This window comes from Hesperophylax consimilis, chromosome 10, assembly GCF_061612785.1.
Source record: "Hesperophylax consimilis isolate HC1 chromosome 10, BYU_Hcon_1.0, whole genome shotgun sequence".
Lineage (NCBI taxonomy): Eukaryota > Metazoa > Arthropoda > Insecta > Trichoptera > Limnephilidae > Hesperophylax > Hesperophylax consimilis.
The window spans coordinates 16,899,140-18,031,915 of NC_142845.1; the positions used below are offsets into that span (position 1 = coordinate 16,899,140).

The 1,132,776-nt window shown below is 34.7% G+C and overlaps 26 protein-coding genes and 2 long non-coding RNA genes across 54 annotated transcripts; 12 read left to right on the forward strand and 16 right to left on the reverse strand.

Moving 5' to 3' along the window:
- Positions 1–60,078: 60,078 nt before the first annotated feature.
- LOC149420375 (actin, muscle-type A2) lies at positions 60,079–62,304 on the reverse strand. Its single transcript, XM_089636653.1, has 3 exons — positions 62,142–62,304; positions 60,732–61,688; positions 60,079–60,424 (listed from the first exon to the last, which is right to left on the reverse strand). Exons 2-3 carry the CDS (start codon positions 61,654–61,656, stop codon positions 60,219–60,221), a joined length of 1,131 nt encoding a protein of 376 aa, XP_089492779.1. The 5' UTR covers positions 61,657–61,688; positions 62,142–62,304; the 3' UTR covers positions 60,079–60,218.
- A 37,097-nt stretch (positions 62,305–99,401) lies between these two features.
- Positions 99,402–111,669, forward strand: LOC149420376 (cytochrome c oxidase assembly protein COX18, mitochondrial-like). Of its 2 annotated transcripts, XM_089636115.1 has the most exons (7): positions 99,402–99,511; positions 104,286–104,683; positions 105,218–105,421; positions 106,083–106,219; positions 106,445–106,657; positions 108,828–109,037; positions 111,199–111,669. In XM_089636115.1, exons 1-7 carry the CDS (start codon positions 99,441–99,443, stop codon positions 111,307–111,309), a joined length of 1,344 nt encoding a protein of 447 aa, XP_089492241.1. In that variant the 5' UTR covers positions 99,402–99,440; the 3' UTR covers positions 111,310–111,669. The 2 variants fall into 2 exon arrangements, with proteins under 2 accessions (XP_089492241.1, XP_089492243.1); XM_089636117.1 differs by lacking the exons at positions 99,402–99,511; positions 104,286–104,683; positions 105,218–105,421; ... (1 more) ...; positions 106,445–106,657; positions 111,199–111,669 and adding an exon at positions 107,071–108,282 and having other exon boundaries at positions 108,828–108,949.
- A 1,219-nt stretch (positions 111,670–112,888) lies between these two features.
- On the reverse strand, positions 112,889–131,464 carry Rnb (BTB/POZ domain-containing protein Rnb). The gene is made up of 13 exons (XM_089636118.1): positions 131,164–131,464; positions 130,259–130,485; positions 129,442–129,682; positions 126,612–126,780; positions 124,698–124,880; positions 123,466–123,597; positions 122,637–122,893; positions 120,996–121,374; positions 120,083–120,286; positions 117,268–117,460; positions 117,078–117,180; positions 116,593–116,738; positions 112,889–114,762 (listed from the first exon to the last, which is right to left on the reverse strand). The coding sequence occupies exons 1-13, from the start codon at positions 131,407–131,409 to the stop codon at positions 114,006–114,008; spliced, it is 3,237 nt and encodes a 1,078-aa protein (XP_089492244.1). The 5' UTR covers positions 131,410–131,464; the 3' UTR covers positions 112,889–114,005.
- Positions 131,465–131,742: 278 nt separating this feature from the next.
- On the forward strand, positions 131,743–212,362 carry RhoGAP1A (Rho GTPase activating protein at 1A). The gene is made up of 20 exons (XM_089636654.1): positions 131,743–132,135; positions 132,437–132,680; positions 146,745–146,934; positions 150,011–150,191; positions 159,092–159,338; positions 162,973–163,114; positions 163,801–163,999; positions 185,821–185,934; positions 187,492–187,677; positions 192,925–193,122; positions 196,867–196,965; positions 197,287–197,400; positions 197,589–197,774; positions 200,980–201,174; positions 201,689–201,890; positions 202,307–202,506; positions 203,053–203,219; positions 203,973–204,112; positions 205,436–205,712; positions 210,801–212,362. Exons 1-20 carry the CDS (start codon positions 131,872–131,874, stop codon positions 211,024–211,026), a joined length of 3,771 nt encoding a protein of 1,256 aa, XP_089492780.1. The 5' UTR covers positions 131,743–131,871; the 3' UTR covers positions 211,027–212,362.
- LOC149420379 (uncharacterized) lies at positions 166,536–174,397 on the reverse strand. 2 transcript variants are annotated; one of them, XR_016302725.1, is made up of 2 exons: positions 174,264–174,391; positions 166,536–166,984 (listed from the first exon to the last, which is right to left on the reverse strand). It is a non-coding gene; the product is annotated as an uncharacterized LOC149420379 (long non-coding RNA). The 2 variants fall into 2 exon arrangements; XR_016302724.1 differs by lacking the exon at positions 166,536–166,984 and adding an exon at positions 171,759–172,189 and having other exon boundaries at positions 174,264–174,397.
- Positions 172,225–173,494, reverse strand: LOC149420380 (uncharacterized; the record flags this gene model as incomplete). Its single annotated transcript, XM_089636293.1, has 1 exon — positions 172,225–173,494. A coding segment is annotated over one exon (612 nt), but the record flags the coding sequence as incomplete, so codon positions are not given.
- Positions 212,363–220,098: 7,736 nt separating the features above from the next.
- Positions 220,099–236,507, forward strand: LOC149420381 (putative cytochrome P450 6a13). Of its 2 annotated transcripts, none has more exons than XM_089636656.1 (10): positions 220,099–220,134; positions 220,515–220,872; positions 221,691–221,842; positions 224,826–224,955; positions 227,145–227,266; positions 228,091–228,269; positions 228,491–228,561; positions 232,738–232,959; positions 233,805–234,056; positions 234,726–235,298. In XM_089636656.1, the coding sequence occupies exons 2-10, from the start codon at positions 220,620–220,622 to the stop codon at positions 234,899–234,901; spliced, it is 1,557 nt and encodes a 518-aa protein (XP_089492782.1). In that variant the 5' UTR covers positions 220,099–220,134; positions 220,515–220,619; the 3' UTR covers positions 234,902–235,298. The 2 variants fall into 2 exon arrangements, with proteins under 2 accessions (XP_089492782.1, XP_089492783.1); XM_089636657.1 differs by lacking the exon at positions 220,099–220,134 and adding an exon at positions 236,385–236,507 and having other exon boundaries at positions 220,161–220,872; positions 234,726–234,915.
- Positions 235,724–244,325, reverse strand: LOC149420382 (sodium/bile acid cotransporter 7-B-like). The gene is made up of 6 exons (XM_089636658.1): positions 244,067–244,325; positions 243,757–243,976; positions 240,172–240,322; positions 238,407–238,671; positions 237,031–237,147; positions 235,724–236,504 (listed from the first exon to the last, which is right to left on the reverse strand). The coding sequence occupies exons 1-6, from the start codon at positions 244,179–244,181 to the stop codon at positions 236,350–236,352; spliced, it is 1,023 nt and encodes a 340-aa protein (XP_089492784.1). The 5' UTR covers positions 244,182–244,325; the 3' UTR covers positions 235,724–236,349.
- A 725-nt stretch (positions 244,326–245,050) lies between these two features.
- LOC149420383 (uncharacterized) lies at positions 245,051–248,017 on the forward strand. 3 transcript variants are annotated; one of them, XR_016302727.1, is made up of 5 exons: positions 245,051–245,086; positions 245,649–245,787; positions 246,961–247,018; positions 247,426–247,569; positions 247,732–248,017. It is a non-coding gene; the product is annotated as an uncharacterized LOC149420383 (long non-coding RNA). The 3 variants fall into 3 exon arrangements; XR_016302726.1 differs by lacking the exon at positions 247,732–248,017 and having other exon boundaries at positions 247,426–247,697; XR_016302728.1 differs by lacking the exons at positions 245,051–245,086; positions 247,732–248,017 and adding an exon at positions 245,100–245,396 and having other exon boundaries at positions 247,426–247,697.
- Positions 248,018–251,388: 3,371 nt separating this feature from the next.
- Positions 251,389–285,849, reverse strand: LOC149420384 (putative cytochrome P450 6a13). Of its 10 annotated transcripts, none has more exons than XM_089636662.1 (9): positions 285,697–285,849; positions 272,303–272,580; positions 271,253–271,404; positions 263,403–263,529; positions 263,181–263,302; positions 255,840–256,021; positions 254,705–254,775; positions 252,993–253,466; positions 251,389–252,692 (listed from the first exon to the last, which is right to left on the reverse strand). In XM_089636662.1, exons 2-9 carry the CDS (start codon positions 272,553–272,555, stop codon positions 252,517–252,519), a joined length of 1,557 nt encoding a protein of 518 aa, XP_089492788.1. In that variant the 5' UTR covers positions 272,556–272,580; positions 285,697–285,849; the 3' UTR covers positions 251,389–252,516. The 10 variants fall into 10 exon arrangements, with proteins under 10 accessions (XP_089492788.1, XP_089492787.1, XP_089492793.1 ...); XM_089636661.1 differs by lacking the exon at positions 285,697–285,849 and adding an exon at positions 273,812–273,911; XM_089636667.1 differs by lacking the exon at positions 285,697–285,849 and adding an exon at positions 273,853–273,890.
- Positions 285,850–287,251: 1,402 nt separating this feature from the next.
- On the forward strand, positions 287,252–537,046 carry LOC149420385 (tripartite motif-containing protein 2-like). Of its 8 annotated transcripts, none has more exons than XM_089636673.1 (14): positions 300,226–300,272; positions 300,733–300,930; positions 301,013–301,072; positions 471,690–471,802; positions 515,634–515,748; positions 516,297–516,441; positions 517,407–517,568; positions 523,011–523,226; positions 524,994–525,234; positions 525,761–525,932; positions 526,479–526,756; positions 528,244–528,488; positions 528,786–528,927; positions 532,393–537,046. In XM_089636673.1, exons 2-14 carry the CDS (start codon positions 300,905–300,907, stop codon positions 532,626–532,628), a joined length of 2,151 nt encoding a protein of 716 aa, XP_089492799.1. In that variant the 5' UTR covers positions 300,226–300,272; positions 300,733–300,904; the 3' UTR covers positions 532,629–537,046. The 8 variants fall into 8 exon arrangements, with proteins under 8 accessions (XP_089492803.1, XP_089492804.1, XP_089492799.1 ...); XM_089636674.1 differs by having other exon boundaries at positions 300,233–300,272; positions 300,789–300,930; XM_089636671.1 differs by having other exon boundaries at positions 300,239–300,632.
- Positions 537,047–543,100: 6,054 nt separating this feature from the next.
- On the reverse strand, positions 543,101–543,931 carry LOC149420386 (uncharacterized). Its single transcript, XM_089636347.1, has one exon. It carries the CDS (start codon positions 543,929–543,931, stop codon positions 543,101–543,103), a length of 831 nt encoding a protein of 276 aa, XP_089492473.1.
- Positions 543,932–550,931: 7,000 nt separating this feature from the next.
- Positions 550,932–655,107, reverse strand: LOC149420387 (transmembrane protein 47). 3 transcript variants are annotated; one of them, XM_089636679.1, is made up of 6 exons: positions 654,946–655,107; positions 651,475–651,554; positions 561,516–561,702; positions 560,254–560,403; positions 559,130–559,192; positions 550,932–555,956 (listed from the first exon to the last, which is right to left on the reverse strand). In XM_089636679.1, the coding sequence occupies exons 2-6, from the start codon at positions 651,523–651,525 to the stop codon at positions 555,793–555,795; spliced, it is 615 nt and encodes a 204-aa protein (XP_089492805.1). In that variant the 5' UTR covers positions 651,526–651,554; positions 654,946–655,107; the 3' UTR covers positions 550,932–555,792. The 3 variants fall into 3 exon arrangements, with proteins under 3 accessions (XP_089492805.1, XP_089492806.1, XP_089492807.1); XM_089636680.1 differs by lacking the exons at positions 651,475–651,554; positions 654,946–655,107 and adding exons at positions 634,762–634,946; positions 635,607–635,647; XM_089636681.1 differs by lacking the exons at positions 651,475–651,554; positions 654,946–655,107 and adding exons at positions 634,762–634,902; positions 635,607–635,621.
- Positions 655,108–655,760: 653 nt separating this feature from the next.
- On the forward strand, positions 655,761–682,629 carry LOC149420388 (uncharacterized). The gene is made up of 17 exons (XM_089636682.1): positions 655,761–655,838; positions 656,315–656,395; positions 657,815–657,904; positions 659,845–660,056; positions 662,372–662,462; positions 663,639–663,858; positions 664,988–665,067; positions 666,153–666,404; positions 668,030–668,162; positions 670,540–670,675; positions 671,683–671,856; positions 672,200–672,415; positions 677,689–677,834; positions 677,955–678,092; positions 678,187–678,297; positions 678,382–678,497; positions 678,592–682,629. Exons 2-17 carry the CDS (start codon positions 656,351–656,353, stop codon positions 679,402–679,404), a joined length of 2,973 nt encoding a protein of 990 aa, XP_089492808.1. The 5' UTR covers positions 655,761–655,838; positions 656,315–656,350; the 3' UTR covers positions 679,405–682,629.
- Positions 682,630–684,371: 1,742 nt separating this feature from the next.
- Positions 684,372–685,955, reverse strand: Bet1 (blocked early in transport 1). 2 transcript variants are annotated; one of them, XM_089636120.1, is made up of 2 exons: positions 685,860–685,955; positions 684,372–684,844 (listed from the first exon to the last, which is right to left on the reverse strand). In XM_089636120.1, exon 2 carries the CDS (start codon positions 684,803–684,805, stop codon positions 684,470–684,472), a length of 336 nt encoding a protein of 111 aa, XP_089492246.1. In that variant the 5' UTR covers positions 684,806–684,844; positions 685,860–685,955; the 3' UTR covers positions 684,372–684,469. The 2 variants fall into 2 exon arrangements, with proteins under 2 accessions (XP_089492246.1, XP_089492245.1); XM_089636119.1 differs by having other exon boundaries at positions 685,784–685,954.
- Positions 685,956–689,130: 3,175 nt separating this feature from the next.
- On the forward strand, positions 689,131–729,449 carry LOC149420390 (uncharacterized). Its single transcript, XM_089636683.1, has 7 exons — positions 689,131–689,266; positions 720,120–720,311; positions 722,925–723,019; positions 724,978–725,071; positions 726,659–726,820; positions 727,012–727,205; positions 727,992–729,449. The coding sequence occupies exons 1-7, from the start codon at positions 689,248–689,250 to the stop codon at positions 728,094–728,096; spliced, it is 861 nt and encodes a 286-aa protein (XP_089492809.1). The 5' UTR covers positions 689,131–689,247; the 3' UTR covers positions 728,097–729,449.
- Positions 729,450–732,288: 2,839 nt separating this feature from the next.
- tefu (Serine/threonine-protein kinase tefu) lies at positions 732,289–789,356 on the reverse strand. Its single transcript, XM_089636349.1, has 34 exons — positions 789,084–789,356; positions 785,921–786,023; positions 781,279–781,443; positions 779,759–779,988; positions 777,646–777,764; positions 773,466–773,494; positions 772,362–772,625; positions 771,338–771,756; positions 769,887–770,429; positions 768,667–768,984; positions 767,584–768,176; positions 765,864–766,038; positions 764,831–765,071; positions 763,881–764,143; positions 762,511–762,806; positions 757,817–758,027; positions 755,449–755,662; positions 752,420–752,572; positions 750,957–751,252; positions 750,222–750,426; positions 749,422–749,683; positions 747,608–747,886; positions 746,405–746,512; positions 744,528–744,763; positions 743,335–743,454; positions 740,907–741,011; positions 740,627–740,788; positions 740,090–740,196; positions 737,596–737,712; positions 735,854–736,155; positions 735,491–735,597; positions 734,873–734,987; positions 734,297–734,460; positions 732,289–732,770 (listed from the first exon to the last, which is right to left on the reverse strand). The coding sequence occupies exons 1-34, from the start codon at positions 789,282–789,284 to the stop codon at positions 732,592–732,594; spliced, it is 7,401 nt and encodes a 2,466-aa protein (XP_089492475.1). The 5' UTR covers positions 789,285–789,356; the 3' UTR covers positions 732,289–732,591.
- Positions 789,357–790,285: 929 nt separating this feature from the next.
- On the forward strand, positions 790,286–792,418 carry B9d2 (B9 domain-containing protein 2). Its single transcript, XM_089636121.1, has 4 exons — positions 790,286–790,463; positions 790,541–790,666; positions 791,656–791,881; positions 792,283–792,418. Exons 1-4 carry the CDS (start codon positions 790,376–790,378, stop codon positions 792,374–792,376), a joined length of 534 nt encoding a protein of 177 aa, XP_089492247.1. The 5' UTR covers positions 790,286–790,375; the 3' UTR covers positions 792,377–792,418.
- Positions 792,419–792,880: 462 nt separating this feature from the next.
- On the forward strand, positions 792,881–798,965 carry tctn (tectonic). The gene is made up of 5 exons (XM_089636350.1): positions 792,881–793,012; positions 793,904–794,075; positions 794,564–794,754; positions 794,882–795,472; positions 798,957–798,965. The coding sequence occupies exons 1-5, from the start codon at positions 792,881–792,883 to the stop codon at positions 798,963–798,965; spliced, it is 1,095 nt and encodes a 364-aa protein (XP_089492476.1).
- On the reverse strand, positions 797,121–943,316 carry Atg1 (serine/threonine-protein kinase unc-51-like protein Atg1). 2 transcript variants are annotated; one of them, XM_089636685.1, is made up of 14 exons: positions 942,968–943,316; positions 887,173–887,349; positions 815,487–815,700; positions 814,732–814,805; positions 814,102–814,262; positions 812,888–813,024; positions 811,041–811,163; positions 807,189–807,439; positions 804,944–805,072; positions 803,552–803,666; positions 802,686–802,849; positions 801,562–801,969; positions 800,957–801,092; positions 797,121–799,998 (listed from the first exon to the last, which is right to left on the reverse strand). In XM_089636685.1, exons 1-14 carry the CDS (start codon positions 943,055–943,057, stop codon positions 799,925–799,927), a joined length of 2,253 nt encoding a protein of 750 aa, XP_089492811.1. In that variant the 5' UTR covers positions 943,058–943,316; the 3' UTR covers positions 797,121–799,924. The 2 variants fall into 2 exon arrangements, with proteins under 2 accessions (XP_089492811.1, XP_089492810.1); XM_089636684.1 differs by having other exon boundaries at positions 802,686–802,858.
- LOC149420395 (uncharacterized) lies at positions 826,592–833,219 on the forward strand. Its single transcript, XM_089636122.1, has 5 exons — positions 826,592–826,776; positions 828,007–828,484; positions 829,353–829,634; positions 830,326–830,581; positions 832,676–833,219. The coding sequence occupies exons 1-5, from the start codon at positions 826,727–826,729 to the stop codon at positions 833,041–833,043; spliced, it is 1,434 nt and encodes a 477-aa protein (XP_089492248.1). The 5' UTR covers positions 826,592–826,726; the 3' UTR covers positions 833,044–833,219.
- A 3,547-nt stretch (positions 943,317–946,863) lies between the features above and the next one.
- Positions 946,864–952,080, reverse strand: DENR (density-regulated protein). Of its 2 annotated transcripts, none has more exons than XM_089636123.1 (5): positions 951,957–952,080; positions 951,684–951,869; positions 948,872–949,039; positions 948,319–948,458; positions 946,864–947,042 (listed from the first exon to the last, which is right to left on the reverse strand). In XM_089636123.1, the coding sequence occupies exons 2-5, from the start codon at positions 951,859–951,861 to the stop codon at positions 946,998–947,000; spliced, it is 531 nt and encodes a 176-aa protein (XP_089492249.1). In that variant the 5' UTR covers positions 951,862–951,869; positions 951,957–952,080; the 3' UTR covers positions 946,864–946,997. The 2 variants fall into 2 exon arrangements, with proteins under 2 accessions (XP_089492249.1, XP_089492250.1); XM_089636124.1 differs by having other exon boundaries at positions 951,947–952,052.
- A 22,064-nt stretch (positions 952,081–974,144) lies between these two features.
- LOC149420397 (putative inorganic phosphate cotransporter) lies at positions 974,145–997,711 on the forward strand. Its single transcript, XM_089636351.1, has 12 exons — positions 974,145–974,246; positions 980,682–980,815; positions 981,957–982,136; positions 985,079–985,217; positions 986,266–986,486; positions 987,157–987,306; positions 993,811–993,943; positions 994,386–994,514; positions 994,605–994,681; positions 994,922–995,041; positions 996,213–996,363; positions 997,553–997,711. Exons 1-12 carry the CDS (start codon positions 974,210–974,212, stop codon positions 997,621–997,623), a joined length of 1,542 nt encoding a protein of 513 aa, XP_089492477.1. The 5' UTR covers positions 974,145–974,209; the 3' UTR covers positions 997,624–997,711.
- On the reverse strand, positions 991,650–993,607 carry LOC149420398 (uncharacterized). The gene is made up of 2 exons (XM_089636294.1): positions 992,945–993,607; positions 991,650–992,357 (listed from the first exon to the last, which is right to left on the reverse strand). The coding sequence occupies exons 1-2, from the start codon at positions 993,458–993,460 to the stop codon at positions 991,650–991,652; spliced, it is 1,224 nt and encodes a 407-aa protein (XP_089492420.1). The 5' UTR covers positions 993,461–993,607.
- Positions 997,712–1,004,686: 6,975 nt separating the features above from the next.
- Positions 1,004,687–1,020,196, forward strand: LOC149420399 (putative inorganic phosphate cotransporter). The gene is made up of 11 exons (XM_089636125.1): positions 1,004,687–1,004,932; positions 1,006,765–1,006,901; positions 1,008,283–1,008,462; positions 1,008,539–1,008,677; positions 1,009,486–1,009,712; positions 1,010,270–1,010,419; positions 1,013,116–1,013,248; positions 1,015,153–1,015,277; positions 1,017,444–1,017,563; positions 1,019,472–1,019,601; positions 1,019,763–1,020,196. Exons 1-11 carry the CDS (start codon positions 1,004,860–1,004,862, stop codon positions 1,019,822–1,019,824), a joined length of 1,476 nt encoding a protein of 491 aa, XP_089492251.1. The 5' UTR covers positions 1,004,687–1,004,859; the 3' UTR covers positions 1,019,825–1,020,196.
- Positions 1,020,197–1,020,542: 346 nt separating this feature from the next.
- On the reverse strand, positions 1,020,543–1,023,439 carry LOC149420400 (putative inorganic phosphate cotransporter). Its single transcript, XM_089636126.1, has 4 exons — positions 1,023,200–1,023,439; positions 1,022,252–1,022,371; positions 1,021,458–1,021,587; positions 1,020,543–1,020,709 (listed from the first exon to the last, which is right to left on the reverse strand). Exons 1-4 carry the CDS (start codon positions 1,023,209–1,023,211, stop codon positions 1,020,627–1,020,629), a joined length of 345 nt encoding a protein of 114 aa, XP_089492252.1. The 5' UTR covers positions 1,023,212–1,023,439; the 3' UTR covers positions 1,020,543–1,020,626.
- Positions 1,023,304–1,032,707, reverse strand: LOC149420401 (putative inorganic phosphate cotransporter). The gene is made up of 8 exons (XM_089636352.1): positions 1,032,650–1,032,707; positions 1,031,264–1,031,406; positions 1,030,447–1,030,626; positions 1,029,495–1,029,633; positions 1,027,535–1,027,755; positions 1,025,703–1,025,852; positions 1,024,953–1,024,994; positions 1,023,304–1,023,324 (listed from the first exon to the last, which is right to left on the reverse strand). The coding sequence occupies exons 1-8, from the start codon at positions 1,032,705–1,032,707 to the stop codon at positions 1,023,304–1,023,306; spliced, it is 954 nt and encodes a 317-aa protein (XP_089492478.1).
- A 5,918-nt stretch (positions 1,032,708–1,038,625) lies between these two features.
- On the reverse strand, positions 1,038,626–1,090,250 carry LOC149420402 (uncharacterized). Its single transcript, XM_089636353.1, has 21 exons — positions 1,090,149–1,090,250; positions 1,088,672–1,088,808; positions 1,087,819–1,087,998; positions 1,084,129–1,084,267; positions 1,077,442–1,077,662; positions 1,072,567–1,072,740; positions 1,071,840–1,071,972; positions 1,071,219–1,071,343; positions 1,070,662–1,070,781; positions 1,070,131–1,070,264; positions 1,057,764–1,057,768; positions 1,057,481–1,057,617; positions 1,054,811–1,054,990; positions 1,054,456–1,054,594; positions 1,053,740–1,053,966; positions 1,051,661–1,051,810; positions 1,050,587–1,050,719; positions 1,049,329–1,049,453; positions 1,043,823–1,043,942; positions 1,042,646–1,042,778; positions 1,038,626–1,038,761 (listed from the first exon to the last, which is right to left on the reverse strand). Exons 1-21 carry the CDS (start codon positions 1,090,216–1,090,218, stop codon positions 1,038,703–1,038,705), a joined length of 2,841 nt encoding a protein of 946 aa, XP_089492479.1. The 5' UTR covers positions 1,090,219–1,090,250; the 3' UTR covers positions 1,038,626–1,038,702.
- Positions 1,090,251–1,132,776: the final 42,526 nt, after the last annotated feature.

The following is a 1,132,776-nucleotide window of genomic DNA, read 5'->3' on the forward strand; positions in this document are numbered from 1 at the left end:
GGGTATAGGTTGCATGCAACATAAAAAATTGTGTTAATGTTTCAAATTTGTAATTCGGTATTGGAAAAGAAAATCCTATTTTTTAACGAGTTTTGGCAAGGACATCGCTGTCGATAGTATAGATATATGCCCCAAAGGATCGAGTTTAAATTGTAATACTTAAGAAGAACTAATTAGGTAGATTATCTAATCGCCTCTCCTAAATAACTAATAATTTGCAATTATCATAGTACATTTGGGTGCAGTTGAATTAGCGAAAGCATTTTGGCAAACTTTTAAATTACGTGGCCATAAAAAAAAATATTTCATGCATTCGTATCGTAGTAAATGGCACTTGATATCATCTCGTAAATTCAATTTTTAACTGCTGTTGTGTTATTTAATGGGTCATCAGTGACTGATATGTATTGCTATGTTGGCAGTCCTGATGCGTCACGTGGGAGATTATAACGAGTGTGCGGAGTGTCAATAAACGTCGTAGGTCTGAGTCAACAGTCTTTTATTTTTAATAATCCCCGATATAATAATTGGCGACGAGGATGATAGAAAAAATTGAATTAAAAACGAGTAATATTCATTTAATAGTCCAGTGTAAAACAGTGATTTCGTCTTTGTTTTTTCAATCATTTTAACATGTCTAGAGTACTTTGCCAGTGCCGCAATACGAGTCGAGTTGTGAAACCTTCGGAATGTTTTTAGAACGTGTTCAAATTTATTTAAAAGTAATTAATATTACGGACAAAGAGAAAATTGGATATCTTTGTTTAATTATTGGTGCGGAGAAATATAAAATTTTAAAAGAAACAGTTTATCCGAAAAATATTGAAGAGTTAACTTATAACGAGATTGTAACAACACTTTAAAATAAATTTGAAGAAAAAAATGTACGATCGCCCAAAGATATAAATTTTATAATCGTCAGCAACAGTCGAACGAGGGAATTGATGATTACATTTCAGAAATAAAAAGTCTGTCAATATCATGTAATTTTGGAGCATTTCTGGATGAAGCCTTGAGGGATAAATTGGTGTGCGGTGTGAAAAATGAAGCCATGACTACAAGATTACTGTCTGAAGATGAATCGCTGAGTTTCGAAAAAGTAAAAAAATTGTCAAGAATATGGAGACAGTAAGTTGTTCTGCAGAAATATTACACAAAGAAGATCTTTCATCGCGAGTTTTCGAAGTAAAGCCGAAAACGTCACGTCAAAGGAGTACTAGTCCGCAACAAGGTCAAAGGAGTTCAATGTCATCAAGTCGTCTTTCATCTCCATCACGTGGAAATCCCAGAAAAAGATGCGAGAGGTGTATTATCAGTCATCAACCGGAGTCATGTCCGTCAAGGAATTGGAAATGTTACAAGTTTAATACATACGGTCATACGTCAAAATTTTGTTCTAGTGCAAAATCAATTGTTATTAATCATGTAAAATGTGTGAGTAATATAAATGTTTTAAATATGTCCGTGTCTGAAACAGCTAATATTGATTTGTTTGTAAACGGTAGAAAAATGTCCTTCATGATTGACACAGGGAGTTCATCGACCTTGATAAGTCACAAAATGTACATACAATTTTTCAAAACTTGTAAATTAAGTCAGTTCTATGGTAATTTGTTTACAGCAAATAGTCAAAATTTATTTTGGATTTTTTATTGCAAAAGTAAGTGTAAAAGATGATTCTAATTTGGTCGTGGATTTACCAGTACTAGTTATTAAAAATCTATCGTCTGAAGCTATTCTTGGTAGGAATTGGATAAATGTTTTGAATCCGTCTTGGGAAAATACATTTATAAATTCTTTTATGTCAAATATTGGTAATGATAATACTGTAAATTCAGTGTCTGTCAGTGGAAAAAATAAATCAAACATTGTCGAAAAATTGTCACAAAAATATTTAAATTCTTTTTCTAAAACGAATAACGACTTACCAATTAAAGAGTTTTCGGTAAATTTAAGTTTAAAAAATAATTCAACTCCTGTTTTCCACAAAGCATGTGAGGTCCCTTATGCACTGCGTGCAGAAGTATGCCAAGAGCTAGATCGTCTTGAAAGCGAAGGCATAATTTCTAAAGTTAAATATGGTAGTTGGTCTTCTCCAATAGTTTGTGTACCAAAACAAAATGGAAAAATACGTTTATGTGCAGATTTAAAATCTACAGTCAATCCACAATTGAGAATTGATCAATATCCTATTCCACGTCCAGAGGATATTTTTAATAAATTTTCAGGTTGTCAAGTATTTTGTAAATTAGACTTAACAAATGCATATTTACAGTTGTCTGTGTCAGATTCTAGTAAAGAATTACTTACAATCAATACATGTAATGGTTTATATGTTTACAATCGTTTACCTTTTGGGTTGTCATCGGCTCCTGCCACATTTCAAATGGTCATTGATACAGTCTTGGGAGGCATAAAAAACTGTGCTGCATACATTGATGATATTTGTGTAGGTGGTAAAGATAAAGTTCAGTTCGCCCGGCCGAACCGGGCAGTTGATATACCTAATACCTACCTTCGTGCACCGGTTTGTTTACTTTTGAAACGAAACGGTGTTAATCTTAATTATAATCACATTTAATCGTATTTCTGGCGGTTATTTACTGTATTTCTATTCTTCAGCAATAAAATAGTACATAATAAGTGTTAACAATAGTTTTTATAGGTCGAATTACCGAAAATTGTAGTGACGTTTAAATGTGTTTTGAGTTAATCTGAATTGTATAAACACGGCAGAAACTATTGTCAGTACTGTGTTAATCTTCAATTACATAATTAAATTCGGATTTTGTGAAATTCTGGTGAGTTTGCAGATTTTGTAAATAACATCTGTATTTGCATTCTACCCACAGCGGTAAGTTCCAGCATTTTGTCTGGTTTTTTTATTTTTGTTAATTTTTAGGTTGGTTTCTTTTTAATTTATTTTTATTATATGTAATATGTCCTCCGTGGACTCCTCCGACGAGGAGGAAGTTGCCCTCCATGAGCTTTCAAAGGAGGAAGTTATTAAAATAGCGCAGGCAAGAGGGAAGGAGATATCCTCACAAAGGAGACGACCTTCTCCCAGATCCTATGTGCTCATGGAGAGTATTTAAGCCCACAAGGAGCCTGGTAGTCCTAGACGGCCCACTTCACCGTTTACCAGTATCCATGGCAGTTTACTCCGTGAAGAGGGAGCAGCATCAATTTTGGCCGCCCCGAAGGATGTAGCGAACGCTCCTTCTGGAAATATTTCCACTGGTACTGGTGACGTGGCCAAAAACCCGTCGCCTAACCCAGCAAAAAAGAAGCGTGGCAGAATTGAGGAACAGTTAATTTCAGGTGACAACTACGATATGCCAGTCGAGGAGGATTATCTCGCCCCATTTTGGAGCCCTCTTTCGACGATCTCTGCAAAGGTGAATGAGATGAAAAATAAAATGAAAAAGGAAGACCGCTCAGTTATAGAGGTAAGTATAGATCTAATTCGTAATGAGCTCGCGAACCTGGCAAATACCTGTGCCGCCGCCAACGCGAGAGCTGGCGCCTTTGCCGAGGTTATTAAATCACAGAAGGGATTATCGGAAAAAATAGATTTACTCATTAAACGTCCGTCCCATACGGCACCAGTTATTGAAAAAGTGGTAGGTAAAAAAACATATGCGGGTGCAGCTTCCGGAGCGCCTCCCAGTGGTTCCATCTTATTCGAGGGACAGGAGCGTGAACTGCCTTCTGTGAGGCCCACTATTCTATTCTACCCCACTGCCCCTGAAGGCAAAACATCTGAGGAGACCCAGAATGTACTTACATCGGTTCTGGATCCCAAAACCGACGGTTTTAAAGTGGTTAGGACACGTAAGATCAAGGGTGGAGGCGTTCTTCTGCAAACTGATAGCCGGGGGGTGTCAAAAACATTCAGAAGGCGGCGGAAAAATTAACCCTCAAAGGTTTGAAAATGGTTAACCCACAGGGACGACTACCCAAGATAGTCATTTATGACGTCCCCAGAGGAGACGCAGCTGCTGACACGGCTCTTTTCAAGGAAATTTTTGATAATAATGTCGCAGAAAAATCAACTCTCTCCAGGGAAGACCATTTAAGGACAATGCGGAGGGTATCCCTTTTTGGGAAACATGAAGGCGGGACTATGAATATGATTGTCACATGTCATCCCGATTGCCGGAAGGTACTAATAGATAGCGGTCTTTGCTACCTTGGATGGAATGCCTGTCGGGTTCGTGACTACCTGGGAGCTACCCGTTGCTTCAAATGCCACATGTACGGCCATGTAAGCAAATCTTGTACTCAGGAGTTCATTTCTTGCCGGCACTGCGCCGCAGCCGGTCATGATTTCGAGGAGTGCCCCAAGAAGGCACAGGCCGCTATCTGTACCAAGTTTCAGAAACCAGCCGATCATTGTACTGGTGACCGAGCCTGCCCCGCAAACAGAGCTGCGATCGAGGCTCAAGTTCGCATGACCGATTATGGCCGCCACTAATCCCCTCTCCATAGGCCAGATCAACCTGCAGCGGTCTCGGATAGCCACCCTTGAGGCCCAGCGGGTCATGACCGACCTTGGGATCGACATTCTGCTCATTCAGGAACAATACGTTTGGCAAGGGAAAACACCTGGTATCATTAGTCCAGGGGTGGTACTTGAAGTAGGCAGCTCTCCCGGGGCGGGTGTTCTGGTCAATACTTCGTTGATTAGTCCCTTCCTTCTCGAGGGACTGTCGAAAGAATACCAAACCTGTGTTTCCTTTAAATTTGGCGATACTGAGATCATCGTGATATCAGTATATTTTAAATATGGTAATTTAGTTGAACCGCATATTTTGAGCCTCACGCGTGCCTTGCATAAATTAAAAGGCCGAAACATAATTATTGGAGGTGACTTCAATGCGCGCTCGCCTCTCTGGTTCGACTTTAACGGAAATCGAACGGAAAGATCCTATGCCGTCGAAGATCTTATCTCAGCGCAAGGTCTGTTCATCTTCAATGAACCAGGTACGTTTTCAACATTTTCAGGAACCGGTGGCAAAAGCAACATTGATCTCACTCTCTGCTCTGGATCTGTTGCGTCAAAAATATCAAAGTGGACGGTTCATGAGTGTGCGATAGTTTCTGATCATAGATTGATAACTTTTTCAGTGGGAATTACAAAGACAGAAGCTCCACAATCATCTTGGAACTTCAGAACCACTAGGGCGAATTGGGATAGCTTTGGGGATGCGCTGCGTCAATCTTTAAGGGGTTTTCATAACGTAGCCGCTAGGGAACCGGACAACTTGGGGAATATCTTCAACGCGGCGGTGGTATCAGCCGCTGAAACTTCTTTGGGCAGATCAAACCCAAAGAAGTTAATTAGGACACCGTGGTGGACACAAGAGCTGACTTTGCTGAAAGGGGCCTACAAAAGAGCCTATAGGGGCCTGGTAGTGGTTAGGCGGAGTATATGCTCGCCTGAAGAAGCGGATGCACTTCAGGCCCGTTTTAGGGCTTCCCGTGGCGCCTATCGTTCGGCAGTCCTCTCAGCAAAACGAGCTGCATGGCATAGTTGGGTAGATGAAGTAGGTAACGCCAACCCGTGGGAAATCCACAGCGCTCTTGAAAACTCGGGAAAAGGATCAGAACGATACTTATCGAGCGTTGTGCTCGGTAATAGCGAAGGGAACGCAGAGAGTTTTGACATAGTCTCCACTCTTGAGACACTTCTGGGCAAGTTAGTTCCTCTAGACTCAGTTAATGGGGAAAGTGTTCACCATCAACAGGTAAGAAACCTGTCACGGCTTCCACCTAGAGACCTCGCCCAGGGGGACGGCTTACCACCATTAAGTCGAGCAGAGGTTGAAATCATAATTAAGGGTTTGGGTCCGAAGAAGGCACCGGGATTTGACAGATTGAACGGCATAATAGCGAAGAATGTTTGGATCCACGCTAAAGAGGAGCTTTATCAAGTGTTGGAAACGTGCTTGCGTAGAGGAGTATTCCCTACAGAATGGAAGAAAGGCGTGCTCCGGATTATACCAAAGGGGAACAACAAGCCGAGAACAGATATCGGAGCCTACAGACCCATCACTTTACTTCCAATCTTAGGTAAAATACTGGAAAAAATCATCAAACATAGGCTCCGTCTCACCCTGTCTCCACCCTGCGACCGCCAATTTGGGTTCGTCCCCGGTAAGTCCACTGAGCACGCCATTAAGTATGCGCTTAAATGGGTGAGGGTTTGTACCAAGAAGTATGTAATTGGAATATTTTTGGACATCTCGGGTGCCTTCGATCATGCGTGGTGGCCGATGATTTTAACTAAGTTGAAAAGTCGTAATTGCCTACCTTTACTGTTCAATATTATTAGTGATTATTTACGTAACAGAAAGGTTATTGTGATGTATGGTGATTTTTTCATCATACGTGACGTTAACATGGGCTGTCCACAAGGGTCAGTCCTCGGGCCTGACCTGTGGAACATCCTTTTTGACGACTCCTCTAGGTTACCCTTGCCTGAAGGATGCATATCGGTCGACTACGCAGATGATAAGTTTCTTTTGGTCTCAGGGGACAGCAGAAAGGAAGTGGAGAGTAAAGCAGAAGAGGGTCTGCGTGAAATTCTTGAATGGGGTAAGAGAAACAGGCTGAACTTCGCTCCCCATAAGACCGTGGGACTCTAGATGAAGGGTATGCTCAGTCGTGCCAGAAACCCTACCATCAGCATGGGAGGCTCCACTATTCGTTTCGTTGAAAGCACCAGGTATTTAGGCGTCACTTTAGATAGATCTTCTTCGTTCCTAGCGCACGTCAAGAGCGTTTCTAGCAGGGCCCAGGCCCTATTCTTGAAATTGAGAAGGCTCTCAACGGCTGAGTGGGGATTGCGGACTCCGGCACTTCGTCTCATATATAGGGGTGTTTACGTGACGCATGTCTCATATGCAGCTTCTGTGTGGGAGCACCGGCTGGATAATGCATTGATCCACTTGGCCCTCAAGCGAGGCCAACGGACTCCCCTGTTGGCTCTTTCGGGCGCATATAGGACTGTGGCTAATGATGCATTACCGGTTTTGGCTGGTACACTGCCGATTGACTTGGAAATTAGGGAAGTTTTGACAAAAAAGGCATTGACAAGAGGTAAGGCCGCTGTCCACCTGGGAGTCGAACTGACACGCGGTGGAGCGGTGTCCCTTCCTGGCTTATTGAAAGCCATGCGAGATAGAAAGCTGAGTGTATGGCAAGAGCGATGGGATAGGTCGACGAAGGGTAGATTGACTTTCTCTTTCTTCCCTTCAGTTAAAAGCAGAATGGAAGGGGCGCACATAAAACTGGATCGCTATATGACGCAATTGGTGTCCGGTCATGGGGAGCTCAGGGAGCGGCTACATAGTCTCGCCTTGTCTCCTCATCCGAACTGTTCATGTGGTGACACTAACCAGACAGCCGAGCACAGTCTGTGGCACTGCGAGTTGATGAAGGATGCCCGAGAGGAAATGTTGGATGGCTTGAGAGGGATTACAAGACCGGCATGGAATGCCGATCTCGTGTTGAACAGAGAGAATTTTGAATGCTTCAAAAAGTTTGTAAAGTCCTGGGTAGAGAGATGGCCTGTGCTTAGAGTTGCTGATTTAGATTAAAATCATCTTTGTTTCAGGTGCCAAGCGTATTGTTCCTGTCACTCCACGGTTACTCCTCTATAACAACTTTAATATTGTTTATGCGCGATTGCTTTGTGTTTTATTTTTATTTTTATATACTCATTGGTTTTACTTTCTCTGTCTTATGGCATAATCGCAATGCATTTATTATTTTATTTGTTTGTTTTATTATTTCTTATTCATTTATTGTGTTTATTGGCTTTTTACACCGTTTTTGCCAGTTCTTTACACTGTTTTTTTTTATGCACATTCTTCCTTTTACTTTTGAATTTGGGCCTTATTTATTTATTAGGAACGCGTTGATAATGATAATACTGTTTCTTTTTGGGTTTTAGCTCTTTGATACTATGTTAATCTTTTTTTCCCTTCTTTTTTTTCTATTATGAACGGTCAATTTGTTGTTGATCACAACTTATTTTCTACGTTTGTTATTTGCCTTTTTATTTGTTACTAACAAATTGGTTTATGAATAGGTTGTCGAACTGAACTCTATCGTACTGTATTGTTCATTTCCCCACCACGGGGGTGGATAGACCCTGTTCCTGCATCCAGTAAGGTGACATTAATCCGGAGCGGCTGTCCCACAAACCACGAGTGCCTCCCCCGGCATCATGAGCGGGCCTGGGGAATGTTTGCGCGAGCCCGGTCCCCTTCCGTCCTGCCTCCGGTGACCTGAGGCTTACTTCATTCCCTAGGGTCTTTGGGAGTATCTCCCCCCCCCTCCCCCCATTTACATTTCTTCGAGGGTACTCTCGGAAAACTGGCTAAGGGACGCGAGTGCTTGGGATCGTTGTGGCCAGGCCACTTGCCACGCTCATTCTTGCCGGGACCGCCCCGTGATAGTGGGGTAAACTGTCCTCGATACGCGGCTTGTATATTTTTATGTTTCAATCATACTTCCACTTATAAAATTTGTGCTCCTTATTTATTATTTAATTTTAGATGCCAAACCACCAGGCGAACACATTTCATATGTGTTCTTATTTTGTGTTACTATTAATGAAAGTATGCATAAATTATTTCGTACTAACAGTCATGCATGCAGGGACATTGGAGGGTCTAGAATCGTTTTAAAATAAATGTAGCTTCTTTTTACAAAAAAAAATTAGAGTCCTGACGTGTGCGGCTGAGGAGGTTAAACAATCAGTTTCCTCACACAGCCGTCGGGAAAGGGTGGGTCCCCTCCAATGGTAAAGATGAAACGGAGTGTTGTAATACTTAAGTTTTGTCAAAGTTAAATGAGTTTAATATAAAAATTAATGTGTCAAAAAGTGAATTTTTTGTATCTTCTTTTGAATTTTTAGGTTTTACTTTGTCAGGTCAAGGCAAAAGTCCGTCTCTGTCGAAAGTTGAGAAAATTAAGTCTACTGGGTGTCCAGAAAATATTACTCAACTAAAATCGTATTTGTCAATGTTGAATTTTTATAGGAATTTTATTCCTATGTGTCCTATTGTACTAGAACCACTCCATAATTTATTAAGAAAGAATGTAGAATGGTGTTGGTCTGATGAATGCGAAAAAGCATTTATAAATACTAAGTCTCTCTTGTCAAAACCATTGTGTCTTACAGTCGACTCCAGTGCATACGGTTTCGGATATGTCTTAAGTCATGTCGTAAAGAATCAAGAATTTCCTATAGCTTTTGAGTCTGCAACGATAAATTCAGCTCAAAGAAATTATGGCCAATTGCACAAGGAAGCCCTTGTTGTTATTTTTGGAATCAAGAAATTTCATAAATATTTAATTGGTCGTCATTTTACTATAAATACTGATCATGCTCCATTGTTGTCTTTATTTGCCAAAAATAAAAAAAGTCCCCATTTTAGCTGCATCACGTCTCATAAGATGGTCTATAATATTGTCCGCGTACAATTATAAATTAGTTTTTAAAAACGGACTGAAAATTCCTCAAGCTGATGTAATGTCACGTTTACCAAGTGAACAACAATTTAATGTAGAGGAATGTAATTTTGTATACATGTCAACACCCTTAATTCCATTTTCAGAAGTTGAAAGTCATTCTGAAAAAGATGAAATTTTATCTAAAGTCATTAAGTATGTTTCAATCGGTTGGATTGAAAACTTGTCAAGTCCAGAAATTAAAAAATATTTCAAGTTCAGAAATTTATTGTCGGTCAAGGGAAAATGTCTTTTATTTGATGACAGAATTGTAATACCAGAATCTCTTAAGTCTAAAGTTTTAAATTTAATACATTATGGTCATCCTGGTATAGTCCGATCAAAAATTCTTGCTCGTTCTTATGTTTGGTGGTTAGGTATGAATCAAGATATTGAAGATATTATTTCTAGATGTGAAATGTGTCAGTCGGTACAAAAAGCTAACTTAAATGTGCGTCATAATTGGCCTATTGCTGAAAGTCCATGGGAAAGAGTCCATTTGGATTTTTTTGTCTTAAAAGGTTCCAAATACTTATTAGTTTGTGATTCATATTCAAAGTGGATAGAATGTTTTTATATGAAAAATACTAAATATTCGGATTTGTTATCAAAATTAAGTGAAGTTTTTTCCAGATTTGCATTTCCGAAAACTATTGTTTGTGATAACGGTCCTCCATTTTCATGTAAAGAATTTTCTATCTTTTGTAAAGAAAAATCTATAAATTACTATTTTCTCCACCATATAATCCCGAGACAAATGGATTAGCAGAACGATCTGTTCAAACATTCAAAAAGATTTTAATTAAATTTATGTTTTCAAAAAATTCTAAATTTTTGTCACCAGCTCAACGTCTAATAGATTGTTTGTATACTTATCGTTCCACCCCTACTTCTGTCACGGGTTTGTTTCCTATGGCTAAAATATTTTCGTATGAGCCACGTACACCTCTTCATATTTTGTCAGAAGAAAATAATGTAAATAAAAGTAAGCAATCAAGTAAAAATGCATTGAAAGAGTATGAGGAAAATGATAATGTATTGGTATACTTAAGACATTTGAAAGGTTCTATGAAATGGGTTCAGGGAACTATTAAGTTAAAATTAAGTTCATGGGTGTATTTAATTCTTTTAATCGGAGGAGAGGTAAAAAAGGTTCATGTTAACCAAACAAAAAAAGGTTGTATAAAGTTAAAATCAAATTATGAAAATCCCGATAAATGACTTGGGAAGTCAAGAAAATAAAAATGTTAGTGATCCTTTACCCAGCACTAGTGGGAAAACTGATGTAGTAACTAGGGCTGGCAGATTGGTGAAACCCCCTGTCAGATTTAGTCATAGTGATTATGTTTAAGTTTTATTTGGTTATTGTAAATTGTTTGAAAATAAAAAAAAATTAAAGGAGGAAAGGATGATATGTATTGCTATGTTGGCAGTCCTGATGCGTCACGTGGGAGATTATAACGAGTGTGCGGAGTGTCAATAAACGTCATAAGTCTGAGTCAACAGTCTTTTATTTTTAATAATCCCGGATATTTTTTTTATTTTTTTTTTATTTATTCACATTTAAACCCGCTAAACTACTTATGTAGTTTGTCAGCAGGGACATAGAGACAACATTTATACACTCATAAGATACAATTTGAACGGTACATAATTACATAAATTGGTTACATTGCAGAAAAGTTTAAATAGCAGCATAAAAGCCTTATATAATAAGCAAGTAAAAATAAATGTATGAACAAATTAGTATTATCAACAAGTACATCAATAGTTTCATAAATAGAGGTAGGTAGTCAGGTATTACAAAATAATTGTTTTTCCATTTTCTAAGAATATGAATTCCATTTCAGGTACATCAGTATAGATCATTATTATCCAATAACCATTTCCTTAGATTATATTTAACATTAGCAGTATACATGTTATTATTTTTAATTGTCATTGGTAATAGGTTAAAAATTTTGGGTACTATATAGTTTAAAGTTCTTTCACCATATTTATTAGTACATTTCGGAACTACCAGTCCTTCATTTTGAGTGAATCTTGTGTTATGTTTATGGCAAACTCTTTCCCTATACAATGAATCAGACAATATAACATGTTGACTTACAATATTATAAAACAATAATCCTCTGACAGGTAAAATATTCAGAGACTTGTATATTGATTTAATGTTACTTCTGTGTTGATTGTCATATTTATGGATTAACAATTTTATAATGGAGTTTTGTAATGTTTGTATATAGCTTATATTAGTTTTACAAGAATGTCCCCAAGAAGTAATTCCATAACGTATAGTGGATTCAGCCAGAGATAAGTAGATTAACTTTAAAGTACGGCACATAGCACTCTCTTTAGGGTGAATTGCCTAATACAAAAAAAAACTTTAAAGTACTTATAGGCACGAAATATTTTATTTTATAAATCCTACCCACAATAGCTCGTAGACGTTTACAAACATTAGCAATGTGTACATCCCATTTCATGTAGCAGTCAATAGTAACACCCAAATATACATAACTTTTGACAAAATCAATGGTTTCACATGAACAGGGCTGTGCAACATTTTTATGTATGCAGTCAAATGTGTGTGTATATAATGAAGGAATTACATTACATCTGGCGTGTGGAGATCTGATGTGCATAATTTTAGTTTTTTTGGCGTTTATAAAGAGGCCTGCATCATGCGACCATTTCAATAGGGCAATAAAATCATGTTGCATAAGGTTCATTGCAGTAACCAGATCTTTGTGCGATATTACGAGCGCCGTATCGTCTGCATATACAAAATGTTTAACGAATGAAAACAATTTTCTCATAATTGAGACATAAATAATATAAAGGGTTGGCCCTAGAATTGACCCCTGTGCAATACAACACCTGTTGAGATATATTTTCTTTTGCTAAATTTTTTAAGAATTTTTACTCTTATTTGTCGATCAGTTAGTAAATTTTTTAATAAAACTAGCAGCTTTCCTCTAATTCCTATTGCCTCCAGTGTTTCTAATAGTTTATTTGTATCAATGGTATCAAATGCCTTAGAGTTATCTATGAATAAAACCAACACTTGTTTTTTTAGATTTAATATAATTTATGTGATTTGAAAATTCCTGAAGCAGCATTTCCGTACTTTTTTTCTTTTGAAATCCATATTGGTTGGGATCCAACAAAAAGAAAGATTCTAGATATTTATTAAGTTTTATGGAAATGTATTTTTCAAGTATTTTTTCTAGGGCTGGCAATATGCTTATTGGCCTATAATTTTGAATATCTGTATGTTTGCCCCCTTTGTAAATTGGCCTAGTGATGCTACTTTTTAGTTCATCTGGTATTACTGCTTGCGATAAAATTAAATTGATAAAGTGTGTTATAACAGGCCCTAAAATATTAATATGTGTCTTAATGTCAAACATTCGAATGTTGTCAATCCTTGGTGACTTTGAATTGTTTAATTTGCTAACAATAATATTGATTTCTTGGCAGGTAGCTCTGGGCAGGTACATACTATGTTGCACTTCATTCGGCCTGACGGTCGATGCTAAATAATCACATTTATGTATCATAGAGCTAACACTATTTGTAAAATATTCAACAAACTTATCTGCTACAGTTTCTTCATTATTCGTATTTAACATATATTTTGAGATTATTTCGTCACAACTACTTTTGGACTTGCGTCCTAATAATTTATTTATTTCATCCCAAGTTTTTTTTGTGTTTCCAAAATAATTTTTGAATTTATTGTTAAAAAGGGTAGACTTACATTTAATAATTTCTTTTGTCACCTTATTTCTGAAAGTTTTATATTCCAATTCAAAGAATTGATTGCTAGGAAAATTCTTCCACCTATAATAGTGACATTTATGATATAACAGACAATTGATCACTGAATTCTAATTCAACCATTTAGCTATTTCTGTATTTAAAACATCGTAAATAGCTGAGAATTCTGATTTGAGCTATGTCCGGCGCTAAAAACATAGTAATGAAAACACTGCACAGGTCGCTCAAAGAAATGAATGTAGTGTATGTTTGACATCTATTGACAAAATTGAAAACTAAATTCTGCTAAATTTGGGAATAAGAGGAATGACGTAAGTTGCTATGGCGAACCGCAAGGCAATCCTGCAAAGCGGACGGACATTTTTGTAACTTATCATAATATAATAATACTACATGTATTATGGAGCCGGCCTTGTGCAAGGGCGATTTTGCAGCAGTCGACTTGCCATGAAGCCTAGGCGTTCATAATACCTTACTAGCGCCAGGTGTCTTTTTGCTAAGGGTCGAGCCGTCCTTATTGACAACCTCCGTGGTAGAGCGGGTAAGTTAAGTTAGGTTAGGTTAGGTTGGGACTGACTTGGGTTGACTTTTAAACGCGCGCTCGACATATGTACACCGTTGACATTCGTCACATGAGAACGGGTCGCTTCCACAACTCGTTTTTGAGTTCAACAACTCGGCTGTGGCATGATTTTCCAACTTCTGTGTTTCCTCTCTCCTATAACAAGTGCCTTTTCTAGCCCCATGTTGTATGTCTCTTCAAGACCCATGTTTACTTGTGTGTGTACAGTTAATGCAAAAAATAACAGTAGTAAAAGTTAGAAAAAGAAAATATTTAAATTTCATCTTTTTAGTACGACAATCATAGTCAGAAAAAGAAACTTCAAATCTTCCACACAATTTTAACGGTATTCATAGTTCGTGAAAATACCCCAACAGTGTCCGATAGAATAAGGAAGATTTTTTTCACGATTTAATAATTCTAATATCTCCGTTCGTACCTTCCCATTCAAATACTACCTTATCGAGATGTAATAATAGATTCAGATATGGGCATAAGCTAGTTTCGTTGAATCACGTATTTAATCACATACTTGTTAATGTCGAAATATACGAGCTTCGATAAACGAATAACTATGGTGGTATTGAGTATTTGTTTCGAACTCTGCTTGTGGATTCAATATTATGTTTCTAGCTTTTCTTCGGTGAGAAACATTTCACATTCTATTTCCATTCAAAGCGAACACTCCGCGGTACGATATTGTAAATTGAATAAAGTTACTTTGAGGATATACAACTTTTTGTTTGGTATTATGCTTTGTCGGCACATAAACAGGTTGGTTTTGAAACAAAGTTACCGTGTTAGATGTATTTTATTAATATTTGTGGATGGGTCGGTAGACGAAGACTGGAATCAATGCACTGTACCTATACCAATGACATTTAATTCATCCAAGGTCAATATCAATATAGAAAATTGCGAATCCGAACTATACCATTATAAAACCTTTTTTGACTGCAGATTGGATATTAACAAGGCCATCACCATTGACATTTAATTAATAATCCCCTATAGCCTGCCAGGATATGTAACTATTTCATCTGAATGTAAACATACTGATGAAGATGGAATCACTGTATTTATAAAAAAATTGTCTTACAAAAACTGCTTTCGAAATTCTAGAATTTAAAACAGCTAATGCAATTAAATTAACATTTACCCACAGTAATTGTACTTATCTACTATTAGCTATCTATAGATCACCTTCCTTAAATGAATCTCTATTCAATAATGAACTTAATTCACTTATAAAAATTAGAAACAGAAATAACTTTAACTTTGCAATATTAAATCGTGATATTAATATAAACGTAAATGAAAACAACAAAATTTATAAATGAATACTTAGATTGTTTGTCACATGCAGAATATCAATCATACTATAATACTCACCAACAAGAGAAAATCTGAATAATTCCACGACTTTATATCACATATTTATCAAAACACACAAACTCGTTATAACTAAATCTTCAACTCTAAAAATAAACATTACTGACCACTTCCCAACATTCTACGGACACAAAATCTTAACCACAAATTCAAAAGTATACTCAAAAAAAAGAAATTAATTACATCACATTAAACAATCTATAATTTTCAGAAAAATGGGACAACATACTATCCAATAGCTAACCCAAATTCAGCATTCGAATTATTTTATAAAACTCTACAAGATTATATTTCAAAGAGCACAAATAAAATTGCTATCGCTAAGAGAAATTATAAAAAAATAAGTCTTGGATCACTGTAGGACTAATAGTCTCTATTAAACAAAGAGATAAACCATACAAATATGTGTTAAATTATCAAAAACCCTGTCAAAAAAATAACACAAGAATTATGCCTTTTATGAAAACAAAATATTTAATGTAGGTACAGAAATTTACTAAATAGGTTATTAAGAAATTGTAAAAAGAAGTATTATTGGGAAAAAATTGATAATGCAAAAAATGACTAATGAAATCACGAACAACAAAAAAAGTATGAACTGAGGTCAAATAAAAATATAAATAAATAAAAATATTGTAACTGACAAATCGGCCCTTGCCGAAAACTTTAACAATTTTTTTACAAATGTAGTAGATCAAGTACTTGAATCTTCTAGTAAAATTGATAATACAACACACGTAGACTCATCTTTACACTTAGTTTCAACTAACGATTCAATAAACTTATTAGAATATTTTCACCCATCACAACAAATGAAATTGATAAACACATTGACGGTCTAAAATCAACAAATTCTACAGGTATTGATGGTTTATCAGGTAACACACTAAAAAAATATTATTTTTAATATTAATTATTAATATTATTAACTCCATTGCTACATATTTTTATAATATCCTTAAAAGAGGGACATTTTTCCGAACAATTAAAAATCTCCATCATAATATCAATTCACAAATCGGGAAAAACGCACATATTAGACAACTACAGACCTATCTCCTTGGTATCAAACCTCTCAAACATATTTGAAAAATGTATCAAAAATAGAATAATGAATTACCTAGAACAAAACAAAATTCTGTCCCAAAACCAATGTGGATTCAGAACAAAACTAAGCACTGAAGATGCTATATTCGATGTGAATAGAAAAATTATACACGTCTGTTGATCACAATAAAAAAGTTTAGCTATATTTCTAGACTTAAGAAAAGTTTTTGATACGGTAAATCACAATCTACTTATAAAAAATGAATCAAATTTGTTTCATAAATGATACACTAAAAATTCTTACTAGCTATCTCAAAGGCAGAAAACAAATACAAAAATAGTGAATTTTTATAGTACTGAAACAGGAATAAAAAATGAAGTACCACAGGAAACTGTGTATTGCCCTGGTAAAATTGTATCTTACGCTGATGATACAGCAATAATAGTGAATGGAAAATCCTGGCCTGAAACTTTTTTGAAGGCAACAAAATGTATTACATATGTCTCATCATGGCTAAAAAGTAATAGACTCTTCTTAAACTATGATAAAACATTTTACCTAACCTTTTATAAAAATAGTAAAAATAAACCCCCCAATAACCTTTAGAATACATAATGCTAACTGCAATCAAGAAATATGCTCATCTTGAGATGCTCAAAAGGTAAATATTTAGGTATTTTTATTGATACAAAATTAAATTGGCAGTCACAAATTAATAATACCGACTGTAAATTAAGATATCTTACATACACATTTTACAGACTAAAAGAAGTGCTCAATGTTGAAAAACTGAAAATCATTTATTTTTCTTTGGTTCAATCTTCACTAATATACGGAATAATAGGATGAGGCAGTGCGCTTCATGCACATACCTTTACAAATAACTCAAAATTTTATCGTCAAAGAACATTTTCAACAGATGAGTTATACAAAGAATCTAAACTATTCTGTCTCCGTAAACTATTTATTTTGCAAACTATTAAATACATCTTTAAAAACAAAAATAAATTCGAAATAAATTAAAACAGAATCAACATTAGAAATAATAATGTATTTTATACTCCCCAAACAAACACAAAACAAGTGCAAATCCACTGCAGTTTCATTAGACCTCGTTCTTTCAATCTTTGACCGAAAAATAAGTGATTACTAAACTTAAAGAGTTAAAATTATGGCTTTTGTATCCATTTATGTTTCTCATATTCACCATATATTACACTAAATACTTGTAATTTCACTATACACTATTGTAAACACTTTTTATACAAACAGCTTAAACAAAATGTAATCTTGTTTATGTTTTATATGGCCCTAGTTTGTTTATTTCTATGTACAATAATAAAATAACTTATGTATTTAACCCACGCACATGCTGCGCCTGAGTAAGTTCCCATTATTCGTATTGATTTATATAATATTGTATGTAATAAGTATAAAAATTGGGAAAAAATAAAGGAAAAAAATATATAAAAAATTAAACGAAGGTCAATAATATGAAATTGAGAATTTAAACTGTACCATTATAACCACTCTAGTGATTTTGGGCATATTATGCCGAGTTTGCAAAATATCTTGAGTGATCGCATGCCATAATTTGCCATTTTTGTCTCGCAGAATTTGCGTATTTATTGTTTTTTAATAATATTTTTTAAAATATTAAAAATTAAAGACGGTAAAATGTAGAGGAATTCATTGAGTGTTGGATACGTACTAAAAACATTGGACTGACCATGAATCAATGATAAAATCTCCTAAAACAAGCATTTTTGGAAATATCGTCATTTTTACGGGCACAAATTTAAAACCTGGGTTCGAAATTTTTAAGCCGTTTTCTCAGTATCTACGAAGTCGAATGGAGTAAAATTTTAGGGACATACTAAAAATAAATAATTCAATCTTTTGATAACAATTTCTCAGGATTTACATAAACAAAAAGAGTGAAATGTTAAAAACATACTAAAAATAATGGTGTCACCATGAATCAATGATAAAATCTCCAAATACAAGCATTTTTGGAAATATCATCATTCTTACGGGGGAAAATAAAATTCTTACTGGGTTGGAAATTTTGAAGCAATTTTCTCAGGAGCTACAAAACAGAATGAAGTGAAATTTTGGAAAAACGTAAAAATAATGATCTGATCATGAATCAATGATAAAATCTCCAAAAAAAATCATTTTTGTAAATATCATAATTCTTAAGGGGACAAATGCCTGATTTTGAAGCCTTTTTATCAGGATCTACGAAGCCCAATGGACTGATTTGTGGAAAAATCATCAATTTCGAAGGTTCGAACTTTAACCGCCGTTTTCTCAGTATTTACAGAGCCGAATGGGGTGAAATTTAAGGGACATACAAAAAATAGTGATCTGACCATGAATCAATAATAAAATCTCCAAAATAAGCAGTTTATAAATATAATCATTCTTACGGGGCCAAATTTAAGAATTGGGTTCAAACTTTTGGAGACGTTTTCTCAGGATCTACACAAACGAATGGAGTGAAATGTAAGAAACGTACTAAAAAACGATGGTCTGACCATGAATCAATGATAAAATCTCCAAAAACAAGCAGTTTTGAAAATATCATCATTTTTACGGGCACAGTTGCAAGACTTAAAAATCAAAAATCAAATATAAAAAAATTAGCAAAAACATGCTTATTTGATTGTTTGCATGCTTTTTTGAAAATATCGTCATTCTTACGGGGACGTGTGTAAGACTTGGGTTCGAACTATTGGTGCCGTTTTCTCAGGATCTACAAAACCGAATGGAGTGAAATTTGATATTCAATCTAAAAATAATGGTCTAAACATGAATCAATGAGAAAATCTCCATTAACAAGCATTTTTGAAAATATCATCATTTTAACGGGCACAATTGAGAGAATTGGGTTCGAAATTTTGATGCTGTTTTCGCAGGGTCTACCGAACCGAATGGAGTGAAATGTTAGAAACATACTCAAAACGATGGTCTGATCACGATTCAATGATAAAATCTCTAAAAACAATCATTTTTGAAAATATCTTCATTCTTACGAGGACGAATGTAAGACTTGGGTTCGAACTACTGATGCTGATTTCTCAGGATCTGAGTAACCGAATAAAGTGAAAATTTAAATAAAACCTAAAAATAATGGTTTGAACATGAATCAATGATAAAATCTGAAAAAAAAAGCATTTTTGAAAATATCGTGTTTCTTACGGGGACGTGTGTGTGTGAGACTTGGGTTCAAACTATTGGTGACGTTTTCTCAGGATCTACAAAACCAAACGGAGTGAAAGTTGGAATTCAACCTAAAAATAATGGTCTGAACATGAATGAATGATAAAATCTCCATTAACAAGGATTTTTGAAAATATGATCATTTTTACGGGGACAATTTTATTGCAAGATTTGGGTCCGAACTATTGGTGCCGTTTTCTCGGGATCTACAAATCCGAATGGAGTGAAATTTGAAACATAATCTAAAAATAATTGTCTGAAAATGAATCGATGATAAAATCGCTAAAAACAAGCATTTTTGAAAATATCGTCTTTCTTACGGGGACATGTGAAAGGCTTGGGTTCGAACTACTAGTGCTGTTTTCTAAAGATCTACACAACAGAATAAAGTGAAATTTTAAATATAACCTAAAAATAATGGTCTGAACACGAAGCAATGAAAAAATCTGCAAAAACAAGCATTTTTGAAAATATCGTCATTCTAACGGGTTCGTCCCCGTTAGAATGACGATATTTTCAAATATAAAAAAATTAGCAAAAACATACTTATTTGATTGTTTGCATGCTTTTTTGAAAATATCGTCATTCTTACGGGGACGTGTGTAAGACTTGGGTTCGAACTATTTGTGCCGTTTTCTCAGGATCTACAAATCCGAATGGAATGAAATTTGAAACATAATCTAAAAATAATGGTCTGAAAATGAATCAATGATAAAATCTCTAAAAACAAGCATTTTTGAAAATATCGTCATTCTTACGGGGACGTGTGAAAGGCTTGGGTTCGAACTACTGGTGCTGTTTTCTCAGGATCTACACAACAGAAAAAAGTGAAATTTTAAATATAAAATAAAAATAATGGTCTGAACATGAATCAATGATAAAATCTGCAAAAACAAGCATTTTTAAAAATATCGTCATTCTTACGGGGACGTGTGAAAGGCTTGGGTTCAAAATACTGGTGCTGTTTTCTTAAGATCTACAGAACAGAATAAAGTAAAATTTTAAATATTAACTAAAAATAATGGTCTGAACATGAATCAATGAAAAAATCTGCAAAAACAAGCATTTTTGAAAATATCGTCAGTTATACGGACACAATTGAAAGTCTTGGGTTCGAATTTTTGATGCCGTTTTCTCAGGATCTACACAACCGAATAAAGTGAAATTTAAATATAACCTTAAAATAATGGTCTGAACATGAATCAATGATAAAATCTCCGAAAACAAGCATTTTTTAAAATATCGTCATTCTTACGAGGACGAACGTAAGACTTGGGTTCGAACTATTGGTGCCGTTTTCTTGGGATCTACAAATCCGAATGGAGTGAAATTTGAAACATAATCTAAAAATAATGGTCTGAAAATGAATCAATGATAAAATCTCTAAAAACAAGCATTTTTGAAAATATCGTCATTCTTACGGGGACGTGTGAAAGGCTTGGGTTCGAACTACTGGTGCTGTTTTCTCAGGATATACACAACAGAATAAAGTGAAATTTTAAATATAAACTAAAAATAATGGTCTGAACATGAATCAATGAAAAAAATCTGCAAAAACAAGCATTTTTGAAAATATCGTCATTCTGACGGGGAAGAACGTAAGACTTGGGTTCGAACTATTGGAGCCGTTTTCTCAGGATCTTCACAACGGAATAAAGTTTATTTTTAAATATAACCTTTAAATAATGGTCATAACATGCATTAATGAAAAAATCTCCATAAACAAGCATTTTTGAAAATATCGTCATTCTAACGGGGACGAACGTAAGACTTGGGTTCGAACTATTGGTGCCGTTTTCTCAGGATCTACAAAACCGAATGGAGTGAAATTTGAAACATTATCTTAAAATAATGGTCTGAACATGAGCAATGAAAAAATCTCCATAAACAAGCATTTCTGAAAACATCATCAATTTTACGGTCACAAATGAGAGACTTGGGTTCGAACTTTTGATGCCGATTTCGCAGGATCTAAGGAACTAAATGGAGTGAAATGTTAGAAACATGATAAAAACGATGGTCTGATCACGATTCAATGATAAAATCTCCTAAAAACAAGCATTTTTGAAAATTTTATCATTCTTACGGGGACGTATGTAAGACTTGGGTTCAAACTATTAGTGCCATTTTCTCAAGATCTTCAATACCGAATGGATTGAATTTTGAAATATAATCTAAAAATAATGGTCTGAACATGAATCAATGATAAGATCTGCAAAAACAAGCATTTTTGAAAATATCGCTATTCTTACGGGGACGAACGTAAGACTTGGGTTCGAACTATTTGTTCCGTTTTCTCAGGATCTACAAATCCGAATGGAGTGAAATGTTAAATTTAATCTAAAAATAATTATCTGAACATGAATCAACGAAAAAATCTCCATAAACAAGCAGTTTTTAAAATATCATCAATTTTACGGTCACAATTGAGAGACTTGGGTTTGAACTTTTGATGCCGTTTTCGCAGGATATACGCAACCAAATGGATTGAAATGTTAGAAACATACTAAAAACTATGTTCTGATCACAATTGAATGATAAAATCTCTAAAATTGAGCGTTTTTGAAAATATCGTCATTCTTACTGGGACGTGTGAAAGGCTTGGGTTCGAACTACTGGTGCTGTTTTCTCAGGATCTACACAACCGAATAAAGTGAAATTTTAAATATAACATAAAAATACTGGTCTGAACATGAATCAATGATAAAATCTGCAAAAACAAGCATTTTTTAAAATATCGTCATTCTTACGAGGACGTTTGCAAGACTTGGGTTTAAAATATTGGTGCCGTTTTCTCAGGATCAACAAATCCGAATGGAGTGAAATTTGAAATACAATCTCAAAATAATTTTCTGAACATGAATCAATGAAAAAATCTCGATAAACAAGCATTTTTGAAAATATCATCAATTTTACGGTCACAAATGAGAGACTTGGGTTCGAACTTTAGATGCCGTTTTCCGCTGGGTCTCCTCAACCGAATTGAGTCAAATGTTTGAAACATACTTCAAACGATGATCTGACCACGAATAATTGATTAAATCTTACAACATTTTTGAAAATATCATCATTCTTACGGGACAAATTTAAGGCTTGGATTCCAACTTTTTAAGCCGTTTTCTCAGGATCTACCAAGCCGAATTAAGTGAAATTTTGGATAATTTTCAGTCAGTATAATCGTTAACACGTATACACGATATATATTTGTGTGTGTGCTACCTACATCATCAGATACCCACGTGTATATCAATTAAATCATTGTTGTACTTCTCCGTGCTTTAACGGCACCACAGGCCGATAATTAATCCCAAACCGCACACTAATAAACACATCATGACACGTGAACAGAATAAATAAACACTCCGGTGTAGGTAACTAGTAACTGTGTTGATTGGTCGTGATAACAAATTGTCTAAACGGCTCATTAAGCGGTCTCTTTTCAATCCATATCCCATCTGCCGAATGATTTATAACAGCTTTTATTAATTCAAGCCGGATTTTATGCTGTTGATGATTTTTGTTTGCGTTTCACACATTTTTTTGTGATATTACTATTCTTACTGTGAATTAAATCTTCAAATATTTATGATTGTTAATATTATTTTTTTCAGACATTTTAGTATTCGGGAAGATACTAAAATGATAAATATATAGTGTTTCAATTTAATATAAATAAACTGTCACATTTTACGGCGGGAATATGGTTACCAACATGAACCTAGAACTTCACATGTGTCTCTGGCAAGTTGTGGTACAGAAAATTCTTTGGTTTATGTGTAGTTAATACACTTTTTAACTCGTAAAGTTAACTGAATTATTTCCTTCGCATTTTTCATTCAACCTACATATTTCATTATTTTGAGAGCTACATCAGAAAATACAATAGAGATTTGAATCAGAATAGAGGCTGAATTGTATGATTAAGATTTGATCTGATTAAGTACAGTAAAAACCATCTGTCGTCCTGAAACAAAATCACGTTAACATTAACCCCTTACTCATTTATTTATATGTTAAAAACCCCCTTATGCGCTTACCTTATTCAGTGACAAGAGAAGTTTTTGAATGTTTAAATAACAACATAAAAACTTAAAAAATTACTACCATACATGGTATATATAATTTTCCATTAAAATGGACCTACATAATATAAGAAAAGAGAAATAAGCAGATTTTTTTTCTCAAAACATATTTACCGTGGAACATTCAATGGTAATACGTCAAATGGGTATAATTTGTTTATCATTTGTGTTATGTTTAAAACACATTTATTAGTATCGCCAATAATTATCATCGTGTTGTTGTAATTGTTAATTAGTGATTTTCATCTCCAACACGGAGAAATATGAGTATTGCCAATTTATTAAGAATCTATTTAAATTAATGGAAATCCGGTTGAAAACGGGATTGAAGTTCCTTAACGAATGAATTAATTTTTACCTGATAAACTTTTAGTAAAATTCGAATTTACTATCAAGATGTCGGAACATATATTCCTAAAAATTCTATTATTTTCGCATTTCGTCATATTTTATCAAGACAAATGCAGGTCCGTAAACACGGTTTCCGATATATTCGGAATTAATTTTAATTGGAAAGTTTATTGGAAAACAGCCTGCAATAACGTCCACAAAAGCCGTGGAAAGTGGAAAAAAAAAACAAAAAACTCTCGGTTCGTTGTTAACCGGTATGTAGGAGTTTGGTCTATAATAATAATAATATTTGGCTCAATAGTCAAAATAATAATAGTCAAGACGTGATACTATGTATGAGTTCACAAGTAATTTAGTTGCCTCTGTTGAAAGGTTCCTACGAACTGACTTAAGTTGTCTAAGGTAGAAGAACCCCGTGCTAACGGTCTTATTTACCTGACATTTTAAAGAAAAGTCTGAATCCAGATAAACTCCCAGAAGTTTGACGGTTGTTTTAGCAGTTACGTCGTTGCCGGAAATAGCGATTTGTGAGTTTTCTATTAAATGTTGGCGTCTATGTGTGGCTGCCCAGAGAAACTACGTTTTTGAAGGATTTAGCTTAAGTTTATTTTAGGACATTCAGAGATTGATTGCTTCTAGACACAGCTAGACACAGCTGTGCGAATTTTTAGGCCGTCGATCTCATTTGGTGAGCAGTAAAAGTATATTTGCTGATCGTTAGCATAACAGTGAGATAAAAGACCAAATGACTCGATAATTTTTGCGACGTCATTTGTAAAAAGAATGAAGAGAAGTGGACCCAAAACGGATCCCTGGGGTAACCCTGAAGAGAGTTTTGTGAAGTTGGACTGTTTATTTCCAACCTTTACTGCTTGCGAGCGATTGGATATATAAGATTCTAGCCAATATTTGATGTTAGAATGTAAACCAAACGTTACTTCTAGTCTCTTAATGAGAAAGTCGTGGTCAATGGTATCAAATGCAGCGCTCATATCCAAAAGTGAAATAAGTGCTAACTTACCTGACTCTATGGCAAGGGTTATATCTGACAGGACACGAAGTAATCCGGTTTCTGTTGAGTGGAACCTCCTGAATGCAGATTGATGATTGGTGATTAATTTATTCAGATTTAAGTGGGAGATTATTTGATAAGCCACAATTGTTTTATTAATCGAGATGTGGTAGATTGTCTAAGATTTGTTGTGAACGACTATCCTCATATACGCGATCCCAATTCAATTCGTATAATCTACTATCATTCACACAAAGAAAGCCGGACCCTTAAGGTAAAAACACCCTGGGCCAACGTACGCAACGTATGCATGACTATGTTCCCAGGCCTACGCACGCAACGCAAGTTTGAATCATAGTATTACATTATTCAATCATTACAAATCACTTCATAATGTCTTACTAACATTTTTCTTCCATTCTAACAACAAATATCAGTGAACAGCAAACACATTTTTTTTTAAACATTAACATTAAGCATAAACACTATTCGAAATCAACTCATTGGAAGTTGAATGGCCTTCCATTAACGCAATTTTTTCTTTCACACATCCCACGCAGATTTGGACAGCGCTGTACCTCGATTCTTGGCGAAGTCATTCCACTCGAGCAACGAGTGGTTTGACCAACTTGTTGTTCGTGTGGAACGACTTGTCTTGACGTTTGGCCTATATATATTAATGTACCTTCGACGAGACTCAAGAAAAAGAATGTCGAGCAATGTATGTACTTTCGAGCTTAATTGCGAGCGGCCTGGATCGGAGAATCGATAACGATAAGTGGTTCGACCAACTCTTTGTTCGTGTGGAACGACTTCTTTTGACGTTTGGCGTATATATATTATATATTTATGTACCTTCGACGAGACTCAAGAAAAAGAATGTCGAGCAATGTATGTACTTTCGAGCTTAATTGCGAGCGGCCTGGATTGGAGAATCGATAACGATAAGTGGTTCGACCAACTCGTTGTTCGTGTAGAACGACTTCTTTTGACGTTTGGCGTATATATATTTATGTACCTTCGACGAGACTCAAGAAAAAGAATGTCGAGCAATGTATGTACTTTCGAGCTTAATTGCGAGTGGCCTGGATTTGAGAATCGATAACCTGATCGGTGTTGCGAACCATAGGATTGCGTTGCGTGTGCCAAGTGTGTTTCTGAAGCATCTTTTTATATGAATACCACTCAAGAGTCCCAACTAGAGGGATTTGAACCCGTGACCTTTGGCTTGCTAGTCGAGAGTTTTAGTCCTCGACCACGGAGGCCTTCGAATCTGGTCTCGTAGAAAATGTACGAATTGTTAGTTTTTAAAGAAAGTTGTTAAAGAAAGACAAACATTCCCAGGTTACGAATAACCCAACAATGTTTGAAAATCTCCTACTACCACCACAGAAAGCCGAAAATGTTGCTTGTGTTAGTTAGTTGTCCTGGTATATATAAATGTGTTGCGTATATTGCTTATGTGGCTCAGTGCGCCCTTGCCTTCACTCACCCACTGTTTGCGGTGCGATACACACCCGAATTTATCAAGTTTATCCCGGGATCAACCGTATTTACTGCGAATTGTGGATTCTTGCCTACTTTTGACTCTCGGCTCAGAAAATGGAGAAGGTCTAGAGATCTAAAGCTACAACTAAGATTGAGAATCCGGGAAATGCCTCCGAGTTAACTCAATGTATAATTTTGAACCCCACTATATTATTAAATGATTATAAATGTTTGTGGGTATCCAATATACAGGGTGTCCGGAAACTCGTAGTACAAGCGGGAAACTGGTGAATCTACATCACATTTGGAGTCGATTTTGTAGTATATTTTTTTTTATTTGAGCTTTCGTTATCGAGTAAATCGAGTTTGAAGTTGATTTTTTTTTTTTTTTTAATCAAATTCTTATAAATTATTACTGAAGATCAAAGTACCCAACTAATTAAAACTATTTGAAAGTAAAACAAATGAAGAAACTCGGATTTGAAGCATTATTTTGAAATCACCCTTCATTTAACCCGGTGTAATCATAAAATATTTCTGCTCTGCAGGGTTAAAACATCTGTTATTCAACCCTAAACACCAGAAAAAACTTATAAACTATAACCCTAAAATAGCCGAAAAATATATTTTTTTGGTTTTTTTTTTTTTTTTTTGAAAATGTTCAAATCAAAAAACTTTATGTTTTTTTGGGTTCCCCATGTGGTGTAGATTCTCCAGTTTCCCGCTTGTACTACGAGTTTCCGGACACCGTGTATAGGTTTATATTATGAAGATGAACTTGGCTCCTGAAAATCTGTCCTAAAATTATATCTCGATAACTAGGAGCGTACGTAATTATTGATATCTCAAAAATATTGCATTATATATATAATTTTATCTAAGATCTGGAAAATAATTTAATATTTGGACAATATAGCAGGTAGTAACTAAAATATTGTAAGATCGCATTCTTTATATATACTTACTATAAAATATCCGCAAGATCTCGAATAATAACATAGATAACGATAAGATTGCATATAATAACATAGATCTCGATAAATAATAAAATAATTATTTATTTAATCTCGCCATGAAGGCTTTTACATTGTTAAAGTAAGTTGTTCAGGAGTACAATAATAATAAGTGTATATTACATAACATAATAAACCAAGTATGAACAATATACATAAGCAGCTACTATACAAGTTATCACAGAGGGTTCTATTTGACGAAGAAGTTGTAACATAGATCTCGATAAGATCGCATTAATAACTTGAATCTCGATAAGAACGCGTATACTCATACATGTATTATGTATGAGTATACGCGTATAAGGTAATTGAGATTTATTTATTAAAACATAGAGAGTACAATAAGATACATGATATTTTTCGTTATTACATAGTTTTGGTACCTATTACGTATGTCCATAAAATATCATTGTGTAATTTCGCCTGAGATTGTTCTGAAAACTAATGTTAAAATCAATGAATTTAAGTTTAAATTTATGTATGAGTAGGTAATAGTTTTAAAAGGAAGAAAGTGTATGGAGAGAAAAAAATAAATTGAAACAAGAATTATAACATGCTCACGAATTGTAATTAACTGTTAATACACAGAAGTTTTGAAAAATGAAGTGAAAGTGTTTTTGAAATATGTCACGCTAAGAAATTTAATACGTTAATTTTGTATGTTATAAAGGAATCATGAAAGATGTGTAAGTCTATTAATTTTTCGTAGTGGGTGTAAGTTGTGATTGCGCGAGTAATTACTGAGTTGTTTGCTGCATGGTATTGTTGGCTTCAATATGAAAAAGTGTAGTGTTCCCGGTACGCCTCGTTGGAATTAGATAGATATAATTTATTTTTTATTCTTATCTTTTAAATGAAAGCAGATGGAAATATCATAGTAAAATCACAAATATTATATTAGTATTACAAATCTTGTATTGGTATCACAAATATTATATTAGTATCACAAATCTTATAATAGTATCACAAATATTATGTTGGTTAATTTATTGATCACTTGGTTTTATAAAGCCCACACTCTTCAGTGTTTAAGACTTTGCCAGTTTATTGTCTTGGAAAAGGACATATTTATCGGAAGCAGATGATACGCTAACATCGGGTTTTGACTTCGATATCTGCTACTTCCGAAAGATTAATTTGGGTTAATGGCAACCATGGGTCAATAAGTATATTCGTTTTCAACGTTAAAAAGAGATTAACCTTTGTCGTCGTCTGTAGAATTCATTTTTCCCGGAGAGGAAGTAATGAAAGAGGTGTTATGCATCTCCCTTTAACTTATGTTCCTGAATTCCTCCACCTAATTACCTGTTCCTGTCTGACAGTGTGTATTACGTACCTACGTCAGTGACGATACTGACATTGCAACAATTTTCGGTACAAACCAGTCTGTTTCAAAAAACCTGTGCCGTGAACATGTTAAGTATATCGATGTACGATGTACATAATATATACGTACACCAAAAATCAGGGGTAACTTAAAATCTCTTTCTAATTCTAACTGTTAACCACAGCTACCCCAATAGTTGTGTCATATAATGATTACAATTCACTTTTTGAATAAAGTCACAAACAGGAGTGTAAATATAAAATGACACGACAGGTAGGAATAGTGCAAGTGGCAATGGCGCGGTGCGGCGTAAGTAGATAATGCCTAAGGCCAGTTTATCACACCTACTATACCTATACCCACGCTGAACCAGCGCGAATCTCTAAATAGTATAACTGCAATCTCTGCATCTCTCTATGCGCTTAGTTCTTCTAAATTACACAACGGAGTTTGATAGGGTTTTCATTACCATTTAGAAAATTTCTTCCGGAAGGTTTATATATATAATACACGCATATTATATTTATTTCAAAGAGAAAAAAGTCGAGAAACACAGGGTACACGTTAGCTTGTATAGATACGATTAGAATAAGTAAGGTGGTTCTTGTTGAAAAATTAACACGTTGCCTTTTTCTTCGTGTTGTCCTGTTCCTTTCTTTAGTATTATAAACCATGAAAGTTAAACTCAATGTTTTTTATTTTGTTTCAGTTTCTGTATCATTGTATAAAGGATAGATAAACTGTAAAATTTGTATAATTTTTTTAATTATCTCTGTTACTGAAAATAACGACACCATCGTTTCCACATTTAATACCATCACACTTTTAATTCTACCCTCTAATTAATTATTTTCGAGGCTCAGCCTAGATTTGGTGGTTTATTGTCTTTTAATGCTGGCGATAGCATCTCAACGCCCAGATGTTGTTACGTATAATGTTGTTTATTGCATTCGACACCCGAAACCTTTTGCTGTAATGAAGGAGTGGATTATATTAAAACGTCAGCACTATTCAATTACTTAAGATATTGAATCTGGCCACCCGATGGAGAATAAAATAGCAATTCTAGATTAATTAATCACTATAAAAACCTAATTCATTAACCATGAATTTAAAAAAAAAATCATCATTTGGTTTGGTAGGAAATGACTGTACGCTGCAGCCGACCCCAGAAACAAATAAAAGAGGAGGGTTATTACCATGGAAATTCATATTTACAAATAATATTAACGAAAAAGTTTTTGGATCTTCATTAAACAAGCAAACTATCGAATCAAAAGATTTTTCATTACAACCCTACTTTACGGCGTACTTTTTGATTCCAAACTTCATTTCGACGCGCACATTAAAAACATAGTGAATAAAGCTTACTGCATGCTAGGCTTTGTTATCAGAAACAGCCGCGTATTACGAAAATCTGAAACCTACCTTCTGCTTTACTATACGCTGGTCCGTTTTCAACTTGAATACTGCACCTCCATATGGACTCCATTTTACGATATCTATAAAGAAAATATTGAAAGTGTCCAGAAGAAATTTCTGCGTTACCTCAACCACAGAATAAGCGCACCTAAACGGGGATACACAAATATGCTCTCGAAATATCACGTCTCTACTCTTACTAACCGGCGAACTTACCTTGACCTAGTGATCTTGTACAAAATCTGTAACAACTTTATCGACTTAACGACTTATTTCATTTCGGCCGGACGCGCACAAATGCTGGTGTCAGGGATCCAATCAGAAGAATGTGCGAATTGTATAATAAAAACCAAAACCTGAAGGATTCCGACATATTTTTTGATACATATAGTACTTTTGGTAGGAAATACAAGTCTGTTTTCCCATAAAAAAAAAGAAAATGTGTACTTACTTCATTCACTATACTATTTAAATATTTTTTATGATTTATCTCTAAACTTGTATAAAAAATATTTGTGCACTTTTATTTGACACTGAGCATTAACTATATACAAAATAATTTTCTTTTATACTTTTTTCTTATTTACATGTAAAAAAATATTTAAAATTGTTATCTACCAGTCAATCTGTGAGAAATAGTTAGGATGCAGGCGAATTCTCAAGTTATGGTTTTACAAAATTATTTTTAATTACTGTCTGTATCTGTGTTTTCTCTTTAAATAAATAAACCCAACAAGCTAACTAACATTATATCATGGTAGGATTCGATAGGTTCCAAAGACTGTCATGGGCTGAACACGAAAAAGAATCACTGATTATGACAAGATATTGAAAATCTTACCTGCTGGGTTCCATATGTCCTTTACAGAGATGTGCTTTATTTCAAATAAATCATTTTCCATTTTAAATGCTTTTTGCAACATTCTTCCTACTATCTCCACTCATCTTTTTTTCATTAGCCCCAAATATCAGTCGGTCCCCAACCTCGCTATGAGAGATAATTTACATTTGTCAAGTTGCTCCCAGGTAGGAGCCCTGGCAATTGAGTGATACCATTACAAAAAATACTGATTCAAATAGGTACTGAACATGGGGCCATGACGCTTTAATATTAATTGTTAGATAGCAGTTTCTATGTTTTTACGTTGGCAACATTAGTCCCGTGCAAATTTTTTGTGATTTCATAATCTGTAGTAGTAGTGTTTTTGGATTTACCATCATGTAATATGTTTGTTCTACATTGATGTCCATTATTAAATGACAAAATTGTTTGAAAATTCTATAATTATTTTGATTGTTTGACCTGAGAAACCATTTTGCATTCAATGCATTTTGAAAATAGGTATTTTGCATTTTGCATTTGAAATGCTTTTCTAAAACCCATTTTGCATTTTCAAATGGAAAAGTTTTGACCCATTTCCATTTTGCATTTCAAATGGTTTTGGGTACCCATTTTGCACATCTCTGGTCCTTTATATAATTATAAGAAAATATGTTTATAATTGTGTATCGTCGATCGGCCTGCAAAACTGCCGCTCTACATTTTTGGGTAAAACGAAATTATAATATTTTTTCTTCTTCCCCATTGAATATTCTGCAAAGTCAGCATTTGTAACTAGTTTAAAGCGATTATTTAAAATACTGATATATATATATATATATATACAATATATATATATATATATTGTAGGAATATAGGGATCAGTATGACCACTTGGGTCGTCTGTAGATTGACGATTTTGCATAATATACAGATATTATTCCTAAACCTACCCATAACCATCACCTCCCTTTGCTTCCCTGAGTGCACTTAAGATTACTAAATATTAATCATTATTATTAATGGTGCAGGCTCTGTAAAACGCCCCCAGCCTGCTGAATACAATGATCCAATTCACACGCTGTTGCAGTTCCATCTTAATTAGAATTTCAAATGATGTGGTATGCAGTTTGAATATACTATTGTCTCTCTGCATACAAACACGCTCGATAGTGGATATTTTAGGATGCAGGCGCTTTAAGCAACAATTTAAACACAATGCTAACAGAGACGGTCTCCGTGGTCAAGAGGTATGGCTAACGATTAGCAACCCGAAGGTCGCAGGTTCAAATCCCGGCGTTCACATTTTATTTGATTAATTTCTATTATTTCACAATTTATTAATTTTAAATCATTTTTCGTATATTTTCAGCACGTTCCAGATCGGAAGATACTCTCAGTATCGCTCTGGTGTAAGACCACCGTTCAAAATTGAAACGTTGCTTAAAATTTCTTTAACCGTGTTTGGTGACCAGATCTGAATAACCAGGTACTCCCCCACCTTCCTCCTCCCCATCTTCGTCCCCACTACCATCAGCCTCACATCATACACCAATTGGGGATGCTATAGTCTCACTGGCTCCAAATGGTTGGAAGCAGTTTCCCAGCTGCTGCGTTATTCATATTTAACATATATAAAATAATAAAAAAATTAAGAGTATTATGAAACATAGCGGAGACCCACGAAAAATCATGGAATATTATAATTGTAGGATTTGTGAAACTGAATGTTTATGTATGGAATACATCAGAACAAGGACAATATTGCTTCAGAATTATCTTAATTACAGCAGCAACTCTGATAAGTGACCTTATACTGTGTTTTTTCTGTATGTTTCACCACTATACCTACATTTTTCTTGTATAATTTTATGTTTTTCTTCTATTATTTCGCTGTATAATTTACCTCTTGTATATTTTGAACGTTTACAAAAATTAACGTACTAAAAAAAACTTTATAAAATTTACAATTTATAATTCACACAAATGACCATGTACCTTAGAATGGGGTAAGTAAGGTCACATTGTTTCAACAAATGTACAAATATTAAAAACTAATTACATATTCGTGAATATTTTTCTTGATCAGTTATCATTTTATTTCATTTTATTAGGAAAACCAACAGTTGTACTATTTTATAACATATGATAAAATTTGTACAGTTATTCAACCAATGTATATTAATTAATTAATTTAGTGAATATAAAAGATAAAAGAGTTGCATTAACCTGATGGAATGGTGAGAGAGGCTGAGTCTAGCCTGTGCATAGTTATATGTATTGTGTCAACGTTATTTATTGAATTAAGGTTTAAAAATGTGAGGTGCTGTGTTAAATAAATCTAATGCACTGAATGAAATCTTAAAAAAATATGTTGGTGAAATGAATGTGTTTTATTTTGCGTTAGCGTAAGTTCAAAAAATGACGCCTAAGATAGTGAATAAGAAAATGATGTCATCATTCGAATCAAACTGTTAAGTTTGTTTACAATCATTTGCTTATTATTTGCATACGATAATTTTGCTTAGGATCATTTTGCTGACGATCATTTGAGAGTTACGATCATTTGACAGTTACGATCATTTGATTACGATCATTTTGTTTACGATCATTTTACCTATAACCGCACAAACAATTTCCCACATTTGCTGTGGGACTACCGCATAATGTAGGTTGGTCATTACGTGCACTTCACAATGACCATTTCCTGAAACTAAACCTAACTTCAGGTGAGTCTTACGTGGTTTAATGGTGGTTTACATTCTACATTACCATACTTCTAATAACGTAGCAGAAGGTTTAACGGTTTATTTATGGTTTTACGACAGTTATCATACATCCACATCACCGGATGCTGTTTAGATTATATAACCTACTTTATTTATTTACTTACGTCAGCAATACAATATTGCAACAATGTATTACAATATCATTGAAACTCACGAATGCACTCACGGTCTACACCGACGAGAACCGTTTATTTATTTTTTTATTATTGTAGAAAAAAGCAAGTACCTATCAAATCATATTTTATCGGGTTTTTTCATTATTATTTTTTGGTAAACTAATGTTTTAAGACAAGTTTTTTTTACGCATAGCACAAAGGGTAACAATTATTTTATAAGCAATAATTATTAGCCTGAAACACTTATCCACATTTAAAAATCTCCTGATAAAAGATACATGACTTTCGATCGAAAGGACACGGGTTCAAGTCCCGTTGGCGTCATGTATCTTTTATCAGGAGATTTTTCAATGTGGATGAGTGTTTCAGGCTAATAATTATTGCTTGTAAAATAATTGTTACCCTTTGTGCTATGCATAAAAAATCTTGTCTTAAACATAAGTTTACCAAAAAAATAATAATTAATATTTGACAAGTTCTAGTATCTTCACCAAAAATGTAGACAATTTGTCTCGACGCCATCTAGTGAGAGAGTTAGCACTTACAATGCCTTTCTCATAAAAATAAAGTTGGTTGTTTCAGGTGAAAAAATGTAACAAGCAGTAATTGTTGAATGAAACACTAGTATTTATTGAATTATTTCGCGGATAAGAGATAAGCCGCCATAGCTCAGTGGTCAGAGCTGTCGACCGGAAATCGAAAGGACCCGGGTTCAAGTCCCGTTGGCGTCATGTATCTTTTATCAGGAGATTTTTCAATGTGGATGAGTGTTTCAGGCTAATAATTATTGCTTATAAAATAATTGGGTTTTTACATATTAAGATATTTGAATACTACTCATAGAAGCGTAATCTTGTGTCTGAAAGTGGAGTGCACTGTACATTATTCGACAGTTAGTAGTTGTAGTTATTTATAAGTTAATTATAATATAATAGGTATTACGTGTTGTAGTAAGTATATTATAGTGAGAAAGTAAAAAATAGTCACATTAGTGTAAATAGTTAAAGGAGATAAGTAATATACTTTAAACAGAAAATGGGTGATATGGGATATTTTTAAAAGTAATTCACGTGGAAAGGTTTTTTGTGTTCAATGTTTGGATGTTTTATATAATTTGTTATAAAATGTATCAGTAAACCTTAGAAACGTTAGTGGGTTATTATAACGTGCATGCAAACGTTTTATAACTCTTTTGTGCTACTTGGGACAATATGTAGTTTTAATGATTTGTCCTATTTATAGCATTTTTCCAGTTTCTCTTTTATTTTATGATACTGTTACGTTTTACTATTATTTTTGAATTGTTTATTTGTTTCATTATATTTAAATTATACCTTTAATCACAGTTCAATTATTGTGTATTCATAAATCTATTTCGTATGTAAATGGTTTATATCTACATACTGTTATTATTTCCTATGGGATACAGATATTCTTCTATGTACACTGCATCATGTATCAATTCATATAAAAACCTTTTTAGGCGTATAAATATATAAAAAGAAGTTTCATAAATTAATAGCGTCTTTGCGAAGATTTTTCGCGTAAAGGACGCTATACAAATATTATAACAGATAAATTAATATTTTTGGCGAAATCGGCTTAATTTTTTAGTAACAATAGTGAAAATTTACTACCAAATTGGAATTACGTTAACTTTTTGGTATTTTCAGTAAGTGGATACGCGGTGTTTATTTAGTTTTCATTTCATATTATGACTATAAAAGCCATGGACAAAGAATTATGTGTAATATCACTTTCTTATTTTAAAATGTTTAAAGTATTTACCCGAGAGAAAATCACTAATTTTGCGTTGTTCTAAATTTGGGTCTTTCGAAATTTTTCGATACCCAAAACGCGAGTTTTTCGGGGACAGTTTTTCTATTAACAAATTCAAATAATTTATCACTTCAAAATGGCCTAGCGAAGTTGTGCAATCATTTCTAACGAACGGTATGATATTTATTTTATTATTATTTAGTACTTCACATGTTCGCAATGCATCATCATACTGCGTTCGTTAAAAACTAACACAATGATAATAAATTGTAATTATTATTTCTCTCTCTTTTCTGGGGAATCTATACAATTCTTATTCCGGTTTTATAACCATACAAACAATTCAATCCTTCTAACATCTGGCGTAAAAGAAAACAGCGCAGCGGTTGCAAAATACAACTCACAGCCGTAATATAAAAAACGGCCGGTACCATAGATTCCGCTTATACCCTCTAAACTCTAAACGATTCAATTACAACCATGTGCTTCTATATGGTTTGCGACTTGGCTAAACTATTCAACCAGGCAAATAGTTGCACCACCCATGAATAGATTCCTGATTGTATTTATTTATCTCTGTTGCTACCCACTCTCCAATAGTCAACTAGTACCGAGGAATCAGACTGGCATCGGAAGCAGTGGCGGTATACTCTAAGGCGTTTTATACAAACTTGTTTTATTATTTTCACACATTTTAAGCAGTGCAATTTCGTGCTAATAAATCTGCCCTGCCCTCACACTGCCCGAGAGCGAGGCCGATTCGAATCCCATATGTGCTTTAATAATTCATCGACTATGTGACGTTCTAATCTAAGAAATTAATGTCATCTTGTCACTGGTCGCTAATCTCTGTTGCATTAATGTAATAACATTCCTTTAGATATTGGGAAAATTATACATTTAATTCCTTTTTTAATCTCCTCCTTATGAGAGTAGCCACGAACCGCAACTGATAGGAAGTAAGGTAAACTGGACGAGTTAAGGGAAGTCTAGCAATGGACTTCAGCCAAAATTGGATAGTCGTGCCACTACAAAACTGTTCAATGTAGTCTCGAGATGGGATAGTGTTTGCTAGACAGTGACTAAATTGGATTATTCAACCCGTGTGGAGTTCAAAATGAGCATACATTGAAAGTGGACCAAGTTAATTCCTTATTCAGACAGTAAATTAAAATTATACGTAGAGACACACACTCATAGCATTAACGATATTTTCGCGAATTAAAGCGATAAATGGCTTATAAATGGTTTGCACCAACATTCAAATCTGTTGATGACAGTAATTTCCTGGAAGGTAACAGCTATTTTCAAAGACAGCTTGTACAGCAAGTGAGGGATGGAGTCACTGTATACATAATTCAGCTACTCTTAGCTGTAAAAATTGTTCACAGAGAATTTGCTGAGGCAGCTCTGATGACTATGTGGGCCCCTGTGAATAGAGTTGACGCAGAAAGATTTTTTAGTCTCTATAATCTTGTATTGACAGATCGTAGAACGAACATGACATACTCTACTCTAGAAACATGTGCCATGTTGAGTTTCAATCAATAATACAATAAACATGTTTCTAGTGATTTTTCTTATTTCATTGTTTTACCCTCTTGCCGACTCCCATTCCTTGACGTTGTCCTATTTAGCTATAAACGCTATTAAAACGCAAAATTAAAGCTATAAAAGCTTTTTTTTTCAATAATTAATGATACATTTCTTAAAAATTAAAGCCATGAATGGGTGTCTCTAGTTTTACGTAATCTAAGCGTTCATAGATGGCGTTAATTTACTTATTTTATTAAAATACACTTTTCGCAAGTTATGCTTCAAAATATTACGATGAATTATTTGTTTGCGCCCGTACATACGCAATATGATTATGAATAAATATCTTTCTCTGTTTAAAATTGAATTATTTCAAGAAAGGAATAGAAATATAATATTTTATCGAAGATTCAATCCAATAGTATATATATAGCCTTTCTTAAAAGAATTGAGTTTTTATACTGTCATAACTATGTATTCATATTCATATTACGTATACACAAGGGCGCAAACACATTATTCGTCTTAATATTTTAAAACATAACTTGCGAAAAGTATATTTTGGTAAAATAATTAAATTAACGCCGTTAGTTTATAACGAACGTTAAGTTTATCTTTAAGCCCCGCATACCCAATTTCTACTGATTTATAACAAATTTCTCGTTAACTCTTTAAGTTTTTAAGTTACAAAAAAAAAATTAACATAGAATATTTACACATTTGTTATGCCAAAATGTTAATTATATGAATTTCCCTCGATAGAAAAAAATAGAAAAATAAGCTCCGAAAATTATTAAAAACACGTTTTGTTTTGTTATTTAATATTTTATAAGCATTAAAAAATTCCCAGTGGATCTTTAAATTCAACTAAAGAATTTTTTCGAGAGTTTTTTGCTGTATTTCAAACGAGTAGTGTTTTTTTTAAATATTTTCACCATTTTCGCTTAATTGATTAATTATTATCGTTTTTTTTTAATATTAACGCGTTCCCTCTAACATTCCTATTTACATAACTCCCTTTCATACCATCTTTGAACGATTACTACGGGGCCTTTAGTCATTTTATACTTCCGAAGAGTGAGTACCACGAAATTTTCACCACGGAGACGAGCTGGAGATTTCGATAGAAATCGGTCATTAAGAAAAATAATATTTGTAAGATATTCTGAATTCAGTACAGTCAACTGTCTGGAGCTAGTAGGTAAGTCTTACTTTGTGTTTTACATCGCTACAATCAGTACAAAACCGCTGCATTGAATTTTGTAAAATAGGTACCTTATATTTTCAAATGAGTTTATATTTTCGTTTGAAATAAAATAATAAAGTTCCATAGACATTCAAATTAATAGACTTGTCCTAACATGAAATATGGGTATCATTTCGACGAGCTGAAGCCAAACCACGTAACCATATTGTTGGCAACAGGAGGGTTTGATAATAATATTTGGCTAATGTCTGTCGCGCCGTTTTCGTGAAAAATCACCTCAAGGGCGCTGTACAAATATATTTATTAGATAATAAATACTGCTGGCTTACGCTTTGATTAAACTATGGCATCATTCGTACAAATAACGTAAAATAAATAATAATAATAATAACATGGCATTTATATAGCTCAGTTTAGTGTCATTTCACTTCAAGTGCGCTTAACTACTCGTATAATAACTCGTAATATAACTTAAAAAAAATGGTAATTCAGTATTAGTGGTTCTTAAAATTATTCCTACTGTGTGCCTTACCCAATACAGATCTAATATTATAACACTAAATACACTGTTTATACAAAGTGATGACAAAACTTAGAATAACAATAACAGCAGGACAGGACAAAACACGAATATTAAAACTAAAACATAATATAAAACAGGAGGCAGTTTGTGCTCAGAAATGAGAATTTTCTGAGCAGACACTTTAAAAAGGTACAATAAGGAGACAACCGAAACCAAACAATTACCGGAAGTTTTGGAATATGGCTTATTATAAAATATTGAAAAGAAGTAAATATTTATAAATGGTAAGATTTTTTAAATAATTTTGTTTTTAAGGCCCGTTTAAATTCAGCCAAATTCTGGAGATTATTAAGAGCTGAGAGAAGTATATTCCAGATGAGAGGGTCTGTTACACTAAAAGAACGATCCTAGTGAACAGCTCGATTTGACCTAGAAAGTTCGATTAGACGATTAATAACATCTAGATCTGCTGACCTTAGAGTAAGCTGTCTATTGCTTAAGTTTTTTCGGATACATAGTTCCGATATATAGGCTGGCGCCATTCCTTGCAATGCTTTGAAGGTCATTAAGCAGATCTTAAACTCTATTCTTTCAGGGCATCGAAATAAAGTTCAATAAAGTGACTTTTCTACGTAGGATCTGAATGTTCGTTCATAAACGAATTGCCGAAATACAAATTTAGTGAGGTAGGTAATTTTTTTTAAATAAATGTAATTTGTAAAAGTCTAACTAAATAGTGTAACAAAATATTAATTTTTGGAGACAAGCCTGAACTTTTGTTTACCCGAATTGAGGTATGTGCTTTTACGCAGCCATCAAAGGACTAGTCGTTCATAAGCGGTTTTAGTTTCGAGGACCGAATGGTGATATTATAATGCAAGTTGCCTGTTTACTGTCAGATTAGTTTATGAATAATCACCGAAAGTGGGACGGTCACGGCGGCGCCTCCCGCGCTCCTCGAATGTTGGTTTGTTCCCCTATCCCTCCTGATTGGCTCGTCTATTAATTTTGATATCTATGTAATGTAGGTACCTATATTTTGTTACAAATAAAAATTTTAATATTACACGAAATTTTTAAGCTTTCCTCGTAAAGTAACAGGTACATTTATTCTTTTAAAGTGAAACCTATTTGAAAGAAAACTGGTGCCGCCAATTTACAAGGACCTTTTGTCTCCTTTGCCATAGACAGATCAATAAAATTAATTACCTGTCCTAGAAAATGTTTAATCAACGTCACTAGAAAACTATTTCTGGGCTACCGTCTCAACAAACAGTTGACGTCGAAATGCGTGCGCTTACGTCTCATATCGTATTTTATTGTCAAAAATTGTAAAACACGAATTTGGATATGAAAAATGGACCTGCCTAAGACACCCTAAAGTGACTGTATAAGATAAGCCCTAATGAAAGAGATATACAAAAGACCAAAAAGCTTGATCCCACAAAGACAAATATTAAAAAATACGACTTTAATTAAAAGATATAAACTCTCCCTAACCAAAGAACTTGGAAACAATGCTGGCGTTTGAGATCAAACGTATAACAATAAAATATGGAGAATAGAAGGCTATTCTAAGAGTCATTCTTCCTATTTTCCTGTTTGTAAATTTTATTATATAAACACACAAACAATGGGGGACTCAAAATGATTTATGACATGTTCAGTAAAGCCGTTAAATCGCTGAAAACGTTTATTCTAAAATTAAATTTGGTTTTATGTTTAAACTCGGGTTTCTGACGTGTTTTGTTTGAGTCTATGACAAAAGATAATACACATTGTATGTTGTATGGGTATGTACAAGATGGGGCAAAAGTAATGTGATAATTTGAATTGGCTACCATTTTGATAAAAAAAAAAAATGGGCTCCTCACGGAAGGTTTATTTGAAGGTGTAAAAGGATGACATTAATTTTTAAAAATGATATCGGTCGAATGACAACCTCCTGAGTTGGTACCACTTAGTCTATGGTTGGTACTCATTGGTGCTCGTTTTACGGCATTTTGAATTATTGCTCGAAAAACATCAATTTTTTCCATCAACCCCACACAGGAGGCCCTTGAGGGCCTGAGCCCTGAGGCCCAGATGCATCCTTAACCCGGGCATCCCTGATAATTCACCAAGCGTAGCGAACCACTTGGGATGGCCTATGGCAAAGGTGTTGGTTATCCAATGAATGGTTCCCGGGGCAGCGATAGTCCAACCCGCCTCCCAAATTGTGATTTATTTTTCAATGTTGACTTTGAAGGCATCCAAGGTTCGTGGTTTACTGTGGTAAACGCAAGATTTCAAAAATCCTAAAAATAAGAAGTCTGTCGCCGTTAGATCTGTCTATCTGATCAAATCGGGACAACAGGAGAACACATGGCCCCGAAACCAAAATCTGTGACCAAAATCACAATCTTTCAAAATCTCTATCGTTGCCCGAGCTGTGTGAGCTTGAGGTGAGTAAAATATCGTGAAACAGTTTGTTCGTAGGCGTGTAAGTTCAGAAACGGTTGCAACAGTTTTGTCGATAACCGTTTTAAAAAAACGTGTAACTAGGCCTGCAAAATCACGCGCGAAATGATTCCAATAGAGCACAATACGCTGTACGCAATACCCTGCCCGTAAATCTAAATTGTAGGGTTCCCAAGATTTTTGAGTTTGGGAATTACATTATACCTTAATTTTCACGGGGATCGAGTTATAACATGAATCTTATAAGAATGTTTACTATTGATTTATTCAGTTCTTCAGAATTTGAACGTTAAACCGATTCATCCAGATAAGCACGAAGCTAGCAAAACCGATTTGTCCTACAATCAGGATTTTATGTGCATCACCCTTATAAGTATATTTATTATTAAATTATTATTATTTTCATAATTTTACATTCGTAATTTATTGAGATTGAGATTGACCTTGATTGAGCACCTAATCTGGAAGTGTTAATTAAATTCCTCGAAAACGAAAAAATGTTGAACTAACCGCCAAATAAAACAGTGAGTTGAAATTATATTTTTTTATTTTTAGTATCTGGTTCGTTCAATATTATGAAATATCAACTAATTTGACTGATGCTCTGCAAGGAGTTTCATCCAAGCGTAATAAAATCCGTCTGAATAAACTAAATTAGTGTAAAGTATACAAATGGTAGACCCTCTAGTGATTAGAAACAGATACTAATAATAACAGTTCCTTTTGACATGATCTATTTTCCTTTAAAAGGTTTTGTTCGAGTGCAATCCATCTCTGAAATACAACATAATATACCTAATTTTTGGAACTTAAAAAAAGGATGAACCATTTACCGTTGTGAAATAAAAAGTTCTTATTTTTAAAACAGAATGTTTACATAAAGCTGATAGATTTGTAAAAAGCATTAACTTTGCGGCTCGTCATAATTTATAATAAAAAACACATAAATTTGTTTTCGACCACTTTAATTTTAATTCTACCGGTTTCGGAAGAATCTTTCCTACATCAGAAGAATATTACAAAGTAATCTACCATACTAAATATTAATATGATCCTGCCGCTGAGATCTCTTTGTGACTAATATGTGACCATTCATGAGTATTATGTTTCCTCTGAGATTACAATGGAGCTATTAGAGGTAAGTACGTCAATATCTACTTGTAAATTAACAAAACTACTTACTCCGGCTGCCAAATGTTGCTCCATTACCAATACATTGTCTTACATTTCATAAACAATGTGGCGTCTTGTCTTACATTTAATAAGCAAAATGGCGTCTTGTCTTATATGTACCTATTTAATAAGCAATATGACATACAAAAATTTGGCGTCTTATATATGTACAGGGTGTAACAGCACGTACCCGAAAGATTTTAACCAGCGATTCCTGAAGATAATTGGAGTAAAAACCGTAGATGTCATTTTACTGCCCGATGATATTTTTTTCAATCTTATTTAAAAAAATACATATTTTATCACTTGCTACACGCGCGACGGGATCACGTGATACGCGCTCTCTGTTACAGTTCGGCTGGAACGAGACGGAGTGCGCATCACGTGACCCGCTAGGCTGTACCCAACTTATCAGTTGCTACGTGTGATGGAAAAAAATTGTTTTGGAAAATGAAATTTTTTTACTTCAAATATGCTCAAGAATCGCTAGTTAAAATCATTATGGTACGTGCTGTTACACCCTATATAATAAGCTAAAAGACATTTCGAAACTCCATAACACATCGTGAACATTCCCTTACAAGCCGGAAATAATCCGTTAATAAAAATATTTCTGTCAGAAAAATCTGTACCTACATACTTCCTAAAGCCAGGGCATTAGAAAATGTGTTGATTCATTGAAAATTTGATAGGAATGTTTTCAATCATTCTATAATAAATTATTGTTAGTTCTAAAAATATTTCATAGTGCCATCTCCATCCCGTCAGTTTGATAATCTGAAGTTCGCTGAAGCTGTATCGCAGTACCGTAGTACAATAATCGCATTCCGTAAAGTTCATAATGGCGTGAACTATCGCCCTGATATTGTAAACCCCTAATACAATCTAATCGTTATGCGAAGTCACGGGATTGCAATCGATTATGACCTGTAAGCACTCTACCCACTCACCTTCTTTGAACGACTTAAACGAAACACAAAAGCTTTACCGCCTAATTTTGATCTGAAGATGGCCTCTTTGAATATGGAGTAACATTAGCATAAATTATCGTGAGTAGCTTCGTAAAGACGGAACTTCACAACTAGCAAGTGAGTTAATAAGGGAAGGTTCGAGAATACACTATCATAGACAATGACGTATTTTTAAGAGCATAGGGGCGATCCAAAGGGGTAGAGTGAAAAGGAAAAGTAAAAATAGGTTTTTTTAATCGAAAGGTCCACTAGCTCCCCGTGAAGTATTCATCGATTGGAAACATGCTTATGATAGAGTTACTACTAGGATGTTTCAAAAATGTTTGAAATAAAGATCTTTCCACGGGGCACCTTTTCATATGTTTCCATATGCCTAAAAACTTTTTTTTTTTTCAAATTTTTCAAATCTGTTTTAGTGGCCAATTTCACCAGCTGTGAAATTTGAGGGTGTAACCAAAAAATATAAAAAGGTAGTATTTAAATTAAGTATTTATTAAAGCAAAATTTTTTAATATGAAGCTTAATACAAAAATAAAATCAATTAAAACATTTAAAATGGAACATTCAAGATCAACGTAATTATTCACGTGGAGTCAGGAAATTTTCGTCGATAATCTTTAGCCACCAAGAGTAAATAAAAAAATCTGTTCTTCGTCCGTGGTGATGAAAGAGTACAAGCGATTGTACTCTTTCATGAACGCTACTCCTCTCTCTGATATGTCATTAACAACTTCCATAGAATGTATAAAAGTCTTGATGAAGTTATAATAATCCTTCCAGGTCTTAACACTTTTTGGTCAGCATAGACATGGGTTTCTCGCTTCGGAGAATCTTCCAAATCTTGTCTTTCGAGGGCAGGTCCTCTGTACAGTATCCCTTATAACTGTATGAAAAGCAACAAGCTTTGCCGACAGATACCAAAAATGTCCCATATGTTTTTCGTAGCGGCTTTTGCAGGTGATTGATATATCTTTTCGTACGTCATTTATTGGCGCAGACCATACGCAAGGAGCTTGAAACCAGTGCTTTGTGTAAATACAAACAGTAAAAATACTAAAAATTTTAGTGCATTTTAGTTCCATCCTTGTCAATTTTAGCTATTCTTTAACTAAATGCATCTGTAGGGCAAATAAATATTTTCATGCGTTCCAGCTAAAGCGCTTAGCCTTTCTTATTATTGAAGCCGATTTGACGAAATTATTGAACTATGAAGATGTGGATTTGGTACGTCGTAAACAGGTATGTTAAATGATGTTGAGAAAAGTATTTAAATTTTTATTTACATTTTTCGTGACCCTTTCTCAAAAGTTTATGCAATTTTGGAAAACTAATAATATTTCGTAACGGGTTTGAATTTATGGAGCACTGATAACTCAAAATAAAAAAAATATGTAACACCTTATAAGAGCGCCCTGTCTGTACAGTGTAAAGGCAGGCAAGCTATGTCGCGACCCGTTTGGTCAGCGTTATGAGGCGGGTTAAGGTAGGGGCTGTAGGAAGGGTTTTATTAATGAGGGTCTTCAAGAGGCCCGGATTATTTGAAGGAGGAAAAACAGATGCCGGTAATTAGTTCCACTTACTAGCCGTCGCGTCGTACAGAAAACTAGAGGAAGAAGCGGCCCATTCTCAGCGGTGTTCCGCTCGTGTACGTCACGGTTCACGCGCGTGCACTGGTGCACCAGGGATCGATGCTACTAGCTCCTTAGAGCAGGCCAAATTAAAATACCTGTATGACAGACTCAGCATGCCCACATTGCGTCTCTGCGTTAAAGATGGCAATCGGTCTTTTCACAATAGATTGTCAGACGGACTGCCCTCCTTTGCAAAGAATCAATTAATGTTATCAAGGCTCCCAAATTCAATTGCTGGGCGTACTTGAGATTTGTACTGGGTTGGCGGATGGTTGTTATTGAAGAATTTGAAGCCAGATTTATTCGGGCTTCAATAGAGCTCCGATACTTGAGCCAGTCTGACATACTTACTCCAACCATTTCTATGGAGTCTTTATTGGGGAGGGTGCTTTCATTAAATTGCACTAGACAGTAATTTATTTATTTATTTATGTCTATTCTTGAAAACACATTTTACAAATGATTAAAGTGGTTGATCATTGATCTGCATCTTTGCCAAAATCAGACACGCTTGGGTTTTTGAGACGTTGAAACTACGGAAATTATAAGTGGAATGGGGCTTGTCAAAAAGATAACCGAAAACAAGGTGCAAGACCCTATCAAAGGCTTTAGAGATATCAAACTCTACAGTTTGAGTTTGCATCAAATATCCGAGAAGATCGCCACACGATCGATTTCGAAGAAATCCATATTGCTGATCGTTTAGGATGTTGTTATTCTCGAGGTGTGTGAGGAACTTGTTACAAACTATCCATTCGAATATTTTTGAAAGTGTGGGAGTGATGGCTACGGGGCGGTAATTGGAAGGATCTGAGCGGTCCGCCTGCTTACGGATTAAGTAGCCGATCACCTTTCCACTTTTGAGTGATAGTTTAAACAATATTGAGAGCACCGGGGCTAATTCTGCAGAACAACTCTTAAGGACCTGGGAGGGCATTCCGTCTGGCCCGCTGGGTTTGTCAATTTTCAACTCGTTCAAGACCCGGAGAACCCTTTGTTCCGGATTTTTAGTTCCTTCAATTGGAAACCGCTGTGTGGAATGAAATGGTGAGTCTCTCCTTTATCTTAAAGAATCGATTTTTCCGCTAAAATTTTGGCTTTCAAGATTTCTGGTGGGCAGAGTTAGCTAGCCAACCATTGCTCAAAGGTGGAAAAGTGATTCTGCAGAAATTTCTCTCAATTGAGCCAGCGAGCGACCAAAAAAATTAGGCAATACTTTGGTCGTGGTAGCTCTTAGCTCTATTAAGAGCTCTCTTCTAATACTTTGCCCGTTTTCGATAATCCGAAAGTTTATTCAAGGAGCCAATTTTTGGGAGTGCATTATAAGCCGTGTTTTTAGTCTGACCGCTTCAGCACAGCGATTGTAAAACCACAGCTTTATGCACTCTACAGAATTGCATTTGACCGAGAAGGAAATGTAGAAATCCATCGCAGATGTGATTAGATGTGATCTCACACCTCGCGTGCAGAGATTGATTTGGTCCTCTGAGCTAAAGTAGACTGCACTCTAAGGAAAGACGCTGAAGAATGACCGCATGCTGTCCCATTTTACTGCCCTGTGGTACCATACTTTCCTCTTTACATGTTTTTAGTCTGACCGCTTCAGCACAGCGATGGTAAAACCACAGCTTTATGCACTCTCCAGAATTGCATTTGACCGAGAAGGAAATGTAGAAATCCATCGCAGATGTGATTAGATGTGATCTCACACCTCGCGTGCAGAGATTGATTTGGTCCTCTGAGCTAAAGTATACCGCACTCTAAGTAGTGCCATACTTTGAGGTTGACTGTTTGTGTAAGATGGGACAGAGGTGTTAATCAGGCAGTGGTCGGAGGATTCTAAAGGTGGTGTAACCTCCACTCTGTACCCGAGTGACCCACTGCATTGGAGAGAAAAAGAACGAGAAAGTTATGCGGACATCAGTAATTGTGGTCGGAGATTCTACGTGTTTAATCCATGGATAATAGCAAAGGATTCCGCCAATCTACCGGCCGATCTTGTTGGGCCCGAGAACTTCAGCCATTGTTCATTATGAACATTGAAGTCACCAAGAATTATAAACTCGGCCAATGGGTAGCTGGGCAAGAGAATGTCTACAGTGTTGCTCGGATATTGAAATAACTCAACGGTATCTGATTCGGCCAGGCTTGATATGAGTTTGTCACAGATAATAACAGAAAAATAAATCACGATAACTGCTTTTGGTCGTGAAAATCTCAAATCATATATCGTGATAGATAGTTTGTAAATAGCTTCTAAAAACTTAAACATTCATTTTTGCTCATAATTCTAAGAGTAATAAAAAACTATAGAAGCAAATTACAAGTATGTTTATTTGTCAGCTCATACATGTTTTTTACTTTTGCAATCGGGTATTGGGGAGGCCGATCATATTCACCAACGGCGCAAAATTTTGAAACACGTCCCTGATAGTCTGTACTATCTTTCCGACTGGGCAGCGTTGTGAGGCGGGTTAAGATACGGGCTGTAGGAAGGGATTTATTAATGCGGGTATTGAACACTTGCCCAGATTAAATATTGAAGGAGGAAAAACAGATGCCGGTAGCTCGTTCCACATCCACATTTTATTTCTGATGATTTACGCAATAACGAGTTGAAGAAATAATCAATTCTCATTATCAATGTTGCTAGCTCATTCAAGCAGGATTCAATGAAATACCTGTAGAACGGACTCACCTTGCCTGCATTGCATCTTTGCATTAAAGATGGCTATCGGTCAGTCAATCAAACGGACCGCCCTCCTTTGAACAGAATAAAGTAATTTTAAGCTCAGTATTTTGGAGCTCCAACCAGAGGTGCCTCCCAAATAAATACAATTGTTGAACGTACTTGAGATTTTTGGGGCTAGCAACTGATCACTATTGAAGAATGTACTAACTCTCTACAAGTGGTCCAGTTTCTAGGAAGCCAGATTTACTCCGGTTTCTAGGGATCTACGATACTTAAGCCGGTCTGGGATACTCACTACAAGCATTTCAATGGAGTCTTCATTTGAGAGGGTGCTCCCATCAAATTGCACCAAACAGTCACTGATCTGACTCTTTGCCAAAATCAGACACGCTCGAGTCTATAAAAGATAGCAACTAGTATTAATAAATGAACAAATTAAATTAAATGCTTTCAAGTGAGTAGGCACCAACTTAATTCAACAAACTAACACGGATTCTGAACGTCCCACCGGGGGGGCAATTTGAATATTTTGGGGGGGCAATGCGCAAATTCATTAAACTTATTTTATTTACTAGTGTGGAGGGCTGTTTGGTTCGTTTATGTCTTTAAAATTTAATGGCAGAGGACCATTTAAAATAAACAGACATGTTAATAATAATGTTATCTAAAGAATTTATAATAATGTGAACATTCCCATATTGAATAAATAAATATAATTTTTGTCTTTTAACTCTAATAATAACCAAAATATCTTGCCAATTCAATAAAACACACGTCGCATTTAACAATAATACCAAACCCTCGAAAAAAGTCATGATGAGATTATAATTTAATTTTAGCGTTTATAATACCTACCTATGCAAAACTATTCACCATTGTTCATAAATATATCTCTCGGGATTTTGTTTTAATTCATTAAACCATATAATAGCCAACGTCCCAGTTTACGCAACTCCATTAGGTGAGGATAAGCTAGGCAATTCTGTAATCCACGCACATTAAAACTGTTTTATTGTTTGCTATTCCTATTAATGCTTTCATTTAGCATTTCGCATTACTGCTTGGGTGATATACGACGATATCTATGCGGCATATCGTTTTATTTCTGTGTGGCATAAAAACGACGTCTATAGGCCATTCATTTTATTTCTGTGTGGTGTACAACGACATCTATAAACCATTTAGTGTTATTTCTGTGCTATATGATAGACAACTTCATCTATGGAGCATTTCGTGCTGTTTTTGTGTGGTATACAACAGCATATATGAATCATTTTGTGTTATTTGTGTGTTGCATACTTGAAAACATATAAAATGCAACTTACTAAACTGATAATTTGTTTTTTTTTTTTTGTGAAATAATCCTATCATCTTAGTTTATTTTATTGTTTTTATTATAATCATGCTAAAACTGTATTACTACTAACTGTCTTTAATTGTTTTAGAACATTTTGTAATTCCTTATAATTTTTATTTTGTCATTTTTAAATATATTGTATAGATGCAAATATTGAATCAACGACTAGAAATAATGGAACATTGTTGGTCTAATATTGTAAATAATTGCTGTTTATGCTAAATATATAAATGACCGTTTGTTTCCTAAATAAAAAATAAAAATAGATAGAACGATACATACAAAAGATTTCATGTTATTTCTGTGTGGTGTGCAACGACATCTCTGGAGCATTTAGTGTTATTTCTGTTTGGCATGCAATGATATCTGCGAAGTATAACGTTTTATTTCTTTGTGATACAATACTATGTCTATGGCGCATTTAGTGTTATGTTTGTGCGACTTACGAGGACCGTGGAGCATTATGTGTTATTTCTGTGTGACATACAACGATTCCATGAGCATGTCTTCTTAATTCTATGTGTTGCACAACACGTCTACGGAGATTTCATGTAGTTTCTGTGTATTATTTCGGTGTGGTAATTAACGACATCTGTGGAACGTTTTGTATTTTTCTACGTGACGTTCAATGCAACGATCTGCGTTTCGTAATTTTACTACCTATATTATAACGACATTTTGCGTAAATATTTTATGCAAATATGATTGTTTATCTTATTAAATGAAGCATTGCATATCTCGTATACAATGAGAGGTAGTTTTCTGGGTTGCAAACCGATACGATAAAATTATAATCTTTAAAAAAGTCTTGTAGTGTCAAATGTACGTGGATTCTATTTAAATAAATTCTTGCTTGATATCTAAGCTACGGAGAGGGGTTTAATCCGTGATCTTTTTACGTTTTAGATCTTTTGGGAAAAAAATCTGTAATAAGCTTATCCGCAAAGCCAAATTTACCCAAAGGAAATATTCGCACAACTGTAATGTGGTCGCGATAAAGGTTCTGCCACATTGGCACCACAAAAATATGTGTTTCTGTTAGCAAAAATGTTTTCTCTTTTCTTTATTGGTTACCATAATAAAGCAGCGGCGAAACGGTGATACAGAAGAACCACATAATTCGATAAAAAGTATATATATGAAATTTGAAGGCAGTGCCTTTTTTAGGCACCAAATTTTTTATTACGTTTGTTGTATTTTTCTTGAATTTCCGTTTATTCAGTTTTCAAAATTGTATCTTTATTGATGTTTCTGTTTCAGAGAAGACGTCATAATTTAAGCAAGTAGAACAAAATTTTGAAAGAACGACTCTATTTGTTGATATTCGTACGGAGTTTCATTTGAAATGCGAATTGTTTATTTTTCCAGTTTTAAGCGTGTTTGGATACTGCCAATGTTTGCGTATGAAATTGGAAACAATATTAAGTTTTGTTGCCATTCTGGGGATTCCGGGAAGCGTTTCTAAACCAAGAAAATATTATTCAACTTTGAGAAAATATTTAAAGTTGGTGATGCTGTAATTTAATAGTCGAGGATGACCTAAATTATTCACATACGTAGAAAACTACTGATATGAAATATTATTAATTTATTAAAAATCTGGTCCATGTATTCGTTTTCCTGTTCTAGAGGCCTATAACAAATGATTTGACAAAATTCAGAACAAAATAATAGTAAATCCCGAAAATTTTATGAGAAAGACGGAACACGTGTTCTTCAAAATAATAATAAGTTCGCACCTCGTCCACATATTTATTCGGGCAAGGCCAACTGTATAATTAGGAATTTATCATGTAGTTACATTTTTAACAGTATAGTGATAAAAAGCCGTACTCATTTTTCTTCGTGCACATTGATCGTTACATATTTTATCACTTAACAAGCAAAGGATAAGAATCGATAAAAGTATTTACAGGGTTTTCCATATCTTTTTACAAGACTGGTTCAAGATAAAATGCCACGTTCCAGGGTGGGTCGTACTAAAAACAAACACAATACACATATCTAAATTCTTAGTTATTCAGTTTTCAAAATATAGCATTACTCAACATCTGTCACTTGTCAAAAGAACACAATTTAAAGATATCTATTTTAAATTCTGCCTTTAATGCTATTTTACAAATATAATAAAGTTCATTGCAACCCAATTTAAAACGAGTTTTTATTTTTGACATACGTCGGCACAAAACACTATCATAAAAGCATATATATCTGAATTATGTAGCCTAAGTTACTTTTATAGAAAAATCTAAAGAAGTAACTTAGGCTTCCTTTTACAAAATTTGGAAGTATTTTTTCTCTTTTCTTCTCTATTTTTCTCTCCCCTTCCTCATGGCACAAACCGCCACTGGTTTGTACTGCCATTTATATAATATACATAAGTACTTTATACACACTTTATCTTCAATAAATTGATATTTGGCAAAAGCCAAGTATCAATTTATTGAAGTGAAACTTCTTTACGCACGTTATGCATTTTCGAGGACCGGAGTAAAACCGACTCATGACCGTCACGAAAAACCGTGATCATTTCGCTATAGGAGCCTAGCTAATATTATATACCTAGTTTAGGTCACTCTCCAAGCTCAGCTTCGCGGTCTAGAGGCAGAGCGCCCGACTGTCGTTGTGAAGAACCGAGGTTCGATCCCCGCTTCGACTAATTTTTTTTTTCTTTTTGTGATTTTTTTAATACGAGGAAAAGTGATAAAATGCTCTCGTGCTGCGACTTTGTCAGGCATACATATAAGAAGATATCTACATGATTTGTAATAATGTAGTAAAAAATTACATAAATTTGTTAATTTTAACCGAGAGTCTCCCGAAATGTCTAAATCCATTTAGTGAGACTCTAGACCGGCAGGTGTTCACTCGAGTAATTGGCTAGAAGTAACGGTCGGTACCGGTCGGTATATGATATTTTGGTCGAAATATAGCTTACAAATCGAGCCGGTAGTGTCGCTCGGTATTTTGATCAATTATTTTTATTTTGAATCATTAAAATTACTAATCAAGGCCGATAACGCGACTAATTACCCTCGCAGACGTGCGTGACAAGTTTTTTTAGTAAAAAACACAGCCTTAAGTGAGTTTTTCAAAATTTAGAAATGTTTTTTAAATTCAGACTCCATACGGTTATGAAACTGTTACAACACAATAGATCTTTTCCAAAACGGACAAATATACGGAAATATTTTGAAAAACGACAGATATGACTTTACACTGCCGATATATCTTCGATTCGACCCTATATAAAGCGTTAACGAGACGTTGTGTGATATTATTCATTTGCCAATATATAATCAACAACATATATAAATTTGCGCGGGACAAGTCAATTGAGGAGTACACGTTGTATACGCGGTTCTCGTCGCGCGAGATACCTCTCCTCGCGGTCTAGGTTCGACACTCGTTATGCAGGACCCGGGTTCGAATCCCATATAAATCCCACATAAAAAAAAATTAAAAGTTATAAAAATATAACTTTTAATTTTTTTTATCACATGCTACTTATAAATATGTCAATATTAGGAATCTAGTTAAACGTTCATTTGTTAACAACACGCCTATAAATAAATTTATGCCTTTTAAAACTATAATGTACAGCATTCTGAATAATAATAATATGATATGAAAAGAGAGAGAGAAGAATACTAAAAGTTTCACTTCCGTCGTGCGTAGGCTTGCCACACACTGTATTTTTTTTTGTTTATTTATTTATTAACGCCCCTGTTAGATGCTTTTACACAGGAACCGTAAAAAATTATACAGTAACATAACTGAATTGCTTTAGAGACAATCTTTTAATTGTTTAGAGATGAATTGAAGGTGATCACTCACTCTGCGTAATTATTCCCATCCATCTTTGAAAGTGCCAAAAATATTCGTATTTTGGCACTTTAAAAGATATACCACCATTGTATTATACCTCTCGTAAATACGGCGCGTGCTTAATAATAACTTGTTTACAGGCGGAATTAAAAAATACAATCATTTGTTTTATACTAACTGAACAAAAATAATATTTGGTACAACAATTTTAAATAATTTTTTTTTGGAATTGGAAAAAACGTATTGTAGCAAACAAAACTGAAATCACTGTCAGTTGAAGGATTACTCAAATATCTTTCGATTCTATCCTCTTTACTACCTTGAATATGAATCTTAGAGGATCTACGTAAAAATTTACAAAGAGTAACAAGCCGTGTTTTTTGTACAAATTCTCATAATATACTGTGCCTTTTGTACAAATTTTCGTAATATACTGTGCCTTTTGCACAAATTCTTGAATTTTTTGGGCAGTTCCAAAAGCAATCAAACTATTTCCCTCTCACCAAGGCGAATCTAGGTACTAATAAAAGGAAGATTATTGGGGTTTAGATACTAGAAAATAGAATAAAGGTATTCGCACTAACTAGGTGGGGTATAGAAAGAAGATTTCATGATCTGAACTGAACTATATACAACTGAACTGAAATATATACAAGTAGGGAAATATATACAAGTAGGGAAATATAAACAAGTACGCTGTGGTGGCGATTGCAAAATCTATGTAACTACTCGTTGGATTCTGAACCTCTGAAAAGGTCAATACCAAGGATAAGTAGATTTTTTTCTATGTTAAAAATGTCGCTTATGTAAGTTTTTTTTCCATGAAAATATACAATCGCCGGTGCTTATTTATTTACTCTCGCAATATTAAATTTTATTTAATAATAAACATTTCATACATGCAATAAACACGAACAAGTTTTTTCGTCAATTATTTTAATACGCAGTTATTGGATAAAAAAGATGGAAGAAAAGTGGGTTTTATCATAAAAAACTAATTTAGAAAAATATAAACTAAAAGCTACCTACTCGTAAAACTCGTGTAATACAATAAAATTAACAATTTATTTTTAAAGAAGTAAAAAGAAAGGGTCAAGATATAACAAGTGTATTTTAAACTATGTACACTTGTACCTAAATATAATATTCTCAAAACGGAGCCAAACCGTTTTATAGATAAACTAGCTCCACCAGTCGAATAAATTCGATAATACAAATATATAGCTTTGGTTATTCGTGAGTAACTACTACAATTTGAAAAAATAACATAAGACAGTGATAAGTACGTATGTTAGGATGCGCACACACTGGGATGTGTCCTTACTTACAATCAGATATATTTGAGAATAAAAATAAATAAATAAAATAAAGTAAACATGTCCGGTTATACTGTAATTTTTTAAACTTATAAATACGAATCCAAAAACAGTTATAATAACATTAACTCATTTGATCAATACAACATAACTGTAAGATTCGTAACTTTGTAAGTTTTTGAAAGTTTGTAAGTATAAGTTTTTGTGTAAAATCTAAAATTAATGTTGCTGTCTAGGAAATTTTATACTAATTTTCAACTTTTTTGCAATACAATCATGTTTCATAAATGTATTTTTGTGTCTCTAAAAAATAAATAAAATACCCTATATTTTTTTAAAGTATAAATTTTGGACACATATTACGTCTCAGATTAACTAGGCAACAAATTAAATTTCCAACAAACCGAGCTAATCTTACAGATTTGCTTTGTATTACTAAATCATTTGACAACAAAGGCATGATTAATTTCTTACAAGTCTCACATTAGACTTCCTTTACAGGAGGAAAGGTAACTCCCACCCCCGTTTCCGGGGTCAGGAGGAATTTTTTAATTAAGCGGTTTTCGAATACCTGAAATGGTTTCCAGGAACCCTCGTTCATCCACTCAATATTTGGAGATGCATTGTATTATTCTGAAAAGATAAAGCGGTGTAAACACTAATGTAATTATTGTTAAATGATATTTTGTTATTTTATCGCAGCCAATAAAACACTCATCTTTATCAAAGTTGATTACGCTGAATCTTAATTGCATATACATTTTTAGATAGTTTGTAAGTTTTTCACGCACACATTACAACCCCACACTCAACCCAAATTTTCCATATATAATCTGTTAATATTTTATACAGAGCAAATATTTAAATAATTCAATATTTCATGTACTATATTCAATATTTCATGGGTATCCCAAGACAGATAGGTTTGACGATCCATCATATTTGCCTAGAAATGACGTGGTTATTGCCGTTCGGCATGGCCCTCTTGAGCCACGAAATGGCCTAAGAGCCCTGATTTCGAGGGCCATTTTATCAAACCTACATAAACGTGCACAAAGGGGAGTGGCAACAGAATTTGAATATTTTTTTAGAACTGGGCGGTGGTGGCTAAAGAATTTAAATATTTTTGAATCCTGTGGTGAGATTGACTAGAGAATTTTAATATTTCAAAGAAAAAAATCCCCAAAATATCGCCTTGACTCCTTGGCAAGTCGCGGCCGGTCCTGCACGGAGTTTGGGGGCCATTTTTAAATGCATCTAATTTAATTTTACTTTTGTTTTCGGGAAAGAATGAATGAATGCAAATCTCAGAAGCAAAAATTAACTCACTTGGCATCCTAAGCAGGTGAAACCCGACAGATAAACTCATTCTCGGTGAAAATGCATTCTATTAACTTATGGTGTCAATCACGTACACACAAGCAGTTTTATAAGACATTTAAAATAGGTGTATCATAGCCAAAATGTCTGTTGTGTAATTCATAAATAGTAAATTCTCAAACACACTATAAACAGTAAATAGCAATAATCTACATTCTAGTTTTTAATTAGCAATAGACCAAAATGTACATCCACCAATGCCCTTTGAATAGAGAGCATTGCAATTAGATTAATTTTGTGTATTCAGGCTTGCAAATATTTGTTGCGTTTTCTACCTTGTTGGTTTTATTCCTCCGATGACTGCCACTAGTTTTTTTAGTAGTAAATGCGCTTTTAATTATCACTCGGAGTATTGGACTAATAGCAGACATTAGCCGGCAAGTGTATGTAGCAATGGAGAATGGATGTTGAATTGCAGGCTTACCTATGAAATAAAAATGTTTTTGAGGTTTTTATAATGTAGATGATAAAAGTTTCCATATTTACCAATGCCAGTGGAACTACTTTGTCTTCATCATTATGGGATATTCTCAGCGAAAGGAATTGGCGTAAAATGAAGTAGAAAGATAAAAAACAATGAGAGCAACCTGGTTGTCAATTATTTGCCAAAAAAAATAATGACCATTTGACACATTTAAAACTAGCTTATGGCCCAGAGTCTTTTTTATAGTTTTATGGGTGTTTCAAAACTGCGGAGCTCATGCTGTAAGAGACAATGCAAGCTGAAAATATATATGTTTTAACTAATTATATTGACCTAAAAATCTGCACGAATTTTTTTATTCTAATGTTCAAGAGATTAATCTACTTAAGACAAAACAGAATTTTGCTTGTTTGGAGACGTGGGAAATCAAATTCAGCAAAATAGTTCCTATAGTAGTAGGGCTGTGAATAAGCCCAGAATTTCTGTTCCAAGGTGGACCGTATGCAGTTGTATTGGTGTTGTATCATGATTTCCTCATCTTCGTGTTTGTTCATTTCGTCGTCTTCATGTTTGTTTATTTTCTCATTTTTATGTTTGAAGACCTTATTTTCATGTTTATTGGATTCATTATCTTCACGTGTAAGGAGAATATATGATGCGAATGTGATTTTGTTGACTGTAGGCTGTAGGTTGTGTTGGTGTTACTTCACAATTTAACATTTTTCTCATCTTCATGTTTAACCATATTTTGGTGATGTTTATAAACTTGTATGTTGTCAGGAACCTTCTTTATAAAAAAAAGTACATAAACAGTTTCTTCGGTAGGTACCCAGCTTTTTCAAAATGTAATACAAAAGTATTTATTTATTTTTTTTCCAAATGCGCTAGTATATTATATTGCAAGCAAAACAGAATTCTACGTTTAAGATGAATAGAGTAACAAAGAATTTAAAAAAAAATATTTTTATTTTCAGTAATGAAAATTTTAAGACCAAGCAAATATTTTTTCCCATATCTATCTCTCTAGTTCTCGGCTGATTAATTCAACCCGCCACGTTCCCAAACGGCCACTTTATTAAAATACAATATTCTGCAAAAAAAACCTTCTGCAACTGAACCAGCCGCATATTTCCCAAGGGTTCTGGACTATCCGATGGAAATGGTATTCAGCTAATGTTTTGTTTGCAATTCAATTTAGTTTACCTCCCTATTGCGGCCAAGTCCGGCCCGACATTCTACCGGAAGTAATTAACAATTGCACTGCGTCTCTGTTTGTGGATTGCCGTTGTGAGCCTTACACTGTAAGGGGTAAATGAATAAATCCGCTGAAAGATAAGTCATTTTAAATCTTAATTTTATAACTCTGCCATAGGTCACGCCAAGTGTTCGCTTTTGGTGACTTAGCAAGGGTGACTGGGTTTGCCGGGTGAGTTTTGTCTAGGTCTTGACAGCGGATTCATCTGAGACTTGTTGAGGGATGCCTTTCGACCTCTTCATTCGGACTTTCTTGACCCATCGCCTTCCAGCGCATTTGGAGGGATGGTTTCCGTCTCTCCTGGACATACTGACCCTTAGATTCCTACCCACTCCTGACGCATTTTTCCTTCCCAGAACTCCTTAAAAAGTCCCTCTACAAATCATGACATCCCTTAAGATGACACGCAGAACAATTGAAGCAAATCGACAATTCTACGATATCTCTAGAATACCTAGGGAATCCCATTTCCTTGCTAATGCAATTAGCATTGCATCTTCCTGTCTCCAACGTCTTGGAAAGACTTATGATTAATGTTATTCCATTTTATCGGTGCGGTTTTTCAGCAGATGTTATATTCTGATGAAATTTCGTTTGCTTACCAAATCCGGGCAGTCAACTTTTGAGTTAATAATTTTATAAAGGAGCATCTGATCAGCGACAAGCCTCCTGTTGAGTAGTTTCGTGATTCAAAAACGTTTGTCGATTTTGTCGTAAGAGTTGTTTATTTTGAATGATTTAAAATTAAGAATTTGGAAATAGCTCCTGAACTCTTTCTAACCATGTAGCGCGGATGCCAAACCTGTGAACAGAATTCTAGGTGTGGACGAACATGTGAATTATAGAGTACCAGATAATTCTTAGTTGTGTGTTTTTGATAAATTTTGCATGTTCTAAGTACAAAACCTACACTTTTGATTACTTTGGTGACAATATGATCAACGTGTGTGTCTTAAGTGTTTCTTGGTGAAAACATACATCCGAAATTATAACTGACTGTTCGAGTTGTTTGATTTTCTTTTTCTTTTCTAACCTTTGTCCATTTACTCGTTCTGTCACTTAAAAGATAATAGGTACACCCAAGAAATGCCTTCATTAGAAACCAATGTGGCCACTTACTTTTTGTTTTTAATAACTTCAATAGTATAATTCAACTTCAACCTGAAATTGTAATATTTTAATTACGAAAATTTAAAATAGAAAAATCAGAAAAAGATTTGGTCGCATCTAGAAATTGAAAGAAGGACCTTGGCCTTCCCGGAACTTTGCTGCTACTTCTACCCTGTCCCCTTCGGTCGTATCGTACTTCGACAAAGAATTACCAACACTGTCTTCATTTTCTTAACGCATATTTATTTATTTGCCGCTATCGTTAATGATTGCAAGATCTTTCCTGAACTAAATGCAATCTAAAGAGTGCCTTGGATAAATTTACGATAAATAGAAAAAAGATGAAAAGTTTTAAATAATCCATCTTTGAGTTAAAAGTTATACAAAAGAACGTTGAAACCTCGAATATCAAGCCGAGTAGTAAAGTAGGTAATGTCTTAATATTCGCGTTAGATCCAAAAAATTAAGTTCATGCAATGTTTCATTTTATGTTTACTCTCTATGATTCACTGTGAAGTTTTAATACTGTAGTCTATTAATTATTATTAGTTCGAGAGATTGTACGAACTAATTAAGAATATGACATCTTTGGGTAATTATGCCATATTGGCTTATTTAAATACCTCGGAAGTAAAAGATTGGTTGGTCGAATTAACGATTTATTTAACAAAAATGATAGAAAAAATAATGGACATAAAGTGTTTATTTATTTTTCACTTTAAAATAACAAAATACACAAATAAAATAATAATAAAAAGAAACAAAAAAGCAGCGTCGTCCCCAGCGCGGTTTTGTCATCAAAAGAAAAATGGCAAAAGGTAAAAAAGGTTGTATTTACACATTAGTATAAAAAGATTACATTCGAAACATTATATTAATATGAAGGTGAGCGTTTTATAACGTGAAGTTCTAAGATGCAGAAACGAATCAAATTCAAAATGTCTTCAAACAGACGATAAAGGTATAAAAATTACAACTAATTGAGCGGCTTTATACAACAACATAGGCTAAATGCCATAAAAGCTGTAAATATGATAGAATCTTCAGATTCTAATAGAAATTAATATTCTTAAAAGCTGTATTGATGATTTCTTAGGCTTACACATTCTCATCCCTTCAACATTCAAGTAAAGCTTAACTTAGATTATTAATATTGACACAATATACAGAACATTTCACAAATTCATAATCATCATTTTATAAACAAAATAAATTGAAAAAATGATAATAAAACATCATTGCGATCTTAAAATCTTCAAAGTTACGTTATTAAAACCCTCCAAAGGATTGGCGAAACAAGTTAATTATTTTAATAAATAAAAATCTTAGAGCTCATCTTATGACGAGTTTGATTCATAAATTATTTTAAAAAAACGTACTTTTTAAAATCGTAAATCTCTCAGCACATATTTGGTTTTGAAATTATTTTACATTTGTTTACTCCAATAAAGCTGAGGAATAGTTTCAAAGATTGCAAACAACTATCTCAAGTAATCCAAATAAATGAGGAGTTCGATCATGCAAAACTTGCAAAGATTCTGTTCTGAATCTTAGAAAATCTTTAAAGCAAAATATCTCAGAGAGGAGAGTGTGTAAGATGGTGAAGATTGATGCGGTGGACTTAGAAGCACTTGCGGTGGACAATGCCTGGGCCAGACTCGTCGTACTCCTGCTTGGAGATCCACATCTGCTGGAAGGTGGACAGGGAGGCGAGGATAGAGCCGCCGATCCAGACGGAGTACTTCCTCTCGGGAGGAGCGATGATCTTGATTTTAATGGTTGATGGAGCGAGGGCGGTGATCTCCTTCTGCATCCTGTCGGCAATACCTAGAAAAGGGAAAATATTCGTTAATAACGTTGGAGAGCGACCAAATAATTGGTGTGGGAAATTGAATATTAATAAAACTTTGAGTTAAATGAATTTTGCTGCTCTAATTGCGCCGGCTCTATGCAGGCGCAATTAGAGCAGTCCGCTTTGAGGGCCGACTTGCAAAGGCACAAGGGAGCCAAGGCGCTGATAATTCCTAACAACTAATACAGCGCCCTTGAAGTTTTTCTAGGCAGGCGCCGTTAGGCTCAGGGTCAGCCCTGCACAAAATAGTACTATTTTAATAAAATAATATAATTTGCTTACCAGGGTACATAGTGGTTCCGCCGGAGAGTACAGTGTTAGCGTACAGATCCTTACGGATGTCCACATCGCACTTCATGATGGAGTTGTAGACGGTCTCGTGGATGCCGCAGGATTCCATTCCCAAGAATGAGGGCTGGAACAGCGCCTCGGGGCAACGGAATCTCTCATTACCGATAGTGATGACTTGTCCATCGGGCAACTCGTAGGACTTCTCCAGTGATGTAGAAGCAGCCGCTGTGGCCATTTCCTGCTCGAAGTCCAGGGCAACATAGCAAAGCTTCTCCTTGATATCCCTGACGATTTCTCGCTCAGCGGTGGTGGTGAAAGAGTATCCTCTCTCGGTAAGGATCTTCATGAGGTAGTCTGTCAAGTCGCGACCGGCAAGATCCAGACGGAGGATGGCATGGGGAAGAGCATAACCTTCATAGATAGGCACTGTGTGGGAAACACCGTCTCCTGAGTCGAGCACAATACCAGTGGTACGACCGGAAGCGTACAGAGACAGCACGGCCTGGATGGCTACGTACATAGCCGGGCAGTTGAAGGTCTCGAACATAATTTGGGTCATCTTCTCTCTGTTTGCCTTGGGGTTCAGCGGAGCTTCAGTCAGGAGGATGGGATGTTCTTCCGGAGCCACTCGGAGTTCATTGTAGAAGGTGTGATGCCAAATCTTCTCCATGTCATCCCAGTTGGTGATGATGCCGTGCTCGATGGGGTACTTGAGGGTGAGGATACCCCTCTTGGACTGGGCCTCGTCTCCTACGTAGGAGTCCTTCTGCCCCATGCCCACCATGACTCCCTGGTGCCGGGGCCTGCCCACGATGGATGGGAACACGGCCCTGGGAGCATCATCTCCAGCGAAGCCAGCCTTGCACATTCCGGATCCATTGTCCACTACGAGCGCTCCCGCCTCATCATCACACATGCTGGCTGCTTGCTCTTACTGACTTCCGCTCACTGAAACAAAAATTTACACAACATTATAAATGATTTTTTTAAACTTATGCCATGTGAATTCGTATTGCGTTTTGATTTCATTTGCTTTTTTATTTGCGTGGGTTGATTTAACAGTCCCCAAAAAAGATGTCATACGTATAGGAAAAATCTAAAAAACAAGTCGTGTATGAAAACCAAAACGATACTCAATACTAGAACCATGACGTCATGTACAACCTCTCTCTTGGTCTGCTGTATTACGAAATGAGATAAATTTTCATTTCACCAAATAAAAGCAGATATCAAAAGAATACATATATTTTAATTTTATTTGATATACCAATCTCTTGGAAAAACCATTTTATTCATAAAATATAAGTAATCGAATAACAATCTCTCCCATTCAGCATAATATAAAATTTCTGAGAATAACAATATTATTCGATTCAACTCACAAAAGAAAGTTAAGCTCACCGAAAATTCTATGCTCCTCCTACGCTATAACCTTTTCTAGTTCAACCAATACGATTTAAATTTACTTGGGATTTTAGAATTGATAATAATGTATGTTCACTGGTCGCGTTAAAGGGACTCTTGTGAGTGTCTTGTCTCCAGACAGCGAACAGACCGACAATGGGGGTAAAGTTACTGTGAGCTGATGGATTGCGTTGCGTTGGCCAACACGTCTTTTACTTTGGCATCCGGTCAGGGTTGTCTCGAAACGCTAGGAAAAAGATTTTTGTAAAAACTATCCGTACACGTACGGCTTAGAATTAAAATATAGTATCTCCAATTCGGTCAAAAATGAGTAAGGTAATGAAATTTACCAAAGATAGCTTATATTTTTATGGGTTCAAATATTGCATCTACTAAACATACCGTAAAATATGTTTATCATCCAACAGGTAATGAGCACAGATATTGTTTCTGCTTACAATAATATTTTTCTTTATGCTAGACGAAAGTCTATGCCAAAATATTAATAAAATATAACTTATTTTGAAAGTTATACTCATAAATGTATTATAAAGGGTGTCCGGGGGTAAAATGTACTAACTTCGTTGGGTAAAAAACATTTTCCAAAATTATACGTATATATCTATGTCAAAAATATGGAAAAAATTAGTTGCAAGATGATATTTTTAATACTGAATTTCAAATATAAGATATACAAATATGACGCTTAATAAATAGGTCCCAATGGTCGAGTGGTTTGAGACACCTGTCCCGGTTATCTTTTTTTATTTTTCTGTGTTTTGTTCTGTTTCATGTTTCGTTTAGATTTATAAGCATTACCTTGTTCTTCAACAATATATCAACTCGAAGCAATCGTTATGAGGAACACAAAATCATTTAAAAACCCCATCCAAAATTTCTTGTATTTATTTGACGATCTGACGTGGTTGAGTTGCTACGATCCTCGATTTCTGATCTGTATTTGATTAGTTTGTGTTATTTAACAATTTATTCAATAAAAATAAAATGTATTATATTTGCGGTATATTTCAGAGTGGTAGATACTTTCAGTATCGCCCTGGTGAAAGATTACAATTCAGAACCAAACGGTGCTTTAAATGGCTTAGTTATGGCTTAATTTTAGTTATGTTTTGTGACTAGCTTTGAATAGCCAGTTGCTTCCTTTCGGTCTTCATCTCCTACTCCTTCCCGTCCCCATTACGTTAAGCCTCATAACATACCCCAATTGAGGAATGTCATACACTCACTGGCTCCAGGCGGTTGGGAGCAGTTGTGTGGTGATGAATCATTATATTGGAAAATACTGCCTTACGTAAGCAACAAACATTATTTTTGTTTCGCACATGTAGGTAGGTACTGTATATGTATTTGCCGTAAAATAAAAATAAATTCCTAATATATAATCACATATATATTTTTCAAACTGAATTTTCCCAAACGCTTTTAAATTATTTCAAATCCAAAATTCGATTTGAGAAAAATGCTTCCAACCAACTTATACAAAATATTTTCAAATTTATTGAACAATTATAATAGCTAAATGTTAAAATTACTTTTTACAAATTTTAACATTTTTCTATCCTACATTTTTTTCCGATAATTCAAAACATTCTTTAGTAATTATCTTATGAAAATCCGCAGTTGTCGTAATTCTACTTCGCAGCGTTGTGACAACCCTGGGACACATGGAAGACATGCATTATGTCGTGCATCCAAGTGTGATTTTTTTGCATTCCATTCTGCAACGAGTGCCTTTGCATCCGATGCAAAAATACGCACATTGATATAATCTACATTATCTTATTATTCAGCTTTTAAAAGTGCAAGTTTAAAACGATTTTAATATTTATAATATATGATAATATTTTGCTCAATCATTCATTTATATTTTCATTGCTTGAAATTCTTTGGTGTCTGTATTTTTCATATGCAATTAATTCTAAAATTCACCAAATTTGCAATTAATGAAACAATCTAATTTTGTTTTAATGATTTTGAGGAATGCGTTATTTTTTTTATTTTTTACCGTGCCTTAATCAAAATGATCAAATTACAATTACTGGCTTATTGAAAAATAACTTATATTTTCGTAACTGATATAAAAACACAAACGTTTGGACAAATTCACATTTTTAAACCGAACCAATCATCAAAAACGTTCTACTACTGGGAACGGTAAGTTTTTGTAAGTATTTTCCAATAAATCAATTCCCATGTTAGAAAAGTTTAATGTAAATCGTAATGACGTATTATTTACTTCCAAAGCTTCCAAATCAACTTCATTATAATATTACTTAAAATTATCTATTATTGCGCAAGTAGAATCTGTTATTTGTATTCTAATTAAAGCGAAGTTCACAATGAGTTTTTCTTCTTTATGTCTGCCAAAACAATTAATAATTAATCGTTTATTTTTTCGAGTTACAATAACAAATTGTTTTGTTAAGTATTGGAAACAAACTCACGAAATCTGGAATAGAAAGCGAAAGTTTAACGTAAATAATAAATATTCCAGGAAGGCAACTTTTAATTTCGTCGTTTCCGGGTGGATTAATTGGGCCGCCAATCAATAAACGAGAAAATATCATTTCGAACGTTTCCGGAAAACCTTTCACAAAAAAGCTAAATGTCAAAGGGTTATACGATCAAGCAAATTTGGGTTACCAATTTTCGAAATAGTTAACTACCTGAGTAGGCCCGGGCTATATCTCAATTAAATATATTATCGAAGCTGGTAGAATTTCAGCTGTATATTTTTACATAATTGAAACTGATTTCCAATCAATTAATTCTTTTGAAACATTAAATTATGAAACAAACATGAAGAATTCATGAATCTTTTTTAGGACAAGTCTGTGCATTACATAGATCGATTACATTTATCATTTTAATTTACAGTTACGTATGCCTTTAATTCAATGAAATGAACGTGAGCTGTAACAGTTGTTCACAGTATTTTTAAAAACATCATCACTTCCTAATTTCGGATCATTTTAAAATTGATTGGAAAAATATATTTTGAATTCTGGTTTTTAGAAAAAAATATTGCCTAAACGATATTTTTAGAGTGTAACTATCCACGTTTGATCCAAAGCACGCTGCAGCAAAGACGTCAATATGTGTAACAAAACTCACAATTTCACTAAGGCTCTCGACACAGAAAAAAATATTAAAACACTTGTGATGGTTATACCAAAAACCACTGAAGATATAAAATTCAGAACTAGGTGATTATAAATTTTAACACTGAATCAAAATTCGAAAAGAGAACACAGATTCCAAAATTCAAAAGATGGCGGCAGTAATGATAGTAGATCGATGATCGAAAATCGATATAAGAACTGACCTGATGAAACAAACGACGCTGTTGGTCGCTAGTGGTGATCTAGTGGCGAGTGCCAAGAGCCCCCATATATATAGCAACCTGAGGCGCCCCGACGGCGACCCTTACAAGGCTTGCCAGGGGAGCCCGCCCTTATATGGAGAAGCCACGAAAGACTAACCCCAGTCGCCTGTACCTATCCACTGTGCGTCGCTATCGATGTAATCTCTGTAATGGTGTCTGGGTGTCTTCCAATAGTCTGTATTGGTGTCCATTTTCTCTTATAGGTATCAATCTATATCGGTCCTTGCTTGTATTTGTCATTTTGTCTTCGTATGTGTATTTCCATGCATGTATCATGTATCGATACGTCTTAATCATCATTAGCAGGGTTGACAATTATTATTATTTTCGGATCCGCCTCTATTAGAAGTTGTAGCTGAAAATGAGCCAGTGCTAATTATTTCAGTTTGTCTGTTTTTTTAAATTAGCTAATAACTCTAACCACCAAAAACCACTTTTTTAATCTTCATCGGGTTGAAAAATAATAACATTTTCTTTAAACTATAAAGTAATCATTTTATTTCAAAACGCAAGATATTTTCCATGCGGTTTTATTATAAGATATCATCCCTCCAAGTGCTGAAAGAAATAGTTTATGATGCGAGACAGATACAAATGTAAGAAAACTCTCTCAAGGTAAAGTATTTTTTGTTAAACCCTGATTGAAAGTCTTTTGTCTCGTGCAGTTCATTAATGTATGAGTGGTCTTTGTTAGCGTATGCAATCTGAAAGAGTCGGAAAATACACCTTTAGTACATACTTTCATGCATCAATCTATATTCCTTTCATTGCGGGTAAGCACCTATCCCCACAGGTAAGAGTTATTTGTATATCTTCAGTGAAGCCTGCATGTGTGTGTTACTAACTGAGTATCACACAATGAGCCCCTGGTTGTATATGTATAATGCATATGAAAGACATATATGTGTTTGTGTTATCAAACAATCGGGCAGCAAGAGCGGCCATCGATCTATCAATAGAATCCACTCTAAGGGCTGCCAGATACAATCAACCTCGCCACATAAACAAACTAAAACAATTATTACTTGTGTAAAGCAACTTTTCCTAATAACCGGACTTCAACAAAACCATTTATCAACTAACTCTAGTAGTTACATACTGACCACGATAAATTTAACTGGTTGGCATAGAGTTTTGCGTGATGTCATTCCACTTATTACAATGCCTCATGTAATGCTTTTGGAGTGTGATTTATAGGTGCATCCTTAAAATAGTCTGAACGGATGGTTTAGTTAATCTAGAAGTCATTAATCAAAAGATAATCCAGGGAGATTGATGTAACAAGTTATTAATGGCAGAGGTATTAAAATTGTTCCGGGATGCAGTCTGCAGGGCAAAGATTTTCCACTTTATAATCATTCTCGAATAGGTTCGTACAGAGTTATATTATATTTAAGTTATATGTATCAATTTACATTTATGCTCAAAACTCTGGACAATGAACAACACCTATATTAATTTCATCTCAATATATATATACAAATATCGACGTGTACTCATGCATAATCATTTGTTTGTACATTTAGATAATGACGAAATGCGAAAATGTTAGGTTCTTTAATGAACACGCGTTCCGTCATCGTGATATTATATATCATCATCATTATATATATTATATATCATCATCATCATTCATCATCATCATACATCGGTATTTTACTAAAAGCTTATCAGGAATCCTATGAATTCATTCGTTAAGGGCCTGCAATCCCGTTATTAACCAGACTACGAATAATTTAGAGAGATTCTTGATATATGTATATTATACTTCTACCATGCAACATTACAAATTTATAAAAACTATATTCAAAATTAAATTGCACCCTTTAAAAATAACAGAAATCTTAGACAAACGTCAATACTTCCTACTCCTAAATGTAAACAAACAATAGGACAGTTCAACCATGAATATCTCGGAGTTAAATTTTTTAACTCATTACCAGAAAAAATTAGAAACATGATTTTTTTTTTTTTTAAAGTAAATACCTCACAAGAGTCCCAACTGCTCCCGTCTGGAACCAGTGAGACTATGGCATCCCCAATTGGGGGATGTTGTGAGGCTGAAGGTAAGTGGGGAAGGGAAAGAGGAAGGTGGGGAAGTACCTGGCTATTCAGATCTAGTCACTAAACACGGCTAAAGCCATTTGAAGCAACGTTTCAATTCTGAATGGTGGTCTTACACCAGGGCGATACTGGTAGTATCTTCCACTCTGGAACGTGCCGCAAATATACTATATATTATTTTAATTAATTAATTGTGAAATAACACAAATTAATCAAATAAAATTTATTTGCGCACGCCGGGTTCGAACCCGCGACCTTCGGAATGGCAGTCCAATGCGTTACCACTGGACTATACCGGCCGTCAAAAATGAATGATAATATCAACGAATTCAAAAGCCACCTTAAAAAGTATTCCGAACAGTTGAACTGAATCGTACCAAATATAAACCAATATAACAACACCCCCATTACACAAGCCCTGCTTATTTATGGGAGTACATCAAATACTAATATTATGTAATTAATAACTGTACTTTATTGTGTAATTATATTATGTAATTCGTGTATCTTTCTAACTAAATAAAAAAAATGTATCCAAATAAAAAATAACTACTGACGCTTTTGGATCGCTTTGCCAATAACCGAGCATGGTGATAAACAAATACAAGATGAAAAAATAAACTTTTTCTACGGAATTCTGTGAAAAATCCTTGAAAGGTTTCCGAATATCCATACTAGATTAATTAATCGATAGATGAAATCCCCGTCAAGGACTTCCGTGAAATGCGGATCTCATATTGTTTGTCGTGGAATTTTAGGGATGAAAGTACCCTACTGTAACTACCCCACTTCGTGTCCACATTTTGAGCATAAGGGTTAACATAACAGAGATACCAATCAGCGGGTAATCCTTGTTTCCTCACATCATCACGTAATGTGGTAACACACCTCCTATGTTAGGTTCAAAAGCATCATTATAATTTCCATAATTATCATTTCTACCTGGAAATTATGTTCTAGACAAAGGTATACTAATATGATATTAAATCACGGAATGAAAAACCGATAGAACTGTTTTCATGTGTCCAAAGAAAGATAAATAATTGGACGTTACTTTTGTTGAAATTTTTCAAAAAAAATCAAATAAGTATGTGTCATTCAATTCTCTATTGGTGTGTATAAGGCCTAGGGATCGAAAGGCCTGTTGTAAATTCTTCATTGGCCTGTAGCAGATTTATTTTTGTTTTTTTACTGTTGGTAATACTGTAGGGTTTAGTTGTTCAGTGGCATAAATTAATTATCCACTTTTATATTCCAACTTTTTATTGTTACTAGATGAAGTCTCCGGCTTTACACATGTACTCCGATGTAGACAGTAACTTTCTCGTATTTAAAAGCCAAATATGCAAAACGCGAATAAAGGGATGAGGTGGTTTTTCTAAATTTCATATTGTTTCCTCTTGTTTTGAAGGTAAAATGTGCAAAATTTCATAAATCTCGGAATAAAACTGAAGATTTGTATAAAAATCAAATCCACCCAGCACGGTGCTGCGAAAGGGTGTTTTTGCGGACATAGTCTGTTTATGAGAAAAATGTTTATATTTTTCATGAAAATTTTTACGGTTCTTCTAGATAATGTAGGCATAAAAAAAACTCAATTGAGTCTCTGTAATTAGGGTTAAGGTACTGAAAAAATTCTGAATCAAATAAATTTTCATATTTTAATGATTTATATGTGTATTTTTAATTTTATGTTACAGACTTATCGTTTTTATGAACGTTTTAGATTATTTGTGTACTTCAGAAAAAAAGTTTTTGAAATTAAGGTTTAAATTCTTAAATTATTATTTTTGTGTTTTTTATAATTTTTTACAACTTTTGTAGTTGATGTTGAAGTTCTGGGTGGAGTAGGATAGGTAAAATAGGTGCATAAAAATAATGTGTAGGTACTAAACTGAAATGGAAACATCTCTCTCGTAAACAGAACTCTTTGAAAGATGTTTTATATATAAAATCAATAATACCTATTACCGATACGAGCCTTGGAAATCAACCAAAAACTATCCACATTTAAATTACTTCAAATAGCGTTAAGTTTGACCAACGACTATGTCCACTGTCCACGCAGGTTGCGTAAAAAAATACATTCAAATCACATCAAGATAATCCTCAAAAAGTATTTTCTATATGATGAAGACACCATACTCCTCCCGCACAGTATGGTACACAGACACTTTTATTAGATATTGTTTTTTTTAAATGTATAATAAGTATTTTATCTGTCGAAATCGATGTTTTGATGTGTCCTTGGTTTTTTTAAATGTATAATAAGTATGTTATCTGTCGAAATCGATGTTTTGATGTGTCCTTGGTTTTTTTAAATGTATAATAAGTATGTTATCTGTCGAAATCGATGTTTTGATGTGTCCTTGGTTTTTTTAAATGTATAATAAGTATGTTATCTGTCGAAATCGATGTTTTGATGTGTCCTTGGTTTTTTTAAATGTATAATAAGTATGTTATCTGTCGAAATCATGTTTTGATGTGTCCTTGGTTTTTTTAAATGTATAATAAGTATGTTATCTGTCGAAATCGATGTTTTGATGTGTCCTTGGTTGAATCAAAATGTTATTATTGATTTCTTTCGCCTAAATATAAATATATGTAATTTTAATTATTATAGATTTTTGCTAACCTCTCTCTTAATTAATGCTACGTTGTGAATTATTTTTAATTCTATCCAATTATTCTATGTGGTGTTTTTTTCAAGAATTTAAACCTAAAAGCTTAATGGGCGCCATGGAGGTTTATAGAGGTATTATTTAAAATTAACAATTTTGCTGTAAATTACTTCGTTTTAATTATCATCCCCCTTAGCCCACGCGACGGGGAAAGGCAAGAATGTAGAATATAGTGGATTTGAGATATTCTTAAAACTATAAAATAAAATTATTGCATTACATCCTAATGAAGTTAATTTCTTTATCGTTTTAGGTATTTTATCGCTGAACCGGGAACCATTTATTGCAAAACCAGCACCTCTGCCATAGGTCTCCCCAAGTTCTTCGCAACGTTTGGTGATTTAGCAGGGCTGCCCGGGTTCATCGGGTTAGGTTTTTTCAATATACGCCTACCCACCAGTTTCGTGGCTGGTTTGGGGAAACCCTTTGACCTCGCCAACTGATCTCTCTCGACCCATCGCCTTGGCCGCAACGAGAGGGATAGATCATACTTCCGTCACTCGTGATCTCAATGATCCCTAGATTCCTACCCATCCCTCATACTTTTTTCTTTCCCAGAACTTCTTTTTCTTAAAAAGTCCCTCCCCACACCATTAGTATTTCCCTCGGGACTCCCGTGTGGTGTCAATGTAAAGAAAAATAATCACAATAATTTTCCTTCAACTTGTTGGCTTTTCTATTAAATAATATATTTAAGACGAAAAGAAATATTATAAAGTAGTTCTGAAAATCTCCGGTAAATTTCCCCCGAGGAAAGTATTGCAGTCTAATAAATTTCCAATAATTTTCAAGATACGAGTACCAGTCTCGAAACATAAAATAATTAAAAGTTTTAATAAACTTGAACGACATTATGTCAAAATGAGTAAAAAAATAATAACTTCATAAACTTTCTTTGACATGTCATGAAATAATGTACAATCAACCAAATACTTGAGCAGGTACAACTCAATTATTATGTATGCTTTGGAATTATTCGCTGATGATCCATTCATTCAGTTGCTTTAAAAGGGGTGCAAGATATAACATTACAATGACTTCCAATTTATTTGAGGATTATAATATGTGTGCATTACCGAAATGGATAATGTAAGAATATTATAATATGTGTGCATTACCGAAATGGATAATGTAAGAATATTATAATATATGTGCATTACCGAAATGGATAATAAACCAATATGATATACTTATCAATCTACAATGTGAATAATGTTTTTAATACGTGACTTGCTTGGGCCTTAGTTTGGGATTGGAAAAAACTAACTCTCAAATGTACAGTAATGTAATGCATATATATTCATCTGGGTTCCATGACAATTCAATATACCTTTAAAATGTGATTAATTTAATTTAATTTAAATCGATGAAACTAACCTATTTAACCTAGTTTTTGTTTATCACTTTGTATCACTTTATATCACTATTTAAAGATATCTTGAATTGTCACTGTGTTGAGTTATCCGATTACCATTTATCTGTAGTACCTTCCGACCAGTCTGGTTTGTGTTCAAAGATCTATTACTAGTCCGGTCTAAAATAAATAAGTGAAAATTTTTTATTATAATTGGAAATATATTAAGAAAATCTACGATGATTTATCACAGGTTCAAAAATATAAATTTGAAAGAGATACTTATATATATTGTCTTCTATTCGTAGTCGAGTGATGTTTTAAACCATTGGCACCCAGACCTTGAGCGTTCAATTTAAGGCCCCCGTCATTGCACAATCAACAATTTAAGGCCCCCGTCATTGCACAATCAACAATTTAAGGCCCCCGTCATTGCACAACAACAATTTAACTCCCCCGTCATTGCACCATCAACAATTTAAGGCCCCCGTTATTGCACAATCAACAATTTAATGACCTCGTCATTAAACAAACAACAATTTAAGGCCCCCGTCATTAAACAAACAACAATTTAAGGCCCCCGTCATTAAACAAACAACAATTTAAGGCCCCCGTCATTGCACAATCAACAATTTAACTCCCCCGTCATTGCACCATCAACAATTTAAGGCCCCCGTTATTGCACAATCAACAATTTAATGACCTCGTCATTAAACAAACAACAATTTAAGCCCCCCGTCATTAAACAAACAACAATTTAAGGCCCCCGTCATTGCACAATCAACAATTTAAGGCCCCCGTCATTAAACAAACAACAATTTAAGGCCCCCGTCATTAAACAAACAATAATTTAAAGCCACCGTCATTGCACAATCAATAATTTTAGTGCTGAAATATTATCTTTCGTGGCTCGGGGAGTTTGACTATCTTTATTGAAAAAATGACTAACTTTATTATATTTGTGCAGTTCAATTAACGAACGAACCATTAGTGGTAACCACAATATCAACAGAAATATTTATTCAATACCCGTACAAATGTTGACATCAGTAACCTACTAAAAATCTCCCATGAGAACCATTTTAACACATTTAAAAATCCCTTCAGCGTTATTTTCAAAGAATCAAGAACAAGTTTTAACGTATCTACTCATAAAAGTTTCACGAAATCCTCCAGATTTTTTTTCTGACTGGCCAAGTCAAAATCAAGCTTAGTTTATTTTCCTCTGCCGATAAAATGAAAAGATGAAACTCAAATCCAAACAAATTTTTGAAATTTTATTCCATGTTGGTACTTTGTGAAATTCTCTAAAAGTTTTGGGAAAACATATTATTATACAGCTGGACGCACCCTTTCTTGGCATTTTATAAAAATAAAATTTGTGGGGCCTTTATTCCTGAAAGTGGGGAGAATTCAAAATTATATATTTTTATAAAACCTTACGGTACATTTTACTATATGTTGGTTTATTTGGGAAATTAAATTATATATTTTACTTTTAGATTGAGTGAACTAATATTTCAGTTGCGTTCTGTTACACTTTTTTGCAATTATATCAATACTGATAATGTCTCATAATATCTCAAAACATGGTTATATAACTTAATTATGTGAATACCACACAAGAGTCCCAACTGCACCCGACCGTCTGGGGCCAGTGGGACCAGGACATCCCTGATTGGAGTATATTGTGAGGCTGAAAGTAATGGGGAGGAACAAGGGATGGGAAAGGTGAACAATGAGAAAAATCTGGCTATTCAGATCTGATCACCAAAGACTGGATGGTGGTTTTTCATCAGAGCTATACTGAAGGTATTTACCACTCTAACTAATAGTATATCGTTGTAGTCGCTACTCGTTAGGTCAGAAGAATCCTCAACGAAGACCCAATGTTATCATAAAAAAAGTTTCTTTTAAAATATGTGTATATTTTTATATTGCTCCTTTTTGATGGTATTTTTATAAAGGACAGAATGAAAACAGAGTCGGTTATGAACTCCAGACGAGATAAAATTTGGTTAAAATCAGAAAAATAAATAAATTTTATCGCAACAAATAAGAGCCTATTATCATTTACGTTTTATTTATTACTAGCTGTACCTCGCCACGAGCTGCTGTAACTCAGTCTGTCTGTGCAGATAGAGAAACAATAAGTGTCGATTTTACGTCCAACAGATGGCGATGTTAAAAAAAACATGTTTTACCAACAGATGGCGGGGCTTAAAATGTTTTTACCTGTCACAGGTGACATCTGTATAGTAAAAGTATTTAAAAACACACGCGTAATCGAATGCAACGTTTTGTTAAAATTTCAAAGCAATAAATAGGTGAAGAATTTTGTAGATTTAAGATTTTGAACATTTACATTTTCATTTATACAGATGTTTTATAGACAATCCACGACATCTGTTAATTTAAGTGGAAAGTTAACATCTGATTTAAATGAAACGTGTGCAACGATAGGTTGAAAACTCGGCTATTCGTACCTTGGAATTTTCCAGATTAATAAATAAAACCTGGTAATATTGAAACATAATTTTTTTCACTTACTTTTAAACGTTTCCGTAGATAAATAAAAAGAGGCACTTTTTTCAGGTTACAGGTAGCTTAAAACTGAAAACTATTCAGTCAATGTTTTACTTATTGTAAACCGTACAACAAATAAATTTGAAATAAACTTTGTACGCTGAAGAAGATATTCTCTTGATTTATGAAAGAAAATAAATGTGGACCAGAATACAGTTAATTATTACGTTATTAACGGCTATGCTTTTATAAAAACTAAAGTTCTTATCATTAAATTCTTGCTTGAAAATTAATAAAAAGTGTTTTTTTTATCAAAATGGCCATTATATGTGTGTATTACACGGGAAAATGTTGAATCTACCATATCACATAGAGAACCTTGAAAAAAGTTTTTTTTTTCAATCTTAGCATTTCATTTTTTTTTATTGTTTAACTTTTAGGGCCAGGTCAACGTTATGACGCATTTTAGAAGGCATTAAACAGCTGATATTGACTGTTTTCTTTTCAAAATTGACCTAATTAAATAAAAATTCCAAGCGGACTCGATTTACTCGAAAACGAAAGCTCAAATCGAAAAAAGTTATTGTCTATTGTTATTACAAATAATTGACTTCAAATGTGATGTATGAGATAGATTCACCAGTTTTATACAGGGTGTTAAAGAACTTGTCTTCGGTGACTATTTTGACCTTTTTTTCAACTTAAAACATAGAAAATCGGTAGGTATTGGGCAGCTAGGGTCGATGTGAAGTGCAGGGCGGTTACTCGCCTGAGTGACCAATGACGATATGTTATATTTTTTAATTGTTTTTGAAAAAAAAACAATTTATAAAAAAGTCACCGGAGACCAAAATTTGTCTTAATTTGTGAGATTCTCTGAGAGCCTTCGCACTGTCCATGGCGACAACTGGCCACTGGCTCCATCTTGCGGACTTTCCCGCAAGCTCTATGCACTGCCATCTGTGCGTGCATCTACAAAGCTTCCTAACACACTCACATTTTTTTTCTCCAAATCACTGGTCAGGAATCACCGGCTAAAGTAAATGAAGTGCGTCTCTTAACACCATGTATAACAATATGACATAGTCAATAGTCACAATGTCGTTTACACTATGACTACTGACTATGTTAATGTTTACTTCCTGATAAACAAAATAGTAAAAACTGCTCCCATTCTGAACAAGCCATTCAATGCAAATCATGAAATTGATATTTTCCATATTGGATTAACAAACAATCGTACGCTGTTGAACCCTGCACAAAATCACCCTTCTATTGTTCCACGAATAATTAATTTGTCAACGAAACAGGTGTGTGTTGTACCGTTCGCTGTGTTGGTTTCTGTAAGTGTGTTGAGTACAAGATGTACATATTCACACATATCCCGAAACACACTTACGCATTGGGTACAGAAACGTTGGAACAATTGCACGAGAAAGAAAACAAAAAGCGATTGTCTGGTCTAATCGAATTGAACTCGGGGTTCTAAAACAGTACGGAAAATAATATCTATTTTAATTACGGGACGCTAATCGAAAATTATGCGCAGATGGCAATGACTGACCACACATATATACTAAAAAAACATAGACTGACTGATACAGACCAAATATTCAACAGCTGTGACGTATTACATATACGCCAATTATACGTTAAAACACTACTAAACTACATTTTTGACAAAAAAAAATAAATTTCAACATACACAAAATAACACTAACAGACCAGTTAGACAAGCGTACAAAGAAAACATAAAAACTCCGACAGTAAATTCAAGCTTTGGACAAAGACACTACCAATACCATGCAATAAAAGCTTTCAACAGTTTAAAACTTGAAATTAAAATTGAGGAAAGTAAAAATAAATTCACACACAAAATTACAAAATGGATTAAAGAACAAAAAAGACAATATTACCAAAATTTCATAGCATAAAATACAAATAAAACCTTCACGTAACACACAAAACCAATATAAACACACATCACTCACAAACACACAAGATTATTTTCAATGTACTATTTTTTTTTAATTTTAAATATATTATTATGTATTTTTAATTTTAAATATATTATTATGTATTTTTAATTTTAAATGTATAATTTTTCTCATTAAATGTATTATGTAGTTTATATTTCATATTATAAAATGAAGGCCTCAGCACGGGCAAGTCACCCAGTGAGGCCTACATTACTGGAAAACCTGAATTGTAAAAAATATTGTACCTAATAAATAAATAAATAAATAAAGCGTATGTGGGGATAGGCAAAATGAGGAATGATATAAGAAGAGGAACTTTTGGGTTAGGTTAGGTTAGGTCAGGCGAAAAAGGGGCAACATGTCGATAAATCCGCGCAAATACTTTTTTTATTAATTGTAACTAAATAACCTCAGTAACAATAGTTTGTTAAATTGAAGAAGTCCACCGACTCGGTATAATTATTTCCTTCCATAAGTATTCTGGGCAAATAAGAATGCATATGGTAGTTAGTCCCAGAATTTTTGCACTGAAATAAATCCCGACTTATAGTTTATTGTTTATTGTGTTATTTTAAGTAGGTACATAGTTATCTATGTCCTAATACAATCCTTATATACCTACATATACATATAATTGTATATGTAGGTATATAACACATTTAAAATGAATCAATCACATATTTTCTTAGTTTAATTTTAAATGTTTTTATGTTTTCTTCTGATTTTATTTCTTCTGGTAGCTCTCCAAATATCTTCAACGCTCCGTACATCAATGACTTTTGACTCTGTGTTTTTTTCCTGAAGGGGAGTCTCAATTCATTTCTTTTTCTCGTCTCATGTGTGTGTTTGTTCTGTAGTTTATCAATTTTTCTTAGGAATTCACTAGACGTATGGCCATTGATTATCTTGTAGATTAAAAATATGGTATTAAAGTAAATAATTTGTTTAAATGACAAGATATTTAACTCCTTCAACATGTTCTTAATTTTTGTGTATCTATTTTTCTTCAATATGGTTCTCATTGCTCTATTTTGTAGAATTGTCATTTGTTTCATTAAACCCTCGTTGGACAAGAATAGAATGCTGCTACAGTAATTTATGTGTGGTACAATAATTGCGTTGTACAACGTTGTTAATTTCGTTAGTATGACGTCGTAATAGAAAACTATTCTATGCAAGCAATTCTGGACTCTCAAATGTATCATTTGGAATTTCATATAGAAATACCTAGTCAGTGAAAAAGCTTTTGTCCGACAATTTAAGAAAATTCATTTGGTTTAAAAAAGTGTTTGGTGAAATTTGGTGAAAAATATTATTTTCGATTTTATTTTGCGTATGTACGCGTTTGCCTATATAAACAACACTACCTAAAGTGCAACCAAATCAAAGAGTTCTAACTAATGTATTCTTTTATTTTGCGTATGTACGCGTTTGCCTATATAAACAACTTTACCTAAAGTGCAACCAAATCAAAGAGTTCATATTAATATATTCTTTTCTTTTGGCTACCCACGTTCTGAAAACCCGTGAAAAATCTTGTCGAAACTAGAAATAAGAATTTTTAATTCCTTGTAGATTGTTGGATTGGAGACCGAAAAGTATGAAATATCTTGCAACAGGATCAGGACAACTCCCCAACTGAGCTTAAGAGCAGGCGCTTTTGTAATTTTTGCAATCCGATGGCTAATTTCCATAAACTGCACAAATGGTTTTAGTGACCTTCTTATCCATCTTCTAGTTAAAACAGAAACAAAAAATGAATATCGATATTTTGGTTTTTGTACATGACACTCCATTTTCTATGACCAACAAATTTTAAATTATATACTAAAATTGACAATTAAATAACACGATTGATATTGCAATATAATGAGGTGAAAATACAAAAAGTTGTTAATATTGAAAAGAGTATTTTCGCATATGTTATAGAACATTTGTTGCATGACTTATAATAATATGACGCTCGTCGCTCGGCCTGTTACGTCATGCTCGTGAATACAAGGCTTAACAAATACCTAATCACATATTTCAGAAGACTATAATTGTAAGTTTCTCACACTCACAACCAGTATCTACTTATTTTTAAAATGATTAGTCATGCAAAACCGTATCATTTTGCAATCACTGGAATTGTCACATAAAATAAACCAACTCGATCAAATATTTAAAATTTCTTTTAATCCCTGATTTGGACGTCATCATAAGTAACTCACATCATCACACGAAATTGCAGCCATATCGCTTATGAGTTTAGTGCACAAAATGCCTTGCATATTTCTCGGCACTTGGCCAAGTTCGATATGCCGCCGAAATGAATTTGCGACGGGCTATTTAAAAGTCGAAACAATGCAAAAAGCAAAAGTTGTTAGGTAGAGAGGGATGGATGCATTTGGTATTAAGAAGTGGAAGTAAGTAAGTACTTATGTTTGGGAAAATCCGTTGGTGAGGTTTGTATCAAAGAACACCGTACGTTACATTTTTTTTTTTAAATTGATAATCGTATATACATTTTTTTAAAGCACACGAGTAAACTTTCTGAAGCCAGTGGAAATACGGCATCCCCAATTAGAGAAAGTTGATGGGTTGAAGAAAGTGGGTATGGGAAAGAAAGAAGTACCTGGCTGTTCAGATCTAGTCCAGTCTAACATACTATGGCACAATTATTCACACTAAGGAATGAAAAATTTTCAACTACCTGGCTAAATCATTAGAAAAATAAAAGATTTTAAGAGTCAGTTGTATCACAAAATGTTGACAATTCTTCAACTTTCAAAGTTAATTTTCTAGTTCTGTGAAAGTTCTATTATTATTTCGGATTTTTTAAATAACTACCATAATTAATAATGATTTATAATCAATTTTAGCAATCAATTTCACTAAAATATATATATTTTTTATTTTACTAAATATATATATATATTTTTTTTAAATATATCAATTTATAAATGTGGTTTCTCACCAAGGCAAAACTAGGGGTATCTTATCGCTATGATAAAACGTGAATATATTGCTATACCTGCTCTCTAATGGTGACTAACATATGTACTACAAACTGACAAAAAAATGGTTTTTCTTTGACATGTTTCAAAATATCAACAATAAAACGACAGTAAGAACATTAAACAACAACAACAGAATTAATAATAACGACCACAACAACAACAACAATAACAATAATCATAAAATTCCAGCTATTTATTTAAAATATATATATTAATTTGTAAAAGGCCTTACCTCACATTTCTTAAAATTTCTCTGTAGACCATAATTAGCGAGACAAGACAGAGTTCATTTCTCCATCAACTTCTCCATTCTCTCCGAGATTCCAAAAAGTCCCTATTTTTGCATTTAGCATAATTTAACGCCTTTGCGCTGCGGTTAATCTGGTAAGGCCTGTCGCTTTCTCATCCAAATGGATATCCAGAAATCTTGGAGTCACCACGCTCTAAATAACGACTTTATGGGTTTTTTTGACTGTTATCTGATATTCTTACGAAAATCGTCATAAATATATAACACAACACTCAATTTTGATTCCATTGATTTGCATTTTTAGAGTCGAGTCCATCATATTCCAGTCTTTATTCTATGGTGTTCTGTGCGATTGTTAGCATTTACTTTCAAAATGAGCATTAATAACCCAAAAACATTACATGAGAGATGTACCGCCAGCATGCAGCACGTTTCAAGCTTTGAATTCGCATTTAGATATGAAAAATTCCGTGAAATTGGAAAAATTTTACTTACAATGGATTGAAAAATGTTGTCCCGTTTATTAACATTTAGAACGGGTTGTCTCACAGAATTTTAACAATTCATCAAAATTCAAAGATAATATTCAAGTTCCGTGAAAGGCCTTTTCAAGAATTCAAGTTCCGTTACTATCACAGTACTGTGAAATAATCGTCCCATGATGAAATATTAACAGAATTTTCACAGAGCATGAATTTTTACTTTGGAATTTGATGAATTGTTCAAATTCTGTGAAACAACCGGTACTAAATGTTAATAAAAAACCAATTTTTCGAATATTCAAATTTGTTCAACTGATACACTTGCTGACGTTTTTCCGTACCTAGTCGTAAGCAAGATAAAACGTTTCTTTAGGACTGCATATTCCCCAATACGCACAGCCCTATTTATGTAAAAAAGACATTTTACTAAGAAAACTGTGTGTTTGGTACATTCTACTATCCTATCCTACCTCAGCCATTTTAATATGTCAATAGAAAAAACATCATATCCCGATAATATCACTTCATTTTTTATCAATACAGGGTCACAGCAAAAAAACGTTGCATACGACGTTTTTCAAATAATCCTACATCTTCCATTTCACCTGCCATCGGTCGTCTCTCGCGCACGATGAAAATGATCTGCCCATATTAGTACACCGGCGAGCTGCTGCCCCTCCCAAGAGTGGTGATGTCTTTACTGGCCACTGAATAAACAATACACACTAGAACTGTATTCCATGTAGATTTGAATAGAAACCGATGTTGCTACTGACTTGGTACCTTTTACGAGTAGTTCTAGCCCATTTAGCACTGCTTATATCGTTATTACAATTAATTACTTTGTAAATGATATTTCACGATGACCTTAATTTTTTTGAATTATTATAAATATTTATCACCTCAAGAAAATATCAACAAATTTAATTTGGTGCAACGAAAACAGAAATAACTTAAATATCTCAAAATGTTAATAGTCAGATTATCTCAAATAAGAAATCCAGTGATCTTTAATTCCAGCATTGAAAACAATGCTTTTGAGATATTAACACCAATTTAAGATCTATGCATCACTTTGCAGTCAAATATTTATGTGCGATGGCGTTATAAATGCATCACCGTAATTTGGGGCAGAGAAAGGCGTTATCCTTTCTCTGTTCCAGGAGACTTGTAATTCTAAATGAAGATTGCACTACCTCAACGATCACACAAAGTAATCGCCAGATTTCTGTACTTACCAGGTTGGTGATTCTTTAGATTTGTCCAGCGGGGCCCGCACTTGGGAAGAACGTTCGATTAATTACAAGTCACCCTTTTTCACATGAACTAATGCAATCAATCGGCGATCATGTGCTACGAATAATGAGATTAAACGGCAGTTTTTCTCTCCGATCTTTAGTCGATGGCGGAATTCTTACTTCCGCACTTTTTCCTCGGTGGGTGCCTGTTCCATGTACAATCAACCCATATTAGAATTTCATGTGCAAGCTATTGAAAAATATAAAATACATTCTTACATTTTCTTAGTTTTAAAATGGGTATTCCAGCAATTTTGTTGAACTGCGACGAAAATTGAATGGTCAGATTTTTGGATCACAAAACACGCCCACGTCGCATTTCTTGTGTTCTTCTCTAATTATATTACTGAGCTATATTTAGTCGCTGACACATAAACACACAGCCACGTGCTCACAGCTGCCTGCTCGTGCTCACGTGTGCAATCATTCACTCATCAGCGATAAGACCATGTAAGGGTCGGGGTGGATTTATTAGAGTTATTTCGAGGCGGTGCAGTTCCTTTTGGCATTCTCCGATGCTTTTTATACATTAATGTGCTGAGAAAAAACTGATAGAAGTGCGCTGTGGGCTTGACTGCATGCGCAAAGTGATACCATTATATCTTGAACCAATGGCGTAAATATAAGGCTGAAGGAAGTGGAGAAAGGGAAGGCTATGGGAGAAAGAAAGAGGAAGGTGGGGAAGTATCTGGATATGCAGAACTGGTCACAAACGTGGCAAATGCAGAACTCAGGAATCACGCCATCAGGTGGACTGATATTTTCGATGTGTGCTAATAACCATGGTCTGATGACAATTAGACGAAAAATACCTGTGAAAGTAAAAAAAGCATAATCTTTTCAAATATTTGGGGAAGAAATGCGAGGCTTTCGGTCAACAGATAAAAGGCATTTTTAAAGGGGCAATATAACCAAACCGTTTACTGTTGGATTTGTGAAAAGAATTTCGTTTCAATGAAACAATTTTACTGTATTAAAATTTGTTGAAAAATCGTCCAATTTATGGATGAAATGCGAGGCTTGGGTTCGGAAAAAAAAGACATTATCATTAAATGGATGTGGGAAATCCACCAAACGTACTGATATTTTCGATTTGTGTTTAGAATCACTGTCTAATGACGATTCAATTAAAAAATCTTGCCGTGGTAAAATTGGTGTAAAATCGACAAACTGAAGGAACATGACAAAATTTGGATAATTTGTATGAAACCGGTTTTGTGGAAAATCACCTGTGATCATCTTCATATTGTGATCGCACAATATGAACATAAAAATCCCACGTAATGCCCTTAAAACGTCAGCATTGGCAACGTTGGCATAGTACCACATATTACTAATGTGTTGTAGTGTTGTGTGGTTGCCCATGCATGTGTTCTAAAATACCCACAATAGAAGTTCCTTATATAGAATTCCCCACAAGTTTTACCTTAATTTTGTTTCCAAAATAAAACAAAATTGTATGAAATTAGCATTTTTGGATGTTCTCTTTCGTTCAGGCTTAAAAAATAGAAATTTGTTTGAAAATTTGCTGCTAAAGAAAACCAAATTATAGTACATTCTCGCAATTATTGTTAGTATTATTTTTAATATGGTTGGACAATCGAGAAATGTCCAGACCGCAGCATTTTCTCCATAAAAACGTTCTCCCCAGGCAACCCTGATTGTGTTTTGTCCGGTAGGTAACATTTATAAATATTTATAAATATTTTCGGAACGTTTATAAATTAATAAATGTAATCATAAAAAACTTTTCATGAAATATTGAGATAACCGAAACACAAATAACATCTATGAAATTAATTCTTATTATTTATTTTGTTATTATTATAATTTAATAACTATATTACTTTTATAATTTATTTAGTAAACACAAATTTACTATTCCTTAAAATTAAAATTCTCATAAGAAATCAATATGATATAATCATCTAGTCAAGTTCAGATTTGGTCGAAGCCGAACAGTTAACAGTAATAAAAGGCTTACATACCTAACTTCAAAACAAAAAGGCTAAATAGAACATTCTGTATCCATCTAAAATTATCATAACAGCACTGATTTAGCAGTAATTTTCTTTTTTGCTCTAAATATTGTTCGCCAAACATTAATATTTATATTTTCTACGAAGTTTGGGGTTAAGCCTAGTAACCCTTTCCGGACGAATTCCGCTTACTGCGCGGGAAGCATGTTTAGTCAGAATGGTCGCAAACACTCGCACTCCGCGGGATAGGGTCCGGTCTGTATATATGTATACTTATCGCAGAAAAAACCATTATATTTTAATATATAGGTGTCCGGGGGTAAAGAACATTAATTTCGGGGGGTGATTCTACATGATGGTAGAAGTAAAAGAGATAAATGTAAAAATAAATAAACTGCTGGGTTTCTAATCAAAATAAACACCAAAATTACCCAACTGATCACCTACTGAATAGTACAACATGTAAGTTTAGAAATTACATGTTAAAAATTTCTGAACAAAAAATCGATTACGATACAGAATAATTCATACTATCCAAAATCTAACCACTCACCTCAATCAATTTTAAATGGATGTTTTCATATCTAACCAAATAGAAATTGTTATAAAATCCATGTATACGAATGTGCAAGAACTGAAACATGTACTGATCTTTTCCCCAGAAATTTTAACGGTCTATTTACATTTCACCAAATTATTCGATGTACGTCCCAAAATTTATTTTGTTTAAAAATTTATTTATCAAAATTTAAAAAATTCAGCCTTACTGCATAGTGTTAACCGAAACATTAACAAATCATGAGTCACTCGCTTATGATGATCAACAACACATAAATCGAATTCAGGCAACAATATTCCAACATTCGCCAGCGAGTGCTATTCGTATACCGAATTATAATTGTACATCTTATGCGATAAATAGAAATAACGATGTTGTTGTAACTGTGAAATATTATTATTCAAATATCACAGCGAAAGATGTACTTTTACAGCGAGCTAATTGCTTATACGTAAATAAAATAATTCTTATTATGGCGGTTAACCGTATACACAGATCTAACGATACTTTTAAGGGTGATTTTAGAGACATTACTTTAGAAAAACCTTAATTCATTCAAATGAATGAATTCATAGATAACGAAATTGAAAATAATTTTAAAATTCAAGAATATGAATGTGTGTCCACTGATTCATGCAACGAACTTATATCCAAAAATCTAAATGATATATTCATTTTTCATATCAATATACGGAGTGTGGAAAAAAAATTGGGATGAATTAATTTTAAAATTAAGCAATTTAAATAAAAAACCAGACCTCATAGTTTTATCCGAAACATTTACTAACACCGAATCACCCTCTATTTACTTACCAGATTACAATTATGTTACAACCAAAACAGACATCAATAAAAACAGTGGTCTCGTAATATTTATACACAATAAATTTAGTATTGTCAAAATAACTGAACATCTTATACATTTAGTAAACTGTATTGAAATACAATTCAAACTCGACAAAGCAAAGTAGGTACTATATGATTGCTGTTTACAGAACACACAGGTCGAACATTATTTCGTTTATTAATAATCTTAAACACATACTTCCAAAATTTAAAAATAAGCTATGCTTTATTGCAGGAGATTTTAATCTTAATATTAATGAAAACATCTTAAATAATAACAAGAATGAATATATAAATTGTATGACTGAACATAACTTCATATCATGTATAAACAAAAATACAAGAGAAATAAAAGGTCCAACGCCATCTTGTTTAGACCATATCTGGACCAATATAAATAGCAAAGATCTACACAAAGTGAAGTCAATTATTTGGAAAACCGATATAACTGATCACCATGCATGCATTCTTTTTTTATAATAACAAAACTAAACCAAAAAAACATGACCTAATAACCAAAAAATCCACCATAAATATGACTATTTTAGCCGAAAAACTAAAAAATGAGCAATGGAACAATGTGTTAGATAATGAGGATACTGAAACCTGCTCAAACAACTTTGAAAATATATTGTCACAGCACATAAAAAATTCGACTATTGAAACTACAGTTCAAATAAAATCAAAACTCAGATTTTTAAAACCTTGGATAATCCAAGGGCTTATAATATCTATCAGAAAAAAAGAAAAACTGTATAAAGCATTAAAAATTATTATTAATCATTAAAAAATCCCCTAGATGAAAAAACATGCATTTTAAACAAAAAATTTAAAAATAAACTAACAACCTGTATTTAAAAAAGTAAAGAGGACCATTTCAAAAAGAAAATACTATCTCCAGACAATAACAATAAACAAATATGTAAAACAGTTAATTTAGCCATGGAAAATACTATAAAAACCCAAAACATAAAGTACATTGAACAAAATCATAGATGCTAACATTCATCCTAAACAATGTGCAAACATATTTAATTATTTTTTTGCCAATGTTGGAAAAAATCTAGCGAAAAATATTAATGAACCTACTAACCCAAAAAAGCAAATAATTGTAAATTTACAGATTCAAAAAAAATTGTCAAAGTTTGAAACAACGTCTGAGTGTGAAATCTTAAAAATAATTGAAGGCATGAAAGTAGGTTCATCTCCCAGATTCGATAATATTACGGTATATATTCTAAAATCCATGAAAATTCATTTGATAAAACCCATTACTCATTTGATAAACTTAAGTTTAATAAAAGGAATTTTTCCAACAAACTACAAGAACACAATAATTTCACCTATTTATAAAGCTGGAGATCCACAACAAATAACTAATTATCGCCCTATCTATCTAATCTCAAACATAGGAAAGATTTTTGTAAAAATCGTGAAAAAACGGTTGGTCAATTTTCTTGAAAACAATAAAATCATACACAAAAATCAATATGGTTTTATAAAATCATTCAGCACACAAGATGCTGTTGCTAATGTAACTTCACACATTTACGAATCATTAGATAAGGGCGAAAAATGTGCAGGAATTTTTATTGATCTCAGAAAAGCTTTTGATAGCATATCCCACAAAATTCTACTGATAAATTGTAAAATATAGGTATAAAAGAAAATGCGATTAAATGGATTAACAACTATTTAAAAAATCGCCCACAAGTCGTAAAAATTAATCAGGTTAATAGTGATAAAGAAATATCAGACTTTGGAATCCCGCAAGGTACGGTGCTTGGACCAATTCTTTTTACAATATACGTTAACGATATTTTCTTTCAACCATTACATGGACATATTACTTCATATGCCGACGATACTGTACTAATAATAAAGGAAAAGACTTGGGAAAAAGTAACTCTAAAAGCCACAGGAGACATAAACACTCTTAAGAATTTCTTCGACATTAATTTACTGTCACTAAATAGCGATAAAACATTTGTCATTCCATTTGCAATACAATCAAAAGACACCCCTAAACACTTTGACATTATCATACATGACAATTCCAAAACACACAATAACAATTATTGTATCACAAACTGCTCAATATTAAAAACAACAAACACAATCAAATATCTAGGAATAATTATAGATAAAAATCTGAAATGGAAAGACCAAATATGTCAAGTTGTTAGAAGTAAGTAAGTAAGTTAGTTGTTGTAAAAAGATTAGAAAAGTAACATATATATTCTTAAGAATCAGAAGTTTTTTGTCGATAAAAAACATATATTTAATATACTATGCTTTGGTTCAATCAACTTTACGATATGCCATCATTAGTTGGGGATCCGCATATAAAACTAACCTCCTTCCAATAGAAGTAGTGCAGAGAATAATTATTAAAATCATATTAAAAAAAACCTTCGGACTACCCAACAGACCGCTTATCCGAAGAATTTCAAGTACCTCCTTTTAAAGATCTGTACATTAAAAATTCATTAATTCAAATCATAAAAGAAAAAGAAAAGTTCCAATTTCCAACTGAAAACCGCACTCGACTTAAATACATTTTTCCATGTCCAAAATTAAACACTTCCTTTGCACAAAATTACAATACATACCAAGGAAGAACCTTTTTTAATCAACTCCCTAAGGAAATCAGAATCATAAACGACAAAAGCCAAGCTTTGTACATTTTGAAAAAATATTTTAAAGATAAATTATCAAAAAAACTAATAGTAAATATTCTACTTAAGATGCAACTTCTTCTCCAAATATTGTATAAATATTAATAAAAAATAAAAAATAATTGTCTTTATCCCAGAAACTAATAACATCATGTTTTTATTTATATATTATAGCTACTAGTAGTACATTTTACTTAAAATATATTTTTTCCTACTTCTCTTGATTCTATATGTATATCTACAATAACATAACGTACACTCCTCTTCCAACCACAAGCGAATGCTTCTCTGGAAGAGTAGTATTAAATATTGTCATTGTAAATTGTAAACCTTATTACTTACATGTACTTTTTCCTTTAATAAATAATAAAATAAATAAAATGTATTCAATTTCAAATGTAATATCATGTAGAATCACCTCCCGAAGTTGGTGCACTTTACCCCCGGACACCTTGTATGTATGTAGACACTGCGCCCGTTATACATATTTGCGCCGTCCATTTACTTTCAAAAGTTAATAATGTGGTCACCCCAAAAGCTTAGCGACCTACACGGTGGACAAAAAGATATTACAGCAATCGCGTAAGTAAACGACGGTTTAGGTTGTGGAAAAATATTAATAATACACATGGTTTTTTTTTATATCCATTCACTCTCAAACGTAGACAAACTTCCGTATAAATACAAAGTACATAAATATATGAGAATTAAGAGAAATAGCAAAAATTAACCAATCACACAATTACACGATCTATATCGTATCAGAATTCGAAAAATACTTGAATCTCATAGATCTAGCTCTAACACTGCGGGAGGTGAAGTGAAGTTAGGATAATAGGATACACGAAGCAATGAATTATTTTAATTTCAACTTTAATAGAATCATTGTCTGGTATCAACAATATGCGAATAAACGACAACGAATAATAAGTTAGATATATCACTCATATACGCGGCGCAATCTGAGTTATCCAATTGGTTAATCTATGTAATATTGAATCCGTATCTGTATTTCCGGAATACGTACCTATATAATAATAACATATTTATATTAAAGCATAATATTATATATACATACACATTACAGTAAATGTACATAGCGTATTATTTCTCATCCGCTTCCTTGAAAGAGGTGGAATAAAATATTGTTATATATTGTACATAATAATAATGTGTATAATGTCTTGTATTCAGTAATATAATAACTAATCCCTTGAAGGATGAAAGACAGAAACATTTGAGAAAGAAAAAAAACTAAATTTACTTATACTGTAAGGAATATTACCTTCTTTTAATTCATATTTTTTACGAAATAGCAGTGTTTTTTTATGTGACAGTTTCAATGTGGGGTTAGAATGCTTAGCATTTATTTTCATGCTTGAATATATCTTGAATCACATTTTTTATGTGACAATTTCAATGTGGGGTTAGAATGCTTAGCATTTATTTTCATGCTTGAATATATCTTGAATCACATTTTTTATGTGACAATTTCAATGTGGGGTTAGAATGCTTAGCATTTATTTTCATGCTTGAATATATCTTGAATCACCTTTTTTATGTGACAATTTCAATGTGGGGTTAGAATGCTTAACATTTATTTTCATGCTTGAATATATCTTGAATCACCTTTTTGTTTAGTTCATTCAATTAGCTTCGGTGACACTGTGGACATTTTTTTATTAAATTAATTTGAAAAATTATAATATTATATTACCTCAAGTACCTACCTAGGTACATATCTCATGGTCCGATTGTTTCATGATTTAGATTTTATATTTTTCTGCAATTTTAAGGTGAAGGAGATGAGAGAGAGGAATATAAAAAAATTACCTGACTCTTCAGATCACAGATTGTTTAAAGTTGAAGAAGTTTTACATTTGATATTTTACCCTACATATTTATTGATATTACTTTTATTAGAAGATTAGTTGCAAAAGTTGAGTTGATATTTATTTTAAAAGACTGCAGAATTTTTATGAAATGACCTTAAAAAGCTTACAAATTCGAAGTTTTATTTTTTTTACACATTCGATAACTTACGTTGTCGCGGACTGTGAAGGTGGAGGTTTCTGACTGTATGGATATAAGACTATCTGAAAATAATAATTTACGTTGTCTCGGATTGTGAAGGTGGAGGTTTCTGACTGTATGGATATAAGCTATCTGTTTGGTCATGTAGAGCGAATGAGCGAAGAAAGGAGTGTAAGGAGAATATACGATGCAAATGTGAATGGTAGCAGAAGTCGGGGACGCCCGAGGAAGACATGGCATGACCAAGTGAATCAGATACTTGAGTCGGGCCATGTCAAGAGTCAGAACAATAGAAGAGTATGTATGAGACGATGTATGAATGTGAATGAGGCAAGGAGTGTGTGCCAAGACCGAGTTGTTTGGCGGTCCGTCCTCTCTGCCTACCCCTGCGGGGAAACGGCGTGATGGTTAGTTAGTTAGTTAGAAAATAATAATTTACGTTGTCGCGGATTGTGAAGATGGAGGTTTCTGACTGTATGGATATAAGCTATCTGAAAATAATAATTTACGTTGTCTCGGATTGTGAAGGTGGAGGTTTCTGACTGTATGGATGGATATAAGACTATCTGAAAATATTAATATACATTGTCGCGGACTGTGAAGGTGGAGGTTTATGACTGTGTGAATATAAAACTATCTGAAAATAATTATTTAAATTGTTGCGGACTGTAACGGTGATGGAATTCAAAAATAAAAATAAACCACATAATAATTAAATAGAGGTGTACTATGAAATCAAAGATTCCGACTGCAATTTGAGAAAAATTGATGAAACTTATATTATATTTTTTAAACTTCCGATTTTATGTCCGGGTTAAATCTTCCCCATAAGAAAAACTAAACCCTTCCACACACTTTTCCACAAATGATCATCTAGTCAATCAACATTATGCAAGTGCATTATATAAGCAATATAAGTACAAACAAATACAAGAACAACACGTCAACTCACCAGCGATCGAATGGGAAAATAATTCACCGACTCTAGATATTTTCACATCAGAGGGTTCGGCTCGGTAGAACTCCTAACAGGGCCTATAAATCCTACTGATCCCTCAACATAAATATTTAAAAAATCTTTCGTTATTTATTTATTTAATTTCTTATTTTTTTATTTATTGAAACTTATTATATTATTATGATTTGTTTATTAATTATTATTATATGAAAAGACAAAAAAGTGAGGTAGCAATAATATTCACAATACATTTGTCTAATAAAATGTGTTTTTTTCGTAATGAGTCATTTCAGACCGGTCAGTGGCTGAGTTGGCATTGCGTATGGGTCCCACCCAGGCGTAGTGTGTTCAATTTCTGGCTAAATCCTCCAACATGATACAAGCAACATTTTCCGTTTACTTTGATGGTAGTAGGATACTTTCAAATATTGTCAGGTTATTCTCAACAAAGTTAAAGTGCCGTAAATATGCTTTATAGATACCAACGTATTATTTTTAACTAATAAATTGTAGAAATACACCATTTTATTAAATAAAATTTCCTTGTGTACGCCGTAATTTGAACCCGTGACCTCCGCGATCCAAAGATCGTAATCTCAATCTCAAACAAGAAACTAATAAGGCGATGCACTACGTCGTGTAATATTTTGAATCGAGCCGCTATCAATAACACCCCTTACGTAGATGGCGATAAGGTTTAAATTCCTGCTTAACACCATCCGCCTGTTTTGATTTTTACAAGAAAAAAACATGGCCAAAAAGTGCCTTTTATTTTATTTTGTGGATGTTCAGGCATAAATACTATTTTTTTCCCAATAATTTTATAAATAACTTAATTTTCCACATTATACAAAAAAGTCATAACCGAAAATGGGTTCGTAAGTAGGAGATTTTGAACTTTAAAGCAGTTTTCATAGGAAATAAAATAAGAACAATATCCTATTTTTTGGCAACAATTGTAATATACCAATGGAAATGTACTAATTTTTTTACTTATAACCTAGCAGAGCGCGGGTGTAAACTGTGCATCTCTAGTTAAGTTTAGACTTATGGAGTATCCTCCGTATAATGATTGTGGTGATTTGCCGTGCCGATCATCCAGATTTCTTCTTAAGGCGATTCACTACGTCGTGTAATGTTTTAAATTGAGCCGCTATCAATAACAAGCCTTACGTAGATGGCGATAAGGTTTAAATTCCCGCTTAACACCATCCGCCTGTTTTGATTTATGCAAGAAAAAAACATGGCCAAAAAGTGCCTTTTATTTTATTTTGTGGATGTTCAGGCATAAATATTTAATTTTTTTTTCAATCATTTCATAAATAACTTAATTTTCCACATTATACAATAATATTAAAACCGAAAATGGTTTCGTAAGTAGGAGATTTTGAACTTTAAAGCAGTTTTCATAGGCCTTATACATTATTTTTTTCTGGGCTTATAAAAAGATTTATCTAAAAAGCACTCGATTATTTTAAAGGCGAAGACGTATTCTACTTGCAGTATTTAATTAAAGCATCTGAAACATTTCTAGGCGACCAAATTTTCAAACCAAAAACACACGATTTTGCATTACTACGTAGTGCATCGCCTTAACAACTATTAAATTCCTATATCGCGAACTGTTTGGCGTATTATTCACGCAACATAAGTGGGAAGTAGGTATCTATCATTTTCATATTTATCTACATCAAACGTTTAAATAACAAATAAAAAAATAATAATAAAAACTCTAATACGGGAACATCAGCACTCAAACTCAAGAAGCTCACATTATCAATTTTTACTTTATAGCAAAAAGAGTAATGTAAGTATGAAAATTAATGGATTAATTGATTCTAAACATACCTGTGATATTTCAAAAATATAAATATTTAGTAATGTACCTACCTATGTCGTTATTTAATACACCATAATAGTATTATGTTCAAGTATATGCATGTTAATTTATTAAAATATTATCTAATGAGAAAAAATCGTACAATTAAACAAAAAGATATTTACGGATGCCGGGTTTGAAACTGCGAATTTCTCCGACACAAGCAAACGGAAAAGAATAAAAACATATAGTAAGCAGGTAGGTACCGAGCATGGTCATTATTCCAATCGTAAATTCAAAAATCTAAGAACGGTACGATAACATCTATAAATATTTTGTAATCTATGACTTAAAGCATGCAATCTGTATAATTTTGAAATTGGCTTCATTCCGTGCGTAGTGTATATAAAGGAAATAATAATATTGGACAATTTTTATAGCGCCGCTTTTGTGAGTTATCACCTCGGGGGCGCTTTACAGTTGATGGAACTATTACAAAAAATATAAATATTACCAAAATAAAGTGAAGTTAAGTAAAGTAAAATGAAGAACAGGAACAGGTGATGAAGATAGAAGATGGAGACTCTGCAGTAAGAATCCTAGGTGATAAAGAAACTGGACCAGCTGCTGCAGGGATAGGGTCCACCGCGTCCACCAACAGTGCCAGCACGAGGTTCGTCATCCATCCAGGTATGTGTTTTTTGCTAATAAAGCGCTGACACCATATCCTCACATAGATATCAGACCTTGGCAGCACCGCTGTGACGTTCAACAAATATGGAAGATGGAGACTCTACAGCAAGAATCCTAGGTGGTGTAGAAACTGGACCAGCTGCTGCAGCGAGAGAGACTACTGCACCCACCAACAATAACATTGCTTACAACTGCTGTCAAACTTTGCTCTTCCAATATTTTTTTTAATAAAATAATATATTGCGATCATTTTAAATAAGTTATAATTTAAAAAAAATTTATTACATTATATAATAATGACAACGCGATCAAACTCTAAGCCTGCCAGCAATCCGGAACTTTTGCAATTACTGGACAACAAGTTTGAAGACTTCAAAATTCATTTCCTAGAGAAAACCTTTAAGGAATTTAAAAACACTATAGTCGAAGTCATAAAAAATGAATTCAAGGAGGAAATTAACGAGCTTAAAAAGAAAGTGTTCCATTTGGAAAAACAAATTGAAAGCAACGACCAATTTAATCGTTCAAATAACGTCATTATAAGTGGGATCCCCGAAACCAAAAACGAAAATGTGTACGACATTCTCTCCAAAATTAGTGCTACCGCTGGTTGCAATATCACCCGACAAGAAGTGGATTTCGCCAGCAGAATTGCTCCCAGAAAAAATCATGATGCAAATAATGGTAAACCAAGGAACATTATCGTCAAATTAACACGCAGGTACCTCAAGGATGAACTTATAGCTGCAATAAGGAAGAGGAAAGGGATGCTCGCTTCTGAATTACAGCTCCCTGGTGCCGGTAAAATATACATCAACGACCATCTAACCCCAAAAAACCAACATCTGCTGAAACAATGTCGCGACATAAAAATAGCCGGTAAAATTCGCTATTGTTGGGTAAGAAACTGCAAAATATTTACTCGTATAAGCGATTCAACCCCCATAATCCTAATTGCTGACCAAGAGGATGTCAACAGGCTATCAACATTGAAGTCAACACAAGATGCACATTCTACCAGATCAACCGGCCCTTTAGGAAATATATAAATCTAACATTATTTAATTGCTGTACAAAGTCACTAAAAAACACGATTCACACGATCTGTCACTACTCTCATGAATTATTACAACCTGCTAAGTACAAAAAACTATTACACATCATTGCAAGTAATTGTGCTATTACGACACAAATGTTATGTTTACAATCAATTAACCTAATCATAAATGAACTTCTTAACCTAGTTCTGTCAATATCTGATACCATAGACAAAATCACTTACCACAAACAAACAAAATATTCTCATGTTCAAAATTGCCCCTTTTCAAAGCATAATTACTTAATAACACATAAATTATTTTCACATCAATTTTACAAAAATACATATTTAGTAATGCTTAATTATATACTTTCAAAATGCATTCTAGCAAAACGGCAATAACATTTTACTATCAAAATGTACGTGGTTTAAAAAGCAAATTAAATGATTTGCACTGCGAAGTGCTCAGTTGCAATTATGATTTAATTTGTCTTACAGAAACATGGTTAGACTCCTCAATCTATGACCATGAAATAGTAGATGATCGATATAATATTTACAGACGAGATAGGGACACATCGAGTTCTTTTAAAAAATCAGGTGGTGGAGTTCTAATAGCCATAAAAAAAGAAATGACATCTATCACAGTCCCAACACACAACTCAAAATTTACAGAAGATTTATGGATTAAATTTAAATTGTATGAAACATCTAGGCAAACCATCAACTTATGTTTGGCGTATTTGCCTCCAGATATTCCAATCGAAAATCTCAGAGATTTTTTCGAAAAGTGTCAAACAACATATAATAATTTATCATCAGAGGATGTAACAATAATAATGGGTGATTTTAATGTACCATCTATTCAATGCCCACTAAATGTCAATGAAATTCACACCAGACCAGTCATATATAATAGCCAAAAATCAATATCCCTACTAGAATTTCAAAATTTGACTGGACTTAATCAGTTCAATCACGTCTCTAATAATATAGATCGAATTTTAGATTTAGTGTTTTCCAACAATCACCTTGAAATTCAAATTGCTTCACATGTGCTATCTAAAGTTGACTCCTATCATCCTCCCATTGAATTCGAGTTTCTAATGTCTAAATACAGACTCCTACCCACCAACCCAGATCACATCAAATATAACTTCAATAAAACGGACTACACTAAATGCAATGAAATGCTATCACTAAATAACTGGAACGATCTTAATACTCTGAATTGTAATGACTCCCTACTACATTTTTATAACCTATTATGGCTATCAATTGAAAAACATACTCCGCGCTTAAGAAACAGCAACAAAAGGTTTCCAATTTGGTTCAGCAGTGCTTTGATCCACCAACTCAGAGAAAAAGAAAAGTTTAGAAAAAAGTGGAAAAAATACAAAAATCAATGTGACTATGACAGTTTTTCCATCTTGAGGGCTAGAGTAAAATTATCCATACGTTCCTGCCTTAAAGCCTATGTAGATTCCATAGAAAATTCTCTCCCTAACAGTATCAAAAATCTGTCAACCCTCATTAAATCGAAAAGAGTTTCTAATTCTCTCCCAAAAATCATGCATCTCCACGACAAATCAGCAACAAATGGCAAAGAAACATGCGAACTCTTTTCTACTTACTTCTCTTCTGTATTTAGCTCACCATCTAATTCTAAAAGTGACTCTAAACATTCTTTCCCACTCTATAATTATCCACTATCTCATATCAAAATAACCCTAGACGAGGTCAAGGTGAAGTTGAACACTCTCGATATCAATAAAGGTTCCGGTCCAGATGGTATTCCTCCACTATTCATTCGAAATTGTGCAGATCAACTTGCAGCACCTTTACACAAATTATTTGTCAAAAGTCTGAACGAAGGGGTATTTCCAGATCTGTGGAAAGTTGCCCACGTCATTCCGATCCATAAGTCTGGCAGTAAAAACGATGTAAAGAACTACCGTCCTATCAGCCTTTTATCTTGTTTTGGCAAAATATTTGAGTCCATTGTATATAAAGAAATATTTAATCATGTAACACACATACTTAGCCCTTTTCAACATGGCTTTGTAGCTAAACGATCCACAAACACTAATTTAATCGAGTATATGGAATTTCTGTGTAAATCAATGAATAAAAAAACACAAGTAGATGCCGTATACACCGATTTCAGTAAGGCTTTCGACAAAGTTAGTCACCCTATCTTAATGAATAAACTGGATAAAATCGGCATACACGGAAATCTGCTTCGTTGGTTAGAATCATATTTATCAAATAGAAGTCAATTGGTTACTGTTAACGGTTTTAACTCTTCCCCAATTTTAGTCACGTCGGGCGTTCCACAAGGATCACACCTTGGACCCTTGCTTTTCTTAATCTTCATCAACGACCTTACATGTAAACTCCACTGTAATTTTTCTCTATACGCTGACGACCTCAAGATATATAAAGCAATTAAATCTATGGAAGATTGTGAACTCTTACAACAAGACCTTAACACATTATCTGCCTGGTGTATTGACAATGAAATGGAATTGAATATAGCTAAGTGCAAAGTTATAAATTTCACCAAGAACACCAACAAAACTCTATACTCATATAGCATATGTGGTCACAATCTGGAAACAGTTGAATCGATCAAAGATTTAGGAATTATATTCGACAACAAACTAACGTTCAACCAACACATAGAATACATTGTAAATAAATCAAATAAAGTACTAGGTTTTATTGTAAGATCAACTAAACTGTTCAAGAACTCTAATAGCCTAATAATTCTATTCAATTCGTTAATCCGCAGTGTTCTTGAGTACGGGTCAACAGTCTGGAATCCACATTACATTACACAAGTATCCAGACTTGAATCTGTCCAAAGAAAATTTACACGGATTTTGTCTTATCGATCAGGTGTCTACCATCTTCTAAATGGGTATGAACAAAGACTTACATATTTCAAATTAGAGAGTTTAGTTAAAAGACGAAATATAAATGACCTCTTAATGCTTTACAAAATTGTGAATAATCGTGTTAATAGTAACTTAGTCAATCAAATCAATTTTTACGCCAGGCCCAAATGTACTAGAAATATGAACATATTTTGGACCGAAATTTTTGCCAATAACACTGGATATTTTAATCCTATGTCTAGAATGTCTCGATCATACAATGATCTTGCTAAAATACACACTGTCATAGATATTTTTGCAAATAATATAACGTGTTTCAAGAAATATCTCCACGATTTCTGTACTTAAAAAAAAAGAAAAATAAATAAATAAAAAAAATGTTTAGTGGTTTAGAATTTTTTTTAATATGTACTCTTTAGATTTTTCTACTTATTATGTGCTTAAATCTTTGTAATTAAGTTTTAAGTTTTGTATTTAAATACTGTCATTATTTTACATGTTTGCTTATGTGAATGTGCAAATGTGATTGCTGCAGACACATTAGTCTAGGGATATTTATAATTGTACTTTTTTATTTTGTAATCCATTATTAATGTTTTTATAAATATCCTGTTTGTGTCTCGAATAAATAAATAAAATAAAAAAAAAAAATAAAAAACAGTGCCAGCACGAGGTTCGTCATCTGTTCAGGTATGTGTCTGCTGCTAATAAAGCGCTGACACAATATCCTCACATAGATAACAGACCTTGGGAGCACCGCTGTGACGTTCGACGTAGATAGAAAACGGAGACTCTGCAGCAAGAATCTAGGTGATAAATAAACTGGACCAGCTGCTGCAAGGAGAGAGTCCACCGCGTCCACCAACAGTGCCAGCACGAGGTTCGTCATCCGTCCAGGTATGTGTCTGCTGCTAATAAAGCGCTGACACAATATCCTCAAATAGATAACAGACCTTGGCAGCACCGCTGTGACGTTCGACGAAGATAGAAGATGGAGACTCTACAGCAAGAATCCTAGGTGGTGTAGAAACTGGACCAGCTGCTGCAGCGAGAGAGACTACTGCACCCACCAACAGTGCCAGCACGAGGTTCGTCATACGTCCAGGTATGTGTCTGCTGCTAATAAAGCGCTGACGTAATATCCTCACTTAGATAACAGACCTTGGCAGCACCGCTGTGACGTTCGGCGAGTCCATCATATCTAGTCTATATTAATAATAATATTTGGACGATTTATACAGCGCCGCTCTTGTGCAAAAACACCTCATCTCTCCTAGTCTATTTTAGTATATTCTAGTCACTTCTTAGCTATTCATGCCACTCAGTGCATCTTCTCGACCCTTTTAGACTCTTTCCTGGTTCTAATACCTAAATAAAATCCAAAAAAAAAATACAATTTCTTCTATTGTGTCGTGATCCAACGATTTCATACCTCTGTCTCAGACCTATAGGGCTCGCTTATCTCAGGCTATCATAAACAAAATCTTGAACCAAAGTCAAAGTGAAGTGTATGTGTGTCATCCGAAACAAAAAAACATAAACAAAAACATAAACTTTAAATAAAATTTGGCTTATCTGTTTTCTATGTAGATATCCTGGGTTGAAGAGGTCCCATAAATCCCGAACTAACGAAACCACTTGACACTTTAGGGGCCGAGCTCTAGTCGCATTGAGAGGCTTTGTTCTGGCTTCACTTTCCAAATTTAATCGGTTTAAAATGCTATAATAATTGCAAATTCCGGCTAAACGGTAAAAATTACGCGCATTTCGTGAAATAAGAAGGTAAGCACTGTATAAAACACGGATGCTGAGCATGTTTCAGCAATCTTCCTTCTGAAAGGATTAAACCGGTACGGTTAAAACACGTCCGCTCTTATATGTTACTTTGTGTTACAGATACTTTGAGCCTGTATTCCCCAAACTATACAAATGTTCCTTAAGTAAAACTGTCCTCATCCATGCTTCCTACACATATATATAGAAGGTTAGGGGACGTACTTCAATTATATTACCACTGATTTCTGACATTATTTGGAGTAAAAAATGTCAAGGAAATTGTGGTCTTCGATCATTTTGTTTTCTTCAAAACCAAACACAACAAAATCTTCCATAAGTCACTCCATGGTTACTCAACCTAGTAACCGCCTATCCCGAACCCCGACCGTAACTGTCCAATACCTACTGATTTTTTTCGTTTTAAGTTGAAAAAAAGAGGGTTTTTTTTAAATTCAATCGTACGTAACATGACACACCAACTTGTGTATAGTACTTAAAATATTTAAATTTATTCAGTCCTTAAAATCAACCAAATCATTATTCTCGTGTCAGTCGAACCCGTCATTTATCTTTATAAGGAGAATTGTAAAAAATAAACCATGGCAATTGAAATTCAAAAATGCAACATCTTATATTCTGTATTCTGAAAACAACATTATTATTTCTAACCTAGATCATTTGAAAGCAAGATTCAATCGAGATTGGTGGTCATGTCGGTTAAAGTAAACATTTTATTGTGTTTATAGGTAATTCGTTTCAGTGAAATATTATTTTATCAGTTCACAAAGATACTCACACGTGTTCTTATCGTTTTTATATGGGCTTTTCAATGTTTTCTGTGATGAAATTGTCAGTGAATAATAATTATTGTCGAAGAGGTGTTCTATGGAATAAGTTTCAAACTGTCAAAATAAGATTTGCTTCAACGGATCCCTCCAATGGACGTTCTGGTAATGTTCTGGATTTCCAGGACATGCCAAGACCGATTGGATTACCAATTATAGGGACAGCTCTGTCGCTGATGGCCGCTGGTTCAGGCTCAAGGTAAATAACAACTTTATTTTATCATATCGTATTTATTTGGATGTAGAGTATGTAAAATACTTACCTAATCTGATTAAATAAATAACCACATAACTACATTTTACTGTCAAGCATCATTAAGAGTTGTATTTATGGAGATTACCCTAACCAAAGTGTCGCAACAAAAAGGATTCCCAACAACCCAACGTTGGCAACTCCAATTGGGGTATTTTAAAAAGCTGAAGTTCATGATAGTGGAAGGAGACGGGAAAGTGGTTGATGGTGAAGTACCTAGCTATTCAGATCTGGTCACCAAACATGGCTTAAGCCATTTCAAGCAACGTTTAGATTCTGAAAGGCGGTCTTTTACTAGGGCGATACTTACGTTAAAATGTCCCATGTGTCATAGTAGGTAGGTATATTTTTAATTTATTTTTAGTTAAGGAGTCCAATTCAATAAATAAGATGAATTGTCACGTATTTAAAGCGAAGTACTATGTACTAATGCAAAATCGTGTGTTTTTGGTTTCAAAATTTGATCGCTTAAAAATATTTTAGATGCTACTTGGAGTAACACATCTTCGCCTTTGAAATAATAAATATTGAGAGGAAATTTAAACCTTATCGCCATCTAAGTAAGGAGTGTTATTGTTAGCTTCCCGATTCTAAATATTACACGACGTGGTGACAGCTTCCGCGGAAAATACCTCATTACCTGATGTTGTGCCATTCGTAATTTTCTGCATTTGGTGCTATTTTCTAACTATTAATTAGTTAATGAAATTGGTTTTAATTCAGGTATAAATTAATATTTTCAAATAAGGCATACGTCCGTTTATTCACTGGTATCCCCAATATCAGACTGAAATTAGTGTTAGGTTCTTACCATCGACAGTAAGCATCAACGAACCCAGAATTGAAGCCGCAAAGTAGGTATTATAAATATGTCTCAAGCGCGGCTATTATTAGCAAAGATACCTATTGTATAATGATACATAATTTATGCATAAGTCACATTTATAAATGTTGTTTATCATCCTTGCCACACGATTCATCTTGTCAAATTGATTTATTTTGAGGTACCTACTGACACCAGTGATGTCTCCCAACTGAATTCCAATGGTTTCCGGAAAGTATTAAAAAAAACAGAAAAAAGGATGTACTTAAAATAACTCATAATATGCTCTTTCATAGATGGCGCTAATTTAATTATTTTAGAAAAAAACACTTATTATTTGTTTGTGCCTCTTTCAAGAAAGGCTTCCAATTACATTAATTTTTCGGTTATTCAATCCAATATTGTATTTGTATGCCTTTCTTGAAAGAATTGAGTGTTTGTGCGGACATAACCAACTATTCATATTTATATACCGTGACTACGTGCGCAAACAAATAATTCATCTTAATATTTTAAAGAATAACTGGCAAAAGGTGTTTTTTATTCTAAAATAATGATATTAGCTCCCTCTATGAAAGAGCGGATTGCGAATTATTTGAAGTATACCCTCAATTTAGTAATTTCAAAAAAAAATCGTTTGCCGGAATCGTGATCTTGATATTTTGGTGTAGGAATATTTTTTATGTGAATACCGCATTAAGGCCCCAATTTCCAAAATCCAGTGGGACGATGACTGCGTCAATAATTAGGGTACCTGCTAAATATCTACGTTGCGAAGCTAAAGGGAGTACGGACGGAAATATGGAGTAGATTGGGAGGTACCTAGCTATTCAGGTGACAAATCCAGTGGGACAATGACTTCTTCAATAATTGAATTATCTGCTACCTACCTATGTTGCGAAGCTAAAGGGAGTACGGAGGGGAATAAGATGTGGTAGATTGAGAGGTACCTAGCTATTCAGGTCACAAATCAAGTGGGACGATGACTTCCTAAATAATTTAATTATCTGCGACCTACCTATGTTGCGAAGCTAAAGGGAGTATGGAGGGGAATAAGATGTGGTAGATTGAGAGGTACCTAATTATTCAGGTCACAAATCAAGTGGGACGATGACTTCCTAAATAATTTAATTATCTGCTACATACCCATGTTGCGAGGGGTGACCGGATAAATCATCACATCTTTAAAAAGTTATATAAAGTCATGGAAAGTTATGAAACAAAAACTTTATTAACTTGGTTAAGTGGGTTAGGTTAGGTTAAAAACAAAATTTTCATCGTTTCTAATGACTTTATATCACTTTTCAAAAGTGTGTTGAATTGTCACTGAGTTGAGTTATCATGGAACCGTTACGAAGCTAAAGGGAGTATGGAGGGGAATAAGATGTGGTAGATTGAGAGGTACCTAGTTATTCAGGTCACACATCCCGTAGGACGAAGACTTGCTCAATAATTGGGGTGTCTGCTAACTATGGGCTGTTTACACGAGTACAGAGTGATTTAGTGGCTACTACTGGTACTAAACGGTAACTTACTACTACGTACTGTCTACTAGTGTCGATTACCTGATACAAGATGCGCTACAAATGCCCCTTTCAAAAATATTAAATGTCCCGCCACCTCACAAAATATATTTGTCCAACTATTTTCTTTGTATTACTACCTACAAAAGGTTTTGTATTAAGGTGATGCACTACGTCGTGTAATATTTTGAATCGAGCCGCCATCAATAACACTCCTTACGTAGATGGCGATTAGGCTTAAATTCCCGCTTTACACCATCCAGCTGTTTTGATTTAGGCAAGAAAAAAACATGGCCAAAAAGTGCCTTTTATTTTATTTTGTGGATGTTCAGGCATAAATATTTAAATGTTTTCCGATCATTTTATAAAAAACTTTATTTGCCACGTTGTACAATAAAACCATAACCGAAAATGGGTTCGTAAGTAGGAAATTTTGAACTTTAAAGCAGTTTTCATAGGCGTTATAAATTATTTTTTTCTGGGATTATTAAAAGACTTATGTAAAAAATACTCGATTATTTCAAAGGTCAAGATGTTTTATACTCGCGGTATTTATTTAAAGCATCTGAAACATTTCTAGGCGACAAAATTTTCAAACCAATAACACATTATTTTGCATTACTACGTAGTGCATCGCCTTAATATAAATATTTTGTATAACTTACTACAAATGTTTTAAGATGGTGAGGTGTTTGTGTGGTGGCACCACATTTAGTGTATCGGCAAATGGGCATTTTCTCCAATGTTTGTACATTACTGGTTTGTCATGTCTCACGATTTTGATTTACTTTTTCATACTTTCGTACTGTAGAATATTAGAATTAATATATTTTTAACACGATAATTTATTAACTTAATTTATTTGGACAGTTAAATACAACCTGTCGAACCTGTATATATTTACTAATTCTATAGATCAAAAGGTGGGATGTTTTTACCATGTCCAATTACTACATTCCTATAGTCTGATTTCGTAATTAATTTTATGTGTGTATGATTAATTTTGTGGTTTCTTAAATAACTAACATATTTTTATAAAATATACAGTTTATGTACAATTCGACCAGCACTGTAAAAAAACACTTCTGATATGGACATGGAATTGAACTAACGGATTCATATCCAAAAAAACACTTCTGGATATGAATCCGTTAGTAAAATTCGACCAGCACTGAAAAAAAAACACTTCTGGATATGAATCCGTTAGTTCAATTCCATGGCCATATTTGTCTATTTTTAAAAAGGGCGTTAAAAATAGACAAATATGGCCATGGAATTGAATGAACGGATTCATATCCAGAAGTGTTTTTTTTTCAGTGCTGGTCGAATTTTACTAACGGATTCATATCCACAAGTGTTTTTTTTCAGTGCTGGTCGAATTTTACTAACGGATTCATATCCAGAAGTGTTTTTTTGGATATGAATCCGTTAGTTCAATTCCATGTCCATATTTGTCAATTTTTAACGCCCTTTTTATGGACTTTTACATAGGAATAGTTTCTAAAATTATTTACAATGTCCGCAAATTAACTAAACTCTACTTAACCCTGGGCTCGTGTAAATAGATAATTCCGCTTGCATGAAGATTGTTTTATTATGACAAAATGTTTATAATATTACGATGGAATTACCATTATATTTGCGTTGGAACTGTTTGTCTTTGGTTGAACTGTAGATCTCTCTCTGTACACATGATTTTAATTATGTAAATAATGTAATGATTTTTGTTTACATACCTATATTGTTAAACACAATCATTTCGTTTGTTGGTGCATGGTTAATGTGAAATATTCCTGCGCAATGCGTAACATTATTTAAAATCAATGCACTTTTAATTTTTACGCTTGGAACTGATAATAAGTATATAAATCACATCAGACAAGCGATAAATAAGTACTCACCTAATAATTTTATTAATTAGTAATAACATTTTACTACAAATGTGTATTTGTTTTATTTAAATGTTTGACAGATGCTTATATGAAATTTTGCTAATATACTAACTTTCGCAAGTTAAATTTCTTCTTTGGAAGGCAAATATTTTTTATAATTACCTATATCTGCTTCACAAATCTTACAATTATAATAAATCTAAAGTCTGTGCAATTTTAATTATAAATCAGTATCCTAGACCAACGTGTATCTTTATTCTGGAGTGTGCGTGAATTTATTAGAATTCCATGGTAATTTAAGAAGTGCTTTTCCTAAAGCGCAGTACGTGCTTAACTGGTTTTAGGGAAGCATTTTTATCACATTGCAAAATGAATAATAAGAAAATGGTTAATTTTCTTAAACACCAACGTATTCTTGGGGATATGTTTTAAAAAATCACCCTTAGATAATTTATGATAATGAGATTCGTATTTTTTTTCAGAATCCACAAATACATTGACCGCCGTCACAGAGAGCTAGGAAGCATCTTCCGAGATTCCGTAGGACCCGTTCATGCAGTCTTCACATCGGACCCCGCCACGATGCGGTCCATCTTCAGTCACGAGGGCAAGTATCCCTCCCACCTCCTCCCGGAGTCCTGGCTGCTCTACAACAAGCAGCATGACTGCAAGAGAGGGCTGTTATTTATGGAGGGAGATGAATGGCTGGAAACAAGACGGGTGATGAACAAACTGGTCCTCCGGCCCAGCGCTGAGGATTGTGGTGAAGATCCCACGTCCCTCGTTGTCGATCACCTGGTGGCTGACTGGAAGAATAAGTCTTCAAAGAGAGGTTTCGAGCCCGATATTGAAAAGGATTTATACCGGCTTTCTTTGGATGGTAATTACCATACTTTTAATGTATTATATATCTACTTCAATCCGTAGTACTTACAGCTAAAACAGTGACCAAAAACAGCAATTAATAAATTTTTTGATCATGAGTAATAAACACCTGTTCGAACATGAAATTAAGGTTTAACGTGTTTTAATTTATTATGTTCTAATAATTCAATATGTACTAGTACTTCAATCAACAATTACTGCTTATTATATTTTTTCACCTGTAAACAACCAACCTTGTTTTGTTTTGTTTACATATTGAATTATTTGGCGTGTTGGAAATAAGCCGACGTAGCTCAGTGGTCTCAAATCACCTGACCGGACATTAGAAGGCACGGGTTCAATCCCCGTCGGCGGCATTTATTTTTACTTGGGAGATGTTTTCAATTTGTATGGATATTTCAAGCGACTAATTATTGCTTATAATAATTTGGATTTCCTTTCCATATGAGCTTCTAGTGAATCCAGTTATATTCTCCATGATGCTGTGATGGCTTATATACATGCAATACGTTGGTGTTTGTTATTGCAGTATTAATGTCCTTGATGCTGGGAAGCTCTTACAAGATTTCCTCCGGTAAGTTTGTGGAGCTGGTCTCCCAGTTTTCGAAGGCAGTCCACGGCATCATGTTGTGCACGAACAGAATGACGATGCTTCCAGCCACATTTTACCAGAAACTCAACTTATCAGCGTGGAAGGAATTCTCTGAATGTGTTGGGAAAAGCTTGAAATATGGTTAGTTATTCAAAAACCCATAATATATGTTAGGTATTTGTTATTTATATATGCTGTCCGTTTTTGAGAGCAGCTTTAGCAATTCAAATGTCTTGGGAAGCTAACTGCATGCCAAGCAAACAACTGTGAGCTCTTAACGGCATTCATGTGAATATTTTTGATAGCATCCTTTTTTGTCAACAATTTTCTAAACCATCGCAACTATTTTCAGCTCGCAATCTGTCAGTCACGAGTTTTGGAATATTTTATCGACAAATATTGTGAAATTAAGGTGGACAAGACAAGATGACTTGAAGACATAATATGGCATCTCGAAACAGCATATATGTTCCATATTTTACAATATGAAAAGTCGGGTAGTAAATAAGTTTAAATGGCTGTTTAATTCGTCAGAGGATTTAACTTTTATTAATTTTTAGTACTTAGTACCTACCTATTCCAACTAGGTAGGTACTAAGTACAACTATTACCAACAATGATACAATATATATTATATATACATTTTGTAATGTTTATTGTGTAAGTTTACAATCTGTTCAGCAGATAAAAATAAAAATTGGTAACATCGTCCTGAAACGATTTATAAGTGAAAAAAGTTGTTTAACAAATAATGAAACTCTCTTTAAATTTTTAATTTTCAAACGTGGTAATCAAATTCAAGGTGAAAAAATGGTGGACAAAATATACGAGCTGGAAGACATAGGCGACGGTTTGGCGTCTAGGATGATCGCTGAAGGAATGGACAAAGAAATAATCACCAGGGTACTTATTGACTTCATCATTGCAGCGGGAGACACGGTTAGAAGATAACCATTTTGCATTTCTTAAATAAAATAAGGTTGGATGATGTCTCAACCCCCGTCATATTTGATTGACGATCAAATCGACGATTAGCACCATTCATTTGGCTCGTTTGATTCAGTTTTGATCAACAGTCGAGCATAATGATCATAGTGATAATGCTTGTCAGCTGATCGAAATGTAATTTTTTTAACAGGCTTGATGAAAAATGTTTCTTTTTAGACGGCATTCTCCACTCAATGGTCACTTTATCTGCTCGGCCAACACCCTGAAATAATCGACGAGTTCCGGTTACTTGAAGGATCTCCCGTTGAAGAACAAACATATTTGAGGGGAATAATCAAGGAAACATTGCGATTATATCCAGTAGCTCCATTTTTGGTGAGATTCCTACCTGCTGACTCCGTGATTGCTAATTATTTGCTCCCAGCCGGGGTAAGCTAATTTTAAATTATTTTAATGAAATGTTGTGTACATTATAGATAATTTGGAATTTTATTTTAATTTATATTATAGACAACACTAACGGGGAATTTTTTCCTTCACTAGTAAATATTTGTGAATTGTCGTCGCCACTTGAGAAGAATAGAAATTTTTGGCCGAAATATGTTTCAGCCATTTTCCGGGAGGGTAACAAAAATTTATAGAAATTAATTCGATTATTAAAATGATTGTAATGATTCATATAAGAAATACAATGCTTATAATTTATTCAAATTGCTCATGTCAATCGATATATTTTGTGACTCATGATCGAATGTTTATTTTCACTCTCTAATCAAGTGATCTATGTCTATGACATTACATATTACATAATCTATGGACAATTGTAATGACAGTTATGACAGCTTTGTTTGGACGTGAATGGTTTTGATGTTGGTTCGTTTAGAGGTTATCTATGTGTTACGATGTTGCTGTCAAGTATTTCTAAATTTGTAACTAAAAACTTTGAATGTAAGTGTCGAGGTTTAGCGAGAATTTCTACGGGCTCTACGACCATCACCCATAAATATAATGATAACTCTATAAAGCCATCTTACCCGAGGCACACAAGGAAATTACTATGCGGTATCTCAACTGTAAATCTGCAACACAAGCCTCTTCAGAACATTTTATCCCGCCACCAGAGCAGAAACTTTTCTACTCAACCTTTTGTGGAATTTACACAAAGGCTTTATATTGGAATATCAGAAAGCAAGCTTGTTGCAATATTTCAAGACCTTCTATTGACCGTTCATAGTACCACAGGCCTCCCATGGTGGGCGACCATCGTAGTAACATCGGTGTTAGTACGATCAGCGATCACTCTCCCGCTGTCGATATACCAAAACTATATAATCGCTAAAGTAGAGAATTTATCACTAGAAATGCCAAATATTGCAAAAGAAGTACACGCCGAAACAGCGAGGGCGAAACAATACTTTGATTGGACAGAAGAAAAAGCATCGCTAACATTCAAAAGAGCCATGAGGAAGCAGTGGAATCTGCTTCTTGTTAGAGACAATTGCCATCCATTTAAGGCTTCAATTCTGATTTGGTTTCAAATTCCGCTGTGGATATCATTGTCCTTCGCTTTGAGGAACTTGGTGCACATGCGGCCGCGGGGGGATATGGCTGCCTCCATTACTGCTACTGAACTATCAGTTGAGGGTTTCGGATGGATAACAAACCTCATGGCAGTGGATCATACATGGATTTTACCTGTCACCTTAGGCATTCTCAATCTTGCCATCATTGAATTGCAAGTCATGTCCAAAATAAGAAAGCCTACGCGATTTCACAATGTTTTAACAAATGTATTTAGGGGATTTTCCATAGTGTTAATTCCGGTATCGGCATCCGTCCCCTCCTGCATGTGTTTGTACTGGGCTAGCTCAAGTGCCTATGGACTTATTCAGAACATTCTGTTGATGTCGCCGAAAATGAGAAGAAAGTTTGGAGTTCCCTTGACTGCTAGTGAAATGGCGCACCCCTACCAACATGTGTACTCAGCTTTCCAACAAAGGGTCTCCAATTTACCAGGACTAAGAAAAAAATAATTGTATTCATTATTTAGTTATGTATGTAAATAAAATATTTATTGAATACGCGATTTTTATTATCTTCCCGTTAAAAATAACTAGACATAGTACAGTAAAAAAACATTTTTTTCATAAATTTCAAGCTTATCTGTTGACATTTTCAGTGCACACATAATATTTTTTATTATGAGGCAAATAAATTTTGGTTTTAAAAACTAATTTGCCGTTTTGTATCTAAGCACGGGTAAGCCACCCAGTGAGGCCAACATTACTGGATAAATGTAAAAAATATTGTACCAAAATAAAAGAATGGAAAACTTTTTCTTTTAATATGCAGCTATGAAGAAGCAGCACACAAATTGTAACAATCTTGAATGAATGATTCAACCATGAAAACAGAAATTTATAAATTGCCTAATCGAACCCATATAAGGTTTTTCCCACCCAAGAAATTGTTTTTTTTTTTCAGTGTCCCTTGAGGAACCTTGTAAGAGAGTTTCATTGTATTCCTATCCTGGTTTTACTGTATGAAGTTCCTGTAAAATGCAGCAATAAAAAAAACCTAATTTCAGATTTGTTTGCAGACTCTGTGCGTAATGTCACTGTACACTTCTGGGCGGGATGCCCAGTACTTTACTCAGCCTTTAAAATTTGAACCTAAACGCTGGATCAAGCAGAATTCAGACGTCAAAGGCGTTCTTTCCCCTTATGCAACTATTCCCTTTGCCATGGGAGCCCGATCTTGTATAGGACGTAAAATTGCCATGACACAAATGAAAGAAGTTATTTCAAAGGTAATAAACATTGTTATTTAGTATAATATCAAGTGTATCGCGCTCATAATGCAAAGCAGTGGCTAATACAGGATAATCTCATAAAGCTTTCCAAACTCCAATCACTTGAAAAATCTTGCGCGAGTCTAAATTTAGTTTTTAATTACTAAAGTTAGATTTGTCAATGAGGCTGTCTCCAACAACAAAATTTCATGTAATTTACAAATGTATCATGTTAATTAGAGCATGCTGAGGACAGAACTTTTAGAATTTTTGGAAAATACCGAATATTACCAAAGATATAAGCCGTCAAAATTATGATATTTGCGGCTGATCGAAAAGCTTGTGACATCACAGTGCATGTGCGACACTTGCGGCAGTACTTCAACACTACCATTCGAATTATGAATTATACTGCGGGTGATTTCACGAGACACAATTAATGTTCATCTTGAAAACTCATAACTTTGTAATTTTTAGAGATATGGAAAAACTAATTTTACTGTCATTATTAAAACTCTTCCATCAAAATAAAAAAAATAATAAATGAGACAAACTCATTGTATTACGTGTTTGCAAAACTTTTATAATGTATGTTTATGTGATATTATTTATTATATTATATTATTTATATCTCTGGCATATTGACCGTTATTTTTCTTAGATACTCTCAGAAAGTCGAAGAATTTTGAGTGTATTTCCCCTACTCAATAATATCGAAATAAATGGGATATTTCTGAGCGTACCCCAAAAATAAAAACTGTTTTTGAAAGGTGATGAAATACATTTTCAAATTTTATTATTAGAAATCTATGTAAATAAAGATGTTCGTTTGTTCAAAATCTTAAATCTTCGAAAGTTCTTCACCAAGAACCTTGAAATTTTGACACAGCGTTGCATTCGAATACACGTGTGTTTTTTTATAGAGGTGTGACCTTTGACAGGTAAAAACAGTTTCATATATTGGATAAACATCTTTTTTGAAAAACTGCACCATCTGTTGGACGTAAAAGCAACACGCGCTACTATTTCTCTATCTCCATAGCAACATGTGGCGGGGTACAGCTAGTAAACTTATAATTTTTTATATCAAACATAAAAAAGTTTTATAAATCGCTCACAGTATGTTTTTTCGTCTAAAACACTAAACTAAAATTACTGATAACGAAAAAAAAAACAGGGTTTTCCAATAAGAGGTGTTATTTTGAAGCTGTCATTTTTTGACATTTGACAAGTAGAAACTGTGCCATTAATAAAAATGGAACGATACACGCTTCAACAACGCATTGAAATTATTAAAATTCACTTGAGTGAATCAAATGCAAATCATCTTGAGTCATGAGTCCCATTTCCACCTCGGTGGCTTCATCAACAAGCAAAATTGCCGCATCTGGGGCTCGGAAAACCCAAGAATTATTGTAGAAAAGTCTCTCTATCCTCAACGTGTGACTGTTTGGTGCGGTTTATGGTCCAGCGGAGTCATTGGACCTTACTTTTTCGAAAATGAGGCTGGAGCAACAGTTACGGTGAATGGATTGCGCTATCGAGAGATGATTAATGATTTTTTATTGCCGGAATTGGATGGTATTGATCTGGATAACGTTTACTTTCAACAAGACGGCGCTACGTGCCACACAAGCAACGAAACCATTGATCTTTTACGATTGAATATCAAAATAACACCTCTTATTGGAAAACCCTGTGTTTTATCAGACCAATGTATTATACATATTATGGCCACCTCACTTTTTTGTCGTTTCATATAAAAATAATTAATAAAAAATTCACAAAGCTTCATCAATTTTTCAATCGAAGTCTTTGGTTTCATGGAGGTGTATATTTTAATTATTATGTGGTTAACTTCTAGATTTGAATACATCTGGATTTAATTAATAGCCGTTAGTTCACAAAACCGAACAAATTAGCCTGAGGCTTTAAAAATATATATCATTTTTACGTTTTATATACCTATTAACAGATAATCAATCACCCCTAAAGTTTTGCGACATGAGCGGGAAACATGAATTATTATCAAATGCAACCTATAACTATTTTCTCTTTTATGTCTACTCCGTATCCTACTTTTTAACTTCATCAAACCAGTTTTTTCCTGAATATTCCAATAAGAAAGTGATAAATGTATTCATTGCCATGTTTCATTTAAAAATTATTTTATTTTCAGATAATGAAGAATTTTAACCTAAAATTGCTGAATACAAACAATGTAGGCAGTGAAATGCAAATGACCTTGAAACCAAAAGATAAGATCAGGATTTTCGTAACCAGCAAATAATCTATACCAAGTAATCTATACCAATAAATAGTATTTATTTATCTATTTCGTACATATTTGTTGCAGAATCTACATTATAATTTTATTATTGTATTTGATACTAGCAAGTCCCAATCGTCGCCCGTGCTTTACAAAGAGTTTTTATCTATTAAAGTTGTTGCATATTATTGTATGTGATACTAGCTGAAGTCCCCAGCGTCGCCCGGGCTTTACACAGTTTTTATCTATTAAAGTTGCTGCATATTATTGTACGTGGTACTAGCTGAAGTCCCCAGCGTCGCCCGGGCTTTACACAGTTTTTATCTATTAAAGTTGCTGCATATTATTGTACGTGGTACTAGCTGAAGTCCCCAGCGTCGCCCGGGCTTTACACAGTTAAGCCACTACTTTTTAACTTCATCAAACCAGTTTTTTCCTGAATATTCCAATAAGAAAGTGATAAATGTATTCATTGCCATGTTTCATTTAAAAATTATTTTATTTTCAGATAATGAAGAATTTTAACCTAAAATTGCTGAATACAAACAATGTAGGCAGTGAAATGCAAATGACCTTGAAACCAAAAGATAAGATCAGGATTTTCGTAACCAGCAAATAATCTATACCAAGTAATCTATACCAATAAATAGTATTTATTTATCTATTTCGTACATATTTGTTGCAGAATCTACATTATAATTTTATTATTGTATTTGATACTAGCAAGTCCCAATCGTCGCCCGTGCTTTACAAAGAGTTTTTATCTATTAAAGTTGTTGCATATTATTGTATGTGATACTAGCTGAAGTCCCCAGCGTCGCCCGGGCTTTACACAGTTTTTATCTATTAAAGTTGCTGCATATTATTGTACGTGGTACTAGCTGAAGTCCCCAGCGTCGCCCGGGCTTTACACAGTTTTTATCTATTAAAGTTGTGGCACATTATTGTATTTGATACTAGCTGTAACACAACATCTTTATATAAATAGATAAGTAATTTATCTGGGTTTCTTACTTTTATAAGTATGTGGTCCCTACATTACTTCCGTTTGGATATAAATCATTTATATTTATATACGTTATTTTGGAATCAGAAAGTGATTGTATTTGAAATTTATAATATTGTAATGTAATAAAAATAATAAATTATTTTGTATAAATTACTATAATGTTTTAAACTACCTACCGTGCAGCACGATTGAGTGGAGCTACTTAATACCAATTACCCAAGAATAAATAATATTCCCAACTCCCAGTAGAATATTGGCAGTATTTACTTGTATTGGCTGGATACCTCTGGCCACTAGAGGCATATGTAACATGGCATAAAATCCATCAAGATAAAATGAAAACCAAGCTGTAGTCGAGCAAACTAACCATCAAGACAATAATTCAAAAAGAAAAATCAATACACAACAATCTTGACTGACAATACGAAAATCTTGACGGAAATACCTTGCCAGCAAGAAATTGTTGTAAAAAGTTACTCTTTTATTACTCTAATATTCTCATATGGGTAAACGCTGGCTTTCACAGTGCGTAAATAAAAAATATTTAAATAATTCTGAGCCATTGGCTCAGAGTACATAATTTCTCTTTTTATTATGCAAAATATTTTTATAATAATTGTGTTTCTTTAAATACAAACACACCCGGAAGCCTCTTTACTATCACACAGGGTTTTATTAAATATATTTATTTACATTTGCATAAGCAATTACTTAAATAGTAGACTTAGAGATTAATAAAATGCATTATACAGTGGTGCCTCACACAACGAACGCCTCGCACAGCGAATGCTGCACACAACGAACTTCCTTTTCGTTCATTTCACGATTCATACAACGAACTTCGCTTCACACAACGAACTTCGCTTCACACAACGAAGTCGCCCGATCTTCTACGATCACTGCCGATTAATTGCATCCTCCCGCGCAGGCAGTCGTTAGACTCGTTAGTCACTGCGTAGTACGCTTAACTTACGCACGTATCGCAGCAATCATTCTTCATTACGAATTAAATCGCACACGTATCACGGCAGTCGTCCTTTTAAGATAAACTCAACATTTTTTTTATATGATATATGATATGAGCAACAATCAAACAATCAACCAATTCCAACTGCTGACATCAAGAACATCCTGGTCAAATGGAAAGCAGTTCAGGAGTTTACCAATGCCCACTATCCGGATTCCGCTGAAGCAAACAGGATCAACGACCTGTACTCCGATACTCTTGTCCGTTATTTCCGGCAGATGTTGAAGAAAAGAGAGAAACAAACGACTTTGGACAGGTTTTTCACTGCACCATCGGCGGAAAATGGATGAAGATGTGCAAGATTCGATTATTTCTTAAAATTAAAAAATGTGTTTTTTTTTTCATTATGTTTTTAGATGTATCTAAATAAAAATAATAACAAAAAATTTATCTTTTTTTTATGTCATCTTACCATATTTTATGCTACAGAACGAATTATTTTTTTTAACATGTATTGTTATGGGAAAACGCGTTTCACATAACGAACTTTTCGCATAACGAACTTGCTCCTGGAACGAATTAAGTTCGTTGTGTGAGGCACCACTGTATATGTCATCTATTATTTTTAGAGTAATCTACCCAGTTGAATGCCACAATTTGACTAATCGTGGCTGAGAAATTTCATAACTTTCGAGTCCTGTATTTGGTGACCTTTTTATAAATACACAAGTAATTTCCTATCTATTTAAAATGCCGTATCAATATATTTCTAACATCGTCGATCAATTGCTGTTTATAATTTGTTGTCATAATGGACGAAAATAATTTTAATCTCTGCTTGTCGTTCATCTGTCCAGCCAGCATGTAAGCCACTGATTCCACACACAATAATCCCATCCCTTCTTCCAAAGACCAAACATATATTTCATCAGCTGAAGTAGGTTCCAATTTAAACTGGACAATGGAGCTGAATAGGAGGCCTTTAAGTTTTTCCATGAGGAACCTATCGGCTAGAAGAAGGGTTTCCAGTGCGGTGGCCAGGCGGGTTGGAAGTGGGAATGTTTCTACCGAAGCACTTTCATTATTAATACCGCAATGCAGTAAAGTCAATAAATATTCTAATCCATCTTTGGTAACTTTTTTTAGTCTCACACTTTTTTCACTGGACTCTTTGAACGAACCGGTAAACATGGCGTTAAATACTTCCGATTGCTGACACAAGAATTGTTTGTTGGCTTGCACACTTGAAGAATCGTCCAGTAATAGGTTGACTATGTCTTCTGGTTCTACTCCTTCGAATGCAGGGTCGTAGCCCAGTATGATGTGGTCCTTGAACTTATTGTCTAATGTTTTGGGATCTTTCAAACATAGGCTGGACGCCAACTGCGATAAACTAGGAACGCAGTATTCCAGAGGCTCTGTGTGTTCCATCAGAAAAGAGAATAATAATTCCAAAGCTTGGAGGGTTATCAGGAACTTTTTTAAAGGTCTCTGAGATCTGAAACAATTTAAAACACAATGCGTGAGTACCAAATACACAAATTAAATGATAAAATGGTTAAAAGGTATAGTGGTAATTTTTTTATATAACAAGGGGAAGGGGGTGGTTAAGATTTTATTGTGACTTGTATTTAATTAATTATAGCCTTGTAATCTATTGCTTTTTTTATAAATACTATTCCACATGGATATGCAAGTATCCGATAGTCATGTTGTGTACTCAAGTCGTAAACAACTTATTGCACACAGTCCGTATACGTTTCCACTGAAATCGCGAGACCAAAGTAGCGACCAATCATCTTTGAATTTACGAAACGTCAAAACTGGAATGCTTTTATGATCTCAATCATAACCAAACGGTCGATGTAGCTATCATTTTTATACATCCTGATATTCTTTGTTGACTGCTTTGTTCCTAGCATTGATCTAAAGTACAAGCATTGTTACAAAATGCCTGACACGGGTGACGACTATGTAGGAACAACCCCGTCCGGCTGGGCAGGAGACTGGAGTTGCCGACAACTTTACAAAATGTTGGCAGCATATACCTGTATGAATGTACGAATCGCCAAAATACTTTAATCGTCGAGTATTCAATACTTGCGTTTCCCTGTCGAGGAAGGCCTTAAATATTATATAGTGATGAGTGGAATAAAAAGATAACAAATAATTATAAACAATAATTATTATCCTGAAACAGAAACATAAATTAAAAAATCTTCCGAGAAAAAATAAGTGCCGCCGACGGGAATTGAACCCGCACCCTTCTGATTGCCGGTCAGGTGCACTAAGCCACTGTGCTACGTCAACTTATTTTTTACCGCCATATAATTCAATAAATACAAGTATCTTATTCAACAATTATTGCTTATTGATTTTTTCACCTGAAAACAATCAGAAGAGTGCAGCTTCAATTCCTGTCAGCGTCATTTATTTTTTTTTGGAAGATTTTTTTCAATTTATATTTGTGTTTCGTGCTAATAATTATTGCTTATTTGTTATTCTTTGTGCTTTGCATAAAAAAAACCTTGTCTTATAAACAAACATAAGTTTATCTATATAAAAAAATACTAATTGCATACAATAAGTGGGGACGACCTTTTCACCCTTAGCGGTTGGGGAGACTATGAAGAAGAACTAATATCGAAGTAGAAGTAGGAACTGAGGTGGGTAAATACACTTTTTAGGTTGTTCTGAACAGTAGAGCCAGAAGATACACTTTTTAGGTTGTTCTGAACAGTAGAGCCAGAAGATGAATAAGCCAGAAGATACACTTTTTAGGTTGTTCTGAACAGTAGAGCCAGAAGCAAATACACTTTTTAGGTTGTTCTGAACAGTAGAGCCAGAAGATGAATAAGCCAGAAGATACACTTTTTAGGTTGTTATGAACAGTAGAGCCAGAAGATGAATAAGCCAGAAGATACACTTTTTAGGTTGTTCTGAACAGTAGAGCCAGAAGATGAATAAGCCAGAAGATACACTTTTTAGGTTGTTCTGAACAGTAGAGCCAGAAGATGAATAAGCCAGAAGATACACTTTTTAGGTTGTTCTGAACAGTAGAGCCAGAAGATGAATAAGCCAGAAGATACACTTTTTAGGTTGTTCTGAACAGTAGAGCCAGAAGCAAATACACTTTTTAGGTTGTTCTGAACAGTAGAGCCAGAAGATGAATAAGCCAGAAGATACACTTTTTAGGTTGTTCTGAACAGTAGAGCCAGAAGCAAATACACTTTTTAGGTTATTCTGAACAGTAGAGCCAGAAGCAAATACACTTTTTAGGTTGTTCTGAACAGTAGAGCCAGAAGATGAATAAATTATAGTTACTTACCTTATTATGTAAGGAAGTGTCAATGCTAATGTTTGCTTGATGGGGGCTTGTCCTTTCAATAATCTATAACTTATTTCTCCAATTCCATAGTCAGATTCAGCCAACATTGTTAATTGTGTAAGTAGTCTCGTGGCCAATGTATTCAACTGTAAAAAGTTGAAGATTGAATCAAAATTAAGCAACAAGAAAACATCAGATAGTAACTTTGCTTTTATATTTAATGTCAAATGCTCAACATACTACAGGTTGGGAAAAGGAGATGGAGTGGTTTTTAAACAGCGACTTTCCTCTTGTTTTGAAGGTCAAGTGTGCCAAATTTCATCAATCTCGGAATAAAACTGTAGATTTGTATATAAATCAAATCCACACCTCCACACACAAACAGATAATCCCTTTTATACATTAGATTAGGAAAAAAATCTAAGATCATCTACAAATACATTGGGGCCCGTCGATACAAAAATGAATACAGACACAAATCTTACCTGTTTACACTGTTGACATTCCGTATGTTTGGGTTCATGTAACATTTTATATAAATGCAAGATTAGGCGATGCTTTAGAAGTCTTACGAGGTATTTGGCATTACTGAAAATAAAAATAAAATATAATTTCATAAAAATAAATTATAACTTCTCAATGTGACAATGCAATAGTATTTCAAATCAGTGTTACCTTATAATTTTAGCGAGTATCCTAGCAGCTCTGTTTAATGGACACCTAGATTTTTGTACATAGCTAATGAGAGACAGCAGTAAATCCTTTGAACCTAATCTCTCCATCCCAGTGTCGCTGTGGAAGACTCGGGACAGCAGAACCAAGAGACACCGGGCCTTGTGCGATCTGCTTTGTTGCTCCGTGGTGTCTTCTGGAATATAAACCATTATTTTATCAACCTGTCTGCCGCCGTCATCGGGCGATTGCGTTTCTTTCGCGTCCAAATACTGCACGCCATACCGCGGCGGCTTGTAATCCGCCCAATCTTGGAGAGTTCAAAATAACATTATAATATTAACGACATCTGTGTATCAGCAGAACAAGTGATTGAGATTCAATCTTGCACACTAAGAATCCTTCTCAAATACACACAGATGGCACTCAACATTTAAGGCGATAATAATAATACTTGGATGACTTGTATAGCGCCGTTGCACTACGTCGTGTAATATTTTAAATTGAGCCGCTATCAATAACAACCCTTACGTAGATGGCGATAAGGTTTAAATTCCCTCTTAACACCATCCGCCCGTTTTGATTTATGCAAGAAAAAAACATGGCCAAAAAGTGCCTTTTATTTTATTTTGTGGATGTTCAGGCATAATTTTTTTTTTTTCAATCATTTTATAAATAACTTAATTTGCCACATTATACAATAAAATCATAACCGAAAAAGGGTTCGTAAGTACGAGATTTTGAACTTTAAAGCAGTTTTCATAGGCCTTATACATTATTTTTTCTGGGCTTATAAAAAGACTTATCTAAAAAATACTCGATTATTTCAAAGGCCAAGATGTATTCTACTGAGAGGTGAATTATTGTTTGCACTGATTATCTCCTGGAATACAGATGTCACTAAATAATAAATTAATTTTCGAAAGCATTATCGACATTGTTGGGAAAACAGCATTGTGTCTGAAATAAAGAATTGAGAACTTTCCATACAGATTTATTTTGTCGGTAAAACAGTAGATACTTTTAGTTAGTTCATTTGGAATATTTTATTGTGACAAACTTCACTAATTGAAATAAACAGTATTTTTTATTTTATGCCCATTTACACTTCAAACTTATATATTTTTACTATCTAGAAGTGAGATCAGAGTGTAATGGAAGGTGGTGCGCTGTGCACTGGTTGATTCATCAAAATTTTAATGCGAAAAACTTAATTTAAAAAAAAAAAATTAGTGCATGTTCGTGTTTTTTTAATATTTTTGTTAAATTTGACTTCTTTTTATCAATGTGAAGTGATCCAGAGGATATGAAATTTTTGATTCGGACAGTGATTCTGAATAGGGTGATGTAAAAAATTCCCAGCGATAGTGGAGATTTCGATAGTGATGGTGGTGACTCTAGTGATGACAATTTTTTTAATTTTGACTTTTTTTTTAGTTCCCAAGTGAGTTTACAAACAAATTATTATTATAAAAACTTTGTGTGACATTATTTTGTAAGCATTAAGCATTTTTAATGGTGGTTTCCCCCTACTTCTTGTGTTTCCATTTTATTCCACGTCTAAAAATTTTAGCAAAATCGTATTATATTTTATTTATCAAGTGCAAGTAGGAAACATTTGTGGTGGCAATAACAATTTTTAAAAAAATGTTATATGCGCGCCGCCGTTTGAGAAACACGTCTCTGAAAGGGAGGAGCCATCTGTCAATCAAATAGCATGAAATTAATTAGTATTTTCTGGAACGCATTTTTAGGTAAATCATTTATTTTATTTATTGTTTCTTTACATTGTATCTTTTTATACGTTAGAATTTTTAACCTCACTAGGACAAGCCTGTGTTCAGTATGTCAATGGGTTAACCGCTTAAGGACTATGCCTAAGTATACTCGGGGTGGCTATTATGTGTGGAAATGACCACACACGAGATAACTCGGGCAAACCTTACGTGCAGAAAACTTTAAATGCTCGAATGAAAATAAATACGATTTATTTTATGTGGAAATGAGAAATGTTCATAAAAAAAATTGTTTTTTTTTCTCATTTCTAATGATTACTGAAGGAGAACTACCGGGACGCTCTCGCCAAATAAAAACCCCCCCTCATATGCCAGTGCTTAGATGCACGAAAAATATTTGTCCAGAAAAAATATTATTAAGCCAGCCTTTAACCCATGGAAACAGATTTGTGAAATTATGTCAGTTACCGGTCAGTGGTTAAGTTGACATTGTGTTTGGTCCCACCCAGGCATTGTGAGTTCAATGTCTCGGCTGGCTAAGTCCTCCATCACAACACTAGCAACATTTTTCGCTTACCGTGGTGGTAGTAGGAGATTTTCAAATATTGTCAGGTTATTCGTAACCCAATGTGTTCGTCTTTTCTTTTAGAAATTAAATAAATGTTGTAAGTTGATCTCATGACAATATCTCAAAAGTAAATCGTTTGATTTATTAATATAGGTATTTAATGCTAAGCTGAAATACCTCACTGTCAAGGGTGAATTTATGTTAGATCAGTATTTTGCTTCCTGTAAGGCATTATTGAGTGTAGTAGAGTAAAAAAAAAAACATTTTGCGGAATAATGTTGTGTATGAAATTTTCATGTACTTACAATATTTTTCCACTGATTCAGCATAAATTCTTTTAATATATTCAAATTTATTTGCCTTTCTTCACCACATTTTTTTTATTTAAAACTTTTAAGAAATTTATGTTTATTGTATTAAAATAAAATGTCATGAAACATTGTGGTTTCTTTTTTGCTATTTTTCGCAAAACTTGAATTATGGCAATTGCTCAATAATTATTAAAAGTACAGACCTAATTGAAGATCTTGAACGGAATAGGTCTCATCATCCATCATCAGGTCATCCAAGTCATTAGCCATCTGGCTCTCGCTGAATTCAGACATGTTCTCATCCGGGAATTGAAATGCATTGCCGCCAAACTGCGCCATGGGACACTCCTCGACATCACTGCAGACGGGGGAATAGCGACCCGACTTCTCGGAATCCGATGATGAATCTGAAAAGTAATTCATAATCATTTATTAAAAAAATAAAACGCTAAGATTTATAGTTCAAAAGTCAGTACCCGCTGTGAGTATCAAACTAGTTCAAGCCTACTGTTAGTTAAGCATATTCGATACCGCACAAGAGTACCAACTGCCCGGGATCCAGTAAAAGTATGTCATCGTCAATTTGAGGAGTGTTGTGATGTTGAAGGAAGAGAGGAAAATAAGGAGATGAGGACCAGGAAGGTTTGGAAGTACCTAACTATTCATCCATGATCTGGTGAAAAAATGGTGATACCTCACCAGGGTGATAAATATATTCATAGAAATTTATAAATGATATGTAAATAAAATGTTTTTACATGTTTATAAATCATAATTGCGGAGCTGGATACGATAATAACTCACAATGAAAAATGTAGTTTTGAGTAAAACGGGTTCAAAGTTTTTTGAAAAGAGTAGAATTCACGTATAACTTGTTTAAATTGTGTGAAGGTTCTTTGGTGTAAAACATACAGAAGTAATATTTACACAGTAGATAAAGAAGGGATTGGATATAACAAAAAAGTTGATGGAAGCAAAAACAGCTTACGTGTGTTTAAGTTGTTATTGCAATCAGCTCCTCAATTGAGATTGGTAGAGAATCACTGTCTTTGCTTCTCATACCCATAATATAGGATTACGATAATTTAAATAAATATTATTGAAATAAATACATACCTTCATCACAATTCGTTATACTTTGCGGCGAATAACACTGCGAGCTACCCGGACTCCACTGACTATAATAAGTGGAAGACGAGCACCCTCCATCGCCTCCTGTACTCCCGGTAGATTCCGGGCTCCAGTCGTTTCCGGAATCCATGCCTCGGCGGCCGGAATTCATCCCGTGATACTTGAAGCTGTTACTGCGCCCCCTCACTTCAAGTCGTGACTCGTATTTGGGACTCTTAGAGTAGTTGCTAGTCGGGGAATAACCAGAGTTGGGGCTTAGGTTGGGGCTCTGGTTGGAGAAGCTCCAGTCCGGGGGCCCTTTGCGTTCGCACGATATCCCATTTGAGCTCCAGTCGTATCTGGCCATCTTTTGCAGACTTAAATTCTGAAACATCCAAATTAAATTAAATTACATCATATAAGTGGCTTTATTTACAAAATGAGCGTATTTGTCTAGTTAATTCTGAAAAAGTTGAATTTCTTTATTTATATTGTGGAGGTATTTTACAATAAATATATCTTTTTAATTTCAACCACTCGGAACATTAGAACGTCAAAAGACGTAAATATGATAATAGCGGTCAAGACATTAGTACGTCTTTTCACGTAAACGCGCGAGATTTTACAAAAATCGATTTATTTCCATCACTAGTATACGGATTGCCATGATTTAAAAAACAGAGTATCGATAATGAATAACGCTACGCGTCTGCATTCAAGAATATCTATGGAATGTAGAGGTGCATTATCTGAGTCGATTGAATCTGTCATCTTGTTCGTTCATAATTTATTGCGTTTTTAAATAATTTATTAAAAATATTTTAGTTTGGACGGTTAATATTTTGAGGTGACTAATAGTTTTTAATTATATTTCTTCAATATATAAAGTGTTATTTCTTTATGATACTCAGAAAAAAGTACATTTTTCACAGCTTTGAAATAATGGTCAGCAATTTTTACATATTTTTGACGTTTTCAGAAAATGTATATTTAGACACGCAAATATTTACGTATAACAAAACAATACGATAGTGAATTTCATAATCTTTCCAAAACATTTTTTAGAATGAGGCTACGTTTCCCAAAACGTGAGTTATGAAGCTTTTAACAAAACTCGTGAATAACACAAAAATTTTCGCGTTTTGACAGTTCGCAAAGGAACACAAAGTAAATAAAAGTCCTTTTCTGAGAGGTTAATAAAAAAAAAGTTTATGGAGAAACCGTCGATCTCATCTTTGGGTATGCAGTATGGACAGTCTTTTACAGGAAAGGAAGGAAAGAACCAGGATCGTGAAGAGACCCATGTTATAGGAGGAAGGAAACACAGAAGCCGGCAAATTTCAAGCATGTAACTTTCTTCCGTAGACTTTTGTAGGTGACAAATTGTCATTATGTATGAACGTATTACTTAAAAATATGTATGTATCAAGTAATTAATCAACTCCCCGGAACTATTGAGACTATGGCATTCCTGATTTGGGAATGTTATTAAGCTGAATGAAAATGGAAGGAGAGGAAAATGGAAAGATAAAGGTTGGGAAATGCCTGGCTCTAAATATGTATGGCTAAAGCAACTAAGCATCGTTTCGAATCCGAGTGACGGTCTGTCACTGTAAAAGTATCTACCACTCAAATAAGAGAACCAACCTTCGGTAAATCCGTCACGGGAAACTTCTTACTTCTCTTCCTGGCGCTCCCGGGTGATTTGATTTTGTATTCCTCTTCTGACCCCTCACAGTCACTTGCGTCATAAGAGTCATTGAAGCCTATTATCATGTTATCTCTCTCAATCGATATCTTGCATTTATCTTCGCCGTTACTGATTTTGTTTGGAGTGCAATTTGAAGTAGGTTCAGTCGATTTTGATGAGGTAGATTTCTTACAGCCTTTTGTGTCATTCACATCTAAAAATATAACACAGATTTATTTTATTAAGAATAGATTTTTTTATGCAAGAATCGGTGGAGTACAAATACAGAAAGATTCAACTCGACCCAATCAAAGTGAGTTAATCAAACTCAACTCATAGGATAATAGAACCCTGGATAAAAGGAGTCTTAGGTTGGGGTGGTTTACAAAAATTCAAATGTTACACTGTCACAAATGGCCAGTTTATTTTTTACATTTGAAAGGTTCTCGTTAAACACCGATTCTAAGTCCGTTTCAGCTTTGGAACCATTTTTGATCGACAGAAAAGGACAACTGTCATGTTTGTCAGCTGATCTCAATTTGACAGAAATCTGAAACATATCTAGTATCGTCATTTAATGAGACCTTGACAAATAAGATTTGGTGACAATGTAACATTTGAATTTCTTTGAAAAACCTCAAACTAAGACTCCGATTATTCAGTGTTCAATTACCCATGAGTAGAGTTGGATTAACTGTGGTTCTTTGAAGTACAATACATATTATTTGAAAATTACAAAGAATTATTGCGTGGACCCCATTAAATATAGTAAAAGGCTAATCTCACCGTGTGATATGTCAGTTTTGCTGAGGTCTTCGGTTAACTTGTGTTGATGTTCACATTTCATTGTTGCAACATACTCCTTCAACTGTATTTCAATCATTTCAATTAATCCTTCATTTATGAGCATTTGAAAGCCTGGAATTAAAACAACTTTATGATTGAGAATTCAATGAAAACAAAAAGCTTAATTGTGAATGATAATGAGCTATTTTACGAAATCTATCACAAAATCATATAAATGTTGTAATTTTTGAAGTCTACTAACATTCGTAAAATTATTCTTTTGAAAGACAATGATCCTAAGGCAAATATTTTTTTATAAATGTATACTTTCAGCTTCAGAAATCGAACAATAATAATATCTCGTGATTTTTCACGAGTTTGCACTAGTATTTTTTTATTTTTTTTATTAATTTCTATACATACATTACAGTGTCTACCAATTATTTACATTTGTATATAATACATAAATTGAGAACTGTTAAAATGGTGTTTTTTTTATGCTGGGGGTGAGGTAGGTTTGAGTAGGTGACACTGTGGTGGGTAATGTTATATGTTTCGTGAACACCTCACTGGGAGAACCTGTGCTGAGGTGTTTACGTGGTTATGATCAAATGGTACATGTATTTATGTGTATTGGTTAAATTTTCTTATATAAATATAATATAATAGTATATAATATAACATTTGTTTCTAATCTCAGTTTATAACTTTTATTAAATATGCAACCAGATTTTTGCAATTTATTAACTCTGTCTGGGAGTCACATAGTCCACCCACGCATTAAATCAGTGGTTCCCAATTAGTGGTACGTGTATCCCCAGGGGTATGTGAGGTTGCCTGCAGTTTACGCTCACACAAACGTTAAAATCACAAAAATATATTTTATTGAGTCAATCAATCTGCGTAAGCACCTACACAGACGGCAGTATTGAACAACATCAAAGAGGTTGCGCTACTTTAGGGAAGAATATTGTCTTTATTATCTTATTATATTGCCAATACAAATATTTCAGGGGTAATTGGTAAGCTTGTCAGCTGATAGCAATTTGATTAAAAACTGAAACGGGCCAAGAATCGAAGACCGTTGATTCAATAGATTTGTTTGCCATGTCTTCCTCAGGCGTCTCCGATCTTCTAACATTAGCTTCAGCTTCATATATTACCCTCCTTTCTTCGTTAGAAGATGACGATGAACATTGTAGTTGATTAGTAAAAGAGTAATTATTTCTTACCCGTGCAGTCGAACACGAACTGCAGCAGGGCGTTGAGTGCATGGGAGTGTCTTGCCACGTCGCCCGTGTCCCTTACCACGGCCAGCAACAGCGTGAGGCCGCCGCACTCGCGTAGCTTGGCGCGGTTCACAGCCTCGCGTGACAGCAGGCAGAGAGTGCGTACCCATGATTCCGGCCAGTCATCTGGTGACACAAAAATACTTTAACATTACCAATATCCGGTAGACCAGTCAGTAGCTGAGTTGGCATCGAGTTTGGTTTCCACCCAGACATAGTGTGTTTAATTCCTCGGCTGGCTAAGTCCTCCATCACAACACGAGCAATATTTTTCGCTTAATGTGGTGGTAGAAGGAGATTTTCAAATATTGTCAGGTTATTCGTAACCCGGAAATGTTTGTCTTTCTTTAAAAAATAAAAAAAATAAACTAATTACTTCATATTTATGTACATAACTAGATGTACCCCGCCACGCGTTGCTGTGGCTCAGTTTGTTTGTGCAATAGCGCGTGTTGCTTTTACGTCCAACAGATGGCGCAAAAAAGCATGTTTGTCCAACAGATGGCACATAAAAGTTTGCACAACAGATTGCGCTTTTTTTTTTTTTTAAATCTTTTAAAAAAAAAAGTCTTCTATTATCCCAACTCGAGTATCTGGTTCACTTGATCGTGCCATGTCTTCTTCGGGCGTCTCCCACTTCTTCTACCTAACCTAACCTGAACAAAAAGTAACCTAACTTGTTAGTTCATCATTTTCTGTTACGTCACTGTTCTATTTTATCCCATTACACAGAAAATAAATCAAAATACACATTAAAACAGTGGAGCATTATCTGTTGAATACATTTAGCTCGCTACAGGCTTTTTAAAAATAAAAATTATACTTTTCTTATTTAAAATATCTGTGAGAAAAACTAGTCCCGTGTTCCCCAATTATACAATACCATACATTTATACACAATACATTATTTTTGAATGGATGTATTTGCTTAAAATTACTCCAAAAGTGGTGCCTATTATCTAGATCATTATATTAGATTTATGTAAATGTTATTACCTTACACTATGAAAGTACAAAATATAAGAACCAAATAAAAATCCTTCCAAAATGTTATTCCTGCTTATTTAAAATCCTTCCAAAATGATATTCCTGCTAATACCCACGACATAAATCGATTTAGGGATTTTCACGCAGTTATCGACTTTACCCGTAGAAGAAGAATTCAAAATTTAGTACTTTGACAAATCTAACTCGTTTTTAACAAAAATGTTAGTTAGTGACTCTTGTGCTTTGCATTTGGTTTGGGGTAAAGCAATCCTATTGGGATCACAAGTTTCACTAGGCAGAAAGAGGATATCATCCATTTTCTGACCTCGTACGTGACGCGACCTAACGTGTACCTAACCGTACATGAAGCATGGTGTGTATGTGTTAGAAAAGAGTTCTATAAATACAAAATAAAAACAAAATTTTCGTCAATCATTCATTCTATGGAAATTTTAGCTAATCACCAATAAACACTCAAGACTCAAGCGATATCTACCCAAACTTTGAGTGAATTTTATATGTTGAATTGAATTATTAATTTAATCATTTTATTTTTTATAAAACCTAAAAATATAGGATAATCTGTGAAATACTGGTGGATTCATTGGCTTTAAACTGCTATAAGTAGCTCAGATGTTTCTATATTAATATTTGGAGATAAGATTTTTGTAACAAGCGCGGCCAAATCGAAAACCGAACACCCAAGCAATCTCTATCGCTCGAGTGGATAAAAGCACTAACCTGTTTTTACAAGTAATCTACAAACAATATTGTGAGTGATCATAACATTACACTAAAGCATGTTTAATGTTTACAAAGGTCTTATAGTATAACTATCATTCATTTTGTTATCAAATAAGACAAGCTCACCTGTGCGGGAGTTCAGTAGGTCCACCATGCATTCCACAGCTCCGGCAATGCCAAGGTTGGGACGTGATGTTGACACGTAGCAAAGGTTTAAGATGCATTTCACTGCCGAATTAGTGAAGTTCTTACTCAAGACCACTAGGCATCGGTAACCTCTGCCGTCGCCCAAGATCTAGAAATAAAGACAATATTTTATGTATCTATGGCTGGTAAACTTTTCATTTGGGTACTTATGTAGTTTTAATTTATGTTACAATGTCTGGAATTTGGATTGGTTTAGATCAAGGCTGCCCAACCTTTTTAGCAGTTGGGCGAAATTGACGATTTTGAATCACTGGCGGGCCACTGAATACCTGACGGTTCCTATTACCATGGGGGGGGGGCGGGTTGTTAGAGAATTTCTATAAAACAAAATTCCCCACAAAAAAGAAATTCTAAATGAGTGCTCCCCACAAAATATTTGAAATCCATGGGGGGGGGGGGTTGTTAGAGAATTTCTATAAAACATAATTCCCCACAAAAAAAGAAAATCTAAATGAGTGCTCCCCACAAAATATTTGAAATCCATGGGGGGGGGTTGTTTTACGGAACTTCGCTGAGAAAAAATTCCGCACACCCGAACATCATGTGTGATACCCCACAGCAATTTTTCGAATTCCATGGGGGGGGGTGGCTACAGGATTCCATTTCGACGCAAAAAATATTATGGCGAAAACCGGTGTATTTTTGTTTCAAAAGTAAGCCTAAATAGCGATAAATCGCCGTCGGCAACACTGGTGACCACGCGCAGGCCCGCGACACTTTTTCAAATTGTCGGATTGGCGGGATTTTTGAAAATGTTTACGCGGGCCACTTGTAATTCGTTCGCGGGCCACATTGTGGCCCGCGGGCCTGGGGTTGGGCAGCCTTGGTTTAGATCATATATTTGTCCGATTTAACAACGGTTGCCAACAAACCGATGTTTTTTCCTCATGTGTGTGTAAAAATATCACTATAACGGACCATCTTATAACCGCAGTTAGTTTTAAATATAGTGCAAGGAAAAAAGCCACAGAAAAAGGGGAAAATATGTCGATTTTATCTCAAAACAAAATCGACAAAAATATTCATATTTTTAATTGGCATAGCTTGTTGGAGGAACAAGATTGCAATATATTATACGGTAAAATTAAAAAGAATTTTAAGGAATTGTATGAACTAAGTAAAATAGTTTTGTATTTTGAACCTAAAAAAAAACCTCTCGCTATAAAATCATGGATAACTCCAGATATCTTAGAAAACATTAATAAAAAAAATTCACTATACAAAAGGAGGAAGAATTCATCAAACAATCAATTGTTTGAATTAGATTATAAAACTTTTAGAAATCAGGTTACTCAAAAAATTATCAAATGTAAGTCTACCTTTTTTAAAAATAAATTCAAAAATTGTTTCAGAGATACTTTATATGATACTTTATATACTGATATAATTTATATACTTTATATGATATTTTATATACTGATATACTTTATATGATACTTTATATACTGATATACTTTATATACTTTATATGATACTTTATATACTGATATACTTTATTTGATACTTTATATACTGATATACTTTATATACTTTATATGATACTTTATATACTTTATATGATACTTTATATACTTTATATACTGATATACTTTATATGATACTTTATATACTTTATATGATACTTTATATACTGATATACTTTATATACTTTATATGATACTTTATATACTGATATACTTTATATACTTTATATGATACTTTATATACTGATATACTTTATATAGAGATATTGTCATCGACAATGAGTCTATCTGCCGAGTTTCTGCTCGATCGTATGTAGGGAAGTGGGTTATTTTCCACTTCCAACATTAGCATTAGTTTATTACCGAAAACAAAAGGGAAAATTAAAATTCATGTATTTTAAAAAAATAAAAGAACATTGTCGAAATGAATTGCGAGTCCAAACTTAAATGGAATATTTAATAAACGTCGCTATGCACCCAATATCTTCAGGTACTTGCGGGGTAATAGGAGACTGCAGGCGGAGTTTTCAAACTTGTTGAAAAAAAAAAAAACTTTCGATACTATCGGTGTGCACAAATACATTCAAACATGTCATGCTTAACCTTTCCCTTACTGTGCTAAAAAAATCCACGCGTTCCGGTGCTGTGTAGTCAATACACATCTCTAAATAAGCGATTTAATATCGGAAAAATATGAATATTCATAGCTAATCGCTTATGTTTATTATATTTTATATCAAAAGTGATAATAATTGTAATTTAATTACTGAATGAAAATCCATCGGCAAATGCTAAAAAAACGTACGAGGGGTCCACATCTAACGACGGTCCGCGACAGGCGCTGTACTGCACACACACAGCTATGCGGTTGTAGATATCGATGGTCTTAATCAAAATACAAGTGCGGACGTGTGGATTTCTCATGTTCCCGCATAGCGAACTAAAGCGGGACATCAATAGCGTGTCATTTCCTCGTACACTCTTCGCGAAGCAGTGTCACACGGTTGATTGTATTGGTGTATTTGTTCCCGATTTTTAATTGAATTTGAAAACTATGTAAAATATTATTTTTTAATTCAGTGCATAAATGTGTAATGGAGGAATACATAAAATCTGAACCCAGAATTTATTATATTTATAGAGTTATTAAAGTTATTAGAAGCAATGTGTAGTAAATACACACCACAGATGAGGAAAGGTTAAAATAATTTGCCTGTAATGATGGTTCAGACAAAGGTAATTATTATTATAATATGTAGTGATATTCGATTATTATTATAGTTCACCTGTTCAGCGCATTGAAAGGTGGAGAGCATAGTAAAGAATCCTAGACACTTCAACAATCCGGCAAACAGTTCATCTCTGCTCTTCCTGACAGCGACTTCTTTTGTTTGCGTTTTGGCCTCACCCGAAAGGGGTTTAATCAATTCAGCATTTTCACACTCGGTTGAGAGGAGAACAGACACCGCTCTCACAACACCATTGGAGATCATGTCTTCCCTTCGATCTGTCACCATCCAAAGCAACCTGAAATCATACATTAAAAATATTAAAACTAATCCATAAGCATCTCCCATCTATGAAAATCACATTAAGAATCCATTATTACTTTGGTAGTACCAACAGATAAGTTGTAAGAAAGTATGGTAATTATTAGGGTTCGCTAGCAACGCTTATTATGTACAATTTTTTTGTAAATAAAATCTTTTGATTCACGTTAATTACTATAAAAGGCAACTATCTGCAATTGGGAAATTTTTAATTTTAACATTCTAATTTTAAATTAAGCAGAATGAACATTCGCTTTCGTTGTATGGGATGACAGCCCTTTACAGTATGTAATGCATTTTGTTAAATAAAGCCAGCACGTAGACAATACCTTAATTTTTTTTTTTTTTACATTAGCCCCACAAAGGGGGCCTGTGGTGCAAGGCGACGGGTTGAGAGAGTCCGGCTGGAGAAAGGGTCTCCATCAACCAGTCTCTCCTGATCCGACCCACCACGAGGACAAAACTCACCCCAGGAATCCAGGCACCCCTACTAATTCATATACTCCTGACACTCATCTCAAGCTATACATTGAATTATAATTAATGTATTTACCTTATAGCCCTGACGGCCATTTGTAGGGTCTGGAACGTGCTTGTTTTCTCATTATTAGCAATTACAGTTACTAAAGCTGCAACAGCGCCTTCAGAATGCAGCTGCTCAGCATTGGGGGCCTGCTGGGCCAAATTTCCTATCACACGGCATGTCCTTCCAACTATGCTATCTCGACTTATACATTTTAATATAAATATTAAATGCGATGATATTTTAAGTTTCCCAACCTGCAATAAACAAAAGAAAGTCAGAATGAGCAAATACCCTAGAATATTAATAATGCACTTATTGGTAGATTCAAAATGGATTTTAGGAGCCACATTGCAAGAGAAAATGTAATAGTATGTTAAAATAAATTAGTCATTTGCTAACATAGATCTACAAATAACCAAAATAAATTGTCAATAGCAATTTTAAAAGGGATTATAAAGCTAAATAAGTCATTTTATAACATGAGATATTTTTACTAATGGAATCTATCTAGAAATTCTATTTCAATTGTGCATTCGCTCTCATAATAATTTATAAAATCTATTATAAGAAGCATTATATTTATGTTTTTAATTAGTGCTGTAGAAATAGTAAAGTGAAACTAGGATTTATTTAATAAAAGCTAAATATTGGTAAAATACAATCATTTTCTTTCATAAATACTCAATATCAGCAATCTGCGGGATGACAGATCTGTCTGTGATAAACATTTTATTTGAGTCAATTCTTCTTTTGAAACATGTGTATTTTAGATGGAATTAGGTTTAAATTTTATTTTTAAATATTTAACTATAATATGATATAATAACTAATCTAAAAAATAACTAAAAGGAGGACTTTGTGCCAGTTGAATGCATCCTTATGTGACAGTTCAAATTAGTATGAATTTTGTTGAAAAATAAAACATGACTTACCCTCAAACTACATGCCTCGTCCATACAGCAATTCCCCAATATACTTAAAACAATATCTAAGACATTTTCATTCGTTTTCCTAAGTAAAGGTATTAAATTTTCCAATCCTCCACATTCACGAAAAGTCTTCAGACCTTGGTCAGTTTTTATAACGCGAGTCCTAATTTGATGCAGAGTATCTATTATTTTGGCTGTAGATGACGAATTAAGATTACTTAACAACGATTTAACATGAGTTTTGTCCATTTTTATATTAATAATATTGAATCAAAATACTACTTGACAGCTAAGGGCTTCTGATGTGCAATGTCGGTTGAAAAGAAGACACAACTGTTCAACGAAAGATACTATCAAATGTATAGAGCTGGATTAGAAGTGATGGTAATGATAAAGTTCTTTTACTTTGACGTATAAGTTACTAGTAAATGAAGTTTGCCGCTAACTTCTAGTGGCTGTCTGTGGGGTATCGGTGTGAAGTGAGTGAAATGAGGATAGTAAGTTGGTAAGTTGGTAGCAATGCGAGTGTATATTGTACGAACGTTTACCAATGGCAAGACCGAACTAGATGAAAGTGTTTTTCTATCATGGCAGGAGGCCTCTATGTGTCAATTATGTATTGAAATGTAAACTTATGCTGTTTTAGTGAAAATTGTGAAGGAGGTGTTAGTTTTTCGCATGTTTTATTGACATGATATTATTCTCCATAAGATGAGTGTTTTCGGCGACTTTCAGCGGGTATGGATGCAGCGGTTTCCCGAAAGTGCCCTTCCTGCAGCTTGGGAAGAGGACGTGCGGGCAAATCTGTCTAAACACAAACAAAAAGTTGCTATTCTGAGGGAGGAGCTGGAGAAGGAAGAGTTCTACGTAGAATATTTGGAGCGGTTATTGTTGGATGTGGAAAAACACAAGACAAACCCGCTTCCCATCCGCACCGCCCCCCCGCCCCCAGAAGTCGATGACAATAGTGATAAGGTAGGTGATAGCACTCCTTGCATTTATTGTCTCCCCCGACTGCTTGGTTTTCCTGTCAACATTAATATATCTGATATCTTCCCTGCCCCACATTTCTACTGTGTGATCAACATTAACGCAGTTTGATTCAGTCTTTTACAGCATTTGGGTTGGGCTAGAGTCTGACACACCTGTCAGTAATGGCAAAATCGGGATCTTGAGATTGTTATCTTTTGTAAACAAACGCATTAGTCATGTTTTACAGCATGTTATTATCCGTATCTTATTCAATAATTGTAAACGATAGTGCTTATTATTCCAGGAAAAGATTAACAACTTGGATGCTAGCGAAAACACAACTGAGAAGTCTCTACCGGGTGAGGAAGAAACTGCAGATCCAAGTGTTATAAGTGTGGATGAAGAGGAAGTTATATTAAGACAAAAGACAAGTAGTGCTATTGGGCATAGGAACTCAATAAATCAGTGCATTACTGAGTTATCTTCCAGTGAACAGTTTAGAAGGTGCACTAGTGAGTTACCCAAGAAGACAGAAGTTAAAGAACCAGGTAAAATTATCAATCCTTATTATTTCCGTGTTATTATTATACTGTGAAATTTAAAAAAATAACAATTGATTTTAATTTATTTACTACAAGAAACTACTATATGCTTTGGGGGAGATGGGAAATAGGTTCTTAGTTTGGATTATTTTAATAATTTGTGCATATTTCCTTACCTTCAAATTTTACTTATCACTAACTTCAGATGATACAAATAAGAAAAAACATGGTGGTTGCATGTGAAACATTAACTTTGATTTAAAAAAAATATATACAACTTTTGCATCTTTTACTCCCCCGACATAAATGTTATTTTTGAGACGGAATTCGTCAACTTTACCTTTTGTTTTTTAGTGTATCTCTATAATAGTTTTAATATTGTGCTTTAAAATTTAGTAAACATGCGATAGATGACTGTGTTAGTATATTTCAGAGGTACCCAAATAGTCGATCGAGAGAGGTTCACTGTCTTTATATCATATCTCTCATTATTTACTCTGAACAACGTTGAAACATTAATTCACATTATTAGAAAAACGCTGTTGAAGTGTGGAAGCCATTTATAATTTTTTTATTTTTTTATGAAAAACGGTTATTCTAAAACTGGTGTTTTAACAGTTAATTTAGGATCAACGGGTGTTGCCATTTACCAAAATTATTGTAATCACAACTGACTAAGTATTTTGGTAAATGATTTTGTATTAAAATAATATTTAGCTACATAGATTTTCTTCAATTATTTTTATTTATCCTTTACAGTTTCATCATTAATTTATTGTATTTCTTATTACTCCACTTGTAATTATTATGTTCAAAGATAAATGTCTCATAGTTAAAATATTGGATCTCCATAAATCATAATATTGAGTTGAATATTGAAACTGAAATAGAAAGCTTGCAAACCTCGATGCTTTGATTTTTTAGTTCCATATTATAGTATCTGTATCTGATGTAAAATACAATATTTTGACATGGATTTTTGTTTAGCTTATAGATAAATTATACAGGTGTCAAGGGATGTACTTGACTTACTTTAACCAGTGATTCCTAACATTATGTGGAGTAAAAAACAAATTTAATTTTGATCTCAGTGTGGCCAGTGACAACAAGTGAAAAATTTGAAAAATTACAAAAAAAACATCAAAAAAGTCACCATATACCAAAATTTTATTTTAATTTTTTACTCCAAATAATTCCAGGAATCACTGATTAAGGTAAGTCAAGTATGTTCCTTAACACCTGTATATATTAAGGAGATACAATATCTGTGTCCATAAAAACAGTGCCTGGAGGATTTAAGATATATTTTTGTATGTTTATATCTTATGGGCAGTAGGTTAGATTATTACAAATATTTGAACCCAAAAAAATAGGCTATCTTTAGTACATTTCTGAACTTTTTTCGACCAAAATTTGATGTATTTAAGATATATTTTCGTATGTTTATATCTTATGGGCAGTAGGTTAGATTATTTGAAATATTTTAACCCAAAAAAATAGGCTATCCTTAGTACATTTCAGATCTTTTTTGACCAAACTGGAGATACAATATTTTAATCCTAAGCCCCCTTTTAATGACATATAAAACAGTTGTAGGTATGATCTTCAGTACGTTTCATAACTTTTTCGACCTAAATTTGATGTATATAAGATATATTTTCGTATTTTTATATTTTATGGGCAGTAGGTTATATTATTTGAAATATTTGAACCCAAAAAAATAGGCTATCTTTAGTACATTACAGAACTTTTTTCGAGCAAAATTGGAGATACAATATTTTAATCCTAAGCCCTTCTTTAAATGACACATAAAACAGTTGTAGGTATCGAGACTGTTGAGTCAAATACAAAACTTGCTTGCATACTATTTCTTTCAAGCTTGTTATTTGAAATCACAATAGAACATTCCAGTGAAAAAGAAAATAGTTATTTTTTTATATTAAAAAATATGCATTGTAAAACTTTTCATGTATAAAATTTTAAACAATGTAAATTTTATACATGAAAAAATTTACATATAAAAAATGTTGAACTTTCAAGTATAAAATTTATACATGAAAAGTTTTATGTATTAATATTTTATCATGTATAAATTTTATACATGAAAACTTTTCATGCATAAAATTTTGAACAATGTAAGTATACACTCGTCCCTTTTTCGTTTAAAACAATAAGTAGACGTAAGCAAGACAAGGCTTTTTCTCAGTGACATTTCGCAAAGACATCACTATAGGAAGTGTATTCATATGAACCAATAAACACAACACATTATCTGGTAAGACAGTATAATTTACAAAAACATAATTTTGCGATAAACAGTAGTTATTACGAAAATAGTGTAAGCCAGCGTACAACGGGTAATTGTCATTTTACTCGGTCAAAGTGTGTTTTCCGATGCAAATCGAGTGCAATGTGACTGTCCACAATTCCTTTGATCGCCTTCGTGAATAGCGTTCAACATGTGCCGCGTGCGCACTCTACACATCGCACCGCTTTGATGCATGTGGCCGGACTGTGGTCGAGAATACTCAGCAAATAATACAAATGCTTTTATTCGGTCATTCCTGCGGTATTTATGTGGATAAATGACATCAAAGCGGTGGCTTTCATTAGGTTTTTTACGTGTTTAGGGTCGCGGTGAATTGTTGTTCTAATATCCTAATGTATTGTGATTATTTTGTAAGAACTTCACTGAACGTAGATAAATCAGGGTTAATTAAGTTAAAAATATGTGTAAGTATTGCGCTTTGTTAGGGAAAAATAAATTCATTCAGGCATTTGTAAGGTTAATTTTGGGTTCCTACATGTTATTAAATACATCTGTTTGAATTTCTTTTTTGTGTTCGGTCATGAATGAATGCAAATCTTGGAAGTAGAAAAAACCACTTCCCGACATCCGATCGAGCTGAAACTCAGCATATAGACTCTTTGGATCATTGATCATTGCGGCCAACTGAAGAAATGGACATACAAGATCCTTACTAAATTAATGGAATAATATATTTTGATCAGAAATTTTTCGTCCTTTTTTTTATTTTGTTTTTTTTTTTAATATATATACACGGTGTCCGGAAACTCGTAGTACAAGCGGGAAACTGGAGAATCTACACCACATGGGGAACCCAAAAAAACATAAAGTTTTTTGATTTGAGCATTTTCAAAAAAAAAAAAAAAAAACCAAAAAAAAATATTTTTCGGCTATTTTAGGGTTAAAGTTTTTTCTGGTGTTTAGGGTTGAATAACAGATGTTTTAACCCTGCAGAGCAGAAATATTTTATGATTACACCGGGTTAAATGAAGGGTGATTTCAAAATAATGCTTCAAATCCGAGTTTCTTCATTTGTTTTACTTTCAAATAGTTTTAATTAGTTGGGTACTTTGATCTTCAGTAATAATTTATAAGAATTTGATTAAAAAAAAAAAAAAAAAAATCAACGTCAAAGTCGATTTACTCGATAACAAAAGCTCAAATAAAAAAAAAATATACTACAAAATCGACTCCAAATGTGATGTAGATTCACCAGTTTCCCGCTTGTACTATGAGTTTCCGGACACCCTGTATATATATTTTTTTTTTCCTTTGTTTTTTCCCAATTTATACATTTGACATTACAGTTTTATAATAATAAGAAAGGGAACCCACTAAGGCGCAGCCTGTGTGTGGGTAATATAAGTGTATACATTATATTTTTGTACCTAAAAATAACAGTAAGCATATAAAGAAAAACGGTAGGATTATAATTAAAGTTAGTCTAAAAGATTGTGCAAGAGGTGCATTTTAAAAATAAATCAAAGTAAAAATAAAGATTGTAAGATAATATATATGAAGTAAAAGAACACAAAATAAATTAATAATAAATATACAGAAACAAATAGAAAAAGAGAAAAAAGTAAAAATTAAATGAATAATGCTTCAACATTAGCATTGTACAGCCACAACTTTAATTCTTTTTTTTATTGCCCTAGTTTAGTTGTTACTTTATTTATTTTTTGGTAATAGATTAAAAGTGCGAGGTCCAATAAAGCTACTGTGAGTTTTGTATTGGTTTGTGGGGTATAAAATACATGATTTCTTCTAAAGTTGATTTTGGGTTCATATTTTTGAAATTTGTTTTGGTTTTTCAAGACATATTTCAGGCTTTGAAGTAAAAATAGTTTACGGAGATTGAATAGTTGAGATTCCTTGTACAATTGATTAGTCGAAAATGTACTCTTTTTATTATATGATAACCTTGATAATATGATTTTTTACTATTTGTAGTGGTTTTAAAATGTATCTAGTGCGCCACCCCATCCTAATATACCATACATAATTGAGGATTGCACTTAGAGAAAAATAAATCATTTTCAATTTGTCAACATGGAGTACTTCCTTAAGTCTATAAAATATGTACGTCAGATATCTTAATTTAGAAACGGTGTTATTAATTTGTGGTTGCTAGTTTAAATTTGTGTCAATATATATACCCAAATATTTGATCTTTTCAATTTTACCAAGTTCAAAGCAAGAGGTGCATTTTACTTTATTACAGTTAGCATTATGCAATCTAATTTTAAAGTTATTGGGAGGTTTGTTTTTCTGTTTTTATGAAAAGTTAGGTAAAATGTTTTATTATAGTTTAAGAGTGATTGTATACCTGACAAAATCAACTATTTTCGACACACACGAACTCTGTTGTTCATTTCCAAAACAATATTTTTTCTAACTAGAATTTATTTTAAAAACGTTTGCCTGAAAACAGTAAGATGGCGGTAGTGTAAATCTTCGTTATAAAAGTTATGAATTTCAGTTACCAGATGGCACTATTTTTTGTATTATTTATTTAATTAGAATATAAACGAATATATACAAGGTAACATTTAATTTAATTGAATGTATTTTAATATTTTTACAGAAAGCCTGACATTTCTTTTTTTTATGCTTCCGATTTTGTTGTCCGGGTTAAATCTTCCCCATAGGAAAAACTAAACCCTTCCCCTCACTTTTCCACAAATGATCATCTAGTCAATCAACATTATGTAAGTGCATTATATAAGCAAAATAAATACAAAACAATACAAGAACAACACGTCAACTCACAAAAGATCAAATGGGAAAATAATTCACCGACTCCAGATATTTTCATATCAGAGGGTTCGGCTCGGTAGAACTTCTAACAGTGCCTATAAATCCTACTGATCCCTCAACATAAATATTTAAAAAATCTTTTGTTATCCTACATGTATTCAAAATGACCGACTTTTGCATCTTTATATATAATTTTTTTGAAAGATCTAATACGCCTAAATTTTTAATTAGAGAGCTAGGTATAATGCCAGTAGCCGAAATAACGAATGGTAATATTTTTATAGTCTGAGAATGCCAAATTCTTTTTATTTCATTTCAATTCTTTGTATGATGATGTATGTGCCAATTTCTTAATTATGTATATCTCTATTAAAAACATTTTGGCATTTGGTTTTACATAGTTTTATGCACAATAATTAACACATTAAATTCAATAGATAACAATGAATTAAATGAAATAATATAAATAAATAATTTTTTAAGTACTTAAAATTTTAAATAAGAAAATACTTTTAACAAAATAAAATTTTATTGATTCTGTGGTCCAGAATAAATATCTAGGTTCAGATATAAATGCTAATACTTCTTTATTTGCGTACACCGGGTTCGAACCCGCGACCTTCGGAATGGGAGTCCAAAGCTTCACCACCGGACAGGCCGGCCGTCAGATGCACGCATTGTAAAAAATATACCTACATCTGGTCAAAAAACAGAGTACCTCTGTTCGTTCTACCTCGGTCACAATAACCGTTATAAATAACATTATTGTTTTCTAAGGCCCACAGAAACGCCATCGGGCCCAAAATTCGCTTGTGTTGAACAGTCCTTGGTGAAGCAAAACCTCAGATTTGGCAACATCTAGTTCATTTACAACGATGCCACTTGAACTAAAAAGCGCCTTGCGCGGGTGGACATTTTTGTAAGTTGTTTTACAGTGGACGGTAAATTGATATCCCGACCTAAAAATGTCAGGTTATTTGTGTTTTGTCTTTTCATTCATGTTTTTTAGAATAATTTACAAAAACAATAATAAATATCGAGATATGGCCCGACTCAACAGGATGACGACCTCCGTGACGTCGCGGGTTACAATCTTGGCGTGCACGAATACCAACCTACATTTTATTTTAATAATTTGTGTTATTTCACAATGTACATAAGTATTATATTTGCGGCATTTTCCAGAGCGTTAGATACTGTCAGTATCGCCCCGATGAAAGACCACAAATCATTATTTAAATTTAGACCGCAGAACGGGTATTATTTATTGAATAAGTGAATCTACCTGGCTATTCAGATTTGGTCACCAAACACGGCTAAAGCCATTTCAAGTAACGTTTCAATTCTGAATGGTGGTCTTACACCAGGCGATACTGAGAGTATCTTTCACTATGAAACGTAACGCGCATATACCATACGTATATTAATTCATTAATTGTGAATAACACAAATTAACCAAATAAAATTTACTTGCCCATTCCGATATTAGATCCCGCAAACTTCGAGGCGAGAATTTTACAGTATAGTGTACAGAATAGCATAACCTAAGCCAGTGGCCGTTTGGCTTGTATAACTGAAACCGATTTATACGTTGAATATTGGCTTATGACATGGGAAGAGTCAATAGCGAACCATGATAGCGCCATCTGTTGGGATATTTAAAAGAAGCTTTTAGTTCGATGTTCTACCGTATTTAAAATTTCAAATAGGCGCCAGCAGACGGCCTGTTTTAAAAGTAATTTAAAAATCTAAAAGTTCTTTCTTAAATTGTAGTATAAAAAATATTAAATTAACTTTAAAAAATGGAAAAATATAATACCAGTAATTTATCGTTTAGTTTTGTTAAATAAACGTATCCAAAGTTTTATAATCTGCATTTTAAAAACAAGTACAATTAGAGTTTATGAAAAAATTAAACTACGAACCTATTTTATTTATTTTTTAGTTTTTTTTTCGTACGTTTAAAGAAAACCCCTTCAGGTATTTTTTGACGATATTCAGCCTTTAATAGTATTTTTTAAAACGCACGTATTACGGTCTGAAAAAGGTCATATTTTCGATTAGATTTTGATAATTACTAAGCCTATGTTAATTTAAAAAATGTATAAAAAAAATTTTACTTGTTGAAAACACTATCATAATCGATTTGCTTAATAATATAATCATTATTTTAAATTAATAAAAAACTACACTCGGCCTTAAGAAAAGTCTATTACAAGTTAGCCATGAAAAGACATGAAATACATTTTGTTGCATTTAAAAAAGTTTCATATTAGGCACAGCTTTTCAGCCTTTATGGAGTTTATGCCACTGTTAATTAGGTACCTACCTAGGCAAGTTTTCAATATCCCAATCGCTGATTTACTATTTACTTTGACAGCTGAATAAAAATATAAAAAATAAATATACATATCTTAACCTTATCTGCTATCTAGATAGTGAATACAAAGATAAAAATTACGCACTTATTATTATTTCTGTGAAAGTGTCAAATAATAGAACCTGCTAAGAAGTGAATATTTATTAATACCAGCCATAAAACGTATAATTTTTACAATTAATAAATTTATTATGTAAACTTAAAAAATAAATCAGTCATATGAACAGTAAGTACGTAAAGGAGTTTGAGTATTTCCATAATGAGTGTACTGTTTATTATAGATAAGAGAAATGTAAAATGTTGTACATAATGGCTCTTGTATTTTCTCCTAGATAAGAAATTTGCCAATGAACAGAGGGCAGAATGTCAATAAATTATAGAAATGTAACAAAAAATTTCAATTTATGGCAACACCAATTTCAATTGTTTTCCATTTGGGAGGCGGGTTTGGGCACCGCCTCCCCGGGAACCATTTATTGGATAATCAACACCTCTGCCATAGGTCACCCCAAGTGGTTCCCTATGTTTGGTGATTTAGCAGGGTTTTTCGGGTGAGGTGTGTTCAAGCTGCGCCTGCCCACCAGCTAGACCGAGAGAGGCGGGTTTGGGGAGACCCTTTGACCTCTCCAACTGGTCTCTCGACCCATCATCTTGTGCCGCAGTTGGAGGGATATATTCACGTATCCATCACTCCTAGACACATTGATCCCTTGATTCCTAGCCAACCCTTATACCTTTTACCTTCCCAAAACTTCCTTTCTTTATAAATGACCCTCCACAAAGCATCCCAAAAGTTGAAACGGGCCTGTGGAATATTATTTTCCTGTGTGGGGTTAATGTAAAAAAAAATATTTAAAAAAAACACCAATTTTAAAACAAATCGCAGTACGTTAATATGTGAGGTTATGATTGATTCCCGATTTTGACAATACAATAATTGACAGGAAAAATGACACAACTCGATAAATTCTTCTTGATGTTATTTTTTTTACTCCTAAAAGTGCGCATTTTGTGTGAAAAAAAAAATCATTTCCTTCCATTTACCTCGCTGACTTTAAGTTTAAGTATTAAATTACTTTATAATATGATATAGAATCATCTCCTTTCAGGAATTACCACTAATTTCTATACACCGTCTGATGTTAAGGCTTCGTAATAAGCGTTCAAATAGAAGAAGATGGTTTGAAAAGGAGTTATGTAAATTCGAATGTTGGAGGGAGCGCGCTAATATTAAATACCAATTACAATTAACATGCTTTACGTTTATAATTAATATGAGTAAAATAGAACAAAAATCTTTCTACAAATGTCTTAATGTCAAAGTAGCATTTAAAGAAACCCTGTGAATTTTTCATACCTCTAACATGTTAAGTAACAGAAATAGATGTATTTTTTATAATTTTTGAAGAATGCTTTGCAATTTTTTTTCTATCAAAAAAATTGCATATACATATGTACAAGATGTCCTGGGGTAAACTGCACTAACTTCGGGAGGTGATTCTGCACAATAGAATATTTAAATATAGATAATATTTTAATATTTAAACTATGTAACACAACTTTATTACTTGTTAACTACTTTTGTAAAAGCCCATTAAGGCGTAAATAAATAAATATTAAAAGTAAAAACTTTTTGCGACATTCCAAAGTTTAAAGTAGTTTTCAGATAGTAAAGTTAAATTGTTTGCATGGAAAAATATTTTTGTACAGAAAAAAAACAACAGAATTTCGAATAAAGTTATTTATCTTTTTTACTCCTACAATTGTGTGGAATTAACTCCTGAAGTTTTTGTACTTTACCTGCAGACATCCTGTATTATTACTTTTCAACTAATATATACAAATAAAATGTATAGAAATTATCTTTAAAAATAACATATATATTTTTTGAAAGCTTTACACTTGAAATGTTCAAGGGAAGTATGTTTGACTTGAGAAAGAACGTGCATACAAGCCACCAATTACGGGAAAGGGAACCAAGCAACCGTTTCGCTCCATTTGCGGTTGCTTCGTTTCCTTTCCTCGTACAGCTCGGCAGTTTGGCTCACGTGCATATACGCACCCTTATATTTCGATCAAAATTCGGAATGCACGGTCTCGATGTGAAGAATATTCACTTGGACCATGGTGAAAATAAAATTATATTTTCAACAACACTTGACTTGAACACTTTTACCAAATGATTATTTTCTAATGTTAATATGAAAGCAATTCTTAGTCTCCTGGCAGCTACGTTTCGTTTCAACTGTGGGAATCAATTCTACAGACAATGGCTCATTGTTTATCGTGTATATTGTTTTATCTGATATTATTTGCCTTCATTTGCATTTACAACGGTACTCTTCATAATCTTCCGCTCGGAATACATAATATTATTTAATTATTATTAACTTTATTCGCTCGCTGTATTTTCGCCCATGAATAAGATGAAACTTCACCACTTATTTATAGAATTTTTTTTTCAATCACAAAGTTAAGTTAGGTTACTGAAATAATAACTGGTCGACGTAACAAACAAACTACAGATCAACATACAGTTTGCAGTTGCTGGTGTCGCTAGTGTAGATTTTGTGGATACAATAAATTAATCTGAGTTTAAAAATAAGTTAATTTGTTTGTTATTTCATTGTTGTACAGGTGATATGATTAACTTTGTAGGTGTGGTCAAAAAAGGCACCAACAAACAATAATTTTACATACTTAGCTTTGGGGTAAGTGGCGTAGCTAGTGTAGATTTTGCTAGCAGATTCTTCAATTGTGACCAGCTGCTAACCGTGTACAAATTTCAAGTACGTCCCACAGAATTTGGAAGCCATCTCAGGGCTGGAGCCCCAAAATACTTGATAAAACTGCTTTGAAAATTCGTTGTCAACAGACCGATTGCCATCTCTAATGTACAATACGCAATGTAGGCATGCTGAGTATGTTGTACAGGTATTTCAAAGGAGCCTGCTCTAAAGAGCTAGCAGCATTGAGCATCGGCACATGTGTTTGAAACTCGACGGTCACGAGTGGAACACCCGTTCAGCATGGCTTCATGAGAATGTGTCATTTCTTTAACTCGTTTTTGTTTATCGGCTCATATTTGGAGCAAACTGTCAACATCTGTTTTTCCTTCTTCATAAATCCATTCCTACATCCCCTATCTTAACCCGCATCACAACGATGCCCAACCGGGTGACGATATAATATCAGGGGCACTCTTATGGTGTGAAAATAAATTGTTTTTTTTTTTAAATGGTTGTTCGTTTGCAAGTTCCTCCGTTGACCACCTGCCAACATAAGTGTGTCAAGCTGTAGGTATATTTATAGAGTTTTTTTGTATACGATATATCTAAAACGGCAACTCCCCCAACTGCACAGATAAGATTCTAGATTTGTAAAAGTAATTTTTTTTAGATTTTATTTTTTACAAATCCAAGTGTGGAACCAACAATTGTTTTAGATATGTTTAATTGTGAACCTTGTTAACTGAAAAAAGGTTTTGTGCTGCAACTTTTTAACCATGACAGTGACTAAAAATATTCCCATTGTTATCAGCACCCATTTGCGGTATCAAAGCGGGAACTTTATTTGATTTTATGTTTTATTTATCCATTCATTAAACATGTTTCTAATAATTTGTTGCTAGTGTTATTACTTTTTATTTTATAGTATCGTTAAATTTCTTTTCCATGAAGGGTTTTCCGTATTTTCTTCTTAAATATTGTTATGTACATCAATTTGAGATATAAATTCACATAATTCCTCTAGCAAAAATATCATCTTTTATTTTTAATTAATCCTGTAATTTCAAATTTGTCACTCCGCAAGGATATTTAAAATCTTATTCAAATTTAAAAATGGAACTTATAGAGTAAATAATATTTTTTTTAATACTTGGGACCAGTGGCGGCTCGTGACTTTTGGGTGTATTAGAATGCTAATATTACAAAAAATTGTTGTAGCCGAAAAAGTTTTTTTTTTTTCGAAAATTTGTTTTTGTATGAAGATTTTCAGGAAATTCGTGCCAAACTGAATTTCCAGAAAATCTTCATACAAAAATTCGTTTCTCGAAAAAAAAAATCATTTTCGATTAAATAACATCAATAATGTCAAATTTATCAAAGTTTAGACCCTATCACACTCAAAAGTCACGAGCCGCAAGTCAAGTAGTTCATATGTGATTTCGTATTAATATTAAGGTAGATTCATTGGCTTTAAACCGCAGTAAGTAGTTCATATGTGATTTCGTGTTAATATTTAGGTAGATTCATTGGCTTTAAACCACAGTAAGTAGTTCAAACGTGATTTCATATTAATATTTGAAGGTATGATTTTTTTAAATCGAATGGTCGAATCGAATTCCGAACAACCATAGCTCGAATGGATATTTTTCATTTTATAACTTAGGAAAGTAACTCAGTAGGCATATTTTTTACATAATTATATTGGAATTGAAGTGACTTCAGTAATTTGTACAAGCTAGTGAAAGGTTAAGGAAAAAAGAAGCACTTAATGTTCTCGCTCCAAATGCAAAAGGGCACTAGTATGATTTTGATTCAAGACAGTTTGAAATAATTATTAATGCAGTTTTGTAAGTGATTCTACAACATACACACAGGGGTTTTTTGGTTAAAAAATACACAAAATCACTATTTATTACGTAGCTACCTATAAAATATTGTGTCTCAGCTGTGTAATTTTCAATTGTTTTTGATTTATGTGAAACCTCACAAGATCTCAACCGTCTGGAGATAGTGAGACTATGGCATCCCCAATTGGGGTGTATTGTGAGGATAAAGGTATTAAGGAGAGGAAGGATATGGGGAAGGACCTGGCTATTTAGATCTGGTCAACTAACATGGCCAAAGCCATTTGGTTTCAATTCTGAATGTTTGTCTTACACCAGGGCGATACTGAGAGTATCTTCCACCTTGTAACGTACTGCAAATATACTTTATGTTACTTAAACTTAATCATTTGCGAAATAACAAAAATTAATCAAATCAAATTTACTTGCGCACGCCGGAATTTGAATCCACGACCTCCAACTTGCTAATCGAGTGCCTTACCCCTCTAACATGGAGGCCGTCAAAATTTTTGTACATGTTCACTTTTGCTTTATGAATCAATATAATGGTGACTTCATCAGACTGCCACAAAGCTATCGCTGATGTATTAATTCATAATCATGTGGTCAATCAATCAGAATGTATAATTTATTTTAATGTATTTGTGTTGAAAATATGTTCTAATAATATTAATACACAAAATAAACCAGCTAGCCAATGGCTTCACAATACATGTAGACATATTTTCTCACAAAATTAAGATAAAATTTAGCAATAGCTTCCTTTCAATGACGGCAAATTGAATTTATTTAGTATTTGGTGGAGGTGTTTCGAATTTTAATCAATTTGGATTTAAAAAAATGGGTTCTGTGGTTCAGTTTTCGAACAAACAGCAAAAACACTACCAAGTTGTTTTTCACGGCGCCAAAAAATGTTGACAGTTTATAGTTTATGAAATGATTTTGTTAAATCCTAGCAAATAAAATGTTCTCAATTATGTAAAACTTGAATTTAACCATTTAAAATCTATATAAATTAAAATTTGTTAAAAATCTTAAATATCCGAAAGTTACTGATTCCTTTGAAATTTTTTTGTCACATGTGACTGGTATAAACATGTTTTTTTTTTAAAACAGCGCCATCTGATAGAGGTAAAAGTAAAACGCGTTATTGTTTCTCTATCTGCACAGACAGACTTAGCCACTGCAATGTGAGGCGGGATATAACTAGTATAATTAGAAAAAAAATTAAGGTAAATTCAGCAAAGCTGTGTTAGTTCCATGTAGCATTGTGTATTCAATTTGATGTTTTAATCATCGTCAATGTTCGAAACAAATTTTTGTATTTTTTTATGCGAACCTCAAAAGAACGCACCGATCTGTACAGTGTAAAGGCAGGGGAGCTATGTGGCCACCCGGTTAGGCAGCCTTGTGAGGCGGGTTAAGGTAGGGGCTGTAGGAAAGAATTTATGAAGAGGCTCGAATTATATGAAGGAGGAAAAACAGAATTTTGTATGTGTTTTGAATTATCGAATATATTAAATATATTGATATGTAATAATTATAAATAAAAAAAAATTGTGCATTTATATTATTAAATATATAGATATCTTTTTTGTAAAATTTGTCACACTTATATAAATATTTTATTACCTTTCTAAACCATCAAAGACAGAGTTAATAGACGATTTAATATTTTTTTAATGTGTTAGCTGTATTTTTAAAAATTTCAACCTAAAATAACGAATACAATTTCACATCAAATCCATTAAAATGTATGAGAGATCATCAAGGCAACACAACTTGCAACGTTGCAGTAATGAATGCATGTAATAATGTATGGGAAACGTCCGTAGTTGGAGGTATTATTAATATTATAGAGTATTTGGCATTAATAAGATAAATAAAAGAGCAAATATCATAAAATTTAAATTTAGGTACTATTATTTTATTTTCAGAGCTAGTAAATAGATTGAGTGAAATAATAGAAAAAAATTCTTCTGATATATTCAAATTAATTCTATATTATTTAAATATTTTACTAAGCAGGTACTGTTACTTTATTTGCAGAGCTAGCAACATCGCCCAAGCCTAAAGTAAGGCCGGCTTCACAAGGGGGCGGCGATTTTGTAACGGTCATCGAAGTGAATGGTCTCAAGAAAGTCGACGGGAAACCCAAGAAGAATGATGAGCAGCAACAGCCGAGGCCACCATCGCCGAGTGGAGAAGTGGTGGCTGCCAAGCGAAGAATACCCCCAAGGTAAATTTAAAGTAAAATATTACCGTGAAAGGATCCTAAATAAATAAGATTGTTAAGGTAAAAGAAATAGTATAAAATCAAGCAATGGCGGCTCGTGACTTTTGGGTATATAGAGTGGTAATATTACAAAAAAATGGAATTATTAATGTTGTTGTAGTCGAAGATGTCAAATTTTTTTTCCCGAATAGTTGATTTTTTGTATAAATATTTTCAGGAAATCTGTGCGGCGCACGGCTAAATTGAAATTTCCTGAAAATCTTCATACACATATCGAATCTTGAAAAAAAAAAATTGTTTTTTACTAAACTACATCAATGATTTTTTTCGAGGCGCCACTGAACTCAAGCACATATTATTGTAGCCCTTTGCAGTAAAATGCACCTCTTACAACCACACTCGCGCCTCGTTTGCAGTGAGGAAATTTTAAAAATGTAATATTTTTTTAGATATTATTTAATATCTTTAAAAGTAATATCGGGAATTTTTTTTTTAATTTTTTGATTTAAAAAAAAAATTATATTTCCAAATAGTTTTTCTAAGATTACCTAAATTATAGAGTAGTTTATAAAACAACTTAGACATCTCTCAAAACTCGCGTTTGAGAGAAGTGACTTGCCCCTTTCTGGAACAGGAGGTTAAGCCTACCTATTGTAATTAGTGAAAAGAGGAAAACGTGTATACATTCACTATAATTTTCATTTCTGAAGTCGAATAACAATATTTGAAACATGCTGAATGCAAGCAATGCATCCGTGTGAGTTCTGAGTTCGCATCAACATTCGCTGTGTTACATGTACATGGCAGATTGGTAAGAGCCCTGTCTCTGGACATGAAGTCACAATCTCCAAACTGCAAACGTGCAAATAATTTTAACTTCATTTCAGATTAGAAGGGCCCTTGAGGTGATTTTGCACAAAAACGGCGCTATACAAATCATCCAAATATTATTATTACTCTCAGTATCACAATGACAAGAGACCAACATTTAAGATCAAAAAATTGCTGTTATGGCTTAAGCTTGATCTGAATAGTAAGTCTAAGTAATTCGTAACTATTCCTCTTTCTCGTTCCACAAAAAGTACTCATTTTAATTAAGTCACTAGCATAGTGTAATATTGTAAATGGCCTAAATTTAGTACAGCCATCAAAAATGGCAATGTAAGAGATATGCCTGTTGAATGATTCATAGCAATTAACTACATAATATAAGTATGTATCATTAAATTGATATAGAACCCCGTATGTCATTGAAAATTACTTCGTAGAAGCAATCTTGTACTTAAAGCAAAATGGGCGCATAAATAAATGGGAAATCATTGAATAGGTACCATAATTTAGAATGTATCCTGTGTGTCATATTCCCAGTAATATGTACGTCTATAATAAGTATGTATGTAGTAAAATCTGAACTGCCGGTAAAGTTCACTTTGGTAGGCGGGTATGGGTACCTCTGCCGCAGGAACCATTTATTGGATAACCAACACCTCTCAATGGTTCGCTACGGTTGGTCACATAGCAGGAGTGCCCGTGTTCGTGGGGTGAGGTTTGTCCTGCTCTCGGCGGGGTATGCGTCTGCTACACAGCTGCGTGGCGGGCCAGATCAGGAGAGACCGCTTGAGGGAGATTCTTTGACCTCTCCAGTTGGACTCTCGATCCCTTGCACCGCAGGTGGGGAGGGGGGGGGGATTCATTCGTCCCTCACTCCTGGACATACTGATCCTCGGATTCCTTCCTACCCCTCATAACTTTTTTACTTCCCAGAACTTCCCCTCCTTCATTTCCTTAAAAGGATCCTCCACACAGCATGTGAAATCGATAAATTTATGATAGCGATGCACAACTTTTTCAGCAGAGGGGCCGCTTTGCCTATTTTTCAATAAGGCCGCCACCTACAAGCAGATTTTTTTTGTTGATAGCGAAATTCAATAGTTAAGAGGAAGCTACAAGCCAAAAATGTGTGTATTCTTGGTTCAATGTTCGATTTCAAGCACAAAACTGGTTTTTATTTATTTTATAAGAAAGCAAAAAAGTACACAAGTGAACCTGTCACAGATAATCTTAGCTATATTATTGTATTTTTTAAAGTTGTTTCCTTTATGCGTTCATACATTTCTATTGAAAAAAAATTTTTTTAGTAGTTTACATTTATATTTTCTATTGAGTAATTTATTTTATTATTTGTATTCTACTCATGCGAAACGATAGGAAAACCTTCCATTTATCTAAAACATACTTTTTTGGTATTCATAATGAACACCAACTCGTTATAAAGATTAATCAAAATAGTGATTTGGCATTAAGCTTCGCCTAAGGGTAATTGTTGATTTTTAAAGTTTCGTGTTATGCAAACCGGTTCTTCAAATTTGATTCCATTTAGATTTTTCTCTATTGCCAAGTGGGCCGTATAAAACTGACCGCGGGTTGTGCATCACTGGTTTGTGACACGTAAAATTTTACAGTCGAAAACCAATACAATCCCGCAAGCTAGTTATTTATGACAAGTGCGATTTTATAAGTGGTAGGTACAGAGATAATAAGATAAGACAGTTTAGTGATATTTTTCTTGGAAGCCAACCAGTTGATTATTGTTTTGAAGAGGAAATTGAGAAGCATGAAAGTGAAATCTTTAAAACAATCATCGATAATAAATTTGAATAATAAAAGTGTATTCTTCTAATTTATTTTTTGAATAAGGTATCGTATTTTGAAAATATACTGTACTTTTGGGAATATGTATATTGATAGTAGAGGTAGGTAGGTAAGTAAATACGACTTTCAAAAAACCTATTTTACATATGACGATTAACGGCTATAAGAAGCAAATTTAGTCGGTCCCTTCGTGCTCGTTATATCCAAGTTTGACTATATAAAAACACCCATCTTCAAATGCAACTTGTCTCAAAATGTCAAACCAATCAGTGAAGGACTTTCGGAGATTTAAGATTTTGAGCAAACAAACATTAGATATATAGACATCACACTTGTCTAGCTCGCGTGCCACATGTCTGAACAAAACTGTTGACTTTTATTGTATTTTTCTGTGCCCATTACTAATAATTCATTTTGATTGTTCCAGGCCCCCGCCCAAAGCGTTCCAGAAGCGAGGCGGGTCCTTGCCCGACCCCCCCTCGGACGACAGCCCCCCCGCCTCCCTCGGCGTCCCCACTGCTGCGCATGGCAAGCTGCAGGGGGCCGAGTCCCGAGAGTCCCTGGTCAGCCACTCTTCATCGCACGGCACGCCTTCCATCACCGAGAGGGTAACTAACTCAACTGATTTGTTTTTTCTTTGAATACTTCTATATTCCTCCATATTTATTTTGTTTTTTAAAATGAAATACAGGTTACGAATAACCTGACGATATTTTAAAATCTCCTACTACCATCAAGCCTACAATGTCACGCGGTGAAAAGGGACAGAGCATGCTTGTCTAGATATGAATTTCATTGGCTGTTTGTCGCCTTGGAACCGAAAGATCTTATGTGAACTGACAACATCAGGTTCCTTCAAATAGGTATACACGTTTAGGGCCCTACTTATAAACGTATTTTAAATTTTACACAACTAATTAATGCACCTTTATTAGTAAGGGGGCTACTGATTATCTGTTCAGTGGTATTAATTGTTATTGTTTTTTTTTTTTTACATATTCTTACAAAAGTGAGTAATATTCAGTTTGATTGTAAGAAATCTGTATTTCATTATTGTCTCTTGAATTTGTGGTGAACCATCACAAAAAGATCTCTCTAGATTAATAATTTTTAACATTTTTGTGTCTTATATTTAAAGGAAAAGTTGAAAAATTACTGGGGCAAAACAGTTTTACGCCTCTGTGAAGACACTCCTGTTAAATTCTGACTTTTCACAAAACTCTTACCAGATGTTTAAATACTTTACAAAAATTTTACAAAATTATTTATATGTTATAAATTAGGGTAATTTAATAAATCGGTGGTTATATCTGCATGTATAAACATGAAATAATACTTGTAAAGTCATTTAAAAATAAACATGACTCCAGACAGTGCCCCCTGCTGTGTCATGAGGTGATCTAAATATAGGCCTTACCTTATTGAACAGTAATGTTTGGTTAGTGAACAATGTCGTGGTCAGATAAAGTGCTTGTGTGGTGTGTGAGTGCCTAACATTTAAATATATACATACACTTTTCATTGACTTATTATTATTACACAAATGATAGAATTAGGTACATCTTGCATGTTTCCGTGAACTTTTCTGATTCATTAATTCATTGTGTGGTTAGTGTGCTTATCCTGGAGCTAAATATACCTAAAAGGTTTGTTTGTACATTTGCAATAGGCCTGTACAAAATAATCATTGTTTGTTGGGATGTCCATTTTCATATGTACAAGTTATAGTATTCATGCTGATGTTTTATTGTTTGTGCCACATAATAGTGTTTTTTATTTAAAGTTTTAAAAAATCACATTCTATTTTTGACATTACATTACTTAATATTAAGGTTATAGGGAAGATATGTTATAATCTACAGGTTCGTCGTAGATGGCGCTAATTTAATTATTTAGGAAAAAACACTTGTTTGCACATTAGGACGGAACGATTTTTTTTTTCTAATTTTTATTTGGAATAGTTGTATTAAGTTGCCAATTGCCATCAATTACCTCCATTAAATATATAAATAATATCAGACAATGGTAAAAGCCCCCGCCAAGACAATGAACACTTACAAAAACGACAGTTTCGGGGCTATTTACGCGGCCTATAAAATAATACAAAATTTATTAAAATAGGTTTATTTTGTTTAATAACATATTCAAATATAGTTAACTAGCTGTTGCAATCAACTATTTCTTTATTTTAATATACTTTGGCGCTGTAACAGAGGAGCAAAGTGCGGGACGAAGCGGGTAGCGGCACCTGACAATCTACGAAATGCAGTGTTTTGTTTAAACTAGTGTCGATAATTGTCTCAAGGTGAAAGGTCGCGCGTTAATTATATTCACAAGTATTTATTTATAAACGTTTTTTAAGTGAATTAACATGACTTCTAGAAGACAAAATTTAAAATGTCCAATATTTGGTCTAAGTGCAGAGTTGAAGGAGAATATCCTACCTACGTATGAAAAAGTGATGAAATTCTACGAATGGGTTCGACAAGACTTAAAAGTAAGGAATAACACAACAAAAGAACCTACGTATTTGGAAATTGCCGAAATAGTTTGAACGAAAATTGAAGAATTGTGGATAAAATCTTCTATTCCAATTGTCACACACAAAAGAATCTTACAGTTACTAAAAAGTTATCACTCGAAGTGTTATAATTTGAAAAATTCTTTGAAGAAACTTAAGGAAGAAAAGTTAGAAGAGTTCAGAGTACAAAGTAGAAAGATTTTTGACATAGCTGCAAGTAAATGTAAAGAATTTGTAAGCTGTATGTACTTGTTTGAGAGAAAAAAAGTGCCAAAAGAAGAACAAATGTGTTTAGAAGACCAACGCACTAACTGACTAATGGCTTTAGGAAGAACGGATATTATCGAAAGTAAAAAATTGCTGAATAGAATATTACGTACTCTAAAACAAGAAATGAGGCATAATAGATAGGATGAAACTAAGAAGAATAAGACAGAAAGTACGCGAGCAAATTTTAACTGAAGAAAGAGTAACAGAAATTCCTTCATTATATTTCGATGGAAGGAAAGACAGGACGGCTAAAACTGTTTTAAAAAGATCGAAGAGGCTTAGAGTAATTGTACTAGAGAATTTCGATTATAAAAGAACCAGGTACTGTTTATGTTGGGTATAGGGTTCCAACATCGGGCAGTGCAAGAAATATTGAAAGAGCTATCCACAGCTTTTTAAAAACTGAAAAGATATCACTATATGGTTTAATGGCTGTTGGCTGTGATGGAACAAACACAAATACAGGACAAGTGGGAGGCGTGATTCGTCTTTTGGAAAACAGACTATCTCGACCATTGCAATGGATAATTTTTCTCTTACACACCAATGAGTTACCTTTGAGGCATTTTTTTACCTATTTGGATGGCCCTGCTGCAGGACCTAAATCATTTGTAGGCCAAATTGATGAAGCATTAGAGATATGCGAGACGCTGCCGTTGGCCAACTTTGAGAAGGTAGAAGGTGAACTACCTCCACAAATATCCGCAGATCTCAGTACAGACCAGAAATATTTACAAGAAATTACTACTGCTGTCATAAATGGATCCTGGTCTCCTGATTTATTACAGAGAAGCCCAGGTAAACTACCCCATGCCCGCTGGTTGACAAGAGCTAATCGCATACTGCATTTGTATATTTCTACAGAAAATCCACAATAAAATCTTGTGACTTTAGCAACGTTTGTCGTATAATCATACGCTCCTGTCTGGTTTGCTATAAAAACACATTCATCCTGCAAAGATAATTCAAATTATTTATGGAAGCTCATTAACAGCACTAGATATTTGTCCAACGAGTTGTTAGCGATAGTGGACCCTGTTATAATTCGAAACAGTTACTTCGCTCATCCAGAAAACTTGTTGTTGAGTATGATAACAGATTCACGTAAGCACATTAGAGAAATCGCTGCAAGACGCATTTTAAAGGCTCGTCAAGTTAATAAAAATTCTGTTTTGCGCATGTTTGAGGTGCCAAAAGTGGACTTAAATGCATGTTCTTACATAGACATGATTGACTGGCAACAAAATATATACGAACCCCCAATACTGATGAATATTTCCGATGAGCAGTTACAAGATCTTATTGAAAATGGAGAAGATACAGTGTTGAAGTTTATGAGACTGCCTTGCCACACCCAGGCTGTGGAAAGATCTGTAAAAGCTGTGACAGAAGCAGCTCTAAGTGTATTCGACAAGACAAGACGAGATGCATTCATAAAATCTAAATTAGAATCTCGAAAACTCATGCCAAAATTTGAGCCGAAAAAGGATTTTTGCCAGACATATGAATATTAATAGACTAGAACCTAAAAGTGAGGGGTAAAACCATCAATTGCAGGACGCAGAGGGGAAAGCTGACTGTGATTCGTCAATAAATCAATCTGATAGTATATAGGCATCTCGCATTATAATATCACCATTTAGTTCTTAAAAGTAAAATCTGCTTTTGAATGAATAGACATTTTTACATGGGAGCGCAAATTACTCGCCACGCTATGAACAAATTTGCGAAGTCCAAATTCGCCAAAGTAAATTTCTTCTATTTTCAGAGTCGAATATTTTGTTGACGTATTTAGTTAAGACACTTTTATAAATGTTTCATAATTTACTTCCCAGTAAAAACGATTAGCACACTTGAGAATCGCTACATTCGACCAATGTTGGAGGGTTGTCACAACCGCTCTGTTCCTATTAATCATAAAATAATGAAATCTTTAAGAAAATATATAACATTTCACTTTTAAGAAGATAATAGAAATGTAAAACAACTAAAAAAACAAATGAAATTATATACACACAGCTTTTACCAGCGATTCCTAAGAGTATTTGGAGTAAAAATTTGGACATCATTTTTCCGTCCGATGACACTTTTTCAATTAAAAACAAAAAACATGATTTTCTATCACACATCGCCACTCGGTATAACCTAGCGCATTACATGATATGCTCTCCTTCTCGTTCTAGCAGTACCGTACATACGAAACAAGCGTGTACCTAACACGTGGTCCGTTGCGACGTGTGATAGTATGATCCACAGATAATATATGATCGGTGGCGACGTGCGATAGAAAAATATAATATTTTTAATTTTAATAGATAAAAAATATCATCGGACAGCAAAATGACACACACATTTTTCATTCCAAACATGCTCACTGTATCTACATTTTACTTCCATACATACCAATTTTTCACAATTGATAACCAACCATTTATCCTATATTAAGTGTTGTTTATGAGTTGTGTAAAATTCAAAACTCGTTTAGTAATAACGCCATTAAAGTGGAATAAATTTAAAAATGATTGGTTTATTATCCTTTATTAATACGACGGAGTTCCAAATGATACTATTATGTATTTTATCAAAGCGCAAAAGGCGAAGGCACATCCCTGATTCTTGTGCACGGCTTTGTGTTTCGCGTCCATCGCGTGATAGTATATGTTTCTAAAACTGATCCATATTATACGATGTGAATAAGCTTAAAACAAAGTAAAATAATGCTTACATATGGAATGTAATACGACAATTGGGTTTATTCTCTTTTTCACTTCTATTTTTACAAGTTTTCATAGCACAAGCCACCATTTTGTCGTGTTATTTCGTAAAATGAACTCGACCATAGCTTCACGCTAGTTCGCACAAGAATGATGACGTCACATTCTCAAGATTCACGGGAGGCCATACGCGAGCCCAGCCGGCTCCAATGGAACCGGTATGGGGAGTGGGGAATAATACGCTTTTAATCACTTAGGGCAGGTCTACTAATATTCATATGTCTATGATTTTTGCTATAAAAAATGATTTTATTTATACCAACATTACTTTCTGAACCTGTGTTTTCTTTTGAATTTTTTTTTTATTTATATTCCATATGTACATGTGCTAACAAACATTACATCTTAATATTTTAAAGTTTAACTTATGAAAAAAAAATCCTGAATAATTAAATTAGCGCCAACTATGAACGCTTGGATTATAACGTGTGGTCCGTTTATCCTTAATAACAATCCGAATAGAAATCAAACAACTGTTTTACTGTAGATTTGATTTTATTTCTGCAACTTTATTTTATCCTCTAGTTTGCCTGCATGACATTGCATTATCTAAAGGTGTTTTATTTCAGTTGACGACTATCTCTTCTTCACATGTTGTATCAATTATTGTCATTTGTCATCACATTGTCTTTTCCAGAAATAAAAATAAAACATTATTTAATTATTCTTTAAATAACATCAACATTGCAACAGTCTCAAATATTCGTGATCTTGGAATAACTCTTGATAATAAACTTCAATATAACCTTCATATACAACAAATCACAAATAAGGCTGCTAAAATGTTAGGTTTCATCATTAGAAACACAAAACTTTTTAATAACATCAATATCATTAAGCAACTCTACTTTGCCTACGTACGAAGTCATCTGGAGTTTGCATCAATTGTTTGGTCTCCATTCTATAAAATCCTCGTAAACAAAATCGAAGCAATTCAAAACAAATTCCTAAAATATCTCTGTTACAGGTCATTTGTAAGATTTAATAATTATGCAGAGGCAGCTTCGTACTTTAAAATTGTTTCATTAAGTGTACGAAGGCATCATGCAGATGCTCTATTCCTATATAAATTAATTAATAATAATATTCAATGCCCAGAGTTGCTAAATAATATTAAATTTAATGTGCCTGCACGTTTAACACGGTCTTCTATCCTGTTTAAAACGATCAAAGCAAAACGAACTGTAGACAAAATTCTTGCCTGAACAGAATATGTAATAATTACAATAACATATTATTCAATATCGACATCTTCAATTGCGAATTTACTAAATATAAAATGACCTTAAAAGAGTATTTCACTGATGTTTCTTGAATTGATGTTTCTGATGTTTATATTTCTAGTATTTATATATTTATAATCCTGTTATGGTATGATTTATATGCACAACATTGTCTTCTTATGGTTATGGTTATGATATGATTTATATGCACAATATTGTTTGTATTCTTATGGTTACCAATGTATCGATAATCTTTATTTTATATAAATTTTAGTTTTTTTTTTTCCCCCTTTATTTTTGTTATTTTTGTTGTTTTTTTTTTTTTTTTTTTTTTATAGTGAATACCTCACAAGAGTCCCAACTGCTCCCGTCTGGAGCCAGTGAGACTATGGCATCCCCAATTGGGGGATGTTGTGAGGCTGAAGGTAAGTGGGGAAGGGAAAGAGGAAGGTGGGGAAGTACCTGGCTATTCAGATCTAGTCACTAAACACGGCTAAAGCCATTTGGAGCAACGTTTCAATTCTGAATGGTGGTCTTACACCAGGGCGATACTGGTAGTATCTTCCACTCTATTTATTATTATTTTGTTCTATTATTTTATACAATTCTTTTATTTTATATAATTATAACTTCACATTTCTCATAAATTTAATTATTTCTTCTAATGCTGTCTTACGTAAAGTCACAAGGAGGAAATCCGTAATTGGTTTTATTTTGGCTATTTTACTTATGTACAATCTGTAAAAATGTAAACTGTTGATTTCCCAAAAAATGAATAAATAAATAAATAAAAATTATTATTTACAGCACTCATTATCTTGTTCTTTTGTTCTAGTTTTATGGGAGTTTGGGTTTATCTTAAGAGTAATATCTTCTATATGTCTTTTTACTACTTTAATAACCTTAGAACGGGGTACCCCAGTAAGGACACATTATCTTATATAAAAAAATTTGAAAAAAAAAAAATACGAAACTCCAGTGAAAAATATTAAACACCATCACATTAAAACACAATGTTTGGTTGGAATGACTGAATTTGCTGATTCTGACATTTTTTTAAAATTTGTTTTTTTTTTTTATAAAATTCAATATAATTATATAAATGTAACGGACGTAGTTGACCACATTATTTAATTTCATAAAATCTGTTTTACATTTATAAAATGTGCCTACCCCACGCCACTGGCAAAATCACCACTCCCCGCCACTGGTCATTTTGTTCCAATTTTCGGCCCAGGCGGCTTGAAAATTTGGTCTACGAACGGCGTCGATACCGCATCGCGCGCTTACCTGCTGAGCGGATCGATGTTCCACATTTTTTCTATGTAAAATTTACTAGGAAAAATCAATTTTTAAATGTTGCAAATGTCTGTATTTTATTTGTACATCTTCTCGGCGGTAGTTAAATAAACACTATTTGCTATGTATTACCGCTGAGGAGATACTAAAAAAGCTGTTTTTCACACATATGTATAACCATTTTTTGAACAATATTTTTTACCTTTTTTGCGTGTACAAAAATCCAGGAACCTCGTAGCATAGTGAATCTTATCTCTTTCTGAGCGCTATGTTACGGGGGACCTGGGAAAAATACTAACTTAACAATATTTTACAAATTTGATCGCTTTAAGATCATTTTTACACATTTATTTACAAACATTTCTTATTTTGTATCGTATCTTGACAAACAAAAAAATCTAGTTGTCAAGATACACATTCTTATAACTACTATGCATTTAAACTATGTAATTGTTATTCTTGTAAGCCTTCAAAATCTTTTCTAACTCGCTAATTCAAGCGACTACCTTCGACTATGCTGCCGGCAAAATGAATATGCAACATTTTGCCGGGGCATATAAACACTTTATTGGCGCGGGTACAATCCCCCACCACTTTTGGACTCAAAGCCCAATGTCGGGTGCGAGTCATGCTTATTGCATATAAGCAGCCACATAATAAAATAAAATTAGTTCATCTTTACCACCGAAACCAAGCGTTTTATTATCTACAAGTGACTCCTGCCCATCATCTGCCTCACCTCGCCAAGTCTTCTGCTCCAAACCTTCTGGTGTTACCTCTTCAAGACCAGCCGGCCCTCCTCTGGAAAACCGCCAACGCCAGAAGCGAGCAGAGACGACAGCACACCCAGTGCCCAACATTCACCAAGCCTGGGTACGGGAGGCAGATTTCATCATAAATATTACTACTATCATCATCATCGGCCGTAAAGGAGCATTCTCATCGGTTGAAGACACGGTTTGGACCCGGCGCCTAAATCTACAGTCTTGTGCGGACTCCCGTCCAGTACAATAAATTTACAAATTAAGAACATATTTCAAATAATAACTAACATGTTTACCTTTACGAGAGTCTAACACTCTTGGTAAAGGGAAACAGAGCCCGTTGAAAAAAAATGTAGCCTTTTTGAGACTGATGACGTCACTGGCATGTCCATAGATTTGGTGCAATTTTGGAACTCCCGAAAAATTCAAACTTTGAAAATTATTTTAATTATAAACTATAACCATAAAAGAATTATGGTATTTAGTTCTAGAAACCATGTACATGCCTACATTTCTTATTATTTGTGAGCATTCTTATCCCAGTAGTTACTGAGCATTATTCCCATTGACTTCAATGTTACACCTTCGGGCAATAAAAATTTATTATGTAGTAGCAATTTGTTGTCACCTTAATTAATCAAATTCTTTTTGTTCCAGGTGAAGTCGTACGAATCCATCAACTCTCTTTCGTCGGAGCGCAAGCGCGGGGGCGCCGGCACACCCCTGTCGGCCACTGCCCCCTCGGACTCGCTGGAGGGGGCCGAGGGCAGTGCTAGGTCGGCGCCCCTGTCGCTAGAGAGCATCCCCAATGCCGTGGCGCTGGAGGCCGTGCCCAAGGAGGAACCTTTCTACGACAGCGTGCCACTTGACGCTAATGATGGAGAATACGTGTACATTCAGGCTGGTGAGTAACAATATTAATTTTTTTTCCAAACTCAATCTGATCAATGAAAACAAAAAAATCTGTGTATAGTCCGGACAATGCCGGGGACTTCAGCTAGTGCATTAATGATAACAAGCAAAGCCCTTTTTTAACTCAACCATCTTGCATTTTGTCTGTCTGAAAATTTGTATGTCTGTTCCGTTTTAAGATAGTGGCCATTCTATAGTGATAGTTGCCATATATAGCGAAATAGCGATAGTGACCATCTAAACTACAAACTTACCTTTTTAAGCTGTCATACGAACGTCCAGTTATATTCAATTTTCCAATTATGTTCTAAATCCTGTATCTAAATTTCGCTAATAAACAATTAGTTAATGTTTATCAAGTGTTAAGTGACCTACCAGGTAAGTATTGTACTGTGTATTACCTCCATATATAGTTAATAATATCATAGATCATTGTAGAAATGTATTATATATTTGTACAGCGCCCTTGAGGTGATTTTGCACAAAAACGGCACTATACAAATCATCCAAATATTTTTATTATTCAGTTCAGTAAAGATTCTTCATTCAAATATGAAATCCTCTTGTTTATTAGGAGCCGTCTGTTTCAACGCTAGCTATAGTAAAAGTAAGAATAAAAGTAAATGCTAAAGTTAAATTTCACCAAAATTCGTTTTTCAATCAATTTAACTCCTAGTTTTACGTCACTTTTAACTTTTGTTTTAACTTCCCGAAATCCGAGAGTTACTCGCGAGTTATTTGCGATTCTCGAGTTACTCCGCTATTTTGACATATTTGACAGTTCTATACGTAAGGTTCTTCTGTTGAGTGTTGTTACGAAACGATTATTAATCATGATTAATATTATCGAAGATGTCAGTAGTGAAGATGAATTCGTCATGCAATATGTTTTACAGCGAAAGCCAAAAACATTTCGACCCCGTGTTAATAATATGGTCATTTCCATTTGGGATGATTCCGAATTTTTGGCACGGTATCGCATGTCGAAAGAGCTTGCAAAATTTGTGACGGATCAAATTGAGGGAGATATTACGACTACTGGAAGGTAAATTATATTTTTTCCGTGTAATATCGTATATATTATAACAGGTCGTCATTTATTTTTAAATACCCACAGAAATATTTTTCTAGGAACAAAACAATGTAATAAAAGTATATCTTTTTTCATAAACTTTGGTATAAAACTTATTATTATATTAAACCCTGTATATAATGTTTCAATATACATATTATAATCAGTGGCGGTTCGTGGTCTTTTTAACAGGGGGTTCAGAAATTCAAGAGAAGATAAACATATCTAATTCAAATTTACTTACTGTTGTCCTTCATCAAATAGTCGAATACGGCAGCAGTCACACAACTTAAAGAAAGTTAGTGGGAGGGGTACCTACATATTATTGTTTTTAAATCACTTTACACTAGACACAATTATTAGATAATGCGAAAAGTTTTATAGGAATTAAATTATATTTATAATTATTAATAAAGGAAAGATCGTTTACTCCAATTTTACACCACGATGGGTCGCCTCCAAAAACTAAACAGGGGAAGCAAAATAACCGATTGGTTTCCTCGCAACCACATAACCAAGTACAGCTCGCGTACCAATCACGTTTAAAAACTCAAGTGAATTTCTCGCTTTTCGCGGCACAAACTCTGCTTTAATGAGAGGTCAGGACGCGGAAGCCCTTTATTTTTAATTTCCAACCTTTTTTCATAAGTATTGGCATTATTTTTTATATAGACAACACTGTATTCCGCCATTGTATAAAAAAATTATGACAAAATATTCGCGACAATCAATAAACGCAAACGCATAAAAAAACATATACGCAAACGCATAAATAAACATATACGCAAACGCTTTCAATTTGAAATCCGAAAGAATACTGGAGAAGACAAAACACCAAATTGCATAACTAGCGACGACAATGGGGCGTTTGCCGAAACTTTCGCAAATATAATTAAGGAATATAACGACTTATCTAAAAAAAAAATACGAAAACAGAAATCAAAATCGGTCTACTTCAATAGGTAGTAGATTTACAAATGCCATAAGCAAACGGTTGGAGAAATGCAGAAACAAGAAAACAAAAATATGTACAAAAATGACTACAAAGTTAAATACTATAATATAACATAAAAAAATAACACTTGCTTCCCTATGGTTCAAAGGTCAAACGTCGACCAGTCAGTCCGCGAAGTGCTCGGGTTTCTTCGGTTACATTCGTCAATGTTCGGAGGTCACGTGATATCACAACGCGTGTTCGGCGCACACAATTGTCTTAGTTTTGCAAAGAAAGACCAAATTTTGTATATGTCACCGTCATAGGGTCTGTACCGGCTAAAATTCTTTTGTATGAAGAGTTTGGCGCGGATTACAACTCGCACATACTTGGAATATGTATCGTATTTTTCGGTGGCGCGGGTTTTGAAGGCGAAATTTTAATAGCGTGCTATCTATAATGTGCTTATATTATTATAAAACAAGTTTGTTTTATTTTCTCATCTTTTTAATGGGGGTTCGCCGCACAAACGCACTTTAGAGAAAACCGCCACTGATTATAATTGAAAAGAAACTATGTAATAAATATATAACTATTTTTTACAAAGTTTGGTTGGAATTATTAATCAAAGGAAACTAGCCCCTCCAATGCTCTCAAGAAATTATTCCTAAAACTATAAATCGATCTTCATCATGTAAGTAAAAATTAAATTCTGAAATAAAAAATTCGAACACAACAACAAACAAGAAGTCAGAAGAGGTTATAATGACGCACAACAAACTTCTATATTTTGACAGCAGAGATCATATTTAATCTTCGGTGTGGCCGTACCAAAAAATAATGCCGTGCGTTTTTCCACGTAATTTCGAGGAATATTCTGCTTTTTAGACTGGCCACACTAGTAACTGTTACTTTTGCATAAAGGCACTTGAAACAGCGCGCGGTCCGATTTAACATCCTTGTTACTTTAACTGACAGTTAAATTTTTAACTTAGCTCACGATTTAGCATTCTGTTGAAACAGACGGCCTTTCTTATTCGCAGTTTTTCAATATTATGGCCTGAAGAAAGTTTGAATAAAGAATTGTCATTGAAATATGGCTCATTCTCACCTGATCTAGTCTATAAGTCTGTATGGTCAGTTTATAGAATTAAATTTGAAGTCCATTCAACTTTGGGTTTCTATTCCATGAAAAAGCCTGTTCTCACGATCATTTCATAGATCAGGTGAGATCCTGGCTATAGTGCATGTATAATTCCTTATTTGAAATTCTAAAAACATTGCATAGAATATATGTATATGGTTTGTAATTAAGTAGGCAGATATTTAAGTACCTACTTACAAAGCTTATGATTTCAGAGGAAATTTTTGTTTTGATTTATTAAATTAGAGAAAATTAGACTTTTTTGGACATGATGGTATGTATAGTTTTTACAGGACTACTAGTGAACAAAACCACAACTTTTCAATAAATACTTCATTGCCGCAAACAGCTAACTTATTCAACTCCACCCTTGAGGACTGTATGTATGTATATATTTAGCGTTCTGTCCCCTCTGTTGCTACTAATCTTCTCTTTCCTATCATGTTTATGGTGACTAACAAAGCTGTATGTTTCAGGGGGCACAAGTTCCAGTACTGACGATGTATCCAGCAACTCCAGTACCTTACCTATGGCTGCGAGGGCCCCCCTTGCCCACGCTGACCCCCCCGAGTCGCCCGGGAATAACTCCAACTATGTCAACATTGATTACTTTATACAGTGAGCTACTTTTCTAATTCATTACTTTAGATACATTTCTATGCCCTTTTTATCCTAGAAAATCGTGACCAATTGCTTCGTTGAAGTATCCTTATTGTTGCTAGCCATCTCCAGGCCTTGGAGAGACCAGTGTTGTAGGATGGATGAAACATAGATGCCGGCATATCATTCTACAGCAAAGTTGTTGTGCAAATGATGAATGAGTCGCAAAAACGACCCATTCTCATTTGGCAAATGTTAATTACGTTAACCCAGTGCTATGCAGCAGTGCCGAGGGGATCAGTGTTGCTAGTTCTTGGTAATACTTTCCATTTAAATACCGATAGGACAAGCACAGTATGTTGCAAACACTACAATCTATCTGTAAAGGAGGGAAAGTTCTCCATAGAAGAATAGGGTATTTTCAATGTTGTTTTTTTTTCTCGAAAAAAATTACGATAATGAAGGTATTTTTATGTTATGCAATAGATTTAAAATGTGTCATTTTCTATTTGACGCCAAAATGACAAGTTCATTTTTATTCATGAATATATGTAGCTGTCTTACCGACTAGTTGGAACCGTTTCGGAATGTGCGCTTTATATCTTAATAATAAAGTTTAAACCTTCCACACATTTTTGTAAAAATACTCCACTGTGTAAAATTTTCACCAAAATATTAATCACCGAATATTATGTTGTTCCCAGACGTGGTGTTGGTCGCACCGACACCCAGCGCAGCGCAGGCTCGGCGGACAGCGAGGGTGACGGAGAACCTGATCCCGCAGAGGTCAGTGGCGGAGTGGCCACCTCGGGGCTGGTGCCCCCCCTTCTCTTAAGAAGCATCAGCACAGACCCCGAGGGTTCTTCCCATGTACCATTCACCCCGAGGAAGTTTCAGCACCAAGTGAGTATTACCAATTATTTTATTGTTCTAATATTGTCATTTTATTAAACAATGTTTATTCGTTTATTAATCCCCATTTAACAAACCTCAACCCAGGTATCCGAAAATGTATTTTCTACTGTCATCCAAGGTATTTGAGAATAATTTTATATGAATAACATCATCACATTATGTGACGACTATTATGACAACAACTGTATTATAACATCACGAATGCAACGTGAATAATCACGGAAAATTGTCATTTTAAACCTGATTTTTGTACAAATGATTGTACAAAATAACCAAATGAAAATACCCAATCATTTTTCTGTGCTCCTGGTATTTTGTTCCTATCACCAGGTTCATTCATGCGTGATGTTTCTAATTATTTTGTATAATTGTGACATTAGCACCACTGTGGAAATTAATTCAATTTACCCTATGAACTTACTGTGCTCCCGGTATTTGGTTCTTGTCGCCGAGTTCACCTTTTGATATTTATTATTTACTAGCTGTACCCCGCCATGCGTTGCTGTGCCTCATTTTTTCTGTGCATAAAGAGAAACAATAGGGCACAGTTGGCATTCTTTTTCGATAGAGCATGTTTGTCCAACAGATGGCTCTGTTTTTTTTTAAACATATTTTTACCTTTTTTGTTGTTTGTTTTTGGGGTGTTATGCCGTGTTGCGCTAACTCCTTCTTTAGCGCAACACGGCATAACACCCCAAAAACAAACAACAAAAATGCTTTTGCCCGTGAAAATCTAAAAACTTACCATATTTTTACCTGTCACAGGTAACAAAAAGTATTAATTTTTCGGAATAACTTAATTGAGTAAAACCTCAAATTGTAATATTTAAATATTGAAGACAATATTAGTGATTTTTAAACGAAAAACTGAAACAGAAAAATCAGAAAAGGAAACGGTCACATCTGGGACTCGAACCCAGGACCCTTGTCTTTCCGGGACAATGCTCAGAGCATTGTCCCGGAAAGACAAGGGTCCTGGGTTCGAGTCCCAGATGTGACCGTTTCCTTTTCTGATTTTTCTGTTTCAGTTTTTCGTTTAAAAATCACTAATATTGTCTTCAATATTTAAACAAAAAGTATGTTTTTATCAGTTACAAGTGACATCTATAATATAGGTATATAAAAACATCCGTATGCGAATGCAACGTTATGTCAAAATTTCAAACCAATCAGTGAAGAACTTTCCGAGATTTAAGATTTTGAACAAATGATCATTTACATTTTTATTTATACAGGGTGTCCGGAAACTCATAGTACAAGCGGGAAACTGGTGAATCTACATCACATTTGGAGTCGATTTTGTAGTATATTTTTTTTTGATTTGAGCTTTCGTTATCGAGTAAATCGAGTTAGAAGTTGATTTTTTTTTTTTTTTTTTTAATCAAATTCTTATAAATTATTACTGAAGATCAAAGTACCCAACTAATTAAAACTATTTGAAAGTAAAACAAATGAAGAAACTCGGATTTGAAGCATTATTTTGAAATCACCCTTCATTTAATCCGGTGTAATCATAAAATATTTCTGCTCTGCAGGGTTAAAACATCTGTTGTTCAACCCTAAACACCAGAAAAAACTTTAACCCTAAAATAGCCGAAAAATATTTTTTTTTGTTTTTTTTTTTTTTGTGAAAATGCTCAAATCAAAAAACTTTATGATGTTTATTTGGGTTCCCCATGTGGTGTAGATTCTCCAGTTTCCCGCTTGTACTACGAGTTTCCGGACACCGTGTATAGATACCTAGCGCAGACCTGTGAAAAATCACGGATAGTCTGATCTTCTTAACATATTCGTTCCAATTTTGAAAATGACACTTTCCAAAGCTACAATTATTTAAAACCACAAGCTTAACTTAATTAAGGGGGTACATCATATATAATATATTATATTCTTGTTTCATTGTAAAATATTTTATTGTAAATGATTTAAAATTACTTTTTTGAATACCGGAGTTACAGAAAGACAGAGTCACATCCAAAATTAGAATTTTTAGTATGCATAGTTTCGTAATCCTAAATAGGATCGTGTGACTCTCAAGAACTTAGTCTTTGGAGGCTGCTGATTGTGAACGAGCTGTAGAATATCGTCTAGTATGTAAATTTATTTGCCATCAGTAAATACAACTGCATATGTATAAATAAAATTGCACGATCAAATTTTTAATTTATCTTTACATCTTGTTGGTACATTTTGTTTACCTGGTTTTGTCATTTTGAGTGAATAAAATAATATTTCCAATGTAACGGGAAAGTTTTCATGTCCTTCGTAATTCGTGTTATTCGTAATTTATCACATTAAAAAATCAAACCTTAAAAAACTAAGTTTTTTTACTCTAATAAATCTATTTTCATTAATAGATGTGTTGAAAAAATATATATTTTAAATTGGCTCGATCGGATGTCGGGAATCGGGTTAATTTCAACTTTCAAGATTCCATTTCATTCATTCTAATAAAACAAAATCGTAATTCTACTATTGAATTTCGATTTTGTCTATTTAGCATGAAATGGCATTAAAACATTCATTTTATGTTTATAAAGTTTTATTCAAAGTATTGTGTGATTTAATAAATTATATCTATAAAGATAGAAAGCAATATGTTCAAATTATATAATCAAACTACTGAGGATAAATAAAAAATGCACTAACTAAACTACGCAAAAGTTGTCTAAAAATGATTAATTCGTTGAATGGAATACATCAAAAACCAGTGGAGAAATGTCAGGTCAGAATCAGAAGATTGTTGGATTTAGTTCCATTTTTATCCTCGCTTGCTTCCCTTCTTGAAGGGGACGCAATTCTTAGAGTTGACGTCGCACTTGAACTCGACGCACTTGCCGTTGTTGCACTCCTTGCGGATGCAGACATCGTCATCACAGCTGGTGCTGCTCGAAGAGCCGCCTCCGGAGACCATGCCGTCCACATCCACGTTGCGGTATTTGGGTCCGTCCACTTTGCTCACTGACCATTTGGCTGTGATGAAATAAGAATTACGTGATACAATGCATTTTATGACATTTTCGTATTACATCGATTTTACCTGACATGGTTGATCTGACTTAAAGTCAGTGTAATTTCACACAACTATGTTCCCAATTACCCTCGCGCATGAAAACACCCGTATTTGAAACATTAGTGAATCTAATAAACAGTTTACACATTAACAGCCTTACTAAAGAAAAACCACTTCCCAATCGTTAAACGGTGTTTTTATTACACACTGTGTAAAGATTATTACCAATAACAACATTACAATTTTCAGACTTACGCGAATGAACGTCAGTTTCCCCGCGAATTACAGTGTTTCTGTTAAATGTTGTTAAAGTCATGTTTTGGGTAATAATTTCTATTCTAATGAACAATTCACTACTGTGTTAGTATAATTCAATATATTTATTATTATTTGTGTTATTTTTGTCAGGTTTTAATCCATTAATAATGTCATATTGTGAATAATATAGTTTCATCTTATCTGAAAAGGCAAGATTGGAACAATAAATAAAAATAATAATATTTGGATGATTTGAATATTGTGCTGTTTTTGTGCAAAATCACCTCAAGGGCGCTGTTATTTCCTACTTATTAGTTCTTAATTGACTTTTACCGCGTGAATTAAATAAAATTTCTATGAAAGTGATGTTGTTTAATATAAATGTTTAGGTAAATACAAAGTTTAAAAAATCAATGTTTATATTGATGACAAAATGGATCCAAAATGTTTGATTTTTTTACTATTCTCTGGGAATTGTCATTATAATATATATTTAATCATTTTTAATTATATGAACAAGATAAAAAGTCAAGTGACAGTTTTCTTGCAATTTTTTTTTAATACAGATTTGTGTTTTTTGTTTCTTTATTTCTCTGAAATTTTTCGATGTTTTGATTCTAAATATTTGTGTTAAGGTTTTTTTTTCATCTTTTTTCATGTTTGAAATTAAAATATTGGTATTTTTAAATATTAGACTATTTTAGAGCTACATAAATCTAAAAGCTAAGTTTATCTAGTTTCCAAAAAGGTATTTGTTTTTATGATATCTTCAAAATGAAGAAAAATATAGAGCATTTAAAATACCTTCAAAAATGTTGTGATTTTTGGTCCACAGTTTTGTTATTTTACGGTTTTTCATTACAATAATAATAACACGACTTATTGTGATGATATTTTACATGACGGGATTTTAATTGAAGTTATTTCATTATTTGGATTACTGGACCAGTATTAATACCATTTTATGTGACTTTGTTTGAAATGACAGGATTTGTCATAATGAGTTTACATAACTTCGTTTGAAATTAAGTTATACACGGTGTCCAGAAACTAGAGTTACAATTTTAAAATTTAAAAAAATTTTAAATGCTCAGATCGAAATAAAGTTTTTTTGGGTTCTCTATGTGATGTAGATTCACCAGTTTCCCGTTTGCACCACTAGCTTCCGGACACTGTGTATACGTAAAATACATAATGATGTTTCTCAAGATTGAAGTTATTTACATCAGTTTACAAGCGCAATGCCGTTAGTTGAAGTAGTTTGATTGTTCACACTTTCAATGCAGTGAATATGTGACCAAAGTCTGTTTAGAATATTAAAGACTTAATTTTTCATATTAACTTACTTGTCACGATGTACGCTTATGAACAATGTAGACGGTTCCATGATAGCTCAACACAGTGACAATTCAACACACTTTTAAAAAGTGATATAGTCATTAAAAACGATGAAAAAAATTTTTAAACCTAACCTAACCTAACCTACTTAACCCAGTTAATAAAGTTTTTGTTTCATCACTTTCCATGACTTTATATACCTAACTTTTTAAAGACGTGATGAATTATCATTGTGATGATTTATCCGGTCACCATGTGGACATATTTTGGATTGTCAATTTCCTTCACTCTTTGTTTTTCTGGTCTGTCAGCTTGTAGGAAATAAAAATAAACTTAACGTCACTTTTGTTCTTCTTCTTCAGTCTTTGTCAGTCAAGGATTGGATATGTTTTAAGATTTTCATTGTCAATAATCTTATGTTGGTTCATTTATGGGTGTCATGCTTAGTGATGGGTAAATTCCCGGGAATTTATTTTGAAACGGGGAATATTGCGCGAATTTTCATCTATATCGTAAAATCCCCAGACAAACCATCGAGGTTGTCTCCTATGATAAAATTACGTGTTATTTAGAAATGTATCATATTAATTAGGGCATGCTGATCACCGAACTTTTAGAATTTTATGAAAATACCAAATAATACCACCGATAAAAGCCGTCAAAATGTTGAAATTTGCGGCCGGCCGATAAGCGTGTAGCGTGTCATGGTACATACAATAACTTACGTGGCAGTACTGCAGCACACCCATTCGGATTATGGATTGTACTGAATTGTTTCTCGTGTCACGTCACGAGATACAATTTTGTCATTTTTGGAAAAATTGAAAACCTATTTTTTTTATTGTTAAATCTTTCTATATAATACATTACTATCAAAAATAGGTATGGAATGACTTTCTTACTGACAAAGAAATTCCTGACTTGGTTGAATTTATATTAGATTGGGAAACATATCCCGACTTTGTTGAATTTATATTAGATTGGGAAATAAATTCCCAACTTTGTTGAATTTATAATAGATTAGGAAATGAATTCCTGACTTTGTTGAATTTATATTAGATTGGGAAATAAATTCCTGACTTTGTTGAATTTATGTTAAATTGGGAAATATTCATCACTAGTCGTGCTGCATTATCTCCTTATTCACGGGATAAGAAATTGGATCATTGTCTTTATCCTTGAGTAAGGAGAATGGAAAAAGTGCAACTTAACGCCTAAAAATAAGCTTTAACCTCTCTCGTTTTATTTTTTGTTTGTTGTTAATCTGTGCTAATCTTCTGATTTAAATGTCTGAACACTTTGTCATTAAAAAATATACATATATTTTATCAATGTCAAAAATTTCAATAGGTTTTCATAGCATTTAGACCAGTGTTTCCCAGCCTTCTTTATGCCATGCCCCACCATAGTCTTTTCAAAAGTCAGATGCCCCACCGGCATTTTCTTTTAATTAAACAGCAGGTTAATTTTCAAATAATATTGTAATATGTTTGTAAACATATGAACCCCTAATGAAATTAAATAAAACCTATTCTAATACATATATTATAACTGAAATTTTTACAAAACACAAATTGAAAATGTAATTAAGTAGAATAAAATAAAAATTAAAACAATAATAAAACACAAGTTATAATTGAAATTTAGTACAAACACACACATATCTTGACGCCTAATTCATTATTAAATTCAGTTACGCTTGCTACAAAGAAATTATATGTCCGGATCTAACTTATTTAATTTCAGTCTTAGGTCCCCTCTATTAGTTATATCCAATCGATTTCGTTTTTTAATGAATAAATCGGTTATGGTGCTAAAAATTTTTTGTATGACCGATGAGTATTCCCCTTTATTTGTGGAATGCCTACGTGTCTCATCTCTGAAGTGTGGTGACCCACCTCTGAGGCGTTATGCCCGTCCGGTGGGGCGTACGCCCCACAGTGGGAAAATTTTTGATTACACATTAGGTGTAATCACAAATTTGTGCTGTATTCATTGAATGCTATTGTTGTATCTATGTACCGAGGGAACATACACATAAGTCACAAAATTTGTGTGTTTTTTCAAGTCAATATTTTAGTACACATTGAACTTAACTTCGGGTCTCAACAAAATAATATCATATCATCAAATATTCCCGCTTGACATTCAATTTCAAATAGATTTGCTGTTTTTTAACGTATTTCAAAATAATTTAAAGAGTCTTTCAGATTTTTAGTATTACAAATCGATATGTGCAGTTAAAAATATTAAAAATTTTGAATGCAAATATAGATAATATTTTTTAATGTCGCTTACCGGTGGTTTTTTTACTGTAGTTTCCACTTTACACAAAACTAAAAAAACATATTTAATTAGACAAAGGTATTATAAAAATTATTCTCACTTCACTTTTGTTTCGTTTTATGTAAAAATATTTATTACACAATTTGCAAACCTTGACCAATATTTTTCAAATTCTAAATATTTTTTCATACAATTATTTAAATTTTTTCGAGAGCTTCAATGGTAAAAATTTAAAATCAAATACAAAACATTGTGTTCTCTCTTTCTAACACTGTTTAAATCATATATTAAATCTTAGGGCTGGGAGAAATATCTCCCATAAATAATCTGTAATGTTATCAGGGCCTATATAATAGGACTTAATATGTGTATGTTCCCCATGTATAGATTTAAGATTTTGCTTCTATATTGTCATTGGAACACTTAAAAAATGAGCATTATTTAGTAAATAATTATTGTATATAATCATTAATTTTTTTTTTCTGCATATGTTTTATGGGATGTGTGGGATTGCACAAAACTCCCCACTTTCCGGAATAAACTCATTATTATTATTATAATGCGTTTTTATCATTGGAAAGGTTAATTTTTATGTTCTAATTAATCTAGGGGTTAAATAATATCATTAGTTAACACAAAAGTGAAGAATAAATAATTAAGCCAGAACAAATAATACCAAAATGACTGACCTTTGTTAGACCACATTGGATGATGATTGTTATTCAATGTGAAATAATGCTTCCAGTTTTCAGAATTGTTTTTATACACTAAGGGGATTAAATGGTAATTATGTATTAATTGTATGTGAGGGGTTTTTTTGGTTCATTAGGGCGTAAGAATTTAAAGAAAACATAATTTTTGAACATTTATTTTAATCTAATTTAATACAGTATACATTCAAATTGTTTAAATAATGTACATTTGAACAACTGTTATGTAATAATAATTTATAATTATGTATAATAAATACATCAAAGCTAGTATCCAAGGAGTACAATTGTAATAGGCCAAAGAAGAATCAAATAATACTTGAAGTTAGTTGAAAGAACCTTCTTAGTGTAGTTATTGCTCTTCGTTGAATGGAACACAGTTCTGCATGTTGAGGTCGCACTTCTGCTTGACGCACTTGTTGGCGACACACTCTTTGCGGATGCACTGTTTGTCGTCGCAGCTGGAGCTACTGGTCATGCCGTTGCCTTTCACCATACCTGCCACGTCCACCGACGGCAGGATATTGGGCACCAGCTTGAAGGGTTCTAAGGGAAGTTCCACTTGCCTCTTTGCTGCGATTGGAACAGTTTCAATTTAAAAAGGTGACATCGATATGAGAATCTCTCTGAAGAGAATGCAAAGCAAGCAGTTTGTGGTGTTCAAGCTATGTCAAAATAGTGTTTCACTCCAATAGAAAAAAAAGCGAAAGCAAAATACAAGCAGGTTAGACTTTCATTTATTAAAAGGGATGCCTTTTTTGGCATAAAAGCAATTTGTGGTATTAAACTCTAATAAAAAAAAACAGTTAAAGTTAAGCATCTCCTGTTTGTGTTGTCTCCAAATGTGAAAAGCAGTTAAATATTAATAAGCGGGTTAGGTGTAGTTCCTCCTTTTTTCAGTGTGTTGTATTGGTGTATGTCTGTCACACTTTTATTATATGTGTGAGTGTGAAAGTCTTCTTTGGTGTCAAAAGCGGTAGCTATGCATTGAGTCTTACACTGTCCTCGGCGGCATCTAGTGAAAAAGCAATAGTAATTAAACATTGTGATATACTTACTTGGAGATGAAAGTCATCATTTATAAAATGTGAATGAAATAGTCCAAAGATATTTCAATAATTATTTGTGTAACCCGTTGAAAACAACTAACGAATTCACTGATAAAAGCATGCGTTACCAAGTTATCGCTTAAGGAAAACCTGACGAAGTTTTGTGAAATTTTCAAACAGCCATATCATTCTGTTATAAAACATGCAGTTTACAATTTTATTTGTCAGTTATTAATAAAAATGCTACCTCTTTCGATGGTGCGATTGTCGTATCGGATTTATCCGTACGGATTGTTGTAGACATTTGGAGATGTGCAAACTGCTGGCACTCTCCCTTCATATTGGTGTCGTAAATATTACAGCTAGTTACTTTGCACTCACTCCCATCAACTGGGCATTCAGTTGTAGAGCAAGTCTGCTCGTTGCAAATAACAGTCACTTTAGGCTCCTTTACACCTTCAAGTCGAGCTGACTTAGGCTTAACTTCAACCTCATTTGGTAGATTTTGTGATTCATTGGCCGCAGTATCTACTGCAGGACCAGGTTGGGGACCCTGTGGTACTCCTGCCGGTGTCTGTACATCTCCGGGTTGTGTCTTATTGTTGTTTTGTTGAATGATCGGCGTTATTATTGTGAGTGTTTGTGGTACTTCGAGTACTTCCTGAGCCTGTCCGCCCCATCCTGTGAACGGATACGTAATCCAATCCCAGAAAGACGATGCAAAACCTTTGCCTTCTGTATTCTCCTCTACCGCTGAGATGAAAGATGAGTAATGAATGTTATTTTGTGATGAAAAATTTAAACATGTACAGCAAATGTCTGGTGATAATTATTGATTTTTGAGGAAATCTAACTTTAGTCCTTTTTAAGCATCAGTAAAACCAATACTGGGGTAAAATTAAAAATGATTCTGTCAATTATTATTTAAAATTTAGGTATTTGTCACACAGCCCACAACCAAAAACCCAAACACACAAAAAACAATTATGTTCACATAAAATGACACGCTTAAATTGAGAAAACTTTGATAAAATCCTATTATTTAAATAGAAGTTTAAAAATTTAAAACTTTTTATACTAATTTTAAAACAATAATAATAGCCAAGAAAGAATTAAACATTCATCTGAATTTGTGCTTTTATTGATCATACTTGGGTATGATGATTTTATTTCTAAATTCTAGGAGAATACGATTTTTTTCAACATAAAAAAGGTAATCTAGGTTAGTAGGCTAACCTAGGTACACTAACGCCGTTTAGTAGCTACTAGCGAAAATGTGCGATATAAATCGTATTTTTCGCTGTGATTAAATAAAATTCCGTACTAAAATTTAACGGGGTGTTGCGTTCCTTTCTCATTTTTAACCCATATATCGGAAAGCCTTGAAGTGTCCATCTAACTTGATAATGAACACTGCGAGGCTATCTGAAACATTGGCAAAATCCGAAATAAGAAGCAGTAAACATTCGATAACCAAAATGATAAAACGAAATTATTTTCAGAAAAAAACATGAATCGAAACTCGAACAAAGCATTAAAGCATTTTTAGGCGGGTTTAATTAGCAATTCAATATATTTATATTAGTTGAGGAACTTACTTCTTGTGGATGGGAGGGCAACTGATGCTGCGATCACGGCGAGGAAGACGAAAACGAAAAGACCCTTCATTTTGGCTGATTTGGTTTACTTTTCACTGGAATAGACGTCTGTACTAGAACAAGCTTCTGTGGCGAATGATTTCCTTGGCAGGTTTACCTGGTTTTATATTGGAGAGAGACTCGTGTAGCTGTTGACACTGTTGAGGTGACCATGATTTCTGTCGAAAAAAATAATAAAAAAAGTTTTAGAATTTATAATCATAAAATTTTTTAAATGGCGAATATTTTGGCTCTTACCTTCTAATTTTGAAGATCAAATCTTTGCGACAGCTTCATAGCAACCATATTTGTAAATTTTGTCCAATTTAACCTGTCGATTTTTTTTCTTTTATATATTTAATAATATTATTACTAAACAATCTTTTTATTTTTTAAAATTGAATGTATAAAATAAAAACCAAAAATGAAATCGTCGGAAGCCTGTTATAGTAGTAAATTAAATGTAAGATTTAATTACCTTAATACCAAATTCTTTGCTTAGATTAAACAAGACTTTATAAAATTGGTACTTATTTACAGATGACGTAATTTGAAAAGGTTCAGATTTTTGAGATAAACAAAACACGAAAAAATCCTAACATCCGAATTTGCACAAGAGTAATAAAAGGAAATATTTATTTATGCTTGTGACTTTTTAAAGAGATAAGTTATATTGACTATTTTATCTGATTTAGTTTTCATTTCGTTGTTTTTTTTTCAATACCCCGAATATCATACCCCTTGATCCAAACTTAATTACACAATACATTTTAGCTATTTCTCGTCGTAATCCGGAGTTTTATTTTAAAGATTTACGCGAGTTAATTGTTGCTTCGTGGCTCCCTGGAGAATAGTGGTCTGACCAGTCAGTTAGCATCGCGTTTGGGTCCCACCCAGGCATCGTGAGTTTATTTCCTCGACTGGCTAAGCCCTCCATCGTTACACAAGCAACATTTGCCGCTTACTGTGGTGGTAGGTCAGTTTCAAATTATTGTTAGGTTAGGTTAGGTTATTCGTAACCCGGGAATGTTTGTCTTTCTTATTATAGATCAGATGGAATGGGGAACCTTCAAACTATGTTTATTATAAGAATACACCTCTAAGGAGTTTGTGGGAACTTATTTTTGCTGTTGACTACGCGCGGTTTGAGACAATGCCGTATGAACGGTCTCTGGTCGTCCTTTTAAGCCTGCTTATTCGAATAGTTTTGCTGTTGACTACGCGCAGTTATAGATAATGCCGTATGAACTGTCTCTGGTCGTCCTTTTAAGTCTGCTTATTCGAATAGTTTTGCTGTTGACTACGCGCAGTTATAGATAATGCCGTATGAACTGTCTCTGGTCGTCCTTTTAGGCCTGCTTATTCGAATAGCTTTACTATTGACTACGCGCGGTTAGAGATAATGGCGTATGAACGGCCTCTGGTCGTTCTTTTATGCCTGCTTATTCGAATAGCTTTGCTGTTGACTACGCGCAGTTATAGATAATGCCGTATGAACTGTCTCTGGTCGTCCTTTTAAGTCTGCTTATTCGAATAGTTTTGCTGTTGACTACGCGCAGTTATAGATAATGCCGTATGAACTGTCTCTGGTCGTCCTTTTAGGCCTGCTTATTCGAATAGCTTTACTATTGACTACGCGCGGTTAGAGATAATGGCGTATGAACGGCCTCTGGTCGTTCTTTTATGCCTGCTTATTCGAATAGCTTTGCTGTTGACTACGCGCAGTTATAGATAATGCCGTATGAACTGTCTCTGGTCGTCCTTTTAAGTCTGCTTATTCGAATAGTTTTGCTGTTGACTACGCGCAGTTATAGATAATGCCGTATGAACTGTCTCTGGTCGTCCTTTTAGGCCTGCTTATTCGAATAGCTTTACTATTGACTACGCGCGGTTAGAGATAATGGCGTATGAACGGCCTCTGGTCGTTCTTTTATGCCTGCTTATTCGAATAGCTTTGCTGTTGACTACGCGCAGTTAAAGATAATGCCGTATGAACGGTCTCTGGTCGTCCTTTTAAGCCTGCTTATTCGAATAGTTTTGCTGTTGACTACGCGCGGTTTTTGATAATACCGTATGAACGGTCTCTGGTCGTCCTTTTAAGCCTTCTTATTCGAATAGTTTTTGCTGTTGACTACGCGCGGTTAGAGATAATGCCGTATGAACGGTCTCTGGTCGTCCTTTTAAGACTGCTTATTAGAATTTCGTAAAAAGAAAAGGACGATCCGGCCCATGTTGCTCAGTGGATAAGAATAGAAATGCTTAAAGATCATTTTTTATTGATAAACTAGTCAACACATAAAAAGTATTCAATTTCGAATTCGAAATATAATTAGTCTAAACTTAAACTTAATGGTATGATTAATAGGTGAGGTATTTAATTTGTCACTAACGTAGACAACTAAACGTCTGAATTTCTAATTACCGCGATTACTCACGTGAAACTGAATTAATAAGAAATAACAGGCGTTTAATTTTCCTCTATCTTTTCAAAAACATCTGTTAGGAGCAAATAAATGGATTCGCCGATACCTATTCAAACATCTTGGTACACATTGTAACAATGAGTATTCCACAAACACTAATAATGTATTATCTGTAAAACTGAATCAAACCTTACTTGGAATATTTTATAATAATTAATAATGTCGTGCGTACGAGACCGAGGTGCACGTGAATTTGTTAGCATTTCGTCATAGCATCTTGTTATATTATTTCATCAGTTTATTGGCATTTATTTTGCATATTTTTTGTTGAGCTGTCTCTTCCTTTGAAAGCATGATTTACTGTATTTATTTACCGCATCTAAAACAGATGATAACGACGGTATTGTTCTTTTTTTAATATATACATATTTACAATCGATATAAATGTTATAATTTCTGCAAGCTGGAAAAGCGTCTTGTCTCTTTGAATCTTTTTGCCCTTTCTTCGTCAGTTTGAAAATTACCCCCCCCCCCCTCACTAACGGTTAAATTCTTGTAAAATTACTACGAAATCTGAGATTCAACCGAAGATCTAAGCTATAGATCGCAAAATATCTAAAACTCAGCGACGATATTTTAAAGCCTGTGACCAAAGATATTAGAAGAACGAGATGTGCTATGAGCAGTTCGTACTGTGTGGAATTGTTTTGCCGAGTGTCGCCGGTTTTGTTCACCAATACTACTGCACACCTTCGCTTACGCTAAGGTAGCCGCACTAATACATAGAACAGATTTCTGTGCGTACACGTCCCGATACCGTTCAAAGTACCCTAATTAGGTAGTACTCAGCCTACGGTCCGACGGACAACATAACATATCTCGTTCTTCTTATATCTTTGCCTGTGACAGACCACGCTATAAGCGCGCTATATTATCGTGGCTTGGCCTATATCAGCATTTCGCTCGCCATTTCCTATTGAAATTGTATGGCGAGCAATGTTGAAATACGCCAAGCCATGATGCATATAGCGTAATCTATCAGCCCCATAAAGCCTGTGACAGACCACGCTTAAGCGCGCTATATATCGTGGCTTGTTCTATTTCAACATATCGCTCACCATACGCTCCTATTAGTACTGTATGGCGAGCGATATGCTGAAATAGGCCTTGGCCTATGGCTTGCCATGATGCGTAAAGCGTAATGTGTCTCTAGTCTAAAATTAACACACAGAGCAATAGCTATTCGGCTTGTCGGCAAAGCCCCGCGCCAAACCTGAACTCATCGTGTGTGGGAAAAACAGGTGGCTTAGGTGGAAGTACCTGGCTATTCAGATCTGGTCACCAAACACGGTTAAAGTCATTTCAAGCAATGTTTCAATTCTGAATGGTGGTCTTATACCAGGGCGATACTGAGAGTATCTTCTACTCTGGAACGTGCCGCAAATATGTTGTATATTATTTTAAATGAGTAAATTTGTGAAATAACACAACATAATCAAATAAAATTAACTTGCGCATGAAGCCGCGACCTCCAGCTTGCTAGTCGAGAGCCTTACCCTCGACCACGGAGTCCGTCTTGGTTGGATAGTGGTAACCGGATAAATCATCACAATGATAATTCATCACATCTTTAAAAAGTTATATGAAGTCATGGAAAGTGATGAAACAAAAACATTATTAACTGGGTTAAGTAGGTTAGGTTAGGTTAAAAAAAATTATTCATCGTTTCTAATTACTTTATATCACTTTTTAAAAGTGGGTTGAATTGTCACTGTGTTGAGTTATCATGGAACCTTGGATAGTACCGACATTTATTTTGTACTGCTTTAATTTTTTTATTATAATGGTATCCAATTTCAGAAAAATGCTTGTGTGCATGAGTTCCACCAGTTGATAAAATGCATTGTCATTTTTAACGAGTCTATCTGCGGATCAGCTCGACCAGACGTCGGGAAGTGGGTTAATTTTCATTCCAAAGATTCTATTTCATTCATTCAATCAATCAAGAAAATAAATCGAAATTCAATATATGTACATATTTAAAAGTATATTGTTGTGATAATGTAGCAAAACTTAATATATATATTTTTTTTTTGCGCTTTAAGCCTGTGACAGACCACGCTATAAGCGCGCTATATTTGCGTGGCTTGACCTATTTAGGCAAATCGCTTGCTATACAATTCCCATTGGTAGTGTATGGCAAACGAAATAGTCCAAGCCATGCTACGTTTATATTATTTAAAATACAAGTTAGCAACTTCTTATATCAACCAAGAAAACTTTTCATATTATTTATAAAGTGCAATAACTAAGTAAAAGTCAATACACTAGACCAAGGCTGCCCAACCTTTTTAACAGTTGGGCCAAATTGACGATTTAAAAATCACTGGCGGGCCACTGAATACTTACAGTTCTTATTTGCATGGGGGGGGGGGGTTGTTAGAGAATTTCTACAAAACATAATTCCCCACAAAAAAAATCAAAATAAGTGCTCCCCACAAAATATTTGAAAGCATGGGGGGGGGGTTTGTTACGGACCTTCGCTGAGAAAAATTCCCCACACCCAAAAACATCATATGTGATTCCCCACAACAATTTTTCGAATTCCATGGGCGGGGGGGTGGCTACAAGATTCCATTTCGGACGCAAAAAATATTATATCAAAAACCGATGTATTTTTGTTTAAAAAGTAAGTTCAAGAGGTTAGATTTTTCGGCGACACTTTTTCAAATTGGCGGGTTTTTTGAAAATGGTTCACGCGGGCCACTTATAATTCGTTCGCGGGCCACAATGTGGCCCGCGGGCCTGGGGTTGGGCAGCCTTGCACTAGACTAAACATGAATCGTTTTTAATAAATATGCCTATTTCTGACTGTCCTAAAACAGGTAATCTCCTAGTTGGACAGCCAAAGATCACTGTAATATGTAATATGTCATGTTTTTTAATAAATAAATAAATGCTGCGTATAGCGTAATATGTCGCCTACATACAGTGCTTTGTTACCCGGTTGTAGGATCACAACCATGGAGGAATATACAGGGTTTTCCAATAAGAGGTGTTATTTTGAATAGCCCGCTATTTCGGTAGATGTTACTTTTGAAGCTGTCATTTTTTGACATTTGACAAGTAGAAACTACGCCATTAATAAAAAATGGAACGATACACGCTTCAACAACGCATTGAAATTATTAAAATTCACTTGAGTGAATCAAATGCAAATCATCTTGAGTGATGAGGCCCATTTCCACCTCGGTGGCTTCGTCAACAAGCAAAATTGTCGCATCTGGGGCTCGGAAAACCCAAGAGTTATTGTTGAAAAGCCTCTCTATCCTCAACGAGTGACTGTTTGGTGCGATTTATGGTCCGGCGGAGTCATTGGACCTTACTTTTTCGAAAATGAGGCTGGAGCAACAGTTACGGTGAATGGATTGCGCTATCGAGAGATGATTAATGATTTTTTATGGCCAGAATTGGATGGTATTGATCTGGACAACGTTTACTTTCAACAAGACGGCGCTACGAGCCACACAAGCAACGAAACCGTTGATCTTTTACTATTGAATATCAAAATAACACCTCTTATTGGAAAACCCGGTAGCTTAGAGAGAAAATCATTCAGGTAGTGTGCAACAACTTTTACAAATTTCACCGCTGTAAGGAAGGGCCAGAAACAATATCAGACAGTCTTAGCATAAACCAAACTTATGGTCACCGCAATGTTTATTTAGATACTGTTTACAAGTAGTGGACATCCCTCCAGCAATACCACCACCAAAATACCTTTTATTATTTAAAATATCGTATTTATCCCAAAAGTGGATCGAATCTGAATAAGTATACTCCTGTGTTTAATAATTACCATCATTATCCTTTTTAAGAAGAAAAACAGATATTTTAAATGCCAAATAACGCGCTCAAACGAGGTGTGACAAATTTTCCGAAATATGAATAATATGACTCGATATAATGGGGATTATTAGCATGCCGTGTCATTCATTTTCCGCTTCTAAAATTATCCGAAATGTTCATACTTTTGTTTGATTTTTCTTCTTGCTTTTCGAATTTCCGATTTTTGTGCCTACACGGAGAAAAATGATCGTGTTAAAAAAGTGACACTGTGCCAACTTCATGATAAAATGTTAGTCATTCAGAATTTATCGAGAACACCTGTTATTTACGGAACGCAACAATATCAGTACGTCAATATCAATTTCAGTATTTGTATGAACACGTGTTTCGCCGTCCTTATAAAACACTCGCTTTTGACTGATACTTTGTTAGGAACTCTTTCAATTCATTCCTTATAGTCCTGCAGTCCCATTTTTAACAGGAAAACGAATAATTTGACCAGATTTTTAATAAATTAACAGTAGTTCATTAATCCTGTTGAAAATGTGATTGCAATCCATTTCCCAGTAAAATATTAGTTTCTTCAGAATATATCGGAACACTGCCGGTGTCCTGTTCCTGATAAACATAATGACGAAATGTTGAAATATTATAATTTTTATGAACACGTGTTCCTAGGTCCTTATAATTTATTCGTGATTTACCGACATTTAGGAAACCTGTCAATTCATTCGTTGAAGGTCTACCGTCCCGTTTTAAAAGGAATACGAATAATTTGATCAGATTTTTTATAAATTAGCACTATTTTATATATCATTAAGTTTTCTTCGTGTAGATTTTTTTACACAAAATTTCCGCTTTTTTTATCATTTGTGTCCATGTCGATGTCGACATATTGTTTGATAAATGAATTGGAAACCAATTTATTATGACGCATTTATGAAAATCGTATTGAAAAAGTCTTACTTCTATTTTGTTTTTTTATTCTGGCTTTAATACCTACATTTTTGTTTTGAAAATTTCAATTTCGGTTGTTTTTAATTTGTTCGTGTCAATATCGCTTATTTATGATTAGCTGCTATCTTCTATACACGGTGTCCGGAAACTCGTACTACATGTGCGAATCTGGTGAATATAATTTCACATTCGATCTATTTGAACTTTCGTTTTCGTATAAATAGAGTCCGAATATGGATTTCTTTATTGTCATTTTTTTTAAATCGGTCGCGAAGGATAATATTATCGGTTTAATTTCTTTTAAAATCCGTCGAAGCATAGATGAAAAATAAAACGAAATGCTCAGATCGTAAAAAGTTGTTTTAGGATATCAGCGCGTAAAATGAAAAACCGGCATATGTTTATATCACCATCTCTTTAAAACATATAATATTCATCGTGCTGTCTCCCTCACGGCCATGACCTAAGCGTCCCTAAGCTTTCTTCGGTACCTAAATTTTACTTAGACGAAATACATAGTGCCATCTCGTTTATTCTATGGCGCGCATAGGGATAAGAGATGCCAAAGCCGGGGACATTAATAAAATGACCCAGCGAATTGTATGAACTTGCGAATGAAAGATTAGCTATTCTATTAGAGATAGCCGATGTCACTGCTCGTCCTACGAGTTTCCGGACACCGTGTATACATGAAGAAGAGTGTTCGTGGCGGGCGGTCGGGCTGGGTGGCTTTGTTTATTATACAAATCTACAGTTTTATTCTGAGATTGATGAAATTTTGCCCACTTGACCTTCGAAATAAGCGGAAGGTCCCTGTCTACATGGGTTTAGACCGCCCAATCCACTTTTCCCACATTCAATTGCAGTTATTTTGAGCAGTGAGTATATTATTCCTTCATTGATAGGGCATAATGTTTAATATACACAACAATGTTACACGCAATATACAGCTTTATGCAAGCGTCATTGAGGTATCTCCATCAGGTATGGCATTATCTTTTAGGTCCACATTCCTGAGATTTCTGTGCTCGAGGAATTCTTTTGTTTCCCTAAAATAGATGAATGGATATAGTGATAACTGTAAAAGTACTCAAATGGTTTACGAAAGCAATAATCAAGTTGTTTTTTTGTATCTTGAGAACAAACGAACCCCTACAATCAATGCGCATTATCCTTGCCGTAGAAAAAACTGTTTCCACCTTTATTTTTTTTGTTATTTTTTTCCTACTACCATTTTTAATACTCATCATTGTTGTCGGAGATGAAAAATAGTGCAATTTCGTAGGTATTTTGTTTTATTTTTACGTCTTTTGTTTGGTGGCCATTATTATTATTGTTGTTATTATTAAGAATACCATAGGATTTTAGGCTTTTAATTGAAGCAAAACTAAAAACCTATTTACTAAAATAGGTTATTATGTCGTTAGTTTCTTAAAAAAAAAAACATTGTTTATGGTAATTATGCGTATTGAGTGTGGTAGTCGCAAGTCAAATTTTACCGAAATCTAGTTTCGAAAAATTCAGTAAAATTCTTCTTCGGTTTATAATAGTATCATATTAGTATTCCCGCATTTTTATGTGATTATCAATTATTACAACTCCCTGGAGCCGGTGCGATTTTACATCCCGATTTAGGGAAGGTTTATGTTATCTTAATGACCAAAAGCGATGGAAAAATATTTCGATAACTTTTTTTACGTAATGATGAGCACACCGTTAGCTAAAAATGATAAAAGGTACATAATAATATTTAATATTTCTATAATCTTGGAATGCGTTTATGCCATAAGTATGTTTTAAAAACGCTTTATAAGTGGAATTCTCATTAGGTAGCAGATTATTTGTTTTGAAATCAATTAACTAATGGCATTTCGTTTTTTAATTTTATCTATCTTCGACATGCTGTCAAAAACGTGGCTTCGAAGTCGACAATAATAATTCGTCATTTTTTTCGTGTTTCTTTTAACATTCGAAATGGGCCAATTGCATGATATTTTTTTTTAAGGAACGGAAATATTCGTAATTTTTCGTGTTTCTTTTAACATTCGAAATGGGCCAATTGCATGATATTTTTTTTTAAGGAACGGAAATATTCGTAATAGTTTCGTGTTTCTTTTAACATTCGAAATGGGCCAATTGCATGATATTTTTTTAAGGAACGGAAATATTCGTAATTTTTTCATGTTTCTTTTAACATTCGAAATGGGCCAATTGTATGATATTTTTTTTTAAGGAACGGAAATATTCGTAATTTTTCGTGTTTCTTTTAACATTCGAAATGGGCCAATTGCATGATATTTTTTTTAAGGAACGGAAATATTCGTAATTTTTTGGTGTTTCTTTTAACATTCGAAATGGGCTAGTTGCATGATATTTTTTTTTTAAGGAACGGAAATATTCGTCATTTTTTCGTGTTTCTTTTAACATTCGAAATGGGCCAATTGCATGATATTTTTTTTAAGGAACGGAAATATTCGTCATTTTTTCTTGTTTCTTTTAACATTCGAAATGGGCCAATTCCATGATATTTTTTTTAAGGAACGGAAATATTCGTATTTTTTCGTGTTTCTTTTAACAATCGAAATGGGTCAATTGCATGATATTTTTTTAAAAGGAATGAATACCAAGGTATTCAACATTTGTTTTACTTCGTAATCGTATATTCTAAACCACAGAAATTTTTACAATTTAACGTTTTTAATAAACCTTAGAAAATAAAAATCGGAAAAACAATCTTTATTATTATTTTTTTATGAATCAGAAAAACAATATTTATTATAATTTTTTTATAAATCGGAAAAACAATCTTTATTATAATTTTTTTATTAATCGGAAAAACAATCTTTGTTGTTATTTTTTTATAAATTGGAAAAACAATCTTTACTATTAATTTTTTATAAATCGGAGAAACAATCTTTATTATTTTTTTTATTTGTTTTTGGGGTGTTATGCCGTGTTGCACTAACTCCTTCTTTAGCCAACGTTTCGGACAGCATTGCAGTGTCCATCATCAGGGCCGAAACGTTGGCTAAAGAAGGAGTTAGCGCAACACGGCATAACACCCCAAAAACAAATAACAAAAATACTTTTGGCCGTGAAAATCTGAAATAATAATCTTTATTATTAATTTTTTATGAATCGGAAAAACAATCATATTCATACTTGTGAGCTTATTTGTGCCTATGTAACTAATATCGAGTTGTAATATTTAAACATTAATATATCACAGATTTATTTATCTAACAAAAACAAAAAATATTTAAATATTTCAGCAATGTTTGCACACCGAAGTACCATAATCAGGTTTTTTTCATTAATTGCCACATTTCATACACCGATCGCTATTCAAAAAAAACTTTAATTATGTAATATTATATAAATAAATACTATACCTACATCATAAAAGGGTTTTCTTTAAGTTGTGCCATCATAAAAATAAAACTCAGCTCTTATAAAAAAATTTATGTTTTTTTTAATAGTAATTGTAAATACTTGCTGTTCTTTTCTCACTGATAACAATAGTTAAGAGTAAGTAAAACAAAGGGCTGTCTCTCGGTGACATTTGGCAAGGACATCCCTGTCGGGAGTGTATACAAATGCGCCGATACACTTAATCCTATATTTGTGTTGTTTGAGTCAACTGCGACCTGTGCGAATGTCTTTTATTACGGATTAACCTTCATTAACCTTCGACATGAAAGTTGCAAAACAAATTTGTGTAACCGTTAGGGGTCATTGAGATACCCCACGCATGTCATCCTCTTATTCTATACTCCTCTTCCCTTTACCTTATTATTAGTTTTAAAGCAAAATAAAACTCCTATCTTTTTTTTATTTTATTTTTTTATTTATTTCTATATAATTTACAGTGTTCACATAATTATTTATATTTGTAGATGATATATTTCAAACCTTTAACTATAATATGTTGTGTTGAAGGTAGGTTTGAGAAGGTGAAACTGTATGTGAGTAATATTGTATGTTTCGTGAACACCTCATTATCTCTAACCAACATTAGCATGAAACTTTTTTGGCGTAACCTTGTTCAACCTCCTATTTATATCCAATCTTTGTATGTATTATATAAACTATTTGTTTCTTAAAATAAATAAATAAATAAAGCTATGCTTATAGGTTTTGTAGGAATACAATAAAATACCAATATGATAAATTTAATATTTAATATTTAAGCTAGTGGGCAGTGATTTTGCTTACCCCTGTTGGCAATGGGAATGTTCAAAGCTAAACTTAGTTATCCTCATTACATGATGAAATTCTTGTTGTTTCAGGAAAGTGCTGGTAACAATGTGGAAGCAGAGAGGCTGACTATGCACAGGTGTATTGTTTCCAGCATCATCGAAAGCGAGACGGTCTACGTGGAGTGCCTCTATGTGATGGAAAAGGTAATTCAAACACCCATTTCCTTATCCTTTAACCGCTGTAGTGATTGTTTTTATACGCATGGACTGTGAGGCATTACAAGGTTAAAAAAAAAGTTTTTTTTAAGGCAATCATTTTTATTTCTTCTTCCTTGCTTATATAGCGCTTATATTTGTTTTAAATCCTCATATACCTTGTTGCCATAATTTTAAATTATTATTCTTAATGACTAACAGGTTCAATGTCAATCCCGCCATTTGGAAGTGTTGAAGAGAAACTCCACACTCACCAATTGGCGTGTGCGTCAATATATTTTTTTGTGAAAATGTTGTTTTTAAGGTAGTTTATTTATTGTTTTGGTGTTTAATTCGTAGAACTCCATTTAATTTTTTTTAAATAAATTTAAAATAAATCCAATTTAATAATGTTATAATAATTATTAAGTTCTGCAAGTATTTCTGTTATTTTTACACTTTTTTAATGTGACAGCTGTTTCGGCTTTTGAGGCCATTATCAAACTGACCTGTGCTGTGCTGGATTACCTACCCTGGTTTTAAAGTAATAGCGTGTTGAATTTGGGTAACAGAGTTTTCCAAGTTTACATGTCAGAGTTTTCCAAGCATTCGCTGCTCCGAGTCCAAGTCTGGCAGTGAACTTGTTAACCTTTGAAATGCCAAGATACAAAACAAAACTTTTTTTGCCATGAGGGGTCACTGCGATACCCCACGCATTTTATTATTTTATCTCTACATTTACAGGTTCTGTAGGAATACATAAAATACCAACACAATAAAATATTCACAATTTAAGGTGAATTTCATAATTTTTGGTGACCCTTTTCGCAGCAAAAAGATTAATAATAGAAATATGTCATGATCTTTTTTTTATCATTATTAACATTTTTATATTTATTTTACCATTATTATTAAATTACTAATTTTGGTTGTAAATTTATCTGTCTGTCTGTAACTCCGGTTCAATGAACTCTAGAACTCGGATTTGCTTTACATTACTTTAAGACCACCACTCAGAATTGAAACATTGCTTGAAATGGCTTTAGCCATGTTTGAATAGTCAGGTACCAGATCTGAATAGTCAGGTACTTCCCCAATCTCCTTCCCCTCCCTACTACCTTCAGCCTCAACATACCCCAATAAGGTATATCATAGTCTCACTAGCTCCGGTAGGTTTGGAGCAGTTAGGACTATTGTGTGGTGGTCACATAAAAATAAACAAATTTGCCGTTTTCAAAGTTGGAACTGATTTGTTGAGAATTCAGATTATCCAAAAATCACAGGAAGTAACTTGACTTGCATAGTTCCACTTTAAAAACAGCCTGCCAAAGTAAGCCATTGAAAAAAATCATTATAGATAGGTAACCTCCCTAATCACTTGTCTTTGAAAAGAATCTTTTTTAATATAATAATAATTCCCTCGGTACATCCGTAGGCGGACCGAAGGACATACTCACATAGAAAATTATATTATTTAATTTTATATTTCATTATTCCTATATATATTCTGTGAAAGAAATTTATCAAAAAAAAAAATTAAAAATGTTATGTTGTTGTTTTCGTCAGTACATGAATGCGATCAAGGCCACCCTCAACTCATCACAGCCCGTCATAACTGAGGAGGAGTTCAACACAATATTCTACAAGATATCGGAGCTGCACGACCTGCATAAAAGTTTCCTGAAGGGGCTGCAGAAAGATGTGCAGTCCTATGAAGAGCCGCTCGCTGTCGGAATACACTTCAAGAAGATGGTAAAATGATTGAATAATAACAATTGTTTCGTTTGAGGTCTCATCTCAAGACAACCCCACATACCTTGGCAAAATTCTTAAGTATTTCTATGAACCAGAACTTTTATATTTCGAATAATTATTTAATAACTAGACTTATTTACAGACTTTTATGTGCATATACTGGTGTTGGATCATTTCGAGACTTTTAAAAAAATATTTATTGTACATAACTGAATTGCTTTATTAACAACTTTTTTTTATATTTGTTAAAATATTAATTTAAGAGGTCCACTGACTTGGTATAATTGTTTCCCTCCATTAGTATTCTCTGCAAAGAGGAATACATATGGTAGTTAGCCCCAGAATTTCTGATTCTAGTATTACGTTGTGGAATCTGGAAGCTTATCAATTCTAGCAATTCCGGACTATCAACTAAATCATTTAGAATTTTATATAGAAATACCAAGTCAGTGAAAAATCTTCTGTCTGACAATTTGAGCATATTCATATAATTCAACACTGTGTTGTAGTTCAACATAATTGCTGGAATACCCATTTTAAAATTTATAAAACGTAAGAATTTGTTTTGTATTCTTTCAACATCTTGTACATGTATATTATTATGGTGAGAGAGAAGCTGAATTTATGTGTTAAATTTATTTAAATTGGCAAATTTCATAATTACATGGAAGATTGGAGTCAAGTTCAGACTTAGAAGAGATGAGATGTTGAACGAAAGGGAGGCAATTTTTTATAAGGCTATAGAAGAGAGAATATTTGTCTAGAGAGGCACAACCAAAAATATCGTCGACGGCAATCCATCACCGCGTATGTAACATCACCGCGTAAGTCATCCTGAAATGCCATTCGACGGCGGTCATAAACCTACATCGTTGGGATTATTATAGGATTTTTTCTATGTAAGGAAATAGTCCTACAACGAAAATAGTATCACCGCGCATCTCATTTGCCTCCCGTTTGGGTAAAATCATCGCCTATCTCAGTCGTTGACCAACCGTCATTGCCGCAGCACGTTATTTCGCTGATTACAACAGTTTTTTTTTTAATTTATGTGTTTTCTGTTCATCGGATGTCTTACAAAAGGTATGTATTATGAGACTAAGTAATTATATATTGCAAACATTGTTTTGTGCACACGGTAGACGTTATTATAAATCATTATGAACTTACGCGTTGATACACTTCGCAATGGTTCGTTTCATTGTATCGGAAAACGTGAGATACGCGCTGATTCATTCTTTTTTTATTTGCCGTTTTTAATTTTTGTGACTTTACTATTAATTATATATTATACACTACTAGTAGTATATAGCGAAACAAATATTAATTATTAATTTATTTTTTATTTCAGTAACAAAATGTTCGATTCTAGCGATGATGAGTTATTTGTTGATGCCATGTGCAAAGAACTCGGAATAAATACATTATCTGACAAACAGGGCATTGGAAAAAAAGTTGGTGAATGTTCTACAAATGAAAATATAGAAAACATTGATATAAATAGTTTGGAATTTTCTATCGTTGATTATTCGCAAAATCAGCCACCAACAACAGAAGACAGTGCGGAGTTGATCTCGATGGTATCTCCTGAATACATATGCCAAGATATTCATAGCATTAATAATAATTCAACATCTTTTGTTATAATAAATAATGAAAAGATTATAGTTGATTCAACTTCAATTGAAATGCAGGTGGTGGATTACAGTACTCCTACACCAGGTACTATATTATCTCCTTGGGAAATAATAGCATCCCCATCAAATCGGCCGAGTGATGGCGACATACACGCAGATTCATCAAGATTATTAAACAAGAAATTGAGGATGCAAGGGAAAGATTATTTAGGCTACAGAAGAAGTTTACTGCAAGATGGGAAATTCAACATGGTACACGATGTGCCTAAAGAAGCTCGTCAAATGGGTCCAGCTTGCAAATCTAAAATGTGCATTCGATCAAAACTACGAAACTGTCCCAAACTTAACCAAGGTTCTAGAGAATCTATTTTCCAAATGTTTTGGTCAAAACTAAATTGGGATCAGAGAAAACAATTTGTTGCATCTAATGTAATGAAAAAAGAACCCAAACAAAGAAGATCGGAAACAAGTGCTTCTCGTAGACAAGGCACGTTGGTGTATTTTTTGCCCATTGAAAATATTACAGCCCAAGTTTGCAAAATGTCGTTTTTGAATACCCTGGGGATTAAGGAATGGACCGTGAGGTATTGGGCAGAAAAATCAGAATCTGCAATGATTCCGATGTCATCCATGACGAATCAGAACAGGCGACGAACAACAGGAGAAAATTCTAAAAAAATTTTATTACTGAAGTTTTTTCACGATCTTCCAAAACTCGAATCTCACTATTGTCGTAAATCTACAAAAAAGCTGTACTTAGAACCAATAATCAAAAGCTTGGCTCAACTGTATGATATTTATTTAGATTATTGTAAGGAAAATGTAGGAAGTCCCATGAGTCGCAGAACTTTCGAAAATGTGTTTAAAAAAGAAAACATGAGTATTTTTATGCCCAAAAAAGATCGGTGTGACACATGTTGTGGTCACGACGTTGGGAATATTAGCGATGAGGTTTGGAAAAGACACATCGTACGTAAAAATAAGGCACATGAAGAAAAAGTTAAAGATAAGCAGCTGGCAAAGGAAGGAAAGTGCCACGTTTTCACTCACGATTTGCAAGCAGTCAAATTGGCGCCAAATTTAAACGCAAGTGCAATTTATTACAAGACGAAATTATGTGTGCATAATTTTACAGTCTTTAATTTGGCAAGTAAGGCTGTAATGACATATTGGTTTGACGAAACCCACGCCGGACTGGAGGCATCTGTATTCACCTCCTGCATTATTGATTACATTGTAGGAGAATTAAACAAAGCCCTGCTCGTCCAGTTATAATTTATAGCGATGGATACGGCTATCAAAATAGGAATATCATCCTCAGTAATGCTTTGCTTCGTCTCTCCATGAAATTCAACATCATCATTACACAAAAATTCTTAGAGAAAGGACATACCTACATGGAATGTGATTCAGTACATAGTAGAATCGAAAATAAATTAAAAAAACAAGAAATATACCTACCAAGTCAGTATGCTCAAGTCACTAAACTGGCTCGAAAACCTCCTAATAAGCCATACGACGTTCAAATACTGACATTCGAATTCTTTTTGAATTATGCACAAAAAAATACTTTTTTATAAGATTCAATCAGGCTAGGCAGAATAGTTAGTGATCAAACTGTTAATAACCTACGTGTGTTACAATACTCACCAGATGGGATAATTCATTTTAAAACAAACTTCCAAGACGATTTTGCCGAATTGCCACGACGACCAAAATTTTCGAATAATAAAAATTATAATGATAATATTCCAAAACTTTACAAAGATAGAATTAAAATAAAAGAATCCAAGTGGAAACATTTACAGGAACTGAAATCTGTAATACCGCAAGATTGTCATAGCTATTATGATTCATTACTATATCAATAATTTTTTTTTTATATTTTTAAAATTACACGAGGTACCTACAGTGTAAGTTTATTTTTTTTAATAAAAAAATTGATGAGCTTAATTTTTACGTTGATGATTGTCGGTGTCATTGAGTAACTAATAATTTTGTGTATTTTTATGATAAGGTACCTATCTACTATTTTATTTGTCTAAATAATGTCATGTAACATAATATTACTTTGTTGTAAAATATTATTATTATTAAAAATAAAAAAAATAACATTTGTTTCCACGTTCCCGTGTTTTAAAACTATAATGATATTATATACCTAACTCCCAACAAGAATAAATTTCCGCGTAAGTCTAAACTTTTGCCGTATTTTACTGAACATCACCGCTTAAGTCATTTATTATTTTATTTTCGGTTAAAAACGTATATGTTTTTAAATACATAATTGTAAAGAAAATTGAACATGAAAAATAAAATGATTTGCCGCGATTTCGATGTAAATATATTAAGAAAAGTTGTTTTATGTCTCTCCTGAAAAGTGGCCAAATATGATTTACGCGGTGATGGATTGCCGTCGACGATATGCAATCTAAGGTTCCCAATACTAGTTCATTTTTTTTTATTTTTTAAATGGAGTAATTATTGAAACCATGGTTTTTGATGGAATAAATAGTTAAAAATGTTATTGAAGCATAACAGAATAATATCAAAATAATGAGCTAAGATAGATTGAGCGTTCCATCCTCTGCTCATTTCTGCAGATGAATGACTTAATGGTTAGCGGGTTTTTTACCACCTCTGAGTAAATTGCTGCACTTCTCATTTAGTAACGCTTATAATTTGTTTAAACTGCTGATTAAAGCCACCCGTCTAGTAAATGACTGTTTTACAACCGTGTTAATCCATGATTAATCTTACTTTTACTTTAAAACCAGGTTAATCCATGATTAATCTTACTTTTACTTTAAAACCAGGTTAATCCATGATTAATCTTACTTTTACTTTAAAACCAGGTTAATCCATGATTAATCTTACTTTTACTTTAAAACCAGGTTAATCCATGATTAATCTTACTTTTACTTTACAACCATGTTAATCCATGACTAAACACATTTTTAATTTACAACCATTTTCTCAATATGTACACATATGGTGAAATAACCGTATGTGTATTATTGCATTCTATTTTAGCTCCCCAGGCCTCAGCCATATTCTGTCAGACGGTAGGAGTATTTCCACTTTGCAATAAAATCTTCTAATATTTCTGAACACCAAAAACTGTTTTTGAAAGGCAATGAAATATGCTCGTATATTTTACTATTAGAAATAAACACATATTTTTGGAAATATTAATGTTTTGAATGCAAACATAAAAAAAAAATTAAATGGCTCACTCTACTTTATTTATAACTAAAATTACTGATAACGAAAAATGTATAAAAACACACAAACATTATCGTCACCTCTCTTTTTTGTCATTTCATATAAAAATAATTAATTAAAAAATTCACACGCCTCGTAAGTTTTTTTTAAATTGTGGTTAGCAACTTTGGTTTCATAAAGGTGCACATTTTAATTCTTCTGTGGTTAACTTCTAGATTTGAATATAAAGCGTGGTGTTTTCTCATTCTAACACCATAAGGAAGACGATTTCGAGTTGTTCCTAAAAGCGAACAAATTAGCCTTCAGGGTTCTATATAAACCTGTTTTGAAAATTTGACTATATAGTTAATTCATTTAAAATAATGCTTCTATCAACCACCAGGCGGAGAACATTAACATATATGGCGCCTTCCTGCACAACTACGGCTGCGCCACAGGGGCAGTAAGGAAGTGCTGCACCAGCTCCCTGCAGTTCCGCGACTTGACGCAGCACATCGCCTGCCGGGGCCAGCCCATGTCTCTCGAGGACCTGCTTCACAAGCCCGTGGCCAGGGTGCAGAAGAATGCGCTTGTTCTGCATGTGAGTTAAATTTTATCATTCTGGGACGGCTCGACTGGACGGCACAAATGGATGGATGGAAGATATTCGACCACCAAAGGAGTATCTGTATAATAAACCTGCAGGGTGAAGGAATGTCGGAAGGTCTAAACTTAGGAGGCTGGATGGTGTGAAGACTAGAACTGTATCAAAATATAACTTTGGAAATATCAGTGATGCACAACCCGCGGCTCCATTCTTGCAGCCCGCATGTCAGTTTCATACGGCCCACTTGGCTATAGAGAAAAATCTAAGGACGGGTTGTTTCGGAGAATCTGAACAATTTATCAAATTTCAACGTTCATTTTCGGGTTCTGTGAAAGACTTATTCAAGTTCTGTTTTTATATCATTGTAGGCTAGTTGCTTGACAAAACTGAAATAAAAACGGAACTTGAAAAAGTCTTTCACAATTGTTCAGATTCTCCGAAACAACCCGTCCTAAGTGTTTGGGGTAATTCTTGAAAATCCAGGCTGAGAACATTTTTTTAGTTAATTTTTGCTGCATTTCCTAAATGGAACTAAATTTAAAGAACCGATTTGCACAACACAAAATTTAAAAAAAATCAACAGAAACCTTAACTATATTCAAATATTGCTGTCAACTCCCCCCCCCCTCAATGAAAAAAAAAAACACTTTTAGGTCGCAGTGTGTTTGAAAAATAGGCAAAGCGGCCATTCTGCTGAAAAAGTTGTCTATCACTATCATAAAATTACCCCGCGCAGGGATTTAGGTACTCATAACTACCTAGTTAAGAACATAAACATATTTATTGGTGTTTAAAACAAAATTATTGAGTAATATAATAAATTTATAATACAATAGAAGACATAAAAAGGGAACAAATTGGCCAAACCCAAATTTCGCATGACTTTCGCTGATTTTATGATAATTTTACATTGTGCCTGATGGATAGCAATGGTTCACATAGCCGACAATCTTACACAGGTAGTGCCATAAAAATATGTATCCATCCCTAACGGGATAGGAAATTCTTGAATAATTCCCAACTATTTTTTCAGACCCAATGACCCATTCATGCATTCAAAAATTCTGTTGACAAAATTATTTGCTCGGTATATCAGTAAATCGACCTCGTTATAACGGTCAACAATTATATAAAGATAAGGGTGAACTAAAATATCGTTTTGTAGTTTCTCATGAACTCGCTATAGCCGTGATCGTTATATCTATGTTTGACTGTATAATTTTTGAAGTAAAATCAATTTTCTCGAACGGGATCCTATTTTCGCTTGCTTGATATGTCCTAATATATTTATTTCCACGCTATTTATACTTGTTTACAAAATGCCTTTCAGTTTTTTTATTCTACAAATGTACACCATATGCATTTAAAATAATTTTATATTGGCCTGCATTATTTTTTGATCACTTACATCCTAATCAAATTATTTTTTTATGATCTTTTCTTTTATGTCAAATTACACAAATTGCGCCAATGAGTCATGCTCGATAAAATAAATCTTGTGTAAATTAAGGGCGGGTTGTTCACAGATTTCGAAGAATTCATCATTGTTAACCACTCAGAACATTAGCACGTCAAAAGACGTAAATATGATAAAAGCGGTCAAGACATTAGAACGTCTTTTCACGTAAAAGCGCGAGATTTTACAAAAATCGATTTATTTCCATCACTAGTATACGGATTGCCATGATTTAAAAAACAGAGTATCGATAATGAATAACGCTACGCGTCTGTATTCAAGAATATCTATGGAATGTAGAGGTGCATTATCTAAGTCGATTGGATCTGTCATCTTGTTCGTTCATAATTTATTGCGTTTCTAAATAATTTATTAAAAATATTTTAGTTTGGACGGTTAATATTTTGAGGTGACTAATAGTTTTTAATTATATTTCTTCAATATATAAAGTGTTATTTCATTATGATACTCAGAAAAAAGTACATTTTTCACAGCTTTGAAATAATGGTCAGCGATTTTTACATATTTTTGACGTTTTCAGAAAATGTATATTTAGAAACGCAAATATTTACGTATAACAATACAATACGATAGTGAATTTCATAATCTTTCCAAAACATTTTTTAGAATGAGGCTACGTTTCCCAAAACGTGAGTTATGAAGCTTTTAACAAAACTCGTAAATATCACAAAAATTTTCACGTTTTGACAGTTCGCAAAGGAACACAAAGTAAATAAAAGTCTTTGTCTGAGAGGTTAAAATCAATTTCTGTTATTATTTATTATCATTGGCCGGTTTTTTCTCTGTACAATAACAGTACTTCAATATTAACTCAAAAATTGTAAAACAATAAAACAAACCATCCTTAGAAATCATAATCGTATTTATTGTAAATTCAATATGGATGATGACCAGCATAGAGTACAAACCCGTGCAGTTTAGGAGATAAAATAATGAAACTTGGACTGTAGTTGAAGATTAAAAAAATCCTATCGAGACCAGGGGGCCTACTCTGTATCTTTCGGATTAACAAACCAGTAAGTTCGTGGTTTAACCTTTCCTTGCCGGTGCTGTCGACTGAGTGAACATCGTCTATAATTAATAAAATTAAATCATTTAAGTAATTACAATATATAAATATTTACCGAGTGTATAGCACCGGAGGATGAGGAATTTTTGAACACCGTAAGGGAAGGGTTGATACGGGTTTGTGACGTGGCTAAACCGGCGGCAGGAAAGTTTTGAAAGATACAGAGTAGGCCCCCAAAAGCCTGATTTACAGCTGTGATTTTATCTAATATGATTACGTAATATTGAAGTTTTATTTTTTTAATTATTTTTTATTGTTTAAATTATAACATTGTTTCAGTAATAAACATAATATATGGAAAAAACAAAATAGCGAAATACATTTGCAAGGATTCTACGCCAATTAAAAGAGCTTGCTCTTGAGCTTGGTTTGGAGTTTTTTCATAATTTTGCTGCATTTTATTGTACTATAGCGTCCTTGAGGTGATTTTGCACAAAAACGGCGCTATACAAGTCATCCAATTATTATTATTATTATTAATGATACTATAAAATAGTGTACAGTAAATATCATCTTAAATACTAGGATGTTGTAACTTTAAAAAATTTATAATATGGCATGAAATGAAGTGATTGGTGATGTTATGGTTGTTAATTTTATCTTTTTTTTTTAAATGATACCAAATCTGTTATTTTTTTTTATTTTTCGGGAAGACTATTGAAATATTTTATACCTTTGTAAAAATAATTATTGTGCATTTGTTGTGTTGAAAATAGAGGAATTTTGATGTTCTTAATGATGAGTTAAGTTTAAATTTTTTTATTACATTTTCTTTGAAAATTTGTAATACTGAATCTTTTTTATAATGGTCTTCAATTTTTGGTACTTTAAAAATATTGAACAATGTTGCTGAAGGAAATTTTGGTTGTTTTTCAAAATTACTTTAATAATTAGTTTTTGTACCACCTTTACAGGACTTACAATTTTTTCATATGCACCTCCCCATCCAATGATTCCGAAGTGAATTATATATTTATGTATTTATTGTTAATTTAATACGAATGACCAGCATAGAGTTAAAAAAAACCCATGCAGTTTAGTAGATAATACAATGAAACTTGGAATGTAGTTGGAGATTAAGACAATCCTATCTAGACAGAAGCCTAATGTGGTTTTGTCTAATATGCAGTGTGATTACGTAATATTGAAGTGAATTTTATATTCATGTTAACAATGGCTACTCGTTTTACAGGATCTACTGAAATATACACCCCTTTCCCATCCGGACCACGCCATGCTGACAGATGCCCTAAACATGACTCAAAGATTCTTGGATGAATTCAATTTTACGGTAATTTTTTTTTTCACTTTGTATCTTATAAAATTATGGGATAGGATAAAAAATATATGGTGCCCCCTAAAGTGCACTAATGTTGGAACGGGATGTAATATCCGGCTATAAAAGTTATTTAACCCATTACATACTTGCTAAAATATACGGTAAAAGTAAATAAGAAACAAAATGCTAATGAAAAAATAAAAATTCTTATGTGATTTAGATTTATATACCAGTTTTCCCATTTGTACCAGTAGTTTCCGGACACCTTGTATAGTACCTGTCAGATATGTTATGTGGATTGTTTTGATGCTAATTGATGAATATATTTTCCAGGGAGCGCACCGTAGATTGGTGAAGAACTCCTTCATTGTAGAATTAGCTGACGCCCACCGAAAGCTGAGGCATTTGTTCTTGTTCAACGATGTCCTCGCCTGTGCCAAATATAAGGTAAGAACTGCAGTCTGAATAGGGGACAATGGTCGCAAACTGCAAACATGCGACTCTTTGGCTACTTGACTTTGGCTCTTCGACGAATGACATGTTTAAAATTCATCAAATAACTTTCCTCAGTAAATTATTTTATTGGAATCAAAATTTATTTGTAGACAATTATTAATTTTGTAATTCTGTTGCAGGCCTCAGGAAGAGAGAAGTTCACCTTCGAATTGAAGTGGTTCATCCCGCTGCAGGATATTGTGGTCTACGAGGATCCAGCGGCTGAGCCCAAAGAGGCCTCCCCCCCTAACATAGTTTCCCTCAAGTCCCAGGCCTGCACCGTGAGGGACCAGATCCTGATGGAGGAGAAAGCCCTCGATGATAAGGTATATTGGCAATATTCAATGATAATTAATTATTAGTTGGTTTTTAGGGCTAATCAATCAGAACTTGTTGAATCTTGCCGTTGCAGGCTTTTTTATGGCACAAAATGTTGATTCAGCATATATAATTCTAAATCCACGGATCATCAAAAATAAAATTTCGAATTAACAAATTCCCACATAAATTTTATATTAAAAAAAAAATGTCGAAAATCCCTTGGCCGCCCCTTCATATTCGGTTAGTATCATAGACATATGAATATTAGTAGACCTGCCCTAAGTGATTAACCCTTTTCCTGCCCGAAAGTAAAGACAAGGTAGATACTCCCACGCCAAGGATTTTTAGAATATTTTACATCGCCTCATTATTTATTATCCTCAGCACTTAGAGATACTAAATTATTACCAAAACAAAAAAAACTTGTTTACGTTACACTTTATAAAAGTCTAAGCAAGATATCTTTATGAATTGATGCATTATTTGACGAATAAAAACTATCTATGAAACATCAACAAACTTCGACCCGCCGCCATTATCAAATCAGTAATCTCACCAACACATACAGACATACTATAGTAATATCAGTATTCACGTCTCCGAAGCGGGACCTCTGCAACGGCTCACCATTAAATTTCTCACGATACAATTGTGATAATATTTTTGTTTTAAACTTCATTATTTATTAAACTTTTATTTACAGTTTCTTATCGTATTATTTATGTTAATAGTTTTTATTCGAATGGTAGACTTTAAAACAAGAATGAATACACAATGCCACATTACACTGGGAACACATATCGAGCCATTTTTCTGCGGCTTTGTTTAAGTTTTGTATTTGCACAAACATGGCAGGCTCTGTATGGCTTGGATTGTTTTGATGTTTACAACCTCTTTTGAAAGCAGACGTAATGGTGTGTCATGATGAGACGAATGAGGAGTTGAGTAGAGTTGAGTTTTTTGTGGTGTTTTGCGATTACTTGTCTTATCACACATAACTGATAATCGGGGAAGCTCATACCTGAATTTTTTATTGTGTTGTGTACAGTAAAAGAATTTAACAGATATAAAATCGAGACAATATTCTCTTATTTGGTCATCAGACAAGTCGCGTCGAGCCATGATGGAGGGTTACACAAAAAAAAATATTAGGAAAAACGACAAATTAACACAATAATTAGTTTCTAAACACAGATAATTAAAATAAAATGTATATTATTACTTTTTCACTCGAAAGGCGGATATAACAACTTATTTCATTTAAAAAAACAAAACATGTTGATTACCACAAAACTTATTTGCACTAAAAATATGACCACTTAATAAAAACAATTTGTTAAAATAATAACGTTAGAACCACGATTCGTTGCAGATTCTAAGTATTCGCGAACCGTCGAGATAAGAAGGAACCACGTGATACACTAACACAACTACGCGCGCGCGGGGAATTCAAACACTGAGAGGGGAAATATTGTAGTCTCCAGTTTGACGAGGTCTTTCATAATATAAACAAAATCATTTGTCACATCTGTGTAGAGATGTCGCTAGATAAAGGTTCAAATTATTTTTTAAGCCTGAGTTTTGCGCCATCTATACAGAAAGTTCCGAGATATCGCAAGATAAAATTAAAATCACGAATGATTGCGCGCGGCAGCGAGGGCCCGGAATCTTGAATCAAACATAGATGCGCACGGCAGCCTCCGGGTTAAAAGCGTATTATCCCCACTCCCCGTACCGGTTCCATTGAGCCGGCTGGGCTCGCATATGGCCTCAAGTGAAATTTGAAAACGTGACGTCATCATTCTTGTGCGAACTATGGTCGAGGCATCATCGGTTCATTTTACGAAATAACACGGCAAAATGTTGACTTGTGATATGAAAACTTGTAAAAATAGATGTGAAAAAGAGAATAAACCCAATTGTCGTATTACATTCCATAAGTAAGCATTATTTTACTTTATTTTAAGCTTATTCACACCGTATTATATGGATCAGTTTTAGAAACATATACTATCACATCACAATGTAGCGATTCTCAAGTGTGCTCATCGTTGTTTACTGGGGTAAGTAAATTATGAGACATTTGTAAAAGTGTCTTAACTAAATACTCTGAAACTAACTACGACTCTGAAAATAGAAGCTGCCTTACTTTGCCGAATTTGGACTTCGCAAATTAGTTCATAACGTGACGAGTAATTTGCGCTCCCATGTAGAAATGTCTATTCATTCAAAAGCAGATTTTACTTTTAAGAACTAAATGGTGATATTATAATGCGAGATGCCTATTTACTGTCAGATTGATTTATTGACGAATCACAGTCAGCCTTACTCCCTTCGTTCTTCAACAGTTGATTTTACCCCTCGCCATTATCTTCTCGTCTATTAATTCCTATGTCTGTGGTTAGTATCTTTGGAGTAAATTCGTAAAAATACGAATTATTCCCATGTGAATCGAATTTTCTCAACCGTTTATCGCAGCGGTCGACACACATTTCCGATAAATCATATTTTCGTGGCCGATTATCGCAGCGGCCAGCCCTTTAAATTCGGATATTCAACTTAAATTTGTCAAAATATTATAAATTTCTGTGTAAATCGAGATTTCGCCGCCGATTTCTGTCACAGCCTGCCCTTTAAATTCATATATTCGAAACAAATTCGTAAAAATACTCGATATATTTAAGCGTGAATCGAAATTTCCCGGAAGCCATATTTTTTTGGCGAAAATTCGGAATTACTCATTTTTTGATTCGAATTAAAGGGGTTCTACTGTATAACGGTAAGTGGAACATGAAGACAGTACTAGGTTTACAAAGATTGAAGGCATGCTTATACCAAAATATAACAATAAATGTGGTCAGCAAACCCTGGAATGTGCCCAAAATATTCAATATGTTATCAAAAATTGCGAATTACCAACTAGATTCACATATATTATGCTGAAAACATTGCTCTTAAGTAGAGATATTTTATACTAAGCGATTTATAACAATCAATAGTTGCTATTCAATGTAGCATGTATATTTAGTATTATTTTAGATGGTGTGTCAAAAATAATAATCTGTATACATATTTGTAATTAGTGTAATTATATTTAAGTTATATTTACACTGTTATTAAATATCCTGTCGACCAACTGCTTCATTGCATTTTAACAGGATAGTATTTTTTAAGAACAATAATTAAAAATCTACATTTTTTATTTTGCAGAAACTACGCCTCGGTGCGAATCGTGTGGCGGACAAGCACCGCAAGAAGTTGGCGGACTTGGAGGGTCAGCTGGTGAAAGCATCTCCGAACCTGGTCTTCCGCGTTGGCTCCAAGTCCACGCAGCGAATACAGACATTTTTCCTCAGCTCCGACTTTGAACGCACCCAGTGGATAGACTCCATCCACTCTCTTCAGGTTGGTGAAAAATTAAAACTATCTGTCACACAAATATCAATTGACACATTTATTTTTAAACACTCATAGTAAGGTGTCGGTGATTTTGTTACCTCCTTTCTTTTAAGACTTGTTTTATTCTATTGAATTTTCCCTCCTTTTAAAATTTTCTACAAGCATGTGACTTTAATTTTAAAAGTTATTTTATATAATAGTTTTACCTTGTCTATAAGGCCTTTTACAGTAAAGTTTCACTGTGATATAGGGATGGCGGGATAATAGTAAAATAGACTATAATGTTTTAAATTCAGATTCTGGTTTAACTCCCCTTTAACCTCTCCTGTGCCAATTTTCAACTAAATCGAAAATTATCAGATTTCATAAGTAATACATTCCTACACTTATATAATGCTGAAAACTTCAACAGTTCTCTTTGAAAATTACAGCTGGCAGCACTTTCGTTTGTAGCTAGCACACGGAGCAAGTGTGTAAGACAGATTTCTATAAAATGACAATATATATATTCTATTTGCAGTCATCCGCCCCTCCCTCCCAGTCATCCACTTCTCCCCCGTCGATGATGGACCTGCAGGCCCACGTGAAGGCCTGCCGCTCCTACCTGGATTCGGAGATCAAGTCCTCTTACCTGATGCGATCCAGCCGGGACGAGAGCCTGCTGCTAGGCGACCTGCATCTCAACATCGGGGAGATCATGAAGCCGTTGGAAACACCTGCAGGTCTGTAGTAATTCATTCAAAACTCATCAACCTCCATCTACCCCCGTCGATGATGGCCCTGCAGGCCCACATGAAGGCCTTCGGCTCCTACCTGGACTTGTAGAATATGATAAAATAAACATATATTCAAAAAACAATTTACGCTGTGCAGAAATAAAAGTTTAACACAAGCCGTCACATTTCAAAATATTAACAGCTACCACAGTAAAAACAATTTATTATGCAGAACTAAACTGCCTCAATAACAATCTTTTGTATTTGTTAAGTGATATATTGAACATATCTTCTGACTCTGTATAATTATTTCTCTCCATTAGTATTCTAGGCAATGAGGAATACATATAGTAGTTAGTCCCAGAATTTGTGAACTGTAGAAGTCCTCAATTCATCCTGTATTATGTTAATATATTTTGCAGCCATGTACGTGTGTGTGGAGGTGGACTCGTACGGCCACTACTTCCGCAAGGCTAAGAGCCGCCTGGTGTGTCACTCGCCACAGCCCAAGTGGAACGAGACATACGTCATTGAGCTGGAGGGCTCCCAGCATGTTCGGGTGCTGCTGTACGAGGACTCTGGGGGTCTGCGCCCGCAGCTCAGGGGGAAGTGCACCTTGGAGGTGAGAGATTACTCCATCATTTGATACTTCCCTCATAACCTACCTGTTAACAGACTCATTGTTATTTGAAATTCAATTAATGCTGTTGTGTCTCACTCTGCTTGCCTCCTCAAGCCCCGAAAACCCTTCTGAATGGAATAAGAGTGGCTCCTTTCAGATAGATCATTCCAGAAGATTGATGGTAACTTGAATGGCAAACATCAGACATGAGAAATGCCCTGAACCTGACCCTACCGATAAACAGCCTGGGTTCTCACTGCCTCTTAAGGTCTGGTCCTCCATAAATAGGATAAGGTGCTCCCTCAGCTGTTTTGCCCACATGATGCGTAGATAAGTGCTTGAAGAGTCTGCGATGTGTGATTACAGTGAGGTGCATACCACCGAATATGTGTTTTTTTGTGCAACTAACCTCTTCCTGTGTCATTCTTAAAGCATTCACAATATTCTGAAGCTACAAAGGAAACTCTCCTTTAGAGTTTTCCTCATACTGTTTACCAATTCTTGTCCTAACCTAATCTACAAATGAACCTTGTATTTGAATTGTAGTTAAGTCGACAATGGCTGGGTGAGCAGCAATGCTTTAGGACCCTGACCCTAGGCACCTCCTCTATGACCATCTGGATGAGATTCGTACCCTCTGAAGTCACCCTGAGAAGAGTTCCCACGGCTAAACCTGGAGGTCTGTTTGGGGCCAAGATCCAACAAGTCTGCAAGTCAGTATTATATTATTATATAATTTATTAACTTTGAATTATTATATAAGTTTAGCTCTGACAGATGGAATCTCATATGGACCCATCTAAAATCATACACTTTCAAAAGACACATTTTAAATTTAATCTTCTCTTGATCTTCGAGAAATTTATTTAAGTGCAATGTTCGAGTACGAGTATTTCAGATTTTTTTTTTTTTTTTTGTTATTTGTTTTTGGGGTATTATGCCGTGTTGCGCTAACTCCTTCTTTAGCCAACGTTTCGGACAGCATTGCAGTGTCCATCATCAGGGCAGATGTGTTATTTGAGGTTGTGTTAAAATGTGAGCTTATGTATGAGGTTGTGATACCGTGTTGCCAGCTCCAACCCTCTGAGCATAATGGTGATACCGATCAGTGTCAAAGCATATTCTCACCTTCAACTGGAGATATTTATATAACCTTAAATCTGACAAGGAAGCTGTGGAATGTTTTCACTGTGTGCTATTTAATAAATTTAAATCTCTCTAACCTTCAACCAATCTTTAAAGATTTTCTAAGCTCACCATTTTATCCCTGTTCATTTTCCCACCAATGTATTCAATCAATATGTCAAAACAACTTTTTGTTTTATGGCTGATTTTGCTTCGAAAAAAAATGTTTTCAAATACCTGTTTTTGTACCTACCCCAATTGTTTTTGTACCTTCCCCAATTTCGTAATACTTTCAGGGTTGTTTGATTTTATTACATAACATTGATTTTATTGTCACCCAGGCGGCAGAAGCGCGATATTCCATTCATTGTTACATCTTGCGTAAGAGAAGTTGACAGAAGAGGAATGTCGGAAGTAGGACTGTACCGAGTCTCGGGATCTGCCTCTGATCTCTCCAAATTGAAGAAGTCTTTTGAAACAAGTAAGTGCATTTTTCTATGTTATTATCACTAGATGATGTTTGGAAGTTCTTATAATTTTGCGTTGGGATTTTTGAATATTACTTATTACCAAATAGACAAACTTTTTTTTTATTTTGGAAATATATTTTTTTTAAATATTTCATTCACTCAAAATTAATTTTTTTTTTTTTAAATATTTCCTTTACCACAAATATCTTTTTACAACAATTTTTTTTTTAAATCAGTATGTTTGGACAGTTAGAGTTGGGTTAAGGGGTTGAGCAGTTGCTCGGTGACCAGTGATGACATATGGAAGAATTTTATTGTTGTTCTTTTTTGAAAAATAAAAATTGGAAAAAATCAAAAATGTCGCCGGAGACCAATATTTCATTTGCATTTTTTACTCCAAATAATGTCAGGAATCACTGGTTAAAGTAAGTGAAGCAAGTCTCTTAACACCCTGTATAATTTTATTTTGACAAAAACATAAATACTTCTGTTGGTTCCAATGTAATAGAATTTTCGTTGTTACATACTCAAAACCCGGAAGAAATTTTTTTTTGTATTTTTAATATACTTTTAACCCATGATCAATTTTGATTTGGGATTTTTACGGCTAAAAGTATAATAGATATTAATTTATTTTTATGCCGTGTTGCACTACCTCCTTCTTTAGCTGACATTTCGGACTGCATGAACTGTCATGTCAATCTGTGTCGATGTGTCATCTGCCCTGATGATGGACACTAATGCTGTCCGAAAAGTTGGCTAAAGAAGGACACCGTCACCAAATCGGCCATCAACAACGCCATTTAGATTTTTTTTACATTCAACCTTTCAAATAACGGTTCCCATTAATTGCCCTTCTCAATTCTCATGCCATAAGCATTTTGATGATAATTGTGTTGATCGATCAATTCAAATAACGGTTCCCATTAACTGCCCTTCTCAATTCTCATGCCATAAGCATTTTGATGACAATTGTGTTGATCGAGCAATTCAAATAACGGTTCCCATTAATTGCCCTTCTCAATTCTCATGCCATAAGAATTTTGATGATAATTGTGTTGATCGATCAATTCAAATAACGGTTCCCATTAACTGCCCTTCTCAATTCTCATGCCATAAACATTTTGATGACAATTGTGTTAATCGATCAATTCAAATAACGGTTCCCATTAACTGCCCTTCTCAATTCTCAGGCTATAAGCATTGTGATAAAAATTGAGGATGGAACAATTTTAAATTTAACTAAATTCCGATGGGCTGAGAGGGAATTATGAGCTGTTTTCGAAATTATAGTTCAACCAATGATTTCTTATTTCCAATCATTTTATTGTCAGATTCCTATGAAGCTGAACAGCTGCTCAAAGAGGTGGACATCCACTCCGTGACGGGCATCCTGAAGCTGTACCTCCGCGAGCTGCCAGAGGCGCTCTTCACGGATGCCCTGTACCCCAAGTTCTTCCAGGCCTTCAGTGTGCAGGGGGGGCTAGGGGGCCCCGGCGAGGGGGCCGGCAGCACGGCCTCGCTGCGCCAGCGAGAGTTGCAAAAGTGCTACGAGATGCTGCCTGACTACAATAGAAAGTGTATTGACTTCTTGTTGGGACACTTTATAAGGTAATACAGAATTTACCACTCTTTTTTTTCATTATTTGTAATAATAATATCAAGAGAGATACACGAGCAACACCAATAACTTGCTGCCAAATCCTTGTTCTCTAGTTTCACAGAAATTCACAAAGTGTGACAAAAGTCATCAAATGGCCATTCAGCGCCATTTTGTTTTTTTCGCAGTTGAAATTTACCCTTTAACCCTAGAATGAGCGCGGCGCATCTTTCCGTAAAACGTTAGTGGACGCGTGGGGAGCATTTTGCCGCTCGTTTTCGTGGACAATTTTAAGTAGGAATGCTGCAATTTTAAAAAAAATTCCAGGACTTAGGTGAAACACAAATAAAGAATTACAAATCGACATATCTATTGAACTCTGTTTAAGGAACTTTGGGTTTTAGTCGACTTAATAAAATTTAACATTTTTATTTACTTTTTTAAGTTTTCCTACATTATCCTTCTTTAATATTTAATAAAAATGGAAAAAAATAACAACATTAAATATTTTCTAAATCTTCAGGATATGCTTTGACAAAAAGTCTTCACATAAGTATGTGCAAATGTTCATTGCACAGCAATTTTGAGCATCTGCAACACCCTTTTTTTGTGCGCCTATTTTTCTTTGATGGACATATACAGTAGAACCTCGTTAATTCGAAATCCACGGGACATCAAAAATCAAATTTCGAATTAACGAATTCCCACGTAATTCGAAATTTTATGAAAAAAAAAAAAAAAAAAATACGCCGAAAATCGATTTTCTCGGCCGCCTCTTCAAATCCGGATGGTATTTTAGTTGTAAATTCGTATTAATACCAATTATTTCTTTATTTTCGCGGCCGATTACCGTAGCGGCGGGCCCTTTAAATTCAGATATTCGCAATAAATTCGTAAAAATGCTATATATTTACGCGTAAATCGAGATTTCACTGCCGATTTCAGTCGCGGCCTACCCTTTAAATTGAGATATTCGTAAAAATACGATATATTTCCGCGTAAATCGAGATTTCGCGGTAATTTTCCGTCGCGGCCGGCCTTTTATTTCAAATATATGAATTTAAATTCGTAAAAATACGATATATTTCCGCGTAAAACGAGAATTCGCGGCCGTATTCCGTCGCGACCGACCCTTTAAATTCAGATATTTGATGTAATTTCGTAAAAATATGATATATTTTCGCGTAAATCGAATTTTATCGGCAGTTTTTCGTCGCGGCCGGCCTTTTAAGTTCAGATATTTGAAGTAAATTCGTAAAAATATGTCATATTTCGGCGTGAATCGAAATTTTTCGACCGATTTCCGTTGCGCCGTATTTTTTAACTCGGATATTATTAGAGATGTGCCGATTATGACTTTCGCCGACTAGCCGACTAGCCGATTAGTCGGTTCTAATAAGACCGACTAGTCGGCCGACTAGTCGGCTAAGCCGATTACGGTTTCGGGGATAGTTCTAGGTACCCTGAAATGTCACGCATGGCCAAAGTGTACCTCTGCTAGGGTTGCCAGCTCCCGTTTTATGAATTAGAGGATTTGATACGATTAAATAAAGGACATGTGATGAAAATAAAGGACATCAATATTTTTTAATAAAATGCTGTTATGGTATCAGTTGTTATATTTATTAATAAAAAAAACAATGTTAATCTAAACCAAGTAAGTAGTACGACCTTAATTAGTCATTTTGTATTTAAAGTAATAAATAAAGTTAATACTTGGTATTACTTTTGGCTGCTCTAAGAGCTTCTTCGTTTTCTATAATGAAATTATAAAATTGTTTGCATTTCATGTTGAAGTTCGACTTTATTTGTAGTTCTGCTTTTACAGTATCAATATTTAACTTATTTCGGTTTTTGGTCCACGTATTCGTACACAAGGAAAAAATCCTTTCGGCTTGGGCATTAGAAACGGGGATGGAAAAAACGTATTGTTTTATTTTTAGCAGATTCTTGTTTTCATCCGTAGATTTGAGAATCTAAATCCAAATTTCAAGAACATTTTCACACTTCTTATCGTCTGTAAAGTTCATCAGGAGAGGCTTTAATATACAGAACTCATCATACAATGCATTAGGTATCTATTAAACGATAAAGTATTATCCTCTATTGAAGATTTTAAATTAGAGGACAAGATCAATTTTTGGGTCTGAAATAGAGGACGTCCTTTAAAATAAAGGACGTCTGGCAACCCTAACCTCTGCTGTCCCGCAAGTTCTGTTTACAGTGAGAAGCTGTTCTCAGAGGCCGGAAACATATATGAAACAAAAAGAAATCGATTGCTACCAGAAAGGGCAGAAGCTTTAGTCTTCTTACATCATAATTTACCCTTAATTAAAAAATATAAGTAAGTTATAAAAAATATAAGGAGATTATGATATTTTTGGTTGTCACAATTGTGACTTTGATTTGATTAGATTATGTAGGTATGGTTATAAGAAATATGTTTTTTTCATTTTTTTTTGTTTTTATCATACAGCTCATGTTTAGAATTTTTGGATATATATATAATTTATACATATATTACTGTGCATCTTGTACATACAATCTTGCTTACATATAACTGAGTTTGTTAATTTAAAAAATCTACTTTTTATTTTAATAATAAGAAATACTTATAAATGTTCATTAAAGATAAGAAGATATTATGTTGTTTTTTATCTTAATTAGGATAGGTAGTAATTTTGTTCAATAAATGTCATAATTATGTTTTCTTTACAAGCAAGTAATTTTAAAAACTGATTACCAAAGGAAAGATTCCTTTACATTTTTTAATTTATAAGACTGATTATAAAAAAATATATATATATAATCAAGGTTTTTATTTCATGTAGTTCCCCCGCATTCATATTATTGAGAAATACATACAACGTAAGAAGCCGGATAGTCGGCGCTCTTTGCCGATTAGTCGCCGACTAATCGACGACTACAATAGTGGCCGGATAGTCGGCTTTACCGACTAGTCGCCGACTAGTCGGAACATCTCTAGATATTATATTGTTAGTAAAAATACGATATATTTCCGCGTAATTTGAAATTTCGCGTCCGATTTCCGTCGCGGCGGGCCCTTTAAAATTCAGATATTCTAAATAAATTCGTAAAAATACGATATATTTACGCGTAAATCGAGATTTCGCGGCCGATTTCCGTCGCAGCGGGCCATTTAAATTCAAATATTCGAAATAAATTCGTAAATATATGATACATTTACGCGTAAATCGAAATTTCACGGTCGAGTTTCGTCGCGGCCGACCCTTTAAATTCAGATATTTGGTGTAAACTCGTAAAACTACGACATATATCCGCGTAAAACGTATTTTCTCGGCTCTTCAAACTCATATATTCTAAATAAATTTGAAAAAGTACGAAATTCCAGTGTAAATCGATTCAGATTTACAAAATAATAATACTAATTAGGACGACGTATAAATACATTTTTCGGCGTTTTACCGCCACGGCTGACTTTTAGATTCAGATTTACGAAATATTATGATTTATTTTCGCAAAAATCAAATTTTTTCGAATTACACGAACAAATTTTCGTGCGCGGACAAAAATAAATTTCGAATTACGAATTAACGAATTTCGAATTAAAAAAAATTTTGTATGAAAAAATTTTTCAGCGGAAATTTTTTTGGCGAAAATTTCGAATTACGCGTTTTTTCGAATTATCGGGGTTCGAATTAACGGGGTTCTACTGTTCTGCATTTGCCTTCCTTCTTTGAAGATGATGCTTCTTCTATACGAACAAAGCGAGCAATTTGGTTCCTCAGAGGAATATTTAAAGTGTTTACAGAAGATCTTGTGGTCATATATGGCTTAACCAGGACCATCGCAATCTCCTTCAAGTACTGTCGGCGTAGCATCAAGTGCCCAGTATTGGCTTTGTAAATTAGTTGTCCATTTATACCGGCAATATTCATCATTTAAAAAAAAACAACCTCATTAGCCTCATTTACGTTAATATGAATTTCATTGAAAATTCTGGCATGGTTCTGTACACGTAACACTGAAATAAATGGGCTTTTTTAGTTATCATAAGATATAGTCTACATTTCAACTTTGTAAATAAACAACTCTTATTTACTCTAAGCATAATAGAATGTCCAATTGCTATAGACTTGCGTTTATAATGATACGTAATAGAACATTCACCTTTTCATTCTACCCACAATACTGTATGTAATAATTTATTGGTGAACTAAGAGTTTCCGACTACTTATTAGTTTCTTTATTTAGAAGTACCTACTATATCACTTGTATTTTTCATAATAAGTGAATAGTTTTCATTTTGAGAAAATAAATGTATTAAAAAGTAAATATGTAATATACAGCACAATTTTTACTTACGTGAGTAGGCGCGCAGTGAGCAAATCGCCGCCGGACAACATTTGATGGTAACAACCTCCTTCTCCAGCTGCCCCCCGCGTACCGATGGCGTCTAATCTTTCGGCACGGGTTGCGAACGATAGTGTAAAATGCTCATAGCGCGTCCACTCTAGGGTTAAGGCCGATTCTAAGTCCGATTCCGCTTTGGAACAAATTGTGATCAGCAGAAGAGGACAACTATCATGTTGTTAACCTTGTCAGCTTATTACAATTTGATAGAAAGCTTAAACACACCTAGAATGGCGTTTAACAGGGACCTTTCAAATGTCTAAAGAACAAAATGGCACTGAATGGCCATTTGATGACAGTGTTACTTTTAATATCTGGGCGCTTAACAACTTTATTTATGCATTTAATCTATTCCTATCACTGTCGGTTCTCCAGCGACCAAATGCTTTCAAAACATCGGACATAAAAAAATACTTAGGGTTCAGGGCCACAACGTTTTTGTTTTCCATCGGCCATGATTTTTTTTAACCTGTCTATGCTGCTGTGATATGTGATCAATCAGTGGCTATCCCCTTGTGCGGATGTTCATCTGTTTCATGAAGTTTCACTAAAACACACGTGAAAACATGCCGCGTTATGGGAAAGATTTGGTTGAAACCGCCAACTTTATAAAGATTAAAATAAATAAATACTTAATTATTTTCTTATCGACCCTACTTCATTATTCATTAATCATTTTAACCTTCTTTATTTTATTTCCACAGGGTAAACCAGCACGAATCCGAGAACAAGATGTCTCTGCACAACCTGGCCACCGTGTTCGGTCCCACTCTGCTGCGGCCGTCTGTCCGCCCAGACGCGGCCAAACAGCGTGACTTGCTGGCCGCCGGCACCGTGGATGTCATGGCGCAAGCAGGCATCCTGTACTGCCTTCTGCAGCACCGCCACCTCTCCTCGCGCATCTCCTCCTCCAACAAAGATGCCAGCTGATTGAGACAGTAGATGGCGCTGTATAACGACATCTAGTGGTGTTTCGTCAAATCACGTCAACTTTTTATTTATATAGCCTCTCCTCGTCACATGAAGACGCCAGCTGATTGAGACAGTAGATGGCACTGTACCACGACAACTAGTTCTTTCGTAACTAACTTTGTCCACTTTTTATTTGTATTGCCTAAATTTTTGGAAATTTGCGTCTCAATAACTGTTAGATTGCAGTGTACAGCTGGGGTATTTCAAACTACCACATTTGACAGCCATTAAATCGATGACCAATTGACATTTGAACGGTCGCGTTACACTTTCATGCTTAATATCATAAAACCCCAAACTAAAACTCCATTAGGAATATTTCGATTCCATCCAAACTAAAATATAACTATCTTACCACCACTTGAAACAAAATCTTTTATCGATTTACATATTCTGCGAAATAGGCTGATTATATTATGTATCTTTAGCTATTGATATTGTTATTTAAAAGCAATTTGTTTATAATGAAACAAAGTTTACCTATTGTTTCTTAACAATTCGCCGCTAACTACATAATATTATGCGCAAATATTCCATGCCTCCAAAGCTGCGAGTGTTTGAAGGAAAATATATGACTGTCAAACAGCGTGCCGCGCATGTTCGTTACTTTTATACAATGAAAATGCGGTATAAAATGTTGTATTTTATAGATCTCGTCCAATTTTGTCTGACGGTTGAATAAAAATGGGGACGTGTATCAAATTATAGTGTCTTGGAAGAGTACAATCGAAAGCGCACAATATTATACAAATTCTTGTCCATTTTTCTCCAATATTGGCTCTGAAAGTAGATGTGAACTAATAATAATACGTGATTTTGTTTAAGTCTAGAGAATATTGAAAAGATTTTTTTTTTATTATGGATCTGTCTACAGTAATTTTTTACTTGTAAAAAAATTAATTTCTGTCGGTGATTGGTGGCTCATTGTTAGAAGGGATATTTTCAAGATTTTTAAATACTTATTACAGTTGTAATCAATGTTTACCTTACTCTTAGACAATGTTTCTAATTTTGCAATAATAATACATACCTGTATGTGGACATTTATTTTTGTAAATGTCCTTCTTGCCAGAATATTTGCTGGCGTGAAAAGTTGAGATTGTCGAAATGACCATTGCGTAGATTTGTGTCAACTTTTGAACTTAGAAATTTAGTTGAAGTATTCAGTATGTTTGACAGTTTTTTCTCCAGTCTACAACAACCTACATTCATAATATTATTATAATGTTAAATTTATGTTCACGATTATTAAGACATTCGTTTTAGAGATGTGTTGTTCTTGCATTACGGACAACACTTTAATTTCATTTGTTTGTAACATGTAAATCCATTCAAATTAGAATCTTCTAAGCGAAATTTCGAAGAAGAAATATTTGTATATAAATTATTTGTCTCCTGAAATACGACATCCTTTTTATGCATAAGATTTATGAATTATGTAAGTATTTTGGTTGTCGGTGATGTTATGTAAATTTAACCGTAAATCAAAGAGATAGTAAATATTAACAGTACAAAAGACAAAAATTTGAAAGCTTTTGTACTAAAAGTGGAAGAAATCAATCATTCAAGCGAAAAAATAATGAAATTGTGGCTGAATAATTTGACTAATTAAAAAGACTTCAGCTGTTTCCAAATGACCGGCGTGTGATAGGGTAGGCAGCAGATTTAGTAATTAATGTTTAGACATTTAGCAATTACAGTATCCATTACGTAACAGTATTCATTTAAATGTTTTAAACATTTCGTTACTGGAGTTGGTTGCGTGGAAGTGAAATAGGTTCTCCTAGTGGCTTTAGGTGTGTGTTTTGTCCAACCAATGTTAGATTGTCACGGAAAGAAAAGTCTTCCTAGAAACCTTTGTATTTTATAGATTTGTGCCAGAGTTTACCATCAAAACTCACCCATTGATAATACATTTTTTATTTAATGATCGAACTTAGAAACACATATGTTTAGATTTTGCATTATTACGGAAAATATTTATATTGTATGCAACATATTTGACTGCTTTTGTAATTAATGTGTATTGGTTTTTTTTTATTATTTATTAATGAACAAAATATGTAAAAGGTGTTCTAACATAAATATGGGTAAGTAATCTTATATAGCACATCACTTTTATTTTCACAAATAACGACAGTCTAGTTTCAAAATAATAAACACAAAACAAACTTAGTTATAGGACAGCCATGAAAATTTTCTTATTTTAGAAATTGCATTTTACTAACTTTTCATAATAAGTATTTTTGTTTATGTCTAGGCATATTTAATTTAAACATACATTTTACAATGTACATAATATTATTTGTAATTTTAGTAATGCGTAAGATATACATAACACTTCACGTGTAAGATGTTGTTTTTGGTGCTTTTTCTTAGATTCATACATTTCTGTTTGTGTTTTATCTTGTAAACCATTTCTTGATTGCATTTATCATTTTATATTTAAGGTAACACAGCTAACTTGAAATTTTATTTATATTTTAACTATAATAGTATTGTGATAAATTCTCGAGGCACTTGCTAAACTTTTATTTGGTTTTATGAATAACGCAGCTTTGAAAAATATGAGATTAAAAATATTTCCAATAACATCTTTTACTTCCTCTACAATATGAATTTTGTCACTTGTTGAAGGTTGGAATTCACCATTGTCCGTCTCAAGCTGTCTTTTCAAATTGTCAAAAATATCAATTCATTACATTTTATAGATCATACAAACTGCAATTCAGGAGTAGCAAACAGCTTACACTTAATCCAAGACAAATTGTTAGCAATTTGTATGTTATTTAATTTCACCTGATTCAAAATGCTTTACGTAGTGTATTTATCGGATGAATTGGGTTAAAGTTACCATTTTAAGAAAATATTATTTTTTTTATAAATAATATGCTAATTGATATTTCAAAATGTAATGGCATACTTATTATTTATATGATTTAAATTTGTAATTTCCACATCGTCGGCGAAGAACCAGAAAGACGTATTATGAAATTTGAATTTTCATAATGTCTTAAAGTTATCAGTATTTTGTATTAAGTTGGATGTTTTACATATGTATTAGAAATTCATAATACGTACGTCTTTCTTGGTCCTTTGCTGGGGTAATTGTGACATAATCACTAATATGTAGTACTAATATTGAGCATTCAATTTTAGTACAAAATGCATTTTATTTTCAAATGATATATTCTTGATTGATTCTCCACAAAGCTATCAACATTAGTGATTATTATGTATACATAATCGAATAATATCTACATCATATATTTTTACTATTATTTAATGTAATTTTGTGGATTGGAACATTGCATAGTTACTCTCATCATAAATCACAAAAATATAACAAATGTAAATATTATTTGTTAGTGTTGCTATGGGCTTGTCTTAGGACTGTATGAATTGCCCGCTTGTAGTTCAGCATAAACGTAGCTAATTTAGGTGTAACTACGTAATTTTTTTACCATTGCAGGACTGAATAGTGATTGAATGATAGATACAAAATACTTGTGTATGTAAAATTAATGACTTATTTGTAGGGCAGTATAACCCCATTGATTCGAAGATCGCAGGACCTAAGAAACCATATCTCTATCGTCTTTGTTTTAACCTCTGGAAAACCGTTTGTGCACCAGTGACAAGAATTTTTTCCTGTTAACCACTCAGAACATTAGAACGTCAAACGACGTAAATATGATAATAGCGGTCAAGACATTAGAACGTCTTTTCACGTAAACGCGCGAGATTTTACAAAAATCGATTTATTTCCATCACTAGTATACGGATTGCCATGATTTAAAAAATAGAGTATCGATAATGATTAACGCTACGCGTCTGTATTCAAGAATATCTATGGAACGTAGAGGTGCATTATCTAAGCCGATTGAATCTGTCATCTTGTTCGTTCATAATTTATTGCGTTTCTAAATAATTTATTAAAAATATTTTAGTTTGGACGGTTAATATTTTGAGGTGACTAATAGTTTTTGATTATATTTCTTCAATATATAAAGTGTTATTTCTTTATGATACTCAGAAAAAAATACATTTTTCACGGCTTTGAAATAATGGTAAGCGATTTTTACATATTTTTGACGTTTTCATAAAATGTATATTTAGAAACGCAAATATTTACGTATAACAACACAATGCGATAGTGGATTTCATAATCTTTCCAAAACATTTTTTAGAATGAGGCTACGTTTCCCAAAACGTGAGTTATGAAGCTTTTAGCAAAACTTGTAAATAACACAGAAATTATCACGTTTTGACAGTTCTCAAAGGAACACATAGTAAATAAAAGTCTTTGTCTGAGAGGTTAAGGCGATGCACTATGTCATGTAATATTTTAAATTGAGCCGCTATCAATAACAACCCTCACGTAGGTGGCGATAAGGTTTAAATTCCCGCTTAACACGTTCACGGGCAGTGAGACACCCTACTTTGGCACTATATTTTTGTATTAGATTTTTGCGATTGCTCTAGCATTTCCGTCATGATACGTACCAACCAACACCATCAAGTGCGACGCGAATGCTCTAGCAGACGTATCTCAATACATTTGACGCATGCTATAGCATACGCCACCACGCAGGGTACGCCGTAGGGGAGCTGTAGGGGAAGAGGTAAACACTGTTTTATCTTTGTGTGCAGAAAAGGTCTCATGTGACAGTAAGCGATCTGTGATGTGTCAGCAGTGACAGTAAGAAATAGACTACCTATATTTTATAAGGATAAAGCAACTGCTCAAGCATATCTGACAAAAAAACTCAATAAACTTCGAATGCTATAGCATCCGCGACATAATTAAACTATCCAATGCGAATGCTATAGCATGCTCGTCCGGGAACGTGTTAACACCATTGGCCTGTTTTGATTTATGCAAGAAAAAAACATGGCCAAAAAGTGCCTTTTATTTTATTTTGTGGATGTTCAGTCATAAATATTAAAAAAAATTCCGATCATTTTATAACTTGACCAAAAACACATGATTTTGCATTACTACGTATGGCATCGTCTTAACAAAACATTCATGAGCTGCTGGCATTGGAATTTCGCCCCAGCTGGAATTTTTTGGTATGCAATTTAAACCTGTATGCCATGAGAAAGTGCATAAAAAATTTTAACAGAATCAATTTCACTTGAAACGCTGAGTTCATTTTCATTTCTCTCAAAAACGGTCTGGTGTTCCAAAGGTTAAACTCTGAATGTAGTTATTCTGGTCATTATATTGCTCTCAGCCATTTCTTTAAATTGTTCAAACTAAATCAATATTTCGCTTGGAACTATTATATACTACGAAAAACAGTAAATTTCTTTCAGAACGACATCGATAGTGCCAGTTAATTATGTATTTATGTGCAAATATTGTAATAAGTTGAATAAATCACAAAACTGTTAATAATTATTTTCCTAAGATTAATCTTATCGTAACTGCGGAGAAGCTGGTCGCTATATATGTTCAGAAAAACGTTATGAGCAGAGTCGTTATAAACAAACTTAACTATATCTGGCATAAGAGAGACAGTAATTTAAACAAATCTTCTTGCAAATACATACTGATATTAATAGTTGTTTTTTTTTATCAAATTACCTATGCATGCAGTTGATAGATAAGAAGTTATGTATACGCTGATTCATGGTTGTGTAAAGCGTAGAGATTTCTTTTGTGTATATCTTTACTAATATTCGCATAATAAATTTTAAATTTCATTATTGCATTTCACGAACAATGTCGGTTGCAAAAATTAAATGATTTTTTTTTTCATCAAGCTATCCACTTTCTGTTGTTGAATTAAAAAAAAAGAATTATTATGGTTTTGTTTAAATATTCCTCTAGTCGCATTGTCAGTTTTTTATGCAGTTTAATGAATTTAAGATAGGAGTAGAAATAAATTTATAATTTATATTAATAACAGTTTATTTTATCTCAAATGTAAGCATTAATTTCATACTTATCACATAAGTTTATTATCCAACAAATACTTACTGACATTTTAACCGACTTCAAATTTGTATTGCTCCCTGTGCAATCTTTGAAAAGGTAATTTCTGACCTTATTAAAACATTAAATAATTTAATAGGATCAATTTTTTCCATTAGTCTGCGTAAATCCACTGAAACTTCCCCTTTAAAATGATTTGCCTGTACTATAGTATACACCCGTACTGTCCAATATATAAAATTAAACTTCTTAGTTCACAGCTTTGAAATTACTTTTTAACAAACTTCACATAATAATATTTTGTGTTGTAATTAAGTTGACGATCTCCTCAACTAAGCAAGTTGCTATGAAATAACTGCATAATTATTATAGTATTATTTTGCTTGTGGAAGTTGATGATTATTTATTTTGCTTTTTTTTAAATGTCAATTATTAATTTGTAGGACATTCTCTGTATGGTTTATGTATGTATGTACGTGTGGCAATATTTCAGTATGTTTACATTCAAAGCAATCTTATCTCATTAATATTGTATCAAAATTATGCTTGTCATACTGTTTGTTGAACCTCGGTGAAGTTGGATGTCAAATTTACCAAATGTAAATGTTTTTGTTAAACAATTACATTTACAATTGTACATGTTTTTCCAACATTGCTTGGATTTCTTTCCACATCCGGTAGAATAAAATTAACCGAGACTGATAATTTTTTAAACCTTTTGATAATATGAAATAATTCACCTCAAGTGTATACTGCTCTTTCATAGATGGCTTTAATTTAATTATTTTATGAAATAAACACTTTGTGCAAATTATGGTTTAACCGTTTGAGTGCCAAAAAAAATCATACAGTTGCTTGTAAAATGCCACCAAAAAAACATTATTTTTTATGAAACTATACAGGGTGTATCGGCACTAACCCGACAAACTTTAACCAGCTATTCCTTAGCACATTTGGAGTAAAAAATGTTATGGGCACTTTGCTGTCCGGTAGCATTTTTTTTTCAATTAAAAACAAAAAAATTTTAAATTTCCACACTACATCACTGTCATTGGCATTTCGTTTCGTGTTAAACAGCTGTTATAAGCAAGTGTGTCAAAAAGCGTCTTCGCTCTTTCGCACACACTAAATAATAATAGTTAAAAATGAGACGAATGGTGCCGTGCTATTTCGTTGTGACTGTAAACGTGCGCCAATATAGGTACACACGTGCATTATTCAACGGAATTCGAATAAAATATTTGCCAGATGGGTTTTCAAACTTTATCAAAGGATAAAACAGTGGTGACATGTGGTGAAAATATGAATAGTAAATTTTTTATTAAAAAAAAACGTTACCGGACAGCAAAGTGCACATAAGATTTTTTACTCCAAATATGCTAAGGAATAGCTGGTTAAAGTTTGTCGGGTACGTGCCGATACACCCTGTATATTTTTTTAAAACCCCATAAATTCTTTGAATTTTCAAGGATTTCGATTATTTTTTCGGTGTTTTATTAAAGAAACGGTTTAGAATCACGCGGAGGAGGATCCCGAAGTCCAGGCGTTTCGAAAAAATGAGAATTTTACGTACCGACGTACGCGCGAATCAAAACACGACCGACGCAATCGACGGAAATCGACGATCGGCAATCTTCGTTAAAACACGAATCGACGATTGGCACTCAAACGGTTAAAATATTAAGATGAATTATTTGTTTGCGCCCGTACATACACAATATGAATACAAATTAATATTTATGTCCGTATAAAAACTCAATTCTTTCAACACTGGATTGAATCACCGATACAATATTGTATTTGTATACCTTTCTTAATAGAATTGAGTTTGTATAAGGACAAAACTATATATTCATGTCCAATAATTTATCTTAATATTTTATACCGTAACTTGCATAGGGTGTTTTTTTTTAAATAATTAGTGCCATCTATGAAAGAGGATATTATGAATTATTTTAAGTATACCCTTATTTTCCAAGAAAATATCAACCTGTTATCGTAAAATCAAGAAAAAATATGTTTTGGCAAATGTTACAGGGGCCAACATTTGAAATGTGCTCATTTGCATTATATTAATCTTATTACAATTAATGTATTTATAATACAAGTAATATTTAATGATAATTTCGGTGAAGTTTTAGAATTCACAATTCCAAAAAAGTGCTTCATTTTTAATTTATAATACATTTTAATATAATATGTTTTTTAGTGTATAAGCCAATTAAATTTGAACTTGTGTAGACTTGTAAAAATTACAAATATAAGTATTATAAACTTTATTCTCGTATTTTTTTACTGCCCCAGATTAAATATAAATTTATTACCTTAGATTTATAATTTAACATAATCATATCATATAAAATGTTAATAACCTCCACCTCTATTATCTTTTGGAAACATGTGTCCAAAAGAAAATGATTTATCATTGCGAACAAGTTGACAGTTAGAGATGGTCGGCATTCCTGTCCCGGTATTTTGTTCCAGTGACATTGGATCGCTTATTATTTTTCTGAGGAACCAGTTATTTTTGCAGCTGGTTACTTATGAAATACGTTTGATCCTTTGTGATACAAAAAATCTCAAAAATGCAGTTCTTTACCTAGTTCCAAAATTCAAATACATTAGCATACCAATCAACCTTCCTGCCATCGGAAACTGGTTACATCACGGTTTTCAGTAACTGGAACCGCAATGAACCCGTTTCAGATATCAACCATTTCTAAAGATTTCGGTTTGCCTATCACCCAAAACATCCAAATTCATCATGAATATATCAACTGAATACATTACATATGATTAGTAATTAAAATCGTTTTAAGGGTATTTCATAAAAAATAAAAGTGTGCATTGTTTTTCAACTCAATGCTGAATGACCAAAAGCATTTTTAGCAAGATAATGATAATTATTATTGTCAGCATTATTTGTTTAAATGAGAGTTTTAAACAATATTATCATTGTGTTATCTGAAAATACTTACCGGCGTAGGAGAGATACGGCTCGCACACTTTCATCACAAGTCTCATTTATTAACAAAAATAATTATAAGTTATTAGAGACGGGTCATTTCAAAGAATTTAAACAATTCATCAAATTTAAATGTTCAGTTTCGGGTTCTGTGAAGGTCCTTTTCAAGTTCTGTTACTATATAATTATGTATAGGCTAGTTGCTTGCCAGAACTTGAAAAAAATCTTTCACAGAACTTAAAAATGAACTTTGAAGTTTTATGAATTGTTCAAATTCTCTGAAACAACCCGTCCTAAATGTCAGTCCTGACAAATATAACTCATCATAGGCTTTTATCATTCTTTATCTTTGCCGTTATTAAATGTCATCAGTGTTTACTCTTCTTAATACAAAGCTTTAACGTGTCTACCGGCTTCCACTGGGCTGGTATTCATTTAGAAATCTGCACTTCTCTTCATAAGTTCTAGTTGATTTTCAAATATCTTAGCTAACCAGAAGTGGTTTTTATAGTTCTCAAAACATGGTTGTTTCCTTAGAGAAGTTCTTGTAGTTCGCTAGTCATCTTAACTTCTTTACAGAAGTGCTGGTTAGTTTGCCAGACTTCTACACTTCCCTAGAAGAAGTTCTTATAGTCTGCCGTCATGGAATTCCTCAGCATAGCGTACATCTTGCAGATGATATCCCGGTATTGGATATTGATATTATTGCTGACGGTGGCATTATTCTTGTATACCCACTATACTAAGACTTTTGATCACTTTCGGAACCTCGGAGTGCCATTCCTCAAGCCGACCATCATCTTTGGGAATATCAAACTGAGGATCAAACAAGAAATATCGCTGCATGATTTTGTTCTCCAAGCTTACAATCATTTTGCAGGATCGCCGTACGGAGGTATGTACATATTGAATTGAATTGGTGTTTTTTTTTTTTTTATGTGACACTTCACAAGAGTGCCTCTGTTCAGTTTAAAGGCATGGGAACTATGTCGCCACCTGGTTGGGCAGCGTTGTGAGGCAGGTTAAGGTAGGGGCGGTAGGAAGGGATTTGTTAATGCGGGTCTTGGAGAAGCCCAGATTATATGAAGGTGGAAAAACAGATGCCGGTAGCTCGTTCGACATACGAGCCATCTTACACAAAACGAGTCAAAGGAGCGGCCTGTTCTCATGAAGCCAACATCAACTGTGAACGGGTGTTCCGCTTGTGTACGTCGAGTTTCACGCACATGCACCGGGGATCAATCCTACTAGCTCTTTAGAGCAGGCTCCATTAAAATACCTGTAGAAAGACTCGGCATGCCCACATTGCGTCTGCGCATTAGAGATGTTAACAATGGATTCTCAATCGCCTTCTTTTGCACATAATCAAGTAGGTTTATCAAGTATGGGTGGCTCCCAAATTCAATCGTTGGGCGTACTTGAGATTTGTATAGGGTTAGCATTTGGTCACTATTGAAGAATCTGCTAATCCTATACAAGATGTATTGCTTAGTTTTCAGGGATGTGTGGCAGTCTGTTCTTTCTGCCTACCTCTTTTGATTTTATTGTTGACATTGTTTTAATATTATGTATTTAGTAGTTTAAAAATCCCCTCAAAGTGAAGCTGCTACTTTGAAAGAAACTGAATTTCGAGATCGATTGATTAATCAGATTGTTTTTAGATGGTGGGAAAGAATTCAGTATATTTGCTTTATTGTGGGTTGTTGTTTTAAGGTTTCTTTGAAGGACAACAGCCTATACTGATGCTGAGGGACCTGGAACTCATTAAAGCTGTAATGATTAAAGATTTCGACCACTTCACCGATAAAGCGCCAAAGAACAGCAAAAACCCTTCCTTTGTAGATAAAATGCTTATTAACCTTAAGGTAGGTACCCACTTACTTTAAAATATAGTCATTGTGCTCGCAAGACCGGCTACGTGAGTTTTACCAAATTTTACAGGGGAAGCAAGAAACTTACCAATTTTTTATTCATATGCTTCAACAAATTGTTATATATATTATTTAATTTGTTTATTTTTTATTAAAAATAAACTTTTGTATTTAAATATAAGTTTTAAAACCCTTTTGGTCAAAATAATTTATTTTTTATTTTTTCAATAAGCTGTATTTGAATGCGCTTTATTTTCACATAGCATTTTTTAACTAAAGACTGATGTTAAACAAATATTTTATTTTCTTCAGTAATTGAAGGCAAACAGGATGTTTATTAAAACATTATTATTAGGTAAAATGGAAGATGCTCTCAGTGCTTGAAATGGCTTTAGCCTTGTTTGGTGACCAGATAGCTGCGTACTTCCCTCCACCTTATATTTCAAATGTGTACATCTAATTTTTTAATTTTCCGTTTTAACAAATACTGTTTTAGAAACTAGATAAAATATCTCTCCGGTGTATACATTTAAAATAAACATGACTATTTCTAAATAATAAAATTTTAGTATCAAACATGAAAAATGTTATAAAAAACGCTAACCACATTTTTACTCCAATAATAGAAAAAAAAAGAAAACTCGATATTTCGAAAACACATTCGTTTTGTTTGGGGAATTTGTACCAAAAAAAAAATACCATCACCTTTATCTCGTTCATATTAAAAAATAAAATATTTTTAAAGTTAAACCGATTGTTATGATAGCGGCGCGAAATATGAATTATTCCTTTTGGCTATTTTTAGGATTTTATTTGTGGATTTCGGTATAATAATTTGATGCAAACTGGAAAGAATTATTATATCTCTTTCTAACATCAAAAAAAATGTATTTTCGCGTGATAGAAAAAAAGATAAAAATATTTTTATAAGATATGGATGCCCGGTCATATATGACTCTTTAACGCTGGAGAGGTTAATTATATATGCTTGTTGGTTTGAGTTTTTCTTCCTTTTTCATTTCGATCACACCATTTGAGGTTGTAAAAACATTAGAGGCGCATACGGCTTCTCCAGTAACTCCAGAACACTGTCCACTTCCATCATTGTCCCTGGGTGTTTCATGGACATTCGGAAATCTGTCAATTTTATTCTTCTCACCACCACTCTGAGCCGAGATCACACGTGTTCCCCTTCACAGTACAACACATAGACGGTAAGGGGCGCATAGTATTTCCCCTGCACAGAGCGGTTGCACATGGTCAATTATATAGGTGCAGAATTTCTAAATTCTACGTAGTTGGTTATGTTTGAATGGGTATTGTGCAATAAAGGTTGGACTTACGCACATAGCTGAGAATGAGCCTGATTCCTAAATTTTTGGTGTAAAATAATGTTTTGCTGAAATCTGGCACAATATCTTGCAAAATGCAAGATGCGGGAAATGTTGCGCGATGAATGCTGCATTGTGTCTGCACACGGCAGATATAAATTAATAATTGTGTAGCTTGTAGCCCAGTAAACTGTTGGTATTGCAGATTTTTTTCGCATTCACTGCTACGCTGAATGTCATTATCTTATCATCGTCAAATTGACTCACGGATAATATTTATTTTAAGGGTACTATTGTAACAGGTATAATATAAATTATATTTATTTTTCGGAATGACTTTATTGAGTAAAACCTCAAATTGTAATATTTAAATATTGAAGACAATATTAGTGATTTCTAAACGAAAATCTGAAACAGAAAAATCAGAAAAAGAAACGGTCACATCTGTCCTGGGTCCTGGGTTCGAGTCCCAGATGTGACCGTTTCCTTTTCTGATTTTTCTGTTTCAGATTTTCGTTTAGAAATCACTAATATTGTCTTCAATATTTAAATATAAATTATATTTGACAAAAGATTAAGAAGACAGACGAAAGACGCGTAAACATACAAACATTATCAAACGACTTTGAATCGAGTTAGTCCCCAAGTCACAACGAGTCTGTGATTTTTTTTTTTAATTATTTTTATTAATGAGCCTAAATAATAAATTCTAAGAAATATTTTTTAATCAATTTTAATTAATGAAGATAATATTAGCGATTCTCAAACGAAAATTTGAAACAGAAAAATTTGAAAAAATACAGTTGCATCTAGGACATGAACCCAGGATCTTCGCCTTGCCGATGCTCTGCCAACTGAGCTAAGGAAATAGGGTATGTAGACCAGCGCCCCGGCAAGGAAGATCGATGATCCTGGGTTCGGTGACCGGGTATGTCATCAAAATGACAATTCAACACGCCTCCAAAAAGTGATATAAAGTCATGAAAAGTGATGAAACAAAAATTAGGTTACATAAGTAACTATTAAACCAAGTTTTTGTTTATCACTTTTACTGACTCTATATCACATTTTAAAGGTGTGTTGAATTTTCATTTTGATGAAATATCAGGGAACCCCTGGGTTCATGTCCTAGATACGACCGTATATTTTTCTGTTTCAAATTTTCGTCTGAGAATCGTTGATATTATCTTAAATAATGAAATATTACAATTTGAGGTTTTACTCATTAAGTTATTTCAAAAATAAAAATAAATGTTATTGCTAAAAATGATAATTAGAAGTTTATTAAGTGATATCGGAGGTAATGCAATAAATATTGGGCACCAACTGTAACTTGGTACCGCTAGCTGCACACGGGAAGTACATAGCGTCACTCACACTCCCCCCCAGTGTTTGCAGGCCCCAATACAAATATATGGATCGGTGGGCTCTCAGTATGCCGCACTTGGTTTTTGTCGATTCTTTAGCAACCCTTGGGACGACTGCCTCAACAATATAATATTTAATCTGATCCGAGCCGATGTCTCTCATGCTGTGATCTACGAGGTTTCACTAAAGCACATGCATTGTATCAAAATGTTACCTACTATGGTTTAATTTTTTTGTTAAATCGACCAGCTTCGTAGGTAATACATATTTGATTTCAGGGAACTGAATGGAAACGTGTGCGGGCTATCATGACGCCCACATTCAGCTCTGGTAAACTGCGAAATATGGAAAACCTTCTGCAAGAATGCGGCAAACAAATGACAGAATTCCTTAATAAAAGATTACAAGGTAACGAATGGCGCATACTCACCTGATATACAGGGTTTTCCAATAAGATGTGTTATTTTGATATTCAATTGTAAAAGATCAATGGTTTCGTTGCTTGTGTGGCACGTAGCGCCGTCTTGTTGAAAGTAAACGTTGTCCAGATCAATACCATCCGATTCCGACCATAAAAAATCATTAATCATCTCTCGATAGCGCAATCCATTCACCGTAACTGTTGCTCCAGCCTCATTTTCGAAAAGGTAAGGTCCAATGACTCCGCCGGACCATAAACCGCACCAAACAGTCACACGTTGAGGATAGAGAGGCTTTTCAACAATAACTCTTGGGTTTTTCGAGCCCCAGATGCGACAATTTTGCTTGTTGACGAAGCCACCGAGGTGGAAATGGGCCTCATCACTCAAGATGATTGGCATTTGATTCACTCAAGTGAATTTTAATAATTTCAATGCGTTGTTGAAGCGTGTATCGTTCCATTTTTATTAATGGCGTAGTTTTTGCTTGTCAAATGTCAAAAAATGACAGCTTCAAAAGTAACATCTGCCGAAATAGCGGGCTATTCAAAATAACACCTCTTATTGGAAACCCTATATTTTCTCCATGGTCAATTTATAGAACGAAAGTCCATTCAACCTTAGATTTCTATTTCATAGAAAAGCCTGTTCTCTCTGATCTATTTCATTGATTCTATGAAATAGACCAATGTATAGATCAGGTGTGAACCCAGCTCAACCCAATTGTTATTCTGTTTTTATCAATTATAATATTATGTACTAGAGTTGAAAAATCACAAAATTGAACTTGACTTTCAAAGTTTCACTTTTACAAATGGTCTACAAAAGTAAGCTATATGTACCTACGCACTTTTCAAATAATATGGAATAAAAAAATTGTCCCTATGTATGGACTTCTTTCACTGGGTTTAGCAGGGTTTAGTACTAAACTCTGCTTCACCAAGTGCAAGAAATCCGAAAATAGGTGATTGATTTTGATTTTATGGATTCTTTCGTTATCCTCTAACAAGCTAGGGCTTATAACAATACCCTTTTATGTTTTTAACTAACTAGTACTGCGGCTCATTTGGCCTTATTACGATTACCATCTGATGATTGTATTTACTTGTTTTATGAGGAAAAATTCTTAACTGGATAAAAAATGAAAACAAGTCTATTTACCCAACTACCCTATAATATTAATAATACCTCCAACTTCTGACATTTGCCATTCATTCTGATAGCAAAACTAGCGCCTCCTAGCGGCATGAGTTGATCGACTTTGTTTTTTTCATACATTTTAATGGGTTTTATGTGAAACTAGAGAACCCCGTATTGCTAATGTCTTTATCAGACGTCTCCGACTTTTCCCACCATTAAAGACATTATACCACAATGTTTGTTACTGTTAAAAAACTACATGCATCAACTTCCGGTGCAGATATATTCCTAGGGCGTCCCCGACTTCTTCTAACATTCAATCCACTCTCTAAACACTCCTGGTACTAGTAAGAGAATACAAAACACCGCCACTAAGTACTAAATAAATTTAATTTGCCGCCATTGAAAGGAATGTCAACGTCAATATGCTACTAGCGACCAAAGAAGTTGATATTGCTTATATTAACTTGGAGTTGGACATATTATCAATATTATAGGGTGTTTTCTTTAACTGTCAGTGCATTTTCTACAGAAAAGTTCTCGTTGGTGAACGTACGCACAAAAAAATTGTGTTGCAATGCTAGGGGGAACAATAAACTACATATTTTACTGCCTACTAAACTTGGGGCAAATTCATATTTTATCTAACTTCATATTTAACCTACTGCCAGGCAGGTTCTTTGAAGTTTGCGAGGCGAAACAATGCACAAAATGTCTCGAGAGCTTAGGTTATCCTAGTTCATTATAATATTTCTGATCTGCGCATACTAACGACACTCATCTAATTCACTCATTTATCTTAAAATTTTATGATTGTTGGAATGAAATAAATGTAAATTTATACAGAATAACTTTATCTGCTTTCCACATACATGAAAATCTTAATCATTAAACATTAGGTACTCCATTCTACGATGTAAAACCAAAAGCCAGATATTTAATATCGCCACAGATCGACGATTAGTGCCATTTTAAAGTGTAAAATCCCAGCTGTTTGATTTGTTCATTTAAGATGACATTTTGTTATTTATTTTGAAGATGGCAAGTCGGTGATGGAAATGAAAGAGCTCACTGGACGCTACACTCTGGAAGTCATGGGGAGCTGCGCTTTCGGGCTGGACGGTGCTTCACTGAGGGAGCCGGAGGCTCAATTTAATAAGGTTCATAACTTCTTCACTAATTACAAAATCACTTTTAGGGCATCATTTTAATTTAAGTTATTTATTTCATTCAAAATTAAAATTAAATAATAACCTTGTAATATTTGTGGCCAAAATAATACCTTTTTTTATTATGTGCCATAGGCATTCAAATTGATAGACAAGCCAATCAAGGAGCGTTTTTAATCAATTTCAAACAATTGCGCGGAGTTCGTGAGGCGGCAGACGTGACCGTCCCACTTTGTCAAGAAATTAAACTGACTGAATACAGGCAACTCGTATTGTAATATTCCCATTCGGTCCTCGAAAATAAAATCTGCTTACAAATTATTAGTCCTTTTTACAATGGCGCGCAAATTACTGGCTGCATGAAAAACTTAACTACATATCCTAAAATGGGTAAACAAAAGTTTGGGCTTGTTTCCAAAATTTTATATTTTGTTACACTTTTTAGTTTTTTACACTTTTACAAATGTGTTATAATTTACCCACCTTACTCAATTTTAGCGACGCTACACCAGGCGATTTGTTTAAAAACGAACCATCCCGAAGATCCTGCATAGAAAATTACCACAATCGACAGTGCTGCAAACCTTTGCCTTACTTTAGCGAACTCTACTTTTCTGCATATGGTCTGATTAATTCAATGCCCGCTCTTTAGTGGTTAATGTACAACCGATGTCATAGTTAATTTAAAGCATTTTTTAACCCTCCTGGTGTCAAGAATATGGTCACGCGGTTTGATGCATAGATTTCGTGTTATTTATTTGGATGTCTATGATGTAGGTACATATTTTAAGTTTGATTTATTTCTATAATTCCAGATGGTTTCATCATTCATTTCCGGACCAAGGAAGGGTCGAATGTTTTTGGCATATATTTTCCTTCTGTGCCCGGCTCTGTTTAAATTTCTATCAATGATCCGATCCACTCCGAAGCAATTAGGCTTCCTCCAAGATTTAGTGGAGAAGACAAAAACTGACAGAGAAGACCCAACCAAAAGGTAAACTTTACTTTTCATTTTATCTATGCTGATGTCACACAATGCATATAATCCATAATATGCATTGCGTCAAAACGTGCCGCATAATAGGAACGATTGCATTGTAAAGGCAAATGTAAAAAAAAAGAAATTAGCACAAAATAATCCAGGAAAATAAATTAAGTAAGTACCTTTTTTTCATTATTCGGGAAATGCACTTTTTATGGAGTTATTTGTTACAGGCGCAATGATTTCATGCAGTTAATGGTGGATGCAGCGCAGAAAGAGGTGACGAAGAATTCAGAGAAAAAAGGTAAATTTAATGCATTATCAGTTTATAAGTTATTATCAAGTCAATAGGCCACTTGCATCACATTTTTTTTCCAGATTAGCCATAAATTTGTGTTCATTTGTGGACATTCTGTTTTTTTTTTTATTTGAATCCATGGCGGTTTTTTTAAGTTTCAATCCGCAAAATGGGACCATTTTATGTAAACCGGAAAGATCGGACATAATTTGTGCATTTGAAAAAAATATATTAAATAGCAAAATTTTGCAAAGTGTCGTTTTTTTAGTTGGTAATTCCCCAAAATGTAGGGAATTTAAACCGATTGGGTATTTTGTGGAGAGAACCTTAACTTGGGGAAAATGAGGAGATTCTACAATAATATGAAAACTGACATGACTAATACCGATTAACCGTTAGAGTGCAGCCCAGCGCCATTGCGCTGTAAGTGTTAGTTCCGTAAATTACGCTATGGCGTTATGACAAGAAGTCGAAACCATACCCTAAATCAAACTAATAGTGTAACCATAAAGAAAAAGCAAGGTAATTTTGATTCAGAAAAAGAAAAGCCTTCAATGATTCATGATTAAAATAAATACATGGTAGGAGTGGACCAATCGGAAAAAATGTTGTATGTGTATTTGGATGAACGATGAACACTAAAATACTGGAAACACATTGCAATCAACATATTTGGAAGAATGGCGCTAAACGCTTATGTGTTAAATAAATCCAATACTACAGAAAAAATGACCAGACTTCAGTTTATATCTGAAATTATAGAAGATATTGAAAAAGAATGGATGGTTCACAAAAATAGTGAACCCATACAACCAGCTTCATCCAATAATTTTTTTTACAAAAATTGCCCGACCACAATTCACACCAGTGTATTGTATGCAGCCAAACAAATGAGATAAGGCGATAATATATGCGCTCGCTGTAAAAAGGGACTGCATGGACTTTGCGTGGGAAAACACAATTGTGAAGTGACATAAACTTATATTTTTGTATTTTTCAATGTTTTATAGTTGTAAATGTGTAGTTTTTTTATTATAAGCATAAAATATCATTCTTTACTTGTTTAATTACAAAAAAATCCTTCAAATTGGTTGATATTTGTCCAAGTTATTGCATTTTTATTGAATACCATACTTAATTTTATCTAAAAACACGGAATATCTGTAGCAATTTATATACATACTTATAAAATAAGCATAGCACATCTATCTATGACATCAGGAATTGGCTCCATCGCTTGTAAATGGGACTATGCCAGAAGTCCAGTGCTGCCGTCACAAGAGCGTTTTTGCTCATGGCTAGTCGTGTTCTGTATCTTTACCCTATCTGCCGATAACTACATTCACTGCTCACTAATACATTCTATAATATACACATGCACCTTAATTGATAACTGTATGTTGTGCTTTGTTATCCCCAGTGGACTAATGACTATGAACTTAATACTCGAATATAATATTTTTTTAGTACATTTCGTAGAAACTGAATTTTACAATGTAATTAACAAAATTTCTCAATGTTCCATTCATTAATAATCTTCTTTCAAAACGCAAGAGGTTTGATATCAAAAACGCTCAAGTTTCATCAAAATATCCTGCTGAATAATTATGACTTGATCTTGCCGAAATTTGGTTGGTTGATAGCGTCTTAGATGAGGAATTAGTTGATAGTCGCTTTTCTGTTTACAGAAATGATAGGGATATCCATAGAACTGGAAAATTAACTGGCGGAGGCGTAGTCATAGGAATTAAAAAATAAATTATTGTTACCCCTCGCTCTTGGAAATCAGATGCTGGGGATATTTGGATAACAGTGAACACATCAAAATCTAATCATCATTGTTATAATATCCATATGTTCTGCATTTACTTACCTAGCGTCGGTCCAAAATTAACATCATCGGAAAGATTAGCATTATTCACTAGTCACACCAACACTATTTCTGACTTAACAATCCGTTTTCCCAATGACAAGCTTTTGATTATTGGCGAATATAACATGCCCAATATCGAATGGAATAATCGAAAAATGTCAACCAACAGAGACCAATGTTCACTGGCGTTACTTAACTGCTTATTTTTTTGCAAATTTAACCAGTTACCTAACAAATATGGACGAATTTCGGACCCGGTTCTCTGAAACATACCAGCTAATATTTCACTTGCCGATCACCCATTAGTTAAAGAGGATGCTCATCATAAATCATTGATTGTGGACCTAGAATTTCCATTCAATAAAGCAACCCTCTGAACTCCTCGGACACTAAAATTATTCCTTAAAGCTGATTACTCAGAGATCAATAAGCGACTGAAAGAAACCGACTGGTCAACCGTTATAAATGCAACGGATGTAAATACAGTGTTTCGTTCGTTTCATTAGATTTACGTTATAATTGAACTGGTTGTCGATGTGTTTATTCCCAAAAAAATTGTGAAATCTGGAAAATATCCACTATGGCAGGGCTTCCCTAACTGTGAGTCGCGACGCCCCGGGGCGCCGCGGGATCATCCCAGGGGCGTCGTGAGGCAATCTTTATAGCTTCTTCCACACGCACACTTCGGAGAAAAATTAATTGATCTCAATAAGTCCTTGCAGGGAAATAATACTCACATATTACAACTGGCAGATAAAATCACTTGGTTTCAGAAGAAGTTGCTCTTATGGAAAAGAATATTAGAAGAAGATCAAGTAAGTTCCGAATGTTTCCCTGCTTTACAAGGCATTCTACAAGAAAAATCGACAGAAATTCTCGATCCTTCTTTAAAAATAATATTTACACAGCACTTGTCATCTTTGCGCGAACATTTTGAAAAATATTATCCCGAAAATCTGGAGCAATATGACTGAGTTAGAAACCCTTTTTAGTTGACCTCACCATCAACACTTTCGACAGCAGAAGAAGAACAGTTAATAGAATTGTCCTGTGACTCCAGCCTTAAGCTGCAATATAATAAGGATAAGCTACTTGAATTTTGGAGCTCAGTTTATCAAGAATATCGTTCCATCAGCACTGCAGCTTTAAGGGTTTTATTCCCGTTTGCGACATCACACTTGTGTGAGACAGGTTTCTCTGCAGTTGCAGTCATTAAGAATAAGTACAGATCAAAAATAAATTTAGAGGCAGAGACGGGAGTGGCGATTTCGAAACTTCAACCTCGTTTTGAGAAACTATGCTCAGAAAAGCAAGCACATCCTTCTCATTAATACCAAAGAAAAAAATTGCTTTTTTATCGTTTTGGTTTGCATCCATTTTTGTTTTTATGTTGTGTTCTTTATTTTCTAATAAAAAATACTATTTGGAGTTTTTCAGACAAATTGTTATTAGGTAACGTACCCATACTACGTGACCCGTTCAGGGAGGGAGGCTTAGATTTTTAGTCACCGGGGGGGGGGAGGCGTCGCAAAAATATGGCCACTTCCCCAAGGGCGTCACAGTTGAAAAAAGTTTGGGAAGCCCTGCACTATGGTATACGGCAACCTTAAAAAAAATAAGAAACGAAAAATTAAAGTTCTTTAGTGCATGGAGGCGTCATCGGAACCCTCTCCATTATCACTCATTTTCTTTGCGTCACAAAAAAAAAAAACGGTCGCTTCAACGGCTTACAAAACATAAATTTCTATGTTAGAATCCGGTATACAGCAAAAAGTTAAAAAAATATGGTCCTATGTCAATTCTCAAAGAAAATCTGCTAATGCCAACACAAGCATTGCCAATGACTGTCTTAACTCAAATAGCATAATTAACTCAATCGAGATCAATGAAGGCATCACATTTAAATACCTCAAGTCTATAGATATCAAGAAGGGACCAGGGGATGATCAACTTCCAGGGATCTTTATAAATTATTGTAGCAAACAGCAAATTACCGATTCTAAGGACGGGTTGTTTCACAGAATTTGAACAATCCATCAAATTTCAAAGTTAATTTTCAAGTTCTGTTACCATTTCAGTTCTGTCATTGTCACTGTCGTTAATAAATTACATCTAACCAATGTTACTTAGGCTAATTCATGTTGAAAAGGCGAAGTTGTGTATTTGAACATAGTTTAGGGCAAAATACATATAACCAACCAGTTATTATGTTTGATTGTTAACGTCAGCCTAAAGTAGAATATAATATCTGAGATAACCCGTCTTGTGTGCATCATGTTACAAGTGAAACATCCATTATAACTTTGCAGTAATGACGGATGATATGATTCAGAGCCAGGCTCTCCTATTTATCCTGGCTGGCTTCGAGACGTCCAGCACCTTGCTGAGCTTCATCTGCGTAACCTTGGCGACCATGCCCGACCTGCAAGAGAGGCTAAGGAAGGATATTCAGGCGGCGGCTCAAAAGAGAGATAAAGATTGCATGTATGACCTTATCAATGACATAGTTCTCCTGGACCAAGTCGTATCAGGTATGCTAAATTTTCATCTTTGTTTTCCAACCCCATTGAAGCTAATGCTCTTATTTTTTTTTTTGATGTATATGGCTTCCGCCTTTGAGGTGACTTTTCACACAATCGGTGCTATACAAATCATCAAAATATGGTTATTATTATTTCTCCCTTCGAGGGTGTTCTTGGTCATTGCTTCAATAGACGTAATGATTTAAATTTTATGTACTTGAATCAGGTAATGTCAAAATTCAGAATACATGTTAAATAGACTTGAATGAAGCCAAGAATGTTTACCAGGACAGACAAGTGTGGGATTCTATCCTCTCTGCTTCTCCATATAGAGAAAATTTGCCTTCCGCACGCCCGCCCTTGACTACAATTAGTTGACAGTTAGAGACACATGGACTTGAGATGGGAATTTGTCCCATTTAAACGGAATGGTGTTCCAGATAACCAAAGTAAATAAGTATGTATTAGTTTATTTATTTGGTTTTTCCTTGGGTAGCCCAAATGGGCTGTTCTGATAAACCGGTGTACCAATTAAGCAGAATCAGCTGTGTATCAATAATTTTCAATTTGCCGAGACTCCAACTCGCAACCTTTAGCAATCTCATATTTCTTAAAATAATATTATATAAAAGTAATATTTTTTTCTTAATTTTCAATGTTGACTGCCATCTTGGTGTCAGTGCGCAAAGTTCTACCCAATTGCATAACATAGATGGTGTCAGGAACAAAACTATTATGAACAGAAGACCTTTTGACTTCTTACAAAGTCAGTAAGTCAACATATTAATTTTTTTACCTTTCATCCATCTTTTCTCTTTCAATATACGTTCAATAATGAAATATTAAATTTCCAGAGACTCTCCGTCGATACCCGCCCGTATCCAAAGTGGAAAGAATTTGCACAAAGTCGTACATCCTACCCGGCACCGATGTCCAGATAAAGGTGGGAGACATGGTGTCCATCCCCATAGTGGGCATCATGCTCGACCCTGACTACTACCCAGATCCTATGGTCTTCAACCCAGAGAGATTCTCACCAGACGAGAAGAACCAGCGACCCAATCAGCTTTATATGCCTTTTGGCATGGGACCTAGAAACTGCATAGGTAAAGGAATACAATTTCACCATCTGACATTTTAACCCGTCTTTTTTTTATAGTAATTTTAGTTTTTTTTACATTAACTTTTATGAATTTAATGATTTTTTTTGATTTATAAAACCTACAAACATGGGATTAACTATGAAACGTAGGGTGGATTTATTAACTTTAAATCGCAGTAGGCAGTTTATATGTTAAAATTATATGGAAGATTGGAATCGAATTCAGACTTCGAAGAGATAAAATTTTGAATGGAGGGGAGGCAATTTTAAGTCAAGGCTTGAAGAAGAGAGGATATTTGTTTAGAGTAGGTGTTGTGAACTGTAATTTTTAATGAGAAAATAAGATCAAACAATCGTGTTTATCACAAGGAAAATAGGAGTGGGAAAAGGAGGCCAATTACCTTGTGAATGATCTTGCTTCATTTGGAAGTTCTGATGTTGGTTTTGAATGTTCTTCGGGCACTATAGTTTATAGATGTATATCTAGTGTTATTTCTCAACAACGACAATAGTTTAATATTTATTAAATGTATGATGATTGGGGCTGATATATAAGTTTTACAATAATTATTACGAGGGGGCGACAAATATGCAACTATACGCAACAACGACGAAATTAACATGAAAACTTCTTACTAATAAAAAAAAATTGTTTCATTTTATAATTTTCTAGGATTACGATTCGCCCTGATGACCACAAAGTATTGCATATTTTACCTTCTCCAACAATTTAAATTCAGTCCCTGCGACAAGACTGAAATGCCAATCCAATTCAACACAAAAGCTGACCTCCTCGGCTTTCAAAATGGAGCTTGGCTTAACATCGAACGTTTGGACGCCAAGAACTGATGCCTTCGATTTATGTAATATAAAAACTTATTCGTGCTTATTGAATATTATTTACAAATTGTCTTTTATTTATAATTTATAAAAAATAACGACTTATTTTAACCTGATATGCTCGGCTGTCGCATATGTGATCCATCGGTGGCAATCGACGTACGAAGATGTCGCATCGACCACCATAACACGGGCATGTGCCTAGCATGGTGGTCGAAAAATTCCTCAATGCATGTAACAAATAATTTCATTGAATAAAGAAACTTTAAAAAAAAAAAAAAAATTATGATCCGTGAAGTTTCACTAAAACATATACATTATGTCACAATGTGCCGCGTGGTGGGACAGATTTCATTGAAAAAGTTAAATATGTTAGGTTTATGATATTTGTCATATATTTTACTGTAGTTTTTTTTTTTTTTTCAAAATAAATTACATTATATAAAAAAATGAGTTCAGAATTTAATAGTTTGTTTAGAATTATGTGATTGATGTAAGTTTTGGATTGTAATAACTTTGTATAGCACCTTTCTTGTGAGATTACACAAAAATGGAACCACATTACACTGATGGAGATTCCCCAGTTTCCCGCTTGTACCACTAGTTTCCGGACACCATGTATAGAAAGATCTTATAGCAACAAGAGGACGATTTGCTTCTGTGTCCTGACCTGGGTTTAGGTGGTTTTGGTAGAACAATGCTAAAATAAAAAAGAAAAGCGAACAAAAAAAGAATCACTAGGACAAAGCAACCAAAAGGCATTTTATTTTGTAGAACTTCAATTTTATTTTTTATAATAAACATTATTATTTAAATCAAATGTGATTTTTAAAGTTCTGCTAGGTGTTATACACAGGAAAGTTGCTATGCCTTCCGAAAACAATATCAATGTAAAAAAACACCTCGTAAATTGAATTTGATACAAAAGGCACTAACAAATTAATAATATAGTTGAAATATATAATTCTGCTATATCATAGGAGAAGCAATGATTTTGTGCACTGTAATATAATTTGTTATCAGCGAGTATAGTAAAATAAATAAGTCATTTTCCATAAATTATATTTGTAAACCTATTTGAGATTAAATAAATAAAGTGGAATGTGAAAAGTAAATTCTAATACATATTTTAGTTTTTTTTCATTTTTGGAATAACTTTGAGTTAAACCTCAAATTGTAATATTTAATAATACTTAATACCCAGGACCATCACCAACTACCAACTTGGGTTCAAGTCCTAGATCCGACAATATTTTTTTCAGATTTTTCTGTTTCAAATTTTCGATTAAGAATCGCTAATATTGTCTTCAATAATGACATATTTTAGTATTTCATGAAAGATCTTTTTTAGAGAGAGAGCATAGTTAAATTAAATAATATGTGAAAATGCAAACAATATAAATATAATCTAATTGTCATAAATTGTAATAAATAATAATGGAACAGTGAAGTTATTGCTATAACGGAAGTCTTTTTCCCCTGGCCCACTTAGCCAGGGGTGGCGCAAGGAGGGACCCAAGCAGCAGTTGGCAGGGATGGTAAACCAGCAGCGGGAGGGCCGTCTGTGACGCGTGAGAGAGACCGTGGTACATTATACGCAGAATTGGGATACCTGGAAACACATGAAATATAAATCTAACCCTGCACTGCCCTTGAGAAGTAGGTGTAGTAAAATGTGATGTTAAAAATCCGAAACTTAACAGAAATTCAATTTAATAATTTCAACAAAATAATGTGAACAATCCAATCAAAATAAATGTGACAGAAAAAAACCCAAATGACAAAAATTATTGTGAAAAACCCAATCTGAAAAAAAGTCATGGTGAAAAAAAAAAATTGTAACAAAATGTTACAATGAAAAACCCAATCTGAACATAATACAAATATTGGTTTGAATTCTGTGACTTTACTGAAAGTAGTATTTATAGTGAGGAAGTCGTAAATGTCAAGAGTCAGAATAACCCTACAGTATGCAGAGACGATGTATGAATGTGAATGAAGCAAGGACTGTGTGCCGAGACATAGTTGTGTGGCATTCTATCCCCTGTCGAGAAATATCCTTCCTTCGAGTGATAAACATGGCGGTGTGAAAAAAGCGTGATGAGTTAGTTGTCATAATAAATTAATGAATTCCTTACCCAATGTGAGTGACTTGTGCGTTGAGCAGAACACCACGGCCACGGTGTCCGCCGGACTGAATTGGCGACGGCCGGCCACGAAACTAAGCGCACTGAAGGCTGCCTGCATCACTACCACTGCCACCGCAATCAAAAACACAATTACAATTCATACGGAAAAAGGTTATATACTATTGGATTTAGTGATATAGTTTTAGATTTTAAGGGATATTTTTTCTATCAAAAGTGTTTCAAGAAAAAGATTTTCAAATGTGTAATGCTCCTAATCTAAATAATGTTATTGATAATCATAAACATGTATTAGTAAAATAGATGAGAACAAGAATCCCCATCTCCTTCCCATCCCCACTACCTTCAGCCTCATAACATACCCCAATTGGGGATGCCATAGTCTCACTGGCTTCAGACGGTTGGGAGCAGTTGGGAATCTAGTGCGGTAAACACATAAAAAAATAAAAAAATGTAATTTCTTACATGAATGTAAATGTGTGTGAGTTTGTAATGGACAATAATTTAAATAAACATAATTGATATTTCAAATAAAATTAATAACTTTGTATACAACACTCAAAATAATCGACATTTTTGGAAGCGGTTTATTCTTCAAAAATTATTATTATTATTCAAAACCTGATGTGTGCACCGGGACTTGGGAGGTTTACGTGATAGCTCGTTGGTTAGAGCAGACTTCCGGAGAGTAGTTCAAACCTTAATAAATATCAAAAAGTACAGTTCTCTCTCACTAATCCGCCACTACATAAAACCAAGCAAGTGTTCAATTAGTAAAAACAGCGGATTATTAGTGCATACATACAAAATATGCTCAAAATTAAAACTGGTTTTTCATAAAAACAAACAAACAGCTATCAATCTTTCATAAAAACAAACAAACAGCTATCAATCTTTCATAAAAACAAACAAACACAGCTATAGAGCTTTCATAAAAACAAACAAACACAGCTATCAATCTTTCATAAAAACAAACAAACACAGCTATCGATCCTTCGTAAAATTCCACTTTTTGGTTTAAAGTTAAGGTGCCACTTTTATCCTTGCGAGAAGACTCACGTTTCGTGAAACTCATTCGAACAACAAAATGTGGCAGAACAAAACGAACAGAAACACATGCAACAGTAGCTAGAATACACAAGAGGACTAACCGAAATATCCTAATACGACAATGATGAACCCTGGTAACTGATAAAGTGGTAAGCTCTAGCAAGCTAGACGGCGGTATAGTAACTGAGTGTGAAAAAATAAGAAAACCCAACCTGTGGGAGTACAAAGCAAAGTCTACAAACTACATAGTATTACTTTTACATGTAAATTTACAAAATGTGATAATAACACCAGAAAACAAGAATTAAACCACTTACCAAAAACAACCGTCAAAAGAACATCCATAGCGCTTAATGCCATATCGTGCTCGTAGAAGGCATCGCAGAAAGTGGTATAGATGATGAGGAGCAGGGCGAGCTGCCCCACTACAGAGGAGGTGGACTGGGCAGCGGGGTGGGCTGGGGAGGGGCGGGGGGAGGGCCTGAGCCCCCCCAGCAGGCGCCCCACGCACAGGGGGATCAGCACGGTGGCCGACAGTTGCAGCACCGATTGGGTCAGGGGCACCACCGTGGTGGAACCTAGCTGGAATTTTTCAATATAATTTATTAAAAGGTTATTGACAGTGTCATTGGATTATTGACCTATTGCTGAGAGCTCCATTTTAATCTCTCTTTCTGTGTGAGCAAAATGAGGGAAACAAAAAACATTCTAGATTCAAAATTAAAAGGTAAAAGAATAAAACATATATGCCTAATATACCATACCATTACAATACACACTTCATTAAAGCTTGTGGTAGACCACGCTATAAGCGGGACATATTTGTGTGGCTTGGCCTATTACAGCATATTGCTCACCATACAATGCGTTTTGTAACTTTTTGGGATTACTCTTGCAAGAAATATTATTTTTTTTTAAATACATTCCCATTGTTAGTGTATGGCGAGCGATACACTGAAATAGGCCAAGCCATGAGGCGTATAGCGTAATATGTCGCCTACCTAATCGTACCTCTTAATATTTGCAGATTTTTTTTTATTACCACCTTTATTATTGTACTTTATTTTATTTCAATTTATTATTTTTTTATCAAATTGTAAAATGAGGCACAGGCAAAGTACCCAGTAAGGCCCACAATCATATATCAATTAATGTTTGAAAATACATAATATTATTGTAGCAATAAAAACTATTGGAAATATAAAGAAGATGAAGAAACGCCAATTCATCTATGGAGCCAACGTCCCGCCTTAATAAGAAAACTAAGATTCATTAGGATCCATACTTTGGAACCAGGAGATACATATTGCCAAATAACCAGTGACAGTTGTAAACATTATTAAAGAAGTTACTACATATTGAAGAAATAACATGGGAGATAGCTCAATGGGTTTGGCTATAAAGATTTTCTCCTATAATCTTATTCGAGTGATGATAGCCTCCTTTCAAAGCTCTGGAAAAACTGTAACTCTGATTTGGATTCTTGGACATGTTAGCATCATGGGTAATGATATTACGGATGCCTTGGCAAGACAAGGAGCGTCCAACCCTGTTGTTACCCTCGTAAACCACATTCCCCGATCTGACATTTTTTCCATCATCAAAGATAGATCCCACAATGTTTGGGCAGAGTATTGGCACATTGCTAGTCAATCCAAGAGAGCCTGCTATGCCTATCTCATCAAAACCCTGGTTTTAACAATTCCCCCATTTTTCCAAAAAAGAAATTTCTTCACTTATTCGAATGAAGATCGGACATTGTTCTGTTCCTTCCCACCTTTTTAAAATTCACGTCCTTGACTCCCCAGATTGTACATTCTGTGGTCTAGAAGTGGGAACTTTAGATCACATATTTTTTTGTTGTCCCTCTCTAAACAAATATCCTCTCTTCTATCAAGCCTTATCTAAAGTTGCCTCCCCTCCATTCAATATCTCATCACTTCTAAGTGTGATTACTCCAATTTTAATTATAATTTTTAAATTTGCCGATTTTCGTAAATGGAAACGTAACACACAAACAAATTTACAGACAGATGAAAAAAACGGTCGATTAATTAATAAATTAACAAAAGATTTGTTTACAGAAAACAATAGTATGATTGGAGTGATAACGACCCCCAGCAGGGATCCCACGACACTATTGAAGATGGCGGCCGCTTCATTCCCTCCCGCAGACCTGGTGAGGATCACTGCAGAGGACACCGGAGGCGGCATACAGCTCACCGTTATCAGTCTGAAACACAACAAAACACCCACAATCAGTCATTCTGTTCTTTCAGCATTCAGATATGAATTAGTACATTAAAATATGAATTAAGTGAACAAAATTCCAAATTCCCCAGATCATAAATGACATCTCACTGAACAAAAAATCTAGTGTGATTTATACCGATTTGAGAGAAAAATTGTGTTGCTAATTTATAAAAAACGCCATGGCAGTAAAGAAGTTGTGGTGTAGTGAAAATAAGGAATTCCAGACATTTTTTTTATTTTATGAATGTTCACCTATTTATATATTTTGTTTACAAATGTCGATTTCATAGTTAAAACAATTTTTCAAAGTCTGCCGAAATGATTAAAATCTGGCGGGGTATGCGTGACATTGTCATTTAACAGCAAGGAGCCACTCGGGGCGGTATGAAATCACCAAATCCCGATTTAAATATTTAGCGAGATTTCCAAAAAACGTGAATTCTTTTGAAATAATTTGTTCATCGCAGTTTTGAACCGTGTGCAAGACTAAGCAACGCAACTTGGCACAAAATTGTCATTTGTTAAGTCTGCTAGAACCCGCCGACTAATCACAGGGCGTTTTAGTATCTTACGGTTTTAATCGTTTTTAAATGACGATTTCTTAATTCTACAAAAAATTATATATAATTCAGTTTATATATTTAGAATCAATGATTGTTGGTCAACATGAATATATATTTTTTAAGATACAATATTTCCCTTTTGTTCCCTCAAGTTCTTATTGTCAACTGTTAAATATCAGTTTATTTTATTTTTCGGAGAAAAAGTCGGGCCCGAGTCGGGCTCTCGGAGCAGCCTAACGCGTTTTGGTCAGTCTCGTTTTTCTTCGCTAATTACCAGGGATATTTCATATATTCTGCCCTTAAAAGTGTCAATAAATGTTTCTTACTGTGTTTAAGTTGCGCAAGTGTACTAAAAAATAATTTTACTGTGACTAGTGTGGACGTATGACGATTTTAAAAATAGGTAACAAATAATATTGTTAATCCTAAGATATAGTGTGAATTCAGTGTCTATAACATGAGACCAGCATATTGAACAATCACCGGATGTAGTTGTCATCCCTTCGGCCCTTGGGTTGCGCAGTAACCCACCCATGCCCCTCACCCACCCCGCACCAATACTGCAAACCCCGCTGTCCGCAGCATTACCAGCCTTCGCCAGTGCCGTTATAGACTGTGGGCCATATGACCTGTCCACTGCATCGGCCACAGAATCGTCCCGTTTCTCTGAATCTCCCCCCCGCACAAGAGTCATTTGGTGACTCCTGCACCCCTAGCCACCTGAGCGCGTAGAAGGATGAAATCGAATTGAACACTTGTCGATTGATTTCTGTTGATATGGAGTGATTCTAAACAATTATACAGTGATAAGATATCTATTTTAGTGGTAGTTTCTTCATTTAGCCATCCTTGAACCGTTTTTGGTTGAGTTTAGGATTAAGTTAAATATCTTATCAATCTTTTTAACCAATTTTTAAAGGACGGTTACACGCATTCAGATTGGAGAAGGGCTGTGATCATGCCGTTATACAAAGGTAAAGGGTCACGTAGGAATTGGGAATCATAGGGCTCAGTTCAGTTGGCAAGCTGTATGGTATAATTTTGATTGAAAAGGTAAGAAAGGAAACAAAAGATAAAATATGGGATGTGCAAGGTGCTTTTATGAGTGGAAGGGGGGGACCAGATCTTCTCATTGCGTTTGCTCACTGAGAAGTTTCTGGCAAAAACCCAGAAATTTTTCAGGGCCTTTATAGATCTACAAAAAGCATACGACCGAGTCGACAGGAAAAAGCAATAGAAGGTGTTGTCCAAGTATGGAGTGAATACGAATCTCACATAGGCAATTGCGTCTCTGTATGAGGGAAGCGTAGCATGTTAGGGTGCAGGTTAGGGTGAATGGTGGTTTTACGGGGTGGTTTGAAACAAAAGGTGTTGAGCGAGGCTGCTTATGTCACTGTGGTTATTCAATTTATACATGGATAATTATATGCAAGAATTGAAAGAGGTGGTATTGGTACGAATTTGAGTAATATGAATGTATGTTGCCTGTTGTATGCTGATGATGCGGTGCTGATTACTAACAGTATGGAAGATCTACAGTCTATCGTGTCTAGGATGAACAAAGTATGTATGAAGAATGAATTGATGATGAATGTAAGTAAGTCCAAAGTCATGGTGCTTGAAAGAGAGAGTACGAAAACAGTGTGCAATATAGTTGCGAATGAGGAATACATACTTGGAGCAGGTGGATGAGTTTGTGTATTTAGGAAGTATTTTTATGAAAGATGGGAAGGCTGACAGAGATATTGAAAGAAGGGTAAATGCAGGTAACTCTATTAATGGAGGAATGAACGCAGTTGACACTAACAAAAAATTGTCCAAAGAAGGGAAGCTAGCAGTCCGCAATGGAGTGCTGGTACCTACACTGATATATGGAAGTGAGGCATGGAACTGGCAGAAAAAGGATGAAAGTAGACTGAATGCTGTAGAAATGAGGTGTATGTGTGGTAAAACCATGTATGATCGTGTGAGAAATGTGGGAATCCGCAAAGAGTGCAAGGCTGATGTAAGCGTAATGAGTAAGATCAGGAAAGGGACGCTTAGATGGTTTGGGCATGTAGAGCGAATGAGCGAAGAAAGGAGTGTAAAGAGAATATATGACCCAAATGCGAATGGTAGCAGAAGTCGGGGATGCCCGAGGAAGACATGGCACGATCAAGTGAGTCAGATACTTGAGTTTGGCCATATCAAGAGTCAGAATAATAGTATGTGACGATGTATGAATGTGAATGAGGCTAGGAGTGTGTGCCAAGACCGAGTTGTTTGGCAGGCCGTTCTCTCTGCCTACCCCTGCGGGAAACGGCGTAATGGTTAGTTAGTTTGTTATTACACAAATATCATATAAAAACATAGTATATTTGCGGCAGAGTCCAGAGTGGAAGATCCTTTCAAAACCTCCCCGGTGAAAGAACACCATTCAGAATTGAAACATTGCTTGAAATTGCAATAGCCGTGTTTAGTGACCAGATATGAAGAGCCAGGTAATTTCCAACCTTCTTCATTCCCATCTCCTTTCCTTTCCTACTTCGTCACTTCCCACCCAATTTGTGTCACTTCACAGTTTATTAATTTAAAATAATAGATATATATTATATTTGCGACCAGTTCCAGAACCATTCAGAATAGAAGCATTGCTTGAAATGGCTTTAGCCGTGTTTGGTGACCAGATTTGTACAGCCAGGTACTTTTCCTTACCTTCCTCTCTCCTCTACCTTCAGCCTCACAACATACCCGAATCAAGAATGCCGTGGTCCCATTGGCTCTGGACACTTGGGACTCTTGTGTGTTATTCACGAAATAAATTAAAATAACGGTAGCTTGAGCTGTATAAATATGTGTTGATTGTACATACCCTCGAAGTATCCAAACATTGACATTGAAGTAGTAAAGCGCCAAGGTAAAGAATTGCACCAGCAATGGAATTATAACAAATGTAAAAAACTGAATAAAGGCGTGCAATTTATACTGCCGCAGTACCAAGTGTAACGATTCCGTTTTTAAACTGAGGCCAGAAAGCAAAAATATCACAGATACTGCTCCATATTTCACGGTGTATTCTGGTTTTAAGGGACCTGCAATATTATAATTAATTAGATTATAATGTGATACAATATAGCACACGGAGAAGTTGTTTTTACAGAATAAATGACTCGGTACAATACCTCCTCTTGAACCCAAATACGGATTAAGAACTGCCAACAATATGCTAATTAAGATTCCAATTAAAAACCAGTGTGCCTTTAAGTGATCATTAATATTTATTCTCTTGACTGCCATAGTGACTTTTTCTATCGAACCTTACATCAACGAACATCAATGTTTACATTTAAAATAGATTCCATATGCATATTTTAGGTTATATTATACGTCATTAAATGTACATAACGGAACTTTTGTTTACCACACCACAACCATAGAAGATAGACTACAACTGTCATCTGTCAAACTCCACAGTCTTCACAGATGGGCAGAATCGAAACATTTAAATGATCGAAATATTTTTATCGAAACATAAAAATAATCGAAAAATTATAATCGATAATCGAACTCCACACAGTCATGTCCTTATATACATTTCTAGCATCATAATAATAGATTCTTTACTCTTCTCCATACAGGGCGTCCGGGGGTAAAGTGCTCAAACTTCGAGAAGTGATTTTACAAGACAGTTCAAGTAAAAAATATTTAATACTTTTTTTCGAAATTTAAAAGTTTTTAAGTAGTTTTCAGGTACAAAAGTTGAATTGTTTGTATCTAGAAAATGGTATTTTTCTAGGGAAAAAAATTCGTAAAATGTTGTAAATCTTTTTCCTTCTACCATCGTGTAGAATCACCTCCAGAAGCTTGTGGACTTTATCTCCGGGGACCCATAGTTGACTATCATTCAACAATGCAACCTTTGAATTAATGGCCCATTTTATTTACTTCTGTTTCGTTATAAATGGCTTACATCTGCACTGTGCATATCTTTATCTAAATTTTATTCTTTAAAACCATTTTGTGACTGTGTTTATCAATAGTCAAGTTATTTTTGGGAATTTAACAATGAAAAATTATTCATAAAGTATCGCCACATAATCATAATTGATCGAGTAAATCATCGATTGTTGTCCATCGCTAGCGTTGATTCCTTGCTTATGTTTTACTTTTTCTATGGGAACTATGCAGGTACTGGTGCAGGTGTGAGTGGTTTCTTTATTATTTATATTATTATGCCGCCTAAAATACGAAAGTTGGTTTTCTGTTATTATTTGGAACCATAAACAAAATCAAATATCAAATGATGTTCAAGAAAACAAATTGAACTTGGGATAACCAACCAAAAATACTGAAAAGTCGTTTTTAATTAATTTATTGGGACTGTTTCTTTTTTTTAAATAAATAATATAGGACAGATTTGGCAGTATTGTCGATTACATTATTGTTCTAGAATGAACAAAGAAAACGTAAATATTGCGCAATATGCGAATATTGATAAACATTTCAAATCAGGTGTGTTAAGCCTAATCTTACTTTCATATGCCCTACTCCTCATTCAGTCTCCTGTGTCTACTATTTAGTCGACACTTGTTATTTTATGCTTCTCGATGAGTTCAAAAGGCTCCTGTAATTTTTTGTTGTATTTAATTCTCGTTTGAGTAATAACTTTTCGACATTATCCAGCTTCTGAGGTCTGCTAAGTGCAATACAGTAATAATGTTCCTGAAGAATGCTGTATTACTAACTTATAGTTTTGTCTTTTAGTTTCAGATAGCCTAGTAGATGAAGGAAATAATATTATCAATGGACCCCCGAATACTGCAAATAGACGGCCTGTCAAGGAAGTCATTCCAGAAACGAGACTTGCTCGCTTTTATGGAAACTTTCACTATGACGAAGAGAGGTAGAAATACTAATGCTAATTTATTTTTATAGTTTCAGGTATGATTATGTGGGTAAAGAATTTCTTTGGGGTGCATAACCTAACTATTTGCATGTATGATGTCTTTCAGAACCTATTAAATATTTTAAATAACCTTGTTCAAGGGAGAGTTGTTTCTCAGCAGATATAAGTGTCAATTCGTCCTATGTTTTCAAACCTCCTCTCATCACAGAAGATGACAATGATATTGAGTTTTGGATGTTGCCAGAGGTAAAGCTTATACTTTTTGGCCAATTTCTAGCCAATTTCTAGCATCTCAAATCCCAGGTTAAATCCCAAGAAAGGAAGTGGATTGAAGATACTTGCCTATCTACCAATCACAAATATTATTCTTCCTATGACTTTTTATTTCTATTACATGCTATTTTAAGCAGTGGGAAAAATGGGTAAGTACAATATTTTTTACTGTGAAAGATGTACAAACCCTATTTTACAGCTTTTGACACTGTCAGCTTTGAGGTCTGAGACATCGATAGTGTAGGTTTTGGGGATTTAAAAATTATGATGTTATTTCTTCCTTTAGCTGCCTACATGGTTAACCGTGTCATGCTGTAGTTGGTTTTGTGACCTAGCAGTAAGAGTGTGGACAACAGACCCAAAGGACACTGATGAATTATTCTCATGGACCATTTTTGAGTTTAGTGCTCACACACTACGGAGCATTTAGGACCTTGGGTTAATTTACAGCATAATATATGTGTGCTGCAAAATCGGAATATTTTTTCAATCTATCTCTCTGCAACAATATTCCCAAAGATGACCGAGAGAAATTATTTCCCTCGAGGTCTCCTGTGTGAAGTTAGCATAAATATTTCGAAACAAAACCACCAAGCAATTCTTTGACGAGTGTAGAGAGACAGAACACAGTTTTTTTTTCCATATACACAATATTATGTACCTACTGATACACATATTTGTGAATCATCATACAATGTAAAAATAACAGATAAATAAATAGAATAGATCTGTAATGAACATATAATGTACATTAACAGTTAGCAAGTATTTAGAATTAAAGATTTTGACTGGAGTTAAAATGTTCATGTCTATGAGCGCAAGACTTGTGTTTGTGCTAAAACATTTTGAAATGCATAACCATTTTATTAAGGGTATCTACCTGCTTTCTTTTCCCAGGATTTAAAAATAGTAGAAGAAGAATGCGCTGTACCAGAATTGTCGACTTCAAAACAAGGTTATTATGAATACTCCACTTAAATTTAACTGTTTTGTTGTTTTATTAAATAAATCTCTCAACAACATAGCACTGAAATATAGTATGTACTTACATCCCAGTACAAACCTTAACAGATTACACCTCGTGAGGTAGTCAATGTAAAGCATACACTTGAAATTATGTGGCATATTATGGTGCTTGACATATGTTGTTATTTTGTATGAAACTTTAAATTAATATTTCAGTAAACACCGATTTATCAGCACTGCAACTGAATATCTGCTATCAAATTATTCATATTATAAAAATCACGAGAGAAAACTTGCACAAAATCGCAGCTTTTTTTAAATTCTTTATATTTTATATGATGTAAGCGACGATGGATTGCTTTCGATGTTATGTTCAATTGGAAGATTAATTTCCAGGTAGAAGTATCCGGGAGTTGTTGCTGCAGCTGGACTGCATTTTCCCAGAACTGGCGCTGCCCCACCACCTCTCTAACGTCGCCATGAATATCCCATTTTCTTTCTACGCCTGTGGGAACCTAGAAAAGGAAGCAAGCGGTGATGGTATGACTCCGCCATACACAATACACATCCCTTCTCAATGTTGGTCCCTCACTCTTCTAGAGTACAGGGAATTTTAAGTAATGTTAAACATTAAACCCAAATCAAAAATTAAATTCACATATTAAATACACTGACCATTTATTTTACTTTATACATCTTCAGATTCTTCAAGCCCTCGGGTAACGAATAACCTATATAAACCAGCTCTAAAATCAGATGAGGAAAAAAATCTTTATGAAAGAGTATACGGAAAAGATGTTAAAGATTGCTGGAAGCAGAAGTCTTGGCAATTGTTCAATCAAGGAAGGAAAATGCAACCTTTTATTAGAACTCCCATCTTTCCTCTAACTCCAGACCTCACTTCAGCATTAGAACGATCCCTGCAAAACTTCAAAATTCAAATGAAGAATATCTACTCAACAAATGATCCATTCAACAAACAAAAACCATCCTCTCCAATCCTCTCACAGTCAAGAAAAATCATTCAAAGCCGCCACACTCATAAACCTCCACAAATTCTAAGTGCTTTCAAAAGTAATCTTCTTATCAAGAATATTAATGGTAGATTTGTGTCACTTTGCATTCCCGGGACGTCAACTGCAACATGTCCTAAAATTACTCTAGAAAATCCCGCAACGATTGATTGCTGCAGACATAATCAATTGACATTTAAGGAAGAAAAAATATTACCTCGAAAAGAATGTAACAAAAATAATAAACAGCCAAATCAAAAGTCTCTTAATAGTTCTCCAGTGATTCCTGCTTCAATACCAGGATTGTTTGTAAATAAATCTCAGCAGCAAAAGACTATTCTTGTTTACCAAAAACCACCGGAGACTTACGCGGGGCGATTGTCTAAGAAGGCACTATCTATTTCCTACAATTGTGTCAAGCATCCAACAGCTTATAATAATAACTTAATTTTACTGACCAACAATAAGAAGAACAATTTGAAATTTTCGGCCAAAACTCGTTCTTTGGAAAATATTAAGATTTCATCGCAGTGCCATCAATCTGTTGAGATTTTTCACACTCCTCGAAATGTCTATGAAAATAATAGCAAAGAAAACGTTAAAGATTTTCCAGTTACTTCTGAGCAGTCAAACACTTTCAAAGGAGTTCCGGAACATCAGTCAAAATTGGCAGCCAATTTGTCATTTGGTAGCAATAATTTGCTTTTGTCCAAAAAGCGAGAACCTCTTTCTAATGAAAAAAATAAGAACATGAAAGTTAATTCTAAAATATTTGCTAATGAATCAAACGGTCTGAATGCAGAAAAGAAAAATAATTATCCCTCCGGTTATCCCAGACTTAAGAAAAAAGATAGCAAAGATGAATGCATGGAAACAAACAAAATGAAGAAGCCTATTATTTTACTAAGAAAGAATCCTATTTCTCCTGTGAAGATTTCGGCTAGCCCGAATAAGGAATTATCTTCTAAATCAGAGACATCTAATCTATCTCCACAAAAAGGAAAATCGCCCAAATCCAGTCTGGAATGCTCATCTTTATTATTTAATGAGGTAGATACAACACCACAAAGTGAAAATTCAAAAAAACCAAAATGCTGTTTGTCTCTCGTTGATAGTAAAATCAATAAAGACTTTGATTTATTAGGACACTTTCCTAGAGAGAGCGCACAGGACAAAAGTAATAATGGGAAGAAGGTATCACAAGGACAAGGATCCACCGTGCCAGAGCTAGCCCCCAACTCCAATGCTTCCAGTGGCAGAAGACTGTACAGTGCTGTCCTTAGCAGTAGTCCCCATCCTCATATTACATCTGCCACTTCAATGAGTTGTGATACCTGTTCACTTACACCCACATATACTGCAAATGTGTCCGATTACAGTCTTGCAGATAAGAAGTCAAACAGAGATTTGCAATTGAAATCTGTCTATTCTGATGTTAGCAATCAATCTCTTTGTTGGTCCGAGGAAACCGTTTCTTGGACGGATGCTCATCTTGAGAAATTGGAGAGAGAAGCTCTCGAGCAATACAAAGTCTCAGACGAGAGTTTAAATGAGAAGTTGGAAGAATTGGAGCGGCAAGCAATAGAACAATACAGCGAGTCTAGTAATAGCAACACCAGTTTTGGAGTATGTAATTCACAACCAAAACTAAAAAATAAAGAATCTAATGAAAAACCGAAATGCTGCAAGAGTACAAATAATATACCAAAGACAATCGACAGTGTTGTCATCTATTCCAAGTCAGCTAGTACCAGTAATACAAACGTTGAAAATTCTGGGATTTCAAACAAAAAGTCAAAAAATTTTAAGAACGTCGGAATGAACAAGGCAAACAATAAACAAAAGAAGAAAAATTCTAAATTTTCTCTTTAGACTTCTCCAAGAAGTAGTTTGATATTTTATTGCAATTTGGCGATGATTTACATAATTATAACTAATATATTATTTTATAAATATATATTACAGTTTTACTCTTTCTTCTACAAATTAATATATATTGATAAATTTGCGGTTAACACACTTAGGAGTGCAGATGCAAAATTTTCACCGTCCACCAGCTAATTTTATTTTTGTAATAACTTATTTGTTTTCTGCAAAATTATGTTTTTGTAAATTGTACTGTCTTACCAGATGTGATCATATATTTGTAATAGTATATAATTTACAAAGGAAATACCGATAGCAGTCTCCTATTTTTTAGAAATACAGAGAAACATTAGTTTTTAAATAATTTTTACATTTAAACCTTGAACATTTTTTATCTATTTTTAATTTATCATGCCATTTCGGTCGATGTATTTTTGAAAGCGCTGTGGCAATTTTTGTACACCCATTTTGTACTAGCTTGTAGCCATGTAATTGAGGAAGCGTTGAGATGGAATAGTAAACTCGTTGCCGTTTGTGGTCTTTTGTGAGCATTCGAGGGACCCATCTTGCGCATACCTTCCGATATTGCAACTTTTCTGGTGTTAAGCGACCAGATCTTCTCATTGCGTATGGCTCACTGAGAAGTGAAAATCATACGACAGAGTCGACAGGAAAAATCTATGGAAGGTGTTGTCCAAGTTTGAAGTGAATATGAATATCACACAGGCAATTGCGTCTCTGTATGAGGGAAGCGTAGCATGTGTTAGGGTGAACGGTGGTTTGATATAACAAAAGGTGTTAAGCGAGGCCGCCTAATGTCACCGTGGTTATTCAATTTATACATGTATAATTGTATGCAAGAATTGAAAGAGGTGGGATTGGGTGCGAATTTAAGTAATCTGAAAGTATGTTGCCTGTTGTACGATGATGATGCGGTGCTAACTGCTAACAGGATGGAAGATCTACAGTCCCTCATGTCTACGATGAACGAAGTATGTATGAAGAATGAGTTAATGATGAATGTAAGTAAGTCTAAAGAGATTTACTCTTATTTAATCTAAGAGAGTACGAAAACAGGGTGTAATATAATTGTGAATGATGAATACTTGGAGCAGGTGGTTGAGTTTGTGTATTTGGAAGTATGTTTACAAGAGACGGGAAGGCTGACAGATATTGAAAGAAGGGTAAATGCATGTAACACTATTAAAGGAGGGCTGAACGCGATTGAATAGGACTTCACATAACTTGAATATTAACTTTGATATTTTATGAATTGTTAGATTTCTGTGAAACAACCCGTCAAAGAAAAAGTCGCAATAAAATTTATGATTAAATGGAAAAAATGGCATTAAAATGATAAAATTCGTGGGGTCACAGAGTCACCCCTCATGGCAACACGAGTTTTGTTTTGCATCTGCATTAAAATACCAAGCATATCAGGCATGGAAAAAATTGTTAAAAAAAATATGCAGAAGATAAAAGCATATTTATTTCCATAAAATACAAGGTATTTATTAGGTACTTAAGCTACAGTTTACAAACTTGCATAATACAATAATTATTATTGAAAGAAAAATACATTTGACACCTTTATTATTATTCGAAGAACATCGGTACTTCAGAAAAAATATTAAAGGCTTATATCACATAATAAACTTCCCTACTTAGAAGAAAAATCAACATAATACGGCACAGATCGGTCTTTACAGTCACAAATATTTATTCAGTAATAAATTGCAAAAGAAGATCTGGCATTCAAGAATTTTAGTAGTATCGTTTTTAGGCACTAGAAATCATTGAAAATTGAGATATTTAAATGATTATACCACACTAAATCCCACCTACAGCTTAACTAAAATAGTTTTTCTTCTCATTGGAATGCTGCAAAAAATTATAGGTTTATTGTACTTATGTTTTTTTTAGTCATTATATCATTTATAATGATATTTTAATGACAACATGGGACATGTACGAGATAGAAAGATAGTAAATCAAGAAAGTGTAGAAATTTTGTAAAAAAAATGGCATAACTTAATTTTTGTAAACACTTTTATTGCGACGCCCCTAACTACACAGAAATATTTTTAGATCTGTATAACTTTTTTGTCGACGTTAACACTCCTGTCCCAAAGGGGGGTAATACAGTTTTCCCAAACGAGAGTGTTTTGGATATCTAAGTTCTTTTTTACATCTCAAACTCTAAAATTTAGGTTATCCGAGAAAAACTATTCGGTAATCGATCTGCATTTAAAAAGAAAAAATCCATTTCTATTTAAGCCCCGAGTGCAGTTATAAAAGATGCATTTTACTGGAAAGGGCTACAATAATATATTTGAGTCACACTCACTTTCGCGCTATTTCTTTTACCATTTTACTTTACTTAATAATTGACTGCTGGGTGAAGATGGGCAATGTCCCGTTGAAACGGTAGATAGTAACTAATATCTGAGTGTTACTGGAAAAGGCAAAAGAAATATTAAGAGATACGGTCCCTAGTGATCGTACATAATTTTTACCTTTAGGTACCTAAAAGTTAACAGAATCACATTCAAAATAATATTACTAACTAAATTGAAAGAAAATATTCTAATAATGTTGTTATGATATATCACTTCTTGGTTTCCAAGGGTTCAATGTTAACCCAGGCTCCCTTCTCAGCCTTCAGGAATATGGCTCTCCTTTCGAACGTGAACGGCGTTTGCGTCTTGTCACAGGGACTCAGTTTGAAATCTCTCAGAAGATAGAACAGGTAAAACTTGGCGGTCATCATGGCAAATCGTAATCCTAAAACAAAGAAAAAAAAACCTAATTATTAAAACCATTGTATAAAGTGTCGCTAACATTATTCACCCATACTACTGAAAATCACATGTACACACAGCGGTGCCCCACTTTTGTTTCTACCTTCACACCAAACGCATAACTTTCATTGGCTATGTTGCTTTGGTAGTCCGTGCAGTTTCTTCGTAGTTCGGCGACAATGGGCACACTTTGAAACAATATCTCCTCCTGTTTCTATTATCTATGATTGGTACCATAAATTATTTTATATTAACATTGTTGTTATGTTTAATTGTCTATTACCTATGCAGTTTCTTGGCCCCATTCCGAATGGCAGGAACAATTGATTGGGCCTTTTGTTCTTCTCCTCTGGTGAAAATCTCTCCGGATCAAAAACATCCGGGTCAGGGTAATGTTCCGGATCATGCATTACCCCGGCAATAGGAATCACCACCACGTCTCCAACATTCAGATGAAGATTGGTCCCGGGTAGGTCGTAAGGCTTTGTGCATATTCTATCCACTCTTGACACAGGTGGATACATTCTTAGCGTCTCTAATAACACCTGGTCCAAAAGAGGTATTTCATTGACCAGGTCATATGTGCATTCCTTCCCATTCTTTGCCGCTGCAGTATTTATGTCCTTTCTTAGTCGCTCCTGAAGTTCGGGCATAATGGCAAGTGTCCCGCAAGCGAAGCTCAGCAGGGTGCTTGATGTCTCAAAACCGGCGATAAGAAACAGAATAGCTTGGCCTTGGATGTTGACATCAGTCATTACTACAAAAAAGTGTTCATGTTTAGAGTTAAAATATGTATGAAAATATCAAATTAAAATATAAGCTATTTATTTATTGTACTGAGATTATGAATTATTATGTTTGATACTGAAATTGTCAGTGTTTTGTAGAAAAAATTAAATCACAAAATTGAAATTTTACAGGGGAGCTTTTTAAACCCTTTGCTGGGCTACAAACGGTATATTATGTATTAAAAAATTATTTTAAATTTATTAAAAAATAATGTTAATACAGTCAAACTTGGTTATAACGAGCATGAGGGGACTGACTAAATTTGCTCCTTAATCGTTATATCCAAAATAGGTTTTTTAAAAGTAGTACCTACATATGTACCTACCTACCTGTCTCTACTATCAATACATTTGCAAAATTACAGTATATTTTCAAAATACGAGAAGAACTCTATTACTCAAATTTATTTTCAATGATTGTTTTAAAGATTTCGCAGTCATGCTTCTCAATTTCCTCTTCAAAACAATCAACACATTATAACTATCATCACCTAATTCAAGGCTTCCAAGAAAAATATCACTAAACTGTCCATATTTTGATCACTAGCTTGTGTACTGTACCTACCGCTTGTAAAAACGCACTTGTCATAAATAACTAGCTTGCGGGATTGTTTTGGTTATCGGCTGTAAAAAATTACTTGTCACAAACCAGTGATGCACAACCCGCGGCCCCATTGTTGCGACCCGCATGTCAATTTCATATGGTCCACTTGGCTATAGAGAAAAATCTAAATTTTTGGGGTAATTCTTGAAAACCCTGGCTGGGAACCTTTTTTCTATATAGTTTTGGTTAATTTACGCTGCATTTTCTAAATGGGACCAAATTTGTGGAACCGGTTGGCATAACACGAAATTCAAAAAAATCAACAGAAACCTTAACTCTTGAATATCGCTGTCAACCCCCTCCCCCTAAACGAAAACCAAAAAAAATCCGCTTGTAGGTCGCGGCTTGTTTGAAAAATAGGCAAAGCAAAAAAAAGTTGTGCATCACTATCATAAATTTACCCCGTGCAGGGATGTAGGTACTCGTAACTAGGTACCTTCATAAACATATTTATTGGTTTTTAAAACAAAATTGACGAGGAGTTGTAATACAAAAGAATATGTAAAAAGGGAACAAATTTGCAAAGAACAAATTCACATGACTTTCGCAGAATTTGTGAGATTTGTTTCAATACTACTATAAATAAGTGGTATAAAATATTACCTTTTTCTTCAGAATTTTCAGCAATCTCTTTCTGTGCAGAATCCACCATTAGCTGCATGAAGTCATTGCGCCTACAAAAAATATATACAACTTTAGAAACTGTATAAAAAATAAAAGAAAAATACTGGCCATAAAATTATCATTGAAAAGTAGCATCTTTTGTATGAAAATTACATAAAAATAAAAGAAAGAAGACAACAAAAAAAACACAAATTATTCTCCCAATAGATTAACCGATTTTTTTTATCCACTTTAACTGTTACTGGCACAAAGCACTCTTTTCAGGGTGAAATGCCTAAAACCAAAAAAAAAAAAAAAAAAAACACAAAGAGAATTTTTTTTTTTATATATTCAATAATATTGTTATTGGGTTCATAAAAACAGTTTATTTTTAAACAAGTTCTGCTGTGTAATTATTATTACGCGTGACAGCTGTTTCGCCCTCTGAAGGCATTATCAAACTGTGGGTAGCCCACTTACAGAAAAAAAATTATAAAAAATCAACCCATAAAACACTAAGGACGGGTTGTTTCGGAGAATCTGAACAATTCATCAAATTTCAGCGTTCATTTTCAAGTTCTGTGAAAGATTTTTTCAAGTTCTGTTTTTATTTCAGTTTTGTCAAGCAACTAGCCTACAATGATATAAAAACAGAACTTGACTAAGACTTTCACAGAAGCCGAAAATGAACGTTGAAATTTGATGAATTGTTCAAATTCTCCGAAACAACCCGTCCTAAGGACGAAAAAAAACGAAAGGTCAAAAAAGTTATGTATCTTTTTTACTTTTACCATCATCATCACCTCCCGAAGTTAGTGCACTTTATCTCCTGACACCCTGTATACGTCTCCGTGCGTGTACGTGATCGCCATAGAATGTCATCGACAACGAATCTATCTGCCGAGTTTCAGCTCGATCGGAGGTAGGGGAAATGGGTTAGTTTGCGCTTCCAAGATTTACATTCAGAGGTCAAATTGAAATTCAAATATACCTACTTAAAAATTGTAGTGTTCATCTTTTCTATGAAAACTAAACGCATTACATAACAATTGAAGAAAAATAACTAAAAAAATATTGAGCAAAAAGATATTAATTAATTATACACAATGATAGATGTCAAAAACGTAGTGTTTACCTTTTGGACGGATCGTTTTCCCTTTCTGTTTTAGTATTAACAACCACATCTCTGAGACTACTTATTGAAATAGAATTGAGCATGGTGACTGGCAAGTACTTGAGGAAGGGGGGATGTAGCAATAAAACTATAAAGAAGAGGTAGCGGTTGAACAAAGGAACATCAGTGAATTTTGCGGCCATCTGAAAACCAAAAAAAAAAACGAAAATGAATTCACGCCTCACTTTTCCCCTTTGCCAAACATGTTTTAAGGCATTCTTTTATTTGTATTTTTTTTGTATATCTTATTTAGCTACAAAATTAAACTTTTTTTTCCAGTATAAACCTTTTCTAAAACTACTATAATAATAATTATATTACCTACGGTTCCATGATAACTCAACACAGTGACAATTCAACACACTTTTAAAAAGTGATATAAAGTCATTAGAAATGATAAAAAAAAAATTTTTTTAACCTAACCTACTTAAAAAAGTTTTTGTTTCATCACTTTCCATGACTTTATATAACTTTTTAAAGATGTGTATGAATTATCATTGTGATGATTTATCCGGTCACCATTACCTACGTACTAATATTTGGACATAACAACATTGAGACATAACACATGCTGCAAGACTTTTAGCTTCTTTAACATTTACAATAAACATTGTTTTGTGTTGCTGATAAATTTTTCTTGGGAAGCCTGAAATCGTTGCAGTTTCTCGTAGGGTAGCCATGGACTGTACTATTAATACTAACACCTTTAAACATATAATCGGGTTATATTTTATTTGTCAACTAGTATATAACTAAATACTAGTATAGTATTATATACTAAATGTTACCTCTGAATGTTACTTCGAAGATTGAGTTGGCGTTGCATTGTTTTTTTATCCTAGTATATCTGTTACAGCACAATATAGACCTCATTTCTCTGTTCTGAATTATTTCCATTCTTTTAAGTTGTGTTATATTGCTCAGAAAAATTACACTTGTGCAGTAATTCAGGTGGGATGCTGCAGTGGTGTTGTAGACCAATTTCCTTGTTTAGATGTCTAATTTTCCCTTTATCCTACTTAAAAACTTAACTTTTTTTGCAATTTTTTAATTTCAAAGTTAGCGTTAAGGTTTAATTCGTTATCTGTTATTATGCCCAAGTGTTTAATTTCTTCTACTTCTTCAATATTTTGATTGTCTATATTTAGGGTAATAACTAGGATCCGGAATCGCGGTGGCTTTTTGAAGAATTCCAGGGCCGCTCATTATTAAAGGCAAAACAATTAAATTATCGTTATTCAACGGGTTAAGTTCGTTTTAAACATACTGTCCTTTTGCAGCTGCATATAGTATACATACTAGAGGTTTGGTCTGAACAAATTCTCAATTTCACATTATTTTTTAAAGAAATTAATTTTCATACGGGGAATAACCACATTTTTGTGCCTAAATATATATTGGATTTTCAGTCTGAATGTTTTGTGATATCGATTGTATTTTTTTTATGAAATACTAGCGCCTGCCCTGCATGCGTTGCTATACCATTCAAAGAAAGAGTGATAATCCCTACGTGTCCTTACCTTCGCGCCCCCGTTCCACTTGAAGTGAAATAACACAAAAGTGCGCTATATAAATGTCATGTTATTATTTCTATTCCCTTTCCCTTGTTACCCCTCCCCTTCTCGCCCTGCTTGTTTTGACACTAATCGCGCGCAACACTAAAATTTAACAAAGTTTCATCACAATAGGATGAATGATATAGAAAAAAGGGAATTCTTATTAAAATTTCATAACGCAGAGCTCACCATTATTTACAGAAACCTTTCCTAGCATCCACACAACTGGCCAATGTTTCATTGCTATAGGAAGAATGGTATAGTAAAAAAATTTATACACACTTAATAACGCCAGAGCTCACTTTTATGTATAGAAACCTTCCCAGGCGTGTGTACAACAACTTGCACAACAACTCGCCAAAGTTTCATCGCAATCAGATGAATAGTATATGAAATGAGGGAATTTTATACAAATTTCAAAACACCAGAGCTCACCATTTTATATAGAATCCTTCTCTTGCATCCACACAATAACTCACCAAAGTTTCTTTGCAATCGGATAGGAAACAATGGATTTTATGAACAAATTTTATGTTGCCAGAACTCACTTTTAGGTACATAGAAACCTTTTTAAGTGTGTGAACACAAATCGCCAAAGTTCAGACATCCAAACATACATTGATTTATACAGGGTGTCCGGAAACTCGTAGTACAAGCGGGAAACTGGTGAATCTACATCACATTTGGAGTCGATTTTGTAGTATATATTTTTTTTATTTGAGCTTTCGTTATCGAGTAAATCGAGTTTGAAGTTGATTTTTTTTTTTTTTTTTTTTTTTTTTTTCATCAAATTCTTATAAATTATTACTGAAGATCAAAGTACCCAACTAATTAAAACTATTTGAAAGTAAAACAAATGAAGAAACTCGGATTTGAAGCATTATTTTGAAATCACCCTTCATTTAACCCGGTGTAATCATAAGATATTTCTGCTCTGCAGGGTTAAAACATCTGTTATTCAACCCTAAACACCAGAAAAAACTTTAACCCTAAAATAGCCGAAAAATATTTTTTTTTGGTTTTTTTTTTTTTTTTTTTGAAAATGCTCAAATCAAAAAACTTTTTGTTTTTTTGGGTTCCCCATGTGGTGTAGATTCTCCAGTTTCCCGCTTGTACTACGAGTTTCCGGACACCGTGTATATACATATATACAGGGTGTCCGGAAACTCGTAGTACAAGCGGGAAACTGGTGAATCTACATCACATTTGGAGTCGATTTTGTAGTATATTTTTTTTTATTTGAGCTTTCGTTATCGAGTAAATCGAGTTTGAAGTTGATTTATTTTTTTATTTTTTTTTTAATCAAATTCTTATAAATTATTACTGAAGATCAAAGTACCCAACTAATTAAAACTATTTGAAAGTAAAACAAATGAAGAAACTCGGATTTGAAGCATTATTTTGAAATCACCCTTCATTTAACCCGGTGTAGTCATAAAATATTTCTGCTCTGCAGGGTTAAAACATCTGTTATTCAACCCTAAACACCAGAAAAAACTTTAACCCTAAAATAGCCGAAAAATATTTTTTTTTGGTTTTTTTTTTTTTTTTTTTGAAAATGCTCAAATCAAAAAACTTTATGTTTTTTTGGGTTCCCCATGTGGTGTAGATTCTCCAGTTTCCCGCTTGTACTACGAGTTTCCGGACACCGTGTATAGAAAACATGAAATCGAGGTTAAAATTAAATTTAAAAAATATTAATAAGACAATCTAGTTTCGTTGTTGGTATTACTATATAAGCCAGTATCACTATGTAGGTCAGCTACTGTGATCAACTACGGTATACAAAATTTGAGTTTATGTGGAAAGGTTTATATCAATCACACTAAAATAATATTATATGGAGTACTGTACTCTTTGTCCTTTTTGTGGTAAAAATGACTTTACTTGACTTGTTAACTGAAGCTCGACACAGAAAAGATGAAATCTGATACTTTTGTTTATCATATCACGTAGGCAATCGATAATAATAATTTCGTCTTTTTCTATTCAATGAACAAAATATGAGGAAGAAAGGAGACAATAGTATTGGTATGTCTTACTTTAAAACAAATATTTTTAAAGGACAAGCTGATAGGAAATATTTCATTTTTTAGAAATTAGTTACGAATTAGTATTCATCATCATCACCATGGCCGCGTTTATAGTACCTTCAATTAATCTAATAAATAAGTGGATAAAACCCCATACAATTTGATCGTGGGGTGATTTATTGTGACGTGTGTGATATTTCTTTAAAACAATAAAAAAAAATACAGTAACTAAGCACGTTTCAAGCGAAATCATTTGATAATGAAGACAAATGATAAGTCTAAAACAGATTTCTATTATCAGCTATGTTTTTAATATCTTTGTAATATTCCATGGACAAAACTAGACAATTTTAATTTCCGTCTTTTTTTTCGAAATATTTGTGTTGTAAATGTTCGACATGGATCTTCCGAGTGAATCTACTCTCCGAAAAGTGTATTTACATAAAGTGTTTTGTAGTGAAATTAACGATATCAGAAAAAATTAGGACATTCATATATATGGGCGACAGTTGATGAAACGACCGATAAGTTTGGATGCAATATAGCTAATCTGGTCGTAAAACCACTAGGAGACATTGTAACTTGGTCATATTTGATTGCTAGCAAGGTCTTACCAAAAACCAATGCCGAAACCATAAATGATTTTGTAAAAAACAGTTTAATTTTTTTGTGGCAGGAATCTGCAGTTAATAACTTCGAAAAACTTTTAATTTTAACAACAGACTCTGCCCCTTATATGCTAAAAGCCGGACGCGAACTTAAAGATGTGTTTCCCAATAAGATACACTTTACCTGTTTGGCTCATTCACTAAATCTAGTCGCTTCAACTGTGCGGGATAAATATAAAAAAGAGGATGATCTTATTTCCTGTGTTAAAAAAATATTTTTGAAAGCACCAACAAGAGTAGACATATTTAAAACCATGATTTCAGATATTGCACTACCACCAGAGCCGATATTAACGCGTTGGGGAATTTGGCTCAAAGCTGCTGTTTACTATGATCAACATTTCGAAAAAATAAAAAGTGTAGTTTCAATTTTAAATGAAAAGGACGCTGTCGCAATAGCCAAAGCTAAATTATTGTTTGAAGATGCGAGTATTAAGGGTGACTTAATTTTTATAATGGAATATTTCGGAACAATTCCAAATGCTTCTATAGTCGAATCGTTCGAAATTATAGATGAAATAAGGACTCTTTTATCGTGAAGCAATGAAGAGTGGGCAGAAAAAAGAATCGACGCCATATTAAATAGAAACCCTGGCTACGATAAATTACGGAGCATTAGTGAAAATTTAAATGTTACCATCGGTTCAACACAACTCTATAAATTTTCTCCGCTGACCGATGTTGAACGATCATTTTTTTATGTATAAGTGGAGTTTTGAAAATAGGTATAATTTATCACCAGAAAATATGGAACGGATTCTTATACTGTATTATAAAAATAATGTTGACGTCAAAATGAATTGATCCTGCATCATGTACAATGTACATTCTGTTCGAATTCACAACAGGTAAGAATTAAATAAAGATATATTAATAAGAGTCTATAGACGATGTATGAATGTGAATGAGGCAAGGAGTGTGTGCCAAGACCGAGTTGTTTGGCGTTCCGTCCGTCTGCCTACCCCTGCGGGGAAACGGCGTGATGTTTAGTTAGTTAGTTAGTTAGTTATATTAATAAGAGGTGTGAAAGTTATTTCTAATAGGCTTCTCCGAGACAACTTTTCAATATGTAATTATTTTTATTAAGTCAATAGAGTGTTATTGTTGACAACATACTTGACTCCTGGCATACTAAAACCGGAAAGCGGTCTATAAATAAGTGTTTCATATGTAGGTAATTATTTTTCCCTTGAGTACAGCACTGGTAAAGCCACCGCGTTGCCGGACCCTAGTAATAACTTTGTTTAGTTTTTTACCTAACACCATTAATTTACCTATAGTTCCATTTAATTTCAATTTATTTATATTTAACCGTTTAGATATTTCATGAAGTTCACTTTGTATTTTTGACATTGCATCTTCAATATTATTTGCTATAATGTATAGAAGTGTGTCATCTGCAAAAGGTTTGATTGAAAAGTACTTTAGGCACTTCACTATAACTGTATTAAATAAAAAGGAATGGTCCCAAAACAGATCCTTGAGGAACTCCAAGGTTTACTTCTTGTTCTTTAGAGACATCTGTCTCCAATTTTGGTTCTTTGTTTTCTATTTTTTAGGTAATCAATAAACCACTGCAGTTCGTTGCCACGAATTCCTATGTCCTTCAATTTTATTAATAGTCTTTCTCTGTCTATCGTTTCATAACCACGTCAAAAATCCAAGAACAATGCTATTGTGCTTTTCTTCTGTTTTCCAATCATTAATCACATAATTTATTGCAGTTCCACATGTATATTTGTTTCTAAACACAGATTGTTGTTTTACTATAATGTTATTTTTTTCAATAAATTTACTCATTTGTTCTTTAACTATAGATTTAAGTAGTTGTTCATATTAAGTCTTCAAAGTTTTTTGCATGAACTATTTTGGGCATGGGTGTTATTATGGAAGATTTTCATGAATGCGGAAAAATTCCCTTTAACAGAGATTCATTTATTAATGAAACTAATCTGTCTGCTGTAGCTGGAAGTGCATCTTTGATTATGCTTATTGTAATTCCATCCGGCGATAATTTTGAATTCATTGTGTTAAGAATTTTGATTAAATACTCACTGATTAAACCTAAATATCTTATTATCCTCTGTTCTTTCTGCTGGTTGAGAAGAAGTATTTGTAACTAATTACAAAATTAATGTTAAATTTGTGTGCTATTTTAGTTGTATACATACATATCTTCAACTTCATCGGAAAAGTGAACTTCCTTAATGTTTTCTCTGTTTACCGTTTATAATTTCATTAAGTGTAGTCCACATTTTTCTTGAATCACTTTGAGAGGTATGTAATTATTTTTGCCAAATATAAGAATATGTGGAATGTTTTATTTCTGTACTATGTACTATTTAGGTATACATGTTTGTATGATTCTTATAGGTTTCCCACCTTTCTTCCGTAAATTGTATTTTACAGGCTTTATCTATTTGTATCTTTTAATGTAATATTAGTTATGGGCATTAGCTCATTTACTACCTTTTTCAGATGTCCTACTAGTTCATCGGCTTTTCCATGTAAATTTCCTTGGTTATCACAGATCCTCCTTTTGTTTTGTAATGCCTTACACAATTTATCCTTATTACAGTTCTTTTTATTCCTATATGTTATCTTTCGTATTCTCTGGGGCTTCGGACTATTATTTCTAATTTTTGTAATGATAGTTTCGTGATCAGATATTTTGAGTTCTTCTACAGCATTAACTTCCACATAAAAGTCATTTGAAATTACCGAACCAATCATGGTTTTAGAGTTTTTTCCCATTCTTGTATAACCTTTGACCAGTTGCATCCAACCTAGGCAATTGTAATCTTGTGCTTTTTATATCAGGTTTCATCATATCAATACATATATCTCTTATATTTTTTTGTTTACGACAATATTTTTAAGAAACTAAGAATTTTGTATCATTTTGGTTTGGGGAATGATAAATAGCGGCATAGGTCCCAGGTATTGTTTTATCTAGGACCTCATTTGTTGTGACTTTGTAAAAGATATTGTTTTGAATTAAGATGAAAACTCCCAATCACCTCTGGAGTATCAGTGTTATTTTACCTTAACAAATTCAGCTTCTGGATCCTTGAGTGAGGCGCAGTCTAATCCAAAAGCACAACTCCCAATCACCTCCAGAGTAAAGCGCCCGGTGAATTCCTTCATTTCCATCACCGTATCTCCATCTTAAAATAGAGAAAATTGAACAAAAATACAGACAGAAAAAGAAAGAATTTTGTTAGGTTAATGTTCATTTTCATTTTGGAATAATTCTATATGATATACCGGATCTTTTCTTGAGGAACTCTATCATTTGTTGACCGCATTGCTGCACCAAGTTTTCCATGGCTCGTAGTTTACCAGAACTGAACGTGGGCGTCAGGACAGCTCGGACACTTTTCCATTCCTTTCCCTGTAAACACATAGAACTATATGTAGTTGTTTCAACCAAAGTCACCCTAGCAAATTCAGGGTCAATCCCAGAGACAATCGCCACTTGATGGCTCCTATGTTAGCCAATGTTTTGGGTAGCCTTGCATTATCCATCATTTTATAAACTGTTGATTGAAGTCAAACGGTCCAACATAAACCTAGGGTACACTCGATTATGAATTTTATTCATAAATGAACAGTATTCAGTAATGAACATTTATAAATGCCACTCATGGTCACTCAATGAAAAATCATACATTCCTCCCAACAATTGTTCCCGACCATCTGGAGCTAGTGAAACTATGGCATTCCTAATTGGAGTAAGTTGTGAGGCTGAAGGCAGAGGAGAGGGGAGGGATATGGGAAGAGCAAGGTGGGGAAGTACCTGGCTGTACAGATCTGATCACCAAACACCAAAATGTTTAGTTTCTGAATGGTTCTGAAACTGGCTGCAAATATTATATATATAAATGACACAAATTAATCAAATCAAATCGAATTGAAACAGAAGCAACATTTTTCATACAATCTGTTCGCATGCCCCACTCCAAAACAACTGATATTATTATATTTGTTTTAATAATAAAAATAATTCTAACAATGATATTGGCACTAATTCATTGTTATATCACTTATAATAATAATAATAAAAAGGTCAAAAGATTGCATGCAATAAATTGTGATCCTGGTAAAATATTGGTTTTGTGTTTTTATAAATGTTCAAATATTACTTACTCAACGCAAGGCTGTTATGTTATTATCATTATGAATAAAATTCATATTCGAGCCAGGTACCTACTCAGATTTTTGTCTGCCACCTTGCTTGTACAGTCAACATTCAAACTCGAGGCGATTACAAGAAATCAATAATAATAATAATTGTGCAAAAAACAGTTTCGTATCATTCTAAAACAAAGACTTGGGGTGACCTATAGCAGAGGTGTTGAATATCCAATAAATGGTTCCCGGGGTGGCGGTACCCAGGACACCATACCCCAATTGAGGATGCCATAGTCTCACTGGCTCCAGATGGTAGGAAGCAGTTCAGACTCATTGTGAAATTCATTAGTAACCAACTAACCGTCACGCAGTTTTCCCACAGGAGCAGGCAGAGAGGACAGATCGCCACTCGACTCTGTCGTGGCTTAAATATTTGGTTAACTTGATCGTGACATGTCTTCCTCAGGCGTCCCCGATTTATTCTACCCTTCACTTCGTGTCATATACATCGTTTCATAATAATATTATTGTTACCTGTTAGTAAACTCATTATTATTTTTTACGTATTATGAAATGCTAATATACCCTGGATTGAGCACACGAGAAAATCGTTTTTATATTTAGCAATTATCACCACTTCATTGGTTTGGATAAATGTGCCGCATAGAAATAAACGAATATGCGTTACTTTTTGACTTACAAGCAAAAAACTGAGAAAGGGCATTGATCGTCAGTTAGTCAGTAGGTATGTACCTACATCGCTTGGTTGTAAATATTTAATGTTAGTGAACAAAAGAAGCCTGTTTCATATGGTAACATAATATTTTGTGATGAAATTGTTAATTAAACCACATTTCGTTCCAGCCGTTTATATAGACAACGCTTGTCGCTAGCAGTTAAAAATTACTTAAATTACTAAAAAATATTATTTGGACTACAACGTTCTTCATTCATCTAGTGAGACTACTGGTGTATCAGTTACCAGCATCTGAAAGATTTTACGTGAAGGAAAGACATAAAAAACTATGAGAAGTGGTGCATTATTTTGACGGTTGGTGCATTATTTTGACGGAGAAAACTTCCATCTACATAAATAAATATGTTCATTTGTTCAAAATCTTTGATCTCCGAAAGTTCTTCACCAATTGTTTTGAAATTTTACAATACTTTGCATATGAATATGTGTTTAAACGCGGTAAAAAAATGCTTTTTTGATAAACAGCGCCATCTGTTGGATGTAAAAGCAAAATAGGCTATTGTTTCTCTATCTGCACAATCAGACTGAGCCACAGCAACACGGGACAGGGTACAGCTAGTATATGAATAAATATTGTTGACGATTTTTGGAAAGAAGTGATATGTAAGTTGAAAAATTCACAAATTTTACACAATGGAGAAGGAAATTCCAACACTTAACAAATAGATGGCATTGAAGGATGGCCATAGATAGTGGATAATATTTACGGAAACCTCTCATAAAAACGGAATCTTTTTATTTGAAAAAATACAAATCACTTGTAAAAAATATATAATGTATCGGGAACCATGTAATACGGACTTTGTATCTCTTCTTCTCGATCTTCATACAGCATAGTACGTCGTGCAAGTGGATAAAAGGGGGTCTAGTTAACTCCAGCAAGGGCGCTATAGGACTTTGTTATCTGGCGGAACTATTTATTAATCATTCAGTCTCCCGGGCGTTGATTTAAATTACCGAGTTCAACAACCCTCCCGATGTCCGTCTCACTTCAACTTATGCGTTATGCCGTTACAACTTTTGAGATGCACTCTATTTCGCAAATATCTTTTGGTTGGGTAATACATTTTTGTATACAAACATACCTGCGAGTTTAGGCAAATGTATTTTTACACATTAGTTTTGCGATCACATTGTGTGTTTTTATGCTGTTCTCTAATACTGAGCTTTATAGGTAGAAAAAAGAATCTATTCAGATTAATATATCTTATGTACGGGCTCAAACCAATAATTCATCTCAATATTCAAAAGCATAATGTGTCAAAAATGTTTTATTCTATCGGTGTGAAGTTTATAAATATATTTTGAGAATACCCTTAAAAATAATTTACAAAATACTTCCATGATGCCTTCCATGTAGATTTGAATGGAAACTATTGTCGCCACTGACTTAGTTCTAGTACATTTAGCGTGCGCTCTGTCTCTCGAACACTGACCGATATCGTACATAGCCATTCCATTGTATTGAAATAAAAATTTTATAATGATGGTCTGTATGTATTTCAAATTTAAGCAAAGAATGGCAGACTTTTGAAATATCTGCCTCAAGGGGAGACCATCAACTCTGCAAGATACTGTGAGACCCTAAAAAAATTGCGGAAGGCGATTCAAAACAAGAGGAGAGGCATGCTGACAAAGGGAGCCTGCTGCACGACAATGCCAGACCACAAACGGCCAACGCCACGAAGGAACTGCTTGCCTCGTTTAAATGGGATGTCCTAAACCACCCCGCGCATTCCTTTGACCTAGCACCTTCAGATTATTATCTCTTTACCCAGGGCCGCCGACAGCTAATCTGGGCCCCAAGTCTAGTAGACTATACCGGGCCCCCTCCCCACAACTTACCGGGGGGGGGGGGGGTGAGATAACAATTAATATGTTCATGCTTACCTGCTACTGCTAGGAATACTACTTCATTACCTTTTCTTATACCATTATACCAATCATTCGAATTAAGCATAATTATTCAATGGAAATGTTTAAAAAGTTATGGTGAATACTCAAAATAAAATACTTGTGTTTCTTGTTTGTGTGTATTTACATATTCTTCGTTAATCAAGATATCTTGAGGCATTACACAAGGACTAGCAAGGAAATAAGATTAAACAAAAAGGACAAAACGAATACGCAAAACAGTTTGCTGTACAAAGGAATTAAGTTATATAACACACTACCAGAAACTCTAAAGTCCTCACCAATTGAAAAATTCAAGATGTATTGTAGGAGCTACATAAAACAAGAAAAAATATAGTGAATTTGAAATATTATAATTAATTAACTACAATATGAAACATTATAATTAATTAGAAATTGGTAACCTTAAATGTACAAATTACTAAAATAAAATTCAAATAAAAAAATATATTATAACAACACAGATACGTTAGTAATGGAATACTAAATTGGAATATTTTTAAAATTATAGTAAAAACTCCACAAACTATAAAAAAATAATATAGGCAAATAAAAATTGTCATCTAAAATTTTGCTTTTCTACTTTTCTTGTTTGCAAAGCTAGTTATAACATCATCAAAATCCAAGTTTCTGGCCAGACCATTTTCTAAAGATAACATTCCCAAACTTGTTAAACGTTCTTGACCCATTGTGGAACGCAAAAAGTTTTTCACTCTAGACAACAAACTAAAAGATCTTTCTGCTTCCGGAACTGTTACAGGCAGAGTACAGAAAATTCGAATGGCAATTACTACATTAGGGAAGATATTTGACAGTTTTTGGTTTGAAAGAGTATTTAGTAACTGCAGTGGATTTAAATGTTCTGAAAAGTTTCCTGGTTGAATAGTTTTTAAGTGTTCAATTTCCAAAAGCGTTTCTTCTTCAGATACATCAGTTTTATAGAGATCACACCAGTTTTTCACCCTTTCTTTTAGTTCTTCTTGAGTCATACTTGGGTATTGCCAAAGAAACTTAAACAATTCATTAATATTGTTGACAGCTTTGTATCTTCGGGTCAAGTTTCCAATGACACTGTCAAACAACACATAAAAAACATTAATTTTAAAGTTCTCTTCTGGGCAATCAATCTGTTTTTCATGACTTTTATCAGCCAAAACTTTTGTCTTTTTTCTTTTTTTTAGGAGTTCTTGTGAAATTCCAATATTTTCAGCTACAAGTTTACACTCTTCTAATATTCTAGTCCATTTAGAACGAAGGGTAGATAGGTTTTCAACTAAGTGTTGCAAATTGACAACTTCCACGTCCAGAGTTGCTTGTCTCGCTTGCAAAACTACACTCCAGGAGTTTATTTCAGACAACACTTTAAACCATGTCGTAGACATAAGTAGACATTCAAATGTATTCATATACTGTTCAATGCCCTTAATTTCGGCCAAAGTTTGAGGAGTGAGATAAAGCTCTTTAATCTTACTAAGAGCAACTTTCAGTCCTAGAAAGTCTAGTCCTAGGCTTGTGCTAGTACTAGAACAGGAAGAACTTTTAATAAAAAACTATCACATGTTTTCTGACCTTTTCTTGACAACGTTTCTCGTTTCTCCATCTCCTTTCTTTTCAAGGCCCCTGACTTGTGCTGATAGCGATAGCTCATTATTAGTGTTATATGAATGAGTCGCTTCGTTCTTCACTTAAAACTTCACAATGACTCAACGCCACAACGATCACTTTACTTCAAACAGTTCAAACGAAACACTACTTAACTTGACTAAACCATAAAACCATACCAAACTCAGCGCGCAGCGATTCCGCTATGACTGTCGCCGACGGATTGCCGACGCGACGGTCTGCCGATCGGGTCGGTAGGGCCCGGGGGTGAGTATGAGCGGGGGCGCGGCGGGCGGCTGCATCGCCCCTCCCACAGCGGGCCGGCCGGCATGGCGTGCTTGTAGCTTGAGCTGTGAGTGGCACGCTCTGAGAGCGTGTTCACACACATGCGTGGGATGACGTAATTCAGCATATCGCTCGCCATATATTCCAATTTGGAATGTACGGCGAACGTTATGCCGAAATACGCTATCCCTCGCATATTATAGCTGTGTGCTGTGTGTGAACACGCTCTGACAGTTGGGCCTACGGAGCGTGCGGGCCTGGGCGCCCGGCCCACGTCCGTTCCTAGTGTCATTGGCATTTTTTAGTAAAATATCCGGGCCCCGTCCCGGGCCCCCCTTAGGCCCGGGCCCCAAGTTTCGGACTTGGCTAACGTGCCCTCTCGGCGGCCCTGTCTTTACCTCCCGGAAGCCGTACATGGGTGGAAAAAGGTTTTAAACTGACGAGGAGGTAAAGGAGGAGGTGGAGAAGTGGACGAAGGGGTCGGCGAGAAACTACTTCAAGGAAGGCATCAAAAAGTTGATACCCCACTTCACCACCTGCATTGAGAGGAATGGCGACTATGTCGAAAAATAGCTTACATATGTACTACGGTAACCATGTAATTTTTTGTTTCAATAAAAAAATTTGTAACCTACAAAAATTCAATACACTTACTTTCTGGATACGCCTCGTATCTGTCATGCTGAAGCATAAAGAGCAGAGATGTGCAAAATGGGTACCCAAAACCATTTGAAATGCAAAATGGAAATGGGTCAAAACTTTTCCATTTGAAAATGCAAAATGCAAAATGGTTTTTAGAAAAGCATTTCAAATGCAAAATGCAAAATACCTACTTTAAAATGGTTTTTAAAACCAAAATTGTTTCTCAGGTCAAACAATAAAAATAATTATAGAATTTTTAAACAATTTTGTCATTTAATAATGGACATCAATGTAAAACAAACATATTACTTGATGGTAAATCCAAAAACACCACGACTACGGATTATGAAACCACAAAAAATTTGCGCGGGACTAATGTTGCCAATGTAAAAACATAGAAACTGCTATCTAACATTTAATATTACAGCATCATGGCCCCATGTTCAGTATTTTTTGTAATGGTATCACTCAATTGCCAGCTCCTACCAGGGAGCAACTTGACAAATGTAAATTATCTCTCGTAGCGAGGTTGAGGACCAAAGATATTAGACGAAAATATCTTTGTTGAGGACAGACTGATATTTGGGGCTTATGAAAAAAAGGTGAGTGGAGATAATAGGAAGAATGTTGCAAAAAAGCATTTAAAATGGAAAATGCATTGAGAAAAGCATTTAAAATGCAAAATGGTTTTTAGAAAAGCATTTAAAATGGAAAATACCCATTTTGCATTTCCATTTGAAATGGATTTATTTGAAATAAAGCACATCTCTGATAAAGAGTACAAGTCTAAAACAACAACTTTTCAGGAGAGCGATTAAATTTATAAACTGTGAATATGTACTTGTATTGGGTGATTGAGTAACAAATGCCTATTTTTAACTGAAATATATTTTTGAGATTTTTTTTTTATTTGTATTTGAAGGAGTTAGCGCAAAACGGCATAACACCCCAAAAATACTTTTGGCCGTGAAAATCTTAAATCATATATTTGAGATTGTTTATTTTGATACCACGTGAAGATAATAAAAAAAATTAAATTAATTATGTTCTTTATAGCATGAGAGATATAAAAGTTATTATCACTTCACTTTTTTTTTCGTTTTACATAAAAATATTTATTAAAAAGTTTGCAAGCCTTATAAAGAAATATTTTTCAAATGCTAAATGTTGTTTCATGTAATTATTTTAAAATTTTCGGGAGCGTCTATTCTATGGTAAACTTTTGTATGCAAACTGAATGTGTGGTTTTATCTCTTTCTAAGACTGTAACAAATCATATTTGACACCATTTTAGGAGCTTGTATCAAGCTAGGAGAATTATCTCCCAAAAAGACTCTATGCGTGTTTGACGTCTGCAGGACCGGCCCTGTGCAGATGCAATTGTAGCAATCCACTCCTAGCTCTGACTTGTTGAGGCGCCAAGGTACTGATAATACCTATACCTAACACAGCGCCTTTGAGGGCCTGACACTTGAACTTGATTGTTTTGTTGTTTATTTTTCTGTGTTGTCCTTAGTTTAGTACTTGTAAGCGCTTGCATACCGCTTCATAACACCGTATGCGGGGACTTTGAAGGCCTAGCTTCATTTATATAAATTGTAGAGCCGTTTATTCAAAAAAAATTAGATTCATGCGAGAGCTACGAAGGGGTGACCATAAGTCACCTATACCGGGGTGGGACAGGGTGGGTGTACCTTCAAAGCGCCTTTGAGGTTTTTACATGGCCGGCCCTGGACGTCTGGGAGAAATATCTCCTGAAATCGCTCTATGGAAAATGTTGTACCTTGAGATTAATGAGCATTTTCTTCATGTAGATTGGACTCCTAGTGTTGAGGGAGTTTCTGTCAGTGAAGTGGTCAAAGTCTTTGATCATCACTGTCTTAATTAGCTCCGGATCTCTCAGCATCAGCAGAGGTCTGCGGCCCTCGAAGTAACCTTAAACAAGAACAGGTTAATGACTGAAGAAATCCAATCAACTTTCAGGAGAATTAACCAAGGTCATACGCCATTTGTAGGCATGGATTTCTTTTACATGTATTCCAAAATTAACATAAAACGCCATAATAATTTAACTAGAATCTTGTTTTTTCTATGTTCACCATGAAAAGTGACTCTTTCCTCACAGGATGGCGGTAATTACAATATTTTGTTTTTGTCTTAACATTTTTCATTTTAAGAGATAAAAAATGCTTTTGAATTATGGAAATGTAGTAAAATATTCATTGCTTTGAAATTTATATTATGACTAGCTGACGTGTACCCGGTGTTGCTCGACTTTTCTCTACTTTCTATAAATATAATATGCATGTATTATATATATAAACCTTCCAGAAGAAATTCTCCAAATGATAGTGAAAACGCTATCAAATTCCGTTGCGTAGTTTAAAAGAACTAAGTGCACAAACAGACAGACGAGGATATCTACTTTATTTTATACTATTTAGAGATATCTATAAAAAGGGGCATACTCTGCACATCATTCTGCAAACACACATAAGAAAAATTAAAGTTTATAAAGATCCTACAATAATTTGTCTTGGGTACATTTATAATATTAGAGTGTTTGAGATAACTATATTTGTCAGGAGCTTATTATTATCTACTTTGTTCTACTAATTAAATATAGTAACACAACATTAGCCTTCATAACTAAGCGAATGCAATGAAATCTTTGAGGTAGGTAATATTTTGCAGTAGGATATAAAAACAAAAGCAACATTTACCACCACTTTGATGGTATTAGGAGATTTTCAGATACTGTCAGGTTATTCGTAAACCGGGAATATTTGTTTTTCTTTTAAAAAATATATAATTCAAAATTATTTCCACTTACCTCCGTAGGGCAATCCATCAAAATGCCTGTATACTTGAATATTGAAATCGTGGAATGATATTTTAAGCATTAATCGTGATCCGATATTGCCGAGGATAATAGTTGGCTTCAGGAAAGGCACTCCCATGTTCCGAAAATGATCATAAGTACTTGTATAGTGATTATACAAAAACAATAGGATCAAAACCAAAGCAATCAGTACCCAATTCCTGGATATCATGTGCAAGATGTACTCCATGCTGAGGAACTCCATGGTAGCGAAATGCACAACAACTTATCTGTAAAGAAGTGAAGATTATTAAATCTACGATGTTATGAAGAGCAGACACACGCAGGTGACATTAAGAAAATAAGCGCCCATGTTATCTTTAAACTGGAGTTAGATAAACAATGACAATAGCATAAAACGAATTGTGTTTCTGTTTCTCACTGAGATAAAAATAAATGTTACAGAAAAGTTGAAACACTACACATTATTTTCGTTGGCTTTTCTGCGACGACACACTGGGAAAATTCTGCAAACACTGAATTGAAAAATAAGGTTCTTTTTCGAAATATTTTCTACTCGTTCATCGTCAAGGATAACCGCTGAATCTTGTCCAATATCTGGATAACCGAGAATAACCTGTTTAAACTCGCAGGATAAAAACCGCAGTTGACTTTGAAACGAATTAAAACTTCGTAATACACCGAAATAAAACACGATACTGTAGGTACTAACTTACTGTTGTGAAAAAATATTGTAAAGTACACTCATATTTCATTTAGTTATATTTACTTAATTATTGGTTTCGCTTTACGTATTTGAACATAAAATATATGAGATTTCAAAGTTATCTGTTTACTAACAATAATAGATTGACAATTGACATTTGACATTGACAGAAGAGCTCGTTGTTACCATTTGAGAAACCCGGAAATATGGCCAGGGAGTCAAAAGGATTAATGTCCGTAAATCTAAAAGCGGGAAAATATAATGATGGTAGGATGTCATTACATACTTATTTAAATTAAATTTAAGGTACAAAAGCAAATCACGACACACTCGAAATCATATTATCTGTATGAGTCTATAATCAGTACACAATAATTTAGTTATAAAAGTTTGCAATCAAACAGTAATAATATATTCGTAATAATGATGTGATAGCAAAAAAGTTAGTTTACGTACTATTTGCTCTCAGGGAATTAATAAAGATTTTAATGTGTAACTATCAAATATTGTATAGTATGGATATATTTTTTTAAAGACAAACGTTCCCGGGTTACGAATAACCCGACAATTTTTAAAAATCTCCTACTACCACCACAGTAAGCGGAAAATGTTGCTTGTTGTGATGGGGGACTTAGCCAGCCGAGGAATTGAATACATTACTCCTGAATACATTGAATACATTACCCAAACGCGAACGCCACCGACCGTTTTTTCAAATATTTTAAGCTGACAAAATAGTGACAACAGTTTCGAGTGCGCAGTAACAAAAACAAAATAACAATTACTACACTAACCTCCGCATTTAAGCCAGACGGATCATAAATTAACCACTCACTACTCCTTATACTAGACTAATAACTGGCGAAGATACGAAGTTTGCGAATTCGAGATCTCAGAATCAATAATGGTACCTACTCATAACCTCAGTCGTTTTTTTTTTCTTATTTCACGACTCGCCCAGTTAGCGCAAGGCTCCCAATATATATATATATTTAATTTCTATAAAACTGAGGTGTAACCAAAATATTATATTATAATGACACATTTTCAGAAAAGTTGACTACATAAAAAATATAAATAGAGTAGGTATCAGTAATCAAGGAGACAAATTACCTGCTACCTGGTAACTAAATAAAATACCTATTTCATGCTGTTTGTTAAATAATATAAGTCAGTATTATTTAATATTAAAATTTATTCATTTTTTACTTTACTGTTTAGGGTAGCGACCCCACAGAACACCCTTCGCGACCCCATTTGGAGTCGCAACCCATAGCTTGGGAACCCGTGGGTTAGCACCTTCTTATTTTATTTCACAAATATAAAACCCTAAAAAAACGGGAAGGTCGTGAAAATAACTATTTTGTATTATCGATGTATAATATATATAAATAATGTAACTACAAATTTAATAGTTAAAATATATTCGTGATCTGTTTTGTGTTACCAAAAGTATGAATTATTACTGTCCAAGTTCAAATTCTACAATATATACACTTAGGACGGGTTGTGTCGGAGAATTTGAACAATTCTTCAAATTTCAAAGTTAATTTTCCAGTTCTGTGAAAGATTTTTTCAAGTTCTGTTATTATTTCAGTTCTGTCATGCAACTAGCCTATGATGATATAAAAACAGAATTTGAATAAGACATTCACAGAACCCAGAAATGAACGTTGAAATTTGATGAATTGTTCAAATTCTCCGAAACAACCCGTCCTTACGTAACTACATTTTAAATATTATTTACTTATTAATTCAACAATTTGAGAAGCTTCTATTTCTTATTAGCAAGGTGTCCTTGGTATCAGTTAGGTACCTGTAGTTGGGTAGGTACCTCCATGCAATGTTCAGTGATATTCAAGCAACGACCAAAATGTTATTCACTTCACTCTTCACAGCACTGACTAATATTCAAAGTATTTAGCTGGCAATTTATGTTCCACAAATAGAGAAGATGACTCTGCGAATTTCGCATCCTGTTTTGCGGAGATATGAGGAAAACAATTAGTTATTTTTTACGTAATTTGTAATTATAAACAAAAATTGCTAAAAACTAAATTTTATGCTACATATTACTTTATGAACAATCATACCGTCATGATAATAAAATATTTAATTTAATTATTTGACAAATTTTATACCGTAAGCCGTAGGAAAATAAGTACAAAAATGGTCGTGCTTGAAATAAAATGCGTGTTTGCTGAAGCTTACTTAGGTACCTAGGTTATTACCTTTCAAACAATGTTGAAATTCGGCGTTACGAAATTAGCACATCTTTTCTGACTAATTTATAAGTCAAAGCATCTATATTTAGCTGACAACGTCATGAGCTATGGAGTTTTTAAATATTCGTTTATCTGTTTAAAATTAGATAAGCCACCTTACCAATAATAATAAATTTTCAAAATCTTATACATACATTACACATTTAAATTTAAAACAAATAAGAAATCACATAATATAATATTCAATACTAATATTATGATAATTATTGAAAATAAAAAGAATAAATCATTTAAAAAAATATATTGTTTGTTTAATAATTTACCCGTGTATAAAATATCAACAAATCTTTGATATCTATTAAATAATAATAAATTAAAGTCGCAGCACCGTCAATGAAACTTGAAATGCATAAATTCGATGCAATTTCAACAATGCAATTTTGCATTTTAATACGTGTGTGTTTATATATATATATATATATATATATATATCTTACACACATTATATAGATCTCACCTGTGACAGGTAAAAACTTATTTTTTTAAACATCTTATCTTTTGGACGTAAAAGTAAAACCCGTTATTGTTCTTATATCCGCACAGACAGACTGCACAGCAACATGGCGGAGTAAAGCTAGTAAAATGAATAAATCGAATAATAAATTCAAGTGTATTTTTTTATAAAGAGATTATAACGCCCTTTTTTATATTAGCTCCCCACCGAAGGCCCTTAGCAAAATAATTCTCTTCAAGACCTATGTCATATTTGGTGATGCTGTGTGGAGGGTATTTTTAGGAAAAGATGGATGGGAAGTTCTGGGAAGAAAAAAGGTACGAAGGGTGGCTCGTAATCTGAGTCCAGAAGTGACGGACGTAAGAATCCATCCCTCCCACTGCAGTGTAAGGCGATGTTCCGAGAGCGTCCAGTTGGAGAGGTAGGTCAAAAAGGTTTCCCTCGACTAGTCTCTACCGACCCGGCCCGCCATGCAGTTGGTGGACAGGCACATCCGCCGCCAAGACCCGGATAAACCTCGCCCCATGAACCCGGTCACCCCTGCTTAGTCACCAAACGTAGCGAACCACTTGGGGTGACATATGGCAGAGGCGTTGATTATCCAATAAGTGGTTCCCGGGGTGGCGGTAACCATACCCTGCTCCCAAATTAAAATAATACGCCCTTACGTCATTCGATCCGTTTTGCAGTGCCTTTGCGGAGCATTGTGATGGGGAGAGATTGACAACTATTGTGACGTCATTTGGTTTAAAATCGAAGAGAACTTTTTACACTACTTCAAATTGGGCCTGTTTTCGAGAGGAAAAAGTGAAACATAAATATTTATTTTACTAACAACATGCGATTTGGAAAAAAAACTTGCCTGTAGTCCCACTATAATTCTGTATTCAATGCAGGCACTACACACTATATGTTATATTTATAGTGCCAATATAAATCTGTATTCATTGCAGGAACTACACACTACATGTCATATTTATAGTGCCAATATAAATCTGTCTTCATTGCAGACACTACACACTACATGTCATATTTATAGTGCCAATATAAATCTGTATCATTGAAGACACTACACACTACATGTCATATTTATAGTGCCAATATAAATCTGTATTCATTGCAGACACTACACACTACATGTCATATTTATAGTGCCAATATAAATCTGTATTCATTGCAGACACTACACACTACATGTCATCACATGTCATATCTAAAGTGTCAATATAAATCTGTATTCATTTGAGACACTACACACTACATGTCATATTTAAAGTGTCAATATAAATCTGTATTCATTGCAGATACTACACATTACGTGTTATATTTATAGTGCCAATATAAATCTGTATTCATTGCAGACACCACACACCACATGTTACTCGTATATTTATGAAACAAAAAATATTTTGCCTATTGTTCATTGTTAATAATTATGCCATTCCTATTGTAATAAAACATCTACAATAAGTAACAACAAAGGTCGGTTCCTGACCTATTTCCTGTGTATATAACTTACTTTAATAACCTTCCTAGTCCAATATTATCATTATTTTTCAAAATTCTGCTACTGTTTTCGATAAAACTTGCGTTTTTTCTTATTATATCATGGCAACTTTGCGAAGACGTTTTGAGCGATCGCTGGACATAATGTGCCAAATAGCGGGTTCAGACGTTTCGATTTTAGTTGATCAACTCGACACTTGAAAGCATATTGACAAGAGTGAACCTTCTTTCAACAAAGTTGACCAAGTTTTTTGTTAGAAATCTTGACTTTCAATAAAAGTTGATCAACTGAAATTGAAAGGTCGGAACCCGGTAAAATTTATAGAACCTAAGAATATGGAATAAACGGTGAAATCTAGGTTGATTCATTGGCTTTAAACATGTTCATATGTTTCCACATCAATATTTTGAGGAATGATATTAATAGAATAATATTTTTATAACAATAAAATGTATTACAAAATGAAATGAAAGATTTTCTGAGGAAGTCTAAACTATCTATTTGAAATGTGTCAGAATAGTCTGAGAGCACATACCTTGCTCCACAATAAGTGGTATACCTATGCCACGTATTTTTTTATTTCGCATTTGGTTAAACATGTCGAATTCCGCTGCATGAAAAAGGCTCTTTAAAAACAACACTTGATTTCAACTTAAATATCTAATGGAGACAACTATTTAAGCCTGGAGTTTAGGTAAACATATACAAAATAGGTTTTTAGGGTGTGAGTTTGAGTTATTTTAATACTTTATGCGTATTTCCTAACCTTCAAAATTAACTTTGAGAAAAAATTGAATTTTAATGCACTTTTACCATTTTCCTGACATAAATAGTTATTTCTTGTAGTAATTAAGTTGAAACCAAGTGGAATTCGACAGAGAATATATCCGCATTTGAATTCAGTCCTGAAGATTATCACATTCAGATAAATTATTTAATAACCTTTGTATATAGATGTACAATAATTATGTAAATAATATTTAAATGGTATTTATATATAACATCGACACACGTTGCCTTCGAACTCTGAAATAATAAATAATCATACTGTTTTAATTTTTATTATAGTCTAAACGAAACATGTGATAAAGTCAACTAAGGTTTATACACTCATACCTACAGTTTAGTAAATCAAAAATAAAATGGTAATTAAATATTATAGTGATTTATTTTTAGGGTATTATGCCGTGTTGCGCTATCTCCTTCTTTAGCCAACGTTTCGTACAGCGCTACAGTATCCATCACTAGGGTAGGTGTGAACACTTCGGCATAATACCCCAAAATAAATCATTATAATACCTTTGGCCGAGAAAATCTCAAATCATATTCGATTATTAAATATAATTATTTTTTGCATAGTCGGTGTCATTATTTCAACTTGGCAACCCTGCGAAGTGATAATATTGTTATTTTATACCAATTTCATGCAGTAAGCGCTAATCATACCGAAGTACAACCAGTGCCGGATTAACCGTAACGCACAGTAAGAAAGTGCCTATGGGCCGGGAGCTATTTAGGCATGAACCTAAAAAGCCCTGGACGTAGCTAACCGAGAACAATTTGAAGCCGCTAGATGAGGAAAAAGATGTATAAAAAGGCGAAAACCTACTTTATTTTTTAATGACATATACCAAGGCTGCCCAACTTTTTAACAGTTGGGCAAAATTGACGATTTAAAAGTCACTGGCGGGCCACTGACTACTGACGTTTCCTATTTTTGTTACCTAAGCTTTTTAATGTCTTGTTTTATGCAACAAACAAATAAACAAATTGAAATTTTATTGTCGTTTATTGAAATAATAAAATAAATAACATCTACTGCCAAATAACGAAACAACATTTTATGTAACAAGAATCTAAATCCAAGTAATTGGTACAATCAATGTGATTTCTGACATTGTTTTTGTTATAATAATTCTCCTATATTAGGAGTCAGTTCAAATGTTGACAGTAGCAACAAATCAGACATATTGTTTGTTTTGTTTTTGAATCTTTATTTAGATGCACGCCAATTTTTTCATACATCTAGTAGGAAAATATAAAAAAAACAAAAAATAACAATTACATTTTAAGAGAAAAAGATAAATACACAAAGTTATATTATATAAGATATCTAGGTGACTAAAATAATATTGGTGAGTATGCTCAACAATCAAAAATTATTTTTTACATATAAAGCACATGTCCTACGAAAAGTGCTAAGGCTTGTGGCTTCCTTTATGACATTTGGTAGGTACATAGAGATGTGCGGTATTTATTTTTTACAAAATTAAGATTCGAAAAACCAAAGATCCAAAACTATTTCAAAATTGAAACGCCAGTATTCCTATGAATTGATTAAAAAAATGTTTTGTACTTTCAAAGTCCTGGAATCTGCTTTAAAACGACTGTAACTTAGTACAGTTTATGGTGGCAAAATTCCAACACCTGCTCTCTCAGGACGAAGAAATGTTTTAACATGTTTCTCCTTGAAAGCCATCGCACAGCACAATACAGTTGTAACTCTCCAAATTCGCTGATTTCTTCTTCAAATAAAACTCTGAATTGACGTCTGTGAAGAGCTTTTGAACGTAGGTATGTGATTTATGCAGCGTAGGTACTACCGGCTCCATTATATCATTCAACTTTATGTCCTTTGCACACAACTCTTCCTGGTGGATGATGGAATGATACGAAAATATTTTCGATCCAAGTAATTTTCAAATTGGCGGGTATTTTGAAAATGGTTCACGCGGGCCGCTTATAATTCGTTCACGGGCCACAATGTGGTCCGCGGACATGGGGTTGGGCAGCCTTGACATATACCATTCCTTATCTCATCAAATACCCAAAAAACGTCATAAGCCGTTATACCTTCATTAAAAAGACAAATAAAATTATGATAGTTCATTATTCACCACTTCACATACCTACAAGTCATTTAAAAGTTAGTCATACAAGATGACTGCCAGACAATTTCCCCATGCAAGGTCCATGTAATTAGGGACCACAATAAACGAATAAAATATTACAAAGCTTTCTTAAAATGTTTTTTTTAAATCAATGGATACACCAATTTTCAATTTTTGTGAACACCGCACAAGAGTCCCAACTGCTCTCAACCGTTTGGCGCCAATGAAACTAAGATAGTGGGTAGAGGTAAGAGATTGAGAAGAGGAAGGTGAGGAAGTACCTGGCTATTCAGATCTAATCAGCAAATACGTCGATGTTCCCAACTTTTAGATCGATCAATCTGAGGCTCCAATCAGCCAAGCCATTTATTCAATAACGCTCGATTCCCCTGTTTCCAAACAGCATTATCGTTGATAATCTTAAGTGCCCCCGCCCACTTTCATAGACAATAAAACGACATCAAAGTAAAAACTTTTAATGTTAAATTAATATTGACAAGTTAATATTTTACTTATTATTAAACCAGATACTTTGTTTTAAGTACCTTAATACATAAACCGATTTTTTATATTTCTTAACAAATGCACGTAAACATATTAAAAATAAAGCAAAAGCTTGACTTTTACTAATGCTGCGAAAGCGCGAAAATACATTAATACAAATTTGACGATTAATGTTTTGCCTCCGCGTGTTAACGTGAAACTAAGCAACTCGAATAAAATAAAACCAAAAGTAGCAAAAAATTCACGCAGAATGGGAAAATTAATATTATCGAGTCATCATCATTAACATCATCCGGCATTTTTGACAATCGAAAACGGTTAAAGAAATCGTTATCATTCAATGTTTTGCTGTCGCCGCCTGTGTAACTCGATATTCTCGTACATTACGTTCGTCCATTCCGCGATATCTATTATAAATATCTGATAGTATTATTGTCCTAGCGTCTGGACGATGTAGGCCCTCTGATTGGTCAAATTTAAATTGTTTGTTTCGGTTAAATTCCGCTAACTTCAAAATTATGACCCGATTTAATACTAAAATAGGATCCGCAGATTTCTTCAAAAGCATCTTTTCTGCTCAAATAATTTTTAGATAATATCGAAGAAAATATGTTTTAGAAAGTTCACAATGCATTGGATTAATTACATTACAGTAAAAATTATCCACAATTACGTTTTATATATTTGACGTCTGTCAAGAATCAGACATTCCAGGGTTCCTTAAAAATGTCAATCCCTCCTTTACCGGCCGCTGGAGTAGTTTTGCTATTGGCCGACAGAGCGCATAAGAGCGATATACAAATACGTACAATTTCATTTATTCAAACAACGGTAATTATTTACGTGAAACTACAGTTTTAATACGCATTTACAAATAAAACAAACATTTGATTCAACTTAATGACAATAAACAACAAGTCTTTGCATGTACGATTTTGAAAAATATTGATATTTAATATTATTTACGTAAATAATAATTTCGCACTATTTGACAGAACACCGACATGAAGTTAACAATACGCGGAAGTATAGGCACTGCCAACTCAATAAAATAACATGAAAGACAATCGGAAGATAGAAACGCTTCGTTGATTGTAAAATTAGTCAACAAATCTCTAATCTGACATGTACTTATATGTTTAATAAAACAATCATTTTGCCAGGTATATAATATACATTATATTAAGGTATTATTCGGAATCGCTGGACATAATTCTTCGGATTTAGGAATCTGAATGCATTTGGGAATTTTTTAATTTTAGCATTTTAATTTTTAATTACGTAAAATTAAAATTCGCTTTCGTTGTATTGGATGACAGCCGGAATAATTTCTATTGATGATATTTTCTTTTTTTGGTATTCCTGATATGAGTGGCTAGAATTTTTACCATTTACTCTATGCAAATACTAGGTAGGTGGTACTATTTTAGCCAAGCTCGAAAAATAAAATAAAGGTATTTTGGTTTCTTTTACAAGTAAGGAAATATTTAAAAAAAGGTTATTATAGGTTAGGATAGGTTAGGTTGGGTTATGCTAGGTTAGGTTAGGTTAGGTTGGATTAGTATAGTTCAAGTTAGTTTATAGGTTAGGTTAGATTAAGTTGGATTATTATAGGTTAGGATTAGTCAGGTTATGTTAGGTTAGGTAACGTTAGTTAGGTTATTACGGGTTAGGTTAGGTTGGGTTATTATAGGTTAGGTTGGATTTTTATAGGTTAGGCTGGATTATTGTAGGTTAGGTTAGGTTATTATAGGTGAGGTTAAATAAAATAATAATGATAATAATAGCGAAATAAATCATTTGTGTTTTTTAAGTAGGCACTATTTTGCCGGAATATTGTATTACATTATAACTTTTTAATTTACGTTTTTCAATTGTCTCTAGCCGTTCATTTCAGGAATACCGACAAAAGAAAATGTTATCAACATAAATTATTCAGGCTGTTATCCCATACAGCGAAAGCGAATTTTCATTTTACGTAATTAAAAATTAAAAAGCTAAAATTAAAAATTTCCCAAATGCTGTTCGATTCCTTTTATAGTAATTAAGGTAAATCAGAAGGTATATTTCGTAGTTTTCCGTGTCCAGCGATTCCGAATAATTACCTATATTAATTTACATTTAGCCATTTAGGCAATTATTCGGGAAAGGTAAAGTTTTAGCCGAACAACTGTCATTCTTATATGCCTAAACTCCTTCCTGTTCCGTGATTTAACAATATATACTCACCCTCTCTCTGTGAATGACCTAATATCTACCTATTAAATATAATTGTTGTTAGTATCACTTAAACTGGGCGAAGCCCAACCAAGTGCCGCCCGAAGGGCCTAGCAGAAAAAAACCCGCGGAGCGGGTTTTTAACTGCTAGTTATCATTAATATCTTTATCATCACTGTCCGTATTAATTAAAATAATAAAAAAATTGGCAATAAACAATACGAAAAAGGATGCGTGAACAAAATGACGTTCGACATTTTACTGTCATTTTTCACTTTGTTGACACTTTTTATAACTAACCATTTCACTGATTCAGAGTTTAATCCAGCTATTTGGTTCCTCTAGCTTGATATGAAAGTTGCATTGGGAAGAGCATAATTATGCATTTGAGGATTGTTGAGCCACCAACATTTCGGTTTAACAGTTGATCATTAGGATTAGGAACAACGGCCGTAATGTTAAATACATGTATGTTCATCAAGCTTTCCCTTGAAAATATTTAACACATTTCGCCTTTGATAAACCAAACCTTCTGTATGTTACGATCAGAATGGGAGATAGTTTGGGAAAAGGTAACATTTTGACTGCCTATAGGCCTCCACAGAACTTGATCCGGCACTGAACCATCACTGAACACAACTCACTAGAGTGGTGCATACAATGCTACGTATAGACAGAAATTAGAACGAAGCAACCGCAAGCGACGTTTCACGCTATTTGCAGTTACTTCGTTCCATTCCTACGGCTGGCCGCTTACATACGTTTTTCGTATTAGATTTCCGAATTCGTTTTCCGTATTCGGACATCCGAATGCACGGAATCAGTAGAAAATACATTAACTGCCGCACACGTTCGTTTTAGTTCCGAACGGAACAAATTCCTTACGCACGTTCCGAATGCGAGCCGGCGCGTTCGGAGAAACCGAATGGAAAAAACCTAATGACGTCATGTGGAACGCAGCTATTGCATACAGTTTGTTTGTGCCGACGCAAACGTACGGAAATTCCCGTTCGTAATTCAGTGTTGCCAACGGATCTTGACCTAATATCGCCGTTTCTCATACATAAGGTAGCGTAAAGTAGCCGAATTTGCTGTTAGGTGGGACATGTTGAAAATTGATGTTTTTACGTGAAAATAAAAATTTCGTGGGGGAGGGGTGGCTAGAGAATTTCAAAAATATAAAATTTGTCCCCAGAAAAATAAATTTCATGGGGGGGGGGGGTGGCTAGAGAATTTCGGGACATGTTTAAAATTGATGTCTTTTTGAAGTAGCTTAATTGGCGACCAGTCACCTTTTAGATTTTTTCGGCGCCGATTCTCGCTCTGAGTAGCCTAAATGGCGATATATCGCCCTTGTTGGCAACACTGGTACTGACGTTTATACATTCCGAATGAAGAAAAACGAACGTTTTTGAAAACGAATGAAAACGAATTCGGAAATCGAATACGGAAAACGTATGTATGCGGCCAGCCGTAGGTCGTGTTTCAGCTCGGCATTTCGGCTCGCGTGTTTATACGCACTCTAATATACAGGATGTATCGGCAAGTACCCGACAAACTTTAACCAGCTATTCCTCAGCACATTTGGAGTAAAAAATGTTATGGGCGCTTTGCTGTCCGGTAATATTTTTTTTCCATTAAAAACAAAAAATAAATAAAAAAATCCACACTCCGTCACTGTCATTTGCATTGTTTTTCGCGTTCAACAGCTGTTATTAGCAAGTGTGTCAAAAAGTGTCCTCGCTCTTTCGTACACACTAAATAATAATAGTTAAAAATGAGACGAATGGTGCCGTGCCATTTCGTTGTGATTGTAAAAGCGCGCCAACGTAGGTACGTACGTACATTATTCAACGAAACTCGAACAAAATATTGCCAGATGGGTTTTCAAACTTTGACAAAGGATAAAAAATTGGTGACATGTGGTGAAAATATGAATAATAATTTTTTTATTAAAAAAAAATGTTACCGGACAGCAAAGTGCCCATAACATTTTTTACTCCAAATGTGCTAAGGAATAGCTGGTTAAAGTTTGTCGGGTACGTGCCGATACACCCTGTATTATATACCCCATAATATTGATGCGCAATTCACAACCAAGTGATATAAAATTCCGATGATCTAACTAACTTAAGTCACATACTACTACACTACACAAACATGGTAGGTAGTTGGTGTTAAGCGGCCGCTACACTACTCGCTTCGACGCTTCGACGAAATCCTCGACGAAGTTAGCCGAAGTTCGAAGTGCGTGCCCACACACTCGTGCAACTTCGCGAGTAACTCAGTCCAACCATCAGTCAGTGATTGGTTTATTTATGCCGTGACGCTTCGAGTCCTTTGACTCGGGCGCATTTACCGACAACAATCGGAAGTCGGTCGAAGCGAAGCGAAGTTGCCCGAAGCGAAGCGAAGTTCGTGCCCACACTATCGTATTCGGTCAACTTCGATCAACTTCGCGAGTAGTGTAGCTGGGCTATTAAGATCAACCTACTTAACTGGACCTACTTGAGGACGGTGACGTCATCAAATAATATTGATTTTATGGATACAAAAAATAAACGGATATAAAAAAATTATTTCGTTTGTTAGTTCCTCTTTTGCCCGCCTGAATAGTTAAGTGTGTCAAGCTGATTTAGCTTTTTTCAGATGTTTTACTATTTTTAATCCGTTTATTTTAGTATGCACAATATCTAAATGGTGAAGCCCCCAACTGTACAGAAAAGTTGAAATATCCGTACAACTTAACGTACGTACTCAATTTAAATGCATTGCCGATTTTAAAACAAACAAAAAAACACTTTCAGATTTACAAACATACCTCTTATCTGTGCGAACGGCCAAACGAAAGAACGAACTATGTATTTAATGTTTGCACTGTATTGACAATTATATTCATCAGCGACGCCTCCTGCTGTTTAGATCTGTATTTAGTAATGTTTTTCATTAGTAATTTAGCCCGTCTATTCTTGCGAACTTCTCCCTGCTACCGACTGAACACTACTATTTTTTATCATACATCCACGCAACTCGGCGAGCAAAGATAAATATAATTATATTACGATTATGGTCACAAAACTACTGCATGGCCGAATAATAACTGCAGATATCACCGGGCACTGACTGCGACCAGTTTTATTGAATAATAAAGTAAACACTCGTTCTCTTTATTCATTTTATTTTACGCATTTTACGCCCGTAGGGCTTTTCCATAGGTATAAGTGGTATGATTTTAGCATGATGCATAATTTAGAACAATTAGAAGAAATAATAGCTTGAGTTTGAACAAATCACAACTGATGAAATCAAAAACACTATTTCTTCTCTAAAATCAAATGTATTTTCGGAGGAGGACTTAATTACAACCGATGCAATAAAACATATTTGTAAAGAACTTATCGTACCTCTAACATACCTAGTCAATCTGTCTATAACTGAAAGCGTTTTCCCCACAGCTCTCAAAAAAGCTATTGTTATACCAATATTTACAAGGTTGTAAAAATGACATAAATAACTATCGACCAATAAGCATACTCAATATTTTTTCAAAAATATTGGACAGAATACTAAAAAAACAACTCCAATCCTACTTTAAAAATAATGAAATATTAATTAATTAAAACTTAATAAAAAATACTTTAATGCATATTTATGATTATGCAGACGAAATTATTATGTGTACAATGTGTAAGTATATTTATTGGGTTTTAGAAATAATTATTAGACTCAATAGTCTACACTCTACGCCTAATAGTAGTCAATATTTTTGCTTTGATGATAGTAAATTGGATACATTTGGTCTATGTTCTCGCTGAATAGTAAAACGTTTTCAGAAAATTTTAGCAGAAAATATCGTCATAAAACACGTTATTTGATATAATTAACTATGTACATTATAGCTACCACGTAACAGGATATGTCACATCAGTATGTTTGTGTATATTCGGCTTTAAAAACACCTAATGCAAATGCATTAACATTTTTCTAAAAAAGCTTCATATTTGTTTCGAGAAAAACTTCAGAGATGTCGCTAATCATCCACAAACGGAAGAAAATACTTCAAATTCTTCCGTTGGCTGACAATAATAATCAAAATTACTGTTATTTCTGCGGGTTTTTAACCTGAAAAGGATATACAGTTAGATTTTATTTAGTTAAAAAATATTACCCTTGACAATGCTTAATAGTTTTCTGACCAACAAGCTTGCCAACTGGATGGAATTGATGACTCATGAAAAGTAGCAGGACGATCGATGCTTGTTTTCCCTCCCATTCCGTATGGCAACACCCCGTCTTCTTGCCGCCAACCCCTCATATCGCAAGGGAGGTTCAGTTCTCAGTTGCCAAGCTCAGCTGATCGCTGTGTGGACGTTGTGAATGTGAATAACAAAAACAAAGAAACAGTATATGTTTTAGTTTTAAACGCGTGATACGTTTTTGATTCAATCTGACATTTCAACTTTGGTAAAAAAGCGGGAAATGAATTTTCGCGGGAATGTCAAAGTACCTACGCAGTAAAACTGAATTATTGTGTTGATTAAACTGTCAAAATAGTGAATTGTTTTGTTGGAGTGACATGATTATTTCATGTTTCTAATTATGTATACATAATATTATCGGCAAGTTAATTATTTATAATCTTCAGTTTTCCATCACTCACAACTATTTATTCACAATGAATTGCATAATATTATCTGTAGGGATTCATTTAATAAAAGTGCGCATCATGATAATATTATATGGGTACAAGTAAATATTTTTATCGTTTATTGTTAAGTAGGTAGCTACTTAAAAAAGTGCAAAATAAATAACGTTTTCTAATGGATATTTCTTATTTATCATTAATACGTTCGGGAAAATTAACGCTATTGTTGTTCTTTCACTTCTGGTTTGTTGGGCCAACTGCTTGTGTATTAATACTATACTATACTTTTCAATTTAAAATGATTACGCAAACTTTAAATTTGTAACTATCTGGAAATTTTAGAGATGTTGTTAATCAGATAGACGTGTTGACATATGATCATCTGTTCTCGGCACTAGATAAATTATGAACCTATTTTAACTTTATTATTTTTTCTCTCTTTGACATTTAAATGTGAATCCGTACCACGAGCCGCTTTCTCGGTCGCCCTTACAAAAAAACATACTATGTTGTTATAATATATCTACTATTAATAAACCACCCACATATAATATTCCATACTTCTCTATCAGAGTCTCAAAATTCTTTCAGTGAGAGTAATTCTGTGGTACAAAATTATATTTCAGCACATAAATAACCCCTTATATATAAACAGGCTAGAATACAATCATAATTCTCGTTTTAACTTGAATGAAGGACTTATTGTACCTAAGCATACAAATAAATATGGACAAAGAACATTAAACTATATGATTCCCAGTTGTTTTAATATGTTACCTGCTGAAATTTAAAACTGTGCCCAAAACAAACAATTGGTGAACTTACTTACTTGGCTCACTGAAAGAATTCATTTGTATTAGCTTACAATGATATATTGTTCTAAAGACTTTTAAAATTGTTATTTATGTTTTTCATAATTTTCTTTTGCTATATTTTTTTTGTTTTATACATATAATTGTAAAAATGTAACTGTAAACTCACTATAATAAGATTAATAATTACAAAGCACTCTCTTTAGGCTGGCCGCATACATACGTTTTTCGTATTCGATTTCCGAATTCGTTTTCCGTATTCGGACATCCGAATGCACGGAATCAGTAGAAAATACATTAACTGCCGCACACGTTCGTTTTAGTTCCGAACGGAACAAATTCCTTACGCACGTTCCGAATGCCAGCCGGCGCGTTCGGAGAAAACGAATGGAAAAAACCTAATGACGTCATGTGGAACGCAGCTATTGCATACAGTTTGTTTGTGCCGACGCAAACGTACGGAAATTTCCATTCGTAATTCAGTGTTGCCAACGGATCTTGACCTAATATCGCCGTTTCTCATACATAAGGTAGCGTAAAGTAGCCGAATTTGCTGTTAGGTGGGACATGTTTAAAATTGATGTTTTTACGTGAAAATAAAAAAATTTCGTGGGGGGGGTGGCTAGAGAATTTCCAAAAAATAAAATTTGTCACCAGAAAATAAAAAAAATTCATGGGGAGGGTGGCTAGAGAATTTCAAGAAAATATAAAATTTGTCCCCAGAAAAATAAATTTCATGGGGGGGGGGGTGGCTAGAGAATTTCGGGACATGTTTAAAATTGATGTTTTTGAAGTAGCTTAATTGGCGACCAGTCGCCTTTTAGATTTTTTCGGCGCCGATTCTCGCTCTGAGTAGCCTAAATGGCGATATATCGCCCTTGGTGGCAACACTGGTTCTGACGTTTATACATTCCGAATGAAGAAAAACGAACGTTTGCGCTAGTCTCACGGAATTCCGAATACGGAAAACGAATTCGTAAATCGAATACGGAAAACGTATGTATGCGGCCAGCCTTAGGGTGAATTGCCTAATACAAAAAAAAAAGATTTATAATGTAAAGAACCCGTTAGACAAACTGCTAAAAACCAGTTTATCGTGACTTTTTTGCCTTATATTTGTAAAGTGTGTAATACAAAATAAAAAAAATAGTCAGGTGTTGCGATACTTATATATATAAATGGTTTTTTTAAATCTTCGTATATTTTCCTTCGGAGCCTGTGTCATCTTTGGGGATTTTGTTTAAGAACAGGAAGGAGTGAAAATGGGTCCTGAAGGGAACCATGTTTTAGGAGGGAGGAAATACAAAGGCTAGCAAATCGTTCCACAGAGCTGTCGAACTCAAGAACGAGTCGTAGAAACAAACCATTCGATGTGATCAATGTCAACCATGTACAAATGTTGAGCGCGCGTTTTGCGTGTTTCCCGACTACGCACTGGTGCCCAAGAGATCATTAACGCTAATTCCTCTCCATCTTCCATTGAAATACCGGTAAAAATTCAAAAAAGGAAAAGGGCTTTAGAGTTATTAGAATTGATTCATTGCTTTCACTAACTACACCACGCTTTGCACTCATAAAATCATCAATGTTCAACTATATTATATTACATTATTTCAGGGAGTAAATATACTTTATTTTATTTAGCAAACGCTCTGTTTAAAAAAAAATAATATTTCAACCTGTAGATTTCGAGGGATTTTTTTCTTCAAAACGTAGTCCTTCCTCTGGGATTTTAAAACAGTAATGGTTTCTAGTCAATCAACATTATGTAAGTGCATTATATAAGCAAAATAAATACAAACAATACAAGAACAACACGTCAACTCACCAGAGATCAAATGGGAAAATAATTCACCGACTCCAGATATTTTCATATCAGAGGGTTCGGCTCGGTAGAACTTCTAACAGGGCCTATAAATCCTACTGATCCCTCAACATAAATATTTAAAAAATCTTTTGTTATCCTATTTTTAATATTTATTATTGCCTCCTTTTTTATTTGTTAAATAAAAAAGTTATTGCTAATATTATTTCCAACATCGATTGAGCAGGTGACAGGGACACATGTTCCCGATGCTGAGATGTTTTCTACGGCCTAGCCTATAATATATACAAGGTGATAAGGGATACACTTAATTTACTTTAACCGGTGATTCCTGACATTATTTGGAGTAAAAAATGTTACTAAATTTTGGAATCGGGTGACATTTTTCATGTTTTTTTTTTCAACTTAATACATTAAAAAAATCGAGAGGTATTTCAGTTAGGATCGACTTGAGGGATTGGTCGGTTACTGGGCTGAGTGAACTATGACGACATGTGGAAGAATTTTTTTTGCTTGGTTTTGAAAAAAACACTAATAAGTCACTGGATTCCAAAATTTCTTTCTCATTTTTTACTCCAAATAATTTCAGAAATCAAGGTAGGTCCCTTAACACCCTGGATAAAAGGCATACAGTGTCTTGCCAATATATCGGCGTACCGCAACTAGGGTTAAAAGTATTAATTAAAGGCTGGTCCAAAAATCAGTCCCAAAGGCATTACAAGTACGCGCAAGGCTGTATTGTCATTGGTCCCATCCCTATTTTCGACAGTGATATATAATGATAGATAATATTACGTAACTTTTAACAAGTCTACGAAAGATATTCGTATATTTAATGCCATCATTTTTTTGCTAATGGCGTCTTATATAATGTCACCACGAGTTTGAGATTATTTGTGAATTAATCAGATTTAGGATACACGTCGACAAACCACGGTTCGCTATAAATACTCCTAAGGCTGGCCGCATACATACGTTTTCCGTATTCGATTTCCGAATTCGTTTTCCGTATTCGGACATCCGAATGCACGGAATCAGTAGAAAATACATTAACTGCCGCACACGTTCGTTTTAGTTCCGAACGGAACAAATTCCTTACGCACGTTCCGAATGCAAGCCGGCGCGTTCGGAGAAACCGAATGGAAAAAACCTAATGTGGAACGCAGCTCTTGCATACATTTTGTTTGTGTCTACGCAAACGTTCGGAAATTTCCATTCAGTAATTCAGTGTTGCCAACGGATCTTGACCTAATATCGCCGTTTCTCATACATAAGGTAGCGTAAAGTAGCCGAATTTGCTGTTAGGTGGGACATGTTTAAAATTGATGTTTTTACGTGAAAATAACAATTTCATGGGGGGGGGGGTGGCTAGAGAATTTCAAAAAGATAAAATTTGTCCCCAGAAAATAAAAAATTCATGGGGGGGTGGTTAGAGAATTTCAAGAAAATATAAAATAGAGAATTTCGAGACATGTTTAAAATTGATATTTTTGAAGTAGCTTAATTGGCGACCAGTCGCCTTTTACATTTTTTTCGGCGCCGATTCTCGCTCTGGGTAGCCTAAATGGCGATATATCGCCGTTGTTGGCAACACTGGTACTGATTAATAATTATTAATAATAATTATAACAATTGGTAATTATACATTCCGAATGAAGAAAAACGAACGTTTGCGCTATGTATTGCGCTAGTCTCACGGAATTCCGAATACGGAAAACGAATTCGGAAATCGAATACGGAAAACGTATGTATGCGGCCAGCCTTAAGAACGCTGAGTAATAATTGGGTTGTACTGGTGGTTTTTATTCGCAAACAAAATTAATGCCTTAGGAAATCGAGTTAATCGAGGAATTTGGCGCAACTTTGGATATCGTTTATCTAAGTTTTAACGGGTCCGTAGGAGATATTTTATAACTTTTAACAAGGAATATTAAATTTTATTCAAGCGAGGGTTAATGACGATGTCTCGTAAAGTGGAAAGGAGACGACCCCGAAGTAGATTATAGAGGGGAGAGAGTCGAGAGGGAGTTTTCTTTGAGCTTACTTTAGAATTTCTTCAAGCCTTTTGCTCAATGACCCGGAAACTTCGAGCGACAGCTAAAATAGAGTCGTGTAGACGCCGTCGATAGACGAATGACTTATTTCTTACAGTAGATAGGTACCTAACTAATGAAAGAAGGGTGACGCTTCGAACATTATTTGAAATTGGATGAGTCTATACATATAACTATATTTGAGGTTTTATTCTTTATTAGTTCAGCCACCGCCATCTTTATTAATACAGGCCGTTCGGGCCGTGCTGTAGTAACTGAACTGACAGTTAAAAAGACCTGTTTTTGTCCTTCGTCTTATCTGTCTGCTGCTGATGTTGATGTTGATGATCACTAACCACGTGATCCGTTAGGGTGTATCCAGTAGCGTCGTGGGATAGAAAAATATTATTGTTAATGTTTTGTAAAAAAGTGTCACCGAACAGCAACATGACAATTGCATTTTTACTCCAAATAAACTCAGAAATCGCTGGTTAAAGTCTGTCGGGTACGTCCTGATATACCCGTATAGACAATCAAAAAACAGTAATGTCAGTTTTAGCAAAGTAATATGCCATTCACGCAGAAAAAATTTCACGGTTTTATAAATTTATACAGTTCTTGGTGAAACAAACCACCGCTTCTTATAACCTGCACCTTTTCCTTAGTTCAAAGATAGACGTATTCGCTCTGCCTAACTTACGATGTAAATTATGTAGGTAGGTACTAATTGTAAACGGAAAATGATTGAATTAACCTAACTTTCTAATCTTTCAGCAAATAAGTACCCTTACATAGAAAACTAATGAGTGTTTCACTAACAATAAACAATTTCCTTTGAACTATTGTGAATTATTTTTTGAATCCATCGCGTGCAGTGCATTGGTAAATTAAGTATTGAGTATTGGTGGTGTGACTTCCCCGTGGTGAGCATGAAAGTTGAGAAGAACACGTCCTGAAAGCCGAAAGTTGAAAGCCCGTGGTACAGTGTCGGACTGGCAGATGCATTAGCATAAAGAGTATAATGTAAAGACGCCAGGCGCTCAGAGGCGCCCGGGACTCTAATCTGCATGAATTGCTGCTCAGTTATGTAAGTATTCATTATCATGTTGTCCTTATTAGGGTTGCAAGTAGGAAAATTAGGAATAATCATAAGAAATGGATTATTTTTGTATATGTACATATATTATGTTTTTGCGAAATAGTATACGACGTTTTCGTGGAAGTATTGAATCAACAAACTGTTTTACTTAGATTACTAACCCATAGTTTTTTTAGATACAAAAAAATCTACACCGGTGACTCTTGACTGCTGAGATACCTAAATACAGGGTTTTCCAATAAGAGGTGTTATTTTGATATTCAATCGTAAAAGATCAATGATTTCATTGCTTGTGTGGCACGTAGCGCCGTCTTGTTGAAAGTAAACGTTGTCTAGATCAATACCATCCAATTCTGGCCATAAAAAATTATTAATCATCTATCGATAGCGCAATCCATTCACCGTAACTGTTGCTCCAGCCTCATTTTCGAAAAAGTAAGGTCCAATGACTCCGCCGGACCATAAACCGCACCAAACAGTCACACGTTGAGAATAGAGAGGCTTTTCAACAATAACTCTTGGGTTTTCCGAGCCACAGATGTGACAATTTTGCTTGTTGACGAAGCCACCGAGGTGGAAATGGGCCTCATCACTCAAGATGATTTGCATTTGATTCTCTCAAGTGATTTTTAATAATTTCAATGCGTTGTTGAAGCGTGTATCGTTCCAATTTTATTAATGGCGTAATTTATACTTGTCAAATGTCAAAAATGACAGCTTCAAAAGTAATATCTACTGAAATAGCGGGCTATTCAAAATAACACCTCTTATTGGAAAATCCTGTATATTCCTCCGTGGTTGTGATCCTTCAACCGGGTAAAAATCCTGTGGTACCTATCTTAGTCCAGTCAAGATGTACATCCGTGCTTGCAAAAGGTCCAGTCATTCTGAATTTTTTATATGTTGTTAGGACCTAAAGCAGTATTAAAAAAAAAAATTTGCAACTTTGAAAGTGCTGTGCGAGCGGCGGTGGACCTAAAAAACCAGGAAATATTCAGATTTTTTTCATTTTTTGCTCAATATCTCAGTAAAGGAAGGGTGTGTAGACTAAATTTTCTATAATTTAAGACCAAAGCAAGCTATATAAAGCCATTGGTTTTCAAGATACAGTTCTTCAAAAATAGGCAATTTTTCCCAAAAAGTGAAATTTTTTCGAAATGGTCACTTATTTTGTAAAATAATTTCTAAAATACGCATCCCACGTCAAATATTGTGTGAAATAAAGTTGTTATAAATTTAATAAGCTTTCATTTGAGACTAGATTAATATTAATTTCAGGACCTGCCAGTAAACCACTACTGATAGAAATTAAACTGTCAGTTTTGGGAAATGGAGGGTGGAGAGCAAACCAGTATTTTAGTTTTTCCACATCACTATTATCTCGGATGATACGAGAAGGTCTCATGTCTACATGTTGCTCTCCAGTAGGATATGATAAGCTGCAAAAACTTTCCAGTTCTTCACAAATATTCAACATAAACACCATTCCTGTTGTCCACCTTGCCAGAACACTTTCGGTAAGGAGGTCAAGGGGGCGGGGACAATAAAAATATTAGGCTAAAATATTAGTAGTGCTTTTAAATTTGGGTTAAGTAAGTTTCCCAATTATTGTATTGTTTAAATTTGTATTTTAGAAATTGTTCTACAAAATAAGTGACCATTTCGAAAAAATTTCACTTTTTGGAAAAAATTGCCTATTTTTGAAGAACTGTATCTTGAAAACCAATGGCTTTATATAGCTTTCTTTGGTCTGAAATTATAGAAAATTTAGTCTACTTTAAAAGTATTTGTACCGATTACACCGGTCAGACCCTTCCTTTACTGACATTTTGAGCAAAAACTGAAAAATATCCGAAAATTTCCTGGTTTTTTAGGTCCACCGCCGCTCGCACAGCACTTTCGAAGTTGCAATTATTTTTTTAATATTGGTTTAGGTCCTAACAACATATAAAAAAATTCAGAATGACTGGACCTTTTGCAAGCACAACCCCCTTTTCATGTTTAACTTGACTGTACTATCTACCGACGAGAATAATACGCAAATTATAAATAACGATGCTATGTATTTTGCATACCAATAGGCGGATTTATCATTTCAGAAGTTGGACTTTTTCACGGAGCATTAGCAAAATGAACTGAACATGAACCAATCCCATTTATTGAGTTCACTACAAACTTTGCCATTCCTGTTAGTTGTTCCCAAGTAATCACAGTTGAATGTTCAACTCCTGGAATAAATCTAAAACAAGAAAGTGCGAGCTTAGCACGAGAAGCTGTTATTTAGATATTTTGTTTGGAATTAGATTTGGGATTCACACGCTAAAAAAGTTTTATTAAATTCTCAACGTTATTATTTTATTTTTGTCGTCAAGAAGTTGTGATGTTATGGTGATCTGGAAAAGTAATTGTTATTTGTAGGACACGAGGGTTAATTATGTATATTTCTGGGAAATGGGTGCGTGTACGTGCTGGAGTGTTGAGAGAATTTTTAATTAGCCCATTATTCTAGGTAATTGTTTTTGTTTATGTAGGAAAAAGAGTAATAAATGGCAATTGCAGAGTAAGTAATATTAAATCACAGAGGATAGAAGGCAGAAAGTTTTTAATAATATATTATTGATTAAAACAAGGGGAAGTCTTATAAGGGTAGGATTTAGGTAGTGCGGAGACGAGACAAAATTATTATTATTATTTTTGCTCAGAGTTCGATGGCGGGTTTTCCGGGCAAGCCCCGTAGAAAGCAGCGTTCACACCACTACTTTCTTTGAATTTATTAATAATTGGCTTTTCTTCCCACCATTTTTTTCATTCCTATATCTGCACTTTTCAAAATTGAATTGCTATAACTAGGCATCCATGTATACCCACTATATAATATTAGTAGTACCTATCTTTTGTTTTATTTTTTTAGGCATTACCTGAAATTTGGGCCTTGAATAGTTCGGTTAAAATTGCACGGTTCAATAATTTAATTACTTATATCATCTTATATCTATTTATTTAAATAAGAGTGTCTGTGGCGGGCGGCGTGAATTTTAATTCTATATAAATCTACAGATTAATTCTGAGACTGATGAAATTTTGCACACTTGTCCTTCAAAATAAGATGAAGGTTACTGATAGATTAGATTTCGAAAAACTCTGTGTATATCCCGGGCAACGCTGGGGACTTCATCGAGCTGTTGAATTAAAAATATTATTCTGATATCACAACTTCCGAACAGGTGCCTCTGTATAATTTAAACGTCACCTAACCAAAGGCCTTATGCTTTTAATTTTATTATCAAGAACACCAACGATCATGCATCACAGTGAATATTTCCCTAACCGCACGTTTAACTTATTTACTACAAGAAACATTGATTTACGTCGGGACATATGATAAAAGAGGCATTATAATTCCATTTTCATTCAATAAAACTTCAAAAATTCCCTTATAATAATAATAATAATACTTCCATTTGTTATTTCGGCTACTGGCATTATACCTAGCTCTCTCATTAAAAATTTAGGCTTATTAGATCTAAAATGCAAAAATCGGTCATTTTAAATACATGTAGGATAACGAAAGATTTTTTAAATATTTATGTCGAGGGATCAGTAGGATTTATAGGCCCTGTTAGGAGTTCTACCAAGCCGAACCCTCTGATATGAAAATATCTGGAGTCGGTGAATTATTTTCCCATTTGATCTCTGGTGAGTTGACGTGTTGTTCTTGTATTGTTTTGTATTTATTTTGCTTATATAAATGCACTTGCATAATGTTGATTGACTAGATGATCATTTGTGGAAAAGTGTGTGGAAGGGTTTAGTTTTTCCCATAAGGAAGATTTAACCCGGACATAAAGTCAGAAATTAAAAAAATAATGATAATAATGTTTATTTCAGCTGGACAGAGCGGTGTGTGTAATAAGGTGGAGTGAAATTATTTTTTTGAGAATTTCGAAATCGGCATAGTTGGGAAAGATGCTCCATATACTAACAATTACAACAAAAATAATAAAAAATATATATTCACAATACCTGGACATCGCTAAAACTTTATATTTTATCATTTTCACGATTTTACCTAAGTATTTATAGCTCATGTACGCGAAATAAAACACACATAAAATTTGTATTTTACCATTTATTTTACAGATAATACATTCGTAGATTGTTAGAATGGAACAAATAGTGGAAATAAAAAATTTACATATATTATTTACCGCATTGAAAAACTTGAAAATTACAAAAGTTACTATGAACGGTACTGCATTTTGGTGTTAAAAATAGGCATAAGGTGTCGTGACTCTAACCTTGTTTTTATTAATCCATCTCGCCTCAAGGGTCCACAAACAACGGCTGAGGCTTCTGTTACAATTTTCACACATCTCTCTGTAGCTTGAGTGTGGCAAGGAAAATTCTTTATCATTGGTAGTATGACATCGTCAATTATGGTGTGATTGGTAATGGCTCGTAAAATTGTCTCGTCACTTACAAATTTGGTTAGTGGTGGCTCGGTTATATTTTCCCACTTTATAACATCAATATAATCATCTGCTGATTAAATCAAAAACAGGCACTTTGAAGGTACGAATAAAGTCAGATTGCATTTTCATTTCCCGAGCTTTCAATATTCTTCTCAACGCCAACTCTCTTACGTATTTTCGGTTGTCGTTTAACATGGCTAACAATATATTTTCGTGATGCCCAAAAAAGCCATTACGCTGGACTACTGGATCAATAATATCTTTTAAATCACCGGGCAAATACCGCGAAAACACTATTGTTTCGTATAAATGTCTTGCACCGGAAATACATAATGGTTTGGTCTTAATGTTAAACCACATAGGTGCGTAAACTGTTAATACAAATGTCGTTAAAGTTACCATATTTTTTTGTGGTCTTAGGGTAGAAATGTAAAGCCGAAGAATCCGATTCGCTGTAGTGAGCCACCTGGATTGTAAAATTTTACCGGGATTTGTTTTTGATAAATTTTCATTGCAGCATCCGGAGTCAATAGTTTTACACATTTTCAATAGATACAGCTGATCTGTACTTAAATTCTGTGTATTTGTCATACCTGGTAATGAACATTGAATGATTTTAAATTTCACGACAGGAAGTTGTTCACACTTATTTAAAGATTTACCAATAATTTCAGTAAAACTTTGCGGTCGCAAAATGACTTCGTTTGCATGTAATTGACAGAAAATCCACTGTAAAGGCCGTTTGAGATGTGATTCAAGGCGCCGAATAACACCTCCTTTGTACCCCGTATTAACTGCAGTTCCGTCGCATCCAATTGCAACAATTTTTTCCAAAGCAATATCTTTCGAAGACAGTAATGAAATAATTCCATTACTTATTGCTTCAGATTTTCCGGTTTTTAATGAAATGTGTCCCATGTACTCGCTCCTGGTTCTTTTACTAAACTAACGTGTTCTTCAGTTATTATTTTTTGCCGGTTGTCCTCCATGCTTAAAATTTTGTCCTTCCGTCCATCGAAGTATAAAACAAATTGATTGGAATCGATTACTAACGGCTTACTAGTAAGGGCAGTTCTTTTCTTCATTCAAGCTCGACGAATTTTACTCCTATCCACAACGCGAGATGTATCGTTCTGTGAAATTCAGCCAACATCTTGTAATACAGCGGAAATAATTGCAACTCCTGCTCGATCTGAAATACAATATCTGTCTAATGTTCTGGCCACCACAGGGAAGTCTTTCACCTCATGGTGAGAATTATTTGGTTGTGGTTCAGTTTGCATTATTTCTTGAGGAATTGAAGACGAGGCACATTTTTTAAGAATCTAAAGTTTAAACTACAAGAATGAATAGCGTCAGTTAATTTGTTTTTGCACTCAAACTCATCATGATGACGTTTTCTTGTCAATAAATTCATGTTTTTTTGTAGCATCTCGGTCCAGACCTCCTATCATCATTTTTCGATCCCTTCGCTGATTCAGTAGGAATTTTTTGCTTCTTTTCACACGAACATAAGTCCAAAGATGTGCATCTGCATGTCGCTATATCAAAAAGAAATGGGGTTTTTTCTAGCGGATCGGAAACTTCGCCAAGATGATACGCGATACACTTCACTCTGTTTGATACGCGTTTGGGGTAGAAGGATTCGTTGCTGTGTGGGAATAGTTTAACTGTTCCTACACTCCTACCTTATAATAATATTATGAAATAATAATGTTATTTTATTATATCATAGGTAATAAATAACACTCAATTTTTTTACATAATTATAAGCATTTCTAAGAATCGGGAGAACATTATTGGTGTTTTCAGTGTTTTTATCAAAAATTCAAAGTGTTGGCGATGTCGTATTTATAAATAAATATTTTTTTATATTTTTTATTTAAGATAAATACATAACGGAGCACCAATCCCGCGTATGCCGAATTCTATAGTACGAAAAAAAAAAATTCTCCATACTAGACCGCTCCACCTTAGTGTGTAATGCTCTGCCTGCCATAAAACCAAACCTTTGCCGCCATTTCAGTTTTTCTTTGTATTGAGTGATATTTGCCAAAGTTTCGTTTTAATTACTTAATTAACATAATTACCTATTTTGTGAATGTAAATAGTTGTTTATTGTGGTAATTGTTGAAACACAGTGTAATTTTCATGATCTGTGTCTAAAAGTGCGGCGGATAGGGAATTAATTATCAAAAAAATATATTAGATATGTTGCCAGTTCCCAAAAAACTGTATTAAATGGGAATGTTTTTCATACAATATCTCGATTCGGCACTGATCATTCACTAAAATGTTAAAAATTTATAACGTATTATTATTAAAATATAATAATTTACCTACGTAAGTAATAAAGTAGCTCGCGTGAACGATCCTTTATGCGGAGTCAATGTATTGTCGCTAGTCGCTAGGCTGGCCGGGGGGAGGGAAAGGGGCGGCGGGCGACCGTCTCCGACCCGCTGCAGTCGTCAGCTGGCTGTAGCTGCGCGCGCTGGTCTTCTGTTCGCCTCCGTGTGTATATTTTGTACTCCTAGTATGTCTTCATAAAGATTTCCCATTAAAACACAGTTTTATCCCATGTGCCATACAAAAATATTAAAGAATTCAGCCAGTACTTACGCATAAACCACAGTGAATAGTAAACAATCTAAGTCTCCCGTCTGACGCTAACTTCAGTCATGTTTTTCTCTTGTCTTTGATTTGACGTTTTGTGGTTGGCGCCGCGAATTAAACGTTTTTCTGATCGAATTTGCAATTTAATGTCGTAAGAATACATTCCCGCGATAATAAAACGTGTGCTAGTGAAATAAATCAACTGTTTTCGTGTGTGTTCAGACTTAAAACAAAGTTAAATCGGCGAGAGTCGCTCCTGTCAGTCGATCATAACAAAGCGTTCTCGTAATCTGTCTCGTTTTGCGAATTGTTTTCCTTATCATTTTTGTGATTTTCGTATTATTTATTTGCGCCGCAGGGACACCGTATTTATTTTTATTCTGTATTAATTCGGTTCACGCTTGTAACGAACAGGCAGCACGTGTGTATTGAACCGGTTTATTGTCGAGAAAAGTGAATTCGCCTGTAAAATGCCTGTCTAGCTTTTGGCATGCTTTGCTTGAGTTAGTCCTTTGAGTGTTTGACCTGGAATGGAGGAGCTTCGCAGAGCCATACAGTAAGTTTCCTTGATCCTCGTTGAACATTATCCAACTAATATTAATCCCCTGTAACTTGCTATCTCATGTAAATAATTTTAGGGTTGTTGGTTGTTGCAGATATGGCAATATGCATTCATTGGGCTCAGAAGTAAAACTCTGGTGAGCCATTTTTTTAATAAATTATAATAATATGTGCCTGTCATACGTTTAGATATTTTTAATATATTTTGCAATCTTCATAAGCTAACATCAAAATTATTTGAGGAACAGTAACAATTACCGACTTGTAGTTGTTGCTTTTCCCTCTAAATCAATGTTGCTATTGTTTATGTTTACTTAGTCCATTGTCACTTTTAAAATATTTTTTAGCCCTAGAATATTATTTCACATATTTTAGACCCAGCCAGTCAACGGATTCGAGAAGGCACCTACCTACCTACCTTAATTCTAAATTCAGGTTTTCGAGCGGCACGCAAAAACATTTGGCAGAGCGAAGGGGGGGTGCATTAATATTTAAATAATTATTTGACCCCGCAAACATGAATAATGCCAACATCGGTAAATTTCATTTAGTTACCCACGTGCAGATGGGGGTAAGCCATGCAAAGGGGTTAAATCTCAAATCAATTCAACTATAACCGAAAGGTGGGTGTAACTTCTACGAACAAGATTAGCTACCAGGCTGTTTGTACAAACAATTTGCACAATTTGAAATCGTCGTTTTATTTTATCCAAATATTGTAAGTATTATGCAGTTATATAACGATTGGTGTCACTTGTCTTTTCAATACCCTTCGTACGGAAAGTACCATAAACACGACTGCTTGGTGGACCCCTACTTTTCCTACCCCTTATCTTTCTGTTAAATGCATTTTTTATGAGGAAGGGGGGAGGTTAAAACAGAACTATCAGTGGTATTTCTTATCGCTTATCTACATTCTTATCATACATCGTGGGAGTTTTTTTTTGCTTGTTGGAATGCCCATGGAATTATTGTTTATTTTGTATCGGAAGTAGAAAAACTCCCGGTATCATTGTATAACCAATGACAACTACAACCTGCTGCAACCATGCTAATTCTCTCAGTATTCTCAGTACCTTCCTAGAAAAATATCTTCCTTTATGGATTAATATGGCTGCTGGAATTTTAGTGCCGAGTTCCCGCTACAGAGACGATAATATTATTATAAATTATTGCAGAAGGTATTCTTTAGGCGATAAATTATTGCTGGAACCTCTCACATGCTGATGTAGTGAATAATTTTTGGTTACTTAACGCCTAACTGATACCCAATTATTATTTGTATCTTTTTGATGTACAGTGGTATCACTTCGCCATCTTTGTAACACAGCAGTGACACTCCTCTCATAACGAGCATTATTTTCTCAGACCTTTTTCCTATACATAATTCCATAGATTATAGAAAACAAAACATTATTATGTCCAGAAACGACTGTACAGTAATGGGCCAACATTGTGATAAGCGAATTATCAATGGAATGATGTTTCAAAGTGATGAGTTTAGTTATACACATATACAATTTTACAAAGGACAAATCAACGACCCTTCATTTTAAAAAAATATAACCCTTTTTGGGATCACGTTGTGGTTCCGTCGTTCGAATATATTGTATCCATGCGATTAATTACATTATTTCGATTCTAATTTATGATTATTGATCATTAAAATTTGTTTTACCTGTTGATCGATTATTTTGCATCAAACGAAGTTCAACGAACTTTCGTAATTTTCTGTATTTTTTTATGAGGAGTTTAATTACTAGCATAATATTTTTACGATTGCGAGTTTGCGTGACATAACATACATTCCACCCTCTTGCCAAAATTTGTTCATAAAAAGGCAATCGTTCCTATCCTCTTCGTGTCTACGTTTAAAAGTCCAAGTTTTCGAAATATCAGGAATCGTTCGATTGTGATCAACGAAATAAAAAAAAAACAAATATTGGGATAGACAATCAAATAATGGGTTATTTTTCCAACTGTTGCTACGTCGATTAAACAGGTACAAACGTAGGTAAAAACCTACCCCACCGGCATTCCTTTTTTTCCGGGGTTGCCATGTGTCAGGCGCTATATTTCGCCATATCAGATGTCCGCCACATGCCGTCGAGCAATAAATTAAAACGGGGTGAAATGTTGAAACAAAGCTGTTTCACCTGCGTTTAAGTACCTAGGTACCCTTAAAATAATTATTACCTTTTTTACCATGATTTCTTTATGTATATGATAGGATGTTTTAATCGACCGACATGTTATTTATCTATGCAGTCCATGACGTCGCTTCTGGACACACTTAACTCTGTAGTCGGTGGCGTTGCTAGCATAGATATTGTGGAATAAAATAAAAACGTACAAAAAATATATATTGTTTGTTTTTTACTTTTTTTAGAGATTGCCCTGCAGACGTATTTTTCGTGGTTTTAACATCTAGGTTTACTTTACTATTTAGTTTAGATATTTCAATATAGATACCAAAAGAATATCTCGTGTCATTGAATTAAATTAACTGCTCTTTTATTCTATTCTATTCATATGTTTTTTTTTTCATCTCTTTTTTTCTCTCTCTTATTTCTGTACATCTTAACATTGTAATCTAAAACATTATGAGCCTAGTATGGTGGTTGTAGACAACAAAATAATTGTAATCATTTATTTTTTTATGAATAAAGAAACACCAAAAAAAATAAGATCATCGTTTTTAAGACGTCAAAGGGGTGACAGATTACGCTATTAGTTCAAAGCAAATTTTAAATAACTCCATATTGCTCGCCATACAATCCCAGGTGCTTGGCGACGAGACGCGCCGTGATCTGCTAGCCAGGCTATACTATATTTGAAAACTATGCTACCAATTTACGAAGCGCGGTAATTACGCGGCTGTCATCTGTCAAAGTGATAGATCCTATACAAAGAAATGATATTTCGCGGCAGTTCCCCAATTGATCTGACCCCTTCTCCTGAGGAAGATAATAGCGTAGTGTGTCACCCCAACATATAATACGTATATGCCACGCCCAAATTATGCGCGCATAGTATAGCGCGGTCTGTCACAGCCTTCAATCGCAATAACACAGGGACATCCCTAACATGGCATGAAATAATACAAAAAAAGTATTTACTGTGCAAATATTGCATAAAATATATTGTTTTTAAATCTGTACTTGACAATCCTCTAATGGCGATTGTTAGGGATTTGAGCTAAAAAATTAGAATATCTTGGAAGATTTTTGAATGCACTATGCTTTATTTTATGCAAGTCTGCGATTCTCCTGGCTATCCAATATCCCACTGATTTTCAACCGGTATTTTACGAGCCTAACAGTAGAATTATAATATTATTGATTAGTTCAATGAAGTTGTGCTATAATATTTAAATTAATGCTGAACTTGCGTTGTGCCAAGTGCCCAAAGCAGTGCTTCTCAACTTGTTCATTCAACGCCTTCCGGAAACTGAAAAAAATGTAAGGTTTCCAAATTTACATTTTTTAGTATAACTAATATTGAATAACATTATGTGCTATTTGTTTTTATTCGTTATTTTTTACGGATAGAAAAAATACAATATACCTATTTATATTTAGCAACGTTAGCTACTTCATTTTCGCTAAGTGGTCACAATTGTTCTAACCGAAAGGTAAATATTATCATCTTTAGGGATGCTGTGTGGAGGGTCTTTTTGAGGAGAGGAAGAAGTGAACATAGGTCTTAAAGAGACCCATGTTATAAGAGGGAAGAAACATAGAGGCTTGCAAATCGTTCCACAACCGAGTTCTTGAACTCAAGAAAGAATCGTAGAAGCGACCCGTTCTCGTGTGATAAATGTCAACCGTTTGACTTTTTTCCGACTATGCACCGGTGCCGAAGGGATCAATGACGCTAGTTGCTTTGAGCATCTTCCATTGTAATACCGGTATAACAAGCATACCTGACGCCTGTGCTGTAAGGATTGCAATCCGTTTGTTAAACTGGCGTTTTTCCGGTATTTTGGGGCTCCAGACCATAGGTGACTCCCAAATTCAGCAGTAAATAAATTAGAACTACTGCTGTCTGTGTCCGGGCATTTATATGCAGAAAGGTTTTGTTTCACTGTCCACAACCTTTTGTCGATGCTATAAATTTTATTATTTGATAATCAATAAACAAGCCGTCATATAACAATATTATGTACTAGTGAATGCTGTTTTGAGAATTCCTTCCATGTTTAAAAGTTTGAACAACTGAAAACATTCAACACGTGTTCCTATGCTGTTCTGTATAAATATTTTGTATTTTTGTTTGCATTTATCGCATGCCTGAACCACCTGTAGCGTCTATTATTACCCTACCTATCTCCCGACAGGTGCATTCACTGCATATTTAATTTATATCGATGTATCACTAATAATACAATACGTATGTTCTTCGGTAGGAATTGTACCTATTCGACTGTAATTTATTCGTTCGTATCGGTTCCCTTCTCTTTGGTAGGGCTCGTCACTTTCCAAGGGGGCACAGGCCAAAGGAAGGATAAACCATAGACATACAAGACATTGGGATAAACCCATTATGCAAGGCTTGCGGAATTATGGTGTTAAGTACAGGGTTTTCCAATAAGAGTCGTTATTTTGAATAGCCCGCTATTTCGGTAGATGTTACTTTTGTAGCTGTCATTTTTTGACATTTGACAAGTAGAAACTACGCCATTAATAAAAATGGAACGATACACGCTTCAACAACGCATTGAAATTATTAAAATTCACTTGAGTGATTCAAATGCAAATCATCTTGAGTGATGAGGCCCATTTCCACCTCGGTGGCTTCGTCAATAAGCAAAATTGTCGCATCTGGGGCTCGGAAAACCCAAGAGTTATTGTTGAAAAGCCTCTCTATCCTCAACGTGTGACTGTTTGGTGCGGTTTATGGTCCATTGGATCTTACTTTTTAGAAAATGAGGCTGAAGCAACAGTTACGGTGAATGGATTGCGCTATCGAGAGATGATTAATGATTTTTATGGCCGGAATTGGATGGTATTGATCTGGACAACGTTTACTTTCAACGAGACGGCGCTACGTGCCACACAAGCATCGAAACCATTGATCTTTTACGATTGAATATCAAAATAACACCTCTTATTGGAAAACCCTGTATATTCAGATGACAAAGAAAAGAACTGCCAGTATTAATTCGACTCTCGGCATCGGAAAATTTCGATGGATTGAGATGATAATATATATACTCAGCAATCGAAATGTGGAAATGCGTTATTTTTTATCCAAATTAACATGACAGTTTTTTTGTGTGATACTTTCATAATGTACTAAAAATTTAACCCAACGGAAAAGAGTTTGAATTAAATACTCAGAAATAAAATATTTTTTTCAACAAATTTATGGAAAATCTACGTCTTTTTAGAATATTGGGAATTGTGCAAAAAAATTCCTCTGAGAATTCCGGAATTTATTTATTCATTTTTCTCCGTTGGTCGCTGTTATTTCAACCGGGAACAATTTTACAATCGGGTTGACTCACTTCAATGACTTTGACATAGATACTACATTGAACTTTGTGGCGGTACATACTAAAACTTCTTTTGGTCAAAGAAATTATTTATATCATGCACCACTTATGTTTAATATTCTTCCAAATCATATTAAGGTGACACAATACCCTGATAACGGGGATTTGCCCCGACGTTCACATTTTAATTATTTCTGATGAGCTTATTACTAAAATGTTAAATGTTTCTTGAGGGATTCGAAGGGATGCAAGTTATTTATATATAAGATTAATAAAAACAGGACCTTATCATTAAATATATTATGGAAAAAGGTATGTACATTTTATTCATTGTAAAATGTTGTAAGATAAGCGGCAAGCACCAGATTTTATTTTTGTAGACGATGAATTAGTAACTTCCCGACGAATCTCTCTAGAAACTTTAGAGATTTTATTAATGTATTCATAAGAATTAATCAAAATATAACACTCTGAAATTTCCAATTTCTATACCGCTAAAGGAAACACGGCCGTAAGTACTTTAATACTGTAACGCACGCAACTGTATTCGTGTGCAGGTGCTGAAGTACTTAGACCGTTCCAGGCCAGTGTCGGCCAGAGCTCAAGCCGGAAAGGTCGTCTCTGTTCCGGCCCGAATGTACGGTGATTTCTTTTACGTATTTATTTATTTAATCAAACGATTACTTTTAATTCTATTAGTGAAATTTTCTGTTTTCTATAATTTAACTCCTTCCTCAAGTGAGTAAAGGTTTTTTGTATGTTTCACCAATATAAAAGAAAACATTACTTTTTTTCAATTGTTTATACTTAAAATGTGCACAGTGGTCATGCTTCAGATAAATTTGGACATTGTTAAAAAAATATGAAAACAGTTTATTTGGTAGAAGTTTTTTTTAATTCTTAAGTTTCTTTATTTTAATAGTTAAATATTACCTTAAATATTTTTTTGAATAAAAAGTTCCGCTGTTATGTGCGATTTTTATTTGTAATCGTCACACCTAAAAATGATTATCAAGTAAAACTTATTTCATATAAAAAGTATTTCAAATATAATAATTATAAACAATGTAGTTTCTTTTTACATATAAATTATATTATTTGGGTTTCAGTCACACCAATTTTTGGGCACAGAAAAATTGGAACTGATTGTGAAGAACTCAGACATGCCATAAATACCTAATATAATATTTTAACTAAAAATTGCTTATGCAAACAGATTTTTCAAGAATTAACTGGGTCTGCCCTAGACTAAGGTATTATACAAAGTGACCGGTATAAAATTTTGGAAATTAGAAAGTTTTTTTTTCCATAAAACAAATACTCTACATCGAAAATTTTTCTCCATACAGACAATTAGACATATGTTACCTATAAAGTACCTAAAGTCATTCGAATATTAAAAAGAGTTATTCATCTTTTAAGTTTAGATTGTTAGATCATTTGTTGTAGATTTAATTGTACAATTATCCCCCCAAGTTACTGCACTTACTTACTTTGAAATGATTTTCAAATTTAAGGTAAAATTGAACCAATTTATAATAAATCTCTTGGCTAATATATACGTACGTTTCAGTTAAATATGGGAAAAAAGAAGACAGAATGAGTTTTATCCCGAACAAAATGACGGCACCAAGGAAAATGCTTAACGGAATTGAGACGGTACTACATAAATAAACACTTAAAAGTAAATTTTTGGGCTAAATTTTATACAGAAAATAATTGTAAAATGACAGCTTAATTAATTTTATATATCTATAAATATGTAGGTATATACATGTATACGCACTCGATAAACTTCCAGCGATTCCTGAGCTTATTCAATTTGTAGATAGTATAAGAAGTACATTCATTTTGGTTTCCGATGAAATATTTTTTCCACTTCAAAAGAAAAACAAAGCATTGGACGGTGAAGGTTTTTTGATATCGAAATACTGACATAAAATTTTACCCATTAAATCCCACCTATGTATTGTAAATTCCTCTAGTCCTACAATGAGTTCTGTAACTCATCGGGATTGCTCTAGCAAGAAATAAAATCTAAAATCTGAGATGTAAAAAACTGTAATGTACGAACTATTTTCTATGTCAAAGTTTTATTAGTAAAAATATTTTATTTTTCTATTTTTGTACTGTTTCGTATGTGAAACTTATAATTTTGATATCAAAATACCAATGTAAAATTGTACCTAATTACTCCCACCTATGTATTGTAAGTTCCTCCCGTCCTACAGTGAGTTTTTTAACTCATCGGGATTGTTCTATCAAGAAAAAAAATAATAACAAAAAAGTATTTGTGATTTATGATTATTTGGGATGCCTTGCATACTGCAGATGATTATATACTGTATGTAGATACCACGATTTTCAAAACACCATGCAAATTATGCAATTCATTAACTAATGCCAACAATTATGAAAATTATTATTATCATTTTAAATTTATAATTATAAAACTTGTCCGTGTGAAATCAAACTATGTCACACTGTGCGAAATTTTGACCAACGCGGGGCGTGAACGAAATGTTTTGGGCCATAGTATTACTCTAAAGCGGCCGCTACACTACTCGCTTCGACGCTTCGACGAAGTCCTCGACGAAGTTTGAAGTGCGTGCCCACACACTTCGCAACTTCGCGAGTAACTCAGTCCAATCAGTCAGTGATTGGTTTATTTATGCCGTGACGCATCGAGTCCTTTGACTCGGGCGCATTTACCGACAACAATCGGAAGTCTTGCGAAGCGAAGCGAAGATGCCCGAAGCGAAGCGAAGTTCGTGCCCACACTATCGTATTCGGTCAACTTCGATCAACTTCGCGAGTAGTGTAGCTGGGCTATAAGGGCTATAGCCGCGCCCACTAAAAACGCCCATAACTGATATTATTTTGACGTCTTATGTCCTCTTAAGTCTACCAATTCCTTAGTTAAATTTAAAAAGTTAATTAAGGTGTTTGTATTGACAGACGATTGTCTTAATATTTTTTCATCCTTGTCCTTTCTAAAATAAGAAGATTTTATATAAGTCCCATTTGCTAAAAACTGAATGTCACCCTATCTGTCTTTATTATCTACTTTGCTTCTTCTTTTGAATAATGATTAATGATTAGTTATGGTTCAAATATTGTTACAATATACTGTCAAATTACTCATCTGGTAACACATCTAATACTTATTTTTTTCTTTAATTTTGAAATATTTTGTGTTTGTATGTAGAATTACTTTATGTTTGTGATTACTCTTATGTTTGCTTCACTCAAATGTAAATTGTTAACCTCGATACAGGCTTAGTCCTAGTGAGGTTGATTTTTATGTGAAAAAAGTGTTTTATTTATAGTGAGATGCAATAAATAAATAAAAATACTAAATTTAAATATCAGGTTGTCGAGGGGTAAAGTGCGCTAACTTCGGGGGTAATTCTACAAGATGTAAGTGCAATAAAAAATTTAAATAACTTTTTTCGAAATTTCAACGTTTTGAGGTTGTTTTTAGGCAAGAAAGGTGTAATTGTTTGTTTGTGAAAATAAATATTATTGTATGGAAAAATATTTTAGTATGTGAAAATAAACATTGAAATTTCAAATAAAGTTATGCATGTTTTTTACTTTTACCATGATGTAAAATCACATCCCGAAGTTAGCACACCATGTATAATGTATCCATTTGCGTTTTGCCATTCCTCGAAAACCCTTTAACTCCCTTTTGCAAATTGTTTCATACCCATCGTTTCGATTCATCATCATTAATTTTGGACGTTTCCACAAATAGAACCGATACAAATATAATAATAAGTTGTGCCCCATCCATTGATGTAATTTGATACAGAAACACCCCCTCTTTATCATATTTATCATTGATGATTGATTGAATACTCAACTGTACGATACATCACCTGGTTTCTTACCATACCTACTGGGAAATTACATACTATGTAATTCCATAAATTACATTTTTTATTTTTATATTATTTAAACGCCCATAGGGCTTTTACCTATAATAATGTACATCTTTATTGTTTTAGTTATACAGATTACATTTAAAAAAAAATCAGTGTTAACAAAATAGAGGTTACATAAAAAAATATCAGAGTTGACAAAATATGTTACATAAAATATAAGAGTTTAAAAAATATAGGTATGGATAGAGTACAAATAAGTGAGACGAAAAATAGAAAATCTGCCAAAATCCTCCAAATCAACCATAATGATAATAAGAACATAGTATGTAATTTCCGTTAAAACGACGTTACAACACGTCTATACTCATTATTGTCTCACAAACCCAAGACAAAATTTTGGCAAGAAAAAACACTCTTATGTTTCCAGTAATTTTTTTATTCAAATATTGTTCATGTGTGACAAAGATAGATAGTGCGTATGAATGAAATAAACGAAAGCGGGCGGCGGTTTCGTATTTTCGTCAATACACTACATTCATCACGGGTGTGACTGAGATAACAAGATGCGTTTACTCGCTTACCCTATAAGATGAACATGAAATACTATGAGACGACCTACTGCTATTAGGCTGTACTTCTTATACTTACGTGTTGCTACGTTAATTCATTCGTTCAAGATCTGCAATCCCGTTTTTAACCAGATTACCAATAATTTGAAGAGATTCTATGCTCAATATGCGATTTTCAATCTCTCATTGACATAACTCTTGTTTGCGACTGTGATTTCAGCGAATCAGCAAAGAAAACTTTTTTAAGGACGATTTTAGAAGTGATAACGAAAAATGGAGTGATTTTGTATCATAATTGTATGAAATTACGCTCCCTTGAAATTACAATTAGTGTCGCCAGTAAAGGCCTAAAGCTATAGGCCTTACCCAATATTATGAATGTGTAATCAATTCAGATTTGACTGCAGCTTACTGAAATAGGCTGGCCATTATCGGCCCTTTCACCAATGGACCAATGGAGATTGTTCCGAGTGATAGCAACATCCATTATTTGCTTTTAATAATAATGCTATTTGATTGGCTGCAGTATCAAACGTTTAACAGTGTGGTACGGAGTGATTGACTATTGGGAAACTAGGCCAGGCATATATTCACATTTACAGCGAAATGGTTTGTTTGTTTATTGTTAAAGAGATGTTTAACACTGGAAATGAAATTTAACACAGTTCCATAGTAAGTTTATTTTTGACTTCGAGTCATAAATAAACCACTGAGAGTTCAACCGCTTTGCACTTAGTAGTTTCAGGATGGTGGCCGTTTTAATGGTTCAGTAAGAATTCTTTTTTCAAATGTGTAATCGTCGTATTTATTTGAACTTTATTATTAGCTTTTTTTTTCAATATCATGGTACCTACCTGCCTGAATAAAGATTGAAAAAAGAATTTTTGTTGAACATCGTTTCTTTGGACACATGTCCATAATTCCTTATTTGAAAATTTTGTTTTAAAATATTGGTTTGACGAAGATAAGAGTATCAGGATAATATGGCGCGAACGTTATTGGCAGGAGAAATCAAGAACGCGTGGAAGATGCGACACGATTAAGCGTACAAAATACTTGAGACGGATGATGAAAATAGTCTTAATAATAATAATAATAATAATAATAATTGGATAATTTGTATAGCGCCGTTTTTGTGAAAAATCACCTCAAGGGCGCTGTACAATTTATTTCCTAGGATCTACATTTGTTATTTAGACCAACTGTGCCAGCACGAGGTTCGTCATCCGTTCAGGCATGTGTCTGCCGCCAATATAGCGCTGACATGTGTCTGCTGCCAATAAAGAGCGCTGACACAACATCCTCACATAGACAACAAACCTTGGCAGCACCGCTGTGACGCTCGACGAAGACAGAAGATGGAGACTCTGCTGCAAGAGTCCTAGGTAGCGAAGGAACTGTACCAGCTGCTGCAGGGAGAGAGACTACCCCGTCCACCAACTGTGCCAGCACGAGGCTCGTCATCCGTTCAGGCATGTGTCCGCCGCTAATATAGCGCTGACATATGTCTGCTGCCAATAAAGAGCGCCGACACAACATCCTCACATAGATAAAAGACCTTGGCAGCACCGCTGTGCAAAATCACCTCAACCTAGTTTACCTTAGTCTCTCCAGTCACCTCCCAGCCTTTCATGCCACCTAGTGCATCCTCTCGACCTTTTCAGACTCCTTCCTGGCTCCAATACATTCTTTCTATTGTCGTGATCCGACGATTTCACACCTCTGTCTCAGACCCTTAGGGCTCGCTTATCGCAGGCTATCATAAGCAAAATCTTGAATCAAAGTCAAAGTGAAGTTTATGTGTGTCATCTGTAACAAAATACATAAACAAAAACAGAAAATAAAAACAAAAACAAAAACTTTAAACAAAATATGGCTTATCTGTCCTCCAGGCAGACATCCTCGGTTGAAAAGGTCCCGTAAATCCCGACACCACTTGACACTTGAGTCAGGTATAAAATCTTCAACTGCATTGAGAAATCTTTGTTCTAGCTTCACTTTCAAAATTTAATCGGTTTAAAATGCTATAATAATTGCAAATTATGACAGAAGCCCATGTATTAGACGGTGTATGAAGCCAGAAGTGTATGTCATTGGAGAGTTGAGAGGTTGTACTGCAGTTCATTCGCTTTGCCAACCCCTTCGATGAAAAAGGCCTGATATCAGTTAGTTAAGGATGAAAAATCTAAATCACGAAAGCTGTGCAAATTTCGTGTAACATATTTCAATGCCCACTCTGTTTTTATCCACCATTTTTTTTGTTTAATAATAGTTGCCAGCAGTCATTAACTGACATTTTTGTAAAAATTAAGTCCCATCTACCTATGTTTTCATGCTTTCTACAGTAAATAAGTCATTATGTCAAATAACACAATGTTTTTAACTAGATGACCACCCGACTAGTCACTAAGTGCGTGTAATACCAATATTTTTTCATACAAACTCACTAATATATTTTAATGACTTAAAAGTGGGATAATGTGTGGGAACGTACATAAAAAACGCATATAAATCACTTACATACCTTGGCGACTTCTTGCAAGACAAAAATATAATCATTCCTTGTTCCAAAAGTCACTAAATGCAGTTTTTATTATTTTTTCCTACAAATAAAACAAATTGTTTAATTCCTACGCGAAAGCAGTTGTAATGTTTGAATGAAAGTGCATTTTAAAAAATCCACTTTCTTATTACTTTCGTTTGGATATAACTGATTACAGGTAGCTGAAACTTTAAAGTCGATTATGTGGAATAAACTTATTGAATTATCAGAATTAACATATTGTTACTTAATGATTTCTGGCACTAAGCCGATGATACATTATGTAGTCGATTATACCAACTCTTTATTCATCTTACTTAGTTTAGTAATTTAGATTTATTTAAATACTCGCGAATAAATGCATTAAAATTAAAATTTGGTCCCTACATAACTAGTAAAAAAAATGATTGCATTACTTTCAGGTTTGGTGAAGTAGAAGTAGGCCAATGAATGTTTACCTGATAACAGAGTAGGTAATTCTGACGTCAGCGGATAACACTAACACGTACAGGTTTCTTTAGTTCCACTTTCAATCTCTGTATACCTTTCCCAACACTTGGTACAAGCTGATACAGACGAAACAGCATCCCCAATGAGCAACTTGCATGCATTTTTATTTTAGTAGTTTTTTCTATCCAGAATAATTAGGTACGGAAATGCAACAACAAAAAATGCAAAAAAATTACACAAATCCGTCTTTTTACCTCGTTTTATTTTATACAACTGATATTTTTTTTTTATTAATGTTTTTTTTTTTAAATTTTCTTTTAAAATTAATGGTGAAATTAAAGATTTTTGGTTGTGCGCCTTGTTTTAAAAGACCTAATATTTTTGGCGAACCCTATATAAATGTATCCATTTTCGCAGCGTTCCGCATACATATGCAATATTTGTCTAATTTATATAGCGCCGTTTTCGTGAGAAATCACCTCAAGGGCGCTGAAGTGTACATACATGGCTGTTCCAACGTCAATAAAAACCTACCACATTTCTGATATTTTTAATTCTTCATTTTTGCGGGTATCATTTTTCATATATATTTATAAATTTTAATTGATTGAAAAGTTTAAAAGAAAAACTTTAAATTCATCACAAACTCCTTGGCCACTTTCATCACAGATTTCCAGCATCATTGGGTTGTATATTATTTCTCTCTGGCCCGTTGTTAGTACAATCTGGCCTGTATAATGTTCAGCGTCGGCCCGGCAGAAGGTTAGTGCAGTTTGAAGTTACCCCACTGGCCTAGTTCCTTATCGTTTGGTGACTGATGAACTGCGAGCGGCACTAGGTACAAGATACCCAGCTAACCATGCCTTACAGTGTGGAACACATGGCCCGCCCGGTGCGATAAACAAACTAAACGTGCACGCTTATAATGGTATTTTGGTTTGTTTTCCTGACATTATCTCTCTCGGCTTTATCGTGTCGACAGGACCGGACCTAACCAAAATTTAACAAAAATAATTATGCCCCAAAGAAAACTATTTATTTTTTGCCACTCTGTACAATTGCCAGTGGCCCTTAAACCGTTTGAATCTAAGATGTCCTTATATATATATGATATGTCCTGCATATTTTTTTATTTTTTTTAAAAGAAAGACAAACATTCCCGGGTTACGAATAACCTGACAATATTTGAAAATCTCCTACTACCACCACAGTAAGCCGTATCCACCACGATAAGCAGTTTCCTTGTTATAGGTATGTTCAATTTATTTTTTTTTGTAATTTTCAGAATTCTCCCTTCTCTGCATCTGGTTTATTAGTAAAATGAAAAAGGCGCTACCGGTGCACGTTTTGATGATTTTAAATATTGTGATTTGCTAATATTGTCTTTACGAACTTTTGTAATAAAGTTTAAATAGATTACACGTGATATTATAGTTCCTTGCCCCAAGTGCTCGCTCCTGTGCTATTTATCGTTAAGTAGCATTGATAAATATTACTTACATCTGAATTTATTTCTTTGCGTTGATCAATGGTGATAACAAACGTAGGGAAATAATTATTTATTAATGCATTTACTCGCTCGAATTTAAAAGGGCCAAATCGGCCGCTAAAGCCTTGGTAAGCCGTAGAATAGTTTCTTTTTTAGACGCCGAGGCGCTAGCAGTAACGCGTGTCAAATTGAAATTTACGTCTGACCGAAATTAAAGTTGCTTAATTTTACCAGTATGAAATATTATTTTCATCGTGCAATGAAGAATGTTTTCGTTATTAGTTATTAATGAACAATCAACTGAAATAGACTGTTAAGGTATTATAAGAATGATTTTAAAAGTTTAAACGTTAGGACAGTTTGTTTTCAGCGGTTAGTTCGTCATAATTTCATTAGGGATGCACTAACTCCAACGAATCAAATACTATTGAAGTATTCGTACCACTGGAGCGACCACGCGAAATAAATAATTTTGTCTCGATTGCTCGAGATATCCAGACGATCATTTTTTTAATTCTCCGCCAACATTAAAAAAACATAACATAGAATTTTTACATGGAGTCATACAAACTTGTTATGATGCTATATGGCCAATGAGTTAACCTGTATTTTACCGTTTGTTTCATTTTTGTAGGCTTTGAGATCACGAGATAATTTGCAATTTTTTTCAATAAAGCAATCGGAGGCATTTAAATTGGCGCATTTATATTACCAAAAGCAATCCAGTGGTTATTATCCTCGCATATAGGACCATACTGTTTGAATAGGGAATTTTATCAAAAATCAACTGGTAAATTAGTAGTTCGATTTTAAAAAGAAAAAAGGAACACGTTCCTCTATTAAAGTCGTAAACAATTCGTATAACATTGCTGATATATAGACCTCTTTACGACCTACGGATTATGCTCCAAGCCGCGCTATGTTCGAAATTCCAACCAAGCCAAGCTTAAAATCAACTGATATACCGGGCCTATGAAACGATTCTCCTACCCTGCCCCTTGTCATATATTTACAGGTGAATGATTTGAGTATGCTCGAAATTTTACAGTATCAGTAACTATCTACCTGTATATTTATTTCCTTGTAGTGCTTGACCCTGCATCGCGTTCTTACATTTTTATTATCCTATCTCACCGTGAATTTTTTATCAATACACTTACTACAGTTTCACTCAAATATATATTCTATCATCTTAGGTTGCACTATTGAATTATAATATCATTCATTGTATCCTATTTTTTTTTATATTTCTATAATATTCGTCCTTGCCCTGTATGTAATATGCTAATAGATTCTCTAATTAAATACTGCCAGTAGAACACATCTTGGGCTTTTCAAACAACCGAGTATTTTTTATATAAATCTTTTTATAAGCCTAGAGAAAGTAAAATATCAGGCCTATAAAAACTGCTTTAAAGCTTGAAATCTGCTACCTACGAACCCATTTTTAACTATGGTTTTATTGTATAATGTGGCAAATTAAATTCTTTAGAAAGTCATAGTAAAACATTTAAATAAAAAATAATTGTTTTTTTCTTGCATAAATCAAAATAGGCGGCTGGTGTTAAGCGGGAATTTAAACCTTATCACCATCTACATAACGAGTGTTATTGTTAGCGGCTCGATTCCAAACGACGTGTTGCATCGCCTTAATATGTTTTTACGTCACGTATCAGTCAGCATCTAACTTTTTTGACGTTTGCTTACCCTTCTAAAATAATGTAAATTAGTTTTGTGACATGAAAATATTTACATATATACATTTGAAACCTGAAGTTGACAGTTTCTGTTCCTTGTTCTAGTAATTTGTCCAATTCTTAAATTAATAACCGAGCATTTGTGTGTATTTTTTACAGTTGGATGAAAAATGGAATCACCTCTGTTTAGGTACGTTTTGGTTTATTTTTTCTTTGTTTTCCTACACCCGCTAATTAACCTAAAGTTTGTAAATGTTAGCTGGCATTAGAAAAGGTGTATTTTTTATAAAGCTAGAACATGTTTCTTGTCTTAAGAGATCACTAACTCGATGAATCTTATTTCAATGTGTCTGTATTGTTTGTAATTTGTATGTGTATCTGTTTTTAACATACATTTCTTTACATGACATGTATGTAGTGTTTATTTTGTAGGGTGAACTTGATCATAATTCAAAGTTTGAATTCGTTATTTTCATTGGTTGCTTTTATCCACTTTTTACATATTCCTCAACACTCCCGCATTTACCAATCAAACTGAGCGACAGCTGGAAAGTTTCTTTCAAACACATTCTCCTTGTATCTAACTCGACTGATAATATTCTTCTTCTATGTAACACTATATTTGTCAGGTTTGGGTATTTTTTTCTCATCTCAATATTCGCTTAGGTTTGATTGGTGAAATAAATACTCGTTTATTTTTTACAGTTTTTAGACTGAAAATTGATATGTGTACTTTTTTATCTGGCCGTTGAAACTTAAAGCTGCACTTAACTTGAATAATGAACACGCGTGTTACTTTATGTGTGGTATGTTTTAGTAAAACACCTAATAAGTAAAATGCACTCACTCACCCAAAACCCTCCAACGTGTAACGTATTTATTTCTACATAATTTAGTTTTCTATATTTTATTAACCCTGTGTCCGCCTTTCCTTAATTCTATTCGGTGTCAGTTAATTGATCATTAAAAAACAGTTATCGTTCCATTGTAATTTATTTGTGTGGCCTAATCGTTCAGGCTTCCGCATTATCCCACATGCAGGTCCTTACTGTAATAATTAAGGTAGGATTCTCAACTGTTCGAAAAATAAAATATCACTTTTCTGTGGCTTGGCAAAATGTACAATGAGCTCTTTATTTTAATTTTATTTATTTAACTTGACTTTATTTTATTTTATTTATTTGGGAAAATCAACAGATTATTTACAGATATAAGAATAAACTAAATAATAAAGATAAAATCCAATAACAGATTTTCACTTAAAATTATAATAATAATAAAGAATATTAAAAAAAACTAAGGGTTCTGTACCCGTGGCCTGAGAGATTTATAAAAAACACAATATTGTAAATAATAAATAAAAAATAATAACAGATCTAGGAACACAAATAAATAAAAATTTAAAGTTAACCGATATACTAATAACCAGCTAAATTTCAAAAATTTAAATTAAACTGATATACTAATAACCAGCTAAAATTCAAAACATAATGTATTGTAAAATTTCAACACAGCAGCAATCAATAAAAGCACTACACAATAGCAATAATAACAATATAATAAATTTATACCTACAACTAAATTGAACACATGAGTATAAATTGGAAGGTAAGTAACTGGAAAGGATTCAAAGCAACAACATGATAACTTCCAGTAGAATATTTAAAAATAATACATATTATTATGTGCCGTGATTAAATATATCCTAATGTACAAATCACACAATAATGTAACAATAAAGTTACAAACTAAGGTAGGTATATCAAATTAGAAATTTTTAGAAAAAAAACTTTTTTTTTTACAAATTGCAAAAAACAAGGAACCATTTTAGCATTATTTCGTTACTTTTTAAGATTTGAACATATTTTCCTCTTATTTTATATTGGTCGGTATTTCTTGAAGGATCTTCAACGCTCTATATATACGTATCTATCTTTAGCGATCTTCTTTCGAGAGGGAACTCTTATTATTATTATTTTTTCTTTTGGTTGATTGATTATGCTTATTTCGCATAAATTCCAACCTCTTCTTCTTAGCCATTAAACATTTATAAAAGAATAAGTATTACATTTAAGTACACAATTTGTTTAAAAGACAATACGCTTTGATATATTTAATTATTCTACAGATGGGTAAACGCCATGGCATATTGGATCATTTTTTTTACTATGGTACCTTACGAATACCAAGAAAATATATTTGTTTATACATATAAATTTCATAGATATTTGATGTATTGTCAAAGAATATGCAAAAAACTTGGTGTTTTAAGCCCAGATCCGACATACCGAGGAAACCATTTCAGTGATCATTTTGATATGTAGGTGTTATTACTATCCTGGGAGTGTCCTAGCTGGTCTCCTGCTGTTTCCTTTCAGTTCCCTAGGCATATCCGAGGATGCTTTATTCGCCTCCACAACGTTTAGCCACCTAACTTAGTCCTCCCAAAACTCCTTCATGCGGGCTTATTATTTTTTATAAAGCAGTCTCTTTGGTGGTCTTCTATCTCCATCCTTGCCACGTAAATATTATTTTCTTGCTATTTTTTTTATTACTTTTATATAACTCGTTTTTGAAGAGCCTTGGAGCATTTTCACTGTTTTTTTCTCGACAAATAATACGATAGCGAAAAAAAAAATTTATGTTAACGAATAAATTTTTCGATTTAAAATGAGCCATTTTTTATTTTTCGCTAAAACGACAAGTTCGTTTTTGATCGCGAATGTGGCGTTGTCACTGGCCAACGTCGATTTCAGCCGTCTTACCGGCCAGAAGCGTTTTCTACGTCACAATGACGTTGCGACTAGTTTAAACCGTTTGGAATGTGCGGTTATAGATAGTTTTTGAAATCAATAATTATGAATTATGAAGCAGTTTCAGTACGACGATCAGAATCAGAAAAGTAAACTTTAAATCTTCCGCACATTTTTAACAGTATTATGGTTAGATGTGTTTTGGTTACTTGTTATTCCTTCTATATTCCATACGCTACCCGTAACCATCAGGGAATTTAAATTCATTCATTCACTTCCTTCGTCCGTTCATAAATTGAAATAAATAACCCGTTACAGGTGATTAGAACTAAGGTAGGTACTGCATTAACGAGTTTTTTCGAAGTAGGGACGTGCTTAACCGTCCGATTCATTTTTAATGGACGCTAAGAGAAAACAGATAATTTAAATAAATCTTTCTTTGTATCATGATTTTATTTAAAATGTGTTCCATTTAGGACGGGTTGTTTCTGAGAATTTGAACAATTCATCAAATTTCAACGTTCATTTTCCAGTTCTGTGCAAGATTTTTTCAAGTTCTGTTTTAATTTCAGTTTTGTCAAGCAACTAGCCTATAATGACATAATAACAGAACTTGAATAGGACTTTCACAGAACCCGGAAATGATCGTTGAAATTTGATGAATTGTTCAAATTCTCCGAAACAACCCGTCCTTAATGAAAGCCACATGGTAACGGATCGATTTGTAAATAGGCTGGATTGTACCTAGTGAATAATTTTCTTATATTCATGTTAATGTTTTTTTCATCTGTAGGTACTTATCACTCCATCGATTTAACGATAGGTACTTTTAAGTAGGGTTTCAACTATATGTTAATATTAGGGTGGCCACAGACCTGTGAATCCTGGAATTATTTTAGTAGATTCATACTTTTTGGTATTAGGGTGACCACTGACCTGGAAACCTGGAATTATCTAGGATTTCTATCGATTAGTAAACTGGCAGGATGCCGCCTAGTATGTATTAGAAACCTTCATGTTAATTCAGTTAATTTACTTATCAATCTTATTATCTGTAACGTCGGAACAATCCGACAGGAGATACTCGTAAATCCGAATACTCAGACGACAGTTCACTTGACTTGCCAGCAGTACGAATATGACGACCAATGATGTGATAGAAATTTCCCTAGATCTGGGGAAGAAATCTAGGAAAAAACATAAAAATCTAAGGAAATTTTCGTCCGAAATGTTTTAGAGGATACGAAAATACTGTGGGGAATTATTATTTTCGCAATTCCCTATCTTCATATAGTGGGGAATTATTCTTTTCTGAAATTCTCTAGCAACCCCCCCCCCCCTCTTCCCACACAGATCGTGCACAGTTCAGTTTTAGAATATGGGGAATTTTTCTGTTTTATTTGTTGCCACCCTGTTCATATTATTTCGATAGCTCCTTAAAAATATATTTTAAATTGAAATTCCAGACAGACGATCTTCAAGAGCAAATTCCGTGACGCGAGAGATCACCGTTAGACACAGCTTTAGCACCCAGATTTTCGGTTTTATAATCGAGGTAAATAAAAAATAATAATAATGTGGAGTTGTACAATATTTTTGGGTTGGTTCATTGTCAGTAGTGTCTGTCTGTAGCAAGACCGACTGCACATAAAGCCCCTTCGATGCATTTTGATTGAATTACACCCAATGCACAGACGAACTTCAAGAGCAAATTTCATGTCACCAGGGATCACCGTTAATCACAATCACACAGATCGTTGGTCTTATGTGCGAGGTAAATGAAACATAATGGAGTTCTATGATTGTTTTATTAAGTCTGTAGCAACACCGACTGCACATAATGCCCTTGCATTTTTGTTTGAAACGCACACAATGCACTTGGTAACTGGTAACAGGCTGTGGGTCTATTTTGATTTCGACCTTCCAGACTTGAGGCATTCGGCCACCAATTCCTGGTGCCAAGTCTTGGCTAAAATTGGATGAATGCTCGACTTATGCTCATTATGCTGGGCTGGAATGTCCACAGGGCGCGAGGCGCGAGGTTCTTCTTCAAACAAGAAACAAGTACTGAATTGTCTCAATCGAAGCAGCTCTTATTACCAACTTGCACATCTCAGTGTGTCCTTTCAGAATTAAACTGCTATTGTTCACCGAAGTAGATGTAGAAAAGTAGAGTATTTTTTCTTATATTTCTCACTTAGTTCTGACTTGCTAAGGACAGCATTTTAAATATATTTCTTTATTCATTAACTACACGTAATTAAAAAAAAAAATGGTTTTACGCCCAGCCTGGCTTTACATGCATTTAAAACAGAAAATATCTAGTAAGCTATCGAAAATTATACAAAAATAAATTAAAGCTGACGGATATAAAATAATATTAGCAAAACATGTAACAGTCACATGAAATATTATTAAGACTAAAACAACACTACATATAAGACAAATCACTAAAAACTACATTACCAACGCTACTCTAATTTGTAGGTTTCAACAAAGTGCTTGTACAGATTACGCTTGATTCTATAAATGGAGTCAATACATATATCAATAGTATCCCTATACTTGTTGTCCAGATCATGCATCTAATCGGTCAGTGAGTGTGTCTGATGGTTGGTTGTGTATGTATTGCAGAATAATGTTATATTTTGTCTTGTATTCCTAGCCGGCACATGGAATTTAATAGTGGCAACGATGGCAGGACTGTCAACTATTTTACTATGTATAACACAACCATGTCTGAGATAATTCTACTGTCACACAGTGTTAGTCGATGCAATTGATGCATCAAGCTGACATAATTAATGTAATCAATTGGAATTCTGAGCTTAAAATTTACGTACGGGCTATCTATAGATCTATAATGTCTTATATTATTAATCTAGGCACATGTTCGTATTCTGGTGAACAAATTAATTCTAGCATTATGTATTATATCCCCAGACATAGGAATTAATAAACGAGAAGATAATGGCGAGGGGTAAAATCAACTGTTGAAGAACGAAGGGAGTAAGGCTGACTGTGATTCGTCAATAAATCAATCTGACAGTAAATAGGCATCTCGCATTATAATATCACCATTTACTTCTTAAAAGTAAAATCTGCTTTTGAATGAATAGACATTTTTACATGGGAGCGCAAATTACTCGCCACGTTATGAACAAATTTGCACAAGTCCAAATTCGGCAAAAAAATTCGGTTCTATTTTCAGAGTCGAATATTTCGTTTAAGTATTTAGTTAAGACACTTTTATAAATGTTCATAATTTACTTCCCAGCAACCAACCAGCTTTGTGTTTCGCGTCCAGACGTTTCTCGATGTGATAGTATATGTTTCTAAAACTGATCTATATTATACGATGTGAATATGCTTAAAATAAAGTAAAATAATGCTTATATATGGAATGTAATACGACAATTGGGTTTATTCTCTTTTTCAAATCTATTTTTACAAGTTTTCATAGTACAAGTCAACATTTTGCCGTGTTATTTCGTAAAATGAACCGATGATGCCTCGACCATAGTTCGCACAAGAATGATGACGTCACGTTTTCAAATTTCACTTGAGGCCATACGCGTGCACAACCGGCTCCAATGGAACCGGTATGGGGAGTGGGGATAATACGCTTTTAATCACTTAGGGCAGGTCTACTAATATTCATATGTCTATGATTATATCCTTCGTTTATACCGTTACTAACTTTACTACCCGGTTTTGTACGATTGTAGACACTCTTGCTCCATATCTCACGATGGAAGTGATGACTTTGCGACGTGAGAGGAGTTACTTTAACTTAGAAATTCCGTACAGAAAAGGCTGTGCGTTGTTATGATGCCAGAGCAAAAGAGTTCAAAAGATGTTCTGCTTTATAGTTAAATATTTATATAATATATCTACGTAATAAATTTGCCAATCGACCGTTTCAAAACAGATATCGTGTAGCGAGGTGGATAGAGTTTGGTAAACAAGAGAATGGGCCTGGTAAAGGTGGAAACACATTATTAAAACCCGACGCGACCCGATGAAACGCGATGCGTGTTGAGTCGAATCAAATGTATTGTTTTCTTATGACCAGAATCACACTATGAACATCCGACATGGCGTCGCGTCGGATGTTCATAGTGTGATTCTGGTCATAAGAAAACAATACATTTGATTCGACTCAACACGCATCTCGTTTCATCGGGTCGCGTCGGGTTTTAATAATGTGTTTCCACCTTAATTGTTGCGCAGAAACAAAACATGATAGGAGGCGGGGTCAGCTGGAAAAAAAATCACCATTCAGGATTCCCGAAGTATTCCGAATAATTTCGGCACAGCTGCAAACATAGAATAAAGAACACAAGAAATGCAATGTGGGCGTGTTTCGTGATTCAAAAGTTTGACCATTCTTTGCCTAAATTTTAAATAAATAAAAAACAAGTATTTCATCATCAAGAAGAAGAGAAGCAGAGCGCACGCTAAATGGGCTAGAACCAAATGGTATTAAGTCAGTAGCGACGTTGGTTTCTATTCAAATCTATATGGAAGGAATTATTTCTAGTGTGTCTTTATAATATTATACCAAGCTCTGACGTACACGTACATTGCTCATGTGTTATTAAAAATCAGTAAACGCCCGGGTTGATGAAAAAAAAAAAATTATTTAAAATATATTTCAGAATATTATCATCTCCTTGAACTTGGAATTCTTCTAATTTTTTTGTTATTAAAATAAGATCTGCTTATTTTTTTTACATTCGCTCTTCCTGTGTTTTTAGTAATCAGTTTGATTATGCCAACTGCAATCAAATTATAATTCAGCATAAATTGTATTCGCCTCACATAATCTCTGGCCTGGGTTTGCTTGAACGGGTTACGTGTTTTGTGTGGTTATTCCAACAAACTATTATTTAACTACCACGTTTATCAACATATCAAGTAAAATTTTGTTATTTTGTCATCAAGAACATTATGTAACGCTTTATTAATCCATTGTAATATAAATGTGTCGAATTGCCAAGAAAACACGCCTACCCCACATTACTTTTAAAAAATTAAATGTCTGTCGCTGTGGTCAATTTTTCGTTGGTGCACTGCTAGTTCATTATTTTTACGCTTAACATCCTTCTTACCCTTCTGATGTTAATCATTAGTAAACTTTTTGATATTCTGATTATTATTTTTACGCCTGACTGCTGTTTCGCCCTTCGAAAGCATTATCAAAAGATTTGACACTCTGCTAGTTCTAAATCGTTATTTCCACAAACGACAGCCAATAATTTCGCCCTTCAGCAAGATTATTAAACTGTTATCAAATAGTGGAACTATTAAACTATGAGAAATCCTTTATTTCATTATAATTAACTTACTAATAACTAACTAATCATTGCGCGGCCTCTAGTGGATGGCCTGCCGCACAACTCTGTCTTCGGCGGATATCTCTTGCTTCATACGCGGAGAAAAATAGAGTATTGATAATTTATTTTATAATAAGCACAGGTTTCCTGATAGACTTTTAGTAAATTTCGAATACATTATGACCTATATATTTACTCTTCCGTTATTTTGACTTTCGACATGACCCGACTCGAGTATTTGATTCACTTGATCGTGCCATGTCTTATTTGGTCGATCACTCTAGAAGTCCAAACCATCAAAGCCTCCCTTTCATAGTCTCGTCCTATAGGCTTACATTCTGTGCGGATGAAAAGTAAATGAACAGTACATTTTAAATGGCTTTTGTTCTAAAGCAGTTTTTTTAAACAAAAATGTCATTAAAATAATTAAACATCTGATTCTGAAAATATAATCTTTAAAAAGATATCTACCTGTTCACATTCAAGTTCTACTTTGATTTCACGTTCAAAACCATTCGGTCGAGAAAACACGCAATCTACCATCCGAATCTTTAAAAAAATTACATTACGTCTCGTAATAGTTTTTTCCTTCGCATATTTAATAATATCATAGCTTGCCAAAATCTCTGCTGCGTGAAGACGTGTGAACATCCCAAACTATAATGGACGCTTTCCACGGTGCTTTTTTCTTTCAGTTTTCACACGTGTCGTCTTTTCATGTGGATCCAGGGTAAAGCAAGAACGTGTATTTTGCTATCGATTTTCGTACGGTTTAAGATGGCGGACATTATTTTTTTATGTCTGTCATTGTTTAACGCAACTGTCCCATGTGGAGATGTTGCATGTTCGTTTTATATAGAAAATATTAATAAATAAATACTACAATACCTGTTTATTACTGTTTGAAAACCTGTATTACTCTTACAGGTTTTCGGTATTGTGAATTTCGCGTGTATTTTCGATGCAGATCATATCAGATGCTTTCATGTGATGTCTATGGTTGTGTTCAAGGTTTTGCCAGTTTTAACGATTTAACATCGTCCTAAATATTAGTTCTTCTATGGCAACTATCTTTTTGATAACGTATTTTTTACGAAAACACATCTATTTGGATTAATTTCGGTATATTGTTTTGGTTTGACTGACGATTGATCCTTCCTCACCGGGAACTAGCACTTAACTGCTGTCAAAAATAAAATGTATTTCAAAACAAACAAAAAAAGGTTTGACTGGGGGTTGAACCTTCCTTTCCAAAGACTGACTTAAATTAGTGAACCGCACTATCACTTAATTCAAATCCTGTTTCGAATCACAGATATTTATTTCGTATATTAACTGCTGTAATTTTTTAAAATGTCATCAAATTTCAGAGAAAGTTTTCGCGTGTGTGCTTGAGTACCTCCAAAAGTCGATAGAATGCATTGTCATTGAGAACGAATCTATATTCCAAGTTTCAGCTCGATCGGATGTCGAAAAGTGGGTTAATTTCCACTTCCAAGATTCCATTTCAGTCATTCATTCATTTAATTATTCATTCATTCGTTTATTTATTTATTCATTCAAGAAAACAAAACTGTAATTCAAAAACATGTATTTTAAAAATATCGTGTAAAACGCCCATTATTTGGATATTATAAAAAAAATACTGCTAAAATTCCGAGATCTACTGCGCAGAAATATGAATTCAAATCTAAAGTACAACATAATATTCCGATTTCAATACGCAGTTCGTTTGGTTATTTTTTAAGTTTGTTTTGTTTATCGACTTCCGTCACGCTACGGGGAATGCAATATCAGAAATACATTAACCAAACATATAATGACTTCGCTACTGCGCTTTTTGTCACTGCAGGTTGCACTGCATTGGACCATTTTTTATGTCTTGTTTTTTCACATTTTCATGGATTTTAATGTTTTTGTTTCAACCTCTAATTTATGAATAATGACTAATAATCAGCCATCTTGCACTGCCTTTGTTCCTATTCTAAAATAATGAATATTATATTGATTTTTGTTTATAATAAAACAGTTTTCAGTGGGAAAATTCGATTATCAATTTTGAGGTTAAGTTACTTTATTTATTTTTATAAGTTCGTGGTTTTAGAAAGGTTATTGCCCGATGGCAATTTCTTTCAACTAACCCTGATTTATAATGGGAGTAAAATTATGGAATTTTTAAATGTGTACATCTATTTTAATTTCACTTTTGTTTTCTTTAATTAACATCCGATTGGTCTGAAATTCAGAAGCAAGCCAGCTTGTTGATGACAGTGCATTCTATCAACTCTTGATGGCAATCACGTACACACAAAATTTTACGAAATTACAGCATTTAATATACGCGATACAAGTCGGTCTTATCCAATCGGGATTCGGCTCGGTTGGTAGAGATGTCAAGTCTAGTTCCTGGGAGGAAGTTTCAATTCTCAGTCAAAACATTTGTATTTTTAAGTTTTAAAATAGATGTATTGAAGTAAAAAAACCTTGTTTTTACGGGTTGACTTTTTTATTAGAATTTGGCGCATCGCGTGTTACATATAAATTGAATATTATTTGACTTATAGTATATGGGGTTGGGAAGAAGATGAAAGAAGAAAGAAAAAGGTAGGTGAAAGCAAAATATCTGGTAGGTGGGAGTATAAAATGTTTTCAATTTTTTTTATTAGTTTTCAGGGGGCACTCTTTATTAATTGGTGGTATAGACTATAGTCAATGCCCATATTATATTACTGAGTATTTCCTTCCAAAGCCGTGATAGTGTAAAGGCAAAGGAACGAGTGATTGTTATAATGTGGTTGTTCGGTAATTCATGGGCTTTTATTTACTTGAGTGTCATTAAAGAGAACCTGCGCTCAGATTATAGAAGTTAATGCTTAGTTAACTTTAAAGCGTGAGTTCTGATTTCGGCAGAGAGGGAGATCAATAACTGTCTGGCGCAATTTGATGGATGCATCCTCCCCAATAACACTCCATTGAAATGCTTGGAACAAGTACATCAGACCAGCTCAAGAATCGGTGCTCTATAGAAGCCCGAGTGAATCTGGCTTCCAAGAAACTTGTAACTTGAATTTGGGAGCCCCACAATACTTGATAAACCTACTTGCTTCGGTGCAAAGGAGGGTGGTCCGTCTGTTTTACAATCCATTGTTAACAGACCGATTGCCATCTCTAATGCACAGACAGTAGCGGCGTTAGGGTAGGGCGCGGTTGGGCGACCGCCCAGGGCGCCGGATTTAAAGGGGCGCCATAGGCGCCCGGCGCGCCCCTTTATATCCCTCGTTCTTTGAACGAGGCCTACTTAACTACTTACTCGTAAATTCCCTAAATATAAAGAAAAAATTGTTATGGTTGCAACGCTAGAATCTATCAAATTAGTGCCATTCATGACGCTTTAATTACTTTGGCTATTGAAACTCAGAAAACTGATGTTCAAGTCTCTCATGAGGCTACTACTCTAGCCGAACAGTTAAAAGATTTCAGCTTCATAGTTTCGTTGGTTGTTTGGTATGACATACTTTTTCAAATTAATGTCGTTAGTAAATCTCTACAATCAAAAGATATGGATATCAGTAAATGTACAGAAATGTTGAAAAAATGCTGCACTTTCTTGGAAGAATATAGAAATACTGGCTTTAAAAGCGCCATTTTAACTGCGAAGGGATTGGCTGAAGAACTAGAAATTGAACCTGTGTTTAGAGCCACAACAAGAATTCGATTTGTTAAGCGTCAAGCTGGTGAAACTGCCCACGACGAGCCTATAACTTCTGCAGAGAAAAAATTTGAGGTTGAATTTTTCAACTCTCTCTTGGACACTACATTAATTTCAGTTAATGAAAGATTTGAACAGTTAAATGAGTACTCGGAATCTTGGTCTTTTTTGTACAATATAAAACAGATTTCGGAAAAACCCGACCTTGTCAAACTCTGTGGTAATCTCCAATTGAAATTAACTGTAGACCCTAAATCTGATATAGATGGTTGTATGTTGTGTGATGAACTCGTAAGCCTGAAATCTTTTTTGCCTAATCAGAATGTGGTTACCCCTGCTTAGGTATGTTTTAAATTTTATCAAAGATCGCAACCTACAAGAACTGTATCCAAATGTGTGGATAGTATTGCGTATATTATTGACTATACCTGTAACGGTTGCTAGTGGGGAGAGGAGTTTTTCTAAGCTTAAGCTGATTAAAACCTATCTGCGATCGACAATATCACAATCTAGATTGACAAACTTGGCAACTTTGTCAATCGAAAATGAAATTGCTGAAAATATCGATTTTGATAACCTTACAAAAGAGTTCGCCGATAAAAAGGCTAGAAAAGTGAAGTTTTTTTAAATAAATAGTTTTTTTTTTTAATAAACGGTTATTCCATTATACCCATTGCCTTTTTTCGTATGGAATTGAATTGCAGTTAGGGGGCGCCGTAAAAATCTCGCCCAGGGCGCTGATAGTACTAAAACCGGCCCTGTGCACAGACGTACTGTGAGTCTGTTATACAAGTATTTTAATGGACCTGCTCTAAGAAGCTAGCAATATTGAACCCCGGTGCACAGGTGCACGTGCGTGAAACCCGACTTACACGAGCGGAACATCCGATCACAGTTGATGTTGGCTTCGTGAGAACTGGCCGCTCCTTCGACTCGTTTTAGTGTAAGACGGCTCGTATATGGAACGAGTTACCGGCATCTGCATTTCCTCCTTCATACAATCCGGGCGTCTTCAAGACTCGGATTAGTAAATACATTCCCACAGCTCCCACTTTAACCTGCCTCACAACGCTGCCCAACCGGGTGGCGACATACCTCCCCGCCTTTACACTGTACAGACCGTCTTGTGAGTTTTCACATAAAAAAAGTAGTATTGATATTTTATATGACTTAACCAGTCAGGCAAAACAATGGCTGTAACCATGAACCACTTTATTACCAATATTTTATACATTTTTTTTATTTGCATAACTGCTTATTAGCATCTTAAAGTGTGAGAGTCACGTTTATTGAATTGTTTTTGTTTGCGGAATTTATCATTTAAAAATATCGAAGGTCAGAAAACATTATTACATTATTATTTGTTTTGTATTATCTCAATGAAACTAGTAAATATACCCATGCATAGTGGATTGTTTCGGTCTACCACACCTATTTTTGGGTAATTATTGGCGTTTCCACTTTAACCGATCAATCCGCATCAATCATATTTTAATTATAATGGTGTTCAACGATAATAACGTGTACCTAATAAAAACCTTATTTTTGAATATTCTTTTTCACTGTTTTGGGAAGTAACATGTCAAAATTTAACAACTGTACGGACTGTTAATTCGATCATTGTCAACAAAATTTACGCAAGACTGAGTGTATCACTTGCAGTTAACGATGGGTAGTATATATATCTATGTATCCGACAAAACTTAAGCAATAGACAGCTTACTCTAAGGTTAGCAGATCTAGATGCTAGTAATCGTCTATTCGAACTTTCTAGGTCAAATCGAGCTGTTTTCTATGATCGCTCTTTTAGTGTAACAGGCCCGCTCATCTGAAATAAACTTCCCTCAGCTCTTACTAATCTCCAGAATTTGGCTGTATTTAAACGGGCTCTAAAAACAAAATTATTTAAATAATCTTACCATTCATAAATCTTAACTTCTTTTCAATAATTTATAATAAGCCATATTCTAAAACTTCCAGTAATTGTTTGGTTTCGGTTGCCTCCTTATTGTACCCTTTTAAAATGTCTGCTCAGAAAATGCTCATTTTTGAACACAAACTGCCTCCTGTTTTGTATTATGTTTTAGTTTTAATATTCTTTTTTTTGTCCTATCCTGCTGTTATTGTTATTCGAAGTTTTTTCATCACTTTGTATAAACAGTATATTTAGTGTTATAATATTAGATCTGTATTGGGTAAGGGACACTGTAGGAATAATTTTAAGAACATGACCACTAATGCTACATTACCGTTTTTAAGTTTGTTATAATAAATCGCACTTGAAGTGCGAATCATTCCTCAAAATATTAATATGGAAACATATGAAGACTGCTTACTGCGGTTTAAAGGCAATGAACCCACCTAGATTTCGCCATTTATCCCACATTTTTAGGTTCTATAAATTTGGTACATTATGGCAAGCTATCACTCAAAAAGTTTTTGCAAACTTGCAGTAATATGCGGAAAATCGTTCGAGTGGTTGGGCATCGCTACCTTTATTTAGTTCATATTTTGCTATTTTCGTTAGTTCATATTTTGAACGCTGGCATAAAATAGGTTTGTTTATTTATACGTTATAAATATAAATACGTTTTCTTAAACCATTTATTGCTAATCATTCGAACATTGTCTTACCTATGTTTTTATAGCGGAAGAGGATAAACAGGCTTCAGCATTATTTTTTTAGTCATATTTTTTCAAATCTTAAGTTTTGTATTTTTTTGACAAATCTCTCGAAACACAAAATTATGTACGGCACTTACTGTATTAACACTATTTTCATATGAAATTGTAACATTTATTTCCCAAGAAGAGTCAAGAAGAACCACGAAAAGCCAAGAATAGCCTAAATGAACTACGAAGGGTCGAAAAGATGAAAGAAGGTACAAGAAAAGTCAAGACAAGCCAAGAAGATCAATAAGAACCAAAAAGAAACAAGAAGAGCAAAGAAGAGTCAACGTCAAGAAGATGCAAGAAAAGTCAAGACAAGCCAAGAAGATCAATAAGAACCAAAAAGAAACAAAAAGAGCAAAGAAGAATCAACGTCGAGAAGATACAAGAAAAGTCAAAACAAGCCAAGAAGATCAATAAGAACCAAAAAGAAACAAGAAGAGCAAAGAAGAGTCAAGAAGAGTCGAGAAGAACCAAAAAGAGACAAGAAGATCGAGAATATGCAAAAAGAGTCAGGGCGAGCCAAAAAGAGGCAAGAAGAAATAAGACAACAAGAAGGAAACAAAAAACAACGCTCAAAGAATTCCTCTATTCCTGCCCATCCTAAATTTAAATATTGGCTTAATAAGTTGCCATTTAAACCGGTAGATTGAACTACAACATCTTTCCTCTCAGAGCACGTGTTCCAAGTCCTAACAAATCTGTGCCCCTAGTGTACTCGTCTCACCGCGACAGGAGTGTTCCTGGCTGGGGTGGTACATTCCTATCGTATCGTATGAAATCGTAACATTTATTCCCAAAAATCTTCCTTGCGACACGAGTTTACGTTAGATTACGTGCAGCAAGTTAAGTATGCTAGCGGCAAGAAAAAAACGAATCGGTAATTTGGCCCTAAATCTTCTGTGACTATTTGTTATTAACACATTGTAGACTGATGTTTACATAATAAATCTTATGGGCGGCCGCGGCTAATGCATCGCCCATCAGGCTGGGAGATAACATCGCCTTACATCGGGAGAACACATCGGAACACGGGGAAAGAGGCTTCGTCCTGTCTGGGTCTGGCCGTGTTACAGGGTGTTTAATTTGTAAACCCTTAAACGCATACCGCTCATAGATTCTTTCTTGCATGTGTCGTTCGTGAGAAGAAATGGTTATAAACTGATTTTGCACAAAAACGGCGCTATAAAAATCATCCAAATTTTATTATTATCTCTGAACTCTGCGTCTCGGAAAACACTGGTCTGAGTCAGTCAAATCTTAGATCAGCAACATCAGCAGCTGTAGGCAGACTGATGGAACCTAAGCGCAAGCTTAATACTAAGTTTGGTGATCGCGTTTTTGGAGTATCTGGGCCGAAGTCTTGGAATAAACCCCCTCCGGAACTAAGATCCATAACAACTCCAACAGAATTCAGGTCTAAACTAAAAACTTACCCTTTTAAGCTGTCATAACCTTTAATTAAATATACCATTCCTGAGAGAAAGTCCAGTTATATCCAATTTTCCAATTATGTCCGAAATCCTGTATCTAAATTTCGCTAATAAACAATTAGTTAATATTAATTAAGTGTTAATCTCAAGTGTCCTACCAGGTAAGTATTGTACTGTATATTATTTCCATAAATAGTTAGTAATAACCAGAGATGTGCAAAATGGGTACCCAAAACCATTTGAAATGCAAAATGGAAATGGGTCAAAACTTTTCCATTTGAAAATGCAAAATGCAAAATGGTTTTTAGAAAAGCATTTCAAATGCAAAATGCAAAATACCTATTTTCAAAATGCATTGAAAATGCAAAATGGTTTCTCAGGTCAAACAATTAGAATAATTATAGAATTTTTAACAATTTTTTCATTTAATAATGGACATCAATGTAGAACAAACATATTACATGATGGTAAATCGCCCTTGAGGTGATTTTTCACAAAAACGGCGCTCTACAAATTATCCAATTATTATTATTATTATTAAATCCAAAAACACCACGACTACAGATTATGAAACCACAAAAAATTTGCGCGGGACTAATGTTGCCAACGTAAAAACATAGAAACTGCTATCCAACATTTAATATTACAGCGTCATGGCCCAATGTTCAGTATTTTTTGTAATGGTATCACTCAATTGCCAGGGCTCCTACCAGGGAGCAACTTGACAAATGTAAATTATCTCTCATAGCGAGGTTGAGGACCGACTGATATTTGGGGCTTATGAAAAACAGATGAGTGGAGATAGTAGGAAGAATGTTGCAAAAATCATTTAAAATGGAAAATGCATTGAGAAAAGCATTTAAAATGCAAAATGCAAAATGGTTTTTAGAAAAGCATTTAAAATGCAAAATGGAAAATACCCATTTTGCATTTTGCATTTCCATTTGAAATGGATTTATTTGAAATAAAGCACATCTCTGGTAATAACATAGATCACTGTAGAAATGTATTATAAATTTGTACAGCGCCCTTGAGGTGATTTTGCACAAAACGGCGCTATACAAGTCATCCAAATATTATTATTATTATTAACCATGAATGAAACTCTCAGTGACAGGACATTCCTCCTACTGCGTTACAAGGCGTTTGATCAAGAGAGTCCGGCTAGAGAGATCAAATGGTCTCCCTCAACCTGCAACTCCAGATCTGGCCCGCCGTCAACTGGACAAACCTCACCCCATGAACACCGGCACTCCAAAGCTAGCGAAATACTTACGACCTATGGCAGAGGTGTTGGTTATCTAATAACGTCCCGGGGCGGCGGTACCCACACCCGCCTCCCAAATTGTAAGACTATTGGCTTATTTAGAAAATAGATTAGGAATATCGATCCGATTTTACTTTGTGATCTTGCTGTTTGAGAGCAAGTCCATTTACTCACCATAAATAGGGTGGCTACTGATTTGGAAACCCAGAAAACCCGGAAATATTTTTTTGTTTTCGTTCTTATCTGCAATTTTTGGTGTAGTAAAAATCGTGTATTATTTTAAAATACAATATTTTTAAACATGATTTGTAATTGAACACCACAAAAACCAGTCTATCGTCTAATTTCTAAATATACATTCTCATAATGTAGAAATAAAATAAAATTTTAAATTCAATGGACGTCAATTATAATCTTGGTAGATTTTATTACGCCCCAAGATCGATACATTTTAAAACATTGGGGACAAGGTTGAAAACCGCCCTTGAAAACCTGTTATTTCAAAAACTCTCTCTTTATCTTATATTTTCAAGTGTTTAAATCCGTCCTTTTCTGACAAAAAAAAATTACATCCTTTCAACACATGTACCCATAAATTTCTATTTGAATATTTCCGGAATGGCGATAGATGTACCGTCTTACTAATTAGATTCTTACACGCCGTGTTGTAAAGCCGGCCTTGAGCCTGGTTTAAGACAGTTTTAAACAAACAAACCCCTTGGTAATAAGTCGCTGTTCTGACCTTACGCGCCGCGTAGTATTTACACCGCGTTTATAAGTAGGGGGTTAGTATATAATTTAATTCTGTATTCTCTTGTGACCGCTTGACCGCTGTGCCCTATGACCTATGTTAGGACAGCGGCATCGCGTCTGGTTCCACCCTGGCGTCGTGAGTTCATTTCCTTGGCTAGCTAAGTCTTCCATCAGGGCAAAAGCAATAGTAGAAGATTTTCAAGTAATTTTCAGGATAAACTTTCTTTAAAATAACAAAACTAGATAAAAATATTAATGTTTCAGTTATGCGAAAGAATTCTGTTTTTAATCTCTCTTCCTAATATGAGATCTTTACTAGCACCACCATGTATATTACACAACATGTGAGAATATGCCCGATAGCCGTGGGTGGTCGGGTGCTCTCTAACCATAAATATCCCCGGAGACCATAACTGGACAGCGGAGAGTCCACTCTTATCTCTCCATCGACAACCCTTTCAATAGCCCCCTTAGAGGGCGCATTCTCCGGCAAAAAAACACTATCTCGCATCTTCTGCTAGCCTGATAACTCTGATCACTATTAATCAGCAGGTAAATAATGAATTCCTCGCACAGACATCCAAATTGATAAAGAAGCGTTTGTTCATCATCACCTTTTATAACACAATTTGTTTCACCACTATCTTTACTACTATGGCGATATTTACAAGCAAATATTATTGAATATCGCCAATAGATCCTTCTACGTCCTGAAGTACACCTGAGTGTACTTTGAGATATTTTTTCCCTCCCTTGTAATGAATGTTTTTTTTTCGCTAACCAAACATGGTAGGTAAATCTATTACTAAAATATCGATTCCATAAGATTTTTTGTTTTGTATAATTTTGTTATAAATTTCGTTACGGTAAGCAGAAAATGTGTCGTGACGGATTACTTAGCCAACCGGGGAATTGAAACAATTATTTTATAAGCAATAATTATTAGCCTGAAACCACAGACCTAATATTCATATGTCTATGCCTGAAACACTCATCCACATTGAAAAATCTCCTGATAAAAGATACATGACGCCAACGGGACTTGAACCCGTGTCCTTTCGATTTCCGGTCGACAGCTCTGACCACTGAGCTATGGCGGCTTATCTCTTATCCGCGAAATAATTCAATATATACTAGTGTTTCATTCAACAAGTACTGCTGATTGAATTCACGACGCCTGGATGGGACCCAGACGCTATGCCATTGCGGCCGCTAACTGGTCAAATTAGAGGTAATCATAATTGGTTTTATTTTTGGTATAATACACAATGTACGAACAGATTAAATGTAAATAATCAATTTTCGGAAAATTAATAAATAAAATTACTGAATGAATATTTGAATTATTTTTCCTCAATTAACTGAAAGCTTAGGACAATTCATCAAATCTCAACATTCATTTTCAAGTGCTGTGAAAGATTTTTCAAGTTCTGTTTTTATTTCAGTTCTTTCAAGCAACTAGCCTATAATGATATAATAACAGAACTTGAATAGGACTTTCACAGAACCCGAAAACGAACGTTGAAGTTTGATGAATTGTTCAAATTCTCCGAAACAACCCTTCCTTATTCTCTGTTTATCTATTTTATGCTTTGCTTTGATTGTTTTTCCTTTTGGTAATACATTAAGTAACTATTATTTTTTATAGGTTTTCCTCTTTGGTTTAAGGCGATGCCATACGCAGTAATGTAAAATCATGTGTTTTTGGTTTGAAAATTTGGTCGCCTAGAAATGTTTAAGATGCTTTAATTAAATACTGCGAGTAAAATACATCTTGGCCTTTGAAATAATCGAGTATTTTTTAGATAAGTTTTTATTTTTTTTTTGTAATTATTTTTTATTTTTAATAATTGTTTACATGGTACATAATTCATTTTACATCTTCGGTTTTTTTACTACTCTTCCATTGAAAGCATTTGCTTGTGTATGGAAGGGGAGTGTACATAAATTTTGTTGTTAGTTAGTACTTAAATAATTCATTGTACATAAATGTATGTTTGCTTTTATAAGCCCAGAAAAAAATAATGTATAAGGCCTATGAAAACTGCTTTAAAGTTCAAAATCTCTTACTTACGAACCCATTTTCGGTTATGACTTTATTGTATAATGTGGCAAATTGAGTTATTTATTAAATTATCGAAAAAAAAAATTTATACCTGAACATCCACAAAATAAAATAAAAGGCACTATTCGGCCATGTTTTTTTGTTGCATAAATCAAAACAGGCTGATGGTGTTAAGCGGGAATTTAAACCTTATCGCCATCTACGTAAGGGTTGTTATTGATAGCGGCTCAATTTAAAATATTCCATAGTAGTTCCACGTAGTGCATCGCCTTAAATTCTTTTGAGTTCCAAGAAGTACCTCTTTTGCAATGTTTTATTTTGTTCTATTATTTTACCATCCTCAAAGTGTACTTCTTAGCAGTGGCGGCTCGTGACTTTTGGGTGTACTAGAGTGCTAATATTAAATAAAATGGCATTATTGTAGCCTCAATAATGCCATTTTTGTAATATAAGTATTCTGGTACATACAATAGTCACAAGCCGCCACTGGTTCTTAGTATGTTTTGGAATATATATGACAAACCGTCATTCCCAAAAATACGTAAAAGTGTTGTTGTTACTAGTTATTGTATAAGTGTTTGCTTGTCCACCCGTTAGGTCCACCCAAACGCCAAACTGACCGGCCAAGTGAAATAACCGTAATGTATTATTATTTTCCCAACTCAATAGAATTTACCTCCATATTATCCAACCCGCCCCCGGGCCAGGTATTCGTTTCAGTTCAGTTGCCCTGAAAGCATTAAACCTAATTATGATTCGCAACAATTTTCTGCGCGGAAGTTGCCGGGTATTATAGCATCTATACCAGGTGATCACTTCTGAGAATGCGTCTCCACCACTGAAGAGACACAAAGATAGAATTGTATTGCGGACGTGTCGGTGTGCCCAATGTGTGGTCAATTTTATCTTACTTAAGGAGGAATAAATCCAATGTAGAAATCGTTCGCACAGTGGCACACAAAACATACACACCACTCGCATAAGTTTCATTGGTTCAGTCGCTTTTATAGTCCGTGCAGTTTGGTCGTAGATCGGCGACATCAAGCTTCCATACCATATATAACTTTGTATCTATCGATACAAGTAACAAGCTTCTTACTTCCGTGCTGTAGTTATGGGTGTGCCTTTGTGCCCATACTCGAAGTATAGTCAATTTTATCTTAATTGTGGAGTAAATTTTATTTGATTCATTTGTGTTATTTTACAATTTACTCATTAAAAATAATATATAGTATATTTACGGCACGTTCCAGAATGGAAGATACTCTCAGTATCGCCCTTGTGTAAAACTACCGTTCAGAATTGAAACGTTTCTTCAAATGGCTTTGGTCACCATGTTTGGTGACCAAAACTGAATAGCCAGGTACCTCACCTTCCTCTCCTCCATCTCCTTCCCCTACATCCCCACAACGTACCTCAATTGGGAATGCCGTAGTCTCATAGCATTTGGGACATTTGTGCGGTTTCACATAAAAAAATCAAACTTTTATAGAAATATCGAAATTGCTTCTCGAACCAGTAATCAATTTCATTAGCTTGTCTTGTGCATAGAAGTCGAAAGGTCTTATTATAAATTAACTCAGTTTTCTTTCAAATCAGTACTGATCGCACTTCTATCAATTTTTAATTCAGTGTTCTCCACTCTGGCCGCGTTTATTTTAGTTTTCCGTTTGGTTCTGGGAACTTCATTCAAATAATGATACAAAATAAGTTGTATTCATTCCCATAATAACGGGACTGAGTTTTACCCGAACGACTTATGTATTGTGTATGGTTATTATATCATTATATTATTTCTGTTACCAGCTTATTGAATTATTTTTACTTGTATAATGTTTTTAATTTGTCGTCAAGAACGTTATCTAACAATTCTAATGCATTATTTTTTATTGATTAATGATTTTAATTTGTAGTCAAGAACGTTATCTAACAATTCTAATGCATTATTTATTATTGATTAATGATTTTAATTTGTAGTCAAGAACGTTATCTAACAATTTTAATGCATTATTTTTTTTTGCCAAGAAACACCATAATTTGTTTCAACTAACTGCCTGAGGACTGGACTAATAATACACATAAAGAATACTAAACGCACTATTCGGCGTCTTATGTTTTTTTAAATTAAAAACTTTTAGTTTCCATAGCTATAAATTTAGACTTAATATTTATGTTCAAAATTGTAAATGGTAGTATAGACAGTCCTGATTTAATTAACCTCATTGAATTTCATATACCCACGAGAGCAACTCGTTCTAAAATTTTGTTTAAATGCAACAATATCAGGACTGAGTCTTCCAAACACTCGCTTGTACCTAGGTTGCATGAAGTTAGTAATAGATACGCAGATGTGGCAGATCTATTTAACTGCACGCAAGGTAGGTACAAGAGGGCTATGCTATCAAATCTTTTCAATCAATATTAATTTAATCTAATTCTACCTTATTTGCACTATAGAAACTTATGTACTTGTATCTCTTGTTTATTTACTTACTTACTCTCTAATGTCATTTCACAATCAAATGCCACATATATTTGTAATTCTTTTTTTAAAAATATTTCTACGTTTTTAACTGTGACATGTTATCATTGTTTATGGTATATTTATACCGTTGATATTAAATAAATAGCTCATGATCTAAAGTAGCGTTGACCTATATTTTGTCTGACAGGCAAAGCTTTGCAAATTTCACTACACCAGAGCTCACCGTTCAAGAGTTTTTGCTGATTCAGGATACGATTTTCTACTTTATAGTTCCATGCATAACAGCATTATTCAACGAATTTGGTTTGTTTAGTGATATAGTACAATATTTTTGATTTGTCACCAATAACATTATAACTGACAGTAACACATATTATTAATAATATTTGTATTGTTTTCCAAAACAGCCTCTGTCGTGCATTAATAATTTATTTATAACACGTTATAACGACTTTATGAATTCTTAAAAAAATTGCAAAGAATTTTTCCTTTGCGCCATTGTTACCAATTACTATCGTTCCTATTGTTTTCTTCGCTTAATTTTCGTTGCTTGTCTTACTACTTCACCTACTTACTATAAAAAAGGCACTTGATTTATATCACCTTATTTATTTATTTATCACGATCTCAATAAAACGGTTATTCGCCAAAATATTATTGTTTATCCCTACATCCCAAGTTACAAGTAAAGATCACTCTTTATTTGTAGATCTCGTTTTCATCTACTAGTCCCAGATAGAGGTCGTACTAGACGTCATCGTTATAGTATCTTCTGTAATTTTCGTTTTGATATAAGACGTGCGAGAAGGAAGAGGAAGATCGTTGATGACGCACGTACGAGCCCTCGTTGGGACTCGTTTAAAGTTAGTATTGCACTGAGTTTAAATCAAATGGAACATTATTCTTCTTTTACGGGCATTTAATTCAAATAAAATATGCAAAGATCGGTAGGTACCTACCTTACTTGTGTGTGTGGTTCTTTTTATTTTCTTTAGTATATATGTATATTATGACTATACAAAGTATGCGTATCCTACCTATTTGCTCATCTCCCAAAATGCTGATGGGACGCGAATACCGGTGCAAAAAAAAGAGTCGCGTCCAGTGCAATTATTTTTAAATTACCCCGGTGGGTTGAATGCACGAGGTTGGACTGCATTTCGCCCGATTTTTTTTTTGCCCCGGCACGTACAATGTACATAAACGCATTCCGCCGATAGGTCTGTTGTTGCATCTCTGTCTTTATCAATGGCAAGATATGTGGCAGAAAGAGAGGTTACAATGTAGCTCTCATTAGCAACAACTGTAGCACCAATTGAAGTGAACCTGTACACTCATTGGTGACCGGATAATTCAACACAGTGACAATTGAACACACCTTTGAAAATAAAGTAGTAAAAAGTGATGAAATAAAAACTAGGTCTGTTGTTGCATCTCTGTCTTTATCAAAAGCACGATATATGGCAGAAAGAGAGCTTACAATGTAGCTCTCATCGGCAACAACTGTAGCACCATTGGAGCAAACCTGAACACTTATTGGTGACCGGATAATTCAACACAGTGACAATTGAACACACCTTTGAAAATAAAGTCTTGAAAAGTGATGAAATAAAAACTAGGTCTGTTGCTGCATATTATGTCTTTATCAAAAGCAAGATATGTGGCAAAGAGAGAGGTTACAATGTAGCTCTCATTGGCAACAACTGTAGCACTATTGGAGCGAACCTGAACACTTATTGGTGACCGGATAATGCAACACAGTGACAATTGAACACACCTTTGAAAATAAAGTCATGAAAACTGATAAAAACTATATAGGTCACGTAGGTTAAGTTTACATGTTAGTTTTAATGACTTTATATCACTTTTTAAAGGTGTACTGAATTGTCATTATGTTGAGTTATCATGGAACCTATATACTGTTTGTATGTAATTGTATTTTTTTCGTGGGCTTATTTATGGATTTATATTTTCGATAGTAGGATTATAATTTAACATCTCTTATACAATAAGTCAGCAACCGCCACTGGTGTTAACTTGAATTCGTGCTCCAGTTTTTTGTTGCGTGCGCAAGACTCCCTTGTTGTGCTTGCGTGCAGGAACCAGAATCTACAACCGACACTGTTTGAACGTCTTGATCAACTTTTTAATAACACGTTGCTTGAAAATATAATTTGAGTCGGTGAAAAATGGCGCTCTTTCCTCTCATCACGTTCATTTAACCCTTTCTACACTCTTGTCTCCAAGTCCTAGTCGATAAACACAAAAGAAAAAATAATTTGTTTTGTCGACGACACCGTTATTTTATTTAATGAATGTGATTGGGTAACCAATTACAAAGAAGCTGAACATGGGCTTATACTTCTGCAAAAATGGCTTAAACAAAACTCACTTACGCTAAATGTCAACAAAACGAAATACTTAACATTTTCTATAACGGCCAGAGGACAACCAGCTGAGGATTATGCTCTCAAAATACATGATTGTCAAGGAAAAAACTTAACGCAATCATGTCACTGCCCCACCATAACACACTCCAGAAACTTAAAACAAAAACGTACGCAATATACTAAATAAAAATGATCTATATAAAGTCTACTATGCTCTTTGCCAATCACGCTTAGAATAATATATGGGATTATTGGATGGGGATCTGCCTCAAACCTTCACATGAAGCAGCTCGTTAAAACCCAAAAAGTAATAATAAAAATAATCCTGAAAGTACCCAAAAGGACTCCATCAAAAGAAATTCAAAAAAAAATTAACGTGATCAGCATTATAAAACTGTACTCAAATAATGCACTACTCAATTTTAAAGAAAAATATGAGTACCTTGCTGAACAACACACCTTCACTACAAGGACGAAATCCTCAAATCTACTAAACATACCAAAATTAAATACATCTTTCGGCCAGAAAAACCACTATTTCCATGCTATAAAATTAAATAATGCCCTTCCTATTGAAATTAAAAACACCATGGATATTGAAAAATTTAAAAAAGACATTATGGCTAAATAAACATGAAGATGAGGAAATCATTAAATTTATGCAACAACAAACATAAATACTTTTTGCTTGATTTATTTTATATTTTGTGGGAACCAACAAATTAGAAGATGAGGAAATCATGATCAACACACATACAACAACCTACATAATACCTAGTGAGGAGGACTGAGAACAAACTACATCACTTTATATCTTTATTTTACTTAATATTGTATCTTTTTTACTTTACTTTATATTGCCGTTAAATAAAAATAAAAAAAATCCGTTTTGACTATTTTTAGATAGTTAAATGCACATTTTATTGCTAAAAAATAAATAAAATCCGTTTTGACTATTTTTAGATAGTTAAATGCACATTATATTGCTAAAAAAATAAATAAAATCCGTTTTGACTATTTTTAGATAGTTAAAAGCACATTATATTGCTCTAGAGCTCATAATTTTAATTCCAGACAGAAAATGCTGTGCAAATTTAATAACGCCTGAGCTCACCATTGGATTTATCACTGCTTAGGGCAAACAGGATTTCTGTTTTCTTTTACAATATAGTAAAACAGTCAACTCTTGGTATGGTTTACTTGGTGATAAGTGTTATTTTTTGTCGAGCGTCTTGCTTTCTGGCATCTCTAATAAAACATTATTTAAATTTATTAGTTGCCCTGATGACTGCCAACCTCCGATAGTAGAGGGAATTAGAAGAATATGAAGTTTTAAACATTTAAACCATATTAGGGATTTAACCGGTCTTATTCTCAAATAATAATAATTTAGAGTCTCCAACGCTCAGTTAATCAATATTTTCCGTTTATCATAGCTTTATTAGGAATGCCATGCAGAATGCAGTACCGAAGGAAGATAACACCGCGTCAAGACTGATACCGAGTTTTCCAAACACATTTTCTGTTTTATATGTCTGTAGGTACACGCAGTAAGTACTTACTCGAAGGAATATTGCACCATGATTAATGGTGCTTACTTACTCTGCATAGTTAGAATTAGGATCCACCACTTGTCGCCTTATGGTTTGTCTCCCCGTTTGAATTATCCCATTATCCGGGGAATGCGTTCAGTGGCCGCCGACCTTGCCTCAGACAAAGGTCGCTCGATTAACTTCGGACACGCTCGGCTGCTTCCGTTGGAGAATAACCGGCGGTCGGCGACTGCATCTCTGTCTACTACTTATAATATTATGCTACCGGCTGTGCAATTGTGCATCTGCCTGCAAAAAACTAACCATTCTCTTCTGCACCCTCTGTTCTCCTGGCATTTATGATTCTAACTGGTTTGCCTCTGGGTCATCCCTATTCGATATTATATTTTGCTTGACAAGACATTTCGTTCAGTTTTAGCAGCTTAGTTCCTGGCATTTTATTCGAACATATTTACCCTTCCCTATTCGATATTGTTGTATTATTTGTATGAATGTTTCCGTTTGTGGGTCACTGTTAAAGGGGAACGAGGTACTAGTAAAACCTTTCCGTTGCCTAGGTATTCCGTTCACTCGTTGCACCTATCTCCTCCTGGCATTTTATTCGAACAGGTTTGCTTTTATTATTTTTTGCGTGAGTCTTTCCGTTTTTTGGTCACTTTTAACTTCCTGTCTAGGCATTTCTTTGACATTTTGCTTCTTTGTTCTCCTGGCATTTTATTTCATCAAGTGTTTCCTTTTGCCTTCCCTATGTGTTTTTGTCACTTTTATAGGGGAGAAGCAAAAAATCTTTCTGTCTAGGCGTTTCTTTATCTTTTTGCGGCTCTGATTTTCTGGCATTTTATTCAAACAAGTTTTGAATTTGGCCTTCCCTAAGAGATAGATTATTTTTTGCGTTTTTTGGTCACTTTTAAAGGAGACGAGCAATCTTCCTGACTAGCATTGCTTTCACTTTTAGCAGTTTTGTTCTCCTGGCATTTTATTCGAACATGTTTGCCTTTAGGTCATTCCTATTCGATATTGTATGTTTTTTTACTTGAGTTAGAATAATATAACAAATTCTGGGTGCTTGCCTGTTATACAAACCCAAAATACCTGCATTCGTAAATATTTTTCACGATCTCATTGTGTCCCTAACAGATTTAGCATCATCATATATATACAAGGTGTCTGGGGGTAAAGTGTACCAATTTCGGGAAGTTACAAGTAAAAAAGATAAATAATTTTTTTGAAATTACAACGTTTTAAGGTAGTTTTCAGGATAAATATTTGAAAAATTTTGTATGCAAAAAAAATCTTCTATGGCAAAATATTTTTTTCTTTTTTACTTCTACCATCATATAGAATCACCTCCCGAAGTTTGTGCAATTTAACCCCGGACATCCTGTATGTGGGATCAACAAATAGGGTAGTAATAATAAATAAAATAAGAAGAACGCTGTTGGGTTAGAGGTTGGAGTTGGAGTTGGAGTGGGAAGCATAATGCAATCGTGAGCATGTCGATACAAACATGCAAATTATGTTTTATTTCGATTTTAGATATTTTTAACCTAATTTTGTCCGAGTTTTGCCGTTTTCTTAAATAAATGCCTTGCATTCAAGATGGCCGCTGATCTTGTCCAAACGTAATTTATTAACAATTTACTGTTTATTTATTTGATCAAGTTATTATTCCATTGAATGTGAAATTTGGAAACAAAAAAGGATATGAAGAAGATACCAGGGTATTTGCCTCTAGATACCGGGGTATCTGTTAATGTCTAGACAATTTATAAGCAGAGATTTTTGCACAATCACGTCATTTTACATCAACAGTCACTGTTTGCCACTTTTTGCCAATATCTTCACGTTCTGGCGAGAGTGTGAAGATCGAAACGGCTTGCACCATAAATTTAATAATTCATTGCAATTTGATTTTTTACAGTCTTACCTTCTACAACCAGTAACCACTCGAGTAGATCTCGTCGCAAAACGAAAACACCAAAAGGTCGAGCAATGTTTACATTTCACTCGTTCGACCATTATTCATCTGATATTGATGTTTAGTCTGAGAGATGTGTGCACAAAGTATTAAAAACTGATGATTTGTTAAACTTGATTATTCCATACATTAAAATTTCCACGTGACTACTAAGTATGTATGTAAATGTAAATCTCCAGTGACAATGGTTCCCACAGCTACTACAGACAATGGAGTCGTTTAAATCCTTTGTCATCCTGTGCCTGACACGTTCGTCCTGATGGATGCCGTCTGCTAAATTAAACAACTGTCAACACTTTAATCCAGTGCATCATTGTATTAAGGGGATCTGCGAATTGGCTGCAATAAAACTTGCATTAGTTGTGCGATGAAGCTAGGGTCAACTGTCATGAGTGATTATGATTTAAGTCCCCAATCTGTTTATTATTTTTCTGTAAATAAAATAACAATCTTGCAGAACAGACGTCAAAGACATGTTTAGCATTTCAGTGTTTCACGCATTTGACCCATTAGCAATATTGCGAGTTCGGGGTTAGAGTGTATCTTTGTATATCCAAAGTAACATAAATAGTAAATGCACATGGGCGTGCCTTTCATAGTATGCGATTATGTTTTTGTATTATTTGATTATTGAAAAATACGATCCAAAGAAATAAAAATAAATACATGTACGATTTATTTATCGATATGATTACTAACGATTATTTAATTGTCGTCTTTTCCATTACCTTCATTTCTAAGACTTTTCGGTGGGCATTATTTACATCGATGTAGAATAATGTAATCTCCAAAATTCTGTAACATGAATTAGGTGGAGGTTATTACAATGCATTATTAGATTTTTGCTCAATTATTATTTTTATCAAATCATCATTTGTTGCCGATGCCTGCTTTTCTGTGAATCAGATGATGGTTGTTTTCTCAAGCCTTTTTTTTCATTATCCACGCTTCCGTCCGTAAATGCAATTAGCCTTTTGTATTGTTTCTTCATTACTCCAACTACCGACAGTTCATCTGTCTAAATAAGACCAGGTATAGTTTTATTCTTTATGTACCTGAAGGTAAAAAAGTAATGTACAATCCGAAGGGGGGTCACTAGAGTCCCCCATAAAATCGCTAGGCGACTGACTTCTAATATTTTTTTACCCTTTCCAGTAACACTTAGAAATTAGTTAATACCGTTTTAATCGGACATCGCCCATATTCAGCCAGCAGTCAATTAGTAAGTAATCTAAAATGCTAAAAGATATGCGTGCGAAAGCGAGCGTGACTGAAATAAATATAGCCCTTTCCGTATAAATAATGCACCTTACGAACGGTTTTTTGTGTAAATAAATAATTTTTAAAAGTTGTGGGGATAGTTACAGAGAACTCGCGCATTGTGGGGTTGGAGGGGGGGGGGTTAATTTGTCGAAATTTTATAGATATTATTTTAAAGGTATCTTAAAAAATAAGTTACGGTAAAAAATATTAATATGCAGACTGATCACCGAATAGTTTTTCTAAGATTACCTAATTTATGTGTTACAGTACATAACGTGATGTAAAAAACAACTTATAAATAAAAAATAACTACTACTATTGTACAAAGCTCTCATTTGGGGTGAATGTATTACCCCCACTCGGAATGTGAGTGTTAAGAAGACTAATTTAAGTTTATTAAGAGGAAGCTACAAGCCAAAAATGTATATATTCTTAGTATACCTTATATCATAGGTAATAGTAATTAAAATCGCTAAATATATATATCGGTATGAAAAAAACACCACGTAAAATATGTACATATATCTCGTATCTTAAAAATCTTTTCTCTATACGATCATTATTTTCATACTTATGATTTTATACAGATATGCAATTATATAAAAACAAATATTTAGAAACAGTCAAAATCGTAGAAAAATGACAACACTTCGAACATAACCATAAATTAATAACAACATGAAAACATCTATAATTTATTATTGCCGTTGCCGTCAACAAGTCATCAAAAAAACACGTGAAATTCACACTACTGAACAGTAATATACGTTCACAATCAGTAATAAACACATATTATTCATATTTAAAATATAAAATGAATTGAGCAACAATGACGGACGACAGATGTCAAAAATATTGTCCGCCATCGTACCAAAATACATAGACACTTCCTTTTTTTATACCGTATCCATATGAAAAATAGTCCGTATGGACCCGTCTAAAACGCTCATATGTCAAATATTACTAGTGTTAAAAAAAACTTTCATGAAAGGTAAAAATAATAGAATTTTCTGACAGGTGACAGGAAGCGGGTGCACAAAGGGGTCTCGCAACTCCACGTAGATCTTACGGACGCCACTAGTGTAAAAACGTTTTCTCTCTTATTGTTATTATGTTAATGGTTGATAATTCAATGTCAGTTTATCCCTATCTATAAGTGAAAGGTTTTTTTATGTGAACTCATCAAACTCTCAACCAGAGGCGGTATCTTGGTAAATGATAATGATATTTGTGCCCCAGTCGTCGATATACGGAAGTATTCTCAAGTCATTATTTGATCTCCTAGGGTAGACCATTAGGAACATTAGGAACTCCATTCAGGATTGAAATGTTGCTTGAAATGACTTTAGCCGTGTTTGGTGACCAGCCAGGTACTCCCCAACCTTCCTCTTCTACATCTCCTTCCCCTCCCCACTACCTTCAGTCTCACAACATACACCAATTGGGAAAGCCATAGTCTTGTGCGGTGTTCACATAAAAAAACTCCACTTTAATCATGCGTAACCCAATACATCTGGTCAGGAATGAATTCGTTTAGGAATACTAATTTACAATGTCAGCGCTACAACATTCACACATTGGCACTCGTGTGCGATGAATATAAACGACTTTCGCGAGAGTTTTAGCGATAAATTGTGTGAACGTTGATAGGGCAGTTTTATTTATTTGACAAATGTAGCTCAGTGAAGGGATTGAATCGCGGTACCCCCATTCATTAATTTGTTAAACCTGTGTAACGTACTAGGTACATTTTAAAAACGGAATGCACTGCTGGTAATTTCAGTCACGAGCCGCCTCTGATCTTTCTGCTCTCAACTTTTGTTAAACATTTTTGATAATATCATCTTTTAGTAATCTTGTTTCAGGTTTATCTAAAAAATTAAACCATACAATGTAGTAATTTGTGTGTTGATGATAACATTAATAATAAAATCCAACATTAATAATACTAAAAATTCTTAAGCATCTCATCTATTCACCTTTATAATCTTGAATCGAAAGATACAAAAACTATTAAATTTTAATTTCCGGTAATATACCGAATATACAACCGGATCTCTTCAGGTTTACAAAATTCAATATGCGGGTTTTCCGATCAATACGCAACACGTAGAAAATAATAATAATATTCGAGAATTTATCTGACAGTTTGATACGTTAAAACCGGTTCAACACCGCGTGTAATTTTTCATAAAAGTATTAATTAAAGAATATCATCGTGCATGTTTTAATTCTGTTCACATTTGTGTTGAATTTTTAATAAATTTAAAGGCATGGGAAAGAATTTGTAAATTCTGTACGAACGTTGATTGTTAGGGGTCACCAAGGTTTACGTGATAGATTAATAGGTTTACTACAGTCGAACATATGTTGGGGAATAGGGAGCAGTGCGGTTTTCGAAATCTCATGTAGTCAGTGACCTTCCTCCTGAAGGTCAAGGTGTACAAAATTTCATCAATCTCGGAATAAAGCTGTAGATTTGTTTTAAAAAACAGACCCACACCGGGACAATCTTCTTCAGTATACAGCTGGAGTCCCCTGTGTTGCCCGGGTTTTACTAAAAATTTTCGAAATCAGACGTTGACCTTGCTCTTGTTTTGAAGGTCAAGTGTGCAAAATTTCGCCAGTCTCGGAGTAAAAATGTGGATTTGTTTAAAAAACAAACTATTATTGAACTTTATTTTACGGATGTTTGAACTGACTTATATTTACGAGAGGCATGTCGACCACACTGGCTTGCTTTAGTAATATGATTTTGATCAGAACGGCAGCAGACAATTATGACAGCTCCGAATTTTTAAATTATTTTTAATGAGACTGTCAACGGAGAAGTGCCGTAAACCAAGAAATATCAAGCAAATATAGTTAAGGCGATGCACTACGTCGTGTAATATTTTAAATTGAGCTGCTATCAATAACAACCCTTACGTAGATGGCGATAAGGTTTAAATTCCCGCTTAACACCATCCGCCTGTTTTGATTTATGCATGAAAAAAAACATGGCCAAAAAGTGTCTTTTATTTTATTTTGTGGATGTTCAGGCATAATTTTTTTTTTTTTCGATCTTTTAATAAATAACTTAATTTGCCACATTATACGAGGCAATTCTTAGCTTTATCACCATATGCAGTTTTAACCTCATTATAAACCTCAAACGGAGGTTTTTCCTTCCAAACGAGATAACGGATGACGCCGCGTATTTCGCATTTGGCGGGAGATTTGATTGACATTTTTCACGAAATGTGTTGTCGCGTTGACACTTCTCAACGTACTGACCTTGAACAGGTCTCGTTTCGGAGGGGAAGAGTCAGGCTACACGTTAGTGTAGCCAACATATCGAAAATAAAATTCATTCGGTCGTGAGAGCCTCAGTACACTTACTTTCTGGATACGCCTCGTACAATAAAATCATAACTGAAAATGGGTTCGTAAGTAGAAGATTTTGAACTTTAAAGCAGTCATAGGACTTATACATTATTTTTTTATGGGCTCATAAAAAGACTTATCTAAAAAATACTCGATTATTTCAAAGGCCAAGATGTATTCTACTCGCAGTATTTAATTAAAGCATCTGAAATATTTTTAGGCCCCCAAATTTTCAAACCAAAAACACATGATTTTGCATTACTACGTCTGGCATCGCCTTAACGCATTTCAAGTTTAGAAATGTGATCTTTAACCTTTTTTGAAAAACCTTTTGAAGTTACGCCGAAATTATTTTTATTGGTTCTGTTTCTTTTTTATGGAATTGAAAATTAACAAACCCTTCAAATTATGTGGATTGCGATACTTCTGAAAAAATATGTATTATTATACTCTAAACACCACTAATCTTTCGAATTATATTTAGTGAATAAAAAAATAAAATCATATGACCTTTGCAGTACAATGGGTCTGCTTCGCTAAGCGGCTAAATATTTCAGGGTTATGTTTTATCATTAAAAGAGACTTGAAATACTTTTATGTTGGCACAAAACATTGGTTAAAAACAGGTCTTCAAAAATATATGTATCAATCAACCTATATTCTTTTGGGGTTTCTGACCTAGCCAATCCTTTTCAAATATCTGACCTATTGCCTACAAAACTTAAACTTTATGTTGAGGTCATTATAATTTGTTTTTAAACTATAAAATATAGGCTGTTTAGGAATTCGATTTTTCATGTTTTTAGAAGCAACTTTTTTCAATTACTTGGGAGTCAATGATAATTATTACAAATAATTATTTTACCGCAACTAATAATATATGTAAAAAAAATGAGATAAAAAGAATTTGGCATTATCAGACTATAATCAGTCAGTCATTTTAAATACATGTAGGATAACGAAAGATTTTTTAAATATTTATGTTGAGGGATCAGTAGGATTTATATAGGCCTTGTTAGGAGTTCTACCGACCAGAACCCTCTGATTTGAAAATAGGTGAATTATTTTCCCATTTGATATCTGGTGAGTTGACGTGTTGTTCTTGTATTGTTTTGTATTTATTTTGCTTATATAATGCACTTGCATAATGTTGATTGACTAGATGATCATTTGTGGAAAAGTGTGTGGAAGGGTTTAGTTTTTCGTATGGAGAAGATTTAACCTGGACATAAAATCGGAAAAGATAATATGAAATATACAATAAGAATTATTAAAATGAAGATTTTTGATGGGCATAAATTTAAATTACAAATAAGCAACTTATGTTGTCACATAAATTCGTCGCTTGTAAAATAAAATTAACACCCAAAATACACTTATACACCAGAATATGCCAAAGTTGCCTCTAAAATAATAAAAACAGAATTCTTTAATGTCTGTATTTCATAAGAAAAAACAAATTAAAACACATATCCGTACTATAGGTATTTTCTTATACCCTTTGATTAAAAACATAATTATTCAGTTTGGTTCGGTTCCAAATTTATGTTTTGTATGAAAAAGGCCGCGCAGCCGTTCCTCTTGAGCTCAACATAATATTGGATTTCCATCAATACAATTTTCCAGTAATTGGCCTATTTTCGTTAACTTTGTCGGTGTACGTTTGTACATTAGTTCGTGATACATTCCGCTCTTCCTGGATAATAAACAGCCCGCATTGATGTGGCCGACTGTGGCGAAACCTTAGGAGATACACCGAAGAAGCTAGAGAAAAGTGCCAACTAACGTGGCGTTTCCTCAATAAACATCCATCCATGTGTTTTGCATTAGTGTCGCTGAGTCGTTATTCACGTTTATTGCATCACTGAAAGTCAGGACATTACGCTACCGGCTTTGTGTAAGTTCAGATCATTGCTGGACGACCAAAATACTGATTGACGGAAAGCCGTAATCTTGTGTTTAGCTCAGGAGAAAACGGGTAACTAATCTATTGGATTTATGCGTGACACCATGTCGTCGGAAGACTAAAATAGAATCCTTACTGACTTATAAATTAATTGTTTCTTTGTTTAATTCATAGAACTCCATTTATTTTATTTGAATCAAATTTAATAATTTTATTATTAATTTCTGCAAGTATTCTAGTTCTTTTTTTATTTATTTTTGTGGCAGCTGTTTTGGCGTTTGAGGACATTTTTTAAACCGTGGCTAGGCCACGTTGAGACGACTTATTTATATGAATCTGTTTATCCCCGCCCACATTTTAATTTTTATGATGTCTAATATCGTTTTAAACTGTAATACATTAAATCGGGCGGGGGTAAAAAATGGCTTATACATGTATATAACATCCAAGATAACTAGGGACTGAGTTTTCCAGTTTATGTCTGAAGTCGACATCTTTACAGGACTATAGCAAATTTTAAATTCTTATTTCTGAATACACCAGGGCTATACCAAGAGTAATAAATGAATAAATCGTAAAATAACACAAATTCGTCAAATGAAATATACTTTCGCATCCTGGGATTTGAACCCGCGACCTTCGAATTGCTAGTCGAGAGCCTAAACCTCTACCACGGAGGCCATCCTTGTTGATGATCCGACTTTTTAATGGATTAAAACACCTTTGTAACTTGTGAACACGATTTTTTTATAATACCGGTCTGAAGATGCCTGTTATACGGTTTATGACAATGTTACATTTGCATATCGGTGAAAAAAATGGCCCTAAGTTGATATATTTGATTATGAATGTCAAAATAATGATTGTTTGACGAAATTGAATCTAAACATTATATTTATGACGAATGGACGTTTATTACAATTGTCATTAGATCTATTTCTTATATCACTGCGATAACGCGAGAGGATACAACCTAATTGGAGTTCCTAACGTAATATTTAAAAGTGACGTCAAATGATGTGTCTGTAATATTTTAATGGGCTTTTCAGTCATTTACCTCCGAGCTGTCAATTAATTGACAATGAAATGCGATAAATCATTAGTTGGCATATTCATTGACCCAGTGTTAACTAATGACTCATTAAAATATAAGATTAAAATTTTAGATTTGTTTTTATCATAAAAAGTGTTGGTGCTCTCATGCTAAATAAATAGTCACACACATTAATTAATCAGGGTACATTATTTAGACGTATCCAGTGGCGTTTTGATTCCCCGGGCACTAACGGGCAATATGTAAAGTCGCCCAGAGGCGGTTTGTAAAATATTTCAATCAAAATTTTTAGTGATTTTGTCTTATATGTAGTATTGATTTAGTTTCTATAAAATTTTATGTTTTACTAATATTATTTTATATTCATGAGCTTTAAATGTTTTTTTTTGTATAATTTTCGATAGCTTACTAGATATATTCTGTTTTAAAATGCATGTTGTAAAAGCCCGGCTGGGCGTAAAACCAAATAAAATAAAAACTTTACCATAATACATTCAATAATTTATAAACAGTTAAATTATGCACATTTTTTTAATAATAATAATCCTCTAAAAGTATCTTCCTCAATTCAAAAAAACAACATGTTTTATTAAATTACATAAAGTATGATACGATACTATAAAATAAAGTCATAAAAAGTAACATTACAACAATAAATAAAACATGCATTTTAAGTTAAGTACATTTGTATTTGTTTATTATTTGTGTTTTTTACAATAAATATACAATGTTTACAAGTCATACTGTTTTAATTTATACTTCACTTCCATTAAAAGCATTTGCTTGTGGATAATACGCCTAATAGCATCATGAGATACATAAAAATAATTTACATACTATGGAATTGTATATCTTAAAAAGGCCTACAAAAAATCCGCGATGTTATATGTCTATCTCCTAAGGAAAACGCTGGGTATACGTCAGCTATTATTAAAATATAGTAGCTATCCGCGTCTGTCTGTTTGTGCGCTTAGTTCTTTAAAACTACGCAACTGTTTTTTTCACTACTCGTATCATTTAGAGATTTTCTTCCGGAAGGTTTATGTATATTATATTTATAGAAAGCAGAGAAAAGTCTAGCAACGCCGGGTTCATGTCAGCTAGTAAAACCTATTTTTTTACCATAAAATAATATGTGCGTTAAACACACGCAAATAGAAATGGCTATAATAATTCATAAAATAAAAGTAGAATTAAAGGCCACAGAAGACATCAACACGCTCAAGAATTTTTTCGACACTAATTTACTGTCACTTAATAATGAAAAGACATTTGTAATTCCATTTGCAATCCATAAAAATGATACTCCTAAAAATTTTAACATTGTCATACATAATAATACTAAAATTCACAGCCAAAACTATTGCAAATCAAACTGTACAGTACTAAAAACAACAAATAAAATTAAATATCTAGGAGTAATTATTGATAAAAATCTGAAATGGAAGGAACAAATAAGTCAAGTAGTAAACAAAATTAGAAAATTAATATATATATTTTTAAGAATTAGAAACTTTCTATCGATAAAAAATCTATATTTAATTTACTATGCCTTAGTTCAATCCACTTTACAATACGCTATTATTAGTTGGGGATCCGCGTATAAATGTAACCTTCTTCCAATTGAAATTATACAAAGAACAATTATTAAAATTATATTAAAAAAATCCTTTGACTACCCAACAGAACGCCTGTTTGAAGAATTTCAAGTACCTACATTTAAAGACCTATATATTAAAAACTCATTAATCCAAATTATAAAAGAAAAAGATAAATATCAATTTTTAAATGAAAACAGAACGCGACTTAGACATGTTTTTCTATGCCCAAAACTAAATACGTCTTTTGCACAACATCATTATACTTACCAGGGAAGAACTTTTTTCAATCGTCTACCAGAAGAAATCAGAAGCATTAATGATAAAACCCGAATACTGCTCTCTGTCAAGAGACACTTTAAAAATATTCTGAAAAAAAAAACTACTGTCACTTAATTAATCTCACAAATATCCTTAGTTTTCCATAACTTCCTTTCTTTTTTAAAATTTATTATATTAATATATATTATTATCCTTCACTACTATCAAAAAAATACTACAGCAAACATACATTTATGTACAATGAATTATTTAAGTACTAACTAACAACAACATTTATGTACACTCCCCTTCCATACACAAGCAAATACTTTCAATAGAAGAGTAGTAAAAAAACCCAAGATGTAAAATGAATGATGTACCATGTAAACATATTATTAAAAATAAAAAATAATTACAAAAAAAAAAAACGTTAGATGAATGCGATGAATAATAATATAATATATCAAATAAATACTATAAATTCAACGTAAAATAGCCCATAATATAAACCATATTATGTCTAATTAATACAAAACTAAAATTACAGTCTTTACTATGTTTATACCAATCCGGTCAAATTAAATATAATTGGAACAGCCACCACATCGTAATTTTTTTAAATCATGTAAATATGACTACGGAAATTTCACCAGGAATTAACAAATGTCATAAAATTTCTGAACTTAATAATCCTATCCGGCTGAAAAATATTAAATCATGTTTGATAACACGCTGAAGACAGTAAATCGATCCGTCCGTGTAATAAACAGGTGCCGAAACTAAAATATTGTGATCGAGAATTGAACTCGCAATTTGATATGGTATCCATTGTGGTAGGTAATTCGCTTCAAACCTCTTCGTGCTAGAATGTGCGTGAAGATAATGATATATTATATTGTGGGTACCTATTACCTGCCTGTTTCTCGCAATCGATTTGTTTGATAATAATGTCGGCGTGGTCTTCACTTCACCATCGCATTATAATAATTAGAGTAAGTATTATATTTAACGCAGAGCAAAATAAAATTTGAATTATTCAAATTGACACCTTTTTGAGAGTAGGAACTGAATAAAATTTATTGACAATTTGTTCTTTAACGGATTCTTTTCAATTCACTTGATAAATATATTCAAGAAATCTTCACCACCAACACAAATTAAAATCTCCGCGGTACCTTTTGAAACAAATCCCGAGAAAGACTTCCTTTCAAATAGATTATTGGAAGCATGGAACAAACTTTCACAACATGTCATGTCTATTACTTGAAATCTTTATACTTAATATTATAGTATATTTGTGGCACATTCCAGAGTAAATATAGTATCATCATCGCTCTGGTGAAAGATCACCATTCAGAATTGAAAAGTAGCTTGAAATGGCTTTAGCCGGGCGTCGTGACCAGGTATGAAAAGCCAGGCTCTTACCCACCTTCCTCTTCCCTACATCATTCCCCTCCCAACTTCCTTCAGTCTCACAACATATCCCAATCGAGGATGCCTTAGTCTCACTGGCCAGACGGTTGGGAACAGTTGGAACTCTGGTGCGGCTTTCACAAATATTTTGTTTATAGACTTCTACAATTCAGACACTAGACATAGACTATAGGATGTGTGTTTTAAACAAACAGCGGTGTCGCACCTATCCTTCCTGTGACATTATCCAATTTCCTTCGCCTTAAATTCACAGTGTCTCTTCTTATTTGTACCCTATTACCCTTTACCTGTACCTATTATCCTCATAATTTCACTTATCTTCGACTAAAGAATATTGAACAAACAATGGCGCCCTTGAGTTGATATTTCACAAAAATGGTGCTACATGAAATATTATTATTTCCACCCTGATGTAGGTATTATTTTTGCCAGGCACCAAGCGGCATGTTTTTGATGCACGTGAAGTCTGCTTAAAACAATCAGGTAAATAATATGAGTGGCTTATTATTTAATTTTTTTCATTTCTATTACAAATCAATTTAAAGCTTGAAGTTTTATAATGCTATCAAGGTATGCTGTCAAGGCGTTTTCACTTTTGCAGTACAAACGTGAAATAGATACTTTCCAACGCATTTTGCACTTCGTTGTGCTCGTCAGAACTGTGGGTGGATTACACTGCATCCCAATGGCATAAGCTAAAAGTCGCTTACAGTAATGCTTATCGCCAACTATTCCGCCTACCGAGATACAGCAGCGCCACAGAAATGTTCCTGGAGGGACGAGTGGGTACACTCTTTCAGAGCGCTTCTCCGCCGTCACATGGGAAGCTTATGGCGCAGACTACGCCAATCAAGTAACAAAATCATCACTGCCATGGTTGCCTGGATGGAGTCCCCTCTGATGGCCCTCTGGAGACGGGAGATGTGCAAATATCCCCCATAAACGGCTGTTCACACTCATTTTTGTGTTTATATTTTATATTTTTTCGCTTAAATTCCGCTTTTTTGTGCATGTCGGAATCACCTATGTTATTCCTATCTTATTATTATTTTTATTACTTATTATGTATATTATTTCAAATATGGATTGTATTGCATTGCACTACCCCTGTATACATTTTGGAATAAATCCTTATTATTATAATGTGGAAAGAATAAAGAATTAACCTATCGTCAAATAAGATATAAGCCACTTAGCCCTAGCTAAAAGATATTCGTCATACTACCCAAGATACGTATATTGAAGTTGTCATTCCTTGTAAGAAGGTACTGCGTGGAATTATTGATGATTATTAATTTCTTAATTATAGTTCTCGTTTTTTATGTTAATACCACTCAATATTCCATGACACGATTGGATAAATGTTTGTAAGTAGTAAGAAATAGGGGTTGGGAATGAGAAGTGCAAGACAAATACAAAGTTTTTGAAATACTTATCTGTTCATAGCTGGTTAAATAAACATATTTAATTTAACGCTTTCCGATTTAAATTGTGGTCTGTCATCAGGGCGTTATTGAGATTACCACCTACCACCTGCAAATATACAACTCTTTAATATGTATGTTTTAATTTGATGTGGTAAAAAAATCAACACCTTTGATTTTTCCTCGTCAGTTTATGAACCCGCGAAATCTGGGTCCTGAGTCAAAGATCTTACCGCTCTGCCACAAAAAGCGCGTTTCAATCTGGTATATAAAATACAGAAGTATTTAACGATTATTTATTCCGCAATAGTCCGCAATAGTCCGCATTATACCATACAATCTGCTCGTACCAAAATACCCACGATATCAAATTTATTTAACTGCTTATCATGGTAATCGAGCTAAATTTAGTTTACGGGGCAATAACTCCAATCTTTAAATGACCAGTTTACGACGCACGTGTGAAGCGGTCTCTTTCTCTTTTTTTAACCACGGTTTAGTTTTTAACCCTAGAAGAACCGGCGTTTTGACAATTAATCTGGACAATGAAGTTATTTTTTGCTTATTACCTATTAGTTTACCTTATCAGTGTATTTTCGCAGTACTTAAACCACTTCACAAATCATGCCACTAAGCCCGTTGACCCACAGGTCGGTAAGTCATTGACACAAACCGAGTGCGTAGAAAAGTTCCACACTGAACTGATAACGAACTTAATTTCCTGCGCAGGACCTTACAGCACTCGGTTTATGTCGATTGCTTACCGACCCGTGGTACAACGGGCTAAATTGGCAAGATTTTTGAAAAAATAAATAATAAACAAAAATCGGAAATGTGAGTGAGGTACGTAAAACATTTTCAATTTAACTCTGAGATAGGAAATTTCACTAGGGAGTATTAGGAAGGAAATTGGACGAATAAAATAATTAAAAACGAAATATAAATGAAAAACGCGGCCGACAGTTCCAAGAGAAGCGATTTTACCTCCCTTCCTTAATAATAATAATTAATATTAGCCACCGAGTTTAAATAGGTCAGTGGTCCAGTGGTATTGTTTGAATTCTGCATTTTGGACTAGCAATTGTATAGCCGTGTTAGCATATATTTTATTTTATTTATTTTAATTTAAAAAAATAATGTTAGGTCTACTGTTCATCTACGATTGCTGCGAAAGTGTCACAGTTTTAGAATAATTTCTATTCGATCATGGTTCCCGGCCATTCCAGTGTTAACTTTTGTACCTATTCACACACGTTATTCGAGGCCCTGTCCAGCGTGTCCAGCTCAGGTGATGCATTGTTTGCGCGGCGGGTAACACGATACCTGCGACCCTATTCTAGACTAGTTGGTAAACAAGTACCTATCTCGGGTAAATTTAAGTTTGCTTTCACAATAAGCAAATAAGTACCGTTTCTGTGAGCTTCGTCTATGAGAATTTATTTTGAGGTATCGTATATACCTACCATCAAAGTACAAATAAGCAATAGTCTTGAACTAAAACAAACTCTTCGTTTCACTAGGGCTACTGGAAAATAACCCTATTTCAAGTAGATTCCGATACGTTGATACGTGTGAAAAATAATTGTCGCCAGTATTATTTAGATTTTTGTTCTGGTAAGTAAATAGGAGTATTTTTGGGGAATATTACTTATTAGTAAACTTTGGTATCTTGGAAGGTCAAACTATGTTAAATTTAGTAAAATGGTATAGGACAATAAACGACTTTTAATTGCTGTTCATCTCACCTGACTTTATTTTGCTCTCAAATCCCGAGTAAATTATATTAAACTGATTTCTGTTCTTTCACAATTAATTCATTAAAACTAAAAATTATATTTCAGTTAATTTTGTTTTTCAATCTCTGGAGCAAATCTTCAAGTGGTATAAAAATGATACAAAAATCTATACAAAATAGACGAAAGTTTATACTAAAAGTGAAATTATTATTTTTTTCCATTTGTTTTAGGAGTGCATGTTAATTTGTATCTTTAGGATTCTTTTGTCAATAACTATCTAATAAAGTAATTCGTTGAAAAATATTTTATTTAATGTCGCAATAAAATTAAACATAGTTAAAAAAATTTAAAAATTGCTCTTACTTGAAATCTTTATACTTGATATTATAGTATATTTGTGGCACATTCCATAGTAAAGATAGTCTCATCATCGTCCTGGTGAAAGATCACCATTCAGAATTTAAAAATAGCTTGAAATGGCTTTAGCCGGGCATCGTGACCAGATCTGAAAAGCCAGGCTCTTACCCACCTTCCTCTTTCCTACATCATTCCCCTTCCAACTTCCTTCAGTCTCACAACATATTCCAATCGAGGATGCCTTAGTGTCTCAATGGCCAGACGATTGGGAACAGTTGGAACTCTGGTGCGGCTTTCACAAATATTTTGTTTATAGACTTCTACAATTCAGACACTAGACATAGACTATAGGATGTGTGTTTCAAACAAACAGCGGTGTCGCACCTATCCTTCCTGTGACATTATCCCATTTCCTTCGCCTTAAATTCACAATGTCTCTTCTTATTTGTACCCCTTTACCTGTACCACAGACATAGGAATTAATAGACGAGAAGCTAATGGCGAGGGGTAAAATCAACTGTTGAAGAACGAAGGGAGTAAGGCTGACTGTGATTCGTCAATAAATCAATCTGACAGTAAATAGGCATCTCGCATTATAATATCACCATTTAGTTCTTAAAAGTAAAATCTGCTTTTGAATGAATAGACATTTCTACATGGGAGCGCAAATTACTCGCCACGTTATGAACTAATTTGCGAAGTCCAAATTCGGCAAAGTAAGGCAGCTTCTATTTTCAGAGTCGTAGTTAGTTTCAGAGTATTTAGTTAAGACACTTTTACAAATGTCTCATAATTTACTTACCCCAGTAAACAACGATGAGCACACTTGAGAATCGCTACATTGTTATGTGATAGTATATGTTTCTAAAACTGATCCATATAATACGGTGTGAATAAGCTTAAAATAAAGTAAAATAATGCTTACTTATGGAATGTAATACGACAATTGGGTTTATTCTCTTTTTCACATCTATTTTTACAAGTTTTCATATCACAAGTCAACATTTTGCCGTTTTATTTCGTAAAATGAACCGATGATGCCTCGACCATAGTTCGCACAAGAATGATGACGTCACGTTTTCAAATTTCACTTGAGGCCATATGCGAGCCCAGCCGGCTCAATGGAACCGGTATGGGGAGTGGGGATAATACGCTTTTAATCACTTAGGACAGGTCTACTAATATTCATATGTCTATGCATACAACATAAAATATGTTTGCTGAAGCAGCAAAAACTCTCGAACGGTGTGCTTCTACTTCATGAAATTTGCAAAGATTTAGTATCTGGCAAGACACTATCAACACAAATATTTCAGCAAGCAAAGTTGTTTCCATCATGGATAAAGGATTTTTTTTAAATGTAGCTTTCAAATGTGTAATGTTAGTTCACATTTCCAAATGTTAAAAAAAAAATTGAGCGAAACCGGGTAGTAGTTACACGGGTAGTAAATATTAACTAACCTATTCTAAATCGGGCGTCATGTTCCAAAACCATAATTCTATGTCCAAAACATGTAAAAGATTTGACTTCTAGTACATATTCCCTAGTTCGACCGCAATAAGTCTCTATTGACACGTGAACAGCCTTGCAAACAAACAGGCCGCCTATGGGTCCATCGTGGTGGAATAAATAGTTGGTAGATATATGTTGCTAGACTGACAGATCTTCGATCGAGTGGCAGGCGGCGGGCGGTGGACACGGTTGGGCGGCGGCCGCCCTCTGTAGTCTGTGGTCTGTTTTCTGTTCTCGGATTACCCGCTCTGACGCGTTACAGGCGGCTGGGCGGCCGGGCGGCCCGGCTGGAGCATTGCACCCAGTTGATACTGCCTCTCATAGAAAAACTACACGTTAATAATAGTTATTCGTGAAAGAAATCATCTGAATTTTTAATTTATCGGAACCTTGAAGATTGTACAATTTTCAATGAACTAATCAATTGATCCTCTTTCGTCTTATTATTCTGTACCAGTTCGATATGGCACGATCTACACGGAGAAAAATGGTAATTGCTAATTTATTAAGAATCTCTTCAAATTTTTGGTAATTCGGTTAAAAATGGGATTGCAGACCGTTTCCTGATAAACTTTTAGTAAATTCCTAACATCTCTGAACACGTGTTCATCCACCTACGTTTGTCTTGATAATATATAATGACGAAATGCGAAAATGATAGGATTTTTATAAACATGTGTTCCGACATCGTGATATTAAGTACATTGGTATTTTACTAAAAGTTTATCGGGAATCTCGTCAATTATGTGTTAAGGGCCTTCAATCCCGTTTTTAACCGGATCACGAATAATTGTAAGATATTCTTTATAAATTAGCAATACTCAGTTTTTCTTAGTATAGTGAATTAATTACTTGACACATGTCATGTCATAACAGAAAAGTATGGTATGAAATGATTTATGCATGTTTGAAGCAAGGCATCCTTTCCTACCTGCCCCTGCAATGAAATTGCTTTTGTTGGTTCTCGGTCAATTTCACTATCGTTTTTTTGACGGGTGAATAAAATTTTATTGATCGGAGGTTCAAACAATCCCACGGAGAAAAATGTGTATGACTGATTTATTAAAATACTGTTAAAAACTTAATTGAAATCCATTTCCTGATAAAATATTAGTCCATTCAGAATATATCGAAACACGTGTTCAAACAGGTGCGCTTTTCCTGATAAATATAATGACGAGATGCGAAAATATAAGAATTTATATGAACACGTGTTTTACCGACAGTTTGCTGAGAAGCCTATTAATTCATTCGTTAAAAGCCTGCTGTCCCTTTTTTAACAGGAATACAAATATTTTGACAGATTTTTAATAAATTAGCAATATATCAGTAAGTTTCCTTCGTGCCCTAAGAAAAATGACACATTAAAGTAATCCTCATTTACAAAAGTAATTCACATTTGTTATATTCATGGTTTTACTTTCATTCCGCCCAATCCCAGTTAGTAATTTGATAATTGAATCGGTCCTCTATCAATATTCTGGCCCTAACCAGCCTAACCACACATTAATTCGTTAGCCATTGCTACGTTTGAAAAGAAACCCGATATTCGTATCGGATGACATTAATTATTGATGCTTACACTTACTAACTCCAATATAGGGCAGCACAAGCGGTGCTGTGTTGGATTTTTGATCAAAGACAACTGTTTCACGTTTGATACTATTGCATTAAAACATTTAAAAATTTCACAGTTTCCGGCCAATGTGTTGCGAATATTGATTATGCAGATGTAGATTTGAGATCTTATGTACCTCGCGAATATATCAGAGATTTTTTTTATTCTTAAAAAGAAAGACACAACATTCCCGGGTTACGATGATAATTTGACAGTATTTAAATCCCTCCCACTACTATCATTATAAGCCTAAAATGTTGCTTGAATAATGATGGAGGCAGTGGCTGTTATAGACTTTTCAGTGTGACTTGAGTGGTAAGATTGAAAAATACGACATTATTGATGTTGTAGCTGAAACTTTTTTTTTGTGAAGATTTTTCACATGAGGTAAGGCTCTATTGCAACCATGTCTTATTTCTCTTCTGGTTCCCGCTCCTATCGGTGGGTGGCTGTCGTCAGCATTGCCAGTCTAAAGCCCGCAACAACACAATGAAAATAAATGTGTCCTTTCAGAAGGAATCAGGCAATTGAATACTGAAAGTTTGCTCAGAGCTGATCGTAGCCGAATTATTTAAAAAAATATGAAATGTTAAAATCCACAATAATATTTTTTGCTTGAGACTGATATTGAACCCATAACCTTGTATCTCGTCTAGTACTTAGGCCATTACTCTACGAAGGCTAAGTCCAAGACAAAGTGTCTATAATGTTTGTAATAACCGTCGGCTTGACAACAGTGGATAATGATACTCTGTCTGGTGTATTTCATTACAATATTCCAATCAATACGGTGGTAATGTCAATCCACCCCCACGGAAACACCAGATGATATATCGTTATTCTGAGAAAGTTTATGATTCGTATCATCCCCGAGTCTTTGTGTTACGGAATGTTTCACTTTAAGGTCACCGGTGATATTGACAAAACCATGGTTATGGAAAACGGCCAAAAGGAATCGGATAGATTCCAATAATGTCACAAAAGTAAAGCAAATATTTTTATCCAGGTTAAACAACTTTGAAAAAGGCTATTAAACTCTTTGATTAACTCTGAATGAATGTATCTTTGTGCATACAATTCGTGGAGAATAACAAAATAGTTTATATTATTGTGTATGAAACAAAGAGTGTTTGCCAAGACGGAGTTGTGTGGCAGCCCATCATCTCTGCCTACCCATTCGTGGAAACGGCATGGTGATACGTTAGTATTATATCATAGTCAGGCGCCATGTGCCACAAACGGCCTCAGTGTGTCGTAATTGCAATTATAATTATGTATAGTTAATGCATCAGCGGCCTCTGCGAATGCAAGCAACTAGTCACTGCACAGAATTACAGAATTTCTCCTTCAGTGCAGCTAGTATTAAATGCATAAAAGTGAATTACCGGTCACTCGCTCTCGCTGCAGCCATATAAATGATAGACTTAATGCGGTTATGTCTGCAGGGATACTAAACATTCAGTGGCACATATTTATAATTCGTGGGATACTCAAAATACGTCTGATAAAGTCATAAATCTTCCAAGTTACACACAATAATTCTACCTCGCCTACCTTATTTTTAAGTATTTATTTAATAGTTTCCAATATCACATTATTTTATAATTTTATATTAATTTAATGATTACAAGAATAATAATTAATTTTGGCCCCCATCCCTCATTTCCCTCGAAAGGAAAACAACTCCCACACTTAGAAATGATTTCATATGAAGAAATATTAAGTAAGTGTTTAACAAAATATCTATTTTAAGTATGCGAATACTTAGTCCAAACTCAATTTACACGAATTTTCTCGGTCAATCTACTAAGCGTTTAGTTCTCGGTGACATGGTTAGTTTGGTATTTAAGATTATTTCTGTCAAGAGAGAAAAAAAGTAAGAAGGATCGTAATGCTTATCCCGTCCCTCGATATCCGCCTTTCTTAATTTCGATAGGTATATATTTTGATAAGCATTCTTATATGATCGACTGAGTAAACTTAACCTCAATCATTGCCCCGGTGTACCGGTCGCACCAGAACAAGGAGTGCTCCTGACCGAGTGGTACACATCGTATCATATCTAATAACTAGTTGACGTTGACCAGGCGTTGCTGGGGGCTATCCTTAGGAGATTAGACATATTCCATCGCGGACTTTGCTGTAGGCCCTTTTTAAGATATATAATTCTGTAGTACATTATTTTGATGTATCTCATGAGGTTTAACCAGCGTTAGCAATGTAGCCCCCTAAAATATATTTTTACGACTTGATTACAAAATATCGACTTTTCTCTACTTTCTATAAATATAATATGCATATATCATATATGTAAACATTCCGGAAGAAATTCTCTAAATGATAGTGAAAACCCTATCAAAATCCGTTGCATAGTTTAGAAGAACTAAGCGCACAAACAGACAGACGCAGATAGCGACTTTATTGTATACTATTTAGAGGTCCAGCTTTCATACAATTTAAAACTTTCAAATGTCATTAAAAAACTCAATTTTGCTGATTAATATTGTGTGTTTACTGCTGTCAACACAAGTACTGAATTATTAAATCTCTAAGAGTCATCTGTACTCCTAGCGTTCCTGGTTGGCGACCACTGAATTACGTAGTCTCTAAGTGCATAATATTGTATTGGATTAGAGCCATCTGCGCTCGCACGCGCGGCTCCTAGGCTCACTGCAGCCCGTCCTAATCGGTCCTTCATAACTTATAATTTCTTCAAACGATTCAATTTACTACTACCAATTATTATGTATTTGTACTATTTATTATCTTGATAACTTCAACTTTGTAACTGCTATTCCCAATTTATCTCAACTGTATTCGAATCTGTTTAAATTAAACATTATATTTATCAATGCTAGCTGGAAAAATACTTTTTGATCTTTTTACGTGTTTATTTCTTTTAAACTTTCAATCGTTCATGTGGATTTTATTTTATTGATGGACAATGGACATTGTACGTTTATATTTATTAATACACTAGCTCACGTGTACCCGGCGTTACTGGGGGTTATCCTTAAGAGACAGACATATACCATCGCGGACTTTTCTGTAGCCCTTTTTAAGATATACAATTCCTTAGTACATTATTATGTTGTATCTCATAAGCTTTAGCCAGAATTAACAATGTAGTGCCCGAAAAAATATTTTTACTACTTGATAAATAAATATGCATGTGTATTATATATGTAAACCTTCCGGAAGACATTCTCTAAATGATAGTGAAAACCCTATCAAATTCTGTTTCGAAGTTTAGAAGAATTAAGCGCATAAACAGACAGACGCGGATAGCGAATTTATTTTATACTATTTAAAAATTTACTTATAGTTGCTACCCGAATTCGCTCCTATTGAACGGTTCTACTTAAGGCGATGCCATACGTAGTAATGCAAAATCATGTGTTTTTGGTTTGAACATTTGGTCGCCTAGAAATGTTTCAGATGCTTTAATTAAATACTGCGAGTCGAATACATCTTGACCTTTGAAATAATCGAGTATTTTTTATATAAGTCTTTTTATAAGCCCAGAAAAAATTAATGTATAGGCCTATGAAAACTTAATGTGGCGAATTAAGTTATTTATAAAATGATCGGAAAAAAATTAAATATTTATGCCTGAACATCCACAAAATAAAATAAAAGTCACTTTTTGGCCATGTTTTTTTCTTGCATAAATCAAAACAGGCGGATGGTGTTAAGCGGGAATTTAAACCTTATCGCCATCTACGTAAGGGTTGTTATTGATAGCGGCTCAATTTAAAATATTACACAACGTAGTGCATCGCCTTAAGGGATTTACTTATAGTTGCTACCCAAATTCGCTCGTGTTTGAATAATTCTACTTCAGGGTTTGTTTTCACACTGAATAATATTGAAAAATATAGAACAAACAATAATAACATATCGTCTCGTTTTGTGTTTGGCAGTTAAATTCATAATTCACAGCTCAATAGCCCGTGGTGGAAGTGAACTTGCGATCTGAAAACGCTTGAATTTACCCTACGAACGCCACAAAACTTAATAAAAGGCGCTCCAGCACAAAGCTTTTTCATTATATGGTGCATTTTTTTATTTTTGAGAAATCGATATTTCAAAGATGAGTCAATTTGACATTTGGATACAGGTTTTCTATCTAGGTAGACAACTCAGGACAGTGACAAATTGAATTGAATTTACACTATTGAAAAGTAATATACAGTCATGAAAATGATAAATAGGTTACGTTAGATTAGATTTATGGGATAGTTTTTTTAATAATTTTTAATTAGCTTAAATTACCTTTCCGAATTGTGTTGATTTGTCATTGTTCTGAGTTGTTATAGAACCATCTATCTGCCTAAATATAGATTTTAGATTTTTTGAAATTGTCGTGTTTTTTAAATTGTATATTTTCATTTTTCTAACATCAAAAGCCGAATTTTCGACGCCCGTCGTCAAAGAATTGAAGTCGTATTTTGAAGAATTATTTTTTGCTTTGAGAAGTGTAATTGCATATATGACTGCAGTTTGTTTGAAGTTTGATCAAAAACTTTTCTCACCGTTCTCTGGCGTCAACATTTGCCGTTTGATATTTCTCGTTAAACGTTAGCATTTTCTCTTTTAAATTATCAACTCAGGAGCTTTGTAAAATCTTTTTTTTTTCAAAAAATAAAAATATTCGTCATTTTACGAATGTTCAATAAGAATGCAAGAATATCCATTACGCTGTTTCCCCGCAGGGGTAGGCAGAAGGGACTGACCGCCAAACAACTCGGTCTTAGTACAGACTCTTTCTCTTCTCATCGTCTTATATATCATTTCATTCTGACACTTGACATAGCCCGACTCAAGTATTTGGTTCACTTGGTCGAGCCATGTCTTCGTCGGACGTACCCGACTTCTTCTGCTATTCACATTCGCATAACATATTCTCCTTACACTCCTTTCTTCGTCTATTCGCTCTACATGTCCTATCCATTTAAGCATCCATCTTAATTTTACTCATTCATTATGCATACATCCAGTCTTTCATTCTTTGCGATCTACACATTTTTCACAGGGTCATACATTGTTTTACCATACATACCTACGCCTCGTGGACTTCATTTCTACAGCATTTAGTCTACTTCCTCTGCCAGTTCCACGCTCCACTACCATACATCAGGGTTGATATCAGGACTCTATTGTGGACTGCTAGTTTCGCTTCTTTGGACAATTTTTTGTTAGCACCAACCGTGTCTTAGTCTTATAATGGAGTAGGTATCCTCCATTTACCCTTCTTTCAATATCCCTATCGTTCTTTCCATCTCGTAAACGTACGTGAAAAGTAAAAGATTGTGAAATTAATATAGAGGAGACTTGAAATCACGGGCGAAGCCGGGTAGTAAAACTAGTTCAGTGCATAGTTAGCATTCCACTGTTAATGTTTCAAACCATATTAAATTGAGACGAGTTCGATGTACGAAGACCAAATAGATTTGTACCAAAGCGTGGCTCGAATAAATAATTTATCTGTTAACAATTTGCACTTGTGCTCACAAACCATTTTTTATCCATCCTGTCGCAATGCCTCGGGGGCGGTAAAACATCCTTTGTTTTTATCCACTAACTAAAATGTTCCCTAATGCGCCAGCTATGGAATAATCCATTCAGTTCTTACGTTTCCATTAGAGAACCGTGCACTGCACGTCTTTCAGCAGACTCTTTACAAAAAGTGCAGAAAAATCAGCAAGATCAGAAGAATTCTCTACAATTATGTAATATTTTCAGTTTGAATTTATTCATTATATTATTTAGAATTTGAAAAGAAAACTAATTTTCAAAGTAAATGGTCGTTGTTTCGCATAGATACTTTGTCCAAGAAGGGTAGGGTGAGATTTTCTGAGGTTGCATTGTCCTTAGGTTTCTTTATTTCACTTTTGGTGAATGTAGGTAGGTATTTTCATTTGTTTCCTCGGTGCAACTCATTACATTATATCCAAATTATTAATTTTTTATCGTTGGGAGCATAGATAATAGAAACAAGCAAGAAGAAGGCCATTAACGATCAGTAGTATCAAAGTAACCTCGAGCATAAAAGTTAACCAACATCTTTCACCCATACTACCTGTAAATGGCATCGTTTCTATCTGACACCAAACGTATAACTTTCATTGGCACTCTGATAGTTCTTGCAGTTTGGTCGTAGTTCAGCGACAGTCGGCACACTTCAATCCATGCCGTATCAGTCTTTGTATCTATTGCATTTGGTTGGCAGTGTTTCTATATTTTGCAAAGGGTTCTAAATAATAACTCTTCAAATATGTAAATGTAGATCAATCGAAGGGTGTTAGATTTTAAAGATAAATTGTTTCTGTTCTTCGTAATATACTGAAATGATTTTCAATTATTATCTCATTCCTCATCGTCTGTACCTGACAATCCATTATGGATTATGCCATATCGTACGCCAATAGCGTTACGCCATACAAACACGAGAATGCGACCATGTGTGAGTATGAATGTGAATGAAGTTAGGAATGTGTGTGCCAAGAAAGAGTTGTCCGTCGTTCCGTCATCTCTAGTTACTTGGTTAATGTATATATGTGAGACCAGAGTCTAGTGACTAGACATTACAATATTATGCATAATTTAGCATACTTCTATTTGCCGGAGCATTCAACATTTGACACGGCACAAAAGGAAGAGAAGTCGCGGAAGACGGTGAGAACCCACCATTCAGAAGCCAGAATTTGCTTGCAAGTAGCAATGGCTTTAGCTATGTTCAATTAACAAATCTGAATATCCGGGTTCTTGTCAACCTTCGTCTTTCCAATTTCTTTACCCTACCCACTTCTTTCAACCTCACAACAATCTTCTATTCGGAGATTCCGTAGTCAGGGCAGTCGAGACTTTTCAGTAGAAAAACATATAAGAAAAGTATCCAAGTGTACTTGTATTTACATATTTTACGATTAAAATACATTATATATAAGTTTATCTACTTATTTTTTTGAGACCAGACCCGAGTTTAGCCCACTTCGTGCAAATTAAGCTTAAGAAATGCCCGCCACTGCAGAGATTGTTGTCAAACGTAGTTCGAGCCATTTTAAGCAACATTTCACGCTGCATCATCTTTATAATGGCATTGGTTACCATGTATCTTTTGTTCACTTATTCAATCTGCTTGGATTCACCCTGCAAAGTTGCGCGATGAATTTTTAAGTACAAAACCCTTGTTATTGGGAAATGTTATAAAGACTGGTTGATATGACAACAAGAAATGAAATATGTATCAATAGAAGCTCAAGTCATTTCAAGCAACCTTTCGTGCGTCATTTACTATATATTTGTTCGGTTACCTTGCATGCAGTGCTGCAGAGTTACGCAATGAACTTTAAACTTCACGCCCGCCCTCGGCGATGCCATATTATCGGTTCACGTGGAAACGGCGCAGTGGGTTGACCTAGTTGTGGAGGGCGGCGATATTAGGTCGGGAGCCGCCCCCGCCCCCGCCCGTTAGTGCCTACTGCCCACAGTGCCCACTACCGTCATGTCCTTCCTGTTATTTCACTTTCAGCGGATATTAAAAGCTGGTGATTTTCGGTTTTTCCAAGTATCGACAGCGCCGTGCAAAACTTACAGCTTTTTCGATACCTTTACCGACACATATACTGATGACGCCCACCAATATTAGATATATATACATATATACTCCTGTACCGTCTGTTTGCTATTGTAGATAATGTGGATATAAAGAATCAATTGATTTAAAAAACAGTTCGGTTGGTTGTTTTTTCTTTGTTTAATAATTATTCCTCTGTACGTAATGATACCTGTACTATTTTAGATTTTTTTGACAAAATGCCATGAATAGGACACATTCTGACCTACATTCTAAGGTTTTTTTTAAAAATTATATCTTCACATAAGCATATTAAAAAAACTTATTGCCAAATGCTTTGCTCACTCAGATTTCCCACGTACGAACAGTTTTACTATTGCTTTCATTATTTAATGTTTCAAATGAAGTTCCAGATATCAATTTAATACTATCAAACATAAATTAGGTAGATTAAAACAGTAATATTATTCACACGCTATAACGCAATTTTTTCCTAGAGATTTTGACGCTACAAAGCAATTTCGTCTCTATTTCAGCAACGCGATCAAATCTGATGTCAAGGTTCATTTCAGGATAATACAGGGTTTTCCAATAAGAGGTGTTATTTTGATATTCAATCGTAAAAGATCAATGGTTTCGTTGCTTGTGTGGCACGTAGCGCCGTCTTGTTGAAAGTAAACGTTGTCCCGATCAATACCATCCAATTCCGGCCATAAAAAATCATTAATCATCTCTCTGTAGCGCAATCCATTCACCGTAACTGTTGCTCCAGCCACATTTTCGAAAAAGTAAGGTCCAATGACTCCGTCGGACCATAAACCGCACCAAACAGTCACTCGTTGAGGATAGAGAGGCTTTTCAGCAATAAATCTTGGGTTTCCGAGCCCCAGATGCGACAATTGTTCTTGTTGACGAAGCCACCGAGGTGGTAATGGGCCTCATCACTCAAGATGATTTGCATTTGATTCACTCAAGTGAATTTGAATAATTTCAATGCGTTTTTGAAGCGTGTATCGTTCCATTTTTATTAATGGCGTAGTTTCTACTTGTCAAATGTCAAAAAAATACAGCTTCAAAAGTAACATCTACCGAAATAGCGGGCTATTCAAAATAACACCTCTTATTGGAAAACCCTGTATATAAATATTTTTTTATGTGTTTATTCAAAAAAATCATTTACAGAAAATATGTAAATAGTACCAAATAATTTCACACATTGTTATATAAAAGATGTACCACTATAATAAAGCTAGGCTTGTTTATAAGGGGAATGTGTGATTATATTCGTTATTTCTTTATTTATATTTTAATAATTCATAAGTTAATTGACTTATGTACATATTTTTAAATAATCACTCTTAGCTAATTTTTTTCCATCGCCTCTTTGTATTAAACATTCCAGAAGTATTGAAGATTATTATTGTTTTATTGGACGAATTTGAATTTAATCGACGCATTATGATCGCTTAAACACTTATGATTACAAACACCGCTTGGCCTTTTGATGCGTTCGAGTGAAAACATCGAAAAGGTAACTAGAAGTTTTATTCTAATCCAGGCACTTGCCGGCCTAATAAGGAACAGCTAACGGCCAAATCTGACGATCAAAGATAATAGTTCTTGATAATTTATTGATAACTTGTACCTACATGGATTACCAGGCACATTTTCGGATTAATGGTGAAAATTACACATAACTAACTAACTAGCCGTTTCTCCGCGAAGTAGGCAGAGAGAACGGACCGCCAAACAACTCGGTCTGGCACACACTCCTTGCCTCATTCACATTCATACATCGTATCATACATACTCTTCTATTATTCTGACTCTTGACATGGCCCGACTCAAGTATTTGATTCACTTGGTCGTGCCATGTCTTCCTCGGGCGTCCCCGACTTCTGCTACCATTCACATTTGCATCGTATATTCTCCTTACACTCCTTTCTTCGCTCATTCGCTCTACATGCCCAAACCATCTAAGCGTCCCTTTCTTGATCTTACTCACTACGCTTACATCAGCCTTGCACTATTTGCGGATCTCCACATTTCTCACACTATCATACATGGTTTTACAACACATACGCCTCAGGGATCTCATTTAAGCAGCATTCAATCTACTTTCATCCTTTCTTTTCAGCCAGTTCCATGTCTTACTTCCATACATCAGGGTAGGTACCAGCACTCCATTGTGGACTGCTAACTTCGCTTCTTTGGACATTTTTTTGTTAGCGCCAACTGCGTTCAGTCCTCCATTAAAGGAGTTACCTGCATTTACCCTTCTTTCAATATCTCTGTCATCCTTCCCATCTCTCGTAAACATACTTCCTAAATACACCAACTCATCCACCTGCTCCAAGTATTACACTTAATTAGCAAATTCCTTTCAATAGAATACACTCGCTTAATATTGATTTTAGAAATAGCACAGTCACATTTTAACCTGCTTTCACATCTTGATAATTTGTATTATCAACACGTTCGTTCGAATCACTAACCAATCTTGCCTTATTATGTAGGCAATGCATTTTTATCAGCCTATCGTAGAAGTAAGAATCCTGGATGGGGTCAGCTCCTACTTTCCGTGAGATCTCATGAAAGGATAGTGCGAGCTAAAAATAGTTGCATTGGCTTAGTAAAAGATGTGCAAATTTTATGACGCCAATTTTCAATGTTTTTAATCAGGTCGAAAGTGTGAAGCTGTATCGCCATAGTTAAAATTTCACCGTTTAATTTCATCATTTATTTATTAATTTTCGGGAAATCGACAGTTAAAATGAAACCAATTATAGATTTCCTCCTTGTGACTTTACCTCTATTGAGACAGCATAATATGGAATAAGTAAATTAAATTTGTGAGAAAGGATAATGAATTAAAAAAATTAAAAAAAAAAAAATTATATAAAACGAAAAATTTACAAAACAATACATTTATAGCCATCAGAGAGGTTGTAGATATAAATCAAATCATAATAGAGATATAAACAATAGAGGCATAAACATTATTCAAAAACCATCAGAGAAATATTCTTTTATTGACCTCTTGTATTTGGTAAGTTCGCAAGTGAAAATAGTTACATACTGTATCTTTTTTATTAAACGCAAAAACATTTCTTACCCGCATAATGGAAAAATCTCACTATGCTCCTAGCTTTTCCAGGCAGCTTAGCTCGCGTGGTATTAGGGAGAAATGACTGTACGGAGAATTTTCTCACGGGAATTTAAAGTTTTTCTGGGATGAAAAGTAGGCACTTGTGTCACTTCAGTCCTCCTCCAACTATCCCTATGCAAAAAAATTACACCGTCCGGTAGGTCCATTACGACGTGAAAGAAGGATTAACAAACAAACACACACTCACTTTTTATAATAAATGTATTTAATATTGTTTTTCTTTATTTTTTAAATAAGACTTAATGATTCGATTTTCAAAAATGTTAATTGTGTCAAAGCTTAACAATTATTACGTGGATTTTATTTTTGCAGTAGATAGATACCTAATAACTTATTCACGTAACGTTTATTTATTGCACAACTCACTATTATTACAGCTGTAATGTCCTTATATTAAACATTATTCAATTTGTTATTTACCACACTCACTTTATTTTACTTTGGCTGTTCAGCGTGATGTTATGGAGGTAGTAATAACCTCGAAATCCTACACAAGGATAGGTAATGATTTATGTTTGTTCGATGTGCGATGGTTAGCGCATTACAAAATACTGAAATGTTTGTGATGATTCATCGGAGATTTGAGTACGCAGTTACATTACATTTTTGATTACAAATTAACGCTGAAAATATTGTTAGTCACAGAATAAAGAATAAATACGTGCCTTGTGGGCGCGTTTCGTGAATATTTGTCTAATCGTAGCTTAAATTTCCAATACAAAACTGTGTTTACGAGATTCAAGTGGGATTGAAATCTACGATGTCAGCGCTAGGATATTGGACTAAATATAACATTTGTTTCCATTCAAATTTGTATGGAAGACACTTCTTAGAATCTAATTTAGACATTGGTGGAATTTAAGCCCTTGGCCGCCTCCCTTCATCATTACCAATGAATGTCCCTAATAGTCACCACCATAGACGATAGAAGCGTTCCGACTGTCATCGAGCTTCGGCAACGACCAAACTGAACGGACTATCAAAGCGCGGAGCCAATGAAAGTTATTTAAACCAAAGACGACTCGCCCGCCATTTATTTATTTTTGGGAAAGTGGGCAACAAACCTTAAAATTAACAAAGTATATTACAATTTTAAACTTTTCACTGCATGACAGTGAATGACAGATTTTTTTAATTTTTTTTTATGTTAACTCCACACAGGAGGCCCTGAAGAAAATAATTTCCCTCAGGGCCTATGTCATCTTTGGGGATGCTGTGTGGAGGGTCTTTTTGTGGAGAGGAAGGAGTGAACATGGGTCTTGAAGAGTCCCATGTTGTAGGAGGGAGGAAACACAGAGGCCTGCAGTTCGTTCCACAGCCGAGCTGTTGAACTTAAGAACGAATCGTAGAAGCGACCCGTTCTCGTGTGACAAGTGTCAACTGTGTACAAATGTTGGGCGCGCGTTTGGCGTGTATCCCGACTACGCACCGGTGCCGAAGGGATCAATGACGATAGTTCCTCAGAGCATCTTCCATTGTAATACCGATAGAACAAGGATAGCATACCTACCTGACGCCTGTGCTCTAAAGATTGCAGTCCGTTTGTTAAGATTGGGGAATCTATCAAACGGACCACCCGTTTTTGCACAGAGTCTAGGGTTTTTTTCAGGTATTTTATTTTATTTTATTTCAGATGACAATAGAAGTTAATTTTTTAGTTACAAGTTATTTTGAGAGGGGTAGGATTTGGATAAAGGGACGAAGGACGGGAGTAGACGGGAATATAGAGTGTATGATCTAGTTTGTCATGTTTAAATGTCATAATATATCATGTCATGTCTAAAAATTTGATCGACTTTGTTGAAAGAGGGTTCACACTAATCTTCTCGATGTACTTTCAAGTAGAGAGTTGATCAACCAAAACTGACAACAACTAAACTATAATATAATACATAAGTAACTGTCTTCTGTTACGATTTGGAATATGGAATGGGAGACATTGAAGAAAATCAGGACTATCAATTAAGTTATCTGCGATTTTAAATAAAATTACCGAATCCGATAAATTTATTCAGCAAGTTAATCTCTATAGATTTGTGTAGCTTTGCAGATTCTTTATTTTTTTTATTAAATACAATAACTTTACAAATTTTAAAACATTATTAGATAATGTGAGCCTCACTACCTAGTGGTAGTACCCGGTTAACCCGTGCTGAAGCCCCCATTTTACAATTTATTAATGTGCAATAAAAAGATTATATGAAATAATAAATTGAAATAAAATTACAATTAAAAAAAATCCGTAATTATACTACCTTTTATGAGGTACTGTTGGACATAATGATGTGTGTATTGTGTATTACGTATATATGTTTTATTCTTTTACGTTTAATTTTTTTGTAATATTGCATTTTTTGTTCTTTAATCCATCTTTTAATTTTGTATCTGACATTGATCGTTGACATTGCTAACGTGATATCGAAAAGAGCGGAACTACAGGTACCTTATAAATGTATTTTGGACGTTTTCAATTTTGTTTTTGTGTACTGCATATCCTGGGTTCGACACCTGATCTATTCGATATCAATCTGGTCATGGCGATAGGACTATCTGTCTTCGGCCTTTCGAGCCAATCCCACTAAACAATGTTTGAAAACATTCGTACTTTTCCCACTGTAACTGTTTTCATATTAGGAGCTTTAGTTCCAACTTTCTTATGTAATGTGCACAATAAATTAAGTTTGTAATCTTTGCTTACCTTCTACCTTGATTAAACGTTGTATGAGCACGGCTAGAAGCTAGAACACGAACTACCGGTGATTTATGTGACCCGAAGCGAACGATTATTATTTTGAACGTTTTATACACGCCGCGGGCTTTGGATGCACTCTCTGGCCCTCATTAAATATCTCAAACAGGTACCACACTGCTTTATTTATGCTGGATTATCTGCTGGATTTATTTACGACCTTTATCAAATTCCAGACATCGCATCCTTCACATGCGGCAAGTATGCAAATGGATTATGTCAACTCTGGGTATTTTACGATTAACGATTAGTGTGTCTCCCACGGGTCCAAAACAATCGACAACAAAAAAAAGAATTCCCTAGGAAAATTTTGTTTTTCTTTTATGTATTCAATAATACTATTATTAAATTTTCAAAAAAAAAGCAGTTTACTTATAAACAAGTTCTGATGTGTAATTATTATTACGCGTCACAACTGTTTCGCACTCTGACTGTATTTTCAAACTGTCATTTCCCTGGGAAACATTAATAGTTTTTAAAGATGAATACTTATAACACAAGCTCAGCATTCTACATCTGAATTGTTTCACTAAAAAATGTAGCTTACAGTAGTAAAAATATCAACGAAATTGAAGATAAAATGGCAGGAAAAAATAATCTCTATCAACTTTACCACCGACATCCTGTTGAAACAGAAGCACTTTTTCAGCTGCCGTTTATTGGTAAAATAACTTGTACCAATTTAGAATTTTACATTATTTTTTATTATTAATTATAACCGCACTACTTTTTTACACTATCATATATTTACACGATTTACTGTATCCTGGAAGCAGAGACAGCAAGAGTGTTTGATGTTTAGATAACAAAAAAAAACTTTTTTGAATCGAACTTAATACATGGTAGATATAAAACTGCATTTAAATGTATCTCTTAATAATAGTACAAAATAAAGTCGCTATCCGCTTCTGTCTGTTTGTGTGCATAGTTCTTCTAAACTACGCAACAGATTTTTATAGGATTTTCACTATCATTTAGAGAATTTCTTCCGGAAGTTTTGTATATATATAATACATGCTTATTATATTTATAGAAAGTAGAGAAAAGTCAATGTTTTGTAATCAAGTCGTAAAAATAATATTTTTGGGCGCTTACGTTGTTAACGCTGGCTAAACCTTATGAGATACTACAGAATTGTATATCTCAATTAGAATATATATCTTAATAGAAAATTCCGGGACGGACTTTTCTGTTGGCTATTTATATCTCATAAGCATTACCCCCAGCAACGCCGGGTAGATGGCAGCTAGTATAAAAATAAATAGAGAAAAAAAATCAGTAACAAAAAATTAATTTGCATTCCAGATGGCATAAAAAACAACCCAATAACATTCATGTGTTGTATTTCCTTGAATCCTGGAAATGCCGCGAATTACCGGGAAATGTGATTGGGTTGGGACAGTTACTAAAAATACGCTTGGAGCAGCTTTAATGAAGCTTTTTAAATATTCGTGTCTTTCGCTTTCAATCCGTCACGAAACAATTCACATATATTCTTCTTTCAATTCGCACCATCTATTTATTTTTTTAATCTTGGAAATTTCGCCCTTGAATGAGTCTACAAAAATAACCGTCGTGTTGTGACATTATAGAATAATTTTATAACCGTCGAGTTGTGACAATATAGGATCTTTTTATAACCGTCGTGTTGTGACAGTATGGGATCATTTTATAACCTTTTTGTTGTGACGGTATAGGATCATTTTATAACCTTCGAGTTGTGACGATATAGGATCTTTTTATAACCGTCGCGTTGTGACAATATACGATCATTTTATAACCGTCGCACAGTGGACGGAATGAAGAAAAAACACGAATTAATTGTTTGATGGCTAAATATTAGTGCAATATTTTTTTAAATCTTATTAATGAATTATAAATATTTTTAAGTAAAAATATTAATTTATTATTATAAATAGCTTTTTCTCCATTTCGTCATTAATTGTAGTGAAAAATTCTTAATGTTTTTGTAAAATGTAGGGCTCAAAATGTTAGAACCTGCCGCTATGTGGTATTTTTGTGTTACATAATTAATTAAAAACTATTTTAATTTCTCAGAAGTGGCATTTAATATACCCCGTTTTTTTAATGCCTCGAATAATTCTCTCTGGAGAATGCATATAGGCCTTCCTGAAAATAACAAAATTGTTCAAGGAAGGACAAAAGATGATCACAATTTATATATGACATTAAAGGTGAGACTTCAGTCTACAATACTTATATATTCATAAATGGGAACAAACGATGTTTTGTTTCTAAATGCTAATTGAAATATGCATTTTAACAGCAAAAAAATTCAAAAATAGTGTAAAATTAGATGTTAGTTCAAATCTCACACACATGATATATTGATATATAATTTTGTAAATTAAATTAAGAATACCTTGAGGAATGTCAGCCATAAGAAACTTTTGTAAATATATCCAAAAGTCACTTATTACACAACCGTCTCTGCTCACGCGTAGGAATGAACTGAAAAACGCGATGCCGAACATTCAACTTACGACACACTTTGCAGCGTTGCCAAACTTCCATCAAGCCCTATTGACATATTTAAATTAACACATAAAATGCAGAAACTATTGTACTACACTAAAAAAAATATAAATATTAAAAAAATTAACGTATGCAAAAACCACTTAATTCGCGTTTTTTTTCCATTCCGTCCAAAGTGCGTCGTGTTGTGACAGTATAGGATCATTTTATAACCGCCGTGTTGTGACAATATAGGATCTTTTTATAACCGTCGTGTTGTAACAGTATAGGATCATTTTATAACCGTCGTGTTGTGACAATATACGATCATTTTATATTTAGATTTGCCCCTTGTATTCTATATTTAGCTTCTTTTATAATATTTTCATATATTCCACTGTTTGAATTTTATTTTTCGTTGAAACTACGTTTTCTTATATTACTATGTTTTTCACATCAAATCGTTTTTACGGCCCATCAAATATTGGATTTCTATTTTAGTAGACAAAAATATTTTGCCCTATCACGCACACATGGCTGTAGAAGAAAAAAATATATTATTCTGCTTCTTGGAAATAATACGTTTATTCATAATCGCTGAATAGGAACGCTTAAATTAAATGTAATAAATTTTATTACAGATTAGTGTAATAAATTGCAATCAGTTTCCCATACCTGTTTTCAAGTTCAAACATTAGACATGCATTCAAACACCATTCACTTATTTCACAATCGCACCTGGATATTATACCATGCTGTTAAGAGTAAAGTTTTACTTTTAATGCAGTCACACATCTCAAGCATTGCGCAACCAACAAGCAGGTAGAGTGATACATGCCTTCTGGGCGCGATGAATTAATTCAGTGATCGTACCTGGGAATCGAACCGAGACACTCTGGGAATGTGTGCCATTGCGACATCCTCCCATCCTACCGAATCCGGGAGATCACGCCAACGCTGATAATAAACAAATGACGGTGAAGACATTGAGTTATGTCCCTCCCGCTAAGAGCTTTGCCCTAACCTCTGTTTCTTTTACAAGCATCATTTATTAGAAAGGTGGAGATGGCACGCTTTACAACAGAACTATCAGATGTGTAAATACCTTAAGATTTCAAGATTTAGCTCTGCCTGCTCAGTTCGTCACACATCTTAATGAGAAGGACATATCGTTCTGTATTTATTTGATTTATCATTCTTACTTCTTACACAATACATGGATTTTTACGAGGAATACTTTTTTCACTACATGCGTATTTCACACACTCAAACATCTTGGCAGGAGACTTGGCGCTCTTTTTAACCAAATGTTGTACAAATAATCAAGTTATCATACAAGCGCGTGTTGGCAAGATGTTTTCCTAGTAAAGTAGCATGTAGGTGCGTTGTTTGTAATGTACGTTTGACTTCTTATTTAACGCGCTCGTTCGGCCCTCTGAAAATCACGAACTCGAATGGAATTAGCGATATATTCTCAAATCAAATTTTGGTATAAGATTTTGTGATTTCATTATTTTTTTCTATAAAACTGCTACCGATATTCATCACAAATTTTAAATTCAGAAGGCTTATCCAATATAATTAACTTGTTATGGTATCCTCTCCTCTCGGGGGTTCGCTATCATCGGGGCAATCTTAACTTAGCATGGAGCTGTCTGGAACAATTCAACGATACTGCACTCTTACCAGTCAAGTAGTTTTTAAAGCCATGAAGTTCGGCTTATTCCTCTACCTACCACGTCCCCCTTCAAAGTTCCCCTTGATTTTCAATCGTCCAAGATATTGGAGTTTTCTTATGCTGATATCTACTATAGTTTCTTAATTTTTGGCCATTCGATATTAGTGATACTACTAACGTTTTCTTTAATTTTTATACCCTATTTCACAATGGTAGTAAAAAACCTCCCGGCGGCATTATTTTAGCTTGTGAACAAGGCGCTCTTTTTTACTATTTCATTGCTCGAAAAAAAATGCCGGGAGCTTTTGACTCCCAATGTAAACAGAAGGCTTTCGGTCTTTCTGTTTTTAATTTATAATTTTCCTATCTGAACATCTTTCCGATAAGATGAAATAAAATAAATCGATGGCTACAATTTACAAAATTGTGTTAAAGGCAGTGGACGGTAAAACCATTTCATCAGAAATTCCAACAAAAGACTATGTAAATATTCTGATTCGTTTTATGGCAGTCTACATTTTGATGAAGTGCCACGGATTTAGTTATTATTTAGTCGCTCGCTCGACGTGCGGGTCTATAAAAGCCGCTGTGACAGTTCAGTGACACCGCACGCCGATGTATTGAATAATTATAAGTGTCATTATTACAGCTGGAGCTCTCTGGGCTAACGCACGTTCAGTGTTGTATACATCGAAATCCGAATAAATATTATATTATTATGAGAGAAGTCACGCGAAAACTTAATATTTTCCTGATAGGAAAACAGCCTGGCTGGAAATGGTGGGAATCACTGGGGACTAGATGTAATTGTATTATGCAATTTATTGGAATTACTTTTAAAGCTTGTATACATCAATGTAAATTTAATCATTGAAGAAGTAAATAAAATGTTAACAAATCTCAATAAAATACGAAACAGAATAAGACAAAGACAATTATAATGTGTTGGTCGCAACAGACGGGAATTAATTGAAGATATTGGTAATCCTTAAATTGAAATAAATACGAGTTCGTTAAAAGTGTAACTCATTTGGGAAAGACAGAGGATTGAGATTTGTTAATATTTTCTTCTTCTTCATTAATTTTAGTATTTTATTCACTGGCCAGAAGATACTTATACCATTTAAATTACGTTCATAAATTATGTAGTATTGTAAAAAAAAAATTATGTTGGCCGAAATTTATAAAAATAACCATTTTATAAGACATTTATTGTTTTTCAAATATCATTTCGATTATCAGTATTTTCAAGGACGGGTTGTTTCGGAGAATCTGAACAATTCATCAAATTTCAACGTTCATTTTCAAGTTCTGTGAAAGACTTATTCAAGTTCTGTTTTTATATCAGTGTTGGCTAGTTGCTTGACAAAACTGAAATGAAAACAGAACTTGAAAAAGTCTTTCACAGAACTTGAAAATGAACGTTGAAATTTGATGAATTGTTCAGATTCTCCGAAACAACCCGTCCTAAGCTGCCCAGATTCAAACGTGATTGGACGCCGATTGGAGCTAAGATAAAATATTATTTATTTTATTTGTTACTAGCTGTACCCCGCCACGCGTTGCTGTGGCTCAGCCTATCTGTGCAGATATAGAAACATTGGCGCGTGTTGCTTTTACGTCCAACAGATAGCGCTGTTTAAAAAAGCATGTTTGTCCAATAGATGGCGCTGCTTAAAATAAAATAAATTACCTGACAATGAAGAAATATAAAAACACACGTATTCGAATGCAATATTATGTCAAAATTTCATAACAATCGGTGAAGAACTTTCGGAGATTTAAGATTTAAAAAAACGAACACATAAATTTTTATTTATATAGATATTCATCCACATTATTTATATAGATATTCATCCACATTATTTATATAGATATTCATCCACATTATTTATATAGATATTCATCCACATTATTTATATAGATATTCATCCACATTATTTATATAGATATTCATCCACATTATTTATATAGATATTCATCCACATTATTTATATAGATATTCATCCACATTATTTATATAGATATTCATCCACATTATTTATATAGATATTCATCCACATTATTTATATAGATATTCATCCACATTATTTATATAGATATTCATCCACATTATTTATATAGATATTCATCCACATTATTTATATAGATATTCATCCACATTATTTATATAGATATTCATCCACATTATTTATATAGATATTCATCCACATTATTTATATAGATATTCATCCACATTATTTATATAGATATTCATCCACATTATTTATATAGATATTCATCCACATTATTTATATAGATATTCATCCACATTATTTATATAGATATTCATCCACATTATTTATATAGATATTCATCCACATTATTTATATAGATATTCATCCACATTATTTATATAGATATTCATCCACATTATTTATATAGATATTCATCCACATTATTTATATAGATATTCGTGCACCTTTTTATATAGATATTCATCCACATTATTTATATAGATATTCATCCACATTATTTATATAGATATTCATCCACATTATTTATATAGATATTCATCCACATTATTTATATAGATATTCATCCACATTATTTATATAGATATTCATCCACATTATTTATATAGATATTCATCCACATTATTTATATAGATATTCATCCACATTATTTATATAGATATTCATCCACATTATTTATATAGATATTCATCCACATTATTTATATAGATATTCATCCACATTATTTATATAGATATTCGTGCACCTTTTTATATAGATATTCATCCACATTATTTATATAGATATTCATCCACATTATTTATATAGATATTCATCCACATTATTTATATAGATATTCATCCACATTATTTATATAGATATTCATCCACATTATTTATATAGATATTCATCCACATTATTTATATAGATATTCATCCACATTATTTATATAGATATTCATCCACATTATTTATATAGATATTCATCCACATTATTTATATAGATATTCATCCACATTATTTATATAGATATTCATCCACATTATTTATATAGATATTCGTGCACCTTTTTATATAGATATTCATCCACATTATTTATATAGATATTCATCCACATTATTTATATAGATATTCATCCACATTATTTATATAGATATTCATCCACATTATTTATATAGATATTCGTGCACCTTTTTATATAGATATTCATCCACATTATTTATATAGATATTCATCCACATTATTTATATAGATATTCATCCACATTATTTATATAGATATTCATCCACATTATTTATATAGATATTCATCCACATTATTTATATAGATATTCATCCACATTATTTATATAGATATTCATCCACATTATTTATATAGATATTCATCCACATTATTTATATAGATATTCATCCACATTATTTATATAGATATTCATCCACATTATTTATATAGATATTCATCCACATTATTTATATAGATATTCGTGCACCTTTTTATATAGATATTCATCCACATTATTAATATAGATATTCATCCACATTATTTATATAGATATTCATCCATATTATTTATATAGATATTCATCCACATTATTTATATAGATATTCATCCACATTATTTATATAGATATTCATCCACATTATTTATATAGATATTCATCCACATTATTTATATAGATATTCATCCACATTATTTATATAGATATTCATCCACATTATTTATATAGATATTCATCCACATTATTTATATAGATATTCGTGCACCTTTTTATATAGATATTCATCCACATTATTTATATAGATATTCATCCACATTATTTATATAGATATTCATCCACATTATTTATATAGATATTCATCCACATTATTTATATAGATATTCATCCACATTATTTATATAGATATTCATCCACATTATTTATATAGATATTCATCCACATTATTTATATAGATATTCATCCACATTATTTATATAGATATTCATCCACATTATTTATATAGATATTCATCCACATTATTTATATAGATATTCATCCACATTATTTATATAGATATTCATCCACATTATTTATATAGATATTCGTGCACCTTTTTATATAGATATTCATCCACATTATTTATATAGATATTCATCCACATTATTTATATAGATATTCATCCACATTATTTATATAGATATTCATCCACATTATTTATATAGATATTCATCCACATTATTTATATAGATATTCATCCACATTATTTATATAGATATTCATCCACATTATTTATATAGATATTCATCCACATTATTTATATAGATATTCATCCACATTATTTATATAGATATTCATCCACATTATTTATATAGATATTCATCCACATTATTTATATAGATATTCATCCACATTATTTATATAGATATTCATCCACATTATTTATATAGATATTCATCCACATTATTTATATAGATATTCGTGCACCTTTTTATATAGATATTCATCCACATTATTTATATAGATATTCATCCACATTATTTATATAGATATTCATCCACATTATTTATATAGATATTCATCCACATTATTTATATAGATATTCATCCACATTATTTATATAGATATTCATCCACATTATTTATATAGATATTCATCCACATTATTTATATAGATATTCATCCACATTATTTATATAGATATTCATCCACATTATTTATATAGATATTCATCCACATTATTTATATAGATATTCGTGCACCTTTTTATATAGATATTCATCCACATTATTTATATAGATATTCATCCACATTATTTATATAGATATTCATCCACATTATTTATATAGATATTCATCCACATTATTTATATAGATATTCATCCACATTATTTATATAGATATTCATCCACATTATTTATATAGATATTCATCCACATTATTTATATAGATATTCATCCACATTATTTATATAGATATTCATCCACATTATTTATATAGATATTCATCCACATTATTTATATAGATATTCATCCACATTATTTATATAGATATTCATCCACATTATTTATATAGATATTCGTGCACCTTTTTATATAGATATTCATCCACATTATTTATATAGATATTCATCCACATTATTTATATAGATATTCATCCACATTATTTATATAGATATTCATCCACATTATTTATATAGATATTCGTGCACCTTTTTATATAGATATTCATCCACATTATTTATATAGATATTCATCCACATTATTTATATAGATATTCATCCACATTATTTATATAGATATTCATCCACATTATTTATATAGATATTCATCCACATTATTTATATAGATATTCATCCACATTATTTATATAGATATTCATCCACATTATTTATATAGATATTCATCCACATTATTTATATAGATATTCATCCACATTATTTATATAGATATTCATCCACATTATTTATATAGATATTCATCCACATTATTTATATAGATATTCGTGCACCTTTTTATATAGATATTCATCCACATTATTTATATAGATATTCATCCACATTATTTATATAGATATTCATCCATATTATTTATATAGATATTCATCCACATTATTTATATAGATATTCATCCACATTATTTATATAGATATTCATCCACATTATTTATATAGATATTCATCCACATTATTTATATAGATATTCATCCACATTATTTATATAGATATTCATCCACATTATTTATATAGATATTCATCCACATTATTTATATAGATATTCGTGCACCTTTTTATATAGATATTCATCCACATTATTTATATAGATATTCATCCACATTATTTATATAGATATTCATCCACATTATTTATATAGATATTCATCCACATTATTTATATAGATATTCATCCACATTATTTATATAGATATTCATCCACATTATTTATATAGATATTCATCCACATTATTTATATAGATATTCATCCACATTATTTATATAGATATTCATCCACATTATTTATATAGATATTCATCCACATTATTTATATAGATATTCGTGCACCTTTTTATATAGATATTCATCCACATTATTTATATAGATATTCATCCACATTATTTATATAGATATTCATCCACATTATTTATATAGATATTCATCCACATTATTTATATAGATATTCATCCACATTATTTATATAGATATTCATCCACATTATTTATATAGATATTCATCCACATTATTTATATAGATATTCATCCACATTATTTATATAGATATTCATCCACATTATTTATATAGATATTCATCCACATTATTTATATAGATATTCATCCACATTATTTATATAGATATTCATCCACATTATTTATATAGATATTCATCCACATTATTTATATAGATATTCATCCACATTATTTATATAGATATTCGTGCACCTTTTTATATAGATATTCATCCACATTATTTATATAGATATTCATCCACATTATTTATATAGATATTCATCCACATTATTTATATAGATATTCATCCACATTATTTATATAGATATTCATCCACATTATTTATATAGATATTCATCCACATTATTTATATAGATATTCGTGCACCTTTTTATATAGATATTCATCCACATTATTTATATAGATATTCATCCACATTATTTATATAGATATTCATCCACATTATTTATATAGATATTCATCCACATTATTTATATAGATATTCATCCACATTATTTATATAGATATTCATCCACATTATTTATATAGATATTCATCCACATTATTTATATAGATATTCATCCACATTATTTATATAGATATTCGTGCACCTTTTTATATAGATATTCATCCACATTATTTATATAGATATTCATCCACATTATTTATATAGATATTCATCCACATTATTTATATAGATATTCATCCACATTATTTATATAGATATTCATCCACATTATTTATATAGATATTCATCCACATTATTTATATAGATATTCATCCACATTATTTATATAGATATTCATCCACATTATTTATATAGATATTCATCCACATTATTTATATAGATATTCATCCACATTATTTATATAGATATTCATCCACATTATTTATATAGATATTCATCCACATTATTTATATAGATATTCATCCACATTATTTATATAGATATTCATCCACATTATTTATATAGATATTCATCCACATTATTTATATAGATATTCATCCACATTATTTATATAGATATTCATCCACATTATTTATATAGATATTCGTGCACCTTTTTATATAGATATTCATCCACATTATTTATATAGATATTCATCCACATTATTTATATAGATATTCATCCACATTATTTATATAGATATTCATCCACATTATTTATATAGATATTCATCCACATTATTTATATAGATATTCGTGCACCTTTTTATATAGATATTCATCCACATTATTTATATAGATATTCATCCACATTATTTATATAGATATTCATCCACATTATTTATATAGATATTCATCCACATTATTTATATAGATATTCATCCACATTATTTATATAGATATTCATCCACATTATTTATATAGATATTCATCCACATTATTTATATAGATATTCATCCACATTATTTATATAGATATTCATCCACATTATTTATATAGATATTCATCCACATTATTTATATAGATATTCATCCACATTATTTATATAGATATTCATCCACATTATTTATATAGATATTCATCCACATTATTTATATAGATATTCATCCACATTATTTATATAGATATTCATCCACATTATTTATATAGATATTCATCCACATTATTTATATAGATATTCATCCACATTATTTATATAGATATTCATCCACATTATTTATATAGATATTCATCCACATTATTTATATAGATATTCATCCACATTATTTATATAGATATTCATCCACATTATTTATATAGATATTCGTGCACCTTTTTATATAGATATTCATCCACATTATTTATATAGATATTCATCCACATTATTTATATAGATATTCATCCACATTATTTATATAGATATTCATCCACATTATTTATATAGATATTCATCCACATTATTTATATAGATATTCATCCACATTATTTATATAGATATTCATCCACATTATTTATATAGATATTCATCCACATTATTTATATAGATATTCGTGCACCTTTTTATATAGATATTCATCCACATTATTAATATAGATATTCATCCACATTATTTATATAGATATTCATCCATATTATTTATATAGATATTCATCCACATTATTTATATAGATATTCATCCACATTATTTATATAGATATTCATCCACATTATTTATATAGATATTCATCCACATTATTTATATAGATATTCATCCACATTATTTATATAGATATTCATCCACATTATTTATATAGATATTCGTGCACCTTTTTATATAGATATTCATCCACATTATTTATATAGATATTCATCCACATTATTTATATAGATATTCATCCACATTATTTATATAGATATTCATCCACATTATTTATATAGATATTCATCCACATTATTTATATAGATATTCATCCACATTATTTATATAGATATTCATCCACATTATTTATATAGATATTCATCCACATTATTTATATAGATATTCATCCACATTATTTATATAGATATTCATCCACATTATTTATATAGATATTCATCCACATTATTTATATAGATATTCATCCACATTATTTATATAGATATTCGTGCACCTTTTTATATAGATATTCATCCACATTATTTATATAGATATTCATCCACATTATTTATATAGATATTCATCCACATTATTTATATAGATATTCATCCACATTATTTATATAGATATTCATCCACATTATTTATATAGATATTCATCCACATTATTTATATAGATATTCATCCACATTATTTATATAGATATTCATCCACATTATTTATATAGATATTCATCCACATTATTTATATAGATATTCATCCACATTATTTATATAGATATTCATCCACATTATTTATATAGATATTCATCCACATTATTTATATAGATATTCATCCACATTATTTATATAGATATTCATCCACATTATTTATATAGATATTCGTGCACCTTTTTATATAGATATTCATCCACATTATTTATATAGATATTCATCCACATTATTTATATAGATATTCATCCACATTATTTATATAGATATTCATCCACATTATTTATATAGATATTCATCCACATTATTTATATAGATATTCATCCACATTATTTATATAGATATTCATCCACATTATTTATATAGATATTCATCCACATTATTTATATAGATATTCATCCACATTATTTATATAGATATTCATCCACATTATTTATATAGATATTCATCCACATTATTTATATAGATATTCATCCACATTATTTATATAGATATTCGTGCACCTTTTTATATAGATATTCATCCACATTATTTATATAGATATTCATCCACATTATTTATATAGATATTCATCCACATTATTTATATAGATATTCATCCACATTATTTATATAGATATTCATCCACATTATTTATATAGATATTCATCCACATTATTTATATAGATATTCATCCACATTATTTATATAGATATTCATCCACATTATTTATATAGATATTCATCCACATTATTTATATAGATATTCATCCACATTATTTATATAGATATTCATCCACATTATTTATATAGATATTCATCCACATTATTTATATAGATATTCGTGCACCTTTTTATATAGATATTCATCCACATTATTTATATAGATATTCATCCACATTATTTATATAGATATTCATCCACATTATTTATATAGATATTCATCCACATTATTTATATAGATATTCGTGCACCTTTTTATATAGATATTCATCCACATTATTTATATAGATATTCATCCACATTATTTATATAGATATTCATCCACATTATTTATATAGATATTCATCCACATTATTTATATAGATATTCATCCACATTATTTATATAGATATTCATCCACATTATTTATATAGATATTCATCCACATTATTTATATAGATATTCATCCACATTATTTATATAGATATTCATCCACATTATTTATATAGATATTCATCCACATTATTTATATAGATATTCGTGCACCTTTTTATATAGATATTCATCCACATTATTTATATAGATATTCATCCACATTATTTATATAGATATTCATCCATATTATTTATATAGATATTCATCCACATTATTTATATAGATATTCATCCACATTATTTATATAGATATTCATCCACATTATTTATATAGATATTCATCCACATTATTTATATAGATATTCATCCACATTATTTATATAGATATTCATCCACATTATTTATATAGATATTCATCCACATTATTTATATAGATATTCGTGCACCTTTTTATATAGATATTCATCCACATTATTTATATAGATATTCATCCACATTATTTATATAGATATTCATCCACATTATTTATATAGATATTCATCCACATTATTTATATAGATATTCATCCACATTATTTATATAGATATTCATCCACATTATTTATATAGATATTCATCCACATTATTTATATAGATATTCATCCACATTATTTATATAGATATTCATCCACATTATTTATATAGATATTCATCCACATTATTTATATAGATATTCGTGCACCTTTTTATATAGATATTCATCCACATTATTTATATAGATATTCATCCACATTATTTATATAGATATTCATCCACATTATTTATATAGATATTCATCCACATTATTTATATAGATATTCATCCACATTATTTATATAGATATTCATCCACATTATTTATATAGATATTCATCCACATTATTTATATAGATATTCATCCACATTATTTATATAGATATTCATCCACATTATTTATATAGATATTCATCCACATTATTTATATAGATATTCATCCACATTATTTATATAGATATTCATCCACATTATTTATATAGATATTCATCCACATTATTTATATAGATATTCGTGCACCTTTTTATATAGATATTCATCCACATTATTTATATAGATATTCATCCACATTATTTATATAGATATTCATCCACATTATTTATATAGATATTCATCCACATTATTTATATAGATATTCATCCACATTATTTATATAGATATTCATCCACATTATTTATATAGATATTCATCCACATTATTTATATAGATATTCATCCACATTATTTATATAGATATTCATCCACATTATTTATATAGATATTCGTGCACCTTTTTATATAGATATTCATCCACATTATTTATATAGATATTCATCCACATTATTTATATAGATATTCATCCACATTATTTATATAGATATTCATCCACATTATTTATATAGATATTCATCCACATTATTTATATAGATATTCATCCACATTATTTATATAGATATTCATCCACATTATTTATATAGATATTCATCCACATTATTTATATAGATATTCATCCACATTATTTATATAGATATTCATCCACATTATTTATATAGATATTCGTGCACCTTTTTATATAGATATTCATCCACATTATTTATATAGATATTCATCCACATTATTTATATAGATATTCATCCACATTATTTATATAGATATTCATCCACATTATTTATATAGATATTCATCCACATTATTTATATAGATATTCATCCACATTATTTATATAGATATTCATCCACATTATTTATATAGATATTCATCCACATTATTTATATAGATATTCATCCACATTATTTATATAGATATTCATCCACATTATTTATATAGATATTCATCCACATTATTTATATAGATATTCATCCACATTATTTATATAGATATTCATCCACATTATTTATATAGATATTCATCCACATTATTTATATAGATATTCGTGCACCTTTTTATATAGATATTCATCCACATTATTTATATAGATATTCATCCACATTATTTATATAGATATTCATCCACATTATTTATATAGATATTCATCCACATTATTTATATAGATATTCATCCACATTATTTATATAGATATTCATCCACATTATTTATATAGATATTCATCCACATTATTTATATAGATATTCATCCACATTATTTATATAGATATTCATCCACATTATTTATATAGATATTCGTGCACCTTTTTATATAGATATTCATCCACATTATTTATATAGATATTCATCCACATTATTTATATAGATATTCATCCACATTATTTATATAGATATTCATCCACATTATTTATATAGATATTCATCCACATTATTTATATAGATATTCATCCACATTATTTATATAGATATTCATCCACATTATTTATATAGATATTCATCCACATTATTTATATAGATATTCATCCACATTATTTATATAGATATTCATCCACATTATTTATATAGATATTCATCCACATTATTTATATAGATATTCATCCACATTATTTATATAGATATTCATCCACATTATTTATATAGATATTCATCCACATTATTTATATAGATATTCATCCACATTATTTATATAGATATTCATCCACATTATTTATATAGATATTCGTGCACCTTTTTATATAGATATTCATCCACATTATTTATATAGATATTCATCCACATTATTTATATAGATATTCATCCACATTATTTATATAGATATTCATCCACATTATTTATATAGATATTCATCCACATTATTTATATAGATATTCATCCACATTATTTATATAGATATTCATCCACATTATTTATATAGATATTCATCCACATTATTTATATAGATATTCATCCACATTATTTATATAGATATTCATCCACATTATTTATATAGATATTCGTGCACCTTTTTATATAGATATTCATCCACATTATTTATATAGATATTCATCCACATTATTTATATAGATATTCATCCACATTATTTATATAGATATTCATCCACATTATTTATATAGATATTCATCCACATTATTTATATAGATATTCATCCACATTATTTATATAGATATTCATCCACATTATTTATATAGATATTCATCCACATTATTTATATAGATATTCATCCACATTATTTATATAGATATTCATCCACATTATTTATATAGATATTCATCCACATTATTTATATAGATATTCATCCACATTATTTATATAGATATTCATCCACATTATTTATATAGATATTCGTGCACCTTTTTATGTAGATATTCATCCACATTATTTATGTAGATATTCATCCACATTATTTATATAGATATTCATCCACATTATTTATATAGATATTCATCCACATTATTTATATAGATATTCATCCACATTATTTATATAGATATTCATCCACATTATTTATATAGATATTCATCCACATTATTTATATAGATATTCATCCACATTATTTATATAGATATTCATCCACATTATTTATATAGATATTCATCCACATTATTTATATAGATATTCATCCACATTATTTATATAGATATTCGTGCACCTTTTTATATAGATATTCATCCACATTATTTATATAGATATTCATCCACATTATTTATATAGATATTCATCCACATTATTTATATAGATATTCATCCACATTATTTATATAGATATTCATCCACATTATTTATATAGATATTCATCCACATTATTTATATAGATATTCATCCACATTATTTATATAGATATTCATCCACATTATTTATATAGATATTCATCCACATTATTTATATAGATATTCGTGCACCTTTTTATATAGATATTCATCCACATTATTTATATAGATATTCATCCACATTATTTATATAGATATTCATCCACATTATTTATATAGATATTCATCCACATTATTTATATAGATATTCATCCACATTATTTATATAGATATTCATCCACATTATTTATATAGATATTCATCCACATTATTTATATAGATATTCATCCACATTATTTATATAGATATTCATCCACATTATTTATATAGATATTCATCCACATTATTTATATAGATATTCATCCACATTATTTATATAGATATTCATCCACATTATTTATATAGATATTCGTGCACCTTTTTATATAGATATTCATCCACATTATTTATATAGATATTCATCCACATTATTTATATAGATATTCATCCACATTATTTATATAGATATTCATCCACATTATTTATATAGATATTCATCCACATTATTTATATAGATATTCATCCACATTATTTATATAGATATTCATCCACATTATTTATATAGATATTCATCCACATTATTTATATAGATATTCATCCACATTATTTATATAGATATTCATCCACATTATTTATATAGATATTCATCCACATTATTTATATAGATATTCATCCACATTATTTATATAGATATTCATCCACATTATTTATATAGATATTCGTGCACCTTTTTATATAGATATTCATCCACATTATTTATATAGATATTCATCCACATTATTTATATAGATATTCATCCACATTATTTATATAGATATTCATCCACATTATTTATATAGATATTCATCCACATTATTTATATAGATATTCGTGCACCTTTTTATATAGATATTCATCCACATTATTTATATAGATATTCATCCACATTATTTATATAGATATTCATCCACATTATTTATATAGATATTCATCCACATTATTTATATAGATATTCATCCACATTATTTATATAGATATTCATCCACATTATTTATATAGATATTCATCCACATTATTTATATAGATATTCATCCACATTATTTATATAGATATTCATCCACATTATTTATATAGATATTCATCCACATTATTTATATAGATATTCATCCACATTATTTATATAGATATTCGTGCACCTTTTTATATAGATATTCATCCACATTATTTATATAGATATTCATCCACATTATTTATATAGATATTCATCCACATTATTTATATAGATATTCATCCACATTATTTATATAGATATTCATCCACATTATTTATATAGATATTCATCCACATTATTTATATAGATATTCATCCACATTATTTATATAGATATTCATCCACATTATTTATATAGATATTCATCCACATTATTTATATAGATATTCATCCACATTATTTATATAGATATTCATCCACATTATTTATATAGATATTCATCCACATTATTTATATAGATATTCATCCACATTATTTATATAGATATTCATCCACATTATTTATATAGATATTCATCCACATTATTTATATAGATATTCATCCACATTATTTATATAGATATTCATCCACATTATTTATATAGATATTCGTGCACCTTTTTATATAGATATTCATCCACATTATTTATATAGATATTCATCCACATTATTTATATAGATATTCATCCACATTATTTATATAGATATTCATCCACATTATTTATATAGATATTCATCCACATTATTTATATAGATATTCATCCACATTATTTATATAGATATTCATCCACATTATTTATATAGATATTCATCCACATTATTTATATAGATATTCGTGCACCTTTTTATATAGATATTCATCCACATTATTTATATAGATATTCATCCACATTATTTATATAGATATTCATCCACATTATTTATATAGATATTCATCCACATTATTTATATAGATATTCATCCACATTATTTATATAGATATTCATCCACATTATTTATATAGATATTCATCCACATTATTTATATAGATATTCATCCACATTATTTATATAGATATTCGTGCACCTTTTTATATAGATATTCATCCACATTATTTATATAGATATTCATCCACATTATTTATATAGATATTCATCCACATTATTTATATAGATATTCATCCACATTATTTATATAGATATTCATCCACATTATTTATATAGATATTCATCCACATTATTTATATAGATATTCATCCACATTATTTATATAGATATTCATCCACATTATTTATATAGATATTCGTGCACCTTTTTATATAGATATTCATCCACATTATTTATATAGATATTCATCCACATTATTTATATAGATATTCATCCACATTATTTATATAGATATTCATCCACATTATTTATATAGATATTCATCCACATTATTTATATAGATATTCATCCACATTATTTATATAGATATTCATCCACATTATTTATATAGATATTCATCCACATTATTTATATAGATATTCATCCACATTATTTATATAGATATTCATCCACATTATTTATATAGATATTCATCCACATTATTTATATAGATATTCATCCACATTATTTATATAGATATTCATCCACATTATTTATATAGATATTCATCCACATTATTTATATAGATATTCATCCACATTATTTATATAGATATTCATCCACATTATTTATATAGATATTCATCCACATTATTTATATAGATATTCATCCACATTATTTATATAGATATTCATCCACATTATTTATATAGATATTCATCCACATTATTTATATAGATATTCATCCACATTATTTATATAGATATTCATCCACATTATTTATATAGATATTCATCCACATTATTTATATAGATATTCATCCACATTATTTATATAGATATTCATCCACATTATTTATATAGATATTCGTGCACCTTTTTATATAGATATTCATCCACATTATTTATATAGATATTCATCCACATTATTTATATAGATATTCATCCACATTATTTATATAGATATTCATCCACATTATTTATATAGATATTCATCCACATTATTTATATAGATATTCATCCACATTATTTATATAGATATTCATCCACATTATTTATATAGATATTCATCCACATTATTTATATAGATATTCGTGCACCTTTTTATATAGATATTCATCCACATTATTTATATAGATATTCATCCACATTATTTATATAGATATTCATCCACATTATTTATATAGATATTCATCCACATTATTTATATAGATATTCATCCACATTATTTATATAGATATTCATCCACATTATTTATATAGATATTCATCCACATTATTTATATAGATATTCATCCACATTATTTATATAGATATTCATCCACATTATTTATATAGATATTCATCCACATTATTTATATAGATATTCGTGCACCTTTTTATATAGATATTCATCCACATTATTTATATAGATATTCATCCACATTATTTATATAGATATTCATCCACATTATTTATATAGATATTCATCCACATTATTTTATATAGATATTCATCCACATTATTTATATAGATATTCATCCACATTATTTATATAGATATTCATCCACATTATTTATATAGATATTCATCCACATTATTTATATAGATATTCATCCACATTATTTATATAGATATTCATCCACATTATTTATATAGATATTCATCCACATTATTTATATAGATATTCATCCACATTATTTATATAGATATTCATCCACATTATTTATATAGATATTCATCCACATTATTTATATAGATATTCATCCACATTATTTATATAGATATTCATCCACATTATTTATATAGATATTCATCCACATTATTTATATAGATATTCATCCACATTATTTATATAGATATTCATCCACATTATTTATATAGATATTCATCCACATTATTTATATAGATATTCATCCACATTATTTATATAGATATTCATCCACATTATTTATATAGATATTCATCCACATTATTTATATAGATATTCATCCACATTATTTATATAGATATTCATCCACATTATTTATATAGATATTCATCCACATTATTTATATAGATATTCATCCACATTATTTATATAGATATTCATCCACATTATTTATATAGATATTCATCCACATTATTTATATAGATATTCATCCACATTATTTATATAGATATTCGTGCACCTTTTTATTTATTAATTTTCCTAAAACAGTTGGCTTTCCTTGATATAATCTTATACATATTTCATCCGCCTCTCCGTCAGATACATATTTCTGCGTTTTATTTCCATTTTATCAGTAATGTATTTTCTAGTAACTCGTCATAATAAAAGGCAGTATAGCCGTTTATGTATTTAAAATACAAAAATAAAATAAATAAAAATAAAATAGTTCTATTCATGTCTATTCCGTTCCAATTCGACTAGAAACTCCCCTCTGAAAGGCATTCCCATTCCTTAGAAGTTGCGCTTTTCAGTAACAAATTGATAGAATTTCGTCGTTCTGGCTTGAAACTCCCATACCTTCCACCTCCCAAAGCTAGTGCTTGTCTGTCTTTGAATGTGCGGCACGTCTTCGGCTGCGCTGGTTCGAATGGTTTTTGAAACGAGTCTGTGGTCTCCTAAATCTTCCTCAATCCTAAACCCCATTCACAAAATAAGTTATTTTGCGCCTTGCATTTTACGCCATCTGCTTCGCCTAGGCTGCTAATAAAAACTCTATGGACTGGAGTTAGATGTGTTGGACAGGGTGTTAACCCTCAACCTCCATGACGATGTCTATAGGCATCAAAAAATTGATGAAAATATGATTTTTTTCACTGTGAATAAATCTCACCAACTTGTTGTTGGACAGGGTGTTAAGCTAACTTCAGTCAACAAAAATGACTTTATTTGATTATTTTCTATTCCCAACAAGTGTTAAATAGGATTTTCATATTTTGGTTCTTTGCATTAGCCCAACGTGTATATCACCACTTTGCGGATATTGACCACACGCGTTGTCTGGCCGCAACGTTGGCCGGCCAACCCGATTATTGTCAGTTTTTCCTGCACACTTCAAGGGATATTGCAGCCAACAGCGTTCACACGTTGGCGCCAACTTCCCAATGCGTTGGCCCAACGTGTACTAGCGGCCTTAGAAATAATATTTTTTATAACTAAACACCAAGTGAAATACCTATATAAAGAGCTTGCCAGTCTTGGCATTTTAACTCTCTTTAGGCGGGAAATCCATGGCAAAATCGTATGTAAACGTTTGCATTTCTGAGTAAGAGATAGCGAATGAAAAAATATCTCGACGCCGAATATTTAGCTCCATTATGAATGACTCTTTGAAGCAGGGGTAGGGAACCAGCGTCCCGCGAGGCTTTTAGCGCCATCCATACGCAGGCGCATTTTGAAGGAATCCATTCTCGCGTTTGAAGTACATTTAAAATTTTAGTTGCTGCAAAAATAGAAAGAAACCATTTTCGTGTTCTAGGTATAGTTTTAATTAAAGTTCGAGACTTGCATAAGGATTCATTCTTAAATAAAAACCATTTTTGTGTTCAGAATGTAAAGATAAATTACAGTTGTGTATCCATCTGAAGACGCATTTCGAAGTAGACCATTATCGTGTTTGCTGTGCACTTATAAAATCCAAGATGCAGGCTGTGCTGCAAAAATCAGAGGAAACCATTTCCACGTATTGGGTGTAGATTTAATCAAAGCTATGGACTCGCACAGAGTTTCAATCTTAAGTTAAAAGCAGTTTTATCTTCCGATTGATGTGTTAAAATTCCAGTTGTGGATTCATCAGCTGACGCATTTCGAAAGAAGCCGTTCGCATGTTACGAGTGGAGTTAGAATTCTAATTTCACACCATTTGTTGCAAAATTTCTAGAAAACCACATGTTTTCCCGCGTGTAATGATAATGTAAGCTCGTAAACTCTTGTGCAGAATTACTCTAAAGTTTAAACCAGTCTTGCGTTTTGAAAGCAACTTAAAATTCTATTTGCGGTCTCATCTGTAACATATTATTTTTAAGCAATAATTATTAACCTGACACACCTTATAAATTGAAACCGCACCCTTCTGTTTGATTGCCGGTCAGATGCTCTTTCCATTGCTACATCGGCTTATTCAAAACCCTATTCATATGCATAAAAATATATGCATGCATAAAAAACCTTGTCTCGTAATATAGGCGCAACTCTAGGGAAACCATTCTCGTGTTCCGTGTGCAATTATAAATTTCTAGTTTTATACTCATTTGTGAACATGACATTTGGATACGCATTTTTCACTTTTTTATTCGTCCAAAATCTAAGTGCGGCCCGCGGGTGATATCTACAAACATGGCGAAAAGGTTCCCCACCCCCTGCTTTAAAGATTTAAATCGTAATTCTGTTTCCCACCATCTCTTGGCTGCTGTAAATCTTGATTTAACCCGTTTTAGGGGTTTACGTGGTTTACCTGAACACCATTTTAATATAATATCACCAGCCTGGAGCTATTCTGGTGGCAATATGTTATACGGCTTCCGTTTAGTGGGCGGCGAATGGTCTCTCCGAACTCCGAGGCGGAGTGGTCTATGCATTTGACTTTGTCAAGATGTTGCAGGTTCGTTTTCATACATTTTTCGGTCAATATATGGGCGCTGGAGTTGCAACTATGTTGGCCATGGGAAAGAACATTAATAATTCAGAACATTCATAAATAAACAAACTATGCATCTACAGAGATTATACTTTTCAGGTGCATCGATAGTAAGTTATATTGATAAGAAATGTTTATTTAATATTTTTACCATCGGGGTTATTATGTTCTTGAATATTATTAAGTTCAATGAACCATACGATGGTAATATTAGCGCTGTACAGATGGAAATGTGGTTAATAACCAAACATCAAAATAAAACTTTTTAATAAACTTCCTCAACTTATACACTTTCCCAATTATTTGTTATTTTGGATAATTTTCGCTCATTTTTAAACAGTTTTTGATGACAAAATTGGGTTGATGAGTGAACTTTAAAGTAAGAGTATTTCGAGTAAAAAAATTGTTTAATTTTTTATCATATATTTACTTGCTCTCCTCTAGGTATATCATAATAAGGACATGTTGTTTCACAGAATTTTATTTCACAATCATCTAATTTCAAAGTTAAAATTAAAGTTCTGTGAAAGTTCTATTTATGTTATGTTATATCAAAATGCGCCGATTGTTTGGCAGTACTCTTGGAAGATAACATAACTTGAATAGAACTTTCATATTACCCTTTAAATTGATGAATTGTTCAAATTCTGTGAAACTGACAACTACAAACTTATGCCAAAAGGATCTCAGTTATATCAGCACCGAACATATTCTCCGGTTTTACCACAAAAAGAATCGACTTGACTAGTGATATTCCAGTTTGAACGAGTCATCATATTCGATTAGAATTGTTTTATCTCATGTCTAGATGTAGAATAATAAATTTAATAAAACCTTAATTGTTTGGTGACCAAATCTGAATATCACCTTCCCCTCCTAACCTGTCTCGGCCCCACAACACGCCCTAATCGGGGGATGCCATAGTCCTACTGGCTCCTGACGATTCGGAGCAGTTTAAACTTTTTTACGGTATTCACATAAAAAAGGATAATTTTTTCTTAGTGCACTGGACGGTAGTAAATGAATCGATGTAAGGTTCACGAATTATATTTAATATTTCAAATCAATTAATCGATTCACATTGCTAATGTAGTATCAAACTGCAAACCAATGACAGCAAATACCCTTTCTTACAAACAGACAGATCCGTGTACATAATAACAAGCATGTTCTTAAAATAATTCAGTATGTTCCTAAATACTTTTTTAATTTAATGATTCAATTCACACTGAAGTATCGAACTTCAAACCAGTGACAATAAACAACCTTTCTTCCAATTAAACAGGTCCATGTACATAACACGCGTGTTGTTAAAATAATTCAGTACGTTCCTAAATGATTTTTAAATTAATGAATCGATTCACACTAAAGTATCGAACTTCAAACCAGTGACAACAAACACTATTCTTCTAATTAAACAGATTCAGTTAAAATAGTGCATTCTGCTCCTAAATGCGTTTTAACGCTCAGACAGCAATAAAAAGCACGCGCGCTTCGTAAATGATGATTCGCCCATTCTCAGTAAATAATACGCATCTGGTCGCCATGAATTGGCGCACTAAATAGTTAATTACGTGTTGTAATTTGTAAGGCTACCTTTACACTTGTAAGTTTTTTCCTGTAAGTTGCTCACGTAAGCGACTTACGACAAATTTACCAATGTAAACGACACCATAAGTCACTTACCGTAATTTATACCAAGTTACGGAAGTTTTTTTTACGTAAGTTTTTGACAGGTCTAATCGCTCACGCGGGAATTTACAGCTCTCTCACAGCTTATCAAAACAGATTGATAAGTTGAGACGCTTACAGTAAGTTTTGACGTCACTGTCGGGATGGTAAAACAGAAATCTGCAACACTGACAGGTCTTTCTGCCGTTGCTCCTCGGGACTTGTTTATTTGTCGCCATGAACAGCTTTATGAAATAATACACTGCAATAATCTATGGAGACTAACATAACATTATTTATCATTAACACAATGTCATCTTTAAAAAATGCCTGCGTAAATGTGTGATAATGATTCTAGTATTCGACTTCACGAACTGACGGATCAGCTATCAAACTTCACAACAAATTAATATCTCCAATGAATGCATACAAAAATGCAATACAAGAATACATAGAAAACATTACCTGACGCCAAAAATTAGTAAGATTCAATATTAGTAATTTTTATGCCTCTGCCTATGAACATTTAAGCAACCAACTAACCATCACGCCGTTTCCCCGCAGGGGTAGGCTGAGAGGACGGACCGCCAAACAACTCGGTCTTGGCACACACTTCTTGCCTCATTCACATTCATACATCGTCTAATACATAGGTACTCTTCTATTATTCTGACTCTTGACATGGCCCGACTCGAGTATCTGATTCACTTGGTCGTGCCATGTCTTCCTCGGGCGTCCCCGACTTCTGCTACCATTCACATTTGCATCGTATATTCTCCTTACACTCCTTTCTTTGCTCATTCGCTCTACATGCCCAAACCATCTACGCGTCCCTTTCTTGATCTTACTCATTACGCTTACATCAGCCTTGTACTCTTTGCTGATCTCCGCATTTCTCACACGATCGTACATGGTGTTACACACATACGCCTCAGGAATCTCATTAATTTTTCAGCTGGTGAAATAGCATTCCGAAAACGAGTATCATTCTTTTTAATTAGCGGTCCAACCATTTCCAATATGTATTAGAAGTCAGTTTCTCTAATTTGGATAAAATTAAAGAATTTTCGTTGTTCCTCAATTATTAATTCTGCCGTTAAACGAACGAAATCCCCATCAGTACTTTTTCTTTGAAGCCAACTCCTAATCCAACGCACTCTGCGGGCCCTTACGTTTTTGTTTGACAAAATTGTGCATATTATCGCAGCGGCAATCCGTTGTGTGCGGAAATGGGTATTATATGGGGATCCATGATCTAACCGTACATAAACAAATTTAATCCCTTATCAAATATTACTAACTGACAGCTGTCAAAGTCGGCGGCAACGCGTTGTTGCATGTTGTCAGGAAGCCATCTTACGAAAAATAGAATTACTGGTGTAGCGGTCTCTGTGAGAAGTTCGTAAGTTAAACTTCCAAACAACTTCCGTGAGCATTATTTACGATAAGTTGGATGCATATGTAATCGCTCCTGTGAGTAACTTATCAAAAATTTACGAAAGTCGTAAATTTTACTTACAAGTGTAAACCCAGCCTAATACGGCAGTAAAGTAAATCTCCCATCTCCCGAGGACCTCCTCGACGAAACTTTATGAGGTGAGAAATTTGTCATTCATGCATCTTCTCGCAATGTGCCACTTGCATGATTTTTCATTTGTTTGGGCCTTCAGTATTTAAAAAAAAACAAATTTAGTTAACTCGATTAGTATTTTCAAAATTGCAGCAATTTTTTGAAAAATATATAATGATGTATAATATTATACAGGGTTTTCCAATAAGAGGTGTTATTTTGAATAGCCCGCTATTTCGGTAGATGTTACTTTTGAAGCTGTCATTTTTGACATTTGACAAGTAGAAACTACGCCATTAATAAAAATGGAACGATACACGCTTCAACAACGCATTGAAATTATTAAAATTCAATTGAGTGAATCAAATGCAAATCATCTTGAGTGATGAGGCCCATTTCCACCTCGGTGGCTTCGTCAACAAGCAAATTGTCGCATCTGGGGTTCGGAAAACCCAAGAGTTATTGTTGAAAAGCCTCTCTATCCTCAACGTGTGACTGTTTGGTGCGGCTTATGGTCCGGCGGAGTCATTGATTGGACCTTACTTTTTCGAAAATGAGGCTGGAGAAACAGTAACGGTGAATGGATTGCGCTATCGAGAGATGATGAATGATTTTTTATGGCCGGAATTGGATGGTATTGATCTGGACAACGTTTACTTTCATCAAGACGGCGCTACGTGCTACACAAGCAACGAAACCATTGATCTTTTACGATTGAATATCAAAATAACACCTCTTATTGGAAAACCCTGTATTTTAAAAGGTATAATTCGAAATTGAATCCACAAAAGTGATCTAGGTATATACATGTTTGAAAAGCCATAAATATTTTATGACCATTTTGTCTCCAGCTTCTGCAATAATTTTTTTAGCTAAATCACCAAAAGTATGAAACCTCAATGTTTGCACTATTTATCAAAAATCAAGTGGTTCGCTACATTTGGTGGCTTAGCAGGGTTGCCCGGGTTCATCGGGTGAAGTGTGTTCAGGATGCTCCTGCCCACCAGATCGGGAGAGGCTGGTTTGGAGAGACTATATTCATATGTCTGTATCTCCTGGACACACTAATCCCTAGATTCCTTAACCAACCCTCACACCTTTTACCTTCCCAGAACTTCCTCTCCTTCCTTTCCTTAAAAAAGACCTTCCACACAGCATCCCAAAAGATGACATGAAATTATTTTCCTCAAGGCCTCCTGTGGGTTAGTGTAAAAAAAAATTATAATAATTTTGAATATGTTGTACATAGTTTTAATAAAAACTTTTTTTTAATAGCGTAATTCATTTGGTATATTCAAGGGCATTTGGTTCCTTAGAACAGGCAATCTGCTAAGCTATGAACTAATATCGACCTGACTGACAAGACATAACAACATTTAAATATGATTTAAGATTGTCACGGCCAAAAGTGTTTTTGTTATTTGTTTTTGGGGTGTTGTGCCGTGTTGCGCTAACTCCTTCTTTAGCCAACGTTTCGGACAGCATTGCAGTGTCCATCATGATGATAACAAATAACAAAAATAACAACATTTGTTTATACACATTTAATTGTAACTAAATAAAACGCATTATGAACGATATTGAAAAGTTATATTAAAAAAAGATAATATACTACTTCTGTATATAACCTCACATTCGTTAGAGCTGGACTACACTGTAACTAGAAAACTTATGATATTGCATGAATCGTCTATTTCGTATAGTCAAAATCATAATATTACTGATGTATGGTTTTGGTTTATTCAGGCGCATCTAATTTGTAGTTCGTATTATATGTTTTGTACTGTGTTATTGTTGTTTAATAGTTTGTAAACTAATGTAAAATATAAATCAATAAAAATAAACGAACTAAGTTTTGTAAGATCAGTGAAATTAGTTTACAATTTCGTTTAAACAACGTGCGAAAGCTAAAGTGATCAATGTAATTGTCAATTTTAAGATTTCCATCGTAAGTTTTCAAAGTTCGATCCCGGCGGATAAAACATTAAACGTGGAGTTTAATCAAGAGCATTACAAATCAGTTTGTTTTCACTACAAAATAAATAATTATATATATTTAAAAAAGGCGTTTTTTTTCAGTTTTTCATTTTCTCGGTGTAAAACTCTTCGGGTGTAAAGAAAGTAAAAATAGCAGGCAAGTGGCTTATTGACAATACAAGTGCTCCGACTGAACCATTACGGAAATTAGAATTCGATGTGCGTATCTTTTTATCTGTTATTCGTGCGATGAAATAACGCGTCACATAATACCACCCATTATGCAACTTGTCCCGGTGTGCCATGCGTTATCCACATTGTGCAACACTATTCTCGCGAGACAATGCATAATCGTGAATGCAGTGCGGATTCATTTTAATGTCACATCATTAAGTTGTGGTAAATTTTAATGGGCTGTTGTGGTTCTTGAGAAAAATAATAAGAAGTAGTGTGGAATTTTTTTATTGATGTTTTGTTTTTTTATTCAACAAAATTTACTCATTCTCGTAGTATTGCATAAATCAAAACAGGCGGATGGTGTTAAGCGGGAATTTAAACCTTATCGCCATCTACGTAAGGTTTGTTATTGGCTATATATATAAGGGTTGTTATAGCGGCTCAATTTAAAATGTTACACGACGTAGTGCATCGCCTTAAGGCCTTAGCCCCGCATTGCGAAAGATGGTTTGAAAGGGAAATACGTAAATACGAATGTTAGAGGGAGCGCGCTAATATTAAAAAACGATAATAATTAAGCGAAAATATTTAAAGACTCCTTTGAAACAGCAAAAATCTCTCGACAAATGCTTTAGTTGCATTTAAAGATACACTGTGAATTTGTTCATGTTTTTAATAATTGGAGGGAAATTCATATAATTAACGTTTCGGCATAACAAATGTATAGATATTATCTTCAAAAATAACATTAATTTTTTTGGAATTAAAAACTGAAAGATATTTTTTTGGAATTAAAAACTTTAAAAATGAGTCAATGAGAAACTTGTTATGAAATAAGTTTTTGAATACACATTACGATATCTTTATCTTATGTAAATACAATATTTTAACATGGACTTTCGTTTAGCACAAAGATAAATCTAATTTTAAAGAAATACAATATCTGTGATCATGAAAACATTTCTTGGCGGATTTTTTACAATGTACTTTAATATTTATTTATTTCACGCCTATTAAGGGTTTTACATACATATATATATAAAAATATTTACGAAATTATACACGAAAATAGTGCAGGAAACGAATATTTAAAACAATTGAAAAAAAATTAAGTCAAAATATCACTGAACATCTACACAGCATGTAGGCACAAAACATAAATAATCCAAAATATGTATTTCTGTTTCAGTTGACAAAATTAGTATGTGTTAGTCAAATCAAATTAAATACCTTTATTAAAATATTCCACTACTTGATGAAAAAAACTTCAACAGGGTATGCTTATATATTGAAATTGATGTACTAAATATATCAACAACATCGTAGTATTTGTTTCCTAGCTGTTGAATCCGTCGCATAGGAGTGTGATATTGGGACGTTGATATAGAATTGCTACAATAATATGGTAGGTACTGTCTTGTAACCGACATGCTTGGAGTATGAAAAGAGATTACATATAATAAATCAGGGGTATCAAACATTGAATTAATGATTTTATACAAACAGGTTAAATCGGAAATAATTCTACGATCAGATAATTTTATTAAATTTAATTAACAAAGTACGTTATCGTAATTTAGGTTTTATCTAGGAATGCCCATTTTAAAATGTTTATATCTATGGGACGGTAAGTATAGGACATGCAATATTTGAACCTATAAAAATATGTGTTATCTTTGGTACATTTCAATAACTCATTTTGACTAAAATTGGAGACACAATATTTTAACTCTAACATCGATGTATAGAATTCTTTAACCTTGTCTTTGTTTATGTTTGCAGTATGAGTGATATAACATTTAAAACACAACAACCTTGTTGGAAGATTGTGCGAATGTTTACCTACATCTGATGTAATATTTTTTGTTAATCTAAACACGTTACAAGATAAGTGTCAACGACGTAACATTATTTGTTCTTTGTTCCTGACCACATTGAAGCTATGGCGATAAATTGTTATTGATATTACACATTCACTCTCGCTTGTTTTAGGTCACCAACAAAATACAGACATACAGGCGGTTATTGAAGGAACTAACGATACGTACATTTAAAAAAAATTGATTGTTCAATAAAAACGAAACGCGATTGAATACAAAACTAAATATGTTGACCTCTACAGTTAGACACAGTCAACTCTGTAGGACTTATTTTTTGCTATCCGCCTGTCAATTGGTTCTTTCTTCGAAGTTTTTTTTAATGTTTTGCTTTAATGGTATGCGATACAAATGGGAAAACCTGTGAAAAGTGATGAACAATGCTTTATTCTCATGAACAATTCCCTCATGGCCTATGTCATCTTTGGGAATGCTGTATGATGGGTCTTTTTTAAGGAAAGGAAGGAGAGGAAATTAAAATACATGAGGGTTGGGTAGGAATCTAGGGATCATTATTTCCAGGAGTGTTCACATATGAATATATCCCTCCCATTGCGGTGCAAGGCGATTGGTCAAGAGACCAGTTGGAGAGGTCAAAGGGTCTGCCCAAACCTGCTTCTCCCGATCTGGCACCCCACACAGCTGGTGGGCAGGCGCATCCTGAACACACCTCACCCAATGAACCCGGGCACCCCTGCTAAGTCACCAAACGTAACGAATCACTAGGGGCAGTGGCGGCTCGTGACTTTTGAGTGTGATAGAGTTCTAAGTTCTGGGAAGGAAACAGGTATAGTATCCATTTCTCCCACTGCGGTGCGGGGCGATGGGTCGACAGGGTCCTGTTAAAGAGGTCAAAGGGTCTCCCTCAACCAGTATCTCTTAATCCGGCCTGCCACGCAGTAGGTGAGAAGACGCATCCGCCGACAAGACCTATACAAACCCCACTCCATGAACCCGGAACCCCACACTGAGAAAACTTACTGATACAAAATATTGCCAATTTATTAAGAATCTCTTCAAATTATTCGTAATGAGGTTAAAAACGTGATTGCAGACCAGTAACTAATAAATTGACAGGTTTCCTAATAAACTGTCAGTAAAACACGAATGTGTTATTGCGACGTCGTCATTGTATATTATCAGAACAAACGCAGGTGCATTAACACGTATTCCGATATATTAAGAATGTACTAAAAGTTTATTACGGAACGGTTTGCAATCCTGTTTTTTACAGGATTTTAATAAATTATCTATACTCATTTCTCTCTCCAGGTCACCGAACTTACCACTTGGGGTGTTGTCATATGGTAGAGGTGTTGGTTTTCCAATAAATGGTTCCCGTGGCGGCAGAACCCACACCCACCTCTCAAATTTAATATTTATGTGTATAATGTGAAAATCCTGTAAAAACCCTATTTAAATTGTAAATTTAAGGACAGAAAATTAAGTGCATTATACTTCTACCATGCAACATTACAAATTTATAAAAACAATATTCAAAATAAAGTTGCACCCTTTAAAAATAACAGAAATCTTAGACAAACGTCAATACTTCCTACTCCTAAATGTAAAAAAAACAATAGGACAGTTCAACCATGAATATTTCGGAGTTAATTTTTTTAATTCATTGCCAGAAAAAATTAGAAACATGAATGCAAATATAAACGAATTCAAAAGCCTCCTTAAAAAGTATTCCGAACAGTTGAACTGAATCATATCAAATTTAAACCAATATAACAACACCCCCCATACACACAAGCCCTGCTTATTTATGAGGGTACATCATATACTTATATTATATTATGTAATTAAAAACTGTATTATATTGTGTAATGTAATTCGTGTATCTTTTTTTTTATTAATAATTTTTTTTTTTTTAAAACCCAATAATTTCATTATTAGGAAAAGATGTCGACATTTAAGTTCGTGGTATCAGCTTTGCAGCAAATAATTTGTCATAGTTCATGATTGATTACTGTATTTTGATAAAATTTGATACTTTATACTGATGATGTGCAATTAATAACTTTATGTATCTTAATTGGCAAGTCAAGGGATTTATTTTGAACCGGTATTCCCAATATTTACATTGCGGACGCCACCAACTACAATGTTGTGTGTTTCGCTCTGTAATTTCCTCATCTTTGTTTTTGGTGGTTAGATATAACATATAACTGCGGTCGTGTCAGATATTCTCGTGTCATTTCTCAACGCAAAATGGTATTGCTAAGTCGTTCTTTTCTCAGTCTCGACACCATTGATTGTGTTTATATGCTCCGCGGGAGATGGATGCGTGCTTTACGATGTGTTGTGGAAATATTATATTGTGTATTTTTTAATGGCAGTTAGATTTTACCTGTATACTTTACAGTATACGATTTCCAGAACTCAACAACAGACTTAAGAGTCAACATAAAATTATAAAGGCAGTACATACATTGTTTTATTAAATGATTAGCTGTACCCGCCACGCGTTACTGTGGCTCAGTCTGTATGTGCAGAAAGAGAAACAATAGCGTGTGTTTCTTTTAGGTCCAACAGATGGCGCTGTTTTTATCTTTCACATGTAAAATCTATGTAATATAGGTATATCAACACACACGCGTATTCGAATGCAACATTGTGTCGAAATTTCAAATCAATCCGTGAAGAACTTTCAGTTATTTAAGATTTTGAATAAACGAATATTAACATTTTTATATATTATAATGGAATTCCAACACAAATAGTCAGTATCAAAAATATAAATATGTATTATAAACGCAGCATTTTATTGTTTGTTTTTAAGAAGCAGGAAAACTCTTAAAAGTTGAGCTCGGGCGTCATTGAATCTCCGCAGTTTTCTTTACATTTGTAATATAATTATCATCGTGAGCTATATAATTATCCATTTTATTGTAAAAAATATGACAGGACGAACATTTTGATTGCTATCATAACTAATTCATTGAGCTCGAAAATCATCTGGTTACTTGTTGCTTTTCCAAATGTATGTAAGCTTGCTGTTGTGTCTTGAATACGTGCCGCATTATTTTCTTTTATTCCTATGTATATCAATGCTACATTGTTATTTTACAGGTGTATTATCCAATGATGTAGAGATTTTTTGAATCCTGCCAATATAGCCCATTAATCAAAAATACCATCTTTCACATATTCATAAAAGATTTTCATGGATCATAGAGGAACTTAAGGCGAGACAATACCCTATAATAAATCCAGAATCTTAACGACGTAAGTGAAGCAGCCGTGCACAAAAATATGCGACGCGCGGGCCTGGTGTATTGGACAGCCCTGCGGTTGAATTTGCCCTAGCAAATGTCTAAAGTGTCAGCTACACTACTCGCTTCGACGCTTCGACGCTTCGACGAAGTCCTCGACGAAGTTAGCCGAAGTTCGAAGTGCGTGCCCACACACTCGTGCAACTTCGCGAGTAACGCTTCGAGTCCTTTGACTCGGGCGCATTTACCGACAACAATCGGAAGTCGGGCGAAGCGAAGCAAAGTTGCCCGAAGCGAAGTGAAGTTCGTGCCCACACTATCGTATTCGGTCAACTTCGATCAACTTCGCGAGTAGTGTAGCTGGGCTTTAAAATAAAGTGGGAATCGATATAAGTGATGAAGAAGTGTAGAAACAATATTCGGCGCGCGGCCTTTCGTAATGGACGGACCTATGGTCAACATTTCCTTAGCAGGCCAAGAAAATCGATCTTTCCGTGGATGTGGTTTATTTCTGATGAACGTATTACTAAAATCTATAATTTTTCTGCAGATATTTCTCGGGAACTTACTAATTCATCATCTAGAAAAATTAAATCTGTTGCTTACCGCTAATTTTATAGTTGAAAAACGTTCTACATAAAATATTTTTATGGTAGGGTCCTGTTTTTATTAATCTTAAATATAAATAACTTACATCCGTAGCGATCATTCCTCTAAAAACATTTGAGATTTTAGTAATACGTTCATCAGAAATAATTAAAATGTGAGCTTTGAGCTAACCCCCGTTATTAGAGTCTTATGTCGCCATAAGTTCTGAAAAAGATCACAATGATTCTTTTTCAAAAATAGTTGTCGCCAACTTTTCCTAGTAGGTGATCGGTACCACAAAACGGAATAAGATTTTGGTGTTAATGCATAGAAGGTTATTATGACTCCAATCTCCAAGAAAACTTGTAAAATCAGATAATTTCCGAGACGTTTTCGATCAATTTTGATATGCTCATGAAATTGAACGATATTTTTACATTTCTTGGTTTTATTTCGTTCTCGTAACTAGATATCTCTGCCGAATCGGAAATCTTTTACTCTCTCATTTCGCGGATCATAAATTCAAATTTATGTTCAACGTAACTAAATTTCCCATACGACCTCATTTCCTCGGGTTGATAGCTGCCTAGGTGTCTAGGCACTATCAAGTAGCTGCCCCACGCCCGTTATAATACTGAATAATTATCACTTAATTCTTACGCGGTCCGTATCCGCCGGTTCTCGGCCCGTCTGCGTTTGATCAAATTTTAGTATCAAAGTAGGGTTGTTTAGTTAGCCCGTTAAGACTAACGCTCGTCAAGCTGGCATTATCAAGTCTTTATTTGCCCCGCGCCTTTTATAATGCTGAATAATGAACACGACTTATTCTCACCTATTGTACTCGACGTTGCATGAAAGTGCTTACAGAGGCGATGCGGCAACTTTATATTGCCAGCAGTGTGAAGCGCCACATAATGATGAATTATTTCCTCTCCGTTATTAGCGTTAACCCTTTGATGTGTGCAGGAATCGCGTCCATGAGCTTTATAAGTATTAATTGTTATTTAATTTTAGTATTAAGCCCCAATTGTTTCGCATAAATTCACGTGTGACAAAGCCACCAAATGTCCATTCAACGCCATTTTATTTTTTTTTTACTGTTGAAAGGTTCCCATTAAATGATTCTAAGGATGGGTTGTTTCGCAGCAAACAGTTCGTCAAATTTAATCGTTCATTTTAGGGTTCTGTGAAAGTCCTATTCAAGTTCTGTTATTATTTCATTATAGACTAGTTGCTTGACGGAATTGAAATAATAACAACTTGAAAAAAAAAATTGAATTAACTTTGAAATTTGAAGAATTGTTCAAATTTTCTGAAATAACCCTTCTTAGGACGGGTTGTTTCGGAGAATTTGAACAATTCATCAAATTTCGACGTTCATTTTCGGGTTCTGCGAAAGTGCAATTCAAGTTCTGTTATTGTATCATTATAGGCTAGTTGCTTGAAAAACTGAAATAAAAACAGAACTTGAAAAAATCTTTCACAGTAGGTACTTGAAAATGAACGTTGAAATTTTATGAATTGTTCAAATTCTCCGAAACAACCCGTCCTTAGTCCTTCTCAGCTTTTGAACAAATTGTGATCAGCAGAAGAGGATAACTATCATGTTATAAAGCTTGTTAGCTTGTTACAACATGTGATAGAAAGCTATAACGCACCTAGAATCGTCGTTTAACGGGAACATTTCAAATGTAAAAAAAGGAAACGCATTTGATGACAATTTTACATTTGAATTTCTGCGAATCAACTAGGCCTTAGCACGTTAATTGTTTTTTTTGCTTCATAGTTTCATAAGAAGTGTCGAAAATCTATGGAAAAATAAAAATAATAATTTATTACTTTACGTCATTTGATTATTTATTATTGCTTTTTGTTTGTTAAATAATTTTAAAAAGTAATTGCCAATATTTCCAATGTCGAATGAAAAAACTCACTCCAATATGATTACCAAAGTATAAATCTTACTTTTTAATTCAGTATTATTTAAAAAAAAAACTACATTCACAATAGGTTAACAGGCTCATTCAAGAATTCCTTTGTCCCGTCTCGGGAAATGCGGGCCGCTGTTAATCCACAACATGCGAGCCCAATATTACATCAGATTAGCGCATCCTTGGACTAGTGGTAGACTAACTTGTCATAAGTACCAAGAAAGTCGATATATATAAAATAAGATTTTTGCATTAAGGCGATGCACTACGTCGTGTAATATTTTAAATTGAACCGCTATCAATAACAACCCTTACGTAGATGGCTATAAGGTTTAAATTCCCGCTTAACACCATCCGCCTGTTTTAATTTATGCAAGTAAAAAACATGGCCAAAAAGTGCCTTTTATTTTATTTTGTGGATGTTCAAGCATAAATATTTAAAAAAAAATTCGATCATTTTATAAATAACTTAATTTTCCACATTATACAATAAAATCATAACCGAAAATGGGTTCGTAAGTAGGAGATTTTGAACTTTAAAGCAGTTTTCATAGGCCTTTACACTATTTTTTTCTGGGCTTATAAAAAGACTTATCTTAAAAATGTATAAACATATGCCCTGGGGGTTAACAGGTCTACTAGAACAAGAGCAATCCTTTGTCCTAAATGCGGCCCGCGAGCCCAATTTTATATTAGATGGGGATCAGCGCATCCTTGGATTGGTGGTAGACTAACTGTAATGGACATATGTCTAAATGTATGAAAAAGACATTCGTGTATGAATGAGATAGCATAATTATGCCGAATGAATAAAAGTGCGTGTCTGGTTTGTATCTCATATTTTTACCATTTATCTTCTTGTATTACAGTGCAACAATAAATAGTATGAATATTTTACCGGCGAGTTTTTTTAAATTATTTTTTTAAAGTTATTTTAATATTACATTTAATTACAGTAATGACGTATTGCCAATCTCACTAGGTTTAAAACGCTTGTGTTGAGATGGCAGTATACATAGTGGTTGTTTGCGAGGTTTTTGCTTACACAATATTATGAAATAGATAGATAAAATAACATCAGTATTTTTTTAACTATACAATTTTAGTGTCGATATAGAAGATTTAGACGAAGCGAGAATAATTTTGAAGTAATTAAATTTCAGTTTGACAAAAAGGCATAGTGATAGATGATAAGAAAAAAAGCAGGTGAAACTTTATTCAAATGTATATATATATACAGTGGCACAAATATTTCTTGTTATGAAATACTCCTAATGGATATGTTTATTGGAGGTAATCAATGATTTTACTTTTAAAAGAACTTTTGGTTTGGGTGGTTCTAATGTCAGTAGGTAGAGAATTGAAAAGCTTAATAGCATTGTATTTAAAACTTTTTTGCCCATAAGAGCTTTGACGAACTGGGATGTTAAAATTTTTTTAATGCGACTGTCTTAAGGCTCTAGTCATCATTGGTTCTTCAAACATATGTGAATTTTTAAATTCATGAATCAGGGTATTTTTAATACAGTTTTGCTCGTCCTCAACGTGACTTTAAGGATAACCTACATAATTAATTTTTTTAATCTTTGCTAAAGGCTCCAGGCAAGTATTTGTGGCAGTACCCCAACAATACCATATTCATAATTATATTCTATTCGTTGTTAGAAATTTACTTGGTAATCCATATTCATCTCTGAACGAACATTTACCACACTAACTTGCTACTAGCTACTATGTAGTGGGTACCTACCATGCATCGTGCACTCCTGTCATCATTGCCACTGGGAAGGTACTAAAAGCAACAGTTGTCGTCCCACACGGTGATCGCAAACAAAGGAAATATTGGTAACGACGGTTCAGGGACGATTGAAAAGTTTGTTGGTTTCCTTTTCTGATTGACGGGCGTACCTAATCAAAACAATTTGTGTTGAAATAACACACTCCCGCAACTACACGTGTGTTTTGAATTAAGTATTTTTGATAGTTCAGCTTTGAAAGAACACCCAGCAAAATGCCAGATCTCAAACTATCATGGTAACTACAACACACACGTCGTACACGATGTTTTGTTTGTTTTTATTTTTTTTGTGAAACCGCACAGAGAGTCCCAACTGCTCCTAACCGTCTGGAGCCAGTGAGACTATGGCATCCCCGATCGGTGTATGTTGTGAGGCTGAAGTAAGTGGGAAAGGAATGGTTACCCAACACGGTTAAAGCTATTTTAAGCAACGTTTCAGTTCAATCAGGGCGCTACTGAGAGTATCGTCCACTCTGAATTCAGTATTCAGTAGATGTTGCATTATTCCTAATCGGGACAATTTTCACCTTGCCGGCAGAGGCTCGGAAAAACTCTGCTGAAATGTAGGTACTTATTAATATTTCAAAGTCATGAAATGCGGCCTCATCCTCTGTTTCGTCTTTCATCAACCTTCTCCTGGAAAGCAATATCGTACTGAGAATGAATTATTAAATTTCCAAAGGTTTAGGAACATATTTTCAATTTGAAAAATTATGGATTTTAAAAACTTTGAAACTGCTTTGCATCCAAATAGGAAAAGATTTCAACAAACGTTTGAACATAATTCTGTATAATTTTGAATTCAAAATTATTCTTTTTTGTGATGTTAAATAATGAAGGAGAGGCAGGTATAGACCGTCACACAAACCTGTCTTGGCAGTTGCTCCTTCATTCACATTCATACATACTCATCTTTTATTGTGACTCTTGACATGAGCCGACGCAAGTCTTTGATTCACTTGATCATACCAGGTCTTCCTAGCGTGTCGCTTACTACTTTTAACAACCACTTCCTCTATCTAAGCGTTTATTAGTTAACTCCAAATAACCGCTTTCTATGATCGATACGTCTCTGTCATCAACATAAGATATTCTTAAACTATTTTCAAAGAGTTTTTTCGTTTATAGCTTGACAATATTCGATATTATCGAATAGTAGATCTTTTCCATGTTATGTGACAACTATTTTCGGAAAATTCGTGTCAAATTCCCTTTGTCTTCGACACGCAGCATTGAATATGACATGATTACCGTCTTGGAAGGTTAGTGGAACTCGAAACAAGTTGCGGCACCCAATCGATCCAAGTGTTGTTTGTTTGTAACTTCCAGTACGGAAATAGCACGATCAATAACATCACTGTCCTCAAAATAACACGGAATAATATATTATTATGTATATTACATACGCTGTAACTTGTAACGTGGCTAATGGTAAAGCCATCCGAGTGTTGCATGTGCAGTAAATGAACTGAAAGAAGGGGGTTACTGGTTGTACTTGGTCGGACGGAGGGTGTTGAACTTAAAAATCAATATGGAACACCTCAATCATTTAGCAGACCCTTGGGACTATGCAACTGTTGAGGGTAAAAAATGATTAATTTAGTTTATTTTTGAGGCTGCACAAGAGTGACGCTTGGCATATGCCATGAGTGAAGATTGATTTTCTCAATAATTGAAGCATTTCGATTCCAAAAATAACCTGTTCTTAACCAACCCTTTTTTATTTGTGTGAAATTTCCTTCGACCAGGAGAATGTTTCGGTTATATTCTTGATGGGTGCCTTATAAAATCTGAGAAATTAATTATAAAGAATACCTTTTTTACATTAACCCCACACAGGGCCTCCTGTGAAAATAATTTTCCTCTGGGCCTAAGTCATCTTTTGGGATGCTGTTCGACGGTCTTTTTTTTAAAAGAAGAAGAGGAAGTTCTGGGAAGCTGAAAGGTATGAGGGTTGCGTAGAAACCTAGGGATCAATGTGTCCAAGAGCGACGGACATATTAATATATCCCTCCCATTGCAGCGCAAGGCGATGGGTGGAGAGACCAGTTGGAGAGGTCAAAGGGTCTCCCCAAACCAGCATATTATTGTTACCACACTGTTTTTAATTGCTGCGCGTGTTCCACTGCCCAAAATAGTGGGACAATGTCACCTCAATCGGGAAATGTTGTGAAGTGGGATATAATCGCGTGAGAATAAGAAGGATAGGTTAGGTTAGGTTGTTGTGAAATGGGAAATGATTGGAGTAGAATAAGACGCATCAGACCGTTAAGATCTTGTTACTAAAGCCATTTCCGTCACAGTTTTAAAATTATAACATCCATATAAATAAAAATGTAAATGTTTGTTCAAAATCTTAAATATCCGAAATTTCTTCACCAATTGCTTTAAATTTTGACACAACGTTGCATTCGAATACGCGTCTGTTTTTGTTACCTGTGACAGTTAAAAAACATGATTTAACAAAAAAAGTGGCCATCTGTTGGACGTAAAAGCAACACGCGCTATTATTGCACGGACAGACTGAGCCACAACAATGCGTTGGGGGGTACAGCTAGTTAATCATTACATTTTTTAGAGAAATATTTTTCTCTTGTGGAATTATTTAATGTCGCTAACTTGAAAAGAAAAACTTTTATTTATTATAGAAAGTTTTGCTCCAAGTTAAATTTTCCCTGGAATACAATGTATCACTTCTTCCATTATACTTCCTCCGTGGTTCTTTCGCCAGCAAGCGGCACGTTGAACCCTGTGGGGGGTGAGGAGATTTCTGCACGGAATGAATATTCAATTTGGAAAAAGGAATCAAGACACAATTTTATTGGAGGAATTGAAATGGGGTCACAAAAATATTCACGAATGGGAATAAATCAGACACTTATTAAGTGGAAACATTTGCGCGAGACTTCTCAAAATAAAGGGGACGAAATATATAATATATGTACAAATTAGAGTTTGGTCTATTATATTAGGTTCATCACCTGTTGGGGTGAGCAGTTATTCGTTATTTCAATGGAAGGTTTTGCGTCATAAATTTATTCGTCATCGGTGCATAACCGGCAGATTATTTTCAAAAAAAATCTTTTGAACGTGTTTTACATAAATGCCATTGCTCCATATGCAAAATCTTCATGAATTGTATTCCTATAAATTAAATCCTTAATACAGGTAGCGAACGGAGTCAATAAGCTGGTTATCGGCATTTAACGGTACATAATCTGTCCAAGAATTGAAGCATCTGGATTTTTTTTATGTATTTAAAAATGCGGACAATGGTGTAAGTTTGCGCCGCAGGTGTAATTTTTTTCGTGTTTGACCTCCATGTTTGTACTTCGGGGTTACCCAGTGGTGCTAATGTCTAGTAGGTAACTACATATAAAAATTCCTAACGTTAGGCTATCTCTTACAACATCTACAAAAAACTTAAAAATTTGTGTATTGTGTATGTATTTTTGAGTGGAATGAACCTTAAATTCCAGACCTGGTTACAGTATTTTTTTTATATCTGTGTCATGGAACCCATTACATTTTTCACAGTTTTATCTCTCATTGTTTCGAAATTCCTGTCAAAATACCCAGTTGGAATATAATCAAATTACTCTGTAAAAGTTCTGGGTACGCCCTACAGTTTTTATCGTTCCCAGTTTACCTGTTTTAATGTAGCTTTTTACGACCGCACAAAAGCATAGCGTAGTTCAAATATTTAATCTGTCGGAACAAGGGGCTTTATGATTTTTTAATCTCAACTACACGGGAGACCATTCCGTAGAGTCCTGTAACCTGTAGGTGCTGTTACTGTCGTGGCCATGCATAGCTGTCTAACATTTAGGTAAAGGTGGCTAACATGTATATGGCTGACTAACATCTAACATGACTAACATATTTAATTCATTGACCATTATATAAAATTTCGCTCGCTAATTTTATTTATTACACTTCTTTGTTTGTCTATGTTTTCCAAGTTTGAAATCTGTGAATTATGTTACAACACTGACAACCTCGAAAATTAAATGAAAGAATTGTCCTTAATTATTAATGACACATTTTGAATCATTTCCTTCAAGATCTTCCCCCTGTTCAAAATTCGAAATTGAAAAAACTGCTTTTTTAAAATTTTTACATTTAAATTGATTGAAATCTTCGTAGCTCATGATGGAAATGCCAATTTGAGCTCAACAGACGAAAATATGTGCAAGTTTAATAACAGCACAGCTCACGAGTTTTTACTACTTCATACATAAAGATAATCTCGTGAAAATAGATATATTTTACAAGTAGCTAGAGTCCCTGATGTTGCCGGGGCTTTACACTTTAAGGTTTTGAAGTCATATATAGAAAACCAGTAATATAACTCTTATTTTAAACGTCAAGTGTGCAAAATTTCAGTAGTATCAAAATTCTGCTTTAAGAGGTAGGAAAAGGGGGTGGTGTTTCGAAATCTCATGCAGACAGTGATCTTCCTAGTGTTTTGAAGGTCGTCAATCTCGGAATAAAACTGTACATTTGTTTTAAAAAAACATACCTCCACCGGGACACTCTTCTTTAGTTAGACCATATCTAACCAATGGACCTGTTCACGGAAACACTGAACAGTTAACACACGCCACACAATATAGCACTGCTTTGCCGGGTCCCAAAACAGGAATATTGTCACAACAATTATATTTATATCTTCTGTTCTGTACAATTTAGTTCGTTAGTCTCTACGAGTAAAGCCGCGCGGTGCTTACCTCCGGTTTTAACACACGTAGCCCGCATAATTACTTTATGGTGCCATTTGCTTTCGCCCTAAAAACTAATAACTCATCAATAATTTGTCATTTTATTTGTGTTTTTTTTCTCAAAGGACCTTGTCGCGTGCTTTGTGGAAATAAAATTTAATCGAATTTGGGACAGCTTTGTTGTAACCAGTGCTTATTGTAAGTTTTTTTTTTACATTTTGTTGTTTGTTTAAGGTTTTTATTTGTGTTTGTATTTGTAGTATTTTGATATTGGTTTTACCACTAAAATCTATACCTACGTATTCGTTGTGATTATGTTTTCGAATTCAATGTGATATTTAATTATTGAATTTTGTGATTCTTTTCGATGAGAATCATTTCGACATATAGTTCAGATTGGTACCAAGGAGTACAGTACGTATAAAGATACGAGTTTTCTGTTTGCAAAATATTTTAATAATTGATTTTAATGTCAACTCATCTAATGTCTAACCAAACGACGATTTCCAAAACGAAAATCGTTGTTTTTTTACATTTTTCCGTAGTTTTTCTTTTATAATATGCATTGACTTATAATTAAAACGTTTCGATTATTCCGACTTCTGCATTAATTCATCCAAATGAGTTTTAGTCGATTAACCCTTTCCCAACCGCTGTCGTTTGAAATCCCAAAATTAATATTATATTTTCACTGTGTTGAATATGTTTTTACACGTAGATACAACATTTTACGGTAAAATTGTTTTTTTTTGTGTTCGCATCACCACACGTAAGCTTCAGACGCCAAACAAAACTTACTCTAACTAATTCACCCCCGTTACAAATTACATTCGATGATACAAAATTTATCCATTTTTTATCGGTTCCATATACAGAACTATCTACATTGTAGATACAGGCCTTCAAAATAACAGCTAGATACAACCTAATCATATTTTATACTCGTTAGAAACATTTTCGTTTTCATATCATAACCCATTGGTCAAAAGTACGTTGATCAAAGGTTTAAAATATTCGAATAAATACATTGAGAAGAGAAAGGGTTAAACCCTATTTATATTGTTAAATATGGTTTAGTTTCAAGGCTAGTTCTGAGTGAATCAATGCAAAGATATGCGATTTGTGATAAACGGCGTGCTGGTTTTCCTCGACGAGTATTTTGTATTCAGAGAGAGCGATAAATTTATCAAAAACTCATGATAATAAAAAAAAAATATTACACATTGCAAAGCGTATTATTTATGTAATTTTGTTTACAATAATTAAAACTTATCGCGGACAATATTATTTTTGCGCATGTACAAAAGTTTCAAATTTATACATTAAAATTTTCCAAGGAATTTTATTAGATTCCAGTTTTGTTTATTTATGATATTATATTTTTTTTATATATCGCTGTTTACGCCACATTATTAACACGATACTAATAAATTATTTTCACACGATTTTAATGTGCGTGATACATAACATTCAAAATCAAACAAAAAAGCTTTGTTTAAAAAAAATATATACGTATATTATTTTTCTGAAAACTGTTTTAGTTACTATATTCCAAGCGCCTCGTTTAATAATATAAATTCAAACCTGATGATTCTAACATCAATGTCTTCCAGTAAACTGAGCCTTAAAAACACAAAATCAAAGATGGTTATATCCCGGATCGAGTGTATCTCAGAGATTTTTTTTATTAATGGTACTTTGAAATGGGCCTAACAAATTATCATCTTTACGAAAACTAACTAGAATTTGTTTAATTACTAATATTATGTATTTTGTTGGTTTGGTTTTATTAACCGTTCTCATTTGAAGATTTTCTGTGGGTTTCAGGATATATTTTAGTTATTTCGTATTAGATATTAATTCACTTTTTTATCAAGCAACCAAAACTCAATATAATTTATAATGATTTAACATCTACTATCGCATGGCTCGTATGTATTACTCCAGCATTGTTGCTATCTCGCCCGGTTATAGTTGGAAGTATTTTAAGAAATGCTATGTAGGCGTGTTTCGTTATCTAAAGTCTGACCATTCTTTGCTTAAATTTCAAATCAAATGGGGTGGCGATATACGATGACATGCACGTCTAAGAGAGACAGAGAACGTACTAAATGCATGGAGAAAACTTACTGATATGAAATATTGTTAATTTATCAATTATCTAATTAAATCATTCGTTTTCCTGTTAAAACGGGACTAGAGGCCTGTAACTGTAATGATTTGACAAATTTGATAACAAACTATCAGTAAAGCACGAACATGTTATGAGGAAGTCGGAACACGTGTTCTTACAAATAATAATATTTTCGTCCATTAAATTTATTCGGACAAGGACACCTGCGTGTAAACGTGTTCAGATATATTCTGAATGACTAATATTTTACTAGAAAATGCTCAGGCAGACACATTTTTAATAGTAACCAAAAACATATAAAGTCAGTGGCGACATTGGTTTTCATTAAAATCCACATGTGAGGCTTTCTCGTGTCTATTATCTATTCAGTGATTGTACTGGAATTCCGCTGCCAGCGGATAATTTTTTACGACCTGTCCACTTCGTAGGTGTGTCAAGGTTACTGCTTTATTATTTACATTGCAATGATGAAATAATCGAAGAAGATATTTTTCATTGGTCATTTTAAATTTAATACAAACCATGCAAAGAAAATATGTTCCGGATTTTAGAAATTCATTTGTTCTATTCTTATTGGGAATGAAAAATCTTTCATCGTATTGTTCAGGCCAATGATCAATCTTACATTTTCTCCTATCGACAAATAAATCACTTGAAGATATGCCCTGTTCGCATCAATCGAAATCAAAAAGGTCCCGGTGTGTTTTTCTGGTTCAGCGGCAAAATATAAATTTTTGTCATGACAGTGATCATTAGCTCGAAAAAGAGGTCGGAAGCTTATTACGTCCAATTCGAATTGGTCACAACTCCAAGGAGTTTGTTGACAACAGCAAAAATACAAAACATAATATTTAAAGTGTTACTAGTTATAGTAATATTTCATTGATGCTTTGATGATTCTGTGTTTGTTTATTGTTATCAAATTTAATTTGTAGAACACCGCCGTCCGAAGGCACTATCAAACTTTAATTTAATTATTTTATTTATTTGTACGTTGTCAGGATAGATGTATAAATTATAATTATTATATTTTAAATATTTATTAAAAAATAATGTGGTATAATGTTCAAAATATATATTAATTATTTCATCTAATTTTATACATAAGACGTACCACCATAATAAAGCTAGGCTTATGTGTATGGGGGATGTGTCATTTAGTTCGTTTTTTTTATGTATATGCCAAAGTATTCAGTTTAGATTTTCAGTGTGTTATACAGGGTTTTCCAATAAGAGGTGTTATTTTGATATTCAATCGTAAAAGATTAATGGTTTCGTTGCTTGTGTGGCACGTAGCGCCGTCTTGTTGAAAGTAAACGTTGTCCAGATTAATACCATCCAATTCCGGCCAAATCATTAATCATCTCTCGATAGCGCAATCCATTCACCGTAACTGTTGATCCAGCCTCATTTTCGAAAAAGTAAGGTCCAATGACTCCGCCGGACCATAAACCGCACCAAACAGTCACACGTTGAGGATAGAGAGGCTTTTCAACAATAACTCTTGGGTTTTCCGAGCCCCAGATGCGACAATTTTGCTTGTTGACGAAGCCACCGAGGTGGAAATGGGCCTCATCACTCAAGATGATTTGCATATGATTCACTCAAGTGAATTTTAATAATTTCAATGCGTTGTTGAAGCGTGTATCGTTCCATTTTTATTAATGACGTAGTTTTTACTTGTCGAATGTCAAAAAATGACGGCTTCAAAAGTAACATTTACCGAAATAGCGGGCTATTCAAAATAACACCTCTTATTGGAAAATCCTGTATTTCGGATACTTTCTGGTATACCCAACATATTTATAGTTTTAAATTCTTAGAGTTGGGAGTATTGACGTTAATCATTTAATTCGTAAAATTTCGATTATTTTGATTAAATAGTGGTTAAATTAAGTAATCAAATTATAATGACGTCACAAAGTAAATTTCAGATTATTTAACAAATTAAAAACATTAAATATGTTATACCAACCAAGATTGAAAAGCTATAAAAGGTAGTGATATTATCAAAAAAAATAAAAATCATATTTAATGATTGTAATAGCACCTTGGGTGTGTAGTGGGTAAATGAAAAAAGAAATAAAAACAAATTAGAAAACCACAAACATTGCAAGGTTCCAAGAAAAACAATATTTCGACGAGGTTCTAGTAAGACTTGATACAGAAACTAAGGCTCGTAATTCGTGCCTAATGATAATGACTTAATGTTATTACATCTTCATGTCTCGTCCTCTTCCATTTCATTTATGCCCCGAAATATTGATTTTCTCAAGAGTGAATATTATTAAGCACGTCGTGCTTTGTAGAGACAATGCTGATTTCTGCTCGCTACATAAATCTCATCTAACAGCTGTTACGCCCCTTGATTTTCGATGAGCTGTGATGATTTATTACTTTCAAACGTCCACGTGTTTCGCCTCTCGTCCGCTGGTTTGGCTGATTGACAGTTTATTCATTAAAAATGGTGAAGAAGTACTAGAGAATTGATTTGAATTAAATATCAAATACCGTTTAATTTAGTTTGAAGTTAACTTGCCGAGCGGTGCGGTAATTAGCGAAAGGGTGCGGGGTTTCTCTCACCGTCCCTCAATGCGTGGTCTTCAGTTCGTCACTGTCAATAATCTCTAGAAGCCGGCGGTCTGCCGGCTGTAATGGTAGTATCAAGCGTTTTATTCGTAGCTGATATTTTTTTTTGGTTTCAGCACTTTATACAATATTATACTTATGTATGCATATATGTAATATTAAAATGATTTACGTTTATATCAAACTAATCATTTTTATCAACCTTAAAACGTACAAAATTCTAACAGCCTTACTAATAAACGAGGTGAAAATTTTATACGATTGATAAACAACCGTCTGTGTGGAAACCTTAATAATATAGAAACTAACATAAAATAGTTCATAACTACAATATATGTATAATTGTAGTTCAAGCGGTAGCTATTTTAATATTTTTAATTGTGATTATTTAAATTGGACCAGTTTTTTTTGCGTTGTTTGAAGGTATTTTTTAATGTTTGATTTTAACGTTTTTCAAAAAAATATAAAATGTTATATTTTGGATATATAGAAACACGTCTTCTGGGACCTATACACCTGGGAGCCATAACTTTTAAACTATTGAAGAAAAAAAAATTCAAATATTGATCAGTGCCATTTTGAATTCAGGTCTGAAAGGGAATAGGGCTAAATCCGAATTTGCGGAATGAAACAACAACAATCAAATATAATGTTGCACGGTTACTTCGAGCTACTTATTTATTACTCTTATACAGCGTGTCCGCTGGTAAAGTGCACTCACTTCGGGGGGATTTTTAAAATATTATTTATCTAACTCGTGACTAGTGACATATCAGAATCTCGGGTCGTTATACCTTTGAAATGTCATCATAAACCTCTTCAACATCTTCAGATCTCCACGAAGCAGCGGCAGGCACTACCTGAGATGCAATCTCCCACGACACATCACCGAAGAGAGTTATCACTTCAAAGAGGCAGTTTTTCTGATTGAGATAAAATCTGTCACTCGACTCGACTCGACTTGCACCTGCACCTGCACTCGTGCACCGTGCAGCGAGAAAACCACCTCGTCCAAGACCTTGTCGAAATTGGTTTGTGGTAAGGAAAGTTTAAAAAATACCTGTCCCCAACGTTTGGCAGCATTTTTAGTCTTACCGTTAACGTTAAAACCTCTCCCTCTTTCTCGTAAACGTCGCGTATAAAAGAAAGAGCGGTTACAACGAAGATGTCAGTGGCAGTACAATAATAATATGCGGGTCGATCTTCAGATTAAAATCCTGTGGGTAGCTGTGGTCTCATACCCGTCAAAATATCACCTTTTCTCGGAAAGGACCATGTTTTACCCGGTGAGCCCCATACGTAAGCCCGTCGTCCCACAGGCTCGGTATCGTCAAAAAACCAAAGACGCTGCGCACAAAAGTAATGTTCACTACGGCCTACAGCGCAGCCATTGCGATACTTTTCTGGGCACGATCTCCGGTTTTGACGATTCGGTAACGATACCGTTCCAGTGGGACGACGGGCTAAGTAATATTTGTACAGCGCCCTTGAGGTGACTTCACAAAAACGACGCTATAAAAATTATTCACCTATTATTCGGATTTGTGATTTCCTGTGATTCTGCGTTGTTGTGACGGCGAGCTTCCCGTGAAATGTCTGCCAAATGAGATTAAAAACGTTTTTCAAGCATTATACTAGAATAATGTGATAAACAAAACAAAATTGTATATATACATAATATTGAAGTTGAAGTTAACCTGCTGTTGTTGATTCATAAATTCTATTGAACCAATTCTACGTGTAAATAATTCGTCTGCATTTCTTATTAATTCTGTCTACATGAAAAATATCTTTTAATTTTCTATGATTTTCTTGAATTACAGTTTTCATTAGTTCAAATATCTGGTGTCAGGGATTTACGAGGAAACTTTAGAAGCTTGTCAGATTAGTGTTCCTCCGAATAACGTAAAACTTCGAGCTTTTCCGGCTTAGGGCGGTACTTTACTTGGAAATAATCGTAATTGTGATTATGGTCACATTTCCAAACCAGTGATTGTAAGGTTTCTTACCAATTATCGCAGAATTAATTAATTTCAATGTGTTTTTGTGACGTTTCCCATAATAATTTATCATTTCTTTGAACACCTGCGTATGACTTATTATATCTTAAGACATTCCCACGTGCAAAAATGTGGCAAATTACCACATCATTACATGGCTTTATTAATTATAGAGACTCCATTATGTCATTAAAACCTTGTACAATATTTTTGTTTAATGTTTATATTGATTATATGGGTACTCTAAGCAGTTGTATCCGCGGTATACACAAGTTAATTAAATATGTCCCTGAAACGAAAGGATCAAATAATAATTTCGATTTGTAAAAAAAAATTAAATTAATATATTTTCTAAACATCAGAATCAGATTTTCTTGTCGATTAACCGACATTTAACACACTATCTTAGTTTAATCCACTCTACAAGATGCTATCATTAATTGGGGATCCGATTATAAATCTAACCTTCGTCCAATAGGAATATTAATAATTAAAATTAAATAAATAACTTTGTGTATACCACTATCTAATCAAAATAATCGAAATGTTTCAAAACCAATGGTTTCTTCGTCGGGATAAACATATAATGAAAATTAACAAATATAATGATGGACAAACAAGCATAAGCAAATAACTACAAATAAACAAAAATATTAACTAGTTATTATTATTTAAAAAAAAACCTATATATCACAAAACTATTATAAATTATAATATATTAAACAATATTATACCACGCTAACATAAAAAATGGTCACTTTTCTTTTGCTGTTACTAAAATTACTGATAAAGAAAAAATAAATACATTTTATTAGAGAAATGTATTACAAACGTTAATATCGCCTCGCTTTTTGGTCGTTTCAAATAAAAATTATTAATGAAAAATTCACTTTTTTTTTCAAATTGCAGTTGGAACATTTGGTTTTATTTATTTATTTATTGATACATTACTCTACAGTACTTCACATTTCAATTCAGCAACGTTGGCCTTTCTGGGTTGTTCACCCGTGCTGAGGCCCCCATTTTAAAATATACGAATTTATACATTTAAACAAAAAACAACATTAAAATAAAGATAAATTTACACCAAAAATAAAGATTAGAAATCAAAATCCAATTCTCACACCAAAATAAAAACATTAGAAGGGAATGGAAATCGGCACTTACAATGATCTATGTGCTTGTGCGTGCCGCTTGCCTTATACATTTTTTTGTGTTGCGTGTATATGTTTTATTCTCTTATGTTATATAATTTTGGAAATATTGTCTTTTTATGGATGTACATTTGAAATATTTTGTAGTTAACTTCTAGATTTATAAATGATAAATAAGAGTTTTTTTCACCGTGACAATAAGGGAGACAACGATTTCTATGAGAAATGATAAATAAGAGTTTTTTTCACCGTGATAATAAGGGAGACACATCTATTGCTATGAGAAATGATAAATAAGAGTTTTTTTCACCGTGATAATAAGGGAGACACAACTATTGCTATGAGAAATGATAAATAAGAGTTTTTTTCACCGTGATAATAAGGGAGACACAACTATTGCTATGAGAAATGATAAATAAGAGTTTTTTTCACCGTGATAATAAGGGAGACACAACTATTGCTATGAGAAATGATAAATAAGAGTTTTTTTCACCGTGATAATAAGGGAGACACAACTATTGCTATGAGAAATGATAAATAAGAGTTTTTTTCACCGTGATAATAAGGGAGACACAACTATTGCTATGAGAAATGATAAATAAGAGTTTTTTTCACCGTGATAATAAGGGAGACACAACTATTGCTATGAGAAATGATAAATAAGAGTTTTTTTCACCGTGATAATAAGGGAGACACAACTATTGCTATGAGAAATGATAAATAAGAGTTTTTTTCACCGTGATAATAAGGGAGACACAACTATTGCTATGAGAAATGATAAATAAGAGTTTTTTTCACCGTGATAATAAGGGAGACACAACTATTGCTATGAGAAATGATAAATAAGAGTTTTTTTCACCGTGATAATAAGGGAGACACAACTATTGCTATGAGAAATGATAAATAAGAGTTTTTTTCACCGTGATAATAAGGGAGACACAACTATTGCTATGAGAAATGATAAATAAGAGTTTTTTTCACCGTGATAATAAGGGAGACACAACTATTGCTATGAGAAATGATAAATAAGAGTTTTTTTCACCGTGATAATAAGGGAGACACAACTATTGCTATGAGAAATGATAAATAAGAGTTTTTTTCACCGTGATAATAAGGGAGACACAACTATTGCTATGAGAAATGATAAATAAGAGTTTTTTTCACCGTGATAATAAGGGAGACACAACTATTGCTATGAGAAATGATAAATAAGAGTTTTTTTCACCGTGATAATAAGGGAGACACAACTATTGCTATGAGAAATGATAAATAAGAGTTTTTTTCACCGTGATAATAAGGGAGACACAACTATTGCTATGAGAAATGATAAATAAGAGTTTTTTTCACCGTGATAATAAGGGAGACACAACTATTGCTATAAGAAATGATAAATAAGAGTTTTTTTCACCGTGATAATAAGGGAGACACAACTATTGCTATGAGAAATGATAAATAAGAGTTTTTTCACCGTGATAATAAGGGAGACACAACTATTGCTATGAGAAATGATAAATAAGAGTTTTTTTCACCGTGATAATAAGGGAGACACAACTATTGCTATGAGAAATGATAAATAAGAGTTTTTTTCACCGTGATAATAAGGGAGACACAACTATTGCTATGAGAAATGATAAATAAGAGTTTTTTTCACCGTGATAATAAGGGAGACACAACTATTGCTATGAGAAATGATAAATAAGAGTTTTTTTCACCGTGATAATAAGGGAGACACAACTATTGCTATGAGAAATGATAAATAAGAGTTTTTTTCACCGTGATAATAAGGGAGACACAACTATTGCTATGAGAAATGATAAATAAGAGTTTTTTTCACCGTGATAATAAGGGAGACACAACTATTGCTATGAGAAATGATAAATAAGAGTTTTTTTCACCGTGATAATAAGGGAGACACAACTATTGCTATGAGAAATGATAAATAAGAGTTTTTTTCACCGTGATAATAAGGGAGACACAACTATTGCTATGAGAAATGATAAATAAGAGTTTTTTTCACCGTGATAATAAGGGAGACACAACTATTGCTATGAGAAATGATAAATAAGAGTTTTTTTCACCGTGATAATAAGGGAGACACAACTATTGCTATGAGAAATGATAAATAAGAGTTTTTTTCACCGTGATAATAAGGGAGACACAACTATTGCTATGAGAAATGATAAATAAGAGTTTTTTTCACCGTGATAATAAGGGAGACACAACTATTGCTATGAGAAATGATAAATAAGAGTTTTTTTCACCGTGATAATAAGGGAGACACAACTATTGCTATGAGAAATGATAAATAAGAGTTTTTTTCACCGTGATAATAAGGGAGACACAACTATTGCTATGAGAAATGATAAATAAGAGTTTTTTTCACCGTGATAATAAGGGAGACACAACTATTGCTATAAGAAATGATAAATAAGAGTTTTTTTCACCGTGATAATAAGGGAGACACAACTATTGCTATGAGAAATGATAAATAAGAGTTTTTTCACCGTGATAATAAGGGAGACACAACTATTGCTATGAGAAATGATAAATAAGAGTTTTTTTCACCGTGATAATAAGGGAGACACAACTATTGCTATGAGAAATGATAAATAAGAGTTTTTTTCACCGTGATAATAAGGGAGACACAACTATTGCTATGAGAAATGATAAATAAGAGTTTTTTTCACCGTGATAATAAGGGAGACACAACTATTGCTATGAGAAATGATAAATAAGAGTTTTTTTCACCGTGATAATAAGGGAGACACAACTATTGCTATGAGAAATGATAAATAAGAGTTTTTTTCACCGTGATAATAAGGGAGACACAACTATTGCTATGAGAAATGATAAATAAGAGTTTTTTCACCGTGATAATAAGGGAGACACAACTATTGCTATGAGAAATGATAAATAAGAGTTTTTTTCACCGTGATAATAAGGGAGACACAACTATTGCTATGAGAAATGATAAATAAGAGTTTTTTTCACCGTGATAATAAGGGAGACACAACTATTGCTATGAGAAATGATAAATAAGAGTTTTTTTCACCGTGATAATAAGGGAGACACAACTATTGCTATGAGAAATGATAAATAAGAGTTTTTTCACCGTGATAATAAGGGAGACACAACTATTGCTATGAGAAATGATAAATAAGAGTTTTTTTCACCGTGATAATAAGGGAGACACAACTATTGCTATGAGAAATGATAAATAAGAGTTTTTTTCACCGTGATAATAAGGGAGACACAACTATTGCTATGAGAAATGATAAATAAGAGTTTTTTTCACCGTGATAATAAGGGAGACACAACTATTGCTATGAGAAATGATAAATAAGAGTTTTTTTCACCGTGATAATAAGGGAGACACAATGATTTCTATGAGTCCATATGAGCTGTTCCCTAAGGGTGCGTATAAACTTGAATAAACTTCCGCGAGCCAAATCACGAATTATGGGAATGGAACAAAGTAACCGCAAGCCGTGTGTCGCGCTGTTTACGGTTGCTTCGTTAATTTTCCATAGAACAAATTAATTGGCCTGAGGAGGTAAATATGTTATATGTACATTATGGTGTGTACACTTGGCGGTTGTTCAAACATTATAAACACAACTATGGGATTACTTTTAAGCAAGATGAACAACACCCAAAAGATTAGGAAAGTTATTTGAGTAAAACACAAATTAGATGAAATTGCGCTCGAAATGAAAAAGTTGATATTATTATTATTACTCATAAATAATGATGATTCCCGCTGTATCAGAAACAATGAAAATAAACCCTGTTTATTAATGATTTCAATTGAATTTATTGGTCAAGTAACCGTTTGTTTTCGCCTCCATCGCCGCTTATTATAATCGCACGAGGTTCCCCAGTAATATAATTTTCGCCGCACGTTCCGATATCCGGTTAGGACGACCCGAAATTCACCGATTCAATCATTATTCCCACCACGTCCCAACGGTTTACGAGTACCTGCTTAGAAAATTATCGGAGAGTGGTTCATTATTTACTGCTTGAAAAGAAAAGGTATTCTTTTGATTTTTGTTCTTAAAACCTACCTCACTTTTAGGAGCCGTGAATACTTTTGTTATTATGTAAATTTAGAAGCTTTTGTGATGAATCTCACAAATATGTGTTCCAGTAATAAATATTGTCTTCTTATTATTTTAATGTTACCGCCCACGTTCAAGATAACTTATATTTTTATCATGTGAAATATGTACAGTCAAAGATAATATTACGTTTACAAAAAATGGATACTTTTTGGTTTTTATTTCATTTATGCAATCAATTTTTTAATGTTTAGGTACCACACGGAGAAAAATGATGATTGCTGATTTATTACAAATCTCTTCAAATTATTGGCAATCCGTTTAAAAACGGGACTGCAGGCCCGCAATCTTAGGATTTTTTATAAACACGTGGTTCGACGTCGTGACAATTCGGTATTTTACTGATAGTTTATCAGGAAACTTATCAATTTATTCGGTAAGGGTCTGCAATCCCGTTTTTAACCGGATAACGAATAATTTGAAGAGATTTTTAATAAACTAGCAATATATCAGTATTTTTTCTCCGTGCAATAGCTATTCACCGGTGTCTGGCAACCTCGAATCTTAACGTGACTCGTGAGCTCTGGTGTCATCGCCCATTTGTATCTACCAGTATCATTTAAACATTTATTATGAATCTTGCATGATATTTATTTCATTTCACAGCTGTTTAGTAGATTTAATTACTCATTATAAAATTAGTGGCATCTCTAATCTCTAATGCCCATGAAGGTACCTTTTAGTATTATCATCACGTGGACACTCAATGAAACAAAACAATCAAACAAGCAGCAGATCCATAAAGGTGTGGTAAGGGTCTTGTCGCAAAACGGAACGGAAATGTTTCATACTGTCTGTTGAATAGGCGTTTCCTGAAATGTGATCCTGGTCGCCAAGAGAACCTGATTAGCATTTTAAACACAATAACGCTATCACAAATCCGAGTCATCGAGCCATTGTTTTCATTCGCATGCTGTATACGTATACCCAATAACACAATAGACTGAAAGGAGGCAAAACATTGGATTTGGTTCGGTCGTGCCTGGGTTAGTGGCAGGGCATGCAAAACGAGAAATAGCGTTACCGGAATATCGGTAACAAAATTAAATTTTTACCGAGATACCGCTAACTATGAGTGTGTAACAAGATGATTATTATGGTATTAAGGTCAATAAAAAACTAATTCATAAATCTCAACTCTGATTACAATATGAGGATCGACAAATAATACAAGTTTACACAAATGATAATCCAGAGAAAGATTTGGAAGGAGTATGCCTACGTGACTATGACAGTCAGTGGGGTGGAGATTGAGCCGATGATAGCTAACCTCCGATGAGAGGGGTGAAACTAAAATAAGAGTAATGAGAAAATGTTACAAAACGTATTTATGAGGCAAATTAAAATAACCCCTTTAAAACTAGTGTAATTTAGATTGCTTTTGTTGAGGAGAAATCTCTCTCTGATTTTACGGTTTTTGGTGATATGATATACAACATTATTTTGTGTATCATAACTAGTGCAGATGAAAATATGTATAAAAAATATAATTATTGCCACTGGCGAGCATAGAACCCCGATCAAGTGCTTGGAAAGTAACTATGCTGACCATTACACTGCCAACTATTGTAAGTGCGGCGGCTTAAATTCACTATACAGGGTGCGGCCCGGGAAATTCCTTATTTGAAAGATTCATAAAAGAATTGGATTTTTTTTAAATTATTAAAAATTTAAAACAATATACCCCTATGTTAAAAAGAATAAAAATGATCTCCCATACTTTTTTAAATACGGAAGTTCCCGTGCCGCGCTCTGTATTATGCTCACTTCACATCACAACCGAAAAAATATCGTTATATTATTTACCTCTTCTTATATTTTGACACGCTTACGCAAATTACTTTAAAAAATGTACATATTAACCAAATTTATAATTCTTACAAAAACCATATACAATGTGACATTAGAACGTAGTCTACTAGGTACTGCCTTTGTGATATATTATTGGATTGACTTTCCAACCCTTCTTTCACACTTTTATTGAATAACATTTTATTTCCGATATATTTACCGGTAAACCTGTGATGTGCATACCCTAGTTTAGTCGGTGGTCGACTAGTTGGCAGTGGCTTAATGCCACTGTCACGATCGAGAGACGATCGCTAACCCCTCAGACAAAACGGCCACCGCAAGACGCTGGACGAATACCAAAACCGAAACAACCCTGGCCGACCAATATAATACATATTATAACTCACCTGTGCAGCTGTGGCTGTTTACTCGGAGAAGTGTACACTCATAAAACGTGGAATATTGCATTGTATTATGCACTATAAAACGTGGAATATTGCATTGTATTATGCACTATAAACCGTGGAATATTGGATTATATTATGCACTACAAAACGTGGAATATTGGATTGTATTATGCACTATAAAACGTGGAATATTGGATTGTATTATGCACTATAAAACGTGGAATATTCGATTGCATTATGCACTATAAAACGTGGAATATTGCATTATATTATGCACTATAAAACGTGGAATATTAGATTGTATTATGCACTATAAAACATGGAATATTAGATTGTATTATGCACTATAAAACGTGGAATATTGCATTGTATTATGCACTATAAAACGTGGAATATTCGATTGTATTATGCACTATAAAAGGTGGAATATTGAATTGTATTATGCACTTTGCATTGCTCCATTGCGTTTATCCACAGTTAGTTACTTTGATTTGATCGGCTAATCAGCATTGCGTTTTGGACGGCATTATGATTGTTCCAATAGGTTTGCACATGAATAATTCGTGTTCAATTTTTGATAACAATAATGACTCATTTTAAAAGTACAATTGAAAATTATTTTTACCTACTAGTAACATTTTTAAAACATATTAATGGATTATTCAATTTTCGATAGCTCATAATAGAAATGACGTTGCGAGCTGATAATAGTTGTGTTGTCCTATAAAAGTATCCTTACAGTAAAAATTTGTGGAAATTTAATTTATTTTAAGCAATAAATAGCAGCCTGAAACACGAATACAAATTGAAAAATCTCGCGAGAAAAATAAATGCATAATGCAAAATAAATCACAGGGGATTTTTTCAATTCATTTGGGTGTTTCAGGCTTACAATTATTGCTTGTAAAAATTTGTTATCCTTTGTGCTATGCATAAAAACCTTGTCTTAAACACATTAGTTTATCATTAAAATAACCGATTTGAAAGCTCACCGTCCGAGATTTTCTGCGAAAAGATTTGTGTACAAGCTTGATCACTATCCTCTTCGTAGATAAAATATAATACCTAGTAATTATGTAAACAGTTAGTTGACCTCGCGTCAAAGAGGTATATTTTTAATTTTCTCTTATTAAATAAATTAAAACTGAAATTTCCTCTGAAATCATTAGATTTGTAACTAGATACTTAAATACCTACTTACTTAATTATTAACCATATAATTTTTTTATATGGTATTTCTTTATTATTTTTCAAATAAGGAATTATACAATTTGTCCAAAAAACTTCACTACCTCAGCAAGTAGGTACCATAATATTGAAATCTCAGATGCTAACCACGTAGTCAAAGTAAGTCTTGCTTGAATAATACAGTTGATGCAGTACATTTCCGGAACTTTATAGACAAATTTACGTATAGATAAAATGCCGAACGGTCGAGTTAAAACAGGACTTCGCTAGGCTCAGTCAATTATTGGGATATGAATAAATAATTACTTTTTGCGTACGATCTTTATGGTTTTTTGGACTCCATTGTATTTAATTGCATTTGACTCATATTGGCATTTTAGCCTTTATGCACCCAATGAACTTAATGCGACGACTTGGCGCTGAGGAGCTGGACCGATGGTCCTCGAACGCAGCGCGTGGCACTACAGCTCTTCATTCATTCGGCTACATATTACAGAACGCGACCGACGTACGTCTATCTTTTTCTAGCCTAAAATTCCTTCTTACATTTCTCAAGCCTTTCACTCTCGCAGCATTTTATTTAGTTTCTACTCTATTCAGTGAAATCTAGTGGAATGTTCTAGTGAAATAAATGTCTTCGTTTCTACTTCTTCGTATAATTTATTGCCACAAAAATATCTATCATCATGTGAATCTTGAACAACGCATCGCCTGAGCTTGTGAACGAGGTTGTCCCAAGTCGTATAATGAAACATAATAAGCATTATTATTCACAAAAAACAACAAACAAACAATAGCCTACTGCTACATGAATCCGTGAGAGAAACGTGAGGAAATTTTTTGATCTCCTTCTCCGGATGAATTTTAAATCAGTCTCCTGCTTTTTACCAAAGATAATAAAATAATGATAATATTATTACAATCACATCATTTTATATACCGTCGTTTAGCAATGTCTGTTGTGTTATTTGTAGAGGTTTAATTTTAGTTATTTATTTACGCCCGTTTAAAGGCTTTTACATTCATTTAGATTTACATAGTTCACATAATATTAAGAAGGCATGCCTGATATAAGAACATTCAAAACATTATACAAGAAAAAAAATATCGGTACATAGTTTTAAATTATGGGAATAGAGACGAAATTTGATACCCTTTATAATCGAATTAAAAAAAATCATCATGAAAATACCAAGAAAAAACTTTTTTTTTGTGCTAGGTGCCTCATTTTTGACAGATATATTACTATTTAAAAGCGCCTTAGCTCATTATGGAAATTAACTCGCGAGCTAATAATAGTCGTGTTGCCCTAGAAATTCTAGTCAGATATAGCTGTGTAAATTTCATGAAGTCAGAGCTCTCCGTTCGATGGTTATGGTTGCTTTAGATAATAGTATTTTACTAATGAATACGATTGTATATTACAATATAATTATATTGTACATAATGTTTTAATTTTTTTATTCGATAGTTTTCACGCTTATTTTTATTCAATTTCCTAATAATTATCTGTCTTTTTTTACTTATATTCATTCTGTCAGTTCATAGTATAATAAGTACTCTATTGTTATGTAAAAGCCCCATGAGCTTATATAAATAAATAAATACACTAAGTAGCCTTATCCATAAGCTTATATTAGATCTAATATATTGAATAAAATTCACTGAGCAACAGATAATAATATTATTTAGGCAACACTTTTGGGAACTTCTCTAGGAATGACAGTTCCTCGCTTAAGCTTGCTTACCTATTTCTAAGCGTTTCTATTTCGGTTTAATACAGTTATATCGCGCTCTCCTCCAGTTTATTTATTTTCCATACCAATATAAATCATGTCTAGTCTTGGTATGTTAGTTGCCGCCCGTGTCATTTTGCTGAGATTTTACTAAGCTGTAAATATAATGCGTTTTTCTGCTTGCCTAATCCTTAGATCATGCTGCTTTTTTCATAATATTCCCCTTAGATGTGATTCGTTTTATTACATTCGGTTTTTACTCTTGGTTATTTGGCTTATATATTACTTAGTTATTTTCTTGCATATATCATCTTCCTTGTATTATGTGTTTTTGTTTACGTTCTCTTCTGCCACACGGTATTTTGCCTGGATACTCATGGTATCACGTGTGTTTTCCATACTCATTGTATCAGTTTGTCTATTGGTTACATACTCCTTAAATCACACAATTAAATCTTACATACTCCTTGTATTACGTACTGTTTTTCTTACATATCAAGTGTATCACATTGTTTTTTTTGCTTACATACTCCCTTTTCACGTGTACTTTTGATTGCAGATTTGGTGTATCACGCAGTATTTTGCTTACACACTCCTTGTATTGCATGATTTCCGCTTATTTGCAGCATCTCTGTCTTATTGTAGTATGTTAATTCTGTTCACCCATAAGGAAGCAAGGCCCCCTGTTCTCACTTCTCACCCAACTTGTTGTTCGTGACTCGTGACATTCGAAACAAGTAACTGGTCTTCCACACATACCTTCGTGCCTTCGCTAAACGAACGTAAACACTGAATTCTCCACCATGCCACATAATGGGTACTTCATGAACCCATGTAGGTAAAAGCAAGCTTGGTGTTATGCAGGCGCAATTGGAACATGATGTATTGTGTACATGAACCCATGTATATACAACCAGCCCCGGTCTCTTATACAGGCCGTTCTATTTGTCAATAAGTAGCATTACTTGCCTGCCTTTAGCACCTGTTCACGCAACCAGTGCTCATTTATTACATGAAAAATTTCTATTTTAATATTTTGAGCTGTACTGGAATCTAACCCACTATAAAAGCCACAGTCAAAAAGCCGGCGGCAATAGCAAACGTCCCAACTCATAAACCAGAGGTTCCCAAAGTGGTCTATATGGACCCCGAGGAGTCGATATCGGCTTGCTGGGGGTCTATGTCAGCGAGAAAAAAATTTGGGGGTCCACGAGATTCAAATGGGGGTACATACGAGCGGACCCCCATTTACCTCAAGTCAACATTTAGGAGTTCCGTAAATGACACAATAGACCTAATACAAATATAATCGACTGAGAAATTACTTATTTGATATTTGCATTTTTATATTTTGTAAAGTTTTTAATTGAGGAATATAAATAGAGTCCACGTTCCTTTTCTCGTCAGAATTAATATATTCAAGCAAAACATTGCACATTGGAAGCCGCGAATTTTCCTAGTTCCTTAACTTGTTTTTGAAAAACGTCCAGGGTAATAATGATGTTCAACATTTAAATGTACTTTACACAAACTTCAAAACTAAGTTTGAGGACATTTTGACTATCGAAATGGAACGTTGAAGGATCGGAAAACATGTGACAAGAAGAAATGACCGGAATAAGCACTGACAAAGAACTTCAGGGGCAGTTCTGTAGGGCTAGCCACAGAAAGAAATTCTCGTTGCTTATCCTGCTTCATTTTCATTTGGTGTAATACCTCACAAAGGTGCCCCTGTCTGCACAATGTAAAGACAGAGCAACTATACCGCCACCCGGTTGATGGGCAGGCAAGGGAAGGGAATCTTTTTACTAAAAAAATAAATGATTATCACATGGGACGTTAATAATTTTAGGAAAATTCAATATTCTGCAGGCAGGGGGTCTACGGAAAAAAAAATATTTGGCAAGTGGTCTATGGGGCAAAAAAGTTTGGGAACCTCTGGTATAAACACACCTATACGTGAGTAGAACAGCAGTGTGGTCCTGCCGCTGAGAGCTCCATAGTGGCCTCTCTTTCTGATAAATGTCTCATTTATTAAGAGGGAGAATTTACAAAAGAGCTTTCAACCGATGTGCCTTTACTACGTGTAACTGAAAAAAGGTATTATCAGTCAGTTTGAAAAATATCACTGAAATTAGCGATGATATTATGTATATTAAAAGAAGATTTCAAAAGGCGCCAATATTAAATTTTCTCCAGGCGCCAGTTGGCTCAGGGCCGGGGCTGCATATAAGCGCTTGTAAATTAGATGCTTCGGAGTTATATTTGGACAAATTGTTTAACACCGTCGCTCTAAACGACAGGAATACAGAACACACCTAACATCTCTCCAACTGAACAAGCTAAAAGCGAATATGCCGTTTAATTACTGTGGAGATGAACGACGCCGAAGCGGAAATAGAAATACATTAGGTATAGTATGAATTCATCTCCTTTGTTATTTTTTTTGAAATTATCAACTTTAAGGCGACGCACTAGGTCGTGTAATATTTTAAATTGAGCCGCTATCAATAACAATCCTTACGTAGATGGCGATAAGGTTTAAATTTCCACTTAACACCATCCGCCTGTTTTGATTTATGCAAGAAAAAAACATGGCCAAAAAGTGCCTTTTATTTTATTTTGTGGATGTTCAGGCGTAAATATTAATTTTTTTTCCGATCATTTTATAAATAACTTAATTTGCCACTTTATACAATAAAATTACAACCGAAAATGGGTTCGTAAGTAGGAGATTTTGAACTTTAAAGCAGTTTTCATAGGCCTTATACATTATTTTTTTCTGGGCTTATAAAAAGACTTATTTAAAAATACTCGATTATTTCAAAGGCTAAGATGTATTCTACTCGCAGTATTTAATTAAAGCATCTGAAACATTTCTAGGCGACCAAATGTTCAAACCTAAAACACATGATTTTGCATTACTACATATGGCATCGCCTTAAGATTATTTATATTTTACGTCCATACGGATTTAAAAAAATATGATTTATGAGGTAACCTTATTATAGCCTTCTTCTCACTAAATTCCGTGCAGTTAAACATTTCTACTATTATGAACATTGTTGAATAAAGTCCAGGCATCGCGGGTTCATTTCTCTGCGTCCATCATTACTCTCCTACACCTCCATCATTTTCCACTTGTAACGATGGTAATAAGTGGGCTTCAAATAGGTCATGTTATCGTAACCTAAGATGTTTGTATTTCTTTAAAAGAAACACAGGAGAGCTTATTCAATTAATCACTGTAACTCTGTGTACACCGGTTTCCGTAGTAGTTACTCTCGAAATCACCCCTGTAAAATATAAACTTTCTGAACGGAAACGTTGCTTGAAATGAATTTAGTCATGTTTGGTTGCCAGGTCTAAACAGACGAGTGGTTCGCAACCTCCCCCCTCCTTTCTTCCGCCCCCTATTCCCTTCCCTTCAGACTCACAAAATAACCCGTTTGGGGATCCTATAGTCCCACGGGCTCCGGGCAGTTAAGTAAATAAAATAAAAATATTTAAAAACACTCAAAATCGCTTTCAGCACAACCGTGCCTTCGTCAGCGAAGGTATAAAATAAACGTATTATTTTTACTCGAGACATTTATACAGAAACCGGTTGGCATGTTGATATAAAATGCACTGATGCACACAAAGTTACAGTGATTCATTCAGTAAGGTTTGCCACTTGGTCTTATTTTCGTCTGCCAAATCCCTCACCGATGCGTCACAAACGTCGATAAAATTCATCTCTAACAACTACCACCTCGCTGTCGGAATTTTATTGTGAGAGCGTCGTAAAATTTGCCATTTGCATTTTAAATTTATAGCTTTCAGGTCAACACGGAGCTCGTGCACAGAAGCGTGAAGTAGCCCCACTGAACCGCGAACGTAACTCCCTGCAAATTGAATTCAGTACACTTTAAGCCAAGATAGTGTATTATGATGCACAATATCTCGCTCTTTTGAATTATTGCACGCTTCCGCGTAACGTGCAATCAATGCGCTCGCGGGGGAAGCTTAGCACTTTTATACATTCACGTTCTTATAGCCAGTACCTACCAGCTAGACGCTAGATGTAAGTGCTTATTATTATTCTGTAGGCTTATTGCAATTGAATTCCGAATTATTTTGGATCGTATGCTCAAGGAAGAGGATTTGCATAATAATGGTTTCGCTTGTAGACGCAATCCACAGCCAAGAACTTTGGGTATGGAGATTCTTGTATATGATATCTTATTTACTATTTTGTAATGAAAACATTATATCTAAAGTATATAGATGGTCCAACCCCCAAACCAACCATATAACTACTCAATTTGGATAGAAAATCAATTCTAAAAGCACCAATAGCTGAAATGTTAATAGTATGAACTAGCACCGATTTATCTAAGGTGCTAAACATCCCGCCCTTATGGGGACAAGACTCGGATAACTGTAAACTGCATACATCGCCAAACACCCAATGACAAACTCTGATAAGGATCAACGACAGACAAATAATCATAATACAAAAACACTGAGCGTTCGTTACATGTAAACAAAAGAAAAATCCCATAATGGAAAAGTTTAGTCGGTAATTAATTATTTTAATCCTTACCGAGAATACATTATTTCATCTAGTTCTCCACAAGTATTTATCGCTTTCTGGGAACTAGATTCTTGTTCGTTTCCGCGATTGTCTTATTTGGCACTAGTCGCCCGATGGCCATATACCATCTCCATCTATCACCATCAACAGCTGATGGTAGAAGCTCGTTACTGAGCAGCTGCTCCGGACTCTTGATAGGTAGATATACCTGGCTATAGTAGATAAAGTACTTGCCTGAGTCACCCGGGTCTCTGTACATTTAATATGCCAATATCAACATTAATATTATTCAGCTGGTGAGTTACTGTTCATGTTTATGGTAACCTGGCAGTGCAGACAATTCTGCAGAGTTTCTCGTACAAGGGCTTTTGCCAGAATGCGTCTTGTCTGGTGTAGTTGGTAGCTTACCTTATTATCTTGTAGTACGACTTCGCTACTTTGTTAACTTGTAAAACATGTAGTTTAAGTTAAAATAACGATTAAATTCTTGACACGTGAGTCATCAAAGGCGATAAGAGGCTTACTTTCAAAGGCCTAATTGCGACAAGTCCTTTATGAAGCATGTTATTTTTGTGATTTTAGGCTTTTTGTAGGTGCCATAATGATCCTGCCTGCGGAGAAAAGGTGTGATAGAAGGCTAAATACACACTGATTCCGATCGTTGACCAAGTTGAATTACGCAAAACATGTTCAGATTGTTCAGAGAGAATATTCGAAGTATCTATTAGTTCGAATCAGTTTATTTAAATATTATAATCGAGTGTCACTGTAACAATAATTGTCAGTGAAACCGCAGGACAGGATGGCATAACCTGAATATTGCATAGCCAGTAAATAACGTATTTCGCGAAGGCCAAGTTGACACCAGTCTCTGCTTGGATATCTAGATTGACCTCATTGCACAATACGCCGGTCTTTACACTATATCACTTCGTTGTCTAGATATATACATTCTGAATAATACGGTTCAGCCATCGAAGCATAAGTTTATACGTCGATGGGTTCACCAGATTGTGCAAGCATTCGATATATCGATGTCCCAATGTTATAGGGAAGCGGATCCGAAAAATCATTAGTTACAATACCGGTATAAAAAGATTCGCCAAAAGGATCTTTTTTTAAACAGCAACAAAATCAATAAAAAAATGCTTAAATGCTCCATAATTAAGAGTCGAAAAACCTGTCTAAAATAAAATACCCAGTTTTATACAAATCGGTTAGAATTTCGAATTGTTTCCATTTAAAAATGACGATTGTATCCGTGCATTTCATTAAAATGTAGCGAAAACTTTTGCATTCTTATTTAGACACGCGCAAAAACAAAATATTGATTATCTCAAGACAACAGATTTGGACTAGTTGCAATTTAATACTGGGCCATCGATGTGTTAATTCTAGTCTTCAGTGGGATCGATCGACGTTACTAAGCATTTCAGGGTTATTCCACTCGAACAACGAGTGGTTCGTCCCACTGACTGACAGTGGAATGACTTGATGTTTGGCGTATGTAAGTATGTACCTTCGACGAGAATCAAGAATAAGATCGTCCACCAATGTATGTACTTTCGACGGCGATTGCGAGCATCCTGCATTGGAGAATACCCTGGAGAGATATACATTAATTAAGGCTAAAATAGTTTCTTTATTATTTAATGTCACTGTTAAACATTTTGCTAATATTTTTTCACATTTATTTTATCAAATTTTCATCCCTTAGAACTCTTTACTGCTCCTTCGCCCCCATCTTGAATATGCTTGTGTTATTTGGTCTCCTTTTTATGCTGTCCACATTCGACGCATTGAATCTGTTCAACATCGGTACTTAAGAGGGATTGCTAGGAGGCTAGGATTAGAAAAAGGCAAATACTCATATGGTGAAATTGAACTAACTTTAAACCTCTCTCCTTTGGAAGTCCGTCGGAAAAGAAATGACCTCATTTGCTTCTTCAAAATTATAAATGGTATTATTGATTCACCTACTCTACTGCAACTCATTCCCTTCAATATCTCCTCGCAAAGACTCAGAAATAATGAACTGCTCTTCCTCAACCATCATTCGACAAATTATGGATATTATTCACCATAGTCCAGAATATAACATATAAACTGGTCAACTCAAGTCAAAACCTTAACTTTTTTGGGATCAGTGTGAATGATTTTTGCCAGTCGCTAAACAAGTGACGGAATATTATAAGTGTCCCGTGGTCCTGACCCACGGCGTGTTCTTGACTTGATTCGACTTGTCACTTTATTTTCTTATATTATATCTACCACATGTCTTTGCTTTCGTGTACCTTTGTCTTCTCCTGTATTTTTCATTTTACTTTATTCGTGTTATTATTTTGTAATTTGGACGATGTCCGTTAATAAATAAATAAATAAATTACTTCATGCTAATCTTTTTGTCTAATTTTCGATAACTCATATTCTGTTCTTATAACCTCCTAGTGGACCCCTCAAAGCTTCGCTATTGCTAATGTCTTTCTCGGGCGTCTCCGACTTCTTTCATCATTCACTACTGTACATCACAATGTTACTGTTGAAAAAACTACATTACATCGACTTTAATTCTACTCCGTATCTCATTCCAGTGCAGAGATATTGCGTTAACTATTCCTCGATTGGTCCCCACCTCTTCTACCATTAAAACCACTCTCTAAGCACTGGCTTAGTTCTACTGAGAACTAAGGAACTACGGTTGTGAGGCTGGCGGGAGTATGTTCGGGATGTAGTTAGTAGATTGGGAACTATACGCCTATTCAGATCAAATCGCTTAACACAGCCAAATTCATTTTAAGTAGTATTTTGCTTCTGAGTCGTGGTCTGTCACTAGGGCTATGAATTTACTGAATGTATCTTCCACTCAGAAACGAGTCTCCAATATTTTTTTTGTCCTTACGTCGGAATTTGAACCCGTGATCTCTTGGTTCAGAGCTGGGTAGCTCACCGCCCCGCCACGGAGGTCGTCAAACAATGAGCAATTGACGCATTATGATTGCACGGATCAATACGCGCTTTGCAAAACCATATAATTTTATTATATTCGTTGTGTCGTTTTTAAGAAAACATTAATGTTTTTACTCACTCTGAAAACTCTGTTATTACTTCTCCCTCTTTCTCATAAACAACCCCCATATTAGAAAGAGAGGTAACAGCAAAACTCTATCGGCAAAATCACGATAATTTCCTTTGCCGTAGTCTAAACACGAGGCTTATGCATCGAAACGCAATAGTTTCTCATGCCATTGTTCTCGCAAAACTTTCCTGTTCCCACATTGCGTTTATGGCCCTCGCATGAAAAGAAAATATCTGCCAAGAAAACATTTCCCCATAAATCATGTGTAATATTCACAATGCTTATATTGGTATACTGAGCGCTCATAACTTGGCTTGCAGTCAAATATTATGTCTTTTATGGAGAAAAGGGGAGAGTTAGCAATTGATCCGTCTGTGGTATGAGCTTTTATGCTATACGCGGTGTCCGGAAAATCACATTTGGAGTCGATTGTGTAGTACGATCGTTTTCGAGTAAAAAATCGGAATTTGTATGTCCATTTAACCCCTTAGTTTAGTTTAGATGTTTAGTTGTCGAAAAAAATTGGAGAAAAGAAAAACGAAATGGCAATGCTCCTTTCGACAATTTTTTTTTCTCTTTTGTACTACGAGTTTCCGGGCACCGTGTATTTCTTGCATGCAAGGACTTATCAGTTCATAAGATGACCATGGAAGTCGCAGATTTTTATTGCCTAATCATGAAATATTATTGTGTATGTGTATTGCTTCGAACCTTTGCCTTGTGCCTTAATGTGAGGAAAATATTAACATTTTAAGCGGAGCTTTGTCAAGAGAGCTTTTATTATTTTTCGTCGTGCCGCGCGTCACGCTCTCTGCGCTTTACTGCTAGAAATATTTGTTTTAAGTTCAAAGAATAATGCAGTTATTTTTTAATTATTTTTTTTTATCTCGTCAAAGAAAATGATTATCTGTTTATCCTTATCCTTGATTTGTCCCCTTTCTCATACTTTGCTATTTTGTTGTTTTGACTCGTGACATGACCCGGCTTAAGTATCTGTTTCACTCAATCGTGACATGTGTTTCTGGGTTGTCCCCGACTTATTTTTCCATCGTCCCTGCTCAGGAAGATATCAATCTCTTCTTCTGACACTCAATTTCTCGGTCCGTCTCCTCTCCTTTCTAATACCAGTAGTTCTGTGAACAGTTAGGCCTCGCATACATATATTATGAAAGTATATATCTAATTTTATGCTATTTAATCTATCAACACAAAATTTCCTCAGAAATCATAAGATTTGTAAGTAGCTACTTCAATACCTACCTACTTAATTAAACCATATATAATATTTTATGTAGCTTTTTAAAAATTTCAAATAAAGAATTGTACAATTTATCCAAATAAATATCACTCCCTCCATGACATTTTTTTAGAATTTTCTTCAGGCTGGTGGGTACCATAATACTGAAAACCTCAGTCAAATTTAGCCACCTAGTCGTAGTTAGCCATCTAGTCTAAGTGAGGATTGCTTGAATAATAAAGTTAACGCAGGATATTTTCGAAACATGAAACGGAAAGTACAAACAAATTTACATACAGATGAAATGGTAAACGGTTGAGTTAAAATAGGACTAGGAGAACTATTTTGGTACATAATCTCTGTAGTGAGGCTAAAGGAATTGGGAAGGAAATAGGAAGATCTTGACCATTCAAATATTGTCACTAAACATGGCTAAATTCATTTCAAGCATCCCGACGATTCTGAATGGTTGTAGGTGTTCACGAAGACGATTCAAAGAGTATCTTGTGTTGATCAATTTCCGAATAAGTATTATAAAAGAACTAGCGCACATCCATGAAAAATCACGGGATACAATAATTGCAGAATTTGTGAAGCTGAAAGTATTTACAAAATATTTGCCTCTGATTCACATCGCCTTTCAAAAATTTCCAATGAACAAATATTCCCAATTTTCTGGATGATATAATAATATTTTTTGTTGACAAATTAGAGAGACGTTAGAAATTTACCTTTCGTATGAATACCGTATTAAGCTGTCTACGGAATATTTGAAATGTAGGATTATTTATTGGAGGGAGTTAGCTTTTCGATTATAAAAATCTTTCTATCCGTATATAAGTATTTTATGTCCTTCGCTGTAAAATTTCCCGTATTCTGTTTTGTGATTCTCTAGTATTCTGTCCTTTGCTTCTTTACTGTCAAGTTTGAGAGTAATTGATGTCTTGATGTTGTAGCTATTTACAATTATGTTTTGAGTAATCAAAACAGAATGTATTACTAACGACGTCTCTAAAGAAGTTTGCTGAATTTGACTAACCACGTGTTTCAATGTTTATTTTTCATTTTGCACTTCTCTAATGTTTTAATAAATTATCTTCTTTTCTTCCTCGTAATCGTCGTTTTTTTAGAAAATAATTCTATTGCTTTCCTTATATCTGTTAGTCCGTTCTTAAGTAGTTTGAATTAAATATAAATAAAATAATTTTTCGATTAGATAGGTAGGTGTCTGAATTCTTACAATAATCGGACCATCAGTTCCAATTTTGAAATTTTCAGACCGAATTTGAGTTCATTGTGCAGAAATATTTCACATCACGGACAACCGAATTGTTTTATGTTTAATTACATGTAATTTATTTCTCTTTGTTGATAAAGTACGTATCGGCACCGACATTCCCATGTATTGATTCACGGCCTCGAAACAGTCGGAACTCGAAATCGTGCGGAATTTCGGGAACGGCAACGGAATTAGCATAGCTTGTGCCTACTCGACTACTCGTGTCGTAACCAAATCAAACCAAACCTTACCAAACAAACCACCAATCATCGAGGCACTACTTTGTTGTATGTAGACGGCCGGCATAGTCCAGTGGTAACGCATTGGACTGCCATTCCGAAGGTCGCGGGTTCGAACCCGGCGTGCGCAAATAAATTTTATTTGATTAATTTGTGTTATTTCACAATTAATTAATTAAAATAATATATAGTATATTTGCGGCACGTTCCAGAGTGGAAGATACTACCAGTATCGCCCTGGTGTAAGACCACCATTCAGAATTGAAACGTTGCTCCAAATGGCTTTAGCCGTGTTTAGTGACTAGATCTGAATAGCCAGGTACTTCCCCACCTTCCTCTTTCCCTTCCCCACTTACCTTCAGCCTCACAACATCCCCCAATTGGGGATGCCATAGTCTCACTGGCTCCAGACGGGAGCAGTTGGGACTCTTGTGAGGTATTCACTATAAAAAAAAAATAAAATTAAAAAAAAACTCGTAGGTATACTCATAGGTCTCAAGGCAATAGGGACTAAGAACGTGCTCTTTCCGAAGTTCAGACCCTACGAAGAATAATTGTTTATTTGGCATTGGGTAATAACGAACATATCTAAATATCTATCTACAGCATAGTAGAATTTTGCTGTGATGATGGCTATAATTGAAAAATGTCAGGTTTGTAAAAATTTGCAACGCACCTCCGTTTCACGAAAACAGTTTTTTTTACATTAACTTCACACAGGAGGCTCTGGGGATACTGTTCCCTCCTATCTCCTTCCTGAAATAGTATTCTTCAAACTAATACATATTCAGGGTTTTCCAATAAGAGGTGTTATTTCGAATAGCCCTCTATTTCGGTAGATGTTACTTTTGAAGCTCTCATTATTTGACAAGTAGAAACTACGCCATTAATAAAAATGGAACGATACACGCTTCAACAACGCATTGAAATTATTAAAATTCACTTGAGTGAATCAAATGCAAATCATCTTGAGTGATAAGGCCCATTTTCCACCTCGGTGGCTTCGTCAACAAGCGAAATTGTCGCATCTGGGGCTCGGAAAACCCAAGAGTTATTGTTGAAAAGCCTCTCTATTCTCAACGTGTGACCGTTTGGTGCGGTTTATGGTCCGGCGGAGTCATTGGACCTTACTCTTTCGAAAATGAGGCTGGAGCAACAGTTACGGTGAATGGATTGCGCTATCGCGAGATGATTCATGATTTTTTATGGCCGGACTTGGATGGTATTGATCTGGACAACGTTTACTTTCAACAAGACGGCGCTACGTGCCACACAAGCAACGAAACCATTGATTTTTTACGATTGAATATCAAAATAACACCTCTTATTGGAAAACCCTGTATATGTATTATTTTTGTTTTGTTGTCGTGTTATATGTCAACACAAAATATATTATTTGTTGATATACATACGTATTATCAACACAAAAACCAAAATTAGAAATAAAATCAGCTAGGATGCATAAAAACCATCCTTGAAATAATATCACACTACTATATGTCATGTACAGATCGACTTACTTAACTTTGCAGACGGTGGCCTCTCCAGCGAAGATTTTTACAAAAAAGAGTTCGTTAGTTCCTCCTTTGGCCGTCTGTAAAGTATTTTTATTTATTTGCAGTATAAACAGTGTTTATATGTTCATAGTTTACAGTATTGGGATTGTTTATATCATTGACCAATAAAATAATGACATTGAAAATTTACACAAATTGAAAAAAAAGAAAAATACATAACAATATAATATACAAGCATGTATAAGCAGCTGATAATTATTATAATAACTTATCAAGAAATGGCATGATGTCACGTTTTTAGCAGGATTTTAATAAATCAGCAATACTCATTTTTCTACGTGCATGGTATCCGTTTTACATCGATTCGGTACCGTTACCGACCCTGTGGGACGACGGGCTAAACTTACTAATTTAAATATGTTTTCACGCCAAATTAATAATTATTGATCTCAAGTAAATAAATATTTTGATAAAAATTTTCCTAGATACGCTTTGATATTCTAACCAATTTGAATGAAAAGTAAGCGGAACAAGGAAACAAACAATTTCAAGGATATCGCTTTATACGCAGGATATTGGTATTTGGTATTCCGATGACTTGCGTAAACGATTTTGTATAAACCAACTAACAAAGTATGGTGGTCCCTTATGCCTTTGATGACTTGTAAAAAAATCATTAGCTTTAATGTAACTATAATTATTATTTATCGGATGGCGGGCAATTGACATGTTTATTGCTATAACGTCCCACCAAGAGGAATAATACGCTGCGTGGTGTTATTTTGGTCCATGTCGAAATAATAAACATTTTTGTTTAGATGACATTACCATTAAACCAGAGATTAATCTAAAACGATTATTTATTGATACTATCATCATTGATCAAAGTGTTAAAAACATTTTCTAAATTTTTCCAAGACAGCAGTTAGTTTTAAGGTTGGTAAATCTCGAAACGATGTTTTAAATTCAGACGAAATAAATCTGTGAAAGATTGTGGATGGGTTGTTTAACAGACTTTGCACAATAATCAAATTTCAATGTTCATTTTCGGGTTCTGTGAAAGTCCTATTCCAGTTCTGTTATTATATCATTGTAGGCTAGTTGCTTGACAGAACTCAAATAATAACAGAACTGAAATAAACAGAACTTTAAAAAGTCTTTCTGAAATTTGAAGAATGTTTCAAATTCTCTGAAAACAAAGAGTTGCATCGCAGGTGAAATTTTTACAACGGATCACCATCACTCAAAATCATATTATGCAATGCTGTGGATGTTACGGGACAACACCCTAAAATAAATTCGAAATCTTAACGACGTAAGTGGAGAAGTCATGTACAAAAATATGCGATGCGAGGCCCCGGTGTATTGAACAGACCTTCGGTTGAATTTGCAAAAGCAAATCTCTAAAAAAAAGTGGGAATCCTAAAGAAATAAGTGAAGAAGTCGTGTCAAAAAATATTCGGTCCGCGGCCCGGCGTAATGAACGGACCTAAGGTCGAATTTGCCCTAGCAGGCCCAGACAATTGATCTTTCCATGGGGTTCATTTTAATTATTTCTGATGAACGTATTACTTAAATCTCAGATGTTTCTGAAGGAATACCTCGGGAAGTTACTAATTCATCGTCTAGAAAAATAAAATCTGGTTCTTTCCGCTAATTTTATAGTTGAAAAACGTAAAAAAATTGAAACCGTTGTTTTACATAAATTTTTTGAATGGTATTTTAACTGTTTTTTTTTATACATATATACATTTTTACATATACCTATATATAATCGTACGAATTTGTCAGAATAATTAAAATGTGAGGTTCGAGCTAACCACCGTTATTAGAGTCTTGTGTCGCCATGTGGATATCATAGTTCAATGGCATGGATAGATTTTTTTGGTCCACAGCTTATTTTTTTCGTGAAAATTGAATGGTTTTCTCTGTACGCCAATGAAAAATCTTCTTTAACAAAAATGCATATGTGCTAAATAAATAATGATCTCAAGTAAGTGCTACATCACGTTGTGTATTATTTTTTCAATTTTCGAATCTATTCTAATTGGACTTAATTTGGTAATCAATCGGAGTCGCCGTTACTTGTTTATCGGTGCTCGTGAATATAAACAAGGTTTTTACATGTAAAATGTCATTTATTTAAAATATACATATCCCCAGAATTCTAATGTTATGAGAGAAGATCTTCAAAAGAGTATGAATTAGGTATTAATACTAGGCTAGTTTTCGTAGCACAGTTTTTGAGAAATTTCACCTCAACGACCTTTTATAAAACTTGAACAATTACATTTTTTCTAAGACCCCACATTCTGAACTTCTGTCGAACTATAACATGCATCCCTTGTTAACAACATTTTAATACTAATCTTTATACATTTGCCGAGTTGAAAAATTATTAGATTTATTTATTTATTTATTACATTACCTTAGATACACGTATATAAAAATGACAAAATAATAATATTGCAATGACTGTATAAGTATATCAAAAAAAGTACGTGTTTTTAGTTATTTATTTATGCTGGGATTTTACAGACGATCTCACTAACGTGAGAACAATCCAGTTATAAAAACTCAGTTAAGATACAAATACACATATAAAGACACATTAATTTTCATATACCTACCTAAATAAAGATTAAAATATAAAACAAATAAAAATTCAAAATTAAAAATATATATGAAATACAAATATTACAGAAAAGTAAGAGACGCAAGTAATACATAATATAATCAGTGCAACATATTATTTAACAATAGCAATTTTTTTTTCTGAATCCATATAAATTATCACAAAAATATCTACTTCAGCACACTCAATCAATATTAAAAATAAGTAAGTAGGCAGATTGCCCGTTCTAAGGAACCAAATGCTGTTAAAATTGCCAAAAATTTATTCTGTAAAATTTAAGTGATTTTTTTTAAATCAAAATTTAATATTGAAATTGAATATATATTAAGTATTTAATAAATGAGACATTAATGGTAACCATGTAAAATTTTAAGTGACATTATTTAATAGTTTTTCAGACTCCACCCTCCCCAAGCCAATCAACCGTTTAGTTATTATTGAACCGATGTAGGAAATTTTGCATGTTTTAATATTGAATTCTTTAGGGATTTTATTATATAATTTTGGTCCCAGATATGTATACGACTATATGTATACATATAATATGAAATTATCTCGATAGAAAAATGTCGCTAAGTATGCTCCGCGACACTTATAAAAACACACATCTAGTTCTGTCATTTAACATGTTGTTATAGGTATACAAAAATTCTCAGTGTTTCTTTAAATGCAACTTTAGAAATTTATAGAGATATTTTGGCTCTCTTTTAAACATTTCCGCCTACACCTATAATAATAGTTTTCTCCCTCTGATATTCGTATTTACATATTTCCTCCCTTTCAAACCAACTTATTATTTTTGAATGCGTAGATATGATTATTGATGAAAGGTAGATTTGATTATTAATTACTGTCTTCCCACTCAAAGCTAACCCCTCCACAGAGAGAGTTTACAAAATACCATTAGCGGAATGCCTAATGAATTTTGGGCAGAATACTAAAATGTCATACCATTTAGTGGTAGATTGAACATTCGGCATAGCGTGCCAGAAGTAACAGGAAACAAGATTTACACGAAAATACTGTGACATTAATAATAAAGCTCAGCATTATGCTGTCTAATGTTTCACATTAGTACTTGTCCATCTCCACCCTTATTGCTTTTAATTTAAATTGTGCCCATAATCTATTCTTATTTACCAAACAATGACTATAATATTACCATCCTAAGTCAGGGGTCGGCGGACCGCGGCTCGCGAGCCGTTTTCACTTTTCACGCCAACACAACAATTTCTCGAACACACCGGAGCTTTTGGTGAGGTTAATTTGTTTTATCTATATATAATTTTGGCTCTACCTGTTTATGCGAACACACATTCTCTTCCATAAATATTTTTTTTTAAGTTACGAAGCAAATTATCCGTCAATAATTATTTACAAACATGCCTAAAATTTAAAACTTAGTTAGTTACTTCACTGACTCAGCAATGCTTTATTAAGCGATACAAAGTAACCGTTTGAACTACAAACTAGTAAACCTTACAAAGCCCAAAAAGTGTTTTGTTACATACGTGCAAACATCTTCTTCCCTTGACCTCTTCGGGGTGAGGGCCCATCGCTTCGATGAGGTCCCTTTCCTGCGGTACTGCATTAACCAACGTCATCAATCAGCAATCTTCTGGTATTCTTAATACATTACCAAGCCACCTCAATTAGGAGATATTATATTTAGTTTTTCTTGTTTTATAAGTAGTGCACTGAGCTACTGAAGCCTGTAACTCCCTGCCATTGTATTGTGAAATGGAGTTTTAAATGTCATTCCCGTCTTGAGTACGGAATTCTAGTATGGGGATCTGCTACAGCAAATAATATTAACCACTTAGATATTGCCCAGAAGAGCATTATAAAAACCATACTAAAATTACCCTTCAGAACCCTCTCAAAAGATATTTTTAAGTGTTTTGACATTCTAAATTTAAAACAAATATATGCCAAGAATATTTTAATACATCATTTTAAAAACAGAAAATCTCCTAATGAAACTCGTGAATACGAGATGTTCCAAAATTCAAGACAAGTTTTGGCCAAAGAAACCACATATATCTGGCAACCAAACTTTACAACATCCTTCCTCCATTTTGAAAAAGATGAAAAAGATAAATAAGCTTAAGGAAAAAATCAAAACATGGGTGAAAGAAATTAATGCAGACATACTAGAAAATGTATTAAAAATATCATAGAAACTAAATAACAGAAAATCAAAGAAATCTACCAGTCCGCCTCAGCACAGGACTACCTAGTGAGGAGGACTAAGAACAAACAGATGAAATATTATAGATTATCATATATTGTAACTCTCATCAAACCTGTAATTAAATAAACACTAATAAAAAATAAAAATAAACATCTCGATTTTATCTCTTTTGTGAAAATTTAAATTGTAGCCTATGAAAATTTTGAGATTCTGTTTACTTGATATTTGGGTATTCATTATAATAATAATATTTGAATTACTTCTATAGCGCCATTTTCATGGGGAAATCACCTCAAGGGCGCTTAACAACTTGATTTATTACTAATGAATTAGAACTTATTATTAACGACTGAAAAGTATAATCACTAGTGACTTGCAACCAATATTTATAACTAACTTACTTAAATTTTAGACTTTAAGCCAATTGTTGAGACTTTGGAATTATTATTCTTCTCAACAGAAAGTCTGTCCACCCCTGTCCTGAGTAACAGTAATGCCAGAGAGGTCCCCCAGGCCGAGGGAGGGTGTATTAGGTTACTCAGGAGTCCACGTGTTAAATAAAAAGCGCTTATCATGGGTGGCAATCAGTCATTTAATTTTACCCCGAATTTTAGTTGCTGGGGGAACTCTGATTGATACTAAATCATACAAAACGTGTTGCGATATCATCACTCGGCGAATGCTCTAATTTAATGGTGATAAGTGCATTCTTTTTGAATTGTAATTTGATTTGATGAGTTCTTACCCGGCTTAGACCGCGTTTCAACAAATTTTTTAAGCGGCCGCTACACTACTCGTTTCGACGCTTCGACGAAGTTCTCGACGAAGTTAGCCGAAGTTCGAAGTGCGTGCCCACACACTCGTGCAACTTCGCGAGTAACTCAGTCCAACCAGTCAGTGATTGGTTTATTTATGCCGTGACGCTTCGAGTCCTTTGACTCGGGCGCATTTACCGACAACAATCGGAAGTCGGGCGAAGCGAAGCGAAGTTGCCCGAAGCGAAGCGAAGTTCGTGCCCACACTATCGTATTCGGTCAACTTCGATCAACTTCGCGAGTAGTGTAGCTGGGCTATTAAAATCATTTTTGAACAGTTTTAAAACCATTAAAACTTTTTTGTTCTCTGTGTGCACTAAAGCGTATAAACTGTAAAAATTGAAATAGCCCACAAGAGCTTCAATAAATAAATAAAACGTGAATTTACCATTGATAAGCTCCGTAGCTCGTGATTGAAATGACGTTTACAGCTGAAATAGTGTTTACCCATAATTTCCAGATTGTAAAATCTGTTACAAATTTCATGTCGTCAGAGTTCACTGTAAGAGATCAATAGTTTTCCACTTATAAATTTTAAATAATATACATTTTGTATATTCCCCCTGTACATACGTGATAATATACATACGTTGATTTTTTTCATTTTGACAAAATTTTGTGTACCTAATACATTCCCTAAATATTTATGATAAATTTCGTTACATTTTGTTCTTATCTTCACGCAAATTGAATAACGGTTTTTTTCCTTATTTTAAGTCTGTTTTCTAATAGCGGTCGTGTGGGCATCACAGATCACGCCACACATGTTTTAGTAATGTTTTTTTATATATAAAATGATCGTTTCATTTTAATAAAAATATAATGTCAAACCACGACGCAATAACTTTATTCAAACAAGTAGTTTGTAATCATTAGATTTGTTATTATTATTATATCAACAAACATACACCGCATGATTCATGGTTTACAGAGAAACAAATTTATGGAATACATTCATGCTTCAAAATAAGTTTTATCACATCAAAAAATATTATGCCCTTCACACAAATTGAGCGCATTTTGTCCGAGGGGCATCAAGGGGATGACGGACCAGACAACTAAATTAATTTGACCCTTGGATATTTACAATACTCGTACCTAGAAATGGAGATTTACCATACAATGTTTATACTTCGCGATCCCCCGTAATATTAACCCTCTGAATGCCGAGCTTATTTGCTGATAACGCTTAAAACGCCGCTGTGGCGTATATTTTTTAAGATTTTTTTTTGGATGGGCGGTGGCCGGCCACAGAGAATTTTGAATGTATGGACAGATAACGAGCTAAAATCTATTTTTGTACTGTTTTGTAAGTGAAACTTATAATTTTGATATCAAAATACCAAAGTAAAATTGTACCTATTAACTCCCACATATGGATTGTAAGTTCCTCTGGTCGTAGAATGAGTTTTTTAACTCATTGGGATTTTTTTTTTTTTTTTATTTTTTATAGTGAATACCTCACAAGAGTCCCAACTGCTCCCGTCTGGAGCCAGTGAGACTATGGCATCCCCAATTGGGGGATGTTGTGAGGCTGAAGGTAAGTGGGGAAGGGAAATATGAAGGTGGGGAAGTACCTGGCTATTCAGATCTAGTCACTAAACACGGCTAAAGCCATTTGGAGCAACGTTTCAATTCTGAATGGTGGTCTTACACCAGGGCGATACTGGTAGTATCTTCCACTCTGGAACGTGCCGCAAATATACTGTATATTATTTTAATTTTAATTAATTAATTGTGAAATAACACAAATCAATCAAATAAAATTTATTTGCGCACGCCGAGTTCGAACCCGCGACCTTCGGAATGGCAGTCCAATGCGTTACCACTGGACTATGCCGGCCGGATTGCTCTAGCAAGAAATAAAAAATAATATAATGGAGAAATACAGGTCATCCATAGACATATGAATATTAGTAGACCTGCCCTAAGTGATTAAAAGCGTATTATCCCCACTCCCCATACCGGTTCTATTGGAGCCGGCTGTGCTCGCGTATGGCCTCAAGTGAAATTTGAAAACGTGACGTCATCATTCTTGTGCGAACTATGGTCGAGGCATCATCGGTTCATTTTACGAAATAACACGGCAAAATGTTGACTTGTACTATGAAAACTTGTAAAAATAGATGTGAAAAAGAGAATAAACCCAATTTTCGTATTACATTCCATATATAAGCATTATTTTTACTTTATTTTAAGCATATTCACATCGTATAATATGAATCAGTTGTTACTATCACATCGAGAAACGTCTGGACGCGAAACACAAAGCTGGTTGGTTGCTGGGAAGTAAATTATGAACATTTATAAAAGTGTCTTAACTAAATAATTAAACGAAATATTCGACTCTGAAAATAGAACCGAATTTTTTTGCCGAATTTGGACTTCGCAAATTTGTTCATAACGTGGCGAGTAATTTGCGCTCCCATGTAAAAATGTCTATTCATTCAAAAGCAGATTTTACTTTTAAGAAGGAAATGGTGATATTATAATGCGAGATGCCTATTTACTGTCAGATTGATTTATTGACGAATCACAGTCAGCTTCACTCCCTTCGTTCTTCAACAGTTGATTTTACCCCTCGCCATTATCTTCTCGTCTATTAATTCCTATGTCTGTGGGGTCATCCTTGAGGTGATGTCTCACAAAACGGCGCTGTACAAATTAGACAAACAATTTTGCAGTGATTTAAAGTAATTGAATTAAGGGTATAGTTTATTGTTGAGCATTCAATCTAAAACAAACAGTAAAATATTTTTACTCTCAAATTCGTTTTAAAGTCCTTTCTATATTAGTGACGATGAATCCTAATATTCCGAGGTTGAAGACGTTTTTTCAGATGCTCAAAAGCACGAAAACGAAACTCTATCAAATAAATGAATGTTTATTACGAAAATTACGTAGTTGTTAAGCTACCATTACACTCCTCATCTGTATATTCAAACACGACTAATGGATAAAAAAAACCTTTCTTAAAAAACGCTTATTCTATCGTTATTTCTAGTAGACAACGTTTTCGTATCCTGTAATAGGATTTAAACCAATTACAATTCCCGTTGTTTAAGACTCAATAGCATGTTTCATCTCAATAGCATGTTTCATCTCAATACATTTAAAAATAATATCGCATATTTTAACCCTCTAACCCAAATGTGTCGACTGTCCAATAAGATAGAGTGTGCCGAAGTAGAAATTTTCGTCGATATTTTTTACGGATTCAGAAAAAAATACTAAAAAATATGTTTCGCTAATTATATTATGTTTTACTTGTGTCTCTTGCAACTCTATTTGTATTTTCTGTCTCTTGTCTTTTATTATACTATTTGTCATTTGAATTAGCTTTTATATAATTCGGTATTTTTATTTGGTTTGTTTTTTGATCTTTATTTAGATGAATGCAAATTAATTTATCCTGTGTCTGAATAGATTGTTGTAATTGTATATACCTATGTGTGTATTTAATGTGTTTTTATAAATGGATTGTTCTAACGTAACATGTTTAATCCATACATTCCTACTTTTCAATGCTCCAACGACGATCGTTGTTGGCAGTTCTATTCCAAGAACAACGACGATTAATCGTTGCTCGTCATCCAGAGGGTTAATCTACCCTTGATTAAAGAGCTCTGCAGGGAGTCTTTCCCTCCAAGGTGGGGCTGGTCGTGCCACGTTTCTACCCCCATTATTGGGTAGATGTTATAAAAGTGAGGGGTCACCCACGCACGTTTTATCAATAAATTATGTCACGTCACGTGATCAAGTTGTCACAGTCAGATGTTTCCGATGAACCGTAAAAATGTTTCTTTTTCCCTGAAGTGTTGAGTTGAATGATATCAATCGGTTTATTTAATGTTCTCTTTCTATTGGGTCGTTAATTTCATAACGTGTTTTTTATGATGTCATTTTTATTTATCATTTTACGATTAATATTAAAACTCTCTTTATTAAGTGGATTCGGGTAGGTTAGGTTTTCGGAAAGTTCCCTTTATCAACTGGGGTTAGCCTATACTAAAATTTATTAAAACTAAAATATTAATGTCAGTTTAATTCTATTTTAATAGATCTTTTCTTGATCCCGTTGTAACATATAAGCATTTTCCACATGGTGTGAATTTGATAGGGTAAAATGAACCTCTTTTTATTTTAGCCTTGAAAGTGACATATTGGAGCACAACCGCAAAAACGTGATGCTGTGAAAATATATGTTCATGTTGAAATATATGTACAGACCATCGATTATAAGAACAATAGATTCCACCTCTGATACTTAAACATAACACGAGAGAGTAAGAGAGTAACCACCAAGAGAAACTTCATAACTCAACTTCCCATAGAATTCGGCCGCCTCTCTTTGAAGGCCTAGATAATATAATTTTTAACATTTATTAATACGCTGTCCTCAAACTATCTATATATTTTGTATTCAGATTTCAAGTCTGTGATAGGTACCCTCTAAAATATTTGGAATTGGGTTATGTTTATGATTGAAAAAAAAACGAACTTGCTTAGCATGGTTAGGAGACTAAGTAGCTCCACTTTAGACCAACAAAAGGTAGAACGCAATGCACAATTACTCAGTACATATTTTCCTGCGCTTTTTCATAAATGTGCACGTGAACAAAATTGAAATTGGTTTAGAGATCAATTTTCATGACGATATGTCTATTCTTTATTTGGTCGATGCTACAGACAATCCGAGTTCATAGGTCTCTTAACCTTAGAGTATTGAGGTCTTGACTGAGGGAAACATCGGAAGGCTCGGCCATTTCACCGTTCTTCAGCATCTATATTTTCCGAAACCTTTTGACACGTTCCCTTCAGTAGGTATAAATAAAATCGTATTTTCCGTAGGCACGCTTTAGAGAAAGAAGTTTTAGATAAAGTAGGTGAATTGATATTGTAAGGACATGATCAGGAAGAGAAAGCGTGTATTTTGCGTCTTTTTTTCATGGAAAACCAGTGTTATACAGGGTTTTCCAATAAGAGGTGTTATTTTGATATTCAATCGTAAAAGATCAATGATTTCGTTGCTTGTGTGGCACGTAGCGCCGTCTTGTTGAAAGTAAACGTTGTCCAGATCAATACCATCCAATTCCGGTCATAAAAATTCATTAATCATCTCTCGATAGCGCAATCCATTCACCGTAACTGTTGCTCCAGCCTCATTTTCGAAAAAATAAGGTCCAATGACTCCGCCGGACCATAAACCGCACTAAACAGTCACACGTTGAGGATAGAGAGGCTTTTCAACAATAACTCTTGGGTTTTCCGCGCCCCAGATGCGACAATTTTGCTTGTTGACGAAGCCACCAAGGTGGAAATGGGCCTCATCACTCAAGATGATTTGCATTTGATTCACTCAAGTGAATTTTAATAATTTCAATGCGTTGTTGAAGCGTTTATCGTTCCATTTTTATTAATGGCGTAGTTTCTACTTGTCAAATGTAATAACACCTCTTATTGGAAAACCCTGTAGTTACGTGTTTAAACGAGGAAATAAACCGTCAGACAATTTGCATTCAATATTGCATGAAAATAAAATAAAATGAATGTTATGCTTTGTGAGTCAATCGCACTAGGTAATCAAATTGTTAATTAAATAAACATCGATATCAAATATTAACATTTCACGTCATTTACTTAATGTCAGGTGATATTATTTATTTCGATGGTTCGTCATCAGTACTCATCCCATCACGATTGCGACATCACCATGATGTTATGTTATGGACACATCATCTTTGTTTGTGGACTACATAACACGCAGCTTGTACAAATTATACAATATGTATTATTAATTGATCGTGATTTTTTTAAGGTCAAGTGAGGGGCAATAAAGTTACCCGTCTTAAATGGGTCAAATTATGTCGCACTCGCTTCTGATTCGTGTCTCTTCGAGACGCGGGTGTCAATGTCTAGTCTAGATTATATTGTGCGTAATAATTACAGTAATAATCGAGAGTTTACCTACGTTATTATTCCAACTGGTTTGAGCGGCTATGGAGGTTCTTCGATAGTTCATATTGATTATAGCCTCCTTGTATGTTACTAGGTTAGTATACTTTTCGTCCAGTTTTTATTTTATTTTTTGTTAATACCGCAATCGAATCCCAATGCCCCGAACCTGTGAGTTTATGACATGCCAAATTTAGGTATGTTGTTAGGCTGAAGGAAGTGGGGATAGGGAAGGGGGAGGTTGGCACGGCTAAAGCCATTTTAATATCAAACATACATTGATCGTATTGAAAATATCCACCAAATTTATTAAACACCTCACAGTTTGACCCTACCGCTTTATACATACATATAAACGCAGAAAAATTTCTGATGCCCTATTCTTATACAAAATCGTGAACAGTATTGTGGATTTATCATATCTGCTAGAAAATATTGCATTTCGTTGCCCTGAACACAACACCAGATCGAACAACTTATTTAGAACACCACACTGTAAAACCAAATACCTATACACAAAACTCTAATAGGACGTATCTGTAAAACTCAAAATGCCTCACGAGATGTAGAAATTTTCATCTGTAACTTGAAAACATCTAAAAAAACATTACTTAATTTAATTAACTTAATTAAACTGATAACTCAAATTTTTATTTTTTGTGAAATAATTCTACCATCTTAGTTTATTTTATTTTTAGTATAATCATGCGAAAACTGTATTACTACTAACTGTCTTTACTTGTTTTATAACATTTTGTAATTCCTTATTATTTATATTTCTTTGTCATTTATAAATGTATTGTGTAGTTGCAAATATTGAATCAACGACTAGACTTAATGGAACATTATTGGTCTAGAACAGGGGTCTCCAAACTTTTCAGCCGGAGGGCCACATTGACTACTCCAGTGAGTTCGGAGGGCCAAAACTGTTTTAATTTCTAGACACCTATATTTTCGTCCACGGGGGGGGGGGGAGTAAAAGTAAAAAGTGGAGAATAAAATTTCCAGGGATCATATTTCTTCATAAATCATTTCACTCCAATCTCACTCCAATCCCCCAGATATGACGTGAAATCCGTTAAGTTGGCAACACTGCGCTTACGCTAGTGTTCAATTACTAAATTGTGTTGTATTGTATTGTCACAACTGCGACGCTTGCGATATCTCGTGGTTACACGCGGAAATAAGTAGTGGTAGTACCCTATATCCATCGCCAGCCATTCCATTTCTCATTAGTGTGTAAAATTCTTCATATTCTTTATTATTTTTTTCTTAACACATTTTAATAATAGAAGCTTGCTTAAACATGTCATCGACATTTGGTACTGGAAATAATTTAAATAGTGATTCTATTGAGAAGGTAGATTTTTTTAAGGATTACTTTAATTATGGTTCTTTGTGAAACTTTTACTGAGTTTAGATTGTTTTTGTAAGAACCTCCCCAACCTAGATCACCGGGATCGACCGTAGATAAGCAAGGAGTGAACAAGCGTATTCTGCGTATTATACTTATCACTAAGCTTTGCCTAGCATGTAAATAAAACCAAGATACTATCATTCTGAGTTTTTTATCCACCTTATCACAATCACAATTAAAACAATAAGACCAGGGGGCGATTTTGCCACGTATCGTTTCGCGCGTATATTGCATCAATTCAATCGTCACAATTTTGCCGCTCCATTTCCCTTGATACGTGTACTCGCTCTGCAGTTCCCGCGTAAACTGGACGTAGGTCTGGCGAACTACACACGATTTGCGCCCGTATTTTTCGCGCGATACTTGTGGACGCAATGTATTGGTGCCCAGTACCTCGCCAATGAGCATATATTATATTCGCACGAAAAAATTCGCGGTGAATTCGCCCCTTCTGAGTAATTTGCTGTCATTGAGCCATTAGTTGTCGCGGGCCTGATTGATGAAAATGGTCATAAGATGTCGCGGGCCGGATGGATGACACTGGCGGGCCGGACACAGCCCGCGGGCCGTAGTTTGGAGACCCCTGGTCTAGAACATATAAATAATTGCTATTTATGCCAAATATATAAACGCGTGTTTGTTTCCTAAATAAAATAAAATAAATAAATAAAAATAAAGCAACGTTTATATTCCGAATGGTGTTCTTCCATCAACCGCGAGTATTTATCACTATAAATGCAAATATACTATAAATATTTTTTTATTAAATTTTGCTGTTAAATATGCAATAAGCCATAATGAACTTCTTTTAGTCTCGGCGGGATACAATTCGGCTAATAAATCACTGTTTTCTTCTTTAAATTATCAGCTCTACATTTTACATACACATTATTGTACTGTTATTAATTATTATTAGCGGTACTCTCTCTCAATGCAGCAGCTGGTCCAGTTTCTTCACCACCTAGGATTCTTGCTGCTGAGTCTCCAACTTCTATCTTCGTCGAACGTCTCAGCGGTGCTGCCAAGGTCTGTTATCTATGTGAGGATATTGTGTCAGCGCTTTATTAGCAGCAGACACATACCTGGATGGATGACGAACCTCGTGTTGGCACTGTTGGTGGACTCTCTCTCTGCAGCAGCTGGTCCAGTTTCTTCACCACCTAGGATTCTTGCTGCAGAGTCTCCATCTTCTATCTTCATGTCCCCTGTTCTTGTTCTTCATTTTACTTAACTTAACTTCACTTTATTTTGGTAATATTTATATTTTTTGTAATACCTGTATCAACTGTAAAGCGCCCCTGAGGTGATAACTCACAAAAGTAGCGCTATAAAAAATGTCCCATATTATTATTATTATTAATCAACATATCGTATCTACATTTGATAAATTAATACACTTTGCCCCTTTCAAAAAACACGCATGACTCTTCGTTGGACAGATGGTCAGTTGAATTGACGCGATTCCCTCCAATTGGCCAGAGCAAGCCTCTGATTTGAAAATCCAATAACATGGGCTTTAATATTGGGTCAGCGGAGTCGTGTAACGGAGATTGTTTCTCCCTTGCTTAGCAGCTCTAGGAGCCAATGATGAAAGAATGTATTGAAAAGTATGTTTTCTCTACATTCGGAAAATGCATGCCGCAAATAAATATCCTGAAATGACGAAGAGTAATGTGCTCTCGGTGTGCAGGTTTAAATAAAACGTTTGGAATGGTGTAGGTCAAAACTTAATTAAAATACGTAGTGTATATCCTGGACCACCTATTACAAATGTACCTATTTAATGTGAATACAGCGCAAGACTTGCAACAGCTCCCAATTGTCTGGAGCCAGAGAGATTATGGCATCTCTCATTGGGGTATAATGTGAGGCTGAAGGTAGTGAGGAGGGAAAGGATAAGGGGATAGGAATGTGGGGAAGTACCTGTATATTCAGATCTGGTCGCCAAACATTACTAAATCTATTTCCAGCAACGTTTCAATTCTGGATTTTTCCTACACCAGGGTGATACTCAGAGTAAATATACTATATAGTAGTGAAATAACCAAATTAAACAAATAACATTAAATGCTCGTTTCTCACAAGCGTAATGATTGATACCTCTAATTAAGGTTTTTTTAGTACTTTCTGGAATGAGAAAGTATTGCAAAATATTTAACCATCGCCCATTTCACCGTAAAGACAAGCATTATCTAAATTTACACAACTCATAATCAAGTGTATCATGTGTACCGTGTACCATGTATCTACTATTCTATTATTCATACTATTGGTCTAACCCTAATCGCTTATTTCACTATACGCTCAATCCTTTCAAAAATGCCCATTTATATTTTACTTTATTAAATATACTATTTAATTAACATGTGACACATGATCGTGTTCTTATCTTCCATCCTTCAAACATCACGCCCGGGGGCTGTGTCATGGAGGCAGTACTCCTGTCCCGGCCCTACTTATTTTTGTTTTTTTTTTTTGTATAACCTTGTTGGTAGAAGTACTTATACTTTTTTTCTATCAAAATCAAATGCGCTTAAAATCTCAGACTAACATAATTATGTATTCGTTATTAGTAGAGGCCAGAAAATTTCGAGTTTACGGAGACGCGAATTTTTTAGCGTATAAGATTTTTTACGCGAAAACGCGATTTTTAGATTTTCACGATAATATTGCGAATTTTATATTTTCACACGATTTTCTGGAATTAAAAGAAGTAATTATACATTCTAAATATTTCGTTTTGATAAGCTTGAATAGCCTTAAGAAGGCATTTAACTACACATAAATAAATACTGATAAAATATCCATACATGTTTAGAATATATATATTTTTTTTTTTGCGTAAAAAAACATTGCTGCAAATTAAAAAAAAGTTAAATAACAACGCTTTTCCGTAAAATTCAATAAAAAACACGAAATTGTTTAAATTTGACGTTGATTTAATTTTGGCCACAAATAACACGAATTTTTCATGTCCCTAGTTATTAGGTTTAGGTATACAAATCACGTATCGATACCTGCTTTTAAGTGTACAAATCGCTTCATAAATCATTGTTCATTATCGCCATAGTACTCTCTGGTTCCTCTATGTTTCATTTCCCAATCTGGGCACATAATCCCGCCTGCCAAATGATCCGGAAACTAAATTAATTGGAAACTCAACTCTGACAATAATGGCTTCATATGTCTACTTGTCCCTACAATACGGCTTTGTTTCCTTTTCGATTTTATAGTGTGTTTATTATGTTTGTCTATTTGTTCTATTGAATAATGCACAGTGCTTTTAGTGATGTGCAAACTACTGGCTATCTATTTAGTGATCTAGATTGGTTCCTACTCTAAAATTAATCTACCTCCTTGATTGCTATCTGTGATTAGTTTTCCGGTAAATATCGTGGTTGTACTTCTAGTAATTTGGACGATATTTAGTTTCACACACCCATTTGTGCTTTTCATATTATATATTTGGAATGTTCGGTAAAGATTTTCTTTTGGCATAATCTGTTTAAGGGAAGTATCTATTTAAACAACTATCTATCACTATCTGTACCTACGTACCACGAATAAAAGCTTCACTGTAACCTCTAATAACTTAAAGCTACGAACTCTATTTCTGTTACATTATGTATTCATAAGAAAGATAGAGAGGTTATAAGCTGAGTTATAAGCAGTATACCTTTATGGCGGCTCAATTTGTTATATCTTTGTGCCAGTTTTCATGTGACCAGATTTGTTCTTACATTCACTTTTGCCTGATTGTCCCTCTTCGCATTCATCGTAATACCTGGTCCTTGCTATTCATCTTGAATAAAATATCTGAATACGACGATAAATGATCGATGCAGATTATTGGTACAAACTTAGATTGAACCCAATAATTGATTTGACCTCTAGTATCACCGACGCGACTTTTCAAAATACCCCCAGTTAACCTCCGAGTCTGTTTCGCGTCTACTTTTCGCCTACATATATAATATGAAAGTTTATTCTGGTGATAATATAAGAATACATTCATTTTATCATAACATGTACTTTCACATCCTCAAAATCAGGGCCGGATTTAGGTCTCTAGAGGGTCTAATTGTCTAATGTATCTAATTCAAATTGTAACACTTAATGAATCATAAAAAAAATCTGTAGGTACGTTTACAAAACTTACAGTTAGATAAATTTTACTTCGAGTTTAGTATAAGGATTAATGTAACATACTTAATATTAATATCGATTTTAGTGTACCCTAGATTAATAAACTAGTCTGTGAAGAGTAGACATCGGGTCCAAAAGTGTATTTCTAAATTTCTCTCCGATCAAAACCAAAACATCGTCTGAAATCGTAAGATTTGTAAGTAGGAACTTCAATTCTTACCTACCTAATAATAAGCTATATAATATTTTATGTGAAAAAAATATTATTTCAAAAAAATAATGTATATTTTTTCCAAAGAAACGTCACTACCTCCATGAAAATTCTTTTTTTAATCTTACTTCAGGCAGGTGAGTGCCATAATCTTGAAAAAATTGCGAATAAGAAAGTCCAAAACAAACATGACGATTTCACATTGAAAAGCATCAATCGGCCACATTTCTTTTTCAGCAATATCAACTAACTAACCATCCGCCACACAAATCTGTCTCAGCACGAAGGCCTTGCTTCATTCACATTCATATATCACCTCGTACCTATCCTCTTGTGTTACTCTGACTCTTGACATGACCCGACTCAAGTATTACTTGAAACATTTATCTACTAATTAATTAATCCAAGGAGATGCGTTATAAACGCGCTACTTTTATTGTGGGGGAATAACGTTTAACACATGTGTACACTACTTTATTGACATTATTTATCTAAGTATAATTTTCACGCCGTTTAGTTTTGCCACACTCCTTGCCTCATTCACTTTCATACATCGTTTCATATAATCTATTATTTTGACTCTTGATATAGCCCGACTTAAGTATGTGATTCTCCTGATAGTGCCGTGTCTTCCTCGGGCGTCCCCGACTTCTGCTACCATTCACATTTGCATTATATTACTTAAAGCAGTCAAATTTGTTAGAGAAATTTTAAAATATAGCACATGCAAAACAATAATAATTGCTAAGATTAGTATTTATGTATGAGGTATGTTACTATAGCCTTTTTGTGACTAAATTCCATACCATTCAACACATTTACTATTGCTGAGAAAGTATTGCCTTCTGCGTGCAATCTAGGCACAAGCGAGTATCTAAATGACTCAGTCCTGACCTGATATTGTTGTTGCAATTAAAAATAATTTTTGATCGAGTATTTCTTAGTTAGTATATGGAACGTAATTAGGCTAAGTAAATAATTTAAAAAATAAATGGTCTAGCCAGTATTCAGACCTGCTCAAAATCCTCACACATTTTACTCAGGATTCATGAATAAAGCAAGACAGGACTCTGTGTTCTTCTCCTTTGAGTCTGTCTCAGATGAATGGAGTTAGAAACCACTATTATTTGTCTTGCAGTACGTTCATACGCCTGTCCATTCATGTTATTCCCTTTATTTATTATGATCATTATCTTTGGAAACCACTTTACCACAAGTCTGATGTAAAGGTACCTTGCTCAATCATATCTGATGAATACAGCAATGATTGCGTATAACAGTTACCAGTCAGTTAAGTTATTATACCCAATCATAATTCCCTTTTCGAAGGCTTACATAAATCTTAAGGTTGTATGTGATTGTTGTTTATGTACATACATTGGATTTTTACTAGTTTTTTAAACTGTTTATTCGTTGTAAAATTTCATTGTAATGTAACGATTGTGATGTCTTCAGACTGGGAGCAATGACTAGATCTGCAAAGTCGGGTTCTCCCAACCCTCCTCTTTCTATTTCCTGTCTCTTCTTCCCTTTGTTCTCCTCACAACTTTCTCCATAATCAAGAATGGCAAATTCCAACTGTTCCGACAATTAGAAGTTTTGATTGTTCTTTACTTAAAATATCATAAATTCGTTACCCATTGCAAAATTATTATCTAATTAATCCTGTTTATTAATAGTATTACCTTCTTTACTATGAAAATCGACGTTCAACTTCACACTTCATCTACCTTTTTTGTACCCAGTAAAAAAATTAACAATTCGTCTTAGGCTTTCGAGAGTCAAAGCATAGCTTTCTGTAATGGCTTTATAATGTTGTGCTATAAATATCCGCAATTCGCATCCTCTCCGAGCCCATTACTTTAATATTACTTCATAAATAATTTTCCCCTGTTTGCTTTAGGAAGATGTACCATAACCACGGGTTAGATCATCATTAAGCACTTTTCTACAAAAGGGGTTCGTTGGAAATCGACTACTCGAAGGATTACATCAAGACTTAATTCTCAATATCGACTACTAAATAATAATAACAAATCTTTACTTAATGCTCAATTCGAGCATAATATGATGGATTTAAAAATATTGCTTTTACAAAAGGAACTTAATACGTCAATAATGTGATGAATTAGTTGATTGCTACCTCAGCGAACGCACGTTATTAGTGGGTATTATTTATGGGGGAGGGTGCATTGAAACAATGTGCTTGCTGTGAGGTGGCTCACTCGCTATCACGAAGGTGCCCCTCCACTTAGCTCGTGAGAACGTTGTAGAAATAATAAGATAATGCGGAGAGTGATTGACTTGTTTGACCGAGAGTGGTCGTAAAACAGAGTGGCAGCGTCTGTACGAGGTTGCTTGATTACACCTACATATTAATTCGAGACACCCAAGTGCTGGTTATTCCATTTGAGTTGCTTGAAAAGTTCATTATCATTATTCTCCTTTCAAACATCAATGTGCATACCAGATTATTAGGTCCTAATAATAGCCTTTGTAGCATTGACCCATCGAATGGTCTGATTGGTGTAATGTGCTGATTTAATGTTGTCAAGTAACATAACTGCAGCCTGGAATAACTCAGTGGAACTAAACTCACATCAGTCTCGCAGGTTTCGATGCTGCTTGGTGCAGCGTCTTCCTCCTAATTCTACTACCACTTTCATAAATATACCTATATATAGGATTATTTCGTTGGTCCAGTCCTTGGTGCTGAAATCCTTGGAGAGTTCTGGAAACGCTTCCGCTTCTGACAGTCCCCCGCTGCTTCTTAAGATGTTCGTCTCCACGTCGTTCAGTCACCTAAATTTAAGAAAAAATAGCCTCTTTCGGTTATCTTCGGTCCAATGTAGCCATCCCACTTTTATGAATCCTGTTATAATTCAAAGATTCTTGGAACTTTCTTTATAAAATATCCAATATTCTACTACAAGAATCTGATGTCAAAACGAATTTGTTTTCTTTTAAGTGTTCAAAGAGATTTGCTGACAAATTGGCCTTCCATCGAAGTCGATATATATAGTCCCAGAGAGAGATATATATCTTACGTGACGTCATCGTTCTAAGTATCTTCTCTCTTTTTCATTTATAGACGAGGAGAGGGCGATTATGTAAGACGTCCGTACGACCTCTCTCTCTGACTACTTTAAATTCCTACGTCGCCAATTCCTAAATTTATCTACTCGGAATGGTTACTTTTAGATCCCTCAGTTACTCGATTTACAAAAATAAATGTGTTCCCGGATTTAGAAATGACTCAAAAATTGGCCAGTCACTAAAAATTTGTGTTAAAACTCTTTCCTCCAAATCAAAACATCAACATCCTCTTTACGATGATTGGATTAGCAACGTTTATTCTATTTAAACTGTAAACAATATTTATTTTTTTCACATTGGTGCGCTTTGTGTTTGTAGCACATGTTTTATATTATCGTTAGCAGTTTTTACCTTGTGAACATTTCAATCAATTGAACGTAGTTAAACTAATTATTTCACTAACTCCTGAGTAATTCACAGATAAAGTTCAGGAGCTAGACAGTCTTTCTTGTTTGGATTAATTCCTGCAATTCCGTACTAATTGCACCCGAGGCTACCCCCCTACAAATCTCCGAAACTTAGCCTTTAATCTTGCAAGATCTCCCTGATCTACTTCCTAATCCTTGTCTATGATTATTCTATGTTGTTTTAGCGAATTGCTAAAGATTTGATCCCCTTCGAAACAAATACATTGTATTTATAGCCGGTATAATATGTAGGTACGTACTTAGTACAATCACACAACTTTCCCTATGTATTTTTTATAAATACTATGGGGGGAACTTACACTAATTATTTTTTGTTGTTGACGTTAGTATAAAGCACATAAATTATTTTTTTAATCTCATGCCAAATAAGATTACAAAACGTTTTTCACGTTTCTCGTTACAAACGCTCTGCCAGGTTTCACTATCTCGAAAATATTTCAAACTTGTTTCAACTACGAAAAGCTTCCATCTACGTAAGTTCCGTCTACGTAAATTGCGGAAGTTCCGGAAAAGATAGGTAGAATGAATGTGGGGGCTTATCAAAGATCAAAGCTACGAAGTAATATATCGTCCGCCGACCTGCAGAATGAAAAGGGATGAGTTGTTTTTGTCTGCTTCATATTTTGGGTGTGTTTTAAGCCAGCCTTTACGTGTGTTATTTTTCAATTATTTGTCTCGTTATAACACATAATGTGAAAACGCGAAGATTTAATGAAACGAAGCTCTGGTGCTCTCAAATTTCTTGGCTCCAGTGAAATAATAATATACTCGTACTTTCATACAAAAACAGTTAAAAAAAACTCTTCAACGGTCGTGAAATTTTCATAGCTTTTTGTGTGGTGATTCTAGACCAACAAAACTATTTGATTTTTTTTATTATGCTCATCGGTAACCACAACGCATCGCATTATTCCATATTTTTAAATAAAAATCATCCATTTTAAGGCACACCGCTGATAAGTCCGTTGTAACCTCTCCCTCTTTCTCGTGAATGACACATGTAAATGTTATAACTGTTACAACGGAGCTGTCAGAGTCAGGACCGTGGTAAAGTTTGTACCTAATATTAGGTATAATTAACCAGAATTTAACTGATTTTAAGCATAGTGGTATTTTTGAAGCTTATATTAACATTTATTTTGTTTTGTTGTGCAGGGCCCGTCTCGGGGGAGGCGGTATGGCCGGCATGAGCTCCACGCTGGTCGAGACCGTCTCCATCAACTATGAGGACTTCAACGAGAGCTTCCTCACCTGCGGAACCTGCCTCTGTAAGTCCCCATTTCCTTCTTTCTGTTTTTAATTTCCAGCCCTTAATTCCGTGGGTTCACAGTTCACCGTATTGCTAAATGTTGCGCAACAAAATTAAATAAAACATTTTTTTAAATCATACGCAATAGTTCTCTCTCCTGTGTTTTTAAAAGACTGATCTCCATCGTTACTTAATTGTACACATATATTTTGTAATCATTTTAGAAAGCAGTTTGTAAAGCACTGATAGGAACATAGTTTTTCATGTTGCTTTTGTCTTATTTGTTTAATATTTTCTTCAGTTTTGTTAGTATTTAGGTATCTGGGTCTTATTTTATCATTTCAATAGGGATTTTCTTCCACAGTTGCTTCTTTCTTCTTCATTTCTTTAAGGGCGTACCTTATTTATTATTTATCGTTATTTATCTGGAAGATCCTCTGAGTTGACGTTCATTACTCTGTTTTTCAACCTGCTGTTGTGAGTATAAATCACTGTGTGCCGGTTTGCTTCGGAAATTCATGTTTTTGTTTGCTACTTATTTTTCATAACGCTTTTGAAAATCTTTGATTCAAGTTCTTTAGAATTTTTTTCTGTCTTACTAAATTCCTTCTATATTTTTGTTTATCTTTTATCTGATGGGTGTTATTATTCCTGTCATGTTTTAATGTGGTTAGAGATCTTTTCGCTGCATAAATCACACATTACTTATCTTCTAATTTGGGTGTTGTGTGTGAGGGAACAGAGAATAGACGTTGATTTATCTCTGTACCGCGATCTTTTCTTTGAATATTTGATCCAATGAGGTATTGTTATGTATTGTGTGTCCTAGGGTATTTATTTTACCACAATTTGTGAGTATAAATCAGATTTTCCATCACACATTTTGTTTAGCCCAAGAAAATAAAGCTTTCATCAGCATTACATTTCAAAGCCCATTCATATTATTCCATCATTTTATTAATATTTAATTTACTACTTAATACGTATTAATTTGGGAGGCGGGCTTGGGTACCGCCGCCCGGGAACCATTTATCGGATAACCGAAACCTCTGCCATGGGTCACCCCAAGTGGTTCGCTACGTTTGGAGATTTAGCAGGGGTGCTTGGGTTCATCGGATGAGGTTTGTTCAGGATGCGCCTCCCCACCAGCTTCATGGCATGCCAGATCGGGAGAGGCTGGTTTGGGGAGACCCTTTGACCTCTCCCACTGGTTTCTCGATCCATCGCCTCGCGCCGCAGTGGGAGGGATATATTCATATGTCCGTCACTCCTGGACACACATATACCTAGATTTGTACCCAAACCTTTATTTATTTTATTATAAGAACTTGTTGAACATTTATACATATTTGTGATAATTCATCCGCCATGCTAGGGATGTCCCTGTGTTATGGCGGGTGATGTTTACAGATTGGATTTATAAAATAAGTTAATTATAAGTTATAAAGTTATGCAAATTAGATTAAAATATAAGTTAATTAGATTATACAATTAAATTAAATAATAAGTAAGTAATAAAACTATGCAAATTAAATTAAATTAAAAGTTATTAAATTATACAAATTTAATTGCATTACAAATATTAAAATCATGGTTTCTAAATGTATTTATAGTAATAAAAATAGTATTAAATATTAATAATAATTGATAATTAGTTGATAAAATTATAATATAATTTAATTTATGTACCAATTTTTATATACTGTGGTCTCCAAGTGAACTTATCCATTTTGATATTAGTTTTTTAAATTTATGGGGTTGGGTTTCGGTTTTTAAGTTTTCAGGGAGAAGGTTAAATATTTTGGGAGCTAGGTACATGAAATGTCTTCGAGCTGACGTGGTATGTAGTGTAGGTACGTTGTAGTGTCGGTTGGTTATTGTTCTGGTGGTGTAATTGTGGTGTACGAGGGTTTTTTTCTTATATTTGTACAAACAAAATATTTGTAACCTCACACCATTTACCTTCTCAAAACTTCCTCTCCTTCATTTCCCTTAAAAAATACCCTCCACACAGCATCCCCAAAGAAGACATAGGGAAATTATTTTCCTCAGAGCCTTCCGTGTGAGATTAATGTAATAAAAAACAAATTGATGTCGTCGCCCTTCTCTGTACTTGAATTTAACTCAACTAACTTAAGTTATTATTTGTATTAATTTAAATACTTTAATGAAAATCTTAAGATTTTGTAATTCATGCACTGAGAGAAATCGATTTTTCTCTAACGATAAATTATTTTAAATTACAGGCCTTATTAATAAAACATCAATTTAAGAATGTTGAATTTTGGCAGGGGAATAGTACTTATCATAGGGGGTATTTTCAGAGAAGTCCCCACTCCTCCCCCGCTTGCTTCCCCCTGTGCCCCCTGAAACATTGAAATTGTAAGATTCTACTGAAGCAATTATATCTCCCAAACTAAAACAAATATCAGAAAAAAATTCCACCAAAGAACTTTTCACCAATTTTTTAAACAATTCCACCAATGAAACGAAAGTTATTATCTTATACAAATTTTTTTGCTATCTGCAATAGTTTGGCCAATAATAATGGAAGTGTTGTTATTTTTTTTAATTTTTGTTTTCAAGCTTAATTTTGAATACATTGACTCAAAATCATGTTCTTTTCGTTTGTCGAAAGGTATGCGGAGCGGTGAGGAGTCTATCCTTAGATTATAGAAACAAGTAAGATGGACCATGTCGACCTTGAACCATTATTAGTATGAAACCGCCCGCACAAGGCTTGTCGTCAACATCGTTCATCCATATCTACTACAGGGTTTTCCAATAAGAGGTGTTATTTTGATATTCAATCGTAAAAGATCAATGGTTTCGTTGCTTGTGTGGCACGTAGCGCCGTCTTGTTGAAAGTAAACGTCAAACGTTGTCCAGATCAATACCATCCAATTCCGGCCATAAAAATCATTAATCATCTCTCGATATCGCAATCCATTCACCGTAACTGTTGCTCCAGCCTCATTTTCGAAAAAGTAAGGTCCAATGACTCCGCTGGACCATAAACCGCACCAAACAGTCACACGTTGAGGATAGAGAGGCTTTTCAACAATAACTCTTGGGTTTTCCGAGCCCCACATGCGACAATTTTGCTTGTTGATGAAGCCACCGAGGTGGAAATGGGCCTCATCACTCAAGATGATTTGCATTTGATTCACTCAAGTGAATTTTAATAATTTCAATGCGTTGTTGAGGCGTGTATCGTTCCATTTGTATTAATGGCGTAGTTTCTACTTGTCGAATGTCAAAAAATGACAGCTTCAAAAGTAACATCTACCGAAATAGCGGGTTATTCAAAATAACACCTCTTATTGGAAAACCCTGTATTACAAAGAGCATCTATGCACAGCGGTGCTGCGCCTCTATTTCTACCTGCACACCAAAAGCATAACTTTCATTAGCAGTCCGTGCAGTCTGGTCGTATTTCGGCGACAGTTCGCACGCTTCCATGTCATATCCCCTTTGATTCTATTATCCATAGTTACTACTTTATAATTGTTGGGAAGTAAGAGCTTCATAGATGCACGCACAGATGGCAGTGCATAGAGCTTGCGTGGAAGTCCGCAAGATGGAGCCAGTGGCCAGTAGTCGGCAGGGTCAGTGGGAAGGCTCCCAGAGAAACTTACCGTTTCAGATTCCAATTAGCCAGCTTCTAGTTAGGTCGACTATCGAGTCACCATTATAATACGCGGAGTATTTAATAAATCCCTGATTAATCTAAAAGAACCAATTATAAACTCCTTCCAAGACGAGTTGGAGAACTGTTTTTACGAACACAACAATAATCATTAAACAATTTGTATGCCTCTCGACACACTGCGGTTTACTAGTCGCCTGCAGAAAATGACACCCTATCAAATTTATCAAAGTTGCTGAAAATATTTTCAGGTGTTATCTTAAATACTTTTATTTTGCTTTATATAAATGACAATAACAATTGTTACTCACTCCTAATAAACCAACTTGTAACAAGAAAACACTTAAAAAAATGGCATTGTCTCGGACACATTGAAGAACTGGACCTCGAACATTGAGAAGGCCAATATCATTCATCTAATAGCCATACACCACCTGACCCCGTCACACGCGGGTGAACTAGAATATTGTCCATCCATTATTGACCTCAAATTGCTCAGACGAAAGACGCTATGCTAAAATGTATACACATAATGCACAAACAATGGACATTCTAGATGTATTCAAGCGTACACGGAGAATATGAGTATTTATGATTTATTAAAATCCTGTGGCAGTATTCCATTTCTTAACAAACTTTCATAATATATCGGAATACGTGTACATGCAGCTGCGTTTATCATGTTATTATATATTATTTGAAATTTTATGAACACGTGTTTCCACATCGCCATAACACATTCGTGTTTTACTGATTGTTTATTAGGAAATCTGTCAATTTAATCATTAACCTTTTGAATGCTGGAACGTAAAACAGAAAAAAAATAGTGGAACCTAACGTTTTATTAGCCCAAATGATGCTGATTTTGTTTTTCATTTTTCGAAGCATTAAGGTCAAAATCGCATCGCAAATTATTCTAATAAGGATCATATTATAATGCTCGCATGTTCTCCAGAAACCCATCGGCGTTCCACTATTTAAAGACCTGTAGGAATTCCTGCAGGAATTTTTAACAGGAATACGAATAATTTGAAGACATTTTTTATAAATTAGAAATGTTTTATGTCAGTGTATCATCTTTATGGGCCAATCTTAGCTCGGGTTCACCTTTGTCACAGCGTAGAATAATTTGGTCTCATTAATACCTTCATATATAGGTCTTCTTGCTTGATTTGATTTAAAAAAATACACTGCCAGCCGATAACTTCGCCGGATTGGTTACTTGTCAAAAGTTGGGAGCAATCTTCGGTTGTTTCACAAAATAATTATTTTCGTATTGTTTCTTCCAGATTAATGCATATAGATACTTACATTACTGCAGTACCTACACGGAGAAAAATGAGTAGTGCTAATTTATTTAGAATCTCTTCATTTTATTCGCAATCTGGTTAAAAACGGGATTGCAGGCCCTTAATGAATGGATTGGTTTTTTCGCGATTTCGGAACACATGTTCATAAACATCCTAATTTTTTCGCATTTCGTCTTTATCTATTATCAAGGCAGCTGCATGAAAACGTGCTCCGATATATTAAGAATTTACTATTTTGTCGGGAAATGGCCTGCAATCCCGTTTTAACCGAATTACCAATAATTTTAGAAGATTCTTAATAAATTAGAAATACTCATTTTTCTCCGTGTAGGTACACAACCTGTCTTGATCAGCTTTTTTCTTGTATAATATATAAACTTTCAGTATTATTTTTTTATGCTTTTCAGTAACTCCTTCTAATGTGCTTATTTCCCTGGCGTGCTTTCTGGCAGTTATTCTAGATACCGTATTATTTTACATGCTCGTTAAGTCCCCCTTTTTTAAATTATAATATTATACTTTTCTCTACATCTACGACTTTTTTCTTTCTTACGTGTGAAGTTTACGATTTATGTGTACAATTTTTTCCTGATGCAATTAAACATTGAAGCAATAATAATCAAATCGCATGTATTACAAAAACTATTATTACTGCCGCAATCAGGATTTGAACAAGACGTTCAAATCACTGAGCTTCGCGACCTTACGGATTTCTAAAAAATAAATGTTCTCTTTAGACTTTCATGAATAATCCACTCCTAAGTTTCGTTAACACGTTGTATATCAATAGTGGCGAAAGCGTGAATGTACTTGGTAGTCTACCGTACTATTATCAAATCAATAACTATTATAATACCACAAGAATGAGTCTTTTCTTCGTGCAATCCTGCTATTTAATTATCATTACGCACAACGGTGATCTCCTTATATTGTATAACAAAGGGTTTAGCTATAACCGCTGCTTTTGAAGTAAAGTCCCATCGTTATTCCTTCTAGGCCCGGCCGCTAACCGGCCTAAGCCGTCTTTGGACGTAAGCCCATGTTGGGTTACCCCCTTTTACGTTTCTCGATTGCGCTTAATAATTTACTGTGAGGCTTAGCGAAGGCAAAGGCTACAAGCAACAAGGAAGCCGTAAACTGAGAATGGACTCGATACGTCATCGTCATCATCATACTCGTGACTCCTGACTAAGTTGCTTGTCATAATATTGAGCTGAAAATGGGTATTATTGTTGTACGTTACCTTATTATTTGTTACTTATTACCTGGTTGTAAAGGTCTAGTCTCTTACAGAAATTATCGTGCACGATTTTCTACTTATCTTACTTAAACTGCAATTATTGCCATGGTGTAATGTCAAAAACTTCTGCATTTACTAGTTTTACTGTTGTTATTTAAGCGCTTAAAGCTGCATAGAGCGCTTTTCTGCAGGAGTTAAATGGTTTACAATACACTTAGAATTTCCGTTTAATCTTACAAGTTATTCAACATTTTTAATGTATTCCTTTTAACGAACATAATTTACTTTGATTAAATTTGGTCTTCGATTTAAGTTATTTTAGTTCTGGTCTAGTTAATTTGATTTGTGTTTCTAATTCCTCACTTTTCTTTGTCGCTTTCATACTTTCGCTCGGGTCTCTGTATTTTCAATAATCATGCAAACGGTGATTTTTTTTAAAGACTTGTTTATTTAAATTTATGCAATACAAAAATATCATTCTAGTTTACAGGAAGAAAAAATATAAACAAGAGAATGAAATATGAGGGTGAAAAAATACTGTACCTCAAAAGTCAAAGGTCGGTTGTCCATTTTTTTGTGAAAATGAGTTATGTATGAGACCTTTTTAGTTTTTTTTCAGTATCTACACAGAGGTATAAAGACAGTTGTCCTACGACAATGTGAAAATAAGTTAGCTCAACATAAAAGGTCTGGTATCCCCACAATGTTCAAAGGAAAATTTTAATTTTTCCTCTCTCCTGAACAATTCCAAAAATGTGACAACCGACCTTTGACTTCTGAGGTACAGAATATAATTTCACACTATCAGCAAGAGGGTGGAGGTGTTTATAAAGTATTCAAATAATTTAGAAAATGTTATTTAAAATAGCGAGAGCAAATTTGTGATGTATTGGTCATATTCTAATATCTGTTTTTAAAGCTTTCGTGTGCATATATTCTACATTCTGACATCCGCCACCTCTGCATTTTACCGACGTTAAGCAACCCGGTTACTAACGAGTATTGCCTTGTTCACATGTGTGAACAAAAACGTGTCGCCAATATTCGCCAACATTCCATACCACTGCAGTTCTCTTCGGTTAGAAAAAGGAGCTTCGGGAGCTTTTTTCTTATGTGAACAGGGACTAAATGTCTCAATTCGGAGAATGTTTTTACAATTAAATGAATAAATTTATAAATTCTTTGACCCGTTTCTGTGAAAATCACCACAACTTTACAAAAAATTGATACATAATAAAAAAATCTGTGGGTATATCTATTTACTCTATACGCCCATAGGACTTTTATGTTGGGTACATTGAAAATGTATACCATTTTTTATTTATATATTTATATTTTATTTATTTGCAAAAACAGTACAAAAACCAATACATTGCAAAAGCGGTAAACAAATTATTGAAGAAAATTTTATACATAAGTATACAGTTAAAACATATGCAAAAGCGGTAAACAAAATATGGAAAAAATTTTATACATAAGTATACAGTTAAAACAAATACAATATTTCGCGCTTAAAGTCGTTGTAGGACATATGAAAAATATCCAAGTTAGCTGGAAGGGAGTTAATTAACCTAGTGAGTCTTCCCAGGGGCATCACCATTGGTAAGTTAGTTCTGGACCTGGGAAGAATTAAAAGCCTGTGTTGGCGGCCTCTCGTGAAATTATCCGGGACATAAAGTCCTATTTTTGACAGAATGTCTGGAATTGATACTAAACCATTCAGAAGCTTGTAAGCCATCAACAATAATGCGACGTCCCGTCTGGAACTAAGGCTGCAGATATTCAGCATTCCCGAGATAAATGCTGTTGGAAACAGCCATGGGTAAAAACCAAACTCTCTCATATAGAGGTATCGTAAAAATTTCTTTTGAATTTTCTCGACCATTAGTACATAGACAGTGTCCTCTGGCCCCCATACCTGAGATCCACTCTCGAGAATGCTACGCACTAAGCTAAAGTAAAGCAGCCTAATGACTGCAAGGTTTGTCAGTTCCTTTGAATTGTGTATGACAAAAGCTAACATTCTTGTAGCTGATTTACAGATCTTTTCAATGTGAGCGTGAAATGTTAAGCGAGCGTCATACACAATTCCTAAGTCCTTATAAGTCACCGTATGCTTCAGTGATGTATCTTTCATTTTGTAATTAAAATATACGATCTTTTGTGACCTCGTAAAACACATAACTGAGCATTTTTGGAAGTTGAAACCGAGTTTGCTGTCAATACTCCAGTCAATAATTGCATTTATATCTTCCTGGAGCTTTTTACAGTCTTCTAATGATCTTATTCTTAAGAACAGTTTAATATCATCTGCAAAAAGTAAAAAACGGACGAATTTGATTTTTCCCCGAATATAATTTATAAAAATTAGAAACAATAAGGGTCCTAAATTGGAACCCTGCGGCACACCAGAGTTTGTAGGATACGCGTTAGAGTTAAAACCACCATAGGAAACGAATTGTTCCCTTTCTTTTAAATAGTTAGCAAAGAGTTTTATTAAGTTTTCGGAAAAACCAATTTCTTCAAGCCTACTTAAGAGCACTAAGTGATCAACCTTATCGAAAGCTTTCGCAAAGTCATGGTATGACGTGTCAACTTGCTCATTATTATCGAGCGCTCTCGCCACGTAATCAGTATATGCCATCAAGTTTGTAGTGGTTGATCGGCCACGTCGAAATCCGTGTTGTTGTTCGATCAAGAATGGTTCAACCTTGGCATATACATATTTATGAATGATTATTTCGAATAACTTGGCAGGTGCGGAAAGAATTGCTATAGGACGGTAATTGGTTGCCTGACACTTGTCACCATCTTTATGTAGAGGGGTAACTTTTGACAGCTTCCACAGTTTAGGAAAAATTCCGTTTTTAATCGTAAGATTAAATATATGTAGAAGTGGATTAGACAGTGGTTCAGAACAACCCTTAATGACGAAGGGTGGAATGAAATCAGGGCCAAATGATGTTTTTGGTTTCAATTTTCTTATTGCTAAACTGAAATCCATGTTATTAACGTTTTCTATAGATATGTTTTGAGCTTTTGTCAATCCAATCTGTCCTGGTACGTAAGAATCAAAATCAGCTTTTTCTGGATTATAGACAGATTGGAAATATTTTGCGAAAGCTTCCGGTACGTCAGTTCCTTTGTAAGTACAATCATTCAGAATAATATGATTTAAGAGGCCTCTGTCATTTTTTTTGTCAGAAACATATTTCCAAAATGACTTTGGATCGTGTTTAACATTATTCTCTACCTCCACAATATATTTTTTGTGTGCTATTGAAATGCTATGTTTAATTTTTGTACGATAGGATTTGAATAACTCGTGTTCACTATCCAAACCTGATCGTTTCCACCGTCGATGGTATACAAGCTTCGTCTTTATGTCCCCGATAATCTCACGCGAAAACCATCTAGGATAGTTTTCATTTCGCGGCGCTTTTTTTCTTAGAAAACATTTGTCAAAATACGCGTATAGGGTATCGTAGAAGTACTTAACTGCTTCGTCAACATCGGAGATCTCCAAGATAGCCAGCCAATTGTGGTTACGCAATTGGCTGTACAGCTTCTCAAAGTCTCCTTTGCGGAAATTCCAACCACGAAAGTTATTTTCTGAATGTAAACAACGACTTTTCAACGGTCTGTCATGATCAAGACTAATTTCTGACACAAGTGTCGGGTGATAATTATCTTCTTGAACAAGACAGAAATCGGATTTTTTTGTAAACATACTAAAGTTACTTAATACTAGATCCAAAGTACGATTACATGAGTTAAGTACTGTATTAAACTGCTTCAATTGAAAAAGTTCCATAACATATAAAAGTTCAGTGTTCACTGCACGTGGATTTTGTGAAGAATTAATGTTAAAATCACCAATCACTAAGATTTTTTTATCAACAAGGTAAGTTAAGTTACTAATTAAAGTTTCGAAAAAAGTCGTGCACCTATGGGTTATAAACAATGGTTGCAAAAAATTATGTTAATAACATTACAATTATTGTGAAACTAAATCAGGACTGTCAATGGTAGCATTATTGTCATTTTGGAAAGGTTATACGATTATTTATTTTAGGTTTTGGTCCTTAGTTATAAATCATTCAACCCAATTGTTTTCATTGGCTTATTTGTCAGTTCTTTCCCATGCTTGTTAACTTGTTTTTCGCGCCTCTCTATGAAATCTTGTAATTTCTCTCTAGTTCCGTCTGATCATCATCTATCATTGTCATTTGATTATTTTTTTCTAAATTCTCACTTAGTACCACTGAAAAGTTCTGTCAGTCAGCGTTAATTAAGGAATGGGGGACGAGGGTGTCTGAACATTTTAATTACTTGTATTTATTGCCATAGCGTTGACAGTAATTTAGTTCCCCTATTGTATATTGAATTAATAAACATTGTATTTTATACAAGCAAGAAATTAATTTGTTACACCATAACAAACAGTGTTGTTTTCCCTTTATTTTAAACATTTTTCCACGAATGTTTTTTTATCCCACTGTTTATTGTGGATACCACACAATGCAATTTGCTCTAATATGGAGATTGTCCTGATGAAAGTAGTTATGAAGGAGAAGGGGATGGTTGGAAAATAGCTGAATTTTCGTTTGTGGTCACTAAACATAGCTAAAGCTATTTCAAGCGACGTTTCGAAAGTCCATAGTGATCTCCTCACCAGGGTGATACTGAGAGTATAATAATTCTCTGTAATAGGCCGCAAATATATAATGTGGTGGTGTATAAGATTTGGTCGATAGCCCTATAGATGGATGCTCGGCTAGCAATCGGATGGATTGATTTAAACACTCACAGCGTACACCGGCTTAATTCCTCTAAACACTTTATTATATACCCTTTAAGAAGTCATTCTTAGTAAAAAAAAATGTAAACTATATTAATTAATTTTTGACGGCCGGCATAGTCCAGTGGTAACGCATTGGACTGCCATTCCGAAGGTCGCGGGTTCGAACCCGGCGTGCGCAAATAAATTATATTGATTAATTTGTGTTATTTCACAATTAATTAATTAAAAATAATATATAGTATATTTGCGGCACGTTCCAGAGTGGAAGATACTACCAGTATCGCCCTGGTGTAAGACCACCATTCAGAATTGAAACGTTGCTCCAAATGGCTTTAGCCGTGTTTAGTGACTAGATCTGAATAGCCAGGTACTTCCCCACTTTCCTCTTTCCCTTCCCCACTTACCTTCAGCCTCACAACATCCCCCAATTGGGGATGCCATAGTCTCACTGGCTCCAGACGGGAGCAGTTGGGACTCTTGTGAGGTATTCACTATAAAAAATAAAAAATAAAAAAATTTTGATCGTTCTGGGATTTGAACTCTCGGCCTCTGGATGTGAGGGCAAAAGAGCTTGTCTCAAATGTTCTCAATAAATGCGTGATCAGAGGTAAAATAATATAATTATTATCATAATTACTGCACAGTTTAAGATTGTCGTAAACGGAAGTGGAGCCCTCTGTTATTTTCTAAAAGAACCGTTGAAGTTTTTATTTGCTGTTATAATATAATATATCAAGATACTACGCCGCCAACCTTTAAATTATCCCTCCATTACATTGATAAGATATTATTTCGTTGCTCTATTGCAGTGTTTTTCAATCTTTTTGAATACGCGACCCCTTTACAGATTGAAAAATTCTGGCAACCCCCTTTGGCCATAGATACAGACAAAAATTTAGTCTTTTATTTTCTCTATTTTGGGACCTATATTCATTATTACGGCCTACACTCTGCAAGGAAGCCGCGAGAGCTTTGAAAGTAAGTACGAGGTAAGTAAGGCTGCGTTCGACTTTGACCGGGCCTAATTTTTCGGCGTTGCCACATTGCATTCTCGACGCGGGCGAGAGGCAAGGTTTTTATTGTATTTAGAACCTCGCCTTTTTCCTTTTGCCTGCGACCCACAGATTGAAAAACACTGCTCTATTGGAATATTTTACTTGGGACGTAGATTATTAAATTTCATCTAGCCTGAGTTTTTTTTTTCGTTTACTATCTAATTCCCTACATGGCTTTGCAGATTTCTTTCATATTGCCTCGTAAAGCATTCAATCGTATGCCCACTAGTATTAGTTAGAACTAGTAAGTATGCTGGACACGTTCCCGGTGGAATAAAATTATTCCTCGCGGGCGCCATTCTTCCAGCGAGTTGATCGGTGTTTTCCTTATAGGGTGTCACCGCCACTTTGTGTTTTTGTGATGATACAGGAGTCCCGTTGGATCGTAGGAAGTAAGGAAGCTTCGACCGGGGGCAACAAACTCTTCCTGTTTGACTTTTTGATCTTATCCTATTCAGAAGTTGCTGGATAAGGGCATAACGCTGATAGCTCTATTATATCATCTTCTCTTTTTCATAAACTACGCACATAATAGGGGCTGCAAACGATCTGATTTCATCCTTCCTAACCATCGATATATATGATGTATGAACTACTAGGTTCGGCGTTCCATGCAAATTTTTATGAAGGATGCGATCCACCTATAATTACTTTCATAACACAACCAAAATTCATTGGTAACAGGTCAATTTTTAGATTCTTATAATCGAGACTAACAATCCAAGAATCGCGAGCTCAAATCCCGGCGTGTGAAATTACATTTTATTTGATTAGTTTGTGTTATTTCGCAATTTATTCATTTAAAATAATATTTATTATATTATCAATAGTAGATATATTTGCAACACGTTCCAGAATGGAAGATACTCCCAATATCCCACTACCTTCAACCTCACAGCATTAATAATTATTGGAGGTGCCATAGTCTCACTGAAACCAGACGGTTGGGAGCTGTTGGGCTCTTGTGCGGCAATCACATAAAAAAACATGCATAGTTGTTAGTAGAATGTCTTGGCCATCCAACGCCTTTTCTTTAAGTCACGTCCATGTTTTCGATTCGCTTTCTACGTTTATTGTTCCTTCAACTAGGACAGATAAAATCGAATCGTCAGTAGGCCTCACATTTGCAACGGAGCTCTCAGCAGCAGAACTATTTAACCTTTAACGTTTCATTTTGGAAGGTGCACGATGAATCTACATAATAAATTGTAAGACCATTAAACATATCATACGATCAATGGCTTCAGCCGTATTTGGTGATCAGATCTGAATAGACAGGTACCTACTTCTCAATCTTCTCTACACTTCTTTCAACCTCAATGCCACAATCCCACTAGCTCTGGGAATGCATTTTATTGATGTCAATAAAAACAATAACATTCACGCATAAGAGTCCCGAATGCTTCCAACCGTCTAGAGCCAGTTTGACTAAGGCATCCCCAAAAGGGATATGTTGTGAAGCTAAAGGTAGCGGGGAAGAGAAGGAGATGGGGAAGAGGAAGGTTAGGACGTACCTGGTTATTTAGATCTGATCACAAAACACGGCTAAAAGCTACGTTTCAAATCTGAATGATGGTCTTACACCAGGGTGATACTGAGAGTATTTTCCACTCTGGAACGTGCCCAGTGTATACTTTATTTTAAATGAATAAATTGTGAAATAAATTATTTTTAAAAAAAATATTGCCCACGCCGGGATTTGAACCCGCGACCTTTTTTTTATAAATATTGGTAGTCGAGAACCTTACCCCTCGACCACGGAGGCCATCTGGGCTACCGACTGCTGACACATTCTTTGTTCATGAGAAAGAAATACATGTTACAATGGAGTTATATGCAGTACACCTACATATAATCACAAGTCCCCGGTGCAATCACTCAGTAAAGTACAGTACCATGTGGGTGAGTTTCCTGAGTTTTCTCACTGGTAAAGAGGCAAAGCTTGTAAAGTGACACCAGTCCCGATTGTGTTTGCCCCTCACAAACAGCTCGCTTTGTGTCCTGCTGAGGTATTCATTACATCACCACTAACTCTATAGGGCAGGCTAGACCAGCCGTTCCGCAGATGTAATTTCATATTAGGTCTGCGAAGTTTTTGTTCAGTCTTTACTTTTTAGTCTTTATATTAACAAGGAATGTGACTATGGCTTTATACTCGAGGTTAAAGGAAGATGGAATCCGTTGAGTAGATAAATATTATACTGAAATACGTGTAGATACATTTTATACTCTGTAGATACATACTACACTGAAATCCGTGTAGATACATATTATACTGAAATCCGTGTAGATACATATTATACTGAAATCCGTGTAGGTACATATTATACTGGGTAGATACATATTACACTGAAATCCGTGTAGATACACATTATACTGAATATATATTATACTATGTAGATACATACTATACTTAAATCCGTGTAGATACATATTATACTGTGTAGATATATATATTATACTGAAATCCGTTAATAATAATAATAATATTTGGATGACTTGTATAGCGCCGTTTTTGTGCAAAATCACCTCAAGGGCGCTGTTATTAAGGGCGTTACAAAGGATCCGTTGTGTAGATACGTATTATACTTGAAGGTTACATATACTTGAGGAGAATTTTTTTATTATTTTTATTATAGTGGTGGGTATAATGTTCGTATTCGCTGGTGATGAATGGAACCACAGAAACCAAATTAATGAGATTTTAGATTATTATTTATTTATCTACATTTTGTTAGACAAACGTGTATGTACGGTACCTATATAGAATTGCTGTTTTGTGATAATTGGCGCTATAGTGACCATGAGTTCGAACAAAAAAACAAGCTCTCAACAACAAGATACTCTAAATACATTTACAAGATCCAAAAACAAAATGAACACTGCCCCCGAAGACACTAGCCCAGAAGAAGATACTTTTACTAAATTTGCGTCTTTCGTAGATACAAAACTGGAGAAACTCAAAACCCAAATACTCAAAAACATTGAAAAAAAAATGTCTGAATTTCAAAAAACTACCGAATTTATTTGTAAAAAGTATGATGACATAATAATTCGTTTGGACTCCATGAATGAAGTTAAAGGAGAAGTCGAAAGCTTAAAAAATGATTTGACAAATAAAAGTAAAATTATTAAACATCTAGAAACCAGACTGGCTTGTTTAGAACAGTCGAACCTCGATAACTGTATTGAAATAACAGGAATTGAGGAAAACACAGATGAAAATCCCAAAGTAACTGCTATAAACCTAATAAAAAGTGCTAATATCCAAATAAGTACAGAGGATATTACTTCAGCAATAAGACAATATGACAGAAGACCAGGTCATCCGAAAAAAATTCTCTTAAAAATTAGAAATCCAGAAACAAGATCAAAATTATTGGCAAACAAGAAGGTGATCTCAAACCGTGAGAAAATGATATTCCTAGGAGAATCGCTATCTCCTTATTTTAAAGAACTGCTTTGGAAAGCCAAATTAAAGGGAAGAGAATTAAAATACAAATATATTTGGTTTAAAAATGGATCCATTCTAATGAAAGAAGATGAAGGAAAAAAAAATAAAGAAATAAAACACGAAGATGACCTCAATAGAATATAGAAGTTGTATGGTAAAAGGCACCGACAATATTTAATATATTAAAAATGGACATCGATTTAGGAAAAAACATTGATTTGGATGACAATACAGAACCTAATTTAACTATTAAAGATTCATTTACTTGCAAAAATTTTTTGAAACATTCAAACTTTTCTTTACTTTGTTTGAACATTAGAAGTTTAAGTAAAAACTTTGATGAAACCATAACTATGCTTGATGGCATAGAACATCGTCCTGAGTTATTAGTTTTTACAGAAGCTTGGCTAAAAAATTTGATCAATATACCTAGCATCCCAGGATACACAGTTTACAATACAAATAATAACTATTTGCAAAACGATGGTGTAGTTGCCTACGTGAAACAAAATGTTCAAGCGACTGTTGAGGAAATTATTTTCCCTGGAGCAAACTGCTTAAGAATGCAGATATCGAATAATATATGTTTAATAGTCATTTACAGATCTCCGTCCCAGACTCATATAGATAGTTTCCTTGAATCACTGAGTGTCCTACTTGATTCTACATCTATACAAAATAAGGAAATCATTTTATGTGGTGATATAAATATTAATACATTAGATTTTAACAGTATAAAAACTCAAAAATACCTCTCACTTTTGGCTTTTCACGGCTTAAAGCCTATTATAATTTCACCTACAAGAGTTTCGTCTACTGCTTCAAGTTGCATCGATCACATTATGGTAAAATCTAAATTTGAACCACAGGGAGCTGTCTTCACTACTGACATAACAGATCATGATGCGGTATTGCTGAGATTTATGAGCTTTAGACAAAAGAAAATAGCAAAGGAAAATGAAAAAATCAAAACCGTCATAAATAACAATCTTTTGAAGGCTAAATTAAAAGAAGAATCATGGCAGTCAGTCCTGTCATCGCAAGATGTTAATTCAGCTACTGAAAACTTCGTAAAATGTTTAAAAATGCACGTGGAAAGTTGCTCGTCGGTACAAAGTGTAAAACATAACATCAAATACTTAAAACCTTGGATAAATGATGGAATTATCAAATGCCTTAGAACCCGCGACAAACTGCACAAAAAATGTCGAGGAGAGTTTAATAATATTCAACTGCTGGCTTATTATAAGAGATACAGAAACTGGTGTACAAAAATTATAAAATATACAAAGCAAACGTATTACAGAAGGAAACTGGATAAAGTCAACGGTAATAACAAGCAACAGTGGAAGATTATAAAGGAAGCCATAAATATTCAAAAGGAGCAAGTGTCCATAAAAAAATTAGTAATCAATAACAAAACTATTTCATTGGAGGAGGATCCACATATAATTACCAACCATGTTAATAACTTCTTCAGTGATATTGGTCCTACATACGCAAAACTTGTGCAGTGCTAATAAAACCAACGAAATGTATCTTGTTAACAATTTTAAACCTGGTACTCAAGTTACAGGAGATAGTTTTGAATTTAAAACTACTAGCATTTTTGAAGTTACTAAAGTTATAAATGAATTAAAAATGTCTTTTTCCTGTGGTGTCGATGGCTTAAGTATAATGGTGTATAAACAGCATGTTTATGAGTTAGCTGATCCTATAACTCATATTGTTAATCTTAGTTTTAAGAATGGCATATTTCCTTCCCATTGTAAAAATGCCAAGATTATACCTCTTTTCAAAGGTGGAGATCACGAAAATGTTAATAATTACAGACCAATATCTTTGCTCAATACTCTCTCAAAAATAATAGAAAGACTGGCTAAGTCAAGATTAGTATCATTTTTAGAAAAATACAAAATACTCTCCGACAGCCAATTTGGTTTCAGAGAGAACAGAAGTACGAGTGATGCTATATTAAAGGTATTGACCAAAGTTATAAACGCACTGGACTATGACAACAAAGCTATAGCGGTATTTTTAGACTTATCAAAGGCCTTCGATACGGTTTCCCACGAGTTGCTTCTTAAGAAATTATTATCTTTAGGTATTAATAATACAGCTATGGGTTGGTTCAGATCTTACCTTAGTGATAGAACACAGCAAGTAGAAATAAATAAAATGTTAAGCGATAGTAAATCTATCTCATTTGGAGTACCACAAGGTAGTGTACTCGGGCCAATATTATTTCGTATTTATATAAACGATTTATGCAGTCTAAAAATTCCAGGTAACATTGTTAGTTTTGCAGATGACACTGCCTTAATATTTGAGGGTAAAAATTGGAGTGAAACTTTTGAAAAATGTGATACAGGTTTAGGAGTAGTTAATAATTATCTGAGTAATAATATTTTAACTTTAAATACACAAAAAACCAAATACATCACTTTTAGCATTTCTTATAAAAGTCAGCCATCCACTTCTCATAATTTGATTATTCACAATTATGTGCAAACGTGTAACTGCAACCCCTTGGAAAGTGTAGACAGCCTCAAATAGCTGGGGGTAAAAATTGATAAATTTTTGAGGTGGAATGATCATGTCGAAATGTTAGTAAATAAAGTTAGGAGACTTATCTATATTTTTAAAGATCTCAGACATGTACTAGACAAGGAAAAATTAAAAACAGTGTATTTTGCTATAATTCAGTGCCTACTTTCATATAATATAGTGTGCTGGGGTTCCTGCCTGAAGACTGTAATAGAACCACTTAATATTGCCCAAAAACTGATTCTCAAAGTTATGTACAAGAAAAAATTTACATATCCTACACAGTTACTTTATAAGGAATGTAATATCATGAATTTAAAACAACTATTTTTCCTACAAACGTTATGCAGATTTTTTAACAATATTATTTCTGCAAAAAGAACGCAACAAATTCGTACTACAAGAATTGGCTCTGGTCTGAACTTTATGGCAATTCACCCTAAATCCTCATTTGGGCAGAGACATTATTTGTACCAGGCTCCACTTTTATTTAATAGCCTTCCAGATCACATTAAATCGTCAAATTCCTTGTGTACATTTAAAAAGAATGTTAAATTATTTCTGCCATCCGAGGATTTCCAACATATTCTTTCATCTTTGTCCTTTTAAATTGTGGCATAATATTTTGAATAAGTTAATTTTTTCATCCTTTTCTTTTTTAATGTAAATTTTTTTCTCTCTTTCTTTCTTCTCTGTTTAAAAAAAAATAATAGTTTGTTCCATTTTTATTGCAATTAAATATCATGGTCACCCTACATGTTTACATCATTATATTTTAATGAATAGGCTGATAGGTACCATGTAGGTATCCAATTCGCAGAAACGTCAATGTAACAATATTGTTATCTTAATATTTGAATTATTTTTTTTAATATTTGTACTATTTTAAATCTCTTATAATCTTTGTACTATTTTTTTAATATTTTGTAAAATTATTAACCTCAACACAGGCTTGTCCTAGTGAGGTTAAAAATTATAACTTTAAAAAAAAGATACAATGTAAAGAAACGATAAATAAATAAATAAAAAAATAAAATATTAATTTTCTACGTATAACATATAACATATATATGTAATTACTTTGCTCTTTTTGGCTACAACTATGATATACAAAATTTTTGAAAATTATAAGATAATAGATAATTTTATTTTTTTTTATTATGAAACTTTGAAACAAAAAATAAATTTAATAAAAACAAAAAAGTAGCCACGTTAAGCTGCCACAAGGCAGCTTTTCTGTAGGTTGTAACATTTTTCTTGAATTGTTAAATACACATAACACGTGATCATTTTGTGGGTAAATTTAGTTAAATTTAATTTCACGACAATGAAACAATCACAGATTTTCAATAATTCATCAAATTTCTTCTAACAATTTCACAAAGTTATTTTTTAGTTCTGTGGAAATTCTATTCAAATTCTGTTATTTTATCAGTATGGACCAGTTGTTTCGAAGAACTAAAATTATAATAGAGCTCGCATATAACTTTCACAGAATTTGTAAATTAACTTTAAAATTTGATGAATTGTTCAAATTCTGTGAAACAATTGGCTCTATTTGTAATGCACTGTACAATCTTTTCTTCTTCTTCTTCTGAGTGCCCTCTCCGGAATTTGTTTACTGTTAAAGTGCAGCACCTTCCTCTATCATGTTAACACTATTTCTCCCCTGGATTATCATTTGGGTAAATTTAGTACGTCTCTAATTCTAACGCTCTTGGACTAGTCCATTTTTTTATTTATATATATTTCCTCCGAGTATCATTATCACTGACATCAGTTGTATAATCACGAATTCAAATAAAACAATTGGACAATTTGGATCTCGCCCTCGTGTACCGGTCGCACCGGGACAGCTGTAGGTAGGCTTGGCTGGGGGTACCACCCTATTCGTATCGTATCGTATACTATATCACTACAGATATAATTTTGGCTTCAGAAGTAAAATTTGAAATAGTAAATGTACTTATGTGACATAATGCCGTTTGTTTTAATTTTTAAAAATACGTTAAGCTTTACAACCTCCCTATTAAATCCTTTCCGTTTCAGTAATGACTGTATGACTAATGACTTACCCAGTGCATCATTATTCATACAGAGTCTGAATCATCCATATAAATTATCTGTGCAAAATACCTTTTCAACATTTACACTGACCATGTTGAATATTACTAAGAAAATGGCGGAGCTTTAGTGAAATACCGCCCATTGACAAATAACTCTACACCATTCATTTAGTCTCCTGCGTCCATATTCTAGATCTCCATAATGAATGTATTTTCTGTGAATGTATATTCCCTGTGAATGTATTTCCCGTGAGTCATGCTGCGTGACTCAGGAAATCCTCGGAAACGACCATGTTCCGTATGTATTTTGGCACAAGCAAACATAGTCTGTTTTTATTAGATGATTTAACTGCCTTTGTTCTCCAGAATTTTTCGGGTCCACTGTGTAGAAATGCAATTTAATTTCCCACAAGTTAGTTTTCTTCAAGCATCTATGTTAAATATCATGGAAAAAACAAACAATATAACTTTTATAGTATAAGCAAATGCTCACATCGGTTGTTCCAAATAATGCATTACATATTATTATTTGTAATTTTTGCCAGCGATTGCCGTCCAGAAGTACTAGGTCTCCAGTAAAATTTTCCGATATTATTCAGCCCACGAAAGCTTTAGATCAGCGGTTTTTAAACTATCTAAAGGTAGGTTTTTTTAGTAACAAAAAAAATTCACCACATTGTGACCCTTCAGCCCTTTTATGTTTTAAATGGTGTCCACTCCTCATAAATATCAGACTTTGCATAAGCGCACTTTTCTAATATTTTGAAATGTAGAAACAAACTAAATTTTGAAGATTACTAATTAGGTGACTAACGCGTCAGCCTCATAAATTTGTACAAGCAGTTAAAAACCCGCTCCGCGGGTTTTTCGTTGCTAGGCCCTGCGGGCGGCACTTCGTTGGGCTTCGCCCAGTTTAAGTGATAACAACAACAGTTACATTTAATAGGTACATATTAGGTCATTCACAGAGAGAGGGTGAGTATATATTGTAAATAGATTATTACAATATAGCGCCCCTGAGGTGATATCTCACAAAAGCGGCGCTATACAAAGTGTCCAATAAATAAATAAATATAATGTTTACATTTTATTGCGTACATATGCATTGATACACAACAGAAATAGATAAAATAATGTAATCTTATTAAACTTTATTTCAAACACAAATAACTTTGTTTACATCACTTTATTATATACAACCACTACATGTTTCATGAACGAAGTTCACCTCATCAGGAGTAAGTATACTCCGAAGTCAAAAATTAAATACAGATTACAATTGGAAAGAAGAAGTGGAAGGAGGGGGGAGGGGTTAGAGTGGGCGGGGTTTATCAAAATTAGGAATTACAATATCGTTAGACGGGAAAGACCAGTTGAGTGGGAAAATTTTTAAAATTACTTGGGTACAATTTTTATTTTTGCTAGTGACTTACTTCTGTAAAATTATAACCATTGTATGCTTGTTATAATAGAGTAAAAAATATTTTTTTTAATAAATTATTTGTACACTTTGGAAGCCATTGATTCAGACGACTCTTTGAAGATTTGAATATAAAGGGTGGTATTTTCTCTTGCACCGTTTAGTTCATATTTCTCACAATTAGTAAAGGAGATACAAGGATTTACATGAGACCATACGAGCTGTTCCCAAAAGCGAACAAATTGACTCTACGGATAAGTGCTGATCATTTTAGCAAAAAAAATATTGTTTTCGCAGGCGTACCACAAGGGTCCATACTAGGCCCTACCTTGTATATAATATATGTTACTGCAATGAAATTTATTTTTTCTCATGTAAAACATTACGTTTATGCTGACGACACTGCATTAGTTATTTCACATGAGGATTTATTAATAGCGAGTAATTTACTTCAAATTGACTTTGTCACTCTTCAAAAATGGTCACATGATGTAGGTTTAATAATCAATGCTAAAAAAACGAAGCTTATGCACATCAGATCTCCTCATAATAACATCACCATAACTCCTAAAATTATTTCTCATGACTTTAATTGCATTCATAACTTTATAATACAACCATGCTCATGCAAAAATATTGAACTTGTTTCAAAATACGTATATCTAGGCTTAACAATTGATTGTTATTTTAAATGGGATATACATATACAAAAAGTGTGCACACGGCTTAGAGCTATAGTGAGCAAACTTTATAGATTAAAGTTTTTTGTTCCACCAAATACCCTTAAAATAGTATACCTATCATTGGCGGAATCCCTAATAAGATACGGAATAACTTCATGGGGACATTCAACAAAAACAAATCTTCTTTCAGTCCAAAATGTACAATATTCTTTGGTAAAATTATTATTAAACAGAACTAATTACGAACAAAGAAATGACGTACCAAAGTCATTACTATACAACTCTGTAAATGTATTATCTGTTCGTGCTTTATTGTGGCTTAAAATTGCGAGTCAGCATACATCTCAATCTGAACATAATAAAATAGTGACACATGTTCATAATACAAGACTAATTGCAAACGATGGACTTGTAGTTCCCAGATACCTGAATAAATATGGTCAAAGAACTCTAGAATACCTCGTTCCAATAATTTACAACATGTTACCAAACTCAATAAAAAGCTGTGAATTGACTCACAGAAGGAAATGTATGTTAAAAAAATGGTTATGTGAAAGAATTTTTTTGTATTAATGTAATTATGTGTATATTTTATGTACTTGTTAAAATTGTATATGTATTTAAGAAGTAATTGTTAAAAGAACCCGTTGACAAACTGATATCAATCAGTTTAACGGGACTTAATTGTAAAAAATGTATTTTTGAAAGTTGATAAATAAAAATAAATAAAAATTCGCAAAACCGAACAAATTAGCCTCAAAGGTTAAATTAGTGCACGTGAGCTATGAGGTGATTATCGCACCCTGAAATGACTATGTAAAGCTGAAGGCGGTTGGCACGTAGACTTCTCTAAATAGTATAAAATAAAGACGCTATCCGGTTATGTCTGTTTGTGCGCTTAGTTCTTCTAAACTACGCAACGGATTTTGATAGGGATTTCACTATCATTTAGAGAATTTCTTCCGGAAGGTTTATATGTACAATACAATCATATTATATTTATACAAAGTAGAGAAAAGCCGATGTTTTGTAATCAAGTCATAAAAAAATATTTTCGGGCGCTTACATTGCTAACGCTGGCTAAACCTTATGGGATATACAGGATGTATCGGCACGTACCCGACAAACTTTAACCAGCTATTCCTTAGCACATTTGGAGTAAAAAATGTTATGGGCACTTTGCTGTCCGGTAACATTTTTTTTTAATAAAAAATTTACTATTCATATTTTCACCACATGTCACCAATGTTTTATCCTTTGTCAAAGTTTAAAAACCCATCTGGCAATATTTTGTTCGAGTTTCGTTGAATAATGTACGTACTTACCTACGTTGGCGCGCTTTTACAATCACAACGAAATGGCACGGCACCATTCGTCTCATTTTTAACTATTATTATTTAGTGTGTACGAAAGAGCGAGGACACTTTTTGACACACTTGCTAATAACAGCTGTTGAACACGAGATTCAATGCAAATGACAGTGACGGAGTGTGGATTTTTTTATTTATTTTTTGTTTTAAATGGAAAAAAAATGTTACCGGACAGCAAAGCGCCCATAACATTTTTTACTCCAAATGTGCTGAGGAATAGCTGGTTAAAGTTTGTCGGGTACTTACCGATACACCCTGTATAAAAAAAATGTACTACGGAATTTAAATATTATAAAGACCTGCCAACACAACCTCAAATAACACATCTGCCCTGATGATGGACACTGCAATGCTGTCCGAAACGTTGGCTAAAGAAGGAGTTAGCGCAACACGGCATAATACCCCAAAAACAAATAACAAAAATACTTTTGGCCGTGAAAATCTTAAATCATATTTAAATGTCACGAACACTGTGGCGTTTTGTTTACACAAATATTGATCCTGCGGATATGCGGTAGGAAATGGTTGCTCGTTGTAGAACCAGCTGCGGTAAAAGCTCTTTGTGTTAGGATTGCTTAGACTATAATTGCTAGAGACTGGTTGACGAAGATTCTGAACGAAAGTTACTTGCTTCCCCTCGTTAATGTTTTGAATGCACATATCTAGTTTCTGATTCTAATTGGAAAAAATGTATTCACTTCTTTTTTCCTGCACAAAAACAAATGAGAAGATTTAATAATATCCACTTCGTTTTAACCCTTCCAAACCGTGTGTACATTTGAAAATACATAGATTTAAGATTCTTTTCCTCCCATCAAGAGCGAATGTAAAATCGCGGCTTTCGATTTTCAATTGCTGTCTTAGCTGGATTTGCGCGCTATTGTTTATAGGATTTTAGCTACTCGTTTAAGAGGTAGCCATTTTTGTATTTTGAAATGTATTTTTTTTTAAATTTAATTAAAATCAAATTTAATAATATTAAAAATTTCAAACAGTTTGAAAATGGCCTTGAAAGCCGAAGCAGCTGTAACAATAACAAAAACCAAAAAATACTTGCAGAACTTAATAATTATATCATTAAATTTGATTTTAATTAAATTTAAAAAAATAACTGGAGTTCTACGAATTAAACGCAAAAAAAATAAATAAATTGAAATGTTATGTTTCTGTTCAATCTCAAGCAATTTTTTAATTTTTTATTTTTTTATTTTTAAAAGGTATTTTTTCAAGGTTTTATATTTATGTAATTTTTTTTATTGAATTGAATGTTGTATTTTATGCACACAATGTAGGTATTATTCGTCATTTTATGTGAAACATGCTCAAATGAAATTTAGCAATAACTTCCAAAAAACACCGAAATTTTTCAAATAACTCTACCAATTATTATTAAATATGTTCTACCACTGCCTGTTTTAATTCAGGTCTGAAAGGGTTAAGAACATTTAGGGCTAGTTGTTTCACAGAACTTACAATTCATCAAATTTGAAACTAATATTCAAGTTCAGTGAAAGTTTTATTCAAGTTCTGTTACTATCCCAATGGGCCAATTGTTTCGCAGTACGTGAATAGAACTTTCAAAGCAATTGAAAATTAACTTTTAAATTTGATGAATTGTTCAAATTCTATGAAACAACTTGTCCTTAGGTCAAATGTTTGAACCCCCGTCAAATTTGATCGACGGTTAGGGCCATTTTGATTTTTTGACATTTGATCGGTCTCCTTTAACCGTCGATTCTCGACTTATTTCAGCGCTTTAATTTTTGATCAGCCGTCAAGCACAACGGTCATGATTAGTTACAATTTGATCAAAAGAAGAAACGGGCCGAGAATAAGTGGTTAACTATTTGAATGGTATTATTTTTCGATTTACAGGGAATCAAACATCCCAACCTTAGTGTTAGAGTGGAAAATAGCACAAGATGATAGGATAAGTAATGGGTTTGCAAGGGAAACAGAGCGGTTTTCCAAAATATATAAGTAGGAATGGTACTATACGTTAAGGCGAAGCTTAATGCTAAATCACTATTTTGATTAATCTTTATAACGAATTTGTGTACATTATAAATACCAAAAAATATGATTTAGATAAATTGAAGATTTTCCTATCGTTTCACTTGAGTAGAGCACAAATTAAAAAATAAATTATTCAATAAATAATATAAATGTAAACAACTAAAAAAAATTTTTTTTTCGATAGAAATTTATGAACACGTAAAGGAAACAACTTTTAAAAAATACAGTATTATAGCTAAGATTATCTGTGACAGTTTCACTTGATTAACTTTTTTGCTTTCTTATAAAATTATTTACAAAATAAATAAAAACCACTTTTGTGCTTGAAATCGAACGATTCTAGGCTCCGTTTGTCAAGCCTATTACCTACAATATAAGGTATACCAAGAATATACAAATTTTTGGCTTGTAGCTTTCAATGAATCATCTCTCCAGTAGGTAGTTATATCGAAGGTCTATCGATGTCGTTGGTCTATCTATATTCTAAACATAATGCAATGTTTACATGCTGCATGAGAGTGTTTTGCCTTCAAAGCTAAGTAGATACCACGTAATGTGCTAGTCATGATCACATTATCAGCGGAAGTCGTGTCAGGTGTTATATCGCATTAATAATGTATCACCCCCACCCGGCATACAAACACATGCTCCGTGTTGTTAAACAAAGGATAAGGAAATTGTTTAAAATTATTTCTGCCCTAAGTACAGTAGTGTAGTATCTTGAGTTGTTAAGATTTTTTAGACCTTGAATCCACGATACCAACTGAAGTGTATTGTGTATTGAATGTCCAAAGTAATGTCAATTTTATCATCATCGAGTGAAATTTATTTATTGCATCTCACTATGCATAAATTATGTTTTTTCTCATAACAATTGATCCAACATTAACAATTATCGAATGTCTTTCTTGAACAGACTATATGAAATTTCATTTATCGGCCTAGGACTTGGGATTCGAAAGATCTTACGGCTGATCTAACTGGCGATCAGTTTTATTTCAAATCCGCATAGATCAGTCTTCTAACACTATTAATTTTTCTACGACGATATCGGCGCCAACCGCCGCTTACAACTGGTTCGTGCCTTTCCCACGATTCGTGGTTCGGCTCGCAAATGTATACGCAGCATAGTAATTGAGATAATCATTTACTATCAATTTGATGTAGCAAGTGGCCTGCCTTCAGAAAACGGGACATTTCCGCGTCCCGGCGCTTTCCTTAGGGATAACGGGACAGGTGGTTACGTTAGGCATGCATGATGCGATTCAGCCACGCAAAACTTGCAGTTTTATTTTCAACTGTATTTTGCGTCTTTTTAACGATCGAATTCCCAGACTTATTAAATGCTATTAATTTCTTGACTTTTATTACGGGTTTTGTAGCCAGTGGTCAAAACGTGCAACTATTATGCGTCGTTCTCGCCCAGGCGTTGTCCTTCAAAATCGCACGCGCAACAGTTTCAGATTTTTATACTTGAATTATAAGGGACAATTCACATATACCCATATACATATTGGAACTTACTAATAAACGTGTTTTAAATTTTGTATAACTGATAAACAGCTATTAATGTATTGTAAATGGTTATTTATCAGTTATGTAAAATTTAAAACGTGTTTATTAGCAAGGGGGATTACGTATAGTCTGTGTAAAAATTTTGAGAGGGGATCTTGAAATTTCGAGCATCGGCGTCAAATAAGATTCTAACTTGTAAAAACTGTTATTTGATTCGCAAATCCGAATAATCATTCGCATAGGCATTCCGTACACAACTTCTTAGAAATCGACTAAAGAATTCGTAAACAACGTAACATAAACATCCTTTTGCCATGTCCATTGAGATTTTCCATGAAAACATGAGTATACCCAATGGTATTTCAATCTAATTATTTTTATCAATATTCTCACCTACCCAGTTAAAATTATTGCTGAAGTATTTCTTTTAGTTTTCTTTTGGAGTACATTTTCCTTTGTTCCGTTTGTTAAAACCCACCAAAACGGGCTGATGCGTGACGTCACATGTATCCAAATCACTTGTCAATATATCTGTCGTAGATGGTGATGTGGGTTCTAATGACGTCAAAACACCCCCGATCAATCATAGGACGTTGAAATATTTTTTGGTTATTTAGTATTGATGTATCAAAAACGGTATTTAAATTACACTTTAATGTAGATAGTACATATACATTTACTTGGACGCATCCTCAAAATACCCTTGACAGTTGGACAGATCAACCAATTTGGAAGTCGGTAATTTACCGAATAGGGAACAATTGTGAAATTGTAGTAGATATAAAAAACGAAAACTCCAAAATCTTGATCTCAATACAAGGGACGACAAACGTAAGCTTACCTGACTGATAATCCTGGGAAACATTGATTTAAGACGCAGTAAAGAAGACATCGAACTTCATGACTTCGAAGCCTTTGTGACTGGTACGATTGCAGTTCTACTGAAGGCAAAGATTGTCCGATGTTGGCCAAAATGCATAGAAAATAGATAGAAAGGTGCAAAAAGAATAAAGCTTTTTTTTCAGAATCGTCATTTGCTTGATTATGAAAGTTAAAATATTTTTTACTGAAATTTCTATCATGGAAAGAAAAAAATTGTTTATGTATTACGTAAATTTTATGACTTCCATTTGTTCTGTGGCGATAACCAACTCCTACGCGTTTCTTTCAATTGAAATTACCACAGGCGAAAAATTTCTCACGCATTATCATCACAATGGCCCTCTCGCCGGCTATTCCTCGATTTCACTCGATTCAATTGATCCGATGGCTTTGCAGGCTTCTTGAGTGGCTCCCTTTGTTATCTGGTTATCTCTATTGGATGGCACAGGCAAATACATTACGCGGTTATATACGGCTATCCTCTGCTAATGAGAAACGCGTGTGCACTGTGCACAAAGCATAGAATAAAGAAGAACGCAAGAAATGCCATGTAGACATGTTTGGTGATACAAATATTTGGCCAATCGGGCCTTCAATATCCAATACCAAACTGTATTTTACCACGATTATGAAATTCAGATGGGATGGAGATATGCGATGTCAGGCGAGTATAAAGGTAGAAACACGCTGGGTCGACGTACGCGATACACGCGTTACTACGTTCCCAGGTCAACGTGCACACTGGTTCTACGCACGCAACGCGTGTGACACGCGACACGTGGTCTCCAGTTCTTAAGTACGAGGCGCGTCAGTTGACATTTATTTTTTAGGTTATGCTCAAGTGTTTCACTTGTCAGCAGACGCAATTCGTAGCTTTGTCATGTCTTGCGATTCAGAGAGCGAATTTGAGGGTGATTTACTTAGTTTATTGTGGGATAATAAGTAATGATGTTGACTATGGCAATACAGGTGAGTCAAATCGAACACAGTGTAAGTAGTATTGTAATAGGTAGATCGATATTACATCTCTTACATCCAAACTGCTGGCTAGTGAAGACTTCCGTAATCCTGTACTTGGTCTGATATATGTAATAATCTATCTCGGAGTATTACTTGAAGTCTACCTGATCATCTACACACAACATATAAACAACAGTAATTCAACAGACATTCAACATTAATTATTTTACTAAGCCAACTACTGTCAAAACAAACAACCATAGATATATCAAACATAACAGTAGACGCATAAATAATACCACTGATAGATGTGAAATCAACTCGTTGGAAGCCTGACGCCACCCCCTCCATCTTTACACGTCCCAGCGTGGGTTTGCGTTGCGTGTGACAAGTGTGTTTCTAAAGCGTCTATTTCCATAGAAATTGTATGGATTGTAATTAGTCCAGATATCTTAATGCGTTGCTTACGTAGCGTACGTCGACTCAGTGTGTTTCTACCTCGAGAGATATAGCGCGTGCTAAATGGTCTAGAACCAAAAGGTATTAAGTCAGTGGTGACATTTGTTTTCATTCAAATTTGTATGGAAAGCACTTCAAATTTCTTCTTAATGACTGTACACTATTAAAATTTTCTGTGTTCCATTGTCCATATGTAAAAACGTCTCAAACGAAGTATTTTGATGGAGGGAAAGTTCTATAATCCATAGATTCTAGACATTCTGAAGACTTTCGTATCAATCATCTTTCTGTGGGATTACGGTGAAGTGCCTAGCGTTAATGTTAAGTAGTATGTAGATTGGTTTACAACCAATGAAAGACCTTGAGTTTATTCATTTAATACTATTTTATACGCCCATGGGACGATTTTTTACGCAAGGGTTAGTATTAGTAGTTAGGAATTGATAATATTGACCCATTGTGTAGCACTTACCCTATATTGACTTGCGATTACCGCAAAGAGTCATCCCTAATTTGAGGAATATTTCATTCAGTGTGTGGGGAAGGGAATAAGGATAACTTGATTGAAGCCATTTCAAACAACGTTTCGATTGTGAATGATGGCCTCTCATCAATGCGATACTGAGCGTATTTATCATTCTGACTTTCACTATGCTCCTATTTTTATAATTGAATTGTATTTTACTAACTTTAAATTCCGTTCACTTTCATTTTTATTAGTTCAATTTAAGTTAATCGCGTTTCCCGCCTACCTTATAGCTAGTAATTTTGTTTGCTAACTGCTACTGGTGGTCTTCTATCGGACCTGTGATTATTTCATCCGTCTTGCTTGTACTCCACAATTAATCCCTTTCTTATTGTTTCTTCCAAATCTCATTTCGTAATTTGCTGTTAACGAAAAGACTCTTGCTGTGCTTATCGATCCCACTTCGTTATTACTTTAATTTTTTTTGATCGGTTGGAAATCGTCTAATTTTTATGTACATTTGTGTATTGTTACTAATATGAAGGCATCTCGGAAACGCCTTCACTCCTGCCTTTGTCCTGCTGTTTCCTTCCAGTTTATTATCTCTAAAGATGCGATGTCTGCCTAAACATAAAATAAACCGGCAAGTTGATAAACCGGCCAGCCCCTAGATTATGTACTTTAATCATGAAGGCTTATTACAGAGAAACCTCTTTAGCTCCCTTTTTCCGTCCTACTTAAACACATTTTCACAGTCAAACAATACAGTATTAATATATTTTTTTATTCGTGAAAACCAAATGATGTTAATATTTCCTCATTGCTCCGCATGGGTCTGCTTTTTGATCTTTTTAATATTTTTTCAAATGAATTATTTTCCAACACTAATATATTCAGAATCGACGGTTAATTATTGCTGTAATATGTTTCGCTGGAATTTTTCATTGGTATAATCTTTCAATTCTTCTTCCATATTTAGGAGTTTTCCTGAGAAATATCTCAGTTTATATCTCTGTCGCATCCATCCCTATTTCCTTCTGTGGGTCGTGCTGCGGTCTGCCTTGTCAAAAATAAACCCACTACTGATGCGTCCACCTAGTTATTAAACAACAAACCATTCCATAAAGCATTAAATTTATTCTCCGTTTGTGATTTGTAACGTTAACTCTGTTGTATTTATAATCTTCGGTTACTTGGCTTATCATAAAAATTCGTGCGATCATCATTTTAAACGTAAAAATAATAACACGAATATAATGCAGTTGTTTAATGTAATATCTGCGATGAACTTAGTTCCAGATGTTGTTGGTTATTTCCAGTTGTTGGATCACAGAAAAACACAATCTAAATCGATAGTGTCAATTACTGCAATATAAAAGTACATTATTGCTTTGAATCGTTCGCCTACCTGCCGATTGACATGATCAACACAATTCTGGTTTACTTTATATCCCACTATTTATATTGTTGAATATGATTTCATATTTTCACGGCCATTAGTATTATTTTGTTTGACTTTACATTAGCGAGGATTATAGGATGAGCGATAATTAGCGTTGACTTAAACAACACACACTTAGGATTGCATGTGCTGGTGCATTTCTATATACTTCTGTCAGTGATGTCCTTACCAAACGTCACTCAGAAACAGCCTTTTGTCTTGTTTATGCATTTTTACTGTTTTAGCGAGAAACGGATAGCAAGCAATAGAAAATTTTTCCAATATGTTATTTTTTATTAGTTACACGGTGTCAGGAAACTCGTAGTACAAGCGGAAAACTGGCGAATCTACGTTACAATTAGAATCTATTTTTGGTACAACTTGCTTTGATGTGAGCTTTTGTTTTCTAGTAAATCGAGTCCAAAGTTGAAATTTTTTTAGTCAAATTCGAAAAAAAAAATTCAGTCGCTAGGGGGTTAATATCAGCTGTTTTAGAATGCGTCGAAGAGACCTGGCTCGATACATTTTTAACCCTTTATTTGTCGAAAATAAGGAAAAGGTTTATAAAAAGAAAGACTGTTCAGATAAAAAAGTGTTTTAAAGTTCTCTGTGGACCGTAGATTCAACAGTTTCAAATAGCAAGTTTGAGGCGTGCCGTATACAAGCAAAGCATCTGTATTCGGGTCGGGTCTGGTTGCGTTACCTATAACTACTCCGACACGACAATACAGTTAAACTCAAATAATTATATATTTTTGCATTCTACACATTTACCCTGATGATGATACTGCAAGGCTGTCTAAAACGTTGGCTTAAGTATTTTACTTATTAAAATACCCCAAACTAGGAAAATGCCCGTATTATGGTTGTAATATAAAGCCTGTGACCTGTGACAGACTATATTTCAGCATATTATATATATACACTGAAATAGGTCAAGCCATGATACGCATAGCGTAATGTGTAGCCGACCTAATACTATTAGAATAATATGTATAATTACAAAAATACAATGGTAGATATACTTATATAGTAAAACTAATAATCTTAAACAAATAGTAGTAGTACTAAGAAGAGCAACACGACATTTATTATTTTTTTTATTAGCCTGGTTTGAAAGCTATCTTACTGGAAGACAACAAATTGTTAGAATAAAATCCTCCCTGTCGGAAAAAATTAATGCATCAAGTGGAGTTCCACAGGGTTCACACCTTGGACCAATCTTATTTATCTTGTTTATAAATGATCTTACAAAAATGTTTCATGATGTATCTATCTTACTTTTTGCTGATGACCTCAAAATTTATAGAACTATTATAAAATATTTCATAATATCAACAAATTATTAATTTGGTGTAATGAAAATAGACTTTACTTAAATATCTCAAAATGTCAAATAGTTAGATTTTATCGAATAAAAAATCCAGTGATTTTTATTACAACATTGATAACAATGCTCTCGAAACATTAACACAAATCAAAGACTTATGCATCACTTTTCAATCAAATCATTTATTTGTTAACCACATAACAGAAATCTCTAATAGTGGATTAAAAATGTTGGGATTTATAACTAGGCCAACCAGAAATTTTAACAATTTAAAGTGCATTAAATTGTTATATTTTGCCTATGTAAGAAGTCAACTTGAGTACAATTCTCCTGTCTGGAAGCCACATTATAATACATGTAGAAGCTGTTGAAATAATACAAAACAAATTCTTACGTTTTATAAATTTTAAAATGGGTATTCCAGCAATTATGTTGAACTACGACACTGTTAAATTATATGATTATGCTCAAATTGTCAGACAGAAGAATTTTCACTGACTTGGTATTTCTACATAAAATTCTAAATGATTTAGTTGATAGTCCGGTATTGCTAGAATTGATAAGCTTTCGGATTCGACAACGTAATACTAGAAGTCAGGATTTATTTCAGTGTAGAAATTCTGGGACTATCTACCATATGTATTCCTCTTTGCCCAGAATACTAATGGAGGGAAACAATTATACCAAGTCAGTGGACATCTTCAATTTATATTTAAACAAATATGAAATGTGGTTAATAAAGCAATTCAGTTAAGTAAAATAAATAATGATGTATATTTCTTAATATTCTCATGTAAAAGCCCCGAAAAGGGGCGTTAATAAATAATAATAATAATTAGCTGCCGTATTTTGGCACATAGATCTGCCATAAATTTCGACATAACCAATTATTTGCGAATGCAACTGATTCGATGACTTCGCACTATTCAGACCAATAAATTATTATTTTACTTCATATTTCGTTGCCGTGAAGCTAATTACTTATCCGTGCTCAACAATGCGTAATTAACTTTGCCGTTGAATGATTTTAGGGACTTCGTATTATTTAATGGACAAACAATGTTCGGATTCCATTTTGTTTTCAACAGTACCTACCAAAAATACTCATTGAGGTTAAACGCGACTCTCGTTATATTCTACGTGTTCATAGATGGCGCTAATTTTTTATTTTTTTTAAACGCATTTTGAAAGGTATTGCTTTACAATATTAAGACAAATTATTTGTTTGCGCCCGTACGTACGCAATATGAATATGAATAAACAGTTTTACTCAATTCTTTCAAAAAAGGCACACAAATACAATATTGGATTGAATCATCGGTATAATGTTGTATTTGTATGCCTTTCTCGAAAGAATTGAGTTTTTAAATAATTAAATTAACGCCATCTGTGAATACATATTATATTATAACGTACGTTGCGTTTACCTTTAAATAAGTTTATTATATTTGATTTCATTGCAGATAACGAGGTACTTTATCATAGACAAGTCCCGGCGTTGGCCGTTCTTTGGCCAGCGGACGTAGAGTTTTTGTAATCACATGTAGACAGTGACCTTTCTCTTGTTCTAAAGGTCAACTGTGCAAAATTTCATCAATCTTGGAATAAAACTGTAGATTTGTATGAATATCAAATCCACGCCGCCCGCGCTCGCTCAACACAGACATTTTCCGTATATTATACATCCATATTAATGTTAATCGGCGCCTTACTTAGTTGTTCAAACAAATAAAACACTAAGAACCAGTTGTTTCACAGAACTTTAGAATAATTCATCGATTTTCAAAGTTAACATTCAAGTTCTGTGTAACAACCGGCCCATCATAGAATAACAGCACTTGAATAGAACTTTCGCAGAACTTGAATATTAACTTTGAAATTAGATGAATTGTTCAAGTTATGTGAAACACTGACCCTAAGACCCGGGTAAGACACGTCAGATTATTTAAGATCCTCATGAAATCGGCAAATCGGCAGCCCCATTTTTAATTTTGTCATTTAAACGGTCCCCGTTAACCTCCTAGTCTTAAATTGTTTAGTTAAATGTTGATGACCTTGTGCTTGATTATGCAGCATCAGAAAACGTGACATGATATAGCACGGTTTAAATAAGTGGTTATACAAACAATTCAAGTAATAAAATAAATTTTATTTACCCATAGCAAAACATAACATCATGGATGTCTGGAGCGCTGACCATCGATGTTATCCTCGACTGAAAATTTTATTAGTCGAGATTTATTATTATGTGTTTATTTTATTAGCCGGGGATGCTGTGTACCATTTATTATTGTGTATTTATTTTACTAGCCGGGGGTGCTGTGTACCATTTATTATTGTGTATTTACACATTACATTACATTAGTTAGCTACATCAACTAGTGAAATTTTACAACCTATAAACCATAATGACTCACAACACTCCCCAACTCTAACACGAGAAATAATTTCTCAATTGAGTTGGGTAATTTTTTGTTAAAAATTTCAAATTTTTTCGCAATCAGCCTCAAAATATCTACATTTGTAAATTATTGTAATGTGTTTGTATATTCAATAAATAAAAAATAAAAAAATAAAAAAAATATTTTACTAACCGGGGATGCTGTGTACCATTTATTATTGTGTATTTATTTTATAGCCGGGGATGCTGTGTACCATTTATTATTGTGTATTTATTGAAGTGAAACTTCTTTACGCGCGTCATGCAATTTCGAGGACCGGAGTAAAACCGACTCATGACCGAAACGAAAATGCGGGTACCCCCACCACCGATTAAAGTTCATTTGATCTAGTCAAAGTTTTGAAGTAACATATAAATGCTTCTTAGCTCATCCCGACAACTGGCGTTGGTGGTGTAATGGTCAGCATAGTTGCCTTCCAAGCAGTTGATCCGAGTTCGATTCTCGGCCATCGCACATTATTTTTTTGTTTTTAACGCCTTTTTCATTCAATATCTTATTTTTTAGTAGGTCAGAACATTTTTTAAAAGAAAATAATATTGCAAAATAATAAAAACACTTATCTCACTGTGATAAAACATTACTCCGCTAGAGCGCGCTTTGCGTTATTGTGTTGGATTAAAATTATTATCTAATCCGTATATTATGATAATTGTATTACATTTATTTAATTAATTTATTTATTTTGATAATATGTAATAATTTACAGAAAAAAAAATTAAAACTATCTCCCTCTGATAAAATATCCGTTCGCTAGAGCGCACTACGCGATCTTGTGTGGGATTCTATTTCTGTACATTGTACATTATTTTTAAAAATATATTATATTTTGGGTGTGATGTAGGTAACATTATAAAACATAACAAGCTCTCATATTTTCAGAACCTACATAATATAATCAATTTATGCGGCTTTGCTTACAGTTGGTGCTCAGCGTGGTTGGCTTTCAATCAGTTAAGCGAGGTTCGATTCTCGGCTGTGGCATTTTTGAAGTGAAACCTTGTTGAGGTGGGGGAGCCGCTCACGAACGTTCTCTCTCTTCTCTTCTTTCCTCTCTCTCAGACACCAGCGAACTGCGCCACGCCAAGCATCAGCTGAAACTAGAAGTTTCACTTCTGTCTTGCGTAGGCTTGACACACCCACTTTTTTTTACTAGACGGGGATGCTGTCTACCATTTATTATTGTGTATTAATTTTGTTAGCCGGGGATGCTGTCTACCATTTATTATTGTGTATTTATTTTACTAGCCGGGGATGCTGTCTACCATTTATTATTGTGTATTTATTTTACTAGCCGGATTTGCTGTCTACTATTTATTATTTTTGCCGGAGATGCAGTCTACCATTTATTATTGTGTATTTATTTTTAATTTGGATTTCTTGTTTTAGCTCAATTGCACAGTTTTCTTGTTAAAGGTCTTTAGTATTCAAATCATCATAAAATAACCTCATTAAAGTCTATAATATTCTCGCGTAGTTAACTGTCTTTAAAATATTTTTTAATAAATGTATTAGAACTTCACTTTTTTGTGAATGAATGAATGAAGTGGAAATTATCCCACTTCCCAACATTCTATCGAGCTGAAACTCTTCAGATAGACTCGTTATCGATGAAAATGCATTCTACCAACTTTTGGTAGCAATCACGTACACCCACGCGGAAATATACTGAAATTGGATGACATTAAAGCAGCTAATATATGAAATAAATGTCGGTCCCACCCAATCTGGATTTGGCGCAGTTGTTAGCTCAGTTGACTCCAATCCTTGGGAAGGATGGTTCAATCCTCGGTCAAACCAAAGAAAGAGAGACAGACCGTGTGCTAAATGGGTTAGAACCATAGACATATGAATATTAGTAGACCTGCCCTAAGTGATTAAAAGCGTATTATCCCCACTCCCTATACCGGTTCCATTGGAGCCGGCTGTGCTCGCGTATGGCCTCAAGTGAAATTTGAAAACGTGACGTCATCATTATTGTGCGAACTATGGTCGAGGCATCATCGGTTCATTTTACGAAATAACACTGCAAAATGTTGACTTGTGATATGAAAACTTGTAAAAATAGATGTGAAAAAGAGAATAAACCCAATTGTCGTATTACATTCCATAAGTAAGCATTATTTTACTTTATTTTAAGCTTATTCACACCGTATTATATGGATCAGTTTTAGAAACATATACTATCACATCACAATGTAGCGATTCTCAAGTGTGCTCATCGTTGTTTACCGGGGTAAGTAAATTATGAAACATTTGTAAAAGTGTCTTAACTAAATACTCTGAAACTAACTACGACTCTGAAAATAGAAGCTGCCTTACTTTGCCGAATTTGGACTTCGCAAATTAGTTCATAACGTGGCGAGTAATTTGCGCTCCCATGTAAAAATGTCTATTCATTCTAAAGCAGATTTTACTTTTAAGAACTAAATGGTGATATTATAATGCGAGATGCCTATTTACTGTCAGATTGATTTATTGACGAATCACAGTCAGCTTCACCCCCTTCGTTCTTCAACAGTTGATTTTACCCCTCGCCATTATCTTCTCGTCTATTAATTCCTATGTCTGTGGTTAGAACCAAAAGGTATTATGTCTGTGGCGACATTGGTTTCCATTTAAATTTACATGGAAGGTATTTCTAATGTGTATTATCTATTGAGTGAAGAAGTTCAAGTTTTTATTCGTTGTTTTAATTTATTATTTTGATACTTGTTCAGAGCGGTAGATACCTACTCAGTATCTTCTGAAATGGCTTTAGCCGTGTTAAGTGGTCAGATCTGAATAGTCAGGTACTTTCCAAAACTTTATATTCCCATCTCCTTCCCATGCCCACTTCCTTCAGCCTCCACAACAAATTGGGGATGCCATAGTCCTAACAGCTTCGGGTAATTGGGTCTCGCTAATCGCATACATAAAAAGAAAGACTACAAAAACTTTGTTGACTAACCAAACAAAATGCATAATTAAAGATAATTATACTATTCGTATTATTATTATTCACGTATCACAGGACGGCTGAAAAATATGAAACATCGAAATTGATTTTTATTGAAGGAAGTGAAAAGGAAAATAAACAAATTTCAATGGTTATTTATAATAAAATATCCACCAAACATTAATTATTACAAAGTAAAGTGAAAAGGAAAATAAACAAATTTTAATGGTTATTTATAATAAAATATCCACCAAACATTAATTATTACAAAGTAAAATTTCATCATTTAGAATAGATCCTTTGCCAATTTTAGTTAGAAAAGAAGCAAATATACCGCACAGAGTTTTGGCGGCCAGGCGGAAAGAGCCCACGAGTCACGAGACGAGGCCGAATAAAGCGTGGTTCCGTGCAAAAGCGTCGTCATGATTCCGTGCAAGAGTGTCGTCCCGTCTTGCCACGTTTGATACGCAGAATCTGTTCTACCCCCCTAGGTGCACCAAAAGATGTTTCTCGTCAAAAATGTGGATTTAAAAAAAAATGGACCTACTTTTGGCTCCCTTCACAGATAAGTTATTTTGATCTGTACACCTTTTTAAAATACCATTAGACCGGTTACTGGCATGGGTTCCATTCTCCTGCTAGCTAAATCCTCCATCATTTTTTTTTAAGAAAGACAAACATTCCCGGGTTACGGATAACCTGACAATATTTGAAAATCTCCTACTACCACCACACTAAGCTGAAAATGTTGCTTGTGTTGTGATGGAGGACTTAGCCAGCCGAGGGATTGAACACACTACGCCTGGGTGGGACCTAAACGCGATTTCAACTCAGCCACCGACCGCAACACCGCTTATAATTGTGCAGTAGAAGTTTATCAAATATTGTCGTGTTATTTGTAACCAGGGAATGTTTGCATAGGTTGAACGAAATATGGGAAGTCTATACGCCTTGTTTGGTCAAACAATAAAGCAATTTAGGATGGGGGGTAGACCTATAATAAATGCTACCTTATCAACATGGTTTTCCCCTCTCTGTGTGTTTACTTTGTTCGGCCATCATAAAGGTAGATTTGGGAGTTTTCTGACATCAAAATAAGTGGAAAATATCCCGTCGATAATTGCTCCCTGTTTATTCAACGCAGTGGCTGCGACCTTCCCCAGCCAAGGGGTGGCATGATATGACAAACAACATTTATTTAAAGGGCTCGGGTAATTTTATAATTAGTTTTTCGGCTTCCAATAAAACAATACTGACTTGATTATTTAAGTAAGGGCAGTCGGGGGAAGTGCGGCATATAAATTAAATAGTTTGATTCCATTACCAATAGGTAGCGAATTCAGTGTGCTTTCGATAAATAAATGGATAAGAAATGTATTTACCAAAATTTTGTGTTTCTTTATTTGGCGCGGGAACCGTAAGAACATTGTCATGGTGACAGGATTTCTCATCAAAATGAGAATTCAACATACCTTTGAAAATACACCTTGGTATAAAGTCATGAAAAGTAATAAAACAAAAATTAGGTTACGTAAATAAGGTTTGAATGTTAGTTTGTTTCATCGCTTTTAATGACTTTATATCACTTTTTAAAGGTGTGTTGAGTTGTCATTGTGTTGCGTTATCATGGAACTGAGAGCATTCGAATGCTTTACCACTGAGCCATATCCCCGATGGTTATATATATAGTTATAGTTATGAATGACGATGGAGTGAATGTTACCGAAATTAGCATGGATGAGATAGAAAGCTCGTTTAAATGTATGAAGAATGGTAAGGCTGTTGGGTTTGACAATATTGCTGCTGAATATTTTAAAGGAGGTAGCCGTGTAATTCTCACATGGTTGTGCAATCTTTTTAACCAATGTTTAAAGGAAGGTTACACGCCTTTAGATTGGAGAAGGGCTGTGATCATGCCATTATACAAAGGTAAAGGGTCACGTATGGAATGTGGGAATCATAGGGCTATTAGCCTGCTTAGTTCAGTTGGCAAGCTGTATGGTAGAATTTTGATTGAAAGAGTAAGAAAGGAAACAAAGGATAAAATATGGGATGTGCAAGGTGCTTTCATGAGTGGAAGGGGGTGCATGGACCAGATATTCTCATTGCGTATGCTCACTGAGAAGTTTCTGGCAAAAAACCAGAAACTTTTCTGTGCCTTTGTAGATTTACAAAAAGCATACGACCGAGTCGACAGGAAAAAGCTATGGAAGGTGTTGTCCAAGTATGGAGTGAATACGAATCTGATTCAGGCAATTGCGTCTCTGTATGAGGGAAGCGTTGCATGTGTTAGGGTAAACGGTGGTTTTACGGGGTGGTTTGATATCACAAAAGGTGTTAAACAAGGCTGCGTAATGTCACCGTGGTTATTCAATCTATACATGGATAATTGTATGCAAGAATTGAAAGAGGTGGGATTGGGCGCGAATTTGAATAATTTGAAAGTATGTTGCCTGTTGTATGCTGATGATGCGGTGCTGATTGCTAATAGTATAGATGATCTACAGTCTCTCGTGTCTAGGATGAACGAAGTATGCATGAAGAATGAGTTAATGATGAATGTAAGTAAGTCTAAAGTAATGGTGTTTGAAAGAGAGAGTACGAAAACAGTGTGCAATATAATTGTGAATGGGGAATACTTGGAGCAGGTGGATGAGTTTGTGTATTTAGGAAGTATGTTTACGAGAGATGGGAAGGCTGACAGAGATATCGAAAGAAGGGTAAATGCAGGTAATTCCGTTAATGGAGGACTAAACGCCGTAGGCGCTAACAAAAAATTGTCCAAAGAAGCGAAGTTAGCAGTCCACAACGGAGTGCTGGTACCTACCTTGATGTATGGAAGTGAGGCATGGAACTGGCAAAGAAAGGATGAAAGTAGATTAAATGCTGTTGAAATGAGATCCCTGAGGCGTATGTGTGGTAAAACCATGTTTGATCGTGTGAGGAATGTGGAGATCCGCAAAGAGTGCAAGGCTGATGTAAGCGTAATGAGTAAGATTAAGAAAGGGACGCTTAGATGGTGTGGGCATGTAGAGCGAATGAGCGAAGATAGGAGTGTAAGGAGGATATATGATGCAAATGTGAATGGTAGCAGAAGTCGGGGACGCCCGAGGAAGACATGGCACGATCAAGTGAATCAGATACTCGAGTCGGGCCATGTCAAGAGTCAGAATAATAGAAGAGTATGTATGAGACGATGTATGAATGTGAATGAGGCAAGGAGTGTGTGCCAAGACCGAGTTGTTTGGCGGTCCGTCCTCTCTGCCTACCCCTGCGGGGAAACGGCGTGATGGTTAGTTAGTTAGTTAGTTAGTTAGTTATCATGGAACTGTAGAATGTAATTATAATCATTTTAGTCAAAGCTATTACCTAGACCAGGGGTTCCCAACCCCGTGCCCGCGGACACCATTCGTATGTGCCCGCCACTATTCGACAGTGAAATAATTTTTTCATAAACATTAATTAAAAATGTGAATTATTTTTATTTATTTGTTAGAGTTTTAATTTTTTGGAGTGCCTAGGTTTATTAAATACGTTCGTATGTTTGCGATATTGTATGTATGAGTGGTTACTTTGCTGACAGTACTTGTCACAACCTGTCTAGCGGCGAGCCAGACTGTACTCTTCACGCTAGCCTGGAACGGAGAGATCTATTTGCATATCACTCCTTGTACACGCAGAAAACCCTAAGTGAAAGAACGCCACGAACTAAGCCGATGAACGCCGAAGGCGCCAAAACACATGGCACATGACTCTGCCAGCTCTGTCTGTCAGTGAAAGCAATAAGCATGGCCCCGACAGCCAAACTGACAGTAGTCACGTGCTCGTACCGTCCCGATCAGTTCGGCGATCATCGGTTCACTTCGGGTTTTCGGCGTGTACAAGGAGTGATGTGCAAATAGCATTCCCCGCCTGGAACCGCGTTGTTGTCATTTTGATTGCGGTTGCTGCCCCGCTGCCCCGAGTTTGTCTATTAAAAATAGGTGGTGCCCGCCACCCTACCGATATTTTAGAATGTGCTCTAGATTACAAAAACGTTGGGAACCCCTGACCTAGACGCACCACACCCTGTGAAATGCATGTTCCTAAATGTCGCACGTTGCCACAAATTGCTTAATATTCTCATATTTCATAATTTTCTCATAAAACTTGGTAGATGCACTTATCCCGTAGACGCACTTCCGCCGACTGACCTTACTTTCGTTATCGGCTTAAATAATGTGAATGCAATAACACCAAAAACTAAATATACATAATAAATCTAGTCAACATGACGACTTCCCTGTTTCAAGGGTAAGGCTCTCGACTTCGAATGTGGAGGTCGCGAGCTTAAAGGTGGAAACACATTATTAAAACCCGACGCGACCCGATGAAACGCGATGCGTGTTGAGTCGAATCAAATGTATTGTTTTCTTATGACCAGAAACACACTATGAACATCCGACATGGCGTCGCGTCGGATGTTCATAGTGTGATTCTGGTCATAAGAAAACAATACATTTGATTCGACTCAACACGCATCGCGTTTCATCGGGTCGCGTCGGGTTTTAATAATGTGTTTCCACCTTAAATCCCGGCGTGCGCAAGTGAATTTGACTAAATTAATTTGTATTGTTTCACAACTGATTCATTTAAAAATGATAGTATTTTTGCGGCAGGTTCCAGAGTATAAGATACTCTCAGTATCACCCTGGTGAAACACCACCATTTCGAAATGAAACGTTGCTAGAAATAGCTTTTTGAGCAGGTCCGAATAGCCAGGTACTCGCCCACTATCCTCTTCACCATCTCCTTTCCATCGCTGGGATGAAATGGGGATGCCATCGTCTCACTGGAGCCAGACATTTGGGAGCAGTTGGGACTATTGTTCGGTATTCACATAAAAAATTAAAATTTTAACAAATTTCACACATTAAATTTTTTTTAAGTACGTTAATTGCTGAAATTTTTGAAAGATTTCACATAGTGTTAGCTTAATATAACGCTTTTGTATATTTTAAAATAAATCCTGTGGTTAGTCCTAATAAGGTTATTGGAACAATTTATATTTTATCAAAAATACTATTTTCAATGAACTCTAGAACTCGGATTTGCTTTGAATAATTCACACAAGCCATTAAGAACCTATTAGGTTCATAATTATGATATACTATTTTTAACAGATAATTATTTTAATCGTCATTAAATTTTACAATTGAAATTATAGTATCCCGTGATTTTTCATAGGTCTGCACTGGTTACATAATATTTTTAAACAGCCCTATAGCTATAGAATGTTAATACGTAATTTATTAGGGGCCAGTAGTTACACAGAGAACTTGAACAATTCATCAAATTTCATAGTTGATATTTAAGTTCTGTGAAAGTTTTATTAAAGTTCTGTTATTATTCCATTATGGGTCGGTTGTTTCAAAGTACTTGACTAATAACAGAACATGAATATAATTTTCCCAGAACTTGAACATTATCTTTGAAATTTGATGAATTGTTCAAATTCTGTGAAACAACCCGCCTTAAGAATTCTGTTTATATTTTAAGGTTGTTTGATTTTCCTAACAAACAAATCGATTTTCAAAAAGATTTAAAATTTCTTGACTTGTGTTCGAAAAGCAATAATATGTGGACATAAGTAAAAAGTAAGTGTCAAAAAAATATTTTTTGATTTAAGAATCCTCATTTTTTGTCCTCGTTTACTTTTTGTGATAATGTATTCTGGTCTGCTTCCATAGTGATCTCTGTAAATGTATAGTTTATCACTAAACCTGATGTTGTCTCTCTTGTTGCAGGCACATACGATGGCAGTGAGCACACGCCCAAGCTGCTGCCCTGCTCGCACTCTGTCTGCCTGCATTGCCTGGGCCGCATCGCTGCGGCGCACACCAGGGACGTTGGACATTTTCGGTAATGATATATCTTACTCATTTAACTTCTATGTGAATGTACCCATTTTTCTAATCTGAATCTGCGCCCTTTGGGTTCAGAGCCATAGCATACTACTACCACAGAGGTTATTCACATATACAAGAACCACCATAATCGATTGTAAAATGTCCCACAATCTCAAAATTGTTATTTGTTTCGCATGAGTGCCCGGCTAATCGCAAGTGCTCAGATGTTTTAGATGAGTAGCATTAATTTTTGTGTTTGCTATATATATATCACAGTGCAACCTGTGTGTGAGAGTCAGCATATACTACATTAACACGCCAAAATGATGTTTGAAGCGATTGAGACGTTTGTGACGTTGAGGTAAATATAGTAAATCTATGAACCCTTTACCAAAAATTAAATGAAGCAATGAGTGTTTGATATTTGAAGACTCATTTAAATAGTCCCTCACTGCAAAGGTCGTCTTATCATTGATTGTATTCAATTCTACTCTGTAGGTAAATCGTTTACGGTGGATAAATATGCATCATATATAAATGATGATGTTTTACTTACTGCAGATGTCCGATATGCCGTGAGCTGATCACGATTCCCCGGGGGGGAGTGGCGGCTCTCCCACCCTCTTTCCTGGTCAACCAACTCCTGGACCTTATGTCCCGCCAGCGGAGAGAAGTTGTCCCAAAGTGCAGCACTCACACTAACCAGGTACATTTATTATTATTTATATATATATATATATATATATATATATATATATATATATATATATAATATATATAAATATATATATATATTTATATATATTTATCTTCTTCGATACATTCCATTTTACCCATGGGTCATCACTCATCGCCCACATTACCCAGATGGCTACTTTTTCTTGCCACTATAAATGTTGTTTGATGTTTTGTTTTCTGTTAAGTAACAATATATACCATCAAATTATGTATATTTATATTACTCAATAATTTTAAAATATCGCATTGAAGTTCTTATTCGGGGATTATTGCTAGAAGTGCCAATGTCAAATTAGTAAGAAGATATTTGGTGCAATAGGATATTTATTTTTATTTTTTTTATTTATTATTTAACATTATAAATGATAACAATATGCAGACTTATATATATTTTTTTTCGTTATTATTCTATTTCTCCATAAGTTGAGCTCCAGGAGCTCAATTATATTATTACTTTAAATAGGTCACAATTTCACCAATCAGAGCACCTGCTGTAGGTTTTCTTAGCATTCAAATAAGGTACTTTCTGGTACCTAAATCAAATTACCAAAAATGGAGCATTAATTAATTTATTAATTAATCATTTCAATTCCTATCACAAACTTGATGGCCTAGCGCACACATGTGTTAAGTGCAATTTGAAAATTCATCTTATAACAATACTCCAGGTCAATCATAAGATGTAAAGCAACAAAATTAATGTAAATATCCCCTTTTTATCCATTCTAGATGAAATAAGTAATGTAAATTTTCAATGAAACATATATTTATAAAGTAAGTAATCTAGATAAATGCTTTACAAAATACGTAATTGTTTTTACTTAAAACTGCACTTAACACACGTGTGCCCTAGGCCATTAAACTTTTCACTTAGTTTATCCTCTGTTGCTATGAATTTATTGTATATCTAATCCAATTCTTCTGTTATTTTAGGAGCTGTTATTCTGCGAGACATGTGACTGCGTGTTTTGTGCGCTGTGCACGGGCGGGCCGCACAGCGACTCCCCGTGCGACCACACCATCATCCCCTTTTCCATCGCAATCAAGCGCATGTCCGAGATCCTGCTCTACAAGGCTAACGAATGCCTCTCAAAGGTTGGTCAACCACTTTCAGTACAAGTTTCTTTTCCAGGTCATTTCTGCATTACAGCTAAATTGACCAATATGATACATATAATGTAAGTACAGTAGGGCAGCTAACGAATCTTTTATCTGGTTTATCATCAAAAGAAAATTTCGTATTTTTGTTTTCTCTCTTGCCACACTCATAGTTTGCAGAGTTGATTGTATGTTTTTCTGTAGACTAAATGCATTTATATGAAAGAAAACCACCACAAACCCATTAGTGGTGCTGTACAAAGTGACTGTTTTATTTAATATTATGTTAAAACCGCAAAATTATTTTAATATGCAATAGCTGTACCCGACCACGCCTTGCGGTGGCTCAGTCTGCCTGTGCAGATAGAGAGACAATAGCGCTTGTTGCTTTCACGTAAAACAGATAGCGCTGTTTAAAAAAAAAAACATGTTTTTACCTCTCACAGGTAACATCTACAGGGTTTTCCAATAAGAGGTGTTATTTTGAATAGCCCGCTATTTCGGCAGATGTTACTTTTGAAGCTGTCATTTTTTGACATTTGACAAGTAGAAACTACGCCATTAATAAAAATTGAACGATACACGCTTCAACAACTCATTGAAATGATTAAAATTCACTTGAGTGAATCAAATGCAAATCATCTTGAGTGATGAGGTCCATTTCCACCTCGGTGGCTTCGTCAACAAGCAAAATTGTTGCATCTGGGGCTCGGAAAACCCAAGAATTATTGTTGAAAAGCCTCTCTATCCTCAACGAGTGACTGTTTGGTGCGGTTTATGGTCCGGCGGAGTCATTGGACCTTACTTTTTCGAAAACGAGGCTGGATCAACAGTTACGGTGAATGGATTGCGCTATCGAGAGATGATTAACCGGTCAGCAACGTAAGCAGATATACACGATAAAATAACGATAGCAGTCAAGTACAATAAGCGTGTTTACACGTCAACGCGTGTGTTTCCACAAAAATCGTCATAACTCCGTTATTCTTCTAGTGACATCCCTAAAACAAAAAGTAGAATATTCGTATTGAATGAAGCTTCACATCTCTATTCAAAGTTATCCATAGAAACCCGTAAAAAGACCTACTCAGTGGAAGCAAATTTTACCCGCCAAATCGTAAAACGACGCCAAGAAAGCCGTTTGACGTGCCGACCCGCCTCGCAAGTTTAATTATTTTTTTAAAAATATATTTTGTATGAAATGGTCAAAAAGTGAAGTGACAGAATTGTTTATTGTACATTTGTACGATGAAATAAGTGTTTTTTTTTACATTATCCGTGATTTTAGTATCGTTTTTACATAAAACATTACAGGTGAGTCATTTTTACAATTTTTTCATGTTTCCATTCTAAATTTAAATATTTACAAATGTTAATATTTATTTATGATACAACAATTTGAAAGCCTATTTTGTAACCTTTCTAAAACAGTTTTTACTATTCGGCTCCGTTCAGTAATGTTTCATTTATAGAGCTTTGATTGTGAGGCGGTAATAACACAACGTTTTCGTGAAATTGACATTTCGGTAAAGACATCTTAGCTTCAAGTTCGCGAAAAGTCGGAGGGGTTAATGATTTTTTATGGCCGGAATTGGATGGTATTGATCTGGACAACGTTTACTTTCAACAAGACGGCGCTTTGTGCCACACAAGCAATGAAACCATTGATCTTTTACTATTGAATATCAAAATAACACCTCTTATTGGAAAACCCTGTATATAATATAGGTTTATAAAAACATACGCGTATTCGAAATGAAAAGTTGTGTCAAAATTTCAAAGTAATCGGTGAAGAACTTAACGCAGATTTAAGATTTTGAACAAATAAAAATAATTTTTTTTTTTATTTATATAGATTATTTAATGAATTTAAAATGTTATACCATATAATATATTTTCATATACTATGAAAGTGTTACATTGCAAACAATACAAATTTCCGTAATTTGTGATATTCGTAAATGTAGGTAATAAGTTGACACTCAAGTTGAAGATTTTTTTACTACAATATTTCATCTCGATATATGTTTGAATAATTATTATTAGATTCAAATTTTTTTTAATTTTTAAGTGGGTATTCCAGTAATACTATTGAACTACAACACTCAACCCACCAGGCTAATTTATTTATTTATTTATTTATTACACGCCCTGGTGGGCTTTTCTTTAAAAAAAAAAATACAAGCATTTTGTATCAGAGTAAACACTTAAAAATTAATACAATAAAGAAGAATGTAAACATAATGGCAAAAATGAATCCTCACGCATATAATTGAATTTAAAAGATTCAACAAAACAAAATAGTAGAAGCGGAGAAGTTATATGGGTACCAGTGGCGGCCGGTGGTCAAAATATGTGGGGGTTCACCGGATTACAACATTAAGTCATAAAATAAATTAAATAAAGGTACATACCTATTTATAAAGAAGTTCTATTCTCTGCTCCTTTTGTTTAGCGAAGACCTCTATCAATGCTCAACACTGATAGTGCGTTCAGTCTGTCCTGGCTCAACGTGTTTAAAAAAGATTTTATTCTTTTTAACGTTGAGAAACATCTTTAGCTTTCAACTGAGGTCATTCCAAAGGTCATGAATGGTGCACAAAATTTTTAGTAATTTCACAGTCTCGGGAAAGTCTTCTAATAAACAAGTACTATAAAAAAATTGTAAAATTGATAAAGCGCCGTTAGCTTTTGAAAAATCGTCACGGGCGTAAATTGCACAGAGTTCACTTTTACTTAACTTTATTTAGGAAGTCATACGTTTTAAGCGTCACATTGAAATCATGTTCTGGGAAATTTGACCAGTATCGATTTTTATTAAATAGCTCATTATGGTGTTTAACTTAGGCACGGTAGCCTGAATCCAATTGCATTCTGATGTCAACTTTTCCTAAAACCTTTAAGCTCAAAACTTTTTGTAAATGTAAATGACAAGAATTATGTTTTTTTATTTTTTCAGAAAGGTGAGTTACATCAGTAACACCGCTGATTGTCCAAACTGAATCAACATCGTAAATTCAACACGTAAAACAAAATAAACTATTCAATTGATCACATGCACAGAGCTACAAAGCTTTGTTATACATTGTTTTGTTAAATGATCGAGTAAACTTCTTCGATCCAGATTTTCACTCTTGTTTTATTATCAGTTCAGGTTTTAGGTGGACCGGCATTTTTTATTATCCCTTTGTTTTCAAAACTCGACCTATTGTTCTTAATGTATTTCACATTCAAACTCATTCTTAATTTATACTTTGAACAAACACAAAAGTAATCGTAAATTAGTATAACCTGCAATTGATATACCTTATTAATAATTGATATACAAGATCGATATAACCTGCAATTAAACTTAAAAACTTTCGCAGAGTAAGAAATTTTTTTAATTCAACAGACCGTGCCCGGCAACAGCGAGTACCTACTGACTAAACTGATAATAAGTAATCTGACCATCACTCATCTCTTAATGGCAAATTTTTTCTTAAATGCTTGTATCGAAGAAGCGAAACATTCGCTGAAAATAGCAGATGGTAAATTGAAACCACGATATCGACAATAACATTAAACATACGCGTTTTAGTTTAACTTTCTACTGAATAAACCGTTCCTTCTGATGTGGTGGTAAAACCCCGAACGCCGTCCATGATATGGTATTATTTGCAAAGAATAGTATGAACTGGTATGTACCCACGCTTTCGACTGTTCCACAGAATATGCGACAAAGCAGTTAAATTTTGGATCGCAATCGAAAACGAACTGCTACGAACATAGGCACAAGTCAAAGTCGGTCTGCAAGTTAAGCGCGCTTAATAATTAGGTACCTTTTGAATGAGATATTATAACCGAACCGAGTTTCGTATTGTGATTAGTCATGTCGGAAATCTTGTTGGTTGTTCGGCGCTCGGGAGCACATATTAGCTGGCCGCCACTGATGGGTACATAGGTCTATTTGTGTTTAGAAGAATAAAAGTGATAGAATATACAACATTTATACTGATTAGTTTTCAAATGAAATATATCACCCAGATCAGAATATTTGTTTCCGAGATTGTTAAGTCTCGGAATCGGAGAATTTTGGTAAGCTAGTTTTTTGATCGCTTTTGGGAACAACTCATATGGTCTCACAGAAATCATTGTATCTCCCTCACTGTCAAGGTTAGACACAGGATCTAAACGGTGTTGGAAAGAAAAAACACCACGCTTTTTATTCAAATCTAGAAATTAATCACAGAAGAATTAAAATGTACTCCTTTATGAAATCAAAGGTTCCGACTGGAATTTGAAAAAAACTTTTGTTAATTATTTTTGTATTAAATGACAACTGAGGTAACAGTGACTTTTGTAAAACATTTGTACAATAAAATGTGTTTGTTTTTATATTTTTTTGTATCAGTAATGTTAGCAAAGAACGTAAAGTGAGCAATTTTTATTTATTTTTCATTTCAAAAAATATTATGTGTCAGCTACACTACTCGCTTCGACGCTTCGACGAAGTCCTCGACGAAGTTAGCCGAAGTTCGAAGTGCGTGCCCACACACTCGTGCAACTTCGCGAGTAACTCAGTCCAACTCAGTCTCTCAGCTTCGAGTCCTTTGACTCGGGCGCATTTACCGACAACAATCGGAAGTCGGGCGAAGCGAAGTGAAGTTGCCCGAAGCGAAGTGAAGTTCGTGCCCACACTATCGCATTCGGTCAACTTCGCGAGTAGTGTAGCTGGGCTTTTAGTTTATTTCCAATAATAAAATTTAAAAGCGTATTTCATCACCTTTCAAAAACAGTTTTTATATATTCCATTTATTATGATTTTATTGCAAAACGGAAATACTCCGATCGTCTGACAGAAGGATTTTCACTGACTTGGTATTCCCATATACAATTCTAAAATATTCATTTGATAGTCCAGAATTCCGGGACTAACTACCATATTATGCATTCTTCATTGGCCAGAATACTAATGGAGGAAAATAATTTTAACGAGTTCAATGTATAACTAAACAAATGTAAAATTTTCGTAGCAAGCAATTTGTGGTTTGACATTTTAAATTCATTAAATAATGCATATTACAATAACTTTGCTTTTAACACAGGTCACATTGTACAGCGCCACTCATGGTTTGTGGTGGTTTTCTTTCATAAACAAAAGATTGTGGCAGTTCAGTTATGTGTGATATATACTGTATAATTTTTAGTATTCATATGTAAAACCCCCTAAAAAGGGCGTTAATAAATAAATAAATCTGCCATCTCTGTACCACAGCTAACCGGAGTTCCCGTACCTAATGCATTTATTGGAGAACCTTATCATGCACATCACAGTCTGCGTGCTGTTCCAATTGCAAAAAAAATTCTGTATTGTATTATCGATAGTCTTAATGTAAACCTTTTTTTCCTCCAACATCCGTCTTTATATACTCACAATAATTTTGTTCTTTCTTCCAGCTAAGCTCCGCGCGAGAAGGTGTAGCAGATGAGCTACGACGATTGGAAGCTGCGCGCGAGGCCGGTGCGGAGGCAGCTGGCGCTTGCACGCGCGAACTGGCAGCTGCTGTGGAGCGCCGCCACCGCGAACTACTTGCCGCACTAGCTGCCGCCGCACAGCACAAGCGCCGCCTACTGGAGGATCAGCTAACTCTGATCGATCAGGAGAGGTCCAAGGTAATTGAAGAAGAGACTTCATTTTGAATTTTAAATCTGATGGTAGAAGCAACCTGGGACTGCTTTTAGTTCTTTGTTCTTTTAGTTTAGTTTTTCTTACTTTTTATGAAAAGGAACACTCTTTCGGTCTGTCTAACTGCTAGCCAAGTATCTTACGCATTGGCCTATCAACTGTCTCTCTGACTGCTAGCCAAGTGTCCTACGCATTAGTCCTACGCAGAGATGTGCAAAATGGGTACCCAAAACCATTTGAAATGCAAAATGGAAATGGGTCAAAACTTTTCTATTTGAAAATGCAAAATGCAAAATGGTTTTTAGAAAAGCATTTAAAATGCAATATGCAAAATACCTATTTTCAAAATGCATTGAAAATGCAAAATGGTTTCTCAGGTCAAACAATTAAAATAATTATAGTATTTTTAAACAGTTTTGTCATTTAATAATGGGCATCAATGTAGAACAAACATATTACACGATGGTAAATCAAAAAAATGCCACGACTACAGATTATGAACCACAAAAAATTTGCGCGGGACAAATGTTGCCAACGTAAAAACATAGAAACTGCAATCTAACATTTAATATTACATCGTCATGGCCCCATGTTCAGAATTTTTTGTAATGGTATCACTCAATTGCCAGGGCTTCTACCAGGGAGCAACTTGACAAATGTAAATTATCTCTCATAGCGAGGTTTAGGACCGACTGATATTTGGGGCTTATGAAAAAAAGATGAGTGGAGATAGAATGTTGCAAAAAAGCTTTTAAAATGGAAAATGCATTGAGAAAAGCATTTAAAATGCAAAATGCAAAATGGTTTTTAGAAAAGCATTTAAAATGCAAAATGCAAAATGGTTTTTAGAAAAGTATTTAAAATGCAAAATGGAAAATACCCATTTTTCATTTTGCATTTCCATTTGAAATGGATTTATTTGAAATAAAGCACATCTCTGGTCCTACGATGGTTAAAAAGATTGTTTCATAATTATTAGTAACAAAAAGGATTGATATAAAAAGTGCATAATAATGCATTTAAATAGTCAGGGCCGGCCCTGTTAAGGGGCAGTCTGGAGCTGTCTGCTCAGGACGCCGACTCGCCAAAGCACCAAGAAGCCATGGAGGTAATGTGCTGAAAATATCTAATATAGCGCCCTTGAGGTTGTGACTAGCGCCAGGCGCCGTTTGTCTCAGGGCCAATCCTGTAAATACTACACAACTGCCAATTTTGTACAAATCGCAATTGCGCCCCACAGTTGAATTTGGCAGCCATTTCTGGTATGGATTTCCAAATTACCTGAGAAAAAAACTGTTGTGAAATGGCCAGTCCGTTTGACAGATTCTCCTATCTCAAATAGATTGCAATCTTTAGATCATAGGGATTAAGTGAGAATGCTGTTCCTGTTCTACCGGTATTTCAATGGAAGATGCTCCAAGGAACCAGCGTCGTTGATCCCTTCATCATCAGCGCACAGTCGGAAAAAATGCCAAATGCACGACCAACATTTGTACACAGTTTACATTTGTCACCTGAGAACACATGAGAACGGGTCATTTGTACAACTTGTTCAAATTTGAGTTCAACAGCTCAGCCGTGCATAAAAATACACCAAAGATGACTCTTTCTCTCTCATGCCCTGGGGGAAATTATTTTCCTCATGGCTGTGCGGTAATGAGACGCTTCCCATACTCTATCCACTGTTGGATGGAAATCTATCAACCCATTTCCACTTACCGATCATTTAAATTAATTATAACTTTCTTTCCTAGGTGGAGCAGGAATGCGTGGGTCTCCAGAGCCAGATAGAAGCACGTGACATGTCTGCGCGCATATCTGCTCTCGGTGAGCACCTCGCTGGTGTGGTAGCCCTGGCCGAGCCGCGAGAGAACTCCTTCCTGGCACTGGAGGTGCAGCACAACGATGCATTGCACCGCATCAACACCGCGCTGCCCCAGCTGGGCAGGGTACGCACCACCACCACCTACCCTCCTCTGTGTAGCGCTACTCTAGGTGAGTTATATCCCCCTGATTGCTGATAGATCCATGACTGACCTCAACACACTCGAACTCCTTCCTAGCACTGGAGATGCGGCATGACGAGTTTACCGAGGTTAGGTGCATAAAATAGTTAATGGAAATATGGGAAAGAGGTCCCATGAAATATTCTTTTTATGACTCCGTTCAACCTATTCCAAATCGCATCTACATACAGCAGTGCCTCTGCTCTACACATCAACTCATAACTGTCATTGGCTCCGCCGCGTTGGTGGTTCATGCAGGTTGGTCGAAGATTTCATGACATATCTTCCCTTCTTTCTATTGTCTATGATGCAAAGCAATAACCAATTATTTAGGTTGGGGTGCTTCGAATTCCATAACGTTTAATGACCATAGAATCGACGATCAGCACCATTTTTAAATTTACTGCTTTGAAAGCTTTTGATCACCTTTCAACCATAGCTAACTCTCTTTATTAGTATTAGCGTGAATTTTTTGAGTTGAGCAAGATGTATAATGAATATTCTTCTATTTCCAGAAGGCACAGTGGTGGCGGGCTTGGAGGCCAACGTGTTACTGCGCACGGTTGACTACCACGGCGACCCGCGCACTTCAGGGGGAGACCCGGTCACAGTCAATGCGCGATACGACACTTCACCTGCGGAGCCTATCCCCTGCCATATATACGATCTGGATGACGGCACTTACAGGTAAATATTAACTTTGTGGTGATACATGTACACATTGAATAATTATCAAAATATTAATGCGGAATAGAAGTGAAAAATGTGTGCAAGCAACTGTTTATGGAGGACATTTGAACATCTCCCGTCTCCAGAGGGCCATCAGGGGGGACTCCATCCAGGCAACCATGACAGTGGTGATAGACATGATTTAAACATCAAATAATTCTGTGATTTTGTTTTTCTCATACGCGGCAATCTAATTCTATTAACATTTCTGGTTTCGTAATTGTGAATACTTTTACTAAATACTATTTCATCCTTAAAGAATTTAGGCATTTGGTTATTCATTGGTTATTTCACTGTCAAAACACATCAAGTTTTGAACTCTGGTTGAGAAAAAATGTAACTTTTACCATCTCCTCCGACATAATAGGCATGTTCTTAGTTACCAGTCTACTTCTTAATGTATTACCACTTTCTTTCCCCTTAGGTACTGTACTACTACTTAAAAATGTTATATAAAATAAATAAAACAAAAGATTCATCAAAGATGTGAAATCTTCATTACAGAATATCATTCCGCCCTCCACACTCAGGCTCCATGCTGATGAGCATCTCAGTGGTGGGGCGCCCCATAAAGGGCGGCATCCTCGAGGGCAGCGTGGTGGCGGGGGCGGAACCAGGAGCGCGCTGGGGCGGCCGCGGCTCGGGGGCGTCAGCCTGCGTCCAGCCAGCCGCCCTAGCCGCCGCCCGCGACTCAGACTGCCTGTATCTGCTGGATGCCGGCAATTCACGTGTGCACGTGCTTGATTCCGAGCTGTACAGCACGGGATATATTGAGAATGAAGGCAAGTTGAAGAAATGATTTTGAATAATTCCCTCTTCTAGTAGCGGTTGGCTATCATCATGGCAGTCTTCACCAAAGTGGATGCAGCCCAGTACGAGTCAACAGAACTCGGCTGTCAAATTTAAAAACCTAGTAAGTGTGAGAAATGTGGAGATTCGCAAAGAATGCAAGGCTCAATGTAAGCGTAATGAGTAATATTAAGAATGGGATGGTTTAAAAACACATTCAACGGGACTCGAATAAATGTAATACATATAAATCTCAATAAATAGATATACAGTTTGCGAAAAACATTTTGAGCAATCAATAATGAACCAAGTTTCTAGAACCTAGAATAATGATGGGATAAACAGTGAAATCTGGTTGGATTCATTTGCTTTAAACAATCAATTATTCACCAATCGCTCAAGTGAATAATTTATTTTTTACCTACCTACCTCAAACTTTTCTAATTTGGGAAAGCCGCTAATTTGCGACAATATGTTTGGGCCCCGTGTGTCCCAATTAAGCGGAATCGACTGTATGTGTCACTTCCTTGTGATGTGGCCTAGATATTGGTGTAATTCACTTTTTATAACTTCACAGTATATTTTGGCATTCTTTGAAAATTCATTCTCGTTGTATTTGCCAGGGTATTTTATATACATCCTTCAAAAGCTTCTATGTTCCATGACAATGCTTGGTTTTAATGCTAGGTTTCCATGGTATACAAAATAATAGAGAAAACGTAACAAAGAAGTAACAGTATTAGTTACAGTTGAATACTGGAATGCAGTATTAGTTACAGTTGTATACTGGGAATGCAGTATTAGTTAGTATACATACAGGGTTTTCCAATAAGAGGTGTTATTTTGATATTCAATCGTAAAATATCAATGGTTTCGTTGCTTGTGTTGCAAGTAGCGCCGTCTTGTTTAAAGTAAACGTTGTCCAGATCAATACCATCCAATTCCGGCCATAAAAAATCATTAATCATCTCTCGATAGCGCAATCCATTCACCGCAACTGTTGTTCCAGCCTCATTTTCGAAAAAGTAAGGTCCAATGATTTCGCCGGACCATAAACCGCACCAAACAGTCACACGTTGAGGATAGAGAGGCTTTTCAACAATAACTCTTGGGTTTTCCGAGCCCCAGATGCGACAATTTTGCTTGTTAACGAAGCCACCGAGGTGGAAATGGGCCTCATCACTCAAGATGATTTGCATTTGATTCACTCAAGTGAATTTTAATAATTTCAATGCGTTGTTGAAGCGTGTATCGTTCCATTTTTATTAATGGCGTAGTTTCTACTTGTCAAATGTCAAAAAATGACAGCTTCAAAAGTAACATCTACCGAAATAGCGGGCTATTCAAAATAACACCTCTTATTGGAAAACCCTGTAGTAACATCTGCATGGAAAGTTTCATCGTAGCTTTACAAAATTTGTCCAGCCTGATTATGACAAGAATTTAAAACAATGCTAATTATGAAATGAACTTGTTCCAGGTCTGGTGGGACGAAGTTGTACCGGCATTGCCATGACCCAGCGCGGCCTGGTGGCTGTCAACTGGCGCACACGCCGCGTCACGGAGATGTCCGTGGAGGGCGACACCATCAACACCTGGGGCCACGAAGCCTTCCAGGAACCCGTGGCCGTGGCGGTCGACCCCACATACGGACACGTGCTCGTGGCGGACAACGGTGCCAGGACCGTATTTGTGTTTGATGCAGAGGGGAAGTTTCTGTTTCAGGTGATTATTTTAATTGTACAATGATTAATAATAAAGATGCCAAAAATATATCTTTTTAAAAATTTCAATAGATTATCACTTTTGTGACGGCATTATTTATTTTAAAAAAAAAGACAAATATGTAACTTAGTTTACATAACTTTATTTTTATTAACAAATTTATATGTTCGCTATTGACGATTCTACTATGTATAACTGATTTTAAAGATTAATTTTTGTTGTGCTGAACTGTTTTCAAGCTTGTTCGTTTCTAATCTACCATAAAAACGTGTACATAATATTTATATTTGTTTATAGGTTGGCGGCAGTGGATCAGAGCTAGGCCTGATTGGGGGTCTGTGTGTGTCACCAAGCGGAGAGCTCCTGGTGGCAGATTCCGCCATACATGTCTTCAGCGCCAAGGGAGATCCTGTGGCTACCTTCGCTCAGATACCAAAAGGTGACTACATCCTAACTAACTAAACATCAAGCCAGACTGCCAAACAACTTGGTCTTGGCGCACACTCCTTGCTTCAGTCACATTCATACATACCCTTCTTGTTCTACATCCTAATGGCTACTTAACTCTTAAACCCTACCTGGGGTACTGGAGTACCCCCCTGGTGTTTAAAATATCAACATTATACTTGAATTACTGAAGGTATTTTTCGACATCTCTCTGGTAAGTTTACACATTATTTATGATTTACTTTACTTTGTGATAATGGTTATGGAGTACAGTGTTGATAGGGAGAGCCTGCGCCCAATAAAGAGACATTCATGGACTAATAATGTGTTATGAATGTAATGACAGTGTATGCAGTGTAATGAGGTGTCTGTATTGTTTTCAAATATGGCATCCCAGACTCGAAGTCTTCTGGGGGGAGGGTTAAATTGCAGCTGCTTTGTTGGTATCTGATGACGAAGGGCTCAACCTAGTAGAAGATTCAGAAGATGAGCCCGACGGTGTTATCGAGGATTTCCGGGATCATTCTGAAGTCGCACCTCGTGAAGACAGTGATCGAGATAGTGTGGAAGGAGATGAAGAGTATTTAGTGCCTGACAATGACTAGGCTGGTATAAATGAAGACGGTAGGCGCTTGGTTGATTCTCCATTAGTTATGAATGGAAAAGGTCATAATAATCGACAAAAGTGGACTGATGTTAAGCCTTCTCGCTCAAGAATGCCTCGCCGCAATATTTTGTTGCACCCACCTGGTAACGTCTTAACAGAAACCTGACCTATACCCACAGCCAAGAAGTTACTGGAAAAAGGTATAACATTAGTTGGAACTGTAAAGAAGAATAAACGAGAAATTCCTCCTGTTTTATTGTACACTAAAAATCGAGAGAGATCCACATCAATGTTTGCCTACGACGGACCTCTCACACTTTTGTCGTATTGTCCTCTGAAGTCAGCTAAGAAGAAAGTTGTAATCATGCTGTCCACCATGCATGACAGCCCTGACATGGATAATGAAGTGTACCTTCCAGAAATAATACATTTCTATAATAAAACCAAATGTGGGGTGGATGTGTTCGACCAACTTTGTAAGAAATACTCAACGTCCAGGAACATCAAAAGGTGGCCCATGTGTCTCTTCATCTCGACAGAAAATCTCGATCTGTCTGTAACACTTGTCGCCGCCATATTTATGCTGACCATCAATACAAAATCTGTCCTTCATGTAACGACAAAAATGTCCATTAGTTTTTATTAATAAATTTTATTGTCTTTTCTTATTACTTTGCCATAATAAAAATAATATTTAAAAAAATATCAAAGACTTTTATTTTATTCATTTTTTTTGCGCGGGGTACTGCAGTACCCCGTGGTAGGAATAATTACATTCCCAGAGTGGTAGGGTTTAAGAGTTAAAGTTATTTTATTATTGTTACAACTTTTGATGCTAATTCTGCATATTCATATTTTTTATTACCAATTATGTAATGGGTGTTTGTTTTTCACTCTGTTGAGTTTTTTTCATTCGACATTCGACCATAATAAATAAAACACTGGTACACAATAAAACCCACATTTACAACTTCGATCTGTGGTTTATAGCATTAATAATGATTGTAGACAATATTTTTCATTTAAAATAACGAGATAATACACACATCCGTGGAATTGCCGTATATTTTTATCGTTGTGATAGCTGTTGTTATAAATAATTGAATAAATACTTTGTTCGGTGCCAAAATTTCAACGATCGCTTCGCCATTTTCTTTGATTTCTTCATTCTGTCGTAGAAGCCGGCGGCTTACGGAGTGGGTCTATGCGCTGTTTGATTTTTGGCCTCTATAAACGTAAAGTTCCATGTAAAGCCGAGGTAATAGATCTAGAAAGGAGCATATTGACCCACTTAAATCTTTGCAATCGTCTAACAAGGTTAGAAAATAATTAGTTTAACAAAACATCTATAAATATGCATAATTATGATACAGTAATGTTCTTTGACAATTATTCCAACACACTTGTAACGTTCCACCCGCGCCGTGTGTTCACGTCACTGTGTATTTAGAATGTTTCACAAGCAAGTAAATGATGAAATATTTATAAAAAGGGACTAAATACTTTATCAAAATAATAGTATGTTCTGCAATTGAGTCACACTTTTTTAATAAGTTGTTTGTGTTACTTAATATTTCCGATTTCCAATTGTGTATGTTCATTGCTGTAGCGACATGATGAACGCACATTTGACGTTGTATTTTCAGTTCATTTTAAGTTCATTAATGTACAATTAGCGCGCTTTAGTGACAAAAAAATTAAGACATTTTGAGGGTTGAGAAAATTCACTTTTTGAATTTTTGATATAGTGGCATACAGAGCCGGGCCAAAAAGGCCCCTTTCTCTTTCATCATGAGTTAAAATTATGGTTGTTGGAAAATAGATTTAGTTTTTGTGAAAATTTATTTGCAATGGTACATGGCTGCAGTTAGGGGGGTAATTTACGTAGGATTAGTTTTAGTTTTTTATATTTAGTTTTGGCGTTTACGTCGTCATACTGGGTGAGACAATTGATGGACGCGTTTTTATGGGTTGGAATGCCCGAGTAAAAAGATTCCGCAAGACATAAGATGTTGTCTTTAAGGAGAAGGACTTCAGAGTCCCGGTGGCGCTGGGAAACCCTCATCCACTTGGAAGGAGAAAATTCACCGGGCATATAACAACCTCTAAATAATACACTTATTTTTATAATAATTAGAATAAAATATCTTTGGTTTTAATACCACTTTATTATATATATTTTTTCAATATATATAAAACCAACAGGTTTCGGTTCACCCTGAACCTTCATGAAGGTTATATAAAAACATATTATCAATAAAAGAGAAATGGGAAAATATTACATTTCAACAAGCTCTGGAAATAAAAAACCCTAAAAATAAATAAAACCAATTTACTCAATAAAATAATACTACCTAATAAATATAAATATATATATTATATAAAACGTTGACGTTGTTTGAAAAGTTTAAAGTTATTGTTTTGTTTTTAACACCTAACTATCCAACCACTTTTTTATCTTCTGATTTTTAAACAATATAACTGCAGTTTTATAATTATTGAGAGTACAGAATTTTTGTGTCATTGTCAATTGAATAATATCGTTTTTAAGCATGCAATACTGTAATATTATCGATTAATAAATAATCATTTTCTTCAAGTTCATTCGGGGAATAAGGAATATTTCTTAAGTGATCTTTTTTTTGACAATACATATATTGTTTGTAACACTGCTTCCAAGGACAATAGTGCATATTATGTGTTGTTGTTTTCTCTCTCCCAAATAATTTGTTCTATATCACATTTGTGGTCACACATGCCAAACGACGAAATTTGAATTATAATTATCAGGATAAGAATCCTTGCATCAATACTTTTCCTTATAACTCATAAAATAATTTCCCATTCTAGGCAAAGGTTCCTATGGTGGCATCGACGTTGACTCCGAGGGCCGCATCGTGGCCCTCCGCTGGGAAAAGAACCGCACCAAGCTGTGCGTGGTGGAGCTGAAGGGGGGTTCCCTGCTTACCTCCTGTCAGCTGTCTTCGCGCTTGCGCCGGCCCGGGGCCCTCGCCGTCCTGCCCAACAACACTGCCGTCATCACAGACCTCGCCGGAGACTGCATACGCAAGTACCGCTACTGGTGAAGTGCCAGAGAGTCGGGTTGAAGAGCATTTTTGATGGTGAAGTGAGAACGAGTCGAGAATATTGTTGATGAAGTGGGAAGGGTCACGTTGCGGAATATTGTAATGGTGAAGTGGAAAAAGTCAAGTTGAAGAGTATTGTTGATGTTGAAGTGGGAAAGAGTATTGTTGATGGTGTAGTGGGAAAGAGTCAAATTGAAGAGTATCCTTGATAGTGAAGTGGGAAAGAGTCAAGTTTAAGTCATATTGAAGAAGGGCATTGTTAATGGATTTACAATGATTTATTGTGCCATCCGAAATTATATGCAATATTGTGAAATACCATTGGAATATCTCAACACTGTCGCTATAGTTGAATCTGACAGCTACGGAAAAGCTTGCAACATTGAACATATTACGAATTGAATACAGCATTAAATCATGGTGCTTAAATATCTTGAAATTTTGAATCTCCTACAGACAATAGTCAGTAGAGGTTAATTTTTGGCACCCTTTACGTATTTCAACTGCTCTGGATTGAACATTGCAAACTCAGGTTGCCAAATTTTCAGCAGTTAAATGAAGATTCGCGCACTCATTTCTTTGACCTTCCAAATCTGTTAAATATTATATTTGTATGCTTCTGTGCTAATCTTATGGGATTATCATATCAATCACAAAGTTCAATTGGCTCTCTTGAATATTCGGATAACTTGGGTTGGCGTAGTTCAAATCGAAGCAGTCCCATTAATCAGTGAAGTTGCAACATTTGAACATTTTACAGTCTGATAGCATCTGAAGTGGTGATGGATTATTATAATGCTCCGTTAGTTGTTTAGCCAGTTGGGTTACTTTCATTGAAATAAGTAGACTGAAGAGTGGTTAAAGCGAAAGACTTATATATAATTTATCCAGCAGAATTGTTAATAAAATGAAGTGTTCTTGTAAGTCTCAATGTACAGGACTTGTACACAACTTTATAATATTATGTATGTTGCCTTTAGTAAAAAGCTTATTATAATATGTATTACTATTTGTATATAATGAAATTACATAGCACTATGATCTCTCTTCTAACTCGTTTGTGACTAACCCAATAATGCATGCTTATTTTATTACATACAACCTTCTAATGCACATTTCAAATACGGCAAACCTAGCTTAGATTTAACAGTGACGGGAAAATAAGTCAATCAACCGATCCATAATAATGTGGGAAATTACTAATTAGCTTGGAGTGTATTCAAAACCAGAACTCTTTCAATATCTTTATATGTAGCTTGGAGTGTATTCAAATCCAGAACTCTTTCACTATTTAATAGCTAAGAGTTTATTAAAATGTAGAACATTTTAATCTCTTTAAAACGATTTCACTGTCGCTAGGAAGTATTTTAAAATGCAGAACCATTCTAATAGCTTGAAGTATACATATATTACATTGAAATGCAGAACTTTTATACTCTCTTTAAGCTAGGGGTGTTTTAAAATGCAGAACTCTTTTGCTGTATTAATAGCTAAATTGCTGAACTTTTTTACTCACTTAATATAGGAGTGTTTTAAAATCCAGAACTATTTCACTCTCTTAATAGCTAGGAGTATCTTCAACTGCAGAAGTTTTTCACCATCCTAATAGTGTATTAATATATTTGCACTCTTAATAGCTTGGAGTGTATTAATATGCAGTACTATTTACTATTTCACTATATTAACAATTTCAGACAAAATAATTTTTTTCTTAATTAAAAGCACTGTTTTTGCAATGCGTAATATCAGCCTTAGAGAATCCATTGTATTAAATATAATATAAATCATTTAAACGTAATGGCAACGAGAATGAACTTGTGAAGAAAAGGGAGGTGCATTTACAATAATCCGAATTAAGAATGATTGTGCCTTCCTTGTTGATTTTAGCAGTACGTAGTTGTCTTAAGCCATTCACTTAAAATAACCGTTGGTTAACAAACTACTTATTTCTAAAATTAATTTAATCTGTTTAGATATTGGCTGTTATATGAAACGCCTGCGAAATTTATAACATTAGTCACACGAATGCAGGACTACTATGCAAGGCTGCTTTTTTCAAATCGGGAATATATCGGGCTCGGACATGTACTAAACGACAAAGATCTAATTGATTAAATATGCAACACAAAATGTTAATTTACAAATGACTAAATCAAAATGGATCTGTTGTAAAAATTTCTCCAATGCAGCTAGAGTAGTACTGGATTCAAGTGATGAAGTTAGGTTTAAGGAAATTTGGAAAATTTATGGATAAATTAAAATGTATTTTATTAATTGAATTGCATATTTTCAATGCCGTGGCTACAGAATTAAGGTTAACATTTTTTTATTCTTTGAATATCTAACCAAAAATTTGTACATTTATTTTTTTTTTCTCGATTTTTAAGGACTTATTCTTATCCCACCTACTGTCAATTTAATTTCCCTCCGATTAAGAAGTTAGAGAATGAGTTGGTGTATTTCTTTTCTTTACCTTTTTCCAAGGATAATTGAATCAAGTCAGTTGCATTGTCTTAAGGACTGTTTTCTACATATTTTTCTAAATATGTTTGTATAAACAAGGATGGTATTGAAGGTTATGTTTTGTAAGAAAAACAATCAAAGGGTTATGTCTATTTTTATGTGCATTTATAATTTCATGCATTTTTGTACTTACAATATTTAAAAAATCCAGCCATTACCAATTACCGTTGACTGTTTTGTTTGTGGGTTGGAACTCCACTAATATTAAAAAATCCCCTGATTTTTGTTTACATTGAAAAAAGACTGAATTGGAATTACATACTTAAATTTATCAGTCTACTTTACATATCTTTTCCTGTAAAAAATGAACCATTATTTGCTTGGTTTCCTGCTGTCTGCTGTCTGTATATTATAATGTACAATAATCACTATTAACCTCACATGTATATGTATGTATACATAATCAGTTGATATAAGTTGATGTAGCAGACCTGTTGAACGTTGATGCAGCAGTTAGTTGGTACCCGATGTTTGCATTATTTGATAGATCTAATAGGTTCTCTCTTGTGTAGTTGGAATCGTCTCAACCGTTGAATGATTGTAAGGTGATCTGCAAGTGATCCGTAAGATCCCGTTGCACACACAAATACCAAGTGTATTACTTTATAAGTTTTGTTACAACAAATTTAGAAAACTGCCATATTATAAAAAGTTAACTAATCGTGCGTTAGGGATATTGTTAATTATTATTTATTGAAATGAATTTTGGATTAGAATTAACGTGCACTTATCTTGTATGCAGTTTATTCCATAGTTTTTCTTACATTCCTTCAGTAAAAAATTACAGTATTAAAAATGGATCAATACCTGGATTTTTGCATTCTACGCCGACTGACTGAGATGGAATTTTGCTTAAATTAATAAATCAGTGTGCAAATAGTTTAAATAATTACTTACTTGCATTAACGCTGTTGGCTACATTCATTATCTATATAGTTGCCGTTTGAATTCTAATAATCAATTAAAATACTGTTCAAAATAAATCTAACTGTATTTTCTCACCATGTAAATACATAATCTCTCAAATTTTAAAAGTAATTTAAACGAGCATGCTATGATCAACTAGAAAGATATTAACATTCGCCGCTAATGGCATTAAATAATGTGCAAATAATTAATGCCTTGAGGCATATATTTATGCATTAGTTTTTAAAGAAAATGTATGACTGTTTAAAAGAGTGCCGCGTTTGTCTGTTAAACTATATACATCAGGTTAATTAACTAATTTAAGCAAAATGTATTTTCACATACTGACTCATGACCCCTGTGTAAAGTACCACTTCTGCAAATTTGTTTCTTTACAACAGCAAAGTTCAAAAATATATTATTGTAAAAGAAAAATGAATATGAATTGTAATTTGTACGTGTGTCCACATATTCATACTGTAACAGTAAAAACTTTAGTTTTTTAATATCAAATAAACTGCTTGAGAGTTTTCCCCTATATGTAATGGGTTCATGTTTGCAGATAGAGTACTTCACATAGATTACGTCCATTATAAGATGTATTCAGTTTAATCTTGTAATACTTCAAAAGTGCTGTACAATAATAGCTTTTAGTCGTAAATATTAACTCACAATCGTTTTGTAGTGAAAATGTAAGGAATTCATTCTCCAAATAAAAAATAAATTGTCCCAATAAGTTTGTATCCAAAATATTCCACATTTCAAAGAAAGCCGACAGAATTAGTGATTATTTACTAACTTACGATTAGCTGCGAACATTTACCAAATATTGCATTGCGTATTTATTGTTTCTGTACTTATTTTTAGGTTATAGATATTATGTAGAATGATTTTGTTACATATAATTTACGCATTGAGAGATGCACCCATACATTACTGTTTATATCTAGTCAATGTTTTCATTTTTCACAGTTATTTGTAGGCAACTCTATAACAGTAAAAATAAAAATGATCTTATCGATATGTCTTGTTTTCATACAAAATACCTTTTTACCCTTGGAGGAGATATGTTATTCATTCAAGCCTTTACTTCATGGCTGTATGGATAGAAAAAAAGTTGACCTCTCTCAGGTTGCCAAGGTAGAACCCCTATAGATAATTCAATTTGGTAAGTTCAACTGTTGAGTGTTGCGTTCAGACAACGCGATGGTTGTTTCATTTTGTCAGTTGCTACTCTGGGTAACGCATGCAGCATGCATCCTATGTTATAACAAAAAACAAAAATTTGCAATCGCTCTAGCAGTATCATTAACATGAAAAGAAAAAGACAAATTTGGAAAAAAAATGGCTCACGTAACGAAAAAATTCAGTAATATGATGCTACTAAAATTATTAAATATGATGGTAGTATCCCACAAGCAACTTAAATCCTTATGTAAGGTCAAACTCCTTCATTACTCATGTTCACACAAATATGCACGAAGGATCCCTAGGAAACTGAGAAAAGTGGTTCAACCACGCTTCAGACAATCCAACTTGGATGGCCGGTTAGTGGTTGGATTGTGATCAGATGCTGTGACGGGAAGTGAAGTGAGGCAACCCACGAACCCTTGAATACACGAGGTTCACTCATACAGGCACTTTGACTTAGCACGAAGTTCCCAAACTATAATATTTTTTATAAATATTCCACAAGGAACCGGTTTTTCGCAGTAATAATATCCACAGTTCCATTGATGGCAAAGAAACTGCTACCATTTAACCAGGACAGGAATATCCACCATCTCTATCTGTGATAGTCATTTTCTTAGATTATGTTTGACTTTAGCATACAAATGCTATTATTTTTAATTGGCATTGGTAGTTTATTAAATATTTTGGATACAATGTGGTTAGCTAAATTAAATTTTCCACATGAAAAACTCACTATTTTTGTCAGACACCAAGTATCCTGATATTCATGTACAAGGCCGTTACCGGGCAATTCAACACACTTTTGAAGTGATGAAAAAAAATTGGTCTATAAACCTTACCTAAAATGTAGCCTAAATTACTTTATATCAAACAATTTATTCAAACAAACACAAATACCGATATATTTTTTGATTCTCTCCCTCTATTTAAGAAAAACTTTTTTAGCACACTGAATTCGCCCACATAACACATACAACCACACACAGACACACATGCACATGTACATACACACAAACACTCACAAACACCTCTCTCCTACCCCAGCACACTAATTAACTTAATTTAAAAATGTAACTAAATTAATTAAAATTAACTAAATTTTCATGTAAATATTAGAAGTTTAGAACGAAACATGGATGAATTAGTTATAACATTAAAAGAATTAATTTTTTTCCCGGGCCTGAATGTCTTAACAGAGACACACTCTGCAGGCGAAATCAATTACACTATTCCAGGCTACACATACCATGCGACAATAAACTTAAGGCGATGCCATACGTAGTAATGCAAAATCATGTGTTTTTGGTTTGAAAATTTGGTCGCCTAGAAATGTTTCAGATGCTTTAATTAAATACTGCGAGTAGAATACATCTTGGCCTTTGAAATATTTGAGTGTTTTTTAGATAAGTTTTTTTATAAGCCCAGAAAAAAATAATATATAAGGCCTATGAAAACTGCTTTAAAGTTCAAAATCTCCTACTTACAAACCCATTTTCGGTTACGATTTTATTGTATAATGTGGCAAATTAAGTTATTTATAAAATGATCGAAAAAAAATATACTTATGCCTGAATATCCACAAAATAAAATAAAAGGCACTTTTTGGCCATGTTTTTTTCTTGCATAAATCAAAACAGGCGGATCTACGTAAGGGTTGTTATTGATAGCGGCTCAATTTAAAATATTACACGACGTAGTGCATCGCCTTAACCGTAAAATGTATAATATACCTCATATGTATATATGTCAGCGACATGTCATTGGTACCAATTATTGTACTAACTTTTATAACTTTGTAACTATTGTCATCTATGTAATTATGTACTGTTTGTTTCTGCAATTAACAAAAATAAAAATAAAATAAAATATCACTTTTAATAAGTGTGTTGAATTGACGCATGCTGAATTGTCATGGAACTGTACAAGGCGCTAATAACCTTGATTCTTCAATGTTTAAGTATCATTACAAAATTTGCAGATATTCCTGGAATTTTCCCCCTTCATTCCAAACACTAATTTTAATAAATAAAAAATAGTATTATTCTTAACCTTTTGAACGCGTTAATTTGCTCCGTTTTATCTATACCCGTACGCGGTACATATTTTCAAATACCTATGCACGTGTGGTTATCTTAGTGTACAACATAAAAATCTAGTTTATTATTCACAATAAAATGCTAGCGATATTTAGGTCAACTAGACTGGCGGTTTGGAGACGGAATACTAGCGAGTTCCTTCACGCTGCCGCTTTTATAAGTTAAAGCTTCTAGAACAATTTGGTTGCTATGTAGAATTTTCCAAACAAATAAATAAAAGAACATCCAAGAAGTTTGTTTGGAACAATCGAGACTTCTAGAATTTCGTTCGAATGAAGTAGTTGCGTACCACTACAGTACTCCCCTTCCAGCGGCATGGTTGAGGGCCGCGATAGAAAGAAAAGTTGAGTCAGATCTTGCTTATTGATGGTCTTAAGAAGGGTTGGTCCTGGGGTTGTTGCATTTATCTTGGGTTCAGGGCCACTGTACGGTTGTTGTAGTATTCTCTCACGTTAAAATAAAATGGTTAGAAAAAAAAACAAAATTATTATAAATTACAAACACTGTTCACGACACAGGCTGAGAATACACTAAAATAACTATTGTGAGCACTATTATCCGCGCTTGTGCAGAGATGGTCTGGTGCATGCAGCTCCACGATGCCTCAACCGATCACTACATGACTCCGCTTTCATCAAAACACATAATTTTGCATTTAGGATTGAACGTGCCTTTAGACGTTAAAGTAGTCCGGAAAACGAACACGCCTACCGGAATGTGTGGTCGTGTGAGTGCGATCCGGGTTGGTAGCGGGCATAGGAAGGGTTGATCTTATTCCTTGCGTAGTTCCCTTAGTTTCCTGGGCAATGTACGCAGGTTTGAGGCGGTCTATAGTCACCGTTACCTCTTTGCCTCTGTTTAAAATCGTAAACGTTCTTTCGTTCCGTCGTACCACTTGGTGAGGGCCAGTGTAGGGTTTCTGAAGCGGGCTTTTTACGGTGTCGTCCCTTAGAAACACATGGGTAGCTGCGGGAAGGTCTTTAAAAATGAAGCATTTCCTTTCACCATGTCGGGAACCTTCAACCGGCCTTAGGTTATTAAAATGTTGCCTCAGCTCTTTGAGGAAATCGCTGGTGCTGTCGTCGTTCGCTGGCCGAGCAACGAGGAATTCTCCAGGTAGGCGGAGTGGCTCGCCGTACACCAGTTCGGCCGAAGTGGCAGCGAGATCATCCCTCCAAGCTGCCCTGATTCCCATTAACACTGTGGGTAGAACTTCAGTCCAGCGGTCATTCTGATGGCATTTGATTGCTGCCTTAAGCTGGCGGTGTAGCCTCTCAACCATGCCGTTAGCCGCAGGATGGTAAGCCGTGGTACGTATCTGAGTCGTACCTGCCAGGCAGTTTAACTCCCTGAACAGCCTCGACTCAAACTGTCTTCCTTGGTCGGTAGTAACTCGGAGCGGAGTACCGAACCTAGTAATCCATCCCTGGTAGAAAGCACGCGCCACAGTTGCTGCTTCCTGATCCCTAATCGGGAAAGCCTCTGGCCATCTTGTAAATCTATCCACGCAGGTGAGGCAGTATCGGCATCCTTCAGATGAGGGCATGATGATGATGTCTATGTGCACATGCTCGAATCTGGCTGATGGTCTGGGAAACGTTCCTAGGGGTGCCGACACGTGGCGTGACACTTTGCTGCGTTGGCACTGTAGGCAGTTGCGTGCAAATTCCCTTGCGTCTGCCTTAATGGCCGGCCAGACATAACGTTCAGTTATGAGTTTGACCGTTGCCTTGACGCCTGGGTGAGCCAGCTGATGGACTGCATTGAATGCTGCGAGCCGAAACTTTTTCGTGACGAAAGGTCTCGCTGTATTTGAAGAAATATCACAGTACATTTCCGTGTTTATGTCGGGAATGCGAACTTTCTTGAGTTGTAGACTAGAACTTCCCTTTAAGCATTGCTCTAGTTCCGCGTCGTCCACCTGATCAGCTGCCAGTGCTGCGTAGTCCAGGGGAGCGTCGACTGTCTCGACCCTGGAGAGGGCATCTGCGACGATGTTGTCCTTGCCTGCTACGTGGCGAATGTCCGTGGTAAACTGGCTAATGAAGTCAAGGTGTCTGAACTGCCTTGGGGAGCATTTATCAGCCTTCTGTTGAAAGGCAAAAGTGATGGGTTTGTGGTCCGTGAATATGGTGAACGTCCTGCCCTCCACCATATGTCTGAAGTGTTTCACAGCGAGGTAGATGGCCAGGAGTTCTCTGTCATAAGCGCCGTATTTTCTTTCAGCTGCGCTAAATTTCTTTGAAAAGAAACCCAGCGGTTCCCAGTGACCTGCGATGAGCTGCTGGAGTGCGGCGCCGGCCGTGGTGTCAGAAGCGTCGCTGACTATGGATAGGGGGGCTTCGCACTTTGGGTGAGCTAGTAAGGTCGCCTGAGCAAGGGCTTCCTTGCACTTGTCAAAGGCTTCCATGGTCGCTGCTGTCCAGGATATGGGCTGCTTGCCTTTCTGTTTTCCAGTGAGGAAATCATTGAGCGGTGCTTGCGTCTCTGCTGCACTGGGGATGAACCTCCTATAAAAATTGAGAGCTCCCAAAAAGCGTCGTAGATCTTTCACCGTTTCAGGCCGACTGTAATTGTTTATTGCGTCGACTTTCTCTGGCAGGGGTGTAGTGCCTTCACCAGACACCAGGTACCCCAAGAATTTGACTTCAGGCAAACCAAAATGACATTTGCTGGCGTTGACGACCACCCCATATTCTTGCAGGCGCTGGAGCAAGGTCTTGAGGTGGTACATGTGTTCCTCTTCTGATGATGAGGCAATGAGGATGTCGTCGATGTAGGCGTAACAAAAGTCCAATCCTCTGGTGACCTCATCGATGAAACGTTGGAACGTCTGGGCTGCGTTACGGAGGCCGAAGGACATGACTGGAAACTCGAAGAGTCCGAACGGCGTGGATATGGCTGTCTTCGGGATGTCTTCAGGAGCTACAGGAATCTGGTTGTAAGCTCGTACCAGGTCTATTGTGGAGAATATCTTGGTATCCCTCAGTGACTGGGCGAAATCTTGAATGTGTCGTACTGGGTACCGGTCAGGTATGGTCCTGGCGTTCAATCCGCGGTAATCACCGCATGGTCGCCATTGGTCATCCTTCTTAGGGACCATGTGAAGTGGGGATGCCCAACAGCTCTCAGAAGGCCGGGCAATTCCTAATCGGACCATGGTCTCAAACTCCTTCTTGGCCAGTTTGAGCTTGTCAGGGGCGAGGCGGCGAGGACGTTCTGCGACTGGAGGACCTGGAGTAGTCCTAATGTGATGAAGGGTAGTATGGCGAACTTCCTTCATAGCGCCGTCAGGGCGCGTAAGGTCCGGATATTGTTGCAACAGTTTGTGGTAGGAGGATGTCCCTGTGACAGTCTTAATGGAAGCGGTCATGTTGTTACTACGCCTTCCTGTAGTTGTCAGGTTCGTAACCTGATCCAGCAATCGCCTATTATGGACATCGACCAGGAGCTCGAATCGTGCCAAGAAATCCGCTCCAATGATGGGCCTGGAGACGTCAGCAATGACGAAACTCCAAGTACAATCACGACGCAGGCCTAGGTCCAGGTTGAGCGTCAGGCTTCCATACGTCGCGATGGTGCTTCCATTTGCGGCCGCCAATTCGTAGGACTGCTTAGCCGGACGGCCTTGGACTAGGCGTCGTGGGTAAACACAGAGGTCCGCGCCGGTGTCCACGAGAAACTGGATGCGAGTTACCCGGTCCGTTACGAAAAGGCGACTTAATTGCGCCGGGCTGTTGGTGCTGGTCGCCATCAGTGTGAGCCCGGGGCGTTTCCCTCAAAATTGCAGGGTTTGATGCAGGAGTGCGCCTTGGTACCAAACTTCCAGTGGTACCAGCATTTGCCTTCTATATGACGACCCCTGGAACGACTGCGCGAACGATGTTGCCGCCAACGAGGACTGGTAGTCCTGGATGGGCGTTCCTGAGAGCGCAGCGTCAAAATTTCCTGTCGTAGGGTGGCTATTTCATCATGGAGCGGCAGCATCATCTTCTGCATCCTGTCTATCAGGCAGTCTTCGTCGGGAACCCGGGGAGAGACTTCACTGACCCCTGGCCTGCCAGCATAGTCGTCTATGGCGTCCGCGAGATCCGCCACATTGTCCATGAGGGTGCCTTGTTGGGTCGCCAGAACTACTTGCATACTTCGGGGAAGTCTGCCCATCCAAAGTGTCTTCAGCACCTCATCAGGCACTGCGCTGCCCGCAAGGGTGCGTAGATGACGAAGGAACTGCGAAGGTTTTCGGTCACCCCTCTCCTCATGCTCCAGGAGTCTCCTCGTCTTCTGCTCCTGGGTAGAGCTCAAGCGCTTCGTGAGTTCCCTCTTGAGCAGGGTGTACGCTCCAACTTCAGGGGGGTTGACAATAATGTCCCGGACCTCTTGGGCGTACGTGGGATCCAGGGCCCCAAGGATAAAACCGAACTTCGTCGACTCCACCGTCACTGCTGCAGCTTCAAAACTCCTTTCAACCATAGCGAACCACAGCTCCGGATCGTTAGGGCAGAACGGGGGAATCCGCACTGCTACGCGGTTGACTTCCGCCGGCGAAACTGCTGACGTCGTAGAGTCGGTCGGGCGAGACATTTTTAATACAACCGTAGTACACGATAACACTTAAAAAATATATTCAAAATCACGTCGTAGGTCACCACTGTGGTTATCTTAGTGTACAACATAAAAATCTAGTTTATTATTCACAATAAAATGCTAGCGATATTTAGGTCAACTAGACTGGCGGTTTGGAGACGGAATACTAGCGAGTTGATATCTAATGGATTTTTTTTTTTCCGAGGTGCAAAGTCTCTTGTTAGGAGCTTTTTTTCTCGTTGTCTGAAGTGCGCAGGTACCTGAAGGGGGGGTTTTGTGCCCTATGTGCGGGCTGCCTTTAGGCGACTGAGTGATGTGAGATTGTTTTTTTTATTTTGGTATGTGTGATTTATTTATTTATTTTTAAAAATATATTGTTTTAAGCCCGCACATTAGGGGGGGAGTAGAATGGAGATGGGGTATGGGTATTTGGAGAGGGTGTCGCTTGGATTGGGTTTACCCAGGCTAGAGATGCTGGGGTTGGGGTTTGATGCTAGGTTGCTGAAGAAAGTTTTGGCCAGATCGACTATGTGTTTCCTAAGTGGGGGGATTTTCGTGCCTGAATTTATTATCGAGTTTCTGACAAACCATGGACTTTTGGTGTATCGTCTGAGCGTTGCATTTTGGAATTGTTCCAGACGTTTGGTGTTCCCCGTGGCCCAGATGGGGGAGGCGTAGGTAATGATAGGTCTGATTTTAGCGCGGTAGATGGTGAGTTTATTGTAAAGAGAGGTTTTTGAGTTTGCATGAAGGAGGGGGTAGAGGGCACTAGAGGTTTTCCTGGCCTTGTTAAGCGTTTCTGAAATGTGGGCGGTCCAGGAAAGTTTTTTGTCAAGGGTCACTCCAAGATATTTGGCGGTGTTGTGCCATGGTATGACTTCGCCGTGAAGAGTTACAGCCCTCCAAGGGGTGCAACGGTTCTTTCTATGGGAGAAGAAAACCGCTACACTTTTGGAGGGGTTCACATCGATGCGCCACTTGTCATACCAGTCTTGGAGTTTGTTGATGTCTTGTTGGAGTCGGTAAGTTATCATCCTGGGAGAACTGTATTGCGCCAGAAGGGCCGTGTCGTCGGCGTAAATTGCTTTTTTGGAGTGGGGGGTTGAATTTTCTGGAAGGGGAATATCGTGTGTGTAGATATTGAAGAGGGTGGGGGACAGCAGGGATCCTTGGGGGACGCCTGCTGTCATGAAGCGAGTGGTGGAGAGGGCACTGCCGTACTTCACTTGGAAGGTGCGGCGATGTAGGAAAGATTTTAGGGTCCCGAGTAGCTGGGGATCGATCCCTGTGTCGTGGAGTTTGAAAAGTAGGCCGTTGAGCCATACTTTGTCGAAAGCTTTGGCTATGTCCAGGAATATGGTGCCAGTTGACCGCTGGGAGTTGAAGCCGCCGAGAATGAGTTCGGTGACTCTTAGGAGTTGATGAAGGGTAGAATGTTCAGCTCTGAAGCCGTGTTGCTCGTCGGGAAGTGTAGAGACTTCGTGCGAGTTCCTTCACGCTACCGCTTTTATAAGTTAAAGCTTCTAGAACAATTTGGTTGCTATGTAGAATTTTCCAAACAAATAAATAAAAGAACATCCAAGAAGTTTGTTTGGAACAATCGAGACTTCTAGAATTTCGTTCGAATGAAGTAGTTGCGTACCACTACACACGCAATTAAATGTCAAATTATAGCATTCTGGCATGATTTATTGGACTATATAGACAGAACAGATTATTCTCCACAATATGAAAACAAATCCTCGTGTGTCAACACTCTTAGGGCCCGTTCCCACTTCCGTTTTCAAATCGGAGGCGGGTCCCGTTTTAAAAACGGATGCCCTAGTGGCTGTAGTGGATGTATGGAGCTGTTCACACTTGTCCGACACGATTTGAAAACGGATCCGACATTTTTTGTCGGATGGCTCGCCTACGCAGCGCGTCCGTTTTCAAATCGTGTCGGAACACGCTCGCTCATAGTGTTGTATGGAGCTGTTCACACTTGTCGTCCAGTCGTTCCGGCAGAGTCCCCGCCAAACCCCGACCCCTCCCCGCCCGCTCCCTGTCGCAAGGAAGCAGGCACGCTGCGTGCTTGTATTTGGTTATTTTGTTAAGTAAATAAATCAAAACTACAATAATGGATAAGGAAATAAATCCCGAAAATTTAATACCACTGGTCGAAGAAAGAGTATGGTAATATTTTATCTTTAACTAAATAAAAACAAAACACTTGGTGTACACAACTTTTGTACATCAAAATTTTAATTTTAATTTTTTTAAGTTTACTTTTTTAAATTTTAAAGCTTTAATGAGATGCATGGAAGAGCGTATTAGTTAAATAAACACATAATAAAAAATATTTGAGTTGTTACTGTTTTCTTACTTTAAAATATCGATAGCCTTTCTTCAGGACAAATGCACTTTCTCAATTTTGTATTTTGATATGTTAAGCTCTCTGAAACTCATTCCAGTAGATGGTTAAATGAAGTGATAGACATTCTTTTAAGCCATTAAGCGCCCTTGAGGTGATTTTTCATGGTGAAAACGGCGCTATATAAATAATCCAATCATTATTATTCTAAAATAATTAAAGAACTTTAGTTCATCACTTCTCAACTCACCAATTAACACTTGGAAAATTCCTATAGAAAATCATTCGGCTATGATTGGGTGTACCCAAAATTTTCTTTTCACTTTTTTCCTTCTTTTTAATAAGTACAACATGACAACGAGAGCTTCATCGTCGTCAATTGCGCACCATTACTGAAGAATGAGCAAATAACATGTTTTTGTTGAATCGACAATTATTTTTTTTTTCGTAGAGTATGGTCCGTTTTTAAAACGGAAGTGTGAACAGGGCCATTGGCCATCCGTTTTTAAAACGGGACCCGCCTCCGATTTGAAAACGGAAGTGGGAACGGGCCCTTAGATGTTTATAAAAACAAAAACATAAAATTTCATACAAAGATGTACCGTATCTTTTGAATGTGGTCCCGCCATTCACTCGGCGTGTGTGTACTTAGGTGATAGACATAAGTGGGACACCATGATCACTTATCATTTTTAGTTATGAAAACTTTTTCTCAAACTCTTTTCTAAACTCAACACTTAAAAATAACACATAAATTTTATATCACTTAATAAATATTGTTTTTTAAGCACTTTAGAGGAATCTCTGTCGGTCACATTTTTTTGGAACTATGGTAAACTTTAAAACAGGGTTCAATACATAAAGACACACCACATTCTTTACATACGTATCTCGTTAACTGCATTTTTTTATTTTTCAATCGACATACACGACATCGTCTACGCGGTTTTTTTATTTTGCCAGTTGATGGAATCAATTCGGCCATATGCTTAGCGGCATATTTAGGCAAAACCCGAAACGGGTTGAGATGGGCTGATGTATTAGGCTCTGGTATTTGAGAAATCTCTGGTTTATATTTCTCAACTAGTTGCATAATAACCGCCAATTGAAAATCTGCTAGAGATTTTTTTATACCTGTCACTTGGGTGTACAAAATAAATGAATTCAATAAATATAGGTCAAGTATGTGAAAAAATACTTTTTTATACCATTTTATGGTCTTCCTCATACAGGATAAACTGCTCAGCATCATGTCGCTTTTGTCAACAGCTCCCATAGATTTATTGTAATCAATGACACAGGCAGGCTTGCAAATGGGTTGTTTAGTTTGGTGATTTATTTTACTGGTTTCCTTAAATGAGTTATCGTGCAAGGTAGTTAGCATATGTACATCCCTTTTATCACACCATTTTAATGCTAAAAGGGGACCGCGGCTTTTTGACTCAAATTCGCCTTTTTTCAGTTTAATAAATTTTGGCATTTCCTTCCGGTTCTTTTTTACCGTCCCACAGGCATTTGTTTTTTTCGAATGCAAAAAATTGAATAACTTTGGACTTGAGTACCAATTGTCACACCACAAATTGTGGCCCTTTGCCAAAATAATCAGTTAGGAGTGTAGTAACAACAGCGCCGGTTATTCCCAAGTTTTGTTCATCTGTAATTTCCGTGCCTTCTCCGCAGTAAATTATGAAATCTAGAATGTATCCAGTTTTCACATCACACAAAACAAACATTTTGATTCCAAAGCGATGTCGTTTTGATGGAATATATTGCTTAAAAATAAGCCTATCCTTGAAAACAATGATACTTTCATCTATACATAGGTCTTCATAAGGTATCACAGACTCCTTAAATAGTGTTCGGGTGTGATTTAAAATTAACCTTATTTTATAAAGACGATCTATAGGAAGCGAATTTGAGTCACAGAAATGTAAATTTTGCAACAACAATTGATATCGGTCTCTACTCATGATCTGGCCAAAAATAGGGGAACTTAGAAATATATTTGTACTCCAATACTCTTCAATAGTCAAGTGTTCGTTTCTTGTCATAAGCATGGTTATTGCAAAAAATAGATACATTTCTTCAATACTTGTGTCCTTCCACTTATGAATTCGTGACTTCGCACCAAATTCCTTTGAAATGAGAAGAAAAGTATGGTAGTCGTTTGTTTCTCGAACAATTTCATTCATAATCGAGCGATTTAAAAAATGTTAAAAAAAATAACTTTCTGTTGAATTTTTGTTAAATTGTACAGAAACGCCGGATTGAAAATCATCAAATTCGTGTACTATTGGAATATGAGGTCCAGACACCCAGGAGTGTAGCACTTCTTCACTTACAGACTCATTCGCTTGAGTTTCTGTATCTGAAAGTTCCGAAGGTTCAAATTCATCTTCGGACATTTCATAATCAGAATCCAAAACGTTCAACATATTTTCAATTTCATTATCTTCCAAACTATGGGCCATTTTTTATCCGAAAAATCAAATGAATTAAAAAACTAAAAACTTGTGAACGTTTCCTAATAAATTTTGAAATAGTATATAAAACACGAAAATAACACGTACTTTAGTAATATATAACTAATATATATATAACAAAATATATTTAAATTAATAAAGTATATAGTAAAGTCAATAACTCAGTTTTATAACACAATAAAACGTTAAAAAATACGCGCAATCGGCACAATATGTGTTATGATGCAGGGCTAGACTCCTTTTGTTTTAATATTTTATTCATTAATTTATTCCGCATCATCACATTTATCCTCGCCGATTCTCTAACCTAGTTAGGAACTGGGCGATTGTCGCGGGTATTGGTTTTGGTAAAATTTCGAATCATAATTTAAAATTTAAAATCTGTACCGGGCGGAAACAGAAAAAAACAAAAACACTTCCTTGCCTGCAGAGAAACCAGAGTGTGGGCCTGATCTCTCGGCAGACAACAGTCACAGTTTTCCGGAGTGAAATTGTTTGGGAATGGTTTCCCTTTAATCGAAGTGGCGAAGTCTAATTTTATACGCGGAGATTGCATAATAAAATCGTATAAATGGTGTAAAATACGAAGTTCCATAGTGGAATTAGTTCCGTGGCTCGTTCGAATATTGTAACCACGCGGCATCATGAATCGCAAACGGAGTCAGACGTGTGATCTGCTTGAATCCGACCCATCCTTTATGGGATGAAGAAGCCAGTGGCTTAAAATATTGTGCCAGGTTCCCGGAAACCTAAGGATAGTATTCTTTCTCGCGGTTTGGCACTACGCCGACCGCATTTTCACCAGGGCCGTAGGGAGGCCTATTTTTCCTTACATAAAGGGAATCCTCGCCAGGATACACGGATGCGACCGCGGGCACCAGATTCCTCTTCCTCAGTCGCCAGATTACCAGTTTCCTGCCACGGACAGTCGCCAGGAGGCGGAACTGACTCTTCCTCTTGCTCCGTCTGGAGCCCCCTGGAGCTCAGCCTGATGAGGTGCTGCTCCAGCTCGAGTAGGATGTTACTTAATTAGCTAGATAGATAAAGCGTGGTCGGAACCTTGGGGGTAAGCTTATATCTAACTTTTATTATATTGTTTTCGTTATAACTCACACGGTAGAGTGTATAGACTTATATTGTATTCGAAATAATATACATTAATGTTACTCTAAACCTTCTTTCCTTGACTCTAAATTACACATTGTAACCTGACACATTTCTGGTTTCGAACCCAACCCCCTGAGAACCCTGGGATCACAAACATTCTTGTGGGTATCTAACCCTCAAGAATTGGCGCTTCCAGTACTGGATAAAGTTTGTGATTCCACATTCATTATTATAACCTAAAATGTCTGGTGAGTATTGTAGGCTGCACGTAGCAAGTAACCATAGCAACTACTCTACGTAGCATATGGTCACTCGTGGATACAGTAAAATTAAATTTGCTAGACGAAACACAAGAAATCAAAAAAAAAATTGATTTCTGAAGTGAACAAATTAATTTGAATTTTTCGTAATAATTCAATCTTACAGAAGAACACAGAATGTTATCGGCGCAGATTCCACAAATCAACTCGGCGCGCGCAAGCGCAGATAACATACTAGTACTAACGCCATCCGTTGACAAAATTGTGAACTAAAGCACTCAAAGGCGCGAAGAGGCGCACTTGATTATGGATCTTTTTTTATGAAATACAATTTTATTTTTGAGAAATACTTGTAGATGTCAGCATCGTGATAGTTCTACGAATGTCCAAGCGAGCAAGAAATACATTTATGACAAAAGAGCGCTGGAATATCGGCCGTCAAAGTTTCCGTATCAACTGTTGATACGGCCGCGTATGAGTATAGACTTTTTGCCGTAACAACAGTTGATACGGCCGCGTGCAAAAGATTAAGCAATAATTATTAGCCTGAAACACCTATAAATTGAAAAAATCTTCTGAGAAAAAATACATGCCGCCGACGGGAATTGAACCCGCAGTCTTCTGATTGCTCTACATATATATATACTGGTATTTTGTGCAAAGTTATGACTGTCTCCGTTATATTTTATATTACACACACCGGTCTTCGATTGTGGATAGTTTATTACCATTACATATTTCTTTTGGTGGAGAAGGAACAGGAGTTGTGGTATTTAATTAAATAAAACAAAGGAAACTCGATTACCAGCAATAGATATTTATTATCCTATTACTAATTACAGATATAAATAAATCACACTAAAATATCATAAATCTAAATAATTTAATGTAAAGTAAATTACAAAGTACATTGTTTTGAATTTAGTCGGAAAATATTGAATTTTTCATTTAAAAAAATTTATGATTGGGATTCGTCTGAACATTTTCTCCAGATTTCTGCTCAACGTGCAATAACAATTCTACAATGGAAGACTTCTCGAATAAACCCATTTTTTGTCATTTAAATTAATTACTGAAAAATGCTTCAAATATGGAGCATGTTTCAATAATAAAATATGTGGTAGACGCGATATAATATAACATGACACTTGGCTTTCAAGTTAAGTTCTAATGGGACGTACCCAATAATTATAAGGACACTTATAATTCAATCATGAAAGTTATAAAGCTTTTGATTAGTAAGTATGTACCTTGTATTTAGACATTCTAGAAACATGAGTACACACATTTGTTGGACATTATTATGTCTTTGGAGGGACATCAAGTCCTCCCATCGTAGAATTGTTATATTATTGCCAGAAGTTCAAATGGTTACGTAGACTTTGGATGTAGATTTAAAAGTTAATCACAAAAAAGGAAAAATAAACCGATGAAGTGAAAAATACAAACAACGGGATATTACTTGAGCTGTTTAATTTTGGTCCAGAATCAAGACGTGCCAAATATTTAATTACACATAGCCTAGAGGTAAACCTATGAATAGTTTTGTTCAAAATAAAAAGTAATTACATTTTATAAGTTAGTAATATCAAACAGATTTGTTTTGTATATCTACAGACAGTCACTTAAACGTAGATATGCATTACCACCTCCATCTATTACAAGTACATTGCAGGGATTATCAACACAATACAAGAAAGGGGGGTGTTTTAAAAGTCATCTGGCGAGATGAGAATCACATCCATTGCCATTAAATTACACACCTCGTTCTCTGGACTGCTAACTACTGCTGGACAAGCTGTAGCTATTCCTCCATTCGCTACACTCAAAGTAGATTAGCTTTGAAAGGTGTCATTTCTGGTATGTACCATCAATTAATGGAGTTATCACAAACACACAAGTTGATATTTTCTGTTATGCGTTCAACAACTTATGTAAACGATTTTAAAATGGTTATTGGCTGTCTTACATAACTTAAATATCAATAATCTGACCATACAATAAAATATCCAAACCTAATATAATATCTGGGACGCGATACGGCAAATGAAAGATGAAATAATATCAAATGCAATCATTCTATATTAGTCAGTGAGTTTATTTCATTTGAGGAAAACTGTAAGGAGGGATGTATATGTATGTGTTTATTACATAGAACCACTGAAATGGCAGTGTATTGCATCAAAACATACGGACAACGTAGTTTACCCTAAAATATCTATTGACTAATAATAATTATTATTGTTACTGGTAACACTTCAAGAACATAATCAAAAGAATAATATTATCACTGTTAAAATACATAGAATTGAAGAAAGTTTCTGGTGTAAATAATACCTCTTTCAAATTAATCTCATTCTAATTGCTGATTGTTTCAAAGTATGTATAAAAAAAAAATCTTTATTGAAAACCTAAAATAATTATAAAGGAATCACCATATTAATTTCACTTGAATCACTTAAAAATGTAAATAAGGTTATTCGTACAATAACTTTTGTTAATATTACTATATATGTAAGTGGAGCAGAAACCCCTGTTCATTTACATTAGTATACAATGTTCATTGTCATTCGGGTAGAAACCACTTTTCTACGAACGAGGAATTTCTCCACCCACCAAAGTATTTTATAAAATATACATTTTACAAAAAATACAATAAATGTGGAAGTTTACATTAAACGGTTATGTATATATTTTTTTCAAACAGTAAAAGAAAAATCCTTAGAGGAAGTAATTTGTTTGTATAAATATATTTTTATGTTCAACTAAAACGATCTTAAAAATAATTATCATTTATTTTGGTGAGACAGTAATTTATTAATGATGGTAGAAATTGAAAAGTTTTGTTGTTTTGAATTTGAGTTAAAATACGGAATTGAGTGGAAATAAACATGAGTAGGTCCGATGAGGGCAATATGAACTAGTAATTTGGGCAGCCTTCATGTAAAAATATCCTTGTGTTGTCAACTTTGGAAGATGCAAGCCGTGGTGTATACACAAAGCAAGTTCATTAAAATCCTTAGGTCTACTGATATAACAATGTATCCGCTAGAAAATGTCATCTAATCTATTACGTAATATAATTATATTCCTCTCATTCTAATTGTATCACACACTCTTGGGAAGGGACAGTTATTCTCAAACTAACAATTGAGTACATTGTTTCTCAATGGCTTTCCGAAGATAGTTACAAAATAAATAGTCTGTTATTTCCATCCACACAAGAAAGACAATTGCGTAATAATTAAAAAGTCATAAAATATCGTCAAAGTAAAATACAACGTCATTTAAAAAAGGATGAAGTCACATTGCGAAACAAGTTATTATTGATAAAATAGATAAATGGCACAATTATCTTACATCATCCGTATATTCGCAGACACGATCATCTAACCTCGTGTATGCGGTCTTAATCACTACATACTCACTGGAGTCACGTATTTTAATATCAGAACTTAGACATAGATTAGTTTATCATAACGCACTCCACTTGAATGTGTCTGTTTGTCACAAGATTGTTTCACAGATTTAAGCAATAGTTTGGTTCACTGGCGACACAGTGTCTGGAGCGGAGGGGCGCCTGCCCTTTACTTAACCTATAACACGCACCGCCGCACCACTTTCTCTCCACGAGACACGAGACAAGAGACACGAGCCGCGAGACGTGACACGCGACTCCTCTACAGGTCTCCTGTACCGGCACTGCACCAGCCAGAGGAAACTACTCTACTTTCTACCAGTATACAATGTGCATCATTGCTTTATTGTGACCCGCATATCTTTTGGAAGTTTTCAGAAAGTCTGTCGGGTTCCCTCTGGCTAATGGAGTCGGTTGCACCAATTTTGGATAATGTTTGTGTGAAACATAAAAGAGGGGAACTTGAAAGAAAGGATGTGATGGATATTTAAATGAAATGAGTGTCTGAAAAGGTAACAACTAGTAACATGACGTTTCGATTGATCAACCAAATATCTATAAAATGGAAAAAGATAATTATTATTCAATCCAAACAATTTAAAAAACCAAGTGCATAAAGTTGACACTAATAAATCATATGAACAGAGGTGGAAAATAAGCTATTGTTTTGAATATCTTTATTCCAATACTGCAAACTAAGATGGATGAGCACTCAAATTGTGCACATTTCATGATTTATAATGTCTCTCTCAGTTAAAGGTTTAAATACTTAGTTAAATAGGGGTTTTTGTAATAATTTGTTCTAACAGCAAGTACACCAAATACACATTTAGCTACAGTGAGTATATAAACATGGCAGACTTGATTCAAATCTCATCGCTTGTAAGTCACCCAACCTTCATCTCATTTAAACTAAACATATTCAAGACAAAGAAAGAGTTAAATCCAGGATCTAACTGAACACTGAACATTGTTACTTCAATAATCATTTAACTTATTATAAATATTGCTATTTAAAATACCAATGTTCACTTTATAAGGTGTCACAAACAATATCAAACCAATTGAAACAATGCTTAAATCATGATGAAAACAATAAGACACTAATATTAAAAATAAACTAACGTAAATACATACACTTATAATATGGAAACTGCTTTGGAATCGCTTAAAACACTTTTACCTACCTTCGTATTTACAAAAGAAAATTAAACGTAATTAAGATTGATATTGATGATGTTAATGTTACTGCGCACAAGGCAAAACAAAGCATCAAAACAGTAATTTCTTTGTAAAGGGTTAACTTTAGTTTAGTCTTGTTATACTGAACACGATTCTACCACCTTAAAAAATAAATATTTTGTAATAAAACATAGCTGCCAAATAATAAAATAAATGAAGGCTGTTAATTACTAAGATATATGTTAGAATGCTTAAAAAAACAAAATAATTATATATTTAGGAAATTATTACATTTACTGCCGATAGAAAAACTGGTCTACTGAAAAATGATGTGTCGCAGCGACTATTTTACTACTCCATACAGATCCAAAAACAGTCGCCTTAATGTCGCGTCGCCACGTCGCACCTCCATATACCACAATGCATTTTAATGCAGCTCTTGTGGGCCTGGCCTAAACTCCGTGTAATATAGTTTCTAGAACGTTTCTATCAGCAGCAAATAGATTTTCGATCCTTAAATACAAGAAAAATGTAAAATTATAAAAAAAAGTTAGGGCAAGTAAGAACTTCTTCAATTAATTTATCCAATAACGGACGTTAAATAGTTTGCAAATCTGTTGTTTACCGCAGAACATGTTTTAGTATACATTTGGAAAGTGTTCATAAAATGTTCATATTGTCATGGCTGGTGTTTGGCAATGAACAGTAATATTCACACCACATTCGATAAGGAAGATGGTGTATATTCTGTTAAACTTTTCTAATTAGTTTGTTCATTGTACACTACCACTGTACAATGAACAAACAGCTTCATTTTGTGAAAATAGCATATTATGTTATTTGTGGAAGTATGTTGTGAGGTAAACAATGATTAAGTTGAAGAAGTCCCACAAGGGATAAAGCTAGATGGGTTGAAGCTTGAGATAACAAATCATGAGGTGAATGGTGAAGGAATGTGGGATGTGGGTGGGGTGTGAGGGAGAGAGTGGAGCGGAGGGGCGCGGCGGTGTCCTAGCGCGGGGGCTCTAGGGCACCAGGTCGGGCAGGCGGCGTCGCCCCTAGGGGCCGCCCCCGGGGGGCTCGCGCTCCACCTTGCGCTCCTTGTAGTAGATCTCCTCGCTTTCCTTGTCGCACAGGAGCAGGATCACCGCACCAAACAGGAAGATGGCCGCGCCCCAGCCCACGCCGTACGCCCATCCAAACTCCCACACCGTGCGGTTGCCTGGAACATTCAATAACATTTCACTTTTAGTAAGAATAACAGAAGACTATGTATGAGACGATATATGAATGTGAATGAAGCGATGAGTGTGTGCCGAGACAGAGTTGTGTGGCAGTCTATCCTCTCTGTCTGCCCCCGCAAATTGTATAAATGCCATAAACATTGTAAATGCATTAAGTTGAAAGTAGCACAGAGTAAATGTTTTTAGGTTGCCAGAAATGAGAGCATATAATATTAAAAAAGCAACTGTAATAATATGTACGTGTTGCAATTTTATTACAGCTTACTAAATAATTATACATGGCACAAATTAACCTCTCAGGCCCCTGGCATATTCTGTCAAAAAGTCAGTTTTTACAGTTTTAAGGGATGCAATGCCAGTGATAGGACCTCATCTACTGAACATAATAAATGAATCGTTAAGAAGTGGAAAATTTCCAAACACATGGAAAACATCTATTGTAATCCCGATTCCGAAAGTTGTTAATACCAGAAAATGTGAAGAATTTAGACCTATAAATATGTTACCAAAATACGAACAGGTACTAGAAATTGTAATAAAGAAACAACTCGTTGAGTATTTGGAAAAACATCATATATTATGTGACGAACAATCAGGATTCCGTAATAATAACTCTTGTGAAGCTGCAATAAACATTGTGATTGATACATGGAAGAAAGAAACAGATAATAAAAAAATCACCATTGCAGCATTCTTAGATTTTAAAAGAGCATTTGAAACGATAGAAAGGAAAAAACTTTTGGAAAAATTAGAAGATATAGGTCTTTCTAAAGTAGCTCTAAATCTTTTCAAAGAATATCTCCATGAAAGAAAACAGGTAACAAAAGTGGAAAGCTCAGAATCAGAACCGATAGAAAACAACCTCGGTGTTCCACAAGGGTCGGTATTAGGTCCAATTCTATTCATTATTTACATTAATGATATAATTAAAACCATAAAACATTGCAAAATTAGATTATTTGCAGACGATACATTAATCTATATTTCATGTGAAGAGTACATAGATGCAATCAATAAATTAAATGAAGACCGACAAAATATAGCGAAATGGCTGAAATTAAACAAATTAAAACTGAATGTCAACAAAACAAAATATATGGAAATAGGCAACAAAACGCATAAAACAGAGTTAAAATTGACAATTAATGACAACAAAATTGAAAAAGTAAATGAAATTAAGTACCTGGGTGTGATACTAGATTCAAAACTAACTTTCGCAGCAAATTTTGAATATGTGCTAAAGAAGGTATCTAAAAAAGTCAATTTTCTTAGAAGATTAAGAAATAAACTAAATGGAAACACTACAGAGCTGATTTATAAAACTGTAGTTGCTCCACATTTAGATTATTGCTCTACTATGTTGTATTTGGCCAATGAAGGAAACTTGAACAAGCTAGATGTTATACAGAATAGAGCTATGAGATGTATACTAGGAAAAGGAAAATACGCAAGCATAGATCAAACGAGAGAACAGCTAAATTGGATTTCTATAAAAAAGAGACTATTATTTAATGTGTTAATTTTTGTACATAAAATCATGAACAACCAAATGCCAACATATTTTAAGGATGAAATTGTTTTTAATAGAGATGTTCATAATTACGAAACCAGAAATGTAAATAGGATTAGATTGCCACATATGAAAAAAACAAAATCACAGAACTGCCTAATGTACAAAGGACTAAAAATGTATGATGAAATGCCTGAAAGTCTGAAGAATGAAGGAAGAATTAATGTATTTAAAAAGAAATGTTATATTTATTGTAAAAATATGTAAAATTACAAAATGAAATATGATCTTGTTTATATTAGTTTATATTCAAATGTATAAACTAACTCAATAAATAATAAAAAATTAAAAAAAGAGTATTTCCGCTTTGCGATAAAATCCAAATAAAAGTAATATTTCTGAACATATCCGAAAACTAAAAACTGTTTTGAAAGCTTGTGAAATACGCTTTCAAAATTTATTATTAGAAATAAACAAACAATTTTTGAAATATTAAAATGTTTTAAAAATGGCTCACCTTACGCTCTTTAGTCTAAACTGAACTAAAATTACCGATAACGAATAAACATACATATTTATTAGACTTATTTTACTAGATTTTATTAAATGTATTTAATTTATTTAAGGCGATACACTACGTCGTGTTATATTTTAAATTGAGCCGCTATCAATAACAACCCTTAAGTAGATGGCGATAAGGTTTAAATTCCTGCTTAACACCATCCGCCTGTTTTGATTTAGGCAAGAAAAAAACATGGCCAAAAAGTGCCTTTTATTTTATTTTGTGGATGTTCAGGCATAAATATTTAATTTTTTATCGATCATTTTATAAATGACATAATTTGCCACATTATACAATAAAATCATAACCGAAAATGGGTTCTTAAGTAGGAGATTTTGAACTTTAAAGCAGGTTTCATAGTCCTTTACATAATTTTTTTCTGGGCTTATAAAATGACTTATCTAAAAAATACTCGATTATTTCAAAGGCCAAGATGTATTCTACTCGCAGTATTTAATTAAAGCATCTGAAACATTTCTAGGCGACCAAATTTTCAAACCAAAATACATGATTTTGGATTACTACGTATGGCATCGCCTTAATTGTTAATAAAAACATTGTTAATAAAATATTTTTTACAAATTATACATATTCTAAAAATGTGTCAATTTATTGTTTAATTATTGATGATAAATTAATTAAGTATATTCCTGAATGATAGATACATTTATCACAGTTAATGTCAATTGGACAGGCATAATGACATAATGCAGGTTTACTTATTAATGTTCAATCAGGGATGGCTTAAATGCCATAAACAAATTAATGGTGAAGAAGAATAGACAAGGTCACAGTTAAAATGTTACTAAAATCAATAACAACTTCCAGCAAAGTTCAAACTTCAAACAAATTTTAACAATGTGCTTTAGAAATGACAAACTAATACACAATGAAATTTCACTCGTTCATTCTCATTGTTCGGCAGAAATTTCACTTTCAGTAATTTAACTTCAAGGCAACAAACAGGGTCAATCAAATACAGTATGTCCTTAAAAAAAGCAGTTATATAAGAGTAGCTTACGACAATTATAACAATCTAAACATTTTGTGTAATTTTAGTACATATTATGTTTTCTTACCAAGGTTTAATTCAGCAGCAAAGCACACTGGATAGATCACCAGTGCAATTAGTATGGAGATCACTGGAATTAGAAAATATATCATTTAAATTCTATTCTATATGATTGTAAAAATCTAACATCAAGAAAATCTACACATCTACTATGTTCATTTGTCCAAAATCTTAAATCTCCGAAAGTTCTTCATCGATTGCTTTGAAATTTTGACACAATGTTGTGTTTGAATACGCGTGTGTTTTTATATACCTATATTATATAGATGTCGCCTGTGACATCTATATAATAAAGGTAAAACCATGCATTGTTTTAAAAACAGCGCCATCTGTTGGACGTAAAATCAAAACGCGCTATTGTTCCACTATCTGCACAGACAGACTGAGCTACAGCAACGCGTGGCGGGGTACAGCTAGTAAATAATATTAATAAAAAAAATGACAATTGGTCACCTTGCTGATTGAGATTTTTTAAAGAAAAATGTTTTTAGACTAGAATTGTATCAATCTTGGACGCTTTCCTGCAATAAATAAAAAATTAACGGCCCTCTAGTCTGCTTATTCCTTGCAAGGTAAATAATTGGTGAATAAATACAATGGAATTAAGGTCCCTAGTGAAGTTCCCAAGGGTGTTTGCATAGTGTGATCTCTTTGTAATGTGAAAGCGAACACTTTAAAAGTGGATGTACGCTCCTTGTCAGAGGGTTGCAAACAGAACAGAAACACAACAGCTATAAGGGTATAGTCAGTTAAGTGTATAGTCAGCTGAGGTTGTGGCACTATGCAGGATCGCCAATCACTGTATCTATGGGGACCAGGATACTAATTTTTTCAAAAAGTTTTTATATATTTTTCGGTTGTTTGTCCATGGGTCCATGATAATCCACCAACGGTACTTGCTAAATGTTTCCCTTTCCCAAAACCAGATTTATTTTCCGTCAGGATTTTTTCAAAACCAAACTCACGCTCATATGAAGCCAGTTTTAAAGAGTTATGCAACAGCCACAAAGAGACAGCCTTGAACCTTCTTGTTTATTCCAAAAATGACTGTTAAAAATGATGGTAAATGGTTTGGATGGCAGAGCTGGTTAGATGGCTAGATCATAGGATCATAGAAAGAGTGGTACTCACGAGCCAGAGCCATTGCGAGCACGGCCAGTCGGTAATACTTGTATTTGGTGCGGTGTTCAGTGGCATGCAGGCCGAGCGCCGTGAGAATGGAGCCGATCACGTCAGTGATCAGCGTCACGATGCAAAGGGCCGCCGCCGCACGGATGTACGCTGGAATTATAAGAAAAGAGAAACATTTTAAATATTTGTTATAAGAAAGAAAAGAAAAGTTGTTGAAGTTGAAACAAACTTAAAGTGGCTTTAGAAGAATATACGTAGTAAGCCCGCTGTTCCACAGTTTGGTAAGGAATCGGCATAAACCGAGTGCTGTAAAACCCTATGCAGAAAAGTAAAGTTCGCTACGGTTTGCAGTGCAGCAATTGTGATTCTGCACAGGGTCTTCAGTGTATATGTATTATGATTCCTTACTGTATTTTTACTCTCATCGACTCCATGGGATGGCGGGATATGAAAGATTTCTGCTGTACGTAGAGAGACATAATACATATAGCGAAAGGAAGACTGCATGAAAATAAGTACAAGAAGGATTACAGCCCCCTGGTACGCCTGGAGAGATCTTAGGAGGGTTGGTATCTTCTGGGGCAAGTGGGGGGCACATATAGTTTTATATAAAAATATTTATTAAAAATTTGCAAACGATGATTCACAAGAGTGCTCCCTCCTGTACAGTGTAAAGGCAGAGGGAATATATCGGCACCCGGTTGGGCAGCGTTGTGAGAAGGGTTAAGGTAGGGGCTTTAGGAAGGGATTTATTAATGCGGGTCCTGAAGAGGCCCGGATTATATGAAGGAGGACAAATAGATGCCTGCAGCTTATTCCACATACGAGCCGTCTTAATCAAAAAAGAGTCGAAGTAGCGGCCCGTTCTCATGAAGCCGACATAATCTGTGAACGGGTGTTCCGCTTGTATACGTCAAGATTCACACACGTGTAACGGAGCACCGGGGATCAATGCTGTTAGCTCCTTATAGCAGGCTCCATTAAAATACCTGTAGAATGTTGTCTCATACTTCATTATTTAATTTTTTTAAGTCACAACACTGTTCAAATTATATATCCCACAGTATTAAAAAATGAGATGGCGCTTTTACGAGTCCACATAAAATTGATTTTGTTGTAAAAAAAATTGTTTAAAATTAAAAATGTCAGGCTGGGAGAAATATCTCCCAAAAATGATCTTGGGGTTAAGGGCAGTGGTGGAGCGGCTCAGGCCCGCAGTAACGCCACCACTGAGGGCAGTATGAAGGTGGTAAAGTACTGACCGACATCCCTGGAGGCGTAGCAGCCAGGCAACTCAACGAGGTTGAAGGGCAGCGGTGTGGGTGCTCCCTCCTCCACGCAGTGCGAGAACAGGCCCTGGCGCCAGCCCGCCGCCATCAGCCAGTCGGCGCTGCCCAGGCCGAGCGCCATCAGAACCACCACCAGCACGCCGCATATCAGCGCGATCACCTGGAATACACAAACTCACCAGTCAGATACAACTCAACATATTTACTGCAGGTCAGAAACAACTTGACATATTTGATTCAGGTCAGAAACGGAACTCGACATATTTAATGCGAGTAAGAAACTTAAGTCCACATGATAGGTACCTATTTAAGTGTTGGTTATAAACAGAACTCCTGTGTGACTGGATAAGCACCTTTCTCTAAATTCCTCTCTTAGTTTTGGTTTGATTATTTTGTTTTCTCTCGTTGTTTGTTCAACTTAACCTCTCGTTTTTTTGTTTTTGTACTATATTGTGTGTGAAACATATATTTTTGATATCAAAATACCTACGTAAAATTGTACCTATTACCAGTGGCGGCTCGTGACTTGGGTGTTCTAGATCTAGAGTGCTAATATTAAAAAAAAATGGCATTATTGATGTTGTTGTAGCTGAAAACGAAATTTTATTTGTTTTCGAAAATTAGATTTTTTGTATTTTCAGGAAATTTCAGTAAGGCCGTGCGCCGCACGGATTTCCTGAAAATCTTCATACAATAATCGAATTTTTGAAAAAAAAAATGAAAAATCGTTTTCAGCTACAACAACATCAATAATGCCAATTTTGTAATATTAGCAATCAAAAGTTACGAGCCGCCACTACACTGGTGGCTATTATCTCCCATTTATATATTGTAAATTCCCGTCCTAAAATGAGTTTTATAACTCATCGGGATTACTCTAGCAAGAAATAAAAAAAATACAAACAACTCGAAAATGCAAAATACTGATGAAAGCCAGAAGTGAACATTAGTTAACGCTGGATATAGGCAAAACTCGAAATATTGAATGCTGGTTTTAAACAGAATTGGATATATTTACCGCTGATCAGAAACAGAACTCGACCTATTTATGTACTGTTTATAAATATACCTGGACATATTTAATGCTGGTTTCATACAGAAATCACCATATTTAAAGCTGGTAAAAATCACTAGGAGTCTGAATCAACAAAACTCAAACGAGGTCATAACAAAAATATCAAAATCAACTCAAATAATTATTATTATTACTATACAGATCAAAAACAAATCGTGTTTCACGCACATACTGTCGACAACTTCAGGGAATTCATGAAAAGTATTTATTTTAAATTAAAGATATTTTTTTCTTGCTTCGGGTTGACAAAGAGTTCGTGTAAACGTACCTTGTGTCATGCGAAAACATGTCAATATTATAGACCTCAGCAAATAAAAACCCTATCAATCATCAACCCTAAGGCTTAGTCGTAATAAAGACTAGTCGTTAAGATACGTCGGAAACAAGCTGTGATCAATTCAGATAAAAAACCAACATAATTATAACAATTTTAAAGTATTCACAGTTACAAAATTGTACACAAAAAGAGCCTTGCAGTATGCCGAACACAAAGTCATTGTTAAAGTAATTAAAACGATTTTAAAAGATAAGAAAGGTTAACTGAATAACTTATAGGAAGAATGACGACTCATAAATATATAAAATAAAAACATTAGCCGAGATAAAGTTGCCTTTGATAACAATCCACCTGCTTTAAGTTAAAAAGAAAACAATCCCGCAATATTAGTCAAGCCACATTACACAGTGATTAATGTGGATCTAATCATAAAGAAGTTTAAGGAGCAGAAGTCAGGCGATGGTCTCAACGGTAAGCACAGAAATACGATCAGATATAGTTTAAGGTGCCGTGAAAATGACCGCTAAAAAGTTAACTAAACAATCATCATTTTGAAGAATAAAAACGCAAAGGTCGGAGCCTCGGGTGCGGAGAAAGAAAAATAAGTAACAAACTTTTTCGATTTGGCTTCGTCCTTGAGTTTTAAAGCTTTCGCATATCAACTGGATAAAGGGAAAGAGCAACACAGCATTAAGTTGATCGGAATAAATCGACTTCGAAAGTGTTGAAAGTGTTTGGCCAAATAACATTAATGTTTTTGTTCCTCCATCAATCATAAGCAAACAAATAATTCTACTCCGAATTCGCGGCAATTCCGACTTGTTTTGTATTTTTCTTTTCCATTAAAAACGCCAGAATTTAAAAAAAATGAGTTTAACTTTCCAGTCCTTTTTATGTATCGAAATTATTCCTAAACCTACCCCTATGTATCGCTATAATATTTTAGAGCATTGTTTCTGAAACTTTGCAGTCTTTTTACATATCAAAAATAAAAATAGTAAATGAGAAGATACTCCACAATAACACTAAACGTTTTACTTGTACAGTATGACTAGTAGTTCCGTTAATAGTTTGTCGACCTCTTATTCAAAAAAGGAACACAATTCAAAGAGGAATCATAAAGACCATACTGAAAGTACCCAGAAGAACGCCTTTGATTGAACTATTTTTTAGTTCTGATGTACCAAATGTACAACATATATATGCTAAAAATATACTATTGAAAATATTCAAAAATACTGAATCCCCACAATACCGCGTATTCATCAAACTAGGTCAAATCACAATGACATAAAAAAATATTCCAGGTCATAAAACCACATACAGACAAAATAATTATATTTATTTTGCGGAAATTATATTTATTTTACAGATCTGGCTGAAAGAGATTAATGAAAAAAAAAACATTAAAAACGACATAGAAACCTAATAAAACAGAAATGAATAGCACAGTTCACCCTAATGAGTAGGCCTACGAAATACAATTTACAATACATATATTTAATATCATATTTTGTATGTAAAATGTTTAAATAGTCATTATAATAAAAAAATAAGAAAAAAAAATTAAAGTGGGTTTTATAAAAATATTTTTATCAAAACCAAAACTTCCTCTGAAATCGTAAGATTTCTAAGTAGGTACTATTCAAGTATTTTTTATGTTTACCTAACTACTTAATTATAAAACATATTTATTTTAATCTTTGTTTTATTTTCTACTGGAGTTCCTTGTATATTACGGCTTAAATAGTATATAGACCAATAAACGCCGATTCTGAATATATAAGTTTTAAAATTGTTGAGGCGCCTATAATAATTAATATTTTATAAAATAGTGATCGTTAACATAGCGTTGATCTACAATTGATCTATGGGGATATTTTAGGGATAGTGTGAAAATCAAAAGACAATAATATTTATATGGAAATCTGCTTACATAATATTATGTATTACATAATATGATATTATCATTGTTGATTATAATAATTCTAACGTAATAGGTACCACAAAGTAAAAATTCTAAAAACTATTATGTAATTTAAAAAGAAAATATGGAATTGAATGAACTTTGAATACAATACATATATTTTTTTTAATTTCTTTTTTGGTTTAAATAGGTACAGTTATAATGTATACATATTACAAAGTTGTTTTTTTTTTTAAATATCAGAAAGAGTAAAGTAACACCCCTTTTTTTGAGCAAACGCTCGTGTTAAAAAGGTGGAGAAACGTAATTAATTACTATTTTAACAATGTTATTATTTTAAACAAAGAAAAATAAAATACAATTTACAGACAATGGTTGTAAAAAAATAATAGAAAAAAGGAGGAGAGAAAAAAAGAAGAAAGCAGAAAAAAGGATATCTAATATTATTTTAGAGAATTATGATATTATTTTAAAAGTGTAATAATTAAAGAAATACTGATGGATTATATTTTTAATTGAGTTTTTGAATTTCAACATTTTTTTTTTAAATCTTACATCTAGAGGTAATTCGTTAAACCATTTCACTCCACTATATTTATAAAATGTTTGGGCTATGGTGGTTTTGCAGCACGGGGAGGTTATAGAACCTTGCACATTTGGTATGTTGCTGTTTGAAAAAAGTATTTGGTTTTCGTTGTTGAAAGAATCTTTATGAAATTGTAAAAGTAATGTTTTTTTAAATGACTAGCAGAGAAGGGACTTTAAATTCTATACATAATCTGATGGTGGGGTAATCATATGTCTTATTTTAAATTATTTTTATTAATATTCTCTGGATGATTTCTACAGGCAAGAGAGAGGTTAATAATATAAATATAGTTGGTTAATTTAATAACATTAGTGACGAGATGCTAACATTTTACCTAGTGGTCTTCTATGTTAAAAGCAAGTAAACGTCTTGACTCCCATACAAAATATAGTGCCGGTTGAAAATAGTAGGCTTTTGAGACTGGTGAATGGTGACGTCACTGACCACGTTCATAGATTTGGTGCGATTTTGGAAGACCAGAAAAATTAATACATTGAAATTTTTTTTAAATAATTAACTACAACAATAAAAATGTAATGGTATTTAAGTTAGAAGATCATTTACTGAAAAAAAGGGACTGAGGTTCCTTATTATACAATATTTCCAAAGAAACGACAATTATTTTTAAACTTTCTTCAGCGGGTAGGTAGGTACCACAATATTGAAATAAAATGCTAATAAGAAAGTATAAATAAACACGACGATTTCACATTTGAAAAAAAAACTCTACTGAACCATAGTCAAAGTAAGGCTTGCTTGAATAATAAAGTGGATGCAGCAGATTTTCGGAAACGGAACACACAAACAAATTTATAGATAGATGGGATGTCGAGTTAAAACAAGACTTCGATACGCTCTGTTAATCAGTCTTGTCTGGTAAGGATATCTAATTTCAACGAAATCCATTAGTATTCAATGTAGTGTAGTCATTAGGCATTGTCAAATTGAACGGTCCAGTTTATTAAATAAATGTGGTTATTTATCTCGGAAAATTTGTTAATTTCTTATAAAAGTTATATTACTGGTACTCACGCAATCACCCTCAGAGAATTAAGGTTACCCCAGCGACCCACAGGTTAAGAAACGACGTTCTAATAAACAAGATATAATATATAAATATACACAACACAGTAACTGGAAGAAATATGATATCGATCGGTATAAATTTCCTTTGGTAAACACGTTCCGCGAAATAATGGTCGCCCGAAAACCAATATGTTCTGCTTTTCAAGTGTAATAAATAAAAATCAATGCCATTCAAATTTGCCGTTTGCTATTTTCGTACATTTATTTGCAAACATCGCCATCGATTTGAATTTCAGATCCACAGCATGAAGGTATACAAACTGCCTTATATTCGAGTGCGGTTAAAGAAAATAGTCGTCCTCTTACACGTGGATATTTTTATAGCGATTTTTGTAAACCATCACCTCAAGGAAGCTTTGCAGAGCTAGGGACTATAGTTAACAGTATCGGAAAATACCTACATAGGTATATCGGGGGTTTAGCCGAGGTTTAGAAATACAGGGTATATCGGCACGTACCCGACAAACTTTAACCAGCTATTCCTTACCACATTTGGAGTAAAAAATGTTATAGGCACTTTGCTGTCCGGTAACATTTTTTTAAATAAAAAAATTACTATTCATATTTTCACCACATGTCACCACTGTTTTATCCTTTGTCAAAGTTTGAAAACCCACCTGGCAATATTTTATTCGAGTTTTGTTGAATAATATACGTACGTACCCACATTAGCGCGCTTTTACGATCACAACGAAATGGCATGGCACCATTCGTCTCATTTTTAGCTATTATTATTTAGTGTGTATGAAAGAGCGAACACGCTTTTTGACACACTTGCTAATAACAGCTGTTGAACACGAGAAACAATGCCAATGACAGTGACGGAGTGTGGATTTTTTTTATCATTTTTTATTTTTAATTGAAAAATAATGTTACCGGACATCAAAGTGCCTATAACATTTTTTACTCCAAATGTGCTAAGGAAAAGCTGGTTAAAGTTTGTCTGGTACGTGTCGATACACCCGTATATACATATTATCATAGACCAACAAAGTCTAGACAGGACATGTGGATGTTAAAAATGACACCGAAACCAAAATTATTGGTTCCAAAAATTGGGCTACGAAAACATTTATCGAAAAGAAAGCACTTTATTTCGCAGGATTCGCAAATAAGAAGCATTGCTTTTTATCTTTTGTTGGTCTGTGAGGACCAAATTTGTCTCCCAAGATATTATCCTTTCGAAGCAAGACGACGGAATCAGATGGGGAGTTTGGTTATAAAATTACTCGTTGGTGGGCCGAATTATTCGACCGAATTCGTATGACACACCATATCTAGAGTTAATATATCGATGCATATTACGAATGGACCCCACAATGCTTCGCTATTGCTAATCTCTTCCTCGGGCGTCCCCGACTTCTTCTGCCATTCAAACCACTATCTAAACACTCCAGACAATAATAATAACAAACTTTGAAATTTTCAGCGATATCGGTCGACTACTTTTCGAGTTTTGGGAGCGCAAACCCACGCAGGATGAATTTTGAATATTAAGATGTCAAAACTTGATAATTTTAGCTTCGTCCTAAAATTTAATAATATCATTTTTTTTTTGGGATTGGAATATAAGTGCCAAATATTAAGTGACAGGCGGGTTAAAAATATAAGATTTTTTCTAAACATGAGTTCGGCTAAACCGGGGCTTAAGCTATTCTACTGATGAAACAACTGAGCCTTAGCCGTTGTATACAAATTGACGGGGCTTCATTAATTAGGCAATAATTGGTATTTACATAAAAATTCACTAATTTCAGGCTGTGAGGTATGAGGTTAAAGACTTATGGAATAAACTGGCAAAATGAAAACGTTTATAAGACACAAAAGATCCAAATTATTTGCACAACTTTACAAAAAATCAGAAAAAGTTCTTTGTTCTCCCGTGGTAGGCAATTTAACCTTTTCAGCCCCAGTGTTAATTCAAATTAACATGAACTTTGTGAATTTTTTTACCGTAACTGTAGCGATTTAGAAAAGCCATGTTTTCGTTTTCTTATAGTTTGTAGTCTTTTCTGTGGCGTCTATTTTTTCCGCTCCGTTGAAATCCTTATTCCCGCCACAACAACGATCCATATTTTGACATCTGCTGATTGTAAGTTTCATCGAATTTCTGCCGTCATTGATTACTTAATTTAAGGTGAGATATCAATATTTTCTACTTGAATTACAAATATTTTCACTCATAAAGATGTGTTCTATAATAATAACATCAGTTCAATTCACTGATCACAGTCATTTCCCAGAATATTGTAAATGAATCTCAATGTTCATTCAAATTAACACTGGTAGTGAGGGACATGTTTTCGACTAGTATGGCGAATTTTTAAAGATTTATTATCCTAGATTATTTCTTTATTTATGAATGAATTTTAGTTAAAATGTTATTTATTTGTACCTTAGTGATTATCACTACATTTTCAATGTGCATTTTTGATATGAAACAGTTATTTGTATTACTTTTGTGTTATGTTTATTTTACGTTACTATGTAAAAAAATACCCTCTGACGCCCAATGTTAATCCAAATTAACATAGAAAAATTTCTAAAAAAAAAAAAAAAATTAAATGCCAAAAATTTTCAAATAATTTTCCGAGGTATTATCAAGCATTACATATTTTATACGTGTGGAAACAATAATGTGGGTGTGAAAGGGATAATAGCGTGCGGTATAAAAATTGTGTTACAAAATCCATCATATAAAGCTAAAATAACAATAAATATTAAGTAGCACCTAACTCATTCCAAGTATGTCAATGTCTGATACCTAAATAAAGAATTCCACACCTGGTTTTTTTAGTAAATTTACATAAAAATATATAAAAAGGCAATAAACAAACAAAACGAGGTTATTCCGCAGTAATAACACTAATAACCTACTTGTTTAAAATGACGCACATACATACATACATAGGTTCAATACTAGCGTGATTTACATGAGCATTAATCGTAAAGTTCCTAAGTCATCCATTGATGACGTCATTACGTAGTATTATTGTACCGAAATTTATATTTTCTATGTTTTAGGTGGTTATAAAGCTGATAAATAGAATTCTACGTAACCTCAAAAGTAAATAAGGAACAAAATATTCGGTACTGTCCCATTTTTTTATATTTCAAAACTTTACAACTCATTGTGGAAATGAAATATCGAGCGCATAACAAAAAAATCCAGACAGAGAAAGTAAGAAAACGCTGTGCAAAATTCGTGACGCCAGAACTGAACGTCGGAGAGTTTTTTATTATTTTTTTTTACATCCGCAGAATGATTTTGTTACGTATTATTAAATTATACATTGAAAACTGGAATCAGGATGCAAGAATTTTTTTTTGTCGTTTAGAGAGTTTTTGTTGAGACAAACCAACAGTCGCTGTGGCTCAGTGTGTTTGTGCAGATAGAGAAATAATAGCACTATTGCTTCTACATCCAACAGATGGCGCTGTTTTTTTAAAAATAGCATGTTTGTCCAGCACATTTTTTACCGCCTTTTTTACCTGTCACAGGTGTCGTCTATATGTATAATGTAGATGTATAAAAACACACGCGTATTCAAATGCAAAGTTGTGTCAAAATTTGAAAGCAATCGGCGAAGAACTTTCGGAGATTTAAGATTTTGAAAAAACGAACATTAACATTTTTATTTATTTGAAGATAGATAGAAGATATACTAATTATTGATTAATCAAGTGAATCAGATAACGGAAGATTATGGTAATATAAATGATAGAGAATGTTATGATATAATAACTAACAGTGTTGCCAACTCAACTACTTCAAAATATGCTAGAGTGATGGGAAAAATATGCCAGAAATATGCTAAATTCCTTTAAAAAATGCCAACATAAATTTAACTTAGTATTTATTGAGAAATAGAGTGATGGGAAAAATATGCCAGAAAAATGATAAATTACTTCAAAAAATACCAAAAAAAAAACTAACAAATTTAACTTAGAAATAAAATCAGTGAAATAAAATATCAATATTTTCATCTTCATCTTCTTCTTCTTCATTAACAGCAGCTGACGTGGAAGGCTGAGAGACGGAGTCGTAACTTTCTTTGGTCCCAATGCAGCGTAGTACTTCGTCAGGAACAGTGTAAGAATAACAGCACTTTCCTGCTCTCTTTAGGCCAAATCTCACGTACAAAATGGCATTCAGAGTTCTCACCGCCAAACGATTTCGGAGTTTTGTTTTGACCAGACTCATTTGGCTAAATACACGTTCAATGTCCGCATTTGAATGCGGCAATGTTAAAATAGACATTGCAAACTGACATAAATCACCGAAGGGGTTATTATTAGCTGCATCTTTATATTGCATGACTTCATTCCAAAACTCTACAGTGGAAGTCAAGGATTCCCATTTAATGTGAACTATGTTTCTCCATTGAGACACCAGTTTTTCAATCGATATCATTTTTGTTAGTTAAAAAATTGGTTTTTATTATTTTCATGTTTCTGTAAAAATAAGCCAAATAAATATGCTATATGCTAAAAGCATAATAGTTATGCTAAACATGGAGTAATTATACCAAATTTAGTATATAATATGCTAACTTGGCAACACTGATAACTAACAAACTAACTAACCATCAGGCCGTTTCCCGCAGGGATAGGCAGACAGGATGGGACCGCCAAACAACTCGGTCTTAATACACACCCCTTGATTGATCCATTCATTTATCGTCTCATACCCTTCTATTATTCCGACTCTTGACATAGCCCGACTCAAGTGTTTGGTTCACTTGATCGTGCCATGACTTATAGGCATATATAAATAGTAACGGCATGATGCGTTAGTTTTCTAATCATTTCATTTTCCACAGAAAGAAAACAATGTTCTCAGTTCCTACTAAATATTTTTATATTGATTTTCCAAAAGAAATCTACAGAATACTCGATAGAGATACAAACATAGACGATAGAGAGATCAGAAACAGGAATATAAATCGCACGCGAAATCTAGGCGGTAATAATTAATGTCTCATGCGAATGAAAATGAATCCAATGAGTGAGGCTTGATGATAATTGACAATAAGCCGTGAATGAAAGTTGATCATAATGACACAGAACCAGCAATTAAGATTCTAGTACTCCCGATCGTGTGTTTTCACTGCACAGCATCTAAAGACAGTGATGTGATTTATATTGTGGCGAAAGTGGTTTTGGTTCATACATATTTATAGATACTGCTGAAATTGGTGAATCACTAGAAAGCAATATCCAACAGAAAGTAATTGAACCGATAATCAACCTTCCAAATATTATACAAATTTATTGAAAATTATACAAAGAATAGCTTAGCGGAGAATAATTGGAGGAAAATTTTGTTTAGTTGGACCTAAGACTAGGTATAGAATACACGATATCTATGAAGGTACTAGGTATAGAATACACGATACCTATAAAGGCACTAGGTACAGAATACACGATATCTATAAAGGTCCTAGGTACTAGGTATAGAATACACGATATTTATAAAGGCAGACTGCTGATAGATGTGTTGTAACCTCAATCTATTATTATACATGTACGACGCATAAAACAAATGTTTATTGTAAAATGTAGTATTATTTATTCGCTACTCTTTCCAGCGTGCAATATCATCATTCAGAAACAAAACGTCTTTCTCGAATAGCTTTAGATATTTGACTTTTTTAATGGATTAAAACCATCGACCAACTAAGTACTAAAACATCTTTAAGCCAATACAAAACTAATGGTGATCGACAGGGCAAGCACCTTTATAAGAACCAATTAATGTTCTCGCAGACTTACTTACTCACCGAGTGACGAAGGAGGATGTGACACATAAGGGAATAAAAAGTGAGCAAAATGTAAACGATATGGAGTAACAGAGGCATAACGAAGACCACCGAGATGAAACTCGTCCGGGTTGGATACATACGGTGTGGAAATACGGACATTTGACTCGAGCATGTGGTGCTGTAGAGAAATGCTTAGGATTCCGTGGACAGGCGCAGTTATATATCCATTCTGGAAGAGCTAGGATCCGCAATATTTGCCTAATTCCTAAATTATTCTGACTCCAATCTGGAGAAACTCATGGTCCCTTGGCGGGAGAAGCAGAGAAAGGTGGAATGCACTGGAGTCACCAAGTATCACTGGCGTCCAGTACACCGGTGTCCTTGGCTCTCAACGCTGCGCAGGATCGCGAAGAGACGAGTCTTGTCCATCATGGAAATAGGAGTGGGGGTTTCGATCCTCAGCAATTAGGAACCGACTCAACTCCAGGCAGTTGGGACTCTTGTGCGGTAATCACTTTTCTTAAATTTTCGCAACCTTTCTCTTTCTTCTCCCTTGTCATTTCCCTCAATCTCACAACAATACAGAAGAGGGAATCCTTACTTTGGCTTCGGGCTCTTGTACGGTATCACATAAAAATAAAATAAATATGCACATAAAAATTAATACTACGATTTTTTAAAATTCATATATATAATGTATTTTTAAATTACTGCCCAAATATTGTTGGACATATGTCGAATCCGAAGACCAAGCCAATTAATAGGCCATTAATATTGTTACTGTCAGTGTCTATTTCTGAACACAATTGTGTGTCAAGCTCTGACGTAGGATGCAGAACGGCGGAGGCTGGGCGAAAGCGGAGAGATGCCTCCCTCCCCCCATGCATTCTTGTAGAAAAACTTGGGGAAATGTACCTGACAATGGAGACTAAATCTAGGGGGAATTTCTTAGGTTCATTGAAATTCTCAGTATATTCGCCACAACAGCCAGCGACGGGACTGAATACAAAACACACAGAACAAAATGCATGAAATTGAATAGCGAAACATCTAAGATGGGTATTTACGTTTTCTACGAACCTTGATTATGAAAGATAATATCTTTATATTCTGTTTTCTATTTGAAAATAAGAACGGTCTATTTTAAAAGAGATACTTAATTTCAAAATAAGAACGGACAGGCAAATTTAATAATGAAGATGTTGTTAAAGGGATGTCCCGATGAAAACAATATATTCGGTACCTAATCGTTTCAAGTGAAAAGGTTGCATGGAAATGCGCTCGAGGATGATAAAAATGGTTGTAGGTATATGTTATTTTATTTGATTTTACGCCCGGTCGGGCTTTAGCTTTTTTTATTCTTCATATTTATGCTTTTATTTAAACATGATTTAAAATTTGTTAAATTAACTTTTTTTTAATTCTGGAAAAGAACGATAGGCACAGTTTTCCAGCCCTTGTGGGCTGCACGCCAGTGTAATTTACCCATATCAATTGTGTATATAAACTATCTTCAAATCACGTAACTAAAGACACGGACAATATCTTAAGGAAAAATAAATGGATATCATATATTATCAAAGACCCTCAATCAATTTTAACCCTTTATAGTGCCTTAATTAGAAGTAAACTTGAATATGGAAGCACCATTTGGAATCCACATTACTGTAAATATGAAAACACTCTATCTTATTATACAGTTGAAACAAATGTGTCGACTTTATAATAAGATAGAGTGTGCTGAAGTAGACATTTTCAAATTCAGAAAAAATGTTCTGCCATTGCTAAAAAATATGTTGCACTGATTATATTATGTATCACTTGCGTCTCTATTTGTGTCTCTATTGTCTCTTACTTTTCTGTAATAATAATAATAATATTGGACAATTTTTATAGCGCCGCTTTTGTGAGTTATCACCTCAGGGGCGCTCTATTTGTCATTGATATAATTTTGTTTTTGTATTTTTATTTGTTTGATATTCCTTTTTTAGATATATGAAAATTAATGTTTCCTATGGCTGAGTTGATTCTTTTAAATTGTTGTACCTATTTGTATATTAACTTTGAGTTTTTTCCATCTGGATTGTTCCAACGTAAGTGAGATCGTCTGTAAAAGGCCAGTATAAAAAATAAATTTTATTAATAGAGCAATGAGAACCATATTGAAGAAAAATAGATACACAAAAATTAAGAACATGTTGAAGGAGTTAAATATCTTGTCATTTAAACAAATTATTTACTTTAATACCATATTTTTAATCTACAAGATAATCAATGGCCATACGTCTAGTGAATTCCTAAGAAAAATTGATAAACTACAGAACAAACACACACATGAGACGAGAAAAAGAAATGAATTGAGACTCCCCTTCAGGAAAAAAACACAGAGTCAAAAGTCATTGATGTACGGAGCGTTGAAGATATTTGGAGAGATACCAGAAGAAATAAAATCAGAAGAAAACATAAAAAACATTTAAAATTTAATTGTGAAAATATGTGATTGATTCGTTTTAAATGTGTTACTATAATTATATGTATATGTATATAAGGATTGTATTAGGACATAGATAACGATGTACCTACTTAAAATACCGCAATAAACAACAAATTAATATAAAAATAATTTAACCCTTAAATGCATACTGTTGCAAAACTGCAACATACCGTTCAAACCACCTTTAACTCTTTGGTGTATACTTAATCCATGCCGTTTTAGAATTATCAAGTTCACGGTAATATATTTTATCGAGTGGCATCACCTTTTTTTTCTTTCGCGAATGTCAAATGTCACTTTTTATTTAACAAAGTGAAGATTCTCGAAAATTGGTTGGAGGTTAGAATTACAGTTTTGTTTTGCTGTTATTATTTTGATTTTCTTAGGTAAGTAGATACAATAATACAATACTTATATGTAATATTAGTACTCGTATTTTTCCGGTACACTTATTAGTTTTGAGAAATATTTTTAGTTATTTTTTTTTTTTTTCATACGTAAATTGTTCATATTAATTTTTATTAAATACATGGTGTTGTAAACCTGCAACAATTTTTTTTGAATCAAATATCATAAAAAAAATTACAAAAAACTAAAATTCTTTATATTTCCTTGCATATGCATGTAAATATCTACAAAATATTTTTTTTTCCAGAAAAATTAATAAATCATGCATTTAAGGGTTAAGTTACTTTATGCGATAATATTTTGTTGTACCAGACGGAGTATCAGCGGAGTAAAAGCTGCTTTATGAAAAAAGATGGAGACGTTAAACCGAAGCTATCGGCGGCAGAACCGCGTAGGGGATAATACTCAATACAAAAAAGTAAAAGTCTTTCTATGTGACTTCTGTTCTGTAAAAATATTATTTGTCTAAGCACCCCGTGTGAAACGTTCAATATCCGATGTACGGCTGCAGGGCGGCCAGACAGAACTATCGGCGGCAGAACCATGAAAGAGAAAAGACATCTACTGAATACACAGAGAACAAAAAAAACCTTTCTCGACTTCTGTCTTGTGATGTAAAATTATTATTTTTCTAAGCACCCCTTGTGGACATGAGACGTCTAATATCCGCTGTACGGGTGTATGGCTGCAGGGCGGCCAGACGGAATGCTATCAACGCACAAAATGCTATTCATCGGGTAGAGTCGAGGACCTCTTCAGACAATAAAGGGAATTGCCAACGCGGGTAGACACAGCGCACAGCAACTATATAAAATATATATGTACCTTCGTATATCCATGTCTATGTACTTAATGCAGCCAAGGGATTACAAGGAACCACTAGATACTGAGCCCCGTATAAATTTATACCCTTGAAAATGTTAAAGGATTTAAGAACGTAGATACATATAAAATACTAGTAGGTAGGTGCTACACGGCTTTAACCGAGTTTCAACGTTAGTTTTTTTTATTTAAGATCCCGCATTCCAAATTTCTAACGAAAAAAACATACTTCCCTTGAACATTTTAATTTTTAAGCTCTTAAGGCGATGCCATACGTAGTAATTCAAAATCATGTGTTTTTAGTTTGAAAATTTGGTCGCCTAGAAATGTTTCAGATGCTTTAATTAAATACTGTGAGTAGAATACATCTTGGCCTTTGAAATAATCGAGTTTTTTTATATAAGTCTTTTTATAAGCCCAGAAAAAAATAATGTAAAGGCCTATGAAAACTGCTTTAAAGTTCAAAATCTCCTATTTACGAACCCATTTTCGGTTATTATTTTATTGTATAATGTGACAAATTAAGTTATTTATAAAATGATCGAAAAAAAATTAAATATTTATGCCAGAACATCCAAAAAATAAAATAAAAGGCACTTTTAGGCCATGTTTTTTTCTTGCATAAATCAAAACAGGCGGATGGTGTTAAGCGGGAATTTAAACCTTATCGCAATTTACGTAAGGGTTGTTATTATAGATAATTATAATTATTAAAAAAAATAAGCTTACCCTAACTACCATTCAAATATAATGAAAATATAAAATAAAACATTGTGAAAAAGGCATTTTTTTGTGTGGAAAATTTAATATGTAGGTATACAACAAATTTGTGTTCCAACGTAAATCGGTCATTTGGAAATTAAATTTTCGCAAATTAAAATGCTCTTTTAATCATATTCATTTTTAGTTTTATATTTCATCGTGTTTGTACAGTAAATAGAGCAATTACAAAAAATATCATTAACTCACAAATAATTGCCAAAGTCGCCTCTATTATGATGAAAAATTGGATTCTCTAATGGCCTATATTATATCATTTAAACACCAATAAATAAAGTAGTACATTTTGATAAAAAAAAAATTTCATTTAGGTATTTTTGCCTCAAATCTAAATTTAAGTTTTGTATGAACACGTGACCGTTACTCTTAATGTGATCTGTCAATGAGTTTTCTGTTGCTACTCATAATTGACTAAGGGCCGAATCGGAAGCAAAGTATAGGGTGTTGTTTTTGTGGAAAAAATAGTTTAAGAGGAAGCTACATGCCAAAAATGTGTATATTCTTGGTATACCTTATATTGTAGGTGATAGGCATTAAAATCGCTTGATAAACGGAGTCTAAAAACGTTTGATTTCAAGCACAAAACTGGTTTTTATTTATTTTGGAAATAATTTTATAAAAAAGCATAAAAGCTAATCAAGTGAAACTGTCACAGACAATCTTTGCCATAATATTTTTTTTAAAGTTGTTTCCTTTACGCGTTCATACATTTCAATTGAAAAAATATTTTTTTTATAGTTAACATTTCCATTTTTTATCGAGTAATTTGTTATTTTATTTGTATTCTACTCAAGCGAAACGATGGGAAAACCTTCAATTTATCTAAAGCATATTTTTTGGTATACATAATGTACACCAATTCGTTATAAAGATTAATTAAAATAGTGATTTAGCATTAAGCTTCGCCTTAAATACATATTATTTATGATGTGGCTTGGAGTGGGTATCAATACTACCAATTACTTCCAAATTTAAAAAATTAGCTATTCCTGCAAATTATATTTATTAAATAAGGTTTTACTATTTTCTGTCGATTTGGTAAAGAGTTAATGCTAGTCTCACACGAACGCTATACTCTCATAATATTTGTGGGCTTGGCCAGTTTCAACATATCACCAATAGGAACGTTTGGCGAGTGATATGTTGAAATAGGCCAAGCCCACATATATTATGAGAGTATAGCGCCCGTGTAAGACTAGCTTAAAGGAATTTTAATGAAAATAAATTTTAATTCTAACGCCGACTGTAGCACCCCTATGTTACGCATAGGATTATGAAGGTTGAAATATTTCAACATACTTGTGATACAGAAGGAAGAATTTGGACCACTTCACCACGACCATAATATTTACACTGTATTATATTAAAAAATCAACAAATGTATTTTTATAAGTTTTGAGCGCGATTAATATGAGCCGTCCTATTTGCCAGAATCTTGGGGCAAAGCTTGAGGGTGCATATTTTAGGGCAATTATTTAAAAATCATACCAGATCAAATTGGGGGTTGCCAAAAGATTAACATAATGGCTGTTGGCACGTGTAGGTAAAAATGAATATTCAATTTCATCTTGTTTGCTACGAACAGTACCCATGTAGGACTGAGCTGTGTTGTTATCCAAAGATTACATTTACAGTAAAGAAAAAACCACAATATCTTGTGAAATTTTCCCGTCGGAAAAGGTCTTCCCGACCTCCCAGAGAGCCCTCCGCAATAAACGCTAACTGGGCCAACAAATAAAAGCACTTATAACTTTTTAACAAGCTGACGAACTAAATTGGCGTTAAATCGGTACTCTACACTTTACTAGAAAGAAGAGCGCCCCCGCACTCTGGTACAAGTTGTCCTTGGCCTATATATAGGTATAAGCCATCTTTCCTTCAGTGTTGTTTGTCCCTGGTTCATTTTACCCATTCTCCCCGCACCTTGTTCGTGGTGCCTCTGGTTCATATTACCCATACTGGCTATATTGCCAATGACGCCTGGTGGACCACATTCCCCGATCAGTGATTTATAAAAGCACCAGATAAAGGAGGGTGGTCGCATCGTGGATACTGAAGTTTCCGGCAAAGGGGATGAATTATCTTGTCGGACGCAAAGGAATCTCAACAATCTTCTCTCAAAGGTCGCAAAACTGTGCAAACACCCTTCAAAGCACCGATCCAGAGTCGAAAGATATTTAAAAAGGTTTATTTATAGGGTGATTTTGGACGAAGTGAATTTTTACAGCTTACTCGGGGCTTTTCATAGAGAATCATTCTCGGTTGGGAAACTACACACAATGTATTCACGTGAAAGAGTATATTCGTGCAAGAATGTTGCAAGATGACTTTACACATTTTTGATAATGCTCCTGACATAAAATTCTATCACACTTTAAAGTTCGTAAAATTAGAGCGATCTAAAAGTAAACTCTGTTCATATTTTCATTTTACGGCGAGAGAAGTACCAGAACCAAACTTTTGACGTTCTGTTCTGAGGTGCAAATTCAAGGCATTGTCATTTAAGAACAGAAAAGATTAGCGTCAAATTATCTAAATTTCACCATGGATTTTAAAAAAACATGCCATAGACTGTTTTTTTTATTGTTCGCAGTTTTAATAGCGGTCGTTTGAACTTTCGGCGTTAAAAGACTTTTTTTATAAATTCGGTCAAATAATAATTGGGGTCTTTTTCTCGATGAATTCAAAACTTTTCAACTGAAATACTAAAAGACAGCCGGTGGCCAGAACTTGAAGAAAAGAGGTGTAAAAAAACACGAATTCATTCGTAAGCCTAAGTTTATCTGTTCAATTTAGAAGTCATAGGAAAAACTATAAAAAAATATACGCGTGTCTCGGAAGCATGTGTCGACGGAATTCAATTCAAGCGAAAATATATTTAAATGTGTCCTTTTCCACACGATGGCTCAATTTTACACGTGACTCGAAAGCGGGCGTTTATTCCCGAGCAGGAATAAAGGGATGAAAGTGTCTGGCGGGGAGGGAGGTTGCGAAAATCAATATCACCCCACCCCCTCCCAGCGAGTCCTCTCACGTGCCCGTTGCTAAGAGAAACAAGATGCTGCTAGCTTTTCTCTGCGATCTGTCACATTAGTTTCCACACTTTACTTCATAACTCACTATTATTTTACTGGAAATATTATTTTATACACTTCATTATTGTATGATTCATAAGTGCAGAAAATTATAAATTCTAAACTATTATCTGGCTGTTGTGCTGGAAAATCCCACGACAATTATTGCAGTGTGCGGACCGTCATGTTATGGAATAAATAATGGCTTTCTAGCATGAACAAAAGAAAAAAAAAACATGACATTTTTCATATTATACACACTATATTTTAATAATAACAATATGCATTATATTACGATGATATTGCATATTTATATAAAGGAACTTTGTGTTCACCACTTTGTTCTATAACACGTCAAACTTTTCGGCAGAACCATCATCAGGGCAGATGTAGACAGTTTATATTTAATAACGTTCCATGAAAAAGTTACCAATATCGAAAATAATCAGACCTTTCATAGTCCGTAAAGGCCTAAAAGAGATCATAAAAGCCTTCATATCCGCTTAAGCCAGATTATGTAGCTTCGATCTTAGAAGGATGAATCGAAAGACGAGATAATAACACAAAGGGGATAAAAATGCCGCCTTTCAAGCGAAATCTCGGTTATTCTCTTGGCCACCATCAACAGTGTCATCAGATATCTAAAACCTCGCATTCCCCCAATCCGTTCGACACGTGATGAACTATTAAACATACTCATTTCTGTTGTGCATGGGTAAGTGTCATGTAAAATATTCCTGTGTAATGCGTTACCATATTCAAGTTTAGTGAACATTAAATTTTCAAATTTAGAACTACTAATCATATCAGACGAGCGATAAGGTGATACCAAAATTATTTTACAAATTTGTAATTCTTTATTCGAAATGCGTTTGTGTTTTCTTGTTTTGTTCAAGTGCTTGACAGATGCTTACATAAATTGATAAGTTTTAATAATTGTGAAGGTTTCACTGAACTAGGTCCAGTGGACATACTTCAGCGGGCCGTTCATATAAATATTCTTTGAATGGCTATCCTTTTCATTAGTGATGCAACATTTGTTGTTAGATTAATATGAATACCTAAAACAAGTATTGTATTTTTATAATGTCACTGGATAGACATCGTAATTTTTCAAGTTTACTAACACACGAAGAAAAATGAGAATTACTATTACTAATTTATTTAGAATATCTTCAGATTATTCGTAATCCGATTAAAAACGGGATTGTAGGCCCTTAACCTTAAGTTTAAAAAATATATATTTTAAACACCACTGTTTTATCCTTACACTATAATACCCACGCTCAGGCTTCGCCTTTGTGGGATTTTTTTGTTACTCTTTCATTCTATATTACTATGTATGTACCTGAATTGTATATGTATCAAAAATGTTGTTAATAAAAATAAAAATAAAAAAAAAACGAATGAATTGATAGGTTTCCTGATAAACTTTTAGTAAAAATAGCAATGTATCATCTCAATGTCAGAACACGTATTCATAAAAATCCTAACATTTTCGCATTTCGTCATTATGTAATACCAATATAAACGCAGGAGCATGAACACGTTTTCCGATATATTAGGAATTTACTAAAAGTTTATAAGGAAACGGCTTGCAATTCCGTTTTTAACCGGATTACCAATAATTCGTAGATATTCTTAATAAATACGCAATACTTATTTTCTCCGTGTAGGACAGATAAATTTCTTATTTTTAAAGGAAATGATCCTTCGGTAAATATGTTTTTTTTTAAATACTTTCAGCATCACAAATCCTACACTACTTTCAAAGGTCTGGGCTAGTGATTGTATAGTATATATAAAGACTGGGCTTCGTTTAACAAGAAAGCACGCGACCCGCCAAGGGTACAAGGCACACAACACAATAAGTGTACCGCAATAATCTTTGCATATAAAGGCTTTAAGGCCCCATAAACAAAGCAAGGCTTTGTGATGTTTATCAATAGAAGCGAGGAGCTTATTATACCGGTGGATTTAATAAATGGTACGACGTATTCCATTTATACTGATACCCTCCCATACTCATTATGTCATGCGTAGGTATATATGAAAATTATGTTTTGAAATGCTCGTACCACTCCAGACACGTCTGATAGAAGAATGAAAAAAATAAATATTATGTTAGAGATTTTCATGGCAGAAATAATTAATTAATGGCCAGGTGCAACCTTCGTGATTTAAAGCTAGATAAAAATTAAGCAACACTCGAACCTATTATATTACTATGAACTTTTCCTTCCCCCTTAATATACCCCCATTCTGCTGATGAAATTTGGTCATTTTTAAATCTTCAACCTTTCCTTCGAGGAAATATTGTATCGCTAACTAACTAACCATCACGCCATTTCTCCCCAGGGGTAGGCAGAGAGGACGGACCGCCAAACAACTTGCCTCATTCTCATTCATACATACTCTTCTATTATTCTGACTCTTGACATGGCCCGACTCAAGTATCTGATTCACTTGTTCGTGCCATGTCTTCTTCGGGCGTCCCCGACTTCTGCTACCGTTCACATTTGCATCGTATATTCTCCTTACACTCCTTTCTTTGCTCATTCGCTCTACATGCCCAAACGATCCATGCGTCCCTTTCTTGATCTTACTCATTACGCTTACATTAGCCTTGCACTCTTTGCGGATCTCCACATTTCTCACACGATCATACATGGTTTTACCACACATACGCCTCAGGGATCTCATTTCTAGAGCATTCAGTCTACTTTCATCCTTTCTCTGCCAGTTCCATGCCTCACTTCCATCAAAATAACATCATTTTTTAACTACGCTTATATTGAAAGCTTTCGGTCGTTCATTGAAGTGGGCTGTACCTAGTTACATAAAATAATATGTGTAAACACGGAGAAAAAAGAGTATTAGAAAAATAATTAAATTATTAGAAAAATTATTAGAAAAATAATAAATAAGTAAGGAAAACAATAGAAAAAAATAAATTTTCGTATGTACAATTCAACAGAAACTTAAGAGATATATTATTTTCGTATGTATTATGTAGCTTTTGAAGTATTCTTTCAGAACTGTCTTTTTTCATCTATTCATTTTAATTTTTTTTTTGCACGCAATAACCAATCGTTTTACGACTATGTTGGTAAAAATAAACGATCTTGTTGTTGTAAGATTTATTTATCTTCTTTAGTGCTTTTCATTGCCGGCACCGCTATAAAGCGTTTTTGCTGGATTTGCATAGAAAAAATGTGACGAAGATATATGGCGGAGGTTGGCACTTTTTCTCTTTATTTCCAGTGACGCCGGCGATGGTATATTTTAACACATATTGAGAGCAAATTTTCAGAGAAATGGCTTCGAAGGGTATTTTTATCACAAAGCACGTGGGGATTTTATATACAATTTTCAATATTCACAAAAAATAAAATACTGCACGTAGTAATAATAATCGACCGATTAGTAGATCAATGGACAAATGCGTCTGGTTCCTAGATCCCACCCAGGAATCGAAGGTTCATTTCCTATGCTTTTTTTAATGTGTTAATAAGGCACAAGTGTCAACTGTTACCAAACACCTGGAGCCAGTGAGACTATGGCATCCCCAATTGGGGTATGTTGTGAGGCTGAAGGTCGTTGGGAGGGAAAGGAGATGGGGAAGAGGAAGGTGAGAAACTAAATACGGCTAAAGCCATTTCAAGCTACGTTACAATTCTGAATGTTGATCTTACTTACTAATTACACCAGGGCGATACTGAGAGTATCTTCCACTCTGGAACGTGCCGCAAGTACTATACATAATTTAAAATAAATTGTGAAATAACAAATAAAATATATTATCGAAGGAAGCAAACACTTTGTGGCTTGACATTATTACACAAATGAAAGAAGTAAAAAGAACTAACTAAAAGCCCTATTTTAAAGATGTTTCCTTTCTCCCTGGGTAATCCCCACCCCTCCCCGACCCCACTACCTACTCCGCTGCCCTGATGCTCTCTCCCTCACATTTATATACTTTCTCTTTCTTTATTGTTTACTTAATAATCTTCCTCTGTATTATATTTTAGTTTATATTTGTACTGTCCTGATGAAGGTTAAGTTCAACCGAAACCGGTCGACGTATATAAATGTAATAAAGTGGTTTAAAACAAAGATATTCTTTCATTTGTGAAATAAAATATACTTGATTGCTAGTTGAGAGCCTTACCCCTCCACCACGGAGGTCGTCTGCTAGCCAAGTTCTCCAACATTGCACAAGCAACATATTCCAATTATAATGATGGCAGTACAAGGTGGTAACTAGATAAGGAGAATTTCAAATATTGTACGTTATTCGGAGACCCTTTTATAAATTCTTAAATAATTTGAATCTTTAATTAGTTTACTTCCCGGTTTCACCGGTAAAACAGACAAAGCTGTTTAAAATTCATGATGCAGAGTTCACCGTTCGAAGTTAAGGTACGAGTATTAATTATTGTACCTCCGTCCTTGGAATTTGGTGGGAGGGGTGAGTTAAAAGCGAGAGAGGAAGTTTGGGAATAACTGGAAATTCAGATCTAGCATTATATTATTACTATTCATCCGATTTTTACAGTAAGGAACTCCAGTGAAAAATATTATGGCTTAAAATCGTCATTTAAACACGAATAAAACACCATAACATTAAAACACATCGTAACGCAGGTTTTTAAACACTAGTAAATTGTTTATCAGGTGCGGTCATGAATGTATTTTTACAGTTTGGTTCAATATAATAACATAAGTTACTGACGAGATGCTAACCAGCGCCCTTGAGGTGATTTTGCACAAAAACGGCGCTATAAAAATCATCCAAATATTATTATTAAAAATAATTAAAAAATGGTTTGGAGTTCCTTACTGTCACGTAATTTCAATTCTGAATAATAAATAATAAGTGCACCACAGATTTAAGCTGTTTCGCCTTCCGGAAATTAATTGGATTCATATGAAAATAGTTTGATAAAAAAAATTCCTGGGTACATACGAATAAACAGACGATATTTTAATTTCTCCTACTACTAATATTAAAAGCAAAATTGTTACTTATTAAATAATGGAAGATTGAATTCATATCGCATGTCCACGCAATTATTAATTTACATTTCTTCTAACACAGCAAACTTATGTTGTAGCACCATTTTAATTGAAATTAATAAAATACTTTTACCACTTCTATTGTTTATTACCAACAATTTCATTTCAATTTCATTAAAAACCCTGAAGAAGTGAGCGTTGCTCACGAAACATGTTGGTAATAAACAATAAAAGTGGTAAAAACGAAGTATTTTATTAATTTCAATTCTATTAATTTACATATTTATATTCCTATTTTTGAACCCTACTTATGTTAATTTAGGTCAAAAGGGTTTATCTTTGACAAAATTAAGTATTGATTATTGATCACCATGGAAAGCGCCCCGGAGACGGTCAATATAAATTGTCAATAAAGCTTCAACCAAAATTCTCATCATAGAAGTCTCATTAGGTAATCGGTTCAATTGCTCCTGTAAACGATCGATGAAGATTGACGTAAACGTTGTCAATTTATATTGACCGTCTTCGGGGCGCTTTAGTCTGCCAATGTACATACTTGTAATTGTTTTTATTACAAACATACGATTTCGTTCCAGTAAATCTATTGATTATTATATGTACAAAGTTTAATTGAAAATACTTGAATAATCACGAGATATTATGCTAGTAAATCTAGTTTGTAAATAACGCTTTAATAAAAACCACGAAATCCAACTTTACTTTCCGAGATTATCCCTAAGAAATTTAAACAAAAGAAATAAACATTTCAAATTTAGAATTTGTTTATTTTTTGGAATAACTTTATTGAGTAAAACCTCAAATTGTAATATTTAATTATTGAAGACAATATTAGCGATTTCTAAACGAAAATCTGAAACAGAAAAATCAGAAAAGGATACGGTCACATCTAGGACTCGAACCCAGGACCCTTACCTTGCCGGGGCACCGCTCTACCACTGAGCTAATGGGACCCTATCCGCTTCGGTCACTTTTAACTGTATCATACTAGTACTTACTACCAACAATGTCTTCATTTTTTCTTCCTGGGTTCGAGTCCTAGATGTGACCGTATCCTTTTCTGATTTTTCTGTTTCAGATATTCGTTTAGAAATCGCGAATATTGTCTTCAATAATTAAATAGAATTTGTTGTTAAAATAATTTCATGGTAAAAAAATATAACTTTATGGGTGGAGATTCTTTACCGATTTAACGCTTTGTTACAATCAGTTCTGATTTCGAAAATGACACTTCAATTCAAAGCTTACATGAGTTCTAAAGTTCATTGAATCAGAGTTACAGACAGACAAACACACAATCGAAATTAGTATTTTTGATGATTGATGATTACAATAACCGATTTAGTCAAAGTTAAGCCTTTTATTCGTAAATTAAATATGTACAGTACATAAATATGTAAGTAGTCTTCGAATATAGGTAATACAAATAAAGCAATATAATAATGGTCCCATTGGCTGAGTGTATTACAGTAGCATTATTATAATATGTATTATGGGGTGAGTTTTGTCAAGCGTTTCACAGTAAAAGGCTTAGAATATCAGGGATCAATCCATAATGGCGTACATTGCCCAGCAGGGAACTACAACTCCGCAGGTGCCCTAACTGAGAAGGATGCAGTTCAAAGATTAGAGAATTTAGCGGCCAAGTTGTAGGTAGTGATTTACAATCTAATTTAAACAAACGTAGTATACGTTCGTAGCTTATTAAAATATGATATTCGATTGGCAAAAATATAAACAATGATATAAGAGTTCTTGCTTTTCGTAGCCATTTAAAAAAATAATAAAGTTACTACTGCCTTATTCTTCAACGCACAGTTCGGGAAGTTTGTTGCGCAGTCGTTCCTCTTAAAACAGTGAACGTGTTCAAAGAAAGAATTAAGAGGTAAAAAAAAGGCAGCCAACTTTTTGTATTGCATAATTTTCGGCGAGCTTTCACTATACCAAATGAAATGTAACAGAAAATAATAATTAAATTTTTTTTTTTTGTTTCTATCATACCTTACCTAAATGGGGCAGAAACTCCCATTTCCACATTGCATGCGTGATTCCAAAGTACCTGAGAATACAATTTCCTTTTGGAATCGATAGGGGATAAAAGGAATTGCTATTTTAATGTGTGGAGAAAAAACCTTTGAACAAAATTTCAACAGACTTCACGTGGGTAGTAACCATAACTAGAAATAACATAATCACCGATTTAGAAACATATAAGATTGGAATAATAACAACATCTATCTGGGATGAAGGGCAAACAAACTCTTACTTATACAACATTCCAAAGTACATAGATAAATCATAGATCCCTGGATCTTCAAAATAACAACCTAACAAAACTAAAAACAAATCATTAGTAGCCTGAAATATCCATACAAATTGAAAATATCTCCCGAGTAAAAATAAATGCCGCCGACGGGAATTCACCCGAGCCCTCCGATGTCCGGTCAGGTGCTCTGGACCACTGAGCTACGTCGGCTTATTTCCAACACGCCAAATAATTCAATATGTACTAGTACTTCAATCAACAATTACTGCGTATTATATTTTTTCACCTGTAAACAACCGACTTTATTTTGTAGGAAAGGCGTTGTTAGTGCTAAATTTCGTGGCGTCGAGACATATTGTATCTACATTTTTGGTGAAATATTTTGACTTGTCAAATATTATTATTTTTTAATGATAAACTAATGTTCATAAGACAAGGTTTTATATGCATAGCACAGAGGATAACAAATTATTATAAGCAATAATCAGTCGCCTGAAATATCCATACAAATTGAAAATATCTCCCGAGTAAAAATAATACCTATAATAATAATAACTAAAAATAACAGTTCTTATCCAATATTATGTTATTCAGACTTCCCGAGTATAATAGAGGTCTAAAACAGAATGATAAGTGAACTAAAGCGTGAAAATTAGTTATTATTATATGTTGTGTATGTTCACTGCAATTTTTTAAATTATAGAATGTTTAAAATAATCCGATTACAATGACTTGATACGAGCAAACTCATTTTTCTTTTCAAATATTGTAATCCAAATTCGAGGTAAAAATACGATACACCTTTAAAGTTGGTAATGTTCAAATTATAGGGTAGATGAACCAAATTTCGATAGCTTTTAAAGGAACATCTAGCAATTTCTGTATCAACGCATAGATTTCTTTACTTTTTTTTATTTCTTGCTAGAGCAGATAATAGGTACAATTTTACATTGGTATTTTGATATCAAAATTATAAATTTCACATACAAGCAGAGATGTGCAAAATGGGTACCCAAAACCATTTGAAATGCAAAATGGAAATGGGTCAAAACTTTTCCATTTGAAAATGCAAAATGGTTTTTAGAAAAGCATTTCAAATGCAAAATGCAAAATACCTATTTTCAAAATGCAAAATGGTTTCTCAGGTCAAACAATCAAAATAATTATAAAATTTTTAAACAATTTTGTCATTTAATAATGGACATCAATGTAGAACAAACATATTACATGATGGTAAATCCAAAAACACCACGACTACAGATTATGAAACTACAAAAAATTTGCGCGGGACTAATGTTGCCTACGTAAAAACATAGAAAATGCTATCTAACATTTAATATTACAGCGTCATGGCCCCATGTTCAGTATTTGAATCAGTATTTTTTGTAATGGTATCACTCAATTGCCAGGGCTCCTACCAGGGAGCAACTTGACAAATGTAAATTATCTCTCATTGCGAGGTTGAGGACCGACTTATATTTGGGGCTTATGAAAAAAAGATGAGTGGAGAAAGTAGGAAGAATGTTGCAAAAAAGCATTTAAAATGGAAAATGCATTGAAAAAAGCATTACTGCAAAATGGTTTTTAGAAAAGCATTTAAAATGCAAAATACCCATTTTGCATTTCCATTTGAAATGGATTTATTTGAAATAAAGCACATCTCTGCATACAAGACAGTACAAAAATTGAAAAAGGGAGGTTAAGTAGATTCTAGACGTGAACTGTAGAAGTTCACAATATTATGAAGGTGCATGTTTAGGTTATTACCGAATCTATATAGGTCGCGTGGAAAATATGTGTTCGATTTCAAAGTTCTTTTATTCTAGTATTTTTTTTAGTTTTTGCTGTACATAAATAATAATACAAAGACAACTCGGAATTTATTGCTCTCCGTCATCGTATTGAATATTTCATTGTGTCGAACTATGCATACTAGACAAATAATTTGCGAGAAAACATTTACTTTTGAAATTTTCCAAGACAAAGGACAATATTAGAATCGTACCTACATACATTGTCTAAAACAGAATATTTTAAATCACCTTGACTTGTACTATTAACATAAAATTACAATTTTTACACTATTTTATAACAATGGTATTTTTTCCAGAGATTTAACTATTTTCTTTATAAAGTCTAACATTCTGGGGTTACGAATAACCTGACAATATAAAATCACCTACTGCCACCAGTGTGATGGAGGACATCCAGCCGAGGAGCCAACACACGACGCCAGGGTGAGACCCAAACGCGATGCCAACTCAGCCACTGACTGGTGATAAAATACAGTTTAATTTACAAGCATGCTTATTTTTGGGGTATTATGTCAACGTGTCGGACAGCCAACGTTTCGGATTAAACGGCTAACGACGGAGGTAGCGCAACACGGCATAAAACAACAAAAATAATACAATGATAAAATATACATATATATACATGTATTTACATACTCACATTACATAAATTAGAACCCATTGAATATACATAGTCCAACAAAATGTATTAATAAGTCTGACATTATCGACTGATAGTTGTTTAAACCGCCTTCCACACGTGACACGAGGATGTCAACTTTTGAAGGGCGGCCAACAATTTTTGTCACATTTAATACAAAATCCAGAAGACAAAAACAGCATAGTTCCAAAATACCCTTCTGTCAAAGGGGGTAAAAAATCTCTGATAGCGCAAATACATTTGCGAACCGAAACGCGAGCCGAGCCTCGAATAATTTGCAAGCGGCGTTTCGCACAATTTACTGTTTCGGCTCGCAAATGTATACGCAGCATAACGTATCCCATTTATTTGTTTCATCACAGGTTTGATAATAATTTTATAGTTCATCAACACATTATGCGTATTGAAAGGTTTGAAAGCGAGCAACCGCCGTATTGGGGGTTAATAATAAATTGGATTGAGGTTAATTCCGTACGGGTTGATACTATTTATATCGAAACCGTTTAAAAAATAATACTATCGATAAACTGGCAGTGCGGTGCGACCAAAACCGACGAGTCAAATTCGTTCCGCAGGTATCGGTTGGTAAATAAATCATTTAATTAATTCGATGTAATCGAATAACGAAAGTATCAATTGGAAATATATAGCTATTTGAGTCCCGTATTCGTCTCCGAGTAATAGTAATTTCAGTATTATAAATAAATCAGCTGTTCGCTTTGTGAGTTCTCCGCGTTTTGACAAGCGCTTGACTTGGTGGACGTGAATCTAATATAATATACAATAATGCTAATAGGAAAAGTATATACATAGTTTGAGACGAACATAAACAGTGAAAAAGCATCTCTTATAATATCTCCGACTTAGCAATGCATTTTTTATACAGGACAAGACGTATTTAACGTTTTTTAGTCGTGTTGGTGGTGACACCACAAATATTTTTTTTAATGATTTAACCCCTTTGGCCTCTGACATTTTGGAATGTACGTCTCACATTCATTGCGCGAAGAATATTTTCACATCACATTCGATTGCAGATAAATTCGTCGTTTTTAAACGCATTTCAAAATAAAATACTATTCATGAAAGAAAATGAACGACTCTTTCAAATTTTAGTATTACAAATCGACGTACGCAATTAAAACATTACAATTTTGAACGCAAACAAAGATAAAGTTATCTAAGAAAGCAAACACTTTGTGGCTTGACATTATGTAAATAAAATAAAAAAACTTTGTTTTAAACCACTTTATTTGAGTTATATAGATCGACCGAATCCGGTTGCATTCAAACTTCTTCCGGAAAATGGAAATATAAACTGTTTATATTTCCATTGTCCTGAAGAAAAATCTGAAATTCTCTCTTTCTAATGCTGTTTAAATCATATTTCTCACCGTAATACAACATGAGACAGCGTAACTTTTATGAGACCGTGTCAGGCTAGGATATACATCTCCCAAAAAGCACTACGGCCGTTTGTTGTTTGTGAAGAAAATTTCCCAAAATTGCCCTCTCAGTAAAACCTGATTTATAAAAGTAGAATAGATTTGTTTCCCCTTTGAAGTGAACCATTTTTCGTTTAAAAAAATCTCATTATAAAATAACAGCGTTCCACAAGTGGATTTATTTCAATGACAAAATATTACTCTCTGGAATTTTTTTTATTTCACAATGTTTTCTGCGTCATTGTATTTTATATATAATACATCAAAGTTTGACCCTGTAATACTTTCAGCACAGTCACTGATGCAAAGGGGTTAACATTAAATTATGTTATTATAAGAAATAATTAGTCGCCCGAAATATCCATACAAATTGAAAATATCTCCCGAGTAAAAATAAATATATTTCAGGCGACTAATTATTGCTTTAATTAGTTATCCTTTGTCTTATAAACATTAGATTATCATTAAAAAATAATTCAATTATGTCATTATAAAATGGCCACATTTAGTGATCCATTTACAACTCATCACGTAAAACAGAACATTGCTCCTGTTCGACTTTCTGGATTTTGAACAAAAAAATAATCCATAGTTAAAAAAATATTTCACTTTCTAACTACATAAATACAGCTAGATAATTTGAACACACGTGACAATAATAAATTAACATATTATAACAATAATAAATCATTTCATTCTACATTAGAGGACTTCAAAATTTTGTTCACTGAACTTAAGATTGAACAGGAATTTATTTAAATTTATTTATTCAATTCTCCATCTTCAGGCTATCGGGAATGAGATTGTAAAAATGGATACCCACATGGTCTATGCTTCTCTTTACCACTTTCAGTGTTTGCTGTATTCGTGTAAAATTTGTCAAGTTGTCTTGTATAGTGTTCGTGTACTTGTGATATTTTTTATAAATGTTGTGTTCGAGGGCATTAGTCCATTTTGTCTTTTGTATATGAAAAGGCATTTGTTGTGTTCGTACAATTTTCTACATTTCAATAAGTTCATTTCTTGGTATAGTTTTATTGAAGTTTTAATCTTCATCAGGCATTCTCTGACCATATTGTATAAAAACTTCATTCGACTGTGATCCAATGATTAGGACATAACACGCCACACTTCCCAAGCTTAGCGTGTGACCATTTGCATAACAACATAATTACACATTACTAGCATATACTAAAATAGCACACTAGTTGAGGTACCTACATTTAAATGCAACCAGTACCTCCTAAAATAGCACACCCGATGACGTAGCCACATTTAAACTAGCTGCAAGCACACACACATTTTAATTGAATGCAACTATCGACAAGTTCCCACACCACCATGACCACAGCCTAGTCGTTGCGAATACATAATAATATTATGGTAAGCTGCAGCCGGTGTACGCTGAGGATTCTGGCTACAACAGGTAGCCGCTGCGACGAAGCTCTAAGCAGCGGAGAATGCTAAGTCCCTGGAAGCGAGGGGATTTAGTACGTGACATCGCATCGCTTCGTAGCGTAACGTCAGCCTCTCCGAGACCTGTGATTTTCCGATGCGCTACGAGAGGTAATCGTAGAATCTACGAGTCTACGATTTGAATCACGCGAGGTCATACATTGTCGTACATATTTATTTGAACCGATTACATAAATTCGTGGTTACTTTTATGCTAGATTATTTACCAGAAAGTTAACTAATTCCAGTTACTCCCCCAACGTGGTTCGAGAGGCTTAGACCCGTAGTACAATTGGATATTGTTGGTTCCACAAAGATTTTCTTTTTGTGATTAAAATACCAAAAATTACTTTTATGTTAGACTGTGAAATTTAAAAATAGATTTTTTTTCCCATTTAAAAATACAATAACATACATTGATTTAACTGCAGATTCCTCTTTAGTGTATGATAGATACGTGTACATGATATTGGGAAATGGGATAAGGATTTGAAAATTAAAACAAAGAATATCAAATATTGAAGACAATATTAGTGATTTCTAAACGAAAATCTGAAACAGAAAAATCAGAAAAGGAAACGGTCACATCTGGGACTAGGTAAATATTGCAATTTGAGGTTTTACTCAATAAAGTTATTCCGAAAAATAAATACAAATAATATCAAATAGATTTGATGCAGTAATTCAAAGAACCGAAACGGTTACCACGATGTCTGCAATTTCGTATACATTTACAACCTATTTTCTATGTGATATCCTAAAGAGTAGTTTAACAGGTTACTCGTAGATGGCATTAGACATTAGTTTACCCACAGACGGCATTTAGCTGCGGTTATTGAGTCTGTAATAAATACTATTGTAATCTTAAGATCAAGAGAATACTCATAGATGGGACTAGATATTAGTTTAAGAGGATACCCATAGATGGCATATATCTGTGGATAATGTAGGGATTAAGTCTATAATAAATACTATTGCAACCCTAAGGTCGAGGTCCAGAATAATTTCTACCACCTGCTAAAGAAGCTATCAGAGCTCATTGTATCTATCGTCCAAAGTATTTTATGTACCACGGAGTTTTATTTAAATTGGGAGACAAGCTCGGAGTTACAAAACTTTTCTTCATCCACGTTTATTTAATATTCGGACTCTATCGAGAGATATGCTCCACCAAGCAAAATGTCAGAAAGGCAACGTAAAAGCGATATATCATATTATATTACATTTTTCCTTGGCGTTTCAATGAAATCAGTATTAAAAATGCATCGATTTGACTGTAAGTGCGCCGTAGACAAAGGCCCAAAAGACATTAAGGGTGGGAACAGTCTTTCCGATCGCCGAAATGTATATTTATGCCTTTAAAACGTAGCATTCGGAAATGGTTCAGCGGGTTTGTATGGAGGGGCGAAATTTATATCGCTCTGTGCACCGCGGAGCCTTGTGAAAGAACTATTGTGAAATGTTACGTTGCTCACTGGGGCGTCGCAAGTTTATACAGGTTTTCCAGTAAGAGGTGTTATTTTGATATTCAATCGTAAAAAATCAATGATTTCGTTGCTTGTGTGGCACGTAGCGCCGTCTTGTTGAAAGTAAACGTTGTCCAGATCAATACCATCCAATTCCGGCCATAAAAAATCATTAATCATCTCTCGATAGCGCAATCCATTCACCGTAACTGTTGCTCCAGCCTCATTTTCGAAAAAGTAAGGTCCAATGACTCCGCCGGACCAGTCGGGAAACAGTCACACGTTGAGGATAGAGAGGCTTTTCAACAATAACTCTTGGGTTTTCCGAGCCCCAGATGCGACAATTTTGCTTGTTGACGAAGCCACCGAGGTGGAAATGGGCCTCATCACTCAAGATGATTTGCATTTGATTCACTGAAGTGAATTTTAATAATTTCAATGCGTTGTTGAAGCGTGTATCGTACCATTTTTATTAATGGCGTAGTTTCTACTTGTCAAATGTCAAAAAATCTACCGAAATAGCGGGCTATTCAAAATAACACCTTTTATTGGAAAACCCTGTATTAACCGATGACTTGGAATTGTTCGAGAGAAGAAATGTGGGGTGCTGTAGTAACGGGGGTTTTACAGGTATTACATGAAAAATGCATTGTAAGAAAATTGTCATTTATGCTTTCAGCGTTGGAACATTGGTACGGCGTTGGTACAACGTTGGTTGTAACGGTTGCAACACTGAACACAAAATTATTAATTGTGGTTGTAGTGAGGCTGAAGGGAGTCTTTGCAAAACATCTCAAAAATGTAGTCCCAGCATAGACGGTGATCAACAAACTCTTGTGTGCAGATTATCCGGTGAGAAGTTGTTATTAAATTATATCAAAATAATCTAGACTTTTACAAAAAGTAAACAGGTATCCCATGTAAATAAAAAGAACTCGGATATATTTATCCGATACACCACGTAGTTATGAAGAAGTTATCCAATTTCAGGACAGGATCATAGGGGCCTATCTTATTAAATCTGCGCAAAATAAGCAGGATCGCCCTGGTGAAAGACTGCCGTTCAGAATCGAAACATTGCTAGAAATGGCTATAGCCGTGTTTGGTGATCTAATCCGGATAGGCAGGTACTGGTCAACCTTCCTCTTTTGCATCTCCTTCCTCTCCCCACTACATTCAGCCTCTCAACATACCCTAATTGGGGATGACATAATTCTACTGGTTTGGGACAGTGAGGACTCATGTGCGGTATTTACATAAAATAATACGTATCATCAATATATTATTTTTGACTGTGTCTTGTTTTTACAGTTATATGATCCAAGAACTCTGGCCACGTCTTCGACAGAGCCGATAGCAAAACAGACGCGTGAATACCGACAGAATATCCAATGGAACTTTTGCACAGGAATCTGTCCGGGATATATATAGGACATTAATACGAAAGTTATTTCCCGAGTCCCCTCCCCCTCCCTCACACAGCACTGGCGGCCAGCTCTAGCGAGAATTTCCGTTTCTACAATTTTCGCAAAAAAATGTCCAATAAATATATTATCTGGCCGGGTCGAATATCAGCGGTGCAAGGAATAATTCGTAGCTTCAAATAATAATATCAACGTACGTTGGTCACTATTTGTAGATGAATAGAAGATTGCAATACATTTTTTTTATTAGACATTGAAAAATATGGAAAAATGTGACTTCTTGTCATAGGAATATTTTAAACGCGAAAATCACGAGGCGAATTGAAAATTATTGCGATGACTTAGAAATTGCAGAAAGAAGCCCTGCAAAATTTCATGACGATAGAGTTCACCGTTTGAGAGTTGGTAGTGGGACTCATTTTCGGCATTGGAAATATTTATCCCCATGAGAATGAAAATTTGCAACATAATAATTTTTATTAAAATTATGTTAATGATTAAAGGAGACAGTGGCTAAGTTGGTATGGCGTGTGGGTCCCACCCTAGCGTAGTGTGTTCAATTCCTCGGCTGGCTAAATCCTCCATCACAACACAAGCAACATTTTCCACTTACTGTGGTGGTAGTAGGAGATTTTAAAATATTATTAGGTTATTTGTAATCTGGGAATGTTGTCTTTCTTTAAAAAAAAGATTCATTAATATTAAAGTAAGAGGAAAATTAAATAATGTATTTAATCCACAGACATTCAAGATTACAAGCTTTTATTCTGTTTATGGAACAAAAAGTCATGAAAAACTTTAATGTGTCTTTGAGAAGTTTAATTTTATTTTAAACTCCACGCACTAAATATAAATTTTAATTAAATACAACAACAAACACTAATTTGCTTATTTCACATTGTCCTGAAAAGCAAGTAAATTAAAAGTAACGATAAAACATTTTGTTAAATAAGCGAAAAAATCATAAATCATCTAAACAATCAACGTTTTACCTGGCCGATTAATAATAATTTACGATGTATGTATAATGTATTGATAAATCACCCAAATGTTGCCAGATGAATAAGTAGGTACTGTTAAAATAAAATAAAACTTGACATGATTGATTACTGAAAGTGTAAATTTCAATAAACAGCGAAAACGTAAAACCTTTTTTACAAGTCTAATTAATGTCACGAGGGCTTCAAAACCGGTTAACCGGTAATTTGTATCGAGTAACCGGATAACTTTTCATTAGTTTTTTGTAGTTAGTGATTGAGTTAGTTTACTCAGGAAGTATGCTTCCAAGAAACAGAGAGGCTGCTTATAATATTGATGTAGAGCGGATGGACAGGGATAAAAGATCGAGAGGATGAAAGTGGATCGATTAAAAATTAGGTGATGTCGCAGGAAAACATGGCGTAATCAAATGAATAAATATCCTGTGTTGGTTTATGTCAAGAAACGTATATTTGAGAAAATGTATGGATGTAGGTGAAGCAAAGGATTGGGTCTTGTCGATATTGTCTTCTGCATTGTGACAACAGAATTTACCAAGGTAAGAATAAATTAATACGATGAATTATAACAAATGTGGATTCATAACTTAAGACCGTTTGCGTTTTTCTCGGGTAAAAAGTTGTGAAATCTTATTAACAGTTAAAATCCGTTCATTGCAAATAAAAAAATTACCGGAAAAACCGGTTATTCTAATTAATTAATTTAACGCCCTAATTATAATCCGTTGGGATAATAGCATGTTCATAAATCCGTCCAAAATAAAAAAAATTATCTCAATCGGCTGTCCACGAAGTAGGTAATCAACTCGTATAATAATTTCTCACGTGTTTGAGGGGATTTGTTTTCATTTTCAGCAGCTGAAATTCTGTATTGATTACACAAGCGAAAAAGCAGAGCGAAACAGTGTAAAAATAAAGCCCAGTCATTCGATAATAACTGTGTTTGCCGATGTTCGGCGCCGGATTTGTAAAATAGTAGGCTGTTTCAGCCTTTTCAGGATATATAGGTCTATATTACAGGGCTTTCGAGTATCGGTACAAAATCATTGTACATGTCATTGAGTTGTCACAAATCGAAGCAAGGGTTAAAAATGTATTATCGGTTTTGTGTTTATTCTGTAGAACTCCATTTTTAGTTAATTTTTAAAATAAAAGATTTTGAAAGCTTTGATAGGTAATACATTTTTATTCGTTACAGTGGTTTCACCTTAGGACAGTGAACCAACGAAAAAGAGAACTTTGCAGTATGTATTAGCGTTCGACTTTATAAATAAACCAAAACAATTATATCAAAACGAGAAAAAACATTTGCATGAACCTTACGACGATCATATATTTTTTTACACGTTTTTGTGATATTTAAGGTCACTTCAAAAAAATAAAAACAATGAATTTATTCAAAACGCAAAAACAATGTGAAGTAAATATCTTCAATTCAAATCAGTGGATTATTTATATTGGTGAGGTACACCGAACAGAAAATACCTAGAATAGTGTGATCTATACCGACTTGACAAAAGCTTTTGTCTCCATGTTACAAAAGACTTTTTTTACTCCTAGGTCCCGGACAGGCCAATGAAATCGAATGTATGTCGAAAGTGAAAATGTCATTACTCGAAAATGTTTGATCAATTTCACCTCCACAACACACTAATATTATTTTATCTTTTTAGTCACCACGTACAAATTATATTACAAACACAGACATAGGAATTAATAGACGAGAAGATAATGGCGAGGGGTAAAATCAACTGTTGAAGAACGAAGGGGGTTAAGCTGACTGTGATTCGTCAATAAATCAATCTGACAGTAAATAGGCATCTCGCATTATAATATCACCATTTACTTCTTAAAAGTAAAATCTGCTTTTGAATGAATAGACATTTTTACATGGGAGCGCAAATTACTCGCCACGTTATGAACTAATTTGCGAAGTCCAAATTCGGCAAAGTAAGGCAGCTTCTATTTTCAGAGTCGTAGTTAGTTTCAGAGTATGTAGTTAAGACACTTTTACAAATGTTTCATAATTTACTTACCCCAGTAAACAACGATGAGCACACTTGAGAATCGCTACATTGTGATGTGATAGTATATGTTTCTAAAACTGATCCATATAATACGGTGTGAATAAGCTTAAAATAAAGTAAAATAATGCTTACTTATGGAATGTAATACGACAATTGGGTTTATTCTCTTTTTCACATCTATTTTTACAAGTTTTCATATCACAAGTCAACATTTTGCCGTGTTATTTCGTAAAATGAACCGATGATGCCTCGACCATAGTTCGCACAAGAATGATGACGTCACGTTTTCAAATTTCACTTGAGGCCATATGCGAGCCCAGCCGGCTCAATGGAACCGGTATGGGGAGTGGGGATAATACGCTTTTAATCACTTAGGGCAGGTCTACTAATATTCATATGTCTATGATTACAAAACTTTATGCATTTTTGTGTATTTTCAGCATATTTAATCATCCATGATAAAGTTGGGAATCTGCAAAAGGTCAACTTTTCATAAGTCTAAGAATTTTTTATTTTTGTCAGATTCACAAGTCGTTTGTGGTCTATTTTATTGATAATTCATATTTTACACCATGGTATATGTTTCTATTTATTTAAAAAATACATATCATGGGTTGGTTCGAATGACACGTAATATAATTAAGGTTGGCAAATTTGATAACTCTATAACCGTTGGAAATAGAATTTTGTTGATTTGCCACAGTGCGTATCATCACATAGAGATTTTTTGAAAACTTTAGCATGGAGATGACGATAATATGTGTGTAGTTTGTGATCTTAAGATCGGAAGAAAGAAATAAATCATTTAGTATTGGAAGAACCTACTCAATAAATATTAGTTACAGCATAATTAACATGCAAACCCACTTCAGCAGTACATTAACAATTTAAAGAATCAACCAAATTAACAACTAAGGTAATTGGCTGAACCAGGGTTAGGAGAATCAACATAATGATATTTCATCAGTCAGTCCGACTGGATTTAGGAAATGGAAATCATCAGGCCCTGAGTCCCGAGGTAATTCGGAGAATCTGCAAGGGATGAACTAATTGAATATCGCCGCTTTGAAATCACAGGCCCGATGCTAAACACCTAGTACAGTTAAATTAGAGAACTGATTTGATTTTCTGCGCTTCTGGTATGTGCGAAATCAAAATTAATCAATTTTCTTCTATTGTAGACAATCTTATATCCATGTTTCCTTTGTAATGGTGTAGGTACGCTTAATTTATTGGGGTGCCATAGTTCCCTTGACACTGCAATTGAGACTTTGTGTGGCATCCATTAAAAATGTTATAAGAGGTCACTAATAGATTAAAAATATCAAATTCGTAACGCTCTTGATTTATATAATTTCTCACAGAAGCGGCCCTAAATAAATTAACCAACGAAAACAATTAATAAAGAATTTTACAACCTAGTCCGGTAAAGTAATAATGTGTTTTTTCTACAAACTCCTTTAGCATTTGAGGGTCATATATGACTGGGCGTTCATATTTTATAAAAGTATTTTTATCTTTATTTATATCATGCGAAAATACATAATTTTTGAAGTTAGAAAGAGAAATAATACTTCTTTCCCGTTTGCTTAAAATATTTATACTGGAATCTATTAATAAAATCCTAAAATTAGCCAACATTAATAATTTAAAACTTAAAATTCAACTTAAAAAATTATTTTTTATTCTTTTTTATATGAATTAGATAAAAGTGAAGTTCTAGTTTTCTTACAAATTTCCCAAGCAAAACGAATATGTTTTCGAAATATTGAGTTCTATCAATTTTTCTATGATTGGAGTAAAAAAAAGTGGTTAGACATTTTTCAAGTTTGATTTTAAAATTTTATTATTTAGAAATAGTTATGCTTATTTTAAAAGCATACATCGGAAAGAAAATTGTATGTAGTTTCTAAAACAGTATTTGTTTTTACGGAAAATTAAAATATAAAATGTATATGGTGCATTTGAAATACACAGAAATATTGCAAACTGAACAAATGTGATGAATGTACTGAAGGGTTAATACAATACATATTTCAAATTATTCCTTATTTTTCCTGTTTTTATCGAAAGACTTTCCCAAAAATTTGAGACCAAACACAAGTCAAATTAATCTGTAAAAATTAATTAAATAAAAGTTTTCTTTTACTTCGAAAATTAATAAACGATGGTTTCAAATTTTTTCTACTTCAGGTTAGCGTCAATATTACACGAATTTACTTAATTAGACGAAAGTTAAAATGTTTTTTTTATAGATAAACACAACATAAAATGAATTAAATATTATTGTTATAAACGACATTTACATTGTAAATCAAAAGTATTTATATTTTAACAGCTAGCACTAGCAGCTAATCTCACTTAAGCCGTAACTGTTTGTAAATGCTTTACTGTTCTTGTGTTAATCACTTCCAACTAACATACTTATTTCTGAAATTCTAAGAAATACATTAAACAAGTTTTATGAAGGAATTGTACCAACAAAGATATATCTGTAACGGTCAAAGGCGATATGTCTTCTATTGCGTTAGACCGATAACAAAACGCACGCTTGCATTTATTGCACACTAAAAATGCATTTAGGTGCACAAAATTTTAATTGAGTGATTGGGTAGGACGTTACAAAAATTATTTATCGACGAATTTTATGGGTAATGAATATGTAATTAAATGATTTAAGTTTTTTTTAATGGCCAGTTTGTTGGCATGAAAAATCTAATACACATAGAAAGTTGTGAAAGAAAATAATATTATGTAGACAGTTGTTTAACCAAAATAAAAGCCGTGAATTGGAACCTTATTTTCCAAAATTATAAAACAATCACGAATTAAAACGTTATTAGAAACAATCTGAAACAATTTCATTAAATTATTTTGTGTAAAATATCACTGTTAATTTTACGTTCCGATTAATTACACATGTGATATCTCACATATTATCTAATTTGATTTAATTTTGTTCTGATTTTTCTAATATATTTTTAATATTTTTACAACTGTTAAAAATAATGTGACCCATTCTAAGGGCACATTGTACATGGTTATTTGCGTGAATTGTAAATTTGGTCAAGTTTTTTTGTAAGTATGTTCATTTTTTTAAAGTAAGGTTTTGTAAGCGTGCTAAAAATAACAAGAGGAAAATTATAAAGGTCAAAAGTTTAATATATTTAGTTTTTGGGTCACTTAATGTTAGTGAATTTGAATAAAGCCATTGTTTTACCTTATTCATCCCTACTTTAGATTTTTCTAATACAGTCTCCCACGACTTTCCACGAAATAGAAGGACTGTGTCATCAGCGAAACTAATGATTGAGCCGTGACAGTTTAAATTACATAGATTATTAATATATATCAGGAATAAAATCGGGCCTAAGACACTGCCTTGTGGAACACCGTAGTAGATTTGTATTGGTTTACTTGTTTTATTTTGAATCCTGACAAATTGTGAACTTTCTGACATAGCTTTTAAAGAGATTCAGTTCGCAACCTAATATTCCAATCTTTTTGAGCTTTTCTAGAAGATATGTGCCATCATTTGTATTGAATGCCTACGATAGATCTAAAAATATGCCGATACACTTATTACCTTTATCGAGACTATTTATACTTTTTACAATAGAGGCGATGGCATCGGAAGTTCTCATATTTTTCTAAAGCCGTATTTATTTTCAGAAAGTATGAGGTTTGTTTCCAGATATCGAGTTAGCTCTTTCTTAATAACTTTCTCTGTTATTTCTGAAAGATTATTCAATATTGTTATTGGTCTATAGTTACTTATATCTACTTTATTGCCTGTTTTAAAGATTGGTATAGCAGTACTCATTTTAAGCTTTACAGGAAATATCCTCGATACACCATATTCGTGGCAGTTCATCGTTTTTTTTATTCGCTATTACGAAGAACAATATTTTGATGCTAACTAGATAGGTATGTGTTGAAAACTTTGACGATATTTGTGTCGTAATTTTTATTTATTTATTCAAGCCTTGAAGGCTTTTACAAGTATACATTGTTATAGGTAAGTTATTCAGGAGTACAATAATAAGTGTATAGTACATAGCATAAAAAACTGAGTATAAAATATATATGCAAGTACAATACAAGTTGTCACAGAGGTATGTTTTACAGAGGAGTTAAATGATTGTATAAAACAGTGAAAGTAGTTACAGAGCAATGTGTAGTAACTTTTTAGATATTTATAAAAATAAACATAAACAGTTTGTATGTACATTAAGTGCTTTTTGCGTAACCATGAACAGGCAATAATTTACAAATACGGCGAAATTTACAAAAAAAGGCGTTGAAGATGTCCTGAGGCAAAATGAAAATAATTGACACATTACGCAAAGATGTATAAAATTATGGGAAAATTCATATAGAAGAGTTGTCACTTAACCTTTTTATATGAATTCATACGAATGGTGCGGCGTTTCTTTCATCACATCATTTGAAGAGGTTAAATGGCAAATGACCTGTGGGAGGAATCGTTCCACCTAACTGAATCTGATCAATCCCCTCTTCACTTATCTTGGAGGTGAACAATTATGAGGAGAGCGAAAGGTTAATTGGATCATGTGCTGAATGACGGGGCAATTCGCTGGCACTTTGTGTTATATTGAAGGGATTTTTTAGAAAAAGGCGCCATTTTTATTATTTTACTGATAATGGTTGGTAAGTTCAATATCCAAATTTTACGGTACACTCAGGGTAAATAAAACCACTATTTTTACTAAAATATTTTACTGTTACCGGTCACACTTGTACCTAAGCTTTGTCAGGACAGTATGTTACACACTACAAAATATGGAATAAAATCTTTAAACTACATTGCCTACACACTTTTTAATTCGCTTCCAGAAATGTACAAAACAATTGAGAAAAATAAAAAACTCACAATGATGGTTTGAAAATATTTAAAAAAATGGAATTCAGTAAATCCATATTTGTATATCTTTGATTATTCCTTTATGTGTTTACTTTTTTTTTATTCTACTTAGCCTGTCTTTTAAAAATAATTATTTTATATTTTTGATATTTTGATGCCAATGTAAAATTGTTTGTACTGACTTCTGTATGTATTCTTCTTTTGTATTCTGTTCCGACTTATGTATTGTAATTTCCTCCCGTTCTAAAATGAGTTTTGTAACTCATCGAGATTTCCCTAGCAAGAAATTTTAAAAAAATGTTAAAATGTTTATGTTATATCAAAATGTTGTTTAAGGTTTTCGCTAGCCAGGTGCTGATGTACATATTGGCCCAAATTTTTAAGAAGCCAATTCAACAATAAACGAGCGAGAACAGATTCAAAATGTAAGAATTATTGTTAAGTTAAAAATTGTGCACGACCGAATTGAGAGTAGGAAATCCAAAAAGAATCCAAGGTGGTCTAAATAAAGGAAAGCGTAATGAACAATTAGTGATGTTTGAGAAAGGAACGCTTAGATAAAGTACCTAACATAAAATCACATAGAGTGGATTAGATGGAGAAAAGAGTTTGAGGAGAACGTAATATGTAAAACGCAAGAGGATGGACAAAAAATAGGGGATGCGCAAGGACCTAATAACTTTACTTGTTATAACTAAAAAAACTGTAATATTATTTCTGCGAACCTAAATGGCTAAAACATTGTTCATCGTCCAAAATCTGCAATATAAACAATTCTGCGAAATGAATTTAATTAACCCATGAATATTAATGAGAAGATGTATGAATTTTGATAAATCAAAAGAGTGTTCTGGGACAGATCTGCGTGGTTTTCCACCTTCACTTCTCACCCTAGGATAAAATGGCGTGATGTTTGTTTAGTAAGTTTTTTTTTAATTTTAAGTTTGTTGCTGGAAATATTTCAGCATAATCCTGAAAAATGTCACAAGATTACACTGAGGAAATGCCTAATTGTTCCGCGCCTAATTCAGCCCAAAATTAGTCACATTGCATTAATTTTAAGGGCGGCGATTAAGGTGATAGCATCTCGTGAAGCGTACACCATTTCTAACAAAGAATATTATTTATCATGCTTCCATGGCGAATTACAACTTAAAGATTCCTTAGGGTGGGCGAGAAGTAAGGACCTTGGAGGAAGTTACTCTAAGGCAGAACTTCATATGCAGCGCCTTAGAGGTGATTTTTCATAAAAACTTTGCTGTACAAAATATCTAATTATTATAATAATGATTTATTTCAGAAAATGCTTGGGAGTACGAAATAAACCTTTCATAAAAATAAAAAGCAAAAAAATAATAATTCAATTACAAAGTAAGCAGAAGATCTGATATCTATCGTATGTCTTATTAAAAACTCTCAAACAGTGAGTTCTGGCGTCATGAAAATCGCACAACTTTATCTATATGAAATTTCTAGATAAATGTAACTATTTTAAACGCGGAGCGTTATTTCTATCATGAGCTACGGGGGCTAGAAAAGCAAAGTAATCCGCCAATAATAAGACAACATTCATATTATTCAATTCAATCTGAAATAGATTTCAAAATCAGTGTCGAATCTCAGGCAACGCCCAGTAATGGCTATGTATGAACTATTAAGAAACATAATGATAATACTAAGATTTGAGTTTATTCCTATCTCCAAAGGGTCATCAAATTGCACTTACAGTGATTATAGTGAGAATCCATCCAATTGATTAATAGACAATAATCTATGAATATTTTCAACACTACGATATATATAATATTTCGTTTGCATTTTTTTAACACGTTCACTTCACGATAGCTTTCAATTAAAACGTGCAACAGGTAGAGAAAAAACACGAAAAAGTCACGTTAGATTAAAAATAGCTTAATGCCAACGTGGGGCAAGTTTGGCAGCTTAGGGGCAGAATGAGCCGCCGGGGTTTAGTGCATAGCGGGGTAACAATATAAGCCCGTCTGTAGGGCGAATATACCTACTAATAATAGCAGTTTCGCATTACATCGCGTATCCTTAAAGACAGGGGGGTAGCCAGACTTGATTAAGAAAGTTAGTTAAGAGGGTAGCAGAGATAACGATTTTGTCGAAATTTACTAAAATAGTTAAAAAATTGGTCAACTGTGTCGCCCTCATCGTATTTTGTAGACAATTCCGCCAAAACGTTACTGAACAAGTGGTTTGATGCTAATATCCGGGCATAAACACCCGAGGTCTCCCGATCGACAACAACGAACATTCCCGATGACAAATTAAAAATAGCGTGTTTTATCTTAGCCGTTTATGTGGTAGCTGGCTTTCAATTTTTCCCTACAATGTGGGAATTTTCCCTTGAGATTCCCTAATGTGTTGATAAACATTATATGAACGGCTTTTTAAAAACTGGCGGATATCCACGATTAAAATAATTTGATTTTATAAGTAAACTATGAGCTTTTTACTGGGTTTAACCACTACTATTTATGCTTATTTTAGTTTCAAAATACATAAATGTCGAAAGAGATCTCAAAGTTTTATGTAAATCTGCATCTTCTCCATATGAAATAATTATTAGAGAGGTATTGATTTAATTAACATGTAAACTAAAATTCCCTATAAAATTGTAAGAATTTAGGAAAAAATATTTTTTCCCCAAATATTGGAAATATTTCAATTCAATGAGCACACTCCCCAACGGCCGGCTCTTCCGACTTGCGACTGATGAGGGCTGTCACAACATTGAAATATAAAACACCGTTGAGAATACTTTTATTTATTTAAAAGTTTAGGTTTTTACAGTGAGTAGGCTGTCATAACATTGAAATATAAAACACAGTTGAGAATACATTTATTTAATTAAAAGTTTTGGTTTTGACAGTGAGTAGGCATATAAAAAACAGTTTTTATAATTTTTTTTATGCTTCCGATTTTGTTGTCCGGGTTAAATCTTCCCCATAATCTTCCCCCCCGCCCTTGAGGTGTTTTTGCACAAAAACGGCGCTATACAAGTCATCCAAGTATTATTATCATTATTTATTATAGGAAAAACTAAACCCTTCCACTCACTTTTCCACAAATGATCAGCTAGTCAATCAACACTATGCAAGTGCATTATATAAGTAAAATAAATACAAAACAATCAAGAACAACAACACGTCAACTCACCAGAGATCAAATGGGAAAAAAAAATCACCGACTCCAGATATTTTCATATCAGAGGGTTCGGCTCGGTAAAACTTCTAACAGGGCCTATAAATCCTACTGATCCCTCAACATAAATATTTAAAAAATCTTTCGTTATCCTACATGTATTCAAAATGACCGACTTTTGCATCTTTATATATAAATTTTTTGATAGATCTAATACGCCTAAATTTTTAATGAGAGAGCTAGGTATGATGCCAGTAGCCGAAATAACGAATGGTAATATTTTTATAGTCTGAGAATGCCAAATTCTTTTTATTTCGTTTCCTAAATCTGTGTATTTTCTTATTTTTTCATTAACACATTTTTGAATGTTACAGGAATTTGGAATAGCGACATCAATGATATAAGTTATTTTTATAATATTTTCATGTAAAACTATACCGGGTCTATTATGACTAATCGTTCGGTCTGTTAGTATAGTTTTATCATAATATATTTTATAAAATTCAATAATATTTTATTATTATTGTTATGCATTTTTATTAATATTATTATTGTTTTTTGTATTTCTTTGGCATTCACTATGTAACAATTTCTAGACATTTTTTGTAATAGCTAGTTAATGACACGGACGTGTCGAAACCGGTCGCTAATTTAATAAAATTTATACGTAACAAATGTACATTGTGAATAATAAAACTCGTTAAAAACAAAAAATGACTATTATAGTTTCCTATGAAATATTGATATTTTCATATAAACACTAATGATTCCACTTTTACGTTTTTTTTTTAGGCTTATAAATAAATACACATTTAAGATTCTTCCAAGGTTCTCGACTTCGATTGCAGAGGTTGCGGGTTCAAATCCCGGCATGTGCGAATAATTTTTTTTTGGGAAATCAAATAATTGAGGTCAGGTTTGTGTTGTTTGCTTTATCTGGTGTTTCTGATGGGGGAAAATTAATTTAAGGGATATTTACAGATTGGAATATTCCAAATAATAGAACTTTTGTGCTATTTTTTTTTTGCCTAGATCGTGATAGTGAAAAAGTTTGGCAGTAAAATGATTTACGAATTTTTTACAATATTTATGTATTTTTATATATGTATTTTTATAACGTCCCGATAAACCATTTTTTGGCAGATTGACTAACGGGTTCAAACAGTTATATATAATCTTTTACAAAAAAAAATATATATATATGTACATATATTATATTATATAATTATATTTTATTTTCATTTGTTCAATTCACGAAGAGCTATAATAGCCAAATTAAATAATCAAATTATTATTATAATTAAACACCTATTTGCACAGCCCTATAACACTAGGCACATGAAATACGATACGTCTGCCCGTCTATACTGCTGGAAGCAATTATAATACTGCTGTCTCGTTCGTACATATCCACAGCGGGCGCAAGCAAATGAGATGAGTTGACAATAATTAAGACCTGATACATATTGTTTAGCTGGAAGGTAATATATAACAAGGTACAATCATCTCAACAACGTTCGCCTCAACGCTATTCAAATTCTTGTTCACCTTTGACACGCTCCCTTCAAATTACATGAACAAAGTCTACGTTTTGATTTTATGTCTACAATATATACGTATATCGAAAATAAACTATTACCCTTACGTTTTTTAACACTACTTTACAGAAGAGAGCGTCGCGAACGACCGCTTGTGGCGAACGATCTTCGCGTTATGATTGAATATGTAAAATGCAATCATTTATATGTGTTTAGAGTTTAAATGAATATAGAATATCACCAATTAAATCTTTAAATTAATTTAATTTATTTATCAATTAAGATAGTATAAATACTGTTAAATTATACGGTTTTTTTTTTTTTTTCAAATTGCTGTTTTTTAATACATAAAATTGACTTCAAAGTAAGTGTATTTACATAGTTTTTCAAAATAATATCACACAGTTACTTAGCTATTATATAAAAATATAGAAGTTGGGTCCTATAGGTTGAGATATGTTCTATCAAAAAATATTTTTTATATATTTTTGTCATGTTGTATGTAGTAGCAGATGAAAGTAATCTTGAGGTCGATTGGCGATTTATTGAAAACTACTATTTTATAAACAGCTGTAAAGTAAGAAAAATATTTTTTTAGATTATTTATTTTTAACAGGTTGTATATAACATACATGTATCTAAAAAACATACACGATAAATATTTTTTTGAATATGCTGTTACGGACACAAGTGACTTCGAAAATACGAAAAAAACCGCAAAAATAGAAAAAGCCCTCTTGGACTGTTAAGACGTCAAATCCCCACGGAGCGTGAAATGATTATTAATATAGTACAGTTAGAGGGGGCAGAAAAGCTAGTGGGGTATTATTACCACTTCCTTCATCCGGGGGGGGGATGAAAGTCTTAACAGCTAATAGTTTGAACTGTCCGTTGCATAATTTCACTATTAAACTTATTTTAACGTGTTATTTTATATCATAAACAGCGGGGAAAACACGAATGAGAACCTACTCTTTATTTTACAAAAATGGAATGCGTGTGGAAAGAAGTACGTATTCATCTTCAATTTTTTTTTAAAATTTAATACTTGGAATGGTAGGGGTAAAATCTTAATCGCCCGCGGTACACTATTTTCAAAATATCTGAATATAATGAATTTAGCAAAATTATGTTTTTTTGGTAATTGTACCGTCTTACCAGTTAATCTCTAAATAGTATAAAACAAAGTTGCTTTACGCGTCTGTTTGTGCGCTTAGTTCTTCTAAACTACGCAACGGATTTTGATAGGATTTTCACTATCATTTAGAGAAGTCCTTCCGGAAGGTTTATATATAAGAATTTCATCAACATAATGCGTGAAAAGAATTCTAGAATTTTGGTATTGATTTACCAAGGCAATGTCGTAATTCTCTTGAATAAGAGGCAATGATTGTATAAGTGCAAGTGCCGGCCCTGTAATTACTGACAAAAGATAATGGTAATGGCATATTATATTTATTGAAAGTAAGTTGAAGTCGATGTTTTGTAATCAAGTCGTAAAAAAATATTTATATTGCTAACGCTGACTAAACCTTATGAGATACCTGAAAATAATGTACTATGGAATTGTATATCTTAAAAAGGCATACGGAAAAATCCGTGATAGTATATGTCTAATTCCTAAGGATAACCCCCAGCAACGCCGGGAACATGTCAACTAGTGTTTTATATATTAACTAGCTATTAACTGGCGTATACCCGGCGTTGTTCGACTTTTCTGTACTTTATATATTAACTAGCTGGCGTATACCCGGCGTTGTTCGACTTTTCTGTACTTTATATATTAACTAGCTGGCGTATACCCGGCGTTGTTCGACTTTTCTGTACTTTATATATTAACTAGCTGGCGTATACCCGGCGTTGTTCGACTTTTCTGTACTTTATATATTAACTAGCTGGCGTATACCCGGCGTTGTTCGACTTTTCTGTACTTTATATATTAACTAGCTGGCGTATACCCGGCGTTGTTCGACTTTTCTGTACTTTATATATTAACTAGCTGGCGTATACCCGGCGTTGTTCGACTTTTATGTACTTTCTATAAATATAATATGCATGTATTATATATATAAACCTTCCGGAAGAAATTCTCTAAATGATAGTGAAAATTTTACTGAAATCCGTTGCGTAGTTTATATTTATATGCGTATTTCCTTTTCTATGTTCAATAGGAGGCAGTGCAGTACAGTAAGCCTTGAAACACGCACGGGTTTGTTACGCTAATTCTCTTTCTAAACTTTAGTACTGCCACCTATTGAACACGGAAAAGAATATACGCGAAGCGGAAGTGACTTTATTTTAGTATAATGGATGTATTTAAAAAAAAATCAGATAGTTGATTGATTTGGTACTAAAATACAACTAAAACAACGAACCCCAAAAATAAACCATCAAAAATATTGGGCTACTAAATTTAATTTTAGTTTTGACCTGCGCGATCTGAGTGTCCTGCATCTCGGGCGGGGATCGGTCTCGCGCGGGCGGCGCGTTGTGGCGGGCCACCGGCTGGAAGTGGTGCGGCTGGGCTGGCTGGATGAGGTGCTGCTGGGCCAACAGCTGCTGCAGGTGGTGCTGGTGCTGGTGCAGGAGCGGGGGCGGCTGCAGGGGCGGCGGGGCGAACTGCGGGGGCGGCGGCAGCAGCGCGGGCGCGTTGGGGCGCCGCGCGCCGCCGTTCATCTGGCACGGCCCGCGAGCGCGACCGCCGCCACGTGCATCCGAACCGCGACCGGAGACCGCTAATACGGCAGATTCTGAGCAGGAACTTTGCTACCTGCGTTTGCTTGAATCACAGGCAGATTCCTAAGCAAGAAACTTCAACCTCTACAATTTCTTGCGAAGTTTGACACCAATTGTTTATCTCTTCACAAATTACGGGGCAACTCTCGCCACTGACTCTAACCGCTCATATTAACCCCGCGTGTCATTGGTGACACGAACAAATCACTTCATCAGACAGAAAACTGATGATTTTTTCCAGCAGAAAAACGGAAACGCATGTGTCGTTGATGAAAGGGAAAACACTGTGATATGAATCGACGTACAATATCAGTTACCAACGCGTACTTTTAACTACGACTTGAAACAAATAATAACCCTGTGCCCTGAAGTTGCAAAAACGCTCTGGCGTTATGAAATTTGCACAACGGTATGAATTTTCCAGGTCATCTCAACTATAATCATTTCGGAACGCCATTTCCATCATAATAAATGAAGCATTGAAAAATAAGACATCATATCGTCGTTTACATTTTCAGTAATAAATATTATTGAATAATATTGGCTACTGTCTCGAATGTCTCGTCTGTATAAAACTATTGAATGTGACTTTAAATACATCTACACTAACAGTTTCGCATATTTTAAAAAGCAAATTAGCAATCTACTAACACGACATGTCATGGAGAATAATTATATTTTAATGTGAACGAGAATAGTTGTTATTCTAACACTATTTACTATTCTCTTTTAACATCATCAACATAATTCTGTTTATTGATCTTATCTCTCTTTATATTTTCTGTTTACATCTTGCTATTTCTTATTATTGTTAACACTATATAGTGAAAAATAAATCGTAAACTGTGCATTTTGTGAACATTTCTTAAGTGGATTATTATCATTTACGCTATTCAAGATGTTAATCTTTATAATGTTATTACTCTGTTCCAAAAAAAATAGTGTTAAATGGCGAAACCGGGTAGCAAAGATTTAACAAAGATACTTGTAATGTCGTCAAACTATCACGACGCAGCCGTGTCCCAGATCGTAGACCTTTATTCGGTTGATTATTTAATCAAAATTAAGCCGTGAGAAAGGCGACGTGCCTATAACAATGAATAGAAGATTCGACCACTTTTTTATAAGGAGAAGGACGCGACATGTAAATCAGAACGGCATTATATATATACGGCTAGTTAGTTAGTAAACCAAGAAAGCCACGATACAGTTTGACGATTCTATTCACCTACAACGGAGCAGAGTTGGCCTTGTGCGAGTGAATTAGCCCATATATCATACGATTGCCTTCCACTTCAATAATCACATTCATAGACTCGACCAGTGTGGGAATATAATCTTCAAGGGGCACCGGAATACATTAAAATTCCATTAGGACAGATAATGTCACGAGATGCATTCAAACACACAAACCGAAAATCGATGAATCAAGAATATCGACAAAAAATTACAGTCAAAACTAAACGAATCCTTTGTTTTACCCACATTTAAACTGAAATCTGTGTTTTAGCTTAACTTCGGTCCTGACAAAGGAACTGTTCTTCATGTGTTTTAGTTCAATTTTCGTTCTGACGAAGTTGCGATGGAACGGAAGAAATAGCGAAATCTGTGTTTTTAGCTTAACTTTGACCCTGGCAAAGGTACGGTTCTTCGTGTTTTTAGTTAAATTTGTGTCCTGAATAACTATCGAAATCTGTGTTTTTAGTTTAACTTTGATCCTGACAAAGGAACGATTCTTTATGTTTTTAGTTGAATTTGTGTCCTGAAGAACTATCGAAATCTGTGTTTTTAGCTTAACTTTGTTCATGATAAAGATACGGTTCTTCGTGTTTTTAGTTAAATTTGTGTCCTGAATAACTATCGAAATCTGTGTTTTTAGTTTAACTTTGATCCTGACAAAGGAACGATTCTTTATGTTTTTAGTTGAATTTGTGTCCTGAAGAACTATCGAAATCTGTGTTTTTAGCTTAACTTTGTTCATGATAAAGATACGGTTCTTCGTGTTTTTAGTTAAATTTGTGTCCTGAAGAACTATCGAAATCTGTGTTTTTAGCTTAACTTTGTTCATGATAAAGATACGGTTCTTCGTGTTTTTAGTTAAATTTGTGTCCTGAAGAACTATCGAAATCTGTGTTTTTAGTTGAATTTGTGTCCTGAAGAACTATCGTAATCTGTGTTTTTAGCTTAACTTTGATCCTGACAAAGGAACGGTTTTTTTTATTTTTTAGTTAAATTTGTGTCCTGAAGAACTATCAAATCTGTGTTTTAGCTTAACCTTTGATAATGAAACAAAGCGTAATTTGTTTGATTCTGTGTAAATATGACGCTAATTGTTTCTAAGAAAATTATTATAGCATCATTGTTTTAATAGTTATTTTCGTAACTTTTTGCGTACCTACTTACGTAATGGACCCACCGTATTCTTTAAATACATCGATACTTAGAGTTAACATATTGTATCTCCAATTTCGGTCGAAAATGGGTTAAGTACTGAAATTTACCAAAGATTCAAAGATTGGTTTCAAATATTGCATCTCATTAACCTACCGTCCTAAGGTTATAAACATATTAAAATATACTGTAAATCCTCCAGGCAATAATTTTATGAGTTCAGATATTGTATCTTCCTAACAATTATACAATGTATCAGTATGCTTAGCGAAATTTCATGACAAAATATTATATTTTTATCAGATACAGATAGAGATATAATAAAAAAAGAAACTAAAAAGTTATTTAAAATCACAAAATCTAATGTCGCATGGTTTACAAAATTTTAGTTTTATGATTTGTAGAGATTCAATATTATAATTATCGACACATGGTGTTGGAAATGTAATTCGTAACCTTCTCAAGATTTATCCGTTAAGCTGGCTCTACACTCGCGCGCGAAGTCGCGCCGTGAATTCACGCCGTGAATATACGCCGCGATCCGCGCGTGAACTGTGTCCATCCACACTCGCAAAGCTTCAGTCTTGTTCGCGACTTTAAACCGCAAACCCTTTGTCGCGGGCCAAAAAACCGACAAAAATCGGGGAATGGCGCGAAGCGCGAATGCGAAGATTGCGAAGGCGTGAACAAGATCCACACTCGCGTTTCGCGACCTTCGCGGCCGTTCGCGCCGCGAGTGTAGAGCGCGCTTTAGAGGCATAGTCAAAATCATTATTTATTTCCCCCATGTATACACGTGAGTAGTAAAAAAATATCAGTATTTATTATAAAGGAATAAACTGCATCAGTACAATACTTTGTATTTGTTAAGCAATCAATTGAAGATGTCCACTGACTCGGTATAATTATTTCCCTCTAGTATTCTGGGCAATGACGAATACGTACGGTAGTTAATCCCAGAATTTCTGCACTGAAATATATCCCGACTTCTAGTAATACGTAGTGGAATCCGAAAGTTTATCAATGCCAGCAATTCTGAACTATCAAATACATCATTTAGAATTTTATATAGAAATACCAAATATATAATCTGAAGGTTGTCACGACAGCTCAGTGGTTAGATATAAGAATAAAAGTGTTCAAATATAGAGTTCTGTTTCTATTAATCCAATATGTTTTGATAAACTGTATTATAAAATAAATCTCAAGATAATAAACTACCGTTTCATTAAATTTAAGCCATGTTCCTAATCAGATTGATTTGTTTTATCTGAATTCATTTTAATGGTAACGGTGTTTCAACAATGAAAAAATGCAATACATGTATAACATTCAAATGAATGTAGGTTATTGAATGTTTGCTTTGATTATCAATGTATGACTGGATTAAGGAACATCTTATCAGTAATTATTTGGGATGTAAGAACCCAGCATAACTGTTTTCTTAGAGCGTGGTATGGAACCTTTTGTTGTAAGGTCGCGTTATGCTAGCTACATCTCGATTAATTGGACTTCAAAATGTATTGTAGATACTAATAATATTACGTAAAGTTTAAAAGAAACGATATTTTAACGTTATCTAATATAAATTAGAACCGATAAATGCAAAAATTAATTTAATTACTTTCGAGTTTACCGAAAACATGATTTCATTTTAGTTCTGATACTAATAATAATGTTCTTAACCTCTTGAGACCTGCATTTAAATAAGCACAGGCGAAAAATAAGTAATGTTCGATTACCAGTGATTTTTACCATTTCAGTACCCACAATGCAATGTTCGTTTGAATTAACATTAGATGTCAAAAGCTTACGATAATAATAAGAGCTAATATAATTTTAAAAATATAGAATTATTTCGGAAATTACTTTTCATATATTAAGAATTTTAAATCATTCAAAAGGTTGTACTTAATGGACTCTAAGGCCGATTGTTCCCCATCTCTGTCTTGGAACACACATCAAATTAGTATTAGAGGTACGTATGTATTAACTAATCTAATTTCCACGAGAAATCGAATTGGGAGATTAATTTCAGATAAAGCAGACGGCATCCGCGACTCGTAACTTGGCGCTCGCCAGCTGATCATCGAACATCTGCTTGATTTCCGGCCAGAGATAACATCTCTTAGTCCAAAACTTGCTCTAATGTGCTAGGAGACTGTATCAATGAGAGATTGCTATATCAATAGTTATATTATATCAAATAATACCTTGTTGAAAGTGCTAGATAGAAGAGGATAAGCAATCAATGTAGGCCACATAAGCACTGCCTACCCTACCGTACTCATATAAAAAATATAAATAGTACTTAATGCATTTTTTTTAATTATTGTAAAAAATCAACCTACACTTTCATAAATATTCGCGAAGTAGAATCGCAACGTCGCGCGAGCCATATCGACCGCCCTACTGGTAACGTGTCAAAAGCAGAAACTAAGTATGCAAAATGGTTCACATGTCATATTTAAATGCTGACCTTATTCTACATAAAAAATTACAAGTGAAATGCGCATTTGAGGGAAGACTCTTTCGTGTTAGTGTCGAAAAAGGCGGTACATATCGGCACAAATCACAAATGTAGAAATCAGTTCCATCTGCTGGTACTTTAGTAAAGAAATTACATTATGTTGGCATTCAAAACTAAGCGGTCGAAAAAAAATTGTATACAATATTCAGTATTGGCTTGTAATATACAATATTGAAATAGTTTTGGATATTTAATGTGGCTGATAATCCCAACCAACATCGGTTAAAGCCAGCAGATTAGCCATTCTTAGCGAAAACCTACCACGTCTGTGGTAGGTTTTTTTATAGCTGTTTCCCTATTGCCTACCCTGATCAAAAACTCTATGCATGCCACTGGTAGATAGCTATGGCCGTGTTTAGTGACAAATTATGAATAGTCGACTAGGTACTTCGCGATACTCCACCACACAACATGAATTGAACTGTTGTTTCGTTACGAATCTGCAGACGTACTCGGGAACGACGACATGTTAAACCTATATCGATCTAGTGCTAGGGGGACAGGATTTCTAAATGAGATTTTTTGTCTATCCAGTTAAGGTTAGTCATAATTGATGTCCCATAAATGGCATCTTCCACATAGAACAGCTTTGTATTAATAAGGCATCTAATCCTATTGCATGTACCCATAAGGAGTGTTATGTGCAAACAATGTACACCTCATATTACAATGCATAATTTATATAGCATCGTATCACGCATCGCAGTCAACCTTAGATTAGAAATGTAACATTTGATTAAATAAAGCGTGAACATTTGAAAAATGTTTTGAGAAAATTTAAAAAGAATCTTTTCAAATCCTGACAACCGATTAAGTACCTATCTACCTATAATATATTTTATCTGACAATTATTTTTATTCTATATTTGAAATATATGGCTTACTTTGACGGGTCATTTTTAAAAGTGGACCAATGCAAGTCAAGTTTCACCTGGTGATCTGTCTGGGTATTAGCAACTAACATGTAGTAAAACATAATAATTTCGGTTGCCTGTGATTTGCGTTAATTAATTCCTGCGTGAAATTTGATTCAGTGAATACAAATTTGCATTTTCAAAATTGGAATAATTGCTTGTGTGAAGCATAATTCAGACAAGCGATAAAGTAGGTATCTATCTATAATACAATATTTTAATTGTCTCTTCAAAATTGGAATTACAATATTCCGTATTTTTACTCGGGTCTGCGGTAGTATTATTTATATTCCTAATAAAGCCTGTGTAAAACCACACCTATTAATAAATGAACAGGTGTGGTTTTGTCAGTAACTTATATAATATTAAACAATTTTATGAAGTTTAAACATTATTTATCAGAATTATAATTATCAGTTAACAATTACCTAATCTATTTGAAGTATGCTGCTTCTTTATCTATAGTGGATAATATAATCAACGATAATTTTGTCATACAAGATAAGACGTCATTTCTTTTTTCATGTATTCTTGAGTCTTCTTGCATGCACTTCCGCATACATTACAGAAATGAAGATTTTTCAATACGATTAATACGATTGTACATAAATGTTTTTACAAGTTCCACAGGGACATGATTTCTACAGCATTCAGTCTCAGTTCCAAGCCTCACTGCAATAAGGATTGGAATCAGAACTCTATTGTGAACTGCTGGCTCTGAACCAATCTAATTTAAACATACTGCCTACGGAGAGTTATCAACATTGAAACATCGATTTGCGGCCTCCGTGGTTGAGTGATTTCGCTCCTTTGCTACGAATCCGGAGGTCACGGGTTAAAATGCCGGCGTGCGCAAGTAAATTTAGTTTCATACAACTTGATTCCTTTAAATAACACAATTAGTGTATTTGCAGCACGTTCCATAGTGGTAGATACTCTAGAGAAATACCACCATTCAGAATCGAAATGTTGCTTGAAATGGCTTTAGCCGTGTTTGGTGACATCTAAATAGTCAGATACATCCCCACCTTCCCATTCTCCTTCCCTTCCGTACTACCGTCAGCATCATAACATACCCCAATTAGGGATACCATAGTCTCACTGGCTACATACGATTGGGAGCAGTTGGGACTCCTATGCGGTATTCACAAGACTACAAAATAAGAAAATGAACCACTAAATTCTAAGTGCACATTCAACTTATGTTGCACAGGTAAAAAAAAGAACGGCGTAATATTAAAAGTTTGTAGAACAATTAAAATTGAAGAGTGTTGAAATAATGACTTAGCGATTATAGAAGAGAGAAGAGCATTCTAAAATTGTTAAAATTGCGAAGAGCCTTGCCAAATAACATTAGTGAAAGTAAAGTGTTTCTCGAGTCTTCTCTCGGCCCCACGATCGCCTTTCTAGTTAGGTTTACACAAAACTACCAAAATTCAATAGTTCATAATTCACTTTTTCTCTCACGGTAGAGAGTGGGTGAGAACTCACTGTCATCAGGCTCTACTAACATGGTTACAATCATGGATACTGGATTTGCTAAATGAGGTATTTCCACAAACTATGGCCAACGTTAATTTTTCTAATTAAGATCATCATTCTTAAAATCTGTAATTTTAATATTTCCATTCATAATAATTATTGATTTTTAAAAACGGTTCAAACAACATCGTTGTGACGTAAAAACTCTACTGGCTGGGCTGAGACGGTTGTCACCGATGTATGACGCCGTGACGCATCGTATTCACGAACATGTCGTTTTGGCCGCAAATTAAAAATTGAACATTTAAATCGACATGGAATTTTTTTCGTCATATGTCGTATTATTAAAAAACAGTGAAAATACCCAATTATTCTAAGAATTACAAAAAATATGACGACTATTGGTGGTAAAGCCATTCGATGACCGGAGATGATATTTAAATTATCATAGATTTGACTCTGCAAAAACGGGCAATCTGTTTGTTCCCATAATCAAAACGGAAGGATTGAAATCTTTGGAATATAGATATTAGTTGAGAATACTGAAAGCATTTCAATGGACAGTGGTCGGAAGAACTAGAGCCATTGATACTTTCGGCATTCCAAAACGCGTGTTCAATCGTTTGAGAATCGTTTCTTGCTCTCTTCAGAATTCCTTCCTACCTTCTTCGTTTCCTTAATTCAAAAGAGTCTTCTTTCAGCATCCTCAAAGACGACACGTTGTTTCCCTCGGGGCCTTCTGTGTGGATTAGATATAAAATAAAAGATTTAAATTTATCGCACAAGCAGATGTTCCGTGTTGAATCTTAAAATTTATTAGATAATCTCTTACCAAAATCATCATTAATTTGCACGTAATACATATATTACGTGCACGCTCACTTTCATAAGCACACCTATCGGAATTAATTACCTTTATTCGTGTAATAATAAATTGTATGAATTACATTATTGTTATAAATCGCCATTTTCAACAATGGTTATAGGTAATTAATAATTTGTCATTAACAGAATTCATCGCAAACAAAGATACGATTAATTAATAATTAAAAACAGCGATAGTACAAATATTTCTCCGATGGCGACACAAATGTTATTTTACAGTAAATTATTATAATTAACCCAGAAAACTAAATTCAGCCGCATGGAATGATTTTATTTAATCAAACAAATAATGATGCACTGAATATGGGTTTTATAACTACTAGTCTAAATACTAATTAGTGACTGAAATGAGTACTGATTGCTCAATAGGTCCGTTCTGACAATGCGAGACGTGCGACGCATGAACCGGCAAGTTACAATCAAGCATATAGTTAACCGCTTCTGTGCCAAGAGCGAGTTTACTCGCATTCTTGGCCGTGCCCAGCAGGCCAGCCATAGAAAAATAGCGAGTTTACTCGCTCTTCTTTGAGCCTCTGTATCATACATAATGTCCCGTTTTTTTTTTTTTTTTTTTTTTTTTTTTTCTTGAAAATTGAATAAATTTGGTAAGTCATTTAAATATCCTTTCAAGGTGTAATGTTGTTAATTTATAAAAATAAGATTTAAAAATGATTTATTTCGATTAAAAATTCACGGCCTGCTGTGCACATTTACACTTCTACCTACTGGCATTCAAAAGGTTAAACATTAACAGAGGCCCGAAATATTATTAGTCACAATAATTGATTTCGTTTATCCTTCGACTTCATTTTTTGTTAGTGTTGGAAGGGTACTGCCTCAAGGACTATTAGGGTATTCCAGACAGTTCACACAAAGCATAAAATAAATGTAAATAATGTACTTTTTTTTGCGTGATTTTTTTTTTTATATATGTTGTAAATTTTGTGAAAATTTTATTGGATTCGCTGTTTTTCACAATAAACAAATAAATATACATATATAATAAACTTGTATATTACATTATATTCACAGCAAGTATATTTATGTAGAAGTAGATCATAGAGTGGTGACAGCTTACCGCTACAAATTAGATCGTAATCGGAACAATTTACATACGAGCCGTCTCAAGATTATCCGTAAATTCTTGACAAGTCATTAAAATATAAGATATTTTATAATTAGGAATCATGTTGGGTTCGATTCAATGATTTAGGTAAGAAAACGAACGTTAATCATTGAACCTAACCTAAATTTTTCAAAAAGATTTAGCATGATACTTTAAAATGAACATTGGTGATCTTTCTAAAGCCACGTCTCCAGCGACATAATGTTTTCAAAATATCAGACAGAAACATTGGGTCGGGGCCACAACGATTTGTTTTCCATTGGCAACGGAAAACAAAAAATTGTGCCCTGCCCCAAACGCGACATCAAAATAATATGTTAAAATAAAGTTAAATGAAAGCCCGCGTAATATGAACAGAAAAGTTTTGAAGTGTCCAATCAATGATCTTAAAGAGATCAACTTTTCCATGCGGCAGACGTAGACTAATTGATAATTGGCATGGGAGCATCGCAGTATGCATATCGAGATGTGGAGCGTCTTAATCGCGGTTCAGAGTTCAATTCAATTTGCTTCCAATTGCATTGGCGACTGGAGAAATACGCTCCTGAGGGTCGTGTATATTATTTGATCCTAAAGTACTCCTGCAACTGGGTGGCCTCAAAAGCCGATTTGCAAGATTCTTGTCAATTTCAGGCTTTTAGGAGCAGTTCTACCTTTAGTTTGAATTTGTCACGAAGTTGCTTTTTTATATTAACTCCACACAGGAGGCCCTGAAGAAAATAATTTCCCTCAGGGCCTATGTCATCTTTGGGGATGCTGTGTGGAGGGTCTTTTTGTGGAGAGGAAGGAGTGAACATGGGTCTCGAAGAGTCCCATGTTGTAGGAGGGAGGAAACACAGAGGCCGGCAGTTCGTTCCACAGCCGAGCTGTTGAACTTAAGAACGAATCGTAGAAGCGACCCGTTCTCATGTGACAAATGTCAACCGTGTACAAATGTTGGGCGCGCGTTTGGCGTGTATCCCGACTACGCACCGGTGCCGAAGGGATCAATGACGCTAGTTCCTCAGAGCATCTGCTTATTTTATTCGAGCCAATTAAAAATATGGCCTAAATATTGCTGCCGCATTCCAATAATACGAGTTACGAAAAATATTTTAATGAAAAAGGAAGATATCACATATAATAAAAAACGAAATAATTATAAATTCGCTGATTCTAATTTTCCCTGGTTTTTGCCAATCGATTGCAACGCTGTAGAAAAACGTTTTTTTCTTTGCTTAAATTTTCTTCATTGAAATGCACACTTTTCTATAGATCTTATGATAGCTAAAATGGGCACATGTCCGCATATGTAGAGGTAATTAGTGTTGTGTAAGACACACACACACACACACACTACTTCGACACAGGACAGGACAGGTTATTTCACAGAATTTAAACAATTCATAAAAATTCAAAGATAAAATTCAAGTTCTGTGATAGATCTATTCAAATTCTGTTATTATTCCATCATGGGCCGGTTGTTTCACACTAGTTAATAGTGAAATGTGATGAATTGCTGAAATTTTGAAACACAATCTGGCATACTGATTGGATTATGGCATAGGAAATCATTGTAAATTACTAACGTTTTTTTCTAAACCCTTCACCTCAGGCATTTTGCATATTGACCGTTATATTTCTTATAGATGCTGTCTGAAGGTCAGAGAATTTGTGTGGATATTTCTGAACGTATTGGAAAACTAAAAACTGATTTTTAATATTTAAATATTAAATAAAAATTTAATATTTAAATATTAAAAATTTGAATGCAAACATAAAAAGTTAAAAAAAGGCTAACCTTTCGTTTTTATAACTTTTAGATTCGAATATAAAGCGTTTTGTTAGACATAATCCAAACGTTTAGATCATATCTCTTACTATGCCAGTAGGGCAGACAAAACTATTTCAATTAAATCATATGAACTGTTCCCAGAAGCGAACAAATTGACTATTACGGATAATACTTTTATTTCACAATGCAGAACACAGAGGTTAATAAAGAAAGCCTTCTACATGCAAACAAGGCACTGCAGGTATGTAAATTTATTAAATTAGGTTCTCCCAATATTTGTCGGATGGTGTCGCATATTCAGTAAGACATAATCCAAACAACGCTCGTAAATTTACTTAGAAGGTAATTTTCAGCTTACGAAACTGAGCAGATGATTTCAAGAAGTATGAAATGCCTATTTGCGGAAACTTCCAAGGCTTATTTCATAATATGCAAGCGAATTTAAACATACCGTTTGCCTGAAATTTTTACTAAAGGCAAATAATTACACAGCAGAATTTGTTCACAAATAAACAGTTTTTGTTATAAATTTAATAGTAATATTATTGAATATATAAAAGAAAAGTTTAAAACTAAAATGTAGTTCTACAAATTAAACTTGATAACAACAAATTTACTAAAGGCACCTACACATTAGCTGATTACAACAAATCAGTGCACCTACACGATTCCCTATCATAGCTCTTGGGGAACTCGAAGGACCAAATAAAATACCATAATATTTACTAAAGGCACCTACAGATTGGCTGATTACAACACATTAATGCACCTACGCGATTCTCTATCATAGCTCTTGGGGAACTCGAAGGACCAAACATAATACCATAATATTTACTAAAGGCACCTACAGATTGAATAATTACAACACATCAATGCACATACACGATTCCCTATCGTACTTCTTGGGGAACTCAAAGGACTAAACATAACATTTATTATAGAAGTTTTTATTTATACACAAGTATTGCTATTAATATTGATGCGCTATGCCGCAGTTTTGCAACATGACCGGTTAAGATCCGTGTTTACGTTTAGATCTCGAGAGATCCAGGAGGTCTCCAAACATTGTAGCATCGCGAACAATGCTTTTTAGAGCAAACTTTGGCGACACACAACATTTACTCCCTTTTTAGAACAAACTTCAGCGACACACAACATTTACTCCCTTTTTAGAACAAACTTCAGCGACACACAACATTTACTACCCTTTTAGAGCAAACTTTGGTGACACACAACATTTACTCCCTTTTCAGAGCAAACTTTGGTGACACACAACATTCCCTTTTCAGAGCAAACTTTGGTGACACACAACATTTACTCCCTTTTCAGAGCAAACTTTGGTGACACACAACATTCCCTTTTCAGAGCAAACTTTGGTGACACACAACATTTACTCCCTTTTCAGAGCAAACTTTGGTGACACACAACATTTACTCCCTTTTCAGAGCAAACTTTGGAGACACACAACATTTACTCCCTTTTCAGAGCAAACTTTGGTGACACACAATATTTACTCCCTTTTCAGAGCAAACTTTGGTGACACACAATATTTACTCCCTTTTTAGAGCAAACTTTGGAGACACACAATATTTACTCCCTTTTCAGAGCAAACTTTGGTGACACACAACATTTACTCCCTTTACAGAGCAAACTTTGGTGACACACAACATTTACTCCCTTTTCAGAGCAAACTTTGGTGACACACAACATTTACTCCCTTTTCAGAGCAAACTTTGGTGACACACAACATTTACTCCCTTTTCAGAGCAAACTTTGGTGACACACAATATTTACTCCCTTTTCAGAGCAAACTTTGGTGACACACAATATTTACTCCCTTTTTAGAGCAAACTTTGGAGACACACAACATTTACTCCCTTTTCAGAGCAAACTTTGGTGACACACAACATTTACTCCCTTTACAGAGCAAACTTTGGTGACACACAATATTTACTCCCTTTTTAGAGCAAACTTTGGCGACAGACAACATTTTATTTATTTATTTTTAAAATAGAGTAAATCAGCAACCGGCTGTTATTATTGAACCCGGCCGGAACTTTACAAAAAATGTGAATACGGCACAGAATCCTAACCTTCCAACCGTCTGGAACCAGTGAGACTGTGGCGGCAGGGGTATGTACTGAGGCTGAAGGTGGTGGGAAGAGGAAGGAGATGTGAAGAGGAAGGTGGGAAAGTACTCCGACTATTCCGATCTGGTCACCAAACACGGCTAGAGCCATTCCAAGCAACGTTTCACAAGGGCGATGCTGAAAGTATCTTTCATACTGGAACGTGCCGCAAGTATATTATTTTTAACTAATAGATTTTGAAATAACACAAATTACTCAAATAAAGTTTACAAGCGCACGCCGGGATTTGAACCCACGACCTCCGGATTTGCTAGTCGATTTACTACTCGACCACGGAGGCCGTCAAATTTCGGTCAATAGACCACCTTCTTATAATATTTGGCTAATTTATATAGCGCCGTTTTCGTGAGAAATCACCTCAAGGGCGCTGGAATATGTACATGATAAACGAGTCCCAGCTTTCCGGAGGACAATCGCATCCCCAATTTGAGAAATATGGTTAAGTGGGGAGTAAATGAGAGGAGACTAGGAAGTGTTACTTATTGCGTTGATCACTGAACATAGCTAAAGCCAATTCAAATGACATTTCGATTCAGTGGTTTCACACTAGAGCGATACACATACGGAGAAAAATGAGTATGGCTGATTAATTTAAATCCTGTTAGAAACGTGATGGCTAGGCCATTTTTTAATAAAATATTAGTTCATTCAGAATGTATCGAACACGTCTTCATGCAGCTGCACTGATAAATATAACGACGAAATGTTACAATATTAGAATTTTTATGAACACGTGTTCCGAAATCTTCGTAACACATTCGCATTTCACTGATAGTCGGTTAGGAAACCTGTCAATTTATTCGTTTAACAGGAATACGAATCATTTAACCAATTATTTTAATAAATTACCAATATTTTATGTACTTATATTTCCAATGGTTCCATGAAAACTCAACACAGTGACAATTCAACACACTTTTGAAAAGTGATATAAAGTCATTAGAAACGATGAAAAACAATAATTTAAACATAACCTAACATAACCTACTTAACCCAGTTAATAAAGTTTTTGTTTCATCACTTTCCATGACTTTACATAACTTTTTAAAGATGTGATGAATTATCATTTTGATGAGTTGTCCGGTCACCATTTCCAATACTATATTGATATTCGGAACGCTGCTATTTAAATAGAGATTTTTCCATATATTACTGAATTTTCAGTACTACATCAAACAATTATTATGAAAAAACTGAACTCAACACGAATAAAAATATATTTTTTTAGTTTAATCTTGTTTAGATTGTCCTGAGATTTATATATTCTCAACTTGGAATAGTATAAAATATGAACGTATTAAGTATTCTCACATACGAGGAGGTAATGTGTTTACGACAGATGTGTTGCGAATTTGTTCGAGTTAATTCGAAAATAATTCTCTTATACAGCGCTGTGAAAAGTTTAATCCGGTTAAAGATTTTTTAATCACGCTTTATGACGGTCTGATATCACCAACGGTTGGCGGCACAGTTAAAATACTCATAATTAATATTAAAAATATATATATTGTACAGAATACACCCGAATTTGGGGTATTTAGGGCTAGTGGATTTTGAAAAGGCGTCGGATTATTTTGAAAATCGAAAAATACATAAGGACGGGTTGTTTCGGAGAATTTGAACAATTCATCAAATTTCAATGTTGATTTTCGGGTTCTGTGAAAGAATTATTCAAGTTCTGTTTTTATATCATTGTAGGCTAGTTGCTTGACAAAACTGAAATAAAAACAGAACTTGAATAAGTCTTTCACAGAACCCGAAAATGAACGTTGAAATTTGATGAATTGTTCAGATTCTCCGAAACAACAGTTACTAGGTATCTACGGCAATTTGTCAGATCACGCCTATTCAGAAATGTTTGATTAAAATTTTATTTTTATTAAGGACGTGTTGTTTCGTGGAATTTGAACAATTCATCAAATTTCAAAGTTGATTTTCGAGATCTGCGAAGGTTCTATTCAAGTTCTATAATTATATAATTATTTACCAGTTGCTTCACAAAACTGAAGTAATAACATTCTGTGAAACAACCCGTCCTAAATACATCTATTTGAATTTCGATTTGGATTTCATGAATGAACGAACGCAAATCTTGGTGAAAGTGAAAATTTTCCAACTTCCCGACATTCGATCGAGTTGAAACTCGGCAGATAGGTTCGATGTCGAACTTTTGGTGGCAATCGCTCATACACACGCAGACGTATATGCATTTCTCTTTAATTGGATGACATTACATTGGATGTCCTACCCAATCGGGATTTGGCTCAGTTGTTAGTGGGGTTGACTCAACTCCCTGGGGAGGAAGGTTCAATCCTCAGTCAAACCAAAAAAAAAAATATTTATATAAACATAGGTACATTAATAAAAATAGATGTTATATAGATACTAGAGTAAAAAAAAACTTTGTTTTTACTGGATTATTTTGTATATTTTAAATATACAAAACATATCATAAATAATATTATTATTGTATTATTCTGAAATAATACACAAATATTATAGCAGATTAAATTATTGTGTTATCATTGAGAGAAATAATATCAACAACTCTCAATGAAAATGTGAAAATAAAAAAGGTACAGCGGTCGCAATTCGCAAATGGGACTAGAACATTTGTTTTCCGTTTCATATTATCATTGAAAGTTGAAGAAATTATCTTTATCAATGATTACATTATTATAATCAGGTTTATAAGGTTCGAAAAGTTATCCCTAATAAAGTTGAATATTATATTATACTTGAATCCAAACGTTCTGGCAGAAATTCTGTTGTTTGGAGGAAGTTGTTATAAAGCAGAATGGTAACGTTGTCATGAAAGGGGATTCCTTGGAGAATTGTTCGAAAGGAAGCGGAAAAGATGAAAATTTGATATGAATTGGCGCTTTTGTCATGTTAGCATTCCTAGACATTCACCGCATAATGAACCTTAAACTACCCAAAAATTTCAAGCGGTCTCCCGATGCCTAAACTCATCGGTTATTCTTAAACAAAATAATAATATTTTGTAAATATTCGTTTTTGTAGGTACATAACGCTACGTTTTCAATAAACACAACCTCTCTTATTAATGTAGGGTAAATAGATGCTTACCAGTTGTGTAAAATTTAAAACAAGTTTTAGTAAGGTCGTAAACAGAAAAAATCTAATATTTTAATGACATTAAAAATAAATTGAACCGTTTTAAAAAAATCTTTAAAACGGTAAAAACTTATCTCAAAAATTCAAATTAATAATAAAAATAAGTCGAAAGGTTTTCAGAATACCACTCGAAAGAAAAGCGTCAATATCGACCGAGTGTGAACATTGCACTATCGATATATATATTTTCATGAATTGAATCCTTGTGCCACAGTACAATATCTGTAGCTACCTTTGTGATGTCACAGTCCCACGCAAGTCCCAAAAAGCCTTTTCAAAGATCACTACAGTCACAAAAAGCCTTTTCAAAGATCATTACATTCACAAAATTAGTTAATTAATAGTTAATTAATTGAGTTTTTGTTGTCGCAATACGGTAAAAATCTGAAAAGTGTTTTTAACACTATTAAAATTATTATTATTTGGAAACATTCATAATATGTACTACACTACTGCGAATCCAAAAAACATAAATAAGAAAGTCTACTGTTTGTCTATATGAAAAACGTTTGTCTATATAAAAGTTTTCTCAACTCATTGCATTACTTGACTATGCAAATGGGTTTTCTTTCCGTGGAAATCATACATTATGGAAAACACGAATTCGCTGAAAGTAAATTAATTCAAAATAAAAAAATAAATCAAATGGATATATCATCACGGCATGTCGTTGTTGGGAGGCGTGAATATAATTATTGCGTTTCATAATTTACAGTGCAGGGATTTTAATGAATTTGTAACAAAGCAATTAAAAATATTATCCAAGTCACAGTAATTTTGGTAATAATAATTCTGATACAAGCCTTCCAAATTACGTAGTAGTTTTTGGAATCACATAGCCTCATTCACAGAAGGAGTCTTTTAACGCGAGCCAATTTTGGTCATATTTAAAAACGGAATCTGACAGAAATCTAATTCTGTGAATATCTAATATAAACCTTCTGTATTTCAACGTTATTTGAGGAATTCTATATCCCAATTCACAAGGCGAATGCAATCATTTTGCTTTTTACGCTATGCAATATTCGCAATGATGATAGTGATATTTTGCAATAAACATTCCAAAATCAAAAGTAATTTTCTGAATCCTTTAGCTCCATTCACAAATGGAGTATTTTAACGTGATACAATTGTGGCCATTCTAATATTGAATCTGAGAGGAGTGGGCACACGGGAGTTGTGTACATATGCAGTCCAGAATTTTTCCCAGGCGGTGTTTGGCTAGGTAGACTAGTTAAAAGCTCTAGAATTTGGATACCACAGAGTACGCAAAAAACTCCAGCTATAACGACAATGATACTTATTTTAACTAAGCCTAGTAAAAATTTCAGTTCTCAGTTTGGCTTTTCAACTATTATAAGTCGTAAATAAAAATAAAAGCGCAAGGATCGCGTACGTACGCTCAAAATGAAAATGTCAATCTGACACGTGACAGCTCGCCCGTAGCAAAAAAACGATCGCGGCTCGGTGTGAATGGCCGAGCGCAATCCCCTACGCCAAAAAGTCTCAGCATCGACCGTCTCACTCTCTTGTGAATGCGGCTTATGAGATTCACTTAGATTTTTCATGTGAGGTTTCAACTTCATATAACGGCCTGGACATGTATGAAAACGTGACTCCCATTAAATAATTTCTACTGCCACCACACAATACTGAGAAAATGCTCGTCATGATACTGGGAGAGAATTGAAACGGTTATGTTAGATTATGAGAAATGTAAACCCGTTGACTCGAACCACTCGATTCCAAGCAAAACCTCGAGGTTTTGCTCCAAACCGGCGTATAAACAATGAAATTTAATCATCGAAATGTGATCAGTGCTACGTAGTTTCGTGAATCTTGCGTACTTACCTGATATTTAAAACCGTTTGTTTTTATTTTCAACAACCTTGAATATTATTAAAGGGTATGATTAATTGGGCAAATTACTATCTCCACGATGAAATAACAAAAGAGAAATGAAAAATGGACTTGACTTCGGAAATGATACCATGAATATGAGTTGTAATGAGGCATGGAAACTTGAAAGTAGCAGAAGTAGGTCGAAAGTGAGTTTCAGAAGTGAGACCCCTGAGATATCTTGTGGGAAAAAATCTCAAAGGTTTAGACTAGACTGTGTGTAGTTTTCAAGATATGGAATGCATTGTGCATTGAATATTAGAAAAATACCATTTGATTGTCATCTCAACAACAACTGATAAATGAGTAATAAGTTCTTTGAAATTTGTCGTATTTTTTTAAAATATTTATATAATTTAATTTGCTATCGTTGTTCTTATTAGGGAAAGCACAGCTTTTCAGATTTTTTGTGTACCTTAACTATTATAATAAATTCGAAAGTGTGTTTGTTTGTCCTTCTTTCACGTCGCAACAGAGCTAACGATCGACGTGATTTTTTTGCATACTTTTAATCCCGGAAAAACATTTCGTTCCCGTGGGAAAGTTTTTTCCCTAAAAAGCTAGTATTGTATACCTCGTACATCGGAAAACAATACAAGGCCGTATACTAACAACTCAAACTCCTTTAGGGTAATTAACCCAACCATGACCAAAAAACACAACAAAAAAATTGACACTCATTAGCCACAATAAAAAAATGGTTCCATGCTAACTCAACACAGTGACTATTCAACAACAAAAAATTTAACGTAACCTAACCTACTTAACCCAGTTAATAAAGTTTTTGTTTCATCACTTTCCATGACTTTATATAACTTTTTAAAGATGTGATGAATTATCATTTTGATGATTTATCCGGTCACCTAAAAAATATATCATAAGAAAAAATGTTAAGTCTGTAACTTTAATGATGGGTTGTTTGACAGAATTTAAACAATTCATCAGACTTCAACGTTCATTTTCGGTTTCTGTGGAAGTCCTATTCATGTTCTGTTATTATAGGCTAGTTGCTTGACAGAACTGAAATAATAATAATAGAAATTGAAAAATCTTTCACAGAACTTAGATTTTAAACACAAATCATAGATTATCATAAATAACCGCCCCTCAAAGATTCGCGGTATGAGCGTGGAGCACGGTGTATAATTGTTTAAGGCGATGCCATACATAGTTATTGCAAAATCATGTGTTTTTGGTTTGAAAATTTGGTCGCCTAGAAATGTTTCAGATGCTTTAATTAAATACTGCGAGTAGAATACATCTTGGCCTTTGAAATAATCGAGTATTTTTTAGATAAGTCTTTTTATAAGCCCAGAAAAAAATAATGTAAAGGCCTATGAAAACTGCTTTAAAGTTCAAAATCTCCTACTTACGAACCCATTTTTTTAATGATTTTATTGTATAATGTGGCAAATTAAGTTATTTATAAAATGATCGAAAAAAAATTAAATATTTATGCCTGAACATCCACAAAATAAAATAAAAGGCACTTTTTGGCCATGTTTTTTTTTCTTGCCTAAATCAAAACAGGCGGATGGTGTTAAGCGGGAATTTAAACCTTATCGCCATCTACGTAAGGGTTGTTATTGATAGCGGCTTAATTTAAAATATTACACGACGTAATGCATCGCCTTAATTAATATAATCACAGTACTGACTCCTCTCTGGTTCCGCGATATAAAGAGGTGGGGTGTTGGTAGTGTTGGGGTATGGGGTATGGGGAGTTGGTGCTTCTTGTGATATTACGCCTGAAGGTAATCAATCAGCGTCATGTCTACACTTTCCGCTCACTGTTTAGATCGCGATGGAAAATACTTCAGCGCCTGAACCGAGATTGAACATTATTAGGGGTGAGATTGTAGCTGCTGGATTTCTGGAATACGGGAGGCGCCGGTTAACATGTTCTACGGTTTATAGAGTCAGCCGCATAATGTGTTCGTTATTTGCGGTAGGTAATGAAAAACGGGAAAACGCATATGCATTTCCGTGAATTTCTGAATCACGGTTGATTATTAAAATATCTTTAAACATGCACAGCAAAATATTAGATTTGAGATGATACATTTAATGCACAACATTCGTGTTATCATAATGAGCCCAAAATAAAAGACAAACAAAAAGAAATCTAATAAACATACCTTCCAAAGCAGTTATTACGTATGTGTGTGTCCGATTTTCGATTTCAAACAAAAAACTGGTTTTGATTTTTGTAAATAATTTTATAAGAAAGCAAAAAATTTAATCAAGTGAAACTGTCACAGAAAATCTTAGCTATAATACTGTATTTTTTAAAGTTGTTTCCTTTACGCGTTCATACATTTATAATGAAAAAATATTTTTTTTAGTAGTTTACATTTATATTTTTTATTGAGTAATTTACTTTTTTGTTTGTGTTCTACTCCAGCGAAACGATAGGAAAACCTTCAATTTATCTAAAGCATATTTTTTAGTTTTCATAATGTACACCAATTCGTTAGAAGATTAATCAAAATAGTGATTTAGCATTAAGGCGTCGTGTAATATTTTAAATTAAGCCGCTATCAATAACAACCCTTACGTAGATGGCGATAAGGTTTAAATTCCCGCTTAACACCATCCGCCTGTTTTGATTTAGGCAAGAAAAAAACACGGCCAAAAAGTGCCTTTTATTTTATTTTGTGGATGTTCAGGCATAAATATTTAATTTTTTTCGATCATTTTATAAATAACTAAATTTGCCACATTATACAATAAAATCATAACCGAAAATGGGTTCGCAAGTAGGATATTTTGAACTTTAAAACAGTTTTCATAGGCCTTATACATTATTTTTTCTGGGCTTATAAAAAGTATTTAAAAAATACTCGATTATTTCAAAGGCCAAGATGTATTCTACTCGCAGTATTTAATTAAAGCATCTGAAACATTTCTAGGCGACCAAATTTTCAAACCAAAAACACATGATTTTGCATTACTACGTATGGCATCGCCTTAAGCTTCGCCTTAAAGGTCTGTAGTTCCGTTCTTAACAGGAAAAATAATATTTGACCAGTACTTTAATAAAGTTTATTCGCCTTAAGATAATCGATCTAGAAAAAATACTTAGTTTAAAAATTACAGTATTTTATATCAGTAAGTTTTCTCCGTGCAGGACCTCTTTCGAGCTAGTTATAAAAACCTTTAATTCAGGCACGGCCCTATTGGTGGAGGTGTCCTCAGACCGAGATTTGGGGCTTAATTTCCACTTTTCCCACCCTTTACAGAAATAGCGCGATAGTAATTTAGTAAGCCATAATCCCAATGAAATATTCCGATATTTTCTTTAGCGCTGATCCACCGCATAAAAAATAAACTCGTAAATTCTAATAATAATATCTCGCGGTTAGCTTTAGTGCCGAACGTTCGTCCGTTAAAATATCAGCTAGGACCAAAATAGTCGGATTTTTTTTATTTTAATATGGCGACTTAAGGGGAACGGTTGCGCGGCCTTTTTCTTTTAATATGGCGACTTAAGGGGAACGGTTGCGCGGCCTTTTTCTTTTAATATGGCGACTTAAGGGGAACGGTTGCGCGGCCTTTTTCATACAAAACTTAAATTTGGATTTGAGGCCAAAATACTGGACCAAACAAAGTAATTATTTATGTAATCAAAATAAAGGTATGGCAAATATCTAGTACGGATGTGTGCTGCTTTATATCATAATTTTTTTTTAAATAATTATTTTATAAGTATAGTATTGAATTGGTTTAGTTACTAAACGGCGCTTTATAAACCGTTTTCCATGCTCATACCGCAAAATCAGGGGGTTAATTCATGAAAAATTTGAGGACCAAAAACTTTTTACGTTTTTTTTTACATAAAACAAAATTAATATCCAGCTAAGGGAAATGAGTCTTACGGACTCCGTGATTACGAATCCGGAGGTCGCGGATTGATTTGATTAATGTTATTTCACAATTTATTAATTAAAAAGAATACACAATAGTATATTTGCGGCATCTTCCAGAGTTACTGTACAATCAATAATAGATATACCACAATTCAGAATCGAAACGTTGTTTGAAATTGCTTTAGCCGTGTTTGGTGACTATAAACAACTCGGTCCTGGCATTCACTTTCATAAACCGTCTCATACATACTCTTCTGTTATTTTGACTTTTAACATGACTCTCCCCAATTATCTTGATCGTGCCATCATGTCTTCCTTGGGCGTCCCCGACTTATTCTACCATTAATATTTGCGTCATATATACTCCTTACTCTCCTTTCTTCGTTCATTCGCTCTACATGCCCAAACCGACTCTTTGTTTAAGGTATTATTAAATTAATTTTATAGAAATAAAAATATAAAAGTCTAATAAACTGCACAGATCTGCATTATCAAAGCGATGAAAGTAGAGAAACCTTAGAAAACTGTTTGGAAACAATCACATTACAATATATGTACATATTACCTATAGGATAGTATTGGTTTATGCAGAATATCTATGTACTACAGTTTGTTATGGCCTAATAATTCCATGTTTGAAGCAATATTGTTTTAAACTCCGACCCCGAACCGAACAGTTAACTTGAGGCTAAAAGGGCATACACGTTAAACTGTAGGCGGAAACGATTTAATAGCTAACAAAACATGCAAGCCATGGAACAACAAATATTAGTAGATTATTACAGGAAACATTGCAGTTTTTTTTTTGTTTACGACAGAAGCAATAAAGGAGATTGAATCAAAACTAAATATTGTTTTTCAAGAAATCGTGTGTTTCGGTGATTTCCAGTTCTCACTGTAATAATAATGACTTGAAGGATTTTAATAATTATTATAGAGTCATTAGAAACACGCGTCCCGCACAGGTACCTCCAAATACATACATATAAACAGACAGAGGAGGCTCACACGCGCTCTCTTCCCTCCCTTTATACAACATTTGGCAGAGATATTAGTATTATGAGAGCAGAAACATAAAGGAGGAGGAACCAGTCTACAGTAATACAGTCTTCAAGGCTTGCCACTTAGACAAGACACCGGGGAAACAACATGAGCCCGAGTTAAAAGGCTCAACACTCTCCAACGTACGGAGCGCGCAAAGTCGTGACATTTTTACTTAGTCACGTTAAATTAGTTTTAACCGTAATGAATATGTGTGCTCAGTGTAGACAAGTGCCTAGGCTTCACTCGGAAAAGAAGGGGGGAGAAAGAGGGAAAAAGAAAAGCGGAGAAGATTGGTGCGAGGGAGGGAGAGGGAAGCCCGCGCAGTGTATGGGAGACATCATCGATCGCCCCCACCTCGAACAGCAGGCTGCATTTACCCTCCTCACAGCCGTTCCCGATTTCCCCCAAAGTCCGGTCCGGACAGAACGAGCCACCTCATTAAAACCCCGGGCACGTAGCAACGGGGATCTGGACATCCTCAGCTGACCCGCCGACTGCACTCGAATACATGCAACCTTTTACGACAGGTCGAACCGAAACGTCCGGACAACCGACCCGCGATACGTTCGGGGTTAAGCGAAAAGCGAAAAGCGACACTCAGTCAAAAGGCTCGAATGTTCAAAGGCCGTAACACCTGTGCAGTCGCGCAAAACCTCGCTCCAATTGGCGTAGACGAGCTCCACTCAACTAAAAAAATATAACGGATAAAATATTTATCTGTATTTTGAAAGAAACGACACAAAATAATAAAAATGAATTATGTATTCTACAGATTATATGTTTTAAGCTCAAACTATTCAAAATACAGACTGTTTATTTACCATTATAATCTGCCGTGCACATTTATCTTGCCAGCGCAATAATCAAAAAGACTTCATTTGACTTCGTAGAGAGCTCCTTCTTTGTGAACGACATTACTAAATAAAATAAATAACGTATCACTTCCAAGTTTTAATGTTCGACTATCAACAGATAGAACTGAGTTAGGGTAAATTATTATTGCTGGCTACGATAAAAATATTAAATTGTGCACCACCTTTGTCAAAAATATAATTTTAAGATTAAACTACCTTGAACAAGTAGAAATGGTTATGTTTACAGCTTGACAGGAAGATAAATTTAGAAAAATGTTAAGAAATCCCAGTAGTGGGTTGCAGAAGAGAAACATTTTATAAAAAAAAAAACAGAATCGACACTTTCAATTTGTACCACGGGAAAGGCAATGTGTAATACGATTTACAATTGAAATGAATCACATAATACAGAGAATAAAGTCGACAGATAGTGAAAGGCCATCATAATAAACATGTGCTTTGTTTAACGACGACAAGTCTATAAAGATCGCGACCATTTTAGCAGTCTGGAGACGATCTCACTAGAAACTGGACACAACTCAGCCGGAGGAGGAAATTCATTCAGAATCGACAGAACTGTTATTTAAATATATATATAAACGGGTAAACAAAGTTATGAATTTAATTAACGAATTTGGTAATGGCGACTATGATCAAAACGAAATGGACACGACCACGTTGCGTACATTATAATTTGACAACAAACACTGGGAGTGAAAAGACTGAAAATCCTCAAGCAAAGGCAACAGTTTGAGGTTCAGGAGAAGTCAGAGAGAATGTCCTGTATTTCGGGAGTATTTCTCGAATGGTACCGTTTTCACTGATATTGTGTTAGGGGTATTGTTGTTGTGAGGGCGGACTCCGGGAATCCGTGCGCGCGACGCGGGGGACCGTCGCCAACTGCCGCCCTACGCTTCCCCGCCGCCGCCCTTGCCTTATCCCGCCCGAGAGCGGGAAAAATATACCGCCCAAGGACTTGGCCAGAGAATCCCCACTTTCCTTTGTACGCGTTTAGACCCACCGACAGCGTGAGCGAGGGCGGAAGTAAAAGGAACCGATCCTACAATAAAAAGGAACCGCTGAGAAAACGAACAGCGACAGTAGTCCGACTAATATGAGCCATATTTACAGGGAGAGACAATACAAAATAGGATTGGAAACTAACAATGAGGGGTGGTGATACCTCAATACAAAAATGATAGGGCAAATGGAATGATTAGGATAATGGGTAGATGACTGTTACATTATTTTAATAAAGTGAATAGCGCGCGTCACGAACAAAAAAGTATAAAAACAAAGAAAACTCTGGCGTAGCAAATGGAAAAGCCTGGAAATTGTGCCCCAGTTGACATTCATGTTAGATCCACGTGCCCTTTGGAATCTGAAAGAACAATCAAAATTCAAATGTCACGATCTCTTTTACAACACAACTTCGGTAATTTGAAACGTGCCAAAAATAAGTATTGACACACAAGCAGCTTCGCGAATACACCAGCTGCAGGCACACATGTATATTTATACTAAATATTGTTCATCTAATCTACATACATATTTAAATAAACTGATGGTTGGCAATATTATCTCATGGTCCAAATATTTCCACATCATTGAAATACAATTCTGAAAAATTGTGTACCTTCCCGCCTGATTTTTTTTTTCTTTTGCGCTTTCTATAATTGAAGCGGATACTCAAGGATCGACTTTTGCATAATTAATACCCCGAAACTCCATGAATTAAAATCATGTTCACTTCTGTTTAAAATAAACTCTGCGTGCGGAGTGTGAATGATTTTATTGGAGTGGAAAGTAGAATAAAGCATTCACGTGATTTTAATATATTTATAAACAAACTTCACGTATGTAGTAATAACATTGTATAATTTTGTCAAATTCGCATTATAAATAGCTTGAATACTCACTGCGACAAAAATCTTTATTTTATTTTTAAATTCTGACATCAACTTTCTTTACGGATTTCGTCCTTTGAAAAACGTGTGTTTTTCCATCGCGGGGTCATTCTCACGCGTGACAGTTAATTAACCCCAAGGTGACAAATATTGGAGTAAAAAGTCAAAGACCAAAAAAGCAAAGGCGTGTAAAAATAACACCTGTCGTAATTTTTTCTATCTACACTTGCACGCAACTTTGTTTACCAGAAATAACCTTTTATTATCCTGTCTAATATTGTGGATTGTAGGAACACAAAGCTAAACAAACGAATGTAATATTAGCATTAAATCAAAGATAAGCTTTATATTTTTTTTAGATTAAGCGTATGATTATTAAACGTAAGTATTTTTTCTAACGGCGTTAGAAAGAATATAAACGATGTATCAAAGCCAATCAAATATGAGCTTCCAACTAGCCTAGCCTATTATAACCGATGACCACTGAAGCACCCAGTGAACCGTGATACCATATGTGACAGGTGTTTTCCGATTACAGGAATGCCAGAGATGAGTCACGCTATTCAATTGATTCACCTTCACAACAATGCGCAAACGGTAGGCCACATTTTGCGCTAATACAATAGAGGACATTGTAATGCTTACTACACACTACTGTCCAATGCCCATACAGCACACTAGATACACATTAAATGAATGTGACTGACCTCAACAATCGGTGCCGGTTCATCCGGTTGCGGATTTCTGATGACTGAACTTGTGCGCGATGAACACTTTGGAAGTCGACACTTCTTGCAGTCGAACCAGGATGTTAATCCAGAGTGTCGCTTGCGTGTTTGAGTCACCTCTTCGCCGTGTCGCCACTGCCAGCCTGAAGTGCTGCCCAGTTTTCTTCTTCTTTGATCCGGTACCCGAAGATGGTTGGGATCTATGGCAGGATCTGGTAGCTCGATATCGTTGATTCTGGCTCCGGAGCAAGAAGCCCTGACGCGCTTCGTAAAGTCTTCCAACCAAATGGGAAGACGGCGAGGAGCCACTTCAGGATCCAGGGAAATGACAGGTGGATTAGACTGCCTACTGAACACGTGTCTATCGTCAAAATCCTTCACCACCACGTCGATCTGTTGTTGGTCATTGCTCCAGCCTAAGAATTTCTTCAAACGATAACGTTTAGTCAAAGCTTCTTCGTCCACAGATGCTTTGCGTATAAAGTCGTGAGCTGGAGCACCGTCCGTTTGGGAACTTGCATCGCTTCTAAAAAGAGTTTTGAATCGCCCTAAACTGTTTCTTGATTTCGCTGTTGCGTTCTGAGACTCTATTTGAAGCACATGTTTAGGAGCTCGATTTCCAAACAACGTTTTCATTCGAATGATTCTATCATTTGGATCGACTTCTGCAGTGGAGGTAATTTCCACATCGACCTTTTTTTTAGACCTCTTTGCCTTGATCAAGGTTTTCACTTTGTCAAATTTATCTGCGAAAATGTTGACAGTGCTCGTATCACATTCTATATTAGAAGAAGAATTGTTGTCTTTGGCAGCGGGTCCTTTCATTCCGAACAAGGTTTTCATCCTTACAGCTCCACTATCGTCAGTTGTGATGACACTGGTAGCCCCATAATCTGTATTGTCTGCTATGACTTCTACTCTTTGCGTGCTTCCGTCTATGCCTAGAAATGTTTTGAAGCGAACTAAAATATTTCCCGGAGTTTGGAATCTCGTGGTGATTGTTTCCACGTGGTTATCGTCCGCAGTGGGATATCTTTCAGAGACGATATTTATATTGCGAGAAGTGGGGTAGATATCAGAAGAATCACGAGTAAGAGATTTGGGCGGTCGATACCAATCAGCGTCCTGGTGGATAAAAAGGTTAGAGTCGCTAACGCAGTGACGTGAACCAGGCATGTGTAGTGCATGGTGACTCCTGTAGGTGCTCTCCAAGGTGGATATCTTCATGTCTGTGACTTGAGGGCTGTAGTGGTAATGGGCTTCTGTAATTTCTCTAACAGCCACGCTTCCACCAGAGCCTCCACACCGTTGGAACATGTTTGAAGTTCGTTCTTTCATTTGATCCATTCTTTCGTTTTTGAATATTTCCATAACTTTCAATATATTGTTATTCAATAAAATCTATCAGTCGTCTGCAAGCAACAATAACTAGTCTTGCATCACTAGCGAAAGCCATCATATAAGACACAATTTAATTGTAAAGATCACTATGGAACTTTTGTAAAATAATCTTGTTTATTCGAATTTGCCGATGGGTTTCGCTAAGCCCCAGTGGCGCGTCTGGAATTTGAATGCCCTCCCTTCGGGAAATATTTGCGAGTATGACAGACTGACAAACGACTGAGCTGAAGCAATACACCGTAAACTGATTACAAGTGCCCCAGGAGGGCTGGCGAACTGCCGACTGCCGACTGGCGCGAGTTCGCAACAAGTCTGAATATAATGGTATTGATTTTGGTTTAGTGCTTGATCTTCGGTGCTTATACTTCGAGGGCTTCAACAGACAAGAGCCCTCAACTTGCATCGAATATACATATTTATTTATATGTGACTTGTTCTTATTTCTTCTGGTGTCCAATTATATTGAAGGTTAGGTATCACCAGGGCGTTATTCACCCTGCGATCCGGGTGCACTTACTCGTATGTGCGTAAGTAAATTTCATTTATTTGTGTTGTTTCACAAATAACGTAATTAGAATAATATTGTTGGATATTTGAGGCACGTTCCAGGGTGGAAGATACTCTCGGTATCGCCCTGGTGAAAGACCTGAATAGCCAGGTACTTCCCCACCTAACTCTTCCCCAGATCATTTCTCCCGTTCTGCCTTTAGCCTCACAACATACCTCAATTAGGAAACATGCCCGCTAAATTACAGTTATAGACAGCACCTCCACCCAAACTTTGTGTGAAACTATGGATTTTAAAAAAAACTTATTTAGTTTGTATATTAATCAAAATTGTCACGCTGTAAGTTTGATATGACCGCCTTTGGCCTCGTCCGTTACATGTTTTATGTAACCGAAGTCGGAATTGAAAAATAATTATTATTCCAAGGCATTCGGAATAAAATATATATATAATTCATGTAGCTTAGTGAAAAAGCAGGCAAGCAAGTTTGAGAAACATTCCAAGGGAACTTGAATGAGATTATTGTAAGCCGTCACGGAAAAAGCAAAGCTCAAGGGAAATTTATTACTAGCGTAAACAGTGAATACACGATAATACAAACGGGAGACATTTTGAAAAAAATCCTATTTTTTTCTGTGGCTAAGCAATTAAGAAATTTATGGTTAAAGCTCGTAAATACTAACTTAACCTGGTTCCCAATTATAAAGTTTGTAGAACCAACAACTTAAGAACTTTTCGAGCTTTTTTACAACCTTGAAATTGAATCGTTTACTCGAAAAACACCTCTAGTCCATTTAAAAACATTCTTACAACATAATCAACGAAAACTGAATTTTTAATCCTTTCACTGTTGGATTTCATGATTTTAATACCATTTTTCAATTTAATGAGACTGCCAATAATTTAAAATTCTTTTCAAACAGTGGATAACTTATTACCACGGCGTTTGTATGGTTAAAACGATCTTAAAACAGACTTAAGGGCGGCTTTACCATACTAACGTTGAAGCGGCGAATAAAAATCTGATTAGTAAGACGGAAATGTTTCGAAATTTCACAGAACGCAAAACAATATGGCGGCTATCTTGCGTTCATCTGACCAAGTAAAATAGTAAAACTAAATGCTTAAAGTTTTACAGAATAATGAACAAGAGCGTGGTTTATGGGTTAAATCTATTATAGGTCTATCTATTTTCCATAAAGAAAAATGTGGTATTCACAACTCAATTCGCTTATATGTGGACAAGATGTGTTTTCAAAATAAGTGATTCAATTAATAAGGGCGGAAAATGGATTTATTCGCGGTTCTGAGGGCAGTGTTTTTTTAAAGAAAACATTACAAGACCTCATTTATCTCAAAAACAAAAAATGTCTTGTGGACTAGAAAGGTAGCTGTTTTTAGTGATGGTCAATTTTATTCGCATCAGTAATTCTGTAAACTTTGGCTATAAAGTTCGGTGCTACGTCATTCACTTTGGATTTTACATTGAAAGCTGAACCTGTCAACTAACTTGCGAGATCAGTTGGAAATTTTGCTTGTTAATAAGGAGAAATCATTACTTGAGGGGATAGTTCCACATTAATCTCACAATAGGCTTGCATTTAACCGATCACCAAATTAATGGTGATTTGATAACCAAATTTTTTGCTACGAAAAATAATCTCGAGGGCCAAAAATGTTTTTTTTTCGGCTGTAAAAATATTTTAAACATATTTTTGTGCGTAATTTAATATGATAATCTCATTGTTCATAATTATCTATGTATTTCCACCAGATCTCATTTAATATTAAATAGCATCATGGCTTATGGCTTATTTCAGCTTATCGCTCGCCATACACTACCAATATTATAAAATGAAGGCCTCAGCACGGGCAAGCCACCCAGTGAGGCCTACATTACTGGAAAACTTAAAATGTAAAAAATATTGTACCAAATAAAAAAAAATAAAAATGGGAATGTAAAACCAGAGATATGCTGAAATGGGCGAACTTACGCGAATAAAGTGCGCTTATAGCGTGGTGTGTCACAGGCCTTACTGTTGTGGTGAGAAATATGATCTAAACGGTGTTAGAAAGAGAAAACACCACGATTTATATTCAAATCTAGAAATTAATCACAGAATAATCATAATGTGTATCCCTATGAAACCAAAGGTTACGACCGTAATTTGAAAAACTCATGAGACTTCGTACTTTTTAAAAATATGAAACGACAATAAAGTGAGGTGACTTATCGTTTGTTAAACATTTGTTTTTATATATTTTTTCGTTATCAGTCATTTTTGATACAAAAAACGTAAAGTGAGTCATTTAATTTATTTTAATGTTTGCTTTCAAAATTACAATATTTCAAAAAATATATTTTTATTCCTGATAATAAAATTTGAAAGCGTATTTTATCGCCATTCAAAAAAACAGTTTTTAGATACGTCCAGAAATATTCCATTTACTTGGATTTTATTGCAAAGCAGAGATAATCCGACTTTCTGACAGAAATTATCGTAAGCAGTATGTTGGTGCTCATTTAAATACTTTCCCAAAAATGGACAACCGATATTATGATATCTTCACCAATTGAAGGGGGAAGGGGGGAGAAGGGGATCAAATTACAAGCGTAAAAATACACGATTATTGAATTAATTAAATATAACATTATATTCGTCGTGTTTCCGTACATCCCCGCCCTCCCCCAACCAAAGGTAGTTTGTTATGCAAGCCCCGCACGCGTAACGTACAAGCGTCCCCGGAGAGCAGAATAAATTAGGTTAAACGCTCCGAAACGGCGCAACGAGGGAAAAAAACTTTGCTCATAAACTTGACGGACGAAAAAGCCTTAAAAATACGGCGTTCGCCGTTAAGCAAATAAAGAGGATTAGGGCTAGATTATAGTAACGGAGAGCACATGTCATACTACCATCTCGGTTTAAGTATACGTCATTCCGGAATCTAAATTCCTATATATGCAAGGATCCAAACTTATGGGCCAAACCACAATTATTCATTTAATTACTGTTTTGTTCGTAGAGCAAACCACACGAACAGACCCTAACCCTTCACACATAAGTAGGGTACGGAATAATTATTATTAAAAGTGATTATAATATAACATTTTATTATTATGGCTAAATCGATTGATCCAATACTAATATGTCTGCATAAAATAATTCACGGTCATCTTGAAACTACGAGTACATGCCATTGAATACAATCACCCGATTACATTTAAAAATTATATCGCCTATTTTAGTGCTCAGACCCAAATATAATAGTGTGCTGAAGTAGACATTTTCATCGATAATTTAAACAGATTCAGAAAAAAAATGTACTGCTTTGCTCAAAAATATATAAAAATTGTTGAGCTAATTATATTGTGTGTTATTTGTGCCTCTCTTTGCTTTATTTGTCATTTGAGTGAGTTTTTATAAAATTTTATGTAGAAATTATGTATCCTTTGTCTGAGTAGGTTTTTGTTATTTTATGCACCTAGTTGTATATTTACCGAGATTTATAACTTGATTGTTTTCACTTAAGTGACACCATCTGTAATAACACAGTATAAATAATTATACTAATCGTAATTTTACAAAGAATTCGTTAAGAATATCTGTAATGTTGTAATTATTTTCTACGAAAAAACAAAATAAATGTGATAATTTGAAAAGTTTTTTTACTGGGCTCTTTTATAATTACGTTGAATTTGAAATTATAATCGTTTTGAAACCCAGTTTGATACATTACTTGCTAAATAACTAACCATCCACCAGTACTCGGGAAGGGTAGGCAGATAAGATGGTTCGCTACACAACTCTGTACTTGGCACATACTGTTGTCTCAAACATATTTCTCGACATGATCGGATACAAGCATTAACGATTTATATTAATTATTCCCATTTGTCCACTCCCTCCAAATTCTTTCGCCTTATTCAAGGATTAAGGTAAGGCGATGCCATCGATGTTATTATTTGACATCATTAAAACTGCCTGGGTCGACTGGGCCAAGCGTGCTATGTTGGGCTTACATTTATATTATAATATACTCGATCAGCGATTTATTCCTACTTCTTAATAATTATCGGGGAATTAATTCCGCGTCGTAATCACTGACGAATTTTCGCAATTATTTTAAAATTTTGCCTATTTTCCAATTCACTAGTCGCTGAACATCGATATTATTTTTCGACGCAATTAACTAATTAACCATCACGCCGTTTCCGCGCAGGAGTAGGCAGAGAGGACGGACCGCCAAACAAATCGGTCTTGTTATCATAAACTCGTATATATACCCCCTTATTAATAAGGCTTACCTAACTAATAAGGCTTACCCAACAAATATGGTTACAACGCCCTTGAGATGGTTTTTCACAAAAACGGCGCTATAAAAAACATTCAATATTAAAATTTAATATGCTATTAAGTTCAATTAAGGCGATGCACTAACGTAGTAATGCAAAATCATGTGTTTTTGGTTTGAAAATTTGGTCGCCTAGAAATTTTTCAGATGCTTTAATTAAATACCGCGAGTATAATACATCTTGGCCTCTGAAATAATCGAGTATTTTTTTCAAAAGTTTTTTTATAATCCCAGAAAAAAATAATTTATAAGGCCTATGAAAATTGCTTTAAAGTTAAAAATTTCCTACATACGAACCCATGTTGTAGGTATAATGTGGCAAATTAAGTAATTTATAAAATGATCGGAATTTTTTTTAATATTTATGCCTGAGCACCCACAAAATAAAATAAAAGGCACATTTTGGCCATGTTTTTTTCTTGCATAAATCAAAACAGCTGGATGGTGTTAAGCGGGAATTTAAGCCTTATCGCCATCTACGTAAGGAGTGTTATTGATGGCGGCTCGATTCAAAATATTACACGACGTAGTGCATCGCCTTAAATGTAATATTCACCATCCATCTTCCGACTACATCTCTATCAAAGAACTGTTTTTTTATATATGATTTTCGCGTGAAATTGCATACACTACAAAACTGATAAAATAGACGTTTGCTCATTAAAATCGAAGTAGGTGAATCGTTATTCTGGCATAATACAATTTATTATGCTCAATTAATAATCGAAATTAGTTGACCTACTTTCTTTCATATAACCTTTTATCTTTCGCATCGCCAGACCAATAATTAACAATTTTATCTGATATAATTTATTAACTGCATTATTACGGAAGTAATTTTTATTCATGTTTTAGTTCACATAAAGTGGAAGAATATTAGCGATGATTCATTATACTCTTTCATAAATATGATATATTATTATTATTCAATCTAGCTAAAAATAATGATGACGGTAACTGTATAATTGGCTTTGCACTCTGTGACCTAAGCAGTATTATCAACTTTAATAATATGGAACGTGTGATAACGGACTACACGAGAGCATAATTATTATAATAATGCATAAATGTATCTATTATGTTTGTGGTGTATTTTTTATTGTGCTTAAGATTATAATAAAATACAATCGTGGGAAATATTTGTAAGTACGCACATTAAAACAACAACAAAATATGTTAAAAATACAAAATATCAGTCGGTAGGAAACACTGAAAAATAAACCGCACGGAGAAAACTTACTGATATAAAATCTAATTTATTAAAAATCTATTTAAATTATTCAAATCGATTAATTTAACGCGAGAATTGACAGGTTTCCTAATGAACTATCAATAAAACACGATGTATTATGGCGGGAAGATGTGTTCATAAAAATTCTAATATTTTCGCATTTCGTCATGGTGTTCCGATGGTGACCGGATAAATCATCACAATGATAATTCATCACATCTTTAAAAAGTTATATATCTTTATATAGTTATTAAGTCATGGAAAGTGATGAAACAAAAACTTTATTAACTGGGTTAAGTAGGTTAGGTTAGGTTTAATTTTTTTGGCGTTTCTAATGACTTTATATCACTTTTTAAAAGTGTGTTGAATTGTCACTGTGTTGAGTTATCATGCAACCGTTCCGAAATATCATGAATTTACTAAAAGTTTATTAGGACACAGCATCCTATCCCGTTTTTAAAAGGATTTTAATAAATCAGCAATACTATTTTTTTGCATACGATATAAGTGTATTATGGGCGTGCTGTGTACCCGAAGTAAGGTCAATTTCCTCTTACTTCGGATGAAAATTTCAAATATCGATATTGTCTTTTTGAAATTTTTTTAAAATTATTTATAAGTTACATATTAGGCCAAATAATGATACATTTATATTGGATATATGCACAATGATATTGAAAAGTAAAATATACGGCGAGGAAAAGCTGCAATACAGGCGTGAATACATTATGGCCCAGTTAACAAATCAATTAACATTAGTTTCTAAATAGAAGAAACTAATCGTGACCTTATTGTGTTGTTTGGTGCATAATATCAAATCTTGTAAATTAAAAAAAAATTATATGTATTATTATTATTAATCCAGTGATGAATTCAGCTATGAAAACTCTGATGAAATCAGTGATGAAACATGCGATGTAATAATCACTGATGAAACTGGCGATGTTGTGTTGAATCTAGTGATGAAGCACGCGTCTTGAACCGATTATAAATTTGATTGGCCTGTCCAGGACCTGGAGGTCGAAAGGCCTTAGGAGGAAGCTACAAGCCAAAAATGTGTATATTCTTTGTATACCTTATATTGTAGGTAATAGGCATTAAAATCGCTTGACAAACGGAGTCTAGAATCGTTCGATTTCAAGCACAAAACTGGTTTTTATTTATTTTGTAAATAATTTTATAAGAAAGCAAAAAAGTTAATCAAGTGAAATTGTCACAGATAATCTTAGCTATAATACTGTATTTCTTTAAAGTTGTTTCCTTTACGTGTTCATACATTTTTATTGAAAAAAAATTTTTTTTAGTAGTTTACATTTATATTTTTTTGAGTAATTTATTATTTTATTTGTATTCTACTCAAGCTAAACGATAGGAAAACCTTTAATTTATCTAAAGCATATTTTTGGTATTCATAATGTACACCAATTCGTTATAAAGATTAATCAAAATAGTGATTTAGCATTAAGCTTCGCCTTAAGTAAATTGGTTACATGTATACAATTGGCAATAAACACGATCCAATTTTAGCTGGACTGATTTTTTTATGCATCTTGACAATAACCTTTCAGTTTCCATAGAAAAACAAGAACGCAAAAATGCATCGCGTCAAAGGCGCCAAATACAAAACTCCTTTTGTGAATCCGGCCCAAGACTATCTCTATGGCGTCATTCCCTTGTAAGACATAAGGCCTTGCGCGCACCACGATTTTCTGTATCACGATAATTTTGTCGCAGAAATGCAACGTATGAGTTAGTAAGTATGTGCGCGCATATACGACAAATAAATAGTTGCGATTTTAAAATTGTGATTTGTCACATTTTTCCGCGACAGCGCGCGACGCGATTGTCGCAAAATAAAATTATAGCATTTGAAGTTATATGGACACGCGCGCACTGCGATTTAAAATCGCTACCTGACAACCTTTCTTCAGCTGAGATTGCATTCCGCCATCTAGTATTATTGTATGCAATTTGAGGTCCAACAATTCTTAATAGTTTGTCAAATGTCTGAATCGTCATTCTATAATAGCCAAAGAATTTTTTTGGATACTGTCGAAGATCATTGTATTTCAGATAAAAGAAACCTTTAACATATCTTTCTGCTGTAAAAGGATGAGTCCAGTATTTATGTTTTCTTTTATTCCTCCTCTTCCGAAGAAGCAAAACAATACAAGCAATTTGTTCGAAATCCATGTTGAGAATGAACAATTATCGCAATTTTAAATCGCGATGCGCGCAGTATTATTTTTGCGATTTATTGTAGCACGATTTTAAAATCGTGTCGCAAAAAATATAATCGTGGTGCGCGCTAGGCCTAAGGAAATGCATCATAACTATTATTAGAAGAAAGGATATCATAATGTCACATGGGTAAGATAACGAGAGGGATACTTAAAAAAGTCAGTGTAGTTTACATAGTTATTCAAATATACCGATTGATGTCAGCAGATAACCAGTTGGATTGAGGAAAAATAATTAACGGAATTAACCTTGTTATCTATACATTAATTGAAATTCATAACTAGCTAACGTGTACCCGACGTCGCTCGGGGACTTAGTACTTAATTCGGGAAATAGTTTGGGGTAAAGTTTGGAGGTTGTGAATTCTTGAAATGTGCATCGAAATCGGTCCAGTAGTTTATTTATAGGTTACAAACAAAGTAAAATTAATTTTGTAAAAAAATATATATACAGGGTTTTCCAATAAGAGGTGTTATTTTGAATAGCCCGCTATTTCGGTAGATGTTACTTTTGAAGCTGTCATTTTTTGACATTTGACAAGTAGAAACTACGCCATTAATAAACATGGAACGATACACGCTTCAACAACGCACTGAAATTATTAAAATTCACTTAAGTGAATCAAATGCAAATCATCTTGAGTGATGAGGCCTATTTCCACCTCGGTGGCTTCGTCAACAAGCAAAATTGTCGCTTCTGGGGCTCGGAAAACCCAAGAGTTATTGTTGAAAAGCCTCTCTATTTTCAACGTGTGACTGTTTGGTGCGGTTTATGGTCCGGCGGAGTCATTTGACCTTACTTTTTCGAAAATGAGGCTGGAGCAACAGTTACGGTGAATGGATTGCGCTATCGAGAGATGATTAATGATTTTTTATAGCCGGAATTGGATGGTATTGATCTGGACAACGTTTACTTTCAACAAGACGGCGCTACGTGCCACACAAGCAACGAAACCATTGATCTTTTACAAAAATAACACCTCTTATTGGAAAACCCTGTATATACAGATATAATAGACGCTACTGACTGCAAAGTTAAGTGTGTTGATCCGAAGGAGAAGTAATTTAAGAATTTCAAACGATGTATTGATTTAATTTTTTAGTATTCTAAGCATCGGTAATTCCTGAAATACGAAAATACTTATTTTTCATTTAGCAGATTAATCAAATAGTAGGTACTTATGTAATAAATTAATCGGAGGTTTATTTTGGTCAAGTGGTTAACGAAAAACTTATTTACTTTACCAACGTTGAACTGAATGGTATTTTCTGCGTATTTAACTATAAATCGTGTAAATAGGAATGCGGGATAGTGAAGTACTTATCAAACAAAATTTATTAGAATAAATAAATAATATTCAATCACAAATAGTACAGTAAATAAGTACCTACTTTCTAATCATGAAAAGTTTAGGTACCTTTGACACAAAATGGGGGGTGGAAGGGAGTTTTACCCTCGTAAAAAGAATTTATTAAATTTTCATGAATATTTAATTTAAAAAAAAAACTAAAAGTTTAACAAGAATGTCTGAGAGAAATAAATTATTTCCAACCTAGCGTAAACCATTAAGATATCGTTTATCTACCCCTTTTAATTAAAATAAAGGCGTACACTTTAGGTTACAAGGACGTCCCAGGTGGGTATATATTTCTCAGGTATATAAAATCTATGAAGGAATGAAATCAACTTTTGCGACAAAAAAACAGAACTTTTCATTTTCGTTTGAAAATCTCCACATTCGGTTGGTACATAGTAGGTACTTATATTCCAAATTTGAACTCGTCTGTTCCTATATTTTTTGATTAAAATTATCAAACTTTTCAGATGCATGAAATAATATAGTAGATTAAAAACTGGCAGCTTCCTCGAAAACTTTGTGAAATGGTTTTAATAATATTCCTCGGTGACCGATACAATCTGCATTGAGACGTAAAATCTCAGTTAATTTAAAAAAATAATTATTGTTTATTTTCAAAACAGCTTTGCGTCATCTAAAAGACGTTTAATCGCGTACAAACGAGTTTATTCTACGCCTTTGATTTTATTTTGATTGCATTCGAAGCGTCAAGCGATTTATTTTGAATATCAAAGAGAAGTAACGTTGTTTGAGAAAAAATATAAAAGTAATTAAAAGGTCACATTCTCAGCAATGAATTTTTAAAACTCATTTACAATTTATAAATAAAACATATCAAATGCAAAAGAGAGGATAGAAAGACACAGTAAAAAGACTCGGTAAGCTTTGCCATATATTCTGCTCTCTTAGGTCCAACTTAGACTTGGAGACTCTAAGAAGCGTCTATTTTGGCCTTTTCCAATCCGTATGGTATTGTGAGATAGGGTGGCTGTGCTGAATCTATTATCAATCCAGTTATTACAGTTCAAAAACTAATTTTGAGAATTATATTTAAAGGCTACCCACCCCTCAAACGAACTATTTGCTAAAATTAGGGTCTTAGATATTCGCCAGTTATTTACCAAGACAAGCTTGTGCTACATACGGAAAAATAACATGCTGGTGTCTCCACAACATCAAGCACACACCAGATTTTCATCAAACCTGGGATGCGTGCTCCCTAAAACTAGAAACACATTCGCTCAGCGACAATTCTGGTTCATTGCTCCTAAAATATACAATGCCTTAAACACCGATATAAAGTCAATTAATTCTATATCCCTTTTTACTATCCGTGTTCAACATTGGCTATTTGAAAGGGAACGAACCTTCTTTAAAAAATACATGAGTTCCTAACACTGTATAAAAAAAAGTTTTTACATTTTATTTATTTAATTTTAGCTTTATTTTTACTTCAAATGTGGTTTTACCATAAAATTTTCCATTCCGTTATGTTTTATGATAACTTACCAAATACAAGAGGTCTCTATTGTTTATATTTCTATTTTGATTTGATTTATATCTACAACCTCTCTCCATTTCTATAAATGTATTGATAAATGTTTTGTTTTGTAATTTTTCGTTTTATATAACCTTTTGTTTTGTATAAATTTTTGAATTCATATTACTTTCTTACAAATTTAATTTATTTCTTCCTTATTATGCTGTCTCAGTAGAGGTAAAGTCACAAGGAGGATATCCATGATTGCTTTTATTTTGGCTATGTAATACTTATGTACAAACTGAAATAAATGTAAACTGTGGATTTCCAGAATTTTTTTTTTTTTTAAATAATTGTTATTCCTACATAAATCATGTACGACTACCATAATACGGCTATGAGCCTAGTATAATAGTTGAAAAAATCACCAAAATTGTATTTATTTAAAATTATAAAATATTTAACAGATGATTCCGAATAATTCCGACAAACTAATATACATAACAGATTATTTTCCAGTGGATAAACCATGCTCGAAATAAATAATATTTCAAGTGTTATTTTGGCCAATTTTCAACACATTTTACTTGTAATTGGAGACTCATTTTTTAATATTTATCTTCTGATAACAAAAAACAATTTTCAAGAACCTTATCACATTATTATCAAAATTAAATATTTGATTAAGGTGTGTTCATGTAATTGTAAATAGGAAACCGAATTACTTCAAAGCAAGCTTGCAATTAAACAATTTCACGCAAATAAATATAGCAAATCGATTTTAGTTACTGAATTAATTTAGTAATCACAAGGAATTTACAAGTTCAAAATCGGGTAATTTTACCAAAATAAGATATGATTGGAATAAAATATAATCAACGTGGAATAGAAAATAAGACCTAAATAATATATGTGATCTAAAACCCAAAAGGGTATTATAAAAACCATATTAAAATGTCCCACAAAGACTCCAACAAAAGAAATCTTCACGTCCTTTGCAATACTAAACCAGCAATAAAAAAAATGAATAAAGTGAATTAAAAAAAAAAAACAAATTAAAACCTGGCAGATATCAGAGAAAAGCAATTATACAACATTTTGAAAAACAAGATATTTCAGCAGCCCAATCAGTGTTTAATCAAAATCTAGTCTGCCTCAGTACAGGAACCGGTGAGGAGGACTAAGGAAACTAACCCATAAGAAGAAATTAAAAATGACGACAAATCTCTGATCAAAATTGATTTTCCCATAAAATTGTAAGAAACTTGTATGTTCATTAATTCAGTTGACCATAACAATCAGAGGAAGATAATATATTGGCCATTTTCAAATATTCAATGAACAATTCACATCCAAACTTGAAACTTACGCTTGAGAAGTTAAAAATCCTGGTTAAATATAAAGGTCCTGTTTATATCCAATAAATTGGACTTCATTCACGAAATACAATAAAATAAAAGGATTTTTCACATACCTTTAGTGGTCTGGTGATGGTGACAGTCTCAATCATAGTAGTGGGAGCCATTGTGAAAAATCACCGCCGGAACAAAAAACCTGAAATAACATTACTTGCTTGAAATAAAGAATAACAACTAAGACTTTATATTTCATTGCAGCGAGGGAAATGATCTATTCATATATTTCATTGCAGGGAAGGTACTGATCTATTCATGTATTTCATTGCAGGGAAGGTACTGATCTATTCATATTTTTCATTGCAGGGAAGGTTCTGATCTATTCATATATTTCATTGCAGGGAAGGTTCTGATCTATTCATATATTTCATTGCAGGGAAGGTTCTGATCTATTCATATATTTCATTGCAGGGAAGGAGATCTATTCATATATTTCATTGCAGGGAAGGAGATCTATTCATATATTTCATTGCAGGGAAGAAACTGATCTATTCATATATTTCATTGCAGGGAAGGTACTGATCTATTCATATATTTCATTGCAGGGAAGGTTGTGATCTATTCATATATTTCATTGGGAAGGAACTGATCTGAATTAATGTGTCCAATGACTGAGTAGATTTTGGTAATTGTTGTACCTATTTGTATATTAACTGAGTTTTTATAACTGGATTGTTTTCACGCAAGTGAGATTGTCCGTAAACACCAAGTATAAATAAATAAATCTATTCATATATTTCATTGCAGGGAAGGAACTGATCTATTCATATATTTCATTGCAGGGAAGGAGATCTATTCATATATTTCATTGCAGGGAAGGAACTGATCTATTCATATATTTCATTACAGGGAAGGAACTGATCTATTCATATATTTCATTGCAGGGAAGGAGATCTATTCATATATTTCACTGGATGGCCAAACTGAACATATAGGAACTGTGCAAGAGAATGAAACCAACAAAATAGCAGCATTCTATATTATGCAATTTTAATTCAATGAAAACTACTTCATTGTACTTCTATGGTTAAATAAAGCTACCGTGGTTTTACGCGAGTGGTTTCTTTATGTTTCACACAATGGGAAGCCAGTACTGAGGTGACATTGACCTACCTATATATTTAACGTTAAAGTGTTTAATTTTGTGGACCACATAAAAACTTATTAATAATAATAATAACATGGCATTTATATTTAAGTTTAGTGTCATTTCACTTCAAGTGCGCTTATTCGAACCCTATTCCTAAATTTCCTGTTGTTTTTCTGAAAACCTACCTGACAACTGTATTTTTTATCATTATTTTTGTTTCTAGTATTTTTTTTATATACAGGTTGTCCGGGGGTAAAGTGCACTAACTTCGGGGGGTGATTCTACATGATTATAGAAGTAGAAAGGATGAATATCTTATTTCGAAATTCCAAACTTTTAAGGTAGTTTTTAGGTAAAAAAAAGATGAATTATTTGTATTGGAAAATAAATATTCTTCTGTGGAAAAATATTTTAGTATGGGAAAAAAAAAGTGGAACGGAATGGAATTCCTAAAAAAGTTATTTTTCTTTTTTATGTCTACCATCATGTATCTCCCGAAGTTAGTGCACTTTATCCCCAGACATATATAATTTTACTATTTTATATTCTCACTCAAACTAATTATTTCTCATATTAAAGATGTACCATAGTGTGTAGATGACTAAGCGTTAAATAAATAAATTAGAACCCCGTTGAAAGACAAGTAAAATAGTGCCAAAACAATATCTATATGTTTTAGTATTTGATCAACAATTTATGAATTAATAAAAGATTGAGTTAACACAGTATAATTAAACGCACAAGCCATTTTTTTTAAACACACTTTTTAGGGAAGTATAGGTGTATAATCGATATGTAATATTTATTTATTATTCATTAATGCCCTATCAGGCTTCAAGGGAAATTTACAATTCATGTATGTAAGTGTAACGGGATAATAGCATAACTATAAAAAACAAAAAATTCAAATACTAATACTATATTAACATTAAATCCAAATAATAACAGCTGATATTGTGAATAAAGCAAAGCTTCAAATATAAAGTAAGTAAGTACATTGTACATTCGTATATGCATACAATTATTCTTATTTGTTGCAAACCAGTAAAACTGAAAACGGGAAAATAATTCACTCGTAAGGTATATACTATTATTATAGAAGAATAAAATTAAAAAAGGAGAAAAATAATATCAGTTGTATCTATGGAAAAAAATTAATTAATAAGTAATGGCAAAGTATTATTATAATGAGAATTTATTTAATGAATGCATTCATTTATTGATTTATTAATAAGTGAATTGGAACAGAAATTCTAATACTGATTTCCCCATAATGAGTATTGTGAATCTGCATTATTTTAATGTCAAGAGTCAGAATAATATAAGAGTATTTATGAGACGATTTTATTTATGTGTATGAGGCAAGAAGTGTGTGCCAAGAACGAGTTTTTGGCGGTCCGTCCACTCTGCCTACCCCTGCGGGAAACGGCGTGATGGTTAGTTAGTTAGTCATTATTTAATTCAACGGGTTTAATTTACATTATGTGGCAAAAATGCACAGAAGAAAATATTCAGAATCAATATAAAAATGTCCCAGGTTTGGGACGAATTATGTAAACAATATAAGTAGATAAGTCTCAAGATAAAGAATTATTGCAAAATTCATAGATAACTTAGTTACATTACATATTTTAAGATTATTTTTTATTGATTTAATTTGATTCACATATCAAAACCTACACATTGATGAAGAAAATTGAAAAATATAAGTTTTGTAAAAATTAATGTAAGGTAATTCAATAAACATCCAAGTAACATATTATGATGGTTAGTAGAAATTCTAGCGAAAACAAATGTTCAATAATCTGGCCCATCTCTGACCTGCATCAATGAAATATAAGTAGATTTCTGACAACTTTCGATTCAAACTTAATGAAAGCAAGATGTACATTAGTTTTGCTAGTTAATACGTACAAAGCGATACTAAAGAATAAGGTATACAATAGGTTACTATACAAAAAAGTTCCTCTGAATGAAATCCTTGGGAAGCGACAAAGATTAAAATGACTAGATGAGATCGTTGACAGATGATTAAATGCATATGTATTTAAGTGTGTTGATAGCGCAGCTGTTGAAATTAATATCCCTTCATTTATAAATAAATAATAGATTATCTGTAAGTATAAACCCAGCACTCATTTGAATAAAGATAGCAATATGGTTAAAATGCTATATGTGGGAGGTGTTTTCTTAGAAAGTTAACCTCAGTTTTCATTAATCATCACTGGATGAATCATCTTCAAGATCAATAACATAGCAAAACTTTTCATTTAATTTCGAATTTATGTAAATGTAGATGCACTTTTAAAGTAAGTTCTGCAACAAGGAGACGTTTACCATTTACGCTACACCAAAAACTTTAATGTTTACAAACATGTATGACATTTTACTACGTTATTTGTATAGAGTAGTACTGTTTATGTTAAATGTTTTAAATTACCTAAAACTCAGGCTACACTTCTTGGTTTTCACTCATATAACATTTAGAATATCCCAGTTTAAAACACTGCACAAAGTCAATATCGTAATCGTAAATACTCGGTCGACAGACACAACATCACAAATACAAACGAGACAGTCATAGAAAAATAATGCACGCGCAGACGTGAGATACTTCTGAAAAACTTTTTATATTTAAAAATATAGCGATCCTAGCCCTCTAGCGACAGTTTGTAAAATTATTTCAGAGCTACCGCAAAACATTACATTCTCATAGGAAAAAGATAAAAATGGAATAATATTTTACCCAGAACCTCAATTATGTTATGCATTCTTGATGATGACCCACTGATCATAAATTGATACATAAAAAAATCTGCGTCTGGTTCTATCGTTATTTCTATATCCCTTATAATTTATTTATCAAATGTTACCAACGAAATTTTACGAACGATTTTATAATTTAACTATAGATGTTCATTATCAAATTAATAAAAAATATGTCGGACTGTTTTATTGTTGGTTATAATTTCCAAAAAATGTGTATTTGAGCGCTCTCGCGACATATTATTTTTTCCTCATGACGAGTAAAATGAAACCTTATTTTTTTCTCAATTATTTCATAAACCAAAAATAATACAAGTATATCAGTTCTGTAATATTTAAAGATTAATATAAAACAACAATTTTACTATTCGTAGGGTTTTTTGAATCAGAAAATTATATTCCAAGTAGGTACCCGACCGGAGCTACGTTTGCTTAGTATCTTTTTAGCAAGTAACTATGTGAACGCAGCCGCTGTTAAACAAAAAATACTAAAGGACGAAGCTTGGTTTTGTACCGTATTGGTTAGGTTAATTTTTTTCGTAATTTGGATAAAAATAGTGAACCAATGTAAGTAGTATATTTTTATTTCAATAGTCCATATTGGTGACCACATAAATTACACATTCTGGCGAAGCACCGACCGCTAAATTGGCCAATATTACGTGATGTAATTGTTACGCCCGAATCGCATAATTGCTTCAAAAGTCAATAGAAATTCTACGTTTTACGAGCTGATTTCTCATAAAAATACAACATTTCCACAATATGCATTGAATCCCCACGAAATTTTCTTCGTATCACGTCTACTTTCTTGTTTGCTTACATTTGTGTTGATTATTTGACATTTGGATACTAACCTTATAGTCATAACCATAACCTCACACGTCAGATTTTGTCAGTAGTCAGGTAAATAATATTAACGATTTTCTCAAGAGAGCATCGCCATTAAATTAAGCATTTTGTCGTTTAAAAACTCTCTCCTTATCAGTTTCCTTTGTTCTCCTAAGCTAGATAACTGAAAAGATTATTGTTTGTTTGTTTAGATAATTAATGCCACACTGGACCTGATCGAAGGAACCATGGAGGGAGGCAGCTTTACGCTGCGGTGGGATGATGACCCTCGCGTAAGCATAATTCTATAATATCTGCAAGTTCTACATAAACTTTTAAAAAAATTTCCAAGTTAAAAACACACATATTGTTTTTATTTTACTTTCATAAATATTAACTCATTCTACAACAAATATGTAACCAAAATCATTTTTTGGTAAAATTTCGATCTCGCTGGCCTCGCTTATTATGAATATTTTTTAGATAAAACCTTTAGATTCACCTTAATTACTGTACGACACAACTTTTTACCTTCGGGGCGGTGGAAAATATTGCAATAAAAATTTCAATTACGTAAAATTAAAATTAGCTTTCGTTTTGTGAAACGAGACCGTCCATTTTCAAACTTTATTTGTTTATTGTCAAATGTCATTTTGTTTTGTTGGTATTTCTGTTACTATAGGACGAAACGAACGGCTAGAAGTAGCTAGAGACAATCGCGCAGGCGTTTTTTTAATGTTAAAAAATTTTGTTTGTGTAACATGGTATATATATATCTCAAAAACCATGTTACACAAACCTAGCGTAGCCGCTAAACTATTTGAAAACTGGGATGTTTTTCTTGCCCTGACGTGAGTAGGCGGTATAAAGGGGACACTTTCTTTTGAATCACAAACCATGTTACACAAACCTAGCGTAGCCGCTAAACTAATTGAAAACTGGGATGTTTTTCTTGCCCTGACGCGAGCAGGCGGTATTAAGGGGACACTTTCTTTTGAATCACAAACCATGTTACACAAACCTAGCGTAGCCGCTAAACTACTTGAAAACTGGGATGTTTTTCTTGCCTTGACGCGAGCAGGCGCTATAAAAGGGGCACTTTCTTTTGTATTTATTTATTTAACTTAGCGTAGCCACTCAACATCGCAGATATAGTTTACTTAAATAAAATTTGAACGTAAAAAAATAAAATCCAGCTAATAAATTTCAATCACAACGCACATAATGCATGCATATTAGGTAAATACTAATTTGACGGAATTTTTTAACATTAAAAAAAACGCCCGCGCGATTGTCTCTAGCTACTTCTAGCCGTTCGTTTTGTCCTATAGTAACAGAAATACCAACAAAACAAAATGACATTTGACAATAAACAAATAAAAGTTTGAAAATGGACGGTCTCGTTTCACAAAACGAAAGCTAATTTTAGTTTTACGTAATTGAAATTTTTATTGCAATATTTTCCACCTCCCCGAAGGTTAAAAGTTGTGTCGTACAGTAATTAAGGTGAATCTAAAGGTTTTATCTAAAAAATATTCATAATAAGCGAGGCCAGCGCGATCGAAATTTTACCCATTTTTTTAGCATAATGCATTCGGACATGAGTATATCAATTTTTTTCTTTCTCTAATGCTGGATGTTATCGTTTTTTTTACCAGAAAGACCATTGATTTAGCATGGTATTAAAGTTTTAAAATTTCTCCCATGTACAGAGTGGAGGGGTGATCACTGAGGAAGTTATCTGTGACATGGAAACAGTACAAAACCAGTATGTACCAATGGATGGCCATTCCTCACATCTTGTAAGTTTCTCATTCGTTATACATTAATAACTAAAGTTAATTTTCATAATTATTCAGGATCTCTGGCAACGCATATGAACTTTTTAAAAATAAAACCTATTGATTCACCTTAATTACTATAAAAGTAAACCACCTGCATTTGGGAAAATTTTAATTTTAGCCTTCTAATTTTTAATTATGTAAAATGAACATTTGCTTTCGTTATATGGGATGACAGCCATTTAAAATAATCTTTTAAAAGTTTGTATTCCTGATACAATACAAGTGGCTAGAAGAGACGTTATTACCATTTACTTTATGCAAATTAGGTAGGTACTATTTTGTGAGAATTGTAGTCATAAAAAATTTGCAAAAATACCCTAATTTAATTTAATTTTTTCCAAAGTATCGCCAAAATAGTGCCTACCTAATAGTGGCATGAATTAAATGGTAATAACATTAACGTTTCTTACAGCACCGCATGTAATATCAGAAATACCAACATATGAAAATATCGTTGACAGAAATTATTAGAAATGGTTTCCATCTTTCTTCTAGCACCGCGGGTAATATGAGAAATACAACATATGAAAATATCGTTCACAGAATTTTTATTTTTTTTAAGGGCGGAGACAGTTTACACGTAGTTCCCGTGAGCACTTAGGCCATAGGCCCATTGTGCTATCTCAAATTTTACCTCAATCCTTTAACAACAACCCAGTCCCTTTAATAAAGTGCACCAGGGTTGTTATTGGGTATGTGGCTATGACTTCTGGTTCTACTGTATGTCTCCCCAGGTATCTGAGCCTAGTTCCCACCAGGGCAGGACATTGGCACCATAGGTCATCCGTCATCCGTCTCTTCATCCTCTTCACATTTCCTGCATCTATTGGTGTTTTCCACTCCCAATATCTGCATGTGTCTCCTGAGATGGCAGTGTCCCGTTAGTAGTCCTACCAGTTCCCTCATTTTACGTAATTAAAAATTAGAATGTTTAAATAAAAAAAATGCCAAAATGCAGATAATTGTATTTTATAGTAATTAAGATGAATCGAAAGGTTTTATTTAAAAAAAAAAATCATATTAAGCGTGGCCAGTGATCCCGAATATTTACCTTAATTTTATTTTTCAGGAATTCTATCTTTGGTTAATATTTACCTAACCGCTGCACTTTTAATAGGCACAGATTATGGAAATTATACTTCGTTTGAACATATTTATCAAACGAAGTATAATTTATATTAATAACAATCATTTACATCGGCAGAGATGGTAAAAGATGCATTGGAATTTCATTTTTATTCTATCAAAGTTCAAAATTTCCCTTATAAAACGATCCCTTGCCATTTTGGATTTTTTTGTATGGATTTACTTTTGTAAAAGATTCATTTCAATCTAAATACGCACAAATTACTTAATTAACCCAAACTTAGAACCTAATAATATTTGGCTAATTTATATAGCGCCGTTTTCGTGAGAAATCACCTCAAGGGCGCTTATCCGTAATAACCTATTTTGTGCATGTAAATAGTTGTTTCTTGCAGTAATTGTTGAAAGTGTAATTTCCATAATCTGTTTCTAAAAGTGTAGCGGTAAAGTATAAAATAATGATAAATAATAATAAATAATATATAATGAAGGCCTCAGCACGGGCAGTCCACCCAGTGAGGCCAACATTACTGGAAAACTTTGAAATGTAAAAAAATGTTGTACCAAATAAAAAATAAATAAAAAGTAAATATGTACCTTACCTTTACTAAGCTTAAAATTCCTTATACATATTTAAATATTTGTAATTTTTTTCCTGGGAGGAACAACACAATTTGGAAATTTAATGAATAACGACACTGTAGATCAGTTTTTGTGAAATCACCAAGAAAATTTTATTTTATCAGTTTGTATCGTTTTCTGTGATGTACAAAAATAGTTTGTCGATGGTCCTCATCATCTAACAATTCCAGGGTGGAGACAGCATGATAGCCGACACGGATCAGATAGCGGCCGAGAACCTGATCTTCCTGGCCCAGGATGTGGTGGGGCAGCTGGGCTACAGTCACATGCAGCACGAGGAGTACACCGACCACCCTGACATGGAGCCGGGCGCCGAGGTGGAGTGCCAGGTCACCGAGGAGGTCATCACTGATGATTGGGTGCAGCCCAACGGCCAGGAGAGGTACCTTCTACTATTATACACGGTGTCCGGAAACTCGTAGTACAAGCGGGAAACTGGTGAATCTTCATCACATTTGGAGTCGATTTTGTAGTATAATTTTTTTTGATTTGAGCTTTCGTTTTCGAGTAAATCGAGTCAGAAGTTGATTTTTTTTTTTGATCAAATTCTTATAAATTATTACTGAAGATCAAAGTACCCAACTAATTAAAACTATTTAAAAGTAAAACAAATAAAGAAACCCGGATTTAAAGCATTATTTTGAAATCACCCTTCATTTAATCCGGTGTAATCATAAAATATTTCTGCTCTGCAGGGTTAAAACATCTGTTGTTCTAAAATTCATACCTATCTCTGACATATTCGCAAAATATAGCTTTCTCTAGTATGCCGGGTTCAACTAACATATGAAGGAAAGAGACGCACAATAAGCAGATGTCACATTTCTGTTAAATTGTAAGTTGGTCAGTTTTGGTTTATGGGTCGCCGCACGTGGCCGTATTTATGTGATTGTTTACATTGCATTTTGCTTTAGGAAGTTTTCTCGTCAATTTAAACATAAAAGCGAATTGTGGTCGAAATGTGTGTGTTTTAATACGCGTTATTATTGTTTTGATAGTGATACTTTAAGATTTATCATCGATGCATTCGACGTGTTTGAAAACAGTTGTACGTTTTTAATGTTTTGATTTTGAGACTTATCATCGATGCCTTCGACGAGGTAAAAATTAACTCCGACATGATTCAAATAGTGCAATAATCAATCATCAGACGGACCCAACTGTGGCTTAGAAGTTAACGGTGAACATTTAAAATAATTTTTAATAATAAAAAATTATAATTGAACATAAAAAATAATTTGTGCTACATATTGTGAGTACCTACCTAGGCTAATAATAATTACTATCCGTTGGGTCGGTGTCTCAGATCGAATGACGAAAAAATTTTAACCCTGAAATAGCCGAAAAATATTTTTTTTTGGTTTTTTTTTTTTTTTTGGTCAAAATGCTCAAATCAAAAAACTTTATGTTTATTTGGGTTCCCCATGTGGTGTAGATTCTCCAGTTTCCCACTTGTACTACGAGTTTTCGAACACCGTGTATATCTCTTCATAGTAATATGAAAAGAAACCATTACAACTATAATAATAGTAGAAGAACTCGGGTATCTATGTAGGAAGACATGGCACGATCAAGTGAATCAAATAGGTCAAGAGTATGATTAAGAAAGGGACACTTAAATGGTTTGGGCATGTAGAGCGAATGAACGAAGAAAGGAGTATGTGGAGAATATATGACACGAATGTGAATGGTAGAAGGAGTCGAGGATGTCCGAGGAAAACATGGCATGATCAAGTGAACCGGATACTTGAGTCAGGACATGTCATAACAGAAGAGAATGTATGAGACGAGGTACAAATGTGAATGAAGTAAGGAGTGTGTGTCAAGACCGAGTTTTTTGCATCTACCCCTGCGGCGAAACTGCATAATGGTTAATTAGTTAGTCATGTCAAGAGTCAGAATAAAGAAAGAATATGTATGAGACAGTACATGAATGTGAATAAAGAAAAAAAAAGTATTTCGGTCATGGCATTTCAGGATGACTTAGCCTGTTGTCCCACTGGCTCGGAAACTGTATGAAATCGACAAAAATGCAGAACCTGCGTGCAGAAAAGCCCTACAATGGCCGCCCTGCAAACCGTAGAGAACTTTACTTTTCTGCGCAGGGTCTCCGGTTTTTGTCAATTTCGTACCTTTACCGAGCCAGTGGGACGACGGGCTTATTTAGAGATGATGAATTCACCCTTTCCAAGTCAAAGTTTGATGAAGCTATTTAGGTCATTAGGAATACCATTTTTAGCATGCAAATTTATTTATTACAGAGGGGGACAATTTAAATATTGTTCCCATGAGCACTTAGGCCATAGGCCCATTGGGCTATCTGCTATTTTACCTTATTCCTTAACAGAAACCCGCTCCCTTTTATAGTGCACCAGGGTTGTCATTGGATATGTCTTCTGGTTCCACATTGTTTCTTCCCAGGTCTCAACTCTCCTTTCCTCTCCCCTTGGTTCTCTGAAGGACCCACGACGAAAGAGGTCCTCTTCGCTCCTCTCCACTCCTCCTTAGTTCCCTGATGGTCCCACGAGAGAAGAGTCCACGCCCCTCTGGTTCCCTGAAGTCCCCACAAAGGAAGAGTTCACTGAGGAAGCCTCAGCTCTCCTCTCCACTCCTCCTTGGTTCCCTGAAGGCCCCATGAGGGAAGAGGCCCTCATAGCATGCAAAACCTTAACATATATGAAATTTTGTTTGTTACAGAGTTGATGTACCCTTAGACCAACTCGCGATGACCGCCATAGAACTTAACAATGAAGAAAATAACATTGATGTTCCTCTTCCTACAGACCAGGTATGTACATAACTGTTTTATTAGAGATGAGCTTTTTGCAAAAGTCTTTTTTTTCTGTTTTCAGGGTGAAGCCGGCAACAGACTTATTCCTGAATTAATTCTAAAGCTTTCTTGACATCAGAATAACATGTAGTACACTTGACAACATCAATTTTAGTTGAGAAATATCTAATTTCATTTGCGCTATCTGTCTTCTAACTCCCTTATTAAAGCATGTAAAACCGACATACAGACCACTCATGTTGGTTGGTTCAACCGTCGTGTGTTGTGTTGTTGCGCACAGATGACGCGATGGTTGGTTCAATTTTGTCAGTTGCTATTCTGGGGAACACAGTAGCACCTTTATCACATGCAGCTGCTTTATATAAAAAAAATAGCAATCGCTCTAGTAGTATTGTTTATTATTAACACGAAAAGAAAAGACAAATGTGGGCAAAAAATGGCTCTCGAATGAAAAAATTCAGTGCTTCTACAAGAATAAAAATATTGCTTTTACGGTTTTATTCGTTGTATCCGTTTTAATCAATTTTAACTTCTCCAAAAGTATCACAAAAGCTTCGTTCCTGGCATCTCTATAGATATATCTTGCTTCTAGTACCCCACAAGCAAGTTCAATCCTTATATAATGTCAAAAAATCTGTCAAAACTTCACATTCATTATTTATATACGCTAATTTGAGTAAACTGCTCAACCACACTACAGTAGCAGATCCAACTTGGTTGGATGGTTGGGTGGATGGATGGTGGTTGATGCTCTGGTGGTACAACTGTTCAATTTGATAGCCACTCCCGCTTATCGCAAAAAACACAACTCCACACGGTTCAACATAACGTTCAACTCAACCAGATTGATACATTCGCTCGACCAAATTGAATGGTCTGTAGGACCCATTACTTGTATATTTTGTGCTTTCCAAATTGTAGAATATAACATTTAATTGCCATTGCTAAAATTCTTCTTCTTGTATCTTCAAATCTACCTCTTATCATAATATTATGTAATTGATTTTAACAGATTTTAAAGAACAAAGAAAATGACACCATGTTTTAAGATAAGTTATTACAATCAAGAATCAATATCAAAAGCTTGTGTTGAAAAGTAACACATTGAAAAAGTTATGGCGCCGAACTTTGTAGATTTTTTTTCTTATAAAAATTGTTTAATTTTTTCCTTAGGATGAGTACACGGCCCAGCGTCCCTACCCCTGCGACTTCTGCTCACGCCGCTTCCGCAAGAAGGCCAACCTGATGAACCACATGGTGGCGCACCAGAATGACCGTCCCTTCGGCTGCAACTTGTGTGGTGCTCGCTACGTGCGGCGCTGCGATCTGCTTAACCACCTCAAGGTTCACGCCTTTGTGCCCGAGGATGGAGAGGACGGCACCGGTGACTATGGTGAGTTAGGCCCTACTTCCATAGGGATACGCAAGTATCTGATACTTGACGATTTAAGTTCCTTGGCAACAACCGCCATACCGTGTAGGTTTGTACACAGGCATACATTGCTTAGATTTTATAAAATCGTAGGCGGTGTTAGTCTCCCGCGACCTGCAGGGCGAGATTGTTCCGTCTCATGCCATTAATTTTTAAACATGGTCTCACTTGTGACAGACATTTTGTAACAATGTGTGTGCTTTTTAGGTTAATGCTAGGAACGAAACAGGAAAGTACAATATGATATAAAAATGACAGCTACAGAAACTGTTTATTTGTGAGTGAGGTAAATGAAAGCATTCTAGTTTTGACGTTTCAACTGGCTGCGCGTTTCTCGTGGTTTCAGTAACGACATGCAAGGACTGCCGACAAGTTGTTTGCGACACGAGTACACAATATGAGTATCAAATATTTGCATAACCCTTTGGAAGAAGGGCCTTAGATTGCTATAAATTTACCCTTTTCTTTGGTATTGGTATTATTATTCTTTTGTGTGGTACCGCACTAGAATTACCAACTGCCCGAAGCCAGTGAAACTAGACTTCCCAATTTTGGGAATGTTGTGAGGATAAAGGAAGTTAGGAAAGCTCCTGTTTTTCAGATCTGGTCACTAAGAACAGCTAAAGCCTTTTAAGGCAACGTTTGGCTTCGGAATGTTGATCCCTCACTGGTGTAGGATTGAGATTATCTTTGGCTTTGGCCAAAATTAAATATAAAATGTGATGTTTGGAGAGGCTGTGTTATGTGGAGGGAAGAAGTCAACATTCATCTTGAAGGGACCTGTGTTGTGGGGTAGAGAAAACACAAAAGTTATTGTTCGTAAGACTACAAATTTTACATATTTGTTATCCTTTTCGGTGGTGATGAAGGAATCAATGAAACTATTTTGAGCACCTTCTGTTGAAATACTGGTAGCGTGTATATAATTTTTACCTGATGTTTATTTTTACCTAAACAATCGTTCTTTTGGTTAAAATCTTTATTACATATCATGTTATCTGCTCAATAAATCTCAATTGGACCTCCTTGATCTTTCAGCAATTTCCAAGCATTGATGATTACTTGTGATTAATCTTATTTTTTCTTTCAGAAATGATGCAGGAAATGGTTAATAATTTACCACCCGCAACCAAACGCAAAGGTCGAAGACGATCTCGCCAATCATCTGAGGTAATTATACATACTTCATAGTTTTCATTCCCTTTTCCTAGTCGAACCAATTGATTTTGTTTTTACATTAACCCCACACAGGAGGTCTTGAAGATAATAATTTCCTTCTGGCCCTATGTCGTCTTTGGAGATCCCTTGGAGGGTCTTTTTAAGGAAAGGAAGGAGAGGAAGTTCTGGGAAGGAAAAAGGTATAAGGGGTGGGTAGGAATCTAGTGGTCAATGTGTCTAGGAGTGACGGACGTATGAATCCATCCCTCCCGCCGCGACCAGTTGGAGAGGTCAAAGGGTCTCCCCCAGCTGTCCTCACGCAGCAGGTGGGCAGGCAACATCCGTCGCCAAGACCCGGTCACACCTCACCCGGTGAACCCTGTTACCCCTCCTAAGTCACCAAGCGTAGCGAACCACTTGGGGTGACCTATGTCAGAGGTGTTGGTTATCCAATAAATGGTTCCCGGGGCAGCGGTACACATACCCGCCTCCTAAATAGAAAATTGTGTACTAATTGCTAACTAATATGTCCCTATATTACACGGTAGTCCTTATGCTGGAGCCCATGTGTAATTGAAGGACTTTTCTATAAGGGGTAGCGAGGGTTCGATGTTGAGCATTTCTTGTAGAGATTCTTGCCATCTCTCTCAAAAATCATCATCACAAGCTTAGGTGGAACACTGACTTCAAACATATAAACTAATACATATTTGTGTTATGTTAATCGATCTATTACCTTTAGTGCAGTGGCGGCTCGTGACTTTTGGGTGTACTAGAGTGCTCTTATTATAAAAAATGGCATTTCTGATGTTGTTATAGCTGAAAATGATTTTTTATTTTTTTTTCGAAAATCGATTTTTTGTATGAAGATTTTCAGGAAATTTCAGTATAGCCGTGCGCCGCACGGAATTCCTGAAAATCTTCATACAAAAAATCAATTTTCGAAAAAAAAAAAAAAAATCGTTTTCAGCTACAACAACATCAAGTAAGCCATTTTTTATAATAAGAGCACTCTAGTACACCCAAAAGTAACGAGCCGCCACTGCTTTAGTGGCGTTAGTTTGTCCTCTAATCGATAATTTACATTCCTATTTCAGAATGGTTCCTTCTCCTACTCCTTCGAAGCGGAAACATCCGTAGCGGCGCGCACGCAGATGTACGGTGGCCAGGGGACGGGCCAGGGCGGAGGTAGTGCTGGCGTAGGCGCGGGCAGCAGTGGCACTGGCGTGGTGGCGGCCCTGCCAAGCGTGGCGGCCCGCTTCCAGGTCACCGACCCGCGCCGCCCTTTCGTCTGCCAGCATTGTGGGGTCGGGTTTGCCAGGGAGAAGGCGCTGGCCTCACACGCTAGGGTGAGTTACATTATTACTTTACACTCACATTAGATGTATCACGCCTAGCACATTAACTGTACTACTGTACCTCTTCACGGATCTCATTTGGAAGTGTTTGGGGACAAAATGAAATCTTTAAAAATAAAAACATTTGGTCATGTTAAATGTTAATGAAGAACATATTTAGTAATTCAAATAAACTGATTTTAATGTGAAATTTAATTACCAGTTTGAAACACAATATTTCATAGTTATTGCTTGTGTAAATAATCATGTTGTCGCTACGTACAGTTTGTTTATTGTACAGTAAGAACCTCGTTAATTCGAAATCCACGGGACATAAAAATCAAATTTCGAATTCACAAATTCCCACGTAATTCAAAATTTTAGGATTAAAAAATTTTAAAAAGGGGCCGAAAATCGAGTTTCTCGGTCGCCCCTTCAAATCAAGTTAGTATCTTAGGAGTAAATTTGTATTAATATGAATTATTCCTTTCTTTTCGCGGCCGATTACCGTCGCGGCTGGCCCTTTAAATTCAGATATTCAAAATAAATTCGTAAAAATGCGATATATTTACGCGTAAATCGTGAATTCACGGCCGATTTTGGTCGCGGCTGACCCTTTAAATTAAGATATTCGTAAAAATATGATATATTTCCACGTAAATCTAAATTTCGGGCCAATTTCCATTGCGGCCGGCCCTTTATTTTGAATATTTGTATGTAAATTCGTAAAAATACTATATAATTCCACGTAAATCGAGAATTCGCGGACGGCTCGAAATTCATTCGTAAAAATAAGAATAATTTACTCCTAAATCGAAATTTCGGGGCCGATTTCGGTCGCGGCCGACCCTTTAAATTCAGACATTTGATGTAAATTCGTAAAAATATGATATATTTTCGCGTAAATCTTATTTTCTCTGCCCTTCAAACTCGGATATTCGAAATAAATTGGAAAAAATACAACATTCCAGTGTAAACGGATTCAGATTTACAAAATAATAATACTAATTAGGACGATGTATTACCACATAAAATTTTATTTTTCGGTGTTTTACCGCCACAGCTGTCTTTTAGATTCAGATTTAAGAAATTTTATGATTTATTTTAGAAAAAATCGAATTTCGAACTACGAATTAACAAATTTCGAATTAAAAACCATTTTGTATGAAAAAAAAATTTCTGTGGATATTTTTTTGGCGAAAATTTCGAATTACATGTTTTTTTGAATTATCGGGATTCGAATTACATGTTTTTTTGAATTATCGGGATTCGAATTAACAGGGTTCTACTGTAATCCTGTTTACGCTACATTCAGTTTGTTTATTGTAATAAGCTGCGTGATTTTATATGAAGTGACAAAAAGCTTTACCAAAATATGTGTAATTAATTGAAGTACGAGTTTCTGATTTCTTTAATACAAGGGTAAAGCATTTAAAGACTCTCGTGACATCACGGTTTTTCTCTTTTACGCAGGTTGTGAAAAGATTATTGTTATGCTTGAAATTGATGAACCTCTCAAAATGGATTTGTAATGCTGTCGTAAAGAACAAATCATACAAAATTTAAATACACCCTTACTACCATACCAATTTTTTTTTGTTAAATTGTTGACATTTTATTTATATTATTTATAATAGATTCATGGGGGAGACTCCCCCTTGGAGTGCAACATGTGCGGGGAGCTCTGCTGGAGTCGGGAGCAGCTGGCCGCCCACGCCCGCAGCAAACATCCCCATCGGCCCGTCCACCACGTCTCCCCTACCTATAACGGTAGGCTAAATTCTTATTACAACCAGAAATAATATCAATTAGTTGATTTTATACATACATAAGGGTGACCGGGTATCTCATCAAAATGACAGTTCAACACACCTACAAAAAGTGATATAAAGTCATGAAAAGTGATAAAACAAAAACTAGGTTAAATAGGTTACATATAATGTAACTATTTAACCTAGTTTTTGTTTCATCACTTTTAATGACTATATCACTTTTTAAAGGTGTGTTTAATTGTCATTTTGATGAAATATCATGGAACCATACATAAAATGTACCACCATAATAAAGCTAGGCTTGTGTGTTTGAGGGATGTGTCAATAATATAATAATAATAATAAAAGTGTTTATTCCGGTATGTGGGGAGGTTAGTGCAGTCCCACACATTCCATATAGAGATACAAAAAAATATATGATCAAAAACAAAAAAATAAAATAGAATAATAGAAAATTTAAGCCTTTAGGGAGCCGTGACTATATTAGGCGCTAGTATTTTTCTCCAGTGTGCGTCAATGCTGGAGGATGGAGTGAGGCGGGCTTCGATAGTGAGGATATTTCCAGAGCTTCTTATCCTTTCTCTCATTCCTGCCACCCTGGATCTAATAAGGGCTGCATATCCGGGAACTCGCCCTTCCGTGAACATACGGGAAGCGCTACAGTATCTGGGGAGACAAAACATTGTGCGGTAGGCGTTGTTGTATTGGACCCGTAGTCTTTCTATACTACTCTTTTTGTAGTTTGCCCATAGTTCGCACGTGTACAACGTTGCACAGAAGGAAAGGAAGAGCGTCCTTTTTACTGCGGTACTGCAAAGGCGAAATCTTCTACTGAGCATGTTTGCTTTAACGCTGAGAGCTCGTCTTTGTCTATCGATATCATCATCGTCCATCAGATTACTGGTGATTATGTGTCCAAGGTATTTAGTTCCTTCGATCACCTTCAAGTTCACACCGTTCAAGGTAGCTGGAGGAATATTTTTCGGGCCTCTCCCATGTCTTATGACCAATAGAGCCGTTTTAGCGGGGTTATACAACATATTTGTTTCTTCAGCATACTCTTCACAGATTTTCAGAAGAATGCGCAGTCCCCTTATAGATGGTGCCATAACTGACATGGTTCAGACACTGTCCTCCGATGTGGAAGCCTACTCCTGCATTGTTTAGCCTTTCGGTGAGTTCGTCCATGTACAGATTGAACAGTATCGGTGACATGCATCCTCCCTGTCTGACGCCACTCTTTAGGAGGAAAGGTTCGGAATAACCATCCTTCCATCCTACTAGGTTTTCCTGCTGTCTGTGCCACGAGTCGAGGATATGTATGACCTCCGATGATATGCCTTTTTCTCTGAGTTTAGCCCATAGCAGAGGGTGAGAAACCCTGTCGAAGGCCTTGCTCAGGTCTAAGAAACATGCATATGAGGTGGTATTTTTATTCCTGTATTATTCCAGGGTTCTTTTTACCGTAAATATAGCAGTATCGGTAAGTAATGTATAGGTAATGTCTTATCTTCTTCATATAGATTATATCCTTATGGAATTTGGGTTGAGAACCCTGTTGTATAATACTTCGGCGGCCTCCGTCCACAGTAGGCCCAGCCTCCTCGCACATCCCTTGAAGTTGCTACTTCCAACTTTTCTTGGGGCGACCCGCTAGACGTCTTCCCTCAGTTAATTCTGTCTTCTGATATGGAATAGCCCATTCCTCTTGGAATGCTATTCTATGAATTGAAGTACCTGAAAACTTCAGCCGTAGTCATCGTCACAACTTGTTCTAGATACCACACGATACAACATATGTTCTAGCACAGTGTGACATTGGTGTTTTTGAATGAAATTTCTAAAAGAGTGTATATAAAATTAATTACCCTTTCAATAACCTTAAAACTATCTTCCCAAATGTTAACCCCTCAAGTCTCTGGCGTATTCTGTCAGAAAGTTGGAGTATTTCCGCTTTGCAGTAAAATCCAAATAAATGGAAGGTGATGTATACGCTTTCAAATTTTATTATTAGGAACGAACAAACAATTTTTTAAATATTACAATTTTGAATGCAAACATAAAATTTTTGTAAAAATGGCTTCTCACTTCACATTTTTTGAAACTAAAATTATTGATAATGAAAAAAAACACTGATTTTATTAGACAATGTATTAAAAACTATTCAATATGATATATGCCATAGATTCTATGAAATAGATCATAGAATAGATCCCGGTTTAATCTTAGGCCTGCCAACAGTCCTTCATCCTTCAGGTTTATTTTAGAAAAGTTCTCTTTGATGGTTGGCTTTCTTTAAATGTATTATATTTAACTACCATCCGTGTACGTAGGTATTTCAGATGTCAAACTTATAATTTTGTTTGTGTGCTCAGATGCCTCATCAGACAACTCGTTTGCGGAGGAGCGAATAGAACGGGATATTGGCAGCCCGGAGCTCACCTGCAAGGACTGCGGAGCGGGCTTCCAGAGAGCAGACCTTCTCAGAAGACACATACGAGCTGCTCACAGGTTGGCTATACTGAACATACTGAATATCCAGGGCACTGTTTTTTGAGCTGATGTACGTGCTTCCGTGCTCGGCGCTCTCTCACGTGTGTGAGCTCTAATACCATCCACGCTGGAATTTTTCAACCTTTATGCTTTGAAAACTGTATAGAGAACAAAATCAGAATCACTTGCGCTAATGCCACTGTAGATTCTATTGTTTATTTCATGAATGGAGCCTCTATGACAACTTATGAAATAATTTGTATTTTTGCTATTTGTTTTTGGGGTGTTATGCCGTGTTGCGTCATCACACATCTGCCCTGATGATGGACACTGTAACTTTGTCCGAAACGTTGGCTAAAGAAGGAGTTAGCGCAACACGGCATAACACCCTAAACGAATAAAAAAAATATGTTTGGCCGTGAAAATCTTAAATCATATTAAATAATTTGTAAATTAATTTATGTGGGTATGGCATAAAGGCAAATATTTGAATTTTTATTAAATTTTTAGTAAAAAGGTCATTATTTCTTTGAAAATACCTTTTAATTGTTGTTTTTCGTGTAGGGTATACATTCAGGTTTATGTAGAAATAATAACATAATTTTTTCACAGTTCCCCAGATGGGAGTTTTTTTTTGTACTTACATCTAGATGTATATGAATAATAAAGTACATTATCTGGTAAACAGAAAACAAAAAAAAAACATAAATCATAGTTTTTTTCCCGACATTTGATCAATACTCATTGTATGAAAAACACTCAGGAATGTCATAAAATGCTTATACTGTTATATTGGGTAGTGTATGCACGGCTGTAAGAAAAGTGTAGTATTCTAATAAGAATGTATATTACTGAATCGAATGAGATAAGGAGTTGAATTAAAATTGATGTAATGTAGTTTTTTAACATTAACATTGTGGTATACAGTAGTGAATGGTGGAAGAAGTCGCAGACGCCCTAGAAATGTATTATAGCATTGCGGGGTCCACTAGTTTAGTATAAAATCAATCTCGTTTATTCTACAGTTACAAGCTGGAGCCGCCCGAGCTGCAGTCTGACGACGGTGCCGACCTGAACGAGGAGGTGCAGGAGGCCTGGGAGACCCTCGAACACACCTGCAGCGCCTGCGGGGAGGGCTTCCGAGACGCCCTGGACCTCCTGGCGCACGCGGAGAGCCACGCACGAAGTAGGCATAATAGGTAACAGACGATTGTTTTAATGCTTGAAAATTAATTTACCAGTGAATCGTGGTTTTCATTATTTCAAGGAAAAGAGATGAAGAGGATGCGTTGTGTGTTGTTAAATGTCCAAGTTAGATATTTTACTGCGGGTTTCTGCTTGCCTTGATGATAGCAGAAGATAAATAGTTAGAAGAAGTGAAAACTGTGGCTAGAGGATAAAGAATAGTAAAAGAATGAAATTTTTATTTAGAATGTGAAAGAATGATTGTATAAATGGGTAGATAATATTTTCTACCTAGTGAATGGGCTGCCTACTGCTACTGTACAGCATGACTTTGTCAATAACACTTCTCTGTTTCAGATGCATGCAGTGCGGCGAGAAGTTCTCAGACGAGCAGTCCGTGGCGGACCATGTGGGAGCCGTACACGGCCCCCTGTCACCCAGCACGTGCTCGCGCTGTGGCCGCTCCTGCCGCGACCGACGCGCCCTGCTCAAGCACTCGCAGGCGCAGCACTCGGCGCCCCCTCACACACTTTTCTGTTCCAAGTGCGGAAAGAGCTTCCATAACAAGGCCAGGTAACAATAAAAACAACTAATTAGCTTTACAAGAACTGTATTGTGCTAACACCTAACGAATGTCAGGGTCATAGACCTCCGCCGCCAGTTCTTTCAGCCACTTCTTCACAGCTTCCTCGACCTCTTGATCGTTGGAAAAACGTTTCCTACCATAAAACTCCTTTAGTTTAGTGAAAAACTGATAGTCTGAAGGTGCGAATAGGAGGGGGATGGTTAGATTTGAGATTTTCACGGCCAAAAGTATTATAGTGATTTGTTTTTGGGGTATTATGCCGTGTTGCGCTATCTCCTTCTTTAGCCAACGTTTCGGACAGCATTGCATTGCAGTGTCTGCTGTCTGAACGTTGGCTAAAGAAGGAGGTAGCGCAACACAGCATAATACCCCAAAAACAAATCACTATAAGGGGGGGTGGGTGACAATATCCTATCCAAACGATGTCAGCAGCTCTGTGAAGCTCTTGCGGTGTGGGGCTTGTCGTTGTCATGCTGGAGGCTGACCGGGTCAACATTCCTCTTATGCGTTTCTGAGTTTTTTTAGGTTATTGCAGTGAGCCTCTGCATTAATAGTAGTCCCTTTAGGCATAAAATCAACCAAAAGGACCCCCTTACGGCCCCAAAAAACAGATGCCATGACTCTTCTGGCTGAATGGGTCACCTTAAAGTTTTTGGTAGCTGAGGAAGATGAATGACCCCACTGAAGTTATTGCCTTTTGGATTCTGGGTATAGTGACACACCCACGTCTCGTCCCCCATCAGGATAGAGTCCAGAAAAGCTTCTCCCTCCTGTGCAAAACGATCCAAAAATTCACGTGCGGTTGTGAGTGATCTCCGACTGATGGTCGACAAATACGCGGAACCAAACAAAGTGACCGTTAGGATCCCCTCTGCATGACAGGTGTGCCAACATTAAAACAAAAAATTTCCCCCGGCCTTACTTTCTGAATGGCCTTCCCAATTTGCATCAATCAATATATTGTAATTTCTCTATATCGGAATTGCCGACTTCAGCACAGTACACTAAACCACAGAATGTATTCTACAGCTTAGTATAGAAATCCTACGGATTAACAATTAGTCTTTGGGATAAGGACGACACTGCAATTGCAGTGGTTTGTACCGTGCATGGGCACGATTCTTCAACACTGCAAATGCAGGACTCCGGCCCTTAAGGTTTAAACATCATGTTATTGAAGAAAACAAAATAAGTGAGTCCCAAATGTCTGGAGCCAGTGAGACTACGGCATCCCTAATTGGGATATGTTGTGAGGCTGAATGTAGTGGGGAGGGGAAGGAGATGGTGATACGAAGTTGGGGAAGTACCTGGCTATTCTGAATGGTGGTCTTGCACCAGGGCGATACTAAGAGCTCTCAAGCCGGACACTTCGGTGACAAGAAGTGAGGTGAACATCAGAGTATTAGTGATACGAGGGTGTTATCACCCTTGCTGTGGAGCCTAGTGGTGGATAACCTCATCCTAAAGCTAAACAACAGGATCCTATATACACAAGGGTATGCGGATGACATCGCAACCATAATTAGGTGTTGAGATGCAGACACAACCAGACGCCTTATACAGTCACAACAGTGGAAGAATGATGTGAAGAAACAGGGCTGTCATTCAACCCAGACAAGACAGAACCAATCCAACCTTCTATAGAAAAGAGCTAGAACCCTCAGACACGATCAAGTACCTCGGAGTCATCATAGATTCCAAACTGAGCTGGAAAAAGCAGGTGGAAACTGTAGGCAGAAAGTCATGTGCTCTAATGTGGACGAATGCGGCGAATCTGCCGCAGAACGTGGTCTGGTGGAGTAGAACAACACATGAAAACAGTGATGGCTACACTCATTTTTTTTTTTTTTTTTTTTTTTTTTTTTTTTTTTTTTTTTTTTTTATTGCACAACAGAACATTCGTTCCAGTTACAGTACAATTTTACAAACAGTATAATTTTACATCATATCAGCATTTGGGTAAGTGACTCTTCAATAATTGTTTTAGGTCGTTTAAAGAACAGTCATTTACATCCAAATTCTTTGCTAGTTCGTTCAACAGCATCACTCCCCTCGTCATGCTATGCTTTGCCAGGACGTCGGTTTTGCCTTTTGGTACTCTAAATAAGTCATGGTATCGACTTCGGCTGTAGTGGTCTGGTACATATAAATCATAGCATCCCAAGAGGAATGGGCCATCAATAAAATTGTTCCAAATTTTGAAAGATATAGTGGCTAGGCTTGCTTTCCGCCTAGTTTCCAGACTCACAGAATTGGTTTCCTCAAGTAAGTCGATATGGTGCATGAATCTGGGATAGGTTCCATGCGTCCGCATATAGACATACCTGAGGAATTTCTTCTGGATTTGCTCTATCATTTCAATGTACTTCTGGTGGTACGGTGCCCAAACATCGCTCGCATACTCCAGCTTGCTTCTCAGTATGCCATCGAACAATGCTAACATAGCATCTTGGTTATTGAACTGCTTGCATGTCCTAATGACGAACCCAAGAAGTTTGTAGCAAGACTGAGTGAGCTGCGATATATGGCCAGAGAATTTCAGTTCGGGATCAAAGACGACACCGAGATCCTTTACGGAATTTACACGTGATAGTGTTTCGCCCTTTATCTTATAATCGTAAAGTATAGTGTTTAAAGAGCGAGTGTAAGACATAGTGACACATTTTTTTGTATTGAAATCTAATTTGTTTATCAACGACCATTCAGATAGTGCATCCAGATCAGCTTGCATTTTAAGACAGTCTTGTTGGGAGCTTATTTCCATTAGAATTTTAAGGTCATCTGCAAACAGTAGACATTTACTATTCTTAACATAGTTTTGGATGTCATTTATTAGTATTAGAAACAACAACGGTCCTAGGTTAGACCCTTGTGGAATTCCAGATTTCGCTGAGAATTTTTTTGAATTATGTCCATTAACCGAAACAAATTGTTTTCTGGATTTTAAATATGATGAGAAAAAGTTTAGCGTTGGTAGGTCGAAGCCTAGTTTAAACATTTTCCTCAGTAAGATATCATGGTTAACACGGTCAAATGTTTTGGCAAAGTCGGTGTAAACTACATCTGTTTGGTGCCTTGAGTCTAAACCGGTGGCTACCAATCTCGAGAAAGTAAGCAGATTTGTGACTGTTGATTTCTTTGGAAGGAAACCGTGTTGATTTTCTCCAATGAATGGCATAATCTGTAGACTTAATTTGTCACAAATCATTTTTTCAAATAGTTTTGGTAGCACTGATAATATGGCTACCGGTCTGTAGTTCTTGACGTCTGTCTTGTCACCAGCCTTGAAAATGGGACTGACTCGGGTCAGTTTCCATATCTGGGGGAAAGTAGAAGTCAAAATACTGGTATTAAATATATGACAAAGAGCTTCACTTATCATTGGCGCTATGCTAATGATAGTACTGGAAGGGATTCCATCCGGCCCTGTAGCCTTGTCAGTCTTCAGTTTACGGATATAAGCTTCTACCTCTGTCGGGCTCGTTAATCTTAGGGAAATGTTACCTACGTTCCATGGGACCTCTGTTCGCGTAAAATCTGTACTAAGATTAGGGGTTTCACTATCATACACAGATTGAAAGTAGTCTGCAAATTTCTGACAGATAGATTCTGAGTCCGTTATAAATTTGTCTCCACTATTCAGGCCGTTATGTGACCTGGAGTTAGCTTTCTGTGATTTTATAAAATCCCACAACATACTAATAATACACAATACTCGACAACATACACGGACTTGCACGCAGAAGAATCACAGGAGCCATGCGAATCACTCCAATACTAGCCATGAGAGTGCTGCTGAGTCTACCCCCACTAAACTTAGAAATAGAGGGGGCGGCGATAGCGGCAGCATACAGGTTACGATGGAAAGGTCAATGAAGAGGTGAGTTGCCCAAAATCACACGGAGATCGGAACAACACTGAGGGCAATTAGTCCAACAGCTGGAATGAGGCAGGAAGGCAAACAAGCTGAATACTTCTTCAGACAGCAGTTTAGAGTGACGTACCCCACAAGGGAGGAATCGGACACTGTTCCAGGCCCAACCTACAAACAGGAACTATCTGGTTCACAGATGGGTCCAAGATGGAGGAAGGAAGAGGAGCCGGAGTCTGAATACAGAGTTCCAAGAGAGAACTTAGTATACCTCTAGGAACACATTGCACTGTATTTCAAGCTGAGATGGAGGCCATCTTAACCTGTGCACAGGAGAACATACGTATCGGGTACAGGAATAAGAACATAGGCATATGCTCTGATAGCTATGCAGCCCTAATGGCATTGGAAATTAACCGATGCGACTCCATGCTGGAGATGGAATGCAGGACCATTTTTGGAGAACTTGTTAACATCAATAAAATAACCCTGATCTGGGTACCAGGACATAAAGTAATTGAAGGTAATGAGCGGGCTGATGAACTAGCAAGGAAACGGGCGAAAGCACCACTTGCGGGATCCACGCCGGCCGTAGAAGTAGCAACTTGCCACACCAAAATACATATTGAAAGGTGGGTCAAATCCCGGCACTGGGAGGAATGGAAAAGGGCACCCGGAATGAGGGAATCCAAAGTACTCATAAAAGGACCAGACCCAAGGCGAACAAGACAACTACTCAATAAGGACAGAAACTCACTGAGGGAACTGGTAGGACTACTAACGGGACACTGCCATCTCAGGAGGCACGTGCAGTTGTTGGGAGTGGAAAACACCCACAGATGCAGGAAATGTGAAGAGGATGAAGAGACTCCATATCACCTTTGGTGCCAATGTCCCGCTCTGTTAGGAACAAGGCTCAAGATACCTGGCAAGACACATTGTAGAACATGAAGACATAGCCATATATCCAATGACAACCCTGGTGAACTTTATAAAAGGGACCGATTTAATATTGAAGGAATGAGGTAAAAATGGGACATAATGGGCTTATGACCTAACAGCTTATGGCTTATGGCTCACGGGAACCTTATGTCAACCGTCTCTATAAAAAAAAGGATCTTCCACTCTGGAAATGTGCCGCAAATGTACTACATATAATATTTATAATCAGTAATTTGTGAATTAACACAAATTAATCAAATAAAATTTAGTTGTGCATGCCGGGATTTGAACCCGCGACCTCCAGCTTGCTAATCGAGAAGCTTACCCCTCGACCATGGAGGCCGTCAAGTGTGAAACATGTGTATTAATAGATTAACAAGCTTTTGGGTCTCATTTTAAAACATCCCGATTATTCCTTTATTTATTTGTATATTCTGGTGTTCTAAGGTTAAAACGTCACATGGCCTCTCACCGCGACAAGGCGGTGGCGTGCAACGTGTGCGGGGAGCGCTTCACCGACGGCCGCTCGCTCATGAACCATCGTCACTCTCACTCTGGCACGGCCACCAGGCAGTTCCCTTGCAAGGAGTGTGGTAAGTTCAATTTCTCAACATTAACATTGTTTTTCACCTGATGTATGATTCTTTCCAACGATTTAACAAATCCAATGCACACTGGGTAATAAATGAATAAATATTATGTTAATTTTGCAGGCAAAACCTTTGGCTCCCGCAGCTCCCAACAGATCCACATTAGAATTCACACGGGCGAGAGGCCGTATGCCTGCCGCTTCTGTTGGAAGGCTTTCGCTGACGGCGGGACGCTCAGAAAACACGAACGGATACACACTGGTAAATATCAGTTCATAATATACTACCAAATGGAAGCACACCTATTCGCAGTGATTGTTTGTGGAAGACTGATACTTGAATTTATGCTTTACAGGTGAGAAGCCATACGCTTGTGCAGTGTGTCCTAGAGCTTTCAACCAACGTGTGGTGCTGAGGGAACACGTTCGCTCACACCATTCGGCTCCTGACGCCCGGCGCGGGACAAGTAAACACTACCTATACTCTACCTGTTCATCTAGTTTATTTGTACTATGTGAATGAGATCAATAATATTGTTTTGTTTGTCTAGCACAATCTCCATTCTGGTGTGCCGTGTGTGGACGTTTGTTCCACACTTCTGCAGATCTGGTGCAACATCTCATTCAGCACTGCGACGCTAATACGGCAATGAAACGACAACCTCAAGTAAGTAACCATGCAAATATACTAAATCACACTACCCTGTTATTTGTTTGTCTGTGTTTCTGTTCATGTTTAATAATTGTGCTTCATTTTTCAGGTTGGTCCTAGGAAATACAAACGTCGTCGAAAATTAAAACCTCACGAGTTAGAAGCTCTGTCGAATCATTCTGAGAGAAATGATTCTGACCACAGTATTCCAGAGCCTGAGGAACCTGAAATCCCCATCACCCCGGTCAAGAGACGTCCCTCGCAATCTAAGAAACCTAAAAAAGCCAAAGTGGAATCTCCGCCTGTAGAAGATGGCCATGATTCCGTTGTGTTGAATATCTTCAACAATACGTCTAATCAACGCATCGCTGAGTCCCTCGTGAGCGGAAGTGCTCGGACCAAGGGCAAGACAAAAGGCAAGCGGGGTGAGGCAGCGACGAGACCTAAGATGATTCACACTCAAAAAGCGCGCTCCACCGACGGGGAAACCCCCACCGGACGTAAGAGAGGACGTCAGCCAGCCACCACATCAATCACCACCCACACGGCAACGGCTAAGGAAGAAAGAATTCGCCCACGGACAAAGAATGTCAAGTACCATGAATCTGGACGTCCACCCACTGCCACGTTCCCGGCTTCCGTGAAGGCCGAACCAGACACGGACATCGCAGCAGATCTGAGAGAGATCCTCCGGGCACCCACTCCACCAAGGTCTAAAGCGGTGGCCATTGTGCGTAAGGAGAGAATCAAGAGAGAGCCCATCACATCAGACGGAGAAGTGAACGAACACGCTAACGGGATAACAGTGAAAGCTGAACTAGAGGAGCAAACTGTAGACGAGGGTCCCTTCCGCTGCGAGATGTGCTCCCAGGCCTTCCCGCTGAGGGAACAGCTGCTCCTCCACGTCCCCATCCATATTTGACGTTCTCTGAGAGTCCTGAAGAGGGTTCTAGGAGCGGCACACCCCGCTGCTGGCCTTTAGAATCCCCAAGACATTAAATTAACTAATTAGCCGCAGATCTCGTCTGGGCACTATTCGTTGGATTTTTTAAGTTTGTTTTGTGCACAGTGGTGGTTTGTTTTAAAATGATTTCTACTGGACAACTTACAGCTAAAGTTATTTCATAGCATTTTTACCATTAACTTATACATATACAATGAATGCATCAGTGGAATTGTATTTTTATATTTTAGGTATTCGCATAATTCCGTCATTAAATTTAAAAGAAGATTAATAGCTACTTATATAAACCCAAGGTTTCTAATATTATAGTTTGTGCCTCAGATAATTAATATCATATCATAAAAACATTATACATTATTTTATTATACAACTATAATCTCACCAAATATTGTTTATAAAGTTATAATAATTAAGACATTCTTTGCTTTAGTGCGGTCAACTGGCGACATTGAAGTTGATGTTGAATGGGCACGGTGAGGGAAGTGGGAGCGCAGAATAAACCTACCAATATAAACCCCTAGACACTATATTCATAGGCCAAACTTATTCGTTCACTAACAGTTAAGTGTTGAACTAAATGAGAATGAGAGAATTGAACATTACAATTAAATTATATTATAACGCGGCGACACTGGGAGGAAGCCGCAGCACACTAGGCTATATCACAATGAATAAAAACAAGGGGAGATATGGCGCGGAAGCGTGAGCTACAACCCAGCTACATGGACCATCGAAGTGATGGAGCCAATTAAAGTTATTCTGTGTATGGTTGTGATTTGCGACACTTGCGATGTGCGGGGCTTCCTAATTTACGATTCTTCATATCTGGCTTGTCGTTATTAGTGATAAAAACTTCGAAAGAAGTCAAATAAACATTTTTTAATAAATTCAATTAATATAGTTTGAAGAAGATGTTGTGTGACCATGGTTGCTATTAGTGTCTAGGCATTTACATAGGTATGTGTTGGCGCAAGGGTGTGCATGCTAATCATTTCCAAAAAAGACTTGACAATCTAGGTAACGCTAATATAAACATATTATGCAAATAACTTAGTTTAATATTACGTATATTAATCAAATTAAATTCATTAAAGTTTTTCGCTGAAAAGATTATGCATTATGTAGGTACTACCCGATGAACCAAAATACTAATATGGGTATTACATTATAAATTGACTTGACTAACATTTGCAATACACGTTATGTATTTTTAATTCATTATTATTTGGATGCTTTATTGTGGTCCTGGTAGGGCCAGCCCTGAGTCAAACGGCGCCTGGCACTAGTAAAACCCTCGAGGGCACTGTGTTAGATTTTAGGTATTATCAGCACCATGGCTCTTTGGCAAGTCGGCGCCCGGAGCGCCTGTACAGGGTCCTAAAGACAGTGCCATATTAAAGAGATATCAATCAATTCATTCCTGAATGTATGTACATAACATAAGACATTGATTACTGCGTAATGTAGAAATTGGATATCTATAAATCAGGGCTATAATACATCATGGGGTAATTACTACAATTAGGTAACTCCAAATCAATGTTTTCCAGTTAACAAAACCATATGTTTATCTTCTCGCCCATGTATGTCACAAACTCATAATATGTGTTATAGGATTTACGCTGACATTGGATGCTGATTTCGGAATACCTGGTTGTAGTAATTACCCCTGGTATTTATCATAGATGTCAAATTCCATTAAACTAAGTGGTAAGATATGTACTTAGTATCACCCTGATGAAAGACCACCATTCGGAATCTAAATGTTGTTTGAAATGGATTTAGCTATGTTTGACAAACAGATCTGAATAGCCACCCTCTTCCCCGTCTCCTTCTTTTCCCCACTCTTCAGCCTCACAACATACCCAATTGGGGATGCCATAGTCCCACTTGCTCCAGACAGTTAGCAGCAGTTGGGACTCTTTTGCGGTAATTAAATGGAAATTTACATGTAAGAGAAAGCTTTTGTATGGACTAGTTCAGCCTTATCATATTTAATAGGTTTGAATAGAAAATGTTTTAAAAATATGCATAAAGCGATTCTATAAAAAATGAGAAGTTTGGCGTCTTTGAAATTATATCCCTGAAATAATGTAAAGTACATTTTACCTACATAATTCTGTAATACACTATTTATAAGTAATTTTTATAAAAGTTTTTTACGTTGTATGTATATATAATATTGTGTCAGTGTTGCCAGCCAGTGTAAATATGATTTTTGTACCGAATTATAGATTTAGAGCCGCGCAATCTGTCATAACCAAACTTTCTGTAAATAATGGGATATTATTTTTAATAAAAAAATGGAAATGACAACATTCCAAGAATACTTGCAAGCCAATCGTAATTGTGATATTCATAACAAAATCTACAGCATTGATCAGTAGAAAACAAACTGAAAAAATTTTGTTGAAAAATATTATTATTACTTTTTAGTTTTGTTTCGTTAGATATATTAGATGAGATGGCAATTCTTCACACGGCAATAAAGCCTTTTGATATTTTCTGTACTGTTACAGTATTTCATCACCCCAAAGACAAAAGGCATTTGAAGTTAAGCAATCTGTTTTGTCCTGACTTTTACATTGAAAACAATTGAAATAACAATTTATTAAATAAGAGTTTATTTTGTATTTGTAAAGTACTTTCCTACCGTTGCAGTTGACAGAAGTTGTACAACTGCCTTTTGCTATTATTGTGAGATTTTCTGAAAATTATTGCATTATGCACTAGTAGTCAAAGAAGCAATAATAATTACACTTTTCAGAATTTTTATACCATCTTGCCATTGAACACTCTTTTAGATGATTTTTACATTTCATAATATGCAATAATAATTCTGGTATTTTAATTAGAATTATAAAAATAACTTAGTTTTAAATCCAAAGTGCATTTTCCTGTAACTCATTATCTATAAAACTTCGCTGTCTTATGTGATGAGTATAAAAAGAAGATCTTTTCTAAATGAGAAAAAAAGGCAAAAAATTATTTTGATGAATAAATGTTTGATGTTTGTTTTATCATCATGTTCCTATGAAATTTCCACATCACATGACAAAAACCGAAATTTTTCTCTAACTGAGATTAAAAACAAAATACTTTTATTAGGAAGGTGCTTGTCCTGGACGTGTATGTTGCATGAAATTTAATTAACAATATAATTTAACGCATTTAATCTTTTTTTTAAAAAAAGCATTTGATGCATTCTGATTATTATTAATCCATTCATTCTCTATTACTTCTGTCATTTCTAGTTTTCACAAATTACCGTAATTTATTGTCTTATCATTTTTGAAAAGTGAAATTATGACTTCATTATTGTAAGCATGCCAATTGTTTTCCCTTGTATGTATAATGCAAATGTGTGAATATCATTTGTTGACCATATAGAGCATGTAATATTATATTGTTATTATCTGCACATAAGTTAAAAGAAACAATACATATTGGACATTTTAAAATTGATTTGACTGTGGTCTCTAATAATAAACACAGCAAAGGTGCAATAGGCTGCAGTGTAGCTGTAATAGTTAAAAAATAAAAATAAATGTTAAAATTCCATTTATCTTCTCGTTTCCTCTGTGTTAGGGCAATCAAACCAGCTTTTATAAAAAAAATATTTGAATTATTAATTTTAGTTTTAAATCATTGAGGCATCATTGGAGCGATAACAATTTTCAATACTTCAGTTCAGAATAATGAACTTGCATCCATCGATATACATTGCATCACGTAATATTTAAAAATATGTTAATCATTCTGTAACTCGAGAGCATTGTGGTATCTTGGAGAAGTCCAATATATCTATGCTCCAGCTCTGGACAGGAGAGAACCTATTGTTCCACTCTTCTTGTCCTCGTAAAAAGCATTACATTTGTCATACAATGTATTTGTTTACAGTCCTGTGCCTAAGATCTTTGACTCACAACCCAAATAACAACATGTTTTAAAGTTTGTCTTCTATGATTTTTAAAACCTATCTATCTAAGAAATGTGATGTAATTGCGCTTACATCAACCAACTTTGTGTTTGTACAAAGTTTCTAAAGTAACCCAAACAAAATATATCATCATTTAGTTTGAAGAAGGGTCGTTATTATTTCTGTTGTAACGTTGACAATGTTTACATTTTGTTATGTGTGTTAAACATATTGAGAGACCAATATGATTGTATGTATGTTATTATTTGTAAATGATGTGTGGGATTACTATTAAGGCAATACTCTTTGAGTGTCAACTTTCAAGATGTTGCATGTCTGATTATCTGTATATAATGTAATGGATCTTGTATTTTAATGAATTATTAATAAATATTATAAACATATTTAAAGTTATTTTCTTGGGTAATTCATGAGACACCTGTGAACCATATTGTTGATAATACAGCTGTTAGAGCTTGAATAAAACTTGCACCGTCGGAGAGTACTGCCAGATTTGATTTAAAAAATAAAAACATTCCTTTGTACTATGCTTTAAGTATTGTAGAATAATTTATTGACGAACCGTTTTGGCCAAACCGTAAATGCTTAGGACGGGTTGTTTCGGAGTATTTGATCAATTCATCAAATTTCAACATTAATTTCTGGGATCTGTGAAAGTCCAATTCAAGTTCTGTTATTATATCATTATAGGCTAGTTGCTTGACAAAACTGAAATAAAAACAGATCTTGAAAAAAATCTTTCACAGAACTCGAAAATGAATGTTGAAATTTGATGAATTGTTCAAATACTCCGAAACAACCCGTCCTTAGAGTAATGCATCACAAATGATTTTAATTGAATGACGGTTTCTCAAATGGACTTTTTTTGTTTCATAGTTTTTCCTATGTCATTGTCTTTTATACTATACAAGTTTGCTGTTTCAAACATCAGCACTGTGTGGTGTTAGACACAGTCTAGGTAAATTTAAAGCAAAATACACCGTAATGATAGAAAAACAGCTTATAATTTTATTGTTCCTGGTTTACACATAAATATTTGTTAACAATCCAATAACGATGACCTTAAAGAAAAACAAGTTTGTTTCATCTGAACTTCAAAATAACATAGAGCAAGAAGAATATGAATATAGAGAATAAGAACAGGTAGAAGATGTAGTAATTATGGCTGCCTTTTCCCATTTTCAGTACTCGGTTCATGGTGTTGCCGAGGAAGCCACCGGTTCTGTCCATGTCGTCATCGATACCTCGGAGCATCCTGTCCTGGCTCCGGACCTCGTGGCCGATGTCGATGGAGAGGGATTTGAGGGCACCGATCTTGTTTCCAAGCTCTTCGGCCATGCGGTCATTCTCAGCCTCGAGAGCATCGTTGGGATTCTGCGCGAGGGGCGTGTAATTGTAGTTGTTGTTGGCCCGTCGCATCTTGCTGCCTTGCCCCGCCAATGTTACTTATTTTATTATCTGTTAACAAAAAATCATATTATCCATTATTGTTGACTTGAGCGTACAGAAATCCTTATTCAATCTGTAAATTTGTTCAATCCTGTCAAGATGTTTTGATAGTACCTTCTGTAGCTGTGTTTGATAGTACCTTTGTGACTGTTACGAGCTGTAAGTAAGTTTGAGTAATCAACAATATAGAACTACTAGTTTTAGATTCATTTTAAATATACTGCAGAAAATCTATTGGTCTGAAGCAGCAAAAACTTTCAATGATATTTGGGTTTCTGAAATTTGTACAACTAATTCTGTATGAAATTTTTAGGTCAACACAATGATTTTTAACTCAACATAATTTCTGCCATGAAATATCTATTTTATTATTAAAACATTAAACTAAAGTAAGATATGGTATAAGGACAAAATCATTAGAAAATAAATAATATATCAGAATGTAATCACTGCAACTTTGTCGTCAAACATAAAATGGTTAGTGATGAAGTAACTGATAAAGCTGACGCAATGCATTATTTTGTGTTAATAATATCCGTCACATATACAAGTAGTTGCGTCTTTGAAGTTCTGTTTGAATCAGATGTATGAATCTCCACCCTCTTTTTCAGAAGAATTTGATGAGAACATGATATTATTATATATAAAGGTATTGCAATTTTTTAAAGTGTAAACATTTATGTTGTATATTTAATTAACAGACATTCGTGTCAAATTTATGGGTACAAACTATGAACCAGTTGGTAATGGGCAATATTTCCCAAAATCATTAAAAAAATAGTAAGATTCTAAAATATTGTTGGGGATGAAGATATTACAATAAACTTAAAATAGACAGAAAATAACATAAAAAAGTTTCTCAATTTAATCAGATTAAAGTACACGTCATGGCATAATTTGTGTACAGAGAAAACGAAAAATTTCAAACGTTATGAAAGTGCACAATACCTCTTCTAATTGGAATGTTATAAAATGGTTTCAATGTTTTATTTCCTTTTAATGTGTATATGAAGAAACAACATACTCTGGTACGTAATTGATCACAAAAACAATAATATTATCACTACTTATAAAATCTGATTCGATCAGTCTGACACGGTCTGACATTTGACACTTGTCAAAATTCCATTTAGTTTGTATTAAAATCTATGGTATTTCCTCTGAAATTACCATAGACAAAGAATGTACATTGAGGTTTTTTTTAATAATATTCAACAAGAACGATAAATTTCCCACTGGCTTGCCGTTTTCTTTTCTTATTTAAAATAAATATTTGCGACCATAACTTTTGAAGACTTCGGTGGAAGTAGGTTTTAAAAAGGTTTGACATTATTATATTTTTAAAGTGTGAATACTGCTCCCAACCATCTGGAGTCCGTTAGAATATGGCATGAATGTGAGGTTGAAGGTAATGGCTAGGGGAAGGAGCTGGGGAAGAGGATTTGGTGAAGTAATGGGTTATTCAGATCTAGTCACCAAACGTGTTTAGCCATTTCATACACATGATTTATAATAATGCTTTGATTCATTGATTTGGTAGAGAATCGCGTCCGCTGAGCGCACACGTTCTGCTCTCGTAGCCATATATGATGCCTGCTTCCGCTAACGCCACTTCAACTGCAGCTTCCCGGGAAATAGTTGCTCACATACCTCATTTAAACTCTTTCGCAGCATCCCCAAAAATGCTACAAGCCCTGAAGGTAACAGTTTTAATAATGTTAATTTAAAAAATAATAATAATAACCTGGGGAACTACATCAACAATCGGCTTCCTTAGGGGGGGTGGTGTAGCGCCATATACGGAAACCAGCTTTAAAAAGTAGCATGGCGGTAGGCTACTTGTGGTTGCGACACAGTCACATAACTTGTAAGTATAACTCTGTGTACGAAGGTCCTTACACGTGAAGGAGTCGGAGAAACGACCCGTTCTCTTTAGACAGAAATATTAGTGTTCCACTTTTGTTCGCCGAGTTTCGCACAAACGTACTGCTGCGCAGAAGATCAATGCTACAAAATATGGCCCACTAGCCTCTTCTCCCCACCCTACCGCGGGAATTTCTTTGTTTTCCAGTAACGAATTATAAAAGATTTTCATAATAATCAATTTTAAACAAAACATAAAATATGTCATAAAGACTTCTTGGTGCCAGCGCAATGAAAGCGATGCTTTTTGTGTGAATATTTTTATTAAAAAAACATGACCCAATTTGCAAAAAATAATCATAATATTAAATGTGGCTCTACAAAATATGCACCGGCGAAAGGAGAAAGTCCGATAGTAATGTAATGATGTTGACTCACTCCACAGTCCACGGGTCAATGCATCGGGCCGATGACTGCTACCATAAGATGATTAATGAATTAAGTTGTTGTTTTATTTTCTGATACAAATTAAAATTATGGTAATTTAGTGAATACAACTCATTCTAAACATTGGATGAAAATAGAAAAATAAATATGTATGAGAAATAGTATGCTTTATCTCCGCAGGCTTTCTCAGAATTTTGTTGTTATATTTATCCACGAACTGGCGATGCCTATGTGAGATTTTTTTTTTGGTTTATATGCATACTATTCTATTATATTTTTTTTATTTAATTGTATCATTTTATTTTTCTTATCTTAAAGCTACCTTTTTTATTTTTTATAGTACCTTCTTTACCTGTGAAAAAAAGATGCTATTTTCGCAGGGTTAAAAAGAATATGAACACATAAATACGTCTAATGGACCTAACAGTAATTTTGTTTTACACGGGTTTTGGTGTTAGGCGGTAAACTGATACACATAAAGACAGGCGCTTCAGTATGAAACAATTATAAAGCCTGTAAGCACGCATATCGCATTATAATATATTATTGTGTGTAATTATCTAAAATAACGAGCTTATGAAATAAAATTGATGTTTAAAAGACAAAGTTAATAATTACATCAATTATTATCATTACAGTTTCAACAGCGTGAAAATAAACAAACCTAAGTATTCGTGCATCAGTTCTTTATCCAAAGCCACGTTGGGCCAACGCATTGGGCCAACGTTGGCACCAAGATCCTTTGATGTGTGCACTTACAATTAATTATAGGGTTGGCCGGCCACCGCTGGCGGCCAACGCATGAATCGGTCAACACACGCGCAGGGCCAGCCCTATGAAGACGTAATTGGAGCACTCCGCTCCGGGCGCCGTATTGCCAAGGCGCTGATGATACCTAACACCTAACAGTCCTAACACATCGCCCTTCACATTATTTTCCATAAAAACGACGCAACACAAAAATACAAATCATCCAAACATTATTGATACAGTAATCACCAATCTAGACGTCTACAAGTTTAACAAGTGGTGCCAAAATTTTACTCGCGCCTGGCATCGTTTGGCACAGGACCGGCCCTGGCCAAGCCAGCGCATTGGCCCAACGTGTACAGGCAGTATTACAAAATAGTTCGTTCTTTCGATAATTTTACTTTTCTGTGTAAAATAATATGAACGTGGGTATAGTAAAAGTGGGTAACACCCATATAGGTATACGAAATGCACACCATTATGCTTGCATTCAAATTCAAACACCATACTATAATCTGACAATCATAAATTCATCACAAAATCAATCAAACAAACCCGCTGTTCTTTATAATAATGATTCAAAAACACTTTAACATTTTTGTTCTATGTAGGCAAGTTAATTTTTAAATAGACATCAACGCGTTAAAATGATAAATCCACCAGCAGTTATTGTGACTTATGTCCTTGTGTACGTAGGAACACAAGCACTGCAGTCAACGCGTTTCTTCCTCACCAACTGCAAAAGCCTTTCTATCTCGTATACGAAACTCATAGAACGCATTATTGCTTCGTTTATGAAAATATACATGCGTTTTGAGAATAATTATTGTTCCAACCGTTAATATATAAATAGAGACGATAATAACGCTGATGATAATGATAATAATTAAATCATGGTAATAACGCTGGTATTTAATTAATAGGAATATGTTTATAGGTCAGGAGAATTGTGGGCTGAACAAGAAAATGACCGCATTTTCTGAAAATTGGATGCAGAGGAAATGGGAAAAAAAAACTATGCACATGCGCAGATCTCCGCTAACGGCGCCACAAGTCTATACGCCAAAGCATGATATATATCGAGAAAACTATATCAAGCAGTAATAAGACACTCGGTAAAAAAATCCTGTTGTTTCTTGATTTGGAGATTCAGTTTTATTGAACTACTTAATCTTTTTGATGTAAGGATGTTGTTTTAGTTGCTGCTTGCGTGTCCGGACCAGCAGAATTGTAGCTTGAATGTCCGAAGTTTTCAGTCGGTGTTTGTTCTTCAAAGCGAGCGTTAGTTTCCGGTTTTCGCAGTTTTCTGTGTAAATTATTTGTGATCCGACAAAAACAATAATCACATCAACATGTTCAGCGGAATATCCGGTAAGTTCAATATTTTAAATATCACTTCGTAGAAGAATATATGTATGTAATCACTGTAGGTAGATAGTTATTTTAGAACAGAACGTTAGTTTATTTCAATAATAAATATTATTATTTCGAATTGCGTCTCAGGTAAATTTGAATTTAATTACATGCGTGAAAAGAGTGTGAAATTCAATTAATCAAGTAATTAATTCTCGAAGCCGGTTTAAAAAGATCTCGCAAGAGTAAAGGTGTATATTTAATTTAAATATTTCTCTTGATTTGCCAGAAATAGTAAGGATCTTTGTTCGGCTTGGGAATGTTTAGTTGTTTATTTCCCCAACCTTGTACTCATAAATTTCATCGGAAGACCTATATTCGCTGCTTCGCACTCGGAAATAGATTCCAAGAGGTTTCTTGTAAGATCTATTTTGGTGTTGGATCTCAATCGAGAAATACGATCAAGAGACATTGATGTTGCGTAGAAAAATTCAAACTTATTTCAAATGGTACTTGGAACTATTATTCTGCATTTGAAAGTGTAGGCACATTCCAATGTTACTTGTAACTTTTATTCTTTATTTGAATGTCTGGAAACATTCCAATGTTACTTTAACCTTTTATTCTTTATTTAAATGCGTAAAAAACATTTAAACTTTTCCTAAATGTTACTCGGAACTTTTATTCTGCATTTCGTAGAAACATTCCAATGTTACTTGAAACTTTTGATATTTATTTTAATGCGTAGAAACATTCATATTTTACTTTGAACTTTTATTCTGCAAATAAATCTATATTATGCCCTAATCTGATCTAATTAATACCAAACACAATTATAAACGTTCAGAGGAATTTGTGATCAAGCCAATGATCACCTTATTTGAGTTTTCTAAAGCTTTCCATATAATTTTAAAAAAATGCACGCGAATCGCTTTGAACAGTTTGCTTCATCTCAGTAACCTGATTTGTCGATTTCTATTTATCAGTATTTTCACATAATTATTAAAATAAAATGATTCTTTTGAGATGACGAAGTCAATTATTGTGCATGAATAAAAAAGAAAATAAACACAGTTATTGTCTACCAAGCAATAGGTGCTTGTCCACTGGCAAATAGAAGAGTATTTGTAAATATTTATTGAATCACTTCCAAATCTGTAAAACATTGAACGATACTGCGACCAAGAATTGATTGGTATAGAGACAATGACTGGGCCTGAGTAGTCGGTAGATTGAATCCATTAGCTATGAAACGAGAAGGAATGCCATTGCGGCCTTGTTATTCCTAGTCTGCTGGAAGCTTGAAGTGACATCATCGTACGCCATTGCTACTTGTTATAATACAACGTATCGCAGTGCACGGGCGAGAATTGTTTTCAATTTTTCATCAAATGATTTCACTGACACAACCTGAGTAATATTTGCTATTTTTACATTCGTTAACACATTAATGGCGGTTCGTATGCATCTGATAGTGTTGCTCGAGGTTATTGAGTTTTTACGCGTCAGTGATTTCCGTTGTACCTACATTATTTTTCGCAGTCTGATTGCAAAATAGTATAATTGCAATGTTGCGGAATTGCGGGACAAATACGTTGTTGAATAATTGTAATCAGTACCTAACCTAATTACTCTTCTGCTACTGTTCATTTGTAATACCTACCCAATGCATGAATCTTCTTGAATTTAAAATTATGCATGGTTACATAGGTTCATATTTATATCACTTTCTCAATTTTAATTAAACAGTATTATTTGAACTTGATAATTTTGTAGACACCTTTTACACATTATATATTTTTTTAATTTTTCAAATTATGACGACTGAACGCAATTAATACACTACTATAAGTATTTTTACCTACTTAGCTGATAAATTTTTTGTAGATTATGAAAAAATATATATTCTAGGTGATATTTTTTTAAAACAATTTCACCTTTGTTATAATAGTAGTTTGTCGATTTAAACGTATTGTATTAGCCATGCTTTGATATTATAATCATGTCCCCCTCTTTTACACGAATTTCATAATCCATACAAAGCCATCGATGACGCAACACCTTACCCGCCTATTGCGTTTTATTTATCTCCAAAGAAGACAACCCGTAGACCAAAAAATACTCGCATGTTTTAGAAGTTATCCGATCAATACGTAAATATTTTTGATGAGCATGATGTAAGAAACGTGTTTGACATTGAAGTTATCATTTCCATAAATGCGTGGATTTTTTATTTCCTTAGAATTCCTAAAGAACATTCATTGCATTGGTGAATTGATAGTTTAAAATGCTCGAATAGATTTTTAGTATTATCAGAATCACAACATTTGGAAACGTATCAAAAAGTATGAATAGCAAATCACTCGTAGACTTTGTGGGGGAAAAAGTTTCCTCAACATTAAAACATGTAGAAAAAATACAAATGAATTGCATTTTTATACCATTTTAATATAGAATCCACTTACATTACATTACCCACTAGCGTATTCGCAAATATTTTGTAAATATTGATTGAATTTATGAATTTTACTGTCATGATTCTTAATTTTCATGCTCGCCACACTGACTGAATTTTCAGACAAAGGTGAGTGATGATTTGATAATATACGTAGAAGTTAATAGAGCGGCGTGAAGTCTATAGAGGCTGTAAACATCTATGGTTCCTCGAGAAAATAAGAAAGAAAGGTGAAAATTTATGGAAAATTCCATACTTTTTATGTTTCTTTTTTTCTTCTTCCAGTTTCTATTGGACTGCAAGCATCTGGTAGAAGTTATAAAACTCTCTGTTTTAATTACTAATTTACACGACTGCTCTTTGAGTCAATATGTTTTGTCATTGACCACGAATTCGTAGAAAAGAAGACACAATCGTTGTAAAACAAATCACAAGAATTTTAACCGGATTTATGTCAACCATGCATCATTATTTAGTAATACAATTAACTTTACACGGTTTTTGAAAATAAAAACTTTACTTGCTTGCAGTTGAGTAAAACAATTTTAATATTTTTTGGTTGCATATCTGAATGATATAATCTTAACCCATTACAAAATGGGTTATGTTTTACATAAATGAACTGGTTAAAACAACAGTTTAAAATAATTGGACCACAATTTTATATATCACTGTGGGTATTATGGACATTACCATAAAATTATTTTACCGAACAAAACGTCAAGAATCCAACATCTGCTTGGTGGTTTACCTCAATTCACTAACCATAAATATATACAGATAAAGTAATTTTTACTACCTTATAGCACGAAAACAATGTCATTATGTTTTCCGCATTACGTGTGTTTGGTGGTTATCTACAAATCGATGTTGGACCTCGCCTTGGAGTCTGGCAGAAGTAGGTTAAACCACCCTAACCCGTTTTAACTGCATACAGTTAAACATAAGTGTCATTGACATGAGATGCCTTTATATATCTTCATTAATCGTTTTGCGTAAAGGGAAAGCTTATTACTTAATCATTTTGTGACCATTACTTAATTACTTGTGATTTAAAAGTTTTCCCAACTTCTAGGGACTATCAAGGCTATTGATCGGTCGATCGCGGAGCAAATTTTCATCCGAACCAATAATTACGATTGCGAATTATAAAAATAATTCCCATATTTTGAATTTTCAACCATAGATGAACAAAAATAAATCCTTATCCAAAGACAAGTTTGAGGAAATTAAAAAAGGAACAGTAAAAATTCTCGAAACATTCTTGTAAGAAGTTGATTGAAAATAATGGTAAAAAGGAGAGTAGCTCTAACCTCAAAATGGCGTTTGTTTTTTATGAAGCTCTTACTTTTTCAATAAAAAGATTAATAAGTAAATTGAAGTCAATAAAACCACTAATAAAACTGTATTACCGTTGTATTTACCTGTGTCACTAAAACGTAGTACTTAATGTTATAGTATCTTGCAGTGATTTATTTGTTTAAGGATCTGGTTCGCGGTTAATTTATACACCTTGCACCTCGCATTCGTCATTCTGGAATGTTTTGATTAATATCACGACACCGGTTATTATATTCCAACATGAACAGTATCAGTGAAGTCATCATTACACTGTATTAACTTGTTCTAATTATGTCTTAGCTTGAACTAAGCTGTCTGATTCACTGAATTTGTATTATTATGGTTTGTTAATTACTTATCGAACATAAGTAAGTTATCAAGGGAATGAACAGACGAAAAATGCATTCTGAGGAATTAGTGTCCTAAATCCATTCGGCACCGGTGCATCGGGAAACACGCTAAACGTCACATGAGAACGGGTCGTTTCTACGACTCGTTCTGGATTTTTACTATGGAATGATTTTCCAACCTGTGTGTTCCTCCTTCCTACAACACGTATCTTCAAGAATCACAAGATCACTTCCTTTCCTCAAAAAAATCACTTCACAGCATCCTCAAAGCTAACATTCCCGCGTGTGGGAGTTAATGTTAAAAAAAGCTTATTTAAAAAAGAAAAGGAACGCTTTCGGGTTATGTTATTTTATTTTTTATTTTTTTTATTAACAATATAAAGTTTTTTACAGGTGTTTTTCGATGTCTGTCTCACTGGGATATACCTGTGTCGAGACAGACGTATTGGATACATAAATTAGTGTTACATATTATTTGATTCATATTATATTTCATTAAATGACAGTGTGAACATGATAAAAAATAATAAAAATAAATGTTGACTTGTTTTATTTCATATGCACCGAATACAGGGCGTACTCCATTATTAATTTATTATATAAAATTAATTTATTATATATAATTTATAGTATTTTAAATTTTACACAACTGATAAACAACCGTTTACCATACATTAATTGTTGTCTATCAGGTTTATTAGTAAGGGAATAATAAATTAATAATGGAGTACGTGCGTGTGAAATAAAATATATCGGTGCGTGTGAAATAAAATATACAACCTACAAGCACTCGTAAATTACCCCCTTAATAATAACCGATAAAAAACCGTTTATCATATACAAACATGGTGGTTTATCAGTTGTGAAAAATTTAAAAAGATATTATTGATAAGGCCCATGTATTTACAAATGCTTGTAGGTTGTAGAACTAGGACATCTAGGCTCTCAAAGCTAGGTCATATCCTATGGTGGACTCTGGACAGGGGACTTGGCAGCAAACTCGGACATGAGTAATAAAGTATAAGGTTTAGCATTACGATTCGATGACAATATAACGACGATCACTTACATTACTACCTACTCGTACTCAGGCTTCCTGCACAAGTCATGCAAACGAAAACGATCAAATGACGTGTTAACAAAATCACTCGTCCATTTAAAACTATTTTATACGGTAAAAAAGTGTAACAGAAAATGTACGTGAAGCTACATTTTATTAGCTGTAAAACTAGTTTATACATTATGGATCATCAAGTATTTTTGTAAATCACAAATCTCTTGAATGTTCGCCATGTTTGTGCAAAAAGGAAAACAGCAATCTGAAGCGATTGCAGCGCGAGATGAAGAAATAAATGCCGATGGATTTGCTTCGCTGATTCATCAAACGCAGTAGGTACAACAGACACGTTTCACGTATTCAGATAGTGATTTTAAACGAGTTGAAGGTACAGGGGAGTATTGAACGACCGTCTAGGGATTTCAGTCTATTCGATATTCGATTATTAATCGATATTCGCAATTTCTTTTAATTCATTCTAAATTTTATCTTTAGTCCACGTGGCTTTTATTCATCGCTACCTGTAAATATAAATGTAGATTTAAAAGAGAAACGGCTTATTTTTCGATATATTTTATTCACCATTAACTTTAAAACCTTTCCTTACGCAAGAAAATCGGTTTTCTCAGGCAGCAAAATTATTGAACGGTGAGCTCTAGCATGATTAAATTTGTACAGTTCTTTGTCCCTGGAATTTATAAGCAATTGAAACTCTTTTCTGCTTTTAAAGTAATATTCACATTGAGTTATGGAGTTTTTAAATGACATCTAATTGAATTTTATAGTTGAAAATATTTGCCATATTGCAAACTAGCGCAGACCTGTGATAATCGCGGTATATTATAATTGTAGGATTTGTGAAGCTGAAAGTATTTATAAAATATATACCTTAGGATATTTGCCTATCATTATATTTGTCTTTCAAAAAAATAATTTACCATTCGAATGAACACCGTTAGTAAACTTTAAAAATCATTATTTAGATTTAGATCTGTCAAAAATGTAAACAAAAGAAATACAAATCTAGAATAATAATTATTAATTTTACAATAAAACAACCTTTTTACCCTACCTTACCATTTCCAATTTTGAAAATTAAAAGTTGATTGAACTTGAATAATTTTACGCATTACGCAGAAATATTTCACATCACACATGCACGCACCGACAACCGAATTAGTGTGTTTATTAATTTAAAAGAAAATAGTCACATCGTTGAGTTTCAACGGGATTTATAAGATTATTGTTTTATGGAACCATGAACACCATTTATAAATTTAATTTTATACAAAATGGCGGATATAATAATACATTATGTTGTGTACGAACAATTCCTACGTGGGTAGGTATTGCTATTCATTATGGCATCTAGGTACATCATATTCCAGTTGAATTATAGTGATTCATCATTGTACCATTGTATATATGATTCAGCATAAAGGTATATTTGATTCTAGCCTTTATTTGTTATTCTGAAATTTACACTTGAATCAATAGCACGTATTTGACAATGATCTAATAAAGCTTACCTATGGATATAAACATCAATGAAAATCTTTACCTTAATGACAATACAGCGGTTACAACTCCTACTGCAAAGGTAACAAGTAATGCTGTCATCAAGTGGATTTCCGGAAACCCCTTTATTAAAAACAAAAATCCGGATACCTGTTTATATTTATTTATTTAAACGTCTTAATAAAGTCTCGTAGCTAGGGAGGAGGTGTTTTCTGTTGGAGATAAGTTTTTGTTGGAAACTTTTTAAATATGTTTTTTCACAAGAGTCTCAACTGCCCGAAGCTAGTGGTACTATGGCATCCCCAATTCGGGGTGTGTTGTGAGGCTGAATAAAGTTTGGGGAAATGTAATGTGTAACATAAAGATTGGGAAGTACATGGCTATACACATCGGGTCACTAAACACCACTAAAACCATTTCAAGTAAACATTTCTTTGCTGAAGGGTAGTCTCTCACCAGGGCGTTACTGAGATGTAGAGTAGACGTGTAGCAACGCTATATATAATTCGAACTTTACGAACTTTAGTAGGAATCTAAGAATAAGACTGCATTCAAACAGGAGTAAAAAGTAGCCCGAAGTATTTTTCCTGCCAACTAGCCACTAAAAAGATCGTCATTGTTACCGTGGTAACAAATAGCTGGGAAAAGATTACGCTCTGCTTTTTACTTTGTCCTCTCGACTGCATGAATGCGGCGGATTTGAATGTCATCGTTCTTCATAGTGGCTTTGCTATTATCATTTGAAATTTCTTATTGTTGTTAAGGATCGTAACTTCTACTCCCTTTACACTGATGACTCCTCAACTCCTCGCGGTCCAACGGTCCAAAGCCTTGATTTCTCTGCTTCTACTGTCTTCCACTGACGACTCCTCCACTCCTCGCGGTCCAACGGTTCAACACCTTGGTTCCTCTGCTTCTCCTGTTTTCATCTTTTACATTGATGATTCCTCCACTCTTCGCGGTCCAACGGTCCAAAGCCTTGGTTCCTCTGTTTTCTCCTGTTTTCATCTTTTACACTGATGATTCCTCCACTCTTCGCGGTCCAACGGTCCAAAGCCTTGGTTTCTCTGTTTTTTCCTGTTTTCATCTTTTACACTGATGATTCCTCCACTCCTCGCGGTCCAACGGTCCAAAGCTTTGGTTCCTCTGCTTCTCCTGTCTTCGTCTTTTGTACGTGAGCTTTTCCAGGTTCAAGTTATCAGTTCGGCGAGATTTGTTTGGGATGCACATAATGATGACAGCTCGTTTTGGATGACTAACTCTTCCGCTGTGTATTTAAATAACCATTATTCAGAAGACCTCACAACCACATGCACTTATTAAATTAACTTGAAACAATCGATTCTTATTGAAATGTTTGTTTTGAGAAATCCCGCAGAAGGTATATTTGACATAGGTAGCGTAATCATTAAGAAAACCACTAACGTGCAAACAATGCGGGAAGTTGGAAGCATGGCAGTAATGTACATTGTATAAGTCGACTAGGAAGACCTTGGGGATAACTCAGTAAAATTATACCTGTCGAGGTATATTTGGATCAATATAAAAGTAGAAATACAATACGGACGGTAATAATATGTATAAGCATTACAATAATGTGTCGTTACAGCCTATAAACGATTGATAAAGTAGTTAGATCTTAGCCTTGGATGAATTATGTATTTATTTTAGTCCATGGTCCTCGTTGAATTCGTTCAAGTTTCAGTTTCACTCTTTTTTCGATAACTTTTTCCTTGTTTTATGGTCTTAACGCTGAGAGCTCCGCAGTAACATCTCCCTCTGTAACAGAAACAGAAATGTGTCATTATTTAAAAAAAAAGAGGAAAATATTACAATGGAGTTATCAGCGGTGTGCCTTACTTTGATCACGTGGAACAAACACAGTGGCCTATTTCCAAATTTTATGAGAATTAAATTGATATTTGAAAACTTCATAGATAGTGATTGAAAATATGTAGCTATCTGGAAATAGTAAGTTACCCAGAAATTTAGAAAATAAAATACCGTGTAATTGTCATGATCATAGACATATGAATATTAGTAGACCTGCCCTAAGTGATTAAAAGCGTATTATCCCCACTCCCCATACCGGTTCCATTGGAGCCGGCTGTGCTCGCGTATGGCCTCAAGTGAAATTTGAAAACGTGACGTCATCATTCTTGTGCGAACTATGGTCGAGGCATCATCGGTTCATTTTACGAAATAACACGGCAAAATGTTGACTTTTACTATGAAAACTTGTAAAAATATATGTGAAAAAGAGAATAAACCCAATTGTCGTATTACATTCCATATATAAGCATTGTTTTACTTTATTTTAAGCATATTCACATCGTATAATATAGATCAGTTTTAGAAACATCGAGAAACGTCTGGACGCAAAACACAAAGCTGGTTGGTTGCTGGGAAGTAAATTATGAACATTTATAAAAGTGTCTTATCTAAATACTTAAACGAAATATTCGACTCTGAAAATATAACCGAATTTTTTTGCCGAATTTGGACTTCGCAAATTTGTTCATAACGTGGCGAGTAATTTGCGCTCCCATGTAAAAATGTGTATTCATTCAAAAGCAGATTTTACTTTTAAGAAGTAAATGGTGATATTATAATGCGAGATGCCTATTTACTGTCAGATTGATTTATTGACGAATCACAGTCAGTCTTACGCCCTTCGTTCTTCAACAGTTGATTTTACCCCTCGCCATTATCTTCTCGTCTATTAATTCCTATGTCTGTGGTCATGATTCAAGATGCTAGAGCTCGCGTCCTTGCTGAGACAAAGAAAACAGTTTTCTGCAAAAAAAACTGAAATTTACAATAGTTATTAGGTAGTTATAGCGAAATAATGAATAACTATTTGTTTCTACTTTGGTCTAATTAATACGAATTGATCGCTAATGTCCCCATAAAAAAACAGTAAAAATATAAATAACAGACTTCAAATGAAATGTGCAGTTTGAAGAATATTGATAACCATTTCAAATCATACAATTCATGTCTTTTGATCTGTACTCGACGAACTAACTTGAAGTTTATTTCATCGCTTTTAATTATAGATGTACATCCTTTAGCTAAATTATCTATCTATATAAATAAAAATGTTAATGTTCGTTTGTTCAAAATATTAAATCTATGAAAGTTTTTCACTGATTGCTTTGAAATTTTCACACAACTTTACATTCGAATACGCGTGTGTTTTCATGTTACCTATATTATGTAGAAGTCACCTGTGAGGAACAGTGCTGTCTGTTGGACGTAAAAGAAACACGTGCTAATGTTTCTCTATCTACAGACAGATTCGGCGGCGGGGTACAGCTGTTCTTCAATAATAAAGTTAGTGTATTGTCAGTTACTCGACTGATACATTTCCCTCAACTAAATTATCTTCAAAGTCAGTTACTTTTAACTTTGTCAGCGCAATACAAAATAAATATGGCGCTACGTATAAAAATGGTTTCCATCAGGTTCTCAGTGACTGTCTAGTTCTAGCAAATCAAGGCTATGAAAATTCTCGCTTGAAAGCATTATTCCGAAGACACGTTTAAGCCACGCCTTACAACAAACTGCAGCGGAAATTGACCCATATCCTTACATGAAAATGATATGAACGAGATATAGGTACATCAGATTTCAGAATGGCTTATTATTAAGAATGTTGCCATGACTGATTTAAAAATAAATCTAGATCCGATATTTTACGATTAATGTGTGTGCTGGTTTGGATAATATTATAAATTGTTCCCATTATTGATTAACATATTGGGTGGGATTATATGCAGCTAATATTATTTAATATACCGCTATTTGCACCTTCGTTCGTGAGAAAATGTATTCGGATGCTGGCTGGCCGCCATTTTTCCATTGTATGCATTGAATGCAAAAATGTAATGGCTTCATTAAAATATTATATATTACGGTTTCATAATAATATGGCGTTGGAATCCTGCTCAGAACATGCTATTAACCAACCAATATACTGTTAACTATGCCTCTCTTCACACTATAAAAAAATACAAATTGAATTAATACAATAATACTAGCGCAGACCTGCGAAAAATCGCTGGATATTATTTTAGGATTTGTGAAGACAAATTTTGTCAATTTTCTTTATAATATTAATTATAATTTATGGTTGACAAATTAGAGAGACGATCAGAAATTTGCATTTCGAGTGAACACCCTTAGTAAATCTAGTTAGTACCTTAGTTACCTAGTAAATAACGCTTTCTTGAAAATGGAATAGTGCTGTCTCTCTCTTGAAAACTAACGAAACAGATTTACTTGTCAAAATTAACCCTAATAAATTTAAACAAAATAAATACACTTTTCAAATATAGAATAAAAAATAAAAATAATTTTCTGTTAAATATATTATGTTTTAGGTACGTCGCTTGTCTGAATTCTTCAAACAATTACATAGTTACAATTTTTAAAATGATACAAATTTGATTTCACGCAGGACAACACGCTAACATACAGGACAGACAACCGAAATTATAATATAATTTTTTTCGTGTCAATATAATCTAATCATATTGTTTGGTGACCGGATAACTCAACAAAATTACAATTCAACACACATTTAAAAAAGTGATATAAAGTCATGAAAAGTGATTAAACAAAAAGTAGGTTAAATAGGTTACTAGGTAATTATTTAACCTAGTTTTTGTTCATAACTTTACATCACTTTTTAAAGGTGTTGAATTGTCATTTTTTCATAAGAATTATCATTTTCAAAATTTCTCATAATCTCTTTACATAAGAATTTTATATTTTATAATTTCTCATTATCTCTTCTCATAAGAATTATATTTTTCATAATCTCTTTCATAAGAATTATTTTTTTATAGTTTCTTATAATCTCTTTTCATAAGAATGATCTTTTTTATTTATTTCTCATTATCTCTTTTTATCAGTATTATCTTTTTCATAATTTCTCATAATCTCTTTCCATAAGAAATATATTTTTTCATATTTCATGATAATAATATAATAAAAATATTAATCATATTTTTTAAAGGAAGATAAAAATTCCCTGCTTACGAATAATGTGCTAATATGTATTTGAATTACTCCAAATACCACCATTATAAGCGGAAATGTTGGAGCAGCTAGCTAACTAACAGCTAGCTGGCTGGCTACCTTCTATCGACCGCCGATGAACTCAACAAATAATATTTCAAGTTGCTTGCACAATACATTTTCAGATTGGAGGAGTAAAAATAGTCAACAGCAACACAAACCCGTCTTTTATTTCTTAACGAACATCTTGAAAAATGGGAGCACTTTGAAGAAGTATAAAAATATGTAAATGAGATCATAACACGAACACGTGTGTCGGTAACCTAATAATGCCGTCGTTACACAAGAAATGATATCGGCTAGCCAAGATCACTCCGAATGACTCAGACCAAAGCGAAGTTTTAAAAAACCTCGGCTAAAGAAACGTCTTAATATTTGAACACAATTTACAGACGAGATAAATAATTGGAGATGAAACGCGAACAAAGAGTGTGAGAAAAGATTAGCTTGTTCGCTTGTCATATGGCTGTTAGATCCAATAGCGGTTTCAAGGTGAACCAGAAGTACTAAGGTACCTAAATTAAAAACGTTAAATTGTTTTCACGAAAATAAATGCTTCAAACCTACACATCTGGCTTGTAAATATTACCTATTTGTTGTGAGGTTTCTTTATTTACCAGTGTGTAAGATTGTGTACAACTGTAACTTGATGGACTAAGTCAATTATTTTCTTCATATTTTGGGTTTAGAAGCTAGTAGTATATAGTATATTATGCTTTCCTAAATATGCCATTTTATTTGATTTTTCCCAACATGAAACGTATGTTGATCAGTTTTTTTTAATTCAAAACCAAGTTTAAACGTTGGTACCATAAAAAAGCTATAAAAATGGTATTACGAAAAATGTGTACATTCTTGGTATACCTTATATCGTAGGTAATAGGCATTAAAATCGATGGACAAACGGAGTCTAGAAACGTTCGATTTCAAGCAAAAATCTGGTTTTTATTTATTTTGTAAATAACTTAATAAAGTGAAACTGTAACAGATAATCTTAACTATAATACTGTATTTAAAACAAGTTGTTTGCTTTATTCGTTCATACATTTCTATTGTGAAAGTTTTTTTTAGTACTTTGCATTTATATTTTTTATTGAGTATTTTTTTAATTTTATTTGTATTCTACTCAAGCGAAGCGATAGGAAAACCTTCAATTTATCTAAAGCATATTTTTTGGTATTCATAATATACACCAATTTATCATATTATACAAATAGTGATTTGGCATTAAGCTTCGCCTTAAAGAAGATATCAACTGATAAAATAAACTATTTGGCTCCTCCCGTACATAATCTATGAAATTGCTAAGTCGACTTGCTCTTGAAAAAGAATTTAATGTTAGCGAAAAGCAGTGTCACAAATGCTTCCTGTTAAACAAAATTATGTTATCATAAATGTTTTTTTAAATATATTTTTATTAAGTTTTTTTTTAAATTGTATTTTACGTAAGTCTTACAAAAGTGAGAAATATTCAGTCAATATATTCGTCAATCTCTTTTTTATCTATTTATTTGTTTACACAGTAGGCATTATCGATAAGTTTTATTTCTAGTAGTTAGTCAGTTAGGGAGTATAAAATTCTTTCCGATGAAGACTAGTTAACTAGTCAATTTCTCCCTAGACTAGGTAACGTGACATTGGCAATAAGCTAGTGGTTTTCAATTAAATATGTATTTAATGATTGATTGATCTAGTCTAGACTGTCCTAAAATGTGATAATATTTCTGATTGGACAGTCGAAAAATTCTTTCAAAAGTTGCATTTTATAATGCTTTCTATACTAAATAAACTAATTATTGAGAAAAATAAATTTCATTTAGGGATTTGACTGTTATTTGGTTGCATCCACACGCATCCAGAATATGAAATCTAGGATGTGAATACTGTAAGAATGCAGAAAATCAAGCGTCTGCTCACATAATTTGTTCTGTTTTAATTGACGGATCAATCGATCAGGTGTGCGGAATGTGTATTTATTGGGGCAATCAATGTTCGGTCAGGGAGTTGGGAGTTGGGAGGGACTGAGGTCTGAAACAAACAACGACCACCTGCACCTCCATAGCCAAGGCATAGCCAGTTAATATACTCAGAATCCCATCACTAATTGGCCCACTTCACTTGGTCGTGTCAGGTGGAATTAATAGCGGTTAAAGTAATTGACTCTGTTTTTCTGGTCCCTTGGTGACATGCTTAATAGGTTCTTGGCATATTTTGTAGCTACCTAAATATTATTTTTGCCAGTCATAAAAACACTGTTATAAAATTCACACCTGTATTTAATTCTATACAAAAATCCGCTGGCGACAGCCAAATTTGACTAAAATTCCGATTGTAAGGATTGGAAAGGGAGAATGAATTTATGTTTTAAAATAATTCGAATTGAGATGAGACTGAGAAGAGATGGAATTCTACATAAAACTTGATGGGAGGGTATAATTGTTAGGAATGGGCAACCAAAAATATATACAATATTATCATTTTACAGGGGTGTCCGGGGGAAAAGTGCGCTCACTTCGGGAGTGGATTTTACATGATGGTAGAAGTAAAAAATATAAATAAGTTTTTCGAAATTCTAAAGTTTATTTTCCCATACACAGACATTTTTCCACAGAAGAATAATTATTTTTCCGGTACACTTTTTCAACAATTCAACTTTTTAACATAAAAAACTACCTTAAAACGTTTGCTTGTAATATGTAGAATTACCCTACGAAGTTACCGTACATTTCACTCGGACACCTGTATAATACGAGCTTGCATTTTTAAAGGGTGACAATTAATGAGCAATTTGCATTCGAACAATTATTGTGGAATTATATTGTTTTAGTAGTTAAATATAAGTTAGTCAGTTAGGGAGGGACTACAACATTCTTTCCGATGAAGTGAAGTTCTCCCGAGACTAGTTTTAATAAGATGAAATGGGAATTGATAGAATAACGATTTTGCTAGAATAGCTCTTTAGTCAAGAAATAGTGGACTCCCGTTTTACACTGTTTGTTGAAAAAATCGAAATTCCAACATTTTCTGTTTTCACAGCAAATCTTCGAATCGAATTTTCCACTCGGTATCGAAAGACAGTGAGACAATTCTCTTACAAAATTTGAATTCAATTTAATTCGATTGGCACACCTAGCTTCAATTCCGTCTACAGATCTTAGATACCAAGAAATGCATGGTCCTACCATCGAGAGCGTCGTTGTAACCTCCCATTCCGTTACATACTTCGTTTATGAGAAGGAGCGAGAAAGGTTACAACTGATCTTAGAGGTTTGACTATACTCGTACATCCCACAGCACACGCCGCGTCCATCATTACAGAAAACCAATTTGAAATTCATCGTGCTATTAAATAATAATGTGCAGGAATGATTCACTAATATTGTGAAGAGATCTTTCATCTTTACGATTAGTTCGGAACCAAACAAAAAACACATGTCTTTGTAATAAAATATTGCAAAATAATCATCGTGTATTCATGTAGCACGTACGTAGGTACTCTTTAATTGTTATTAAATATTTTAATAATGTTAAGATTTCCTTATGGGGAAACTGCATAATAATCCGATGACTAAACCCATCTACTCATTTATCCACTATTTATTTATCATTTAAAACAGTCAGGTACCTACTGTAAGATAAACAAATCTGAAAGATAGATATTTCTGAATTACGAATACTGTCTTGATTTAATTTAATCGCATGATTAAAAGCTGTAATTTGTATAGGTACTTTGCTAGTCCTGGACAAAATTAAAAGCGCCAAAATGAAATGGACAACGAAACACATTTTTGCGATTTTTTGTTATAAGAGCTATGGAAAGATTGGTGGTTTTTTCAGGATTGGATATAGCATAATTTCAGATTTTAAAACGGAATTGAAAATTTGCGATGCAACATTCCGGACTCTTCATAGGTAAGCTAAAGAAGATTCCGACTTAATGATGAATCAGATTGAAGGAGAAAATATGAATTTTTGGTGAAATGTACACGTGACAACGGCTTAACTATGAAATAGCCCGGTCATTTTTTGGAAATGTGTCAATATGTTGCCGTTACGTTCATGAGGTTTCAGAGTGGTTTATTTATGCGTTCATGGATCAGCTAGAAGAGTTTTCGAATTATTCATCGTTTAACGGTCTCCTCAGGTTGGCCATTAGAATAGTTAAGGTTGACTTAGGTTTCAAATTTCAAACTCTCGTATAGCGAAATTAGCTTCTGAATGACGGTTTAAAGTTTTCTAAATATCGTTGTCATGTGGCTAAACCGTGGCTTAACGATGAAACAGTCCGGACATGTGTTACTTTCATGGATATTGGCAAGGGGAGCTTCCGAATGATTGATGGTTTGACGGTTGCTTCAGGTCGGAGATAAGGATAGTGCGATAAGCTGTTGGTTGGTTGGTTGCTTCAGGTCGGAGATAAGGATAGTGCGATGAGCTGTTGGTTGGTTGGTTGCTACAGGTCGGAGATTAGGATAGTGCGATGGGCTGTTGGTTGGTTGGTTAAGCAATGATTGCCGAAAAAGCAGATTCCAGCCGCTGTTGCCGCTGCGTTGGTCGGTGGTTCGGTTGGCTGCGTTTAAATTCTCTTATTGCGACCGGTTTATCTAAATGCTAAATAGGTACGGCGGGCTATATTGCCAAAGGTTGTTCAACCGGGGGCCGTCAAAATACCTAATTATTCGATCATAAAGTTGGTATGTATTAGCCTACCTACAATATAAAGTACTTTGTTCTTGTAGTTAGGTACGCCGCTTTTTATGTGAATACATCTAAAGAGTTCTAACTGCTCCCAATTGTCAAGAGGCAGTAGGACTATGGCATCATGAAGTGGGAGAGGGAAGGAGATGGAGGAGAGGAAGGTTGGGAAGTACCTGGATATTCATACCTGGCCACCAAAAACAATTTCAAACCATATTTCAAGCAAATTTTCGATTATAGATGGTGGTTTTTCACCAGGGCGATACTGAGAGTATCTACCACTCTGGAACGTGCCGCAAATGTACAAAATGTTACTGCTTTGTTGCGACCTCTCCCCCTTTCTCTCAAACTAAGCGTGTAACAGAAAAAGAGGCTACAATGGAGCTCTCAGCGGCTGAAAAAACCAATCAAATTATATTTTTTACACTTTTTTCCAATAGAATTATTGCTGTTTATAATTAATAACTAATTTATTTATTTATTTTTATTTAAACGCCCATTGGGCTTTTACATACATTGTTATTAGTGTTATTACATTAACTATGTGACATTGAAAAGTTTACGTACATATATAAATAAATATAAATAAAATAGTTATTATATCTGTAGTACATAAATGTTTTACAAATAATACAGAATACCATTATGGAGAACAGTTTTTTTTTTTCTTTTTTTACTTACTTAGAAAAATAAATGGATTGAAATTAATCAGCATTTATAGGGACTTAAAATCATATTCGAATTGTTATTTAAATTACAATATTAATTTGTAAAACATATATATTAAAGTTAAAAAGTCATAAAAGAAAAGAGTGAAAAAACAGAAGCTAAAAAATGGGTTTTTTACTATGGAGTGGAGAAGTCATACATTTCAGCAAAGTGTTTATGTAAATTTCGTTTGAGCACTGCTACGGAATCTCTAAATATATCAACAACATTACCAAATTTATTACCAAAATTTTGTATTCGATTTAACGATATGTGCGCATGATAATTAGATTTGAAATTGTTACAGAAAAAGGTGGAATTTTGTCTCGTGTTTTTGGAAGGTACAAATAATTTTATTGTGGCAAGAATTTCAGGGCTGTCGATTCTATAATTAATAATTTTATTTAGTAGAACGAGGTCGGAGATAATTCGCCTATCTGATAGCGTAATCAAATTTAGTTGATGCATGAGTTGGATATAATTTATATTTTGGATTGGAATATTTAGTTTAAAGTTAATAAATCTTAAAAATTTGTGTTGTACCCTTTCAATATTGTTGGAATGTACTTTATAAAACGGGGACCAAATAGGCGAATTATACTCTACTTGACTTCTTACTAAAGATGTGTACAGTGTGTTCAAACATTCTAGTGACTTGAAGTCACATGCGGTTCTACATATAAACCCAAGCATTTTTAGGGCTTTATTTGTGATTTCATTTATATGCGGATTGAATGTTAACTGTTCATCAAATATAACACCCAAGTCCCTGATTTGAGTGACAGCTGTCAATTTTACATTATTAAGCGAATATTCATAAATTGTATGATTTCGTATTTTACAAAAACGAATGACCTGACATTTTTTAATATTAAGAAACAGAGAGTTGATGATGCACCAACGATATAGTTTATTTAAATTAAGTTGCAAAGTATAACAATCGTCTAAACTGCGTATTGTTTTATATATTTTCAAATCATCTGCGAAAAGAAGAACTTCTACATCTTTAAATATGCTAACAATATCATTAATAAATAACAAAAAAAGAATTGGTCCCAGGTGAGACCCCTGAGGGACCCCACTTGTGGCTTCGAAAATGTAAGATTCCACAGATTTTATTTTGACACATAGCTCTCTTTTACTAAGATAACTTTCAATCCAACTTAACAGATTACCCTTGATACCCAACATACTTAATTTTTGTACAAGGATATGTCGCCTAACTTTGTCAAATGCTTTGGAAAAATCAGTATATATTGAATCCACTTGATGCTTCAAGGCAAGAGAATCAGTTATGTAATTTTCGTATATGATCAAGTTACTTAGGGTGGATTTACCTGTGATAAAGCCATGCTGGTTGGGTACAATAATATTATTAATTTGTTTACATATTACATCTAGGACTAACGATTCAAATAGTTTGGGAATAGCGGACAATATACATATTGGTCTGTAGTTCGATACATCGCTTTTATCTCCCTTTTTATGAATAGGCGTAAGATAGCTTTTTTTCCACTGTTTTGGAAAACACCCTGACCACAAAGACTTATTAAATAGTAAAAATAATGGATAAGTCAAACTGCGAACACAAGATTTTAAATATATTGGAGGGAAACCATCCGGTCCAGCGGATTTATTAGTATCTAATGCTTTTATAGCCTTTTCTATAGCGTTTATTTCAATAAAACAATGGTTTAGGTTAAGTGATTCTTCAAGTGATATATCATTTGGGATTTCATTATCGGTAATATTATCATCATAAACACTTTTGAATAAATCTGCAAAAAGATTGACAATGCCTTCGGTAGTATCCGCACAATTGTTATTCAGATACATAATATTTGGTAAACTACCATCATTTTTACGCTGAGCATTAGAAAAGTTCCACAATTTTTTAACATTATCATGAACCTCCATTTCTATTAAACTAATATAATCATTATAACATTTTTTAGACAATTCTTTGCACTGCTTTCTTATGTTAGTAAACATTATATAATCATCGACGTTTCTAGATTGCTTATATATTCGGTGAGTTTGTTTTTTAGTATAAATCAATTCTTTTAATTCTTTTGAAAACCATGTAGGGTAAAGGGATGCAATAAAATTAACTTTTGGAACATGACGTTCTTTTGAAGTGTTTAGGATTGAATAAAATTGTTGGACTTGATTCACAATATTGTTTTCATCTTCTAGAAATGACCAGTCTATATGGTCAAGATAATCAATTATATTTGGGTAGTCAGCTTTTTTAAAATTGTACGATGAAGTTTTTAATTTCTGCAATTTTCTAGACTCATTTGTGATAATAATATCTAACGCGGGATGGTGTTGGTCTAAAGGTAACAACAATTCATCCGATTGTTCTACCACTGTACTTAAGTCACTAGAAAATACTAGGTCAAGCATTCGGTTATAAGAATTATGCACTTTATTTAACTGTTTTAGTCCTAGGAAAAAAGACATATCAAGCATTTCCTTAGATTTGACACACTGCACTTCTGTTTCGTTAATAATCACTTCATTGTTCTTATCGAAAGACCAGTCGATTTTCGGAAGATTGTAGTCGCCTACAATTATAAATTTGGCTTTAGGATATTTATATTTTAGTGTTTCTACATCCTCGATGTGGTTCTTGTATATTTGCAGATCTGACATTGGTGGAATATAAGTACAAGCGATAATGATTTTTGTGGATGAAATATTTAGCATTACAAACATCTGTTCAACGCTTTTGTGTTTAACTGGCAATTTTTTAGATGAAATGTTTTTAGATATGCACACCATTACACCTCCTCCTTTTGATTTGTTGCTTGTAATGGGGTCACGGTCAAGACGATAGATGTTGTATTTATTGAGACCTAATTCCGATGAATTGATGTCCTCATTTAACCATGTTTCTGTTAATAACAAAATATCATGTGGGAATGTGGGAGAAGTTATTTTAAGATGTTGTAATTTAGTTCTCATTCCGCGGACATTTTGGTAGTACCCAAACAATTTTAGGTGCTGTTTAAGTTTTTTGGCACGTTTTTTATTATTTTTGGAACAGAGTTTATGTACTTAATTGTTATGTTTGTTTCCCCTTCCGCTTTTCTCGTTTCAAACTCTTTCCAAACATCCGTCATTTGTTTCCTTTGCAGCTCCGTGAGATCTTGTTTAACTTTGATGCCATTTTTCAGTTTATATTTATTTATGATTATTTGCTTAGCTTGATATGAATCTTGGAGTTCTACTTTTATTGGCCTGATCTTGTCAGTTTTTCTTACGCCAAGCCTATATATTTTAGAAATATTTATCTGTAGTGTATCATCGATAATTTTCAACGTTGAAAATACTTTGTTGTTGTCATCAGATATCCTGTTGGTTTGATTCTCGTCTCTACTTTCAGGTACGTTCAGCAGAATTAGATTTTTCGAACGTAAATTCCTTTCTGTTATCTCGGTAATTGCGTCACATATTTCCATTGAAGTAGATTGAGTAGTTCCAGTTATTGCAGGTTGGTTATTAATAATATTTTTGTATGCGGATAGTTCACCCTCCATAGTCCCCATCTTCACTGCCATCTGTCCCGCGACGCCCAGTAACTCGGTAGTTTTTGGCATTATTTTTGCAAGTTGTTCTTTATTGAAAATAGTTCTTTTACGAACTAATAATAATTAGTTCGTAACTATGCACCTTCTAGTAGGTTTTGTCATAAAATATATGACTAAGCCTATATTAGGTACATTATGAATCATAAGGGACCTTTAGCGATCAAGAATAGTTATTGTTCAAATCTTTCCATTTGAAAATAATGACGCGTTATCATTATTTTGCGGTCACTTTCAATTTAACACGATCTAATTTGCTGTCTTATCAAGTCTGCTTGAAAGTAATGCTAGTGTAGTTCCCATTTTCCACTTTACTGTAAGGAAAAATAATGGCCAGATAACTGAAATTAAAAGTTATATTCACAATTATTATTAGTTTTGCCAAGTAAAATCAAATCAAAGAAGTTAAAGCAAATAATAAATCATTCCGGTTTGTTTAGACAAATAGACGGCTTAAATTAAAATTGTACTGTTTTTGTCACACAAATAACTGTGCGACATGACCGTCATCAACATGTTCTCAGTCAGGTACCATTATTTACACTGTATTGTTTACTCCACAAATAATAGTTTTCAAAATATTTACTTACATTTTTAAGACTCCCTCAAACCTGTAATACATAACTGTAGATCTGATCGTATTAAGGCTTCGTAGTGAGAGTTCAAAAAGAAGAAGAAGACGGTTTGAAAGGGAAATTTGTAAATAAGAATGTTAGAGGGAGCGCGCTATTATTTAAAAACAACGCTTAATATTAATAAGTATAACCAAAAATATTTAAATAAAGCATGACTTATTTAAAATAGATCTCTCTCGACACATGTCTTAAGTAGCATTTAAAGAAACACTGTGAATTTTTCATGCCTATGTAGATATAACATGTTAAATAACAGAATCGATCAAGAGATCGATAAAGCTCTATGTCGGTACGGTATTGACGAAATCCGTCATCTATGGTCAGTTAGCGATATTTGCAAGCACGGTCAGAATACGATTCCGACAGTCGGTAGACAAAAGCCGCTGCTTTTAGCAAATATTCTCCAAGGTATAAGTAGAGATGGCAAAATTTAGCATTAATTTTCAGATTTTTTAGATTGCAATTAACAATTAACAATTGGAAATTTAGCGTTTTATAGCATTTTGAGGCATAATTTAGCGTTTTGTAGCAAAATAGAAAAAAGGAATTTAATGAAAGTTTTTAGCGCATATTTTAAGTATTTTTGGTAAAATATATGTTTAACCTTCATTTGCAAGTATTTTCATGTGAAAGATTATAAATAATTATTTTTTATATTAAATTAATAAGGAAGGAAACTCTAAGTACGGGTCGAACACAAACACAACAAATGCAGATTGCGATTAACATCAATAGGCGTCATTTATTTCGCACAATTTGTGTAATGTCAAAAAGCAATTTTAGCCTACAGTACAAAAATATTAAATATTTACACATAAAATAGTAACAAAATTATAAAAAATCGTAATGTAAATATCGATTTTTTGAAATTCTCACATATTATTTTAATACCCGGTATTTTCGGGAAATTCGCGCCTATTTCGCTAAATAGAATAATTTAGCTGAAATACGGCCAAAATCACGTTTTTCGCGTTAATTCGCGAAATACAAATCACTGGAAACACTTTCAAATGTCTTGAAACGCAAAGAAAACTTATAAATGGCCTTTTTTCGAAACATAAATATTTTTTCGCGTTTTTAGTTAAAACGTAATTTTGCCATCTCTAGGTATAAGCTGTCAATATGAAAAACTTTTTAATTTTTAATAATTTCGTTCGTTATGCAAAATACCTGACTTATTACTGAATGGGGGGTGAACTAACTAAGCTCTAAGAAATGAAAGAAATTGTATGCACGATCCACAGGCTTAATTAAATCATCTAAGACGCGATAAGTTGATTACGTTTCAGCATCGAGAAACAAAAGTTGTTAGTTATAATGACTAATGACCTCATGAACTAATTAACTCCCTTTTTAGTGTCAAAGTACGATTACATGCGGACTGCCAATATTTATTAAAGTTACTATTTGTTACAATTCGACACTATCAATTTATTAGTATTTTTAACTTTTACGTAGCCGTCAGACGTTTAGGAATGTCAATTCATGGAGAAATGTGCCAGTGTTGCCAGCGTATATCTACTTCTCATTTATTCCGTTATCAACATCGGTCTGGGTATCAACAGCGCGACCGTACTCGAGAAATCTGTATAAAATCATCGGTAGTTACACCTATCGACCCGATATTGTAGAGTTTCGATTTCCCTGTGCTAGACCCCAGATGTGTTTTTTGTAATTTTGGAAGCATACTTTGTGATTTTTTTTTCTATCAAGGGAATTTCATACAATTACTTTTTGAATTCGGAAAATATATAGAGATTATCTTAAAAAATAACATATATTTTTAAGAGCTTTTATGTTAAAATTCTTCAAGGGTGATACGTTATAAATCGGTAGAAATTCGGAATGCGGTAATTTTAAAAGTAATGATATTTCTAAAACTTGACCGAAAACAATGGCGCCCAGTGATCAACAAATAATTTTCACAATTGCATTACTTTCCAGCGTTCATAATATATCTTTGTATTTTTCTCTCATAAGAAGGTCTCAGTAACAAATCGAAGTATTAAATCAGATTGATAATGGAAAGTTTAAAAAATGCACCTTATGATTCACACTGTTATATTGACACTCTAGTGTGATATAATTTTTAGTTTTGCTGAAAAGTCAAACAGATGTTGGCCGATCAAATCATTCATTCTCCAGTCCTTCATTTCCGTTTTACCGTTTTCTGTCTTGATTGATCGGTACTAGCGGAACTGGGAAACGTTCTTTGAATACTGATTCGGGAATTCAGAATAGTCGATAATAATAATAATAATCAATGGAACTGGGAAACGTTCTTTGAATACTGATTCGGGAATTCAAAATAGTCGATAATAATAATAATCAATAGTGAACTGGACTGCAAGGCTGGAATAATTGAAACACATTCTGAAATGGTTCCAACTGGTTACAACGTCATTATGACATAGAACCTGCCAATGTCTGGTAAGACGTCTATCACCAATGTCACAGCCGCCGAAAGAATAAAAACGAACATCTGGTTTTGGAGGCAAATCGAAAATGACACATTTAAAATCGTTACAGAAAATTTATTCGTCAATATAAAAATAAAGTAGAATACCTTTATCATCGTAATTTTGTTCTTCATTTTTTTCGAGGATAAAAAAGTGAAAATACCCTATTAGCGGGTACAAAGGGTGTGCATGAATTTTGGTTATCTCTAATAATTCAATCGTGTTTATTTGCGCTTTCTTTTCAGCATTTTTTCAAAATTATTGTACCTACCTGCCTGAAGAAAGTTTGAAAAAGAATTGTCTTTGAGATAGTGACATTTCTTTGAACAAATCGTCTAACTCCTCGAATAAAAAAATGTTACGTCAAATATTTGTAAATAGGTATTTACTTAAGTAACTACTTACAAATCTTATGATTTCAGAGGAAATTATGGTTTTCATTTATTAAATAAGAGAAAATTAGAGATATACTTTTTTGGACGTGCATGTCACCCAGGTAGGTTCAAACTATAACGTTATTACAGTTAACGTCATAGAACGTTATAGGTACTTCATTATTATACAAGCAGTAGACACGCAACGCTTTTGTTATCTATCGAACAATGTGTCTCAGTCATTGTTCTGTGTTCATGAATTCATGCCTTGTTGGTGAACAGTGATCATTAAGCTTCTGTTTTATTGACCGGTGCCAGAATCAATCATGCAAATATGAAACTGAATTGATTCATGGTACTTACCGGAATACAAAAGCAAATAACTAATATCTCGACATTACAACAGGAAAATTTATAGGTGTGGTAATTAATAATAATATTCTATTTTTTTCTTAACCCCTAACGTGCCTAGGAGAAAACATCCATCGTGGATTGGAAGCTCGAAGCTTCGATTTAATGGTTTTTTGAACCTTAAAATATGCTCCTAAAGCATTAAAATATATTTACACAAAGTCCATCGGGGCACCTATTTTTTTCACCTAATTTTCGGCGTCCTATCATCTATAACTCTTCATTCATGTCTAGCCCATCGCAGTCTTTGGGGCCTACAGAACCTTATAGTGGTTTTCAATTTGAAAAATCAAATACTAAGGTCTACTAGACTCGTTGTTAAGCAACAACCTTTTCGGTCTTCATTTAAATGTCATCATCAAACTGCATCGGTTTTGGCTGGAACTCAAAGGCGATAATTATTATACTTGGTTTCCTTACTTTTGATGAAGGTTTTTTTTAACGATTTTCAATTCGCATCACGTCATGTGCGCACCGTTCACGCTTGGTGCCAACTTCAACACACACGCGATAAATAGAAACGAAACATATTGAGAGGCAGTGTGTTGATTAAACTTGACCTTGACGGGTACACTCGCACGGGGGAGACGGAATGTGTGCGGCCGTCGTTATTTCACCGCTGTCCGCTGTTAGCTGCTTGCTACAGTGCCATAGGAATAAAGGATAGACCATACTTTAGTTTCAGCTGTGGGCGGCGAGGAGGGATCGATTCTGCTGTCATATAAACACTAAACAGATAAAACATAATGATCGGACACTAGGGAATGGTTAAAGAAAGTAGGTGGGAACAGGGATTCAAAATAATAATAATAATATAGGTTGGTACCAATTAGAACAAGCAATTTTAAAAATGTTGTCATTTAGTACCTACCCAGTTAGGCGATGATCTCATTGTCTATGGTCAACGAATAGATTCAATAGATTGGCATTGTGGCGATTGTGGGTAGGTAGGTATCTACTCAAATAAACACAACAGCTCGACGGGAACAATACATTGTATCGCTGTGTACATTACTTTAAAGGCATAATATTGTGTTCTTAACTATTTTCTATTATCTCAATGTTAAGATTTATTAGCACACAAAAGCAGTATTGTGTGCAAACTATTTCTGGAAGAAAAACAAAATGTAACACATGTGTCTCACATTTTTTTAGAATGCGTCTTCGTAAACTGCTCATTTATGAAATATGTTAGTTTGTATACATAAATATTAGCGTAGAATAACAATATATATTTGATCAAGTTTTACCGATGAAATGTGACATACTGTAAGTATGAAGGACGATTTACTTATTTGTTAGGAATGTACATTTTGTATACAGGGTGTTAAGTGACGTAATTGACTAACTTTAACCAGTGATTCCTGATATTATTTGAAATAAAAAAAATGTAAATGAAATTTTAGTAGGTATCCGGTGACTTTATACCGGTGATTTTAGTCAATGTCTTTGCTCTAAGACATCGATATAAATATATAAAGAAGAGGCGGCCTGGCTTTGTTTTTATGTATGGGACGTACCTACTTGACTTACTTTAACCAGTAATTCCTGACATTATTTGAAATTTAAAAAAAAAAGTAAATGAAATTTTGGTATCCGGTGACTTTATACCGGTGATTTTAGTCAATGTCTTGACTCTAAGACATCGATATAAATATACCTATAAAGAAGAGGCGGCCTGGCTTTGTTTTTATATAAGGGACGTACTTGACTTACTTTAACCAGTGATTCCTGACATTATTTGAAATTTAATTTTTTTTAATGAAATTTTGGTATCCGGTGACTTTATACCGGTGATTTTAGCCAATGTCTTGGCTCTAAGACATCGATATAAATATACATATAAAGAAGAGGCGGCCTGGCTTTGTTTTTATACATCTTAAGTTTTATTCCGAGATAAATTAAATTTTCCACACTTGACCTTCAAAAACAAAAGGAAGGTCACTGTCGATAAACCCTACGTAAAACCCGGGCAACGCCGGGGACTACAGCGAGTTACGAATAAGCTTATTTTGTATCTAGGTACAATAAACTCGTAACAAATACATAGAGTGATTGTGAGAAAGAGAACTGAAAAGTTAAGAGTAACTGTAAACAGATTTAGAACGAGAAGTAAGTAGTAAAGAGCGATTTAGATATATTTTTCACACGATCGGAGTTACTGGAATTCGCGCTGGTGGCCTTTTCATTGCCATATGGATAATACTAAAGTGTTCTACGTGTGGGGTTGTTTTTCCACCCGCTCCAAAGGTCGTTCGTAATCAATACTCTTGCAGCGCTGGCGACGAACGAACAATGAAATTTTACTACATAAACCTTCCAATTTGTTCAGGTAGGAACATGTTTATATCAATAAATATGACTCACTGCGACCGAGTGGTATGCGAATACTTACGTATGCACCACAGACCACACTATAAGCGCGCTATATTTGCGTAGCTTGGCCTTTTCACCATATCGCTCACCATAAATTCCCATTGGTAGTGTACGGCGAGCGATACGCTGAAATAAGCCAAGCCATGATGCGTACAGCGTAATGCGTCTTTATGCTTATTTATACGATAATAAATAATAACTGTTTTCCGATGGCAACACCATGGCGAAATGCTTCAAACTTTTATAAAGTTTTTTTCTTTTGTCGTGGAAAACAAAACACTCATTACAAAGTAGGTACCTACAGTATTATTTCTGAAGAGTTTTTTATGCTAATCGGGCTTTTTAGGGTAGTTATACTATAATGTAGGTATGTTGTTGCTAGATTAACAGATTTTTTCAAATATCCAGCCTGGGATAACACCCACACGTTGGGGTTTCAACCACAAAAATCTCGGATATTAAAAAAATTAAGAAATTTATTAAGTATTAAAACCATGGCCGTAGATTCATAATTATCATTATACTAACGTAGAGACATTAAAAACTAATGTTTTATGATAGAAATCACCTTCAGCTAGATATTACCTACTGTAAAATCAATAAAAACATTAAAAATAAAGAGAAAAAACACATTCCAGATACGAGCACCTACTCAAATCCATTTAAATCAACTATTAAAAAATGTATTCGAAGAACAATTTTAACTAGGTCGGTACTTATGTACCCGATAAAAAATATTATTCGTAGTTTCCCGCGGTTACCCGTCACACCGGTCCTGGATTTTCATTTAAAAAATCTATCTAAAAATATACAAAAATTTACGCAATATTGGTAGTAAAATTATCCGGATTCCGAATCTAAATATAAATATGTCCACATACAAAGAAAACAAACGGCATAATTTTACAGTTAGATTCCAATACGATTATACTGAGATGACATCAGATATTTTCTTAGATGTTCAACATGATATTAATTTCGTAAATAATTTAAAATCTAAAATAAATCTGTCCACTACCAACTACAACTATTTGAAACCACGGCGAGTTAGTTCACGGAACGAGCCCACGATTACGTTTAGTAGGTACCTACTTTTAACAGGCAGGAATTTGAAGTCGCATTTCAAGATGTTAGTTAATTGACATAAATTGTTAACTGGAGAATTTAAACCTCCGCAATGGTCAGAAATGCGCTTATGTGGGTGTCATTCTGTGTTTATAACTACTCTGGCACAAATTCCTTGCAGGCGTAATGGAGGTATGGAACGTTCCTGTTGATTATGAAATCCCTACAACTTTTACTTGGCCTGTCTTTGTTAAAGTTTTCTGTCACGTTACTTGATTGAATGGAAGTATAAAGTACATGGATATAGGATGTTCGGGAAGTGAATGTTTTAATATTTATCAAATGTATTTTTTATTAGAATAGTGGTTTAAACAAAGTTAATTATGGCTATTTAATTAAAGTGAAGCCGCAAAGTGAATTTACAATAATTATTATTCAAGAGATTTTTTAATATTAACTGAAGTTCCCAGCGTTGCTCGGGATTTACGAAATTTATGAAGGTTTAATGAAATCAGACGTAGATGTGACCTTTCTCTTGTTTTGAAGGTCATATCTGCAAATATTCATCATTCAATATTTTTTAATTGGTCATAAGTCATAATATGTTGCTGTTTTCGATCAAAACTTATTTCAATGTTTTGGACAAGGATAGATAATATATATTATTTATTTATTGTAGCTAGTGCTATACAATTTACAAAACAGGTTTCGGTAATTATTCGGGATCGCTGTCCACGCTTGTAAATGGCTGTCATTCCTTTCAACGAAAGAGAATTTATATTTAATTTAATTTAAAATTAGATTGTTAAAATTAAAAATTTCCCAGATGCAGATAATTGTCATTTTAGTAATTAAGGTAAATCAAAAGTATTATTTAAAAAAATATATATTTAGCATGGCCAGCGATCCCGAATTTACCTAGGTTTGTAACTAAAAAAAAAAAAATAATTTGGTCGTTACAAAAATCATGTTTTTAACCAAGGAGGTAAATGATGGCCACATTTTTTTATATTTTAAATCCCGAAAACCCCTTTTCACTTGCTGTGGTGCATATATATGGGAGAATCTTACAAAACAACTATTATATTCCTTAATAATAATAGTAACACAGTATTTATATAGCGTAATTTAGTGTCATTCCACTTCAAGTGCATCCTTACAGAATTCATAGCAAAAATTTACGAGTCACGGGGTATTTTTTAAAAAGTAAGATAAACATTCCCGGGTTATGAATCTCCTACTCCGTGATCGAGGACTTAACCAGCCGAGGAATTGAATGCACTACGCCTGGGTGGGACCCAAACGCAATGTCAACTCACCCATTGACTAGTTGATTCGGTTTACCTAAGTTGTGTTTTAGTATTTCCATATGTTTTACTTTAGTTAATAATATAAAATACTGATTAAAAAAACTGATTATTCTTTCAGCAGAATTTTCTGAGAAATTTCACTGCGGTGCAATTTCTAAATAATCGATTCTTGCAATGTTTACGTTGGAGTTGAATTTATTAGCTGACTGTCGGGTTTCAATTGTTTTTCCAATAATGCTTTGTATTCTCTATTTTATTATTTTTGCTGATTCGTTGTCGTTGATACAACAAATATAAATTATAGAAAATATTCATAATAATATTGTAATTACAAGCCCAACTTTGTACATTACGTTTTCAATGAATAATTAATGTCATGGATTAACGTCATTAATGAAATGGATTGAGGTGTGAATTTATTTTGAAACATTGTCTTGCCAATTAGAGATCTGTTGCAGCCTCTCTTTCTTTCGTTGTCTGTGAGAAAGAGGAAGAGGTTACAATGGAGCTATCAGCGGTGCATTAGCAACTAAATTACTACGCAATCTTTTGGGTCTGATTGCAACATAAATTGTCATAAACCTTGATATTATAAAAATAATGTATTTCAAACAAGTTCATGGAAATTTATGTATTCCAAAAGACGCCACTGATTATTAACATTAGCGGCAAGAAAAATCTAAAATATTTACGAGTACGAAATCAAGGCAATAATAAAAATAAATTGTAGAGTAAATAATATTTTAAATGTCGGTACTTACCTACATTGCAGATGGTAATCAGATTTATTTTTTAAAAAAAGTTCCAAATATGATTCCGATATTCACTTTATTTTGAACTTTCAAAGTATTAACAAACATTCCAAATTTAAACCTAATGAAAACTTATTAAAAACATGATATTATGTATAATAATGCGAAATCATTTTCGATCAAAAAAGGGTGGTAGGTTCTGGGGGTCAGTGTTTTTGAAGATTTGCGGACATATGAATCCATCCCTCCCACTGCGGTGCAAGATTGATGGGTTGAGAGAGTCTGGCTGGAGAGGTCAATTGGCCTCCGTCAGCTGGCCTCTCCCAATTTGGCTCGCCACGTAGCTGGTGGGCAAACGTAGACCAGAACAAACATCACCTCACCAACTCGGGCACCCCTGCTAAGTCGGTGATACCCGTACCCGCCTCCAAAAATAAAAAATGATTTTATAAAAAAAGCATTCTAAATTTAATTTTATAAAAAATGTGTTTTAATGTAACTTTCTCTAGGAGTTTTTAAAAGTATTTTAAATTTAAACTTCTTTAAAAATATGTTCTAATGTAACCTTCTCTCTAGGAGTTGACAAAAGGTTGTTTTTTAATTAGTTTCAATGGCAAAATTTTGTAAAAGGTGTAGGTATCTAATCTAAATTTATGTCTTATCCTAATGTAACTATCTCTTTAGGAGCTTTCAAAAGTTTCGGCGAGAAGACGGCGTCCCTCTTTGAGCGCAAGAAGAAGGATGCTGGTGACCTGGCCGCCCAGAAGGTGCAGGAGGCCTCCGCCATAGTGGAGGGGCAGGCCCAGAAGGCCGGGGAGCTCATCCAGTCCACCAAGAGCGATGCTGAGAAGGCGGCAGTGGGTGCTGTCACCTCAGGTACTTAACTATACTATGTATATATGTTTTTTAGAATGATTACATTTACAGCACCTACTTTCAGTCAGACCATCGCAGTCTTCTAAACTTACTGTATTGTAGAAATTTTTAATCGCAATTCAACGAGTGAATTATTGAATTATTATGTTCACTTGGCCAATGGTCACCCCTCATTAGAGTCTAGCAATAATACCGGTTTTCCTACCAGACTTCTACGAGAAGTTAGGTAGGTACTGTATTTCTAACTTCACTCCGCGTCACAAAAATTGCACCAATTGCAAAATTTTACGAGACTATAAAGTGATCGTCTCTTTTGGATTTACAGCATCGTCGCCCTGATCCACACCTCCTGATGAAGCCACCAGTCTCTCGAAAGCGTTTGAAAGCCTGTCTAACAGCAAAACGGCTTAAGTTATGTTACCGAGCAAAATCACAATGTCGCATCCTTGATTGCAGTATTGCATTGATGTATTATCAGTATTGCCACCACTTGAGCGGCTTCATCAGCAGTTGCATCTATTTTAAGGGGTTATTTTCTAGTAATGATTCACATGTGTCTTCTTTAACATTCGGATAGAGAATGACCTACATTTGACTTAAACTGCCCCTTTTATAGCCCAGGAAGATGACACAAGTTTTGGTACCTTCAAAGAGTATGCGCAACATTTTTTTAATGTTCCAAACTCGGAAAATTTGTATTGTTTATGAAATAGTACTATTGTCTATTATAGGTCATTAAATGTACTTTCAATTGATATCAATATTGTTTGGGTTAGATGTATTAGCTTGGGAAAAGTTAAACTTGAAACTTATTTTCGAAGATGTACGATTTTTGTGACGCCGAGTGTAGATCTATGATAAAAATTGAATTTTGAAGTCTATGATAAAAATGTATGATATTTAAAAAAACTTCAACTTGCATAATATAGTCTAATTTTTTGACAGTTATTTGTTAGGTTAAAAGCCCATGATGGAAATTACATTACACTTGAATCAAATACCCCATAATGTTAATAATGCTTCCAACTTACTGACATTTCCCATATATTTTGATGGCAACATGCTACACTGGCGCCTCCTGGCGGCATGAGTTATGCGTCTTGGTTTCCTTTCATACATTTTAATAGATTCTATATGAAATATATTCTTTATTTTACCTTAATAAATATTAGAATCGAAGAAAAAAAAAGGTACCTAACCCTAAATGCGACCGTACTCCTGTTTATGCTCAAAATATTAAAGCAGCTAATCACAGTCTTGATGGTTTAGAAAGGTAATAAAATATTTTATAAATAAATATAATAATTCTTTTTAGGTAAGCATTAATGGGGACGAATTAATATTAAGGGGAATTTATTATTTTTGTAATTAATTATTAATTCAATTCAACTTTGTTGTTTGTAATTATTACATCCGTAAACTTCACACAGAACCTACTGGGACATATTCATATATTTTTTTTCAATATTGAATAAAATAAAATTATAGAGCGCAAAACACCGTACTACATAAGTTCAATTTACCGCCATTGAAAGGAATGTCAACGCCAATATGCTACACTAGCGCCTCTAGCGACCAGAGTTGTTGATATTGCCTATATTTTACTGGAGTTGGACGTATTATTAATATTGTAGGGTATTTGCTTGCATTACCCGTAAATTTCAGACTGAAAAAGCTGTTCAAATTTGATGACGCCAGAGCTCAAGAGATTTTGTAGTTTCAGACAAAGGACACACATATATTCTATCCTTAATAAAGTGAAGATATTGTTACCTTTTCATATTTCTGTCAGATTTTCATATAATGGTTAACCTTAAATTTTAAAATACATTAAGTAATTATCAATTTTATTTGACTCTATGGGAAAGTTCAAACCACCATTATTTGTCTTTTGCTCTAATGACTACATTACCACAAAACCACAGAACATTGTAATCTCGTGTGGTTTTAGAATTATTATCCTTTTTGATGCACTGGTATTAAATACATGTCATTTGTCATTTAATACATTTAATAATAATTAGCTGATGTCTATCAATGCTTGGCGGGTCTTTTGAAAGGTTGTAGAAAGTTTATTAGTCGTGATTTTTACAACTACAATAGAGTTGTAACACAGTTGAAAGAAATTTTAAAGTGTATAAAAATACAAAATATCTTTCAAAGTTAACCGAAACATGCTATAATATGAATAGTGTGAATGCTGTGTCTGTTACACCAACATATCATCGGTAGGTGCTCTGAAGAACTAGTGTCACTGGCATTGACCCATTGTCGGAAGACGCAGAAATCTTTTGAAATTCTTTAGTTTTTAAGTTTATTCATAAATTTTTATTTAATGCGACGACAGCACCACAAAGTATAATTTGATTTATATTTCCTTGACACACATTATTCTATTAAAAAAATTATAACCACACCAATAAAAGTTTTTAAAACTCTACACAAGCCGAAGAATCTTGTTGGATTTCTGCCAGAATAAAAATAATATGTATAATGAAAAGGTTTTTATGATTAGATTTCCCGACAACATCTTTCAAAGAAAATATATTTCCTGAAAGCTCGTATTACATTAATGAAATGATCTATTTATTAAATGAAATGCTAATATTTCAGCCGGAGACAGCAAACACTCTGCCATAGACGCCCTGGATAAGGAATTTGGGAAAGTCAGTGTGGCAGCCGAAGATGCCAAAAATGCAACCTCCAAGGTAAATATATTATCACCATTATTAAAACTGTAGAAATGTAGAAACATATAGAATTAGATTGAAAATATCGAATTCTATATGAAGTCGACACTTTTGATTCACAATAAAAATTAAATAGATACATACTTTACTTTACATCTAATATTATCCAGCTTAATGGTAACCATAAATAAACCGATCACATGGTAAAATTGAACAGTGTGGAGCATCTTAACCGTAAATAAACCACTCACTAGATCGATACATAAAACAACTTCTATAGATTGATAATTTTGGGCTTTTTGTATGAAACATATTGGACCTAAAAAAAACATAGATATGCCAATATACCTATAGTCAGTACAATTCTCATTCGGATCCTACTTATTATACTATTACCAATGAAAAACTCTGAAAGTTTATTCCATAGACACAGAATTTTTCATTGTTAGGTAAAGTTAGGCAACAATATGACATCACAATATTCAAGGTTCCAATTTTGGATCGGAGTTATACCACCTGAGCTTAGTTAGCTATGTTTTTATGAATCCAAAAATAATTGAATATCAATTTCAAATAACTACTTTCATAAAAAAATTCGAGAATTTTTACAAATATAGGTTTTTTTTAGTTCATGGGAATTAATAAACTATGTTGATATTTTCCTCCAACACTATTAAAAAATTGCAGATTATGATTTGGCTATCGAAAAAAGACATTTAAAATGTAACAAAATCCAAACCCCATTTAACGTATCACATCATTTAACATAAGTAATGTTCAGGCTGATCCATTGTAAACTGTAATTTCATGCAAGATTGCAGACAAAAAAAAAGTGAATATGAACGACCGTGAACTTATTTTTTACTGTAGAGTTATCAGTGGAAACTTCACTGGATAATGCAACAAAGTAAACACTCATATTTCAAAATGTGTATACGATAGCATGTGTTCCCAAAAAAAAATGGTAGTCTATAATAATACCACCATTACATCCAAGCACAATGCATAAAATGATTTATAATCATTGAATGACATTTTAAACAAGGTTATTGAACTTGATGTTTTTTGTGTGATTGCTTTTTATATTCAGATTAAATCCGAAACCAGTTGCATTGGTGGAAATACATAAACCGTCTTACTCATAATAGATAATACGGAGGGATAAGAACAGGTTAGTAGAAAACATTACTCATAATCACGAGCATGCGTACTGCGTATACCGGCCATAATACCGCAGTATTGGTGGCTGATAAATTTTTATACTGCCCGACACCAGGATTAGGGACGTATTACTATGGTATTAAGACGGAGATATCGGATTTGAAAAATATTGATCAGTCGCGCAATGAAAATGTAAAAAAGCAGTAATACCCATTTGCAGCAATATCAGAGGAATATTTTAAATCAAAATATCGATTTACCCAAGCACATACGGAACGCATTATCGAATTGGCCAAATTTCAAAGCAATTGAAAGCATACTGGATCAATGACATCGAAAATGTCATCTGAAGAAACGTGAAGTTAGCAACTAAACGCGAAATGCGAAAATGACCGTATTTTTGAGGATTGCAACAAAGTGGTGCCAGTTATTACGAGTAAATATTTGAACCCAAGCAGTATACGGCACTCCTCACCGTATAGCTATACCAGCGATGCAGTGGCGTATTAGGAAATCTATACAAGTAATACTGTATTTGTTTAACCTTAACTTCGCCAACATGGCAAGGATACTATTAAAAAATCACTTCTCTGAATATACTCGTAACTAGCTATTCAGGGGAAACTAATTATGATACTTAAATTTATTGGTTATTGAACTTAACGTTTTTATGTGATTTTTTGTATCAGATTAAATCCGGAGCCAGCCATCGGTGGAAATAAAATTAGTTGCTTGAAATGAAAAAAAGCTGCATTTTTCGAATGTGATTAAATATTAAATTTATGATGTTAACAAAATTCTCTTTTTTATTTCAGGCCATTGATGATGGAAGAAAAGCCTTCGACGACACAAGGCAAGCAGCCACTGCAGCTGTGGACAGCACGAGAAAAGCCGTCGACGACACCAAAAGTAAGGAAAAAGAAACAATAATTTCAAATAAGTATATGAAGTCAGGCATAATAAGGAACAATTTTTATTTTTATCAGTACTTTATAGTTCAAAGTAATATTTCATAATTATTGTATATGAAAACATACATAAAATGTTATATTTATGAACCTGTCCATCTAAAACAAAACACATTACATTTACATATTTCCTAGGCGATAATAAATGAGCAACCTGTCTGAATTTTACTGATAGTATTTAAAAGTATAAAATTTACAAAAAAAGATAAGTATATTTAGTAATAATAGATATGCCTGCATTTTTTATTAATACTCCATTACTTTATAATTTGGCTAATGTCCAAAAATTAGCAGACTTCGGCGATAAATGAATCAAATCAATAAATTCAGTCTGGTGACGCGTGTGAATGAATTTTCAGTTCAATCGTCGTTTGCGCCTTTCAAGTTCAGGTGGGTAAAAATAAAATGTATTTCGGGTTTGGCGTACTTTTGAATGGAATATGAAAGAAAGTTAAAAAAACAACACTTGCGTTTATCAATGATCATCGCCGAGAATAACCGTCTTCAAAATTTAACCAAAAGCTGACACCCACTGGCGAGAATTGGCAGATAACGTGGAACGTTATTTGAAGTGGCAAATGTCAAAATATTAAAAATACCATTGATTTCCGATGTGTAATGATATGTATAATGTGACGAGAGTTTTAGAACACTCCGATCTTATAGTACCAGATGACCGGTAATAAATAATTCATTGTGTATAATAATAATAAATGTCGGTAGTACAATGGGTATGATTTAAGATTCTCACATACAATGGAATAATGGTGATTAATTTTAGGGGGAGTGTTGTGCTTCATCCTACTTTTCCTGTAATGTGCCTACTACCCAAAAATCGTCCATCATAATGTAGAACAGAATTTATTCCATATTTAAAAGAAACCAATGAAGATATGGTATGAAAGCGTGCTGACTGTTGCTAAGCTATTACCTATCAAAGCTGCGGAGAAAGTGAAAATTATGCGTTTGGTGAGTAGGTAGAAACAAAGGCGGGGTGTCACTGCAGTAGTATGGGTGAACGATGTTGGCGGATTGAAAGGGAATGAAATTATTATATTATTGATTCAAATTATAATATATATGTATATACATAAACAAAAATGTAAAAGTTGGTTTGTTCAAAATCTTAAATCTCTGAAAGTTCTTCACCAATTGTTTTGAAATTTTGACACAACGTTGCATTCGAATACGCGTGTGTTTTTATATACCTATATTATATAGATGTCACCTGTGACAGGTAAAAACATGCTTTTTTTTTTAAAAAGCGCTATCAGTTGGACAAACATGCTTTTTTTAAAACAGCGCCATCTGTTAGACGTAAAAGCAACATGCAATATTGTTTCACTATTTGCACAAACAGACTGAGCCACAGTAACGCGTGGCGAGGTACAGCTAGTAATATAATAAAAATGAGATGTTCACTTCGCTTTCATGAGTGCCTGCAGTTTCGTACTAACGATAGTTCATGGTCCGTCTCCTTGCTATTATTATCAGTGTTGAAATGCTAACAAATCCAATTTATTTCCAGACACATTCAACCAAACAGTAGACACGGGCAAGAAGGCAGCGGAGGACGCGCGGCTGGCGGCAGTGGCGGCCAAGGACAGCGCCGTGCAGGCGGCTGAAGCAGCCAAGGAGCAGGCCAGACAGGCGGCAGAGGCCGCCGGCGAACAAGCCAAGAACGCTGCCAGTGAGTTCCTTCAACTAATTAACTATACCATCCTCTTCCACTACATATTTATGTTTATCTTTGTAATTTAGTCTTAAGTAAACCCTGACGATGTGAGCATCGCTCCAGAAACATGTCGGTTGTATGTAAACAATAAAAATAGTTAAAATCAAGTGGTTATTATTTTTAATTCATTGAAATAATGATTACAGCCAGCGCAATTGAGGAGGGCAAGAAGGCAGCAGCAGCTGTGGCGGAGCAGGCCCAGAGTGCGGTGACCGGGGCCATCGACCAGGGTCTGCACCAGGTGGAGGCGGCGGCAGACGCCGGCCTCAAGAGCGCCAGCACACTCGTGGACACCAAGCTTAAGGATGCCGAGAAGTATGCCGATGAGCAGAGGGAAAAGGTTATAAAATATTTTATAAATAATTGAGTTATATTATATTTTTTTGAAATGCTGCTTCATAGAATTATTTTTAAATTTTCAGGAGCGTCTTTTGTAAACTTTTAAAGAAAAAAACAAAGCGTGGTGCACTCTTTCTCTTTTCAACACTGTTCAAATCATATATCTCACTGTAATACACAATGAGATAGCATGACTTTTATGAGTCAATGTCAGACTAGGAGAAATATCTCCCATAAAGAAAGGATGAATGTCATTGAAGCTTTTGGCATAGCCTAGGGACATTTCGATTTTACGACTCTTGTGTTAAACAAACAATATTATATTATAGGGTTGTATACGTGGGCGCCGGTATATGTATTTTCCACCATTCTTACAATGTTACTTCCTTCCTCTCCTTAAAAAGACACCACATCCCCACTGGCTTTTTGCAGCAAGTCAAAGTTTTTTATCATTTTAACTTTCGTTAAAAGATTTTTAAGAATTTATAATTTTGAATGCCGACTGGATACTGAGACTGAGCGTAATACGTTCTTTAAAAACACAAAAAAAAAATATATGGGAAACATTTGTTGCTAGATGGTATTGTTAATATGACATTTAGTAAATAGTTCCCAATGGTCGAGTAGTTAAGACGCCTGTACCAGTAAGACAAGAGATCCTGGGTTTAATTCCTAGTTGTGACTGTTATCTTTTTATTTTTCTGTGTCCTGTTCTGTATCATGTTTCGTTTAGATTTATTAGTACTATCTTATTTTTCAAAAGTAAATAACTGACTGTTTGTTATAGATGGTGGCTGGAATTGCCGCAGCAACCCAAAAGACTGCCGAGTCGGGAGCTGAGGGAGCAGCCGGTCTCCTCGGAAAGGCTTCCGGCCTGATGAACTTCAAATAAGTACCCAGTCAACGCTAACACGCTTCAAAATTCACCGCATAATGCCTATGAATTTAACTCTCATTCAAGAAATCATTGCATTTATGTAAAAAAACGAGATTTTTATTGTACGAATGTGACAGAATATGACACCCAACACCGATACACTTTTTTCAGAGTTCATTTGATTTGCAATGAATTAAATTAAACCGCAGTAGCTTTTCAAAAACTTTAGTTTTCTACCGATACAAGATAGATACAGCCGGCAAACATGCGTAGTTAGTTCCACAAATGGAGAATTTATGAGAAACATGTTGTGTTAGATAAGTTTGCTACTTTTATATGGTTTTATATACTTAAAACAGTAGTGTATTATGTATTCGTTTCGCAGTAGTACCAAATTCTGTAAATTTAAAACTCCAACCCTGGCATAAGAAATTGAAAATATCTGATACCATAATGCAGCGCACTAACAATGTAATTACTGCAAGCTGAGGACAATGTGCTATTATTTAGTGCATTGTTTGTTAATTAGGTTTAATAAGTTTAAAATAAGAGATGTGTAAAATCAGCAGTACAAAACAGGAGTACATAAAGATCAGTTAGTTTAAGCGTCTAAGATATTCAAAGATTATAATTGTGGCAAATGAATGCAGAAAAAGTCCTGGCTATAATATTATTACACCTGAAAAGCCATTAAATTCCTACAAACTTACTCTTGTTTACTGTCTTAAAAAATGGAGTGCTTTTAAAATCTGGGGGTATATTTATATATATATTTATTTTTTTATCGAAACGATTAATATTTATGTAAATTTTGCTTAGTGGCCTTTAAAACAATAAAACCCGATAAAAAATGTAATTACCTCCCACGAAAGCTTTTGTGATGCAAAATGCTAAATTGATAAAATTTTTACCTCTAAATTTCAGTGTTTGTTAGTTATTAAATAAATAAACATTAATTTAATTTGTGAATATTACTTAAAATTATGTATGTTGAATAATTTTCCTTGATTACAATATTACCAAAATTCTCTCTTCATGTTTTTACATTTTGTCAATTTCACAAATTAATTAATTGGTTCAAGATTTGCTAGCATTAGATCTGCCAATGTAATAAAAATATGTAGAAAAAATAACTTTGTAAATTTAACAGATCTTGAAGAATCAAAACGAGAAGTAAAATTTTAATAACATCAAGGGAAAGTTTTTAATGAAAATAATGTTTCTTTATAATGATGTCAATATTGTCCATGTTAACGCATTATGAACAAACTTTTAATTTCAAATTACCTTAATTTTTATACTTATAATAAATGTACTGTTACTGTATATTGTAGAAATGTGATAAAAAAATAAAATTAAAATAATGTTGCAATGAGTTTTATTTCCTTTATTATATTTATAAACAATGACATCTACAAACCCATCATTATCCACTTTTCTTTATTATAAAATATTCTTATTATTGAGATTAAATTTATAAAAATACTTTTACATTACAACAACATTTCTAAGGACGGGTTGTTTCGGAGAATTTGAACAATTCATCAAATTTCAACATTCATTTTCGGGTTCTGTGAAAGTCCTATTCAAGCCCTGTTATCATATCATTATAGGCTAGTTGCTTGACACAACTGAAATAATAACAGAACTTGAAAAAATCTTTCACAGAACTTGTACTATGAAATTTAAAGAATTGTTCAAATTCTCCGAAACAACCCGTCCTTAGACTGAAACATAAATGTTACATTTTGATTCACATTGTGAATTTGTCAGGTACTTTTTTAAAATTTTATAAGATTTAAATCACAGATTTATTAATAAACCATCATAATATTGCAGTTGGAAGGCAGTATGGAATGATGTTAAATGTAATTAATTAAAAATGGCCCATTTAATAAGTAAAGCACAAAAATACACTCGTTGCAGCAATAGGATACAATAAAGCCAATTTGTCTTTTTACTGGAGAATCGCTTCATTAATTCCTTGAACCTTTAAGATGGCAGCAAAAACTCCCCCGTAGGTAGCTGCATTATGGACCGAGATACAGACTTCGCAACAATATGGACAAATTATAAATTGAAAAGAGAGAAAAAATCAACAAACTTTTATGTATTGAAAATAAATTTAACATATTGATGTTAATAATAAAAAATAATATTTGCAATGAATTATTAACATGGATATGGGATACAAAGACAGATTATGAGAATACATTATGTACTTACAAACTAGCAAATCATTATTTAGAAACCGAAATTATTAACAAAAAAAATAAATGCATTTTTTTCATATTGATCTATATTCATATAATTAATTAAAAAAGGTTCCAGGATAACTCAACACAATGACAATTCATCAAACCTTTAAAAAATGATATAAAGTCATTAAAATCAATGAAAAAAAACTAAGCTATAAACTTAAACTACGTAACCTTCAGACAAAGTTTTTGTTTCAACTCTTTTCATGACTTTATATCACTTTTTAAAGGTGTGTTGAATTGTCAATTTGATGAGTTATCCGCTCATCCCACTGAATAGATAACACACACCTTCAAATATAAACGCCTTCTAAGTAGATTTGAATAGAAACGATTGTCGGCACTTAGTACCTTTTGACTATTATATCAAGATTACCATCAACATTGGGTGCTCTGTCTATCTTACAGTGCCTGACATTGTATTCGCCATTGTACTTCGTTTTGTACTGAAAGACTGAATTTCTGAATGCTCCCACTTTTGGATTACAAAACAAACCCAAATAACATTTTTTATATTCTTTTTTATTCTATACTTAGAACAATAAAAGAGTATATATTGAAATTATTTAAGTTTTTAACACTTATTTCATTTTTCAACGGTTGCCGGTTTCAGCTTGTAGACATATTCAGACTGGTACAATTATACTACTATATACAATGATTTTATTACAATAAGGAATTCCAGTCAATTTTTATTTTTATGAAAGCTCGCCTTCTAACCTAAATACCAATATTTTTGGATGATATAACTGAAAAAAAAAAAAAAAATTAGATCTCGACAACAGCGCCACCAAGCTGGAACCAACGATACACATTCACCAAATTTCACTAAAATCAGTTGGGCGGTTTCGGAGATAAGCGTGTACAAACTCAGTGGCACGTGATTTTTATATATTAAGATACATAGAATTTATAAAACGTCATTTAAAAATGAATAAAACACCATCTCATTATAACACACTGTTTAGTTGGTACAACGGAATCTGCAGATTCTGATATCACAACCAATCGACGTGGTTACGAATGGTTACAATGTCTTTTTCTTTCGTAGTAATGCAGGATTTTAAACACCGGTAAATCATTTATTAGGTGCGGTATTTTTGCACTTTGGTTCAAAACAATAACATTAGTGACGAGATGCTAACGTTTTACCTAGTGTTCTTTAATGTTAAAAGTGGGTAATCTTAAGAATAAAAAATGTATCAGCTTCCATACAAAATACAGCACCTGATGAAAAAAAAATAAGGCTTTTTGGAGACCCGAAAAATTAAAAATTATTTAATCTATTAACCTCTCAGACAAAGACTTTTATCTACTATGTGTTCCTTTGAGAACTGTCAAAACGTGATAATTTTTGTGTTATTTACGAGTTTTGCTAAAAGCTTCATAACTCACGTTTTGGGAAACGTAGCCTCATTCTAAAAAATGTTTTGGAAAGATTATGAAATCAACTATCGCATTGTGTTGTAATACGTAAATATTTGCGTTTCTAAATATACATTTTATGAAAACGTCAAAAAAATGTAAAAATCGCTTACAATTATTTCAAAGCTTTGAAAAATGTACTTTTTTCTGAGTATCATAAAGAAATAACACTTTATATATTGAAGAAATATAATTAGAAACTATTAGTCACCTCAAAATATTAACCGTTCAAACTAAAATATTTTTAATAAATTATTTAGAAACGCAATAAATTATGAACGAACAAGATGACAGATTCAATCGGCTTAGATAATGCAACTCTACGTTTCATAGATATTCTTGAATACAGACGCGTAGCGTTATTCATTATCGATACTCTGTTTTTTAAATCATGGCAATCCGTATACTAGTGATGGAAATAAATCGATTTTTGTAAAATCTTGCGCGTTTACGTGAAAAGACGTTCTAATGTCTTGACCGCTGTTATATCATATTTACGTCTTTTGACGTTCTAATGTTCTGAGTGGTTAAAACTAACGAAAACAATAAAAAATATGTATCCAGGTATTTGAGTTGGCCATTGTTGATAAAACAAATTGACTGGAGTTCCTTATTGTTTATTTTAGTTAGATTAGGCCATAGATAATAGAAACATAGGGAGACATGGCGTGGAAGCGTGCAGACTGTTGCCGAGCTACGACAAAACTGCTTTTATCAAAGCGGCGGAGCCAAAGACCGAAAGTGTGTAGGTAGAAACAAAGGCAGTTCCCTTGTTTCTGTTATGTATGGATAAGGCACTGTTTAAGTTAATTTAATTGGTTGACTGTTCAGAGGTAGGGTTGCCATCCGGGGAACAGCCGAGAGAGATTGTTGCTATCGGTGGCCTGCTGCAGCAGTCGGGCCACCTGCCCCGGGGTGGCCAGCGCGCTGCCAAACTCCACCCCCTCCAGCTTGTTGCGCACGCGCAGTAGTGCCCGCTCCGCCTCGCTGCCCGAACCACTCGCCTCTGCAAAGTGAAAGCATGAGAATAATGTTATCAAGACGATGAGGAAGAATAGGAAGTAATATTACAATATCTTGGTCATGTCACGAGAGGCGACAAATAAGGTTGCAATGTTTACAGGCTGATTATAATACTCTGACCACCTTTCTTTCCTCAGAGCACGTGTTCCAAAGGCTAACAAATCAATGTACCCCGGTGTACGGGTAGCCTCGGGAAAGGAGATCCTGTTTTTATGTGAATACATCGCCCAAGTATCCTAACTGCTCCCAACCGTCTGGAGCCAGTAAGACTATTGCATCCCAAATTGGGGTAAGTTAGTTGTGAGGCTGAAGGTAGTGGCGAGGGGAAGGAAATGGGAAAGACGAAGGTGGAGAAGTACCTGGCTATTCAAATCTGGTCACCAAACATGGCTTAAGTCATTTGAAGCAATGTTTCAGTACAGAATGATAATCTGACCTTTGGATTGCTATTCGAGAGCCTTACCAGTTGACGACGGAGGCCGCTTCTGCCTGGGATGTAGCATTCGTATTGTATCGTATTATAAGGGGCAAAATATACAAGATGAAATTGATGAAAAACATGTCGCACCTTGTGACATTGAAACTTACATGACTAGTATGAGTTCAGTTCTGACGATGATTTTGTTAATGATGTGAGATTGAAGTGCGAGGAGGGCAGAATATTGGACAAAGGAAGGACTGCTTAACATGTTTCAAACAACATTTTGATTTGGAATGGTGGTATCTCCAGTGTGATACTGAAAGTATCTACCGCTCAATAAGGCACAAATATTATATTGACACATCATGAGTATCAGATATTTGCATATAGTGGAGGGCCTAGAGTTTAGACAGTCTATGAGCATTTTAAACCCTCAGGTTAATTTGTTCGCTTTTGGGAGTCTCGTAGAAATTGTTGTCTCCCTCAGTGTCATAGTGAGAAATATGAACTAAACGAAAAAACGTTTTAGAAAGAGAAAACACCATCCTTTATATTAAAATCCAAAAAAAGAAGTATATAAATGTACACTTCTATGAAACCAAACTTTCCGACCTAATTTGAGAAAAAATTATGAACCTTTGTGAATTATTTATAAAATATTTTTATATGAAACTACAAAAAAATGAGATGACATTTGTCTAATAAAATAAGTTTTTTTTTTCATTATCAGTAACAGTAGTTTGGTAAAAACCTAAGGTAAGCCATTTTTAAAACTTTTCTGTTTTCATTAAAAATGTTTATATTTAAAAAATTATGATTATTTCTATAATAAAATTTGGAAGCGTATTTCATCACCTTTCAAAAACAGTTTTTTTGTTTTAGGATACATTCAGAAGTATCCCATTTCATTGCAAAGACCTTCTGACAAAATATGCCAGGAGCGTGAGGGTTAACAACCACTTTCTGCACCTCGGGGACCAGAACCGAGGAGCGATGGTTCGATCATCGATATAGATGAACAGGTTATCTACTGGTAACACACTTAAAAAAATATAAAGTAGATGCAATAACTAATAAATGTATTTTACCAGTATTATAGTTGGTGAGCGAGGGCGTGGGCAGATCCTGCTTGCTGTAGGCCTGCAGGGGGCTGATGGTCCACATGTACAGCGGGTCGCACAGCAGCACCTCCAGGATGGTCAGGAGCGTCTCCTGATTGGCTCTCAACACGTCCATTGTCTTTTCACAGGACCTGGAAATAAAAAAGTTGGCAATTTATATGAGTACCACACAATAGTTATAACTCCAAACTGCTCCCAACTGACCGTGGCACTATGGCATCCCTAATTTTAGCATACTGAGGCTGAAGAGAGTGGGGTAGGGAATGAGATAGGGAAGAGGAAGGTTGGGAAGTACCTGACTGTTCAGATCTTGTTACCAAACATGACTAAAGCCATTTCAAGCATCTTTTCAAATCTGAATGGTGGTTGAGTATCTAACAGTAAATTGACAATATTTTTAAAATGAATGAATAAATAGTGTGTTGAAATGGTAAGCCAATGTCTTAATTGTGCAGGTCATTGATGAAGGGTTATTTTTTCACATACATGTGGAGGGTAAGGAGTGAACACGCAACCCGTGGTGTAGGAGAGAGTTACAGTTACCTTCTGAAGACCCCTTCGACTCCAGCCAGACCCATCCCGGCCACCATGTCTTGGGTCAAGCGGAATGGGACAGTCTCCGGAGTAGGTTGGACTCGGCCTTGTTCGAATGCTATACCTGAAATCATAAGACATATTCAGAACTGCCTTTATTGATTATTATTAAGTTACTATTACATACATAGTAACTAGGGTTTGCAATCCCGCAATCCTGCAGAATTTCAGAAATATTTTACCGGGATTTGCAGGATTAAATAAATACTAAATTTACGCTACAAACATGCCAATGTAGGACAGTCCCACTGTTAATGTGAAAGCAGAGAGAGCCTTTTCCGTTGCTGGCTTGCGGTGCACAAATGTCCACTTGCATATGGGTGACAGGACTCTCCACAGTCTATGTTTGTGTCGATCTTATTTTATAATATATTACTATCAAAGATAATTATTGATACCAAATGGTACGAATGTTTCAGAAATGGAATGGTTATTTTGATTTTTCCGGCTGACCCTGCCTCCTACCAAAATCAGTTTGTTCGCATCATCCATTCTCCTATTTGCCAGACTTTACATGACTGTTTTTATTAAACAACTAAATATGTACATAAAAGGAATACGGCTTACCAAAATCAATGTGTATCACTTCTGCTGTTGATTTATCAATGAGGATATTTTGTACATGTCGATCTCCCAATCCGAGGATATAACCTATCATGGATGAAGTTGCGACACTGAAAAAACATTCAAAAGATGTAGCATAATACAAAATATGTACCATAATACAAAAAATGTAGCAGAAGGTAAAAAAAGTTGTGCAAATTTCATGACTTGTTTTTCAAAATTTCATCATTTGAAACGTTTATTAGTAAAACACACTTTGAGAAGCATAGGTCTTTCTAGAAATAAAAATTTCAGACAGAAAGAACACTGGAGCTGATTTGCTACTTCAACAGATTTCTGTAAAAAATAACAATTTAAAATCAATACCTGTGAGTATATGCCAGCCTTCTCTCGTACCATACGGCCGGCAGCAGAAAATTCTCAAAGAAAAAGTGATGAAAGACTGGCTTCATGCCTGCCAGGATGCTCTTGAACACGTTCAGCTTCACCTCGTTGCTGGCAGTGCGCTTGTCCGTCATCATCTTGCGGGCGTCGCGCGACGTGATGTCGCGGGGGCGCAGGCGCGCGTGGTAGCCCCCCGAGCCATCGCCGCCCACCAGCAGGCGGCCCAGCGGCTCTGTGCCCTCGCACCACTCTATGACGCCAGAGCGACGGGATAGTGCCACCACCTGGAGGATTGATTGATACATTGCTAAAATGATTAATTCATTCATGAAATGATTGATTCATTAATTACATGATTGATTAATTAATTACACGATTGATTCATTAATTACATGATTGATTAATTAATTACACAATTGATTCACTAATTACATGATTGCATATGTTAAATTGTCTTTGTATTGTAATTACTTGAGTTGAGTATTATTGTTTAGGAGTATCCAAATATATATATATATATATTTATTCTTCTATCTCTATTTTGTACAAATATATTGTAATTTTTCACAATACATACGCTTTAGTGATACAGTTGTCAAATTAACCTACTTACAGTGGAAGTTTAGCGGGTTTGACAGTGAAGAATAAAAAAAAATCATCAATTGCTGATTGTTTCATCAATTGCTGATTGTTTCATCAATTACACAAATGATTGATGAATTAATTATTTATCAAATTGCAAATGATCAATTATTTCATTTATAATAAGATTGATTCATTGATGAATTGATTATTGACGTAGATTCTTGGTTATATGTATCCATAACAACTCTCTTCACAAGAACCGCCAACAAAATTAAACAACATTATACAGCTTATTGTATTCCTACATAATATTTTTAATTTTAAAAACATGTTAAGAAAATCAATCTAAATATATTAATTTGGTTGATAATAATTTATTGCGGACACATGCTTTGCTTCCCGCACGCCTGTTATGACCGCTACGAACCGAGGTTCATACCATTCCGGGAGATAGAGTTAAACGCCCCGCTTGGGAACGCTCATTTTGTATGAAGCTCCTACCGTACAACGCTAAACCGTCATACCACACAAAATGTAGCGAAAAATTTCCGCTGGACGTGCAGCGTGCGGCGCGAAGATGACATGAAGTTTGAACAATATAGTAATTGACCTACCGTTTGAACAATATAGTAATAATATTTCTCTTGTAAAATGCAATCATGTGTCAACGTTTATTACGAAATTATTAGTTTTTTGTTTGTTTTACAGTTAAAAAGTAACCTTTTGTTTATGTGCATTTTTTGTCACTTATTGCAAACTTCACACCAAAGCTCATTAGCTCAGTAAACACCCGTGCCGCAAAGTGAAATGTTGTTAATTATTGTGTTATTATCAGATCTGTTATACAGAATTATTCTGGTATCTCTATTCTTATATAATTATAATAATCTCTTCATGTAATAAAACTCTTTTAAAATTAGTGACGTAATAATGAATGTGGAGTACATATATAATAAAAGGGTCGAAGAATAGATCTTCTCTATAAATAGGTAAGATACCCACACTTGCATAAATTAAATAACGTTTTTGATGAATTGATCATTGACGTAGATTCTTGGTTAGATGCATCCATCACAACTCTCAACCATTGTCATGTAGAAGAGTTGCAGTTGAGTTCACCGATAGAACAAAAATCTTACTTTGTAGGTTCGTATAAGCAGACGTCTTCTTCGGGTCTGTTGATTTGAAGCCAGCAGATGATTGACTATGATGAAAACTTGCTGCATCACGGCATCTTGTCGAATGTCATCTTCTCCCTGATGAGAAAGATATTAATAAAGTGGCAGTCTTTGAGACCTACAGAATCTCACAATGGCTTCGTGCTTGATAAGATTCTCGAGCGATATGTGAAAATGATTTACATTAACCCTTTTCTTCCTGACGGTACAAATTTGTACCTGTTGATTTCCTGCCTAAAATCTATGCCGCATTATCGTCTATACCTTTGCTAAGCCTGACGATACTTTCTAGTACCGTCTAGCTAGCCAATAACAGCAAAGTATTTGACATACGGCGATTTGGCGCCAAGTAGGGCAAATAATAAGTCTTCGCAACGACGACCGTAATGCGTGGTGACGTGCTGTTGTTTTAGAAAATATTTAAAAATAGTTATTACTTGGTAAGTGCCATTATTGTTTATTACACTTGGAAATTAAGGTTTTGTTTATGTAGTGAATGTGTTTTTAGTGCATAATTCTAGTTATTAGTGTTTGAATAACTCGAAAAATCGTTAAGGACTAATAAGTACCGTCAGTAACTTCTTGTTATACTTTATTTGTTTGAGACATGAGTGAAATTTATTATTTTTATATCGAACAAGTCCACGAATGCATATGAGACAACAATTTTTTTTATTTATTTTTTGATTTACTAGATTCTTATATGCCTTGAAGAGGTGAATCATTTAAATTTACTGAATTTAAAGTTAATGTTCTTTATACAAATAGATATTTTATTAGTTTTCATTGATGATATTCTGGATATAATTATATATCAAAGTAACTTATATGCAGTCCAACATGATAAGGTCCTCAACCTAAAAAAGGAAGAACTGATGGCTTTTATTGGAATGAACTTTTACATGGCCTACAATACTAGACCTTCATGGACAGATCATTTTTCGTCGGCCCCTGATTTGAACAATCCTTTGGTAAGCAAGACCATGCCCAGAGATAGATTTGCAATTATTTTGTCCAACCTCCATTGCAATGATAACTCTCAACTGCTTCCTAACTGCAAAGACAAACTATACAAAATCAGACCTATAGTTGATGCTTTGAACAAACAATTTCAAGGGTGCTACCACGGAACGAGAGAAGTGAGTGTTGATGAATCAATGATAAAATTCAAGGGAAGGTCAGTCTTGAAACAATATCTTCCGATGAAACCAATAAAGAGAGGCTATAAGCTATGGTGTCTGGCTGACCAAAGAGGTTTTATAAAAAAATTCATGATTTATCAAGGAAAAGACGAAGTAATGAATGCAAAATTTTCCGATTGCACTTTAGGAGAAAGAGTGGTTTTGGAATTGACAGAATCTGACTGGGGGAAGGATAAAGTAGTTTACTTCGACAATTTTTTTACATCGGTAGCTCTACTGGAGAAACTGAAGACTGAAAGAACTTACGGATGTGGAACAATGAGGGTTAATCGTAAGGGTGTACCCAACAATCTTTTAGCTGACTCTAAATTGAAACGTGGAGAATGTGACTATCGATTTTCTAGTTTGGGCATCGGGTTTTGGAAATGGAAGGACAACAAAGTCGTAAACATTGCTTCGAATTTTCATGGCAACGAAGAAGAAACTGTAACTCGCAAAGAAAAAAATGGATCCAAATCGACAGTATCTTGTCCAAAATCTATCAAAGACTACAACTTTTACATGGGCAGTGTAGATACAGCTGACAGATTGAGGGCCTTGTACTGTGTAGACCGAAAGTCTCCAAAATGGTGGCACAGATTGTTTTGGGGAGTTCTGGATATAGCTTTTGTAAATGCATATGTTGTTCATGGGCTGATACTTGAAAAGACTTCTGTAAAAGAGTTTAGACGGTCAGTTGCACAAGGATTGATGACAAAAAAAGATCTTGAAAAGAAAAAAAGGTTATCGAGGGAAAACCAACCCAGCCCTGGCCCATCTAAAAGGCGCAAAGCAAACTATTCGACATTGAAAGATGTTAGGTTGGGTAACAGAGGCATACACTGGCCTACTTTTGTAGAAAACAGAGGCAGATGCGAAGTATGCAGCATCAAGAAGATACAGTCAAAGCCTCACTCAAAATGTTCTCACTGCAATGTATTCTTATGTCTAAATGAAAAGAAAAACTGCTTTACTGAATACCACGAGATTCATTTTTAATTATTTATAACTATTAATATTTATTTAACGATTTAATTAGTTTAAAAAAAAAAAACCTATGTTTTAAAAGTTCCTATTATACACATTACTATGATACACAAAGTTCCTGACGGTACAAATTAGTCCAGGTCACAGTAATAATACCTAGAATGCAAATAAAAATCTAAAAAAAATTTATGTGTTTCCTTTACAACATATTATTAAGAATCTCATATAAAACCATTAATTTTGTACTTTTTTCTCATAGCCGTTAGGAAAGGGTTAATAAAACTCACCTTGAGCAGCATAGGCCTTTCTATGCCATCGGATCCTCTGCAGGATAATTTCTTAGGAACATTTACTCCCCCGACAAGCATAAATTTTTCCGAGAATGATACAACAGCTAGAAAAATTGTACATTCATTATAATTTCATATCTAATGATTTGAGATTTTCATGGCCAATAATATATTGTGATTATTTTGTCGTATTGCGCTTCATCCTTCTTTAGCCAATGTTTCGGACAGCGTTACATTGACCATCACCAGGGCAAAAGAAGAGATGTAGATTGTGGTGAAGTGTGTGTTTATGTATGTAGAAGTGATATCTTGTTGAGCGTCAATCCCCTTGTGGTTGGTATTTAAGTATAAAAATTAGTGAAATTGATGTGGTTTTCGGCGTTTAGTTTTGGTGTAATTGTCAATTTACACATTTGCCCTGATGATGGACACTGTAATGAGTCAACAATGTTGACTAAAAAAGGAGGAACAACCCAAAACTTTTTCACAACAAGTCAACACAATGCTTCACTTCACTATAATGTTGTAACTTACTGGGAATGTCATCATATTTGCCGTTCTTTTTCACAGGAAGGGTCACAGTTGGTACGAGAGTTAGATTAAGCAGTTTCATTTTTTTAATCGGTTCAGATTTCGGAACAGGCTGCTCAGCGGGTTTTGCATTTTGTACTTTAAAATTTGCCAAACTTATTAAAGCTAAAAGTAAAATATATTCCTAGGTTCAGTTAACAATAATATATATTTTATGTACTTATAATTTAGCTGAAGTAAAATATGATAAGCACAATATAATTTTTTAAAAGTTGTACAATACCAATGTTAAGTAAGTCTGTTTGCTGGATGATGCTGGTTAGATTGGCATTTCCTTTTCTGGAAACCGAATCAAGCATTTTCTTGGCTGTCGCAATGTACGGCTCTTCTAAAATCATAACATGAATACAGTAGAACCTCGTTAATTCGAAATCCAGCGGACATCAAAAATCAAATTTCGAATTAACGAATTCCCACGTAATTCGAAATTTTATGAAAAAAAAAAAAAAAAAAAAACGCCGAAAATCGATTTTCTCGGCCGCCTCTTCAAATCCGGGTGGTATTTTAGTTGTAAATTCGTATTAATACCAATTATTTCTTTATTTTCGCGGTCGATTACCGTAGCGGCCGGCCCTTTAAATTCAGATATTCGCAATAAATTCGGGAAAATGCTATATATTTACGCGTAAATCGAGATTTCGCTGCCGATTTCGGTCGCGGCCTACCCTTTAAATTGAGATATTCGTAAAAATACGATTTATTTCAGCGTAAATCGAGATTTCGCGGTAATTTTCCATCGCAACCGGCCCTTTATTTCAAATATCTGAATTTGAATTCGTAAAAATACGATATATTTCCGCGTAAAACGAGAATTCGCGGCCGTATTCCGTCGCGGCCGGCTCTTCAAATTCAGATATTCGAAATAAATTCGTAAAAATATGATATATTTCCGCGTAAATCGAATTTTGTCTGCAGTTTTTTGTCGCGGCCGGCCTTTTAAGTTCAGATATGTGAAGTAAATTCGTAAAAATATGTCATATTTCGGGGCATGGATCGAAATTTTTCGGCCGATTTCCGTCGCGCCGTATTTTTTCAACTCGGATATTCGAAGTAAAGTTAGTAAAAATACGATATATTTCCGCGTTAATTGAAATTTCGCGTCCGATTTCCGTCGCGGTGATGAAATACAATATATTTACGCGTAAATCGAAATTACGCGGCCGAGTTTCGTCGCGGCCGACCCTTTAAATTCAGATATTTGGCGTAAACTCGTAAAACTACTACATATATCCGCGTAAAATGTATTTTCTCGGCCCTTTAAACTCGGATATTCGAAATAAATTTGAAAAAATACGACATTGCAGTGTAAATCGATTCAGATTTACAAAATAATAATACTAATTAGGACGATGTATAACCACGTAAAAATACATTTTTAGGCGTTTTACCGCCACGGCTGACTTTTAGATTCAGATTTACGAAATATTATGATTTATTTTCGCAAAAATCAATTTTTTTAGAATTACACGAACAAATTTTCGTGCGCGGACAAAATTAAATTTCGAATTACGAATTAACGAATTTCGAATTAAAAAAAATTTTGTATGAAAAAATTTTTCAGCGGAAATTTTTTTTGCGAAAATTTCGAATTACGCGTTTTTTCGAATTATCGGGGTTCGAATTAACGGGGTTCTACTGTATAAGTACAATACATAGACATATGAATATTAGTAGACCTGCCCTAAGTGATTAAAAGCGTATTATCCCCACTCCCCATACCGGTTCCATTGAGCCGGCTGGGCTCGCATATGGCCTCAAGTGAAATTTGAAAACGTGACGTCATCATTCTTGTGCGAACTATGGTCGAGGCATCATCGGTTCATTTTACGAAATAACACGGCAAAATGTTGACTTGTACTATGAAAACTTGTAAAAATAGATGTGAAAAAGAGAATAAACCCAATTGTCGTATTACATTCCATATATAAGCATTATTTTACTTTATTTTAAGCATATTCACATCGTATAATATGAATCAGTTGTTACTATCACATCGAGAAACGTCTGGACGCGAAACACAAAGCTGGTGGGTTGCTGGGAAGTAAATTATGAACATTTATAAAAGTGTCTTAACTAAATACTCTGAAACTAACTACGACTCTGCAAACAGAAGAAATTTACTTTGCCGAATTTGGACTTCGCAAATTAGTTCATAACGTGGCGAGTAATTTGCGCTCCCATGTAAAAATGTCTATTCATTCAAAGGCAGATTTTACTTTTAAGAACTAAATGGTGATATTATAATGCGAGATGCCTATTTACTGTCAGATTGATTTATTGACGAATCACAGTCAGCTTAACCCCCTTCGTTCTTCAACAGTTGATTTTACCCCTCGCCATTATCTTCTCGTCTATTAATTCCTATGTCTGTGGTACAATAGAACGCAACTAACCCATCGCCACATTGACAGGTTAAAGCCAAGACAATGTATCTCCACTATTTGCCGAAAATAAGTTAGAAACTAGACGACTGAGGAGAATCCAATTTTTAGGGTAAATGCACTACCCCATTCCAATTGTTCAAATTCTGTGAAACAACTGACCCTTAGAGTATCTTCCACTCTGGAAGAAGTGCCAATTGCGCATGCATGAGACCAGGCTCAATAATACCGTATATAAATCAAAAAATATTGAGTAAAATTGATGTTTACCATTGTTGGAAGTTTGTGACCTCTTTGTAGTCTTGCAGAGCAACTCTGCATCCTTGTTGGAGTTCTTCAAGGCCAGGACTACGGGCAGCGTATGGTGGGGGTGCTCAATAAGACACCGTTCTGTAATTATTATTATCATTGGAATTGAATTTATTATATATTTTAACTCGGGCTTCACAGCTCATCGATTCTTTTTCAGAAAGGGAGCAGAAAAAGATCTTATAAAAGTGGTTACTGCATCACAAATACATGGTAACCTCTAACTAAAAAAACTTGACATTGGACAAAAACGGGCTATCTGCTTATGAGTTAATATATGCTGTACCTTAATGGACGGATTACAATATTTGAACTTTTTTTTTATAAAACCTATAAATACGGGATAAACAACGAAATATAGATCGATTCATTGGCTTTAAGCCGCAGTAAGCAGTTTATACGTTTCCGAATTGATATTCGTATTTTGGTACACGCAAACACTTGCAAAATAATCAAAACCTAAAAATAATAATAGTAATAATGGCATTTAAAAACGTAACAATGGATGCCGCAGGTATTTGATCTCAAATGTTCAATATATGCAATATACTTCTAAGGAGATAGATGCCGATAAATTAGATTATTATTACTACTACTATGCAAAAGGGGGCAACTGTTAGCCGACGCTTTTTATGAATTAAAATGGATTTATTTTGAACTTCCCGCAATCCGCTAATATGAGTAGTCACTAGATTGATTAAGCTTCTATCGAACACCAAGAGATGTCACTACTATTCCTGTCACGGAACATTCTAGATAAGTATTCTAGATAGTTTTACATCATGTAGTCTGCATTTAGACGTCATTTTAAAGTGTTTTCTAAAAATTGAACATCTGTTCACTTGTTACCGATTGCGTTTTTTAAGGTCTGTGACTATAAACATGTCCAGTAGGCCAAATACAACAGAAGGAATAGTAATATTCAATATTAATTTAATTTCACGTGTTATAAATTTTACGATTTAAATAAAAAGTTGTAAAACTCAAAAATACGGGATAGACAGTAAAATATAGGTGGATTCATTTGATTTAAACAAAAGAGAGTAGTTTATATGTTTCCATATTAATATTAGGAGGTATGATTTTTGGAACAAGCGCAGCTAATCCAAAACCCGAACGCCTGAAAATCTCTATCGCTCAGGTGCTTAACATACCCATTAAATTGTAGATAATCTGCTGATACGGTTTCCCATTTACGCTGTTAATCCGCGGGGCCAGCTGCGGAATGACAGGCAGGAACTTCCTGGAGGGGATGCACTTGAAGAAGTCGGCCAGTGACTTCTCCGAGTCGCCTTCCAGTACCAAAGAGGGATTGTCCAGCCACAGGGAGATGACACGGAACACACACAGATTGTTCTCCTCACCGTCGGACAGGGAAGACAGGTAGCATCTGTATAGTAAAACATCATAACAATATTATATTGCTGGTACGAAAGAAAAATTTCACAACTCACAATGGACTTCAAAAATGCAAGAAAAAATTACTTAAATTTGAAGTTTCGTTACAAAAAAAATTTAGTCTAAAAAAAATATGAAAATAAATCTATAAAAACTGTAAAGTCAAGTTACTCGTAATTATCATCTTTTTATTGTATTTGGAGTTAGTTCCTATAACATTTTGCATTAAACTAAAACTGTCTCTGGCCGAAAATAAAGGGCCTACGCGAATTTCTTTAATTTGTTTTAAATCACTATATCAAAATAATTAAAACATTTTAATAAAAAATTCTACTTAGTAACTCAGCATACCCAAGCTATAAAAGAACTAAACGAAAATCCTATATTATTTGAAATGCAACTCAATTAACCTTGTAATATGTTTATTACGGTCCGCCTATCAGTATTTGCCCATACCTGCTTTCTTTAAATACGCCCGACATCTCTCGCTCGCTTGCACATAGGAGTTGAGTGGGTGCAGAACAGAGATAGAGATTCGAATCGGGTTTCACGGTTATAAAAACCCTCATTCCAGGAATTGAATTATGATGATAACAAATAATATATTATCCTTTTATTGAAATATTGGTGTAAACGAGAGGCACGAAGCTAAATATAAAAAGAAGACTTGCATTATGATTCAAGATTTATGTACATATAGTTGGGACCTTTACAAAGAGATAGGTATATAATATTCATATAAAAACATTGATTAATTACGTCTTTTCTGCCATTGAAATGAGGCCGGCGCAAAAGGTAGAACTACCCTTCCCGCCGATAAGCATCAATCGACCGAACGGGTAGAACTAACTTTCCCGGCCGGAGTGTGTTAATTATATTTTTGTTTTAAATACATTCATTCTGCAGACTTTCATTTCATCATACATCTTTAATCCTTTATACATTAAGCAATTCTTCGATTCTGTTTTCCTCATATGTGGCAATCTAATTATATTTACATTTCTGGTTTTATAATTATATAGTTTTAAAAATGAGCTCTGTAGTGTTCATATTTAATTTATTTTTCTTAGTCTTCTAAGAAAATTGACTTTTTTTGAAACCTTCTCTAGCACATATTCAAAGTTTGCTGTGAAATTTAGTTTTGAATCCAATATTACACCTAGGTATTTGGTTTCATATACGTTTTCTATTTTTTCATCAATGATTATCATTTTATTATATTTTGTTTTCTCTAGGTTCGGTTTCATCTTATTTATTTTCAGCCATTTTGCTACATTTTGAAGGTCTTCTCATAATTTTGCAATATTTATGGTTTTAATGATATCATTTATGTAAATTGTGAATGGGCAATAAAAATGGTCTCTATGGTGGAAGTTTAAAACATAAGTTGATTAATATAATAATTACTTTTAATAGTTGAACTAGCATTACTAATTTGAATAGTAACTTGAATCAGAAATTTCAACTTTTCGATCTGTGACATTGTTCTTCCAGACCACCAACACACACATATTTTCGTTTTTAAGTATATATTTATTCAATACGGACCTACCACAGAGAAATCTGTTGTAACAACCCTTTCTACATTTATGAAAAAGAGGGAAGTATGCCATTGAATTCCATGTTTTTGTACCTGATAGCTAGTTGGAGATAGTGATCCCTTTCTGATTGAGTGTTGGAAATTTCTATTTCGTCAATGTTGCCTTGTCCATCGTTGAAAAAAAGAGCTTTTCTCTCATCCCTACAAAAAGTCACAAAATACAAATAGTTTAGTATAATAATAAATCATGTAGTAAAAATCTGTATAAAAAAATTATGTAATTGTATTAGTAGAATCATAATGTGTATAATAGAAAAGCGTAAGAGCATTACAAATAATATTGCATAAAACCATACGAGTACACATCGCAGTTGCGCATGAAAATATGTGCCAAATTTCAACAAAATATTTTTTTAACCCAAAAATTAAAAAAAAAAGGAATCGGGCCCAATTTCGGATATGTGCATAAGTTTAACCGTTATCGCACAAAACTCATTCAAACATGAACCTCATAAAACATCTGGGTGTATACAAAACAATATGTATATTACTATATATCGCAAATATACAAAACTGGGAAGTTTTTTGCTTCCTCAGTAAAATTTGGCAAAACTTAGCCGATTTTACAAACGCAACGACGATGTGCATCAGGCAGTCAGAGCTGAAATGGCGCAAGTCCCAAAATGTCGAGCTGAGTTAAGGTTGCTTAAAATGGAATTATCCATGTTCAGTAACTAGATCTGGATATTCGGGCATTTTCCAAACCTTCCTCTTCCCCTACGCACTTCACAAAACCTCACAACATAGCCCAAACTGGGGATGCCATAGTCCCACAGAATTCAAAGTGTTTTATTTTTATTATCTAGCCTCTTCTAGTTGATGAAACATATCACTTAAAGCCCTATCTAGTTGATGAAACATATCACTTAAAGCCCCATCTAGTTGATGAAACATATCACTTAAAGCCCCATCTAGTTGATGAAACATATCACTTAAAGCCCCATCTAGTTGATGAAACATATCACTTAAAGCCCCATCTAGTTGATGAAACATATCACTTAAAGCCCCATCTAGTTGATGAAACATATCACTTAAAGCCCCATCTAGTTGATGAAAAATATCACTTAAAGACCTATCTAGTTGATGAAACATATCACTTAAAGCCCCATCTAGTTGATGAAACATATCACTTAAAGACCTATCTAGTTGATGAAACATATCACTTAAAGCCACATCATCATTTAGGCATTTGTGAGTTACACCACTTCTGCGCTGACCCTCTTATATTTAGAATACCTTGACAGTTCACTAGCTTGATGCTTTTCTTTCAACGAAACGGCTGTATCTTTACACCTCTCCATACACTTGATCTTGTTAACAAAGGCCGCTGACTTGATGTACGTGTCCATCTGTTTGTATTCTCCATCGGAAAACCTTGCTATGGTAAGGTAGGCATCTATCTTAGCCGGCATGTCTCCATTAGCTCCCAAAATCTCCAAAGATTTGTTCAGATAGTTATCCAAAATATCCATCGCACTTTCGCTACGTGTTTCAACCATCCAAGAACCATACAATCTGAAAGAGAAGAATCACATACAACTAAATTCAGTATGAGTAGTTAGGAAATATATACATATCTAAAGATTGTTGAAAATTATGGCTGGATGAATCTTAACTAGTAAAAAAAAAAAAAACAGAAAATTTGATTTCATGTCCCACTAAAAAGAGGTACACGGTGAACTCTGGCGATGGGCCGTCAAAGGGAGGAGATATTCGATAAAGGCGACAATAAGTTAAAGCCTGGTTTATCGGCAGTCCAAGATTAAGCTTCAGTTTTTTAGTATGCTCAAGGAATTTTTGTTTGTATTTACTTTAAAAAGCGAAAAATAATCAACAAAGTTTATTGTTGGAATGATTGCGAAAATTTAAAAGATGCAAAATCTTTTCAATCACGACAGAGCACCTGATCATTCATCGACACAAGCAGACGACAAAATATATTCTTTTGAAATCCAATTGATTTTCCATACCACACAGACCACTCCTCCTCTGAATTTTATCCACTCCCACAATCTGATTACGCTAATGCCTGTACAGTTCCGGATTGTTGTAATTGAATTGTCGCCCTCTGTTATTTTCAAAAAGAACCGTTGAAGTTTTCAAACAGCATGATGAGAAAATTTCAAAAACAAATAAAAAGATAAATGTTTTTATAAAAATTTGCAAATCAATTTTACAAACCGAATTTTTCGATTTTCCAAATTTTTTAAATTAAAAAAATAAATAACCAAAATGGAAAACTTCACATAAAATCATAAAATAAATGTTTTTATAAAAATTTCCCAACATGGAAAATTCCCAAAAATATGATAAATATTTCTATAAAACATTTCCCCACAGGTATTATTTGAGATTTTCACATATTTTAGTGATTTGTTTTTGGGGTATTATGTCGTGTTGCGCTACCTCCTTCTTTAGCCAACGTTTCGGACAGCATTGCAGTGTCCATCATCAGGGCAGATGTGTAATGATTACACACAGCTTATTTTCTGAGATTAAATTATCTGATTTTCTTGGAAGAATTTTTTTTTATGAAATTTCAAAAACTTATATATATAATCAAAAAGATAAATTATAGATACAACTTTTAAAAAATTTCTCAACTTTTCAAATTTTTTAATAAACACAGTAAGTTGTACGGGAGATAAGTATTGTTTTTTAATATTAAACATTTAAGCATGGACGTAACATTTTTTTTCATGTCCTGCACCTATTGTTTTCCCATATTCATAATTTTTTTGAAAAGGTCCCTTCAAAAATGACAGATAGAGGTTTTGCTGCACACAAAGTTAATACAAGGAGAAATGTTACAATATAATAATAATTTAAATTATGGATAAAAATTAATGGTAATTTAAAAAATTACAGCTATGAAAAAAATAGGGCACAAAAACAATAGATGGAGTTCACGACTTCTGCCACATCAATACAAAACATTACTTGCGTTACTGACAAAAATCATTAAGACTTGATCATTGGCCATTATGGTTATGGAGGAGAAACACGAATTTTATTTAAACTCCCCACGCAAGTGTGGCACAGATAATTACCTGAGGGCATTAGCATGCAGCAGACTATCCCCACCGCTTTCGTTGGTGATGAGGCTCTTTACGAGGTGCAGGGCCACGTCCCGGTGGCCTCCGCACCAGGCGGCCCGGCCCTCCGCCATGCGGATGAGTCCGCTCAGCTTGGCCACCAGGGCCAGCTCCTCGCCACTGGCCGAGGGCAGGCGCAGGAGGGCCGCGGCGGAGCGAGAGGCGTCGCTGATCCAGCGGGTAGCGGCTTGCACCCAGCCATGGGATAGGGCCAGCTCTGGAATGGTGATCATTACATGTACCTGATAATATTTACAGGGATACTTATTGTGCTAAAAGTGCTTGTATATTGTGTTGGGCATAAAAGGCATTCTGCGAGCTATGCGAAAAGAGGAAATATCTGGTTACGGAGAAACCAATTCCAAATATTTTTCATCTGACTTATTCCGAACTTAAGCAATTGTTGACAAGCGATTATGGTTCATTTAAGTATGCTACCAACAGGTTTGAAAGTATAAAAACCCTCGAAAAGATAATCCTGGATGCTGTTGCCATATAGCAATTCTGGCACAAGACAGGTAAAATGTACGGACAGGTAAATATACGGTAGCATCTCCGGCACACCAGGGGTCAACATTAAATTGTTTCTGAAAAGGGTTAACTTACTGATGTTATTATTGGTGTCAAAAAATTTGTCCAAATTAGGACACATTTTAGGTAAATGAACCATTGAATCCAGAGTTTTTTTATAATGTAATTTAATCATTTGTTTGGTGCAAACAAAGAAGTTCTAGAAAGCTGCCTGTATAGTAAACCTGCGTATTGCAGCTGTAGCTCTGCAACTGAGAGCTGCAGCCCTGCCCCAGAAGAATGTTTAGAGAGGTTTTCCAAGATGACCACCCTCTGCGCTAGGATCGGCTCCACGTGCTTGAAATCACTGAACGGCAGAATACTCTTGGTGGACCAGCTGACTAATAAACCACCATAGTTTTCTTCGTCATTTTTCCTTACTGCTTTCACCTGGAAATGACATTATTTATTATTGTTACGGCCTTTAACAAACCCTTTTCCTTGTGTTGGTTTCCACTCCAATGATATCTTAACTAAAACTAACTAACTAATTATGCTGAGAGAGGCAGAGAGGTGAAGATCACCACACAGCATTGCTTCATTCACATTCAAATATCATCTCATACTCTTCTGTTCACTTTTTACATGACTTGAATCAAGTATTTGATTCACATAACCGGGCCACATCCTCCTTGGACGTCCCTTCTTCTACCAGTAACTTCCGCACAATCTAAACATCCCTTTCTTAATCTTGACAACTACGCTTACATCAGTCTCGCATTCTATCCAGATCTGCACGTTTTTGACGAGGTCATACAAAGTTTTACTACATACGCCTTAGAAAACTCATTTCCACAGCATTCAAGTCTGCTTTCATAACAATACAGCAGATTATCTGTTACACCCCACCAGAAATTCTCAAATTATTTCATTTTTTAAGCTTAGCAACTTAATTTAATGTAATAAAAAAAAATACCAACTGCCACAAAATGTTCAATCTCCTGCAGAATTTGTAACTTTGTTGATAGCTCATAGGCGCTTTGACAACTTTCCAGGCTACTTTTCATGCAGTAAGAGGCGACATATTGCCTCGCTTCCCGTAGAGCACTGTTCGAGGAGAGGTCCGCACTGTTAAAGTTCCTGGTGATTGAATCCTTCAGAGAAATGTACTGGTATGCCGGCCAATAGATTTCAGATTGAATGTTTATTCCAGAATCTGAGCACTTTTGCGTTTTTGATTTGAGATATGCGGAATCTACTTGAAGACTCCAGTTACCTGAGAACATTAAAGGCAATTATTATTATGTACATACAATAAACACTGAAGAGATCAAACGATAAAAATGTAAATGTGTGCCCGAAGTAAACTCAATTTTACCTCACTTCTGGTAAAATTGACAAACATTTTCGAATATCGAATTTCTTTCCTCAACAGTCAATTTCATTGACCTCTTTGGGGCCTAGGAGTCGAAACGTAATCAGTTTTATTTTAAATCAGTATATTTAGATCACACTGCCTTATTATTATAGGATTTTCTGTTCTGTGACAATAAAATTGTCAGTTGGAAAAAATAACTAATCAATAACCATTCAATTCTGGTGGATATTCCTGTGGGTAGTACGCTCGACCAGTAGTCAAACAGGCTGAGTTCGATAGTCACGCCAACTTACCTACTGCCTTATTAACCCCTCAAACTAATTTGCTCAGTTTTGCGAACAAACAGCTCTTTCCTGTAGAGTCCATTTGTTCGCTTTTGGGAAATCCAATCTCCTTTACTATACTTTACTTACTGTCATGGTGAGAAATATGAAATAAATGGTGTTAGAAAGAGACAACACCACACTTTATATTCAAATCCAGAAGTTAACCACAGAAGAATTAAAATGTACACCTCAATAAAATCAAATGTTCCAATCGCATGTGAAAAAAAAAAATTCTATTAATTATTTGTACATGAAATAGAGGTAAAAGTGAGGTAGCAATAATGTTTATTCTAGTAAAATATGTGCTTTTTTTCATTATCAGTCATTTTAGTTCAGTGTCTAAACGAAAAAACTAAAGGTGAGCCATTTTTAAATCTTGTTTTTCTTATTTCAATTTTTTTTTTTTTTAAATAATATGTTATTTATAATAATAAAAATTTGAAAGCATATTTCATCACCTTTCAAAAACAGTTTTTAGTTTTCGGATTCAGAAATATTCCATTTATTTGGATTTTATTGCGAAGTGAAAATACACACAAATTCTTTCTGACAGGGTCTTTAAGAAATATAATGCTCAATATGCCAGAGGCCTGAGGGGTTAAGTTAAATTAAATTAAGTTTAAAAAAAAAATTAGTGAAGGTATCTGCTATAAATCGTAGGGTTTATTGCTTCCTTTCTTTAAAATTAATGTATTTTTAATAGATTGCCAAAATAGATTGAAACACAAAGTATGTATACCTAGTCGCCAAAAGCACTCAAACTTCAAATCATCCAACGAAGATTCTGCAGTGCAAACGTTCATGTACTTCCCAGCCAAGTAGTACAGCCCTGACATCTGTAGTGAACTGGCAAAGCTTCGTTCCGATATCACGTCGGATTGTAAAGCTGTAGCTGAAAATAAATGATTTCATTACAAGATTTTATTAATTTATTGAAAGATTAATTTAAAGTACATAAAGTTTTAACGTGATTTATTCGTGGGGTATTATGCCGTGTCGTGCTACCTCCTTCTTTAGCCAAATCATATCTCTACACAGGGGCGGTTCTTCCCTTAGGTCAATTGGTGTTTGACCCCCCAAAATTATAAGACAACAATAATAATAAATGATGTGCATCAAAACAACTGGTTTTATTCTTCATTTATTTGAAATGTACTGCGAAATAGCAGGGCTGAGAGCGGCGGCGGCGAGCAGTGACATCTATCGTCTCTAATAGAAGCTTTCATTAACAAGTCCACACGATTCACTGAGTCAATTTAAAGAATGTCCCCAGCTTTGGCATCTTCTGTCCCAATGCACGCCATAGAATAAACGAGATGGCACTATGTCTTCCATCCGAAAAAAGCTTAGTGACGCTTAGGTCATGGCCGTGAGGGAGACAGCATGATGAATATTATATGTTATAAAGAGATGTAGACATAAACATATGTCAGTTTTTCATTTTACACGCTTGTCGTGTGTGGAACAATGGTTGTTTTTCAATTGGACAGTTCGGGAAAGGTTTGGAATAATTCTTTATGTTGTTATCAATGTAGAATGAAGCTGAAGAATGAAACAAAACAAAAAACGTAAAAGATAATTGTCAAATAGAATCGCAAGTCTAAATTTAAATGAAATTGATAAACTGACGTCGCTTCGCACCACGGAACCACCATTCTCTTAGCTTCGCACCCAGTATGTTTGGATACTGCGGACGGGCGTTTCAAACTCTTATTTTATTTACTTTAATGTTATGAACAACTACATTAAAACGTAATCTAATTAAAAATAATTTGCCGCAAGTACATAGATTGTGTAGTTATTTACAATTTACTATATTAACAAAATATGTATTTTGAGTCGCGGACTCGTGACGTACCTACAAATTGATATAGATAATAATATATAGGCATTTTTCACAATATCAAATGAAGATTAGTCATACATTTTGTTCAAATGACCTACAACGCCTGGATCCCTAGACTCGCCTCTGTCTCTACATAAAGTTTATTTTAGTTAGAACCATAGATAATAGAAATACAGAGGATATGGAATGGTAGCGTGCCGACTATTGCCGAGCTATTATCAAACAGCATGGACTATCAAAACGGCCAAGTCAATGAAAGTTATGCGTTTGGTGTGTATGTAGAAAAAAAGCAGGCACCAACGTGCGTAGACACGATTTGCAGTAGCGAACGGTGTTGACAATGATTTTGTGCGTGTGGTTTCATACTAATAATGGCTCACAGCCCATCTCCCTTGTTTCTATTACATAACTAATTTTTGATTCATCATATTATTTGACTGCTGTTATTGGGGATAAGAACTTCGAGTGAAGTCAAAAAATGTAAACATCTTCAACACAATCAATTTAGTTTAAAGATGATTATGTATCTTTGCTATTAGTGTTTAGGCATTATGTGTTGGTGCAAAGATATGAATGTTAATCATTTCCAAAACAAGAATGATTATAACATAGAAATGGAACTGTAGGTTGGTACTTACAAATTGCGGAATATAATAGCTACGAAAAAATATTATCATTACTCATTCCTTTTCTCCTGCTTGTTAAATTAATGCATCGCCATCTTTATTAGTGACCAGTGCACGAAGTCGGAAAACAGGACTTTTTAACTGTCAGTTCAGTTTCTACAGCATGTGCAATCAGTGCAAGAAGTCAGAAAACAGGTATCTTTAACTGTCGTTAAGTTTCTACAGCATGGCTATAGAAACTGAACCTATATAGAAATATAACCATTCTGGTTCTCGGTTAATGATTAGCATGCCTGTTTTCGGACTTCAGTTCAGTTTCTACAGCTTGGCCTGTATCAATAAAGATGGCGGTGGTTAATGTCATATAATTTAGTTTTCTTAATTCTTTCTACTGTGCAATTCAATCATATTTAACATTTACAATAAATCGACTCATTTAATCATTATTGGTGAGTCATTTCAATAATCTACACATAATAATTACATGCACCTTAAATATAATACCTACATAACTAGATAGGTTTAACATAAAAATTGTAGGTTGCTAAATAATATTAAATTTAATGTGCCTGCACGTTTAACACGGTCTTCTATCCTGTTTAAAATCGATCAAAGCAAAACGAACTGTAGACAAAATTCTTGCCTGAACAGAATATGTAATAATTACAATAACATATTATTCAATATCGACATCTTCAATTGCGAATTTACTAAATATAAAATGACCTTAAAAGAGTATTTCACTGATGTTTCTTGAATTGATGTTTCTGATGTTTATGTTTCTAGTATTTATATATTTATAATCCTGTTATGGTATGATTTATATGCACAACATTGTCTTCTTATGGTTATGGTTATGATATGATTTATATGCACAATATTGTTTGTATTCTTATGGTTACCAATGTATCGATAATCTTTTATTTTATATAAATTTTAGTTTTTTTTTTTTTTTCCCCTTTATTTTTATTTTTGTTGTATTATTTTTTTCTATTATTTTATACAATTCTTTTATTTTATATAATTATAACTTCACATTTCTCATAAATTTAATTATTTCTTCTAATGCTGTCTTACGTAAAATCACAAGGAGGAAATCCGTAATTGGTTTTATTTTGGCTATTTTACTTATGTACAATCTGTAAAAATGTAAACTGTTGATTTTCCCAAAAATGAATAAATAAATAAATAAATAAATAAATAATACATCTCACATTTCTTTTGTCCAATAGTATACTCTCAAAATAAGCACTTTTCCACTTATAACATTTTAATGAAAAAAAAAAAGTTTCTTACTAGGAAACAGATTGAAAGAATTGTTTGTGTCATCACTAGTTTCCATTTGGCTTTGGGAGTTTGGTCCGCACTTAGAGAGAGCCAGGTCCTGCATCAGCAGGGCGTCACTGAAGGACCCCATCCTCATGTAGAAGTTCCTCCGCTCCGCAGGATTCAGGAGATGAGCTGAACCACAGCCATGCAGGGCATCGTTGTCTCCGATAGCCAGATAACTCTGAAATAATATAATATGTTGACGTATGTTAAAAAGCTATTTGACCCTCCGATGGGCAATCTACTTATAGCCCTTTGGATGGGTACTGTGGCCTGGCCAGGCTACATAAGAGGTGTGGGTTATCGAACTGTTTCAGATAAAGGCAGGTGTGTAAATAGTGTGTATGAACGTGTCCAAATATAAAGGGACAAACAACCTGTTTGCGCATACAGTACCGACGATGGCAAGTCCTTTTTTCATCAGAATTCTGGCCAATTCGAGTGACACAAATAAGTAATTGCAGTATGCTGTTCGGCCGGTATAGCGATACTTGTCAACTAAATCCAAAACCACTTGTGTACGTTGATTCACTTCATGATCAGCATCTGGAAGTTTTCCGGTGTAAATTTGACCTCTGAGCAAGTATTTGGTATCTGAATCGCAGAACCACCAGACCTTAATGCCATATGCGATGGCCTCTCCAGGAAATGTGGTACACTCATTGAAGTTTTTGTCTTGAATTTATTCTACCAAACATACTCATCGGCAATAGCACCATTCAACAAAGCTCGCTGAGTTTTATAATATATTGATACTGCTCGTCAGAAAGTCAATGGAAAAAAGAGAAAATCATTTTTGAAAATAAAAATGGTCTGGCCAGGCCACATTGCCCATCGGAGGGTTAATACAACAAACGGAGGCAAAAATCCGCTACATGATACCGCTACTATATTATAGATGGCAGCACTTATGTTTGTAGCTAACATGTGTACTGAAGACTTCACAGTATTAACCCTTTAGTCTGCGAAACCATAGCAGATTTGCTAGTAGCTCACTGCACTTGCCTCAACTTTATGGTATTTTGAACCTTAAAAAATGCTCCCAGCTTACTAAAATATATTTTATTCGCTTGGCATTAGAGATGGGCGAAGCGGTTCAGTTGAGGGAGCCGGTTCACTAGTTCCCGTTCACTTGAAAGATCCGCTTCAGTGAACCGGCTCAATGAGCGGGTCAATGTCGCCGTTTTTCAGTTGCAGTAATTCTGCCCACATATTCCCCACAAATATTCTGCGTGAGCGTGATTCCTCCTTTCATTATTCGAAATCCATGGGGGGGGGGGTTGTTACAGAATTTCTATAAAACACAATTCCCCACAAAAAATTCCTAACGAAATATTTGAAATCCATGGGGGGGGGGGGGGGTTGTTAGAGATTTTCCTGAAAAACATAATTCCCCACAAAAGTTTTCAAACTACGTACTCCCCGCAAGATATTTGAAATCCGTGGGGGGGGGGGTGGCTACGGAATTTCTATGAAACATAATTCCCCACAAAATTTTTGTTAAAATACATACTCCCCACAAGATATTTGAAATCCGTGGGGGGGGGGGGGTTGTTACAGAATTTCTGTGAAACATAATTCCCCGCAAAAAAATTTACAATACATACTCCCGCAAAATATTTAAAATCCCTGGGAGGGGGATGTGACTACGGGATTCCATTTCAAACATCGTTCGCGAACAAGTGAACCGGCTCATCGTTCGCGAACAAGTGAACCGGCTCACCATTCGCGAACGAGTGAACCGACTCACACGAACGAGTGAGTCACTACTGATCCGCGAACGAGTGAGCGGCTAATTTGGGAACCGGATCTTACGGATCCGCAAAAAGATCCGGTTCACTGAGCCGACTCGTTCGCGAACGACTCACTTCTACTTGGCATGAAAAAAAAAAATCTTAGTAATATTCTAACCTGTCATTTCAAAACTTGGAAATATATTTATTTTATCTGTGAAAAAGTTCCTAATAGAGTCACGCGAACTAAAAATATCTTTCGCTCCAACAATAATGTCAATATCAATTCGATTATAAACTCTCTTTTGCCATGCATACACAACAATATCCAGAAGTAGCAGATATTTTTAATAGCACCGAAAGAACATACATAAGTATTTACTTAAGTATTTCACATATTTTTTAAAACAGTCATTAGTTTTAACATTTTGTTTTCTATAGAAGCATTGTAAATTTTAATTTATTTGAATCATTGTCATTGGTTTACACCGCATAATGATGTTGTAATATTTTTTTAATGAAAATGATTTATTCTGTGTATTTAAAGGTACTTGTAAAGTAAATAAATAAAAGACAGCCAGTGATCAACGAATTGAACAAACCTTTCTTAATATTGACAAGATGTGTTCCCCTTTATACAGGGACGATATCTTATCAGGGTTGGACGGGAGCTGAAGGTCAGGAGACGACAGGCCCCACAGCTCTCCGTAGTATATGGCAGCAAAGTGGGCCCCCGTGGAACTGGCGGCCCAAGAGATTGGCAGGTAGTCAAACTCCGTCAGACCATCGCAGTTACCGGCTCCTCTAGATTTTCTGCAAAACAATAATTATAGTAATTGATAAATTAACACTGGTACATACTAATTTAACTAGACTGTTGTGAACTCCTTCACCTTATCAACTTTAAAGTATCTAAACAAGCAACTATCATTCTGGGACTAAAATCAGGAACATAATTTTACATACATTCATCCAACTTTTGACAACTCTATCATCTCCATACCTGAATGCCAAACATCAGCGTTGAAATCAGGGGGCCTACTCTGTATCTTTCAGGTTAACAAACCAGTAAGTTCGTGGTTTAAACTTTCCTTGCCGGTGCTGTCAACTGAGTGAACATCGTCTCGAATTAATAAAATATCTCTGTAAATATACTAAGCACAGGGTTCAAATTTGTTGGTATTCCTCCGCAATATATTTAAGTATTGCATTAAGGAATTACAATATACAAATATTTACCGATTGTATAGCACCGGAGGACGTGGAATTTTTAAACACCGTAAGGGAAGGGTTAATACGGGTTTGTGACGTGGCTAAACCAGCGGCAGGAAAGTTTTGAAAGATACAGAGTAGGCCCCCAGAACTCCATTATCAAATGCTAGTGCTTAATCAAGGTCATTGAATAATACTGATTATAGTGAAACTCTTAACCCTTAAATGCATGATTTATTTATTTTTCTGGAAAAAAATATATTTTGTAGATATTTACATGCATATGCAAGGAAATATAAAGAATTTTATTTTTTTGTAATTTTTTAATGATATTTGATTAGAAAAAATTGTTGCAGGTTTACAACACCATGTATTTAATAAAAATTAATATGAACAATTTACGTATGAAAAAAAAATAAAAAACCTAAAAAAAATTCTCAAAACTAATAAGTGTACCGGAAAAATACGAGTTATTACATATAAGTATTGTATTATTGTATCTACTTATCTAAGAAAATCAAAATAATAACAGCAAAACAAAACTGTAATTCTAACCTCCAACCAATTTTCGAGAATCTTCACTTTGTTAAAGAAAAAGTGACATTTGACATTCGCAAAAGAAAAAAAAAGGTGATGCCACTCGATAAAATATATTACCGTGAACTTGATAATTCTAAAACGGCATGCATTAAGTATACACCAAAGAGTTAAAGGTGGTTTGAACGGTATGTTGCAGTTTTGCAACAGTATGCATTTAAGGGTTAAGAAGTTTTCCAAGGGACCAGATAAAAATATTCTTAAGTGGGATCCAAATTCGTCAATTTTTAAAATGAATATATTTTTCTGTACACGTGGTTGTTAGTTTTTTGTATTTTTAAATTTCATAGTTAAATGAGTTAAAAATATTTTATTTTTCCCGGCTATAACACTTTTGTATTTTTCAATAGTAGAAAACACGAAAATCTCGAGCTGCCACTGTGTAACTCGCATAATCTGCTTCAACAAAATTGTAAATTTTATGACTGTTGAAAATAGATTCATTTCAGGTATGTATCTATGTTGTGACACTAGTTTCAGTTTATGATGGTTTTACTGTCGTAATTCTAAAACCTCTTGAATGGGATGCAGACAATAATAACTAGAGACCGGATTATATGCATTTGCATATTTGCATATGCAAATGCATATTTAGACCCTTTTCAGCGGTAGTTGCATATTTTAGCAAATAATTTGAGATCTTGCATATTTACGCTTGATATCGTTCAGATGCCTCACATAGCGACACTATAGACGTCAGATAGCAAGGCGCGCGGCCAGCGAAGCTGAGCCAAGAACTGATAACTGATCTTACTGATCGCTACGGCCGGCGGCCGGAGCGGGGGGGAACCTCCCTCATCTTCGCCTGCGCTTGCGCCTACTCGGCTTAATTCGGCTAATTGCCGAAAACAATTCATTCATTCGTATGAGGGGTGATTTGGTATATTTTTATGGTAATTCAGTGAATTGCGAATTTTGTTTTTGACTGGTCGCACGCGCTGTTCTTTAGAGTTTCGTCTAGTGTTTTGTTTGTTTGCACGAAGTTGTACATTGTGAAAGTGAACCATGCCCCCTGATTAAAAAAGTGCCCATACGTAGATAGCTGAATATCCTGGAATATTTACATACGACGGAAAAGTTTTATACTGCCGAGTTTGCGAGAAAAACATTTCTAGCACAAAAAAGTTCCAAATAGAACAGCATGTCAAAACCAGTGTTCATATCGCAGGAGTGCAGAAGAAGGGCCTACGACAACAAGTTTTTAGAGTGGCAAGTAGCAGTAACAGTGAAGTAACCTCCAAAGGTAAACAACAAAATCACTTTAGCATGTATCTATATGAAGCATTTCTTGCAAGCAATATCCCTCTATACAAACTGACAAATCCTGCCTTGAAGGATTTTCTCTGAAAATATTGCATAAATCAAAATATACCGGATGAATCTACTTTACGTAAAAATTACATACCATCAATTTATGTACATGTGCTGGAAGAAATACGCAATGAACTCAAGGATAACATCATATGGATTTCTGCTGACGAAACCACCGACACTTGCGGCCGTTACATTGCAAATTTGATTGTTGGTGCATTAAAACTTGAACCTTCACCTTCCTATTTGGTGGCCTGCAGAGAACTTGAAAAGGCAAATCATTCTACGATCGCCAGATTTGTGAATGAGGGTATAAAAAAAATATTTCCTGAATCTTCTGCGGATGAAAATGTGTATGTGTTGCTCTCAGATGCTGCCCCCTATATGATCAAAGCAGGCAAAGCCCTCCAAGTATTTTATCCCAATTTGATTCATGTGACGTGTTTTGCTCACGGAATTCACAGACTCGCCGAAGAAGTGAGATCCACGTTTGCGAATGTAAATAACCTGATTTCATCAGCAAAGAAAGTGTTTCTTAAGGCGCCTGCTCGTATAAAGACCTACAAAGAAAAACTGCCAAATATCCCTTTACCTCCTGAGCCAGTAATAACACGTTGGGGTACATGGATCGAAGCTGCGATGTTTTACCATGAACATTTTGAAGCCATCAAGGGTGTTATCAATGACTTCGATAGTGCAGAGGCTTTGGCAGTTTTCCAGTGCAAAGAATCGTTTGACGACGCCAGTATTAAAAAAAACCTAGCTATGATTACCACTCATTTCGCCTACATACCTGCAAGTATAAAAACGCTTGAAACTCATGGATTGGCGTTGAATGCATCTATTCAGGTTATGAAGGAAATTCGCCTTATGAATTCCTCGTTGCCAAAGCCATTCCCGAGTAAACTCAAAGAAAAATTTGAAAACATACTGAATAATAACCCAGGGTTTGAATCTTTGTTCCAAATTGATAACTTCATCAACGGGGCAGGTGAAATTTTGCCCGGAACAATAAGTTCAAAAATCGCACCCAAATTTAAATTCTGTCCAGCCACATCAGTAGACGTAGAACGTTCCTTTTCCGCTTACAAAAATATATTAAGCGATCGTAGACACAATTTGTCTACAGAACATTTAGAACAGTACTTAGTCATATACGTTTTTAAAGGTAAATTCTAAATTTTATTGTTAAATACATTTTATAATTGATATTTTTGAAAATATAATTGTTATCCTTGAGAACTAATAGCTTACTAAAATAAAAAATATATATATAAAAATTCGACTTCCTGTATTATTTCATGTTGCATATTTTGACCCTTTTTATGGATTTTCGTGCACATTTTAGCTATTTTTATTGCATATTTGCATGCATATTTTGGGCTATTTTTGTTGCATATAATCCGGTCTCTAATAATAACAAAGTGATAAATTTTATAACTTTCAAAAAAAAAGTGACATTTTTAGGTGTATTTCGCCACTACTTTGGTGATGGATTCACCGCCGAACTTTTAAAACTTCTTGGCAGTTTTAGCTAAAACTTCTTGTGTGGAAAAAAAATGTGTTTTTTGTATGGAATTTCAAGGGATCGAAAAACAAAACTTTTTAAGCACATGCATTCTGAATTTCTACCGATACCGTAACATATTTCTCTTGAACACTTTCAAGTTTTTAAGTTCCTAAAAAAATATAGGCTATTTTTAATGATAATTAATATCTTTACATTTATAAAGCCGAAATGGTAATTATATGAAATTACCTCGATAGAAAAAATTGCAAAGTAAGTTCCGAAAATTATTAAAAACTCCTTTTTGTTCAGTTATTTAATATTTTATATGTATGAAAAAATTCAGAGTGTATCTTAAAATGCAACTTAAGCATTCATAGAGAGATTTTTGCTCTATTTAAAACGAGTCACGTTTTTTTAGATATTTTCACCAATTTCGCAAAGTTATTATCGTTTCTTAATATTAGTGCACTCCCTCTAACATTCGTATTTACATATCTCCCTTTCAAACCATCTTTGAGCGCTTACTACGGAGCCTTAAGTGTGAAAACTTCTTAAGCGGGAACTTCTTAATAGAGTTTCACGATACATACATTGTAAAACACTAGACATACATAAGGCGATGATAAAAGAAAAGAAGAAATCGACTTTACAAAAATACATCCTTACGTGAGATTCTTGTAATGCTTCTTCTGTATGGAAAGAAATTGAACAAGTTCCAGCATACACTGGACAGATTCTTTGGCAAATATCTTGTTGGGTTTTGTGTTGCCAGTAGAGTCCCTTTGGTGACTGGGGCCGGCAGTAGGCCTATCATCTCCTGCACTTGGAGAGGCGAAGGTGCTCTCGTAATAGTTGCTGAAGAACTTCTGGATGTTGGAACGTATCTTGTTGACTTGGTCTTCACTGCCGTACAGGTGGAGAAGACCAATCAGACAGGGAAGGAGAGTTTCAGAGAATGAAACCTGAAAAAACCAAATGAATAATGATGCGACTATTTAGAGTACTTTCGACTCTGTCACTAATCCCTTGGGTATTTTTGTGCCCTTTAGTACACAGTACATCAATAGCAGTAGAGTATTCTTGTGTACTTTACGGCACAAACTGATGTGGACTGAGGACTCAAGTTGTAATCTCCTTCTGCATCACTGTGAGATATTTGATTTAAACAGTGTTTGAAAGTGGCAACACCACGCTTTGCATGTTCATTTATAATTTATTACAAAAAGTCGTTGACCGCCATGATGCGAAAGGTTTGTCAAAGTTTGTGAATTTTCATTAATTATTTTTATACGAAACGAAAAGTAAAGTGACAGTAACTTTTTTGTAATTAGTTTCAATTGCAAAGTTTGTACATGATGTAAGTATAAAAGTATAAATTCAAATTTTATCACAGTCACTAGGGTTTCCTGTTCTGAAGCGGCCTGTAGTTTTTAAACTTTTGTATGTATTTAGTTTCAAGTTGTCTTCACAATGTTTGTAAGTTGAATATCACTGTAATACGTTTGTGTAATTAAATATGTTTTTTAGTGTCATATAAAGTGATATTTTACATTTACATTTGATTTCGGAAGAACTTCTTAGGCATTTAGTATTATTTTAAACCTTTTACATAATCATATTTTTAAATTTCAACAATTCCTTGAAAATACCTACTACTTTTTAATATCTACGAAATTTTGAAAGAAAACTAATGTTGCCATTTTACATGAGACCTTTAGGCTCCTAGGCCCCAGACAGGCCAATGAAAATAATTTTCTGTTCACCAGAAATGAAGGAAAAATTAAAGTTTAGCCTCACGGACTTGCCCACCACAACACACCTTTATCTTTTATCTCTTCAGTGTTTGTGATAAAATGACGATGCTTGCACTTACCTATCATTTTTATGCATATTAACTTAAGACCTTCCTCTTGAGTGGTTGCCTCATTGCAAGGATCATACCCCACAGTCCCGCGTCGCACGGAGAGCCATGGACACCAACATTCTGCTTCTCCTGAGTCCACAGATATGTGAATTCATCCAAAAACAATACTTACATTGGATTGGCTGATGTCCATGAAACTGTGCAGAAAGCAGTCATGTTCTGCGAAACACTTCAGCAAGGATGAGGTCATGTTGAGGATCCAATGCGGGTGACCTCTGGGGTCCTGCGAATGCCACAGGTCCTGCCGGCGTATCAAACCGTCCAAGTGTTCGTCGTTTATTTTGATCTTAGCGTTGGGATAGTTCTTCCTCGAAGCCATGAACGGCATCATTAGATCTTTTATGAACGTCATATCTTCTTGGTGGCTCAAGAAATCTGAAAGTTAGAGAGTCATTGTATGGATGAAAATCTGCATGTATGAACCAGCCGGAACTCTTCAATGGTGAATAATTCTCTTCATTTGTCCCTTTAGAATTTCCAGATCAAAGCGACTATTTTTCAGCCCATATCATGTTTTCGATTCATAAATAAATTATGAACTGTGGAGGCTTTGAAATATCTATTTAATTTTCTGTAAATAAGACTAGTTTGCATATTGTTGACTTTAAATCTATACAGCTTTGTCTGTAAACTATTTTCAGCTCACAATTTCATATCAATAATTTAAGAAGCTTTGAAATATATTATTAATTTATTTTTTATATTTGCAAACATGAAGACAAAATTTTTTTATTTTTGCTTTATATAACGCCTCAGAAGAACGCCCCTGTCTGCAGTGTAAAGATAGAGGAACTATATCGCCACCCGGTTGACCAGCATTGTGAGACGGGACAAGGCAGGGGCTGTAGGAAGGGATTTATTAATGAGGGTCTTGAAGAGGCCCGGATTATATGAAGGAGGAAAAACAGATGAAATGCAAAAATGGACAATGATCCACATAAAAGGTTTTCCCAAATAAGAAGTTGTTTTTTCCGGTCCCTTGGAAAACCTTATGAGAGATTTCCAATAAAATAGGTAATAAAAAAATAAAATATATTTTTTTAAATATATATCTTAACTTACCTAAAGCAATGCTTCCTTCCTTGAAAGCCAGAAGGGAAGTTAGGGCCTTAGAAGAAGCCCTTGCAATGCGCGGGTCGGGGTTGTGGAAGAGATTGTTCAGGAGGGCCAGGCCGGTGTACGACAGGTACTGAAGCGGAGTCATCTCAATGACGTGGTGGGGATCCATCGATGGCCGCAGCACCAGCGTGTGGTAGTCTGCCACTCCCAGCTCTCCCAGGCATCTGCAGGCTTGGAGACTTGACTGGAAATTGAATTTATAGTAAGATAATGAACGTAATATAATATGATTCAGATAACTCACGATGCCGTCATCCGGCTGAATAACCTTAGCATTCCACCTTGACCACCATCAATTTCCCTCCACCACCTGAAGAAGAAGATTTAGATAATCGAGGAAGAGGTGGATAGACTGCGTGGAAGAGGATTGGAGCAGGATGGGAAGGACTGAGGATTGTAGGCGAATGGCGAGGGTAGTCGAGCGACAGAAGTCAGTGGAGAACATTTGTGTATGAGGCCAAGTCCCACCCTGGGATATAGCGCCGTACGATAATACGATTTAAGTTAATTCATTGAACTCACAGATGACTTTTGGAATTACAATATCATAGCCCACAAAGAGATGAACTGAGGACTTGAAAAGAATTGCCGTCTTCTCTGCCTATAAGGGACTACTGGAGTCAAAAATACTGAGAAAAATTTACAAAAAAGACAATTCGGCCACAGGAAACCAAATTTGTAGACTTTAAACGCTGAAAATAATTATAACCTATGCTGGAAAAACAAATGACAAATGCTAAACGACGTTCCCCAGTAGGCACGAGCTTGAGGCAGGCCGAGGAAGTGGTTAGAGTGGCTGCGTGGAAGAAAATTGGAGCAGGATGGAAGGAACTGGAGGCAAATGACAATGGACTGAAACCAGTTGAGAACATTTGTGAGGGAGGCCAAATTCCACTCTGGGATATATCGCCATAACGATTTAAGATTTAAGGAAAATGTGCATCAGTAATAAGGGGAAAACAAAAATGGTTCATACTTCTTTGTCGCTTCCATCAGATGCAATTTGGATGAGTGCACAGGAGAGTTGATGCAGAATGCTGTTTTTACAGTCTTCTGAAAAGCCTCGGATTTCTTTTAATTTTTCAAATAACGACGCAAGTTCAGTCCGCGAGTTTTTCAGTTTATAGTGTAATACTTTCAAACCTTCATATCTGAAGATAAAAAACAGCAAATTAGTAATAGTCTACATGCAAATTTTGAGCTACATAATATTAAAGACTGATTTACACATTGATTAGTAGCAAGTGCGAGTGGGGGAGAGTATGGTATATCGTACCGGTCGGTAAATCATACCACCTCGATATTTTTGCTACGGGTCACTATTTTTTAATCCTGGCAATATTCTGCCAACCGTTAGAAGCGTCATAGTTGTTCTGCCATTTTTATTTAGTGTTGGATCGTGCATGCGCTGGCAGTGGAGTATTTTTGTTTTTTCACAATCTTCATCTAATTTTTTCAGCTCCTGCGTAAGGTGATTTCGTGTTCAAAGATGGGTATGTTAGTTTTTTCTCAAATTAAGTTCACTTAGCAAGCTTGTATTCTGCAATTTACTATTGCAAAATCATATTTGTCACCTGTCCTTTACATGTTTTGTTGTCATTTTTTCATAAAAACTCAGAGTTTGTTAAGTCGAACCGCAAGTGGTTTGGTAAATCGTACCAGTACGATTTACTGTAATTTGTTAGTTGTTTAAGTAAATTATTTTCTAGTTTTAAATTAAAGAGTTCAGTACAACAAACACCAGACATCTCGTCAGAGGCTTTGTTGCGACCACCACCACCAGTGACCTCGTCAGAGTCTTCCTTTTTACCACCAGATGCAGTTCAGAAAGTTGAATTGGGGTAAACGAATTCAAACGCGTCGACATCTTTTCAATTCTTGAGATTTCTCCAATACCAAACAACCAAGGAAAAAAGTACACGCGCACCGCACAAAAGGCTGCTGAAATAACAGCAAGTCCGTATAAAAAAGGACTAGAAGTTGCTGCTGGCTTAGCTATCAAAATGCCCAAATTAAAAATTGAAAAAAAGAAAAATAAGATTATTAAAACTGATAAAAAGCCCAAGGGAAGAAGGGTGCTCGACGAAAGAAGGCCAAAAATCGCAGTAGTAGTGATATTGAAGATGCTGACAGTATTGTCGTTTTGAGTGATTCGGATAAGGATATTGATGATGACGATGAAGAAAACGTATGCCACCTATGCTTTGGCAATTATTTTGAAAAGACAGGACCCAAAGGAGACTGAATCCAGTGCGTTCGTTGCCATAAATGGGTGCATGAAGCTTGCCCCAGTAACCCAGACATTTGCTACACATGCATGCCTTAAAAATGTCCATGTTTTCTTCGATATAAATTGGAATAATGGCCTAGATACGATTAACCATACCGGTTCGTTAAATCGTACCGAAAACCATTTATTATAAAACGTTTAATTTGAAAACATTCCAGATGCCTGTAAAATATGATTTAAATAAATATCGTACCCAATAAAATAAGTATTTATTTGAACCTAACTGTTCTTCTCTAACCCATTTCAATCATACAGTATTGAGAGTTAAGTGCGAAGTGGTACGATATACCATACTCTCCCCTATGTAGTGCAAGTGACCAGTGAAAACACTTATAATTCAGTTAAGTTAACACTACCGTATGACAGCTTACTGTACAGTTATAAATATCACTAATTATTGGCTTACCTGCCAGTTAGTCCTCCATTCAAAAAGTTTTCAATTTGCTTGTACAGTGTATCATTAGTTTTCAAACATATTCCATTGAGAACATTATTCAACTCCGAGAAGTATTCTTCATCTGGTAAGGGATCCAATGTTTGTATGGCCATCAGATATGTCTTCATATCAATCAGCAAAAACTCTAAAAGCAATATTACAGCCGCTCTTATGTAGGCACATTTCAGTGCTGCCTGGGACACCGTATTGACTATCAACGACAAGAACCGGGAAACTAAATTCGATAAATCTGGCAACATTTTCATAATCATTGAATGCAGCATTTTACATGCGCCAATGCACATATACTGCATGTTTTCAGTAGCTTTGTGTGAGTTTATTATGTGCAGCAGAGAGTGGATGATGAAGGAGCAGACAAAGGTGTTGAGGCTAGTTTCCAGTGGCAGAGAGTGGCAGAATACCCAGTACTGGTGAAGACTTAGCAATCGCCTTTCTAGTGTGTGTTGGAGGCCAATATCCGCCCAGAGATGAAGAAGCAATTCCTGAACGCCAAAAGGATTTTCACTGCAGAGGTGAAATATTACTTCTGTTGAAAGACTTGCCTGGAAAATAAAAAAAAAAGTTAATATGAAATTTAAATCTGTTATCTTGTAAGTAAACACATTTTTATCGACTAATCAAATTCAACGTTTAGCGCCATTTTAGCGCTTTTGACATAATTGTGATCAGCTTTAAAGCATAGGGCCGGGCCCTGCATTTGTAGTGTTGAAAAATCTTGCCCACCCACGGTACGAAGCACTACAATAAATTAAAACAGCGTACAGTGTCGACCTTGTACGTTCATTTTGCATTCAGATATTACCTACTTAAAATTTAAAATGTCACTTTTTCAATATATATCTTATGTGTTTGCTTTAACACAAATATCTTTTAATTTATTGAATTTTCTTGTCGGCCTCTACGGAGCAATCCAATTTGATCAAAAACTAAAACGGTCCGAGAATCAGAATTTAACGGGAAGCGGGATCGTCGATTTGATCGAGCTATCAAATGCGACAAAGTTTGAAACAACTCAACCTGAAGGCTACTTACATTCAAGTAATTGATGATAGAATTGAAAGCAATATTGGTTACAATGGGTCCATCCATGAATGGCAGCGCGCCTTCCCACCCCAATTCATCCCGGATATTCTCTTTATGGCAGTAATTTTTCAAAAGTTGTTTTAGAATCTCAACTATCTTGCCAGTGGTCAGCTTGTCTACAGAGTCTTTCCCCAGTTTCTTGGTGAGTGTTGCGAGGAGTGATTTACTCACCAGCCCGTACCTCTTACCCATGCTCCGTTCTGAATTCCCCATACTTTCACTAACTATGTGCGGCAGGCACAAAGCAAGAGCATTGGGTAGACATTCCTAGAATTATCAAAATAAATTATTAAACAAAAATAAAGAACTTCAACATCAAACTTTTTCATACATTATACTAGTCACTTTTTTATACATTAGTCATACATTATACAATATACCTGTCACTTTTAACCACACAAGAGCGCCCTGTCTATACAGTGTAAAGACAGGGGAACTATGCAGGCAGGTTAAGGTAGGAACCGTAGGAAGCGATTTATTAATCAGATCTTGAAGAGGCCCGGATTATTTGAAGGAGGAAAAACAGATGACGGTTGCTTGTTCCCCATCGAGCCGACTAAACAAAAACGAGGCGAAGAAACGACCTATGCACATGCTACCGGTGCACCGGGGATCAATGTTGCTAGCTCCTTAGGGCAGGCTCCATTAAAAAACCTGCAGAACAGACTCAGCAGTGCCCATATAGATGGCAATCGGTCTGTTAGCAACGGATTGTCAATCAGACGGACCGCTCTCCTTTGCACAGAATCAAGTAGATTTATTAAGTATTGTGGGGCTCCAGCCCAGAGGTGGCTCCCAAATTCAATTGTTAGGCGTACTTGAAATTTTTACAGGGTTAGCATCTGTTCACTATTGAAGAATCTGTTCCCATACAAAACGTCAAGGATGAGGAAAGGTCTAATCACATCTACCGCCACAGTGCGTGGCAGATACGGCACAGAAGCGAGTAAAATGTGGGTGGGCAAGATCCATGCAAACGCGATTTCAATTCCTTTGAAATTAAATTGAATTCTTCATGCGGTCGCATGGACCTCGTCCACGCAGCTGTTGATGCTGTGCCATTTTACTTGCATCTGCCATGCACTGTCACGGTAGATGTGAATAGACCTAAAGATGGATAGGTTACTATGGCTACAGAGAAATGCCTTTATAAATTTAAAAATTTTCACCTCCAAAGTCTTTTCAACAGATGTCATACTCTTCTTCGCTATCAGCTCCACCAACGGGCTGATTCTTTCATCATTACGAACATAAAACATTTCGAGAGGAATCAAAATCTGACGGTAATTTAAATAGAACTCTTCCTTAGACATGCAGCCAGTCAAATAATAAGGAAAATTGTCCAAGGGCAGGCCATTATCGAGCCAAGATACCAACAAGAACTCTATGTTGTCAAAAATCAGGGATTCAACAGATTCAATGCCGAGTTGTTTAGAAATGCAATTGAAGACTTTGTTTAGCAGAACAGGGCTTATTTTTTTACTCGTGGCAATTTGTATGATTGACGATATAGCTTTCTTGTCCCAAACGGGACTTGTGATGGCAATTGTGGCTAAGCAATGCAGAACTGTGGAAGTTTTGTTGGCACTCTCGTCTGCTATGACGTTTTTTGTTAAACCAGTCAACTGAAAAAAAAAAGGACAGATGATATAAATAATAGACAGATCGCTTCTCTGCTGTTGGCAAAGATCAAAGTTCCATTCCACAGTAAATATTCAGTAATCAGTAAGAATTTAGAAGAGAATACAAACAGCCGGCTTACAACTAAAATCCACTAAGTGCAAGTTTGCATCAAAAGGAGATTATAATACCACAAAGATCATAAAAAATACTTGAAAACTATGCAAGGTATAATTCTACACTGAGACATTTAATAAAGCCATTATATAGAAAACTATGAAAGGTATAATTCTATACTGAGACATTTAATAAAGCCATTATGTATATAGAAAACTATGCAAGGTATAATTCTATACTGAGACATTTAATAAAGCCATTATGTACATATATAGAAAACTATGCGAGTTATAATTCTATACTGAGACATTTAATAAAGCCATTATACATAAAAGTTCAAAATTCTCTGTGTGTTTTTTCAGAAACTGTAAAAGAAAACTTATCTCGTGTAACTAAGTGCACATGGTCAAATTTTTTCCAAAAATTATCAACAACAAAAAAATCCATAAGGAGACACTTGTACCTGGCAACATTTGAAATGACTGAAACAATTGGTGTACGTATTTTCAAAATTGACAGCTCACGCTATTAACAAAAAAATGAATTTTCTACAGTGACATTATAAAAAATATAAGACACATTATATTTATACTTCAAAAATGTAGCACTGCTTATGACAAGGATAGCCATTCAAAGAATATGTGTACACTAACGAAATAGCTTTATGAACGGCCCGCTAAAGTATGTCCATTGGACTTAGTTCAGAGAAACCACGCATGTTGCTCAGTAACATATCTTCACTCTATTAATTCATCTAAGATCTTAAAATGTTTTTTGTCAGAAATTTGTTTTATGCACTTAACAGATTTTAGTTTGCCGACGAATAGTAAGATATGTTCAAAAAACATCAGCAATACATAATTAGGAAAAGGGAAGAACTTACATCCAGCAAGAAAACTTCTGGCAGGGAAGAAACCAATTCATTAAATTTAACAGAAGAGGCTTCCCTCATGCTGTGGCCCAAACAGACGCAGGCATATAATCTGATTGAAAAAATAGTGTTCGACAATCCCTGAACCAAAATGCCATCCATTTGCTTTCCCCAGTCTTCAATATTTGACAGATTCTGTATCCAGGAGAGACATTTGAATGCTTGAACCATGGTTTTGGGAGCATAATTCTTGGATTTGCAGCGTTGGATGAAACTGGTCAGCATTATGGTGCAATTGTCTCTGTTGGCTTTAGTGCCGAATTTTCCGACAGTATCGAGGATGTTGTGGAGGAGAGTCAGGATGCAGAAGGCAGAATCGTTGTCTCGAAACAGCTTCCTGCACATGATCTGCAGTAGCATCAAGATGGACCCTAGAAATGTAGAGATAGATTACTACTGGGCTACTCAGTTAGGGTCGGTCCAGGGCAGGCGCAATTGGAGCAGTCTGCTCCGGGCGCCGACTTGTAAAAGCGCCAAGAAGCTAAGGAGCTGATAATACACAGCGCCCTTGAGAAATTTACTAACGTTAGGCGCCATTTGGCTCAGGGCCGGACCTGCTTTCAGTACCGCCCTGGTGAGAGACTACCATTCAGTAAATTAGATGGCGTTACGTAGCCGTTTTTGATGACCAGATCTGAACAGCCAAGTACTTCCCAACCTCTATTACTTATAATATGACACCACAAGAGTTTCATCTGCCCGGAGCAAGTGTAATTGAGGAATCCCCATTCGAAATCCAGATTTAGTGGCTAAACATAGATAAAGTCATTTCAAGCAACATTTTGATTCTGAATAGTTGTCTCTCACCAGCACAATGCTGATGAATAAATTTTACTCTTGAAAGGGGTATATTTATTCTATTTTATATAATATATAATTGAACACATAGATTGATTAGAACTTTATTGGGCACGCTGGGTTTCAAAACCGTGACCTCTGCTTTGTAATAAAAAGGAACAGATTATCATGTATTTACCAATAGGGACTTCCTCTTGCTTGTATTGCATTGTGACAAAAGTGACAATATTAACGGCAAGCGTAAACTCGTCATTGCTCTCAAAATCCTTGTATGTGTCAGCCTCTAGGATATATTTCAAGATTTGACCGGAAAACATGGATTGGCGGGCGCAAAAGTTCGCTAATATCTCCAGAATAATTTGTTTAAGATACACTTCAGTATCTATCACAATAACGGTGTTCATTCCCATAAGTTCTGTATTATTCTCTTCCATTGCGTTATCTGATTCATCGATCAAAGCGCAGCAACATTCAATCAATTCTTTCGACATAGTTTTGCAGATCAAATCGTAAACAGTAGAACTGTAATTACTTTTCGTATAAAGTCTTTTGACTTGCTTGAGTATGTTTTCTTTTTCATTACTACTATTTGTCCGACTGTTTAGAAATAATGGTAATTTAAGCATGATTAAATTCAGTTCGTCTTTAGCCACCAAAGATAAGGTTTTGATATCAGATACAGAATTTAAAACATTGAAGTTACTGAATAAACTGATGAATTCTAAAGCAATTGCGCATTCGTGTATACGTCTTGTAAGACTTGTTATGGAATCAATACTTTTTAAGATACTCTCATTAATAGATGTATTTAAGTTCGTCGCTATATGATCGAAAATCTTTTCCGAAACGGATAAAGAATTGATTGTTTTGATAATTTGAGGCTCGTCTTTTCTTTCTTCAACGAGAAGTCCGTCTTCAAAATCACTTTTCAGCATGATGTATTCGTACGAACCGAATAAACATTCTTCAATGCTTTTCCTGTCTTTAATTTCTCGTTCGCTCGGTACATTCTCATTAATACACAGTTGAAACAATGCAAATGGAACATCGTTATGACTCCTTAACGAATCTGCGCAATTGTTTAACACCCACTGAGCGACTTGTAACTTTATATTTTTGTCGGTAATCTTGTAGTTGTAATGTAAAAGGGTAGAAGATAAAGTTTCAAGACTGTTGGAAGTAGACGGCATTGTTTTGTCAGAGTAAGATTTCATTAAACTGTTGAGTGGGGCATCAAAACCTTTAATTTCCAATATCCTTTGAATAGCATTGTGACACTGACCAAACACCGTGCTATCAGTGGACACTTTTCTGAAAAACAATTTTAAAATAGTCACTTTAATGTCTCGGTTGGTTTGAGGCGGTCGGTGCAGAAGTAACACAATACACAGAAATATTGCGCTAAGATAAAAGCATTCAAAGTATAAAAATTTGCAGCAAATATTTTAAATGTCTGTTGAATTTACAGTGCTATATAATACTTTTTTGGTTGTTGCCTCTATTTGATGAAACATTATCATTTAAAAAAGCCTCCTCCGGTTGTTAACTCCATTTTGGTGTGTTACACCACTTCTGCTCTGACCGCCTCATTTATACACAGACCCCCCTTCTTTTTTTATATTAACCCCATACAGGAGGCCCTGAGAAAAATAATTTCCATCAGGGCCTATGTCATCTTTGAGGATGATGCGCGGGGGGTCTTTTAAGGAGAGGGAGGTGAGGAAGGAGAGGGAGGTGAGGAAGGTGAGGAAGGAGAGGAAGGAGAGGAAGGAGAGGAAGGAGAGGAAGGAGAGGAAGTTCTGAGAACGCAAAAGGTATAATCTAGGATAGGAATCTAGGGATCAGTGTGTCCAGGAGTAACATATAAATATATCACTCCTCGCGATGGGTCGAGAGACCAATTGGAGAAGTCAAAGGGTCTCCCCAAAGAAGCCTCTCCCGATCTGGCATGCCACGCAGGTGGTGGGCAGGCACATCCTGAACACACCTCCCCGATGAACCCGCGCACCCCTGCTAAATCAACAAACGTAGCAAACCACTTGGGGTGACCTATGGCAGAGGCTTTGGTTATCCAATAAATCGTTAGTAAATAGTAAATCTGCAATACGAAGGGGTGTTGGAAAGACTAAGTTAGTTGGATGGTGTGGAGAAAAATACCACAGCCTTATGGGCGTTTCACACTATTTTTTCTTATCGATCCCCATATAGGAAACTAAATCGGGACACATTGTTGTTTCGCACAATCATCGTTTTCGTACTTACGATTTAACACAGATACAGGTACCAAATCATAAAAAAATGGCAACACCTTGAACATATCCATAGATTACATGACAGATATTGTCAACAAATCACACAACATGCAAACCAAATTCACAATACCGAACAGTAATACGTGTTCACAATCAGTAATAAACACATGTTATAGTCTTTTTTATCAATATTTTCCATATATATATATATATATATATATATATATATATATATATATATATATATATTACTGTATATTATCTCCATATATAGTTACTAATAACATAGATCATTGTAGAAATGTATTATATATTTCTACAGCGCCCTTGAGGTGATTTTGCACAAAAACCTCAATATACAAATCATCCAAATATTATTATAAAACAAATAAACATGCAGCATTTCCACATAATACAGTTACGTAAAACAATGACAGATGTCAAAAAATGTCTGCCATATTAAACTGTACGAAAATCGGTAACAAAATAGAACAGATTCTTTTATTTCATCCCAAAAAAATGGCCATAACACATAAGAAACTGCAAGGAATAATTATCAGGAGACCGGTGGTAGGAGGGGAGGCTTTTCAAGATATGGCCAAGACTCTCTAAGAGTTATAGCACCGATAGTACATGAATTGAAATGCAGATTAATTATTATAATTACCTGACGCAAGTATTCCAAATTGTTAGAAGAGGTTCGGCATAGCTTTCGTGCCACTGACCCTTACTAATTTGGCCGCAGACCACGCCAATGACCTGATAGACTGCAGAAAACTTTTGCACTGGGTTATCACTTAATACCAGATTGGACAAAATATGCAGGAATTGGTCCATGTCTGAACTTGATACAGTCTTGGCATACTTCTTCAAATACATTGCAGTTATTGAAAGCCTGACAGAGACAATATTACAAAAATAAGTAGACGTAAATAACATGTAACAAGTTCGCCAATAAAGTGTAGAAATTTAATAAAATGGAATATCATTGCTATGGCAACACCGATTTTAGAACAAAAAATATAGTAGATTAAAATGTGGTGTTATGATTGACAGGAAACATTACAAAATTACAAAAAAAAATAAAACCTTTTCCATACTTCAGGTGCCCCTGAGGTGAATTTGCACAAAAACAGCGCTATACAAATCATCCAAATATTATTATACATAAAAATCAAAATTATTATTGTAAAATTACTTTATGACATCGTTTTTAAATAAATAGTAGGTAATGAAACAATTTGTTTAAATAATATATTATTAAACAGTGGTTCAACAAAGAAAATTTCCTTTCAATATGATGTAGTCATCTCCTTTCAGAAAGTACCACTAATTTCTGAACACCATTTGATATTGATGTGAAAAATATTCATTTGGACAATAGGGCATTTCTAAAGTTACATTAATTTTCCTTTTAACCATCGTGTTGCCATTTAAAATACAATTGCAGCGCCATCCACTTTTTGTTACAATTTTTCAACAGACTGAACATGCTATGAATTAATTTTTTTAAATGTAACTTTTTGTTTGGAAAAAACTGAAAAAGGTACCCTGAAAGAAAGATACAGCAAAGACAGATTTTTAAATAAAAAATAATATGAATAAAAAACAAGTTGTGACTAACCAAGGGTAATAATTTGAAGTAGCGAATTGCATCAGTTGGGAGACGGTGTTGAAGTCGGTGTTTTCCAGTCGACATCTCTTTGGAGGTTGGACATCTTCACAATCTTTCTGACAAAACAGACTTCCATTGAAATTCTAAAATGATAATTAAATGAAATTTTACTTTTTTTTTTTTTTAATTAGTAAAAAAAGATACACGAATTACATTACACAATATAGTACAGTTATTAATTACATAATATAATATAAGTATTTGATGTACCCCCATAAATAAGCAGGGCTTGTGTGTATGGGGGGTGTTGTTATATTGGTTTATATTTGATATGATTCAGTTCAACTGTTCGGAATACTTTTTAAGGTGGCTTTTGAATTCGTTTATATTTGCATTCATGTTTCTAATTTTTTCTGGTAATGAGTTAAAAAATTTAACTCCGAGATATTCATGTTTAAATTACATATTTTAATCATTTACATAACACTGTTTTTTTGTGGAAATCACCTCAATGCGGCTTTGCAAACATTATAGAGTTCATAAATACACTTCACATATAAAAAGAGAAAATATGAAAAACCATTTTCAGTGTAATTTGTAGCTACTACCCAGCTTCACCTAACTTTAAACACTCTTTTCACAAAATATTTTTCATACAAAACAATTAACAACAACAAAAAATGTTGTTGCCTTATTTTTGAAAAGTTAAATGGATATATCAAATCTCGATAAATCATGGTGGAAATGCGGTTGCAAGCTCAAAATAGCTGCATTGACATATAAATTCCAAATAGAAAAAGCTGCATAAATTTTATAGTGCTAGAGCTCGCCGTTTGAAGGTTTAGATGCTTAAAAAAAACAAACAAATTTTCACTTTTAGTTAAGCTAGATGTTTGATTTACCTGGTGATAAAACGTCACCGCCAAATTCAGAAATTCAGCACAAACTTCCGGTTGCGTTTGCAGATTGCCTCGCTTAACAGAGTTCCCTTGGTAAGTGGCCTCGCATTTGATTATTTGGTGTATGGAAACAAGGGCTGCCCTCCAAAGTAACCAATCTTTCACCAATATTCCAGATTGGTTAGCAAAACGACCTCCCGGATGGTGAACGGTTATGGACAAATGTAAGAACATGAATAATAATCTCTGTAAACAAAACAAAACAAATAGAATCAAAATTCATTTTGTTTTATCTTTGTATTTTTATTTGGCTGCATATAAAAAATACAAAACCACATTGAAACATTGAAAAACTACAGTCATTCATTCAAAGATTTATCAAAAGATCTTCATGTAAAAATTTCAAATTAGGAACATTGAAAATCTATAGTCATCTTTTCAAAGATTCATCAAAGGGTGGTCTGATGTAAAAATTTCAAATAAGGAATAATGAAAAATTATAATCATTCCTCATATAAATATTCCAATAAGGAACAATGAAAAAGTATAGTCATTCATCCAAAGATTCATCAAAAGATAAAAATTACAAAATAGATCAATTCATAAGCTTCTTTTACAACTGTTTTAAATATTCAAAATAAAAACAATAAAGACAAAACATTATCAAAAATGAGTTATTAGATATTATCGTATTACAAAGTAATGAAGACCTTTTTATTTGTGAATGCATCAGAAGTTTGTTCATAGAACTTAATGATGTGTGGTACAATAGCTTCTGTGAACTCGCACACTGCAAGTCTGCTTTCAGCGGCAACCTGTAATTTATTAGATATGTACAATAGAACCCCAATACAGCAGAACCTCGTTAATTCGAAATCCACGGGACATCAAATATAAAATTTCGAATTAACATGTAATTCGAAAATATATGAAAAAAAAAGATGCCGAACGTTTGAGTTCCTCGGCCGCCCCTTCAAATTCGGGTAGTACATATCGTTGGAGTACATTCGAAATAATACATATTATTATGAATAATAATAATGTGAAAATCGAATTTTTGCAGCCAATTACCGCCACGGTCGGTAACTCATATATTCGAAGTAAATTCGTAAAAATATGATGTATTTCCGCATAAATTGAAATTTCGCGGTGGATTTTCATCACGGCCGGCTCTTTAAATCCAGATATTCGAAATAAATTTGTAAAAATACGATATATTTACGCGTAAATCGAAATTTTGCAGCCGACCCTTTAAATTCAGATATTTGGTGTAAATTCGTAAAACTACAACATATTTCCGCGAAAAAAGAATTTTATCAGCCCTTCAAACTCGGATATTCGAAATAAATTTGAAAAAATACGACATTCCAGTGTAAAACGGTTCAGATTTACAAAATACTAATTAGAACGAAGTATAACCACACAAATATACATTTTTCAGTTTTTTTTATAAACCGCACACAAGCCCTTTCCTTCTTTGAGGATGCTGTTTGGAGGGTCCTTTTAACCTTCCTGTTGTCGACAGTGGTAACATTTATCAAATTCTCTGATATTATTATGTATACTTCATGTGTCAGCTTAAATGGTGAATTTATTGTGTATTCCTGCAAAACATATAAAATAAGCCTCACAATGATAAATGCGTGGGGTATCTCAGTGATCCCTCATGGTCGGCAACAAAAGTTTTGTTTTGCATCTTAGCATGTCGAAGATTGAGGAAAGAAAAGAGTCTGGGACTTAAAGGGACCCATGTTGTAAGACGGATGAAACGCAGAAGTGGACAAATAATTCTGTAGCTGAGCTATTGAGTAATACATATAGCAAAAAATGATAATTGTGCATAAAAATTGGACATATGTTTCCCAGTCGTGCGACCGTACCAAAGGGATCAATGACACTAGTTTTTTTAGAGCACCTTCCATTCAAATACTGGTAGAAAAAACACAGCATTCCCACCCAACATCCATGCTCTGAATTAACCTTTTGAACGCGTTAATTTGCTCCGTTTTATCTATACCCGTACGCGGTACATATTTTCAAATACCTATGCATGCAATTAAATGTCAAATTATAGCATTCTGGCATGATTTATTGGACTTTATAGACAGAACAGATTATTCTCCACAATATGAAAACAAATCCTCGTGTGTCAACACTCTTAGATGTTTATAAAAACAAAAACATAAAATTTCATACAAAGACGTACCATATCTTTTGAATGTGGTCCCGCCATTCACTCGGCGTCATAAATAAACCACTCTCGGTGTGTGTGTGTACTTAGGCCACTGTGTTTATAGGCACAAGTGGGACACCATGATCACTTATCATTCTTAGTTATGAAAAGTTGTGAATGACAAACTAGTACTAACGCCATCCGTTGACAAAAATGAAAACTAAATGACTAAAAGGCGCGAAGAGGCGCACTTGGTTATCGATCTTTTTTTATGAAATGCAATTTTATTTTTGAGAAATTCTTGTAGATGTCAGCATCGTGATAGTTCTACAAATGTCCAAGTGAGCAAGAAATACATTTATGACGAAAGAGAGCGGGAATATCGGCCGTCAAAGTTGCCGTATCAACTGTTGATACAGCCGCGTGTGAGTATAGACTTTTTGCCGTAACAACAGTTGATACGGCCGCGTGCAAAGAGTTAAAGGAATCTGTCAAATGGACTTCACATTTCTGCATAGTCAACAGTTTTCCAGATATCCAGAGGCGGCTGCCAAACCCATCAGTGCAGTGTACTTCCGATTTAAACAGAGTCAACATTTGAGTATTATTTATTGTGTGTATGTGCTTTATACTTACATTTTGAATGATCAATATGGCTAAATTGAGAACATTTTCTTGCAAGTGATGTTGACGTTGGAAATCATTACTGGTGTACAAGTGGGTCAAAGCTGTGAGACTGTCCCTTATGGGCAATATCAGGTGACACCTGGTGACACCTCTTTCTATTATATCCTTCACCAAGCACACGGATAGCAATCTCTCAATGTTGTTAGAACTGCTGAGCTCTATGCTGACTTCCAGCAGATCTGCAAATAAAAGATCACACAAATTAATAGATTCTCACAGCCTCAGTTAACAGATTCACTCATTACATAAATATGTTGTTTGACTTGTGAAAACTAAAAAAATGCAAGTCTGATGTAAGCATAATTAATAAGTTTAAGAAAGGCTTATGTGGTTTTGCTTGTAGAATGGATGGAAGGAGAAAATACAATGCAAAAGTAAATGGAAGAAGAAGTCGGAAACACCCGAAGAAGATATTGGATCAATCAGGTGAACCAAATACTCGGATACGAGCCAGGACATGTCGAGTCTGTACAGCAGATGGGTATGTACAAAGATATTAGAAGAACGAGATATGCTATGTTGGCCACCGGAACGTAGGCAGAGTACTACCTAATTAGGGTACTTTGAATACTATCGGGACGTGTACGCACAGAAATCTGTTCTATGTATTAGTGCGGATACCTTAGCGTAAGCGAAGGTGTGCAGTAGTATTGGTGAACAAAACCGGCGACAATGGGCAAAACAATTCCACACAGTATGAACTGCTCATAGCACATTTCGTTCTTCTAATATCTTTGGGTATGTATGTATAAAACGACATATAAATGTGTTTATTTTAAAATAGGACGCCTACATTTGCAGTGTTGAAGAATCGTGCCCACGCATAACATGAAGCACTGCAATTGCAGTATCGAACTTCTATGTTCATTTTACCTTTAAATATTACCTTACGTTGGCTATGACAAAAATATCTATTAATTTATTGAAGTTTCTTGTCGGCCCTGGGTAAAGGAGAGTAGAGAGGAGAAGGAAATGAGAAGAGGAAGGTTAGGAAGTACCCGGCCACTCAGATCTGGTAAATAAACCCGACCAACGCCATTTTTTTTTTTTTTCTTTTTAAAAAAGAAAGACAAACATTCCTGGGTTACGAATAACCCAACAATGTTTGAAAATCTCCTACTACCACCACAGAAAGCCGAAAATGTTGCTTGTGTTGTGATGGAGGACTTAGCCAGCCGAGGAATCGAACACGCGACGCTCGGGTGAGACCCAAGCGCTATGCCCACTCAATCACTGACCGGTCATTTCAAGCAAGATTTAGATTCTGAATGGTAGTCTTTCACCAGGTTACAACGAGAGTTCCTTCCACTTTGGAGTTTGTTACAATACATTATTTAAATTAAATTACACTATGTGAAATAATCTGCACGGATTTAGGAGTCTGCCACAGAGGTTGTTTAAAATGAAGTTTATAATAAATAATAAAGCAATGGTCAAATAAACAAATACATAATATTATGATTAATTACCTGCCCATTCGTAAGGAGTCAAGTTAGTTAAATAATGCTGCGTATTGATGATGTGTTTGCTTATTAACTTTACATAGGTATCACCCGTGGCTCGAACCAACCTGCTGCTCTTCAATACGTCTACGCAACATTGAACTAGTCTGTCAGAACTGATGAAGCATTTATCTGTAAAAAAAGAACAACAGTACATCATTATTTTTTTTTAATGATAAACTAATGTTTATAAGACAAGGTTTTATGCATAGCACAAAGGATAACAAATTATTATAAGCAATAATTGGTCGCCTGAAATATCAATACGAATTGAAAATATCTTCTGTGTAAAAATAAATTCCGCCGACGGGAATTGAACCCGCGTCTTCTGATGTCCGGTCAGATGCTCTGGACCACTCGGGAGATAATTTCAATTTGTATTGATATTTCAGGCGACTAATTATTGCTTATATTTGTTAACAGTATATCAAATACATTTATAAAATAAATAAGTTAGCAGCCCCAGACTAAGAACTTCGGCTGTGCGAGGAGAGACTGAGCCTGCAATAGACTAAGGCTGCTAGTAGCACACACTGGAGGTGCCTTTTCAAAGCGAATGGCCCCCGACTCGATGATGTTACGTAAAATATTGAAAACCAGTCTCAGAAATCTATTATTTTTATGGTTCACTATTTTGCTAGGTATTAATTGAGGTGGTCGATATACATGTGTGTAGGACGTTCGGCTAACAGTCAAACGGATTGAGTTTGATGCACAAGGCGTGTACTGAATTACTCCCTTTTCAACAAAAGTTATGTTCAGTGTACATTACCACCTCAGGAGACACAGTACACAGCTATTGGAAAACACCAATAGCTGTATTTAATGTAATAGCAGTGCCCTTGAGGTGGTCGATATCCATGTGGGTAGGACAGATTGAATTTGATACACAAGGCATCCTGACTTACTTCCTTTTCAACAAAAGTTATGTTCAGTGTACATTACAACCTCAGGAGACACAGTACACAGCTATTGGAAAACACCAATAGCTGTATTTAATGTAATAGCAGTGCCCTTGAGGTGGTCGATATCCATGTGGGTAGGACAGATTGAATTTGATACACAAGGCATACTGACTTACTTCCTTTTCAACAAAAGTTATGTTCAGTGTACATTACCACCTCAGGAGACACAGTACACAGCTATTGGAAAACACCAATACATAGCTATATTTAATGTAATAGCAGTGCCCTTGAGGTGGTCGATATCCGTGTGGGTAGGATAGATTGAATTTGATACACAAGGCATACTGACTTACTTCCTTTTCAACAAAAGTTATGTTCAGTGTACATTACCACCTCAGGAGACACAGTACACAGCTATTGGAAAACACCAATAGCTGTATTTAATGTAATAGCAGTGCCCTTGAGGTGGTCGATATCCATGTGGGTAGGACAGATTGAATTTGATACACAAGGCATACTGACTTACTTCCTTTTCAACAAAAGTTATGTTCAGTGTACACTACAACCTCAGGAGACACAGTACACAGCTATTGGAAAACACCAATAGCTGTATTTAATGTAATAGCAGTGCCCTTGAGGTGGTCGATATCCATGTGGGTAGGACAGATTGAATTTGATACACAAGGCATACTGACTTACTTCCTTTTCAACAAAAGTTATGTTCAGTGTACATTACAACCTCAGGAGACACAGTACACAGCTATTGGAAAACACCAATAGCTGTATTTAATGTAATAGCAGTGCCCTTGAGGTGGTCGATATCCATGTGGGTAGGACAGATTGAATTTGATACACAAGGCATACTGACTTACTTCCTTTTCAACAAAAGTTATGTTCAGTGTACATTACAACCTCAGGAGACACAGTACACAGCTATTGGAAAACACCAATAGCTGTATTTAATGTAATAGCAGTGCCCTTGAGGTGGTCGATATCCATGTGGGTAGGACAGATTGAATTTGATACACAAGGCATCCTGACTTACTTCCTTTTCAACAAAAGTTATGTTCAGTGTACATTACAACCTCAGGAGACACAGTACACAGCTATTGGAAAACACCAATAGCTGTATTTAATGTAATAGCAGTGCCCTTGAGGTGGTCGATATCCATGTGGGTAGGACAGATTGAATTTGATACACAAGGCATACTGACTTACTTCCTTTTCAACAAAAGTTATGTTCAGTGTACATTACCACCTCAGGAGACACAGTACACAGCTATTGGAAAACACCAATACATAGCTATATTTAATGTAATAGCAGTGCCCTTGAGGTGGTCGATATCCGTGTGGGTAGGATAGATTGAATTTGATACACAAGGCATACTGACTTACTTCCTTTTCAACAAAAGTTATGTTCAGTGTACATTACCACCTCAGGAGACACAGTACACAGCTATTGGAAAACACCAATAGCTGTATTTAATGTAATAGCAGTGCCCTTGAGGTGGTCGATATCCATGTGGGTAGGACAGATTGAATTTGATACACAAGGCATACTGACTTACTTCCTTTTCAACAAAAGTTATGTTCAGTGTACATTACAACCTCAGGAGACACAGTACACAGCTATTGGAAAACACCAATAGCTGTATTTAATGTAATAGCAGTGCCCTTGAGGTGGTCGATATCCATGTGGGTAGGACAGATTGAATTTGATACACAAGGCATACTGACTTACTTCCTTTTCAACAAAAGTTATGTTCAGTGTACATTACCACCTCAGGAGACACAGTACACAGCTATTGGAAAACACCAATAGCTGTATTTAATGTAATAGCAGTGCCCTTGAGGTGGTCGATATCCATGTGGGTAGGACAGATTGAATTTGATACACAAGGCATACTGACTTACTTCCTTTTCAACAAAAGTTATGTTCAGTGTACATTACCACCTCAGGAGACACAGTACACAGCTATTGGAAAACACCAATAGCTGTATTTAATGTAATAGCAGTGCCCCTGAGGTGGTCGATATCCATGTGGGTAGGACAGATTGAATTTGATACACAAGGCATACTGACTTACTTCCTTTTCAACAAAAGTTATGTTCAGTGTACATTACCACCTCAGGAGACACAGTACACAGCTATTGGAAAACACCAATACATAGCTATATTTAATGTAATAGCAGTGCCCTTGAGGTGGTCGATATCCATGTGGGTAGGACAGATTGAATTTGATACACAAGGCATACTGACTTACTTCCTTTTCAACAAAAGTTATGTTCAGTGTACATTACCACCTCAGGAGACACAGTACACAGCTATTGGAAAACACCAATACATAGCTATATTTAATGTAATAGCAGTGCCCTTGAGGTGGTCGATATCCGTGTGGGTAGGATAGATTGAATTTGATACACAAGGCATACTGACTTACTTCCTTTTCAACAAAAGTTATGTTCAGTGTACATTACCACCTCAGGAGACACAGTACACAGCTATTGGAAAACACCAATAGCTGTATTTAATGTAATAGCAGTGCCCTTGAGGTGGTCGATATCCATGTGGGTAGGACAGATTGAATTTGATACACAAGGCATACTGACTTACTTCCTTTTCAACAAAAGTTATGTTCAGTGTACATTACCACCTCAGGAGACACAGTACACAGCTATTGGAAAACACCAATACATAGCTATATTTAATGTAATAGCAGTGCCCTTGAGGTGGTCGATATCCGTGTGGGTAGGATAGATTGAATTTGATACACAAGGCATACTGACTTACTTCCTTTTCAACAAAAGTTATGTTCAGTGTACATTACCACCTCAGGAGACACAGTACACAGCTATTGGAAAACACCAATAGCTGTATTTAATGTAATAGCAGTGCCCTTGAGGTGGTCGATATCCATGTGGGTAGGACAGATTGAATTTGATACACAAGGCATACTGACTTACTTCCTTTTCAACAAAAGTTATGTTCAGTGTACATTACCACCTCAGGAGACACAGTACACAGCTATTGGAAAACACCAATAGCTGTATTTAATGTAATAGCAGTGCCCTTGAGGTGGTCGATATCCATGTGGGTAGGACAGATTGAATTTGATACACAAGACGTACTGACTTACTTCCTTTTCAACATAAGTTATGTTCAGTGTACATTACAATCTATATAAATAAAAATTTAAATGTTCATTTGTTCAAAATTATCTCCAAAAGTTCTTCACCGATAGCTTTTAAATTTTGACACAACGTTGCATGTGAATAAGCTTGGGTTTTTGTATACCTATATTAAATAGGTTATATGTCACCTGCGACAGATAAAAAAAAGATTAAAAAAAATTAAAAAAACACAGCGCCATCTGTTGGATGTAAAAGCAACACACGTTATTGTTTATCTATCTGAACAGACAGACTGAGCCACAGCAATGCGTACAGCTAGTTTTTTTATAAATATATAAATACATTATCTGGTAAGACTATACAATTTACAATAACATTATTTTATTAGGGATTAAAGGAATTAATTGAAACATGAGAAATAGCACAGAGGGCAAAAGCGAGTGCAAGGAAGCTAAACATTATTATTTTTCAAGGTCAGTTTCAATTGAAAATAAATCTGATTTACAGATATAACACAAATCTTTTATGAAGGTGGTTTATAAGAAATTAAATAGAGTAGATTCATGGCTTACTTTTATTGGCTCCGGATATGAGACTTAAGAGTAGGGATGAACTTTGTCCCATCACATTTTGATAAGTAGATGTCCCTTTTCCTGAATCAAACTTCTCAGCTTCCTGTAAAACAGTTAATAATTTTTTTAAATTAAATTCATAAAACTATTGTGAAACCATAATTGAAATGTCTGTCATCCCACACAATGAAAGCGAATTTTCATTTTATGTAATTAAAAATCAAAATGCTAAAATTAAAAATTTCCCAAATGCAGACAGTTTTCTTTTATAGTAATTAAGGTAAATGGAAAGGTTTTATTTAAAGTAAGTCAGATATGTATGTTGTTGTTTTTAATTTTAGGCATGATTCCAGGTTCTCATCAATAAGACGATTTCTCAGTTTACTCTTGATAAAGTTCATGCTTGAAAGAGATTGTTCGCATGAATATGTAGAACCAAAAAGGGAAAGAATAGCAAACGCGAGTTTTTTCAGCTGATCGTAAGAGTCAGGAATACTATTCCAGACGTTGAAGATGATCATGTCTTCCTTCTCCAGGTCTTTCAAAGTAGACCACTTGTGTTATGAACTAAGATCACATTTGTTCTTCTCCAATATTTCAAAACCAATACAAAAACGTTAAAATTTAGAGCTCCATATTTCCTTGTTTTTTAAATTCTGCAATTGTATTTCAAAGTTACCAATGTCAATGCCAAAAGGAGAAAATGTCAACTCAGTTATCGTAGCATTAAGATGATTTTTGACGAATGCTAAGGTCGCTCTGCTTTTTTTAACTCCTGAAACCTGCTGGCCATGGATATTTGTGCCAGAGCTGCACTCAAGGAGCTAAAGAGCCGCATGCGGCTCAGGAGCCGCACTTTGCCGACCACTGGTCTATACTGACAAGATTTAATATGAGCATGATTATTACACTATTGTAACATTTTCCAGAATTGGTATTCCTGATACAATATGGCGTGAATTTAACACTGGAAACAACATATATGATAAGTATTAATTTTAACTAAATTGAAACATTAATGCATCTCCCCCAACATAAATAGTTGTTTTTTGTGGTAATTAAGTTGAAATGAAAATTATTTAAATAATTTGTGCATATTGAGAAGTAGGCGGAGTGGGGAAATTTTATCCAACTTAAAAAATTGTACCTATAGAGTTCTACTACAGCATAAGTTAATCGAAACATTGTTTATTATAAGATAGTTATTACTAAAACACATAAATAAGACCATATTATGGAGGTTTAAGGTCATTGCTGAATAAGGCAAACATTTCAATGCAGTGTAGCGAATGAATTGGGAAAGGAATAATAATTAAAGGAAAACATTAAGTTGTTTTGGAAGGAAGTCAAAAGGTCCCGATGTGGCCCTGAAACTGGAAGCATGAAAGTGATAAAATCGAAAGATGGAAAAATGTTGATGAATGAGGAAAAAATAAAAGAGAGATGGATGAAGTATTTCGAGGAAGTCTTTGAAAGCGAAGTGAGTGACAGTGATTCTAGCGGCGAATCATATATGAATGATTATGGACTGAATGTTACCGAAATTAGCATGGATGAGATAGAAAGATCAATTAAGTGTATGAAGAATGGTAAGGCTGTCGGTTTCGACAATATTGCTGCTGAATATTTTAAAGGAGGTAGCCGTATAATTCTCACATGGTTGTGCAATCTTTTTAACCAATGTTTAAAGGAAGGTTAAACGCCTTTAGATTGCAGAAGGGCAGTGACCATGCCATTATACAAAGGTAAAGGGTCACGTATGGAATGTGGGAATCATAGGGCTATTAGCCTGCTAAGTTCAGTTGGCAAGCTGTATGGTAGAATTTTGATTGAAAGGGTAAGAAAGGAAACAAAGGATAAAATATGGGATGTGCAAGGTGCTTTTATGAGTGGAAGGGGGTGCATGGACCAGATCTTCTCATGGCGTATGCTCACCGAGAAGTTTCTGGCAAAAAACCAGAAACTTTTCTGTGCCTTTGTAGATCTACAAAAAGCATACGACCGAGTCGACAGGAAAAAGCTATGGAAGGTGTTGTCCAAGTATGGAGTGAATGCGAATCTGACTCAGGCAATTGCGTCTCTATATGAGGGAAGCGTTGGATGTGTTAGGGTGAACGGTGGTTTTACGGGGTGGTTTGATATCACGAAAGGTGTTAAACAAGGCTGCGTAATGTCACCGTGGTTATTCAATCTATACATGAATAATTGTATGCAAGAATTGAAAGAGGTGGGATTGGGCGCGAATTTGAGTAATTTGAAAGTATGTTGCCTGTTGTATGCTGATGATGCGGTGCTGATTGCTAATAGTATGGATGATCTGCAGTCTCTCGTGTCTAGGATGAACGAAGTATGCGTGAAGAATGAGTTAATGATGAATGTAAGTAAGTCTAAAGTAATGGTGTTTGAAAGAGAAAGTACGAAAAACAGTGTGCAATATAGTTGTGAATGAGGAATACTTGGAGCAGGTGGATGAATTTGTGTATTTAGGAAGCATGTTTACGAGAGATGGGAAGGCTGACAGAGATATTGAAAGAAGAGTAAATGCAGGTAACTCCATTAATGGAGGACTGAACGCAGTTGGCGCTAACAAAAAATTGTCCAAAGAAGCGAAGTTAGCAGTCCACATTGGAGTGCTGGTACCTACCCTGATGTATGGAAGTGAGGCATGGAACTGGCAAAGAAAGGATGAAAGTAGATTGAATGCTGTTGAAATGAGATCCCTGAGGCGTATGTGTGGTAAAACCATGTATGATCGTGTGAGGAATGTGGATATCCACAAAGAGTGCAAGGCTGATGTAAGAGTGAGTAAGCTGAGTAAGATCAAGAAAGGGACGCTTAGATGGTTTGGGCATGTAGAGCGAATGAGCGAAGAAAGGAGTGTAAGGAGAATATACAATGCAAATGTGAATGGTAGCAGAAGTCGGGGACGCCCGAGGAAGACATGGCACGACCAAGTGAATCAGATACTTGAGTCGGGCCATGTCAAGAGTCAGAACAATAGAAGAGTATGTATGAGACGATGTATGAATGTGAAAGAGGCAAGGAGTGTGTGCCAAGACCGAGTTGTTTGGCGGTCCGTCCTCTCTGCCTACCCCTGCGGGGAAACGGCGTGATGGTTAGTTAGTTAGTTAAATACAAACGTAAACAAAACATGATTTCTAACCTTAATAGTCCAGTCATGAACTTTAAGGAAAAGACTTTTCCATGTGTGTCCCGTGTTTCTCCTGTGATTTTCATTCAAGAAGACGGGAAGCCCTGTTCCTCCCAACAATTCCTTCAAAGAATCGGCGCATTTTTTCCTCTCAGTTACACGATCAGATGTCAAGCCGTCATAAATGTTAGAAACCGTATTTTCTAAAGACATGTCGATATAATATCACTATCATGAGCACTATTAATCAGCACATTATGTACAACAAAAATGTAGCAATACGAAAGTCAGTGACATTCAGAGAATGATATCAATAAAAAGAATTTATTAGTAAAAACACAATTCCATTTTCAAAAAGCGCAATTCTTGACGTTTGAAGATTTTCTGGCGCTAAACCAGAGACAAGCGACAAACTGTCAAAAAAACTTTTTACCACCCAAAGATAATAGTTTCGAGGAACGCCAGGCAGGTTGCCGCAACATAACAGTATGGACCTAAAAAGCCGTGGACCGAGCGATTCGAGAACAATTTGAAGTCGTGGGATGAGGGCGAACATGTATGAAAATTGCCAAAACCTACTTAATTTTTTTAATGGCTTCCCATTCCATGTTTCATTAAATACCCCAAAAAATCATAAGCCGCTATAACTGCATTAACAACACAAAAAAAGTTCATTATGCACCACTTTACATGACACTTTAGCCTGGGAGTCGAGGCCTGCAGGCGGAAGTTTACGTGTGATGGGCCCTATTGATAATAATATTATTTTCTATTTCAGGATGTGGGGATGGGGAGGTTAATGCAATTCCACACGTCCCATATTAATAGAATAAAATAAATATTTTCTAAGAAGTACAAATTAAAATAAAAACCAAAATAATCAGTTTTGTTCATGGCTGCGATGGCTCGGAATTCTGAATATACAAATGATGCTCATGGCAGCCTGTGGGAAGTTATTATTCTTTAAATTTACATAGGTAAAGATGAGAGAACTGACATTTTTTTTCTCTTGAATACGTTTCTGTTTGATACAGTTCTGTCGCAGCAATCTACAACCGGAGTATAATATAAAATAACAAGGTTTTCTTACCCCCCTCCCCTTATTTACTCTCTTTTAAAAACCAGTACGAACTGTCTTGATTTTTTTTTTTAATACGGCAGCACTGTTAATTAGCGTTTCCATAACAACAAGATTTCAAAATAGACCCTATCAATATTATCACCGCCACCTTCAGATATTATCAAATATTATTGAATAGAAGATCCTAGTTGTATTAAAAATTGTATTGTTATCTAATTATGGAATGGCCGAACTTTACTTGATTGGGGAACTTACTGGGGCCTATGGTTTCGATGATAACTACCATTTTGGTAGATTTAGCATTCACTCAGGTTTATTTACAGTATAATACCATTATTTGTTATTTTGTGGTAGATAAAAGAATGACTAATGGTTTTTCGTATTTCAGGTCCAAACTGGAGGGTTATTTCTGGATATACAGAAGGCCAAACAGTTGCAGATGCACCATTGTACGAAGGACCAACTATTTGGGCACATCCACTAGACGTTTATTTTACAACAAAAGGAATTCAAGGTATAATTTGCTTATATAGAATTGTAAAAGCAAACACAAGAACTCTCTGTTTGTATTATGTAAAACAGACTGCCACGCTAGGCGATATTAGGCTGTAGAAATTTGTTAGTGCGTATCTTGAAGAGGCTTAGATTAAATAAATGAGAAAAGATGAATGCCACTAGCCTATGTAGGCGTCCTTAACGTTTTCCAAGTGAACAAATCGAAGAAATTTCATTTTCATGCTACCAACATCAAATGTTAATAGATGTTCTGCTCTTGTTTGTCGAGTTCAGGGCTGACTCTGTTAGGCGCAATTGGAGCAGTCTGCTCCGAGGCGCCAACTTCCCAGGGAGCCACGGAGCTGATAATACCTTAAACCTAATACAACTCCCTTGAGATTTTTACTAGAGCTAGGCGCCGTTTGGCTTAGGGCCGGTCCTGGTCGAGTTGCTCACTAAACTAATATTTCATGTTTGTGGTCAAACAAAATACGGAGACTTTAGTTGTTTGAGATTAAGGAATTGTGCAGTGTTGATTTATACCCCTGCTTGTGCCAACGTTAAGGATAGTACCACACATCTAACTATTATTATTATTATCTCCATTTGTTACAAAAAAGGAAGATAATAACACATTTATTATTATTTTTATTGCCCTGATAATGAATGGACACTGTAAGACTTCCCGAAACGTTGGCTGTAGGAGGAGTAAACGTAAGGAAGCTTACCCTACGCTACGGCTACGTCCCAGGTGGGATTTGGCCTCCTCCACAAATGTTCTCCATTGGCTGCGGTCCCTCATCATTCCTTCTCTACTCCAATCATCTTTCACTCAATCCATCCACCTCTTCCTCAGTCTGCCTCTGAGCACCCACTTGGTCATAATTTTCAACATCCTATCATCTGACATTATTTCTACATGACTAGCCCATCGCATCCTTTGTGACATACAGAACCATACAATGCAGAAATTATTGTATTGTATATCGTGATTTGTTTTGTTTTTAGGTTGGCCCAAAATCCAAGTGCAAGTCCACTGCCTGGATTCCGTGGGCCGGTCTTGGCTGAAGGGATACTGCATCGTCCCCGTGCCCTCCACCCCCGGCCGGCACATCCTAGAGAGCCCGTGCTGGGTGCCCAGCCCCTCCAGCGTCAGGGAGAGAGTCTCACAGTACTTCCTCGGCGGGGCGAATCAGCTGCTATCGCCCGACGTGTTGAGCTCCGGACACGATAGGTGAACTAATACTTTTAACAAAGCGTGTTAATTTACATTTATTTATTATAGTTAAAGAAATATATTTATTTTACTTTCTATCATTCTGAACCGAAACGTCGCTTGAAATGTGACTATAGCCGTGTTTAGTGGCTAGATCTGAATAGCCAGGTTCTTCTCGACCTCCCCATTCTCCTTCCCATTCCAACTTCCTTTAACCTCACAACAATCCTCAATTTGAGGATGACATAGTCTCACTGACTCCCGGCAGTTGGGACTCTTGTGCAGCAATGACATAAAATATTCCCATTAATGACCTTACCATCCTTCCTCATTATTTACCCCTTTGAAGTTAATGTTTAATGCGTGTGTCAATCTGATATAGCTACGGAAAAAACCTAATAAATTTGTTTTATTTTCAGATACAAGTTGAAAACTAATTCATCTGGCTACGTCAAACTCAAACTAGAATTGATTTTAAAAGATTTCAACAAATTTGGAGTTGAATATAAATAAATAACTTTATTTAAAAAGATATGGTATCTTGCCAACCCATAAATAATGAAACAGTTTTATTTTGTATTGTTTCTATTCTCACAACTTCAACATTGTATTAATTTAAAAATCAATAGCTACTCTCCTTTAGTCAATGTTACTTTCCATTCTGATAAATTATATACAAGTGTTTATAAAAGAAATCAAAGTTTTAAAGCGATAAATACAAATGGTCCATCGTACATTGTTCACGAAAGCAAAACAGAACTGCCAAAACCAAAATCCAGCAAAAATGTTGACACTTGGAGTAAAGATGGCGGAAAGAAATTCAAGAAATCTGTATTAAACGAGGTGACAACGCCAAATGTTGATTCCGTTGAAGATATCGAAGAGGAAATAATCAATAGTTTCACAATCTTCAATGAGAGTGAAGATTCTAACTCTACCGTTATTCCCACTGATGTTTCGTTGCCAGAAAATGTAACGGATTTTTTGGAATCGAGCACCGAAGATGCGACGGAGTTTATGAACACAACAGGGAGCACATTAAATACAACGATCATATCCACTACTCCAAAGCCCGTAACTAAGAAGTCCAAAAAGGGGAAGAAAACCCCCTACCAGACCAAAAGTACCATTTGTGAATGCGATCTTAATGTAAGTCTAATTGAAAATAGCTTAGATTAGAAATACATATGTATGTATCTTAAACATATTGCAGAAACTCAGTTTGTCTCTGTAAAAACTCTCGTTGTATTGTATTTCAAGCTGACACACCTATTTTCCACTTGCGATATCATTACCATCATGAGCTACGGAGCTTTGAAATATCCATTTAGTTGTCAAGACTTCAGATTATTTTTTCATTTTTGTTTTTCAATAACTGAACAGTTATTGATGCATTAGGGAAAAATTTTATCCATAAAAATAAAAGGCAATGTTCGCATGTGTGTGCCCTATAAACTATAGACTCAAAAACTACTCAACCGATTTCGCTGAAAATATCAAAGTTTGCAAATATATTATTTACTTACTTACATGATTCCATATAATTGAGCTAGGATTCACTCACCAAACACAAGAGCCTCGCCTCTTTATGGTGAGGAAAAGCTATTATTATTTACCTTGATAACACTGTATAATATGTATAATAATTACCTTGATTGTTCTTATTAGTGACAGTAGTATTCAGAGAGTGGTAGAAGAAGTGGGGGATTCCTGAAAAAGTTATGGATAGTATAATGGCAAAGCATTGCCGGGTCCCCGAATTTTAAATAAATAATGCTCAATTATTAATATTAGGTAATTAATATCCTTCACAACTGCATCGAGCTGTTTTACTTTTTATTAGAGTCTGGCAAATAAGAGAATGTGACTGAGAGTTGACGTGCAGAAACCCATTTTGGTACGAAGCGGGTTCAACAGGAAAAAAATCACAAATCTGGAATCCCCTAGTATTATTACTAATAGCTTGGAAAAAGCTGCGCAGTACTCACAGGGCCAAGCGCATTCTTTACCATGCTGATTTTGTATTTATTCCTATTTCAGAAACCCATTTGTGATGTCAACTGTTGCTGCGATAAAGATTGCCTCGAATCAGACAAAAGTGTGTTCAGCAAATGCCTTGACAATGATAAGAATCCAATCGAATATTGGAAATCTAAATATTGCGTATCCAAACATTTTGCCTTTAAAAATAATACACCTTGGCTAATGGAGAGTCATTCCAATGATTTATTTTGCGTTTTGAAAGATAATCTTCCACCAAAACTGAAAGGAAAACACCCAAAGGTAAAATAAACATTATAAATAAAATTGGTTTCTCTTGTTGCGAATAACCTGACAATATTTAAATTCCTCCTGATTACCTCATTATTATAAGCGGAGAATGTTGCTTGTGCAAAGGTGAAAAACTAACCTAACCGCTATCATATTGTATATTTACAAATGTTTTATGTATTTTGTTTCAACAGAATATAACTTCAAAAGAGGAACTCAATTTTATAACAAAACAATTTTATGGTTGGCCCGATGGAATATGCACCAAAAACACTGAATTTGACAATACTAAGCCTTACACAAACAATGATGAAATCTGGATCTTTGTGAACACAACTCTTCAAAGACTTGGTAAAAAACAATGATATGTAATAAGTATTTTGTTTATAAGTGGTCTGAATATTTATAAATATTATTGGTGGTTTTTAGATGTGCCATCTTCAAGATTGAATAACTATTGCAACAGCAGAATAAGCTTTAGATATCTGGTAAACTCGAACTCCAGATGTTTGAGTGCATTGCCCGATGTAGAAATGTACAAGGTGTACAATCATTCTGACCATTTATATCTAATATCATCTCCTCTGGCGGTAAACGAAACCTGGATAAAATCCCCCAAGGTCACTAAAATAATACATATTCAAATTTAATTATATTTAATATTTCTCTTGGCTCTCTCAAAAAATAAACTGTATAAAGTTTGTTTATCAATAACTACATAAAATTAAAATATGCTTTGTCTTTTAGGACTGCCCTGCAAATGTTTGCATACCAATAATTCCTTATGTTTGCAACTTGCAAAACTGCTCATTACTGAATTCCACGGAAAATCATCCTCAACCATCCTGCACAGAAAATGCCTGCATCAATATGATCACCTCAGTAAAATACAACTTTTACACAAATGGATCTGAGGGTTATACAAACGCAAGTATTTATTTTGGACTCTCCGATATGTTTCTCACTTCTAAATATATTGAACAAGATTTCGAGATCACGCAATCATTTGTAAATAGGAATGCATCGGAAAACGTCAGACCTCTCAGTGGGAATCCTGGGTATAAGTTTGGAAAACCGATCATTATTTCAAGAATGATAACATATAAAGAAAAAAATGATTCGGAAGAAGTCGACACACTGGAATACTTCTCTTCGAAAACGGCATACCCTCTTCAAAATGTTTTCGCCATTCCAAAGAACATCAACGGCTTATGTGTGTTGTCCAACTTATCATTTCAAGAAATTAGATTTCATGACAACGTTCAGTTTAAGTGCCAGACTGTACAAAATGTCTCAGACTTCATATTAAAAGGAAATGCAACAGACGCCTGCGCAAGTGTACAGTTTCAATTGATGGATTATATGCAGTATAATTTCATTGAAGGAACTCCTAAAATATTTCTGTCAACGATTGGCAATCCTACACAAGACGGAAGAAACTGGATTGAAATCTTGCATGAATTTACAACCAACCCAATTAGCGGGGTGTTTGCAGAAGACAAAGAAACTTTAACTTGTTTTAATGTGATGTCGAAGGTGCGTTATACTTTTGTTTACGCGGCTGATCAGCAACCAAATGCTCCAAACCAAATGAATATCATAGGCGTTGGAGCTAACTATTCAGCAAATGATAATAATGTATTTGAAGTAAAAGATAACCTTATTGTGGGAACATTTTCAGTAAGCACCAGGTTTGTGGATGTTACTAAACCGCAAGATGTGCGCTATGCCAGAGGACCCAGTTTTCATATGCACTTGCCTGCGGATTTCTTTTATCCATTTTCGTTTAATGATAGCCCACTTATAAAAGGTAAAAACATTTATTCGTTATCAAGCTTGATTATGGTGCTAAATTACATGGTATCACTAGATTAGAGTTTTTATTTTGGTTCCGCTTTGTCTGGTAAATTTATAATAAGGCTGGCTTTACACACATAAATATTTTCTCGTAAGTTGCTTGTGTAAAAAGCTTATAGCAAAATTATCAATGTTGAAGACATTGTTAGTTACTTACTGTAATTTATAGCACGCTACGAAAGTCGAAAGAGGCGTGAGTTTTTGGCAGGTCTAATCATGTAAGTTTTTAGATTCTCACGGCCAAAAGCATTTTTGTTGTTTGTTTTTGGGGTGTTATGCCGTGTTGCGCTAACTCCTTCTTTAGCCGACGGATCTACCGGATCTGCCCTGATGATGGACACTGCAACGCTGTCCGAAACAAGGGCTAAAGAAGGAGTTAGCGCAACACGGCATAACACCCCAAAAACAAACAACAAAAAAGGTCTAATCATGTTCGCATAAACTTATAGCCTTCTCACAGCTTATGAAATCAGTTTGATAAGTTGATACCCTTACTGTAAGAAATGATATCTAAGCGCGCCGATGACAAGTGTCAAATATTAAAAAACAGGTTTTTATAGATATTTTTCCATTAGTAAGTATCTCCCGAAAACAATATAATTAATAACACTAGATAAAACCCATATATAAGCATTGCGAAAACAAATCTAAACGGAAAGAAGATTTTCTGATTACAAAAACCGAAGAAATATCATTTATTTTTCTGGTGGTAAAAGCTTTCCAAAAATGAACATATTTTTTTTTGGTTAGCGGTCAATCATTTCTAACCTCAACAAATAATAGAATTAAAGAACTGCTATTAATTGGCACTCTTTCCAATTCTGCCATCAATGGAACGAAAACACTTTATTTGGGCCCTTTTGTCTTTATTGACAAAGTTGCGTCAATCATGACGGCAGCAAGTCATTATTAACAGGAAGCCATCTTACCGCAAATAAACTTACAGGTGTATGGGTCATTTGGTGTAAGTGAAGTAACTTCCAAACAACTTATGTATTATGTAATTACTATAAGATGAATGTATATGTAAACGCATGGGTGTAAATGTAATAAGTACACTTTTATAAAAGGATTGTTAAATTAAATAAATAGAATATGTTTTAATAGTTTTTATTTCTTTTTATATTTCTATAATACAATTTTATGTTTTGATCACAATATTCAAATAATGATAACTTTAAATTATAAACATTTTATAAAAACAAAAAATATTGTTTGCCATTGTATTAAGGCAATCTTTTGGTACACAGCATTTTCATTAATTACTTTAAATAGTATTATTACGCTTACGTTTAAATTAAAAATGCACTTTTAAAGAAAATGAGTTGAGAAAAAAAACCCCGACGACAAAAAGAAGTCGTAAGATCATTGGTAATATGAAAAGAATGAAATAACAAGGTTAGAAAGAGAGAAAAGTAGGTCACTCCTAGCGCGACTAAAGGTAACTTTACTCTTTAGGGGGTAAACACTACGGACGTTACTGCTATTCTAGGTACCGTGCACTACATCATCCAAAAGTGCTACATGGGTATGGAACTCTGTTATGTTTTAATATTGCAATTCAAATTCTACATTACACATATTTACTTCTAAAGTTTACAATCACGCCCGTCTAACAAATAATACAATTCACAAACCATATGTATTAGGAAACATCTCTCACAGAATACATTTATACGTAATATTAAGATGTCAACTGTGCATTAACTGGATGTATTTAGAAAAATAAACTATCACAATTTTGTACAATATATAAAAAATACACCTTCAACAAAAAGCTTTTTACAAATTCGTGCTCAGTTCTAAGTATAATTATATTTGACTTCTTTTATAGTTAAGTTATAGAGAACTGACAAAATGTGTAAGTATATCATGGAAAATGGTTTAAATGGTCAGTATTCATAAAACTATTAAAAACAGATAAATTTATGATTAAACATTTCTACTTTCGACCACAGGATATTTTATTTACAAAGAGAATATTATTATTATCATTATTCTTAAATCTACACAAGAATAAATCCTCCATGTTTTTATCTTACAAGTAAAAATTATCCTAAATGTATTTTAATATTTTTTATGGTATAAATATTATTTTCTTAACTCAGAAAGCACTTAATTAAAAACATGACTACATAACTGGCAGGGTGAAATATTAATTCACATTACACAATATTTTATACTCCATATACCAATCTATACATTCATCATCACTACACTATCGTATTTACTATGTTTAGTAAAAAAGATATTTTGGAAGCTTTTTTACAGCAACATACACATTAATTTACAAGTGTTTACTTAAAAAAGAGAATCGCAAGAACTAAATAATTTGACAATAATAACTGTGGAAGTATTTACGATTAATAATTATTGATTGAATAACTTATAATTATTTACTTTACTTAATAAGCATTATCTCTATTCTAATAATTACTAGCTGAAATTAAACAAAAAAAAACAGTCATTTCTAAAATCGCAAATTATAAAATAAGTGGCAAAAAAATCAGATGGTGTATTAGAAATACACAAGAAACAAAACACAAACATAAAACATTATTTATGGCAAAAATGAGATACACAATATTTTATTCCGTTAATTACTGAATACCATTAATATACATTAGGAAAGTAAAGGTACAAATATTTGTTATTATATTACCGGTAATTACGGGTATATCGATACTACTAACTATTTTTTCGTAATACATTTGACAAAGAAGAGCGTTTCCAATATGAAAACTATAAAAAAAATCTCAATTATTCACAAATTGTTGTTTATTGTTATTTCTGAGATGCGTACCTTATGAAATAAACAGATATTTAAATTAAGGTCATTTTGTATAATCAGATTTAAACACAAATTAAATTTTCGGCCGTCGGTGATTATCATTTTCTATGCAAATAGTCATGTGCAGAAGCAGATTGTCATTGCTCAAGTACAATCTGATTAAAACTTGTTCAGAAAGTTTAAAATAATGAACTAAGGATGGATCGTTTCAAGGAATTGAACAATTCAACACATTTCAAAGTTTATCTTCAAGTTCTGTGAAGGTTCTATTCAAGTTCTATTATTATATCATTATTGGCCAGGGGCTTCACAAAGCTGAAATGATAACAGAATTTGAATAAAAACTTCGCAGAACTTGAAAATCAACTTTGAAATTTGATGAATTGTTCAAATTCTTTGAAACAACCCGTCCTTAGACTTCGGCCAACTGCTATTGTAACGCAGGAAAATTCTGTCTTCCTTATAGTGCACTGCAAGTGTAGTGATTATTGCTAGAACAGTTGTCAGATATTTTCTTATTCTCAATTTTTTTAAATGCCAAACTTTAACCCTTAGGAGCCGGAGCCCTGCAATTGCAGTATCGACCTTACACATTCATTTTGACTTTGGATATTACTTCTACATGGCTAAGACCAATTGGCCGATAATGTGAGGTTTGCATTATTGTCATTAGGTGTACACGGATACAACTGAGTGTTTTAGACGTTGTGTACAAGCATACCTGGAAATCGAGATCAAATCCTACAGCAGGTATCAACTAGCTTTGTTTGGATACAAGTTATGCTTTATGTTAAAAACCTTAGGGTACAGCTTCAGTAAAAAAAATCATTCAATGTATAAATCTAATTACTACTCGTGGCTTTGAGATGCTTTCGAAATGTTGGCCATTTACTAGATTAAGATATTACAAAGAACAAAAAAAGATGAATTTCAATACATATTTCTTAGACAGATCAATTTTTATTGCATTTATCATTAAACTTGCTACCCTTATTGCTGCCAAAATTAAAAGATAACTCTATGGACTCCGTACATGTCTGCAAGATGGTAGGTAATAATTGCAATGATGATTTCTGAATAAAATCTAGTTTGAAAGTGTATTGTTAGCCGTTACACAGATTGGCGAACGCAAGCAGACTGTATTACGTGAGATCAGTTGCGTATATGTATCCTTTCTGCTGAAGGAGGAACAGCCTCTTCTCCACCGCATCTTTATCTGAAATAATAAATACATTAACATTAACACCTTTGAACCTCTGAATCAAGCAACTGCTCATTTCCAGTGGGATTATGGGGTCTAGATTTTAGGTTAGGTTGTGAGACTGATTGAATAGGGGGAGAAGGAGATGGGAGAGAGAAAGGTTGGGAAGTACCTGGCTATTCAGATCTGGTCACTAAACACAGCCAATGCCATTTCAAGTTCTGAATGGTGGTATTTCACCGGGAATATAACCTGGTATCATAGCGATAAGTAGGTTATACAAAATAAATTATGGTTGTACAAATAAATTTTAACCCTCTTATCTATCGGCGCATTTAAGACTATGCTAAACCCCTTTCAGCACTGATCTGTTATAGCAAAGTTTGATGTATCGTAATACGTCTATAAAAGAAAATGACATCCCAATAAATTCATCTGTGAAACATAATTCTTAAGCATTTGGGTGGTCTTAAACTGAAAAATGGCTTAGGCCAGAAGGGTTAAGGAATTATTATTTGTGTAAAGAATAATATCATCTATTTAAGTTCAACACTATGTACGAGCCAATAATAAAAAAAAAAACGTTTTTTTGGCGCTGTCAGTTGAACTACACAAGCTGCATTGTGATTGGCACGGTAGAATTTTGAAATTGACCAATAAACTGCTTGCACTCGGTTAAAGTCAATACTGCAAATGCTAAAGAAGCAAGCCAGACCGAGCATACCCCTAGATATAATACAAATAATCCTACAGCAATATTGCACATATGCCTAACTAATTTTACATAGACGCAAACAATAGTAAAAAAAAATAATTTTGTTATATAAAACAGGAACACAAAATAAACTGCACTTAAGTCATCTTTTATTGATGAAATTGTAAGGTTTTTTGTCCCTTAATGATTCTTCCGCGATTTTCAACCTACACTGACAATATACCAATTATTTGTGGATAGACGTGTGATAATACTTACATCTTATGAGCAACATCTTGTCGTTTTGATGGGTGACGTGCTGTGCGAGGGAGTGGAGCAGTATTTGGGCAGTTTGATAGCGTTGGAAGCAAACTTCGGGCTTTCCAAACAGCTCATCCAGGGCAGCCGTTTGGCACTGAACCAACCAAATAATTATATTAGCATTCACAAAGTGGAGATAAAATATTAAAGTAGTCAAACGGTGACCATCTTCATTGCAAATATGTAATACAATTCTTTTGAAGCATTTGAAATCATAGAATAAAGAAGAACACAAGTAATGTGATGTGACCTCCGAGTAAACTGGCGATTAGAGCTACTCGTAGAGTAACATATTATATTATCGGTTTCACTACTGTGAGTAACACTACCCGTCAAGGAAATGCCTGTTTTTACCACCATGTTAATCCTATAATTAACCAAGTTACTGAACGGTTCACTCAGAAGTGGTTAAATGACCCTCTGAGTTTTTGGCATTCTTTGTTTATCTAGATAGGATTTTAGATTGGCAATCCAAAAATCTCCAAGACTTACATTATAATAGTCATTTTTTGTTTACATTTGCAGTATAAAATATGGATGTACCAAAGACATGTTGAACTCACCATACGAATGGCGTGGTTGTACAGAATCTTATCCGCAGTGGCGGGGCAGGCCTTCTTCAAGCCCATGCTGTTGAGTCGCTTAGAGTCGGCCAGCGTGGACCTGTACTTGTTGTTCATGACGGACAGGACGTTCTTGACGGTGGCAGTGGGGTGCAGCGAGCGGGCGCGCAGGTGCTTGGCGGCCAGCGCCAGTCCGGCCCCGAGCAGGTGCAGCGCTCTGACCAGCAGCACGAGGCGCTCGCCACCGCCGTTCTCTCCGCCCGATGCCAGGTCAGGGTCGCTGCCCGGCGGCGAGGACGTGTCCATGAGAGCGGCCAGCGGGGCGCCGCGAGAGTTGGCCAGCTCTAGAACGCACTCGCTGAGGGCTAAGACGAAGTTCAGCTTGGCCAGGGTCTCATTGTGCTCGCGCTGTGGATGTCAAATAATACTAATATAAAAACAAAAGTGTGAATTTAAAATATTACTAGCTTTATTAGCCGGTTTCGCTTGAGATTTCAACACTTTTTTTTTGTAATTAACAATTGAAAGGAAAAAAGATATTCTTTCTTATGTTTTCACTGTTAAATGAATAATTCAAAGCGTTATAGCTCATGATGGATGTGATCATTAAAAGTAACATTTCAATAGCACATAATATAGCGTCTCTACATTATTACTTCATGCGTTCAAAAAATAAAGGTCTACTGTTGACGACTCCATTCTTCTCCCAATTTCTCATAAACGATCCATTAAGTGTTCGAATAAACAGAACAAAATTTCCTCGAGCCGAGCCGCGAATTATCGCGAAAGAAACAAAGCAAATGCAAGCAGCAATTTTGTCATGTTTATACGTAGCATAACAGAACATACAAACAGATTTCCTGCTTTATAGCTGAAAATATGCTCTAAAACAAGTTTAACTGTCAATATATCAACAACAAAAAAATTTTCTGGACTACATCTCTTATCCTTAACTTCACTTAACCTTTTCCTTAATCTATTTCTTTTGGGTAAACTTCATGGATTACACGTGCGTCATCCGCATATATGGATCGCTGCTGATGTATCACATTTGCGACAGCTGTATAGATCAGGTTAAATATTCCTTGTATATAAATTAAATATGTATTGAAGTTTTTGCTTACATCTAGCAGGGTCTCTTGCGGCAGGTCGGGAGCTATGAAGGTGAGCGGGTGCGGGAACAGCGCCTGGAAGGAATCGGAGATGTTGGGCAGAGTGGACGCTCTCGACGGGCCGTTGTTGTTCTCGGCTGCACGCAGGGCCGCCAGCACGATAGGCGGCGAAGTGCCTAGAAAAGCTACCAGTTATACGGGGGAGGAAAGAATGGAATTAGTAAAGCAAATAAAATAGCAAAATAAATAAATCATAAAAGCAGAAATGAGCACGAAAGACACAGACAATAGAAACATAGGGAGATATGGCATGGAAGCAACTAAACTGCATGGATTTTGAAAGCGGCAGAGCCAATGAAAGTTATGCATTTGTTTTGTAGGTAGGAGCAAAGGCGGGGCGTCGCAATTTGACATAATATGAGTGAATGATGTTGGCGACACTCTTGTGTGCGTGATTTCATACTATGAATGGTTCTCCCTCGTTTCTATTATCTAAGATGGAAGGTATTATATGCCAATGAAAATTAAGCAATTATTCAAAAATATAAAAATACACAATTTCATTTGAAAAAAAAAAAAACAAAATGATATTGATGAAATAGAGCAAAAAGGTCAATAGCATGGCAAAATGAAGAAGATTTTGTAATCGAACTTATATTGACCAAAAAAATGAGACTTTATTAACTGCAAAACCTCATGTATCACATTTGTGTCAGTTACGTATTGGGCAAGCTGTCAAAATTTTACATTGACATATGAAAACTTCGTAGAAGAGTTTAATATAAACAAAGCAAGTCATAATATAAAAATAACACAAAAAATTTGGACAATCACTTACTTTAATTTATAAAAATTGAAGCAATTTAAAATATCGTTACCTGATCGCCTGAGGGGGCTGGCGTTGGTGGGGGAAACCTGCCAGGTGTTAGGCGGGGAGCCCCCCGAGGCACTCCTGCGACGCCCTGAAGGGGGGGTGCCCATTATAAACTGCACCTGCAATGCCAAAACATGCACATAAGCTTACAATTTTATTTAAAAAGAAAGTACATTTATTAAGAAAAACTGTTCAGGGCTTCTGTAACTGTTCCTACTTTAAATTACCACCATGGTGGTGTAGAATTAGTTTAACCATTAGAACGCTTATCTTTTCAACACAATCTATCCCAATACGCAGCACATTTCGACACAATGTAACTTCATGGATCATATATGCGACATCTTCATACGGGGATAGCCGCCGATGGAGGACATATGGGACAGCCACGTAACAAATATCTTTCCAAGGAAAAAAACCTCAAACATGTATTTTAATTGATAAAAATATAACATATATGATATGTAGAGATACCCATTCATAGCATTGACGATATTTTCAAAAATTAAAGCGATAAATGGTGTTTTTAGTGATAATAAAAAAGATTTTTTAGTCGCTATAATCTTGTATTGACAGATCGTAGAACGAACATGACACACTTTACTGTAGAAACATGTGCCATGTTGAGTTTCAATCAATAATACAATAAACATGTTTCAAGTGATTTTGCTTATTTAATTGTTTTTCCCCTCTTGCCGATTCCCATTCCTTGACGTTATCCTATTTAGCAATAAACGCTATGAAATCGCAAAATTAAATCTATAAAAGATATTTTTTCAATAATCAATGCTACATTTCTTAAAAATTAAAGCTATGAATGGGTGTCTCTAATGATGTGTATCTCATCCTTATGGAATACCATACCAATGATAAACATTAATGTTTTTGTAAGTAGAACCGTGTTAATTCCAAATCCATGGAACCTCTAAAACCAAATTTCGAAATAACGAATTCCCAAATACATATTTAATTTTTTCAAAATAATTTTTAAACAAAACATTTTTAACTTCCCCTCAATATTTGTCTCTGACTGGTAAGGTAGGTGATGATACATTTTAAATTTACAAAATTATTAAGAACACACTTTTCTACCTCTAGATCTATGATGCAGATGTGCACATGTACTGTATTCTAGGATTACTTCAATAAAAGTAAGGCAATATCGATGTGTAGTTTGCAGCATTCTTATTAAGTAGCTGACACTATAAAGATGTACTGAATGCTTTTCCAAAAGGAAGACGTCCAGTGAGTTGCCCCAGACATAGTTGGGAGAAACAGCTCCAGAGCCTTTGCGAGGAGAGGCTGGGCCTGCTATGGATGGAGGCCGCTGAAGTAATGCAAGATAGGGACGCCAAGAATAGGACAGCGGGAAGAAGATGTATGAGCAGGAGCTTACGGAAGGCGGTGAGAGAGAGCTGATGTCGGGCTGTGTGGAGCGGTACTGCTCCGAGCGCTTCATAGTAATGGGCTGAGATCTGGGGATGGCGCTCCCAGGGCCGGAGTTGCCGTTCTGCTGTTGTGCTTGCTGAAATTAAAAAGAAAATAAAACATTAATACCTACAGATTACGATGTCAAAGCCATATCATATTTTTTATCAGATCTGAATTAAATTTGAGGAAATTGATTTTCATACATTTTTCAATTCTAAGTGATATTTTATTAACACACAGAATCCCTCAATTGTCAAGAGCAAGTTATTATGACCCCCTCAATTTTGGGTTAGGAAAACCTGTCTTGGGCCACAAAACATATCTGAATTACAAGCAGAGTAAAAAATACAAAAGAATTTTAACACTTCAAATATTCTTACGAGAGATGGAAAGAAGGCTAAATGCAGGAAATTCCATAATGGAGGACTAAACGCGGTTGGCGTTAACAAAAAAATATCCAAAGAAGAGAAGCTAGCAGTCCATAATGGGGAACTGGCAGATGAAGGATGAAAGTACATATACTGAATGCTATAGAAATGTTAATAATTGGTATTCATATTAATTGTGTCAGAAAAGTTGAGATTCGCAAAGAATATAAGGCTGATGTAAGCGTAATGGGTAAGATTAAGAAAGGGACCCTTAGGTGGTTTGGGCATGTAGAGCGAATGAACGAGGAAAGGAGAATATATGACTTGAATGTGAATCTTAGAAGAAGTCGGGAATGCCCGAGGTAGACTTGGCACGATCAAGTGAACCAGATTGGGCCGGGCCATGTCAAGAGTCAAAATAACAGAAGAGTCCGTCCTCTTTGCCTACCCCTGTGGAAAACAGCAAGATGGTTAGTTAGTTAAGAATCTGTGGTTCCTATGTGTAAATTCTATGATGCTAGGTATAAAGTGAATAAGTCAAAAAAAAAAAAATTTTAGATAAGTAATTAAATTTTTTAAATCTATTGTGGTATCAAAACAAAAAATCCCAAAAATATATTTCAATTAAAAATAGGCATTTGTTACTCAATCACCCAATAGAAGTAATCACAGTTGATACATTTGAAATTGTCTCTTAAAAAGTTGTTGTATTTAACTTGTACTCTTTATGCTTAGCATGATAGAATTGTCTCATCAGTTGTAAAGAGAGTTAAAAAGAGGTTAGGTTACATAAGTTTAAGTAAAGTTAGAACCATACTAAATACATAATTAACAATACAAAGTGTTGGTGAGTAAAATATTGTACACTATCATCGACTCCTCGTCGGTTGTAAAGCGGATTTTTTTTAACAATCTTGTTTATTCAACGCCTAAAACAATTCTAACTAACTCACTAACCTAAGCGCCATTTCCCCACCCAACCCTATCTTGGCACACACTCCTTGCTTCATTCACATACATACATACTCTTCTGTTATTCTGACTCTTGACATGATCCAACTCAAGTATTTGATTCTCGATCATGCCATATCTGACTAAGTGGCTTTGCTAAGTATTGGATTATACAGGGTTTTCCAATAAGAGGTGTTATTTTGATATTCAATCGTAAAAGATCAATGGTTTCGTTGCTTGTGTGGCACGTAGCGCCATCTTGTTCAAAGTAAACGTTGTCCAGATCAATACCATCCAATTCCGGCCATAAAAAAATCATTAATCATCTCTCGATAGAGCAATCCATTCACCGTAACTGTTGCTCCAGCCTCATTTTGAAAAAGTAAGGTCCAATGACTCCACTGGACCATAAACCGCACCAAACAATCACACGTTGAGGATAGAGAGGCTTTTCAACAATAACTCTTGGGTTTTCCGAGCCCCAGATGCGACAATTTTGATTGTTGACGAAGCCACCGAGGTGGAAATGGGCCACATCACTCAAGTGATTTGCATTTGATTCACTCAAGTGAACTTTAATAATTTCAATGCGTTGTAGAAACGTGTATCGTTCCATTTTTATTAATGGCGTAGTTTCTACTTGTCAAATGTCAAAAAATGACAGCTTCAAAAGTAACATCTACCGAAATAGCGGGCTGTTCAAAATAACACCTCTTTTTGGAAAACCCTGTATATTCTGCTGAATAAATAAAGCTATGGTAATAGCTTTAATGTTAATTGGCCAAACTGGAACGTAATAAAACAATAGGTTAGATTAAATTAGTATATCATTTCATCATTTTTGGTCATGGAACCAGACTTGACGAGCAGGTAAATCAATCTGTTAATCACCTTATTCCTCAGGCGCTGTGAAGGCACTGGAAGTGGCTCCGATATGAGCAGCGTGGAGGGCCTAGCCTGCTCCCCCACCAGCAGCGGGGTCAGGGGGGGCAGGGGCTGCAGAGGCATGGGTGCCGGGGGAGGGGTGCGCGGGGAGGCGTGGCGGTGCGGCGAGTGCGGCAGCTCGGCGTATTGCTCCGATGGCAGGTTGTTGGGCACCAGGACAAAGTCTTCCTCGGGGCTGGAGGAGTCGGGAGACTCGGCTGGAAACAAGAACAAACCATTAACTTATTGAAGCTTTACTGTTCATTCAAATGTTTATATAGACCAGAGTTTCTGAGTTCCAGTCTCCGTCACAACCGATCTTTTTTATTTTCCGCCCTCACTGCCTAACATTTAAAGGGAGTTCATTGGTAAGACCGATGTCACCAACGTCGCCCGGCGTGACATCAATGCCGGCGAATTCACAAATAACAATGAACATGTGGTTTTGGCGGCAAATCGAAAATAACAAAAGTAAAATGAAAATACCTGCATTATCGTAATTTTTTCCAGAATAAAAAAAACAGTGAAAATGCCCTATCGTTTCAGTCTCAACCACGCAACCTAATGGCACCTGGATAAGATAAATACGTATAAAACACCAATTAGATTAATGTTGGAGTTGCAAGTAATCCGCAGGTAGTCATATTCAACTACCTTATTCTAATTTTATACTTGTTACCAAAGATTTAATCTTATCACACATTCAAACAAAGCTAACAACAATAATTAAACATTTACCAAAATAATTGAAGAAAATTGTGAGTTCATTTGATGATATTGCTACAGATTTTCCCATAACCACACAGAATCTCACACTAAAAATAACTACACTCACTGACTTATACTATTTATCAACTAAACAACAACAAAAGTTTTGAATATGTTCTAATGAATTGCGCGCAATTATTAGAAATGGGAGCAAAAAGAGTGCAACTTTGAGTGACTGCGGTGAAACACTAAAGTAGTTCAAACAAACCCATTGACGGCAGAAGCATAATATAAAACGTACAATGTTTAATAGCCAATTTAAACGTGTGAAGATTTGGCAAAGATGACCAATCTATTTCCACCTCAAAATCTTATGTAATGATGAACATATTCAGAGAAATATAAATGTACACATATTTGCAACATATAAAAAATGAGCATTAAAATGTGTGTTGCATGTTTCAATGTCAAGTATTCCCATGTGAAATGGTTCACGGTTTATGTGTTACACACTTGCAGTATATAAACCGGTATATATTAAAATAGTGCCAGTAAGTGTGACCAGATGTTGGAACGTGTTGTGAAAATAGACTACAACCCTGACGTAGTGGTGACAACGCACTCCCGTAATTGACTGAATTAAAAGAAACGTAATTAAATGCAGATAATAAGGAAACAATAAGCAAAATTATTGACCAATTTAAATGATTATTAATTGTGTTTATAAAAAAACTTTATTATTTACTGTAGATTGAAATATCTAATTGGAAAATATGTGTATGGTATCAAAAGTCAGGAGGTCAAAAATTCTAGAACAAATCAATGACTTCCTGACGTTAAGATGATATTTTGACTCATTGTCTAATTTGAAGAGAATGTTATTGACGCATAGTGTAGTAAACATCATTAATTAGTCAGTTGTTTGCTTCTTAATCTTCTGAAGAGTTATTTCAGGTATTAATTACCACTGTAAGTATAACCTGCTCCCATACTATGGCATCCCCAATTGGGGTGTGTTGAGAGATTGAAGATATAAAGATAGTGGGGAGGGGAAGGAGGTGGAGAAGAAGAAGGTGGGGAGTATCTGACTATTCATATCTGATCAATGGTCAAAGCCATTTCAAGCACAATTTTGATTCTGAATGGTGGAACATACCGCAAATATACTATATATATATATATATTTTTTTTGTTTTGTTTAAATTGTGAAATAACACAACCTCTGGATTCATAGCCAATGACGGTAACCACTCGACCACGGAGCTTATGTACTTTGGTGCACAAGCTTTCAAATGATGATGTGTTCTAATGTTTCTCATTCAGTACGGGAGTAAAAAGGACAGAAATGTGGTATCAGCGCTTAGGGCTAGTTGCTTCACAGAATTTGAAGAATTCATCAAATTTCGAAGCTAATTTTCAAGTTCTGTGAAAGTTTTATTCAAATTTTTTTTGTTATATGAGTATAAGCCAGTTTTTTCACGGAACTGAAATAATAACAGAACTTGAAAATTAGCTTAGAAATTTGATGAATTCTAAAAATTCTGTGAAACAACGCGTCCTTAGCCATTCAACTGGACTACCTTTTGCAATAAACTCCTGTATTCATCAAAGATGTTGTCAAGACACTGAATACTTAGGCCTTGTTATTTGAATCCCAGTTTGGGCCTGTTTAGTATTGAAACAGTTTTGGATAATATCTACTATTTTTCCCATCATGTACCTACTGTCATACCTACTATCCATTTTCTTCCTTAAAAACAGCCTTACCCACATTTGAAAATAAGAAGCAATAAGAATTTTTGTTGCATTGTAAATTGTCGCAAGTACAACTGTCGAATTCGTGTCATATAGCAAGAAGGTGCAATCGTAGTATACTCGTTGTATTATTCACATGCTTTGTGCTAAATATCAAAATCACATCTCGTTTATCTCGTTTCGGAGGAAATTTAACTCCGTGAACAGAACAAGTTCATCGAGAGCCCTACTGCCTGGATTCATGGGAATTCAATTGAAGGAAACAGCCTACCTGTTTCCTTCATTCCACTTTTCCCGTGATTTATTCAAAACCAGTTGAATGAGCTCTTTACTGTCGTATTTTATTGTGGATTTGATTTACGCTTCATTTTGCGTGTAATAGAACACGTTACAGGGCCCATAATTGGCAGTTGGAAGCTACACTGCTGTTATTCGAAGTGGCAAAAACTGTCCAAAAATTTAAAATGTCGCTGAACGTCGATTTGTGACTGGAGTTCATACATCTGGCCCTTAGTAAATAGGACTAATATCATTTTCCAACACGCAGAAAATTAGATAGTAACACAGACATATGAATATATAGACTAGAAATTAAAGGTGAGGGGTAAAATCAACTGTTGAAGAACGAAGGGGGTAAAGCTGACTGTGATTCGTCAATAAATCAATCTGACAGTATATAGGCATCTCGCATTATAATATCACCATTTAGTTCTTAAAAGTAAAATCTGCTTTTGAATGAATAGACATTTTTACATGGGAGCGCAAATTACTCGCCACGTTATGAACAATTTGCGAAGTCCAAATTCGGCAAAAAAAAATTCTTCTATTTTCAGAGTCGAATATTTTGTTTACGTATTTAGTTAAGACACTTTTATAAGTGTTCATAATTTACTTCCCAGTAACAACGATGCGCACACTTGAGAATCGCTACATTCGACCAGATGTATCTCGATGTGATAGTATATGTTTCTACAACTGATTCATATTATACGATGTGAATAAGCTTAAAATGATGCTTACATATGGAATGTAATACGACAATTGGGTTTATTCTCTTTTTCACATCTATTTTTACAAGTTTTCATGGCACAAGCCACTATTTTGCCGTGTTATTTCATAAAATGCCTCGACCATAGCTCGACGCTAGTTCGAACAAGAATGATGACGTCACATTCTCAAGATTCACGGGACGCCATACGCGAGCACAGCCGGCTCCAATGGAACCGGTATGGGGAGTGGGGAATAATACGCTTTTAATCACTTAGGGCAGGCAGGTCTACTAATATTCATATGTCTATGGATAGTAATAATTTTTGCTCATGACCTCGAAAGTATTTAAGTATATCTTTGTCTTACCAATAGGTGGTGTCCTGCTGGCCAGGTGGAAGGGTGGAGTCTTAAGGGCCACAGGAGTGGCTGCGGAGGGGATGTCTCGCGCGGGGGCGTGGGGCACGGGGGGGCTCAGTTGGGGCAAGTCCACTGCAACACAGGCATACAAGGGGCTATTGCAGTATTGTGTAATTAAATCTTCACGCCTATTATTAGCGAAAGTAAAAATCACTTTTGGATTGATAAAGAGTAACTCCTACATTACCCATCTCCTATTAAGAGAATAAATGTATGTACAGCTTGACAAACTTAGCTTTTCAGTCAGTTGCATAATTTAAAAAAAAGTTTGTTTAGTTCCATTTCACCACCTTCAAATTTAAGTGTGTCAAGCTGTAACTTAGTGACTCCACTTTTTTTCTTTTTTTTTGGTATATTTTATTTAGCTTGACGGCCGGCATAGTCCAGTGGTAACGCATTGGACTGCCATTCCGAAGGTCGCGGGTTCGAACCCGGCGTGCGCAAATAAATTTTATTTGATTAATTTGTGTTATTTCACAATTAATTAATTAAAATAATATATAGTATATTTGCGGCACGTTCCAGAGTGGAAGATACTACCAGTATCGCCCTGGTGTAAGACCACCATTCAGAATTGAAACGTTGCTCCAAATGGCTTTAGCCGTGTTTAGTGACTAGATCTGAATAGCCAGGTACTTCCCCACCTTCCTATTTCCCTTCCCCACTTACCTTCAGCCTCACAACATCCCCCAATTGGGGATGCCATAGTCTCACTGGCTCCAGACGGGAGCAGTTGGGACTCTTGTGAGGTATTCACTATAAAAAAAAAAAAAAAAGCTATAAAATTTTACATTTTATGTCTAGTACAAAACTATTCTAAAACTAGTATAATAATGTTCTATTACCTACGTATTAATATTTGGACTTCACAACACACGAAAAGCTGCAAGACTTTTAGCTTCCTTAACATTTATGGGGAATTTACATTTGTTTATTATCGGGATTTGAATAAGGGATCTTTAGCTATTTGTGTAAGTACCCTACCTTACCTTTAGGTAGGTGACACATTGCGCTATACGCATCATGGCTTGGCCTATTTCAGCAAATCTCTTGCCATACACTACACTACCAATGGCGAGCGATATGGTGAAATAGGCCAATCCACGAAAATATAGAGCGCTTATAGCATCGTCTGTCACAAGTTTAAAGCTAACCTGTCAAATATGATGCTTTGCAAAGCGAGGTAAAAATAATAATATTTTTAATGATTATTATTTTCACAACTACCATGTTAGGAACACGTGTAAAAATGTAAAATTAAACATCATGCCTTCTTAAGGTCCTGTAGTAAGCTATCAAAGATGGTTTGAAAGGGAGATATGTAAATACGAATATTAGTGCTAATATTAAAAAAGGATAATAATTAAGTATATTATAAGGATATTAATTAATATGGTGAAAATATTTAATAAAACACGACTCGTTTGAAATAGAGCAAAAATCTCTCGACAAATGCTTTAGTTGCATATATACACTGTGAATTTTTTCATGCCTATAACGTAATAACAGAACAAAACATGTTTCTAATAATTTTCAGAGCTTACTTTGCGATTTTTTTCTATCGAGGGAATTTCACATAATTAACGTTTCGGCATAACAAATGTATAGATATTATCTTCAAAAATAACATATATTTTTTTGAAATTATCCTAACCTAACCTAATGTATGACAGCTGAACAATTCTAGGCATGTGAGCCATACACTAATTAATTAATTATTGCCAACCTACAACAGTGGCAGAGGTGAAGTTAATCGAAACTAAAAATGTTTGTTTTATAAATTCTTTTGAACTTACCGTTTGCGGGTGGTGTCCTTGGCCTCTGTAAAAAAGGATGGTTGAAGAAAACATCAAACGGCATCCGGTCTCGGGCATTCCTCCTCAGGAGACCCATCAGCAGGTCCGTCAGCTCGGGACTCGTCCCAATAGGTATCCTAATAGACACACATTAATGTTAATTTATTATTTTTGCACCCAACATGCATGTTAACATGCACCCCTAAGGATGGGAATATACAAACATCTACAAGAAGTTGATATTGACAGCTTTAAGCAGTCACTGTATAGTTCTCACAGAAAAAAAAATTACAAAGCAACTCAATTCCGTGTACATATTTCGAATATCGACTGCTTGTAGCAGAAAGTATATTCCCAAACCTTAGTTGCACATCTTACAAATAAAGTTAGATGAATAAAATAATACATGTATAACATTATATTGAAGTAAATGACATTGATAATATCGACAGCCCCCAAGAACAATTTCGGATGTGGCAAATTTGTAGTTTTGCAGTAGAACTGTTTAAGGTTTCTTTTCTGCATATTTACTGTTTTTAAGATCAAGAAATATAGTGTTTGATATTTTGCATTAACCCCTATCTATTTAATTGAGAAATATATTATTAAAAACAGTAAAAATGCAGGAACGAAACTTCAAACAGCTCTACTGCAAAACTACAAATATTTGCACATATGACATTGTTCTTCGGGACCGTCGATATGTTTAGTACTAAAAAAAAACGTAAGGGCGAAAGGTTGAATGTATCATTTCGTTAGAGCTAAAATTGACTCATACCATTCTTCATTTCGCACACAGATATATAATACCTTGAAGCAAAGAATTATCAGTGATTTAATTTGTTTTTCAAAAGAAATTGACACATCGCTCAAATTGTATAGTTGAGAATATTTTTTTAATTTTTGTGTAAACTCAGCATTAGAAACAAATAAACTAAACTTTTTATCATCTTATTTCCAGACACAATATAATATTACTTAGTAATATGGTCTTCCATAAAACAAATTAAGGTAATTTTGAGGTAACAATAACTGAAACAATTTGAATGCACCATCCCATTTAGGAGTACACCTGTCCCAGTGGTACACCAGGTGGCACTTTTTTGTTAGAACTTGGAACACAGGCTCTGATGAAGGGAAGGAGGTTGGATTTTAATCAGGAAGTATTGAGATTAGATTGGTGCTAGTTAATAATGATTGATTGCTTGACATACTTTGGCGATAGGTTGGCATTCTTCTCGTAGAACATCTTGAGGGCTTGCGGGGTTTGTGCCTGGAAGGGGGCCTTGCCCGTGAGACACTGGAACACGATGGTGCCAAGACTCCACAAGTCCGCTTTGGCGTCGTACTGCAGGGACATTATCACTTCAGGGGCCTGAAAAAATAGACATTGTAAGAATGATTTTATCCTAATGAAGATAAGTTCAACAAAAACACATAAATTAACCGACAAAAGAAGGGCTGCAGTTTTTTAGATCTCCTGGATACAATAAGCTAAGCACTGAAACTGGTACTACAGCATACCTGTACTTTTTGCATCACCGCATCTAAAAATGTACCTTTCCATGTTACCATATTGTTTCCATGTACGGGCCAAATTCAAATGATACAGTTTATAGCGAGCAAACAACAGAAGGTAGTGATCTAGTTGATACAAAGCTCCGATGTAACCTCTCCCCTGAAACTCGTAAACGAACTGTGTAACAGAACGAAAGGATACAACAGATGTTAAGAGATGTAATATGTAAACAGAACGTTGTTTCTAATATTATATGTAAAGCAGAAACAATTTATTTAATAAGTTCTGGTAACCATAGGAGGAAAAGGACAACATTTAGACTTACCATGTACATAGGAGATCCACAAAGGGTGGCAGCCATGACCCCATCTTGTAGGAATCTTGCAAACCCGAAATCAGCTAAAACAAGAAATCAACATTAAATTGTTATTCCAAAAACTCAGGGACTAGAAAACCAGGGGAACAAAGACTTGGCCTACACCTACAGTGGAAAAACGAAGCTGAGGAAACTGAACAAGCTTTAGCCAACCAAAATTAAAAATATTGGAGGTATGCGTCAGTCAATTCCGTTTTTAGACGGTCTGTTGTTATATAGCATGGTGAACAAAATGTAGTGGTTATATCCATTATTTCTAGAATCATAGATGTTTTCCCACTCGAGAGCATAAGGAGAACATATGAATGGGAGAAGATGTCGGGGACCGCCCGAGGAAGACATGGAAAGATCAAGAGAACCAGATACTTGAGTCGGGCCACGTCAAGACTCAGAATAACAGAAAAGTATGTATGAATGTGAATGAGGCGAGGAGTGAGTGCCAAGACCAAGTTGTTTGGCAGTCCGTCCTCGTTTCCTACCCTTGTGGGGAAACAGCGTGTTAGTTGGTTGGTTGGTTAGTTAGTTAGTTAGGTTTTAGCTTTTCAGGCTCTCCTGGTACTGCAGCATCTCAGAAATGTATGCAGAAGGGCGTGTTTCCAGTTCCTGTACAGGCTTTTTACTTGTCTTAGTCAGATAGTGTCATGCGGTAGATATAGAAGAGAAATCCTAACACATGCCTTACAACTTCAGAGGGCTTTGCTCACCTATCTTAAGGCGGATCTCTGAGGGCGCAGGGTGGTGCTTGGAGGGAGCGTGCGCTAGCAGGATGTTCTGTGGCTTGAGGTCGCGGTGCACGACGCCCTTTGCGTGCAGCGCGCGCATCGCTCCGGCCAGCTGCCGCACAAACAGGCGGATCGTGTCCTCGCTGAGTGTGCCCATTGCGCCCAGGTAGTCGGCCAGGTCGCCGCCATTGCAGTACTGAAACAACAAAACAATAAGTGTTACAATGTACATGCAGCTAGACAAAAAATTTAATAAAATGCTACTAAAAAATTTCATTACCATGGCAACACTGAATTTGGAACAAATTTTAGTGAATTCAAATGTTAGGTTATGTTCGAACCGAATTTGATTTGAAAAACAATAGATGTGTTATAATTAAATGAGACACTGAAAAAAGTAGCTCCACTTTGATGAAGGTAGACGTTGGGACATCCACCCACAACTGATGTGCACCACGGGATATTCAGTGACCCAAAGTCGGGAAATAATTTTTTTTCCAAGAAATTTATCCTGAATGAGGTTTCATTTTTTTTTATAAAAATGTATTATGTTTAAAAAAAATAACAACAGTAAAATTAGTTTTTCAATATCGCCAAAAATGACGGGTTATGAACTTAACCGAAGTTAACTTAAGTTAAGTTAAGTTAAGGTCAGTAGTGATGGTGTTCACTGATTCATTGTATATACCTTGACATCACATACTTATCAGCTGGCCGCAAATACATATCTACATTTTGATGGCTATCTCCGGTAATATTTGGTATTTTCCAAAAATTTTAAAAACTTCTACCCTCAGCATGCTCTAATTAATATGATACATTGTAAATAACATGAAATTTCATTGTAGGATACAACCTCATGGGGTATTTCGCCATTTATATGAAAATTCCTGCAATATTCTTCGTTTCGGGAATATTCCCAAATATAAATTGCCGGGAATTTATCCATCGCTACCTAAAACCAACGTCGGATTTTTTGTAATGCCTTTATTCTGTGTGTTGTCTTACTGCAAACACTAAAATGGTTTGGACGTACATCGTAACTTTCCGCGGGTACCAAAAATAAGGTTTTGCCTAAAATTTCAAGGTAGCAAAACATAATTCACATTGCATTGACACCCCCAGTACGTTCGGTTAATAATGGTGGCATGGTCCGTAAGTATCATTCGACTGTTGAACGCGAGAGTCCCCTCTCCGCACCACATTTCTCCACCAAAACAAATGAACACTCAGTTTCAAGTCTCCATGTCTGTAAGTCTGTATGTGCTCTCTACTCTATTTTACATTACTCTATGAGAAAAATGGCAAATGACAAAACTCCTTTTTTTAAGTTTTGCAAGACTTATGCGTTTCACAAATTACAAGGTGGATAATAAATGTAAAAACTTATATAAGCAGTTAAAACATGGGTTGAACAAGTGATAAGTTATAAGTTATAAGTCAAAGTGATATGAATAAATTAAATGCACGAATTAAGCTGTTAAGCGCCCTTGAGGTGATTTTCTCACGGAAACGGCGCTATGCAAATAATCCAATCATTATTATTATTATTATTGAATTTTTTACAAGGAGCGTAATAGCGCAAGACTGTTGGTGGTTTATCAGGTAAATATTAGTACAGTTCTGAGGTGAAAAAAAAATATTAAGATAAGACCAAAAGTACCAAAAATGGTAAATACTATATAAGATATTCGCCATATCATTTCAATGCAAAATTAAATGTAATAATATATAAATCACTTTTATAAAAGCACCTTGATTTTTGTTAGTAGTACCATTGGTAGGTACTCTCAGTATCGCCCTGGTAAAATATCACCATTCAAATCTAAACTTTGTTTGAAATGGCCAGATCTAAATAGCCAGGTACTTCCCAACCTTGCTCTTACCCGTCTTCTTCCCATCCCCATTCCCTTCAGCTTTACCCCAATTGGGGATGATTGAGGATGCTATAGTTCCACTAGCTGCAGAGTGGACTCTTGTGTGGTTTCCATATTTAAAACATATGTACATTTTACATCAAATATATTATAACTAGTGAGTAATACACACGGTAAAACTGATGAATCTACATTATATTTGTCGATTTTGGGTTATTACTTTTAATAATTTCAGCTTTCGGTTTCGAGTAAATCGAGCCTAGAAGTGAGAAAATTTATAGTTCAAATTTAAAAAAAAACCGTCGCCAAGCGATTAATGTCAGCTGTTTAATGTCTTTTAAAATGCTGCGAAGCGTAGCTCCATGTATCAAAAAGGGAGGAAAAAATCGAAAAAAGTAAAAAAAAAAAAACTCGAAAAAATTTTCGGCTTCTCTGTGGTGTAGATTCACCAATTTCCGCTTGTACTAGGAGTTACCAGCCTTATCACTACCGTGTAAAAGTGGACTATTTTCACGAAAAAAATATCAAAGAAATTAGGTATTTGTAATATAATATTTTATCATTGATTTCTCAGAACTTTATTTGAAAATTTATAAATGAACTCTCGATTACTAGGAAAACTAGTTATCTTCATGTTCAAGTAGCCCAAGCCTAATAGCACTGAAGACATACATCAAACACCGAGAGAGGTGTTTGTGTGTACCCGAAGTAAGCTAACTTTTCCCTCACTTCTGGAGAAATAGAACCAACATATTTAAATATCAATTATTTCTTGAACCAAATATGTTTATTGACTTGAACAAATGACCAATAATTTCATTGGTCCGTTTACGGCCTAAGAGTCGAAAGGTGTTATGTTAATTGGCGGCATTAGTTTAGTCATAATCACACTTCTACGGACTATTTGTTCAGAGCCTAATATGGACTCAACTTCGTTGCAATTTATTGCATTATCGCAATTTTAATGTTTAACGCTACCCGATACCATCATTTGTTATAATTAGAAATATGAAATAATATTTAATTTATTTCAATGTTGATAACAAAAACCGGCGATCAATTAGAAAAGTGACAAATAAAGTCGATAAGATAAATGACAATTATATTTTCCGATGAAATAAAATTTTAGTATTTTATAATTTTATCTTCTTCATATTTCTACCTAAACGACAATATCTCTATTGAAGATTATGTTTTTATGGAGATTTTTTTCTAATAATCACGGTTTACTGATAAACATTATTGAGTCACCGCAACAGGAAATGAAAAAAAATACATATAAAAACGTACAAGAAAAAAGGTATAAAATGTTTAACTTATTTGAAAAAAGAACGTGTATTTTTCACGTGAAATGGTAAAAAAAAATCCACACCTGGTAAAATCCCCAAGGGTCTATAAATTTGTAAAGCAGAAACTGTAATTATTTGAAATTCCCTCGATATGAAAAAATCCCAAAGCATGCTCCGGAAATTATTATAAACACGTTTTGTTCTGTTATTTAATATGTAATAGATATGAAAAAAACATAGTGTATCTTTAAATGCAACTTAAGCATTTGTCGGGAGATTTTGCTCTATTTCAAAATATTTTCACCATTTTTGCTTAGTTATTAAACTTTTTTAATATTAGCGCTAATATTCGTATTTACATATCTCCATTTCAAACCATCTTTGAACGCTTACTACGGAGCCTTAACTAAGGCTATGTATGTCTTTGTTTATATATGGCAGCCATGTTTTCTAAATGGTGATGGAACATTCATGGACGATTTTTTTATTATTTTTTTTTATATTAACTCCACACAGGAGGCCCTGAAGAAAATAATTTCCCTCAGGGCCTATTTCATCTTTGGGGATGCTGTGTGGAGGGTCTTTTTGTGGAGAGGAAGGAGTGAACATGGGTCTTGAAGAGTCCCATGTTGTAGGAGGGAGGAAACACAGAGGCCGGCAGTTCGTTCCACAGCCGAGCTGTTGAACTTAAGAACAAGAACGAATCGTAGAAGCGACCCGTTCTCATGTGACAAATGTCAACTGTGTACAAATGTTGGGCAAAACGATAAAGCTGTCCACACATATATTGAAGATAAGCGAATGTAATGTAAAATAAATGTAAAACTTTAATGTAATTATATGTCATTAAAATCTGCACACGTTTGTGTGTAGATCTATAACGATAGCAAAATTTCTCTTATTCACAGGTGAAAATTCAACACACCTAAAAAAAGTGGTATAAAGTCATGAAAAGTGATTAAACAAAAACTAGGTTAAATAGGTAACTATTACACTTAGTTTTTGTTTCATCACTTTTAATAACTCTATATGTATAACTTTTTAAAGGTTTGTTGAATTTTAATTTTGATGAAATATCATGGAACCATATTCACAATATTTGTACAGAAACAATAAGTAGTTGCTATGATCCTGCTGCTGAGAACTCCGTTGTAACCTCTCTGTCTGTTATAGGATTGTGTGTAATGATGCATATATTGTACGCACTTTCGACAGGTGGTGTCTGCGAAACATCACTGAAAAACAGCATTTTGTCTTGTGTACGCCAGCTGAGTTTCAGCAAAAAAAGAGCAACATATGTATCCGTTGTTCCATTTTGTAAATTATTCAAAAGTTTAGAGTAACTTTGTTCTTTTTTTATTATATGAAAAATGACTACTTTGAATGACACGTCAGAAGACATGGCACGACCAAGTGATTCAGATATTTGAGAATCTGATTCACTTGGTCATGTCAAGAGTCAGAATAATAGAAGAGTATGTATGAGAAGATGTATGAAAGTGAATGAGGCAAGGAGTGTGTGCCAAGACCGAGTTATTTGGTCTCTCTGCCTACCCCTTCGTGGAAACGGCGTGATGGTTAGTTAGTTAAATTTGAGCGAGGTATGTCGTACTTAGCTAGGACGGAGTGACTTATATACCGGGCCTAAGATAATTGCATCCCATTTCCTAGCGGATATGATCTTCAATGAGGTGAACCTATCATTATTATACGACAGTAATAATATTATGCAGAAGGTTAGGTGTGATCTTGATAGGTAAGAAGTACCGTATGCAATTAATAAATTCACGGTCGCGAATAACGAAAACTAGAATGCATCGAGCATTAGAGCAGTGCTTCTCAACTGAGAGCAATACTAAATTACCAGTGCCTAATTTATCATTAGTATTGTGTGCGGTCATTTCATAAGATTTATGCAATGTTGCCAAGATGATAGAGGAAAGGACAGTTTTGTAAAGATGAAAATAATAAGTCCTAATGAAAACAGAAGATGTTTCCCAAACTCGGGACGTTCTTTGCTAGCCAATATTTTGACATGATTTTCATATCAAATTCTGTAAGCCTGCGCAGAAAAGTTCCACACTGAACTGCGCTGCAGATTACCTTCCAATAACGAACTTAATTTTCTGCGCAGGTCTTGCAGCATTCAGGTTATGTCGATTGCTTACCGACCCGAGGGACGACGGCCAAAAAATACTCATTTCGGTTGTCTATTTGTAACTCTGGTTCTGGTGGTAGAACTCGGATTTGCTATGAATTTAAGTGTTTTCATTTTTTAAATTGGAAGTGTTTGTTTGGAGAATTCAGACAAGCGATAAATCTTTTTTTTTAACTGCAAAATATTTCAATTGCCATTTTAAAAATTGGTCTGATCCGTGGTTTTTCACGGGTCTGTGCTAGTTCAATCATATTTCTCGTTTCATGACCGAGTCTATACTATGCATCAATTGATTAACGTATAAACCAAGCCAATAGGTATATAACATACTTGCATAACATAATACCTAATACATAACACACATGTAACTCTAATGCGGTGTACGAATGTATAATTATTCATAATACATTCATAAGATCTTATAATAATATAAAATGGCAAATTATGCCAGATCTATACTCGTACGATTATAATATTAATGATTAGAGGACTTTTAGAGGATTGAACTAATACCGAGTACAAACCCGAAGCTTTGGATCCCTCGGCTACAAAACGGTATTCAAACGATTGAAAATATGATACACCTACAATAGTAGACTCCACGTCCAAAAAGCATGTTTACAATTTTCTCGTATTTTAATAAATCAAAACCAAAATTTTCTGTGATTCACAAGATTTGTAAGTAGGTACTTAAATATCTACCTACTTAATTATAAACCATATATTTTGGGTAACATTTTTAAATTTCAAATAAGGAATTATATAATTTGCCCAAAGAAAGTCACTATCTCAACCGCAATTATTTTTAAAACTTTCTTCGAGCAGGTACCATGCATAATATTGAAGAAATGTAAATAAGAAAGTGTAAATATAATACGACGTTTTCACAAAAAAAAATTGAAAAAATTATCTTTACTAAACAATTAAAACTGCCACCATCTTAAATATTGAAAAATATCGAAATTATTTTTGAACAATCAATTTCATTGGCTTGTTTAGGGCTTAGAACTCGAAAACTCTTACGCAAATTGGAGATATCCGTTATTTCCAATCGGTATGGATCATACATCTTGGAATTGTTAGTTGTGGATAAACAGTGAACGAAAACGATTGAGAAACAAAGCGAATTATGCAAGTGACACTCGATGTGGTACTGGGTGACTAGGTCCACTGACGACCTCATGTGTATATAGGTGAATTCCACAAAGGTCGCGTGATTTCATGGTCACGGAAGTGCATCTATAATGCAACAATATATAGCTGCATTATCCAATGGCTGAAAATGCTCACTACAGCTCACTGCTGTAACATGCACCGGTGCAATCAGCTATGAATCTCGCAAGGAATCGATACAGTACTGCGCCGCGAACTGCAGTGTTTAATTTTATTTATTTTACTAGTGAAGACTCGTGAAAAATCACGGCTAATTCTAAAAAATATACTCAAAATAATAAAAGTAGAAAAAAAAAATTCACAACAATCGAACCCGATAAACTGCTTGGAAGGCAACTAATGCTGACAATCCGGAAACAGATGTGTACAACTCGCTCGACAATACAACATGTTGTGGCGACGCACAGTGGGCTGAAAATCGCCTTTCATCGACATAGAGACTTGAATTTTCAAGGGTATTTTTTTTGGCTAGAAATGGATTCTGCTGATCATATTACTATGCTATAAAATGCTATAATATATGATTCCAGAGATAGCCTCATTTTTAATGTCAGTGCCATACAAATTTTTCTTAAAAAAATGATAACTCCTTCATTTGTACACGCAATTGCTTCGTACGAAATTTTATAGCGTAGTAATGATCAGCAGAATCTATTTCTAACCAAAAAAAATACTCTCGAAAATTAAAGTCTCTATGTCTATGAAAGGCGATTTTCAGCCCACTGTGCGACGTCCGCGAATGCGAGACAAATAGAATGATTTGTGACCATCGGAATCTTATCAAACTGATACAATATGAATGATTCCTGCAGATATATGTTTAGTGCGATGACTAGGTGACAGTTTATGGGCTCAATAATAATGTAAACTTTTATCAATGGTTCATTATCGGCCGACATATCGGTATCTAAATCGGTAACGTTACATCCCTAAAATAATGAAAAACGGTGAGTCAATTTAAGTTCTGACTAGGTATGTAATGAGTAATAAATAATCAACTAAAACGAAATCATTTGGAGGGTAAGCCTAAATTAAGATCAAAGTCGACCTCTCATATGATCCGAGGTCGACCTTAAACCGGAAATGATTTAGTGATCACACTAACCGTATTGGCTAGTCATAGAAATTCTGGGACTAAATACCATAATATATGTTTATGTACATGTACTCCTCATTGCCCAGAATTCTAACGGAGGGAAATAATTACCATCATTATTGAGTCAGTGGACATGTTCAATTTATCACTAAATTAATAGAAAGATTGTTACTGAGGCAGTTAATTTATGTATATTTTTTACTATTCCTATGTAAAAAAGGACGTTAGTAATTAAATAAATAAATCGACGCGAATTGTAAGAACTATAAAAAAAGGTTCGCTTGGAAAAATTCAGCGAAAATCAAAGGATCGTAGTCACTAGTTATCCTACCGGCTGCGCCAAATGTGATGTATGGATTATTATAGCGGGTAAAGGTCGTACACAATAATGATACCTGATCTATGTACTGGTATTTATTAGGGAGCTGCTTGTAACAAAAGAGGACACTCCTTGTATGCATCGCCTTATATAGCATCTCGCAAGCATGCTATCTCGCTCGCACTTACACACATTCATCACAACTAACAAACTAACCATCGCGCCGTTTTCCCGTAGGGGTAGGCAGAGAGGACGGACCGACAAACAATTCGGTCTTGGCACACACTCCTTGCCTCGTTCACATTCGTACATCGTCTCATACATACTCCTCTATTTTTCTGACTCTTTACATGGCCCGACTCAAGTATCTGATTGACTTGATCGTGCCATGCCGTCCTCGGGCGTCCCCGACTTCTACCATTCACATTTGCGTCATATATTCTCCTTGCACTCCTTTCTTCGCTCATTCGATCTACATGCCCAAACCATATATGCGTCCCTTTCTTAATCTTACTCATTACGCTCACATCAGCCTTGCACTCTTTGCGGATCTCCACATTTCTCACACGTTCATACATGGTTTAACACACATACGCCTCAGGGATCTCATTTCTACAGCATGCAATCTACTTTCATCCTTTCTCTGCCAGTTGCATGCCTCACTTTTCCATACATCAAAAATACTAATTACGATTGTGTGTCTCTTTGTAACTCTGGTTCAATGAACTCTAGAACTTGGATTTGCAATTTCAAAATTGGAATTGATTGTAATAAATCGGTAAATCGATAAAAAATATTTTTTTAAATGATTACCAGATTTTTTTATATAAACTTCTTTAGTGCATAAACTACTTACCTATAATAATATTATTTTATTTGTCAGAAAATTATTTTAAAAAGAAATTCCATATGAAATGTGTATTTATTTTGTTCAGGGTTAATGTTAAACAAGAAAAGTCATATTTCATGATTTTTCAACGGTTTGAGCTTTTCCATTTTCAAGAAAGCGTTATTTTTACTAACTAGATTTACAAAGTAACGGCGAGTATTTTTCCTTGATCACTCTGCAGCAATAATTTTCCTCGTTCTGATGTGTTCTTTTCATAAACTTTCAGCTTAACAATCCTACAATTAATATACCGTAATTTTTTACGGACACTGTACTGGTAGTTAATAAAGTGTGCATTGTTGTTAAGTACGCGACAAGCGCGAAAGAATTATTGTAAACACAAAAACAACTAGCCACTGTAGTAAGAGAAAATAAATAGTTGCATTGATTGCAAGTTCTCTGAGAAAAGCAAACACCAGGAGACCGCTGATACAATTTTCCAGTATACCTACTGCCTACAATATTCTGCTGCGAACTTGAATAAAGATCTATACATATATATATGTATATATAATAGATATATATATATATAAATCTCAAATTTAACCGTCGTTCAAATTCAAAACAGAACTAAATTATTTATGTTGTTGAATGAACATCGAACTTTCATCCACACATGCACAAGTCATTCACGAGAAGCGTCGCGTCATTTCGACATTTCATTCGGCATTTATTATATATCGCAACGCAGTGCATTCATTTTTTTTTTTTTTTAACAACCAAAATATTGATAAGAAATAATTTATATGGCAAAACAACGTTTGCCGGGTCAGCTAGTAATATAAAAAAATGATTTCAAGTCAGAAAAAATAATGGATAAAAATATTTGCGATTTTAATTGAGCGAAGTTTTAAGAGCAAAAGCGAAACAATACAGAAGCATCTTCTCTGCGGCTAGTAAAAATTTCAGCAAAGCGAAACAAATAAGAACGCACGATAAGAATACCTAATATGTATTTTGTTATAATAATATGGGCGGCTATCGTCATACAGCCGGTAAAAGTATTTCAAGAGCTACGTTGCGAATGAAAACCAATTTTAATGTTTGTTCATGATTGCAGTCAGATAGTGCGGGAAAGATAAAAACCCAAACAGAATTCAAAGAAAATTCGATAAGGATATATATTCCAAATATGCAAATTGAAAAGTTTTTTCATAATATCATACGATGGACATGAATTAAAATAAACTATTAAATTATTATTATTAATTATATAAAGGTGAGTGCAAATCTACAGTTTAATTCCGAGATTGATGAAATTTATTACTCTTGTTCACAACAAATCTTCAAAATAAGAGAAAGGTTACTGTCTACATCTGATTTCGACAAACTCTGAAAAACTCCGGGCAACGCCGGGGACTTCAGCTAGTATTATTTAGAGAAGAGTGTCAAATCTATAGTTTTATTCCGAGATTGGTAAAATTTTGCACAAAATTTCAAAAGCCACCCCAGAGCAGAATTTTGATACTTCTTGATAAAATTTTGCACACTTGACGTATACAATAAGAGGAAAATCAGTGACTATGTCTGATTTCTAAAAACTTTGTGTACAGCCCGGACAACGCCGGGAACCTCAGTTAGTTATGATTTTTTTTAAATCATCCACTTGAAAACACGTAGTCATAAAACCACACTTAGGTCCGTGTTTTCATCCGTGATATAAGAAAAGTTTAAACCTATTATTGTTATTCAAACACCTTCTTTGATTCGAGAGTTACCACCGTCTACCACCTTATTTTATAAACTGTTTAGTTTTAAATGTTGGAAAGAAGTCAAAAAAAAGTAAAATTTTAACTCAAATACCATAGAATTGAACAACCGCTTTGGCTACATAATACCATATCCGAGTTATGGGAATAATATGTACATAGATACCCACATTACAACATATTATGGTGATTTGTGGGTGCGTTTTGAACAAAATTGATGAATGACATGAAAATTAATAGAAGAAACGGATGAATTATATGGAACCCTTGAATCAATCCACAAAACGCGCGATTAGAAGGGGAACGCGTTTTGGGGCGATTGGTACACGAATAGGTGGTTTAATTGTACAAAACGCGCTACCTAGACACATCATCTGGACACCCTGTGTTGGCGCACGCCAACCGGGCATGGGCTATCTCAAATTGGAATCACAGTTACAAATAAAAATAAGTTACATAGCTAATAGATTTAAAACATTGGAGCGGATTCCGGCAACATAGTGCGTTAAATGTCCATATACAGTATTTCCCTTATCAGGCTTAGATAAGATAGTGTTTCTGCCAACAAGCGTTATCAATCCCTCCGCAGTAGACCTTATCAAGACTATTAAGGTAGATTCACCCGGAGTTCGTTCACAACTGGATTACCTCTGAAAAATATTCCACCGATGGGAGCGTGAATAGTGTTTAAAGTTTAACTAATCAATCAATAATGGCGAAACTTGTGAATTTATTAGTGCTTCTCTTCTTGACTACTCTGACGTAAGTCTGATGTTATGAATCCAATATGAAACTTTGCTGAGCAAAGTTCTGTCGCGTGATATACCTTAGACAAGTGAGAGTATTATGACGTGATCGTGAAGTTCTGTGAATATATTCCAGAAATGTTTCTTTTAAACATAATATTACGTAGTACACAACAGTAGTGACTTGTGACTTCTTGTGATACAGGGTTTATGATTAAAAAAAACTTTATAACTTGCTCCACTTATTAAATTTAGTTAAAAAATCGACCCGTGAAAAACAAGTATTTCAAACCATACAACATCTATTTTTATTACTATGCAATTTTTATTTATTTTTGGTCGACTGACGATGGTACCTTCCTTCCCAGGGAGTGGCTCTAAACTGTTGTGAATTTTTAAAATGTTTTTTAATCCTTTTTTTGGGTTTGACTGAGGATTGAACCTTCTTTAGCCAAATTCTGATTGGATATTACCTACATTTATTTCGCATACTAACTGCTGCAAATTTTTATTTATTAACATAATGTCATCAAATTTCAGAGAAATGCGCGTGTGTGCGCATGAATGCCACCAAATAAATGGAATGAATTATTATCGACAACGAGTATGTTTGCAGAGTATCATCAAGCTCGATCGGAAGTTGGGAAATGGAATTATTTTCACTTCCAAGATTCCGTTACATTCATTCATTCAAGAAAACAAAATCGCAATTCATATCGATGTATTTAAAAACATTTTAAATCATAATTACAATATTACAATAGAGCGATTTCAAATTACCCAGTTGTATGCATTTTATGAGAAGTGAATATTTTTCATGATTCCAAACTTTTTGTAACTATTTGTCACTAATCATTTTTACGATATGCATTATGCAATATTAATGGCGTAATAATAATTTGATTCAAATAATATCGATAGCAATTTTGATAAAGGTACCAAATGAAAAAACAGATATGTCATAAAATAACAGTCATTACTTGCATAATATAACTTTCAGGTTACAAATAACAGTAATTACATGCATAATATAACTTTCTGGTTGCAAATAACAGTAATTACATGCATAATATAACTTTCTGGCTGCAAATAACAGTAATTACACGCATAATATAACTATCAGGTTACAAATAACAGTAATTACATACATAATATAACTTACATGTTACAAATAACAGTAATTAGATGCATAATATAACTTTCTGGTTACAAATAATAGTAATTACATGCATAATATAACTTTCAGGTTACAAATAACATTTGCTGAAGACACAATAACCGATGATGAAATGTTTAATGATCAGCTGATATTAAAAAAAGATGGCGACGCGATCAGATATCCAGATGATCTTCCAGAGCCTGTTGAAGATGGAGAAATAGAGGGTAGTGGAGATATACCCAATATTGACTTAAGAGGAGTGTTTCAAGAAGAAAAATTAGCAGAAGAAAAAAAGTCTGAAGAGAAGCTACCCGAAGTCGGATCCGACGAAGATGAGAAAACTAAATCCCAGTGCCAAAAGGTTGATTCTGCCGATGGTGTGTCCTTCAACTGTCATGGCGAGAAGCTGGAAGCTGTTCTCAAAGCTTTGGATGCTTCCGTGACATTCTTGGACCTGAGCAACAACGCTATTTCGGAGCTCGCGTCTACCATGTTTCCGGAAAAGTTGGACAATCTCAAACAGCTCAGCCTTAAAAATAATGCCATCAAAAGTGTCGACAGAAACGTGAGTTAATTTAAGTTATTATTAAAATTAAGATAGTTTGATTTCAATACGCAATGCAAGGGTGACGAATCACCTAGAGATAAGATATCACTTGTTGTGAATCGAATACATATTATTTATTGACCGCACCCATTACACAATTATCATATTAATTTGATTTACATTCTTCGACAATAAATAGAATTTGCTATCATGTAGTATAATATCTTTTCGCAAATTTCAAACTTTACAAAGTGACAGTAGCCCGATTAACAATTCCATGTGACTCGAGTCACACAAGATGTTAAAAAAAACTACATTTATGCAGCAATCAAAGATATTAGAAGAACGAGATGTGCTATGCGCAGTTCGTACTGAGTGGAATTGTTTTGCCGAGTGTCGCCGGTTTTGTTCACCAATACTACTGCACACCTTCGCTTGCGCTAAGGTATCCGCACTAATACATAGAACAAATTTCTGTGCGTACACGTCAAGATACCGTTCAAAGTACCCTAATTAGGTAGTACTCCGGCTACGGTCCGGCGGCCAACATAGCATATCTCGTTCTTCTAATATCTTTGGCAGCAATGCTTGTCGGGTGACAGCGGTTTCGGCATTAGCATTAAACCAAGATTAAACCCAAATATTCAATTGTAAAAAAAAAATCACTCGTAATACACCCAAGAGTCAAAAGAGTCAAACGGTGCTGGGCACATTAAAATGATCCGAATTTAAACTTGGTATATTATTATAATTCCAGGCTTCAATAATATTTTATCAGTATAATTCCAAGCTTTCAACTTCCATAAGTAGTATTATAATTGTAGACTTTCAACAAGCATATTATAATAGTTTGAAGCTTTCAATAACCAACTTATTATAATTCCAGGCTTTCAATTCACTCCCCCACGTGGAATCGATCGATATGAGCGACAACGAGCTGACAGTCTTAGACCCGGAGACCTTCTCCGGGCTGTCCGCCTTGTCGGACCTGAACCTGGGGGGCAACCCCCTGAAGCTGCCCGCGGCCGCCTTGTTCCTGAGCGTGCCCGCGCTGCAGAAACTGTCGCTGGTGGACTGCAGCCTGCAGCAGCTGCCGGAGAACACCTTCGACGGGATGGTGTCGCTGGAAGAGCTCGACTTGGGCGGGAACCCCATCGCAGACGATACGGTAAAGATTTACGTCAAAAGTCTCATTGACATTGACAGCGTCAACTGGTTCTTCTCAATATCATAAATATAATAATATAATATTGCATTTTATATCCTACAGTTGGTAGGAAAAGCGATTCAGCAAGGAGGATCGAGTTCGACAATCGACAGCGGGAACCAAATAATATATATTTTTAAATTAAATTTTGTGAAAAAGTCTGTTGCATAAAATAGTATACAAAGGATGTCCGGAAACTCGTAGAGCAACCATATAACGGGTGAATCTACATCACATTTGGAGCTGTGGCAAAACTTTTTTAAAACGAGTAAATAGAGTCTGTAATTGAAATTTGTTAGGATCTTTTTTTTAAATCGGCCGTTAGGGGTTTAAAATCAGCTATTTAATGTCTTAAAATGCGTCGAAAATATCTTTCGCGGTTTTTTTTAATTAGATTAACTGTTTTTATAAATAAGTATTTAAGTATAATCAATATCAAGCTGATATCGTCAGCCATCAACCCGCAAAGCTGAGAACACAAAACACAAACTCATGAATGTAAAATCTTTGAGAATGATATTTTTGGCGCATCGTCTGTATCGTTTTTTAATTTAAAGAGACCGAATTTAAAACATTTTACAGCCGAATAAAAAAGAACATGGTGTGTGTAGTTCCTATTCACAATACCACCATTCGGTGTATTTGATTCCAGCCTATCGTGCCAGGCGTGTTTGCCGCCCTGACCAACTTGAGCGCCCTGACGCTGCCCAAGGGCGCATCGCCCGCCCTGATCATCGAGGTGTGCCGCAGCCACGGCCTGTTGCCCAACGTGTGTGTCGGCTCGTGCCTCCTGCAGACCATCCCCTGCCACCCGGCCCCGCCCCCGCCCCCGGTCCTCCTGCCCGCCCCCGTGCCCACAGGGCTCTCCGTCGGCAGGGCTAATGCCCCTTACCACGAGATGGACCCGGGTAAGATGTTGTTCTTCCCATTTCTGCGTTCCGTGGAGTTGACGGAAACTGATACTGTTATTATCCCACCTTTATGAGTGGGAGGTTATAATCAAGATAACTATTTGTTGGGGGAATGATAAACCTCGCGTCCAAAAAAAATTGTTTCTAATTTTATCTTATTTAAATCAAAACCAAAATTTCCTCTCCAATCATAAGTATTATAAGTAGGTACTTAAATATCTACTTACTTAATCACCAACCACATTTTATTTATTTAACGCCCAGAGGGCTTTTACATGGTTGGTAGTATAATTTTAATTTGACAAATACTTTGAAACAAGAAACAAAAACAGAAAATTACAGCTATTTGTAGGTTTACATCAGAGGTTCCCAAAGTGGTCTATATGGACCCCCAGGGGTCCATATCGGCATGCTGGGGGTCTATGTCAGCGAGAAAAATTTTGGGGGTCCACGAGATTCAAATGGGGGTACATACGAGCGGACCCCCATTTACCTCAAGTCAACATTTAGGAGTTCCGTAAATGACACAATAGACTGAGAAATTACTTTTTTGATATTTGTAATTTTATATTTCGTAAAGTTGTTAATTGAGGTACATAAATAGAGCCTACGTTCCTTTTCTCGTCAGAATTAATAATTCAAGCAAAATATTACACATTGGAAGCCGCGAATTTTCCAAGTTCCCCAACTTGTTGAAAAACGTCCAGGGTAATAATGACGTTCAACATTTAAATGAACTTCACACAGACTTCAAAACAAAGTTTGAGGACATTTTAACTATGGAAATGCAACGTTGAAGAATCGGATATCATGTGACAAGAAGAACTGACCGGAATAAGAACTGACAAAGAACTTAAGGCGCAGTTCTGTAAGGCTTTCTTTCTACAGAAAGAAATTCCCGTTGCTTATCCTGCTTCATTTAGATTTGGTGTAATACCTCACAAGGGTGCCCCTGTCTGCACAATGTAAAGACAGAGCAACTTTACAACAAGAAGGGAATATTTTTACTAAAAAAATAAATGATTATCACATGGTACGTTAATAGTTTTAGGAAAATTCAATATTCGGCAGGCAGGGGGTATACGGAAAAAAAATTTGGCAAGTGGTCTACGGGGCAAAAAAGTTTGGGAACCTCTGGTTTACATGATGTGTTTAGGAGTATTGTTGAAATAAATGTTTTAAATGATCCACAAAACTTGCCAAGTTGGTATTGAATATGTCAACATCACCCAAGTAATGATTTCCCATGGTGTGAAGTCGTTGTATCGGAGAGTGGGCAATTTAGTTACGCTTATGTGTGCTGCTGTAGAATATTGTATTTTGTCGTGTTGTTACTGTGGGTGTATGTATGTTTATAAGTTGCAGGAGTTCACAACAGTCGAATTTAGAGTTAAGTATTTTGAATAAGAACGTTAAATAGTTTATTTTACGTCTATCTTCTAATGTATGTATTTTTAGAGTATTTAATAAGAAATTGTATTTTAAGTCTTCGACAGGGATTTTGATTTTGTTTCATGTAACTTTTTTTTAATTTCAATAATAAGGAATTATAATTTTTTTCGAAATAAAGGCACCGTCCCAATTCAGGCGGGTAAGTACAGTAATATTGATTAAAAAAAGCGAATAACTAAGTCCAAATACAAACACAACGATTTCATATATACAAAATATTTACTGAACATTAAAACGGCCATCATCTTGAACCAGAAACGTAACGTATAAGCAAATTTACATACAGACGAAATGCAAAACGACCGAGTTAAAACACGACATTGAATAATAACAGTTAATTTATGCTCACTTCATGCGCGCTTTACACTAAATAACCTAACCTAATGTAATAATGAGAAAAACCGAGCAAATCTTTCTCAGAAACGACGCGTGTTAGAGAGGTTACGACGGAGCTGTCAGCGGCTGAACCATTTTATAGACATACAGAATCAATAAAAAATATAATAAAGATTTGAAGCTAATGAATTTCAGCCACGAGTTTCAATAATATTTCTAAATATGCTGCTTCTACTTTCTCAGTGCTGCCCCTTTGTCTGACAAACTTCAGCATATTAATTTCTGTTTTTTTATTTATTTTAGCTGCAGAGGAAGAACCACCAGCTGTGAAGGGCGAAAGCGTCGACGAGAAGCCCATAAATGTTCTGCCGGGGATGAAGGGCGGCGCGAGGGACAGCGGCACGGCGGAGGCTCCCCCACCCGAGGACGCGGGCCCCGAGCCGTCCCGACCGGCAGTCAGCGGTGCCGGGGTCAACAAGACCATCATAGGGCTGGTGATCGGGGGGCTGGTCTGCGCGGTGGCAGCCGTGGTGGTTAAGAAGAACTGGAGTAAGATCCGCGGCAAGCGGGACGACGAGCGCAGGAGTGGGGCGGGCGCTCAACCCCCTCAGAGGCAATTGGAGATCAGATCGCCCGAGGAGGTACCGCTACAGGACAAGGCGCAGGCGTAATCTTATCATATTTAAAACTTGTGCCATTTATTACTATTTTTCTAACAATAAGCCTGTAGTCAATAATAAATTAATAATGAATGATAAATCCCAATATTTCAAGTGTTTTTTTAAATCCCGAATTAGCATTCATTGCTGACGATTTTAATTCGAGTCCCAAAAATAATATTTTGATTGTGAGTGACTCGTACTAGAATTCATTCAGTATTGATAGAATTTAAAACGTCCATACGGCGACAGTAACACGTAAAAAATAACAATAAATAAACAACAGTAAAAAATATGTACATATTTATAAAACCCTTAGAAGATAGTTGATTTTATATGTATAATACCCCCGTCTATGTCCCCGACGTTAGCCGGAATTTGCGCAGAGTTTTTTTCGTTATAATCGAGTAGACAGAAATTAGTGCTAAATTTCACTATCAAAATATAAAAATTCTGCTTTATGGGGTGGGAAAAGGGGATGGGGTGGTTTTTATAAATCTCATGTAGACAGTGTCGTTCACCCCTCTTTTTATTCAAATATGGATGATGGTATTATATAAAGCATGGTTTAAGGCGATGCACTATGTCGTGTAATATTTTAAATTGAGCCGCTATCAATAACAACCCTAACGTAGATGGCGATAAGGTGTAAACTCCCGCTTAACACCATCCGCCTGTTTTGATTTATGCAAGAAAAAAACATGGCCAAAAAGTGCCTTTTAGTTTATTTTGTGGATGTTCAGGCATAAATATTTTTTTTTTTTCGATCATTTTATAAATAACATAATTTGCCACATTGTACAATAAAATCATAACAGAAAATGGGTTCGTAAGTAGGAGATTTTGAACTTTAAAGCAGTTTTCATAGGCCTTTACATTATTTTTTTCTGGGCTTATAAAAATACATATCTAAAAAATACTCGATTATTTCAAAGGCCAAGATGTATTCTACTCGCAGTATTTAATCAAAGCATCTGAAATATTTCTAGGCGACCAAATTTTCAAACCAAAAACACATGATTTTGCATTACTACGTATGGCATCGCCTTAAGTGTCTTTTAAATGTCGCGAGGAACAGCATTTTTTTATTTTGGAATACACGAATCATTACTTTTTATAAATTTATTTATTTCATGTTTATATTGTTAAAACTATTTTTTAATACATCGCGCATCGCGTAAAATAACAGGTAATTCAAAATACGTTTTCTTTATTAGCTTGACAATTATCACGCTTTTACAACTATGCACATATAACGGAGAAACGTAATACATTATATTTATCTGCTAAGTGAACGTTAAAAAATAATTCTCACATTGTTCTCCGTACGAAGACATCAACAAACGCGTGTACGGCGTTAAAATCCTCATTTTTTAAACTAAAAAGAATGTTGCATGCATACTAAACTTCTGACAACGCGAAAATATTTTCTACAAAGATGGGCTCTTATCAAAACGAAAATAAAATATTACTTGGTTATACCTTGTTCTTCCTTATTTTATGGTAATACCTAACAAATACCTACATAGAACCCTTAGTATGATTTATTTCTAAAGGCCCCAGTCAGCATTTAACATCATCTCACATTTATTGCACGTTCATCTGAACCATTTATAAGGAATTTCAATCGATTAAACTACAAACTCCTGTGCAAAAAACACCTTGTTTGGAAGAAAAGAAGTTACCAAAGGAGCTCGATTTACGCCCGACTTCAAACCTCCAGAGACACAGTAAGGGAGATTTCATATTTCGAAATAATAACAAAATATTAAGTAAAATAACAATATAATATTAAATAGCCGTTTATAGAGGTTATTCGAACGTCTCCCGGCTATCAGAGAGGACTAATCCAAGCAACCATGGTAGTGATTATGGTATTCTTCGATTGGCATATTCTGCGACATAAGTTTTCCAGGCGGTGGCGGAGAAGTGCTCTGAAGGGGAGTGCATTTGTTTCTCCAGGAATATTTCCAAAGCGTGCAGCGCTCGGTAGGAGGAATAGTTGGCGATACGCAATATTGCAAGCGACTATTGACTTACGCCATTGTAATCTATCCACAGTTCTGAGGTATACAGCGATGTGCAGAATGCGTTGAATAGTATTATGTTGACGCTCGTACTGCAAAAGTAAAAACGCCTCGACAGCATACCTGCTCTAACAGATATATCCTTTCTTTGTCTTTCCATATCTTTGATGTCTTTCAGGTCGTCTTTGATAATATGTCCCAGGTATTTTACGTTGCGGCTTTAATAAGGCTTAGAATAATAGAAGAGTATGTATGAATGTAAATGAGGCAAGGAGTGTGTGTTAAGACCGAGTTGTTTGGCGGTCCGTACTCTCTGCCTAGCTCTGCGGGGAAACGGCGTGATAATTAGTTAGTTATTAGACGATGGGAGGAAGTTGGAAAAGTACCTGGCTATTCCGATCTGGTCACCAAACACGGCTAAGGCCATTTGGAGGAACGTTTCTATTCTAAAATATTGTTTTTTACATTCGGTGTGCTGTTTGAGTGAACTGACGTTATAACGAGTCACGTATAAAAGGTAAAAGTAGCAAAGTATGTAAGGGAAAGTCCAAAGTGGATAATAGCGAGGGAAAACTATCACAAACAAACCGTTCCATTGAAAAACTCTCATCGTTTATGGAAATGCAGTGTAATTATTATTATGACTCGAACTTAAAGGAGAAATTTGCATCAGAAAATGACTGCGTTTAGGAATTTGAGTTAGAAATGATTCAAAAGTCGGGAATGTTTTATGCAAATACGCGTTGCGAATAATACATTCACTCGATGGTTTCGTGATAACTTAACACAATGACAATTCAAAACACCTTCAAAAGGTGATATTAAGTCAACAACAGCGATGAAAAAAAAACATATATAAAACATTAAACACTCGTTATAAACTCAAAAACATATAACACTCGTTATAACGTCAAAAACAAAAATCCTGTTTTATTCGAATATTCCATCAATAACATAGCTTTAGAGTCACGGAAATGAGAGATCTTGAAATTTTTGGACGAAAAACTAAGTTTCACCAATCATATCTATCAAATTGTGAACAATGGTATGAAAACACTAGGCTTCGTATTAAGAACAACTAAAAACTTTAATACTTTACAAGACATTAAACTATTATACGTATCTCTAGTAAGAAGTCTAATTGAATATAACTCAGTAGTTTGGTCTCCATCTTACAAAATTCACATTAACAACATTGAGCGAATACAAAAAAAATTCTACGTTTTATACATTTTAAATTAAATATTCCTGTCCAAGACTAGACGTAAAATAAACGATTTAACGTTCTTATTCAAAATACTTAACTCTAAATTCGACTGTTGTGAACTCCTGCAACTTATAAACATACATACACCCACAGTAACAACACGACAAAATACAATATTCTACAGCAGCACACATAAGCGTAACTACATTGCCCACTCTCCGATACAACGACTTCACACCATGGGAAATCATTACTTGGGTGATGTTGACATATTCAATACCAATTTGGCAAGTTTTGTGGATCATTTAAAACATTTATTTCAACAATACTCCTTAACACATCATGTAAACCTACAAATAGCTGTAATTTTCTGTTTTTGTTTCATGTGTTTGTGTGACTTGTTGCTGCAACAAGTCATAGCTTTTATCAAATGTAATTTTATTCTTATTTTTTTTGTTTCAAAGTATCTGTCAAATTAAAATTATACTACCAACCATGTAAAAGCCGTCTGGGCGTTAAATAAATAAATAAAAATAAATTACACAAGTAACCTAATTATTTAACCTGGTTTTTGTGTCATCACTTTTCTTCACTTTTTAAAGGTGTGTTGATTGAGTAATCAGGTCACCACTGTACTTAAACTACGCAAGTAAAGACGTTATGTTATTTGTTTTCGAAGTTTTGTGCTTACAGATGCTGCAAAAGCTGCAATTCTACCGCTAGACGGCTATACCGTTTGTTTGAACCTTTGCTCTTTGATATTATTACATTATGTTTAGTAAACTCGCAGCTCAAGCGAGCTGTAAAATAACATTTAATAATAATTATTATTATAATGTTAAAAGTGTAATGAAAAGAATCAGTTATTACTCTTGCTGATTAAACACTAGACAAATACGGCGTTGTTTTTTTTTTTAAAGAAAAACGGATCTCAAAGCTTCTAGTGCATGATGGAAATGACGTTCAGAACTGAAAATAGTTGCGTCGAACTCTAGAGAGAATAATCTATGCAAATTTCGTGAAGTCAGACTTATGGCTAATGATTTTTTATCGTAGTGAGGCTTACATTCGTTTTTATAGTCGAGATTGATATCGTATTTTTTTACAATATGCCTGAAATTTGATCGTGTATTCAAAATGAAACTGCTGTTATTTATTACCGTTTATCAGTGAGATAAACAAACATAGTAAAGATTAGTAAATTTTGCTTTTCAGGCTGTATTGAATCAAAACCATCTAGATCACGAGGCCAACTGAACTGAACCAAATCAGCCTCTCCATTTGGATGAAAACCTAAAAAAAACTTAAATTAACAAAAACATGTTAAAATGCTATAAACAAAAACATTTTAAATAAATTTTTTGGAGAATCTCATGTAAGATAATGTCAAAAGGCTGATTTTATTCAATGTCCAGGCGGCCTTGTGATCTAGGTGGTTTTGATCGACAGTTTTGTAAAACATTTTAACAAGAAAACCACAGACATAGGAATTAATAGACGAGAAGATAATGACGAGGGGTAAAATCAACTGTTGAAGAACGAAGGGGGTGAAGCTGACTGTGATTCGTCAATAAATCAATCTGACAGTAAATAGGCATCTCGCATTATAATATCACCACTTACTTCTTAAAAGTAAAATCTGCTTTTGAATGAATAGACATTTTTACATGGGAGCGCAAATTACTCGCCACGTTATGAACAAATTTGCGAAGTCCAAATTCGGCAAAAAAATTCGGTTCTATTTTCAGAGTCGAATATTTCGTTTACGTATTTAGTTAAGACACTTTTATAAATGTTCATAATTTACTTCCCAGCAACCAAACAGCTTTGTGTTTCGCGTCCAGACGTTTCTCGATGTGATAGTATATTATGTTTCTACAACTGATCCATATTATACGATGTGAATATGCTTAAAATAAAGTAAAATAATGCTTATATATGGAATGTAATACGACAATTGGGTTTATTCTCTTTTTCACATCTATTTTTACAAGTTTTCATAGCACAAGTCAACATTTTGCCGTGTTATTTCGTAAAATGAACCGATGATGCCTCGACCATAGTTCGCACAAGAATGATGACGTCACGTTTTCAAATTTCACTTGAGGCCATACGCGAGCACAGCCGGCTCCAATGGAACCGGTATGGGGAGTGGGGATAATACGCTTTTAATCACTTAGGGCAGGTCTACTAATATTCATATGTCTATGAAGAAAACCAATAAATCAAAAGGATCCCCGGGACATGGGTTCGTTCAGCCTTGCTGAGTAATTTAATATATTAACATTATTTAAAGCAAATGTTGAGTTGTATTTCTATCGAGTTGAGAGCATCATATATATTATTTCAACACGCACATCTGTGTACCACGCGAAAAGATATAATTGTGCCATTGTGAATACCGCACCTCCGAGTACAGTACAGACTAGCGATGGGAGTAATCGATTTATCTTTATTTGGGCATAATCGAGATATCCATATTTAAATTTAATCGATATCATTTTATTCGAGTGGTAGAATTAATATTGAGTGAAAATGTACACATACGACATTTGGTTGGCTCAACACAGGTTCAACTTTGTGTGTCAACCGTTGAATGTTGACCTTATCGCGGTTCCATGCTCACTCAACACAGTGACTATTCAACACACTTTTAAAAAGTGATGTAGTCATTAAAAACGATGAAATTTTTTTTAACCTAACCTAACCTACTTAACCCAGTTAATAAAGTTTTTGTTTCATCACTTTCCATGACTTTATATAACTTTTTAAAGATGTGATGAATTATCATTTTGATGATTTTTTCCGGTCACCCCTTATGGCATACAACAAAACACGGTTCAATTTTACGTTCAACTCAACCAGCTTGATAACAATCGCTCAACCAAGTTGAGTCGTCTGTAGGGCACATAAGCGAACACAAAAGTTAATAAAAACTGATACAACAGTTGAGGGAATGATTTGGTAGTCAAATCCATTACGAATAAACATAAAACTACTTAAGAAGTTTAATAAAAAAAACATTACACAGTATTATGTTTTATTTATCAACCTTACATGCGTAAGCCAACGTTGTAAACTTTTGTATGACTAATTTGTAAAAAAGGGTCATGATTTTAATATGCGATAAACTACGCGGATGTCACTTTGACAGTTCAACACGTAGCGGATGTTTAATAAATAAACATACAAGTCTTAATATTTATGTAGTGAATGCCCGAGAGAAAATAAACGTAGTCGCGATGGTGACACCGAAAATAAACCTTAGCTATCGCTCAGCTAGCTTAACAAAAATTTTAATTTCGATTACTGTGTTTCTTATAGACAGTGAAATATCAATCGATTTAGACACAATAATTGGAATATACATCATAATTAATATTTGAGCGAATTTTTAATTTAATACATAATCATATATCATTCGATTATTAAAATCCTTCGGTGACACGGATATTGCAATGTTTCGATTATACGGAACACTACGCAGGCGAAGTTCATTTTTGCTTCACGTCAACCGTAAGTGCACGGATCAATATTTCGAGTACATTATATCCAGCCTAAGAAACGCTTGCGTAAGTCACAAATGGCGTAAGTCACAAATGGCATTACTGTTCAATAAATATGTCAACTTAGCATGAATTATATTCCATTGTCTCTGATTTATAACTGTACACAACGTTTATTACGAAAAAAAATTATACCACAGCGTGCTTTTTAGTGAGGGAATTAAAAATATAATCTAAAAAGCGCCGTTAATAGTTAGCACGTACAGGAAATATTTAACGTGAGGAAAAGGCTGTAGAAGTTAATGATGTAAGGTTCACGAGTTACAAGAAAAAGTTCAAGTTCAATGGACTGAGATCTATTGAATACGAAATAAAATTATTACGTAAAATGAACGTGCAATGTTTACATTTTTTTAAATGATTATTTATTTTATTGATACTGTTAATTTATTAATAAATAAATGATCATATATGAGGTACCGTGCTAGAATTAATAGCATGGAACCTGTGGAGCTTTGGCATTTCAATTTAGGAAGTTTTGAACAGGTTGTTTTAAAATAATTTTAAACGATAAAGAAACAGAGCCCTCTGAAATTCATCACTCTCAAACATAATAATAATATGAATTCGGAGCAGTCATCGACCAAGTTGAAATAATATTTATAGAGCCGGTCTGTGTCGACAGAATTCACCTGGAGCCTGTTGGAGAGCTTCGTTTGTACAGTGACGCTTCCACGCACACTTTCACAGGTGATACAGGCGTACCGCCGACAGCTCCGTTGTAACCTCTCCCTCTTTCTCATATGCATGCTTTAGATTGAGTTGCTGCAACGAAACTCTCAGCGGCAGGATAATACCCACGAACACCGTATGACGGGGTTACTTTACGCACACGCGATTTATTTTATCTCTCTTCGAAAAACCGTGTAATACTATCAATTATCCAAAATCTAAATTAGTTAAGAATATGGTACTAATATTATTGTGAATTGGCCACGGAGCATATAACCCGTATTATGCTTCGGTTAACACGAATGTAATTTGAGAGAAGCAGCTTGAATTGAAGTGAGTTACTAAGATTTGTAACTTTTGAAATTGGATTTGAAAACTATTCTAAATTCATAAGCAAAGTATGTAGGTGTTGTAAAGTAAGCCCTTCTATAATTACAGCACAAAATGTAAAAAAAATATTTACCAAAGTCGAAAATAAAATAAAAAGTTTAATCTGAAGAGAGTGGAGTAATTTAACCCCGTCTTACTGTACCCTTTGGAAATAAGAGCATAACGAAAAAGCCACGTGATAATGAATCTACCATCCGGGTTCAATGACACGCTGTTCTATAAATAACGCATAAATCACATCTTGTTGCCATGCAGAATTCGCGAGTCTCTCTCAACACTGACAGGCTGAGGGGAGATTGAACGAGCTTGAAAGAGCGGCCACCTCGTGACTAGATAATACGTGCAATTCCCTTTACCCCGTGGACACGGCGTGGCTGTGAAAGACACGGATTTAATGCAGCAACTTGCAACAGATGACATTTAAACAATAGATACACTACATTGAAACAGCGAGGAAATAACGCATTTCAAAATATTAAGTTACAATACAATCCGAAAACGGCAATGCATGAATTTCGCAGCAGGTTGTGTGATTTTCCAAGTTTCTCTGTGAGAAGCCATAAGTTCTTCTACGTTGAGTTATATTTTTATACCAAAGATATTAGAAGAACGAGATGTGCTATGCGCAGTTCGTACTGAGTGGAATTGTTTTGCCGAGTGTCGCCGGTTTTGTTCACCAATACTACTGCACACCTTCGCTTGCGCTAAGGTATCCGCACTAATACATAGAACAGATTTCTGTGCGTACACGTCCCGATACCGTTCAAAGTACCCTAATTAGGTAGTACTCCGGCTACGGTCCGGCGGCCAACATAGCATATCTCGTTCTTCTAATATCTTTGTTTTATACGGACGCAATGTGAAATGCAAAATATTATAAACATAAATAATAAAAACGGAAAATACATTTTAATTAAGTATTCGTTTAATCCATTGTACCTATAGCTAAATCAGTGGTTAAAACTAATGCTTATTGGTAATTCAGTTTAGTCGAGATTTACACTGCCCTTCACAGAAAATTGAAATATAGGATAAAAATGTTAGAACGGAATCAAAAACATTGGATAAGTAACCATAGATTTCAACCTACATTTTAACAATAGTATGGATGATAAAATACGCCCTTACAATGATAAAGTCGAGTCAAATTATCGACACGTCGTCAGTCAAAAGTGTGAGCTAACGTCATGAATTTTGCGTTAAATTAAAACTGTAACATAAATTTATTCTCGTATGTTCTGAAGCGAGTTGAAATAATATCTGACTCAGAGATCAAAGAGACATTTCACGATGCACGCCTGTTAACGAAAAAGCGCTGCCAAAACAATAATGACAAAAGAACCACAGAAATACGTGTAAATGGATACCTCTCATCCGATTGCTGATTACTTTTGTGTAAACTGAACTGACGAAAGACAGATGGCATTGAACTCTTCGTAGTCCTATTCGCTTCTCTGGAAACTTACATCAAAATAAAAATATACTCGCGTATGTTCTTGATCTTCTCGTTTCACCTTAGACTCGTAGTTGCCACTCTAAACAATTAATTTAAACACTGGAAAAAGTTCAACAATCGGGGAGTTCTTTGTTCACCGGAACTTCGTTTCACATTTTTAATCCATGACTTCAGTCATATGTTTTTAAAAACTTATTTCGTTAGGTAGGTTCTCTCCCGGAAAATGCCGACCTAATGGTTATAAATCATGGCGTCTTTCCTTTCATTTAAAATTAAAATTATCGCTTTCGTATAAATGTGAAATTTGATAAGATTATAATATGAGAAATCTAAAATATCGCACTAATTGATGAATGTGATATTTTAGAGATGTTGCCGTATTCAGATTAGGAGTTAGAGAACACACTTGCTACCCATAGACATCAAAATTAATAGACTTACCCTAACATGAAATCTGGTTACAATTCGACGAGCCGGAAGCAAACCACGTGAACTCATTTTTAGCACCAGCAGGGTTCGAGAATGCATTGAATAAACTACGACAACAGTCGAAGTTGATCGCAGAAGAGCGCACATGGAAATAACCAGACTCTGCGCAAAAAAAGTAAAGTTCGCTAAAGTAGGGCGTTGGTTTGCAGCCCAGTCCATTGTGGGACTTTTCTGCACAGAATCTGAATATTCATTTTTAACCGAAATGCCTGGCGTAGCGACGCTCAAACTGAGTAAGGTTGATAAATTGAAACACATTCGTAAAACATCCCAAATAGTGTAACAAAATATAAAAATTTTGAAAACAAGCCAGAACTTTTGTTTACCCGATTTGTAGTTTAGTTTTTTCACGCAGCCATACATTTGCGCGCTATTGTAAAAAGGACTAGTAATTCATAATATTTATTTACGAGGACTGAATGAATAGTGGTATTGCAATGCGAGTTGCCTGTACACTGTCAGATTCATTTATTGACGAAAGAAAGACGGTCACACCGCCTCCCGCGCTCCTCGCAACTTGGTTCGTTCCCCTTTCCATGATTGACTGATCTATCAATTTGAATGTCTTATTCACTTAACTTGTATTTTTTTACCAATTTTGCCAATCACTAAACAGTTTTTAGGGACCGTCATTGGCTAGAAAACGTTTTACGGGTAGTTATTTCACCTCTTTGAATGTGACGTAATATAAATACAAAATTATTACTATTGCAGAATACCAAATCGCAATAAATTATGATGCATTTTCCAGGTAAGATAAAATTAACGTGGCCAAAGCGTGGGTGGCTACACAATCATGCCCCAGTTAGCCACGTGTAACCTCACAGGTAGATAGACAGACTGTGGGTACTCGCGTGATACGCTACTTTTAGGTATTCTATGTTAACTATCTGTTATCTTCACATAGATGTGCATTAGGGATGTAATTATCGTACTCCTAATATAATATACGGTTCGATAAGTACAAAACACATAAATCACAAGGAAAATTGTGAAACGAATTGAATGTACAGATTTAAAAATAATAAGTATACTAAAATAATTATACAAATATGGAGCAAACATAGAGCTACAATTAGAGGCGCTACTGGATACTAATGTCTAGACGAAACATGTGCCACTGTTAGATCGCGATAAGAGGTTGCACATAGACCGGAATCGGTAGTTTTAGTTAGAGCGTTGGGAGAGTTGGAGGTCAAGAAGCGGAACCTATTTTTTCGCTTCATGTCTCATCTAAATATAACACATCAATGGGAACATACAACATTTTTACAGCAGATACAGGGTGGATACACATACGCATTACTACCAATGGGAATGTATTGCGAGCGATTTGCTGAAATAGGCAAAGCCGCGAGAATATGGCGAGGTCTGTCACAGGCATAATAGTAAAAATAACGCTCTGAGCCGAAAATATTTAGGTTGTCCTATAAATTCCAGACATAAGAAGTTGTGCATATTTCATGACGCTAAAGTTCGCCAACCCAGAATATTTTGAAACAAAAACAATCGCTTGGAGAGGAGGAAACAGGCCAGTGTTGTGAAAAGCATAAAATAAAATATTACTAATTTTCATAGAGGAAAATTGTTATTGAAAAATATAATTAAAACACTGGAGCAGTCGTTTTCTGTGCTCTGGCTCTGGTCCAGCTCCGGAAAACAACCCAATTGGACTACTGCTACGTGCTCCAGTTTCGGGCTATGTTCCAAAGTCCTGGAAGTATGAACTAACGTCTTAAAAATAGCTCCAGTTCTTCAATTTATTTATTAAATCAATAGAATATTAGCAGTTTTGAGAACAGTTGGACGTTAGGTAGTTAAATACCTACCCACTTAATTATAAATACCCTAATATTGAAAAAAAATCTTTACTGAACCATTAAAATGGCCACCATCTTGAAACGGAATCGGAATGTATAAACAAATGGTCAGACAAAATGCAAAACGTTTGAAAAATTGTATTATAAGAAAAGATTTTATTTATGTATTATGGAGTTACTTCACGAAGAGAGGTCAGGCGTTTCTAATGAGATTAGTTAGAAAGCTTTTGAATTTCCATACTAGTTTCTAGCACGACTACTTGGCGAAGCGATTAAGTTATTATGTCGGACTCGGTGAAACGATGTCTTTAGAATCGGACTCGATGATTGGATTGAAAAACATACTTATTATCTAGCTAACTTATAGTTATTGATTTAGGAAACACAATAAAGAAGGTCTGAGCAGAGTGCATTTATAATAAACAATTTTTCAGTTGTATAATAATGACTTCATTATTTATAAAATTTGCTGCATTTTTTTTAATTAAGAAATAAATGTTGTCTTCAAGTAAAACGACAAGGGTAGAGAAAGGAAATTAATTGAGGTGGTGGAAGCTTGACTTTAAATTGGCGGGAACATAATGTGCCTTTTTGATGAGGTAGTGTTTGAGAGGGTATAATACAGGGTTTTCCAATAAGAGGTGTTATTTTGATATTCAAAGAAAAATGCCATTTTTTAATATAAATGATCGAATGTTTATTTCATTATAAAGAGGAAGGTATGCCGTTAATAGCGAAAAATAACAACAGTCAAATGACCACCACGACCACGCCTACAGGACCATATCCTTTTCATGAAATTTTCCATAACCAAATCGCAAAGTGGCTGCCTTATGTCCTCGATAGCCTCACGAATTCCATCTTTGAGGTCTTGAATCGACGCTGGGCTGTTGGCGTAGACCTTCTCTTTCACGTGGCCCCAAAGGAAGAAGTCGCAAGGTGTTAAATCACAAGATCTCGGTGGCCAATTGTGATCACCTCTTCGAGAGATAACACGGTCCGGAAACTTTTCCCGTAAAAGTTGAAAGTAAACGTTATCCAGATCAATACCATCCAATTCCGGCCATAAAAAATCATTAATCATCTCTCGATAGCGCAATCCATTCACCAATAACATCTCTTATTGGAAAACCCTATATATCAGAGTATAGCTTTATTGTACTAAAAATGTACAATAAAAATTGCTTCTACCAGAATTCAATGGGAAAAAGAGAATGGAAGAAATGAGAACACGAAAAAATATTACAGCCTGGCTCATAGATCTAATAAAATCTTACGTTTTTAGTAGATATTAAATGAAGAACCCGGCGTTGCCCGGCCTTTGTATAGAGATTTTCTAAATCTAACGTAAACAGTGACCTTCTTATTTTGAAGACCAAGTGCGCAAAATTCATCAATCTCGGAATTAAACTGTAGATTTGTATAAAAAAAAGCCACACGTGGTCTCGTCTTTCTAAAATATATAGCTGAAGTTCCCGGCGAGGTCAGGTGTAATTTTCCTTTTATGTTGAACATCAATAATGCAAAATGTCATCAAAAATATCAAAGTTCTGCTATTAGGGATAAGAAAAGGGGATATGGTGGTTTTTCGAAATCTCATGAAGATAGTGACCTTCCTCTTGTTTTGAAGGTCAGGTGGGCAAAATTTCATCAACTTTGTAGATTTTTAAAACAAATTAAATCAAATCCACGTCGCCCGCATGCCCGCTACACTGCTGTATATATTAGAAGAAGATTATTACAATAAAACTAAAAACATTAATTGGACAGCAAATTTTTTTTATCCAATACGTCTAAATACAGAACCCATTACAGATTAGGAGATAAAAAGAGTCCAATTAAAATTATTAACATTCGCAATGCCCTTGAGATAATGTTTGATGAAAGCTTGCAAAATATGTTGACGAACTTTGTGTACCATTTTATCTTTGCAATGCATAGTGGCAATAGTAGACAGTACACATCTTAAATATTATGAAATATCTTTTCTGTTTACTTTATAGATAAGATGAAGATTTGTAGTGTGACCCAATTTGAAATGCAAATATTACACACTTGCATCAAGTGAACTCATTATCATCGAATGCACTGAATCATATTATACCCAATACGGATTTGAATAAATCCACATGAATATGCATAACGATTTCATCATTTATTTATTCTTTGGTACTTGTTACAAGGTTACGGACAATTTTTAACCACTCGAGCGATAGCTAACCAAATTACAGTGATATTCATGAATTAAAACGAATTTGTTATGACCTCCTGCAGTCAGCTAATATGTTAGGTCGTTATCGTGATTGATTAAGTCTCCAACTAATACGAAAAGACGTCACTAGTCACTCGTGGAGTATTCGAATAAGGGTAAACGTAACGTACTTTATCCACTTGAGTGATTGGTGTCATATATATACATTTACCTTATTATTTAATTGATACCATTCGCCAAAATATTAATATGAAACTGCTTACTGCGGTTTAAAGCCAATGAATCCACCTAGATTTCACCGATCCCATATGTTTAGATCCTATAAATATATCACTTTATGATATGCGATGTCTCAAAACGTTTTTGCAAAATATGCCAAAAGATCACAGTGGTTATAATCTACGCGTTCATACATCGCGATATTTTTTTTATTATCTCTAAATACAGGGTTTTCCAATAAGAGGTGTTATTTTGAATAGCCTGCTATTTCGGTAGATGTTACTTTTGAAACTGTCATTTTATGACATTTGACAAGTAGAAACTTCGCCATTAATAAAAATGGAATGATACACGCTTCAACAACGCATTGAAATTATTAAAATTCACTTGAGTGAATCAAATGCAAATCATCTTGAGTGATGGGGCCCATTTCCACCTCGGTGGCTTCGTCAACAAGCAAAATTGTCGCATCTGGGGCTCGGCAAATCCAAGAATTATTGTTGAAAATCCTCTCTATCCTCAACGTGTGACTGGTGCGGTTTATGGTCCGGCAGAGTTGTTGGACCTTACTTTTCGAAAATGAGGCTGGAGCAACAGTTACGGTGAATGGATTGCGCTATCGAGAGATGATTAATGTATTTTTATGGCCGAAATTGGATGGTATTCATCTGGACAACGTTTACTTTCAACAAGACGGCGCTACGTGCCACACAAGCAACGAAACCATTGATCTTTTACGATTGAATATCAAAATAACACCTCTTATTGGAAAACCCTTTACTATAAAATAAAGTCGCTATCCGCGTCTGTCTTTTTTGTGCGATTAGTTCTTCTAAACTTCGCAACGGATTTTGGTAGGGTTTTCACTATCGTTTAGAGATTTTTTTCCGGAAGGTTTATATATAAAATAAATGCATATTACATTTAAAGAAAGTAGAGAAAAGTCGATGTTTTGTAATCAAGTAGAAAACACTTTTTTGGGCGCTTACATTTAACGCTGGCTAAACCTTATGAGATACAATCAAAATAATGTATTACGGAAATGTATTTCTTAAAAAGAACTACAGAAAAGTCAGCGATGATATAAGTCTACCTCCTTAGGATAACCCCCAGCAATTCCAGGTACACATAAGTTAGTTTTTATATATTATATTATGCTGAACGCGAGTTATGCTTTAAAGCAAGGCTGCCCAACCCCAGGCCCGCGGGCCACAATGTGGCCCGCGAACGAATTATATGTGGCCCGCGTGAACCATATTCAAAAAACCCGCCAATCCGCCAATTTGAAAAAGTGTCGCGGGCCCGCGGTAAAACAAACAATGCCGCTTGCGCGCGGTCACCAGTGTTGCCAACGAAGGCGATTTATCGCTATTTAGGCTACTCAGAACGCGAATCAGCGACGAAAAAATCTAACCTGTTGAACTCACTTTTTAAACAAAAATTCACTGGTTTTTGATATAATATTTTTTGCGTCCGAAATGGAATCTTGTAGCCACCCCCCCACCATGGAATTCGAAAAATTGTTGTGGGGAATCACATATATGATGTTTTTGGGTGCGCGGAATTTTTTCTCAGCGAAGTTCCGTAACAAACCCCCCCCCCCATGGATTTCAAATATTTTGTGGGGAGCACTCATTTTGAATTATTTTTGTGGGGAATTATGTTTTATAGAAATTCTCTAACAACCCCCCCCCCCCCATGGAAATAGGAACCGTCAGGTGTTCAGTGGCCCGCCAATGATTCAAAATCGTCAATTTCGCCCAACTGTTAAAAAGGTTGGGCAGCCTTGCTTTAAAGTATTAAGAATAATGGTGCTGCCACACGCAAAGCTCACATCAACAGATAATATAAAGCACAATAGCGCTCGCCATACAATCCCATACAGACCCGACACACGTAAAAAGATAACGCGCTATAAGTGTGGTTCTGAACTTCGCTAACCGAATTTATTTTACGTAACCGCTCCCGACGCGATATTTGAAAAGTTATGCGTCCCCCTCTCCGCCGTAAAAAGGAGAGGGGGTCATTTTAATTGCGGAGCTACCGACTAAGTTCCGTGTTCCCTTTGACAGCCATGACATAAGCAGCCTAATAATGCATTTCTTATTTATTATGTTAGCTCATATCGTCATGTGTGCTAGTAAATTTAGAAACATAAAAAAAAAACTTTATTTGGCAAACATACTTAACATATATTTAAAATATAAATATAATCAATATTTGAATTTGAAGTAAACAAATTTTCGCCCTTTGACTTTGACTTGAGCTTATTTTACAATAATTTATTATATGTCGCTTTCGTCGATCGGCGTGCGAACTGCGAATTTCCTGATTCGACGGAGAGGTTATGTGAAAATGCGCTATTTACGCGCAGATTGTTTAAAATCTAAAAAGTTTATAAATAGCATTTATAATTATATAGTTGGCGGCATCATCATCTGAGGATGAGCTGTCCAACAGATCCAGCAATAGGCGACAAGTATCATCCATTTCGAAAACGTGCTCAAGCTGTCAGTAAGTAAAGTTGTCACTTTGACAGATGAAATTATGTTCCTCGGCCGTTCTCGAATTCAACTGACCCCCTCTCCTACCATAGGAAGAAATATTTGATAGCGTCGTGTGTCGGTAGAAAAGATGATGCGCTGTACATTAACTTTTGATGTGAGCTTTGCGTCTGGCAGCACCATGATTGTTTGTTTGATTCGAATACACGCAATATGATTATGAATAAATGGTTTTATCCGTATAAAAACTCAAGAAAGGCATACAAATACAATATTGTATCGGTGATTTAATCCAATATTATTTTATTTTATAAATAAATAAGTGTTTCTCACTATGAGTATGCTCGACCATATGATGTTAATTCCAGTAAGCATAATATCTAAGTAGAGATATCGAGGTTATTCGTTTATCGCACACGCCATCATATTGCGTGTATGAGATAATGATAGTTACTATCGCCAAAATAAATAAAATGATATTTTACGAATATTCACGATTGGCTGCAATGTTTTTGTGAAAATTCACATAATTAAAAAAATCCTAGTATTTAACTAAAATATTCCTACTATTTAACTAAAATATTAGCCGACTTCTCTCGAGTTTCCAAACCTTTTTTTCTTATCGAACAATCGAAAAATATGAAACACACAATGTGACGTATTGCCTTATTGGCAGTTAAATGGATACCAATTAAAGCTCCACGACACAACGAAATATACACTTCGAGCTGTAAATAGTAGTGTAGACCTAGAAATATCAGACAGGGCACACCGTTAAGGCGATGCACTACGTCGTGTAATATTTTAAATTGAGCCGCTATCAATAACAGCCCTTACGTAGATGGCGATAAGGTTTAAATTCCCGCTTAACACCATCCGCCTGTTTTGATTTATGCAAGAAAAAACATGGCCAAGATGATATATAAAAATGTGAATGAGGCATGGAGTGTGTGCCAAGACCGAGTTGTTTGGCGGTCCGTCCTCTCTTCCCGTGCGTGATGGTTAGTTAGTTAGTTTTAGCTATTTTACTATTATATATTTACGAGAAGTCATTAAGGTGATGCACTACGTCGTGTAATATTTTAAATTGAGCCGCTATCAATAACAACCCTTACGTAGATGGCGATAAGGTTTAAATTCCCGCTTAACACCATCCGCCTGTTTTGATTTATGCAAGAAAAAACATGGCCAAAAAGTGCCTTTTATTTTATTTTGTGGATGTTCAGGCATAAATATTAAAAAAAATTTCGATCAATTTATAAATAACTTAATATGCCACATTATACAATAAAATCATAACCGAAAATGGGTTCGTAAGTAGGAGATTTTGAACTTTAAAGCAGTTTTCATAGGCCTTTATATTATTTTTTTCTGGGCTTATAAAAAGAATTATCTAAAAATTACTCGATTATTTCAAAGGTCAATTGTATTCTACTCGCAGTATTTAATTAAAGCATCTGAAACATTTCTAGGTGACCAAATTTTCAAACCAAAAACACATGATTTTGCATTACTGCGCATGGCATCGCCTTAACAAAAATTTTAATTTCGATTACTGTGTTTTTTATAGACAGTGAAATAGCAATCGATTTAGACACAATAATTGGAATAAACATCATAATCAATATTTGAGCGAATTTGTAATTTAATACATAATCATATATCATTCGATTATTAAAATCCTTCGATTTTTTGTCAGTCTCAAATTTTTTCAAACTGGCAGTTTTCTACTTTATATTACCTACAAAACAATTATAACTAGGCCTTTTTGAGAGCATTATTACATATATATATTTTTTTAAACCATTATAAAAAAAGAGAGTGGACGGATAAGGAAAAATATCAGAAAAGTATTTTACTTAGCAACAAATAAAGCACTTTGCAAGAGTCTTCTAGATCTAGATTATAAATAATTAAAACAATAGGATGTTATCGACCGACAAAACGCTATAATTAGAACTATTATAATTATTATCGTGCTTGGATTGTGAATATCACGGATGATTATTTGATTGCGTCTCTTAGACGTATCACAATATTATGAAGTATTCTAAGCTAGATTTGAAAAGAATTTTTTAATAATCCAGAGTGGGTAGATATTACCGAAATGTCGCGGCGGGCGTTGCGTGAAATGGCTTCAGACGTGATTAGAGCCAGATCTGAATGGCCAGGCAGGCACCTCCCAACCTTCCTCCTCCCAACTAATTGCCTTTCTTACTCACTTCAATCTCACAAAATACTCGAATCGGGGACGCCATCGCACTGACTCCGGGCAGTTGGGACTTTTGTGCGGAATTCGGTAACAGGATAAAATAGAACACGATGGAAGAATAGGTTAGATTATGTTAGGTTAGTTTAGATTGTCTGTCTGTTATTTATTTTTCTTCAATGTTTTGTTTTGAAATGATACCGGGTCGCGATAGGTTTGCTCAGAAATACCCTAAAAGTGTGGTATTGCGCGATTCTATTGTGACTATTGAAATAAAGCAATATAAATGTAAGTGCGAAATAATAGATACCCTCCGGCGCTATGAATAAAATATGTGCAAACTAGAGAAGTGGCATATTTATCGTACCCAGTAAAAGTACCGAGTATTTTCACGCGGTACTTTGTACTTGTGACAAATCTCCAAAATACCTGGTTCCAATAGGATAGTATTTTATATCGATCTGAAGAGTGGGGACAGAAAGTAATAAATACTCAGTCCCAGTATAAAATACTTGTGAGTATTTTGTAGCCGGTATTTTTAACAGGTATTGTTAATAGGTATTTTTCGTACCTGTAATCACTGTACCTAGTAACGAAAAGTACCCACAGAGAACTCACCTCTAATGTGCAATACTCGGTGGCCGCAAGTCGCTGAGAACAGTGTTCCTCCTACCCAAATATAGATAACCCGCAAAGCAAAAGCACCAGAGGACACGGAGTACGTAGAAAATTTGTGGGGAATCGTTGAGTCATACAATTTACTTATTATTGATTACTTTCTGTCCCCAGATACTATAATCCTCAGGTCGGTATAAAATACTTTTATAACCGGTATTTTTAATAAGTATTTTCTTGTACCTGTACTTACTGTACCCAGTAACGAAAAGTACTCACATGACCCACCTCTAGTGCACACCGGCCGGCTTATCGAACTAAAGAGCCGATGATGCCTGCACCCTGATTTGTGCCGTTGCGGGTTGCCCAGGGCAATAGGCTCGCTAGGTGAAACTAGGTTACTTTTGACGAGCTTTTTGCTAAGTAGTTCTACGAACTTTGTAGAGTATTATGTACCATTTCTAATACGTGATTAAAATATGCGCAAATCGGCTAACAGCGTATGAATTCTAGCTGAAAAGAGAAGCTTGCACCCTGGTTTATACCGTTACGCGGATCTCCCGGGCAAATAGGCTCGGCTCGTAGGCTGAAACTAGGTTACTTCATGATGAGCTTTGTGCTAAAGTCACAAAGTAGTTCAAAGGATGAAAGCAGATACGCTTTATGTATGAATGAAATACGCGCAAACCGGCCGGGTACTACACTGCTACTCGTCTTAAAGGGCCGATTACAACCTGGTTTGCGCCGTTACGAATGAGCTCGCAGGTTGAAACTAGGTTCCCTTGATGAGCTTTATGCAAAAGCCACTTCGGACTTTTGAGAAAGAAAAAGATAATTAAAAATACTACAATTATACCACACAAGATTACCCAACTGATAATCTGATAATCCAGGGGAAAATTGACGGAGAACCTAGCAGAAAGGTAGAGTAGATAACTTCGAAAATAAAATAAAAAACGAGTAGAAATGCAGTTGTTCTAGGCCGTATTCTGCATGGTGAATATTGCCCCTATAATTAGAGTTGAGATAAGAGGACACAATATTCTAATAAATTGGAATCTTTACGAAGTGAAGAAGGGGTGTACAAATATAGACGGATATACGGTCGAATTTATCACAACACGCCTAGAAAATGGAAACGTGAGCCTTGAGCAAACCCCCTGTTGCATCCAAAAATGCTTACGAATTACTGCTTGAGATGATCATGAAAATGGAACGTAAATAATTTAAATGAGACAAAATGAAATGGTGTTTAAAATTGAGTTAGAATTGGGTGATGGTACCTACGTGTAGGAATGAACAAGGTATGGAGATAAGGAAAATAGGAAGACTAATCACTTATAACTGAATCTCTGCGAATGAGCTCACAACACTCAGTATAGTGAGTTCCACCGCGATACCTCAGAGTAATTATCGCCACAACAAAACGAATGAGTTCTTAAACAATATTATGCACTTCCAAGATAGTCATTTTCCTTCTTTTTAAGATTATTTACACGGTACACAGCAACGACTTGCTTCCAAGATAGTACCAATCCTTCTTCGGGATCAGATATCGGGACGGATGGCAACCCCGCCTATAATAGTCAGCCTCCGATAGGAGAGGGCACAGAAGAAAAATACCGCAAAATAGCTGGCCAAAAGGAGTAGGACTGTGCTAACTCCGTGTGGGGCATGTTGCACAGAGAAAAAAGAGTATTGCTTATTTATTAAAAACCATTAAAAAACGGGGATATAATGCCATTTCCTAATAAACTTTCAGTACATTCACAATATATTCGGAAGACGCGTTCATGCAACTGCGTTTGTCCCATTGACGAAATGCGAAAATGTTAGCTTATGTATATAACACATTCGTATTTTAGCGATAGCCTGCAGTCTCGTTTTTAACGAGAATACAAATAATTTGAAGAGATTCTTGATAAATTAAGTTCAATCACTAAGTTTTCTCCGTATGTGAGGTGATATGTGATTGGAGGGAAAGGTGAAGGGGAAAATAAGGCTGGGAAGTACGAGGCTACTCAGAGAAAGTTAAAAATAAACATAGCTTTAGTCATTTAAAGAATGTTACGATCTTGATGAACGCTCTCGCATAAGAAAGTTAATAACAAAAAAAATAGATGCCAATATTATGCACTTCTTATGAAGGATTTAGAATTCGTAATCTTTGGACTCAAAGCCAAAAATCTTGCCACTTTTCCACGGAGGTGGCCGAAATGATATTTTATCATAAGTGCAGCCTTTCATAATTTTTTTTTTTCAAAGAATTTTCTATTGAAGTTTTTGCCCATCTCTGGTTCGTCATGCGATTGTCATCGATCCATAGACGAATGACACTTAAGTCTATACCGTAGAAGTACACTCATCTACGTTTGAGTTAGGCATACATCACTTAACTTCGAATCATCTTTGAGTATTGAGTGCTACTTGACGATTTGAGGTTCTTGGTTCAAACTTTTTCCATGTCGGAGCGACGAACCGGTGCCGTAAGTCGGTCACAGAGAGAATTATTGCACATGAGATAATTTATGAGGTAATTCGCTGCGCGGGGTCAGAGACCTCTGGGGTCATATATTATTATATCTCCAGTGTTTTATTGTCTTAGCTTGACACCGTTTGAACTCTTCATTAATCGTTACACTGCAAGAATAACTACAGTGCAATCGGAAGGGTGTTCGAACTCCCGGCAGATAGCGGGACAATGTAAAAGGTGAGTGGACGCTCATTATTGTAAAGATTTATAATGAATTTATATTATTATAGATCCATATAAAAGCAATTATAATAACTATCATTCATTATAAATAAAACACTCTTATTAAAAAGGTACCTACTTAAATATAACTTATTTGCTAACCATTTACACTTATCAAGTACCTACGTCCGATAGTTGAATTTGGAAGCCTCCTCTGTCACGGAGTTCCGAAATACTGGATTAGGACAAGAATCTTAACGACGTAAGTGAAGCAGCCGTGCACAAAAATATGCGACGCGCGGTCCTATTGTATTGGACAGACCTGGAGTTGAATTTTCCCTATCAAATCTCTAAAATAAAGTGGGAATCCAACATAAGTGATAAAAACAATATTCGGCGCGCGGCCCGGCTTAATGGACGGACCCACGGTCGACTTTGCTCTGGCAGGCCTAGAATATCGATCTTTCAGTGGGATTTATTTAAATTATTTCTGATGAACATATTGCAAAAATCCCAAATGTTTCTAGAGGGATACCTCGGGATTTTACTAATTCATCGTCTAGAAAAATAAACTCTGGTACTTAGCGCTAATTTTATAATTAAAAAAGGTTTTATAAAATTTTCATCTGGTTTTACATAAAATATTTCAATGAAATCTTAAATATAAATAATTTACATCCGCAGGAATCCGTCTAGAAACATTTGAAATTTTAGTAAGACGTTCATCAGAAATAATTAAAATGTGAGCTTTGAGCAAACCCCCGTTATTAGTCTAAAGTCGCCTTAACCTGCTCTACTCGTGCAAAGTAGGGCGCTTCGTTCGATTTCGTATGCTACGTACACATCCGCGAGCCGAACTGCCGAACTGAACCTCAACTTATTGAAAAGGATCGAAGCAACCGCTACGGTGGAGCCTACTCGAAGGAACTGCACAGATTTATTACCCGTGTATCGGTAGAAAAGAGCGGACGACCCGTTCTTAGTCGTTATCGGTTATAGTCAGTACGAAAGCGAGTCGTTTATCTGACTCATTATTTTACTAAACGGCACACATGTTAACCAGCTACCGGCATTTGTCTTTTCCGTAAATTAATTCACGCCTCTTTTCGACAGATCTTTTTGTACAACCCTTTTCCACCCGCCTCAAAACGATACCTAACCGGGTGACGATATATACTATTATGTAGTTCCCTTTGCTGTACATTCTGGGGTGGCGTATAGTATATAGGTATGGAAGAAAGCAAGAATTCAAAATATGAAACCGGATAAATCAACATAATGTCAATTTAACACACCTTTAAAGAGGGATAAAAAGTCATGAAAAGTGATGAAACAAAAACTAGGTTAAACGGGTTACGTGTGTGAGGTTTACTCATTTACACAGTTTTTTAAATTGCTTCTAATAACTTTATATCACATATTAAATGTGCGATTGAACCCAAAACTATTCAAATTATTAAAATGTTATTACACTGTCTTAGAAATATTATAACTTAATCCGACCGTAATCACCATAATAATACGAGCAAAAAAACTGTAATAACTGCTTTCACATTTGCAATGAGGAAATTTGCAATAGTTGGCGTTTGGCGTACAGACACTATACGAGTTTTGAGAAATCGTTCAAATTTATAATACGGTATTGCAGATCTCTGAAAGTAAATTGAGGGACAATCGGTTTTATTTACGACGAAGGATTGAGAGCACGTTTTACGAGCAGAATACCGTAAAAACAGACCGAATAAATTGATCACATCAATGAGGAAATAGTCCAAATGAACAAGAGAAAAAAATACTACGATAATATACATATCCATAATATACATCTCTAAAGATTGTGGCATTTGGCATTTTTACAAATTCGATGGCTTGCGTATATGGGAAAACGTTGTGGTGAAATCGATGCTATCAAAGCACTCGGTGCTATTATTTTTTTTTGTCTCTGGTGATCATAATAATTCTTAAGAGCGCGCAGGAGCGCCGAGAAATTTTAACGATAGGTATTTGTAAAAATTATTTCTATTTCGTTCATCTCAGCGGAGACAGCAAAAGCGCTATCGGTGTATTGGTGAACCCCAATGCGTGTGTGTGCGTGGCTGCAGGTGTTCGAAGCACGAAACGTCGCGCCGCGCCGGATAGCGACTTCGCGTCAAATTATCGCGATCAGTTCTTATTATTTCATTTACTGTTATTCATTTATTCCAAAAATTAAGTAGGTGCCTAGGTACATATTCGTAATAAAATAGTGATGTCTACATTATTTAATATTGTTTTGTACTTAACTTTATTATTATTATTACTTACTACAAATATGTACGTAGATACATTTATTTTGCCTCCGTAGTTGAGGGGTAAGGCTCTCGACTTCGAGTCCGGAGGTCTCGGATTCAAATCACGGCGTGCGCAAGTAAATTGATTTTAATTAATTTATGTTGTTTCACAATATTAAAAATAATATTCATTAAAAAGAATATTAATTAAATCTAATATAAAATAATTGTCTGGAGAAATAATGATACACGCGGCGACTTAGTTACGGCCAAATCAGCTTACAGGGTTTTGTAATACTAGTCCAATTAAGTCGCCAATTGGGGAATCCACAGTCTCACTGGCTCCAGACGGGAGCAGTTCGGACTCTTGTGCGGTATTAACATACAAAAAGTCACGTCGCAACTCGCAACTAGAGCGCCTGCTGTTCGCTCATCACCTCAGTCACATCGCGACTTGTGCGTAGTTATATACATGTGACTGCCTGCTCCGAGCTCATCTTCTGCACACGCACAAGTAAATGAGACTTGTGGGTGCGTGTATACAGGTTGCTGCACACATAAAAAAGTCATGTCGCAACTCGCAACTAGAGCGCCTGCTGTTGACTCATCATCTCAGTCACATCGCAACTTGTGCGTATGACTGCATGTGACTGCCTGCTCCGAGCTCATGCCATGGAAGCCCACATTATAGCAGAAGGGTTCTCGAGAAGCATGGAAATGCATGGATTGAAATTTAACAAACTAGTTGGTGATGGCGACTCCAGCATCATGAAAAAATAATGCAACAAATGCCATATAGTCCTAACCTTATAGTACAAAAAATAGAGTGCAAAAATCACTTACTCCGCAATTTTTGCAACAAAATGTAAAAAACCAACAACGCTAAAGGCTTTGTACCAGTTCATATAAGGAAAAAGGTTGAAGCAAACGTTTTACGCATGAGAAGAGCTGTAGTTGGAGCAGTAAATTACAGGAAAGAGCAAGAAAACACAGTACAAAGTGATAAAATAAAAAAATTGAAAATGGACATAAAAAATACCGCAAATCATGTGTTTGGTGATCATAAAAATTGTGCATCGTACTATTGCAAGCCGGAGAAGTATACTGATGATCCAAATTTAGTAAGCGATCTTCGAGATTGTGGAATATGGACTGATATCCAACAATTCTTATTGTCTCTAATAGCAAATGCAGAAAGTCTTATTATTGACGTGACAAATAACACTGTGGAGCAATTCAACAACGTTATCGCCAAATTTATAGGTGGAAAAAGGGTAAATTTTACTACAAGAGGATCTTACCAAGCAAGATGTTTTGGAGCAGTAGCTTCGTGGAATAGTGAATTGGCAACCCATTCAAGAATACAAAAGAAAATCCAAGGCCACAGTCCCGGCAAATACACGAAGCACTTTATAGAGAGAAAACGACGTTCGAAGGAGAATACACAATTGTGTCGAAAAAAAAAACTAAAGTATAATGAAAATACGACAGAAAAAAGAAAAAAAGTTACAGGGCCCGATGAAAATTATGGTCAATTGGAATTAGAACCAGATATGCCACCTGAAATATTTGAAACGAAAAAAGAGGAATTTCTCAAAGAATTATCTTCAACGAATAAGGAAGAGCTCGAACGGAATACGGTAGGCCAAAGCAATAACAATCTGTGGGCAATTGAAAGACGTAAGCGGATAACGGCGTCTAACTTTGGAAAAATATATAAGCTTCGGCAAAAAACTTCAGTTACGGGAGTATTAAACTCTTTACTGTACTCACAATTCAAAGGAACTATGGCCACAAATTATGGAAAAGAAAATGAAAGCCTAGCAATAGAGCAATTTAAAAAAAAAACAAGTTTGCAGGTATCCGCTTGTGGGCTATTTATCGATAAAACCAAAAACTTTTTAGCGGCAAGTCCGGATGGCCTTATCGGTGAGGATTCTATAATTGAAATTAAATGCCCTTATAGTGTAGCAAATATGTCACCAGAAGAGGGAATTGCACAAAAGATAATTGATTACTGTATATTGGAAGACCATTCTTTAACATTAAAACGGAATCATAATTACTTCTACCAAGTACAAGGCCAGTTACATATTACTCGTCGTAATTATTGTTATTTTGTTGTGTGGAGTCCAAAAGGTTTGCTGTATGAAAAAATTGAGAGGGACGATGAAATCTGGCAAAAAATCGTTCCAATGTTAGAAAATTTCTACCACCAATGCCTTTTACCAGAAATAATTGACGGTCGCATACCAAGAAATTTACCGGCGAGGGAAAGGTTTGGACCATAAATTGTTTTAATTTCATTGTGTAGATGTTAAACAGTATTTTTTTTTTACAATAAAGCGTTTAAAAACAAAAAATATTAGATCATTGAAGAAGATTGAAAATGTCAAGTGATGTAGGAGGTATTCCCAAAAGTGCATTTTTCTGTAATAATATAACGTATTAAAAAAGTTAAATAAAAACTAAACTAGTTATGTGTATGTACCTAATATGTAGCACAATAAACAATATGGTGCCTCTTATACATATATTTCAATATTCATTTGTATAATATGATATTATAATAACATAATCGATTCAACAACATGTGGTAGATGCATGTACCACTGAACATACGCTGTACCAGCATTCCATCAAACGATCAGTGGTGTATGTACTTACTTACCATCACACATTTTCTTGTAAAATATAATTTTAAAAAAAAATCTAGAACAATATATATAGTCAAATATAAAAGTTTTTTTTTGGTTCGGTAGTTGTATCTTAAAAAAAAGTGTCCTACAAAGGGATAATATTATGTTGAGTACAACCTTCAAAAGTTATCAAAAAATATTTTAATTAATTTTTGTGTTCCATATCCAACTCGGCAATACGGAACGGAATCATCTCGGGGTCTCTCTGTAACAGGTGTTTTTTTTTCAATTTTTTTCGATTAATTTATTTGACGTAAACAAATTAAATTTGTCACAATATCTTTAGTAAATAAGCTCGGTAAGTATTGGCACACTCAAGATAAGTCACCAAACAGAAAAATAATTTTAAAAAAACATCGATAACTCGGGACATGACAACACTAGTGGACTAGTGTATCGATATAATTATTGAGAATGTCACATCACTTTGTTGACTGTATACGTATTCAACAAAACCCTCTCCGCCCCCCCTCACCCCCGAATACTGAGAGAAAGGGACACATGCACCTCAGCCTGATAATACCTAAATAAAATTGTCAAAATCGAGGTTTTGTAGTCCTCATTTTTCTACTCCAAAACTGAACCGATTTCCAAGATTTTTTTTACCAAATGTATTGAAAGAAAACATTCTATGTCTGTACGTTTTGCTTTTTTTAAAAATACATCGTCTTATTTGTATACTGAACGTTTGTTGATGGCGTTAAAAAAGGCAATTTTAACAATTTTTGAAGGGTTATAACTCCTATAAAAAGTAACTTATCAAAAAAATCAAAACGTACCGACACGCTTGCAGTCAATATTCATATTATGTAAAAAAATATTTTCTCTAGTGTCAAAATCCAGAGAGGGAAATGAGGAATACGTTTGTATGGAAAAAACACCACCCGGTTTCCTCTTAAGTGGTGATGTTTGTAGATCATAATTTATAATAATAAGTAAAGTGCATTAACTTCGAGGGGTGATTCTACATGATTTTAGAAGTAGAAAAGATTTTTTTTCGAAATTACCAATACATCCTGTATAAATTACCATGTCACTATAGTTATCTCTTATTCTATTTTATTACGAAATTTGAAAAAGTCTCGCAAGCGCGGGCGTATAATGTTATATCTATATTAATTTGTAAAACCGAATTGGCGATCGTGGGTTGGACGCTCTCTGCTATACGACGGATAGATTGACGCATTTTTTGTCGCAATATCGTCGCATGATCGCTTCACTTGCTGTCCTTTTGCTATTATCATTGTAGGTCTGTTGTAACCAAAGATATTTGGTTGTAACCAACGGTCTCAGCACCTATTCCCGACGAACGACAATTATTCTTAAAATTATCCTTTTCAATCTTTTTTATATCTTTATTTTATCGACAATATAAAACATAAAAAAATACTGTGGTGAATTTAAGTAAAGTAATGGCATTTCTTCGTGCTCCTCGCTAGGGAGTCTTGTGAGGAGGCGGACTAAAGTTAATGAATTCTATTTTATTTGTTTTGTGTTGTTTTTAGTGTTTTCACTGACCTCTTTCAGCCAGATTGTTAATCTTGATTTGTACTCGTAAAACTATTCTATTCGTTTTATATCTGGGGGAAAGATGTTGTAGCGTTTAACAAATGTATTTTCTTTGCCCGAATGTGTTTTTATAACTTTCAATGTTTTTTATGGCATTTTGTTTTGATCTAGTGTGATGGAAACGCTGTCTAATAGAGAACTCCGTATTTTTAATAGTTTGAATAATAGTATATTTTTGGCATGTATTTGTGACGTTTTAATCGACGTGTGAAACGTTTATGTTCTCATTTTTTTACCACTTGATGAGCAATATTTGTTACATCGTCAAAGATTACCCATCAGTAATTATTGTTAGATTGAATTTTGATGACGCGTGGCCAATGCTAACAGGGTGGACAATCGTTTTTTTTCGTGATATCAATAAGTGACGTAAAATCAACACACGAATAAATCTTTCAGTTGGCGTATAAGCGAGTATTTTTTAAACTTCATTATGCACGTACTCGATTTGATGCTTACGGGCGTAACATGGCGTAGGTGCCAGCCAACACGAATGCCGATTCATTGTTGTGGATGTCGATTCACTGTTGTGGTCTTGCTTAGAGCGATCTCGGAATATTTGGCTAGGCTGCTTGGTTTATATATAATACTAGACATTTTACTGATGGTTAATGAGTGACTTGTAGAGATTTCTCAAAGAAAACAAATTTTAAAATTCCCAGATTATTCCAGATTTACAAAACAGCATTATTGATAATTTTACCTTACGAAAATCACGAACATTCAATAATAGGTTGTTCCTATTAATGAATTTTTATGGCATATGTAATTTTCATAAGGACTTTACTGACCCATTTGGAAGTAAGAATTTCCTGATATCCTTAAAAAACCCACACAATGCAGTTGATCTATCAAGTTCCAGATTTTGCCGGTCTCTGGCCACCCTAATATACCTCAAGTCAGGTTAATGCATTAATTCAGGCTTCTCCATTTAATCTATAATTCAATCCATGTTCAAAGTTTAATCTTAATGTTCAGAAGGTTATTATTATATTAAGGGTGAAAAATAGGTTTGAATTGAAGAAATAATTGCCCCATGGGACACATTTACATCAACTGACCGTACATCGATTCGAAATTATATTACAATGTAGATATCAAATGATTCAAAATATATTGATCCATTTATTAATAACGATTGTATTATTTGCATAGCGCCGTTTTTTAAAACTTAATTTATGCATTTAATTTATTCCTATCACTTAGACTTATAACTAATTACTTTTGGCTTATAACTAAGTTTCATAGCTAGATACTTATAACTAGTGGCTTATAACTAAGATTAATGTCGAGTGATTTGCAACTAAGACTTTTAACTAATGACTTAAAACTATACATATACGCCCTTGAGGTGATTTTGCACAAAAACGGCGCTATACAATTATTATTATTATTATGTATTACGGATGCGAGGGATCAATTTGCTGTTTATATTATAAGGAGTAAATATTATGATGGCAAATGGATAAATTACTACAAAATAGTTAATCGATGGTTTATACCAGTTTATAGGTTTACGAGAATACGTGAGATAAGTTGCATCTGATTAGAAGTTTGAACCGTGAACTATAAATATGATGTTTATACGCCCTAGCACGTTTAACACTTCCAACCATATCCTATTGCGAAGATGTTGAATTTACAGAATTATATTAAGACTAGAATATTGTAATATTGTAATTATTGTAATATTGTAAATATTTTAATATTGTAAATATTGTAATATTGAAATTATTGTAATATTTTTGTATAATATATTGTATGTATATGTTTTATGGGATGTGTGGAATTGCACAAACCTCCCCACATTAATAACCACTTGAAATATATGTTCTAATTATAAGTTGGATGTAATAAAGTTTTGTCCATTTTTCCGCCGTGAAATATGCTTACATGAGAACACACGCCGGAAGTATGCATTTGCATATTATACACATTTGCATTTATGCAATATCCGTCCCCTAATAATGACTTCAGATGCTTCATATTATACAAGTGAAAAATGCACCACAGACGAGATATTACCTAAATTAAGACCCTTTGTTAGGTTACGTATCAATGCTATACTCTACCTAAGCGATATCCCCCGCCCCAGTATCTATAACTATCGCACCAAAAAAACCAAAATAGGCAAATTTGCAGACGACACTGAAGTCATGTCGACTTCAGTAAGAGAAATGACCGCTACACGACCACGCTTCAAAACTAGAATCCTTTTTTAAACAATGGCGAATTACCATCAATCCCTCAAAAAGCGCCGCTTGTGTTTTCTCTCGTAGACGCCCTAAAAGACCCCCTAACATCCACTTGTTCGGTGAAAACGTCCCTTGGAAAAAAAAAACATTAAATACCTCGGAATAACTCTAGACAGCAGATTAACTTGGAAAAAGCATATCACCGAAACTCTAAATTCAGCCAATAGAACTCTTGGAGCCCTTTATCCCATGATATGCAAAAAGAACAAAAAATTATCTCCAAGAAACAAACTACTAATATATAAATCCACAATAAGACCTAAACTCACCTACGCTAGCCCTATCTGGGCCCACGCTTCAGAGTCTCAGTTAAAAAGAATACAAACATTTCAAAATAAAGCCATTCGCATTGCCCTGGGAGCTCCTAGTTGGATAAGGGTTTCTCAACTACACCGGGACTCTGAAGTTCCCCTCCTTAAAGATCATATCTTAAGTCTCGCGAAATCATTTTATACCCATGAAAACGCGTCCATCAACTGCCTCGCACAGTACGATGAAAATATAATAACTACTTATAAAAAACCTAAACAAATCCTCCGTAAACCTTAAATCCTCCCATATTGCAGCCATGTTACCTTGCAAAAATATTTTCCAAAAACAACCAAAATTAAATTAAAATTATCCTACAACCAATATTTAAATTCATGATGAAAGAGAAAGGGGCCTTTTTGGCCCGGAGCTTTGTATGCAAATATTTCATAAGTCCATAAGTCATCAATGCTATACGCACATTATTTTTTATTAAATTATACAAATATAATAATGAAGTTTTACAAATAAACAATAAATAAGGGAACATGTATTACAGTTTCACAGCCTGTACTCGCTAACGGAATAGACTACGCCAGACACAAAAAAGCGTTATCATAATGATGAAAGATAATGATCCTACACCCTTTGACCTTCGCAGCTCCGGTGTCAATCAACAGAGCGTAGAGGCAGAATACAGATATTGATATTACAGATTACATAATTATTAAACAGCAGTACAAATAGCAGACACGCGGGCACCAACTCGACCCGAGTGATCCAACTCTTGCGCAGATATCGGCACACACTGGCTGGACAGCGAGCACGTGGAGCCGCTCCATTAATAATGTCTAATGACCGGGACGAGAATAACAGCCACGTGTAGATGCTGTACATGTACACCTACGGTACACAAGCCATCTCCAATGTGAAATAATCATATTAAGAGGATGGAAGATGCTGCGTATTTTGGCGTGGAAACGTTTCGTTCATTACTGAAAGAGAATAATAATAATAATAATAATAATTGGATAATTTGTAGAGCGCCGTTTTTGTGAAAAATCACCTCAAGGGCGCTGTACAATTTATTTCCTAGGATCTACATTTGTTATTTAGAAATGATACCAAAACATACTTACCTGGCAAGTCACTTCCAACAAACACACTTATATTAAAAAGTTTATGCTTATAAAAGATAGAACTGCACGCAGAGGACACTACATCAAAAAACACTGGTAGTCGCATGATCTTAAGTCTGCTATAGTTTTTTATTTTAATTTAAATGTATTTTAACTGTCTTAAAAGCCTACAAATTGTTAGTTGTTATCATTTTTATTTATTTATTTTTAATTATTATTTTTATTTATTTTATTTTATTTTTAGTATTTTTTACATTTTGTTAATTTAAATTTAAATTGCCGTCAACTGTGAAAGTGAAGGTTTCTGAAATTATGGATACGACTGTCTGAAAAGGTGCGTTTTAAGTTTAGACCTAAATTCTGTCGAGTCTGCGATCATTCTCAAATCATGTGGCAGTCCATTCCAGGCTTTAGGTCCTGACACGGCAAAAGCACGCTCACCGAACTTAGTATCTGGTGTGCGCTTTGGTTCCTTCAACCTTCCGATAGCTGATGACGTTGCTGACCTAAGGGTTGACTGTCGGGAGTTGGAATCTTCTGGAATACACAATTCTGATAAATAAGCCGGAGCCATTCCGTTAAGTGACTTAAATACCATCCAGCATACCTTGAACTGGATTCTTTCAGGACATTTGAGCCAGTGCAGATTTTTGAGATGCTCTGAAATGTGGGAGTATTTAGATACTCCGGTGATGAGCCTTGCCGCGGCGTTGAAAACGGATTGTAATTTGTTGATTTGACATTTAGGGAGACTTGCATATATTCCGTTGCAATAATCTAGACGTGAAACAACATAGGAATTGACTAGCAATTTAGTCGCCTCTGTTGGCAGGTTTCTCCGCACTGCTTTAATTTGCCTTAATTGAAAGAACCCCGTGCTTACAGTTCTGTTCACCTGAGTTTTAAGGGAAAAATTAGCATCCAGATTGACACCCAGTAATTTGATGCACGTTTTTGGAGTGATGTCACTTCCGGAAATGGTTATTGGGGAGTTTTCAATGTTATGCTGACGTCTGCTTGTAGCAGTCCACAGAAACGGAAGTGAGGTACTTCGTCTTGAAATTGGTTCCTACCGGAATATCATTTATCCAGTTCTTACCTCTCCGTAATCATCACCTTGTTGGAAAACTATTTGAAATTAGAACCAATTGTAAGAAAATGGTGCATATTCGAGTGCGGTTGTTTTGAAAATAGAAGGACTCATTGGAAACAAGTTGTTGGTGTTGTTCGTGTCTATTGTCTCGTTTTAAAGTAAAAAGAAGGAATCTGACTATCAAATATATATCGTTTTGTTATGGTGATAACTACATCGAAATATCGCAGTGGAACTCCCTATATTGTGATTGGTTGTGTGCTTCTTCGCAGAGATACGGTGGTAAGTGATTAGTCATCCCGATTTCCTTCCATACCTTGTTCTATCCTACACATACTACCACCCAATTCCAGCAAACACCATTTCGTTTCGTCCAAATTATTTACAGTCCATTTACAAGTGCATCTGAAGCAGTGAGCAAATCCTAAGCAGTTTCGGATGCAACACTTAATCTAGAGTAGAGTATTTATTTATTCATTAATTAGAGTTGATACGCCGACGTGCTAAAATGCCAGCGATTGTTGTTGTAATTATACAATGTTCATGGCACGTAAAAATATAACAAAGGCTACAGGAGTATAGATAATGTTTCATAATCATCATCACATCACTAAATTCATTTCAGAGTGTGATTTGGCCACCTACACTAATGTTCTCCACTAACTCAGATCCTTAATACAGTCTACAGTCCTCGCCTCTTGTCATCCTGCTTCAATCCTGACCCTCGCAGTCAGTCCACCTAATTCTTGTGTCTGTTTCTAGGTGGCTTTCTCTGGCGCATTTTATCATTTTTTTATTTTTTTTTTTAAAGAAAGACAAACATTACCAGGTTACGAATAACCCAACAATGTTTGAAAATCTCCTACTACTATCACAGAAAGCCGAAAATGTTGCTTGTGTTGTGATGGAGGACTTAGCCAGCCGAGGAATCGAACACGCGACGCTCGGGTGAGACCCAAGCGCTATGCCCACTCAACCACTGACCGGTCTTCATTTTTGTTCATCGGTCATCATGTTTTTTGATTTCCCATATTTTAGAAATACCAGCCCATTGCAGTAATACCTATAGAATTTTGTACATAGACTTTTATAACCTGAAAGTAGTCATAGTCAAAGTGCCTAATCGAAGTAATGGGACCCAGTAAAAATGATTTATTCAAATCTATGTTACAAATACTAGATGAAATGATAAGGTTTCAATTATCACAGCGCCCTTGAAGTGATTTTGCACAAAAACGGCGCTATACAAATCATCCAATTATTATTATTATTATAACCAATGTCAACGATGTATATTTTTCTTTGTATAAACATTGGATAAAGCAAAGGGGGGAACCGTAGACAGTGTATATAATGCAGAGGAGGGAACAGATTACCTAATAACAATAATAAAATTCAATGCCATGCAACTCTCACATATATGCAAAAAAATGGTAATAATATGTAAGTATCAACTAGAATGATCCGCATTGCGAAGTTCTGGACCGAGCGGGATTCTGTGGGAGATTGATGCACTAGGACACGGTGTAGCCGAAAATCGCTTGGCACGTGGCCGCGAATGGCGACATTGCGACAAATAATCATACCAACATAGCGAGCGACTGATCACAAATGTGATGACTCTTTCATATTTGCAGAATATTAAAAATTGAGAATGATGTTATAAAGGCTTTGTGCACGAAACTTAACGGTTTATAGTAAGTATAAGGTGTGTGGTACTACCAACTAAAAGTAATCGTTATTTGTTTTAATTACGTGCTGCTTGACACATTTAATATGAATTTCTAATCTTAACAGAACACGTGTGAACAAAATATGTCTAGGTACTCGGCGAGAGTTATTTTCGAACCGTGTTTGTGTGAGCATCATTATCATCAATTTTATCCCTTTTCATAGGAGGGTCGGGGTCCATTGCTTTGACAAAACGTCTCCAGTCAACCCCAACCCAACCCCATCTTGCGCAACTCCCCCGCAGAGCATCTAAATCTATTTTCGTTAACTTTGTTTACATCTGTGACCATTCGCTTCAATACAAAACTAAGGAATATTTAAAATTCAATAAAATAAACTGTTTTCACATTCCTATCTTTCATAGCGACCGGGTTTCGCTTAGACTCTCATGTCAATACCTAACATGGACTAAATTCAACAATATCAGTGGTATACATAAACATGTATCACACTACAAGTGTTTTCTTTCAATTATTTGAAATTAAGGTATTTTGTTTATCTTCGTTTCATCACGCCTCAAATATTAACACAGAAACGTTTCTGAGAAATAATGAATAACGAAAGTAAAATAATAGCATAACAATGTTATTAGCGAAGAAATAAGAGAGCGATTGAATCAACCCGCGGAAGCAAATTTGATTATGTACTCGTACATGCAGACCTGATACTTGTATAATGTTGTACACAATAAACAATGATGGACAATACATTCAACGGACACAATGAGAATGAACACAGCTGATGAAACTTTATAAACTTGTTGGTAGAGAGCAGACCAGTGCTCACAAGGTGATGTAATTGAATGGAGCCGCTAGTAAGTCATTATTATTGAAACGATTAGGTTATTTTCCTTGAAATGTGTTCAAGCGGTATTATTAAATATATAGAATTTTTATTTTAGATCGTATTCTAGGAATGCGTAGAATATATTAATACTATCCCATCAGAGGTTGGCTATCTATAAGACAATCTGCATCCTGCAGTCTGCAACCCTGAATAAATTATCTAGCCACGCTGACTGAGGAACGTTTGCTAAAAAAAAGGTTATTTTTTTTAAATTCTTCTATTCTATGTAGGTGTCTACAAAACGGATGATTCAGATTTTCAAGAATCAATATATATTTAACTGCGTAAAAACCTCACTTTCCTAAATGTTTCAAACCGGTTACAACGTCATAATGACGTAGAAAAGTTACTAATTAATAGGAACGCTGTCACGGAAGTTGGCCGGCGTGACGTCAATAACGCCATATTCACGAACAAAAACAATGTCGTTATGATGTCAAATCAAAAATGGTACAAATTAAATCATTTTCGAAAATGTTTTCGTCGACAAAAAATTGCCATCAATGTTTTTTTCTAAAATGTTTTCGATACTAAAAAAACCCCATTACGCCTCCTTCTCTTTGTAAGTGATACGTTAGTATCTATCTCTCTAACCATGGCGCATTTTTACCGGAGAAGTAGGCAGATAGGATGGAGCGCCACACAACTCTATCTTGGCAAATACTCTTTCTTCTGTTAACTTGGCTAACTAAGTAACACGCCGTTTCCCTGAAGGAAGAGGCGGGGAAGGACCGTGGTCTTTCGGAATTCGGTCTATGCCAGAGAAGAATATGTTTCGGTTTAAATAAAAATAATCAGGATGCTGGTCAATGCTATTAATAATTATGGACGTGTTTTCAATGGCGGGGATGCCGCACAGAAAAATTCCGTGAGACTTCGATTTTCGATTATACATACGTATTTCTTCAAGAAGAGCACTTCGGAGCCTCAATGTAATTGAGAAACCCTCATCCATTTTAAGGCTGTCAGGGCTAACAGACATGTTTACAATTTGGAAATCTTTCCAGGGTAGGTATTTAAATAATGAGCCAATATATCCACGTACTCGAAGCTCATGTATTACTTATGCGTAACTAATTCTAACGATAGCTGTAGAGACTAGGCCCATCAACATAACAATGAACATCATACCCGGAATCGCTGCACCATAAAAATCCAAGAAATATATTTTTGCGCTGCGCGGGAATCTAAACCGCAACCTCTCGACTCAAAGTCTAACCGTCTAACGCGTAAACCACTGTATAATGGAGGTCATCAAAATCAGTCTTGCGTATCAGTAAATACCTGGTTTAGTATCAATCTAAGTATGAAACATTACATATGCACGTCGCACAAGTAATTATTTTAAAATCGCAACATCATATCCATAAGGAGGTTTGGAACATCGAAACAACCATTAACTGTTTAAAAAAATAGAAGGAGCCATATTTTTTAATAAAAACTTAGATTGTTTTGGTAAACTCAGTAGTCAATAGAAATTATCTTACAAATAAGCTCCGTTATAGGAGTTTCTTTTTTTTATAGCGGCAGGCGAAGATTACTAAAATATGTTTTTTTTGTTATTTGTTTTTGGGGTGTTATGCCGTGTTGCGCTAACTCCTTCTTTAGCCAACGTTTCGGACAGCATTGCAATGTTCATCATCAGGGCAGATGTGTTATTTGAAGTAACGTATCCGAAACGTTGGCTAAAAAAGGAGTTAGCGCAACACGGCATAACACCCCAAAAAACAAATAACAAAAATACTTTTGGCCGTGAAAATCTTAAATCATATTTTACTGAAATATGGTTTGAAAGGGAGATATATTATGTAAATATGAATGACAGACGGAGCGCGCTAATATTAAAAATTATAAGCGTAAGCGACTGTAGTGGACACATTTAATAAAACACGACATATTAAAATACACATAGATAAAATTTCTTAACAGAAAAGAAGCATTAAAAAAACACATTGAAATTTTTCTATGTTAAATAATAGAACCAGATGTGTTTTTTATAATTTTCGGAGCATACTTCGTGATGTTTTTTTCTATCGAGTTATATAAATTACTTTATGAATTCTTATTTTTTTCTAAATTTATCTTTATTCAGTGCATTGTTTATTCCAGTCTTGAAATTTTTTCGACTACCATGCTACGCCCGTGTTGTGATAGTCGAGATTATCTTAAATAATGACATATTTAATATTTTCATAAGAGCACAAAAACTTCGAGTGTTCGAGGGAAACATGTAATAGGTCGGTATAAATTCGGAATGCGGGGTCTTAAAGATAAGTAACATAATTCTTTCTAGAGAATTTAAGAAAATAACGACTTTTAGTAAATCCCCGGGTTTTCTTGCTTGGCTACTAAAACCTTCAGCCCCGTGAAAGGTTTCGGTTTTACCTGAAAATGTCTGAAACTCTCAAAGGAATGTGGGCGTATTCTCTCTCGTTCTAAAAACAAGTTTTGTTCCAGAAGAATAATGTTTCATGGTTTAGGTCCTAAATAAATAATACCTTTTGGGCTTACGGGACCTCATAAATTACAGAATTCACAATATGTACCTCGGGTGAGATGCGAAAACCAATGTTGCCGGGAATGAAATGTGACCAAGCTGGGTAGTATGTACGTAAGTATCACCTCAAAATTGCCCACAAAAGTGATTCCACTATCGATTGGGCAACAGTTAGTGTATGTGGCAGGCAGCTAAGTAGCAGACAGCGGTCGTGTGTTTTATTATTATATAAATCTACTAGACTACAAACATTACAAAATAAAGCCATTCGCACATTCCTGGGAGCCCCCAAGTGGATGATGGTCTCCCAGCTCCAATGTGCCGCCGAAGACCACATCATAAGTCTCGCGGAATCTTTTTATTCGGGAATTCCAACCCATACAAACCCGTCTATCAATTGTCTCGCCCAGTACGACGCAAATGCCAAAACTCAATTTAAAAAACCAAAACAAATTCTTCGTAAACTACCCCCCTAATCGCAGCCATGTTTCATTGCAAAAAAATGTTTCACAAAAAACTAAAAATTATTTTCCAACAACCCATTTAAACTCACGATGAAAGAGAAAGGGGCCTTTTTGGCCCGGAGCTTTGTTTTCCAAAAAATAAGATATAATATATAAAATTTATATTTCAAAAAAGGTTTATTCCAAGACTGACAAAATTTTGCATACCTGACCGTCAAAACAAGAGGAAGGTCACAAAGCTCGGACAACACCTGGGACTCAGCTAGAAGTAAATAAAGCAGACTACCCGGTTTCGCACGAGTTTCAACATTGTTTTGCTTAAACCATTCAAAAAAAGTGGTACGCCATCGTGTCTAATTTTTAGACGTTAAAAAAATAATTATGTGTCATAACAATAATATAAATGATGTAAACGGATGATTATATTTGCACATCGTAACCTGCACGCTTTTCCGGATAATTCGACGATATCAAACATTCAATATAACTTAGAACTGGCTGAGATGCCACAACACATTTGTTTGTTTTCAAGGCTAGCTGGTTTGCTTATCAGTTGCATAACGAATTCATCATTCGGCGATAAGTCTTGTTAATATTTCCATCCGACCGAATCAAAACTGTTTCATATTCGCGTGGAGTGTAAACAATTATTTAATTGCGTTTAAAAATTGCCACACATGTACATTGTACATGTATAAAATTATGATATAAAACTTGTGAAAAAGTATTAAAAAAAAAAAACTACAATATCTTGGCCACGTCATGAATGTTACCACATGCAAGGTAACCTGACATATTTCAGGGAATTTCGATGGAAGATATATCAGATGAAGATACCAAACTTCATGAAACATAACGCGAGATTTTGTGATTAGATTATTAGATTGATATTTAATAAAACCAAGTTTCTAATTTTCTCCTGTTTAATAAATCAAAACTAAAATTTCCTCTGCAATCTTAAGATTTATAAGTGGGTACTTCAATTCCTACCTACTAAATATAAGCACATATATTTTTTTAATATTTCAAATAAGGATTTACAAAATTTGTTCAAAGAAACGACATTCTCAGTGACAATTCTTTTTTCAAATTTTCTTTAGGCAGGTAGGTACTACACTATTGAAAAAATGCGCATAATAAACACAACGAATGCTAATGAAAAACACGATGATTTCAATTTAGAAAAAATAATCTTTACCGGATTATTAAAAAGGCCACCATCTTGAAACGGAACACACAAATAAATTAACAAGCCGACGAAATACAACGGAACTTCGCTACGCACAGTAAAATAATGTACCAGCCATTGTTACGTGAATACAATTCCTAAATTTGTCATTATTGGAAGGCCTGTAAAAACTTGTTCATTTTTAGTAATTTATCATAAAGGGAAGACACGATTATCACATTTGAACTCCAATAAACACGAACAATGGATCGTATTTAGCGACTTGACATATGGTTAATAATGCTTTTTGTATAGATATAATACATCGTGCAAATTAAAGCTCAAGGTAAACAACTCGAAAGGACGGCGTTACTTTGTTGGCAGTCGTCAAAACATTATATAATATGAAGTGCGCTGAGAAATAACGTGATTTGAAGACTTTTGTTATATACAATACACTGATCCTTTGTGGTGTAGTAAACAAAACAAATTTACATTGCATCTAGTAATATTAAATAGTTTTGCAGTCTAAACGTTAAAATAAACTTATTTTGTACAAAAAAATGTAGTTAACATGTTAATGCTATCTACAGGAATAGGTTAGAAAGAAACAAAATTGAAAGGAAGGCAAGAACATGTTAATTACTTGTTATTTTATTTAACCAATCAAATTACACTTGTTATATATGTAAAGTAACTAAATATAACAATTATTGAAAAAAATACGTATCGCAAAGCAAATGTGTTTAATGGAAATCTTTTTTTTTTGAGACTGAAAAAATTCATCCAGGTATGGAAACATTTTTTTAATATCATTCCATTTGGCCGCATCGATATCTTTGTTGTCTCTTTATTTTCATAATAAGAATGGCTGGGAAGATAATGTTTCACATTATTTTTTCTTCAGGTCCACTTCTTTCCAAGGCTATTCTTCAAAGAGCGATTCGCGTTATTTACATATTCCAAATTCCTCCATTCATATCCAGCGAAATACTGTTTTAAATTTTACCTAATTATAAGGTTCAGTTGCTACCCTAATACTTTTATGTGAATAAACGTATAAGCCATCATTGTCACAATGAATTTATTTTTGTATTAGCCGACTTTATTAAATTTACATATTGATCCATTGACTGGTATTTGTTATTTATTTTCTACTGTACGAGTGAGCAACCTCAGTAAATTTTTGATGAATTATTTAGAATTTTTTGCAGAATCAGCTATTGCCAGAACATTATAAAAAATATGTTTTTGTTCTGATCCGCATAAGAGTCACTCCAAGCAATAAGGTGAGACATGCTTTGAAGTTATACAGTGTTGACGAAGGCCATTAAACAACTACTGGAAACTTCCTTGCTCCCTCTGCCACCTTCGTTTTAACTCCAAATATTGAAATATACCCTATTTAATTCCTTCGTCACACAATGTACTCCCAAATTTACAATTTTTACGTAGAAAAAATTCTCGATATCTTCCAGATTTCAAGGACTTTGGTACTTTTTTGTGAATATCGGTAGATTTTAACTGAATTCGGTAGATTGTCAAAAAAATTCAGATGATTTTCACAAATTCCCGAATTTCGGTAGATTTTCTGTGAATATCGGTAGATTATTGCCGAAATCGGTAGATCTACCGGTATCTTTATAGTATATAGATGGTGAGAATGGTATCATTGAAATAACATCTTAACCATAGATATCTCATCTAATGTAGACGGGAAGAAGTTGTTACAGAATTAGGCAAGAACTTCCTAACTTTGTAGTCAACAACTTCATGCCTTGATTTTATCAATTTATTATCACAGAAATACGTAGTTAACATGTTCATCACATTGATTAAGCATGTTCTTGCCGTTTTTAAGTAATGGCATGGTGTTCATTGGAAAGAGCGTACGCGAATTAATTTATAGAACATTCTAATTAATTTTTTACGAATATGTAAGCTAACAACTTCTTGCCTTGGGGTCTTCATATGTAAACTGATAGATTGCATTGAGGCACGTAAGTCATTGGAATCCAACTGACAGGAATATGAATGTAGTCCGAACGCAGTAGAACTGAGGTCCCTGATGCATACTTATTTATTAAGCTTTGTGAAATCAACAGTTCAATTTTATCTTTTTTACATTAGACCAAAAATAAAAACTATTATAGATTTCCTCCTTACAGAATTATATAAAACAAAAACTGTAAATATTATTGTACACAAAACAAATTAAATTCAGAAAAACAGAAAAGTTACCCATGACATGTCAGAAAAACAGTCTTTTATGGACTTTTTTTAAATATTTATTCAGCCCGCAATTGAAAATGTCCACTTTTGATTTCATGCTATTGTATAGGCATAGTCTGTTCAAGCAAGAATTTTGTTTACAGTTTGTTTTGAATTGATCCACTTTGAATATGCCAGAAGAGCATTTGGAGCGCGCAGGTACATAAACATTGAATCGCTTATCCGAGCGAAGTGAATTGAACAAGTCTGAAAACCTAGGAAGTCAGGGCAAAACCAAATCAATTAAAATAATTGAGTCTGATCATGTCAAGAAGAGTAAGTATGAGACAATGCATGAATATAAATGAATCAAGGAGTGTGAGTTAATTAATAATGAATCAATAAATTCAGTGACCGAAAAAATGTTCATGATGTTCTAACATCGCAACAATATTAACATACATGTACGATATAATCCACACCGAGTGGTACAGCCGCAGGGGGTGGCAGCAAATGTCAGAATTGAGTAAGAAGTTGATTTATGGTATGTACTATTGTACGAGTGATAAATAAAAATGCAATTGATTATGAAATGGACACAACGCGCGATTCAAGCCGGGAGTAATAATTAAGCACACGCACTGGTAGTTTCGGACGAACAATGTGTAATTTATATAAACGTTGTTTGGATATATTTGATAATACGAATCAGAAAACGACAAAATCGATTCAAATATATATATTGGGATCAAGAAAAAACAGAAAAATAACAGATAACACTCGATAAAAAATAGAACGGGAAGGAAGCCGGGTTTTAATCAGCAGGTATACACAATAACCCAGAACCGCCATTATAGGAATGTTGGAAAGAGAGTGATGTAGCATTGGGTGAACATTTTGCACTTTTAGTTTTAGTTATGAGTTCCTTGCCCAGGAATCTTAGTTATTATCGTCATACATCCTATTTATTCTGACGATTCATTGTTTTCGGAATCGGTTTTGTTCAAGGTAAAATATTATAATAATAATTTGTTGTGTTGATTCCCTTTGTTTTTGGTTTTTCTTTCCGTTCTTCTAACTTTCTACTAGTAGGTACCTCATACGAGTCTTTCCAGATTAATGTATTAAACGCCCGTAGGGTTTTTACAAATATAATACACGTCGAAAGTTTACAAACATTATACAGAAATAGCTTAGGTACATACGTATGCGATGTATTTTTCGATGTAAGTTTCTTCGTATGTAAAATATATGTCATTAAGACAGTTATAGGCCTTAATAGTAAGTCAGTAGTTTTAGTATTTATTTTTTCAATAAATATAATTGTACAGCGTCCTTGAGGTGATGACGAAAACATCGTAATATAAATTAGCCAAATATTATTATTATATTATCGAAGAAAGTAAACACTTTGTGGCTTGACATTAACCGGTCGACGTATATAATAAAATAATGTGGTTTAAAACAAAAAACTTTTTCATTTTGTATTATAATTAATAAATATTAGTACGATAAATGCTTATCATTTTTAAAACACATTTTTAGATTAAGAAATGTCTAACAATTTCCATCCAGCATTATAAAGGTACAAAAAAAAACACAAAATAAATAAACTTTCCATCGGTTTTATTGATCCACGGTTTAATGTTGCAATCTGTATTCGATACAAATGCGTGCCATTAAAACCTATTTACAGTACGCCCAGCACAATATTCTGGTTTTGAGAGCGATATTCGCTGATACCTCTATCAGATTGACCCAGATAAAGGTGATAGGTTCTGATAGCTAGGGTCGACATTATTTTTATTCGAAAAGCTAAATGATCGATATAAAAAATAACGTATTACTACACATAATCAACTGAGAAATAATGAACGGACAAGGTAATGAACAGTAATGTATAAAAATAGGTTATTGAAAGTTATTACCAACACCTCTATTGTTCGAAAATATTTAAGTAGCTATTATTATAGAAAAATCATTCTGAAAGTTATTACCTTTTTACAGGCAGGTTGTTAAATCAGATTATGAAAGTAATATTTTTTTATTCAAAAACCGTAGACAATAGTTCAGTGTGGTAGATTTTTAGAAATAGCTATAAACATCTTCTGTATTGTATGTAACTACCCTACAACGAGAGGCTTATCGTAGATTTCCAAAAATAAGTTTGGCAAACAAACAAACTAGGTCATACTACTACAAAGGCCTTAAAATATTCAATTGTTTACATGTACATTTAACAGAAGCAAAACATCTTGTGGTACTTTGCGTCGGTTATACATATAATAATATTATTTATAAAGCCCTCATCATATTGATATAAATATTTGGAAGACTGTATGCCAAATTAGTTAACTTTGTTTAAACCAGATTACGGATAGACATACGTATATCTTCAGGGAGCCAAATGAGGAAATAGTTCGAAAGAACTATTTTTAAAATCCATAGATTTGTGTCCATAAAATCTACACTACAAATTATGGAAAATTATTAATATGATAGCAAAAAAAAGTACAGTTGTTAAATATGATTTTCCTCAGGTTATCTAAGTTAATACATTGGTAATTAATCGTAGATTATTTTTTTATTAAACTGTATAAAGGCCAAGAGTCTCAAACAAAATTATTGTTGTTCTATAACCTTCCCATCCTCTTGTCCATCTCCTTCGTCTCTACACAACCTTCAGCCTCACAACGTTTCCCAATTGGGGTTGCCATAGTCTCACTGGCTCCAGACGATTGGAAGCAGTTGTGTGGTATTAACACAAAAAATCAATTAGGACTCGGTTGCAAATCGCACAAATAGGTCCAGTTTATAAAAGTGTGAAGCGTGAATTAAAAAAAAACACGATGGCCTTCCAGGCAATTTACGACGTAAACATTAAGTTTTATTAGCTTTGAAATGCAAAAACGGCATTAAAAAAGACAGGAGTTTTATTTTAACGGCGGCGCGTGAAATATTTAATGGACGATGAAAAACGTGGCAGAAAACGAGGACCGGCTGAAATGACGACCTATATTTGCATAGAGCTGATAGGTGCCCTCTCAATGCTGAAAACAACAAAGAATAATAACGGGACATATCTAGTCTGCCTGTGGTATTGTGGTACAGTGGTTTTACCGCAGCATCAATCATCTCGCTATTCGGGTCGGGAGGTCGGACTACGAACCAAAAGAACATAATTGAGAAGAAAGGTTGTTGGTAGGTTGAAACTAGTATCGTATATCTTAACAAAAGATGAACACTGACAAAAATACAGCCATGACCAGATGCGGTTTTCTCTAAAATGCGTTTGTGCTTATTTTTGTTTGTCGTAAAAAAGATAAGACAAACTTGTATCATAATTTTACCACACTTTAAACAGCGCGCTATTCAAATTCGTGGTAAAAAATACACCCGCGTAAATTAATTCCATACGTGCAATTCAAAATCAGCGACTATGGGACTTTCTGTTACATGAAATAGTTCTTACTCGTGGCGCTTCGGCGGTAAACCGAGCGATTGTGCGAATCCTAGGAATCTGTTAGCTGCACGGGTGCGCAGCGACTATGAGATTTTCTGTTAACACCAAATTTGTAAGGAATAGTATTTTTGCGAGAGTGAAAAGTTTTTTTCTGCGATATCGTTTTATTTAATATGATACTTATGTGAATTGAGATTTTAGAATTATTTATTTATTATTAATAGATTGTGTTCATTAGTCACAGACGCCAATGAATCGCCAAATTGTACCTCACCCAATCTCTGGTGCAGTGATATAAAGAATTTCCTTTAAATCCAGGGAAAAAAATATATATGATTATGGAAAAGACCGTCATAGGACATTTTTTCTCTTGAAGTTCCAATGAGATAGATCACGAACCGCCACTAGCCATTATACCACACACCGACACAGAACTTTTTATGGGTATTTTTTGCATGGTGGTAGAGAATCAAATGTGTACGTGATTTGGGTCATATGAAATACACACAAAATAGGAATAATAATACGTATGAAGCAAGGAGGGAGTGCAGAGAGAGATGTATATTTTTTACACTGGCTGCCTACACTAGCAGAGCAATGGTGTGATGTTTAGATATTAAGTTACTGTGGTAGTATTATGAAATAACATAGTTTCCAATGATAAAGGAAAATGTATATCATTGGAAAAAAGTTTTCAGCCTTTCTTATTCGCGGTCAGCCTTTATAATGCGAAAGAGTGGAAGGACAGCATTTCCTTGATATAAAAGTTTCATAAAATAGATTGGTTGATTCAATTTCATCCTATAGCCTAAAAATTGAGTAATAATACAATAGAAAGGTACAGTAGAATCATTAAAGAGATGCTTGCTCGTGAAGTGTGTAGAACTACTGCTATAAAGGATTTAGAACGAGTTTCAACGTCTATCGGTTTGCACAAATACATTCAAACGTGCGCTCTTTAATTCTGGCTTAATCATTTTGGTAAAGTGGATAGGTTCTGATACTAATAACAACAGAAAAGCAGAACGTCGAACTCTTGGAATAAATAGCTCAGAAAGCGATAAAATCATACTTGTTTAGTCTGTTACTGCACTTCTCGAACATTATGGCTTCCTGGTACCGCGCTTTATTCAGACTCTCACGAAAACAAACCGTTGAAAGAACAGCACCAACGCGCCGCTTTTGTGAAACTTTTCCAATCCAATATTGATTAAAGATAACAATTATTTAACAAGGCAATGCAGAAATCAACTCGCTGACTTTGCACGTTACGGTTACAAACCAAATCTGGCCCATGGCCGATTGAAAACTCAGGGTGTAAGAAAATCCTCGACAATCGTTCAATTATTATATTTAACCATGGATTGTTTGAAATGTTCGCCTTCGAAAAGTCCCGTTCGAAAAAAATGTTTTTTTTAAACCGTCATCTTTCAACATAATTCATAATATATTTTAAAGAATGATCGACTTCGATAAGTCCTATTCGAAAAAAATGTGATTTTAAAACCGCTATCTTTCAACATAAGTCTTTCAACATATATTTTAATGAATGATCGACTTCGAAAAGTCCCGTTCGAAAAAATGTGTTTTTTAAAACCGTCATCTTTCAGCATAATTCAAAATATATTTTAAAGCAAGGGCGTATAAGGCAAACGGCTGCGCCGCATTTTCATACAAAGCCTAAATTTGAATTTAAGGTTCAAAATACTTTACCAAACTGAATAATATTTTTTTTATCAAAAGGTGTTTCACAATACTCCAGCATAACAGTAGTAATATCTGTGTAGGTAAACTAAGTTATTTTAAATGATAAACTGATGTTTATAAACAAGGTTTTAAGCATAACACAAAGGATAACAAATTATTATGAGCAATAATTATTATTATCGAAGAGGATTTTAATTTGTATGGATGTTTCTGGCTAGTAATTATTGTTTGTAATAATTTATTAAATAAGTCAGAGCTGGTTTCATAAGGCGTAATATTTCCTTAACAGGTCCGTAAAACTACTAATTATTATGGTTTAATTTTTTGCAAATCAATACAAAAGTAAAAACTATTTCCTCATCGCCTGAGCCATAAAGAAAGGCATATAATGAATTTGACCTGTTCTACGATTTTAATTATAATGTCCTTGCTCATGAAATACACGAAAATAAGAAGAGAAAATTTACCGCACTCTTTTATGCATATCCATAAATATATCTATAGTTGGGACCTTTTCAAAGAGTATTAATTACAATTTTTTTGTAAAAATATCGGAACAGGCCTTTCCGCCCTAGTTGGACCGGCGCGCGCTTATAAGGTAGAACTGACTACCTTTCCAGCGTGTTAATAAGGAAACCAATATTTGGCCAAACATCAATACAATGAGAACAAACAATGGAAATGCAACGGAAAACTTGAAACGGGACCGACAGAGGAAGTTAACGGTTACGTATAATTAAATGCAAATTAATGTAAACAAAGGGATAAACTATAATAGCGGAATAAAACGAGCGGTGAGATCATTTGTACTAGGAAATCACGACAAGAAGTGCAGCGGAAGGTTTTTAAGGTTGCATAATTTGAAAAAGCGGTTTAACTTGACGTGGACTAGTAGGACAGTAAAGATTAAAGACTCGTAGTTAGTGTAGTTACTACTACCTGGTTTTTAACAGTACTGATAAATTAAAACAAAAAAATATACGAGTATGGTATCAATTTAATAGATATTTCTAAGCTCAATAACTCAAGATGGAACCTACGATTGTTCTAAAATTTCCAGAGAGGAAGCCGCACTTTTCAATAAGCCGGAACATATTTTGCTGTTTAAGACAGAAAAACAGATTCTGATTCACGGTTTACGTGGACTTTTCAAATCTCCATAACTGCGAGTTGAAAATAGAGAAATCCTTTACATAAAAACATGATTCAAATTTAATGGAGCTAGACATTACTCGTCACTATTTGAGAGACCTGGTACTTTGAGTTTTTAAATATTTTGCACGTGATTTTTTACAGATTAAAGGAGTAATAATAATATTAATGAAATGTTTGGCTTTTCCGGAAACTATAGAACATATTATATCGGGATGTTCTATATTAGCACCGTCCGAATATACATTTAGGCACAATCAAGTTTTAAAAATAATTCACCAAAATTTGGTAATTAAACATAACTTGATTGACTGCCGTAATGTAGTAGAATACGAACCAAATTCATTTTTAGAAAACGAATTTTATAAAATATATAATGATAAAACTATACTAACAGACCGAGCGATTAGTCATAATAGACCCGATATAGTTTTACATGACAAAATTAAAAAAATAACTTATATCATTGATGTCGCTATTCCAAATTCCTGTAATATTCAAAAATCTGTTAGTGAAAAAATAAGAAAATACACAGATTTAGGAAATGAAATAAAAAGAATTTGGCATTCTCAGACTATAAAAATATTACCATTCGTTATTTCGGCTACTGGCATTATACCTAGCTCTCTAATTAAAAATTTAGGCGTATTAGATCTATCAAAAAATTTATATATAAAGATGCAAAAGTCGGTCATTTTGAATACATGTAGGATAAAAAAAGATTTTTTAAATATTTATGTTGAGGGATCAGTAGGATTTATAGGCCCTGTTAGAAGTTCTACCGAGCCGAACCCTCTGATATGAAAATATCTGGAGACGGTGAATTTTTTTCCCATTTGATATCTGGTGAGTTGACGTGTTGTTGTTCTTGTATTGTTTTGTATTTATTTTACTTATATAATGCACTTACATAGTGTTGATTGACTAGCTGATCATTTGTGGAAAAGTGAGTGGAAGGGTTTAGTTTTTCCTATGGGGAAGATTTAACCCGGACAACAAAATCGGAAGCATAAAAAATAAACCAAATTTCTTTTTTAGATAGCGAGTTTTATGAAATATATTATGATAAAACTATACTAACAGACCGAACGATTAGTCATAATAGACCCGATATAGTTTTACATGACAAAATTAAAAAAAATAACTTATATCATTGATGTCGCTATTCCAAATTCCTGTAATATATTCAAAAATCTATTAATGAAAAAATAAACAGATTTAGGAAATGAGATAAAAAGAATTTGGCATTCTCAGACTATAGAAATATTACCATTTGTTATTTCGGCTACTGGCATTATACCTAGCTCTCTCATTAAAAATTTAGGCGTATTAGATCTATCAAAAAATTTATATATTAAAATGCAAAAATCAGTCATTTTAAATACACGTAGGATTACGAAAGATTTTTTAAATATTTATGTTGAGGGATCAGTAGGATTTATAGGCCCTGTTAGGAGTTCTACCGAGCCGAACCCTCTGATATGAAAATATCTGGAGTCTGTGAATTATTTTCCCATTTGATCTCTGGTGAGTTGACGTGTTGTTCTTGTATTGTTTTGTATTTGTTTTGCTTATATAATGCACTTGCATAATGTGAATTGACTAGATGATCATTTGTGGAAAAGTGTGTGGAAGGGTTTAGTTTTTCCTATGGGGAAGATTTAACCCGGACATAAAGTCGGAAAAATAAACAATAAAAATTTAAAAAAATAAATGTGCATATTGAAAATCATTTGTTGATAAATGAAATTACTAGTTAGCGATAGTCACTTGGTTACTGGAATGTAGCAGTAACGATACAATCATCTCCAAGTTGTTTTGCAAAATGACAACAATGTCATTTGCAACCAACGTAGATGAACAGGGGATTATTATGTCATCTGAACAGATGAACATGAATAGTCTAAGACCCCAAAAAACAAAAGCAGGTATTTCTAGAAAGTAGATAAGGAGACGCGGAAGTAAATGATAGAAGAAGTCGGGGATTGAGTTGGCCGTGTCAAGAGTGAGAGAACAACAAATGAATGTGAATGAAGCAAGGAGTTTGTGCTGAGACAGAGTTGTGTGGTTTATACTCTCTCCCTACCCCTGCACGGAAACGATGCGATGGTTAGTTAGTTATACAAGTAAAAAAAACATCTTTAAAGGTTTTGAAGGTTGCTCGCTAGCACTTGGAGGACTTCACTCGTGTGTGCAGAATTATTGTCTTATGAAAACTGTAATAGAAAACTACCAGGTAAGTGATATTACGTATCCAGGTTTGTACATTCACGGTCGGTTTAGTTGCGTAGCAAATTATTATTAGCATTGAAAACGCGATAAAAGAATACCTGTACGTATTATTCAGAGCTGAACCTAGAACTCATCTTATCATATATTCGTATATATGCAAAGATAAATAATAAATTAAAATAGGAATCAAAAGAAAAAAATATATCTCTAGCTGTCAAATCCACAATTTTGCAACATAAAAGGTCAACAACAACTAAAAAGTATTTTAATACTAGTTTTTGTTTATTTTATAAGTACGTACATATTGTTTATTCGAGTTTCAGCACTCCTTTTTCGAAATATTTTGTTCTTATTGAACAACAATGACCGGTCAGTGGCTGTGTTGGCATTGCATTTGGCTCCCACCCAGGCGTCATGAGTTCAATTCCTCGACTGGCAAAGTCCTCCACCACATAAGAAATATTTTCCGATTATTGTGGTGGTAGTAGGAGATTTTTCAAATATCTTCAGGTTATTCGTAACCCGGGAATGTTAGTCTTTTTTTTGAAAAATACATGGTGAAATTTTTATAGAAACAAATTTGTACTTGAAGGCTCTACAGCTCATGATGGTAATCGTGTAGATCTTCGAATTGGGCTGAATAATTCCATACAGAAAGAGCGGTGCAAATTTTATGAGGCCGTTCAAGATGTTCGCTACTCGAGATATCATCACAAGAGCCCGCCCTTGACGTGATACTTTAAAAAATGGTGCCATAGGAATAAGAAGGATAAGATACTCGTATGTCTTAATTTTAATATATAAAAATCACGTGTCACTGTGTTCGTTCACGCTAATCTTCGAAACCGCCCAACCGATGTCAATGAAATTTTGTGAAATGTATCGTTGGTTCCGGCTTGAAATATAGGACAGTTTTGGACCCAAAGACATTTTGGAATTTATTTTGGAAAACGATTTTTAGATGTCTCATCCAAAAATACATACAACCCCACATATTTTAACTTCACTACATAGAAGGCGGTCTGTGGCAGGACTACGTTATTACTATTATAAAATGCATTCCAAATGGTTGAGTTAAATTCTAATTGGTTTCTAACCTTAGTATATAAAAATTCAGCGTGTATAATATGTTTGTGCTCTCAAAACTCGAAAAGTAGTCGACCGATATCGCTGAAAATTAGTATGCTGTTATTATTGCCAGGAGTATTTAGAGATGTTTAAATGTTAGAAAAAGGTAGAGGAATACTTAATGCAACATCTCTACACCGTAATGAGATACGGAGTCGAATTAAGGCGATGCCATACGTAGTAATGCATAATCATGTGTTTTTGGTTTGAAAATTTGGTCGCCTAGAAATGTTTCAGATGCTTTAATTAAATACTGCGAGTAGAATACATCTTGGCCTTTGAAATAATCGAGTATTTTTTAAGTCTTTTTATAAGCCCAGAAAAAAATAATGTACAAGGCCTATGAAAACTGCTTTAAAGATCAAAATCTCCTACTTACGAACCCATTTTCGGTTATGATTTTATTGTGTAATGTGGAAAATTAAGTTATTTATAAAATGATCGAAAAAAAAAATTTATGCGTGAACATCCACAAAATAAAATAAAAGGCACTTTTTGGCCATGTTTTTTTCTTGCATAAATCAAAACAGGCGGATGGTGTTAAGCGGGAATTTAAACCTTATCGCCATCTACGTAAGGGTTGTTATTGATAGCGGCTCAATTTAAAATATTACACGACGTAGTGCATCGCCTTAAAGTCGAACGTAGTTTTTTAACAGTAACATTGTGGTATAAAGTAGTGAATGGTGAAAGAAGTCGGAGGTGCCCGAGAAAGACAGTAGTAGTTATATATATTTATTAACATGACATAACACGGTAAGTTCGTTTACTTTCCTAAGCCTTCAAGACTCGACACGTTTCCATTAAAATGCTTGCATCTCTTTGTGAATCTGAGTCATTCAAAAATAATAATACTTTGTGTGCTTTTCAATTATTTCCGAATTCTCCAGACGTTGGTGTCCGTCGGTGAATAGGCTTTCTATAATTAAAGCAGTATTACAGACGGACTGTGATTCATAAGCAAACAACAGTCCTGCGGGAAATTAGCCGGGACAAACTAACCCGGCATCATACAATATAGAAACTGTTAACCTTTTTGGTCATTCTACTGCACTAACTAACATGTAAATCTATGTAGTTCAATCACTTAGTAAGAAAGTAAATTTAACAAGGGGAGAAATAAGATTTAATGGAAAACCTTATAATATTGAGAAATAGGCTTTTTATAACGTATACAGGGTGTATCGGCACGTACCCGATAAACTTTAACCAGCACCTATTCCTTAGCACATTTGGAGTAAAAAATGTTATGGGCACTTTGCTGTCGGTAACATTTTTTTTAATAAAAAATTTACCATTCATATTTTCACCACATGTCACCACTGTTTTATCCTTTGTCACAGTTTGAAAACCCATCTGGCAATATTTTATTCGAGTTTCGTTCAATAATATACGTACGCACCTACATTGGCTCGCTTTTACAATCACAACGAAATGGCATGGCACCATTCGTCTCATTTTTAACTATTATTATTTAGTGTGTATGAAAGAGCGAAGACGCTTTTTGACACACTTGCTAATAACAGCTGTTGAACACGAGAAACAATGTCAATGACAGTGACGGAGTGTGGATTATTTTATAATTTTTTGTTTTTAATTGAAAAGAAATGTTACCGGGCAGCAAAGTGCCCATAACATTTTTTACTCCAAATGTGCTAAGGAATAGCTGGTTAAAGTTTGTCGGGGACGTGCCGATACACCCTGTATAGAAAACAAAAGAGTTAAATTATTGAAATACGAAATTATATGAAGACACAAGTCGTTGGTATTATTTATTGCTGGCCACATCACAAGTCTGCGCAGACTAGTAAAATCACTATCCAAAGAACGCAATGAATAGCCTCTCTCCTCGCTCGATTTCCCACACCAACATATAAAGTAATCTTTATAGCAGATTACTTCAGATGTTGGCGAGGGAAATTCACGATCAAAAGCACGCTATGAATATGGTATCAGTTGTAACACCTAATAATAATACTAATTGGATAATTTGTATAGTGACGGTGTCCATACCTGCCTTCAGTTTTCTTATGAAGGCAAATTACAATTAGCTACAACTGATATATTTACAGAATTCGATCATGAGATGACGAGAAGATGTTTTCGAAGATTTTGGAAAGCACTATCAACTTTCCAGTACCTAATCAATAGATTTCAGTTGACAAATAGAGGGCATCAGTGACTCACCTCCATGACCAGGTAAACGTAGAGCGGGCTCTCCTTACAGTCGAGCAGGGCGACCACATTGTCATGGTGCAGCTCGGTCAGCTCCTTGAGGATCTTGATCTCCTTGCCGAGCAGGTTCTGCGACTTGGCCAGCGACTTCTTCGTCACGCTCTTGATGGCCACTATCACAGATGGGTTCTGGAAAGAAAAATAATACTCTCAATAAAAAAACATAAAAATTTTTAATATTATAAAATAGAACATAATGAAATTGAACTGACATAACATATGATTGATGAAACAGAACAATGATGAAAACAGATCCATAATGAAACAGAAAATTTATAACAGAACAATTATGAAAACAGAACAATACTGAAACAGAAGAATGATAAAAATTCATCAAAGATGAAACCAAATACGTGAAGAAAAATAACACAAAATAAAAAGAACCTAACCTAAGGGTGTGCATAAACATGAGAGCCGAACTGCCGAGCTGAACCACGATTTACGGGAAAATAAAAAGGCAACAGCAAACGCCGATTGCGTTGGTTTTGTTCCTTTTCCGTAATTCGTGGATCGGCTCGTGCATTTTTTCTCATGTCTATATGCAGCATAAAATTATATTAGATTAGCATTATATTATTTATTAAAGAAAGACAAACAATAATTATAAACGGAAAATGTTGCTTGTGCAATAATAGAGGACTCAGCTAGCAGAAGAATTGAACATACGACGCCTGGATAGGAACCCAACGCATTTGTCTGCCCAGCTACTAACCGGTCAACCAACCGATTATTATAATGAAATGACAAGATGAATTTTACGCTTTTGGAATTTCCAGTGTGATTTATAGATAACAATGTAAAATTATTGCTAATTTTGAATGGAGGGCAAAGATCATTATAGATTATTGAGAAAATAACAATTTCACGTGAAATTCTTTATAAAAAAAAGATGCACTTTTATTACGAAAATCACGCTCGGCATTAGATATAGATAGATATGATCGAAGTGTAGTTTTATTTGCAGAAAGGTGAACGGTCAAGCAGTGATTAAAAACATGTTCTTAGTGGATATTTCACCATCTCTGAGCAAAATGTGGAGAACTAGTCGTTAAGTAACTTTAATAATGGTTGTAAAAACAGACATTTATCTGAGTAGCGCTAATCGAAAGTTTACTTCGAGGTTGTGAATACCCCCTCATTGTATAAAACTAGCGCAGACCCGTGAAAAATAACGAAATCTCTGTTTATATTTCAAATGTAGAACTAAAATAATTTTCCGGTAAACAAAATATTAGACTATACAGTTGGGTACTTTATCGCTTGACTGAATTCTGGACGTGTCAGTTACAATTTTGAAAAAGACACTCAAATTATGAACAAATCCGAATCACAGACAGACAACCGAAATGGGAAAGTTTGATTATTAAAATAATGTCTCTCTGTGAACTTTTAAAATATTTGCTAAAACTTTAAAAAAATTAGATTGAACTTCCTACCCAGGAACTGGAAACCTCGCAAATGCCGATGGGGTAGGACCGAAATTTATTTCGTACAATAATTGCTGCTGTTTCGTACAATGTCCGCGTGTGTGTACGTGATTGCCACCAAAAGTTCATATAATGCTTTGTCATTTGACAACGAGTCTATATGCCGAGTATCAGCTAGATCGGATGTCGGGAAGTGGGTTAATTTCCGCTTCCAAGATTTGCATTCATTCATTACCGAAAACAAAGGTGAAATTCAAATTGATGTATTTAAAAAAGGGCTTAAATTATTTTTTTGAGCACAGGAAGGCAGAGCTACGAGCCTTTTCAATAACAAGTTACAGATATCAATTAAAGAATCTTTATATTTTAAAGGAAATTGACAGTGCTCCAATTTAGTGAAATTTATTAGTGACCCTTTTAAAACGTGCCTGCAAAGAAAGCGACAAGAAACCTGCTGGAGATTTATTTATATGAACAAGACTTATAATAATCTTTCGTACTATATACACGCAATCCTTGGGTTATTCATAACTCCGATAACGGCGTGTTTTGCGTACAATAATGATTACCTGTTTAAATATGGTATTACTGAAATAAATTCTGCAAGAGAAAGAGTTAATAAGACTAAGGGCCAGTTGTTTCACAGGTGCACTTGTCAATATTAAAATTATAGCCAATACAGATTTCGATTTCGAGGACTGAATTAATTTGAACAATTCATCAAATTTCAAAGACGATTTTCAAGTTCTGTTTAATTCTATTCAAGTTATGTTATTATTTCAGTTCTGTGAAACAATTGGCTAATAACCATATTATAATAACAGAACTTGAATAGAACTTTTACAGAACTTGAAAATTAACTCTGAAATAAGATGAATTGTTAAATTTCGGTGAAACAACTGGCCCTAACAGTTTAGCAAAACAAAGCCACAAGAATAATTATTTTTAAGGTGAAACCAATATTCAGATTTTCGAATCACTCAGAAGAAAAAAAAATAGACTTCTCTTTCAAAAGTAGTCAAAATCACGAAACTCATTAATATATTGATCGGTGAAGATCTTTCAAGAAATACCGACCAAATAAAAGAAGAGGTAAATGTGTTCGTGAAGTGTAATTTTTGTATTTTGTATTTTTAAGTAGTGAACTTAATGTGTAACTTTATTGCTATATATTAAGTTGTTATATTAAGTTAAATAAATAAATAAAATGTAAGTAACTTGGTACAATGAATGTATCCACTGAAGCATTAGAAATGTGTACACTTTCATAAGAGACGGTAAAAGTAAAAATAGATTCAGCAGCATATTCTTACAAAACATCTGAAGGAAAACACGTTGACATCACAAACCAGAACGTTTGAATTAACGAGCTGCTGCGTAAAATAATACTGACCGCATGGATGCTAAGAATAAAATGTGATAATAATCTAACAATAAAATGGTCAACAAACCTTTTTATACAATTGATCAATTCTTCAAGAGTACAAGAGTTTAAATATTCATAGGAGACATTGTGCTATGACGAACTTTTGGGGCAACTAACACACGTAATGTGGAAACAATCAATTCTATAAAAATAGACATCATCTGAATCGTGAGAAGTATCAAACCATTTCAGTGGGAATAACTCATTAAATAAAAATAATCAATTGATTAAAAAACAAAGCCGCACGCCTTTCAGACAGTTTTTTTCGTTGTTAAGAATTATTAAAATGGAAATGTCTAAGTCGGATCATCTCAATGGTCAGATTATCAGAAGAGTATGTCAGTCCAATTATGTCCCGTGCGTGTGAACCGTATCTAAATTTCTCTAATAAACGATAAACAATAATTAATCTAACAATAGTTAATCTCAAGTGACCTACCAGGTACTGTATATTATTTGCCTGCACAAAATATAAATAAATAACACTAATTACATATGTATATTCTAGCATCACGTTCACCAATCAAATGCATTGTATTGGTGATCGACGAACCAGTGGATGCAATCTGTTAGCCATACATTGATAATAGTTTGACTAGTCTATAGTTAGTAATATCATTGTAGAAATGTATTATATATTTGTACAGCGCCCCTGAGGGCGCCCGTTTGCACAAAAACGGCGCTATACAAATCATCCAAATATTATTATTATTATGAGTAGATGAAACGTCATGATGGTTAGTTAGAGAGACTTTTTGTTATATCGCCCCTTTTTCGGCAAACACGAATCTTCATTGTAGATGCGGTAATTTGAAATTTTTTGTTTTTTTATTAACAAAGTGTTGTCAGTTTATTTAGTTGTACAGTTATTATTTGTGTAGATTTTTTTCCCTACAAAAATATCGTACGCGTCATTTATTAAATTGGGTCCTGGGTTATGGATCACTGAATAAATAAAAACTGAACCTTGGAGGTAAAAATATTCGTATCACAAATGTTGGAAGGAATCTAGGGTTGTGGGAGACTATAAACCGGTTTCGTAAACAAATAAACAAAGAGTCGGGCCAGCTGACTACCCCACGACTTGCATCATGTGAACCGTCCTTTGTTGTTCCAAACAATGATGGCGGGGCTAGCATGTCTGGGAATTGTAGAAACTAAACTGGAACTACTGTTTTATAAGAGAAAATACAACATTGTTCGATGCATTGTATAAATGCAAGAGTCAAAATACATACATAAACTAGGTTACTTTTTTAATCATTGAGAATGAGCACAGCGACAAGTGAGATAAAGTGGTTCGCCTGTCGTAATGAGGATTTAAAACCAATCACTATTTAAATCTTGCGACACTTTCAAGTACCGTCAATAATACAGGATTAAATCGTATTTAAATACAACACAGTTGGATGTATTGTTTTTAACAAGAGTTCATGTATTATATACACGAACTGCGCTACTTTTAGAAATGAAAAGACGAGTAAGGTAAGGTGCTTATGTTGGCGTTTTGATACGCACAACAGGATATAACAAACCATTATTTATATTCATATAGTGGGACTCACAAGTACCGTCAGTAAAAGGTTAAAAAAAGGGTGTAAAATTTTGTAAAATGCAACAGCAAAAAATGCAGCGTCGACGTGTTTAATTCACACGTAAATTATGTTAATTTACTAATTGATAATAAGAAAAATCAGGTAATGTGACTTATGTTATTGTACCGACAATATTAACAGTCCCTATGTAATCTCGCACCTAAGCCCCTTAGAAAGATCCATGTCGTAAATATTATAAGCTTTTCATCTACAAGTCTGACAATTATGCAAATTCAAAGCATGGATGAGATTGGACGTGATCGTGTCATGATATGCAACTGGCGTTAAACTTACACATTTACGTTTATACTGGTAAGAAACAAATGTTTTTATATGTTTGTAACGTGAAAATGTTAGTATTTCTTTATTAAAAAAATGTACCGTCCGTCTAAGTCTGGTTTGCATTGGTTATTGATAATAATATTTACAAATCCTGGATGATTTCAAAATTCTATCCCGCAATCTCGCGGGATTTCAAAAAGGGTTTTCTGAAATCCTATATGTGTAAGATTGAATAACTGATTCCCATCAAATTCGTTTGACAAATATGCCGATTCTGAATCGACAATAATGTGAAGACTGTGATTCTCGAATACATGTTTACAAATCACTTTTTATAAGCAATGACCTGAAAGTCGCGTTGTGTTAATGGAGGGCAAACACACTTGAAATAGCGTCGCAATTGTAAGCCATTTGCATTCGATTATTTTATAAGTGAAAACGCCATCGTTTGATTACCATAAATTAACAGAATAATTAGATTCATAATAATAATAGTGTTTTAATACACAAGACGAATTACTCACTCAAAGAGAAAAACCTGTTTTTTATTGATTACTGCGATACGAATTATGAATTCGAGATTAATTTTTATTGAGATAAAAGAAATAGATAAAAGTGTAACACATAAACATAATGTTTGTAATAAAGTGTAGCAACGTTATTAGAATACTATTAACTAACAAATTTATCACCCGGTTTCACGCGGGATGTAAATCAATTTGACAAATAGTTTAAAGATCCATAGCTCATCATGGAAAAGACGCAAGGAGCTGACAGAAATAGATTTTACCAGAAATTTCAATCAAACAGAAAAAGCAAATAATCATATTTGAATTCTGATTTGTGATTTTGCACGAGAATCTATTAAAAACCCGATTAAATTAGCCAAGTTTTGAGTTTCGCAACAAGGAAATTAACCACTAAATATTTGAGCGTGCTGAAAATATACCTATGCTTTGATTCTAACCGTCTAAAACCAGTTGTAATTCTAGCGATACGCCATTACACGAAGCAGCAATCTTCACAACGACGCGTATTAAAACTATTGATAAAAAAAATTACAATGTTAATACAGCACGCAAGATACGCGTGTATCCCATTTGGGAGCAAAGCAAAGTGACGTGCCAAGGTTGGTCGTTGGCCGAGCAGCTCTGCGGTGGCTAGGACGAAACTATACTAACTACAAACTACATACTAGACTACATAATCTTCTACCGTAGATTCACACTTGAGCAAAGTAAACAAACAAAAGTCCATCAGTTTAGAGTTAAAAGCTATTGGTCCAATATACAGAAAATAGGACACGGTTAACATGCATTTTTACTAGAAAACACTGTGTATCAGTTATATAACATGAGAAATAAGTATTTCAGTTTTTTGAGAATGGACAATAAGGCATTTTTATTTTTATTTATTTATTTAACGCCCGGAGGGCTTTTACATGGTTGGTAGTATAATTTTAATTTGACAGATACTTTGAAACATAAAAAATAAGAATAAAATTACATTTGATAAAAGCTATGCTAAGTCATACAAACACAAGAAACAATAACAGAAAATTACAATAGGTTGTAGGTTTACATGATGTGTTTAGGAGTATTGTTGAAATAAATGTTTTAAATGATCCACAAAACTTGCCAAGTTGGTATTGAATATGTCAACATCACCCAAGTAATGATTTCCCATGGTGTGAAGTCGTTGTATCGGAGAGTGGGCAATGTAGTTACGCTTATGTGTGCTGCTGTAAAATATTGTATTTTGTCGTGTTGTTACTGTGGGTGTATGTATGTTTATAAGTTGCAGGAGTTCACAACAGTCGAATTTAGAGTTAAGTATTTTGAATAAGAAAGTTAAATCGTTTATTTTACGTCTATATTCTAATGTATGTATTTTTAGAGTATTTAATAAGAAATTGTATTTTAAGTCTTCGACAGGGATATTTAATTTTAATAGCTATTTCGTTAAAAACGGATAATTCGACTTTCATTTCGAAGTAGCATAGTTTGTGTATATGTATTATATATGAACTGTTGCAATTATACAATACATTGAACTGTCTTTTTTTCACGCCATGTTTTGTCATAGTAACTAACTAACTAACCATCACGCCGTTTCCCCGCAGGGGTAGGCAGAGAGGACAGACCGCCAAACAACTAGGTCTTGGCACACACTTCTTGCCTCATTCACATACACACATCGTCTCATACATACTCTTCAATTATTCTGACTCTTGACATGGCCCGACACGAGTATCTGATTCACTTGATCGTGCCATGTCTTCCTCGAGCGTATATCCTCCTTACACTCCTTTCTTCGCTCATTCGCTCTCCGTGCCCAAACCATCTAAGCGTCCCTTTCTTAATCTTACTCATTACGCTTACATCAGCCTTGCACTCTTTGCGAATCTCTACATTCCTCACACAATCATACATGGTTTTACCATACATACGCCTCAGGGATCTCATTTCAACAGCATTCAATCTACTTTCATCCTTTCTCTGCCAGTTCCATGCCTCACTTCCATACATCAGGGTAGGTACCAGAACTCAGAGTTACCTGTTTTGTCATAATAATATTGAAATATTTTTTTACCAAGAAATTAAAAAAAAAAAAAAAACCAAACTAAGAACCTAACAACCTATTTTAGGAACACAGGTTCATATTTTAGGTTAAATAAGAGAAGGATAAAAACTAACCTTAAAATAACAATTCACATCAATAACAATGTCCGCAAAGCGAAAAAACGATTTTAATTTTAACGAAATATCTATGAAAATGCATTACTTTCCATTTCCGGCAACTGGAATACTTACTTTTCATTATTATCTAATTGTTTTAAAGTTTTTTTTCTTCTTCAAGTGCGTATTAACCGTGTCATAAAAATAAAGTGTATCTTCTCTCACTACCCTCCGACGGTTCCTTGATATTTTATCAAAATGAAAATTCAACACACATTCAACAAGTAATATAGTTATTAAAAGTGATGAAAAAAAACTAGGTTTAATAGTTACATGTGTAACCTATTTAACCTAGTTTTTGTTTCATCACTTTTCATGACTTTACACCACTTTTTGTAAGTGTGTAGAATTGTTATTTTGATGATATACCCGGTCTTACATTAAAAAGTACACTAAATTTTTTACATTAAAAACTACATTTTCAGGCCATGCCGAAGCTGTTTCCATCAATAAGTATGTCGAGGGTCGTCTTATATATTCTCACGTCTTACGTGTCCTCGAAGTTAGATTATTTTTTTTATTAGCCACAAGAAGAAAAAATAATACGCATTTATGCGGTTGTAATATTAATTCAATAAGTGGTAGGTACTATAAAACCACATGTTGAAGTTGAATGCCTCAACCTTTGCCTTTGAGTTGAAAATGAGTTAATTATGCCATTTTGTTTCATCACTCGTTCATAGGCATCCTGTTTAAAATACGTAATATACAACATACTTAAATAGTGCGTAAAACGTATTAAATAATTTCAAATTAATGAGGCCCTTAAACTTACACTTCAAATTGTATAAATCCGCAGTTTTTATGACGGATTAGTCAATTTAAAAAATAGTTTAACGTAATTAAATCAAGTCATTATTGTCTTATTCGATCACCGGATAAGAGTCCCTACTGCCCGAGACCAGTGAGTATGATGTAAGGCTGAATGAAGTGGGGAGGTCAACGATATGGGAAAGATTGGGAAGAACCTTTCTATTCAAATTTGGTCATTAAACAAGGCTATGGCAATGATTTCAAGCAACGTTTCGAATCTGAACGGTGATTATTCCATAGACTATCTATGTAAACACAATGTTGTGTTCCCTATATAATTATTTAGAGGAAGCTACAAGCCAAAAATGTGTATATTCTTGATATACCTTATATTGTAGGTAATCGGCATTAAAATCGCTTGACAAACGGAGTCTAGAAACGTTCGATTTTAAGCACAAAACTGGTTTGTATTTATTTTGTAAATAATTTTATAAGAAAGCAAAAAAGTTAATCAAGTGAAACTGTCACAGATAATCTTAGCTATAATACTGTATTTTTAAAAGGTTTTTTTCTTTATGCGTTCATTCATTTCTATTGAAAAAATGATTTTTTTTAGTAGTTTACATTAATATTTTTTATTGAGAAATTTATTTTTGTATTTGTATTCTACTCAAGCGAAGCGATAGAAAAACCTTCAATTTATATAAAGCATATTTTTTGGTATTCATAATGTACACCAATTTGTTATAAAGATTAATCAAAATAGTGATTTAGCACTAAGCTTCGCCTTTATATCTGAAACAATCTTGTACTTTAATGTTATGTATATTAATTCATTATAAAAAAAATCTTTATAAATCAAGACGATTGAATGATAACTTTGAAAAGATTAGATTGTTTTCGAACACCTAGTAACAAAAACATTAACGAAAAATTTTGTATGACAGTTGAATGGTTCCCGTTAAATACCGATTCTGTCCGTTTCAGCTTTTAAGCAAATTGTGATCAGCGGAGGAGACAACTACTAATATAATGTCAGCTTGTTAGAATTTGATAGAAAGCTGAAACTCACCTAGAATCCGGGTTTAAAGGGGACCTCTCAAATGTCAAAATATGATGACATTTGAATTTCTGCGAAACAACTGGGTCTAAGCTTCTAACTTCTAATAAATAAAGAGATATTTAACGTAGCAGAGGACTTTGCCCAGAAAATTAATCAAATTCCGGGAAGTCTTGGCAATATTCCCATAAATACTTGGATGTCCCTAAAACATCTCAAGCGAAAGCTCGAGCTTACAGTAAAGTTTTCTTTCGTTTGTCGTTACGAAAGATAGCAATTTAGTATCTGATCATTGGAGTGAGAAATAAGACAGATTGCTTAATGACAAAAAATAATAATCCGAACGATCGGGAGAAATTAATTAGATTATCTAAAAATATTTAAAAAATCTTTGTGCTGAAGCAGTAAAAAATTATCAAAATCTGTATTTTTCTATCAAAAGCTTTGGCATCATTAAATTTTTAGGCTTATTCTCTCGGTAATATCTGGGTCTATGTACAAGATCGGAGCGCAATTTTCATATTAGCTACGGAGCTTTGAAATATCAGCAAAACATTTTTTTTTCAGTTTATAGTTTTATGAAATTAAAATAGGTAGTAGGTATCTACTTAACTAAGAATTAAAATCACGGGTGAAACTGTTAGGAAAAACTAGTAATATTATAGATAGAAGTAGGATTTTAATTAGCTCTGTACTAGATGTTATGTCGCAGATAAATCAGACGTAGGAAGAAAACCTTGAAATAAATTAACCAGAGACCTAATAAATTCTAGTCTTATTACGCAATGTTAATTATGCTGTACAAAACCATCAGATCGAAGAGTTCAACTAGACATAGTAATACGTAGACATTGAATTGAATTGAATATTCGACCCTATTTTCAAACACTTAAGAATTAATCTTTGTTCAGGTCCCGAATATCAAGCCCCTGAAACAATGAAAGAAATTAGTTTCCCTTCCTTGCTCTAAGAGGCGAAAGCAGATGCTATCAAGCGACACAATGTCAGGCGTCATTAGTTACCTCTGTTGAGCAAAATCCCAGGTGACCTGTCGATTACAGTTAGCAAGATTAATGACCGCAGTTTTTTAAAAATCAACCGTAAAAACTATTGTAACCGAATCGGGCGATTGTTTATATTTTTTGTTTTTCTATTTTCTATTTGACGTAGGTGTACCACGTGCCACAGGGCGGATTTACAGTGTGGTGGGCCTGTCTCATTTGATATTTTGGGGGGCCTTATCTCAAGATAAGGACCCCGAAAATTAGACAGTTGATTCAAACTGTATGTTTTGTCTCTGATTACCTGTATCCAAGTGCATTAACGAATTGAATAATATTTCTTAATATTAATATGAATTAGAGAAAAAATAGTTATCATAAATGTATTTTAGAGCATAATATAAGGGAGCAATAGGAGTAAAAAAAGTGGCCTTATTTTGTAAAAACCTTATTTTAGGTGTCTATGTTTTACCGTTGGATTTAAATTTGCATTCAAGGCTCAAGAGTGGAGAATGGCATATTACCCTAAAAGCTAAACACATTAAAACCTAAAAAATATATTTTAAAAAAAATTCTCAAATATTCAATCGGGGCCCTTTACAACTTCGCCACGGTAGGAAGCTATAACTGGCTGACCGTTAGCCAGAATTTGTTGGTCATGATGTAAGCTTTAAAAAAACTTGGCCGCCTTATTTTCTTTGTTTAAATTATAAAAGTTTGGGAGCTACTTAAGCACGTAGGCCTTCTTTGTTGGAATACTCTCCACTCACCGAGGGCATTCAGGCACGACTTAATCAAGCCCCATAAAAAAGTATTTGCGGGTTTGAAATTGGAGGTTTTTAAAATTACCTAAATCTAATTTACTTGAAACATTAGAAAGGCAATAAAAAAATAATTGGTAAATTCGCGAGGCACGAGTCAAATGGGTGCAGAAAGACGTAGAAATACAATTTAAATGTCAAACAGGGCCGTGTAAGACGCAGGGAAAGAAATACTGACGTGTAAACAATTTTAATATCAAAAAGGTACAAAGAAGATAGAAGACAGTAATGACAGAGAATCAAAAAGTAGTTGGGTGTAAGTATTTCAATATAAATAGCCACGAGGAACATGCAGTAATGATGGGGAACAAAATGAACTGAGGTTTAAGCATTTCAATGTAAATAGACACGAGGAACATGCAGTAATGATGGGGAACAAAATGAACTGAGGTGAAAACATTTTAAATGTCAAATTGGCATAGAGTTCGTAGCAGGATTACAGCTGACAGAGCGGCCGGCACGAGGGGAAACCTTGCCAATTAGCGAACTTCCACGTCACTATAGGGCACGACTAGACTGCGATACTAGTATATACTAGCCACATGAAAATAATCGAAAACTGAAGGTTTAGACTATGTAACACAATGAAAATATGTACGAGCAGGTGCTAAAAGAGTCAAGATGGCATATTAAAACATGATATGCCAGGGAACTTCGAATGCAACATACCGATATTGAAATTGAAATCTTGAAAGGAGTTGGAAGTCATTTTCGTGATTGGAGAACAGTTTAAGGTGTGTCAGAGTGCTTAGGGTTTGTTAGTAGGTAGGTATGGCTGGGTAGACTATCATTTTTTCTGTCAATATATATATATATATATATATATCACTCCACTCCAAAAAATTGATCTTACAACATCCCAGTGATTTTGGAAAATTTAAAACATGAATTATTCAAGGTCTTAAAACGTTTTAAATTTTATGAGCATCTCTCGTAGAGCGTGGATTTAGTTAAACGTCTTAGGAAAAGACGTAACTTTACGCAAGAGTTTCTTAGTGTAGAATATAAAGTATCGCTTATATTGTCGGTCAGTGTACACGGAGAAAACTTATTGATATGAAATATTGTTAATTTATTAAAAATCTGGTGAATCAAGTTATTCGTTTTCCTGTTGAAAATGGGACTGGAAGCCTTTAACGAATGATTTGAGAAATTTGATAACAAACACGAATATGTTATGAGAAAGTCGGAACACGTGTTCTTAAAAATAATAATATTGTCGCATCTCGTCTATTATATTTATTCGGACAAGGCTAAATATTTATATTTTTTACGCACCCGTATAAGTTTGCCAACAGCTACTTATTTAAGGAGTCACCACACTTTATCAACTTCAATATTTTTTATGGATATCGAAAATAGACTACTTCAAAAATATTGTGAATAAATTTCATAGTTTATTTGAGGGCGCTCTCCGGCATGCTTTTACTCGAGCGAGCAGGTATACATTAGCCTAGCTGGTCTGCCCCTTCTTAAGACTTTCGGCTTTATATACATAGAAAGCCAGGACGAGTCGAAGAGATGCCAGACTTTGAAGAAAATAGAAATTGAAAACGGTTTGAAAAAGCGAAAGACATCCTGTATGGTGCTGGCATTGCTGATTAGCTGATATATCTAGTTTGGACAGTAGCCACAACCATACTGAACTCAAATCTTTTTGGTTTTTGTGTTTTCAGATGAATCTACTCAGAAATAACTTCAACGAAGCTGACATAGCTTTTTCGATAGGCTATGCGGATGCTGCTACCAGGGATAGATACATTATGTACGTAAAATAAATAAAACAAAAATTTTCATACATTTCAAAAGGTATTCACATTAATAACGTTTACAGGAACCATACAAAAAATTCCCAAAAATACCTATTTTTTCAGTCGTCTAAAGTGGAATCACCCCCTAATAGTACGGAATGTTTTATATACAGAATGTAGGCACGAACACATAATACATACTATGCAGTTATCGCAGATGTTATAAAAATAAGTACTGCAGATGCCGTTAGTGATATAACTTACGATGCAGCTGTAGGGGCCGTTTCGTGTGCAACTTTTTAAAATATCGGTTACTAATAGCACGATACTGTTACGTAGATAGACATTGCTTTAAAAAGTTGTCCCATGGTAGAAACGCCGTGAGAAAAATTGCGTATCCCTCAGTTTACACGAACTCATAGCTTCAGTTCTGAGTAATATATAACACATAGCTAAAACTGTGAGTAACTGTATTAGATTTATGAGCACCAACGTAATACAATTTTTTTAAACATTATCAATCAGCTACGTAAAAAATATTTGGATGTATGACATTAAAATATTACACAGTAATTATTCACAAACAAACACCGGAATTATATTGAGCAACAAATAATTATTAACCTAGATAGAGATAGGTAATATTACTATTATTCCTTGTTGGAATATGACCTAATAAACAGAATAACATCATATTTTAAGAGTAATTAAAGCAAATTAATGTTGGTGCCCAAATTTTGCTGAAAGAGCGTGACAACATCATATTGTAAGAATAATAAAAGCATAATGCTGGTGCTCATATTTTGCTGAAAGAGTGTGACAACATAATTTTGTAAGAATAATAAAAGCATAATGCTGTTGCTCATATTTTGCTGAAAGAGCGCGACAACATCATATTTTAAGAAGACTAAAATCATAATGCTGGTGCTCATATTTTGCTGAAAGAGCGTGACAACATCATATTTTAAGAATTCTAAAAGCATAATGCTGGTGCTCATATTTTGCTGAAAGAGCGTGACAACATCATATTTTAAGAATACTAAAAGCATAATGCTGGTGCTCATATTTTGATGAAAGAGCGCGACAACATCATATTTTAAGAGTACTAAATGCATAATGCTAGTGCTCATATTTTGCTGAAAGATCATGGCAACATCATAATGAATAATCAATCAAATAATATAAAGATTAAAATATTTAGGGCACGTATTCATTTGGTGCTCAGTTAAATATAACCCGTTACAAAGTGTAAATCATTTCATACTTAACTGTAGTAATATAAGACGAGTCCGAAAAACGTCTAGATTCCCATATAAATCACAAGCAAGATTTAGTACCTAGTCAAATAGGGGGTGTATGAGTAGATACTATTTCAAGCGGCGGTTATGAGCGAAAACTCGTAAAAGGTGTTCGGAAAACAACCTGATTCAAGAGGTTATAAATCCTGAAGACGAGGAGATTTATGGAAAAGCTAAGCGCGTAAGCGGCGATGAAACTAGGAGGATATTAAATAGGTAGTACAGGATTGTGGAAAGTTTTAAAGTTACAGTTTGAAGAGCTTACGTGAGAGACTTTATTATGAGCCAACCTCTATCTTATCGTGAGGACACGGTGAAAGGACTGCAAACTTTTCCACTTTTATTTTCGTCCAAATACTTGCTTTGTTATTTTTATGCTTGGAAGTCACTTTCCCGGAAACACTGCTTGTGGTTTAGTCTGCGCGCCTGATGTATATTATTTTTCTCCCAGAACTTATCTGTTTACTCGGTTTTAGGAATTTTGAACGTTCGTAGGAAATAAGATTCGATTAGATTATAAATTTTAAAGATTTTTTTATTAATATACCTACTATAATAAGTGCACTGTTATCTTTATTATTCAGAAGCTTTACCCATGTACATACAGCGGTCGAAAAATAAATTGATTTATTTGGCAGAATTTAGCATCGAAAAAGACACAAAAATATCAACTGTCAACAACAAGCAAAACAACAACATGGTCCTGAAATAAACATCGCAATTTGTTTTACCCATAAGGGAAATGAACCTACGCTCAAGAACGCCGTCCAACCCTCCTGACTGAGCGGGGAAAGAAAAATCAATACAACGGGCGGGAGAGCCTACTGGCCTGCGCTGCGTCGGGCCAGCCAGCTAGCTATACGGAATGTTGAGGAAAGGGAATATATTATATGGCTATGTGACAGTGTGGTTGAGTACTTCACACAACCGCGCGGTCCCTACTTCGTTGTGTTTTATCAGGTCCTGCTTCGTTCCGTTGTAGGTTTAGCAGTGAATGGGTATGGGTGTATTGGATGTTTGGATATATTGTTCACACAACCGTACGGTTCCTACCTTCTATCGGGTCCTGTTTCGTTCTGGTTCTAGGTCCAGCAGTCGTTATAGATATAACACGTAGGTATTATTCGACTTTCGCTTTCTCCTAAACGTACAGTGGATGGCGTGATCACGTGGCATAAATCCATCGTATTGTTGGAACCGGGCTAAATACTTAATACCCAGCCGATTATTGGTGCTATTTTTAAACCCATATTACGAAAGACGCAGCGTTTAAACGAGCCTTATAATTTAAAATAATAATTTACGATTATTTGAAACAGAAAAAGATGATACATAAAAATTATAAAAGCATTATTAGCATTATTAGAAGGGTATGTATGAAACGATGTATTTAATGTGAATGAGGCAAGAAGTGTGTGCCAAGACCGAGTTGTTTGCCGGTCCGTCCTCTCTGCCTACCCCTGCGGGAAAACGGCGTGATGGTTAGTTAGTTAGTTTATTTGACCCCTTGTTTTACCAAGGAAACCTCTTGGGTTATATTTGCCCGATGTAGCAGCAAAAACTCTCGAACTGTCAGAACTGTGAGCTCTACCGTCATGACAGTTGCACAGATTGTTATGTACGAAATTTCTAATTCAACGTAACTATTTTCATCTGGAAATGCCATTTCAAATGTCATTTACGGAGCTTTAAAATAACCACATAACAATATTAAAAATATGATAAAGCGCTCATTTTCACTTCTAGTAATAAATTTTGCTCAATTTTGGTTTGAACAGCAGATACAATTATGAAATGATTGAACACAGCTGCCGTATAGTATAGAATGATGTTTTTTTATGAATACTGCGTAAGAAAACTATTAGCCAACTACTCCCCTGTCCGGATTCAGTGGGACTATGACATCGCCAATTGGGGTATGTTATGAGGTTGAAAAGAGTGAGGAAGGGAAGAAAATCAGGACGTTAATGGTTATGAAGGACCTGGCTATCTAGAACTGGTATCCAAAAACGGTTAAAGCCATTTAAAGCAAAGTTTCGATTCTACTCGGTTGTCTTTCACCAAGGCCGACTAAGAGAACTTATAACACGTAATTGAAAATTTCCACTGAATTTCACCTGAAATAAATCCAATAAAACTCATAATTATATTAAATTTACGCGGAGTTTACGAAATCTAATGTCGACAGTGACCTTCCTCTTGTTTTAGATGGTCAAGTGTGCAAAATTTCATCAATCTCGGAATAAAACTTGTAGAAAAAAATTCAAATCCACGCCGCCCTCCCGCCACAGACTGTCTTCTTTATGAAAATAGATAGATTTAACTGGATTGCCAATTCAAATAAAACATTGAATTGGAAATCAAATACTCTCCATCAATAAAAAAGTAACGCGTTCGTAATTCAAAACGTTAATCAAGGTAGCAATGGTAACGAAGTGATCACGATTTACGAAAATTTCGTAAGAATCTTAAAAACCGTTCGTGTTTTTGTTCACCTGAACAAAGTGATACAAAAACACACGTTTCCGAGAGAAATCGGGGGTAAACAACTTGACCTTAAAAATTATAAATATTATTATGAAGAATAAAAGCTTAGTGCATTGGAACAGCTGGTAAATGTAGTCAACGCCGAATATAGACCACGCTACTGTGGAGGATGCAGAAGACGATATCTTTACTGTTATACTTAACGCTTCATAATACATATAATATATATTAAAACTATTATCAACTGCTTTGAAATTGACAATTTTTGGAGTGGTAGATACTGTCAGTAACGCCTCGCTGAAAGACAACCATTCAAAATCGAACCGTTGGCGTTACTTGAAATAGCTTTATTTATTTATAATATGATTACATTTTATGCTTTTGACTGTCCAACTAGGAAGGATTCTCGTTTTAGGACAGTCAAATTTACAGGTTTCATGTTATCCTAGACGAATACAGGATTTAAGACTAGATAAAATAAGTATGTTAAAACGAAGATACATAAAAAAAGATACATAGAGGCGTTCGTGATAATTATCAAATTACATTTTTAGTAACATTTCAGAATCAGTCCTGCCTAGATCCAACAATCATTTTGTCACTCTTGGACCGAAGGATGACAATTCACACAGTTTCAGCTGAGAGGGGATTTTATTACATATTTTAGGACCGAGATATGAGAATATTTGGTGATAAGACGCTCTGTTGCTTGTTGGAACGGAAAGGTCATTTCTTCCCTTACTTCCTGGTTTGATGTTTGTGTTCGGCTGTTTTCATTTTGTTTTTATTTTTATGAACATGGATTACGATTTTTTTTATATAGCACTGTCGGACATCTAGTACATTAAATTCCTTGAAGCTTTAGCCGTCGTGTTTGGTAACTAGATCTTAACAGTCAAGTACTTCCCAAACTTCGTATTTTTCCCTTCCCCAGTCCTTTCAGCACAAATTTTACCTGGACTCTTGTGCAGTATTTACATCTATCCATCATATTTAGTAATAATATTTGGCTAATTTATATAGCGCCGTTTTCGTGAGAAATCACCTCAAGGGCGCTAGTACAGTTGGTATACTGAAATAAAGTCTTGTCGTTGTAAGGATATTTTATTTTATTTCATTTCAGTACATTACACAGGCATGATGCCCCAAAATACACATACATGGATGTTTTAATACAAAGTAATAACAAAAACTATACTTATAACAAAAAAAAATTATCTAATTGTGTAAGAGCAAATAACAAACAAAAATGGGTAGAAGGTAGAAGGATAGCCCTCGTTGGTGCAAGGATAGGAAAGTTGGTGCAAGAATAGCCAAGTTGGTGAAAGAATAGACTAGTTGGAGCAGTTATAACTGAGTTGGTGTAAGGATATCCAAGTTGGTGAAAGAAAAGCCTAGTTGTTGCAAGGATAGCCTCTTTGGTGCAAAGCAACACATTATCCGCATCTATTTCGTCTTGGTTAAGTGTATGCAAGTCGTCACGAAAGCGTGTCCAGGTCAAGCCGTGAAGATTATCGGGTATTATCGTTTGGCAACGAGTTGGCGACCTGACTTACACCTACTCTACTTGTCACCGACGACTTGCACTCGTTACCGCGCTATCGAGAACGTTAAATAATAATAGTTTAAAGAAAATAAATCACTTTTATTCACCACTATTTAATCAAAATAATCGACAGGTTTTAAAAATAGACTAGTAAGTATCGTATAGACAATAAATACTATAGTGAACGATGATTAATTAGTTATTGTTATAAAAAAATAATTATCCATATAAATAAAAATGTAAATGTTCGTTTGTTCAAAATCTCAAATCTACGACCGGCGCCAAAACCATTTGAAATGCAAAATGGAAATGGGTCAAAACTTTTCCATTTGAAAATGCAAAATGCAAAATGGTTTTTAGAAAACCATTTCAAATGCAAAATGCAAAATACCTATTTTCAAAATGCATTGAAAATGCAAAATGGTTTCTCAGGTCAGACAATTAAAATAATTATAGAATTTTTAAACAATTTTGTCATTTAATAAAGGAAATCAATGTAGAACAAACATATTACATGATGGTAAATCCAAAAACACTACGACTACAGATTATGAAACCACAAAAAATTTGCGCGGGACTAATGTTGCCAACGTAAAAACATATTAATCTAACATTTAATATTACAGCGTCATGGCCCCATGTTCAGTATTTTTTGTAATGGTATCACTCAATTGCCAGGGCTCCTACCAGGGAGCAACTTGACAAATGTAAATTCATAGCGAGGTTGAGAACCGACGGATATTTGAGGCTTATGAAAAAAAGATGAGTGGAGATAGTAGGAAGAATGTTGCAAAAAAGCATTTAAAATGGAAAATGCATTGAGAAAAGCATTTAAAATGCAAAATGGAAAATACCCATTTTGCATTTTGCATTTCCATTTGAAATGGATTTATTTGAAATAAAGCACATCTCTGGTGGAAGTGTAGCATTAAGTTATTTAAAATAAGCTTTTTTATGGAAACCCTTTTTATAGGTACTAACTAGCAGATTGAACTGTGACCGAAAGTATCAATGAAAACGAGTGATGAGTGGAAGTTTCAAGGATTTTCTACAAATTTCGGAGCGAGAGATGGGGCAATTATCTCCAGATACTCGGTTATTCGATGATAAGGGTATGATAGACGAGGTCAATAGTATTTTATATCTTTTCTCGAGGTCGGAAAAGTCGTTTACGGTATTCAGTGATGTGATCTTAAATTGCGTCTGTAAAAAATGTTATCGAATAAACGTATTATGAATATTATTCGTTGACAGTAAGATCAGGGTACGATAGGAGGCAGAAATTAATCACTGAAAATATAACACAGACTCTTATAAAATTTGCCATGAAAGACGTCGAGAGCTTTTTCACTATAAATAAGAACACAGTCTGATAAATTACCGTTAAGAGGAAACTACAAGCCAAAAATGTGTATATTCTTGGTTTAGCTTATATTGTAGGTAATAGGCATTAAAATCGCTTGACCAACGGAGTCTAGAAACGTGCGATTTGAAGCAAATAAGTGGTTTTTATTTATTTTGTAAATAATTTTACAAGAAAGCAAAAAGTCAATCAAGTGAAACTGTCTCAGATAATCTAAGCTATAATACTGTATTTTTTTAATTGTTTCCTTTACGCGATCATACCTACATTTCTATTGAAAAAATGTTTTTTTTTTGTAGTTTTTATTTATATTTTGTTAGTAAGTAATTTATTTTTTTTATTTTTTATTTCCTTTATTTTTTCCCAATTTATATATTTGACATTACAGTTTTATAATAATAGGAAAGGGAACCCACTAAGGCGCAGCCCATGCGCAGCCTGTACGTGGGTAATATAAGTTTATACATTAGATTTTTGTACCTAAAAATAACAGTAAGCAAAATAAAGAAAAAACGGTAGGATTATAATTAAAGTTAGTCTAAAAGATTGTGCAAGAGGTGCATATTATTTGTATTCTACTCAAGCGAAGCGATAGTATAACCTTCAATTTATCTAAAGCATATTCTTTGGTATTCATAATGTACACCAATTCGTTATAAAGATTAATCAAAATAGTGATTTAGAATTAAGCTTCGCCTTAAGGGTAAGAACGTTATCACAAATAAGAAAACATGAGCAAAGGCTGAAAATTGTGCCACGGGTACGGTCGGTCGACTGACGACGACGAGCTAGAGCGTAAATCATCGTACGCAGAGCGTAGCACTACAGCTCTTCATTCAACTATATGTTACCATATACGACCGATGTACGCGTGGCACTTGAGTTTCAAGAAAAATGGGGGAATCATTCTTTAGTAGATTCGCAGAAAGATTCTGTCAGAAAAATGTACCACGTACAGCAAAATATCAGCCAATGGAGGTAACAATGCACTTTAACGTGCAAAAGATCCCAGATCTAAAGGTTTATATTGTATGTGTATCAATATAAAACCATAAAATTTGCTATTGTGAATAAAAGGATAAGCGCATTAACAATGGTTTGATTGTAATAACAAGTTTCAAGATCACACACACCCATCTTTTTCAGTCGATCTAAACAATAATAATTTATTTTCATTACTTCAGTCATTATTAAGAAACGAACAATTCATTTCAATGAATTAATTCGATGTCAACAAATAACCTTGAATAGTAATTCGCAGAGTTCGGTTAAAAGTTTGACCGCGTAATATAAAACAGCAAGTCGAATTTAAATTAACTATCGAAAAGAACGTCATAAAAAGATTATCTTTAAATTATGTAATTATGTTATTATTATTACGTCACTCTTGTCATCATTCCTCATTCGGCACATAAGATAATTTTGCCCGAGTGATTTGTTATTCCTAGTTCAACGGAGCATAAAAATAGATCATAGAAAATGAAAATCATCATTAATTTGTTTGCCTAACTTGTTGCCGAGTCGTAAATATAGATTTGAGCCAAAGAAGTCATTGAAAAGTTGGATGGCAGAGTAAAACCACGTGTGACCGCTGGTATAATTTTTTCTTATTTATACCCATTTTTCGTAAGGTAAGAAGAATCGGATTCGAAAGTATAATTTATTTAAGAAATTAAAATACCAATACTCTAGGTCTCGTTATTTAAATACATTAGGATGTTTCCCGTTTTATCTTTAAACTTATATTATCACAGGGTATTATCGTATTCCGTTGATAAGCTATTTTAAGTGGCACGAATAGAATATAGAATAAGTCGGGCCATGTCGAGAGTCAGAATAATAGAAGAGAATGTATAAGATGATAATATAAATATGTGAATAAGGCAAGGAGTGTGTGCCAAGACCGAGTTGTTTGGCGGTCCGTCCTCTCTGCCTAACCATGAGGAAACGGCGTGATGGTTAGTTAGTTAGTTTTAGCTATTTTAATATTGCATATTGACTATATATTTACGAGAAGTCACTAATCAATATCAAGAAAAATTTATTTGCAATTTGTAAAACTAGTCACCTTACGTATAAACGCCGTGTAAATATAATGCGCTGCATAAAGTCGGAACAGTGAAAAGCTCGACTTATTACCGCGGTGTTGGTATGGTTGTATGGCCCTAAGACCAAAGTTGAACTAGCGCATATGAATATGAATTGAATTAGTAGGTATTGGTATAATTAGTAAGAATAGTGTCTATTTACTTATCTCATAGATTTGTTTATGAAGGGAAAGTTTTAATTCCGTAATAGTGGTGTATATAAGTGGGCGGTTAATATAAATTATATGTTCTTATTAGTTTACAATACTATTATTCGAATTTTAGTTTAATGCTACAGTTTTAAAAGGTTATGTTTTCGGTCTTTATTTTCTAACTAGTTGAAGTCACCGGCGATGCCCGGGCTGTACTCAGAGTTTTTGGAATCAGACTTAGACAGTGACCTTCCTCTTGTTTCGAAAACTGTGCAAAAATGTGCTAAAATATGCAAAATTTCATCGATCTCGGAATAAATATATAGATTTGTACACGAATCAAATCTACGCTGTCCGCCTACTCTATATTTTCTATAGTTTGTGATTATTGTTTCATAAATAATTACCCAGTGTTGACTGGTGCATAAACCCACCCCATGTTGCTCCCACTCTTTCCGCGCTGTGACATGTGGCGCCACGTGTTTCCGCCCAACGTGTTTATCTCATCGAACCAGTTGGTTTCAGGAAGAGGCATTAAATAATATTTTGTGGTAAGAGATTAGAATACTTGTTTACGTAAGAATAATATTCCAGCCTTCGGGAAGATAGTAACAAAATAGTATTAGAAGCGACGCCACAAATTCCGGATGATAAGAAATAAAAATGCTCACTTCCATCAATAAAACTAAGGATGGATTGTTTCACAAAATTTGAATAATTTATCAACTTATTAACTTTGAAATTTGATGAATTATTCAAATTCTGAAACAACCCGTCCTTTGATAAACTATTGTACGGTTCGTCGCTAAAAATTCTGGCGGCCTTCGAACGATATGCACAATCTCATTTTTTATACATTGACCGGCCAAGACAAAACCTACAGAAGCATGGATTGAAATTAACCGTGACACCAGTGGCGGTTCTTCCCTTAGGTCAATTGGTGTTTGACCCCCCAAAATTATAAGACAACAATAATAATATTCAATTATGTGCATCAAAACAACTGGTCTTATTCTTAATTTATTTAAAATGTACTGCGAAACAGCAAAGCTGCAAGCGGCGGCGGCTAGTGACTAGGAGTGACATCTGTTGTCTCTAATAGAAGCTAGAAGCTTTCATTCACAAGTCCATACGATTCGCTGGGTCAATTTAAAGAATGTCCACTTTCGCATCTTCTGTCCCTATGCGCGCCATAGAATAAACGAGATGGCACTATAATTTTTGTCGAAGTAAAAATTAGGTACCGAAGAAAGCTTAGGGACGCTTAGGTCATGACCGTGAGGGAGACAACACGATGAATATTATATGTTTTACAGAGATGGTGACATAAACACATGTCAGTTTTTCATTTTACACGCTTGTATTGTGTAGAACAATGGTTGTTTTTCAATTGGATAGTTCGGGAAAGGTTTAGAATAATTATTTATGTTGTTATGAAAACAAAAACAAAAAACGTAAAAGATCACTGTCAAATAGAATCAAACTCTTATTTTATTTACTTTAATGTTGTGCAAAACTAAATTAAAACCTAATATCTTAAAAATAATTTGCCGTAAGTACATACATGGATTGTGTATTAATTTCCAATTTACTATATTAACAATTTTTTTTTTCTTTTAAAAAGAAAGACAAACATTCCCGGGTTACGAGTAACCTGACAATATTTGAAAATCTCCTACTACCACCACAGTAAGCTGAAAATGTTGCTTGTGTTGTGATGGAGGACTTAGCCAGCCGAGGAGTTGAACACACTACGCCTGGGTGGGACCCAAACGCGATGTCAACTCGGCCACCGACCGGTCAAAATATAGATAATAATATATGGACTTTTTTCACAATATAAAATAAAGATTAGTCACACATTTTTTTTCAAATGACCTACCACTACTGGATCCTTAGAGCCGCCTCTGCGTGACACCCATGCATGAAATTGGTTTTAGACGATATTTTGGTGACAATTTACTGATTCAATTTGGTAGAACACTAATTTGTACGCGTGCAAGACTTGGACACTGAAACAAGATCGAATAAGATCAAAAGTTGTGTAAAAGACTGCTGATAATGTCACGGATAGCACAGGAAAAGGTTACAAATGAGCAGGTGCTAGAAATCCAACAACGTGAAGGAGCTCGTGAAAAGTATAAAGAGAATTAAAACCACACACCTTGGATACATGCAACAAATGCTACATGCCAAAATTGGTCATTAAATGAGTGCAATGCCGCGAGACGTACCTACGATGGAGGAGGCTTTCTTGAATAAGGATATTCGTTACAGGCAGGTGATCAAAGTGTTCTTTTGATTGGCTGAGATCCGGGTTATGTTTGTAGGAAGATTACCAACAGTTTAGTTACTCGAAGAAGAAGATGATAAACTTAAAGGACGTCTACATCAAGCGACGAGTAGTTAGGGGAAAATAATAAGAAGTTAGATATTCTCGATAACCATCATAATATTATTGAGTAAGTGTTTAAAAAATATATATATATATATATGTATATAAATTAAAATTTTAAAATGTAGCAAACACTTTGTAGATATACATACTTATAATAATTAGAGTAAAATAACTTTAAAGTGGTATTAAAAACAACTTATTTCGTATAATTTCAGCTTTAAGTCTGTGACAGACCACGCTGCAAGCGCGCTATATTTCCGTGGATTGGCCTATTTCAGCATATCGCTCACCGTACATTAATTGGTAGTGTATGGCGAGCGATATGCTAAAATTGACCAAGCCATGATACGTATAGCGTAATGTGTCGCCTACCTTACAGTGGTATTGAAAACAAAGTTTAAACAATAGCACTGTTATTGTTAAATTTTATTCTCTGCTTTTGTGTAAACCGTTTATTCTTTATTTCATATTATGTAATTAATTTTTTTTAAAGGAACACAATAGGAAATTTTATTTTAAGTTTATTATAGTTAAGCGCACTTGAAGTGAAACAACACAAAACTGCGCTATATAAATGTTATGTTATTATTATATTATTATTATTATTAAAGTTATTTTATATAATTTTAGTTTCAGAAATATGAGATGTCTTCGCAGCTCAATTGTCTACTATTAGTTGGCCCAATTTCAATCTGAAGTTAATTTTCTCATAAAAATCTTTCATGAAAACATTGAGCCAAACAACAATAAACTTGAAATAGTATAATATGTTATTAATTGCTAATCATGCGATGCGACGTCCAAACCCGATTCCTGGGTAATAATAAATAGCAGAACTATTTTGGTAATCCCAGACGAGTTTCTTGTCTGAGGCAATCTTGTCAACACCGATAAACACCTGCTTTCCAGATATTGCACTATTATTATTTCACCATTTCGGCAAAATATCACTCGAAAGGTGGTACGCTATCAGTAAGTTAAATACGTATTAGCAATTGGGCCAAGCCGATTTGATCTGCGTAAGAACAACAAATATAATACTATTACGAGTACCAGTTTATGACATTACATGGTAATTACCAATGATTTAGTTTAACTGCATCACGAGTCACGCTTTGAATGTTGAGAAATGTTTAACAAACTTGGAAAAAATTATAAATATTTTGAAATAAACATGCAGTCCCAATATATTCTTGCAGGTATTCATAAATTTTCAGCAAATAAAAATAAATGCTCAATATCATTACACTATATCAAATCAATACTGTAGTTAACACATAACATAACGTACCTACTGGTAGGCAAACCCATATTTGGACTCAGAGAACGGACCATCACAAGTAGATATTTTTTTCAAATTTCCATCAAGATAATTTATCTGCTAATGCAAGATACAAGTATGTATTATCTTTTGTCATGTAAATTCAAACAAAGAGGTAGATTTGAGTTTATTGTTTCTTTGAATAGATGTTTCATTATAACAATAAACCATAAGTAGGGTACTAACAATATTCGTCATTTAGAATTCCCTGCAAAAAATATACAAATAAAATAATAGTATTTGAAAATAATTGTATAGATTTACTTCCTTTGTTCTAGGGTCGGTACCTGCGACCTGCATTGTTATTTCTACCTTTATTTATGGGGTGAGTCAGGTAGACAACATAAACCTAAGAAATACACTGTATTACTAGGAAGATAATACTATTTACGAAGAGTTGCTATAATAATAATAATAATACACAAATAGTTTTATCATATAGTGGGGTTTTAGGACAAGTCTAGTTTACGAGATAAAGATCGTCTTTCCGCCGTATCGTGATATTTAATTAAATCTTATTTAAGACAATATGCTGAATATGAATATACTTAGAATATGCTGAATATGCTAGAAAAACCTAGAAACGCCAAATAATTTGACTTCCAGGCTATCGTAACAATAAAGGACATTCAACAAACTAGTGAAAATAACGGCGGATTATAGTAGTTGTCGGATGATGAAGCATCGGATTACTAAAAGAATACTGTACTCTATTTAAACGGTGAGCTGTATAGCGTCGAATGCAGAGTTTTCTGTTTTACATTTTTTAGGTCATAGCAACAATTTTCAGCTCTCTAAGTATTAATTTCAATCGTGAATTATCTCATTAACTCACGATGTAAATGCCCAGGTGCAATATTGTTTTTTATCATATTTTTCGATTGTTTGGCAAAGCTGGATGCTAAACTGCTAAAGTCAGTAAATTCTAACTCTAAAAATAATGAATAGGTATATCACACATGCATAGAACCAACCAGCCATTTGGTTGCATAATTCTGTTTTAACAATGGCTACCACACTTGAGGTGGGAAGCACATGGAAGCACACTATAAACAGTATGAATATGGTATGAACGAAGCGTGGGCAGAAAATTAATGTGATGACACCATGACTTGAATACACGACGATACAGGATTAAATTTGAGAAAAACTAATATAATTTATGTACACGAATACAAAAAACGATCTTGGAGTTATAAAAGTAGTTTAAATTTCAAGTTAATACATAATTTGCATTGTTTTGTGGGTCATGCGCAACTTAACGAACACACACAGTTTAACTAAAACAAAATTTCAAGATAACTTTGCCGAATTGTTATTAGAAGTTAAATCCTGCTAAAACAAAAGTTACAATTTAATTTAAATACAGGATGCATTTAGAAAAGAAAATATATGCGTATGTACGTCCCGGTTTAAGTACCATCAAAGAAACATAGCATACATTTTAATTTATACAAACGCAGGTCCTTGAAAAGCATAAAATTTTGATACATGATACACGGAAAAAGCTTACTGCTATAAAATATTGCTAATTTATTAAAAATCTGGTAATTATTCGTATTCCTGTTAAAAAAGGGACTGAAGGCCTTTAAAGAATTAATTGACTGGCTTCCTAAAAAACTGTCGGTAAAACAACATTAGAAATAATAATGTATTTTATACTCCCCAAACGAACACAAAACAAATGCAAACACAAAGCAGTTTCATTGGACATCGTACTTTCAATCTTTTACCGAAAAATATACTCTGTTACTTCTCAATCCTCAAAAAACTGTTGCTTTATTAATGGGAACTAAGCACAAAATATCATGCGTAAAAAATGGAGGACATGTTGTAAAAATACATGAAACCACCGTTCCCTTTGTTGATGCTGCGCGCAACCTTGGAATAATGGTGGACGGTAGATTGAGGTATGATGAACATGTTAAAAACAGGTCACAGTGGTGCTACTCGAGGCTTCGTCTATTGTACAATATAAGAGATAACATATCAGTGAAACTACGCAAGATTATTACTGATAGTCTTGTTCTCTCAATATTGGACTATGGAGACTCAGTTTACGGTCCATCTTTATTGAAAAAAACCCAAAAACAAGTACAACGAGTCCAAAATGCATGTGTCCGATATTGCTATAATGTCCCGAGACGCGAGCATATCTCGCCTTACCTCTATCGGCATCGAATACTGAATATGTCGAACAGAAGGAAGTTACATCAAATGTGTCAACTGTTCAACTTGATGAATTCAAAGGTTCCTTCCTATCTGTTTGACAGACTGCAGTGGTCCCGTGACTCACATGCACATAGTACACGCCAAAGAGACCATTTACTTGTTCTCCCCAAACATAAAACTGCTGTTTTTGAGGGTAGTTTTAGCTACTCATCGTCAAAACTTTGGAATAAAATACCACTGCCTATTCGAACAACAACATCGTTGCAGTGCTTTAAGAAGCTCTGCAGCGAATGGTTGCTGACAGCACAGTCAACCGCACAACATCATAATTGATCGAATTTAAAATGAAAGGGACACCTACTTGTGATTATTATTATTTTTTTATTTTTATCTATGTATTTTATGTAAATTTAATCCTGAATTTATATTTTATTTTATTTTAAAGAAATTTGTATTTATCGATTTATAACACATTATATTAAAGGCACTGCTGAAAACCAGCTACATTCCCGGAGAAATCCGGAATGTACAGCTGAGCAGTTGCCCTTTTGACAATATAATCATCTAAATGTATGTGTACAAACTATATGCAAACATGTAAAAAATTATTGTCAAATAAACGTTTTTATTATTATTATTATTATTATAAGTGATTACTAAACTTCCTCAATATTTAAAAGAGTTAAAATTGTGGCTTTTCGATACAGCAGTTGAAACTTTTTTTATTTAATTTGTATCAATTTATGTTTCTCATAAAATATTCACCATGTATTACACTAAACACTTCACTATACACTATTGTAAACACTTTTTATACAAACCGCTTAGACAAAATGTAATCTTGTTTTTGTTTTATATGCCCACAGTTTGTTTATTTCTAGGTACAATAATATAATAACTTAAATATATTACCCACGCACAGGCTGCGCCTTAGTGGGTTCCCATTATTCGTATTGATTTATATAATATTGTATGTAATCAATGTAAAAATTAAAGGAATTTAAAAAAATAAAAATAAAACACGAATACGTATGTTATGGGGATGTCGGAACAAGTGTTCATAAAAGTTAAGATATTTTCGCATATCGTCTATTTATTAGGATAAGCTGCGTTAACACATGTTCAGATATATTCTAATAGTTTGTTAGGCAATGACATGCCATCACATTTTTAACAGCATTTTAATAAATCAGCAATACACATTTTTCTCCGTGCATCAAGTAGTAGATACGTCGGAAAATGATCACTAACTAATCAAGGATTTCATATCATTTTCATTCCTTTTCCCAGTCAAGTCTCACTACTCCCATTACGGGGCACATCCATGTATCCCCATCTTGCGCTATTTCGGTGGCCTTGGTCCATTACCTCCAATAAAATTAATCATAATCAACATTGTGAGATACGAGAAGTGTCCATCTTTTAACGCGTTATCGTGACGAATAACCGCAAATATTGACAGTTCTCACGTGTTAGCAAAACATGCAGTAGGTATAGGTAACGCAACGAAAGAAGGAAGCAATAAAAATGCTTAGAATTGATGTATTGGTCTATCTGTGTGAACGTCAAGCGCCGCCCACTAACGCGATAAGGCTCTCTGTCTTGCTTACGCTCACTTATTGTAACTAGTTAGAAGAGAGGCAAGTTTTAACAATACCGTTACGGGGCATACTTACGGGGTGTCCTATTCATTCAGTTCGTAATTTGATTTAAACATCCGTGCACCTACATATCGCAAGTGAAATAATTACCAATTTTTGAATTTGAAATAATAAATAGTTTTCATCATTTTTAATTCGAATTAGTAGATTTACAGAGTGTTTTTAAAGTGTGCAAGTGAATATTTATTACGACATCATGGAGTCCTGTTACAAAACGGGACGTGGCAAATCACTGAATGGACAAAGTCGTGAAATTTTATTCCGCGTGTTTAATTATTTTATGCATAATATAAAAAACGGTGGTCAATTTTTAAGCATGACTGACTTATATGATTTGACGTCTAAGGCAACTGGAGTATCGCAGACTAGTATTCGACGTATCGTAACTGGAGTGGCAAAGGAAGCAGAAACACAACCGTCATCATCGTCAACTCAACGACCAACCTTCAGCACACCAGGGAAGAAACGACGCAGACTATCAACCAAATCAGATGTAGATGAATTAGGGTCATTATCGATGGAAGTTTGTTATGTACAGCATTCTTACATAAATGACTAAGAATTGTTAGCAATACCATTGTCTTTTTTAAGAATACCTACCCATTTGAATTCAATCCTGAAAATTATCACATTAGTTTAGAAAAAAAAATGATAAACTTCAATATTTCAATAACGATGTCGTAAAACAAAATAAGTTTTATGTGACCGACTTCAACACGCTTTGGCTTAGAGTTCTCAATTGTGAAATAATCATCAATTGTTTTTTTTTCAATCTTAAATCGAAACACGCTGTATGTAAGTTTTGCATCTGTGTGAGTACTGTGATGAAGCCAACTTAACTTGCGAGACCTATACCTACCTATCTCAAATTAAAAATGGAGACTTTGTATTCAGATCCATCCCCTGCGTAGTCATTGAATTAATAAAACTATAAAAAAAATGATGACCAACCAGTTCATAACGAGAGGAATATAATATATACAGTTATAAACTTATTGCTGCTATAATATGGAAATAAAACAACTTTATATCATATGGTTATATTCTGTCGGCCTTGGCGAGAACTTGTCCGTCTACGGAGAAGGAAATGCTATATGCGAGTTGGGAGTTATAATATAAAGGAAACCGGCAGGGTTTATGTTACATAACAGCTAAGTAAAACACAGCCTTTGTCCTGGGTGAAGGTATTTAGCTCAAAAAGAAAACTCAAAGAGAAAATGCTCAGTACGAGGCTAGTGGAGAATTTAGGGACGAATCAAAGGGAAAAGATATAATACAATATATGGGAACCACAGTGTCCTCATTCAAAGTCTCGAGGAGAACACTGCGTTTTTACTTATGTCGGTAGAATAATAATGTCAAAAAATATGCGAATACCTCAGCATAAGTTCTCCCAGTGAGGGGTTCACAAAACACTACTACTAGGTACTAACCTATTTCAATTAAATTTCAATTTTCAATTCAATTTCAGTGCCGGCAACCCGGGCGTTTATTTATTATTAGTTATGTACATACATGATTTTTCTCCTTACCCTCCTCACTAGACAAAGTCTGTTCTGAGGCTGGTAACTAACAATTTCTAATTACATAAAAACAAATAAGTGGTAAAAAAAAAGGAAATATATATATTATAGTAAAAATAATAATAATAAAATAAGAGGAAAATCAGAATTTAAAAACAGAGTAGAAAAAAGAAAATATATAATTTTAGATATTAAGAATATTACTTATCTCTCTTCTTTCTTTGACATTCAACCAGTTTAAAAATCTTTTGAATACCCAATTCAAATTATTAGATGCGACGTAGGTCTTTGTTTGGGCTACAAACTTATTGAATATATGTGGTGCCAAGTAAGATTCATGTTTTTTTGCAAAATTTGATTTGATATATGGTACTTGTAATTGATTGTGTGTGTTTGCTCTTGTGTTTTGCGAGTGAGTTATGAAGTGTGGTGATATTTTTATGCAGTTTTTGTAGATGATCTTCTTTATGAATAGTTTATTTATGTCTAATAGGTTATTGTTGATCATTAGCTGTTCTGTCGGATGTTGATAAGGCTTTCTAAACATAATTCTGATTATTGTTTTATGATTGATTTTAAGTGATTTGAGATGAGTCTCTGCTGCTGCTCCCCATACTGAAATACCATACATAAGAATACTTTGACAGAGTGCAAAATATATATTTTTTAGCTGAGGTAGTGACATAATGTTTCGAATTGTTTTGAAGACGTAAGAGAGTTTCCGTATTTTTTTTGTAATTAGGTTGATTTGGAGATCCCATTTTAAGTTATTGTCAACAGTTAAACCGAGATATTTAATATTTTGCGCATAATCAATTTTGTCACAAACACAGCGTGAGTTAGTTAATGAGGTAACTGTGCAGGGGTGAAGATGAAGTTGTGGGCGACTATCTGGCTGACCAGCTAATGTTTTACTGAAAGTTAAGTATTTAGTTTTAGAAATATTTAGTGTCAGTAGATTATTTATTAGCCATCTATTTACTTCAGTCATCCCTGTTTCCGTGTGTTTGAAGACGTTTTCCCATGATTGGGCTTTGAATAAAATTACAGTGTCATCTGCATAACTGATTACTTTGTACTCTATGTTCCCTAGGCTTATCTCAGTTAGACTGTTAATGTAGATGAGAAACAGTATGGGACCCAAGACGCTGCCTTGGGGTACTCCATACCTGTTGCCTACTTTGTCACTTTCTTGATTATTTATTTTTACAATTTGTTGTCTATTTTCAATGTAGCTAATGAACCATTTTAGTGGTGGACCTGTTATGCCAATGTATTTGCTTACAGTATTTGATCATAAATATTTTCTGTATACAGGGTGTATCGGCACGTACCCGACAAACTTTATCCAGCTATTCCTTAGCATATTTGGAGTAAAAAATCTTATGTGCACTTTGCTGTCCAGTAACGTTTTTTTTTAATAAAAAATTTACTATTCATATTTTCACCACATGTCACCACTGTTTTATCCTTTGTCAAAGTTTGAAAACCCATCTGGCAAATATTTTATTCGAATTCCGTTGAATAATGCACGTGTGTACCTATATTGGCGCACTTTTAGACTCACAACGAAATGGCACGGCACCATTCGTCTCATTTTTAACTATTATTATTTAGTGTGTGCGAAAGAGCGAAGACGCTTTATGACATACTTGCTTATAACAGCTGTTGAACACGAAACGCAGTGCCAATAACAGTGATGTAAGTGTGGAAATTTTTTTTTTTTTTTTTTTAATTGAAAAAAAAATGCTACCGGACAGCAAAGTGCCCATAACATTTTTTACTCCAAATGTGCTAAGGAATAGCTGGTTAAAGTTTGTCGGGTTAGTGCCGATACACCCTGTATATTATTATCCGTGGAAACTGTAATCATCAAAACGTATGAATGAAAATAGAAATAGGGGTTTTATTTGGAAAAAAAAATTGTAGTAAAGACAAAACATTTATTTACTTTGATAGAAAGTAGGTTGGTTCTATGGGAAGATGGTATTCCAATGTTTTTAGGAAATGTAGTGAAGCTGAAGGAGTGGGTAGGGAAGCAGATTATTCAGATCTGGTCACTAAACACGCCTAAAGTCATTTTAAGCAATGTTCACATATTATATGGTACTATCTCACCAGAACGATATTGAGACATTGATGTATTTTATTTAGACGAGTCGAAAAGTGAAAAAATATGTTCTACTTTTTTACCTAATAAAGCTCTAACTAACTCACCTAAAGCTCTAACTAAAACTTCCGAGTCCGGTCTACGCGCACCGCTTATCGCGTTCTAATAGTGAAACAAGTTTCGACGAGATATTAGTACGAAGTAGCGCTTTTAATAAGGAATATGAGTAAAGAATATTTTGACTTTTAAAAAATATATTCTCGTAGATCAAAAACACCTATTCTGAATAATGTTGCGACTGTTATGAAGGGTTTCGAACCGGCAAACTCTTGGTTCGAAGACAAGAATCCAACCGCTAACGTAGGTAAGGCGATCCAATACCAAGTAATGCAAAATCAGATGTTTTTGGTTTGAAAATTTGATTGCTTAGAAATACTACAGATGCTTTAATTAAATACTGCAAGTAGAACACATCTTGGGCTTGTCAGCAATCGATCATTTTTTTGATAAGACCTTTTATAAGCCTAGAAAAAAATAAAGTATCAGGCCTAAAAAAAACTCTCTAGTGCAAAATATCCCATTTACAAACCCATTTTCGGATATTTTTTTATTGTATAATGTGGGAAATTAATTTTTTTATTTGATAATCGAAGGAAATTTTCATATTTGTACCAGAACTTCACAAAATAAAACAAAATATGCATTTTCGCGTTGTTAATTTTTACACGAATATCGATCGATTTTCGGGGAGGTAAGCATTGAATTTGCCATTGTGAAATAAACTCTATGTCGTCTGCATAAGGGTTCCACGCTTTTATATTTAGTTACCGCCCTGCGCTGACGGGGTAAAGACGTTCTTTATGTTAGTGCCGCTCTGTTCTATGAAATTTTTTCAACTAAAATCAGTTTACGTGTAATCGTTTTTTTTAATTCCTAGTTTTATACAATGGGGAGGAAAGATAATAAAAAAAACTGGGTACGCTCAGTGGCCTAAAACAAAATACAAAAATATGCTTGAATATTTGGGTTAGTTCAATATATTTTTTTTTTCATAATTAGGTACGTAGAAACAATAACGCAAGAAATATTTGTTTATTTTATGTTATTATGTTTAGAAATAATATTAAAATAATAACAAATATACATCGCAAAATGAACGCACAATAAAATAAATTACAATCATTATTTAAATTTACAAAAAAATTATTATAAATCGGTCATCATCGATTATAATTATCGAACACGATTAGACTAATAGGTAAGATATACTCATGGAGTAGGAATTAATTTTTAATTTTCGATGCATGCAATGTCTTTTGTAATATACTTATCTAAATGTTTTTTACAGGCCTCTACGCAATCTTTCCTTAAAAAAGATTGAAAAATACTGCCGTTTCAATAATTCCTAATTATAATTAGGTATTATAATTTATTTAATTTAGTCGATTTATATGATAATACTATTTAAAAAACAACCATGCAATAATTTATTAATACTTCTTTCTGCCAAAAATATGTAAATAACGCACATGAACAAAACAAAGAGTGTAGAGTGTAAAACCAATTTCAAATTTCGCGCGCTTTTGCGTACCGAAGCGACGCACAGTGGTAAAATTTAACGAAATTCGGGACGTATTTAGTCATAAAAGTATCCAAGGGTTAAGTTTATTACTAGGATTGTTATAAAGTGGTCAATTATTGTCAGTTCACGCATTACAGATTGCTTGTGTTTTATGTTTTATTCTAAATGGTCAATGCAGGTTTTGGAATTGTTCATTTTTCGAGTGAGTTCATTTATAAGGCTTAAAAAAGACCATGAGAGTCCTTAGATACTTTTTTAGGGATCACAATTATCCAGAATAATGATGTAAATCTCCAATAAGACAAACTTTTGATCGATAGATTGATACCATAGTTGATTCCTTTCCAAATAAAATTTTGAGACAATTGGCATTTATTATTGTGATTTACTTCACCTCGGCTTTTATTTCATTTTTATGTTTATAATTTGTCTTTGCGTAGCATTTGGTTTATTTTAAATTAAATTTGAGTAAGTATTTCATCCAACAAATTTCCAGGCTTGGAGATTTTTAGTTTATTCCATACGTAGTAATGCAAAATCATGTGTTTTTTGTTTGAAAATTTGGTCGCCTAGAAATGTTTCAGATGCTTTAATTAAATACTGCGAGTAGAATAGATCTTGACCTTTAAAATAATCGAGTATTTTTTGGATCAATCTTTTTATAAGCCCAGAAAAAAATAATGTATGAGGCCTATGAAAACTGCTTTAAAGATCAAAATCTCCTACTTACGAACTTATTTTTGTACATGATTTTATTGTATAATGTGGCAAATGAAGTTATTTATAAAATGATTTTAAAAAAATCAAATATTTATGCCTGAACATCCACAAAATAAAATAAAAGGCACTTTTTAGCCATGTTTTTTTCTTGCATTAATCAAAACAGGCGGATGGTGTTAAGCGGGAATTTAAACCTTATCGCCATCTAAGTAAGGGTTGGTAGCGGCTCAATTTAAAATATTAAACGACGTAGTGCATCTCCTTAAAACACGGCTTCGCTACATTCCGTCCATTATTTAACTGCTAACAAAATGTTTGCATTAATGAACACTTCTCCTCCAACCAAAGCGAATGATTCTAATTCTGTATTGTAAAACATTACTGTGATGTTATTGGAATGTTATTCCTATTATGTTGGTATAGATAACCTACCTTATATACTAGGACCCACCTAAAAATTTACTTAATAAAAAATGATTTAAAAATTGTTGCATAATTTTATTACACAAACTGTACAAATTTTAAGTACATTTCTTTCTTCAAGACCCGAATTAATAAAACCCTTCATTGAACCTCTTCCTTAATCCGCCCCGCAACCCTGCCCAACCAGTGGCGATATAAATATATATAAACCATACATATATTTATATCGCAATTTATACTATACAACATATATATATATATATATATATATATATATATATATATATATATATATATATATATATATATATATATATAAAAATACAGACAGAGGCGCTTTTGTGAGATGTCACAAAAAAACGAAGAGTTTAAAAAACAGTCTTTTGTGCCTCCTGTAAAATTTGATAAATGGAAGAGTTATGCATTATGCCGATATTATATTATACCGGATTTTTGACAAATTTTACCAGTGTGCGTTTATGGGCGTAATTAAGTCTGGGGTTCGGCTTTCTCTTATTGGTTCTTAAGTTTTTTATAACCCATGCCAATAGGCCGCGCCCCTTCCGAATTCGAAGGACATCTGGAATATGAGATCGTCTTAAGTCATTATAAAACCACGTGCGTTAATGAATTCAGTTTAAAAGATGACATTGTAAGTAATTTCCTGAATGTTCAATGTCAATTGCCTATGAAGGGTTTCGAACCGGCAAACTCTTGGTTCGAAGACAAGAATCTAACCGCTAACGTAGGTCGTTAAATCATCATAAAACCACGTGTGGTAATGAATTCAGTTTAAAAGATGACATTGTTTATGTAATTTCCTGAAAGTTCAATGTCGATTTGCCACGCGGAAGTAAATTCGCAACAATTTACATAACAAATATATTAGCGCAATAAAACTCTTGGCAAAATTCAAATGTTTGGACGCGAGCTGCTTTATAACTTTATATGTGTATAGACTTTGGCTAAACACGTCCTATGTAGTCTGGGTATATAATATATATATTAGATTGAAACAGCAATAATAATGCCGGCATACATTTTATTTCATTGGAGCTTGAGTAATATAATTTACATACAATAACAAATCAAAACAAGTTTCTTAAAGTATGCCGCATTTAAAGAAAAACCAAATAAGAATTCAAATATGAAACTTTTAATACAAGTGGGGTAGGAACAACTCCATAATAATTAGTTTATATTATGGTAATAATGTTTATGCTACATTTTTTTACGACGCCATTAAAATTAATTAAAAATAATAAAATATGTAATGCTGTGTGGTAATTTCCGCAAGCAGAATCAAGACAAGGACATTAAATGAAGATAAACGCGATACTTAAAAATAATGAAAACTAACTAAACCGATGAGAAATTATGCACACTGCCCAGAGACCTAAAAACCTCGCTTTTGCGTTAATAGGTACCAATTACGAAAATCGTAATTTTATGGGGAATCTTCGTATTTTTCACACAATTCAGGTATTTCAAAATAAGATAGTAAGTAGTAATATTACTTAATTATTGAAGATAATATTAGCGATTTTTAAACGAAAATTTGAAACACAAAAATTAGAAAAAGGTCGCGTTATTACGTTTTTTTTTATTACGTTACGTCGTTTTTTTCGTTAAAAAAGGGCAACATAAAATAGTTTTTTGCTGAAAACCAACAGCGCTCTTTCCGCAAATTTCATCAAAAAAAAAGCGAAATGTGCAGTTGCCTAAATTCCTACTCGACTAAGTAATTCATATGTAAAACTGTTTCATCATGTTACATAAAATAGTATAATATAAACGGCGCTACAACCCTTGGATAGTTTGAGCTGCCTCTGGGAAATGCCCCCACTCCTGAAGCTTCTTTGCACTAGTTCACTCTGCCTAAGCTTGCCTCAAAAGGCCGGTATTTCAGTTCGGCTTGAGAGATATTTACGTACGTCAAGCTGCTATAAGGTAGGTTTCCTGGCAAGCTTAATCTTGGAAACAAGCAAATCAAATACTGACCCTAAATCATCCATCCACCTAAGCTTGGGCATCCCAACACTCCTTCGTCCTGCATATTTATTAAAAATAAGTATTTTTGGTGGTCGGCTTTCTGTCCTGTCTGGTTTTTCACCGCCGTTGGTTGTAGTCATGAATTCGTAGCATCCCATTGTTTATTAATTGCAACAGATAATCAAAAGACAATAAAAATTATAATATGCAGCACTCCTCTAAAATGGCATTGCATCACAGCACAACTAATTATGTATGCAATCGATAGTGTAATCGACAGGGGTATAACAAAATAACCGTTTACAATCATTTCAAGAATACGTCACACATAGACATAGAGACTTGAATTTTCATTTTTTTTTTGGCTAGAAATGGTTTCTGCTGATCATTACTATGCTATAAAATTTCGTATGAAGTAATTGCGTGTACAAATGAAGGAGTTATCATTTTTTAAGAAAATTTTATAGCATAATAATGATCAGCTGAATCCCTTTCCACCCAAAAAAAATATGCCTATGTCATCTTTGGTCTATGTCTATGAAAGGCGATTTTCAGCCCACTGTGCGTCGGGGATATCGAGATTCCACTACATCTAATCACGTATGACGTAAAACCTGATCGAATAAAAAAAACGTATTAAATTATGAACAATGGACGAGTGGAGTAATTAAATCAAAAGCAATCTATCACCTGACATATCAAGAGCAGCAAAATGGCATGTAATTCAATATTATATTAATACTGTATGTTTGGTTTTGAAATGAAAATATGCATAGTTCCTACTGGAATGTACTTTATTTATTTTATTTTATTAAGTAATAATCGCGTTTTTAAACTGTTGAATATTTAATTAGAAAATATCTATATCAGGGGACAGGTAATTTAGTTCTGCATTTTGGAACATTTCTTCATTTATTTTTATACATTTCCTGCATATCTCCAACCATCGCCTTGCTGGAGAAGGATTTGGAATTTAAAACAATAGCAAGAACACTGAAATTCGAGTGCATTTTGTTGAAAAACCAGAAAAAACCAAAAGTAGAATTGAAGTACTGGAAGGAAGCAAGTTGTTTGTGGTTATCGTAAGTATTCATTCGTTGTATTGTGGCGACAATTACCCCGAGATATCGGGGTGGAACTCTTATACATTATATTGTGTTGTGTGCTGCTTCTTGGTAAGTGATAGGTCTTCCTTGTTTCCTTCTTTCCATACCTAGTTCTCTCTTACACATATCATACTATCACCCAATTTCAACAAACATCATTCATTTCGTATCGTTTTAAATTCATTTATAGTACATAATTCATGTTCATCTGAAAATGTAATTCGGAAGCAGTTTCGGATGCAACACCTTAGTTAGTATATTAGTTGTTACCGGTGAAAAATTTAATCGCCCCTTCCTCTAAAAAATACAAACACCCACACAGCATCCCAGAGATGAATGGTATTAAATTCTGCAGATGGTCAATAAATCTGATGGCATCGGTGGTCAAGGGGCAAGGCTTTCAACTAGCAAGCATCATTTAAAATACTTTATGTATGGTATATTTGCGGCACGTTCCAGAGTGGAAGATACACTCAGTATCGCCCTTGCTTAAAAAGTCTTTGACCGTGTTTGGTGACCAGATCTCAATAGTCAGGTACCTTCCCTACCTCCAGCCTCGCAACATACCCCAATTGGGAATGTCATAGTCTCACTGGCTCCAGACGGTTGGGAGCAGTTGGGACTCTTGTGCAGTTTCACATAAGTATAAAAAATTATATCATGATTTAAAAAAAAAATAATTACTAATTCTGATGTTGTCAATGACTGCATACGTCATACGAAATAACATAAGGGAATAATATGAGAAACAAAATACGCAATAGACAAATAAAACTGTGGCGTCATACCGAATCCCGAATTTTTGTGCGCAAAATAAACGGAATATCGATGAATAAATTTCACCTCTATGAAAAGTCGTGTTGCTTTGCTGATAGCTCCGTTGTAATTTGTACCCCTCCCATTATCTCATAAACGTCGCAATGTATCAAAGAACAAGAAAAGAACATTTCTTCATATTTTAAAGCAAATATTTAATTTATTTATTGTTATTAAGTTTAATTTGTAGAACTCCATTTTATTTTTTTATTTTTTATATATACAATAATATTATTATTGGGTTTATAAAAACAGTTTATTTTTAAACAAGTTCTGCTGTGTAATTATTATTACGCGTGACAGCTGTTTCGCCCTCTGAAGGGCAGTTTGATAATGCCTTCAGAGGGCGAAACAGCTGTCACGCGTAATAATAATTACACAGCAGAACTTGTTTAAAAATAAACTGTTTTTATAAACCCAATAATAATATTATTGTATATATAAAAAATAAAAAACAAATATTTAATAATTCTGTGTTGAAGATGCATTTTCGCTTCTATCATTTCAAAACCCCTGGCTGGGGTGATACGTACATTCGTATCGTATAGTAATTTCGTATCTTCTCCTTGAATGTATTTGAATAAGATGAATTTGAAAACAAGTTTACATTGTTCAACTTCACAGAAAGCGTAATACGAATAATGACCTAATTTTTTGATTATATTTGTAAAACAACCTGATAAATAAAATTAGCGATTTCACCTGTGTAAATTTAATATTAGGATATCTTATCTCCGGACGGGTAAATAAAATTTATTGAAGAGGTTGATTTGTCAACAGTGTAATTAAGTCAGGATAATAATGTGGATAATAAATGGTAGATACTCTCAGTATTGCCCTGATGACAGACTTTTCAGATTCTAAAAGTTTAGCCGTGTTTTGTGATCAGATCTGAATAGCCAGGCACCCACTTACTCACACTACGAAATATGGAATAAAATCTCTTAACTATATTGCCTACACACTCTATAACACTCTTCCATATATGTATAAAAACAGCCAGCATAATCCAAAAATTCAAAGTAAGGCTTTGAAAGAATATTTTTTAAAAACATATTAAAACGAAAATACGAAATTCTTGTCGCGTTGTATAATCTATTTTTACCAATGTATTGGTTGGGTAAGTACTTCTTCTAAATTCCTACCTTGGCTCTGTGCTTATATGTATATCCCTGTATATTTCCTTTTTGCTTCTTCTTGTTTGTTCGGTGTGAAACTTATAATAATGATATTTTTCCATTTTTGTTCCATTTCGTATGTGAAACATATAATTTTGATATCAAAATAACAATGTAAAATATTACCTATTAATCACATCTATGTATTGTATGTTCCTCTCGTCCTACAAGAAGTTTTAAACTCATCGGGATTGCTCTAGCAAGAAATAAAAAAATAATACTACCCAACCTTCACTTTTCGTATCAAACATACCTCAAATTGAGGATACCATGATTGGCAGGAGACGTGGATTAGATTTTAATAATTTATTAATAGTAGTTTTATGCCGATATTGATAAAATTTTGCACACTTGACCATCAAAACAAGAGTAGGGACACTGTCAACACGAGATTTAGAAAAACTCTGCGTACAGCCGCACAACGCCGGGGACTTCAGCTAGCATTTGCATAAAAATTGGTACTGCAAATCATACAATGAAAATTCTTTCGTAATAATGGTCCACCTTTCACATGAAATCGTTAACCTGTGTGACATAAAAAAAAAACTAAACACAACTGGAACTGTGTACCTAGCTGCAGGTTGCAGCTTGTTGACAATGGAGACCAGTGGTTCTGAATTATTATTTCTTGAGTACCCAGACATAGGATGTCTATGTGAGTGCCCCTTCGAGAAAAAACCCAAACAAGCGTGCCTCTTGTAGCCAAAATGTCCGTACAGTCTGTACCGCAGAGTGCGTGCGCGTATCCCTTCAAGCAACCACAAGTACTCCTGTGGTACGCGAACCACTAAATAGGAACCACTGATGTAGACGATTGCGCCTGTGTGATATAAAAAACTAACTACAACTGGAACTATGTACCTAGCTGCAGGTTGCAGCTTGTTGACAATGTAGACCAGAGGTTCCCAATTAGTATTTCCCGGGTACCCAGACATAGGATATCTATGTGAGTGCCCCTTCGAGAAAGAACCCAATCAAGCGTACCTCTTGTAGCCGAAATGTCCGTACAGTCTGTACCGCATAGTGCGTGCGCGTATCCCTTCAAAAAACCACACGTACTCCTGGGGTACGCGAACCACTAAATAGGAGCCACTGATGTACACGATTGCGCCTGTGTGACATAAAAAACTAAATACAACTGGAACTGTGTACCTAGCTGCAGGTTGCAGCTTGTAGCCAATGTAGACCAGTGGTTCCCAATTAGTTTTTTCCCGAGTACCCAGACATTGGATGTCTATGTGAGTGCCCCTTAGAAAAAGAATCCAAACAAGCGTACCCCTTGCAGCCAAAATTTCCTTACAGTCTGTACCGCAGAGTGCGTGCTCGTATCCCTTCAAGCAACCTCACGTACTCCTGGGGTAAGCGAACCACTAATTAGGAGCCACCGATGTAGACGATCGCGCTTGTTGTTAAATATGTTTTTTTAATCTTAATAATTTTTGTCATTATTTGCGCAATGATTTTTAAATATGTGTAATATTATTTTTGATGATTAGTTTTGAAAGAATTCAACAAATATACACCTCATTAAAATATTATCACCATTTACGAGGTGTTGTTGACATTATTGTTGTATTGTAGAAACGATAACGATAAAGATGAATGATGGAATGTGGCCAGACTGAATGTCTCGCGTAGTAATTCAAAATAATATTAATATTTCATCATTTTCATCTTGATACCTGACACAATAAACAAGAATTCATTAAACTAATGTAATAGTTCGTTAAAATATCGCACAAGAGTCCCAACTGTTCGGAGCTAGTGGGACTATGGCATCCCCGTTAGAATGTGTTGCGTGGCTGAATGGAGGGGTGAAAGAAAGGAAATGAGAAAAAGGAAGGTTTGGAAGTACCTGGCTATTCAGATCTGGTCAACAAAAGCCATTTTAAGCAACATTTTGAATATGACTAATGGCGATTTCATATATGTATACTCCGGGCAACTTGCGACATCTGTTTCATTAAACATGCAACAAAATAGACAGTTATTATAGATGAAAAATTAAAATATCCTACAATCGTCGTTTATACGTTGAAATTTATAAATGGATATTTCCTTGCAAAAGTAATGCAAAATCATGTGTTTTTAATTTGAAAATTTGGTCGCCTAGAAATGTTTCAGATGCTTTGAATTAAATACTGCGAGTAGAATACATCTTGGCCTTTGAAATAATCGAGTATTTTTTAGATTAGTCTTTTTATAAGCCCAGAAAAAATAATGTAAAGGCCTATGAAAACTGCTTTAAAGTTCAAAATATCCTACTTACGAACCCATTTTCGGTTATGATTTTATTGTATAATGTGACAAATTAAGTTATTTATAAAATGATCGAAAAAAATTTAAATATTTATGCCTGAACAACCACAAAATAAAATAAAAGGCACTTTTTGGCCATGTTTTTTTCTTGCATAAATCAAAACAGGCGGATGGTGTTAAGCGGGAATTTAAACCTTATCGCCATCTACGTAAGGGGTGTTATTGATAGCGGCTCAATTTAAAATATTACACGACGTAGTGCATCGCCTTAAAGCACACAGTCACGCAATAAAATGTATCATCATCTATATTAGTCTAGGGACACGCCCTATAGTTTAGCACTCTCGTTGAGTGCTAAAACAGACTAACATATGTCGACATATTTTCCGACTGAAAATAAAACTTCTACAGGAGGTAGGTACCTCCATGAACATTGAACTTGCAATTTTTATCACAGTTTCTTTTTTTATCACCAGTGAAGAAGGTGCAATGTTCCGTGACGAATTGAAAATCGCAAGATAATTATCTAATCAAAGGGAATCCCGTTCTATCGGTAAAACCGTAGAATTAATAAATTAGTACTCACGAAAAGTTTAGCAGGAAATTAAAGAAAGTAATTAAATAAATATGCGGTTTACAATTACCAAAATATTGTAAAAAGGAATAAAAAAAACAATGTCGATATTTATAAACAATTACGTTTCAGATGCTGATGGTTTGGCTTGTGGGTGTGGCTACCCAAACTTGTCGAACTTTTTGTAACGCGTCGCGTCGCAGAACATTTGAAAACAAAAGAGAATCAGGCCAATTTATGTTCGAACTTTAGAACATTTCAAACCGAAAGAGTATCAGACCAAACCATGCTGGAAGTTTAGAACATTTCAAAACAAAGGAGTATCAGGCCAATCCATATCCATGCTCGAACTTTATAACATTTCAAAACAAAAGAGCATCACTCTTAAACTCATCGCCACGCGTAGAACGGAGTTCGAAATTCGAACATATTGAAATTGTAGGTGAATTAAACTTTTGTTTACATTAATCTCTGGTTTTTTAATGCAAATTTTACCCTTTGCGGCCTCCAGTGACTTCGGAGGTCAAGTTGAAGTGTACCATATTGTGTATTATAAACTATATTATACTGAGACCCCTTATCTCTTTCTATTGCTGAAGTAATGCGTAATAATGAAACACTGGAAACATAATACATATGCATTTACCCGCTTACTAATAAACGTGTTTTAAATTTTTCACAACTGATAAAGAACCATTAATCTATATAAATAAAAATGTAAATGTTCGTTTGGTCAAAATATCTTCGAAAGTTCTTCACCGATTGCTTTGAAATTTTGACAGAACTTACATTCGAATACGCGTGTTTTTATATACCTATATTATATGTATAGATGTCATCTGTGACAAGTAAAAGCAACACGAGCTATTGTTTCTTTATACATATAATATAGGTATAGATGTCATCTGTGACAAGTAAAAGCAACACGAGCTATTGTTTCTTTATACATATAATATAGGTATAGATGTCATCTGTGACAAGTAAAAGCAACACGAGCTATTGTTTTTATATACCTATATTATATGTATAGATGTCATCTGTGACAAGTAAAAGCAACACGAGCTATTGTTTCTTTATACATATAATATAGGTATAGATGTCATCTGTGACAAGTAAAAGCAACACGAGCTATTGTTTCTTTATACATATAATATAGGTATAGATGTCATCTGTGACAAGTAAAAGCAACACGAGCTATTGTTTCTTTATACATATAATATAGGTATAGATGTCATCTGTGACAAGTAAAAGCAACACGAGCTATTGTTTCTTTATACATATAATATAGGTATAGATGTCATCTGTGACAAGTAAAAGCAACACGAGCTATTGTTTTTATATACCTATATTATATGTATAGATGTCATCTGTGACAAGTAAAAGCAACACGAGCTATTGTTTCTTTATACATATAATATAGGTATAGATGTCATCTGTGACAAGTAAAAGCAACACGAGCTATTGTTTCTTTATACATATAATATAGGTATAGATGTCATCTGTGACAAGTAAAAGCAACACGAGCTATTGTTTTTATATACCTATATTATATGTATAGATGTCATCTGTGACAAGTAAAAGCAACACGAGCTATTGTTTCTTTATACATATAATATAGGTATAGATGTCATCTGTGACAAGTAAAAGCAACACGAGCTATTGTTTTTATATACCTATATTATATGTATAGATGTCATCTGTGACAAGTAAAAGCAACACGAGCTATTGTTTCTTTATACATATAATATAGGTATAGATGTCATCTGTGACAAGTAAAAGCAACACGAGCTATTGTTTTTATATACCTATAATATAGGTATAGATGTCATCTGTGACAGGTTAAAGCAACGTGAGCTATTGTTTCTTTATCTGCACAGCAGACTGAGCCACAGCAACGAGTGGCGGGGTAAAGCTAGTGTAGGATAAATGGTAAATACTAAAGGTCTTACTAAAAAACGTTTTAAAAATTTTACAAAACTGATAAATAACCATTAACGTAGGGTAAATAATATCAGTTGTATAAAATTTAAAACACGTTTATTAGTATGGCCCTTAACATTTACAGCAAACAAAATTGCCTATTACATTTATATTGCTACACATGGCTTACTTCATTTAAAGTACTTCTAAAATATCTAGGCTGTATACACTGTTTCACTTTTGGCAGCATTTATTATATATTATTTTATTCGTATATGTCACGCTATAACGACCAATAAATTGAACTCGTTCAATTGATTGATTAACCAGTTGACATAATTAAAATGTTAATACATAAATATAATATTCTATCACTAAACATGCGGTGTGGTTTTTTGTAAGTCTTTTTTGGCGACTCTGTGAAGGAACCCAAAACACGATTTGCCCGAGGCTGACACCAATAATTGCTTTGCATCATTTTCATACGTCAAAACTTGTTTTAAAACGCTGCGGCAAGCCAAAGTTTCTATATCTACAGAAGAAGAGAACAATCGCATTGGAATGATTTGCTGGCCTGTTTTCTCCATCGGTCAACATGGAACTCATCAAGACCCAGGTTTACTGTGTCCTTTCCTCAAAAATAGCATCCACACAGAATCCCCATGAATTGTGTAAGAAAAAATATCTATAAATCAGCCACAAAGATGTAGGGTTTTCTCACACAATTCAAAGGAGTTCACGGGGGCCAGAGGACACCATCGATGTAATGAATGGGTCGAGAAAATACAAAATCACTTGTACAATCTCTACATGAGAGAGTTCGTTTTTTACCTATGGTTATTTCTAACAGCTTTTATTTAGGGAATGCTGGGTATCTGGAGGCTTAGTTCTAGGAGGGATGTCACATTACTGCTGATGGCTTATAAACTTCTGGACGGTTTATTATCAATACCAGACATTCTGGCTAAAATAGGATTCTATGTCTCGGATGTCCAACACAGGCTTTTGATTATTCTCAGATGCAAAACTAACTCACCAACGGTGATGCCCCTAGGTAGTCCCATTAGGTTACGTTGATATTTTCCACATGTCCTACAACGAATTCAAAGCATTCAACTATGTGTAACCATTTTTTCCCACATGTATGTTTGTATGTCATATGTTGATTATGCCAAATATTTTTTTTTGTAATATATACTTTATCGTTATTGCAATGTAGTGGTTTGTGCAATATAAAATAAATCCCCAAAGAAGACAAAGGCTTGTTTGGAGATTTTGTTTACAATATCTAGGCAACTACATTTAGGAAATTCGGCCCTGGCCACACAAATTGCGATAGTGAAATAATTGGGGACATCGACCCGTGCCCCAGAATCGAGGCGGCCCGGGTCTAGACTGGGCCGTCGCTCCTCTTCAGAGGTGGTTCAATGTCAAGAACGGACTATCGCAGTCAGAGTCAGATCAAGCACTCTGTTTAATCATTATTTAATGTGGAATCAAATCATTAAATTAATGATGGAACACGATGGAAACAGCGAGGCGATGGCTGGCATCATTGGTGAGGGGTTTCAGTGTACTGGAATCATTTCTAGGAAGACAAAAAGTTTCTTGATTGATTTTCCAACTAGTTGTTTAGTGGACAATTGGCGGAATCAACCATTCCATCGCCGAACAAGAGACTTGTTTGGTAGAGTGCTCCCAACTGTCCAGAGCCAGTGGGACTATGACTGTTGTGAGGTTAACCTTTAACTATGGACGTCGGGTCTCAGAGGCCCAACCCCTTCTTCAATTTCTCGGAATAAACACCTTCCCCGCGCGTGCCATCCCCGCGCGTCTCAGTAGCTTCAGTTTTAGTTGTGTTATGACCAAGGAGGGAGAAGGTCGCGTCATCCGGCACTTATTACGTGAGTAATAATCATTTAAAATTTGATCAGGGCCTGGGAGACCCGTTGACTATAATTTCCATACAAATATACTCGGGCCTATGTGACCCGTCTACTATAATTTTCTTACATTTTAGTATTATAATCTGTTTAATTTGTTCTAGATTTAAAAACAAAATGGCGGACAGTAGTGAGCCAACTACATCAGCTGTGAAACGTGGTGCCCAACCAACAAATGAACATTGCAGGCATAAAGTAATGTTTGTAAATGATCCTTTTGTTTGCCAGTTTGTCTTCAATGTTCCAAGCCTCTATGTTCTGAGTGCCAGTAATTTAACATAAGTTTGATCCTTGTGAGAATTTTTATTTTATTTCTTTCAGAAGTTTTTTTTATGACTTTTTGTTACTGTTTCTTTTATTAGCTAGGAAAAATTATTGGTTTTGATTTTTGTAATACCTACTATAATTAAGGAGCCTTAATATGATCTCAAGTCAATTAAGACTGAAAACTGACTAGGTTTGTTAAATTTGGAGATAATTATTAAAATATGAATAAAAGTTGATTATTTTTATTACTCGATCTTTTATTTATAAATACTTTATACATATAAACTCCTTGCTAAAGTCAGATTAGTCCAGGTTTGAAAATTATAAGAGTTTTATGAAGGGGTCTGTGTGACCCGACGTCCATGGGAGTGTGATTTTTTTTTCACGTCCATAGTTAAGGGTTAAACAAAGTGTTGATGGAAAGGGGGAGGGAAAGGGGGGGGGGGAAGGAAGTACGTGACTATTCGGATCAGGGGCCCTACTCTGTATCTTTCGGGTTAACAAACCAGAAAGTTCGTGGTTTAACCTTTCCTTGCCGGTGCTTTTAACTAAGTGAACATCGTCTCTAATTAATAAAATATCTCTATAAATATACTAAGCACAGGGTTCAAATTTATTGGTATTCCTCCGCAATACATTAAAGTATTGCATTAAGTAATTACACTATATATATATATTTGCCGAGTGTATAGCACCGGAGGATGTGGAATTTTTGAACACCGTAAGGGAAGGGTTAATACGGGTTTGTCACGTGGCTAAACAGGCGGCAGGAAAGTTTCGAAAGATACAGAGAAGGCCCCTTGGTCACTAAACACACTTAAAAGAAATTTCAAGGAGCAAATTTGATTTTTGATTCCATCTTTGTATTATAGAATCGAAAGTTGTCATGAATTTTGAATTCGAGTGATTTGCAATTTATTTTATACATTTTGTGAAATAAGGCAGAATAAGTATTTGAAAAATCGTTCTTTAAACTTGCCATTGAAATTATCCTGTAACATTTGTTGTATTTGTCTATACATTTCAAAGTGTGTTTGGATAAATTAAGCTATTTTGTTGCCCGCTGATGCCAATTAAATTAAGCGCCTTTATTGACATTTTATTCAAGGGCAACGAGCAGGAAACTACCCCACATTACAACAATGGTTGAATAAACGAGTATTACAATTTTTTTTATGCGTAACATACTTTCCGTCCATTTACAATGCACATGAAACATAAACTACACATTAAAAAAAGAAGAAATATAAAATACATATTTATAATCTTCGTGATGCATGAATCGCGGTTACTCTCCATGCATTCTCATGTACAGGTATCTAAGGAACTTTATATCCATTTCCATAATTCGTGGTTCGTCTCGTGCTTCGGTTCGCAGCATTAGATTGGTTGTATTGTCAGGAAATAGATATGCACTGGTATGATAAACATAAATTTATCATAATAAATAATTTAAATTCAAATATATAATGTGATACAGCACATGGGTTCCAGCTCCAATTATTGCTTTTCCGTTTAGGGAATGTTACGTGGGGGTGGGAAAGGAGAAGGTGAGGATGAAGGTTTGTAAGTAACTACTTGGTTATTCAGGTATGCTGATATTAGTTTCAAGAAAGGTTGGCAAATCCTAATAGCGGACTATGAAAAAATGTTCAAACATTGTCTAGACAATGTTTGAACTTCAATAGTGAAAAAAATAATAAAGTTAAACAAAGAAAGGTAGGTAATTTGAACAGTGAAAAATAACAAAGTTGAACAAAGAAAGGTAAGTACCCACGTAAATATTTACAAATAATTTAACATTCTTAACTTTAACGAGGTTTCAAATTCTAAAAGGCCGTTTTCTTTACGTAAATACCGCACAAGAGTTCCAACTACTCCCAAGTGTCAGGAGGCCAGGAGGAATACGGAATTCCCAATTGGAGTACGTTGTGAAACAGGAGGGAATGAGTAACGGAAAAGTACCTGGGTTCTCAGATATGATCACCAAAGCGGCTAAAGCCATTTCAAGCTACCAAAAACATAAACATTAAACTAACATCGTTTTCAATATTATGTTAAATTTATTATTTATTGATCATTATTTCTATTTGTTACAAAAAAGGAAGATAATAAAACACTTATTATACATATTTCAGCCTCTGCTGTTGGTCGTTCATCCACTTCCTGGACTGACCGAATATTTAGAATTGCCCAACTAATATTTACACGTAAAAAACATAATATTATTAGGTATTTATATTTGAATAGTTAAAAAAGTGGTATATTGACTGTTGTTGCTAGGCATTTACATTCGATTTTAATTGAGTATTGTGGTCTAGAGATAAAAGTGTAGTGCTTATTATCAGGAGATCAGGGGTTCGGTTCCAGCTGACACGTGGAAAATTCTTACAGTGACACGCTGAAGAAAGTAAAATGGTAAGAAAGGTACGAAAACGATAAATATTCAAATATGAATATATACGCGACAGAGTAGAATGACATCACAAGAGAAAAATGCACAAAGCTAACACGCCTTTAAATTTGTAATTTATTTATTACATTACATTGGTGATATAGTGTGTTTGCCTCACTAGGAAAACCTGTGCTGAGAGCAGGCGAAGTTTATGTCATGAGAAGCTTAAAATAACAAACCAAAAAATAACAAAATGTTATATTTCAAATTGTTGAAGGCCTTCTTGTTTTAGCCATACCCTACCTTACCAAATGGTTAATGAAGCAACTTAAATGACATTTCATTTAGTTGGGGTAAATGAACCCTTTTCAAAATGTTGGCAGAACAAAGTTGCAACTGCGTAATTGCATAATTTATGGTAACCAACGCGGCAATTTACGCGTTGAAGAGGACCAGTTCAATAAAATAAATGGTCAACATTCAAGATGATAATTATTTATATAATCTATTATATTCGTTTGTTTAGTAAATGGCGGGGTCAGTTGAATAGATTACCTGCGATGTGTACATTTCCATACAGGTCTATGACTAATGAAAATTTCAAATTATTCCTAATATTGTTTTTCCTAGAAGTCCTTGAAATGTCGTAATACCGAGCGCGATAAATGCGATTATATTCACTATTGTTATCAGTCACAAATTGAAATATGTATAAATAAAGACTTGCAATAAAAACATGAAATAATTCTATTCCAAATTATTTAGTGATTACATTCAATATCGATGAAAAACGAAAACAAAAAAAAATCAATTAAAAATTAAAACAAATCAATTGCCAACGGTCAGAATGAAGAGTCGTTATTCAAGTAAGTAGGTACCTAGTACCTATCTACCTACTTCTACATATCATGTTGGGATCCAATATCTACTTTAAAAAATATCTATGATTGTTTTCAATCTTCCTTGGTTAGGTTAGGTTATGTTTGTGTTCAATTACGTAGGAGCTAATCGTGCCGTTCAAGTTCATTATAATAATATTTCAGTAGGTGTGGGAGTAAGTCTGTCAACTGGAACTAGCCGCCGAATGCAGCGTTGCCAATTTTCGCGTGAAACTAGACATTAAACAAATAAAATGCTAAATAATACAGATAATTTAAACAAGGTGGGGTGTATTAGTGTTGTCATGGAAAGTGTAATGAGTTAGAATAGTCAAGGTCTGTGTAATCAGGACACTGGCGGTGAAAGTCAGATAAGATGATTAGAAATTGTCATGAGTTTTTCCATTGTCTAGGTAGTCTGAAATTACCAGAGTTTTTCAGATAATAAATTCAGGAATGGCCACGGAATTCCCGATTCACGCGTTTGCGTGTGAACATATTTGAACATCCTACCAAATTTTATCTAATCTCCGGGGGTGGAATATATTTTATACCAATATGTGAACATGGCTGCGAAGGGATGACGGCAGGGGTAAACCCAGAACGACAACAGCTGTTTGTGTATTATGTACTTTGTGAATAAAGCTGTTGAATTTTGCAAAGGTTTCTTTTATGCAAAAGAAAAAAGCTTGCCCACGAATATAGCAATACTGCAAAGGCAATATAAGTGTATGCTGTTCTGGATAGTAATAATAATATTTTGATGATTTGTATAGCGTCGTTTTTGAATATATGATACATCTCTACAATTATCCATCTCATTACTAACTATAGACTAGTAAAAATATTATAAATTTATAGCTAACAGATTGCATCCACCGGTTCGTCGATCACTAATACAAAGCTATACTCGTATGTACAATGCATTTGATTGATGAACATGATGCTAAAATGTACATATGTAATTATTATTATTTATTTATATTTTGTACAGGCAGATAATATATAGTACCATACTTACCTGGTAGGTCATTTGAGATTAACTATTGTTAAATTAATCATCGTTGAACAAGAAAATTTTATGCTGGGCGGTACTACAGTACAGTACAAGGTTTTGATCAGAACTCATCTTCCTAAATGTGATACGTCCCTAGGTATAAGACAGTTTTCGATGCACAGGTCAAAAGATTTATGATTACAAAGATTATTCTAATCACACATAACAGATAATTTTACAACTTTCTTAGCGTTGGTAGGTACTGTTTGTTTATACTATTTGTGGCCTCAATAGAGAATGATAATAATGTTATTGCAAGCATAACAATAACTTCAGATCTAATCTAACTGCTTTGCAGTATTCTCAGCTCGTTCAAATTTTAAAACAAAACAGAGTACCTACATCAAAAAGATTACCAAGTAAATTGATCTAAAACACATATTTATGGTAACACAGTGTACCATGGTGCAATAAAATCGTATAATTTATTATAATTTGAGACCACTAATAGCTTTCTCTATGTTGCAAACAAATACAAAAAATATTATGTGTAATATTTACATTTAAACAGGCTTGCCGAGAATACTAATAATACAGGACACGTTCCTTGAAATATTCTGTAGCCCATAACCATAAAAGCACTGCCATCTGTAAATAGAGACGGCAGTGATAAAAGCCATTAACAGAGAAGGGAAGAGAGGCTGTCCAAAGTGTCCAAGCAGGTAGCGGTACCTACCCAGAGCAGGGCTTAGTAGCAGTTAGTACCTACCCTGGCTGGGGGACTGGGGGCCAGGTAGAGAGCTACCACGAACCTAAACAACTAATGACCACACAGCTGATTTATGGAGCGAGCAGGTACAGCGTCTAAATTCTCGACATTTTTTTCGTCTAGCCACACTAGACAAAGAACTCATTTTCAAACGACGACAGTTACTGCGAGAAGATTTTATAATAAAAAAATAATACTCGTTTGATATTTGGGCGTTGTATATTTTTATTAATTTGCTTTTTAAAAATGGGTCAATGTCTGTAAAAAGCTATACTATAAATTACTAGACGTCACTATAATCTGGCTCAAAATAACAGTGTGCTCATAATAATATGTATGTGCATTATAATTAATACAATGATGTCATGTTGTTTCAATGGCTGTTTCAACGCGTTTTTAATACAGAATTCTCGGTGGTCGTGATAATTAATTAATTCGATGTTAAAATAAACGTTTGTGCAATGATTATTGTGAAAATGCCGTGTATCATTTTAAATAAATATATGTAGGTATACTTCAAATAAGAATATTATAAATATTTATGCTAAAGAACGCTAGAGAAATTGTTGCACACACACCAACCAGATTCAAGAATAATAAATATAATACTATGTATCCAGAACAGGGATCCTAGTACATCGCAAACCTAGGACAAACAAATATATAATATTGACGAATAAGATACGATACCTAATTAATCTATAAATAAAAACAAATGTTGAATTAAAACTTTTCCATACTTTTCAATCTCCCTGTGGCAAGGCGCGCCGCCGTGTCTCGCCAGTGCGCAAAGAAAAGCGATACGCAAAACGGAATAAAAAATAAAACAATAATATTATTATCGTCTTGAATAGGTACTGCGCATTGCCGGTGTGCGAGAACGGTTGGCTGTAAACAAAGGCAGCACGTGTAGCCAATAATAATGATATTGCTCGATGCGGAAACTCATGGATTTCGTCAATATTCGAATATGAAGGAAAATTTTGTGGAAAATCATCATCGGAAGTCACAGAAAAATGCACCAAGAATTTAGACAAAGATACATCAATACAAAATTAAGATGCATGCCTACGTGCGTTTTCACTCATGGCCTGATGGCGCGCATTAAAGTGCCTACCTGAACTAGTGGTGTGTGTATTTTGAAAAGGTACAGATTGTGTGAAGACAAGATTTTTTTTATTCAATCTATCCCCTCATTACAAAGGCGTGGCGAAATTAGACGATTTTTTCGAAAGAGGATTGTACGAATAAGGACTAGAAGTAATATAGTGTAGCAGATTGGTTATACTATAAAGCCCAATTTAAACGGTATCTTGAAATTACAACATGGAAAATTAAGATTAAATTTGTATTTGTAAAAGTAAAATTCTTCAAACTAACTTCAAATAAGTGTTTTTCTTAACTAACTTTAAATACGATTTTTCATCATTCGAGATAATAATATGCTGATGAATATAGGTGTGTACGGAGAATATATGACGCGAATGTGAATTATAGTTAGTTACTGGGTTCGCATAAATTGAACTCATAACATTTAAAAAAACGTGTTGTGGATCTGGCTGTTTTGGTGCGTGCTTAGCAAAGACTAGATAAAGGTACTCGGCAACGTTGAAATGATGTTTGAAATGGATAAATTATATGACAATAAAAAAATTTCGCACTAGAGTTGAAATGGGCAAACGATATTCCTAGGGATTAAAAACAACAAAAAATACGGGAAGATACATGAAAAACATGTGGGTGCAGAGGTACCTACCTATTTTGAAAACGGACAAAAATATTATTTATTTATTTAAAAAAAAAAAAAAAATATTATTATATCGCGATAAAAGTCTGTGAGATTATAATGGATTGTGATTATGTATTTTCATTCGAAGGTCACACAATTTGCTTTGTCATATTATTAAATGGTTAGATAATAATTATACGACTGTTGAATTAAAATGGTTTACGATGAACACGAATAGGTACAGAAGATTAATAGAAGATGCCCATTGCATCATACATCCCTTGTTGTTTTACATTCCAATATAAAATTAAAAAAAAAAACAACGCGGCAATCGAGGGAAGAGGCGTAGTGTTTATCCCATTGTTTTTTATTCTTCTCCATATGAGTCATTATGAGATTATTAGACAAAATACCAATGTACGGTTTGGAAAAAAATTGAGGCATTATTATGAAAACAATGAGAAATCCCATTCATACAAAAAAAAATTAAGTGAAAATAATATACTTTATGAGAATTCAGGAAGAAAGTAAATTAATATTATGGTGATGTTCAGGTTTTGTACTAGCTAATCGTAGATTAGTTGTATATAAAGTAAGAAATTGGACGAATCTCGTAGTAGAGATCCCACACATTTTACGAAGAAATAAAATTACACAAAACAATATCATAATGTTACTGTAGAAACGTATTTTTCTAATTCATTAATTTAATACGCCTATGGCAAGATTAAATAATTACTAGAATACTGTTATATTTATTTTACAAAATAAATATTTTTCTACAAACACAAGAAAAGATTTCGAAATCAATACATACATAAAAATAAAGTACAATTATATTTATTTACCATTATTGACCAGCGATAAATTTATAATAATAAGGAATAATGATGATAAATTAAGACAATAATAACAAGCAAGATTTAAAAACAGAAACAAAAGTAGAGTGCATAAAAACAATAAAAAAAGATAAAATACAGTGAGGAGTGTCTAATTACTAACATGTAAAATATTTAGACAATGACATGTTTACAAAAATATAATATAAATATTATGTTTACGAAAATGAAGCACATATTTCGTGTTCGGATATAATTACTTTAAAGAGAGGTAGCCCAACGATTCTCTTTACATTAGAAGCACCTATAATTAGGGTATGTTCGAGGGATAATTAGAACAAAAATAAACAAGAGGAATTATAAAAAAAGATGAGGTTAGGTCACTGACCTTTCTAAGTCTTCCTTTGAAGACCATGGCAAAAGCTCCATGGCCTATGAGATCCTTGCTGTTATACTCGTAATCACCCACAATCTCCATTTTCACGAATATAAGAAAACTAAAATAAAATCAAAAAAGAGATCTATTCTTTGTGGTTATTGATGCTGAGGATCAATACCATATTTTGAACGATGGAAAATAGTATTATTACGCACTACATCATGTTCACTGTATATACACTAACACATGTTTCATCAACACTTTGCTTGGCAATTAACAACACTTGATAAATTTATGCACATAACCATTGTCACGAAAATTTGCGTATAAAATAAGTCGAATAGACACTCATCACAAAATTTTGTTAACATATGTACAATGTTGCCACAATAGGCATAAATAAAAACACGAAGTGACATTTTGGTTTTAGGTAGGTACCACGAAAAAAGAATAACTACAGATTATAAACCATAAGTCACGGAAATCTTGTAATATTGTTAACAAATATGTTTTGTCAACGTTTATAGTTTTTAATAGATATCAGAATTTACTGGGCGTCCCATGAAAATTAGACGTAAGCGATTAAATGTATTTATTTTATCTGGCAATACATCTTGAAAGTGCTATTGATTTTTGACACTTCCGCCATCTAGGGGATATTATGAGACATGATCTGCAATAAAAAGGTTTGATGATTCGCTAAAAGGAAATTTGGAAAATTTTCGCATTTGAAGTGACAAAAAATGTTTTTGATATAAGCACAAGTCAATATGCACTTATTACAAAGCCATTCCATATTTCATTATCTACTTACCTATTAAATTTGGAGTTCCACGGTGGTCAGTTGTTTGATCTTTTTCATAATATACAATACTAAGCTGACCCGGCAAACGTTGTTCTGCCATATAAATTATTTATAGTGAATATTTCGGTTTTTAAATAAAAAATAACGAATGTATTGTACGTGTGTGGGGATGGGATCCATGGCAGAAAGATGAATTAAAAAAAACGCCAACCATTCATTTTCTTAATTCAATGTGTTTCATTAAAGTAACGGACATATTCATTGTTCGATCTTAAAGATAAATGAAAAGTCAAAAAAATCAATATTTTTTTATCCTAAAGTAGGAAAATGAAATAAAGAAAATCAATATTAATTTCGAAGAGCAATTGAGTGTACAATATTTTTTGTCAGTCCGTCTTTAGCTAACACAAATAAGCTCGATGGTTTGCCCACGCGAGAACATGCCAATTATAATTGTCCATGTGAAAAATATGGTGTGCCGAAATTTAAGCAAAAAAAAAGAAATTGATCTCGTTCAGCTTGAGATTTACCCAATTGCAACATGCTTACACGCACATTTTCGGTATCTTGTTGGAATGTATGTCTGTTCTTTCTGCTCTACTATTTTGCACGTTTGTTGCTTTATTCGTTTGACGGCCCAAAATGGGCCCCCTTGTATCTTGCTGGCATTGTTCACTCTAATACACGCACAAAAATAGATAAATTAAAATAAATCTTACAAAATTATGCACGCACTGCGTTGTGATACATAACAAATGCCAAATCAAATGTCAAAATGTCGCGACGCTTCTCGTGAATGACTTGCGCATGTGTGGATGAATGTTCGATGAGGCGAACGCAGCGCCATCTGTTATTCAACAAATTAAATAATTTCGTTTTGTTTGAAATAAGAAATTTTTTTTTTTTTTTTTTTTGGTTTTAGGCATTTCACCCTGAAAAGAGTGCTTTGTGAAGAAATTTATTTTGTATACACACTAAACGGCACACACATCAATGAAGTAAAATATATCAGGGACCTTGGGGTAACACTGGATGTTAAATTAAACTTTATCCAACACACTGATGACATCATTAACAAAGCCAATAAAATGCTGGGATTTATAATTTGCATAGCAAAACCCTTCCACAACATAAACACTGTATATTCCCTTTACACCTCATATATTCGCCCGCACCTGGAACACTGTACACCGATCTGGACTCCCTTATACCAAGCCCATATTGAAAGAATAGAAAGAATTCAAAAAAATTTTTTTACACATAAATTGTAAACTAAACTTACACTTCTCAAATTATACCGAATCCATTAAATATCATAATTTTAACTCCCTCCAAACACGATGTCTAATTTTTGATCAAATCTTATTGTTTAAAATCCTAAATAATGGTCTGGACTCTACTACTACTATACTAAATCTTCATATTCCGTCTAGATCAACCCGACAATCTGATTTATTTATCTACCCTCGTGTAGAACAAACATTCGAAAAAATTCCCCAATTCTTCATATATGTGCACAATATAATACAAAATTTTACAGCATTGACATTTTTGGTAATAACCTAAAGAAATATCGATATGAAGTAATGCGTACGATCGATTATTAATATGAGAGTATGGAATGTATCGGGAGCATCTCCTATCCTCTTCCTATTTTCCTCTTCCTCTCCCCTTCCTTTAACACCAAATTAATTTTAAGATATTAAAACATCATTTCCAATGAACTTTGGCATAACAAACTTCTGTGGCTCGACTTCAGTTAACTTGTATATTTATATCTATCATTGTATATTATGTAAAAGCTGTTTGTTTCTTACAAATAAATTAAATTGTCGAATTTGCTTCCAAGTGTATGAAGGTGAGAAATAGATGTATGTAGTATTAGGTCCCGGAATGATTATTGTAAAATAATATGTTTTGCTTTATGTAGCTCTATTTGGTATTTAGTCAATGAGGTGCAAGAGTTCACAAGAGTCTAGTTCTAGTTTTAAACGAAAAAAGTTATGTCAATATTTGTTACATGAACAGGTAATGCGGGGATGCCGCTACTGAATTATATTTTAATAAGCTATATATAATTTAATTTTTGTATTTCATACTAGCTATATATAATTTTTATAACTTCCAATGAATCTTTGCTAGTTCAAGTCTTTGATAGTTATGGTTATAAATCTCAGTGTCTTTGTGTATTCGTTAGTAATATGTCATATGTGATTTACAAAATTTTATTGGGTCTCAAACATAACTTCGAAATCCATTGTTTTGTTGACTTTTTCCAAGATTTTATTGTCTACGACGTAGTTAAATGATAACGAGGTCTTGATTCGATAAAATGTTAGGACGGGTTGTTTCACAGAATTTGAACAATTTATCAAATTTCGAAGTTGATTTTCAAGTTCTGCGAAGGTTCTATTCATTTTCTGTTATTATTTCAGTTTTGTGAAGCAACTAGTCAATAATGATACAATAATAGTCCGTGAACAATTCATCAATTTTCAACGTTTATTTTAGGGTTTTGTAAAAGTCTTATTCAGTTCTGTTATTATTTCAGTTTTGTGAAGCAACTGGTCAATAATGATACAATAATAGTCCGTGAACAATTCATCAATTTTCAACGTTTATTTTAGGGTTTTGTAAAAATCTTATTCAATTTCTGCTATTATATCATTATAGGCTAGTTGCTTGAGAGAACTGAAATAATAGCAGAACTTGAAAATTAACTTTGAATTTTGAAGAATTATTCAAATTCTCCAAAACAACCCGTCCTAAGGACGGGTTGTTTCGGAGAACTTGAACAATTCTTCAAATTTCAAAGTTAATTTTCAAGTTCTGTGAAAGATATTTTTAAGTTCTGTTTTTATTTCAGTTCTGTCAAGCAACTAGCCTATAATGATATAATAACAGAATTTGAATAGGACTTTCACAGAACCCGTAAATGAACGTTGAAATTTGATGAATTGTTCAAATTCTCCGAAACAACCCGTCCTTAGTGTCTTCCATTTATCGACATTGAGGAATAAATTGTTAGCGATACACAAATCGATGGGTTGGTATGTATTAAATCTTAATTTATTTGTACACAAAATGATAATGCATGATGATAGTATCAAAATACAATTGTATATTTTCGTATGAAAGCTTTATTTTTAAATAAATAACTTCAACAAATTATTGTAATGGATTAATTTGTTACGATAATAATAATATATAATTTATTTCCAATCAGCTCTTCGATTATCTCTTTTGGTCTCCGAGGTCTTCAATATTATCCTCGTCAATCTGGAAAAAAAATGCACATAAATAGAATCTTTACAGAAATATTGCAGAATTTGTTACATATTTTTTAGCCCATTAGCCGCAAACCCTCAGTGGGACTTGGGTGTGTGTCTTAAGTACTTAAAAACAAACCCCGAGTCTCGCTTGTCTAGAAGTGGGTCAGCTGAAAAACGGTCATACCCGTGACATCTGAGAATAAAATTTTAAATGCCAAACGCTCTATGGATAATGAAGCTTTCATTTCATAGTATGTTTTGTCCTTGATATTTCAATATGTTTGAAGTTTTGTAAGCGGTCAGTGACCATTGGATTTTTTCATAATGACGCTGGGTATGCAAAAAATTAAAAGTGGCGCTTCACATCATACTAAATGAAATTTTAGGTCATATATGTAAAAAAAATTATGCCAATGTTATTATTATTATTGACTTATCAATGTTACTCTTTTGTGTCTTTATAAATAGAAATGTGATTTTTTTGTAGAAAATAATTTTTATATCTACATTTACACATAATTTTATTATTTTTTTATATTTTTTTACACACATTGATCTAATACACAAGTAAATTTTAAGAAATGAATACATTTAAAGTTATGTTAGATTTAGTTCATAAATGCAGATTTACATTTAAAAAATAACAATGGGGTAATGGTCAATTAGATATGTTAATAAGTCTGGGCCAATGGGTTCAGAATCTGAATATGTCTTTTTAATTAGAGATTTATAATAGTAAATGCTTGGATAATTTATACAGTGCCATTTTTGTGAAATATCACCTCAAGGATGTTACATACGTTATTTTAGTACATCTATACCTCAAGGATCTGATTTCCACTGCATTTCTATTTTTAAAAGAGAGAATAATTCCCGGGTTATGAATAAATTTACAATGTTTGAAAATCTTCTAACATCATTCATTATAAGTGAAAAACATTGCTTGTGTAATGGTGGAGGACTTAGCCAGCCGACGATGCCTGGGTGAGAACCCAACGCATTAGCCAACTCAGTCACTGACACTCCGTCTACTTTCTTGATACCTTTCACATTTATTAAAAGACTAGCTGAAGTACCCTGAATTGCCCGGGCATTACACAGGGTTTATCGAAATCGGACTTAGACAGCGACTTTCCTCTTGTTTTGAAGGTCTAGTGTGCAAAATTATATCAATCTCCAAATAAAAATGTATATTTGTATACAAATAAAAGCCACCAGCCTTCATCTGTATATAATACTCATCTTTATATAAATAATAATAATAATAGAAGATAAAGTAGTACCTCTGGCCATTTTTCAGGAATGATATCGAAGAGGTCATCCTTGACATCACCCTGAATGACAATCTCATCGTCTCCAGTGACGGAAGATCCACAAGCAAATTTGGTTCCAAAAAACTTAGCTGCGACCTTCAAATCAATATCTAGAAAAAGGAAATAAACATATAATATGAGTAGACATCGGATTATATGAATTTGCGTAATATAACCAAAATGCATATTTGAGTATTTTTCTGAGATTTATGCATAAAAATGTGAGCTGTTAGAAATGGTTAATATTTATGTATTTTCTGAAGAAACTGATTTTTGGAGCTGGTTCATTTTTATTTCATACCCCCCCCTCTTGTATCAGGAACTGATTATTTTCCATTCTCATCTACATCCACTCCCCACACCATTCAGCTTTACTGCCTACTGCATACTCCAAATTAGATACAAGAGTACCAACTGGAGGTGTATGTTGAAAGCCAGGAGGGTAGGGAGATGGGGAAGAGGAAGTTGGCACTGTTTGAGCAGTAATCACATAATCTTATCTCATTAATAAAGGGAAACATACCAAATGTGCTAAGACCGGTGACAACGGTGACACACTTCTTCTTTCCTCGGGGTGCTCTGGCTACCGTCACTAGTCGGGGGACATCTTCCTTCTTTTTGGCTTTCAGCATTCCCTTCCCGCCCCGCTTCTGTCTCTTCTTCTCCTCTTCTCCCCCTCCACCTTCCTCGCCTAAAAATAAAAAGATTAGTCTAAATAAATTAACAAACACAAAAAATACATTTAGCATTTACAAAAGTTAATAATAGTTAAAAGATTTGCAAGCAGTGATGAAGATTACGTCTACGAAGAGACCAATATATTTCAAGAATCAGTAGGAATTATTTATGAAACTCTCCTCACTGATGCTAAATACCAAATATAGTCAAATCTCAATCGATCATTCTTCGTAAAATTGTTTCTTCCAGATCTGAATAAATTTCATACAAAACTCACAGAAATAGAATGCATCGATCCTCTATGCGTCGAATTAATCTTTTAAAGCATGCAGTTTTTGTACTACATATTTTACTTGATCGAACATTTTTTAAAAAAGGAACACACAAAACTAGTACAAAGTTATTTGGTCTTCTATCTCACTACTATGATGACGATCAGTAAGTCTACTTTTAGCGCAAACCAAATGAAATCGACGGCCTTGAATTTGCACAGCTAAGTGTCTAGAAGCAATCAGTCTCTGGATGTCCTCGAAACTAACTAAAATAGAATTCTTCTAAGACAGAGTTTCTCTGGGTAGCCATGAATAGACACCAACATTTAATAGACAACTCGTCAATTGCTATTTCCAGCAACAATGTAACTGCGATTACAACCGTCTAACTTCTGGGTGTTTATCTGGGTTCCGACCTCTCATTAAAAAATCATCTAAACAGGACATTAACTTGGGGTTCTTCTACCTAAGATAACGTAAGTCAGTTCGAAAGAACCTTCCAACAGAGGTAACTAAATTACTTGTGAACTCATATATAATATCACATATTGATTACTGCAATGGCATCTATGCAAATCTTCCTAAATTCCAAACTCAGTCTTTATCGCTGCAGCAAGGCTACCCAAGTTTTTGCACATTTCAGAACACCTCCGAAATCTTCACCGATTGAAGTTTCCTGAAGGATCCAGTACAGGTGTTTAAAGCTATCAACGAAATGGCCCCTAATCCTATATCTCAAAGCTATGCATTTAGGAAAATACTGGTCTAAGGCAGTCAATTCTTAGATCAGCGACATTATCTGTAATCAGAAGGTCGAAAGAACCTAAGCAAAATCCGAACAGTAAATTTAGTTCTTTTGAAAATTGTATCAAACTGTCTGAAAATGGCCTTGAAAGCCGAAACAACTTAACAATAACAAAAACCAAAAAATACTCGCAGAACTTAAAAATTATATTATTAAATTTGATTTTAATTAAATTTTCAAAAAAATTAAATGGAGTACTACGAATTAATTACAAAAACAATACATTTTTTTTTTTAAATTTGGTGATTGTGCTTTTGGAATATCCGGCCCTGAGGTTTGAAATAAACTTCCTAGGGAATTGAGATGCATAACCAACCAAAAAGAATTTAGAAACTAAAAACTCACTTCTCAGACACTTATTTCCATAAATTCATCATTCTATTCAAACATTGCTATTTTTTTGTCAGGTTTATTTATACTCTAATTATTGATGCCCACAAATAAATTCCCTAGCAATTCCCAGCTACTACTCATGATAAAGTCAAAGTGCTATTGATGTACCTACCAATGGAAAATGTCAGTGGGAGCCTAACACCTCAATCTGTTTAATGTTGGGCGATGAATCATCTTAACACTTTCCAGACCGTGCCTGGACCCTGTTCGGTATGTATTTTTCTTCCAGTTGGCCGGTACTTTACTCACCTTCTATCCTCATCCGGCCGAGTACGAGCTCCGTTCGTGTAGATATTTTCGGATAATCGGCCGAGTCCGAAAAGTGTTTGTGTTTGGTTTGCATATTTTTCCTATCTAAACCTAGTGTCCTGTTTGTGAGGTGATAAACTTAGTATGCATCCAAAGTCGAGGCACACTAAACCTTATAACAAAAACGACATCAGAGGGAAAACAAACAGTTGGTCGCTCCAGAATAAGTTGTGGAAAACAATTATAGAGGGAAAACAGTTTGTCGCCCTAGACTGAGCTGTGGAAAGCAACTTGAGAGGGAAAACCAACAGTTGGTCGCTTCAGACTGAGCTGTGGAAAGCAACTCCAGGGGAAAACGAACAGATGGTCGCCCCAGACTGTATATAAAGCCATGATAAGTGATGAAAAAAAACCTAGGCTAAATAGGTTAGGTTTATAGGACTTTATTTTATAAATTCTAATAACTTTATATCACTTTTAAAAAGTGTGTTGAATTACCTGTGTGCCTGTTGCTATGGAACGTATAAAATAGATAAATATATATTTCAAAGGACTCCTTTAGCTTTAAAGAGTTTTTTGAAGTAGAAATTTCAGCATTTGAGAGTTTTAGTTGCTTCAGAAAATATATTTCAGCTTCATGGTTACAATTTGGTGTTTACCTTACCGGGCCCACTAGGTGGCATCAGACATGTTAAATGGTTGGGTAGGCTAGGGTAGAGACAATGGCTAATACTTAACTAGTAGCAGTATCAGAACTAAATATTGAGACAGTCACTACGAAGTCTGCATATGGTTGCTTTAAAAAATCAAGATAAATCACGACCTACAATCATAATTAGTACAACTTGATAAATTGTTCAATTATGACGTGTAATCAGAACGAGGATCAACAATATGCATTAGAGGAGGAAAATATTATTTATTTGATAGGCACTTACTCAATTTAACTTTCTCGAATTCTGTGGGTAGGTTCCTTTCTAACCATTGCTTGCACTTTTCATATTCTGGATAATATTCGCAATATTCAATTGGCATAGAACAGTTTCCACAATATAGAACTTTAATAGGATACGAGACACCAGACCTGGCTCCCATAGAAAGGTCTACTTCTGTCATTTTTTAACCTATAAATTGAAAACTGTTAATAACGCCAATTAGAGAAAACAATACGAACAATAAGTGTTCTTAAACTGTTAGCGACCTAATTTTACCTTTGATAACAGACTTATAACTCGAAATCTCTACAAAATTATCAAAAAATATTAATTGTCTGTTCCAAATAGCGCAAAACAATAAAGTTACCAGTCTAATAAATCGAATAAGTCCATATTTTTTTTCGCATAATGTCAACGAATTCAGGTAGGTACCGGCGGAGTTTAAACTGGTAGATTGTTATTTTAGACTTTTGATATTTCTGTCAAAACCAACAATAAAAATAATCACGCTATGTAAAAATAATAATTAAGAAACAACTCATGTTTAATAAAAAAGAAGATTACTTACACAAATAAAACCAAAAAAATTAACTTAAGTTCATTTCTGTTCCGTTTTGGAATTTATTTTATTTAAGTTTTTAATCTTACAATATGTATAATATAAGATTAAATACAATATAATCTTTTAATTTGAATATTTAACTATTACAATAAAGAGAAAAACAAGAACAGTTTAAAAAAAATATTAGAAAAAAAATAATATAGGTAAGTAGGTACCTGATGATAAATGGACAATATTTTTTCCAGTGCCTGAATCTGAACTCAGAACTCTAATGGCTCTTTATCACCTAATTTATTCCACGAGTCTCTGTGGTCAATTTAAAGAACGAAAGTTGAAGTCCATTCAGTCCAATTTCCGGTCATTCCGTGTCCTCGCATTCCTTGCTAAAATTTTACATAAAACGGTGTGCGGATCTGAATAACAAAAGAGGAAGGGATCCGACTAAGAAAAGGGGGAGGGCGGATCTGACAAAGAAAAAGTTGAGGTGGATCCGGCTAAGAAGAATGGATGGAGGATCCGACTAAGAAAAAGGAGGAACCCGGCAAAGGAAATAAGAGGGTGGATCCGACTAAGAAAAGGGAGAAGAGGATCCGATTAAAAAAAGGTGGGGGGGAGCGGATCCGGCTAGGAAAAAAGGGGAGCAGATAATGGGGGGGGGGGGAGGATTTTCATTTACATGGTATAAGGGTACCAATACTCGTATATAGTCGGTGAAGGGAGTGAAATGTGAATTAATACTTTCACAAGAACACGTAAAAAGCACAGCAGGCGAAACATATTCTAGGTCGGAGGGCAAAAAATGCCCTGGATTTTTATTTTTCGGAATATCAGTATCCTATCAATATTTAGATAGTACATTTAGTGTATTTATATAGTTTAACGGAAATCTTTTTGTGCTGTTGAAAACGGAAACACTTAAAACCTATCCTAGTATATAAATAGTAGCAGAGTGGACAAATGCTTCGGATTCCCACCCAAGCTGCGCGAGTTGAATCCAATTGCACAAGCAACATTTTCCGCTCTTATAAAAATGTGAATTATCTGCAAAAAAAAAGTTTCTTCCTAGTCCTGTGTCCTCAGTGTGTACCATTTTCTTAGCATTCCCAAAGATTATACATTATGCCCTCAGCAACATATTTCCTATTTGCATTATCCTATAATGTTAAAAATATTGAGGTGTTGTTTCAAGTAACCTTTTAATTTATTGCAAATTGCATATTGGATTATTTGTGCAGCCCTGTTTTATTTTGCTCTTCCGTAAGCGTTCAAAGATGGTTTGAAAGGGAGTATTATATATTTATGAATGATGAGGGAGCGCGCTAATATTAAAAACGATAACAATTAATCGAAAATGGTGAAAATATTTAATTAAACACGATTCGTTTGAAATAGAGCAAAAATCTCTGTACGAATGCTTTGGTTGCATTTAATGATACACTGTGATTTTTTCATAGCTATAAGCTATAACATATTACATAAATAAAAGAACAAAATCTGTTTTTAATAATTTTCAGAGTTTACTTTATAATTTCTTTCTATCGAGGTAATGACAAATAATTAACGTTTCGGCATAACAAATGTATGGATATTATCTTTAAAAATAATATATAATTTTTTAGAACTAAAAAACTTAAATGAAAATTTGTTTTAAATCGGTAGAAATTGGGAATGCGGGGGTTTAAGAAAATACTCGGGAGGCCCTGCCGAGGTTTGATAATTTATACCCACCCTAAACCCCCTTCATACTATTGTGTTTCATATGCATTAACGGCTTAGAAATTTAATTTTTCATTTTTTTAAAAATTTTAACTCTAATAAGGAACTTCAGTAAAAAATGTTATGATACTCACCCACCGACCCCCAGATTCTTACCCACACCACATACCTCTTTCCTTCCCAGATTCAAGACAGTTACCCCATGTATCTTCAGTTCATGTACGTTATGATGCTCACCCACCAACCCCCAGATTCCTCCCACACCACATACCTCTTTCCTCCCTAGATCGAAGACAGTTACCCCATGTACATTCAGTTTTTTTATGTTATGATACTCACCCACCAACCCCCAGGTTCCTACCCACACCACACACCTCTTTCTTTCCCAGATTCAAGACAGCTACCCCATGTATCTTCAGTTCATGTATGTTATGATACTCACCCACCGACCCCCAGATTCTTACCCACACCACATACCTCTTTCCTTCCCAGATTCAAGACAGTTACCCCATGTATCTTCAGTTCATGTACGTTATGATGCTCACCCACCAACCCCCAGATTCCTACCCACACCACATACCTCTTTCCTCCCTAGATCGAAGACAGTTATCCCATGTACATTCAGTTTGTTTATGTTATGATACTCACCCACCAACCCCCAGGTTCCTACCCACACCATATACCTCTTTCTTTCCCAGATTAAAGACAGCTACACCATGTATCTTCAGTTCATGTACGTTATGATACTCACCCACCGACCCCCAGATTCCTACCCACACCACATACCTCTTTCCTTCCCAGATTCAAGACAGCTACCCCATGTATCTTCAGTTCATTTATGTTATGATACTCACCCACCAACCCCCAGATTCCTACCCAGAGGCGGATTAACTGTTGAGAGCGCCCTAGGCAAGCACCTCATCGGCGCCCCTCTAGCGACCACATATTATAAATTTTAACAAGTACCTAAAGTAGCCGAATTTGTAGTTACGTGGGTTTTACGTGAAAATAAAAATTTCGTGGGAGGGGGGGGGGGGTGGCTAAAGAATTTCAAGAAAATAAAATTTGTCCCGAAAAAAAAAATTCATGGGGGGGGGGGGTGGCTAGAGAATTGTTTAAAATTGATGTTTTACGTGAAAATTATGTTTTTAACTTGACTCTGAAGTAGCCCGACCAGTCGCCTTTTAGATTTTTTCGCCGATTCTCGTTCTGAGTAGCCTAAATGGCGATATATCGCCCTCGTTGGCAACACTGCCAGCTATCTTTTTTTTACATACCAAGTTTCATCACAATCGGTTCAGTAGTTTTTTTGCATGAAGAAGTAACATATACCTATACAAACACACACATATACACTTTCGCAGTTATAATATTAATAGGGATAATTAATAAAACATAAAAAATTTAAATGATCAATTATTTATGTAAAGGAATAAGTACTCACTAATAAGTACCTATCTAGAAATGCCTAGGATCCCTTTGTGTTTAAATTACGAATTTTATTTTATGCACTTTTCAAATGTCACTTATGTGTTGTCTTGGTTACACTTAAACAGCATTTATTTATGAACAGCATTGTGTAGAGTGGTTTATTTATGATTGTGTACTCGCTATGTGGCTGACTGAGTGACTAATAAAAATAATGTAATTTTTTAATATAAAAAAGGACGACAAATAAACTTTAAATGTCGTTTCTTTGTACTTCAGAGCAACGCATTGTTTTATTTGTCTTATAAAACGATATTTTTAGTGAAGAAAAATGGAAAAGTTACGATTCAAATTTACAGTGTTAGCAGCATTGGGTGGAAAAACCGGTGTGAACTGCATAACTTCAATCGAGTCACCCGATGAACATTTATTTGATATTCCGGAAAAAATTCGGTTTATGGGAGTCACTCGAATAACCGAAATTGAACTTGATTTAGACTTTTTATTTTTTGGTTGGCACTTCTGAAATGTGAGACTAATAAATATTAAATAGTCACTAATTTGATTTTCTTATGTCATAATTGATAAATAAAACATGGTTTCTATGTATCGCGTACGAAATTTCAAAACCCTATAACTCAGCTAATAGTGCCGACCCCCACCTAATTCTTACAGATTCGGATTCCCCAGCCCTAAATTAGTCTAAATCAAGTTCAATTTCGGTTATTCGAGTGACTCCCATAAACCGAATTTTACCCGATATTCCTGATGATTTGAAACTTGCAAGAAAACACACCGCCATAACAACTACGGACGTTTTTACTAAAATTCAGAATTCTCTAAAGAAAAAACATCAAACACGGAAAATATTTATTAACCGGTATTTCAATGGAAGATGCTCCAAGGAACTAGCATCATTGATCCCCTCGGCACCGGTGCATAGTCGGGAAACACACCAAACGCGCGCCCAACATATGTACACGGTTGACATTTGTCATGTGACAAATGTCAAACGGGTTGCTTCTACGACTCGTTATTGTGTTCAACAGCTCGGCTGTGGAACGATTTGCCGGGCTCTGTGTTTCCTCCTTCCTACAACATGGGTCTCTTCAAGACCCACGTTCACTCCTTCCTCTCCTCAAAAAGACCCTCCACACAGCATCTTCAAAAATGACAGAGGCCCTGAGGGAAATTATTTTCCTCAGAGCCTCTTGTGTTGGGTTAATGTAAAAAAAATATAGGAATTACCTTAACTTTTGAGTTTTAACTTTAAGTTTTAATTTTAACTAAATTTGAGGAAAATTTACTTAGATGAAGGTGGGAATTTACAATTTGGTGAACAATACCTGGACGAAATTAAACATGATACGAGACTTTCTGAAAATAATAATAGTAAGGGTAGTGAAAATAAAAATCTAGGAAAAACAGCAGAAAGATTTTTACTCGAAAAGTTTTCAGGAAAAACATCAAGTGTTAACCAATGGATCAATGATTTATTTATTTATTGTTTCAAACACTTACAGAGTGTTAACTTATTAAATTATTACATTAATATTATTGCGTGGGAATGTGCACAGATATTAACACTCCAATTAAAAATGTTCACAGCATGCGTAAACAAGGTTCAGTTGTTACTAGGCGAAGATGCTAGTAGTGAGAAAAAACAGAAATAATAATAATCAAAAAGAAATATAAAACATGAATATAAAACACGAATATAAAACATGAAATATAAAATATAGTGAGTGTACAGAGAAAGATGAGGAAGAAAAAAAGGAGAATAATAAAGCTAATAACTGTTATTAACAAATTATAACTGTTCTCCATGACATATTATGGTAGAAGATTGTTAATTTGTTTTTTAAAATGTGCGAGACTGTTTGCGAATATATTTATAAGGTCGCATTCAACTGTGTTGTACAGACGACACATTCGAGACAGTGGATTGAAGTATGCAATATTGTTATTAATTATTTCAATATGGAATATATTTTGACTCCTTAAATTAGGTATGTCTATTAGGAACTTTAATATGTATATATATGTATATATTTTTTTAACCTTACTTATTCAAATTTCTTTGTACATAATGTATAATAGAAAATAGTATATAATAACATAATATAAAATAACAAATTGTATGTAATAACATAATAAGAAAACAAGAAATGAAAACCCACTAAGGCACTGCCTGAGTGTGGGTAATATTAAAACAAAATATTATATTTCCAAGTACCCAAAGTATAAAATAGACTTAAAAAAACATAGTATAAAAAGTTAGTATTACAAAGGTAGAATAAGTGAAAAAGGTTTTTTCAGCTATTATAAAAATATGACAGACAGAAAACAGACAGATTTTGAGTTTTTTTTTTTTTTTTAGTTATTATAAAAAATAAATAAACAGAAAACATATTGTACTAAGTGTGTTTGTTGGAAGTGACTTGCCAGGTAAGTATGTTTTGGTATCTTTTCTAAATAATAAATGTAGATCCTAGGAAATAAATTGTACAGCGCCCTTGAGGTGATTTTTCACAAAAACGGCGCTCTACAAATTATCCAATTATTATTATTATTATTATTATTACTACAGTATAGAAAGTTACAGAAAGTGAGTTGTAGAAGGATGGATAAATTTATAGAAAAAGCGTTTCAATATCTACATTATGCAACCATAATTTTACCTCTTTTACATATTTTATCATTTTATTTGTCATTTGAGTTTGTAGTGGTAGAAGGTTAAATGTACGAGGACCAATGAAACTGCTATGTGTCTGCAATAATTAAGTATTGGTTTGTGGGGTGTAAAATATATTATTTATTCTTTTGCTCATTCTGTTTTCATTTATTTCGAAATGATTTTTGTTTTTAAAGACATATTTCAAAGTTTGTAATATAAATAATTTACGTATATTAAGTATTTTAGTTTCTTTGTATAATAAGTTGGTCGAGAATGTTTTATTTTTGTTAAATATTACTTTATTTATGTGTTTTTGAATTATATTGCTGAGACAATTAGTGGTAAGAAGTTTATTAAGAATCCTTACTAATATTATAAACGCAAAAGTTTGTATGGATGGATATATGTATGTTTGTTACTCTTTCACGCAAAAACTACTGAATGGATTTTAATAAAACTTTACAATAATGTAGCTGATACATCAGAATAACATAAAGGCTATTTATTTATAAAGCTATCTATTTTTCATATATTACAAATAATTATTTTTTAATAGAAAATGTAAAAATTTGAGAATGACATTTTCGCGGGAACGGGTAGGAAAAGGTGGAGGGGGTAATGGGTACCGTATGTTGGGGGGGGGGGGGGGTTCGCGGGAAGGGGGGGGGGTGGAGGAGGGAGTGGGTACCGTGTGAGAGGGGGGTGGGGTCGCTGGAAACAATGTATTTATTTAATGGCATTGCAACGCATGCCGGGAACTCGCTAGTAATTTTATATAAACATATTAAGTCAGCAAATTGTCTTCTTTTTTCCAATGTTGTAAAATTAAAGTGTTGTAGTCGTTCCTCATAAGATTTGAGTGAGACATTTAATCCAAGTTTAAATGATAACAGTCTTAAGAATTTTTTTTTGCACAGATTCAATAGTTTTAGAATATTTCAAATAATGTGGGTTCCAGATAACACTCCCATATTCCAATTTGCTTCTGACCAACGAGTTGTATAAGGTTATAATGGATTGGGGGTGTTTAAATGGTTTCGATATTCTATGAATGAATCCAATCATTTTCAATGATTTACTTATAATACCAGTGATGTGTACATCAAATTTATGATTTTGAGAATGAATGTACACGTTTCGAGATATTAAAGGAGACAGAAAAAATTGAGGTTTTAAAGTATTTACTTGAAAAACAGTGCCTAGATTGGTACACTCGTATGTTAATAAAATGTACATTAAACGCACGATGAGCAATATGGAAAACATTTTTTTGTGAAACATACGGAAACAAAGGTTGGTCACAAGTTAAATATGCATTTGCATTTAAATTTCAAGCAGGTTATTTTTATTTTTTTTTATTTATTTCATATATATCCCGTTAAACTACAGTTAAGTAGTTTGTCAAACAGGATTTTTATTACAACTTTTTACAGATTACAACTTAGACCTTAATTTATACAATAACAATAAACTTACACATTAAATCGCCTAATACAAATTATTTCTACCTAGTAGCCACGTTTTCAGCAAATATCTGACTATTTGGAAATTCGCATTTCTTAATATTACCAGGTAGCATATTATATATTTTAGGCACATTATACTCAAGGGTTCGCTGTCCGTATTTATTATTATGTTTAGGTACAAGCATGCCTTCATTCTTTGTGAACCTAGTATTGTGCCCATGTTCAACTTTCCTCTTATACTCAGAGTCAGATATGTGCTGAATTAATATTTTATACCACAATAAGGCCTGCACCGGCAAAACTGTTAAATTTTGATACAAAAGTGAAATGTTTCGTCTTTGCGAAAAAATATTTTTTTTAACTAGTAATTTAACGATAGAATTTTGTATTGATTGTGCGTAATTTAAATTTGTTTTGCAAGAATGTCCCCAAGTGGTTATTCCATATCTTAAAGTTGATTCCGCGAGTGACATGTAAATAATTCTTAAGGTATTCACAGGAACGAAACACTTCAATTTGTATATTCTACCCACTATCGCCCGCAGCCGTTTACAAATTTTGTGTATTTGTATGTCCCATTTAAAGTAGCAATCAACAGTCACGCCCAAATAAACATATTCGTTTACTAGCTCAATCGTTTCGCATGAGCAGGGCTGCACAATATTTTGATGGATGCAGGTAAAGTTATGAGAAATTATTTCAGGCATGATGGAAACTTTTGCATGTGGAGATCTTATGTGCATGAGTTTAGTTTTTTTTGTATTTATAATTAATCCTACGTCATGACACCATTTAATCAGAGATATAAAGTCTTCTTGCATATATTTCATCGCAGTATATAATTGTTCATCCGATATGACCAGTGCCGTGTCGTCAGCATATACAAAGTGTTTAACATGTGAGAATAGTTTACTCATTATTGATACAAATATTATATAGAGGGTGGGTCCCAAAATTGACCCCTGCGGGACACCGGCGTACATTTTTTTTTTCCACTCAGTTTTTCAAATATTTTTACACAGATATGTCTATTAGATAGATAATTTTTAAATAAATTTAGTAGATTTCCTCTGATTCCTATTGCTTCTAGAATATTTAATAATTTTTGCGGATTAATTGTGTCAAACGCCTTGGAATTATCGATAAATAATACTAAAACATGCATTTTTTTATTTAATTCATTATTTACATAATTCGAGAAATCCTGTAATAATATTTCAGTACTCTTTTTCTTTTGAAAGCCATATTGATTTTTGTCTATAATGGAAAATTTCTGTAAGTATTTGTTTAATTTTAAAGAAATATATTTTTCAAAGATTTTTTCAAGTGCAGGCAAGATACTGATAGGTCGATAGTTTCCTATCTCTGAGTGTACTCCACCTTTGTAAATAGGTCTAATTATAGCACACTTTAGATCATCAGGTATTTCTGCTTGAGTAATAAGTCTATTTACTAAGTGCGTAATAATTGGGGCTAAAATATTTATATGTTTTTTTATGTCGTGCATTCTTATACTATCCATTGCAGCAGATTTTGAGTTTTTAATTTTTTTAACAATATTTGTTATCTCCGTGATAGTTGCTTTAGGTAGGTACATACTGTGAGGTAATTCTACTGTATCAATATTAGATGCTTTAAAATCACACTTGTGCAACATATGACATATAGTATCTGAAAAATAATTCACATATTGGTTAGTTACACTTTCCACTGTCTGATCTTTTATCACATATCGCGAGATGACTTCATCACAATTGCTTTTAGTTTTTCTTCCTAAAATTTTATTTATCTCATCCCACGTTTTTTTAGTATTATTGAAACATGTTTTAAATTTATCTTTAAAAAAATATGATTTTTGTTTAGTAATTAGTTTGTTAACATTATTTCGAAAGGCCTTGTATTCATTTTCGTAATTTTTATTGGTTGGTGAATTCTTCCACCTTCGAAATAGCAAATCTCTTTTTTTAATTTTCTCTAAAATATCAGTAGTTATCCAATTTTTGATCCTGTTTGGTCTTTTATTCGGTTTTTTCAGGAATGATACTGTGCATCTTTCGTATAGGTTAATAAAATTGTTTTTAATTTTTTGATACAGTGTAATACTGTCTTGTTCATCAAGTAAGGAATTCCAATTTATTTTATGTATTTGGCTGTCTATACGTTTTTGGGACAAAACAATAATCTCCTTCGCAATGTTTAAAGGTTCCTTTTGCTCGTCATATTTAATATTAACTGCGACCATGTAATGATCTGCTATAGCAATCTCGCATACGCACGCTGATAACGCGTCCACTTGTTTATGCCCGTTATTGTACCTAACATAAATGTGATCGATGCATGAGCGTGTAACGCGTCCGTCTACAATTGCTTCTCTAGTCACGCCGTCTATACACTTGATTAAGTAATTGCTAGCTAGAATATTTTCATATGAGATTACAGCAGGATCTTGGTAATTCATCAAATTTAGATTAACATCCCCAAAGAACAAAACATTATCGAGAGGATCTATGAAACTTGTCAAAACAGATGTTATTTCCCCAATAAATGATTGTTTGCTAAGATTCGGCGGTCGATATATTGCTAAAATACTAATATTTTCTTTATTTGGAAGAGTAATTACACCGAATACATTTTCAAAATAAAACGATTCTAGTTGTTTTTGTTTGAATACAATATTATTCCGAACATATAGTAGAATGCCCCCACCTGACTTGTTAGTGCGGCAATAGTTATAGCATGTGTAGCCCGGTATCTCATATAAATCAATAAGGTCAGTTTGTATGGAAGTTTCGCATAGCATTAAAATGTCTACAAACTCCCAGCAACTATTTAAGTATACATGTAATACATCCCAATATTTACATATTGATCTAATATTAACTTGGATGCAAATTAAATCTCCTATCTCACTTTTACGTTTCATTTTTACCCATTGATTCAAATTGTTTGTTCTTATAAAGTCCACTTCACAGTCATCTTCTATATAATTATTTAAAGCCATAGTCGATGGTTGCCAAGTCCCTGGATAGTGCTGCTTGATAAGCTGGGCATTCCTTGTCTCCCGTCGGGTGGTCCGCGGCCTTACCGAACCTCGTGCATGTTGCACATACCGGCTTGGCTTCAGCGCTTGGGCACGATTCACGTCCGTGTCCTTCCTTGGCGCAGTGAGCGCATCTTGGTTTTTCCTTACAAAATTTGAATGAATGTCCAGTCATCTGGCAATTAGAGCACACAGTAAGCCCTATAAAATCTCGTACACGGCACACCGTCCAATCCACGAATACCCGTTCCTGTTCTACTAACAGATGACGTAGCTTAGCCGGAACCTCATACACTCGATTACAGGTTGAGCCAGATCGAGCGCCAGCCAAATGGCTGAGTCGGCAATTCGAAATCATCTCTCCAGTGTTCATTTGCTCCATGTTTGGAATTCCAGCTAAAGCGCTATTCAGGAAGCTCTCATCGGATAACTCTCTAGGTACATTGAAAAATATTACCTTGGGATGTCTTTTTGCTGGTAGTCGTGCGCTTAAAGTACTTGAATTCGTATTAGTGAGCGCAATTAATAATTTTTGTTGGTCTTCAACACTGGCAGTATGAATCGCTACTCCCTTATTTCGTATGTTTCTCATGCCGGTTACTCGGACACCTAAAGCTGAGGGCTTTAAAGTTTTTCTTACATTTTGTTTTGTTTCCTCGCTGTCTTTAATGCTATCCAGCTTAGGAAAAACGCATATAGTAGGCTTTGTAGGTCCTACTGCTTGTCCTGTACGAGTGATCGGCAATGGAGTCGCATCTTTAGTTTTTATTTTGGTGATGTCCGCAAATGACATGGTCGCCTCAGTAGCTTCAGCGACACGTCGCATCACAGGTCCTAGGTCCGCCTCTAGCTGCTGAATTTTTTCCGCGAGGTGACGGTTGCAGTCCTCAACCGAACGTTTTTCCGCCTGGGCCACTTTCAAACCAGCCTGGGCAGTAGTCAGATCAGCTCTCAGTTTTTCTCTGTCCAATGTAAGTTGTGATACAGCACCAATTACGTAGGTTACGTTTCTGGCAATTTTTAGTTGCTGCTCCTTGCTTACCTTACATTGCTTTTCAGCTAAAGTGTCCTGCAATTCCTCCAGCGCCATCTGGACATCGCTTAGAGCTTCTTTCCCAGATCTAAAGTATTCTTCAGAATTGTCCGAATCCTCGTCCGAAATATCACCTAGTTCTAGCCTGGGACTGCTGCAGCTGGTGCCCGGGATCTCGGCGGCGGCGGTTGTGGGAGAGTGCGGGGGGGCGCCGCCTCTCTTCTTCCTTCGGCGTACGTTATCGTCCGGTTGATCCATAGATGATGGAAGGTAATTCTGGAGTGGTCTTCTCTGCGTTATTGTTCACTTTGTAAACATATAACTATTATCCTCTACTAAGCACTAGTTAATAATATTATAAACTTCACTCGGTACAGCCGCGAAAACAAACGTCAACTGTCAAAAACTACCGCAAACATAAACGTCAAAATTAACACAAAAAAAGGAATCTAAAACTATGCTGAATTGACCGTGCCAGATTTCACTCGATGGGAAATGTTTTTTAACTTCTGGGTGGTCTCTTATTTACTAGATTAGAACTGACTTAAGTACTAAAACACTAACTTAAAGACCGGGTCCTTTGGACCGGGCCGAACTGTCACTTTCAAAAACACTAAACCATATAATTACGTTGATTTTAAGTTTTAATATTATGAAACTGATAAATTGGCGGAAAGCCCTTGACTTTCTACGTCGATTGAGCACTTATTTTCTTAATGAAAAACGCTATTTTGAATTTTAGAGTTGAGAATTGCACGGAGCAAGTGTTATTGTGGCCGGTTTTCGGTTGAATGTTTTTCAGTTTTTCAGTTTTCAGTTAATTACGGGAATTAAATTTAAAAATTGGTATATACTAATCACAAAAAAAATTAAACATCTCTGCGTCTACATTTTTGTTTTGCGAAGTTGTCAATAACATCGTCATAGTTTAAAGAGAGCAGTAATTTGGATTCAATGTTAAGTATGGCTAACGAATTTAATCTCCTGTCTGTCATGGTTGAGCGAAGATAATTTTTCACTCTCTTTAGACAGGAAAAACTCCGCTCGCCACTGCAATTGCTGACTGCCGTCGATACGCACATTCTTAAGGCTATATCAATGTTTGGATAAATTGTTTCAAGTTCTTTTTTTCTTAGAACCTGTAAAATCGCTTTGGTTGTTCGGGGCAGATCTCCATCTCGAGCTATCGTTCTTAAATAAGAACGTAGATGGATACATTCATCAACAAAGCACTTTTCTAAATCACTAGAATATATTGTTACTAACATACTAGCACTATTTTGAACTTCTTCGGTGTTCAAATTGACCAAATTGCTTAAAAACGAAAATTTGGTATAAAAATTGCTGTACGCTTCTCGTCTCTTTTGAAGTTCAACGACAAGTCTGTCTATAATTACTAAATATACTGTCACTCTAAATGTTTCCCGACCAGATAATGAAAAAGTAATATCTTCGGCAGATTCATCTGCTGTGAGTTTTCTCTTCCGTATTCTCTTGATGTCCTTTTTCATATTCTCTGACTAATGCGAATTCTAAGGCTTGCTCTTCATATTTATTAAAATTTTCCCTTTCTGAAGAAATTATTAGAATCAGACTGTCATACATTTGAATAACTGTACAAATATCAATATCAACGGACTGTAATTTTTTATTGGTTTTATTCATGTGAACTAAAATAAAACCCCAAAACACGATCATGAAAGCAGTTTCTAGTCGTTCTAATTTCAATCTTATGCCTTTAGCTTCACATACAACAGAACGTTTTTGATCTGTATTGCTCTCAATAGCAATTAAAGCATTGCAAATTTCTGGAAATGACTCTTTCAAACTTTTGCAAGCATCTGCTCGAGCTGACCAGCGTGTGTCAGATGGATTTTTGACAGTAGTTTTATTTTTTTTATCATTACCTAGGATTATTTGTGCTTGTAGAGTTTGCCATCTTTGAGTTGAAGCTGTAAAAAATGTGTAGATTTCTTGAAGGAGACCAAAGAACCAACAAGCTTCTTGAGCGCATTCAGCGGCACATTCACCCACTAGGTTAAGCGAATGTGCAGAGCAGGGTATATATTCTGCTATGGGACATAGTTCTTTTATTTTGGCCTGTAATCCATTGTAAATGCCTGACATATTTGCGGCATTATCATACGACTGGCCTCTACAGTCTAATATATTAATTTCAATCATGTCCAATGTTTTAATAATAGCATTTGCTATGTCTTGTGATTTGTGACCGACATTTGCGATAAACTTAAAAAAACGTTCAACGGGCGTACCGTCGGTTTGAATGTATCGGATCACGAAAGTTAATTGGTCAATATGGGAAATATCTGGTGTTGAATCCACTATTATTGAATAATATTTTGATATCTTGATTTCATGTTTTATTTGTGTTAATATTTTGTTTGCCATCAATTCAATAAATTCGTCACACGTTGTAGAACTTAAGTAATTGGTATATCCCTTTCCCTTGCCGCCATATTGAGCAATATGTTTACTTAAAAACAGATCAAACTCCGCTATGAGTTCCAGCGTCATTAAGTAATTTCCGTTATGAAGAGAGCCAAGTTTTTCGTCATGTCCTCTAAAAGGTAAACCACGCGATGCTAAAGATTTTACAGTGGCAACCACTCGTTTTAAAACTTCACGCCAATAAGTCATCTCTTCTAGAAATTGAGCGGCGAGCTCATGATCGACACGACCGTCAATGTTAGATCTACGTTGCAAGCTCAAAATACATGTTTTATGTTCACATGAGTTTTCGTGGCTTTCTAATCTATTCGATGCGTTCTTCCAATCATTAAAACCAACATCTTGTTTTCCAAAACTAGTTCCACCACCGAATAATAAACAAGGTCCACAATAAACTTTACCTGTGCTTGGAGAGTAAATAAGCCATTTCCTTGGAAGTTTTTCTCTATTTAACAACTTTCTTTCAAACATTTTTTTTGTTAAAAAACGTGAGATTTTATCTTCATATATTCTCTTACTCAATGAAAAATCTGCATTTTGATTTTGATTAAATCCATTAATTGCAATGTATTCTTGTGTTTCGTTATTGATATCCCACTTGACTGGGTCACATCCCACGATAAACAGTCTATTTTGCGACTGCCTCACAACTTCTACGGCTGACGGAGTAGGCAGCATGGACAAATCGTGTTGTTTAGAACTAGTAGGAATTTCACATTGAATAGACTCGGTAGAAGACGCACTGTGAATTGCGTTAGAAAATTCCGAATCATCACTTTTTAATTTAGAAAAAAATGTCTCAATATGTTTCGTATGCTTTATAATATTTTGATTTTTTCTTCTTTTTCCTTAGCCTTCCTTTTATAAGCTGCACCACTAGGTTTCTTCTTCAATTCACTCATTATTTGGGTAATGAACTAAAACGCAATGTACTAATTAATTCACACAAATACCGCTGCGAGTACGTAATCAATAGAAGCGCGCGTAACCGGCGACATCCAAGCTGAAAGTGATGAGTGTGACTGTCACCCATAAATGAACCACTCACTAGATCAATATCTTCGGGTTTTTAGTACTGAGCCCATGGGTCCTAATGTTTGCCATAGATAAAAGTCTGTAACTGAAAAATATACGTCACTACTACACATACTCACCATCGACTAGGATAGAAACTATAAAAAAGGCGTAACCATAGACAATATAATTCTCATTCGGAGCCAACCCATTGGCTAGCCTAAAATCGGCCAATGACAGCGGCCTATAAACATGCATGAAGTTCGTGACAGCGGCCTATAAACATGCATGAAGTTCGTATTGGAATGTGGAAAATATACGTCACAAGTCACCCATAGAGATTACCGTGTCTTTTTTTCTGACCCACCTTTTTCTCGGAGTTATACCCCCCTGCTGTCACCCCGTCATCCGTTCGGAAGTCCGGTGCCGGCCGCTTAGCCCCTGCCCCCGCTGCGCCCTTTGCCCTGCAATCTAGCAACGCCCGCGAACGAATCCACGAGCGAGCGGTCTTCTATTAAAAAATCATGCGATGGAGGCATGGAGGAATAATCAAGAAGGCGAGTATGCTTTGGAAGCTCTGCATCTCTACAGAAGTAAATAATCTTTTATATTGTGTAAGCAGGTGCATACTTACTTACAAAATTAAGTTTGTATATATATTTTTTTTTATTCTAGGGGCGCCCGCCGGCGCCCCTTTGTAACTGGCGCCCCTAGGCACGTGCCTACTTTGCCTTAGGGTTAATCCGCCACTGTTCCTACCCACACCACATACCTCTTTCTTTCCCAGATTAAAGACAGCTACACCATGTATCTTCAGTTCATGTACGTTATGATACTCACCCACCGACCCCCAGATTCCTACCCACACCACATACCTCTTTCCTTCCCAGATTCAAGACAGTTACCACATGTATCTTCGGTTCATGTACGTTATGATGCTCACCCACCGACCCCCAGATTCCTACCCACACCACATACCTGTTTCCTTCCTAGATCGAAGACAGTTACCCCGTGTACATTCAGTTTGTTTATGTTATGATACTCACCCACCAACCCCCAGGTTCCTACCCACACCACATACCTCTTTCCTTCCCAGATTCAAGACAGCTACCCCATGTATCTTCAGTTCATTTATGTTATGATACTCACCCACCAACCCCCAGATTCCTACCCACACCACATACCTCTTTCTTTCCCAGATTAAAGACAGCTACACCATGTATCTTCAGTTCATGTACGTTATGATACTCACCCACCGACCCCCAGATTCCTACCCACACCACATACCTCTTTCCTTCCCAGATTCAAGACAGCTACCCCATGTATCTTCAGTTCATTTATGTTATGATACTCACCCACCAACCCCCAGATTCCTACCCACACCACATACCTCTTTCTTTCCCAGATTAAAGACAGCTACACCATGTATCTTCAGTTCATGTACGTTATGATACTCACCCACCGACCCCCAGATTCCTACCCACACCACATACCTCTTTCCTTCCCAGATTCAAGACAGTTACCACATGTATCTTCGGTTCATGTACGTTATGATGCTCACCCACCGACCCCCAGATTCCTACCCACACCACATACCTGTTTCCTTCCTAGATCGAAGACAGTTACCCCATGTACATTCAGTTTGTTTATGTTATGATACTCACCCACCAACCCCCAGGTTCCTACCCACACCACATACCTCTTTCCTTCCCAGATTCAAGACAGCTACCGCATGTATCTTCAGTTCATGTATGTTATGATACTCACCCACCAACCCCCAGATTCCTACCCACACCACATACCTCTTTCTTTCCCAGATTAAAGACAGCTACACCATGTATCTTCAGTTCATGTACGTTATGATACTCACCCACCGACCCCCAGATTCCTACCCACACCACATACCTCTTTCCTTCCCAGATTCAAGACAGTTACCACATGTATCTTCGGTTCATGTACGTTATGATGCTCACCCACCGACCCCCAGATTCCTACCCACACCACATACCTGTTTCCTTCACAGATTCAAGACAGCTTCCCCATGTATCTTCAGTTCTTATTCTTAATAAACTTTTCAAATTTGGAATGGAGGATAAATTATTTGGTATCGTTAACCGTCCCACCCAGTTTAGTTTAGTGAGTTTAGTTCCTCGGCTGGCTAAGTCCTCCATCACAATACAAGTCACATTTTCCGCGTACTTACTGTTATGTCTGCCTTAATTTGCAGATTTAAGTGTTGGGAACTCTTTGTAAAAAGTGAAAGATTCTACTTATAATTGTGTTTATTTACGTTACAAATAATAGGTCTGGATTTAGCAACACTGTTCATTACCCGAGGGTTAGTAATTCTCTGGTTCGAGAAGCTTGTTCCCTGTCAATATCATCTCACAGGTAATTGTTACACTCTAGCGACATCTGTCGGACTCTGGAGTAAGCTTTATAACTAGCGCCATCTATCGCTTAAATACTCAACTTTATTACACATACATCATACTTACTTACTTACGCGCCAAGGGGTATTTAACTCTCTTAAAACAAATAATAATAACGAAGTGCTGCTTTTCGTGACGATCTAAACCTCTTTAAACTTATTTAAACTTCAGATTACTGTATTCACATTCAAATTCATTTAAATACATTAGAATATAGGTGAAAATAAAAGAAATTTTATCTTAACCAATAAATGCCACTTAATAATAAATAAGACTCGTCACTAGAGGTGGGCAAAATTGATTGAATTAATTCCATGAATTAATTCAATCTTGTAACACAATCGATCTTATTCTCATTTTAAAAAGGAATTGAATCTTAATTCCGTATCGTTGGCATTTTTTTCTAAACATTTTACAATTAAATTATTTCATGATAATAAGGTAATAATTAATAATTATATGATGTGTTTCATAGAAATCTAATTAAATATTATTACGGTACTATGGCGGCGCGCCGCGAAGTTTATATGTACCATACATAAACCAATCACATATGTACTGTGCCCTGTCGCACTAAATCGCGTATCTAGTATCCCGCGTCCCGCGCCGTAATCCAAAAGACTCTTTTCATCGAGTCCCCAGTCAAGGAATTAATGAATTTATTCCGTTTTCAGTTGTGACGTCACGCGTCGTGACACAAATCCTATGTCCCATGTACCGAGTCTGTCCGGACAAGCGCTCAATCTCAATCTCAGGGAATAAGTGAAACAGGACAGAGACATAGACACTCGAGACAGAGTTCCCAATTCCCTATTCGTTATCGAGTCCCTTTCCTTACTAGTTACAGGTCCGTCCGCACCGTCTGCAAGAACGCAAGTCATTAATGTCGCAGATAGACACAACACACTTACTAGTCAGAAGTTCCTAATTCATTGCACTATGTCAGCTGTCAATCGGTTCGTCGTTAGTTCCCGCGTGGCTAAACCTTCGATTTAGTACCTAGTCAGGTGAAAACTTTCTACTTTGGAATCTGAATCCTAATAAAAAAGCGAAAGTATCTCCTGTATTCTTCTCCTTTCCTAATGCGAAAATAATGCAATACGCTTAGAAACAAAACGATGTTTACGTTATTGTTCTTATAAGTATGTTTTTTATGTACCTGCCTACTTGTAGACGTAAAAAGAGATCAGTTGACTGTCAAATTGTGGGTGATGATAACATGTAATTTGTTTTGATTTCTGTATTTTTGTACTGAATTGTATGCCACTCAATTTCAAACTTTCAATCAGTTTTTATTTGGCGCATGGATTTAAAATTACCATTGAGGTAAGTACCTGCAAACATTAACATAAATAAATATAATATATATGTGGTTGAAGCTTATTCCAGGTGAACGGGTCGGATATAAAAAAGTGGGATAATAATAATATAGTTCTTATAATTGCTTTAAGAACGTATCTCATTGCCCCTAAAATAATATATTTTTTATGTAAAGGTTATCTTAACGTACCTACATTTTGTAGTAAATATATAGATAGTTTTACGAAGAAAGATAATAATAATTTTTATTCTGGGATTCAGTTTGCCAGCAAAAATTTTCTATGCACAAAAGAAAAATCGAGTGGGACTTTTTATTTTTGGTATCGTTTAATGATGTTTTACCTTCGTTTTTTATAGGAAAAAGCAACATATTGAATAGCCAAGATGTCTTCCGGAAAAAGGATAGAACTTTAGTGTTACTTTTCTGAAGTAGATGGAGGGATGCATTGCTCCACAATTTAGAAATGGCAGTTAAAAAATAAACATCCGACTATTCCTCTCCAGGTCCAGCGCCCTGCGCCTTCCGTGGCCTTTGCGGCACCCATTTCAACGATTTTATTAGTGACTTGTAAAATTACTTTTTATTTTTGTTCGTAAAATAACATATTTATTAAAAAGTTTGTAACATGTTTATTTTGTGGAACGACATATCTTTTTTTACTAAAGTTACTCCAAAGCTCTCCTCGCTTTAAGAACTCTGTGCTATAAAGTGTAAAGCTTACAAATACAGGTTTTCTAAGTAAAGTTATAAATGTACTTCTGCAATGTACAAAATAAATCCCTATATTTGATATTTTTTGTGTGTTTATGTTTATATAAAATGTTTTTTTCAAAACGAACACATTTATGTGAATGCGAAAAAATGGTTCATTATTGCTTTCTTTAAGTTTCCTAAATGTGAGCAATCTAGGTACAAAACCAAAATGAAGTGTCGAATCAAGGAATTAAATGAATGAATTTAATGAATTAGTTCACTTGACCAGGTGAATAAGACTGAATTGATTCATTATTGTGAATGAATCTGCCCATGTCTACTCGTCACTATGAACTATTCTTCCCTCACCTCCGCCAATGAAATTAATGATCATGGAATTATTTTAGATTTAAATTTTCATTTTCTTTTACCAACCAATACAATAATAAATAAAATAATAAAAATGCTTGGCTTGTTTCTCCGAGATACCACAGACTCAACATAAGGTAGGCGGCACATTACGCTATACGCATCATGGCTTGGTCTATCTTAGCATATCGCATTTGCGTATTTTTTCAATACATTCCCATTGGTAGTATATACACTGAAATAGGCATGGCCACACAGACATAGGAATTAATAGACGAGAAGATAATGGCGAGGGGTAAAATCAACTGTTGAAGAACGAAGGGGGTTAAGCTGACTGTGATTCGTCAATAAATCAATCTGACAGTAAATAGGCATCTCGCATTATAATATCACCATTTAGTTCTTAAAAGTAAAATCTGCTTTTGAATGAATAGACATTTTTACATGGGAGCGCAAATTACTCGCCACATTATGAACTAATTTGCGAATTCCAAATTCGGCAAAGTAAATTTCTTCTGTTTGCAGAGTCGTAGTTAGTTTCAGAGTATTTAGTTAAGACACTTTTACAAATGTTTCATAATTTACTTACCCCAGTAAACAACGATGAGCACACTTGAGAATCGCTACATTGTGATGTGATAGTATATGTTTCTAAAACTGATCCATATAATACGGTGTGAATAAGCTTAAAATAAAGTAAAATAATGCTTACTTATGGAATGTAATACGACAATTGGGTTTATTCTCTTTTTCACATCTATTTTTACAAGTTTTCATATCACAAGTCAACATTTTGCCGTGTTATTTCGTAAAATGAACCGATGATGCCTCGACCATAGTTCGCACAAGAATGATGACGTCACGTTTTCAAATTTCACTTGAGGCCATACGCGAGCCCAGCCGGCTCCAATGGAACCGGTATGGGGAGTGGGGATAATACGCTTTTAATCACTTAGGGCAGGTCTACTAATATTCATATGTCTATGCATGGCCACGAAAATATAGCGCGCTTATAGCGTAAAAGCGCACAGGCCTAAAAAATCTAGGGCTCACTTTAAAATCCACTACGATCCCTTGAAAAAAACAACACAATTTCCAAAGATATATTGACCATAAACTCGGTCTACCTATTGAAACCATAAATTCCAATTTATTGATGAAAGAACAAGGATATTTTAAACGAGGGTTATCTAAATGATGAGTTAAAAGCAATCATTTTCCCTATATTACCCATTGTACAGTCTGAAAAGTTTCCTTATAGTTTCCAGTTTGATAAAACGGTAGGTATTAAATGAATACCATAAATTAATTACGATACCGTATGAAAATTGCATAAGAACGTGATTTCAGTTTGATTTTCCTAATACATCGCGTATTTTTAAACGTAATGACATTTGCGCAGAATTCACACACGGACATGCTCGGCGGACAAATCCGCTCGTGTATTCTTGCGACAGACAGACCGGCTCGGTCCGCTGTCCGTCTATCCGTCACGAGCCGATCCGTGTGTGAATGTACGCAACGGATCGGCACGCCGAGCATTCGCAGTCAATAAGCATAACGTAATTCAGTGACTGTATGCTCAAATTTTTGTTTGACTAGATTTCAGAATGAATTAATTAGTTTCTTTTAAAGTTAATTGTGATAATAAGTTAACTTAAGTTTACTGTATTTTATGCTTTATTATTTGTGTTATACTGTGGTTTTAAATTTATGTTGTGATCTTTATGTAAAAGCCCAGTAGGGCGTTGATAAATAAATAAATAATTTGTGTGAGGTTTACAGATATCGCCAGAATATTTTTAAAAATTCCCAAGATTGGCTTGAGAATTTTTACTATAAAATTAAAATTTTAAATTTCCCTGGATGCGATTTAAAAAATGCCTGGTTTTAGTGAAATATCCTATACATCACATACCATCATACATACCATAATTGTAATATGTGATGGTCGCCGCTCGAATGTCTGGATGTCCGCATGTCCGCATGTCCGCATGTCCGCGTGTGCGTTGCGGATAGATCCTTGTGTGAATTCTGCGCATTGTGGCCAACTTTTCATATAAGTCATAAAAAGTTATCTTAATTAAAGTAAATATTAAGAATAAACCATATTCACTTGTTAGATATGATCATGTTATTATGTGATTAGATTATTATGCAAAATTTATGCTGTTCTCTCATTATTTACCAAGAAACATACTCGTTCGCTTATCTTGGCTAGATGAATTTGTTCAGTGAAGTTTCCTTTCTTCTCTCTTATGCAGATGAATAATTGCAGTTTTAAGTTATACGGAATAAAATAAGTAGATATGATGAGTACTGCGAAAGCTAAACGTTTCGATATCGGTATGTACTTTTTTTTTATTTTTTTAATGATCATCGCACAGGAGTCGCAATTGTCCGGAACCAATGGATTATGACATCTCCAATCGGGATATTTTGTTAGAATTGTGAGGCTGAAGGGTACATAGAGGGCAAGGAGGTGGGGATGGGAAGGTTGGGAAGTACCTGGCTATTAATATCTGAGTGGTGGTCTTTTACCAGCGCGATACTTCACTTTTTTGAACATTTTAAAGATTCATTATATCAAAGGCCAAAAATATCATTTTGATTAATTTTGGGTTATTATGCCGTGTTGCCTCCTTCTTTTGACAACTTGTCGGACAGCTTTACACGTAAGCGTTGGTATCCGATACTTGGATAAAACTAAACGCCGTCAACCGCATTAATTTAAACAATTAATATATATTTAAATACCCACCCCAAGAGGATTAACTTGTGCAACCGGTACCACCTCTACATACGTAAGCCCACACTTTACCCCAATCTACACATCTATTTTGAATGTGGTTTTTATGCAAAAAAGTGATTAGAAATTGTAGATTAGATTTGAGGAGAAAATACCCATGGGCACACTAAGTTTGGGGGGTACATTTTGAAAGCCATTAACCAGCACGAAAACAGAAAACCTCATTAAATGTTTCTTTCATTTTATTGACGGGGTTCGTGTAAAACAGTTCACTGAACTGAACAGACGAAAATTTTAAGAAGTTGAATTTTCCCCATCAAATTTCTAAAATAAAGTGAGAATCTTAACGAAATAAGTGATGACGTCATGTACAAACAATATTCGGCGCGTGGCCCGGCATGATGGACGGACCTATGGTCGATTTTGCCTTAGAGGCCTAGAAAAACGATTTTGCCGTGGGGTTTATTTTAATTATTTTTGATGAACGTATTACTAAAATCTCAAATGTTTGTAGAGGGATCCCTCGGGAAATCACTAATTCATCGACTAGAAAAATAAAATTAGTAATTAATTTTATGGTTGAAAAACGTTTTGTAAAATTTTTTATCCGTTTTACATAAAATATTTTAATGGTATGGTCCTGTTTTTACTTACATCCGAATGTTGAGTGATTAAGATGAGATATTACGTACTATTGTTATATTTTATATTTTCCGATTTTATGTCCGGGTTAAATCTTCCCCATAGGAAAAACTAAACTCTTCCACACACTTTTCCACAAATGATCATCTAGTCAATCAACATTATGCAAGTGCATTATATAAGCAAAATAAATACAAAACAATACAAGAACAGCCCGCCAACTCACCGGAGATCACATGGGAAAATAATTCACCGACTCCAGATATTTTCATATCAGAAGGTTCGGCTCGGTAGAACTCCTAACAGGGCCTATAAATCCTACTGATCCCTCAACATAAATATTTAAAACATCTTTCGTTATCCTACATGTATTTAAAATGACTGATCTGAAAAATGAATTTGGTTCGTATTCATAATATGGTATTATATTACGGCAGTCAATCAAGTTATGTTTAATTACCAAACATTGGTGAATTATTTTTAAAACTTGATTGTGCCTAAATTTATACTCGGACGGTGCTAATATAGAACATTCCTATATAATATGTTCTATAGTTTCCGGAAAAGCCAAACATTTTTTTAATTTGGGAGGTGGTCAATGGGTACCGCCGCCCCGGGAACCATACTCTGGGTTACCAACACCTCTGCCACAGGTCACCTGAAGTGGTTCGCTACGTTTGGTGACTTAGCAGGGGTGCCCGGGCTCATGGAGGGTTGTGCGTTCTGGATCACACTGATGAATGGGTCGGCCTACTCACTGCGGGGCGGGCCGGGCTGGGAGAGGCCGGTTGAGGGAGATCCAGTAAACCGGTTATCGCTGTCCGGGCCGCTGGATAGAACAGGGGCCCGACCCTTGGGCTCACGACCAAGGGTGGGCTGCCCCATCAGCCAGCGAAAAAACCCTGCCGCTGATGTTGTGCCGGTTCGTGACCAGTGAGGACCCAGCATCTAGCGTTTGGGGCGCACTGGGCGGCCTCCACAGCCGGACTCTCCTGCCCATTGCCTAGAACCGCAGTCAGAAGAACATACCTTACATTTGGTGTATCCAGTTGCTCCACTCTCCAACTCCCCACCCAACCTTTTTAACCTAATCCTTCCCAACCCATCCTAAATCCCACAAACAAATAAAACAAACTTAAAAACTATGAACTCACAACAAATTAATATAAACTCAGCGACAGCAAACAGTAGGAGTCCTCAGTGTGGACCGAGGATGAAGGTGAATTTCGCTAACATTCGCGGTCTGCACACCAACCTAACTCCCATCCACCACCACCTTCTCTCACAAAATCCCCATCTCCTCTTCCTTACGGAAACACAGATTGCCGAGCCCCCAGATACCTCCTATCTGAACTGCCCAGGATATCATCTGGAAAGCCTTTTCAGGCCCAAAGGAGGTGTCTGCCTTTACAGCCGTGCTGACATTAGCTGCGCTCGTCTCGCAAATATCGAGAGCGCAAAACACGAAGTGTTATGGGTACGTGTGGATCTCACCGGTATGATGAGAATTTATGCGTGCCTATATCGCTCACCAAACCTTGCCGAATCAGACACTGTTGAGTTGTTTAAATACTTGAGTGACACTGTAGATATTCTCTTGCCCCGTTACCCATCGGCCGAGTTTGTAATCCTGGGGGACTTCAATGTTCATAATGAACAATGGCTGAAGTTCTCGGGCCCAACAAACTCTGCCGGTAGATCTGCGGAATCCTTTGCCCTTATCCATGGACTAAGCCAACTCGTAGAATCTCCGACCAGAATACCAGACATCCCATCACATCGAGCCAACCTACTCGATTTGTTTCTCACTAGTGAGCCACTCGGGTACAGAGTGGAGGTGACAGCGCCCTTAGGATCCTCTGACCACTGCCTGATTACCACCTCTGTCCCATCCTCCATGAACCGTCAACCCGACAAACATGTAAAGAGGAAGGTATGGCACTACAGGGCAGCAAAATGGGACGGCATGCGGTCTTTCTTCGGCGCCTTTCCTTGGAGTACTGTATGCTTTAGCTCCGAGGACCCATCAATTTGTGCACGCGAGGTAGAAGAAGCAATCACATCAGCAATGGATTGCTACATTCCCTTCTCCGTCAAATCCTCTGGAGCGGGCACAAAACCGTGGTTTGACCATCGCTGTGCTGAAGCTGTCAGACTCAAAAATACGGCTTTTAATGCACTCCGGAAGATTAGCTCCATGAATAACCTTTCGGAATACCGAAAACGGGCAAGGGATTGTAAGAGAGTTCTAAATAGAGCTAAGAGCGATCACGACCAGAGAATTGCGAAAAAGCTGGCTGACTGCCCCACTGGTAGCCGTGCTTTCTGGTCACTCGCTAGCTCGATCGGAAGAAATTTCTGCAGAACCACTTTCCCACCTCTGACCAAGCCTGATGGTCAGCTGGCTAACTCGGCCCGCGAGAAAGCTGAATTATTAGGCAAAATTTTCGCGGAAAACTCAACTCTTCAAGATAACGGAGAGACTCCCCCTTCCATTCCGCACTGCGGTTTTCAAATGGAGGAACCGAAGATCCGGAACAGAGAGGTTCTCCGAGTCTTGAACGAGCTGAAAGTAGACAAAGCCAGTGGGCCGGACGGAATACCTGCCTTGGTCCTCAAGAGGTGTTCTGCAGAAATGACTCCAGTGCTCGCGAAATTATTTAGGCTCTCTCTCAAAGGTGGAAAGGTGCCAGATATTTGGAAAAAGGCAATCGTCCACCCAATCCCAAAAAAGGGGGACCGTTCCGACCCTTCTAACTACCGCCCCATAGCCATCACTTCCATACTCTCGAAGGTATTAGAAAGGGTGGTTAACAACAAATTGCTCACATATCTCGAGAATAACAATATCCTAAGCGATCGGCAATATGGATTTCGTCGAAACCGATCGTGTGGCGATCTACTCGGATATGTAACGCATATTTGGGGGCGGTACATGGAACGTTTTGGTGAAACCCAAACCGTTGGGTTGGATATCTCCAAAGCCTTTGACAGAGTCTGGCACCGGGCGCTTATCGGGAAATTACCATCGTATGGGATCCACCCAACCCTGCATAGTTGGATTGCGGACTTTCTGAGGGGAAGAACAATTCAAACCGTGGTTGACGGCTCTTCTTCCTCACCGCACCAAATCAATGCGGGGGTGCCACAAGGATCTGTGCTGTCTCCGACGCTGTTTTTATTGCACATCAACGATCTCGTTGAATGTGCACCAATTCACTGCTACGCTGATGACAGCACCGTTCACGAGGGTTATCTTTTTGACAGGCCCCCTTCCACCTATGATGTCCGAACAGCTCGGGAAGTTTTGAAGCGAAAAATTGACCACCACCTAGAGATGGTTCGTGCCTGGGGTAAGGCCAACTTGGTCAGTTTCAACGTCTCAAAAACCCAAGCGTGTCTGATTTCGGCAAAGAGGGAGATCAATGACTGTCTGGTGCAATTTGATGGGAGCACTCTCCCCAATAAAGACTCCATTGAAATGCTTGGAGTTACTATATCAGACCAGCTCAAGTATCGGGGATCCATAGAAGCCCGAGTAAATCAGGCCTCCAAAAAGTTGGGCGTCTTGTACAGGGCTAGGAGATTCTTCAACAGTGACCAGCTGCTGACCCTGTACAAGTCTCAAGTCCGCCCAACTATTGAATTTGGGAGCCACCTTTGGGCTGGTGCCCCAAAATACTTGATAAACCTGCTTGAGTCTGTGCAAAGGAGAGAGATCCGTCTGATTGACAATCCGTTGTTAACAGACCGATTGCCTTCTCTGATGCATAGACGCAATGTAGGCATGCTGTGTCTGTTCTACAGGTATTTCAATGGAGCCTGTTCCAAGGAGCTAGCAGAATTGATTCCTGATGCACCGGTGCACGTGCGCGAAACTCAACGGACACGAACTGAACACCCGTTCACGGTTGACGTTGGCTTCATGAGAACGGGCCGTTTTTACGACTCGTTTTTGTGTAAGTCGGCTCGTATGTGGAACGAGCTACCGGCATCTGTTTTTCCTCCCTCCTATAATCCGAGCCTCTTCAAGGCCCGCATTAACAAATCCCTTCCTACAGCCCCTACCTTACTCCGCCTCACAACGCCGCCCAACCGGGTGGTGACATAGTTCCCCTGTCTGTGCACTGCACAGGCAGGGACACTCTTGTGAGGTGTCACATAAAAAAAAAAAATTTCTACATAAATCATTATTTGATTATATGCTTCCTATAATTTTTAGTATTAATGACTCTATCCTGAATAGCAAGCATAAATCCTTCTATTTCTGCGCTCAACTCTCCAATACTCAACCATTTGTTTGACGAACATTTTTCAACATACGTTTGGTTGAGATAATTGAAGTGTTTTGCGTGTAAAATTTTATTTGACCAGGAATCTAATAATTCCTGGTTGGGATTTATAAAAATTTTGGCAGTCTCGTCTTATAAATTTAAAGGTGTAATGTTTGTACCTGCCTTGCAAATTATTTTGTGCATTTTTGAGCTATGAGCTTTCCTATGGATTTTTTTTAGCATTTCTAGCTGATTATGTTTCAAAGAAGTTATTTTGACTATACCTCTACCTCCTAAATTTATAGGTAAATTAATTCGTTCTATAGCTGAATTTGGATGATAGCAATTAAACTTTGTTAACGTAGTTCTAATAAATCGTTCTAAGTTATCTAAATCTGTATCGGACCATTTAATTATGCCAAATGAGTACGGTAATAGAGGTATTGCCCAAGTATTTATTGCTTTTACTAAATTTTTAGCAGAAGGATTGCATTTTAAAATTTTCCTGTGTAAAATTATTATTGTTGTGTGTGTTAATATTATGTAGCTTATACTATTTAATAGAAAGTGAAATATCGATATTTCTTTAACTATAATAAATAATAAAATGCCATCTATGAACGCGTAGATTATAACGTAGGTTATAACATATACCCTTAAGGTTAATCGCGACTCTCGTTATATTCTACGTGTTCATAGATGGCGTTAATTAATTAATTTTATTTAATAAGGTATTGCTTTACATTATGGAGATAAATTATTGGTATGCGCCCGTATATATACAATATGAATATACAGTTTTGTCAGTAAAAATAATATCAATTCTTCCAAGAAAGGCACACAAATACAATATTGGATTGAATCATCAATATAATGTTGTATTTGTACCTATGCCTTTCTCGAAAGAATTCAGTTTTTAAACGAACAAAACTATTTGTTCATATTCATATTACAGATGTACGGGCGCAAACAAATAATTTGTTTTAATATTGTAAAGCAATACCTTGCAAAAAGCGTATGTTATTAAAATAAATTAATTAACGCCATCTATGAACACGTGGAATATAACGAATGCCGCGTTTAACCTTAACTTGATATTTATTGTGAAATTTACAGGCTGGGGGGTGAGACACGGACAGGCAGTTTTGATTCTCACCTGTTTCACAGTAGCATATTATATCAGAACTAGTATGAGTGTAGCAATAATAGCTATGACGGACATGTCGACAAAACAAACGGGGGAAATCAAGGTAATTTTTATTCAAACGATTCGGCCATTTGTTTTGTTGGCCAACCACCGACACCAGTCGGTTTTTAATATTTCTGTTTTTGATACTGACAATAATTCGTGGTGTAATCCTATTATGACGATATATTGAAACAATGTTTTTGATACTGACAATAATTCGTGGTGTAATCCCATTATAACGATATATTGAAACAATTTTAAACTTTTTTTCATCTTTTTTATTTTTCAGCGTTACGAGTTTCAGTCTATCACGGCGACTGGTATATTTTTTCTAAACTATTATATAAATGCACAGCATTTGTCAAATATCAGGGGTTGCAAATAATGATTTTATTAAAATTATGTGGGTTTACCATCTTCGTTGCTATGCCGTGTTTCACAACAAAATTTCCAATAATTTGGTTCGTGCGGCCTTTTTCGTAAAAATCAAATTTGGATATGAGGCCAAAATACAATAGTATAAATGTAGCCATAAATTTGTGGTTATCCGTTATAAATAAATAAAACAATGTAACTTTATTTTTACCACTACATTTATTTATATACGCGTATCTGTTTCGGAACATTCGTTTCTTCCTCAGGGCTAAATATACGATATACAGGGTGTTAAGGGACGTATTTGACCTATTAGACCAGTGATTCCTGAGTAAAATAATGTAAATGAAGTTTTGGTCTACGGTGACTTTTTCAAATTTTCAAAAACAATTAGAAAAAACCTTCTACATGTCGACACTAGTCATTCAGTCGAGTAACAGCCCAATCCCTCACATTGGCCCTAGCTATCCAATTCCTACTGATTTTCTATGTTTTGTAGAAAAAAATAGCAAAATATGACTGAAACCAGTAACGGTTAGAAATAAAAATGTTTGAAATTGTTTCAGTTACCAGTTATTCAATAAAAGAACTCTCAGGGTTTATTTCAGTGCAGAAATTCTGGGACTAACTACCACATTTATTCCTCTTTGCCCAAAATACTAATGGAGGGAAACAATTTTACCAAGTCAGTGGACATCTTCAATTTATCTTTAAACAAATATAAAATGTTGTTAATGAAGCCATTCAGTTATGTACAATAAATAATGTATATTTCTTAATAAAAGCCCCGAAAAAGGCGTTGATTAATAATTAAATAATTTTTTCAGATATTTGAATGGAATAAGCAGATTCAAGATTATCTCCTCAGTTCATTCTATGTAGGTTACATGCTCATGCAGCTACCAGGAGGGCAGTTAGCGCAGAGGTTTGGAGGGAAACGACTCATCTTTCTGGCACTTATCGTTAATGGAGTGCTATCCTTGGCTATACCAACTCTCGCGATCTGGGTGAGTATGAATCCACTCTCAACGCTCTTGTTTTTGAAAAAAAAATTCATGTATTTTTTTCGGGCTACTCTCATTACCTATAATATGTAATTATTTGTTCACATTTGCACCTATCTTTGATTATTTTATTTTTTCATGTACCCATAGTTATTAAACTTTTCGACATTTTATGATATTTAAAAATACATTTGAGAGAACCCGAAAGAATGTAATATGTAACGATGGTTTGAAAGGGAGATATGAAAAAAGAATGTAAGAGGGGGAGCGATAATATTAAAACGATAATAATTAAGCGTTAATGGTGAAAATATTTAATAAAACACGGCTCGTTTGAAATAGATCAAAAATCTCTCAATAAATGCTTTAGTTGCATTTAAAGATAAACTGTGAATTTTTTTCATGCCTATAAAATATTAAATAACAGAACAATACGTGTTTTAAATAATTTCGGAGATTTCTACGCGATTTTTTTTTCTATCGAGGGAATTTCATAAAAATAAAGTTTCGGCATAACAAATTTAGAGATATTATCTTAAAAAATAACATTTTTTTGAAACTTAAAGAAGCAGGGCTAGACAGTTTGTCTAATCCGATTTGTTGTTCTGATTGCCGAAATAAATTCTACTAAGACATTTTTGTTGTTTGTTTTTGGGGTGTTATGCCGTGTTGCGCTAACTCCTTCTTTAGCCGACGTTTCGGATAGCGTTGCAGTGTCCATCATCAGGGCAGATCCGGTAGATCCGAAGATGTGTTAAAAGATCCGAAGATGTGTAAAAACACATCTTCGGATCTACCGGATCTGCCCTGATGATGGACACTGCAACGCTGTCCGAAACGTCGGCTAAAGAAGGAGTTAGCGCAACACGGCATAACACCCCAAAAACAAACAACAAAAATGCTTTTGGCCGTGAGAATCTAAAAACTTACTCTACTAAGACATATTTATATTTTGTGACGGACGCGTTTTATGCCACCAACAGCCTTACAATTTTTACCCGAGATACCTAAACTATACAATTATGATTACGTGTTGGAGTTTTCACAATAATAAGGTAGGTAATGCCTTATATCGGACGTAGGGTAGCTTGCGAGGTCTAGCGGCAATAACCAGCAAGAGAGGTTGTTTTCAGCTGCTTGATTGTGGTTTGTTGGCATGCTTTTTCCACAAATCAATTTAAGTTTTAATTTGTCCCCATCAAAGTTTAAAACAGTATTTACAGAACCTCTGAAAAATACTTGAGGTTCGATTTTAACTTTAATTTTAAAACAAGAAGAACAATAAAAATATCCATTGTTACAACATAAACTATGTCTGAGCCGTTTATTAGTCAGATTATTTAAAAAATCTTTAAATAAATGAAAGCAGTATTTTAAATATGAAAAGCTTCTCGAATAATTTACAGTCAGTCATTGAGCAAATGTCGATGCGAGAGGACGTCCATTTTTGTCGAAAAAAGTTACATAAACGTGTTGGTACATCAGTAATGGATTTTATTTACAACATGCCGCTGAGCGATTACAGCGGTGTAAAATATAAAGTCCATCCCCGTATCGTAATGTAACAATTTTGCGAGGTTCAGTCCTATCACGGACTATGTCTCGCGACCTGAGGATAAGTCACCTGGGGGATGGTTTTTTTTTTTTTTTTTTCTGCCCTAATGCTTGGGCTGCCTTGACAACTTGGGGGCTTTAAAATACTATGTTTTTTTGTATTTTATACTATATTTTTTGTATTTTGACTGAGTTTTTTGTCGGTATTAGTTTAAGATTTTACTAATCGAATACTATGTTTTTTTGTATCCGTTGTACTTGAGTGTTCTTTTTTTAGAGCCAGCATTAGGGTGGGTAGGTGATGGATACTGGGAGGGGGTAGGAAGGGTTCTCGTAGGGGCTAGGTTTACCTAGGCACGAGATGCTAGGGTTCGGGTGAGACGTTAATTTTTTATAAAATGGTATGGCTAAATCCACCATGTGTTTGCGGAGTGGGGGGATGTTCGAGCCTTTACTAATGATGCTATTTCGTACGAACCAAGGGCTTTTGGTGTACCGTCTGAGTGAGGCATTCTGGAATTGCTCGAGTCGCTTTATGTTTCCGCTGGCCCATATAGGGCTAGCGTAGGTAATGATGGGGCGGATTTGGGATTTGTAGATGAGGAGTTTGTTGGATAGTGAGGTTTTTGAGTTTTGGTGTAGTAGTGGTGATAAAGCGCCGGCGGTTTGCCGGGCTTTTGTTAGAGTGTTTTTAATGTGTGGTGACCAAGTTAATCTCCTGTCTAGTGTGACTCCAAGATATTTGGCGGTCTTTTGCCATGGTATGACTTGGCCGTACATCGTGATGGTCCTTCGCTGAGCGGTAGTTCGTCTACCTCTGGAGAAGTAGACGGCTACGCTCTTTGAGGGATTGACGTCTATGCGCCAGCGGTCATACCAATCTTGGAGTCTGTTTACGTCTTGCTGAAGGCGATGTGTAACCATCCTGGGCGAACCGTGGGTAACCATGAGGGTTGAGTCATCAGCGTAGAGCATTACTTTAGAGTTAGGGTTGTCTGGAAGGGGGATATCATGAGTGTAAATGTTGAAGAGGGTGGGGGACAGCAGGGAGCCTTGGGGTACTCCTGCTGTCATGAAACGTGGGGATGAGATTGCATCGCGATATCGCACTTGAAAAGTGCGGTGCCGAAGAAATCATTTTAATACACCAAGCAGTTGGGGATCTATGTCTGTTTGGTGGAGTTTGAGAAGTAGGCCGTTTATCCATACTTTATCGAAGGCTTTGGCTATATCTAGGAAAATAAAGTCCATCTTCACCGCAATTATGTTCCTATACAGCGCAGGACCGCAAGAGGAGTCTTGTCCACCATGGAAATTGGAGTGGGGGTAATGACTCTCAGCAAAGAGGGAACGACTAAAGAAGAAGTGTAATCTATTGTGAATCTTTCCAGGGAGGCTGGGCGGCAGTGTATGCCTGCAGAATAACCCAAGGACTCACCCAGGGCATCTTCGTCCCCTCCATACACACATTAATCGGAAAATGGGCGCCAGTAAATGAAAGAAATCGTATAGGAAACTTTGTATACACAGGTAATGAGTAACCACTGCAATGTTTAATTTATGATTTGGGAGGTTTAACGCTCGTTAGAACGACCGCATAAATATCCATTCCGTTTTGTAATTATTTATATTATTTACAGATACTCAGTAAATACCGTTTTCTATTCAAATGCGTCAACAAACAACGTTAGAATGAGTATTCTGCGGTAACGGTTACAGAAGGGCCTGATTCCTTGATTTTTTTAAAAATATTTGGTATAAAATAACATTTTGCTATCTGGCACATAGTCAATTTTGGTACAAAATAGTATTTGATCATCTTTCACGCATCTCAATTACTTCCAATTAAATAAAATAGGCAGCATTCCAATATTTATAATCAAATGAATTAATTTTCTTACCTATTCGGGTTGTGCTCGACGTGTTCACTGTTCAACCACCAGGACCTGAAATGAAGTAGAAAGCGGCTAAACCATGTTACAAATCTTTGATATTTTTCTTTTAGTGTTATAATTATATTTTAATTTTTAATCTTTATTTTTTATTTTAAATTTATCTTTATTTTAATGTTGTTTTTATTTTCTTTTATTTTTTTAAAATGTATAAATTCTTAAATTATAACATGGGGGCCTCAGCACGGGTAAACAACCCAGTGAGGCCAACATTACTAAATTGAAATATAAAATATTGTAAAAAAAAATGTATCAATAATAAAAAATAAAAAAAAAATAAACCGAGATGTACAGCGATCGGAAAAACAATTAACCACCCGGTCAAACCAATAATCTTTCACTGGAGTGATTTTCGGCATACTATTCCATGTTAGAAAAAACGTTTTGAGTGATAGCGTCATAATGTGCCATATTTATACAACCTATGGAACCTAATATGGAATAAACTTCGAAATCTCGGTGGATTCATAGGCCTTAAACCGCAGAAAGCAGTTTCATGTTTCCATATTCAAATTTAGAGGAATGGTATTGATTAAATAATATGGACATATATTTCTTAACACAAATTTCTTGAGTGGTTAAGCCATTTGGTCAGTTATGAGTAATGCATTGTTTATAAATCGAAGGATATAACCTGGGAACCATAGCAGCCATGTTGGCATCGGGTAAACTGGCTGCGACGAGGTTCGGCTGGCCGCTGATATTCTACTCGGGCGGGGTGATGAGCCTGGGGGCTGCACTGCTCTGGAGTCTGCTGGGGGCGGAGTCTCCCAACGCTCACGGGGGCATATCACTGCAGGAGAAACTGTACATAGAGACCTCTCTAAATCAAGGAGGACAAGAAAAGGTAACGCCATTAACGCCTTCGGCTATTACTTTATTGTAATGAGATTGTAATTGTATTATGCGACGACGCACAGTGGGCTGAAAATCGCCTTTCATAGACATAGAGACTTGAATTTTCAAGGGTATTTTTTTTGGCTAGAAATGGATTCTGCTGATAGTATAATAGTAGATATATCGCCACATTGGTAAAAAAACTTTTTTTAATTTCTTAAATTGTTTTGGCTTGCAGAGTAAATAAAATATTGTAAACTAGACAAAGCATACTAATATGTATAGCATTTAAGCATTAAAATGAATCATCAACATAAAAAGTTTTTTGTCAACTTTGAGCATTTAAAAAAAAATCTCAAGTAGCGCCACAATACGAAGTATGTCAAAAAAATACAAATAAATAGTAGTATATCTGTGTGTAAGGATAATATAATGTTCAACGTTATGATTCCAGAGATAGCCTCATTTTTAATGTCAGTGCCATACAAATTATTCTTTAAAAAATTATAACTCCTTCATTTGTACACGCAATTGCTTCACACAAAATTTTATAGCATAGTAATGATCAGCAGAATCCATTTCTAGCCAAAAAAAGACCCTTGAAAATTCAAGTCTCTATGCCTATGAAAGGCGATTTTCAACCCACTGTGCGACGCACTGTAATTGTTGCTTGCTTGCAGCCCAGCCACACGCCGTGGCGTGCCATGCTGAGGTCCCGGCCGCTGGGCGCGTTGCTCGTGGCACACGTGGGCGGAGTGTGGGGCTCCATGTTACTGCTCACGGAGACCCCCAGCTTCATGAAAATGGCACTCGGTATTAATGTCGAAAATGTGAGTTATGGCTAATTATTTTATCCTTAATTTACTGGATGCTACATTCAGGTTCGCAACCCCTAAGGAAATAAATAACATAATTAAAAAATTAAAGAAAAAAAAGCAGCCGGTCCTGACGGCATCTCAAATAAAATCTTAAAATATCTGCCAAAGAAAGGGATCTGCGCTATTACAGCCATCTTCAAAGCGTCACTGAGATTAAGTTGCTTTCCAAATGATTTTAAAGAAGCTTACGTAATTTTGATTCCCAAACCAGGCAAGGATCCATTATTAACGGAGAATCATCGGCCTATTAGCCTCCTTCCGTGCCTAGGTAAAATCCTGTAAAAAGTTATACTGTCAAGACTAAACTCCTTCACTCAGGACAGTAAATTCTTGCCAGACTTCCAACATGGTTTTAGAGAAGGTCATTTTACCTCTCACCAACTCCTGCGTGTTGTGGAACACATCACGGAGGGGTTTTAATACTAAGAAAAAAACAGTAATCCTCTCACTCGAAGTAAGCAAAGCCTTCGATAAAGTCTGGCACATCGGTCTTTTATATAAAATGAACGCTCTCGGGTATCCATTAAGACTTACGCAATTAATAGTTAGCTACCCGAGAGATAGATGCTTTAAAGTAAAATTAGATAACGTTTTCTCCACAACCCGCCCTCTATCAGCTGGGGTCCCTCGAGACAGTCAACTCTCTCCATCCTTATATAACATCTACTCTAGTGACATTCCTAAACCCATTGACCATAATTTTAAAATCACTCAATTTGCGGATGACACTAACATCATGTCTAGTTCTACAGTCAAGAGCATCGCCACAAAGCGTGTTCAGAGACAGGCCACTCTCTGAACTAACTGAAGAGTGGTGCAAAAAGTGGAGAATCTCAATAAACCCGACAAGCGCCGTGACCGTTTTCTCAAAGACACGGCCAAGACAGCCCCGATTCATTAGACTTTTTGGGGAAAATGTTCCATGGGAAAAGTCAATTAAATACCTAGGTGTAACGCTTGACTCCAAGCTCGCCTGGAAGAAACATGTTATAACTGGAAAATTAACAGCAGCAAATAAATGTCTAGCATCACTCTATCCAATAATGGGAAAAAAAAGTCGTTTATTAACTAATAATAAATTACTTCTTTATAAAACAACAATAAGACCAGGTTTCATACATAAGATTCAATTCTTTCAAAACAAAGCCATTCGACTTGCTTTAAACGCTCCCAAATGGATTAGAATTTCTTCTATCCATAATGACACCAACATTCCGCTGATAAAAGACTTGATTGTTTCCCAAGCAACCAAATTTTATACCGGCCTTCTCAGCCACACTAATCCCGCAATAAATACCCTCGCAAAATATAGCGAAAACGATAAATTTTAATTTAAAAAACCCAAGATAGTCCTAGAGTCAGTAAACTCATGTTTCGGAATACTAAATCAAAAGTCTTGTAGTTCATTTTATAACAGTTAGTCAATAAATAGAGTTTGATTGGTTTTTACATTTTTCTATACATCGCCGACATTAGCTGCCTTTATACAGTCGCTCTGTCGCGCGTGAAACAGCAATAGTGCGCGAAAGAATGCGCGTGTAAAGATGAGGGATTCGGAAGGGATAGACCGTGCGATTGCGTTCATCAGTATTTGACGCAATCGCGTGGTTCGAGGTTGCTTTACACGTACAGTTCTTTCGCGCACGCAAGATGGCGGACATACGCACGTGGAGTAAAGAATTAATAATAGAGTTACTTGAGTTATATAAGTCTTTTCCTTGCCTATGGAAAATTAAGTCGGAACATTATAAAAACAAAAATCTTAAGGAGGAAGCTTACATCAAAATAATCGACTTTTGTAAAGAGAAAGGATTTCCTGATGCCAATCGAGATTTTGTGGTCAAAAAACTACAAAGTCTAAGAGGCTCTTTTCGAAAGGAACTAAAGAAAGTTCAAAACAGCCACCGCAGTGGAAAAGGAACAGATGAAGTGTACAAATCCTCGCTTTGGTACTATGATCATTTGCTGTTCACTAAGGACCAAGAACTACCTACTGACAGTATATCTAACATTGAGGATGATCCAGATGATGAAAACAGAGCTGTTGAGGAAAATATTATTTCGACCAACGAAGGCGGAATAACAGAAAGTGGCGTTGGTGAAATTGGACAGCAAACTCAAGTCGTAAGTAAATTTAATTTATTTTTATTTATTATTATTATACATTTAAATATATCCAATAGTACAGTTAAAACATTTTGACCGTTTAAGAACTCACGTTACTTAACCCTATTGGTTGTCGCACACAAAGACACACACACACGCAACTTTAAGAGAAGGTCCGACAACCTTTACATTATATTTTCTGTTTTTAAGTTCTTCCACTATTAACCATACGATCTTGCCACTCAACACTCCCATCTGTATTCAGTGGCGTAGCTAGGTAACCAAGGGCCCTGGGGCAAATTAAAAAATGGGGCCCCACTGCTATGTAAACTGATTAGGTTTTATCAAATAAAAATATGAAATATACAAACACTTTAAAAATGCTAAGCTACTTAAGCTCTTTTTTGTGCACTGCAGACTACAGGGCAGGTTATAAAAATATTAAACAGTAACAACATAAATTACAATTAATACTTGGTGTAGGTTTGACTAATAAAACGAAATAGAGAAGATTCAAGGGTTTATTATATAAAGGTCGGACCTACCAACTGACTAAATAACAATTATATTTACAATTTTTTCCTACCTTTAGTTTTCGCAAAAGTATCAATGACTTCGTTTAAATCCAGGCTTTATGCGGTTTTGTTTTCAATTGCTATTAGCGATAAATGTCGGAGTCGAGTTTGGCCCATCTTATTTCTTGAATTATTTTTTATTGTTTTTAATTTGCTAAATGACCTTTCAGCTGATGCAGAAGTGACAGGAATTGTAAAGAATAATAACATTGCTGTAAACACTTCCGTTAGGTCGCATTCTAGCACTCCATATTTGCTCATTATTTCCTTACATAATTGGTGAAGAGTCCATGCTTGAGTTAGTTGAGGTAAAACTAGATGGTAAATATTAATAAATTGAAGTGAAAAACTAGGGCCTATTATATCTGAATATTTTCTTGGGAATTCGTCACACTTTTTTAATAAAGCTGCTTTATCAACATGTAATAAAAATGTTGGTTTTAGAAAATCGAATATATGACAGACTGCACTCATACCAATAAAGCGTGTATCTAATTGAGATATTACTGTGTCTAGTACATTATTGAAAATCTCAATTTTAAATATTTTTCTCGGTTTGGAAATCGGTGATCAGCAGCTAATTCATCAAAATTTTCAAGTTCCTTGTCGATAATATTAGTATCGTTTTTTTTCCAAAATTCATACACAGCACATGCTTACGAATGGCCACTCGAACAACTGTGTTGTTTAATTCTTTCTGATAAATGCTTCCAATCTCGAATTCCCGTACACCAAACATTATTCCTTTGTGAAGGAAATAACCAGCAGGGTTGACAATAGGCAGCATCTCGTATTTTGGAATAACACAACCAAAAACGATTAGCTGGCCCATAATTAGAACACGAAAAGTAGTACGATTTTGAAAAACACCTATTGTTCTGGTTGATGTCTGTTGGAAAAGGTCCTGAAGGCTGTAAAGGCTCCATATCAAGAATTTGACGTTTTTCGTTATCACTATATTTTGTTCGTGAAGTTTCAAGTCATAAGAAGATTTGTCGTACACATTTTCGAAAAATGTAGAGGTCTGTGGTTTCTCCAAACCCTCTGCTCTTATGTATGTCATGCAAACATCATCCACGTTCACATGATCGGCGGCGGAGGTATCTCCAACTGCAATAATTGTCGAATCTTCTTCAGTAGGCTTCTCAACCAACACTGCAGTTACCACATTATTTGAGTCACTATCAATAGAAATATTTTGGCCAGATGTACTTGAAGAAGGCTGACTAAAAAACTTGGCAATTTTGGGCAATTTTTGTTTACTATCTTCTCTTTCTTGGCGTTGTTTGCGTTTAAATGCACCACTGGGTTTCTTCTTTTTATCCATATTTCAATACGCTACAAGTGTCGTTGGGGAATGACGCGCATATCACTATCCGTCAAATTGACAACACTGCCAACCTACAGAAAGAATTTAGGGGAATTCCCTAGGCATAACTTTTGAATTTCTCTCAACTGAGTTGTCATGATTAAAGTGGGGTTGCAAGTTGCAACCTGTCATATTTATTTTGAAAATGGGAGAAATTTCCAAAAGTTCAGTTCGATCGAGATTTCTGGTAAGGATTCGAGGGCCCCCTGAGCTTGAGGGCCCCGGGGCACTGCCCCGCGTAGCCCCTATGTAGCTACGCCGCTGTCTGTATTAAAGTATGTTTTATATTGTTCTCTGTTTCGTTTAGCTTCCGAAGTGATCTGTGTGTGGGGACGTCTTTGAAGATTGATCAATGGAACAGAATTTTGTTGAGAGTCTGTAGTAAACTCGTCTCGTGGGTAATTAGAAATAGGATATGTGTTACTGCGTTTACACAAAAAATTGTGTAAAGTGCAAATAGCAAGGACGACGTAACAAATACTTTTGTGGTTTTTTATATTTATTGCTGTTTGTAATACCCTAAACCTAGCTGAAATGATTCCAAATGCATTTTCAACTACGTTACGGGCCCTTGACAGTCTGTAATTATAAATCCTTTTTTCGTAATCTAGTTCTCTCTGAGAATATGGTTTGAGAAAATTAGGTTCTAATCCAAACGCTTCATCACCCAGAAAGACAAAGTTCAAGTTATTTACGGTATCACAATTTTCTGGAAAATTGAGATCGCCCATTTGCAGTTTATGATAAAATTCTGTTTGCTCTAAGACTCCTCCATCGGATACTCTTCCATTTTTACCCACGTCAACATAAAGAAACTCATAGTTTGGACCAACTAAAGCCATCAATACGATGCTATAGAAGTGTTTGTAATTATAGTACACAGCTCCGGAACCCGGCAAAGGCACAATGCGAATGTGCTTGCCATCCATGGCACCTCCGCAGTTGATGAATTGCTATTTCACTTCAAATTCTTTTGCTATCTTGATCCATTCTTCCTTCGTAGACGGCATCTGAAAATGAAATTATAATATGTTTTTTGTCTTATATTTTTAGAATGATGCTGCTCCTACTGGATGGGACTCGACACCGCGTAGAAATAAAAGAAAAGCTACAAACAACTACCAGGCCGAATTCTTTAAAGTCTGTGCAGATATTCTCAAATCAAATAGCAAGGAGTTTTCGGAGTTCGAAGTCGCCGGAATGAATATGGCCAAAAAATTAACTAAAATGGATCCGGTGCAGGCAATTTATGCGGAATCCTTAATAAATAATATTTTACGCAAAGGGTTGCTGAAAAAGTTGACGGAAGAAACTGACATATGCGACAATTATTGTAATAAGACCATTCGAACACCGTCTTCTGCTGACTTGCACAGGACTTCATCGATTAGTTCAGACGTATCACAGTCTATATTAGAAGGCATCTATCAAAATCAGGAAGAAACAAGCCTGAGAACTTTTTACGAATCTTCTACTGATACGTACCAATGACAATCTGATATGTATCTCAAATGAATCACAATTAATCTCAATAAAAAATACTATGTAAAACTATAATTTGGATGATGATTAAAGATATACAGGACTGATTATTTAGATTTTTATTTATAACAATAATAAAGTTACTTACCTTTAAATAATCCACCCTTAAACATTCATAAATAGCTCGACACGTTTCTGGTATTATTGAAGAAAGAGATGGAGCAGATATACCGGTACTGAATTTCAAATCTTCAAATGAGCGTCCTGTGGCGAGATATCGAAGAGTTGCTGCTAATCGTGCTTCTGCACTAATACTCTCTCTCATAATGGTGTCTTGCCTTGATATTTTATGTTTGATTTTATCTAACAACATACTAAATAACTGATCATCCATACGCAAATAATTCTTGAAATCGTCCGGATAATTTTCACGTAATTCTTCAATCAGTGGCATATGACAATATTGCTGTCTGTATTTCTTAACCCATACAGATCGTTTCTTCTTCTTTTTGAGTAGGCTAACACCAGCAAATATCATGACTTGTGCCATGATATTTCTTTTTCTTCTATCCATTTTGCTCCGTCGCACTATACTGAGTGTACGCGAACTTGAGTAAAACTTTGTAAATTGCACACACTCCAACACGCGCCAGTTCCACGCGGTCTATCGCGCATGATTAGTCTTTACACGTTCGCTCTTTCCGTTCACATGTAACGTACACATGTAATCGCGCGCGAATGAATGTTAAACTTCAAAACTAACAAAAAGTGATCGCGCACGATTGCGCGCACAGGCTTACCAATACGCAATCCTGTACGCTCCTGAGAATGCGCGATAGAGCGACTGTATAAAGGCAGCTAATGGCCAACCGGCTACATACATCAACATAAAACACATTCAAGAGTATAATTATATTGTTCCAGAGCGGGTTACTGAGTGCACTGCCGTACGCGTGCGGGTTTGCGAGCACAACGCTGGCGAGTGGCTTGGCGGACTTGGCGGTCAATCGTCGGTTCTGCTCCGTTACTACTGTTAGGAAGGTAGCTAATACTATCGGTAAGTGTTGTTAATTTATTTTATTGACTATCTATCTTCAATACAACTTTTTTTCTCATATGTGTATGTAGGAAAGTTCCATAAGTAAGTATGAACAGATACTTGAACATGTAATTAAAAAAAACCAGCTGTTATGGTTTTATAGAAAAATGGTACTTTTAATATGAAGAATTAAGAGGATTTAGAAATAATCAACCGTGTGAAATGGCTCCCAATCTAGTTCTGGACGACTGGAAACAATATTCAGATACACATAAATATATGATCGCGGTTTTCCTGAACTTTAAGAGCTTTTTAAACTATAGATAGTTTGTAATGGCATCTCAGGACAGCGGCAATTCTTTTTATCTCACTTTCATAAAATTACTTTATTTCTGTGACTATGTGAAGTCGATTTGGAACAAGAAAATAAAATATTTATAAAAAAAGTAAACTGTTGCAGGCACTTGGGGCCCGGCGGCTGGACTGATCCTGCTGACCTTCATCCCTCCCGAACAGGCGGCACTCGCAGTGGCCCTCCTCGCGCTCATCGGTGCGCTCGACTCCATTGGCTCCCTCAGCTTTATGGCGAGTGACTAGCTATATATATAGATATATATATATATATATATATATATTAGTAAAATCGTCTAAAAATACTGGAAGTTGGTCTATAAAACAGATCTAATATGGTTGCTTGCCCCGCTACACTGGCGGCCGACCGTCGGGTATCGAGACCCGAGTGCTGACAACCGGCTCGTTCACTCATACATCTATCTATGGTCGTTCGCCTAGTCAAATCGGCACCCGGGTTGTGAGAGTCGGTCGCGATACCCGGGTGCTGACGAAAAAATAATCCGCTCGCTCTTTGGTAGCTCGTGAGCGGGTTTCAATGAGCGGGTCATCCACGAACGACCCAGGACTACTTTCAACGGTGTGAATGAATCTCGATAGAATCTATTAGACCAACTAAATCAATAATGACTTGGTGTGTTTCAGTTGAATCACATCGACTTGTCTCCAAACTACGCCGGTCTTCTGATCAGCTTCACGAATTGCTGCGCGGCGGGCTTGTCTAACTTCGCTCCCATCACGGCTGGCTTCATTCTGCAGGAAGAGGTAAGAATGCTTTGATATCTGCTGACAGGTGTGCTACAACATTACTTGTGTCTTTTACCTGAAATCTTGCCAATGCACGAATGGAGAAACCTCGAGGAGATGTTCTTAAAGCAGTGCAAATTTTGATCATTGGCACCTTTTTTATAAAAAAAACACCCGGAAAAATAAAAGACAAAACCATGCATGTTGAATAGGCGTCAAATAAATATATTTCCTTAATTAAATAAATATATTTTATTTAACGCCCAGAGGGTTTTTTCATTATAGTACACCGTTGACGTGTTTCAACATGAGAAAAAAATGAGGTACATATAAAAAATAAATAAAAAATACAGTGATCAGGTATGTTTACAGAAAACTTCAACAGCAAATTTAAACCCTAATTTGGAATAAGTATTTTGTAAGGTCCACAAAATTTACCAAATTAATTAATTATGTCATTACCACCAGGTATTGGCTTTTTATAGAGTGAAACCTTTGTATCGGGGAATGAGCAATATAGTATGTCTCAGAACGCCTTTCGGTACAATGTGCAAATGCATATGAGCAATATAGGGTGCCTAAGGACGCCTTTCGGAACAATGTGCAAATGCATATGAGCAATATAGGGTGCCTAAGGACGCCTTTCGGTACAATGTGCAAATGCATATGAGCAATATAGGGTGCCTAAGGACGCCTTTTGGAACAATGTGCAAATGCATATGAGCAATATAGGGTGCCTAAGGACACCTTTCGGTACAATGTGCAAATGCATATGAGCAATATAGGGTGCCTAAGGACGCCTTTCGGAACAATGTGCAAATGCATATGAGCAATATAGGGTGCCTAAGGACGCCTTTCGGTACAATGTGCAAATGCATATGAGCAATATAGGGTGCCTAAGGACGCCTTTTGGAACAATGTGCAAATGCATATGAGCAATATAGGGTGCCTAAGGACCCCTTTTGGAACAATATGCAAATGCATATGAGCAATATAGGGTGCCTAAGGACACCTTTCGGTACAATGTGCAAATGCATATGAGCAATATAGGGTGCCTAAGGACGCCTTTTGGAACAATGTGCAAATGCATATGAGCAATATAGGGTGCCTAAGGACACCTTTCGGAACAATGTGCAAATGCATACTACTGACGCGGATGGCTATTTAACCTATGTATGTGATGTTTCAGAGTGACATCACCCGATGGCGGCTTGTTTTCTTCGTGGCCGCCGCGGTCTACTTAGTCAGCAATTTCGTCTTTCTAGCCTTCGGGTCGGGCGAGAGGCAACCCTGGGATTCTGTTGATGTCAATAATACACAACGGACAGTAACAGCTCCTGGTAAGTATTTTATTCAGAAATATTACATTATTCTGAAATTTAAATTAGACAAATGACAAAGAAAAATGAGGTGAAGTCGATCGAACTTGATCGAATAGAGTGGAGTCGTACGGATTTAAATTAAGCTTTATTATCGATTGGAGACTACTTTACGATAGATACCCAATATACAAGGGTTGAATAAAACAAATACTCAATTAAATGTTTTTAGTTTTGCTGTAAACAATCTAATGCGCAGGTCAATTTAATAAAAATATGAGTGTATCATTTTCATGATGTGTTGTCAAAAATGCGTTGGTTCGGCTTTGCTAAAAACGTACATCAATTTCGAATTTTGATTGCAAATTCTAATTTCGGCATTTTACAGGATAACATCGATCATGCTACGAGTAACTAAGTACAATTATAAACCAATTTATTTCATTTGCCCACATGTAGAACCAACATTAGAAAAAAATCTCAAACCTCTGTATATGTGCGTAATATAACACAAACTTGTCACAATGTAGACATTCTTACGATTCATGGGCACGATTGTAAAATAATACGTGAGTACGGAATGTATGGTTTGTACGGCAACTCCTATAATTATCCTAAATTCCTCTTCCTCTCTCCCTTACCTAAAATTAGTTTTAATATTAGATACAAAGCATAATAAACTTTTTGGCTTAACTTCAATTAACTTAAATATATCTTTGTATCCTGTTATATATGTGTATAAGCTGTTCGTTTCTTATAAATAAATAAAACAGCAAGCTGGACTGTAATTAGGCGTAACTATAAAATAGAATGCATTAATAAAGTATCAAAGGAAGTGTGAGCCGGGAAAATGACCATTAAAAAGACTAACAAATGAATATGTGTTTTTTAAATTAACTGATTCAATTTTTTACAGCCTTTTTTACATTTTGTAAATCAATTTTTTATGAAACTGTTAATTCGTTATAGAATAAGTACTAAGAATCAATTTCATCTCTTGCACGTTCTTGGGTACCCCCTTCTTTAGAAAACTGTCTATCTGTCTAACTGTCTATCTGTGGACACTGGACACCATGGACACTGCAATGTTGTCCGAAAAGTTGGCTAAAGAAGGAGGTGGCGCAACACGGCAAGATACCCCAAAAACAAATCACTACAATACTTTCTGCCGTGAAAATCTCAAATCATATCTAGTTTTTTTTTGTTTCAGAAAATGAACTTGAAAGCGCTGAACATTATTTATTGAAGAAATTTGAAGGAAACCAACGTTCCAGCAAGTGATAATTAATTCCTTGATATAAATAAATTGAGATATGTTGTGAGACTGAAGGGAGTGACGAGGGGAAGAAGTTGTGGAATAGGAATGTGGAGAAGTAGGTACCTACCTGAATGTTCAGATTGTAATGATCTGCCCTTTCTACTTCAAACTTTTCCTTCTCTTCTTTCTACGATACATTTTTCTTAAGTCCCGTAGGTAACTTTTCCATAAGGCTTTGGTTTTTATATATCCGGGGTAGGAAGGTCCTCCCTGCCGCCTTTTCTTTATTACACACCCCTTCAAGTGTGTACATCCTAGTTTGTCTACGTGACGTACGACCTTGAACGTACTCATTTCACGTGACGGTTCAGTATAAAAAGGCTTCACCGAACGTTGTGTTGGGTTTTTGTTTCTCGGTTTAGAAACCTAGTTATTTATGTTTTGTGTGGTATCCCTTGGTTCTTTTGAGATAGAGTGGGTTGAATCCATTACCGCTGTTTTTCAAAACCATTTCATAAACCTTATCTTCTAAGTCGCCTGCTCACCCCCCCCTAGCTACTCGATTCTACCTATCGTAGGGTAATGTGAATATAATAAAGTGTTAGATTTTATATATGTGATATACATACGATAAATTTATGGTGTTAGTTGTCGGCGCCATCCATGTATATATTTTTGGGAGGGGAAGGAGAGGAAAGGAAATGAATTTTTTTCAAGTTAAGATTGGCTCCTCCGCTTACCAAACAAAACTGATGGATGATAATTTGAGCAAGGCGATCGATATCTGCGTGTCTGGATATCACAACCGGCCGGGTCTCCCCTTGTTCCAAATCGGCAACCTTCACGCCAGAATAAAGAAAACCAGGTCTCATCACCAATTTCAGAATTGCCCCAATCTCAAACACCTCCAGGATAACCTACTTTACTGAGTGTAGAAGGGGAAAGCCATGACATCCCTTGTCACGAATCTAGTCGCGAAAGTGTGACACGTAAGGTCCTAAGTTACGAGCCACCTCTAGAAAACATTGTAACTCCCACGTCGTCGGGGATTTACATCCCTTTCTAGGTCAATACATATATAACACACGACGATCTTGTCGACATTTTGCCCGCTTATTAACGATAGGTTGTGTGCCTACCCATTCAGCCAATTATCATGTGAGATATATGTAAGGTCTACTCGATATGCCAAATTTGGGATGAGGACTGTCTGTATTTTAATATTTGGTTCCAGTATTTATTTTATGAGGTTACTAGCATCCTCGTGTATTAGGTATGGGTAACTCCTACTGAATACCTATCCTCTCAGGTAAGGTATAAACGGATAATTGGTTTGATGTTTTGCATTTAATTTAAAGAGGCTGCCTACCTCTCGAAAGATACCTGTTGAGAAAAGTTGTTCGGTTGGTAGTTTTATTTCGGAGATTACCATCTCCCTCTTTCGACTTTAGATTTGTTTTCGTGCATCCCAATTCGTAACTTAGAAAGTCAAACAATAGATGAAAAGTATTAAATTAGAAAAGTCAAATAACAGAAGAAAAGTTTTCATTTTGTTCCGTCTGGTTGCATCCGAACGCTTTCAATTTGGGACGGCATACGCTAGCAAAACTTCCCCTTTGACTGACTGTACTCCGCGCCTCTCGGCCTATATATGAAAAGTCATTGGCCTGTCTCTCACTCACAGCTGATTGACAATCCGTCTAGGGTATTCCTTTTAATGATAACATTATTCGGGCGGCAGGTGTCGTAAACTTAGTTGTATCCGTCTTTTAAAGGGGGTCCTCTGGAATTTAATAAATAATATAAAAAACTCACCCAGTTAGGCACCTCTCATTCTCAGCGTGAAGCTTACCTGGTTACACTATATAGCTAAATCACTTTAATTTTCGACCTCCTCCCTACGCTTATAAAAGGGTAATTAAATATTCCTGTAAATAAAATTGTACCTCCCTAATCTGTTAGGATTCGAACCCACAGTTAATAATCTATTTGATTCTCTGGGTTTCGGTCTCCGTGGATAGAATGCCATCTCGCCAAATCAATAACTTAGCCCGATTAAACACTTCCTGCCTTTATATGTTCACTTTGTTTTAAAAACGCGATCATTATTTTTATTATTTTCATGTTTTTAAGACAAGCAATCTAGTTCGAACTGTATACGAAATCACGTTTAAATCAACACAACTTTATAACACAATCGCGATTGCACAACACCTGGCGCCCCTGAGGTGGGTTTTTACAAAACGGCGCTCTACAAATTATCCGATTGTTCCTTATTGTCATTATTATTAATTGTTTTCTCACTGAGTCCAACCACTTTCACTTCACACAAAAACCGGTTCAATAATATTTCACTTTAGTTCAAAATTCCACAATATTCTCTAATACCATTTGAATTCAATAATTAACTGTAATTTCAAACAACACTTCTGATTTGTATCCATTTCTCGGGGCTGTCAATGCACCCAAGTTCAAGCCTCGACTGTCGCTCCGGTCTCTCCTTTCCCGTGGGAATCTGTTTACTCCAGGCCTGTCTGTCCATAAATCTTCTCATATTCTAAACAAAAAAATTTTTGGAGTATGTTTGTCTCGTTTATTTTATGTGAGTATCCAAACATCACAAGATCTAGGCATCAAACACGATTAAAGCCATTGCAAGCAACTTCTCAACATTATGAATAGTAATCTTTCACCAAGGCGATACTGAGAATATCCACAACTTGTAGTCAAATTGAAAAATAAATATATTAAATTTTTTATTGTTATTTTATTTTTATTCACATTTGTGATGTTAAAAGTTTGTGGTATAAAATATATATTTTTTAAAGAAACATGTTTCTTCTTCCAATTTTTATCGTAAATAACCAAAATTTAATGTTAACTTCTTCGATGCTAGCTGCAAAATAAAAAAAATTAAAACGAACCAAAAAGGCAAAATCAAAAGGAGCGATTGAACCTCCATTCGAGGCAACATAAAATGTTGAATGTAATCTCAAATATAATATAATATTATTTATTTAAAGATAAACTTATGATCACAAAACAAGTTTTTATGCAAAGCACAAAGGATAACAAATATAAACAATAATTATTTGCCTGAAACACCTATATAAATTGAATGAAATCTTCCGAGAAATTAATGAATTAAATCAGTATACCGTGTTCTCTGCCAATTCATATTAGTATACGGCATCATCATTTGGGGTGGCTGTGCTTAAACTATTATTGTAATATGTTTTATCAACAAGCGACCGACAAAATATTCCTCAATTCGACTCTTTTTCGAATATAATGTCTTAAATATACGTCAATTCCATTTAAAATTTATAAATTTCTTATACAAATCCAATACAAAACACTCTAACAACACAATCAGACCAGATATATAATATAGATATATAACCAAACGACACTACAATGTACCTAAACTTCATACTACATCAGCACAAAGATAATTCACCTATCTAGCTCCCAAAACCTCCACCTTATTCCTGATATTCTAAAAACCGAAAATCAACTCCATACTTTCTAAACACAAATAACTCTGGATCCTTACATCAATATCCTTACATCGATCCTTACTGCAATACATTTCAATCACAATACCCATACATTCTACACTTTAACCTCCCATTCTCCCTTCATCAATCTCTCACATTCCCCAATTGTCTTAATTCATATAAAATATTATGCTTTTCATTGTTTAATTAATTATTAACGTATTATTTGTCACATAAAATGTTAACTAAATCGGAATAGTATAATTAACTAACTGTTATTTTGCATATTATGAAAATGGCCAATCTGTAAACTTCACCCGCCATAAAATGAATATTTTTGTAACAATATTTTTTTTAAATTAATCCATGTTATATTCTTGTAGTCCTTTCGGCAAAATTATTTTAATAATGGATCTATATTAGTAAAGGAAGCGTGTATATTAATTTAAATGTACATGGATTTTAGAATTTTTTCCCAGCTAACAAGAGGGAATTAAATTTGGTGGTGTTGTTTTCCATTCGCTAGTATAACTATTTGCTTTGCGCGTCATTTTTATATTTGATTAGACGATAGCCATTTTTTATTATTTTTGTGTTTAGTATAGATCGAATTATAGAAGGAAATTTCAAGGGTATTTTTAAGGGGAAAGTAGCAATACCTTCTAAATTATTGTAAAAAACAACACAAAAATTTACAAATCGTTCGCAATCATGAAATATGTTCTACCTTTGCCAGTTTTAATTCAGATCTGAAAGGGTTAAAAATTAGTAAGGAAAAATATGATATATATTCTTAAATCCTGAACAATACGGTAACCGACGCTTTGATCGTAATCAAGTGATTGTAAGCAAAAAGATCGTTTGCAAAAGATCATATGTAACATCGATTATAGACCGTAAATTTTGAAGCGAACAACTCCAACGTTTCTTTTATTGAAATTGCTTTATTTTCTTTATATATATTAACCTAGATTATTATTCGCTTATTATTGCCTACGATCATTTGATTACGATCATTTGATTACGATCATTTTATATCTGATCTTTTTGTTTATATCATTTTAACTGTAATCATTGAATACTGAATAGTTTTTTGAGTTAATCTAAGTTTATTATTTGTATTTTTAGTATTTGTTACGTATAAATCTTTGGGAAATCAGAAGTTGAATTCCATATCTTTTTGCATTTTACCAAAAATTCAACCAATAATTATAGATATCCTCCTTGTGTTATGAAATTAAGATAATAAACATAACAGAATTACATAAAAAACAACCATAATATTATAGACAGGTGTACATAAAATAAATTGATATAAAACAGCACCTTCTTAGTTATCGCACTAAATTCTCCATTGAGGGATGTGGTAGTACCCCATATCGAATCACTCTGTAACATTTTACCTATAGAAAATTGATATGAAACAAATTGATATAAAACAACACCTTCTTAGTTATCGCACTAAATTCTCCGTTGGGGGATGTGGTGTACCCCACATCGAATCACTCTGTAACATTTTACCTAGGTAAAGAAAATTGATTTGAAACAAATTGATATAAAACAACACCTTCTTAGTTATCGCACTATATTCTCGGTTGGGGGATGTGGTGTACCCCACATCGAAGCACTCTGTAACATTTTACCTATAGAAAATTGATATGAAACCAATTGATATAAAACAACACCTTCTTAGTTATCGCACTAAATTCTCCGTTGGGGGATGTGGTGTACCCCACATCGAATCACTCTGTAACATTTTACCTAGGTATAGAAAATTGATTTGAAACAAATTGATATAAAACAACACCTTCTTAGTTATCGCACTATATTCTCGGTTGGGGGATGTGGTGTACCCCACATCGAAGCACTCTGTAACATTTTACTTATAGAAAATTGATATGAAACAAATTAATATAAAACAACACCTTCTCAGTTATCGCACTAAATTCTCGGCTGGGGGATGTGGTGTACCCCCTCCGGTATGGGAGGTAACACCTAATCACTCTGTAACATTTTACCTATAGAAAATTGATATGCAAACAGTCCAGAGAAGCAGATTCTGTCGGGTGAGTTGTGATGTAAACGTGTTTGGACCGTGCTTATATGTATGTAGTCGTGACTGTCTAGTATTATGTTGTTTCTCCTGTCCTGGTACTATTGACGCTGATAACGCTAGTCGCAGGGCCACCCGATCATACAGATACAGGCATCCAATGATACCTACCATCACAAAACACAACAGTGACAAAACAGAACACCGAAGAAATGCGAAGAAAAGCAAGTATCATATAATACTTATATAATTAATTATATTTGCATTGTAAAAAAGGCAAGATATATTTTTTTAATTACCCCAAAGAATTGTCAAACTTGCCTCTAAAATCGTGAAAAATTAATTTCTTTAAGAGGAAGCTATAAGCAAAAATGTGTATATTCTTGGTATGCTTATATTGTCACAATGTAGGTAATATGCATTAAAATCGCTTGACAAACGGAGTCTAGAAACATTCGATTTCAAGCACAAAAGTGGGTTTTTATTTATTTTGTAAATAATTTTACAAGAAAGCAAAAAAGTTAAACAAGTAAAACTGTCAAAGATAATCTTAGCTATAATAATGTATTTTTTTTAAAGTTGTTTCCTTTACACGTTCATACATTTTTTTGATTTTTTTATTAATTTACACAAAAAAATAATATATTGGCCATTCGTTCTGCTAAAATATTTAAATCGGCAGTTATTTGCGGAGTTTATCTATCTATTCTAATCTAGCTATTGATTTCGAATTGATGTTTTCGATGTCTAAAAGGGAAAATGATTCTGCAAAATTCGAGTATGAGGTTGTGGTGGCTGAAAAAAAGGTTTGCCAATCAATTTAATTTCTATTTTTACAAAATTGACAATCACTTGAGTTTCGAACTATACACATACCATAATATACATCCTGACTGACACAAGACTATAAATAACTATCCCGTATGTAAATGGCACGTGTGCCATTAAGGCGACACAAGACTATAAATAACTATCCCGTATGTAAATGGCACGTGTGCCGTTAAGGCGACACAAGACTATGCAGACTATTCTACATACAGACTATTCTGTATGTAAATGGCACGTGTGCCGTTAAGGCGACACAAGACTATGCAGACTATTCTACATACAGACTATTCTGTATGTAAATGGCACTTGTCCGTTAAGACGACAGAAGACTACAATAACTGTCCTTCATGTAAATGGTAGTTGTGCCGTAAGGCGATACAAGACGAGGGTATAATAAGGGGGGTTCGCTCGACGCTCACATTTTAATTAATTGCGACGAATTCAAACTATATCAAAATACTATTTACATAATGAATTAAATTTTAATTGGGAAATTTTATTATTAGTTTATTTTTATTTGAATGCACACGGAAGTGCGGTACTGGCTTCTCGTGGTACATTAAATTATCATGTTTGTTTTATGGTACATTTATATAAGGCAATAATTTATCTTACTCTTGTATTTGCATAATTTAAGAATCTGACAATATTTACTGGTACCTATTGCTAGGGAGCCGCGCAGTCGTTTTTAAACTACCTTGTAGTTAGTTTCTAGTGAAATATTATTATGTTGAAAAAGTATTATTTAACTAATTAAATGTTCCAATAAGAACATAAACAAACAATATATTGGCCATTCGTTCTGCTAAAATATTGAAATCGGCAGTTATTTGCGGAGGTTATCTATCTATTCTAATCTAGCTATTGATTTGGAATTGATGCTTTCGATGTCTAAAAGGGAAAATGATTCTGCAAAATACGAGTATGACGTTGTGGAGGCTGAGAAGAAAGGTTTGCCAAGCAATTTAATTTCTATTTTAAAAAAATTGACAAAGATCACTATAATTTCGAACTATACACGGTGTCTGGAAATTCGTAGTACAAGCGGGAGAGAACACAACAAAACTTTATTTTATCAATCTGAAGTTTTCAACTAAAAGATTAAAAAAACTTTTGGAGTCGAGTCTAGCCCTTCCAACACTTGGTTGATATTATCTCTCTAGCAACCGATTTTTTTTTCAAATTAGAACCAAAAAAATTTTAACTTCAGACTCAATTTACTCGAAAACCAAAGTTCCAATTATATAAAAAAAGTTATACTATAAAATCGACTCTAAATGTGATGTAGATTCAGCAGTTTGCCGCTTGTTCTACGAGATTCCGTACACCGTGTTTAAGGCGATGCACTACGTGAGGTAATATTTTAAATTGAGCCGCTATCAATAACAACCCTTGCGTAGATGGCGATAAGGTTTAAATTCCCGCTTAACACCATCCACCTGTTTTGATTTTATGCAAGAAAAAAACATGGCCAAAAAGTGCCTTTTATTTTATTTTGTGGATGTTCAGGCATAAATATTTAATTTTTTTTCGATCATTTTATAAATAACTTAATTTTCCACTTTATACAATAAAATCATAATGGGTTAAATGGGTTCGTAAGTAAGAGATTTTGAACTTTAAAGCAGTTTTCATAGGCCTTTACATTATTTTTTTCTGGGCTTATAAAAAGACTTATCTAAAAAATACTCGATTATTTCAAAGGCCAAGATGTATTCTACTCGCAATATTTAATTAAAGTATCTGAAACATTTCTAGGCGACCAAATTTTCAAACCAAAAATACATGATTTTGCATTACTACCTACGTATGGCATCGCCTTAAATAGCATTTGTAAAATTAGACTGAGGTCAGAGGAGCGTAAATTGTGAGTTGCGTTTTTTGAGTCGCGTAAATGTCACAATTGGGTCGGTAGATAACTCATTTCAAGTCACATGCGACACAAACCGGACTTTTATACGAAATTACTCACAAAATTACGCTCGTCTGACCTCAGCCTTAGGTTGAAAGAGTTTTAATCAAAAAAGTTTTTAAGTGATTGCCGCTGAAACTGATGTGAATGTCATTAGTAATTATTTATGTCAAAACTATAAAAGATCGCCGTAAAATCAGTAAAGTTCAAACCTGTTCATTCCAGCTCTGAATCTCAATAATATGTTGAAATGAACTGTTCAATATCCACTTAAATTCCATCCACCATTGTAAAGTACGAAACATCAAATGTTATCAAACATTGAATTTATCTAAAACTAGACGGTACTAGATAAATAAACTTATAAGTTTTGCATACTGCAAAGCATTTACCTATCGTAAAATAGTTTTAGATATTTAACTAACAAAACATTTAGTTTAAACACGGTGGTAATAACTTCTCTACATAACTACTCTTACTAGAACATGATATTGTTTTAGTTTTAGATCAACAAGTTTCGGTGTAATATTCTAATTTTTTTGGAATTTCAAGCTTTCTCATCAATGTTCAAGTATTTATTAACTTACTTGCCATTTGGGAACGGCTCACGTGCGTTGTTGGGAGTGTCTGGACGAAGCTTACTTAACGAGCAGTTAATACATGACTATATTTAACCGCTTCGTGGTTGATCGAACGAATTCCGACATTATAGGAACCTATTCCACGAGAAGAGTAGTTATTGTAATTACTAGAGTGGTGCCTACAAAAGACATTTCGTTAAAAAGTACTTACTGTGTGTTATCTACAAGTTAGAAGATTAATATTGGAAAAAATAAAAATAAATATTTAAAATGTGTGTTTTTTTCTCTAGTTCGGGGTTACGGAAGGAGACACACTCAGACAATTCTCCTTTTCCTGTCTGTGTGTTGCGTGTGCTTCGTGCGGGGCTCTCTATCTGTCGCCATTCTTGGCATGACGGACGGAACCCTCCACAATTCCACAGTGCAGGTAGGCAGTACCCAATAACCGGTACCCAGTATTTGGCATATGTTATCCGGTTTCCAGTACCCAGTACCCGGTATCCAGTACTCTGTACCCAGTACACGTTACCCAGTACACGTTACCCAGTACCCGGTACCCAGTACCCGGTAACCAGTAGCCGTTACCCAGTACCCGGTACTCGTACCCAGAACCCGGTACCCATTACCTAGTACCCAGTACCCGGTACCCAGTATCCGGTACCCGGTTCTGTGTACCCGGTACCGAGATTCTGGTACCTGTACCCAGAACCCAGTACCCAGGAATCATTACTACCACTACTCGTACCTAGTACCCAGTTACAGTACCCGGTACCCGGTACCCAGTACCCGGTACCAGTATTCCACTTGTGCCTAGTACCTGGTACCAGTACCCGGCACACAGTACTCGGCATCCAGATCCCGGCACCCGGCACCCAGTATCCGGCACCCAGTATCCGGCACCTAGTACCCGGCACCCAGTACCCGGTACCCAGTACATGGTACCCAGTACCCGGTACCCAGTATATTACATGAGTTCTTAACGCGGTTTATAAAATAATATTCTCTCTAAATCTTGTTTTTACAAATTCTTTCATATCACTAAATTCAAACGAGTGTTTGAATTTACTTTAATTAATTTAATTTAGATTAATTTCAACTTTGTACATAATAATGAAATCGCAATAGCTATGATATTATTATTATCCTACTTATTACATCAAGTAATATTATACGGACATGTGTCTAGTGTGGAAGTCGAAAACCATGTAAAAAAACTGTATACAAATATATTTTAGAATAAGAAAAAAAATCTTTATTATTTATTATATTTATATTATGTCTTTATTATCTTCTTGCGAATAATGATTAATAAGTATTATGGTTCACATATTGTTACGATACAATGTCAAATTACTTATCTGTTACTCATCAAATACGTTTTTTTTTCTTTATTTTTAAATATTTTGTGTTTTTATGTAGTAGTACTTTATGTTTGTGATTACTCTATGTTTGCTTCAAACAAATGTAACTTTTTAACCTCGATATAGGCTTAGTCCAAGTGAGGTTAATTTTTATTGAGATGCAATAAATAAATAAATATATCTACGACTACCATGATACGAGCAAGAGTCTAGTACCTGGTGATCGAGAGAAACCTATTAAATTGGTATAGTAAAAAAAGTTAAACAAAAATTATAAAAAAAAAACGGTAAAGGTATGTATATGGGTTTTTCTAGTGAATCGTAACAGAAAAAACCATGTTGTAGCCTTAGATTAATTAATACGAGTACTTTACATATTCTCTTCCATCTTTTAGCATTCATCAATTTAGCAATTTAAGTTATTCTATTAATGAGAGACCTTTCCAGACGTTCGACTGGCCGAAGTCCATTCAAGGTGTGATCTTCAGTTCCGCGAGCTGGGGGGATCTGGCGGCCTCCCCTGCGGGGGGCTACATGGTCTGCAGGTACGGCGGAAAGCGCTTTATCACCCTCACTGCCGTCCTGGGGGGCGCACTGTCTCTTCTCACGCCGCTCGCTGCATACCTGGTGAGTCAGTCATAATCAAGCGATTTCCATCCGAGTTACTATTTAGAAAAATCTTTTAACATTTAAAAAATTCCAGGGCGGATGGAAAGGCGTTTGCTTCACGAGAATGTGTTGTGGATTTTGTCAATCTTTCATCTTCCCCTCAATACACACCCTCCTCGGAAAGTGGGTACCAGTTTCTGAACGCTGTCGACTTGGGATCTTTGTTTATCTTGGTATTATTTTACTGCAATTATTCAAATAACAATTTTGTCCTATTTTTAACAAAAAATGCTTGATTAGTATCTTAAAAGGCCTGTTCGAGTTTTCGACCTTGGCGATCTTGCGCCGCCATTTTGAAAAAAAACTGACTGAAATTATGGCACTTGCAATTGCACATTATTGCATTGGCACCATACTGATATATACATACTTATTCCTACGTATTCCTGGAAAATTGCAGAAAAAGGTTGAACACGACCCCATAGAACTTTGTGCAGTAGATATCCTCCAAAAACTACATATTTTTTGCTGCTTCTTTTTTCTATTTCATTAAAATTTGGTAGAGGTTTGAAAGATGAATAAAATATATACATCGTTCCTCTGAGAAAAGAGGCATTAGTACAGGAGAGAGTTCGTAATGGAAATATTCCTCAAGTTCACTATCAGACTTTTTGGCAATATGAAAAAGCGTTAATGGATATATTGTCCCATTCACATCCCGATTTTTGGCACTGCAATCACCGCAGCAAAAGAAACCACTGCATCCTTTCTTTTTGGTGTAGGTCTCCAAAGTTCTGGTTGAAAACTTTAGACTTAGCTAATTTCCCCATCTTTTTGGACATACGACAAGAGACGTTGCTATCCCCGATCGAGACACTTTTGTTTTAAAAAAATGATTCATGGCAAGCAAAAGAATCAATGATAATTTGGACGTTTTGATAAACCAGATCATCCCTCTTAATTCGTGTAAGGCTCATATGTACATTTAACTTTGATGTGCCTGATTCAATCCCTAGGATACTCTCATTCGTACTATTCCAGGGGTGTCGACGGCGGCCGTTTTGGTGACGCCCATAGCCGCCTACATTGCCACCAGCTCGCTGGCCTGGCCGTGGATCTTCTACTTCTTCGGCGGTTTGTCCATCCTCAACGGCCTCGTCTGGGCGCGCTGCGGATCCGAATCGCCCGCCGACCACACAACCATTTCGATAGAGGAGAAGAACTTTATCGAAAAGTCCCTCGGCCAAGAAAATAATTTAGGAAAGGCGGTGAGATTTGCACAATTTTCGATATTCATTCAAAAAACATTTCATTTATGAAAAACCGTTTCTACGACAAAACAAAAGAGTAACAAAACAGAAAAAAGTGAAGAAAACTAAAGTTTTTTTTAACCTTATCTAAACTTACCCAACCTAGACTGTTAGTTTATCATGTCCTGTTTTTCACTGTTATTATGTTTTGTCTGGTCACCAAAAAATAACAAATATCATATTTACAAATTCTGTAAAAATGTGTTCGCTCTCCCGAATGTACCAACGATTTGTCACTTACGCCTTTTTGGCCTGGACCAGTCGATATTGGAAAAGATATTTTAATTTAAATAATACAAAATATCAATTGATACAATATTCAAGCAACAATCAATAAAAAAAATCACACAGAACAGAGAAAAGGTGCCATTGGGATTCGAGCTCATATTTTTTCCTTGCCGAGAGAAGGAATTTTTTAAGACTAATTTCGCCATGAAACCCCTTTCTAAAAGGCCATCGAATATCACAACTTTATTGCAAAATGTCAAAAACATAATGGATTATAACTGTTCCAGAGCAAGCAAATTCCCTGGAGAGAGATCCTGACGAGCCCGCCCGTCCTGGTGCTGATCCTGACGCAGGTGGGTGCGTTCTACGGTTACACCATAATGACCATGGAGACACCTACCTACTTCAAGCTGGCTTTGGGGATCGAGCTGCAAGATGTAAGAATGTACTTCCAATAAATCATAGGTTGTCTAACACTGGCTTTAATTTCTTCTTCTTTAGTCGTTCTCTCATTGACATCTATATCATATCTCACAAGGACGTGACATTTACTTCAGTTTCCATCGTAGACAAGCCTCCCCCACTCCTCGTGGTTCCCGCACTGCGTGGAAAGTTGCGAACACCAATGCGTGATTTACCAGACCCCTGTAATATTTGATCACTTCAACAATAAACATTCAAATTGATAGTCCAGCCAATCGAGGAAAGGCTAACAAACCAAGTCTGAGGAGCGGGAAGGCGGTGTGACCGTCTCCCTTTATGTGATTTGTTAATAAATAAACCTTACAGTAAACAGGCAACTCACATTATAAGAATCACTATTTAGTCCTTGAAAATAAAATTTGCTTATGAATTACTTGTCATTTTTACAATAGCACGCAAATTTCTGGCTGCGAAAAAAACTTAACTACAAATCCCAAATCGGATAAACAAAATTTCAGGTTTTTTCCAAATTTAAAAATTTTGTTGGACTATTTAGTTAGACACTTTTACAAATGTGTTATAATTTACCCACCTAACTCATTTCTTCGTCGCTACGCCTGGCGGTTCGGCTAAAAATGAACATTCAAATCCTGTGCAGAAACGCCCCACAATGGACTGCACTGAAAACCGTAGCTACTAGCTTACTTTAGCGAACCTTACTACGTTCTTCGGCAGTCAACGTACGATTGGTATCGTAGTTTATTGAAAGCATTCTCGAACCCACCTGGTGCCAAAAATATGGTCACGTGCCATGGTCACTTTTTGATGAGCAACATGTCCCAAGTAACTTAGAATTCGCTGTCAACAGACAATTGATATCCCACTGAGGGTGGCGCTTTCTGTCGCTGGCTCCAAGAGTTCATGTTTCCACACTATATTGAAATGTAGGGAAAATCAGCGCTAGGAGGAGTTTCGTTTCTACCGAGGACTCATTTCAAATCTTTGTTTTCGTGGTTCATGTGGAATATATTAAAAAAAATGCAATTCTCTTAAAAAATTAACAAGCCCTATATAATTATTATTAAATTAATTTAACCTTCTGCCAATCTCTCGTGCGAATTTATCAAATATATAAAATCCACTGTAGTAGCAAGATCCACAAGACATATCTATAGCCTTCCAGATCTTTATAAAATTTCTTGAATCTGAAATAAATTCAAAATTATGTTACTGAGGAAGTTCAGTTATATAAAATATTGTATAATTTTTACTATGTACATGAATAAAAAAGCCGTTAATAATTAATTAAATAATGTTTTACCTACAAATTAAACTTTAGGGCTGGGTATTTTCGCCAAAATTTGTAAATATTTTTATTTTTTTTCAATTTTTATTTTGATTATAAGTTTCCATCAATATTAGATTAATACAAGACGGGATTTAATTTTATGTAGAGAAATTCTAGGACTAACTACCATAATATATACTTATTAGAATATGAATATATTCTAATATGCTCAGAATACTGATGGAGGGTAATAATGTGAAATATGATTTAAGATTTTCACGGCCAAAAGTATTTTTGTTATTTGTTTTTGGGGTGTTATGCCGTGTTGCGCTAACTCCTTCTTTAGCCTTTCGGACAGCATAGCAGTGTCCATCATCAGGGCAGATGTGTTATTTAGAAAGGTTGGCTAAAGAACGAGTTAGAGCAACACGATATTTCACCCCATGTGGGTTATTCAGTGGAAATCTTCAATATGACACTTAATAAATAAATAAAAATGATTGGAGCTGGCTTGCTGGGGCACTTCAGTTATGTATAAAAATAAAATTAAAAAATGTTCAATATTAATATAATTTTATAAACTGTAATGACAAGGTTCTTAAAAAAGTAAATTTATATGGTCACTGAACCTGACGAATACTTCACGAAATTTAAGACTTGATTATTTTTTAAAGTTGGTCCTAGTTGGTGTAAAAACTGTATATTTTCCAAAAATTATGATGCGAGCTATATAAGACACCACAAAATTAATCCTACATACCTAAAATTAATTAAGAAATCAGAATTTGTTTAATTGAACGTAGAAATGGAACTTGGTAAAAACACACGCAATTTTGATCGAAATAATTAATTAAAGATATATAAAGGTTCAACAGTTGCAGACTAAATAAAGTCAATTAAATAAATTTGCACGTTAGAAATAGATAATCTTTCAATTTTCTACAATACAAAAAAATCAAAATCGTGAAACATGACAAAATCGCAATGTACTAGCAAAAATGCTTTTTGAAATTTTTCCAATAACGTGAAGAATGAATGATGTTTATTTTATAATAACGTGGAGAATTAATGATGTTTACTTTATAATAACGTGGACAATTAATGATGTTTATTTATAACAACTTGGAGAAGGAATGATGTTTATTTTATAATAACGTGGAGAATGAATTATCTTTATTTAATAATAACGTGGAGAATTAATGATGTTTTCTTTATAATAACGTGGACAATTAATTATGTTTATTTATAATAACGTGGAGAAGGAATGATGTTTATTTTATAATAACGTGGAGAATGAATGATGTTTATTTTATAATAACGTGGAGAATGAATGATATTTATTTTATAATAACTTGGAGAATTAATGATATTTATTTTATAATAACGTGGAGAATTATTGATGTTTATTTTGATGAAATACAGACGGGTTTACTAGCGGCGCTCCCGAACATCGCTTCTTTGGTTGTCTCCGTAATCGTTGGCTTCGTGGCTGATCATCTCCTCAACTCTGGACTCCTCTCCTCCACAGCCATCAGAAAACTGGCTAATACTTTGGGTACCTAATCTTGATTATTTTATTTTAATATAACGATTTTTGGGGAAAATGACAGCGATAATAAGTGTTAATATCAGTAAACCTGATGCAACATTTAAATCAATTAACAATAGGATAAGTGTAATATATAATACTTTTGAAAGTAAGTATAAATTTGTGGTTATCCATTATAAATGAAACAATTTAAATTTATTTGAACCACAATATATTTATTTTTTAATAAACGCCCACCGGTTTCGAAGCAATCGTTCCTTCCTCAGGGAAAAATAAATACTTTAGTATTATAGTATTTAATACTTATTAAAAAATAAATATTTAGTGGTTAAAAAAAAAGTTAAAAGTTAAGTAAAATTTTTGTTTCTGCTCTCCTGTAAAAATGTGTATTATTTAATTGTGTAAATACCACAGACATAGGAATTAATAGACGAGAAGATAATGGCGAGGGGTAAAATCAACTGTTGAAGAACGAAGGGCGTAAGGCTGACTGTGATTCGTCAATAAATCAATCTGTCAGTAAATAGGCATCTCGCATTATAATATCACCATTTACTTCTTAAAAGTAAAATCTGCTTTTGAATGAATAGACATTTTTACATGGGAGCGCAAATTACTCGCCACGTTATGAACAAATTTGCGAAGTCCAAATTCGGCAAAAAAATTCGGTTCTATTTTCAGAGTCGAATATTTCGTTTAAGTATTTAGTTAAGACACTTTTATAAATGTTCATAATTTACTTCCCAGCAACCAACCAGCTTTGTGTTTCGCGTCCAGACGTTTCTCGATGTGATAGTATATGTTTCTAAAACTGATCTATATTATACGATGTGAATATGCTTAAAATAAAGTAAAATAATGCTTATGTATGGAATGTAATACGACAATTGGGTTTATTCTCTTTTTCACGTCTATTTTTACAAGTTTTCATAGTACAAGTCAACATTTTGCCGTGTTATTTCGTAAAATGAACCGATGATGCCTCGACCATAGTTCGCACAAGAATGATGACGTCACGTTTTCAAATTTCACTTGAGGCCATACGCGAGCCCAGCCGGCTCCAATGGAACCGGTATGGGGAGTGGGGATAATACGCTTTTAATCACTTAGGGCAGGTCTACTAATATTCATATGTCTATGGTAAATACCGAGTATAGGCTTTTAAAACTTTTCTTCAATGCTCTGTTTTGTCAGGGAACCGTACATTATATTATTTTTAAAATACATGTTTTGTTTTTAAATAGACATATACAATACATTGATACATCGAATCACCATATTAGGTTTATTTAATGATGACCAATGCATTATACTTATTTTGAATAAAAGGTAAACAATACAAATTAAGAATTTGGGCCTTACTTACTATTAATATAATCGTATTTCAAACCCTGCACAACTGATAACCAACACTTAGTGTAGAGTAAAGGGATGTTTCTCAGCTGCACAAAATCTAAAATACGCCCAATAGTAAGAAGGTAAAAATATTTAAAAAAATTAGGAGTGGATGTAGATTTTCATTTCTTCATTAAACCGCCTTTGTCCAAAACTGAAGGGGTAGAATATTATCTACTAAATAACATTAAAATATAAATATTTCCCTTTTTTGGATTACAATGCTAAAAAAAAATGATTAGCATTTATAAAGAGAAGAGGTGAATGTAATAATCAGATAAAAGAGATGAATGTAATTAATTAGTTAAAATACAATGTAATGAATATTCATTACATTTTTACATAGTATTGAGAGAAATGTATTAAGGTGCTGCAAAACCTTTAATGATGATATAATTACAAATAGTGTTGCAGGTGAAAAATATTATATACACACATACACAAATATATATACATACACACATAAATATATATGTATATGTATATAGACTTTGATGTTATCGTACCTTTTACAGGAACGTTTGGTCCGGCGGCCGCTCTGGTGGCGCTGGTATATGTTCCGGTGGGGAACGTTACCACCGCCGTTATCTTCGTGGTGGTCATCCTCGGTCTCGATGCCTTCTCGGCTGCAGGCTTCATGGTAACATACTACTTCATACTATCATTAGTTATCTTCGTGGTGGTCATCCTCGGTCTCGATGCCTTCTCGGCTGCAGGCTTCATGGTAACATACTACTTCATACTATCATTAGTTATCTTCGTGGTGGTCATCCTCGGTCTCGATGCCTTCTCGGCTGCAGGCTTCATGGTAACATACTACTTCATACTATCATTAGTTATCTTCGTGGTGGTCATCCTCGGTCTCGATGCCTTCTCGGCTGCAGGCTTCATGGTAACATACTACTTCATACTATCATTAGTTATCTTCGTGGTGGTCATCCTCGGTCTCGATGCCTTCTCGGCTGCAGGCTTCATGGTAACATACTACTTCATACTATCATTAGTTATCTTCGTGGTGGTCATCCTCGGTCTCGATGCCTTCTCGGCTGCAGGCTTCATGGTAACATACTACTTCATACTATCATTAGTTATCTTCGTGGTGGTCATCCTCGGTCTCGATGCCTTCTCGGCTGCAGGCTTCATGGTAACATACTACTTCATACTATCATTAGTTATCTTCGTGGTGGTCATCCTCGGTCTCGATGCCTTCTCGGCTGCAGGCTTCATGGTAACATACTACTTCATACTATCATTAGTTATCTTCGTGGTGGTCATCCTCGGTCTCGATGCCTTCTCGGCTGCAGGCTTCATGGTAACATACTACTTCATACTATCATTAGTTATCTTCGTGGTGGTCATCCTCGGTCTCGATGCCTTCTCGGCTGCAGGCTTCATGGTAACATACTACTTCATACTATCATTAGTTATCTTCGTGGTGGTCATCCTCGGTCTCGATGCCTTCTCGGCTGCAGGCTTCATGGTAACATACTACTTCATACTATCATTAGTTATCTTCGTGGTGGTCATCCTCGGTCTCGATGCCTTCTCGGCTGCAGGCTTCATGGTAACATACTACTTCATACTATCATTATTTATAAATATTTATTTTTAAGCTGACTTATAGTCCAGCTAACGGGAAATAATGGAGATTCAAAATACCAGGAGCGGTTAGTCAACAAGGGCAATCAGGCATACTCTCCTCATAATTTAAGACAAAAAAAACTAACACAAACTATCGAGTTCATATTTGGCGGAAAAGTTACGAGGTGTAGCGCCATTATACAACTAACAACTCTGATCTGAGTCGGATATTATTCAGTTTGGTTGCGTTTTTTTGCCTCAAATCCAAATTTAAGTTTGTATGAAAAAGGCCGCGTAACCGTTCCCCTTAATCGTTACCTCGAAATTGCCCTTGTTAGAAACATGCAAGGACCCAAATTAAGCTTTAAATACTATCGATACCCCTCAACAAAAAAGGATTATTTTGACAATAATTATAAACGTTTTTGTAATAAAAATATGAATTCATTTTTTTCAGTTATTATGTTTTTCATCCACTCGAGCTATAGCTGCCCAAATTCGGGTAGCTGTGGGTGGGTAGTTTTTATGAATTAAAATTAATTTATTTAGAACTAATATTTTGGTCGCCAGCTTGATTCAGCTTCTACCGAATACGAAAAGATGTCGCGAATGTTCCTGTCGTGGAATGCATAGCAAATGTTGTAGAAAAAATATTTAGAATATTTATCGTTTATCGTACGTGCAGACGTCATTTAAAATTGTATTCTAAAAATTAAATATCCATTTCCAGTCGATAGGGAGCAAAAACAAGGGACTCTTGTGCGGTATTAACATAACATTTTGGAATGAGCGCGGTTGTGTCCAAAATTGAATGCATGGAATCTATCCTTATCGTTCAAGTGGGCATCTTTCGATGCCAAGACTAATAGCAGCCCCTCCACACGATCCGATTTTGCAGAACCCAATATCCTTCTTTTCTGCAAGTCGGATCGTGTGTAGGCAAAACCGACTACCAAATGATTATTATTCCCTTTTCGGGCCGTCGAAATAATGATAAATAATTCGGTTGTCGGTTCAACATGCTGTTCTGCAAGTTGTGCTGCAAATCGGATTGTGCGTAATCCCGATAAAAAAATAACCTGTAAGTCATTCAGTTGTATTTCTGGTTTATTATTGTTGTTTTAACGGAACGTTCTGTACGATACCTACAAAACACATATTATGTTTTATCGCGAACGTGAACATGATGGCTTGTGAAATATATGTTTTTGTCGTATTATTTTAGTTAAATCATTTGGACCTGTCGACAAACTACGCCGCCATCATTGCGAGCGTGTCTTTAACTATCTCCAACATTGGCAGCATTGTTGCTCCACTTTTGACAGGGTTCATCTTAAAAGATCCAGTAAGTACCTTAAACACCCACTAACTAATTAATTATCTAACTAACTTTTTATCTTAACTTCTATTATCCGACTCAAGAATTTGATTCACTTGATCGTGCCATGTCTTCTATGGGCCCAATTTCTTCTACCACATAATATATATGTTAATTTCCTTACACTCCCTTCGTGGTTCTTCCACTTCAACTGCCCAAAATATCTAAAGCATCTATGACACGGGGCTAGTTTACAAGCTACAAGCCAGCGAGTTCGCTAGCAGCTTGTAAACTAGCCCCGTGTCATCGGCTTTTTTACAATCTGCTAGTTGACTATCCGATTGTAAAAAAGCAGCGAGTAAAATAGAAAGACGGGCTAATTTACTCGCCTAAGCGTTCCTAGGCTTGTATTTTTGTTTGCTTTCCGGATTTCCACATTTTTAGCACTGTTAAATGTCATACAATTTTTTACAACACATACGCCTCAGAGATTTCTGCATCATTCTGCCAATTCTAAATGCCGATTCAATTCTATTCATCTGCCAGTTACATGCTTCACATCAGGGCCCATTGCGGACTATTCGGTATTTTATGAGTGCTGATTGTGGACGGTGGTTTTTATGTCGGTGTCTAACTTGATACACGGTTCCATGATAACTCAACACAGTGACAATTCAACACACTTTTAAAAAGTGATATAAAGTCATTAGAAACGATGAAAAAAAAATTAAACCTAACCTAACCTAACCTAACCTACTTAACCCAGTTAATAAAGTTTTTGTTTCATCACTTTCCATGACTTTATATAACTTTTTAAAGATGTGATGAATTATCATTTTGATGAGTCCGGACACCTATTTATATGTATGAAGTATTACTTACTATGCTTTATTATTAATATTATAATTAATTATTATATTTATTAATTTACTACCTATATATACAGGGTGTATCGGCACGTACCCGACAAACTTTAACCAGCTATTCCTTAGCACATTTGGAGTAAAAAATGTTATCGGCACTTTGCTATCCGGTAGCATTTTTTTTCAATTAAAAAAAAAAAAAAATTTCACACTACATCACTGTCATTGGCATTGCTTTTCGTGTTCAACAGCTGTTATAAGCAAGTATGTCGAAAAGCGTCTTCGCTCTTTCGCACACACTAAATAATAATAGTTAAAATGAGATGAATGGTGCCGTGCCATTTCGTTGTGATTGTAAAAGCGCGCCAATATAGGTACACACGTACATTATTCAACGGAATTCGAATAAAATATTGCCAGGTGGGTTTTCAAACTTTGACAAAGGATAAAACAGTGGTGACATCTGGTGAAAATATGAATAGTAAATTTTTTATTAAAAAAACGTTACCGGACAGCAAAGTGCACATAAGATTTTTTACTCCAAATATGCTAAGGAATAGCTGGTTAAAGTTTGTCGGGTACGTGCCGATACACCCTGTATACATAGTAAAAAGGCGCTGCGGCCACGTCGACATTCAAGATAAATCTAGATTCCTTACCATTTTGATATTTTTTGACTTCCAACAGGGGACCTACTCTGTATCTTTCGGGTTAACAAACCAGTAAGTTCGTGGTTTAACCTTTCCTTGCCGGCGCTGTCAACTACAATAAAATATCACTGAAAATATACTAAACACAGGGTTCAAATTTTTTGGTACATTAAATATTGCATTGATACATTTACGTATTGCATTAAAATGTGTAAATATTTACCAAGTGTATAACATCGGAGGACGTGGAACTTTTGATTTTTTTTTTGCTTTCATGTTTCGATTGCTTGTTGTATGTAATAATTTTACTAAAACGATTTCACTTTTCTCCTCTATTTATTTGTATGCCGAACCGGTTTCAATTTCAACCTGTTAACGCTGATTTTCAGACCTGCTGACTAACGCTTTTTTTTCTTTTTCAGACAGATATAACACAGTGGCGGATTGTGTTCATGATGACAGCTGGTTCCTATTTCTTTGGAAACGTCCTGTACCTCATTTATGGCAGTGGGGATGAACAGCCATGGAATACTATCAGAGCCAAGGGAGAAAGTATGATATAAAACTATAAATAACTTATACTCATGTAGTTATAGCTGTCAGTCTACAATAGAGTGCTAATACTAACCCTGATGTATAGGCTGAAACACTGAATGCATGCTGTAGAGAAATATCTCTGTAGAGAGAGTGACTAACTTTTGCTTTACTTTCAGATTCCAAGAAATCTGGAGAAGTTTATGACCTAATCCCACTGAAGAATACCAACAGTGCCTAAAACGGAGAAGTTTACGACCTAATCCCAGTAAAGAATACCAACTTGCCTAAAACTGAGAAGCTTATGACTTAATCTCAGTGAAGAATACCAACAGTGCCTCAAACTGAGAAGTTTACGTCCTAATCCCAGTGAAGAATATTAATAGTGCCTAAAACTGAGAAGTTTTAGGCACTATTGATTGAAGAATACCAACAGTGCCTAAAACTGAGAACACAATTTTCTCCATTATTGTAACTACGAGGGATGACTTCACACATTTTTCACTCTTGGACACACTGACCCCAGATTTCTACCCACCCCTGATTCGCTTTCCCTTCCCAGAACTTCCTCTCCTTTATTTCCTTAAAAACAACACCACACAGCACCCCTAAAGATAACATAGGTCCTGAGGGAAATTATTTTCCTCAAGGCCTTTTGTGTGGAGTTGAACTGAACCGAAACATTCAAAACATAAATATTGTAAAATTTGGTTTTACTTAAATAAAAGTCAAAAGTCACCAACATTTTTTATTAAGTCGATTAAAAACATCTTCATGAAAATATGAGAAAAAATCGCTGCATATCATTAAATTGATCACCGAACGACTCTAGTTTAGCGAGCTCACACTCATACTAAAGTCGCATCAGTTGTTGGTCTGCCTCCCTTTGCATGTCTGCAAACCTAAAGCAGATGCAGAACATATGATCTCTGACTTCAGCAGACCTCGTGTACCCGGGGATCATCTTATAATATATTTAGGCTCCAAAATGTGTGTTGGCCAGTGTTAACAATTATTATTTTAAGCTTAAAGCGTTCATCTCTTCATCGTTCGGATTCCAAATTCTGCTGAAGCATCTTTTCTTTTTCCAATTTTTGTGTCACCGCTAATTTATTGGTGTTCATTTCTGAAAGAAAAGTACAGTTTTATTTAAATTTCGTTCACAATTAGGTATTCATGGAAATTAGATCGTATAATAAATTGGTGAGTCCAAACTATATTGTAACTAGATTCAGGTTTGTTACAAATTTTTCTAGTGGTTATTTTACATGCGATTTAAAAGAAAAATTATTCACGTGTAAAAATAATGATCTGAAATGAATCAATGGAAAAATGAATCCTACAAATATTTGCGAAAATTTATTTACAGCCTTAGATTAAGAATTCTCGTCTATTTTTATATTGTGACTATAAAAGTTCCTCGGAATATAAAAACATACTCATTTATTTTAACTCAAGTTTTTAACAGTTTAGCTACCCGGTAGTCTAAGTAATCTAAAATACACTACATCAATTTCAATTTTTATACAAGAACAATAAACCAAGTGCCTTACTAATAAAAGTGTTTTAAATTTTACGCAACTGATAAATAACCATGTACTATGCATTACAACCATTAATGGACGGTGAACGGTTGTTTATCAGTTGCGTAAAGTTAGTAAGGGGGTAAGTAGGTATCGATGTTCTAATTTAATATTTTATTGTTTTTCACTGGTCAATCTAAACGTAAATAGATTTAGTTAACCTTCTTTGACCACATACTACTATTATTTATTAATTATAATACGGGCATGAGCCTAGTATGGTAGATGAGAAAATCACCAATATTGTAATTTTATAATATTTATTAAAAATAAATAAAAAATAAAATTTACCAAGGTCAAATGTCTGTGGGTCATTCCAGGGCTGTTTTTCACTGGATCCAAATATGAGGTAGAACAGGTTCGACAAGAAGTAAACGGTGCAGGTGATGTAGAAGACGACCCGCCATTGTGTTTGGTCCGTCTGAGAAACATAATAATAACATTGTAACCGCCATATTACAAACAATTCAACACTCGTCGTACATCAGCTGATGTCAAATGGTACTTAATTCCGACATATTAAACCAGCACAAAACCAAAAAATGACGCAACTTTCAGCCCGTCGCGACGGTTGACACGTCGTCCCACGGATAGGTAAGCAATCGACATAAACCGGATGCTACAAGACCCTACGCAGAAAAGTTCTACATTGAACTACGCTGCAGACCGTTGCCTTACTATAGCGAACTTAATTTTAAGCGCAGGGTTTTGCAGCAATTGGTTTATATCGATTTTTACCGATGCGTGGGACGACGGGCTAAATTTGAATATATAATGCAATTAAGAGTTAATAAACACATAAAAACAAAATCCTTCAGATGGAGGCAGGCGTATTATGCATAGTATTAGAGATAATGTGCAATTTGTAAGTATTTACAGTAAATTATAAGAATACATAGTTCAATGAGATAAGATAAAAGAACTGCTGTATAGTGCATTTCAATGGTCATCCGGCAGTCCCAATGAGAGTGCACGGCGATCGGCCTGGCAGTTAACGAGTCTCATCGTCCACGCCCTTAAGCTGGTTTCCCGGTTGTGCATTGAAGAATTTCCATGGCAAAGTTGGTTCAGTGGTCAGTACTCACCTCATCACTGACGAAGTATCCCACTGTGAGGGGAGCCAAGATGGCGATGCCGTTGGCCGCGCAGTTGGTGATGCCCACCACAGTGCCTGCGAAGTTGGGAGCCATGTCGATTGCATTCATCTGGAAGAGTAGACAAGCTATTACTGACTGACTTTGCTCAGGTGTGTGAATATCTAAAAAATGGCTATTGATATATTTATTTATATTTTATTGCTATTTATTTATATCCTGTTCAGGGTGGATCAATGCAAAACGATATAGTTCGTTTTGCATTGATTAGAATTCTTGCCTGATCAGACTATGCAATAATTACAATAGCGTATTATCCAAGGTGGATATTTTCAGTTGCGAACTTACCAAAAACAAGAGGTCCATAAAATAATATTTCTCTGATGGTTTGTGAATAATGTTATGTCTCTATTGCTTTCATTTCTATTATAATTTGATTTATATCTACAACCTCTCTCCATGGCTGTATAGATAAATGTTTTGTTTTGTAAATTTTTCGTTTTATATACTATTTTGTTTTGTATAAATTTTTGAATTCATATTCCTTTCTTACAAATTTTATTTTATTTCAAATTGACATATAATATTTAAAATTTTGAACGCAAACATAGACAAAGTTTGTAAAAATCGTTTACCGAAGGTTTTTTATCGTGTAAACTGTAATTGTCACTTTACACAAAACTGAGAGTGCGGTATTCCATCTTTCTAACGTTGTTAAAATCATAAATCCCACCGTAATATAAAATGAGATTGTATAATTTTTGCGAAACCGTGTCAGGCTGGGAGACTCATCTGTAAAGGGTGTTAGTTGGCGGTGGAGAATACCTCCCTAAATTGGCCAAAGCCTTAACACCCGAACTATTCGAAAATAAAAAAATAGTTCCTTCAGCAAGAACAAGAAAGAAAATAGTGTTACAGTATAAAGAGTGAGCAACGAACCATGTAGCCCATGTTGAGGGCGGAATTGATGCCAACCGTGAGCGTGATGAAGCCCACAGCTACCGCCTCGTGGCCGGGGGGGATGTACGACAGCAGAACGAGCGTCACTCCTGGGCATACCGTTCCTGGGAGAAAACAAATTCATACGGAATTACTAATTAGTGACTGATTGGTGTTCATGAGCTTAGTAAAAAATGTAGGCATTTTTTTTCATTAGTGCCCAAATAAAAATGTTTTTATGATTTCTTTCACTCGGTCAGCTGTTCTATTTAAGACTGTAAATGTGAGGGTGGCCATTCTGTTAAAAATAGTTTTTTAATAATTAGGATTTCTTTGCTTAAAAACTTTTAAAAAACTATTTTTTTTCTTAGATTATCATCAACCAAACCAAAGTATCACCAACCACCCAAAAGCTTCGCGGTATGAACGCGGAACACGATGTATATTACAAGTGGCATACAACATACGCCCTGCCATATTGTACAACTTAAATAAGTATTTATTGAGAATAGGCCACTTGCATCATATTTTTTAAAAAAAATTCCGGTTAAGGAAAATATTCTAAGACATTCTGTATTATTATTATTTTTTTAATCGTATTTTTGAAACCCTGGGGATTTTTTGAAAATTTCAATCCGAAAAATCAGACCTTTTTTTATAAACCGCAAAGACGGGACATAATTTTATAGGTGAGAAAAAACAATGATTACATAGCCGAAAATCATTTTAAAAAAAAGAACGTTTTCCACACGAATGACACAGCAGAATAACGAGGCATACCAAAAATATTACACATCATAAATATTTTTTTCCTTGATCCATCTTATTGATCATAAATCATTATAATGTACAACGTCTATATTAATAAATCCAATGTAATATACTTGTACTTGTAAATTATAATAATAATAAGAATATTATAAAATTTGATTTTGATAAAATCAGCACCATAACCATTATACCTCTAAAACACGTACCGACATCAAATTGTACGGGGTTCTCTTCACATCTGTCAAAAATTCAAACCAAATGAAAAGTTCGCAGAGAACAAACAATAAATCTAGTGAACGAATTCAAAAATTCGCCTGAAATCAAAGTGATGCCATATAAAAAAAATAAATCAGTGTGGAATTTTACAAAATTAATAGGAACATTTTCAGTAGACGGGACATTTTCATGTAGTGACGACACGAGCCCAAATAATGGATTTATTTATTTAAAAATAAAAATAAATGTACATTTCTACAAAATTTTACTAACATTTTCGTAATCTTAGTAAAAAGATCTATCCACACGATTTTTTCCAAGTCGTTATGAAATCCATGCAAGTGGCCTATTGGGATTGTAACACTTTTTTCAAACAGGAAAAACAATTCATCAAAAAGTCGTAGATAAGGGTGTACACTCCAAGCAACTTTTCTGAATAACTTAGAATACCAGAAGAGCCCATTCGCGCTTCGAGACAAAGTTGGAGAAAGCAACTCCTGAAACTAAGCGAGGGGAGGGGCGGCCAATAATGGACTGAGACCGCTGAAGTATTACAGCCCATAACAGATGGTTTTAGCTCCGGATGGTGTCTGGAGGCACCTTGCGAAGGGGTCCATAATAAATGGATGAGAATGGTGATGATTTTTTAAAATAAATAACAAAATCTTTAATTACCTATAGTATTGAAAATCTTCCTAGAAGTACATTTGGAGCAGTATCCGTTATTGATGATGAAATCGGAAATGACGCTCAACCCTAAACTCACAAGCCACATAGCCGCATACGGAAGGGCGGACAGCACGCCGCTCTGGAAATTACGTTCAACACAATTTGAGTATCATTTCACCAAATGTTATATTCGAAAACTAACAAAGTAGGTAAGTATAATATACTCGTAAAAAGCACCTGTAAATCAATATTCTGCCATACAACTTGCAAACCGAACTAACCAGAGTAGTAGCCCTTTGATTCTCAAATTCCATACGTAACCCTTTACCTTTGTAAAGGTGAGAAGATGTATGTATGTGAATGAAGCAAGGAGTGAATGCCAAACTGAGTTTTTTGGCGATGCATCATCTCTACCCACCCTTGCGGGAAAACCTCGTGATGGTTAGTAACTTCGTTATAATATAGATATAGATATGATTCCATGGACAGCCAGATGCACAAGTGTCCATTCTGGAAGGAATATACAATAGGCTTACAACTATATGCCTGTAACGTATTTTAAGATAATTTGGACACATTGCTCCCCAGACTGAGGAGTCCAACCTGGAGAAACTTGTAGTTATTGGCAAAGCGTTTAGCAGGAAAAGCAGAAGAAGGTCACCAATGCGCTGGAGTGACCAAGTATCACTGGCGTCCAGTACGTCGGTCTACTTGACTCTCCACGCAGCGCAGAATCGTGAGGAGTGTAGGAGCCTTATCCACTTGGGAAATTGGAATGGGGTTCACGATCTTCAATAATGAGGAACCGATTTAAGAAGAAGTAGAAATATAGATTTGGAGTATGTACATTCTTCATGTCTATCCCTAGTGCCATCTTCAGGTAGCTGGGGATCTCCACAAGCAGAGTGATGAAGCCCCAGTTGCCACCCACGTTGGCCACCAGCATTGCCCACACGGCTGGACACGTCGCTATGGCCCGCCACGGTGTCTTCAGAACCTAGAAGCAATCACATAGTAAGAAAAGTTTCGCAATGTATCGAGCTCTTTTGATTTGGTTGGAATTTCGTTAAGTTTCTCAACGGATCCATACTCTCTGACTCGCTTAGCTTTCTTAAAAAAATACAAAATAAACATAATCGTTCCCACTGTGATTATAACTTTGCGTACATTGCCTCCCTTTGAGACTCTGGAAAATTTCGTAACGTTAAATTTTTGGGTGTTTGCCAACCTGGACGAATTAGCATTTTGGGAAAATAAATTGCACCCGTAGCAAAACAATGTGCATCCGACATCCACCAATACTTTATTCCTCTTAAAATATTTTTTTTCGATCAGCAAAGACAGACCATGCGTTATGCATAAAAGAGGCTGAAATTGACTTATAATTAACCTATCCAAAATAGTCATCTTCGCCTCAATTCAACGACGATTTTTCCAATTTCTAGTACCTATGCAATATAGAAGTTGTTCATTTCCTCCTCGCCTTTTTAAATTGTAAAGGTTTATCTTCTCGGATTATCGCAACAGTGCTTTTAAAATAATACACATTTTGTTCGTTCTTCACCAAACCCTTTTTTAAACAAAATATTTTATAATCATTCTATGTCATCATTTTGCAAAGAGCTGATGGCTAATGCTTTTCATAATCAATTAGAGATAGTTTTATTGTGATGACGGCACATCGCAACATCAGCGCCATTCGAAACAAGCAGAGAGAGCTCGATAAGATAGAGTTTCGCTATCTCCGTCACGGGGGGTGTTTGTTTAAACTCAGATCTCAAATGCCTACGAACAACTACTCTGTGACGTCAGGTTTTCAAAACTTTTCCACTCGTCAGAATCACAACTTATCATAAAATAATTTCTAATCTTCGTGATGTAAATATTTAAGTTGTCATATTTTAACTACTACCGTGCAAAACAAATTTCATAAAGTTTGTTTGATGTGACGTCCGTCAGTTACGTCAAAAATCTGGATTAGACAATGGCTAGTTTTTTATCTAAACACCTCTCCGGTGAGCCGATTTCGGGATTTAACACAATTTGTTCATAATTTTTTTTTTTGACACAATGTCCCAGCTTAATTTCGGTTGTTGGTGTGTGGGTTGTTAAATATGCCCTTCATCAAATTGGAACTACGTATCATATCAGACAAGCGATTAAATAGGTACCGAAATTGTTGAATGAATTAATAATATTGGAAATGCACACATATTTGTTTGTTCAAATGCTTGACAGATGCTTAGCTGAATTAATAGAGTGAAAATACGTTACTGAGACAAAGCGCGTGGTTTTACTAAACTTGGTCCATTTGACATATTGCATATGCGTTATAAACATATTCTTTGAATGGCTATACTTTTCATAATCGGTGCTACATTTTTGTTCAATTAGTACGAATATTGATATTAATGATTGATTTCGTAATTTTTCAAGTTTACTAATATTCGATAGGTAAATTTCTTCTCTTGAGAGGCAAATACAGTCAGTTTAACAAATCCTACAATGGTAATATCCCCTGTTTTTCACAGGTCTGTATAATGACGATTAATTCCCTATGATAAGTAGGGAATTAATAAGTCACCACAAACACAAGGAGTCAATAACTTTTATTCATATTTAGAAGACATTTCATTAGCCATCTGACTAAGTGGTTTTTTGTAAAATAAATTTTCTTACTTTTTGTTCGTCCGTGTGTCCCAGTGACTTCTCGATGAAGTAGCGCTCCTCCTTTGAGATTGAGGGATGGCTGGCGGGCGAGCTAGCCCCCTGGAAGACCCACAACAGGCCGGTGAGCAGCCCGAGCGCTCCGATTGCGTAGAACACCAAAGGCCAACCCCACGCGCTGGCCGCCAGCAGGCTCGACAGCGGCATTCCCACGATCGTGCCAAATGGGGTGCCTGCAAACGATTTATTAATTTTATCAATGAAAATTTTCCAAGAAACACGTACCTCAACATCTTCTCTAGTGGTTTCCTCATTGCTGAGAATCGTGGACTCCTACTTCAATTTCCATGGTGGAGGCTCCTTCACTCCTCGTGGTACTGCGTAGCGAGGAGAGCCAAGGATCCATCTAAATGAAAATCTCCTTCAATGGAAGCAATCTTCCTAACAGGCCTTCCATTGATATGATTGGTGTACCAAAATACCTGAAAAAAATCGACAGTATGCAGAAACGGGCGGTTTGTTTGATAGATTCTCCTGTCTTTACAAAATGATCTTTTAGAGCACAGGCGTCAGGTACTTGAATGCTGTACTTGTTCTACTGGTATTTCAATGGAAGATGCTCCGAGGAATTAGCGTCATTGATTCCTTCGGCAACAGTGCACAGTCGGGAACTCTGTGTTTCCTCCCTCCTACAACATGGGTATCTTCAAGACCTAGATTCACTCCTTGCTTTCCACAAAAATAATCACACACAGCATCATCAGAAATTATTTTTTTTAGAGCTTCGTGTCTGGAGTTAATGTAAAAAAAGATCACCGAGGTTCTAGACGTTTATGATGTTGATTATAGCAGCACCATACTACAATGAAAACTATTGAAGAAACCACACTGTCAATTCTTCCCTGACTTCCTTGATTTATCCGACATGGGTTCTTGTACTTGAATAAGAAGAAAATACAAATAAATCTGAACGAAATTTGAAACGGAATAAGACATAGAAAAAAAAGATAACGGATAGTCGGAACAAGGAATCGAATCTAGGATCCCTCTCTTACCGGGACAAAACCTTTAACCACTCGTCCATTGGAATCTGATTATTTTTGTCGATTTCACGTCTCAATCTTCTCTTATCTTCTTCTTTAGATAGAAGCCAAAATTATGCAGCAGAATATAAAATTACAATATGTTGGCAGCCAGGCTTCTGTTTCATCTTTCGTTTAGATTTAATAGTATATTTCTTTTTCATTAAATATAATAATGGTTGATATAATATTTAAACAAGTACTTATATTTGTAGCTCACTGTGATGTTTGTGTAGTATCTTGTGAATTTGAGCAATTTTGGTTATTCCATAAAGTTCTTCTTCAATGCGCCTGTAATACCTACCACAAGTGATGACCAAATCAACAATTTGCATTTAAACGAGACAATACCCTAAAAGAACGTCGGAATCTTCGACGTAAGTGAAGAAGTCATGCACAAAAATATGCGACTCGCGGCCCTGGTGAACTGGGCAAACCTACGGTTGAATTTGCCCTATCAAATCTCTAAATTAAAGAAGTCTTGTGGAAACAATATGCCCGGCGTAATGGACGGACCTACGGTCGACTTTGCCCTAGCAGGCCTAGAAAATCAATCTTTCCGTGAGGTTTATTTTAATTATTTATGATGTTTCTAGAGGGAAGTAACTAATAAAAATAACCTAGAAAAAAATCTGGTGCTTACCGCTAATTTTATAAATGAAAAACATTTTATAAAATTTTCACGTTTTGCATAAAATATTTTAATGGTAATTTCCTGTATAAATAAATAAATAAAATAACTTACATCCGTAGAGAACACTCTAGAAACATTTGAGATTTTAGTAATACGATCAGAAATAATTAAAATGCGAGTGTCTAGCAAACCCCTGTTATTAGAGTCTTATGTCGCCTTAACCTGTAAATCTATTGATCAGAAGTAATATATTTACCAGCAAATAGTATATTGGTCAGTCTGCTCTTCTCATGAATGGGTATCCAGCGCGCGGCCAGAGTGTTGATGCTGGGGAAGAAACAGGACTGTGTCAACCCCTGCAGCATACGGCACGCGCAAGCCATCGGCCATCCGCCCTGCGAACACAAATAGTTTATTGGTCAGCCAGCTCTTCTCATGAATGGGTATCCAGCGCGCGGCCAGAGTGTTGATGCTGGGGAAGAAACAGACTGATTTTATAATATTTTTATTCTTATTATTTTCATTATAATTATTTCCTTGAAACACTTAAATGAATTGAAAAAATACATGCCACCGAAGGGAATTGAACCCACAGCCTTTTGATTGCCTACCAACAGGTGCTCTACCAATAGCGCTACGTCAGCGGCATGTATTTTTTCTCGGTTTTTTTTTCAATTTATGTCAGGTGTTTCAGGCTAATAATTATTGCAAAATAATACGTTACCCTCTGTGCTGTGCATAAAAAACCTTGTCTTTAAACATTAGTTTATCATTAAAAATAATTTTTATTTCCACTTTCTTCAAAATCTATTTTCAACATTCACTTAAATTTCAATTTTTAATATGATTTATACCTGTTTAAAATTTAATTTTTTGGTCGAGAGAATATTAATAAATTGAAATGTAATATGCATGTTTACTAAAAAAGTATATATACATCAACAAAAAATAGGATATGTATGCACAGCAGCTGAGATAGCATCAGATATTTAAGTGTCCAGTATATTATGCTTGACTGAACTTCAATAGTTTCTGTTAGCCTAATGTACATTTGAACAGACTACGCGAGATAATCAACAGAACTGGCCTCATGTCATTAGTTACCTAGTGTAACACAACACCTCTCCTCTTCTACTTCACCTGCATCACCATATGCCCACAGAAGAAAGAATGAGGATAACCCGAAGCATGAGGCATGAGCTACTCACTAAGTGGACCGCAGTAGGGGTGAGCAGCGTAACCAGTCCGTTGACCATCATGGCTACCACCAGCAGCCGCTTGGCGCCGTACCGCTGCGCCAGCTGTCCTGAAGGCACTTGCATCACCATGTAGCCCCAGAAGAAAGAGCTCAGGACGATATCCTGAGTGTGCTTCGGCCAGGGAAATATCTAAGTAATGTTTTTGAATAATATTAACCTTAAATAATATTAAAGAATTCAAAACACCATTAACAAATAATAAATTTAAAAAGTAAAAACAAACAACAACAACAACAATTCATGCGTAATTATGTATTTCGAAGGACCTTATCTATTATGAGTAAGACCGAATATAGTTTTCCATCAGCTTTGTACGGATGAAGGAAGAGAATATGGATGCAAGTGGAGGGATATGGGCAGGCGAAAGGGATGGAGAATTTACTTGAACGACGCTAAACTTGCCTAAGTCTTGCAACCGTTCTAAACGGGACTAAGACACATCCTGTAGAATAATGTTATGAGATAAGGGGCTAAAACAACTTTGAAAGAGAGTGGAGAGGCGCAGGAGATGCGACAGAGAGAGGTTTGGTAGTACCTTACCTACCTGTTGAAATCCGGTCCCAAAATACGTGTAGCCCAATTTAAGCAACGTTTCCATTTTGATAGGTAGTTTCTTACCGAGCCAACACCACTTCTAACCCAATGCAAATACACAGTACATTATTTAGCCCACTTCCCGGGTACTCCTGCAACACATGAATTCGATGCTCTGCAATGGATGTCCTCATATGATGAATACGATGACGTTATTTAAATAGTCACTTGCCTCAATGCCTTTGCCTATGTTTGATGTGTCCGTCATGGCGACTATAGCCACGCTCATGTCCACGCGCATGATGTAAGCCACGGAGAGGCACGTGAACACCAACATCACTTGCACGTGGCGCACGCCGAGCCCGTGCCATTCTTCTACAACGAAAGACGCATGTTTTTAATAAATCACAACACAGCATTTTCTTAACACGCTTATTTTGTGGAAGGTGCTTCTTATTCAGTTATGAAATGAGCTGAAAAAGATTATAATAATAATTGGATAATTTGTTCAGCGCCATTTAAGAGCGCTTATAATTTATAACAAGATTACACATAATTAATATCGTGATAATTTTGTTGGTTATTATGCCTTTTTGCGCTTGCTCCTTCTTTAGCCAACGTTTCGGACAGCGTTACATCGTCCATCATCAGCGCAAATGTATAGATTGTGGTTAAATGTGTTTTTATACATATATATATATATAAACGATACCGTGCTACAAGCTTTCTTAATGTGGTTTTCTGCGTTTAGTTTTGGTGTCGCCGTCTATTACCTGATGCCAAGAACTAGTAGTTAGGCCGATACATTCCGAGATGTTGGCTGAAGCGCAACACGTTATAATAAACCAAAAATTTATCACGATAATACCTACGGCCGTGAAAATCTCAAATCATATCCAATAAATGATATTATGTACGTATGGATCAATGAATATCGATTCTGAATAATAGGATTTTAAAAGAGACCAATGTAAGTACATAATTGGTTTTTCAATAACTAACATAAATGGGATTAATCTGTTCTGACCATTAATCAATGTTTCTGACATTGCCAGATGACGCTACCGCTTCAAATTGACCGTACATGAGATTTTAAAACAATTTTTACACATAGATGATATTGAATGAAGGCTGTAAAAATGTTAACACTGTAATGTGTACATTAAAATGCTTTGTTCACCTGTCGTGGGTATGCTTATCAGTACATTTGGAAAGTGCACTTCTGAATTTTAGCTTTTAATTCCATTGTTTGACGATGAAAATTGTGTATTTTTTAAAAAGTAAAGTCGTTGATAACAATTTGATAGAATGGCATCGAATGTATTTTTACGATTAAAAAAATGCACATATTTTGTACGAGTAAGTAATCATGTATTTACAAATCAAACGCAGTGGAAACGAAATTATTTTTTTCGTAAAATATCAAACTTTGAAACGAATTTAATTTAAATATTTAAACAGTATGCACAAACCTCAATATAACTCTTAAGTATTTTGCGCAAACGTGAAAGGGTCGTTCATGAGACGAAAAAACATAATGAATGTAAGTTGCCCACTGGTATAGATACAATTTACACTCTTTTGTTACAAAAAGCACTTTTAAGAAAGTTCAACTCACTTTCTTCTCCTTTTTCCACCGTCGAGTATTCACAATTCAGTTTATCATTTGAAATCATGGTTGATAAATTGAGCTCTATTTAGTTATTGTGTAGTTTCGACCAAGTGCTGGTACCTTGGTGTTGCCTCTCTGATGCCGCAAGGGATATTGAGACTGGCGAGGGGAGATGGGATCTTGACTAGTGCTGGAATAAAGACTATCGCTGATAATATCCTATCAGTTGATTGCTTGTCACCTGTCAGTATTTTGTAAGCTATAATTAACAGAAGAATGTACACACTACACTTTCTGGTGACGCTGATATTCCTATCACAAATCAGAGTATGCTAAGCTACGAGTATTGTATTCAGTGGCGTAGCTAGGTAACCAAGGGCCCTGGGGCAAATTAAAAAAAATGGGGCCCCACTGCTATGTAAACTGATTAGGTTTTATCAAATAAAAATATGAAATATACAAACACTTTAAAAATGCCAAGCTACTTAAGCTCTTTTTTGTGCACTGCAGACTGCAGGGCAGGTAATAAAAATTTAGTTTTCGCAAAAGTATCAATGACTTCGTTTAAATCCAGGCTTGATGCGGTTTTGTTTTCAATTGCTATTAGCGATAAATGTCGGAGTCGAGTTTGGCCCTTCTTATTTCTTAAATTATTTTTTATTATTTTTAATTTGCTAAATGACCTTTCAGCTGCTGCAGAAGTGACAGGAATTGTAAAGAATAATAACATTGCTGTAAATACTTCCGTTAGGTCGCATTCTAGAACTCCATATTTGCTCATTATTTCCTTACATAATTGGTGAACAGTCCATGCTTGAGTTAGTTGAGGTAAAACTAGATGGTAAATATTAATAAATTGAAGTGAAAAACTAGGGCCTATTGTATCTGAATATTTTCTTTGGAATTCGTCACACTTTTGTAATAAAGTTGCTTCATCAACATGTAATAAAAATGTTGGTGTTAGAAAATCGAATATATGACAGACTGCACTCATACCAATAAAACGTGTATCTAATTGAGATATTACTGTGTCTATTACATTATTGAAAATCTCAATTTTAAATATTTTTTCTCGGTTTGGAAATCGGTGATCAGCAGCTAATTTATCAAAATGTTTTTAAACTTTTCTTTGCCTTTTTTCTTGAAAATGTGTATAAATACCATATTTTCTTGCACTTTCACTGGCTTTGCACTTGAATAATTCGAAATCATTTCTATAAATTTGCAACTTTGCTTTGGTATCTGCTAAAACTTTACTCGCCTCGCCCAAATTGATGTCGCATTTTTGTAAAGTTTTGGATGCATAATTGATGTTGTCCAATACACTGTGCATAAATTCGCAAAGCAACACGAACTCGAAATTTAGTATTTTTGTTTTAATACTCTCTGCTTCACTACGCTCATCTTTATTAGGACTCTTTAGAATTATTTCTGATAATGCTTTGATAATATCAAAATAACGAAGTTTTATTGCAGATATCGTATTGACCCTCTATTTAGTCGTATCCATTATAATGGCAAAAAACGGTGACGCTCTAATTTGTTCTAGTAGATGGGTTTCGAGTTTGGTCCCCAAGCTCTCAATCATTTCATTTTGAATTGTTGCACTCAGATATCTTGTAGATCCTAAAAACATAAAAAAAGTCAAGTCAAGTTAAACAGTTAATAATTATAAACAAAATAAAACGATAAAAAACTTTGAAATAACTATTATTGCCTTTGGGCATATCCAAAACTTGCCACAAAATGTAATCATATCGGGCGACAAGCTCTACAAAGGACAGAAAATTTCCGTGGTATCCTTCCTGACTTAAGTCTTCTTGATGTCCTCTCAAAGCCAAAGAACTCTTTGCTAGGGTAAGTATGATATCGCATAACCTTTGAAGAACCATTTTCCAAAATGATGCTTCTTTGCGAATTTCATTTTCAAGTTCCTTGTCGATAGTATTCTTCTTCTTCGATGGCGCTACAGCCCATATCGAGCTTTGGCCTCCTGCAACAGTCGCCTCCAACTCCTCCTGTCCTCAGCGGCTGACTTCCAGTTTGTCACCTGGAGAAGCTGTGCTGCATCCCCTCTTACCTCATCTTCCCACCTCAGTCTGGGTCTTCCCACTTTTCTCTTTCCACCTGGGTGACCAGTCAGAATTCTTTTTGGGACGCGTGTATCCGGCATTCTCTGTACATGCCCAGCCCATCTCAGCCTGAGGAGTCTCATGTGTGCAGAGATGCTAGGGGCCTTATATATATCGTACAATTCTATATTGTGCCGGATACGCCACTGTTCGCCCTCTTTAACGGGTCCACATATTCTTCTCAGCACCTTTCTTTCAAAAGTATCCAGCATTTCAGCCATCTTTACCGTCAGTGTCAGCGCCTCACATCCATATGCCAATACAGTTCTTACAATGGTCTTATATATGGTTATTTTGGTTTTTCTGTGGACACTACGTGACTTAAACACTGGCAGCAAAGAGAAGTATGTTTTGTTGGCTGCTGTGATTCTCCTTCTGATTTCTGCTGGATCCTCATTGTTCTCTGTCAGGCTGAAGCCCAGGTAGGTGAATTGATCGACCACTTCATATGAGTAGTTGTCTTTAAATAGTGAACTACTTCTTCTTCTGTGTGAGGGGTTCCTGCTCTGTACCATCATTTTTGTTTTGTCAACATTAACTCGCAGTCCTACTTCCCGCGCCGCTGTTTCTAAAGGGTCGAAGACCTCCTTAATGGCTGAAATTGATCTTCCGACAATGTTGATGTCATCCGCATATCCGACAACTTGACTGCTCTTGAAACAAATATTGGAGCCAGTGTCTATTAGTGTTTTTCGTATTACATGTTCGAGCACAATGTTGAAGAGAGTGGGAGCCAGACTGTCCCCCTGTTTAAGTCCCTGTGATACTGTAAATTCTTCCGACAATTCTCCGTCTATTTTGACCTGACATCTTGAGTCTGACATTGTGGCTTTTATGAGCCTAACCAATTTAGGTGGAATCTGGAATTGTAGTAGTATGTCATATAGACACTCCCGATCTATGCTATCATATGCTTGCTTGAAATCAATGAATAGTTGGTGTATGTCTATGTCAAATTCCCAGCACTTTGCCAAGATCTGTCTGACGGTGAACAGTTGGTCTGTTGTGGATCTACCGGTTCGGAAGCCTGCCTTATACTCTCCCAGTAGGTTTTCTGCATATTTATCAATTCTTTGTTTCAGTATCATGGTGTAGATTTTATATGCTGTGCATAGAAGTGATATTCCTCTATGATTTTCGCATTTTAATTTGTCACCTTTCTTGTGAATTGGGCATATTATGCTTATTTGCCATTCCTCTGGGATTTTTTCCAGTGTCCATATTTTAGTTATTAAATTGAGTAGCAGATTTCTCAGATGCTCATTTCCATATTTGAACAACTCTGCCGGGAGGTTGTCTTTCCCAGGTGATTTGTTATTTTTAAGTTTCTTTAGTGCAGCATTTATTTCTTGCATTGTTGGTGGATTCGCTGATTCTTCATTACTTGATTCAGTGGGAATGTTGGTAGGGTGACTTCTCAGGTCGCTATTAGGGTTGAGAAGTTTATAGAAGTAGTTTTTCCACACTGTTTTTATTCGTTCCTTATCTGATATAATTGATCCATCAGCGTCTTTGCATAGTGTTGTATTCGGTTTAAAACCCTTCTTGAAGAAGTTTACGATAGTATTAGTACGATAGTGTTAGATAGTATAAGTTTACGATAGTATTAGTATCGTTTTTTTTCAAAAATTCATACACAGCACATGCTTCCGAATGGCCACTCGAACAACAGTGTTGTTTAATTCTTTCTGATAAATGCTTCCAATCTCGAATTCCCGTACACCAAACATTATTCCTTTGTGAAGCAAATAACCAGCAGGGTTGACGATAGGCAGCGTCCAGTATTTTGGAATAACACAACCAAAAACGATTAACTGGCCCATATTTAGAACACGAAAAGTAGTACGATTTTGAAAAACACCTATTGTTCTGGTTGATGTCTGTTGGAAAAGGTCCTGAAGGCTGTAAAGGCCCCATATCAAGAATTTGACGTTTTTCGTTATCACTTAATATTTTGTTCGTGAAGTTTCCCAAGTCATAAGAAGATTTGAGGTCTGTGGTTCCTCCAAACCATCCGCTCTTATGTGTGTCATGCAAACATCATCCACGTTCACATGATTGGCGGCGGAGGTATCTCCAACTGCAATAATTGTCGAATCTTCTTCAGTAGGCTTCTCAACCAACACTGCAGTTTCCACATTATTTGAGTCACTATCAATAGAAATATGTTGGCCAGATGTACTTGCAGAAGGCTGACTAAAAAACTTGTCAATTTTGGGCAATTTTTGTTTACTATCTTCTCTTTCTTGGCGTTGTTTGCGTTTAAATGCACCACTGGGTTTCTTCTTTTTATCCATATTTTAATACGCTACAAGTGTCGTTGGGGAATGACGCACACAAAAAAAAATTTAATTTTTTAAAAAGAAAGACAAACATTCTCAGGTTACGAATAACCTGAATATATTTGAAAATCTCCTACTACCACCACAGTAAGCGTAAAATGTTGCTTGTATTGTGATGGAGGACTTAGCCAGCCGAGGAATTGAACACACTACGCCTACGGGTGGGACCCAAGCGCGATGTCAACACTATCCGTTAAATTGACAACACTGCCAACCTACAGAAAGAATTTAGGGGAATTCCCTAGGCATAACTTTTGAATTTCTCTAAACTGAGTTGTCATGATTAAAGTGGGGTTGCAAGTTGCAACCTGTCATATTTATTTTGAAAATGGGAGAAATTTCCAAAAGTTCAGTTCGATCGAGATTTCTGGTAAAGATTCGAGGCCCCCCTGAGCTTGAAGGCCCCGGGGCACTGCCCCGCGTAGCCCCTAGGTAGCTACGCCGCTGATTGTATTCCTACGACTACTCGTATTGACTTCTGTTATTATTTCATTGCGACGAACAACTGACTACTCACGTACTCTCCTGTCGAATTCTTACATTTTATAGATCTTTTGAGTTTTATTGTTATTATTTATTGGTTCTCATTATTTCAACTGACAAATCACAGAAGCATCGATTGCATTGATATTATAATAACTGCAAATAAATTAATATCCCTGGGTGATTCGCAGAAATATTAAATTGAAATTAAATTAAATCGACCTTGCGCAAACCGTGACATGACGTCACATGCCCACATGCCCAGATCCATTAGTAGCATTAGTAGAATAGTACTTATATTACTGCAGACCCGTGAAAAATTACGGGATATTATAATTATTGTAGGGTTTACGAATCTCATTGAATTTCAAAAACAAATATTGTCAACTTTCTTTATGATATTATTCGACAATGTTAATCATGATCTGTTGTTAAAAAGGTTTCATGAATTTGGAACAGCAGGGTATTTATACATGTGGTTTAACAGTTCTTTAAGTAACAGGCAATTGGCCGTTACAATTGATGGCTTTATTTCATATAAATTTATTGTTACCAGCGGTGTCCCCCAAGGGTCACATTTGGGACCAATTTTAATTTTTAATATTTGTGAACCTTATGCTAACTATCTTCAACGATGTCGAAGTTTCAATGTTTGCGGACGATATAAAAATATACAAAGCTATAAGAAATATTGATAACTGTCAAACATTGTCATATAACCAGACCCAAAAATAATATAATGAAATTTTCTTATTGGTTAATAATTTAGTTTGACAAAACAGAACTTATAAGAAGGAAGGAAAAACATAAACTTACCTTTCCTTCTCGTCTGTTTCTTATCTTCGGTTTTATCCGGTTACCGATGTCAGTAAATAGGATTTTTGTGATTTTGTTAGCAGATTCAGATTGACCGTTATTAAAGGACTATATTTTTTTATATTTTCTTATGTGTAAAAAAAACACCTTTAAAAAAATACTGTTATTCAATAATAAAAGAAACACAGAGTATAACCAAATCATTTATTTGTCAGCACAAAACAAATTCTCAGTAGTTTCAATCATGATTCTTTACAAAGGCCAGTTTATCAGTCATTGTTACATGTCAGTTTTTGGAAAGCAGCTGAGTTTTTGTTTCTAAATCCTTGTCTGGATTCTTCATTTCTGAAAATTAATAAATATATTTATTAGTGTTTATTTTGTTAATTAGTATTTTTAGTTTTATTTCAGTCGACCAGGTAAAGAGAAAGGATCTGTTTTGATCGATAAACTGGAATAAGAGTAAAAGGGTAATCTCCTTCAACACATTTCTTCCCCTTTTCTGGTCTTAAATCATTAAGGCGAAACATAATGCCAAATCACTATATAGTAAATGTGATTCGCTCTCTCATAGTTCTATTAGCATCTACCATCAATTTCATTATTACTATTATATAAATTCTGTAACTGACGATGATAGTGGCAAGTCAACTCAGTCTCGAAAAGGTATATAAAGTCATGTGACGGAAAAACTAGGTAAAATAGGTTAGGTTAGGATATAGTCTGGTTTATATGCCGTTTTTCATCACTTTTAATGATTTTATATCACTTTTCAAAAGTGTATTGAATTGCCACTGTCCTGATTTGCCATGGAACCATGACTACTAGAATTACTAAGATAGTTGTTTAAAAAAATTTAATCAATTCATAAAATTTAAAAGTTGATATTCAAGTTTTGTGAAGGTTCTATTCATGTTCTGTTATTATATCATAATCGCACAGTTGTTAAAAAAAACTGAAATAATAACAGAACTTGAATAGAACCTTCACAGAACTTGAAATTTGATGAATTGTTCGAAATTTGTGAAACAACCCGTCCTGAGACAAGCTTATGCTACATACGGAAAAATAACCTGCTGGTGTCTCCACAACATCAAGCACACACCCGCTTTTCATCAAACCTGGGATACGTGCTGCGTGCTCCCTAATACTAGAACCACATTCGCTCAGCGACAATACTGGTTCATCGCTCCTAAAATATAGCATGCATTGAACACCGATATAAAGTTAAATAATTCTAAATCCCATTTTACTATCCGTGTTCAACATTGGCTGATTGAAAGGGGACGAGCTCTCTTTAAATATTACATGAGTTCCTAACAATATTAAAAAAAAGATTAAATCTATCAAATTTTTTTTTTTATATCGCTAAATTCAAATGTGACAGGGTGACCGTAAATAGTTGGTCACCGTAGGTGAGCCTAGAAAAGTAATTGAGAAAATCACAAATTTAAAATTTATAAAATAAAACTAAACATAAATTCTAGATCATACATTTTTCAAAAATTAATATCTGATCTTTTTCATTTTAACGTTAATGTTTTTCATTTGCTATTATATTATAAACATTTAGCTCATAAACAATAGCCATGAGCTAAAACTGATGAGTGCACTCGCACACCTGTCGTGAGTGCACTCACACACCCACGAGTAAATAAACCTGTATCTTTATTAACTTATTCTTTATAACCGTATAGATATAGGAATTATAGTTTATTTATATTGCGGGAAAATAACAGTTCAATTCGATGACGTAGTGAGCGATAAGAGTCAGCATGTATTGTTGTCTTCGACTTTCAGAACGCCTCTATCAAACCAAAGCGACATAATAACACAATAATATTATTTTCCTTGAAGAGGATAATGATGGCAATGAAAATGACACATTTATGAGACCACCCGAGGCTTCTGCAAACAAAATAATTAGAAAACCTAGTCCACAATGGCAATTAAAGGTTTTATCGTCATTCAAATAATGTAAATCTTCCTAATCATAACAACTAATAATAGACATTTTATTATATTTGCTTAATTGTAAGATCATGCATTTGAATTCCCTTATAATGCATTACTCTTCATCGCTTTTCAACAGATACGTACACTTATTAACTGGAAGCAGCTTCCATGGGCATAAAACGCGAACACATCTATCAGTTTATATAAATAGGAGGTCTGTTGCGGTGTGGATTTAATTGTTATACAAATCTTATTTCATTAGTCTTCATTTAGTTTAGTTTGTTTAGTTCATTAGTCATTAGTCTTATTTCAAGTGGTATCAAAATATAAGCGTTTAGAAAGGTCAAATGAAAATTAAATATTTTTTATGTATAGCTGATTAACTAGTAGAGAGAGAGAAATAAAATTGCGAATACCGCACATTAGTTTCAGTTCCCCAATAATCTCGGAGCATACGGAACTATGGCATTCCCAACTAGAATAAATAAACACGAATGAAAACTAATTTCTAATGAGTTACGAACTCCCATTGTCAAGAAATTTACTGGCAATCAGAACTCTAAAATTTGAGAGCGCTGCCGAAATTGTGTATTTTGACATAAAATTCGAGTTTCTCCCACTAACCGTATAGAAATTTTTAACCAAATCGGTTTGAGAGCTCGATTTACATAACAAAATATCAATTCTTTGTTCATATGCACAACTCATTTTTTTTTGTGAAGCTTCCAAATTATCCATGTCGGGAAATTTTGATCTGATAAAAAAATTTCCGGGAAAATTGAAAAAAAATTATTATTGAAGACAAAATTATCGATTTCTAAACGAAACTCTGAAACCGAAAAATCAGAAAAGGATACGGTCACATCTAGGACTCGAACCCAGGACCCTTGCCTTGCCGGGGCATCGCTCTTTACCACTGAGCTAATGGGACTCTATCCCCTTCGGTCACATTTAACTGTATCATACTTCGAACAAGAACTTCCAACATTGTCTTCATTTTTTCACCGCACATTTTTACTGGCAACTATCTTTATGTATGATCGCAAGATTCAACCCGAACTAAATGCAATCTAGACAGCGTCTTTTTTAGATAAACCTATCTTTTTTTTTATTTTAACGTGCGACATCTATTGACTTTTCTGCAAGTATTGGATGAATATTTATTTTTGGAATAACTTTATTGAGTAAAACCTCAAATTGTAATATTTAATTATTGAAGACAATATTAGCGATTTCTAAACGAAACTCTGAAACAAAAAAATCAGAAAAGGAAAAAATTAGCTTGAAAAAATAGTCGAAAATTTAGTGGGGAAATTTTCTGAAAAGAAATCTTAAAGGAAAATTGTAAAAAAATTGCTTTTGATTTTTTTACATGAAAATTGGGAAAGTTTTTTAATGTTGGAAATTTTTTGATACCATCAAATTGGAAAATGGAAAAAATGGCTTGGAAAATGGGTCGGAGACAGTGGCGGCTCGTGACTTTTGGGTGTACTAGAGTGCTAATATTACAAAAATGGCTTTATTGATGTTGTTATAGCTGAAATTAAATTTCAGGCCGTGCGCCACATGGATTTCCTGAAAATTTTCATACAAAAAATCGAATTTTCTAAAATAAATAAAAAATCGTATTCAGCTACAACAATATCAATAAAGCCATTTTTTGTAATATTAGCACTGCGGTACACCCAAAAGTCACGAGCCGCCACTGGTTGGAGAGTGAATTTAAAATTTTGAAACTAAGAAATTCCAGTTTTTGTAAATATTCTTTTTGACACTTAGTCACCGGGGATGCGTTCTTTTTAAAAATAACAGAGGGCGCCACGTCCGCTTACAACCAATCCAAAACTGTACAGTCATTAGAATAATAATCTGACTATTTGTATGGCGCCGATTTTTTGAAAAAAAAATCTGAAGGCCGCCTTAAATATTATTTAAGTACTGCGATTGTTGGACCCCAGGCCCGTTGATTTATACCTTCCTAAACCCCCCCCCCCCTTTCAGCGGCCCTTTACATGGAGTGGCCCAGCAAGGGGGCCTCAGTCAGCATTTGCTAAGATAGATCCGCCCCTGCTCAAAGGTTTCCAGAGATATGCAAATGTCTTTTTTGAGTTAGGCTTAAAAACTTTATGCTTTACAACTTGAAATATCAGTATGTTTAACGTGTATTTTCAAATTACACATTAATGTATTTTTGTTGCGAGTGTTTTTTATGTTTTGTTGAGTGTGTTTTATTATGTTTCTTAAACTATGATCACATTTAAAATCTATCTTACCAATATCTTCTGGGGTATCGGGCTCATTCCAGGGTTGTACGTCACTCGTGCCGAATATTATGAAAATCAAATTACATCCATTCATTATGACGCAGATCATCACGAATACTATTCTCCACTGAGTTATATCATGCTGAAAATAAATAAACAAACAATAATTCATTGCAATAATAAGAGTGACGAGAAGTATGCAAAACACAAACACAAGACCCCCCCATCTTGTAATCATCGGTTTTAAGACGCATTTGGTTATAACATCATAAGAGATCATTGATTAGGTATACTTTTAGACGCACTCAGAAATCTTAGCAACCAAACTTGACAAAAAATATGCCCTAGAAGTATGCAACCTAACTTAACCTAACCTAACAATCGATGCAGCACAGCAGTTAACGGCCGGTATTTAATTTTATGGATTATTTCGTAATCCTCTAACTAGCTAGGGCTTATAACAATACCCTTTCATGTTTCTAACTAACTAACATTTGGCCTTACTTTTACTTGACTGATTTTACGTTACATTAATGTGTTTTATGAGGAAAAATTCTTAACTGAATAAAAAACCTCATTCAAATGACAGGGAAAAGAAAAACAATAAGTTCTGAATCTGGTCCTCAGGACATTAAAATAATACATTGTATAATCTTCTTCTTCTTCTTCGCTGTCGCGTCATCATTCTCATGGAACTCCATGATGAGGTGTTTGGACATCATATGTTTGAGGTTTGTGTATCTTGGTGTGTTGTAGGCGATTTTTATGCATTTGTTTTGTGTTACTTGAATTGTGTTATTTGTCGTGTGAACTATGTTACTCCACAACGGTACAGCGTGCGTTAGCACCTGGCCGGTATTTAAGTCGCCTTCTAAGCTCGGTTTCAGAGATATTTACGTTCAAGTTGCTATCCGACTCATAACATTCCAGAGAATATTGAAAAACCGGCCGTAAGTAACTCTGCTTTTTAATGGGGAGGTCGGAGAGGGACATCTAGATCTACGAGCCAGTCTAGGACCCCCGTCGCCCTGTGGACAACATCAATCTTTAATGGAGCGGGAATTCATTGACCACAATTTCTATTTTTCACTGACCACAATTTCTAAAGATCTCCTTATCCTATTGATGGATTAAAAGAGATTACCAGTAACTCTGCCTACACTACATACGGTATATTTATACTCACGGGATCTTTGAGGATATACCCCACGGAGATGGGGGCCAGGGTGCCAATAGCATTGGCCGCCGCGTTGGTAATGCCCATCAGAGCGCCCGCCAAGTTAGGGGCCAAGTCCACGTGGTTTAACTGAAAAACAAACAACACGTTTCAATAAACTAGCACCAGTAGGTACGCGCGCAATACTGCAACATTTATGATGATGCTGAAAAGCATCATCTTAAATGATCCTGATTTATTATTCTTTGAAAAAAATTACGATAAAGAAGGCACTTTGTTTTTTTTTTTTTAAAAACGATTTTGACAAAGTTCGTTTTTGCTCGTATTTATGGCGATGTTAACGTCAATGATAGCCGCCTTACCAGCCAGTAGCGTTTTCTACCTCGTAATGACGTTGTAGCCAGTTGGAACCATTCTGGAATGTGCGGTTTTAGATCGTTTTTTAAATCAATAATTATGTACGAAAATATTAAAAGTACAAATTTTTAGTACGATGATTAAAATAATGAAGTAAAATCTGTAACAGTTATAAGTATGCTCCTGCAGTTGAGTGGGGAAAATTTTCAGCGGAATGTCAAAAGCATCCAAATAAATCATTAATTAGCACACAAAGTAAAAAATAAAGCTACACATATGTGAGGCAGTTGCAACTTTGTTAAAAAGTTGCAACATCGGGTGACGATGGATCGCAATTTATGTGTGTATTTTGAGGATTTTCGCCTTTTGGGTAAATCATAATAATCATTATGATGCCCCGCAAGGTAATGTTTATTAGGAACAAATATGTTAGCCTCTGCCAGTGTTAATTATATACGTATCCAAATTATAATTAGTTCCTATTATAATATACCTGCTTCCTCAATTAAAAAAAATTTAAACATTAAAATATTTGTTGATTAGCTAAGAAATGATGAGAAAGATGGAGGAGTATGTGTCAACCGATAACACGAAAGCAATAAACTCAAAACTATGTATAAAAAAGACAAAGGAAAACTTACGCAAGTAAGCAACTCGCTGAGTGTGCGAGCTAACATGCTTGCCAGAAGATTCAACAAATGCAGTCCTCCGGTGAAGAAGCAACTTTTCCAAACATATTGCATGAGCTTCTACACTAGCGAGCTATGGACGACATACACACAAAAAGCCGGGACGAGTCAGCGCTACCAGAGATCGGACAACACTCTTGTCCAGGCCGTTGCCCAGTGGCAGGGAGCGCCTCTACACCAGAGATGGAGAATTTCACTCAAGCCACCATATAGTCCTAATGTGCTCATCAATATACTGATTTTTTATTTATTATTTTTATTTTTATTTATTTCTATTCATTTTATTTTTATGTATCCACTTAAATGTAAACTTTTATGGCAGGCAGAGCATTGCACACACCGCTCTGTCCAGCTGAAATAAACATTATTATTATTATTAACATGATCTGCATACTAATTTTTTTTCAAATGAATGTTATATCTTTATTATTTGAGATATTCAAAATTTTACGTGTAACGTCTAGACTTCAGGTGATGTATTACGTCGGTACATTTCTGGTATCTATTTATAAAATACCTCGTCTTCAAATATTGTCCCCTAGTCTTGTGCGCAAACACACCATAGGTATGATTTATATACGTACTTATATTTTAATGTGATGAACTGTCTGCCAGATTTTGGTTATTTGATTTAGGTAGGTACTCTAAAAGACTTTACTACCAAATACCCTATAATATTAATAATACGTCCAACTCCAGTAAAATAGTGGCAATATCAACAACAGCCGCTAGAGGTGCATGTGCACTGGTGCAGCATATTGTCTTTGACATTCCTTTCAATTGCAGCAAATTGAATTTATTTTGTACTTGGTGGTGATGTTTCGCACGTTTTAATTTGTATTTTGATCAATATTGATTATTGCATATTTATAATAAATATTCCACAAAAGAAGTTTCTGTGTGCAGTATACGGATGATTATCGTTATAATTATAGAAACAACAAAAACACTCCAAGTCGTTTTCAGGATGCCAAAAAACCTTGCAGGTTAGTTGGTAAAATATAATTCGAGTTCGTTAAATCCTAGAAAATAAAATGTTCTTGATTACATAAAAAGCGAAATCTACAAATAAGGAATTTAAAAATGTAAAATAAAGAATTTATTACATCCGAAATTTATTATTACACGCCTCTAGGGGCGCTAGTCTAGTATGTTGCCATCAAAATGTATAGGAATTATCAAAAGTTAGAATTAGAAGTCAAAATATTGTTTTAGCATTTTGTACGCCAGTAAATCCACAAACAATCTCCATTCATAATACCACCTTCATACGTTTCGGTTTAAGTTGATCTCCTTTTATTGAACCACAAAAATGGTTTGAAAACACTTGATCAACTTTGTTAAAAGAGGGTTCCCACTTGACATTATGTTTTAAAGTGTCTTTCAACAGAGAGTTGATCAACTAAAATTAAAACGTTTGAAATAGATATGAGCGATTCCCTTATCTGTGAAGCACTTCTATCTTTAAGCCCAGAATTATACTATCACAATAATAATCTAATAGTGCATACGCGTCATACACACATCAATTAGTAGGTTATAATTCTCACCTAATTGCCCGTTAGGGAATAATCAGAAATAATCCAAATAAATCCTTTGTTTCTATCTCGTTCAGAAAAAGTTATATTATTTTTGGTTCCTACCGTGGTGTTATGATCCTGTTCCTACCGCAATGTTATTATCCAGTTCCTACCGTGGCGTTATTTTCCAGTTTCTACCGTGGTGTTATTATCCAATTCCTGCCTTGATCACATCAAATGAAGACAATGCAAATTCGAGCGCTTTTGTTTTGAGCGTGGAGAAAGAACATGACGTGAGTGGTTTATTTATGAACATGATTGTCTTAGAAGCTAGTTGGTATTGTTTATTTATGGAAAATATCATTTTTCCTCTCGTATTTGTCTTGGAGTATCGCGCTCTGAATTATTATTAAGCTTTTGTTAAAACCATAAGCTTATAAGTTTGTGTGCCTTCAATATTTGTACTTAGATGTAACAGTGGTAAATAAAAGATTTTGTTATCATTGTCCTTCCCATATTTTGTTTTTTATCCTATATTCATCTTAATCGTTATTGTAAATTCAAAATTTACTGTTTCCCGGCCCATTTTTATTTTCCAAGCTCCACATATCACGATAAAAATAAGTTTTTATAAATATTTTCCCATCTTTTTCCGACAATTTCCATGTTTTTTTTCCGATTTTACAATTTTCCCGAAAGATTTTTTTCAGAAAAATAAATATTTCCAAACTTCACATAATATCAAAAAGAAAAAACCCCTCGAAAAAATTCAACATTTTTCTAGAAGAATTACTTTCGAACCCAATTTCATGTACGACGATATTCCTGTCACGGTTTTTTTGTCCTGGTACCTTTTCCAAGGCACCAGGACAAAATAACCGTGTAACAAAAAATGTATTCAAAATGATACATTATACAAGTTAATGGTGACCTTGAATTTTAGAGCTCTCAAACTGATTTTTTAAACATAGCTATAGCGAATGTTAGGGAGGAGAAACTCTAATTTTATATCAAAACTCAAAATACTGATTGGCAGTAAATTTCTTAGTTAATGGGAGTTAGTTAGTATATATTAATTTCCATTCGTCCAGTGAATTTCAAGTGAATCCGGGACAGAAATTTAAACTGGTTCTCCTCATACCTAACTGGCAGATCGCAAAACGTGAAAATTAACAATAGCTATGTAAGTAACCCTCTACCAATTCAATTTGGAGTCCCACAAGGAAGTGTTCTTGGCCCTATTCTGTTCGTCATATATATTAACAATCTCTAGTAACCTACCCATAACCGGAAAACTAATATCTTTTGCAGACTACACTGTGCTAATAGCTCGACATAAAACTTGGAAATTAACATTTGAGATATCTCAAAATAACATAGGCCTTGTAAAGAATTGGTTCGATGACAATCTCCTTACTCTCCATGCTGGAAAAACTAAATTTATAACCTTTAGTTTGTCCTCTGCTACCCAAACTACTAACAATAATAAAATAATAATTAACTCCTGTCCAATTGATTGATACCAATTGACCTGATTCTTCCTGTAATTGGCCAAATTTGGCACAAGTCACCAATATAAAATATCTGGGAGTCGTGATTGATCAACATCTACGTTGAGATCAGCACATAGTCAGCCGAGCTCCCCACATCGCAAGCTTTCTTATGTGTTTCGAACTCTTAGAAATATGCTTACTTCTACAACACTTAAACCAGTATACTATGCTATCTGCCAACCTTATTAGCATACGGTATCATCATTTGGGGTGGTTGTGCTCAAAATATTATTGATCCTCTGCAAAAAGCTCAAAAAGGGTAATAAGTGTAATCAATAAGCGACCGACAAGAAATTCCTCAATCCTACTTTTTATTGAGTATAATGTCTAAAATATACGTCAACTCCATTTAAAATTTATGCTAACACATATCTTGTACAAATACAATAAAAACAGACTCTTACAACACAATCATACCACCAGAAATATAACCAAACGACGCTAAAATGTACCTAAACCTCATACTACATCAGCACAAAGACAATTCACCTACCTAATTCCCAAAACCTTCAACCTTCTCCTTGATATCCTAAAAAAAGAAACTCCTCTCCATAGTTTCAAAACACAAATAACTCTATTGATCCTTAAATCTGCAATACATTTCAACTACAACACCCATACATTCTACACTTTAATCCCGTAATCTCCCTCCACACATCTCTCACATTCCTCAATTAATTAAATTTATATAAAAAATAGCAATTGTCAATGTTTAATATTAATTATTTATCACATAAAATATTAACTGAATCGGAATTGTATAATTTACAGACTATTACGAATATTATTAAATTCTTCAATCTGTAAATTTCACCTGCCATAACACAGGGGCATCCCTAGGATGGCGATTGAAATAACATTCAAAATGTATCATCCAATGTAAATTTAAAACATGAATTAAATAGGCATTCACAAACGGTTTTTATTAAAATAGAAAAATTAATCGAAAGGTGACAAGAAAATTTTACACACATTCTAATAATAGCTATTGTACATACAAGTGGTGAAAACTCTACTATGGAGAACTTTCCTAAATTGAGCAAAGCCCACCAAAAAGCCGTTGCAAGGCCTTGCATAAAAAAAAGCTTCCGCGGCGGTTAATAATATAATAAAAATATTTAGAAATAAACACTATAAAAAACATTATATGATGTTTGTACCAATTTTTTTACTGCTGTACGATATATTTTTACGGCTGTAAGTGATAAGAGTCCTCATATAAGGACAAGAATTTGTTTTCTCAATAATTAAGCAATCAAAAGTCACTACCCTCAGAACATAATAAAGAATACATACTTCACAAGAAAAAATGATGTTTTTTTATCTCCGTCATAATTCGTCCTGTAGACGGTTAAAAACTATGACTAGTAGGTTATATAAAGTAAAAAGGTTTTACCAGAGAGCCGACGTTGAGAGCCGCGCAGGATCCTGAGGAGACGATCAGCATAGCTACGGACCAGAATACCTGATCGGTCGGGATATACGACATTAAGATGATACCGCATCCTAGGCCGACGCATGCTGTTACAACACAAATATTAAAATGTCAATAAATTGTTCTTATTATTCAAATAATACGATGTCAACAAATTATTCTTATTATTCAAGTTAACTTTTATTCTTATTATCAAATATACCAATATCAATAAATTATTCTTATAATTCAGATATTATAGGGTGAACCAAAAATATTCTTATTATTAATATATTTGCAATGTCAACAAATTAATCATATAATTCAAATATTATAATGTAAACAAATAAATTATTTTTACATTACTTTAATGTCAACAAATTATTCTTCTTATTAAAATATCACAAGAATTCTCTTACTGATAATCAAATGTAATATTGTCATCAAATGCCAACCAGTGCCATTTTTGCATTTAAAAGGTCCAAATTTACTGTCTATTATCAATTTAACATTACACGAATGGAAATAAACCACAGGTGACAGTAAAAGGAGAGCGCATAAGATTAGTGTACATGAATAGAAAATGTACATAAGGGAGATAATTTTAAAGGTTTTGATAAAGTCCAAGAATGAGCTGATCTCCTATTTTTATTTCGATGAAAATGTGTTCTAAATGAAAAATTGCTAACGGCAGTCAAATTAGTTTGTCAATATCTCCAAAAATTATGTAGTTACGAATTTGAACTTGGGTAAACTGCTTATTTTGTCTTTGGGTAAAACGTGTGCAACGATTCAGTGCAATTCACAATTCTTAAAATGTACAGTGATATCACAAGATTTTCGGCCGGCTAAAATTCGCTGTAGTTAAAATGATACATTTCTAAAAAACGTGATATTAAGAGACGACCTCATTCCCGACAAATCAGTCCCAATTTTGAAAAGGATCATTAAAATTATTTTCTTTTAAAAATAGGTACTAAAGTAGGTACTGAAGCTTGGTACCTACTTTATCGCTGGTCTGAATTTTTCACAAAAACAGTTTCAATTCTGAAAATGTCTCTTAAATTCAAAGCAAATCCGAGTTAAATCTTCAAATGTAAAAAAATTGCACTTCAATTTGTAAATGTAAAAAAAAAATAATACAACGGCGATAAGTGTTGTTTTTACAGGCCTTCAGACCTGTAGCCGTACCCAAACTGCATCAGTTTTAATTTTTGTGTAAATATATAATTTAACTCACCTATTGCATTAGCTATTTTTCTGGAATTAGTTATAGATATAAGCTTCTTATTGATTAAGAAATCCGACAAGAAGCTGATGACGAAACTGAAGATAAACATGGCGATGTAGGGAAGACCTGCGTACAGACCGCTCTGAAAGAGAGAAAGATATTTTAAAAACTGAATTCGACTAATTGCATTCATTAAAAAAATCGCAAATAAAATATTCTACAGATATTAATAATATGGTGTGGAAACATGGACACTCGCGAAATGTGGAGCTGGAGAAAAATGGTCAGGATTCCATGGACAGACGAGCGCATTAATGTGTCCATTTTGATAGAGCTAGGCATCCACAATAGGCCTTCAATTGTTATCCTACAACGTATTTTAAGATACTTTGGACACGTTGTTAAAAATGAGGACTCCGATTTGGAGAAACTCAGAGACACTATCAAAGTGTTTGGCAGGAGATGTAGAGGAAGGTCAACAATGGGCTGGAGTGACCAAGTATCACTGGCGTCTGGTACGTCGGTCGGTCGGTCGTCGGTCCTTGACTCTCCATACAGCGCAGAACAATGAGAAATGGAGTGTAAACCATGGAAATCGTGGAGTGAGGGTCACGATGGGCAACGAGGAACCGACTTAAGAAAGATAAATTAGCGCTACCCTATTGGTTAAAGAAATTTGGTTAAAGCGATACATTAAATGGTAACATTAGGTCAATTAAGGATATATTGAGTACGATTGGCTAGGAGGAGAGCAGCCCATTCTAAGACGCGCAATGCATGGAATGCACGTAGCTTAACGGCAACCCACGTACCATGCACAAACTTAACAAATTTGGCACATAAATTGTGCATTAAAGCCTTCAACAAATTAAACATTGGCATTCTCGTGGTACCTTCAGCAAAGTAGACACCTCGGAGAAGCTTTTATAGTTCACCCTGAGACGATTAAACAGGACTTCATACGACTCCAAACGTCTCTTTGGGGAGGTTACTTAACCCACTAGTGTAATTAGCAGCTAGTTATTAGGTGATCAGCTTCAGGCAGCATGAAGCTTCGGACAGCTCGAGAGGGATTAGACTCACATTCTCAGAGCTGACTCCCAGCACGAGCTTCAGGTAGCTCGGCGTCTCCAGCAGCATGGTGAGGTATCCCCAGTTGCACCCGGTGTGCGCGATCAGTAGTGCCAGGAAAGGTACTGAGGTGAACAGCTTCTTCCACGGCGTTTTGATAACCTACCCACACAATAAGCACGTTGAAAAAAATAATCTTACATATTTGAAATTAAATATATTATACTGATCACAGTTAGCTGTCAATTGTGTTTCATGGTTCATTTTCATTGTTTGAATTATCTACGATATTGTACCTTGCAGGGTCGCATTTACTCACATGGTATCACGGCTGGTATAGGCCCGCACCAATGGCGGATTTAGGGGGATTTTAAAAATAGACAAGGAGGTACGGTCCCTCTATAATTACGTTCGTTTTGTTTTGTGTACTATGGATCTTATCAATGTGATCACAGCCAATCTGCAGAGGCAACGTGAAACTATCACAAACGCATTAACAAAACTTTTCAATATGGCTGAGGCTCTCGCAAACGAGATTGGTATAGAAATCACGGTCCACAGAGTTAAACGAATAGGTCGAATATTCAAGCTCAGTCTATTGTCTACCTATTACTTTTCTAGATTATTTGTTAAATAAAATATCATCCAGGTTCAAAACTGCAAAGAATCGGACTGTTGCAAAAGCTGCTGACTCTAACTTCAGTTACTAAGATATTGAGGATGTTTTTCAAGGCACTGAAGTATATAAAGAGGACCTTCCTGGTTTTTTTGCTTTAAATAAAGAGCTAAAAGTTTGCCAAGAGATGAAAGAAAATATTATAATATTAAGTTTCCAGCAGATCAGACCAGCCTACAAAACAGCAAAGGCGCTGCCAAATATTAGAACTCTGTGTCAATTGTTGTGCACGTTTTCAGTGACTACAAGCACTGCCGATTTAAAACACATCAGCAGAATAACAGAAGATTGCTTGAAATGAATGGCTTTGATGGATATCCATCAAGATATTGCGTAAAAATGAACGTTAACGAAGTACTGGATATCTTCAGCGGGAAACATAAAAAAACTGTCGAAGTTATAAATGTTTTTTTTTACTATTTTCATATTAATAACCTTTATATTAATGTACAAGTATATTTTTTGCAGTTATTTTTTAATGTTGTTGGTTAATTCCAAATATGAGAACATTTTTTGCCTGTCTGACTCTCCTAGAAAAAACCTTGATCTGCCCTTTGCCCGTACCACAAATTGGTTTTAACAAATTGGATACATTTCTTATTAATGAAGAGATAATTTCAGCAGCTCTAAACTTAGTGGAAACATTTTATAACAATAACTTAGATGATCAATTATTGATAAATTAACTCTTTCAGTCAAGGCTTTTTACCACGAGTTTCAAAAAGATGAAGAGGAAAATAAAAAAAGTCATTTTTCAGAAGAGGAGGAAATCTCAACGATGTATTCTTTTTTTTTAAATATAAACCCACTTACTTATAACCGTGGTGTAAATATTACGCGGCACGTAAGGTCAAAAATGTGAGAAAACTTGACTCATTACTATGGTGTTTGGTTAAAACGGTCATAAACTAGGATCAAGGCCCGCTTTACCATAACAATGTAGAATGGGCGTGTAAAAATCCAATTAGTAAGACGGATAGTTTTCATAGGAATGTTAACGTGTTTATTACCTACCTGATCGATTTTAAATTCCTTTCATTTTTATCTCATCAATTCATCAACTTCTAAACAGAGGAAAATTTTCTACAAATCAATCTATCTTTTTCTATTTATGTAATGGAGAATCTGTGCCTTGTGACTTGCGGGCGGGTGGGCGGCCGCATCCGGACACCGGGCGAGCTTAGTGGATTTGATTTTTATACAAATCTACAATTTTATTTTGCACACTTGAGCTATAAAACAAGAGAAAGATCATTGTATATATCCGATTTGAAAAGTCCATGTAAAGCCCAGGCAACGCCGGGCACTTCAACACGTCAATAATAAAGTTTAAATGATTCTTTTCAGGTTTTTCAAAAAAACCTGTTTTGAATTTCCGCCTTGGAATCTGCAGATCGTTAAAACGGCTCTGGTACCTTGTGTCCAGACTTCAGACTGGAGGGGTCGAGCGATGACTCGATGAAGTCCCTCTCCCCCTGGGTGATAGTGGCGTGCAGCGCGGGCCGGTCGCTGCCCATCCAGCACCAGAGTAGGCCAGTGACCAGCGCCAGCGCTCCGATCACTTGGAAGGACACGGGCCAGCCAAAGCGACCCGACAGCACTCCCACGGAGAACATACTCACTATTATGCCAAATGGAGCTCCTGAAACCATTCATTAAGGAATTCTTCAAAATTGTCAATTTTCGAAAATTTTATTGTCATACCTACTTAAAATCTATCACACCCTGGAGGATTTTTCAATCAAGTCCAATCACAACATTTTCTTTGATATTTGATCAGAGTGAAATAAAATGGGGATTGTTTTACAAAAAATCGTTGAACTGAATGTAATTACAACATTTATTTATGTGTTTCAATATTATATGCAGATTTACCGTCGATTTACCATGAAAATTTCCCCAATTATCTTTCTTACCAGTAAAGAAAATTTTGCATCGGAGTTCAGATGAAGATCAGAGGAACTCTGATTTGATGAGTTTGGGACATTCAAAACAAAGATTATGGATTCCGGCCGCCGTTTGTATCAATGAATGAGCCAGACCATTGTCCATGAGATATGTTTTGTGGCTTCACAAGTAAATTGTATAATAGATTAGTCTCTGTAAGTAAGCAATGGTCTCAGTGACTCACCGGACATGACGAAGCTGCCAAGCCTGCTCCTTTCGCTGATGGGTGCCCACTTGCTGAGGAAGATCTGCACGCAGGGCATCATGCAGGACTGCAGCTGTCCCTGAGTGGCCCTCACCGCGCACGCGGCCTTCCAGCCTCCCTGCAGCAAACATAAAAATCTATCTACATACAATACATACATGTAAAATTAAATAAAAGCAAGTCTTTCATTCAGACGGTACACATAGCATACACTAAATTTCCCACCTTCCTCATCCCTCTCTCATTTATTTTCCATTAATTCCTTCCTCCACAAAGCATTTCTTGGATTGCAAGTGTCCCACTGACTTGGGGCAGTAAATAAGTGATTTCTTACCATGTGAACAATTTGAGCGAAGAGCAACGTGGCCAGTCCATTGACTATCATGGATACAGTGAGGAGTTTCTTAGCCCCGAACCTCTGTGCCAGTTGGCTGGCTGGTATCTGCATGAGCATATAACCCCAGAAGAAGGAGCCCAGCACGAAGCCCTGGGTCTTCTTGTCCCAGTCGTAGATCTAAAACAAAAATCAAGTCAGAATAAATAATTGATTTCTTCACTCGATAAAATGACGTAATTTTGCATTATCAACATTTAGTTTTAAGCAGTTGATTTTACACCAATCATTAAAACGTGTTAGTATCTATTCGAGAGAGTTGCCTTCAAGATCTTTGACAATGGTATTAGTAAAGGAAATTTAATTTATTGTGGTAGATTTATCAGATCTAAATCCATGCTGTTCCTCAATCAGAACCTTTTTGAAAACAGGGGCGATTTTCTTTGTAACGATAGACTCTAAAATTTTGGGAATATAATTGCCAATCAATATCGTTCTGTAGTTTCCAAATTTTTACTTATTTCCTAATTTAAAAATAAGTCTAATATAAACAATTTTCCCAGAATCAGAAAATTTGCCAGTCAAAAGATATAATTTATATAACATACAAATTGGTTTAGAAAAAACATATTTACATTCTTTCAGTAAAATTTCTAACTAGATAAGAAGGATTGGAAAACATCTTCAAATGAGATTTGGCAATCATTCAAATTAATAGTATAGGCATAGCTAAGTGGTAGACGTGGTATCAACAGAATAGACAGAGGATAAGTGTTAAGCAAAAAGGTAAGCAATGTCTAGACCATTGGTAGCATGAGTTTCATTATAAAACATACTTTTAGGGAGATCGTTATCAGCTCGCTTTTGGAAAAGAAATTGCCAAAATTGTTCAGGGTTGAGATTTAACCTTGTCTCGGTAACTTTAATAAAGGATTTATAGCAGCTTATGGATTTTCTTTTTTTCAAATATCAACTATTTCAGTTCAATGTTGAACCATTTAGGAAACTTTGGTCGGGAGCAAAATCCCAAATAAATAATAAGCAAATCAAATTCATAAAATTTAAATACAGCTTAGTTAATATTGATATTCAAAAAGAGAGATATGCAGTCGTACTGGGCAAGATATTTGTTCATGCCACTATAGTCACAATTATAAAATTTGTAATGATAATACATGTTTGGTTTTAAATTGTTAACCCTGAATAAGTTAGTAATGCTTATAGACAACGATGGACGATAATTATTAATAGGCAACAATGAGTCAGTAGCTTCGCTTACATAAACACTGGGCACACTAGTGAAAATAAAGACCCAGACAAGAACCAAGACAGTTAGTAACAGTATTTAATGGAAACATATTCATATGCGCAAATAAATTTACAACTGTGGAAGCTTGCGGAGAAATCGTACCTAAAGGAGTTTTACATCTTCATTGGTAAATTATAATCACCACATATATTAATATTTCTATTTTTAAAACTGACAATTTATGGTGGAATTTCACTATAATATATTATAATAAAACAAATATGAATCTTTTTTCCATTTTAATTTTATTGACCGTAACCGGTTTCAGCTCTTTAAAGCCATCTTCAGACTGGTACAAATTATTCTTAGTCTACGGTTTATATTCATAACATATGGGGGACGGGGAGAGGGGACCAGACCACCCCTCTCCCCCTCCTCCATATGTTATGTATATAAACCGTAGACTAAGAATAATTTGTACCAGTCTGAAGATGGCTTTAACGAGCTGAAACCGGTTATGGTCAATAAAATGAAAGTGGAAAAAAGTTTCATATTTGTTTTATTTTAATATATCACCACATATATATTTATAGAATCAGCGTTTTTATTTACATGCTCTACTGATACAGTATGTGACTCATATAGTTCTAATGAAGAAGAGGCGGCAATGTATAAACAACCAATTAAAAGTTTTTTCGTACCGAATAGAACAAATAAAAACAACTGATCAGAAACATTATTAGATGATTCCAGAATATGGCAAGGGTACTTTTATTTATACCAATCACAACCCCACCTCATACACCGATGTTACATCTAATCATATTCAATTTTGTATTAAGGCCACGAACATTTTGATAGTACAGTGAAAAATCATAATTTATGAGATTACGATTCCGGTTCAGTCTAAAAAAAAATAAATCTGGATAGTTCACGTCGCTCGGCAGGTTTTATGGGAGGCTGGTTTCCTGAAGAAGGTACACATGACACACACTGGAGCTTTCTCTTTTTGGGACACGCATCACGGCTATAATAATAATAACATAACATTTATATAGCGCTGTTTTAGTGTCATTTCACTTCAACCAACCAACCAACCACTGATCAACTTTAGCACAGTGGGGACAGGTGGGTATTTCTGCTTGACGTTTGGAGGCTATGTGGCCATATAATTGGCAGTGGTCACATATTAAGCTATCAACCCAATCTCTTACACGACAAAGTTGCCAGTGTACTGCAAGTTTAGTTTTAAATAAAAGTCAGTGACGTACTAAATAATAGTTTCGGAAAGTTAACTCATCTGATATGACTTCTGTTTCGTTTAGATTTATAAGTATTATCTTCTTCATTATATCGTATTAAAAAAATATTTCAGTCAAAATTTTTTGCAATTAAAAATTATGTCATGAGGTTGTACTTACTTCCACGTCAGTAGTATTTGAAGATGTGTCTGTCATAGCAATGATTGCCACACTAATATTGGCCCTCATGATGAAGGACACGCAGACGATCATAAACACCAGGGTGCTCTGAATGTGCCGGTGGCCCAGGCCATAGGCTAAAATAGAAACCAAACAAAAATCATCATAGTCAAGTGAAAATTTTACAATATCGGGTAATGGAAAATTGTGTCACATTATGAAACATCATTTTTCCGAGGCCACGTCTGACTTTCATGCTATCTCTCAATCAAAGGTATATTACAATTTCTGAACCGTAACAACAAACCACTGTTAACAGCAAATAATCCGGTGACTCCAAGACAGAATTACTAATCGATATTATAATTTACCACAAAAAGTTTTGTAACAATATTGAAGTCAAATCCGTCCAATCTTGGTACAATCATTATAATCTGATGTGTTTGCTCGTTAAGTGAATACATTCTTACGACGGCTTGCTTCAAAGAATTTGAACAGTTCATCAAATTTCAAAGTTGATTTTCACTTTTTGTGAAGGTTCTTTTCAAGTTCTGTTATTATTTCATGTCTGAACTGTCTAAACTGACTAAACTGTCTAAACTAGTAAACTGTAAATATTGCTGAAATCAGTGAATCCTTATTATCTCTCTGGTCGCTTGTGAATTTATTAAGGTTTGCCATACTATGAAAATATTTTAAACGAATGAGTTATGTATGAGACCTTATTAGTTATTTTCAGTATCAACATAGAGGTATAAAGACGATTGTCCTATGACAATGTGAAACTAAGTTAGGTTAACATATAGGTCTGGTATCCCATCAATGTTCAAAGGAAAAAAAATACTATTTCCTCTCTCCCGAACAATTTCAAAAATGTGAACAACCAATCTTTGATTTCCGGGGTACAGATGTTATATCGGATGAGTTAGCTGAATATTCTACCTGTTGAGAGTTGGTATCTATTCATTAACCAGTCGAACGCCGCGCCGATGGTTCTCTGGAGAACACGCGAGCATTCTAAAATCATCCTTGTGAGAATAAATTGCGATGCGATTTTGACCTTAATGCTTCGAAAAATGTATGTAAACAAAATCAGCATCGTTTGGGCTAATCAAACTTTAGGTTCTACTAATATTTTCTGTTTTATTCTCCTGCATTCAACACGTTAATGGATAGTTATCAAGATAGTGGAGAAATACTTTTGTAAATGTTCTAAAACAATAAATAATTAAATGAATTTATTTAGGATCCGTAGCTTTCGAGCAAGCAAACAAGAAGAAAGCCCAATGACAAGCATTATTAGTGGAAGATACTCAAATATCAAAAGCAAGACCACCATTCAGAATTGAAACGTTTCTCGGAATGGCTTAAAAAAAAATAATATTCTGAAAGAATTGTCATTATTCTAAATAAAAAGTTAAAAGTAAATGTGTTGCATACTTTTAGTTGGTGTTTCCACTGCCACATTATTCCGTTCCTCTTCGTTCTTCATGGTTTTGAAATTAGCCACTGTTACTGTTATATATAATAAATATATTATTAATAATTGGACCGGTTAAACAGAACTACTACGCGATCACACCATGTTAAAAGTAAAAAAAATTTGACAAATTCTCGGTCCGTTCCATTTATTATCATCCTATTTAAACAAGGGAATAGCAACTTGATAAAGACGACGCTAAGTACACATAATGATATATGGCCTAAGACAGAAGCATTTAAATATGGTTGTAATATGATAAAACTGTTTGTCAAATTTATCTTGTAAATAAATTGAGCATGGTAATTTAAAATTTTTCCTAGCCTTGACCAAAATAGCTATAGACAATATCAATTCTAAAAATAGGTTACATTACTTAAAATGCTCTGCAAAGAATAAAATTATAATTTTAAGCTTTTAAGCTTTCTTTGGTTTTCGAGTTATTGCAATAGATAATAAATAAACCTATTCATTATCATAATAACGCGTTAAATTCGCTGTTTTCCATGGGCCTGAGAAATATCTTATCACTCGTCATTGTTTTAGTGAATAGGTTAAGTTTAATAGTAGTATTATAATAGTAGTAGTAGTATAATAGGTTAAGTTATAAGTCTCAGCACCATGGAAAACTGTGGGTTTATTGTCCTTAAGCAGCGTTATTATTTATTTATTTTTATTTAGGAAAGAGACAGTCATTTATATATTTAGCATAAACAGCAATTATTTACAATATTAGACCAATAATGTTCCATTAATTCAAGTCGTTGATTCAATATTTGCACCTACACAATATATTTATAAATGAAAAAGAAATATAAAGAATATACATTATAAGGAATTACAATATTTTATAAAAACAATTAAAGACAGTTAGTAGTAATACAGTTTTCGCATGATTATAATAAAAACAATAAAATAAACTAAGATGATTGGATTATCAAGTTTAGTAAGTTGCATTTTATATGTTTTCAAGTTACACTTGAAAATGTCTACATCTCGTAAGGCATTGTGAGTTTTACAGATTCGTCCTATTAAAGAGTTTTGCGCATATTTGGCTTTACAGTGTGGTGTTCTAAATAACTCGTTCGATCTGGTGTTGTGTTCAGGGCAACGAAATGCAATCTTTTGTAGCAGATATGATGAATCAACAAGACTGTTCACAATTTTGTATAAGAATAGGGCATCAGAAATTTTTCTGCGTTTATATAAAGCGGTGGGGTCAAACCGATGATCGCTAAAGCGATACGATAGGTGTTTAATAAATTTGGATTGGATATTTTTAATACGATCAATGTATGTTTGATATTGAGGATTCCAAATGACTGAGGCAAACTCGAGTTATGACCTTACACATGACATAATTAGTGTGTGTGTGTGCTATAGTGAAAGGCTTTGTGATGCGTATAATAAATCCCAATTGTTTATAAGCTTTTTCTAAAATATGTTCGATATGATCCTTAAATAACATTTTAGAATCTAGCAGTACTCCAAGATCTCTGATTGATTCTACTCGTTGTAGGGGTACATGGTTTAATTTGTAAGTATAGTTAATCGGCTGTTTTTTACGTGTAAATGTAATAACGTTGTACTTTTCTGTATTTAGATAAAGTTGATTGATATCGCAATATTGTTTATTTTTGCTTACGTCTTCTTGTAACAGGTTGCAGTCATCTGTGGAGTCAATAAGTTTATATAATTTCATGTCATCTGCGTAAAATAGGAAATAAAAATGACTAATAACACGTTTTATGCCGTTTATATAAATTATAATGTAAGCAAGAGAGGCCCTAAATGGGAACCTTGAGGTACCCCTGAGGGAATAGTTATAATTTATGACATGTAACCTTTTAGGGCAACACCTTGACTTCTATTTTTAACATAAGAAGAGTTCCATCTCAGAAGATTTCCACATACACCGATCTTCAAGAGCCTATTTAATGGTATGTCGTGATATACTTTTGTCAAATGCCTTTGAAGAATCCTTGTAAATGGAATCAACCTGTTTCCCACTATCCATAGAGTTGAGAACAAAATCAGTAAACTGTCCTAGAAATGATTAAATATATCTGCCTTGAAAAAAAACATGTTGGTGGGGGCTAATAATAGTATTTTTTCAAAAGTTAAAAAGTTGGTCATACACGATTTTTCCATGATTTTACTTAAGATACATAGTTTAGAGATAGGTCTATAATTTTCAATATTATATTTATCCCCATTTTAAAAAACATCTGTTGCAAATGCTTTTTTCCAAATACTAGGAAATACACCTTCTATAAAAGATTTTTTAAAAGGCAGTGTTACAAGAGTAACTAGTTTTTCAGCACAATTAACAATTAAAATTGGGTGTAATTTATCGTAATTTATTTATTTTAATGAATAAGGTTTATAAACTCAAGTCTTGCGAGAAAGGCATACAAATACAAAATTGTACGAATGAATTCAATCCATCAATTTTATTTCAGTTCTGTTTTATTTTGTTTTCAATTTATTATATCATTTCATATCATCCGTTTATTAATTGTTTTTTAAAATGTAAAATAGGGCCCCAGCAAGGGTAAAGTGAGGCCCACATTATCAAAAAATTACAAAATTATAGTTTATTATGTTGTCTTGTGTAGTGTTCATGTACTTGTGATGCGTTTATAAATGTCGTGTTCGTGTGTATAAATCCATTTTGGATTTTGTAGATCTATTAATCTACAAAATCCAAAAACACATGTAAATTCGCACAGTTTTCTGATTTACAGTAATTGCGTTTCTTGGTATACTTTTTGGTGGGTGTATATGGGTTATAATTAAAAAAAAATTTAACCTCATTCTGTATTATTCATAGGTCGTTTAAATATGTAATGTATGTGGTTCCCCATATTTCAATTAAATAATTCACACATCGCCGACTCTTTAAGGCCCCATCTGTGCATCATGTGGGCACAGCGGCTATGGGAGCACCTTAACCTATTGATGGCGGACCAGGTTTTGCGAGGCAGTGAGAACCCAGGCTGTCTCTCGGTGGGGTCATGTATGAGATGGGCATTTCCCACGTTGGCCGTTTGCCACTCAAGTTTCCACCTATCTTCTGGGGTGAGAGGTAGTCGGAGGAGCCTCTCTCCTTCCGCCCAGAAGGGCTTTCGGGACTTCAAGCGGCATGCCGGGTGGGAGACGACATCTTCGTGTAGAGGTATTGCGCTTTTTTGCAGCGCCTTCTTGTATTCCCTCAGTGTTGCAATTTCTCGCCTGATGTTTGGCGGGGTTATGTTTGCAAGTACAGGGAGCCAAGGGAGAGGAGTAGATTTTAAAGTCCCGCTGATGTGTGAATGTGGTGCGGTGCAGACTACCGAACATGTGGTCAACGAATGCCCGCTCCATTCATTCCCCGGCGGGATTGATGAGGTCCACATGGCGACGCCTGAGGCTCTAAAATGGCTCGCAGATCTAGATGTCCCCCTCTGACCCCCCACCATACGAAAGAAGAAGAATTAAATAATTTAGATGTGACTGGATTTAACTAAAGTATAATCTTACTCCGCCTTACTTGTGTTGGTAGAAGATGGGCTATTCAACCAAATACACCAATCAGTAGGATATCTTTTCTTTAGGTTTTGTATGTGATGCTTTAATGATTTTAAATGAAGTATTTATCGATATGTAGTTCCAGATATTTTTCACCATCTGAAAAATAAAGGTTTTTTCTTTCTATTTGCAATGGTTTATAAGATGGCGTTTTTTTTGGTGAGCTTGATCACGTAACTCATTTTTTTTTAATATATTAACCAGTTGTTTAATATTTTAAGATCCAATTGTGATTTTTCTAACAAGTTTTCTAAGTTTATGCCGAAGTAAAGTATAGCAGTATCAACTGCGTATACGAAAATTTTGCCATTTGGGTTTAATGGACACAAATATTTAAAAAAGGAGTTGCCCTAATATGGATCCTTGAGGAACTCCATAGTTTGTTATTGTGTTCATAATAATAATAATATTTGGATTATTGGAAAGAGCCGTTTTTGTGCAAACTCACTTTAAGGGCGCTGTACAAATATATAATACATTTCTACAATGATCTGTGATATTGCCAACTATATGGAGATAACATAAAGTACCATAATTACCTGATAGGTAAGTCAGGCAAGGTTTACTGTTATTGTTATCTAACATATTGCATTATGTTTTTTAGAAACGATTAAATGAGTTGGAGAGCAGGACCAGTTACACCTATTTTTTAGTAGTATCTCATGACTTTTGCTCGAAGCTTTTTGTAGGTCTACGAAGATTGCTATTGTATAAATTCCATTGTCTTTGCTGGTTCTTATTTAATTTACCAGGTCATTCGTTACCGAAAAAATATTCGATTATTTTCTGAAATCGTATTGTTTTTCAGTTTTTTTAATAAAAACTTGTTTGGCCTTTCATAAATGTCATGTTTAAATTTTTTTGATAATATTGGTAAAATCGGGATGGGCCGGTAATTTGAGATTTTACGTTTTAGATCCATATTTGAGAATTGGTATTACCTTCGCAATTTTAAAGAAATCTGGAAAAATTCCCTCTTTAATACAATGGTTAATTAGTTTTGGAGAAGCCAGTAGTTCGGACAGATTAAGTATTGTTTTAAGAAATAATTAAAATGTGAGCGTCGAGCGAACCCCCATTATAAGAGTTTTATGTCGTCTTAATCAGGCCCGGCCCTATGTGGCGCACTTGCAGCAGTCCGCTCCGGGCACCGAATTGCCAAGGCGCCAAGGCACTGATAAACAGCCAACACCTAACAGTCTTTGAGATTACTTGTCATAAAAATAGCGCTACACAAATGCTATACTGTTATTGATTACAGTGATCAACCACAACGTCTATTGGTTTTGGCAAGGGGCGCCGAAATTTTACATCGGGCGGCCCTGATCTTAATCAATATTGTATAACAATTTTTATTTATTTAACGTAATCATAATGCGTAACAAACACTCATCTCCTGGGCGCATGTATTTATTTAGCAATTTCTCCACCTCTATGAATAAGCGAACAGCTGACTATCCCCTTTTATTTATTCTATGTCATGAACTTTTGGTGCATTTTGTCAGATTCTCTCAGCACTGATAACCAGTACACTGAGTAAACACAATAAATCTAAACTAATTTATTAAGTCTTCTTTTTTTGATGCCGAAATGACGAAATAAGAAAATATTAGAATTTTTATGAACGCGTTTTTCGACATCGCCATAAAACATTACTGGATAGTTTATAAGGAAATCTGTCAATTGATTCCTTGGGCCTGACATTTTTTTTGACTATGCAAATAGCCCAGAGCTGAGCCAAAAATCGTGTGTGGGGAAATTCAGGTGACTCAGCTTGTCTTGGCATTTGGCGAGTCCACAATACACCGAGCCGAGCCGAAAAGTCGTAACTCGGTTCAACCTATGTGGAAATCCCCGAGCCAATGGTTTGCCGGATCTGTCGTGTATGTGCAATCACCGAGCTTAAAGTCGCTTAGTATGCATTCAGACATCGAGGCGGAATATAAAAACTACCCCTAACAAATATTTGAAAACCTACGGATTTTAATTTTTGCGGTCTGGCATCATTGGACATAGAACAAACTAACTCTGTTCCTCGACTCGTTCGTATGTGGCCCCTTATGGATTCAAATGGATTCAGCCAAATGGTTCGGGGCCAAATTGCTCTGCCGTGTGTGTCCAGCATAAGTCCTCCATTTCGAGTTTCCTGCAGTTACCCTTATTTCCATACGATCTCTCGTATAATAATATAACGATATAATATGTACACAAACCTACATATTATATTATAAGTACGCAATGACGTAAATAAAAAAAATCGCGTTATGTTGATACTAATCGAACCAAAATAAAGCACTTTTCTGTTTCTAGATTGAAATCGAATAACGGAACTCTACATGAAATGGCCACAAATAACATCATACATACTGAATGAACGGAACGCATTATAAAGAGACATTCAAAGAAAATGTGTACGGGTGAAACGGCTATACAATTATGAACGCCACTCGTTTCTCTTGTCTCATCGCGACACTAGTTGCGAGCACTGACGGGCGAGCATGTCCGCGGCAAGCATGACGTCAGAGGCGGGCGACGAGCATTTTTTTATCGACGTCAAGCTCAGACTGCTCGCCGCGCACATGCTCGTCCGTCATTGGGCCGCTTTTACCCTAAATCTAGACGAACAAACGAGCGAGCAGAATAGTAGAATACGACGTACTGTCACTAGGTTGTCCTTCATACTCTTATGTGTTTCTGCGTTCGCTGTGTCACTTTATTTTATTCAAAAACATTGTATTTATTGAAATAATAAGTTTTTTTAGTACATGCGAATGGAAAGAAATTCCACCATATTTTGTTTTGCTCGAGAATGATTTGGGCACATTTTAAAAGCACAGGAAGGCATTTTTTCACAAAAAAGAGCATAAAACGACCTATTTGCGGCAGCCGGTGACAGCTTATCTGACCGACGGACTTGTACGATACTAAACGCAGTAAATCATCAGTTTGTCCACTGGACCCAGTTCAGTGAACCTATCTTCCCTTTTAATTCATCTAAGCTAGTACGTAGTTACCGCATTCGAAAATAATACGTAGTTGTTCGGCAACAATCTACAGAAGCAAAACAATTAGTTAGTTTTAACTTTTACGGCTTGATTATAGCAGTTGGTAGTGTGATAGGAATGATAGGAACAATGGGTACCACAACTTCCACAATACACGTGTCAACACGGGTAATACTCAAACAAACAATAACAACGATAGAGGTGACGAGGTGTGCTCAAATAGAGGATAAAAATGTTTTCCGGTATGAAAAAATGATTACTGTCAACAATTTTTTATATGCGCTCACATTTGTTTTTCAAGACAAATAACAATTGTGTCACTTAAAAAGCTTTCATCAAATCATTTTTTAACATTAAACATTTGTGTCTTCTGCTAAAAATGGATTATCATTAACACATTGATCGATTGATTAGTAAAATTGTCTTAACTGATTAGTGAAACGCTTTAAAAAAATTGTTAGTTAGTTATTATAAATTGTTATAGTTGGTAGTTGACAAAATCATACTAAGCGTGTATGTGACGAACTGAGGGTACAACGATATAACAGGTCTATTGTGAAGTGATTTATTTCTTTCAGAGCCCTTCTCCGCCACCACATGGGAAGCTCGCATGGGAAAATCAAATAACATAATCATCACTGCTATGGTTACCTGGATGGAGTCCCTCCTGATGGCCCACTGGAGACGGGAGATGTCCAAATATCCTCCATAAACGGCTGCTCACACACATTTTTGTGTTTGTCTTTTTTAAAATCATTTTCCGCTTAAATTCCGTATTTTTTGTGCCTATCTATGTATTATTATTTTTATATTCTAATTATGTTATATATTATTTCAAAGTATGGATGAAAATATTAATTAAATTGCATTATCCCAGCATACATTGTGGAATAAATTATTATTATTATTATTATTGTGATACACTAAACAAAAACGGACCAGTTATCCCCAGACTTTTTTAAAAGAGTTTTTTTCATTTTTGAACACAATTTTCGTCTAACAAATTAATATTTATTGCTTTCAGATTTCTCGGATTTTGTTTATTTACGAGCAGACAAAATAAGCGAAGCTAAAATATTGCTTCGTTGCACAAGTAGTAATGGTTTTGGCAACAAATTTCGCACCAAAACAAACGAAAACAACTCAACCAACTCGTACCTATTGAATGCATTTGAAAGTTTGCGTTTCTCGAAATTCCTTCCCTCTACTGACTTGCACACGATAACCAAAGGATTTTTTCTTCGTTTTCTTAATGGTTTACATAATAAAATTTAAGTCCAATTTTATCCCATTCTGTTTATTTAGTTCAATTTTCTAGTTTTGAAATCGGTCTTATTCATATTTCGGACGAATTAGTAAAATTTATATATATATATAGATTTTTTTAATCAATAGGTATATCGTTGAAATATCATATTTCAACAACCTTTGAATCTTTTGTTTTTCTTACAAGATTTTTTTCCAGATTTAACCCAAACATATTTTTCTTGAACTCTTGTTGGTGTTCCAGTGCAGATTTTTACAGTACTGTGTTAATGCCGAATTTAAGTAAACATATTTGGCTCGTCTCTGTTGATTTTTTTTATTGGATCAATGTGTCTAGCAGCTAATATGGTGTATACTTTTTTTATATCTACGAAATTGATGGTGATTTTTTTATCATTTGGGTTGGATTTTGTGACTTTGAATGTAAATTCTGGTGAAATCGTAACACCTGCGAGCTCAGCAATCCGCGTAACAGCATGGTCTGGGGGTATGTCGTCTTGTAATTTTGGACCACTTATTGCAATAATGTTTAATAGGGCTGATTGTTCAATATCTGTCAGGTGAACTTCTACCGTAGCTAATTTTTTTTATTTTTCTGCCAGTTCCTCCTCGAGTTTATTTACTTATTTAGGTGTATCCATGATTCGTGTCTCTTTATGAATGATGTCGTCGTATTTAGTGTTTTTGAAGTTATGATTATTATTATTTTTTGAAGCTCAGACTCAATTTTGTTAATATTAATATTTTCATAATCCTTTTCATTTTCTCGAATTTTGAATTTATAAATTCGAAGATTGGGTCACTTTTGGGTGTTTTGTTTAACCTTGTTTCCATTATCTTTGTTGGCTTGGACATTGGATTTGTTTAGGTATAAAATAATTTATTATAGTCTCGATTTTAAGATGGCCATAAACATTGCTGATTAGTACTTAAATGAATCAAATGGTTGTGTTTTCATTAATTTCACTGAGACACTAGACTAATTTAATGCACTAAATTATGTATTTTAATTATTGGGTTGTTTTTAAAAGTTCCGTTTGGCAATAACACCAGGTAAATTAAAAAAAGTTTCAGAGTATTTTCCTGAGAAAACAACGGAACTCACTCAATTTTGTAGTTTAATGCTTTCACTGAGACTCTAGACTGATTTAATGCACTAAATTATGTAATTTTTTTAAGTTGACAGTTCACGTTCGAGGTAAGCTTCTTTTAGGTTTTTAAACCTATTTAATAACTTCAATTGTTTTAATAAGAGCACAGAGACACTCCACCAGTTTAATTGTTTATTTAATAACGGTTTTCTCTGGAAATATGTAGATTTAACTAGATTTCTCATTATTTTATCGCAGAGCTGCAGATTTTACTTTGCAGTATTTTACGATGATACAAGGAGCTGATGTTGATTTAAACAGTCAACTTGAGAGCATAAACTATGGAGTTCCTCAAGGATCCATACTGGGACCACTCCTATTCCAAATGTACATAAATCATATCTGTCAATAAAAAAATATATGGCGGAATCTTTTTATACGCAGATGATACTGCAAATTTTCCTTCATCTTCTACCAACAGAAGTAAAGAGGGGTTTATAGTGAAGTCCCGAACAGTCCCGCCTAAATTACCTGATAAAAATATGGGGAAACACACACATTACATACTTATTTACAAATAATACAGAGTAAAATAATTTAATAAAAACGTTTCAGCTATAACCCAGATTACGAAGACCTACGATTCGAAACCCATCCATTCAAATTTTAGTCAGCCTCCTTATTCACTATTAAAAAAAAACTGATTAATTATAAAATAGTGTAGATACTTCATACCCTCGTCTGCCAAATACCAAAAATTAAATCGATAAAATTATTCATTACATTATGGATACGTGACACAGAATTTTCTCTCCATGACTCTCAGCTAAGCGAAAAATGCCATTTCTTCTGACGCTCTTTGTCCAGGTAATTCCAATAAATAGTATTTTTCAATTATTGAAAGGAAATATAAATATCAGCAACTCCACGAATAAGTAAGATCAGTAATTTCAGAAAATGAAACATATTTCTAAAACATGCAAACGCATCAGCACAGGTTTTCCTAATGGGGTTTTCACAAAATTATTTTACCCATTTACTCACAATTACTGATTTGATTACTTTACACTCTTACCACGTTTTATATTAGGTACATGTTTGTATTTCTTGCCTATAGCCAATAATGGAATAGATACATTTTTATTGAAAATATTTACAAAAATTGTTTTCCTTCATCAGTAAATACTGTCATAAAATATTTAAAGCATATGCCCGGGAAATATTATGAAAGCATTCCTTTATCGGAAATATTTTTATAAACAAATTTCCTTTTGTCGGAAATATTCAAAAATGTAAAACGAATATTGTAATATTACCGAAAAAAAAATGAAAATCAATAAATTTACACAACAGCGAAAATATTATAGAAAATAAAATAAATATCAAAAACATTCAGTCAAATAGTACCGTGAGTGATAAAATTGATAGGCTAATGCGTAGTAATCATTTTTAGAGTCTTCATTGGCGTTATGTTACTTATGTTCTTAATCACATATATGAGTTTTCAAACTTTATCCGCTGTTTTATTTATTTGTTATGTCCATGTAAAATAGTTCAATGGGAAGTTTTCATCTGGTCTCGGTTGTCGACTGGGATCTATGCTAAATGTCATATCCTTTGTTATGTTCACATTTATTGTCAGCAGCTTATTGTCTAACTAATATTTCTATTGTGATAGGTATTAAGAACATACGTAAAAAATAAATTTCAGATTATTTAATTTTTTTAATCTCTGGGCTTTTTTCACGTGATATCAAAAAAAATCTCATCTATAAATACATAAAAAATGGCATTTGTTACTTAATCACCCAATAGAAGTAATCACAGTTTATAAATGTTAAATTGCTTTCCGGGAAAGTTGTAGTTTTCAACTTGTACTTAGCATAATCAATTTAATCCTGTTAGTTCCTTTAGTAGTTGTCTTATTTACAATTGTACATGAATCAGAAATTAAAACAAGAACAGTGTCATCCTCAAAGCAAATAACATTACTATCAATGTCTAACTGGCACAAGGAAATTATGTTTATATCCGTTAAGGCTTGTTACGTTTCCCACTCTTGGTGAATAGGTGCGTTCAGTTAAATATGATTTCCAGTTAAATTCAGTATTTTTTACCCACGTTTTCTAGTTCTGTATTTTATTTCTTATGGGATTATATTAATTTTAAGAAATTCATTATTATTATTATCAATTAAAATCTCTCTTCCTAACACATTAACTTGGAATAATAATTTACACTTCTTCATCTTCGTAAATGGGTTCATCCCAAGATTGTTTCTCGGCGGTCCCGAACACCAGGAAGAACAGGTTAGTGAAGAAATATACGCCAGCCACGATATAGAACACCAAATTCCACTGAGAAGGGTCAGTCTGGAATATAAAACATAGAATGTATATTATATTTTAATCTCATACTCTTAACCAACAAACTCATTTTTAGAGTCATAGATTTGAAAAGAAGAAAAAACTATTACTTTTCCAAATCTAATAAAAAATATTTATTTGATAGACTTTTTATAACGGTGTGAAAATCATTTGGGTGTTTGGTACTTTTAGTGACACTGAATTATTGATGATTCTTAGTTTCTAAACACCTAGTTAACTTTCATAAATCTGCCAGTGTGTCCTCTGGTGAAGACCCGGATACACGCAATAATAATTTGGCACTCCTATATCTAAAACTTCTTAATTGATTAAATATGCAAAAACGTATAATGTGTTTTACCTATCCACTATCAATAACTGTAATTTACACATATATTCTTACCGAATCTGTGACGATAAATCCAATGACGTTAGGAGCAATAAGTCCAAAAATATTAGCCACCATATTGGTGAGTCCAAACATGATCCCCGCAAAGTTTGGAGACAAATCCATGTGGTTGATCTGAAACAATGTGCAAATGGTTACCTTAATATTCTTCAAAGTATATAATGTATCCTGAACTCAAGATATTTAGTTTTGCACTCTTTGTAATTTTGTGACATACTTGAATAACAATTATTTAAAGAACTAATGATGATACTTCCTCCCAAAACACGGGATACTCTCAATTAGGGAGGTATTAATTAACATCAAGAATCATGTTCCTTGAAGTTTCTCAGACGAGAACACAAAATGGTTTCTTATTTCAATTGCTAGGAGAACGTTTGCAAACAAATCAGTTATTTACAATTCTTTAAACTTAGACCGAAGAAGAGGTTGATATACTGATTGTAAAAGAATTGGAGCAGAGGACTGGAGGCGAACGCGAATGCAGCCAGTGCATAGCTGTGAAGGTGGCAAAATCCCCCACACAAGTGTCCATTGAATTTGCTTCTTACCATGGTACCCGTGTTGATGGCGCCCGTGAGCCCCACAGTTGTGATGATGATGACCACCGCCAGAGTAGTTTGGTTGGGAGGGACCATGCACAGTATGACCAGGCTCACGGCAGGGCAGACGTTTGCTGAAAATAACATTAACAGCCATTATTTACCGACATAAATTGTAATCTTTTAGACTTTACGACCAACTCAGAGGACATTCAGTCATAGATAATACGTACTAATAGAAACGAAATTATCAGAATTGATGATGTCTGACAAGAATTCTAAAAAAGTGTGGAATTTTCAATTCATATTTATTTAAAATATTGATGTTACATCGCTTGCTGCCCTTTATAGAGAGATCCCAATATCTGCTTGGAAATATGCACAGAAGAACGTTCTCTCGACAGTTGAACTTTTTGCTTAGTGAAAATAGTTATCTGCGCAAAGTACTCATGTTTTGCGTAGAGACAGAACATGCAAATATAACACTGTAGACTACATAAATGTAGAATGCGATCGATGTGGATGTCGATAGCATGTTTGTATAAAACAAGCTTTATATTTACTACCCATCGCTTAGCGCTCGCTGTTGGTGTGGTGTAGTGTTTAGGGTTTAGGAGTTTAGGTACCAACCAATGGTGTTGCTCAATTTCCGGACGTCAGACAGGGACATGATCTTCTTGTTAACGGCAAGGTCAGCAATGAAGGCACTGGAACTGCCCACCACCCACATGGCCAAGTAAGGCAGGGATGTCAGAAGGCCACTCTGCAACCAACAAACAATTCTAAGATTGCTCTTCTTATCTACCGGGCAATTATTTATTTATTTATATATTCCATGCCAATTAAGGGCTTTTACAAATATTTGATATACGTAATAGTTTAGTACAACAATAATTTCGAAATGAAAGTTTTCTATTAGTTATATAGAAATACAATGCAGAAGAATAGTATTAGCTAATTTATTAATATTATTTAGGTATGTTACTATAGTCTTCTTGTAACTATATTCCGTGCAGTTGAACACATCTACAATTACAACTGCATATAATCTAGGTACATATTGTTGTTGTAATTATAACACGATTAACTTGAATACCTTGGAAGTTCATCTTTCAATCAAGTTCATCAAGAATTATTTAAATGAAGTCTTTTATTGCAACTAGGTATGAGAGTTTACTGGTTATCCTAGGAGCCTTAGCCACGAAACAACAAAAAGTATTGTCTTCTCTTTTAGATACTCCAAAAAATTATATGATCAAAACAAAAATGATATAATAATAATAATAATACCTGGATGACATTTATAGCGCCGTTTTTGTGCAAAAACACCTCAAGGGCGCTAAGTATCAGTAAGTACCTGTTTCATGTCGATACCGTGAACTTCCTTAAGATACATGGGAGTCTCCAACAGCAGGGTGAGGAAACCGTAGACGATTCCGCAGTGCGACACACAGGTGGCCAACAGGGGCACTGAGGTGAATATGGCACGCCACGGGGTCACCATCTTCCTCGCTGCGTTGGCAGTTGCTTCCTGGAATGATATTTTTTTTTTTTTTTACTGAGATTTTTATTTTTCTGATTAGTAAAAAAAGATACAAGAATTACATTACACGATATAGTACAGTTATTAATTACATAATATAATATAATATAAGTATTTGATGTACCCCCATAAATAAGCAGGGCTTGTGTGTATGGGGGGTGTTGTTATATTGGTTTATATTTGATATGATTCAGTTCAACTGTTCGGAATACTTGTTAAGGTGGCTTTTGAATTCGTTTATATTTGCATTCATGTTTCTAATTTTTTCTGGTAATGAGTTAAAAAATTTAACTCCGAGATATTCATGGTTGAACTGTCCTATTGTTTTTTTACATTTAGGAGTAGGAAGTATGGACGTTTGCCTAAGATTTCTGTTATTTTTAAAGGGTGCAATTTTATTTTGAATATTGTTTTTATAAATTTGTAATGTTGCATGGTAGAAGTATAATGCACTTAATTTTCTGACCTTAAATTGTTTGAATAAAAGTTCGGACGAATATGAATAGGGTTTTTTTAATATGGTTTTTATTATTAGTTTTTGTGATCTGTAAATTGTTTGTGTTTGATTTTTATATGCACCGCCCCACCCTATAATGCCGTATTGTTTATTTCTTTAGGTGTTTCTTGTTTTTTAATGAAAAATGGTAAATAATAAGTTTTTTTAGAATTTAAAGTCAACAGGTTTTCATCAAACCATAATTTTAGTTCATTGATATCTGTATTTGCCATGTTATTTAATTCAGACCAGGTGTTTGCTTTTAGTAGTAGGACTGTATCGTCAGCGTAAGAGACAATGTCTCCATATTTGGAAATATTGAATATATCATTGACATATATAATAAATAACAATGGTCCCAAAACCGTGCCTTGGGGTATTGAAAAGTCGCTATATTTTGAATCGCTGACTTGATTGAGTAATTTTACTTGTTGAGGTCTTTTATGTAAATAACTAGTTATCCATGCTAAGACTTTTCCACTAATCCCTACTGATTTTAATTTACTTAATAATTTTTTTATGTGATATGCTGTCGAAAGCTTTTTTAAGGTCTATAAATATGCCAAGACATTTTTTATCGGAATCTAGGGCCGTATATAAATAGTTGATTATTTTTGCTATCGCGTCGTGAGTACTCGTATTTTTTTTTAATCTGAATTGGTTATAATTAATTATTTTATTTTCTTCTAAGAATGTCCAAATTTGTTGAAGTGAAACTTCTTTACGCGCGTTATGCAATTTCGAGGACAGGAGTAAAACCAACTCATGACCGTCATGAAAAACCGTGATCATTTCGCTATAGGTGCCTAGCCAATAAAAAAAATAGTTTAAGCGGGGAACCTCGAACCTCGGTTCTTCACGACGAGAGTCGCGCGCTCTGCCTCTAGACCGCGAAGCTGAGTTTAGAGAGTGACCTAAAAAAGGTATATATCATTTCGCTATAGGAGCCTAGCCAATATCATATACCTTTTTTAGGTCACTCTCTAAAATCAGCTTCGCGGTCTAGAGGCAGAGCGCGCGACTCTCGTCGTGAAGAACCGAGGTTCGATCCCCGCTTAAACTTATTTTTTTTTCTTTTTGTGATTTTTTTAATAATATTTTTTTTAAAGTGATAAAATGCTTTTTTTAAAAGTGATAAAAGACTTTTAGATATTTTGACTATATGATATTTTGGTCGAATACGTAATAACCGCGGTCTAGAGGCAGAGCGTTCGACACTCGTTATGCAGGACCCGGGTTCGAATCCCAAATTTTTATAACTTTTAATTTTTTTTAATCACATGCTACTTATAAATATGTCAATAGACAGAAAAAAGAGAGAATGAAATGAAAAGAGAGAGAGAAGAATACTAAAAGTTTCACTACCGTCGTGCGTAGGCTTGCCACACACTGATTTTTTTTTTTTTTTACAATTTTTTCATATATTTTTGATATATTCGATAGAAGTGAAATCGGGCGATAATTTTGTGGATCTTTACGACAGTCTGTTTTATAAATGGGGGTTATAATTGCTCTTTTATAGTTATTGGGAAATTCGCCATTTGCTAGACTTAGGTTTATTATATGTATTATGGGGAGAATTAAGTAATCTTTCACCGATTTTATTGTTTTAGTATCTATGTTATCAAAGCCGGGGGCAGAATCTCCTTTTAGTTCCGAAATAGTTCTGTCAATCTCGATTTCTGTGACTGGGTGAAATTTATTAATTTGACATTGTGTTATTTGTTGTGGATTAGATATATTAGTCTTATTTATGGATTTTGCTAGTTTTTTTCCCACGTTATTAAAATAGTTATTTAAAATATTACAACATTTTTTTGTGTCATTTTGTACGTTATATATTATTTCCCCATCTGAGATTTCTGATATGTGCTTATATTTTTTCTTTTTATTTATTATTTCATTTATTGCTGATCATATTTTTTTATTATTGTCTTTAGCTTCTGTTATAATTTTTGATTAATAGTCGTTTTTCGTTTTTCTTATTAGTGTAGTTAATATATTTTTATACTTTTTATAGTATAATACAATTATATTGTTAACTAGTGGCCTTTGTATAATTTTATAAAGTTTATTTTTTTCCCTAATGGCTTTTATTAATCCTAGAGTAATCCAAGGTTTAATTTTCCTTGTTTTTGAGTTGGGGACGACCTGTTTTGTTTTTGTTGCTTCTAAAACGTGTTTATTTAAAGTGTTTTCATAAGGCACTTTGGTTGGCGCATTTATTTTTTAAAATTTCTTCCCATTTTTCAGTTTTTAATGATTTTTCTAATAATTTTTAGTCTATTTGGGAATATGGAAGATTTAATTTGTTTTTTGTATTTAGTTTTCTATTTGTATCAAGTAATATAAGACACGCGTAGTGATCAGTTATATTGGTTTTCCACACAGTAGATTTAATATTTTTTATTTCATTCATATGTATATTACACCAGATATGATCTATGCATGATGGCGTTTGGTTTTTAATTTCTCTAGTGTTACTATTAATAAAAGATTTAAAATTGAGGTGCGTCATCATGTTAATGAAATTATTTTTGAAGTGAAACTTCTTTACGCGCGTTATGCAATTTCGAGGACAGGAGTAAAACCAACTCATGACCGTCATGAAAAACCGTGATAATTTCGCTATAGGAGCCTAGCCAATAAAAAAAAATAGTTTAAGCGGGGATCGAACCTCGGTTCTTCACGACGAGAGTCGCGCGCTCTGCCTCTAGACCGCGAAGCTGAGTTTAGAGAGTGACCTAAAAAAGGTATATATGTATCATTTCGCTATAGGAGCCTAGCCAATATTATATACCTTTTTTAGGTCAATCTCTAAACTCAGCTTCGCGGTCTAGAGGCAAAGCGCGCGACTCACGTCGTGAAGAGCCGAGGTTCGATCCCCGCTTAAACTTTTTTTTTTTCTTTTTGTGATTTTTTTAATAATATTTTTTTTTAAAGTGATAAAATGCTTTTTTTAAAAGTGATAAAAGACTTTTAGATATTTTGACTATATGATATTTTGGTCGAATACGTAATAACCGCGGTCTAGAGGCAGAGCGTTCGACACTCGTTATGCAGGACCCGGGTTCGAATCCCATATTTTTATAACGTTTAATTTTTTTTTATCACATGCTACTTATAAATATATCAATAGACAGAAAAAAAGAGAGAATGAAATGAAAAGAGAGAGAGAAGAATACTAAAAGTTTCACTTCCGTCGTGCGTAGGCTTGCCACACACTGAATTTTTTTTTTTTTATTGAGTTATGGTGTGCAAAAATATTTATATTGAAATCACCACAAACAAAAGTAAGTATTCTCGGTAATTTGCTAAGGTATTCACATAGTTCGTTTGTAAAGTTAATTATGTTTGATTTGTGTGTTCTGTACACTGTTAAAATTCTGTATAATTTATTTTTTAATTTTATATCTATTTTTAGACAGTTTACATATTGTATATAAATTTCTTCAATGTCAGTAATTTCACACTCATCATGAACAAATATAATTAAACCACTATTTTTGTTAATCGGTCTTGTTGTAGCGATGCCTTTGTAGTTTGGTAGCGCATTAATGTATTGACTGTCATTACAGTGCGTTTCCGTTAACACTATGCAGGTGGGTGATGTATGCAGATCATCAATATTTATCAAAAATTCATCTAGGTTTTTTGCGATGCTTCGAATGTTCATATCTAATATTAAAAAGGGGCTACTGTTTGTAATGCACCATTTATTGACATCCGTAATATGTTGACGTATTTCTTCGGTTATTTTGAATTTTTCGTCAATTTGTTTTACTATAAAATCGGCCATTTTTAATTGTAATCAATTTTTTCTTGAGCGAAGGCAAGAATTTTCATCTTGTGTTTGCATTTTTCGCTATTTGATTTGTGGTTTTGAATTTTAAATTAAGTTCTTTCAATTTATGCATTTTGGTGTTTCGTTCTTACTGTTGCAGTCTTTAATGTTATGCTCACCCGCACAATGAAGGCATTTTGGTTTGTTGGGAAGTTGAAGACAACGCATTGCTGTGTGCCCATATTTTTGGCAATGGTAACACTGCATTAGAGGGTTACAATCTTCTACTTTGATTTGATATATCTGTTTCATATGCAGCTATACATCTCAGTTGACGCTGGCTTTCGGCTGCCATGGAATTATTTAGGTTACGCTTTTAACGAAAACTAGAATAACAAAAAAAACTCACATCCTTTTCTTCGTAGTTTCCCAGAGAATTTTCAATGTATTTTCTCTCTACTTCAGAAATAGACTTGTGCTTATTTGGACTGTCTGCTCCATAGTAAAACCAGAGCATGGAGACCAGGGTGCCAAGAATTCCAAACAGATAGAATAGGGACGGCCAGCCAAATGTACTGGCGGAGAGATATCCTGAGACGGGCATAGCTAGAACTGTGCCGAGTGGAGCGCCTGGGGAACAAACGGAACAAATTCTGATGAGTCAAAATATTTTACTGGATGAAGAAGAACAACATTTTTTTTATATTAGAGCAGTGACAAATTCTTATCAAATGAAAGTACACGGTAATGCAACTTTTTTGAGCCAAAACCGAATTCTGGATCAAAAGCACAGTATTTCTAATAATCCAACAGTATAGCGATGACGTGTTTACATTTTGTTTTCAAGCATTCTTCGGTTTACCCCAGTGATCCCTAGCATTGTACGTTGAGTTAAAAAAACTTTGGCAGATATACGTACCTCCTCGAAACGCTGCCATCTTGGAAAATCTGAAGTCTTTTACGGTTGTAGAAAAATTATCAAAAAATATAGATTTTGAAAACGAATATTTCTTCAAAAAAATATGAAAAACCCATTACAGAGATATATCGTTTCTCCAAGATTTTGACCTGCTTTTCTTTTTATTTTTTAAACTTTTTCTTTGTGGTTTTTTTCCAGGGTCCTGAATTTCCTGTAGGTAGGTAACAAGAAATCCATAAGGAACATAATATCAACCAAGTATCGTATCTATTGTATAGTATCGCACTTTATTCCGCCCTAGGTCCGATTTTGCTTTAGGGTGACTTGGACTATATGCATATTATGGATTATCTCAATACACCAAATTTTTCGTACCTTTATCATCCAATAATTCCGTCCAAGAAGAATTCTAACCCAAAAAATAAAAATCTTAGTACACGGAGAAAAATGAGTAGGTACGACTTTTTTATCAAAATAATGTTACTAATGTGACTGCCTGCCCATTTCCTAATAAAATATTAGTCATTCAGAATATATATGAACACGTTGACCGGTCGGTGGCTGAGTTGACATCGCGCTTGGGTCCCACCCAGGCGTAGTGTGTTCAATTCCTCGGCTGTCTATTGTCTAAGTCCTCCATCACAACACAAGCAACATTTTCCGCTTACTGTGGTGGTAGTAGGAGATCTTCAAATATTGTAAGGTTAATGTTTGTCTTTCTTTAAAAAAAAAAATAAATAAACGTGTTCACGCAGGTGGCCTTGTCCTAGTAAATATAATGGACGAGATGCGAAATTATTATAATTTTTATGAACACGTGTTCAACTTGATCACAACATATTCGTACTTTACTGATGAAATTTGTAAATTTATTCGTAATAGGACTGCAATCCCATCTTTCACAGGAAAATTTAACCAGAATAATTTGGCCAAATTATTAATAAATTTTATCAGTAAGTTTTCTCCGTGGATAATGTTTCGTTTGCCTATAGTTATAAAAGGATTGTTTTGAAGATATTTTTTTTTTTTTTTTTCATGTTCTCCATGAAACAGTTATACACCAATATATCATAGAGAAGATTACAAATTAAAAGGTTTACACAGGCAGTTTTACTATTTTGTCACATGCGTTATAAGATAGTTACTGAATTGTCTGTAGGTGACATTGAAAATGTCGATGGCTAATGCAGAATCGTTAAGCAGTTGAGTCGCTCTGTTTATTGGCGCGTTCTGATAGGCAGAAGTCCTCGCTTTCGGAGCATATAAGAGTGCATGGGATCTCCCTCGAGTATAATTGTTAGGGACATAAAAGTTAACCTCTTTCAACATAGGCGGATTATGTATTGTACCAGAGATTAACTTAAAAAAGTGTTTGCCTAAAAATATTTTTCTGCGGGCTTCTAATGTATTGAAATCGAGCATTCCTGTTAAGAACAAGGATGGATACAGGAATGGATAGTATGTATATTCCCTCATATACAGGTAACGCATAAACCTTTTTTGTACTTTTTCTATTTCTAAGATATGGTTTTGTTCAGAAGGGGCCCAAATAATGGAGCTGTATTCCAGGATACTGCGGACAAGCGCTTCATATGTTCTCCGTATTGCAATTAATTATAGTAAATGATCTCGCATTACGAAGAACAAATCCAAGCATTTTGTTGGCGCGGGAGACAATGTCATATATGTGGGATTTGAAAGAGAGATTTGCTTCGAAGATCACCCCAAGGTCACGAATGTCGTTTTTGCGTTTTAATATATTTTTATTAATGTGATAAGGGAATAGAAATGTATCTTTGGATCTTGTAAGTGAATCAAGATCATTCTGCAGAAGAATGGAATCGATATAACTTTTGATAGCTCTGAAAAGTTTGATATCGTCAGCAAAGAGTAGATATTTTGAGCGGTTAATGGTCTTGCCTATATCATTAATGAATAAAAGAAAGAGGAGGGGTCCTAGATTCGATCCCTGGGGAATCCCGGAGTTAGTTTTGTATTCGTGAGAGAACTGGTGTCCGTAACTGACATACTGACGACGATTGTGTAAGTAGCTAGCTACGAAAGCGAGAAAATCCTGAGAGAATCCGATGTCACTCAATTTTATTAGTAAAATATCATGGTCGACTTTATCAAATGCTTTTTCGAAGTCTGTATAAATCACATCGACATGTAAAAAATTTTCAAACGATTTATTTATATAGGTGGTGAGATTCATAAGGTTTGTTGAGGGTGATAGAGTGGGGCGAAATCCATGCTGATTCTCGGTGAGTGTATGTTTTGTTTGATTATATATTTGTGAGTAAATTATGGTTTCTGTGTTGCGGGTGCTGATAAGACAGCTACAGGTCTGTAATTATCGATTGCCAATTTTTTTCCTTTTTTGTGTATAGGCGTGACTTTTCTTAGTTTCCACATTTCAGGGAAGGTATTATTACGAAGTGAAAGGTTAAAAATGTGCTTTAGAGGTTGAATTAAATGTTTTGAGTATCTTTTGAGTATGATGGGTGGTATAAAATCTGGACCGACAGAGTATTTAGGTTTTAGCTTGTGAAAAGCGGCAACAATATCCAGAGGCGGATTTGCCCTTAGGCCTATGTAGGCCCGGGCCTAGGGCGGCCAGATATTAGGGGCGGCCAATCGTGACAAAAAAGTCACAGATGATAACAAGAAATTACTTCCTAAGTACCTAAATATTGTACTTAAGAAATAGCGATATGCAAGAGCGTGTTCACACACAGCACACAGCGCGCCCCCACGCGGGGGGGGGGGGGTGGAGGAACGTAGGAATAGGATTAAGAGGCAAAGGATTTTTATTTCTTTTTAGCATTGTTCTAAAGTAGCCTACGGAGTTCGGATTTGTGACATCTATGGTCAAAACAGATAAAGCATTGCAATATGCAATAGCTCCGTGTTAAAATAAACGGCTGGCCAAGAAAATGTTTTAAATAATTACAATAAATGTTTCACGAATGCTAGGAAATGTGGTCCATTTTTGGACCGAAATCAATCTCAGAAAAATAAAAGTGGTCCGTTGTCCATTTTTCGACCGAAATCGTTGCAGAGGAACAAACCCGCGTAGGGATTGGAAATACGCACCCGCTCGCGACAGGCGACAGCAGTCAGTGCCGGCAGTGGTCAGTATGCCAGTGTGCGTACAGCAATTGCAGCGAGTTGACGAGCGTTTTTCTAATTTATTAAAAGTATTCGCGACGCGACGTGCATGTACTGCAATATTAACAAAAATCAAAATATTTTACAGGACGTGGACGATACCTCACGTAAAAAGTGTTATTTCGCATAATTAGATATGGATGGAAAGAAAAAGTCAAGTGGGGCTGAGTATCGCAAGCGAGCTTAAGAAAAAGATAATAAACAACAGGATGTAATTAAAAAAACGCGGAAATTAGACGATTTCTTTGGAAAACCATATATCATTGATCCAACATGCGACGTTCCAAGTGGTAGCGGTGTTATGTCAACTGATGTTTCTTTAGTGTCTTCAAGTGCAGATATTTTTATCGATGTGGCAAGTGGATTACAGGAAGAAGCCAAAGATGTTCCACTAGTACCAGGAGTGCAGCCTTATCCGGACCAGGAACTGTGCGAAATCAGCGACGATCCAACCAAATGGACAATTGACGAGTTCACGCGTGATTACTATTGTATTTTTTTACATTAATTCCACACAGGAGGCTTTGTGAAAAATATTTTCTCTCACGACCTATGTCATCTTAGGTGATGCTGTGTGGAGGGTATTTTTAAGGAAGGGAAGGATAGGAAGTTCTGAAAAGGAAAATGTATGAGGGGTGGGTAGGAATCTGGGGATTAGTGTGTCCAGGAGTGACATACGTATGAAGACATCCCTCCAACTGCGGTGCAAGGCGATGGGTCAAGATAGTCCGGCTGGAAAGGTCAAAAGGCCTCCCTCACCCAGTCTCTCTCGATCCGGCCCGCCACGCAGCAGGTGGGCAGACGTAACCGCCGCCAAGACCTGGACAAATCTCACCCCATGAACCATGAATGATAAGGGCAGGAAAATTAAAACGGTTTTGACCCTAGGAACTTACTGAAAAGTTTGGATACTCTTGGTCAATATGATGGGTACTGAGAAAGGGGCGGCTACATGGTCTGGGGCCTTAGGGCCTAGGGCGGCCAAGACTGCAAATCCGCCTCTGACAATATCATCATCGTTAATTTCGTGAATTTGAACAGGTAAAGCATTGTGTGACGAAGAAGCTATAGAGGAAATGTCAAGTTTGGGAATATTGTCGCTGAATACTGATTGAAAATAATCTGCGAAACCTTCTGCGATTTCAGAATATCCATTGTATTGATTTTCATCAAAGGTCATGTGATTAAGTTTGTCACAGCCGCGGCGTTTATCGTTCGTGTAAGACCAAAATCGAGTGGGGTCTGTTATAATACTATTCTCTGCTTCACGTGTAAAGTCAGTGTAGGCCTTACCAATTAACTGCTTGATTAATTTTCGTGATTTTTTAAAGTTTGTTGAGGCATGTTCGGATTTAGTTTTTTTCCAAAGATGGTGCATTTTATTTTTCTCTCGTATGTGATGAATGATCTCTCCAGTAAACCATTTTGGATATTGTTCATCATCTCCAAGCATACGTGTGGATCTTTTCTTTAAGCATAAGTCAAAAATATTATTGAGCTGCTTATAAAACATTTCAGCAGCTAGGTTTACATCGAGGCAGTCATAATGATTCCAGTTATGTTGTTCTAAGGCATTTCTAAGTGTATGATGTGAGTTTTCGTTGAAAATCCAACCCATGTTTATGTCCGGGGGCAATACGTGTGATTTTTCTTGGGTTTTTGTTATGTACTCGAGTGTGAATGATAGTGAAGGGTGATTAAGGTCTTCTTTGACAAGTGGAGAATCATGGCGACGGACAACAGCATTTTTGGAATGTATGTTGCTTAATACTAAGTCTAACATGCGTGCATTTATGTTATAAACAGTGTTTACTTGTGTCAAATCATAAAAAGAACAAAAATAATCGTAAAATCACTCGGGTTCTTCCCTGACGAAAAGTTAAAATCACCGAAGATAATAATATTTTTAGATTGTAGTTTTGCACTTTCACTAATGATTTTCTCGTAAAATAATTTATATTGTTCCGATTTTGTATTTGGAGGAAAGTATACTACACATATATATATATGATGACATTTCTGTGTGATACTTTCACCCACAAGTCTTCACCTTGGGTTTCCATGTATTCCAGTCTTTCAGCGTGTGAGTGGCTGTCAGCTCGGAGGGCCAGGAGTGTCCCTCCTCCGCGACTGCCTCTATCCTTCCTGTGTACGTGGTATAGATTTCCGAATAGTTCGGCGGAATACGTGCCCGAAGTTAGCCACGTTTCAGTAAGAGCAACCAGAAGTGGTTTCTGACACATTACATTGGTCATAAAATATGAGATTTTATTATTTAAACTTCTGAAGTTTTGGTAGATTCCACTAATATTGGTTTTCGTGCGTGTTGGTATCCGCCATCTTGGTTTTGGGTCGTGGCCTCCGAAATGACCATTCGTTGAATGCCACGTTTTCAGGCCAGATCATGGGGTCCAGGAAAAAATGGAAACTTTTTTCCGGAATTCCTATTTTGAAAGAGGCATACCTCTCATGTCTCGTAACGAGTTTCTCTACCGTAAATTCTAGATCGGGCTTCTTCTTTTTTAGAAATGAGGTTATTTGATCAACCGTAGTTGCCTGGTGGAACATGAATGCATGTAAGTGCAGATTTTTTGGGATGGCTACCAAGTTTTCATCCGCAAATCCTGTCCCTTTAGAAATTGGGCGAGGCCGTGTTCGTTTGCCGTTGACGACGGCATCACTGTATGATTTTACAGATGTGGTAGTCTGTTCGGACGTCGGGGAAAATACCGATATTGAACCATGTTGCGCTTCTCTCCTGATGAAGTATATAAAGACTTTCAACCTTGGGTTCAGAAGGAGGAGGCACATGACTTAGATGTTTTACAATTGCACATTAACCTCCTTGTAATCATCTATCAGTAGTTAAGACACTAAGGACTATCATCACCAGAACATACCAAACCATGAAGCAGCCAAAATGCCGTAGAAAGAAAATGATTAATATAGCAATGTATGCATTATTAATAAGGATAGTAAACTAGGAAATAAAGTAAAATGTTTAACCTGCGTACACGAGGTTACTGATGCGGCCTCTCTCGTTTAGCGGTGCCCATTTCCCCAGTAAGGTGCTGAGGGTTGGGAATACACATCCTTGGGCCAGCCCCTGCATGAACCTCACCGCAAGAAGAGCTTTCCATTCACCCTTCAAATAAAATAAGAGTTGGAACAATTTTAAATGTTATCAGTCGCAATTTCTGTAAATACAGTGTACCACCTTTTACCACTGACGGCTCACTGGCAAACACCGCCACATAATAAATGTTAACTCGACCCTCGATGATCGGGGTGCTGCCCGCCGTCAGTTCCTCACTGTGGTTTCTATATGAAAGAGCTGAGGAACCAGCATCAGGATGTACTCCAGGTCTTACGGGGGCTTGATATAATAAAGCTAGCATGCCTGACGGAATACTTGTCCTGGTACAGCAGAGGTGCGCTACAGAAATAGCTCCCCTCTTAACAAACGGATTGAAATCCTTAGAGCACATGCGTCAGGTATGATGCTGTCCCTGGTCTACTGGTATTACAATGGAAGATGCTCCGAAGAACAAGCGTCATTGATCCCTTCGGCACCGGTGCATAGTCGGGAAACACTCCAAACGCGCCTCCAAGATATGTAGACAGTTGACATTGTCACATGAGAATGGGTCGTTTCTACGACTCGTTCTTAAGTTCAACAGATCGACGCAACGATTTGCCGGCCTAGGTGTTTCCTCCGTCCATTGCATTGAATCACGTACTAGGCAACTGCCTGTTTCATGGTGACCAATACATAATACTTATTTTGAATAAAAGGTAAAAATACAAATTAATAGTTTGGGCCTTACTAATAAACTTGTACTACATTGCCTTCGAGATTATTTTTCATAAAAATGGCGCAACAGAAAAACTCAAATCATCCTAATAGTATTGATTGCAGTGATCACCTACCTAGGCATCTACTGGTTTTGACAAGGGGCGCCAAAATTTTACTCGCGCCTGGCGCCGTTTGGTTCAGGGCCGGCCCTGGCAACAGTTGGAACAGTAGTACCAAAGATATGTTATAAAGCGATTCTGCAGTAAAAACTAAACAAATATTTTGTATCAAATACAAAATAAACATTTCACAATAAATCATATTGTAGTGGTAAAAATATAATATAAGTATTCTTTATGAAAGTGATGAACCTAAGAAAGATTTTCATAAGTTACTGTAACTGACCGGAGAGACAGAAGCAGAGGCGGATTTGCAGTCTTGGCCGCCCTAGGCCCCAGACCATGTAGCCGCCCCTTTCTCAGTACCCATCATATTGACCAGGAGTATCCAAACTTTTCAGTAAGTTCCAAGGGTCAAAACCGTTTTAATTTTCCTGCCATTATCATTCATGGTTCATGGGGTGAGATTTGTCCAGGTCTTGGCGGCGGATACGTCTGCCCACCTGCTGCGTGGCGGGCCGGATCGAGAGAGACTGGGTGAGGGAGGCCTTTTGACCTTTCCAGCCGGACTATCTTGACCCATCGCCTTGCACCGCAGTTGGAGGGATATATTCATACGTATGTCACTCCTGGACACACTAATCCCCAGATTCCTACACACCCCTCATACATTTTCCTTTTCAGAACTTCCTATCCTTCCCTTCCTTAAAAAGACCCTCCACACAGCATCACCTAAGATGACATAGGTCGTGAGGGAAAATATTTTCCTCAAAGCCTCCTGTGTGGAATTAATGTAAAAAAATACGCTTGCTAAATTCGCTAGTTCAATTACTGTATAATTGTCGATTGTCGCAGGCCGGATTGATGACATTGCCGGGCCGTTGTTTGGAGACCCCTGATATAGACTATAGACTACATTATGAATTTACTTTATTGACAATTTTTATCGAAATCGATTCAGAAATTTAGTTAACTATAATAGCTGCTAGTTTGTAATACTTTCTAAGGTTTCAAGGATTTGAATAAAACATTTAAAACAGTTTTAGATTTAAGTATTTCACAGTTACAATTAGGGTTGCCAGATACGGGCTGGATAAAAAGTTATTATCAAGTCTCCAAACAAATAAAAGAAATCAGTACCTCTTTTAAATAAAAATCAACTTAAGGTACATATTCGAATATAATAACTAAACTTAAAATACAAATTAAAACGTTGGTAAAAAAATTTACGTAAAGCATTATCTAACATAAAAAAACTGAACTAAAAACAAAAATCTGGCAGTTACAATTCTCGTCTGCACTTAAGTGTAGCAAAATCATTAATTAGATCTTCGCAATCCAATTTCCTTAAAAAATCTGCTTCCATGTTAAGCAAAGCAAGATTGTTCAGCCTTTGCTCCGCCATTGTTGTGCGTAAATAATTTTTTACACGTCGTAAACAAGAAAATGATCGTTCTCCAGAACAGTTACTGGCGGGAGTACACACACACATGGGAAGAGCAATATCCACGTTTGGATAAATGGTTTGAAGATCTTCAGTTCGTAACCATTTTAACAAACTGACAGCATTGTTTCGATCCTTATTTTCCACACTGCAGTGAGCACGAAAATGGAGACATTCTTCTGAAAAATGGGCTTCTAAATCACTAGAATAAATCATTTGTAATGATTTTTCGTTTTCTTCGACTTCAGACGGGCTTAGTTTTGTCAATTGAGTAATAAAATTAAATTTATTATAAAGTGATAAGATAAAGCTTTATCTATTTTGACCATAGATGTCACAAATCCGAACTCCGTAGGCTACTTTAGAACAATGCTAAAAAGAAATAAAAATCCTTTGCCTCTTAATCCTATTCCTACGTTCCTCCACCCCCCCCCCCTTTTTCATAGATTTTAACTAAAAATATATATATTTTCATTTTTTAAAGAAAATACCTTTATAATGTCACACTTTATTATTCACTATCATCAGTGGAAAGTTCATAATTGGCATAAATAACATCTTATTATTGTATTATTTTATAATCTCTGATTTATTTATTTATTATAGCTTTTGTAAGGTGATTAAGAGCGTGTTCACACAGAGCTATAATATGCGTGGGATGGCGTATTTCGTCATATCGCTCACCGTACATTCCAAATTGGAAAGTATGGCGAGCGATATGCTGAAATACGCCATCCCACGCATATTATAGCTCTGTGTTTGAACACGCTATTATGCATAACAATACCTAACGCGGTTCAGTCACTAGCGCAACTGAATGGATTGGAAATACGCGAGCGGGCGAGCGACGGAGCATGATAGGTGTGGCGAGGGCGGCTGCGGGGCGTGGGGGCGCGCTGTGTGCTGTGTGTGAACACGCTCTTGCATATCGCTATTTCGTACCTAGAATATTTAGGTGCTTAGGAAGTAATTTCTTGTTATCATCTGTGACTTTTTTGTCACGATTGGCCGCCCCTAATATCTGGCCGCCCTAGGCCCGGGCCTACATAGGCCTAAGGGCAAATCCGCCTCTGGACAGAAGCATGCTACTCCAACTGCGCAGAGAGAGACAGAAAGCAGTGCAACATTAACTGACCAGAGAGACAGAAGCATGCTCCTCCAACTGACCAAGATACAGAAAGCACGGCAACTTCAACTGACCAGAAAGAGAGAAAGCACTGCTCCTAAATTTACCCATAGAGACAGAAAGTACTGCCACTACAAATGACTAGAGAGACAGAAATCACTGCTAATGAAGATAGTGATATAAGTAAGCACTGCTACTAGGTATAACTGACCAGAGAGACAGCCCAAGGCACGACGAGGCATAATAGCCCATTGATCCCCAGGGCGGCGCCTAACAGCAGCTTCCCTCCCAGCCTGGTGGCCAATATCCCTGCGGGGAACTGCAGCACCAGATAGCCGAGGAAGAAAGACGAAAGGACCAGATTCTGCACGCGCTTGTCCCACGCGTAGAACTAAATACAGACGAAACAAAGTTACATAAAAATACATTAATTTATTTATTGTTTTTGTGTTTAATTCGTAGAACCCATTTAAATTTAATTAAAATCAAATTTAATAATATAATTATTAAGTTCTGCATTTTTTGGTTTTTGTTATTGTTACAGCTGTTTCGGTTTTCAAGGCCATTTTCAAACTGTGGTTTTGGCCATGTTTAGAAGACTTATTAATATGATTCTATTTTACCCCCTCCCAATTTAAAATTAAAGTTATACAGATTTACTGATAGAATAATTGTGACAATAGATTTCATATTCTGTGGGGGTATTTTGAAGTCTGTTTTCCCCACATTAATGTTATCTTAATTGTTTAATAATGATGTAGCAGTTATTAATAATCTTTTGTCACAATTATTTTATCAGTAAATTGGTTTAACCGGTAATAATTTTAAATTGGGAGGGGGTAAAATAGAATCATATTAAAAAATCGTTTAAACGTGGCTAAAACCACACTTTGAAAATGGCCTTGAAAGCCGAAACAGCTGTAACAATAACAAAAAACAAAAAATCCTTCAGAATTTAATAATTATATTATTAAATTTGATTTTAATTAAAAAAAAATTTCAAATATACTTTATAAATATATATTTTTTAAATAATCATGCACATTATAAGAATGCGTTGATACCTTGATATCGTCACTGGCTGAAGTGTGGCTTGTCATGGCCACTATGGCGATGCTCATCATGGCACGCATTGTGAAGGACAGCAGCACGCACAGGAACATGAGCACGGCCTGCGCGTGGCGCACGCCGAGTGAGAGTTCTTCACAAGATGTATAACATAGGAACAACAGTTAAATACATCGAACAGGAGGATGAGTTTGTGCAATTGGAAAGTATGTTTACCAGATATGGGGAGGCAGATAGAGATATTGACAGAAGGATAAATGCAGGTAACTCAATTAATGGAGGACTGATCGCAGTTAGCGCCAACAGAAAATGTCCAAAGAAGTATTTCCATAGCCAAAAATCGAAAATTCAATAGCTATTTCGTTTAAAAAGAAATAACTTGATATCTTTTATCCCCGTCATGTTTGGAAATAATAAAATAAAAATAGTTTTTTAGGCTTGATTAAAAAAATCATTTCATTATACCCAAATTATGAACCTTAGAACCTGTGTTAAGTTGTTTTGCTTTAAATAAGAAAATAACCTAAAAAATTTCACATTCATACCAGTGGCCGCCGAGTGAACAATCGATTTTAAGTTTAACGAAATAACGATTTCTGGAAACTGATATACTTACTAAGTGGATTTTTTTAAGTGCGTATTAACCGTGTCCAGTGGACAGTGACAAATCAACGGTTCCATGAAAGCCCAAAACAATGATAATTCAATACATTAAAAAATCATTAAAAGCGATGAAAAAAACAATCTATAAACCTAACCTCCGTGACCCATTCAATCTGGTTTTTGTTTCACCACTTTTCACGACTATATAACTTATTTATATCACTTTTAAAGGTGTGTTACCCTAATTAAAACCCTTCTGAAAAGTGATATAAAGTCGTTAAAAGTGATGAAAAATAGTAGCCCATAACATAACCTATAAAACATCAACAACAAAAAACATCATAGTTTACTGGAAATAAATAAAACGTCAACAATAAAAAACATCATGGTTTACAGGAAATAAATAAAACGTCAACAACAAATAACATCACGGTTTACAGGAAATAAGTAAAACGTCAGCAACAAAAAACATCATAGTTTACAGGAAAAAAATAAAACGTCAACAACAAAAAACATCATGGTTTACAGGAAATAAATAAAACGTCAACAACAAAGAACATCATGGTTTACAGGAAATAAATAAAACGTCAACAACAAAAAACATCATGGTTTACAGGAAATAAATAAAACGTCAGAAACAAAAAACATCTTAGTTTACAGGAAAAAAATATAACGTCAACAACAAAAACATCATAGTTTACAGGAAATAAATAAAACGTCAACAACAAAGAACATCATGGTTTACAGGAAATAAATAAAATGTCAACAATAAAAAACGACATAGTTTACAGGAAATAAATAAAACGTCAACAACAAAGAACATCATGGTTTACAGAAAATAAATAAAACGTCAACAACAAAAATTTAAACCTTTAACTGGATGGGCCACAATATCATATTCGTAGGCGTAGTTTGGCCTCTTCACAGCATCTTTCGTCATTTTCGGCACTTTATCCGTCCCTTGTTTTATACTTGTTTTAATGACTTTCGTTTTCGGGAAAGTCAATACGAGGTTGGAATTAACTAACAATACACAGTGAGCGTTGGTAGCTCACTGAGGAAATTATTATTTTATGACAAAAGATCAAATGGAAGTGCGATTACAGAATTTATTTGAAGAACCATCACTTATCAACTAGAACAGGTCCGTATTGTAATATAATATGAAGGTTAGGGTACATAATACAGTTTATGCATGTATTTGCGTGCAGAGATCGAGAGAACTTCAAATAATTCAGTGGAATTACTTTGACTTGGCCCGCTGGTTGTGATGAAATTCTTTTAACCGAAAATCAAAAATTCTTTTTCATCAAATACTGTAATATAAATCATATGCCCGGGAAATATCATGAAAACATTCCTTTACAGGAAATATTTTTAAAACTTTCAAAAATATTAAAAATTCTGCGTTTAAAAAAAAAAATCCTCATCATCATCCGAAATATCACGAAAATGTTATGAAAACACAGGCCATTCCGCAAGATTATTGAAATCAACAAAAAAAGTTTACCTAAACGTCAAACAGTGAACAAGTCCAAATTTTTGCTCGTATAAAAACCTAGAAAACTATGTGTAAAGCGTGATATTGCGGAAATCCGACTTCTAATATCAAATTCGAACATCCAATATCAGTTTCATCGATAATCTTTGCCTAAAACAGTGCCTAAAAGTGATAAATAACTAAAATAAACACCAATTCTGGTAATCGCCGTGACACTACGATATTGAGAGAAAACTAGGTTTTAAGTGTGATATCTGTGAAATCCCACTAATTCCACATATTTACCCAAGTTATTACTTCTTGATTGCTCACAAAATAGAAAGACAATCTTAGTGAACTTAATATAAAAAGTGTAATATCACTGGGAATGTCAAACGTCAAACGGTGTTATTGTCATTTGCTCTAAATAAACCAACACTAGAAACTTTATGCTGTGAAAAGGAATCAAACAATAAAATCCTTTGCCATTACGTGTTTCTTTGCGTAAATAATTATGCAAAAACACTGTGGAAATCATCCGCAATGATGGAATGCAAATACATGACAACCAAAATTTATACTGCAAGACATGTAAGCATAATTTTCATTTCTTTTGTTCTCATATAACTGAAATTAATTTTCGCAAGATGAATAAAAACTATAAACAAAGTTTCAGGTGCTCATCTTGTAAAGAAACTAATAAAATTTCTCAACAAACAAATGAACTGACAGAGACATCTGTGAACGAAGCCTCACAACAGAATGAAGATGAGCTGACGGAGACATCTGTGAACGAAACCCTACAACATAATGAAACACCGGGCGATAACGATAAAATTAATTCAATAATTAACCAATTAAACAAAAACTTCAAAAGCTTAAAAGAGATGTCTCTAAAAATATATTCACTACTAGAAAATTTTCAACAAGAAATTAAAAGTCAAATTAGAAACATAGATAAAAACATTAATAAACGAAAGCAAAAATGAACTAAAATGTAACAAAAAATGTGGAGAATTCCTTAACAAATTTAACACCTTCAAACAGTAATCAATCGCTCTCGACTTATGGAGCCGAAACAAATCAACTTCCCATGGAGGAAAATAACATTTCATTACATCAACCAGCAGATCTCGTAATGCGGCCGCAGGAAAACAATTCTAATGTACTCATTTTTAGAGATGAGGGTGGAAAACAAATGAGACGAAGTATTGAAAGAAATTCAAAAACAATAGAATGCTGGAATTATATTTATCTCGGTGCCACTGTAGACAAATTTACTGCAACAATATTACAGTCATGTGAAATCCTTACAAAAAAGATTTTGTAGTCTTTTTTACTGGGACAAATAAAAAATCGCCGAAAAAACTTGTATAATCTTCACCACACCAATGTTTCCAAACTCAACCACGAAATAAGGTCTCACGCTGCTCTATTCAAAAATCATTGTCAATCAACACAATATAGATAGTGTCCTAGTGAGGTTAAAAATTCCAACTTAAAAAAAAGATACAATGTAAAGAAACGATAAATAAATAAATTTAAAAAAAATATTCATCCGGCCAATTTTTCACGATATAATACGATATCTCGAAATCGATGAGTCTTACTGGTTGGATAAAAAAAAGACTTATTAAAAATGATTAAAAAAAGAAATAAACTGCACTTAAAAATAATAAAAAAAACCCTGCAACCTATTACTGAAGACAGAATTTACTAAAATACGTAACAAAATAACTATACAAAAACGGAACTCTAAAAAACAACACTATAGCAGACTATTTAAAAAATATGAAAATAATACCAAAAAACGGAACCTAATTAACAACATCATCAAGAATCAAACAAACACGCAAAGTAAACCATGTAAAAACTAAAGAGAGATAATGAAATTATCACATAAGAGATCAAGATATGCGAATGCTTTAATAACTACTTTTGTAATGTTGGCGCCTCTTTGGCTGGTAATATAATTAACCAATACACCCATGAACTGGATGAAAGAATTACATTAAAGTATGAAAGTACGGAGTCAATATACCTAAAACCCGCAACTGAACCCGAAATACTAGCTATTATAAAATCCCTAAAATCAAACGCGAGTGCTGGACATGACCAATTAAAATATGTAAAAGTACAAAAACTTGCGCCGCTATTAACACCCATACTAACTAAACTGATTTAACTAAGCCTGAAAGAACGTCAATTACTGAACAATTGTAAAATCGCAAGGGTTATCCCAATATATAAAGGGAGCTTGAAAACTCAAACATCGAACTACAGGCCCATTTCTGTCCTACCAATTATATCAAAAATATACGAAAGAGATAATAATATTCGATAGGCTAAACAAGTTTTTGAAAAAAAAATCATTTCTATATGCCAAACAATACGGTTTCAGAAAAAAGTCTAACATTCTTTCTGCAACTAATGATCTTATAAATAAACTTAGAACTAGCATAGATAATATAAACTATGTCATAGCTATTCTCGTAGACCTTCAAAAAGCCTTTGACACCGTAAGTCATGAAATAACCGGTTTAATTATCAAATTAATTAAATCATATCTATCAAACAGAAAACATTATGTTAGCATAGGAGATAATAACAGTCAGCTAGAGAGTATAAACTATGGAGCTACGCAAGGATCTATACTGGGGCCCCTTCTATTCCAAATATATATATAAATGACATCTGCCAGTTGAAAATACATAGAGAAATATTTCTATACGCAGATGACACTACAATATTTTAGTTCGGAAAAAACTTAAAAACTCTATTAGAACAATCTCAAAAGGATCTTAATATACTAAACAGTTGGCTAATAAAAAATATATTAACAATAAATATGATCCTAAGCTCAACTAAAATAATAATACCGTCGCATAAACCTTTACAAATAGAAGAAAGGGACCTACTTGTTTTAGACAGCGAAAAATACCTTGACTTGCATATTGATAAACATCTGACATTTAAACAACACGTAGAAAAATGAAAAAGCAAAAATCATCCCACTAATTGGTGTATTTGGTAGAATTGCCCATCTCCTACCAACAGCGGTAAAGAGGGGCTTATACTTTAGTTTAATCCAGTCCCATCTAAATTATTTATTAAAAATATGGGGAAACACATAAATTACATACCTTAATGATTTACAAACAATACAGAACAAAGTTATTAAAAAAACTCTTCAATTATAACCCGGACACTCCCACAAACAAAACTATATCAAGAAATGAAACTCTTGAAAATAAGAAAATTGTACGAATACAACATATGCCTCCTAATCTACAAGATCTAAAATGGACTTATACACACAAACACAACATTTAAACAAACGTCACAAGTACACGAACATTATACTAGGCAACATAACAAATTGTACACAAATACTGTGAGGACTGAAAGTGGCAAAAGAGGCATTGGCCACGAGGGTGTACAAATATACAATCTCCTTACAGATAACCTTAACACGGAGAGTATAAATGTATTTAAAAAAAAATAATCTTTAGTTATCAGAACAAAATTAGAAAACTACTTGTTGTTGTATGTACTTATTTAAGTTAAGAAAGTGAAATGTAAAATTTCTTTTAACTTAATAAATAAATTTTAAAAACTAACTATATTTATATTAAACTATCTATATTTAATCGGAAGTACCTATTTAGAAATCCAAATGTATAAAATAAGAAATTTTATTAAAATCATATACCTTTTTCGAAAATGTTATTATAACAGAATGTTGGCTAACACCTTCTTATACTCCCAAAATTATTCTTGATTACACTCACCACCAAACCATAAATAACTACAGACAAAACGACGGTATAGTAGTATACACACTAAACAATACTCATAACGCGTATAACGTCAAAGAAATTACAATTACAAATTCAAACTGTCTCCAAATAACATACAACGTCAACACATCTATCATCGCACTTTACCGCTCTCCTTCTAAACCAAATATCTCTCCATTTTTGTTTGACTTAAATAACTGTCTTACTGAGCTAAACAAAATAAAGAACTTAGTTTTAATTGGAGACCTCAACATCAACATTCTAAAAAACAATGCATCCTCAGTGTCAAGACTATTTAAATACAGTAATGTTTCATGGAATGGTAAGCACTATAAATTCACCAACTCGATGTGCGCAATACTCCTCTTCCTGCATCGACCATATTATGGTAAAATCATCCAATCTATACACCTCTGAAATTCATACGTCATCAATTACAGATCACTATGCCACCTCCTTCACAATGGGTTCCAAACACAATGTACACAATAAAGCTTCAACTACAACAACTAAGAAAACAATTGACTATGACAATCTCAACAAAATGATTAAATCCAAATCCTGGGACATACTACATAATATAACAAACACAAAGGATGACTGGAATTACTTCTCTAACTACCTACAAGACACCCTTAACCAAAACACCAAAATCACCACCAAAAACATTCCTAAAACTATCAAACCCCTTAAACCATGGATAAACCATACAATCATTAACTGCATTAGGAAACGCAACTCCTTACATAAAAAATGTGCCACGAATCCATACGATATCACACTCCATAATTTCTACAAAAGATACAGAAATATTTGCACACAAGTAATTTGGAAAGCCAAAAATTTATACTATAGTAAGAAAATTTCCGAATGCAACAATGACCCTAAAAAAATATGGAGAATCCTCAAGGAAGCAACCAATTCACACAAAGCTACCGACATCTAAAACTCTCTCAACATCAATGATAACACTGTACACGTTACATCAAACCCTAACACAATTGTCAATCATGTAAACCATTATTTTGCAAATATAGGGTCAGAATTAGCAAAAAAAAATCACAACAGATAACAATACACCTAACACTAGAGACCCCTCTAGCAATGATGAAGTCCCAACACGTTTTGTTCTTAAAACGGTTACAGAGAAAGATGTTTCTGTAGCAATAAACTCTCTCAAAAACACTTCATCTGCCGGCATAGATGAAATACCAAACACTGTACTTAAAAAAAATGCCCCTGGTATAATTCAACCAATAACTCATCTTCTTAATATTAGCTTCCGCCAAGGCCTTTTTCCCACTATTCTAAAACAAGGTCTTATTATCCCAATTTTTAAAACAGGTTCTAAACTTGACATCAGCAATTACCGTCCATTTACGTTGCTCAATTCCCTTTCAAAAGTATTTGAAAAGATCGTGAATAATAGTCTGATGGAATACCTTGAAGCCAACAACCTTCTATCGCCTCGTCAATTTGGCTTCAGAAGACATAAAAGCACTAACGATGCCATAGCCACAGTAACTGACCATATTTCTGGCCACCTAGATAAGGGCTCGAAATGTCTATCGGTATTTTTCGACCTCTGTAAAGCGTTTGATACAATCTCACATATCAAATTGGAACGCAAAATGTTCAATATGGGTATAAGAAATAAAAAACTAGACCTTCTCTCCAGCTTCTTATCTGGCAGATCCCAATGCGTTAAACTCGGAACAACAAAGAGTCAATTTTTGCCAATTAGTTATGGTGTCCCACAAGGCAGTGTTATAGGTCCAACGCTCTTCCTAATATATATAAATGAGTTGTGTAACCTAGATATCGATGCCACTATTGTCAGTTTCGCCGATGAAACAGTCCTTCTATTTCAATCAAAAGACTGGCCTACCGTATACGCCAAAGCGGAAGAAGGAATTCAAAAGGTAAAACATTGGCTTGACTCTAATTCACTAACTCTTAATACACCTAAAACAAAATACACACTATTCAGTCTCATAAATATCCCAAAGTCAAACCTAAGTCTAACTCTTAACCGGAATTGTGACTGACTGCCCATGCTTAGAACAAGTAAACAATATTAAATATTTAGGTATAATTTTTGACACAAACCTTAATTGGAAACAACATATTCATAACACCACGAATAAAATCCGCAAATCTATATACTTTTTCAAACAAACACGCAATTTTATTGACCTTAAACTTTTAAAATCAGTCTATTACTCACTATGCCAATCACACATAGAATACGGAATTCTAGCTTGGGGTAATGCTTCTTCTAGTGCCCTCGACCCCATTATAAAAGCACAAAAATTAATCATTAAAATAATCCTTAAGGTTCCTCTTTCTACCAGCACTGATACGATCTTCAATACTATCAATGTTATGGACATAAAACAGCTGTATGCAAGATCCATCTTGGTCAACTTACACCAGAACAATAAATCACTATACAAACCAACACAAACTATTCACAATACCCGAGCAAAAAACAAAGAACTTCTTCAAACTCCTTTTGCTAAAACCTCATTCGGACAAAGACATTTTAAAAACATAGCTTGCAAACTATACAATACACTACCAACTACGATCAGACAATTAGAAACAATGACAAAATTTAAACACGAAATAAAGAAATGGATTGCAATCACAGGGCGTCCCACTATTGCAAGCATATGTAAACCAAATTGCACATAGACAACAAGTACTATTTACACACGACCAAATTCAAACTTAATTAAATGATCTATTTATATTTTCCCACATTTGTAATGAACACAATCTTAACAGGATTAACCCAACCGTTCTTTTGATTGTATTGAAATTATTTTGTATTATTTTTATACTTTGTATTTTACCCTTATTGATATTCACTTAACTATATGTATATACATCGATGTACTCTATGTCTGTCTCGACACAGGTTTACCTTAGTGAGACAGGCATCGAAAAACCACTTGTAAAAAACTTTGTATAGATAAATAAAAAAAATATATAAAAATTTAAAAAAATAAAAAAAACAATAAAAATATACCGTTGTGTAAAATATTGTGAAAACTGTTTGGTGCTATATCATTTTTACTTGGTTATTTTTGAATGGGTTGGGTGCGGGTTTTTATACCATGGTGTCATTTTTTTCACATGTTCTTAAAAAGAGAGAATTTCGTGTATTTGTACCTTATTTGTAGAAAAGTTTTCTCCTTCGTAGCACAGCGCTTTTTTGCATTTGTCAATATTCGATGCATTTTAAAAGTTTCCATTTTATAAAATACTAAAAGTTTCCTTTACTAAATTTAGTCCAACTTACCGAACGATAAAAATCAACAGTAGGTTCAACAGTATTTATTGGTTTTACCGAACCTAGCAAAAAAATTTCCTGCAGCGCAGTGCTTTGTTTTAGCGTTCCATGTAGTTTTTTTTTTTAAATCAACACCTAAGAAAATAGATTTGCGACACCACCGACGGCAAAGTTAACCATGTCAAGCTGTCTGTACGTACCCCACCCCTTTACGGTCCGCGAACACATTGAAAATTAATAAATTGGCTTTCCAGCTAAAAGTTTTGAAATCCTGGAGAGATAATGCATTGCGCGTTCTGCGTAGTTTAATAACTAGTTACTTCTGAGTTCAGCTCTGTACTCTCGAAAGCTTCTGATTATAAATCATATCGAGATAACAGAGATTGTTACATATCAAATATTATATATTCAGGGCTGACTTTAGGAGTGATATTTATCTTATTTCTACCTCTTCTTCTCGTTTCCTTCGCCGCGGTCGTGCTTATAGTCCAAGCAAAGATTATATCCGAAAGGCCACTTCAACCAAATGAGTGTTTGGCATTAACCCCAAATAAGATTAGTAAAAAAAGCGTTCTGCCAGATTTCTTCCATCTTCCCTCTTCACTAATATAACGTTTGCCGACATAATATTGAGGAGAACCCTTAGACGCGATTATTTGAGCTAAATATACCTTTCTACTCACTTGCACTGTTAACGTATTCAATGAATGCAGAATGGTATATTCGTAAAGAGGAAACTTTTACCTAATGTCTGGAATCTATTTCATTCAGGTAACGGATAAGATGTCGCATTGCCAGGTGATCTTTTACGTCATCCGCGGCACTTGTTACCTCCAGAAGCAGTAAAATATGTCATCGGCATTCGAACACAACCGATACCAACATTTTGATTTCCCTCTTTACGAATATATCATGCTGCCGACATTATATTGACATATTTATTTATGTAAATATATATATTTAAAAATTTAAATATATTAATGTAAATTTATATTTAATTAAATGTATTTATTTTAATTTATGAAATTTATTTATTTATATTATTTATTTAAATTTATTTTTTGATTTAAATCATTAATTTATTTATTGATTTAAATGATTTATTTATTAAAATTTATTTATTGATTTAAATTATTTATTTATTAAAATTTATTTATTGATTTATTTTAATTTATTTATTGATTTAAATTATTTATTTATTAAAATTTATTTATTTTAATTTATTTATTGATTTAAATTATTTATTTATTTATTGATTTATTAAAAAATATATTTTTGGATTCATTTAAATTTATTTATTTATTAAAAAATATATTTTTAGATTCATTTAAATTTATTTTATTTTATTTATTTATTTAACACCCAATGAGTTTTTACATGTAGGTGGTAAAACGTGGTAGTTGTAGTGTAGGTGGTATTCTAGTAGGTGAATTTTAGCTTGGACGCTGAGTGATAGCGGTAAACATCGATTGAACTACATAATAACATTATAGAGAGCAGTCAGTCTTGTATTCCGCGTAGGTAAAGGTTACGCAAGGTATTAAGGTTCGTTTAAAGGAAGCTACATGACAAAAATGTGTATATTCTTGGTACGCAAGGTATTAAGGTTCGTTTAAAGGAAGCTACAAGACAAAAATGTGTATATTCTTGGTACGCAAGGTATTAAGGTTCGTTTAAAGGAAGCTACAAGACAAAAATGTGTATATTCTTGGTACGCAAGGTATTAAGGTTCGTTTAAAGGAAGCTACAAGACAAAAATGTGTATATTCTTGGTACGCAAGGTATTAAGGTTCGTTTAAAGGGAGCTACAAGACAAAAATGTGTATATTCTTGGTACGCAAGGTATTAAGGTTCGTTTAAAGGAAGCTACAAGACAAAAATGTGTATATTCTTGGTACGCAAGGTATTAAGGTTCGTTTAAAGGGAGCTACAAGACAAAAATGTGTTTATTCTTGGTATACCTTATATTGTAGGTAATAGGCATTAAAATCGCTTGACAAACGGAGTTTAAAAACGTTCGATTTCAAGCAAAAAACTGGTTTTTATTTATATTGTAAATAATTTTATAAGAAAGCAAAAAAGTTAATCAAGTTAAACTGTCACAGATAATCTTAGCTATAATACTGTATTTTTTAAAGTTGTTTACTTTACGCGTTCATAAATTTCTATTAAAATAATTAGTAGTTTTATTTCTTAAACTTCCGATTTAGTTGTCCGGGTTAAATCTTCCCCAAAGGAAAAACTTAACCCTTCCACTCACTTTTCCACAAATGATCATCTAGTCAATCAACATTATGTAAGTGCATTATATAAGCAAAATAAATACAAAAAAATACAAGAACAACACGTCAACTCACCAGAGATCAAATGGGAAAATAATTCACCGACTCCAGATATTTTCATATCAGAGGGTTCGGCTCGGTAGAACTTCTAACAGGGCCTATAAATCCTACTGATCCCTCAACATAAATATTTAAAAAATCTTTTGTTATCCTACATGTATTCAAAATGACCGACTTTTGCATCTTTATATATAATTTTTTTGATAGATCTAATACGCCTAAATTTTTAATTAGAGAGCTAGGTATAATGCCAGTAGCCGAAATAACGAATGGTAATATTTTTATAATCTGAGAATGCCAAATTCTTTTTATTTCATTTCCTAAATCTGTGTATTTTCTTATTTTTTCACTAACAGATTTTTGAATATTACAGGAATTTGGAATAGCGACATCAATGATATAAGTTATTTTTTTTAATTTTGTCATGTAAAACTATATCGGGTCTATTATGACTAATCGCTCGGTCTGTTAGTATAGTTTTATCATAATATATTTTATAAAATTCGTTTTCTAAAAATGAATTTGGTTCGTATTCATAATATGGTACTACATTACGGCAGTCAATCAAGTTATGTTTAATTACCAAATTTTGGTGAATTATTTTTAAAACTTGATTGTGCCTAAATGTATACTCGGACGGTGCTAATATAGAACATCCCGATATAATATGTTCTATAGTTTCCGGAAAAGCCAAACATTTTCTACACAAATCATCAATTTGATTTTTATCTTTGATTATATGCTTTCTATAATTTTTAGTATTAATGACTCTATCTTGAATGGCAAGCATAAATCCTTCTATTTCTGCGCTCAACTCTCCAATACTCAACCATTTGTTTGACGAAATTTTGTCAACATACGTTTGATTGAGATAATTGAAGTGTTTTGCGTGTAAAATTTTATTTGACCAGGAATCTAATAATTCATTTATGTTTTTTATTTAGTAATTTATTTTTATTTGTATTCTACTCAAGCGAAACGATAGGAAAACCTTCAATTTATCTAAAGCATATTTTTTGGTATTCATAATGTACACCAATTCTTTATAATGATTAATAAAAATAGTGATTTAGCATTAAGCTTCGCCCATGTTGTCTATATAAGTTTCTGAAATTTCTCACAATTTCAGGTTATTTATGACAAAAATCGGTTATCCGCCATTATTATTACGAAAATCTTTTTTTATTTTTTTACTTATGCCCCAAAGCAATATTACGAATCATTCATATTATTTTTGGATAAATGTAATGTTCGTTTTGAAACTGTGATTTAATAGGTAGCAACAAATAGAACATAAAAATGTTTCTGCCTCTTGCAAAGTAGGATATACAGTAATTATAATCAACATCACCAGCTGTGGCTGTATTAGCATCAGCATCAACAAACTCCAACGGCTCGGAGGGCTTTGAAGCAGAGAATGGACGGTTATCTCGAGAGTACCTATTTCCTCCTGGGGTAAAAATAATCTCGTCGAATTTAATGTTTCAAATACCCAATCCTGTCTGATTACGTCTAAAAGGGATCCAAATGATAATCTAGTCTCCTTCAACGGAAGCAATCTTCCGAACAGGCCTTCCATTGATATGCTTGGTGTAACTATAAGTGACCAGCTCAGGTACGGGGGCTCCATCGAAGCCAGAGTAAAGTTGGCCTCTCAGAAGCTGGGCGTACTGTACAGTGTACAGGGCCCGCAGATACTTTAATAGTACACAACTGCTGACCCTGTACAAATCGCAAGTGCACCCTACTGTCGAATTTGGCAGCCATCTCTGGTCCGGAGCCCCAAAATACCTGATAAAAACCCTTGACTCCGTGCAGAAACGGGCGGTCCGTTTGATAGATTCCCCAATCTTAACAAACGGACTGCAATCTTTAGAGCACAGGCGTCAGGTAGGTATGCTGTCCTTGTTCTATCGGTATTACAATGGAAGATGCTCTGAGGAATTAGCGTCAATTATCCCTTCGGCACCGGTGCGTAGTCGGGATACACGCCAAACGCGCGCCCAACACTTGTACACGGTTGACATTTGTCACCTGAGGGAAATTATTTTCTTCAGGGCCTCCTGTGTGGAGTTAATATAAAAAAAGCAATAATGGAAACCCTTAAATTTGAATAAGACTGATAATAATGGCTTGGAATGAGTCGTGCCTCGCAAATTATTTTAGCTGTAGAAGGTATGCCGGGGACAGAATTAAAGCATCTTGTCTAATTCTCAACCCTTCAAGCCTTGCAAAAAAAGGACATTACTAGCCACAACTTTTCAATTTGTGAGGCGGGTATGGGTACCACTGCCCCGGGAACCATTTATTGGATAACCAACACCCCTGACATAGGTCACTCCAAGTGGTTCGCTACGTTTGGTGACTTGGCAGGAATGCGCGGGCTCATGGAGTCAGGTATGTCTAGGTCATGACCTACCGCGTGGTGGGCTGATCGGGAGAGACTGGTTGATGGAGACCTTTTGACCTCTCCAGCCATACTCTCTAGACCCATTGCCTTGTACCGCAGTGGGAGGGATGGATTCATACGTCCGTTACTCCTGGACACATTGACCCCCAGATTCCTACCCACCCCTCATACCTTTTTCCTTCCTAGAACTTCCTCTCCGTCCTTTTTTATTTTCCATAAAAAACCCTCCACACAGCATCCCCAGATATAGGCCCCGAGGGAATTTTATTTCCTCGGGGCCTCCTGTGTCGAGCTAATTTAAAAAAAAAAAAACAAACAAACATCATATTTCTTTAGAGTTTAGAGGCTCCGTAAAATCTCTTCAATATAAAAGTATTGTTATCTTTCTTTCTATATTGCGTAGATTTGCTATTTGTTCGTCGTTGGAAAGATAAATAATTATTCTCATAATTTTGTCTCAAATATTTACATATGATTACATCGGTAAAATCCAAAAAAATATCAAGTGTATGATTACGGATTGGCGGGATTGTTTCATTGACAGTTGAAAGACAAAAAAATATTAATATTTCTTATTGTATAAATAGCATAAAAAGTGAAGTGAATGTTTTCTTACTAATTCCCTACACAAAAGGAACATTTTTTCTAAATATCGAACGTTTGTCATAATTTTCTTTCAATATCTGTTTGCCCTCGCCATCCCTTGTTTCGTATGCTGCTCCGGTAGAAAACTGGTCCTTTTTGAGGAGTACGAAATAGATATAAAATAATTAAATTTTCCTTCATACGCTGTCTTACTTTCGTACACTAAATAAATAGCTTCCTGTCCTAGTAAAATGCTTAATTGTCCAAAACAACCGCGCTGTCAGAAAGCTCATCGAATTATTTCTTATCAATTGAGATCATGTACGAGTATGTTCAAATACATTCGCAAGAACATAGGCACTACGTGAGATTTACGAGAAGTTGGCTCACTTGTGCTATCTTAGGTTAAATATGTTCAGCAATAACAATGGAAAAATGATATATTATAATAAAACAATTTTAAAAAAATTTCACTTTAATTGTATTGACCGTAACCGGTTTCAGCTCGTTAAAGCCATCTTCAAACTGGTACAAATTATTCTTAGTCTACCGTTTTTATAAATAAAATATGGGGGAGGGGGAGAGGGATGGTTTACAAGGGTTTTAATCAATTATATTAATTACATTTGTTACTAAGTCATTTTAGATAGACGATAAAATTAGGTCATCAATAATTCATGTCTAATGATTTATACAGAAATAAACTCTTATTTTGTATGATTTGCTTTTATTAACTGATAAGCTGGCCGACAGGCGGAATCCTTTGCCATTTGCTACGGATTAGAGCAATTAGTTCAGGAGCCTACAAGGGTTCCTGATGCCCAGACTCACCGCTCCAATCTGTTAGATCTATTCTTAACTACTGTGCCACACGGTTATAAGATTGACGTCACAGCGCCTCTGGGATCATCTGACCACTGTCTAGTGACGACATCAATCCCTGTTAGCCTCAGACCAACCAATGAGAGACTGAGGAGAAAAGTGTGGCACTATAGGTCAGCAGATTGGTTCGGTATGCGGGCCCATTTCAACGCTTTTCCGTGGTCAGCTGTTTGTTTTCGGACTTCGGACCCTTCAAGATGTGCCCAGGAGATTGGTGAAGTCATCAAATCGGCGATGGATGGCTTCATACAATCGACTACTAAAGAAACTGGTGTGGGCTCAAAGCCGTGGTTCAGTCGACAATGCTCCGAAGCAGTTCGACGAAAAAACGCGGCTTACCGAGCCTACAACACATCTCGAACGCCCGAAAGCAGATCAGCATACAAAAAATCGGCAAAGGAATGCAAGAGAATCATTAATAGGTCAAAATTCGAACACGACCTGCAGATCAGCAAAAAGCTGGCTGCCTGCCCGCATGGCAGCAGAGCATTCTGGTCGCTTGCGGGCTCAATAGGTCGAAATTTTTGCAAACCCAGTTTGCCACCTCTTACCAGACCTGACGGCTCACTAGCAAACACCGCCACCGAAAAGGCTAACTTATTAGGGAAAATGTTTGCGGAAAACTCGACCCTCGACGACGGGGGTGCTGTTCCGCCGTCGGTTCCTCACTGCGGCTTCTATATGAAAAAGCTGAGGATCCGGCATCGGGATGTACTCCACGTCATACGGGGGCTCGATGTTAACAAAGCTAGTGGACCTGATGGAATACCTGCCCTGGTATTGCAGAGGTGTGCTGCGGAAATAGTTCCAGTTTTGAAAAAGCTCTTCAAAATGTCCCTGAAGTGTGGCACTGTGCCCTCTGGTTGGAAAAAAGCGGTAATTCACCCTATTCCCAAGAAAGGTGACCGCTCCAACCCGGCCAACTACCGCTCCATAGCGATCACTTCAGTTCTGTCCAAAGTGATGGAACGTGTGATCAACGACAAACTGCTCACATACCTCGAGAAGAACAAAATTATCAACGACCGTCAATACGGATTCCGGCGGAACCGCTCGTGCGGTGATCTTCTCGCGTATGTGACGCATGTTTGGGGGCGGTGCCTGGAACGTCACGGTGAGACCCAAACGGTCGCACTAGACATATCCAAGGCCTTTGACCGGGTCTGGCACCGAGGACTTGTCAACAAATTGCATTCTTAAGGACTTCCCGCATCCCTGTGTACGTGGATTGCTGACTTTTTAAGGGATAGGTCAATTCAGGCGGTTGCTGACGGTTTCACCTCTTCCTCGCACTCCATAAATGCTGGCGTCCCACAGGGATCGGTTCTGTCTCCGACTTTGTTTTTGTTGCACATCAATGACCTTTTGACATGTGCATGGATTCATTGTTACGCGGATGACAGTACAGTTCATGACAGCTTTTTGTTTGATAAGCCCCCAAAGGGCTCACAAACTCCAACGGCTCTCAGGGCTTTGAAGCAGAGAATGGACGGTTATCTCGAGAGTATTTCCTCCTGGGGTAAAAATAATCTCGTCCCCAAAGGGCTCACAAACTCCAACAGCTCGGAGGGCTTTGAAGCAGAGAATGGACGGTTATCTCGAGAGTATTTCCTCCTGGGGTAAAAATAATCTCGTCGAATTTAATGTTTCAAAGACCCAATCCTGTCTGATTACGTCTAAAAGGGATCCCAATGATAATCTAGTCTCCTTCAACGGAAGCAATCTTCCGAACAGGCCTTCCATTGATATGCTTGGTGTAACTATAAGTGACCAGCTCAGGTACGGGGGCTCCATCGAAGCCAGAGTAAAGTTGGCCTCTCAGAAGCTGGGCGTATTGTACAGGGCCCGCAGATACTTTAATAGTACACAACTGCTCACCCTGTACAAATCGCAAGTGCGCCCTACTGTCGAATTTGGCAGCCATCTCTGGTCTGGAGCCCCAAAATACCTGAAAAAAACCCTTGACTCTGTGCAGAAACGGGCGGTCCGTTTGATAAATTCCCCAATTTTAACAAACGGACTGCAATCTTTAGAGCACAGGCGTCAGGTAGGTATGCTGTCCTTGTTCTATCGGTATTACAATGGAAGATGCTCTGAGGAACTAGCGTCATTGATCCCTTCGGCTCCGGTGCGAAGTCGGGATACACGCCAAGCACGCGCCCAACATTTGTACACAGTTGACACTTGTCACATGAGAACGGGTCGCTTCTACGATTCGTTCTTAAGTTCAACAGCTCGGCTGTGGAACGAACTGCCGGCCTCTGTGTTTCCTCCCTCCTACAACATGGGACTCTTCAAGACCCATGTTCACTCCTTCCTCTCCACAAAAAGACCCTCCACACAGCATCCCCAAAGATGACATAGGCCCTGAGGGAAATTATTTTCTTCAGGGCCTCCTGTGTGGAGTAAATATAAAAAAAAAAATAAAAAAAGAAGTACATTTGTTATACACTCGCTTTGCAATGTCACAGAAGAGAAGAGGAGTACATATATTCTACCTACAAGAAGGTCAAGTTAGAGTTACTACAAAAGGGCGGTAAATTTAAATCCATTACTCCCTCTAAATTCGAGCCTTATAATATAAAAAAAAAACAAAAATAACTGGATATTAATTACCCTTTGAAACAAGATATTATACAACTTTCAAAATATTCTTACATAATATTATTTGTAGAGTTTTTAATTGTGCATTCCAAGTTTAGATCTTAAAAATTGATATTTATCCTTTGGCAATGCTTTGGTAAATATATCTGCATATTGATTATCACTACTTACAAATTTAGATTAATAATTTTTTGATAATATTTTTTTTAACAAAGTGGTACTTGATGTCGATATGTTTACAGCGTTTATGGAAGTTTACATTTTTGATAACACTGATCGCACTTTGACTGTCTAAATGTAAGCACATTGTATCTTGTTTTTTTTTTTTCCATTATATCTGGCTTTCACCCTTCAAGGGTGTTCTTGGCCATCATTTAAAATTATTGAGAAAGGTGTATTGAAAGGTGAATTTAAATATTAATTTTATTTAAATAGGCAAATTTCAAAATTATAATGAAAATTGGAGTCGAGTTCAGACTTAAAAGAGATGAAATGTTGAATGGAGGGGAGGCAATTTTAGTTAAGGCTTGATAGAAGAGAGGATATTTGTTTAGAGAGAGACAACCAAAAAATATGTGATCTAAAGTTCCCACTTCTAGACCACAGAATGTACAATCTGGGGAGTCAAGGACGTGAATTTTAAAAAGATGGGAAGGAACCGAACAATGACCGATCCTCATTCGAATGAGTGAAGAAATTTCTTTTTTGGAAAAATGAGGGAATTGCTGAAACCACGGTTTTGATGGTATAGTCCTTTGTATTGAGGCATAGCAGGCTCCCTTGGATTGACTAGCAATGTGCCAATACTCTGACCAAACATTGCGGGATCTTTCTTTGATGATGGAAAAAATGTCAGATAAGGGAATGTGGTTTACGAGGGTAACAACAGGGTTGGACGCTCCTTGTTTTGCCAAGGCATCCGCAATATCATTACCCATGATACCAACATGTCCAGGAATCCAAATCAGAGTTACAGATTTACCAGAGCTTTGAATGGATGCTATCATCACTCGAATAAGGCATACAAAATGATCATCAGGATGAAGAAGAGGACTGGATTTAAGTTTTTGGAGGGAACTGAGAGAGTCAGAGAGAACGAGGGAATGTTCAAAATTATTTTTGATTATATATTTGAGAGATTCTATTATTGCAATGCACTCAGCTGAAAATATTGAAAATTGATTTGAAATTGAATGAAATATTCTATCATTAGAATTATTGTGGTAAACGTTAATACCTATACCACAGTTAGGAGAGTCGGGAGATTTGGATCCATCAGTAAATAAAAGAGAAAAGTTGGGCCATTTAGATAAAATAATGTCATTGAACATATTATTGACAGTTCGGGCCGGGAGATTGGAATGACTTTTAAAGATTCCGATCCCTTCTAATATTGTTGGGGATAGGGTGACGTGACTATATTTTAGTTTGTATAAGGGAAGTAGATCATTTTGGATGATGTGGAGCTCTGAGAGAGACTTAAAATTTTTACAGATGTCAGGAAGAGGTTTAGTTGAAGCTCTGATTGTAGATGAATGGTTTGAGTCAATGAACAACGAGACGCTGGGGATAACCTGATGACATTTAGAATTTAAACATTTAAGAACAAATTTGTCAGCAAATAGTTGACGCCTTAAATAAAGAGGAGGATCAGAACATTCTACTTGAAGGGAATTGATGGGTGACGATTGCATCGCTCCAGTTATTATTCGCAAAGATTTAGATTGAATTTTGTCTAATTTATTAAGTACATTTTTTGAGGCAGTACTAAAAAGTGGGCAGGCATAGTCGAGATGGCTTCGAATAAGTGCATTGTAAAGCAACTTAATGCAAGTAGGGTGAGCTCCCCACCAAACGCCAGATAATGATCTGATGATATTTAAATTTTTTTCGCATTTAGTAACTAAATTATTAATATGGGAAGACCATTTAAGTTTCCTATCAAATGTTACTCCCAAAAATTTTACTTCAGAAGCGTTGGAGATTGGAGAATTTTTAAATAAAATTTGAACGGGGGGGTTTTTATGGCGGTTTGAGAAGGTGACACACTGAGTCTTTTGGATTGAAAGTTCAAGACCATGTAACGTGAGCCATGTGCAAAGGGCATTCATGGCTTCGTTAAGATATTTGACGGCAAGAGGGATGATTTTGGATGATAAGAAGAAAGCTATGTCATCTGCGAACTCGATAATTTTTATTTGTGGGGGAATAGTGACATGCATATCATATGTGTATATATTATACAGTAAGGGGGACAATACATCGCCTTGTGGTAAACCCTTCCAAATAGACCTACTTTGAGGAGAAATATCTGGAAGTTCAATGAAAAATTTTCTATCTAGAAATAGATTAATAATTGATTGGACAAACATGGGGGGAAGGCCAAGGCCTAGAAGTTTTTTTTTCAGGATTGGGATGGAAACATTGTCAAAGGCGCCTTCTATATCTATAAAGACGGCAAGACAAACTTCCTGTTTAGAAATTGATAAATTAATATCAGTGCTGATGATGGCAAGGTTATCCTGAGTGGATTTTTTTTTCCTAAACCCAAATTGAGATGGAGAGAGAAGCTGTTTACTCTCGACAAAAATTCTAATCGGTTTTTAATTAATTTTTCATAAAGTTTACTGAGGGTGGATGAAAGAGCGATTGGCCTGTAGTTGGATCCAAAATTTGGAGATTTGTTTGTTTTTAAAATAGGGATGATTATTTGAGAACTCCAGTCATCAGGCATTATACCAGTCTGGAAGATTTTATTTAAGATGCTTAAGAAGTGGTTTAGAACATTATCATTACTATTTTTGATTATGCTGTAAGGTATACCATCTCTGCCTGGAGATGAGTCCTTGACTGTTGATAAACCATTTTTTAGCTCAATTAAGGTGAATGGAGAGTCTAGCCAATGATTAGACATGGGAGTATTATAGATGGGCGTTATTTCATCTAAGTTAGGAACAGAAGGGGGGGCAATTTTGTCCAAGAATTCATCTATCCATTTAGAATGGGACGCTCGAGGAGATGGTGAACTGAAGGAGGATCGAAATCTTCGGATCATAGACCAAACTTCCGAAATTGGAGTGTTCGGAGATACTGAACTGCAAAAGTTGTACCACCCGGATCTTTTTTTTGACCTCAATACCCTTTTGGCATTGGATTCAGCGTTTTTGTATATAAGATAGTTCTCCATAGTCATATTGTAACGATAGGAAAGAGATTTAGCTTTCCGAATTCTTACTACTTTGGAACATTCCTCATCCCACCAGGGAGTTGGATGGAGTTTTTTGAGAGATTTAGTTTTAGGGGGAGGATTTGATTTATTTATTGCAGTTATGAGCATTGATTTGAAGTTATTATAATCATCTTTGACGGAAAATATATCGGTGGCGGGTGAATTTAGTAGGAACTTGTCCATATGAGAGTTAAATTCATCCCATTTGGTGTGTTTCGTTTTAATCTTTGTCGAAATATGAGACTTGTCCGATTGGAAAGAAGTTTGATAAGTAATGATGATCGGGAAATGATCACTGGAGCAAGGGTCGGGGGACACCACCCACGAGGAGAGAGAAGCCAGACTAGTAGAACATATCGAGAGATCCACTGCACTGGGGTTTGTGCTGGGGCGTGAGATCCTAGTAGGAGATCCGTCATTCAAAAGGAAACGGTTGGATTGATCTAGGAAATCCATCACACTTCGACCATCTCGGTCGGAGAAAGCAGAACCCCAGACGGGGGAATGGGCATTAATATCGCCTAATATAAAGAAAGGAGGGCTTAGTTGACTTACAATTTGCAACCAAGTTTGTTTATTGAAGTGGGCTGTTGGGGGAAGATAGACTGAAATAAAGGATGTGTCCTTTATTTTAGCTGCAACCATTTGGAAGTCAGCATTGGGGGGTTTGATATTATTTATTGGGGAAAATGATATGGATTTTTTAATAAAAAGGGCAGCACCGCCGCCCGAACCTTCCGGGCGATCGTCGCGGAGACAGGAATACCCTCCCACATTAAAGTGGGTGGATGGAGTAAACCAAGTCTCCGAGATAGCAGCCAAAGAAATAAAGTTGGAATTTAATAGGTTAAGGAGATCAGATTTGTTAGAAATAGCACTTCGGCTATTCCACTGAAGTATTCTGACATCCTGAAGAGCCATTTTGAATAAATGATTTTAATGTGGAAATAATAGTAGCAGCGTTGGACGGTAGATTAGTTTGAGAAGAAATAAGGTCAATTAGAAGAATAATAAGAGTTTGGATAAATGAAGAATTGTCTTGGGAGAGTTTTTCAGAAAGTTTAAGAGAGTTCATTGAGGACGGATTATAATTATTTGCACACTCATTTGTGGCATTTGAAAGAGGTGAACCATTGGGATTTAAGAGCAGTGAGTTGTGTTGTTGCTGATCGTATCCAGGAGCCGGTTTAGAGATAGCGTTTTTGTATGTGAATTTAGTTGAACGAGAAGAAGTTGTTGTAGTGGAGGGAAGAGGGTTGGATGAGGAGTTGCTGGATAAAGCCTCAGCAAATGATTTTTTGACAGGCGGGAATAATTTAGAAGCCTGCAGAAAAGACAAGTTCTGAGAGGCCATAGAAATTTTAATATTTTTTTGGCGAGATTGTTCTGGGCAAGATGTGTTGATAGCTGTATGTGAGCCTGAGCAGTTAAAACATTTAGGTGAGGAGGAAGAAGGACATTGGTCAGCTGCGTGGTTTTCTCCACATTTAAAACATCTGGGTTGAGATCTGCATGCAGCTTTGGTATGACCAAAACGGCAGCAATTGAAACATTGAGTGGTGGGATATGTATACATTTCAACTGGTAATGAGTTGAAGAATAAATATATATGGGAGGGAAGAGATTGACCTTCAAAGGTGATAACAACAGATTGGGAGGGCTTCCAGGTAATTATACCCTCAGAGGAGTCCTTGTAATTTAGCCTCCTGGCTTTTATGGGATTGCCAATGTGTTGGGGGGTTGAAAGTGAAGACAGAATTTCTTCGATGGACAGATCGGTCGAGATACCTCTGACCAGGCCCATGCGAGTGACATTGAAAGTAGGGATATATGCCTTGAACTTTGAATTAGATGAAATGAAGATATTTTTGATGAAACTGTTGGCAGCTGGCCCTGAGAGGAATTCGACGGAGATTCGGAAGCGACCCTCGGCTTTTACACCTCCAGGTTTGATTGAAAGATTCTTGCTATTTGATAGGAATTTGCCAAATTCAAGAGGGTGGATGGTTTTTCCTTGCTCAGTTTTTTGGGCGTATGCTATGAATGGGCCACGGGAATGAGGAGAATAAAAGTTTGTTGGAGGAAGTTGAGAAAGTGCTGGTGGGGACAGTGAAGTCGAAGGCGAGTCAAGTTTTATTGGGGAAGAAGGAGTAAATTTCCTTTTTTTGGTAGAAGTCAAGATGACAGAATCACTGTCAGAAATTTCTACATTTTCCCCGTCTGGGGGGTCTGGAGAGGGATCTGGGGGCTTTGTAGGGGGTCCAGGAGGGAAATTTTCCTCCATTATTCACAACAGTAAACAACTACAATAATAGTATGAAAAATGACAGAAGTAAAAAAGTTTATAAATATCTGGAAATCAGCAGCGAAAAGTGACTCCTGGAAGATCAGGAGGGAGAAGAAACCTCAAGGCACAACACACTACACTTTTTTTTTGCCAGAAAACAAAAAAGAATGGTAAAAAATTAATTTTAGATAGAGCAAAACAAAACAACTGATGACAGCCAAATGTTATTGTTCTTGTATCTTGTTTATATTCCTCAATATCACATAACAACTGTTTTATCCACATAGCTTCTTTGGTTGCAGCACAGGCTGCCATAAATTCTGCTTCTGTTGTTGACAGGGCAACTGTTTGTTGTCTTTGGCTAGACCATGTTACAGCTGCTCCATTTTTGATGAAAACATAGCCCGTGATTGAACGTCTTGTATCAGGATCATCGGCATAGTCAGCATCACTATAACCAGTCACTACTGGTGGCTGTGATGTGGATGAGTAATACAGTCCGTACTCTTTTGTATCTTTCAGATATTTGAAGATTTTCATCACGGCATTCCAGTGTGTTTTATTGTAACAATTTAAAAATCGACTCACTAGGCTCACTGCATACATAATTTCAGGTCGACTCACTATAGCTAGGTGCATGAGGGAACCCACAGCTTCTCTGTAAGGAATGTTCTTTTCTGGGTCTCCATCTCCTTTTTGTAACTTTACATGAGGGTCCACAGGAACACTGTTGGGGTTGGCATCAGTCATGTTAAACTTGTGCAATATCTGTTCCACATATTTAGTTTGATGTATGAATATACCATTGCTGAGTATCTCAATTTGCATGCCTACAAAGTTACTCACTGAATTCACTATTTTTACATCAAATACAGTTTTTAAGTCATTAGTTATTTCTTTTAGTACTGATTCATCTTTAGAAAATAACAAGCCGTCATCAACATGCAGGCAAAGGTAGCATTTCTTATTGTTGACTTGACCAAAATAAACACATTGATCAGCTTTGCTGTTGACGAAACCAAATTTCTTTAAAATCGAGTCAAACTTCTTATTCCAGCAACGGGGAGATTGCTTCAAGCCATACAGAGACTTGTTGAGCTTACATACCATATTGCCTTCACTAGGCAGACCTTCAGGTGGAGTCATTAATATAGTCTCTTAAAGCTCACCGTATAAGAATGCGGTTTTGATGTCAAGTTGGATGATTTTAAGGTTATACTGGACAGCCATGGATAATAATAAACGTATCGAATCATACCTTACAGTTGGTGCAAAGGTTTCGATGTAGTCGATACCTGCTGTTTGTGCAAATCCTTTTGCACAAAGTCGTGCCTTGAACCGTGGACCCGTTGACTCCTCCTTTATTCGGAACACCCATTTGCATCCTATCACTTTGGCATTTGGAGGTTTTTCTATCAATATCCAGGTTTCATTCTTCTTATGTGCATCTAGTTCTTCATCAATTGATTTTATCCATTTTTCTTTATTTTCTGAACTAATTGCTTCTTCATATGTTTCTGGAACATCAGGAATAAATGAACATAGGTAAGTACTTTCTTCAGGCAAGTTTTTGTTTTTGTTTCTAGGTCTCAACTTCACACTACTTACTTCAGGTGATTCAATACTGGTGTCTGGTATGTATTCACTGTCAGAAGTGGATTTGTTTTCTTTTACAGATTCATTTGAACTTTCTGAGGCACAATCTTCATCTTTTAAACTTTCCTCTTCTGTTTCAATTTTATTCATGGATAATTTTAAAGGAACAAAGTCTCTTTTCACAGAAGATTCAAGAAATGTAGCATCTCTACTTTTTATTACTTTTCTGGAATTCGGCAGTATGAATCTATAACCTTTTGTGTGGTCACAGTATCCGATGAAGATCATCTTTTGTGCTTTTGGATCCCATTTCTTGCGCTTTTCTTTAGGCAGGTGAACCATTGCCTCACATCCAAATATACGCATATGATTCACATTTGGTTTCAGGCCAAACCATTTTTCCATGAGAGTTTTGAACAACAAGGATCTCGTTGGAGAACGATTGATGATATAAGCGGCAGTGTGTATTGCATCAGCCCAATATAACTTTGGCAGTTCAGCATTGAGAAGCATACACTTTGCTCTTTCCACCAGTGTTCTATTTATGCGTTCCGCTGTATCATTCTGTTCAGGTGTGTACGGTGTGGTTGTCTGGTGTATGATTCCAGCACTTTTCAGGAAATCGGAAAAATTTTCGTTATCATATTCTAGGCCATTGTCTGTCCGAAGAATCTTTATATGAGTATCCAGTTGATTCTCAACTGCTTGTTTAAATTCTTTAAATTTTCCAAGAGCTTCAGATTTGTTGTGGAGAAAGTATACAAAAAATTTCTTTGAGTAGTCATCGAGAAAAGTTATAAAGTATTGCACCACCAAGAGATTGGGTTTCCATTGGCCCACATATGTCAGAGTGAATCAATTCTAGGGGTTTGCTAACCTTTGATCCTTCACTTTTAAAAGGTAATCGTGTCTGTTTACCTTCCTTGCAGGTTATACAAATATACATGTCAGATTTTCTGTTTTGTTTAGAAAAGTTACATGTTTAGTATTTTAAGCCATTTTCATTAAACTGTGAAAATTCAGATGCCCCATTCTTTGGTGCCACAGGTAAGCATCTTGTTCTTCAACATTAGTCATGTGAGCATGCCCTCCAAGCATGTTCAGCTGGTACATGTTGTTAACAATACTTGCAGTTGCTACTATTTGATGCTTGCTGTTCAAGATGACACAGCCGGAGTTATCAAATTTTACTTGGCCACCATTTCGAATAATTTGACTCACAGATAGCAGGTTAGTTGCTAGTCCATGGACATGTAGAAAATTTGTAAACAGAATTTTATTTTCTTGGCTTTTGTCATTATAAACATCTAAACTCACTTCTCCCGAGCTTTGCACAGATAACACTTTATTGTCTGCAACTCTAATGTTCTACAGGAGTTGATTCCTTTTGAAAGAGATTCTTGTTCTTCGTCATATGAGCTGAGGTGCCTGAGTCTATGTACCAGGCGTCATCATAATTAGACGATGCGATAAACACAGCAGCATAGGATGAGGTAGGTTTCTGTACCTTGTTTTTGGGTTTTGATTTACATTCAGGGCTCTTGTGGCCATATTTGTTACAGGAATAACATCTCGGACCCTTGGTTTGTTTCTTGTCATTGTTATGAAACCTTTTATTTACTGCGAAGGCTGTTGTGTTGTTTTCATAATTTCTCACATCTTGCAATAATTTTGCTTTAACAGAATCTGCAGTTATCTTCGTGCCAGAGCTTTCAATTGCTATAATCATTGGCTGATATGAGTCGGGCAGACCGGAGAGCAGTAAAGTCCCGAGCCACTCATCGTCCACTTTGAAGCCAATATTGCGGAGCTTGTGAGCTGTCGACATTATTTTGCTCACATATTCTTCAATACTTTTACATGCACTAAGCGAGGTATTACACAAATCACGCAGAAGACCAACCCGGCGTGTCAACCCGGAATCATCAAATGCCGCTGCCAATTTATCCCATACTCCTTTTGCCGTACTTTCTTCTTCTATGTGTACATAATTAATAGGATCGACAAGAAGAATAATTTTTGTTTTTGCTTTTGTGTCTTTTTTCGTATCAATCACTGTAAATGTGTTAGCTGTTTTAATACAATCCCACAATTCCTCGTGTTGTAGGTAGGTTTTCACTGCGAATTGCCATGTCGCATAGTTTTCACGGCCGGTTAACTTTTCGATTAATGCCAATGAACTGTTTGTTGCCAGTTTTATGTATAAAAACACAGATTTCAAACACGAAAACACTTTGGAATATGATTCGAGAAAGTCACTATTTTTTTTTTGGAGTAGAGGTTATGTTTTCACTGCGGAGGTTATGTTTTACTAATAGTCCTTTTTTTTCACTGCTAGTTTATTAGAAAAAACTTTCACTGAATGCCTCTGGGTTATCTGGGCCCATAACCTAATGATTTAAACAGAAATAAACTCTTATTTTGTATGATTTGCTTTTATTAACTGATAAGAAGTACATTTGTTATACACTCGCTTTGCAATGTCACAAAAGAGAAGAGGAGTACATATATTCTACCTAAAACAAGGTCAAGTTAGAGTTACTACAAAAGGGCGGGAAATTTAAATCTATCAATATTACGTGTAATGTTTTTTCCCTGAACAATATTGAAGCGAGCTACAAACCCAGGGAAAATTATCAAAATAATTAGAGATTTGACAAATAGAATTCCACCATGAAATGTCAGTTTCAAAAATAGAAATATTAAATAATGGCACAATATGATTTAAGATTTTCACGGCCAAAAGTATTTTTGTTATTTGTTTTTGGGGTGTTATGCCGTGTTGCGCTAGCCAACGTTTCAACACATCTGCCCTGATGATGGACACTGCAGTGCTGTCCGAAACGTTGGCTAAAGAAGGAGTTACAGAAGGAGTTGCGCAACACGGCATAACACCCCAAAAACAAATAACAAAAATGGCACAATGATCATTGTGCCACTATTTTTGCGATAATTCGATTAAAATATTATAATATAACAAAGACATACTCACTTTTAAGGCCACAATAATATTTTTGAGAATTATGCCCTTATAATATCATAGACAATTTCCGTGTGACTAGTTCATATTAATTTTACTCCGTTTAAATGTTTATTTTTTGAAGGTTAAATCGCAAAATTCAGTAAGAAACTATATTGCTTCCTGTCGTGGCATCAAAGTTTAACATATTCAAATAATATCAAGGTGTTTTAGTGTCGCACTTAGTTTAATTCAGAAAATATACTAAATTTATCAAACCATCATCGTGTCGGTAGTTATTAAAAATCAATCACAATGCACTGCCGCGTATACCCTGAAGTTATTCTATCAGACGAGTCGATATTTGTGTGTTCGGTGTGTAAAGGCACATACCATCTAGCCTGCGGAGGAATTGAAGGTTACACCCGCCCTGTCCCACCCCGGTATAGGTGACTTATGGTCACCCCTTCGGAGCTCTCGCATGAATCTAATTTTTGAATAAACGGCTCTACAAAGTATATAAATGAAGATAGACCTTCAATGTCCCCGCATACGTTGTTAGGAAGCGGTATGCGAGCGCTTACAGGTATTAATCCAAAGACAACACAGAACAATAAGCATCAAACAATCAAGTAACAAGTTTCAGGCAAATAGTTGGTGGAGGGAACCCACACTCCAGTACCTGTAAGCACAAAAAGAACAAAGTGAAATAATAGAGTGACGGGGGAGTTTCGCCGAGCCACGTCTGGCAGTCCTGTTGAGAGATTGGTGGTGGTTGGGGTGACTGGTGCAGGTCAGGACTTCCACACCCCTTAGCCGACCACCCGGTGGTGCCCTGAAGATAAGCATGGGAAAAAGAGGGATAAACCCTAAAGAACCTAGGGGAAAGAAGCGTCAGGAGGTCGGAGGCAGGGTGGAGGTTACCCCAATCCGCACAGTCACCCCTCTGACCACCAACGCTCCTCAGGGGTGGCGCAGGTGACTGGCGGAGTCCCCCGGTAAAAACAAGAAATTAAAAGAAGCTCCAGCAGTGCATGCGGGGACGAGGCTCGTTGTCCAACCCCTATTGGGGAAAAGTAAACAATACAAAACAAACAACGGAGTTCAGTTCTAGCCTGTAAACTCGTTGCCGTTTGTTACCGGCCATATTTTATATTAAATGCCATCCCGAACTTTGCAGATTTTCTGCGCGCCAATACTCGGTCCTCGAGTAATGTTCGGGATGGGCAGAGCATGAAACTGTCGCCAAGGCATGGGCACACAAAGGATTACAGGTTCTACTGATTGTAGTGAAATGAAAGCAGTAGTTTTGTTTTTGCACATTATAAAACATGGAGAATATATTTAAGTAAACATGTTACATATTATGACTCGGCACTTACCCCCAGGGATCAAAAATTGGTTCTTAATTCTATCTAAAACTGATTAACCACTTAATTACGGAAAGTGAGCGGGGAGCTTCCATACGGCCGGCGGTGGTCTGTCCCAGACAGATCGAGCTGGCACCATCAGGGCTTTGGTCCAGGAGACGGGTCCAGCGTCTCCGACAAGGTGGCTGAGAAGCGGTTCTGGAGCGTATCGGGTCTATCGTTTATGTAACATTAATGGAGCGAATCCATCCATTGAGCTGATCGGCAGATTACTTGAGCGGGTGCCGTCCGGGCTTGTGATTTTATTATCCGTATCTTATTAAGAAAAATACGGCTTGTATCGCGCCACTTGAGGTGAATGCTTCATTTCCCGGAGTCCACGGAATAACGATTTGCAAGGGATCGCGTATATAAACTTCAGTAGAACATTATTTGTGATCTTCACGAACACACACACGGTCATCCATTATACGGACGTTTATTTAATAGAGCCTGCACCGACTTGGTTTTTGTAAAAAAGAACCGAATAACCCGCATCAGGAATACTGATGTACACTTTTTTAATACGATCGCCCATCCAGGGTAAAAATGAATTATAATCTAATTGACTGTGCGATCATTACACGGCCGTCCCGCTCGTGTAACAATTCCAGAGTACCCAGCGAAAGGAAACGGAAACAAACAATAGACTGCCCGGCCGTGTTGCCAGACCGTGCTCTCTATAATTTTAATCAAAATTAATGCTATGAATGGTACTTGTTCTGAAGAGGTGTTTTAAATAATTACTTTTAAATAAGACTTAACACCGCTTCATAACATTACCCCCCGCGCCACACAAATGTTTGTCCCCAAACATTAATACAACTCTAAAAAAAACTACAACTGCAATAACTAAGCTTGAAAAGATCCTCTGGGTTTCTAAAAAAACAATCAACAATTATACATGAGCATCATAATTTGTAAGATAAGTAAGGAATAAGACAAAATCTACGATTTGGATAGCAAAACTTATGATGAATGGGTGTGCCGCAGCTTCAATCGCACCCATCGAGCGTGCAGCCGGATGGTTGAGCCTGCGATTCATCCATTCTAGAACTTAAAGATAACTTAAGATTAATGTAACTTAATTACAAATTTTAGAAGACATTACGTGAACGGAGTCTGCAAGCACCCACAGTATCGGAATACCGGGTGATGATAAATTGACGATTGTCGAAGACTGCCGTTAGCGTTACATCTGTGACGGAAAATATTCTTAAACAAAATTGTAGGTAAACCTGTAGGTATATAAAAAAATATTATTGTTCTTCTCAACACATCTAAACAACTTAAGCGTTAAAGCTTCACTGGCCCTTTAATAGGGCGATAAGCCACTCAGGCAACACTTTTTTTTTAGGGAGGTAAACCAACCCTCACTTTTCACTGAGTCTACTTCTCCGTTGGAGATAAAACACACTTCGAAGAAATTCTATCTACTCTACCTGACCTGGTTATTGGGTAAGTCTTTCGAAGAGAATTTATACAATAAGACAAAATAATCATCCTTGGAAAGCATTATTTCGTAATAGTAGAAAAAACTTTTAACCTTTACACACACGCAGGTGTGTAAGGTGGTTTAATCGAGTGGAACTGTCAACAACCAATCTTATAGATGTGGTGCAATTAGTAGTAGTATACATCCATTGTTGTAAATGGAGTCATTGGTCGAAGATTGTATACATCCATTGTTGTAAATGGAGCCATTGGTCGAAAATTGTATACATCCATTGTTGTAAATGGTGCAATTGGTAGAAAATTGTATTATTGTACTAATTTATAGATAAAACTTACTTTTACTAAATATAACTAAAGTTATAGAAGGAATTTAAGGAAAAGACATATGCTGAACCAGCTCTTATAATTGTATCATTAATTACTATGAAATTATTAAACAAAATATCAAGAGTACTAACATAAGTATACCATTTCCAAACATGACAAGATAATTATAATAAAGTAAACAAAAACATATTTGGTAAAATTCAATTCTTAATAATAAAATTTTTAAAACTGCTTAGAAAACAAAGATGTACTGGACCGGTACATCTTCACTTTCTAAGTAACGGGCGAACGTATACAATATGCACATAAGTATATATTAAGAAACCTAGAATATACGGGGATAGTGGGAAAGTATCACCGTGCATTCCAAGATTTGGGCAGTTTATATATCCCATGCTACCTAACTTTCACTTGTTTAGTCAAAGCCATATTTCAAGTCGTTTTTTTTTTTTTTTTTTTTTTAAATTATTTTCCTATAAGCTTATCTGAACAACATCATTGTCGTGTAACAAACTCGAGTAGGATACTAGAGTATTATACTAAATTTATTATGTTTCTTTCTATTATTTACCGATTATACTAACCATTTTACGAAATTTCTATATTTTCTAAAAGAAAATTAACTAGGACAGGACTAAGGACTGTCATAATGCTGGGTCGCTCCAACTCGGGTGATCAAGCCGCTTTGTGCTCCCGTGCATTGAAAAATATTTGAAATATTAATTAATTGAGAGTACTTGGTAGGGTGGCCAGACCCACCAAAGCACTATCAGAAACATATTAATCCGGTATATTTTCTGACTTGACGATGTCTTTCACGTGAAAGTTACCAGTTTCCTTACCTTTGAGGTCTGCTAATGTATAGATTAAGTCTGATTTTTTCTTCACGACTATATTTTGCACAAAGCGTGGAGCTAGTTTCTGTGCAAAGTAATTTAAAGCGTTTGATTGGACGAAATTTCTACGCCAAACCCTGTCTCCGACTTGAAAACTAACATGTTTTCTCCGCAGGTTATAATGGTTTGCTCCTTTTTGATAAGCTTTTAGTAAAGCATCTGAGACTTGCTCATAAACTGATGACAGTTCTTCTAATTTTTGTGCGTAGATTCTCTGACTAGTACAATTTTGTGAATTAGATTCCGTATCAGCTATAGGGTTACGATGCAAATCACCGTCTAATATTTGCTCCCGACCATGCATTAGAAAATAAGGTGTAAAACCCGTAGCGCAATTTACGGAATTGTTCATAGCTGATTGTATTTGTGGTAAAAATTTTGACCAATTACGGTGGTCTGATTCAACTAATATCGATAATGCGGTGCCCAAAGTTTGGTTATATCTCTCTACCACATTATTTTGAGGGGTATAATAAGAGTTATAAAACGGAGGAGGTATATTATAATTATTTAATAAGTCCTTAAATTCTTTGGATACAAACTGACGGCCGTTATCACAAACAATGGTGCGCGGTACGCCATGTACAAGAAAGATACTTTCTTCTAAACTCTTCACAATGCTTCGCGCGGTACCTTTGCGCAACGGGAACAGCCAGGTAAACTTTGAAAAAACATCGACACAGGATAAAATAACGGTAAAACCAGAGTAACTTCTCGGTAATGGACCTACCAAATCCAACGATAACATTTGCATTGGACGTGTAACTTTTTTTGGATGTGATGAAATACCGTTAGGTGAGGCCGTACTGATTTTGTGGGCCTTACAGACCGTACAGCGATTTACAAATTGTTTAATGTCTCTGTACATATTTGGCCAAAAATACCGTAATTGTGCTTTTTTATAAGTTTTAAAAACGCCGGGGTGACAAGATCGAATAGACTCGTGAACACTACTTAAAATGTCTAATCTTTTTTCTTGAGGAATTACTTTTTTCCACGCAGTGTCTTCACACAGTGCTAAACGAGTTTTCGTGTGACGAAATAGTTCGTTTTCCCGAATTTGGAAGTTCTGAAAACGTTGGGGAAATTCTTGACAACCCTTCCAAATATTTTGATACCACTCATCTTGAATATTTCCTGAATCTATAATGGAGATTTCGGCAAGATCCATTCGCGAAAGGACATCTGGGACTATGTGTTGAGTACCTTTACGATGGATTACGTCAAACGAGAATTGGGATAGGCGTGAACTCCAACGCGCGAGACGACCGCTGGGGTTGGACAGAGAACCTAACCATTTTAGGCTTGAGTGGTCGGTTACAACTGTAAAATGAGTTCCTTCAATGTATGGTCTAAAGTGTGTAACGGAGTCTAGTACGGCTAAAAGTTCGCGCTCAGTTATTCCATAATTACGTTCGTGAACGTTTAAGCATCTCGAAAAATAAGCAATAGGGTGCTCCTGTCCATCTATAGTTTGAATTAATACCCCCCCAATGCCTACGGAGCTTGCGTCACAGTGTATAGCGAAGGGTTTCGAAAAATCTGGGCAACTTAAGACTGGGGCAGAAGTAAGTGCTTGCTTTAGTGCAATAAATGCGGATTCAGCTTCCGGTGACCATTTAAAATTACTAATTCCCTTATTTGAACCAGTAATACTTGTTAAAGGAGCTGCAATGCTTGAAAATCCCTTGATAAACCGTCTAAAGTAACCGCACAGGCCAACAAATGCCCGAATTTGTTTAGCATTTTTCGGTATAGGAAAATCTTTAATACTATCTATCTTACTTGGATCAGTGCGAAGTCCCTGGGAATCCACCATATAGCCCAAGTATTTAAGCTCGGCTTTACAAAATTCTGACTTTTTTAAGTTAATGGTGAGACCCGCGTCTCGTAGACGTTCGTACACCCGATTTAACAAGTTTAAATGTGATTTCAAGTCTTCCGATACTAATATAAGGTCATCTAAATAGCAAAAAACATTATCATCGAAATCAGGTCCAAACAATGCATCCGCTAGTCTTTGTAATTCGCTAGGAGCATTTTTCAAACCAAACGGCATGCGAGTGAACTCAAAGAGGCCCCGCCCAGGAACAACAAATGCTGTCTTTTCACATGATTTTTTGTCCAAGGCTATTTGCCAAAATGCCTTGGAGAGGTCAATCGAGGAAACATATCTGGCACCGCCCAGTTTATCTAGGATACGCGCAATATAGGGAAGAGGGTAACTATCACGTACCGTGACGTTATTAATTTTTCGAGAATCAAGGCAGAATCTAGCTGTTCCGTCTTTTTTTGTTACAATTATTACTGGACTGGACCATGGTGAACGAGAAGGTTGAATAACCCCTAATTTTAGCATTTCATCAACTTCTGTTTCTAATTGTTTCTGCCGTGCGGGTGAAAGAGGGTAATACCGCTGTTTGATGGGTGGTCCTGTTGTAATTATTTTGTGTTTAACTAAGTGTGTTAGACCTAACCCCTTTTTTTCAAAAGAAATTGACTCGAATTTTTTAACTATTTTAGAGAGTTCCCTGTTCTCTTCAATAGTTAGGGATGAGGCTGGCCGAATAGCCCGCAACCCACTAATATTTCCTTCCGAAACAGGAAGAGTAGCTTTCGAAAACAGTTCCGGTGCGATGTGGAACTCCTTCCAAAAGTTAACTCCTAGAATAATTGAAGGCGACAATGTCGGGATGACGTAGAAAAGAATTTCCTTTGTGGATGATTTATACGTGACCGGCAATGACATTGTCCCTAAGACTGGTTGGTTTGAACCGTCCGCTGTATAAACACTAAACTTAACTTTAACTAACTTAATACCTAATTCCTTAAAAATTTTATAACTATTGCCTCCTAGACATGACAATGAAGCGCCGCTGTCTAGCATTCCACTGTAGAAATTATTTATAATATGTACATAAGTATAAGGACGGTTATCATTTTCAATAGCCATCTCCCGTGGCAGCGGGCCCACTGTTCCGGTTGATGGGGATGAAAGAAATTTATCAACTATTCGGAGCCAACTCTCCCACTCGCTTTTCCTCTGCGCCAAGGACGGCTTGTAGCAAGAGAGACTCCGACCTAGTTTTTTGACTTTTTATGAGCTTTGTCATTGATAGCTCCCACTTTAGGATTGTTAGACCTTGAATTTTTCTTCCTGCAATCTTCTATAACGTGTCCCGATAGTTTACAATATGAACAGAATGGTTTATTGTAAAACGTTCTAGAATTTTCGTGTGCAGTTTTTGTATATGTGTTAGAAGTAGAAGAAGACGGTTTATTGTATTTATAATTATTATCTCTGTTTCCAAGACTAACTTTAGTATAGTTGTTGGAATAATTGTTGTTATTTGGTTTTCTGTACTGATTTTGGCTATAACCTTGGTGTCTATGAATATTATTATTATTAGGTGTTTGTCTAGCAGTACTATCAAATTTCTCAGGTTTATTAGTGACAGGTAAGTCTACTTTTGGTTGAGAAACGTTGAAAGATACGAAATCATCCGACAGTGATGCATAAGATTCCAAGTTGCCTGCATGAGTAGTCAATTGCTCGAATGTCGATATATCTCTTGAGACTAGTAAATTTGTATACATAGGCAATAAAGCTTTTTTTGCCAACCGCAAAAGTTCTAATTCCGGTAGTTTAGCTTCAAGCATATTGTTTAATGATTTCATTCTGAGAGTGAATTCTAGCACTGACATACCTTTAGGTTGTGTCATGTTAAATAGTTTTACCTTAAGATCTGTTTGAAGGTCGTTTGCTTCAAATTGTCTTATCAAAAGTTTTGAAAGATCGTCCCATTTCAAATCCTGAGTGTAAATAGACCTGAACCACAGGAGTGCTAAACCTTCTAAAAGATCAGGAAAAACGCGTACAAGATGATCCTGGTTAAAATTTTTTGTCCTACATTTCTCCTCAATTAATAGTAAGAATTCCCTTACACTACTTTTTCCGTCATATTTCAGTTTCCAACCGTCTACGTTATTTGAGTGTGAGTCCCTATAAATAATCTTCGTTTGTTTAATTATGTGGGCTTTCTTAATGGTTGTGTCGTCTAATTCAGAATCCGATGATTCAGAATTCACTTCACTTATAGCAGGTATTTTAATCTCTTTATTATAAGCGCGCGCCTGTAAACGTAACTCATGAGAAGTCGACGATGGATCAATATTCCTGTCTTTAAGTTCTTTAATGAGAACCTCCTTCGAAGCCCCATTGATATTTGGTATTGGTATTGGTGAAGACATGATTACGTTCTTTGATGTTCAGATAGAAAGAAAGAAGTAAAAGAAGAGAAAAATAAATATTTAATTTTTTTTTGTTTATAAAACAAAAGAAACTCTTCATTGACGGCTGTAGTATCATTAGACGTAATATTAGCTCAACTTCTATTGTACAATTGTGAAAAAAAAACAAAAAAAAATTGTTAAAAAAAATATGCTCCACCCTAATGAGAATTGCGAAAAATGGACCACCCTATTATATTGTGAAACGTTATTAAACGTCGGCCTAATGTAATTGTCAATCAAAGATATCATTTAATTTGGGCGAAAAAAAAAATGACGTAGGTATGTATATAAATAATATTGAGTGTTTGTTGACTTACGAGTAATTAAAACGCATATCGATTGTAATGTGGACTTACAATTTGTATTGTAGAACGCCGACATAAATGTTTTTAATATTATGTATATTAGCGTAAAAATCTAATAATATTATAAAACGCAAATATGCCTTGATCAAACAAGTGAATGACATCGTAAAATAATCGTAAATAATTATGAATTAGACAGTTTGACATAACCTCCCATATAATCATCTTGTTTACCAATTAGTGTTGACATAAAATTTGACAGCTACAAAAGCATAGATAAATCATAGATTTCATGAAAGATGAAAGTTTACGCAAGATTTTACCATAGAATAACGCAAATTATGAATTATCGTTACAAGAATACTGAGTGTATTTGAGGTTATGAAACAATATTCAAATCACTTGACATATGTGATACAATATTATGTCAATTAATCATGAAACATTTCACCAAAATCAGCACAACATGCAATCACCACGAGCCAAAACACGTTGAGGCGCCAATTGTTACCGGCCATATTTTATATTAAATGCCATCCCGAACTTTGCAGATTTTCTGCGCGCCAATACTCGGTCCTCGAGTAATGTTCGGGATGGGCAGAGCATGAAACTGTCGCCAAGGCATGGGCACACAAAGGATTACAGGTTCTACTGATTGTAGTGAAATGAAAGCAGTAGTTTTGTTTTTGCACATTATAAAACATGGAGAATATATTTAAGTAAACATGTTACATATTATGACTCGGCACTTACCCCCAGGGATCAAAAATTGGTTCTTAATTCTATCTAAAACTGATTAACCACTTAATTACGGAAAGTGAGCGGGGAGCTTCCATACGGCCGGCGGTGGTCTGTCCCAGACAGATCGAGCTGGCACCATCAGGGCTTTGGTCCAGGAGACGGGTCCAGCGTCTCCGACAAGGTGGCTGAGAAGCGGTTCTGGAGCGTATCGGGTCTATCGTTTATGTAACATTAATGGAGCGAATCCATCCATTGAGCTGATCGGCAGATTACTTGAGCGGGTGCCGTCCGGGCTTGTGATTTTATTATCCGTATCTTATTAAGAAAAATACGGCTTGTATCGCGCCACTTGAGGTGAATGCTTCATTTCCCGGAGTCCGCGGAATAACGATTTGCAAGGGATCGCGTATATAAACTTCAGTAGAACATTATTTGTGATCTTCACGAACACACACACGGTCATCCATTATACGGACGTTTATTTAATAGAGCCTGCACCGACTTGGTTTTTGTAAAAAAGAACCGAATAACCCGCATCAGGAATACTGATGTACACTTTTTTAATACGATCGCCCATCCAGGGTAAAAATGAATTATAATCTAATTGACTGTGCGATCATTACACGGCCGTCCCGCTCGTGTAACAATTCCAGAGTACCCAGCGAAAGGAAACGGAAACAAACAATAGACTGCCCGGCCGTGTTGCCAGACCGTGCTCTCTATAATTTTAATCAAAATTAATGCTATGAATGGTACTTGTTCTGAAGAGGTGTTTTAAATAATTACTTTTAAATAAGACTTAACACCGCTTCATAACACGTTACTGAAAAAAAGAAAGAAAACCAAAAAAAAAATACATATAAAAAAGACGAGAAAAGAAAAGAAAAACAATAAACAATCCAAAAGTGCCACTTAAGAACATCGGTAGAATAAGTAAAACAAAAGTAGAAAGCATAAAAATAACATTTGCATGGTCTGTAAAGAGGACAGTATGTGAAGTATAAGGTAAAAGACAAAGTAAAAGAGATAATTAGCTAAGCAAAGATATATAAAGAGTGTCTGCAATGTCTGTAATAAGGACAGTGTGTCTACCTTAGACACAAAACATAAGAAAAGAAAACTGAAAATTAGAAGAAAATAGGATACAAGTTGTTTAAAAGAAATGTAAACGAAAGAAAATCATCTGAAGCAGCTGGTACAGTAAGGAAAGAAAAATAATAAAAATAAGAAGAACAGAATGCATAAACAATAATCGGAGAATTGTAAAAGAATTAGTCACGGAGCAGGAGCAATACACCAGGGGTTCTCAGTTATCACACTAGTCAGCGACTCTAAGCACAGACCATCTCTCAACCCAGATCCTAGTAAACTTCCTCAGACATTCGAAATTAACTCTGTTAGAAACAAGATCGGTGTTCCACACCGGTCTAATGGGGACATTCAGACCGTCTATCATTTCGTCTCTGGCATCCTTCAAGATCTCACAGTGCCACAGAATGTGCTCGGCCGACTGGTAAGTATTGCCACAAGCGCAATTGGGATGGGTAGACAGGGCAAGGCTGTGAAGCCTCCCCCTGAATTCCCCATGTCCTGAGAGGAGCTGCGTCATGTGATGGTCCAGTTTGAGGAAGGCCCCTTCCATTCTGAGTTTAACTGATGGGAAGAAGGAAAAGGTCCATTTTCCCATGCTCGACCTATCCCAACGGACCTGCCACTCTTTGAGCGAAAGGTCCTTCATCGTCCGAAGCAGTCCAGGGAGAGTTCCCGGTCCACCTGGTGTCAGAACGACACCAAGATGGATTGCCGGGAATCCTCTGGAAAGTCTCTGCTTGGTTAAGACTTCCCTAATCTCCAGATCGATTGGCAAAATGCCGGCCAAAACTGGCAAAGCGTCCGAAGCAACAGTACGGTATGCGCCAGATAGTGCCAGCAAAGAAGTTCGCTGGCCCCTAGTAAGAGCGAGGAGTATAAGGCAGTTATCCAGACGGTGCTCCCAAACAGAGGCAGCATACGAAACTTGCGCAACGTATACGCCCCTGTACAGAGCACGTAGTGCCGGATTGCGTAGTCCCCATTCAGCGGTGGAGAGTCTCCTCAGCTTTAGGAATAGCGCATGAGCCTTGCTTGAAACATCTTTAACATGAGCCAGAAATGAGGACGATTGATCGAGTGTTACACCTAGGTACTTGACCGTGTCTGCAAATTTGATGTTGGTGTCTCCCATCCGGATGGTAGGGTTTCTTTTTCTACTGAGAGAGCCCTTCATCAGGAGACCCTTTGTCTTGTGGGGAGCGAAGGTCATCTTATTCCTCTCCCCCCATTTAAGGAGGGTGTTCAAACCATCACCAGCCTTTTCTTCAATTTCCTTTCTGCTGTTCCCCGAGACAAGATACATCTTATCATCCGCGTAGTCGATCATGATACATCCTTCAGGCAAGGGTAACCTAGAGGAGTCGTCAAAGTCAATATTCCAAAATTCAGGTCCCAGAACGGAGCCCTGGGGACAGCCCATATTTACTTCGCGTTCTATAGTAAAATCACCATGGGATATCGAGACAGTTCGACCCGATAGGTAGTTGTCAACCGATTTAAACAGGCGTTTTGGACAATTCCTACTTTTAACCTTTGTGCGTATCATGTCCCACCACGCGAAGTCGAAGGCACCAGTTATATCTAAGAAGATTGCTACAACGTACCTCTTTGAGCAGACCTTCACCCAGTTAAGCGCAAACGAAATGGCGTGCACGGTGGATTTACCCGGGACGAAACCAAATTGAAGTTCACTGGACGGTGAAAGTGTACTGCGAAGTCGCTGCCGAATTAGTATTTCCAGGATCTTGCCGAGGATTGGGAGCAAGGTTATCGGGCGATAAGCTTTTACGTCGGTGATTGGTTTGCCGTTCCCTTTAGGTATAATCCTGAGCACGCCCCTCTTCCATTCAGAAGGGAAAATTCCTCTTCTCAGGCACGATTCCATCACTTGAAAGAGCTCCTCTTTAGCGTGGACCCAGACACGCTTCACTATCTCGCCATTAAGTCTGTCATGCCCTGGTGCCTTCTTTGGACCCAAACCCTTAATTATAGCACCAATTTCAGCTCTAGTGACAGGAGTGATTCTATCCTCTTGGGCGAGGTCTCTGGTTGGAAGCCGTGCCAGATTTCTAATCTGTTTTTGGTGGTCACTTTCCCCAATTACTGACTCTACAGGGACTAACTTGCCCAAAAGTGTGTTGAGAGTAGAGGCCACGTCCACAGTCTCAGCGTCCCTCCCATCAATCTTCCCAATTAGACTAGACAAATACCGATCCGAACCCTTGACGGATTTTTCAATTGCGCTGTGGATTTCCCACGGGTTGGCGTTGCCCACATCTTTAACCCAATTATGCCAGGCAGCTCGTTTCGCAAGGAGAACCGCATGTTTGAAAGTTGCCCTGGATCTCCTGAGAGCGGCCTGGAGGGTAGCTGTCTCCTCCTCCGTACAGCATCCCCTCCTGGACAGTCCCAAGGCCCTATAGGCTCCTTTATAGGCCCCCTTTAGCGAAGTCAGCTCAGGTGACCACCACGGCGTTCTAATTTTCGTCTTTGGGTTTGATCTGCCCAGAGAAGAATTAGCCGCAGATACAACGGCCGAATTGAAAAAGTTCCCCAAATTGTCCGGATCATTAGCTGCTACGTGATGAAAATCCCTTAATGTATCTCGTAGCGCCTCCCCAAAGTTATCCCAATTCGCCCTTGAGGTGTTGAAATTCCAGGAGGATCTCGGAGTTTCAGTTTTCTTAACACCTATTGTAAATGTGATTAATCTATGATCCGAAACTATTGCGCATTCATGGACCCTCCAATTAGATATCCTGGCCGCAACTGATCCAGAGCAAAGAGTTAGATCAATGTTGCTCTCTCCCATTGTGTTTGAAAAGGTAAAGAACGAACTCTGTTCGTTAACGATACAAAGGCCTTGCGCAGCAATAAGGTCTTCAACGGCATCAGTCCGTGATCGTACTGAATGGTATTTATTATTGTCAAACCAAAGAGGAGAGCGAGCGTTAAAGTCCCCTCCGATAACTACGTTACGACCTTTAAGCGCGTTTAGGGCGCGCGTCAGACTCGGGATATGTGGTTCTACCGGATTCCCCCATTTAAAATAGACTGAGATCAGATAGATCTCAGTATCAGCAAATTTAATACATACACAGGTTTGGTACTCATTAGACAGCCCTGCCAGAAGGAGGGGGCTGATCAATGATGTATTGACCAGAACACCCGCCCCCGGCGATGAGCCGACTTCGAGTACCGCTCCCGGAAATTCAATTGGTGTTTTACCTTCCCAGGTGTACTGCTCCTGTATAAACATTATGTCAATATTCAGGTCAGACATGACCCGCTGCACATCCAGTGTGGCCAACCGGGATCGCTGCAGATTGATCTGACCTAAGGAGAGAAGATTAACAGGAGCCATAGTCAGTCATTCTGACTTGGGCGTTAATAGCGGCCAGATGGGCAGGGCAATCCCTATCCCCAGTGGGGTGGTCAGCTGACTTCCTGAAACGGGTACAAGTAGCACAGACAGCGGGAAGTGCCTTCTTGGGGCAATCCTCATGAGAATGACCCACAGCGGCGCAGTGGCGACATGTTTCCTTTTCCTGAGAGCAGGATTTACTAATGTGTCCATACTGTTGACACTTGAAGCATCTAGTAGCTCCAGTATAATCCCGGGTGCGGCAGGCGTTCCACCCAAGGAAGCACATTCCGCTGTCTAGAAGGACTTTGCGAGCTGCAGGATGACATGTCACCACCATGTTCATGGTGGGGATGTCGCGCTTGCCAAAAAGGGAGACTCGCCGCATAGTACGAAGATGATCATCCAAAGACAGTGTTGTCTGGCCTGCAAGGTTGTTTGAATATATCTCCGTAAATAATTCCGGGTCAGCCGATTGTTCGTTCTTTGGCACATTGTATATAACTATCTTGGGAAGGCGGCCCAAGGGGTTGATCATCTTTAAACCACCTGCTGCGAGCCTCGCTTCTGCCTTCTTAATGTTGTCCAAACCCTTCACGTCCTTGGCTTGGAAAGCCATACCAGCCCCTTTAATCTTTCTGGATCGGACGATCTGGAAGTCATCCTTCCTGGGATTCAGGATTTTCTCCAGGGCCTTCAGTGTTTGCTCCGAAGTTTTGCCTTCAGGAGCATCTGGGTAGACCAGGACGGTCAGAGGCTTCTTGGGGATAGGGCGTTCAAAGCCGTTAATCAATCATCGTCGACGTAGCGCCACCATACTTTAGGGACAGCTGAAGCTGTATCAAGTGCCGCTTCCTCAAACTTCTCCATAAAGAAGTTGGCTATTACTGGCGATAACGGACTGCCCATTGCAACTCCCTCCACTTGCTCAAAAAATTCACCCTGAAACGCAAAGTATCCCGTTTTGAGGCAGTGTTCAAAAAGTTTGCAGATGTCTTCCTCATCTCACTGAGCAAATTTTAAGAGCCAAATCTACAACAAACGAAGACAGAGTTGAACAAGACTCAAAAGGCTGTGCTTTCCTGCCTTTCGTTCACAATGTGACAGACAGAATTGACAGGCTGTTGAGAAAAGAAAACATCAAAACTGTCTTCGGAACCACCACCAAAATCCAAGACCTACTGAGGTCTGCAAAGACTAAGTTTCCTCTGGAAGCAGATGGAGTGTACAAACTCAGCTTCTCTGGTTGTGACAAAGTTTATATAGGCCAGACAGAGCGGACGATTTCCAAAAGGATAGCAGAACATTTTCGTGCTTGTAAACTTGGCCACCCTGATAAATCGGCAATCGCCGAACACTTAATTAAAACCGGCCATTACTTTGGATTTGCTCCCGAGGTCCTGGGAAGACCCAAAACTTATAGATCACGCCTGATTATGGAGGCAATTGAAATCTACAAAAATCCATTTAATATCAATAGAGACGACGGAGCTAAGCTCAACAGCTCTTGGTATCCGGTAATTGACGGCTACACCAAAGCTAAACGCAAATAACATGTCTAAGTATACTCCAATACCATATAATAATACAATATAAAACCATTGCATTTATACCTTGATACTGGATACATCTACTCTAACCGCTGTCAATCGGTTTTCTAATTCTAGAATTCACCACAAGATGGCGCCACTTCCGTTGGCATTTCGCACTTAGATGGGCCCCAGGCTATCATAAATACTGTGCTTTCAGAATTCGCCACAAGATGTCACCACTTCCGTTGGCATTTCGCACTTGGACGGGCCCAGGCCACAAATAAATAAGCACAAACTCGACAACCAAAATTTACACATCTTCGGATCTACCGGATCTGCCCTGATGATGGACACTGCAACGCTGTCCGAAACGTCGGCTAAAGAAGGAGTTAGCGCAACACGGCATAACACCCCAAAAACAAACAACAAAAAACATACTTTTGATGTTTTAATTTTATCAGAGTGTTGGATCAACAAAAACTACACATCTAAAATAATACAAACTTACACGGAATATCACTCAACTAATAATATAAAAAAATCTAGTGGGGTCGTTGTTTACATCAAAGATGGTATTCAAGCGCAAGTCGAAGAAATCTTAGTATCGCAAGG

Excerpts from the sequence above, each read along its gene's own strand:
- LOC149420375 (XM_089636653.1), bottom strand. The coding sequence starts at position 61,656 with ATGTGTGATGATGAGGCGGGAGCGCTCGTAGTGGACAATGGATCCGGA. Across the intron at positions 60,425-60,731 it reads CGGAACCACTATGTACCCTG|GTATTGCCGACAGGATGCAG; the intron begins GTAAGCAAATTA and ends TCCCTTTTCTAG.
- LOC149420376 (XM_089636115.1), top strand. The coding sequence starts at position 99,441 with ATGCCAAGACCGATTGGATTACCAATTATAGGGACAGCTCTGTCGCTG. Across the intron at positions 99,512-104,285 it reads GCCGCTGGTTCAGGCTCAAG|AATCCACAAATACATTGACC; the intron begins GTAAATAACAAC and ends ATTTTTTTTCAG. Across the intron at positions 106,658-108,827 it reads ATTATTTGCTCCCAGCCGGG|ACTCTGTGCGTAATGTCACT; the intron begins GTAAGCTAATTT and ends ATTTGTTTGCAG.
- Rnb (XM_089636118.1), bottom strand. The coding sequence starts at position 131,409 with ATGGACAAAACTCATGTTAAATCGTTGTTAAGTAATCTTAATTCGTCA. Across the intron at positions 130,486-131,163 it reads ACGAGGCATGTAGTTTGAGG|GTTGGGAAACTTAAAATATC; the intron begins GTAAGTCATGTT and ends TGTTTATTGCAG. Across the intron at positions 117,181-117,267 it reads ATACTCGCTAAAATTATAAG|TAATGCCAAATACCTCGTAA; the intron begins GTAACACTGATT and ends TTTTATTTTCAG.
- RhoGAP1A (XM_089636654.1), top strand. The coding sequence starts at position 131,872 with ATGAGTGTTTTCGGCGACTTTCAGCGGGTATGGATGCAGCGGTTTCCC. Across the intron at positions 132,681-146,744 it reads GACAGAAGTTAAAGAACCAG|AGCTAGCAACATCGCCCAAG; the intron begins GTAAAATTATCA and ends CTTTATTTGCAG. Across the intron at positions 205,713-210,800 it reads TTGTTGGGACACTTTATAAG|GGTAAACCAGCACGAATCCG; the intron begins GTAATACAGAAT and ends TTATTTCCACAG.
- LOC149420381 (XM_089636656.1), top strand. The coding sequence starts at position 220,620 with ATGGAATTCCTCAGCATAGCGTACATCTTGCAGATGATATCCCGGTAT. Across the intron at positions 220,873-221,690 it reads TGCAGGATCGCCGTACGGAG|GTTTCTTTGAAGGACAACAG; the intron begins GTATGTACATAT and ends TGTTGTTTTAAG. Across the intron at positions 232,960-233,804 it reads CCTGGACCAAGTCGTATCAG|AGACTCTCCGTCGATACCCG; the intron begins GTATGCTAAATT and ends TTAAATTTCCAG.
- LOC149420382 (XM_089636658.1), bottom strand. The coding sequence starts at position 244,181 with ATGGCAGTCAAGAGAATAAATATTAATGATCACTTAAAGGCACACTGG. Across the intron at positions 238,672-240,171 it reads CAATCATACTATTGTTTTCT|CTAGGTTCCACCACGGTGGT; the intron begins GTAAACAAATCT and ends GAAAAATTCCAG. Across the intron at positions 237,148-238,406 it reads TCTTTTGACGGTTGTTTTTG|TGGTAGTGATGCAGGCAGCC; the intron begins GTAAGTGGTTTA and ends TTGCGGTGGCAG.
- LOC149420384 (XM_089636662.1), bottom strand. The coding sequence starts at position 272,555 with ATGGAGTTCCTCAGCATGGAGTACATCTTGCACATGATATCCAGGAAT. Across the intron at positions 271,405-272,302 it reads TGATGGATTGCCCTACGGAG|GTTACTTCGAGGGCCGCAGA; the intron begins GTAAGTGGAAAT and ends TTCTTGTTTAAG. Across the intron at positions 252,693-252,992 it reads GGGGCCAAGAAACTGCATAG|GATTACGATTTGCCATGATG; the intron begins GTAATAGACAAT and ends TCTTTGTTTTAG.
- LOC149420385 (XM_089636673.1), top strand. The coding sequence starts at position 300,905 with ATGGAGGAGCTTCGCAGAGCCATACA. Across the intron at positions 471,803-515,633 it reads CACCTGCGGAACCTGCCTCT|GCACATACGATGGCAGTGAG; the intron begins GTAAGTCCCCAT and ends CTCTTGTTGCAG. Across the intron at positions 526,757-528,243 it reads GGGATATATTGAGAATGAAG|GTCTGGTGGGACGAAGTTGT; the intron begins GCAAGTTGAAGA and ends AACTTGTTCCAG.
- LOC149420386 (XM_089636347.1), bottom strand. The coding sequence starts at position 543,931 with ATGTCTCGCCCGACCGACTCTACGACGTCAGCAGTTTCGCCGGCGGAA.
- LOC149420387 (XM_089636679.1), bottom strand. The coding sequence starts at position 651,525 with ATGGCTCCCACTACTATGATTGAGACTGTCACCATCACCAGACCACTA. Across the intron at positions 561,703-651,474 it reads CCATCACCAGACCACTAAAG|GTGATCGCGCTGATATGCGG; the intron begins GTATGTGAAAAA and ends TGTGTATTCCAG. Across the intron at positions 559,193-560,253 it reads GCTCGCAATGGCTCTGGCTC|TGATCTCCATACTAATTGCA; the intron begins GTGAGTACCACT and ends TTCTAATTCCAG.
- LOC149420388 (XM_089636682.1), top strand. The coding sequence starts at position 656,351 with ATGGAGGGAGGCAGCTTTACGCTGCGGTGGGATGATGACCCTCGC. Across the intron at positions 672,416-677,688 it reads AGCTTCCATAACAAGGCCAG|GTTAAAACGTCACATGGCCT; the intron begins GTAACAATAAAA and ends TGGTGTTCTAAG. Across the intron at positions 678,093-678,186 it reads ACACGAACGGATACACACTG|GTGAGAAGCCATACGCTTGT; the intron begins GTAAATATCAGT and ends TATGCTTTACAG.
- Bet1 (XM_089636120.1), bottom strand. The coding sequence starts at position 684,805 with ATGCGACGGGCCAACAACAACTACAATTACACGCCCCTCGCGCAGAAT.
- LOC149420390 (XM_089636683.1), top strand. Across the intron at positions 725,072-726,658 it reads AGCCGTCGACGACACCAAAA|ACACATTCAACCAAACAGTA; the intron begins GTAAGGAAAAAG and ends ATTTATTTCCAG. Across the intron at positions 727,206-727,991 it reads CCGATGAGCAGAGGGAAAAG|ATGGTGGCTGGAATTGCCGC; the intron begins GTTATAAAATAT and ends TGTTTGTTATAG.
- tefu (XM_089636349.1), bottom strand. The coding sequence starts at position 789,284 with ATGTCTTTAGAAAATACGGTTTCTAACATTTATGACGGCTTGACATCT. Across the intron at positions 743,455-744,527 it reads GATTATCTACAATTTAATGG|AACGGTGTCTTATTGAGCAC; the intron begins GTATGTTAAGCA and ends TAATAATTACAG. Across the intron at positions 740,197-740,626 it reads CAAATATGATGACATTCCCA|CTGTTGTATCATTCTCGGAA; the intron begins GTAAGTTACAAC and ends CAATTTTTCTAG.
- B9d2 (XM_089636121.1), top strand. The coding sequence starts at position 790,376 with ATGGCCGAACTTTACTTGATTGGGGAACTTACTGGGGCCTATGGTTTC. Across the intron at positions 790,464-790,540 it reads TAGATTTAGCATTCACTCAG|GTCCAAACTGGAGGGTTATT; the intron begins GTTTATTTACAG and ends TTCGTATTTCAG. Across the intron at positions 791,882-792,282 it reads TTGAGCTCCGGACACGATAG|ATACAAGTTGAAAACTAATT; the intron begins GTGAACTAATAC and ends TTTTATTTTCAG.
- tctn (XM_089636350.1), top strand. The coding sequence starts at position 792,881 with ATGAACACAACAGGGAGCACATTAAATACAACGATCATATCCACTACT. Across the intron at positions 793,013-793,903 it reads TTTGTGAATGCGATCTTAAT|AAACCCATTTGTGATGTCAA; the intron begins GTAAGTCTAATT and ends TTCCTATTTCAG. Across the intron at positions 794,076-794,563 it reads TACACCTTGGCTAATGGAGA|ATGTGCCATCTTCAAGATTG; the intron begins GTCATTCCAATG and ends GGTGGTTTTTAG.
- LOC149420395 (XM_089636122.1), top strand. The coding sequence starts at position 826,727 with ATGGCGAAACTTGTGAATTTATTAGTGCTTCTCTTCTTGACTACTCTG. Across the intron at positions 828,485-829,352 it reads TCAAAAGTGTCGACAGAAAC|GCTTTCAATTCACTCCCCCA; the intron begins GTGAGTTAATTT and ends TTATAATTCCAG. Across the intron at positions 830,582-832,675 it reads TTACCACGAGATGGACCCGG|CTGCAGAGGAAGAACCACCA; the intron begins GTAAGATGTTGT and ends TATTTATTTTAG.
- Atg1 (XM_089636684.1), bottom strand. The coding sequence starts at position 943,057 with ATGGAGATTGTGGGTGATTACGAGTATAACAGCAAGGATCTCATAGGC. Across the intron at positions 814,263-814,731 it reads GTGGATCTCCTATGTACATG|GCCCCTGAAGTGATAATGTC; the intron begins GTAAGTCTAAAT and ends CTATTTTTTCAG. Across the intron at positions 799,999-800,956 it reads CAAGATGTTGCTCATAAGAT|ATAAAGATGCGGTGGAGAAG; the intron begins GTAAGTATTATC and ends TTATTATTTCAG.
- DENR (XM_089636123.1), bottom strand. The coding sequence starts at position 951,861 with ATGACAGAAGTAGACCTTTCTATGGGAGCCAGGTCTGGTGTCTCGTAT. Across the intron at positions 949,040-951,683 it reads ATTCGAGAAAGTTAAATTGA|GCGAGGAAGGTGGAGGGGGA; the intron begins GTAAGTGCCTAT and ends TTTTATTTTTAG. Across the intron at positions 948,459-948,871 it reads CACCGGTCTTAGCACATTTG|ATATTGATTTGAAGGTCGCA; the intron begins GTATGTTTCCCT and ends TCCTTTTTCTAG.
- LOC149420397 (XM_089636351.1), top strand. The coding sequence starts at position 974,210 with ATGATGAGTACTGCGAAAGCTAAACGTTTCGATATCG. Across the intron at positions 987,307-993,810 it reads TCGGTATTAATGTCGAAAAT|AGCGGGTTACTGAGTGCACT; the intron begins GTGAGTTATGGC and ends ATATTGTTCCAG. Across the intron at positions 995,042-996,212 it reads GCTTCATTCTGCAGGAAGAG|AGTGACATCACCCGATGGCG; the intron begins GTAAGAATGCTT and ends GTGATGTTTCAG.
- LOC149420398 (XM_089636294.1), bottom strand. The coding sequence starts at position 993,460 with ATGGATAGAAGAAAAAGAAATATCATGGCACAAGTCATGATATTTGCT. Across the intron at positions 992,358-992,944 it reads AAATTATAGTTTTACATAGT|CAATTCATCAACTGCGGAGG; the intron begins ATTTTTTATTGA and ends GAAGTGAAATAG.
- LOC149420399 (XM_089636125.1), top strand. The coding sequence starts at position 1,004,860 with ATGCTTTCGATGTCTAAAAGGGAAAATGATTCTGCAAAATACGAGTAT. Across the intron at positions 1,008,463-1,008,538 it reads CGCCGCTCGCTGCATACCTG|GGCGGATGGAAAGGCGTTTG; the intron begins GTGAGTCAGTCA and ends AAAAAATTCCAG. Across the intron at positions 1,017,564-1,019,471 it reads GGTTCATCTTAAAAGATCCA|ACAGATATAACACAGTGGCG; the intron begins GTAAGTACCTTA and ends TTTCTTTTTCAG.
- LOC149420400 (XM_089636126.1), bottom strand. Across the intron at positions 1,021,588-1,022,251 it reads GATACTTCGTCAGTGATGAG|ACGGACCAAACACAATGGCG; the intron begins GTGAGTACTGAC and ends TATGTTTCTCAG. Across the intron at positions 1,020,710-1,021,457 it reads CCCACAGACATTTGACCTTG|AAATGAACACCAATAAATTA; the intron begins GTAAATTTTATT and ends CTTTTCTTTCAG.
- LOC149420401 (XM_089636352.1), bottom strand. The coding sequence starts at position 1,032,707 with ATGATTTCAAATGATAAACTGAATTGTGAATACTCGACGGTGGAAAAA. Across the intron at positions 1,030,627-1,031,263 it reads ACATAGGCAAAGGCATTGAG|ATATTTCCCTGGCCGAAGCA; the intron begins GCAAGTGACTAT and ends AACATTACTTAG. Across the intron at positions 1,024,995-1,025,702 it reads TAGGGATAGACATGAAGAAT|AGCGGCGTGCTGTCCGCCCT; the intron begins GTACATACTCCA and ends CGTAATTTCCAG.
- LOC149420402 (XM_089636353.1), bottom strand. The coding sequence starts at position 1,090,218 with ATGACGAAAGATGCTGTGAAGAGGCCAAACTACGCCTACGAATATGAT. Across the intron at positions 1,049,454-1,050,586 it reads AAAAATAGCTAATGCAATAG|CATGCGTCGGCCTAGGATGC; the intron begins GTGAGTTAAATT and ends GTGTTGTAACAG. Across the intron at positions 1,038,762-1,042,645 it reads CGATACCCCAGAAGATATTG|AAATGAAGAATCCAGACAAG; the intron begins GTAAGATAGATT and ends ATTAATTTTCAG.